This window comes from Camponotus vicinus, unplaced genomic scaffold (genome assembly GCF_025532165.1).
Source record: "Camponotus vicinus isolate PSW18456_S1 unplaced genomic scaffold, iyCamVici1.0 SCAF_9, whole genome shotgun sequence".
Classification (NCBI taxonomy): Eukaryota; Metazoa; Arthropoda; class Insecta; order Hymenoptera; family Formicidae; genus Camponotus; species Camponotus vicinus.
In genome coordinates this window covers 8458436-9611868 of record NW_028141981.1, presented here as the reverse complement: position 1 = coordinate 9611868, position 1153433 = coordinate 8458436, and the positions used below count along the sequence as shown (strand labels likewise).

At 36.5% G+C, this 1153433-nt stretch overlaps 41 protein-coding genes, 12 long non-coding RNA genes and 2 other non-coding genes across 146 annotated transcripts in view; 27 read left to right on the top strand and 28 right to left on the bottom strand.

Moving 5' to 3' along the window:
• Positions 1-2723: 2723 nt before the first annotated feature.
• On the top strand, positions 2724-4735 carry LOC145976934 (uncharacterized). Its single transcript, XR_014440348.1, has 3 exons — positions 2724-2829; positions 3892-3978; positions 4469-4735. It is a non-coding gene; the product is annotated as an uncharacterized LOC145976934 (long non-coding RNA).
• Positions 4736-7084: 2349 nt separating this feature from the next.
• Positions 7085-7781, bottom strand: LOC145977534 (uncharacterized). Its single transcript, XR_014440542.1, has 3 exons — positions 7726-7781; positions 7541-7612; positions 7085-7289 (listed from the first exon to the last, which is right to left on the bottom strand). It is a non-coding gene; the product is annotated as an uncharacterized LOC145977534 (long non-coding RNA).
• Positions 7782-18176: 10395 nt separating this feature from the next.
• Pop4 (ribonuclease P/MRP subunit POP4) lies at positions 18177-19424 on the top strand. The gene is made up of 4 exons (XM_083109529.1): positions 18177-18345; positions 18448-18584; positions 18654-19041; positions 19236-19424. The coding sequence occupies exons 1-4, from the start codon at positions 18330-18332 to the stop codon at positions 19373-19375; spliced, it is 681 nt and encodes a 226-aa protein (XP_082965655.1). The 5' UTR covers positions 18177-18329; the 3' UTR covers positions 19376-19424.
• A 184-nt stretch (positions 19425-19608) lies between these two features.
• Positions 19609-29233, bottom strand: Chc (clathrin heavy chain). Its single transcript, XM_083109526.1, has 9 exons — positions 28710-29233; positions 27427-27634; positions 24146-27197; positions 23764-24061; positions 23254-23694; positions 22594-23156; positions 22286-22508; positions 22123-22198; positions 19609-22011 (listed from the first exon to the last, which is right to left on the bottom strand). The coding sequence occupies exons 1-9, from the start codon at positions 28749-28751 to the stop codon at positions 21884-21886; spliced, it is 5031 nt and encodes a 1676-aa protein (XP_082965652.1). The 5' UTR covers positions 28752-29233; the 3' UTR covers positions 19609-21883.
• Positions 29234-29514: 281 nt separating this feature from the next.
• Positions 29515-30976, bottom strand: Rplp2 (ribosomal protein LP2). Its single transcript, XM_083109530.1, has 4 exons — positions 30824-30976; positions 30040-30212; positions 29858-29959; positions 29515-29734 (listed from the first exon to the last, which is right to left on the bottom strand). The coding sequence occupies exons 2-4, from the start codon at positions 30209-30211 to the stop codon at positions 29664-29666; spliced, it is 345 nt and encodes a 114-aa protein (XP_082965656.1). The 5' UTR covers position 30212; positions 30824-30976; the 3' UTR covers positions 29515-29663.
• LOC145977570 (small nucleolar RNA Me28S-Am982) lies at positions 30284-30362 on the bottom strand. The gene has a single exon (XR_014440566.1). It is a non-coding gene; the product is annotated as a small nucleolar RNA Me28S-Am982 (small nucleolar RNA).
• Positions 30977-31057: 81 nt separating the features above from the next.
• On the top strand, positions 31058-31977 carry LOC145977479 (uncharacterized). Its single transcript, XR_014440508.1, has 2 exons — positions 31058-31694; positions 31848-31977. It is a non-coding gene; the product is annotated as an uncharacterized LOC145977479 (long non-coding RNA).
• LOC145977476 (uncharacterized) lies at positions 31771-37582 on the bottom strand. Of its 2 annotated transcripts, XM_083109528.1 has the most exons (4): positions 37304-37582; positions 37142-37205; positions 35753-36896; positions 31771-35109 (listed from the first exon to the last, which is right to left on the bottom strand). In XM_083109528.1, exons 3-4 carry the CDS (start codon positions 36674-36676, stop codon positions 33172-33174), a joined length of 2862 nt encoding a protein of 953 aa, XP_082965654.1. In that variant the 5' UTR covers positions 36677-36896; positions 37142-37205; positions 37304-37582; the 3' UTR covers positions 31771-33171. The 2 variants fall into 2 exon arrangements, with proteins under 2 accessions (XP_082965654.1, XP_082965653.1); XM_083109527.1 differs by lacking the exon at positions 37142-37205.
• A 2325-nt stretch (positions 37583-39907) lies between these two features.
• LOC145977462 (uncharacterized) lies at positions 39908-48449 on the top strand. Of its 7 annotated transcripts, none has more exons than XM_083109483.1 (8): positions 39908-40246; positions 41066-41395; positions 41597-42737; positions 42963-43456; positions 43604-43860; positions 44004-44387; positions 45147-45518; positions 45744-48449. In XM_083109483.1, exons 3-8 carry the CDS (start codon positions 41618-41620, stop codon positions 46186-46188), a joined length of 3072 nt encoding a protein of 1023 aa, XP_082965609.1. In that variant the 5' UTR covers positions 39908-40246; positions 41066-41395; positions 41597-41617; the 3' UTR covers positions 46189-48449. The 7 variants fall into 7 exon arrangements, with proteins under 7 accessions (XP_082965609.1, XP_082965610.1, XP_082965614.1 ...); XM_083109484.1 differs by having other exon boundaries at positions 41036-41395; XM_083109488.1 differs by lacking the exon at positions 41066-41395 and having other exon boundaries at positions 45201-45518.
• On the bottom strand, positions 46366-50602 carry Fitm (acyl-coenzyme A diphosphatase Fitm). Its single transcript, XM_083109489.1, has 2 exons — positions 49806-50602; positions 46366-49695 (listed from the first exon to the last, which is right to left on the bottom strand). Exon 2 carries the CDS (start codon positions 49634-49636, stop codon positions 48455-48457), a length of 1182 nt encoding a protein of 393 aa, XP_082965615.1. The 5' UTR covers positions 49637-49695; positions 49806-50602; the 3' UTR covers positions 46366-48454.
• LOC145977465 (proteolipid protein 2) lies at positions 50138-59265 on the top strand. Of its 3 annotated transcripts, none has more exons than XM_083109492.1 (5): positions 50138-50610; positions 55186-55340; positions 56013-56186; positions 56981-57079; positions 57351-59265. In XM_083109492.1, exons 2-5 carry the CDS (start codon positions 55206-55208, stop codon positions 57483-57485), a joined length of 543 nt encoding a protein of 180 aa, XP_082965618.1. In that variant the 5' UTR covers positions 50138-50610; positions 55186-55205; the 3' UTR covers positions 57486-59265. The 3 variants fall into 3 exon arrangements, with proteins under 3 accessions (XP_082965618.1, XP_082965620.1, XP_082965619.1); XM_083109494.1 differs by lacking the exon at positions 50138-50610 and adding an exon at positions 50903-51042; XM_083109493.1 differs by lacking the exon at positions 50138-50610 and adding an exon at positions 53261-53490.
• On the bottom strand, positions 59100-65452 carry LOC145977464 (uncharacterized). Its single transcript, XM_083109490.1, is given in 5 exon segments — positions 59100-59809; positions 60263-60764; positions 61641-61813; positions 65259-65300; positions 65303-65452. Coding segments are annotated over 5 exon segments (1179 nt in total). The 5' UTR covers positions 65438-65452; the 3' UTR covers positions 59100-59482.
• Positions 65441-69878, top strand: LOC145977466 (uncharacterized). Its single transcript, XR_014440507.1, has 3 exons — positions 65441-66313; positions 66912-67078; positions 68296-69878. It is a non-coding gene; the product is annotated as an uncharacterized LOC145977466 (long non-coding RNA).
• Positions 69879-75048: 5170 nt separating this feature from the next.
• LOC145976590 (glycosylated lysosomal membrane protein) lies at positions 75049-83005 on the top strand. Its single transcript, XM_083107825.1, has 6 exons — positions 75049-75229; positions 77113-77370; positions 78617-78820; positions 79075-79305; positions 79420-79709; positions 79841-83005. The coding sequence occupies exons 1-6, from the start codon at positions 75119-75121 to the stop codon at positions 80010-80012; spliced, it is 1266 nt and encodes a 421-aa protein (XP_082963951.1). The 5' UTR covers positions 75049-75118; the 3' UTR covers positions 80013-83005.
• A 15185-nt stretch (positions 83006-98190) lies between these two features.
• On the top strand, positions 98191-145177 carry Para (sodium voltage-gated channel paralytic). 25 transcript variants are annotated; one of them, XM_083107799.1, is made up of 31 exons: positions 98191-98331; positions 98695-98875; positions 101932-101964; positions 106684-106839; positions 107417-107622; positions 109282-109410; positions 111283-111374; positions 112109-112321; positions 112692-112752; positions 112851-113160; positions 113354-113647; positions 115330-115386; positions 116249-116701; positions 117390-117483; positions 117580-117648; positions 119802-120052; positions 120490-120663; positions 120762-121112; positions 121308-121512; positions 123341-123472; positions 123833-123962; positions 124046-124173; positions 124341-124600; positions 124683-124856; positions 128219-128341; positions 131928-132050; positions 132248-132442; positions 132519-132764; positions 133035-133305; positions 134778-135082; positions 135281-145177. In XM_083107799.1, the coding sequence occupies exons 2-31, from the start codon at positions 98726-98728 to the stop codon at positions 136064-136066; spliced, it is 6171 nt and encodes a 2056-aa protein (XP_082963925.1). In that variant the 5' UTR covers positions 98191-98331; positions 98695-98725; the 3' UTR covers positions 136067-145177. The 25 variants fall into 25 exon arrangements, with proteins under 25 accessions (XP_082963925.1, XP_082963921.1, XP_082963922.1 ...); XM_083107795.1 differs by having other exon boundaries at positions 121308-121542; XM_083107796.1 differs by having other exon boundaries at positions 119778-120052.
• Positions 119504-122122, bottom strand: LOC145976592 (uncharacterized). The gene is made up of 2 exons (XR_014440282.1): positions 120479-122122; positions 119504-120062 (listed from the first exon to the last, which is right to left on the bottom strand). It is a non-coding gene; the product is annotated as an uncharacterized LOC145976592 (long non-coding RNA).
• On the bottom strand, positions 131659-152878 carry LOC145976591 (uncharacterized). The gene is made up of 3 exons (XR_014440281.1): positions 152462-152878; positions 131788-132033; positions 131659-131704 (listed from the first exon to the last, which is right to left on the bottom strand). It is a non-coding gene; the product is annotated as an uncharacterized LOC145976591 (long non-coding RNA).
• LOC145976588 (fatty acid CoA ligase Acsl3-like) lies at positions 145949-177121 on the top strand. 7 transcript variants are annotated; one of them, XM_083107818.1, is made up of 11 exons: positions 145949-146586; positions 147041-147209; positions 147289-150764; positions 167283-167403; positions 173017-173371; positions 173519-173887; positions 174390-174785; positions 174990-175302; positions 175385-175648; positions 175757-176032; positions 176124-177121. In XM_083107818.1, the coding sequence occupies exons 1-11, from the start codon at positions 146484-146486 to the stop codon at positions 176276-176278; spliced, it is 5997 nt and encodes a 1998-aa protein (XP_082963944.1). In that variant the 5' UTR covers positions 145949-146483; the 3' UTR covers positions 176279-177121. The 7 variants fall into 7 exon arrangements, with proteins under 7 accessions (XP_082963944.1, XP_082963949.1, XP_082963946.1 ...); XM_083107820.1 differs by lacking the exons at positions 145949-146586; positions 147041-147209; positions 147289-150764 and adding an exon at positions 152845-153049; XM_083107821.1 differs by lacking the exons at positions 145949-146586; positions 147041-147209; positions 147289-150764 and adding an exon at positions 155946-156300.
• A 1638-nt stretch (positions 177122-178759) lies between these two features.
• LOC145977566 (uncharacterized) lies at positions 178760-207981 on the bottom strand. Of its 5 annotated transcripts, none has more exons than XM_083109676.1 (4): positions 207794-207981; positions 186625-186720; positions 184946-185062; positions 178760-183009 (listed from the first exon to the last, which is right to left on the bottom strand). In XM_083109676.1, exons 3-4 carry the CDS (start codon positions 185031-185033, stop codon positions 182864-182866), a joined length of 234 nt encoding a protein of 77 aa, XP_082965802.1. In that variant the 5' UTR covers positions 185034-185062; positions 186625-186720; positions 207794-207981; the 3' UTR covers positions 178760-182863. The 5 variants fall into 5 exon arrangements, with proteins under 5 accessions (XP_082965802.1, XP_082965800.1, XP_082965805.1 ...); XM_083109674.1 differs by lacking the exon at positions 207794-207981 and adding an exon at positions 198127-198479; XM_083109679.1 differs by lacking the exon at positions 207794-207981 and adding an exon at positions 198127-198479 and having other exon boundaries at positions 184976-185062.
• A 5099-nt stretch (positions 207982-213080) lies between these two features.
• LOC145977565 (uncharacterized) lies at positions 213081-273044 on the top strand. 2 transcript variants are annotated; one of them, XM_083109672.1, is made up of 6 exons: positions 213081-214163; positions 214616-214757; positions 256176-256327; positions 257200-257241; positions 260710-261093; positions 263419-273044. In XM_083109672.1, exons 3-6 carry the CDS (start codon positions 256282-256284, stop codon positions 263547-263549), a joined length of 603 nt encoding a protein of 200 aa, XP_082965798.1. In that variant the 5' UTR covers positions 213081-214163; positions 214616-214757; positions 256176-256281; the 3' UTR covers positions 263550-273044. The 2 variants fall into 2 exon arrangements, with proteins under 2 accessions (XP_082965798.1, XP_082965799.1); XM_083109673.1 differs by lacking the exon at positions 257200-257241.
• On the bottom strand, positions 231529-252471 carry LOC145977563 (uncharacterized). 2 transcript variants are annotated; one of them, XR_014440562.1, is made up of 10 exons: positions 252219-252471; positions 251206-251420; positions 247700-250436; positions 246106-247255; positions 245308-245366; positions 244167-244800; positions 243775-243889; positions 243330-243515; positions 242885-242962; positions 231529-231654 (listed from the first exon to the last, which is right to left on the bottom strand). XR_014440562.1 is itself a non-coding variant. In XM_083109671.1 (9 exons), exons 1-8 carry the CDS (start codon positions 252302-252304, stop codon positions 243340-243342), a joined length of 5172 nt encoding a protein of 1723 aa, XP_082965797.1. In that variant the 5' UTR covers positions 252305-252471; the 3' UTR covers positions 242720-242962; positions 243330-243339. The 2 variants fall into 2 exon arrangements, 1 of the variants encoding a protein (XP_082965797.1); XM_083109671.1 differs by lacking the exon at positions 231529-231654 and having other exon boundaries at positions 242720-242962.
• A 5358-nt stretch (positions 273045-278402) lies between the features above and the next one.
• Positions 278403-302243, bottom strand: LOC145976988 (uncharacterized). Its single transcript, XM_083108597.1, has 5 exons — positions 301841-302243; positions 285379-285439; positions 285223-285296; positions 282261-284021; positions 278403-282027 (listed from the first exon to the last, which is right to left on the bottom strand). Exons 2-5 carry the CDS (start codon positions 285422-285424, stop codon positions 279733-279735), a joined length of 4176 nt encoding a protein of 1391 aa, XP_082964723.1. The 5' UTR covers positions 285425-285439; positions 301841-302243; the 3' UTR covers positions 278403-279732.
• A 5291-nt stretch (positions 302244-307534) lies between these two features.
• Positions 307535-401881, bottom strand: LOC145977313 (multiple PDZ domain protein). 4 transcript variants are annotated; one of them, XM_083109196.1, is made up of 39 exons: positions 401693-401880; positions 401327-401396; positions 400819-401195; positions 400608-400733; positions 400300-400415; positions 361915-362057; positions 360045-360388; positions 354557-354691; positions 353871-354029; positions 350794-350970; positions 350415-350640; positions 349913-350214; positions 349460-349684; positions 349191-349364; positions 348896-349057; positions 348186-348428; positions 347846-348076; positions 338528-338627; positions 336400-337706; positions 335713-336299; positions 325229-326363; positions 323533-323637; positions 323022-323147; positions 317807-317983; positions 316814-316911; positions 316348-316552; positions 316169-316259; positions 315656-315852; positions 314888-314982; positions 314714-314780; positions 313324-313377; positions 313141-313242; positions 313010-313081; positions 312749-312914; positions 312439-312605; positions 311974-312132; positions 311673-311807; positions 311406-311579; positions 307535-311299 (listed from the first exon to the last, which is right to left on the bottom strand). In XM_083109196.1, exons 2-38 carry the CDS (start codon positions 401340-401342, stop codon positions 311409-311411), a joined length of 8472 nt encoding a protein of 2823 aa, XP_082965322.1. In that variant the 5' UTR covers positions 401343-401396; positions 401693-401880; the 3' UTR covers positions 307535-311299; positions 311406-311408. The 4 variants fall into 4 exon arrangements, with proteins under 4 accessions (XP_082965322.1, XP_082965324.1, XP_082965323.1 ...); XM_083109198.1 differs by lacking the exon at positions 401693-401880 and adding an exon at positions 401492-401653; XM_083109197.1 differs by lacking the exon at positions 401693-401880 and adding an exon at positions 401473-401491.
• Positions 374900-378575, top strand: LOC145977315 (uncharacterized). 2 transcript variants are annotated; one of them, XR_014440472.1, is made up of 4 exons: positions 374900-375270; positions 375565-375730; positions 375844-376053; positions 376639-378575. It is a non-coding gene; the product is annotated as an uncharacterized LOC145977315 (long non-coding RNA). The 2 variants fall into 2 exon arrangements; XR_014440471.1 differs by having other exon boundaries at positions 374902-375270; positions 375839-376053; positions 376639-378574.
• Positions 401882-403706: 1825 nt separating the features above from the next.
• Positions 403707-419784, top strand: Nompa (no mechanoreceptor potential A). 5 transcript variants are annotated; one of them, XM_083108287.1, is made up of 20 exons: positions 403707-403920; positions 407577-407705; positions 408434-408531; positions 408840-409101; positions 409338-409467; positions 409529-409680; positions 409938-410213; positions 410757-411056; positions 411471-411566; positions 412142-412973; positions 413143-413538; positions 414173-414354; positions 415071-415249; positions 415624-415763; positions 416691-416837; positions 417083-417172; positions 417475-417853; positions 417939-418108; positions 418276-418419; positions 418609-419784. In XM_083108287.1, the coding sequence occupies exons 2-20, from the start codon at positions 407630-407632 to the stop codon at positions 418814-418816; spliced, it is 4257 nt and encodes a 1418-aa protein (XP_082964413.1). In that variant the 5' UTR covers positions 403707-403920; positions 407577-407629; the 3' UTR covers positions 418817-419784. The 5 variants fall into 5 exon arrangements, with proteins under 5 accessions (XP_082964413.1, XP_082964411.1, XP_082964410.1 ...); XM_083108285.1 differs by having other exon boundaries at positions 415624-415772; XM_083108284.1 differs by having other exon boundaries at positions 410745-411056.
• Positions 419631-421399, bottom strand: LOC145976848 (uncharacterized). The gene is made up of 3 exons (XM_083108289.1): positions 421078-421399; positions 420398-420645; positions 419631-420263 (listed from the first exon to the last, which is right to left on the bottom strand). Exons 1-3 carry the CDS (start codon positions 421344-421346, stop codon positions 419845-419847), a joined length of 936 nt encoding a protein of 311 aa, XP_082964415.1. The 5' UTR covers positions 421347-421399; the 3' UTR covers positions 419631-419844.
• A 22875-nt stretch (positions 421400-444274) lies between these two features.
• On the top strand, positions 444275-445619 carry Rpl24 (ribosomal protein L24). The gene is made up of 5 exons (XM_083107662.1): positions 444275-444409; positions 444540-444615; positions 444773-444858; positions 444931-445092; positions 445445-445619. Exons 1-5 carry the CDS (start codon positions 444405-444407, stop codon positions 445578-445580), a joined length of 465 nt encoding a protein of 154 aa, XP_082963788.1. The 5' UTR covers positions 444275-444404; the 3' UTR covers positions 445581-445619.
• LOC145977571 (small nucleolar RNA SNORA79) lies at positions 445257-445385 on the top strand. The gene has a single exon (XR_014440567.1). It is a non-coding gene; the product is annotated as a small nucleolar RNA SNORA79 (small nucleolar RNA).
• An 82-nt stretch (positions 445620-445701) lies between the features above and the next one.
• On the bottom strand, positions 445702-448863 carry Had1 (beta Hydroxy acid dehydrogenase 1). Its single transcript, XM_083107661.1, has 6 exons — positions 448709-448863; positions 447400-447587; positions 447025-447233; positions 446527-446684; positions 446294-446436; positions 445702-446114 (listed from the first exon to the last, which is right to left on the bottom strand). Exons 1-6 carry the CDS (start codon positions 448843-448845, stop codon positions 445894-445896), a joined length of 1056 nt encoding a protein of 351 aa, XP_082963787.1. The 5' UTR covers positions 448846-448863; the 3' UTR covers positions 445702-445893.
• Positions 448864-449979: 1116 nt separating this feature from the next.
• Rel (nuclear factor NF-kappa-B family member relish) lies at positions 449980-456935 on the top strand. 3 transcript variants are annotated; one of them, XR_014440264.1, is made up of 20 exons: positions 449980-450521; positions 451058-451198; positions 451282-451436; positions 451590-451750; positions 451839-451977; positions 452095-452236; positions 452374-452478; positions 452588-452699; positions 452791-452918; positions 453077-453286; positions 453385-453452; positions 453584-453826; positions 453917-454040; positions 454206-454450; positions 454533-454688; positions 454806-454916; positions 455003-455245; positions 455383-456350; positions 456478-456679; positions 456772-456933. XR_014440264.1 is itself a non-coding variant. In XM_083107656.1 (18 exons), the coding sequence occupies exons 1-18, from the start codon at positions 450419-450421 to the stop codon at positions 455485-455487; spliced, it is 2691 nt and encodes an 896-aa protein (XP_082963782.1). In that variant the 5' UTR covers positions 449980-450418; the 3' UTR covers positions 455488-456449. The 3 variants fall into 3 exon arrangements, 1 of the variants encoding a protein (XP_082963782.1); XR_014440263.1 differs by having other exon boundaries at positions 456478-456935; XM_083107656.1 differs by lacking the exons at positions 456478-456679; positions 456772-456933 and having other exon boundaries at positions 455383-456449.
• On the bottom strand, positions 455167-459257 carry LOC145976517 (FAD-dependent oxidoreductase domain-containing protein 1). Of its 3 annotated transcripts, XM_083107658.1 has the most exons (8): positions 459114-459257; positions 458818-458935; positions 458003-458308; positions 457371-457871; positions 456988-457133; positions 456814-456900; positions 456508-456661; positions 455167-456315 (listed from the first exon to the last, which is right to left on the bottom strand). In XM_083107658.1, the coding sequence occupies exons 2-8, from the start codon at positions 458905-458907 to the stop codon at positions 456061-456063; spliced, it is 1539 nt and encodes a 512-aa protein (XP_082963784.1). In that variant the 5' UTR covers positions 458908-458935; positions 459114-459257; the 3' UTR covers positions 455167-456060. The 3 variants fall into 3 exon arrangements, with proteins under 3 accessions (XP_082963784.1, XP_082963786.1, XP_082963785.1); XM_083107660.1 differs by lacking the exon at positions 459114-459257 and having other exon boundaries at positions 458813-458938; XM_083107659.1 differs by lacking the exons at positions 458818-458935; positions 459114-459257 and adding an exon at positions 458710-458786.
• A 679-nt stretch (positions 459258-459936) lies between these two features.
• Positions 459937-462121, bottom strand: LOC145977134 (uncharacterized). The gene is made up of 4 exons (XM_083108860.1): positions 461862-462121; positions 461374-461577; positions 461160-461295; positions 459937-461091 (listed from the first exon to the last, which is right to left on the bottom strand). The coding sequence occupies exons 2-4, from the start codon at positions 461540-461542 to the stop codon at positions 460296-460298; spliced, it is 1101 nt and encodes a 366-aa protein (XP_082964986.1). The 5' UTR covers positions 461543-461577; positions 461862-462121; the 3' UTR covers positions 459937-460295.
• A 274-nt stretch (positions 462122-462395) lies between these two features.
• Nd-b22 (NADH dehydrogenase (ubiquinone) B22 subunit) lies at positions 462396-463355 on the top strand. The gene is made up of 2 exons (XM_083108152.1): positions 462396-462603; positions 462946-463355. The coding sequence occupies exons 1-2, from the start codon at positions 462494-462496 to the stop codon at positions 463268-463270; spliced, it is 435 nt and encodes a 144-aa protein (XP_082964278.1). The 5' UTR covers positions 462396-462493; the 3' UTR covers positions 463271-463355.
• Positions 463356-464448: 1093 nt separating this feature from the next.
• Sf1 (splicing factor 1) lies at positions 464449-470928 on the bottom strand. Of its 3 annotated transcripts, none has more exons than XM_083108151.1 (10): positions 470774-470926; positions 470520-470679; positions 469816-469971; positions 469125-469200; positions 467259-467411; positions 467021-467127; positions 466737-466903; positions 466384-466542; positions 466031-466305; positions 464449-465928 (listed from the first exon to the last, which is right to left on the bottom strand). In XM_083108151.1, exons 2-10 carry the CDS (start codon positions 470566-470568, stop codon positions 465370-465372), a joined length of 1701 nt encoding a protein of 566 aa, XP_082964277.1. In that variant the 5' UTR covers positions 470569-470679; positions 470774-470926; the 3' UTR covers positions 464449-465369. The 3 variants fall into 3 exon arrangements, with proteins under 3 accessions (XP_082964277.1, XP_082964276.1, XP_082964275.1); XM_083108150.1 differs by having other exon boundaries at positions 470520-470689; positions 470774-470923; XM_083108149.1 differs by having other exon boundaries at positions 470520-470928.
• A 1318-nt stretch (positions 470929-472246) lies between these two features.
• LOC145976813 (superkiller complex protein 3) lies at positions 472247-477845 on the top strand. The gene is made up of 13 exons (XM_083108241.1): positions 472247-472387; positions 472613-472946; positions 473034-473407; positions 473492-473907; positions 474002-474469; positions 474584-474741; positions 474819-474954; positions 475028-475395; positions 475513-475832; positions 475949-476254; positions 476338-476979; positions 477045-477300; positions 477375-477845. The coding sequence occupies exons 2-13, from the start codon at positions 472621-472623 to the stop codon at positions 477502-477504; spliced, it is 3900 nt and encodes a 1299-aa protein (XP_082964367.1). The 5' UTR covers positions 472247-472387; positions 472613-472620; the 3' UTR covers positions 477505-477845.
• Positions 477688-482169, bottom strand: LOC145976814 (pentatricopeptide repeat-containing protein 2, mitochondrial). 2 transcript variants are annotated; one of them, XM_083108243.1, is made up of 5 exons: positions 481939-482166; positions 480849-481372; positions 480478-480777; positions 480303-480407; positions 477688-478042 (listed from the first exon to the last, which is right to left on the bottom strand). In XM_083108243.1, the coding sequence occupies exons 1-5, from the start codon at positions 482018-482020 to the stop codon at positions 477899-477901; spliced, it is 1155 nt and encodes a 384-aa protein (XP_082964369.1). In that variant the 5' UTR covers positions 482021-482166; the 3' UTR covers positions 477688-477898. The 2 variants fall into 2 exon arrangements, with proteins under 2 accessions (XP_082964369.1, XP_082964368.1); XM_083108242.1 differs by lacking the exon at positions 477688-478042 and adding an exon at positions 479583-479867 and having other exon boundaries at positions 481939-482169.
• A 575-nt stretch (positions 482170-482744) lies between these two features.
• On the top strand, positions 482745-521536 carry LOC145976520 (spondin-1). Of its 4 annotated transcripts, none has more exons than XM_083107664.1 (18): positions 482745-482927; positions 483008-483700; positions 483808-484044; positions 500520-500724; positions 510653-510896; positions 511457-511643; positions 511794-512112; positions 512269-512399; positions 513355-513565; positions 514202-514373; positions 514750-514981; positions 517177-517390; positions 517623-517793; positions 518398-518520; positions 518714-518859; positions 519094-519172; positions 519403-519468; positions 519767-521536. In XM_083107664.1, exons 1-18 carry the CDS (start codon positions 482904-482906, stop codon positions 519943-519945), a joined length of 3633 nt encoding a protein of 1210 aa, XP_082963790.1. In that variant the 5' UTR covers positions 482745-482903; the 3' UTR covers positions 519946-521536. The 4 variants fall into 4 exon arrangements, with proteins under 4 accessions (XP_082963790.1, XP_082963789.1, XP_082963791.1 ...); XM_083107663.1 differs by having other exon boundaries at positions 514750-515089; XM_083107665.1 differs by lacking the exon at positions 518398-518520 and having other exon boundaries at positions 514750-515089.
• LOC145976522 (uncharacterized) lies at positions 484202-490875 on the bottom strand. Its single transcript, XM_083107667.1, has 11 exons — positions 490663-490875; positions 489736-489854; positions 489264-489470; positions 488200-489080; positions 487652-487771; positions 487263-487378; positions 487005-487144; positions 486733-486848; positions 486181-486514; positions 485731-485936; positions 484202-484424 (listed from the first exon to the last, which is right to left on the bottom strand). Exons 1-11 carry the CDS (start codon positions 490694-490696, stop codon positions 484400-484402), a joined length of 2298 nt encoding a protein of 765 aa, XP_082963793.1. The 5' UTR covers positions 490697-490875; the 3' UTR covers positions 484202-484399.
• Positions 521156-522922, bottom strand: LOC145976524 (translation initiation factor IF-3). Of its 2 annotated transcripts, XM_083107671.1 has the most exons (3): positions 522802-522922; positions 522270-522712; positions 521156-521828 (listed from the first exon to the last, which is right to left on the bottom strand). In XM_083107671.1, the coding sequence occupies exons 1-3, from the start codon at positions 522836-522838 to the stop codon at positions 521646-521648; spliced, it is 663 nt and encodes a 220-aa protein (XP_082963797.1). In that variant the 5' UTR covers positions 522839-522922; the 3' UTR covers positions 521156-521645. The 2 variants fall into 2 exon arrangements, with proteins under 2 accessions (XP_082963797.1, XP_082963796.1); XM_083107670.1 differs by having other exon boundaries at positions 522270-522857.
• A 57-nt stretch (positions 522923-522979) lies between these two features.
• On the top strand, positions 522980-525893 carry Xit (ALG6/ALG8 family glucosyltransferase xit). Its single transcript, XM_083107668.1, has 7 exons — positions 522980-523365; positions 523492-523764; positions 524053-524221; positions 524282-524491; positions 524581-524820; positions 525063-525208; positions 525310-525893. The coding sequence occupies exons 1-7, from the start codon at positions 523184-523186 to the stop codon at positions 525743-525745; spliced, it is 1656 nt and encodes a 551-aa protein (XP_082963794.1). The 5' UTR covers positions 522980-523183; the 3' UTR covers positions 525746-525893.
• Positions 525894-527572: 1679 nt separating this feature from the next.
• On the top strand, positions 527573-529637 carry LOC145977079 (uncharacterized). The gene is made up of 3 exons (XR_014440407.1): positions 527573-527833; positions 528069-528409; positions 528525-529637. It is a non-coding gene; the product is annotated as an uncharacterized LOC145977079 (long non-coding RNA).
• Positions 529638-532950: 3313 nt separating this feature from the next.
• Positions 532951-538895, top strand: LOC145976748 (lysosomal aspartic protease-like). Of its 2 annotated transcripts, none has more exons than XM_083108100.1 (8): positions 532951-533131; positions 535515-535756; positions 536563-536681; positions 536817-537016; positions 537398-537523; positions 537588-537732; positions 537950-538042; positions 538146-538895. In XM_083108100.1, exons 1-8 carry the CDS (start codon positions 533127-533129, stop codon positions 538296-538298), a joined length of 1083 nt encoding a protein of 360 aa, XP_082964226.1. In that variant the 5' UTR covers positions 532951-533126; the 3' UTR covers positions 538299-538895. The 2 variants fall into 2 exon arrangements, with proteins under 2 accessions (XP_082964226.1, XP_082964225.1); XM_083108099.1 differs by lacking the exon at positions 532951-533131 and adding an exon at positions 534498-534672.
• Positions 538896-541330: 2435 nt separating this feature from the next.
• Positions 541331-557562, top strand: LOC145976747 (uncharacterized). 2 transcript variants are annotated; one of them, XM_083108097.1, is made up of 10 exons: positions 541331-541424; positions 541815-541909; positions 542111-542922; positions 542998-543083; positions 543161-543570; positions 543640-543806; positions 555375-555523; positions 555886-555937; positions 556038-556176; positions 556304-557562. In XM_083108097.1, the coding sequence occupies exons 1-10, from the start codon at positions 541360-541362 to the stop codon at positions 557176-557178; spliced, it is 2850 nt and encodes a 949-aa protein (XP_082964223.1). In that variant the 5' UTR covers positions 541331-541359; the 3' UTR covers positions 557179-557562. The 2 variants fall into 2 exon arrangements, with proteins under 2 accessions (XP_082964223.1, XP_082964224.1); XM_083108098.1 differs by having other exon boundaries at positions 541351-541556.
• LOC145976749 (uncharacterized) lies at positions 544046-554880 on the bottom strand. Of its 4 annotated transcripts, none has more exons than XM_083108103.1 (5): positions 553949-554880; positions 546671-546923; positions 546183-546413; positions 545751-545896; positions 544046-544764 (listed from the first exon to the last, which is right to left on the bottom strand). In XM_083108103.1, exons 2-5 carry the CDS (start codon positions 546921-546923, stop codon positions 544468-544470), a joined length of 927 nt encoding a protein of 308 aa, XP_082964229.1. In that variant the 5' UTR covers positions 553949-554880; the 3' UTR covers positions 544046-544467. The 4 variants fall into 4 exon arrangements, with proteins under 4 accessions (XP_082964229.1, XP_082964227.1, XP_082964228.1 ...); XM_083108101.1 differs by lacking the exon at positions 553949-554880 and adding an exon at positions 551910-552228; XM_083108102.1 differs by lacking the exon at positions 553949-554880 and adding an exon at positions 547234-548190.
• Positions 557563-579789: 22227 nt separating the features above from the next.
• LOC145977006 (cilia- and flagella-associated protein 43-like) lies at positions 579790-587944 on the top strand. 2 transcript variants are annotated; one of them, XM_083108621.1, is made up of 8 exons: positions 579790-579865; positions 580027-580591; positions 580696-581446; positions 581993-582656; positions 582790-583588; positions 583918-584204; positions 584659-585084; positions 585204-587944. In XM_083108621.1, the coding sequence occupies exons 2-8, from the start codon at positions 580027-580029 to the stop codon at positions 586605-586607; spliced, it is 4896 nt and encodes a 1631-aa protein (XP_082964747.1). In that variant the 5' UTR covers positions 579790-579865; the 3' UTR covers positions 586608-587944. The 2 variants fall into 2 exon arrangements, with proteins under 2 accessions (XP_082964747.1, XP_082964746.1); XM_083108620.1 differs by lacking the exon at positions 579790-579865 and having other exon boundaries at positions 579941-580591.
• A 412-nt stretch (positions 587945-588356) lies between these two features.
• Positions 588357-589783, bottom strand: LOC145977007 (uncharacterized). 4 transcript variants are annotated; one of them, XR_014440375.1, is made up of 4 exons: positions 589621-589783; positions 589443-589529; positions 589102-589188; positions 588357-588655 (listed from the first exon to the last, which is right to left on the bottom strand). It is a non-coding gene; the product is annotated as an uncharacterized LOC145977007 (long non-coding RNA). The 4 variants fall into 4 exon arrangements; XR_014440374.1 differs by lacking the exon at positions 588357-588655 and adding an exon at positions 588874-589029; XR_014440373.1 differs by lacking the exon at positions 588357-588655 and having other exon boundaries at positions 588874-589188; positions 589621-589781.
• On the top strand, positions 588608-589793 carry LOC145977008 (uncharacterized). The gene is made up of 3 exons (XR_014440377.1): positions 588608-588722; positions 589093-589344; positions 589630-589793. It is a non-coding gene; the product is annotated as an uncharacterized LOC145977008 (long non-coding RNA).
• Positions 589794-610211: 20418 nt separating this feature from the next.
• On the bottom strand, positions 610212-857383 carry LOC145976649 (uncharacterized). Of its 5 annotated transcripts, XM_083107882.1 has the most exons (7): positions 855370-857382; positions 830540-830728; positions 767464-767566; positions 656216-656320; positions 631972-632573; positions 614003-616742; positions 613577-613880 (listed from the first exon to the last, which is right to left on the bottom strand). In XM_083107882.1, the coding sequence occupies exons 1-7, from the start codon at positions 856114-856116 to the stop codon at positions 613705-613707; spliced, it is 4662 nt and encodes a 1553-aa protein (XP_082964008.1). In that variant the 5' UTR covers positions 856117-857382; the 3' UTR covers positions 613577-613704. The 5 variants fall into 5 exon arrangements, with proteins under 5 accessions (XP_082964005.1, XP_082964009.1, XP_082964007.1 ...); XM_083107879.1 differs by having other exon boundaries at positions 610212-616742; positions 855370-857383; XM_083107883.1 differs by lacking the exons at positions 767464-767566; positions 830540-830728; positions 855370-857382 and adding exons at positions 657138-657279; positions 691915-692016; positions 693711-693854 and having other exon boundaries at positions 610212-616742.
• On the top strand, positions 622463-902440 carry LOC145976650 (uncharacterized). Of its 5 annotated transcripts, XM_083107886.1 has the most exons (6): positions 856328-856500; positions 857563-857700; positions 862299-862669; positions 866755-866938; positions 872718-872846; positions 901749-902440. In XM_083107886.1, exons 4-6 carry the CDS (start codon positions 866859-866861, stop codon positions 901870-901872), a joined length of 333 nt encoding a protein of 110 aa, XP_082964012.1. In that variant the 5' UTR covers positions 856328-856500; positions 857563-857700; positions 862299-862669; positions 866755-866858; the 3' UTR covers positions 901873-902440. The 5 variants fall into 5 exon arrangements, with proteins under 5 accessions (XP_082964013.1, XP_082964015.1, XP_082964012.1 ...); XM_083107885.1 differs by lacking the exon at positions 862299-862669; XM_083107887.1 differs by lacking the exons at positions 856328-856500; positions 857563-857700; positions 862299-862669 and adding an exon at positions 622463-622577.
• LOC145976652 (uncharacterized) lies at positions 878553-1072174 on the bottom strand. 7 transcript variants are annotated; one of them, XM_083107891.1, is made up of 5 exons: positions 1071791-1072174; positions 1004797-1005082; positions 998862-999296; positions 951447-951640; positions 901598-902543 (listed from the first exon to the last, which is right to left on the bottom strand). In XM_083107891.1, exons 3-5 carry the CDS (start codon positions 998959-998961, stop codon positions 902517-902519), a joined length of 321 nt encoding a protein of 106 aa, XP_082964017.1. In that variant the 5' UTR covers positions 998962-999296; positions 1004797-1005082; positions 1071791-1072174; the 3' UTR covers positions 901598-902516. The 7 variants fall into 7 exon arrangements, 4 of the variants coding, with proteins under 4 accessions (XP_082964019.1, XP_082964017.1, XP_082964018.1 ...); XM_083107892.1 differs by lacking the exon at positions 1004797-1005082 and adding an exon at positions 1001994-1002429; XM_083107890.1 differs by lacking the exon at positions 1004797-1005082.
• Positions 911784-915736, top strand: LOC145976974 (uncharacterized). Of its 2 annotated transcripts, none has more exons than XM_083108563.1 (3): positions 911784-912045; positions 912182-912268; positions 912671-915736. In XM_083108563.1, the coding sequence occupies exons 1-3, from the start codon at positions 911940-911942 to the stop codon at positions 915367-915369; spliced, it is 2892 nt and encodes a 963-aa protein (XP_082964689.1). In that variant the 5' UTR covers positions 911784-911939; the 3' UTR covers positions 915370-915736. The 2 variants fall into 2 exon arrangements, with proteins under 2 accessions (XP_082964689.1, XP_082964688.1); XM_083108562.1 differs by having other exon boundaries at positions 912665-915736.
• Positions 989639-991282, top strand: LOC145977058 (uncharacterized). The gene is made up of 3 exons (XR_014440400.1): positions 989639-990685; positions 990816-990943; positions 991041-991282. It is a non-coding gene; the product is annotated as an uncharacterized LOC145977058 (long non-coding RNA).
• Positions 1020916-1023545, bottom strand: LOC145977480 (uncharacterized). Its single transcript, XR_014440509.1, has 4 exons — positions 1023523-1023545; positions 1023086-1023256; positions 1021706-1021866; positions 1020916-1021272 (listed from the first exon to the last, which is right to left on the bottom strand). It is a non-coding gene; the product is annotated as an uncharacterized LOC145977480 (long non-coding RNA).
• Positions 1072175-1121444: 49270 nt separating the features above from the next.
• Positions 1121445-1126550, bottom strand: LOC145976789 (uncharacterized). Its single transcript, XM_083108192.1, has 2 exons — positions 1126480-1126550; positions 1121445-1123696 (listed from the first exon to the last, which is right to left on the bottom strand). Exon 2 carries the CDS (start codon positions 1123691-1123693, stop codon positions 1122194-1122196), a length of 1500 nt encoding a protein of 499 aa, XP_082964318.1. The 5' UTR covers positions 1123694-1123696; positions 1126480-1126550; the 3' UTR covers positions 1121445-1122193.
• A 2261-nt stretch (positions 1126551-1128811) lies between these two features.
• LOC145977348 (uncharacterized) overlaps positions 1128812-1153433 on the bottom strand; it is a 169303-nt gene continuing 144681 nt past the window's right edge. For all 4 annotated transcript variants that reach the window (XM_083109258.1, XM_083109257.1, XM_083109259.1 and 1 more), the window contains 6 exons: positions 1151647-1151664; positions 1135829-1135986; positions 1135293-1135427; positions 1134252-1134442; positions 1131955-1132176; positions 1128812-1131100 (listed from right to left, as the gene is read on the bottom strand). In XM_083109258.1, the coding sequence (XP_082965384.1) occupies positions 1131005-1131100; positions 1131955-1132176; positions 1134252-1134442; positions 1135293-1135427; positions 1135829-1135986; positions 1151647-1151664 (820 nt within the window). In that variant the 3' untranslated portion in view covers positions 1128812-1131004. The remainder of the gene's footprint in view (positions 1131101-1131954; positions 1132177-1134251; positions 1134443-1135292; positions 1135428-1135828; positions 1135987-1151646; positions 1151665-1153433) is intronic.

Below are 1153433 nucleotides of genomic sequence, written 5' to 3'. Positions count from 1 at the left end.
TTCTCGAGCTCGAGTCTCGTTGCTCGTGCTATTTCTATCTCGTTCGCTCTTATTGTTATTTTACTTGTCCTTCTCGCTTCCTCACGTAACTTTCGCATTGCTTTTATACATACATACGTACATACATACGTATATACCACACACACACACACACGCGCGCGCGCGCGCGCGTGTATATATATACATATATATATATATATATATACATCTTTATTATTTAGAACTTTTATTCTTAAGAAATGTGTAGGATCTATATTGAAAATAATATCAAACTTTCTCTCTCTTTAAATATATAAATTATTTATTAATAGTCTGGTAAAAAATATCTTATTTTCAAGTATAGTCATATTATGAATAAATTTCTATATATTGTATATAGCTATTTTTAGTATAAATCTCGATATATATATATATATATATATATATATATATATATATATATATATATATATATGGAGAAAGAGAGACCACAAATCTTATTTACATTAAAGATGTATACATAACTTGTCTTGCATTCATATTTTTGCAGTCATATTGCCGGCACTTTGTGCATATAGCACGGAACAGAACCACAAATCGTGGACATAGCATGTTACCCTTTGAAAAGTTTCATGGACATGGCTATGTAGTTCAATGTCCACGTTTTATGGACATAGAGGCGCTTCAAATACGGGTTCCACCTAAATCAGGGGCATGGCCGCTCTCAGGCTTCTCTCTGGTCCTGACAGAGAGAAGACTGAGAGATGTCATGGCCTGTTTTTAGGTGATCCTGAAAGCGATACTCCCTCTATGGACATTGAAAACGTGGACATGAACTACAAAGCCAATGTCCATGAATGTTTTCAGAGGGTAATATATAATGTGCACAATTTCTGGTTTTGTTCCGTGCTATGTGCACGAAATGCCGGTAGCACCAGAGTATAACAATCATTATTTTGAAAATAATATATAAATATGATAAATAATAATTTTTATAAAAATAATTTTTGTAAATTACTAATTAAAAAATTAAATTACTAATTTTTATAAATTACTTACCTATATGTGTATGTATGTGCGCCCATACGTTGTCCAAATGATTTTAAATATAAGAATAGACTATATGAATATCGGCGTATGTTACCGCCGGCATAGTTCTCACGTTCATGAGAGTACTGAAACCTCCTCAGCTGGCAAATGCCTTCGTTAAGGTGGAGATACAGAGGAGGAAAAATTGAGGAGGAAATATTATTTATTTTTTTTTATTTTTTTAATAGGGTTTTTAAACAGAGAATATAATACATATAAAAAATATATATTACATAATTATAATATATACAACGTAAATTATAATTAATTTGCAATTACATAAAAAACACATTACAAAATATTAAATTATGTAATATAAAAATAATTACATTACAAATATATATATATTACAAAATTTAATGCAGAATATATAAAATACAATGCATTAGAAATATGTATTACAAAATATAATACAAATTTAATATAAACTATAATTTTAAACTTAATACAAAATAAAATTTATTACACGAAAGTGTCCAAAGTATACGTATAATATAAAATTTACTAAAAATTTTTACATAGACCAGACAAGACTGATTAGTGATGATTAATTACGCGATATTTATTATTAATAATCGACATAGAATAATAGAATTTAATTAGTTTTATATAAATAACGTATAAACGTAAATAATCAAGATCAAAAGAGTCATTAATAAAATTATTGATCATTTCTTCGATTGTAGAACAAAGTATTTGCATTATTGACGCATTTCGTGCAGACCATGAAAAGAAATATTTAAAACGTGTAAAGATAGAACAAGCTTTGATGTAAATCAAAGATTAAATTACAAAATAAATTGCGATTTAAAATTCGCGAGAAAACGCGACGAATAAATAAATCGACAATAATCGAATATTCAATTGCGAGATACGCATAATTTTTATAATATAATAATCGAATCAATAAACACGAGTGCGATATAATTATTATCACACAAATGTTGACAGACGAAGATATTTTAGCAAACATTTGTGGTCCGTATTGTTTATGAACATAAAATTCACTGTCCGATGTATTTGCGATTAATAGATACGCGACTTTATACGAATTTCACGATTGTGAATAAAATACATATCCTATTTCGCGCATGATTAGCTGAATAAGAAGAAATGAGCTCTATAAGCTTTAAAATATAATTAAAAATCGCGTTGTGGCCACGTTTAATAGAAAATAACGGAACGAATGATTTTCATTAATATAGTTATCGATCATCTTTTAAATTATAGAAGAAAATATTTGCACTACCAGCATTTTGCACGAACTATTAAAAACAATATTCAAAGATGTGGAAAGATAAACAAAGCTTCAATGTATAAGTCAACGATTAAATTAAAAGATAAACCGCGATTTAAAATTCACGAGAAAACGCGACGAATAAATAAACGATAATATGCGGAATATTTGATCGCGATACGTATAATTTTTATAATATAATAATCGAAGCTCTCAATAGACACGAACGCGATATAATTATTATCACGTAAGTATAAAAAATCAAAAATATTTCAACAATTATTTGAGGTCTGTAATGTTTGTGAATATACAATTCACCGACCGATTTACTTGCAAATTTTTATAAGATAAATCGCGATAAACCGCGACGAATAAATAAATCGATAATATTCAAAATATTCAATTGCAGATACGCGAGTGACATACTGGTAATATCCGATAAAAAGAGGAGCGATCTTAAAAATGGAGAACGATTAACATCTTGTTTCTACATCAGATTTCGCAAGATCAATCTGCGAAGAAAAGTTAAGTGATCCATTGAACGTCGGGAATTTCACTGTAGGAGGGAACGAATCCTGGATCTTCCGGACTATTCCCGATAGCAATGATGTCAGTATTAAATCAAAGACAATTATCCCTCGTCATTATTTTCAATTCGCGAAATTGATATTCACGTCAGAAAACATGTTCTTCCATTACTAAGAAATATATTTCTTTATTGAAAATTAAATGGATATAACCTTTGTTATTGAAATGTGATTACGAACAATTATATTTATAAATAATAAAATACATGCATTATTGGAGTTTATGTTAAATGTGCGAACACATAATTTGGGGTACCGTCGCGCGCGAGACGAATCGAACCCGATAACAGCAAGATTTAAAAAATTTCAATTCGAATAGTGTTCAAAATAAAATAAATGAAATAATTTTAAATATATAATTAATTCTAGATTAATTTTCTAGATTCTTATTCTTGTAACGTTTAAATTAATAATTTTTTTTCTTTTAATCAATATCTTACTGATATAGAGATACCCATTCGATTCGTCTCTAAATTTTTAAGTATTCGCACATTTTATGTAACATTCATGTATAATTTCGCGTATATATATATATATATATATATATAATATATTATATTAACAAAAATTATAAAAATATTTTGGATACGTTAATTTGTGCATGTATTTTAAATAATTTTTTCAAATTAATTAATAATTAATAAAATATATTCGTTCGTAATCATTTTTATCATAAAAATTAATAAAAATTAATTAAATTATGAAATTATTTAAAAAATTAAAATTTATACACAACGCTATATCCATATTTAATCTACTATTAAATCTTTCTGGCGTTATATAGACAATAATGATACCAATCCTAATAATGAAGAACATTTTTTAACGAAGAAAAGAAAAGATACATTTCTCTCATCCAAATATATATTATTTAAATTAATTCGACGTTAAAGAAGCGTATCGTCGTTGAATTACTACCGAAATCATTGCTTTCGGAAATTGCCAGGAAAACCTGGGATTAGTTCCAATCTTACAATAAAAATTCCCAATTTTTAACAGGCCACCGAACTAGACGTCGCGAATGGATCTCACAAGAACCGGTGAGAAATAATTCTCCATGATGAAAATCGTTTCGACTTTTCGGCGGTACGAGCCACGCAATTTTTATTAACGTTTATTTAACGGAAGAAACAACGATAACTCTTTTATTAAAACGAAAATCTCGTCTAAGAAAGCGAAAAGAACGCGGGAAAAACACGATGATTTCGCAACCGTAATTTATTAATTTATTTATGAATATTTTCCGATACGAAATTCGTAAGTATAAATATAACTGAAAAAACAAAATTATTAAATTCATAATAATTAACTCGCGATTCTATAATATCGAAAGTGATCGTTAAATTTTGTGAAGCTAATATTTAATCGTTGACTTATCACATCGAATCTTCACACTCTTATTCGATAATTCTTTATATTTAATTAGCAATATTTAGGAATATTAGGAATATATCTGACGAGACGGACAGCGATAAAAATCTTTTGTTAAAACGATAATTTTGTATAAGAACTTATATTAAAAATTTTATATTTGATCGCGCGATGTATATACTTCATATGTATACCTATACATTAGACGGCTCTCCCGGTTTCGGTACGAGCAAAAATCCCATTTCACTTATGAGAATCAACTTCGAGCCAACCGGTCGGGATTGCAACGATACAACGAGCAAGGACTAAGCCCAAACCGGAAAGAAGACGAAACGATTGACGGAAATAGAGGAAAATGAAGTTCACCAACTCTTTTTCGCGCATAATTATCCTATCTCGTATCGAACCTGGACCCGCTAAGCACGATTTCAGGTGCTCCGCCCGGACATATTATGCCTCCCGCGGTTGCTATATGCTACACCAGGTTAGTAGACGGCAAAAGAAGAGGATACCCACATTTTTTAAATGCTTACATTCAGCAATTTAGAAAATGGGGAGGCAACTCCTTTTACCGAGCGAAAATCGTGCCTAGGGGAATCCACTCGACTCCTCGACAGGGTTAACACACGCAGTGCGTGTGGCTGTAGACGAGCAAAGAGAAGGGACTCATTGACGACCATTCCGAGCAATCGATCGAGTTCTAACTAATTCGGTCCGAATCACTTGACGAAGCACGAAGCAAGAGTGTACGTTGCATAGCAACGTGTGCAAACTCGAAACATCCCAGTTAGTTGGCATCGGAAGTAGAGACTCGTGACAATATAAGGAAATTGGGATTTTTATACGAAAAGTCCAACGCGGAAGCGCGAAAACGCGACGACGCGAGAATACTACAACGGGGAAACGCGGTAATGCCGCCGTCCGCGACATGTCGACGGCACCGACGATGGAAAGTCGATAACGCAATGTAATTCTTTTATTAAAACGACAATCTCGTCTAAGAAGAACGCGAAAAAAGAACGTGGGAAAAACACGGTGTTTTTCGCAACCGTAATTTATTAATTTATTTATGAATATTTTCCGATACGAAATTCGTAAATACAAATATAACTGAAAAGCAAATTATTAAATTCATAATAATTAACTCGCGATCCTATAATAGCGAAGGTGATCGTTAAATTTTATGAAGCTAATATCTAATCATTGACTTATCACATCGAATCTTCACACTCTTATTCGATAATTCTTTATATTTAATTAGCAATATTTAGGAATATTATCTGACGAGAGGGACAGCGATAACATTCTTTGTTAAAACGGTAATCTTTTATAAGGCCGCGAAAAGAACGCGAAAAGAACCCAGAAAGAACGCGAAAAGAACCCGGAAAGAACGCGAAAAGAATGCGGAAAAAACGCGGAAAGAACACGGAAAGAACACGGTATTTTCGCAATCATAATTTAATAATTTATTTTAAGAATATTCAGCTCCGCGCGATATGGAATTCATAAATAGATAAATCTAACGGAAAGCATATCATTAAATTTATAATAATTGACTCGCGATTTTATAACAAAGGCGTCTGTCGAATTTTATAACGCTTATATTTAATCATTAATTTAGCATCGAATTTTTACATTTTATATGAAAATTTTCCGAATTTATTAATGACTCTGATATGAAAATATAAATTGTTACTCTTTTATAAATATTTAAAAAATATATACTATAGAAATAAATATGTTAATTTAATGAATTACTATTATATAATCATTATACGTATACTTTCGATAATTTTTCGTGTAATTTACATAAGAATGAATTTACGTAATTTACAATCTTCTTAAACATTTATAATTTTGCAATTTCTTGTAGTATTCCTGAAAATAATTTTAATAATTTAAATTAATAATATAAATATTTTCATTTTTAAAGCATTTTTAAAAATAAATTTAATTCAATTTTTTAAACTGAAATAAAGCCAAATTACAAATTTCTCTATATTATATTAGACTGCTAACACGGCCATATCTCATATGATAAAATGTAAAACAAAAGCAACCATTTATAACTGGACAGAATTTATACCGGGTATCACAAAATTTAACATAACATAACTATCGCTTTCGAAAGATGCAATTGTAATTTATATGAGTATCTCTTGTATATTTAATAATTGCTGGTTATTGCTTATATTTATTTAAATACTATATTTTAATATTTTGTAACTACTTATGTTCATTTTAATCACTATCTCATAGAAGTTTATATTTATTTTAATAAATGCCGGCAAAAATTGAAGTACGACATAATATGTATATTAATCTAATCTGTATATGTATGTCCTGCCCAAATGTAAATGGTTATCCTGGTTTCAGCTGTTAGCAGCCTGGTATAATATATGAAATTCTTATAATATAAAAGTCTCTGTGCAGATTACCAATAAAAATTGATTGATATTATGATAATATATATAATTAATAAATTTTTTATAGTAATGCATAATTTAAAATAAAATATAAAATTAATATGTGTATAACATTTATCATATTACATTTATCACATTACAAGTTATTTCATTAATTAATCATTTGGCTTTACATTAAGTTTAAAAACAATATCTACAACAAATGTTGTAATGGATGAGCTAATAAGAAATTAGAGTAAGATAAGTGAATAAGATAAATGCGCGTTATAAGCGAATAAATTAGCATTAGATGTAATTGATACAATTTTTAGTGTTCTTTATTTTTAATAAATTAGGTAAAATCTACAAAAATAATCTTTTCTCTATCTTTTTTCTTTATAATTGAAATACTGCAATATATTTTCGCAATGGATGCAATATATTTCGAACGAATTTATTAAAAGTTATTTAATTTAATCTATTCTAGCTCATCCATTTTAAGGCAACGGATTTATCTACAATCTGTATGAATCCGTTACTTTAAAATTAAATAAAAGTTTTTATCACTTACCGGAGCATTGATGTGCCACAGCGGAGTTGTCATTATCGAAGCTACGTTGTCTGTAACATACAAATATAAAATTCATTTATAACAAAGCTCAAAATACAATCAATATTTCAAAAAATTATTATTGTGCGGAATTTCATATCCGGTGTGTAAAATAATAAGCAGATATAAACACGTAAAAAGATTTTATAAATTTTAAAATTACTTTTTAAATAGAAATTTTTATATATGATTTTTATAAAAATCTTTCTCTCTAATTTTCTCTTTAATTCCTTTAAATTATAAGAACGAGAATTATATTCACCATCAGGTTGCTTCGCCGATGCAAGATGCCTCTCCCAGGCCTCCTCCTCCTCTCACAGTAGTTTTTGTTGGTCTGTAACATACAAAGAAGATTCAAATTGTAGTCACGGTCAAAAAATTATTATTATATGCATTTAATTTTGTGTACGATTTATAACAATTGATATACAAATAATAAATATTCACCATCAGGTTGCTTCGCCGATGCAAGATGCCTCTCCCAGGCCTCCTCCTCCTCTCACAATAGTTTTTGCTGGTCTGTAACATACAAAGAAGATTCAAATTGTAGTCACGGTCAAAAAATTATTATTATATGCATTTAATTTTATATCCGACGCACATAAATAATAAGCAGATAAACAATTTTATAAATTTTGAAAAAAATTCTACTAATAAGTAATAATTTAATAATTCTATCAAAAGCTATTCGAACGTAGAAACTTTTAAATTACAGTTTTTATGTAAAAATTTCTCTCTTTTTCTCTTGTTTAAGTCATATAAATAAAAAATCAAATTACGCAATTAATTACTTAATTTAAATCGCGCGTACGCAATTAATAAATAATTATATATAAGCGATAATTTATTTACCATAGAGTTGCTTCACAGGTGCCTCTCCCAGGCCTCCTTCTCCTCTCATGTTGTTGACGCGCGATACTTTCAACGGCACTCCCGCACTCACGAGCGATATTTTTATATCGCTATTTCCGCTATTTTACGCGCGATACTTAACGGTGTTCGCACTATTTCGGTACGATAAACAATTTTCTATTTGATCGCGCGATGTATATACTTAATATGTATACCTTGAACGGCACTCCCGGTTTCGGTACGAGCGAAAATCCCATTTCACTTATGAGAATCAACTTCGAGCCAACCGGTCGGGATTGCAACGATACAACGAGCAAGGACTAAACCCAAACCGGAAAGAAGACGAAACGATTGACGGAAATAGAGGAAAATGAAGTTCACCAACTCTTTTTCGCGCATAATTATCCTATCTCGTATCGAACCTGGACCCGCTAAGCACGATTTCAGGTGCTCCGCCCGGACATATTATGCCTCTCGCGGTTGCTATATGCTACACCAGGCTAGTAGACGGCAAAAGAAGAGGATACCCACATTTTTTAAATGCTAACATTTAACAATTTAGAAAATGGGGAGGCAACCCCTTTTACCGAGCGAAAATCGTGCCTAGGGGAATCCACTCGACTCCTCGACAGGGTTAACACACGCAGTGCGTGTGGCTGTAGACGAGCAAAGAAAAGGGACCCATTGACGACCATTCCGAGCAATCGATCGAGTTCTAACTAATTCGGGCCGAATCACGAAGCAAGAGTGTACGTTGCATAGCAACGTGTGCAAACTCGAAACATCCCAGTTAGTTGGCATCGGAAGTAGAGACTTGTGACAATAAATGAAATTGGGATTTTATATGAAAAGTCCAAAAGTTCCGCGAAAACGCGACGACGCGAGAATACTACAACGCGAAAACGCGGTAACGAAGCGCTTGCCGTCCGCGGCACGTTGACGGCACCGACGACGCGAAAGGGTACTTAGCTTCCCATTCAGGCACCTTAAGATTTATCATAAATAGAAAAATTTAGGATAAACTTCAAGGCACCATCCAAGTACTAAGCCCTCCCACCGCGACAAGGTGTACCCCATGGGAGGGTTATATTATATATAATTTTATATATAATATAATACATAATTTGAAATTTATTTTGTAATATAGTACATAAATTTAAATTTGCAAATATAAACGATAAATAAAAATATAAAGGATAAGAGAACATCTATTATACAAAGCAATGTTCAAAATAATTGATTTTAAACCTAATTATTGCGCGCAATTAATTTTTACATTTTTACTTTTAAATAGATATATTTTAATATTATAAACTGCGTAATTACAAAATAATTTATATTTCTTAGATATAAACTTTTAAAAATATGATAAATAAAAAAACTTCTATTTTTTTATATATGAAATATTTAAATAAATATATTAATTTGAAATGTTTTATAAAACATAAAAGTATCTGAAAATATTAATTAATAAAAAATTTTATAAATGTTTTAATTATTTTAAAATAAAATGGAATATTTTTTATAAGTATTGTATTATATATGTTACAATTTAAAATCACTATTAAATCACAATCAAAGAAATAAAACGAAACGAGAAATATGTATATTTTGAATATATATATTATTGATAAATAATTTATATATTGTTGTGTCCGCGGAACGCGGTATATATCGAACGCGATATATATCGAACGCGCGCGACACAATCGGCATACGCTGACGCTCGTGCACTCGTAAATAATAACGCGATTCGAGGTGCACAAGAATTTTAATAAATCGCGAGTAACATACAAGAAATCAGAATAATCGTAAAACGGATCACAAATAGACGCGCGTCCGCACAACTTGACAGCTGGGCTTAGACTCTCTGACAGTCGTTGTTTATAACAATATCTTGACAACGCGCGCGAAAACGATCTTCTTCGAAAGAATTCAACGGGTGACGAATACATTCAGCGGGACGGGACGCGGGGACGCAATAATATAATAAATAATGAATGTAATAAATAATTTATATTAATGACTTACATCATATCTTATTGATCCTTCCACTTCCAAAACCTCCTTCTTTCTTTTGCTTCCTTCTCTCTTTTCTCGTGGCACTTTAATCCTCGTTGCACTTACACTTATTCACGAAAAGTTCCTTGTTGCACTTGCAATTGTGTTTAGAGAAAGAATTTGGTAATATATGAAACGTCTCACATCACTACTTCACTGCTCAAGAGCCACTGAGCGAATGATTGTAAGTCAAGAACATTACCGCGGTACTGTTTATATCGCCAGGGTTGACCATGTAAAGAAAGAATTTGATAATATATGAAACGTCACTACTTTATTGCTCAAGGTTACTGTGCGAATGACCGTAAGTCAGAAACATTACCGCGGTACTGTTTATATCGCCAAGTTCAACTTATACTACGTTATTGTTATATATTCGTCGTTGAAATCTTCTATGAGTTATTGCCGATTAAGAAAATTTAAAGCATTGGTTGAAATTTATTTAATTCTAATAGATATCGTTAAGGAAATTATTATAATAAGCATTAATAATCGAAAGATCATAACAAAATTAATTCTTTTATCCCCTTTTATGTATCCCCTGTTTCAATTTTTATTCGCAGTAATTAATGATTGCGATGCGATAAAGATTTATCGTTGCGATACAGTTTCATGTCGTTTATTTGATAAGTTAATTAATTTTTAATTATTAATAATTATATCAAATCATGTTTCGATACTAATCGTAATCGTGTTTAGAAAAATATTCGACAATATGCGAAGCAAAATATGTAGTATAATTATAATATAATTTATAAATTGATGATGCTATCAACATCAAATAAATATATATTCGAATTTATTCAAATATTTTCAATAATACGGATAATTTGATGTTGCATGAGAGCATTATAACACACACGCTTGGACTTACAATAATATTATATATATGGAAAGAAAGAGAAAGAAAAGTTCGGAGAGTAAGATAATTTTTCGAAAAATGAAGATATTACAAGATATATTTTTCATTTTTCGAGACTTTTATTCAAGATTTATTCTCTATTGTGAGTGTTATAAATAACTTACACTTTTATAGTTTTGTTATAATTTTCATAATAACTTGATATACATAATAAATTGTTATATAGAATATATACATAGAATATTTTATTATATTACACGAAAATATCAGAAATGCGTACAATGTAAAATTTATTAGAAATTTTTAGATTGGCGTATATAGCTGATATAATCTATCGCAATCAAAAGAATCACTAGTAAATTTATCGATTATGTCTTTCAATTAAGAAAGAGTACCCGGAATTTTAATGTATTTTGTAAGGTTTTTTAAAAGAAATATTATCGCGAAAAGATAAACTAAGTTTCGATGTTACCCAATGATTAAATGAGAAAAAAAATCGCGATTTAAATTTCACGAATATACATGACAAATAAATAAATTGACAGTAATAGTAATATTTAATTACAATCCGTGTAATTTTTATAATAATCGCAACACAACGTGCGCACACGCAATATAATTATTATCGTTTTATATGATAATAAAAAAGTATCAAGTAATTAATTTTTCTGTTGCATTTAACAGTTAACACTTAGCAATAAAACGATAATTTATTTTATTGTGATTTTTATAAGAATAATTATTTCTTTAATGATACTTAAAGATTAATGTATTTTATTCGATGTTTCATCATTCAACTCTTTGACAATCTAAATACAATTCAAATTATTATTAATTTTAATTCTTGTCACACACTTCTATTTTTAAATCAATATGTCAAAAATTAAATTCAAATATAATCAATTAATATTCTTATAGATCTATTCTTTATAAAACTCAAAATAATTTATTTTGTAAAACTAATTATTACGCGCAATCAATTTTTTTATCTTTTAAGAGAGATTTATCTCTGATATTAATACTTTAAATGTAAAACTAGCAAAAAAATGTTTCTCTATTATAAATTTTTGAAAAATATAATTATATAAAGAAAGTATGTTAATTTTCATATATGAAATATTTAAATAATTATATTATTTTAAAAATATTTTATAAAATATTAAAATATTTATATATAAAAATATTAATTAATAACAAAAATATTATAAATGCTTTATTATAGATACTTTAAATGTGTTAAAATAAAACCTGGAATATTTTATACATGCATTATATTACGTGATTTTTAGAGCGAATTATATATACCATTGAGAAAATGAAAAAATAATAAGCAATATGTCTATTTTCAAATTAATATATATTGTTGCGTCCGCGGAACGATATGTATCGAACGCGCGCGACACAATTGATCGGCACACGCTCGCACTCGCGCACTCGAAAATAATAATACGGTTCTTTGATACACAAGAACCACGAAACATAGAACCACGAGAAACATACAAGAACTCAGATAATTCGTAAAACGAAACACAGATTTTAACGCGCGACCGCTCAGCTTGACAGCTGGGCTCAGACTCAGCTGACCGTCGTTGATGTTAAACAACCTCTTAACAACGCGCGCGGAGACGATCTTCTTCCATCGACGTACTTCCCGACAGAATAACGGATGGCGTATACATCCGCAGGAACGAGACGCGGGGACGCAACAATATAAATAATAAATAATTTTTATAAATTACTCACCGCATATCTCTCTGGCTGCTTCAGGCTCTCTCACTGTTCTCTGGCTGTCCGATACTTTTCCAGATATCCTTCTCCTTTCTTCATCCTTCGCTTGCACCTTCACAGCACTCATGTTCACTCGCGAACAAACAATTAATTATATTTAGTCATATGTAGAAACGAATGCGAGACACTTTGCACGGCACTCCCGATCACGGAATAATTACGACAGACGCACTTTAATATAGTGTATAAGGGATAGAGAAGTACGATTCGCTCGAAGTTTTTATGAAATCAAATTAAATACTAATTCATTACAAATGTTGTTTTCATTATTGATATATATATATATATATATATATATATATATATATATATATATATATATATATATGCAATACATGTTTATTAATACGAATTATAGGATCGAAAGTTTAATAAAATTGAAAGTCATGATACAATAATTGTTTAATTAATAATTAATTTAAGAATATACGACGTATTTCGCACTACGATCTTTACTGCTCGAGTGTTGCCGTGTGAATGATACCAAGACCGTATGACTAGCGCGCTATTGTTTACATCGTCAAGGCCGAACACCGTGTTATTGTCCGTTCGTCATATTAAAATATATTGTATTATATTATATTATATTTTATATTATAATATAATATAATATAAATATGTTAAAGTACGTAAAATATTTCGATGATGAACAGACAATAATACCGATCTTGGCGTAAACAATACATATTTATATTATATTATATTATATTATATTATATTATATTTTACGTATTTTGATACAGCAAATAATTTGTCGATATTGATCGCGATCGCGTCTAGAAAAGGATTTAACGGAGCGCCTTGTACTACTACTTTACTCTTTGAGTGTCGTCGCGCGAATAATAATAGAGCCGAGAAAATTAGTCCGAAAGACCGTGTTATTATTATTTTTTTATCGAAACATTTTTCAAGACTATGGCATATAAACATTAGCGCGCTATTGTTTACGCCGCCAAGATCGGTGTTATTGTCTTGTTCGTCATCGAAATATTTTACGTACTTTAACACACACACACACACGCACGCACACACACATGCACACACGCACACACACGCACACACACACGCACGCACACGCACGCACACGAACACGCACACACACACACACACACACACATGTATATATATATATACATATACATATGGAATATATTAAAGTATATAGAAGTACTTTAGATTATATAGATTTTTTAATTATATGATTATTTATTAAAAGATTATATGATGTATCATGGAGCCTTACATTATATTAATTGTTTAGATCCACGATTCAATTATTTTACGTCCTTATAATCCGAATTATATTTCAATGATTGAAAAATAAAACAATAAAACGTCGCAGACATATTATATTCGACTCTATAAATATCTATAAATATTAAAGAAATAATTTCTGCTCGTAAAAATCGATTTCATATCGAAATAATAATTTATTATTTTAGATTTCTGTTACTATATATATATATATATATATATATATATATATATATATATATATATATATATATGTATATATATATATATATATATATATGATTCTTATTATAATTAATTAAATGAATAAATTACGAAATATGCGATTCGAGAATTTTCGTCGCGGTATGTATTGCGACGTATTTTTCAATTTCAAAGAGTTTTCCTCGGATGGAAGAGAGAAATTTGGGGAACGGAAACGTCAAAAACGCGAGGCAGATAGAGAATACTCGCGCTCCGAGGAACAGGGATGGAGGGTGTTCTCGCGCGAGCCGCGGCGAAGCGGAGGCCGTTTCGATATCTCGAAGTGGGCGCCAGATACGGTCTTTTATGTATCAATTCGCGAGAGACGCGAAATTCGCGACAAACATGGGCCTTTTTCGCCACGGGCCGACTAGCTCGCCTAACGGTAGAGGGGTAGGGTTATGGGAAAGTTTGCTATAATCCTTGATTACGAGGATCCTCGAAAATGAAGAAATCAGGCAGGCGAGACAACAATTCAACAATCACAGCCGAAATTTAAAGAAATTACGCGAATTTATAATAATGGAAAATAACAGATTTATTAAATGAACATTAACAGAATTAATGAAAATTAAAGAAAAATTCCGTATTTAGAGAAAATCATAGAAAATTACAAACCGTAATAATAGGAATATCGAAAACGAAAAAAAAAGTAGTTAGACGGGAAACTTACATAAATTTACGAATGACGAAAATTAACCGGAGCGCGACAACGGTGATCAAAATACTCGACATTCGCAGAACCGTTTTTGCGGCTAGACTTCGCCGAACGGCGCCTCGCCGTAATATCGTATCTTCGCCTGGCCTTTTGCTAGCTGCGATAATTCCAATAATCAGCAATCGCGACCACGAGAATAATTTATTTGCAGGACTTACTTAGCAATCGGCGAAAACGAGAGAGCTCGTTTTCGGTGAGCACGGGCGTAGCGATCGATAATCGATCGCCGTCGGACGCTGATTCCGCCGCTCACAACTTAGAGATTCTTAAAGTTATCCCGACACGCTCGAATTTCTCGGATTTCAATGATCTCGCGATCTACCGCAATCTAATGCGCACCGCGACACACACATACACGACACACAAGCCAATGAGCGCGACAAAGACAACGATACGCTCGACCACATACACACGCACATAACACGATTCTCACTTGCACACGGAGTACTCACTCGATATTTGATTGCGGGGGTATTTTACGCGGTTTCCACGGTCTCGTTACGACTTTACGCATACCGTGAACGCCTATATTGCGCATCTACCGTGCACGCGGTCGATTGACGAGAACCGTTAACTTCGCGTGTTCCGACACCCCGAATCCCGGAGAAACGAACGGTCCCTTATTGTTTCCTGCCGCCGTTACGATCCTCGATATTCCGGATGTTTTGGCCGCCCGAACTTTACTAACACGAAATTTTAGGGCCGAGCCCTCACAAACGAGAACGCGAAAATGGCGACCACGGCAGAACCACTGGCTCGTGGACGATAACGCGTACGTGGCTTACAGACTTTAACAATGAATGGGCAACCTCACCGATACGTCCTGGTCCCCGGCCAAGGAGTAGTTCTCGGTGCCGTCGGCCCTGATAATTCGAAAATCAGAATTTCAGCGACCCTGCTGTCGGCGGTCTTCTTTTATGCCGATCGTTCGTCCTCCGTCCTCGGAGGGTAGCGCCGAGCGGGCCTTGCGATTCCGGTCCTTGACAGCCGTTTTGTTTTCCGCTGTTCCTCCTCTTTTCGCGGGGCGAATTCCACCCGCGACTCGGCTCTGTCCTGCTCCTCGGGCGCTATCTCCGCTCTCGAATCGGAGGTCGTAAATGTCGTACCGGTTGTCGCAAAAAGGATTCTTCTTCTGTCTCTTCCGGTTGTTTTCCGGCGGGTTGCCCGGCGTACAAAATAATACAAAAAAAAAAGAATTAGTAATGACGCAAAGTTATAACAATAGCTTGTCTCTCCGGAGATTTCGATACGGCTCTCGCAATCTTTTTCTGGCGCGGCCGCTCGGCTCGCGCCCCGTCAAGATTTCCGGGACGGATGGACGCGCGTTGGGACGTCAACGTCACACCATATAGATATTAATTATGTGTTATTTATAAAAGTTAATTAATTATATTGTTTTAATAAATAATTTTCCGATGTTAATCGCGATCGTATCTAGAAAAGAAATTTAACGGCGTATCACTATATTACTCGTTAGAAAATATTAGACAATAACATATGAAATTATATAAATCGTTTCACAATCGACATGCAGATATTACAATGCTATCTGTATCTCATTTATATAATTTCATATGTTATTGTCTAATATTTTCTCTAATGTGTTATATTAATTATTTTGTTTCAATTTTTGATCACGATAATGAATGATTGCGATTCGATAATGATTTATAGTTGCGATACAGTTTCATGTCGTGAATTAATTTTTAATTAATTAATTTATATTAATATTTAAAGTAAATTATGTTTTGATACTAATCGTAATCGTGTGCGTTTAGTAAAAAAATTACAATACAATACGAAACGTTTCTCACCACTACCTTATTACTCGAGAGTCACCGTGCGAATGATGACAAAGCCGAAACATAGCGCGCTACTGTTTATATTTTATATTGCCAAAGTCGAACACCGTGTTATCAATAATTCGTTGCCAAAATATTTTATATATTATAAAATGTACATCAACGCGGAATATTAAATTAATGAAGGATTTTAATTTATTGATTAAAATTGATTATTTATTAAACAATTTATCCTTTCATTATGCTAATTATTTGCATCTATAATTCGATTGATTTACTTCGTGTTCTCTCACAATCCAAATTACATTTAGATTGTCAAGTAGAACGATAAAGTAACACGGATGAAATATATTTGTGACTCTAAATGTTATAATAATAATTATTTTTTTTGTCCGTAAAAATCGCAACGATCGAAGTAATTATTTAATATTTTGGATTTCTATCATTTAATCGATTTTCGATTAAATTGTATATTGTTTAATAACAAGGATTGAGAAAATTAAAACATTGGTCGAAATATAGTTAATTCTAATATTAAAGCTTTAACATACCGCGCTACTGTTTATTTTTTGTATTGCCAAAGTCGAACACCGTGTATTTTCATTTCAGAAGTATTTTCATTAATTAATTAAAATTGATTATTTATTAAATAACTTGTCACGGAACCTTTCGTTATGCTAATTATTTAAATTTATTCGATTATTTTATTTTCAAAGTCAAATTCTATAATATTTAGTTTTGCATTTTAGAAGACTGACTTAGAGCGAGCTAAATAAATAAATAAATAAATGATGTTGAGAAGAAAAAGAACACACATAAATAAATAATAGCGTGGAAAGAGAGAACATACTAATATTTTTATAATATAATAAATAACATACTAATATTTTTATAATATAATAAATTATTATTAATTCAATTATTTATATTTTTATTTATATTATTTATATTATCAGAGAGACATATATGTTACCCTCTGAGAACATTCGTGGACATTGGCTTTGTAGTTCATGTTCACGTTTTTAATGTCCACAGAGGGAGTATCGCTTCCAGGGATCACCTAAAAGTGGGCCATGACATCTCTCAGTCTTCTCTCTGATCCTGATTGGTCAATCAAACGCTTCAAAGCATCCAGAGTGTCTTCCCGACCGCAGCCTTCATCTCCCAATGGCTGTGTTCCACTTAACGATCGCAACGCTCGCAGAATCATCTTATCCTTGTTGTTCGCTAAAAATTAAACAAAGACACATCATGTTTACGAGTGCCGCGATCATTAAGTGGAACGCAGCCAATACTGACTGCTACGTTGCACATGCGCAAAAAAATAAAGTGATCTGTAAACATCATGTCCGTCCGTCAGCTCACGATGAACTCGATGAAGCATGTTCGATACATTGCAGGGTTAATTTAAAGTTGAACGTGGTTGTTCCTTGCTAAAGAAGAAGAAAAAAGTTGAACGTATCATAAAATTATGTCGCAACAAACGAGTAAATATCGAAAATACAATATAATACATAATCTAAAATATAAAAAATAATATAAAATTCTTTTCTCTCATTCAAATATTATTAACTATTTATCATTTTTAGAATTGTGCACGCCACTTCCCAGGAATCTAACTAGTCGCATTAAAATCTGCGAAAACAGTGAGCAATATGTCATCAACTTCTTGCAAAATTTGCTGCCACCGTCTGATTGTAAATCTATTTCAGATGAAATGCGAAAGGTATGTTTGTAATAAGATAAGTGGAAGAGCAAATTGATTAACTAAAGTATTTTTCATGAAAATTTTCAGACTTTTATATTTAATAAGTTTAAAGTAAAACCCAAGCGAAAGAGAAATCGTGGTAAATTTTTATCAGCTAGGAAAAGATTACATATGGAATTGGGCAAAGTTGGTCACAAGAATCAAATAAAATATTCCAATCTTTTGCCTTTAAACCAATTGTGGTTGAGCTATATACAGAAAGTGCTCGGTGTTGAATCATTTACTAGCATACCTGAAAATTCCAATAATCCAAACTGGGAGAATGTAAATCAGCAATTGATAAAGGCCGATTTTCATGGTGCTAAAATTTCAATTGAAAAATCAAAATGCCCAACTTTAGTAGGACTTACAGGAATTGTTATACAAGACACAAAAAATACCTTTAGAATTTGCGGGCTGGACAATGTTATTCGAAGTAAGCAGCATGCCGAGTACACTTGCAGATATATGTGATTTTTCTATAGAAACATTCTATATATAATGCCTATTATAATATATAATCTCAGTTTCTTTTTTCTTTACTATTGCATACATATTAGTGCAACAAATTTATTTAAAAGTATAGTTTTTCTGTATTATCAATAATAATTTCTTAAATTTTATTTTCAGCAATACCAAAAGATGTAGTCAAAATTCATATTCATTTAGACAATGGTGTAATATTAAAAGCATTTGGACGACAACTCCGTATAAGACCTGTAGAACGAGCGGTTAAAAAGTTTAAAAATACAAGAATAGTTCAATTGTAATGTTGTAAATATTTATAATAACATATTAATAAATTCAATGTCCTCTATAGATATATAATTCGTAAATTAACAAGAACCTTCATAAAAAAACTATTTTGCAAAGTATTTAAAAGAGTATGACAAAAAATTGGCCTATAAATTATATATGTATAAAATTAACGACAATAATTCTTTTGCTCAAGATTGCTTAATTTCATGCAGATGTTTTAGAATTTATTATTTATTTCCACATATCTTTCATTATTCTTCTGCAGATTATTATTATAGAATATTACAATTACAGGATTGATATATTTACTACTTACATGTTACAGTTTTTATATAATATATCATTTTATATTTATGTTTAATGTCTGTATATGTGTATATCTTTGCATGTATCTATATGGAGAGATGTGCTAAACAATAATGTATTTATATTTTGGAAGTGTCTTTTTCGTTCACTCATATTTCATTAGAACCGCAGTAGCCAAACATGACATTCTGATACAGTGATAATTATTTTCAATTAGTACAACAATTATATTTGTTAATCAATCTACAATTCCATTGGCTAAATTTAGATCAGAGTGAAATAGTATCAGGTCATTTGACATAACATGATATATACGCAGTTGGATCACTGCAAGATCAACTGTGGTAAAATAAACGTTTTGAATAATAGAGATGAATAAAGTGAGATGAAGAAAAAACGTCATATATCTGCTCTTTTACTATTACATACAAATTTTTACTTGGACATAATAATCCGACTATTTCGTAGCGATATAATTAACTTTCGCTTCGTATTTTAATTAAAATAAAAAGATTATATATAAACCATTATATCTTAAAATGTAACATAAACGAGATATTACTAAATGATATAAATTTACGCATTAGGGCAACTTCAGGAATGTTAAAGGTAAGACGTATTATAAAATTAATATCTGTTTTTTTTTCTTCGTTTCCTGCCATGTCTCATGTATTGATCTTGATGCATCAATGTAGCATTAACTTTATACACGCAACATAAATATTTTAAAAAACATGAGTGTATAACAAAGATACAACATGGCTTTGTCATTTTCTAGAAGTATTTCAATCTAATTTATCTTAATACTTGCACAATTTAGGCATAGTTGTAACAAGCTATATAATGATTAACGATTAATAATTTCAAATAAGATACTATGCACACATACTACATGAAGTCGAAACGAGTAGAAAATATTACTAAAATGTATGTACGACATGATAGAGACGATCTCGTGAGTGTATTATACTTTGTTCCAATTCTTAAATATCTTTATATTTCCAACTCTAAATCATAACTGCCTTCACTTTCATAGTGAATAACAAAAGGTCGAAAGCATGATACATACGAAGATCGGACGAAAACTCAAACTACTTTATATATATATATTTCAATACATTAATAAGACAATAAGATCATGCCATCAATTTCAGTATCTATAATTATTTGTTTCTGTGTCATTTGTTTACGCAAATTAAACTAACTGCGAACATGTACTTCTGTTCAAGCAAATATACACACAAGTAGATCTAGAACGATGTTTATGTACTATAGACGCCAACATTCTGAGATGTCTACAGATTTTCTCCGTTTTTTGAAGGATCTCGTCTCGTTACAATATTGATATACATGATCTACCCAATCTAAAAGATATTCTTGTTACATTTCAATTTTGAAGACATTTTTTTTCATCATGATTTATCACACGCTACAACTTCTAAAACATATGTTTCTTACAATGAGTTGTTACAGATTTCTAAGATAAAAAAGAAAGAAGAGAGTAACTTTCAAAACTTCTCAACATAGATGAAAATATTTGAGATATATTGAAAAAAGATTTTACTTAATAAAAAGCATTGTGTAATTTATAGTTATAGAAATTGTGATTTAAAAACTACAGATCTACAGTTGATTTTGCTTCATCTAGAATTCGATATCAGCGAAAAAAGTTTGCTTCTCATTAATAGCCAAAAAAAGGCACATAGATGCACGTATATTTGTGCGAACAAAGAGAATGTAAAATTATATTCTGCTTATACATGCATATAATGTATCTTTTTATACTGACTGCAACAATAATTAAATTCAATAGAAAAATCTCATCATATTGAAAAAAATTATTTTCCCTCCTTTTATTTTTTTAAATAATACTTTTTTTTTAATCTCTGGTTTAAATAACAATTTGAATCATGAAATATGATAATTTTGCTTCCTTAACGTCTCTCTTACAAATAACAATAATTCACATTTAGATAGCGTGTGATAGCCTTCTCCTCTTCATTTCGTTATTACTTGTTACATTATTTGTAATCATGATTTCTAAACGTGGCAATTTCTTCATGTTTCTAATGATATTATAATTCGTATTCGCGCTTTATTGATACGATATATTAATAAGCTAACCAAACGATATATATATAGATATATATATCTCATTCTACCTAAACTTTATAGAAAAGTAGACTTTGTTGATCTGTCCTGTTAAATGTATTTCACATACCGTAACCTTGATAGGCTGCGGTGGACGCATACACTTGCGCGGGTGCACCGTATACGTTTTGAGGAGCATAACCGGGTGCCATCATTCCAGGCCCTGCAGTCAACATTAGTTGAGGTTCCGCTGTGGCCATGAATATCATATGCAATGGGAAAAAATCGAGAAAAATATATTAATGTGGGAAACAGTATATATTACACGCGATATTTATTAGATAATTGCGTGATTACTTACGCATAATCATAGGCTTATGTTCCTGATGATCAGTTTCTTCGATACGTCGGCTTTCAGCCTCTTCTAATTTATCGACCTATATGCAATATAGTGATTATTATATATCAATATATCAGTATGTTGCACGATATAAAGAGTTAATTGTATGAATATTTTTGTTTACCTTGGTGATATATTCCCGTGCAACTTGTATAAGATACGGCATCGCGAAATGTAAAATACGATGTCTCCATGCGAGTTCCAAGATGACATCCGGATGAAGTAGATCGTAGCAATGAAATAGGCATGCTGCAAAGCAATCCTTGGAACCTCTCTCCAAGAACCATTCAAGCAATTCCTCGGCGACTTCTGGATTTCGAGATTCCGCTGCGTATTCCATAGCATCCCTGTTAATTAAATTAGCGATTAAAAGAGATCTACATTTGTACATATCGTAAAAATATTCTCCAACGAATAATTGTGTAACGGTACCTGAAGAGGCGATCCTTCTTGCAAAGTTCGACAGACTGCTTCCATCTATTATTTCCCTTGTACAAATATGCAGCGATTCTCCTGAACTCGATCAATTCATGTTTTTCGAGCTGCTGTGCTAATGCAATATTATCAAAATTATCGAATGCGTCGATCGACGTTCGGAGACCCTGATAATCTTCTTCATCAATCAGCAAGCCATTTAACGCTTCGTTAATAGCTTTGTTGTTGAGAGCCTGAACTGATCTCAAGTATGGTTTTACTAGTTGCAAATGGCCGGTTCTCGTAAAGTACGCCACTGATCTAGTATGATCCATACGTGGAGCGAGTACAAGAAGAATATCGTTTAGAAGAAGGGGTTTATATTCCACGTAAAATTGTATAGCCTTATAGTAGAGTTCGACGTTTGCGACTTTAGTAATTACGTCTTTGAAATGACCTTCCCGCCAAGCTTCCGTAGGATGTTGCATCATCGCGAGAACCGCATTGTCGTATTCCTCATACTTGTCATACAAAAACACTAGCTCAGCCCACAGATGTGCTTGTTCTGCCGCACGTAGCACCTAAAATAAATAAATCGTTTTTTTTTATTTTAGGTTTTTTTTATTTAAGTTTTAAGTAATTAGCGAATCTCCTATTCGCAACCGATTTGAAACTTACCTTCGGTATATTGACGCGCGACCAGAAGAGTTCTAAGTGTTCTCTCATTCGTTGAGGTTTGTATTTACTATAGAGAATAGCCAGCTCAGTAAACATTCCCATATGAGCCCGTTCGAGTCCTAAAGCAGCCTCGAGAAGATTAATGAGTTCTTCAAAGTGTCCACGATCCTGATAGTAATTGATCAAATCTTCAAGCTCGTCCGCATGTACGACTATGTGCAGGCCGCACATTTGAGCTAAACGAAATTCACCGCTGTCCACGCAAGCGAAACAAACTTCCTTCCAAGTACGCGTCGAGTTGGCTTTACGCGCGCTATCGACAGCGCCTTGAAATTCCTTAAGATGAACGAGCGTTATTGCCAGTCGCGCAAAGTTCGATACATTGTTATAGAGGAGCTTCGCGGCATCATACATCTTATCATCGAAGCATCTATCGCCGATCTAAGAAAAGAAGAAAGAACAGATTTAATAAAAATCCTTCAAGTTACTTTCATGAATGATTCTTTTTACCTTCTGTATATCGGCATGATTCGGACCAGATATAAATTCTTCGAGATCCGCGAGTCTATTGGTTCGTGCGTACGCATATATCAGTTCGCTCTCGATGAAGGATTCGCGTGCCTTTTTACGAGCCATTTGGAGGTAGCGGACCAAGTCTTCCCAATGCGAAGTTCGATGCGCGGTTTCGACTACGTCTACATACGCTGACGGATCATCTGCTTTAATAAAACTGTCGATCGCTTCCTTGACCAAACCCTGCTGTAATTGAGCCCTGGCGAGTTGTGACCATACTGGCGACTCGTTGCATCTACAAAGCATAAAACAATTTGTTTATATGTATCGTGTAAATATTAAGAGGATATGTACACATGCATACACGCATATTGCATACCTTTCTGCAAATTCATAAGCTCTATCCAAGTTGCCGACCTGCTCAATTAGAACCTGGATAGCCGACGTGTTAACATCAAACTTTTTAAAGATGGCGAATGCTTCCTCGTAAAGCTCATTGTTAATAGCAATATTTGCAATATCTGGGGCATCGTAATTATCCAAACGATTAATATATTCCATAACACGTGTACGATCGGCTTTGATGGCTGTTAATATTAAAAGATTCTGCAAGTTACGATGATCGCTAAACACACTGCTGTCCAGCACTATCTTCTCAAGAAGTTCGATTAGCTCGTTAGGCAAATCAGCCGTCATAAAAGCTTTAACAGTAACCGATATATCTTCGGGATCTTGCGTCTCGGACAACGCCGTTTGAACAACTTGGTCGATTAACGGTCGCTTGTACGGGTTGCTCTCTAAAAGCACTTCCGCCCAGAGATCGGGATCTCTGCGTCTCACTAGGTATCTCGCCTCGCTCTTGAACAAACTATTCTCATTACACACGCTTATCAGCTCGCGATCACATTGACCGCGCTCATACGCGATGCAAGCCAAATGGGGGTCGCGTTTCTCGCAATACTTGCCAACGACTCTGCTGTCATAGAATTGATTCTCTTTGAGAAATCTTTCAGGATTATTGTTGCTGTCGATGTAAATCTTGGCCAATGCATTGTGCGTAGCAGGCTCTACGCAGCCCTCATGAACACGAGATTCCAACCACGGTAGCAAGAGCTTCAGCCGATTTCTTTTCTCGACTTCCTCGACCAATTCGTCAGTCGAAAATTGTCCGCGCACTACCAGTATCAAGTTCTTAATGATATCTTCCGAGCAGTCAACGTCCAACAAACCGCCCACGACTACAGGTAAACGCGACGGATTGACTTTCTGGACGTATATCTCGATATATTTTTGCAAATTATTGCGATAGAGATAGAGAACAAGGTCGTGAACAAAATCGAATCGGTCGCATACGATTATCAAAGGCAATTGATCGGATAGTTTCGCTTCCTTTAGGAAATTTTTGACGCGTTCTGGACCGTAACAATTGCTCTCCCGACATATACGCTCCACCTCTTTGATCTGACCAGTCTTGCATGCCGCCTGGATATACTTGAAATGCACTTCTTGATCTTGACTGAAGTTTACGATAGAGCCCAAAAAGTAAAACAGACCTTCATAAGACTTGAAACTCTCGAATAGATCTATCAGTGCCTTAGTCGTCAATTGCTCATGATACTTGGTCGCGATTTGTATGCAGATTTGCAAATTCTGTCTTATATTAGCCGTCATCATAGCTTTCAGGCATTCGAGGGAATCTTCTACGGACAAAGTTCCGAAGAAACCTACGAGCCAATCGGGAGAGAGCAAGTGCGTATGCACTACCGCTCTTTTAATATCGTATAAATCGGTATAGTGCTCGAGCGCACGTTGCAACAAGCCAGCTTTCTCGCACAATTGCGCGACATGAGCTCGGTCATAGTGGGTAAACATCTGATTGCCTAATATAGCATCAGCGACTTGCGGGGCGGACATTAAGTTCATTTCTAAGAGACGGGTCTGTAAAGCACCCTCGCTCGGCCGATTGTTCTTGAGCGCATCTAGCAGGAACGCCGTACACTGCTGCACCATATTTTGTTCCATAAATATATCGACGATTTGATTGATGTCGGCCAATGGTTCATCATCTTGGACCAACATCTGCGCGAATGCTACACCTTGATCGGGATTAATCCTCATGACATTTCGCAAGAGAAATATATAGTCGGGTGTATACGAGACTTTCTTGGCGTAGAGAACGATCTTTTGAAATTGACCGGTCTCCGCGAAGCATTGGATAACTTTGTTGGGAACGTTGGCTCTCAAGTAAACGCTAAGCGCTAATGTAGGATCCGCTTGTTTTACTAAATCTCCCAGTTCTTCGCTGCATTCTAGCTTATCTTCCTTCAACCACTTCTCCAGTAGTTGTTTACGGTTCTGAACTAGTACCGGACGACATAGTTCCAACGACTCGTACTTGTTCAGTTGTCCCTGATCTAAAAGAATGCCGAAATATTGTAAAAGAGGAGACGTTTGACCCTGAGTAGTGGGAACCTGTTGAAATCGTTGAATAGTCGCGGGTGTTCGAAGTATCCCTTTAGGAGCATTAGCTGCAACTTTCGCCGCCTCCGCGTACTGGCCATTTTGGAAAAGCATGTTGAATTTCCTCACAAACAAATCTTCGGCTCCCGATAAGTTGTTTCTCACGGCCATTCTTAATGCCAATTCCGAATTTTGCAACACTCCGTTGATATAAGGGATTATGTTTTCTTCGTCCACGGAAACGGATAGGACTTGACCTTTTCGATTTACTCCTATTATACCACCGGAGGCCTCGTGTGGGGCAGTGACGAAGATAGTCTCTCCCGAGATACGATTCATAAATATACAGGTCGCCGATTCGATATCGTACATATGTATATAACCATATTTTGTGATTAAATATATGACGTCATATTTAGAGCTAACTTGCATAGCAACGGGGAAATCATTTCCAGCCTCAGGAGGAAAAAATACATCTACCGCTTTCTTCGGAAATGGATGGTTACCAGCGGGCGGTTGACCTACTTCGATGATATGAAGTTTCGCTCCTTGGACTGTCCTAACGGCGAAACAAAACAGATTGCTGGGTTCTGCGTTTCCTTCCATCTTGAATTGAGCGAAGGAGGCAGCGTGCCCTTCGATTGGTTGCGAACATTTTCGTTCCACGGAATAAAGTTGCATAGCGCCGACTACTCTGTTATGCTGCGCCGAAATACCGATCAATAAAAGCCACGTTTGTTTTGGATCTGTTCTGTAATTGATAATCTGGCAACCGTTTAACGACGAATGACGCTCAAACATCTTATTCGGCGTCGAATCGCCTTCCATGGACCAATGATACACTGCAGTCTCCGTTACTAGTGCCAGTGTGTTTAACGATATCCATTTCCAGAACACCACATCCTCCGTCATTGTATGAGCTTTCATTTTTGACTTCATTTCAATGTTGAAAATCTGAAGCGTCTTCATAGCTAATCAAACAAAAACACATATTTTTATTTTGATAAGTTTTTTTTTACATATTTTCTGTCTTAATATTTTTATTGTTATAGAAAGAATTAAAATCCTATATCAAGAATTGTTTTCAGAGAAAATCATACAAACTGATACATTTTACTTTTCAGACTACTGAAACAAAATTAATCTCCATAAGTTTTCACACTGCTGAATGCTCTTTCTTAAATTATCAACCATTCCTACCTTTCAGAGCGATGACTTTACTAGCTGGATTCATAATTGCAGAGTCAGCAGATATTGGTCTTCTGATAGGATTGGCAGAATCGTTCATGTCGATAATGACTACCTGGGCAGTGTCACCAACCTTTTCTCTAACGCAAATGAATTTATCAGATTCCATAGTAAGTGTATTAAAGCTGACATTACTGGCATTAATTCCAACAGCTGTAAGCTATAAAAATAAAAAACACCAGATAAATAATACTTCTTTTTTCATATTCTATCAACTCCTACAATCATTTCTGTGCACAATCAAATATATGTATATATATCATAAATCAAACATAATTTTTATATTTTTTATTCTCTGGAAAAGAACTATTATCAAATTTTTTATTTTATTAATAATGTATTTTTTTACATGTAACTATCTAAAAACCATTAAGATACCTACAAGAAGTAGTATATAAACTTTTTTCTCTAATAGTAAATGAGTCATATTGTAATATCTTGATTACATAAATATGCTATTACTAATATAACTACAAAATTGCAATAAAATTACCTATAAAGCTAATTTTATGTCATATTGTTCCAACAATATTATAATATTATTATAATATTATTATAATAACTATATGTATAATTAAATACTTTTACAAAAAAATATTACATATATAATATTTATTAAAAGTAGAGTACAAGATTTATATTCTAAAAAATTCTATTTAAGAAAAATTTATCAAACGCACGAGTGCTCTTATCGAAAATCGTGGACGAGAAAGGGAGTATTTGATAAGAAAAGAATGTGAAGTTTCGGTAAAAGCGGAAGCAAGGGGCGTATGCGCCGATAGATCCATGATAATCTTGGACCCATCATTCGCTGATATAAAGACAAGTACGTAACTCGATTTGCTCGCTTTATCCGTGATGCACGTCAATTGAGCGTGTATCGGGGATGATTAACCTGTGCCACGAAATTCGCCGTGCGAGCGCAGCTGCGAACGCACGAGCCATTTAACGAGCCGAGTAATGTCATTGAATCATACGCGAGGTGCGCGAGGTCATCGGAACTGTCAAAGTAACGTCAATCGCGAGAGATTGCACTTCCGTTGGAAAAGGACACGCGAGCGAGCTCGCGTTCGAAACTTCGGAGAAGAGGAATCGGGACTCGCGAGATCGCTCGAGAAAATGTCCGAGAAGGGAAAAAAGAGGGACTAAAAGTGCAAGAGACTTAGAATCGTGACGAAGTTCTCGTTCCTCGTCCTTAGGAGAGAATGCTCAGGGAGGAAATACGGATGACGTACCTGAAGGTGTTCTTGGAACCTTATGGGTAGTAGCTGCGTCATTTTTGCCGAAATATATTCGAAAAAATCTCCAAGGGTGAGGGATCTCTCAGCCGTTGTCTTCCTCGACGGATCGATCTGCCGTACGGCCTCCGCGAACCTCCCGACTGCAATCTACTTGCGACCTATTCCCGCTTATCGTGCGCCTTTTATCCCCGAATGCTCGTCGGCATCAATCATTAAAAGCGCAAAACCAACTGACTGGAGAGCGAATGCTACTCGCCGCTGACACCCATCATGGCCGCCAACGCCGCCTCTCTATCTCGAAATAGTTCCCGCGTATGAGAATTTCTCGGCGATTCCTCGTGGCTCGACTGCCCCTCGCGTCACACAATTCGCGTTATAAATGTATATCGACGATTAATTATCAATCAATATCGGTATCCTTCCTCTCTTTTGGCCATTAGCGTGGGATAATTTCGATCGTGTCGACGCCGAACTCGACGAGAGCCTCGACACTAGCGGAAGAATACAGGCGCGATTTGACACGATTGGATTCAGTGGTAAATCTCGCGCATCACCTCCCCTCTTCCTCCTCCCTTCCCCTACTTTTCCTCTGCGCCGCTACGAATGAGTGCAACAGCGAACACGTTCCATATTACAAGAGATTAGAAAAATTCCTCTCTCTTTTTCTCCAATATTACATTTTTCTCTGTAGAATATCCTAGAGGTTATCGTCTTCCGTTAAATTTTTTGTAATTTAATTTGCTATTCACAATTAAAAAACGCGAAAGATAATCTTAAAAGAGGGCAGACATATGCAAAATTTTTAATTTAAAATATGCTTTATTCCCCAGCAGTAGTATTAATCTTATTTGTACATTTTATACAATAGTTTGTTGTTAACATTTATACCACTGCCACAGAATGTAGCATGTTTTCTTTTTGGTGACAATAATAAAAAAAAGAGGCATTTTAGTCGAACAGGCCAAAGCCCATGTCATCGTCTTCCGACTCAGATTCTTCTTTAGCAGGCTTCTTTTCTTCTGTTGAAATAAAAATTATTTATATTAGTGGCATTATAAAGTAAATATATTAGTACTATTGTTTACATTAATACAAATAGTAATATTAGAGTTTCTAAAATTAGAGCAGAAATAAATATGTACCTTTCTTTTCTTCAACTGGAGCTGCTGCACCACTGGCAGGAGCTGCAGCGGCACCCGCAGCAGCTGCTCCACCAACTGGCATGGACGATAATTTTTCCCTGCCTAAAATCACAGTTATATTTATTTTGTTTTAGAAGAATTACATGTTTTTTTAAATAGTATTGCAAAAAATGTCGATATACCTTTGGCGACCAGTTCATCGATACTCTTTCCATTCAATTCTGATATAACTTTTTTCAGTTTTTCAGCATCTGTTTCGATTCCGACCGACGATAAAATCTTTTCAATGTCATTTTGGCTTGGCGAGGCTTTGCCTCCCAAAACAGCCAACATATAAGCGGCCACGTAACGCATTCTGTAAAATATAAATATTTCTATTAAGATACTAAGAAAACTAACTTGTGTATCATAATTATTCTAAATGTTAATTAAGTTCAGTAGAAAGTATATCATCACAATCATTCAGTCGAAAGATGGTGAGATGTATAAAAAATCATCATAAAAAAATTCTAAGTGTGTATCTAATATTACCAAATGTTGCAATATACTTCTTTATATAAAGTAACATTCGCGCAAAGCGTGACAATTGATATATTTCGAATTTTATTTATAAAGACACATGTTTATATATCTACAATATATATTTTTATTCAACAGTATAACCTATTTGCATTCGGCATAAATGTGAAAGAGAAAAATCGAACTTTCTTCCATCAATATATATCATTTTTTTTTTTAAATATAAAGAAAGAAAAGTAGAAAACAACAAGATTAGGTGTTATTTAGCATATATTTATACGCGCTATTTTCGCACGAATGCGACTTTAATTGAAGGTATCCAACGATACGACAAATTATAAAATGCGATCAAACAAGTACGTCAATCATTTCCACTCATGAATGTTCGAATAATTCGGAACAGAAAATATTTTTTTATATAAACTTGTGAATTTGCCAAAGACATACCTTTAAGTCTTGCGACACGAAACGTGGACCTCACTGAGCAATATACAACGTGCGTGAGATAGCACCGGAAGAACAGCGCGAGAAAGTGCAAGGAATCGGGAAAAATTAGTATGAAGAAGCGTACACTTCACCTGATGTTACAAACTGGCTTCGAACAGCTTTTGATTGGACGAAAGGAACGAAAATTTCCTTGTTATTTTATCACTGCAGCGCATGCGCGAAGAATGGCATCCATCTAGTAACACTGCTGCGTCTATAAATTTTATACTTTATGACCGCTGATTTCTCTCGGGGATCTCGGGGTCTCGGGGTGTCTCGTGTCTCTTGTGTTGTTCTTTCGTTGCCAGCTTGTGCGCGTGGTCATCGATAAGCTCGGTGATCACGTGCATTTTTATACAATTCATACATATTGGAAAATATAGATATATTTTATTAAAAATATATTTTATTTATTAGGAAAACTTACATTTTATATTATAAGACGAATTGACTTATTAAAAATATGTATATAATCGAAAAGTTTTATATTTTAAAGAATATTTTTTTTAAATTTAAAGAATATTTTTTTGTTCTATTCAAATGAGAAAAATAATTAATGTATTCGTCCACACACATTTCTTTTTTTCTTCGGATTTTTATTTTTTTTCTTTTTATTTATCATTATTATTGATATATTTCATATTTTTTTACACTTTCAGGGAACCTCATCTTCACATATTATGTTTTCCTTTTTTTGCAGAATTGTTTCTAGGTCAAATTTGTAATGGTTATAGCATTGTACATAACATCTTGTATAAATAGTGTCATTTACTATAGGATATTATATTTTGTTTTAATTTTAACTACATATTCTGATTAGAATTATAATGTGGTAAGCATAAAGTTTATAATAATTATGTTTATGAAAAGCCATTACAGGCAATGTATTGAGAATTTTGTCGAAATTACATACAAAAAAAAACAATGTAAAAAAATAGTACTCTACATAAATAGAAAGATTTATCACAGTTTGTCTTTCTTTCAGATATTTTTCATATTATGTGGAATTGTAAGGCCCAGTTCCACAACTTACTTTAACCGAAGTTTAACTCGTTAAACAGAATAAACAGAATTAAACAGGCTTAATAGAATTTATAATAAAATCTTTCAAGATATGTATCTCAGCAGTGAATTTTTACACCATGTCTCTGTTTCTCCTACATACACACATACGCACACGTGTACGAAGAAAATAAAACTTGCATATATTTTTAATCAGGTAGAAAATTATGTGTATTTGTCTTAATATCTTATATACAATATTACAAAGATAGATTATTAATCAATACCCTAGCTATTTTAATCCTAAACAATGTTCACCTTTAATGCCATTATAATATTTTATTGATAATTTTTAATATTTAATGTGTAATTGTTTAAAAATATTTGTAACTATTAAATTAATATACTCTAAATTGGTATTAAACCAAATGTCAAATAAATGCACACAACATTCAAATATCATTGAAATAATTGCATTTTGTTTTAAGTATTTCTTTTTATAAATTATATACGAAAATGTAACAAAAGATGCAATATATAAATTTTACAGAAACTAATATTATTGAAATCAAATGTATGTTGTAACAGACTTAAAAATAAGTAAAAACAATACAGTCAGAAAGATATATTAAAATACAAGAGAATATTAAGTCTATACTATTCCATGTTGAATAGATAATGCTGAATGCAAAAATTAAATAGCATTATATGTATTTTGAACACTGTTAATGCATCAGTATGAAGAGAATACATACATATATAAAATATATATATAAGTCAATGAATTTGAAAGAGACTATCTTAAACAATTGCATTGTAATCATATCTGTAAATGTGATATCATAGTACAATTTAACTTGAAGTTTTCAAGACACAAATTCACTGCTCTTTTCAATATAATCATTTCAGTTATGTACATAAATGTATCATCTTTGTTCATTCATTATTTATTAGCTTATATGAACAAAAAATTTTGGATTAAGTAGCAAATAATTATACTTTTTAGTTTAATACTTTTTTAAATATGTATAAAGAGCACAACTATACAAAACATTACTTAAAGTATATATTAGTTTAATATTTTATCAATGAATATATCTATAAGTTTACTAGAACAAAAATTTTGACAAAATATCATCGAAATAGATAAACACACGTGCATTAACAATATTCAAAATAAATGTAATGTTCAATTCCCTTGAATAGTTTATCTCTTATTTGCGAAAATATAATCTACTAATTCTTATTCTAGTTTATATGTACATGTTTATTTTATTGTCATTATCTCTGTGTGTGTGTATAGATTTCTAGTCTTCTGTGAAATTTAATTTATCCTCTTCATCGAATATCGATCCATCATTAGACAATTCGTGTTCCTCGTTCATCAAAATATACTTGGCTTGTGCATTACAATCACGTTCTTTTTTATGCGACTTTTTAATGGAAATCGTATGCAACAGCTTGATGAAATTCGTCGCATTTAAATCATTTGGAGGTGTTGTATTCAGTTCTAATTTTTTCACGGTTTTTATATCAACATTGTCTCTTACTTGGCTCGTAGATGGTTGAGGATCGTCATAAATAATTTCTGCATAGCATTTGCTCTTTTCTTCTTCTTCATTACTGCACATTCCCGTTTTGGCACAATCATTGTCCATATGTTTTAAGGACATATTTTGTTTCAACTTATTCATACTTGTAATATTGACATTTCCATTTTCTTCAGTATGAGAGTTTTTCTTCCACAAAACTGGTCTCTTGCATACACTGCGACTATGCTTATCTTTCTTATGTGATTTTTTAATAGAATCTATATTACAAAGCAGTTCTGTCGTCGACATATTTATCGGAGTTGATCTACCATTTTCGTCTTTAGAATCTGCAACATCCACATCTGGTCCATCACTCGAAATAGATGCGTCAGTCTCAATTTTTTTAATACATGTAAGATCTTTGCTTTCTCTCGATTTTTTCAAACAACGTGCGACTGGCGTCATACATCTAGAACAATCAATTTCCTTTGATGTATTTTCTGCAGATTTATCTTGTTCCTGTAATATTTCATCTGCACAAACATGATGATTTATAATTGACCGGTTTGTCGACGTTATTTTTCTATGTGTGGTAGGAGTACAGATTTTAAATTCATCATTTGTATCGTTATGTCTTAAAGATTTAGAAGAACATAACAATTTGCGTGCACCGCTTTCAAAGGACACATTTATCGGTTTTTTCTTCTTTTTAGGTGACATGTCAAGAAATTCATTTAACTCAGGTGATTCATTTCTATGTGAAGTTTTGCTAGTATTTTTTTCTTCATATTTATTATCTAGTAATGAATTGTCATATTTTTTACGATATTCATGATGATATTTATGGCACTTAGCGAGACCGGAAATTCTTTTGCTGTATTTGTCTTTTTTGTGTGATTTTTTAACCGATTTAAATTCAGGTAATAAGAGTCTACTTGAATTTATGTTTTCAGGTGTGCTCGGTCGATCGGCATTCTGCGAACTTAAGGCACAAGTTTCAACAACTGCTTCAACATCTTCGCACTGAACATCATTAAAAGTATCTTGAACTGATACTTCAAGTTGTGCTGTTTCTATCTTTTGGTAAAGAGTCTTGGCTTTTAATGAAGTTTTTCTATTTTCATGTTTAATTTTCTTATGCGATTTTTTAATAGATTCTGTTAATAAATGTTCTATAATATTTATGTTATTTTCAGGTGTAGCTATTCCAGAATCTTGAGGAATAGTTGAATCAGGTTTTGGAGATACTGTTCTGTTCTCATCCATCATGTTGACATTATAAGTACTTGATTCTTTTTGCGAGGATGGTCGACATGTATTATTATCGCAGATGTTTTCCATGGAATGGTCTTTTTTATCGTCATAATTTGTAAGATGTGTATTGTCCCTATATTGTATGTCCTGTGTTTTATTATTTTTCACTTTATCCAATCGGTTTCCCAAAAGATTCTTTTTTCTCAATTTGGCTTTTCGCTGTGCACCGTACTTGAAAACTGATTCAGTCTCAGAAAGTTCATCGTCTGAATAATAAATAAGCGCTTTTTTCACACTTTTGTTTTTCTTCGGAGATTCTTTTATGGAAGCCCTACTACAACTAGCAATTGCAGATGTGTCCATTGCTATTGATTCCAAACTTGTATATGTATCTTCGTTGTGGGCAGAAATATTTTTCTGTTGTGTAAACAATCGTTCTTCATGACCATACAGCTTTTCCTGTAAGAATAAAAATGTTAATGTATCAGTTATAAATTTGCAATGCCTCAGAATTGATAGAAACATGGATTATTTATGAAAAAAATTTGGAATTAATTTTTCTCATAAATAATATATAAAATGATTTCAAAAAAAAAATTTATTTTTTTCCAAATATTTTCTAGTATTTTCTAAAGTGCAATATAACAATTCAAATAATTAAGATTATTGTTGATATTGAAATTTGGAAAATATTAGTAAGGAAAGCAATATATCTAAAAATATATCTAAAAATATTAATTCAAAAAGACCTTTCAAGTAGCTCAAATAAATAATAAATAATTATTTTATTTATTTTTGCTAATAATAAGAACAGGTCGTTATATTTCTATGAATTACAAAGTTACATATGCTGTTCATGATGTATAATTGAAGAATAATAATTGAAAAATATATACTATTATGTATATGTAATTATAAAAGTATACATCCTGAAATGTTGCCTAATATATTAATTTCTGAGGAAATTGTGAAATATTTACATTTATCTAATTTTATCATGGTGATAATTAAATGTATGAAGTTACATATATTCATACAAAATAGTTTAAAAACAAAGAAATGGAAGAGGAAAGAAAACTATATTGCATGAACCATATAATACCTTTTTGTGACTCTTCTTGATAGCACTCATACTCTCTGGAATTAAATGCATCATATTGTCAGGTGTATGTGATCTATTGTGTGCATCCTGATTCAATTCTCGAGACAAATTCCTGGGTGTACTTGCAACTATAATACAGCCAAGTGCTCTTGATTTATTCTTCTGATTGAAGGATTGTAAATCAGGTGTTTGTGATGAGCGTACAATGTTATCAATTTTTTCTCTGAGATTGCTTCGAAGCGATGATGTAGAGCAGGATGATCCTGACTCATCTGTTTCTCTTGTATTAATTCTACTATTGTTGGATATTTTGGCAATTTTTCGATTTTGCTGAGGCGTTTGATTTTGGTTTTCATCAATTGATTCCAAAGATGCAACCAACATGCTACTAGCAACAGAATCATTCGAACTTGAATCGAGCCTCAAGGATTTGTCTAATATGGGTGATGATGTGTCAGTCATTGAATCAACAGGAGAACTTGTATTAAAATTACTCTTCTGTGGACTTGGAGACGAGTCAAAATTCAATGATTTTTTTATATTCATGTTTCTGTGATAAAACGAATCACGACTGAAACTAAGTGCTCTCATTATTTTAGCCGATCTTGATAAGTCTCGCAATGATTTACTTGCATCGAAAGAATCACTGTCTAAAGGTGAATTTGAATTTTTTAATAAATTATCCTTCCTTGGGCTAATAATATCAAAGTTCAAGGATCTATTCATTCTGTGGTGAAATAAACTTGTACTTCTTAGTGGAACTGATTTATTCAGCACTCTGGATCTAAATCGTCGCTTCAGAAAGAATCTACTTTTATCCAATGAATTCACATTTATAAATAACTTATGTTCCGATTCTGGATTCAAATTGTTATCTTTGTTGTCGCTATTCATTGTTTTTGCTAATAACTGATTCTCTAACATGATTATTTATATCCTTCAGCATATATATAATGTATTTACGTATAATAGGCAAACACATATATATATTTCATATATATGTATATTCACACATGTATATTCATATAAATATAAATATATAATTATATAAATATATTATGATATATAATTATATCATGTGGACAATTATTGTGATAATCTCTTCATAAAGATTGTATATGCGGTCCTTTTTTCGTAAAGATTTCTGTAATGAAATAAGGTATTTATAAAAAGTGATGCATAAATTATATTTGCTGCCTGTTTATAATTATATGATCTAAACAACTTTAGATTAAAAATTTCAATATTTTTATATAATTAAAAAAATCTAAATTCCTGTATGTCATTACAATAGTACTATTATTATAACATGTATATGTTCATTATTTTGTAAAATTTTCAATAGATAGTGCTTGAAAAATTTTGATAGAATACAATTCACATATGTACCAAAAATTAGCATATATCGCGAGTATGTGCGCGTAGCATCAAATTGAAAGAGATGGATAAAAGGCTAAAAAAAAGAAAGAGAGAGATGTAAGTCGGAATAATACGCGAGTATAAATAGAATATTGTAAAAGGTACGTCATATATTCAAAAATATTTGCTTACGATTTTGATCGCATGTGTGAAATCGGCTCTTCATCATCAATGGCTGCAGGGAAGTAAACTCCAGTTAACGAATTACTCTCACATAAATTACACAAACGAGCGTCCTCGTCTTTCCACTCAACTGTTGCGTTTTATTTTGCGAAACTTGAATATCAAAGTATACAACGAAATCCTCTCGCAATTAATTACAAAAATACACAAGAAATTAATTAAAACTGATCACAAAATCATACGCAACGTAGGTCGGTTTTTTCCTGTACGATTTTATGTGATGTGAGCCTTGCATATATCCTGTAGAATAGAGTAGCGACTAGGACAGATCTTGCGCATGCGCAAGAGGAAGCGGTATATAAGAGCCAATCAAGAATTACAAATACTTGGGAAACTTCGATTGACCAATCAAAATAAAGAAACTGCACATTCTAATGATGGCCGTGTTCCGAATTTACTGCCAGTACTGAAAATCTATAGTATATGTGACGTAAACTATAGATTTTCAGTACTGACAGAAAAGCCCCTTGCACAATGCAAGGCAACAGGCAATGGTCCATATTCTGAATCCTCTTTTATCGATAAAAGTGCCTCTAAAAGTGGCTTATAAGCCTTCTGATTGGCTATAAGCCACTTTTAGGTCCATATTCTGAATCCTCTTTTATCGATAAAAGTGCCTCTAAAAGTGGCTTACAGCCAATGGCCCATATTCTGAATCCTCTTTTATCGATAAAAGTGCTCCTAAAAGCGGCCTGTAGCCAATCAGAAGGCTTATATGCCACTTTTAGAGGCACTTTTATCGATAAAAGAGGATTCAGAATATGGGCCAATCAGAAGGCTTATAAGCCACTTTTAAAGGCACTTTTATCAATAAAAGAGGATTCAGAATATGGACCTTAGAGGCACTTTTATCGATAAAAGAGGATTCAGAATATGGACCAATAAGAACAGAAATAGTATCTATTCTCTGCTCCTATTGGCGAATATTTTCTGTTCCGCATATTTATTGGTGAATAGTTTCTATTTCTTATTTCTATTGTCTGTTGCCTAGTATTGTGCAAGGGGGTTAAATTCGGAACACGCGTGATAAGTGAGGCCGTGTTCCGAAATTACTGCCAGTACTGCAAATTCTATAGTGCACGTTACGTATATTATATATTTTCAGTGCTGGCAGTAAACTGGCAGCAATTTCGATCGCATTTCGGCAGCAAACACGGCTGAGTCATATCTCGAGACAAATCTTCATAAGTCCCGATCTACAATAGACAATGTAACCATACATTCTTCAGAAGAATGGCTGTGATTGGTCAATGACATCTAGTAAACTACCCCGGCTCGGATCAAAGTAGAGACCTATAATCAGAGATGCGCCAATGACTCCCCACCACGATTTCTATCCGCCATCTTGTACCCTATGACGTCATTGGGCCTGTTCTTTTTAGCTGCACTACTGCACTAGCTGCTTTTTAGCTGCACTACTGCAATTAGTTAGAGTGAAAGAAAGTATGTTTGTCTCTTTCTAACTTATTGCACTAGTGCAGCAGTGCAGCTAAAAAGAACAGACCCAATGACATCACATGTGGGCTGCGTTCCAAAATTCACTGCCAGTACTGAAAATCTATAGTTTACGTGACGTACACTATAGATTTTCAGTACTGGCAGTGAATTTTGGAACACAGCCGTGCTTGTTCCTAGCAAAACAATGTTTCTCAATTTAAAAAAAATTTATGTAAGCTAATTGAGATTATTATGTTATGAACTTATAATATTACATAATACATGAAAAAACAAGATCTTACTCAGATTTAACACAAGCAACAATTAGCATGACGTCAATAAACATCATCAGTAATGGCCATCACACATGAAATTCCATAAGCACGTAAGACGTAAACGTAAGGAAATCGACCAATCACGGTCAAGTATTAGCCCCTCCAAGAGGTCAAAACTCGACCGCGATTGGTCGATTTCCTTACGCTTATGTCTTACGTGCTTATGGAATTTCATATGCGAAAGCCTTAAGGTGAAAGCACATAAAATTGCAGGAGCACATAACCATAAGCATAAGAAAATTGATTGGTTCATTTTCTTATGCGTATATTTGTGGACCAATCAATTTCTTTATGCTTATGGTTATGCGCCTATGGAATTTTATGTGCTTTCACCTTTAGGGCTCGTTCCCACTGAGCGCGTCACGCGTCGCGTCAACCAGCGTGAGCCAATCAAAACATCCCATTGTAATAACATGTTTTCCGTGTCATTAATGACGTCATGGGGTTACAAGATGGCGGAAAAACCACGTGATTTTACAGTGACCAATCAAAAACTGTTCGCCATTGGCGCATCTCTGATTATAGGTCTCTAGGATCAAAGGTCCATATTCTGAATCCTCTTTTAACGATAAAAGTGCCTCTAAAAGTGGCTTATAAGCCTTTTGATTGGCTATAAGCCACTTTTAGAAGCACTTTTATCGATAAAAGAGGATTCAGAATATGGACCAAAGAATCGAACCCGACCATTCGAAAACGCCATGAATTACACCATATTCCTACCGTCCTGCGCATGCGCGAGAAGAAGCATCTCTTCACAACACATGTATCCATCTAGCACCGGTTAGTTCCACGGCCGAGAAATTCGGACGTCCGAAGATCCCGCAACCTCCTCGGCGCTTCTTCGGCGTTTGTACTTTGTTCTCTTCGGTAATCTTCGGCGATCGACAACGACAGATCCTCCTGCGACAGGGAGAGGGATCGCGCACGACGGGTCTGATAATTGGACGGGTGTAGCCCGCCGTACGCCGCCCCCCAGGAAACGATTAAGCGCCCGGGGCCCGGACACGGGTCTCGCACTGCGGGTGCGAACGTTAGTTCTGCGGGTGACGCCGGCCGCCTTGGAGAGCCTCGGAGTCTCGAAATCTCCTAAGGCCCCCCAGGCATAGTACGCGCGACCAAGGTAAGAAGCCCACGATGACAATCTCAGCACGGACAGGATACCGAGATGCAATCTGTGTCGTAAAAAGAGGGGAAAAAAAACCGTCACTATTCCCATCTCGCAGTTTCGATCGCAGTATTAATGACGTCGTCGTCATCATCGTCGTTGCGTTGTCTGCTTAACCTCTCACGTACTCTCTGAAAATAATACCTATGTTGTGATTATCGTTTCAGTCACGAATAACGAGAAAGAGGAATTGTCTGGATACAAATGCGCCAGTTTTTCATATTTTATAGCTTTCCATAAACAAAAATAATTTACAGTAAATAATATCGAGTTTTAAATTGATGTAATGAATTTTTCTTTTTTGTTGATTATTAATTAAATATTATTACTGCAATCGTTACTGTTGAGATTCTATTGTCATTTTATAGCAATCATGTGCACAATGTTTTTTTATACTTTATCAGCAATTAATGTTCATGAAAATGTTATTGCACATGGCAAAGTTTAATTCTGATTAAAAGTATACAAAAAATATTAAAATATAATTATAAATATTATATATTAATTATGTATTATATATTAATATATATATATTTAATTATATATTAATATAAAGAGTTTATATTGTATTTTTTTTTAAAAAGCAACGAAATATTTACGATTTATAATCTACAATATTTATATGAATTATATTTTGCCAAAGACAAATACATAATTAGAATGACACTACTGGGACGTACTATCATTGCACTTAAAGCTTTCTTTATATATATATTCTCTCTTTGTTCTTCAAATTGTTCCTAGTCCTTTCCTATTCTTTTTCTTTCTCCATAGGCCCAAAAGACATTCTTTCAGGTTGAAAAAAAGTTCGTTCGCTATAGTTTCTAGTGCAGTACAAAAACGTGATTTATCGGTACTTTCTTAGTTTGTGTTGTGTTCAAGTTGAAAGTTTAAATCGACACTAAAAAGTTCCGCGCAAGAAAACCTGACAAAAAAACAGTATGTATCGTATATGTGACAAAGTTTATAAGTAATAAAGTAAAAAAGTTTTCGATAAAAGAAAAGTTGTCAAAAGTTGTGACATAAAAAGTATGTTCGACACGATATGGATCGCGCGCGTTGTGCCATCAAGAGCGAATACTTCACAGGCTCTGATCGACACAGGTAAGCCCTGCGATGCTATTGATGCAGATTTTTCAGTGCTACACATTCGGTCGGTGAAACGTCTAAAAAAAAAGACAATTAACTTACCAAGTAAGAGAGAATTTTGTGAATGGGTTACATTTAAAGATTTAATCAAGACATTCCTGTTCCCGTTTGTCTAAAGTTGTTTGCCGCCTTTTAATAAACTCCATTATTTTACAGGTTGAAATAGTTGCAACAACTATGTCCGACTCTGGCACAGAGAGCACTTCCTCGGAAGGATACGACGGAGGTAGGAATCGACTTACTATCACAGATGAGGTAACATCGTCGCGCTATTCGCATCATTCTTCGGGATCCGAGCGACGAAAGTCTGCGGCAAGTTCTATTACATCCGGGGGAAAGTCACCTCCTGGATCGCCTTTATCAGGCGCAGAATCTAAATCGCCGAGATCTACTCCGATGTCGCCGAAATCGCAGCGATCCGGGATAATGTCCCCTAGTGAAGATGATTCTCCAAGATTACGTAGTTTATCAAAATCTCCACCGCCAATGTCACCGTCACCCTTATCGCCAACATATCTCCATCCCGCATCGCCGACATATCGTCAATTCGAGTCGCCAAAGTCTCATCACTCGGGAAACAACTCTATCGAGTCACCTCGATCGGACCGTAGCTCATCCCGATCTCCCATACAGGACAACGGATCGTGTCTTTCTCCTCCGAACGATTCCAAATCTATGCGCTTCGAAGATGCCGAATCGAAAGCGTCTGATTTCGAAGTGGATACACAAAGGTCCGCTGATAATTCGTTAAAGTCATATTCATACAAAAATAGCGAATCCAGACAAAGTTCACCAAAATCGCCTAGATCAGGTGCCAGTTCTGTGAAATCCTTGATATCAGCGAGGAGTTCACCAAAGTCATTTAAATCCAGTCCAGCGTCTCCTATGGATGATCAAGAATCGGATAAACATTCGCTGGCACATTCAGGTCCTCGTTCTCCCGAAGAAGAAGATGAAGAGAAGAACGGTTCATTTAACGAATTAGACGGCGAGCAAATCTCGGATGGGGATATCGAGGATGAACCAGAGCCAATGTCTAAATCTAAATCTACACCTATTACTCATGGCGAAGATTTATCGGATGTGTCGGATCTCGAAAGCATGGATGGTCCTGAGGAATCTACTGAACAGAACATAGAAATAGATAAGCTTCAAGAACAGGATGTAAAAAAAGAAAATGTTAACAATGAAGAAAACATAGAAAAAGAAGATAAAACTGCTCCAGTTGGTTTGACAGAGGAAAGTGAACAACTAGATTTTGAAGCCGACGGTCAATGGAAAGACGAACGTGATGAAGGTAAATACATTATAAGAGTTTAAAGAGTTTATATCAAATTTATTGTTATTTTTCTTTTTAATTTCAAAATTACACACACTTGAACATTATATTAATTATTACAAACAATTATGTTAAGTATTATTATTATATTAATTATATTAATTTGCGAAATATTGTTATATTAAAGAAATATCACATTATGTATCATCAAAATTACAATCACTGAAATTGATAAAATTATAGGTGAAACTGAAACATCAGGTACAAAAGAAATTAAAGAGAATACGGAAAAAGATAGAGACAAAGATAAAGACAAGGACAAGGCAAAGCTAAAGGAATCCAATGAAATGAATGATAAGGAAGAAGGAGAGGAGGGAGAAAAAGAGGAATCTGAATTGGAGGAAGGAGAGCTTAGCGATGGAGATGATGCACGACCGGAAGAGACTGAACCGAGACCCGTGTGTCGTTTCTATAATCGGGGACAGTGCACGTGGGGTGTTAGTTGTAGATTTTTGCATCCAGGAGTGACGGATAAAGGTAACTACACTATGTTCGATATGGTGAGGCCTATGGCATATCCGCCGCACGCCGCCACGCCACACGAATATAGACCGCACATCGACAGACCGAATATTCGACCATTACCTGGTGGTTATGGTGCTCCTGCACATACACCTAAAGTGGAAGAAACTCCAACTGAATCTGCCTGGGAACGTGGTCTGCGTCATGCTAAGGAAGTAAGCTATTATTATTATAAAATAAAATTATTGTACAAAATATTGCACGTATTCTTTGTTGATAGAATTAGTAATTTTATAAACAATGACAGTAATGTCTTAAGAGCAAGTTTCTTAAAGAAAATTTTATTCTTTCCAATTAACTAGATGATGCGTAAAGCGAATAAACGCAAGGAATCGGACATGGATTTTGAAGAGAAGAAAATGAATTTGAGTTTAGGACAAGATGAGCTGGATAGAGAAGCAGGATATTACGTGAGAGCGGCTAGTCCCGAGCCGCCGGTTGAAAGGTGGCCACAACGCGAAGTACCACGGTCTAGAGTACCATCTAGACCTACGCCAGACAGATATGCCGACGAGCCTGAGGGATATTATCCTCCAACTGTATCATCCGATTATTATAGGTGAGACAAACAGAAATGATATTATTAATTGTATGACTACAAGTTCTAAGAGAAAAAAATTATTTTAAAATTTATTATATCATACAATAATTATTATTACTCTATCGGACTTGTCCATTTTCATCTTTATTTTTATTTATCAGGAGAGTGCATTATAAAGATTCTCGCGAATATCGAGAGCGTGTCGATTATCATGCGATTCCACGCGGCGCTACCTCAGTTTCTCCTCCACCGCACACTCGCGACCGAGAAAGGGAACGAGATCGTGAGCGCGACAGAGAGCGAGATTATTACGAGAAGTATGAGAAGAAACATAAACGGCCATCACGAGAGGTTATTGTAGAACGTATTCCGCCGACGAAACCTTGGCGGGAAGAGGAACCACCCCCTGTCGAAAGAGGCAGAGGCGACGAATGGGCGGATCCGTGGATGCGACGCAAGTCTCCGAGCGCTGTGCGTCGCAATACGTCATCGCGCCGATCTCGCCGGCAATCATACTCTTCGGGCTCTTCTTATTCTTCAACAAGGTATTATTCGTTGATTGCGATTGATTGTTCGTGCCTAATATTGAAGAAACAAGAAAGAGCACCTTAAAACTGTCAAAAAAAGTTATTTGTTAAAGAGAAAGATAACTTATTGAAAATAATATATTCCATAATAATATTCTTTTTATGAAGAAATTGTAGAAATGATAGAGAAAGGGAGAAGAAGATTGTAAATTATAAATATTACTCGATAATTGCATATACATATTTTTTGTTCAATTATTTATTATAAATGCACGTGTGTGCACGCGCGTATTATATTTTTCATACAGGGTATAACAAAAAAATGGTTTAAACATTTGCAAATTTATAATATTCATTAAACTGAAAAATACTGAATTAAAGATTACAGATAAAAATTCAAAAATCAATATTTTTCGAGTAAATTGGCATTTTCTAATTCGATAGTGTAAATTATTAATTATATCTATTCATGTCTATCTATCAGTTAAAGTATGAAAGAATTATCATATTTAAATTCAATATAATAAGAGATAAATTAAAATAATAATATGACAAAATAATTCCATATAATAATTTCTTATTAATTTAATAACTTTTTATTTTTGTATTGTAATAGATGCGAGGAAAATGATAATTTGCATAAAAATTTGCATAAAAATTTGCATGAAAATTGCAGTAGAAATATTGATTTACAGACTATAAGTTCAAAAGTCTTTGAATCGTTTTTTTGGAATATCCTGTGTATGAGAAAAATGTATAAGAATATAATCTTTTTAGTTCTAGCCGTAGCTCGAGTCGTTCTACCTACAGTTCTTACGACTCCTTATCCAGGTCCCGTTCACCATCAATTCCCGCTAGAACCCGTTCCGCTGGCAAAAGCAAAACTGTTATTACTTCACCACCTTCCAATCCTCCAGCTGCACCTCAACGAGGTGCCATGCTAATGAATCCCCCTGCTCCATCTCCTCGCCCACCCAAAGGGTCTATTTCTCCTACAACGGGTACTCTGCATCGACGGGCTGGATTGAATCCACCTGCTCCGAGTCCAGTCTCTTCTCATCAGCGTCATCATGATAAAGCTAGAGAGCAAAAAGCCGCTATAGCTGCGGCTGCTGTGGCCAAAATCATTAAAAGTCGCTCAAGATCTAGGTGAGCAAATTAATTTTTAATTTACAAATTTAGCATAATTGAATATTTTGAAATATCATTATAAAAAATCACTATGAAAAAATCATTATGAATTATCATTATGAAAAAATTTAATTTAATGACACGACTACAAATTAGCATTACGATTGGTTCGATTAATTAACTTATTTTTATAATGTGTGCCTTTTTTCTTAATTTCTATCGCAACTATTATGCATCGTGAAGACAAAGAAAAAGAAAGGAGAGAAAAGCACATTCTAAATCGTTTCGCAGTAGTTCTGGATCGGAGAGCAGCGGAAGCAGCAGCGATTCGAGCGAATCGAGTTACTCATCATCCTCCAGCGAGGCACGTAGAAGGAAAGGTTCGACACCACCGATAACACGTAAAGATTCCAAAGGCATCGATGCATTGAAGTTGAGCGGCACGAAGCAACAAATTAAACTTACATTGAAACCTGCGAGCAACACACCAGCAGCAAAAAAGATTGATCGCAGTGCGCTTATGGCAGGTAAAAAACGTGCTCTCGAATCGCCGCCAATCGACAGCAAGGCGCAAGTAGCCGCGGCAGCGGCCAAGGCCGCCAAGAAGGTGAGCTCGCGTCGCGAGGAGTTATTGAAGCAACTGAAAGCAGTAGAAGATGCGATCGCGCGTAAAAGATCAAAGGTTTAAAGATCGATCGATGAATCTTCAGACAAATACGTATGTACTACGTTTTCTAGACACATTGTGTAATTAGCATCACTGTCATCGTCATCGCAGAATAACGAGATATGCAAAGTGTGTTAGATTGTGATAATATATACAAGCAAAAGCATGTTCTCATTTTTACAAAATACAGAATCGAACTTCACTATATTCATATTTTATTTCTTCACTAGAATTCCTTTTTTGTTCTATTCTTTTCTTAAATAAACATATAAATAGCACTGTACAGTCTCGCCCCTACTTTTGTTTTAACAATGCTAAGCGATTATTTTTGTGTAAAATTTAAAACAAAAGATAAGAAATGCATACCATAAAATATTTTGATTTTTAATGCACATGTAATGCACACACATGCGCGCGCTCACGCACACACGCACACGCACATGCATAATTTATTATAAATTTATTAAATATATCAATTAATTTTAAATTACATTATATATATAGATTATATATATACATTTATATATATAGTCGTGAAGAGTTTGTACAATTATGACAAATCAGTTTTGAAAAGGCACATTGATAATATGAAGCGACTTTAAAGTTCTAAGAAATCGATTTTTGCCTCAATTATAAAAATCGATCAACTTTTTCTTTTTCTATTCCGTGAACGGATGAGCTTTGCATCTTATTTGATGCCAAAAGTCTACTTTATAAAATATCCACTACTCTCATTTCTGTTCTTATTCGCGGTCAATTCTTGTGAACAGTTTCTGTGCGTTGTGCGTAGCGATTATAAAGTTACACAGCCGAGCAACGATCTGATAATCGAGCGATGTATAAATTGTCATGTCTGTATAAATATTTATTCTACATTTCACCTTTTGTTCCAACTATAAAAATGTAATATTAAAACTGTCAAGTGGTTATCGAAAGTTTTCATGTTGCCAAATGTGAGAATTATTTTACAATTGTAAACTCATATGAAAGATCTGTAATGAATGTTACAAGAGGCTATCATATTGAATATAGAAAGTGCTAATAAATTAACTTTCTATGAAACAAACATTTATTAATAGAAACATATATTCGGAGAAACATAGTACTATAATTTTTCATTAATGAGCATAAGCTTTGAGTACAATGCAACAAAGAATAAATTTGGCGTAAAAAAATAGCATTTTTGTTTCATTATTACGAGAGATTTTTTTTGAGAAAAAAACTAACGAGATTATGTAGATATAATCCAGAATATGTAAAGATAATATAAATATATTTTCTTTTAATAAAATTAGAGAAACATCAATAAGAATTCGATGTGACTAATGACCTGCGATATTAACGGAAAAATACGAATCCAAAAATAACAGAGAATATACTGTCTGTGCTCTCTCTATCTCTCATTTATAAATACAACGATTGTGACTATGTGAAAAGAAGGAAGATTTCATAATGGAAGTCATATATTTTGTACTTTTCTTCCGTATATATATATATATATAGTATAACGTATAAACTATGCCGAGAAGCCTGTTAAATTAAGAAACAAACTGTGCTTTGTTAACAACAGACTTTATTAAATATAAGTTACAAAACAAAATCCCGAAGAGAATATTATCGAAAATACCGATTCTCTCTCTTTGATTCTAAACAAATTAATTCTAAATAAATTAACATGTCTTTTTCTTTAACAATCCGTATAAAGACGCCGATAAAATAGACGCATATTCCCCTATATTACTCTGTAATTATAAACACTGTATAACTTAAAAACACCTAATATAAATAAGTCTCGTTTAGATGAAGTTGATTGACTCACATTTCATCATTGAGAATTCTTAATATATGTGCAAGTTTTGTCTTATGAAATCTAAGATTTAATTAAATTATGTGCATTATATGCATAGAAAAACAAAGCAAGGTACATATGTATTTATCAAAATTTTTTAGATGAAATTTTACATCTGATCTTTGTATTTAAACTTTAAAAAGGTGTTCAAACATTCAGATACTTATTAAAGTACGTATACATCGTATTTGTATATTTGTATGTTTTTTTTATCAATGTAATTTCAATTGTTCAAGTAGGGACAAAATAGGAATTTTACGCGAATTATATAATATATAATTATTAACGCATTATAAATGTCAGAAATAAGTTAATATTATAAGTTAATAATATCCAAATTGTTTCAAATGTTTAATTCTTGCATAAAAGTTGCCCTGGAACACTGGATTGTCATTGAAGTAAAGAATTCCTCTAAACATAAGTGAAGAACATTTTCTTTTACACTCTCGGCGTAGACACATCGAGATCCGATTGTCTGTTTGTTAGATTCGACTCCACGGTTTCTTGCATCGTTCTGAGCGGTATTCCCATGAACTTTGGTTGATTGTTGTCGTTCAAAGTGCTACGTCTCACCCTGTTGCTGAGATCTGGATTCGTCTTTACCTCATTATACTTGAAGAGACCATCGCCGGGAGCTGGTAAGCCGATCTTTGGTAGCTTGTACCACCACTTATACGTGACGTACCACGTCATAATCGCGGCCACGCTGGCGAGGAATTTCTCGATCATGATGTGATAGTAGAGCGTCGTCGACACCAGCATAATGTCCCACAGTAGCTGTTGTAACGTCATCGCCACGAAGAGGCCGCGCAAATACGGCGTGAGCGCTTGATGCGCCTTCTTCAGGAATTCGAGATCGTTATCGGAGAGATTTCGCAGCGGACCGCGGCTCGTCTCGGTCGGCGTGGATCGTGTGTGTTCCTCGCGCATTACCAGGTCCTTGATGCCCTCCCATCCTACCAGGGAAGAGCCTTCCTCGGCGAGGATCAAACTAGAATAAACTAAGATGAACGCGTGGCCGGATATGTCGAGACCGCTCCAGAATTTACCCGCCTGCAGGCATCTTATCTTCGATTGCATCTGAATGTCGCGGGAATTCAGACATCTGCCGTAATTATTTTCGATGTAGTAGAACAGCCTCGTCCAGAAAAACCAGGCGAAGGTAGCGAAGGCGACACGGGCCAGATGTTTGAGCAGGATCGGTCTGCGACCGCAGCCCAGCGTGTGCGCCGTCAGGGCGACCCAGGGTATGATTACAGACAGCAACCAGCCCCAGCCCCATTTGACGAAGTACCGATTCAGAGCGTTGTCGGACCTAGAGAAGTAAGTACGTGGCATCGTGATGAAGTCTGCGATCAGCGAGATTGTGAATATCATGCCGCAGTAGATGGCCACCTTGAGCCGGGTGTCGAATAGCAGCGACTTCTTGCACACATGCAGCAGCATGGTGATGAGGATGAGGCCGATGGAGCTCGGCGCCGCAGTTGGCCGGGTGCCACCGCGATCTTCCTGCTGAGTGAAACTCGGCCGAAAGTTCATTCGGCTCGAACGTAGACCACTGCCAATGATCCCGGAGTTCCCGGACGACGTGTGGATGCTGCGTCGCTTGCCCGTTGCCATCTCGCTTTTTTTTGAATTCCAAATTCTAGGTTATCGACGCACAAGATCCCCGATGTTGCCTATGGACATCGCACTAGGTTAATCTTTTAGGTTAGGCGCATCACTTGTTCTAGGAGGAACAAGTGCTGGAAGATGGCCAATCTGGCGCTGCTTATTCCTCAAATCTCACTCGAGTCGCCTCAACTTGCCGGACTCGAGGTGAAGGTGAAATCTGCCTCGTCATCCACTATTTGACTTACGCCCCTCTTCTTTACTTCACATTACTATGCGTGCCATGGATGGCCTTTGCCCCCAAGTGCCTAGGTTCTCTTCATGTATAAGCTGTAAATGACTATGACCAGAATGACTATTTCATGTTGTCATACGCGATCGATCGAATCGATAAAGCTACCGACCGTTGAACTGTCAAACGTACCAACCGCGCGCGCGCGCGCGAGCTTCTAAAGCTCGCCGCCAGATGGCGCGCGAAGTCGCGCAACATGGCTACCGCGAGAGGCCGATTGATTAGTCCACGATGGTCGGCAGTTTCGAAAGGCGGCCAATGGGTTTCGGTCAGTTTCATCAGGCACGTTCGTAGTAAGACGTCGGGAGACGCGCGCAAACTTCACTCCGTTCAGCGAGTAACATCGACGCGGGCGCGATTCTCGTTTTCTCGCGCCTCAAGGACGAGAGCGAGGAGCTCGACTAGTGTGGGAGAGAGAGAGAGAAAGAGAGAGAGAGAGAGAGAGAGAGAGAAAAGGGAACGCGTGACACGCCGGGACGCGGAGTGAAGGCTCGAGAGCGATCGCGTGCATAGATCGGCCGAGTTTTACGACGCTTCGTTGGGTCAGCTCACTAGCCGAGCGTTGCTGGACGAGAGGACGCCGAAAAGAGAGAAAAAAGTGACAGCGGCGATTCCCGGAAGGAGGTGGAGCGATCGAGGACGAGGCGCGGAGCAAGAGTGCAGTAACAGGTGGAACGATAATAACAATACGGTAAGTTGATTCTCGCGGCCGCCTTCGCGTCGTCGAAGCGTGCCACCGAGCTACCTGGGGGATTATTCTTGTAGTGTGTGTGTCTGTGTGTGTATATGTGAGGACACACGCACACACATGCGAATTGTGCGTTTTTCAGCCTTGGCTCTCCCAGCTGACGTCCGTTCGCATGACTCGACTCTAAACGAGTTGACACGACCTCCTTGACGCGACGTGCACCTAGTCGATAACCGTGTTAATTCGACGTGTACGTCGCTCGTCCCGTCTTCCTCTCTCACCTTGTGCGTGAGAAACAACGCGGGGCGTAGCTTCGTGGACTTCGCGCGAGCTTGAATGAGCGGAACTCTTTCGCGATCTCTCTCGTGTGTTTCGACGTAGCTGTTTAAAAAAAAAGAAAACTCGGCCGGAGAACAATTCGATAAACATTCTTGCGTAAGTGTGTTTTGCGCGTATCGGTCTATTGTTGCATAGATGAGAATTGCGCTTAGGTTGCTTATATCGTAATTTTGTCATTAGGTTGATTAGAAGCAATTAAGCATAGTGACTAATACAACGTGAATATATTATTATAAAATTCTAGATTCATCCGGAAGATGACTATTATTATACTATTATTTTCTAAAATACTTTTTCATACGGCTTAACGCGGGATTGATCCATAAACCAGCTGTAATTATTAATAAGCGAACGCCGTGGAAACGACCAAATTCGTGCAAATCGATGACACTTTGCGCAACACACGATATGGCGTCTCGTTTATCAAGCGTCCTTCCTTTTCCACACAGCAAATCCCTGTTAAATTTGACATTTCCCGTATCTTCTTGGTGAGACAGCGATATGCGCGCGCGAATCTCGACGTTCCTCCACCCACGCGCGTTTAGCAAACGCATGCATTCCTCTTCCGCGATGTCCACTCGCATGCAATCGCCCATATTTTCCTTCAATCGGAATAAACGATGCGACTCTTCCGTTTAGCATCGCGAATATCGTTGCGCGGCTTTAATTTATACCTCGAATCGCGTGATCTAGAATCGCAAACTAGTATTTTCCATTAGGATTTAATTCATACGTATATATTTCACAGTAATTTCTAAAGTCGCAAACAAATATTTTTCATTAGAATTCAACTCGATACAGATATGTTTCATGGTAATTTTATATTATCTCGGAGATAACATTGTATATCCATGCGATATCCAGTATTGAAACATTCGCCAGTGAAAAGAATAATGGCTCGCATCAATGTATAAATATAATGAATCATAATGAGATATGATTCACATCAATAATACATTATAATTAGAAATGAATTTTCTAAGGAGATTAATGTATTTCATCATGCATCAAATATGGCGATATTATGATAAAGATTTAACTTTTCAGGATACTTATCGTATTTAACAAAAACTTTAAAAATTCGATTTACTAATTTTGAACTTGTCAAACTACTCAGGTGTACGAATTCTCTTTTTTTTACGCGTGAATTTTCGGTCAGAAAATTTATCATTACACAGAAAAAAAATAAGTGTCAAATCAAAACATATACTTAAACTAACGCGTTCATTGTTTCGTATATACGCAACAATTTATAATCTTCTTAGAAGAATTTAATAATTTTAAATTTCAACAATATTACAGTCTTATTTTAATATTGTAATTGTCACCTCAAGAATATATAATTATTTAATTCTACCTTAAGAAAATTATAATCTTTGATTTAAAAATGTTATTTTCTATCTAACATTGTTTCTTTTCCATTCAAGAAAATTAAATCTTAAATCATAAGAATTTTTCTTAAATCATAGATATTTTTCTTGATTGAACTATATAAAATGGCTTCATTCAAGTAAGTATTATTCAAGCAATTATATTTTTCTTTAATTAACGCAATATAATTTCACTTCAAGATTTCCATGTTAAAACTAAATATATTTTCAAAACAAGAATGTCCTTTTTTTCTGTGTAGTGTGAAAAGGAAAGATTTTAAATTATAAATAATAATAAGATAATGTATGTATTGGATGAGATGCTTATATATGTAATATGAGTAATAACACGCACACACATACACGACATGCAATCATTTAAACGACGCAATACTCACATTATACTAAGGTTACATTCCGAAACGTCATCTCTGAAGAAAATTTTCCTCGATGATCGTTTCGAAAATCCTTCGAGCATTCCCGACTGATTTCGAGTCGACCATTCGAGTAAAATTTTCCTCGAGGACGTTTTGATACGTAACCTAAATAAGAAGAATATTTTCACTCATCCCGTCGAGTAGGTGGATTTAATGACCACGTGTTACGGCCGCGCCTTGTGAACTGTCACTATCTATTTCCAGTCGGGATGATCTCACGCCATGAGATTAAGTAATTCTCTCCTGTAGCGTGCGCTTCGACTGACATAATACCGCGGTCTGTAACCCGAGCGTCTCTTCCGAGATCTCAACCGAGGTGCCTTGCGATCAAGGATAGTTTTGCTCCTGTCACTCGGTCCACGCGAGGACCTCCGCGTCCTCAAATCGCGGATTTCGAACGAAAAAAAAAATGAAGCGTAATATCGCCACGTTTTATATTCTCTCTTCGTCGCGACGATAATTTTCGGAAATAATTTCGATGGAATCTCGCAAACTGGGAGTTTCGGGGAACCAGACGCACGCGCATCGATCATCCGTCGTTATCGTCGACGCAACCGCGTTTACGCCTTTCATGCTTGCACGATAGCTCCCGTAATCGATAACTCTCATAATCCGCGCGGCGTTTTCATTTTCGCGTCCTTCGGTGTCAATCGCGGTGCATATCTCCGGCACGGTGTCCTCTCGCAGGACATTAATTGAACATTAATCGCGGCAATTGTGACAAATCACTTATTCAGGTATAGAGCATGCGTGCTGGTGTTCGTGTATGTATAGGTCAATCGATCACGGTTACAGAGTACATGCTGAGAAATTTGAACAGTGAGCAATTATAATGATGCAAATCATAATTTTATGAGAATTATACAAATTTTTAATGTCACATAATCTGGCATGAAAGGAAAATGTGAGGTTTAATGGAAAATGATCTCGGTGAATTATTACGTTAAAGAGATTGGGATGTGTCGTGCCATAGCACGTATAATACTCCGATCGATTTTTACTCCGGTTATAAAGATCACGAGTTATCTTCCTCATTTATCGAGTGAACGAGTTTCAAACTTCTTATCTGCGATAGCAAAAGTCAAAATAACTGATTTCATAAAATGTCATTCTATCTTGCTCGCTCTTATGTGTGCCTGTCTCACTTTTTTGTTCTCGGCGAGTTGTATTTTTGAAATAAGGTTAATGAATAAGATCATGGCTGCTTCTCCGAACAATGAAATCTTATAAGTTGAGAACGCTGTGCTTTGTCATCGATAAATATGTATAAGCAAGTGAGAAAGTATATAATAGTTGTGAATAAAATTGCTATCGATTAGATGGAAATATGTAAAGGCAGATATTACAACGATATTGTATTAAATCGTGCGTTTAATTCTAAATAAACTTGAGCATATATAATTAAAAGATAGTATAAATAATAATTCCTGAGCATGTCTTGAAAATACAGGAAATATCCTGGATCAGTTGTATCCCATTTCTTTGGTATTTTTTGACAGAAGGAATTTTACATTTTAAAAAGATATTTTAATCTAGGATTTATAACTTAATTGCGCGATTTATTTTTCGTAAATTTAAATTTTTAATTAAATATTTTTAAGTTATATCATTAAAGTACTCTCTAAAAATGAATCAGTGTATTATCACTGTAATCAGTGCTGTACTTATAACTGCTTGTAATCAGTGCATATTTACTGTTTTTCAATGATAGTTATCATTGAAAAACAGTAAATGCTCACTGATTACAAGCAGTTATAAGTACAGCACTGATTACAGTGATAATACACTGATTCACTTTTAGAGAAAATAATTTCAGATTAAAATCTCAAAATATCGTCAAAGTTTTAAAAATATTTAACATATTTAATTAATGATTATTCACAATTTTTGGCTTAAAAAAAAAAACCCTTTGTTTAGAGTCCCTAGCTTTTTCAGCCAAAGAGACTATATCTAAACCTTTATTTCTTTTTCCTATAATACATTTCATTCAATTTTTGGCTTATATTTAAATCTAACTTTAAATTCCACTATAATTTGTCAAATCCCGCGATATTTTTTGTAAATGAAAATAATAACACTCAAAAAACTGGAGTGTTTTTTTATGCAATCGAATATACATGCTTTAAGAAACAATGCTTCACATTCATACATGATGAATGCACGTGTTTATACATATATCTACAGTGTGACACCTTTCCTTCTACACATGTATGTGTACCACCATCGATAGGCCTTCGTATTATTTGTTTATATTAAGGTTCATTTCTCTTTCTAATCCTTCTTTCCTGGATCAATCAATGCTCAATGAGCTCTTAGACGTGTCCTTGCAAAGTAAACGCCAACGTCGTCTCGGATATCGAATCAGGTGGCGGTAACTTATAAAGTAGTGACGTAAACATGCGACGTTACTGCATACATTTGTTATGTTATAGTTTTAGAGTAACCGGAGACGATGGATCAAGGCTTCCCGGGGCAGCACACCACCACGACCACCGTGACGACTTCCACTACGACCACCCAGCCCAATATACGGTTTGATCCGTCATACGCGAGGACATTGCCTGGAATTTTAAAAATCGTGCAAGTGGTAAGTCCATGCATTTCTTTTTCTAGAGAAAGAAGTGTTTTTTTTTTATGTAATGGAACACGCAAACGTAACGTCAATATTTCATATTATTCTTGAAAGGGCACTGCTAGCAACCCTCAATATAAATAGTGTTTCAACACAATATTCTCTATAAATTGGTTGTTAAACTGAAAGTTTATATTGGTTAATTTGAAAAATTATGTGCGAGATAAATCTTTTTTTAATACCATAAATCTTAAATAATATAATTATATATATATATATATTTATGAATAATATACATATATATAAATATATATAATTATATATATAATTATATTATGTAATATAATTATATATTATATCTTTAATCACATGTATAATTTTTTTATGTGAAAACATTAACTAATAACTTGTTAATCGAGATTATATTAAAAATTACTAAAAGATTTAAAGAAAGATGTAAAAAAGTTTGCCCTATTAAATGTGCATACACAATACGTATAAACGTGCGTTCGTATCGTTAGTTAAGATTACAATGGTATAAACATCTCGTTGCGTCATAGACCACAATGGATTCTTAAATCTCATATCGGTTGCAAGAACCGTGAGGCTTTATACCTACATAGTATTTTGCATAGCTGGGTAACACAGAATTTCTTGAATGATAATCACGTTGGGCTTTTCTTTCAGGTGCTAAATCTCTTGGGCTTTATATGCATAACGGTGTCAAGTCACAGCAGCCATAGTCGGGGAGGATGGTTCAATACCGTATCTATGATTGGTTTCTGGTTTACTGGAATCCTGCTTGTCTTCTACTTGTTCCACATCATCGAGAAGTTTTCCAGAATCCCGTGGCTTAAGATTGTAAGTTTTCGGTAGTTAGTTGTCGCTAGCTGCTGACTCGTATCCTCTGGTCGCAAGATTTTCTATTTTATTCGCGCGAAGAGATATGCGCCTAAAATAAATGTAAATAGAAATAAGTAGGCGATTGGTGAATGGGTCGTACGTTCGATAAACATATGTATGAGACGTGTGGATACACGCATGTAATATTCGTGATACGCGGGAACCAGGGAGTGAAAGCTTGTTAGAAAGTTTGTACGCAGAAATCTAAAAATCGATCTGTGTCATTCCAACTTTTACACTCACGGGTGAACGATCGATCGTGAGCGACGTAACGAGGACAGCCGTCGTTTCTGTGCTGGATCCAATAATCACTCATAATCGGATTATCCTTTTTTAAAAGCGCACACATAGACGTAGTGTACGTAGCATTACGTGGCGCGTCTCGTAATATCGCGTAACATCTCCCAGAATCGGTAGATTGCGCATCCGTTGTATCGTTACGCGAATTCACTCCCTAAAAGTGAATCAGTGTATTATCACTGTAATCAGTGCTGTACTTATAACTGCTTGTAATCAGTGAGTATTTACTGTTTTTCAGTGATAATACACTGATTCACTCTAGTGAAAGTAGTATATTATCACTGAAAAACAATAAATACTCACTGATTACAAGCAGTTATAAGTACAGCACTGATTACAGTGATAATACACTGATTCACTTTTAGAGAGCAGCCACGCCCGAGTACAGTTTAACGATTTTTATCCTTATCGAGAATATTATCTATATCTAATTTATTATATAATATTTTTAGGAATTCGTATTCTGCACGATATGGACAGTTTTCTATTTATTGGCCGCTTCCCTCGCAGCTGATTACGCACGTCACACCGAGGCCTTTGGTGTTGCAGCGGTATATAAGAATTCTATATATATTATTATTATTATTTTCATTATTATTATGCCTTGCATAAATAACGCAAATGTCGAAAAGATGTCGATAACACCATTTAAATTATTTTTATCGAAACAAAAGGAAAAATATAAATCATTGTATAAAAAATAACGATATTAAGGACAAATATAAATCTAGTGGACATCTTTTCGAGTTTCGTACTCTTAGGATATTTCTTGAAAATAGTACATAAGCTTTCTTATACTGAGACGTATTATATTTCCCACAGTTTTTCGGTTTTTGCGCGATGGTGGCGTACGGTTACGACGCTTGGCTCAAGTTCCGCGCCGTAAAGAGCGGTGGGTTGGCGCAGGGTCAGCATACACCGAAACAAGTATCCACCGTCACCAGTCCAGCGTATTAAAATCCAAGGGAGGGTGGGGTCCCGAGGCAGATGGACCACCGGTCGACCGATTGGACTGATCGATCGATCGATACATATCGTTACCTTTGTGCGGGGCCAGCTCTTTTGTAACTCCAGACGTGTTTCTTTCTCGCGCCGAATCTCAACTCGCGACACGCACGGCGCGTGCTTCTCTCGGCTCAACGCTTTTTCCGTTCGCTCGCACGTGTGCGTCGCGTGTGTTTTTGTGCGTGCGTACATTCGTTTATTTACACCCACGCACGCGTACACTCGACTTTTCTTTCCTCTACTTTCTTCTCTTTTTGTACTTGTAACAAGGCAATAATCTACACTACGCTGTAGCGTATCGTTGACTTATATTCTAACACGAAGAAACGATGCGCTCATGTATGCATTATTCTCCATCGAACAACGATTGTTAATATTTTGTAATAATGTTTGCCGCATCTTTACTGTCTATCGATTCTATTCGATGTTATTTATACGACGATGTACATGTACATACATACACATACAGATCTATATGTATATACATACATATACGTTGTTGAAACTATATTTTAAATCATTGTTGAAATTGAAGCAACGTTTTCACGCATCATGGCACAGCGAGACTCGGACGCGATATCGAGTGCTGGTGCGACTGTTAGATCTATTTTAATCTTCTCGGTCCTTGTTTGCAATTGGTCCAGCTAATCTTGTCTTATATAAATACAAATGCATGAATGTAGAGAGATAATAGCGAAGCATTATCTCTATATAAAATATGAGTCTCAAGAGTATATTTGAATGCTTGCAAACAAGGACAGAGCATCCATAAATTGAAATACCGAAATACAGTATTCTCCTTCTTGTTGTATGTAGCCTTCTTAGACTGTCGTATAAATTTTCTAGATTGTGTTCGATATTACGCTTCGCGATTCCTTGGAGGGATAAAAAATATAGTTACATTTGTGCAAATTATACTAAGAAGAAAATTAATAGAATAATGTTATATGTGGTCACATATACACGAACACACACATACACTTATACAGATAGATTATTTAATTCTTGAGTCAGTCTATTGGTTCGCAATGAACATATTCACCGTATTAATCATCATATCAAATCATTGTATGGCGTTATTCGATATGCGTAATCTCGTATGATGACGTTCACGAGATTCTTTATATCAAGGACAGGACTAATTTGTTACGAAGAGTATCTAATACTTTCTATTGCGGCTCGCGCGTAAAACTATATTTACTATTTTTGTTAACTTTACTAAGATTTTGAATCTATACAAGTACACATTTCACGGTATACACCGATATCAATGTCTAGTTAAAGAGATCTGGCGAATATTACTATAGATATTACTATGTATTATGAGACGATCGATGAAATAACTTCAACATCGGTAAGTGTTCAATGAAATAAATTATTGTAGTTTCCCGAATGTGTAATTCGATTCGCTACCGATGGTTCTTTCGATATAGGAAGAAATGATTGTCGTGTGTGTAAAGTATTACAAATATATTAGAATAAGATTATATATATGTATACATATATATACGCACGAATTATCTTCGTAAATGTATTTTATTTAAGATAAAAATTTATCTTTATTTTCTTTCGGAAAACTTTGAAAAAAAAGCAATTTCTTCACTTAGTATTGTTATGCGACACGTAAAATTGTGAAGAATTGCATCAATCTCCATATATTTTCGCTCATTTTATGCTGATAATGTCATGTGTGGATATATATTATTAATATATCTTGATTTATATATATATACATTAACTTATTTATTAAACGTCATTTACACTAAATGCATAATCTTACATGTATTACAGTACGTATTACTGTTAAGTTCTAGATATCTTAACTTACTTATCAACTTTAATTAAATCATAAAAAAATACATGAATATGATTCTCTCGAGTTACAATACGCGTTAAGGGCGACGAGAACGATGGCGAGTGTGCATGGAAACGCGAGTTAATCTCGTCTCTTAATTTCTGTACTGAAATTGAGGCCGGCGCGCCTGCTTTTTGCCCATTGACGAGAGATCGATGGTCTTTCCGTCCGGAAGTACCAGCTTGTTCTCCTGGTAATCCACGAAGCCGTTCTCCTCCTCCTCCTCCCGTTGTTCCTCATCGCACTTGATCCCGGTCTCATACGTGTATTCGCGTCGGAGTCCGTCCGGATCGATGTATCCGTATTTGCCACTCGTTATGCAATCCACGCCGATCGTCTCCTCCTTGTACGACCCGTCGTCGTTTTCGAAGCCCCACGTGATGGAACCGTCCTCGTTGTCGTGTTGATATCTCCTGATAATCTGTAATACATTTTTATTTATGGAGCCTCGTAATCATAATATATTCGTTCGAATATTTTATCATGCTTTCCCAAAGAAAAAAAAGAGAATTCCAGGGTATCTTTCACGGTCCACAGCGCATTACGAAGTTGGTATGATCCAAGGCTCGTTTAAAGACAAACTGCCATACTGTCGTTCCGTAAATTCGACCAGCGTTGTGTAATACCTGAACAGATTTCTCTCTCGACCGCATTTTATGAATTATCGAGTATTGAAATAAGAACGAGCTGAACGCCGGATGATTCCGTCTTTCATCTGTCAACTTCAAATAATAATTCGCACGATCGATATTTTTATGAACGTTGAAAAATTTGACACAGAAATTTGTCTTAACATTCCATCCTGAGCTTGTTTTGATAAATCGGGAATTGATACGATTTCCGAGGACGACTTTCGGATCGACTTCAACCTTACCTGCGCTACCGGCTTCTTGCCGCGAATCTCGAAAGCCTGGGACGGTTTCACCGGCTTAGGCGGCGGCTTGATCGGTTGTCTGAACGCGACATCGTCGACGATCTGCTTCCTCGGGGCTTTCGTGGGTTTCTGCGTTGGACGATACTGAACGGGCTGTGGGGATGACGTCACGAGGGTTTGCCGGGCAACGCTCGTCGGTGTGACTGTCACCTGGGGTGGACGATACACTGGTGGTCCAGAAGCCGGCGGTGTCGGGGCGCCGAGCGGTCGCACCGGTGGTGGCACCACGCGTGGCACTTCCTCGCTCACCACTTCCTCGCTGTTCGGTTCCTGGCTTAGATCCTCGTCGTCGCGTTCGCGGATGGAATCGCGCGACACGTCCTCGTCCTCGGGCACCTCGTTCACCGGCTTCACATTATGCGAGAATAGCGGCGCAGTCGCCGGCAAATTCGGTCGAAGTGGACGGAATGTAGCGGGTGTGTCGTCCCCAGGTCCACGAGGTCTGTAATTTTAATCATTTTAATCATTTGACAGGTACATATATATTTTATATATATTTTACATAACACGTGTGTGCTATAGTTTTTAAAAGTACTTATAGTTATTTCTAAAATGTGTGCTGTTAAATTATATATTACATATTTTTTAAATATGTATATTATTAATATTTTATCCTTTTTGTAAATTCGCAAAAATGAGGATTGTAAACAAAATATACGTAGAACTATCAACTGTGAAGATTATTTTTTTTTTTTTATATTTCTCTCTTTTTCTATTTATATATTTACATATCTGTGACCACGCATATGGAACGGTATTTCTATTTTTTCTTGTTTCGTTTTGCAAGCCTACCCAGAAACGATAAATTTGTATTTGTTAGTAATTGCGTAATCAGACGATTTTCAAATTCTTGCCGATAATTTCGCATTTCCTGCTTCGCGCAAGAGTACGGACGTTGCATCAAACCTGAGTTGTCCGTTAGATTAATTAACAGCGGTATATTTTGCACCTTCCAGATAGATATGCGCACACCATGCAAACTGGTTTTCCAACCTTTCCTTTTCCTAGCTCGAATAACTTTATTCATACAGCTTGATTATGCGGATACTTTGAGTATGCGATTATTTATATTCGTCATGGCTAATTGTAAGTTTTCTCTAACAAGGTTATATTCTATTTTAATATATCATCGAGGCAAAAACGACGTAAATTTCAATTTTTCTGTATTAATATAATTGTCAAGAGTGGAAACAACAAAGAAATATATATATTATCAAAACAAATTTATTACGACAAATGTAAAAATAAATTTATCGCATACTCTATCGATTAACTATCTTACGAGCTAAATGAGATGATTAATTATCGAATGCATTACTTGAAGCCGATTGGTCGGCGAAGCCGCTGATTAGGGAAGGCAGGTGATGGACCAGCATTTGGCCGAAGAGATTGAGGTGGTAATTTTTGATAACGATTCGCTCGTACAGGGATCGGCGCCCCTTTTTGCCCTTCTTGAAACTGTGCCGAACATGCGGCGACGCACGCCAAAAACTGAAAATCAAAAATTGCGTTTTCATCCTTGCTGTTTAAAAAAAAGCTTAATCAGATACATTAATTATAGAGCACAATTATTGTGAACAATTGTAAAAAGTTTCCCATGAACGATTATGTCAGGTGTTTTTTATACACTTGTATGATTAATATATGTATATATGTGTGTTCTAGATATGGATACGATTTAATCGACTACTTTCTGCTGCGCTCTTTAAATTGTACGCTAATTATGTGAAATTTATAATTTACGATTTTTCCCAAGTTTTCACCGCGGTAATTCCGTCGAGGTTTTTTTTATTTTGCAATTCTACGCGCGACGTTAATAATGTATAACGCTAATGATAATGTGCAACAAGTATTATTTGCGCGTTACACGAATTTCTATCGCGATTCCCCGATCGATGAACGGCAACGAGCGCAGCGAAAAACTATTCGTCACGCCCGCGTGTAACGCGAAACTTGTTCCACGATATGTACACGATATTCCGGTTTGCGCTTTGCGTTACAAGTACGGCACCGGCTTGCATACATACGCAAAATCGTCTCGCCCAAGAGAAAAGAGAAAGTGATTCGGTTTGAGGGCTTTAAGTCGCGGCATTCTTTCGATCCTGCGTATAGATACACGCGTAATCGTTTAATTGACGTGACATTTAAACGACGACGAAATACGTAAAGGAGGGGGATGCGTTTTGTACGTTTGAATTGGAAAAATCGCGGTAGAATTAGAAATGCGGTAGAAATTAGAATAACCGTTTATAAGTTCTTTCACTTTCATCGATTCCTTCATATATTTCCAGCATACGATTGAGTTTAGTTGTTTATAGGCAGACATAAACCAGAAATGAAAAAGAAAAGCTATTAAATTATATTTCCACTTTCTTGAACTTTAATATAATGAGAGAAATTTATATTTTTATTAATATTTTTTATTCAGGAAATTTTTTCTTCTGTTCCTAATCTTTTTTATTCGAGAAAATCTTTTAATTTTTTTGTCACAAAAATTCCTTTTAAGTCTTATAGATACTTCCCTAATCTTATCGTATTAAAAATCCACTTTATAGAGTTCAATATATATTTTTAAATATGGTACACACAATAGAGGAAACATTTTAAAGAATCACAGCAGAAAAACATTTACATGCATGTAAAATACATTAAAATACGGACATGCAAGATATATAACACTTATAAAAATTACATAGAATGTCTTGAATTTTCTTGCGAATTAGACTTTAGTCTTGTCATAAATCGCGTTAAAAGTTATCATATTAATTAAATTTTTGGAATACAAATATACCTGTATCCAATACACTTTACGTTGACCAAATGTACTCAATATTAAGCGAATTCTAGCACGCGTTTGGTGCAACTTGGAGTAAAACCATCGGCGTGGAGCCGGCCAATTCTCTTTTCTTTTACGGTTCTCCAAGTCGAGGCACGCGCAAGATACGGCGAAAAATCTGCAACTTTCTTACACCGAACGCTTTCACTCGTTCGCCATGAATTATTAAGTCGATTTTCGGCGCTGCTCGGGGTGTGTATAAATCTCATCTCGACCTTCCGCTCGTGGAAACCAGAATCGTATATATGGGCAAAGACCTCCTTCTCCGCACGCACAAGACGTCGCGTTCGCTAATTTACCGGTTACATGGTGATTTCTGTAATGATGTACACGCACGCGAGCGATCTCTCGTACGATAAAAGCGGTAGCTTTTAATCGCTTAAGAATTCTTAATTATTTCTCAGACGAGGAAAATTTTAAGTTGCTAACAAATTAGTTTCCTTTTTTCTTAATAAATGAAAATGTCAAAAAATTTAAGCTTCAAGTTAAATGTATTCATAAATAGTAAATGAGTGTGAGACATAATTCAAGCTTATCATGATGTGCACCAGTGTGTAGATGCAATCGTGTTATTTTCGTGCAATTTATGTTACAACAGTTCCCCAACTCCATTAAACAAATTATCTCGCTTAAGAAATACGCGAGTCTGAGCACCGGACTGCGCGCGTTTAAGTACTTGACATGCTTTTGTACAGGTGCTCAAGTGTTTAAATTCGCCGCACGCAAGTCTAGTACCTACCACTTATTATACACGTCGCCGAAATTTCACTGTGTCGATCGAGGGTTAAAAATGAAAGTAATAAGTGGAATCGCGCTGTTACGCGCAAAAGAAAGTGAATGTAATTTCACGATGCGAGGGTATAAAAAGAATTGCCAGGAAAAGATAGTCATTGTAAAAAGACTTATGATTAGACTACGTTTATTTGTCTTAACGCACGCCATGTTTTAATTATTTTATACTATTTATATAGTTTATTTATTTATTTATATTTGTATTTATTGTATTTATTTATATTTATTTATTTATATTTATTATATTTATTTATTGTATGTTATTTTTATTTATTTATTTATTCATGTGTATATATGTATAATATAATATTTTAAAAATATTAATTAAATATACGATAAAATTATGCTCGAATGTTATATAATTTATTTCGTGTCACGGTTTAGTAAAAGTCAACCGATTTTATAAGCGACATATTTTATAATCAACATGTTATGTAATTAAAATATTCAATAGATGTATTATATAAGATTGAATTGGATATGTAATATTGGATAGTATCCATATATCAGCACTGTATTTTAAGAAACATGGTATTAAAAAAATATTTTTAAAGTCTTACTATCTAATATTACATCACGTTAAAGATATAGGGAAGAAATAAATCATGATATTAAAATGAGATATTTTTAAAGTTTTACTATCTAATATTACATCACGTTAAAGATATAGGAAAGAAATAAATCATAAGCACGAAAGATATGATATATTAGCTAGATATAATCGTCTATTGCTATAATAATCATAATTTATTTTTCTAATAAAGGATATAGGATCAAGTTTTGTACAATCAGATATATGTAAACTTTGAATACGACTATACTATTGATATATATAAAATATGAATGAATTAGAAAAGAGATTGTCAAAGGAATTTATACGTATCCTGCAAAACTATGAATTTTTAATGCTTGAAAAATTACTCGATTTATTCACAATTAAAATTGTCAAATAATTAATAAATAATTTAATTATTTTTTAACTCAATTAATTTTTGATCAAAATTTCAAATATGTTATAAAAAATCCTTCTATACATCAACTATTTGTAAACATTTCACAGAAAAAAAACGATTATTCGTATTTAATCTTTGAGAGAAATATAGATGTAGATTAAAAATAACCAGATGCGAAAAAATTCAGAGATTTGCAAAATTGCTTCTGATTGTAAAAATGTCAAAATTCAATTTAACCGGACAGTTCCTCCCATCCAAAGTTTACGTGTTTCGTAAATGCACATTTCGTAACTTACCACGGAACCGGAATAAGGGTGTTCGGAGGATACTCTCGTATTGTTTTAGGGGTACTCACGATCACTGCGACGCGCATGGCCGTGTTGTCCCTCGTCGCAATGTTGTGAGTGCACTAGGTGTGGTGGCCGTGGCGCGTTTGTGCCTCACACTACCGCGAACGACTCCCCGTCTCCGCGTTCTTATACTTATATCCCCGTTGAAATTCCTATGGCAGCAGCACGCAGGCCAACTTTCCATCGGCCAGGATTGTGTTCCGCGCTCGATGTGCTCCACGTAGAGGAGGAACGCTCCTCTCTTTTTACCCCATCGGCATCGAGATTGGCGTCATGCCAAGCTGATCGATCTCAGGGCTAATTTATTATACCGTCGATACGCTGCGAACTTGACCGTCGGATTTGTTTTAAAGCTTTCCTTGCGCTTTGATCGTTCGCGTGGATCTGATCGAAGAGGATCAACGCGAGATCCTCGATTGATTCGCGAGCAGATCGCTCCAATGATTGCCCATCTTGTTGTAAATATTGCTCTTTTTTTTCTCGTGTGATAAATTGAAAAGATTTATGAATTTGAGATATTTTTATCAAAATTTCACGATATCATCGGATTATTTTGACAGCAAGTAGCATCTGCTTAGAAGAAACAGTTTATTTCTAAATGACAAGAGTTTCGAGGATCACAAACGAATGTATAAAGATCGACAATGAGACTCGATCGAAATCTCACGATGACTCGTGCATATAATATCATCAATCTTGTCGCCGCTTATTGCTGTGTGTTTTAAGTTCGAATTATTGAGTTTTCTCTACCGTCAAAAGTCAAGATTGATGAGAGATCCTGCGACATGTTTAGAATCATGACGATCATTAATTGAGATGACGCGAGATTATTCGTCAAGAATAAGAATTCCTTGTCCATGTATGCGAAAGGTGATTTTATATTTTATTTATCTACGATTAATTATAATTTTTGTCTCGTTTGAAAATTGCATAGGATATTATATTGCATCGAGATCTTATACGCATTTTTAAACGATAACGGATCATGATGGAGTAAGCAATGGACCAATGGAGTAATAAAAGATGGTTGATTGGCTGTCTTGATGCTCATCACGTAAATGTCAGTTGGAACCTCTAATTATTGCATAATATTGTGTCCTGTCAATTTTACGTCACTCGCGAGAATCATTATTACAGTGTCGTTTTTGCAATAAACGGAGTTGGAGAGTTTCATTTGCATTAAATATTCATGACGCTTATAAAAAAGACTGAAAAGAGATTAAAACGATTAAATATTATAAATATTCTGTATTCTGTTTATATTTTAAGATTGTCATATTTTTCATATTTTCTCTTTTTATTTATAATTAAGTTTATGTAGAATCTTTGTATTAATTTATTTCTGATACTAATCTTTTGTATTATTATTATGGGATTAGAACAGAAATTATTGCTCACACAATAGAATTTATTCTCTCATTTAATGTCATATATAGCTTCATGTCATTATATATGAACAACGAGAAAGTTAAACGATGGAAAATTTTGAAAAAATGGATATAATAGGATTATATTGTAGGATTATATTATAAATTGTATGTATTATGATTATATTATAGATTTCAATTCGAGAAATTAGTGTTTTATACATGATTTATATAAATTAATAATTAGTTTTATATAAATAATTTCTTCATAAAGATTTATATTATCACTAGGGAAGCGGTTCGGCGAAAGAGAAGTAGGACTTGCGTAGGACTTTTTGTGACTTTGTATTCTCTTCGATGGAAGTTGCTGGAAACTCGTCCTGCACTTCTGCTTCGCAGGAGTGTAGTTGGATTAGGATGCACCTGATGCCAAGGCGACATTCCACTCTTACATTTAGGTATATTTCATATTTTTTTCCGCTATTCCCTGTTTTTAATTTTATGATATTTATAAGTTATTCTAAAGAGAATTAAACGCAGCATGATGTCTGATTCTGTATGATGCTTGTACATCAATTATGTATTATTTAATCGGATGGTTAACAGAATTTTTATTATTTTATTCCGATAAAAATTTTAACGATACTCTTTCATTTTAGATTGCAAGACAGAATCGTCGTCTCTACTTCATGCCCTCAAATAACCTTCATTTTATAAATCGTAAATAATAATTAATTAAATAATAATTAATTATTTAAATAATAATCACAGCTAATTCACAATTAATAATTCAGATTTAATTACAAATTTTAGAATTTGTAAACTTGTAATCATTAGATCTCGGAGAGTAATTTACTTAACGAGAAAAGCTACACACTTTCTTCATCAACGTGTTCTTCTCCTTCATCATTTTTACATTTTCTGGAGGAGTATTCCTTCGCAGGCGTAACAGGCCAACATATTTAGCTACCTAGGTGGTAGCTTTTTCGGGAATACACCCCTGCGCACTCCTCCGCCCGATGACGATGAAAGGAGTGCTGCTTTTAAAGGCAGCTCGCGTCGCGTCGCTTGGAAGGCTCACCCGTCCAAGGTCAGTGCCGTGGCCGACGAAGGAGCGGATCGGCTCCACATGTACCGATCCTCATCGACTGTGACGGTAATCCTGCCGGTGCAGGAATGCAATTCGACGACGATGGATGTGCGAGTTCGCGAGTGCTTCACGTATACGAGTGATAGTTATAGTACGCGTTCGATGAGAGCGGAGTTTTTATTAATTTTTTTTTTTGATGAAAAACACTCGTGCCTCTCGTTGATGATGATTTTTTTTCTTTAACTGACATTGTATACGCGCTCCAAGTTTTGTAGCTTATTAAAGTTTATTTGTGTCGTCGCGCGATCCACGAAAGTATGCGAGTCGAACCTTCATCAGGATTCTTCAAAATGTCAGGGCGGCGTACGTTGAAATTATACAGCTTGCAGACATTATCGAGGCTCAATGTAGATTAACATGAATGCTTCATGAATGTGTCATTTCTTTGTCTCATTGTCAGATCAATTTGTCTTTTTTTATTCAATCGAAAAATTCAAGACATCATACGTCTCTAATTTAGAAGATCTACATGAGAATGAAATAAGAATGTTATACGATTCTTGCTAATGTAAAACTAAATTTCAGACAGAAGCTAAAGCTGTGAGTCCAAAATCATCGGATCCGACTGCATCCTTGCATCCGAGAGCGAAAGCGTCGTCTCGTATCCCCTTCGAGAGGAGAAGCAGAGAGTCAAGAATTCCGCAGAGGGTCCCCTTCGCTCTACTGCAGGCAGGTTGGTGGACGGATACAGGCGCAAGCAGGTAGGTAGGTAGGTAGATAGGTAGGTAGGTAGGTGGTGCACCGGAGCAGGCATTCTCTCTTGGGAAGAGACGACGACGACGAGTGAGCGAGCTCAGACGAATCGTCGAGGCTCGAAACCCCCGCGGAACCGGTTCTCCGCGTTCTTCTTCTCCTCCTCCCCTTCCCTCCCACCCCGAGGTCTCTTTTTTTTCTCCACGCGTGTCGCGCGGTCGACGTCGCACAGGCGTCGACTGCTACCACGATAGGCTACCGCCCGCGGGAATCGCGTTTTAAAAACGCACTCTTTTGTGCGTACGCATGTGTATACCTTTTATGATTAATTGCCTGTGATTCCTGCCGGCGATGGGATGCAGAAGCGAATGGTAGAGAGGAGAGCTCTCGCGGCGCGCACTCTTTGCACCCGTGGATGGCGGCGAAGTGCCCTCCGCTCGCGGAGGGAATTCGCGGTCGCGGTCGAGGCCCCGCGAGTGCAGTAACGCGTCTCACCTGTTGCCGTCTCGTAACCGTTTTCTGTGCCGGTTCGGTTCTCTCCCGCCCTTGCCGCGATCTCGGAGTGACGTCGAATGCGAATAGCAACTTGTAGGCATCGCGACCTGGGAGAGATCGTAGAATTCGACGATGATTGAGTGAGATTTCTCGAGGATGTCGAGTGTTTCTCGATTCTTGATACTCTGAAAAATGAATAGGCAGAAGGGGATTTATGATAAAATGCTAAAATAAATTGGAGGGAATTTATGATAAAATGCTAAATTTTTGCGCTTATTTATAAAGAGCTAATTACGATGAAAGATTCTTATCTGGATAATTTAATGTCGGAAAGAAAGAAGCGTAAATCATCTCCTTTTATTGATTTTATTTACGAGCAATATCGATTTAAATCGAGTAATTTACATGTTTCCTTTCATCGACTCGCGATTTTGAATTATGATATTTTTAACGAGTCTATATGATTGCTTAATATTTTAAATACTGGTGCTACTGTTGCTCTTAGCGTTTACCTTACATTTTAACATTCAAGATTTGGCGAAATTTACATTTGCATCATGCTTCGCGTGCGCTTGATAATATGTTACATAAAAGAGTTAAAAAATTTAAATTAATAACAAGTACCGTATATCAATCGCATCAATCAATCCGTTCAGAGATGCACCTGTCGTCGGTACATCGTCGTTTCCTTTATCGTTGTGCACATCGTGCACGGTAGAAGGGAACGCAGTCGAGCGTGTCTTGCAATTTTGCAGGAATGGCATCGCGAGCCTCCGTCACTTTCGATAGCGCAATTCTGCGGTCCCTTCGCGCATTTTGTAATTTCGCATAAAAGTAAGTAACATGACATTTCTCTCCCTCTCTCTCTCTCTCTCTCTCTCTTCACTTGAGAATTTTCTGATATATTTGATATATTTCTATTATTTCTATTTTTTAAATCGAATGTAACATATAAGTAGTTATACAATATTTAATATAAAATTTTGTCATATAAAATATAATATAAAATTGTAATATAAATGTAATAGATATAAATACAAATAAAAATGTAATATAAAATTATAATATAATATAAACTAAAATATTTTTAAAATAACATAAAATAATAGTTTATATAAACATATACATTTTTACAAAACAATTATAATTTTCTCCATCGTTAATATAAATTGAAAACATGCTACTTAGAAAGACGATTAAATCCAATCAAAAGAATCATAAATAAAAAAAATAATATTATTAATAATTTTCCAGCATTTCTATCGTAAAAGATTTTCGCGTTACGCGAAATCTTTATCTTTTATAAAGTTTATAGGCTTCTATTTTTTGCAAAGGATCTGTATCTTATCCCGCCTTCCTTTTTCGCGCGAAAATTTCTCCGATGAAAAAGAAGATCGTTTCTCTCCGCCTCTTTTGCGCAAAGGATTCCACCGGCCTCCTCCTCCATTTTCCCGGAGGATTCGCGCATCCGGTCTCCTTTTCGCGAAGGATCGCGTGGCGCTTCGGCGGCCGGTCGAGCGTTTTAGCCGGCCGGCGATCGTACCGATTCCTCTCATTGGCCGAGAACCGGCGGTTCTACCGCTTGCTACAAGACTCTTTGTCCGTTTTTCGTTCGTCCCGACGAGCGACGCGACGAGACGAGCGGCGCGCCGCGAGTTAGTTATACGAGAGTGCAGTCGGGGATCTTTCGGTCGTCGCGCCGGGTGCGATTATCGCGGGCCTCGCCTTCGCGAATTCGATCGTCCCGATGTGCGTGCGTGCGTGCGTGCGTGCCTGCGTGCGTGCTCTCCTCGACATATTGCGTACATCGCGACAGAACCGCGCGAGTTCGCATTTAGCGCATTTAGCGCTCTCCCGCTTGTCTTGGCAATTATTAATCTGTAGCGTCAGATTTCGCGCATTCACGATCTTCTGGAGCGACGAGAATGTCGTCTTATATGTCCGAAGACGGAGAGGTATCTTTTTTTTCGTTTCCAATCTGCAAAATGAGATTTAGCTGTTGCACCTATGAGGTATAACGTTGATAAGAGCGAGCAGGTACGTTTAGTGAACAGATAGTTCTTGTTTCTTTCTCTTGGATCGGTTCAGATTAGGATGTGATCTTTTCCAAAGTATCGTAATAATTGTAAAATGTGAATAAATTCGGGCTCTTTAAGGTTGCTCCTAGTTTATGAAGACGTTACATTATAGAATTCCTTTTTATTTTTTTTTAATATAGATCTCTATTATATGTATCCTCTGTTTTTTGCAATAAATATCTTAAAATTATTAAGAAATCTTTTAATGGTAAATTTCTCATATAAAGTTTCTTTTTTCTTAACTTTTCTTTACGTTTGCAATATTTTATATGTGTATTTTAAACAATAGCGTATACGTTTTGAATTGTATTGTCAATATAAATTATTCAAAAGCACATATACACAATTTTTATATTTTAAATGTACTATTGTCGCGTGAAATTAATCGACGAATATATATTATGTATGCGAAAGTATCTGATGTTGCCCAAGGACGAGAGAAAAAATATAACGCTTGATACACAAGTTGGATAAAAGCGATCGAGTAAAGAAATTAGGTGAGCAATTTACTTTAGTTGCCAATAACAATTAACTCATTTAGGAGAAAGGTAATTAAATTGATTAAAAAATTATCTCAATAATATTTTACATAAAATTACATAAAATTATTTTATAATAATGTTCTCCACTTTTTTTTATACGTGTACATGTGTCATGTTTAATTATTTAAATACTCCATTTTGAAGATCGATTAAGCGAATAGAAATTTGATCGAGAAGATCGATTGCGTGGATCATAGAACGAAGTTTGTCGAAGTTCGCACATATCGATGATGCAATTTGTTTTCGATCGCGCCACCCGGTATATGCGAGACGGTTCTAGTCTCCCGAGGATCTCGACTTCTTGCGACGACCTTCAGCGCCGTATCACGAAGCCGCCGAAGAGCATTGTACCCGCGATCGGCGGGTACCGGCTTTTACTCCGCTCTTCGTTGCATTTCGGAAAAATCGAAACCCCGACTCGGTTCGAAAGGGGCGGTCGTTAAGCGACTCTCGAGAAAAAATAGACGCGAAAGGGAGTGCCCAGACTAACCTTGACCTTGAGTATACTTGCTATTCTGGCTCTTATGGCTCGTGATAGATTACGAATCTTTGCATTCGTCGTCTTCTCGTCTCTCTCGCGTTTCGTGCCTTTACTTTATAAAGGGAATTCCTCTCACAATTAGAGCGATAAGTCGTAATTACGAATAGTAATTAGTACGTCTTTCTCTCTATCTGAATTCTTTTATTCTCCAGATTCATCAGGTATGCATCGCTCTTCTACTCCTCAGTCAATTTATAATTATATCTTTCCTCGATATAATTACTTCCCGTAATTAAGCCTCCCCAAATAACGTACGCGCTTCACTATGCAACGTACAGGTGTTCACACATGCAGGATACACGCATCTCTCTCTTTCTCTCGTTTATAAAATTTCTCCCTAAACTTATCAAATTAGGCTAATTGTTCCTCGTAGAGGAACATGCGCGATACGATAAGTTACAAATTAATTTTCGTTTATTATGCGGTTAAAAAAAGTGATTAAATTATCCATACATTTCTCGAGCATTGTCTCGTCTCGATTCAATTCTTACGCGGAGCAAAAAAAAGTCGCGCCTCTCGCGTATGACTCGAACGATCATTAGCCTCGCTATGGTATAAATCGCGTTTTACGTTACACGATCGAAAAAGTCGTTCGTATCGAAAAGGAAATCGGCTCGAGACCGGCCGAGAGGGAATGGAACCCCTCTAGACGGACGCACGTATGTCCGCCTCGCCTCGCCTCGTCTCGCGCGCGGACACCGCTCCGGTCAAGGTCGCAGTCTGCGCGCTTAACGTTCTTTTTGCACGTTCCCTTTCCCGGCTTGTACCCGGTGTCCCGCACGAAACCGATCAGTCGGCGAATCAGCCGGTAAAAGGATGGGTTCAATGACGTATGTAATTCGGTTCTTGCGACGATCTTGGACAACGCTTTCCCTCGGACCTTCTTCACTTACGGTCTTTTCCCTCGCGGTGATTTTTTAAGGCAGTTTTCCTTGACAAAGAGAAATGTACGAATTTTGTCGTTTTTTTCTTAATTAATCCGCGAGAATGTTAGATTTTATGGTCATTTTATTTCTAAATTTATTATAATTTCTATCTTACTATCATTTTATTATATAATTTTATATTTTATATTTTATATTTATTATATAACTTTTATAATTATTATAATTTTTTTTATAATTATTATTATTATTTTTTTTATAATTATTATAATTTTTTTATCTTAATATATGTATCATATTTTTATTTTTAAATTTTAAAAATCCTCTTCTATGATACATTACTTGCTTAGATACATATCTGCTAAATTCACGTTTCTTTTGAATATTTGCTATCTCTTTCGTTTCTTTTTAAAAAAATCTTCCTACATAATTTCGCTAAAAAATTATGTATATGTATGTATGATTAAATTTTTATAATTGTAATTATTCAGCGGAATTATTTCATCACACAGCAATAGATTTGCAGATTAAACAGTACATAACAGACATAGATAAGATAGTAAGATTGAAAAAATATTCATCTAACGAAACTAGTACGTACCAAGTGTCATTGTAAAAAAAAATCTCTTGCGTACGAATATTCAGAGATATCCTATAATGTTTATATTCTATATTTTTTGAAATATTTTATATTGTTTTTAAATGTTTTATGATGTCTATAGGGCGAATTTTTGAGCGAATTTCGATATGCGACCTGCGATTTCCGATGCACCAAAGCGTAACATCTAAGACGTTTCGATTGTATTACGGCGGCGATATGAGAATTTTTTTTCATGAGTACAATGAATTTTAATACGCGTCTCAAGGCCTGTCGACGAAGGTACGTATGAAGCAGGATTATACGAGACTATATATATATATAGTATATATACGTATATATATATATATCTATATACATATACAGGATACTGTGTCGAGGCTTGGTAACTCCACCACCGTTGGCGGAATTCGACGGCCAATGGGGTACGAGTTTCCTTCTCTCGGCGCGAAAGGCACAGCTTATATTACATATTTACAAGCAACTAATTATGCAGCAACGTTTTAAAATCTTTCAAGAGCATATACATGTCGCTATCTCGCGATACCGAGAGTTTGTTTGCGCGAGTAAGTACTCATTAATAAGGACCAAGTATCGCTACCGCGCTTAAGTATGATGGCGGATCGATTATGGCGGATTTTTCACGTATTCAGGTGCAAGCTTGAAGAAAAATAGGTGGGGGTAAAAATATCCGACGCTAATGGACAAGAATATATTTATATTTGTAATGTCAGAAGAGAAGTGTGTGTGTGTGTGTGTATGTGTGTGTGTGTCTCGTAATTTAAATGATGAAAAAAATAAAATAATGGAGAGATACATACAAGTAATTATAGATTTATCTCTAGTACTCTATAAAGTTAGATAATATTTAATTTACAATTTTTAATATTTATTTTCTTTATCTTCTGTTCTTCTGTTCTTTTCGTTATTTTGTTTATTTTCTTATTATTTAGACTTATATAAAATACATATAAGCGCAGAGTTGTCAATCGATGGCCAATGATAGATCGCAATATTTGATTAAAAATATACGAATCTTGTCAGTTCTTCTATTAATCCGCGAGAATATTAAAACGATTATTATGGGGAGGGCCATCATATTTATTTCTACGTGCACTACTAATTATATTTAAAAATCTTTTTTGATTTATATATACTTTATTGTTTATTCAATTATTTTATTAGTAATTCATTTAGTACTTAATATTTTAATAGTAATTCATTTAGTATTTAATATTTTAATAGTAATTCACTTAATATTTTATTAATAGTAATTCACCAGTAATTCATTCAGTGAAAAAAACAATAATTAGTAAATTTCTGCAGTATCGACCGTTGACATATATCGACCGCGACGCTTATCATCTGACAGCTGGCGACGTGATTCCTCTCGCTTCCGCGAGGGCGCGCTGTTGCCGCGCCGAGGTCGGTTCCCACGCGATTGCGCGTCAGGCGTCAGTTCGCAGATGTTCACGAAGTAGCGTCGTTGACGCGTGCGAGAGGCGTAAGTGTTTTGGATGTCGTTGTCATACACGACGGCGGCAGGCATGTCCAGCGCCCAGCATGTCGCGGTTTCCCTGTTGCTCGTCGTCGCACTGGCAGACCCGGGTCATCCCACGCGACGCACGGTGAGTAGGAATTTATTCCACGAAAGGACGAGGCGTCCGCGACCACAACACAATAGAACGTGTCGCGAGGAGAGGACAATCGCGTGTGTGTGATTCATCGCGCGACTTTGGACTCTTTCAAAGCGCGGTTGAGACCTTGGGTAATTCTCTACTCTTTGTGTTTGACAGCGATTCGAGAAGCAGGTCCACCTTGTTTACCTTGGTTACCTTGTATATTAACCTCTTTCGCTTTCTTTCGATCAACGCTCCGAGATTTTGATCGTTCGGGAGAATGTGCGTATCGTCGCGCGTAGAAGCTTATTACGATTTCGTTCATTAATAAACAGGTGGATTCATTGATAAATTGGCTGCTCGCGCAGCGGCTGATCGGATAAGTGCCAACCGAGTGCGACCTAAATCGCTCGAGATCTAAGGGCACGGTCGATCGCGCGAGGATGTTAAATTATTAATGATAATGTGGATTAAAACGATATATTTTCTCGGTTATATTTTGAAATCTTTAAATTTTATATCGCATGTGATTTCTACGCATAATCTCGATATAAAGTATAACGTTACGCTTTGATACAGGAAACTCGGTTTGGAATTTCGGTAATCTTATCCAATGTTTTGTTTCCTGCGTTTATTGACATTGTTCCCCGCATAACTTTTGGAACAAATTACTTATATGACAATTACATTATCAATATTTTTTATAGATCATTAAATATTTATTATCAATATTTTTTATTGATCATTAAAAAAATCTATACCAAAATCTATACCAAAATAATATAAAATAGTTAAGAAAATTAATAATAATAAAATAATAATAAATAATAAATTAATAATATAAATTAATAAAATTAATAATGTCAAAATAATAATACTAAAAGATATATTATAAAAATGTAAAAGGATAAATTTCACATTAATTGCAAATAATCGATCTATAAATTGTTTTTAATTATAGCTATAAATTAAATAATAATCATTGATCTGTAAATTGTTTTTAATTATATCTATAAATTGTTAAAATATTCGTTGCATTTCAAGATAACGTGATTGCGTTACGATGCTATACCTTGCTTAACATCTTAAATTTATAATAAACCTCTGAGTATCGATCTCAGGAGTGGATAAATAAATAAATATAAACCAACCCGCAAAGTTGCACGTGCGATATAACTGTGTTAAGGTTCTTTTGAAAACGGAACAAGAAAATCTGTCGTGTGCGAAATATATTCATTATTTGATGTGCGATACATCAAGGAGGCATCATTTGTGAATTTTAAACCGGCAAGAAAAAAATTTATACATACATAGTAATAATCTGTAATTATTTTATATTATTAAATTATATTATAAGATTATTGATATATTACAGTAAAATATATAATTAAATTTCTCAAACGCTCCAGAAACTTTTCCAATTTTATAATAAATTCGAGTATCGATCTCAAAGAGTGAATAAATAAATAAATATAAACCGTGACATGCACGATATAATTATGTTGGGGCTCGAAAAAGAATTTATCGTGCGCGAAATATATTCATTATTTGTACAAAAATATTTTCAAATTTTTTATTTATAAAAATCGAACGATGACACCTTTAATGTGTTGATGTGTTAAGTATCATTCGATTTTTTTCTTGAAACGAAAAGATAAGATGCAATTCATTTCACACGAGCCCACGAAGCAATCATAGATTAACGTAACACATCGCGTAATAAACGACATTTGCGTCTATTGTGTAAGCTCCGCGGGGGCTCGTACGATGCAAGGCCGTCGACCACGCGATCCGGCACTGATCTAGGTCATCCATCCGTTAAACGTCGTCTATAATCGTCGTACATCTGCGATCTGCTATTATAAAACGCTCGATTTATTTATCCGTATCAGTTACGCTCGAGGCTGAATCCGGATTGCGACGAGACGTGCCGAGGGCGAAACGTGACGACGCTCCACTTGAGTGCCGATGGACCGAACGACACGTTGCATTACTTATGGGATTTCATCGGCAATCCGTCCGTCCTGCTGGCGCTTACACCTCCGTCCACCTCGCTCAACATCAGCTGGGAGGATTATCTCGCGAGGCGAGAGAACTCGGTCCATTTTTCAGAGAAACCCACCTACTCCTTCGGCATGATAATAAATAAGGTAATTTTCCCTCTTCCTGCTGTTTGTGACAGTTTGTTGCGCAGTCGATCATGACTTGATTTGTCGAGTGATTAAAAAAGATATTTATTCTGTCACGTTAGCGTGATAAATTATAAAATGAAGAAAGTAAAATTCATTTTTTATTTCGTTGATCGAAATAATTGATTTTGTCAAGACGTGTAAAATTAATTCTGGAAATTCTCCGAGAAACTGAATAAATGTAAAACGTTGATTCGATCCGATAAAATATAGATAAGCGACAAGATATGTACAAAACGAGTGGTCGATAAATTTTATTAATAGAATTTTTGACAGTTGTGATTGATAGAATTTGATGATGGAATGTATGAATTAAATATAGAAATGTGTTATATGACGTAAATACACGGAGATATATAAAAGAATATATAAAAATAGTACGTTAATGGTACTTGTTACTACGATTTTCCCTCAAACCAGAACATAAATCCATGTGAGTGACATAAATCCACTCATCGCATTCTCCTTCGCCGAGTGTGGAGGATATATCTGCGGTTTCTTAATTAAACCTTTGCACTTCAATGCCTCCACTTTGTAGAAACACCTCCTTTAGTCGAGTGTCTTCTCTCTCTATTTCTCTTTCTGAAAATATACGTACCTCTCTGTGCGACTTTATTACGTTGAAATATATGTTTTAATGTACCATATATTGAATCGCAGAATATGAAAGCTTTATTAAATTTAAATTAAATTAACTTGAATTTCTAATAAAATTTACAGTGTGTTATGATGTCATATCTTTATTTCTCGTTCAATAAATTAATTTTGCACTATTAGCATATGAAACAAATTTCGAGTGTGCGAGATTAATCCTTTGCACTGTAAAATACATAGTCGACTATTGAAAATTGCTTCGCGTTATTCGGTTGATGGGATTAATGGTCGCGCACAAAGCAGGATGTCCATAGCAATGAGCAAACAAGCTTTTGCACGATCGATCGAATGCATTTGTCGAAAATTTCGAGCGCGATATCGACAAGATTGTGGTTTAATTCAGTTAATTTTATCGGCTTTAATGTGCAGCCTCGCGCATGCGAGAAATTGCGATTATATTTATTTAGATTTAATTGCGCACCGTCGAATGATACGATATTTCTTCAAGTAATTATTACGAATTTTACATCAGTAATTAGATGGTATTTATTTATACGTAGCTTGGCAAACAGTTGGATGATGCTACAATAAATTGCATTACATTGTGTTGCAGATCATCGAATTCAACGATGTAAATGACACTGCATTAATCGACACTGCCGACGTCGCTAATATGAACGTTTTGCATCTCGAGTATTTCAACTGGCAACGCGTGTCCTTAACGCAAAACAACGATTTCGTCTACCTGAATATGGAGGGTAACTCTTATCACGATACAGCTAAGAATATCAGCAGATATGGGAGTATAAAGCTTTCGGTAAAGTATTTTGCAGCATTGAAGAGAAAATGTCGGTAGTACGTAGCGAAAAAGCATGCAAAAAATATCATCTATAGCTCAATTATAAGCTCTTGCGAGTGAAAAGAACGAATTTCATTTTAAATCTAAATTAATAAATATCTGGTTTCCTTCTCCTTGTAATGTAAAGCGCTTGTATCTTTGTCCTAAACGCTATATAAGTGTTTGTAAGTTTTTTTCAAAACGCTAATATCTTTCTCCTTTTTACTTTTCAGCTCCGGGGATTCTGCACTCTCGATCACGCGGATATAGTGCCTCATATGTTACACACGGAAAATTCTACGCAGATAGACATTATCCTGGATAATTTGCAGACCAACGAAAGCTTTTCCAACAGTAGATTCGCTATTGAATTACTCATGGTTGGTGGTGGTGATCCTGATATATTAATGTTCGTTGATCCGAAAAAGAGTCTCGATGACGAGCATACACCAGGTATATTCGAGGTAATTATAGGCGTTTATTATTTTAATCTCTTCTCTCTCATTGTTTTTTCATATCTTTTTTATAATTGATAAAGTTTTATTATAATGTGTATTTTTTATTGTGATTTTCTTCAGATTGTTGAAGTTAGAACGCCACCCTATAGAGAACTGAACGGTGCATTAAATGGCGGAGCGTATTTGCAATGGCGACCAGTGTCGTACAATAGCGCGTTACGCGACGTAACTAGTTCTACAGAGACAATGCAATACTCACCAAAGAGAATGTCCAATTATACCAACGCTGTTAAAAATTCGATGCTCTATTGTTATTATGGAAATACGACGAATCTTCTTTTACAAAAATTAACAATTTCTTTGGGTTCGAAAGGCGACGGTTTCTACAAGAAGACCAACTACTTGACATGGTGAGTTGTTGATTGCTTTTATCAATTCCCAAATTTTATTCTGAAAATTCTATAAAGAGTCCTAAAGAGATAAGAGAACTTGTATAATTTCTTTGAGAGATAAAATGTTACGTTCTAATCTTATATTGCAGGACTTTTATAATCGGTTATGGAACACCACCCGAGGAGAGATTCTCTTCTCTAGTCATTATGATTATCTCGATTGGCCTTGGCCTTCCTTTGCTCATCATGGTCATCACTGGCCTGTATCTTTGCATTCGTAGAATGCCGAAGCAACATGGCAATGTTTATTTAAGTCGATGAGTTCGACGCACGTGCCATGTAGTTTTTGCGTACGTTGCGCGTTTAGGTACATTGCTATATCATATGTACCACCACTGTTGTACACAAAGAGATATTCCTATATTTATATGCGACACAATATATATATTTTTACACGAACTGTTAGCTCGGATCTGACATCAGTGTGATAAGCACGAGTGATAATCTGTTCTCTCACAACTTATTTAACATTAAACGAAGCGTTTGTGTGGTTGTTCTTTTATCTTAAGATATATGTAGGATTAGGATATGTGAGAGAGATTAAAATCAACCACATTTGTTTTCCTGAATATGCTATGAGAGGACAGCGTGTTAATTTGTGCAACGAAACATTGAACTTTTCTAGATAATTTGTAATTGAATGCGTGTATGTGTGTGTGTGTGTGTGTGCGTACGCTTGTATGTGTGTGAGCGCGCGCGCGTGCGTGCATGACTTATGAAATACATATCTTGCAATAAGTACTACATTTTATATGGTCCCTTTATGACTTTCCTATCTTTATCATCATCAAAGTAAAACATGATAATATCTCTATATCTATATATATTTCATTTCATGCATCCGCAAACTTTTATATTCCCGTAATGCGTGAAACATTTGTGAAAACTAGTTACATTTCCTTCTTAATTTACATAGAAATTTACACGCTCCTTTATTCATATCTTTCATTCTTATATTTACATATGCAGATGTATGCTTTCTTATCATGTGTAAAGCGTGCATGACATCTTATTTATGAATCTTAGAGCGAAAACCTTAGGAATAGGACGCTTCAAGTATTTTCAATCGGCGAGGAAGGAAAGCTAATCGCACACGAAGGAGGATTCGAAAGCAACGGGCGGACAAAGACACGTGCGTGTCATGGACGTGGTGCGATCCTCGCGGACAAGCTTACTGGAGTCCTGGGTACGGTCGGAGAATATAGAGAAAGAGTGCGAGCGAATGTTTTCAGGCAGTGATAGTAAAAAGTGGCGCGGTATGGTACCGTGTTCCCTCTGCTATCGCGGGGGCGGCGCGGCGGCACGTCCACGACAGCACCGTGGTGGAGGGGTACGTTTTCATTGATCCACCCCGTGCTACGGAACCGCACCACGCAAGCACTTACAAGCCCTGAACGGAGCATTGATCTCGCCTCGTCTCGGTGATACTTGGCGTCGCTTCGCCATCAAGGCGAAGACTCGCGTTCGCCCTAGAGAGAGAGACGGATAGATAAAGAGAGAAAGAGAGAGAGAGAGAAATCGCGTTTCGCACCCCGCAGCGTACGAATCGTCTTCGGGTTGTGTCGCGCTGTCGACATAAACGACGACGGCTTTACAGGACGATCGACGGGGGTGCGGCGGGGATAGCTCACGTAGCGGATCGCGAATGGGGTATAGAGGGTGTAAAACGGGGCGCCCCGTGGCTAGTTGCCGCGGAGTCCGCTGCGCGAAAGACTGGCGCGTGGCGATGCAGTAAGGTTCGCGTCGGTTCGACTCGTCACCACGACAGTCGGTATCGAGGACAGAGTCGCCTCCGTGGTACCCCGAAGACGCATCGCCAAGGGAGAAGGAGCACCTCGAGGAAGAAAGTAAAAAGTACGCGAAAGTAAAAAAGGTGGAAAGCTCTTCGTCTAGAGCGTCGACGAGAGAAAGCCGCGCGTGAGCGAAGGCCTCGGCCTGGCGTTTACCAACGAGCGACCCTTTGTGCCGGCCGCGTTGCTTCGAGGGAGAGACGTCGGGACGCCGAGGAGGGAAAAGAGCGAAGGAGGGTTGAACGAGAAAGCGAGGGAGTGGTGGTAGGTGGGAGAGGAGAGGCAGCGAAGGAGGACACCGCGTTCGAGAGAGAGAGAGAGAGAGAGAGAGAGAGAGAGAGGGCGGCCTCTAAGGGAGGATCGGAGCAAGAGGGACGAGGAGAACGGATCGTTCGCGCGCGCGCGCGCGATTGGCCGCGTCCGAGCGTATGCGTGTGTATGCTCGCGCGCGCGCGCGTGTGTATGTGTGTGTGTGTGGTGTGCGTGTGTAGGAGCGTGCAGCGGTGAGAGTCGACGAAAGAACAAAGGGAGTGGAGAAGAAGGATCCGCCGGTCCCTCGCTGTAGGCAGCCCGAGGGTGCGAGAACGGCGACGAGCGGCAACGCGAAGCGGTATCCCCCGTAACCGGATCGCAAGTAGAGTAGCCCCGCGTCAACACGGGCGACGCGGCGGTCGGACACGAACGCGTCGACGGGCCTGTCCCCGAGGAAGGGACCGTCGCGCGCAACGCGATCAATTTTCGTTGCGGCGCGCGGGCGGCTAGTAGGACCGTAGGACGGACGCGAGACGAAATGACGAGACAACCGAGGTACCGATAACCGGCCGGATAATGTTGTCGCAGAGCAAGTTTTACGCTCTCTTTATCCACTACACTTTCGTGTAGCGCGACACGGGGCGGGTCCTTGCCGCTGCGGTGAAGAATAGCGAAGGAGGAGGCGTAGGAGGAGAAGAAGGAGGAAGAGGATAGCGAAGGAGACTAGAGAAAGAAGGAAGGAAGGAAGGGAAGAGACAGGAAAAGATCGCTCGAACACGAAGAGCGCCTCGTACAACCGCGTAGCTGCCATCGACGTTGCGAGCAGGCGGAAAAGAAGCGGGATTCCAAGTGGAAGAAACAGACACGGGGCCGGCACACCACGTTCGTACGTGCCGTGTACGCATGCAGGGGAAAAGACCATCGCGCGACGCGAATTCCGACTAGTATCGCTGCCACGTCGTCGGTCGTTCTTCTTCCGCATCGTCCATGTGAAAAAAGAGTGTATCCAAGTGTGTTGTCGCACGGTGCTCGGTTGTGCTACCCTTATCTCGACGCTGAACGAGCAAGGCCCGCGGAGGTACCCCAGAACCCGCCCCCCTTCTCCCCTCGACGTCGCAGTGCCTCTCTTCTCTCCATATCGCTACGTCACGCTTCTCGTTTACGTTCGCAGCGGTGACCATCTACGTTGGAGAGTGTTCGACCTCCTCAACCGTAAGTGTCACTCGTGTAACGTTTACGTGTGTCTTTATTCAGACGACGCAGGAGCAGCTGAAGAGGAACGTCGAAAATTCTTTCAACGATGTTTGCCGAAAGTGCTCGGGTTATTTAAACAGTTGCACAGTTCGCACGTTTCTACGTTTCACGGTTGGATCCTCTTCAGCTGTAGAAAATAAAATTTGTTACGAACGACGCGGGGAAAACCTGAGTCGTCTTTTCGCATGGAAATATCTCGCACACTTGGAAAGCTCGTCGTTTTCCTCAAATCGAATCGTACGAGTTGCTCGCCTCAAAGTGTCGTGCATGACGTCTGCTATTTCGATGCGCGATAGGATTATAGAGAGATGGCTCTCGATACAAGGATGCGAGGGAATTTGCGATGTAGAATTATGTTGAGATATCTGTGCAAATTTTTCGCAAACTGGGATTTCGGGCAGAGGTCAGTTATATACAATGCAATTTTTTTTATAAAAATTCCATGCATTTCCCCTTCGCTCGATTGTCCTAGCGATTGTTTTTTTGACGCTATTTATAGTAGGAATTTTTGTTTAATATATCTTTAAAAATTCTGAGATGCGTATGTCGCGGTTACAATGTGACATGATGGGCTGTTTGACATTCATGCTAGAACCAGGGGCGTAGCTACTTTAAATATAGCACAAGCAAGCAAGGTGCAGAGGCATGCGGCGCGAATACGAGGGCGTACATTATAATCATACATATTAATGAGATAATGATTGGCGTAACGTGGCTAATGATATATCCGTCGAGCATAACTGGCGCATGATAGCAATGATAGCAGAATCAGTTTGGCATCCAATATCAGAAAAATGAAATTAGATTCTTTTTCTTACTGAAAATGAAACTGATTGAAAAACCAATCATTTTTTGGTGCGAAGAAAAAGTTAAATATCTAGAGCAGCAATTTTCTTTTCCTAAGCCAGTTTTATTCACATCATTTGGAGTCTTGAAACGTCGCGAAAGCCTTTTATCCGAGTGAGACCTAATGACATCCTCGAAAAATATTGAACTGACTCATTATTCCTTTCTGGTTGAGAGGGTGCACTAGGTAATAACACGAGATATCAACGTTACATAATGTTGCAGTGTCGCAACATCAAAGGGTTTCCGATGGAGAGTAAAAGGGATGATTTATGACAATCGTCGCGATGATCCAAGTGAACCTACGTGTTGTCCCCCGATAATACATATACGTACCCATTGTATTATCGTGCACGTTACGTAGCGTGACGCGCGGCTCTGCCGCGGCGACTGCCATTCCCGATATATCGATCGACGCTACCGCGGTTCAGGGATCGGTCTCGCGTCCGCGACGATGGTGATCGGCGCGAGGACTGTCCTGACGCGTCCAGGATTTAGAGAGATGTGGCCTTTTCATGTTTAGCTCGCGAGTTGAACGATATCGATCGATAACGTATGTCTGAAACCTTTCCTTCTGGCATCTCTTCTTGGGCTAACAAACTATAATCCATATTCACAAGGTAGAATAAGTATGATATAAGAGGTCTGCGTTCTGTTTATAGGCGCGCTTTTTTATAGTTTCCAACTTGAGCAACCAATATATACAAGAGAGAGAGAGAGAAAGGGAATAGGATTAGACAGAGAGAAGTAATAATATCTATTCTCTTGTTGAACATACATGATGCGTTGTGTATACTTTTATAAGTAAGTGTACAAAGAATGTATTTCGGTTAAAAATATTTTCCGAGCGAGCAAGTCGTAGCTTAATATTACACTTGGAGAATTCAGAGCTTACGATATTCAGGGTGATGAATACCAAATTTGCATTGTGAACTTGGATGTTCCAAAGTTGGCGCGTGTCTAGTAGATCAGATACTGTGAATCTCTGATACTATTGTGATTCCGGTAAATAACTTTCACACTCTCTTGTATGATATTAATCCAAAACTCTTACATTTAGATGTATCGAACTCTAGATAGCTATTATAGGATTATCAAAAATAAAATGTATACATAATTTAAATAAATGTAAGAGAGAAAGCTAGAGACGAAGAAATTTTATAGATCGTAATCTGGATGGTATTAATGTTCGGAAAATTTATTAAAGCCTCGAGAATTTTAATTGGCGTGATAAGACCCCACTATTTGCGTAGGAACGACAAGAGTGATTAACGCCGATTCGACTCGGTTATATTAATCGATTACCTCGCGATTACGGCAATGATTGTGACATGTCTGGTAGCTCCGGTGACCTTCCTCCGTGCGAAAATTGTCGGTCAATACGAGCTGCACGATCCGCTTAAGAGCGGTGCGATGGTATCGATCACCGCGTCGTGCACGACGACGCCTCGGAGGACTTTCTCCCACGAGGAAGCGTGCGACTAGCGTCGTATGCTATAACGTGGGCCGTTTATTCTCTGGAGCAGCGCAACCACGAGTAGTTTGCCCATCACTTTCGCTACCACTTGTACCACTTGTACCACGCGTGAGTGCGCGACGCGAGTTTTATTATCTCGGTCGCTGCTATTCAGACATCGAAAAGAGCGTTACATTGGCACGCGTTAAACGACTTGCATATCGCTAAGTATGCATATGATTTTTTTTCAAGGACATCTCTATAATTATATATCGGCTGCTTAGAGCTCTATGCGCGGCAAAAAAAAGGATCTTTCATCAATAATGCATTAATTGCCAAGACAATTGATGTGTGATATATCGCGACAGATAACATTCTTCCATATAATTTTTTTTAAAGGAAGTATCTACATTTCGAATTGATTGAAAAATTCGAAATATCACACGAGATAATCTGCGCAACTTTTCGCCTCGAGGTCGATGAAAATTCGGAATGGAAATGATGAAAATCGGATTCAGGTCGCAAAGCATAATTACGGATCGCGATAATGACGGTTCTTCGTGTCTGGCAGCATACTTGAACTTCCAGCAGCTCGACTCGCTGCGTAATCGTGCGTGAGCAGACGTAACTTACGTCATCGTCCATTGAAGGCGACACAGGGCCGTAGGCGCGCGTCACCATCGGCTCTTCTTTGTGTAACGTATAACGGCACGGATATTCCTCTCTATTGACGTAACTCGCGCGCGCTCAGAGGGGCGAATTCCTCAGATAGGCGGATTCCTCGATTCCGCGCATACTCGCGCGCTCCGCCCGCGATTCCGCGAATACGGATGCGTCGCGAGAATAATTGATACTGTCGACCGCGTTTTCTTGAAATCTTGTAAAAGTTTGATAAATCATCCTTCGGCATAAATAAACGATCGATAGGGCGTAATGTCAAGGGTCGCGTCATATGCTTTCGCGCGATCGCCGATCCGTGCTAAAATAAGAAGTTAGTTCCGCGTTAAACGGCACGCTTCGAGAAAAGGGGAGTGACGAGGGTAAATACGATCCCTTGTTGCGAATATAGTCGGAGAGTTTTTGATAAGGAACCCAAGCTGCCCAAGTTTTGTACCATTGTGTAAAATTATTCACTGATATACAGGGTGTTTCTTAATGAGTGCGAAGAATTTTAGGAGATGATTCTTTGTCGAAAATTAAGGGAGGTTTGTCATATAACATATACTCCTACATCCCTCCCTGTGAAGTTACATTCCTCTAAAAATGGGGGTAAAAATTAGGTTTTTATTTTTTTCTCAAATTTGGAACAAGTTAAAGAAATGAAATTAGGTGGATATTTTCTACTAGTAAAATGGTTATTTATTAATATTTTTTTCAGCCTCCCGTATTGTTATAAGGGGATGAAACTAGCAACTCCTATTCAATTTTTTATTAGAACTTTTTAATGGGCCGGAATATGATTATCTAAAAATCTGTATTAAAAAGTTTGATTTATTTAGAAACTTTTTTATTTCTTTTATTTTTTTCATAAAATCAGTAGTTAAAAAAAAAATACAATACGTTATATCGTGCACAGCACGATGCTACATAGCGTAGGTTTCGAATTACGAGAAGTTAAATTTTAAAATAAAAATAAAATTAGAGTAAATGTTGGGAAAATTGAAACAAAAACAAAATTGTGATAGAAATCTAAAAACCTAAAAAATAAAAACCTAATTTTTGGAGGGGTGTAACTCCACATGGAAGGGATGTAGGAGTATATGTTTATATGAAAAACCCCCCTTAATTTTCGACAAAGAATCATCTCCTAAAATTGTTTCTTATTAAGAAACACTCTATATATATGTTATCACCTGATATCATTTTTATTTTTTATCGCTATTTAATTGAATAAGAAGAGAATAATTTTTTATATTTTCATATATTGTTATTTAAATTATATTTTCTCCTTATATTTAGCAATTGTTTAAATATAATATTCTCTTTTTTTAAATAAAATATTCTCTTTTTTTCTCTGTCTTTGTATGTGTCTATGTATATGTACTGTTAAAAATAACAAACAAATGCTTTGCGTGCAATTTATAACATTTAAATTATTTAGAAAATTAACTTCCTATTAAAACAAAGATGGGAAAGAGGAATTGACATGGAATTTACCCTTCCGTTCAGGATTAAAACATCCCTAATTTTTAATGGACGATGGTAAATAAGGCCTTTGAAAGTGCGCAGACGCAGAAAAAAGGGTGAAAAAGCGAGAAGGGAAGGGGTGGGTTTTGCGGGGCGAACGAACGCAACAGGTGCGCTACGCTTCCCTTCATCCGTGTCGCCCTCGAGTACAAGTGTACTCAGACTCGCGTACAAGTGCACCCGAGTAAAGTTTCTTCGAATTTCGTGGACATCAATAATCCTCTGTCCCTCAGGAACGTTTCATTTCTAACCGACGAACTTTATTGTATCTTCCTATCCCATTAGTAACTATTTATAGAGAATACAATGCGTGTCAAGATGTCAAAATATCTTCTCACCTCTGCTATTCTATGAATGTTGTAACTTGTTTTCGAAGAAGACAGCATGTTCCTGTTCGCTACGGGCATTATTATTATTATGATCTTGAGAATGATATAATGTTGTGGATCAAATTTATTATTAATATAAATAGAATATTTCTTTCTCTCTTCTCCTCCTTCAAGTATTCATAAAATATTATTACACATATATATATATATATATATATATATATATATGTGTGTGTGTGTGTGTGTGTGTGTGTGTGTGTGTGTGTGTAATAATATATATGTGTAATAATATTTTATATATATATATATATATATATATATATATATATAGAGAGAGAGAGAGAGAGAGAGAGAGAGAGAGAGAAAATTAAATTTAATAAAATTCTTTTCACTCATGAAAGAGGTGGCTTAAAAGAAATCTCTAATTTAAAAAAAAATCGAGCAATGACTTTTAAATAAAATCTCTACATTACAATATATTAATACCGTTTAATATACTTTATATACGAATAAAAAGATTTTAATTTCTTTTTATGTACACGAAAGTAATCGGCTTTAAAGGATCAGAGAGAAGAATATAAAGAAAAAAAGGAAAAGAAAACGAAGAGAGGAAAAATAGGTTACGAGTAAATTAAAGTATAGTACTAAAGTATATACAGGTTGCTTTTCGAGGAATCGTAAGATTGAATGAATCTTACGACTCCTCATTATCTGATAATTTAAAGTGTCATTATCAAGGTACTTCTTGCAATCGAGAATTAAACGAAATTATGAGCATTAATTAAATTGTTATTTATGGTAACAATTAATCTCTACAAGAAGGGCTCACATTTTTATTATAATTCTGCATCACAATATCATTCATAAGAAACTTAATCACTCTTTGTTTTTAATATTGTATGCAGAAAAATAGTAGATGAGAAATCTTGTGCGACTTAATCGAATCATTTACGTGCACATCAACGTTATATTGCGAAATTTTTAAACAATTTCTACGCAAGATCACTGTAGCAGTTTCTATGCAAACAAAAGATAGCTTCTTATTAAATTAAAATTCAAAGAGTTAATCATTTCACTCGCTTATTAATTAATCTCATCAGGTTAGTCTTTAAATCTACAACAACGGCATATTTTTCTCTTTAGGATTGTATTAGTTGAATAATTTTTTTATATATCTATGTATTCTTTGCACATTTCTCTCCTCGAGAGCATATATATATATATATACACAGGGTGTCAGGGCAATCTCTTCCCAAAAAAAGCTCTTGTAGATTACCTCGAAAGCTTTTCAAAACGCTATAATAAAGGATTTTTTCATCGAGCACTTTTCGAGTTATGAAGCTTGAAATAATTTCTTAATTTTTACATAAACCATAAAATATCTAGTAAAATATTCATTTTTCGATTATCTTACCTTAATACTTTTATGTACAAAATAATGAGAGAAATCAATTGGTGTAAAGAAAACACATAATTGTTTCGAAGAAAAAATATGTAATTTGCAATTAACAATTACATATTTTTTCTTCGAAACAATTATGTGTTTTCCTTACATCAATTAATTCCTCTCATTATTTTGTACATAAAAGTATTAAGGTAAGATAATCGATAAATGAATATTTTACTAAATATATTATGGTTTATGTAAAATTAAGAGATTATTTCAAGCCTCATAATTCGAAAAGCACTTGATGACAAAAATACTTTATTATAGTTTTATTTTAGTGTATTATTTATTATAGTGTTTTGAAAAGGTCTCGAGGTAAGCTACAAGAGCTTTTTTTTGGGAAGAGATTGCCCTGACACCCTATATATGTGTATATATATATATATAGGGTGTTTCTTCATAAATACGAAAAATTTTAGGAGATGATTCTTTGTCAAAAATTAAGGGGGGTTTTTCATATAAACATATACTCCTACATCCCTCCCTGTGGAGTTACACTTCCAAAAATGGGAGTAAAAATTAGGTTTCTAGTTTTCTCTTAAATTTGTTACAAGTTAAAGAAATGAAATTAGGTGGATAACTCTTCAACTTGTTCCAAATTTGAGAAAAAAAATAAAAATCTAATTTTGAATGTAGGAGTATATGTTTATATGAAAAACCCCCCTCAATTTTCGACAAAGAATCATCTTCTAAAATATTTCGCACTTATTAAGAAACACCTTGTATAATTACGATATATCTCGACGAATATGAATTCTGGGCGCGAGAGGGTTGAAACGCGCGGGAATCTTTCGCGATGGGGTAGGATTCTTGGAAGCGCAACGCTGGGCTGAAGCGTCAAGAAAGTCAAGCAGGCAGGCAAGCGGGCAATCGATCGATTGCCCTCGCACGAACGCATGGCCCTGTTCTGTTCCTCGCGCTATACTTTGCGTCGCGGTATACTTCGTCTTTTGTGGGTCGCGCCAGTGCAGAATGTCGCGCGAGCGCAACAATGTTATCCACAACGGATGATCGTTTTTATTGCTGGCACGTACGTACGAGTTTACTGCATTTCGTTTCCTGAGGTACATATCCCCGTTACGTGGATTATTACGCATTGCACGCATTTTTATGGCTCACCGCTCCACGCGATACATACAGCGGAAATATATACTTTTTCCCCTTACACGAAATTATCGTTTCCTCTCTGCGCTCGAATTTTTAGTTTACTTTTTTTACTAAATTTTTACAGTGTTTAAAAAAGATAAAATTTGATCAAATGTTGACGTAATTATACGAGTTATTTCGTATGATGAAAACTTGATACCGTGCGAGCTTTCGTCTGTTTGTCTGACCATAAATAGCTATGACTACTCGGTGACCGTAATTGCTTGACATATACAATGTTTGAATGTAAATATAAATGTTTGCCGCAAGATCGACATAAAATATACATTCCTAGAAAATATATGAGTATTCCCTCACCATTATTATATTCTGCAAATAATGCACGCAGTACATTTGAACTATATAAAAAATGCTAGAGATTTATCAACGATTTATTCATTCGATTTATTTATTCGATTAGAATTCTTTATGAAATTTATTTATGTATTTCCCGTTTAATATGAATTAAGTGTTTATTTGATTAATTGGTTTATATTTCTGATACTTGAAGAGTTATTACTATCCAAGAAGGATATTATAATTAAATCGATTTATTATTTATAAAATATTTGAGTTAGTTTGCGAGCATTATTCATCCAATGGACACATTTTTGGATTGGATTTATTTTGGTTTTTCCTACATATTGATTTTCCCCGCTTGTTGAGTCAAGCATTTCATCGAAATCGTATGAGTCAGACGAGTTTAGACAGTCCAAATAATGCCGGGCACACCCCAGTCATTATCACTGTCACCACATCAAGTAATTTTCCTTCATTCCCGATATTCTTTCACTCTGATCGGCCAGTTTTCTGAACAGTCTTGTCAATTACATATAAAATAATAAATAAAAATATTCAAATACCGCGTGAAATATTATTTTACGCAATTGAAATATTATTTTATGAAATAAATTCATATTTTTTCACGCAAAAATTTTAACAAAGACTATTGTTCCGCATATGGCGCATCGCGTAAATGATTTCCCCGCTAATACGTGGATGTCTTTCATTAAGGGAAAGTAAAAGTAGAACGATAACTCATTTCTCATTCAAGGCATTTTTCGCGCGATTACTTTCGCCGTACTTGAAGCTCCTGCGATAATGCAAGTCTTGAAAGTTTCATATTTACATAAGTGAATCACTGATTGTTTTAAGAGAACAATTCGTTTTCTTCGTATTGAATCTTCATTCTGACGGTAGCCGTGAACCATTTCTGCAGAATTACGTAAATGTGAAACCTTGAAAACTTGCGTCGTTATAAACAAAGACATTTGCATCATAAAAATCTATACATATATCTAGATTTACACGGAATATCATGTGTTTTGTCATGTATATATTATTGATATTTCAATTTGAATAATCTTAAAATGTAATAGACAATTGTATATGTATGGATAATGTATCGCTTGAACAATTTTGAAATAGAGAGCGGATATAAACTTGAAAAATTTATTCGTCTTCTCAGATCCGATTTACGTTGCCTATAAATTTCTTTTGGATACCTTTCTCATACATAGCTATGAAAATATTGACTTGTGAGGAGAACTGGGGGACATATAAACTGTTTGATTAGAAAATCTAATATAGACAGAATTTAAAACATTCTATAGATAAGAGACAACTTGATTAGCAAGTGTGTTAATCAAATAACATCTTAATTAGAATTATAACAGTAATTTTTATTGATATTCATACAATAAAATTTTGGATTATCTGCAAATTTAAATTAGATAATATTTAAACAATATTATTTCACGTATTAAAAATTGAAAGTGCTTATGTTCAATAGTTTCAATGGATTTCTAGCATAGCATAGCAACGAGACTGTTGCTGCTACGTAGATATCTCGTCAATTCAAGTGAGCAAGGACTTAGACTTGCCTAATTTATCATTTAACGAGCATCACTCATGTCCAATTATTTTTCTCTCTTTGTCTAGAGAATTGTAGGATATAAAATCCTATTATTTCGAGATCGCGAGGTTTTCGACGACGTATAATAATGACAAACGCACGATGTCCCGCGATGTGTTCTTTATATTTTTTCCGTTTCCGTTCGGTAATTTTTTTGCAATCGTCTCTCCCCCTGGCATTGGCGAAGCTTCGGCGACGGCGACGACGACGATAGCGTCAGCGGTCGTCGTCATGACAACGTTTTTCCGCAACGTACCCGGCCTGGTTTGTGACGTCACGCGACGTCGGCGTCGGCGTCGCCCCACCAGCCAGCCACCGTCGCCAGCAACTGGGTTTTCCTCCACGGGGGTAGTTTCCGGTGGCGCCACCGGGCAGGGTCCATGAACATGGCGATGCGATTATGCGTATGTATCAGGCTGACGATTAGCGTTCGTCCATCGCCGAACCTCTTGGCACCAAGAGAAAGGCTCCGATCGATCGTCAACGCGATAATTTTGCGGAATTTTTTAGCGTACAGCGATCCCCCAATCAAAATCCACCCTTCCTCCCTATGTCTCATATATATTCAAGAGCAAATCGCGATACTTTTCAGGAGGTACGAGCAACCAAGGGATCGTTAAAGGAAACGTGTCCACATCTGACATATAAAAAATTGATAAACATTTCTCAACGATATTATTTCGCACATGGAGCCTCGTGAAGTCCGAAAGTTTTAAGTTTCTTCGAATTACATACATATTGCGTGCCAAATGCAAACATTGCGATTCAAAGTTTAAAACTCGATGCAATAAATCAAGGAGGATTGTTCCGGTTTTCGATTCTTCTCAGGGAAAGGGGCTTGAAGCGTAATTGTATGCCAGGGTACAAACAACTTTTATGGAGAACTATTTATATTATTATATTCTTGGCGTAAGACGATGGCGTCTCGATATAGCTTGAGATCAGTTGAAAGAGTAACAATGTCGAAGATCGTCGTCTCAAGTATCGCGAATAATTTCAATTTATATTATATTATTTCGTTTGTACATATTACTGGTGAATTTGACGTATCCAGCTTCTATGCCGCAAAAATGCTGCATCGGAACGCGTATCGAAATGCATGGGAAGAAAAGATGTTGTAGGTCAAATATACCACGTCTCGTCTCCTTTCTCTTCTTCTCATCGTGTTCGAATTTAAGGTAAATGCTCGCAAAATGTTTGCCTCTTTACTGCAGAGGATTCTATAGTCAAGTGCATCAATCCGTTCGGTGCAGATGCACTCCGCTGCCGCGCTGCTTATTCGAGTCGCGTTCGTTCAGTGCATCCGCAGCGGGCAAGTTACTGCAATCGATACAAGAGCTCTCCGAATGAGGTCCACAGTCGCTGAAAAATATTGCATGTCAATAATTTGATTGGCTAATTTCAAATTTGATTAGATGTATGTTAGAGATAGTCAGATGTCTGACTTATGCAAACATTTTCTCCTTATGACAGTAGGATATACATTTTTTGTTTCGTATGATATTTTTGAAAATTCGTATTTAATTTAATATTTTAGGTGAAATAGCTTTAATACTTTTTTTTTTGCAATTTATATGTGTATATATAAATTGTTAAAAAAAATTACAAGAATATCAAAACTATTCCACTTGAAATATTTGATTAAATACGAATTTAAAAGAAAAATATGTATATATTTTCTTGGCGAGTCTATAAAATTGTTCAAACGATTTTTACTGTATTTTCTGCGGCTATTTATTCAACAATACTGATATTTATTAAACAATCGTCGAAAACCAAGATTGATATTACGCCAAAGTTGATTAAATTGCTGATAACTGATGCCTGACGAACCGTGTCTCATTTCCGCGCGCATCGGAATTGACATGGATCGCGTATCGTTTTATATGACCGACGTCGCGGATGTATGCACTGTGGCTATTTATTGATCCGCAATCCAAATGGGCGAACGATGCACGGAAAAGTGCTTCGGCATAGTGCTCTTGGCTTCCGTTCGGCATTAATTCATTTGCGATGGTTAATCGAATCCCATAAACCCTCAGTTGCCGAATCGCATCTTGATATTGCGATCGTATCGAATTTGCACGAGTTCTCAATTATTTTATATAATTTCGGATTTAAAAAATATTAATTAAAAATCGTCGTGCATATTTCTTTATAGCAAACACATTCTTAATTAGCGTTATAATACTTTTTTCTTTTAATCCTTTATCTATTACTAAAATTCCATTAAATATTCCCTCTGTTCCATATGTGATATTCTGTATTATATGCTTGACATTTATATTTTTTACATTATCTCTATCTTTCTCTTTTCTTTATGTCTATTATTTAAATTTTTTTCAAAAACTGATAATTTCAATTGTGTTTAACAGCTTCTCAATTCTCTCATTACATGATGAGCATTTTTTATTTTATTCGAATGAAAAATAAAAATGTAAAAGAAAGCGTTATTTCGAATAAAGCCAAAGATTTAAAAAAATAACAAATACAAAACGAAATGGAGAATGTGCATTTGCATTCCGGTTAGCAAATACAAAGGTTAGAGAGAAATGAAAGAGGGAGATAAAAACGAAAAAAGAGTAATTTCTTTCAGAAAAATTACTTGTTAAACCCGGTGTAGCCGGTCGTTTCCGTTACCGCGTATAATTTCTCGATGAAGGCCGATTTGTCGCAGATATAGTTGACCTCGTTTCTTCTTGCTTCGCACGCTGGCAGAGTGCCGCTTTTTATTGCAATTCTATATCAGTGAAACACAACCCACGATCAAGCACATATTCAATACGTAATAGGAGAAATCGGCTAATTATTTCGCAGCTTCTGTATAACTTCTCTTAATGATTAATTACAGAGCTTTTCTATGGTGTTATCTCATATTCCACGCATAAACTAAAGGCCATAAGTCAAGCTGGTTCGAAAAATATTATTTTAACGATTTTCTCTCGAGCAAGCGTACGCTTTCCGGTATAAAATTGCATACAACTTTTTAATATAAATGGAGATGTACAGTGTAATATCTTTTTTTATAAAAATATTTATTTGTAGACTTTAGGTACAAGAGAAAAGAATGAGAATAATTATCTTTGTAAAAAACAATTTGATATAAATCCAGTTATAATTTCAAAGCGTTCTTGTCTGTTGCTAAAATTTTTTCTCATTTTATATTTTGAAAAAACAAAAATGTCCTTGTGTGTGATAATGGAGCTGTTATTCTCATGTTCTCTTGAATAATTTTTAAAATTTTTGTTCTAAACAAAATCACATATATCTCGAATACGACTGCGCAAAATTTATATTATCTGCAATCTAAGGCCGCCATGTGGTGAAAAGAAATACGCATTAAATGATTCGAGACACGCGATTTGTGTCGACCGTCTCGTGACGTTGTCGTAATCCATCGATTTCCCTTGTATCTCTTGCCAGCTTGTCATCCCTGTAAACAAAAAAATAAAATCTATAGAACAATTCTGAATACTGCTGCGTATCAATATTGAAATGGAAAATTATTACCTTGCAAGAATATTGAAATAGAAGTCGTGTTGCTATCAGACTTTCTTATTTCATCCTTTTCTTTTTGTCTCAACTAGAAACAAGATGTAGGTTTGTTCCATTTTTGCGAGTAATTTACGCAGAGACACAAAACACGTTATCGTCAGCTGAGGATAGACGAATGTATGGTTAATGTAACGGGGCAAAAGAAAAAGTCTTTCTATCTTGCAATTAGTACAGGGACATAATTGGATTAGTAATCAAATTAAAAATACCGTCCGTTTCGCGAGTTGTAAAATTGTGACGTTAAATCTTCTCAATTAACTTTACGGAAATATAATTTCATAGAATACATGCTTTATTTTATGGGAGAAATGCATTAATAAAGTAATAGATTTAAATGTATTTAATTAATCTATGCACTTTCAATAATTAAGTTATGCTGTATATTTTTATGTTTCTGTTTATATCACTCATTTACAATGTAGGAAATATGATAAAAATATTCTATGTAATAAATGTAGGAAATAGGAATAGATACAAAGTATCGTAAAACTTATGAAAAACACAATCAAACTATTAACGATTTTATAAATAATTCCTTTCTTTTTCTTGATGAAAGACTCGTTGCTCAAATAATTGTTAAAAGGAATAAGAGAAGAGAAGTGTGATATATAAATACTATCTATATAATACGCTGTCAATTCTTTTAGAAATTCTTTTGAAATCTATAAAATCTCGATCTCTCTTGTGATTTATAAACATTACGTTTTCAATAAATACAAAAATTCAATATATTAAAAGGAAGAAAATAAAAATCGTATTTCAATTATTGTACGAGCTTTTAAGTAAACTTCCACAAATTCCGGAATGTGTCTATACAATTACATCGAACCAGTTTTTCGATCTTTTCGACAAACAGAAGTTCGATACGAAAGAATAACACTGTAAATGTCAGCGAGCGGGGAGAAAAGTTTCGTGTTGAGCACGGGAACGGCCGATTCAACACGCGGCTGTTTCACTGGCGGAGGAGCCCTTCATTCTTACTTTTCTCCCGTGTCGGGCCAGGCGCTCGGCGTCGCCGCCGTCGCCATCGCCGAGGCGCGTTTAACCGAGTTTCGGTGGGATGATGATCGACCGCGCGAAACTCGGTCAAAGACCACCGACACCTTTCCGCGGCTTCGCTTGTACAGATAACGGTACGCGATTCGCGCGAAAATTCCCGGCCAAAATCTCCACGCTTCGAGCAAATTCGTCTCTAATCGCGTCAAGTCGTCTCATCCGTCATGAAAAAATCAAGCTCCGAGTTTCGCCTCGTCATGAAGAATTAATTCCTCTCCGCTGAAATAGAGTTTTTTTCTCGAATGAGAGACCTTATCTCACAAACATGAATGTCAAATATTGATGTAGCACAAGCCACGCAGCATCCGTGATGTTGTGTATATTTTATAGCAGATCTTAATTCGTATATTAATGAGAGAAGCGATTTAGATTCATTTGGTTTCTCTGTTTTTGTTGCAGAAAATAAAAAAATCGACCGACTCGAAGACTAGACTATGTTATTTCGGATAACGGATTGATCGCACCCGTCGCTTCATTCACACGTGAGTATGCGTTAATACGTTCCGTTTCGTAGTCCATTTGCAGGAGTAGTTTGCGTTTCCCATTTATTTCGCCGATATTATCCAGCCTAATGACTGTCGGGAATTCCCACGATATTCTCAGAAATATACTTGGTTCGCGCTATTATAATTGAAAATTAGACAAATGATCTCGTGTACATTTGTATCTCTTTGGCTGAAGTAATTTTCTTAATTTATGCCCGTGGAAAATGTTGCAAAAATGAAAATTGATAACGCGACCCGATGTTTGCGCTCTTCTAACGCATACATCGGAATGACAGTATCTGCGATCTTATCGCAACGTGGCGCTTCTTGCTCGACTTGTCTCAGGTCGGACATGAAAAATCTTGGTTCGCGTTGGACGGTCCCCGACATAGCACGCACTGCCGCAGCGCGTTCGTCATTTCTCGTCGCCATTACGTTGGAACGAGATTCAGGTAGCAGCAGCAGCCTCAACAAGAGCAGCTTGAACCGCAACAGAAACAAAGCTAGAAGTAGCGATAGCATTGACAGTAACGGCAGCAACAGCAGCAGCAGCAGCAGTATTCGCTTGACGGCGATCGACCAGAAGAGGGAGAGCAAGAGCAACGGCGGATCGGCAATCGACGTGCTGCACGGAGCGCATTTATCCGTCCGAGCGTACGTAACGACGCCGTGTGACCGCATCATCGGCACGACGCGTTCCGAATCGACGACGCCCAGAAACCGGCCGCTGGTAGCCGGCAAGTCGAGCCACCCTCAGCACCGGACCCGTCGTCCCCGTCAGCCGCAGCAGCAACTCTACTACCCCCCCGCATCGTGGGACACGCGCACATCACACTTCAGGAACTGTTAGCACCGATCAAAAGTGAGTCTTTGCGAAACCCTCCCTCTTCGTCCTCTTGTCCATTCAGTTTTTTTCTCCCCTATTTTTCCCCACTTTATTTACAATATCACATCGTAAAAGAAAGTTGAGATATTACGATTTATTTAATTATCTTTTTGTACCTTCTTATTTTTATTTAACGCTATCGTAAAGCCGATTCAATTTATTTACTTTTGTGATATCGAGTTTGAATCAAAAGAATGTTAGAGTGTACTTTGACATGTATTAATGTATTGATATTATTGAGTCATTGGTCTTTTTTTCTATTCTTTGTGTATATTGTCAATTGTTGTTTATTACAATTTGATATTTATAATCGATCAGGGTTTATACGCTCCCTCGCAGGAAGGTGGCTCAGCTGTGCGCAGCCTAGACAATGTCCGAAGATTCTGACTTCTCTATATCAGAGGAAGAAAGAAGTTTGTTCCGTCCGTTCACGCGGGAGTCCCTGGCAGCGATCGAGGCTCGCATCGCCGAGGAAGAGGCCAGGCAGAAAGAGCTTCAGCAGAGAAGAGCCGAAGGCGAGGTATGAACGTGGCCGTGTGCGATACACGAACGCGTATCTTTCAACTTTTCTCGCGCGCGCATTAATTATATCGATGCATAATTGATCGCGCGTACTTGTTTAGGACATCTCTTGAGTAGCGCCCAATAAATTATGCTAAATGATTCGGTGACGGATCTGGCATTTTTGATCCTTTTCACCTCTTCGGTATCGATACATGTGTGTACAAATCAAATTTTAGTGTATGAAGTCCTTTCACGAATGATTAATCTTAACGCATAGTGGCCATATATGTGTACATTTTTTTTCAAAGATTTTAAAGATTTAATTTTTTTCTATTTTATTTAATAATTATAAATATATTTTGAATAAATATAATTGAATTTAATAATTAGTGATTTGGCTCAAATAAATATAATTATAATTAATATAAATATAATTGAAAAAAAGATAAAATAATTTGTTTCAACTCTGATAAATTCGCTTCGAGGAGGTTAAATATATCGCGAAAATTTCCAAGACGCTGTTTGAATTGTAAACACATGGATGACATTTCAGAGATACCTTTCACACAAAAATCGTATCACTTTCTTACAATTTGTATCATAGTTTGCTACACATTTATTATTATTGTACAATATTTTTTAGTTAGATTCGGATTAAACAAATATTTATTTGACGCTATTGATTTTCTTATCAAGTTGATGCGCGATCAATTAATCTTCTTGTGTAATCGTTTTTGCCCTTTTCGTACGTGTTTATGTAAATATGTAAAGCGAGCGATATGTAATAATAAAATTTTAGAAGTCTTGATGCGCGAAGAAAAAATAGCATTCGCTCAACATGAAAATTATGCAGGTTATTTTATAAACTTTTGAAGAATTTCTTTTTTGAGTCTTCATCTTTAGCCAATGGCTACTGCGCCTACAGGCGCTTGTATGATATATGCTAAAAGTTTTTCATTAATTGCCACTCATACTTAAGATCTTATCATACTTATCTTATAATACTTATTTTTATAAATTATAGTCGAGAGCAGCGAATAATTACAGGCAACAGTAATATAACAACTTTGCTTTTATTAAAGGACAAAACGTTAGATATTTTTTTGATAAAGTTAAATATTTTTTTGATAAATTCTTCCTAAAGATTTAATATTGTGAAAGAAATGATTTTAATGTATTAAATTTTAATATTAAAAAATATTTAATATTAAAAACTTGGCAAAAAGATTATCAAATAAAAGAAATCAAGAATAAAACGGATAAAATACAATTTTAAAAATACATCGAAACCAAGATATAAACGCAATAAAATAAAACAATAAAATACCACATTTATACATTTAATAAACACTTCAATCTGCTTGAACCAACAACATACAAAAATAATAAAAATTAGATACACATCGAATTTTATATTGCAGTTCAATTTAGACATTTTTGCTCGTCAAGAAACACGATTTGCTCAGATCTGATACGAATTGATTGATCTTAAGTATGAGCCGTCTTTTCCTGTGCCTAGCTGTAGCGCCGTTTGTGAGATCTGTTTTCTTCCCAAACATTCGTCCGACTGCAACAAACTCATCCATATATCCCTCTTACCCATCCGACTATCGCGTTGATTGCTCGCTTGATCTATCGCCAGTGTAGTGAGGATGTAACTATCTTTATCGAGACGACTATTTAAATTATTTGTTTATATATATATGTATATAAAGCATATATATTTATATATATATATATACATATTTGTCGTCGAGCAATGTATTGTATGTGTTATAAAAGATATGCCACGTACGCGCGAAGCTCGATATATGTCTGCAGTGTCACTTATCTGTGTCTGTTTATCATATATGTATAATACATATGTATATATGTATATATACACACACACACATATATATATATATACATGCATATATACGTTATTTATACGTGAATACCGCTCGTGTGTCGTGGCTCTCTCTCTCCATTCGTCTTTCTTCGCCGCGCTCGCGTTAATGAATAACCGCGCGAGTGCCACGCGATGAAAGACGGTACGATTATCGCCATAGGAGGATCAATGTATCAAGTCCAACGAGCCCTTTACATCCTTATAATTAGAGCTCCTAATTTGCCTCCGGCTGTAACAGTGACGCCGATAAAAGGAGCGGATTTATTTATTAGCCTTCCTCCTTCTCCTCCCTTCCCTCATCGGGTCCATCGTTCAACATTGATCGCGTTGTTTGAAAATTACTTTCGCAAAAGGAGCAAATCCTCTCCTTTTATTGCCTCCTTGTATTATACTCCAGCGATGAAAGGTCAAGGAGAGAACGAGGGAAAAGCGAGATCGAGACTGGATTATCATCGATCGTCCGAGCATTAAATGAGCCTTAAAAATCTGAGAATGTATCGTAATGCTTTTTCGATACGTTGGAAAGTTTATAAATTATTTGGTGCATTTTTGTACGGGCAGATTATTCTTATTATTTTTGGAAGATATGCCATATTAATAAAGTGTTCCAAACATGTACATATTTTTATAATTGACACGTTTGTTAATTTCGATTTTTCAAAAATACGTTTGCCTAAAATATTTAAGAACAATAAGAACAATTTAAATCGTTATTTTATATCTTTCAAAATTATTTATCGGAAATCATAGTTCTTTGTTACAAAAATCTTTTCTAATCGAGAGAGAGAGTCACGTTTTTCGACCAGTTTAATCCAATCTCGATCGAGCTCGATGTGCTTGAAGAACCCTCCCTCCGGCCTGATCCTATATATTCCTGTCGTGTGTTTATGTCGTGATGTAAACAGTGTGTGTTTTTTTTCCCCACCATCTCTCCTTTTGATATGTTTCTCTCTCGCTCTTTTTCTGTCTCTCTCTGTCTCTTTTCTACCATTCATTCATCCAATTCAGCTCGTGTTTCTCCTCATGAAAATTGCGAATCGAACCCATCTTGTCGCGTTGCGCGTCCCTTCTCTATGTTACCTGCATATTAGCATACTTTTTTCCCCTTCTTTATTCATCCCCCGTATTCTCTGTATCTCTGTGTGTATATAACGACTGTTTCTCCATTTCTCCAATTTCAGGGAGGTTATGGACGGAAGAAAAAGAAAAAAGAAGTAAGACGTTACGTCACGCTAAGTAATACGCTCTCTATCTCATCCGATTTCTACCTTACTAACACTTACACATGTACACGTGCACACACGTCACCTACGTTGACCACATACATCTGTATACATACATACATACACATGCACACTGTACGAGCACACTCGCAAACACGCACACGATCTCACGATTTCTCTTCGCTCGGTAGCACTTGGCCGATCGATTGACTAGACACGCGTCATTCACTGCCGGACGCCACATGTACACATATATGATACAATATATTGTTCACAGGGATTGAAAGCAAAAATAATGAACTTTCCAATTTCTCAAATGTCGAGGGAAGATCGGTATTTTCACTGATGGTCGCGAGCGATTTTATATTCTCGGAGCATAAGCCACGTTCCATTCATGCTGCAATTTATCGAAAAATGGGATAGAAGTTAGAGTAAAAATTGTATAATCCCCTTGCGCACTTTTATTGTTAATTCTCTTGAATTATTTTAATTTTATCAATCAATTGTTTTCTGTTTATATTATTTAAATATATTCGTTCAGAGAATTTTATGAAAAGTATCGATTATAATCTTTTTAAATTATATGATAGAACAAAATACACATTTGTAAAATGATAGTTTCACGAATTATTCCGTCAATAGCAATATTTTTATCGTTAAATTGTTCGTTCAATCTTTGTAGAGAAATTTTATCTTGCGATTTTTAAGTTTAATATTTTTTCGGACGTCGCTATCGATCCTGAGAGAGTTTGCATTCACCGGGTTTAAAGGGTCATGAAGGTTTTCAATCCCTAGTTCTCTGCCACGGTGTATATCGATTCCCGAGCGTCATCATCCCGAATCGATATATCGACGAGGTACCAAAGATGTGCAAGTTTAATCCGCGAAGCATTGAATTCGAAATGTTTTGATTAATTAATTCGGGCAACTATTCTTGGCGAGAGAGAGAGGACTCGCCCGCGCGATATCTCAATGTCGCGGACATTTCGGGTGTCTTTCTTATCGCGATCGCGAGTAATCCTTCTTCTGGATATTACATCGTGGACGAAAACATTATGTGGTGAGGTTCTACTGATAATATTGCACACAAACACACATACAGACACACACATACGTACACATACATACACACGATACAAAGCAAAGTGCTTCTATATTGCCCCTTGTTTGTTTGCAAATACACATTACACGTTCCTTGGCAAGTGTCTTGACGTCTTACAATCAGAAGCGAACTGTGCTTGCGCTTTAATGCGCGACTTCTTCTCGAAATATTTGTTGACTCCAACATCTCTGTGCTCCGAAAACGCTTTACACGTTAAATCTTTAGGATTATCTTTAGGATCTCATAACGAGTGACAACTGCAAGTTGTCGTAATATTTAGAATCGATATACTACATTAAATAGAAATATTGAGTAAATAAGTAATGCACCTCAAGTATATTTTTCTCTCAAATAAACACAAGTCTAGGTTTCTTGGTAAACAAAATGATATCTTTAAAATTATTAAATCCAAACGACTATAAAATCTGATAATGATCTGTTTTCAAAAGTATATAGAAACTATATAGAATGCACATAAATATGCGTATTCGAGGAAATGAACATAAATGTGTCTCACTTCTAACGAGAAATACGAGTACGAGCTTAAAAATTATGATCATCGAGAAATACCCACAGTGTAACGCACAGTCAAATGACGACATAAATATTTCGAGCGAAGGTCGCGGGATCGCCTGATAAATGCTTTTACATGATATACATGTATAATGCTTGCGCTGACTTTTATTCCTTTTCTTTTTCTTTTTTTTTCTTTCTGAATGAACCGATGCGCACTGGCGTTGCAGCTGCTTTCGAGCGAAAGCAAAGTACGCGAGTCGCGTACCGTGTAAATAGAACGTAACGCGATGACACGACGTCCTCTGAAATAGTTTTGATTTATAGTTGGTCGCACATTAGGAAGTTGTATGCGAAATGTTTTGCCGCGCTCCGTTCAGATACTTCGGAAACAATATTAATCTCCGAGGCGTCTCCTCGGCGACGCGTATCTTGGTCGACAACATCGTCTAACAAGACGTCAAGTTTGACGCGAGAGAAACGAGAGCTCGACGTCTCGCGCACTCTGCTTCTAACCGCATCCGTCTCGTAGTCGAATCCGAATCCACGCCCGGACATGGTCCTGGCAGCTTCCGAGCACATCGAATTTATCTTCGGAATTCGACGACGAGCGGAGATTTTTTCGCACGCACGAGCACGCTCCGCAAGAGAATTTTCCCGCGCTGAGAATCACCGACGTAACACTTGGCTTGTGCAAATTAGTCCTAGTCAACTAGATCGTACACATTTTAGCGTAGACACCTTTAATTAGGAGTGTAAGATACACTCGCCTCGAATTTTGACATGTAGTTCCGCAAGGAGCTCCAATTAAAAAGATATTTCATCGCAAAGTCGATTTAGCCGACTCTACCGTTTGCGAGATTTTATCGCATTTTGACGCTTTCGCTGAGAATATCTCGACGAGACCGTTTAATGGAGTTAAGAATCTTAAACTCATCGCGCATAAATTTACATAAGCGTATAAACGCAGATTATATAAGTCGTCCCGAGCGATGTAGGAGAGACATACTTGACTGGCTTCCGAATAATTGAAAATTATCGTGCTAGCGAATCGGATAGAAATTAGAATAGAGCTACCGTGTCTAGTGTTAGGCAATATTAGTCGAGTCTCGACATAGAACAATAGAAATAGTATTTTTATAATTACGACTCGGTCAGAGAAAGATTCGAGCCGTAAGCTAAACTCGAGCAGATCGCATGATCCTTCTTCAGGTTCGTATGTTCCCGGCTCGAATTTGCCACATATTTATGTTAATACGCGAATATATGAATTTTTTATTGTGTATAACGCATTTTTATTTTCCATATTTACTGCCGTGATTTATCGGTTAGATAATTTGACTACACAGAAAAAAAGGACATTCTTGTTTTGAAAATATATTTAGTTTCAACATGGAAATGAGATAATATTGCGTTAATTAAGGAAAAATATAATTGCTTGAATAATTGCTTACTCTTGAATGAAGCCATTTTATATAGTTCAATCAAGAAAAATATATTCTTATGATTTAAGATTTAATTTTCTTGAATGGAAAAGAAACAATGTTAGAAAATAATATTTTTAAATCAAAGGTTATAATTTTCTTAAAGTAGAATTAAATAATTATATATTCTTAAGGTGACAATTACAATATTAAAATAAGACTATAATATTGTTAAAATTTAAAATTATTAAATTCTTCTAAGAGGATTATAAATTGTTGCGTATATACAAAAAAATGAACGCGTTAGTTTAAGTACATAAGTTTTGATTTGATATTTATTTTTTTCTTCTGTGTAGAGAGTTAGCTACAATAATAATTTTTTGAGATGTCGATCACAGCGATTATAGAAAATTCAGTAAGCTTGATTGAGAAATCTAAGCGTAGGAGATTTTTTTCTTTAGCTCCAACGTGACAATTGCAAATATATAATCATGTTTATATCAATTTTATTATATTTCGAGATCCTGTTTCGTGATGTATAGGCGACGACGTAGTAGAGCGTATAAAGCTACTCAAAAGCGGTTTATGAATAACTGGTACGCTTAGTAAAGTATACGGATGAATATTTCCAAAGGAGCAATTTGTTCGAATATTCATACGATTGAATATTTCACGTTCGCCTTCCGTATCCGAGAAAGTCAAACATGATACGCGTCATATGGTTTTTGCCCTTCTATACGATCAAGTTAATATATTTTCGACCAACATACTTTCTTACAGCACATGTCCAGGACGCTTGTATAAATATATATAATATTTTTCAATGCTACATCTTTTCCTCTCTTTCGTTAATTCCGCGTAAAAAAAATATACCACGATAATAATAAAAAAATCACGAAATATTATAGTACTTTATAGGAAATTACGTGAGTTAGCAAACATGAGTTTTATACTTCCTCTTTGCCAAAAATATATATTCATGCAATACTAGAAGCTTTTTATACGATTATATTTCTAATAATTGTTTGTTTTATGCTTTCTTTGTTATAACTTTTTATACGAGAATAATAAAATATTATTGAAATGCACTCGAAATTGAATTTATGCACATTCTGTACAGTCATGCGGCACATTATTATCGTCGAATGCAAATGCAAATGCGTATATAGTCGAATCTATTGTTCGTTTAATTTACGGTCGAAGAAACGGATACTTTTTGGAAATATTTATATCATCTATTGTGCTCGATTATATATAATGTTGCTCTTCATACTCGAATATGAAATACGGTGTATATGATGGCTCAATTTCACCTCTCGTCGGAGACTTGCGCTCTCGCGTGTGAAAATAATGAACGCATTAAAAATTACCTTTACAAAATTTAAAGCGCGACACGGGAGGGCTAGGTCAATCTTTTTTCTTTCTACACGTCGTATCTTGACACGTTCGCTAAAAGGAATGTTACAGTTCTGCTCGAACAATTCTGTTCACGATAAAATTTGAATTTCAAATATATATCTCTTTCTATTGATATATTTTTAATTATTCACGATAGTAAATTCTTTGCGAGGATTCGAATGTTATTTTGCGCGGGCGAAAAATAGCCGCGATATAACGATATAACGAAACAATTCGCGTATCGAGATAATCTTACGAGCATCTCGTTCGCAGGTACGGTATGACGACGAGGACGAGGACGAAGGTCCTCAACCGGATCCGATGTTCGAGCAGGGAGGGCCGATCCCGGTTCGAATGCACAACGACTTTCCACCCGAGTTGGCCTCCACACCTCTCGAGGATATCGATTCCTTCTACCACAATCAAAGGGTACCCAGGCATTGACGCACTAATTAGTTTAACTCTCTTAGAGAAATTGAGTTTCCGCGAGATGCAGAATATTAGAGATAGCCGGCCGCTCCGCGTCGCGGCTGCATCTGGCGCAGCTATTTTCAAACTTTGGCTTTCAAGCACGTAATTGCTTTGTGTAACTCTTTTACACCTGTAATGGCATGCGATGAAAGCCATTATATATGCGTATGTATATAGATCTTTTGATAATTTAAGCCTGTGGGCACATATAGAACTCGGAAATTATTAATTCAAGAGGAAACCTATTTTTCGCGCCAAGTCCGCATCGATTTTTTTCACCTGCGATAAATTTTATATTTCATTACGTTCAGAAAAATATTGATCGTTAAATCAAGTCGAATTATATATATATTGATACGTCAGAAACATTAATATCTTTTAGAGAAAAGTTATATGTATTGAATTATTTTAATATTTATTTATATTTTTGCGACGTATAATTAAAAGTCTGTGAGCACAAAGCAATTAAGAAAAAGGTACACGTCCTTTCAATTGTTTTATTCGGATGATATTTAAAATACGCGTCTGTTTGCAGACCTTCGTCGTCATTAGCAAAGGAAAGGACATATTCAGGTTTTCAGCGTCGGACGCGATGTGGATGCTCGATCCGTTCAATCCAATACGACGTGTGGCCATTTACATATTGGTTCACCCGCTCTTTTCCCTCTTCATCATCACCACGATATTGGTTAACTGTATACTTATGATCATGCCCACTACGCCCACCATCGAGTCCACCGAGTGAGTATCTTTTGCTGTTCTCATCTGCGATCGATGACTCTATCGAGAATTGATGAGGAAAAGTTGTATAATTATAACGAGCGAAGTGTCAAGTTTTTTTTTTATAAAAAAATGTTATTCTCGAAAGAGGTAAAAAAATAATTTTAGATACTCAAATAAATCTACGAGATACATTTCAACGTACTTGACCCCATGGCATCATTGATGTTATTAAATACTTGATATAAAACGAAATACGTTACCAATTATGACGAAATTGTTTAAAGATATATTATTTAATATTGTTTATTCCAACTGTAATATATTAATATACCTAATTTCAGCTTATTTATCCTCTTCATTATTCTTCGACTGCAATTAAAGATATTTAAAAAGAAAGAAAGCGATTCAGAGAAAAAAATTCAGAGCAGATAAATTTTATTATCGTGTTTTGCGAAAGCAAGTGAAAATAAGAAGAAAATTTATAGATACAAATATTTTTTTTCTACAATATACAAGAACGATACGCACTTAAGCTTAGCCTTAAGTGACTATAAATCTGCGTAGTTTAGCGAGCCTAAGCTGGAGATGCGTTTATCGTCGTCATTTATTATGGTCATCAATTATTAGTCCTCTTTTAATTTTCATGATTTTAACTCTATCTATTAATATTTAGCTATATTCAGCTATTTCGGTATTATTTAACTTAAAATCTCATCGAAGGCTTATGGCGATTACATGTTTGTTAAAAAAATAGATATTTTAAGTATAATGTTCTACGGTGTTATAGCTCTAATATATGAGTAGAGAACTGTGATAAATTATATTCCGTTGGTAAGTTTTGTACTAGTTTCTCTAGAGGTAGCATTAGAAAGAAGTGATAAATAAATGACGCGAACGATTCAATCAATTGCAGCGTATTGCAAATTTTTAAACAATCACAAAAAAAGATTCAAGAGTGCATCAAGATAAATAATTTGTTTTTAATTCTAGTATATATTTTATACATTTATAATTGTTATATGTTAGCGTCGTTGCACTAAATGCGAAGAAAGAAAATTTAATTTTTATTACTTTTATCGTGTCGTGTTTTATTACATTTAAGCGATATTTTGACAGGCTTTATATTTGACGGCTCTATTCCTAACGTGACAAAATATGTTTTACCCACTTTACAAATTCGCTACGAATATTTCATTCGCGTATATCGTGCCTGATGATGCAAATATACGTGGTAATTATCGCCTATCAACTGTGTACACTGATAGGCGATAAAATAAAACTGGTAGAAGATTATCGCCGAATAGATACGATTAGTATCGTTGGCCAATATTATGCTATTTACTAAAAAATTTTTTTGCTCGCATGTATGTGTGCGTTTCTACATTAATTAAATAAATTTGTTATATCGTTATGAAATGTACACGTTATAGAGGTATAATAGCAGATGTGTCCACTAATGATACAACATAACTAACTTAATAATTATATATGCAAGATAATTGTAATAAGTTTGGCAGAAATATAGCGATAATTATATGATCACTCTCGTATTTTGCGAGAATACGCGCGTTTGCGCGTCTTTTTCAGCCGTAATTCTAAATACGCTGAGACAGAGTAGACAACAATCACAATGTAAGACGTACTTAAAAAGCTGAGTGGTGTGTTTGTTGTTTTCAGAGTGATATTTACGGGCATCTACACATTTGAGTCTGCCGTTAAGGTGATGGCGAGGGGTTTCATTCTGCAGCCTTTTACCTATCTTAGAGATGCATGGAATTGGCTCGACTTCGTAGTTATAGCTTTAGCGTGAGTAGTTAAAACTTATTTTTCTTAAAGAGAGGAAGGGAGGGAAAAAGATAGACTGAAAGAGCGAGAGAGATAGAGAAAAAAAAAAGAGAGAATAAAAATGAAATATAAAAAGGACGCGACACGATTTTTGCCCATTATGCTTGTTAGAAGATGTATGATGGGTAAAAAAGGGATAAAAGGATCGTCGCCATTTTGCCGAAGAAAAGTCGTGAAGGTCTGTGCCACTAATGAAGGTGTTCAAGGATATCACTCTTATTTTTGTATAAATTATAATATATCAGGCTAATTATTTCTCGTAGCAAGAAATATCGATGTCAGAATTTTTATCGTACTTTTGTCTTTTTCAGACTTCAGAAACTGGCTTTCCTAAAATTTACGATGATCTTTATACAAACTGTATCGTACTCGTAAATTATAGTAAACAGAGTGACAAATAAGAAAGAATTTATTGGCTATTAATGTAATAAAAAAAGGGATGGATTACTAAACATCTATTTTATATATATATATATCTCGCGATTGCGACGACAAGTATGGTAATCGAAATTATGCCAGTTTGTACATAACTTGTTTAAGATAGCGGCGCGATACATACGAAATGTACTAGCATCAAATTAGATCATTCCAGGTTACGACAGTAGACTACTCCGCTAGATCCGTTGAGTACGCTAACCGTAAGACTTCCATAGCATCTCGATTAATATTCGATCTTTGTTCACATCTCACGCCCCATCACAATACACATCTAAACATTTATGTACGCGCATACACGCATACACTCTGGGGAGTATTTATATATATATTCTATAGGTATTTAAATTAGTTCACACCTAGATAGGGATAGTATTATTTCTTATCTATTAGTGACTATTAAAGGAGAATTCTCTTATAATTGCCATCGTAATATGTTGATTAGACATTAGTATTTTTTACGTCGAGTCGATTTTAAGTCAGTTGACTATATAATTGTTGTAGTTTTTAGTACATATCTCTATACATACATTCTCTTACTTCAGTAATTGTTCATAGATGATTACGATTACGTGTATATTTTATTCGATACGCGGGTATTTTCGACTGCGCATCGTAATATCGCCAATCGCGTGCCACGGGATTCAACGGAATCTTCTGAACAAAATCACTGTATTTGCGAAATCGTTGATATTTTTTTTCTAGAATAACATTCTGTTTTCTGTTACTCTCGCGATCTAGCAACAATATCGGAAAACGATTACGGATTTCATGTTCTACTTCGAAGAGATTTAAGAAGTGCTTATATTAGAACTATAGCTCTTGAAATTTTAATATCACATTGCTTTTCCCAAATGGGAGAAATAATTGGAACTCGAGAAGCTGTTCGTTCTCTTTGAGATTGCGATATAATACTGTAAATCAAGGACTTAGATGAAGACGTCATTAAAAATTTATTTGTTGACAGAATAATTTTTCTAAATGAATAGAAATACAGAATTACAAAAATGTTGGATGTAGAAAAATATGTCAAAATCAATATGAAAAGAAAGAAAATAACGAAATAATATCGCATAATTAAGTTCGTTTATAAATTATAAATTTTTTCACTATCATGGCTTCGAAGGGAAAAGTTTTCTGTGAAAATAATGGGAATAATCTTGGAATCCGTGGCAAGCGGCGCACGGTTGTGTTACATTGAATCGTGCATGCAGTAATAGCTACCTTACGGTTTACATTGCAGTTCGTACAGACTTTTTGGTAGGCCATAGGAAATGTAGCGAGTATAAGCGTTTGCGTAACTACCACTCTCCCCCGCCCCAAGATCTCTTTTTCTTAACTCGTTTTGTCTTTTTGTTTGTATCACTGTAATGTGTGTGATGTTCGGGTGTATTGCAGTTATGTGACGATGGGCATAGATCTAGGCAACCTTGCCGCTCTCAGGACATTTCGAGTCCTCCGAGCCTTGAAGACTGTCGCTATTGTACCAGGTATGCTTAGAGTATAGAAGTGGTTGTAGACGCAAATATACACATACGTAGTGATCCTAGACGTGATACAAACTCCGTCGCGATCGCCGTACACGTTTTTCGTACCTCGTCACACGTCTACAACAATTTCATTTCACTGCAGCTTCTATCGCCCTTCGCATCGTTGCCACCCCTCCTTATCTCCGTTTGCTACCTGGTATTATTTTCATCGATTTAATTCTTCTTTTTGCTTTCATTATTTTCCCGTTTTCCTTGTGAAATAAATTATCGAATTCGATGCATTTGAATTTTTTTTGGACAGAAAATGGAAGTAGAAAAAAGAAAGTTGATTACATATCATATCTGACGATTTATCGAGAAAAAGATCTCTTGACAATTATTACATGTATTTATGATCTTGGTTGTAAATTGTAAGAGCATGTATATCGAGGTCTCTCGTCTCGATATGATATTAAATAAGCATCGTTGCTATTTATCTAAAAAAAGCACGTGGATCGTGATGCTCTTTCTTTAGTGTTTAAAATTAAATATTTTTTTTCCTCCCCTTTTTTTGCTTTTCTTTTTCACCTAGTTTTCCGACGTATACTCGTTTCACATTTCATCCACATGCCTGCCTCAATCGAATTGCCATCTCGTTCGCACGACAAGCCGATCGGTGTCTCTCCAAGCTGCCACCAAGAGACGTTGTTACAGGCCTCACTGAAATCCACTATCCTTCTATTCTCGTTGTCTAGGTCTGAAAACCATTGTCGGCGCTGTGATAGAATCCGTGAAGAACCTGCGCGATGTGATAATCCTGACGATGTTCTCCCTCTCCGTCTTTGCGCTCATGGGCCTTCAGATTTACATGGGGGTCCTCACGCAAAAGTGTATAAAAAACTTTCCTGAGGATGGCTCCTGGGGTAATTTCACCGCCGAAAATTGGGAGCGATTCGTTAGTAACGAAAGTAAGTAGCGTTGCGATTATTCGTGAAATTAATCCGAAAGCGTAAAAGTACAAGAGTAAAAAATCATCCTTTTGAGAATTTAAAAAAAGAAGATGTCTCTGAGACAGATTTAATGTTTCCGATTTTCGCACAAATGTCTCGTCTGCAAAAATTCATAAAATATGATCGATGACTTACTACAAGCCGTATGATATTTCAGTACTCCACCTTTAAGCGTAAATGTCACCGTTAACAAAGAGCTTTGTGCATGGTAAAACGAGGTGCAACTATTTGTGCGACCAATTGATTGTTTCGTGAAAATTATGAAATTTTTTTTGTTGCAAATTAATTCCCGAATCAATTATTAAATTGCGCTTTCTGTATTATGCAGCTAATTGGTACGTGGACGAGGCCAAAAATATGCCCTTGTGCGGAAATTCATCGGGGGCGGGGTAAGTCGATATATAACTCGTTCATTGATTTTGTCTACTTGTATAAATATCGATGTAAAGAACTTCGTGCGAGAAATAATATCTTCCGATGATTACAGGCAGTGCCTTCCCGGCTACACGTGTTTACAAGGATACGGCGATAATCCGAATTATGGTTACACGAGTTTCGACACTTTCGGCTGGGCACTGCTCTCCGCTTTCCGTCTCATGACTCAGGATTATTGGGAGAATCTGTATCAACTGGTATTAAGATCGGCCGGGCCGTGGCACATGCTCTTTTTCATCGTGATCATCTTCCTCGGTTCCTTCTATCTCGTTAATTTGATCCTCGCTATTGTCGCAATGTCGTACGATGAGTTGCAAAAGAAAGCTGAAGAGGAGGAGGCTGCTGAGGAAGAAGCTATGAGAGTAAGTATTACAAGTTTTGAGTTATTAAAATTAACTTTTGTGTATAATTTTTCGAAATTTAGCGCAAATTCAACCGCAACTTTTAAGCGATTGAGCTGAAAATGAGCTTATTGTTTCGCAAATTTAAGTTTTAAAAGTTCGTGAATTAATCATTAGAAGACACAGCATCCATATGTTCGATGAATGTCGACAGGAAGCCGAGGAAGCTGCACTGGCGAAGGAGAACAAGGCCGCGGCACGTGAGGCCGCAGCCGCAGCACGAGAGGCAGCTCGAGAGGCAGCTGCGGCTGCGGAGCAGATCGTCAAGTCTCCATCGGACTTTTCGTGTCACAGTTACGAGCTGTTCGTCGGCCAGGAGAAGGGCAACGACGACAACAACAAGGAGAAGATGAGCATACGTTCGATCGAGTCTGTGAGCGATCAGAGGCACCTCAAGCAGATCAACAACAACCACAGCGCTGCCAATAAAGTGCGAAAAGTCAGCGCCGTAAGTATCCGGCTGTTGGGCGATATATATGTATGATATACATATATCGACCTTCTTCCGCGTCGTTTGACGTAACGTATCGTGTTGGCCCCTGTTATCAACCTCATAATCTCCCGACCTCGCTCCTACGAGAGCAACTTATGCGAGGCTATTCGATCCGACTCGACTCGTCGGTAAGACTTTGCGATTGATCGTGAAATTTGAAATCCCGCTCGCTTCCAAGTCAGGCGAAAAGTTCACTTTTCGGATACATGTGTAGGGAGTTGAAAGCAATGTACATATTTATCAACTCTATCCGAGACGGAGACTTTTCAGATCATTAGAGCAAACTCTTGAAACGGCGAATGCAAATCTGATTGGGTGAACTTGGTAATAACTTGTATACTGCTGTTACGCAGGTATCGAACGGATGAAGCTAATGTATCCGACAGGATATATTCTTCCTAATCAATTTTATCAGGACTAGGAAAATATAATAGATGATGGTAGGCGCGATCAAATTAGATATTTTGATACCTCTCGCTATCTCTTAGTGTTTTGTCGTAATACATAGGAAAAGAAACAAGAAATAGCCGCGACGAGTCGAGCCTTCCCGTAATATCCGCTATGTAGCATGCTTAGGACGTCCCAAAAAATATTTATCTGTGTAGCAGGGTTGTAACTTTGAAAAGTTTGATATAGATTTTCGTAGCAGATATGTGTCTAAAAAGACTCGAATTTTTATGGTCGTGTAATTGACGTGGAAATTTCATTGATTAAATTTCTGGTACGTCGATCGTACTTTAACGAAGATATTGGCAATCAGCCTCTCTGAAAGCTCTGCTATTCTCGTACATCTTTTTTGGGATTCGCTCGTGTTGCTCGTATTATGTCATGAGATCCCTTTGGATATTTATACACATGTATAGGTGGCTTTATACGCATAGAACCTATCTCCCTTTCATTGATCGTTCGCTCTAGTTATAACGTAAATACATACATCTTCAACGTGTCGAGTATCACTGCTTCGATTTGCGATTGCGCGTAGTTGTAACGCGCGGAACAGTGAATTTCGGCCGTATCGACACAGCTGCATACCGGACATACATCCAATTCAGTCCTGTTTTATGGAGCCATGCATGCAGAGAAGTATATGCTGTGATTTAGTATCCGTAGCTGAGAGACGAAGTATCGGCTGTTGCTGCAATTGGTGCTTGCCCGAAAACGCTATTGGCCCGAGGAATTTCAATAAATGCGAATTTACTCTTCTACTTCTTCCTTTTTCTTTTTTTTTTTATTTAACATGTACGTATACAAAGAGTTAAAATAATTCGAAAGATTCAATAATAGGGCACCTCGTGTATGTACATTCGTTCTGATTGATTGACGTGATTCAATAAGCAAATGTAATCGCCGATATATATTCGTGTCTCTACAAATTTACGTTTACCCCTTCTTTTTTGATAGATTCAACTCGCGAATCCTTATCTCCCCTTCATAAGAATATTTTTCTTTGTGGTTCTTGTAATTTTCTTTCCCCTTCTCTTTTCTATCTCTCCGTAATCACATTCACGATTGTGTTATGTGTGCTTCTGCAAGTGTTATGTCATACTCTACCTATTTCGAGTGCCTCGTTGGTGTACACATTAGATCACGTTACGAGCCGTTTGGTAGGAGATATCTTTTCTTGTTTTTTTCTTAAGGTCCCTCGCGCCGCTAATGGCCAGTTTACTTATGCCTACCAGGAAAGTCTGCGGAAGGTACGTGTGTCACGACGTGTGTCTATCAGCACCGACCGTACGTACACTAAATAGCACCATAGGACCCGATCACAATCTCTCACGAATAATATCATCATCTCGAGACCGCCGCCATTCATCAATGCTCCGCGCGTTACGACTCGCGCTTGTCGAGGGACGATACGTCTTATAAATTGCTCGTTTCGCCGCCTCAACGAATTCCCGGCTCGTGACAAGCACGAATCATCACCGGTGATCGATCGTTTCTCGCGTCTCTCGCGGAATAGCTAATCAACCGTGAGATGCCTGACACATTTGGCCAATCATTCTTCTCTTTCTTCCTTTTCTTTCACGAGTCGCATGTATGATGAAATTAATTACCGCGGCACGATATTCACTTGGAAGGTGACCAAATAGGCAGCCTGATACCATCGCTTCGTTTCGTAACTGGATAATTAAAATAGGGAAACGGGATGGGATATATATCGTATGATTAGATTGAAGAGTTATTTGCTGTGTAATAATTTCGAAATCTCTAAAATTCCTAAAGATATCTTTTGTCATTTTCATGTTATTCGGGAAACGATACTATGATATCTATCCTTCAAACTAGACTAATGAAATAATCACGCATCACAGCTCGTGACTCTTCAAACTATCCATTAAGCGTATGTTAGGTTGCGATCGATTTCGCGAATGTACGAGCGGGAAATGTCACGATCGTCCCGAGGGAGAGTCACTGCGTCGTCCCTCCGAGAAAAAGAGATAGGAGGAGAAGGAAAGAGAGATAGACAGACGGTCTTTCCGGTTGGCCCTCGCCTTCCGGAAGAGAAGAACGGAGAGAGAGAGAGAAAAGCGGTGGACCGCCTTGTTGTAATTTCAGGCGAGCCTGAGCCTACCCGGCTCACCGTTCAATCTGCGCCGCAGCAGCCGTGGCAGCCACCAATTTACAATACGCAATGGCCGCGGTCGATGCTTCGTCCCACCGGGTGGCGACCGGAAGCCCCTCGTCCTATCAACGTACCTGGACGCCCAGGAGCATCTACCCTATGCCGACGACTCGAACGCGGTCACGCCTATGTCCGAGGAGAACGGCACGATCGTGGTGCCAGTGTACTACGCGAATCTCGGTTCGCGTCACTCGTCGTACACTTCCCACGCCTCGCGACTCTCCTACACGTCCCACGGCGACCTGGCGTTCCCCGGTATCCGCGGCATCGACAGCATCGGCAAGCAGCTCACCAAGCAGGAGCAGATCCTCAGGAATCGCACCAACAAACAGACGACACCTGCCAACGGCCATGTCACGGACACCAATCAAAAGTCCTATCACTTTGTAAGTGGTTCTTCAGTTACTAATGAAGACTGCGAAGGGTTTAGAGAGATAGATTTAGAGAGAGAGAGGGAGATCTCGATCGGACACATAAGAGAGTTTAATTGATAATAAAATGTATGAAAAAATTCATTGCATCGCGGAAAAAATGTAGCGTTGAGTTTCTCGCCTTGCAAAGAATGCAACGTCAATGTTGATGCATGATCGTGTGTGTATATGCATATTTGATAGTAAATATGGCACACACTGCGTTGTAAACAAATCTACGTAAAGTTCATGTCAATATATGAAGGCTCGATGTGCTTGAGTGCACGCGGAGAAAATATTTTACTGTGCAAATTACATGAAAAATACAATTCCCTTTTACAACATTTATTATAAAGCTGAAATATATAATTAAGGTATTTATTACTATAAAAATTATGCAAATTATTCTACTAACGGTTATGCATTTCTTTGTATGTTAAAATATTTGAATAATTACTCCTTTGTAAAATACGATACGTATATAATATTATTGAATAAAAATATCGTGATTTTTCTCTTATAAATGTTAGCATATTTTATGATTACAAAATTTATTATTGATATTCTTACTATAATATTTTTTCCATGTACAAGAACGATAACGATAGAAATAATTCCGCACGACGAACGACGATTTTTACAATCGTTCCGCGAATTTTTTTAGGAAACCGATCTAGAGGATCCCATGGGCAAGACCAAGCAGCAAGACAATCCATTTATCGAGCCGTCTCAGCAGCACACCGTGGTCGACATGAAGGGTGAGATTGGCGCGCCAATTATTAATTAATTAGCGAGTAGTCTCTCAAGCCATTCAAACCTACTTGTCGTATCTTGTTCTTTTTTCTTTTGCGCAGACGTGATGGTATTAAACGACATCATCGAGCAGGCCGCCGGTCGCCAGAGTCAGACGCCCGAACAAGGAGGTAATGTCCTCTCTACCCGCATCTCCCTTACCAAGAAAGTTTATCTGAAAGAAATTATTTTTTCTTTTTTTTCGTACAATTTTTTTTTCCATTTACTCCCGAATCGCAAATGTGTATATCCTGTTTATCGTGCGATAGGCATCCCCCGCCGCTCGATGTACGTTATATGGTTTAAAAATCCCCCGACACATATACTTTACTCCCTTGCGTCGGTATTTACTTTGCTGAACATACCCTGGATCTAAGCATTCCCCGCGCGCGCCTTGTACATAAAGTGACATAACAGACCGAACAACAAATTCCAGCTTCAATGTTTCAACTCAGCCGAAGCCGCAATAAGATCGCACGCGTGTTTCCCTCGATTTTCGTTTACGATTGAGCATGGTGTGTAATTTGACGCTGTACACATATATGTATATACGTACATATACATATATAAATATAAATATACACATACAACATATTACCAGAGAATTTAATATCGAGTATTTGAATGACGAATATAATGGTAAAACGCAGGATATATTGTGCCTCTTCTGAGCAGCGATGAGAGAAAGAGTCACGATTTGCGGCCTGTGGGCCTTCGAGGGCGGTTTGTGAGAGTAATTTTTTTTGGGGAAATAGAGTTTGTTCGTTTTCTGCGACATGACACAGATTACCACCTTCGCCGCAGCTGCACGATCCTGGTCGCTTCATGCTTCTTTTGGATTATCTCAATCGTCGATAGCCGTGATAATTCACGCGATAATTTTCGGAAAATATTTTATCTTCAAGATATATTTTTTTCGCTAACAGATTAAACACATGATATATTTATATATATGGGGTGTATAAGTTTTGACAAATATATTCATATTTATAAAAAAAAAAAAACATTGATACAAATATAATGTTGATTTTTCAATTTTGATTATAAAGTTCATTTTATAATTTGAAAAAGGAACAGAAAATTTACTTAAAATAATGTCCTCAATATTTTTTTCTTTTTTATTCTCCATCGATGATTGAGAGATCTTGTTTATCTTTTATTTCCGATACGAAACTGCAGCGATTTTGGTTAATCTTTCGATATTTTGCACATGCACCATCGCGTTGAAGGGCACTACCGCGTTTGTTTCTCGAGTGCACAATATGATGAAAAATCAGCGTAAAAACAGAGATATCCGGCAACGCGTTATCAGTCTTTGCGAGAGATATTCGGTCATTTACGATTCTCTCTCTCGAGTTTTTGCACGCAAAGCTGTAAATCGCACTTTCGCTTTATTGCGACTGCAAATTTTCGTCGACACAGCTATTCGCGAAGACAGTACTTTACTGAGAACTCTACGCCGACTTGCCGCTTAATTTGAGAGATATACAATGTGTGACATTGTTTGTTAATTGTATTTAATTGTAAAATGTTTGAGTTACAAAGGATTTCACATGGTTACGTTTACTCTTGGTTGTCATTAATCGCTTAATTGCAATGCATAAAATTTAATTCTTTCGCCACAGAAACATATCTCTTAAACATTAGATCATAAACACGATTTGTGTATGTTTTCTCTTATATTTTAAAATTGTATTATCGTAATAATTTTTGACTCGATTTAATTTTAAAAGAAAAGATAATGTGATATTTTATATTAATGGCGAAAGTGTTAAAATTATCTCATTTGTTTAAAACGTTGTCATAATTAACGTCAAGTTCTCGAATGCGCTATGATGTAATTATATTACTTGTTGCATTGCACATCATTCGCGCTATTAGTGCATGCAATGATGTTTTATTTAAAAAAAAATATTAAGGCAATATTAATATACAGCGGTGTATGAGCCTTTGTATAAAAAAGAGAATTAACATCTCTGAAAGATATATTTTATATATCTCAATATATTTTAAATATAGCGCATTTTACATATCCAGATTTATGTTACATACATGTTTTTTTTTTTCACATTGATTGAATGTGTGCGTATGTGTGTGTGTGTGTGTGTGTGTGTGCCTCTTTTAATTTTGCCACGCCTTTTGCTTGTTTGCCTGCCTGTAAATATAATCTGTGATCTCGAAGAATGAGAGCCTGACCAAAGAAAAAACCTCTTTCCCCAAAAAGAGTGGTGCCAGACAAAATTACTAACGCGCGTTACAGTTTCGACCTATTACTTTCCGACAGACGACGATGAAGAAGGGCCTACGTTGAAGGACAAGTTATTGGCCGGAATGTTCCGTTGTATCGACATCTTTTGCGTCTGGGACTGCTGCTGGCTCTGGCTCGAGTTTCAAAAGTACGTGTCCTTGATAGTCTTTGACCCGTTCGTAGAGCTCTTCATCACGCTCTGCATCGTCGTCAATACGCTCTTCATGGCATTGGATCACCACGATATGGACAAAGATATGGAGAGAATTCTCAAATCTGGCAATTACGTGAGTATTTCTACAAATGCAATATCGTTTTATTAGAAAGATAAGAATATGATTATATTGATAAAATTATTTAATAATGAATTATTTAATAATGAATTATTTAATAAAATCAAAGTATCGATAACATATGACGAGGATTGTTAATCATAAAATAGATTTTTTTATAACAATGTATGTTATTTTAATCCATCCTTTTTTATATACAAATATAGATTAATAATTTTTTTAAGAATCTCTTAAACGTTTTAGATATAAAAAAGGATATTGTATATAAAAAATCTCTCTCTGCAAGATTTATTTGAGGTTTTCAAAAATGTTAAATATTCAAAGCAATTTGAATATTTCTGCGTGATTGAATTATTTAAAGATTTTTAATCAAATTGAAAGGTTGGAATATGTCCATAGTTATCGATAATCTATTGTAACTGAAATTCTAGTTCTTCACTGCGACATTCGGTATCGAAGCGTCTATGAAGCTGATAGCGATGAGCCCGAAATATTATTTCCAAGAAGGCTGGAATATCTTTGACTTTATAATCGTCGCTCTTTCACTTCTGGAGTTGGGTTTGGAAGGTGTGCAAGGTCTGTCGGTATTACGATCATTCAGATTGGTGAGTGTTGCATATATATCTCTTTTTCTTTACAATTCCGTTAATCGATAATCATTTTACGAATAAAATGAACCATAAAAATAAATGATTCTTTTCAGCTAAGAGTGTTCAAGCTCGCTAAATCGTGGCCTACGCTGAATCTGCTGATCTCTATCATGGGCAGAACGGTGGGCGCGTTGGGTAATTTGACGTTCGTATTGTGCATCATTATCTTCATCTTCGCCGTGATGGGTATGCAGCTTTTCGGCAAGAATTACATCGATAACGTCCACCTCTTCCCGGACGAGGAATTGCCTAGATGGAACTTCACTGATTTCATGCACTCTTTTATGATCGTTTTCCGAGTGTTGTGCGGAGAATGGATAGAGTCTATGTGGGATTGCATGCTGGTCGGCGATGTCTCTTGCATTCCATTCTTCTTAGCCACCGTCGTCATCGGTAACTTGGTCGTAAGTATATAAATGCGAAATCTTTCTTCGATGATACATGTTTTAAAATCGACATAAAGAATACTCTTTGTTTGATATACATGAAAGAATTATAAAGATCTTACCAATTTTACGCTCGTTTCAAAAATATTGTCGATACAAAAATCAATATGATTTATAATCGAATTATTGATAAAGGAATGTTATTTTCCACAGGTCCTGAATCTCTTCTTAGCTCTGTTGCTCAGCAACTTTGGCTCGTCGAATCTGTCAGCCCCGACCGCGGACAACGACACGAACAAGATCGCGGAGGCGATCGATCGCATAGCGCGTTTCATTAACTGGGTCAAGCGAAATATTCTAAACATTGCTAAGTTGATGCGAGCCAAATTCACCAATCAGATATCCGATCAGGCGCCAGGTGAGGGACCGTCCAACAGTTGGAAAGAAGGTTTATATCCAATCAGATCGCTTGCTGTGTGCGCTGTGTAGTTTCGTGGCACTGTCTTTCAGTTTCCGCTTTACACTTCTTCTACACGTTTGACTGGTGCCAGTCGGCGATCAATTATAGTAAAATATGCGCGATGATAATTTATCTTATAATGTACACAAAGATTCGAGCAAGCGAGATTCAATAATTTTTTGCTGCTCTCAAGATTACAAATTGAATGTTATTTTACATCGCTCACTTTAAGCATTTGATGCATCTTTATTGACTTGTCAATTCGATTAACGATATTCTTTATGATCGTAAAATACATACGTCGGCTAGCACATTCGATTTATTACGCAGACTCTTTCAATTTTACTTGGTTTGCTATTCTGCTCCATTAAAAATTGACGTATTGCATTGTAATAAATCTAAATTTACGATCTGATACGTATAACAAAAGTTTCAACTGTTTCTTTCAACTTGGGAAAGAAGCCGAGTCCAGTCATCTTAGGTTCGATAGCTTTGGGAAACAAAGAGAGATGAAATAATTCGATGTTTAATGCACGATGGGATTAATTGCGAATTAAGTTTTGTTTCGCTGATTAGCTGCCTGGCAGTTATACGTTGCTATGCATTCTATTTTGGGAACGCATTTTACTACATAATTTCAGTGGATGAAGTTGTCAACGAGATCAAGTTGGTCGTCTCTTCAGCGGGACGCGGATTTATCATTAAGCAGAATTTAGACATATATATAAGAACTTGCGTGATGCGTGCTGCATTTCTGTCAATGGCTATAAATTTTTTCGATTAAAAGAGAATTTTAGACTTCATTTAGATCGCATAAAAACGAACATGTTGGCACAATAATGCGAGAATGTGAGTTTCTAAAGATGTGTATGCTCTTTGACTAAAGGTCAACAGATTGAATTATGAGTAGCTTTTTTAAATATCATGTATTTTTAAAATTATGTTGTGTCGAGGAAGATTTCTTTATTTCGATTAAATTTACTTAAGTCGTACATAACTACATCATTAGCAAAATCAGTATTGATTCTGCAATTCGTTTATTTATGAAAATGTTATAGACATTTTTCATAAATATTACACATGTATGCAGCAAGTATCACGCATAAAATAATCTACGATGTGAATCGAAATCATATAGTTTCTAAATCGGGTCACTCGATGTCATTGAATACAAATGACACTGTACACGAATTGCATGCGAACAATATCATCACATTACACTAATCTTAATTCTTCGATTCGACGGGGATCGCGACGGAAAACAATTCATATACATGTATGCAAAAAGAACATGTATATACATATATTCAGGGTGTTTCTTAATAAGTGCGAAAAATTTTAGGAGATGATTCTTTGTCGAAAATTAAGGGAGGTTTTTCATATAAACATATACTCATACTCATCCCTCCTCCAAAAATGGGGGTAAAAATTAGGTTTTTTCTCATATTTGGAACAAGTTAAAGAAATGAAATTAGATGGATATTTTCTACTAGTAAAAAGGTTATTTATTAATATTTTTCTCAGTCTCCGTATTGTTATAAGGGGATGAAACTAGCGAGCCCTATTCAATTTTTTACTAGAACTTTTTAATGTTTATATGAAAAACCCTCCTTAATTTTCGACAAAGAATCATCTTCTAAAATTTTTCGCACTTATTAAGAAACACCCTGTATACACATGTGGGAAAAGAATCTCTATCTGTAAAATTTTCAGCGCGTTCCGATTTGTTTTCCGATACGAATCTCCCGTTATAAGAGCAGGTTAGAGATTTTGCATAACTGTGCAGATGGGATTGATCGCGATGGGGACCTAGATCTTGCAGATGGCGAATTGGACGCATACAGAGACAAGAAGAGCGCCAAAGAACTTAACCAGCTTGAAGTTGCCATTGGCGAGGGGATGGAGTTCACCATTCACGGTAAGCGTATCGGGAATAATCAAAGATAATCTCTTTCTGATTATAATAATAATCTTCTTATCCTGTACGATCAACAGAAATATTGCCTGACGTGTTAAAGTGGATATAATTTATTATGAACTTTTTGCACTTCTTAGTGTTTTGCTAAGAATAATTGCAAAAATTGCTCTGTAATAATTTTATAAATTTCTCTCACGATATAAGAATTAAAAGAGTGTTATGCATATTTTTTCGCCTTAAAGACCAGGAGACATTCATATAGTGTCAATCACTATCAATCAATATTCAATTAATCAAATTTCCCCGCAAAAAAATATCATTGTAACGTAATTAATATCGGATCTGCTTTTCTTCCTAAAGGAGATTTGAAGAACAAGCTGAAGAACAAGCTGTGCATGAATAATACGAAGGTTATCGCGAATTCAATTAATCATCACGATTATAGGCTCGACAACGATTATATTAATCAGAATGAGGATGACACCATCAGGTCGGTTAATTTTTTTCTAAATTATTCATTCATTCCGGGCAATACTGTCAAGAGTAATCCTTATTCAAGTGTCTTTTCAACAGTAATAAATCATATGGCAGCCACAAAAACCGGGCATTTAAGGATGAAAGCCACAAAGGCAGTATGGACTCGTTAAATGGCGAGGAGAAGAAAGATGCGAGCAAAGAAGATCTGGAACAGGAGGGAGAAGGTAGATCTGATATAACTGAGATTTATAAAATTTATATAATTTTATGAAAATTCTTTGAAAATTTAGGAAAAAAAGATCAGCGAACAGCAATCGCGTAAATGTAAAGAAACTTTTATTATAGAACATTTTTCTCGAATTGATAAATAAAAAAAATCTGTAAAATTCAGATCTAGAAGACGAGGGCGAAGAAGGGGAAGAAGTCGACATTGACATTATACAAGCAGACGAAGATCCTATTCAGGATAATTATCCTTCCGATTGCTGCCCGGAAAATTGCTACAAGAAATTTCCATTCCTGGCCGGCGACGACGATGCTCCGTTTTGGCAAGGTTGGGCAAACCTGCGATTGAAGACCTTCCGGTTGATTGAAAACAAGTACTTTGAGACTGCCGTCATCACTATGATTCTTCTGAGTAGCTTGGCTTTGGTAAAATTGTTATCTTTTTTCTTTATCATTGGGAAACTTATTTAGAACGCGACAAATCAATCGATAACCGTATGATTTGCAGGCTTTGGAGGATGTTCATCTGCAACAACGACCTGTCCTACAGGATATATTGTATTACATGGATCGAATATTCACTGTGATCTTCTTCCTCGAGATGTTGATAAAGTGGCTGGCTCTAGGATTTAGCAAGTATTTCACAAACGCCTGGTGCTGGCTTGATTTCATCATCGTTATGGTAAGTTATTTTTTCTCTTCAATATCGTAATTCAATTACGAAAAATGTTTGATTTTGTAAAACGTGTGCAATTGATGCCGCTTCGAAAGCATTGATTCAATGTCTGCAAAAGATTTTTCAAATAAATATTTAGACGTATAAAATAAAAATCTCGACACGATAAAAGTTCAATTGCACACTTGAATAATTTACGAGAGAAATCTTGTCGTTCTCTTGAATGACTTCGTACACGTGCCAATCATTTGTCTTTACGTCATATATAAATTTACCTCACCTTTACGAGAATCGTAAAATACGTTATCGCAGCAATAAGTTAATAGCAATCAACAATCTCGGTCGCATGTTACATAATGGTAAAAATAAGTCGAAGTCATTCGCGAGATCATTCGCAGAAAAATGCGCTCGTCCGTGCTTCGATAAAGAGAATTTACCTGTATGTAAAGATTAAATAACACACATTTTGTGATAAATACAAATAATTGAGTATATTCTAGAGATACAAATCACAGAGCGTCGGCGCACGGATAATATAATATATTCCGTTTTTATTTTATCTCTCCCCATTTTTTCTTTCTCCCCCTTCTTTCACCCCTCGATCAACTAATGCCAATGTACGAAGCGGTGGGAGCCGAGCGTGGAAGCTTCCGAGGTGGATTTCTCTTAATCTCTCGATCGTCATTAAGTATTATTGTAAGAACTAACGCAATTTAGTTCCCGTCTGATGAATGTTTGATGAAACTAGCTATCACTGATCAACTTGGGCGCAGTCTGGGCCGGCGCAGCCGACATCCCGGCCTTCCGTTCCATGAGAACACTGAGGGCCTTGAGACCTTTACGAGCAGTCTCACGGTGGGAGGGCATGAGAGTAAGTCATCGGTCGACGAGGACTTGAAAGCGAAAGAAATAAAGCAAAAAAAGTTGAGCCTGTTATCGCAACGACGTTTGATGAATCGTACGGAGCTAACGGATCGATCGATATATCACGATAGCACGTTTAATTTGTTCGAGCCGAGCGGAGCTCCGATTGACGAGGGGCTGCCGGTTTTGCATGGATTGTTCCTTTTTTTCTAACTGTCTCTCTTTCTTTCTCTCTTTCTTCCTCTCAAAGTAGTCGTGACAATGTCGTGGCGATAGATCGATTACCAGCCGAGACTATTCAAAGTCGCTTTACAGGATCAAAGGTTTAAGCTTTGACTGATATCTCTCTCTCGATGGCAATATATAGAAAATTATTTATTTATTTTTGCAAGACGCTTCTCTATCCTCGTTATTTGACTCTCTAAAATTTTCATTTTATAAAAATTGATTAATTATACTTTTTAAATATATGTAAAATATATTCAAAGCTCTCTTCCCCATTTACCTTTCCTCTTTAGCTTTTTTTTTATTTTGCGAAAAGCGGTTGTCGAGAAAGAAACAATTATGTATATTAATATTCTGAATACGGTCAAGGCAGAGATCGTCGGATCCTTTAAAACGAGCTGTGGATTAATCTCGGCTTGATTCCGATCGATTGCGAATTCAATGATCTCGATGGAGCACGCTATCGATCCGTTGGACGCGGTACGAAGCTTCGGCTTTGGAATATTCGTTGTGATAAATGAGAACGAGATGTAAACGAGAATAAGTGGGAAAGGAACAGCTACGGCGGGTGTAGCTTGTGTATTACGGTGTACTATGGTGTGCTTACCGGATGTGCAGAGATACACTGGCGTCTCTACTTGGTGTCTGCACTAATTCTGGCGTCGTTGTCGTACTAGCTAAAGTCGCCTATGTACGCCTTTTTTAAGAGTCTCTTGGTACCAGTGATCGTTGTGCAAAATATACCAGTATATCTATATATAATATATACATATATGAATACGCATATACATATATTATATATATATGCTTTTTGTGTAGTGTAAAAACTTCCTTGTATGTATGTGTGTGCGCGCGCGCGTGTGTGTGCGTGCGTATGGACGCCACGTGCGTCAACGCGCGCGATATGTAATATGTTTATCTCAAGACATGTAATATTTTTCTTAGACCATATTACGACGCTCCAACGCGAGTGACATCTCTAAAAACCTCGCTCATGAGGTTTCCTTCTTTGATAAAATAATTAAAATATATATTAAATATATATTAAAATATATTTTTTATATTAAAATATATTTTTATGTATTTCTTGCTCGTAATTTTGCGTAATCGAACGCAATGACTTTTGTTGCAACATGTAAATTAAAATGAAATCACTCGCGTGTCGCGACGTGATCGCAAGTATGACAAACCTTTTCGTCTGTTTCAGGATGCAGCCGATAGTACTTGCTCGTAATGATAATCCCTACCGAGCTGTTTGTCGTTCTATCTCTATCTCTGTCTTTGAATGATTGTGTGTGTGTGTGTGTCTATATACACACACACATATATATATATATATATATATATATATATATGTGTGTGTATATAAATACACATGTATCTTCCCACATACAATATATATGCACACACACACACAGTCATGTATATCTCCTGATAATTGTTAAATGCTGTATGTGCCGTACCTGAAATCTCTTTATGCCTTTATATTTCCCTTCTTTATATATTTGTCGTACCATATTAAAGTAGTCTTATTCTGTAAGTACCGTTACACATCTCTTTCTCTTATAATTTTCAAAAATATACATAAGTTAATTTTTCGTACGTGATATGCATATGAAAATATCTTTACGCGAAACGTGATCTATTTTCTGAAAGCGTTTAAAATCCTTATGTATGTTTTAAAGTAATTTAAACGTTATTGTCAATAGCGAAATTTTTTTGTTATTGATAGTTTACATTATATTTAAATATTATATTAATATTATATTAAATATTAATATTATATTATATTAATTTTTACGTAAATTTCGCAAAATAATCATCCGAGATCATTTTGATAGAGTATAATGAAGAAAAAAAAAAGTATAAATACTTTCCATGACATTCTATTTTTTTAAAATGATACACACATTTCCAATTTTTGACATAAGTCCTCAAAAGTGGCGGTACTTACGGAAAAGTGATATACTAATGTACATATGAGTATATATACATCTCTATATAGATCTAGAAAATGTCGGCTCTCTACGAATCGACAGCCCCCCCGAATTTTCGTCTTTGTACAGATGTCCAAATGTCTCGATCCGTCGAGGAGTCGAAGGAACGCCAGTAACACGTCGATCTCGGCCGTCTGTCTCTGTTTGACTTTCTTCCCTCCTCTCTTCTATCCTCGCCCTATTGATTCCGTCCACCTGGAACATGATCAAGAATCTCCTAGCCCTCTTATCCACTCGTCTGTCTACCTCTCGCTGTGATTCGCTCTCGTTTCTCGCTCGCAGGTATCGCTCATTAACTTCGTAGCGTCGCTCGTTGGCGCTGGCGGGATTCAAGCCTTCAAAACAATGCGGACCCTAAGGGCCCTAAGGCCGCTCAGGGCGATGTCTAGAATGCAGGGGATGCGGGTATGTAACCCACCGTCTCAGCAGACCTTGTCACTCGCTATCTACGTCTGCCGCTGGTGACGGCAGAGTCGAATCTCCTCTCCCCCACCCACGACGGCACGGCATTCTACATATCCGTCCGTCTACGTTCAGTTCCGGTACCAGTTTTGGAGCAATGTACTCCATCGTTTGATTATGTTAACCCCGCGAATACGCCGGGAGAAACGGTATTTCTGGGTAATCGCATCGAAAGAATGTCCGTTGGGACAAGTATTCTTTGATACGAATATCTATTTTTTTGTGTGATCATTATAAATTGTAACATAAAATATTATTGCGAGGATTATAGATATGAGAGAGTAATTGCGCGATATTCTAAGACAGTTAACGTTTATTTATAATTTTTTTTGATGAATCATATTTAGAATTGTGATACGGAACATTTAAAATAGATATTTAAAATATTTAGTTTTTCCTGAATATTTTTATAAAATTTGTCGAGTATAAGGAAAGAAATTTACTGTAACTTTGTATTCCTCAAGATATATCGAAAAAAGTTCGCCGATTAAAGTAATGTGAAATTTCCTTCTCTACGTCATTAAATCTGTATTATTAATTTTTATTTATAGTCTTTTTTTTATTAATCGTTATTAAATTTGCCAATTTATTTCCAATTCTTTTACATTTATATCGCTAGCGCGATATCGTATACTTTATTTGATATACGTGTATTTTATTTTAATTTAAATTCTCGCAAGTGACTGGGAACAATGATTCTCAGATTATACGGATTCGAAAGTCATCATCGTTTCCCTTACACGAGAAATTCGATAGACAGACCGACCAACAACGTTCATCAAGAGCCTGCATTGTTGTCATTTTAATAAAATTATGATGTCTTTGTTATCTGCTTCGTATTTTTCTTAATTGTTTCTTAATGTTTAATCTGAAATACTTGGATTCTTTAAATAACCGTTATTATATTTAATTCTGATTCTATTTCTCAACATTTTTGAAGGTATAATCTTTATATTCTTTTTAGCGGAATCGATATTTCTTGAAATTGTTTGTACACATATTATTGCCAATAAATGCAAATCTGATTTATTAAGTAATCTTTATGGAATATTAACGTACATAAAAAATAGTTTCTACTTTAATGTACGACGCTGTCGACTCTTGACAAACTGCGATATCGTCGGCGCTGCAATATCGAAAACTCGATCTTACATTTTCCCTCCTGTTGCACGTGGATATGCTAAAATAGAAGCAATCGCGCGAATGCACAGCAGAGCTTAGAAATGCGAATGCGCGGAGCAGAACAGCGTGTAGATAATCGTCCATGAAATTGGCCGACACATTCATGACAACACGCACCATACATAAGGACACGCGCTTTGTTTCACATTGTCTTTGATATACGTGTTGCGTCTTCTTCATCTTCGCCAAGAAAAATAATTCATAAAGATACATTCAATCGCGAAGATCGAGATGAAAGCATCCCGTATACCTCGTTCCATGAACTCTATGAAAGCGCGTCCATTACATTCTAGAAATTCGACGCATACAAAGAAAAACGAACATCTCATATCGCATTTTAGGATTAAATATAACTGCCAAATTATGCAATTTATCTGATTATCGGATATGCGATATGGGTGCACAAACACACACAGGGTATACTTTAATCGTCTCTCACTACACACATGACGCGACGTAGTGATAGTTCGCCCTTTATGATCTCGCTATGATAATGATCACGAATATACGTACTTCCTCGCAAATACTTATACTTTCTCACATACTCGCAACACAAGGTCGCTGAGACACTGGGTGTAGTAATTACTGTCATGCCCACGCCCTGACACTTCTTCTATTTTACAGTAGCTCGCTGCAAGGTGCTCCTCGGGGCGCTCGACATTTTATTTCTTGCCTTTTGATTTTGCACGAGATCACACGAAGATTTTTGAATTTATAGGATTTATATTACTGGAATTTATATACATATGATTTATATATTCCCTAGGACTCTTCATTTGCGAAATTTGTTCGTGAATTTAATTAAGCAAATTCTTCAAGGAATAATTTGCACAATTTATGCAAGTAATTCTAGGGAACATATTAATCACGCGGAAAAATTATCTAGAATTCTCAGTTTGCTCTTCTTCTTTTTCAAACATTGCGTACTGAATATCCTAAGAGAGAAGAGAAAAAAGAAGCATTATATTTTTTGAAAAAACAGTTGAATTTCTAACTTCTTTCTGAAAGATTTTCATCCTATAATTATCAATTGTAAATATTTAATCTTTTGATATTAAATAACTTAATAATTGTTTCTCAAACAGAAAATTAAAAAGATGAGGTTTTATTTTAGCTAATAAGATATATAAGCTATATAAAATTTGACTTATTTTTTAAAAACATTTTTTACAATATTAAAAAATTGCTTAGTTCAATATTATTGAGTTTTTAAGAAATATGCAATAAAAATGTACAAATGAGAGAGCGTTGTACATATATTTTTTCTTGGGATATTCTGTATATGAATTGCTTTGCCGTAATATCTGTAATTGAATTGCTTGGTAGACGTGGAAACTGAATGCTTTGCTCGCTTGCTTTCGTCAGCTTTTTGTTTGTGCTGCAACTTGCATCCGCTTTACATGTTGAACTGCTTGTGGCTCCTTTTTTTAGTATATCCAAATTCTTGTAAATATAAATTACACGATGCGCATATCAGTCACTGATCCACGATCACTCAAAATCACGTTCACACTAATTTAATTAAAAAATAATTATATATTAGTTTTAATCATTTTGACTTAAATTGCATACACACACTATTAAGAAAGAAATAAAATAAAAATACGCGCAAATACTTGAGTCAATATTTATGATTCGTAATGATTCGTATATACATATAATTAAAATGAACAAATTATTTAACAATAAATTTTATTTTTATCAAAATAAGAAAGAATGATTTCTTGGTGTGTATGCAAATTGAAGAATATTTCAATCGCAAAGTATTTCAATTCTCTACATGACTTTTCACTTGGTTTACTCTGCTTATTCATATATTGTGTCATATATTTGAAAATCAATTAAGAAGATTTACTCAGAAATGTTTGCAAAGTCGAAATATCACGCACAAAAGTTACTGCACACAGAGAAATGCAATATATATAAATAAACATTAGATTAATTTTTTTATTATTATATTTATGTATTAATATTAAGTTATAGATATTTTTTATATGAAAGGTAATTTTCTCATAAATAAATTACGTTGTATATATTTTTTAATAGAAATTTTTATTATTTCTTATAATTTTTATATTTCCCACTTTTCTGTAAAAAAACTCCAGATTCATTCCAAAATAAAACCTGTATAAGAGAATTTTCTTTATTTAAAAATTATCTATTTTCTCTCTAAGAATTCTATTTCTTATAAAATAAATTTTGTATACTTTTAATCTCTTTTATTAAAATACGAGCACACTACGTGCATAGCGCGTATAACAGTCACATAGTCGAGCATAGATGCTGAAATGTTTAATTTAATCAACGTGTGATGTCGTTGAGTTTAATCAAACTTCGTCTCTCATAGGTAGTCGTTAATGCCTTGGTCCAAGCCATTCCATCTATCTTCAACGTGTTGCTGGTATGCCTTATTTTCTGGCTTATATTCGCAATCATGGGAGTGCAGCTGTTTGCTGGAAAATATTACAAGGTACATACATTTTATATTACACAGATATAAAAAATCAATCTTCAAGATTATCGATACTCGTTATAGTTTAAACGATTCGTGCAATTTATTTACGCGAGTACTTTCAGAATTTCCTTTCGAAAAATTGTGAAACTATCGGAAAAATGAGCGGAAAATATGGTACGTTATAAAATTGAATTTTGATTGTTATGTCGCAGTGTGTCGACGTGAACAAGACGACACTCAGCTACGAGATAATACCGGATCGGAACGCCTGCTTCGCTGAGAATTACACGTGGGAGAATTCGCCAATGAATTTCGATCACGTCGGGAAAGCATACCTGTGCCTATTCCAAGTGGCGACTTTTAAAGGGTGGATCCAAATCATGAATGACGCGATCGATTCTAGGGAGGCGAGTATAGTCTCGTAATAGCTTCTTTTTCCTTATCGTTGTTTATCACATGTTCTAATGCGCTCTTAATTTGCAGGTCGGCAAGCAGCCGATTCGTGAAACGAACATTTACATGTATCTCTACTTCGTGTTTTTCATTATATTTGGATCGTTTTTTACCCTCAATCTATTCATTGGTGTGATCATCGACAACTTTAACGAGCAAAAGAAGAAGGCTGGCGGCTCCCTCGAGATGTTCATGACGGAAGATCAGAAGAAATATTACAACGCCATGAAAAAAATGGGCAATAAGAAGCCTCTGAAAGCTATTCCTCGACCGAGGGTAAGTTATACAAATAATATACACATATATATGTTATATTATGCATACACATCACACAGGTCAATAAATTTGAACGCAAATTTCGCGTGATATTATTTGAAAACTTGAAAACATTGCGACTTTTTTGACATTTTTGTATTAAAAGATTTTCGACTTTAATTAATCTTCAGAATATGCTATTTAAAAAAAATATTTTTTTATTTATTTACAACGCTTATATTAACGTATTGAGTAATTATTAATATAAAATATTTCTTTCGGCTTTTACAGTGGCGACCGCAAGGGATAGTGTTTGAAATAGTGACGGACAAAAAGTTCGATATGATAATCATGCTGTTCATCGGGCTGAACATGCTCACGATGACGTTGGACCATTATCAACAAAGCGAAACGTTCAGCAATGTTTTGGACTATCTCAACATGATATTCATTGTGATATTCACCAGCGAGTGTCTCATGAAGATCTTCGCTCTGCGCTACCACTACTTCAAGGAGCCGTGGAACCTCTTTGATTTTGTTGTTGTTATATTGTCAATATTAGGTAATGTAACGTAATGGTTGCTTCAGTCGTATGACCCGAGCGAAACAAAAACGAAATATGCAAAAAGAAATGGCCTGTTAGCTTCCCTTCTTCTCGATTCACGAAGAAATCATAATCTAATTTATTTCTCTCTTCCGCCTTTTAGTATACATACTCGTAGTGTAGTATTCTATCTCACGTGCGAGAACAGATCTCGGCATGCCATGCTATTTCTTCTTTTTTTAAATGCACGCACAAGAATCTCTCTTCTCGATCAAGCTAACAGGCCCGACGTTTCGCTCGTGTCTCAACGACTGGTTGATATCATTACGTTACGTAGCCTTACATTGATGTTGAATTTACCTTACCCATCCCAAGTATCTTACTCCACGACCCTCGTATCCTACCAAGTGCCATGATTGATGTCCCGTTCGAATTGTTCGAAGCTCAGCGTTACTTCGTGTCGCGTCTCGAATGAATTTACGATAAAAATATGCGATTCTTTGAAATCGACGATTGTGTGCGTGGAATTAATCATTCCGTTATTGAATTGATTAAAGTTACGCAATCTACGATTCTGCGATTTCTATGAATTTTACAAAATATAATATCTCTTGAGAGTTATTAAAGAGTAAGAAAAAAATTTATTATCTGTAAATAAACGTTCTCTAAGAGAGCTGCCGCGATGTAACGCTTTGCACGAGCGATTCGGCGCGTTAATTGATATTGCAACAATGTCGTAAATCGAAGTATCGGGTAAGATCGGGTCTGTATAAAGTAGGTCCTAGAATCTAATTTATTGCTCTCACTTAGTTTTTGACTATAGATCGATTATGTCTCTATTTTCGAATGTGATATAGCATAGCGAAAATAATTTTTCATCTATTCAAAATTATCTTTTATAAGGCACTGCATAATTTCGAATTTAATCTACGATATAGTTTCCATATATTCAATTAGTTTTGATATGCGCTTTTTATGATTTCACTTTTATGGTGACACTACGAACGTGAATTTTAAAAGCATCCGAGTCCCCTTAGGACGCGCATGAAGTTTTGTGACGAAAACTTTTCGATTTTGTACACCTATAATGCACATATTTTCTTAGAGCGAGAAACGTAATGTCTAATATAAATGTTTATCTCGCGTTTATGCGTATTTTTTTATCGGAAAGAAACATACGATCTTAATTTCTTCGTTTTTACTCACGTATAGTTTGATTTTGTTGATTACAGTTTGAAAGAATAATTTTTATAGAAACATTTGACGTTTTAAAGCTTCTCTAAATCGCGCACCTTACTCTCCTAGTTACACGATAATTAGATACTCCCAACGCATGCAAACCCATTGAACCTATTGAACCTGTTGACGATGCACGAGAGTTTCATGAATCGTATGAATGAATTTTATGATTTATGCACCTATTTCCTTAATATTAATTCAAGTAGAACACAAGTCTGAGATTCGCTAAAGTGTGGATTCTTTTCTAACAGGTCTGGTGCTCAGCGACATTATTGAAAAATATTTCGTATCGCCGACTTTGCTTCGTGTAGTGAGAGTGGCGAAGGTCGGTCGTGTGCTTCGACTCGTGAAAGGTGCCAAGGGTATCCGAACTCTTCTCTTCGCCCTGGCGATGTCGTTGCCGGCCCTCTTTAATATTTGCCTACTGCTATTTTTGGTGATGTTTATCTTCGCGATATTCGGGATGTCTTTCTTCATGCACGTCAAAGACAAGAGCGGACTCGATGACGTGTATAATTTCAAGACGTTTGGACAGTCCATGATACTGCTATTTCAGGTGACTTTGCAACAGATATAAATTCATGTATATTTTTTAAATTTTATTAGCTATTATTTTAGCTAATATTATTTTACACACATGTGTGTAAATATATCTCTAAAAATGATATAAGAGAAGACTCTCATTTCTCTCAAGTGCTGTTGAAAAATTACATGTTGGACACATGGTAAGTTATACGATGTTTCGAATTGGCAGATGTCGACATCGGCCGGTTGGGACGGTGTTCTCGATGGTATAATAAACGAGGAGGACTGCCAGGAGCCAAACAACGAGATCGGCTATCCAGGCAACTGCGGCTCCTCGACGATCGGGATCGCTTATCTACTCTCGTATCTCGTCATCAGCTTCCTGATCGTTATCAACATGTACATCGCCGTGATTCTCGAGAATTACTCGCAGGCCACCGAAGACGTGCAGGAGGGCCTGACGGACGACGATTACGACATGTACTACGAGATTTGGCAACAGTTCGATCCGGACGGCACGCAGTACATCAGATACGACCAGCTGTCGGAATTTCTTGATGTATTGGAGCCCCCGTTGCAGATACATAAGCCCAATAAATACAAGATCGTGTCGATGGATATCCCCATATGTAAGGGTGACCTTATGTTTTGCGTGGATATCCTCGACGCCCTCACCAAGGACTTTTTCGCACGGAAGGGCAATCCAATCGAAGACACGGGCGATATAGGCGAAGTCCAGGCGCGGCCCGACGAGGTCGGCTACGAGCCGGTCTCGTCCACCCTGTGGCGGCAACGCGAGGAGTATTGCGCCCGCCTCATACAGAACGCCTGGCGGAAGCACAAGCAGCAGCGGCTTGGCGGGCCGAGCGAGGAGAGCGACGATCCGGACACGGATCTGTGCGCACGGCAGACCAAGGTGCTGGTCGAGAGCGACGGTTACGTCACGAAGAACGGCCATCGCGTTGTCATAGACAGCCGATCGCCGAGTGTCACTTCGAAAACCGCGGACGTCTGATCGCCATCGTCGTCGTCGCCGCCGTCGCAGCTGCCGCAGCAGCCACCGCCGCCGTCCGCGCGCCGAAAATCGCTCTACCGCAGCAGCCGCAGTCGCAGCAGCAGCAACAGCAGCAGCAGTTGCAGCAGCAGCAGCAGCAGCAGCAGCAACATCGTCGACGACGATGATCACGCATCATCAGCCGCTCGCACTGCTCGTGCGAAGTAGTGGCCGGGCGGGCACCTCGCGTGCGCTCTCCATCGACAGCCTTATAGTTGTATAAATAACAATTCCTCCAACGAGTTGCCTTTAATCGACTTTAAACGAGCCACGACCGTTGGGAGAGAGAGAGAGAGAGAGAGAGAGAGAAGGAAAGAGAAAGAGAAGAAAGACACGTCGCTGGTTAGACGAGCGTCCGTATGAAGTACACGAGGAGACTGCGACTGCGTCTAGATGACCGGTTTGAAAGTGCGCTGCTCTCGTCGATCGCCGATTTTGTTGCGTGTACACGCGACTAACCGAAGATCGGTTTTACTTGGCCATGGCGTCCGGATCGCGGAAGATGTCGCGAAAAACGCGACACGGCTTCAAGATGCACGAGGAGAAGCAAGAGGACAGACTACGAAGACGCGAGGAGAAATACGAGGAGGGAAGGCCGGAACGTCGCAACGTCCTCCCCGAGTCGACTTCCCCATATTGAGTCTCGTGGGACGTGACATCGCGACGCGGAGAGAAAAAGAGAGAGGCCATCTTGCTTTTTCTCGTAAGCCTCGCCTCTCTATTGCTCTCGTCGTTCGATTAAAGAGTATTCGCGCGGATCGCGTTAGCCGCGCGCGTCAGCGACGACGGCCGCGCATCGAGGCGACGCGCGACCTCTTGTCTACACCATCTTGTACACATTAGCTCAATCTCGCGAATCTCTATATCCGCCGTTTGGATTTTTTACACCGTTTTACAGCAGTAAACCCGCCTACTCGCCCCCGCGCGACGCCGCGACGCCTCAGGCGCCGCCGTCGAGCCCCGTTGCGGCGATATTCGCTTTAAAGAACGATATTGTATAAATCGCAGTTATGCTAGAGGAACGAAGGAAAAGAATGTTGATGATGATGATGATGATGACGATGACGATGATGACGACGACGACGATTATGATGATGATGATGATGATGATGATGTTAACGATGTCGTGATATCGATGATACCGACTCGTACGATCATCACTTTCGATTAACGACGATTAGAGGACGAGCGAAAGAAAATTTCGCAGGCGAAAGGGGACTCATTCGTGAAATGAAACGTGCGCGTAGTAGTGTTATACATTCGCTCGGCTTGCAATCTCTCGCGGAAAACGGTGCGCGAAAAACGCTTGATCGCGCCGCTTGGTTCCACAACCCCCCTCTCCCGCCCCTTTTTCTCACGGATTTCTCTCCGCGACCTCGTCCGTCGGTCCCGAAGGGGAGCCGCGCGTGTCACATCGAGGATACACATCGTTCCACCGCCACGCGAATCAATTAAATCGCGGATCGCGAATATAACACTCCCCCCCCCGCCCTCTTCCCCTCCTCCGACGCTCACATGTGGGTCTCGGAGATTGTCTCCCTCCCCCTTTCCTCTCCTCTCTCCGCAAAGCATCTCCGCGTTTCGGGGTCGATGTCGACGACGTGTCCGCGTCTCTTTTTGCCCGCGTTTTGGCGCTTTTTTCCGGTCTCGGGTCTATCTCGCGCGCGAAACCTTTTGCGTCCCTGACGGTGGGGATCCGCTTGAATCGACATTCCTTTTTTCTCTTTTCGGATTCCTCTCACGGACTTATACATACATATATATATATATATATAAATATATATACCTATTTCTCTCTACTCCCATTTGCCTGTCTGTGCCTCCGCTCTTTCGCCGCCCTTCCCTTTCGACACTTTCGCGTCGCGATCCTCAATCGCACGACGCTAAACGCGTCGAAGCAATCGCGTCGAGGAAAAGTGCATATTATTGGCTTTTTAAAAGAGAAAAAAAATAAAATAATAAATAGTAATAAGAAAGAGAGAGAGAGAGAGAGAGAAAGGCCGCCGCGCGAAAAGAGAGAGACGTATACCTTTAACGCATCCGATGATCGACAAACGGCCGAAGGGGTTGGAGAGAGGGGGGAGGGGGGGGGCGCGATTCCGCAGTCTCATCATCTCTCAGCTAGATATTTACACATTTGCAAAACTTACACGCAGTCTTACACGACGTAGTATAAACGCGCTTCGGAATAAATAAAATTAATTCTACATTCTAGTGTATCGTTATTCGAATAATCGCAATCGATCGCCGTGCGCGCGCGCGCGCGCGCGTAAACCCGTCTCGCGTCGCACAACCCGCAAACGCTGAAGAGATTTTACATAGGGTTGTTGTAATTATATTATTATTATTATTATTATTATTATTATTATTATTATTATTATTATTATTATTATTATTATAATTATAATTATTATTATTATTGTAATTATTATTGTATCGATGGTGCACACAACACGGAGCACACGCGAAATTTGTTCGTCCGATTCGAACTCTCTCTAGCGTGGTTAATGAAATAAGTAACAAGGAGATACTGCTGATGTAAAATATAGTTTTACCGCTCCGAAATATATATATTGTTCTTTCAGTAGCGAGAGTGTTTCACTTTGGGAGCTTTCGAGTCGCGTATCTTCAAAAGCCTGAGTGAGAATGCGCGGGGAAAATATCGAGGAAGGGGGAAAAAGAGAGAGGAAGAAGAGAAGCGGAAGACCTCCGTGTAGAAAGAGCCTTTTGTATACACGAAACGAATTGGATCGCACAAGTATTTCTCGCTATAATCGGATGATAATGAAAACCCTACGTTGTGCCTTTTGAATAACAGCAATCTTAAGCAAGCGAAAGAAAAGAGAGGAAAAAAAAGAAACAAACTTCGGTTTCCCGATAATTAAATAACGTTAATATCGTCGGAGGCGTCTCGCGCACACAACCAAAAGTTGAAGCTGCTGCTTTTGTGTTCCCTATAGTTGACGAAAGCGAAACCATGTATCCTCTTCGCTCTCTGTTTCTCAGCACCCGAGTTATCTTTGGTAACGCAGTCGGCGTCCCGGCCGGCCGATTAATCAATGCGGAATCTATAGACGGGTTTACGCACACACACACAGGGACTTCGCGCGGAATCGCGTCCGTCAAAGTTGCCAATCGACCTCGATCGATGTTGGATCACGATGGAAAGAGGCGCGTATATTTTACTCGGGGAGGTCCAGTTATTTCAATTAAATAGGGCAGCTCCCGTCGAACCACCTGTCCGGCCTCTCTGTCTCGGGCATTTCGGGATCGACTCTTAATTCGTGGCCATTCATGCGCACACCCAGACAGAAACACGCTTTGTACTCTTTCCATCGTGGTCGCGTTACTTGCAGTTATCGTCGCGATTCCGTCACGAAGTATAAGTACCAATCTCATTTCGCCTTCGCGCAACAACCTACACACAGATCACCAGAGCAACTTTGAACGTGTGTTTCAACAATTCACACACACAGAGAGTATCATGGTATAAAGCGTGACGACGATGACGACGACCGATGACTTTGCAACTGTCATAAGAATACATGTACGTCTGTATACATGTATAGACAGATGTTGCACGCGTGTGTGCAGGATGAGACAAACAGAGCGTCAGCGTGTGTTTCCTCTCCTCTGACATTTTATTAGTCGTTCGGATAAAAAACCCTGCCGTTCGAAAAATTTGTCTTGGCGAACGTTGCATTTTTGTTCGAACGCCTATTCTTTCCCCTAAAATGTCGATCGGAGGACAGCTCGAGGAGCGCGTCTCGCCTCGCACGCACACGAGCGCAACGACTCGTCGAGTTGACGAAGAGCGTTATCGCGGTCACGCGGCGTGTGAGCTTAAGTAGGCGGCGAGATATAAGAAAAACAAGGAGAGAAATAATAAATGCATGTGTGCGTGTGCGTGTGTGTTGATGCGGATTGTGCGATCGTTATTTTTCTACGTCTACATCCGCGTAGGGTCGGTAGGGCGGAGGAAAGGGACGTGCGGGGAGACAGACGCGGATCGCGAGGGACAACGACGTGGAAGCGGTGGGCCGTTGTTGTCAGCGCTCTAGACAGGAAGTCGACGGGTGCGGGTGGGGGCGACGGGGGTCGAAATTCGGGCAGAGAGGGAGAACGCGTTCTCGCTGGCCGAGAACGTGTGAGAGCGCCTCGTAAAGATCAAGGACCGCGACAGACGTAACAAAGGCCGTGTTTGGCGCATATGTTGCTTGTCCCGATGCAATTGAATATGATTGATGGATTTACGAGCACTCGGGGATAGATAAAGGATTTACGTATCAAGTGTCATCGTGACGCATAGGTCTAGATCTTTCACGCCACGTCTAATAATTGAGCTACGGTATGAGAGACTAGATGAGAAGAATATATATGATACGGAAGTATGTATTACACACGTGCATTTTTGATTTATCAAATTAGATATTTCATTTTTCCTAAATGGCACGCGCGTGATTGTATAAATTCTAGGCGCACATTCAAAACTTTTCACTTGTGCTGTTCTCTCTTGGTCGATCACATTCGATTGCCGTTCAATCGATTGTTTCAGTCAATGATGACAATGACGAGACTAATAATGACAATGATAACGTTCACAACTAGACATAAAAGAGCAGATGTCGTTGTAGATGAATAATGATATGAAACATTTCGAAAATAGCCTGGCAAATAAATAATTGTCACTTTACAAAAACACAAATCGTAAATAAATAATTGTCACTTTACAAAAACACAAAACGTAAATAAGATCTATCGATGGGAAATTATTGTACAAATAATTCATACTAACGGCGAATTATTGCCCTATGAACAAAGCTTTGTCCGATATTAATCGTGTGTTTTGATCGTAGCTTTTCTACATTTATTTGCAATGCACGAATTTCAAATCGCGGATTGTCCGACATTTTTACATTGGCCATTTAAAAATTCTAAATCTAAGCTCGCTTAAAATGTATACTGCTAAGATTAAAAGATAAATGTGTGAAAATTATATTCTAAAGGAAACATATAATATTCGAAGAAATTTATCTCTATACGAAAGTAAAACGTAACGTAAACGATAAGAAGAACGCATGTTCCTAATTTTGAAATATATTTAGCGCTTCAAAATTTCATGTCGCTTTTTTCAGACACACGAGGCTGAAAGTATTTTTTACAAGGCACAATAAAAATAATTCTTCGCGACGGCGATGTATATGATTCAGGAGCATTAATAATGCCGTCCGCACTCACGAGGAGAGACTATGTCTTTTTTTTTCTCGCGATTCAAGAGGGATTCTCGTCGTAACATGGGAACGTAGGTTGAACACTAGACTATTAATCGTGTAAACCGAATAGAAAAATGCGTTTCTGAAAAAATTCAGAGGAAAATCTAATCAGGATGGCACTAATCGCTTCCGAAAACGCAGCTGCGTCTCGTTCGCTCGAGAAGAGTCGTCGCTCTCTATGACATTTCGCGCATATATTATCGGTCTTCTCTCCCCCTCCCCCCCTTCGGCGTTTTTCCGAACCGATCGATCGCGTCTCGCGCCATCGACGTTGTCCCTCGGAATCGCGGCGTCTTGAAAGCTCGATGGACGACGACAACAATGACGACAATTATGACGACGACGATGACGATGACAAATCGAAGATTGAAACTTGCTCCAATAAATATCGAAGAGTACGTATCGAGAAATATATCCGAAAAGGTCCGTCCGGCTCACTCTGTCCCGTACCCCCGAGACTCCCTCCCCGCCCTGTCATCGGTTTGGCCTCCTCTCCCGTGTTGTAATACGTGCAAATAATTCGATATAATATAATCAAATCGCTCTTGTACTCTCTCACGATAATAAATATTTTCGACATTACATTCGCGAGTACATTCGGCTATGTAGACAACCGTGTATGTATATGTATAAGTCGATACGGAAACGATGAATGGGTGACGCGAAACTTTACGGCCTGTCGCGTACAAATATTTTTACATCGAACCGACAAACACTGGTTAACGTGAATCAACGTTGCGTAATAACGTAAATTCAATTCTCTTCTCGTAGAGACTATCTTCTCGGTAGAGACGTAAAGAGAACAGGAAAAGAGCAGATGATCTAAATGTCACTTAACTTTATCGTTTATAGGACATAAACGCATCCGCCGATGGGACGTTTAAGCTCCTGTCTCGCGAAGCTTATTCCGATTGTGAGCGCTTAATTGGCTAGAGCACTCGTGTCTAACGTGCTCGTGTTCCGATGTAGATTTGTATGCACAGGACAGGCTTAAATTTTATTGCGATGGACAGTCCAACGAATGCGGCCGCAATCTTCGGAAACGCCTCCTCGACGATTTGCATCGTTCTTCCCCGGTTGGAGGCGCGCGATGAAGAGACGAGCGGCTGAAGGCGAGCATGCATGGCTTGCATGGTTTTTCGCTTTTCACGATTTCGTCTCGAACGAGTCACGCAAAGTGAAAGAAAGAAGGCGATTCACGCGATGAAGAGAGTAGAGGCATTCTCTATTTCTGTACTTTGGATAGTCTGCGATAGGTCGACGTAAACGAGATGAATCAACGAAATGTCAAACAACTTGTCGGACAACATCCTGAATAGTTTTTAGAATGTGTCGGAAATGTTTTCGTTTTACGTGGAACACTCGAATTGGCATGATTATTGTGACTTGTAAATGGAGCTTGCGATAAAAAATAATTATAATTTTTAAATCAGAGAGATCTCATCGGAGCGTTCGTTGCTGACGATAGAATTATATAAAAAAAAATCGGTTACGCAACGTATTCACTTTGAGAGACTCGCCTTGAGATAATCTTGAAATGCGGACCATCCGCTTTAAAAGTAGGCTGAAGTAGTGTCTCGGCAAATGCGTCGATTCGTCGAAGGATGGAATGTTATAACGCGCGCCGCGCGTTTATTCGCGACTTCCCCAATAATTCGATCGCAACGTCTTCTCATCGACGTTGAGATTAACATTCCGTCCGTGACATCGAATCGAAGAGGACTGCGAGGGGACCATATATCTTAAGATGAGAAATTGTCCGTCGAAAAAGATTGCGAATGTCAATAAAATACGCGAATGCTGTGTCGAAAGGCGTGCAAATATTTTTCAGAATTTTTAAAAATGTCTCGCGCTTCAATAAATAATTAAATCAATAATTAAACAACTATATAATATACATTATATCACATATATCCACATTACTGGCGATTTAATAATCATCTTCTTCGTTTTATCGTCACTAAGAGAGCAAGAGGGATAGGGAATAAAAATAGTTTCTTGTTAATCTCCACTCTATCTTAATGAACTCATTTTTTTGGCTTAAAAAGGCAGTCCTTTCGCCGTCCTCCCGCATTTCTATCTCCGAAATGTATATTACACGAGAGTTGCTCGAGGAGCGAGGGAGAGGGTTGCATGAGAGCTGCTCGGTGATATCGCGGAAGGGAAGTTTCACGTGGGAAAAAAACGCTGTTTGATCGATACGTTGACGAGGGCGATAATGACAAGGACGACAAGGACGACGACGACAATGACGACAACAACGACTACGACGACGAGGAACAAGACAATGTCGCTAGGGGGAGGGGGGTGGAAGAGCGTGCGTGGTGTGCTTCGTTGAGTTTTGTTAATTTTTTTCAAAGTGTACATTAAAAAAATACCAGCTTTTACGCGACGACGGCTGTAAGATATAACAAAAAAAAAATAGGGCTTTCCTTCGTTAAGCGAGGTAAGACGAGGTTTAACGTACTTTCTCCGAGGACGATACTGCCGTTACGTATTGTATAAAAGAAAACTAAGTTAACTAATCGTAAATGCACGAAAAAATTTTCTTAAACGGATAGCAACAAACAAAAAGGGCTTTGTAGTGTCTCGATACTCTCGAATCATTAATCCTACGTCGTGAGATAATAAATAATGATATTAATGAAATAAAAAAAAAATAAATAAATAAATAAATAAATATGAAACAAAAATCCTAGAGCTGGGCTAAAGCATATTGTAAAGTGTCAAGCTACGGAGCCTGTCGGCCAGTATAAATGAACAAGCAACTGCCATGGGTCATCAAGCTATAGGTAGAAACGTGCTAAGAATCCAATTTTAACAAGCTAGCTGTCGAAACATTAAAAAAAAACGCGCGAAGGATCGTCCATTTAAAAAAAAAAGAGAAAAATCTGCGTACGTATGCATGTGTGTACGAGTGTGTGTGAGGGTGCGTGTGTGCATGTGTGCGTGCTCGCGCGTGTTGGTGCGGACACGCGGACCGGATGACGCGCGCGTGTCCATGCGTAACGCACACGTGGACAGGCGCGCGTGCGCGCGCGCGCAAGACGAGGCACGCGAGGAAAATGCGAGAACACAGAGAAGCTCCTCCGTTAAGAATATGACATTCATTACTACTTAACAGGATAAAAATAACAAGAGAAAAAAATATGGGTTATTTGCACAATATTATAAATAATTACTATATTTACTACGATTATTAAATTAAAGAGCAAATAATAAGAGGATAAAAAAAAAACTGTTGTTAAATAATTAATACACAAAAAGAGAGGGGGATGAGCGGAAATAAAGAGTAATAATTATAAAACGATTTAAGCTAACGATCGATATTGGGTCAAAATGGAAAGCGACAAAGATGATGGAGAGAGGATGCGATGAAGGGGGGGATAAGAAGAGAGAGAGGAGGAAGAAAAAGGAGGAGGATACGATTCGTTTGTTATCGATTAGTTAACGATCCTTACACATTATATTATTGTAATTATATAAAGTAAACGATTATTATCATAATAGTTACAATTAACAACAAGTTGTTACCGCTTTGTTATACATAATATAATTAATAATAAGATTAAAGAGAAAAAAAGTAAGAGCGAATGCATCGTTGATTCGTCCTTTACTTATGTAGATACTAAAAATACGATCGACTCTATTGTTTTCAATGTCTTCACCGTATCTCTTCGTTTGCTACCCGATTTCATTTCGTTGTCGAAGATTCGGTATTGTCGGCTTACCTCGCCCGGCCACAATATACACACGTTTTACAGAGATATTTTCAATAAACGAAAAAGCTTAACACTCACACAGCAGTTGTACTTTTTGTTCTCAATCTTGTTCACCGTCCCTGAGAGATTTCTCTCATTATCGGTTTTCAATGAACGTGATGATGACAATATTTGTGTCTGTGCTATAAATATATCTTATCATCTAAAGAACTTTAATTCATTGTTTTAGATAATTTTAATCTCCAAAGAAAAATAAGATAAAAAATAAGTTATTGAAAAATAAGATATTTGATTGATGATATGTATATAAGCTTGTGCAAACTAGCGTACGATATTGGAAACATAAAATCTTTTAAAATATACTCGATTTTACAGCAACAAGTTTTGCAGTTGGATAAAATGTTTAATTACAAATATAAAAGATATGCAAGTCGCGTTACTTTTAAAAATGAATTATTCATAAAATTATGAAAATTGAATTATACAATTAAAAAAAGTATACATTTTAAACTTAATTTTCTTAGATGCTTTACTTGCGATTGATTATTCCGTGTAACACTTAAATATCTCGTATAAAATTCTACTCGATCGGATAAAAATAATGACAGATCTCGAGCGCGAAGGTCGCGTTCGGAGGAACCACGTAAGAAGAGGAGAAGAGCTCCGGAATTTTCGCGTTCGAAAAAAAGCGAAAAAGAAAAAGAAAGAAAATTCCGCTCTTATTTCGTCCGCCTGTTTACCTGGACTTCACCTGGGGTACAATCTATTCTTGCTACGGTGTCTACGGTGGAGGGGATGGGCACACGTGACGCTACCGGATCAGATCAACGCAGTCCACGCAGTGCGTTAGTCACGTAAAGCGCGCGGCAGCGCGTGGGTGCTCGCGCGAGGGCTTGACGCATGGGATCGCGAGGAGAACAGAGCATGGGTGGGGTCCGGAGAACGAATCGCTGCCTCGCTACGTCTCGCGAGTCCACCAGCGACCGTCCGGAGCGTCGTGACTTTTACGCACGGTGGCGCGTACGCGACGTAGCAATGGCCGTCTTGTCGTCTCGCGCCCAGAGGATGGCTGTTTCGAGGTCACTCGGGCCTCCTTCCCGCCGCTTTCGGCGCTGAGAGAGCTGGCGAATCAGTGAAACTGGAGCAGCGAGAGACGTCGCGCGTAACCAGTGGACGAGCTATCGCGCGCGACAATCGAGCTGTCAAGACCGTCCGAGAGAGAGGGAGGGAGGGAGAGGGACGGAGAGAGAGAGGGACGAGAAGACGAGGAGCTAGGAGCTGCTGCGCGATTGCGTCGCTATCGTGTTTATCGGCAGGCTGGACGACGTATACTGACCTCACTTATTGTGCTGCGCTCGCAGCTGCAACGTCGCCGAGTCTCCGATGATTGTGTATCCGATATCTGCGCTGACTCATCATTCGCGACTTGGACCGGACGGAGGAGAGAAATCGCGGATTTCGACATCGGAGGTTAGCGCCCAGCAAGGTATGGCCGTGTATTTTTAATCGGGACTAACGTAGAGCGAACTTTATCGAGGGCCTCTGACGTTTTCTAAGAATGTCGTCGAGTGAGTATGTTTACGAACGGACGTTCAACTGGGAAAAGAATGTATGAGAAAACGGTAATATCGAGGGAAAGAAACCGTGGTTATTAATATTCAACGAATGTGCATGTACTTTGAATATATGAGAATATTTAATATATAATTTATCGCTCTTGAATTTTATGTATGTTTAATATATAAATTTTTGTACATTCTTTATTTCTATATCCTTTTTGCATAAATAATTTTGCGGTCTTTTTATGATTTATTTTTTAGTAAATATTACAAGTTGATTTTTGAAATCAATATACGTAGTATTTCTCTGTTTTGGAAATGATAGAATCATATTTTTTCTATTTCACTGTAACGCATTATTATATATTCTAATTCTTGCAGGTATTTTAAATTTAAAGAGCCTTGCTGGTATTCATAATGGAGAAAAAGAGGTTGCGCAAGAAAGATATATTGAGAATGGATGGTCTTCTGCCTCCAACAAGACGCTTGCCAGTTTGCGATGCAGTATCTGGTGCATCGGACAAAAAGAAGGAGAAGAAATGGTCGATAGGTGGTATCCTGCGTCGAATATCCTCAATAAGGGATTACGATAGTTCCTCTAATGATGAAGAAATTGTATATTGTAACAGAACACCGAAAAAGCTCACCAAGCTCAACAGACAACTTGATGGTGTTGTTCTTCATTCGATGGAGGATAATTTAAAACAGAAGATGACAGTTGAAAGTAACGTCCGTCCCTCAACAGATTCACATCGGGATTCGTTGCATTCCCGTAGTAGCGACGGTTCGTTGGACGGTTTAGGAAAAAAGACTCGAAAGAACAAACTGAAAGCTCGAGCGATAGCAAAAAGGGATTATCTGTGCGTCGAGAGCAGTTCCGACGAGGATTGTCGGAGATCCAACAATTCGTTGAACAGGATTCACGACGCAGACGGCGCGCAAAATGGCCAGAGAAGCAATATGTGCAATAGAAAGACGCGTGCTGCTCGAACGGAGCGTTATATCAAGCGCTTATCTCGGGACGAAGGTAACGGTACTTGTGATAGCTTAAGCGATTCATACAACAAGAAGTGTTCCTTGGAACGTACTGAAGATAAGCAGCGCGCTCTTTACGCAGACGTAAACGGATTGTGTCGCCCACCTGCACATCCGCGTCGATTCGGTGCGTTTCCAAATTCGAGTCGGGCGTTACCGGTCCAGAGATCCTCCGTGGAGACTTTTCGGGATCCGCAGCACGCAGGTTTGCCGAACCCGAATGAAGCTTTCAACGATTACAGAAGATATTCTACCGGACAATATGTCACAGACTTGAATCAGAATAACGCTTACGGAAAGATTTCGCGGCATATCAGCGGAGACGCGGACAATCGAGCTGGAAACTTCTTTACATATCCCACGAAGAACGCGTGCCATTATTCGGAATCGTTCGATTATGTTATCGACCATCGATCGATGGATCCGGACAGCCAACCGCCTGTGCCACCGCCAAGAGATCCCCGATACCGCGTATTCAATTATGGATACAGTTCCTATCCGATGAACAGACATCAGCATGTGCCAAATTCCTTTAAGCAAGAGGATCGCAAGACTAATATCGTGAGAGACATAGCGAGACCTAACTGGAGAAACTTGGGAAACTATGGATCAAACAACGAGCTCGCTTGGCGCGATAAAGTGGAGGTGGAAAACTCGCCAAATCCTAAAGCAGAGTTTCGAAATTCGCTGGAGTGCATAAATAATAAATATAACTGCAGTCGTCACCGCGCGAATGAGTCGACTTACGAGGAAAGCGAAGCGATAAGATGTCGACGCAGAAACACTCGCAATGATCAACTCAATTGCATCGACGCAAATTACGGCGCGTACAAGGCCAAGAATAAATCAGCGAACATCTGCGAATCGAATAAATACGAGACGATTTCATCGCACGCGTCTGTTGCATCGTCCGATTGGTCGTCTGGAAGATCTCCTTGTAACGTCGATAATCATGCTGAAAACAACCAAATAAAAGACAATATAAGAACGACACCGACCGAGGAAGACCTGGAGAATAGACGAAGAAGCTCGAGGAATCTCGAGGAAGCTCTATCCGAGCTGGAAGCGATATACAACAGCCTTCGTCTCGGCGACGAAGACCTGCTGGATCGCGCGGAACGTCGAAGTATGGAAGAGTTCAGTCTCAAGCAAGCTAAAAACGAGTTGGACGCGGGGATCGTGATTACTCCGGACTCGCCGGACAGAACGAAGGATGACATGGCCTATCGAAGGATGCATCCCAAGGAGAGGCCCACGTCACTGTCAGACATCGCGGGACAATCGACTTTGTCCAACATCAGCTACCTCATCGCCTCGCCCGTTCTTTCGCGACGAGATTCGGCGAACGATCTCGCGCGTCTACCGTCGACCTATCCGTCCCGTCGAGACGAACCGGATGTGATGCGTGACGACGTGGTCTTCCGCAGCATAAATCACGCCAACAACACTCTTAGAATAATCGATCCGCAACCGCCGTTCGGTATACCGCTCGGACCGGTTGCAACAGCGACCGAGAGCGATTACTTGCACACGACACCGACGAAACCGGAACAACCACGCTCGCCATACATACCGCAATGCGAGCCCGATGTGGTCACGGATGACTTGGCTTACAGAGCCCTCAGGAAAGACGCTGGCGCGACGCGGAACGTCGTTGGGGAGAACAGAATCGACGTCTCGAGGGAGCAGCCGCGAGCTGGCCTAAAGAAGAAACGCGCTGTCAGGTCCTTGTCGGCCAATCTCTACGGATTGATCAACCAGGATCGAATTCACTTGCGACGCGAACCCAGTCTCGACACCATCAAGGACGAAATACAGAATGTTGCAGCGAACAACTTGGCCTCGATGACCGAGCGACCGGAATATCTCAGACGCGTTGTAAGCGATGGCGAGCTATCCGATATCGACGCAGCGCATAGGCGAAGGGAACCAGCAGCGATTACAGGCGAGACCGACATTAACGGTAATCATCCGGCGGCGAATGCGTACCGGAAGAAGCTATGTATCTCACCGCAGCCAAGTCCCAAGAAGGAGAAGGAGCCAAATATCGCAAAGCTGTCAGATGCCATGCTGTCTTCGACGAGCGTCTTGGACGATAAATTTTGGCACGAGTACTTAGGCTCGGATTCTAACGTCTCGATGCCCGAGAGTAGTCGCAACACGGAAACGGTCTTCACCACATATAGCCGCCTCTGCCAAGATCTGGTCAACTTGATAAAAAGCGACGATGGCGACTCGACGCCACTGATCGAGTCGTCGAACGATTCTGCCGTCATGCCAACCGATAAGCCGAACGACTTTGACGTCAAACTCGGGGTCGACGAACCTTCAATGAGCGTTCCTATACGTTCTCTAAGTAGTCATTGCCCAGAACGCAATGCGCGTGCCAACGACGAGCAGAGCCCGACCGCATTCTCGGTTGCGAATTCCTCGAGGCCCGCGTCGGAAACTACGCCAGCAGCCAGCAACCTTGATTTCTATCTTTGCGCGGTGGACGAGAATGTTAGGCTAATTGCGGCGGAGGCTTTCGACAGTTCGACCGACCGCCTACGCGACAGTCGTCTGTCCGCTCGCAAGAATTCCTGGACGTCACGCAGCTCCGAGGTCGAGAACCAAAGCGCTAGCACGCGCAGCTCTACCCTATACAGCCAGGACGATCAAGGAAGCGACGATCGGATCGTCGGATCCTCGAGACTCGAGGATGCACCTACTCGGGTACCTTCGAAACGCAATTCATCGACCAGCAACGACGGGGACCAAGACGGTTCTAGCCACTTGGAGAGCGTTTCCACTGCCGACGCGGAGTTCTCCAAGGCCGTTCGCGACCTGGAACTAGCCGCGGCCAGTCTGTGCGAGCATGAACGGGAGATCGAGGATCTGGGGAGGACGGGACGCGGGAAGAAGACCGACGACGACGTCGCCGCGTCCATCACGGACGAGGACGCTCCGATGCGTAAGATTAATCTGATCGCCGATGCCCTGAGGCAGGAGCGGGAACGCGATCAGGAGGAGATCACCGTGGTACCGCCTAGCGGAATCGAGACGACGCGTAGCGATGCTCGAGACGAAGGTGAGCGCACATGGTGCGAGCTTGACGGCGCGTTTCCCGATGCCACGTGTGTTGTCTCCCGTGTCACTAACATCATAACCGTCACGGTAACGACGTGCTCCATGTTCCTGCTCGCTTGTCTCCTCGCATTGCTTTTAGCGATCGTAGCGGCACTGTCAAGGCGCAATCAGTCTCTGTGAGTCATGCGTGTGTGTGTGATCTGTGACGCGCTGGACATGGAGCGTCATCGACTGTAATGTATATCATAACGTGTACTATAATCCTGTGTTTATCTGCAAATGTCCTTACTAATGTCGCAGGTCTCCGGACGCCCGCAATGATCCTCGATCGCATTGAAACGTGCTCGCTCAAGCTGACGGTCGACGATGCTAGTGCGACACGAGACGGGGCAGATTGATATTTTTTTTTTTTTGTAATGAGAAAAGAGAAAGAAAAGAGAGAAAGAGCGAGAGATGCAGTTTGTCTCTGCGGGCTGTTTGAGGCACATCGACTTGTTGTTATTGCTCTTGTTATTGTTGTTGGTTTTAATAAAGTTTAAACGTTAATATCACGTGCCAGAGTAAACTTACTGTGCGCAAGTACAAACATCCCTGCTTTGCAAACATCGATGCATTCGTTTATTTTGAGTAAGTTTTTTTCTCGAGTGATAAAACTTGAGTGATAAGATAAAATTTTTTTTGTATACAATTGCTCTCGTTATTTGATGTAAGTAAATATATTTTCTGTATACATATAAAATGTATAAAAGTTACTAGTAAGATTGAATTATGAAATCGCGTCATTTTCTTTTTATTTTATAAATTATATCGTAGACCTCTCTCTCTTTCCTGATGCTATTACTAAGACACAATATTTATTGTACGATACTTATTAAACAATTAATATAAAAAAGAATTTTTTTTTCACAATCCGAATGCATTTTATCTTTTTATAATTATAGTACGCGAAAATATTTTTAATAATTTATAGAATTTTCATAAATATGTGGGCATCGAATTTTAATTCATTTTTAATTGACATTTAATCTCTCCTACAAGTATGTATAAATTATCTAAGAACTATAAATTATCTAAGACATACTCTCTCTCTTCGCTTCTTCGAATGCATTTTCTCTTTTTGTGATTATATAGTACGCGAAAGTATTTATAAAATTTTTATTTTAAATTTAATTTCAATTTAATTTATAAAATTGTCATAAATATGTGTGTATGCTGGATTTTAATTAATATTTAATTAACATTTAATTCCCTATAAATATCTATAAACAATTTAAAAAAAACACGAAAGTATTTTTAATTTATTAAATTTTCGTAAATGTGTGTGTTGAATTTTAATTAATATTTAATTAACATTTGATCGCTTACAGATATCTACAAACAATATCTAAAATCAAAATTCAATATTAATTGTCTAAAAAAAACATTTTTTCATTCGAATGCATTTTATCCTTTTACGATTGTATAGTACGCAAAAGTATTTTTAATTTACAAAATTTTCAAAGTATAATGTGTAAATATGTGTGTGCTAGATTTCAATTAATTTTCAATTAACATCTAATCCTATACAAGTACACAGCACGCAATATTTATATAATAATAATAATAATAATAATTAATAATGCAAATAATGAAAGACAGACGAGATCGATGCATGATAAATTATCGCCGTCGATAAATTTACTCCGTATCAAGGCTCACCTGATAACAGCCATTCAAACGCGAGAGCGCTGATCGTTATCGGGGCCAAGGTGAAATGTTTTGGTCCTCATCGATTTTTTCAATCATCCAATTCGCACGCATTCGCACCAATTTCCCGCTACTTAACATCGAGTCGACGAAGAGATCGCGAATTAAACCCCGACAAACAAAAAAAAATATACATATACATATTTATTACGACGCGTCGTCGGCGACGAGGTGCCGGATCGGCGTAAAGTTGGCCGCAACGCATTACATACGTCGACTTTCGAGTTATCGATCGCGCGGGTCGCCGCGTGACGTCACCGAGGATCACGCCACATCCCCGCCCGTCGCGACTCGCCGTCCGATTGGTCCACGCGCGGGCCGGCCGTCTATATTGGTCTACATCGAGATCCGCGCACCGGCTGCTCCGAGAGAGCCGAGAGAGAGCCCGTATATACGCTCGAGTGTACAACGCAACGTGACACAAGCGGGTTCTGGTCCGACGACGTACATACGTGGGCGCGCGATACGCTGCATGCACGACGCGGCCAGTCGAAAGCGAGACGGTTTTGCGGACGTAACGCCGTGCTTTAAACAAACAAGGTACGTAAGAAGATCAACTCCCCTTCCTCGCCCCCTCCTCGCCCCCGTTTCGAAAGTTGAACAACAATCGCGCGCGGACCGAGGCCCGAGATTTCGTCGATGTCGTCGTTTTCTCGACGTCGAATGAGCGGGCTCGTGCGTTTGACGTGACTCGATTTCACGTGTGCCCTTCGTGGGTTGTACACCGAGATATTATAAGGATCTCTGCGCTTTCCAAAGGTAAGAGCAGAGATTTCAGTGATAGAATTGTATTTATATCGATGCGCGTAAGAGATATCGCGTGTGGAATTTGCGTGAAAAAAAATGGTATATATCGCGTGTGTAAGAATACACAGATTATTGGGGGTAATGTATATAGTACTCTTTCTTGAAGCTCGTGATGGTTAGTGTGCGTATAAAAAGTGGATTATCGATAAGCGACGCGTAATCACGCATAAATATTCCCGCTTCTCTCGAGTATCGTTTTTTTTCTCCCGAAAGATTTTTCCGAATCGCCCGCGTATGTACAGTATTTTCGGAACATGCCTATGGGCGCCGCTTAACTAGCACGTGTGCAGCTTTCTAAGCGACCGTATGATCGTGCTTTGCGGCCCGCAAAGTGATCGAGCGATGCAACGAGAGGAGGAAAATTGCTATATTTGTCGCTGACTGATAATGCATTGATGCTGACGCAAGTAGAAATCTCAAAGTTATGCGATAGCGCGTTCATTGTTGATGTATATCTCGTTTCTTCCATAGAATCTCTAATTGCTCGTTATATCATATGTCACACCTGGACGAAGAGATTATTGCGAGGAATAAAAATCAATCGATTCGTTTTCTTCCACTCGATTCTTTGCAAGAGAATTATTTAATGGATAGGAATATGTATGCGAAGATAATGTTAATCTCTTATTTTGAATACACGCGATTTTTAAACGTCGCAATTTTTGCAGATTTGCTTGAAAAATATTGTGCGTATTGTTTTAAAAAAATTGCCTGTGATGCAATAAAGAAATATGTTTTTATTCCGCGATTTATACTGTATTTGCATTTGCGTTGTTCGGCGTTTTTCAAAATATCAGGCCAGTTCTTTGCAGGCGCGAGGCGCGTGATATCATTGTTGTGTTTCGCGTTGAGTGTGCTTTCAATGTTTACGTCCGTGTGTATTAACACCACAGACTTCTATATAATATACTAAACTGCGAGCTCCTTATATACTAAGGCTCATATTCTGAATCCTCTTTTATCGATAAAAGTGCCTCTAAAAGTGGCTTATAAGCCTTCTAATTGGCTATAAGTCACTTTTAGAGGCACTTTTATCGATAAAAGAGGATTCAGAATATGGACCTAAATGTACCCAATTTTTATGTACAAAACTAGCGCATGCGTCAAATAAGCTGACATGGAATGTGGTTTTCTGCTAGCATGACGTATTTTATGACGTTATAAGGTTTACTATAGCATCTCGTAGCGCTAAGTGAACCAACCGTAGTGCTGTTACAAATGCTCTGAAGTACTTGTAGCGCTTACTGAACCGCAGCCTGTATATAATATTCTTCATCAGCTTATTTGACGCATGCGCAGTACAGTACTTTTAGTACATACTTTTTCGGGACACGAATATAAGATTAGTATATAAGGAGCTCGCAGTCTAGTATATTATATAGAAGTCTGTAATTAACACCTAACTCGGAGAATATTAATATATCTAGAAATCCTTTTAAACGCTCTTTGTACCTGAAAAAATATTAAACAAAATTTTAAACAAAATTCACGCTTTGAAAATAAGATCCAGAAATCCTTTTAAACTCTTTGTATCTAAAAAAATATTAAACAAAATTTTAAACAAAATTCACGCTTTAAAAATAAGATCCAGAAATCCTTTTAAACTCTTTGTATCTGAAAAAATATTAAACAAAATTTTAAACAAAATTCACGCTTTGAAAATAAGATCCAGAAATCCTTTTAAACTCTTTGTATCTAAAAAAATATTAAACAAAATTTTAAACAAAATTCACGCTTTGAAAATAAGATCCAGAAATCCTTTTAAACTCTTTGTATCTGAAAAAATATTAAACAAAATTTTAAACAAAATTCACGCTTTGAAAATAAGATCCAGAAATCCTTTTAAACTCTTTGTATCTGAAAAAATATTAAACAAAATTTTAAACAAAATTCACGCTTTGAAAATAAGATCCAGAAATCCTTTTAAACTCTTTGTATCTGAAAAAATATTAAACAAAATTTTAAACAAAATTCACGCTTTAAAAATAAGATCCAGAAATCCTTTTAAACTCTTTGTATCTGAAAAAATATTAAACAAAATTTTAAACAAAATTCACGCTTTGAAAATAAGATCCAGAAATCCTTTTAAACTCTTTGTATCTGACAAAATATTAAACAAAATTTTAAACAAAATTCACGCTTTGAAAATAAGATCCAGAAATCCTTTTAAACTCTTTGTATCTGAAAAAATATTAAACAAAATTTTAAACAAAATTCACGCTTTGAAAATAAGATCCAGAAATCCTTTTAAACTCTTTGTATCTGAAAAAATATTAAACAAAATTTTAAACAAAATTCACGCTTTGAAAATAAGATCCAGAAATCCTTTTAAACTCTTTGTATCTGAAAAAATATTAAACAAAATTTTAAACAAAATTCACGCTTTGAAAATAAGATCGATGACGAAGACCAGAGGACGTTTTCGAGTCAACTGTCAAGTCCCGCGAGGACTGAATCGAGCTTCAACGTGAAACGTTACTCGCTCGAGAGGAGAAAACCGAGGGAGCGAAGCGCGAGGGGTGTTTTTCGCGAGAAGGGCGCCGCTGCGCCCAAAGTTTGGAAACTCGAGCGAGGATGCGGCGTATTTTCCGCGCCGACAGGGGCCGCTCACGGCGCCCCATCGATCCCCAGCTAGTTTCAGGCGGCAAGATGGCACCGGCGGCGGCGGCGTTGATCCCGGAGTCGGCCTGTCATCCGCGCTGGCCTTAGCGCGCGCGCGTATGTACGCTACGTACGTGCTCTTTATCCGGGACCCGCAGTCATACGGTGATTTCGCGCGTGACGCGACGCTTACCCGGACAGACGATCGGAGATCGCGATGCCGAGTGTCGAGACTGCGAACCAAGCAGGAATCTGACGGAGAAAAAGAGAAAGAGCTAGGAATTCTCTCCACCTGGACACGTGGCGTGGCGATCTCTTGCTCCACAAAAAGGCTCCTTTTCACGGCCGTGAAGGTTCATGCGCGACTGCCCCTCGGGAACGATGTAAGCAAGTTTCCCATCATGTGTCAATAGTAGATCTAGGAGGAGAGGAAATGCTTTGCCAGGAGATGGAGATTTTAATTTCAAGCAGAAAGTATATCAGATTTTTGATGATCGAGATATATAAGGTTTAAGGTTATACGTCCAAGAGATGCGCCGATTTCACACTTACCACTATCATTAAGCAAAAATTATATGAATTATATGTAACGGTACTCTTTCATGTTCCCTGATAGCTGTATAGGCATAATCGTTGGCAAATTGCTGGCATCGTTATCGTGGTTAGAAGCGTAACATTGAACTGAATATGTGTGTCGAAAGAGAGGAGATCGCACGTATATATCGCGATCTTTGCCAAGTAGTCAAACATATGGCAATGTAAATAAAGCTTGTCGTGCTTGGAGATGTTCATAAAACGTCTCGATGATTATCGAGACTCTTACGTAACGTTTACATAACGTGCGTAATTTTCAATTTAAATTAGCCGTCTCGCGAGGGCAAGGCATCTCTTCCTGTCTCACTCTCGTTATTACGAGTGTTGTTGCAACAGAAACGATGATGTTAAAGTACGAGCACTCAGTTTACTCCGGCTCTTTTAGCGGAGCGCGATATGATTGGCCCGACTGACAGATCAGCCACGTGTTACGCTTTTTTTTAGATGCATCGCGTTCGCAAGAGTGCAGAGCAAAGTCTTCAACAATCGCACTATCGTGAATAATAAACCGTTATCATCTTTGTTAGAGATAAACCTCATATATTTTCTAAGGATATAAAAGTCATATGAAATAAGTCGTTGCGTATCGAGAAGTTGACATCGCGATTAAAATAAAAGAATGGAGTAATTTAAGAGATCTTCGATCCTCTTCGAAGGATACGAAAGTAACAAAGCGTGCCTGAAGGAATTTTAACGACCGCTCGTGTCCTCGATAAAGTAAGACGTTGTCGAGATCGTGCTCAACGTCCCAATTCGCGCCAAACAGCTGTTCCGTGCCGGGTACCAATTCCATTCACCTTCGATCGCGTGGCGTCGTTTTATCGAATGATCCCAAATGAGGTCCACGCGCGCGGCGGGTTCGCGATCAAAGATCAAAGGTGGATCGTATATAGTCGGAGAGCCACGGCCGTGCTAGCGTGACAATCGTTCATTGACCGTCCCGAGACGCGTTGCTACTCTGCCCTCTCTCTCTCTCTCTCTTTCTTTCTCTTTTTATCTCTCTCGTTTCTCCCTTTTACCCTCCATCACCCGTCTACTCTTACGCGTCATGTTACGCACTCGCGCGGGCGAAAGGAACGCGTACGCACGCGCGTACGCACACCCACGCACCATTCTTGACCCTTGAATCGCGCGTAGTGATAATTTCCTCTCTCGCGATCGCGGTGGGAAAAGCGAGCGGCAGTCGGCTGGAAGCGACAGCGATCTCGCAAGCAGGAAGCCGCGAAAGGGGAACCAACCGTCGTGTCGCGACTCGCGAGGTAAGCGATGCTGCTGTTACCAGGTTTGGCGCTCGTCGCCACCTGTCACCGGGCCTTAGAATTCCGGGACTCGTCCCGCGGTCGTCCGCCTTCTCCTCATCCCGCAAAAGAAATATGTCACAAACATGTGATATAAAATATATAAAATTATATAAATATATATTTTATAAAATATATGTAAAATAATGATTATATAAAATAATGCAGACAATGTTAGACGAGAATATTTGGACTCCTCATTGCAACGATCTTATTGTAAAGTTGGGTAAATGAGGGTTGATATTTTCGTTTATTGATAAAGGCTAAATTTCATTGATACCATCTCGTTCGATGTCGATGAAAATTTTTACGAAAATTAATATCTTTATTTGTAGAGATTGATTGCAGATATCAAGCGGAAACACAACTATAACGTTTCCTTGAACGTTTCTTCCTGACGTCGATAACTTTCGCAACGATTCCAGTCATCCTTCAAAGCGCGGTTTCTTCCTCTTTGAATCATCCGTCAACGTTTTTTACGCGACAATTCTTGAAATCAATCTCCAATTTCCCGGAGGACGCGATTCATAGAGGAATTATACGACATTCGACATGTAATATAGTGCACGCTGAACCAACCGAAGTGAATCATGACCGGAAATGAATAATAATTCGCGTCTTTATCGAAATTATTAGTTTCGAGAATTTAACGGTTGATATCCAGCGAGATCGGCGATCGTATTGATCAATGGCTTTATTAATGAACAGGAAAATTACGGAAATGGCATCGTTTCACTCTACTTATTTACTCAACCTTTTATACGATTTGATCAAAATTATGAGATTATTAATTAGGATTTTATGTATTTTTATTCAACACTACTCTTTTTTTCTATTATTTAACACTATTACATATTTATAATATGTATCTTTTATAATCAAGACATTAGAGTAAAGTAATTGGAAATTAGATTTACATCGGATTTAGCAAATCATATTAGCACATAATAACCATGATAAGTAATTCTTTTAATATTTTATGCATAAACTTGACTATGATTGATTGTCGGAATAATGCATTTCAAGCTTGCTTTCAGCAAGCACGTGGCAAATCATATGTAGTTTTTTATTATTATAAATAAGCATAAAATATTTTTTTTTCTTTTTTGAAAAAAGAATTTTTATCGACACGATTATCTTTCTGTTTTTTTCAAGAAATTTATTGATAAATATTAAATTTATTAAATTTTAATAAATAAATATATTTTAATTTTATGTCAATATCATGTTTTATTGATAAATATATTTATTTACTTTTTTATTCTTGTTATATTTTTTATATAACAACAGAATAATTTTCATCTATGTGTATTACTTGTAAAATTAAATGAAGAAATATTTAGGCTTATAATCAATTACTAAGATATTATTGGTATTTTCCGGATATTCTCTTTATACTTAATAAATACTTTTTTTTTCAAAGAGCTACCAAACCACTACAAAACCAGTTTTGCCACGTTTAAACATACATGAAAATATATGACAGTAATATGTAGGAATGTGAAACGCATTGACCCCAATAAATACGCACGTGCTGCATTAATTAATTTTTTATTAATTATTTTCGATGAATTCTAAATAATTTACAATGATGATTCTCTTCACAATTCGATTTGTTGTACAATGTATCTGTAGAAAGCTAATTTTTTAAATATATTAAGAGGATACAGCCGCGATGAAGGAAGACTATTAATGAAGTCGTCAAGCATCTTGCTTGATTGGTCGCAGCTGCAATTCGCGAGCTCGAGAATGATGCATAGCATATTCGTGTCAGACGGGACGTGCACGATCGGCTAGACGGAAACAATCCGTAAAGTAGTACATGGTGGTTTCATCATTGACCGTGCACGAGGTTGTTAATAATGACGATATAGCGTGAAATCTTCCCCCTCGCGTGGACCCTCTTTCAGTTCTCTTCCGCTCTCGCGGCGATGTATTATTAACGTTTTTTTTTAAATCGATGCAAATGTATGGAATTGACTTACTCGTTTTCTTAACTCACTCTCTAAAGAACTCGGCAAACGTGTAATCTGCGAAATTGCGTTCAAATTTATACGATTAAAATTGATTGTAATTTTTCTTCGATTGGTACATTCTTGATAATTCTGTGATAATTTCTGCTTAATTCTCTATATTCTTTCCGACAGAGCGGTTTCCATATAAATCACGTACAATCTAATAAATTTAAATTTTATATTATTATATCTATTTTCAATTTATTTGTGGAAAGGATTAATATATGACTTGTTATTTATGCATGAATGCGTTTAATATTATACACATATTTTAAATGTAATTTATTTTGATAGAAAACTTGCGTTTGCTCAAGTTTAAATCAATGTTTAGTGTTACGTAATGAAGATGTGCAAAGAAAATGTATGAGTTTTTTCTGAAAGTGATGAATGATATTAACGATATACTAATGTGATGATTTAAATGAAGGAAGAGAGATTATCTCTTTCAGCAAAAGCATTTCAGAAATTATATAAGACCTATTTTGTGCTTATATGATTAGATATTGTACAATTTTTCTCGAGACGTTTTATCTGGAGTCTTATCACGTGGATTGTCTTGTTCAGCAACAACAATCGGATAATGGATAATTTCCAACAAATTCTGAACTGACAATGAGTTTCTAAACTCACGTGCATTCTTACAACTTCCTTGCAAATTTTGCTACGCATTCTTTGTAATAAAAGACTATTTTTCATTTCGTCTTCTTCATTTTTCTTCTGGCCGTCAAATTGTTTTTCTAGCGCTTATAAAAAGTCGTATCTGTGGGATTGGACGATCTTTGTCCGGCCTTGTGTGTGATTTGATCGATCAGCAAATTAAAACGTATGAAATCCGAGCGAGATATCTTTATTTTTGCTGAGCCTAACAATTCGAAATACACTACAGCAGTTGGGTTTGTAAACCGCGTTACGTGTCAAATTACATAAATGTTTACGCCGCAAAGAATATTCTCTCTCTCATAGTTTCATAATTAGTTCACTATCACGAACTAACGCGGATAATTTACATTAAATGATTTAATTCGTTGTGCTTTATGATATCGCCGGTTATGGTATCGTGACAATTGATACGCATTAATGCAATGAACTTACATAACACTTCGTGATTAGATAATTTAAAAGTGTACTTAATCATAATTTAAAAGTGTACCTAATCATAATTGAGGCAAATTATTTAAAAAAGGTGTAATCGTCAATTTATCTGGATCTTGAAACAATTGTTCGACTTAATGTTAGTATAATTTATAACTTTAGCATGTGTTTCCCTAATTAATTATTCATTTAATTTTGTGGTTGGACTGTTATAAAATCATTTATTCAACAACCAAAAAATTGACATTTAAAGTATTAACATATTTAAAGATATATTCCATTTCAAAACATCTCGTCACCCCATTTGTATTACTTCCGCATATACTATCCTCCTTTATCTGGAGTCTTATCACGTGGATTGTCTTGTTCAGCAACAACAATCGGATAATGGATAATTTCCAACAAATTCTAAACTGACAATGAGTTTCTAAACTCACGTGCATTCTTACAACTTCCTTGCAAATTTTGCTACGCATTCTTTGTAATAAAAGATTATTTTTCATTCACATTTAATTAAAACAATCTACAAAGTTGAAATTAAGATTCAAATATGCGAATATTTTCAAGAATGCATAATTTTGCTTTATTTGCTTACGTATTCATACGTTTTTTAAAGGTATGATTTCAACATTAAATTTATAATAAAGAAAATATGAGAATATTGGTAAATTTTTACAATGTTATATGTGCTAGTCAAATATACAATTTACTTTGTTAAATATTTTATTAATTTATTTATTGAGAGTTATGAATTATTGAGAGCTCTAGATGCGCTTTTATCAAATAACATAAATAGTCATCTTATATGCAGATATGCAGATCTGTCTGATAATTTATGTTTAAACAAATTATTTTATAATAAAATTATATTCGAAGCATTGTTTCAGAAGTTATATTCACCTTGTGCTACAAACGAATTAAAAAAAATATAATCTAACACGAAATCTTTACGAAAATTAGATATTGTCACGAATAAGTGAACATATAAATATCCATACGTCTTGAATAGCTGTATTTTTCTTACGGCTGTTTTGCTATGAAATGCGAGCGTTCACTATCGTGTTTGATTTGGGTTAAGCTAATCTTTAGAAGCTCGTGTGGTATCGAAGTGCCTTTCATATACAATTGTGTCACGTTCGTTAAATATGTATACGGAGGACGGGTTATTCTTCTATCGCATCGTGACTTACATATTTCTATGTATTTATGACGGATGTGCGTATTTATAAACGAGTTAATGATCGGACTCTCATTTTGTTAAAATTGACCAAGGTTGATGACATTTGTCAATACTTTAAGTAGGAATGTGCAAATTAACATCTGTTACTCGTAAACATGAAAACACGTTTGCAATTATGGATATAAAGGCAAATACGGAAAATTTCGATCGTTTACAGAAAAGTTCCTTAAAATAAAACAATTTAAATAAAATTCGTGTAGATAAGATAATTTTATAATTAAATTATAATTTTAAAATTCGTTGTAGATAAGATAATTTTATAATTAAAGAGACTTATATTTTAGAAAAAAGTTCATCGAAATAAAAAGAAAATTAAATAAAATCCGTGTAAATAAAGTAACTTGTTAAGTTAAAAAAGATAATTATATTTCAGTGATCGTAAATTTCACGTAATAATTCATAGGAATTAATGATTGACGCATTGAATTGTTGCAATATGTATTAAGCAAGTTATTTCTTTTCTAAATATCTTCAAATTTTAAACGCATAGATATTTGATGTTTCGATCTTTGGACGATTTGTTTAATTATTTTATAAAATTTTTATAAAAGCATATACCTATATAACTTTGTATTTTAGTATGTATCAATATTCTTATTTATACAGTTGTATAACAATACATTACAAACGAGTATACAAACATGCTCTCTAAAACATGCTAAAATTAAATAAAATTCGTGTTATAGATAAGATAATTTTATAATTAAAGAGAATTATATTTTAGAAAAAAGTTTATCATCGAAATAAAAAGAAAATTAAATAAAATTTGTAAATAAAGTAATTTGTTAAGTTAAAAAAAATAATTATATTTCAGAGATCGTAAATTTCACGTAATAATTCATAGGAATTAATGATTGACGATGAATTGTTGCAACACATATTAAGCAAGTTATTTCTTTTACGCATAGATATTTGATGTTTCGATCTCTGGACGATTTGTTTAATTATTTTATTTTACTTATTTTATAAAATTTTTATAAAAGCATATACCTATATAACTTTGTGTTTTATGTATCAATATTCTTATATATACAGTTGTATGATTACATTACAAACGAATATACAAACATGCTCCCTAAAATATGCTCGAGTAAAACATCAAAATATCTCGCCTTACACGTTAAGTACTTTGATCGAGACAGTAATACAATGATATTGCGACATGTATTGTACAAAGAATATCATGATAAAATAAACACTATTACTCACGCGCCAGCTTTAAATTATATCCGGTTGCTTATAAACGTTAAGTGTTGAAAGTATAATCAATCGCGAGCATTCGTCGTGGTTACACGTCACGTGGTGAACGAAGGTTGCTGCCACGAATACAAGTAGTGACGTAACGCATGGAATAGTGCCAGTGGATAGACATTTATCGGTATTACGACGTTTTTTTTTTCTGTACGCCTCTCTTCGTTAATATTCGCTCATGCGGAATTACACTTTGGACTCGTCGATAAGAACGACCGATAGAGCAAAGATTATAAGTAAAAAAAAATAAAATAAGATACAAGGTGCACGCAAGAATTTCACCTTCAAGATATCTTATTGCGCAAAAGGCTGGTCAAATCTCGCTCAATGTCTCGTAAATATAATTCCGCCCATTCCTTAACTCGTTAAAAGATATGACGCAAATTGATGATGACGTAATTAATTTGTGGAAAGCATATACTCGTATCCCTTGTATCTTGTATCAGCATACTGAAAAAAATTCTGGGTAAACCTGCATTTAGTAATGCATTTTGTGAAATATTTAGTTTTTATCATCAAGTATAATAATAATAACAAAATATTTAGTAATAGTTATAAATATTTTTTAAAAATATATTTTACGCGTTTAGTTGAGTCTATTAAATGTTAACATTAAGTAAATTATTTCGTCTTAATCACCTATACGTTTATTTTTAGTTAAAACTATTTCACCACTAATTGTGAGCTACGGTGAAATAGTTTCAACTAAACATTTAGTAGGCTCAATTAAACGTAAAATATTTTTTAAATATTTATAACTATTTTTTAAATATTTTTTTAAATATTTATAACTATTGCTAAATGTTTTATTATTATTATACTTGATGATAAAAATTAAATATTTCAAAAAAATGCATCTCACAGATTTATCCAGAATTTTCTTTTCAGTACAGCTTTTTCAAACGTTTTAAATACAGTCTTTCGATTGATATCTTTTTTTGTTTTTCAAGAGGGCAAACGGAGCACTTCTTCAATTTTTAAACATATGATACGTTCAAAGATGAGACATATTTCAGTTTTTTATTTGCATTTCTCTGTCAAGAAATATATTTAATGAGAGATATATTAAAATTAATTATGTATCTGAAAAAAATGTTTATTTCTAATATGATTATTTCTCTATTAAAACATTATGGAAAAAAATGGATATACTTCACGCTGTTTATATAACTTCGTAAAGTGGACACGCATGAGCGTCCTTTGTACCATCGATCAATATTTCCGGATAGTTATCTGCATCAAGGAATAGCTGTGAACTTTGAATCTTGAGATTTGTGCTCGGGCCAAGGTTCGTGTTTTTGTATTATTTATAAAATCTTTAATATAAAGACATTCGCGAGAGCAAAGTGTGACATATTTATTATAGCAAAAAAGATGTTTTACATTTCTTTATACATATATTATTTTTTTGTTACATCATTTCATCGTCGATATGACTCCATTTTATCAGCATTTGTCTTTAAATAAAAGGCACACAAGACAAAAAGATTATAATATGATTATAAATCATAATTATAAATCTATTTATTTATAAGGATAATTGAGGGAGATCGATTCTTCTCGTAGCAACGATTAAAATTTATGCATTAATTTAGATTGATCGATCGAACATTGATACGGTTAGCTCACAGGAAAAATGTCTTTATACACAGAAAAAAAATAAGTGTCAAATCAAAACTTATATACTTAAACTAACGCGTTCATTGTTTCGTATATACGCAACAATTTATAATCTTCTTAGAAGAATTTAATAATTTTAAATTTCAACAATTTTATAGTCCTATTTTAATATTGTAATTGTCACCTCAAGAATATATAATTATTTAATTCTACTTTAAGAAAATTATAATCTTTGATTTAAAAATGTTATTTTCTATCTAACGTTGTTTCTTTTCCATTCAAGAAAATGAAATCTTAAATCATAAGATATATTTTTCTTGATTGAACTATATAAAATGGCTTCATTCAAGTAAGCAATTATTCAAGCAATTATATTTTTCTTTAATTAACGCAATAAAATCTCATTTCAAGATTTCCATGTTAAAACTAAATATATTTCCAAAACAAGAATTTCCTTTTTTTCTGTGTATATAGACTCTTAATCTCCTAAATAAAATCGATAATAATAACGTCAGATTTAGATCGCGAAAACTCTCCATCACGAATAACTGGCTGCGCTCGCGCCTATTGCACGCAATGCGTGCGTTCCGTCGCGGATTGACGCGTATATCGGGGTCAAAGTGCACTTGACCGTGTCAGCTGCCGCGTGGTTAACGCGATCATAAGGACCGCGATGGACAAATTGCGGACAACGTTGGAGAATTCTTGCTTTCTCGAACAGATGATTTTGCAATGCTATGGAAGATCCATCCTCAGGATCGATCCCCGTTTTCTCTAGGACGCGGGAGGCCTCTATTTCGCTTTGCATAACTGTACATTAAAGCACTATACATATATACTTACGAGGCACACATGGTTCGAATAGTCGTTATATCTTTCCCATTTAGTTAGTCGCATACAATGGATAAATCTTGATCCGTTGTAGTTTGATTACTTTTTATAGCGCGAATATCAGCTACAACCTCTTAGGCTAACAATAAGTTTGTTGCATGTACATGCGAACTATAGTCGATCTCTCATTAACTTATGTCCAACTCCTCTGTTGGCATCAATCATGTTTCTTTTTTATAGTATATTTATATCAGGTATTACTTATGCGCGGTTAGTTTCCTTGATACATACACAGAAAAAAATAAGTGTCAAATCAAAACTTATATACTTAAACTAACGCGTTCATTATTTCGTATATACGCAACAATTTATAATAGATTAAAATAAGACTATAATAGATTAAAATAAGACTATAATATTGTTAAAATTTAAAATTATTAAATTCTTCTTTTTAGAAGAATTTAATAATTTTAAATTTTAACAATATTATAGTCTTATTTTAATACTGTAATTGTCACTTCAAGAATATATAATTATTTAATTCTACTTTAAGAAAATTATAATCTTTGATTTAAAAATGTTATTTTCTATCTAACATTGTTTCTTTTCCATTCAAGAAAATTAAATCTTAAATCATAAGAATATATCTTTCTTGATTGAACTATATAAAATGGCTTCATTTAAGTAAACAATTATTCAAGCAATTATATTTTTCTTTAATTAACACAATTAATCTCTTTTCAAGATTTCCATGTTAAAACTAAATATATTTTCAAAACAAGAATGTCCTTTTTTCTGTGTATACAGGATTTGACGCAATCAAACGTGAATTCGTCACGTCACATAAATACGCATATTATTCCATACTTGAGAGAAGATAAAGCACTTTTAAGCAGGCAAGATTTAAAAACGCACATTTTATTGCATGCTGCAACGCGAATATTTATATAAGCGATGATTTATATAAGTCATATAAGTCATTTATATAAGTCATATCTCATGACTGTAAAGAACGAAGTACATTTTTTAATAATCGTGTGAGATATGTAAATATGTAATATATCGATCGATGTATCATCGTACACACCAGAGATACGTCATGCATTATTAATATATGACACATTTAAAGGAACAATTAATATATTTTTCAAAACATTTGTGTACACGAGAGATCACCCGTCTCTTAACCGGAAACCAGAAGATCCTTAAGATCGACGAGTGCGTCGATAACGCTGCAATGAAAAGATCTGGCAGCGATTCCCGGCCCCTCGACATATCTGCGAGTGACGATCTCGAGGATCTTCACCGGCAGAATCGAGAGCCATTTCGACGACGACAAACATGACTTGAATGCACCCTTGCATGCTGCAACCCCGGAGTTGTTGACTAACTTGTGCCGACCTTGGGAATGGTTTTTCTTGCAGTGTGTCGATTAATCCGCATCGCAGAGAGAGGCACCCAGGCGATAAAGGGTGGCGATTTTGGAATTAAGGGTGATATGGAAGCCGGATATAACGCCGCCACCATGATCGTGGACGATAAACAGTGAGTCCGTAGCGTATGAACACGCACGGGAAATGCCGCTGCGTAGCTCGTAGATACATGAGCTTGCACCACTAAAACGTCACATCCTGCGGCCCCGCATGAGTTTTCTCTTCGCTGGATCCTTTCTCTATCGCTTTACGAAATACGATTCTTCGCCCTCGAACAGCGCGCGAAATGTCAAACTCGAGGTGTACTGACGTGTTAATGCTGCTCATCAGTATCAGAAGGGCAGCCGATATATATATCGAGCCTTTTAATTTATTTTACTCAATTGCTTATAGCATGATATTTGTAGCACATATTTCTTTATATAATCGTCTTCTACGTGTTGTAATTTTATTTATGATATATAAAATGCATTTATAGCGGAATATATTCACATTTTGATTTATTCTTCTCTTTATATATTTTATTTTTTTCTCAATTCTCTTTTACATCGTTGCAGCGATGTTTCGCAAGATAAATGACTATTATGTGTTGTGTATTTAGCTGTTTTTCTGCCGCTTTGATTTATACCTCTGTTTCTTATTTCTAGCACGATACTTTTATTTGTAATGTTATCGGGATGTGAATCACATGGTTAAAGATCGTATATTTTATTGAGCACTTCACTCAAATTGTGACGGAATAATTTAAATCTCTCGTACAAAAATTGAATATATTACAGAAATCAAGTTGAGAATCAACGTTGTTATATTTATTTGAACAGGAATTTTTTTGTAAATACATGCCGTTTTTTACTTCTTTTCTAAAGAAAATGCCAACAAGGACATAATTTCCCAATTATTTAAATCAAATTTAAACAATTTTTTAGATCTTTTTAGATTTTTTTGATTTAAACAATCATTAGAGTATCATTTGTAGTTTGTAGATTTTATTATATTATTTGTATGTCAAGATCTTGGATTTTGCATGATTGCGCGCGTGTTTGAATATTATGTAATATATCACCGGCGATATGTTAATCTTTAATATATACTAGAGAAAAATATGTTAAAGTATGTTGATCTATGTCAAGTTGATATAGATCAACATACTTTAACATATTCAACATATATTACAAGGTATAGATTTAATTCACATATTGATTTACATTCAAGGAAAGAGCTAAGGTACGATATTTATTTTTAGTAGCTTTTCTTGTACCACACACATTTTTCTTTTTCCTTCTCTCTCTCTTCTTTCTATATTTTGTAATAAACACACAATTTATAAGAAATCGCGCATTAGATCGGTATAAGAACTTCATCATCTCTTTTATCTTGAATGCTGTTACTATGTATGTAACTTTTTCATTCAAATATGAAAATAGATAATAGGATAGAATAGACGTAATGGTTTTTTAATTGCGCAGGTGAATCATAAATATTTTATAATATGCATATATTGATTCCTCACTATATCACTAATGTGTTTTTATTGCAGATTTTATAATTTTATTTTTATTTTTATTTTGTAATTCAGTTTTTCGTAAATAAATTTATCTTATCACATATAATATATTTATAATTATCACATGTAATATATTTATAATTATCACATATAATATATTTATTTATTCAGATAAAATTTATAGTTAATTTAATTAGTTTTCTTAATTAGTTTTTTTATCGTGAGAAAAAGTGAAAAATTACATGTCTGTGAAGCTGACACGATCTACGAATTTCAAGAAAATACTAAGAGTTCTGATTGCACTTTTCATAGTTCTACAGTTCTTGATAAAAATTAAAAACAGTTTCGCATTCCTTTATTGAAAAATCGACATTGAAAAAATGTGCTAACTTTGCGAATCTAGCACGATATCCTTCCTTCTAAAGAACCAAAACACGTTGAATATCATTATTTTTAGCAAGTTCCTGATGATTCTGTTCAAGTTCAGCCTATATACGCAATTTCAGATCGATATTCCAACAATTAATAATTTTCAATCAATTTTTAATATCCTCGATCCTTAAATTAATAATTTTTAAACAATTTTTGAAATATCGAAATATCTAAAATTGCATATATACGCTGAACTTGAACAAAACTATCGAGAACTGTTATAAAAAATAATATCTTTCAACGTATTTTAGTACTTTAGAAGGAGAGTGTCGTGTTGGGTAATTAAAATTGTTAAAATTGTTAAAAAATAGTAAACAATGGAAACTGCGTAAAAATGTATCTAAAGCACAGGAACTTTTATAGAACTGTCGAAAACTATTGTTAAAACTGCGTAAAATTATTCACACGACACATTTTCACTAAATATCGAGGACATTATTAATTTGTGGAATATCGATCTAAAATTGCATATGTAGGTTGAACTTGAATAGAACTATCGGGAACTCTTGTTAAAAATAATGATATTCAATGCGTTTTGGTACTTTAGAGGGAAAGGGTGTCGTGCTAGATTCGCGAATTTTTTTGATTTCGATTTTTTAATATAACAAATGCGGAAGTTTTTTTAATTTTTATCAGGAACTTATAGAACTGAAAAGTGCTATCAGATCGTTACCGCGATAATCCGAACCTGCGTCATCATTCCTATCCGTTTTATCGGATTGCAAAGTGGAAGAGGAAATTGTTTTTGGATCGCGAAAGAAAATTTTTATTCGGCGGGAATTTTTTTGCCGCACGGCAAATCATTGAAAAGACAACATATATACATATGCAGATAAAAAATACGGCATTTAATCATCCAGGCCTCTTATCGCACATTGCAGTTTCTCCTTTGGATGTTCGCTCTTACGCACGTGGAAGATTCTTTAGTAGGCACGCATGACGGCACAGATGAGAGTCGAAAGACTTCATTCGTTCGATTCGTGAACTCGCGACGTCCAAAGTCCGCGACGATATTGAAATCTCGATCGCGTGTTTCCTTCTCGGCGTCTTCCTTCTCAATACATACTTTGATCGTAATCATTATACGGGGTGTTCTAGAAATAAAATGTCTTTTTTTATTGATAAATCCTAATAAATTTATCACGTGGTATCGAAGTAAGAATTTATAAAAAAGTAAGATTTGATGCTTTTTTGATATCACGTTTAACCCTTATAATTTCAATCAAAAAACGCGGTAGTTATTCTATTTATCATGCAAAGTCGAGTCACAGAAAAACTCAACTGTATACAGGGTGACCCATTTTAACTTAGGCAGCCAAATAACTCGAAAAATAAGCAAGATAGAGAAAAATGTTTTAGACAAAAGTTGTATGGTTTCGAGGGGGCCATAAGATGGTATCATTGGTTTGACCTTGAAGAGTCATTTGAAGGTCACGTGAAGGTCACTTCAATTTTTTTAAATGGAATACCCTATATATTTTTGTACATTCTTGTAGCTTATTTCGAGAGCTTTCCAAAACACTATAATTAAGTACCTTTCCGTTAAGTACTTTTTGAGTTATGATGCTTGAAATAATTTCTTAATTTTACATAAACCGTAAAATATCTTGTAAAATATTCATTTTTCGATTATCTTACCTTAATACTTTTATGTACAAAATAATGAGAGGAATCAATTGGTGTAAAGAAAACACATAGTTGTTTTTAAGAAAAAATATGGAATTGTTAATTGCAAATTATATATTTTTTCTTCAAAACAACTATGTGTTTTCTTTACACCAGTTGATTCCTCTCATTATTTTGTACGTAAAAGTATTAAGGTAAGATAATCGAAAAATGAATATTTTACAAAATATTTTACGGTTTATGTAAAATTAAGAAATTATTTCAAGCCTCATAACTCAAAAAGTACTTAACGAAAATGTACTTAATTATAGTGTTTTGGAAAGCTCTCGAGATGAGCTACAAGAATGTACAAAAATATATAGGATGTTCCATTTAAAAAAATTGAAGTGACCTTCACGTGACCTTCAAATGACTCTTCAAGGTCAAACCAATGATACCATCTTATGGCCCCCTCGAAACCATACAACTTTTGTCTAAAACATTTTTCTCTATCTTGCTTATTTTTCGAGTTATTTGGCTGCCTAAGTTAAAATGGGTCACCCTGTATATGATATCAATTAGTGATATAACTTGTGTTTATTTGATTTGCATAATACTCATAACGAATGTGTGCGATCACAAATGACGCGATATTGTCTAGTTGACACATGTTTAATAGCAAACGGAATTGAAAGAAACTCGATTAATAATTGTAGCGTGCGATGTGACCACTGACGTAACTCCACTTCGCATAAGTGCGATGTAAAGTTCAGGGATGATTGAATACGAGGAATAACGCGATCGGAGTAATAGAATAAAAAAAAATCAACGAAATCTATATGCGAGTCCATTAATTTAAATTGACTTTAGTAAAATGATATTTTTATCACAATTGCGACTCGACATGATGAATTGTGATTCAAGCGGTCTTTAAATAATTCTTTGCTTTATCTTTTTTCTCATATGATATAAAAATAATTATAACTTAATATTTGTGTATTATAAGGCAATTGTTTACAATGTTAATATAATTATATAAATTATTTCATAAATTAAGAAAGATTAAGAGTTATATAAATTTTTGCATAATTTGTGTCCCACTAAAAAATTATTTCTTTTAGCGTACAATATTTTTTTAGTGTTTAATGAGTATATTAATGTTCAAATATCAGAAAATTTTAAAAGTCATTAAAAATACATCAATCTCGAAATGTATCTCAAAATATTTTCTTCGCTCACCAGAAAATCGATCGTCAATATATTTGCAATTGAACAAGATATACAGTTGAATGGTTTTTATTCGACGTTCGTCGATTAAATGGAAATATCGTTGTTTTATTAGCATCAAGAAGCAACAATAGTTTTTAGTATTTTGAAAAGAGATGTACTAGAGAAATCAGAATAATTGACTTAATCTTTCTAATTAAGTTCTTCCTATTAATTATAGAAGATAAATTTATAATTATAGAAGATTATTAATTATAGAAGATAAATTTATAATTATACACGTCTTTACACAATTATAGATACATGTCTCTATTACACTTATCTTATTGCTTCGATGATTTGTTATTTTTATTATTTTATCAATCTTAATGTTGTGTATCTACTTGCAAGAATTCATCTTTTTTCTTCTACGCATTTAGCATGATAAGTGTTGCAATTATATAGCTATTCTACATAAGATAGATAAAAGGCGCTTAATTGTTTGACAAATATTTCCAAGGAGATTATTTCCATTGATATTGACTGTCGCTTATCGATCTGACATATCATATTGCTTTATTATTGATATGATACGCATATATGTGCATGACTTCGACCGTCTTTATTCTTGTTTACGCAGATAAATAAAACTCCTGATATAAATAATCAAATGAGATATCAAAATGAGATAAGAGAATATAAATAACTAATGCTCGAACTCGCTCTTTTTGCAAGAATTATAGAATATTGTGATCGAATTATATACAATTACGTTAATGTTTTTCTTTTTTTTTAAAGAGATCTGAAAAGATCTGAGAAAATAAAGAGTTTATTTGTTAGTCTACTTATTAATTGCAAATTTTTGCACTTGTTATTATCTTCTTGCATCCAATTTTCACAGATACCAAATATTAATGTTTGAACATTAACATAAAACCGTCTAAGTGGAAATATTTAAATTATTTCTTTATTTATCAGGGAAATGGAAGGCTTCTGGATCAGCGGTGCGATCCACGCGATCAAGGCTCTATCGTATGTGTACGACTTGTTGACGTTCCCCGTATATCTCATACTTCAGCGACCCTGGGAGAAGCGTAAGGCCTCTAGGAGAATCAAGGCTCGTCCGATCTCTAAGGATGATTGTCAGGTCACTTACAGAAACGTCGATCCCCCGGGGTCGATGCACGTCATGCTTGAACGTGAAAAGGTCGATACTTTGGAAAAAGTACTTCTCTGGGTTGTTAAAATGCACGGTGACAAGAGGTGTCTTGGTACCAGGCAAATCTTAGCGGATGAGGATGAGCCTCAACCTAACGGTAGAATCTTCAAGAAGGTGAGACGCTGGGATGAATAACTTTAATTTTTTTATCTTCATCGACTATTATAAAAAGATATTAAAACTTTACTTAAGAAGAAATCAATCAACATTAGCATTGAACAGAGATTAACTTTATATCGTGAAATTTCATTTATTTTGTAGTATAAAATGGGAGAGTACAAATGGAAGTCTTTCAACGACGTCGACAGGTTGGCCACTTCCTTCGGCCGAGGTTTGGTGGAACTGGGTATGAAGCCACGCAAGAACGTCGTTATCTTTGCTGAGACAAGAGCAGAGTGGATGATTGCCATACACGCATGCTTCAAACAAAATTTCACGGTGGTAACCATTTACGCGACTTTGGGTGACGAAGCCATCGCTCATGGTATTAATGAAACTGAGGTGGATACTGTCATTACTAGCCATGATCTTTTGCCCAAGTTTAAGCGGCTGCTAGAGATGATGCCAGAAGTCAAGACGATTATTTACATGGAAGATCAACTCAAGTCGACTGATACCAAAGGCTACAAGGTAGTATTTTCAATATCATCCAATATAAAAATTAGCATTTAATTTATGAATTTGCGCGTTAAATTATGAATACAGAAAGTTTCAATTTATCATTTCCTTTCTAAACAGTGACATAATAGTATCGACGAAATAGCGCGACAAATATTATTAATTCAAATAATTGATTATTAAAGCGTTCGGAAATTAAATGTATCAGACGGTAATATTTCAAAAGTTTATTTTTGTCTAATGATTATGGCATTGACTATTATTATGCTATTTACGTAATCATCGATAATGTGCTGCTTATAATTAGTGTAATAGTAGTATAGTTCAGTATAGCTCAACTGGCTAGACTGGGCTGCACTTCAGAGGTAGATTATCTTTTTCCTGCCAATGTAGAGTAAAAAAAGATAACTTTTGAACTAGTGCAGTCCAATGCAGCTAGTTCAGCTATAAAGAAGACCTATTGTTTTTTCTCTCCTTTTTTAAATATTCTTCATCATTTGTTTTTGTATTTTAGGAAGGGGTGCGGCTGGTACCCTTCTCCGATGTTGTCAAAATGGGCAATGAATCAAAGGCGAACGGTACTTCGCCAAAAAGTAGTGACACGGCCATAATTATGTACACGTCGGGTTCGACCGGAGTACCGAAAGGCGTAATTCTCTCTCATAAAAATATCATAAGCACCCTGAAAGCGTTCTCCGACGCGGTACAGATCAGATCGGACGATGTTTTTCTCGGTTTCTTACCATTGGCTCACGTTTTTGAGCTTTTGGCCGAAAGCGTGTGTCTTTTGAACGGAGTACCCATTGGTTATAGCTCGCCGCTTACGCTGATCGACTCAAGTAGCAAAATTCAAAGAGGATCAAAGGGTGATGCCTCCGTCCTACATCCAACTTGCTTAACCGCGGTTCCGGTGAGTATTTTTACAGATTTTTAACTTTTTAAATAAAAAATATGATTCAAGTATATAAGGATAAAATAAATCGTTATATGACTTTATTTATCAGCAAGTTTTTATTTTATTTCAACATAAGTTTTACTGCAAGTGTTGACTAAACACAAACATAAAATATATGTATATTTTGATAAGTATTGAAAATTTGAAAAATTGTTTTAGCTTATTCTCGATCGTATCTCTAAAGGAATAAACGAAAATGTGAAGAAGTCTGGTCCGTTTAGGCAAGCCATCTTCAATTTTGCATACGAATATAAGCTGAAATGGACAAAGCGGGGCTATGAAACACCTCTCTTCGACAAGTATATTTTTGGAGCTGCGAAACAGGTGCTTGGTGGTTGCGTTAGGCTTGTTCTTAGCGGAGGCGCTCCTCTCAGTCCAGACACTCACAATCATGTGAAACTTTGTTTATGCGTTACCGTAACTCAAGGATACGGTCTCACGGAAACGACTTCTTGCGCAACTGTTATGGATAGTACGTATTCTCAGTCTTTCTAATGACAAGAAGCATTTTAAGAGTGTAGCCTTCATTTTTATTCTTTATCTTTCACTTTTAGTGCATGATAGAACTACCGGAAGAGTTGGAGCACCAACTACGATTTGTGACATCCGTTTAGAGAATTGGGAAGAAGCCGGTTATCGAGTCACAGATCAACCACATCCCAGAGGAGAAATTGTAATTGGTGGCGATATGGTTTCCGCGGGTTACTATAAACTGCCGGATAAAACGAAGGAAGATTTCTTTCAAGAAGACGGCAGACAATGGTTCCGAACGGGCGACATTGGCGAATTTAATCCGGATGGTTCTATTAAGATTATCGGTACGTCGTAAAAACTATGTTGTAGCATCATATTTTTTCATTTCTATATAGGGTAATTTTTATACTTATTATTAATTTCGACATCTCTCGATAATTGATATTTTACAGATCGGAAAAAGGATTTGGTTAAATTACAACTCGGTGAATACGTTTCCTTGGGTAAAGTAGAGTCCGAGTTGAAGACTTGTCCCGTCGTGGAAAACATTTGCGTCTACGGAGATGCGAATAAAGCGTATACTGTGGCGCTAGTCGTACCTAATCAACATTATTTAGAAGAAATTGCCACAAATCAAGGCATAACCGGAAAGAGTCTTGAGGAACTCTGTAACGATCCACAAATCGAGAAAGCGGTACTTCAAGAACTCGTTGAGCAAGCGAAGAAATGTAAGTTTCCATTTATTTATTATCATTATTCTCGCGCTCGCTATAGTGAGTAATTTATTATCATTGAATGACATGTTGCTATTGTTTGCAGGTAAGCTCCAGGGATTCGAAATACCTGGTGCAGTAAAATTATGCGCGGAGCAATGGTCCCCTGACATGGGTTTGGTAACCGCGGCATTTAAACTCAAGAGGAAAGCGGTTCAAGAACGTTATCAACACGAAATTAACAGAATGTACGCCTCGTGATGTTCCGCCATAGGGTGTACCAAGTGCTGCGTGTAATTATGGGGATCTAAATCTAAAAAAATCATCTTGTCCACAGTAGACGGTACCTCGATAATCCTCAAATATATATAAGGTATGTCATAAGCTCATGTCACACCGATTATGCCGTATGTGGCAGGCTTATGGTATTCGCATGTGCAATCGTAAAAACAGTTTCGATCCATCGACATTTGGCAGATTATTGTCGTCGATTCGGTACAATGGAGTTAAGAAAGTCGTTCGGAATGCGTCGAGATCTTTCGATCCAAAAATGAAAGTATCGCCTCTCGCATTTCTTCGTTGAGTCTTCCGAGCGTGACAAATTTTTCGTAATTTTTCATCGATATCAGTTGTCATTGTAAGTTGAATATTCGACTTTGAGTAGTGGAAATCAATCCAAAGATGGAATTATGCACCATCAGGTATCAATTTTACATGAGCATTTTATCGAGGACAGTCGAAGTAAAGATAAGTCATATTGTAGCGATGTTGATGAGAAACAAATAAACGCTGCAAGATGACTGTTCCGTTAAAAAGAAAAATTGTTGTCGTCTCCTACTCTCTCTGCCTTTATATTGATTATTTTTATTTTTAATTATCTCAATCGATTCGTCGTGCCTATGTGGAAGTAGTGCTAATTCTAATTGTTAGTATGGGCCAGTCATAATATTTTTGCGAGCGAGCTAATTTGTGTAAGTTCATAACTCGTACGGTGTACTTATTTTAAGTATTATTCAAAATCGTCGAGTTCAATCATGGAAATGGATGTATTGGAAGGGATTTTCTTCGAGTGCTTTGTTTTGCGAATAGTATGGCATATGTATATATAGAGGAAAAATAAAAAAATGAGGCTGTTTGTGTTTGACAAGTGTTGATATAAAATCAAGAGGTAATTTCAATAATATAATGTATTATATATAATTAAATTTCTTTCTATCTCATCGAATATTATCTTAATACATTATGCTACGTCTTATATCATCTGTGTATAGTACGTCGACGTATTCTGGCTACTTTTTGAAATATTAATTCAAACATTACAATATTTTTCTCAGCAACAGGATTGTATTTTTGTGTATGTATGTATGTACGAATATATGTAAGCGTGTGATTGTTTCATTACTGTATACTTGCATGCACATATATTTATAAGAAAAAGATTAGAAAGTACGTACGTGAGCTTATGAAAAAAAATCATGTTTAAAAATCTTTTCTTTTAATCTCCCTTGTGCATATCTCTGACGGTTCGAATCGTACATCTGTATATATGCTGTGTATATACGCATACTGTTTATATATAGTCTCAAGTATCTTAAAAAATACATCTATATAAATATTTTATTATCTAATTTATAAGAATGTGAAATACTTTTCTATCGCGTGACTAGATATCAATTCAAAATATACTACGGTATATTAGTTTATTTTTTAAATATTTGTGCAAGATTTATATATATATATATATATATATATATATATATATATATATGTTATCTTATATATATATATATATATATATATATATATGTTATCTTATATATATATATATATATATATATATATATATATATATATATATATATATATATATATGTTATCTTGATGTTAATTAAATTTAATATAATTTTTTAGTGTAGTTTATTCGCACGTTCTCGCATATTCTCTCAATGAATACGAACCGACAGAGAAATAAGTGCATCGTCCAAGAAACTTGATACCATATAAAGTCCAATCGCGTAATATACGTGTAACAATTAAGTTAATATATGCGTTCAACACACAGAAGCTTAATGTGTTTCTCGTATATTTTTCTGTTTTGTCTCATGACGGAAATTACAGTCAGTAGAATAATGGAATAAGGACACGAAACGATAGGAACTAATAAATGCCAATTATTAAAGGCAGCTTGCACACAACACACTTTTTTTCATTCGCCACGAGTTCCTGCGATAGTTAAGTGTATGAAAATTGGTACTAATCTCTTATTCGTTATTAAGCGTTGTACATTACTTAGATAGACATGGTCAATTGTCAGGTGTTATGGCATCACAAAATATATTATTATTAATATGATTGATAGCGTTATTATTATTATTATCATTTGGAAATAATTTACAAAATAAATGTACAAAGCTGTATATCATACTGATTTGAAAATGTTTCTGTTATCTCTCTCATTATCACTTATTCCATTTCCCAGATACATACAAAGTGTATTTATTTGATAAATTTTCTCATAAAAACCCCCTAACTGTTAATTAAACAATTTTCGAATAAAATTTTGTATTCTCGATTACGTCACAAAATATGTCTTTGCTAGTTTAAAGTTATTTCTTGATGATTACTGATGATATTGCTTTGATAATGATTTTTAAAAGACACTTTTACTATTTAATACTTAACTAATTTAATCAGTTTAATTAATTGTAAAGGATAAGAGAAATTATGATAGAAAAATTTGATACGATATAATAGTTTATTCATTACAAACGCACAAATGAAGAAATAGTACGTCATTAATACATATAGCGATCTAAGTTGGTCATTTGTAGATGTAGTATCGCTCGGCATCTCTTCTACTTTCGATAGAGATACAAACTATCAAGTGTATACAATCGTATATACGCACAAAGTGTGTCGCGCGTACGTTGAATACAATAATACTATATATTTAAAATCTATAAAATAAGCGCTATGCGCTTTGCAGATGTGCGTGGAGCTCTTTGTTCTTCTTCTCGATATTATAAAATACGTATAAATACGTATATATCTAAAGTCCACGATAGTGGATTTCACGCGCGAGGAATATTTATGTGCGAGGTCACCGGTCGTGTCAAGACTCTCCAACGCGAGAGCCACTCGAATTAATTAATAATTCCACCAGTAAAGATCGAGTCTTTTTCATTATCTCAATTGATTAAAATCGAATTATGGAATCTATTTGTTATTCACACAGTTACACGTGGATATTACAGCGACTATATAAATGCAAATTTTCAATTATTTCAATAGATGTATACAATAATGAAGAGTTAAAATATTTAGTCTCGAACAAGTTAACTCTTGATGTTAACATAAATTTTTCTTCCAGTCCATTTCGCGGATTAGAATATAATTATAATATAAATCTATAAGAATAATTTACCATTTAGATAAAAATTCACATTATACAATGATATTTATATAGACTGTAAATATTGAGAAAATGAGTCTACTTTTTTTATATTTAAAGAAATAAGCCGTGTATTAACTCGTGTATTTTTACAAATAAAGAATATAATACACGTTGAAAAGTTTATTCTTATTTTTATTGTTTCGTTGTTGATTGACAACCGGCCGCCGTTTCGCACTCATCAGATTCTTCTAACGCGTTATCCACAATATTTTTTTTTATTCACGTCAACAATATATATAACTCTCTAACACATAGAATTTCCCGAAGCTATATAACTCTTTTTCGAATTGTGATATATTTATATATTTCTTATACGAGAAACATTTTCGCAATTACATGATAAATTTAAAATTAATTTTTGTGTAAGGGATAGACAATTATCATTTGTTGTAAACTTTTAGCTTTCAACAAATATCTTTATATAATTGCGTAAAATCTCTCGATTCTTTGAAAAACAAGGCTTCAGGAAAATTCTCTGCTCTAACAACAAATATTCATTGCTCTATATATATTAGTTTTTCTAGAGGTTGATACCTTCAAATCAAGGCTCAAGTACAATCTCAGTTCGGAAGTACATTATAGAATTTGGTCAGAGAAAATTCTTACACATTATACTGAATGAATCGTAGTCTCGAGATTAGCTAAAGTACTCCATTAATTACGTAGATGTACCGATGAAGTCCAAATCTAATGAGAGTGTACATATATGCCATAGAGGAAATCGTTTGGACGTATCCGATGTTTGTGCAAAAATAAACGCGTACAAAGTAAATATTGCTTGCGCAAAGTTGCTCTCAATTCTCGACGCTTCATTTTAAGTGTAAAATTTTCCGCAAAACTTTAGTTTTCACTTAATTATTGCGTTAACAAGCTCAACTTTGAAAATTTGTTGTCGAAAATTATTGTCTTCTTTAATATTACTTTAAATATTTTATGAGGTTCTGTTGAACAAGAATCTTTATTTATGTACTCAAGTGTTATTTTATTTCGAGATCCATTTATAATTTAAAAAATAACATTTGTAGATCGTAATCTGTATGTGTATTAAATCATTAATTTTTTAAAATAATTTGATAAACCGTCATTTATACATTTCATTTTCTGACTTTAAAATTTTATTCTCTTTTTTTAAATATATTTTAAAAATTGAAAAAACTGTATGAAAGAACAGCGCGATTGAAAGTAATTTTCAGAGCTTTACTCGTAAATATACGCGCGTTTTTATAGAAAACGTATGTTCCACGGAAAGAAAGCGTTAGTTGCAAGAGACTTAATAATGCGAAGTGCTGTCGAAGTATTGATTGAAACGTATAACAGAATGATTTCTGAAGGGATGAAGCAATTTTCTATAGTCATCGGATAAAGAGCAACACAACACGAGATTGAAAATTTTATTATAATGTGATAATATTATATGATATAAATGGATCTCGAAGCGCGAAAAGCACAGATAACAAAGTTAATTATGATAAATGATTGATGCGATCAGGACTATCTAGCCTAATATAAAGTACAGATCTCTTGCGTTTTGAAAAGAACATAAAGCTCGTAATTAGAATATCTGTGGAAAAAAAGAAGACAAAGATTTTCGATTGTTATCAATTTCATTGTTATAAATCTATTCGAATGAGACTTTGTAATTTATGGCATGATAAAGGATCAAATTGCGCGATTCGTGAATGCTCGTGATACGTAATAGTCGTAAATCACTGCAATTTCATTGGAAGAGAGAATTTTCTGCTTGGGAGCTCTTTGATGAGACTCTTTTATTTGTCCCGAGCTGAAATACTGAATGAGTAACAAAAACGACATTCCGGGCGGTAGCATTCTCGTTCATAATCAGAACGCCTACATAATTCAATTGCTTAAAATAGGCATTAAATATATTGCATAAAATATGTATTAATTGTTAGTTTCATACTCAACGTGAAAAATATGATATTTAAATTGTTATATATTTTAATGTATATTGTAATAAATTTTTCGAAAAATATTAATAAATCACATGCTTGTTGTAAAAACTTGAATTTGAAAGGAATCAATAAAATCGTAAAGATTCAATATTATTGTAAAAATCGAAAGTGCATTTTTATAAAATTGCAATAATAATCAGCAATGCAGTGAAGCTCTATTTTTCCAAATTGAGGATTGTGTAATTCTAAAGTCACATTGAATTTTTTTCGATCTCATTCTGATTATTTTAATTCTCGCGAGTTTCAATCAAGAATTTGTAGTAAAAAATGAAAAATCTTTTCTTTTCTATTAAAGTCAATTTTTCTTTTTGTTCGACATTTAAATTTCCAAAATTACGTATTTAAAAATTACATATTTTCATCAATATCAATTGATTTTAGGGCGTCTTTTTTCTTGTTTGTTCTGTTGATTTGTTCTGTTGATTTGTTCTGTTAAGCAGTTAAACTGCCTAGCACATAATCGTCCTTCATCTGTACAGTGCGCTTAACTAGTTAGTAATCTGTTGTCGTCTTTTAGAAACATTGTTTTAATACTGTTAGATCTTTTCGAGGATACGTATAGACAACAATAGTCCATGGATTACACGCTTACACATACACCACGCCACTATATAGATACAAAGCTCGGATACGTTTAGAAGAAATCACAATTTATTGAACATCAGAGTACTACTACTTACGGTGCTGTTTTCAAACAGCCGCTATTACGTGTTGCAAATCCGTGTTGTCCTTTCTTTAGGTAGACACTTTCATCAAACTTTTAAGTCTTTAAGACAATTTCTTCCTTTCTTGAAAATCTCTTTATTTCTTGTCAATGTACGTAATGGTGCGAAAAGTATCCTCTCTTGCAGGAAAAGACCAGGCCGCAATTCCATAACGCGCGATATCAGCTGAGTACGCATTATGCGAACGAGATACCGAATGTATTTCACAAAGAGGATAGAAACAGAATGGTAAAACTTTACATTTAAAGGAGAATCGATATTCCTCTTTATAAATAAGTACCTCGTTCTCCCTAGTTTTATAATACACGCAATATATATTCTTCCTTCGATATATTTTACAATTTTGATTTCGATATTTTGAAAATATCAAAATATCAAAATCTTTATTTAAAAATTTTTATCTTTTTTCTTTCAACTGATTTTTTTTAGAGAGGAGATATAATTCAAGATTTTCAATTTTGATGTGTGTGTAAAGCTGCTTTCGTATTGTGTTTATGTTAATGTAGCATATACTTTGCATCTATGACTTTCGTATGACTTCCAGAGGCTTTTCCTCTGTAACAGAGTACGCAAGAATTCAGACGGTGATGTAGTAAGCCCGTGGCTTGCCTCTCGACGAGGTTGGACTGAATAGTATTCCCGGTGTCGTCGGGCTAAATGACCAGGATGCCCACGAAGGCGGCGGAAACATACGTCAGGAGGTGTAGTATCCCTCGTGTCGCTTGCGACACTTTTCACGGGCGATGTAGCACAGCGCTATGGTGATCAGGATCGCTATGGTGATCCCCATACCTACGCTGATCCAGATGATCTCCTCATTTATGCCACTGTAGCCTTTTCCTAAAACCATACACTGAATTTATCTCGCAATTGTATTATACTTTTTTTTACACGCTTTTGTTGATGTGATTCAAATGGTATGATTCTTTCTTGAATAGAAAACCTTTGAGTAAGTCTTTTTATCTGTTATAAATGTAAAATTTTGTGGCATGTAAAAAGGAGGAATTTTATCATTATGAGAAGAGAATATTACATTGGTTTCTTCATAAAATTAAAGCGATACATGTTTTTATAATAATATTTTACCACAATGTTTTTATAATAATATTTTACATGTTTTTATAATAATATTTTTACCATGATACAAAATTGTACACTTAAAAAAAAGCTTAGAAGCATGATTGACATGCAAGGAAACATGATTTGCGAAAACTTTATTTCACATATTGTTTCCATTTTCATAGTCATGTTGTATTTAAGTTTGTTGTAAGCTATCTTTATAACTTGTCGCTGTATGAGACCTGGTTTTCCGCCTGTCGTAACAAGTAAGCTTGTCTCGCTTTAAAATGAACTTGTAGAAGATTGATTGAGAAAGATATTTAAATATGAGATTGCGGTGGAAGCACGATTTAGGAAGATTTAGGAAGCATAACGTAAGCTTCTTCAATCTGAACTCAAGATCCTATATATAAGTTCATCTTAAAGCTACGAATATTGCTTTCATGAAATTGTTTCTCGATGAAATAATGTCGCGTTTTGCATCAAATTTTAATAAAACGAAAATGTCACACTTGCTTCAATTCAAATAATTTTATTTTGTCAAATGATTTAAATCTAATCGTCTGAAAGGAATTTGTGCGCTTTAATGTTTTAAATCTCCATAAAGATCGATGAATCATGTTGAAGTAAAATTTGAAGCAAATACTTGGAGAAAATCCAATCGTTAAGTAAATGCTGAAGATCAAGGTGAAATTTTATTTGTAAATTATGAATGAAAGAGAGAAAGAGAACCTGGCCCAGCTTCCTGCCAGCTGGCCCAGGATCAACATATTTGTAAATTATCCACTAAATCCAGTAAATCAGCGCAATTCCGGTCACATTATTGATTACACTGACAATTTTATCCGTTGCTGCCAAAAGTGAGCCTTGTAACTATCTACGTAGGGATTTGTGTCATGTGATAGAAGGTTGTTTTTACAATTGTCTGACGTTATAGTGGCGTAATAATTTAGTATTGTGTATATGCACAAGCTTTTATGAAATATGCTCAATTTTGTATGCCCCAATTCAGTTTATTCGAATCTTTCATATCTCTTGTATATTTTTGAAAGAAAGAATAAATGTAAAATATGAATTTGTCAAATATTGATATATATGACTTTATTTTATGTAATATATGAGATATATCTTGTGTAGAAAAATGTAGAAAAATTATATGTTATAGAAAAATATCTTGCGTAATCAAAGCACATTGAAAATTAACGCAGCCAAGCTTTGAAAGAAATAAGAAGACAACATTTCAAATAACAATTAACAATTTTGAAAATAAACTATGTATTATAATAAAATAATTGTAATATGTTATAGGAAGACATGAAAAATAACATTAATATATGCATCCTGATTTTTTCCTCGAAAGGACTTCAAATTTACGTTCAGAAAAAAATTTAGTACTAAAAAATAAATTTATTTTCAATATATATGTCGCGAGAATATAAAAGAAATTATACTGAAATAATATGAAAATTTTTTATATATTCATGCGCGATATATAGAAATTATAATAATACTATGGTTGAGAAAGAAAAGTCCTCTCAACAATTGAACAGAATTACGCCACCAACTGCCAACAGTTTGTTTCGCGCCATAATCATACCGAAGCAATTTCTGTTTACATTCATTTACATTGATAAATACACATGGCGAATTTACGTGCGCAGAATATCACCGTTAACATCAAAAATTGCTTTGGCGCCGATGTGGCCATCATATATACCTAATAGAACGATATCCACATCCACATTACCATTGTAGTGGGAGCTGTATATCCCGACTTTACCAGCGACTCGTCCACCGACCGGCATCTTTATATCTTTTCTTCTCGATTTGTCACCTGGAAAGGAAATCTCCCACTTTATTGCAGACGAGAATTTAAAAGATACGGAACTAGAACGCGTAGCAATGTTTCCCCTTCCTTCCTTCCTGCTTCCGTTTACTTTTATCTTTTTTTAATATTATATATTTCATTTAATTTCCTTTTTTACCTTTCGCTTTTTCCGAAAGCTTTTTCTATTGTATGTCTTATTATATTTCGCAAATATAATATAGGAGTCTTGTTTAAGCTTCATCTATTGTAGATCACAGTTATTAAAACATATTATATTTTGTGAAATTTCTATGTTATAATTAATCAATTTTTCTAAGAAATTAAATAATGGAATTTATTCTTTAAGTCTTTATAAATTATAGACTAATTTATAAATTTGTTTTTTACTTCTGATATTCCCATGTATAATATCGTGTAGAAAAAGTCACATTACACACATATAAAACTATATAATTATTTAGCCTCGTGTGCACAGAATACATGGAAATATATTTCTTTAAAGTTCACTGACAATGATATTCGTCAAATACTCGTTGCACATTGAACTCCATTTTGAAGAAACAAACGGAAGTCGCGGAATGACAAACAGAGGAAGCGATGGAATGCTCTTTACAAATCGACTTTTTTCTACTCTGTTTTTCACTGCTACATTATTTCAACGGAAACATAAGGATCTATTCTTAACGACGGTATAATGTGGAAAAGAAAATTTCGTTATTCCATATATACGAAGGCTATTGTTTCATTTTTAAGACCAATTTTGTGATTGCAAATAACTGCACATATTAAAAAAATAATTAAAATATAATAAAAAAAGAAATAATAAAAATAAAAGTATATTAATTTATGTGTTAGATGCTCGCAATGATGCTTTTTATATATATTATTGGATAAATATTGTAAATGTATGTCTTTTCAATATCTTCTTCATCTATTTTAGATGCAAAATTAAACATATTGTAAAATTTGCAATTTAGAAAAAGATATTTCACAACAACGAAGCAAATACAAATTTTATAAGTCTTTAAATATTTTATTTATGCTAGAACATATGCATCCATTCTATATATTGCTTTTATCGTCAATATGAAAATGAGGGTAATTCTCAGAAATGATAAATTTCCTTGAATTTCTTATCTTTTCTAATAGTCTTTCTGATTTATCATTCCTACACAATCTGACATTTATTTATTGCTCGGAATTATTTATTATTTATCTCCATCTGACAGCAAACGCATTTAAGAATACGCATAGATTATTTTTTGCCGTTTCCTCGGTATCTTCAAATGATTAATGCTATTACACACGAGGAGAAATATAAATCAAAGACTGATAAAAGCTTCCTGATTTCTTTGACTTCTCTCTCTGATTCCCAATTTCTTTAAAGCTTTTTTCGAGCAACGACGAAGTTTACGCCTCTGCGCAAACGTCAGCATCGATCAAAGGATTTGCTTGTTAGCGACACACCGATGAAAGTGAGTCTACCACCGTGTGGAAGAAGGTCGGAAGGAAGGAGTTGTCACATCACATTCTCTCATACGACCTAGAAGAGACATCGTTATGTGTACCTTGTAGAGCCAAAAGCAGGATGCTTTAGGTGCATTTCTCTTCAACCCCGTCTAACCGCCGAGCATTCTCCCCTTTGCGATATGCGCTCGACCAAGCTGGAAAGTAATTTTCAGCTGATTATAATGTGGCTTTATTGTAATTAACCTTTGCTCTGAATCAGTCTGCTCTGAATTGAGCGAACACAATAATAGTGGAAATTACAATGACGGTTATTCACGATAGACATATAAAATTACAATTGTTAATTATACAGTTATTGTATTTATTATGTAATGTCTATTATTGTCCAAAATTACTGTATTGTAACATTAATATGTGCATATATTAATATATATATGCGCGTATATATATAATTATATTGTACAGTATATTACATTGTATTGAATTTTAAATGATAAATTTAATTCAATTCAATTCTTTTTATCATATTTTTATCAAAAACATGATATAAGAATTCATTACATTCTTTTGCCTATAAAATGTAATGAAAGCAAGAAAGTAGTACTTTGCATACAAATGTTGCTACTTGCTGTTAAATAAAATTAGAATACCGCAAAATTTATTTCTCCGAGTTTTTCTCGCTAAAATTCACCTATATCTGATCTGAGCAAAGAATGAAGCGTAAGATGTAATCAAGCGTTCTAACACGATCTCGTGTTCTTTCAAGTCGAACGCTTCTTTAAACAGCACCGAAAGCGCTGCTTCTCTACGGTATAAAAAGATTATTGTAGGTGATTCCTCGATTTGTAATCTCCACGATCGAAGGTTTTGCGAGCACTTAATTGTGAAATCGGACTTCGACTTTAGTTGAAAAGCCAGCCAGAAACTAGGTTCTGAAAAAGAAAAACTTTGGTTTCTTTGCTCACCGTAATAAAAATAAAAGAAATTATAGAAGACATTTGTAATCATAATTAAAACTATGCGATTAAAAATACAGAATGTTTAAATTTACAAAATGCTGCAAAATAGTTTCTAAATATTTTTTTGAAATGATAAAAAAATTTTCTATGTGATCTTGTGTGTGAACTTTTTTATATTTCTGAAAATATATTTCAGTGGAGAAAAAACCGGCATATACTATATGCCATGCAATCGTTTATTTTAAAGAGAGATTGCGATTCTAGAGATATTGATATCTTGAAAATAACAAAAAAATTGTGCCCGATTTGTTTTGTTCTCTGTCCATACAGCTTTTTCACGAGTTTCTCGCGGATTAAATTCGACCTCGCTCGAAACTATCTCAGAAATTCGAACAGGAAAGCGTCTTTGGAATCTGGGTTCTAAATACTAGAATTCGAAATTCGCTCCGAATCGGTGGTTGCGTTGTTCCAAAATTCAAGTTTCGGCAAACATGCGCTTGAATTCGATCTCCTTTTGCATTAGTAACAACGCGAAGCCTTGAACGAGCTCGATTCTTGAAATAGGTGACACCGCGGCACGATTATTCCCTAGACGGCCTTCTTAATAAAGCTACCCGCTTAAGTGAGATCAACAAGTTAGCTTCGTTACCGCGTCACGTACACGCTCTTGTGTACGCGCTCAAGCGGTCCTTTGTTTTCCACAATTAAAACGCATTCTCATCAACAGAATGGACCGGTATTCATGGGCCGGGGATAGATGCTTTCCCGTTGTGTGAACCTTTTGCAACGATGGACGATTGTCACACAAATGCACCCAAATGCAGTTGGTGGTAGTAGCTATAGCGCTTCACCTGTCGTCGTCGCGCTTTGACGCGTCCGCAAATTGATCGCGATGAAATCCGCTCGCGGTTTATTAATTAACGACGGCGACATTGTTTCTGAAAAGCTTCGTGGTGTGCGAATTCAACGACGCGGTTGGCGAACTGCAAGTGTCGCGGTCTCTTCACCGTGGGAAATTGCATCGAGCGTAGATACCATTATCGCTTGATCGTACGTGAGGTACATTAAATTCGCGCGGTTATCTAATGAATATCATCCGACAGAATATCACGGAAACATTTACATAATTATTATGCGAGGAATCAAGTGTAATGTAAGAAAATTTCATAGTTTTTCATAGAAAAGAAAAGAATTTATATATACATGTCACATATATTCCTGTATCATTCCCATATCGCCAAGAAAAAATCTTTATACATAGAAATATTGCTGTATAAAAAGTGCGCTTTAAACGATCTATTTAATTTCAGATGTAATATTATTTATAATTTTATCTACCGCGCATTTATTATATATTTTAGAATATCTAAGAATATTATACAAAATTCTACTTTAAATTATAATTTATATATGCATGTCACATATATTCCTGTATTATTCCCATATCATCAGAAAAAGATATTTATAGAAATATTGCTGTATAAAAGATACGCTTTAAATAATCTATTTAATTTCAGATGTAATATTATTTATAATTTTACGTAGCGCGCATTTATTATATATTTTAGAATATCTAGGAATATTATACAACATTCTACCTTAAATTATAATTTATATATGCATGTCACATATATTCCTGTATTATTCCCATATCATCAGGAAAAGATCTTTATAGAAATATTGCTGTATAAAAGGTGCGCTTTAAACGATCTATTTAATTTCAGATGTAATATTATTTATAATTTTATCTACCGCGCATTTATTATATATTTTAGAATATCTAAAAATATTATACAAAATTCTACCTTAAATTATAATTTATATATGCATGTCACATATATTCCTGTATTATTCCCATATCATCAGGAAAAGATCTTTATAGAAATATTGCTGTATAAAAGGTGCGCTTTAAACGATCTGTTTAATTTCAGATGTAATATTAGTTATAATTTTACGTACCGCGCATTTATTATATATTTTAAAATATCTAAGAATATTATACAAAATTCTGCCTTAAATTATAAATAGAATTTTCTCTCGAATTTTATCACAAATTATAGATCATTAAAATTTAAGAAGGAATATGTATGTTGCATAATATTCTTCCGCTTTTATAATTCCAATTAGCATTTATCAGAGAAGCATCTCTTGCCTGGAGCAATTTCATCGTTATTTCATATTTAATAAAAAGTTAGTTATTGAAACAGTAACCGTTTCAATTAGCAAAATTAGTGAACTTTATTGCTCCGAGCTACGATGCTGTACGTTTGTGTCTGTGCAAGCATATCGATATTTAGCTTACAACTAACAAGAGACGGTAGGAAACTATTCCGGAAAATGGAAATGGAATATAGTTTATTTATAATATGCATGAGCTAACAGCTCTCAAAAGCAATTTTTTTTATTTATATTGTATCGTAGTATTTACATTCGTCAAAATATGCCAATAATTGGTATCAACGAAGGTCTTCTGTTTAAATCTCTACATGAATTGCATATTTGTTGAAGGAGAAAGAATATTATCCTCACATTTTTTCGTGTCTACTATTCGTTCGCGAATATCAAAATATTACTGCGAAGCTTGAATATCATTCCGATAACAGACATGTTAATTAACTAAACTTAAAGCGGGCTTATGTAATTCTAAACTTCAAACGGATTTAATTAGCTGGAACAACATTTCTCTTTATACATCAAAGCGCTTATTTCCAAGTTATTCCGGCTACTATTTCATCAAAAGCTTCGATAATTATCATTCTTATTGTTATTACTGATGAAGCTATGAAGTATACTCGCATTTAAACGTCATAACCTTTGCTTCGCCATGCAATTTGTGTACAAGGGGGGTTTAATAGCGAGTAACAACTTCGCCAGTTTCAAAATTAATTCGCATATGGTTCTATTCAGTTAAGATATTCATTTGAATATTCTGCGAGATTTCCACGTAGTTTTGATAATGTTACAATTCACACATACACACACAGCCAGCTGTGATTGCATGAATTCAATGGTGCTCGACATTCTTGGGAATCTTTCGAGCTACGAAAACGAAAGCTAATTTCGAAAAGCGACGACTACTTTTTTTGAATAGTTGTTCTCTTTATAATTATGTGACGGGTGTTTTAATGTATATTATTAGAAGATAGGGTGTAAAGAGGATGACGAAGGTCTTTGTTTCAAAGACGCGCATCGTTAATGAGTGAACAGTACACGGTGGTTGTCTCCGCGCGCGACAGGGAATGAGAGCTTTTGTCTACCGTTCCTTTGCGTGCCCTCGCGAATGCAATCGACAACGGCGTCTGGCGTTATTGTTCCACCCGTCAACGTCATTGTCAACGATGGACCGCGTGCGGCTATTCACAATTCCTATTAGCAACGTATCTGCTCTCCTACGTTTGCCGTGTTTGCGATTGATCGAGCGCACAACCTCTGTATTAATTTTACGCTAAATTCCTTGATAAAATTGGTAAATTGTCAAGAATTCTCCGTTTAACGCACTTGAAAACTTCATTCTTTGATAAAGAATGTCTTAATAAGTAATATTTAAAAAAATAGTGATATATAAAAAATAATAATAAATATTTAAATTTATAAATATCTAAATTTTAGAAGAAAAAAGTATTATAAGAGGATTTAAAACTTTATATTTTTTTATCGTGAAGAAGAGTGCATATATATGTTTAATATTTTATAAATTTAAATAAAAAAATTGAAATAAAAATTGTTTTGTGTTAATAATTTTATATTATAAGAGGATTTAAAACTTTATATTTTTTTATCGTGAAGAAGAGTGCATATATATGTTTAATATTTTATAAATTTAAATAAAAAAATTGAAATAAAAATTGTTTAGTGTTAATAATTTTATTTAAAAAAAATTGTTATATTAAAATAAAAGTGAAAAATATTCTTATATGCGCGCGATTTTCTCAAAATATCATCTTAAAAAGTTTTAAAAATGTGGTATAGATACATACACACACCACCACCACATATACTAATGCAAACACAAAAGAATATGATCTAAGAAAAAAGTTACTTTGAATATAGTACGACGATAAGTAGAATATGGAATTTTTAAGAAAGAGAAGAGAAAAAGAAGAATAAATAATTAAAAAAGAATAAATTTTAAAAGCTTTTCGCTCTTTTTTATATGTATCTTCCATTGTAAACTCAACAATGGATATTATGTCACAAGAGGGACATGGATACTAGAAACTTAATTGTACATTGAACTCCATTTTCCGTTCGTTCCATGTCTATTTCGCGTGAATAATAGATCCCCAGGATGTTGTTGCTAAAAAGAAAATGGCTTTAACCAATTGATTTAATGGTTTTGCATTTAATTGCAATTGCATCCATTGTCACGATAAATCACTCGATTTTGTAAATCATGTAAACGATTATTCAAAAAATTTGTACAGTTTGAGAAATGCTGTGCAATATTTCTAACTTTTTTGTTTATTGAGATTTATTCGCAGATAAATTTGAGAAAAATTCTTTCATCATACAAGCAATATAAATATAAATATATATTGTTTCTCTCAGCTTTCTTCTCCCTCATAATCATATTTTATTTATATATGTAAGGTATTTATTATGCATATATAAAAGGTATTTATTATGCATTCGCATGTAAATATTTTAATAACTTTATAATAATATAAGCTATAAATATGCAAACATATATAAGATAGAAATATATCTTTAAATGCAATTTGGTTAATAATGTTACGTTTAATCTTTTACTGGATGATACAGCAAACATCACAATGTGCTCTTGGACCATAGCGCAGCTTGCATAAACAAGACGTTATCTCCAGATATTCTCAAAGCACGTACTTAAACTTTTCTGTTTAACTACAAGCGGATAACTTCGCGTCTCGGCACTAGGAGAACTGCAGAGAATTATTGTTTACGATTAAACAAACTTTGCACGGAATTCTGATTTATATTTGAATAAAACGAGACTTTGCTATTATGAAATGTCATAATAATAGTAATATTGAAACGAATAAAAGTATAATATTGAACATGCAAAAAAGACTTTATACGAGAGTGAGAAAACTTGAGAAAAATTAGTATAAAACAGAGGTTCAATTTTTTATTATTCGAGAACGAATGAGATTTTCGAAATGTTTTTGTTCGATACACTTGAATAAGATCAAATCAAAACAATGGTCTTGTTATTCACGCAATGGCGTCATATTGGTGAGAGAAGGAGAAATAACAACATATACACACAATATACACACGTATTATACGAACACTAGAATCAGTCGAGAGTTAAGGAGCAAGTACTGGAATAACATGGAGCGGAAGTGAGTATACTGTATGAGTATAGTGAAGTATATGCTTCAAGGGAAAGTGTCAACAAGAAAGATAGAGGGAGAAAGAGAGAGAGAGGAAAATTATAAAAGCTAAAATGCATTTATGATATTAAAATTGTTAATATTTTACTGTTCACTGCCTATGTTTGCGGGCATCTCTCCATCAGGAGAGAGAGATACACCTCTTTCTGTATGACTCTGATGAGTTTGGAGATAATCTTGCTTTAGCGAATATTAAAACGCGAACTCAGAAGATATTAAATTATCAACGATATCAAGAGAGACCTGATCGTAATATCGCAGCGGTCGGAAAATTTCCGCTTACACTCTATGATGCAGTTAACTTTCATATTCTTATTGGTATGAATTAGCAGTAATTCTCTCAATACTATCATTTATGTCGAATCGTTAACGAGGCACATATATGCTCCCTCTCCTCTCAATTTCTCTCTCTTTTCCTTTTTCTTCCACATATATCGATGAAAACTTTTTCCAATACCGTGTTCATCGTATATAGGTACAGAAGCTTCAATAATTCGATTCATTTTTACATCGGACTATCCTGGAACTTTAGCGGTTCGGTTTCACGAATATATACGGTCCCAAAGTCTCAGCGGAATTCGCAACAAAAAATTCGACGAATTTTCGTAATTTCGCTTGATTGAAGAACATTTTTGCTGGCCAGAATTTATTTCATATTGCGCTAATATTTATTTCAATTTGCGACTTCTGCAGGTCGACGTTGATTTATTTTTCATTACACAATCGCGGAAAATGAATATATATGTAATTTATTAAATATTTTACTCAAATTAATTCAACCGTGCAAGCGAAATTGAAAGGTCGCATGTATTAAGCATTAAATATTATTTTTTGATAGATGAAAAAAGAAAGAAATATTAGATTAAAATTCGACAAAGTCAACATATAAATCTCTTGTAAATTTACACGGTGGAAAAGAGAAGCTAGTTTGTGATAACACCGCTATTCTGTGTGACATGACATAGTTTTTAATTTTAAATACGTCGTACCAAGGCGGATCTGTGAAATTGAATAATAATATCCAGCGGTTTCTCTCTGTTATGCAAATGTCGTACGCAGCATCGAACAAAGTATGCATCGTAAAGTTATTCACAAAGTAATACTTTAATAAACCGCTAATGTTAACGAAAGTTGATAAGTAAACTTCAAAATGTGTTTTGATCATCTACTGTGCGTGTGCGCGTACGGAAGTTAATTATCGAACTCGGAAATATCCAATACTCGCACTTGCGCGCAAAAGTCTCGTCTAGCGCGCATCAGTGATTCGCAATTGAAACGAGCAGCATCGTAAAAGACTTTCAACTAAGGGCATTCGAGGCTCCACTATTATTTCAGAAGTGCTAACATCAATTTAAGAACAATTACTCGAGATAATGGAAAACGCGTCTGCTTATCATTTCGCGTATTTCGAACCATTGTCTCCTCTATCACGCGATCATCATGCCCCGTTGATCTTTATCGATGACTCTTTTTGGGTGCTTATTTTGAACGGTGCACTCGGAGAGAGGCTTTATTCGGCCGGGCTAAAAATACAACGCGACGTCGCTGACGATGGCTAAGGTCGAGCCCGTGGATTTGGACAGATCGATGAAAATTCAGACACGAGGCGTTGTCCTCGGGCTCCAGACAGACCGACGACTGCTGCTCGCGTACGTACGTAAACGTGTTGTTACACGACTCAAAATTAGAGGCCGTATCGTTAACCGGCGCTGATGAGTCGATCAACCGAATCTCCGGAAATTTGCCGGAAATACGATTACCCTTCTATTCCTCTGTCGCGAATCACCCCGCCGCCCATTCTCGTTGAACGGCTCTATGGTCGCGATAATATTCACCGATGCACCTCGATATCCTTTTTGCACCTATGATAATATTATATATTCAAAATTAATTTCGTAAAAAAATGCGAAAGGAGCGAAAGTTTTTTCTTGGAAGCTCAACGTACTTCTTACGCCGGAAGATTACTGTGTTCGGATCTGTGTTCACCCATCGGATTATAAAATGGAGATCTTATAAAGCAAATCTCTCTTTAAAATGGAAAAAGTTTTTTTACCAGTTTATTATAAAAATTATATTTTGTCCATGTAACATTTATTAGATCGTATTTGTACCTTTTCTCATGTTGTCTTTGTAGTAATTTTGTAAAATAGAGTTTTTTAATAGAAAATTCCATTACGCGTGATTATGAAAGAATTATTATTGTTAATATTATAATAGTAAAATTACTTCTTCAACATGTCAGATTCTAGACGTAACAATCCTGCGAATGCTCGCTATAAATGTCGCTTTACCGTTACTAATATCATCTCTGGAGTGACATTGAAACCCTTATACGTCTCTCAGAGTTTCTTTTGCTAATATATTTTATCAAGAGCTTAACAGGATAAAAGATCGTATGCTTTAGAGATTCGAGAGATTAATGCGAGGGAAATTTAATCACAATTTAATACCGAAAATATTCCACCTCAATATTCTTATACTATAAATAAATATACATTTTTATCATTAATGAATAATTATAAACAATCCTTTTTCCGTATAATTAATGATTTAAACTTTACTCACCGTTAATAATTCATGTCAGACAAATCCTGTGTCTATCAACGTAACAATTTCGGTAGCGGAATAAATGATTAATTGTTTCGCTGTGAAACGAAAACATATGTGAAATATCTCGAAATAACAAAGAATTAACAATTTATTCGTGATTTTTTACTGGAGCTATAACGCAAGAAACAGAAGCCAAATCATGTTAAGTATGTATTTCTTAATCGAAGGCGGGCAGAGAGTCAAGATTGTGCCAGATAAATCGATCCATCTCGATCAGATGAGACTGCCATTCGCATCAAGTAGATGCCTTTTACTACTCGATAGGACAAGAAGCTGGCGATTGTATGCCAAGTGGATCGCGTCGCTTCACGAACAGACACCATCGCATATATTACCCAGTAGTAAGTATGCGCGCTTCAGTCAGACGTTCTTAGCAATGAAAAGCGGAAAGCGTCTTATCGCGCGCTTCAAAGTACGTGCTTTCGAATGGATGGAGATACAGAACGTATTTATGGATTACAGCTATTATAGAATATTTCGATGAATCATCTGACCATCACCACAATCGTGATCCGAACAGGTGTTCTCGAGCTTTAAACATAGATTTCATCACTGATCAATCGCTGGTTTACTTGTTGAATAACACGAACCAAAGATATTCCAGAATAATTGGAATTCCGAAATTTCAACATTTATGATAAAAATCAAGATAGAATTTTATGAAAATTTTTGTAAAACAATTTTTTTACTCCATTAGAAAATTCTTATAAAATTCTCTTATAATTTTATGTATCGCATATTCTAATACATATGTATGAGTATTCTGATATGTATTTTACATACATGTATGCATGTATTTTATTTTTTAAATGTTTCTATATATTATATAGTATAAAGTTATAGATGGGATTCTATTTTGAATTTTGCAACAACAAATTATAAAATGGATTTAACTTATTTTGTCAGTTTCGTAAGCTGCTTTAAAAGGCTTTTGTAATATGCTTTCATTATGTGCATATGACTGTAACTGAAAATTGAGATTTACTCGAAGTTGTAACGCAGCAAAATCAATATGTATGCTCGTTAAAATAAATTTTACGAATTTGATCGCTGCTTTCCACATGATCAAAGCTGAAACAATACAACACAAAGATAAAACAATACAATTGGTACACGGACGTATGGAACTATTGCAAATTTTAATTCGCTTTTCAATAATAAAACACATATATCTCGCATTGGATTTCGTTATGTATGGAATATATCGAGCCCTGTGACTTGAAGATAAAAATGCAAAAGCTCAATATATAATTTTACTTTGTAAAAAATAAAATTAAACTTTATAAAAGCTCAATATATAAATTTACTTTGTAACGATAAATTAAAGGATTTTTTTACTACTCGTTATAATTAAAACATTAATGACAAGTTTAAAAAAGAAATTCGCAATATATATAAATCTTTATAATATTGTACAACATGTGTGGCTAATTGTACATCTTTTTGTGGCTTTAATTTTATTTTTTTGGGGAACAAATGCATACAAATTAAGAAGTGCACATAGCTTCTCTCCCGATGAGAACAACGCGCGCGCACGCGCGCATATATCACTGGGCGAGATTCTCGAATATAAGCTCTGCTTATCAAATAGATACTTGGCGAGTCGAGTCACACAAGGCAATCATCCAATTTGTCAATGTGTTAAAGCACAGCAGACAAGTAATATGCATACATATATATATATGTCCAACTGAAATATCGTTACCATCTAACACTGTCATAGAAATGTATAGCGATATTTTATTGCTTATATATATATATATATATATATATATATATATATATATATATATGCTTGCAAAAGAGAAATGCATACAATATGAGAGAATTAAGAATCGTAAATTTTAGAATTAAGAATAGCAAATTTTATTTAATTAAACACCGAAAGATGCATTATAATGACTTTGTTCATATTATCGACAAATCTGAGTATATTCATAATTAAACTTTATTCATATTTTAAATGATAGTAGATATTATTAGACATATAATTATATATCATATTAAATTTCAGTATAATTGTTAATGCAAGTTATCTTTTAAAATAATCTCGAATTTTTCCCATAAGAGGGAAAAATTACTTAAAAATGCACTTTACTATTTAATCTGAAATTAAATATTTAATCTTCTTTATAAGTTATGTATTCACGACACGTTAAATTACCGTTCCGAGTTTTTATTGAAATTGCGTTTTAATTGAGATATTAAATAATAAATGAACAATAGAAGGAAAAAAATAGGAAAGTGACGTCAATTTTGCACGAAAATATAAATATTCAACATGACGAGCTGATAAGGTTAGCATCGACCAACCATGGAACCAACTTTTATAATATTAGATTGATTGCATTGCTACTGATCCAAGGTTTCTAAAATTCAGCGATTTTATCAGAAGAATTTCTATCAAGTTGATATTTTCCGATAATAGTATTGATAGCTACAATAATCTGGCATTAACCGACATGACCCGGGAATACCTGGGAATACGTGCGCGTAATACAAGCGAATAACTGAAGCTTACATCCTGACCCAGTTGCCAACAGTCAACAGATCTCGAGATCTAGGCGCCTAGGATCGCGGAGAATCGATTGCTCGGAGTATTCACCGTTCGCAGCGTTCGCTGTAACACCAAGCAAGTCAAAGGAAGGAAATAACGAACCATTTCAGGTTGATGTCCAAAGACGCGCGGATTGGCGGTTCGAGCTGACAGCTTTGAGATTAGGGAATGAGCAATGTTGTGTCCTCAGGCGATTTTCCAGGTGTCCAGGTGGTTGGTAACCACCTTGGTTAGCAAAACCACCGGGTGTATCTCGATGAATGTACCTAAGCGCGCCACGAGGTGTTGGCTCGCGATAGTGGTTTAACCGTATTAATGGCGCGACACGAGCCACAGACGTGGTGGACGCGGGTGGGTCGCGGTGCCGACTGAGTGACCCGGTGCCGCGCGAGACCGTTAACCGCTGGTCCAACAACGACGACGATGGCGCCCGAAGCGGGCGACGTGTAGGGAGGGCTTCCAAGCGACTACTATGGGGGTGTGATAGAGAAACCACGAGAGAGGGATGCTGCGAGGACTCTCCCGTGGAAGGGATGGTCGGTTGGGGAGAGAGAGAAAATTATTGGCTGGAAGAAGGAGCACCGAAGGAGAGAAATAGTCTAGGGAGAGGGATGACGACGTGGAGAAGGGTAGCGTACAGTGGGGAAAGTGCGTAAAGGGGCGGTAGGAGCGAGAATGTGCGAGTGGAAGTGGAAATATGCGTAAACGAGGGTGAACGTTGGCCAAAGGCGCAGGATAAATAATTATTGTTTGTAATGCTAATGATTTTGAGATGCGTTCTGAAGTACTTTTAATTAGTGTTTTGATGTTCTGACAACTTGTGTTGTTTGTATTTTTCTTTCTTAATTATTCTAAAAAGCTCTTTTACATATATATTTTTTTCTAGAATTTATTTGCTTCTAGGAATATCAAATTGTGTAATTTTTTTATGTTTAAGATTTAAAAAAGTATCGAAAAATATATTACATTATAGAGATAGAAATTTATTAAACTTTTAACGCACATGTCTTAATATCGACGCCTATGAAAAGCGAATAATGATTAAAAAAAAAGAAAGAGGGGAAGAGGAAATGCTACATGGAGGAAAAAGATAAGGGATAAAGCGTTACACGTATTGAAAAATGTGAGGGAACGAGATGGATGAAATATTCAACCAGAACGAGAGGGATACAGGCGAGATGAGAATATTGGAAATGAGATAGACAAGAAAGAAAGAGATGAAAGAGAGAAAGGATATAACACTATAAACTTGTATCCGATGGGAATTGTGATCGCGAGTGAGACGGAATCAGAAATGTACATGTGAACGATAAAGATATATAGGAAGAAAGAAAGAGGGAAAAAGGGACGAAAAATCTATGAAATAAGATCGAAACAAGAGAAGAATATTTTTATCGAGGAAATAATAGAAATGTCAGCATGCAGAACGAAATACAAAAGTTAGAAAAAGGTAAAGACATGTGTATTAATAGAAAGATACAATAAGACCTATACATTTTAGACGCTTATATTCTGTGACAAAATTCAAAATTAAAATCTATTTATAATTTTATGTGCCGTATATTCTATATATGTATATCCTGATATTTTGTATTTTGTATATATACATGGTGTGTTTCATTATTTCGAATATTTTCTATATATTTGTACATTTATATACATATTTCTCTTCGTATTTGTATTTATTATATTATACAGTGCATAAAATTATACATACAATTCTGTCTCGAATCTTATCGCAAATTACAGATAGTTTAAAGCGGGTTTCAAAGAGAAAAATGGGAGAGAGATAAAAGTAACAAAACAAATCGAAATAAAAGAATTGTTTGAAGGAAAAGGAACAAGCGAAATGCATAGAAATGCAACTAACAATAAGCCACAAGGAGACAAAAATACAAAGCAAGGGTGATCAACGTATAGAGCAGATCCTGTAGAATGAGAGGGCGGATGGGGAGAAGAGAAGGGATGAGAGAATCAAAGTGGGGGAAGACAAAGAGAGGAGCGAGATGGAAAACACATGAGAGAGAAAGACAGATTTGGAGGAAAGGAAAGCGAAAGAGCTCAATGTGAAGGCAGTTGTGGAAAGAGCAGGAGTTTCACGTACGATAGAAAGAGAATATGTGTAACCACCCCTAATGTAGATGTAAATAAAGTAAGAAAGAGAAAGATTCGGAAAGGAAACGAAAAAGGAAAAATGAACGTCGGGAGAAGAAAGACGACGAACAGAGAGAGCGAGCGAAGAGTGAAATTATTAGAGTTAGAGATAAAGCCAGAGAGAATGAAGCTAAAGGACAAGGAAGCAAGAGAGATAGCGCCCTATCGAGCGAGCATTTGCCGCAAGGGTAGGTGGATCCACGTACTAGGTGGAGAAGCGAAAGGTGGCCGATGGTTTTGTTTTTCCCGGCGACGCTCGTGAAGAGTGCCCGAGGGATCCACAAAGGGATATAAGTAAGTACGACCGAAGCGAAAAGTATCGGCAGCATAGATGTGGATTAATCGATAGAGCGTGAATGAGGGAGAATGTTTTTAGTCTGTTTCTGCGCTTTGAGATTGATGAAGATTACTTTTTTTCTTATTTCTTGCTATCCAAAAATGTCGTTTATTACATAAGTAATAAATAAAGGAATTTTAGGAACAATGACTTATTACAGCTGTGCCCTGTCACTTGGAAATATTTCAAAAGATTTAGGAAGAAGAAATATTTTGCTTTGCAAAATTAATATTCTTTTTGATAACGTGATAATTCTAATAATATAATAATTCTTATATTATTATGTTACAACTATATACTATTAGTAAATAATTGCAAGGCAGATATTTAATCATAATAAAATTTAATTCTATCTTTTTATAGAGTAGATAGAGGTTTCATAGAGATTTATCGGAATATAATATTTTTGTCAAGGTTCTTGTCGACAGTTATATGGTGTTTTGTCATTTCATGTCGACGGTTGTAAAACAGGATCTATCTGGTATAAATTTCGTTCCAATTTCGTATATGTATCCTAGCAAGGTTCTATCTGTTGTTGCTTTTTATTATGCGGGAGATACAAACGGCCTGTAAAAGTCGCAATTTGATTCCTAGATTTATAGCACGGCTATAGATTGGGATTGATGGCCAGAAAAATTTTATTAACCTTATTGAAAATAAAGTTAGACATAAGGATTTGCAATATTAGTGCATGTAAATATTTATTTTCATTTTGATATATCGATAATACCATCCACATTAATCGTATAATATATTTTATAAAACGTTTATATAAATATTATATATATATATATATATATATATATATATATATATATATATATATATATATTGAGAAAAAAAAGTTGTTAACTTGACTAAACCGTTTAACTAAATTATTATCTTTTTAATTAAAATATTAAAATATTTAAGTTAAATCGAATATAATGTCATGCTAGATTTAATATGTCGTATTTAATTTAAATGCTTAAATATTTCAATTAAAAAAATAATAATTTAGTTTAACGACTTAATCAAATTAACGACTTTTTTTTAGTGTACTATATTTATATCCTAATTTTTAAAAAATATTATATTATATATATTTTATTATAAATTATTAGAAATATAAATATATTATATATATATATAAGGATTATATATTCTCTTAATAATATGTTATTGCATTATTTTAGGAGCAATTTATAAATATCATAAATGTTTGTACTGTTAATAAGATAACATTCCATCAACAATTTTTTTCTTAGAGAAATAACAATATAAAATACTTCCCCCTTATTTATACATTTTTTAAATATATTTATAATTTATATTTTTTCTGCAGAAACTTTCTAATTAACGAAGAAAATTCCCCCGAAAAAAATTTTTATAATATTTCTGTGTTTCGGTTTATAATTTTTCTCAAGCATCTTATACTCGCAATTTTAATCCTGTTGGAAAGTAGAATGTCATGCATTTGAAGAATGAAATTTCTTTTCCAACGTTATATACAATTATGCACACGTCGCGTGGGTTTGCTACTTTTCTCGACCCGAAAAGATCTCCAGGTACCTCTAACGGTTAGATTGCCTGGCGCAAAATGAAATTACATCGAATATCAAGACAAACTTATAATGTAGAACTCCTCTTTTCCCTGGGGAATAGCGGATTACCGAGGAAGACGATACCGATATTCTTAGGAAGCCGCAGCCTCCCCTTAGGGGTTTCCTAACACTATACTTATCTCATATTCGTGAGATTCGTAAGGTAGTATGTGCATGAATAATACAATTATCTCACTAATTCTATTTTTTTATTTCTCCCTCTCGCTAATATAATCCCCATCCCTTATTAATAATTAGTGAACATTCGCTCAAAGATTGGAGAGAGCAGCATCCGTTGTAATTTACAAGTTAGTTGGACGCTAATATGGCTTACCTACTACGACAACAGAGTTCCGAAGGATTAATATAGATGGGGCTTACACCAGATATTAAGTGAAACCACCCTCTGGGAGTATGCATATAAATACTACGCAAGAAAGATAGATATAAGTTTAAATATTCTATTTCACATAAAATAATATAAGATTGATTTTCTATAAAAAAAACTAAATGAACTAAAAAAACTAAATAACTTTATTTTTAAATCGTTCTTTATGAGAATTTATTAAAAACTAACAGAATATATATAATTATGAAAGTATGAGGACATGCAAGACATAATTTAGAGAGTTTCCAAGAACAATTGCTAGTAATTGTAATAACAGTTTGAATCAACGAAATTGATTAATTACTGAAGAATAAACCGCGTTGTAATCAAATTAATCAAAACAGAAAACATAATTTACTAAATTAAGTTTCAAGTTTCACAAAAGTTTAATTACAGTATTTAAATAATTTATCCTTTAATCAAGCTTTAAGTCCATTTTTTATACTATTCTAAAAAAGTACCTATGTTTCTTCAGAAAAACAATTTCTCTTATTATTATATTTTTAGGATCCTTATAAATAATATATTAAGAACATCAATTATATATGCAAATGCTTCCATGAGCATAGCGATAGTTTAGATTTTAATGCAAAATAGTATTTAAATACAAAATAATGAATTCCGTAAAAAAACATTTCACGTCAGTGTCAATGATGCCAGTTTATACAGGTTTATGCAATCTCAAGATGGATAAACCATCTCTTTACAAGTTACTAAATTATTCAGCTAAGTAGAAGGAAATTAAAAGAGAAATTGTTGGAGAAGATAAACAGCAGAGGCGGAAATTTGATACTATCATTGTTGTTATAAAGCGAGAATATAGGTGTCGATTTTTTGAATTATTTCTCAAAATTCTTGTGCGACATTTTTTTCGTTATTCAATTTTCTAGTTGAAGATCAAACGCGTCCAGTTTCAGAGGAAAACATTCTATATCGGAAAAACCTGCGAACAGGCATTGATTTTATATGACCGAGATTCTCTTATGCTTGGCGAACTTTGCAACGAGACGAAGAATTCCCACTTATGAAAGATTTTCTTTCTGAAAAAAGTTTTATTGGTTTTATAAAGTCTCCTTTTCTTTTTGTAAAGAAAAATAACTTGGAATTAAGTACGGCTTTTTATAAATAAATCAGTTAGCTTAAAGATAATGGCATCTTAAAAAAGACAGCTTCTCTCTATAAATATATCGCTAAAAAGAATTGATTTTTTTTATACTGGATATAATAGACGCAATATTTATATAAGTAATTTATATAAATAATTGAAATATTTTAAACTGTTTGTATTTCAAATATGTTTTTGTGTATTTCAATGCGATAAGATAACAAAAAGAATAGCAAAAGAATTTTTATATATTTGTAAATTATTAAATTATTATTTTAAATATTTATAAATTATATTAAAATGTTCTGTAATATATTTAATATTTTTAATTTCTGTAATATTTAAAATTTATTTTCGAATTAAATGGATTTATTGTAAAGCTACCATTAAATCCTTTTCGGTTTAATTAATGGGAAAAAAACTCATCATTCTATATAAAATTTCATTTTATATAAATTATTCTTCTGTAATTCTATATCAAATTAATTCGTCTATGTCAAGGAAATATGTTGGATAAATTAAATGGTTTATCTTAAGCATAATAAAAGGCAGCAAATCGGGTATTGAAGTCAAGTAGTACCTAAAAAGTTGAGGTTCATTGTGTTCGTCCGTGTTTAACCACTATCGAGTATAAAGCGAAGCTTGAAAAGAGTTTCTCTATACCCGTGCAATTTAATTATGTCCGGACAATCGAACGATTATTGATATTAAGAGGCTTTCTTCTTTGTCATGCAGCTCGAATAAATATTAATTGAATATCTTATCTCTCCATCTTTTTACATCAATTACATCTTTTTTTATAAAGAGGGGAAATCTTCAAAAGACATCGAGGAGTAAATATGTTCTCTTTAGTAGTGTGGGAAAACCCTCCTCTTTACCTTCGTGTTGAGGAGGACTCCGAGAATCTCGCGAGAATTACTTCTAGAAGCATCAATTGCATGTAACGAGAATCGTATTGACCGTATATAATATTTTTGTCTCGAACGAGTGCAAAAATAGATTATTCGCTGCTGCGCTAAATTAATTGTTTCGTGGCAGAGAATTATAAATAAATTGAATATATAAATTGAAATGTAGAAATAATATATATGTATTTTTTATTTTTAGAGAAAATATACTTTAAAATATCGTATTTTTAGAGAAAATACACTTTAAAATATCGTATAATTTAAACAATATATTCATATACAAATATATTCACATTTATGCACATATTTATTTCTATAACAAGATATTATATTTCTTCGACAACATTTATTGTAAAAATATATTTTATTACGCGTTAGCGTAATAAATGATTTAAATAAAAATAAAATATTTTAGCTCGCGTAGGAAGTAAAAGTTATTGGTCCCTGGACTCTCTGTGCGTAATATTTTTACGACTATGGTGCGGACCATTTACGTGCCATGAAACTTATAAGTGCTTGGTTTTCCTAGGTAAAGTTTCTCGTTAAAGCTACTTCGCAATTCAATCTCGAATAAAGTTAATTATGAGATTATTCAAGAGGATGTAACATGTGCCACATCAAACGCACAATTTGATAAACTATTAATAAACACTAAAAATGTCATGTATTTTTACACACAAGACATATAGTTGATATAAATTATTTATATAAATTATTAAAAAATTTTATTCCGTTTTTTTACGTTATTATTTCTGATGTCAAACGAGCTTTAAAATCACACATGAATGCGGTGACATTACAAAGGTAGAAAAAAAAGTTGTCTCAAAGGGAAAGAGAGAGTAGGTCATTCGGAAAGGTTGGTTGATGGTTCGATGATGGTAGAAATGACGGATTTAAATCACTGCAAGCCTCTAAAAATTTGTAATTTCAACCGCGGCTGTTCGAGAATTGCTGAACCTGGTTTATTTCTAGCGACTTTAAAGTCACGCGGAGCGATGCGAATGCAATGGAAAAAAATTCTTTGACGAGACTTATCCACACACGATCTCGTGGTACGAAATAATGACCCACAAGTTTCGCGATGGCTTTCGCTCGCGTTCCCGCGAACACGATGGATTTTTAATACTCATTTTGCGTTGGTACGGGATTTACGATTCCGTAAAAATAGATTTGATGCAATACGCCGGATATAAAACTCCATTTTATTTCAAAGGGAACGGATATCGTGCGTGTACGTGACGGCAAGAGAATCGCGTAAAACGAACGCGTGTTTTACCTTCGAATTTAACTGCGCGATTTATCTCGATATACATGCATATCGTCATTAAAATTGTGGCGAACGGTTAAAGATTAATTACACCGAAGCCGGGAAAATTTCTCTCCCTCTCTCTTTTCTGATTAAGACCCATGAATATTCATTTTCCTTCCCATCGGACACATTTGCATGTGCTTACGGTAAAATGTTAATCAGCAAATGTTCTACAAGCTACACCCTATTCAATCTGCGTTGACATAAAGTCGATATTTATTGTTTATTGCATTTCACAGCTTATGTGGATCTTCCACGTTTGCAATTAAAAATAATTATGCACGTTATGTGCGACAATACGTATATATGTACGCGATCTGTCAAAAATGTTTTCTAGATATCATTTGTACGATCTTTTGTGTGTGTGATTTAATTATTTATCCATGTATATGTGTGTGTGCGTATAAAATCTAATGAAAAGATATCTTTTGGTAAAATATCATCAATCAGTCTTGCAACACACATGAAAGTACATTTATATATTGTATATTTTTTTAGAGATTATCCGAGTTGTGATAATGAGTCATTTCTCGATCGTGAAAAATTTTCTTCGCCATTTATCGAAAGTAATCCTATGATATACGCTCTGCTCGAATGTGTGCTTTATATTGTTCGCGATAATGTTTCTTTTCTATCTTTACAAATAGTTTGGAGACAAATGGCTTTCCGATAAAGTATCTACCATAAACAACACAACTACCGCTGCAATAATTAATATCTTCGATGCAGCGACCAAGAGGGTATAGTAATCGCTCCTATGTATGTATTATATAAAACGCGATGGATATACGCAAACCTTTTTGTTTCATCAATCGCTTTATTATTCAGTTTATTATAAATCATTTCCTTTTTATTTGGACACACACACACGCTTTATTATAAATTTCCTTTATTATAAATCATTTCCTTTTTATTTGAACACACACACACACACGCTTTATTATAAATAATTTCCTTTTTATTTGGACACACACACACACACATACTTTTTTAGCAATCAATCATATATTCTAATTAAAATGAAATCTAATATCTTCATTTGCAGGCGTCTATTATTTCGATATTTCGACGCACCTGTCGAGACAATTACAGATCTCGCTAATATGTGACCCGAATATGACCACTGTTGCCGCCGCCGGCTGTATTCCGGCTCTATATTGGTATTCTCCATTCGCGTACACACACTTGGGAAATGATATTCCGTTTCTGCATCGACGCCGTTGTCGAGACGCTATAAATTCGCATTCGATTGCGCACGAAAATGGATACGTTGGAGTCAGATACATGCGCGCATGGATACCTGCATGCATATGCCTTATTTGAACGAGGTTTCGAGTATCGTGTCCAGATGCAAGCAGAGATATTCTCCGATAGTTTCCCACTGACGCGCATCGAGAACACTCGCGTAACCCCGATATTGGGTTAAAGCGCGTCTAGTACGCATTAGTACTGTTTGCCGCAAGACCGCGTAACACACAGAGGTACATTGAAACGATATCGCTGTTAACTCGATTATTAACATATAATTCGATAAACTCTTCGCCTTGTAAAATTTCATTCGGGATTTCCATAATTAAAGCGAGAAATCTCGGAATCTGCGAGAGAAAGAAGTATTCACAAGACCGGAAAACATGATTATATTTTAATCTAAGAAGAAAACTTTACGAGCATTTTCATTTTCCCTCTAAATAAGATTCTGATAAACGATACGACGGATGATATTTGACGTATAAGAAGTTGTACGTTGGATTATACTTTTCGCTTTGTCACGATTTATTACTTAAAAGCATTCATTTTCATTACGTAATCTTTTTATTATTTAATTTTTAATTACCGACTTAAAACTGATGCGATACGAAGAGTATTATATATTAATATAGTTTTGCGATTAATTAATATTAATTTGCTGAGTCTGAAAGTATTATTTAAGACAGCATAATATATACGTATTGGAGGAGTTACAAAGGTGCGGTCTTATTATTTACCTGCAATTCCTCGACAAACTATCCAAGCCAAATCGGGGGCAGTATCAGGTGCTCCCGCTGCGTAATAATAGGAAGTCCACGGAAAGTACAACAGGAAGGCAGATGGTAGGCAGAACTACACGTAACTTCGTCCAAGTTGTCGATTGATTATCGATATACCAAGCAAGTTTCCACTTTATCCGCACGTGTGCCTACATGGCGTGTTATATTTAACAATTAAATCTACGTTCTCTTAACGATTCGCAACAAGTGTTCTCATATTTGAAGAAATAAAGTGTAAAGCAAAAAGAAATAATCATTTTCTTGAGATATAGTTTACGATAAAGAGGCTTTTTTTATACAAAATACCTTATCTTTTACAAATTTTAATTATTGTGATTTCTCTCTCTCTCTTTCTTTCTTTTTATGCAAATCTACGTGAAAAACAAAAAATATTTCTCAAAATAAAAAATGACATAAATGTGGATGTTTATCGTTTGCAATATTTTTTTCATAAAATATTTTTTCGATATACTTTACGTGTACATTGCAAAATTTGGCAGGGGAACAGAGGTTGCAACGCTCCCTCCTCTTTCGATGCTATTCGATATTTCGTAATTATAAAATTATGAGATCGTTCAACTCAAACGTTCCACACGGTACACATCCCAATATGTAATCAGCATCGCAAATCTCCGGTTACGCGTAATTATATTACATGCGGCTAATTAATTCAGCGAATATTAATTATGGCAAAACGCGATCACTCAGACGTGACAGCGTGACGTATATTCCTTCGAATTTGTTTTGTATTTTTCATTCGAGACATTTTTATATTTTAAATTTTTGGGTCTGTGGATTATGGTATTCTCTATGAAAGTTTTCCGAGGCATGATATGGTCCCTCTTCCTCTCAATATGCCAATCACGAAATTTGAATCAAAACGAATTTTACGCTCGATCGTTCTAGTAAATGTGAGACCGGTTATAAAGGATATAATATGATTTATCGTGAATTCATGACTAGTATATTTATTAGAGAATTTTGCGGTATATTTCATTGTAATTTCATTTTTACAGAAAGATTAGATTCAGAAAATTATTTTGTGATTTGATCCTTGAAATTAAAAATTTAATAACAGCACGTGTCCGAGAATATTTATAGAAACATCCGAATGCTTTTCAAAAAATTCCAATCTGAATGTATTAGATAAATTTGGTCAATCGATTCTATTATCTGAAGTATTTCCATGGGAAATGCAGAAAATTTTGAAAAATAACGAAACGAAAGGCGTCCAATTGAATTTATTTATAAAAGAAGCTTTTTGGGAGCTTTTTCGTAAAGAAATTCTATTTGTATTGTAATTCTTTTTCTCATTCGTAGGTACTCTCGCCAAAAGAGAATTTGCTTGCTTGGGATACATATTGATGAAGGTCGAGCACACGTAATCTTGTAAATGTTTAATAAGGATGCAGTACACTAACGCCGATATACAACATAGCAGTACTTTGGATGGCTTTTCCCAAACCACAATAGATTTTATATAGCCTTGCATAATAAAAGGCCGGTTCAATTAAGCGACGAGTGGGTTATGCACATGAATGTTTATGTGCATGAATGTTTATTTGATGAATTCTGTTTAGAAAGAAGAATTATACATATATATGCACGCATAAATCTCTTTTTTACAAGATTAACATAAAAGAGATTAGCTGGATATCATGCTAACAATATTGAAAAAAATTATAAAGAAAGAGGGAAGGAAATATATTTTCTGTATATCATATTTTCTCGAATTATGCAGTGCAATGTTAAAAGATTGAGTCTCGTCTATACAAAACGTAACATTAAAAAAACCCGTTTGATACGTGATATGTAAATCTACCGCATGAAACATTGTCTGAAATAATACGCATATTCTACTGTTGAACGTGCTCTTTCTCTTATTTTCGTGGCATTTATAATGGTGTAGGTCGATGCAGAATTTTAATTGCGCTTGGTACATATGCTAACATTGTTTTTAACCTTTCGTACCAAAGTATCGGTCGAGATATTTCAGTCCAACAATGTAACGATTATAGACGCCGCTTCGCGCATGGTTTTTTAATTCATGTCGACGAGAAAATCTATTATTATAGATGCGTGTCTTTGTAAATACTTATTTATAATCAAAATGATAAAAATGTCGGAAATATCCGTAACAAATATAATCTCGCCCGCGTAAAAAATATAAGAATATATATACTTTTTTTTTCACCATCCTCGATTATCAAAATTTTATCTTCGCACGGAAAAAAAACTTAACAAACTGAATCCGTCACTTGCGAAGTTATGTAACGGAAAATGCGGTTCCCTGTCCTGGTAATTTTCGCGGACGTGTCATTTCGCGCGAATGCAGTATGCATTCGCTATGGAATGTAACTTCTCTCGCGTGAAAGAGACGGACACGAGTATGATAGCTGGCGAGCTAATCCGCCTGTCTAATTGCACGGCCTGTTTACGCTCGCTCTGAACTTGGTATTACGGTTGCAGTTTCTGACATTTATTGCTCTCCGAAATGCGAAATATGAAAAGACGCAAGAGCACATTCTTAGCTATGCGCAACGTGGGCCGGTATTATGATCCTGACGTAAGATGTGACGTTTCATAGGTAAATCCAAGCATTATGCGCGCATACTAAAAAATGCATAAAATTTTGTATAATGTAAATGCGGAAGATCTATGCATATATATTGTACTCCACGCCTGTATACGCGGATAACGTTCCTCGATCGAATCGAATATTCTATCGAGTTATTTCTAAAACGTACAAAATAGATTTTTAGGAGATACGTACAGAAAATAAGATATGAAACTTCTTTTTTTCGTTTTCTTGAGAGAAAAAATATTAAAAAAGTATTCCTCTCATTGATCACTGAAGTCAATCGAGTGAAAAAGTTGTGTTTATTGTTGGAAAAAGCTAGACAGAATAAAAAAGTAAAATCCAGGAAAATATATACGCCAAGCTTCGTGCAATATCGTAGAAATATAATATGTTACGCATGATATAATGCACAAGAAAAAAATAGTATACTCAATTAAAAAATCAGTAATTAAACGATCAAACTACGATTAAGATAATAACAATATATTCGCAAGAGTGCGCGTTAATAAAATAATTTAATAAAAATAATTTAATAAAAATTTAATCTCAATGATAATAATTAATATAATAATAATAGAAATTATATATAATTAATTAACCATATATTGCTGTTTTTAATTCTAATAATACGTTCGGAAGTATGATATTCGATTATGTGCGACATTAAGAAATAACTAGAGCATAAACTAATTGGTCCATATTGACAGTCAAAAGGGCCCAGCTTCATTTACGGAGGATTAGTCACATTGAACGCAACATATAATTCCGTACGCAATCGAGTTGAAAGCAACAAGAACACCGATGCGTTTGCTCGGATGTTGCGAGGGGTATCACGACACAAAGGTCGTAAATGTCACGCAGCGACATAGAAAATGGCTACGTAACAATATATACGCCAGAGTGATCGCGATATACAGCGCGTAGGCGAACAAGCAACCGGTAAGTACCGTCAAGCTGCACTTTTCGAAGCTGTGAAAATATATTGCATTAATGTGTTTACAATGCACGCTTCAAAGACTGCAAACATTCAGGTACAAGGTTATATATACACTGATATATATTATATGGTCAGCTTCGATTATCTGTTCCTCCCTTTTGTTCATAAATTGTATTACTCGTCTTGTAACGTGCACTGAGTGCTGAGAAAAGTTTAATTTTAGAATTTATTAATCGATTATACATCTGTTTATATTATTGTCAATATTGTTTATCATTGACTTGTTTAAGTATGCATATTATTATTTATATTATTGATTTGATTAAAAGTATATTTTAATCTCGTATGTCTTTATTAGCGAAGTGAAAAAAATCATATTAATTCTGTACATCATTTAGTTAATGTAGTCGCCTTTTCTAATTTTCTAATAATTAATTTGTAAGTTATACTTAATATGGACAGCGTTTAGTGTGTATTTCGTTATAAACTGCCCCTTGAATATACACATTATCTCGGGATTTAACTAATTTACGTAGATTCCCGAGCGAACTATACACAATGCTCTTGCAATCCTAATAGTATGCATATGTAATCAACATGTGCTGAAAATTCGTTATTAGAATGCTATTGGTATAATTACCTGCGTCATTACCGTCTCGCACGTCATTATTATCACTGTGAAAATCTTGAAACATACCGAGAGATCGTATTTTTTCATGGAAGTTACATGAGGCTTCGTCAAATTAAAGCCGGGTTAAAATTTTTACAATACACGAATAAAAAGTTTCAAACTAACCCAGGCAGCCGGTGCACTGGAGTATAAATATCAATGTGTAGGTAGATAGCGCAGGCTCGTGGCAAAAATACACGAGGCACGTATGAACAAAAGACTAGACAAGTATAATGGCAAGACCACCCTTAATGGAGTTCACGTAATCGAGCAGGGGCAGAGATCACAGAAAGAAACTTGTATCCTGGCGGACGACAGCTAATGCATAATGAGATTTTTCATAAGATAGTATAATAATATGTCAAATGTCAGAGAGAAATATATTTGCTCGATCAGCAGCTTCAAGTTGACTACAATTAAATAAGTATTTGTATGATGATTCTCGTAAAAATATCAGTCCAGAGTTCCTTCTCAGGAAAGAAATGAGAGATTAAAATAACAGTAAATGTGAAATATTTAAACAATTATCGTTATTTGTATATTTTTGCTACATTCTCGCTTAGATCGCTTCAAGACTGATCGACGAGATTGACGCTATTGAGCCTAATGCATTTATTACGGACGCACCGCGTGGACGCATCTCAACGTCATTAAGCCTACGTCAGAAGGCAGGAGCGATTGCTCGCGTCGTCGAGACCACGTCATCGTGGTAATTATTTATAACACGCACGTCTTTTCTAAGACACACGGGACAGGCGGGGAAGAAAGGGCAGGGTCAGATACGGGGAAGGTAGGCAGGTAACCAGGCAGGCAGGGGTAGATACAGTCAGGGGTAGGTTACTCCGGTATCAGCCACCCGGCAAGTAAGCAGGAGCAGGCGAGCACCGGCAGGCGGCCGGTGAGTAAAAGGAGGACGGAGAGAAACGAGGCGAGTCGGCGCGTCAGGAAGAGAGAGACGGCGAGTCCGCGGCGCCTGCGTGCTTGATTCTTGAAAGCGAGCTCTCATCCGAAATCCAGGATCCCAGTCGCGAGTGCGCCGCCGATACAAGCCATTCGCCAGGACGCCGAGCACGACGGTCGCCGACCTGGCCACCCGGCGGCGAGGGGCGCACTCCACCCACACCGTGTATATCGCGCGCGACACGTTACTCCGCGACACGCCAACAAGTCAGCAGCACATCCACGAGGTTCCGCACCGGCCGGTGTTTCGCCTTCGATCCTTACCTTCCCGGATCGTCGCCTCGGCGTGTGTGCACATTACGCGTTGCGTATTCTCGATCACGCTGGATCCTGCGTGCGTGAGATAATCAACCCGTCGTAGATTGATCGGCGATGTTTGTTCATTTTACGGCAAGATCGATGAATTTGGTGACCGAATAAGGAAGATCGAAGAGATCGAGGAAGAGAGTTCGTTATCGGGAGATAATTTTGAGCGCGATAGTGGGATATCGCGATTATCGGAGATCGACCTGGTGATTTTAATTAACTTTAATTATACGCGATCGAGATGATGCAGATGGAACGCGGAGAATTTTTGAATCAAAATCGCGCAGCGAGGGGAAGGAAAGTTGGGTGATGGATCCTCCGCGGCTTTCGAATCCTGCGAAAGAAGAATCGAAAATTTAACAGTCAGAATTTGACGGATTGAAGAACAAGTGGATCCGAATTGGTGAAACGAAAAGCCGGGAAAGAAGACAATCGGGCAGTGGCCGGATGTCAATGAACTCGCGTACTCATGAAGGAAATACATTGAAGATCAAGTGTAATGTAAAGGTCGAAGGAACGAATGATGAGGAATTTCTTAGACTGTTTCTCAGAAGATCGAAATGACAAACAGGTTTTTATTGAATAGTAAGAGTTAGCTTCAATATGCAATCCTTGCAAATTTTTGCTATGAAGGAAAACGAATCGATAAGCAAGTCTTTATGCGATGTAAGGTATATTAGTCAAGATAAATAAGATCGAGAATATATATATTACGTGAGAGGTAATTACGCGATTTTTACGCCATGATGATAAATGAAATATAAAAGACCGATCGTCTTGCTGTCTGAAGGGGAATTATAATATTTACGCGATTGAAAAAGTTGAGAAGAATTTTAAACTTTACACACAACTTGGGAATTACACAAAATAGCAGGTGAGATTTTGACGTTTATATTAAAAAAAAATAATAATTTAATTAATTTATTAAATATTAAAAAAGTAAAAAATTGAAGATAGATTGAAATTAGAATTAAATTTTGGAAATGCAATTTAGCCTATTCGTGAATTATCAATATTTATAGAATATAATAATTATAATTATACGTGAGATTATAAATCTACTTTCTTAATTTTATATTATACAGTCAAGAGGGAAAATTTTATTAGGAAAATTTTAAAAAATATTTATTTTATTTATATTTTTTTGTCATATTATTTTATTTTTAAAAAAATTTATAAAATAATAAAATAAAAAATCGCGTCTTATTGAAACATAAACTATAAAATATCGTACATATTCTTTATTTCTTTTTTCGATTAATTCGTCCTGATAGAATATTTTATATTTTCACGTTTATTAATGCTAATATTTATTTCTGTTTAAAGTGGTTTGGATGCATCAGAGCAAAAGCATTTCGTTTCATTATTCGTCCCACTCATCACATCCACTCGGACGATAACTACGCTAATAAGGACATTACATTGGTCACCGCATCGTAAATTAATTTGCAGCAACGTACACATACTGGTGAGTTCATCGTTTCGCTTTTGTTCTATTAAAATTATTTAACTTTCGCTCGTACGACGGACTCTTTTTAATTTTATTAACGAATAGTTTCGTGGACTTATATTGCTTGCTACTTATACTCATTATCGCAATTTATTATTAAGTTTGAGACGTAATCCAGTTTTTTATTTAACGAAAGAAGGATAAAAAGAGATATGCTGAACGTGTATCGTGACAGATGATCAATAAATATACTTTTAGAGATGTACACACGTAAGAAAGGTACGAGATAATACGAGATTTCTCTTACACGCTTACGTCGCTTACGGTCAAAGGTTAACAGTTTCCGATACAAATATATAATCCGTTTTATTCTAGTCACACAGTGAGGCATGCACGTTTCGTTTACGTCCAATATCTTCGCTCTATTGGCACTTGCCACCTACTATCGTAAATAGATATCGCAAGCTCTTCTATAGAAGGGGATACCCTCAAGTATTGTTTCTGTGTTGTATAAATTGCGATAAAAAGTAACAGCCGCTAAAATTTTTTTAAGAAGTATTTAAAGACCAAAAGATTTTCTTTGTCTTTACGATTCTTTGTTTATACGATAAAGAATAATACATATACAAGGTGTCAGGGCAATCTATTTTCAAAAAAAAAGCTCTTGTAATTTACCTCGAGAGCTTTTCAAAACACTATAATAAAGTATTTTCTCATCGAGTACTTTTCGAGTTATGAGGCTTGAAATAATTTCTTAATTTTTACTTAAATCATAAAATATCTAGTAAAACATTCATTTTTCGATTATCTTACTTTAATACTTTTACGTACAAAATAATGAGAGGAATCAATTGGTGTAAAGAAAACACATAATTGTTTCGAAGAAAAAATCTGTAATTTGCAATTAACAGTTACATATTTTTTCTTCGAAACAATTATGTGTTTTCTTTACACCAATTGACTCCTCTCATTATTTTGTGCATAAAAGTATTAAGGTAAGATAATCGAAAAATGAATATTTTACTAGATATTTTATGGTTTATGTAAAATTAGGAGATTATTTCAAGCCTCATAATTCGAAAAGTACTCAATGAAAAAATACTTTATTATAGTGTTTTGAAAAGCTGTCGAGGTAAGCTGCAAGAGTTTTTTTGGGAGAATAGATTGCCCTGACACCCTGTATACATTACACGCGATATCAGTAGGTATCGATAAACTTTAGTATTTCTTATCTTCAGTTTCTATCTCGAAATCAATGCACAAATTGCACTTTAATGCAGAGAATTGGAGCGACGTGGGATTAACAAACGTGCGAACGTACAAACAAACATGTCCACGTATACGTCTTATGTTACGCGACACGTGTAGTTTGCGATTATGTGGGATTAAGTGCTCAAATTGCATGGTTATCGATCGTAAGCCAATTAGCAGCAACAAAGTAGTATTTGCGTACTGCGTACATGTATTAAGATGTAACAACAATGCGAAATAAAAGGGAGAGAAACATCCACGTGAGAACCGGAGTTCTTTTGTTTCTTTTCCGGTTCGACGATTATTTGCATCCCCTAATTGCCTTTCCCTTCCAGCGACGAATGTCGCTGCATAATATCGGTTTTATCGTTCCTTCCTTCGTCATCGCTTACGTGAAGCGAAGGGTAAGCGGATTTCTTGTCCGTCGTCGATTAGAATGCACCGGATAGGTTCGGTTTATTATTATTTTCCTATAATTTGCAAAGCAAGCGTGGAGGCTCCTAAAATAATTCATTAGTTGTTGTATATGCAAGTACTTTTTGTGATATTTTGGACAGCGACATGTCTTGAATGTATTAAGTATTTCATCAAAAATTCAAATAAGCGACAGAAAAAAGGAATATATTCATCGCGATGCAATCTGCAGTGATCTTATGATTTTAGTAGCTATTATCAAGTAGAAAAATGTTTGCTCTCTGTTATCGTATAGTAATGTAAATTACTATATGGAATTATTATGGAAGATTATGCTAGAAGATTAATGTCAGGTTGACAAGCTGAAGAAAAATCATCCTCAAAGTGCATTAATACGCGTTAGAGAGATATCTTTTTCATACAATTCAGCCACTCGTAAGTTGAAAGTTTTTATGAATATTTTATGCAATCAGTGTAATAATAGGCAATAGAAAGATTAATAATGCATTATAATGGATTTATTCAAATAGCATGAGAATAATATTATAAATAATATAATTTTTAAATTGTAGAGGCTTTCGTATCCATATATATAATTAAAATAGAGATTTAAAAGGATTATGATACGGTGAATTTTAACAAGATGTTGGTCATATTTCGAGAAAAATGAATACATTTATTTTTTCTTTCGATTCTTAAAATTGTTATATCCGGTATCTTCTAATATGTGCGAAGGAATCGTTGAAAAATGCGGAAGCAGGAATATCTCGTACTCTTTATCAAAATGAAAAATTGGCGCATTTCGGCATAACATGACAATAACAGCTTTTACATCACCTATACTTGAATATATTCTCTCGTATAATGGTCTACCGAGTTTATTGTGCTGGTTGGCTGAATGTTCTGAGAGAAAGTCGTAAAAGGATAGGAATTTGGTATGTGCAACCATCAATTTATTTCCAGCCCCATTTAACAAAAGGAAGATTAAGGATGAATGAATGTGGGTAATTCGGCACCTATACGGTAGCATATAGATAATTCATTGAATTAGAAGAAGGTCGGGTAATGAATTGTCTCTGAGAGATTTGCGGGCAAATTACGGGCGTATTATGATTTTGTCTTTCTATCGAATTAGAGTATGAATTCCATTTTCTTGGAATTGTGCATAGAAATCAAATAGATGAAAAATGTGCATGAATATCTCTAATTAGAGGGAAAAAAGATTGTTTCTTTTTTTACTTTTATGAATATAATTGCAGAAATGTTTAAATTTTTTGATAACTTTCTTGAAAAAATTTCAAAACTAAAAGAATATAAATTTCTTGAATCTAAGTCTCTTATCAAAATTTTCTTTCCTAAAAAATTAAATCTGTTCAACATTTTCCTGAATATGTTACATTATTATTATTCATTCTTCACACGTACGCGTGCTTAAACGCGCAGTGCTGAGTGTTCGAGTATGAAAAAGTTTTCGCGACGTATATACATGAATATTTTACTTCTAGAAAATAAATTTGAGAAGAGCAAGTTTAAAACTTTATATTGAACATCTCAGAGTGCGATGGATTCCATTTATGATAGTATACCTCTCATGAAAATAGAATCGAGTGCGAAATTTCGTATCCCTGCGAAAATGCCTTGCATCATGACGCATGATGGCACGCAGATAAAACGATATAATTTATTGAGATAAAAAATCGTTCGTTATCTTTCCTTATTTTAATAAAAATAAATCGCGTGTTTGAAAGAGATACGAATGTTACATCATTGTTTTGTTATCTCAAATAAAAGAAAAAAACAAAATTTTTTTAAGACATCGTTTGAAAGCTAAATATTTGATATTGCGTTGGTATGGAAACACGGTTACAAAAAGAAGAAACTCTTGTACTTTGGCAAACAATCGGGCTCAAAAGAGTATCGATAAAAGATTCAGTGATGCCAAATACGCCGATACAGCTTGATATCCGACCTAGCTCTCAATTTTGATCAAAGCTGTCACGTTCCTCTTTCGGTTTTGCATGCGCTGAATCCGGGTGCAAACTGGATAATACCGTAACGTAATCGATCGATACCGTAACCGATCTTATACTTTGTTTTAGTGGATTTATACAACGTTCCAAATTCGCCCATAAATAATTTGTAGATTTGTTTTTGCATCGTGATTCAGGATTACTGAAAAGCTCTCTTATACAGGGTGAGCCATTTTAATTAACGCACGCAATTATTTCGGAAACAAAGCATTTTAGAGAAAAATGTTTCAGACAAAAGTTTTATGGTTTCGAGGGGGCCATAAGATGGTATCATTGGTTTGACACTGAAGAGTCATTTGAAGGTCACGTGAAGGTCACTTCAATTTTTTTAAATGGAACACCCTATATATTTTTGCACACTCTTGTAGCTTATCTCGAGAGCTTTCCAAAACACTATAATTAAGTACCTTTTCGTTAAGTACTTTTTGAGTTATGAGGCTTGAAATAATTTCTTAATTTTACATAAACCGTAAAATATCTTGTAAAATATTCATTTCTCGATTATCTTACCTTCATACTTTTATGTACAAAATAATGAGAGAAATCAATTGGTGTAAAGAAAACATACAGTTGTTTTTGAAAAAAAAAATGGAATTGTTAATTGCAAATTATATATTTTTTCTTAAAAACAACTATGTGTTTTCTTTACACCAATTGATTCCTCTCATTATTTTGTACGTAAAAGTATTAAGGTAAGATAATCGAAAAATGAATATTTTACAAGATATTTTACGGTTTATGTAAAATTAAGAAATTATTTCAACCCTCATAACTCAAAAAGTACTTAACGAAAAGGTACTTAATGATAGTGTTTTGGAAAGCTCTCGAGATAAGCTACAAGAGTGTGCAAAAATATATAGGGTGTTCCATTTAAAAAAATTGAAGTGACCTTCACGTGACCTTCAAATGACTCTTCAGTGTCAAACCAATGATACCATCTTATGGCCCCCTCGAAACCATAAAACTTTTGTCTGAAACATTTTTCTCTAAAATGCTTTGTTTCCGAAATAATTGCGTGCATTAATTAAAATGGCTCACCCTGTATAATGATATAATGACGTAGTAACTCTAGCATAATGGAAATATGACGCTGATATATATTTTTCATAATTTTTAATCTGCATATTAATTATAATCTGCAATTACGATGAGATTTACACTTTGATTTATTATTGAAGTGACGCAAAATAATAGAAGCAAGTATTATACCCTACGTTTTCTCGTTTCAAAGCGTGTATGCATAAGTGTAATATGTAATAAATGTCTTAATGTGAGCTGAAAACAAGAGTGCACTTAGCATATAGCGTAGAGGAGAAACGAGACAAACGTAATCTTCTGACCCACTGTTTCCATTTCCATCGCCTTATTTCGCATCGGCGTTTCGCGGAAGCATCGGCGGGTTTCGTTAAGCTGTTAAAACGATGGACTTAACGGCTGGTCGCGGTAAGTTTCTTGGCTCCCGATAACCTCTCGCAGGATGACCTCCCGGCAGCGGGAGGCCTTTAATGCGCGTGAGAGTGGAACAGCTCGATGAATAGGCCGGCGCGCCGTCGAGGCGCTTCTCCTTACGAGTAGCTTTCTCGTTAACGACCGCGATACGCGCTTGATTCCGGCGAGAAATGAGAGATCGGAGGATCACCCTCCACATCTCTCCTTCCCTCTTCCAACATGCTTCGCATTGCGTCACGCCGTTTCTATCCCTTTTACTGCCTTTATCACCGAAATATTACGAAGATGCGATGCTTTAAGTGTATTGCGGTGGTGTAGAAGAATTTTTTGCGCAATACGTGTTTTCTTTTTTTTTATAAAATAATGAGACGATGAAGGAAATCGCGTTATATATAAATTTCAGGGAATATCACGACAATTGATTGATAGTCGATGCGTGATATGAATACAGTGAATTCATTCTGAGATAATCCCAAGAGTAAAGAGTTTTTTTATGCGAATTGCAGTTGCATGCTTTGCGTCACATATGCATCTCTTTAGTTTTATATTATGATATAATGATAACGAATGTGTTACGTAGGAGTATACTCTTAAATGCACTTACGATCTTAGTAAGATGCATATTTATTTGCCATGTTTACGACAAACTTAGTTATTGATAGCAGCCGTAGTAATCGTTCTTATTCCGAGGGTTAATTACACCCGTGAGGTTAATTTAGGGCATTCCGGAGCTTAACGAGTGCCTTCATCCGATAAAAATTGCCTTATTTTCCTGAAAATGATACAAAACTCGCACAAGACATCTAGCGTATCTCATTTGAAAAAGTTAAAAAAACAATATAAAAATCATATATATATCCACATAGTTTATTATACATTTATTTTATACTGGGTATTAAAAAAGTCTGGACATGGTCGAATATCTCGATAAGGAAGAGTTTTACTAGAAAGTGTTTCAGACAAAAGTTGTATGGCTTCGAGGGGGACATAAGATGGTGTCATTAGTTTGACCTTAAAGAGTCACCTGAAGGTTACGTGAAGATCACCTCCAACTTTTTAAACGGGACACCCTATATACTTTTGCATATTCTTGTAGCTCATCTCAAGAGCTTTCCAAAACATTATAATTAAGTTAGTTTTCGTTAAGTACTTTCCGAGTTATGAGGCTTGAAATCATTTCTTAATTTTACATAAACAATAAAATATCTAGTAAAATATTCATTTTTCGATTATCTTATCTTAATACTTTTATGTACAAAATAATGAGAGGAATCAATAAAGAAAAAGTAAAGAAAAAACATAGTTGTTTCGAAGAAAAAATATGTAATTTGCAATTAACAATTACATATTTTTTCTTAAAAATAACTATGTATTTTCTTTACACCAATTGATTCCTCTCATTATTTTGTACATAAAAGTATTAAGGTAAGATAATCGAAAAATGAATATTTTACAAAATATTTTACGGTTTATGTAAAATTAAGAAATGATTTCAAGCCTCATAACTCGGAAAGTACTTAACGAAAACTAACTTAATTATAGTGTTTTGGAAAGCTCTCGAGATGAGCTACAAGAATATGCAAAAGCATATAGGGTGTCCATTTAAAAAATTGAAGGTGACCTTCACATGACCTTCAAATAACTCTTCAAGGTCAAACCAATGATACCATGTTATGTCCCCCTCGAGAAGCCATACAACTTTTGTCTGGAACATTTTCTAGTAAAACTCTTCCTTATCGAGATATTCGACCGTGTCCAGACTTTTTTAACACCTAGTATATAACTGTAAATATTATATTTTTTAATAATAATATCCGTAAAATAAAAAGTCATTTTTAAAAATTTTTAAATTTAATAAAAAAAATATTTATACAAAAGTAATTATGTAATTAAAAATTGTTGCTCTTAATAACTTTTTTGATTATATTAAACTAATAGAATTATATTTAAAAGTTAAACATTGATATCCAAAGGATCCTATGTAATTATATATATTTATTATTTATGTAATGTTTCCGTTTATTTATTACTGTCCATGGTAGTTTGTTTTGGCTTTAATTTGCTACTCGAGAGGACTGTAATAATAGTACTGCATATCTCGGACTTCACGCGGAAGCTATTGCATTTCGGGTAATTATAATATTCTACAGAATATAATTACTGTCAGACGGACTGTAATAAAGTTTTCTATTACGTTCCCGAATACAATTCTACCGAAGAATTTGGTGATGAAGGTATTACCGACTGTCTCCCGGGTGCTCGTCTATCCAAATATGTCTGATGGTGAGTTAAAACCTGTCATTCTCTACCGTGCCGTTTTATGAGCACTTTGCGCTCAGGCATGAGAACTCGTGGATTCAACATTTCGGAATGACGTTTTAGGAGGAGCCGCGGAAACGCCATTATATACACAACTATGTAGAGAGATTCGTATATTTCCTATCTTTGTCTTGCAGTCAAGCTTTCCTAACTGCTCTTTTGTGTTACCGTCACTTTGACGAGTGAATATTCTCTCTCGCTCTCTCATTCCATCTGTTTATGCTTATGATCCATTTGTCGGCATATATTTGAATAAATTTAAATCCTAACTCAGTTAGGTTGCAGCTGTGCATGCAGTTCTTCTGCTTGTTAGACTCTTTTTCATTAAACACTATTCGTGCAGACGATCGCGTTTCGAAGTTGAAGAAATTAATGACGCGCGCACCTAACGATCGACCATAAGAACGATTGAGGAGTACGCGAGACGTTCTCCCGCTCACTCTGTTTCTTTAACATTTATTTGCACGAGTCGAAACTTTAGCGAAGATGGAAACTTTGACGTTACGGTATATGGCGTGTTCTAGAATACTTGTAGATTATTTTTTATGTATAAATCTCGTATAAAATCTTATTGTGTCAAAGTTTTAATAAATTTATTCGAGTAATATTTTATATATTTCTTTTCCTTATGTTTTACTATTTTTAAGAAATTAAATGTTTGATTTATTGTTTGTGTTATTATATAACTTACATGGATTAAATTTTAGTTTAATTTTACGTGTTTAATATAGTTTATATATATTCGGCGAAATTAAATGCTTCTAAATTAATTAAAACCGCTCGACTAAATGTAAAATATGATTCATATATAAGTGACTCAGATATCAAGTAGTACAAGTCCATCCAAACTTGATTTTGAGTTATTATTAGATCTGAAATACAGACAATGTGATGTATCATCAGATTACGCGGAATTCATTTGTTTTAAAGGTTAATCAACATTGCATAGTTAATTTATTTTATATATAATGGTAAAAGCAAACACAAAAGTTTTCATTCCAAACTTTTGTTTTTCGGACATGTATTTGGAGAATATATCTACATGTATCTTTTTGAGTCATTAATGAAATTTTTTTAATCGTAAATCATTATGTACGATTTAATACAAAATATTTGATGAATTTACAAATAATAGAAGTCGTACGCAAATATTAACGCGAATATATTGGAATAATGATAGCTTTATGTGAAAAATTCGAAAACAAACTTGCAATGTCTGTGGTTACATTTAAATCGACATCATATAAATTTAACGACGCTCTCTGTGAGAATTTAATTCATCCGCCACTTCGCGAATCATTAATCAAAGCCGTCCTGTCGCTACTATCCGTTTATACGTTAATGTACATCCATGTCAAAATTTACAGGACAAATAAAGTATCACAATATATATAAAAAAAATAACGTATATTGTGTACAAGAAATAAAAAAAAATGTTACATTATTTCTTCGTTCACGTTCCTCGACACGTGCGAAGGATAGCGACTTATTATCTTGTTATTTTCCGATATTTATCTCCGTTTTCTAGGGATGTAATGCTTAGCTTGTTTAACGGAACGAGAGAAATAAAGCAAAATAAGATATCGCGGTCGCGCTCGATTTACATAACATGTCCAGAGAAATGTCCGATTTACGTGCGATCGCTGAATCCACTTCCAGCGCAAATAAATTGCGTGAGAGATCGCAAAATCTCTCTCGAGATGTGACGTGCATAAACTGACGTCATCCACCATTGGTTGATGTGGTACCTGGATGTTATTAAAATTGCGCGTTTTATTTAAAAAAAAAATTGCATTGATCAATATAAATTTTGCAATGGCCGACGCTTTTTCCGCTTTATTGCGCGTGTTCGCAATAATTTGACTGATCAGATGAACGAAATAAAAATTTATTCTCGCTATATAGATATATATTGTACATGATATCCACCATTAACGCTCGCACCTCGGCGAAAGTTTTATAAATGATGCCGGCGGCGGGTCGTGCTATAATTAATGGCCGGCGACGAATTAAATCTTCGAAAACAGAGCACGGGGCGAGAAATCTTTTTCTTCTCGAGGCACACTCGGCTCAATTATTTCCAATTATCGCTGATTTCCCGAGAGGAAATTTCTCGTTACTCCCTATATACCCGATATGGTTTCACACACTTCTCATAAAAATTCTCGATGCGAAATGTCACGATTTGTAACAATTAACGGTTATATACTCGAATGATTGGACTGTATGGACTTAGTTCTGTTACATCGCATCGCGTTTGGTTACATGCGGAATATATGAGATGTAAAAAAAAATCGTATCTATATAAATTTCATCTCGTACGTATCTCGTATAAACGATGTGTACGTTCTTTATTGATCATCTATTTTCATTTTAAGTCAAAGATTATTTATAGAGAAGAGAAGATCAATTGTATCAATTGTTTCCGACTTATATTCGTCCGTTCGCTGTTGCCACATTCCTTCGCAATTTTTTCGACTAATAGTTATATCTCTGAGATTTATAAAAACATTAAATTCTTTAATCTGTCTTATCTGTCATTTGCCAATAAAAAATTATAGAAATTAGCGCGACGGATTTATTAAGAATATAATACACAGATTAACGTCTTTGTTATCAAGAATATAATACACAGATTATCGTCTTTGTTAAATTTTTTGCTAATTAAATTAGACCTTTTATATTAGATTAACAATGTGTGAAATGCGAAATTGCGTCCGTACTTTTAAAGCTTTTAAGTCTGAGAAACTTGTTCTCTCGTTCCGGAGATGTAATCCCATTCTATATACATACCTTAATACTTATAACAAGCTTATGTGCTTTCAAGGCAACATTCCGCAGTCAGTTAATAAGCACCAAATTTATTTCATAAGAAAGTGAACTAATTCATTACATGCAAGATATTTATAACTTTTTCTCGAGAAACCATTTCGAGATAAAATAATTCAACCTGGTTCACTCTCTCTCTTTTTATGCTAAAACAGACTTTTAAACATCGATTATCACATTACATGTATCATTTGTTCTTGCTGGTATCTTTTCGATCAAAAAAGAAAATATCCATCACAATTTATAGCTGACAAGCATGCCCAGGCAAGATGTTGTGATGCAAATACAAGAATGATTTAATGATCGTAAAAAAAAATTAAGATAAATGATAAGACGAATGACATGTCTTCGCTTGTGAAGATGAATTAAAGAGCATTAGGGAGGCTCGGTGCCTTCTACACTTTCTTTAATGATTTAACCTGCCTCGGGTCTTATAGTCCCTAATTACGCGTGCACCATTTAAGGGCGGCTTCGTCGCCTCGTTAACATTTATGAAATTACACGTAAAAAAAATCTCACGTTAAAGTCATATCTTCTAGAGTACGTTTTTTTATATTTTTAAAAATATTTTTTACTCTTTCTTTCTTAAGCACGAAACACACTTGAAATTTTAAAATTTGTAACTTTAGAAAAAAAAGAGGAGATATATAGAGAGATATTCTCTACAGACAAGAATCGAAAATTAAATGAAAATAATACGAAGAACTGAGCTCTTTTGCGGATATGCATGTTGTTTCGCTGAAAGCTGAATAATTAAACTGTGAAATATGGCATTGTATTCCACAGTGAATTTTTTCATCAAATCTTGCACGAGATTGTTTTACGTTTTGCAGACTATCGCTGATATATTTTCCAGGATATTGTGCGTGAGAGAAAGCATAGTTTCCTGCGAGGTAGCGTTCCGAAAAAAAAAGATCCGGTCTTTGCAGAAATAACGTAGCCAAATAGTAGTAAAAGTTTTCTGTTTGCCATGTGAATATCGACATGGTAGCTTCCTTGTCGCGAGTGAATCGTCGAGAGTGAATCTGTCGGCTCGTCTGCGATTCGAGAGGAAATCTCCGGTGGAAAATGACTTTTCACGAATAAAGACAGATCCTCAATGCGTGAATGAAAACAATAATTTCCCGTGCATCTCCCGGAAGCGTTACCGCACACCGCGTCATCTTCGAGAAATCGGCGGTAAATTTTTCTAAGGCAAAGAACGGGGAATGGGAAACCCGCCAAAAACGCCGTGAGGAGTTTTTCGCGTTCGACCGAGCGAGCGACTCATTTTTCTGCTTGAAGAGAAGCACGGCAAAGAGAATATCAGCTTTTCATGATTAATTCACTATTTCTTCAATATTTTTGATCCATCTACTTGCTATTAGAGAGAGAAAGAGAGACAAAAAATACCATATGCACCAAGTCTTAAGTTCGCTCGCTCTCTCTCTTTCTCTTTTTCTTTTTCTTTTCTCTAATTTATTTATAGTTTCGTTTCAATTCTGAAGATATATTTTGCACTATTTTATATCATTTTACAATATTTATCAATATTTTACATATTTATGTGAAACGTATAATAGACAGAGAAATATAGTTACAAATAGAAAAATATAAGTTTGTCTCGAGAATTATGTGATAGCAATAGCATTTAGATAAAGACCTTTTAAAATGTTTTGCATTTCTTGATATTTTCAAATATGCTTTAAAGATGTGTATAAGTTATATATCAAAAGCAAAATTTTAAAGCATATTTGAAAATATCATGAAATATTGCAAAGATATAAATATTGCTAATAAATATATCTTTTGATTCTCTCTATAAGTTTATTGCTCGTATATATCCATAGCAATTTTTCTTCTCTATAATAGCTTTTTTCTGCACATATTCCACGGAAGCTTGATATACTCCACTGACAATGTTAAAAGATTGAACGCTTCTTGCTATAATTATTTAGCAGCTACCGGTAACCATAATTCTCCCCTGACGCTCATGAAGGCAAAGCTTGATTATCAGCAAATGAAACGTAGCTTCGTAAAAGCACGGGTTTGTAAAATAAAATAATCGATATTTTAATCAGGGTCATTTACCGAACCTTTGATATTATCATGGTATTTAATAAAGTAATGAGAGTTTTAACGATATAAATGGTTTATTATGTAGCTTGTAAAAGCTTTGTGTTTATAAGTTAATTCTTTTAACTTTCACTAGTAATTCCATTTATAAAAGTTCGAAAAGCCATTCTTTCTAGTTTTTTCCAACTTGGAGAGATTATTTTTAACTTATGACGGGATATATATAAATAAAATCTAAACATAAAATAAAATAAAAGTGAAAATTTATGTATTTGTGTAAAAAATGTAAAAAGCACCTCTCGATTTCACGAAATGTACATCAAATGTCCTTTATGTAGTCTCGTGATTAAAAATTTGCGATTGCATTTTTCATTCAGATTTTCTTTCTTATCCTTTTAGTCATCCGCATGTTTGTTTATTCTCTAACAAGAACAAGAACACGGAACAATCCGTGCGCCGTGTGATTTACTGCGTTTTTGCCTAAGAAATAAAAACAGAAATCCGTAAAACGGGAACGAGGCGCTCGGGACCAAGCACCGTTCAAGCGACGCTCGCGTTTAATCATCGGAATTGAAACTTCTTGAGAAAGAAGGATAGAGACTTCCTCACTTACCTGTTCTGCCACACCTGGGAACATAGATTCTTAGATATAAATCTCGAAACTTGCGAAATTCAAACGAATAAAGCATATTGCAATTTAACGCCATAAACAATTATTGAAAAAAAATTATTGAAAAAAAATTATTGAAAAATTATTGAAAAAAAATTACAATCTAATATAAATAACTTGTAACATACATAGTTAAAAAATATTGCAGTTTTTATAATAATTTATGATTTTATGATAATGATTAAATTTTAAATATTTAAATATTTATATATCAGTTGATATCAATTCTGATAATTTATGCCAACTATAAATTAAATAATTTAGTATTTTGTTTTTCAGATTTATTTAATTAAAAATTCCGGAAATATTCGACTCTTTTTTATAATTAACTTTTAAACAATATTTATTATTGCAGAAAAAGAGATGCGATAATAATAAAAATCTTGACAAAAGATAAGCATGCTTAATTAAAAAGCTAGGTCAAATTTTTTTTTTCTGCCCACACAATATGATGAGTAGAGAAAAAATATATTTTTAGAGATATGTTTTCGTATTTTGCTCTGAATATTCTCATGTAAAAATATTTCTGCTGCGTTGGTTATTCTTTGCATTTTTCCATCAAAATGCAATATAAAATACATTTGATCCACCTTAACACAGATGATGATCTACATTTCAATACACAAAATATTATTATTATTATTTTTATTATTATTATTCAGATTGAAAAAGAGACTTGCATTTTGAATATCGCAATTTCATCATGAAATAATCACACGGCGGAGATTAAAGCGGACGAAACGTCGTAAAATTATATGAAACATCGTGGCAACGCTTGCGGAAAGCGGCAAGTTTATTAAGGGAGACCGGGAGAGAGTTGATTATCTTTCTGTATCATCCTAAACCTACCCCGCGGGGGTCCAGTCTAGATTAAAGATCGAATTTTGGCGCTCCCGGCCGCGCAATATTGCGACGAAGTTCGAGTCGATCAGCGAGTCGAGATATCGCAAACTTCCCCGACAAATCTCTCTTGCGATTCAAGCAGGAGATAGAATTTCAAGTTCGTCGAGCACATGATCGCACTGGAAGGGATAGGCCGATAACAGAAACGTACGACTGGCGATTAACCGCCTGCCATTCTCGCTCAATTTATTCATAGTCGCATAACTCACTTTTGTGAAACTAGACTTTGACGTGATATGCTTGCATAATTTTGGTTTTCGACAAGAAACTACGTTCACGAGCAGCAAAAGCGTTAAATAAAAGTTATTAAGCATAGCGTGTAAAAGCGACGAGAGAATATTTACGATAAGTGTTTTTTCTAATGTTCTAAGAATATTTATAAAGTCTCTCTCTTTCTTGCCTTTATGAAACTCATTTTCTTCCCACATGTCTAATTTAATTATTTAATATTCACTCGCAGTGTAAAATGCACTTGTTATTTTGTGCTTATACCTGTTACGGACAAATATAATATTTCTTAGATGAATAATGATTGTACTTATAATTGCCAGCTTTTAATTTTCTCCAACAAGCATTCCCTAAACTGCGCGCGATGAGAGATCCTCGGAAGCTCGCTTTAGTTAATTAAGAATTAAATGAGATTATGTCTTGAGAGAGGAAAATTTCATTTGCTAATAATATCGTCGCTGCTCATATTTAACTTTATTCGCGAAATAAATCTATAGTAAATTTACATGTCAGCGATACAATATTACCTTTGCATAAAATCACGACGATAGTACACAAGAACGAAAATTTTATTCCGATCTCTATTTTAGATTTCGAGATTTTCGCAAAAACCTATCGATGCAGTTTCCGATGCTTTGACATTCGTCTCATTTGAGTTGTCGCAAATATTTTTTTAGATTACACGAAAAATACTCCGAAGTAAAGAATTCTGTCTTGAAAACGAGACACGTAGCTAAGTGTTCATGAATTCGATACACGCAAAAGCTAAAGAACGCCGGCAAATTGAATCAGCAAAACTGAATTAAAGAGATTTCAAACCAGAAATTGTATCGTAGAAGCTTCCGAAAGATTTATGCCATGTTCGTAATGAATAGCACTACCAGACACTGCATTATAATGGATAAATTATTACAATATATAAAAGTTTTTCGTTATTATTACAAACTCTCTTTTCATCGTGTGTAGCGCTCGGTTTTCAAAACTTCCAAAGGCACGTAACTTTTCTCTCAACTCATTAATGTAAATATCTGACGATTTCTTTTTATGCCGAAAATATTACGGCCGTTATTCGGCAGAAAGAGGATAAAGTAAAGTAATAAAAACAATTCTGTCGAAAGAGGGAAAGTAAATTTATATTCAAAGCTCCAATATATCATATTAAAATAACGAAAAACTGTTTTACAAAGGAATACCAGAAAATAAGGATTTCTATTTATATATTTAAAGGATAGAATAAATGTTCTCTTTGGATTTATCAGATCTTCTTTTGACAGTTCGCTTCTCCTACAATGCTATGAATATTCAGCATATCGCAAATATTTGTACATGACGGAAAAATGCACGAGAAGACAAAACCGTGCATCGTGCAGAGCGTTATCTCCGTATTTATTCGGGGAAGTGTAAGTTGTGCATAGAAGCGAATAGCGTAAAGATTTGCTCGGAAATGCTAGTATATCAAAAACTTTCTTGATAAATCTCTAGCAGCAATATCGGGAATAGAAAATCTAGAATAGAATTTCATTCTCGTCGCGATTGTAAGCACATATGCGTGAAAATGTATGCGCATGTGTATCGTGTATGGTATAAAACAATTTTGGAACAAAAGACCGAATTAAATATTAAATGCGAATCACATATTGAATCAATAATATTTTGATCCGTGATAAGGATCTGTGCCTAAATTTTGAATTTCATACCCGAGCATGCATTATCTCGCAAATTGTTATTATATCAGCAAGATTGATATTAATCAATTCAATTTAATTAAGATGCAAAATCATTAGTACTCACAATTTTCTCTAAATTTTTGAACATACATACATAATTTGTTTCGTACAATTTAGTTCATTTTAAATTGCATTGATTAATTTATTTCTATCATATTTATTTACTGACCGAACTATTTTCCATTGTTTCCCATGTTGTTTTAAAATTTGGTTTTTGAAATGTTTAAGAAAAAAATAAATCATTATTTATAATTGTATTATTTATTCCTTAATAGAATCAATTTAACAGAATCAATATCAATATAGAAATATAATGCAGGCTTTTTCAACAAGCTATAATACTTCAGTCCCAATTGTCAATATCTCAATTTAAAAGTTCTGCTATGTTCCGAAACGCCAACAGCACGACATGTTGGCTTTTGAGCGATACGTGTGACATGTCATACATTTTTATGAAGTTCTCGCCACCGCGTTGTGCGCCAATATTGCAACAACGTGTCGAAGAACACCAAATACTTTCTTCAAATCTCGCCCTTAGGATTTGCTGAGGGCACTTGCGGTCTAACTTTTTGATATCCCAAGATTTCATCTATCGTATGTGCTATGTGTGTATGCCTCTCTCTCTCTCTCTCTCTCTCTCTTTCATAAAGTTAACTTAAAAAAAAATTTATTAGCGATGTACGTTGTATTAATACGAAAACGTGGCAAATTGACTCTAAAAAAAGATATGTATGTACATGTAGCATATATGTATATCTCGAAAGATATACATTTTGCTTAGCTGCGAATTATATATTCCTGCTTGTGAGAGTGTCGATAAATAATGCCGCAAAGGCAAGTCGCGAGAGCGCAGGTTGAGTAGCAAGTTATTGCTTTTACGCTTCTTATTACCTTCTATGTTGAATATGTATGTTGCATAAGCGAGTGACTGGTTATCTTAGCTCGTCTTCCTGCAGAATTTCCGTAATTAGGGTACGAGAAAAAATAGCGAACGAACTCGCGGGGATCCATTCCACTTTTTTTCACTTCGTTCTGGGATCCTGAAAAACAAAGACGGCGTCTTTTTCCACGTCAGTCAGTCAATCGATCTTTTCACGTCGTCGGAAACACGATGGAAACGACGACAGCAATCGAGGCTTTTCCGCAGAGTGTTTGGCTGACCGCGCGGATTTCGCTCGTAATGCGATTTCTTCGCCACGCAATCCCATCTAAATAACAGCTGAGATACAATGTTAATCCTCTTACGGTTGTTACTCTCGGAACGATCCGATTGTAATCGACGGGGGAATTAGACTCGTGAAAATCGTGGCGTCATAATCTTGTTCGATAACACGATTTTACAAGCTTCACGAAACGGAAAACTCACAAAACACATCTAGCGCAAAATGCGTAATGCATTTTAATAACGCGTTTTTGCGACGTCAGAATGCGTTATTGCGTGGATTTACGAAGTATTTAAATAGCAAAATGCTCCAATGTCATATGCATCTGCTAAAGTATTTTGACGAAAAAAAAAACAAATTATATATATATATATATATATATATATATATATATATATATACAGGATGTTTCATTTTAATCCGACCAGTCGAATATCTCGAAAACCAAGCCCGGGAGAGAAAAATATTTCAGACAAAAGTTGTTTGGTTTCGAGGGGGCCATAAGATGGTGACAATGATTTGACCTTGAACAGTCATTTGAAGGTCACATAAAGGTCACCTTAAATTTCTTAAATGGAATACCCTATATATTTTTGCACATTCTTGTAGCTGACATCGAGAGCTTTCCAAAACACTATAATTAAGTACCTTTTCGTTAAGTACTTTTTGAGTTATGAGGCTTGAAATAATTTCTTAATTCTACATAAACCGTAAAATATCTTGTAAAATATTCATTTTTCGATTATCTTACCTTAATACTTTTACGTACAAAATAATGAGAGGAATCAATTGGTGTAAAGAAAACACATAGTTGTTTTGAAGAAAAAATATGTAATTTGCAATTAACAATTCCATATTTTTTCTTAAAAACAACTATGTGTTTTTTTTACACCAATTGATTCCTCTCATTATTTTGTACATAAAAGTATTAAGGTAAGATAATCGAAAAGTGAATATTTTACAAGATATTTTACGGTTTATGTAAAATTAAGAAATTATTTCAACCCTCATAACTCAAAAAGTACTTAACGAAAAGGTACTTAATGATAGTGTTTTGGAAAGCTCTCGAGATAAGCTACAAGAGTGTGCAAAAATATATAGGGTGTTCCATTTAAAAAAATTGAAGTGACCTTCACGTGACCTTCAAATGACTCTTCAAGGTCAAACCAATGATACCATCTTATGGCCCCCTCGAAACCAAACAACTTTTGTCTGAAATATTTTTCTCTCCCGGGCTTGGTTTTCGAGATATTCGACTGGTCGGATTAAAATGAAACACCCTGTATATATATATATATATATATATATATATATATATATATATATATATATATATATATATATATAATATATATATTGGGTTGGCCAATAAGTCCGTGCGGTTTTTTCCGACACGTCTTTACAAACACGGCAAAAATTATTGGAGCTGGGCTGGGATATCCTACCGCATCCTCCATATTCTCCAGACCTTGCTCCTTCGGACTATCACATGTTTCGCTCCCTACAAAATTCCTTGAATGGACGGCGCTTTACTTTCGAAGAAGACATCAAACGGCACTTAAAACAGTTTTTCGACAAAAAAGACAAGAAGTTCTACGAGCGAGGAATTATGAAGATATGTGCGGTATATGGTAAGGATGCCGTAAAAGAACGTGTGTGCCAGAAATGGTTTGCAAAATTTCGTTCCGGAAATTTTTCTATCCAAGACGCACAACGCTCGGGCCGGCCAGTTGAGATTGATCAAGACAAAGTAAAGACGTTAATCGATACCAATAAACGCTATACGACGCGAAAGATTGCAGATGTTTTCCAAATATCATTCCAAATATCATATTCATCATTTACATGTAAAAAAATCGCATGGACTTATTGGCCAACCTAATAATTCTCAAAATGATTAGCAAAAATGGATGGCAATTTTGAAATATGCTGTTTTACATATTTTACGATATAAATACATCCATTATCTGATACTTCCGTCATGAAAAATTAAATTTGAATATATAATAGTTTCATATTTTTTAAATCCATGGCAGGTATCTTTGATTTCACAATTAAATAGCAATTAATTCTCGCATATTTTTTTATTCGCTAAAAGTTACTCAAAGAGTAACTTTTAGCGAATAAAAGAGTATTAATGCGTAATGTTAAGCCAGCACCCGCATTTTTAATATTAATTTCCTACTAATCAAAAGTAATAAATATGAGATTAGGACAGTAAATTAGCATTTAATTGTATCATTCAAATGTAATTTTTCGTGCCAGGTTAACGGAGAGAAAGGGAGCGTGTAAATTACATATTTCAATATATATCAATATACGAGTCAACTTTGTGCATGCATATCATCAGTATAATGAAGCGATATATTTCGTTATTTCCCCGTAACGAGCTCTTGAATCATTCTGAATTGAATTATTCGCGTACTTTATGCACGTGTCTCGCAAAATAATTCATATTCCTAATTCGGTAATGAGTTAATTATGCTCGCGGAAAACTCAATTGTCAGGAACTTTACAATTTTCAACGAACTTTAATTAACGTATCTTAATTATAAATCATCAGATTCGAGCGATATATAAACCGAAGACAACAAGTTTGTCTTGTTTAAAGCTCAAAGTTCGCGAAAAAGTAGGAAAGAGGGAGAAAGAGAAATTGCGCGCTGCTATTTAGGTCATACGAAGAGAGGGATTGCCGGTGACAATTCAAACGGCAATTTTACGCACGTCTCGCTGCGTAACTCTAACACGAAAATGAGAGATTTATCCAAAGCGATATGGGCGCCCGTTAGTTTGAGCTATGGGCGTGAACTTTCACCTCTGCCGTTGAAATGGCTGAATTTGTCAGCGGTTGCCCCCAATGCCGCAACTTTGCCGGTCGTCGTTTTTACTCGGTCTCGCCGCATATTTTCCCTTGTAAATACACCCCCTTGCGTGATTTTTCCTGCACGTTCCGCGCGCGTTCGTAAAGTTTTGACGAGTGGCATTACGTAAAACCAATTCCGGCTCCTTGAATAAATCGCTTAAATTGCGAGATCACCTTGGCCAGTTTTAATCAAACTCGGCGCAGATTTATAACAGAAGGCGAAAAATGAAATACAGGATCCCGGGGATATTTTGAACGATTTATACAATATTTATACAGTAATATTCATATTTTATTTGTGGCAGTATTGGAGGAATATTTTGGATATATGTTATGATACTTTGGACATATCATATTTTTTGTCGATTAACTAGCCATAAACAATGAACCATAATTTTGAGAACTTATATATTTCTCTCAATGCGCGTGTTATATAATAATTATTCAGTTTAAATTTTTATTAGCTTATTCCAGAAACTTTTTCTCTTGCGCAATTTTTCCTTAAACATTTGCATCTTAAAACAAAAATCTACTCTTCGAAGAACATTAATCTATTATTAGGCAAAGTTGTCTAAAGAAAAATAATAAACTTTTAATTGATTTTTATACAGCTATTTTTTAGCCTCTTAATTATATGAGATACTTTTGTTTTAATCCTCTCATTTTATTTGCTTGTTTATACATGTAAATACTTGAATTTACGCAGTGCTTGAACGATAAAAAAAAATCACTGATTATTTTTTTTCACGACTTGGCGCAGAAATAAAAAATGCAATATCAGTTAAGGCAGACAACTTTTGTGTAAAAGAAGGGCGAGAAAATATAATGTGAAAAATAGCTGAATAAAACTGCGATAAATACACGTACACGATATATATTGCCGCTCTTGCGCTTAATGCAAATCCGAAACAGTGTTTTGAAGAAGCGAATAAACAAGCTTTCAATACATGTTTTGAGTTACTCGAGAATCGAGACATGTCTGCTAGCGTATAAACTTACGCACACGTAAAGTTGTCAAATGGGAAACATATATTGTGCAGCGTACGAAGCGCGCTACAACTTCGCAATAAGTCATTTAATTCTCTGGAGAATCACTTTACAACAGTTGCGAATTAGAAGAGTGCTATATTGACTCATTCGAGATAAAGAATGCCGTGTAAACTTCAAACCTGAACAACTAGATAATTAAATTATATTTATAAGAAATTCTCATATAGGTAAAGATACATATATGCGTATGTATAAAAAATACAAATTCGAGTTTATTTTTCATAGACCAAGTCTACCGAAAATTACTTCTTTAAATTGTGTTGTTTTTAATCTTTCAACTACAAATAATATGTTATGAGCCATGTATAAAATTATGTTGTTTTTATTGCGATATTTTTCTTTATATGCTATTAGATTTATAACGTGGCGTTTTTTAAAATACATCGTGTATTTATTTATTTGTTTTTTTATCATTGGAAAATGCACTAATAAATCTCTGTCGCAAGTTGAAAGAAGTAGAGAAGCATGAATAAAATGGCTAAGGCTTCAACGTGGCAAACAAAGGCTTTAAATACAAGGCAGAAATAAAAAAGAGCAACATTGTTTTCTAAAAAATAAAAGTTCTGATTTTTCATAACTTGGCTTTCGCAGAAACATTTGTATAGAACGTTAAACCTTTGAAACGCACTGATGTTTCCGGAGAGCGATTTTACCGTACAATTATTTGTTATTCAAGTTTTACTGACGGCGCAAATTGATGCGCGGCGTAAAATACGTGGATACAATCATGATTCGAGAATTCTAGATGTCGGATGACAAATGTCCGACCGGAAGTGGAGGTGAAATTACACGCTCGTTGTTCAAAGCATCCCGTCGACGTGACTCCCAGCAGGAATAGCACAAGTTAGGGATATCGCGCACAATTCGTGTATGATCCGCATAATAATTTGCGAATCATATCCGTATACACCGTCCATCATTCGCACACTGCCGCATACTCCGTTGTCGTGTACCGATTCATTAATGCAATAATAACACCGGGTAGACACGCGAGATATTTGGGCGGATTTCAACTTTTGACTTTATTCCAGACTCGCCAATCGCGACTAATCTGCGGATTTCGCGGATGCACGCTATTAAAAATTGTAAAAGTTGCGAAATCGGTTCGGCTTGTGATTTTTTCCTCGCTTTTGATATCGAGAGTTTTGTTCGTGACAAGCGCGCGATATCGATTTCTAAAAAATATGAAAAAAAATAGAAGCATTTTTAGTGCTAGTCTGATTTGTATTACTTTCTTTTTTTTTATAGAAAAAAAAAAGAAATTGACAATATATTAATAAATGCGATATTCAGATCTGGCGAAATTATAAAAGTCATATCGTCGCTCATCGAAGCTCGATTGCGTGAATAATACAAGTTTCGTAGAACTATGAAAGTATGCAGATCCGTTCGTTGTGATGTGAATTTTTTGAAGCATGAAATCTTGAAGTTTCGCTTCTGGAATATGAATATTTGAATTTTGGCGGAGCGTTCCATAGCAGTCCGCGCAAGTTCATTCAATTTAAAATGGACAAGAGACATTGAATCATTTCCGGATTTCACTCACGTAAATTCTCAACCCCATATCTCGCAGCCTCGCCAGTCACGTTGCAACTTGACGCTTTAAGCGACGAACGTCGAATTTCCTCACCGAGCTTCAGCCGAGCTATTACGTATGTCGACAGGATGCTGGACAACTGACCGCAAGAGAATACCATGACTATTTAACTAAGGTCGATATCCAAATGTCCCAGTCCCTAGGATAATTTTCCCATTATCTAGTTACTTCATTAAATTAAAAAATTACATTAAATCATTGCTAAAATAATTTGAAAGAGAGAGAGAAAGAGAGAATCGCGAGTTGATGACATCGTCTTTAAGAGGTGAAGCTAAATTGTAATAAAATGATCAATAATAATAATCAAATAATGAATATTATTCGATACAGCATTTATAAATAATTAATCTAAATTAATTCCCCCTTTCAATCTAAATTATAAAATTTAGCGCTTTTTTTATTTTATTTACAATATGACAGATGAGTGTAATATACTACTGAAATAAGTCAGTTATTTTAAGTTTTCTTCAAAACCTGGTATTTTAAGTCGAATATAAGCGTGACGAATCAATCGTCCTGGATTTTCGTTCGGTTAAATTTTTCCCTTTCGCGTTTCTCGAATTAGTCGCGATTCTGCGAAATAGTCTCGTCCAGTTACGCGAACCAATTTACGAATACGTAGATATAACGAGAGTCATTTTCGCGGGCGTCGAGCAGCTTGTCGGAATGCCTTTGCGCGACTAAAAGCGCGCTGCAGTTAAATTCAGAGCAAATTTTAGTAGAGTGAAAAGGTCGTCTCTCTCAGCACTTGCCATTGTTAATTGGCAGCGAGGGGACAGGGGACAGGGGACAGGGGACAGGCGCGCTCCAATCTTTCCTCGTCTGGATGCAGCCGGAGTACATGCACGTAGATCCTGCCCTCGTTGTTTGCTGCCTCTTGCCGCCCTTTTGTGCCCGTCGAAGTGCGCGGCCTCGTTGGAAATCAAACCCGCTATTATCGTCGAAGCGACCTTATTTGAATTTAATTCGGACGTTCGCTTAATTGCGGATTCCTTGAGAGAGTCAATGAGTAATTTTATATTTCATACTTTCGCACCTCTTCGTGGATTCTCCTAGTTTTAAAGACAATAAAGATCTCGGAAATCATGTTATTTGAAAAAATATCCAATCGTTGTTTTAGATGGGAATTATTTCTCTCTCTCTCCTTTTAAAATTACCCGTCCATCGGTTCCAAGTGACGTTGTAGTATCTTCATTAATAATAATTAAAGAATCAATATTTATTCAACTGCAAAATTTCTCTTATAATCCTCAGAATAGATAAGAAATTACTTTATAATTTTAATCAGTATCAAAACATACGTATAGTTATTTAATTCATTTTCACAGCAAATTTTCTTATCTTATCATTCTTCGTGCATAATAAGGGTACTTTTTTAATCTTTATCCTTAAAACACATTCAATTTGAAAGATATGAATCTAAAAAGTAGCATTAATTTTGAAAAAAAGAGTTTTTATCTTGCTTAGTTTTAATCTCGCAGCGATTTAAGTGAATTGCTTTTTCCCAAATGAAACTGTGACTCTTCCAAATGATCCACGTTAAGATATTATTACTTATCACCGTTCTTCTCCTCGCGAGGCGGTAAGCGCTTACGGTAGACGCGCAATTTCCTGTCAGGATAGACGTTGGGGAGGATGACACATGACAAGAAGACTAAAACGAACAAATATATATGAATCTGCCTTTAAAAATGTTCGCTATCTCCTTCGGTATTTTTGAACTTATATTTTCGCCATCTTGTGTCGTGCTCGATTTTGTGTTTCCGTTATTGTCAATTAAAGAAAATGACGTGACGAAAGGAGAGCACAGGGATTATCGAACCATTCTTTCGAGCCTGTCAACTGCACACTGTTGGAAGATCAACCGGAGATAAAAAGCGGCAGTTTTCTTCGAAATTGCTCATAAAGGACAGACTCGGCTTGCACCGCACCCTATTCTCCTAGCGATCCGTTGTTGTCCGCAGGACATGCACAACGTTCCGTGAAATTGCTCGCGCGAGATGGTAGCCGAGATGGTGGATCCAACTATTCGTCATTTATCGTGTAGGCGGCCTTTTTTTTTTTTAATAGTTTATCGCGTCAATTGTAACGAAATGGAAAATAAAATAATGTATGAGGTAATAGAACACCGTAGTATTGAACGCGCGGATATGAACTTCTAGAAATTGGACCGAGTAGAAAGTTCATTAACCGATGTTATTACAACTTATGACGTAGTTTCAATATTATCGATCGCATGATACGAACAGCCATCTCGTTAAATTATTTACCATGCCGTTTATTGGATATTTTCCGATACAGAGATATCGATCTTAATTACTCGTTATTAAAACAAATTTATCCACATACATATAATATGCTCTTGATCTAAATTTGAAATCTGATGGAATGGAGTGTATCATCACTGATAAGCAGTGGATTTCGATTGTAATATTGCCAGGAAGTTTCACTGACAATGAGAAGAATTAATTAATTCAATTAATGATATTTAAAAATGCGTCTCATGAAATATCATATATAAGACATATATTTTTATAGCAATATATATTTTGTTAAAAGAAATATCTGGATTTGTAATCAAACATTTTCATTTTTCCTAGGTTTATTATATTTTAAGATCTTAAAAGAAATGTAATATGCATATAATTCTAAATTTGAATACTAATTATATGAAATCTCATTGCCATCCTTGCATAAGATGGAGGGATAAAATATGAATGTTTTCACTGATTCAATTTAAGAGAGTGGATAATGTTATATAAGAAAATATAGAAGGAAGAGAGTAATTTTATACTAATTCTTTAATATTTCATAAAGAAATCTAGTGTATCTAATGTATACTCGTAGAATTAAATTGAAATTTAACACGTTTGTGTTAAACAAAAATTTAATTAATAGCCGCATAAATTTAATTAATGTTATAAGAATTACTTTGAAATGTGCATAATTTCTCTCTGTTTTTAGGAGAAACAGGAAAATTGATAAAAGTATAAACAAATTTATAAAAATTTATAAAATAAATTTTACATCTTAAAGAAAAATTCTTTATAACTAAATTATTAGATATATGTGCAATACGTTTTCTTCGTTTTCATATCTGTAACATATTTCGCGGAATTAAAAAACAGCGCGATATACAAAAATTTTGAATTCCAATATCTCGAATTTAATCAACACCAGTTTATAAAATTGCAAAAAAATTTACAAACGTTCATTTAATTCAATCGAAACTCGATTTGAATAACATATTTTTTATATATACTATGAATGAATCATAGATAAAAATTCAAAATATCGATACAGTCGGCTCGCAGATGGAAAAAATTAAAGAGTCTAAACAACAATCTCGTTTCTATTTTCATTTTTATGATTCTATAACACATTGCTTTGTGAAATACGATTGCTGAATACTCCGTATATTTCGTTCTTCATTTATGTATTTCTTATTGCGAAATAAAAGAAACGAAGAACATCGGGCAAGAATAGAGGAGGACTTTCATTTTACGGTTGTAATCTCTTGACTGGAAAAGAGGAGCTGCTTCGGAAAATGGTGATCTGCACATCGTAATTCACTGAAGAAATGGGAAGTTATTGCCGTACTTTTCTTAAATTGTAATTTATACGGACAATTTGGCGAAAAGCGAATTAAAAAGCGAATGAGCTGTTGCTTCGAAACGCATACGACAGTATAGCATAGGTCAATGGAATGCTGATGGCTCGCTATTATTCATCGATATGGACGTGCATTAACTCGTTTTAATCATATTGCACTTAATCGCTTAGTTTACGATCGCCATTTCTCTCTTTCTCTCTGTTCTTTTTTTATATTATAATAAAATAAAAATTCTATTTTTATATTATAATAAAATAAAATAAATAACATATATATCCACGATTTTCCTTTTTTATACGACATAAAACTTTTATAAAATTTTTTGAAAAGTAAAAAAATTACGAAAATCTCTCCATAATATCAAATTTTTGGACGAGAGAGCTCCCTGCTATATTTGAGTGCCGTTCGGGAATGAATGTTATAAATGAATGGGCATAAAATTTTTATCAAATGTAGCTAGATGCTGACACAATTAACGTAGCACATCCATCAAACGGAATGTTTCAATAAATTGTGGAGATAACTTTGTTACGCTTTCCAAGTGATGAAGCGAGATTCATTGCCATACACTTGACATAATATGCCGCGTAATGAAATGCCGTGCGCGCACAAACATTACTATTATATGAGATACGTCATAACGAAGACCTAATGCGCGCGATGGAATGGGCATGTCTGATAAGTGTTATTATAGTCCACGAAGCCAGCCGTAATTATTGATGGCCCCGCTGTAATCAACACGTGTTTGATTACATCATCAGGTTCACATAGTATAAGTATAGATGAACGGATTAAATTATTCATTGTATATCGATACATAATAATTTGGTTTTCATTATAGAGGCGTGTTATATAATATTATGTCGTATAATTAATCAGCAAACCTGAAACCTTAGTAATGTAGTATAAAAAGTAATATTTTTTCATATTTTTCTCAAAAATCTAAACAGGTGATTAATATTATATTTTTCTTGTTAGTATGTCATTTTAATTTAACGAAGGAACCATTCGAAGATGACAATGGTAGGTACTGTCATTTTACCTCTCCTGTAGACACGACACAAATGGACGTAATACATAAGCGCACATAAGCAAGTATCGTCGTGTGAAAATACAATGGAGGACTCCTCCAATGCTGCGTGCTATTGAGAGTGATTCGTAAACACGGGTATAATGGACTGTGCACAATAGTGAACTTCAACAGTCTCGCCGAGTTACGCGGCCACAGGGAAGGGAAAAGGCATAATCGAATCTCTCTATATTGCACAAGGAGACAGCTAAATCCCGAATAACTTGCTTCAAAATATACCGCAGTTCATACAAAGCATTTCCTTGCAACGCACGCGAATGAATACTTGTAAAATGCATAAACTATCTCTTATTGAGATCCGATACAACATATTGAGTGAAAAATATTCTCGTCGATTGACAATTGACGATATGGAAAATGAAAGAAGAAATACAATTTACATTATATTTCGCAACGTGTTTGTGTTTTTAAAATCGCGAATAAATTTCGACTTTCATGTATCGCGATATTAATAATCGATGTCGGGAGGAGTATTGTACAGAATGTATAGCGTTTTTACATATGCAATTGGGCAGGATTCATAACCGCTGTGTAGTGCGCGAGTGGATGAGAATTGGCTACAGGTGGTCCCGGGCAAATCAATATGTGTACGTGTGTTAGGTGAATGTACGTGAGAATATTACTTATACTCTCGACGCGTTCCTTCCCCGAGACGAACGGGCTTTATGATCGACGATGACGACGAGCAACAATAGCGCGACATGACGAAAATATTTACGCTTCACGTCGTTTGTTGGAATGAATTTCATGTTTCCTTTTTATCGAGATGTGCGCAAAATATACATATATTTCGGAACGCATTTTGTAATATCGTTTACAGTAGCCTTGGGAAACTCTCGAGGATAAATTGGGAAACTATGTAAGATGGATTTCTAGATGGAGGAGAGTACTTACAGAAAAGCGGACAGCAAACTCGGGACGGGACAGCAAATAAGATAAAGGTGTGATTTCAAACGATGTGCGGGAATTGAACTGAAATAAAGAAAGGAACGAGTTTTAGTTAAAAGAAAAAAAGAAAAAGAACGAATACTTTCTCTTCACTAGAAAAACATAATTAAATTACAAAAAATTTTAATAACATCTGTGTATGCATACTATATAGGAAGATAATAATAATAATAATAGTATATAATCTGTATATAATATAAACTGATAATACTACACTGATAGATATTGAAGAGAACGAGAATTAAATTTACATATAATACATACAATTTTTAAACAACGAAACAAGTACAACGTTATTGTACTTGTTTCGTTGAAATAATAAGTAGTAGCAGATTAACAAATAATCGATCAAACGATCAATTATTTATTAATCATTAATCTGTGTGATTACCTATTTTGTATCATTCTTCATCGTCACTGTATTCTCCTACGAGTTCTTGTGAAAAGCCAATGGCGTACAAGTCTTGTAGTGATAGATGGACATAAGACGCAAGGTTGAACAATTTGTAGTTGCTGATACAATTCACTATCCAACTGTCGGAAATTGGTGCTGCTTTGGCAGTTCGATACCAATGTTCTGTCAAAATTAAAACGCGAATATACTTTATTTATTTATTTTTATATTATTATCAGAAGGAATATTATATATATATATATATATATATATATATATATATCGATATACAAGTATATTTGTATTTAACACAAATATACATATATTTTTTTGGAGGGCTTTTCAAATTATCTTCATTATTATATTCATCATTGTATATGTTGTTTACAACAATACTTATCTACAACAATACGTATCTACAACAATACTTATTATTACTTACCAATTTCTTTATCATCATGAACACCGTCTTGGATCACAATGCCTTTCATGCCTTCCTTTTTAGCCAAAGTTTCGAGAGAGTCTACCACTGTGGCTCCAGTGGCGAGTAACAAGCTCTGAAAACCAAAGGTACTTTTACACTATGAGTTTGGCCCAAATCCAACTTCAAATGACGCGGTAGCTGGACGCGGAAACCGTAAATAAAAATCTTTCCAGTTCAGTGACATGTACAATGAATTGGTTTTAATTATAGTCGAAGAAGTCTTATCGCAATTTTGGCAGAGATGAATAAGGTTCATGACGGGGAAAATAACTCTTCATGTCTAGCAAGAGATTAAAGATTCGCAATATTTCTTACGATCTTCATTACGGAAATTAAAGCTGAAGACTAACCTCATACTGATTTGGCGAAACATTCAAATATGGTCCGACGCACCAAAATGTAAAGCCTTCAAAGAGATCCTTTTTGCGTAGCCTCGACCTTTGAGGACCGTCATCAATAATCTCATCGCTGAGCGTCGTGGCCTCGTAAGGGGTTTCGTCCAGCAGTTTTCCCTGTTCGATACAATCTTCGATCCATTTGTAGCTGACTATCCATTTTCGATGAGCTATACCTTGGAGAAACTTCAATGTGCTTTTGGCTGCGTTCTTCTCGCCTATCGTGTTCACGATAACGTGCGTTATATCAGATTCAAACTGATTTACAAAATTTATATTGTATGTCGTCGCGAACTCTTTCACAATTGCCAATCGAGTCGCCGTCAAACCGCTACATATGAAACACAGTTTTTGTCTATTAGGTTGCTGGCAGACGTTCAATTTATTTGTCGTGGAATTTTGCGGTGTACTGTGATAAAGTGGATATAGCTTCACAGATGTGCTTGCATCGTTCTTCGAGACGCTCCTTATCTTAGATGTGCTCGGTGTCTGCTCGACGGATGATGGTGGTTCGAAGTGTGGTTTCGAAATCGGCGATAAATATGATAGATTTTTTCTCGACTCATGTAGTTTCATATTATTTCCATTGCTGCAAAATTATAATAATGAACTTTGCGTGTTGCAAAAGAATAAGTTAAAAATCAAACATTCAGAACTACCTTTTCTGATTTTCTAAAGATTTTTGTATATTTTATATATTGTATATATTTTTTTATATTTTAATATATTATCTATGAATCTTTTAATGAATATTAATTAATTATCATTTAAATCATATATATGTATGTACATATATATATTTAATACATTCTTTATATGTAATTAATAATTCTTTACTCTTCGTACATTAATATATATTTTATATCTTATCGTTATCTTATCGTTCTATCTTATTTTTAATTATATATGTATTTTTATTGATATTTTGTTGCAATGTTCGAAACTAGAAATAAAAGGGGAGCAATTCTGCCTATTTTAGTATGAATCATGCAATAGTATATGTATATTTATATACGAATATATAAGTAACTACCAAAAACATGTAGACATAAACGAGGGGCGTACGATAAGGGAAAGAAGGGCTTAAAATACTTACTTCTTCATCTTTCTCTCGGGAGTTTTCTCCACAACATCGTCTTCGTCGGCAGAGAGTACCTAAAAAGTTTAAAAATGCTATATGACTCTTACTATATTAATCGAATAGCTTTCATGCCGCAATCACAAATGTAATCCGTAAATCTTATTATAAATAAACAATGGAAACTAACTAAATATTTGAAAATAAAAAATAGTGTGCTATGTAGTGCAAGCTCATAAAAGGGGAGATATATGCATATAGATATTAATATTTCATATAATACATCCTCTCTACCATTTCTATATAATACATATATGCATTAACATTATATGACTGAAATATAAAAGATATATGTATAAATATACGTAAAATACTAAATCATAAAAAGAATTATAAAATCGTTATGATAGAAAAATTTGAAGAGAGAAATTAAAAGTGTTCATTAATATATTACTATTTAGTGCACTAATAATATTGCAGATAACTATTAATTTTACACAAATGAGTTATAATTATTTCGATAAAATAAAGTTTCCTGAAAATATAGAGATTTATTCGCGATATATCTTATCAAATTTGCAATAATTATTTGTGATATGAATTATGGTTTTGTGAAAGCTGAAGAAAGCTATTAAAATTGTATACTTGCAAATATGAATTCAATTCGTCATAATTATATATTTTATAATTATTTTCCTGTATAAAGAATTTTGATATCTAACAAAAATATATTTTAAAACATAAAAAAAGCATGCATTAATATGCTACTTAATTAAAAAACGGATGAATGAGATTGCATAAACAGGATGCACTGACCTCTATTGCAGCCTTCTCATCTTGAGTATCTTTCTTCCGCTTTTCTGGAGTGTGCTGCTTCTCTTGGATCGAATCTTCTTGCAAAGTAATCTTCGTCGTTCTTTGATTCTGATCCTTAACCGGGATATCGAATAATTCTTTTTCAAACTTTTGCAACTGAACTTGATGCTGCGTAACATCCATGAGAGAATCGAAGAAATCATCTGTTGTCTCGTTGCCAACTACTGGTTTTTGCATTGTACCATCATCGACGTGTGGTCGATCCATCGAAGCATTAATATGTTGCGCAAGAGAGGAAAATTCTTCAAAAAACTCTTCCCTTCCATGCGATAGATTATGTTTTGATATAATCCTTCCACAAGGATCTATGTCAATTGTATTGGCACTTGCCGTTACATTTTTTTTCTCTCTTCGATCAACTGTACAGTCGTGTCTCTTCTGGTTGGGGGATTTAACAATTTCTTTCTCCAAATTTTCTAAAGTAACGATCGTCCTGCGTTTCCGAAGGTTTTTGGGGGAATATTCGAAAATATCATGTGTTGACGACGCACTTAATATTGGAGTTTCCTGTGCGGTGCCACACGGTTCATCTGTCATCACGAGACAGTTCGGTGTCCTCTGTTCCGCCAACAAGCGAGATTTGAGATTCGATCTGATCGGCTGATTGGTACAAGGTATCATGTCTTGGTGGCTTTGTGGCAACTCGACGTTGGCGATAATCTCATCAAAATTATCCTGCAATAAACTCTTGCAACATTCTCCGCTGTTCTTTTCTCTCTGACTCGTTTCGATGTTCCATGGGGCAGAATCCAGCGATCGACACGCCTTGGAATTGTTCTGCGATCGATTGATCTGCAGTACTCTATTTATGATGTCGTCATTAGAAGCTTTTGCGATTTTTTCCGATTTTTTGCTTCCGTTGTGTTCCTTGTACGTAGATTGCTGTAGTATGTAGTCAAGATTTTCCGAATTAAATATACTATTGCTTTCAAACATATCCGATTCTCGCATCGTCAAGCCTTTCTGACGATTCACCGGTCGATGACTAGTCAATTTTTCCTCAGATGGATTTCTTATTGACAAACATTTTTTCTTAGGCACATCCATAATCGATGCGTTCCGTTGGTCAGATTGATCGTCAGCTCTGGGTCTTCAGAGAAAAAACCATGACGGTATAAATAAAAGAAATACATCTTGTCTCAATGATAAAAAACTTTTCCGAGATTAAATGTACAATGTACTATGCTTTGCTTTGTCGCATTACTTTGTCTACAGTAATGGTAGCGTGTAGTAGTAATCACTCAAAGTAGTTTAGTAAGCAAGAGAAAAAAATTAAAAAAAAAAAGAAAAGAAAACATTTAATTTCGGAAAAACAACATTAACTATATACACATAGATTGATGTAAAAATAAAAGCTAACACATAAGAAATATAATACGATTTATGATATAAAGATGACAAAATGCTGAAGAAGAAATAAAAATTAAAAAATAAAATCGTTAACAGCAGGAAAGATTAAAACGGAAAAGTGTTCGACGCGGCTCTTATATATATTGGCTTATATAAAATTATTATATAATATCATTTCTAGTACCTTTTGCAATTTCTCGCAATATGCTCCGTCGATTCCGATTCCGTGTCTGAGCTAGAAATTTGTAGTATCCTTCTGAATTTTCTCGTGCGTGTATCCTGTTCCTTAGAATCCAGAGAGATTATTTCGATTACGTCTTGATCGTCCGAGGAATTTGAACGGTGTTTTTTACTCGCATCTAAACTCGATCCTGCATTTTTGGATGATCTGTTGTATTTGTCACGTTTTATCCTACGTCGACCACTGTCACTGGCCGAATCGCTGGAATTGTCATTTTTATTATCGTCAAATAGCTCCTTGTCACTAATATATCTCGTTCTTTTCTTCCTATCGAAGTTTTCGATGAAAAGCTCTTGCGCTTTGCTTGTGGACGCTGCGAAGTGCGAATTTTTCGCCTTAGGAAAATTATTTTCTTCGGTATGAACGGGCTTCTCGAGTTCGGATTGCTGTCGCGTCGAATTCGCACGTCTAGACTCTCCGTGCTCGCTCATTGGAGAGTCTATCGCCAGAAACTTCAGCTGCGAATCTTTGTCTGGTGACAGCAGCTTAATAGAATTCGACGTTTCTGAATAAACATGCGAGATTTTCTTAATCGCCGAGTTGCTTGCATGAGGTGTCTTATGAGGAGACTGCGCACTTTTCTCCGTGATGTCCTCGATCATCATAGTTTTCTTTTGATGATCGATATCTTTCTTTGGCATCGAAGCTGCTGAAATTTCACGAGGATGTGGGGATGTTGCGGAAAGTTCGGCGTCTCTCGAAATAGTTTGAGTAACGGAACTAATATTCTCCATCACAGTAATATCCATTATGTCTTGTGAATCGTTTGATCGATTAGGGGATCTCGCTAAGTTGCACGACATATTCATAATATTATATTGCAGCATGTCGAATTTGCTGATTGATTGCTGCATATTATACACTGATGCCATATTACACACTTGTGCTGATTCGCGTTTAGTCGTGCCTAAGTAAAAATATTTGACGTTACGTCGCCTAATCATTGTGCCTTTTTGAAGAAATTTCACGGGACGTCTTTGATTTTTAATATTTTTAATATTTTTTGATGATTTTTTCGATGTCGTAGGATGATTGATGAGTTTTTGTTGACAAATAATTTTAGAAGCATTTTGGTCCGTTGTCTTTTTGAGAAGCGCACTGTCAAGTATCCTATTCCGATTGGTTTGTAATTGATCTTCATCGATTATCTCTAAATTCAAGTCGCGTTTTACACTTGATAATCTATCAAATAGTTTTCCGCCTTTCGATAATGGATACGAATAGATGTATTTGCGATCATTTATATCATCTTTTTCGCTAATCGATAGTTTACCAATCAATGGAACTTGATCTAATAGTGGCGAGTTAGTTTTCTTTTTATCTTCAATTCCCGACTTTCTTTTCAAGGATAATCTGGCTTTTGATATTGGGGATTGCAAGGATTGAGAAGAGACTTCTTCTAATGTTCTTTGAGTATTGTTATTCCTTTCAAGTTCGGAAGTTCGGTTTTCGGTTGGTGACGAGTTTCCAAAGTTGTCGACAGGAGGAGTTTGCGCAATGTCACGGATTATTTCGTGTTCGCGTACAGATTCGTTTAACTTTTGGGGCGTTAATATTGTTAATTTTTTCGGCGACGGCAGTAACGAGTCATAATGTTCTACAATAATCTCTGCACTTTCTTCACGACATCGATTTTGAGAAGCTTGAAAATTTTTATTGACGTTTTCGAAGCCTATAATTTCGTTCACCTGATTGCTACTCAAGTTCGTTATACGTATCCGTTCGTTTTCTTCCTCTTGCATTTTTATCGAGAGATGATTAGGTGATAATAATGTCGAACTATTGGCATTGTCCTTTGCAGATTCCTTTTGATTACGAGTATCTGTTTCACTTAATACTTTCGATGGCATCACTTTTGCATTCGATAAATCTAGATATTTATCGATCGCGTTTTCTTTCTGATTGTTCTTCTTTTTCTTATTGTTATTATTCGTTACAATTTTAGTCAGATTGTATTTCTTACTCGGCGATAACGTAACATTTTCAATTATTCGAGGTGTGTCCTTATTCTTCTCGGTACTCACATTCAGCTTCTTCATCTTTCTTTTTTTACCACGTTTCGTCTCTTTCCCGAATTCGATCATGCGAGTCCAGTCCGCGGAAGAAGATTGCACTGCAAATGCGCTCGATGTGCTCGAGATCGAGTTATTGATCGCCGAGATCTGACGCGTTTGATCGTTCACTGTTGTCAATGATGAATTGTTCTGATTATTCGTCTTCTCAACGTCCAATTTTGACGTATGAATTTTGTCGCGTATTGTAGCGTGAAACGCTTTATATTTCAATTCGATCGTTGTAGCGGAATCGGTCTTTATTTCTTCGTTTAATTTCCTCGCTTTCAAGCTCCCCTTTCTTATACAGGATGTATCCTCTGTATTTGTATCCTCCATATTATCTATACTCTGTTTATTTAAACTCTCTTTTCGACGATTTCTCCTGTTGCTTTTGTCGTTCTCATTTATATCGGTCGTGTTTAATTCACTATGATTATCGGATATTAGATTGTTGCTTTCTACACAGCTCGGTTCATCGGGCATATGATACAACCACGTGCGAACTTTAACATCAGACCTACTGAAAGTCGCGTTTTCATTCTCATCCGCAGGAATAGAATCATCACGTTGGACCATAATTGATACATAACTTTCTTTTGTATTACGCGGTTTCGAATGTGACAATACTGTAACATAGATATCATCGAAGTGCAGATCAGAAAAGCGTCCCATTTTGTTTGCTGGTCTTGCTAAATAAATATAATCTTACATGTAACATTATAAAAAAAGAATCAATTTAAGCGCGCAATTTTTTATTTATTTTCACACAATTATAGCTGGATTATATTACGATCGATAATTTCGGCGGTGATCTGTAAATTTCTTATTCTTTTTTTTTCTAGTAAAGATATTTTAAAAATATTCACTGCGAGGAGTTGGATGATGTCGGAAAGATACGTGATACTCAAACTCCACGGCCTTATAAAACATTGAACTTTATATACATGTCTAAATGTACAGTGTGTGAGTGAATCGAGGCACCCTAGAGTATCGAGAATTAAATTTTTCAAGCCTCCTCTGCGCACCATGAAGAACATAGTACTGACCTCGCTTAATGTACTTTTATGGCAGTGTATTCTCTGCTTTTTAACTTTCATTCATAACTAAATAAAATAATAGCAGATCTCTCACGCAAGTCAATAGCTGGTGCAAGAATTATGACTATTATTGAAAGCATGCAGCAATAATTCTCAATAATATTTTAATGAAAGAGCCATTTCCTGGCTGTACTTATTTCTTTACGTTCCTTTACACTTTTTAATGTTCTTATATTCTGAATACCAATAGTAATGGCAACCAATAATAACCCAGATAAGAATATTTATTTATTGATTTGGACATGAATTAAAAGTTGATCAAAAAAATTAAAATTGAAAATTTCTGCAATATACTCACTGTCTATGTTGCTGTCAAGTTGGATGGCAGTGACAAGATGTTTAAATTTTGTAATACAGGCTTTTAAGTGATCATCTTTTGAAACATTGCGTCTGTTAAGATTTTTTTTACATAGTGGACAAGTTGCATTTTTCTTCCGCAACACTTTCCCTATGCATGATTTACAGAATGAATGCCCGCATCGTGTCTTTGTAGGTTCTGTCATCAACTGCAAACTAAAATGAAATTGTAACATTATTTATAAATTTTAAAATTAATCTAAGTTCTCTTCATATACAAAATAATTATTTTAATTATATATATTTATATATACAGCGTATCAGGGCAATCTATTCCTAAAAAAAAGCTCTTGTAGCTTACCTCGAGAAATTTTCAAAACACTATAATAAAGTATTTTTTCATCGAGTACTTTTCGAGTTATGAGGCTTGAAATAATCTCTTAATTTTATATAAACTGTAAAATATCTAGTAATATATCTAGTAAAGTATTCATTTTTCGATCATCTTACCTTAATACTTTTATGTACAAAATAATGAGAGGAATCAATTGGTGTAAAGAAAACATAATTGTTTCGAAAAAAAGTACGTAATTGTTAATTGCAAATTACATATTTTTTCTTAATATCATAACTCGATGAAAAAATACTTTATTATAGTGTTTTGAAAAGCTCTCGAGTTAAGCTACAAGGACTTTTTTTTGGGAAGAGATTGTCCTGACACCCTATATATATACATTATTAATATATTATATATATATATATATATATATACATACGTGTTGTATATGATGTGCATATGTGTATGTGTATATATATATATATATATATATATATATATATATATATATATACATATACTATATATATTGGAATCCTAACCTATATCAATACTGCAATAGCGTAATCGCGCGCAAAAATAATCGATTAATCGGGATTATACATCATGCGAGCAAATTCGATCGTAGTTTAGTAGCGTTTTAATTGGAAGCGTGCGTATTCGCGACGTAAACTTACCAAATTGTACATTCCAAGGATTTTTGCAAACTGTTGACACTTTCGGAAAGTTTGTCCACGTCGGTCTTTTGAATTTGTTCTGCCATTACTTTGCTCGTAATTAACACGCGCACTCTTGTTACCACAATTTATGATTCTTTCCTCGCAAAAAATTTGTCGTCGAATGAATTAGAAAAGTTGTTGAGCATGAATCGACACCACACCTCTCATTCGAATTAATAAAACCGAACTTGACAATGCGCGGGAATTTACCGATTGCAACGCAGCTACGGATCACTGCATTAGGCTAATATTACATTTGTCGTACGACAAAATTTTTTAAGCACATTGATTGGCTGCGGGATAGAAAATTTCTAAAGATTCAAAAAATTATTATCCCGCAGCCAATCAATGTGCTTAAAAAATTTTGTCGTACGACAAATGTAATATCAGCCTTATTGATTATTTATTCGCGTTCGAACCGGGATATATAAAGATGGAGATCTATGCAAAAAAATTTTCGTAGACAATATATATCATCTAGTTTTAAATATATGTTTATATTTAAATAAATTAATGATACAAAGTATAATATTTATTACAAATAATATATGTATATATATACACAATAAGAAATTAATAATTTAAGTATAAATTATTTAATATAATACTTCAGTATTATAAATTAAATTTAAATTATATATGTTATTAACAAATCTGGGGTATTACAATATATATTAAATTAAATTTGAATTAATTATTATTTTATCAACAAAATACAATAAAAACAAAAAAAAGATTAAAAGGGATTACGAAAATTGAATTTATACACCAATTTCATGAATAAATCAATTAGATAAAACTTATATTTTCACCGAAAATGTAATCGATTTAATTTAGTATTAATGTTAATCGAAATAATTGAGCTGTTAAACCAAAACAATTTTAGCAAATTAGAGCAACAATTTCTTTAAATAAACAAAAGAGAGTTATCTTACCACGTATATTTCTTTGTATAAAAATATTGGAATAGACAGCATCGTTCTTGGTCACGATTGAAAAAATCATTTACTGATGGGAGTAACAGTTTGATTGATTAATCCGGAAACAAAGTAAAGATTTTTTCTTGATTGGTCAATTAAACGTCATATTAGTCGATTTTCAAGCGCAATCTGAGATTGCGATCGAGGAGACACTAGAGATTCTTCGAAGTATTTGTATGTGTTATTGACCAATCAGGATTAAAAGATTAAAGATTTCTTTATCCTGATTGGTTAATTGCATTGCCTCGAGACATCTCTAGCGTCTCCTCGATCGCGGTTCGATAAAGTGAGTGTGCAAGTCTTATATCGCGCTCGTTCATGCTTGAAATAAGTAGTTGGCGCGAAATCTATGTTGAATGATTATCACGATGTCGTGATGTGTTACAATCGTATCGATATGGTTTATTTCGTCGCGATGTGCGCGTTTACGAGTTATATTTCGTACATTATCGGAAGATATCGATATTAACGCTGTCTCAATTGCAAACTGTTGAAACATCCTTCAGGTAATTTTTTTTGACCGACTTTTTATGGTTAGAAATCTTTTCTTAACTCCGCGATAACGATCGACGCCTCGAACCGACAGCGATTTCTTGGAGAAAGAAATTGGAGCAGATTTGATATTAAAACACTTTTTGACATACATGAAATATTCTTTCCTTAAATAAACAAAAGTTTGGCATTTATTATTGTATATTTCTTGCATTGAAATACATATTAGAATAAGCGTTAAGAGCCTTAGAATGCATACCATTATCGCGTATATTTGTGGCTCAAGCGTTTGAAACAAGTAATTGACGCGAAATAATTATTGCGAATCTAATGTGACGACAGTTTCGTGTTATAATTGCATCGTTGTAATTCATTTCGATGCGACTAATATCTCGTAAAATATCGACAATAATGATGTCTCAATTGTATATGGATAAAACATTTTTCAGGTAATTTTTTGATTTTTTGGTTAAAATTTTTAATTTTGCGGTAATTGCCTCAGATCAAGAGCGATGTGAAAAAACTGGGTTGTTTTGATACCAAAAAATTAAAAAAAAAATATATATATATATATATATATATATATATATATATACATTTATAAATATAAAACACATCATATTGTATATTTGATGTAACATTTATGTATATACATATTTTAAAATGTATTTTTTAATATCAAAACAACTCAGTTTTTTCATATCGTGTTGTTGATTTAAAGCAGTTACCGCGAAATTAAAGAAATTTTAATAAAAAGAATCAATCCTAAAAAAATTATCTGAAGGATGTTTATTTGGCGTACAATTAAGACATTATTGTCGATATTTTATGAAATATTAGTCGCATCTCACATCGAAATAAATTTCATTGATGAACAAAACACGAAACTGTCGTAAAAAATGAATATTATATTAATTTTGTGTGAAAATATATTTATTTGAAATTAAATTTAAAAAATTTGATATTACTATTAATTTCTTGCTATTTCTTTTTAAATTCAGTTCTAAATATAAAATTTAATTTAAAATTTAATTTAAAATTTCAGTTTTAAATATAAAAATTTGTAAAAAGATTTATTTATTTGTGTTTGTGTGGTACAATTGACATTTTAAGCTTTTTTTCTGTACAAAATATTTAAATAATTCTTGTTATATATAATTTGTAAAATATAATATATTCATATATTACATAAGATCTCGAATGAGAGACACATGCGAACTTAACAGCGATTACTGATTGTTGAGCTTATAATTTATTATATTATTCAATTAATTCTCATACATTGTTTGTTAATTACTAATGATAATAGTTTGCTAAAATTGCATTCAGGAAATTAATATAACATAATGGTTGAAACGTCTACATAATATTATGCTTTATAGTATATTAATGAATTTATATATACATGAATTTTATACATAAATACAATGTATGTATATTCTGATTTTTATATTTATCCTTAATACAATTTATCGACAAATTAATTAAATGTGCAATTCTTTGAATTTCTTTAGTGGAACTGCATTGTTTTGCCTATTAAATTCTGTGAGGGCTCTATGATAAAATTTTCTGAATTAATATATCTTATAAAAACGCGGTCGATACGCGTGCTCGCACATGTTTAATGCATGTCATTTTTAACAACGTTGAATATACTTTATTTAAACATACATGGTAAATTGTTGCCAGTAGAAAAATGATTATAACTAGGTTTTGCTTTAATAAAAAATAGGGGAAAAATAAATTACATATGGCGATGCAACGCGCGCAAATTGGATGAATTCGATACATGTTTTGCCATTGTACAAAAATCTTGGGAAACGGTGCACAAAAGCGACGCCGCGAATATGAATATAATCCTTGTCTGCCAGCCAGCCAGGATTCATACTGACGCGCTCATGCATAAGCCATTTTACTGGTTTACGGAAACGTCGGGAGAGCACCGCGCGACTCGCTCGAAAGCAAATTTATACATTATTCGCCGGCGATTATATAGGATGGCGGAAGCCGCTCCCGGCGTAGGGAGTTTCAATTATTCGCATCCCTCTGCGATGCAATTCGCCGATACAGGAAATTTTCGATCTTCCGCGGTTAATCATGTAGGCGTCTGCAACCACCCCGCGAAAAAACTATCTTGGCACAATAAACAATTTGGCCTTAAAGTCATTTTGATGTATCAAGACAAACATTTAAGACAAAGGAATTAGCTAACTTCTGAATAAATTACAATTTTATCGGAATATGATGTATCTTGTGATAAATTTATATATAATTTTGAAACTGTAAATGTATATTTTAATTTTTCATTGCTTTAAATGTATGTATCAATATTAAACGCTTGGCGATCTGATATTCAATTCAATTCCTATTTTTAATTTAGTCAGTGAAAATATTTTTTCAATGATAAAATTTTAATTGAAACTGTATTTTTTTTTTCATATAGTACCTCAGTTCCGGATGCGCAGCACTAGCCGTTGACGATTTCTACACATATGGAATTATGAATGTCGTCACGTAGCATTCTTCGCGGAACGACCTGTTGATGAAATATGGGGTGGTTCTTCTTTGCCAGTATTTTACTGCTCTTCTTATGCGGTAAGTATTAAAAATATAATTTAAACTCTTACATATAGAAACATGTAATATTAGAGTATTACTTTGCGCTGTTTGTTTATGTAAACAAATCTGCGAACATCTCAATCAAATTTTAAATACATTATATTATAAAAAATAAATACACTGTACCTCTCATAATTTGTAAAAAATATTTTATTTGAAATTCTTTTTTAATATTTAAATTCCGACATTGTATAATTTATATTTATGTTCAGAATCAATTAAATAATATCGATTATTTAATTATTGATTATTTTTAGAAATAAACACAAGATCAAATAAAAAGCTACATCAAAAATTTGAATTGTTGAATATTAGAGAATATTATCTGTGCAAAAATACATGGAATATTATCTATGAATCATAAATTATTATATATTCTATAACGTAGATTTTCGTGCGATTAATATGAAATTTCGCGCTTAGTAAACAGTTCAATGAACCGTGATTTATAACGCGTGCTAATTTCTGGAATCGTAAAATATTAAAGTTTCAGTTTATTCGTTTTATGAAATTATGCAATCAAAAATTCAAGCGGCACCAAAGATAAAATAAAGGTGTTTCTATAAAAATAGCAATTCTTCTGTACAATTCGTTAAAACAAAATTGATCACTGCGCGGATTCAATAACTCATCCTACCTCGATACAGGCTGAAGCGGTTTGATTCTGAATTATACTTTATTTAAAATTATCGATTTTCTATTCATGGCTAAACTTGTGTCGTCGAGAATCTACATTTTAATCTGCATATGCAGATTACTCATTATTTTATCGGATAAAGAATAATAAAAAAAATTCATCATAAAAAATATTTACATTCTTCAAGTCGTTAATACAACTTTGCATTAAGGATGCTGCGAACCTGTCAATCACATATTTCGCAAACCTGATGGTAAAAATTGACTTTTTACCCCCATTACACATATATATATACGTTATAAAGGATTCATTCGGCACTCTTGACACAAGCAATGCATGGAACAAAAATAGCACTTGACAATCGTGTTGATTCACGTTTCAATAATTTGCATTGTGACAAATATTAAATCCAATTTAGAGAGGAAAGCGCTTAAAAAGGAATTGGACCGATCAGCGTCAAAAATTAATAAATCTAATACATTTCGAGATTCATGAATTTAATATTACGCACAACACTTTTAGCCTTTTAAAATATAAAATTATTAATTAACTTGTAAGTTAAAGTAAAGATTCGTTCTGTAGAATTAAAATTTTTATTTTCATGAATTTTTGTATAGTCGTAAAACTTTTATGATACAGTCGCTGTAAAAGAAAGTTCGATATAAGAAAATATATATTTACGATTTTGAAATTAAATTATATTCTACAGAACAAATCTTTACTTCAATTCACAAATTACTTCAATTTACAAATTAATTATTAATTTTAATTTAATTTTAAATTATTAATTTTATATTCTAACATGCTACGACGTAATGTTAAATTCATGAATCTCGAAATGTATTAGGTTTATTAACTTTTAATGTATATACGTAGCTGATCCGTCCAGTTTCTTCTTAAATTATTGAATTATTGAATGTATAAATATGCGTATAAGTATTAAATCTCTTGAAAAAAATAGGTCAAGTCAATTCTGAATAATGGTGAATACCTTTTAGTAACTGTCAAATGATAGTTACAAAAGTTATAATTGTCACCCATTCAACCAAGTTCGATTTAGTAACTGTTAGAAACAGAGAGAGTGCAAATTGAAAATTTTCCTTCTCTTCTCTTTATTACTTTCTCTTTACTGATGATGTCTAATATCAATTCATACCAAGTGAAGCGGAAAATATGATTATGAAGTAAATTTGATGATGTACATCTATTGTTCGCATTCAAATTTTCTGAAAAGTGAATCAAGCGAGTTTCGTGCGATTATACATACATAATGTTACATATATATATATATGCACAATACTTATATGTATTTATTATATTTGCACATTGTTTGACGGATTCCATGTTGAAAAGATGCGGTCTACTAAATTCGCTTTGCAACAGGTATTGAAACCGGCGGATCTTGAATTTTTATATTCAAGAGAATATAGGAATTGTGATGATGATAAAATTTGTGGTCACACTAGATTTTTATTCCAAAACCAATTTATTTCCGACTTTATCATGTTCTACTATTCTCAAAAATTTATATTAATGTAAAAAAAAAAGAAAAAAATATTTTTTGCCACAATTTTTTAGACACAATTTTAATATTTATTCATAAGTTAGTCCAGAGAAAGATAGGGATGTATGTGGGAGGAGGTCGGACGTGTCTTTACGCCCATTTGATCAACGAGTGACAGAATCCATCCGTGGCAACGGCATTGACGCATATCCTTGTGGAGAGAGCATTCACACATTTTTCAGCCTAACGAATAATTGCTAGAAAACAATATTCGCAGACTAGAAAAATATGTGAGGCGCAAGTGGCTGGATCGGGAATCGAATCCGAATCTTTCGCTTTCCGGGCAACTGCTCTAGACCACTGAGCTATCCAGACCTCACACCTAATGCTGCTTTTTAACACAGTGATATGCGACTCCAGAGCGATGTTGGTATCTCACTCGATGGATGCAATGCCGATTGCTACGGAGAATCCCTGAAAGGTCGCTCGCTGACCAAATAAGCAGCATTTTTTAGACACAATTTTAATATTTATTCATAAGTTTTTAATATTTATTCATAAGTTTAATAAATTAGATAACATACGCAAGCATAAAAAGAGCAAAGAAATTCTTATATTGCATTAAAATAGATTATTATGAAAAACATAATTTTGTTTTTTTTTCTTTATTGCAAACGTAATAGAAACATTTAAAAAATAAAAAGATGTAAAAGAAATAGAAAGACAAAAAACTAATATATAACGAACAAACAAATGATTACATTAACTTTTAATAAATTTATTCACATTACAAAATGCGTATAATATTATTTAAAGATAATTATTATAATTATCTGTGAATAATATTACACAATTATAATATATATGATATAAATATAATTATTATTCATTAAATAGATTATGCTAACCGCGCAATTAGAGCTGGATAATTAATTATAATAATTACGACATAAATAATTAAATTACGGCTTACAACCATAGAAAATTCTCATTTATATATATATATCTTTATTCTCCATTGTTATAATCGTCATCATTCATCTACACTGACATTGAGTGGATCCCTAAATTCATCATTCACTCCTGTAAATTGCCCATCAATGCATTTACATCAATGTCACCCCTTGACCCAATAACGGATTGAAATCCTATCAACTTCTAACAAAGCATATATACATTAGTTTTAAGAAATATATTGAATAGAAAAAAAATATGTATATATATATATATATATATATATATATATATATATATATATCACATTTTGATATTTTTATCTTTCTAATTTGTTATTGTCTCTTATTCCTTGTATGATTCTCGTGATTGCCAAAATTAAATGGAAACTAATCCAAAAAATTTATTTCTCTTGCAAGTTTATGAAACGCAATTTCTGTTGGCCTCATGTATTCTTTTATTTTAAAAATTCTTCGATATATATGTATTTCTTATGAACAAAGTTTTTTTATCTCTTGTGTTTTACTCAAAGTAAAACTTATATATAATATATGTATGTTATATATATAAGAGGTTTAAAGATATCAATAAATACAGAACGTAGGATATGAACAAAATACACAACTTAAATAATAAATTTAATTTATAATAAACCATTGATTTTTAATTTTCAATTCAATTTATTCATATTCAATTTACATATATATGTAATTGCAATTTTTTTGTAAAATTAATCCTTTTACAAGAAAGTTTAGCTTTTTCAAGAGGCACTAAATTCTTAAAGGCCGGCTTTATATATATTATGAGCTCTTTGCAAATTCAAAAAGATTTTTTACAAAAATTTGAAGCTTTATAAAAGGGCTGAAAATTGTACAAAAAAGATTACGATATAAGCATCTAAATTAAATAAATTAAAAATTAAATCAATAATTTATTATAATAAATTGTATTTTCTACTCACATTTCACGTGCTCCATTTTCGAATGTCTCAAGCAATTGAGAATGCAGTAAAATTCAAGCATAAGAATAACGCTGTATCGCAATCGTTCTCTTAAGATACCAAATATAACTAAACTTCAGCTTTTCGAAAATGTTAAACAAGCGAAGGTAAGCGAATCGCTAGAGAGAATAATGTGTATAATCCATAATCGTGAATTTTCTCCTTCTCCCTTGATCGATCGAATGCGAATTTATAGTTTAACGGCGTACGCTCTACCTGTATATTTCATGCTGCTTCTTGGGAATCGCCCTGACACGAAAAAGCGGCGGGAGCGCCAATGCCACAGGGTGGTACTGGAGGTACAGGGACCTACGGTCAACCGCAGGTCGGTTCGTCGCCGAGCACCCCGAGCCCCGGTGGTGCTTCTACCGGTGGTGCTACAGGAAGCGGCGGCGGCGGCGGGGGTGGTGGCGGCGCTACCGGCTTCTCTACCGGCGCTGCCGGGGCTGCTTCTTTCGGTCTCGGTGTCACCGGTGGGTCTCTTGGTGGAACCTCAACCGGAGGTGGGGCCGGCGGTGGTGCCGCCGCGTCCGGAACCGGCTGGGCGTCCAAGGGGCCCGCTCGTCGGGGTCGTGGATGGAGCGATTGGCGTCGCGGCGATCCTACTCTCATCAAGGGCCTGTGGAAAGGGTCGAAGGGTCCTCTAGGTAAATGGACTTACGCTAATCTCGCTCGATGAGGTTGCTTGTGATTTGTGTTGTTTTAAATATTTGGGAATGGCTGTTGTTGTGATTTGTGTTGTTTTAAATATTTGGGAATGGCTGTTGTTTGACTTCAAGTATTCTAATTAATATATATGATAAATGTTATGTAATTGATGAGTAGGTTACTCTTTTTTTTATTCATTTATCTTATTTTTTTTATATTATTGCTAATAAAGATTCCTCGACAAATATAGACTTTACATTTTAGAACTACAGAAAGTTATCAATTATTTTTTCAATATATCTACAATATATCTTTCAATATTTCCATGCATCTTGTATGAGTTTTATTTTATTGTTGCATAAAAACGTTTGTTTTAAAATCGTCCTATTTTTGCTTGCTGTAATTAAAATTTTGCATGAATGTATCTTAAATCTGATAATTTAGACGATTTTGTGCTTTTTTAACTTCATATGTTTATCATTATTCAAAATTAGGTATTATACTTACAATTAGAGTAAATATATTGTATTTATAGGGATATCTAAGAAAGATTGATTTCGAATAATTTATGCTTGTTTTACGTGTATATATAAATCTCTCACGAAAGCTTACATCGTTAAAAATTGTATTCGCGTAAATGATGATGACATGATACGGATATAATTTATATTACATACTCGTTTTACCTCCGGCTTCATCGATTCGATGTTCGTAGCGGAAAAGTAATTTGTAAAACTTTTTTAGTTTTACTTTGACGTAACAGCATCTGTCACGAAATCTCATATCACGATAGTCGAACCATAAAGCACGTCTTGCAATTTTATGAAAGTTAGTTTGCTCGTTCGCGATTATGCGCTCGCTTGAATGGCAAAAAAAAAATCGGCAAACTTTTCCAGAGAATTTCCAGTTATATCGGCACGCTCTCTATTTTTTTTAAATAAGAGTAGAAATGAAGTACAGCTTTTTAAATTTTAATGCAGGAATAACATTCTGCATATTATCGGATCGACGTTTAATCATTCATATAATCGCCACGATTTCAATTAAGTTATCTCAGAGAACGCTCACGTAGAGAAAAGGAAAATAATCGGATTAGAATCTAGTTAATTTCCGATATTTGAATTTTTCTGAAGAACGTTTTATACCGTTTTACGGGCAAAACTCACGACGATTTTACATTTTGTTTCTGTTGCAGCCAGTAACAGTCATTCACCGGTATTGATATTAAAGTATCAGAGTAGGGATATAATGTGGCGATGGTGAAAAATTCATGAAACGAACAAACAAAATGGCGTTTTTTTGCTCGCGTTCTCCGTCAGCTCGAGTCTCTGTTTTAACTTTCAAATACGGTTCTGGCCGTAAAGAGTCTCCTTCGTTTTGAAAATTTCGGATTATCATCACAGATTAGGGTTGTACTCAGCCATAAAGATTTAAAGTTGCCTGATTTTCGAAAAAAAGCAACATATAAAAACACAATATAATGCTAATTCTTCATCAAAATTAATTTTTATGTCAGATTTTAAAATTGCATGCATTTGTATCTATTTTTAATAGGAGTTTCAAGTTAATTTACTGTTATATGTAATGCTTGTCCAAAAAATCGTAATACATATATTATAAAATATCAATACTTTAAAAAATATGATGTTCTATTGAATATTTTCCTTTTCATATTATAAGATTATTGAAAATATTCAGTAACATTTTTTATATAAATTATATATACAAATTGAGATTTTACACTCCCATCGAGTAATCGAGTGAACTTGCAATCTACCAGTCAAACATTGATTAATCAAATTCTCGGTTAACTGAAACTGAAACTTCGAAATATTGCTGATCGATTTACTACTGTCACAGTTTGCTGAAATTACTAGCTATAAACTAACTTGCTGTTTATTATCTTTGGGGATGGAAAATATTTCAAAAATCGATTCGAGCTAAATCGATTCTATCTTTATGTTCACAATAATTTTTTTCTCCAAAATTACTCAGTTTAGATTACCGTACATTGCTTTCGTACATTTTAGCTTTGATTCGTCTTGCATTTCCCCAAGCGATGTACAGATCTGAGGCAATTAATTCAATTGTGTACCGTGCGCCTGCATCGGGATAACAAATTATACCTGAAGGGGTTGAAGCAACAAGCATGCATTAACACTTAAGCACTCTGCGCACATCGGTGATCTTCCCACGATGCATGTTACCCAACTGTTTACCTACTTATCCTGCAACTGTGCGAGGACATTAATTAGTTTCTTGACCACGTGTTTCACGTGACAAGCGCGTTACACGAGCACGTCGTGTGTCTTGTGTGTAAACAGATTCGCTAGGACAAGCGGAGATCTACATCGTCGTGGCTCTTCTGATCGGCTTTATCACCGTGGTGGTCGGATGCTGGCTGTCCGACAACTGCTGGTCGCCGGAACCGGAAGGGGTGGTAACCCTCGCATAGCCTAGTGCCGACTTCCGTTCCTCCAGGCGATAACAACCACCACGACGCCCCTCCTACAGGATTCTTCAGGACCTCGGCCGCTATCCGGATCATCAACGCGGTAACGCACCCGGCAATCATCGGCCGTTGCTCGACATCAATGACAATGACACGCTGTTGCGCGTATGAACGTCACGTACTAGGGAGAGCTTCCTTGACGAGGAAGCATCGATCGATGTTTCCTCGCAAATTTCTACTTGCGAAGGGCGGGCTTTCGAGCAGGGTTCTTGAATGCAAAGAAAAGAAAATTAAAGCGAAAACAAGATTAAAAGGAAGAGATTCTTTTTTGCTGTACAGTATAATTAATTTTTAAAATTCACATAAAACTCATGCTTGACACACGTCGTTTCTAAACGATAATCGAAAATTGGCGCATATTAAATTAATATGAAAAGTTATGCCGCAATATTTTATACATAACGAATACAATTTGTTATATCATAAAAATGATATCATCCCTAAAAAATTGACTCTCTGCAATTGTAAGTCAGCTCTCCTTTCGCGTCGTTATAGCCAAGGGAAGAGATTTTCTCAAACGTGATTAACATAATTAGATATATGCTCTGAAGCGTGTCTGGATTCGAACGCGGACGGTTCCATTAAGGATATTGAGTGTTCCATGTCATCCATTTAACCGTTAATTTAATTGATGCCTAATTATAAGCAGGCATTGATAGAGCGTCCAGCGTATTGTTACGCTGTACTTGTGCGAAGTACTTGTGATGGATATCAATATTATTATCCCACTTATTACGCAATTAAATGTCAGAATCTAAGACTTCGGGGATAATTGATCTTCCGTAAAGCGCAAATTACGATATGCAAAATTAAGACAGATCTATATCCAGATTGGAGTACGATAAACACCGAAGGAGAGATCTTAAAATAAAGTATCTTGAATATATATGCGTTATCAATATCACAAGTGTCATTTGATAATAATACGATCATCGATTAAAACCAACGCGCGCTCTCACACACACCGTCAATCAGTCTATATACTTTTTTACGATTAGATAATCTCAGATCGGCTACTTAAGCTTCCAAATGACTCCTGAAGACTTCGTCTTCAGTTTTTCCAAGTGCTCGTGACTTCCATCGTTCTCGGCAAAGTCGAATTGACTTTTTTTTATGACCGGGGCAGAGAATTGCGCTTTCCAATTTTAAAGTGAGTTTGAAGGATTCCCATCCACAAAAAGAGTTTGCGTCGACACTCGGACGTACGTCCGTCTGAACGTGAAATCCGATCGGATTTAACGGGTTTGTATGCGCGAACGGACGGATTACGGGTCCAGCGAAGTTCTTATATTGCGGTAATACTGTGCGAAGTTACTGCATCAGACCCGTCGGTGGTCGCAATGAAGTTGTAGCCGCTCGCAAAGCTCGAAATGGGTCAACAGCCGCGGTGGCTCTCTTCCTCGCTCGCCTCACTCGTGGATGGCTCGTAACGTCATTAAAGTGTATCGCATCGAGAGACGAGCGGAGAGGCATCATTCGCACCCGTCGATTCTCCACAAGCCGCGGTACAGATAATGACTTCTCCCACATGTCTTAATCATCGCATTCCGCATATACAAACTCGATTATGAACTACTATGTTGGCTATGAACCCTTCGGGACCGGCTCCAATCCGAGTTAATTCACGATGAACTCTCGTAGTATCCCCTCGAATTTCGTCACTCTGTGTTACTTCATTATCGATTTCTCATCAATGATTATTAATTTCCATTGGTTCACGGACTTTGTCACTTATTAACATACCGTTGCAAGATTGATTTTCTCCTCTTGTATTGTCATTAGTGAAATCCGATAAGTTCTTATACAATACACGTAGAGTTCTTTCGAGTTTTATTGCTCTTAATTGGATAGACGGCTGATATAATTGATCGCATCTCAAGAGTCATTGACACATTTTCTAGTGCTAATCTGATAACTTGAACGTTTCGATGTTAATCGTTAAAAATGTGACTTTTTCCAGATAAACGAATTATTTTTTAATTGCGTTGTTCGGCTCTTCTTCGTACAATATCAAGAATCGAGTCCAATTAATCCCTTTTACGTAATTATTTATATATTACGTGGAATTTTTTTTATATATCATGTATCAATTATTTTATTTAACAAGCGATTAACATATCTCAGGCATGTGTGTGTGGGGATACCTATCAAACTATAGAACAGTTAATTACTGCACAAGAGTCGCGTAGAATCGATGTATTGACTTAACGGCGTCGGAATGGCTCGATACGATTAACTGAGAATGTCGGGTCCGTATCGGCTTTACTTTTTAGAACGTTCCGTGGATGGCAAACACAGTAGAATCGTTTGCACGATCTATGCGGAATTAATGAAATTCAATAGACAAGATGTGATTGACATGCTGCTCGCGCACGTTTCTATTTAATCCATATAATATTAAGCACAATTTGCGTCTTGCGCGTTTTGCTTTGTGTTCTGAAACTCAATATATGTTTAATAATAAGTTCCATTGTCTGTTTATTTTACTCGACTTTCTAATTTAACTTTTAATGCAATTTTACCGTAAAACATTCCATTGCGCAGATTGATAATTTCTTTTATCCACATACATTTTAACTAGTTTTTAACAAGATTTTAATTTACTGAATAATTTTCTGAAATTTCATTATTATTACTGTTGAAGAAATTCGTTATAATAGCTTTAATAAAAAAATTAATAACGCATCTAATGAATATAGACAAGCTATATAATATTTTATTGGCTCTCTTACATGGAATTATTGCAACGATTGCACTGTAATGAATGAACGAATGTACAAAAAGAAGTTGCATTCGTACAAAAAAGCATGAATCTTGTTTGCAAGTTGAATCGTACGATCATAGTTTTGTACATGATTTTATTGTAGGTAAATATGTCGATGAGATCTGGTTAGAAAAAAAGGTTAAAACCCATGAGCATGTTTTTATAGATACGAGTCACTTAAATAAAGAATCCAAAGTCTTATGATATAAATGTCTAATTACTATAGGAAAGGACATACACGATTAGAACATTACATGTGTATAATTAAGGAAGAAAACACAATACGTAAGTTTCTTATTTTAAGATACGTTTCTAATCGCTGCAATATTTCTGCAATATAAAATAATTCCATCTTTTACATTAATTATATACGTAAATTAATTATATACGTAAATTTTTTATTCAATCCCTTTTTTATAAGTATTAAACTATTAAGAAGTAGTTATTAAAATCTTCTACAAATCTATTATATTTATAATAAACGTTACAAGTGTATTTGAGATGTCTTAAAACTTGTAGATTTTTTTAAACAAAGACAATAATATTCCAAATTGATAAAAATTTGTACGCGAATCTGTTAAATCATTGGGTCGAAAATGACGTGCTGAATTAACACGAGAACTTTGTATGCCTGGCACCAGTAAGTGATTAAATTCGCGAAGCCTAGGAAAGAAAAACCGAGGCAAATCGCAATATGCTAATATCGCGCTTTCGGTTCTAGCTGGAAAATTGAAAAATTCCATTGTGGGATGGTGCTTCGAATAGATTCGATGCCCTCGGGCACCCGCCAACTGCATGCTCGTGACGTATGCAAAAATAACAAACAAGACGCAGATTTTACATGTGCACGATGGTGGTAGCACGATATATCGTTGTCCAAAATGGGCGCGATTGCTGTCGAATCAACGGTCTTGCTTTTTTTGCTCGTTTTCCTCCCCCCTCCCCCCTCACTCTCTCTTTCTCTCTTCTTTTTCTCGCATTTTACACCCGCGTATGGAACGAGCGGACCGCATTGACAGACTAATTAACCCGGAAGCACTCCACAGGCTCTGGCGCATCGCGTTTATTTTATCTGTCGTGCGAAATCCCCGGACGCATATACATACCCGGTTGATCGATTAATTGAATTTTGATGAACTTTGACAGGCGCTTGATGATCAAAGGGCAAAAAATTACGAGCAGATATTTTATTATAATTTACGGCGACAGCTTTTTCAAGATAGATCTCTGAAATGAGATTTGCAAGATGTAGATTTTCTTGATATCAAGATAATGTTATAAGCAAATGTATCGTGAGAGAGAAAATGTAAAATAATAATTTTTAAATCTCTCTAATGTTTTTAGGGAAAAAATATCATTTACATATATTATTTGTTGACCTTCAGATTTCACCCAAAATTCTTCTCTGTGTCATTTAAGCATCAACGCAATAATTTCATATTCTTGCAATCGAATTTACAATCGCGAGTTAATAATTTACACTGTCCGAGTTGACCTCGAGCTTTTTACTCAAGAAACATTATTTTTATCCAAGAAATCTCTACTTCTTTTAAATCTCTATACACATTATATGGCATATATACTACGATCTTTTATTAAATCATACATATATGCCAAATATATTTTTTATTCGAATAACACTTTCTAGTCGCGTTCGGTAAATTTTCGAGCGTGTAACGTGAAATATCACCGAAAAGAGTTAACTGAAATCCGTCACTGCGACTACATATTTCGCTGATGAAGATTCTAACGGCCCTACCAGCAGACGATGTGAATTATAGCGGACGATGCGAACCGGACATCCTCGGGTGCGCGATCGTTGTATCCGCGCCGGGGGCGAGAACGTAACAGGGGCTGCTGGCGCAAGTTCGCGAGCTTCGTAAATCACGTCTGACAGTAGCGTCGGCGTCGCGTCCCCAGTGTACTCGCGTGTACGCTCCCTGAATACGCTCGGACAATTCGCACACATTCCGTACCGATCGCATGGTCTCCGATGTTCTTCGACCTCGAGAATCTTTCCCCAGAATCGAGCCGCGTCTACCCGAACGTGATGGGCGATCGCTCATTCCATCTGACATTCGTAACCGACCGTTTGAAAGGCAACCCATTAGTTCCCATTAGGGAATAAACACATTCCCCCGTACCTCTTGGAAAGCGCAGATTCTGAATAGCGACTTGCTGAGCATTTTTTGATACGTTAAAATCAAGTACAGCTTCGTAAAACGCGATATATTTGTATATATAAGTGAATTAGTGCGCCGCAATCGCAAGTGTAATTTACGAGTCAAAAATATTGAACGCAAATTTAGTTTTAAATTTATATTTTGAAGAAGAGAGAGAAAGAGATGTATTCAATATATTAAATTTTTTTAAATTCAAATGAAACAAAGCTTATTGGAAATAAATTAAATAAGAAATTTATTTGAGATAAAATTAAATAAGAAATATTCTCTGTGCACTTTTAAAGCTTAATTTATCGATAATGTTATATACATTAAAATCTGAAACAATCATAAATTTCACACTTGCGAATTTTAGCTTGCGCTATTTCAGTTATATATTACAAAGATGATTATGAAATAGAATGCGCTATTTGCTTACAAGATAGAAAACACTCTTTGAAATACATTTCTGAAATTAATATCGAAAATTGCTAGGGTCGGCACTTTGTATTATAGAAACTAAGGTGTTCAAGATACAATTTGAAAAAAAATAATGATAAATTAATGAAATAAAATTTTGGTAAAAAAATTTGCGATTTGAGTCGAGCAATCGAGCGATCTTAAAATGTACAATAGCAGGGTCTTGTATATAATATAAATGTATCAAATATGTTCATATCGGATATAGATATATCTTTGTTAAATCATCTCATGGCTCACGTTGTGAATTTCAAGCTTCAAAGGCTTTCGAGATGTGCGATGGAGTGTATAAGCACAAGATACGATGAATTGGGAATACAAATTGCTTAGCTCGATCTACATATCTTGGGTTGATTTATCGACAAGGAAGCAATATTCATGTTGATTTTAATTTGCAAGAAATTATTATATATCAGTTTATGTTAAATGCACAAATTCAAATATGGCGGACTAGTAAAAGTCAGACGCGGATGGTCATGCGTCAATTTTGCAGGATATTAATTTTACTATAAAACTGATTAGTGCACAGAGCGCGATTTTTTTTTATTTTATACTAAATAAATGTATAAATCTCAATCCTTTTAATTTTAATATCACTCTTATCTTCTTGAAGAAGCATAGGAAGAAAATATCGGGGCGATATCACTGAATCGAAAATCTTTAGCAAGGCATATTAAAATTAAAAATCTCGAATTGAGATTTATACATTTACTTGATACAAATTTTAAACAAAAGACTCGTACTTGTGCACACTAATCAGTTTCATAGTAATATTAATTTTTTGTGAAACTTACGTACAATCATCTGCGTCTGAGTCTCTTATTAATGATATTTGAATTTATATATTTCATATTAAGAATATTTTATTAATCTCTTCTTAATTTGTAAATTTTTGTTGCGTTTAGCTTGAATTTAGTTTTTCTTTTATTTCCCGTAAATATTTAACGCGGGAAGAGAAGCGAGAGAAACAAAATTTAATAAGTAAAATGAAATTGCTAGAGATACTGGTCGCTTCTCTCGGTTCGCGATTGAGATCTTTCGATTTGTCGAGCAATAGTAGCGAACGACTGTCTGCGACGCACGCTTGTACAGTTGCGATGCTTTCAAATCCCTCGCACAAAAGGAAATAAAAGCCATTCGAAGACTGACAACCGCAGAAATGCTGCGATTCGAATCGCAGTTTGATTAAATGAGCAATGTCGAGAGAAAACTTTGTAATATTATCAATTATAGCAAGATGCGATCAAATTTTGTGCAATCCGATTACACGCGCGTTTTTTGACATGTTCTTTACAAATGTGTAAGAAAATCTTTGCAATATCTTACAAATAAAAGAAATATAAATAAATTTTTTTATCTCAACATCCACACATCGGAAACTTATTGCTTATTGATCATTTCTTTAAACCATAGGAGCTTCAAATAGGAATTTGATGTAAAGTTATTCTTGTTACAAAAACGAATTGCCAGTAGTTAAATTGCGACGAGTTTTCATAAGACAAATACTACAAATACAGGGAGAAATGCACTTTTAAATTACGGCAATGACAAACAGAAACGATCTCCTTGGCGAAAATAAATACGAGTCGGATAAGAATAATGAAAGCAGAAGAGAATTCGAGATGTCGGCCGCGAATTTCCCGATTAAGTCGAGCAACGGCAAATAAACGAGCGATGAGCCATCGTTACGTTAGTAATTGCGACAAAAAACCTTGTCTCGAGAGAAATTGAACATGCTTGGTGGCGGGGTCCTTGAGAGGGATAGAAAGGAAATTCCTCGTCCGGAGGGGGCTTGTCGTTGTTAGCTACCTGGTCCGGAAGTTTTTCTCGCGTTCTCAATGAACGTATCTTTTTCGCAAGTCTCGCTCCTGATTTCGCGATCATCGGGTCGGAAACACCGACGGATTTCGTCGGCAAGTGGGTCAGCCAGCGGTTAAATCGCAGTGAGACTGATCCGCGAAGTGTGCTCGCGAAATCAACAATACACTTTTGAATCTTGTATCCGATCGGAGGATCGGAATAAATTCGCTCGCTGTCGGTTTCGCCGCGTGCGAAACACGCGCGTATTCGCGTAAATTTCGCAGATAAAACTCTGTTTGCACGGTTAAAGATTCTCTCCTGGCGAAGTACTAATATGAACATTATGTATAAGCCGCTTACATATCCGGAGAGCAGTCCACTTTTCAAACATTTCCATCGGGTGTCAAGCGAAAAGATTTTTCACTTAATTTTCGTTTTAAAAAATTGAATTCGTAAATTGCATCTCCGAATATAAACGTAAGTTAAATTCTTGTTGAACGAAAAGTACGAAAAAAATTCTAAAATATGTAAAATATGCGTAAAAAAAATTGGAAATGAAATGCAAAAAATGCAAATGATACAATCCACATTTAATATAACTTGCTTACAGTGAACACTTATATTATTATAGTGTTTCATGTAGACTAAAGCAGTTCATGTGCGCAGATTTGATTTATATCTGTTGGGATTTACATAACTGTTCTCGCACCAGAGCGTGCAGCCGTGCAAATTGAGATTTGTCTACGTGTTCTTTAACTGCTTTGCATAGGTTTATCTAAGAGAGGGCAGATTAAAAGAAAAAAAATAATAATTAATACTCCGCGACTTTTATAGAGCGGCACACGCTAGAATTTTTCACGTATAAAAGGTATCGCTCGAGAGAGAGAAGCAAATTTCCGCATATTTATAAATTTTACAATCAATTGCACGCAATTACTATGCGAACTTAACCCTTTACTGCTGCTATTTTATCGTATGAGGATTTTACATCTTATCTTATATGAATGCTTTTGTGACATACAGTATCGTAATAAACTTCGCAACGATTTACGATGTGTGGAAACAGATTAGATTAGAACGCAATATTTCTTGGATAGCCAGCTCAAATGGCTCCATAGATAGCTTACGATTCATATTGACTATGAGATACAACAGATTGGTGTAATAAATTCTGTATTTGTTATTTGCTCTTTAAAGAACGTTTTTAATCTCTCCAACAATCTTTGAAATATACGTTAAAATAATTTAAATAATAAACATAATTTTTCGTCGATTCATTACTTCGTTTTAAATAGAAAGAAATTAAATATATATAATATATATAATTATAATTTTCTTTAATTTTCCAAAAAGATACATTCGTGACTGCTCGAATTAATAATAAATTGATACTTGGAGGTGAGGCAGACCTTTTGCATCGAGATGAAAGAGGTACGCAGTAAAGGGTTAAATGCCACTACAGAGTGCAATCTAGACATGCGTGCACTGTTCATACATACATGCAGAGAGGCGGTTCTCGTACTTTGGACGAAGAATCAGTCTATGCTTTTGCTGTACAAGCCCACTCGTAGCAAGTTCAGTAAATACTGGACCACATTTAGAAACGTCAGACTATCGCGAGGGAAGGTAAATCCAGGTGAGAGGCTCTGGAATACCGAGCACGTCAGACAGTGAGGGATAGTAGCAAACTTCTCGCTCCTTTGGGAGTGCCAAAAGCTGCGTTCTCGATCGCATCTTATGATATCGCGCGGTAAGCCACGACCTCCCTCTTTCTCTCTCTCTCCCTTTATCTCCAAACAAAGTTAGATTTAAGAAGGTTGCGCATCCTCGAAGAAAATGGAAAGGGATAACATCTTGCTTTGCATGTATCGTACAACGTTAAGGCGACTATACGTTCTGCTTTTATTTTTATAAATATTATTATCGTTTCTTTCTTCTCTCTTTCGATATATTCAATTTCCTATGTGTATATTTAATTTTGCTATAAGCTTGACAATATTAAATATCATTGTGTATTTTGATAAATTTTATTGCCATTTTAATTATTTATACACAATCAGTGTTTATGCACATCAGTGTGTTTATTATCTCATCATTTTAATAAATGATATTGGGATTTTAATTTCCACAATTGCTGCTAATCAATCTCTCTGGCATGGATTTTAACAATAACACATAGCATGTGTAACTTTAATTTGTAGTGTATTTTTCATTTTGATAGAACAAGATTTTCTTTAGATTTAATATAAGATTTCTTATCATTCTTATAGTTCTGTTTAAGATTTCTTATTGAAATTTAGAATTTGACAAGGCAATTAAACTTTTTTAAAATGATATTAATGCAGAATAAGTCATTTTTAAATGCGTATGTAGCTTGCCTTTATAAAAATTAAAATTAAATTAAAAATTGTAATATCATCTTTCATAATTTATTTATCTTTTAGTTTCTGCGATGAAGATTTTATTGAATATTTTTGAATCTGCGTGAAATTATTGCGTAAAGATTGCGTTTTCATTTTTCACTTGCTAATCATGATTCGTTATATTCGTATGAGCGACAAATTGATGCAACGCACGCAAAACGGTAAAAAATCAATTAATATTTGCGACGTATTTGCACTTTGGCAACGAGATTCGCATTCGCGTGGCGCGGGTCACATTTGTGCTCGACGCCGCGTCATTATTTCTCGGAAAGTAATTGCTGTTCGTTAATGACGTCCTGTGCAACGTTCCGGCACAAAAGCGTCGCTTGGACGGCTAAGATCCGGCGACGTAAGAAGGATGATGTCGACCGGTTATATACCGTAGGATCTTCTCCTCGAGATCGGCGTAATTAACGAACTTCCGACATTTCTGGCATGAGTTAAGAAGCGATGAATTCATTTCAAGCGGGAACAATGAACGCTATCGACAGCGATACTCGCTGAGAAATACGACTCGCGTTACGGTATCATCCATCAATGGGAATCGAAAATCGGTGCCTCTCGGTCTGTGATTGATTAGCGATTTAAAAAATTTTATTTATCTATATTTAAATTAATTAACAATTAACAAAAGTTATTCGTATAAGTCGAGCATATGGGGAGGGGGTGTTTAATAAAATATGCTTTGTGATCTTGATTTATTTATTTTAATGTTAGGGTAACATGAATTGTACTCCAATGATTGTATCCATGATTTTTTCATTAATGATAAATCTTGTGCAATTCTCAAATAATTAAATATGTGTGTAATGTATCAAAATCAAATAAATAATTTCAAATATATACGCATGCACGCGGATGTTTGTGATCTATTAGCAACGAGAGTATATTCGTTATTAAACAATGCCCTCACTTGAATCGAGAAATATCTGCGCTTAATGCGATTAATATATCGGATTATTAATATCGTGTGTTTTATGCGGATTTTATGTGTTATTGATATGATTAAAAGTTTTACGATTCAGCTATGAAAGGATTATACACTGCCGTCTGGAATTAATTGATTTCCGATTCCCAGCTATCATCCCATTTTTGCGATCGCGGCGAGAGATCGATGTTACTCTAAACTTCAGTCCGCTCGTGTGCGTCCGCATCATAAATTAATAAAAAGTGATAATAAACGTACTAAACTAAGTGGACCAACGTCTCAAAGCCACATATGGAAATTCTAAAAAGGGGTCGTAGCATAGGGAAGACCCGCTTGAAAGTGTTACAAGTACATCGCGTTGACCAATCGGCCGACCGATCGTTTTCCTAGTTGTTCCCTTTCGCGTAAGGCCATTTCCACGATTGAAGCGTCGAACTTGTGGAAAAGTGGCAGTTATCGAAGTGAAAAATTCGCTTCGACGTGTACGTAGCGCTGGCCGACGTATTACATCGGGTACATTTGCGAAAATTGACGAGATATTCGAAAAATAAAATGGAAGTGTACATATACATATATGTGGCAAGAATACAATGTTCTAAATATATATATGATATCTAAGAAATGTTATTAAAATTTATCGAAATTAGTTAATTAGATATACATAAGAAAAAAATTAAGAGTTATTAATTATAAAAAATTTTAACGCTAATTTGAAAAATGTTATATCTTTAAGAGAATCCAAAATTTCGAATAATTTGGAGAAATTAGATATGAATCATATATTCTAAATTTGCAAAATAAAGATTATTACAAATAATCGTTAAAAATAAAAATTTTATAAAAATTGAATATTTCTTTTAAGTGAGATTATACATCCTGTTACTTTATTTTAATATTAATATAGAAATATAACTCAGCACTATATCATTTGAAATTTAATGTATTATATAGATTTGAATATATATTCTCTATATTATACTATGTTATTGTATATATAAAGTTCTATATACAACATATATTATCGATTAATATATATAAAAAAATATATATATATAATATATATATTATTCGATTATACTCGTTTAAGATGTGGCCGTCTTTCGCTTCAATCGGAGAAATGTATCGCTATTACTGCATGCAGGTTATAAGTGTCATGACTTGCAAATCTTCTTTGCGATAACAAAGATTAATGCATTCGTTTAAATGGGATATTTATTGCGGACAGGCCGATCGGTTAATCGCTAATAGGCAAATAGATAGGGAAATATTGATATCAGCTTGAACTATATATAACACGTACCACTGTCTAAAAAATTTATCGTACGAAATATTTCCATAAATCATATACATATACATATATATATATATATATACACATGTACATATATGCACATATATGCGTATTTATATATACACGAGGCACTGCAACTTCCTTTTCTAGTACATTTTAAACTAACATTTTTATTCTCTCTCACATACACACATACACACTCACACATAAGATGCTACCTTTTTTATATTTTTACTAAAGGACGAACGATGCGTGTGTATACACAGTGGCATAATCGCATCGCGTAGACATTTCGACTTACAATTAGACGAAATCCAGAATACTAGATAGACTAAGTGCGCTATTAAAAGATAGCTAGCTATATTCTGGTATTGAATTTTATTTTTTCGAATTTTTCCTCTAATGCCGAGATAGAAGATGCACATCGTGCGGTCATTTATACACTTGCTGCTCTTTACATAAATAGTAATCTGCTGGTTAAGTCATAATTATCTCTAAACCATATTCTTTAAAAATTTAGTTTTATGAAAATATGTAAAACAAAATATTATTATTGTTGATATATATACTATAATATGTAAATTAAGCAGTTTATAGTTTAAGGACAAAAATATATTTTCAATAATATAAAATTATTTTAAATAATATTTTCGATGTGAGAATGTAATAATTACATCAGAAATTGCATACGAGGCAATTCGAATAACGATATTCCGTAGACAACTGTGTATTCGCAGTGATCTATTGAAACAAAATATTGGAAAAAAATAAAATTTACATTCTCCAATCAACAATATTTATTTCATTTCATTTTTCTGCCGCGGGAACAAAGCGAGATATTAAAGTTTTTAGATCAACATTCAGCGACCAGTGTGATAAATGGTTTCCCGATGGAAAAAAAAAAGATAATTAAATGTAAGAATTGTATTTTCGTATCCTTTCGAAATGACTTATCCATCTCCATAAAAAATGTTCCATTAATCTGGTCGTAATAATTAATCTTTTGAGCGCATGAAGGTGCCTTTAAGTTCCGCGTTTTACATGTTGGCTTGGTTCACTTTTGTCTCCGCCACTTAGAATATTAATGGTTCTTTCCGGAGACTCACGATGGGACGCAGTAGGAAAACGATACGACGAACTTTTAAAGCGATTAATATTCTATAATTCTTAAATAAGTAATGTGTTCTTATGTACGTCTACATTCTTGCTCTTGATTATACATATATTTCTGTTAAAATTGTCACTGAATGCAAGTTAAAGATATATGACGTAGCGATTCGTACTCTGCATCTCCGAAAACTACGTGAAATAATTCGCAAACTACGTGAAATAATTATGACGAATAATTTTTTATAGCGCGTTATATTCGAAGCCAGAGAATAATTTCTCGAAAAATGTTAATATTATACTAATCATTAATTTCGTGTCATTGTATTGCGTCTAGAACAAGAATAACATTTCTCCCCACTTTTACTTCCTAACTCCAAGTCGAAATATTGTCATATTTGTGTAAGTCGTGATAGGCAAAATATCTACGTAAGAATTTTTCAAACGTAAATTATTTGAACGCGAGATACATATCCCTTGAATATATTAAATCTCATCATTTCATATTGGGCGATATCGTTTCCTTTTGTAAAATCGATTAATGCGAACGCTTAGCTTGGCACATGCGATATTGCCGATATGCGTGCGAAAATTAATCGCGACGTCCATATTTTTTGCTCACTCGGCGCAGCTGCTGCAGGTAGTGTACATATACATATGTATATATACATATATATTTTAGTGTGCGTGTGCCTGTACTTTGTCTTATAGTTTGATACTGTTGTATATACCGCGAACTGTACCTCGGAGTTTATTGTAAAACACTTTAACTGTCAATTATACATGGAGTTTTATGATATACACAAAACTTCAGCCAAGCGACGTAAAATATATATATATACATAGTAGATATACACATATATATATACATATATATATATATATATATATATATATATATATATATATATATACACGTGTAACGTAAGAGTACGCGTATAGTCAGTACATATAAATGTGAAATGTATGGCCTGTGCATAATTCTAAATTAGGTACGTTCGAAATAATATCCGTAGGTCTATACGTATGTAATCGGCTGTGGGAGAGACGTAAGAGTTAGAATATCAAGAGAATTACGTCTAATGTTAAGAATATTGGGACAGGTAAAATACTATCTCGTTCGTTGATTAATCATGAATTATACAAGATCGTACATCGATATAATGATAGAATCTATTCTAATTTGAATTTATTTCGTCTTTTTTATAAGTCATAAAAGATTATGCAAAACTATACATTTATTTTTTCTTAAATATCTTAATATCCGATTGCTTTCTTTAGAATAAAATTATTGGTTTTTAGATTAAATAAAAAAAGAATGTTTGTTACGAAAAATTTAAGAAATACTTACTATTATTCCTTGTAATTATGACACCTTGTCTCTTTAATATCTTTTTAAAGAGATCGCTGTATTTTGCGGGACTTTATTCTTACATCGTGAAAAAATATGCTCCGAAATAGTATTTTACTCATTCACAATTATACGTATATGTAACCATTTACCGTAACTCAAATATAGGGTTGAACGCTATTAAACGAATTATTAAATCAAATGATGATTACGATGTTTCAAATAACGTTTCTTTGCTTTATTAATGTGATCCTTCGCAATTTAAAACATCCCTTATCCAATTAGCAAGCCACGAAGTAAATATTTCAGGGTTTTTTACCATTTTTGTTTAACCTCAAATGCATTCTATTGAATCTGATGTATTTATTTACAGTATAAAATAATTATGTTAAATACATAATTATATTGAATACATAAATAATGCAAGAATATATCGATTGTATTAAATGCGCATTTTCTTCAAACGCATTATTATATAAAATATACAATTTCCAGTTATATTTTTATAAAAAAAGATTTATTTATATAAGCATTATATTTTTATAAACCGATTTTTACTAATTGGTTGATAACGTCGTATCATTCAAGTAGATACAACAATATATCAGGGATTTCTTAAATTCTAATTAAAATATTATGTATATAATAATATATAAAAATATTAAACAACCCGACGTACGATATTTATAAATATAGAATATACTGGGCAGTATCATTTTATTTAAAAAAATTTCACTTTTTACCTGTAATAGTCTAAAATGAAACTTTCTAAAAATTATTATTCTTAGCTTTAAAAAAATATATCTCTTGTACAAAATTTAAAATGCAGAATATATATTTGTTGCTATATTTTTAAATTCCCTGCAAATGATCTTGAAACATATTTTTCCTCTTTCATATAAGAGTTTGAAAAAACCTCCCACCCAGAAAATAGTACTGAAAATTTCTACGCTATTTATTCGTATTTACAATATCTCTTGATGTTTGTTAGTTTTCTCATCTCGGCGTCGCAGAACGAGAAATGATTTAGAGAATGATTCCGCATGCTTCAAATAAATATAATGAGATATGATTCACGATTATACACTAACATAAAATATCATAATTATTATATTGTTATATTGTATTCTAATTTAGTATTGCTTCCTTTACGAGTAACCTAGAATAAAAAGGTACAAAAAAGGATGTACATTATCGCAGGACATGAGCAGGTCGAATGTTTTGCCTCTTTACAGGTATTGCGCACGCAATGTCCTGTCGAGGGTACGAGAAAAAGCGCGACTGCTCTACCGGGAGTTTCATTGTACAGTTGCGCTTCTTCGCGGACTTAATATTTTTGGTTTAATCGTTAAGAAAGTCGTATCCACTGGGAAGTATACTCGAAATGTAACGATCGCGTGTAGAAATGCTCGATACGCCGCGAGCATTTTAATTTTTCACGAAATGACGATGCAATGACAATACTTTAGAAACGGAAATAAGTACACATAAGGCTACGGTGTATGTGTACGTAATATATATATGAGTTCTTCTTGTCTGAGCGAGTCTCTCGAAACGCCCTTTCGCGTCTCGAGACTTCACAAGTAACATAATACTTGGAGAAAAATTGTAGCCCTCCCTAACGTAACATTTTACATTCTCTTTTGAAATATAAATTTTCTCGCAGCGCCTATATTATTGAAAATATCGCATCTCTGACGTAATTCGCTTCCGAAAAATGCTCGCAAATTCTTTCGCAATTCTCCGCCCTCGAAACTGGAAATTATCGATCGTATGATTCGGCAACGGTCTGCCGCCGCGCGGACTATTTTCGTCAATCATTAATTCTTCTTCGAGAATTCCTGAAAGAAGGCCTCGATAGGTAACGTCGGCTCGTCTGTGGTTATCTTGAAGTGGGGCGAAACGAGCCTGCTCTCCGGCGAGACCGCCTTGAACAAGCCCGGCTTGTCGTAGAGAGCGGACGCGGAGCTCGTCAGATCTGCCACGCTCTGCGACGCCTTGGCAAATAGTTCCTCTTCATCGGAATGCACATCGAACTTGGTCGTGGTCTCTGCAGCCTCCGACTCTGCCTCTGGCGCGTCGACTTTGCTCTCGACGGATGGGGAGACTTCCGCCTTCTCAACTCGACTCTGATTGAACTGCCCGTCGCTGGAGACTCGTTGGCGATCGTCATCATTGATCGTCGTCGTGTCAATCAACGCTGCTTTTGCCTCCTCGTCCTGGGAGACGGTTTCGACCTGGTGATCCTCGTTTTTGTCCTCGTGCACGTCGAGTTTCACTGGATGGCTGTCGAGCGACGTGGTCTCCTCCTTCTCGCTGACAATCTCGTTGCCTACGAGGCGGGTGGTCGATGACGAGGCGGCGGTCGTCATAACCGAATAAAAACTAGTTTCCTCGGCGGCCATCTCCGTGGGTTCATCTTGTTGCTTGCTTTCCGGATACACCGTGGCCGCGGGATGTTCCTTATGCGAATGCAATCTACTCTTTATGACTGGCCGTTTGCGTATCGACGACGAGTATACGTTTTCGGGTCGTGTCGAACTCTGTCGGACGTTTGTCTCACCGTTAACTTGCGATCGAGTGGGATTGTTCGTGGTGGTTGCGATTCTGCTTCGATACACATTGCTGCTAATCGGCCGTCTTTTTGGCACAAACTTGTTGCTCTTCTCAGTCGTCGAGGACGCCGTTTCCTCCGAGAATCGTTCATACTCCCTCGCTACCGCCGGGCTTGGCGTAGTAGTAGTTCGATAGTTTACCCTAGAGACGTACTTGTATCTACCGGTGGTCTCTCTGGTAGTATCGCTCGGCTGTTGAAGCTGTTGATTTTTCGCACTCGACGTTCTCTGCTTGATATGAGACCCCCGTGTGAAAGTTTCGCTGGTAGACGTCGGCGCGGCCTCCGTCGTGGAGACTTGGGACAATCGGCTCTTGTAGTCCAAACGGCTCTTGTAATCCTTGATGCTGAAGCGTGGTCTTGTAGCATTGCCGTATCTCAAGGGGCGCATCTTGTGAGATCTCAGTGTGGAGGAGACAATCTGAGGAGCCTGTGTCGTCGGTTGCGGAGTGGTAGTCGTCGTCGTAGTCGTCGTCGTAGTCGTCGATGCAATCGTGGTCGCACGATCGTAGTAATTACCGTCGGTCTTCACGTAGAGATCCTCCAACGGTATATTAGTAACAACGTTCGCGTTTTTCTGACGCGTGTCGACATTGTAGTCCTCGACTTTTTCACGGCTGATCTCCGTGAAATATTGCGGCGGCACGGTGACGTCCTCGCGATAATTCTCGGGGTAATTCTCGCGATGATCCTCGCGATGATTCTCGCGATGATCCTCACGGTGCTCCTCGCGATGCTCCTCGCGTGGTCCAGTACTCTGCTGCGAGGAGTAATCATAATACTGATTAACCGGCTGACTCGTTACGTACGAGATGCTCGGTTGATTCGTCTGGAATTGGTTATTCTCGTTGTAACTTGGCGCAGGTTCCGTCGTTTGTCCGTAAGAATTCGGCGACAATTGCGCGCTTTCCGTGACAACCTGCGCATCGAAGGCGTCGTCGTGATTCACTCTGGGTCGGTAAGTAGGTCGTTTCCTGACGTTGCCCCTCTTCTCCGCGACTGTGTCCTCGTTGTAAGTCGCTTGGGTGGGTTTTATTCGTCTTCTTCGCGAGGGATCGTACTGATTGTATTGCACTTCCTCTCTGTTGTACTTGAGAAATTCCTCATCCGTGTAGGACGTCGTGACGGATTCCTCCGTGGTCGTCGAAGGTTTCCTTCGTCGAAGCGGGATATTCGGACGACGAGTTCTGGGCGGTTTCTGCGTCGTTATCGCCGGCAAAGTCTGCGCTTCCGGCGCCAGCGTTGTCTGAATGGGCACTTCGTCTACGTGATGGGTTAAGGAAACGGGAGTCTCCGGCGACTGGCTCGGTGGATCCGTCGGCGAAGATTCGGTGGTTGGTTTCTTGCGGCGCTGCGGATCGCGGAAGGGCTTCTGCAGACGGTACGGCCGCGTTTCGATTTGAGGCTCGCGATAATCAACCTGTTGCTCTTGATACTCGTTTTGCTTATGCTGCTGGTACTGATAATTCTGATTCACTTGGTTCTCCGGGACTTGCGGTATCTATAATATATATAAGTATTTTTAAAATTCTGTTTTTTTATGTTGAATTTATAATAATTTAAAAATAGAGGGCAATTCTTAATAAAATTATTTACTTATCTAATAAATAAAATTATATTAAAAGAGAATATTTTACAATTAATATTCATAATCCAACTATTCATCGTTAAAAATTTTTACTATAATACTTGAATATCTAACGTGAAACGTTAAATTAAGAAATGAAATCTTACCTGAGGCTGTAATTTTAATTGTTCGACATTGTAAATATCGGGCTCCGATACAAGGATATTGACATCCGTAGTGACCTGCGGTTCGAATTGTGCCAATTGAATCGTGTATGGCATCGTTTCGGGCGAGATCTTCACAATATCCTGCGACTGATTTTTCGCAGACTCCACGGCTAGTCTGGCTGCCTGTTCCTCCTCCTTCTCTTGTTGTAAAAGCTGATCCAGCTCTTCCTGCCGTTTCTTCAATTCCTCCTGCTGCTGCCGTTCGATCTCCAGTTTCTGCTGGTGCTCCTGTTCCACCAGTCTTTCCCGATCGCGCTGCAGCAACTGTTGTTGCAACAGATACTGTTGCTCGTTAAAGTGCTTTAGAGAGATACTCTCAGGTGTCTCGTAATCCGGTATCGGCGTCGGTGAGTAAACCTCAACAGGAGGGGAAGGATTGAAGGAGCTTTGCGGTCTATGATAGACGAGCTTTGGCACCTGCGTGATCTGATTCTGGTTCACGATCTCTTGGCTGAACTTGCTCGGCGGATTCTCCCTCGGAAGAACTTCATTTAAGTCAGACGTGTATTTGCTTTTCGCCCACGTAGGCGGTGTCAAATCCTGTTGCTCCGATACATAATAAGTGCTCGTCGTTCGAGAATTAGGTGATTCGGTCTGTCCATCGAGTTTCTCCGGCTTGATTCGCGTATTCTGATCCGGACGTTTGTAATCGTTTTCACGAACGACATCAAGGACTGTCTGGCTATACTTTGTAGGATTTCGCGTAACGGCAGTAGTGGACGGCGGCGTCGACGAAGACGTGTAAACAGCAGGAGGCAGTAAAGTCTCGTAAGGCAGCGAAGGTCGGAAGTTGTTGTATGCATTATATGTGCCGGGAGACGTCACATAGCTGACTTCGTGGCTCTCGTGCACCAGGAAAGCGGGATCTCTTTCATAGGAGGACTTGAAGTGACCATTCGGAGAGTGGTTCACTTGGCTGTAGAAGTTCCCGCTGCTCGCCGCGTTCAAGATCTGCGCGCTGTGCGATTGCGCCTGGTATCTGTCATAACTGTCACGTTCGTTGCCAATCTTTTGCTTGCCAAAGTCACCTGGAATTTCCGCGCCGGGCGGCTGGAAATACGGCTTCGCGTTATTGATCTTCAGAGACTCGAACGGTTTCACCTGATGACGGGAGGATTGTAACGCCTGAGGCATAGCGTAGGGCGGTACGTAAGGACGATTGCTCGGGTGATTCGCAGCGTGCGTCGATGGATGATCAGTAGACGCGTAACTCTTGATGAAATAGGTCGCGGCGCGCACGGGATCCGGTAGTTGCTGATGAGTATTCTGCGCCGTGATGTACTGCGGTTGTCGTATATAGTTGCCGGTGTCGCGTAAGATTGGCTTGCGGTGCTGGCTCACCTCGAAACGATACGCGTCCTTGGGCGGTGGTATCAGGAACGTGTATTCCCGGGTCTCCGAAGCCTTGGGCTTGCTCGGAATCTTGGTCTCACCGCGCGCCTTCGTCGCCGCATGTCCAAACACCGAGAAACTGCCGAGTATACTCGGTGGACTGTATTCATGAACCGGTGGCTTGTCCTTTCGCAGCGGCTTCAGTTTCTCCGAGGTCGCCATATGCTCTTGAAATTTACTCAGGACTGGATGCACCTGGACGTTCTTCTCCAAGTGGCTGGATGGCGACACATTGGTGCCGATTGTTTCCTCATAGGAATTGGTCAGTGGTCGCCATCCGTTTGCAATCATTGACGATCGTGTTGGTGGCTACGGATCAGAAACTCGAGCTTTATATTTCGACACGAAATTTATCAGGTGTATAAATTTCTTACTAAATTACGATCACGAAATTATAAATAATAAAAATAATTAAATTGATAAAATTCGTATACATCCTTGAAATTTTCCTGAGAACTTTAGAATAATATACAACAGCGAATCCTCTCAAAAATATTCTTTCCTATAATTAACTCTCTTTTACGCTTCTCCATTTACTTTATAACAAGCAGTGTTTTGAACTATAATTTATTAGAGAAGTACATTGAAGTCGAGAAACTTGTTGTATTTAGTTTTGCCATAAAGCTCTTATGTATCTTCCCTATACGGTGTATAAAACACAACTTTCGTTCGCGTTTAAAGCGAGGACAGCTACAGTAATGCGGTACTCGAACTTCTTGAAGGGGTTAATGGAATGGTTCCTGTTCCAGTTTCATCGCAATGCGCACGTTCGAGAAAATCGTAAGTGAGATCATTATTTCCCGCCATTGGCGAGCTGCGGTCGGTATAATCAGAAAATAAGTGTACGAGGCTTTGAGAGAACATGCTATTTCCAAATAACCTTCTTAAGCACGTTTATTCCGGATAACCACTTATTTTATTCGCGCACGTGTCTCTCGAGTATCCTAATGAAATCAAAATCTAAAGTGTCGGAATGTAATTTTTCGATGGCGAATGTGGAGACTTGCGCGTGAATATTGTGTTACACGTGAAATAAAATCAATAGCTTTTAGATGGCGAATTATCGTTCATCTAACTTTTCCAGTTATTTTGTTTCCGAGGCGGTAAAGGAATTGTCACACATTTCCGGCTGTCGAGTCGCGTAAAATGTCATTAAAATCAAAGGACTGAGAGATTTTACTAGCTCAGGATTACTTATACGATAATAAAAAGGTGTCAATAAAATATCAAATGCACGAGAAAAACTCTCTCTCGGAAAACTGTATGGAAAGTTATAATTTATATACGATCCGTTCTGTAAATCTAGAGAGATAGTTTTTTAATAAAAAGAATTTCTCAAAGAGAAGATTCACTATCACTCAACTTTCTGATATTTAATATTAACTACACCGATAATTGAATATAAAATTAAAAAAGAATACAAAGCATAAAAGTAATGTGATGCTAACAATTAACGATAATAATGTACAATAGAGATTAGGTGAAATTTTTTTATATCGATCATACTTACAGCTTTAATGTCAGCGCGATCTATTGATACGGTGATCGCTCCTATGTCGACGAACAGCCATGTCGTCAAAACACCTACATCATTCAGAGTAATATAAATTAAAATTTTTTAACACGACAGAAACTCTCGCGAATTTAACGCAAAAAATATACTTACAACTCAGTAATAGTGTCGACGACATCGTGGCGGACCATGAGATCATTTATACCTGAATTCTCTGTAACACAAAAAAGACACAATTGCTTATTATTAACAGTCTAATTTAAAATGTTATTAATGTGCATCGCATTTGTAAAAAAGCGACGTGATGGAATTTAAACAGATGATCGAAAGAATGATCTTAAATTTAAAGCGAAAAAAATTTCTATTTATATAAAATATATTACACTTTCTCTGCGGATTAAATGATGCGAAAAAATAGTACTTATCAATATCCCCGAGATATAAGTAGGACACCCGGCGTCCCATACTTCATCCCGCATCAAGGTGAATTAACTGTTAAAACATGAGCACGAGAAAAGTATAACGCATCACGTAGAGAAAGGAAGGATAGAAAGCGTCGTGCATCTATCATAATCTCCCGGATCGTTTCCGTGCTGTTTTCTCATTTTTAAATCGCGGTAATAACGAAATCCACGAAAGGGGAGAGAATTTCTCTTTTTATATGAGCATTTGCCATAATACACGAACATCTTTTGTACAATGTGCACTTTTGTGCAAAGTAACGTGAAATGCGAGTTAATAGGCCCGATATTGTAATTTCGAGTCACTTGGCTGAAGCTCTAGTTTTTCTAGAGTGTTATTTGCCGTAGTAACAGTTCGGGCTTATCACGCGGATATAAAAAAGAAGAAGAGCGGTATTCATGTATGTAAAATTTCGCTCGCCGAGATATCGAAGGATATTACAAAGTCGTTAGTAAATCTTAATATTCATGAGGGTAACACGGTGAATCGCTAACTATCCCATTATTGCCGCAAATGCTCGACGTAACGGCCGAAGCTACCGGATTATGAAATTGCAACATAAATTTAGATACAGTTACGACTACTACTTATGATGCATTTCGCAAGCGTCTACGTGTAACAAGGTAATAGACGAATGAGCAAAGTGAATGAACTAAAAATTGTATAATAATAGCATAATATTGCAATTCAATCAAACATTCTCGCAATTAATATTTAAAAGAAAGGAACATTATCGCATGCGTGCGTTATATAAAATAGTAAATCCTGAGCGTAAAGAATTTGTAATGTAAGAATGACGCACTTTCTCTTCACTCGGGGGGTGTACAAATTGTCGACTTTGCATAGGCACTTTTTTTCCTTACCGTCATATGTAGAAGAAAGTTTCAGGCGGGAAAAAGTAAAAGTATGCGTGATATTTAGTGAGGCATTTCGCGTAAACGCTCTCACTCTCCCAAACTGCACGATCGAAATTTCATTTAATCGATAGCTGCGCGTTAATAACATGAGACCCTAGAAATTGGTTCGCGCAGCATCGCCACGCCAATTCAATTGGCAAAATCCAATCGCCGCTCATCGATTCCGATGTAATTATAAACTCGTGTTGAGCGATACAAGCCATATGAAAATTGCGCGCGTATGATATTTCTTTTTCATCTCACGTAATCATTATGTATGTTCAATTTTGCGCGTATGTAGCTAATTATGCGTAGTTGTATCTTGTAATTGTGTACGCGTAACTGCAAATGTCTATTAAATATTCATGTATAAATAATATACTAAATATTGTTTTTCACAAATGTAATGTTTTTCTCAACATCGATAATTATCGTTTACGAACGATTTACGTTTACGAACGTTTACGATGAATGATTCGTGGATGTACATGTTTTGCTCTAAAAATTTTAAATTTACATTTAATTCCATTTTCGTAATGAATAATCCGTTCCAATCTTTTTCGACCTTTGGGGATAACATTTTTCAAATATCACTATTTCAGACTTTTCACAATCTGTATTTAAAAACGACCCAATTATGTTTTTCTATTTTTCCTTCCTGTTCGTCCGGAAGACGAATGTGCCACAGGTATGAAATAAAAACACTTCGATGCGCTTGCTGCACAAATAATATTGTTTGCTGCTGCCATCTTTGCGGTCAGAAATGGCTGCAGTACAAGAAATCGATAGAGCCCGGTTGCATTTAAATTTTAAGCCGGCTTTCAGATGAATTAATTATAAATGTCGTTGTTCAATATTCCCAAAGGAGTTGGTACATTCCCATGGTTAGGTATATGATGAATAGAATCCAATCCGTTATAAATCTGGCATGTCAGAGTTTGAATAGTCTCTCAATTTTCGTTTTGTCAATCGTTTTTTAAATTCAATTCATTATAACTGAATATGAAGAGCGCAAGGAAATATTCTGGATTAAATTGCATTATCAAGTAGAAAATCATGTTCTCGGAAAAGATTTTCCAATCTTAACGAAGCTAAGATTATTCGTTCAATCTAAATAAAATGTGATGGAACGTATAAAGGACAGCAATATGTTGTTATGATTCAATAACCGTGAAATAATACAGACATTAACGTAAAAAGCGATCGCAATTGCACGTTTTCCCTGTTAAATATTATTTATATAACAAAGAATTGCTCAAAAATTTCCATTATTCTGAATAATCCGATTAAGAGTTGATTGAAATACGAGCAAACTCGGCTATTGATTCTAATCTTTACGACCATATATATATTTGTCTCGATTACCGTGTAATATAATAATGATTTAATAAATTCAAATCAATCGGCAAGATTTAAACCATTTAGCTATCTATTTAAGTTGATGCTAATTGTGTGTGTATTTTCTAAAAATATATCTTTCTGGCTAATTAAAGTTCTTTTATTAAATATTTTAAAATCAATATAATTTAATCATCTTATTTAGGATGCACATTTTATAAATAAATAAAATTGAATTAAATAAAAAAAATCGATAACGAGACGATGATGATCTTTACATTTGTTTCCATTTCTTCACCTTCAAAGTAGACATTTGTATCTCAACAGTTAGTTTCTCATTTATATGGTAATTTTTCTTACCTAGATTCATCGACCTTGACGTAGCGTTAAAATCGATTTCCAAACGCCAGGAATGCACTTTCTATGATCTTTCGCAATTCAAAGCGCGTTTGAGTTACTGTTTCCGAAAGGACTCTTACAACTGTTGACGTCAATGCGAATGCGAATCTTCGGCGACTTCTATCGCCATCAATTTCTTCTCGCGATTTACTCACAATCTCGCATCTACAGCACATGTTACAATATAGACGCCTCGCCTCTCTATGCGTCAATGAATACTCTCAGAATGCACTAACTGGAAATGCCATACTGTAACTTAAACGGTGCAAGTGCATTATATCGATTGACAGACGCGTAAGAGCATCCTTTTAGCATTAATGAATTGAAATTTGCTTTATGCGCGTCGCTTTAACAAAAGGGAGAGACGCCTATGATATTTATTCGTCAATAGACTACCGTAGTATCGTTCCACAAAGTAAAGGTAAATCTCGTTTAATATTATCTTTCAGATAGAGAGACTTACAAAGTGTGCTAGCTTGAAACACACTCGTAGTTTGAAAGTACATTTAATGGCAGTAAGTCGTTGAAGAACGCTTAAGACACACATATTGTAAGACTTTGTATTTCATTTCTCTTCAAAATTACAGAAATACGAGGGAGAAAAATCTTAAAGAATTTCAACTTTACTTCTAATTCAACCATTTTCCACAAGCTATTAAATTACATGTATTCCATGGTATTTAATTTAGTTTTATGCGACGTAAACAATTGTGTATGATCTAAATTAAAAATTTCGATTTAAGTGTTTCGGGACGAAAATATTTCTCGCGTGTAAAAAAATGTTTGTACTCATCCGTTGACCAGAATCTTTTATGATTATTGTACTTTATAAAGAATTTTTTGCATCATCACGTAGATCTCGCAAATCTAATACCTTAAAAAATCTACATGAGATTTAAAAGATCCAACTCAAACAAGTTAGATAATGATAAAGGCCGGAATCTTGCGGGTTTTTTGCTGCAACAGGAGGAGGCAGATAAGCGGTCGGTCGGAAAAGGTTGTAGCATTTCAGAGACCGTTCTTTTCCGTGTTTTTTTAAACGAGTCCGATCTCACGAAGGGGTTACGCTCTAGTTCTCCTGGCCTTTCGCTTTCCACTTGGTGTGTAGAAGCGGAGAGCCACGCATTAATCGTCAATTATCTCGTCGTAAAATTGGGCGCGCGTTACTGTTTAACTCGTGCGGAGAGAATGGCCGGGGAATAAAACCCTCTTCTGGGAGAGCACGGATATGACGTCACGTGCAGTTAGTCGCACAATAAGAGTTACGTATATCGCGTAATCTGCACGATCCGATCGTATTGTTGCGATCGCTTCCCGCCCGTTATCCCAGTTTATCCTATTTCGAACAGTTACACGCCTGCAATTATCGATGATGACAATACGCTTTTTTTTACATTTTTGTTTCTCTCATAAAAAATATAAAGAAGTTCCCTCTGTGCTCCAATTTGGATTGTATTCAAAGGCGTAATGAAGATATTACGATCGTGAGACCGTAATGAGAACGGAAAACCAACGCGAGTTCTAATTGTAACAGACTTTGCAGTTGAGAAAATGAGTATGTTGTGTAACGGTAATCCGCGAGGGTCAAGTTAGTTATATACATTCTAATCTCCTTTTAATCCTGAGCATTTCTATTATGATGATTTATTTATAATACACGCATATTCTCCGTTATTTATGAAATAAACAGCTTGGATATGAGATTCTAAAAATTCAGTTATTTATGCTAATGTGAGATATTAATTATGTACGAGTATATTTTATTGTTTTCATCAATATTTATTTCCACGCTAATCTTTTAAAAAAAATATACGATCAATTATCATAAATTAAATGGCTTTCTAGTGTGCTGATGATTTTATCCCGTCTATAGAAGAGCTCGCGACGTTGGCAGAGATGAAGGCTCTTGCAAAATCCCTTCACGCTTCCGGACTTCTCGCCGGAAAAGATAAACCAGCCGGTGGTTAAGTATGATGACACGGGAGAAGATAAATTGGACGCGGGTAATGGCGTAGCGGCGCGTTTTAAGACGACGAAATCCGCCTAAAGCGATTGTGCGACCACCGGTCACTCTTCAAACAACCGTCACGTTTCTTCTCTTCTTCCTCTCGCACGACGTGCAAGCCTCGAGCGTAAGACTCGGCGACGACGCGGGTGTCGCAACGTCGTGCGTCTGAAAACAGCATTTCCCAAGACTTCTCGATGGCCTAATCACTACCGAGAGATCCCCATTATAACAATGACGAGCAGCGTTCGATGTCTTATTCGAGATAAGATTACGGTCTACTCGTCGCGCCTGGCGGAGTCCCAACATACGTATCCTGCGTACTCTTGGTGCAAATTAGAAGATTAACCAAGGTATAGTGTAATTAAAAGTAGGTCATAGGACGATCCTTGTTGTTAAAAGTTGCGATCGAAATTCAAGTCCAAAATTTCGAGAAGAGCATTGAAGTCTCCGAGAATTTTAATTGGGACCACTCTTTAGAATGTAATTTTAATCTGCTCGACCCGCCGACGTCTTCCAATTCTTGGCATACATATAAGGATTGCGCGATTCATTAACGATGACATAAGAACGCGTGAGGAGAGAAGGCATGGGAATCTCGAGGGAGATTGCCCGAGATGCGACTCGCAAGAACTCGGAGCACGCTCGCAATATCGAGTTATGAGTTAACGAGGGAATAACAGGCTACGACGAGGCCTCATGAATGACCGGAGCATCTCTCAGACGATTTGTACGACGAGCTCGCATTTCCCTCTCGAATGGGATACTTTCACTGTAATGAGACAGGTCTCGTTGCGGCGAAACGATATATAAACGAGTCTTAATGTTAACGTTACCGGGAAACTCGCTTGTTACAGAAAAGTGAAAGGGGAACTCATGCGTGCACATATATATGCACGTACGTCTGTATAATAAATAACGAAAATGTCAAGCACCGCGAGTAATTCAATAACCGCGACTCGCTCTGCGCACATTGACAGTTCACCTGTTAGGTAACTAGATGAGATATACTTCTATTGCACGCTCAAGGAGAGTCGTATCTCTGTCGGTTCTGTGGAATAAGATAAAACAGCTTTTACACACTTAACAGGGTCGATTTAACGTGAGATCTAATTTTATCTCTTACGATATACGTGTATAACATTTTTCTCAAGAAGATAATTTTGATAATTTGATTAATTCTCTAACGTACACGTTCGATTTCTGATTTAATTTGCTGTTTAAGTCGGAACATGCTTGTATCAGTTTACGACTGCTGTTTAACTTGTTAAAGCGATTGGAGAACATGTTGCAATTCAGAACTTCCTGATCAAACAGACTGGCTCTCTGCAATATATGCTAGATCGATAACGGCATTACGGTAATTTATGTAGATGAGATTATTATATACATCATACATCCCTTTCTACATGACATCGATTACCAAATATCTTAATTAGTCTAACTGTTACAGGATCATATCAATAGATATCGAGGAAGATCGTTAATTTTCATAATTAACTCGTATCCGATTGCATTTATTTCTACAAAGATAATAAATGAGGAATTGAAATTGTGTTGCATTAAATGCGAAAAAGATGGTTAATCTGTTAATTAAGAATGATTTGGGTTTATTAATGAAATTCGACGCTGCTGTTTATAATAGCAATAACAGGATGAAGAAAGATGAAGATGCGCGGCGGATGTCGCGCGAGAAATCTCGATCTTACGAAGTCAGATCTCGTGTCTTATTCGCGATCTGATAGTGAGTAACGAATACAGGATACCTGCAATTATTTGCATCGTGTTAATTAACTTTCAGACTCTCGCCCACTTCCTGAGTCTTGCCTGCTGTTATCGAGTATCATTCGACAAATGCAATGTATTTATGTTATTGCGAACTCCCAGGATTCAGCACTTTAGATTTTAGCATTATTTACTGTTTTTTGTACTGTGTTTTTTGTACAGTGCATCTCACTTAGTTTTTAAATAATACACGTCGAAAAATAGATGTGCAAAAAAATTCTAGGAAAATCGATCACCTAATACACTCCAGAATTAAAATTAAAACTCGATCAATATATCGTGACAAATAAAAATATAATCCTAATCTCTAATTTTTTAATTGAAATTTTAATCGGTCGATTATCATGTAAAGCGTTATGTAAACATTGTATTAAGAAATACAATAAAATTTATTGAATTTAATATGACGTCATGTGACGTCATCACATTTATGTATGAATTATTCAAAGTGCACAATACGAATGTACCAACTGGAAAGTCAAACAGTCGATGCAATTACATTTGGGCTAGTAATGAATTATTTTCATTATAAAAGCCGCATGTGTCTATTTGTGTTTTATTATTCAACAAACGTGGATATAATCACACTTGGAAATGCACGATAATATGGATTTATGACGTTTCAATATTTGTTCCAAATATTGAATTATTATTAAAAACCAATATTTTAAACCGTAAAGATATCCTTCCGGGGTAGAAATGTATAAACTGCTCTGCGAGTCACACAAATATTTGTAATATAGTTTTGACTAAAATCTCCAGCCGTTATAATCAATTGATAATTTGATCTCAATTAATTTTTAATCTCTCTTATTTATAAACAACAATTTATAATTTTAAATTATCTGTTACGAAAGAGAGAAAGCAACGAATATATTCTATTCTTTCATTTTAACATTCAGTATAACAAGTATAGCAAGTTTCTCGCTTGCTTTAAAAATATTCGAGAAAAAATTGATATTTTTATTATTAGCTTCTCGTTCGCGAAACGCATTCGTGGTCGAATAATTGACTCCGACATTAACGACATCGGCTTTAGCTGGTTCTCTGACGCTAATAGAGATATATAAAGTGTTACAACGAAGTCGATAAGTGTTGTATGACGCGAGTAAAAGTAATGACGAGATATGCCGGCGAAATACCTGAGGATACTTTCGATGTCATGACGCATCGAGAGTGGCCGTGTAATGACGAAATCGTCAAGAGCGAGGAGAGTCGACGAATAAAATGGGAGGAACGACGCCTGCCTTAGCTTTCTTGCGAAGCGAGTGAAAGATTTCGTTGGGTTGGAGAGAGACGTTCAGCTATCTTGGTAGAAATTTAATGATCGAATGCGATTAATTGCATCGAACGGGTTCTCATAGCGTGTCGCGGGACGAAGTGAAACGAAGCGAGATTCGTGCTCGGCAAAGGAAAAGGACAAATTAACCAACTTCTCTCTCGCTTGTTTGTACTTTCCTTAATTAACGCGAGAGATATCGCAAATCCCTCGTTTCCATAATCGATAACTGAACCGTTCGACACGTTTATCTATGTAGCGCCGTCTAGATTACGCGTATCTAATGATTCGAGTTGAACAGAATGAGGATTGAAATGAGAAACGTAAGTCTCGAGCTTTATAAAATCTATTTGGACATCAAAAAAACAGAAACGTTATAATAAAAAGTGTTGAGGCGAAATTTGAAAATATTTTTCAATCGTTCCACGTGATTGAAACTGTCACATGCACACACAATGTAACGATTAATCTCGAAATTAATCTGTTCGTACAGTTATAAATGAACAAGTTTTGCACAGTTTTTGCTTCTGTGTTAATTTTAATCCTTTGTTTCTCATAAAGAGCGGTAAATGTAATTTCATAAAATCTTATAGAGCAGACTGATACACCCTGGTATAATCTGCAATGTCGAGATATCTCAAGGCAGGAATTAACACGCGCTACAAAGTGATCTCGTTTGCGAGACCTCGCAAAGGGAGAGAATAAGTCTCGCTTCAACGCATGCATGGATAAAGCGAGTGGAAGTTCGCCGCGTTTCGGAAACTCCGACCGCAACAGTTTACGAATTACCCCGAGATCAAATATGCGTAAAAGTCGTTGAAATGATGGCGGATAATTGCACATTCGCGGTCTCCGTCTCTTCCTCTCGATAACCGGGCGACGGAACTCGAAAATTACAAGTCGGGAGAATTAGATCGTCCCCGACGACAGACGGATATGCGCGCTTTCCTGCCGAGGAGGTTCCGGATCTAGGTCGTCGCAATTCTTGACGCGCCTAGATACGCGGCTGCGATTTAATATGCATACCTGGACGCCGCCGATTCCTGGGTCACGTAGTCTCTAGAATGAAGAAAAGTGTCCCCCGGTGAAGGGAAAGTTATGACGATTTCGAGGGAGCCGCCTTGCCTGCCGGCAAGTGCGTTCTTCTCCTTCTTCCTCGGCATCGCGAGCGACCTCGATGCACGAGCAAGTGCAGCGCTCGCATGCATACAACAACGATCGTACGTACGACCGGTTCAACGCACACGGTCGATGAATAATGCACGAGAGGGTTAAGTAAGATCACGGCTCGTCACTCTCCGGGACTCTCGATAATTGCACGATGCGCGGGGTTAATTGAATCGATTATTCCGAAAGCGACACGCGAATGCCAAACTGGTTTTTCCGCCGCCGCAGACGACGAAATTGCACGTCATTGAACGTGACGGCGGGTCTCATATGAAGAAATCGTGAGATTGTTTACGTAAAATATATCGGGAGAAAAAAAAGGATATATATATCCGTGCAGCAAAATTATAATCGAGCGCGAAAGTGATCATTTGACGAAGGTGAGTGGAACCGGTCGAGATAGAAAGATCAAAAAATCGATCACAATTAAACAGTTTTACTAGATCCATTTTTTGCGCGTCACAATCTTATTACGCAATACATTCGCGTTAGAAGGGACCGAAATAATACGTAGCCTTTTGAAAAGTATAGGAAAGAGTTGTGTGCGTGATACTTTCTCATATTATAATACCTGTTAGAAAAAAGTGGGAACCACTGCCGTCTTCTCACGTCGCCAAACTCGGGAACAATAGAGATTGCGTTTCCTTCTCACCAAATTACACGTAACGCATTTACATTTATCGCGGGCGCGTTTTTTGTATAATTTTGCGAGAGCTCACGTAATACTTTATTACGTTGCTCCAAGTTTCCAAGGAATACAAATACACTCGCTCTAATTGATTAGTCGTTGAACTCGTTTATTTTCATAAACTTTATATTAATTTTAATATTTTATATACATATTTTTTTAATTGTATATATAATTAATTGCGAATAGTATATAATAATATATATATTTTTTGAATTATATTGACTAATGATTCTTTTAAAAAGAATAGATAGAAAATTTAAAAATTTCACATTCCATTGATTATTAATCGATGTCTTGCTTCGAGAAGCTAAGATAGATTTTTTCTCTTAAATGTACTTTTTTCTAATCATTGGAGGAAAATGACATTATATATTTAGAGTCTCGGAAGTATCGACTTTGCGGAAGTTTCCGAGGCACATTTGCCTGTCTTCACATCCCGTCGATTATATCGAAACGATATAAGTGCGCAAAAGAAAAAAGAAAACTTTCTCCGTTCTAAGAGTACCCGTTTCTCACAGGGAGACCCACCTGCGGTCTCGCTGTTGCACGAACCGAGTACGCCAAGACTTGCACGCAAAGGCGAATTTTCGCGAGAGACGGAGAAAAATCCACCGGGCACGAACGAAGCTTCTTTCACACGTGCTTGCGCGTACGTAAGATTGTTAACGAACACGTAGTAAATTTATTCCCACCACATGGGGGTCTTACATTGAAAACTTCGGAGGATCTTGCGCCCGTTCCGGAAGCTACGTTTCCACTTTATCCGTATTACAGTTAGATCGGCCAGCAAAATCAGCGTCATCTTGCTTTAACAGCTGTTGATGCAGCTTGTCATTAGGTGAAACTGTTAAGGGGATGGTTACGTAAAGAAAAAAACGAAATATAAAATACCCTAGTTGGTATCCTTTCCAGTACATCTTCTAAAATAAAAATAAAACTTGAAAGAGAAAGGTTGAAATGTATTATATATGTATCCAAGAGTTGGGAAATCAAAATAATTGTAATTCAAAATAATCGTTTCCTCGCGTATTAAAAATAATTCCGGAGAAATGTCAATGAGGAGGGATAACATTTCTACACTTGGCATTAATATGTATATCGCTTGCGTATGCTTAGAAAGTAATTCGGAGGGAATATTCTGAGATTTGACAAACTTATGGAAACTTCGATAACACCCGAGATAACGGCTTGATCTTTCGAAAGTTTGATTATGCAAATTATCCATGTCGCATTATTAATTCGAATAATAGCGTCCACCATGACACTGTTACGTGACTGTTTTGGCGACATAAGTATGATTAATATACAATGTGCGATCGGAATGATGGACGCATTCGGAAAGGATATTATATTTTCTATTTGCCTCGAAAAAAGAGAGAGAGAGAGAGTCGCGATAATGATTTCAAACGCGGCAGATTTGACTTATGAAAGCGACGATCGCGCGGCTGCCACGCGTCCTGAATACAAGAAATGAAATTGTTGCTTTTCACTCTCCTTCTCTTCTCTCTTTCTCTCTCTCTCTCTTTTTCTCCTCGAGTTTCTCTCTCTGTCATTCATTCGTCAAGATGGGATAATATTCTGCGGCCCCGCGTAATAGAAAGTAGTGCTCGCGGAAATCAATTCGCACACGCAGAAGCGATAAGCGGGTCAGTTAGCCAGCGATACCGATGCGGTGTTAAATTTGGTCGAGGTAAATCGGAGTCGCATGAATTTTGAATTCGATGGAGTAATATCGATCCCGGTGCGCTACTCGCGGCGATCGTTATTAGTGCTTCAACGGAGACAGCTCATTCGGAACGGCTGGTTCGAATGGAACGACCGCGGTGTCCCATTTCTTCATTCTCTCGCTTCTCGTTTGTTCAGCCGCCTGTGTATTGTGTGTTTGCGATACATCGCAACAATTAAATATTGCGCGAATGCTCGCAGCTACGCCGCAATCGAACGCTCAGTAACAAGACGATACCAGGCAACAAATATATTTCTTTCGTCTTTTTGCCGAGGTAGATTACACGTTGGTTCTTTTTAATGGAAAATAGGATTACAAAAAATCATGAGGATTCCATATTTTTCCTCTATAAAAAGTATTCTGTGCGAGATACTTTTTATTACTCGTGATATTCGCGTAATAAAATCGTAGAATGCAAGGAATTTCGCTCGTTCATTCTCTATCTCTTTTCAAGCTGACCGAGTTAATTGTCATTGAGATTTTCGCTCGTTAGCGGAAGTAGCAACGCATCGTGATAAATGACGGATACAATTTATCTTTAACTGTATGTGGTCGTTAGACTGGAAATCGGAAGATTTCGAGCAATATCATTATGTGCACCTCTCAAAATGTTCTACAAATCACTTGGACAAGCGCGTTCGATTTATTAACGATCCAAAATGCACTCTAATGACACCGTTTACCACGTCATCCACGTATAAAGTGGCACGATGAACATGTTCACGTTCGAGCACGAGGGATTAACGACCCCTTTTCGTCATTGAGCAAGAAAGTGACGGGAATAAAATGAACGAGGCATATTCCTAGTCTATCAGGAACTGATCGGCGCGATCGTATATACCGGTTTTTGTAATTACACAATTCCATTCACGCGGGAGTCCTAATACACTCCCATTATTACCGATATCGAAGTCGTAATAATCGTCTTTGTTCGCGTCTCGGAAATTTCTTCACGCGCAATCGGATCATTCCCGAATGGGAGAATAAAGCTCGCTGATGCGAAATTCCTACGGGCTAATCCGCGAATTATGCTACGATTAGAGCCATGAAATGGCTCATAATAGACCGATTTCCCTCGGGGCGAAAACAGATTTTAATTAAAAATTTTCTTGAATCGCACGTATAGCCCGGTATGATTAGCCGAAAGCGGATTATAAACTTGGGGAAGTCTCATTTAATTGATTATCAAAATAATTAGAGCTTTATTTAATTATTATATATTACATAAGACTATCTCTCTTATGTAAATAAATATTACTTTATACTTCCTTGCATTAATCTCTAAACAGATAACATGATAATAAAAAATTACACTTTTCGTGTAAAATGTTACCGACTTTTTAAAATAATTAAAATAAATTATTTGAAACAGTTATTAGAGTACGTGTTTTTTCTACCTAAAAGTAGAGGTAAAAAGTAATATATTTAAATTAATATTTAAATTAATATCTATAATAATTAATATATATCTCTCTCCAGATGCTTCCTGCATGCGCATATTATAATTAATATATATATGTTTACTCATTCTCAGTGGAAATTAATTAGGTTAAAGGCAAAATTTAACAAATGCTATGCGAAATTCAGAAATTTCACGTGTCATTTTATGCGAGAGAGGAACAACGATGTGCTGCGTTGGGCCGATCTGTTTTTCCCAACGCTTCGTGTTCAAACTGTTCCCTTTTTCTTTCTCCTCTCTTCCCTTCGGCATTTTTTACTCGGGTTGGCAGTTCATACGTTGGCTGTACGTGACGTCGCCGGGATATACGTTATCCGGCGTGGCGAGCGAATGTGATAGCGTAGTGAAAAGCTTGCATACCTTTTACCGGTCGGGGCGAGCGCAAAAAAAATTTATTATTCGTTAGCCAGTCCCCGATATCCCCCGGACGAATCCGAATGCGAATATGCGACGCGCTTACGCGTCGACGAAGAGCGAACGAAAATTCAAACGTGCATATGACCCACTTGTCGTGGTCGATCGATGAAATTCGATTCTACTATTGCGTATCGTGCTCTCGACATCGCACTTCGACAAAGTACGTACGATTGTGCAAGCCAACGCATAATGACACTAATGACAAAATATGTAGAATTGCAATCCTATACAAATCGATGGTTTGTAATTGCAGTCGGCTTGAAATCCTTTGCTCTTAAAACGCGTTTCATTTTTCGAACATAATTGGAAAAAGATTTTGCTAGGAGATTATACATATATATGTATAAGATAAAATACATATATATGTATTGCAGGCGGAATATATTCGCGAATTATGTTAAATCGGAGCAAAATCTGATCAAATATATTAGAATCTTATATCTTTGTGCATAAATGGCATGACCGCGTTACGCAGAGAGAAAGAAACAGAGAGAACACGCGATATTGTGCCCGTAATTCCAAATAAAATCATAAATGATGCAACGACATTCTCAATCTGTGAGGGATACAAGTTTAAATACATCTACGATTCTAGGATTATCGTGAGGAGGGCGTTCGGCTAATCTCATCAAATCGTCAAATATTTACAAGATGTGAACAGGTCCGTAGTAATGCCGTGCCACGTATGCCAGATGTAATACTTGGACGCGTAACCTAGATGACCATAGGAGGCGGAAAACGAACCTCCCGGCTTGTACTCGGACGTCGTCCATTATTTGCGATATAAAGTGCAACATTATCGAACGGCCGCTGGCGGGCCATGAATTCATTCGCTGAGCTTTTCTCATATATTTCAGTGTATTTTTCTTCCGGCGTTGCCGAGCCGCCTGTCCCCCTTCTTGCGCAATCCCCGAATAAATGGTCGCGATATACCGGCTTCTGTAAATAGCGCGCGATGCGGATGCGCCTATACATCCAGAATTATGATCGATACATCCTTGATACATAAATGCCCGACCATAAATGTTTCATGCTCGATCGTAAAAAAAAATGATAGGAAGAAAAAGACGTGACATGCATAGAAAGCGCGTTGATACGTCTGTATAAGTTATAAATGACGATGGGAAAAGAAAATAAAAAAATATTCTTGTGCGAAAGCGTCGGTCAACAATTCAAATTTCGACGTAATTTTAGAATTACATTTTCTCCGATTAGAACGCAAAATTTTATGATAATACCTAACGTTACGTTTTTATTAAGTTCTTTTGAGAATCCAGTTGAAATTTTCAAGAGGCAGTTCTCATTTTTTGAGTTCGAAGGTTTATATGCAGTATCTTTTATTCCAACTATAAATTTTTGAATAGAACTTTTGCGCATTCGCTCTCTCTTTTTCTCTTTCTTTCTCCTTCTCTTCCTGTCTTGGATCTGTATTCTGGTGTAATCCAACATGAATGACAACTTTGCACAAGGTAAAGAGAAATTTGCTCGCTTATTTGTTTTTATTAGATATGCCAAGTTTCTTTCTGGAGAACTAACGCACTCTGAAGATGAATAATATTATTATTGTGATATCAGCGTATATTATATATGAGAGAGAGCGTAGATATTAAATGCTAATTAGTATAAAATTATTACGTAATTATACAAAAAGACTTATTTAAATATCTCAGAATTTTCGAGCACATGAAATGTTGGCAAAATTATCGGTATATTAACACGAATATCTCGTTTTTCCCCATGAATATACATATGATATTAATACATGCAATGAAATATTTGGTTTATATTATTTAAATGAAATATTTTATTTATTTTATATATAAAATATATAAAATAATGTATACAATATTTTATGTATATTTTTTTGTATAAAATATTTGTGAAAAATATTTCACGTAGCATACATATAATCAATACTAAAATTTACCGATTCGTGATATTCTAATTCTGAGAGTAACGATTGATTTAAGGATGCACTCGTGGAATCGTCACGAATCAATAAACTGGGTTATGGTTACACACCTCTTGTTGCGGATATCGCATAGTGTAATTTGCATGCCGATACTCAAGAGATAATTTTCCAGATACGATAAATCGTGCGATTCACGAACCGAACAATCGGTACCTGACGAAATATTCACGATATCTATAATTTTCTGTGATATCTAAGATATATCGAGTATTACTTGCCTCAAACGTTCGCGTGATACAATATTAGAAATAAGAAGAAATATATGTATCAATGAGATAACATGTTATTTTATTCGCGGTTTTTAAAATATATTCTTTTTACATGCGTATTTTATTTATGTGTGTTGTGTATGTGTGAAAGAGAGAAAAAAGGGAGAAAGACAGGGAAAATTAGCCGGGGCTGTTAAATTTTCATATTAAATGCGATTTAAAATGGAAACATTACACAACTTGCGAAAGACATTATTTTGTTGTCCCGTTAAATGTAATTTAATATCTCGTACAATAGACAGATGAATTATTAAATTAAATTAAAGATACGTTAATTATAGATAACAGGCGTTGTCAAAATGTATATTACTCATCATGGTTTAACGTGAATATATTTCGAGTATATCCCAATAACCACATTACTCTAGACCAATATTTGCGTTATGATTATGTTAATGCACGAGTGCACAACCAATTCGAATCTCAATGAACTCTCGCGCGCCATTTATTCAGCACAGGTGTTAACACTCAATGATAATCAACAATGGATGCGTTGAAGGACGCTAATTCGAAATTATCAATCGACTGTCAGATAAAAATGTAGATCGGTTATTCCATCCGCGCGTCTCGACGAATAATTTATCCCGTCATTTACCTCTCATCCGTCACTTTGCGCGATTATGGGAATATAGGAAATTTCTCGCGCGAGAAATTACAGACTTCATTACATATTTCCCATATTTGTCCATTAATTTACAATTTAAACGCACCATGAGTTACTATCGGTATTCATGAACATTGCGTACTCACCTACGCGTGTCTCCAGCGGCTATGCTCCTGCGGCGAATATCCACGGGGATCACCACGATCAATGAATCGGTTCAGGTGAGTCCGCCAATCGATAAACCGCCTGCGGCTTGCTGCGCAAGCTGTGTTTCAAAGTGTTTTCGGATCGCGCGCGGATCTGAATCGATCGTGAGAGGATCGCAGAGCCCCGGCTACGTTTTACTGCCTCACATTTACTACACCGCGGGACTAGCACATACTGGCTGACCGTCGGTCTGCGAGGTAAGCCTTCTCTCTCTCAAGGTTTCCACCAAACTCGCGTTTCCCCCCACGAATGCGCGACAATTCAGAGGAAGAAAGTAGGCTTCGCCTGACCCTTCTTATTCCGTGAATCGACTTCGCTATTACTCGCAACACGAAAAAGTGCCGGACCGATCGCGACCGGTGCTTTCCACCTTGTGGAAAGTTATGAGCGATGTTAAACTCGCGCCGGGAAACGCGATCTCGCGCGATCCACGGACGCGGAACCACTTAAATTTTAATGCGCGACACGCGTCTCCTCTTCGTTCTGTGTCAGCTGTATCTATTTATGAATTTTTCCGATAACGAATCGTACGCCGAAAATTTCTCATTAGACAAAAAAATTCAGACTAACGTATTAAGGCTAATGAATCCTGTGGTATATTATTTTTTGCAACAGCCTGCGAAATACCGTACGTTGCGATCTCGATTTTTCACATTCAGTTTCCAGCGGCGAACTGTCAGTTTAATTGACTATTGAGAGAAAGCACATGAGATTTTCGAAAAGATTGCTGCATCACTGCTTCTTAATCGAGAATTTTTCAATCTCTCTTTCCTAGATTTAGCTATAATAGGGATGAAAGATTGCAACAACGTGCATTGAGAAAAATCGTTTGATTGATACCAACAAGACATATCTGATAGAAGGCATTTTGATTAAACCAAACAAAATTTCTAGTTATCGAGACTCGATTTTTTATAACTAGAACGTTTAATAGAATTTACTACAAGGATTTGGTTAGTATTTTCTAGTTGGATCTATAAAACTTCTTGTTATATTAACTAAACATGGATACAGTGATGCTATTTTTTTTCTAAATTTAGTATTATTACCCAGAAAATTTGATAAATTTAACAGGAAGAAATTAATCATACTCATCTATAATTCCTAAAGGAATTCTGATTCGTCCATTTTCTAACAAACACACTGGTTGAATATATCAGATTTCTAATTAATGCAACCAGATTTTTTTTCTCAGTGCGGGCATCCTTTTAAAAGGAAGAGGAAACGTTTTTCGAAGAGTCCCATTTCTTTCGAGAATGACGATTCTTCGAATGTCACTAGATAATTAATACATTGAAGCGCGAGATTCTGGTAGATGCAGATACCGCGAAGAGTCGTAGGAAAGACTGCTCCATCGTAAGCCGCTTAATTGCGAAGGCTGCGAAGATAATGATAAGAATGATAGCCGGTAGAAGAGGAGGGCGTAGACCGATACTCGAGAAACTAACCGTAGAACTACCATACCATTTCTGCCTTCCGGGATTTCGTATTGTTAGCTTTGTTATTGGCCTCAGCCACGACTTTTGGGCAACTGCGAATAATTAGCGCGGCCCTCGCGAAATTCGTATAATAAGTAGATTCATTGTTATTCGTGTGTGAAACTGTGAAGCAATAAGATGAATATATTATGAGCTAGTCTGGAACTCAGAGACACGTTAATATCCCGTGCTGTTGATGTATCCGCGATAAACGTCAAAATATACGCATCTAAAATAGGAATTCTAAAATAAGAATTAGGCAATATATATAAAATAAGACTTTTTAGAGAGAGTAGAATGTAAACAAGTATATGCCTTATGAAAGTCTTTCAAATTGACGATTTCTAAGATTTGCAACGTTTTATGCGCTTTCATGTCAGAAAAAACGGATCTGACAAATTATTAGTCCATCCTTGCTCCGGATGCTAATTTGCGCGCGTTTCATCTATGAAAGGGAGTAATAACGTAAAAGTAACAATGTAATCGTCGAGATGTAGCCACAAATGACGGCCACTTTATAATCATTAGCGAGAAAATTCGATTCTTGAATAATGACGTGATAGCTGGGGAGCATCTACGATCTCATCTTGCGGTCCAGAGGACGGATGCGGCAGGGATGGGAAAGACAGATTGCATGGCGCGAGCTGGAGATGCGAAAAGGGGGGCACGGCTGTGTGTTATGACATAATTGCTTAAGAAAGTTCGGAATGCGAATGTGTACGCACACATACACACATATTCACACATACTCGAGATGGAAGTAGTCCATGTACGTACGTTTCGTAAAACTTATCCCCCCTTACGTGTCCTGCTATAATCGCCATCTGCCTTTTCTTGCTCCCTTTTGCATGGAGCAGATATAATTGTATCGTGCCCCACGGACAGGAACGTTGGCATTTCGTCCTCTGCATTTTTGCGCTGCCAGTGACCTTCCCCTACTTCTCGGGCGCAGTCGAACGGTTCTTAACCTTTCCGCTACGCTTTTCAGAAGCGAAATTTTATTAATGAATCAAAGACTCGGCGTATAATGAGGAGCAAAAATCGCACGTATCGTTGAAGATATTTTTCTCTCGTAAAAAAAATTCTTTAATCATCAAGTTAATGATTTCGGTTTACGATAATCATCAACGACGAAGAATCAGAAATGTATAAAAAAGAAAAAAAATATATCTCTTTTATATATATTTTATGAATAAATATTATTTAGAAATTAGCTTTCTCCTCGAGGTTTTTTTTTAATTTCCGGTATTTGTGCAATAATTTTTACGTCAACTTTTCATTGGTCGCGTTACAACAACTGGAAGACTCTGCTCGATATCTTACAATTTTTGTACAACTTTCCTTTTTTTCTCCTCTTGGTTACTATTAGCATCGTTTAACACTTATACAGCTTTATGGAGATAGATATCGCAGAAGATATACGGATTATTTCTCTGCGAAGAAATCGTCCGCGTCAAACTGATACATAACGCGAGAACATTTTTATTTTGGCTCATGTTAATTGACAACAGAATTAATGGTATAGCAGCCTTTCTCACAACTTTCATCTAGTTTCATCCGGTATCTAATGTCTTTCATTGGGCAATACGGAATGAATACGCACGATTATCCGGTAAAACGCGTTCATTTTCGTTTCCGGTTTCGGAACGACCGGTTCAGCGACACGATCGTGGCCCGCGAAACGGGGTTTACTGGGAAAAAGGTAAACGGCCACGAGCTATATTCCACGGACCGTTGCTCCTCGTAAACGGGCTCCGCCGTTTCGTGCGGCAAATGCAAAAAATAATTAAACCTCGATTCGCAGAGTTGCGATGTGTCATCCTGTTTCGGTGCAAATTCGCGAGATCATCGCCTGTCATTATTTCTAAAAATGTTACAAATTTATCGATTATTCCGTTCGAACACGTCGCCTTTTTCAGTCAGCCTAGTCTAGTGGGCTCATTTGCGGATTACGATTGTTAATCGGCCGGAAAAAAATATATATATGCAATCGCGTCGCGGGATTTAAAAATAAATAATTTGATTCTGATAATTTCAACCGGCGTCGAAATAGTTTAGAATAAATATTTACGTTCATCTAACGGAACTGCTTCAATTATTCATTCTAGAAACCGTTTTATTTCACCGACATAAATTGACTAGTCGGTCGAGGAAAATAATAAATTCTTCATACAATTAAAAAGAATTTAAAGAAAAAAATTTTGAAAATTGTATTTATCCAATCAAATATTCTAATTAATCTGATATTCTAATTAGATGTGATTAAGAGAGAAACGTACTTGATGTTACAACAAAAATATGCAACGAAACATACAACACATGAGACAAAAAATAATTGCATTAATTCACTGGAGAAATAATTTAGAATAAATATTTACGTTCATCTAACGGAACTGCTTCAATTATTCATTCTAGAAGCCGTTTTATTTCACCGACATAAATTGACTAGTCGGTCGAGGAAAATAATAAATTCTTCATACAATTAAAAAGAATTTAAAGAAAAAAATTTTGAAAATTGTATTTACTCGATCAAATATTCTAATTAATCTGATATTCTAATTAGATGTGATTAAGAAAGAAATGTACTTGAATGTTACAACAAAAATATGCAATGAAACAACACATGAGATAAAAAATAATTGCATTAATTCACTGGAGAAAAAAAGAAAGAGAGAGAGAGAGACAGAGAGAAAAAGAGCCGACTATTATTTACATAAATTATTACAATTTAAAAAGACACATTTTCACTATAAATGGGACAACACAGTTGCAAGCAGTGAAAAGCAGAAATGCATATGTTACATGGAATAGATCAGATCTCGAGTTAACTTGCGAATATCCGAGAGAAGCGTGTCACTTTGAATGAGGTAAAAGCTAAACGTCCAGCGTCGATGGACAGACAAATCGACACCTACTCGCGCATTCAACATCCTCGCGCAGGTTTTCCGCCTTTCTCTCCCGATATCCGATTGTCAAAGCGATCGGTGAAACTCTCAGGGTCAAGTTCGATCGCGTTCTTCTTGCTCGCGCGTTCCTCTTCGTGAAAGAATCGTACGAGTCCGTGTCGCTCCATTTCGCTCGCGGGAAAGATGCGCGACCGCACGATTTTTCTTGTTCTTTCCATTCATCCTCCGTGCGTGAGATTACTATCTCTCGATTACTATCGCTCGATTAATTTCTCTCGCGATTTAAGCAAAAGTTACAAAACTTTCAGTCTCCCGGTTTTTATCGTGAAATTTTCAGACATACCATCAACACGCACACACAACTTTCGGATTAACTGATATACATATCCGCGAGAGGATGTAAAATCGTCGCTTATTTCACTGGCTTACTTTCGCGATCTATAAGTGAAATTGGTCTCGCGCGAAAACAACGAAGATATTTAACGAGCATGCGATTACTACACGCGTGTCTCGCGCGTGTAGTCGCTATGTTAATTAATTACGCACACGACGCATCTGAGCGAGACAACGTCATGCGTGCGGACGCAAAGTTTATTTCACCGTCGCTCTTCTTTTTTATTTCGCGAACGCCTTCTAAGTGGACCAAAGAAATCGCTTATCGGCGACGGAAGTGGGTTACGAGCGCACGGCTTAGCAAGATGCGCGATTAATTAACCGAAAAAAGCGCGTAATGGCACGCGCGAGATTTCGTATCGTTCACAAATCATTATTCAATATTCCATCCGTGTTGACAGGTTGGACTCCAAACGACGCAATGCACGTCGTGAATTTATTCCAAAACAATTCAAAGCGAATTCTTTCTCACCTCGATTGTTCTCTGTTGTGGCTCTGCGGAATAAAATTTTGGCGAATAAAATAAAAACGTCACGCAAAATTGTAAATCTGCTTTAAATTATGTTGAGTCTGGAAATTACATTCTCACGCATGTTTCTAATCGTTAATCATGGAATCTGAAAATTTAAACAATTAAAGATAATTTTTTGTTGTGGTAATAAATATATGTATGTTAAAAATGTATTTAAAAAAGATTTATAATAAAAGATTTATAAGTTATAAAAAAAATTTTGAATTACGACAAATATCTGTCTTATGGAAATTGTAATAGAGACATTACTTACCTTAATATCATTTGTACGCTAATGAGTAAAAGTGGTGCAAAGAGATTATATATGCAATAATAACAAACATATTTACTACAACGTTGCAATTAATGCTTTTAATAGATCTCGGTGACACTTTATTCTTGTTCTATAATTATCAGTTTCTTTCTTACTCTCAGTAGTGCCGCGCTACGATGATCATGACGTCGACTGCAATAATCATAATAACAGTAATCAGGATAATAATCATGAGCCGTTGGTTGTAAAGTGGCGTCGACTTGTTGAATTTTGTCTAGAAATCCACGGTAAAAGAGAGACAATAATGAGAATATCTTTTATGTATTCACTTTCTTATTGAAACGTATTTAGGTCCCATTTGATCACGATGGGCGATCTACGATTTGTTTCCTTCGCCAGCCATTTTACAATCGCACGCTCGTATATGTAACGTTATCAATAATCGTACAATTATATAATGTATATGTGAACAGAACTGTAACTATGTGAAGGACCGAGATTGTAGTCCGCGTTGAAGTCCGTCTTCGAGTTGGAAGTTGCGTCTCGACATGATACATGGATACATTGATCGCGATGTGTAGTTCGAGGCCAAATTAAATTACACGATCGCGAAAGAATACTTTGAACGTTTTCCCACGAAGAACTGTTAAAGTAGAATCGCGGCTGGAATTGTTCCAATTATTATTTTCCATTGACTGAAAACTCACACGCAACATCGTGTAATCGATGCTCTTTCTCAACAATCATGTACCCCACAAAGCTTCCCGTTAGTTTCCCTTGTAACGTAACCCATGAATCCCAGGGATAGATATTGGATTTCGCGTTGTCAGCAATATGATACTGAACGTTTTCGAAATAACGATCAACAGACGCAACTTTGAACTCAATGGCAGGAAATGTACGACCAAGGGGATTCTCTGCGATGGATAGGGCTTCATTCCCTCGCACATTTAACGCTAGACGCATTATCCCCTATTGCTCGCGTATGATCCTAATGCGTCGATAGAGGCACGAGCGACGATAATCCGAGCGATTCTCGGGTGCTAACATTTTTGTAGCATTAAATACAGAAACGCGATAATTACATTCTTGCAGGCTACGTTCTAGTGAATTTAATAAAATTTTAAAATAAGATAACTACGAATAAATTACAAACTTCAACGAATCCTTTCTATGTTACGAAAACTCTAAAATGCAATAAAAAGTAAAGATAATTCATATAATAAATGAAAGCGTAGATAAGCTTGTGATAACGAATATATGTAATAAATTAGAAAGCAGTGTAATTTGAAAAGAGTAAATTAATAATTTCTTTTATAAAAGAGAAGAAAATAAATATAAAAAGTATAAAGACAAAGAAGCAATTTTGCAACATTTGCGTAAATTAATGTAAAATAAATTTGAAGAGATAGGATAAAAGTCTGCTACGCGCATTTTTTCCTAATCTATCTTTTCCATAATGATCATTTTCAATAATGATCGCTCTTTTACATCAGTAAACACTGTTCGCTTTGATTTTCGAATGTTATACTAACATTAAGTTTGCTAACGTTTCTCTGCTGTCTGAAAATACAAATTTCAGCGTACAATAATACGTCTCATAATGTAGAATAATTAATATTCTTCTATATATAACTCATTACAATATACTATATAATATAATAATTATATAATAATAATAATAATAATAATAATAATTGTAGAGTAACAATTTTACTGATGATGATATTCATCTTCAGAGACATCGGCACGTCGCCCGAGACAGGATCGACGTCTTTTATTAACATCTCGCTACGATAAACTATGCGAAATTCAAATGCAAAACGTTCCACGAGAACGTGCAATCACTCATGCGATAAGAGATACGAACAATTCGGTAAATAAACACGTGTTCCGCGATTCCTATTATAGATTCTATATTATTTATATATTATATATATATATCTCTATGTGTTCGCGTATATTATTATTTATTCATTTATATAATTTATACATATAATTTCTCTTTTTTTCTCTCCGCATTTGTTCTTGCCTCTTGCACGCTCTGAAAATCTTCGTATTAATATATAATATTTGTAAGGACTAGTTAAATACGGTAGGTTTAATTTAACTATGTGTACTTCAACAAGCCAGTCTAGCTTTCCGACGCTTCGAGTCACCTCTCGTGACTTGACGAACGTCAGAGCATAAAGAAAAAACGCTTGAACACTCGGAATGATTCGCCATCCGTCGGTGTCGGCAAACGTCTCGCGATATATTACTATTATATTACTCTATAGCGAGATCGAGGAGCGATCGAGGATGATCTCGATGCGAGGATGATCTCGCACACGCCATCAAAACACTTACCGCTAAGTGATCTCGCTCGACGTTCGACGCGACCGCTCCCCGCATTTGTCAGAGGAAAGCTCTCTCGTTATTCTTTTTATTACCTCTATAAATGTTTTAGGCGGTATTCTATCTTATTGGCGATAAATATACACGATGTACGGGTCGTCAATGCGATATCTGCGCGCGAGTTACGTCAAAGTTACACGCGAACGTCCTATCGCGTGTTAAAACTCGAGAAAAATCGCGGATAGAGTTATCCTAGTATATTTTATATACTATCGTCGCTATGTATTGTATCCCATTCCGGCTCTATTAATCTATAAATTAAGCTACATGTTACAAAATCGTCATCTATCTACCGATTTTATTATAAACGGACGTGGCCGATCGGTGCATCTTATTCTACGCGAAATTCTTGGATAAATGGGAAAATATCTTTAACAAGGATATATTACTCGAAGTTTCCTTAGCACGCGCGTATATTTTTTGACGTAGCTCGTACATCGTTCTCTCTCTCTCTCTCTCTCTCTCTCTCTCTCTCTCTCGTGTTTGTCTTGTTATTGAAAAAAATATGGTATGCGACAATATGTAACGTTACGTCAGCCATGACATTAGGGGGAGCAGCCGTAACGCGAGCAAAAGCGATATAATTAAGGCGAGAAACGCCAATCTTCGCGGGCGAGACTAGAGTTCTTATCTTTAAAAAAAAACATTTCACGGATATATTCGATAAAACGCGCCCTATAAACGCATCTACTACTTGCTTGCCTTAAATATATAAGTTGTAGTACGAAACATACAAGCGAGTTCGGTTTTGTATCAAGATACAAGGGGAGCGGCGTCATATCTCTCCCAAGTGAAGAGAATAAATCTGAGCGATATTTTCCTTGATATACAGACTCGCCGAGATTATTATCGATTTACGCTTGTTCAACGCCATATTCTCCTCGTTATTATCGGTGATAACGTGTTTACTTCGCACTATATAATTATAACATATAATTATAGTGTGTGTGTGTATATGTATATAAGACGATAAGATGTTGTATTATCGGAGCTATACTTGCACGAGCACGAGCATCGGCAGACGGAATAGTTTACGCAAACTCGACCCATTCCCTTGACGAAATTTTAATCGGCTAGAATCTGACAATCTGACAATCGTGCGTGACAACGATTGATTCCTTCTGAGTTGGCTCCGTCGACTTTATCGAATCGATGCACACGCGTTATGAATTGCCGTGCTTCATCGTCGTGCTTTATCTCAGCTCTCGTTCTATTTTTCACTTCTCGTGTTGCACGCGAGTTCGAACGGCAAGATCGATTGGCGACGCTGGCGTGTAATTAATAGAGCGAGTCGCGCGATTTTGCACGCGGCTCTCGTAACAAAAGATACTTATTGTTATTAAGACATTTTTTACCTATATATCACACTAGAATCCACGGTGTCTGTAGGTGCTTCTTCGTACATCGGGACACGCGTTGAGAGTTCCGCCCGCAGAACCCTGAAAGATAATTTCACTCGACTTTATTAATGTAAATAGTCACATGTTTTTAGGTCAATTCTTCGAATCGGAGATTGCAAAAAATCAGGAATCACGTTAATCTTACCTGTCATTGTTTGGCGGATTTATATCTAGCTAGCTTCAGCTGCAGTGGATTGGATATTTTCAGGTGGAAAGCTATGTCGTCGAAGGAAACGTCGCGCACGTCCAACCCGCTGATCGTTATAAGGTGATCACCCTTGCAGATCTTGCCGGTTTCGATGGCTTGACCGCCTGGCATCTGACAAGTTGGGACACAAGTTGACGTTAAATTTTATCGCGTCGAATCGCGATAATGTCGCCTGTATAATGGTGAGAAAACGAGATCACTCACCAGCTCCGTCACATAAGCTCCCTTTCCGCTCCTGAAGGCGGCGAAACAAATACCCGCACCTCTACCGCTCTTCTTCTGTATCTCGACCTCGTATTCCTCGGTTGGCTTCTCGTGGCGCAACACCGTCATCGTGATCTGCAAACAAGCGAATCGAGCGTAAACGGCGAACGTGACGTTCGCTCGATCAATTCAACTCGCTGAGAAAATTAGAGCGCGAAATAGCTGATGCGCTAATTTTCTCTTTCACATTCTCCATTAAGAGAAGAGAAGGATTGATCTTAGGAATACAAATGTCACGTACAGTTCCGGAGGTAAGCTTCAACATCGCTTCGCGAGCTTTGTGGGACTCTATCTGCTTGAAGCTCTCGTTGCCTAAGCTGAGAATCTGATCGCCGCGTTGCAGTCGACCGTCCTTCCCGGCCGCGCCTTCGGGGAATACATCCAGAACAAACACTCCGTTCTAGAAAAAAGCATTATGCATACATTAACATCGATATCAAGTTATTACACTAATTAGTATCAATATTTATTCGTGTATAAAATCAATATATTGACATCTTCATAATGACATTTAAGATATTTACAAAATATTATTTTTCACGCACATCTATTTGCATGTGCCATCGATTTTTTCTGACATTGTACGTTCACGATGTATGTTTAAATGTTTCACAATTTAAAAAATTGTATATTAGATTAATTATAATGCAAAGTTATATATCATGTTGAAAGGCAAAAGATTTTAAAAATTATCAAGTATACTCACCCAGAGGGTATCGGAACCACCAGCGATGAAGACACCTACGACCTGGTCCTTTTCCTTTTGAAATTCTATCGTCACTTCTTGATCGACCGGTATTTGACAGGTTTTCGGATCCAGCTGGACTTTCTCAGATTCCGCCGGTTTCTCCGTTTCTTTGGCAGTTGCTGATACTATTAATAATAGCATGTAATAAGAATATAAAGACAGATCATAATTTTATAAACGAAATGTACAATATATATGTATGTGCGTAATTAGGAGAGTTTTCATAAATCAAATATAAAAATATAATATACCGCGTCATTAAACTCACCCGGTGCACCTTTTTGTGGCGTCTTCTGCACAATATCACTAGTTTCACCTCCAAGTTTAGTTTTATCCTTCTCTTTTTGTAGTTCCTTCTGTTCTACTTTATTCTCGTTAGGATTACATACCGTCAGCACAACGATGCCCTGTGCTTTCTTCAATAACTCTGTAGCCTAGGAACAAAAAGAAAATCGATGGAATAAGCATATAGCTTGTTCAACGGTTAAATCAAACAATTCTTTGCTTAAAGAAGAGAAAAAATATGAACCTCATCGTACGTGCGCCCTAATAAACTATCCAGATTAACGGCCAGGATCATATCGCCCATTTTCAATCCAGCCTGTAATATTATAAAAGGTTAAAATGGGACTCTCGAGACTCGTACGAGTGAGAAATTACCTGTTCTGCGGCACTGCCGTCTTGAATATCAGACACGAAGATACCCTGTCCCACGGCCAGATGTTTCCCTTCGATGATCATTATGCCTAGACCATGCGAACTCTACGAATGACATCGACGATTAAAAATTATTGATACATCGAGCGAAATATTGAATGCAATTTGCGTAATTAAAATACTCGCCTTCTTTATTTGTACTTCACGGACTCCCTTGTATTTACTGAAGCTTGTAAAGTTCTGAAATACAATACATCGTCACTTCATAGGAATATGATATGCACTTACGTTGCATGCATTATCGTAATGACATCGTTTGCGATATGTCCTGTATATATACAGGGTGTCAGGGCAATCTCTTCCCAAAAAAAAACTCTTGTAGCTTACCTCGAGACCTTTTTAAAACACTATAATAAAGTATTTTTTCATTGAGTACTTTTCGAATTATGAGGCTTGAAATATTTTCTTAATTTTTACATAAACTATCAAATATCTAGTAAAATATTCATTTTTCGATTATCTTACCTTAATACCTTTATGTACAAAATAATGAGAGGAATCAATTGGTGTAAAGAAAACACATAATTGTTTCGAAGGAAAAATATGTAATTTGCAATTAATAATTACATATTTTTTTCGAAACAATTATGTGTTTTCTTTACACCAATTGATTCCTCTCATTATTTTGTACATAAAAGTATGAAGGTAAGATAATTGAAAAATGAATATTTTACTAGATATTTTATGATTTATGTAAAAATTAAGAAATTATTTCAAGCCTCATAACTCGAAAAGTTCTCGATGAAAAAATATTTTATTATAGCGTTTTGAAAAGCTCTCGAGGTAAGCTACAAATACTTTTTTTGGAAAGAGATTGCTCTGACACCTTGTATATATAAAAATTATGCGAATCGAACAGTGTTGTTTGTGATAATTAACTGCATTAGAAGTGAAATTATGATCATGTTAGATCGAAGTAGTCGAGGCATATCGACATATTTTCACGATCTTGCTATTTCGAGAAATCGGTGAAAGCCAACAACGATGTTAGCATCCATCATAATAAGTATGTAGTGTCATATAAACATATCTCGACGCGAAAGTCAAATATCTCGATACAAGAATTTCGAAATTTTTAAAAAAGATTCCATGGTTTCTTCGACATCAATCAAAGTTTCTATAGGTTATAATCGTTTTTTACGCATAAAGAATAAATCATTATAGAAAAACTTTCAAGATCTGATTTTCTTGAGTTCTTGCAAGAAATCTACATCAATTAATTCGTGATTCACCTCGTGTTATATAAACATATATAAATAGATTGATATTAAGTTGATTTGAGTATTTATAATATCATCGTAATTTAAGATGTTATTGATAGATATCATGTCTGATAATTCACGTTTATTATGTAATATTCGTAAACAATGCTTAATTCCACGATAATAAACGTAGATTATATTACGCGACATTAATTGCTTCCCGATGATTCGTTATTCTACGAAAATTGCAATCGGTCTTGCATTATCTCGAGGAAGATGATAAGATAAAAGATAAACTACGTAAACTGACTTACGTCATCCAAGGTTGGTGGAAATTGAACTATCGGCTTTACGGCGATGTCATCGACAGCCTTCGATCTTCTGCAACCGGGACAGGCGAAATCCGTTTATAGTTTTAATGAATTTTGTTATACATGTCTTCTACGTCACGCGTTATACATCACAAAAAAAAAGCTCTTATGTCTCACCGATAAACGATGATCTTGAAGCGAGTGCTGGGTATGCCTTTGATGAGAGCGGACGCGTTCAAATGACACCGTCCTTGCAACACGCAACCGTTCACCTAAATGGAATGAAGAATGAAGCTTTTTTTTTGTTTCCGTCATTTGTATCGACACGCGAGGCCAGATGAAGCTTGTTGCAAAAATATGTCACTTGCGAAATTTGAGTTGACATGTAAAGTTTTTTTGATCATTTTGTATTTTATATTTGGTCAATAAAAAGATGAAAAAAGAAATCAATAAGATAGAAAATAAAATTACACGTTTTCGGTTCGTTGTTTTGTTTCTTCATATTTTTTTTAATTTATTAGATTCTTATTTGAAACAAATTTATTTAACGAAGATGTATAATAAAATGACGAAATGTCAATAATTTCTAACTAAATATATATTTAGAGGAAATTCTATAAATACATATTTCTATACATATTTTAATGAATTGTCAAAATATCTAGCACTAATTTTCCTTTATCTTAATTATTTTATTTAAAGTACAATATCTACATTATTTCAAGTTTATTTTACTCACTTATTTACTTTAAACTCAACATGAATGTCTCAAATACAAGCTTTAGTATCGTGGTTTCACACACGGTTACACAGACAAATTAAACAACTTGTGAAACGAAAGTTAAACAACTGGCGAAGTAACCGCCGGGAACTGTCATGTGGAGAACCGCAAGTAGTAAATGGCAAGTCGTAAAAATGGGAAGGAAAGAGGTAAGAGATACCTACCTCCAATATCTCGTCGCCGATGAGGAGCCCGCCGTTTTTATGAGCTACACCCTTCGGATTGAGGCCGCAGATAAACACCGCCATTCGATTTCTGTCCTTATGTCCAGCCAGAGATATACCCAATCCCCGCCTGTCCTTCTCGAGAATCACCATTAGCACTTTATGTCCGAGATTCTGATACTTCTTCTGTATCTTCTCTGCAAGATTCGAAAAAGCATTTTTATACGATGCACATCAATCGATCAATGTAAATCCATCTGATGTACGCTTGTCGAATTTCGTGTGCTTGCGATTAAATTTACTCTTCTGAAAATGTGTAGATGGATAATCGGAGATGCAGTGAACAATTAAATTTTGCTACCATTGTCAGCGACGCAACCAACAGTGCGATCGTATAGAATGAATATTGATTTCGTACGTGACGCAAATAGTATATAAATACCACGATTCTCTCAATTGTTTCCCCGATCGCGGTTTCCACGATCCTACATTTAGCACACAAATCGCACTCACTGATCGTATAACCATACTCGTCCTCTTCTTCAGGATCCGCCTCGATTTCCGCCTTCGTGCGCTTCACGTTTCCGGCGCTTTTTCTCGAGATCTAAGTCAAGCCATTTTTATATCGCGTTACATCATCGTCCTTGCGAATCGAGAGGCTATTGAGAGAGCCTATTGGTACGTTCGATTACCTCGATGCCGCTCTTCGTGTAGACGTTGCCCTCCAGCATGCGAGTATCCTCCTCGTCATCGTCCGAGCTTTCGTCCGAGGAATACTTGGGCTTCGCGACAGGTTCCGCGATATGGTCCTCTCGTTCCTCGCTGACTTCGGGAAGGATACCCGGATTCACCGGGGGCGAAGGGGCTATTTTTCGAATTGACTTCTTCATGGAGGATCTAGGACACGATAAAAGATACGCTTTTGCGATTCGGAAAAGTCGGGAGAAAAATTAAAATTGACTTTTAGTGATGCGAGAAATGGAAAAGACGATGACTCCATTCCTGCGACTTTTTCGAACAAACATCAAGATTGAGTAATTTTAAATTTCCAATTGAAAAAGTTTTTCTGTCACTCCGTAGATACGAGTATATATTTATAATGTTAGTCTTCTAAAGATCTCAGATAAAAACGAGAGAAAAGTCTTCCTACAATCGTACCTTCGTGAACTAGAAGCTGAGCCATCTGAACTTTTCGAACTTGGTTTTTGAGAATCTCCGTGCGAACTGCTTTGAGCGTCGCCGTCCTCAAGTCCTGGCTACGCAACAAATAGACATTTTAAAAAACGAAAGAAATTTCCTATATTATATATTATTAAAATATATAATTAAAATATATATATATATATATATATATATATATATATATATAAATATATTAAAATATATAATTAAAATATATAATTAAATAATTAAATATTATAATTAAATATTAAATATATAATTAAATATTATAATATTCATGCCAAAATGATATAAATAATGCAATCTTTTCAAGAAATTAAATGCGAATATCAAAGGACATAAATTATCTATATCTGAAATAAACATTGGTAAACTGCGTGGATAAATTATTGAGCTAAATATATTTATAAAGCTGACACAAGTGTAACAAGTATGCGATTATATGTCGTAATCGCGCAATCTACATTCATTAAATTATGATAAAAATATTTTGTTGTCGTGCGGAGAAAAAAACTGTAGTCCGCTGATTCAATTAAAAAAATTAATTAGCGCGGAACATTGCAAGTCTTCCGGCGCGTAAAACTCCCTTCTTCACCCCAGTCTTCCCATTTACCAATTAGTGTAACAATTGTATTTGTCTCTCATGCTTGACACATTCGCGGGAAAAGATTGAAGAAACAAATCGTGCGACGCATTCTTTTATTGATCGATATAGATATAAATTGTGATGGTCGATTCTTTAGCATTTATGCGAAATATAATAACAGAGGCAGTGATCTCATCTTTGAAAATTTTAATTATTTCTTAATGTAACAATATCTTATATAAATTAAATTAATTATTAAGTAATATCTCATTATATTGACGTATAATTTAATTGTAACGATGAATATCATTATTGATTACGCGAGTAAAGTCGAAGATAAAAAATTCGATTCCAAAAAAATATTATATAATGAGAAAACCGACCTGTATCACTTCTGGTGTGATGGATCTCGCTGGCGAAACCGGCGGTGGCTTACGGCGAAAGGAGGCCGTCGGCGTTCCAGGGCTGATGCCGGAAGACGGCGACGTATGACTCTTGACAGTCTGCCTCCGGGCTTTGGTATCTCCTTCCTCTTGGACGGCGCTGCCGTGCTCCGGGCTCTACAACAATTTCAAGATTCTCTCTTCCGCACGGAAATCCTTGAACGTATGTATGTACGCAAGCTTAAATTCGTTCCAATTTAACGTTACCTTCAGTAACGCTTAAACTCTATTACGTTCCACTTCCGATATTGATATTATATATAAAGTTATATTAATATAATATTACGTATATATAGAACAACACATACAAATTAAAACATATCTTTCGAATTGTTAAATGTTATTAATTTTACTCGTCGAACAAGTAAAATAATAAAATAATAATAAAACGCGAGGCAAACAAGATTTATATTTAAGTAATAAATATAGAACTAAAGCACAAATTAAAAACATGTCTTTTGAACTGTTAAATATTATTAATTTTACTCGAACAAATAAAATAATAATGAAATAATAATAAAATAATAATAAAACGCGAGACAAACAAAATTTATATTAAATTTATATATCATGCAAGGTTTTTGTGAAAAATTTCAATCGTAAAATAGGGCACATTCGTATGACGACAAAGGCTAGGCGACATTAAGCAGTTTACGAGCTATTATATATTCTAGGACCGACAGTTCAATGTGGAGGTATTTATACGACGACAATGAATCTTTTTAACGCAAAAAGAGAGAGGAAATTGAAGAAGTAGAGAGAAAACATATGATGCGGGTGGTATTCCACGCATAGAATTGTTTCGAAGATCTATACTTATTTTAGCAGCAACGTAAACTGCGCAGAGCGTCTGGATAAACCGGTCAGAATGAATTAGTACAACAGAAATATTTGCTGAATATCTTGAATTGTTGCCAAAGTAACTGCAATTGAACGAGTTTAATTCCGTAACGCGTAAAACGGACAGCGACGTGTATTTTAGATTCATTCTCTCGATTTCTTCTTTTATATTCTTCTCTCAATTTCTCTTTACAGTATATAATCGAGGTAGGAAATCGATCATTTTGAAAAGACTGAAGAAGAGATGATTTGAACAATATAAACAATGTAAAATAATATAACATGTTACGTTTTAAGCAATATAAATAAAATTATAGATAATACTGATAAAACACCGTATGACTATCGTTACAAGATGATTACAAGATGTAAACATCTGCGAGATATTGACTATAAAAATTATTTATATGTCTCTTATAAATAAATTTTTTTACACATATGTGCACCTTTCGAAATAATCGATTAAAATACGCGAACGAGGCTTGTCGCACATTCCACGGGACAGAGGGAAAAATTGCTTCTGTTTTCGATAAATTCTCGATGGAAATTAAATTAAATTAAACAATATTGCGAATTCTTGTCAGGTATGTAAAAATATGTGCATATCCAGCTGTTAAATGACGTGACACATATTCGTTTCTTCATAACGACGTAAATAATTCAGTCACAACTAATGTTTACTGATTAATTCCCTCCGTGTGTCGTTTGACATAAAACATGTGCTATCGAAGAAGGTTTTATACGATCATGTGGCGATAGTTGAAACTAAATTAAAACACAACAATGCGATGAATCACTAAATCAGCCTTAACTCTCGTCCGATGCGCACAACGCGAGAGAGAAATATTATTAATTTCGAAATTCTCCTGTTGTTCCTCGCAGTTTAATCAATCAAAGATAGCGTGCAAGATACATCTGTTCGCGTGGGTAACTTCGTAGTATTACTTAACATTTAATCCCAAGGATCTTCCAACAGCACGCCCGTATTTCTATATCGTAAACCAAAATAACTCCGGTTTACGATACGGTTTACAGTTCCGAGGAAGAGCACACGAATATACTCGCGCGAACGCACAAATGTCGATACGATGCAGTTGCGCGTCGCGCGATCCCACGCAAAGGTGCGCCGACGAGAGTTAAGTGATCGTAAAAAAAAAAAAAAATTAAAAAAATTAAAAAAGAAGAGGCGAGATCCCGGCACGCTTTTCCGCGTGATAAACGTACGACGAAGGTGACGCATTTGCGTCCGAAGAATCGGTGCATCGCGCCGCCTCGTGACAATCCGAGCCGAGTGACATCGGACGAACACCACCGTCGACCGGGCGATTTCGTGCACCAAACTGAAGTTTTTGCATGCGAGCGACGGGGACGGAGAATGGCGTTGTTCATACGGCGGTACGGGGGCGCATCGGTGTATCCGAGGGGGAGGGGGAGGACAGGGGGAAGGGGGAGGAGAGGAGCAAGGTGAGCACGTCGATGGTCCATGGTGTCGATGATGAGCGCGCTCGATCGCAACGAAACGTGAACCACGCTTTTCTGGCGAACCGCTTCAACCCCCTGTCTCTCTGACTCTGTCAGAGCGCGCCACCCTTCTCCCGCTTATATCCACCCTCCTATTCCAATAAAGGTGCGTTCAGTTGAGAAAAAGCGACAATTGAAAATAGTTTGTGTACACATTTTGATTAAATTAAATCTCCAAATACATCGACCAACACACGAGCGTGATGAAGTCGAACGGTTCGCGCGAATCATCCAATTGTCACCTCGATGTAGGATTAATTTGACAACAGCATTTTTTTGCAACGAAATTTTGTAGAGAAAAATTTCATATTAGAAAGAATGACGTAACAATTTTTTAAACGCCACAATTTGTCACCGTATATATATATATAAAATTACATCATCGCTCGATTATTCAAATTAATTGCTGACGTTACAAAGAGAACACTTGCGCCTTGTGATGTAATTGATGGTTCACCGACATTCTCTGAACGCGTCTTTACACTATCATCTTCCCACCTCTCATCTCTCCTAACTTTACATATCTCCATTGTCGCATCTCTCTCTCTCTCTCTCTTTCTTTCTTTCTCTCTCTCTCTCTCTCTCTCGTGACACTCTACCCCTCGCTATTCCTCATCATGGAGATTTATTGGAAAGTTCGACCCCGGTGCATCATACGCGTACAAGAGCTGTTACCGATAATGGCTCTTTCCATATTCTCTCTCTCTTCATTTGTCTCTCTCGCTCTTTCCTTTGTCCTCTCATTCCATCTCATTCTTTTGCACTTTCACCTTGCACTTCTTCTCTCTTTCTTTGTTCTCCAACTCTATCGTTCACGAGCGTGTATCTCGACACCGCCATTCTCTCTGTATCGACGGTTTTGAGAGAATGCGCTCGATTGAAATTGGAAGAAGTTGATGCCGCTTTCAGAGAACGGTCAACAATTGTAGCCAGGCCAACCACTGCGGTTACGACAAACAAGTGTCGTCACATTTGACACCCATGTCGAAGCATTTAATGGTATGAATCACGAAGAAATGTATTCGGTTTCGTTTCATTTCAAGCTAATTTTGAAGCATCAAAAAATAGGTCATGCTCTTCGGTAGAGCCAAAAATAGCGTGGCTGTTGATCGAGATTATCCACGAGCAGGAAATTATAAGACTCATCAGCTCGCTGTCATGTGTATCGAATTGTGGATTTTTCATTCCGGGAAACTCGATGCTAGATGCACAAAAATCGTTAAAAGTCAAGATAGATACAAGGTAAATAAATTTTACCATCGAGAGATTACGAGCTCGAGTCAAAGAGACTTTTCAAGTACGATACGAATTTATCGTTCGCCACGAGAGCAAAATCTACACGCGTCTCTGCGCTGCACGCAATGCAATCGGAAAACGATGCGGGTATTAAATTTTAATATCGATGCCACGTTACTTCGAGTTTAAGATTCGATATAACAGATATTGAGAACTTTGTTCTCGAAGCGTGCGTTACGAGTTCGACGTCGTAAAGATTCGCGATCCACTAGATAAAACTCGCGTAGAAGGATAAGAAAAGTCGTCGATCGGGAGATTTGTTTGCGTTATATTCCGCGTGCTCAAGTTTTCCGTGTCTCTACCGTATCGTTGCACACTTGCATCGCAAGTATATCGCCTGCATCCAGCAATTTCGTCTAATGCGTCCACCGGCGGCGCTTTGGAAGCGGAACAGCCGTCGCAATTTGATGACATTACGGAGTTCAATTTCGTCCTACACAGGACTACGACGAACGGTGATAACGTACCGGAATCGATCGTTTATACGAGGTTAATTGCGAAGGTAAAACTTTTGCACCTTGCGAATCGAGTTAACTCAACGGTACGCAGAGAGAGATTTCCAATGGTGACCTCATTAAAGTGTACAAATGGCTTTTCATTCGCGCATACATTGTCGTTAAATGTACGAGCAGAATGTTATATAATAACTAACATGTAGATTTAATGTGTGTGCATAAAGTAATAATCATAAATTGTTAAATTACAGAAGTTTGTTTAAATTTGCATATTCCAACTTTAGATACCTCAAACATTTGTTACAAGAACTTTAGAGAAAGATTTCACAATCGCGTCTAAGTTAATTCGCCAAGTTCATTATTTTTATTATTGATATTAAATCTTGACAAATTTTTTGATTGATTGAAAATATTAGTTTTACTTCTCCCAACGAAATACACACACACACATGATGACGACCGTATTTCAAATTACTCTTGCATATTACTAAACGTAAAAAAAAGGAAAAGATTAGATGAAAAGTTGCGAACTATAAAACGACGTGTAAATGTACAAGAGTTGCTGGAATAAAGCAATGTCATAAATTTCAGCGGTCGTAAAGAATTTACGTTGCACGTTGTGAATTTATTTCCCTCAGGAATGCGAATACTTTTTCACAAGTCAGGATAAAGCTCACAATTAGTTCTAATAGGTACATAACGCAAATCTTGCGGAATCGTGACAGGCAGAATTCTAAAAAAAGAAAATTTCCGTTAGTCGATTTTCTCCTAAGTATCATTGTCGTCACGCGAAGCGAACGATTTATGCCGCCTCCGACATCTTTATATAGATTATCAGATTTCTCATCGTTACGACGTTTAAATGGTCAAGTGCAACGGAAGATACGGATAGACATAAGACAATAGGAAATATTTGTATATGTAATGAGTGCGGTTAGAAGGAGCAATGTTTTCTCTTCGCGAGTTAGTTTTGGCTGATGGATTTTCGAGCACGAACGAGACGAAAACATATTTCATATTCCTGGTCGTGACCAAAATCTCACCAGATGCACCAAGGACTGGACGAGGAGGCAGACAGGATTTCCGGCGGCTTGTATAACTTCCACCGCACGCTCGTGCGTACTATGTCGTAGATCCACACCGTCCACCTCAATTATTCTATCTCCGATCTGAAAGCACGTATGTAAAAGAGTAAATTAAACCCGAGCATGACGATCATCATGGCACACAATCGTACGTTGTTGGATCTTAATATGTAATAGAAGGAACGCAATATATTTATTTATAACGTATATTATTAATAATTATGCAAAAAAGATTATTAATTAAAATATAAATCAAAGTTATAATCTCTTTTGGCTTTTGTTAATTAAGACGCGTATGTGCACAAGTATATATTGTCAACATGATAAAATCTCAACTGAAATGTCGCAATTTTCGCTTTCTTTCGCTTTATTGTATTTTTCCGGTAGCCCGGATGAGTCAGATAAAGGCTGGAGGAATACGATTTTCGTTATTGACGGCAAAGTGCGTTGCGAAGAAAAACCACGTTACCTTGAGACCGCCGGTTCTACCAGCCGGGCTGTTTGGCAGCACATTCTTTATGAATATCCCAGAGATATTCTGGGACTTGCTCGAGCTGCCGTTGTGCAAATCGACCTGAAACGAGAAATTGATCGTCGTTTAATGTTTCGTTAAACGAAGTGCAATCAACGGAGGCGTGATTGGTCGATTCACATAGATTAAGCGCAGTTAAATTTAATCAGAGCCTGCTCTGCCAGCGTCACGCTGGTCTCCGACTTCGTTAACTCCGAGAACTCGGCGAGCACCGGTATTCGAGACAGAACCCCCCGTGATTCCCGATCCGATATCCTTCCCGTTCCAATTTCCCCCGGTCATTTATTCTCATTAATCTCTCGCTGCTTTATCGCCGCATCGTCAACAAGCGTTAATCGAATTAAAGCAATTATTCGACACCACAATTCAGCGGGCACGTCGGATAATCGATTGCATTCGCCGAGTGGAGAAACAAACATATCGGTATTTAATTAGCAACGAGTTCTATCCTGCGATTGTTGCATTATCTATCGGCGAGTTATAATCGCGCGCGCGTGTACATAATATCAATTATCTGAGGTAGAAAATAATTACGCGATTTAATTGGATGCATTATCCAAGTAATGCGCGATATTCCGACGGCTTGTTTGAAATGTAATTCCGAAGAGCTTTCAAGGTAACGGGAGGGGAAGGGAGTCGCCAAAACCAAAGCCGATGATCCTATTATGTCGTCTTGTCGGCTTAATGTCGGGAAAGTGTACCTGGCGCGTTAGCGTTCTCCAACAAATGCGATGTCGCGCACACGATGTGCATCGCGGGGGCGACATTAGCGACTCGATGTATATCGTTAAAGAGTCTATTGATTAAATTTATTGACCAACACTCTCGATATTTCGATTAATAAAAGCTTTTAACCTCGCGTAGTAAATTTACTCGCATAAAATCGTATAAAATCTATAAAACCACCTGACATCCCGAATATGAATATATATCGGTTTTTTAATAAGACCTGACATTAATTATTAGACTGAGTTATTAGGTCACACAAGTCGCGAAATAGAGATCCATCAAGCCATCTATTTCACCTAACAGCCATCTACTAGATTCGACCTACTTCGCTAACTCTGTCTAAATGTCTCGATGGCCGTCGTAACATTCCCAATTTTAAAGGCGAGCTATAAAATACACGCGGTAATATTGGCCAACTCTTGTTCATATTCTCAGCTATATTCGTACATGCTAATAAAAGAGATATGAAAAATTGCGATTCGACACGACCACGCGTGAGAATTGGCTAATAATTCAGAATTAACGATATCGATTGAATCGCTGGAATTTGTAAAAATAAATTCCATAACTATATGTGTGTGTATGTGTGTGTGTGTAATATTCATTCATTGTAAGTCCGAGATCAACCTTGTTACTCAGAATAGCGCGAATATAATTCGAAACAATAAATTGATTTAGCTAGATCGAGCTAGAGATAAAAGTTTAAAAATAGTGAATTGTAATTAATATAGAAAATTAAAATATTATTATAGAAAATTAATAGTCTTGTTAAAATGTAATATATTCATTTTGTTAAATATTTTTCGTAAGAAAATGAATTTGTGTTTTTCCCTTTGCCAAATTTTTTACTGTAGAAAAAATGAAATAATCAGATTTTTCGCGCCATTATTAAATTACATCCTACCTTCCCGCCAACGATGCTGAGTCCTAAGCTGGTCTTCGGTTCTCTGTATATCTCCACCAGTCTTTCGGGACCCCAGTGTTTCGACCAGGTGACGTCGCCATCGTGCTCCCTGTGGGTGACGGTCATGTCCCCCTTGCCCTCCACGAAGACGACTGTCGGGAACTTGCGCGGCGAACTCGAACTCGACGAGGGCGAGCTCTCGGTCTTCCTGGACGTCGAGCTAGCCGGTCTGCTTTGATGCGGACGCTCTGGACGATCGGTGCTCGTCTGATCAGCCTCGAGCAGCTCGTCGTCGCTGCATTGGATCGCCTTCGACTCTTGATAGGTCTGTACCTCGACCTCGCGTCGCGGACTGCGCAAGACGTCCTCCCGAGAGGAGGATCTCGATCTGTCGGACGATCTCGCGGAGAGATCCTCCGGAATGCACTGGATGCTTTTTGACTCCTGTGTTTGTTCCGATCTGGTAGAGCTGCCCGCGATACTCTTCGCGAGATCACCCAAGTCGTCCAACGAGCACTGGACGCTTTTGTTCTCGCCCTGGGTCTGCGTTTGCACTTCCCGTCTCGGGCTTTGAAAGTATTTACGACTGACGTGGAATGGGCTGATGCTGGGCGGCTCCTCGTCGCAGGGACTCACGCTCTGCTCGGGGCTGCACTGCGTGCCCTTCGACTCCTGCACAGTCTGCGTCTGCACGTCACGCTTCTCCTTAGGCGAGTACTGTGTCTCCTTGAAACTATGCTCGACCTCGTCGAGGCTCTCCTCGTAAACCTCGCGCGTCCAACTCTCGGGAACTGTCTTCAATAGGTCCTCCAACGAGGAAGTGATCACTTCGTGGAACAGGTGATCCGATTGGCTCTCGAGCGTCTGGCTCTGATATTCCAAAGAATGTTCTTTGCAGATCAGCTTGTCCTCCTCGTGTCTACAGACTAGTTCCTCCAACAACGGCGATCGTTTCTGCAAAGGTGTTTGTCCATAATCGCGAGCCTCCTTCGTGTCCTCTTTGACCTCTTGCCGCGACGACGATTCCTCTTGTTCCTCTCCTCTTTGAGGATCCTGCGCTGGAGTCGCAACCTCGCTCGGGGGAATTGCGAGATCTTTCGGAACTGATCCCTTGGATTCACGTCGAACTTGGAGGCTTGAGAAACGAGGAAAACGAGATCAGAACGGAAGTATGCGGTTGCGATCAGCCGACGGCTTCGTGTCTAGCGTTCAACGACGCGGCAGAAACTGCTGACACGAAGCCGTCGCAGCAGTAAATGAATCTTTCGCACGTTGTTAGAATGGGGATCCGATCAGGTTCAATCGCGTGCAATTACTTACTTTCTTTAATTACAATTGATTCGCTGACTATGTGTTATTGGCTACTAGTATAAAAGAACTAGCACTACTGAGATTAGTCAGTATCGTCGAACACTTGCCACAATAGATAAAAATAGCAAGTATTTGATCTTATTATATTTTTTTCTAATATATAAATCAAATTAAGATAATTTAATTTGATTAAAATTAATGTAATATTATATAATTTAATAAATTTAATTTAATTTCGTTAAAATTCTTTCGATTAATTCACCGATAAAAATATATAATAATTGAATCGAAAATAAATATGTAAATTCCCGCTAAAATCAGGTAACGTAGAAAAGTAGGTAATTCCAAACACGAGTATCTTTAATCGACTTGAGTACATTTGCACAGACTTGCAGAATTAACATGATTGTTGTAATTAATGCAATGAATACAAATGATGAAACGCGAGGAATATTAAACAGAGGATTTAAAATCTTTCTGCGTTCAATTAATCTTTTTTCATCTCTGCAAGATAAATAATTTTATGTCACACGGCATTGTCTTTTTAATGCGATATCGCTCTCGTAGCATGCAATTGAAATGAGAATTAATATAACATGTAACGGAAACATGTAACGGAAGATAATATAGATGGTATAGGTTTATTGGTCGCATGTGTAGGACCGATATTCCTGATGCGGAACGTGTGCACATTTTCGATATGTATACGTGAACGATATGTATAAATCTTCGCGCGGAAACGTGACGAATCTACCACTGTGTTTGCTTTTAGCAGAAAATTCCTCTTCCTCGAACGGTTATAATATCTCCCGGCTAAAAAAAAATACTCCAATATTCTCTCCGGTCTCAAGAACCGTTTGGATTTTTTTATCATTTTGTATCTGTTATTGATATAAAATCGTACTCAATATCCGAGCTTCTCTTCCGCTGTAAACACATCTGGTCGCTACATATTTAAATATCGATGAGCAATTTTTAAAATCTGAAGCATTGCGTCGAATTGCCTCTGATATTTTTCTCGTCGTAAAAAATATCCGCCTTGAATTTAACGATTCTTCGCGTCAATCGCCTTTTTCCTGTAATCAGTTTTAATATCGCGCGTATCTGATTTATATTAGATTAAAGCGCGAATGTTTTTATTATACGTACACGCGAGTTTTCTATGGAATAAACAGAGAATTCCCACGCGCGCGCATAACTGACACAAGCATGTGTCAACATTCGCTCATTTAAATAAACTATGAAATAATTTCAGTTGCGAAACTCGTAGCGTTGAATACTCGAGAGGAAGTCTGCGCCTCGGGACGTGCACTTATCAATCTCGGTGGCTCTTGAAATCCGCCAAGGCCGATTATTTTCTTTTACGCATTTTCGTTTTACATCGGAAAGCCAACTCGTTAAATTCGCAAATTCAGCGGCGAATGAGGATCGATGCTTACGCGACGTACTCCGATTTCCGTTATCCAAGCGAGACGCTCACTTCCGGTCTGAACGTCTGGTCTCGCAGACAGACCGTTCGCTCGTTCGACGAGACATGGTTAAGACCTCCGCTCTGGAGGGTGAAAACGAAAAAGGGAAAGCACCCGAGCGAGAGAAACTACAGACGCTCGTCGAGAGAACCTCAGCGAAGGAAAGCCAAGATGTTCACTGCCGTGTCCCCGGCACTCCGTGTGCGTTACTGCAAACTGGCTTCCTCTGATCTAATAAACAAGACACACACACACACATCAACACACGCGTACTCGTGTGTACGTAAGAGCGCGCAAACGCAACCACGATAACGTACCGAGCGTGGACGCACGCAGACTGCCAGAGAGGCGCGGGTGACTCGCGAGAGTATTCTACGCGAGAGGACTGTTCTGTGCGTGCGCGCGCTCTCTGCGACGTGACTCTGTTTGTATGTGTGTGTGTGTGTGTGTATGTACGAAACATGTATGTACACGAAGTATGCGTGCTGGTCATTCATACGTGTAAGCTTGAGTCGCATGTATATTTTACATACAAGGTATCCTCTTTGAACAATTTATATAACGATATAGTAGAGGAATTTGCATTATCGAATTTGACTCTTATATGAGAGACGTCTCTTTATGGGAGAGATTTTGAATTTGTTCGTATATATTTAACGTTTAAAATTATACACAGAAATTAAATGTTTAAGAATATGTTGAGAAATGAATGTATAAGATAGCGAAGTCTATGCTCATGGAAAGAAACAAATCTTGAAAATCATGTAATTTGCGAAACGAAAGATCAGCGTAATTTTCAATCGCGTATTTATGTGTACTAAGAATTAAAGGAGAATATTTTCCTCAGATTTATAATTTCACTGAATACTTATTTAACATTGAAAATCAAACGGCAGAAATTAAATATTTAAGAATATATTGAAATATGAATGCATGTGTAAAGTGGCAAAGTTTATAGTACACATGGAAACAAAAGAAAAATCTCAAAATCCTGTAATTTGTGAAACGGAAGATTAGTATAATTTTAAATCGCGTATTTATGTATGCTAAGAATTAAAGGAGAATTTTTTCCTCAGATTTATAATTTCACTGAATACTTATTTAACATTGAAAATCAAACGGCAGAAATTAAATATTTAAGAATATATTGAAATATGAATGCATGTGTAAAGTGGCAAAGTTTATAGTACACATGGAAACAAAAAAAAAATCTCAAAATCCTGTAATTTGTGAAACGGAAGATTAGTATAATTTTAAATCGCGTATTTATGTATGCTAAGAATTAAAGGAGAATTTTTTCCTCAGATTTATAATTTCACTGAATACTTATTTAACATTGAAAATCATACGGCAGAAATTAAATATTTAAGAGTATATTGAAATATGAATGCATGTGTAAAGTGCCAAAGTTTATACGTGCACATGGAAAGAAAAGAAAAATCTCAAAATCGTGTAATTTGCGAAACAGAAGATTAGTATACTTTTAAATCGCGTATTTATGTATGCTAAGAATTAAAGGAGAATTTTTTCCTTAGATTTATAATTTCACTGAATACTTATTTAACATTGAAAATCATGCGGCAGAAATTAAATATTTAAGAATATATTGAAATATGAATGCACGTGTAAAGTGGCAAAGTTTATACATGCACATGGAAAGAAAAGAAAAATCTAAAAATCCTGTAATTTGCGAAACAAAAGATCAGTGTAATTTTAAATCGCGTATTTATGTGTGCTACGAATTAAAGGAGAATTTTTTTCCTCAGATTTATAATTTCACTGAATACTTATTTAACATTGAAAATCATACGGCAGAAATTAAATATTTAAGAGTATATTGAAATATGAATGCATGTGTAAAGTGCCAAAGTTTATACGTGCACATGGAAAGAAAAGAAAAATCTCAAAATCGTGTAATTTGCGAAACAGAAGATTAGTATACTTTTAAATCGCGTATTTATGTATGCTAAGAATTAAAGGAGAATTTTTTCTTTAGATTTATAATTTCACTGAATACTTATTTAACATTGAAAATCATACAGCAGAAATTAAATATTTAAGAATATATTGAAATATGAATGCACGTGTAAAGTGGCAAAGTTTATACATGCACATGGAAAGAAAAGAAAAATCTCAAAATCCTGTAATTTGCGAAACAAAAGATCAGTGTAATTTTCAATCGCGTATTTATGTGTGCTAAGAATTAAAGGAGAATTTTTTTCCTCAGATTTATAATTTCACTGAATACTTATTTAACATTGAAAATCAAACGGCTTAAATTAAATATTTAAGAATATATTGAAATATGAATGGATGTGTAAAGTGGCAAAGTTTATACGTGCACATGGAAAGAAAAGAAATCTCAAAATCGTGTAATTTGTGAAACGGAAAATTAGTATAATTTTAAATCGCGTATCTATGTGTTAAGAATTAAAGGAGATTTTTTCTTTCATACTTGTAATTTTACAGAATATTCCAAAGTCTTCAATTCACAAGACTCTGCCGGTATCTACTAACAATCTACTACAAAGAATCTGAAGAAAAGTTTCTACTTATTCGTTTGCAGTTTAGCTCGTTAAAGTTCTTTTTAATTTTCAACGTTAAATAACTCCGCGATTAAAGATTGAGTTCCGTCAAAGAAAAAAAAAATGTCTTCTTGACATTTCAATATATAACACCATCATTTTATTATTGTTACGAATCTTTTCGAGACACCGTATGCGTAGCTTATAAGTAGAGAAGTCATGTGTGCGGACAGTTTGTACTCAATTGTATGGAAGGAGTGGACGTGCACAGCGGACATAAAGGTGAGAATGTGTGCACATGTCTGAGTATATACCTAGCGTACATATAGGAAGCGAGAAATGCGAATGTACGTTGAATGTACACATGTACATGGTTGGCACGATTGAAGATTCGTACTGCGGAGAAGTTGGGCAAAATCGAAAGACGTGTGTGTGTATTTGTAGACACGTATACACTACATTTATCTATACAGAGTGTTCCGAATTTAAATGTCAAAATTTTAGGAGCGTGTAAGGAATCGATAAACTAAGAAAAAAAGTCCTTTAGAGATTTGCTTGTTCTTATATCTGTTTTGAAAAAAATTGTTAAAAACAAAAAAGTTTTTATTTTTTCACTTATTTATTTACTCATTTATTTCCTTACTCCTTATTTATTCCTGTTGTCATTTTCTTAATGAAGGTATTGTTCAAAATGTCGATCTTTGCAACAATGCAAGCATTGTATCTAGCTATTGACAGCTCGCAGACACTATTCTGATAATATCTGGTGCATTGCAGCTGCGATTCGGCCTCTCAACTTGACCTCTTGAGTCGATTAATAATAAATTTTCGATAAAGCTAATAATTTTGTTTTACATTTTTTGATAAAAACTTTTTTGTTTTTCTTACGATTTTCTCCAAAGCGAAGCAAAAACGGAGCAAATCTCTTTCTTTTCTTAGTTTATCGATTTCTTCTTAAGTTTCGACATTTAAATTCGGGACACACTATATATGTATGTGAACTCATATGCACAGATATGAACGTGTATCTTGATAATCACGCGTGTACTCCGAAACATACAATGTCGGTATATATAACATACGTGCTTGGGAATTCACGTGTAAGAGCGTGTGTATTACGTGCATATACGTGCGTGTGTATGTATGTGTGGGCGTACGTAGTTGGAGAAGTAATCTGAACAACTCGTATCGGTCGAGCCAATTTTCGATAAGTGACGGTACGGTTTTACAGTACAAATTTTCTCGAGATTGGTAACTAGACTCTTCTTAGACTTCTCGAGAATCGAAAATATTCTCAGCTAAATAAATCTAAAGTCTATAATCTAAAGTGTCTATAATCTAAATTATTACACAATAAAAAGAAATGATTTTTTTCTTACGTATTTATATAAAAATTATCTGACTTTTGAGTAAATCAACGCGAATGTGAACGAATGCAAGTGATGTAATATTCTTGTTAGTTTGAACAATATTTTTATCATAATTACATAAACGTAATTATTTTATCGCAAGCCTCTTGTTTGTACAATGGCTAATTATTCAGTGAAAAGTGATTACGTAACTATGTATAATATTCACAAACGGTAACGGTAATAATGTTACAAAGATTAAGATTGTCTCACCGCTTAATTAGAAGGGCAGTCTTTGTACAAGTTTCGCGCAGATGTTGCAATATATATATATATATACACGTGCATGCGGCTTCAACATAATAGATGCATTGTCCACGAAGAAACTTTTATATACAAGTGTATTGTCTTTGCACGTGATCTCATTTTGCGTATACATGTACGTACAAATTCTTTGTATATAAGCGCGATAAAAACCGTTGTTCTCTTTCCCCCTTTCTTCATAATTATATCTTCTCCGCATCGAATATTGCTGCTCTACAGGATCAGCTTTTGCGTCTGATATTTTCTTTAACGTCGAGAAAATATTTAATGGTAAAGGTTTAAACTAACGGATAATTGCCAAGAAACTTACTTGCGTAACAAATATCAGCGTCTTTATTACGTACGTAGGAAATGACATTGATTAACGTTAGAATCAAAATATTGGCACGGACGAGAGCTGGAGCAATTTCTATTGCCAGAAGTGTAATTAAAGTGTCTTACGATGGAGAGCTTAATTGACCAGCGAAAATGATGTCATGCAATTGGCACTAGTTGTTCGTCAACTGATGGAAAATAACACATGTTCGTGTATATATATATATTGTATAATCAAAAATATTTATATCGCATATACATTCATATATTCACGCTAATTTTACGCTAGGTCAATATTTGCGGTGTTTTCCATCGAAAATTGAATGATACTTTTATAGGTCAAAGTTCACCGCACATTTTTTCGCAGTAGAAACTTTTGCAATTTTAACTTTCACAAATCTTTAATATATAATTAATCTCGAAGTTAAAATTTTATAAAAGTTTACGTGGGAATTTAAAAAAGTACTTTTTACTAATTATTAAAAAAAAATTGAAAAATACTTTTCGAAAAACCGAAAAGTACTTTTCACTAATTATTAAAAAAAAAACAAAGTAATTTAATTTCCACTATTCTAAATACACGATTCTATTCGTACGCACGTTCTTACATACATTTTCGCTATTTTCCGCATATTTTACGAGCCTCGACTTAAGCTATCTGTCAATTTTTCTTATGCATCTATCTTTCCGTGTGCACAACCGGTCATTCTATCAGGACCCCCTCTTAATCGTCGAGATTTCCATCCTTCTTCTCTTCTTTCTCTTATTATACTTTGACTTCTTTACGTCTTTAATTTTATCTTTCCGTGGCCACTGGCAATTCCGCGCATTTTTATTTCACTCGCACGTTTTCGCACGTTCATTCGTTCCATAATTCTGCTTCTTTGTAACGAACACCTTTATCTCTTCCTATGTTTCTTACAATAGCACTAGTCCTGTGTGCTTTGGAGAGGCTATGTGCTATCTTTTTCTATTCTACAGCTTCATTATATCCGTCGCTTTCTATTCAAACGCGCTGCGTCTCTCCGTTTTTCTTCATCTCGCGTGCCGAGGTCGTTTCTTCTTCGTCTCGCGATGCAAACACACGTACACATATTCATTTTTTTTCACTACTCTCCGCTTGTTACGTCACAATCCTCGTCCGTTTTATAACTGCGTCAATCTCTGTGTCTACTGCGCTTCTGGCCTTCCTGCCGCGCGTTCTATCACTTCGTGCTTGACATTGGTTGACTCCGGCTGTCCGTTTTCACTTTGCTCTGCTATCGATCTTTTTATGTCCTTTTCTACTGTTTAAACTAATATTTCGCTTATTCTACTTTTCTCGCCGCCCACCAACATCGCTGTCAGTCTATATTAAGCTTTCCCTTCTTCTACTTGCCTGTCTACTTTTACGTCCCGAAATCAAGAGTTAACTTCGTCTGTCGCGAAGGGTTCTATTGATTTTTTCTCACTTGTTTTTGCTATTTCACAATCCATCATCAATTATTTAAAGCTATGTTTATTTCTCAAACAGAGGAGTGCAATAATAGACGTAGAAATCAATTAATTTTTTATGTGTTATGTCAATAAAATTGCATAATATTTATAGTATGTAATTTTCTTTTAATAACTCTAATTATATTTAATTATATTATTAATAGATATAATTATAATAATTATATTATCATATTAAAAATTGCAGCGTAGCTGTAAAATGTAAAAATCTGCTACGCGACAAAATGAATGAATTTATTTGATTAGCAAAAACCGTTGTACTATTTCAAGCATGCGAAAAAGAAAAATAAATATTGCAGTGTACTTTGGACTGTAACGTCGCCATGCGCTGCGTGAAATTCCAATGTGAATCCAAGCGTCCTATAAAAAAATACTTCGCAGTAAGTGCTTTTCTACGTGGGTGGACCTCCCACAATCTTGTAAGAAGCTTGTAGCACCGTTAATATAAATGGTGGCGAAAATGCTAGAGAAAGAACAATGTGGAGAGAAAGTAGAGACCCGAAGAATTAAAGGAAAACATTTTTGTCTTTCAGTTACATTTTATCTCTCGATTAATTAAACAAATGTTCAATTCCCTTGAAATAACGTAGAGAGAGTATATTATTAAGTTAATTGAAAAACAGTTTTTAAATAGATTAAAGTGCAAATTTATTTAATACATTCTTTAGTGAGGTTCGGTTATTAATATGAATGTGAGTTATCCTTATATAAATCTGAAATAACTAGGTTTTTTCAAGTTATACTTTGAATGATTTTATGGCAAATCTAAGATTTGTGTTCCAATATATAATCGAGAGATTCTGCTATTTCTGTTCGCGTTAATATATATCTTGTAGAGATTATAAATGAAAAATGGATAGCATAGTTTCTCATCATGAAACTTTAACACATGATTTTTCGGATATCCTTCTCTCGCGCTTCGGATATTCGCCGATATACATCTAAAATCATGTGCTGACATATTATGATAAATTTTTCAACGAGACTGAATTTTCGGTATGCCAAATATTCCCCGATGTATTTTCCGACGACCTAGATTTCCAGTAAATTGTACGAGCACATCGGGGTTTCTATGGCTATGCGTGTAATCCAACCCTAATTGAGAGCGACAAACTGCGGAGGTAAACAATATTGTTTGCAAATCGACGTTCGAAGCCCTCGGCGACGACTCGGGGTCGCTCAGACTTATAATTCGATCGACAGACTTGTGCACATTTGCGGTACTGCAAATAAAATTGTTTGTGCTTCTTTTTGTGCCTCATGGCAGCGTCGATCGATCATCATTCCGTACACGTAATTGTCAAAACTTTTGATATATAATGGAACATTTAATAAAATGAGATTTTTTTTCATTTTCGTATAATATGCAAGATATTCTTCTCTACGAAACTAAACAATTATACAGGCAGTAACGCGTGATGAGATCACAACAAATTTTCCACATCATCAGCCAGATTCTGTCCACAGTATCTCCACCAGCGTTTTTTTATCCATTTTTAATTTTTAATGTTATATCTATGATAATTCTTTTATGATCAATATTAAACAAATTCTATATTGAAAGAAAAATATCAGAGTTGACATATTTATATGTTAAAAAAATAAATATATAAAAAATTTAATTATTTATGGACGCATATAATATCAAATAAGTATGTCGATTCTGCGGAATTATTGTAAAGACCAGAAACTCTTACCTCGTAATACTGTCTTCTTTTTTCGCGTCTTCCTTTCCCGTAATATCTCCGATACTTGCCGTTCTATCTATCGGACCTTCGTGCAGTATCGTGAGTTCCGGTCTGTCCGGTTGCGCGAGGCTGCCAATTTTGAAAGGGAATTGTTCCTGCTTCTGGTTCTTGATCAATCTCTTGGAGCCTTCGCTTCTAGTTCTGCTGAGCCGCCTCTCCTTGATATCCTTATCGGCCTCGATCATCTCCTCCATCTCTTCGCCGGTATCGGAAACTTTAGATAAGTCCAAAAGAATCTCCGGCTTCAGGTTTCTGACGGAGACCTTGTGATCCTCGTCGGCGTCAGATTTGCTCTCCGTCAAAGTGCTCTCCGAAGTCGATTTCGCCAATGCGGGTAGCTGCAACGAAGACACGTCGACAATTTCCGGCGATGGCGCCCGCGCCAGTCTCGTTTTAACCGTTTCGGCAATGACAGCTACTTCCGGCGGCGAATGGATCTCGATTCTTGTAACTGCCTCTTCGAACCGAAGCGCGGATGCCTCTTCAGCAGTGATAATTCTGGCGGTCACCAGCTGGACTTCCGGCAGCAAATCGACCTGGCACATAAAACGAAATACGACGAAAATTATATGCTTGTCAAAATCACAATAGCTAAAATGAAATAAATTTTTTTTAGGAAGCATAAAATTCACTCACTTGCTCACTCGTGTCCTCGAAGAAGATTTCCTGAACGTCTTCTTGGATTCTAACACCCTTCTTCTCTTCCAACAACGATTCTCTCGAGGACTCTCTGGAAAAAGAGTCCCTCCTTTTTCTCAAGGAGCTAGGTCGTTTTGCAGGCAGTTGAACGATCGGATCGGGTTGCTGAGCGTCTAAAACGGCTGCCGAAGAACGTTCCAAGGTCGGTCGTTGCTTCTTGCTTTCCAAAGACCCCTCAATGTCCTTCATTCTTGAATCCTTCGGAAAATCTTTCGTTTCTTTCGTCATCTCAGATATACTCTTCAGGCTCCCTTTTCTTTTTGTAGATATGATGGACGGTTCGACTGTCGTTGAGGGGCTCGCAGTCTCCCCGTCTTTGCTAATAACTGATGGACGTTTGACTCGTTGCTCGTCTACGTTTTCCGGCACCAAGGGTTCTGTCGTTTCAAGACCAACGCTCATATTAGGATAAGTCGGTATACTGTGCCTTGTTAAGAATTCGGTCACTCTTTCAATACACTCTTGTTCCTTCAGGCTCTTTCTCTCTTCTCTCGATCGTCGATAAGTTTCCCCGTCCTTTCTTCTCAGCTCCTCGTTATCCAACGATTCCAATTTCCGTTCCGACGAATCTTCTTCCAATTTTCGTTCGAGTTTGGCGGACCTTCTTCCCGATTTCTTTGATCGTCTCCTACTTTCCTCTTTTTCTGTGAACACTTTCTTCCGAGCACCCTTTTCCGACGACGTGTCTGACTTCTCCAGCGTCTCCCTCGACGTGGACGTACGTTCCTCGGAATCTACGCTGCTATGATGCTTCAAGCTCTTCTTGCGTTCCTCTGCTTCTCGTTGAGATCTTGTAGTCGTGGTGATCCTGGATACTTCTTCTACGCTGGAGAGCGGTTCCTCTTGAACGGGAGGTATGCGGGACGATTCTAACTCCAGAGACGATTGCTTCTTTAACTTCACCTTCGGCGCTACCTTCTCTATCCTCGCTGCCACGTCCTTGGTATGCCTAGGTATCCTCGTCGTTTCCACGATTATCGTGCCGCCGTACGACACGATGCTCGTCTCCTCGTGCATCGTTTTCGAAGTGGTGGGATAGAACTCGTGAATGATTTCGACGTCGTTATCGATGTCGACGTATCTGGTCGGTGATTGTTTATCCCATTGACGAAGCTTTCCTAAGCTAGGAGGTCGTCGTGCTGGGCTACAGATCGGCGTCACCGGGGAAGCATCCTTCCAGTGGTCCTCCTCCTCTTCCTCGTCCTCGTCGATCTCCGGTTTGTTTGTTGACGTTTCGGTCAAGCCTATAAACAATGGATAATCTTCGTGAATTTTACATCGATATTTTTTAAGACACTTGATAGAATTATTGATACACTTGTATGATAATCTAAGTTACGCGAATCTTCCCATTAATCGTCTCTGAGCAATTTCTCGATCTCCATCGTCGACGAGGATAAGTCGGTTCGCATAAATTTACTTTACTGTTTAGATAGGGAGATAGTTTCCGCGCGAAAAGATATTGCGTGTTGCCGCGCGATGTATTAAAGCGCTTTTGTATGGGATCCATAAAGGAAGTCCATCTAATTGTAAGATCGAAATTAATGTGTTCGTATGTCAGACTTGAATGGTAATGGCAAATTGCCACGGTACGATGTATCTTCACGTGCAACGTGGAAGGATATCTCGTTACTGTCAGAGAAAGGAAGGATGATTCGTATAGAAATCACATCATAGTGTCTCGCGAAACAAGGCGCGACGTATCCTCGTTCCCAAACAATAGCAATATCCGAAACCATCCACGTACTCGGGAATGCATTCGTTATTGAATAAAGCATGATTTATATGATTCTTTCTTTCTTTCGAAACAATACCACATTGACGTGATCGATAATAAATGTACGAGTCCACTGTAGAATTATAAAATAGTGATTGATTGTCAGAATAACATAAATTAATAAAATTGCATTGCTCATTAAACAGATTACCTTTTATCGATTTCGCAAAAACTTGACACAAGAAAGTACTAATAATTACCAGTACAAATATCTTAAGTCTTTACGAGCTTTATTTAATTTAAATTTTCGCTTTGCACAAAGCATTTCAGTAAAATTCATTAAAATACCTGATCTCGAGGAAAGCAGGTCCTCAAGCTCGGTGACGCGATCGGTCGTTTCGCTCTCATTGGGAAAACTTTTGCTCCGCTTCATCTTCGGTGTCACTTTCTATAGAAATGAGCAGCGCAGAAAATGAGCAAAAGAGACAAGCATTAAACAATTGTTATAAATATCGACATCGATTCTATAATTTCGGATTATAAATAAATATTCTATTCTTTGATAGGAGAATTAGCTTACACAAATACTTAAAAAAGAATTTACTATTTTCTCAGGACGAACAAAATGCGATTATAATTGAAATAGCGAGAGTTGATACATTTTTTATTCATAGTTCGATAAAATTGCGTAACTTTAATATTTTTTTTTATGCAAATACATATATCTCTGATTAAAATTTATGTAAATATATATTTAGTTGTAATAATATGATATATGGAACCTTAATTGATATAACCATAATTGATATTGAAACAGTATAATTTTGTTTCTACGCATTCAAACTGCATTAATATGTTAATCAAATATCTCTCTCTCTCTCTTCCTCTCTTGTGTATATATGTGCATCTGCAAATTTTGATCTATATACAATTAATTTGGTAATAAGCATATCATGTGCGTGGATTTAAATGCGTTGCAAAATATCAAAGATGTATTATAGCAAATATAAATGCAAATAACACGACAAATCATCGCGAGAATCAATAATCGTGTGAATTTTGCTCATCGCGCTATCCGAACTCAATTGTTTGGGGAAAAAATAAGACAAGTCGTCGCGCATATATATCTATATAAGCGTTACTTTGTAATACGTTTGCTTCGTAATCCTTTCGTTACCGATAATCCAGTTAAGGAAATAGTTTCATACAAATAGGATTGTCTATCCGAAATCCGCGAATGTCGACGATGCAACCCTTCATCGTACAACCGACTGCTATTCTCGCTCTACAATATAATGAGAAGAAATAATTTATTAAATATGTATAGAAAGATGCTTCTTCATCAACGCATCCAGCTAATATCGAGGATAACATGGATATCAAAATAACTTGTTGCCAATCGGAAACGAAGTATCGATTATACAATTATAAACGACATTAGGGAAAGGACCGGAACTACAAGACGTGGTTTACTGAAGGTGTGCACTTCTATTGTGCTATTAACTAAATTAGATCGAAAATAAGCATCGTTAGGTGCAGTTAGATAATTCGATTGTATTCAGAGGAAGCTAATTCTACATGTTGCAAGATTGTTCGTTAATTACCTTTCTCCGGGTGCAAATGTGTGAAGCAAAAAGGTTTTTTAAAAAATAAACAAACGCTTGGTAATCAATGCAAATAATATATGTCACGACATCATATTTCATATAAAATCTATATAAATTGAAGAATCGAAAATTATGATAAGCTTTAAAATGCTAGTTTTATCTTTTTTTAAAATATATGTCTTGTCTCGATTCTTATTTATTGATCAAATATTAAATGAAAATTATTCATAAGAAAATACTGTTCTACAGTAGATGATTCTTACAGAACAAAAATTACATAATTAAACAAAATTATATAAAGCAAGATAAGAAACTGTGTGTCTTTAAATATGTGCTGACTTTTGTATGCTTGAAGACTTCCATATCGTTTGTAAAGAGAGCAAATTTCAATCTCTCAATAAATTTACTCGCTACGCAACATCTTTGCTGCCCGATTCGTTTCTATTCAAGGCAATCAAGTAATTCGATCAGCAAGTGACGATTAATTCGCTCGAGTGATGGAGGAATTATTATTCAATCGCGCGAATAAGGCTTTGAGATAAGAATCGTTTCGCACAAGCATTTATAAATCGAGAGGCAGAATTTGCCATACAATTTGTTACGTTCGCATAAGAGTCTTGTTGGAAAACGATCGATTTCTTCGACACGCATAACGATAAGAGTTTTTACTCTCCTGTCAATCATTAATTTATTAGATATAGTAAGTAATAATATTACGATAGAAATATTATGCGTTTTTATGCAAGCAACCTACTGGAGACAATTATTGCAGACTTACCTATGTCATACAGAACTTGATATATTCTATCTCGTGAGATTTTCATCCAACTCTCTCATGCAGTTTGCGATAGTGTTCGCTAACAATGACGGATTCGTGCTGAGTACCAGTTGCATTACGGAACATCCATATTATTCTAACACAAGCTTTATGATCCTTATGAAAATGATAAAGTGTTGCTAATGTGCAACAAAATAGTCCAACAAGTAAATGAACTGATTCTAACTATTGATTTCAAACAACGGAATTATTTATATCAAATATTTATACGTGTAGATTTATTCTGGATGTTATATATGTGTTGCGTAAAAATAAAATTAATTAAGCTTCTATAATAAATGACATTAATGACGTTATCATAAAATAATAATTTCATAAAACGATATCTTTTGAGGATGAGATATTATAAGATAAAATATTATAAAAATTATTTAAATAATTTGTGATGATTTCTTATTGACGTTTTGTGTATATATGTATATATCACGCTTTCTTTGGGTATACATTTCTATATTTCTGATAAAATGTAACAAAGTTAATGATACAATTTTTGATAATGATCGTGAATTTTAAGTACATCGAGAATGGCACACAAGGCCGCGAAAAAAATTACAAAATCGTCAAAATCGTTTAAAATCATGTGTTTGAGATTTAGTGAAATGTATATAAGAATTTCTTATCTAACAAGTGAATATTTCATCGACATAAAAATCAAAAAACATGTCGATTGAATGTCGATCATATTAATCGATATATTACTCATTAAGGAATGACAAAAAAGGGAGAAATCTCGAATAAAGGAACGAGAGGACGGGACAAATCGATTTCGTTTCTTTTTCCTTCAATCATCCGCGTGAAATTACATCGAGTGTCGCTCCTTATTCTCCCTGTCTTTTTGTTGAATATCAATATTATTATTAAATGGGCATAAACGAGGACATAGTGCTTCATCATGGTAGCTTTTATTTTCTATTTCTGTTTTGGTTTTTTGGTCGGTAACTGCGGTAAACGTATAACTCGCATCGGAAATGTGCATCCGCCTCGGCGCTTATGCCTCGCTCTGAAAAATAAAAACAGAAATATCGTGATTAGAGAGACGCGTGTGTATGTGTGGACATTGACATGTGACTTACGATACTTTCGACAATAAATTTTTATCACGCGGCATTCTTGCTAGATTCTACGAAGCGCGCTAACGTGTGACTACGATTCTGTTCTTTTCAGTCGCATCTTTTTCTTATGCATTCTATATAACATTCTATGTAAAACGAAAAGAATGCTCATATCTTTTGGAATGATTGTTGGATAAAGAATGCTGTCATGGAGAGAGCGTCTCTAAAAAGAACAGATTTAATTTTACGTGCGCCCTTAATGTGTCACACGAAACGCACGATGGGAATAGAGAGGACGAGTTTACATTTATGTAATACACGATGTAGAAGTGTTGAAATGCAAAGTTTATGCCATTGTGTATTTCTTGATATTTTACATAAAAAGAGTTACATAAAAATTACATAGAAATTACACGTGGAAAGAAAAATTAATTTCAATGCATTCAATTACTATGTCAAAAAATACAATAATTTTTTGTTTCACATATTTTTATATATCACATATATAAATATAAAATTAAAAATTATAAATGATGTCATATCTATTCGTCTCAATAATGTTACGCGATAAAAACTATCACATTTTTTTTTCAGAAAATATCATAAAACATCTATCACTAGCAGACTAATAGACCAATTTTTCTAACTTTTGTAAAAGTAACGTAAAGTTCACGTTTTGTGTGAGAAAGATACTCAATAATAAATCTTGAAGTTAAGCCGAACCTCGTTTTCCCAGCGAACGAGTCGAGTTCGTAAAATGTGTATCTATCATAGGCAACACAAGTCGGATGGTAGCACCGAATAATATATAGAGAGGCAAAACTTATATTTTGCAGTAATAAGAATGATAGCGCGAAAGAGAGATACGCGGGCAAAGAAGTTGCACGAGCGCAGTTATGACAGATACACCTGGCGCAGGTGCTTCGATAAGAATAAGCGTGACTTACGTAATAATCATCGTACTGCCATATGCTACGATAAACGTGTAGAGAATTGTATATTCATAAATTGTGAACTTTCGTCATCATCCGTGGCAGGAAGGCGTGTGAAAACTTACGCGAACTTTTCTCCTCTCAATTTTTCTTTAAGAATACACCAACGAACTTTGAAAAGGATTCACGTACGATCTCGGAAAACTTTGTTCGTTGTAACTTATATATATAAGTACATAAACGTTCTTTTGCTGTAATGCTATTAATATGAGTCAATAATAATTTTTTGTAATTTATACAATTCTACAAGCGTGCATTTCGTTTTTGTTTCGGATTAAATTTTTCACACTATTTTTAATTTATTTTTCATATTATTTTTCATATTCGTTCATATTTATTCTTTACTTTTTATGTCAAGGTATTGGGCGACAAAAAGTTTACAATGAAAAATTTTCACGCTCTTCACACTATATTTACAACAAGATTACGTTGTATTTTACGTCGCATGATGAAAAACGGGGATGTATAATCTCACTGTTCTCGAGAGACGTAATAGCCAATTTGACAGAAAGCTTCATAGAATATATTCTCAGTGAATGTCTCAAGTAATCAATTTTAAACTATAATCACTTAACATTTATTTCAACATATGGACTTGTGTGTATGTGTGAATTCATCAGAGAAAAATAAATAAATAAATAAATACATTTAATATTTAAATATTTAGCCTGCTGAAGCACAAGAAATTGCGAGCATGCTGTAACACATTAGGTAGCTCTAGAAAGTTATCTGTCTTATTTCGCAAGAGCAGCAGCTATCAAACTTGACTATCAAATCCAAACGAGAATGGACGGAAGGACCGGAGGAGAAATTTGAATCGTGCATCCCGAGAGATCTAAGATTGCATTTAGCATTCCCGCCAGCGAGACAACTTTTACGGATTATTGTTGTATTATGCGTATATGCGAACATCTCGCATTAACATTTTATGCAGCTGCGTAAATAAAGCTCGCAACAGACACTACGCACATAGTGAGGAAAGGAAGTAGAATAACAACAACGATAACAACAGCGGCACATCGAAACAATAATAATAATAATAATAATAATAATAGTAATAGTAATAATAATAATAAATGAAAATGATAAAGATAATAAAAAAAATGGTGAGATATAATCATATAAAAATAATAATAATGTAATAAGAATAATAATCGTGACTTTCGCGTGCCTTCGAGACGCGGTTTTTCAAAGATACAATAACAAGAGCTTCACGTTCTAAGCGGTGAAGAAAAAAGAAAGCCTGGAGGAGAATCGATTTATTACGTAACTTGCGGCTCGGATATCCCAGCGGCTACCACATCGAGGATTATGTACCATCCGTTCGCCCTGTTCGAGTATCGGGAAGGCGGTCGGAAGAGTTCAGGTATAAACAGGTTGCGAGTAAGTAGTAAACGTACGTATCGATCCCCACACGAGCCTCTTGATAATAGTGAAGAAAGGTGCCAGTGAGTAGACAGTAGTGGAATGGTAGTAGAGCTCTACAAAAAGGCGAAAAGTTTGACAATACGAGCTTGCTTGGAGAGTTCGATTAAAAATTGTTGTAAAGAGATTGCTTGTGAAGACACCAAAAGGAAAAGGCGACACAATCGGAAGAAGAAAGAATAAAAAAAAATAATAAGAGAGACTTATTCAACTTGATCTTTTTACTTGCCTCGTTATACGTTCTCTCGATTTCTTTTATCTTTTTTTCACTCTTTTTTTTCTTTTTTTTTTTATTATATTCTCTCACTTCTGGACTACTTTGCCGCCGGCTTGAGTCGTTCTCTCTCTCTCTCTCTCTCTCGCACGCTCTTTCTCTTTCACACTCGGATTCTTCTCATCTCAATTTCTCTCGTTCACTCTCTGCCACTCTTGTGTCTTTCTTTTTTTTTAATTTCAACACTCTTTTCTCACCCTTTCACACTCGCATTCACATTTCACGTTCGCATTTTCTATTTTTTTTTATCTCTGACATCATCTCCTTTCTTACCACATTTGTATATCTTATTTTCGAGAAAAAAGCTATTTTCTCTAATAAATATACGTGTATCACTCTCATTCTCTCATACTCGCCCGACTGCAAAGAGACAAATGGCAGATATAATATGCACGCAAAGAAACAGAATTCCTTCGAAAATGAATTTGCAGCTAAACAAAGATCACTAATACGATTGTGTGTGTTCGTGAGTTCGGAAGAACTTGAAAGTATGTGAGAGAAGTCAGTCGTATGCAATAAAGTTATTTTTGTTCAGCTACTCTCTACCAGGCAACTTTCATTCACTATTACAATCGTTTTGTTCTGTACTTACTTAGTTTGATGATCGGCAATATAAACCCATCCGCGGGGGTAAACACCGAGCGCTATTACCGAAAAATCTCTCTTTCGCACCGTTCCTCTCATCTCTTTCTCTCTCCCTGTTTCGTTCACCGTATCTTTATCGTTCTCCATTCCTTTTCTGACGCTGACGATGCAACACCGAACCGAAGATACATTCGTACACTTCTCACGTTTGCCAAATGTCTGATCTTTCTCTTTTTTCCCTGTTCTCTTTCCTCCCAAATCTTTCACCGCATAAAAATGCGATACCTATCGAAAACTCGTCGGCTATCATGAATGAATTACTTTGCACAAGAGCAGAGCATGGAATTATCAATTATACTGACAGAATCATTTATAACTGTCTACGTAGTTAAAGGAATATTAATGTCGTGCTTTTTAGATCTCTCAACTGGTTTCTTACATTGAGATTCTAGACAATTACGTTTCAAGATATACGTATATATAATTTAAATTCTAAAAACTATAAAGTTGATGCAAAATCTTACAAATGTGTGTAAAAATTACAAATCTCTAATAAAATGTATCTTTTTTTTTAAAGATTTTTATCAAACATCAACTGTTCTATCTCAAATGTATAAAATACGAAATGCGTATTGCGTTATCGCAACTGTTATCACTTCAACACACTTTAACACAATTCAAATGTCCTGCTCCGCAATTCGGAATGAACGAATCGCGCGCGAAGGGATTTCCAAAATTGGATCTCCCCTTCGACTTTATTTTTTCTCCGCACGAGAGACGGGCTTTCTCTCCCTGCTTAAACTGGAGCGCATCCCGAGGGAGATGCGCGTGATCCCCTACGCCAGGAGTCGAACGAAACCAAACGAGAAAAAGGTTTGCTCGTCAAAGATACGCCGTCAAAGTAACGCTGGTATATCTCATCCGAAGGTATCGCATAAATCATTCAAACGTTTGACCGTGCCTCGGAATATCGCCGAGGGCGGTCCGCTCGAACGCTCATAAAATATCAGGCTTCGCCGTTTTTATTCGGTCGTTTTATGGATGTTCCGCTTGCAACGGTAAACGCGGCATAAAAAAACTATACAGGTACTATTTAAGTATATACGTGTACGTAGATATATTAATGTTAAGGTATATACATTAAAAATGAAGTGTGTGCCACGCGTAAACGAGCTGAAATGAAAAGCAAACGATTAAATCAATGACGAAACAAGCATGGATGACGAATACAGGGAAATTGACGAATACATATAAAGGATTTGGAGTGAATGACGGACAAATGGATAATGACAAACGAAATAAAACAACATGTACGGTAATCTATTGATGTACATGCATCGTATCGTAAAATTTTATTCGACGTATAAATTGCATTTAGCTCATCCATCGATCACAAGAATCAATTTCTAGTCAATTTCTATTTCATCTATACCTCGCTTCTTTCGCAAATAGATACGTTATCCCTCACATTAATACATATGAACAAGATACTTGCGAAAGTGCTTAAAGCGAGATATTATCGCAGTTATCGCATAGTGATAAACAAATTGCAGTCTTACGATTGTCAAAACAATGTGCCTTTCGCGTGATTGCGAAATAAAAACTTAATGATAGTGACGGGAAACACAATAAAAGGTAATTAACTTAAAAACACACAGATTAACACAGTTTGGGATGCAAAGCACATTAAACGCGTCCTGGTGCACTGCGATAGGTGCATGAATATTGATGTACTCGTCGCTTTCAAAAATGCGGCGGGATAAAATTATCTCCATGAAAAATATTAGTAAAAATAAACTATAATATACATAATCCGTATTGAAATCCGCAGTTCGCGAGAAATTATAAAAAATAGTATGGACCTAATTTAAAAAAAACTCAGTCATTGCGTATATAAAAATACCATTTACAATAGTATCTAAAAAATTAACGCAAGAATAATTATTATAAAGTATAATTATACTATAAATATAGGACAATTGACTTAACTTAAACAAACTACATCATGCAGATTTATAAAATAAATTTTCTGCGATATTTATATATAAAATAAATTTTCTGCGAATCACGATAACGCTAAAAATTCCAATACAATCCAACATTTTATTATTCCATATAAGTGTGTAAATTTGTGCTTTGGTGTCTTATGAAGCAATCGCACAAAGATGGCGAATAATTAAAATATCTTTTAACGAATGCTAATGCCAATTATTTCCTCCGCAGTTTACTTTGCCGATTTTATCAAACGATTAACTTATATGTGTACGCGTAATAAAAAAAATGAAAATATGACATACTAGAAATGATGATTTTATAAATTTTGGTGATTTCCAACACATAAGACGGGACATAATGTTTCATGCTCATTACTCGACAATACTCAACATATGTAATATAACGTCATATTTAGTATATATGTATATATATGAAACGTAACAACGTATTATTTCACTTTTATGGACGGAATCTCGTTAGGAAATATGCATTCGCAGATTCGTGCGCACGTTTATTTGATCTATGAGAGAATGTTAAAAAATGGAAGCACATTGACTACGATTAACTAAACCGAAGGTAATTTGATTGCGTGCATGATTTTGATTGTGCGTATGTCGGCCGTCTCAAAGACACGCAAACCGCGGTGAAATTTAGCGGAGGCAAGAGCCTTGAGCCTACTATCCTGATTAAAACGACCTAATTAAAAACTCTCAGACTTGACGAGGTTGTGCTGGTGCTTTAAGCCCTCGATCAAATCCATGTGCGGCGGCTCGGTCACGTTAATCTTACGCTCGCGGAAATACTCTCGCCTCTGTTTGTGACTATCTACGATCGAGGAAACAGTCGCCACGGCGTCTTTATCTCTCGTAGCCTCGATTCGATCGTCCTGATCGCTCACCTGGACAATACTGTCTGGTATTGGCAGCGGCTTGGCCACGCCGATGCGAACGGTCCCCTTCGGGGCGCCTTTGAGGGCCTGCACGGCCTGGTCCAATGTTGCATTCTCTAATCCGATGTCGTTCACAAACAGAAGTCGATCGCCCGGTATTAACTGCCCATCGACCTGTGCCACGCCGCCGGGCACGAGCGATCGTATTACTATCACAGTTTCGTTGGGGTTCATTGGATCCTAGAACCGGGACGGAGCGGAAAAGGAAAACAAATTCGATGATTATTACAATTCGTCATTTCTTCTCTATCGAAATTGTGCGAAAAGTTCCGGAAAAAAAAATTCGCACCTGATAATCCAAAATGGAGAACCCAAGGCCCCTCTCTCCTTTAACCAATTCGATAATTTGTGGTTCGGAACTCCACATCGCCAGACCGGTCAGCGGTTCCAACGAGCGCGATTTCATTTTGTTTAGACTCGCGTCGGTCACTGTGGCTGTAGTCGTTGTCGAAGCTAAGGAACCGTCCGACTTCGCTTTCACAAGACGATCCATTGTAGGTAACAAGTTCTGCAGAGACCCGCCAAGGATGCTCTACGAGACAACACAAGTTTTCGCGGCGGTTCTTAAAGCGCGACTTAAGGCGACTGACAACTAGAGTTCTGCACGGGTATTCGAGAATATCACTGCTAAATCCGCCGACCCAGTCAGTGAATAATCAATAATAAAGTGCTTATAAAAACTTTTGGACAGCGAGCGGGATAACAAATAGCAAGCTCATCTTTTCAGATCGAAGAAGTGCAAAAAAAATTTAAATAAAATAAAGATAAAAAATAAAAATATATTGTTACAATTAGAATACGTCTATTACATGAAATCGGGAGGACTCAATTGTTGTTATAAACAATGTTGGATAACTTGATGAGATTTGAATGGGTAAGGTTTTGGACGATTCGGGTAATTGCCATACAAGTTAGGGCGCATACAAATTAGATAGTAAATTAAATTTGCAGAACTCTACTGACAACGCACGATGTCGTTATCTCTCTGTATATACTCACTCTAGTCTGAAAAGCAGCCTGGTGTTGAGCAGTATCGATGGGACAAAGCGGATCCTGCGAGGCGATGTTTCTTCCACAAATCATACGAACGTTTATAGGCAACTCTTTCAGCACGCTAACCACTTCCATGTGATTGATGCCCAATAAGCGGTAGCCGTTTACCTTCAAAAGAGCACGATATCGGTTTCAGATGTATAGCTCAAGAACAAGGAAGAGAGCGCTCTGTCAAGCGCTTTGAAAGGAAAACGCTCTATAGAGCTAGCATGGTTAAGAAAAGATATGAAAATTCGATAACCTCTAATAGCTCGTCGCCGGAGCGCAGTGTGCCGTTCTGCCCAACAGGGCCCTCCGGCAAAATCGAACGTATATAGTGATGAGGCCTTACTTCCTGGCCATTTTCCACATCGACCGTTCCCTCTAAACTGATCCCAAGACCGCTACCTTCGGCAAATTTCTTCAACTGGGCGACCTATTTGAATAAAAAAAAAGGAAAAAAGAAACGAAAAAGATATTTTCCCTTCATCCTCTTCGATTTCTCATGATAAAATTGCGTAGGATATTTACCACTATCTCGGTATCGGGTCCGACAATCTTCTGCCATTTCGCTTTGATAGCCGCACGAATTTGAGGTGTAAGTTCGCTCGATGGATCGCTCAACAAGGCTTCGACGTTGGTTGCCTCGTCCTGCTCGTCCGATATTCTTAAACGTTCTCCTTCTTGAAGAACCGCGCTGTCCACGGTGGTATGAGATTCGCCTTCGGGTTCTATTTCGGTAGTAGTCTCTCCATCCTGAGAAAAATACAAATATAAATTTGATAACTTTCACAATGCAAATGAATATGACGTATCATAAAATTCTAAATTACAAAATTTATTCGAAACAATAAAACACAGATAAAGTATAGAGCTTTTAATGAATGTATAGAATCGATCAAACATTTAATTAATATAAAGTTATTTTTAACTTTTTACTGAAATACATCAGAGACTACTGTTAGATAAAAAAAGAAAACATACCGCGCTCATGGGAAAACTGGGTAGGCTCGTAATCGACGGGGAACTCGGCTGAGGTAGTCTCAACTCGCTTGCGGCGATCGCTTGCTGAAGCTGTTCGAACTTTGGTCCACGTAGGTATCGCTCCAAGCAAAGGTTCACCGTTTGCCCTGTACGTCTTAACACTTCAACAGCTTCGTGATTAGTGTAACCCTGCAGGGAATGCCCGTCCACCTCTACTATACGATCGTTTATTTGGATCATTTTGCTCAAATCGGCCGCGCTACCCTCGCTAATGCTCTTAACGAAAATGCCAGAGAGCTCCTCTGCAAAAACGAAAAGCTTTCATTCAGAATCTCGGGAATCTGATCATTCGATCTAACTAATGTCATTATCTCTTTCGGATATTTCAAATGTATTCTATTTTTTCCTATGTTATTCGTATATTCTATATACTGTGGATTTTTCTTAAAATGCCGAAAACACTCAGGGTAAAAATATTCTCCGTGCGTCGGATGTTCATTACCTTTCTCGCAAACATATCCAGCGATAGTGATGCCAAGGCCGTAAATATCCTTCGTAAGATTGACCGTGAAGCGCTCCATTTCTGGCAGTGAATTAATATCGAGGGGCTCCATGGTGAGCACCGGTAAATCCTGGAGCTGCACCGGAAGTGGCACCGCCGGTATAACTGGCATCGCTCCAATTGGCATTGGGTTGCGTACCACGTCCATGATGAGACCGGGTCTTGCCTGAGGCAGAGAATTCTTCTATGTCTCGCGGTTCTTTTCCAATGACGAGGATACGATTTTTCGAGAAAGAAAGATATAAAAAGGGAGAGGAGAGGAAAGCGGAATCGTAACGCGAAATTACGATCACCGTTTCTCTGACGGCAACACACTCACGTGCATTTCAATGTCGGATTCCTGCGAGTACATGTAACCGTTGTCGTAGCTCGTGTCACCTCCCTGCACATGTCGCATATTGTAACTCTCCGGTACGCTGTGCACCAGATGTCTGTCCAGCTCGTCTGGGTCCCCCAGGATTTTCGTAGGGACGATTGGGGCGTGACTTCCGAGAGCCTGGAAAGATATCAGGAACGAGAAATTTTATGCGTCCCAATGCTGCCCTCAATTCTCTCTTTCTTTTTCTATTTTTCCCTTCGAACGGATTTATATAAAAATAAATGCAGCTTCTAAAATGCGATCCCTATATCGCGCGCGACAAGAGTATTTTCCAAGCTTTTGAATTCCCAACCGTGTGAAAATTTTCGATCCATTCCAATAAATAAAACATCAATCGTAGCCAGCTTTTCTGTAAATCTTGTTGAATTTCTTGCAGAGATTACAGCATCGAGTTTATGCGTCATGGAATAATAGTAACGTTATGAATTTTAAGTCTGTTTACAATTGCAAAGCTGTGCATTTTCACATTTATTATTATTTTCGTAGTTAAGATGAATCTCTCTCTTTCACTTGGAAAATAAATTAATTAATTAATATTTGTTATACATACAGGCAGAAAAATTTCTCTGGCTATTTGTATGATCCACTGAAGAAAAGAATCGCATTCAAAGCGCATCATAAGTATCTTATTTTCAATATTTGCTTTATTATTATTTTTACAGGCGTCGGGGATTATCTCGCGGATACGAATTTTATCGCACTACGTTTCGCACCAGCGTGACAGGCCACGAGGGAACTTTATCGGACCTCAACAAGTGATATTTACAAGTCGACAAGCATCAGGGGACGGTTTGTTACAACCCTTTAAAAAAATTCATCGGGAGAGCACTTGTGTATTCCGTAGCTGCAGACAGGTCGCTGGCTGTTTAATATTCGCGCGAAGAATGGCTGGCGGAATTATACGCGGAGCGGGATATAAATATCGATCAGAGGTGCGATAAAAATTGAAAGACCGTGGCAACTCTGGTCTATTTTTTTTTCATTTTTTGTTTAACTTTGGAAATGAGAGAAGTCGAGTACACTTCGACATTTTCCACTCTTATTTGCTTTCGTCGGAGGGATGAATAATGAAATATCTTGTTTCCACGAATATGCCCACGCATTTAATGCACACGATTCGATTATTGTAATTGGAAGTAAACAGTGTATAAGAGTTAATTTATTGGACCTTGCGTTTTAACATTCCCTCTAACGCACGTGTCGCTCTTATCTTTTGTTTGCTAAATGCGGTAAACAATTCATTTGTTATAAGAGAGATAAACTCAATTCTCTGCCCTAGTTAGATTTTCAATTTTAATACGCGGCGTAATTTCCATTTCCCGCGATTCTCCGCGGACATGATAAATTCCAAGAGTTTGTCCATCTCGGGATGGTCGTGGTTACGCTTTGGAATAATAGAACCATCACGATTCAAAGTACTTAGGTGTATTATTTATAATCCCTGAATTACAGCTCATTCTGTCTCTCCCAGTCGCCGTTGCTTAAATATGCAACCGCTCCGAGAATCCCGATACATTTTCCCTCGCGGCTTTTCCCGGATCGAAAAATTTTGCTCCTATTTTTAACTTTACAATTTTTCCATGTTTATGAATTCACAAGGAATTCGATAGATTACTTTATATAAGACTCGAGCTCTCCTACAGTTTGTATCTCAAGCAATCAGTAAGCAAACAGTTTCCCATATTAAAGGTTTGAAAAAGAAGCTTTCTAGAAAGCTGCAAGTTAAATAGTTTCCAAAGAGATCTGACTATTTAAAGTATCATAAAGTATCAAGGTAGATGTTAAGTTGAAAATTGAGATTGAAAAATTTCAACTTGCGACAACTTTTCCGCAAGATGCGCGAGATCCTGGGCACGAATCCCACGATATCGATCGCGTTCGGCCGCCGTCGAATCAGCAATATATCGTCGTGATGATTTGCAATTTAACACAATTTCGTGCGTGAACTCCGACCCCTAATTCGCGATAGTACGCATATAACGGAAATCTGACAATGACATACGCAAATTACTCCATACCATCAATCTCTGGACACGACGGACATCTTGAACACCCGTATCGGAATTTAATGGTTGCGTTGTGCACTTCTAACTCGACTACTTAAATACGTAGCGTTGCGAAAATGTTCTGTGTGCGAGCTGACTGAGTTTTAAATGCTCGTTTCTGCAGCGCGAGCAGGATTACACGATTTTCATGGAGAAAAAATGCAAGCTGTTAAGAGTGCATTGCAAATTATCGAATAAATAATAAATACATGGACTTAGTGGAACGCAAAAGTTATTAGTTAAATTTTAAATATTATAATTGCAAATAAATTATACAACTACACGTAGTAAAATTAAATATCCATTTGTATTATTTTGAATATTATATATTATATTGTATTATTTCTTATTCTTTCGAATCAAGTTAGAATGTGTAATTATTGAATATAAAATAAATATGATAGATACAAGATGCTTTATATAAAATGTTACAAAGTATTTTCTTCAAAATTTGATATTATACAAAAAATGTTTCAAATAAAATTGAGAAGATTTTGAGGAGGACAAAATTGATAATTTTAAATTTTAACTAAGATCATTTCTCAAGATAATGTGAATTTTAACTAAGATCAGTTCTCGAGATCAATCAATTTTACCTATCAATTTTGTCTGAAATATTTTTTATACAATGTCAAATTTTGAAAAAACCTTGTATATAAGCCACAAATTTATTTAAAACAATGTATTTATCATAATATAATAATTATAAATCATAATATTTAAACATAGTATCTCAGATTTTATATTTTATCCGATTATCCAAGCTTCTGAGTCGTACTTAATAAAAGCAAGCAAGAGAGTCTGTTGACGATAATGTAGTTGATTGATAATTGAAACTGCTTATAGTCTACGCTGTGGGCGTTTGAAGCAAATAAAATACCAGGAAATACGCCGTTTATTAGTCATAATTCCGAACACGGAAAAGAGAAAGAGAGAAAGAGAAAAAAAGAGAGATTGCGTAAGTAAAAATACCTGATAATCCGGAGAAGTGGGTTCCACAGGTCGCGCGACAACAAGGCGCACGTGGGTGCCCGATTGCCGTAAAACCGCGGCAACTTGTTCGCTTCCCATCCCGCGGAGATTGACATCGCCGATCTGCAATATGTGATCCCCGCTCTGGAGCCGATTATCCTGCGAACATACAATGCGAGAAGAAGCGATTTAATTTCCGCAACTGTTATCCGGAGGGCAAACACTGATGTCCCGGACATCAGTCCCTTATGCTCGCCCCGCGCTTCTCATTTCCTGGCCCGTTTCCGAGCGGTGTCGGGATATACGCGCGCGTCTAACACAAAAATTAAATTCACAGAGCCATATTCGCGTTGCGCATGCATCATGAATTTGAATAAATGTAGCGTGAGAAATCTAGAGAGAAAAAAGGCGTGGGAAGGATACAAGATGCACGCGACGCCACCGTATGATTAAGTGAGCAACTTATCAAAAGTTAAGCCCGTGATTAATGAGGAAATTTACTTATTAAGAGCTGAATCTATGATAAGAATTATATGCCATGACTATAATATATTCTAATTAATACTGGGGTTATCTTGGAGATGCGCAAAAAATTACTTTATCATACGTCATGAAAAAAAAGAGATTATTTAGAGATTTCGCGAGAATGCTGCGGGCAAAGAGATATTAATTTTTTATTTGCTTACGCGATCGGCAACACCTCCTGGAAGAATGGTTTTGACGACGACGCCGGTGCTACGTCCGCCGATGATGCCGAATCCAAGACCGCTGCCATCATTGATGAGATTTATCACTTCAACTTGAGCCCATTCCGTATTCAACTGCGAAAAAAAAGGTCGCAAAGACGTTTATAGACCCGTTAAACCCACTTAAAAAAATTTTAATAATATTCTTTAATAATATTTATATATTCTTTATTCTCGAATGATTGAACGATATGAAATGAAATCTAAACTGACAGCAAAAATCTCACATTTACATTGAATTTTTATTGCAATCAGCGAACATCCATTAATCCAAAAAAAAAAAAAAAACGAAAGAACAAAAGTAATTCTTTTCTCTCTCTTCCCTTTTAATTTCAATATATTTTAGATTAATTATCGGCAGTATAACTATTCCAAAAATGCGCTTATCTCTCACGAATATACATATAATGCGGACTTTTTAAGGTTTAAAATTTTATTATGGCAAGAGAGATTATTTTTTATAAAAGATTATTTTTGATAGCGAATGCGAAGCACAAATGTATTCCGTAATATCATTCATTTGCAAAAATTTCAGAGCAATCCCTCTGCGGATGTATTTTTCGCAAAAATTTCGCACTTCGTACGCATCCATAATTCTAATAACTGTAACTTATACCACAAAGAGAGAGAGAGAGAGAGAGAGAAGGAGAGAGAAAGAAGGATAATGAGGATATAGTAGATGGAAAATAAGAATAATGATGGCACACAGTATCTACCCTACCGTGACATATTTTAACGAACTTAACGAAACGAACAAGATTATTTGAGACTTTTCACTAACAATGAGAAATTTTGTTTGTCATGTCAACATATCTCGCATAAAAGCTTTAATTTAAAGGGGTTTTCCAAGGGGTTTTCCCTATTATTATTTCAAATATCCTATTAAAATATCCTGAAGCTTTTCTAGAGTATTTTTATTTATTTTCCATTATTTCTTATTGTAAAATTATTGATTACAAAGTTGTTAAATATAAGAGTATTTATAATTTAAATATAATACATATATAATGTATATTATATTTAAATTATAAATACTCTTATATTTAATCGCTTTAACTGTAATCAATAATTTTACAATACAGGTTTGTGCTTTTATATGGAAATTTTATTTTTATATGGGAATCTGTATGATGCTTCTTTAATTTTTATAATCAATAATATATAATTTCTGTTTAAAATCAATACAATAACAAGTAGAAGCGATGCAATAATCTCTGCTGGCAATATATATTAGGCCATTAAATTTGATTGGTTCTCCAGAGTTTGCTTCGTTATCGTCCACAACCACAATTAACGAGCTATTTAATATTGATGTTCCGATTTCCGATAGAGCTCTTACAGAGAGCACAATAGCTCATATCTTCCGGGGGATGAATCGTAGCCAAGATTTCCAATCAATTTTTCATCGTTCACCTCCCCGGTTATCTCGATATTGTGGTATTGTCGAAAAATTAATGAGATTTAATTATGCTAGGATTTCGGCTCCCGTCAATTTTAAGCGGCCATAGAAGAAAAAACGCGATATCATTTATTTCGCGGAATAATCCTTTCAATACCGAACGCTTGAAAAATATGCGAAGAAACGGGGAGAGTCGCAAGTGACAAGGGACTGTTCATCATCGAGGCGAAATTTCGTAAAGCTGGCGCGTTTCCCCGCGTTCCAATTTATTACGAGTGACACACCGGACAGTTGGTCGAATTTAATTAAAGCGTTTTTACCGGCGGCCGCATTTCTTCCGAGGATTAAAGGGACGCGGAGTTATTGGCTCGTTATAACGTCGATCCGATAAATTTTTTATGATCCGGTAATTGGTCCGTGCAAACAAGGATTATATATGTATATAGAACGGACCGGGTATACATACATCATTTTGAAAATCCATGTTTCCTTTCCTTCTCGCCTCTCTCCCTCACTCCCTCCCTCCCGCCCTCCCTCTCTCTCTCTCTCTCTCTCCTTCGCAGTTTGAAACCGGAAGCTGCACTGAGAAACGGAGAAATTGAGAGAGAGAGAGAGAGAGAGAGAGAGAGAGAGAGAGAGAGAGGGAGGGAGGGAGGGATGGATGGAGAGAAAGGGAGAGAGGGGCACGGCCGAGAGTAATTTACATTGCGGGTGTCGTACAAACGCGCGCGTGCGCCCGCGGCGTGTATATGCGTACTTTCACTAATGAAAGATTAAACACGCAGCCGTACAAGCGCTTAGCGAAGCAGGAAATTCGTTTGAAAGAGACACACGACACGGCGGACTCACGCTTCGGACTCCGGTCACGTTGACGTCATTAAAGATACAGAGTGTTCTTCGACCGAACTTGGTTTAATCCGATAATCGTTTCTCGCACAGCTCAAAATTAGTTTTGGAATAAGTAATAAAGCTCCGTCTCTGACGCGGCGCGCGACGACGTCGGGGCTACTTTTCCCCGTCACAAAAGCGGAAGAAGAAACCGATAATCAATCCGTTAAAGCCGAATATATATAATATATATATATATATATATATATATATATATATATATATATATATATATATATTACGGTGCTTTCTATTCTTATCTTCAAAAGCGAAAGGAATAATGTAAATCCCAGTGATATTTTATACTTCAATTAATTTTAATTATAATACTTTAACTCTCTTTTTATAGTCCACGTAACTTAAAAAAATTAATTATACTCTTAGATATATTTTTTACAGTAAAATGATAATATTTTTTAGCAAAAATATAGAATAAGTCAACTAACAGACTATTTTACAACTTAACTTAAATTATATATATATATATATATATATATATATATATATATATATATATTCATTATTTAATATAACTTAAATTATACATATTCATTATTCAATAGTTATTAGATTATATTCAGTGAATTTCGAAGAAACTTCATACAATAATATACGAGACAAGAGATATTTTATTGAAACGATAATGTTGAAATAATAAAGCGTGTTGAACGTACGTAAATCAAAATTATTGATTTAATATTTACTAGGAAAATACTGATTTAATATCTATTAAGTCAATAAATTTAAAAAAAAACTAAACAAATGTATTTTATTTAAATAATGCAGAGGTAATAATACGTATAATTGATAGAGCAAAGTCCCATCGATCGACTTTTATTGACAGCACAGGAAGTTCTCGTCTATAAACTTATTATTATCTCGGAGAAAGTCGCCGACCTTCGCCGATCAATCGAATACGTAGGCATGACATTTGCATAATGGCAATAGAAAAATAAACACACTGACAGATGTGTACGATCGAATATCTTGAGAATTCGCTAAAATTCTCTTTATACTCACGTATAATATAAATATTATACGATAAATAACGTATGAGATACATACAACACGATAGATATGAATTTATATAAATATCTCAATATATTTTTCATAAACGCAGATAAATATTAAAAATCGTAATATCGCGTAAACTTTATTTTCTATAATTATCGCGATTTTCTTTCACGAGGGAGGAAAATACAAGATAAAAAAGTCAATATTTTAAGTCACGTTTTCGATTTAAACGCCTGAAACTTTGCTTCGTAATCAATTCCGTTTCAATTCGCGTTATTTATGAGCGGTTCCACCGTTAACCGATATCGCCGATAATACAACAGACTTTTGTGCAAACTTTGAACAACAGCGGAAGTGTGTTAATCTGTACATCGTTCCATTTTCGTCGGATAAAATTAATTGCGACGGAATATCGAAAACCAGACACACAGACACAAACATACAGAAAGCCATAGATCTAATTCAGAGGAGGAAAGTGTCAATTTGTTACGATTAAATGTTCCATCGAAATGGCATCGCCACGAGGATAAACGATTCCACAGTTTCTCGCCGATAATGGACGATAAATTTTAAAGATCACGCAAACCTTGCCTGCAGAGAACCGGTATTGCCCAGAGAACGGCAGCGAAACTCTTTACCGATAATTCTATTTCCGTCGCAGCCACCCACCGCCGCTGCTGTTATCGCGCCCGAAGACAGGAGGAGAGGAAGAGGCGGACGAGGGGGGAAAAGCGAATGGGCGCCCAATTTATCTACGATTGAAAAAAACCACTCGATCTAGATATATCGAAGAATGTCGAGAAATTGGGAGGAATCGCTGCGTTTCGTTCGGCTGATCGAAAACTCTCCCGGTAATCGATAGTTTCGAATAAACTATTGCAATTAACTGTTTAGGATTGCTCTTCAAAATATTCGATATATAATTCGATATAATTCGATAAGCGCGCTCATGTAACATGTTAATATATTATTTTACGTTAATTTAATAATGTATCAATATAATGTGTCAAACATATCATTGAAATATGGTAATCATGAAAATATGGTTTACCTAGATGAGATGAGTAATAATAATGTTTTCGTATATATAAAATTATCACAGGATTAAAGAGAAAGAGATAATTAAAAGCATTATTTTACTTATTGCATATTCATTAACTTCTTGATTAAATTTTTAAAAGTAGATCGAACCGATGAGAAACTAAGAATAAAAAAGATCCTGAATATTTTCTTAAAAATTCAACTTGAAAGATGTAATAATATCTCATATAGATCAGAAAATTGTTATACTCTCAACGTATCCATACATGAAAGATGTCCAGTCGATATAAGATAACAATAGATATAAGATAAATATTATTAGCGAAAGAAATGTATCGCCTCGAGATGTCGGCAAAGCTGTACCAATAATTCTATTTCCGTCGTAGCCACTCCATTATTCCTATTATTGCGACAGAAGCTAGAAGGGGAATAAAAAAAGGAGGTGTGTCGCATGGAAAGGTCCCTAAATGAGGCCAATTATGCCAGGGCTATCGATCGGGATTTTATCGGCGTGTCATCACTCGAACGGCTCCAGTGTAAATATTTCTTTCGGCCCGTAGTACCCTCGAGTCTGAGGAAGACTTTGTAAAATTTGCTGTATAAGACGATCTTGTGAATACTCGACTATGAGTTACAGGATAAAATAAGAAGGCTATCGAGAGAGCAGCGTGCTTATTAAGAGGCAATGAAGAACATCCTTTTACATGGAAAAGTATTCAGCACAATGGTCTCTGTGAAGAGGAAAGATCCCGAGATCTTTCATTTCAGCGAAAGAGAAAAAACAAAAGAAAAAGCGAGAGAGGGAGAGACCTGAATTGTTAAATCGGAAGTAAAATGCTATGACCTCGTGAAAAGAAATCAGTATCTATAATCTAATCATCTCTATAGAACAATGTGTTGATTATAAATGAGAAAAAAAATTTTAAACAAAGAATTTTAATAAAATTTTAGAATACTTAATTTTAATTGTCTTCTATAATGCCCGAAAAATTCCCGACTTGATTTTTTTTTCAATCAAATTAAAAGGTCAGTCTAAAGAACGACGATGATGGTCTTGAATCAAGGAGGAAGAGGGAAAAAACTTACCACCATGTCAGAGCCACTCTTGGAGGCGTCGCTGACGGCGGAGGGACTCCTTTCGATAACGAGGCCTCCAGGTATCGGTGTCGAGGTCGGCGTGGGTGTTGGCGTATGTGTGGGCGTCGGGGTCGCCGCCGAAGTGGTGCTGGTCGGTTGGCTTGACTTCGGAGTCGGTCCCGGTGTAACGATGGTAGATGACACTGACACCGATTGATCCTTGTCGGAACTTGTCTGGTTGTTCCCAGCAGCGGCACCGCCGCCGCCGCCGACGATGGACGACGCTGCTCCTGCGGCCGCTGTCGAACTCGAACCACCGGACAATTCATCCGTTGGCAAAGAGCTCCCAACGTCTGTCAACAGCAAGTACACGGTTTCGCCAATTATTTAACTCCTTCGAGCATAATATGGTTGCCATCTCGGTATTATATATCATATAACTAATGAGAAGTATAACGCGATACTGCAATTTTTCAGAAAAATTACTTGTACTATAGAATTTTCTTTTGTGTATCACAATTTCTTGTGTATCATCAATTGTACACAATAAGGACAAAAGATATAAAATCCTATAGATTAAACTTGGTTCTTTTTTCGAGCGTACTATTCATAAGAGATAACATTGAAAAATAATTGCAAATGATTGGAAATATTAAGAAATGTATTTGCAATATTGTTTGTCAACATATGATTTCTATCAATGTTAAACTAGATCCCGGCATAATTTATTTGTTTACAAAGAACTCCCAATATCCATCAACAAATTCCGCCCATTATTTAATTCCTTCAAATATGACATATATCGTATAGCACTACGAAAAAGATTGTTGAAACGTTTAAAAAAAATTCTCATACGGTTATTTTTTTGTATCAATTTTATAATACAAATAAAAATGTAAAATTACATAAATTAGAGTTGCAATGTTTTTCTCCAATATACTATTCATAAGACAATATTGGAAAATGATAATAATTGCAATTATGATGTTTTATTAATGCCATCGATATATAATTTCTCTATCGATGCCAAACAATTTATTCATTTGCAAAGAGTTCTCAAACATCTATTGAGCAATCACAATCACTTCTTATTATGTAACCTTTCAATTATTATATAATCTTTCAATAATTATCTAATAAAATCTTATTTGTGACATGAAACAATTATTTTCGATAAATTCTCAAAAATAAATTAATACAGAAAGATATGCAAGGCTAACGCTTAAAAAAGGGCTCATAAAAGGGTTGAGTTGTTCGAATGTTGAATTAACTTTGCGAAATTGTTAACACATTTATGAAATTCCGTGGTATAAAATAATAAAAGTTAACATTGTGGTAAAGCGACATTCTCGCAAAGCGACTATTCGCATAGCGTTATTCGCATCGCGTACACGCATGGACAATCTAGCACGAGTTTGCTCTGTTCCATATGCAATGACCAAGCCAGAAAAAAAAAGTTAGCCAAACTAATTTAGCTCTCCACGACGTGGGAAATTCAACGAAAATCAAAATTTATACTGACACGGATACCGTTCATCGAGAAACTACCATATAATGATTTTTAACAATATCTTTTTTTCTTATTACATTGCACGACATTGTTTTTATAAAGATTACATAATTGCAAGGAGAAAATATATCTGGACGAAAAAAAATTAATTTGAAAAACTATACATAATGATATTAATCTATGAATAATTTGAATATCCTGCGATAAATATTGAACCATTGCACTCAAATTTGCGTGCAACAACCATTATGTTATTATTTGATACGAAATCATCTTCTTTGTAAATCGAACGTTTTTGCGAATCGTAAAAACCTACGAGGAAGATTTCAATTTCCAGCATAAACGAATTGGTAAGATTGTGGTAATTACCTTGGGTGCTTCTTGCTACGACTAGCTCAACCAGACCACGGGCCTTCTGAAGGATCGAGATCGCCTGCTCATGAGAGATGTTGGAGTCTAAAGGCTGTCCATCGATCGCCAATATTTGATCACCTTCTACCAATCGACCGTCGCTGAAAACAAAAATATCTTAACTCGATATATATCGTCTACAATGGAGCGAAAGAAAATGCGTGAACGTTTCGATCATCGTACGTGAAAATGATATAAATCTCAAGGTAAATAAAATAGATTGCGCTGATTGAGTGAATAGATTTTGTATTCGTGATAGACGCAAAATGGCATACGCGGCAATCAACTGTATTGTCTGCCATTGACATTTCCGGCCGTTGCGCGTGTTCGCTTTACACATTTCGAATTGGGTCGCTAAATAATCGAAAGGCGATCGATAATCAACTTATTATCTAATAATGCGATATGAATACTCTATGCAAATACACGTGGCGCTAACACGCGGAATGATTATAATTAAATTGGGGGGTCATCAACCGGCTCGTCAAATCGTTGCAATTTTTATCTGCGCCAGGAGAAAATCGTTACAGAACTTTGACACTCGTGATCCCTTCCCTTCCTCCTCCTCCTCTTCCTCCTCTGGTGCAACCGCGTGTAATTACTTGACGCGTTTTAAAATTCTTTAACGACGTCCATTTAAACTTCCAATCTCGTTTTATGTAACTATTAAAGAAAAAAGATGTTAAAGAAAAATCTACAACCGCGGGTGATGGGAAATTACGATCGATGAGAAATTACAACCGATACTTGAAATTTTATTCCATTATGTACCTTACATGTATTATGCATATATAACGCGCAGATTATCATACTTGTGTAATATCGCGGACACATTGTAATATCGCGCGAGATTTTGTTGTCACGTCCAAAATAAGACGTTGCGCATGATAAAATGTAACGTCACGCTAGTATGATATAATACCTATTATAAAACCCGCTTTACTTTTTCCAATTCCGGCGATTAAATTTTTAGTGAAATTGCCGGCGAAAAATTTTTGCGAACGAATAAATAAATATAATTGACGGCAACTCAAGCCACATCGTGCATTTTTTTGTTAGTTTCCCTTTCAAAAAAAAAATCGTCAAAATTATCAAAAGTAAACGTATGCATATCGTTTAAAGAGAGATGAAATTACAAATAATAGATGAAAACTCATAACAGATTCAGTCGAGTCATTCTCTATATCATAAAAAAAATTTATGTCACTCGAGAGACAAGAAAAAAGAAGATGAAGAACAGATGGGCGGTATACTTCAGATGAATGCAACATAGATTGCCATAATGCAAAATTCCCGCCGCGTCGTGTTCTTATTGTCAGATTCGGTCGTCAAAAGATAGCGGCATATCGATGCAGCTTGACTGAAGTGGAACAAGCGGAGCAATTGTACGAGCGTCCGCAATCTGTCGAGAAATCCGAACGACAATACGACGGGCGAAAGGCGGAATCACGGAGGCAAGTCCGATAAGGGAGTTTTGACAAGCGGCAAGTCGTCCGATATATCTGACTAATTAAATTTCTCCGCGAGGGTCTTGTGTACGACACGAGGAAACTGCAGTTCGCGCAGAGAGTGCACCGTCTTGTAAGTCTCGTAATTAAATCGGCTTGAGACACTCCTATTTAAAGCGCACCGGAACGCTTCCTCCTCCGGTAAGATACCGGAAGCCGAAATAAGAAGCGCTATAGCTGCTCGAATGGAAGGTAACGCTTCGGATATAGAAAATAACAGGATCTTGTTCAATTTAATTTTAGGAATGCAAGTGGAAATTCTATTCCTTGCCTTATAAAGTTGAAATTCACACATTCTCCGAACGAAATTCTATGTATCTTACACGAAAATAGCAAAGTGTTCTATTTTCCAGTCTCGCATTGCGATGTGATAAAAATAAGATTTCTCAAATATCTTAAAGGAACCGTATATCAGGTGACAAAACGATTTTTTAAATTTTTTAAGTTGTTTTCTTAATGTTTTTATCTCTGGCAAATATATGATATATTAGCAATAACAATATTATTATACAGGGTGTTTCTTAATAAGTTTTAGGAACGAAAAATTTTAGGAGATGATTCTTTGTCGAAAATTAAGGGGGGTTTTTCATATAAACATATACTCCTACATCCCTCCTGTGGAGTTACTCCTTCAAAAATTAGGGGGTAAAAATTAGGTTTTCATTTTTTTTTCTCAAATTTGGAACAAGTTAAAGAAATGAAATTAGGTGGATATTTTCTACTAGTAAAAAGGTTATTTATTAATATTTTTTTCAGCCTCCCGTATTGTTATAAGGGGATGAAATTAGCAACCCCTATTCAATTTTGTATTAGAACTTTTTTGTTTATATGAAAAACCTCCCTTAATTTTCGACAAAGAATCATCTAAAATTTTTCGTGCTTATTAAAAAACATCCTGTATATCATTGTTATTATTATTATTATTATTTGAAAAACAAATAAACTCTTAGCTTGTGTAATCATCTCGGTTGACATAACTGATACAAAAGATACCTGTGAAACAACAGGAAGAGATATGTTGTGTATACAACAGAGAAAGTTTCAAGGATCGATGAAACTGCAGAGTAAGAGTCTTTCATTGTGATTACGCTATCGCAGAGAAACATCATTATCTCCGTTATTGCTTCCACGTGCCATCGTTTATCGAGTAGTGTATTCTCCGTGACATTTGGCATGGCACGCAAAGCTACGCTATGGCATTTAATGGCACGATAGTGGTCGCGTTACCCAATTTCCGTCAAAGCGAATTTCGATGCCTGTGCTGTCGCTAATGATATACAGACTCGGTCGGTTCGGTCACGGTAATCTACGTCTCGATTTTCTGCGGTTCGGACAGGCGCTTGACGAGATCCGGTAGCGACAAAAACGTATCCGTAATTACATGATGTATCTGATGGAATTGTGTCATCATGAAACGCAACTAACAGAGCTACAGTTTCATGTGTTTAAAGAATAATCAAATTCTGAAGTAACTATTTCGAGTCGATGAATGCGAAGCATGTTACGTAAAAATAAATGCAAAATACATACTGATGAAAAAAATAAAAATTAGATTATTAAATTTATTGTGTCCATTTTTTATATATTCTTACATTACTATTAAATATTCGTCTCTCTTATAATTAATTTCGTATATTACACGTATACGTATTAATTTCGTATATTATATGGAATGTTCTTCCCAGGGATAGCATGCAAGAATGTTACTGGGTCATGCAAACATAAATCTAGAACTATATTAACATATTTCGCAGAAATTTACTTGCTGCTAAATTGTTGTTAATTCAAAATTAATTCAATTTCAAGGTGTAAATTAATTTAAAGCATTTTAAAAACAAGAAATAAAAAATCTACAACACGTGTCAAAAAGATTATTGTAAGAAAAAATAATATACTCTATAATAATAAATAATAATATAAATAATAATAAATAATAAATAATAATAAATAATAATAATAATAATAATAAACTCTATAATAATAGAATGAAGAGCGAATAAAATATAGACACCATTTGCAGTGTAATAAATATCTAAAGAGGGAATAATAATAATAATAACGAGAATAATAATAACAATAACGTATAATAAAGAGAAAAACAAAACTCGAAATTAAAAGTACAAATAAACATATAAACTCATTGTGGTATGAAGATATTAAAGAGATAGAAAAAAATTACGAGTTACTGATGAAAGAAAATAATTAGTATAAATAATAATACTTTGTATCGGGTTCCTCGAGACCCTCTCAGAATAAAAAATTCTCCGAAAGTATAATATAACGACACTAATAAAAATTTCCCCGTAGCACGCATAAAGCATAAGGAAATGCGAAATATAAGACGCAAGAGCGATTCAGTTAACGCAGGAGACAGCGCCAGGTACTCGACGAACAGAGTACATAGAAACGCGAGAATGGCGGTTCTCTCTCGCTAGTGTTCCAGTACCCTGTAAATTATGAATGAGACGGATCTAGAGAGTCTTGTGTACCGAGCTCTCAGATTACTTTCGTAGCGCACCCGCGCGCTTCAAAGTGTACGAGGGTAGTAAGGGTCGTGAGGGTGGACGGTGTTCGCCCTCGTAGGAAAACAACGGCTACATGGCTTTGCTACAAAGCGTGGAAAGTTTTAAAGCCGTCTTTTAACATATGCGAAGAGAGCACGTCTACACAGACCGTACGGTAAAATAAAAAGAACACTTATTTTTCTCTTCTATTTAAGATTACAATGTCGGACGCTTCGCCAAAGACTCGTAAAATAACGAAATAACGGAGTGAAGCATCGATGTTGAAACATAAGCACTATGTCTCTCGCGAATCATAACAACATAGATATTCGATAGAGATATTTTTCCGTGCATAAATAATTGGCGCGAATTCTATGCCGATTGATACAAAGGGAATTAAAGATCCAATGTTTGACACAATGAGGAGAACGTTTAACTATCCATTGTTCCACGCTGCAATGTATGTAGTTATACGATCCAGGTTGGCACAGTAAACTTTCGCCGAATTTCCAAACTGTTAGAGAACAGCTCGGGCTCATACTTTGTATAAAACGCGTCCATTATGCAAAATCACCTACGTAAATTCTGTGGAAACTGCAAGTACTACGAGATAATTACGTAACTAGCTCTTAGATGCAATTTATGTGTTTTATGTAAATAATACCGACAAATAGTAGCTACGTTGAAAAAGGCAGCTTTCTAATTTGCTAAAGTTTATCTCCATTCATCGAAGACGGAAGATATATAATAGAACTTGTGCATATGAGACTCCGAAATATATTTAATCAAGTGCACAGAATTAGATATGACACAATTTGAATTCTACGAGTCTTTCTCAGATTAATCTGATCGATTTTCGGAACCGGCTTCGATTAAACATCGTTTACAAACACTTCAAATCCGAGCGCGTTTTGATTTGAATCGAATCTTGCAAATGTTATTAGTCTGATGACCATCGCTAATTGCAGAACACGATCGGACTGTAAACATGAAAATAGAATGAGCTAGATTGTGCGCTTGAAGAGTAATTAAGCTCTACAATATTGTGAATGTAGTCGAGTCATTTGAAAGAAACACTGGCTGATCGTAACGGTCTCTATGCAATATCGAATAAAGATATTCTTAATTAAAATTTAAAATTAAAGTCTCTTAAGTTTAATAGGATTTATCCATTAAAATTTTGTAAAAAATTCCCTAAAAATTCTTTAATCTTTCAACTATTTTTATTCAAAATTTCGAGTAAAGAGAATATTTTAAAGCAATTTCTTTTTGATACAATTTTATAAAGTAAGTTTTTCATTACATGCATTTTCTAATGTTTTTTACTCATATGAAGGAAAAACAGTTTCAATAGTCTCTTAAGTTTTAAATGTTACATTTAAATGTACTGCAAAAAAATGAATAACTTTCGTAAGATAAACATTTTTCATTTCATGTAAATTTTCATTTTTTTACCATTAAAAATTACAATAAAAATATAACATATTCGATATTTTGTTAAGACATTAAATATATAATCAGAAATAGATGTATATTTATATTTTAAACGCATAATTCATTAACTCGCCGACGATATGAGAGCAAAATACCAAAGAAAGAATTTTATAAAAAAATTCCTTAAGTCCTAATAAAATTTTATGACAATTGATTTTTCCAGATACAAGACTTCCTAAGAATTCCAGTTTCTACGTTTCTCGAGGGAGTGGACATCCTGGATCGATATAACGTAATAAATAATATATTTTTACGTGATAAAAATTTAATGTTGTTTTAGTTAGTGTGTAAAAAGAAAGCCTATTATCGCATCTATTATAATATCACTAACGTTTTTAATACGACGTGTCCGATAGCGAAACGCAGCTGTCGCGCGAATATCGATCTGCACAGGAAATCGCGCGCTCTCAAGCGTACACGTACAAGTGAGTGTGAGCCGCGTGCAAAAGCAAACGCGATCCGACCTTTCGCTTTAGCTACGTACAACAGCCCCGTAGTAGAGTGACGATATAGGTACCGCAGCGCGCTCATATCGATTTGAGTATGTTGTCCTACCATATAGCGTCTCTCGTCACTTAAAAACACGGCGGAGGCAGAAAACTTCCGCCTCCGTTGTTTTTAATAGCGAGAGTCTCTTCCTCTCTTTCTCGTTCGTCGTCGTCGTCCGGATCCGGACGATCCTCTTGTCCCCTACCCATCTCCCGGATACCACTGAAACTTTTAGGACGTATCAAGATATAAACGTTCGTGTCCCGAGAACTTAAGGGGAAACCCGCCTGCAAGTCATGTACGTTTCAATTTCTTACCGCGCGAGAAAACGCATATATATCACGCGCACATTTTGTAACAATCTGCAGACGGTGCTTTACGAAAGGATGTGTTTTTGTTCTCGCGTATATATCTCATATAAAATCTATATCGCTCTCTCGCGTGTCAACGGATGCAGATGAAATACAATGAATTTTTTTGCCCCAGCTGAAATTCTATTCTATTACGTTTCTACTCTATCAGACGTTTTTCTACTGATATCCTTATTTCAAAATTGTCTCCTCGTTAATTGTGATTGGATCGATGCAATGGAGCGACGCGAGAAAAGATGGTGATTGTGACAATGTGTGACAAACAAAGTACATAACCCGGAGAAGATTGTGATTGATATAAAATTGATTTTTCCGAAAAGGAAAGTCACTCGCATTTCTCCATTTAACTACTCAAACTATGCGAATCGTTCCTTCGGAAAAAGCAATACGTTATGTGTATCTAGTTTACATGCAACATTTACGTTACTCGCGATACTTTGTTCTCGAACTGAAAGTGGATTTTGTACGCGACTGCCAATACTAAAACTCTTCTGATATATAATTGATAAACTTGAAATATCCGATAAACATTTTCGATACTTTGTAGAATTTTCTTTGCCCCGGATAAACATTTGATGAAACTCAGATACACGCGGAGTAGAAACCATCAAAGAATTCCCCTCTTTTATCTCACTGACGGGTTGTGTACTCTAAATTAGCGGATAAGCCAGGTCAGATAAGCCAGAGATTTTTGGTGGATTGACATATAGGGCTTACACAGTGTCGGTCCAGTCACTAGGTTAATCTTCCTTCCTTTTGTGTGACTCCGAAAAAGTTTCGTGCTGTTGGAAGCCGTCGCTGCAAGTGAAACGAACGCACGATAGCAAGTCAACGATTCGACAAAGTCGAATCCGAGAAAGTGTAACAAATTTTTGTTAGTCAGCATGCAAATCTCTGGTTTGCGATATTAGCGTAATTGTCGAACATCAAACAGCTGCAGTGCTCTTTGTATTTTCACATTAAAAAAATGTAATTGAATACAATGCCAAAAATTATTAGAAGCTTTCCCAAAAAAGATAGAAATTGCACAGTAAGCGTAAAATTATTTTATAAAAATCTAAGAAATCGTTCAATATGCAAGAGTGCTATTGCCAACTAAATTTGCAATAAATATCTCGCTTTGGCGATGAAAGATATATCTCTTTGTAAAAATCAATAAAAGAGAAAGTCACCTTTTAGAATCAAAAATTCAACCTAACATTCCACCTTACTTACCAGATGCAAAGGCACGTATTTAGAAATAACAATTAAAAATACAATCGACTCGCTTCGCCTACGTGGGCGCTTTGTTCAGATACGATCGAATAATTTCGCACTTACCGCAGCAAGGCCATCGATTAATCGGAAAGCCCATAATGGACGATCTCAGACGTTCCCTCATCTCGGTCGCGATCCAGTGAAGTTGTATTAACTCAAACTCACGCTACACGAGTAAGTAAATCCTAACTCGAGTAAGCGAGACGCTGAAATATCGATATGCTATCTACTATCTATTGCCAGATAGATTAACCCCTTGCCAAACCATTCATTGTTTCAGCGGGAGCTCTCTGGATTCAATCGGGAAATAATAGGAAATGCTAATTAAGATCAAAATTTGCTGTAACGTCAGAGAAACATCTTGATAAATACCGCTTGCGCTCGACGTGATTCTCATTATCACGTACTTAGCTATTCATAATGTTCATATATGCGTGAGACTATTACGCATATCAAAAGCATTAACTCATTATTGGTTTAGGTTACTTGGCCTCTAATGTGCATACATTGTCACGATATTACCATACATTATCAAAGCTTCTAGCAAGTCGCTTGACAAGGATACTTTCCCTAATCTCTATGATACACCTTAAGCCTTATGTAAGGGAGACGAGACTCATTTAAATATTAATCGATGATTAATTTAACAAGTCAAAGACACTTTCAATGACGAAGAATAAATGGTACATTATGATATTTAATCTATTATAACATTAGTATCTCTCATTTTCTTCCTTTTTATGCGATCGATCTATATTTTTAACGAGTACACAATGTACAATTAAAATAACTGTAATAGAGTTTCTAAAAACAAACGACGAAAAATCAGTATCCAATCGTGTATCGTACTAGAACGGAAAAAAACACTCGCGAATATAACTCACTATTTGCATGAGCAAGCACACGACACGCATATGACAGAATAAAAAAAAAAGCAATTATTCAAATCGCCGGCGGTATTTTATATCAAAAAAGACACGCGTGCATACACACTAAGAAAAAAACCAAATAACAGAAATGTTTGCAAAAGACAATGAGAAGTTTGATAAATGTGCACATATGCGAAACCAGGCGCGTAATTAATCTAATTAAAGGTTGCGCCGTGCGTCCAAAAACAAAATAAGCGAGACTAATTGAGAATAGTTCAAGCATCATGCTAGAAAACGGACGCGATGTATATTAGTTAAATCTCGTACGCTTTAAAGACGAAAAACGAAATACAGCCGTATAAATTATCGGTGTCACGGATGGAAGACACAGAGAAAGCGGTCACGAAACGACGGCAAAAGTAATGCGCTTTTCAAGCTCGTTTTCCAGCTTCACCAATATCTTAAACGAGCGATTCATCATTTATTGCGATTTAAAATGATGTCGTGTGACGTACGTCAACATTTATTCCGTTATTTCACTGCAAACTATTCTTAATCTACGAAAGTGTCCTCTCACTCATTTCAAGCAGACCCCGGATTATGTGACATGGCATTTAATCTTTGTCTCTTCGGTTTGAATTTGCAGTTAAAAAGTTCTTTTTTATAGAGTTCAATATTTATCTTCATATGTGATATTTCAGTTTTGCAGATCAATTTTAAATAATATGTTCTTTAATTAATTTCAGATAAATGTTTACGAAAAATATAATATAACAAAGTATGCAAGTATGTATTTTCTATATCATAAACGTTAAATAAATTAATAAAAAATTAAACTATTGTGTAAATTTTTAATTGTTTACGAGCAAAAAGGTAAACAATGATAAATACATATATTACATTTAAAAATATTTACTTATACAAAAAACAGTTGAAAATTTTTGGATCGCTATCAAGACTCGTCGAAAATAATATTCACATAAATGTAGTATTGGAAAGAAAAATGGATAGATATTACGGTTGATTGGTTTTGGATATTATCAATTGATCTTTTCAAATGAAAATAATGTTTGGCTTAAAGTATGATCGATATTCAACAATTTTAGATAATACAGTAGAAAATATCGGGACAAAAAGCTGACGTGTGACGAGATTAAAAAGTATTTCGCAGATAAAAAATACTGGTAGAGCAAGCCTATTGTCCATAAAATATTTCGTCAATATTTAGAACAGTTTATCGATAATCTCTTCTGACTGACAAGAGTTAAAAAAAAAATTCTCTATTTAATATCTTAGACAAATCCAAATATTTCAATAATTTTAATGTCTAGGTTTAAGCGAAATCAAGTGCAAAGTGAAGTCTTTATTTTGCAAGAGAGCTGAAGGAGAAAGAGGAATAAAGAAAGTTGAGAAAAAAATTATCACATTCTTATATCCCTATAATTATCTCTACCGAAAATACACACACATCATCATCGAGTAATAATCGGATGCTTCAGAAACATTCTTACTTAAAGTACTCAATCAATGCGCTCCAGTGTGTTTCAATAATGCATAGAGCCTAGTGCTAAAGTGTAATAAATATTAAGGGATAGTACCCGCGAAACGTTCTGTCCAGTTAGTAGTTCACCCCGGAATATGCAGCCAAGTTTTCGAGGAAATGTATACATCAAAACCCTTCCGACAGACGATTAAATACACAGGATTAACAGAGCACTGAAGATGAGAAAACTGCATGTACAACTACACGTATGTAGCACCCAAGCGAGTGAAATATCAACACTAAACAGTGAAATATCAACAATTAATGGTACTCTGATATCATAAATATATTCTTGCGTTTATTCTCTTTCTCTCTCTCTCTCTCTCTCTCAATGTTTTCCCTAGCGTATATTCATAGTCAGTTCCGCGATTCTGTTGTAACACTTCTTAGCAACTGCGAGTAATATTCATATAATATATGTATGTATCGTGCGTATTTATTATTTCTTTTTCAACATGAGATATCATGCGAGAATAATAAGGATAATATTCTATTGTATAATCTATATTGTATAATTTTTACTCAAGTATTAAAAAATAAAAAAATTAAACATTTCTGGAGCATTCTAAACAAGAAGAAAATTAACTAAAGAAAATTAATGTCTTTTTTTACAATTAATTTTTTAATCTTCTTTTATCTCAAATCTAAGACTCAAAATTATCATTTGCTTCAACAAAATTTGTGCATATAATCAAAAATATTGTATAATAAATTTGCAGATTACTATTCTCTCTTCTTTTACATACATAATTGCAATATCAATTTTGAAATATTGCAATATCAACTTTAAAATCGCTAAAATTTCTCAAAATTATTTTTCTGATAAATTTGTTAAAATGTCTGTTATAATTCCATATTATTTGTACATTGTATATTATTTTCAAAATTTTCGAAATTATGAAAAGAATGGAACTACATGTCGCTGATATTTGTGACCTGGAGCAGATTAACAAGCGAAGCGTATTAGATTTATCGCACTGATTAAAGCCGGGAAACGGAATCGAATCGCGCGACGGCGTTATGGTAATAACGCGTTTCCATATCAAAGCTGAATATTTTAACTTTGGGACGGTATGAGCGACTCACTGCGACCGCACCATATAATTTATGGAGGGTACAGATTTTCCGACGAATACAATTCAGCTGCTTATAGGAATATTCATGCGACAGTCGGTTCTACGAGTCGTTTTGTCAGAACAAACAGCGCGATCACCGCGGAATTACAACTCATTGTTATTAGAAAACTGGAATGTATTTGCAATTTTCATTTCGCAAATAAAACAATAATTAACTGCAAAGTAACGCATTCAGTTTACCTACATAGCAGATGGACATGTATATTCGCAATTTCCATCTCGGTGCGCGCAAAAATATCAAAGCCGCTATTTCACGCCATGATGTGTTTCATATATTTGATAACATCCCTACCCTTGAAAAAACTTTGAATGTATAATTTATAACAGCATTTTAGTGAGTAGAAAATTCAAAGATTCGCGTCTATTGTAGTTTATTTATACATAATGCGTGTGTTTATCAACGTTACGTTAAGTTTATAAAAAAAATAAACAAGAAATAACACATCTCTCCGATATCCACTTTAATAAAAACTTAATCTAGATTAATGTATGTACAGAAGTATCGTACATTAATGTCAAAGTACACAATACGTATCTTATTATGATATATATTTTTTCACTATTAATAATTTATATTACTCAGTTATATCGTTTAATGCACAAACGAAAAGATTGCTTTGAAGTTTATAAATGAGTATATGATTGAACACAAACAAATTTTACTGCCGTCCATCAATTCCGCTTCGAAATCCCTGACAAACTATCGCAGCTTTTATTACGGATAATTCGAGAGAAAAAATTAATCGATATAATATATTAATATATTAATATTATATTAATATATGAGAATAATTTATTTTTTTCATTAATCATCGCGATGAAATAGCTTCATGAGAATCACCGATGCATTAATCAAATGGAATCATCCCGGGTTCGCTTTAATGTTTTTTGCGCACTTGCGTGGAATAATTTCGTATCAGGTGCAATTTGGATCTCGCCGCAATTTCGAACGAATGTCAGCTCATTAATTAAAATCAAACAAATCACCATATTACCGCCATACCGTCTGCAACGTGTACCATTTTCATAAATATACGACGAGATATGAACTTCGGTATTCGGTACAAAGTTCCCTACACTCGCGATGAATAAGTGTGCAAATTCTCGCGCTAAAAAGCGAGCAAATGAACGTGCTATTTATCGGACGTGCAAATTTCGCTGAACGATCTTCCGGAAACGCGTGTGGTATCAGCATAATTTCAATAGTACAATCGTAATAATTTTCTCTCCTTCATGAGCGTGTGTAACGACCTGGTGCAAAGTTATAATGAAACTTGTACGTAATGTAATTATGATTGATTAAAAAAAAAGTCGTAATCTTTTAAAATGTTCCTTTGATCAAGATATGGAAGAAACTAACATTACATGGTGCGCATGTTAAAGTAATTCAAAGGGATTTTATCGATAGCTACAGTTATTTTTTCCCTGCGAGTATTAGTTCTATATTAGCCTACACACGAGAGAGAAAGACTACGCGGAAAAATTCATCGTCTAGTCTTAGCGCAGTATAATCCGGATAATTGCGTTGACCTCAAATTTCAATGGCGGCGTTACAAAATTTTCGCCGACAATTTCGGACACGCGTCGCGAAAAAAAGAAAATGCGAAAAATATGTAGCGCAATAAGAATCATATTTATCTCGCGTATTATAATTTATGCCGCCTGGCAAATGCGAGGCACCCACGATATTACTGCAAGTTGCTTTGTTACGAGAGAAAAAAATACGCTGGCGTTGCCACGAGTACGCGTGTAACGTTAAATGGGCTTCGAATGGGATATCGAATCTAACGTCGCTCTTTCCTGCCGGACCGATATCGATTGGGGCCACGTCATAATGACGCTTTATCGAGCGATTATTCGATATTCTGGACAGGCGATCCGTCATCTTTTAACACGCACGTTCAACGGCAAGCAAAACGCGTTGCGGAGAAGCGGAAACAACGTCGAGTGTCGTGAGCGTGATCGAGATGGAACACATTTGTTTTTAGCCAAAAAGGCAGAAGCGCGAGAGTAACGAGCCGTCTCCTGCACCTTCTGCTCTCCATATATTCCGCTTTTTATCGCTTTTCCCTTACTCCGAAACGCAGGGAATATTGCATACGCCTCGCTGACACATCGCCGCGGGGTTACAGATGAAGCATAGGTAACTTTTCACAGAAAAGTGAAAAGAGGATGGGGGGAGGAGAGCGACGCCGAGGATTCCCTTTCACGCAGATATCCGAGAGCGACGAGATTACTCGCTCCGGAAATATTGAGATAAACGAGATATATCGTCATTACGCACATTTCGTATTCCTGCTACGACCGCATTACTAACATTTCTCCTCCCCCTTCCCTCTCTCTTCAACTATCGTGCCTAACGTTCGAACGTTATCGCCATGCCATCAATTCCGTTGGAATTAATTGTCGACGTTGAGCGAATCGCTTTGCGCCGCAGGTTATTGTTGTTGCAGCAACCTGACGTCATTAACGAACCACAATGGAGTAATCAATGCAAAGACGAGAGGAAAGGGGGAAAGGCAAGGGGGTGGAGGGGTGCGCGAGAATCACGAGACGCTGTGCGTCGGTGGCACGTAAGTGCCGCACTGTCTCCAATGTTTCAGGTACGGTATCAGATGCTAGTCTCCTGTCCCGCAAAATCGTATTCCCCCATTACCGTATCTCATCTCATCACATCGCATTCGCATTTCCATATAAATACGAACGTAAAGTATAGAAGATTCTGCACTTGGAAGACGCAAGAATATCCCCACGACTCCATATTTCCTTTTGAGAGCGAATCGACACACTCCGATCTAAAACGAACGACTCGTATAAGGGAGAGTAGCGAAGTATATACTTTACGTCAATACTGAGAAATGGATTTTTAGCGTTCTCTTGAGACCGAATAAGCTGCAGTACTTTGAATCGTCAGAATAATCCTAAAGTAAATTTATAAGTTTATGTAAGTGATCTCTTTTGCCAATCCTATCAATTTAATATATTTTGAATGAAGCAATAATAATTTCCGAGAAAAAGAAAATTTTGAATGCGTCATTACGTCATTAGTCAATTGGCATATACTCAAAATATTTTGGGAATTGAGAAATTAAAGAGAAACGAACACACTGTTATGCGCTACAACATAGCAGATATTACTAGCTTAACACAGAATGCAACTCTAACAAATATATTTATATATTTATATATATATATACATAGATTACATTAGTGTAATTACGTTTGTATCGCGAACGATAATAAGATTAAAAATCAATGTTGAGTAGCTAAATAGCGATGTTGACGCGATTAATCAATCATAAATGAGCAATTATCGCGAGAATAGAGGTACACCGGTTGCATATAACCGAGATAAGTACCGCAACTGCATGGATAATAAATCATATTAAGTCAACGATATCAGGGAATTATTTTACCACAGCGCTACTACGCGGTTCGAATTAAATACACCTGCATCTGCATATATGTCGGGTATATGCATATCTTATTTTCGCATTATCTTAAATTTCAGATTTATCAGACTAAGAGCCGCAAACATCGACAATTGAAAAATTATAAGGATCCAGATACGAATGTCAGAGGGAGAAAAAGAGAGAGCAATCGCACAAGGACAAGCGTAATCTATCTCGTAAATTCCAGTCACGCCACGATAATCGAACAACAGAAGTTATTTTCATAGCGCGACCGATATATCCTCGAAGCGTGGAGGGCGATAAAAAAACTGCATAAGCATCATAGCTCGTTAAAAGCGGGTTTCCTCTCGGGTCATTTATCAAAATTAACGACCGATCGGTTCGTCATCCATCACTATTTAGTTTAATAAAACAAGCAAACTTTTTTCTTCCTTTGTTTTTTTTTTCGTGTCTCCCTTGGTTGATTATATAAGATTCAGAAGATTTTAACTCGGATACACATTTCCTTATCCCGAATGTAAGAATCTTTTGCGGCGTAGATCGATTTTCCAAGCTACAAATTACGACTGCACGATAATTCGTTGATTTATTCGTCGATGTCTATAATTCTTGCAAATTATTTTTTTTATCCGACATGATAGTTTAACATTTTATAGGAGAGAGATTGCAATGATTTAGAAGAGCTAATACACGCAAAGTTATATCGCCGTGAGAAAATAAATTTTTTCTTCTACAAAGAGAAAAAGAGAGAGGAAGAGAGAGTATCTGTTTCCTTTTTTTATAGATTTTCGAAAACAATGATACTATAAAATCGACATTTCTGCATCACTTTTACGCAATCTGCATCGATATCAGCTTTGAATAATTTTGAATCACACATTTTTCTTATTTTCGAGCCAAGGATTCTTTTCGAATAAAAGTTTTACTTAAATATGGCGATTTTTCATACTCATCTTTTATAAGTTTTGGTCAAAAATGTAACTTTTACCCTCCAAACTCATATCATTATGCAAAACTCTTTTGTGCTCAAAATTCTTTCCCACATCTAGGCTATAAAAAAAGATTAAGATGATCTTTGTAATCTTATAAAGCATGAAAATGACTAAAATTTTAACTCTCATCTCCAAGAAATATTTTTTGCGCATCAAGTGTCACTTTGCGATTGAACAATCGAACGAATATATTCAAGTAATTCCGTCCTGAGAGTATTAATTGCATCTATCTTGCAATCTCAACAATCATAACGAGGTGTACATGTCTCTCATAGTAGATGGGAGCTGCTCGCTTGCGTTTCTCGCGATTATCCATCGATAGTGTATCGGGGTCATTCCGCCTCCGTCATCGGTCGTCACGATCTAATCCGACAACCTAGCGCTTTTGCGTGCGCCTGTGCCTGCCAGCAACCTCTAGTAAGTACACGTTGACGACGATGACGACGATGGTCTGCTACGACTGTACCCAAGCTGTGTCGAGTTCGAATCAATAACGAATCTCTCTTTCTCTCTCACTCTCTCCCTCTCTTCCACTTTCATCCTTCGGTTCACATCTCCATTCTTGTTCTACCTCTCTTTCCACAATCCGTGTGAGGATGAAGAATGAGAAAAAAGGAACGTATTGTCGTATTGAATCAGCATAAAAATTGGATAGTAAATACCTGGCACAAGCTTGGTAAACATCTGAACGAAAACCTCGGTTCCCTCTGACAAGTTTGCTCATTTTTTGCCGGGCTAATACAACGTGGGACCGTATTGCTACATCGGAAATCAATCATTCTTTCGCCATGTTATGCCAACTCGATTTCCGATTTCGTAATAGTTTACTGTCGTTATACATCGACGTCCTTTCTCGCGACATATAGGCTGAAATACATGTATATTTAACATTCTCATTGCGTGATATTGTTGGTAACGAACTTCTTAATAATTCATGAATTCTAATATTATTAGTAAAAAGAAAAATTGTACTTTACTTATAATTATGTTAATCCTAACTCTCCTCGAAGAAATAAATTGATTAAGATCCCTCAACACTAATCTAATAAATGCGTTGTAGCGAAAGATTATCATGAAAATCTCTGTAATATTTTTCTCTTATTTTTTCATTCAGTATATCGACTTCTGAGACTCTTTTTACAACAAAAGATCCGCTAAAGAAAATTCTAAACAGCTCCAATATAACCGTAATTGTCCAATCCGCATGCCGCAATATACAGTTGGGCGCCGTAACAAGAATCCCCTGAGCTACGCACTAGCAAAAGGTCCGCTGTGCTCCAAAGGGATGCCATTCTCTTTTGCAAAACGGCAACATACAAAGCGAAGCTCCCTTCTGGAGCGGAACGACGGATGCGCTCATCCGCTCCAGAAGGGCAAGAAGCGAGAGCCTCTCTTATGGGTGCACGGCTCGTTGGAGAGCATTAAAGAGTTATACGACCTACGCGCGCGAAAGGATCCCCCACGATGGTTCCGTGGTGTGGTACTGATAAATTTACAACGCCACGAACCGCTGCTCGCAACAGCCAATTCCTCAACCAAGTAGCGAGAGACAAGATAGGTCAGCCAGTCGCGACATCGAAAATTGTACCAATGTACAATGCGGATGACGCAAACACATCGCGAATGACTCCTCGTGCAAAAATAAGCCAAAATTGTGGGAATAAATTTCTCCAAACGAGCTTTCCAAAGATTTATGTTAAAAATCGAGAATAAAATATTTTCTCCGTTTCCTTCGAGCTTGAATAGCCTTCAGTAATTGTACCTTTATAACGGCTAAGATAATAAATATTGTTAGAAATATATTAAGATTATATGATTATTTTTTTATTCTTTTCTTTTATGAAGCCTTGTATTTCTTATGGAAATGACTTTTTTCACTGGTAAAAATTTATTCGAAATTAATCAAACTGAAAGAAAACATCCATTTTCCAATTTTTAATATTAATGGTTTGGAAAATGGAGTACGTCGTACGAAAATATTTTGCTTCAACATTTCAGCTTATTTTTGCATGAGAAATCGTGTATTCAGATCATCGTTACCGCAGCACCCGCAGGTATATTCAACATTTGTCGCCAGCTTCTCACGTGAATTTTATATGATCCTATGTTTATTTATTATTTGCATCACTATCTTCGACACCTGCGACACTATCTACACGTATGTTGCAGGTCAAAGCATAATTTGATCCCTTCAACTGCCGGAAACCGGAGCAAGCAAGGGTGGATCCCTCATAACCTTTGAAGTACTTTCCTCCATAAACGCTCATCTTTAGGATCGAGAGTGTCATGCATTATCGGATTGTTTACGCGAAAATCATTGAAAAATGTACAAGGTATAAAGTATCCTATAATTTATACTCATTGTGTATATTTTTGTATATTACATAACAATATGTAACTGTACAAAAATTTTGCAAAATAAATTTATCTTTAAAGAAACTTCATTTTTTATTGTTATGTATACGTATAAATGTTATGTTATTATGTATACGTAAAAATGTTATAAAAATATGGATAGATAATAAACCTTTATGATAAAATTTCTCTTAAAATTATGATACGCGCACCGCGATATTCGAGATATTACCGTGCTGTAAAAAATAAATCACCTTTATCTCGGCCAGACACGTATTTTACATCATATTGTTGTAGCGCGCGCATTTCATATTCCTCAGATGTTCATCCCGAAATCGGAAATTTGAGAGCCCGTCCGGTTAATAAACAAAGTCACTTACTGAAGTAAGGGCAAACGATCTTTCGCTCGGCTGAAAAAGCTCGGGCAGCTCTTCCTTCGCGCCTCCTTGGCTCGGAAAATGAGTTTTCGAGTTCGCTGGCGGACCAGAAACGAGCGGAATAAAGTTCCCACGCGGATACGGCGAAGTTACACACAACGATTTTGTGCTTCTCTTCGCAAACTTACAAATTGAAATAATCCAAGAGATTTGATACCTTAGTAGCATGGATAGAACGAAGTATCCCAACTTTTTAACGTCTTCGCGGACATTTTTGCGGGTTATTTATAAGACTTTTAAAGCGATATAATATTACTACACGCGAGAACAGAAAGAAAGCCCCCTTACGAATCGATATGATAAATTATGCAAAATTCGTTCGAGAGACTTAATCACGCCAGATTAAGAGTGGATAAAAAAAACGCTCATTAACGATTTTTCGATTAACAAGTCTATCTCGAAGTACGATCTTATAATGCGAGTTCTCATTTTATTTATGTTGATTTATTAAATATTCAGATAAAGTGGATTTTTTACGACTTATTTAAAAAATTCAGAACATTTGTAAATTTTAAATTAATTTTTATATCCTGTGTATAAATATAAAAATCATACAATTCTTCTCTGACTCTTTACGTTAATCTTAGAAGTGTTGAAAACATCATCTACAATCCAGAGTAAACAAACATTACACGACTGCGTTTAATTATAACTTCCATGAGGCGTAAATTTCCGTAATTTTTGCAGCGAAATTTTACACTCGACATAAATTTTCTCTACAATCTTCACATTTCTTATCCGATGCTTGTGCGTCTCATCTTCTAGCAAGCGTATTTATGCATTTCTCACGAAAACTCGAGGCAACATTGTGTATGCTACAGTAGCATGTATAATCATGATCAAGATTGCGGTGAGCCAAAAGTAGTCGCGGTTGGCGCGAAGTGTTACTCGTGAAACTTCTCTAAATATTCTTCAAGAAAGTCGTGTCGAGAATTTCTCTATGTTTTAGCTTCTTTCCTTTCGTGCCACCAAGTTGGCTATTTTTTTTAGAGAAGAGAAACTAAAGAACTTGGCGCGGAAGTAGCTTTCTTACACTTCATCACGTTTTATGTTTTATGAAAAAAGCCCTTAATCATCTCATATAACAATCAGAATGTAAATGATTAAAAATCTCTTTTACGTCTACTCTTTATTTCCTTTTTATATCTCGCAGAAGCGCAAAACAATCTCGCCAATATCGATTAATAACATTCTTTGCTCCTCATTCTAAAGTTCCGAAGTTCTGGAAGCGAATCTTCGTGGAATGGAGTCGACAATCCGGAGATAAGATGCGGTTTAATAAGGAAATTCACTTTTCTCACCGAGCATGCTATTCGTCGAATGGCTCTCGCAATTTTTAAGCGCGAAATAAAAGTATACTTTCGAAAGAAAATCGTTGAATTCTAAAACAACCAGAGTACTTTCGGAATATACTCTATCCATTAAATACTATGTAAAATTTTCTCTCATCCAAAAATAAAATCGAGTATTTTTTTCTCTCGTTATCATTCTGTAATGCATTTTCATTACTTGCAAAAATTTCAGTTCTTATATATGAATATATAAAATATGTATGGAGTAATATATGTAATATTCCATAGTTATTTCGCGCAGCGAACCAGAATATTTCCATGTAATAAATATAACTTTAATCCCGACGCAGTAATAAACCGTAAATAAAACTTTGTGCTGATTCGCGCGATATGTGACAGAAACATCGAGGATAATATATCAAAGTTAAAAAAAGAATAATATATCAATTTCAAAAAAGCGTAAAACGTGACGCGATATCGAAAATATATGCGAATACGGATGCTTTGCAACTCGCATATGCAAATCTCTTTAATTCGCGCCGCTACGATAATGTTATCGTTGAGCATCGATAAATTAGTATATGTATGAGATCCGACGTCGTATCTGCCAGAGGCTTCATCCTTCGGTATCACCAGAAGCGATTAACGCGCTCGAGGGAATTCAGGACGTAATAAATTGGCATACGCCATATGGTCACCGGAAGTTGCGCGTATCCCGATATGGAAGCGTTCCACGTAATCTACATTTGGTCCTCGTGAAATGGCATATTGATAAGTCTTCTATATCGAAATGGCGTATTGATAAAAGTTCTTCATATCGATTTGAATATAAAAAAAAGTTCCAAAAAAATTAACTTTTTTTATAAGAAGAGAGATTTGTATAAGTCAAGAGATCTTTTAAAAATAAAATAATAAAATTACATTTCTATTACCTTCTTTCGAGGAAAGAAATGAAAAATGGATTTTGTATAATACAATCATTTCAATTGCCTTAAAAATCAAACATTTTCATTTTGATTACATTCTAAAAATATGGAATTTTTAGACTTATTTTGCACATGTGTCACGTTTATATATTATCCATACATATAAGTGATATCTTACATGAATAATTAATTAAATAATAATAATTTATTAAAATTATAATTTATTAAATTAGGAAATAACTAATTTTTCGATAAAGAGAGTAAACTTATAAAATGTTCGCATTTCTATAGAATTATATTTCTATGTATCATTTTAAAGATTAAATTTGACAGACGGATAACGAGCGTCCCGTGCGAATCATTTTCTCCATTCTCTCTATTGTTCGGCAAAGTAAACTCTTTGCAATTAAAAAGCCTGCAGCTACGATTATGACTTAATGTAATCCTTTGTTGCGCGACTGCGCGCCATCGTAAATTACATTTCCTCGGTAAATAAGATAGAACGCCTCGAATGCCCGTTAATCGGTCTGATTTCGAGGATAATGACGACGGATGGAGTGCGGTCGGATAGCTACGAATTTATCGATGTTCTAGGACAATGTCGGATCTAGTAGACGATTAAAAAGATTCGCGTGGCAAAAATATCTCTCGTGTGCATTGTCTACCGACATCTACTCTTTTTTTTGCATCATGAATCTTCTCTATCAACATTAGGCCACGAACATGTGTGATTTATCTCGCCGATCAATCTTCGTGAATCATCAGAAATGAATGATATGAAGATTAATCAAAGCAGAATAAATAGCCAAATTGTAGCTCTGCTTTTTCGAGACAAGACCTGATGAATTAGCGACTAATGGATATATTTTTGCTGTGGAAAAATTATACAAGAAAAATAGAACAGAAGTTAACAGAAAGTTATTATAATAAAAGAAAAAAATTTTCGAAAAATATTCGCTGCTTTCCTCTTTTCACACACATGTATCAAAGTTTAATAATAGAAAATTCTGCGAAAATAACAAATCATTTTGGAAAGAAAGCTTCGATTTACGAAATGCCATCGTTGAATTTCGCGTGCGATTTGACGCCAAATTTATCTTCTCGCGGACCCGCGGAAAGATTTACGATCGAACGACATAGCAACGTATAGTTATAGCCAACGTAAATCAAAATTATCGTTTTCTCGCGAAATTTTTTGACGCCAGGCGACGTTAATAGCGATCGCGCTTTCAGTTAACACATTTTTCTCAGCTTTCATCAAGCACATTTTCGCATTCCAATCTATTACGGTGTTATGCATGCTTCGTGTACCTAACAAACGTTTTATGAATAAAATATTCCTAACATAGAGCAGATAATTTCTCCTTGCCGACGTTTAATTTTACTCCGTATAAATTTTTCTGTACATTCTAAAGCCGCGAGCCTAGCGTGCGATAATATAATGCGAGAATACATTAAGATCTCTCTCGTAGCAAAAGAGATGCATGATATTGGAATCAGTTTCTTGAATTTTTCCGCCTTTTAAAGCATTGCGATAACGCCGATAATGTGGCAAAATGCTAGAAAAAGTCTTGCTTTAAGATTCTACGGTTATACGTGTTGCAGATTTTACATGAAAAAATCATGCCCGTTTGACAAAAGTTTCAAAGTAAAAGGTAGCTTACTTAGCACGTATTCCGACTCTCTATGTGAGATATATTTTTTTCTATTCGAGAGATTAATGTTTCCGTATATTTCCTCTCGGGTACCTCTCTTTTTCCTTCTCGTATCTAATTTTATCACATCACGCTGTTGGAAACGAAAAATCCATAAAATTCCCACAGGATACATTACTGTCAGGTAAGATTACGTTGCTTCTGCAAAAGAGAAACCTTGCAATGTGTTACAAATTATTTTAGAGTTATCTTTAGAGGTATCAATATAAATAAGTAATATTTCTCCGAGAAACAATTTAATTAATGTTTAAGAATTACTTTTTCTCGAAACCTGGGAGAAAAGTATATTTCGAATTACTGAAATTCACAGTTTACTGTTCGATTCTCGTAATGATCCCTCTTTCTCTATCCATATTATTTCTTTCGCGTACTTATCCAATTTATGTAGTTCTTTCTTTACTTCAATAACTCTGTAAGGTTATCTTCAACATTTCCGTTATTTTCCCAAGTATCGCCGCGCTTTTACCTAGAAAATAACGCAACATCCGCGCGTGTGCACATACGCGGAATATGAGACGATAAGAGGCGAGCATAAAAGAGTAAAAACCGGAGAATGAAAAAGTAAAACATACACGTACGTGAGAGTAGAGGAATTCTTAAAATACAAACACACCGGGTTACACATCGTCTCGTACGTTTTGCGAAAACGTTCGCGGCGCGATGTACGTCCATGAACGTGAAACATTAATTTCTGTTGATGGAGCCGCCTTTACTGCCGCTCGTTCGCTTTAGTTGAGAGGTGAGCACGCGTAACTTATGTACACGAATGGTTTCAAAATTTGAAACTTTGCGATAGGAAAGTTTGAAGAACGTATATGAGAGAAAAGGACAGAGAAAGAGGGAGAGAGAAAGACATTGGGGAGACGAGTAGAGGGAACTAAGGGTGAGAAAGGGCGACGGTGTAATCACGCCAAAGTACAAAGTTTTCAAAACAGCATCTCGATGCCGCGCCCCGCTATTTCATTCATACTGGATTGGAGGAACGCGCAATTGCATTGAATAATACACTTGTTCGCTCCGCTATCGATCCCGAGTTTCCTATATGCGCCGTGTGTGCTCCAAAAATTACTCTTGATTAATAATGAAACGTGACGCGCAATTCCCGGATAATCCGATAATTGTTTTTCCGTTTGCGCGGAAAATCGTGTTGTTAACGGTGCGCGTAAACACAACGCGGTTGCTCGTTTCTATTTCATTCACTTTGACAGTCGCATCTTCTTGGCGCTCTCCTGCTTAATAGCTTGTCATCGCTAATGTTTATTAATTCGTGCGTTATATAAATGATAACATGTACGTGAAAATACATTTTATTTTAAAATTCTATTCTCTCTTTTAGTAGTAAAATACTGAGATATATATTTTGTAAATATATTTTTCAACAACACATATCACGAGTTTTACGTTAAATTTGTTAAACAAATAAAAATTTATTTTGTTCCTTCATTCCTAACTGTAAAAAATTGTCACTGAAGGGATCAATGTGGTCGTTCTGTTTTGTAATTAATTGCGAATGATATTTTTTTCGCTTCCAATTTCATGATCTCCTCAGACTGTAATTACTTTACTTAACGGGTGATTTGAGATAATTAAATATTTGCTCCTAAGCAAACATATTTATAACTCAATATTTTGACTTGATTCGCAGTTACGTGTGTCGTAACGAAATTATTAATCGCTTGAAACTGTGGAGCGCGTGCGTGCGGGAAAACTGATGGGAGAAACACGACGTTAATTCATTTCCAATTGGCGTGATGCGAACACGCCATTATATTTTCACGATTTTCGATTACATTTTCAACTACGGTCGATTTCTCTACGCTCGGTAAAGGAAACCGGAGTAACTGGGGCGAAACAACTCTTTTATTCCACACTCGATCGGAAACGAGTTAATCACCGCACCAAAAGATTCGCGCGCACATCGATCTAGATAATCGAATTCGAGCGCGAGTGCGCTTTTATCCGAACAATCCGGCGCTCCTGCTTTTCTCAAGCCCCCTCCGGCTTGCACATGTCTCTCCTCTCCGTTCTCTCGCAAATATAATTTTCCTCGCTTTCCCGCGCGAGTCTGAGATCGATATACACCACGCCTCACCAAGGCAACCATACGAGCAACTTCACTTCACTCCAATGTTCCCAACCATCAACCTCCTCGTATTCTCCCCTACCACCCACCCACCCTCGGCGGCTGTCCATCGTCACCACCAATCCCTTTTGTATTTCACCCCGCTGTCTTTTTCGCGCGACCACAATTTTGGCGGATCCCGACGTTTCATCAGAGCAGCTGTTCCGACCGAAACAATACCCATTACAATGCATAAATAATACGTAAAATGCCCTCAAGAGCTAACGGGGATTATATCGAATAAGCTTTTGATCCGACATTATGTGAACAATTTTTAGATTACACTTTCGTTGAATAAGATCTCCTCAACCGAGGAAAAAAAGATTCTATTAAAATTGTGCAATGCGTCGAAACTATTATATGGTATAATATTATGCGAATAGCAGATGTGAATATCTCGAAAGATTCATAAATTTGACATTAAATAAAACTTAAACTATAAGTTAGTGGAAAATAATTACCAAAGTTATATATAAATACGAAAATTTATGCTTCTAAAATACCCCTTTTGTAGATAAGGATACTTAATAAAAAGAATGAAATTGTGATACTGGCTTTTTGCGAAGATAAATTTACATTACACGTTATACTAAAAATCATGCTTAATAAAGTTACTCTTTTATAATTATATGTATTTTTTTATTTTAAATATATTTATTTATGCATTTATGTATTTATTAAAACGTAAAATACGCGAATTTACTCATTTGCGTAGCATTATGATGATTGTACTCCGGAAACGAGAAGGAAAATTTGAAATTGAAAAAATTCTATTCCCTCTAACTTAATTTTTTCTCCGACTTGATAACGACGTACCGTTACTCGATTTTACGGCGGTCCAGCTCGTAAGATACCGTTTTTCTCAGCCTGGAAATTGTCACGTAGAATACAATGCCTCTCCACAGCTGCTGATAGATATGGCTATCAAATTGCACCATCTGAGCGAGAAGACGTAAGCTTTTTTTTTACGCAATCGTGGAGAGGACACTTTTCTTCGTTGCGGGAAAAATCCACGCTCTGTCGTCGCGTCGATAATTACGCAATAAAAGAGCGATATCACGCTCCGAGTTGTCCTAGTTCTGGCGCATGCATGTGGCGGAATATGTGCGTGTATATCCTGAGAAAGGCAGAGGCTATATCGGATTATCGATCGCATGCATTTTTTTTCCAACCGCATAAAAGATTGATCGATGCTGCTTAAGCGCCAAGGTGTAGAATGCCAACTTTCAGAATAAAAAGAAGACGTGACTCGCAGATTAAATAGACGTTTACGTAATATCTCATATTTGATACATTTCCGATATATGATATTTGATTCGGAAAAAGGTATCTGCATTTATAGTCGCAAATGTAACTGATGGATCCGTTGAATATATTAAATAAAAAAAGATTCCGATAAAACACATCCGTTTGTGTCTTCCAATGTTATCCAATGTCAATTACAGTTAAATTGAAATTCTAGAAATATACATATGTATATATACGTATGCACATACGTAATAAAAATTCATGATATAAATTCAATATTTTCCATTAAAAATTCCAATTTAATTTATTTTAAAACAATACCAGTGTTTTCAACAGTAATATTCATTTATCTTAAGAGATGTTAAATGTCATTGTCTTCTTACTTTATAAGTTCGCATCGTACTAAGTCGAGACAATATTATGGTGTCATAATGTTTAACTCATCATCCATGCATACCGTGTTCTCATATCATTCGCCCTCTAATATCATTCTCGTAAAATCACGGAGCACAAGTGAAAACAGAGACCATTTTAACCCCTTCTATCGATAATGCTTCCAAACGCTATACAAAGTGTTGCATAATTCATTACAGCATCCTAACAAGCTAGGGGATGATACAAAACATATACGGTATTCATTATCATTGTTGCAAAATCGTGTAAGGGATGATGCTCCGGATTAGAAAATTGTTAGTGTATTCTATACATAAGAAACTTGCTAATGCAAATTGCGATTATGATGATTAAAATCAAATAATATATAATAAAAAATATTCATGTGTGTGTATGTGTGTGTGTGTGTATAAAATAAAAGAGAAAGAAAGAACGAGGAAGCAACAATAGAAATTTTTGTCTAGGAAAGCAAGTTTTTATCTGCTTTATGAAGCAAAATGGAAACTGTGTAACGCGCATAAATGTATATACATTTACGTTATATATAAAGTTTCCATATTCTGCTTTTTATAAAATAGACAGAAACCTAATTTCCTAGAAAAAAATTTCTATTGTCATTCTAAGACATGAGATAGAGAGAATGACACGTAATATAAAATATTTGCCAACTGTAGGGCAAAATTATCTTGATCAAAAGCTGGCATAACACTCATTCATACAACGCTAATAATAATCTCGAGATGATCGAGATAGTTAAACGTCTAGTATGTTATCAAATTAAGAGAGAATGAAATATAAATCTATTCTAATCTCGTTCCCGAGCAATGCAATCTAGATTCCAACTCCGATAAGAATCTCAATCGCCATTGCAAATAAATATATTAAATCGCACAGCGATGAATTTATAGAGCAACGTAATCTGGATGAAAACGTTCGTGTACCCTCATCTTCTGATTCATCGAGGACCCTCGTAGCTCGACTGTAATTGTAGAAGCACAACCGTTGTGCAGATATTACCGTTCTTGAACGGTCCAACGATTTCGCGTGTGTGCGCGCCAAACAACAGTGACATATACGATCTTCCACGGTATGATCAATTGCGTTGACTTCTTTTTCAAATACGAGAGATTGATCGCCGGTCGAGCCACGGGGGTGGAAAAGGTCGATCGAGAAGGGAACGTAATGGAGCAAAAATGATCCGATTTTAAATTTCTCCCCATTACTCGAATTTTATGCAGTCCAACAAGTCGAACTTTGCGCTCTACAAACTTACCCCTCTTTTATCCGCTTTTCTGCGGTCTCATTGTCCTGTCCACCTATGATCGAGTTTTTAATCTCGATATTTCACGTATGTTAATTATTTAACCGTCAAATGCACACCTTAATGCACAAAGGATTGAATTTTCTCGCGCGTAAATTACAGCGATATTCTTTTGTTGAAAACTGGAGCAATTTTTCAGAGATAGGAATTTAGCCGCATATTCCTTGAGAATATTTTTGCACGTTCAACATTAAATGCTTTAGTAATTAAACTGCGAATTAAAATTCTTAATTAAGATAAAGATTCACTTCAAATGCAAAAATGTTCTGTCTTACATCCCTTTTTCCCTTTTCCTCTATATATATCGTAAAAGCAGATTTTACATGATATAATTTTAATTTATTTCAATTTCATTTGTTTGACTTAAACTATTAAATAGTGAAATTCCCTATAAAAGAGAGATTAAATACTGCGATCAAAAAGAAGAAAATACATATCACGCAATATCCGCTAAGTAATCACATCAACTCAAGCAAACACGCGTTTTCATGCCAACATCTCTTGAATTTGCCAGCTTCGTCTCTCTCCTGAGTGATGATATTTAAGACAAATTCAAACACACTCAGAGTGAAAATTTAAACCTTTTAAAGTGGAACTTGAGAAAGTTTGAATGACTTATATAATTAAAATCCTATTCCAGAAACTGATAAGCGTTCCAGGCATAAGGTGCCTCTAAAACACCGATTTCTTTGCCATCGAGAGAGAGATTGATCAATGAGAGAAGAGAGAAAAAGAGAGAGAGAGAAAGAAAGAGACAGAGAAATGGAGAAAACGCAGCAACGAATATCGATCCACAAGGGGTGAAGCGAAGTATAACGACTCGAACCATCAAGCATCGGAGAGTACGCGACGGGACCTGACCGACTTTACACCTCGTTAAAATTGCATTAGATAGACGCGGGGAAAAAGATGTCGCGCGCGCGCAACGTCCGTCGTCTGAGAATATGCACTGCGTTGAAAAATGTAAGCAACGTGCCGGATAATCGCGAAACCGCACGGATCACGTGAGGCCAAGTTTCAAAGGAACCTACCCTCGGACGGAAGCAAGACGAGGATATAGCCAATGGAAACGTTATTTGCGCGTTTAATTATGCAACGTTATAAATCGGGTCGCAGGTAGGAACTAAGTTAACGCAATTATTAAGAGTTAGCGTAATATATTGCGACGGAACTCAAACAAGTCTCACCGAAAGATACGCTTGGCGTACGTAAACGTTTGATATTTGCATAATATAATGGAACGTCCCTGAGACCAACACAGCGGATTCCTTTCAATCACATATTCATTTACGAAATCAATATAAGTCAACTTACATATAAGTATATATATATATATATATATATATATATATATATATACCGGCAAACTATAAATTTTTATAACGAGTTATGATTTTAGGTCGGAATCGCTGAGAGATCGTCAAGCGATAAGTTGGAAGTTTCGTGAGGCAGAAGGATTGCGTGAACACATTTCGTCGCGTGACTTTTTCGAATAAATTAATTAGTTGCGCCGGAGTCAACAATGCTAATGCAATATGGTAATATTAAATTTAGGCATTAAAATATCGAGTTTAAATACGATATATCACGAGCGTCCGGCTGAGCTTTATTATACGATACGTCTGGATAATTAAACCATTGTGTTCTGCACAACGGTATCAAGTCGTATTATAAATTGATTAACGATATTTAATAATTCTTCTTTCAAAGCGTATTATGTGCGTATGAAAATAAATAATGTCGAATCCGATGTATTTACATGCGCACAAAATTGTAATTTCGCTCGCGGTAAACCGACAAACTCAAACGTGCTGCACGTTGGTCAGTATTTTCGCGCATTCGTTAAATGTAACTATATCCGATTCTCGTCCCATATTTCTCTCGCGTTTCATTACGATCTTTAATGAGGAAATAAAATTTCGCATTTATAATTGAAAAAAAAATCATGACGCGAGATTCTCCATTTTCCAAACAAACGAGTAAAAATCTAGTAAAAAAGACATACCTGTGCTTTCACTCCTGTTAGGCCTGATCCTTCCTCTCGCGATTCGCAGACAGCATCCGTATCCGAGGAACACGTAGATCTCGTGTCAATCGAGCAATATGCATAATAAAGGGACGGCCGCTTTCTTCTCACGTAGCACATTTGATTATTTACGTAGAACGTATTTGTCGACGGGTACGCGGGAGAACGTGTTCAATCCTCGATTCACGCGTCCTGAATTTTTCTTCGAGAGAAAAGAAAATCTTGAGCAACTGCAGAGTCGCGATTATTCAGACCGCGAACCGCGAAATCGCGATGCGAACGTCGTCGATCCCGGCATAAATCAATTTGACTCGATAAAATTGTACTCCTCTTCAAAGTGCTTCTACACGACAGAAGAAATGTAAACATCGGAGAACGTAAACACACTGACGTAAATACGATGAAAATCACGTGGCGTAATAGACAGAGAGAGGATATAGAGTGCGCATCGTGAAAAATCGTGTCGGCGAACGTCCCAGTTGCCGCGAGACCGATAAATCAATTTCTAAAGCTTTAAGCGCATCCTGACTGGACACACAGTGTTATACGGTGATCCGGCGAAATAGTGTACCTCCGAAAAATATCGGGAGCGCCAACGACTCTCCGCGAGTTATCGCAAGAAACTTTGGTGTTAAGGACGTACAACGTTCGAAAATTCATTCCCTCCAAATTCTATACAGCAGAGAGTACATTTAGCAAACTTAATAACCGGTATATATACACGGAATGTAGCACAACCGGTGTGCGAGACAGTTGAGAAAGTACGAGTTGACTCTTCATGAAAACATAACATGAAATGGCAAAATAAATTTTTTTCTGAAGTACACAATTTTTAATTTTCCGAACACGAGCGCTTTTGCATAGAAGCGATAAATTCCGAAAAAAATATAACCGTGTTATATTAACGCGAGTGTGCGTCTCATATTTTTTAACGCGTCCAAAAATTCGGAGCGAAAAGAGGATAAATGAAGTCTTGCGAAAATGTGCGACAAGCGTAATTTCTACCGTCATCCCGTTTCCATTTGCATCAACCGGAAATAATTGATGACCCTAAGAGACATAATAGACCGTTTTGCGGGAGATATAAAGTGCCGCTGCCAAATCGAAAGCACATATTATATACGTGGGGAGGAAAATTTCCCGCACCATTACGTGAATAGTTAAGGCGCGCGGTCACGCAGCCATAAAACCCCGACTTGAGAGAATGTGATCGCCGTCTTTTGCGTTACGTAAGTGTAAGTACGTGTATACGTACGCTTGTCCAAGCAATGATAGTACACAAAGGATCGATCGAGCAACAAGTGAAGAACGCAGAAGAATTTGTACGATGTGTCCGCGTTAATGGCGTGCCTATTACTGTGTACGTTACTCTGTCTCTCTATAACGTGTTTATATCTCTAATGGGCCAGAGGACAAAGAGACATAACGAACACGGTCACGAAAATTTTATATATATCTTTTCTCCCTTCCTTTAATAATGCCTATTTCTTGAAATGTAAACAATAATACGAACTTAAGAAGTAATAGTATTTGTTTATTTTATTCATCTCGTCTCGAATATATTCAATGTCAAACGTAATATATTTAATAATAAAATTCCCCTCGGGAGAGAATTAATTAATCTCGAACAAAGTTTAGCGAATAATTAAATTTTTACTTTTCGCAAGTTACTCCCACTCGTGACTTTGAAGCGCATGGGCGTAATTACTATGGAAATTTCAATTTTTACACCATGAACCAAGACAGATGGGAAAGAGCAGCTGGTTGATACAATGGTTAATATATTTTCCGGCGAACAAGAAAGGCCGGGTCGGATTGAAAGGAAATTTTTTTTTCGTTTCACGAATATACGAAAGAGTAAAAGGGAGATTATATTGATCCAAGTTACGAGCTGCTTATCCCGACCCTGCCCCGGAATCATTCACGTAGAACTTTGTAATTTACGTTGGTGAACGTCATGTATATATGTACATGGATATTTTGTCGCCAGCTTTATTCTTGCGATCGATGTGTCAAAAATCAAAAGATTATTTAATATCTATTATTTTTTTAAATAACAATCATTTTTCCCTTTACATTTTTTGAACTGACGGAAAGAATCATATTTCGAGGCAGTAAACATGAAATGATATGCAAATACAATAGATTTGAGAGATTCATTACAATGGATTTGAACCGTTATTACACATCCTAATTAAGTTACGATTAGTTGAGATAATGCTAATAGCTATAATTAGTGTATATTTGAAATTTCTACTGTTTGAAATCAATTTTGATGATTATTAAATATTGCACAGAGTGTAACGCAATGTATCTTTATTTAATGACTTTCACAATTACGTGCCTTCCCAGTTATTGGTTTGTTAATTGAGAAAAATAGAATTAATGTCATTCGGTACAAGTTCGCGAAGGGGATAATTATCCCTTTTTAGAAAACTTAGCTTTGAGCAGTGACTCAAACGAAGCTAATAAATAGGAAAGAGTCTCGTCTACAATTTTGTTTAATTACTATATTTATTGTTTGCAGGGATAATATAGCTATCCGGCACAATGCCTGTAATCGCCGGATCATCGCGGTTTTGTAGGAGGGGGAAAAGAGGGGGAACGGTTAATCAATTTCTTGCCGCGGCCCCGTGTTGACCGTGTCGGAAGAAACATATTAACCGTCATCCCGCACGATTCTGCCGCGAATCCTCGAGCACGACCGTGCTAGATTTTCGACCAATGTACAGGAATAGAACGAGAACCAAATCGAGGAGCGAGAATAGAAACCGAGGCCGAAGCACTTTGCACGGTATTTCGCGGCATCCGCGATAAAACCGCGACCACACACATCGTCGTCGCCGTTGCCGTCATCGTCGCCGCGACGTGTAGGTATAGGTATATACCGTAACGTTATTGATCTTTGTTTACCGTGAAAGAGAGTGACGTGTAAAAAGCGTCGCGCCGCTTCAACGAGACGACCGGTCTTTCCACTTCGAGATTAACCGGCGAAAATACTGTCGAAGTTCGCAGTTAGAGAAGAGAATACACGTCAACTTTTCAAAAAAGAAAAAACTCTGTTGACTCGCTTCTCCCGGATAATATGTTGTTGTTTGGGACAAAATGAAAATGTATTCCAAATGTATTCCATTTGCATTTGCATGCACAACATTTGTATTGTACTCTGTAATTTGATAAAATTCCCCATATTAATTATATTTAATGTTAATATTCTTGGAATCCAGATCGCTGTCATATAATTTCCGTTCACTTATAATCTCAAGTTACTGATATGCTCCAATATTTACTTCGGACATGAATAAGAATTTTCATTTAGGTCATTTAATTATATTACAAATTATTGTTATATTCAAGAGAGGAGAGATGCAAATTTTAATGTTTAAAATATATAAGAATTTAATATAAATTTTAATTTTTTTAACAATATTTTTTTTCTCCAAATTTTCCGATAAAAATATTGATTATGTCCCTCTCTCTAATTATTAATTATTTTTTTTAATAAAGCCAACATGCCAGAAATGACCGACCGCGATGACAATTTGACACGAACGGGTGTGTCGTTTACCGGCGTTTTTAAATATCTCCAGTGAAGACGTTAAGCAATTGCGTCTTTTTTTTAATGCACGTAAAAGAACCGTTGAGTACGCCAAACATGCCATCAAGTAGTGCGGCTTTTAAATTGCTCCGCCCTTGACAGAAGTCGCATACTAGCGCGCCGCGCTCGCGAAAAGTACAACATGCTATAATGGTTGTTAAAAAATGAGCACGGCGAAAGGGTTAATTAGCAATCTCACTTGCAAAGTTACGTTCTCAAATCAACTTATAACTTGAGTTTGCCTGCAACTCTTTAACGGCAGCCATCGCGGTTTGCTAGAAAATGCAAACCTCGTCAAATTTCTTGCGAACGCGAGATTCTGTTGCTGTTTTTTTTTCTACCGTGGATAAAGAGCGAAAATTCAGAACTCTGTCCCGTGTAAAAAAAAAATATTCGAAATAATTTCATGCATTAAACATCTTCAATAGTTTAATAATTAAAATAATTACGTTGTAAGTGTATTACATCTTATAAAAAATTTTGATATCAATCTGAATATGCAATTTTATTCATAGCACTATCTTATTCGGCGATGAAATTTGTCTCGTCTTTATCGAACGAACAAAGCGCAAAACATGACGGCGACGGCGACAACCGGGTCGATTGCAAAGTACAAACTATCGGGGATACTAATCTCCATTGTTGTAACTATATAACGTACGGTCGCTTGGTTAACGATATTGACCCTCTTGCGAAACATTTGTTTTAGGATTAAACAATCGCATCGTAATAAAACAGCCGATCCAGCCAACGATCCAATTGTCTGGATTCGATAGCGCCGCGAGTTCTAGATACATTTTACGCGAACAATGGGAGCGCTAGAAAAACGTACGAAAGCTTTGAGCCTCTACAACTCCAGTCTGAAACAATTCTCACTTCGTCTTTTGAGATGCAAATCGGAGTCAAATCAAAAGCGAGAAGACACTTCAAAAGCGCAGTTACTCGTGATTTCATTTTGCCCACTCCAATTTTTTTTAATATGTTAATATATATTTTCCTAGGAATTTTTGTAAAACTCCATAAAGTGTCCCTCACAGAAACTATAGAAAGCAAAGAGAGACTACGCTCATTCAATAATCTATTTAGTTATAATAATTTTACAGCTTCTGTCTTAGGAAATGTATCCTATATTAATGTATGCTATTCATAATTTCACATACATCTCGTGCAATAAATAACGAAATTTATATTTTGCTTGCAGCAAAAATTCCCTTGTATAAATAGTAATATATATAATATATATGTAACACACGTGTGTTGTTACAAAGCGGAATTTTTACAGATAAACAAAATCTTTTTTATTACATGACGATATATGTTGACATTAATATCCGTCGCCCAAAGTTCCCTTTGTAAACAAATCTGACGCACGATAAAACCGCTGTTTAATATCGTTGCTTTTATGAAACTTCAGTGATTATACTTGAAATATTTATTGTTGTATTGAGAAAAACGAGCGGCTGTGTAACCCGCTAATAATTCACTCTCGACTTTCTCTCTCGCGCATAGTAAATTCGTTAACGTGTACATAACGCGGTGATGCATTAACCGCACCGAGCTTTTTCGGGAGATGTGAATGAAATAATATTGCACATTTCATCGAACGTGCGTCGATAATATAACTGACAAGTTTCGGATTTTAGCCGCGTGATCGTTGACCGCGTAAAAATTCTGCAGGATAAATTTCACATGTCTCGAAAAAAAAATTCGAAGTACTAAACATGTACCATAATTAATGAAATTTCATAATAATCTATTATGCGCACAAATTATGTCAATCAAAATCAAATTTGTTGTCATAAGATAAATTTAATGAAAGGAAAACAATAAGCTTCTAATGTGATTGTTCCTCGATTAATATTAATATATTGGCGAAATTTTTAATTATCTATATTATTTAATCGTTAAAATTGTTTATAAAAGTTCGCGGCACTCTTATCGATACTTAACATATTGTAATTGTATCATTTTATTTATACGGAAGAATTTTGATAGATGCCATACGAAAAAAAATTGATTTAATATTAATATTTATATATAAATTATATGAAAACAATGGTATTTTCCATCAATTGCGTTTGTAAATTTTTGTAAATTTTTTTCTATAATATTATTTAGCACGCTGTCAAAAGTGGTAAAACGCTTGCTTTATATAGGCCAACCATCGATTCGACAACAAATTACTCACGCCCTGTAATTCATACCCTCACAATCGCTATATCTGTTGCACACTTTAAAAAAAACATAATAACTAAAAAGATTTATTTAGATTCTAGAACAAAAATCTCTCATCACCAAATAATTAAAAAAATTCATTTAATTGAAAAAATAGGTAACTCACGTTGAAAGAAATAATCTCAATGAATAAATTAAGAGAATTAGAAATTTTAATAAAATATTTTATAATAAGAAGGCTATATCAATATAAATTTAATATTTTAATAAACATTTTAATAAACAAAATATTTTAATAAACAAATATTTATAGTAAAATCAATGCTAATTAATGTATTAACAGAAATAGCATAAATAACGCAATATATATTGTTGTTTTTTTCTTTATACTATTATTTAATAAATACTTGGAATCTCAGAACGTTAAAAGATATCAAAAACACCAGATTTTAATAATTAAGTTTGCCATCTCATCTCTTCATATTCATTATGATTTGTCATTATCTATGAATAACGCGAAAGTGTCATATCGCGAGATGAATTAATTTATGAACGATCACGTGTCTCCCCGGTGGCGTTGATGGCGATAAATTTCATCGCACGCGCGCGACAAATTTTCGAGGGGACGCGTTACCGAACCCGGATGAGAGGTCGAGCCGTCGATTAATTTTCGTGCGAACGTCGAACGTTATATTCGTCGTCCTTTCGGCGGAACACGATTCACCGCGACGTCACCGCGACTAAAGGTCCCAGGGCATGAATAATCCGCGCATCGGGGGCTAGAATAATTTCAACGTTGAATTCAAATCCGGGATCGATGTGAGGCCTACTCTCTCCTGCTGACGATCTAACCCAGTTTCGCCTACGAAGGCGTGTACAGGCCGCGAAACGCGGCTGTATAGTAGAATCGAGCGAGTCGATAAAAACGCAATTTTTCGCTAGCGTTTCGTTAGCGTTACGTATTATTCAATCAGGGAAGAGAGCATTTAATGACGTGGAAACGTGAAAGAAGCTGAATCGTTTCACGCATATCTCCTTTCTCTCCCTCTACCCCCTCGTCCCAGCGAACGTAAACACGATTCATCCGCGATCATTGAGCAAACCAATTTCGTCGATTGACCACACTTTCTTCCCTTGATTATCGAATAACATTACATAACTAGGAAATATATATATTATATTTTACATATATATATATATATATATATATATTTTATCCCGTGGTCTAGACGACGAGCACTTCGTCATTGCGGATCTACTGCGTCTTGCGACTTTTATCGTGGGATTAATTTGCATTTACCCTTCTTGTGTGCTTCGCACATTTATATCACGCGAGAAATCTGAAGCCAAGTGCCCCTCGTATACAATGAGTAGTTGCGAGCCGCAAAATGGACCGCGATGCGCTTCCCTAACGATGAGAAAACGAGCACGCACCACGTGAGCTTTCACAGGAACGACGTCGGCGTATAACTCTCCCTCTCTCCCTCTCTCTCTCTCTCATTATGTTCACTCACCTCCCGCGTAACAACCCGCTGCAAAATCGCCGTTTACGAGACCTCACGGGCGAGAACCACGCGCGAGAGAGAGATTAATGAGCGCATCGCGTGAAAGAGCGCCGCACGGTATACACGGTAGGGCTCGCATGCCGCCGTGGAAACGTGATCCCGACACGCGCGTACTTGGCCGCCCTCCCCGCGGAGATTAATCGGGGGTGGCACCACCCCCTCCCCCGTCAGCCTTTAATAGACGAGGCTGCCGGACGACGGCGGATGCGCATCGGAGTGCATCGGCGTAGCGAGGGGGGAAATGCACGCGGGGAACGCACTGCGAAAATCGAACGCGCGAAAAAAATTCGCGGTTGGCCGAAAGAAGGGTAGAGAACGCACACACACGCACACACACTCGCGCGGACTACTTCGGCGCGACGATGTACCAGTAGTACATACAGAGGATAGGCGGGCGGATTGCGTGCGTGCGTGCATGCATGCGTGGGTGCGTGCGTGCGTGCGTGCGTACGTACGTACGCGCGCGCGGGCGCGCAAAGTGCGTGTCCGCCGCGTGATAAGGGCGCGTAGAGATCCGTCCCACGACCTTCGGTCGACGAAGGTTCGTCGAAGACTGGTCGGTCGCGAGGGTGGGAGGCTCTTTTTCAAAGGCGGCGTTTTCTCGACGGTGACGGCGAAGCTTCCGGATAGGAAGGTAACGGGCATGCGTGCCATGACGATCGGCACGACCGCGCCGACGGGGTGCCACAGGGTGTGCCTGCGAGAGCGAGAAACGCGTGATCCGGAAACTGTAGCTCTCGCGGTCGCCTCGTTTTCAGCGTGAGGATCCCTGATGACGACGGTGCGCGCGCGCGCGAGAGCGTTTGCCCTCACTCGGTGTTTGCGGTTTGGTCGACGGTGATGTAGATGAGACTACCTGGGGAGCTTTCATTCTCTCTGTGCTCGCTCGGAGAACGTTAGAGATTCGTGTTTCGCCCTCGTCGAGTCGTAAAGGGGAGTCGTATTTCGCAGCGGATTCATGCGTCAATGAGAATTTCTCGCAGAGAAATTGTGGACTCGAAGATGTAATTTTTTATAGAAATAAAAATTTTTAATGCATATTAAAATTGATACTTTCGATCGATTTTTATGCTAGAAACGAGGTCACGTGAATGCAAAAGCCTCTTAAAATGTTTCTTTATGCAACAGTGGAAGATGCTCTTGAATTAAAGATATTGCGTTTAGTTCGGTTACAAAATGTCGATTCGACCGCACTGCGGTAAAAGCGAAGTTACTGGATCACCTGATAAATCGCACATTCACAGGTTCATCCATTATTTGCCGCCTCATCGGATATACGACCTTTTTTCTGACAGCTATCAAACGCTTTTCTACCTTTGGCGAAACTTATCTGATCGCGTTCAAACTTATTCAAGTACATATACTTTAAAACTTTTATACTCAAGACCCTAAAGCCACTAAAGAATAAAAATGCCTATAAATTTTAAAGTCCAATCTCTCTTGGCAAACGCAAAATAAATGTCACTGCTGTTGCCAAAATAATGGCGATATTTCGAAATTTTATTAATCGATGTGTTAAACAAAATTATCCAAATCAATGTACATCTCAAAAGCATGCAGCAACAATATTAATAAAAAGAGATATTTGACTCACCAACCCGCGATGCCATTTGGTTGTATCTCCTGTAGGAATATGCCAAGCTCGCCCTTATCCTTGCTGCGAAGTCCAACTACACTGAATCCCAAACTGGTTCCCTCTGGTTTATACAACTGAAAAAAAAACGAAATTGTTACATTAGTGGAAAGTATTTGAAATATAATTCTGTCATCATATTTTTCTTTATATATAAGAAGAAAACATGATAAAAAAAATTAACAAAGTTAGAGAAAAAAGATCCTATAAATATGTTTTACCAAAAAAGATATTTTATTAATCCATGAAAAATGTATATAGAAATTTACCTGCACTGTAAATATTTGCCGTCCCCTCGCAGCAGCCTCGATGACCTTTTTAAACTCTTTTGCATAAGTAGGAGTGGTTATAGGCGGCATTCCCATAACTTCTGAAGCAAGACTGGGACTAGTAACCTGTAACAAAGTAGCAGTCCCTCAATGTACAAGAAATATTACAATATTTGATCTTCAAATGATTATAATGATAATGTAAAATCACCTGTGCACTTGTATCTTCACTGCTGCTATGCAGTAATGGAGCAACGGGCACTCTTTGATCTTCCAACTCGCTGCTGTCCTGGTACAGATCTTGGTACATGTTTGGTCCGAGTGGCTGCACTGGAGTACTTGGAACAGAAAGCTCCAGCTGTCCACTAATGTTAATGTCAAAGTCGCCAGGCAAGATGGATGGATGATGCGTCAATTGAGTGTTCAATTCAATCAAAGAATCTTGAATTGTAACTATGCTGCGAAATACAGGATCCTCTAATAACGAAATCAAGGACTTCAAATCTTGCGATGTATGCATTTGAAGTTTAGGATCATCCTCCACACGTTCCTGTACTTGCTCCAGCAAGTGAAGCGCTGTGGATATATCTGCAATAAAAAAACAGAATATCAATTTTAAAAAAATTGATAAAAATGTATGAACATTTATTAAAATTTTTCATGCTTGATAAATAAAAGATAATAAAACAAATAGCGAGGTATTATGTTTATATACTTACCAGTGCTGAGCGGCATGGTGGTCTTCTTTGCTCTCTAGAGTATACTCAAGTGTATACAAATTTCTCCCAACTGAAACATGAAAAAATAATATATTTTACATGAATAAGCGCAAAAATATTCAATTTGTATGTCAAGCTCGTCCTACGTCAAACGTGTCACGCAACTGTCATATTCTGTTAACCTCAAAACGCTCGCGCTACAAGAGTAGAAAGTAATTAATTTTATGATATTTTTCCCAGTCGAAACATCATCTCGATGAACGAATGATTATCGTTAAGCATCAACATCGCCGTTAGTGTATCGCAAATCAATATGAGGTGTCGTGAGAGAAGAGCAGATTATCTTTAGCGTTTTTCAATTCTCACCTCGATTTGCGCCTCGCGAGGAAAACAAACACTTTTTCCGCAATATCACGCGACTGCGAGCGATCTCGTTACACTTCGCAGACGACGGGCAATTGCATCTTGCCTATCAGCTGACTATATCAAATTATCACGATATCGAGCACTTGACAGATTTCCCACGTACGCAGAGAATACGGAGCGGACACGCATTCGACGACCACGTGGTTAAGCGCGGCAATTTTCAAACGATCGCACGATCTGTCATCAATTTATCACGTCACACATGTGTAATACATGAACGACGGGAATTATGTTCTATAGAAAATAATTTTATCTTTATTGTACATTTGCATTCATTGATTGTATTCGTGAATTAAAGGCAAGATTAAGGGAAAAACATATACAATTGCAGTTAAATCGTTAAAGAACATTGTTTGGTTTGTTTGTTTGCATTTGTTTTACATTTATGAAACACTTTTATTTTGACAATTATTTGTATAATGATTATAAACATTCGTGAAATATAATGAGAACTAACTCTTTCTGTAATATACTCTTCCATATCGTAATTATTGATAAAATAATATTTATTCGAAGGAGAGAGAAAATATAATTTAATGTTTTGAAAAAGTAAATCTTGTTTTATCTTCCAACTTTTTAATGAAATAACTTTTTAAATGTATTTTTGAAATGTATTTTCTCTCTTACTTTTTATATGTCTTTCAATGTTTATTTGTTAACTATAAACTTCATATGTTTTCTAACAGAATTATATTTTATATCTTTTCTAAAGTATATTTCTAAAAATTTTTCTTTTTTTCTCTTTTATATTAATTAATGTTTAATGAGAGCAGAGATGTATATTTGAATATCCGAGAGTGAATTATAAATTATCATGTTTCGATTTAAAATGCAAAATAAATTTGTTGCTATTAATAAATAAAAAGATATCAAGAACATAGAAAAAACATTATCAAGTACTCTAAGATTTATTATGTCCCTTTATTTTCCAATTACTTTCTGCAATATTTCAGACTTTGCGTCATTATTTGGTGTCCCTAGAGAAAAAGATATTTCTTAAGTACAATGTGTTCCCTGGGGACACAAGAAAAGACGTTCCGTAAAATGAGGAAGAGAAAAGAGTTCAAGATCGTTGTTAACATCGCAATTTATGAAAAGTTAAACACCTAATGCTGTTATTATTGAAAAAAACTTTGCATTTTATATTTATTAACTTCATTTATATTTCCTTTATAATATATATCTTCATTTATTTAATCTTTAACTAAAATATTTCTCTCATACTTCGAATCAGATAAGAGAGATTTCTATTTATATAAAATTGTTCAAGAGTTGTGTGTGTTTGTTTCATATTGTGTAAGACAATTTTTACAAAAACTTGAAATTGTTAGATTTGACATGAAAAAATGTACATGATTCTTTCTCCGCAATAATTAAAAATCAATAACAAAATATATCTGAATAAATAAAAAAAATTACACATATAAAAAGAATAATTTCCAAGGTTCTCGATATATATTAAAATGTTTGGTTACCTTCCAGTCGATCGTTGAGCGATTCGCTACCTTCTGTCAACGATCATGGCGCGATCTCGTCCTGGTTGACCTCGACTGGGAATCTCTAATCCATGATTCCGCCACGAGTCAGCCTCGATAACGAGATAGAGAGAGAGCCATGTGTTGGCGCCGAGCCTGATCTGCAGCGTTCGTTGGGGCCCTTATACGACACACCATGCGTCGCCCGTTTTCCCGGATGGCCCCACGGAAACCGGACACACAATGGGTCCACTTCCGTTGCGCGCAAGGCCAGAAGTCGGACGTGGGGGCCCCTCCCGCGCACGTTATTCGCGTTCCCTATATGGGCCCCCTACGGTCTATACACGGAGGCCATTCATCGGGAATGCACGATTTGCTCTTTTGCTGTTCTCTCTCCGCTTCCCAGGTATGTGCACAGGTATCTGCCCATTATTTCCACGCTTCCCGCCGATTTTGACCGTCAGTTTGATTACGGGTGCCACTCGCACCGCACGCGTGATATCGGCGTACACCCGCACGCCTTTTCTTCGCGCGATCGGCGGACAGGACGAGGAACACATCGAAAACCCATCCGCGACGATTTCTTCTTCGCTGTCCCTTTTTTTTAGCAGAACCACAATCACACTAGGCAGAAAAAGGATTTGCAAGAAAAAAAACGAAGAACTCCCCAGGGGAGAGCTATCCATCATCGGGGTGAGATCTATTTTATTTTTTTGATTGATGAATTTTGTTTCTTTATATGATTGGCAATCTCTGTATATTCAAATATGAGATGAGATCAAATTAATATTACGCGAATATCAATTGTAATATTGTTTAATTTTAATTATAATTCTTTGCAGTTTTTCTTTTTAAGAAATTACTGTGCTAATTGAATCGCGCGCTTAAGAATTTATTTTTCTCATTCACAATTTTTACGTCATTATTTCTTCCTGGAAAAGAATGTGTGCGCAAAATTGATTAATTGTATAAAAAATTTATTTAAAACAATGTAAGACTTTTAAATATATTCTCATGATAAATTTTTAACAAACACACGGTGACCAATTCTCATTAGGACACGATAATAAAAAAATTAATATTTTTATAGAGCATTGTTTATACAATTGCGTAAGGAGAGGTACAATAATTGCTTGTACATGAGCGATTATAATGCACTTGAAATCTTAATCAATTATTCTAATGATGCATTGCGTGGCAATTAACGCAAAACACGTTGTACACGTTTGTTTCTATCGCTATAATTATAATAATTCTCAGAAGATTGTTACACAATCGTACGATGCAGGACGGATTTTCCGCGATCTTTTATACAGTCACGCAATCGCATTGCACTACGTTCTATAATAATTTTCTCAATGCCATTAGTAATTCTAGAAATACCCGCGTAGTCAAATCTTTGTACATTTTCACCTCACGTTTTCGCGTCGCGCTCAAATTAAATTCGACGGAATTAGCGTTAGCAGATAATAATTTGTCGTTGCGTGCGAACGTTCCATTAACATCAACGTCACACAACAATGACCGAATTCATTCCCGGTTCGACACGAGTACGCACGCAACAATGCCATCCGCGTACCGAGTTCAAAGTACCACGACAATAGTTCCTGTGGTGGAAGCTCACAATAAAGCTGTCACAGAAAGTAAGCTTTCAAAAAGGAGCAATTGCAAATTAAAACAATGCCCATTTTGAGACTCTGGTTCTTATTTATCTATAGAAAAAACATCTCTATTTGTCTAATTATCGAAAGATAAGTTTCTATGATTGATAAGTCAAATTTTTTGTCTAAAAATTTTCACTATTGTATTACACAGATGTGATTTATAATGATATTAAAAAAAATATTTACGTAAAATATTTACATTAAAAATATTTTACGCGGGACATTTTGTAATTCAACATTTATTTCATTTTTAATGTCTTCTTCTCCTAATGTCGAACACAGTTTTTATTAGCGAATAATTCATTCGTGTCTAATGACATATTTAATTATTCTTAATCCAAGTAATTTCCCGAAACGATTTGCATAGGATGAGCAGCGCGTAATAAATCCGGCGAGAGCAATTACAGAAATGTAATTTCGCACGGCGTGTAACATTCCGCGAATTATAACGAACGAACGCCATAATTTCCCCTCACGACCGATGATATTAACATGAGAATAAGCTTTTATATATGCGTTGTCGGTGACAGACGCAATTACCGGGGCGATAAACCGTAACGCGATTAATAAGCAGTTTCGCTGTATAGTGGACAACGATAGGACACAATCGGCGAACAAGCCACAGTCACACAGTAATTGGCATTCATCACGAACTGAAAATACAGCCGCACATCAGCGAGTAAACATAAATTAACCCCACAATAAAATCTTCTTTACGTTATCGATATCATAAACATCTCATTACCCAGGTAGAACATGAAACATCATTATGACGTCATCATGATTTTATTTATCACTTAAAAGTTACCTAAACAAAAATGATTAAAAAATGAGTTAAAGATGACAAAAAGAATCATAAATTTTTAAGTTCAATAATCGCATTATATAATTTTAAAAAGATTATGTTGCTTAAATATAATTAAAATATACATGAATAATTAAATAAACAAGTAATTGCGTAATATACTTATTTATATATATATATATATAAATAAGTCACCAAAACATTGCCAAAAGTATATCAAATGAGAGCATTATGATTTTTCTATGACCTAAAAATGACTTTTAGGTGACGTCATAATGATGTCATTATGAGTTTCACCTGTTCTACCTGGGTACATGGCATCGTCATAAACAGTCGCTGAATACGCGTGGCTTTTATAAGCGGAAATTATAAACCGATAAGATAATATACATAAATAAGATAATATACATAAATTAATATTAAAATGAATTAATGTTTATATATGGTTACATATAGTCTTATGAAAATTTATATATATATATATATATATATATATATATATATATATATATATTATCTTTTATATATAATATACATATATTATTTATATACATATTATATTTTCAAATTTAAATCTCAAAAATATTTAGATAATTAATTGTTATCTCATGGCTTAATTATTCATGTAGACGTCTCAATTTCTTTATATTAAATATTTCTTAGTCTGAAAGAGTCAATAAAATATAATAGAAAATGAAATATAAAATATGATATAGAAAATAAAATATTAAAATATAATAAAAAATACACTATTATAAAATATCGCGATTCTTTTACAACAATAATATAACAATAAACAATAAAAACTTCAAAAACGCAAAATTATATTTTGGAAGATATTGTACTGTATCTCGCCATTGATGGCGAAATCGAGAATCGCGTCGAGCGCGTAAAGATGACCCTCGTTCTTTCGTTTCCGATGATTGAACCTTTTTTTTACAACAATCACGATAACCGAATAGATAATGGAACCTGCTAATAATGTAATGTCTGAAAGTTGGAATCACGCTTCGTTGCCCTTACGGGCGTGTGCTGGTCCTTTGGCAGTCGCATATGTATACGGGCTCGCGAGGGTGCGAGTGTGTGTGAAATGTTCAGGGTGAGCGCTCATCAGGAATCTCGTAAACTCTAGTATATACTGTCCCCGCGTATCTCGAACACATGGAAACGTCTGTCCATCGGCCAGAACAAATGATCCTCGCGCGTAGCTTTATCTTTATTTCGATTTTTCATGTCGTGTCGTATTTTTTTCACACGAAGAATAAAAACTGAGTATTTATTGTACCTGTCCTGTCCTTCCCAGAACAAATATTCAAATGATTTCGAAACAGCTATCAAAAAAATTAATTATGTATGTATTAATATACATACTAAACATAAATATATATTTTTTTCGATTAAATATATGCAAAGGAACTTATATGTTGTATGTAATTTTTTTAAATTTTTATGTTTTTCCTTTGGCACGAAAAGTATCGATATTTTTTCTTTGACATGACATTTATCTGATAGGAAAAGAAAAATATAGATAGAAAGTAAGTATCTTTGCGATCTATCTTATAAATAATTCCAAGATCTCTTGCATTCTTAAATTTCAATGCAAAACTGTCCTTTAAAAGAACATTTCTCTCTCTTGACATAAATTAAATTTCTCCCCTATTTTCAAAGTGAGAGCACATTTCTCGTCTGTTTCACAATTTCTACTATTCGTGAAATTTCACTGAGAATACAAAATAATTCAATATCATATTTTAATAACTCGTATTCAACAATGTGTATAGTAAAAACGAAGTTAAAAATTTTAACAGTAATAACATTTTTCTAAAGCGAAGAAATTTTTGTTCTTTCTTTTATATCAAATATTTAATGACTTATTTCAGATTTAACGATTGACATGTATACGATATAATAATCGTTACATTTAAATATCGCAATGTGGAGAACTCATCGATCAATTTGCGTGCTGCCAATTATCTGGATATTCATTGTATTAAATTTGTTAATTAATGGTAAGTTCCCAACAATTTGAAAATTTTCCATAATTTCTCATTCAAATTGAAATCAGATATAGATTTTGTAAATATACATTACATGTACATTACAACATGTCGATTTCGATATATTTAGTTTTTCGAAAAAATTCAGAAAAACCAAAATTCTCTTTTAAATTTGATTAAGATTTTATTTGAAAAAAGATTTTAAATTTTATAAAAACACTTTTGATTGAAATACATTATTAAAATATATTAAATGTTTATTAAATTGATAACATTTATTGACGAAAATCGAAAATTTTATTTAAATTTCAATTTTCTAAATCTTTTTTATTTGCCTGAGAATCGAATTTTAAAAATGTTATTTGGAATTCATATGCAATTAAATACTTCAACAAACGAGCAAATCGCGGGATATAAGTGGAACGATGTACTTGCGAAATTGTTAGTTGGCATTGTGTCGCTATTCGTGTCACTTATGACATGAAAATATCGCATTGATAAAAATCGAAGCACGCGCATTTGCTCGACTAGAGGAAGTAGCTTGAATTTTATGTGAAAAGGAAATAATAATCCTTTTTTTTACGCGAGATAATATATAAATAATGAAATCATATGATATAATGAACATATATATATATATATATATATATATATATATATATATATATATATATATATATATATCTGAGATCTGTCATTCGGTGACCAACAAACGGGCGTTAACGAGAAAACTATTACAGTTTCAGCGCAAACAATCGTTGGTTGCAATGGTGGTTTAGGTAGAGTCGTTTACGAGAGACTTCCGGATCAACAACTTCAGGGTTTCGACGATGATGTGGTAAGATTGTGTTCTGGAAATACTTCATTTTCTTAACTATTGTTTGGAAGTAGCGTTTCAGCTTCTCAAATTTGCAATTTACTATAAAGAGAGTAAGAAATATTTTTAAATATTCATTATAAGCAGAGAATTACCTCCAATATTATAATATTATCTGTTTTATACTATAAGAGCAGTAATGAAATCATTTCTCACATATTTTAATTTCATCACTGCTCTTATAGTTGTCATAAAAAAATTCCTAAGTATAATCGTATCCGCGGTAAGAGACATATTATTTAATGTTAAAAAATTTTTGTTTTCGACAGGTACGAGACTCGGCGGCTCCATTTAGGGTTCTAGAAAAGTGTCAAGACCTATGTCTGCGCGATAGAACGGCGACGAATAACTTGGTTCGCGCGTGTACGAGCTTTGACTTTCAACCTGGCAATAGAATTGCGTCCTTCAGCGGCGCGGCCGAGTACGAGGAGAGTACTTGCTATTTAACGAGGGAACAGGCGCAGCCCGAGGGCATCGGAAATCTCATGCTCGTACCGAATAGCGTGCATTTTACCGAAGTGTGCCTGGCGTGTAAGTTTCTGGTTAAAAAAAAAATGTCATCGCGTCGCATTAATTAAAATTTGCTCGTATTGAAAAAAATTGAATGAATTGTCATTATTTTAGGATAGAATTTCCAAATGAATAATTTTTCACAAAAAGATCTAGAAATCATTCTTATTTGTGTGTTCAAAAATTTGAAATTTTTATAATTACGATTTACTTTTACTTATACGTTTTAGAAGTTAGATTTTGTTTTTGATTCTCAGCTGATAGAATAGAGAGAGAATGCCCAAAACGTCGTTACGTATTTGAGAGGCATCCGAGGAAGAAACTGAAGCTACCCCTAACGGATATTAAAGAAGTCAGTGCTGCGAACAGGACCGATTGTGAAGACAGGTATATACACGTGGAGTAGAAATTAGTGTAGAGTATCTACAAGAAATAATTTTCTGTTTAGGTGTCTTAATGAGTTCAGTTTCGTCTGCCGATCAGCGACATACGACACTGCCTTGAGAAGTTGTTCTCTCAGTCGTTTTACAAGAAGAACTCATCCCGAATTACTGGAGGATGACCCGAATTCTGATTATCTGGAAAATACTTGCCTCAATGGTAAATTTTATCAGCATTTTTAAATATATAATAAATATTTATATATATATTCTTTCAAAGCTGTATGTATGTTTGAGAAATTTTCTTGTAATAATTAAAAAGAAAAAGAGGAAACACATAATATATAATTAATATTATTAAAAAACATTAAACGCATTTTAATCAATATTAAACATATCAAGAAATATTATAAGTAATATTTTAATCATATATTTGTATATCCAAATAGAAATAAATATTTTTTAAATTTTGATTAGCCGAACGACGATGTGATGGCCTCGCTGTGTTTGTTAAAGAAGAAAATAAACGTTTACGCGGTCCCTTTGAGGTGGATATTTACACAAACCTCACTTTGGACGAGTGTCAGGCGCTATGTCTTAGAGCAGAGATATATTTCTGCCGAAGCGTCGAGTTCGACGAGCAAACTCGACAGTGTGTTATATCTGAGGAAGATTCGGTTTCGCAAAAGGACGATATTGGCATCAGTAGCAGTCCGAGCCATCACTTTTACGATCTCGTCTGTTTAGATAATCGTAAGTTTATGCAAAATTTTAATTTTATTATTTAATATTAGTTTGTTTCATCTGTTCCCGTTTTAGCATGTGAAAATTTATCATATCATATACATAATGTTCGATAGATGTTGTATAATAAATAGATAAAAATTAGACAATAATAGCAATAAAGTATTACTTATAATAAAATAAAGAAAAATTAAGTTTTATATTTCAGAAAATTAATCTTCTGTTAAATTCTCTATTTTCTTTTATTTTTATCTATTTTCTTTTAGTTTACTGTACCGAAATTTTAATTTACTAAATTTTACTAATCGCTAAATTTTATATAAATTTACTAATTTTACTAACTTGGTTCTGGCGAACAATAAAAATTTAATTAAATGCATAGTTCTAATAAAATTGTATAATACACGAATTAATCATGCAAAGTTAATGAATTAGAAAGACTTCTACACATGCTATTGTATGCAACAGGGTGTAAAATTAAATAATGATGGTCTATTGGTGATTCACAATTCGTTATCAATGCTCACTTACGAAACGTAGATCCGTCCGTAGCGCGCGGTTCGGAATACCCGGACAGCAGCTCGTCGTCCCACCTCTTCTCCGACGGTCGACGTCCAGACACGGCCTTCCAGCGTTACCGGAACTCGCGTCTGAGCGGTGAGTTTCATTCGGAGATTACTGGACGCAGCCTCAGCGAGTGCCTTGACGAGTGTCTCCGGCAAACGAGCTTCCAATGTCGCAGCGCCGTCTACTCCGAGCATTATCACACCTGTCGATTAAGCCGATTCAATCAGCGGGATGGTCACAGGATTATCTATGATGCTGATTACGATTATTACGAGAATCTCATGCGTAAGTATCGATTCTCATCAATCACGAAATGTCAAGCCATAGACAATTTCTGAGTACCTTATACTTCTCGTAATAATCCTTTCTGATGACACGCATCAGCTCAAAAAATGCTCAATTAATTTATTATTTTAATGTGTTAATTGCTTGCTTCGGCAAGCAATTAACACATTAAAATAATAAATTAATAAATAAAAATGATAATAATAAAAAATAAGTTTGTATATATTTGATTTTGCTCTTTGCTTTAAAATTTAACCATCATCTTTGATATACGATAATGTCAGTTGATAGATTGATCTATATCACTGCACAATCGCATTGTATCTTTCGCGACTTTTTTGGATTCCTTTGGATAGAGAATCATATCGTATATGTGTGTTTAATGTTTAATATAATAACACATTGTGTCGACAGATCAATATCTAGATGGCGATCGCGATGGTCCTGGATACAGACCGGATCCTCTGGGACAGGACACAAATTTTGGACGACCCTCTTTAGGAAGACCGGGTTAGAATCGTTTTATTAATTCAACATATTATGCGTCAACTCGTCGTATAAAGTTGCTCATTTATTAATAGAATTATTCAACACCACATAAATTGTTTTAATAAGATAAGAAATCTTGAATACACGTATGAATACACGTACGTGTTGGACGTGTAAACGCACATCGTATGTTGAAATAATCTCGTGAATTTAATATATTTGCTAGAATATTGAAGTTAATCACTAATTCAAATTGCATTCATATTATATTTAGCGCCAAGTGTAATTATCAAATTTCAAGTTTTATTTTGTCTATTATGATTGCATTCAATCTTAATATAAAATCAAGCAATCACATGTTTAACGCCAATGCTTATAATCTTTTTATTATTTATCTATTCATTATGAAAAGCTCCTATTATTTAAAAGTATAAAACATTATATATATATATATATATATATATATATATATAAAATCATAAAATATACAATAATATTTTGATAAAGAATTTTTTTCTCCATATCTCTCTTTCTCTCTCATTAATAAATATAAAAATTACTGAAAAATAGAACTATTAAATAAATGTTATCTTTAGGATATCCGGACGATTATGATAAAGGATACTCCAGCAGCGTCAAACCGGATCGTTATCCCGATCGTTATCCAGATCGTATCCCAGATCGTATTCCAGATCGTTATCCTGATCGTTATCCAGATCGTTATCCAGATCGTTATCCAGATCGCTATCCAGATCGTTACCCCGATCGATACCCCGACCGTTATCCCGATCGTCGCCCTTTAGACGATAAGTATCCTGGACAATATCCTTCGAGCGATTCGGACAATTATCCAGACCGATACCCTCTCGGCGATCGATATCCCGATAAATATCCTGCTGGAGATCGTTATCCCACAGGAGATCGTTATCCTACAGGAGATCGTTATCCCACAGGAGATCGTTATCCTACAGGAGATCGTTATCCCACAGGAGATCGTTATCCCACAGGAGATCGTTATCCCACAGGAGATCGTTATCCCACAGGAGATCGTTATCCTTCTTCTGATCGTTATCCAGTTGGAGACCGTTATCCCATTTCAGATCGGTATCCAATTTCCGATCGATATCCCATTAGAGGAGGAGATCGTCATCCTATTGGCAGCGATAGATATCCTACGCCCGATTCTGGAACACTAGACAAATATCCTGTGAATGGCCGATATCCTGTAATACACGGTGTTCGATATCCATCAACTCCGAGTCGGTATCCCGTCGACGTCAGCGATCGATACCCAAATATGATCGATCGTTATCCTCTCTCAGAAGATCCGCTGGATCGATATCCTACGGCATTAGGCGGCGATCGAATCCCAATCGATCGGTATCCAGCCACTGGCAGATATCCTGACAAGGATCCTTATGCCAATCGGTGAGTTGTGAAACTAAACACAATTATATGTATAATAATATGAAACATTAATATTTTTAATTTCATACATATTTTAATTCCTTGTAACTATTTTTTGCATTAAGATTTTTTATTTTAAAGACACAAATTTCACAATGTAAAACCATTGATAATTTGAATCAATAAATAGCAGGTATCCGCCGCCAGGACACGGAACGTATTCGCACGGATTCGATGACGGTCGCAGTCCTCAAAGCTATGGTCCCGAGCCGCGTCCTCAATATGGTGGCGGACCTTATGGTCCAGCTGTGCGACCCGCTGGAGGCTACGGCGGCGATGGCGGTGGTATCGTGGGTGGCGGATATATAGGCGAAGGTGGTGTGTATAACTCTCGTCCGTTTGGTACCGCCGGCGGACCCATCATAGGCAGACCTCCGTTAATATCCAGATGCGATGAGCAAGATAACTTTAGACAAGTTGGACCTCACACTAGAGTGCGAAAGCCATTTGTCAGACGATATACCACTGCATCATCGCTAGCTCAGTGCGAGAGAGAATGTGCCGATGCTAGAGACTTCGTTTGCAGGTAATGATAATGAACGAATTTATAGAAATAATGGATGGCTAAAATTGTGGAGGGTAATTTATATTAATATTTATGTACTGAAGGTTGTTGTCTCGAATACTTGATTTAAAATATTTCTTTGTTATAGAGATAAAATAAAAAGAGATAAAAATTTTCTTTATTATTTTTTATATAATTTAGAGGAAAAGAAAAAAATATATAATAAAAATATACAATATTAAATAAAATATATCTTGATATTTTTTTACATAAAATGAGTTATTTTTGAAATAGCAAAATAGATGATTCGAGTCAGTATACCTTGTAATAACGATATGGTGGTATAATTATGAGATATATAAATTTTTCTAAAAATTGTGCGGTAAACTAATTAAAGTAGATAGAAGATAGAAGAGTGATCTTTTTACATAAAATCGAATTCAACTATCGAACATATGAAACAGAAAAATAATCAATTTTATAAAAGAAAGGATTACAAGACTGATGTAATATACAACGATGAAATGTAAAATTCCCATAGTTAATTTACAAGATGTCTATCGAGGGAGCCTGAGATTGAATTACGAATAATCCGACAGCGTTTGTTTGCGCAATCGATTGGACGATGCTCGCAAATTCCCAATGTCATTTGCAGATCCTTCAATTACCGGCCCTACGCCGCACCTTACGGGGCCGAGAGGGACAATTGCGAGCTCAGCGACCGGGACTCCAGGGACATGGATATGGGCAACCCAGTTTATTATGACACAGGCTCCGACTACGACTTCTACGAGAGAAACAACGGTCGCCAAGGCGTAGATGGGGAATGTCTGGACGGTAAGCGCCCAGTCCGTCCATAAGGCGCTGATTACAAGAATTGGGAAATGCGCTCGTGCACGTTAGAAATCAAGATAACATTTTTTTGGAATGAAATTTGTGCTCGAGAGATATAGATAATATAATCTCCAAACTTACATTTAAATTTATGCTTTCGTAAAATTTTTATCGAGCTTATCATAAAGAATAATTTATTCTGATTTCGATAAGATTTCACCTATGAATTATTTTTCAATAATGAAGATGCACATTAATAATTAATGTATGTATATATAATATTGCACTATTGTATCGCACATTATTTCACTTTTATGAAATAAATCTAATGTTGTTTTTTTTATTTTAATACTTCTTTTCCTTCAAATATCTCGCACATTGCATGTGTGCAATCAATTATACTATCAATACCTACATATTAATCCAAATTCCAAAAATCGATATGACACACTTTTATGACTATCCTTAATTTTCCATTTCTTCCCAACAATTTAATAATTAACTGCGTTTTTAACACTGATTTTTAATATCATCAAATTTGTCTTTTCTGCATTTGCGAGCTCGCAGATTTTATCATATTTTCTTTTGCCTTCAGTATTTTTTCACTAACGCTAATTTCGGTTTAATTAACTTTGGTTTAATTAACATGATACTTCTCTTGGATCGATTTCCCGGAAACTACGCTCCTGCCAATGAATTGCACTTTGTTACGCTTCTAGTGAGTCAAGTCTGTAGCGAGGATGGGATGGAATTTACTCTGAGGACACCGGAGGGATTCATTGGACGAATTTACACATACGGATACTACGATCGGTGCTTCTTCCGTGGAAATGGCGGGACCGTGAATGTGCTTCGTATCAGCGGACCGCAGGGATACCCCGAATGCGGCACACAGAGAGTAAGAATAGCAATTTCCGGTTAACAACTTGGTCTACAAATAATCTCGAATTTAATTTGGGCTAAAAACTTTTGCCCCATACATATTCAATGTCATTCAAACAAACTTCGAACTTCTCATAAATTGCTCTATGTCTGAAATTACTTTATATAGTTTCAGTTTTCTACTTGATTCTTTTAATTAGATATTTGAATATGTACCAAAATAAAATTCTTGTAACAACAATTTTTTCTCCTAAATTTTAACTAATTTCTTCAAAATTTTAATTGATAAATTACTCATTTTTCTGTAGTTATTTATGAGAAAACGTTAATATTTAGTTGTAATTATAAACGCAATAAACACTTTGAAATGGGAGACACGAATGCTTGCAGTACGGCGATACGATGACAAACATCGTGGTGGTGCAATTTTCGGACTATGTGCAAACCGGACGAGATAAACGATTCAACCTGACGTGCCTGTTTCGAGGACCTGGCGAGGCTGTCGTCACATCCGGCTACATCGGTGCCGGGTATGCCAGGTCATATCGATCGAGAGGTCGTGTCTTGCACCGAGAGTACGATCTTTAACGAGTTAAAATGCCGTAGATGCGTACTTTCTGGTGATGTACATTCGATCAAGTCTCAATGAGATCATATCGAGAAATACATTTTTGAATTATTATACATTTTTAAATAATTAAATAATTTTTAACAATATTCTTCATTATCCGCGCACGTATATAATTTTGTTAAATTGTATTTTTTATTTACGAGACTATTCTGTGACACAATAACATTTGAAACCAAGAATTTCTTTGTTTTTATAACATTAAACAAATGTTACGATATTGTTGTAAAGTTATTTTCTTCTTGCTTGTTAATTTTTTTATATTAATATAAATCCATATGTAATACACATAAGTATTACACTTATTTGCGGATAAAACACTCTACCTTTCGTGGACAAGAATATCCGTATACAGGTGCAAGCACGTTCGTGTAATTTTCTTTATCACATGTATAATCCGAAATATCATTCGGAAATATCACGCCTGTTCTATTTTTTGTACATAATATTGCCCTCTCTCTTTTATATTATATTATACATAACAAATCCTACATTTATACTAACCATAATTTGTTGAACAAATAATTATAATTTATTAATTATTGATATTTTGCAAACTTTTTTAATATTATTAATTATAGCATACAATCTCAATTACTTTATTTGAAAGAAATATGAAAGTTTAACATTTGGTTGCACAAAATTAAAAAATAATTTATATTATATACACGTCAATTAGTAAAATTAAAATTTAAAAACGCAAACTAATTAAAGCACCGATTTATGACATCAGCTCCACTTTTAGCTCGGGCGTGTATCTCTTTTTTTACACATTATTTAATAACTTCCACTTCCAATTTTATTAATGGGATTCGTACATGCTGTGCAGATCAGGGTCTCCCATCCCCATTGAATACCTCCCAGCGGAAAACACCCTAAGTTCCAAAGTACGCTTGATGATTCTTTATCAAGGTAGACCTACGACCACTATCGCTGTTGGTGACCCTCTTACTTTCAGACTTGAAGCTCAGGACGGGTAATCTTTGTTCATTTCGTTACAATTATATACAAGAAAATCGATTAAATAAGTTATAATCAAAATTAAATTATTTAATTAAAAAAAAAATAAAATTACTAGAGAGAGATAAAAATCGCATGACATGTTTCATCACTTTTATATCATTGTTTGCTCGACTTTGAAATTAATTTTTATACATATAATTTGAAGTATTCGAAATATAATTATACGGTTCAGATTTTAATAATTATTATTTTTCATAGATACAATTACGTAACAGATATATTTGCTACCAATGTTATTGCAAGAGATCCCTACTCTGGTAGAAGCGTTCAACTGATAGACAGATACGGGTAAGAAAGACCAAATATCTTAAAATTCTCTAAATAAATATAATTTTTACACAAGGAACAAGAAATGCTAGTTGTGTATATAAAATTATAATATACAAAAAACGTTATTAATATTATATATTATCCAAATTGAAATCTAAAATATAATATCATATATCTTTATTGTTTTTTACACTTTGGCTGTTTTTCGAGATCACGGATATTCAAATATACATGTACAATAATTAAATAAATTACATTTAATAAATTAAATCACCCTCGAGGAAATTTCGCACGCGTAACTCCAACGGAAATTTCTGCAGCTGTCCAGTGGACAACTACGTGTTTCCGGGATTGGATCGCCTTCGTGACGGCGACAGCCTCGAGGCCCGCTTTAACGCCTTCAAAATACCCGAATCAAATTTCCTGGTGTTCGAGGCGAACGTACGAACGTGCCGTGACGGCTGCCAACCGGCGTATTGCTCCGGCGGTACCGGTAGAAGCGAACCGTCCTTCGGCAGACGGCGAAGGGACATAAGTAACGATACGGTAGCGGATGAGGACGAAATGTCACCGATAACCGTGACGGACGGTGGCACCGAGAATGCGTCGACGATTCTTAACGCGACCGGCACCGTGGGCGATGAACCCGAGAACGAAGAGGACGAGGAAGAGGAAGAGCATGTCAGAGAAATGATAGAGGTAGATAGTTTTCATTTCGTATTCAGAAGAAATAAGGAGAGATGCTTTCCTTCTACGATCAATAACGCTATCCGTATTTTGATAGGTTCTCGATTCGAGAATGGACATCGAAGATGAAACTGTCGTCGAAAGACAAACCAAGATCTCGGAAAATATTTGTATAACTCAAAATGAATATTACGGATTAGTTACAGCAGTGGGAATCCTCGTCGTTCTCTTGGCGTCCGTCGTTCTTTTGTCTATGCTCGTTTACAGGTAAAAATTACATGTCACCTCTAAAAATTCGGATTAACGTATCATTATTTTTAAAGATTTAAAATGTATCATTATTTTTAATGATTAAAAAAAATACAAAAATAAAATTTCTTGAGTATTTATCTTTTTTATCTATTAAGCAAATTTAAAGTGATTCATTATTTCAGAAAATACGTTTATTCTGTGATCATGAAAAATCGTAGACTCGACAAAACCTGCAACCGCAGCAATCATTCCGATGAGCCGTACAGCAGCCGAGTCAACAACTTTTCTTTCATGAGGACAGGTCTTCAGAAACCATTTCAGGCCTCGTAAGTGATTAAACTGTCAGCATTTTTAATAGCAAATTATCAAAAAATATTATAAATACATTTGCTAAATTTGTGAGCTATAATTAGCTAGCTTTATAATTATATATTTTTTATAGTTATAATTATACTATTTTCCAATTAAAAGTTTAATTTGTACTATAGAATTATATAATGATCGTGTTTAATTAGATCGATCTCGAGATCAATGAGCAACGCCATCAGCCAACGTTTTGCCTCGTCGTCTACAGCTCTGGAGGGTGCTGTGGGATTATCTACTGGACGACGTACCGGTTTTGATCCGAGCGAACCAATCTATACCGATCCGTCACTCTTCGAGGTCACCCGTTGCTCGAACACCGCGAAATCGACCCTCAACGACAACTTTCATCTTATGTAGAACAAATACTCAAGAAGATCGATCTTAAAATTGCATATATATGCTATCCTCGCTGTATTTATTTACTTTAGCAAACGTTTATGAAATCGACTAACGAATCCGCGATAATTCAGTATCTATTACTATTACGACCTATATATTCTGTCACTAGTCAATACTAACACTGCCAATTTCACTGCTGATGATCAAGCTATCAAGCACTTATCGATGAATGTTCAAATGAATTTCAAATATCTAGATCGATTTTCATTATCTCATACATCCAATGGATAATTTAATTTAGAATCTATATTTTTTTTTATATACGTAACACGAACACTGTAGCAGTTAAAGATATCGTTTTACAAAGATATTCCCTAAAATGCTTCAAAAATATCAATAATAATGTATTTTTTTAAATAACATTCCAAAATGACCGCAAAATAGCTTTCCATAATGTAGATGTTTAAGTTTGAAATAATCAAGAATATTTTAAGACACGCGCGCAAAGAAAACTCGTAGAAAACTAATACCTTTAATTCTGCGACAATATGATAGGACGATAAATTCATCGTACATGTGTTGTAGAATCAAATTTTTACAAACTCCTTTTCATATAAAGAAATAAGATTCTACCTGTTTTATCTAAAAATAACTAACTTAAACATATACTGAAAAAAACGTTAAAATTATCTTTTTTATATTTTTCAGATCTTTCTCAATTCCCCGCTTACAATTCACGCTTACATTCATAGAAAGTCGTGACTTTGCAACATTTACAAACCAAATAATATCTCATATTGCAATAGTTATTATTTACTTAGTGAGCAATATGATCAGAAAATTTGTATTTATTATATTCTATAAATGCATTTATAAGAACTAAATTCGTATTACACATAGAAACAACTGTGTTTATTTTTTGCATTACCGATCCTTCTTGCTTCTGAGCGCCAATCAAGATCGTCAACAACAAAAATAAAGAAAAATAGTAGACTTACGTGTTTCACGTTGCGTCCAACAAAAATGTCCGACTTTTCTTAATCTTTTTAATCCTCCTCTTTCCTGTCTAATTTGTGAGTAAACAACACCATTCTAAGTCTAGCCTCTTCTTTGCGATAATGAGCTTCCTCCAGTTTGATTTTCGCTTCTTCCTTTAACATAGCGGCAATATCGATCTTTATCTGCGCTTCTGAAAGCGCAAGCATGTGCAATTCTTCTTCTCGTTGCATTGACTTTCTTTTGCGATTCTGTTCCTGCATAACAGAGGGGGAGACAAAAGTTTGCGAAACAGTCGACCTTAAATTTTCTTGACTCTTCTTAACATCATCCCCTGCCGATTGATTGACTATAGGCGAATCGACATTTCTTTTCACAAACTTTTCATAAAAATCCATCGGATCGTGGAGTGGTGCAATGACGTCACATTTGTCCTCATTGGCAACAATTTGCTTGAATGCGTCACCAACTATGTAAAATCAAATTTAATAAACAATTATATAAACTATGTAAATTCACATTTAATAAATTTTCTCTTTAGTTTTAATTTTATAATTATATCGAATAAATATATATGCGAATAGATGTATATATATTTTCAACCTAAGTCTCCGCAATTATCCGCATCCTTTCGCGAGCAGTTCAGATTTTGAGGTCTGGCAGTGCAAACGCTTTGCAACGTAAATGGTTCCGAATCTTTCGGCTCGAATACCACGTTCGGTGGTAATCCGACAGTTCCGGTGGATGTTGGCACTTCCGACGTATTCTGGCCGCAAGTTACACTCTCCCAGCATTGATTCTTCGCCCGTCTCTCATCTTTCGTCGATTGGCAAACCGCTTTCGTATCATCACTAAAAGATCAAAGATTTAGCAATTAAATTTATCCTATACTTTTCTACTTTACAGCAATTTTTTATAAGATTACATTTATAAGTGTTTTGTCACGTTATAATCTATAGTAGAATAATATATAAAAATAAAATGTTAAATAATAATATAAAATATTCTATAGTATATATAGGCACTACTAATAATTATAAATCAGTAACACTGATATAAGTTCTTTGGCAAAAAATTGAAAGAGATTTCTCTCAAACAAGAATCTTATTCAGTACCATTTTTTCCGTTATATTCTCTAACTGTCGTACAATATTCGAAATAGCTCTATAAGCAAATCCTGAAGTACAAAATTGCATTAAATTCCATTCATATTTATTAACTAATTTTAGATTCGATTAATCCGATTTTATAAATATTTGTTTTGTTATTCAAAGTTAATTTACCGGGGTTTTTTCTTTTCGCGATTGCGCTTGCAAATCTTCATGTTCTCCCAGCAACGTCTGAGCTGTATCGCAGAACGCGCACCCTGCGGCCCGACTATCCAGTTATACTCCTCAGCAATTTGCGACCACGCAGACTTCCGTTTGCATATGGAGATTGGATCCGACTTCCTGTTCTCGATTATCTCGTGCTTATTTATTAGCGATATTAAAATTTTCCGCTCCTCGAAGCTGTACGTCTTGCGGGTGCCTTTGAAAGATGCGGATGCCATTTTATCATCGGACACGATGAAACACGAGCGTTCGATTGTTTCGCTCTTGAGAGCCTTATTAAACCTAATTCAGATTGACCTTCGTTAGTATTTCACAAGTTTCCTCGTTTCTTATTTTCTCGTTTTTTTTCGGGAAAAATTTTGAACTTTTATTTTTATATCAACGATATATATAAAATTATATATAAAATTATATGCAAATATAAAATAAACAATTAAATGGTTATCAAAGACTTAAATTCAAGACACTCGAGTGATAAAGAAAAGAAGCTTCTATGATTTAACTGCAAGCCAAAGTTTGAAAAGAAGCTTCAAAAAATGTTATATATTATGTATATTTTCTGCTTTTGTCTTCCTTATTAAAATTACAATAATATTAAAATCAATATAATAATTTAAACAAACGTATTATATATATGTATATACATTTTTTTAGTAAAATAAACTATAATATAATAATATAATAATTTAAACAAATGTATTATATATAAATATATATATATATATATATTTCTTTTTTTTAGTAAAATAAACTTTACTTGATTTTGCCATCTTTCAAATATTCATTTAAACTTACTACATCTTATCTTTAACGAGCCATTAAAACAGAAAGAGAGAAAGAAAAAGAGAGAGGGAGAAAGATATATATATATATATATATATATATATATATATATATATATATATATATCATCAGTTTCACAAGTAAATGTATATAGAAAGAAATACGAAATAAACTAACTAAGAAGAAAGATACGAAATATGCGAAACTCTTTTAGCAAAATGTATATATCGAAAAAATTTCAAACATAAGAATCATTAGACACTATAAATTTGTAAAATATAATTATATATATTATTCTCGCATTTTCTCGAACACGTCACATTTTCGAATTAAAATAATTGTTTATTTCTCACATCATTTCTATTCAATAATATATTATATGATTATCCTTACCAGAATATATTAAATGCGAGATCCAAAAATCTGATTAAAATTGAAGATGTGTCGATTATTAAAAGGGAAAAGAGAAAAGAGGAATTGATACCGCGAAATATCGCTCGCTTCGATAGCAGAGAGAAGACTGAGAGATATCATGGCCTGTTTTTAGGTGATCCCTGAAAGCGATACTCCCTCTATGGACATTGAAAACGTGGACATGAACTACAAAGCCAATGTCCATGAATGTTCTCAGAGGGTAATATATAATGTGCACAATTTCTGGTTTTGTTTCGTGCTATGTGCACGAAATGCCGGTAGCACCAGCGTATAACAATCATTATTTTGAAAATAATATATAAATATGATAAATAATAATTTTTATAAAAATAATTTTTATAAATTACTTACCTATATGTGTATGTATGTGTGCCCATACGTTGTCCAAATGATTTTAAATATAAGAATAGACTATATGAATATCGGCGTATGTTACCGCCGGCATAGCTCTCAGCTCTTCATGAGAGTACTGAAACCTCCTCACCTGGCAAATGCCTTCGTTAAGAAGGAGATACAGGGGAGGAAAAATTGAGGAAAAATTTTTTTATTTTTTTTTTATTTTTTTTAATAGAGTTTTTAAACAGAGAATATAATACATATAAAAAATATATATTACATAATTATAATATATACAACGTAAATTATAATTAATTTGCAATTACATAAAAAACATATTACAAAATATTAAATTATGTAATATAAAAATAATTATATTACAAATATATATACATATTACAAAATTTAATGCAGAATATATAAAATACAATGCATTAGAAATATGTATTACAAAATATAATACAAATTTAATATAAACTATAATTTTAAACTTAATACAAAATAAAATTTATTACACGAAAGTGTCCAAAGTATACATATAATATAAAATTTACTAAAAATTTTTACATAGACCAGACAAGACTGATTAGTGATGATTAATTACGCGATATTTATTATTAATAATCGACATAGAATAATAGAATTTAATTAGTTTTATATAAATAACGTATAAACGTAAATAATCATGATCAAAAGAGTCATTAAAATTATTGATCATTTCTTCGATTGTAGAACAAAGTATTTGCATTATTGACGCATTTCGTGCAGACCATGAAAAGAAATATTTAAAATGTGTAAAGATAGAACAAGCTTTGATGTAAATCAAAGATTAAATTACAAAATAAATTGCGATTTAAAATTCGCGAGAAAACGCGACGAACAAATAAACAATCGACAATAATCGAATATTCAATTGCAAGATACGCATAATTTTTATAATATAATAATCGAATCAATAGACACGCGTGCGATATAATTATTATCACACAAATGTTGACAGACGAAGATATTTTAGCAAACATTTGTGATCCGTATTGTTTATGAACATAAAATTCACTGTCCGATTTATTTGCGATTAATATATACGCGACTTTATACGAATTTCACGATTGAGAATCAAATACATATCCTATTTCGCGCATGATTAGCTGAATAAGAAGAAATGAGCTCTATAAGCTTTAAAATATAATTAAAAATTGCGTTGTGGCCACGTTTAATAGAAAATAACGGAACGAATGATTTTCATTAATATAGTTGTCGATCGTCTTTTAAATTATAGAAGAAAATATTTGCACTACCAGCATTTTGCACGAACTATTAAAAACAATATTCAAAGACGTGGAAAGATAAAAAAAGCTTCAATATATAAGTCAACGATTAAATTATAAGATAAATCGCGATTTAAAATTCACGAGAAAACGCGACGAATAAATAAGTCGATAATATGCGGAATATTTGATCGCGATACGTATAATTTTTATAATATAATAATCGAAGCTCTCAACAGACACGTGCGCGATATAATTATTATCACGTAAATATAGAAAACCGAAAATATTTCAACAATCATTTGAGGTCTGTAATGCTTGTGAATATGCAATTCAGCGACCGAATTACTGCAAATTTTTATAAGACTAGAACACTACAGGCGCGCGCTACGCGCGCGCCTTTTATTTCTTACATGATTAACATAATTTATTAATTTGATATTATATCTAAATAAAAAATGAGAATATTATAAATATAAATTTATAATAATCTATTATAATTATTTATATTATAAATATTATTAAATATATACATATGTATAATATAAATAATTATTTATTAATTTTAAATGTATAATGGGCACTATAAAAAATAATCGTATATTTAATCGTATATTTCTTTATATACATAATTTTTAACATCTCTATTTTTTCTTTGATTACCAAGGTAAACTTTTAATGCTTGCCAAGAACGAACTCGTGAAAAAGCAACATAAAGTTGTCCGTGATTAAAAACATCTTTGCGAAGATCTAATCCAATTCTATCAAACGTCTGCCCTTGTGATTTATTAATTGTCATAGCAAAAGCTAATTTTATTGGAAATTGTCTTCTAGAAAAAGTAAAAGGGTATAAATTTTCACAATATAATGTTATACGATTCAAAAATACAATATCTCCTGCTTTGTCACCTGTTAAAATTTTACACTTTAATAAATGATCTGCAAGTTCTATAATCATTAATCTAGTACCATTACAAAGACCTTCATTGATACTTAAATTTCTAATTAACATAATGATACAATGTGGTCTTAAACGCAATTCATGAGGAGGAAGAGATGATGAAGACAAACTATTTAAATATTCCGATAACAAAGCTTCACCTATATCACCATTATCATTATTTACAGCACTATCTACGCTTGTGTAAATTCGTTCATTAGCTATATCTAATAATTCTACAACTTGTGTATATAAATGTTTTACCTGATCCACCCGGGCCATCAATATAAAAACAATTATTATGATTGTTATTATTCTCTAATTTATTTAATAATATATCGATTATCTCTTTTTGCTTGTTATTTAATTGTTTGTATTGTTTATTACCTATTTCCATAGCTTCTTCAAGTGTCATATAATCTTCCTCTACAACATCTTCTATTAACTGTTGCATTTGAGGAAAATCAGCAAAACTTTTACCTTCACTATGAAGCATATTATTAATTTGTGCATATGCTTTATTTTGTCCTTGTAACATACCAAAATGTCGAACATAATCTTCAGACATTGCTACTTTAAAATTTTCCCACAACTCTTCAGGATGTAATGGCTAACAATGTAGTAATATACGTACAAATAATCTACGAAGTTGACGCGGCATCATCCATTCAACAGCTTCATTCATAGCTCGCTTCCATTCATCATCATCTTCAATCAAACCTAAAGCTAAACATGCTGCTGAAAATGATTGATAAAATTCACCATTTACAGTTCTTAAATCATTAAAACTTGTAGCTCCCCTTACTGTGAGTAGTAATAATCGTAAGTGAAATAATTCTGTTTGTGTTGGATTAACGGAATATATTCGTCCTATACAATTATAATGATTTTTACGTTCAATCCAACAAGATATATTTCTACCATTAATTTTTTCTTTTTTAAATGTATAATATTGTGGAATTTCTATATATAAATACTGTTTTGCTTCTTCATCACGTAAGTTTAATGCAAAATAATCTATTAACATAGTAACTTGGTTTAAAGCAGAAACCATTACTTCGTCAATGTTTTCATTTTCAATTATAATATTTTGTTCATTAGGGAGATGGACTGGCAATCGCATTATTGCATGACTTTTATCTTGTAATTTCTTACCAAGAATACGCCAACTGGCCTCTACAAGTCCAACATAACGAGCTTCAATATAATTGTGTATCTCATCATGATCAATAGTTACATTTTCTGTTATTGGTTCAATAGTTATAGCAGCAACATCATGTCCTTTATAAATATATTTGTACAGATATTTAACTGATTTTATACTTGAAACCACTTCAACATTTATATGACAATTAAATATAATTGATAAAATAGGACAATGTGGAACAACATGACGATTATCAACTATATATCCTCCAGGACGTTCAAAATTTTTATTATTATTTCGTCGACGATAAAGAGGATAAGCCTCTTTATCCATTTTATTTTGTTCTAAAAATGGTTTCGGATAATGTTTTGAACATCGTCCATCTATTAAACACCAATTACCACAAGGTCCATGAATCATATGTCTCATGACTATATCATGTAAAATACGATTCTCGCATGGATCCGGAATTTCAGCAGAAATATATTTATCAACAATTTGTGGAGTTGTTATTTTAAAATTATACTTTAAAGTAATCAACATATGAATATGTGGTAAACCACGTTTTTGAAATTCAATAACGTACACAAATGCTGCTACTTCACCAAAAAATTTTTGCTTAACGATTAAATCAATTAAATAATCTTTCTTAATATTAAAAACTCGAGCACAAATATCAGGTCTATCAGCAGCTTGTTGACCTGGCAAAAAATTTTCTTCGATTTCTCGCCAATTTGGATTACAAGTCATAGTAATAAAAAGATCTGGTTTACCAAATTTACTAACAATTGCCACTGCATCTTGATAATTTTGTAACATATTACGCGGTGATCCGATAAACGTGGAAGGAAGTATAACCATTTTTCCAATGCGTCCATTTAAATTATTTGCCGTAGTTTGTAAATAATCTCTTAAACCTTGATATGTTTCAGTACGTAATTCTTTTTGATGATTTTTGCAATAATCAATTCTATCTTTTTCCATTTTTACGTAACTGTCTACAAGCCATTGCTGAAATAGGCGACGACCTAATAAAAAAACATTAAATTCATCACGAATAGCCATACGATATTTAATATACTGTCCTCTAGTTATTTGTTTATCACTATTTAATTTTGTCAAATAACGGTGCCATCCTTGAGTGCCATATGGATAAAATAATGGATATATACATGGTTCAACATTTGGGTCCATAATACTAACTTTTTAAAGAATTTTAGTATTTCTATTACGTATTGTAACGTATGATTCTGGAATTTCTCCTTCAGCAGTTGTATAAAAAACTGCAGCAATTTCATTAGTTCTTTGAGCATTATATCGACGTCGATCCATACCTGGTTTTAAAGTAAATAATAATTGTAACTCCGGTAAAAATTTACCAGATTCTATTTCTAAACGCTTTTGATTTTCTAATTCTTCACCCATCATTTGATAAGATTGAGCAAATACATTAATTTCCCGCATTATACGTTCAAGGTTTTGTACAATTTCCAAATCTAAATGTGATTTTTGATTAAGTCGATGATTAATCGCCTCATTAAAATCTACAATAAAAAGTTGGCCATAAGTAGGACTTTCATTCTGTTCAGCATATAATGTTGTATTAATTTGATAATAAATTTGTCCTTGTACCTTGAAATAATATGGACCAGATCGTCTATCTTGAAAATTAATTAAATTAGCGTTAAATGATGTAAACGAAAATGAACTGTTATAACTACGAATATGTTGAAAAAAATTATTAGATTTTATATGAGTTCCATCGAATAAGGAATGAAGAAATTGAGGAAGTTTAGGCAATGATTGCAAATGTACAGCACCATGATTACAACAATCATGAAATGAATTTCCTTTATTAGATATTCTTTCAGATGCAAAATGTTTTGCATTGCAATGAACACATGACACATCCATAGATCCAATATAATATTCAACGACATTATTAATTGACATTATATTATCAATATTTAGGTAAGGTTGATTTTTCTGCCGTGATAACGAGATTGACGTTTTACAGAAGTATGACGTACTGATTTAATATTTTTAAAATTTTGTCCAATTATTTCTTTATCTAATTCTATTATTACATGATTGTTATGTGATGTACCAGCAACACAAATAGTGTGATTTTTGTAATCAACTGATTTTGATATTATAATTTATTTTCTTTCATAATTTGATTACGACGATATTGATTTTTTGCTTTCCTTTCGGAACATCGTTGTTGAAATTCCTCTTCTTCTTCTAAAGTGCGATGTATTTTACGTTTTGGCATTTTACAAAATGAAAATATATCAATAAATATATTAATTAATAAATATATATGCTAATACAAATATATATATATATATATATATATATATATATATATATATATATACACATACGCGCGTGCGTATAATTTTCGGAATGTATATATACTAATATTTAAAATATATACTATTAAAATAAACAAACAAAAAAATTATTACTTTCTAGATTGAGTATCAACTTATAAAATTTAATATTTTTATAATACTTTAACCCTTTCGCTCCTAACGCCGGCTATAGCCGGCATCCACGAAGTAGTTCGCGGAGACGAACGCCGGCTATAGCCGACATCCACGATGTGACCCGTAGAGACGAGCGCCGGCTATAGAGCCGGCTATAGAGCCGGCGGCATTCGCGAACTAGTTTGTGGATAGTAGCACCTTTTGTAATCGTCGCGCAAATTATTTGACGGAAAAAATAAATCATATGATTCGAATCAGTTTTCTCGAAAACTCACGAACCGGAGTTTTTCTCGAGAACCGGAGTTTTCTCGAAAACACACTGTATTTATTCGTCTTCCATTTTTTGAATCAGTTTTAAGTATCATACAGCAATAGTCAGTTAACGAGAATATTAGAAACTTTAAAATAAAAAAGTTCAAATACGTCAAATTATTGTTATATATATGTTAATTTATATTACATAATATATATTAATTATGTTTTACTTAAAACAATTATTGTTTATGTAGAAATTATTAATATCTTGTTTTAAAGAAAAGTCCCATTTCTTCCAAAAGCATGTTAAAGCGGCGTTGTTCAGGTAAGTCGTAAACCCGAACGCCAAAGACTGTCCACGCGCAATGTATACACTTTTGACGCGGGGACTCGTTTAATGGCGGCACTACGGCGGAGCGAACCGCCGTAGTGAAAGGGTTAAGAATAAAAACATATACCGAACACGCACAGATTAATATTTATGTGTTACTTAAAATATATATATATTTACCTAAATAAATATTAATAATTCAACAGATATTATATATAAATAAAATTTGTAAATTAAGTATTGAAATTTAATTTTCGAAATTTTAAATGCAAATATAAAAAAATTATATATATTATATAATAAAATTATGGGTTAGTTATTAAAATTATAATTTAAATAAACTATTAAAATTCAAACTTTTAAATTGTTAAATATCATCATCATCATCATCATCATCATCATCATCATCATCATCGATTTTTACTTTACTCATCATCGATTTTTATTTTATTTAACGATATTTAATTTAATCATCGATTTTAATATTACGCATCATCATTGAGTTTTATTTTAATGATCAATTTTTAATTTACTCATTGATTTTTATTGTACTCATCATCGATTTTTATTTTACTTATCGATATTTAATTTAATCATCGATTTTAATATTACGCATCATCATTGAGTTTTATTTTAATGATCAATTTTTAATTTACTCATCGATTTTTATTTTACTTATCGATATTTAATTTAATCATCGATTTTAATATTACACATCATCATTGAGTTTTATTTTAATGATCAATTTTTTATTTACTCATCGATTTTTATTTTACTCATCATCGATTTTTATTTTATTTAACGATATTTAATTTAATCTTCGATTTTTATATTACGCATCATAATTGAGATTTATTTTAATTATCAATTTTTATTTTACTCATCGATTTCTATCTTATCATCATCATCATCGATTTATATTTTACTCATCATCATCATCATCATCATCGATTTTTATTTTACTCATCATCATCAATTTTTATTTTACTTAACGATATTTAATTTAATCATCGATTTTTATATTACGCATCATCATTGAGTTTTATTTTGATTATCAATTTTTATTTTACTCATCGATTTTTATCTTATCATCATCATCATCATCATCGATTTATATTTTACTCATCATCATCATCGATTTATATTTTACTCATCATCATCATCATCATCATCATCATCATCATCATCGATTTCTATTTTACTCATCATCATCATCATCATCATCATCGATTTTTATATTACGCATCATCATTGAGTTTTATTTTGATTATCAATTTTTATTTTACTCATCGATTTTTATCTTATCATCATCATCATCATCGATTTATATTTTACTCATCATCATCATCGATTTATATTTTACTCATCATCATCATCATCATCATCATCATCATCATCATCATCATCATCATCATCATCATCATCATCATCATCATCATCGATTTATATTTTACTCATCATCATCATCATCGATTTATATTTTACTCATCATCATCATCATCATCATCATCATCATCATCATCATCATCATCATCATCGATTTTTATATTACGCATCATCATTGAGTTTTATTTTAATGATCAATTTTTAATTTACTCATCGATTTTAATTTTACTCATCATCGATTTCTATTTTATTTAACGATATTTAATTTAATCTTCGATTTTTATATTACGCTGACGCTCGTGCACTCGTAAATAATAACGCGATTTGAGGTGCACAAGAATTTTAATAAATCGCGAGTAACATACAAGAAATCAGAATAATCGTAAAACGGATCACAAATAGACGCGCGTCCGCACAACTTGACAGCTGGGCTTAGACTCTCCGACAGTCGTTGTTTATAACAATATCTTGACAACGCGCGCGAAAACGATCTTCTTCGAAAGAATTCAACGGGTGACGAATACATTCAGCGGGACGGGACGCGGGGACGCAACAATATAATAAATAATGAATGTGATAAATAATTTATATTAATGACTTACATCATATCTTATTGATCCATCCACTTCCAAGGCCTCCTTTTTTCTTTTGCTTCCTTCGCTCTTTTCTCGTGGCACTTTAATCCTCGTTGCACTTACACTTATTCACGAAAAGTTCCTCGTTGCACTTGCAATTGTGTTTAGAGAAAGAATTTGATAATATATGAAACGTCTCACATCACTACTTCACTGCTCAAGAGCCACTGAGCGAATGATCGTAAGTCAAGAACATTACCGCGGTACTGTTTATATCGCCAGGGTCGACTATGTAAAGAAAGAATTTGATAATATATGAAACGTCACTACTTTATTGCTCAAGGTTACTGTGCGAATGATAATAAAGCCATGTAACATATTAACAATAGCGCTATACTGTTTATCAAGATCGAACACGGTGTTATTGATAATTCTCTCGTTGCCGAAATATTTTCTGTAATATAAAATATTTGCGCGAGGAATATTAAATTATAGAATTTTAATTTATTGATTAAAATTAATTGATTATTTATTAAACTATTCATCATGAAGTCTTTTGTTATGCTAATTATTTGCATCTATAATTCGATTGTTTTATTTCGTGTTCTCTCACAATTCCCCCCCCCCCCAAATTATATTTAGATTGTTAAGTAGAATGATAAAGTAACACGGATGGAATATATTTGTGACTCTAAGTATTAAAATAATTATTATTATCCGTAAAGATTGCAAACATCGATGTAATTATTTAATATGTAGGATTCCTATCACATTAAATCGATTCTCGATTAAATTGTATATTAATTGTTTAATTAACAAGGATTGAGAATATTTAAAGCATTGGTCAAAATATATTTAATTCTAATATTGTTAAGGAAATATCATTATAATAAGCATCAATATGATTGAAAGATCATAATATAATTAATTCTCTTATGCCCTTTTATGTATCCCCTGTTTCAATTCTTATTCGCAGTAGTGAATGAATGCGATTCGATAAAGATTTATCGTTGCGATACAATTTCATGTCGTTAATTAATTTTTAATTAATTAATACTTATTAATATTTATAGCAAATTATGTTTCGATACTAATCGTAATCGTGTTTAGTACAAAAATTATAATATACGAAGCGTTTCTCATCACTATTTTATTACTCGAGAGTCACCGTGCGAATGATGACAAAGCCGTGACATGTATAACGCGCTTGTTATACGTCGCCAAGGCCAAACATGATATTATTGATAATTCTCTGCCGAAATATTTTACGTACTACATATACACGCGGAATTTTAAATTATAGAGGTATATTTTATTTTAAATTAATTATTAGATGAGATTGATGTATCACGGAACCTTTTGTTATGCTAATGATTTGAATTTATTCGATTGCTTTACCGCGCTTTTCCGAAGTCAAATTTTATAATATTTAGTTTTGCATTTTAAAAGACTGACTTAGAGTGAACTAAATAAATAAATAAATAAATAAATAAATGATGTTGAGAAAAAGAAAAAGAAGACACATAAATAAATAAATAAATAATAGCCTGAAAAGAGAGAACATACTAATATTTTTATATAATAAATTATTATTAATTAAATTATTTATATTTTTATTTATATTACTTATATTATCAGAGGGACATATATGTTATCCTCTGAGAACATTCGTGGACATTGGTTTTGTAGTTCATGTCCACGTTTTTAATGTCCATAGAGGGAGTATCGCTTCCAGGGATCACCTAAAAGCGGGCCATGACATCTCTCAGTCTTCTCTCTGTTTTGAACGTCAAGCAGAGAGAAGCCTGAGAGCGGCCATGCCCCTGATTTAGGTGGAACCCGTATTTGAAGCGCCTCTATGTCCATAAAACGTGGACATTGAACTACATAGCCATGTCCATGAAACTTTTCAAAGGGTAACATGCTATGTCCACGATTTGTGGTTCTGTTCCGTGCTATATGCACAAAGTGCCGGCAATATGACTGCAAAAATATGAATGCAAGACAAGTTATGTATACATCTTTAATGTAAATAAGATTTGTGGTCTCTCTTTCTCCATATATATATATATATATATATATATCGAGATTTATACTAAAAATAGCTATATACAATATATAGAAATTTATTCATAATATGACTATACTTGAAAATAAGATATTTTTTACCAGACTATTAATAAATAATTTATATATTTAAAGAGAGAGAAAGTTTGATATTATTTTCAATATAGATCCTACACATTTCTTAAGAATAAAAGTTCTAAATAATAAAGATGTATATATATATATATATATATATATATATATATATATATATATATATATATATGTATATATATACACACGCGCGCGCGCGCGCGCGTGTGTGTGTGTGTGTGTGGTATATACGTATGTATGTACGTATGTATGTATAAAAGCAATGCGAAAGTTACGTGAGGAAGCGAGAAGGACAAGTAAAATAACAATAAGAGCGAACGAGATAGAAATAGCACGAGCAACGAGACTCGAGCTCGAGAATCGGATTTTTCTTGCGCGCTATTATTTTCCTCTCGCTCGCACCTATTACTGTCTCGCTCGCTCCTATTACTGTCTCGCTCGCTCCTATTATTGTCTCGCTCGTTCTTGTTACTGTTTCGCTCGCTCTCGATTCTTGGGTCCGCTTATCTTTCCGAGCTATCTATCACGATTGTCAAGTGTGACAAAGAAAGTAAGACCATGAGTAGAGAGCGAGCGAGATGACCTATCATCAAAGAGTTCCGAAGTCTCCTATAATCGGTTTCTTCGCTTCCTCTATCCATTCGCAATTCACGAAAATGTAAACATCTTATAAAATAAAAATTGAAACTTTTATTTTTAATTTTATCGGTTTGAAAGTAATTTTAATGAATTAATGAGATTTTGGCGATTAAAATGATATCAAACATGACGTAAATCGGGTAATTTTTAATTAATCTGATAATAAATATTTCATTATAATTATATATTTAATTAAATTTATGCGATTTATATCGTGTTTGGTATTATTTTAATCGCAAAATTCTCATTATTCTATTAAAATTACTTTCAAATGAATAAAAAATGCATTTTATTTTTTGACATATATTCGTGAATATTATAAATGAAGTCTCGTGTAAGAAATTTCGGAATCTGCGGCATCGGGAATTTTTTCGTTATTTATAATAATATATGACTTTAAATTGCCATAAAATAAAAACTAAAGCTTTTATATTTTGTTTGATCTTTTTTGATTAAAAGGGATTAATGAAATTCTTGCGTTTAAAATGACATCGAACACAATATAATTCGGATAACTTTTACTTATTGTTATATAAGTAAAAGAATGTTTCTAATTGAAAATTATTTGAATAAAATGTTGGGTTTAATGTGATTTTACAATTAGTCGTAAAAATCATATTAATTCTAAAATTATGTTCAGTAAGATAAATTAAGTAATATAAAAATTTTAGTTTCTAATACATTTTCAATGTTATCAATTGTGGTGTTCACATGACGTCTCCTGGTCTAAATATGTTCAATATAATTAATATTAAATGGTCTATATATTGTGCAGTGAAACAATTTATTTTAATTTATTATATATATATATGTATATACAGGGTGTCGCAGGTCACCCGTTTCAGCCGAATATCTCAAAAACTGAGCGCGGCAGACAAAAATATTTCAAACAAAAGTTGTAAGGTTTCAAGTAACGCATTACATGGTGATATCAGTATGACCTTGAAGAGTGTTGTCAAGATCAGGGCAAAATCACTTTGGATTTTTTAAATGGAACTCGCTATTTTTATTACATATTCTTGTAGCTCATCTCAAGAGCTTTCCAAAATACTATAATTAAGTTAGTTTTAATTAAGTACTTTCCGAGTTATGAGGCTTGAAATCATTTCTTAATTTTACATAAACCGTAAAATATCTTGTAAAATATTCATTTTTCGATTATCTTACCTTAATACTTTTATGTACAAAATAATGAGAGGAATCAATTGGTGTAAAGAAAACATAGTTGTTTCGAAGAAAAAATATGTAATTGTTAATTGCAAATTAAAAGAACAGTTAGAAGGAGACAAAGAGTGAGTTAAGCTAAGATTAAAGTTAAACGACGTTGGTAGAAACAGGCATAAGTCAACGATTAAATTATAAGATAAATCGCGATTTAAAATTCCCGAGAAAATGCGACGAATAAATAAATCGATAATATTCGGAATATCCGATTGTGATATGTACCTTTTATAATATAATAATCGAAGCGTCTCAATAGACATTATAATCGCGCGCGATATAATTATCATATAAATGCGAAGATATTTGGACAGACAATTTGATGTCTGTAATATTTACGAATACAGTACTCATTGTCTGAGTCAATTGCGAATCTTTATAAGATAAATCGCGACTCGAATTCACGGGAAAACGCGACGAATAAATAAGTCCATAATATGCGGAATATTTGATCGCGATACGTAATTTTTATAATATAATAATCGAAGCTCTCAATAGACACGAGCGCGATATAATTGCTATCACGTAAGTATAGAAAATCAAAAATATTTCGACAATCATTTGAGGTCTGTAATGTTTGCGAATATACAATTCACCGACCGATTTACTTGCGAATTTTTATAAGATAAATCGCGATTTAAAATTCGCGATAAAACGCGACGAATAAATAAATCGATAATATTCAAAATATTCAATTGCAGATACGCGAATGATATATCAGTAATATCCGATAAAAAGAGGAGCGATCTTAAAAATGGAGAACGATTAACATCTTGTGTCTACATTAGATTTCGCAACATCAATCTGCGAAGAAAAGTTAAGTAATCCATTGAATGTCGGGAACTTCACTGTAGGAGGGAACGAATCCTGGATCTTCCGGACTATTCCCGATAGCAATGATTTCAGTAATAAATCAACCACAATTATCCCTCGTCATTATCTCCAATTCACGAAATTGATATGCACATTAGAAAACATGTTCTTCCATTATTAAGAAATATATTTCTTTATTGAAAATTAAATGGATATAACGACCTTTTTTATTGAAATGTGATTACGAACGATTATATTTATAAATAATAAAATACATGCATTATTGGAGTTTGTGTTAAATGTGCGAACACATAATTTGGGGTACGGTTCGCGCGCGCGAGACGAATCGAACCCGATATCAGCAAGATTTAAAAAATTTCAATTCGAACAGTGTGCAAAATAAAATAAATCAAATAATTTTAAACAATTAATTCTAGATTAATTCTCTAGATTCTTATTCTTATAACGTTTAAATTAATAATTTCTTTTCTTTTAATCAATATCTTACTGATATAGGTACCCATTCGATTTGTCTCGAAATTTTTAAGTATTCGCACATTTTATATAATATACATGTATAATTTCGCGTATATATAATATATAACATTATTAAAAATTATAAAAATATTTTGGATACGTAAATTTGTGCATGTATTTTATTATACATATATATAAAATGGTATATATCTAAAAACTAATATTTCAAAATGCCGATGGATGTCCAATACCTGCAAATAGTTTCTTAAAAGAAACTAAAAATTAATGTTAATATCCCCAGCACCTAAAAATAATTTTTCAAAAGAGACAAATTATATTAATTAAAAATATATTCGTTCGTAATTATTTTTATCAAAAAATTTATACAAATTAATTACAATATGAAATTACTTGAAAACCTAAAATTTATACACAACGCTATATCCATATTTAATCTACTATTAAATCTTTCTAGCATTATATATATAGACAATAATAATACCAATCCTAATAATGATAGAACATTTTTAACGAAGAAAAGAAAAGATACATTTCTCTCATCTAAATATATATTATTTAAATTAATTCGACGTTAAAGAAGCGTATCATCGTTGAATTACTACCGAAATCATTGCTTTCGGAAATTGCCAGGAAAACCTGAGATTAGTTCCTTCAATCTTACAATAAAAATTCCCAATTTTTAACAGGGCACCGAACTAGACGTCGCGAATGGATCTCACAAGAACCGATGAAAAATAATTCTCCATGATGAAAATCGTTTTGACTCCTTGGCGGTACGAGCCACGCAACTTTCATTAAAGTTTATTTAACGGAAGGAACAATGGTAACTCTTTTATTAAAACGACAATCTCGTCTAAGAACGCGAAAAAGAATGCGAAAAAGGACGCGAAAAGAACACGGTGTTTTCGCAACGGTAATTTATTAATTTATTTATGAATATTTTCCGATATGAAAAAAAAAATTCGTAAATACAAATATAACCAAAAAAAATAAATTATTAAATTCATAATAATTAACTCGCGATTCTATAATATCGAAGGTGATCGTTAAATTTTGTGAAGTTAATATTTAATCGTTGACTTATCACAAATCTTATCGAATCTTCACTCTCTTATTCGACATTTCTTTATATTTAATTAGCAATATTTAGGAATATTATCTGACGAGAGCGACAGCGATAAAATTCTTCTGTTAAAATGATAATCTTGTATAAGAACGCGAAGAGAACGCGGAAAGAACACGGTATTTTCGCAATCATAATTTAATAATTTATTTTAAGAATATTCAGTTCCTCTTTGACATGAAAATACAAACAGTTACTCTTTTATGAATATTCCAAAAATATATACTACAGAAACAAATACTTTAATTTAATGAATTACTATTATGTTAATTACTATTATGTAATCATTATACGTATACTTTCGATAATTTTTCGTGTAATTTACATAAGAATTTACAATCATAAATACAATTTCATATAATATAATTATAGTCATAATTGTATTGTATTTTACAATTAAAATATCAATGTTAGATATTATAATTAAAATACAATTATAACTATTTATAATTTACAATTTACAATTTACAAATTTATGATGCTATCAATATCAAATAATAATTCCATTTATTCAAATATTTAATAACATTGATATAATAATTTGATATTGATAGCATTAACATTTGGATTTAATATTATATTCGATTTAATACACATACATTTTTAAGTTTTAAAATAAAATATAACATGTTAAGATTTCTTAAACGTTAATAATTATGCAATTTCTTTAATATTTCTGAAGATAATTTTGATAATTTAAATTTCCCTTTTAAAACATTTTTATTTTTAAAACATGTTATATTCATTTTTACGTTTTTAAAAATAAATTCAACTTAATTAAAATATATTTAATTTACCCCTAGGATTATTGGAATATTAAAAGAAAGAATGAATCTTACTTAATAGCCCTAACAACCCTACTATTAAAGGATTCTAATAATTTTAATAGCTCCAACAATCCTACTATAACAGAATTCTAATGATCTTAAGAGCCCTAACAACCCTAATATTAATAGAAGAATTCTAATGATTTTACTTAATAGCCTTAACAACCCTACTTCCTGATTAACTAAAATTATTCGAGATTTGAGGAACCTATCTCTAATCATCACCTCACCTAATCATGTATATATTTTAGTCACGTGCCCTAACCGCGTACCCTAACCGTACTCTTCAGGCCAGTTGAACCTACCTTTCGTTGATCCTGGCCACTTTCTTTCTCGATCTCTAATCAGAGATCGAAGAAGGAGATAATTACTCCTTCTTTTGCCGGATAATTACCGGCAAAAGAGCGTGAAATATTTACGCTCATTTAGTAACGATCGTTCGATTTCACGATCGTTCGTTAAATATTGAATATAACTTTATTTTAACTGAAATAAAGCCAAATTACTACAAATTTCTATAAATTATATTTTATAGTAAAATATAAAATTAATATGTGTATTTATCATATTACAAATTATTTAATTAATTAATCATTTGGCTTTATATTAAGTTAAAGTAAAGTTTAAAAACAATATCTACAAACAAATTCTACGATGGATGAGCTATGAGCAATTAGAAGATAAGTGCGTATTATAAGAATAAATTAGCATCAAAAATTGATAAAATTGGTAATTGTTAATGCGTGTCCTTTATTTAATAAATTAGACAAAATCTTTACAAAAAAATCTTTTCTTAATCTCTTCTTTTTTTAATTAATATTTCAATATATTTTCGCAATAGATGCAAAGCATAAGTTCGAAAGAACTTATTAAAATTATTTAATTTAATTGAATTAATTTAATTTAATTATTTAATTTAATTTATTTAATTTAATCCATCCTAGCTCATCCATTTTAAGGCAACGGATTTATCTACAATCTACAATCTACATCTACATCTACATCTACATCTACATCTGCAATCTCTACGAATCTGTTACCTTAAAGTTAAATAAAAGTTTTTTTCACTCACCGGCACTGATGCGCAACAGCGGAGTTGTTGTTATCGAAGCTAGTTGTCTGTAACATACAAATATAAAATTCATTTATAATAATGCTCACAAAATGCAATTAATATTTAAAAAAATTTTTATCGCGCGGAATTTTATATCCCATGTGTAAAATAATAAGCAGATAAACACGTATGGAAAAATTTTATAAATTTTTGAAACCGTTTTTTAAATAGAAAATTTTATATGACTTTTATAAAAATCTTTCTCTTTAATTCATTTAAATAATAAGATCGAATTATTGTTCGTTTATAACAAGTTAACGATTTATAACAATTAACATATAAATAATAGATATTCACCATCAGGTTGCTCCGCCGATGTAAGATGCCTCTCCCAGGCCTCCTCCTCCTCTCATGTTGTTGGCGCGCGATAACGACACTCCCGCACTCGCGAGCGATATTTTTATATCGCTATTTCCGCTATTTTACGCGCGATACTTAACGGTGTCCGCACTATTTCGGTACAATAAAAAATTTTCTATTTGATCGCGCGATGTATATACTTAATATGTATATACTTTGAACGGCACTCCCGGTTTCGGTACGAGCGAAAATCCCATTTCACTTACGAGAATCAGCTTCGAGTCAACAGGTCGGGAATGCAACGATACAACGAGCAAGGACTAAGCCCAAACCGGAAAGAAGACGAAGCGATTAACGGAAATAGAGGAAAATGAAGTTCACCAACTCTTTTTCGCGCATAATTATCCTATCTCGTATCGAACCTGGACCCGCTAAGCACGATTTCAGGTGCTCCGCCCGGACATATTATGCCTCCCGCGGTTGCTATATGCTACACCAGGCTAGTAGACGGCAAAAGAAGAGGATACCCACATTTTTTAAATGCTAACATTCAGCAATTTAGAAAATGGGGAGGCAACCCCTTTTACCGAGCGAAAATCGTGCCTAGGGGAATCCACTCGACTCCTCGACAGGGTTAACACACGCAGTGCGTATGGCTGTAGACGAGCAAAGAGAAGGGACCCATTGACGACCATTCCGAGCAATCGATCAAGTTCTAACTAATTCGGGCCGAATCACTTGACGAAGCACGAAGCACGAAGCGCGAGTGTACGTTGTATAGTAACGTGTGCAAACTCGAAACATCCCAGTTAGTTGGCATCGGAAGTAGAGACTCGTGACAATAAATGAAATTGGGATTTTATATGAAAAAGTCCAAAAGTTCCGCGAAAACGCGACAACGCGAGAATACTGCAACGCGAAAACGCGGTAACGAAGCGCTTGCCGTCCGCGGCACGTTGACGGCACCGACGACGCGAAAGGGTACTTAGCTTCCCATTCAGGCACCTTAAAATTTATCATAAATAGAAAAATTTAAGATAAACCTCAAGGCACCATCCAAGTACTAAGCCCTCCCACCGCGACAAGGTGTACCCCATGGGAGGGTTATATTATATATAATTTTATATATAATATAATACATAATTTGAAATTTATTTTGTAATATAGTACATAAATTTAAATTCGCAAATATAAATAATAAATAAAAATATAAAAGATAAAAGAAAATCTATTATATAAAGCAATGTTCAAAATAATTGATTTTAAAACTAATTATTTTTAAAACTAATTATTATATTTTAATATTATAAATTTCGTAATTACAAAATAATTTATATTTCTTAGATATAAACTTTTAGAAATATGATAAATAAAAAAATTTCTATTTTTTTTATACATGAAATATTTAAATAAATATATTAATATGAAATGTTTTATAAAATATAAGAAGTAACTGAAAATATTAATTAATAAAAAATTTTATAAATGTTTTATAAATATTTTAAAATAAAATGGAATATTTTTTTCGGCATACGCTGACGTTCGTGCACTCGTAAATAATAACGCGATTTAAGGTGCACAAGAATTTTAATAAACCGCGAGTAACATACAAGAATTCAGAATAATCGTAAAATGGATCACAAATAGACGCGCGTCCGCACAGCTTGACAGCTGGGCTCAGATTCTTTGACAGTCGTTGTTTATAACAATATCTTGACATCGCGCGCGGAAACGACCTTCTTCGAAAGAATTCAACGGGTGACGAATACAGCGGGACGGGACGCGGGGACGCAACAATATAACAAATAATGAATGTGATAAATAATTTATATTAATGACTTACATCATATTTCATTGGTCCATCCATTTCCAAAATCTCCTTTTTTTTTTGCTTTCTTCGCTTTTTCCTCGTGGCACTTCAATCCTCGTTGCACTCATTTGAATTCCTCGTTGCACTTACATTCATTCACGAAAAGTTCCTCGTTGCACTTGCAATTGTGTTCAGAGAAAGAATTTGATAATATATGATACGTCTCACATCACTACTCAAGATATTCACTGCTCAAGAGCCACTGAGCGAATGATCGTAAGTCAGAAACATTACCGCGGTACTGTTTATATCGCCAAGGTTGACTATGTAAAGAAAGAATTTGATAATATGTGAAACGTCTCTCACGTCACTACTCAAGATCACTGTGCGAATGATAATAAAGCCGTGTAACATATTAACAATAGCGCGATACTGTTTATCAAGGTCGAACACGGTGTTATTGATAATTCTCTCGTTGCCGAAATATTTTCTGTAATATAAAATATTCGTGCGCGGAATATTAAATTATAGAAGCATTTTAATTTATTGATTAAGATTAATTGATTATTTATTAAACTATTCATCATGAAGTCTTTCGTTATACTAATTATTTGCATCTATAATTCGATTGTTTTACTTCGTGTTCTTTCACAATCCCCCCCCAAATTATATTTAGATTGTCAAGTAAAATGATAAAGTAACACGGATGGAATATATTTGTGACTCTAAGTATTAAAATAATAATTATTGTCCGTAAAGATTGCAAACATCGATGTGATTATTTAATATGTTGGATTCCTATCACATTAAATCGATTCTCGATTAAATTGTATATTAATATACAATTTAATCGAGAATCGATAAAATGATAGGAATACAAAATATTAAATAATCACTTCGATCATTGTGATCTTTACGGACAATAATTATTATTTTAATACTTAGAGTCACAAATATATTCCATCCGTGTTACTTTATCACTCTACTTGACAATCTAAATATAATTTGGGGGGGGGAGGGATTCTGAGAAAACACGAAGTAAAACAATTGAATTACAGATGCAAATAATTAACGTAACGAAATGCTCCGTGATAAATTGTTTAATTAATAATCAATAAATTAAAGTATTTCTGTTATTTAATATATTTCGCGTTAGTGTATATTTTATAATATATAAAATATTTCAACGAATTGTCGATAACGGTGTTCGACTTTGGCAATATAAAATATAAACAGTAGCACACTATACGTTACGGCTTTGTCATCATTCGCGCGGTGACTCTCGAGTAGTAAGGTAGTGGTGAGAAACGCTTCGTATATTGTAATTTTTCTACTAAATACGATTACGATTAGTATCGAAACATAATTTGCTATAAATATTAATAATTAAAAATTAATTAACTTTTGATAAACGACATGAAACTGTATCGCAACGATAAATATTTATCGAATCGTAATCAATCATTACTGCGAATAAAAATTGAAATAGGGGATACATGAAAGATGACAAGAGAATTAAATATATTATGATCTTTTGATCATCGATGCTTATTATAATATTTCTTTAACAATATTAGAATTAAATATATTTCTTGTTTAATTAACCAGGATTGAGAAAATTTAAAGCATTGGTCGAAATATATTTAATTCTAATATTGTTAAAGAAATATTATAATAAGCATTGATGATCAAAAGATCATAATATATTTAATTCTCTTGTCCCCTTTCATGTATTCCCTGTTTCAATTTTTATTCGCAGTAATGAATGATTACGATTCGATAAATATTTATCGTTGCGATACAGTTTCATGTTTATCAAAAGTTAATTAATTTTTAATTATTAATATTTATAGCAAATTATGTTTCGATACTAATCATAATCGTGTTTAGTACAAAAATTACAATATACGAAGCGTTTCTCATCACTACTTTATTACTCGAGAGTCACCGTGCGAATGATGACAAAGCCGTGATATGTATAGCGCGCTTGCTATACGTCGCCAAGGCCAAACATGATATTATTGATAATTCTCTGCCGAAATATTTTACGTACTACATAAACACGCGGAATTTTAAATTATAGAGGTATTTTATTTTAAATTAATTATTAAACGATTGATATATCACGGAACCTTTTGTTATGCTAATGATTTGAATTTATTCGATTGTTTTACCGCGTTTTTCCGAAGTCAAATTTTATAATATTTAGTTTTGCATTTTAAAAGACTGACTTAGAGCGAACTAAATAAATAAATAAATGATGTTGAGAAAAAGAAAAAGAAGACACATAAATAAATAAATAAATAATAGCGTGAAAAGAGAGAACATACTAATATTGTTATATAATAAATTATTATTAATTAAATTATTTATATTTTTATTTATATTATTTATATTATCAGAGGGACATATGTGTTACCCTCTGAGAACATTCGTGGACATTGGTTTTGTAGTTCATGTCCACGTTTTTAGTGTCCACAGAGGGAGTATCGCTTCCAGGGATCATCTAAAAACGGGTCATGACATCTCTCAGTCTTCTCTCTGCGTCAAGCCAGTAAAAGAACCATAGTATGTTTTATACATAGAGTGGAATCGCCACTTGACGTTACAGGTCCCTCCAATCGTTCGATTGACCAATCAGAGGCAATGATTCTTTGTTCTGATTGGTCAAACGCTTCTCAACAAGTGGTATACGCTCTGTATTTATGATTTCATGAAAATTCAATTGACGAAAGCGCACTCTACCATGCGTTCTTGCAATGTTCACGAAACAGGGAACCTTCGGCCATTTTTACCGAGACATTTCTTTCGCGTCTAATCACGATGAAGTAAGTCAGAATTATTCGTGCGAAGTATATATCCAAGCATTTCCGATGCAATCTCGTTGTATTTACAACGAAAATATGACGCATCGCGTGAACGCAATGTCTGTGATTAACGTATCTTCAATATTTACAGGATCGGTCTTTGCGCGTACAGTGGATATAAAATATATCCGGGCCATGGCAAAACCATGGTTAAGGTTGACGGAAAGGTGAGTATCGCGAGTATGGAGCAATAATAAGATAATTATTAATTACAACTTCATAGCTTAATCATTGAAACAAATTTTTGGAAAGAAAAAAGTACAATTTATCTCGCTTGTCAACTGCACATGTCAAGCATAACCTTCGTTTCCTTCGCTTTTTCAGACCTTCACTTTCCTCAACTCGAAATGCGAGTCTGCACACTTGATGAGGCGTAATCCTAGGAAAGTGACATGGACCGTCTTATACAGGTATAAATATTTCTTACTTTGTAGCAAGCATATAATTTTTCATGCTTTTGTTAAATTTAATATATTTCTCAGACGTAAACACAAGAAGGGACAAGAGGAAGAACAAACCAAGAAAAGGACAAGGCGGGCCCAAAAGTTCCAGCGTGCTATTGTAGGTGCCTCTCTCACAGATATCTTGGCCAAACGTAACATGAAACCAGAAATTCGTAAGGCTCAGAGAGAACAAGCAATCAAGTATATATCTTTTTATTATAATTATTTATTCAATTGTTAGTAAAATATCAATTTTAGAAGATCAATTTTTGAAGAATTATTAAAAAATGACAAATGCTATTAAATATATTTTATTTAAAGATATAAATATTAACTTAATATTTACTTAAAGATAAATTTGCAATAGACGTCTGTTCCTCTGATAGTTTTTTATACTACTTCAGATTTCAGATCGTCTTAGAATAAAAGTGGACTGCTTCACCCAGAACTGTATTTTTTATTACATTGTCTGGTTTTTGCGGGTTCATACAATCAATAAAACAATATTATGTAATATTTTGTAACAATAATATTGATTATTACTTATTTTCAGGGCGGCAAAAGAGCAGAAGAGAGCAGCAAAAGCGACAAAGAAAGCTGTTGCTCCTCCAAAAGCAAAACAAATAGCTAAACAGAAAGTAGCTAAGGTGTCACAAAAATCTGCACCTCGCGTCGGAGGAAAGCGTTAAAAAGCTGTAACTATATATAAATAAAATAAAATAATCCTATTTTTTATCTGATTTTCTTATATAATATAGACAAAATTAATTTTAAAAAAATTAAAATTCAGGGCATGGAAATTGGCAAATGTCGAGTAACGAGTATATGATTTATTGTAACAACATATGTTATCGAGTAACAAAATTTCATTTAATTTTTATAGTCAGAATAATATTTTTCTTTTAGACAAAAATTATTTTGTTATATATAAAACTGTTTTAAAATGTTTTAACAAAACAAGTTTTAACAGTAGCACATTAATTGCATAAAATAAGTATCTTTTTACTGTTTGATCTTATTTAATTCTTTCTTGAGTATAGATAATTTTGTCAAAGCGGTGTCGCGCCATGCTCGTCTTTCCTTTAATTTATCAAGTGGACACATCTCGTTCAATTCGTTGCTGATTTTCTCCGCCATCTCGCCCACAAATTTTGGTACTGGTCCGAAAGTCATACTGACATCATAGATTGATTTGTTATACGTTTCGCAATATTTCTTCATTCCTATAAAACAATATATATTTTATATATTTTATATATTTTATATATTAACAACATAAATTGAATGTCTATGAGAAAAGCCATTTTGTTCGTTTCTTTTTATAGTGTAGAAGCTTAATAATAGCTTAATAATAGCTAATGTAGAAGCTTAATAATAGCTCTCTTTGTATTTGAATATTTACCTTCGGCATTTAAATGCGCAGCCTCAAAAGCACCAAGAAAAGCATAACGCATTCCGAGACCTTCACTCATTACCGCATCAATATCCTTTGCACTTAACACTCCATCAGCCACCAATCTCCAGGCTTCGTTTAATATCGCATATCTGTTAATATGATCTTTTTAGATATCAAGTATTGAATGATAACAATTGTTCAAAAATATTTTGTATGGACAACAATATCTGATTACATACTGTATTCTGTTAAGTGCGAAACCATCAATCTCCCTACTAAAGACAACAGGTTTTTGACCAATTTCGGTCATGATGGCTTTTGTTTTCTCGGGAATATCGGAACGCGTCCATGGTGCTGGTACTACCTCTACCAATGGCACATAGTAAGGGGGATTCACCTGCGTATTGTTGCATAATAATAATAATTTAAATATAATTTCTGATACAAATAATCTACATAAATATTATTTATGACATTTTTAATGATTATCTAATCTTATTAATAGTTAATATCTCTCCTAATTTATTTAGAGTCAATAAAATTAAATTAATTTGTTTAGCAAAAATAAATATTTGTTATGTGTTGAGGTTTATGAGTTAATATAATTTTTTTATATAAATTTTATATTTTATAACTAAATATGTAAATTTTTAGACATAAACGTACCATATTATTATATAAAGATTTACCAAAAGAAATTTTAATATTATATTTGCTAAGAGTCTGGAAATACGTACAGGATGAGAGACTATGATTTGCTCACGATGTTTCAGCTTCTCGCTAAAAAGAGACGGACGAAACGTAGACGTCGAAGAGGACAAGATTACTTTGTCGTCAACGACTTTGTCGAGATCGCTATAGAGTTTCAGTTTTAACGAAAGATTTTCTGGCACACATTCTTGAATCAATTTTGCACCTTTTACAACTTCCGCCAGATCAGAAGATCCTATAAAGGAATGTTCGAATAAAATTCTTTGAACGCTATCCTACCATATCAAAAATATAAAGTCTACTGTTATTGTTTTAAATCTCTCGATATGAAATCAATGTAATTTAATTGTCCGCAGCGATAGTAATTATTGCGATAGGAAATCACAAGACAAAAAATAGACCTTTTATCAGTTGAAATTGCTGGTTCGCAGTTAGTGTACCCCGGAGAAGACCGCCAGCTTCAAGGCGTTTCAACTGTTGATGAATATCTTCCAACGCATTTTTAATTTGATCTTGAACGATATCGTAAATGGTTACTTGATATCCTACACTGGCGAAAAGCATAGCCCAACTACGTCCAATTAAGCCGCTGAAATAAATATTAATATAAAGGTAATCGATTAATTTCACGAAAAAAAATATTTTAATACAATCAATTTCAAATAATCTCTGTATTTTATATATTTGTCAATATTAGTTTTATTGTGTTATGCAAAATGAGTGTATTATATAAAAATCATTATAATAATCGCGAAAAGATTAGGTCATTCTGTATCAGATATAACTATAAAAAATATTGTTTTCGCGCGTTATTATCTTATCTTGAGTATAACTTACTACAAAACAGTACAGATATTTGTAAATTATATCATTCTTCTCGCAAAAGATAGTAATTTAACATAATTAACTTGAAATAAACCGATGGCATAATGTAATCAATAAAATTATAATAATTTTGTATATTGATGTTGGATAATTAATACTGTGATATAAAAATTTATTATTTTTATAGAGAATGCTCTTTAAAAATATTTATACATGCATGAAGGAATACTTATACTCTTTAAGAATACTTATACATACATAAAAAAAATACTTATATATACTAAAATTGAAAGAAAAAATAGATTATAAAGTATAATTCATTCTTTTGCATCTCTTTTTTAACTTATTATCATTCTATGTATCAGATAGAACTATCATTTTTATCTATCAGTTTATCTCATTTATTCGCTATCTCGTGACTTACGTTAATGCAAAAGAAAAAGAAATTACAATTTTTTTTCTAAGCTAATGGTTATCGTGAAGGCTGAATGGAAATGTTAAAATCTACATTTTGTATCTTCAATATCTCATAAATGTTATTTTTATACTAATCTTTATATTGCCAACTATTTTGATTATTGCTGAAATAGTAATTTAAAAATAGACTGAATATATGAAAATGATAATTTTGTTAAATAGTTTGAAAAAAGAATTGGAAATCAAGGAAAATTATGAGAGAAAAAGTCAATTTTTCATGCTAAAAATAATTTTTCAATGACCTTGAATGATTACTTTATGACACTATATAAGCTTATCAGCAATACAACGCATGTTGAAAAGTTAGAAAATAATAATAATTCGATCATGCCACAATTGAAAGCAGAAACGAACGTTATTCGCTTAATTATAATTTGCAGTTATGTTAATTACAATCGATTATTTTACCTGCCAATTATCCCGATCTTTTCATTTTTAGTCGACATTGCTACTGGACTGTTGTTGATTGAATGTCTGCGAAGAAAATGTTTCTGCGAACTGTGTCTTGGTCTCCGCGGCAAAGGTGTTGATATATATATTCGCATTATCAGTTCCCCTCCCACATAGTATTTTAATGGAGCTTTGCAAGAGTGTAGTGGATTATTCTGAATAGGCTGTCATAGGCATTTGCTAACGACATCTTAAAACATCGTTATCTTGCTAGAATACGCATGAACAAGCCATAAGCAAGCGCCTGAAAACAAAATAGTAAGTTGATAATCGCATCTATTTTATGAATTAATTCTGGATTATCTTCCTCTGGGATAAAGACAAGCATATCTTCAAGTCCAAAATTAGCATACAATTATTTCTGATCTATATATTTTACAATTATAATGTAAATTATAATTTGTGTGTGCAAAAAATATTGAAAAAAATTATATTTTATAAAAATTAATATTTTAATATGGTTTAATTTTAACAAGGATCGAAGATATTATAATGGCATATGTAAGTGGAAATTTGGAAAATTATCAATAATTAAAAATATTTACGATATCTATCTCATAATTATGCACAATATAATCAATATTTTACTTTTTTAGTCATTTTTAAAAAATTTTTGTCTCTTCTTTTAATTTTATTATATTAGTCCTCTGCTTTTTAACAAAATCTTTATACGGTCATTTTTGCAATAATTAAGAGCATCATATAATAAAGTTAAGTGTGACTTTTCACTTGCATAATCTGATCAATTGTACTAATTTTGACTTTATTAATCAGAATTCAAAATATCTTTACTTTGTATTTTATAGCTTAAATCAAGAACTCGCAGAATCAGGGCCGTCAATACAAATGGATTTACCTGGTCTATCCGAATTCGTCTTCGCTTTAATTAACTGGCTTCATTGTCTAATGAAAAATTCCGATAGATATTGGATTTATAATATAAAATATCACCTGGAATTTTCACTAAATTAGAATATTAGAAAAAAAAGGATAAAAAACAAAAAATGTGATGACCACTTTACATCTTAAAGAGAAGAGAAAGATATCCATAAAAGAAGAAGAAGAAGAAAATTAAAATATTACAATAGGAGCCTTACATTAATATCATCTAAATAATATTCAATAAGCACTTTGGAATTCATTAGTAGTTATGATTCTTTTACAAGATTTCAAAATATGGAAAATATATATAAAGACTATGATAGTCTATAAATGATAGATTATGATAATTTCGCAAGAGATTAGTAAAAATAATATTAAATCGAAATATCATAGATAATCCGAAAAAAGAGGATTATGGAAAATTCTTAAATGCGTTTTGCCAGGGCATCGTGCAACGTGAGCACGTGCCTACTCGTCAGGGAAACCCATGATATATGCTGATTGGTCGTTGCGTCATATTCCCGGGGAAGAACCCACGATCCTAGTCATTAAATTGTACTTTGATTAACGCATTATTCCGATATTGAAAGCAGTTGATTACGTGCGTTTGGTGAGTAACGAGTGTCGCGCATCCCAACATTATCGGAGACGAGACTCAAATTTTATCTGTCCTGCTCATGACATTTGATCGTACTCGCGGTAACAGCTGAGCGAATTAATTTCTTAATTTGATGCATCTGCCGATCGCACGCTCTTTCAATATTCGTGAGGAAAGTAATCACCAATATGCCCGATGCGTACGAGAATTTTAACATGGCGATGCGGAGTATGTTGACATCCAGTGGTATTGTGGACAATGAGGCAGATCCGTCGTACTTTCCGTTCAACGGTAATACGAGCGCGAATGTTTCATTCACGTGTTACAGAAAAATTATTAATTAAAAATTATTATTGTACATGTATAATTGTGTCATTATCAATCGCTTATTTGACACATAGTGACACGTGATTACATGATGTCTCTGCTTGCTCTGTCGATATAGAAATTGATTTAAAAATATGAATATTATTTTCGTGTCACGAGCGGTCATAATAAATATCAAAGTATAAAAAATTATCATGTCATATTTTGTGCAACAGTCATATTAGAAATAATATTATTATAAGTCTGCTGTGTTTTTGAACATTTTCGAATATCCTTTATTCGTTGCCTTTTCATGTGTGATATTTTAATATTGAAAATTTAGTTTAAGGAAATATTTATATACTATTATTTTTGTACATTATTATAATTATTAAAACAAGTTTCATATATATATATATATATAGAAAGTTAACATATTTAATAATATATCGTATGTATATATAAAGAATTAATTATCGATCTAATAGAATATTGAAATTTCATATATTTTCTCCTTTCAGATTTAACATTGATGGGCAGTACAGATGGTCTAAGCCCATATAGTGGATCTCAGGGAAATATGAGTATTACATCACCCATGTCAACATCTTCGTCGCCTATGCATGTCACAGATAATTATATCAATTTAACTAATGCTTCAGGTATATATTTTAAATCAGCTTGTCTAAGATATCTGATAATTCTTACTTAAAGAGAATATATCAAATTTTTTTTATCTTATTAGTACAAGTACTTGGTGAACCATACATTAGTATCTTGGTGCAACCAATGGATAAATTTAGATTCAGATACAAATCTGAAATGGTAGGGACACATGGGAGTTTGTTGGGTGCATCAAATGGACGTAGACGGAATAAAAATAATGTACCAACAGTCCAAGTAAGTATAAATTAAATTCTCTGCAAATAAAATTACCAATATATATATATATATATATATATATATATATATATATATATATATATATATATATATATACATGATTTTCTTTATGCAGTGTTGTTATTTATTTGCTATTTTTTGTACTTTTAGTTACATAATTTTTTGGATAAAGCAATAATACGATGCACATTGGTTACAACGGACGACGAACATACACCACATGCTCATAGATTAGTGAAACGTATGGGTACCACAGATATAGATGACCCGCATGATATAGAAGTTTCATCTACAAACGATTTTACTGCTGAGTATGTTTGTATTTTCTGTCTAACATTGCAAACACAATTGATCTATGTATTTATTAATGCACTATATGGATGCATGTTTCTACTTCAGATTCCATAGTATGGGAATAATACATACTGCAAGAAAAAATATTAAAGACGAAATAGTACGAAAATTACGTGCAGAAGTTTTAGAGGAACGTAAACGTTCAAATTTTAATGCTACTCTTAGTCTTCGTGACGATGCACAGGTAGATTTTAATACCTTTTGTTCCTCTGAGATTGTTATATAATTAGACTTATATTTTTATTCTTTTCCAAAGAAAAATGGCAATTAAATTTTTTGAAAAATTTTGCATCAATTACAGATTAAAGCTGATGCAGAACGTTATCAGAAGACTATAAATTTAAATACTGTTACCCTTTGTTTTCAAGCATTTATCAAAGATCAACATAATGTCATGAGATCAATTACAACACCAGTTTATAGCAATCCCATCAATAATTTGAGTAAGTTTAAATAATTTATCAAAATAAAATTTCTTTCTTTTTAGAAAAATTTTTTTATTAAAATTTTCAAATTTATTGTTTTCATTATTCAAACGATGAAAAAGTTTAATAAGTTGTAATGCTTATGTTTTTAATAGAAAGCGCGTTAACTGGGGAGCTTAAAATATGTAGAATTGACAAGTATACCAGTAGTTGTGAAGGTGGAGAAGAAGTGTTCATACTTGTAGAGAAAGTTTCAAAAAGTAAGTTTGTAATTAATAATTTGATATTTCTGCACTACGATATACTACATTATCGCGGTAACATGTACATATAAAAATATGTAAAAAACATATGTATTTCATATTATAGAAAATATAAAAATAAAATTTTTCGAACTAAATGACGATGACATTGAGGTCTGGACTGATTATGGTCGTTTCTCGGAACTAGACGTTCATCATCAATATGCCATGGTATTTCGGTATGTATATTGTGCTTGAAATTACTTATTTTCTTTCATGATTAACCATATTAATTATACTTTCATAATTAATTATACTGTGTATTTCTAGAACTCCACCATACAAGGATCTATATATTACTTCACCGAGAGAAGTCTTTATACAGTTGGAACGTCCTTCAGATTCAGATTGTTCAGAAGCAATCAAGTTTACATATAAACCTAGCGATCGCATGATAGGTAAATTAATCACATAATTAATAAATTAATTATTTTATTATTATTTATTTAATTAATCACATTTATTTATCACATCCCATTTTCTATTTTGTTTTATTTTTTTTCGATTGTTTTTCTTTTCTCGATGTAATACTTATTATGATTTTACAATTTTTCAGGTAGGAAAAGAACGCGAGTCTCTCATTCGAATAGCGAAGAATTGGCACAAATGGCGTTTAATCTAGATATGCCGTTAATGAATACACCATTAATGAATGTACCTTCAAACAATGAAAGTACCGAAATTTCTAAAGAAATAAAAAAGATGTTAGAGGATAAATGCTCTTCGAGTGAGTTCAAGGAGTTTGTTGATCACATAAATTTAGATTGTAAGTGTCAAACTTATACATAGAGAAAGATTTACTAATCTCAAGTACATCTTAAAAAAATATATCACATGTTATTCAATGTAACTTAAATTTTACAGTATATGAGAGTTTATTAGCCCCGAGTGAAGAAAATAAATTAACTTATGATGGAGCACCGAGTAAAAAGGTAAACTTTTAATTCCAATATATAGTTTATAAAACTATAATTGTTATATTATAATTAATTATAATTTATAAATTCATAATTGCTATCTTATTGTTGCATCAATGTTATTATTTTGAATTTTGTTTTTACAGGATAATGAAATGTTTGCCAAAAATGTTATTATCGATACAATAAAGAGAATTAAAGCAAATCCAGATAAATCTAAGGATATTATAGTAAATATGTTAAAAGACAGGACAACTTATGGTGATTCGCCGCTACATTATGCACTCCGATATGGACAAAAAGATGTTATAAAACGTATCTTAATGCTTATAAGTTTTGTAAAAACAAATGCTGAAGAGTTAGTGAACATTCAAAATAGTTCTGGCAAGGTTAGCTTTTTTGATGCTTTGTCTATAATATATATCTCGTTTTAATAATTACAAGAATTATTTTTTAATATATTGCATTATATGCCATAGACACCATTGCATTATGCTGTTTCACAAGAACATGCGGAAATTACAAAAGCATTACTTATGCTTGGTGCAGATCCAAATATATCAGATCATTATGGACAAATGCCATTGCACAGAGCTGTTAAATGTACGTATTAATTTAAAAATATTTCATTTTATTTTTAAATCAATTGTTCTTTAAGAAAAATCTGACAATAGAAATGAGAATAGAAATTTAACGAAATATTTAAGATTTATGATAGTAAAAAATAACAGATAATATATACCTATAATAAGAAATACATTTTTTTAGTTCCAGAAGCAAAAGCAAGTATTGATGTTTTATTGGCTGAAGAAAAAATCAACATTGAAGCAAATACAGATTTAGGGTGGACACCTTTGCAATTAGCTGCTGAAGCAGGTTCATACTATGCAGTATGTTCTCTGATTAAAGCTGGTGCAAATGTAAATAATACCGATATGTCTTATGGAAGAACTGCTTTGCATATAGCAGTCGAAGGAGGTCACAAAGATATAGTGGAATTGCTGTTAAAAAATGTAAAATTTAATATTTATCAGAAACATGTCTTCTCTTTTCTATATCAAAAATGATATTATAGTATACTGTTGATTCTTACAGACCAAAATAGACGTTAACAAAAGAAACTTCAGTGGAAATACAGCATTGCATACTGCGGTAGTTACGCCTGGGATGAAAGCGAAAGAAATATGTGCCCTTCTATTGAAATATGGCGCTGATCCATACATAAGGAATTTTAATCGTGAGCCAAGCAACGTATGTCTATAATGATTATTTGAAATAAACCATATTTTATATATATATATATATATATATATATATATATATATATATAAAAGTAGTTCATTATATGTAATTGTATTTTCATGATAGATTGAAGGGGACCAAGTACAAAATATAAAAACTGAAATACACTCGGATGATGAAAACATGAAAGAATCCATCGGACAATCATCTTTCGACTTGGCTTCAAACAAACCAGATGTATGCAAAGAGAGATATATTCCACATCTTATCGTTATTATAAAGTTATATAGGAAAAATTATGAGGAAAATTTATTTTATTGCAGATTTTACAACTTGTTTCCAATCAAAATGATACATCATTAGGAGCAATTAAGTGTAAAGAGGAAAATATTGATGATACGCAAAAAGTTTGGATGGATGCAGTCCAAGAAAAACAATTAGCAGATATCCTAGATGAGACAAAAGGATGGAAAAAATTAGCCCGTCATTTAAATTTTGAAAATTTATTTAATAACTTTGAAGAAAGTTCATCCAGTTCAACATTACTCCTTTTGAATTATATTGCTGTAAGATTTTTTATTTTCTTTGTCGAGCGTTTCATGTGTATTATTCTGTTTTTTGTTATGAATGCATGCATTCTTACTGAAATAAATATCATTAAACTATGTATATATAATTTACTATATAATTTACTTTTTTGTAGATACAAACCAATATATCTCTCAGTGAACTGCAAAATATATTACAAAGCATAGGCGAAGAAAGTGCCGCTGTATATATGGGACAAGTTTTATCTATATTATCATGAAACTACGAGTGACACGATTTTAAAATGAACATTATTGGATCATTGCATACGTATATCATATATTATCATATATTTTATAACAACATTATTATTACGTTTGTAAATTAATCTTTTGCACTCCATAGGCGCCGCTATGGCGATATACATTTTATAATGAAATTATTTATGATACTGAGAACAGTAGTGACAATAAAAATCTGGAATTTTTTATTTGATATAATAATTTTTTAATATTCACCAGGTTTTACAAAAATGCCTTGCTGGTAGGCCATATGACAAAATTGGCTGGAGTGCAAAGGGTTAAAAATTTTATCATTTGAACAGATTAATCGTCTCTTCATTTATAGAATATAGATCTATTATTATTATTATAGATCTAGATTATTAGGTTTTATATTGTCATTGTATATTCATATGTATATAAATATATATATATATATATATATATATATATATATATATATATATATATATATATATATATACATACATATACACACAAATATATATGATACACGTATAATACACATTCGAGTAAAAAAAAAAGACATTATTTTTCTATTTCCAGAAACTTTAAAACACATTAGCTTCTCTCATAGGTTCTGATCTTAAAAATCTGTCGAAACTCAATTTCGACAAATCTATATTTATAAAACGATCATGAAAGATTAGCTCTGACATTGCGCGTCCTACTGCGGGTGCCTTCTGAATACCATGTCCACTGAAACCAGTCGCTATGTATAAATTATTATGATGAGGATGCTGACCAATAATGCCGTTTTCGTCAAATGTATTATACTCGTAATATCCAGCCCACGAAGATTTCACCTGTTAAAAATATAAATATATATTTAAAAAAAGAAGTATATACTTTTGATGTATTAATAATTTAATTTTTATATTTATATATACATTGTCCATATTTGTGTAAGAATGAAAATATATATAATTTATTAACTTTAGCAGCGTGTTTTTACGTTTCCTTTACAGGTATGTTTATTTTGTTATAATGAGAAATACCTTTAAATTCTCAAATGATGGTACTCTGTGAGCGAGTATAGGCCATATTTTATTGTCAAAGAAATCATGATCGACATCTAAGTTATCTATTGATGGCTCTTCGTCCAATTCTGGGGATTTTCCGCTAATATAATTGCCTCCGAGACCATCTCTCCTACAAATCATTTAAAATGTATTTATAAAATGTTACTCTTTTCATAAATTTATCCTTTAATAAATTTTATTTATTTATTAAGAATTTTTGTTTTGCTTCTGATGCAAAAGTACATATTACAACTCAAGAGTATACAGTATATAGATTCATACCTGAAATATGCACCACTAGGATCAATTGTTAGAGGTGTGTTTAAACCAGGTCCATCTGGGCAATGAAAACAATATACATATCTTTTTCTGTAAAAAAAATTATATCTTTAATTATAATAGATAATATCAAAAAATAAAAAATTTGAGTTACTTGTATATCATTAATAAAATTACCTAGGTACCACTGGTAAAGGTACAGATAATAATTCTTCACCTATTCCAATATCAGCCATTTCAGCTACATCGCCACTAAATGCGCCTGCAGCTATTATAGCCTTACAAAATTGTATTTGTCTAATATCACCATCATTCGTTTTTACCTAATACAAAAAAACGTATTATCTATTTAAAAAATTATGTTAGATTCACAATTGATAAGTTATATAAGAATTTATAGACAGACATGCACGAAATTGAGTGCTCTATTTGAATTCAATTATAAAGTATATAAAATTATATATTATAAACATATATCAAATTATATATTATAAAATATATAAACATATATTTTATTAATATTTATAAGGATTATTATAAATATATAAACATGGACTTACAACTACAGTATTTAATTGTTGGACAGGATCCATATTTATATCAAAAGTTGCTGGAACCGTATTATATTGAAAAGCCTTAACTTCGGCATTGATATATCGAGTACCTAAATGTTTAGCCTTCTTTTTCAAAGCACATAAGAGGGACCATGGATCGAACCATCCTTCTTTTTCCAGTCCAAGACAACCCGCCGCAATCCCGTCAGTATTTAACCAAGGAAACATGCGCTGCAACTTTTCTGCAGTAAGAACTGTATTTTTTGCTCCTAAAGAATTCTGCAGTTTAGAGTTTTGTGTTAAAGTTTCGCCACCCGCTTCGGTGGCCAAAACTAAGTAACCATAGGGGTGAAAATTCAAGTCAATAGGTGGCTCTCCAGGAATACCCAAATGTTCATTAATATTTCGCAGGAATTCTGCACCATACAGAGACATTTGAATATTTTCTTCAAGAGAAAATTGTTGACGCAAGCCACCAACTGAAAGAGTTGTAGAAGCTTTGGCATACTGAAAAATATAAAAAAAAAATATAATTACAATACATTAGATGTAAACTCTCAATTATTATTGATCAAAAAAGAAATAAAGAAATATATCTTAAGACTAAAAAATTCATATGAATTAATATTTATAATTACTGTGGGATCTTTTTCAACCACAACAACATGAAATTCTTCTTTATGCATTGTCTGTTTTAACCAATATGCTATCGCACTGCCTATTGCACCGCCACCAATAATGAGTACATCGCAATGTTCAGGAATTACTTCAGCTCTCTCGAAAAGGGCTTCAAAATCTGAAGATTTTCCATCAAATGACAAACATTTTTTTAAGTTGTTCCAATCTCGTTGCATCTTCTTCCATGCTCTTTCTCCTTTAGTGGTAGTATCCACAAATTCTCTATATTTTTTCCTATCTTGATCATCATCTTTGATCTTCGAACTCTATAAATTTTATGCAACAAATATTAATTATGCACAATAAACTATATAGCAAAAGATAAGAGTCTCTATTATATTTTATACTGTATATTTTAGATTAGTGTTCTTCATTTTTATCTCAAAGAATTCTCTTTTTCTAAAAGCTACACATGCTTATTCCATTTTATATATAAATACAAAAAGCAAATATAACACAGAGAAATATATGAATAATAAAGAAAATTATGTGAAATATTTAAAATTATGAAAATAAAATTATGTAAATGTAATGGTAACAATAAAAGAGATTCATGAAGTATTATAGAATTACAATTATTATTACAGTGACAATTATTATATTCATACACATTCGTTTAAAAAAAAAAAATAATTTCAATAGAGAACTGTTAGAAATTAATTAATACATTCAATTCAATGGATTTTATCATATATAAATTCAATATCATCTTAGTTAGCCAGTCTTAGTTAGCTAACCTTTAACTAATATATATATATATATATACATACCGCACCTTATTTCTGGAAGAATTTATGAATTGAATTGCCGAGTATTGCTTCGAAATATCGATGTGCCTTTTTCCGCATGTCAAATGTCGCAACATTTTGTTGATAACTCTACAACACTTAACTCTGTCACCAGAGAATAAACAAACGTTTCTTAGCCTTTTCTTATTTCAGAAAACATGTTTATCAGTGATACCGAAAGATAATAACAGTAAAAAACAAAAGAAAAAAACATTTATCTATTACCGTTTATCAGTAATCTGTATTTATGAAATCAAATTAATATATCTGTCAAGATAATTACCGTGCTATAAAAATCAACTCTGCATCTATCAATACATCGATACATATAGAAATAATGAGACACAGCTGATTTACTAACAAGTTCTTTTTTTTCTTTTGTTAGAAAAATAAAAAGTAACATTCATAAAAAATAATATAAATCGAAAATATAAAAGTCGCATAAAAGAGACGAGATAGAACGATCAATTTTGATAATAATTTTTTTTACTTCTTCACTTATTATTAACTTGCTCCATTTGTAATTTTTGAAGTCCAAAACATGTATAAAATCTTTTATAAAAGTTTTCTTCATCATTATCTAATATAGTTTCTTAATCTGTAAAACAGATATATTATCAATAAAAATATATTGATAATCTTTAATGATACATATATCTTTTATAAAAGTTTTCTTTATCATTAACATAGTTTCTTAATCTGTAAAACAGAATATAAAGATATAGGCCCATATTCTGAATCCTCTTTTATCGATAAAAGTGCTCCTAAAAGCGGCCTGTAGCCAATCAGAAGGCTTATATGCCACTTTTAGAGGCACTTTTATCGATAAAAGAGGATTCAGAATATGGGCCATAGTGATAATCTTGGCTATTAATGATACATATATATATATATTACAATCACAATTGCAATTATTATCTTTCCAGATAGCAATATTTACAACGAGATTTCATCGCAAATTTTATCTGATAAATTCCTCTCTACAGTAAAAAATAAAAGAAATATATATGTATAATCTTTTTAGTAAATAAAATAAAATAATATATGTATTTTTCTCTACAAGATACAATAACAAATTTCTTTATAAAAATAACACACATCTATAATTGATGTAAAATATAAATATTTTATTATAAATATATCTCTTACATGTAAGAAAAACCATTTTCTTTAATATAAATTAAATTTTTAGAGAATAACATATTGTTTGCTTTTTCATATAACAATTCTTAAACTTTACACGAAGAAATTTTCGTTGAAATAATCAATTTGAATAATTATTAATATTATATTGAGTATATTTGTTAATGATATATGTTTAAATTTATTTATATGGATACAAAAGTAGAGAATAATCTTTGTTATTATAATAAAGTTAAAATAATTTCTAATTAAATAATCTTAAAACAGTCATTATTTCATCAAATCTATTAACATTACTTATATTGCAATTGACAAAAATGAATTACTCTTTAACATTTTGATTATCTATCATGTTACAAGGTATCAACACCAACTTAGGTATCATACCAGGTGGTGCTACAAATTGTTGTGTACTTTGTGGCTTGCTCTGGCCAGAATATTGTATTTCTGTTTCTGTGACAATCTTACATATGTTCATCTTGATATCTGCCTGTGCCTTTGGTGGCAACTTTTTTACTGTCTGCGCCATGCTATCGAAAAATAGTTCTATACTACTCTTACTCTCGGGGGCCAAGTAAACTTGTTCGAAATTGGGATCATTATCCTTTGCACTGCTCGATTTTTTTGTAGGCGAGGTAAGTGTACTTTGTGTTAATGGAGTGGTTATGAAAAGAGGGCTAAATACTCTACCAGTATCAACTGTACTTCCATTATTAGTTTTAAAGGAAGAGGTCTTTATTACATTATAAGAGTTAGATGCTTCTGAAGTTGATGGAGGATAATCGACCTTCATTCGTTTTGGACGTATCTTTCGATACTTTGACTGTATCTGTTGGACACAATTATCAATGTCTTGCTGTGTCATGTCTTGTTCGACTTCTATATTCTGTGTATCCAATTGCACATCATTGTTGTCCAATGTTTCAATTGTTTCAGGTTCTACCACAACTGGGTCAGCTGCTGTATCGTCTATAACCTCCAAGTATTCGCTATAGTCTTCATCATTTCGATCTTCCAATTGCTCCAGCAAACCTTCAGAACTAATTTCACCTGAGTTTATGTCTTGTATATATTCCTTAGTCAGTTCTACACATTGCGGTTGATAATCTGCTTCGTATCTATTAAAATATCCTCGATTAAGGAAATGTAGCTTAATTATATTTTGCTTCTATAAAAAAAAACTTACGGGAATTTTAAAAAGCTCAAATGATCTTCAAAAATCCATTTTTTCCTTCTGACACCCTCTTCCGTTTTATTCTTGTATTTCAAGATACGGCAATAGGTGTCTCTAAGATTTTTCCATTTCAATCTCACCCACATTGCTGTAATAAACGAATAACGTTAATAATCTAAAAGCAATAACATAAAAGCAATGTGCAATTCATGAAAGGAAATCGTACGATCAAGTCCGAGCTCGTCCGAGATGCGCTTCCAAACTTTCTGCTTAAACTCTTGTAATTTAATCGACAAGCCCTTCACTTCTGTACAATACAGCACCGGATGCTGCTTGATGGCTTCTATGATCTTTAGCGAAATTTGATGGGAGTCGGGCGGCATCGTCGGCGGCATCTCTTCGCGCGAATCCTGAGCTTGGCCGGGTCAATCTGCGAAAGAAAAAAAATAATTCAGTTTCACTACATAATTCGCGCGACGTATCAGTCGCGTATCGTTCAATTTCATTTTCATATTCCCGCCCCGGCGCGACTAAAGCCCGACACAGCGGAGCGATATAATCCGCCGACGAAGATTTGTCGGCTTTATCGCGTTGCGTACGATTGTGCGTGCGTCATTATGGCATGTAACGCGCACATTGGACGTAACGTCGCTCGATATGGATCAGATGTGAAATTCGTCGGCCGGAGTGGTCGCGAGTAGCATGTGTACATACCTCGCAAATCAGCGAAAATCGCTCGGTGATAAAAAGGTCCTCCTGTCAATATTCGTTGACGAACGTCGTCGTCCAATGTCGCCGGGGCGACGCGAGTTCGCTCGTTTCCGTCGCACTTCCGTCCATTTCCGTCGCCCTTCCCGCGCCGGAAGTCTCTAGTTCTACTCGCGAAAAACGCGCGTTCGTCCGCAACTTGTTGTTTTTTCTCTTCTCTCTCTTCCTCTGCTGTATAAAAGTAAACGCGAATACCTTTACTATTACTTAAATAAATATTTGATTTATTATAGCTATTTTGCGTATAATATAACGCAATGCCATGCTAAAAAATAATGCGTGATATTATGACCAATCAAAATCGCTAAATTATTAGATTGGTTGTCAGAATATTCAGTAGCAAAATTCCCTAGAGAAATTTAGCATATTACGGACAAACGATACGGTAAATCGATTGGTTATCATGTTAATTCTATTGATTTTCACAAGATGTCAGTTGCTTCGGTTGTCTGCTAATAAATATTAGATGGGTCTACTTGTTTCGTACTTGTTTATGCTTTGTTCACGTAATCTCATATATATATATTTCAAGAAAGTGTTTTAAAAGAGAGAATTGTGCGATATCTTTAAATAAAAATATGGCACATCTTCCCTCGGAGCTCGTGTCACATTCGCAAAAAGTATGTAGCTTGTACAAACGTGCGCTTCGTTGCATAAGAGATTGGAATCATAAAATATCCGATTACAGGTATGTATACATCAGCTGACAGTTACACATGTCGTATGTGTATACATATATTTATATGTATAATTCTATACTTTATTGTATGCACAAAATAACAAATTCAGATTCTCAAGGAAGAAACAGTAATGACATAACGCAAACGAAATGTAATTAAAACAATTTATCTGTGAATAATTATAATTTATAAACTATTCAATAAAAAAATAAAACATTAATATAATTTTATTCAGCTATTACTATTATATTACTATTTTAATTTGAATTGCTTTATAATAATCAATAATATAGTTATTTTGCAATTATATTCTCTATACATGGAATTATATTTTATTCTTTTACTTTTAGGATCCAGGCTATATTAATGAGAGAACGTTTTGATAAAAACAAAGATATAAAAGATATGCGTTATGCAACATATCTGTTAGAAGAAGGAGAAAAAGAACTCTTCTCTCATCAACATTTCCAACCAATGACGTATCCCAATTCAGCCACAGGAGGAGCGTATGGCCGAGAAGGCGAAACTCCAGACTGCGTGTTGGATTATTGGCATCCTCTAGAGAAAGCTAGATATCCAAAATATTTTGCACGTCGTGAACAGATGAAAAACGAATACGAGAAATGGTATTTTGAAACATATCCAAAAGAGGAGAAGATGATCAAAGATCACTAGACATCTGTAAAATATATATTTATGCTGTATCAATACAATATAACTTGTAGATATAATAATGTAATATAATGTCTAATATTATGAATATTCTCGTTGAATGGAATAGCATCCCTATTACAGAGAAATATCTGAAATTTTCAAAAACAAAAAATTAAGAGATTACAGTCATCTGACAATAGCATTCTCTCTTGTAAATTTTTTATAAAAATTAAAACTTGATATAATGTGGACATAATTGCAAAAATATAAGAAACGAAAGATAATTTCCCACACAATATATATATATATATAAATACATTATATACATATATATATATATATATATATATATATATATATATATATATATATATTTATATATATTTATTTCATGTTTCATACATATTTATTAGATAATAAGAATACATACCAAGTAACCTAGCTATTTTTCTGTAATTGAATTAATTATATATTTAACATAATATTTAATACTAATCTTAGCACATATATAATGCAATTTGAAACTTATAGTAAATCTGATTGAATACATTAGTGTGCACTGGTACACTTAAGGGCTGAGGCTGTATAAAAAATTTACAATAATAAGTAATTAAAATAATAAGATAATTAATACTAAGAATTATTATATTGTTTAATACAAATAAGAATATAATAATAATTAAGTATAAATTGTTTTAATAAAATTAATTATAACTATTAAATAGAAATTATATAATAACTAAGAATTAATTATCTTATTGTTTTAATTATTTATGCTATTGTAAATTTGTATACGACGGTTTTATCGTTTTAATATGCACCAGTGCACACTATTAGTGATTTTATTTGATGTTTTTGTTTTAAAGCGCGAACATATAAGAAGTTACGCTTGGAATGGCGTTTTGATGCCATCTGTCATAATAATGGGAAAAATTTCTTTGTCTATTTATCTATAAAAAATTACCGCGGAAAACTACAAATTGATGCAATAATTTTCGTTTCAATTGAAATAATTATCTTTAGCAGTGAGGAAAAAATTCCTTCGTTTCTTGATAATATAACAATCTGTGACTGGTTTAATAGATATATATATAATTCGAATGACATTTACGATCAAAGATTACGCTATACATTGCTACGGAAGCAATAATTTGGATGGTGATACACGAGTGGACTAAAAATCTAAAGTCGCCAGTGTCTCAACTTTGTCCTATACCGCCCATTTATTTAGCATGTCTGATTTATTTTTCGTATGAATTATTATAAATCGATTAAAGTAATCAAAATAAAAATTGTTATACACAAAGGTTCAAAAAATCAGAAATTTTTATGTCCATTTGCAAATAAATTGCCACATTTTGAAATATGAAAATGTTAACAGACATAAGCTTGTTTCTACAATATTATCATTATTATTGAAAAAAAATATCATCAAATATCCATTCACGCTAAGAATTATGAATTTCATATATATAATTTCATATATATAATTTTTACGCGCGTGCTATGTATTTATATATGTTACTTATATATAAATAAAATATATGAACAAATTTTTTTAAAATTATGTTACAATTCTTCAACATTGATAGATTCGATTTCGGAAGCGATATTCAGAAATGGAATAAAGTAAAAAAAATGTAGAATCGGCTACACTTGTGCTCGTATGAGAAAATTCGCGTGCGTTATTTCATAATGAACAGAGTTCCTTACATGCAGCAAGTTAAAATTGGTACCTAGTTAAAACTAAGTGTTTCATTGGCGCATATGATTTGCATCTTCGATTTTCTCTGATATATCTGTCCACTTTTTCCGAAGTACATAATTCACAGAACTCTCTCTTTCTTTCTTAATGATTATACGTCAGGAGTTTGATATCCTCGTATCAAAACATTTGAAAGAAAAATTTCAAAACTAATAATTCAAATCAAAGTTGCAGTGTTTCCGTTGTTTATTTCTAGAGTTTCTTGCTTTATCCTTATCGTCTTTTACGATACTGTATTTGGACACAATATCTTTTTCAGACTCCTTTTCTTGAACTTTTATCCATCAATCGCGATTTAGATATTACTTCTCTAATGTACAGAATCGGAAGTCATTCACTCATTATGTGATTAGGACTAACTAGTGGGCGGAGGTGGCGGTGGCGGCTGTGCCAGCAATGTCGGCAACGTGTTCAAGTCAATTCCAGGTGGTGCCGGTGTCTGTTGTTGAGGCGGAGGTGGAACTGGAGCGGCTGGCGGCCAGCCTCCCATCTGTTGCGGCTGCCAACCGCCAGGAAATCCCGGAGGAGGGGCCGTGCCTGGCGGTGGCGGTCGCATCGGTCCCTGTTGACCCTGTTGCCACGGTGGTATACCCATACCAGGTGGCGGAATCTGTGTAGGTGGCATCTGACCTGGCGGCGGTGGCTGATTGTTGCCAGCCATCCACGGCATTAACGGCGGAATGTTGGGCTGTGTGGTAGAGCCAGGAGGCGGTGGTGGTGGTTGCATCACACCCGGTGGCGGTGGCATGCTTACTGGTGGCTGCCACTGCATGTTCATATTATTCATTCCTTCGCCACCTTGACTCCATGGTGGCGGTGGCGCCATGCCTGGTGGCGGCATCATCGGACCGCCCTGCATCATCTGCGGCGGTGGATGTGCCGGAGCAGCCATTAGTGCACGAGGTGGTTGTTGTCTGGAAAGAAAATGTATGATTATTATATTCGATCTTTTTATATTGTCTATTGTTAGTTTAAAAAAAAATTAAGAAAAAAAGGGAAAGAAGAAATGGTCATACCTGTCAAAAAGTCCGGGATAATTGGGATTAGGATTCTGTCTGGCTTGACCTGTCTTTGATCTGTCCGGTGGTGGGCCTTCTCCCAATTCTGCCATTAGCGACATGTACTCCTCATCTATTTTGGCTTTATCACCAGCCTGGGTCATTCCTCCCATTCCGGCAGCAGCTGGACCTCCTTGACCAGGTCTCTTCGATCTACAATCTCGAGCAATATGTCCCGCACCACCGCAACTCGAGCATACTATATTGTTCGTTACATTTGGCTTGTCTGGGCACTAAAAATTTTCATCAAAAATTATATATTAATTCCAAAATATATGAAAACTTTTCAACATATATAAAATATTACAAACCAGCCAAGATTTATGATCCGAAGCTCCACAATTGGTACAACGCGGTCCATCATTTTCTCGTAAAGTTCCGTTCAGTAAAGCTAATTCGCGTAATTGATTACGTCTTAAGTCATTTTGACCTTCTGGTACTTCGACACCTTGTCGAATAATTTCATGTATCTGACAACATAAATCTATTTAATGTATATACTTAACTCTCAATGCATTATATATTTCAATTACTATTTCAATATTTAACAATATAAATAAAGACTATATTCAATATTTGATGCCCTAATTTTCTTTTATATTTATACAGTTTTCAAATACGATAGAAAAAAACAATGTTATAAGTAAATGAGGAAAAAACATACTCTTTCCACAGCCTTTTTCACAGCATCTAAATTATTTGCAGTAATATATGCATGCAAAGGTTCATCCTCGCCTGGTAAAGGTTGCCCATCCTTCCTGCCAACCTTTCCTTCCTTCACAGATCCTTTCCCACGAATTATGATTTTTGCACCTGTTTCTTTTTCCATAGCTAGAAAATTTTTATAAAAATGAAGATTAAAACTTATAATTGTATGTTACATAAATCAGTATAATTGTATATGTTACATACATCAATATAATTTTTTATAAAATATAATTTATTTACATTTTAGCGTATTTCCGCGTGGTCCAATAAGTAAGCCAACAAAATTTATATCAGGATGCTCTTCCTGAGGAATCATTACTTTATCATGAACTCGTATTATTGGTGGCCTGGGAAAGAAAAATAGATATAAATATTGAGAAGTATATAGATAAATAACTTAATATAAATAAATATAATGATCTTATATAAAATATAAATGTATATTAAGTATATAATATAAAATCTATGAGAGACTCACTTATAATCTGGTGGTGGTTTAAATTCTGGATTGATTTTGAGGATCTTCTGAATCAAGTTATGACGTTCTTCTTCCAATTTACGTCTTGTACGATATTCTCTCGTGTTTAACCGTTTACCATCACTACTGTAAATAGGCTCTGGAGATGGAGATCTGAAAAATAAAAAGAATAATACCATATCAAGATATAAATTTTTATCAAGAAGATACTAGCATACAAGCAACCTGAGCCTACTATGACCGTATGAATATAAGTGGGGAAAAAACCGCTGATTTTTTTTAGAACAGAAAATTATGCAAATAGAACAGTAAAACTTTGATGAATAAGTAACTGTTATGTAATCTTTTTATTTTGGTAGTCTAATTTATTTTCTCTATAAATATGTCATAAAGAACTTATCTCAATAAATTATAAAATTTATTCTGTTTATCTATTGAAAAGAATATTGACAGCTTTGTTTAATATTAAGAATTATAAATGAGTTTATCAAGAGTAAGGTTCAACAATTTTATATCAATAATAATATAGTATATAATCAAAAGACCCTAATATCAAAATATAATTAGATATGTCCTATTGGATATGTCCTATAATTCATTGCATGATTGTATCAGTTTGCTTATGTAATCATATTATGTATGAATTTAGAATTAAATTAGAATTTCCCAACAGTGCCAAGATAAATAAAAAATAGAAAAAATTATTATTGTCAAATATAGCATAGCTATATATATTTAATATTCTATAGTAGATAACCACACTGGAAGACTGCGCGTTTGTGCACGGCAGATATTGGTATGATGTCAGCTGCTAAGACAGATCCTGCTGATTGTTAAGAAATAATCTTTTAGATTAGTTATAATGTGATTGATATATCTTATTACGTATTATTAAAAAACACAATGTGACATAAAAATAATGGTTCCAGCTAAAATTGGTAAAGTTAAACCTATTGGAATAAATTAATTTATTAGAAAAAGAGTATATGCATTTATTATTTAAGAGCTGTACCTGAAAGTAACGTTAAATTCTTTGTTACAGCATTAAGGTACAAATGAGAATTTCAATAAACCGATATTTTCCTGAAATCTGTGCTCATTAAGATTAGCAACAATAATTGATATTTATTGATTAATAATCTTCCTATTGGCACTAAGATTATTGTAATAATGTTTCAGAAATATGCGCCGTGCAAATCACGGCAGCCTGAATGGAGGAACAGAATTTTACTCAAAGGGGACCTATGTATGAGATTATAAATTTATAATGAAACATTGAGTGATAAAATATTGAAGCGCTGAAGATGCAGAATTTTTGCTAATAAGTAAATAGAAATAGAGTGCAATAGGTCACCTGAGAGTTATTCCTCTATATATGTGTGCAAAAATGTATCTATTTAAGAAATATATGAACTAGAATACTCACTGTTCTTTTTAAACACTGCTACAGATCCATATTGATTTCCTAACTAATTTATTATACATATTATACATATTGATAGCCAATTATCTTTTATATATATTACATCTGATCCCGAAGTCTAATAAACTAACTTAAGAATATAAATAACTTAAGAATATAAAACTTAATTTTACATTGTTGTAGCAGTGTTTAATAAAAAAATGAGTTATTAAAAAAGATTGATTAGGGCAAACCAATACGATCAAAATTTATCTTCTATGTTGCGTGGGGGCTCTAATCAAGCCCAATGTTTTCAGATATGACATCGGTATTCCCACACTAATTGAACCTGAGCCATAGAGATATCTTTAAGGCTCCTGTATTACTGAACTGCTGTATGGTCAGTAGATAGGTATTGTAGATATGTAACGTTCATTTTTGGTATGTAAGAGTTTCTTTCAAACCTTTCCTCGGGATTAAGTGGAATTCCAAGATCTCCGGTGCGTAATTTCCTGCTGATTTCCTCAATCTGCAGCTGAACTGTAAACCAACGGGTTAGAGGGGGCGGAAACCCCAACAGTTAGATATTGCCAATTTGCTATAACCATATACATTCTATAAAATAAGCATGTTTCAGAAAAGTAATAATATTGCATATAAATTTAAATTGCATCCTAATCACTTTTTTCAAAGTTAAAAGCTTGTAATATTTTATGACTCATTAATTACAAAATTTGTAAATTGAAAAAAGGAAATATTCTATAAGATATACAACTTCAAGTATTTGTTATATTATTATATATATTTCAATAATATAAATAATGCTTAAATATATATAGTTTCATAGAATTTTATGGCACTAGAAGTATAAATTTAGCAATTGGATAATAATTATTCAGCAAAATTGGCAATCCCTCTTGCCAAATTTGATTCAAGATGGTTCTAAAGTTCCTGATGCTTACCTCTGAGAATTTTGAATTTTTATCAATATATATACATCATACTTACACATCATTCATAGCCATCTATACTCTATAAATTAGGCTTCAAAAACTTATGTACAGAAGCAAAATATTTGAAATGATTCCCTAGCTATATATACTAGTGTACTAAAGGAAATAAGTCATGAATAACAATTGAGAGATAGAAACTTACAGAGATAAGCTTTCTCCTGTTCAGGAGTCAGATTTGTCGGTAGTACTGTAGGCATCCCTGGTATAAATGTTTTGTCATGTTCGCTACCACTCCATCTAGTCTTTTTCCTCTTCTTACGTTCTCCCTCTTTTGTTTCTTTTTCCTGTTTACTATCTCCTAAAAAAATTTTATTGTTAGATTATATAAATATTCTCATATATTATATATATATATATATATATATATATATATATATATATATTACAGTATTTTTTAGATATGTTATATATACACATGCATATATATATATAATATACATATATGTATATATGTATTTAGAAAAATATATAAGAAATAAAAATTATACCAGGAATATAGAAAGATTACACAAGATTAAAAAACAGGAATATTTTTTGCGAAAGAACTTAAATAACATTAATATCTTTCTATCAGAATATTTTGCTGGCATTAATAAAAAAATAACAAAGTAACATATAAAATAGTATCAAATATGTACAATAATATTAATGTGATAGATATATTCAAATAGTCTTAGAATTGAGATCGCTTACACAACAGACGACGAAATGTTACTTGTGAAAGACAGCGGAAAAAGCGAGAGAGAGAGAGAGAGAGAGAGAGAGAGAGAGAGAGAGAGAGAGAGAGAGAGAGAGAGAGAGAGAGAGAGAGAGAGAGAGAGAGAGAGAAAAGAGCGAAGGACTCACCTTCTGCCTCTCGCTTGCGGCTCGTAATGCTGGGCGAATTGGCGTTCATTTGCGTGCCGTTCGCTATCGCGGCGGAAACGGCGGCGGCAGCCGCCGCGGCCGCGGCCGCGACCGCCGCCGGATTCGTACTCGCGGGGCTTTGCTGTTGCTGCTGGGCGTTCTGCAGATAACTAGGATTCAGCAGCGACGTAAAATTCCGCGGTTGATTCATACTGCTGGCGACGACGCCGTGCCGGCGGTATTACTCGCGTTACCTCGTATGCGTTCTCGTCGATGCGGGTGGCAATTTGCGGTCGACGCCCAACAATCGGCGACGAGCGAGCGACGTGCAAGTTTACACAACTAGGAAAATGGCGAGATCGACTCAAGGAAGGCGCCGTTAGCACATTTCCATTCAGGCGCACCGTGACCGGATATCAGTTGCGTATCTCTCAAAGCCCGTTTACATATGACGCGAGTCTTTCTGATTGGCGCGTTTTACAAGTCTCTAATAAGATTGGCCGCATTCAGCGGACTCAATTGCTAAGTAGCAATCGAACATGATTGGTTTCTACTGTCAGATCCGACCAATCAGCGTCGAATTACATCGGAAAATCTAGTAATATTACTCAACTGTTGAATCCGCTGAATGCGGCCATTAAGGTCCATATTCTGAATCCTCTTTTATTGATAAAAGTGCCTTTAAAAGTGGCTTATAAGCCTTCTGATTGGCTGTAAGCCACTTTTAAGCCTACGGCACACGGTACAATTTTTCGTACTGGATTTGATAAGATTTAGTAAAATATTAGAAATGCTGCATTCTGATTGGTGCATTTTTAGTATTTTACTAAATCTTATCAAATCCAGTACGAAAAATCGTACCGTGTGCCGTCGGCTTTAGAGGCACTTTTATCGATAAAAGAGGATTCAGAATATGGACCTAAGAATCGACACTCGAACGAAAATGGCGGAATTAGCTATTATTATTTTCCAAATAAAATAAAATTTGTATTTGCTATATAAATTTATTTGTTAATTTATATAAACTCTCGGGATTTGCATATAAAAATATTTTCTCGATTTTACGATTTTCTCATCAAATTTATGTAATCGTAAAATTATTTTTATTTATAATTAATAAAAATCTTTTGAAATTTTATTAATGTTTATTTCTTAAACATTTTGGGAGTTTATTTAATGAAAAAAGAAAGCGTATTTAGCTTTATCAAAAAATTTTAAATTTCAATATTTCGGAATATCATATATTTTTCTTTTGTTCGGCTTTTTCTTTCTGTTAATACTTTTATTATAAGAAAAAATTTAAATATTTACTATTTATTAATGTCATTATTAGATATTTTAAATAAGATTTCATTTTCATTCTAGAAACCTTTTGACCAATCAACAAAAAGTCACTAGTATCCAGATCTAGTGAAAAGTAACTAGAATCATATATATAATGGCCGCATTCAGCGGACGCAACTGCTAAGTAGCAATTGAACATGATTGGTTTCTACTTTCAGATCCGACCAATCAGCATCGAATTACATCGGAAAATCTAGTAATGTTGCTCAACTGTTGAGGCTGCTGAATGCGGCCAATGGGTGTTTTTCATTTAGCGACACTAGAAACCGAGATCTTGGGTCTGTTCTTTTTAGCTGCACTGCTGCACTAGTGCAATAAGTTGGAAAGAGACAAACATACTTTCTTTCACTCTAACTAATTGCACTAGTGCAGCAGTGCAGCTAAAAAGAACAGGCCCCTTGATCCGATTTCGAGCATTCACATAAGGCTTTAAACTTGACTTAGCTTGTGATTATTTTGTTTACATTATAGTGTTTATGATTATTTGTGTAAAATCTTACACAATTTAATTTTAAAAAAATAGGGTACTGTATCATTACAATTTTCTAAAACATTTTTCATATTTCTTCTCGTATAAATAAAATTTTCACTATTGTAACCAATCCTTATGTATACTATTGATATATTTATTTCTAATACAATATAAATTGCAAGATATGAAAAATAAGAGATTGTTAAATTTGCTTAACATGTTTAAATTTGCATTTGTATTATGCAAATTTATATATCTCTATTTTGCGTTTCTTCAGGGAAAATAATGTCAGACGATATAAAGGTTTTGCTGAAGGAAGCCCGTGAGTCTTTTAAACAGAATGAATATCTGGAGACTATGAAGAAATGCAAAAAGATTTTGAAGAAAGATAAAAACAATTATATGGCATTAATTTTGTTAGCTCGTGCTATGCAGGAAATAGAAGAATTCAAATTGCAGGTAGTCTTAGTTCTTCAAAAAGCTGTGGAGGTACAACCAAATAATCCATTAGCTTGGCAAGGTCTAGTAGCATATTATGAAAAAGTGCCTCAAGATAATGACAACTGGAGAAAGCTGGCTTCAGCTTATTGCAAACTTTTACAATTGGATAGGTACGAAATATTTTGCTACAATTTTCAAAAGACTAAATTATATAGAAAGCAATAAAAAAAAATACAAGTTTTTATATTTCTGTTTAGTGACTCTTCTAAATTCACATATTTTATCAATAAAGTGTCAGAAATTGTCCTGAGAGTCAAAGATGATGATATACTATTCGAAGTATTAGATACATTGAGTGTGTTACGAAAAATTTCTAACAAAGAGAAGACAAGTCTGATTGATAAGACTCTAGCATGGGTTTTAACAGAATATCCTAATAGTAGTATAACCAAGTATCAGGAATTTTATGAAGATATATTAGCATCTGTAATAAAAGATACAGATCTATTGAATAGACAAGAATATTATAGAAAGTATTTGAAGATGTTATATGATTCCAATAAATTTGCTATCTTATTAACGGCAGCTCAGGATATGCATGCTCAGTTCCCACAAGATACTTGTCCTCTAGGTAAATCAATTTCAATCAATTCTTATCGATATTTTTAAAGTGTTTATTATTTTTTTTAATAATTAGTATACTTTTGTTTAATAGAATGGATTTGTTGTATCTATTATCAAGAGGCTATATTAAATGAAAAAGATCTTGACATTAATATAACTCAGATTTATGAGTCTCTTTTAAAATTGAATGCAAATTCTGAGGCTGCATTAATTGCAAAGGCAATATATTTGAAGAGCACGGATAAGCTAATCAATTCTCGCGAGTGTTTGAATCAAATAATTTCATTAAATTCACAATTATTCTATGCATGGTTAGTATTAAGTCAAGTATATTATAAACTTTATTGCTGGGAACAAACTGAGAATGCTTCCAAACAAGCATTACAATTAATGAAACCTCACTTGAAAGACAAATTGTACGATAAAGTTAAATTGAGATTACTTGAAGCAATGAGTAGAAGTAACAACAAACAAAAGTTGATACAAACACAACAGATGTGCGAAGAGGTATTTTTTTATACATGTTATACTGACATATATGAAAAATATTATGTAAAGTTTATGCAAATCTTTCTTAATATTTCTATAAATATGTTTTTAGCTATTAAAAACCGAATCTTCTGTACAATTGCAATTGATATATGCACGGACAAATGCTTCACTGGATAAACCTGATGCTATTGCTGTATTAAGCAACTTAGAGTCTCAAGATGAAGTTAAAATCCAAGTTCTTATACTAAAAGCACTATACCTAAAGAAACACAAGCAATATGAAGAAGCTATTAATATCCTTGAGCTAGCTTTAAATAATTCTGAAGCTTGGTTGACATTTGGTAAAATATACTGGGATATGGGAGATTATAATCATAGCCTGATGGCTTTCTTAAATGGAGTCCAAGCAGATCGCAATAATTGGGAATGCATGGTTTATTTGGGACATTATTATCACGAACATGGCAATGATGTCGAACGTTCGAGAAGATGTTATCACACTGCATTACAAATCAATCCGAATTCTGAGGAAGCTGGCATTGGGCTGAGTACAGCTTATCGACTTCTGAAAAACACTGTAATAAGCATTATGTAAAAATTCTTTCAAGTACAAATTTATATATTGTAACAATCATATAATCTCCTGAAAGTTTTGATCATTTTAACTGGTAGTCTCATGTATGATACTTAGGATGCCAATATACATCTATTGCAAAGAGTAACTATGCAACAAGGTATAGGAGCGAAATGGGCCTGGCTCCAATTGGGTCTACAGCATTTAGATCAAGGCGATGCGACTGAAGCTATCAAGGCATTACAGCATGTAATCAGAGCTGATCCTAACGACAAGTATAACAATCATACCTTGTCATTTCATCCTATTACAGAGTGCTCTGATATTTTTATCACAAATTTACACTTTATAGTCATAGCTGGGAATCTCTGGCGGATGCTTATTTAGTGCGCGGTGCTCACACATCGGCATTGAAATCGTACCAACGTGCGTTACAGCTGAGTCCAGGAGCCTTGTATCCTATGATACAACTCGCTAACATCAAACTGGTATAAAATCTATGAGGATTACACATATATATGCACACACATATATATATTAATACAACACTTATTTTTGCAGCTCATTGGTCAGCATAAAGAAGCTAAAGAGGATTTTGAGAATATATTAGAAAACGATAAAAAATATATTCTTGCTTTAAAAGGTTTAGCTCAAGCATGTTTAGGTCTAGCAAAAGAAAATATCGCAAAACATTTTCTATGTCGTGCAAGAGAAAATCTACAACAAGCAGTAGATAATTTGACAGAAGCTATTATGATACGTAGTGATCTGTCCTGCAATTGGAAATTGCTTGGCGATGTCTGTTTTAGAACAGCCGGTTTGCCAGAAAAGTATTGCTATTTAAGAGTCAAATCTATTTTAATGAAATGCGATAGTGCCGAGGAGTATATGAAAATTAGAGGAAATGAAATACTCACGTTATCAATAAGGTGAGAAAAAGAAATTATTGATATTTTTTAAAAATATTTTTCATATATTTCATTTTTAAAACGATACTACTCTAGCTTCAAAAATTAATTCGTTTTATCGATATGCTATTTTATCAGATGCTTTTGTCGAGCGTTGTCGACCGCGGAAAATTCTGCATTGTTATGGCACGATTTAGCATGCTGTTACTTGATGCAATTGGACCGCGATTATACAGTCGATAAAGACGACACAGCAGCCAAATGTCTTGCTGCTGCAAAACATGCCATCAGACTCTGTCCACAGTCGTGGCTACATTGGAACATTTTGGGTGTTATTTGCATGTCACCATATATAAAGAATTATGCTCTGGCCCAGCATTGCTTCGTTATGGCGATCGATCAAGAATCAAACAATGCGATAGCTTGGAGCAATCTGGCCACATTGTACCTGCATCTAGGTACGCTTAAAAACATAATTGTCACTTTCTCATTTTATTCTATCAATTATCATTTTATTCTGTTATTAATATGCATTTTATATCAATTACTTAATATATCATTTGTTGATATAAAGGAGAGACTCGTAGAGCGAATAAAGCATACTCTCGAGCGCAACGTGCGGATCCCGGTTATATGAATAGTTGGATAGGCCAAGGAATAATCGCGGAAAACTCGGAGAAAGTCGATCCGCAGGAAACGATGGATCTGTTCCGACATTCGACACAATTGGGTTATCACAACGAAGCGGCTTTAGGCTATGCTCACTGGGTACTCACCACTCTTTTAGATCCTATAATGAAGAGAGATCCATTATTTGTTTACGTTATCGAAAACATGCACGCGATACCTGCAGCAGCCGATGTTCTCACTTGGTATACAGGTGGGCGTTAAAGATAACTAAATCAGCGCGACGTGATATTCTTTTTTTATATTTCGGGGCGAGATAAATTTCATCATTTTCAGAATATGTACCGAACGACGTTTATGCTCTAAATACTCACGGTCTGTTGTTGGAACGACTGAGATTGTATAATACAGCGGTTAAGCAATTTGTCAAAGCTTTAAAACTGAGTCAGGATGAAGAAAAAGACATGATATCCATAAATTTGGCACGTGTTTTGATTCAAATCGGAAAACATGAGGAAGCGATCGAGTTATGTAGACAAGTGAAACGTGGAAGTTTCAATTCTCAATGCCATCTGGCATTATCGTTATTCAAAGCCAAGCAGTATGAAGAATCGTACAATACGTATGAAGCAGCTCTACATTGGCTAGCAGACACCGAAACGCACAAAGCGAATATTTTATGCGCGATGGCCGCGATTGCTTATATTTTTCAAGGAGCGGACGCTGTCAAGACTCTGCTGTTCCAATGCATACATATAAAACCGCCCACCATAGCTGGTTTCTTAGCAATCGTTGCTTTAGGAATTTTACATGATGACTCCAATATGACCTCTTTAGTATTAGAGGAATTGAAACCATACACAGATGACCACGAGTATGGTCATCATGTTGTCACATTGTTCGCATATTATCAAATTATTCAAGGAAATCTCACGGAAGCTATCCGAATTTTCTCCAAAGCTATCTTCAGACATCCTAGTAAGTATGTGATATTATTTATCAAATATTCAAGCTTATCTTTTAAAACAAATTTCTATTTATAGATGACATTAGGTATTGGGTTCGTCTTGTTAGAGTCTCATTGTTGAATACAGATTTGGACATCTTTCGTAAATGTGCTCAGACAGCATTGGTTTTAAGCAGAAATACATCCATGACTGATATTGTATATGTTGCTTGCGCCTCCGCATATAGTCATTTCGGTACGACAAAGGGTCTTAGACAGGCTCAGAAAAATATATTTACATATCCGGCCAATGTTGAGAGCTGGGCTAATTTTATTGCTACTCTTCTACCTAGGTCAGTGTTATGAAAACTGATGTTTTGTTTGTCTTACTAGACTATATTCATATGAATTATTTTTCTGTTTATAGATGTACAGACAAGGATTCCAAGAATAATAATCAATGGATATCGTCATTAATATCTGTGATAAAATCACAATTCCAAACTTCTGACTATATGTCACAATGGCTTCATAATATACAAAAACTTAGTTCTTAAGCTAAAACTTAAAAGTGTGCTCTTTTTTTATGATTTATTGTAAAAATATATTTTGTAAGCATTATTGTGTATAATAAATCTAAGTTATGTAATGAATTGTTTGTATACATAACTTAGTCTTATGAATATTGTTAAAAATTTATCAAATCTTATATAGATGAAGGAGGTATATCAATGATTAAGTTTGATTTCTATTTTAATCTATATATGATCGATGATTGTATGTGTGATCAAATTGCAATTGTTTTTATTAAGTAAATTGTATTTATTAAGAACAATTGCGATTTAGATCATCAATCGATATAGATCATTTATTTATTCATCATTGTTATAATCTTAAATTTACCCAAACTAATAATTATTGGGTTATGAAATACATTCTACAACTTTGGATTTACAAAAGATCTCGCATTATTGGTCTATTATATGAAAATGATCGCGGAGGATTAGATTGAAATTGATTTTTGTTGAACCGTCGTTGAGTACGCTTCACTGGATCGACAGTTATTTCAGAAACGATATGCTCTTCCAAGATCGACTGTAAAAAGAAAATATAGTTACATTTAACCCCTTTCACTACAAAACAAGTTATTATTAAGTAAAAGACAAAGTTAAGGCAATTAATATACTTAAATTCTTAACCAGAATATCTTAGAAGTAAATATGGCAATTATGATCTATAAAAGTTTTATCAAATCCAAAATAGATTATAGTTTGTTTGTATTCTTTCCGAGAATTCTTAGAGAAAGAGATAAAATCGAAAGATTGCAGCATAAGGGAGTACAAATTGCATTAGGATATAGAAATAGCACTCCGACAAATGTGACGATTGCAGAATCTAAGCTAATGAGATTAGAGGATAGGGCAGGATTCTTGGCTATGAATTATTGGCTAAAAATATTTTACATATACTAAGGACATGATAGGAATGATGAATAGATTAGAGATTATGGAAAGTATAGACAGACTGAATAATCCCGGAGGTGAATTAAGTATTCTCATGAAAACTTGGAGAGATTTTAAAAAATTCAAAAATGAAGTAAAATGGATTGGAAAACCAGAGGTTTATGAGGACAATTATTGGCCAACAGAAAAAAATAGAGACTTAGATATAGCAAAGAGAAGAAAACTTGACTCCTACGGCGATTACGAGCTACTTCTAAATTATAAAAATAAATGTAATCTTAGAGGAGATTACAAAGTTATTTATACAGATGGATTAAAACAGAATGACAAGAGAAGCGTAAACATAGGAATAGCAATAGAAGATAGTGATGTAGCGTATAAGTTAAGTATAAATAATAAATGTTCCATATTTAGTGCAGAGATAATCGCTATTGAAAAGGGTCTAGGATTTATTTAGAATAATAACTTAAGCCTAATGTTGTAATGCTTACAAATTCATTAAGTTCTTGTAAAGTGCTAATGAATAATTCCAATGAATAATGTATATCAATGTAAATATACTACTAGAATAAGAGAGAGTTTTTAATTTATAAAAAGGAAAAAATGAGACTAATAGTTTGAAAATAAGATTATTATAGGGTGGATACCAAGTCACTCAGGAATTCAAGGAAATGAACTTGTAGATATGCTAGCTAAAGAAGCGACAGATGAAGACACTGGCGATAGAATTAAGATTCCGATGAACGACTGGAAAGTTATTTTTAAGAAGGAAATGTATAATAAAACTAGAAAGAGACTAGAAAGGGAAGGTACTTACAAGAGCTTAAAATATTTTAACACATTTACAATAAGGACAGTTGTAAAGCCTGGTTCAACAATTTCAATGAATCAAGAAGATTGATCACAATGATTAATAGACTAAGAACTAATCACTATCATTTAAATGAGTCATTGGCAAAGAAAGAATATATAGATAGTCCAACATGCGATTGTGGAGCAGAGATATTCATCATATTGCTTTTATTTGCATTAAGTATGATGAATTTAGAAATAAGTTTTATTAGGAGTTAGAAAAAAAACAGTAGTTCCATTATAATATAGATAAATGACTTAAGGAAATTTGAAACCCTTAAGAGCTATGTGGACCTTTCTCAAAGAAATAGGTAAAATTATTTAAAAGAAAAGGTTTAGATGACAAAAATGATTGAAGGAATACTGGTTTTATGAACAGAAAATGTCAAAAACCCGTTGAAGACTAGATCGGTTGACGGCACGTTAAATACCACAATAAAAAAAAAAAAAAAAAAACATTTCACTACATTCAGTAATGAACAATATTTAATATCTATCAGCTTGATTAAACATGTATGTGACAAATCCTTTATAATATGTAAAAAAATCCACTTTATAAAATATCGATCAGTTATTTCAGAAATGATATGCTCTTCCAAGATCGACTGTAAAAAAAAATATAGAATCTAATATATAATCTTTCTTCAAAAGAAATGTTACATAAAATATTGATACAAAACACACAAAAATCATAATTAATGAATGTGAAAACAAATTAAAAGAAATTTTAAAAATTTGTTCATTTCGTTTTAAATTTTGTTTCAATATATAATACATTTCAATATCTTCTATGAAGCATGCATTTAAAATAGAAATATCTATAAAATCATATAGTTACATTTACCCCCTTACATTTTTAATCCCTTTCATCACAATCTCACAATATTGAACTATGTTTAATTCTACCAGGTTTAAACATGTATATGTAACAAATCCTTTATAATATATAAAAAAATTCACTTTATAAAATTATATAGAATTACATGCAATAGATTAAGAATAATTATCCATCAATAAGTTATTATCTTAGTAAAACTTACATCAAGCAAGATATGATTGTTGCTCTTCAACAGGCCAATCAACTTATAAAGCTCAAAGTCTTCAGGAATATTCTCCTTTGCCATAGTCTCCTCCAATTTTTCGATCTGAAAATATACATAAGAATAGTACACATTTGTTATTGCTTAAATAAATTATATTTAGGTAGATACATACCACATCTTTGAAGTAACTTTCTTTCTGAATATTTGGCCTATCAGCTTCTAGCGATTTTCTAAAGAGAGGCACTATTTCAGTGAATTTCTTCAAGTCTGCATATGCCAAAACTTTCAAGCATCTTACATCAATATATCGAGATTCTTTTATCGTAGTTAAAATTTCTACAGCTATGTGCGATGAATTTTGGTTAATGGCTAAAGCTGTTAAAAATGTGCTGGCTCTACGCATAAATACATATCCTTTATCATTTATTTCTCTCCAGACATTTAGAGCATATTCCAATGTTTCTGGTGTATTCTGAAAGTATTAAATATGATCATGTAAAATAGGCTTTGATGAAATATAATTTCTTTTACAAGAAATGTTACCTCTTTATAACAAGCAGCCATAACTAATATCAAAGAATTCCTTGGATATCCACCAGAATCTAGGTTTTTAGTTTTAATTATATCATACACATGTCTCATTTCTGAGTACCTCTCATGCTTATATAGCAGAGATAAGAGAATCTGGTAGCTAATCAGTTGATCAAAGAAATTCTGAAACTTAGGATCTTTGAAAGCAGTAAGTGCAAGGTCTGGTTCGTCAAGATAATATAAGGTACGCATTACTACAGGACCAAAGATGAAAGTACCAAATCTCAGTTCTTTATTTTGACTGTTAAACTTTGTTATCATCTTGACAAGCAATTCAATATCTTCAGGTGTTTTCTGTACTAAATGCAACATAGACTTTAGGTCTTCTGTGAAAATCTGACCATCTGTGTTGCAGATCTCCTGTATTTTAGTACGGAATGCATTCTCGACATTTAAAAACTGATTGTGAAAGTTTAATCGCGCATTTTCATAGCCATGTAGACCTAAACTTTTTTCAGAATATATGAATCTACAAGCTGTAAAATAAAAAAGATATAAGTAGATATAAGATAAAGTATATAATCTTTCTTCAAAAGAAATGTTACATAAAATATTGATACAAAACATACAAAAATCATAATTAATAAATATGAAAACGAATTAAAAGAAATTTTTAAAATTTGTTCATTTTGTTCTAAACTTTGTTCACTTTGTAAACTTTGTCCAATATACATTTCAATATCTTGTATGAAGCATGCATTTAAAATAGAAACACCTATTAAAAAATATTAAAAATTTTTTTTTAATTTTCTTTTCATATATATATCACATTAAATATAATAATAATAATACATTTTTCAAATATGTATAATTTATTTTATCTCCTCAATTATTGTTAGCAAGTATAATATGATGTAATACAAATAATGGAGTATTAATTAAAAGTTATTATTGGAGATATATTGACGTATGTTTTCTAAAGTATAATATAAATAATATTCAAATATTAATGTCGCATAGAATGCTTTATAAATCGACGATAAAAATAATTCAAAAAGATCGAAAAGGTAATGCGACGCGAGGTTAAGCTAAAGTTACGTACAGTTTAGGAAGCCATGTCTCAGAACGATATTGCTGGCAACCTTTGCGTTGATTCTCGTAAGACTCCTTATTGTCCCGGCCATTATTTCTGTATATAAATGCTATAAATCTTTTACCGTGTATCAATACACCAAGTCCGTATCAGCTAACGCGAATCGGTCGAGCGAAACGTGCGACGTAAGGTGAGAAGAACGTATACGAACCGGAAACTTAGCGGCTCGACATTATACACATGATTTCCGGTTTCGCCAGAAATTTTTTTTAAATTGAGGCATAAACCAAACGCAGATCTAAAAGAGCAACATCAACAGCAAATTATAGAGTATTTTTGAGGAAGGATAGAAAATGTATGTGATTCTTTTTTTTATATTTCTTTTAATATTTAGACTATCAAGGTTACGTTCCAAAACGGAAGTAACCGAGGAAATTTTACTCGAATGGCCGTTCTGAAACTCTTTTAAGCCTTTCTGATTGGTTCAAATCGGCCATCGAGTAAAATTTCCTTCGGTTACTTACGTTTTGGAACGTTAACCCAAGAAAGACCTAACAATACTTGTCTTAAAAATTAAATTTTCTCTTATGAATTTGGTATTTCAAGATTACATTCAATGCGCGTGCGCGAGAAAAAAGCCGTTTCGAAATTAGCCAATCAGAGTAGCCGGCCGGCAAATTGCTTTATTCTGATTGGTCAATTTCAATCGCAACCGAGGCCAATCACAACAAAGAAATTTTTGCTCCCAGTCGGTCCATTAAACGCTATTAAAATAGCGTTTAATGGACCGACTGGGAGCAAAAATTTCTAGCCTTAATTCATCGGTGGGACTTTCGAATGAACTCATAACCTTAACGGCGCTAATATAACCTAAGTTTTCGAATTTGTGACTTTCGTTGTACAAATTAATTTAAGGGACTGTATAGGTTTAAAGCTTAATCGTGTATATATAATTTACGAATTAAAGCCGCAAAATGTCGGAGCGCAAAGTTTTAAATGTAAGTACGAAATTTAAAACGAATAATTATTGTGTCTGTGTTTCAGTCAACTTATCTTTTCATATTTTTTATATTTTTAGAAATATTACCCACCAGATTTTGATCCGTCGAAGATTCCGCGCATGAAATTGGCGAGAAATCGTCAATACACTGTGCGTTTAATGGCTCCGTTTAATATGCGATGCAAAACATGCGGCGAATATATCTATAAGGGCAAGAAATTTAATGCGCGTAAAGAGGACGTCGAAGGGGACGATTATCTGGGCATACGCATCTACAGGTTCTATATTAAGTGTACTCGCTGTCTGCAAGAGATATCTTTCAAAACAGATCCTAAGAACACAGATTACGAGATCGAGGCAGGTGCCACGAGAAATTTCATGGCACTGAAACTGGCTGAGGAGCAAGCACAAAGAGAGGAGGATGAGGAGAAAGAGGAGGAGGCAACTAATCCAATGAAGCTTTTGGAGAAAAGAACGCTCCAGTCTAAACAGGAATTAGAACTGTTAGAATCTTTGGAAGAGTTGAAAGATTTAAATCGTAGACAACAGACTATAGATTATGATCAAATGTTGCAACAATACGATACAGATACTGCTAGACAAAGAACAGAAAAAGAACAAGAAGAATTAGACGAGCAATATATTAAATCTGTATTTGGTAAAAGACAATTAACTGTTGTGGAAGAGAAAGTTGAAGAAGTAAAGGAAAAAGAAGAAGATGAACCTGTTAGAAAAATGTTTAAAATAGAAGAAACAAATGACAAAGAAAAAGTGAGTTAATCTTACATCTAATAAATCTTTTTTTTTTTATTTCCAGAAAGAACTGATGAATAAAATGTATATTAAAATTGATGATTATAATTATTTGTTATTTGCAGGAAGATTCTGAACATTTCTCGAAATCAACAAAAGTATCATTGTGGTCAGAAAATACAGGATTATCATCTAACAAGAAGAATTTAATCAAGAAAAATATTAATATAAAGATAAATGCAAAGGCAACACACAATAAAAAAGCATCTGAAAACGTTGTTCTTGCTGATTCACAATTGGATGAAACCCCTAACATGATGAATACCTCAGATACAACAGATATAGCCTCTAAATCAACTAATGTAAGTAATAGTTTATCATTATTAGGTGCATATTCGAATAGTAGCGATAGTGACTAAAAGAATATAGAGCAATATATATAATATATATTTTTCTCATGTATATATTTTTATTCAACAAAATAAATATTATTATATAAAATAAACGAAATTTACAAACAGCATATTTATAAATACGTTCAAAAATATAATAATTACAACAAAATGTAAGTAATTATATAAAATTTTAAATTTATATATAATTTTAAGTACCTCATTGTATGTCCATTAGACATGTAAGCATATGTAAATAATTTGTTAAATCTAATATGACTTGCAGATTGATACTTATAGAATTTGTCGACGATTACAAAGTTTCTTATAGAATGCCAAAGGTTTTAGTCCTAAAACATAAAAGATTAGATTATCAGAAATATATGAAAGAATTGACAGTTTTGGTCTATTTACAAGGCTAGGCACTCTATAAGAAACTCTGTTATCAAGTTATATAAACAACGTAAAGAGTACCTAGCCTACTAAAACAGACCATATTAACACACTCAAGATGAGAAAAAATTCCAAGAATTTTACAAATTTTATTATAATGAATAAAGTCTTTGTGTGCGTGCGTATGTACCTGTATGTGCATGTGTATGTGTATGATATATGTAATAAATTCACATAAAAAAGATCTATCTTGAATGCATTAATGTGTCTAAAAGTTAAGATGTTTAAAATTTATTTTTCTTCTATAATAACGATTAATTTATTAAAAATGGCAATTTGCAAGTTTGATATAGTATAATTTATTAGATTAATAAATCTAAGAATTAATTGTTAAAATGCAAACAATAATAAAATTTTCAAGATTCCAAAAGTAAAAGTTATTAATACATATCATTATCATTTCAATCATTATTATTATATTTCAGAAACATTCAATTCAAATCACACACATACAATGCAACTGTTGCAGACATAGACTGTTTAAATAATTATTTGATCAATATAGGTATCCATAAAAAATTTATATTGCAAGACGAGTTATATGATAAATTATAACACTATGTCATGCGAATAATTCGATTACAGTCTTGACAAGATGTGTTATGAAGAAATCGTTTTGAGAAACGACTATATCGACGACAATATTGTTCGCGACGATGACGTGACCTTCTGCTACGACTCTCCTCACTATTGCGATTTATAAGAGGATCAATAATCCTGAAAAGGCAATTTGTGTCTTTTTCGAATGAGCTACGCCTATTATGAAACCTATTTAAGCCAATCATAGGTTCGCCAAAGGCTTCTAGAGCCGAGGAATCCATCAGCCAACCATAGAGGGATTTCTGAATGGGAACTTGATGATCTTTGACAGGATGGATTATAACATCACGTTTATAATTCTCATTAATTTCATTGCGTTGACATTGCTCGCAAACGAAAGCCTTTTCCTTATCGGAAGAAATATGGCACCAATCATCAAGAGAAAATTTTTCCGGCGAAGGAAACGGATTTTTTATAGATGAAGTGTGATATCGATAATACGGTGATTTTGATCTTTCGCATGAACATGAATCGATAAGATGAAACATTGGTAGAGATGCTTTCAGTAACGTTCGCTTCGACTCGCAAGAAAAAGTGCGTGGCAGTTTATTGTCGATGAAGTTTGGCCGAGATTTAGCATCCGAATATTTTCTCATGACATACCGATTGTTATTATTCTTCTCTCGTAAGCTCACTTCTAGTTGAGCGATGCGATGCTCCAACCGCGTGCGTTGTGCCTGCGCTCGATCCTGCTGATCCTCCAATAGCTTGACCAACTTCTCCAGTCGCATCACTTGCATCTGCTTACTTTCCAACGTGGTATACAGTTCTTGAATTGCTTCAGTCTTCGCAGCAATCTGTTTATTGATCTAGAAAAAAAGTTATCAATGTAATTAAGTTCTGAAAAATATGATCAATGCGCCAAATCAGAAAACATGATCAGAAAGACCCATAAAATATAAATTAAGAAATATTAATATTAATATATTAAGAAATATTAATACATATATGTAAAACTTTTATGATCTCTAAATATGGCTTAAAAGAATTTTTCTGAAAGTATTTGAAAAAAAAATGATAGAATTATAGATATGCCCATGTGATTGATATTACTTCATCGATATCTTCATAATTTTCGTTGGCAAGATTATTCGCGTTCGTTTGTTTTCCCTTAAGAAGGCTCAACAACTCATCCCTGGCTTTGAGGAATTTGCTTTGCTCCCGCATCACCCGATCGCGTTGTTCCAGCTCCAGCTGTTTCTGAGTCAGAGTGGTTTCCAGTTCTTGATTCTGTTGCATAGCCTCGGCTAAACTATTTCGCAAATCGCTGATCTGCTGCTGAAGCTCAATCGTGTCGAATCCTGTTTTGCCACCCTCCTTCGACTTTGCGTAAAGATGACGCTGAATTTCGGCTAATTGGTTCTCTAGCATTTCGTTTCTTTCTTGCCTGCACATTCATAACCGAGATTGAGAATCTGACCTGACAAACTCAACAGACATTGAGTTATAAGTAAATAAAATCTACAAATGTAAAAGATTGTCACATATCATAAGAACAGGCTAATTTCTGTATCATATAAAACGAAAAAAATTAGTTTAATTACTTCGCAGTTATATATATTTGTTATAAATTAACGGAATAATGTTTTAATAGCTAAAGCTTACGTGAATCTGGCGATATTTTGCAGCTGAACATGCTCTAACATCAGATTCCGGAGATCATTGGTCTTGGCTATGAGTTCAGCGGCTAGTTTATCTTTCGTCTCGTCTTCGTTATCACTCTGTGGACGAATAAAACGAACGAATAATTGAAATTAATTTCGAGGATTGGGATTTAGCAGAGATGAAAATAAAGACAGTCTAACGAGCAATCAAAAGCAATCGAACGGTTTTTAGCTCTTATATGAGTAGAGGTCCCGAAAGTAGTGCAAACTAACGGCCGCCTGATGCATCACGGTGACAATCTCTTGCTTCTCCCTCTCTAGTTGCTCGATCTTTTCCTTTTGCTGTTTCAACTCAGATCGGGCAGCTGTCAAATCGTTATACAGACAAATTTCGTTCTCCGTGTGATTGTTATCTAAAATATAATCATGATTGAGGACAAATAAATATTACATCCACATTTATATCATTTGAATTGGTAAATATAAAACTCGCAAAGACCGCGATATTGAGGTAAATCTAAACTTATTTACCTGTCACAGCTAAATTATTGCTTTTTTCACTCGCGAGATCGCAGAGCAACTGACTCTTCTCTTCGAGATGTTTGCAACGTTCTTCGATTTCTGTTAAAGCGTTCTCAGCTTGCTGTCTATAATGAATTTGATTGAAATTTTAGTAATTTCTTCCTTTTAATAATTTTCTTTTATAAAATAATTATAAATAAAAAAGTTTATTCAAGAGAAAAAGAGAGAAAAAAAAAGAAAATTTTATATATAAAATCATATATATGTGATTTGTAAATTATATATAATTATTTTATTCTATTAAAGTAATATTAATTATATAATTATTATATTTCTTTAATAATATTCACATAAAAAAATTAATAACTAATGTTAAAGGCGGAACTTTAATTATTCACCTCTTTTCTCTTTCTTCGTTGATTTCTTCATTGATCGCTTCGAACTTTTCTGATAATTCCTTAATAGTAGCATTTGCTTCAGCTTCCTTGCGAACCATCCTTTGTTTGAGCTCTAGCATTCTAAAGTAGGTAAAAATATAGATCAGAAAGAATTCCCCCTTAGTGCTCTTATTACATATAAAGTAATTTTATATTACAAATAAAGAGTAATTTTATATTATCTCTCTATATAAATATAAATGATGATAAAGATATATATATATACATATATATATATATATATATATATATATATATATATATCTTTATCATAATTTATATTTATATTTATATAGAGATTTATATTTGTATGAAATTATAAATTTTTATTAAAAATAGCTTTTATATATATATATAAGCTATTTTTAATAAAAATTTATAATTTCATTAAAATTTTCTCCTTACATATATAACTATTTATTTATTTAAATGCGTCGACTTTTAGATTTCTTAAAAATAAAGAGAATTAAGAAGAATTGCAATATTTGAGCAACGATTAAGATGACAACCGTGACTCGAAATTGTCGCGTTGCTTCTCCATCTTCGCTATAAGATCCTCGCTACTTTTCATTGCCTTGTTCATATCCTTCATCCTTAATTCCATTGACTGATCCTTCTGCTTTAATTGAGCCTCCAAGGTCTTCATGCCGTTCTGCAATTGCTGCGACTTTAGCTCCTCGTTAGTCACATGTACCTCTAGGTCACGAATCCTCGTTTTTGCTTTTTGCATCTGCAAGTCTATCATTCGCATCCTTTCTTTGCCTTGACTCGCCTTATCGCGTTCCGCCTTGAGCTCCTGCAAAGCGATGTTCAGTTGCTCCTGCAAATCCTTGCGCTCGACATTTGGTTGCTCCTTCTTCATGCGACCGAGATAATTGTCATATTCAATGCGCAAGCTCGAAGATCTCGTTGCAAATTCAGCGATAAAGTCCTTCTGGGCCGCTTTCAGTTCGTCCAGTTGCGTCTTTAGCTCTTCGTTGCTCTGTATGAGGTTCGCCTGCTGCATCTCTGCTTCCGAATAATCCACTAAAATCGACACTTTACCCATCTCGTCCTGCTGACGTGATTCTGTTAGCCAAGACTTAACGAGGGAGGTAAACGACGAGCTTCTGTCCAGGGCACGTTGACAAAGCTCTTGAGAGCGGTCGCAGAGATCCTCCAGCTGATTTTGCAGCAACGACACTCCCATCACCATCGACTCATCCATACAGATCTGCTCCCATTGTCCGTAATCATGCAAGTTTGTCTCGATTGGCATCGACGGACTTTGCTTAAGACATTCCACTTGAAATGACTTTGGCTCTTCGACCTTGCCAGGATCCTTGCCGCCGGCCGTGATTATCTTCTCCCGTAGATTCGATATCTCATCGTACAAATCCTGCGTGATTTTCTGGAAATGGAATAAGAAAAAATTTAATTTTGTTCTTCTTTATTACAATAATGATTTTGATCAAAGATTAAAATCTGATATATTAAAAAAAATTATCCAAGAATTCATAATAATTGAAGAATCTAGAATAATATAAAGTGGACGAAAAGATTTTCTCGCTCAATATATAAAAATTTGTTTTACCTGCTTTTCGGCGAGCGTTTTTTTTAAATTCGTGTATCGCATCTTTTTCGCGCTATATTGGATCTCCAAGTGTCGTTTTTCCGCGGAAATTGCAGTCGTTGGTTTCCTATTAGACGACAACATATTCAAAGTCATGCTTGGTCGACGAGCGGAGTTATTATTGGAGCTAATACCGCTAGAAGACTCTTCACACATTGGCGAATCGCCCTGCAAAAGAGATTAATTAGTTTGATGGTAATGTAAAATAAAGAAAAATAAAATATTTAAAAACATTATTATGAATAATTAATAAATATTAAATTATTGTGACTAAATAATATAAATTAATTTGTTATTATTGAATATTAATAATGAATTAATATTAATGACTACAATATGTTTCCATCAAATGGAGTGCTGAAAGTATACAGTCTTCCTTTATTAAGTACAAAACTATTTAGCAACTATTTGGTAAGGTATTGTAATAACGTACTTGCATAGCATTTCGCCCAACCTGGGTTGTTGGAATTCTACTCTTGTGGGTTTTATTTCCAGTATTAAATGCTGCAGATTTTCTTGAACTATTAGATGATGGGCGATCTTCCACTTTTTCTATAAAATAATAATATGAATATATAAATAAATATACTTTTCTTTTCTAAAAGTATATATTATATAATTACATAATATATTACATAATTACTAATTACTATTAAGATGTAAGATTTGCTTTTCTTAGCATTCTATTTTTGCTCTTTTTTTCCTTTTTATCAAATTGTGAAAATGTTATATCTTTCTTTTAAACATAAACAATAAAATAAATAAATAAATATATATATATATATATATATATATATATATATATATAATGAATTATTTAAAAAGAGAATATATCTGCAATATAAGTGCAATATGAAGAATGCACTCTGAATGATTCTATGACAGCATTATTTCTATAATCTAACCTTCATATACAATAATCTAATTATTTATAAACTTTAGAACATTATAAAATGATATTATTTTCACCTTATAATAGTATTTATTTTTTGTAGATTGCTCAAAATAATTTTCCAGAAAATAATAAGAATAAAAATGTAAAAGTAACATAACATCAATTATATTCAAATTTTTTTTAAACTTTCTTTATAATAGTTATAAAAAGCACGTTGAAGATGAATGTTGAAGAAAGACAGAAGTGAGATTTATCTGAGTTTTGATGTAAATGGAAAGCACCTAATATATATACAAACAAAAAAATAAATTTAAATTTGCACCAGCATTTCTTCTTATGGCCTAGAGTTGAATAATAATGTGACGTTTCCATCTTATATCGTTATTGGAAATATGCAATAGTAAAAATATAAAAAAATTACAATTTTCGAATTTCTATATTATTAGTCTAGATGCAATATATAACCTAAAGGATTTATCGTGACCGCTTCGTTCAGCATTTTCCGACTCTTTTTCACGATAATGGTACGATCGCTGACAGCTGGATTTACGAATAGATCTACGAGATTTTCGAGAGGTCAAGGAGAGTTTCAATTTCGTAGTTTTGTTGATTAGAAAGGGCGAGATGAACGAGCGCTGGCGTTGATTCGAGACAGTCGACGATTTTAAGCTGTTTTGAAATTGAGATCAATTTTATGTTGAATGTTTGTACAATGAAATTTTCAAAATTAAAATACATCGCTGTGCAATAAGATTGGTTGAAAATTCTTTAATACACGTGCATCAATTCCAAGAATAACGTTTGCAAAAACTTGTAATATTTTAGGATTAATCCTTAAATTATTACAGAATTTGATTCAAAGCGTAGAATATTATACTCGATTGTGTCCCAAAAGGTGTCAAAAGAATTTTTTCATAGAAAAGTAATTGTCAATAAATAATTTTTAATCTAGGAAAATAAATTTACATGAATTTTTTTTACACGAAATATAGAATTATAAAAAAACGTTCCGATAAAACAAACATTCATGGAAGGAAGCTTACTTCTTTCCATGAAGCAATTTAAAATCTCAGCAAGTGGAAAAGCAGCATTTTTTTTCTGTCTTTGTTTGGGGCAAACATCATATAATCTTTTGCAGAAAGATAAGTTAATATTTTCAACGCTGCAAAAAAATACAATCATATAAAGAACGCTTCCGACGAAGGAAACGTGCTTTTTCATGACGCACGTGCGCTTTCATTAAGCATTCGTTAGAACTTCCTGGAAAACGCATACTCGTAAAACTGGTTGAATTATGATGGACAAGCGTCGCGCACTAATTGCCAAAAACCGCGCGAAGAGTTTCGTCGTGTTCGAACAAATAAAGCAATTCAAGAGTAAACAAGGTCAACAAATTAATTAGTCAGTTTAATTCGCTTTTTTATGGATCGCAGTAATACGGACCAGCTGTTGATGTATTTTCTAGAAATATCATGAGTTTACGATTCGTTTCGTAATGTGATGCAATCAGCAATTTTATATATTCTAAGCATAGTAGTGACATTCTGCTATTAAATATATTGAAAAGAAATCGAGTCCCTCTAGATAAAGATTCTAAAAAGTAATTTTTATACTCGAAATAAGTTATAGCTTTCTGCTTTAACTTCTTAGGTATGTCAAAGTATTCAAATGAAAAGTGATTGTAAATAGCGGTTATCAGAGACCGCGAATTGCGAATAAATCTATATTGCGAGGTATTTTATCTATTGAATATTGTACAATTTTATTTCTATAAATAATGCTGTATGTTATAAATGAAACCGCGTGACAGATATTTTTCTTTTTTATGTATTATAAAATTTACCTATGCTCCACATTTGCGGTTTTAAATTTTTATAAATTGTTATCAGAGAAAGGGAGAGAGAACTATAAAAATATAACTTTCCAAAATATATCTTTCTAATAGTTTTAAATAATTTTACACAATTTTCCAAAAACTTGTACTCGAAAAAAGATTTGTCACTGTAGTAATATTTTCTAGATGGGAAAAATTAACGCAATTGATAAATGATTAGCAAATACTATGATACCGCGTGAGTTTGTATTTTTTTTTTAATCAATTTAAATGACAGAGATAGAATTTATATTTGAAGTGTTAATTAGTGAAATTTAGAAAGAAAATCTTTTTGTGACATCTATCCAAAAAAAAGCTAATCATACTTATTATAAAGTTTGATTGTTATACACAGAAAAATCATTTCTCACAAAGATCGCTCTAGCTGTAGTATCGAAACTTATATTTATTCAAATATCGCAATGATTAATATTTGGATAGAATCTAAAAATTTGCCCTATTATTATAGCTTTTATATGTTACAAACAATATTCTAACAGGCACAAAAAATAGCGCGATAAATTTTTTGAGAGTTACACCTGGAAACCTACATCAACAAAATATTTTTGGTAATTATGCATAAAAAGGGCCCACCTTCGCACAAATGTGTTATTGACGTATGTTGTGAAGCTGTTATCCCTGATTAACATTCTGAAGGTTTTAGCCGGCGGTCGTTCTTTATTCAAAAGTTATTAACAAATAAATGTGAGAAATATTGACATAAAAATTCTACTTTATTTGTTCACCGATTTGCTTTATTTTTAAATATGTTATAGGGAAGATTTTCCCGAGTAATTTCGTATATATATATAAGGGTCGGACTCACATAGTTTTGGAGATATAGGCTGAAAAAGGATAAAAATAATAAATACAAAAATAAGGTAAACCTTCGGAAAACCTACTTATATGAAATAATGGGTAAGAATACCCAATTTCTACGTATTTTTACCTCCTGAACACAAATATGAAACTTAAAAATAGCGGTCGAACTCGCAAATCGAAGAAAAAACACAAAAAAAAGTAAATTGAGGGTAAATAAAGAAAAGGTAAACAATTTAAATTTATATAGAATTTAATACAATTTAATACAATTAAAAAAATATCACAAATGTATGTATACACACACACACACACACAAACACGCACGGGGGGTGCAAGGGGGGCCTTCGGCCCCCCTCCCGCAACCACCCCGCCGGTAGGGGACGCATTGCGAAGAGTTCAATCACAATGGATATATGCTGTAAGTTGTAAAGCGAGGTCCACCTAGCCTACCGGCGGGGTGGTTGTGGGAGGGGGGGCCGAAGGCCCCCCTTGTACCCCCCCCGCGCGCGCGCGCGCGTGTGTGTGTGTGTATACATACATTTGTGATATTTTTTAATTGTATTAAATTGTATTAAATTCTATATAAATTTAAATTATATTAAATGTATTTAAAATTATTATTTTTTCATATAACAGCTAAAATAGTAGGTTTATGAAAAAAATGCATATAACCTTTTTTGTACAGTTTTTCAGCGGCTTTACTTTTTGCTTAAAATTTTTTTTCTCAAATCAATATTTTCGGAGATAAAAAGCATTAAAATTGTGAAATTCTTTTGTTAATAACTTTTTAATAAACAACAACCGCCGGCTAAAACCTTCAGAATATTAATTAGAGATATGACCTCGACAACATATGTCAATGACGCATTTGTGCGAAGGTGGGCCCCTTTTAATTACCATATTTTTTTTTAATGTGAATCTCATTTGAGTAAATTGCATAAATTGGTCAAACTTTAACATTTGAATATTCTTGAAATATTCGCAATCGCGTCTCATGCGCACAATTATCGCGGGAGAAACTTCTTTGGAGTACGCGCATGCCTAGTGGCGAACAGCGTTGATATTAACTCCAGTTGCGAGAGTCAGAGTTGTCAGTTGGCCGAAGGTCGGCAGTGGTGACGGATGTTTTTTATATGTACGAGTGTGTGTTTTTTCTCTGTCACGTCGTAGAACGCACGTGACTCATAGAGATCAGAAAAAAAAGTGGCGCACATGCCGAATGGTGTGAACAATATTGCGGTGAGTAGATTTATTTATATTTTCAATTTTGTAATATATATTCTTGGTATATGATTGTATATATAAAGTTGACAGCCGCTAGTGATCATGTACCGTGTGTATGATATTTATTTTACATTTAAAATAAATATGTTTAGCTATCGAATAACCGCTATTTGCTATAAAAATTAGTATAGTGCAAGATTAGGCTAATACAATACTTTTGTTTAAAAAAAATTTATATTGTATTTCCCAAAATGTTATTTTTGTAAGAAAAGATACACGGATTTTCTCGTCTCTTAATGAATAACAGATTTTGATGCTAAATGAATCTTGAAACTATTCTTTGTATATTTTCTAAAGTTATTGCTTGTATCCTTTGTGCGAGAAGAACCTTTTATCCTTTGACGATGACGATATATGTAAGCACTGATACAGTTATATTACAGTTATATTAATTTATATCGGTTTTGAATGAATTTTAAAAATAATAGTTTATAACAAAAATAGGGGTAAAAAATAAAAAATGCGAAGAAATAATGATACACATATGATATCTACAGATACAGATGATATTTAAATAGGGATGAAATCAATATTAGGATATAAAATAAATGTTTTAAAAAATAAAAATAATAAATAAAAGAAATTAAAAAAAACAGTCTCAGTGAATGATAAAATACACATTATGCGTAACGTATCGTGTGCGCAAATATATTATTTTTATTGAAATTATTTTGACAGTTTAATTTAATAAAGGATGATAGTAAAAAATATAATTGCGCGATCCTGATTGAAATATTTGTTGGCGCTTCTGCTCGATCGGCTTATCGACTAGTCGAGCGTGCTGAATGCTTCTCTCATGCACGACTAGGCACCTTATTCGAACGTATTGTCAAATCGTTCGTACGGGCAGATAAGGATAGCAGAAAGCAAAGAAAGACGGCAGTCCGCAATGCAACATGGATAGGTTGGATGAAAAACGATCGAACAGCGGTGATTCTGTGCCAGCAAGCGGCTGCAGAAGTGCATTTTCACTTCTTATGTGAGTGCTGCCGAGAATACGTGTCGCGTCGGATCTTTTTTGTGAATCGGCGAGCCGAAAATCTGCTATTCTAGCAAATTGCGGAATTAACGTTCATGTTTTGGTCGTTTTTAACGATGGCTTTTAACATAAAATTATTATTATAAAATTTAGGATAGAGCGTTGATCGCAAAAGCTTAATTCGAAATTATGCTGAAAAGAGATCAAAGTGCATAAAAATAATTCTTATAAATATTTTATAATATTTTTTATAAATGTTAATGACAGGCATTACATATGTACATACACACACACACATTATATATATATATATAAACATTTTTCTAATTTTAATTTAAAGATATAATTAATCAAAATGCTTGAAATAATCATATATATATATATACATTTTTCTAATTTTAATTTAAAGATATAATTAATCAAAATGCTTGAAATAATCATAATATAATCATGAAATAATCAATTATTTTAATGTCCAAAGATAATGTAATTATTTAATGAGTATTAATGGACTACACAACATGGATTAACAATTTGATTCGATACGACCATGATTTAATTATTCAACCATTTAACTCTGATAACTATTCACAATAATTATTCATAATTATTCATAATTACAACAAGGAGATCGCGATATATATGCGTTCTCTATATACTTTTGAATTATATTTGCTTAGCGAAAAACTTCGTGTGTTGAATTGGTGAGTCATTGATGCATCGACGAACATTTTGATGCGCCGAAATAATGCCAATGACGGCATTTATTCGGCGTGATTACTATTTCAAGTGAAACATATCAATGCTTCCACCGGATAGCTAGATATTTTAAATTTTTTATAGAATACTTATACACGACAATACCAGTGTGATGTAGATTGACAAAAAAAGTCAGCTTTTATATCTATATCGCCGGAGAGAGTAGCTTTTATACTTTTTTGCATGAAAAAATACGAACAAAAAATTCATTAACCTGAGTATTAATAAAAGAGTTTGATATATATGTATATTTGTATTATATTAACTCTCTGAAACATATCATTTTGTTAAGTTAGACGTTGCTTGATTATTTGCTTTTAATTATATATTATAAGACTAAGTTACATATATTTTATATGAAAAATGAAACAATCGATAAGGAATTTAAAAATATCTCTATATTGCAATTTTATACAATTCCAAACACATGTTGCGACTTTCACATTTCCATAAAAAATATTTATGTAATTAGTTACAAATAATTTATATAATTATTTATTAATTTTTTGAAAAGAACTGAGAAAAGACTTGCGCTTCAGAAAAAATTAATTCGCGTTCAGTTTACCGTGACGTTTAACAGACACATATTGTAAAAAAGAGTATTTTGTTAACTCGTAACATGATCGGAACGCAATTTCTTTCGGAAAGCATTCTATAGAATAGAATGTGTTCCAGAACAATATCAAATTTCTTGATCGCGATTATTCATGAAAAGATACATTTATAAAAATAAGAAAAAAAGAAAAAAGAAGAAAAACTATTTTAAGAAATTTAGAGAGGGAGGTGTAATATAAAGATATATCTTTCGCGTAAATTACTAAGGATTACAGTATCTATGCCCCGTTAAAGATTAAATCGTCTATTTGACGAGAAAGCATGAATACGTCTCTTCCTTTCGTAAGCGCTCCATCTCGCGATGTCGATCCTCGTAATATCGCCAAGACGGTCTTTGCCATTCATTGGGTTCGTCGTTTTTCTTCCAAAGTTCCAAACCGACATATTGACGTCGCTCCCTGGCAATCCGTCGTTCGAGTTGCGCTTTCCTCGATGTAAATCCCACCCTTACTTCCATCACTCTTCGTTCCGTCATCCCTCTTACGATCCGCCGTTTATTCATCCGGCAACCTCATTTAACTCGATAACGATCAGCTTTGATCCCGATAGGAAGCCTAATACAAGTGTACTATGTAAAATTTGAATGGTCTCTCTCTCTCTCTCTCTCTCTCTCGCTCTTTCTGTTCGTGCACACATTAATTTAAATAAAAAGCAAATATCCGAAAAATATAAAAAATAGATTTGTAAAATCAAACATTATTTTTTAATTACAGTATAAACATTCATTGAAAAACAAATTAAACATACTTTCGGTCGAAAAACAAGTTAAAAATGCACTGTATATTTATATTATATAATTACACTGCCTAAACTGATTCTTGATTTCTATAAATCGGAATATCGAAAATATCGTATATAAATCTGTATAAAATAATAACATAGATAGATTAATAAATATTAAATTATCTATGATAAATATTATTTTAATATGTATTTAAAATATTTTGCTTTTGCTGCAAAGTTTTAATGAACATATATACACATTACCTATAAAAAAATAAAGAACTTAATAATGTATTTTTGCGAGATTAATGTAAACGAAATGATTATAATCGGCGTTAAGTAAACGGTAGAATATGATGATTTTTTAATTATAAATAATAAATTTTGTTGCTGAATTGCACAGTCCGAATTTTGTAAGAATCCAATTAATGATCGTCCATATTAATATGGTGAATAAATACAAATTTAATAAATAGATTTATTATTCCATTTGATTACTTTTCAATGATTGACATAAATTCCTCGATGCATAAACAGAGAATAGGCATTTTATATATATAAATTAAACTTACAAGTGTTAGTGTTTATATACACTGTGTATGTTAATAAATTTATAAAGTTATATAAACGTAATAAATTCATCTATTTAATACCATCAACGCATTATTAAAATACAAATAAATATTATTAATTGAACTATTTATTATTACCTCATTTATTTATGTTTTTATTACTTTACATAAATTTATGCTTTTAAAACGTTTAAGAGGGAGAGAAAGAAATAGATAATATAACACACAATAACATGATAATTAGATAAAATTAAGATATAAAAAGATTATTTTATATTTTCAATAATTCTGTTTTATCTTTGTGTGTGTGATACAATTTCTTGCGAATAAATCGGAAACATAAATATAATATAATTTCAATAATATAAACGTCATTCTCAAGAAATCCGTAATCGCAGAGAAAGTCAATTCTCTTTTGATAGATATTGTTTGAGTTCTTGTTGGTGCACAGTAAGCGAAGATACAACGAACAGGGCAGAACGCCAAGCAGAGTGAAATGCCATGTCCTATATACACCGGCTTGGTGCAATATATTTAGGCACTTGGGATTTATGGTTAACCAGCTTATTAGAGGCCAGTAATGCTCACGGATCGATGTGTCACATGGTATACAAGCATCGTGTTTCTCGTCTCGCGCATCGTTACGATCGTAATTCTATATCGATTATCTATTGCATAAAATATGTGCAAAAAGATGTGAAATAAAAATTTAGCAAGAATAAATAATTTTTTTTATTAAATCAAATGCAAGACTTTATGGAATTTGAATCATCATTTTCGTTCAAGTTATTCTGGATGTAATGCAATGCCTAATTAGCTATTTCATTGATTCTTATCTTCGTCAATTTCGAACAAAATATATTTATTAGTATTTTTACCATTAATAAGTATACATGCGTATTTATTTGACAATAGTTTTGATGAGGGATACAAATATTTCTAATATTTTATGGTATTTATTTTATGATATTAGAAAAAAGACTAAATATTTTTAGTATTCTATGTTTTTATATTAATTATGATTTTCTAATAGTATTAGTAAATTCTGATTTTTAAAACAATTTTATAACATCATATAACATTATTAAGATTTGATCCAATTATTATTTTGTTTAATGTAATATATAATTTTTTTAATATAATATTGCTCGATTTTTCAATTTTTTGATATCATAAATATTTTATTTTAATTAAAGATGATGTTGATTTTAAATTATTATAAAAATCGACATTAAATTATTAAAAAATATAGTTTTTTAAATTACAATTTACTTTAGAGGCATTCCTTGTTTTATCTCTACCATCATGTCGAATACTTCGGATGCTCAGTCGTTCAATGAACCGAGAAAAGCGTAAATAATTTTACGTATTCGTTTTGGCACGAACCTATTTTACGATCGGTGAATGACTCGATGCATTTTCAGCGATGCTTTGTTGTATCAAGCACGTGATTACCAGGGCGATAATTGTTTCACATGTTGACATTATTCCATAGTACTTTGATGTGACATTTTCATGCGCATTCTTATGGTCGCGATCTCGCTGTTGTATCAAAACTAATGAAACGATATTTCGATATAAGATTCAGAATTGGAATAATTATTTTTCTTCAAGAATACTTTTCGTCAAGATTTCTCAATTTATCAATCTTTTTTAACAATGTCTTTTTAGAAATAAAATGTAAAAAATTAAAGAATTTTTTGTTTTATCAATTGCAAAATGGAAAAATTGTTTTTTATATATTAATTTAAAGATTAAATCACTTTGGGCAAAACGGAGCGACAATTCGCAGGATCAGATCGAATCGAGAATTGGGACGATCAGTTTTCGATTCCATGCTTCTTCGTTCTTCATCGCGATGTATATGACTTCGGCGAATTTCTAATTAACTCCTTTCGAATGACTTCCTTTTGAGATAAATTGTTAAATTAAAAAAATTTATTTTTGTCAGATATAAAATAAAAAATCGATATATTTTTGCATGCATCATCTCTTGCCTCTATTTCGATATTTTAGAGATTATCGGATTTTTCATATAATCATATAATTATACAACGATTCTTCAAATAATTATCCGTCGCACGTTCTCAATCATTTTGAAAAATAAGAGAAATGGTTAAATTCGTTGACATTGTGCGTCGAGACGATAGGATATTTTTCCCTTTGCTTAAATTTTAATTAAAATGCATAATAGGGAAATAAACGAAGAACGTGAGGATGTGCAATAGACTTTCAAACGTGAGGGAGGTCAGGAATTGTCGGTTGTTCTACCCGAAATTAATTTGCATTTTAATTTTTAATATTCTTAATCATTTTACGTTTTTTCAAATTTTGATATAAACTGTAATTTAATATTATTTGCACGTTTAATGCTCTATAATAATTATTCAGCCGATAATCAAAATGGACATAAAAGGAGAAACGATAACAATTCATCAATTCTCGTTCGTCTATTTGGTAGTAATGAACGAAAATGCGAAACAATATTTCGAAAGCTACAACAAATTACATAAAATAAAAAAAACTCAAAATAAAGTAAAAATCCTCCAATTATATTTATTGGTTCGCAAGCATTGACGTGATTTAAAATAGAAATGATGTTTGATTTTATGGCTTACATTGTTGTTATACTGTCTACATTATTAAAAACTGTTGATTTGTTATAATTACATATTGCTATTTTCCTCGTTTACAGAAGATGCATAATATTGGGATCGCGTACTACGCCGCTTTGTTGCTGCTCGTCGCAGTAACAAGCACGAATTCGACAAAATGCTCTCGAATTATAGAGAGTACCACTATGTCGCGCTCCAACGCCGAAGGCAAATATCACTTTTTCATGACGCTCTTCAATAGGACCGAGATTGTATACGCCTATATGCCAAATACGCGGTATAGTGGTAAGTATCGTCGTACAATCGTGAATAGTTATGAATAGCATCGCGAAATATTGAAATCTCGATATAATTTGTTTTTATTTAAAAAATAAATTTTATATGATGTCAATCGCAATTTTATTATCGTACGTTGAGAGAAAATTGCATTTGGCGTAAATTATATATTTACATATTATATTGTACCCATTTGGATACATGAATTGAGGAAATATTGAGAAGGTCCGTGTCAAAATCAAACAACACTTTAATCATATTTAATTCTGCAAATGTCTTTCGCTATCTACATGATATTTGAATGTTACTGAACTTTAAATAGGATCTGCAATATGAGAAAACTGATGAAATACGGATCATTTACTGGTTGACACATATATATTTATATATATATATTTTTTTTTAAATTATGTTTATGCATATTCTGTATTATGTTTCATACACAATTATAAATATATTTAGAGATAATAACTATATATAATTGTATCTACTAAATTTTTTTATTTAAAACAAGATTGTTCGAGAGAGACGTATAAATAATTAATAATTATATTTAGAATAATTAATATAAAATTATTTATATTTTAAATAATTATTTATATTTTAAATATGATAATTCTAAGATTTCTAGTATATAATATTTTTCATTTTAAACGCATAAAACGTTCGAATTCCCAAATATTCAACAACTTATCTCGGAGGAAATATTCTGTCACACATAAAAACCATGGTAGAGAATAGTGTCCGCGGAATTTGTATATTCCATAAGTCATATATATATGGATACATAAACATTTGCTGACACGGAATTTTAAAACTCTTAAAAATGTCAGATATTACATGAATTGCCCACATGCTTTAAAAAAGATTTTATGATATTAATGAAATAATAGAATATTACAGATAAATATAGATAAACATATCAGGTGAAAGTGATAAATTAAGAATCAGAAATTTTATATATATATATAATCCAAGAGTAATCAATAGAGCTATTTATATATTACGATATTTATGTATGTAATTATGTAAATAATGTCTTTGTCTGTTCAAATAACTCAGATAATAAAATAAAAAAGAGTATGTGATTTTACCAATCATATATATTCTTTAAAAGATAAATAATCAATATAAAATAATTTTATTACAGTGTGATAATACAGAATAATTTTATTATGTGTGATAATCAATATAATATATCAATATAAATGTAGAATAATTTTAATATGGTGTACGTTCCACATTTACTTAAATCAATATTAAATATACTTATGATGAACAGATTTTATTGATAATTGAAATTTATATAAAGATTTATTCATATTATACTAATTAATAATTGCATTTTGCAATTTTTGATTAAATGTTCTAATTATGAGATTAATTTTTTGAAAATATTAAAAATATTGTTTTTTCCCGGATTTCGTCAAAAAAATGCCTCAGACTAACTATAATCAAACTAACTATAATCAAAAATAATTTTTAGCAACAAATTTTATAATTTTTTTTCCTAAAAATTATTGAGATTTCATATTTTCCTTTATAAAATATAAAATCGCATTCAGAGGAGTTGCGATTTCCAGTTGATTGTGTACTGCCATTTATCAACTTCCGTTTCAATAACATTTATTATTAGTCTGTCAAAAAAGAACATGACCAGCATAATTTTAAAAATGAAAACACATATATTTTAATAGATTAGAACTATGTCACTTTCATAAAAATACATTCTAGTCACCTCCAATAATTACCTGACATTTTCGAGATATACTTTTCACTCGACAGCGTATTCTTGAGGTAAAGATCTCCACATCAAATGAATATATCTAATTAATTCCTTCGCGCTTTTGCCACGAAGTTCGTGTTTCATAAATGTTCAATCATCAATTCATATCATCAATTGGATTGACATCGGGCGACATCAATCCAATGATAACAATCAATCCAATTAAAAATGTTTAAACTCAAGAAAATCTTTTTTCACGTGTTTTTCAAATAATAAAAGTTTCACTTTGCTCCGCCATTTCCAATTATGAGCACAGTTCGAATGATTTCATACAAAATAAACTAAACTAATCTAAACTTTTCTTTTAAATTTCGCTTGTTCTTAACGCTATGTTAGTCGAAAATTGTTTGAAAATATTTCCACAATCTGTTAATCATAAGTTTCTCTTTGTTACTCTTCGGGCCGCGCCATGTTCCGATAAATCATCAACCATTTTTGTCTTTTCATACCACCCACTTATTTATTACTTTGCACTCACATTTACGAATGCTTTCGACTTTTTTATATAGCAATAGATATTTGTGATATTTTTGGTCCTTTCGGATGTATATAAAGAAATACTTCGAAACATTTTGCGCACTCATGATAAAATATGTCGCGTTTCTCTCTAAAGATATAGTAATAATTGACACTTTCTCTTCCTACAGTCATAGAAAGAATTCCCTATCGTCTTCTTCTAGATTTTTCAATCTACTTGTTTATGTAACCATCATGCCAATCATATTGTTGAGACGCTATATATCTGAACAATGAATGGAATATTTCTCCTACATATTTTATCGTTTTATTCTAGATGAAAGATTTTAATATAAAAGATTTATTCAAAATTCGGAAAGTGTTGTTACAGTTCTAACTCTCTCTAGAAGGAAAATTAATATTATTTATTATTATTTATTATCCACTAATCCTTGCCTTTCGGCTTAGGATAGACTTCCTGTTCAATACATTGATCTTTACGATATTTATACTTATATTTATACTCATTTTATTTTATTTTATTTTATCATGCGATTAAACTATAAACTCTAAACTCAGTCTTTATTCCTTTGGATCTTTAAATCTTTAAATTAGAAGGAAAATTAATATAAAAAATTTAAAGATTCTTTTAATACTTAAATTCTCTCCAAGTTGAAGGACATAAAATGGACGTCGCGATCAGACATTCACATTGACACCAAGGAATTGAAACGAAGAGGTCATCAGCGTATCAATTACCAGCATTTTGATGATCGCGCAGTTCTGAAATTCGATGCACGAGCACGCTGATTTCCTCGCGCGGCTCTACGCCTTTAACGGTAATTACGGCAATTACCAAAGAAGATCGTAGATCCTTAAACGTTGTAGACAGACGTATTAGGGTTTCTGCGCGTCGCAACGACGTGCCAGCAAAAGCCGCGTTACGGATTGAAAGACCGGGCGGAGATTCGGGAAACGACGCTGGAAGATCGAAAAGGCCATTTTCGCTTCGAAAATCGAGATAAATGTCACGTGCACGACCCGGCCAAGCAGCGGTGAACTTTGACCGATTAGCTTTGTGACAGTTTTACGTGGCTGCGGCTTGATAATTGTCCTTCGTTGCCTTCAGAAGTTGCGCAGGTTACACAAGCCGATCTGTCACCATGGAATTCTAGTGATAAATTTCTTTTTCCTGTACTGAAAATATTAGATTAATATTTTAGGAAATTAAATGTCATAGCAAATAAATCTTGTAGTAAATTTCTATGATTTCTTTATAATCGATGATTTTTTCACATTCCATTTTATCACATTTTATTAAATCACATATTCTACATGAATTAAATTTACTTCAATCTTTCAGGTTTGTTAAACTTTAATGTTAAACTAAATGTTTCATTATAATTGCATTGACTATTCATATATTAACATTACAATCGCTATCAATTATGATAGTATTCACTACATATATGTGCCTAAAAGCAAATACAGATATATAAACGGAGAACATTCTATATATCATCACTTAAAGTATAAATTTATCTTCACATAAAACTATCGTTTTATTTAGTTACGTTGCTCCGAGGTACCGACATTTTTCAAGCTCGACTGCAAAGCTATCCTTACAGCTTTTTCGTGTCTTTTATATCGAGTATCATTAACTCGTGCGACATGATATCGTTAGCTGGATCGATGACCGTAGTTCCAGGTTTCTCCTGTCTTGATAGGTCGAAATAGATACCCTTGATATGATCCTCTCGTACTTTAACGAGAAATTTTTCCGAATAAAACCGTCTAATCAGAAGTTTACGATAGAGTATATCAATGTATAAAGACTGATTTAATTACTTGATTTTCTCGTTTTCTCTCTGTTTTTATTATTTACACAGATATTATTCTAATATAAACCTCTTTCATTAATTAGTAGTTTATGAAATTTATTAAACATTATTTTATTTATATTAATTCCTCTCGCTTTTTCTCCTTTTCTTATATATTTACAAAATAATATTTACTAAAATAAGACTATCTTCATTTTTCACAATTATTTTTTTTTATTAAGATTTTCTTATTGTAAGAATACTTTTGTTTGTCACGAAATATATATTAGAATTAAAACAACCTTATGCGTCGATATAAATTCCAGTATCTCCTGCGAAAACGTCTCTATTTATCTGGTCGACGACCCGAGCACAGTGAAGCTTCTCACTTCCTCTCTCCTTTTCTCTCTCTTTTTCGATCTTTTCGCGAAACTTAACTCCTCGCGCGGCTCCACTAACGCATGCAAATCTCGTGGGCCCGGTGAATTAATGCGTTACGTAACGCTGGCAAGATGCCAGGTGTGAGACGCATCGTGCTGCAGATTTAACGCGGACTCAATGGCCGGTCCGATAAAATTCTATTAAATCGCCTCGGAGGAGACGCCGGTCGACCGCGCTTGCCCCAGGGGTTAAATCCCGAAGAAGAGGCCGGCTGGGAAAATTATTGCGTCATTACCGTAACGGAGGATGTCGCGAAACAATGTGGTGAGAGATAGTAAAGGCCGGTATAATCAACATATACATTAACTTTAATTATAAGTCTCTTCCTTCTTTGGCTATATTAACTAGAAACTAGATGTCCTTTCGCATTATATTATAGATCATATTATTCAGTTTTAAATTTTTCCTCAACGAAGATACTGAGACACACTTGATTGTTGAGTAATTGTCTTTTGACGACGGAGGATTCTTATGACTTTGTAATGAAAAATTGTTGCCGTTGCAATATCAATTAACGCTCTCTAATTGTAATTTTCGTAATATATTTTTCCATGGTCTATATTTTACGTAGTAGATTGTAATTTAGGAAAGGTCAATGAATCACTAAGCGCAAGAGTAAATGGAAGCTGTCGGTGCAACTGACGCTGAAAATTGCCTGCAGCATTAATTAAATTTAAACAGCTAAATTTTCATTTTTTTTTTACATTAAACCCGAAACAGCACCATTTAGGAAAATAACAATGACTAGTCAATTAAGAGTGTTCAATTATACGATCGATAATAATATGACTGATAATAATCTCTACTGCTTTCACCTATCAAATCCATTTTATCTTATTCTATTATGTATCTATTTACTTGATATGTGAAACTAAATCTTAAGTTACATTTATTATTATCCATAACAATGCATATAACAAGGCCTCATTATCCATAAAACGCTTGAGAATTTTTCTTCCTGAAGGAAACCGACGATCCATAAAGTACATAAGTAGATAACGCAGTGTGTGGTCAGACACATTTCCGCGTACGAGCGACCGCACTCCACTGGGCTCTTTTTACTACTTTACCTGAATGAATGAGCCCAAAAATGAATGTAGCGAATCCACGAATTATGCAACTTTAAATTCGATCATAACGCGATCATTTTTACACTGTTATCTCACGGCATCTCGCGATCCCTCAGCTATTCGTCCTGTCAAACAGCTAAATTTTTCTTTTCTTTTATATTAAACCCGAAACGGCGCCATTTAGGAAAATAACAACGACTAATCAATTAAGAGTGTTTAATTATACGATCGATAATAATATGACTGATAATATTTCTGCTGCTTTCACCTATCAAATCCATTTTATCTTATTTTATTATGTATCTATTTACTTTATATTCATCGTCGCCGGAAGCTAACGCCGAAAATTGGTCATCGTCTCGCTTAGCGATTATCCGAGGAATTTCAATCACGCAGCCGGATAGATGGCGACGGTTTTACGCGTGTGATAATTGTAAAGCGCTCGTTCATTATATTCGAGATTGATTAATAATTCACCCCGTTGTGTTATCGTAAGATAGCGTTACGCGCGCATCGACAAACCCTATTGTCCGACTTTACATGCAATCCGCTTTGCTGCAAATGAAAAGTTGAGCTTTTAGTGAACGAATTTTTAGTGAACGAAAACACAAACCTCGCGATGAATCGAATCATGTATTGTTACGAATGCGCAAATACAAAACGCAAATCGAGTCTGATTTTGTCGATTTCAAATCGAAAGAAAAGAAGAGAGAATTTGATCACATATCCGATAAAATCGAGTAATTGTAAAACTGGCGAATTGATATTGATAATTTTAGTTTCGAAGAGAGCAGATGTGAAAAAAAGTCTCGAATATCAGATTAGATTTAAATGATTTAATCATCGTTGTAATATATAAAAAATGTCAGTTTATGTTTTACAAAAGAGTAAGTTTAACCAGAATTCTTTTTAGATATAATTAGTTAAAAAATAGATAATAGAAAAAATTGCTGTAACTCTTCGAAAAACTTTGATTTATATTTCCGATGCGAAATATCGAAAATACTTCTCGGACACTCTCGAACGTCGACAGTCTCGTTATGTTAGAAACACGATACTCCGACGAAGGTCTCAGTTAACTGCGTTTTTGCCATTAATTCTTCTAATTCAAGGTTATGGGAATAATTATGCGGGAGGTAAACATAAGCGTCATGACTCATCATCGTCGCTGATGTAATAAATTTAAGCTTCGATAAATATCAGGAAATACGGGATATTTGATTTGGTTTTTAATTCAATTAATCACTTTAATTCAATTAACATAATACATGATATTGACTATAAATAATATGTTAAATCGCTCGTTTGTTAACAAAATCGCATATCGTAAATATTCATGTAAAATATGTATAATAGTGAACATATTATATTAAAATATGTAATATAGCTGTGTGCAAATCATATCTTTTATTTTTAAAAGTTTTTATGTGCTTGAGAATATGTATCTGTTAAAATAAAATCAGCTCTTTCTTTACAGATTGGTTAAAGAAATTATGCAAATAATGCTATAATTTTATTCCACATAGCACGCTGGAATTATTAATAATTATTATTTTTTCAATTTTATTACAGATATCGTGACTATAATTAACTTTCATAAATATATTTGAAAATTAATTGCATATGATATCTTAATTTATTCACTCAAATATCTGAAAATTTGTAAGTTTTAGATGGAAACTTTTTAAACAAAAGTTATTTAGTTGGAGAAAAAAATAGGAATATTGGTTTGGCCTTGGGTGTAAATTATAGAGTGAAAATATGTATAATGTAAATTATAAGGTTATCATGTGAAAGTCTACCTAGTTTTTTTTTCAATGGAACCAAACTTAATTTTTTTTATACAAATCAACTCCTTGTAATATTTAATATAATAAGTTACGCGGATAGAATAGCCAAAAATTGAATATATGGTTTAGGAGATATTTTAATTTGATAAAATTTTATATAAACTATGAGAGAGAGAGAGAGAGAGAAGAAGAGAAAAAAATATCTTATAAACTATACATTCAATTTTTGGCCTTCCTATTCTCATAACTTTTTACACCGCAGGGAGTCGATTATAAAAAATTATAATGAATCGATATATAAAAAAAAGTAGCTCTTCCATTTTAAAAACTGGGCAAATCTTCATATTTTAGCATTTATACCAAACTCAAACTAATATTCTGTCTTTTTTCCCCTTTCAAGTCAAAGTTCAGAGTTTTTATTTTATAATTTTCATCTTAGCCAGAGAGAGAGAGAGAGAGATTGCGTTTTTCTTAATGATACGAGTTTTCCCGTTTTGATTGGACGAATTATTTAATCTTCTTGGATCTGTTTTATTATGTTCTTCTTGATTTTATCATGATTAATAAAAAGTTATATGTGCGTGTATAATTTATTATTAATCTTTCTATTATTAATCTTTAAATTGTCTTAAAAAGTTTTTTAAAATTTACACAACATGTAAGTCTCTATATGTAAAGATAGTTCAAGAAGACTTGTAACACCAGAAGCCATATGGCTTCAAATAGCTGAGTATTACATATTATAACATAGAGAATGACCGCAAATACACAATCTTGCGATTAGATTATTTCGCAATTTTTCCAAATGTTTTATTTAATTATTTATATAATACTCGTGGAATTTTTTACCATTCAATATCTCTTTATTTAAAAAAATAATGTAATTAGATTTTTATAAATTATTTTTTATTTAAAGAAATAATTTAATCCAATTTTTATATTCCAGATATTGACTATAATCAACAATCATGTAATTGTAATCACTGTTATATTAGATCATGATTATATTAGATACATATCTAATATGTCAAGATAATTTAATATTAAATAATATATACTAAAATAATAATTCAATAATATAAAACTAATTTTTTATAACATAAATGATATATACATATATTTACTGAAAACTGAAATAAACCTATTGATACGATAATTTGGTAAAATCTAAATTATATATATCGTTTAAACCGGGTCGCGTGAAATGTAGCACACTTACATATGTTGAAGAAAATTTCGTAATAGAGAAAGAAATATATGAATTCCCTTGAACGCAGCAGCGAATTCACAATGTATCGTGTTTAATCCATGCTATAAATAGCAAGTCGGTAGCCGAGTTGATATATATTTCTATTGCGAGCACACGAATATTTCTGCGATACATAGAAAATCTATAAGTCGATATTCATGCATGTACATCTTTGGTATTCACAGTAAGAAGTATTATTGATTATCTTATTGTTAATAAATTTTGTCTTTTTCTCTGCTGTTGATTTTTGATAAGAAAAAGAAAATTCCGAAGAAAGAATTCATAAATACCACGCGATAATTTTGGAAGGAAGCGAATATAGTACTGATTTTTCTCGCAAAGTGCATTATTCTATTTTCGAAAATTAAATCAATATTCTAATGCATCGAGGAAAAGTATGGCGCTTCCTCCATCGAATTTGTTTTGTGCCTCCTACAAAAGTTTTACCTCGATCGTTTAAATTTTCCTAGAGGTAAAAATATTGAGTTTCTCACCCGCAATCAATTATAAACTCTGCGTGAACAAAACGAAAGTTTCTCATCTTTTTAGTTGAACTATACGTTATGAACATTTTGATAGGTGCACTTGATTGCGTAAAAATTATGATGAAAATAATTCACAGCAGTAGTTCGCTTAATTATGACCATCTAATCATAACAAACATAGACTTATAGACTTAACAATCAAAAGATATCGATGAAATTTCTTCGATATCTCTATATTATATATATACATAAATTACATATTAATCTTCAAAATAATATAATAGTAATATATATTTCAATAAATAAAGAATATATATAATTAAATAATATATATTGAGTAATATTAATAAATAAATATTTCTTAAAATCAAAATTACTTTCGGATTGTAATTAATTACAAATAAAAAATTTTAAAAACTGAAAAGTATTACTAATTTTTTTATCAAAGAGCAACTTGCGAAATTTTTAAAATATATTTTAGTTGCATATATTAAAACATATTTTATCAATACAAATTAATATCGAGCTGCGTAGCGATAGAAAACATGTGTGGTGTTACATATCTCGAGGTTTTATTAAATTATTATTTTATCGAATTTCATGCAAAAGCATTACATATAAAAACATTTTATTAAATTCCATTATGTCCAAATTTTATTTTTTCCTATATATCATATAATTATTACGGAATATAAATCTACAAATATTTATTATTTATAAACAACATTGTTAAAAATTATAAACAATATTGATAAATTACCATTGACTAAAGACATGACGATTTTATAAAACGAGATATGCAATATGAGCATATTAAAGAGAGATCATCGGTTATTTCAGTGGTCCTACAGACCGACAGTTCCGATCAGATTCACCGGAAGTTTACGAGATTTCTCATATCCGCCGAGACCGAAAATGCAAATGAGACGGCCGATGTCGGTTTATTCGATCTCCAGGATGATGTAATGACCAAATTTGCTGATAATTGCGCGAACGCCATCATGGAAACATCAAAGGTTCAAAAAGAAGAAATATCTGTCGTTTGGACCAGTCCTACTGAAGGTAGCGGTTGCATACTTATCAGGTGAAGCAATACTTTTATTAACACAATGTGCAAAATAAATAAATACTATCTATTTTGCGACATTAACATTAATTAAGGTAGATAATATTAAGACTTGTTATAAATACATAAATTTAAACTTAAATATATACATATATAATGTTATTAAATTAATATTTATTAAAATCACAATATATATGCTTTTATTAACATAAATTGAATACGAATTTGCAGAAAAAGAATAAAAAGGCGTTTATTTTATAATACTCGTAAAAAGAGAATTTTTCTTATTAAAAATACGCTAATACATCTGTAAATGCATGCATATTATGAAATATGTATTGTGCAACATCGAACTATTAATATATTTATATGTGTTATATTTATTATATAACAGTGATTTTTCGCCTAATTTTAATGGTTTAATAGCTCTCTCTAAAGGATTATTTGTATGTTTTCTCTTGTTTTATATTTTATTTATTATTTAACAATTTAATTTTTCGTAAATTATACATTCAACGATAATGTGCGTGCAGATTATTTTTATTCTCCGTTTTATTTTCTTTTTTTCTTTATTGCAGAGCGACGGTGCTGGAAACGCCAGATACATGGTACATGGATGATTCAAATTTAGTCCTCAACATGTGTCAAGACTCAAAAGCGGAAGCTGACGATCAGGGTCCGGTTTTAGCGGAATGTTGCGCCTGCGACGAGGCAAAATATGAAGTCACATTTGAAGGATTATGGTCGCGTAACACGCATCCAAAAGTAATTAAAACTGAAAGTAATTAAGAACGAATGGATAATTATAGATTGGATAATTACATACATATATCGTTTGTGATTGAAGATCTTTCCAGCAATTGACGCATTCTTGGGATTTATGACGTTCATCCATCGTTATTTTTTTCTTTTTAGGATTTTCCAAGTAAAGGCTGGCTAATTCGTTTCTCGGACGTTATCGGTGCGTCTCATACTGGTGATTACAGGTTTTGGCGATATAGTAATGGTATATCAAACGGGCATGCACACGCATACATGGCTAGTATCGGGCTACAGCAAGTGGCAGAAGCTGGTACGACACGAAAATTAGAATCAGAATTAAAAGATCGAAGTGAACACATTAGAACGATAATAAAAGCAAGAGGCATCGCTTTTCCAAACGTGACGGGTCGAACTTTCGCTGTTTTTCGTGTGGATCGAAAACATCACCTAATGTCTTTGGTTTCAAAGATCGGTAATAAGATTTTTTTATTATTTAAAGAATTATTAATCATAGATTTATTAAATCTTGAGATAAAATGTTGTTTTATTGTTCTTTTTTGTAGTAGTTAAGACTTAAATTAGAAAATAATTCCTTATTTTTTATCGATAAATGATTTTTTTGTCGTAGATCCTTCGCCAGATTGGATCGTCGGCGTTTCTGGTCTTGAACTATGTCTATCTAATTGTTCTTGGATAATCCATAAAGAATTAAATTTGTACCCTTACGATGCAGGTACCGATGATGGTATCACATACATGGTAAGCAAATATATATATTTTATTTTTAATCGTTTATAATATAAGATTAATATTTTTATTTTGTTATTCTTATAAAGAAAAACTCGACTCAAAAATCAATTCAAACAATTGGCAAATCAGAGAAAATGGTTGATCCGAGAACTATCCTCCTATACTCTATTTATCACGATTTAATTAATTATAACATTACGATTGTTTTTTTCTAGGTCGTTTTCTGTCTTGAAATATTTGCTTATGTATAATATAAAAAATTTGCGTATCAGATTTTAATTTATTTTGTTTTTCACTGCAACATTTTTCGTGTTACGTAAATTTCGCATGGGTGATTCGACGAGATGACCGATAAAAATTTCATGTCCACTTACGCTCGCGCGATTTTCCGCGTTTCGCTGCACAAAATGTAATAAATTTTCGATTCTATCTCTGCATCACAATGTTCGTATAATGAAATATCACCAAACGAGTGCAGATTGCACATATTTAAAATAAGAAAGAATCTTGTCACCCGTCAACAATGAAGAATCATATAATAATCTCATAATCTTTGGACATGCGGGAGAGTATCTGATTCCATCAGTTCACAATAGCTATCTCGATCGCAGACTGGAATTGCTGACGCCGTTGAATTTTATGCTTTCTCCGCACTCTTTCAACGAGCGAGAATTTACTTCCGTTTTATGTAAACTTTTCTATTACCTCTTCTATTTGCTCTTTTGAAAAATTGTGTCTTATTTGTGAGAAATTTTTTATAACGATATATTTAATCGTTATTACCGCATTTCATTTGTAATGTCTTGCAAAATATAAATAGATACGAGGAATAATAATAGTGAATTCGATTAGAAATGGAAAATGTATTTATAAAATATTGTACCTTCACTTTACGATAAATAATTATAATTATTTTGTTAGACACACACTTATCCGTTTTTTATTATTTTCTATCAATTATTAGTCACCGGATTCGCCTACGGAGCCACAGGAACTAATTCGACGTATCACGTCGACGTATCCAAATGATTCGAGATCACCTTTTTACGACTCGTCTGGTCTAGATATGAAACCCCTTGCGAAGCTCTACTTGAACAGACAGAGATTGTACGAGAAGACCTGCGACGCCGGTGTTATATTGACTGACGCAGGTGGAGATTTAAATAAAAAGGATAGTAAGTATCGTTTTCTTTAACAAAAGCCATTTTTATTTCTCAAACATGCTCAAACGTTGGAGAATTTATGACAAAGATTAATTATACCGAAAATTTTATAAAGCATTAACGCCTATAATTTTTTCAGCTATATAAAAATTTTTAAAGATATAAAATTTTAAACATACTTTTAAAATGTCGTGCTAAAACTCATGAATGAGATTCCGCACAATTGAACAATAAAAGCATAAAAGTAAAGCTTATCATAACTCTCCACGTTAAGTGAAATTTATTTGCTTATTTCCTAGATTATTTGCAAAAGCTCTTAAACAGAATAATAATTTTTATAAATAATTGTGCGTGCAAGAAATGTTTCTACAGAATTTATTTACATTTTCGTCTATTTATATTTTCGTTTATCTACATTTTCATTTATGTATATTTTTTGATTTTATAATATGTTATTTGGCAGTAAATTATATTATAAATTTACTTTATATATAAGATATTTATATTATGTGAATTTTTATTTATTTGTAAAATATGTTATTAATTAGCAATGACATAATTCTTGTTTCAAGTGTTCTGCTATGACATTTAAATGTACGCGATTTATACAAAACTTCTGAAAAAATTATTTAATCATTTCATGTGTAGAGGGTTGTAAAGTGACACTCTGGGGTGAATGGAGCGCGTGCTCAGTCAGTTGCGGCAGAGGCACTCAACTGAGACAACGTCGCTTTCGCGATGAAGCTGCTGCACACGCGAATAAATGTATCACACCTATAACGGATCGAAGACCCTGTTATAACGCACAAAGCCCGTACTGGTAATGAGCGCGATAGTGTAATCTTTACATCGCAATTAAGAATTCTATCAATTTTCTGAATCTTCTTTTTTATGATATAATATAATATTTTTTATAATATGGATTGCACAAATTTTATTTTTTTCATATTCAAAAAGATCTTAACAGAAATAACCTTTCTGTGTTATATTCTCGTATAATAAGAGAAATTTTATATTTTCCCATCTATTAAAATGTTTATTATATGTCTGCACTTTTACTTATTTGTCTCGTATTGCTGACAGAAAAAATTTTAAACTATCTCTAAGAATATAATAAAGAGAATCTGTTTACACTGCGTGGTTGATAATGACTTGTATTTTATATTGTCGCAAAATGATGAATTTTAATTCGCCAGCACCAGTAATGGTCGTCACGACGGTCTATTGGACAGCGAAAAGTGTGAATTAACGCCTTGGAGTTCTTGGAGTTCGTGCTCGTCTACCTGCGGCGAGGGCAGCAAAACACGATCCAGGAACTTCCGGCAGAAGAAGTATCGAAAACAATGCAAGGCTGTGCCGAACGGACCGGAATTACAGCAGTCATTCGATTGCGAGAACGAGCCTTGCGAAGGCGAAGACATGGAGGAGGTAAGGCAACGATCGTATCAGTTGAACGTCGATGATGAGGATGAAAACTATGCCGGTGAGAGAGCAGATACGAACGGAGAGATAATCGAGGAATGGCTGCTGGAGGAGGTATGAAAAGATTCAGGGATATCAGGGCTGATAGGAATGGATTTCATTGACGAAACTGATTGAAATATTGATTTCGCAACTCTCGAATATGCGAATTAAATCGCATTTATTTATTTAATAGCAAATTAATTCGCTATTATGACAATTGCTAAATAAAAATAAAATATGATATGTGATTCTAGAACATTAAAGTATGCATATACTATATCAAAACCAGAAATTTTTATCATTCTATGATATTAATTTTTATTTAACAAGAACTTTATATCGTTTATGGAAAATTTTTTTAATCTTAATATATTAAACTTAATAATAACGCTTATTATTAATGCTTATTTCAAAGTATTAAAATTATTTATTAAGATTTAACCTAAAATTATATATATTTATTATTTTAAGAAAAAAATATTTATTAATTTGCGAAAAAAATATAATTGAAAAAAATTTTTTTTCTCGGATTGAAAATTTATTTACACATCTTCGAGAATTTATACATTAAAATTTTTCAATTCTTAAATAATTTCAAATAATAACAGATTTTTATCATTTTATAATAAAAATTTCTGTATTTAATATTAATTTTTTTTAGTAAGGATTTTACATCGCTCATGGAAATTTCTTTTAATATTAATCTTAATATATTAAGCATAATAATATAAAGCTTATTATTCCAAAACATTAAATCGTTATATTAAGATTTAATTTTATATTTGTTAATTAAAGAAAAAAGTAATTGAAGATTTTCCTTCTCTAATTGAGACAATTTACTTACATCGAGAGGATTAATACGCGAAAATTCTTTAATTGTCAAATAATTTCATACTCTATCGACTCATTAGAATAATCACCATTGAGTTTATATGTAAATTCCCAGGTTTATTCCGTTGATAAAGTTGAATTTCCAAATTGCATTTAATTGATATTCATTTCCTGTTTCATTCGAATGTAAAATACGTTCCGCCAATTTGAATCAGGTTCGTCGAAAAGTTTGCTCGTATTACGACTAACTACATTCACGTATTCTATCTAATAGATATCGAGCGAACATCGTTTCTCTACGACTCTACGAAATACAGAAGAGATAAACGATTCGCTCGATATGTATTAAAACGAATCAGCTTTGCTAAATATTAAATCATCAGAAACACAGCCAGCAACGATAGCACTTCTCACGAGTAATCGATACCTGCACCATTTCTCGTAGATCCACCCACGGCATTGGCATCCTCATGTAAGTCACACGATATCGTAAAGAAAGAAACTTGCATTTCAGTGTACGAAAAATTTAATCATATTTTTCATAGAACACCATTAAACTATGCAAGTAATAATAACATAGCATGCATAAAGCGCTTTGAACATTGCATTGAAAAAAACAAAAATATTATGCGCATGACAAATTATATATATAAACTTTAAATTTAATGTCAAAGATTCGATTTGCTTTTCATATAACATGACAGTTTTGCAACCATTCGTCCTCTTTTCAAATAGTTCATTTGTGCTGTTAAAATTGAAGATATAAGTGCTATATAAAAAATGTTTATCAATCATCTTTATTTATTTTCTCATGAAATATATGCTGATATTCTAACGAATCAATATAATACATTTAATAGCAATCGTTAACTATCAGTTGCACATTTATGCTACATCATATATGTATTATCATGAAAATCAATCTTACATTCACGTGCTAAAAATTTATAGAATTGCGAATATAACACACATCGCTGATAAATAAATAAATAAATTTCAACAATCGATGTGAAGACTGAAGATACGCAAGGATGAAAAAGCAAAATTCATATCCGCAAATTTTTTTTAAGACTACAATCTCATTATACTCTCTTAATGTACATCATACTTTTAAATAACAACTAAGTAATTTTTGAAATAAAATTGGATTCTACAATTCACATGAAAATCTGCGCGTGTGACAGATTTTTCAACCTCATACACAAAATTCTCTTGACAAAAAAGAAAACTAATGAGAGAGAAAGAAAGAATTTCGCTTCTACAATTCTTTTGATTAACAGCTGTTTTTTCATGTTGATTGATTAAATTTTAATTTATATTAATCGCAGAGATGTCCTGAGAACCATTATACAAACTGGTCGATATGGTCGCCGTGCAGTTCCAGCTGCGGACCCGGTGTCAAATTGCGATCTAGGCTGCACAAAGGCATGTACAGTGACTCTAATAAGGATGATAGTGACAGCCACGAGGAATGCAAAGTGCAACAGGCATCATGCGTAGCCGAAATTCCGAGCTGCGATTTGTCGAGAGAAGAAAGAATACGTAAAAAACATTTATTCTCCTAACTTTTTTAGGAAATTATTTAATAATATAGTAAAAAATTACATAATAACCCAAAAAGTTAAAATGGATCTTTTCAATTTAATTGAGAAATTTTATGACATTTAATATTAAATGTTAATTAAAATATTTCAAAAAAATATGGCTCCGCCTATATGGAAATATATCTTTCGATGAAATTTTTACAACGAAAAAAATCATCATTGGTTTACAGAGATCTGCAGCGAACCCATGGAGAAGGGACGTTGTAATTCGAACATATTAAGAGCTTATTTTGACAAACAAAGCGGCCGTTGTCATTTATTTAGTTATTCTGGCTGCGACGGTAATCGAAATAATTTCCCAACCGAGCAAGATTGCAATAATGTTTGCGGCAATTTCCAAAGTAAGTTAACTCGATTATTCGATACCGTGCATGCCGTGAATTCATCACATTAATAGCGCATCCATGATAATATTATTAATTGTGGAACTCTGCACATATCCACTGTTTCTATTAAATTCCTATCTGCGAAAGCAATTTTCATAATCAAATTTCTAAGTGTATATTACAAACTATACATGACTTTTATATTATGTAATCTTAATATCAATTATGATAGAACATAATTTTTTCTGCGCGAGATACCAAGATAAGTTTTTGATTTTGTTAGACTAATTAAGAGTCGTGTCTTGATCTAATCTCGAATTTTGATAATTTTTTTTATTTTAAATTATATTATAAAAATTATGTTAAATATATATTATTTTAAATCACCGTTCAGTATTAGATATAAATTATTAATAAAATCAAGACAAGGCAATACAAAACGAGATTCTTACTACAAAGATTTATTCAGGACTAAGATAAAATTTAAGTTTTCGCAAATTTTCAATACCGATACAATATTTTTAACAATATAATTATCTCGTCTTGAATTTTATGCAATCCTAATTTCCTCACAAATAATCATTTGTCATGCTCTGCACACGCTTACTAACCAATTCAGGAGAATTGAAGGCGAATCTATCAGCAATCATGAAAAATCTTAAGGTGTCCCTTAGCAGCGTCCTCAGCTATCATATTCCTGTGCAGGAGCAACGTAGCGCAAAGGCGAAGAGAGCGCAACATGGTGATAATTTGTTTTATGCAAAAGTTACTCGAGATTCCGCTGAAAATCGAACATTTACAAAGTGAACTCTATTATATAGTTTCATATTATAAGCTCTTACGGAAAATGGTTTTAAGAGAATTTAAAAATAAATGTAATGCACGAATATTTCTGCCTCGTTAAAGGTCATTTTGCATTGTCCTTTTTTTCGCAGGTAAGGAGGATTTTAAAGGCATTCAAGCGGGTAGTCAGATAATGGAATCGAGTGAGAATAGTAAAGTGGATTGCCAGGTATCTGAATGGAGTAAATGGTCGCGCTGTGAAAACTGTCGTGGATATACCATCAGCACTAGGGGGACGGTATTGTTATAAATTTTTATTCACATACATATTTATCGCATTTATAGATACTTATCGATATAAAGTAAAAATAACGATGTTTCAACGAATAATAAATATTAACAATTATTTAATTAATATATTAACAATTAATAACAATTAATTTTCTCGATTTATTTTAAATAATATGTATAAAGCAAAAGGATATAATATATCTCATGCATCTTATCATGTAAAAATGTGGTCATTTTACAGATTCCACCCAAAGGTGGGGGTAAGAACTGTCCAAAAAAACTTGTTCGAAAAAAGAAATGCCATAAAATTCCGCCATGCTGTGAGTATTGGTATACTTTTATAAATTCTCCTTTACTATGATGTAATTTATCATTAAAATACACATAATAAATTATTCACGAAATTATTTTTTGAAAATTACGTATTTTAAAGCATGCAAACAGATCTTTTAGATCTATATTTTCAGCTCTTTTCTTAGTCAATATAATTATTAAATATAGAGATAAATTTTATTAACTTAATTTATAAATAAATTTTATTATTTTTTAGCTCTACAAGGTGATGGAACAGGTCGCCGATTTCATCGAGACAAAAATACTGGAATAGAGCATGAGAGTAAGTTTTGTATCACTTTAAAGTAAAATATCATTTCAAACCTTAGAATTTATGAATTCGTAATTTGCCTTACATTAAAGTTTCATAGCTTTGATACAAAAGAATAAATTATTTGCTACATTTATTTGCTACATATTCAGTATCAGAGTATACAGAGTAGAATCGACATCAAACGAATCAACTGATCAAGTAATTAAGGCACTATTGGCGATTTGATTTGATAAGATAATAAACTAAGAAGATAATTGTGTCAATTTTGTTTATTCATAATATTCAATATCGCTCACTCTGTATACAGTTACAGTGAATTGCGAAGTGACATCGTGGTCAACGTGGTCGGAATGCAGTGCGACCTGTGGCGAATCGTTGCGAACCAGGGTCAGAAGTGTGACGGTGAAACCACGTGGATCCTGGGCTAGACTCTGTCCAGTTTTGGCGGAATTCAAAAAGTGCCGCAGGGTAGATTGTCCGCAGTAACGAGAGTGTTTGCATTCTATCTTACTATTCTATCGATAGGCATATTACGATTTGCACGGTGCGTCTGTGTCGAATGTTGAAATTTATGTGACTTTGTTAGACTGATTACTCGTGTGACACTCCTTCTTAAATATTATAATGTAATTGAAATCTCCAAGGTATGCAGGAGGGATAGAAGCATGTATCTGTAGAAAATATTATCGGGGTATAGGGCTAACACTGGACGACAGCAATATTTTATCCTATAAAAATTCGTATATTTTTGTCGTTTTAAAAACGAACAAATAATAGCATTAATAATAAAATCAAAGAAACGATAGATAAAAAAACGACAAGATCGTATTTGATATTAAAATTATGGATATTTTAGATTTTGAAAGAATATTTTATCTCAAAATCTATAATTCTCAGTTTTACAGTTATGATTTATGTATTATGTATCATTCCGCGCATGACAAATTAATGACAGAAAATTTGAATTTTTTTTTATTTCGAAAGAAAAACAAACTAAATGTTTATTATACGCAAAACAAAAAATGAAAAATAATTTCAATGTAATTGCGTAAAACAAAATTAATTATATTACGAAATATATTTGACTTAAGTGTGTATAGTTGATATATACATAATTTGAATACTTAATTATAGTACTTGAGAAAAGCATTGATTATTTTATATAGAAAATAGAAATTTATCTATAATGCTTTTGTAAGAAAACGGGTTCATAGATTTTGCTTCTACGCATAATTATATCCGTTCTCTGTCCTCCAGTGTAATTTACTACGCACAGAAAAATCGTGCCATTTGCGTATCATTTTGCGATCCATCGTGTCGATGCTGAATTATTCGATTATTATATTTAATATGACTTTATTTAACAGGTGACATTATTTTCCGATGGTATTAAGTTAAGACAAAATGGATTTGCATTCCAGTTGTGTCAATTGTGCTTAGAAAAGAGAAAATATTAGAATTTTTGCAATTATTATATTCTCGTAAAGTAATAAAAGTAATACTCATGTCGAATACTCATATAGCTTTACATGACAGATGAAAAAATCATTATATATGTCATTTGCTATCTACTTAACTGCAGCAAAAAAATCAAAGCTGTAATATAATATACAGTGCAGTAACATTACATCAAGTAAGAAGAATTATCCCTTATTAGCGCGGATAGTAAAATATGTTAGCACATGAAAAAGACCAATTGTAACAATAATATTTATTTGTACGTACGTATATCATATTCGTGGCATTTATCATGCATTGCAGATCTCAATATAAGACCAAAGTTTGTAATAGTTTCAGTTAAAATAATCGAGAAGCCCCCCATATCCTAAAATATAATATAAAACAAAATGCGCCGTAGACATATCAATAGATAGTAAGCCGTTTGTTTAGTGTATATATAATGGAAAGTTTTCTTAACATAAAATTCTCTTCATTGACAATAATCGTAAATATGATATAGGGGAAAAACCTATAGGTATAGAAAAAAACCTATTTAAATGTTATTCCTTTTGTAAAGCTATTATAATATATTCAATAATAAAGTTAATAGCTCTATACAATATATTTAATACAAGTATATACTGTATAAAGTACTGTATAATTATCTTAGTCTTTATATATACATAGAATTTATTCTTTTCTCGCTCATAATTATGATAAATTATTATCTAGCTTACCAAACAATTTCACACATTATTACTTAAGTTAATTGTATCAGTTCTTTCTTTATTAACTACAGAATTGTCTTTGTTTTTATTTAATATTGGATTTATTAAAAGTACGACAACATTTTTCTTTGATGGCATTTGTTGAATGCTGCCATAATTCTTCAGGGCATCTTCTATAACACTTTGTGTTTGTATGTTATTCTACACATAAAATAATTTTTTTAAGTTTATTTTGGGCGATATATAATTCATGACAGAAATTTATTTTATTTACAATTTTATTTGAGGAAATAATATATACACATATATGTATATATTTAGCACATCAAATAGATAGAATTCTGTCTTGAATTTTATGATGAATCATAGAAAAGTAAAAAGTCTAAAATAGATATTATTTTCAGTTCTCTCTTGAAGATAAACAATCATCTTTTATCATCTTCTTATGTTTTATTGTACATGTGTAATTAAGAATTTATAACGAAATAGAATCAGAAAAAAAGAATATTCTGGTTTAAGTATCTTAGTGTGACTTTTACCAATTTATTTAAGTTATGTATATCAATTATGTATATCAATTCCTCTATCACAAAGAAAAGTGAATAACCAAATAGGAAACGACAGAAAAACCAAAGAACTCACCTCACTACTACTGTCCAGGGTGATGACAATCTTAACCTTGTGCCCTTTATTTAATAATTTCACCACATTTTTGGTCTTTGTCAACAGATCATGCTCAGCAATCTTCGCAGATATGTAGTGCAGTTTAGCACCCTTGGATTTCTGTTTGTCTCTGTCATCTTCCTCGACTTTCTCCCCGATTTCCTCGATGAAGACGGAGCTGCTCATCAGCTTGTAGACCGGTCGCTGCGTCTTGCTATCGAAGTCGCTGACCTTGACGAGGTTGAGCTTACGGCGTTTCGCCAGACGTTGAGCATCCTCTAGCACGGTCACGGTCATCGAGTTGTCCGGTGACACCAGCGTGATCTTCGGCACCGGCACCGTTTTCGGCCTTTGCTGCTTGGCAGACGCGACATCGTCGTTCTCCTCGAGGATGGATTTCTTGCTAAATACCCGTACGTCACCTATCAGACAACATTTATTATTGAAATCTTGAACGCGATATATAGCTCTTCGTAGAGCCGTCAACAACCTTGGAGCAGCCATATCTAACCTAACTTCGGGTTAGGTTCCGTCCAGCTGGTGAACATAACCCACGACTGTTCTGGCCATCACACATCAAATTCCATAAGCACGTAAGACATAAGCGTAAGAAAATCGACCAATCACGGTATCATGGCCCCCTCCAAGGAGCCAATACTCGACCGTGATTGGTCGATTTTCTTACGCTTACGTCTTACGTGCTTATGGAATTTTATGTGCGATGGCTATTTGTCATCTGACTAACCTCACTTATGCGTATTTATATGTATTTATGCAAGCCTTTATATTTATCGTTTTGAAAATAATTTTGTCGTCGAATGTTTATTTATGAAAGTATTATCTGACGGGAATATTATACTGCCGCGAAATATATCGAGATTTGTAATGAGTTGATGTTGACAAGCAATAAATTGCAAGTTTGCTTGAACAATATGTTTACCGGGAGCAAAAAAACTTTGAAGGAAACGCAGATAAGCCGGGATGAAGAAATTTCTTCCGTTGCTTCGAGGGATGGTGTGATTTTGAAAATCTTTCTACTAGTTACTTGCGTCAAGATCCTCTTGATTCCTACTTAGTGAGTAATCTTTTAGTTTCACATTACTCTTTTTTCCAATTCATTCATGCTGTTTTATACTATTGAAATCACTTATTCTTATATTAATGTAAAATTGCTGTTTACAATTCTTTTCTAAACTTGCAGTCATTCCACTGATTTTGAAGTACATCGCAACTGGCTAGCCATCACATACAGTTTACCTGTTAAAGAATGGTACATAAATACACAATCTCCGTGGACTCTTGATTATCCACCCTTGTTTGCATGGTTTGAGTATTGCCTTAGCCAAATAGCTGTATTTTTCGATCCAGAGATGGTCAAGGTGGAGAATTTAAATTATGCATCACCAGCTACTGTGTATTTCCAAAGAGCGACTGTTATATTTGCTGATCTGATATTTGCATATGGAGTGAGAGAGTAAGTACATTTGTCAATAAAAATTCGTAATAAATTAGATAAAAGAACATTTTCTAAAAGCGAACATATTTCCATGACACAAAAAATAATTTATCTAAAGATAGCTTTTTAAAATAAAAATTGGAAAAAATAAATATATGTTTTTAGCAAAGCTAAAAATGTTTTTATTCGCACAAAAGTATGTTTTCTGAAAAACTGATAGAGATATTGCATTTTTGAAAATCCAATTTTAAAAAATTTTGTACAATATCAAATTTATTTAATCTAAATTTAAACATTTTCTTGTAGAATGAGTAGGACATTTTGTAAGTCTTCGAATGGCCATACAGTTTTCGTACTTCTATCATTGTGTAACATGGGATTACTGGTAGTCGACCATATACATTTTCAATACAATGGTTTTTTACTTGGAATTTTGTTGATATCAATATCAAAAGTTTCACAGATTGGAAAAGAGGTAATTCTGTAATATATATACTTTGGAATTTACTTATGGTAAAAAGCAGTTTGTTTTTAGATGTCAGTGTTGCAAGGTGCCATATGGTTTGCCATTTTACTCAATTTAAAACATTTATATGTGTTCATAGCGCCAGCATACATTGTTTGGCTATTAAAATCTTATTGTCTGAATAGTGGCAAATTTTTTAAACGATTATTTACACTTGGGTTTATTGTTCTGGCTGTTTTAACAGCATCTTTTGGTCCATTTATAACTCAATTACCACAGGTAACATTTAATTATTCTATAGTCTATCTCTCTTTGTGTTTTCTTTTATTTAATTTCTTTAGAATTTAATGCATTTTTCATTTTTTTAGGTAATTTCCCGTTTATTTCCATTTAAAAGGGGTTTGGTACATTCATATTGGGCCGCAAATTGTTGGGCTTTATATATTGGTGCAGAAAAAATACTGTCTGTGATATGGAAACATTTGGGATGGTTAAAAGATGTTAAATCTGCAGTAATGACAGGTGGTCTAGTGCAAGAGCAGAATTTCTTTATATTACCTACTCCAACCCCTATTGTTACATTTCTTTTGACTTTTTTAGCAATACTTGTAAGTTTTCACACACATACACACATACACACGTACACATATATATATTTAAATATAAATACAATTATATATGTATATTAATATATATATAATTTCTGTTTTTGATAATAAATATTTTATAGAGAACTTAAATTCTGCACAATTTCTATTCTAATATATATATATATTAAACATTTTTTATTCTTCATATATGCTACTCTAAAAATATAAAACATTAAATAATTGATATCATATTATTGCAGCCTGCATTATGGTGTTTGCTTTCTAAAGAATCCTACATGAATTCAAAATATTTTGTTAGATGTATTGTATTATGTGCTTTAAGCTCATTCATGTTTGGTTGGCATGTGCACGAAAAAGCCATATTAACCGCAATTATACCTTTGTGGTAAGTACTGAGTCCATAATATAAAATACTTCATTATTTTAGAAGATACTTTTTGTTTATATTAAAGCTTACATTAATGCAATTTAATAATGCATTTTTAGTGTTCTCGCAGCAACAAACAAAGAAGATGCACGGATATTCATAATTCTAAACAGTACTGGACATACTGCTCTTTTGCCATTACTATATCCTGATAACTTATTTTCATTAAAATTACTACTATTATTAACATATATGCTTTCATCGATTTTAGTTTTAACTAATCAACATGTTAGATCTCTATTACAATTATATGAATGGTTATACATAATATCACTGCCATTAATTACATTTTATGAAGTGATATTGCATAAATTATTATTAGGTGACAGATTACCATTCTTACCATTAGCATTTACTTCCATATATTGTACAATTGGCATAACTTATTGCTGGATATTGTATTATTATATATATTTGCAGAATAATGCTTGTATTAATAATGAAATAACAGAAAGCAAATTAAGATGTCAAAGATTAAAGAATAAACAATCTTAAGAAAAATAATCGCTAAGAATTTGTACACGTACGAATCGAATTGAAAATATTTTATCTTATCAATTGCATCCGTCAATTTACTATAAATTGAAAGCATAGTTTGTTATTGTTTGATACATTTAATATTCTTGCAACAATAGTAATAAAAAAAGGAAAATAATTACAGATCTCTTTTTATTGTAGCGAATTAACAATCACATTAAAAAAATTTATTTTATTGCACACCTGAGCGTGCACACACACATGTATATAAAAATATTTCAATAATTACATCACTATCTATAGAGGCCGTGTTCCGAAATTACTGCCAGTACTGCAAATTCTATAGTGCACATTACGTATATTATATATTTTCAGTGCTGGCAGTAAACTGGCAGCAATTTCGGAACGGCCGATAGTATATATTAAAATAAAGAAACATCACTCACGAACAATTAATAAAACATTTAAAAAATATTATAAATATTATAAATATAAATATATATATATGTATATATATATATATATTTATATTTATATGTATAAATGTATATACATATACATATACACAGGGTGCCCCATTTTATTATTTGTTCCAATTGATTATTTTCTAAATTTTTTTTGTTTTTGATTTAAAAAAAATATATCGGAAAAAAGTTGCAGTAATTTCAAGGAGAACATAAATTGATTAAATAATATTTTCATAATTAACATATTTCGCATATTTGGAAAATAACTTAGTTTCTTTAAATGTAACTATTCTAATTATTTTATGTAAATAGATTCATAATAGATTCATGTAATAGATTCATAATAGATTTCTACATAAAAAGTTATAAGCGTAAGATAACTAGAAGTTGGACAGTTTACAAGATAATAAATTTTAATTTGATATATTTTGAGACAAAAAAAAAAAATATCTCGTAAAATATTTAATTTTCGATAATCTTATCGTAATACTTTTATGCATAGAAAAATGAGATAAATCAATTGGTGCAAAAAAAACAAATTATTGTTTTTAAGAAAAAGTATACAGTTACATGTTGCAAATGTGAATTAATATTAAAGGAAAATAACAATATGATAATAAGTTCAAATCTAAAAATATAGTTATTATATTTAAAAGACATAAGTACATTTTGAAGTTAAATTTTCAACTTTTGGTGTGAGGGAAGTTATATAATAGGGGCTTAGTTTACACTAATCTTTTGATACGCGAATCAAATAGTACATTACATCACATTAGTGCACCACACTAGCCGTTGTACAGAACTTATAAGTAGCTATTTTCAATTATAGCTTAAAATTAAGCTTCGAACAAAATTTTATAAAAGGAAAAACCGTCTTAGAATTCATTCAAGAATATGATATTTAAAAAATATCAGCTTATTTTGAATCACTTTATATAATATTTAATTAAAAAGAGAGAGGAATGTGATGACTCTGATCGAAGCTCGTATCCCCTCCGCTCTTTTAATTTTTCTTTTTTGCTTACTCAACTTGTTTCACTGTTATATCTTTCTTTTTTGTAATGCAATTAATATAAGACTTTTTTATTTAAATTTTAATATTTCTTAACATATCCTCTTATTCCTGTTTTAATAATTCATGATTTTCGTAATCTTTTTTGATATATTTTTTCATTCGATTATTATTTTCATTGCGCATTTATTTCTTTTGAAAAAATATTTAAATTCCATGTCGTAATCCGCACGATTAATTTTTTAATATTTAACTTTAAAAATATATCAGAAAAGATTACGAAAATTATGAGATATTAAAACAAGGATAACAGGATATAAGAATTTAAAATATTAAAATTTAAATAAATATTTTATTAATTGTATTATAAAAAAAGAAAGATATAACAGTGACGCAAGATTGGACCAAACAACAAGATCAAGTTGTCGAGAGCTGATGAGTAAGCAGCCAAAAAAGGAGCGAAAAAAGGGGATACGTGTTTCGGTCAGTCCTACATTCCTCTTTTCTTTAAGTATATATAAGTTGAGCGCTTCTGAATGTCGAGGAGTATCGCGGGTCACATTCAACTTCGTGACTCGTGACAACTCAAGATAAAATAACGGCAAATATCTATTCCACTATGATAAGGTATGTAATATCTCTATTCAGCTGTAAGTTCTAATATATGCATATATTTATTTTATGAATATAGTAGAAATCTTGAAAGTTCCTAAAATTAGAAAAAATAACAATTCGAGAAGTTTTTAATAAAAAAAATAATTAAAATTCGAATTTTTAAACGTTTCAATCCTCAACTGGATCCTCTTCAGTAAAAAATAATTATCAATGTTAGATTATCAAAAGTATAAAATTATAATTTCAGATTATAATGTATTGTTATCATACTAGTCCATATCTTAAACGAAATATTATGCGAGGTTGAAAATTATCACCCATCACAAAGTTTTCTTAAAAAACACAAGGAAAATTAAATATATTCAAGAGAATATAAAATTAGATTGTGAATGGATGATAAAAAAAAATAAGTAAAAAGTGATATCAAGGAAGAACCATTGCAAGTGCAAAAAGAAATCACTGAAAGTGATCGCAGAAGAATATCATATCCCATCTTAAAATGTCAATAATATAGTGAAATAAAAAATGCATAACATAAAGTAATGTGATTTCAAGCTAAACTAAATATGACATACCTGATCAGATATTGTAAGTAAAAATCTACTTCTTCGTTTATTTCATAATAAACCTTGTTTATAAAATAAATTGCAACATGCTTTATATGTGGATCAATCCAAGAAATTGTTTAAGATTCGTATTTCAGAATATCGCAATCATATTAGAAGATTATACATATATCCAGAATTCATTAATTACTGATCATAGACCATAGATTTTGACTGGAAGCATATACGGATTCTCGATGAGGAGTTCTGCTATGCAAGAAGATTGAGCTCTGAAATACTTTTCATTAAAAGACAATCTCAAAATCTTTCATTAAAAGTCTTAGATAGATTTTCATTAAAAGTCTTAAATAGTTCTTGATAATTCACTTTTTAGATGTAGTTCTTGGTAGAACACTTCTTGATATTCTAATAGAAGTATCTTTATAAGATACTTCTATTAGACTGTCAAGAAGTGTTCTATCAAGAACTATCAATTCTCAATTTAAAACTTATATTAAAATTTGTTAGCATCGCAAAAATCGCAAGATCTATCGTAATAACGGTTATGTCAGAGCCTTAATAGATAAAAATTTCATTTGTTGATTAATAAAAATAAATAAGTAAAAACAAAAAAACTAATATTGAACATTTCGTATCATTCTGATGTCAATGTAAGTTAGTTCTAAATTATATCGAGCGAATTATTATTTGTGTAAAGAATATTAAGAAAAAATTTTCTTGATTATTATTCAAGAAATATTTTTTATATTCATCATAGAATATCATTTATGTTTCGTTTATTATGAATAAATTTAATAAGTACTTATATTTGTATATCTGGAAAATTTGCTAGCATAAAAGTCATAAAATCTATTGTAATGGCCGTTGTATTTGACCCCTAACAGATACAAATTTCATTTATTGATTAATATAAACAAGTAAAAAACAAAAAAGATTCATTCAATCAACAAACATATATTAAATAGTATTTCGTATTATTCTGATGTCGAAATGTTATTCTCCTAATTGGGTAATGCCTAACAAAGGATGTAAAAATGTGAGTTCGTTTTTAAATATAATTATTTTATTTTACAATAATGTATGTTATTATAATATGCATAATGATTATTATATGAGTGACTCAGATGCCTAGTGATATAAGTTCGGAAAACAAAAGTTTGAGAAAAAAAGATTTTCGTCTTTACTTTTACATATAAGTACTTAGTACATATAAAAATGATTTAATTATGTAATCTGATTGATTTTGCAAATAAACGAATTCGGTATAGTTATACTGATTAATGATAGATATCATTATTTATATGTCAAATCTGCTAATAACTTGAAATCAAGTTTTGATAAATTTGTATCATTTGGCATTTAACAATAAGTTATTCATACATAGTTATTCATACAACTTTTAAAAACTATAAGTTTTTAAAAAAATAACTGCAAACATATTTTATTATTTAAGAATTATATGCTTATATACAAATAAAAGTAAACATTAAAATACTATCTAATAATAATAGTATCTAATAATAGATATATTCTGTAAGATGCAAATTTTCCTCTTTCTATAATTATTTTTAGAATTTATTCTGATTATGAGTGAAGTAAGATAAAATGAAAAACTTAAAATCCAGAGACAAAAAATAAAATTCCAGATTTTTTTATTCAATTTGAGATAAATTTTATTTTAAAAGAATATTGTTATATATTAAAAAATTTCATCTTTTAGAAAATTAAAAATTAAATCTGTTAAAAAAGCATGAAAATTAAAATTAAAATTGATTAAGAAAAAACTTGACAAAATTATTTTAATTTATAATAAGATATATCATTCAATAGCAATTCATTCAATAGCAATTTTGTATATCAAATATATAAAATAAGACATAAGACGATTTAAACAATGTTCCTATTGTCTTATTTATAAGTTACTTACTTGTATCTTTAGTATGATAACATTTAAATATAAAGATACATGTTTTAGAAGAGCCAAAAGGCGCTGAAATTATTTTGAGAACATTGCCTACACACTGAAGTGAAAAGTATTGGTCTAATGGTCTAATCCGTTATTATTTACAGTTATTTACCGTTATTATATTTATTTATTACACAAATTCTTTCTTAAGAAAGAAGAACATTTTAAAGCATTATAATATAAGAATATCCATTTGATTATGGGTCCAGAAATTGGTAAGTATAAAATGAATAAATCACAAAACATATATCACAATAAAAAAAAAGTTTATTTGTATTTAATTATCAAGTTTTTGGTGGTATAAGAAAAATGATCGATGATTTCGATAATTATTTTAATGTGAATTTTGTGTTTCAATTTTAATTTTTATAGGTTCAAAAGTGAAAGTGCTATATCTATATTTAATTTGTTTTTATCTATTTGAATTTTTTTTATTCACTTTGAATATAAAAGTTCATATCAGAGTTGCTAAAATAATTTTTATGTTATTTTAATATGGACTTTATTTTCTAATTTTACTTCTTAGATTATAGTCTTACATATGTAATAAAGGTTTTATCCTTTGTTCTCTTATTCCGATTCTCTCTCTCACTCATTCGCACCGCACGCACTCACACACTCTCATTCGATCCGAAGCACGAATAAGCGTACTTATTCAACAAATTCATATCACAGTTGCTAAAATAATTTTTATATTATTTTAATATCGTCTTCGTTTTTCATTTTTATTCTTAGAGTTTAATAGTGGAAAGTGCTACATCCATGTTTAATTTTATTTCATTTATTTTGTTGTGCTCTTCAGAGTACAACTAGATTTGCGGAATATCTCGTTAGGTTCGATCTATCTTAGGAGGGACTCCGAAATGCCAAAAGAACGAGAGACAAAATTCCGTATGATAAATATTTTATTTTAATCTTGTTTTATAATGGAGAGATGTAGTGCGGAGCCTATGCAAGTATCTTACTGATCTTATTTGTTTCTAGAATACCGTTGTTTGATATTTTTAAGTCATAATACTTTTCGAATACGAGTCATAATACTTACGATAACTTGAATTCTTTTATCCACTTTGAATATAAAAGTTCATATCACTGTCAAACACTGTTTGTCAGCAAGGGTCAGTGTTTGACCCTTGCGGTTCGTTGTCTGTGAATTTTCGAAGATACAGCCTTTGAAGGATGGTATTAGCTGTGGATTGCTTTATTCCTGGCTTTTTTGGATGGCTGTGATAACAGGTGAACGGCTCTTTCATGGAATGCCCCGGAGGCGGACAAATAATAATATATTTTCAAATAATTCGCGGATTTGCGTTGCATTTGCCGAATGTTTGTAATTAGTCGATCATGATTTGCGATTTCATATGTATTGGCGATCTTCGAGCGATTTATCATGCGTTTTTCCATATTTCCGTGCGCTTATATTTACCAATCTTCATGCGTTACGGTTTTATATTCACAGAGTCTATTCTCCAACGGTTTTAATTTATATTTAATTTTGACATTGAAAAGGACTCGAATTGAGTCGAAACGCGAGCGTTTGTCATGTTCGTTTTAATGTATTTTGTATCTTTCTGATATTTTATTATATAATTTATTATGTTTTTGTAATATTTTCACGCATTAATAACTGGCGTAGGTCTTAAGTCTTTTAAACGTATTTAAATTTGTGATTTGATCATCAGGACCTTTTTTGTAGATTGTTTTCATAGAGATAATCAATCATCATCGCGGAAAAAAGAGGCAACAACAGTATAGTAAATACACTTTAAGACTTTCGAATATCGACATAATATTTTTAAGAGTCGATAGTTCATTTATAACTTAAAATATTTTTATTATAATTTAATATTCTATGTATATGTACGTTATAGTACGTAAAATATTTAAGCAAATAATTTTTAATAACATAGCATTAACAGTATGAACAAGTGCTAGAGCTCTTAAAAAAAGAATCAGTATATATTGAAACAATTTTAGATTTTCTTAAGGGAAGAAAGCGTTGTTGTTTATGTAGGGCAACCTTGTTATCATTTGCACGGCAACACTCGAGCAATGAAATAATGCCAAACATTTCATACAATTGTTAGATTCCTTTACTAAACGCGATCGCAACTAATATCTAAGCATGATTAGCTATGATTATTAATTATTAAATAATTAATTTTTGATAAATGATATGAAATTGTATCGCAACGGTAAATCTTTATGAAAGAGCATTTATTATTGCAAGTAAAAATTGAAACAAAAGGAATAGAAACAACTTTTATTATGCTTCTTCGATTATCGATTTTTTGAATAATCATTATATTATCACTTTATTTAACAATACTTACAGTCAAACATACAATATTTTAAGTTTTTCTAAAATGTAAACATAAATTAATTATTAATTAAACGATTGCTATATCATAAATTCATTCATTACTTTAATCTTTTGATCTTATTCGAATTTTATATAGCGTATATTATATATACGTATATCAGTAATAATAATACGCATTGTTGTAACAAGTAGCGAATGATTTTAATCTCGTGTAAAGTCATGTTGCTCTCTTATGATATAACAAAGTGTGTATTTTGTATGAATACTTCGATCGAGAGTCTCGTGCAAAGTGTCCCACGTATTCGATTAATCATAATTAAATCGTGTTTCCGTGAGTGAGTAAGCGCCACGAGAGGAAGCAACGACCATGAGCAAACTACGAAAGATATACAAGAGAAAAAAAGGAAGTCCCAAAAAGTATTAGGCAACGTATAGAATACATACACACATATGCAGTAAGTAATATATACAAATTATTTGTCATATTTATATTAATTTCAAAATGGATATATCATTTGCTTTTTTTTTCATTTCGTCTGTAATGATTCACATTCTAAATTATCGTATAATATAACGTATGTATAAAACATTCCAGATTTTAATTTTAAATATTTAAAATTATATAATAACATAAAATAAAATAAATATTTTTATACGCGAGATACATGAATACCTTATAGATATATTAACATTTAATAGATATATTAATATTAATATGTTATAAAATATTTTTCATAATACATTTAATTAGACAATTTAATACTCAAAATGCATATTTCGCGATGTATACAATTTAATCAAGAATTAAAGTGATAAGAATCTAAAATAATAAATAATCGTTTCGTTGCGAGCTTTATACAATAATTATTAATTTAACGATATTTAGAATTAAATATATTTCATCCGTGTTACTTTATTATTCCACTTGACAATGAAATATAATTTGGATTATGATAAAATGCGCAATAAAACAATTGAATTATAGACGTAAATAATTAGCATAATGAAAGGCTTCGATGAATTGTTTAACAAATAATTAACAAAATTAACAAAAATATTGAGTTTTCGTTTGCACATAAATAGAAATAAAGATATAAAGAAAAAAAACTTAAGGAGCTTGCTTCATACACAACAAATTTGAGATTTTACAAAATTCTTTTCGTAAAATTCTTTCGTAGGCTTAATCTATAGATTTTCGTTTGCACATTTACAGACAAAATTTCGTGTTATTGAATTTTCTTCAAATTTACATATTATATGATGAAAGAAATCTATATATAGTATAGATTTGTAAGTTTTGTAGATTACCTTGAGCTAAAATATCCATATTAATATTATCTTTAAACTAACCAGTTGTTCATAGCAAATGTTATGAAATTAATGGATATTCAAATATATATTTCAAGATTATGTATATTTCCTTCTCTTCTTAAAAACCTCAAGATTTTATCAAATAAAGTAATTTCTAATTATATGATTTATCCGCATAGAATTGGATCAAAAAAGTGTTGATTAATTAAATACTACTTTTTACAAATTATCTATTGTAAAGTTAATGATGCATGATTATCTATCTAATCAATATAAACAATATATTCTTTCGAAAAAATTGCTTTTTATTATTAATCATGAATGTAAATATTTAAATTAAATTTATCGATGGAAATCTTTATCAGAGTTTTTCGAATGTTTCGCGCGTTCTCTGCCCGTTCAAGCATTCAACATAGGGGCACGAGCGATCATATATATATATATATATATATATATATATATATATATATATATATAACGCTATCGAATATCGACAGTGTAAGAGGAATATTAGTAAGGGACAACACTTTATTTTTCTGTGTACCCGGTCATAAAGTGTCGAAAGAAACTCGTCGTTCAAATTTTCACGAATCGAGACTTCGGTAGTAAATAAAATCCGAAATATGTTTCGCTTTTTTATGATAGTGATGGTGCTCTTTATGACGACCGACGGGCAATTACACAGGTATATATTTTATTGTATTATATATTGGCATGATAAATATCGAGATTATAGAAATCGATTTTTTTTCTCGTGTTAGCATCCGATTTCTTAGATTAAGCGCCGCGTGACTTGTGCAAATGCAATTAATGCTTCCATATAAAATCAATTTTGGTCAAAATGTATATTTTTATTTATTAGTCAAAGAGTAGATAAAAAAAGAATATTTTTGAAAAAGTGACTCTTTGTTCTTTCTTTCACTTTTGTCCATCTTGTTTTTATCTACATTTAAATGACGACCGTTAACATAAATATCGCGATTGGAGTCATCAAAACGTTTAATTGTAAACTATTTTTTCACGCGTTAGTAAATCAACTATAGGTATAATGAGTTGCTTTATATTTTTCTGTATCCCATTTTTAATAATTGATACAGTTACTTGTTTTTATATTATTTCTTTGTGAAAAATTATATGCAAAATTTTCGTTAACTAAAAATCAATGTCCGTTAAGTTATAATGATTAATTAAAAGATTATTTATATTCAAAAGACAAGTTAAGTAATACTTTAGAGATATATACATATGCAATATGAAAAGCGTATATAATTTAGAAAACTCATCGAGTTAATAAACGTTTCTGATATATTTATATTTAAATGCGTAACGTATACTTATATTGTAAATATGTAAGTCATATATAGTTAATTTCTGAGATATTCAAATTTGTGTAGTCTTGCGTAGTTTATGTTTATTCTGGAAATATCTGCCAGTCATATCAAATATTCGTTTTATACATATATGTTTGCAATTTTAAATATATACACATATACATATATTACAGAATATTTTTTATGTTATTTCAAGGATTTTATTACACAACAAGAGGAATTCCATTCTACAATCTTTGAAAAAAGTTGGTACTAACTTGCGAGAAGTTCGTTCGTTAAATGATCATCTTCCTTCAGTACATTTGTACAATTTTTTAAGCACATATTACAGTGGCATTATTACTATTGGAACTCCGCCGCAAAAATTTACAGTAATATTTGATATTCGGACCCCATATTTTTGGATCCCGTCTGAAAAGTGCAACTTCGCTGCTTGTTGTAAGTAATTTGTTTGTATACGCAATATAAAGATATACGCAACAATATATATATATATATATATATATATATATATATATATATATATACATATTTTAATTGTCAATTAAATAAATTTCATCTAATCAGTATCATTCTTTAGACAAACAAATCCGAATCGCGCGCCGGCTATTATGTAACCATGCATAAGTTGGGCGATTCACTTTATTTAATATTTATTATTATAAATATCTCTCTCTGTGCGCGCGCGCGTGTATGTGTGTGTGTGCGTGCGTGAGTGCACACACACACACACACACACAGATTGCTTATTAAGGAAAAATCTTATTTGTTTAAAATGATTAGTATTAATGGTTAATATTAATGGTTAATAAAAAAAGTTAACGTTAAGTAAAACACAATATATATATATATATATATATATATATATATATATATATATATATTTTTTTTTTTTTCTATCTACAATCATATTTTGCAAATATAATCTTCAAATATTTAGAAAATTGAAAACAAATATAAATTTAATACTTAATGTTATAGTGTAAATATTACAAAAGCAAACTGGAATTTTCATGCATAAATTAATTTAAACAATTTATCACGTTCATTCTCTGAAGATACAAACAAGTTTTGACAAACAAAAATGAAAGAATTAACTCAACAAACACATTTACATATACATACGTATATAATAATTTTAAAAAAATATTGTATATTTATTATAGATTAATAAGACAATATTTTTATATTTTAAAATCTTTCTAATATTACTAATTTATGATATTACCGAATATGCTTTACAGTAAAACATAATCGATATAATAGTGCCGAATCCAGCACATATATAGCAAATGGTACTTCGATGCATATAAAAAACTTTAATGCTGGTATGGAAGGATTTCTATCTGCTGACATAGTGAATGTAAGTCATCATTAAACAAACAATCCAATTCAGTTACAACTATATATAATCGTAATTTAAACATTTCTTAAGCAATCATATTGTTTTTTCGTGTAGCGATAACAATATATTATTTCATGATCAATTTTATTATAGATTGCCAACCTTAATGTTCAGAATCAAATGTTTGCAGAAGCGACTAACATTTCAGTGTACCCAATTGATCTTTACATATATGATGGTGTTTTGGGCATGGGTTATTCCAACACATCTGTCAATGGAGGAATGTCCGTCTTCAACAACATGATTGAACAAGGTTTAGTGTCATCACCTGTTTTCAGTTTTTATCTAAATAGGTATATATCTTCTCTACTTATGAAGAACGCATATCTCTAAGCAAGAATTTTTAATAAATGTAAATATTACATATAAATTTATATATAAATATACATATAAATATATACTGTATATATATATATATATATATATATATATATATATATATATATATAATATTTGTATGTATATTTATATTTATTTTAATATTAATATTAATATAAATTAAATTTATTAATATTAATATAAATTAAATTTATTATTTATTTATTTTTTATTATTATAACTTTTTAAATTAAAGTAATATTTATATTTCTATATCAAATATAATTAATCTTAATTATCACACACGCATACGCACACATACATATTATGATATAAAAAATATGCAATTTATGCAGAGATCCTTTAGACGCGTTAAATGGTGGTGAATTAATATTGGGTGGTTCCGATCCTACTCATTATGAGGGCGATTTCACATATATTCCTGTTAGTCGCAAAGGATACTGGCAATTTATATTGGATAAGTATGTTATTTCTTAAACTACGTTAATCATGTTTCAACAAATTATTAATGTTATCGCTTTGTAGGGTCATAGCAAGTTATATCAATCTGTGCGATGAAAACTGTCAAGCTGTCGCTGATGTAAGTGCTGATGCAATAGTTGGACCAAAACAATACATCATATTTATTAATGACCTTATTGGAACTGTTAATATTAATGGAGAGGAAAGAGTAAGTAAACGAACATATCTTTCACAAAGCACGTAGGCTTTGATAAACAAATTATAAAAGTTGATAATTGTGATAAAAATAAATATTAGGTGCGTTCAAATACATACTCTTCTATGGAACAACGACATTAATCCACGTTCCGATTGAACATACTTAATATGTTTACAAATAGTTATTAACAATTAGTTACTAACTTGATATTTTCTTTTATTTAAAGGTGAACTGCCATCGAATTAGTCTATTGCCTACAATTAGTTTTATTTTGGGTGGTAAGGCATTCAATCTTACCGGTGAAGATTACATCATTCAGGTGAGTACTATATGTAAATTATTTAAATTAAGTATATATAAGAGAAGAAGAATATATAAGTATATATAAGAGAAGTTTACATTGTATATTTAATTCTGTACAGTTGCCAGATAATGATAATACTATATGTATAAGCCGCTTTGTGGGATTGGACTCGCATGAAATCGAGTGGATTTTAGGCGTTCCATTTATTGGCCGTTACTACACCGAGTTTGATATGGAGAATGACCGAATAGGATTTGCTTTGGCGAAATAAGTATTAGTTACTTTCTTTAGCATTTTTTTAAAATATACATCTTACATAATAAAAATGTACATAATGTGCAATTATGTACATTTGGTGACATATTTTGTGGGTTTTATACAGTCCTGGATTAAACATTGATATCAAATATTATTCTTATATAACTGACATAACTTTCATAATAATTGTTCGTAACAAACTTAACGAGATACTTAAACGTATTCGAAGAATGTGCAAATCTTTAATTTCTTTTTTAAAAAGTCTACAAAAACATTCATCAAACAAAGAATGATGTATAACATATACCTTTCACTAGTAATTATAGTTTTAATGATTCGATATGGTTTTATAACATCTTTAAATTTTAAAACAATCAAGTTTATATCAAATATAGTATCATCCTTCTAGAATACAATTGTAATATCATTAAGCTCAATAACCTTTTTTACTATCATATCATTCATGTTAAAAATGAATTATAATTAAAAATTATACTAGGACGAAATAATTTTTATTGCGTTAACGTAAGCTGACATACTTTTACAAACTGTACACTTTGACGAATTTCTTCATTATTACACGATAAAACAAGATAATAATATTTATTAATAGTACTATTACTATATAATATAATTAAGTATTATTATATAGTATAAATAATTATTATTGTATAGTATAATATTGTATGTATGTATAAGTATAAATATATATATATATATATATATATATATATATATTTATACTTATACATACATACAATATTATACTATACAATAATAATTAATATATATATATATATATATATATATAAGTATATTTCATATTTCATATAATGTAAGAAACAATACATATATGTAAAAGTGATTAAAATGGAACGCGAGTGTACAATTTTTACTTGAGTAAATAAAAAAAGGAAACGAAGTATAGTTATTAAAATTTTAATTTTTCAAAGAGATGATGCTCAATTATGTCCCAAGTCGAAACAAAAATTTATCCAAATGCGTAGAAAATCTTTCATTGTTACATTTTATTGTATACTTTATCATCAATTTTTTTAATTATTTGTTTAGTTTTTGATAAGAGAAAAATTCAATCTTTTCTAATCGCGAACCGACAAAGTTCGTATATCATCAAAATGAATTTTTGCATAATTTGTACATAATTGTGCCTTAATTTTCAAGCGCAATACTTTATTGTGAAAACAACTGATATGAGCTTATTGTTAATTGGAATGCTAATTTTTGCGAACAAAGTATCATTTGCAAAGTTCATTGTTGCATGGCTGTCTAGTCAATATAATCAATCTATTCTTTCGAAACGCTGATTGCTTCCTCACTAATCATGCACACATTTAATAATTTATTTAGATACAATTTGTGATAATTAAAAAAAAATGTTAAATAAAATATTTTAAAATTTAATTGATCGATAAGAACGCGGAGTGTATTTTTAATACGTGCAAAGATCGATCTACTTCGTGGTGACCGCATTCGACTTTTTAAAATCCAAAATCTATGTAAATATGCGTTTTAAAATGTCGAGACTATAATACTTTTTAAATGGGAAACACTTACAATAGGCATAACCTAAAGTTCACGATCATTTTGGACCGGTACATTGCATAAAAACGTGCTTGTCGACCCCTTTAGTAAATCTATTAACAATTTTATTTCTATTATGATATTATATTTTACTATACATATTACTATATATGTATATAACAACATTTATTTTAAATTTACTACGACATATGTTCAAAATGTGTTCCGACTAATTCTACACAAAGACGCGTCGAATTAAATTGATTTTGGCATTTTATATCATTTGGTAATGGATATAATGTTATAATATTATAATGAAACTGTTAATAGATTTACTAAAGGGATCGACAAGAGCGCCGTCACTGTGCAATATACCGTCCCTGAGAGTGTAAATTTTAAATTATCTGGTTCGCCTAATGTAAGTGCCTCCCATTTGTAAAGTATTATAGTCTCGACATTTTCGTATTAGAATTTTCACCTCAATTTTTGCTCTGGAATATGTCATTAAAATTTCGCTGGCGAGTCGTGGGACACTTTGTATATAGAAATAATTTAAACATACATACACGATATACACGGTATGATTTGGATATCTATACCCAAGAACAAATGTTCATAGAAACTATTCCGATGGACTCCATAGAAAGGAATAAGCATGACAAATGATGATAATCCTTATGGTGTTAACACAAAAGAATACAATAAACCATAATAATCCAAGAGCTCGAAGAAGAGAATATAGTGATTGGAAATTATTAAAAACTAAAAGACAGTGTGCATACAATCTATTTATTAATAAAAATACTATTTTGTAATTATATTAAATTTTATAATTTAGTACATTGTATATAAAGTATTAAGCATAAAAATATTAGGCTGGTATGAAAATTATAATAAAAATATATAAATAATTAGCTATATTAGAATGGAACATGAATTCTTTATATTTTATATAAAGAAAGAGACATTTAAAATATTTTGCAACATCTATATTTTTCGAATCTTAATTATAAAAACTTCAGAAGAATCAGTGATTAATTTGACAAATTCTATACATGTATTAATAATTAAATTTTTAAATAATTATAAAAATGATTGATAAATATCAAAGATCAGTTTACTGCTAATTAAGAAGATTTATAGAAATACGGTTAAAAATGTTTTTATCCCACAGCAGGCATTTTGTGTTTTGTAAATAAAAAGATATAAATATGACAATGAATATAGAAAAATATTTATTTCATCTTTGAATATTACAGTATCTTTCGCGATTGAATAATTTATTTACTATCAATTTACATACATAGGTATCTTGTTATACAGCACTGGTGCTACCGGCATTTCGTGCACATAGCACGGAACAAAACCAGAAATTGTGCACATTATATATTACTCTCTGAGAACATTCATGGACATTGGCTTTGTAGTTCATGTCCACGTTTTCAATGTCCATAGAGGGAGTATCGCTTTCAGCGATCACCTAAAAGTAGGCCATGACATCTCTCAGTCTTCTCTCTGATTCTGGCTGGATCATGGTGTTGGACCCTTCGTCACGCGTTTTCCCGCGGATTTCATTACGATTGTGTGATGCTGCTAAGTGTAGTCGAAGTTAATTTCTATCGTATAAATTGATTATTTTTTTATCAATGTTCCTTCGAAATATATTTATTTCGTTTGTATAACAACATATTGTCCATACAACCGACTAAGTTATTCGTGTTTATTCTATGTACGTAAATAATACAGTTTATTCCGGTTTTTGTTTAGGTTATGATAAAGAGACTGACAGATCTACATCTTTGTCTATAATAACTTTTTAAGAATATTCTAAGTGTAAATATATCGTGGTGTTTTAATACTAACGAGATAAATTCACAACTTAATTGCCATTTTGCGAGAATGTGTGTTGTGATCATTTCCATATTTCAACATTTCTATTGAACAAGAATTTAGAAGAGATTATATATGTATATATTTTTTATCTCAGATTTAAAGAAATAAAAGATATGGATATTTCATTGGAGGATGATGATTGTGCAGTAGAAGCAGTTATGCCTGCAAAGAAGAAGAAAATGAAACAAGGTTTCTTATATTATATTATAAATTGCAAAGTTTACATGATATGAAAAAATAGAAACTATAAAATATAAAATTTTATTATATATATAAATTTTAGTTTCTGTTTCTTTGTAATGTAATATGTATGCATAGAAAGTTACATATATTATTATATATATAATGGTAATATTTAGTAAATGTTTAACTAATTATTTATTCTTTCAGCACAACTGCCATTTCAAGTATCAAGTTCCTCTAAATCACCAGATAGTACAAACAATATGTCTAACAAGAAGAAGAGGAAAGTAATATCGCCAATGGGATCTAAAAATTCTAAAATAATAAAACTTACAATAAAAGAAAATTCTGTCCCAAATGTCTTTGAAGATGAAAGAGAAAACATAGAAGAGAAAAAACTAAATAGTAGTGACGAGATTGAAATAATAATACCAGATGAAGAGAAGAAAAACTTGGAACAGAGTGATCAAAATGAAAAAAAAATAGAAAGTGACACCACACCTAAAAAGAATTTAGGAACGAATAAGAAATTGAATAGATCCCAACAAAAACCTGGTGCCTTAACCAAGTTTCTTAAAAAGTTAGACAAAGAAACAGAAAATAGGGTATATGAATTGAAAGATAAACAAAATTGCCAAAATATCTTTGTACATAAAGATGGAAATGAAATCTGTTTGAATGAAAGTTCAATCACACAAACAAACGTTTCACAATTGCAAAATTCACCTCAAGAAAACGAACAATTAAAGGATGTCAAGATTGTTAGTAAAAGCACAGATTCTCTCTGTCAGAAAGCAGACTGTGATGTTACTATTTTATCTTCGGATGAAGATCTAAGCGAATTAGACAAATCAACATTAAGTGAAAATGAAGAAATAATAACTAGCAATCCAGTAACTCCTGTCACTCCAAAAACCAACAAAGTTGCAAACAAGAAAATTATAAAGCTAACACCAAAACAACTAGAAAAAAGAGAAGAAATTGCTAGAAGAAAAGAAGAAAAATTAAGATTAAAGAAGGTATATATGTACGATATATGATATATGATAAATTAATATAGGAATATATGATATATTCTATTCTCTATTTTTTAGGAAAAAGATAAGAAGCGGGAGGAAGAGAAAGAACAGAAGAAAAAAGAAAAAGAATTGAAGGAGCTTAAGAAACAAATGGAAATTGAGTACGCATATTTAATTGTATCTTAAAATTTTATTATATTTTAATTAAAATTTTATTAAAAATATCAATTATTTCTAGACAAAAACAAAAAGAAAAGGAAGCAAAAGAAGAAGAACGGAGAAAACGAGAAGAAGAGAAAAGAAAGAAAGAAGAAGAAAAGTTGGAAGCTGAACGCAAAAAGCAAAAGGCAGCTTCAAATTTTGCCAGCTTTTTTGTTTCTAAGAAACAAGAAGTTAAATTGGAGGAAGAGGGTGTTATTGAAGTGAAAAATTTTATGCCTTTCGAAATAAAGGCTGATATGAGAATTGCACCAGTCTGTCGAAGAATACTGACTGAAGAAGAAAAATCGTTATTAGATAGAAAGTGCAACTTAGACGTACAAAAGTCTGAACTATATCTCGAAGATATTAAAAAAGGAAGGATTATACCTCGTACTTCCTCTAAAACGTGGCCACTCGAAGCGAAGGATGAAGATATCATTATATTAGGTAAAAATTATATTTGTACATAAGTTTTTTATATGCTAATGTTTTAAATGTAATTGATTATTTATGCAGACGAAGACAACGATGGCAACTCCAACATAATAAACAACACGCATAAATTAGAAAAGCATCGAGCGAAATTGTTGCAGTTTAGCGAAAATCGCCGTCCTCCATATTGGGGTACATGGCGAAAACGAAGTAGCGTTCTAAATTCTCGGCGACCGTTTGCAAAAGAGAAGGTAAGAATTAATTAGTACAGGGTCGTTCCCTTATAAATGAATTAGTTAAGTATTCATGGGCTGACTTATATTTTAAAACAATTATTGAATGATTTACTTAGTAAAGCAACTAATACAAATAGCTGATTTTAATAATCACAATTGCATAGATTTGTGCTGCTTTTAACAAATGGTATTTTGGAGAATATAGGATTTATATCAAAAATAAGGCACACAAATGTATTTTCATAGAATTTATTATTACTTTATATATCGTCGATAAAAGCTTTCGCAATAACTTTAACTGCCGTTAATAGGACTGATTGGATTAATATTAAGTTGAACTGATCTCTCTTTGAATTTAATAATCTTTTTAGTTTATCTCTTGTTTTCGTCAAAATGATTTTAAACAGACTATATATAAATATCTTTTATTTTTTTGAAATTGTAAAAAATATATCGAAAATCCAAGCAATATTAGCCATCGAAAATGTCAAGAATTATTAGTTTACATTATTTATTTGGCAAATTATTTCTACATTAGCTATTTTTATAGAAACATTTTAAGTACTTGTCAATTTATATAGAAGCTATAGCGTAGAACTTTACTTCGTCGATGACGATAAGCTTTGGCTGACTTTCTCAATTAGGAAAAAATCTAGGAAACGCAAACAATTTTAGATTAATCTGTCGGTAAAACGTTCGTCTTGCCGCCGCGTAATCCTCTAGCACCATGGAACAAGGGATAGGCGTTTTTCCGATGCACTTTACGATGTTTGGCTAGATGATCACTGCGCGCGAATCTCTTCGAGCACATTTCGCAAGGATACGGTTTTACGCCCGAGTGCGATCGTCGATGCCTCGCTAGCTCGTCCGATCGACTGAAACGCCATCCGCAACCAGTCCAGGTGCATGCAAACGGTTTTTCGCCGGTATGTCGTCGTAAATGAGCTTTCAAGTGAGAAGCTTTGGCATAGACCTGAAAAAATGTGTTAAAATGTTACAAATGTATTATAAATTATTATTATAAATTATTATATGAATAGGATACTCGCGCTCAAAATACTCGAGGTAATAGGAATGCATTTTTTCATTGGGAATTAATCCTTTCTTAAGTAAAAATCGTAAAAAAATTTAACTAAACCATAACTGTTTTTAACTAAATCCATTTTCTAAAAAAATACATATTTTGGGAGTTAATATCTTTTTAGACAAAAACTAATTATAAATCATAAAAAATTTCAATTAAATCATACAATTGAACTCTTTTTCTAAAAAAAATACATTTTGATTACAATATATGTTAAATATTATTATATCTAAAAAAATATCTGATTATTAGGATATAATTAATTATAATTAATACTCGCGTCTAAAATACTCGAAGTAATAAAAATGCATTTCTCAATTGAAAGCTAGTCTTTTCTTAAATAACAATTATAATTGTGAACTATAAGGAGTTTTAATTAAGCCATAATTGCTTTTAACTAAATTATAATTTTTTTTTTAAATACGAGAGTGTCACACGAGAGTTAATCTTTTATAGATAAAATCATAATTATGAAAAAAATTTTAATTAAACCAATTGAGCTCTTTCTAAAAAATATTTCGACTAGTATTTTAAATGTTATTATATAAGATATTCGCGCTCAAAATACTCGAGATAGTAAGGATGCATTTTTAAATTAAGAGTTACTCTTTTCTTAAAATAAAAACCATAATTGTGGACTATAAAGAGTTTTAATTAAATTGCACAATTGCTTTTAACTAAATCATAATTTTCTAAAAAAATACTAATATTTTAAGAATTAATCTCTTCTTAGATAAAAAGTATTATGAATCATAAAAAATTTTAATTGAACTTGAATTAATAATCTTTTTCTTAAAAATATCCCGACTATCATGTTGGAATTGATTTGGTGCGAGAGTCAATAAAAAATCAGTGTCATATCAAAAAAGACTTACCTTTACACAGCCTTGATAAGTACATGGAAAGCATCGATCTTCGGCTGCATTTGCTAAGCTACGATTGGTATAATCGTGCGTTGCTAATGCGGCAGTAGCTGCTGATGCAATTAAAGGATCATCGTCTAACTGATTATTATTATAATCTGCAATTGCAGGATATATATTAATCGATCTTTACAAACGATTATTGAAACAATGATATATTTTAAATATATGTAATATTGATTGTTAATACTCTACTTTTATAGTAATTGATTATTTTTAAGAAACATGCACGCGATATTATTCAAAAATATAATGTGAATTGCTTTCTTTTATACATTAGACAATAATGTTAAAAAATTTTCCCATATTTTCAGTGACATCAATATTTTAGAATCTTTCGAAATAATTGCAATGAGGGGTAATATTGTTCTAGTAATAGCGTACCTATTGTATTTGTTCCAAATTCGTTCTCTAATGCTCGTAAATCGATTCCGAGCACTAGCAACGGTTCTTCGTATTGTGGTATCTGTTGCGAATTTGGTAAAGGCGGTAAATGCAGAAATCCTTCGCACCCTGCAGTACACAATGGTGTTCTTTCTGGGAGGCCAAAATCCCAGCTCTTCTCTAGACACCAATCTAATTCTGAGTCCAATTCGCTCAATTCGTTTAAACAACCTACAATTATTTGGTATGTATATTTTAAGAAAAATTCTATAATTTATAATTATAAAATGCAACACTTTCTCTCTCTTTTTCTATTGCTATTTAAAATTTAAAATGTTCTTTAAAAGATATATGGAAATCTAAATATATCCTTTCATGAAATAATATATTGCCTATCATTATTATTATTATATTTATTATTATTAATTTATACATATATATATGCTGTTATATATTTATATATAAATGAAAGAGGAGAAAATGCATACCTGATGATGTAGGTGTATTGGTAGTCGACCAGTCATTCCAAGATGATTGCAAAGAGCAAGTTAAGTCAGTATAACAATCTACTGGATTTGTTGTGTTCAACTGATCACTGTTGTGTATCTCAAAATCGTTGTCAAATGGAGTACACGATATTTCGTAATCGCTAGGTAGATTTATCTTCACCGGTGAGAATAGCTGTTTTTCGACGGTATTCATCGTCAATCCCAGAGAGGAGAATAGTAGTTCATCCGTCATCTGAAACAAATATCAACAGATGTTTTTTTTTTCCTTTTCTCTTAATGTGCACTTTAAGACTCTGCGTTTGCATCTTCACATTTTCGTTAATGAGATAATTTCGTAGGTAATGTTTTAAACTCTATTATTTTGCGTATAATTTTTCATTCTTAAACGTGCAAGAATTACGTAAGCTTCAATTTTTGTGTGATGCGATATAATGCAAAAATAGATACATGTGATGAAGTATTATGATATATTATCGAATACATATTGCACATATAGATATTAAATATTGCATTGCAATATGTATTATGTTTAATATGCTCACATCGAACGTCGTAGCTTCCTCAATCATATTAAAAAATTTATCGAATATAAAATTCAAAATCGATTTATGTGCTTCTTAATTGGCGACTACGTGCGACAATAAATTTTCGAAATAAGAGTTTCTCATCCGAAGTTTACATGATTGCTCTGAAGATCGGACTCGGACGTATTTTCCGATCATGATACGATTATCTATATTAATCACTACATGACGATTCGTATAAAACTAAGCAAACTTCAGTTATTCTTTGCGTTATATTTGAACGTCAAGCTAAAATTCGCTCGTATTAGTTAATCACAATGTTATGTGATTTTTAGTTCTCTCGATGGAAGAAAAAAAGAAGTGTTCATATTAATGTCCTGAGTGTTGCATCAAAATTTGATAACATATTTCTCATTCATATTTCTCTTTTTATTATAGATGCGATTGAGAGAGAAAGAGAGAGAGGTTTCGCGATCTAAAAATTTAAACTAATGATAATAATCCGATTTTGTTATGACGAAACACTCTCGAACCTCGCGTAACGACGCGGAAAGGAAAACGCACGATAGGAAACGTCGATCTGCGCGTCACGATCAGTCGGGGGTCGTACCGAGACTGCAACTGGTGGTCGAACCCTCGAAATGAGAAGACGTCGACAAGAGCGTGTGACGAGAGAGAGAGAAAGATTGCGATTCCCTCGAGATAAGGATAGCCGGTGCCACCCGGTGCCGTCACCATGTCGATCCCCAGGGAATCGCGATCGCACGCGTGCGATCCAGAACACCGAGAGAGGAGCGCCGTCACTGCCATCCTCAACGGCGACTCGTCGTCGGTTTATCTTTCCCCGGTTCGCATAATCGGTAGAGATGGGATTAAGTATTTCGCGATGATCGCGAAATTCCCAAATAATTGTCACTGCCAAAGTTTCGCCCAGACTTGACGATACGAAATACCATCCATCATTTTTGAAGATTTTCTGTCGAAACTGAAATAGAATAAGGTCGAAGGATAAAAATAACAAAGTTTCAAACAGGACAAATTTACCCAGAGACCAAAAAGTTTTCTAAAAGAGGCCGCTCAGAAGGTTTTATCTCATAATCTGAGTAGAAATTCGAGTAGTTTTGAAAACTCTTTATAAACCTACTAGACATAGTGGGTGTAATCACTGCTGTTGTCATTTTACCAAAATCATAATACTTCTCTCATTTGAACATTATTTCGGTTTGATTTCTTCTATTGATTTCTTGATATTGAAATATACTATAACTTCAAACTCTTCATCTACTCATTCCAAAAATATTGCTTTTTATAAAGTAACTTTTAATAAAGTAGCTTTTTGCGTGCGAATGATATGAAACGAAATAAAATAGTACCGAAACTGATTCGGATTCGTGATCGACACATATTGAACTTGATCCCATCCCTACTGATAGAGCAATTAGCCCGCTTATTTACGGTCTCCCGGGATGCGAATTAATCGCGACGCCAGTTATCGCCGATTTTGTCGGACGAATCGTCGCACGAGTTGTCGAAAGAAAGAGAGAGACCATCCTCTCTTCGTCTTCGGGGATGTCTCGAGGATGTCGTCGCGCTGTCGTGCATGTGGCCCGTTCGCCAGATATATTGTCAATTTCGATTCGTGATGTAATCCGAGAAGCGGCCTGCTAGATCCACTTTGGTCAATTGTATATCTCGGAAGGATATCTCGAAATATTGTCATTCTAGGTACGTTGAGGAAACTTTTAATTTTAGATGATAAGTAATTATCATAAAAATTCGCATAAGTTTTAGAAATACATATTCTATGTGCATTTTTAAGTATACATTTTTACACTTTCCCGGAAACTTCTGAAGATTTGAATACCACAAACATTTCAAAGAGATCTCTACTTGCCAGTGTTTATTATTACAACGTTACAGAAAATATAATTTTAAAAGTTTTAGAATTTTTCAGATCTCTCTCTAATAGCATAAAAATCCGATAGAACATTTTTCTTATAAATTGGGACAAATCTTTTACTGTCCTATCCTATTGTTTTTTTTTATGTGAAAATTTCATTGGATTCAAGAATCATTGAGGACTTTATAATGTAATGACGATGAAAATCTGAATTTACGTCGTTTTTACGGTTGTTTTCCGATTGCAAAATATCGGTCCGCGAGCCACTGACCCGAAGCAGATTGGAATTTTTTTTCGTTACATTAGTGTCGAGAAGAAGAAAAAGCGCATAACGCATTTCGGGCGATTAATGTGTCGACGATTTTGTATGCAATGTGTTGTTTTGATGACTTTGACCTAGAGTACGACCCGATAAAGGTGTCTCATCCGAGCCATTAGGAGTTCGATTGCTCTTTTATCGGTGTGAAGTTGACCTTAGATACAACGTAGCATACATGTATATACATACATATATTGTCATTCATTTAAAGATTCAAGTTTTATTCATGATTGATCAAAAAATAAATAGGTGAGATTAAAATAATATCGAGGATATAAAATTCTTCGAAAAATTCATTAGGTTAGGTTAGTTTTCATTTATTTCCTCGATTTATTCTTTGATTCGATCCAAGACATGACTTCATCGAGGTCGTTGATCATTCGATGAGAAACGCTGAAAAATATACAGAGTGTCCTATTTTAATTGGACAAATATTCCAAACAAATATCTTATAAGTGATATATTATCGTGGAAAATGTTTCAACAAAATTTATTTAGCTCAAAGAGGGAAAAAGATAAAAATATTAGTTTAATCTTGGATATAAGTTCTAAGATTATGTAAAAATCAATCTAGTTTTTAAATAGAGTTCTAATTTTTATTCATATAAATCGATTCCTTGAAATATTCGGTATAAATATTATAAGAATAGGACTAGGAATGAAATAATTCACGAGATATTTCATACTTTAATTAACATAATTTTACATAGACTATTTTACATAAAATATCTCACAAAATATTCATTTTTTAATTATCTTACGTCAATACTTTTGTACAAAATAATAAGAGAAAATCAGTTAGTGTAAAGGAAATACACAATTGTTTTTAAGAAAATATATGAATTTGCAATGAGTAGTTGCATATTTTTTCTTTACACTAACTAATTTCTCTCATTATTATTGTATAAAAGTTTATTTAGAGATTTGTTATAGTTTATGTCAAATTAAAAAATAAAAAATATTTCGTAAACTATTCAATTTTTGGTCAGCCTATAAATCTTATGACTTTTTACTGAATAATCGATTTATATGAACAAAGTAGATTGGTTCAATTTAAAAAACTAGATTGATTATATCTTAAAAAACTAAAACATGACTTTAGCATCTGCACTCAAAGTTAAATTCTAATCTCTTTTTTCTCTTTTCGAGTTAAACAAATTTTATCTAAAACATTTTCCACAATAATGTGTTATTTACAAGATATTTGCGTGAGCTAATTAAAGTGGGACACTCTGTATATAGGATGGATCTTTACGCAGATAATTTGAAAAGCTAATATTTCAAATTTTAGTGGAAAATCTGACAAATAGGAATTTAAGAGAGATGGTGGAAAATAATCCAATTTACATCCATTATTACAAATTGCTATGGTGGGGTTACAATCATTTATGCTCCTTTTTCGAGGATATAAAGTTGATGAGAGTAGATGGAGCATACTTGAAATATTAAATAGTGCGAACATCTTAGGAATTAAACATCCTCGCATCGATGTATCTTTTATGTCAATTTCAAGATTATATCGAATAATGTCAATGATATTTTTTTACGAAATTTGACATTGGATTTATATATAATTATTTTATAATTAAACTATGTGGAAAGAAGTAGAAAAATATTTACCGTTGTACGGATGATAAAAATATTAAATATTACGTGAGAGAAAGAGAGAGAAAAAGTGTGTGTTTGTATATATATAGAGAACATCTCAAAAATTATAAATTACAACCAAAAAATGAAGACGTCAACATTTTATACAAACTTGATAGTTAAATGATAGGCTTTGTCGCTTTTATTTTCATGAGAATCCGGAGCCTATTCGGCTTTAGATTGGGAGAAGCGGCGCTAAAAGGTATAGTTATCGTGGTGTACGATGTGTAATGAAAAACAGACCACGGCTTAGCGGTGACATCGTGATCAATCGGTGGCTCGTTTATCTGGCGGATTTATTTTATTATCTGGCGGATGCGCGAACGATCCGATATATCATCGCGAGTGCTCTGATGCGTTGCACTTGCGTGTTTTGAGAAAAAAAGGAGCAAAAAAAAATTATTCTATTTTCTGGAAAGAAATTTTTATACATATCTATTTTAAAGTAACGTTATTATATGTTACGTGTAATTTTAAAATAGTTTTGTAACAATAAAAGCGGATCAAATTATACGTAAGCCAAAGAAATGTCTACAGAATTTTCTTAAAAATTTCTTAATCATTTTGATTGATTATTAAAAACAGATATAATGAAAAATATGTAATATAATAATAATTAAATAATATAATTTTTTTATACATATAATATCGAGTGTGTAAAGTATATTATATAAGTATATCTAATAAATATTTATAACAGTATAATATACATTGGAATAGATAAAAAAAAATACTTCCTAAAAATATTATAATACTTAATAAAAATATTTATAACAATATAATATACATTGAAATAGATAAAAAAAATATTTAACTAAAAGTATTAACCAAAAGTGAAGGAAGAGATATTTTGGAGAGATGGAGATATCCGCAGTTATACATATTGACATCTAATCCGCTGGCACGCGCGACTATCGAATTGATTTCGGATTTTATTGTGTCGAAGGAGCGATATCTCTCATTGACGTTTCCTCTCTCACTGACGTATATACTACGTAATATTTCGCGAATACCGCGCTTTCGTAACTCATATGCGTAGCTTTAACCCTTTCAATATGCGCTATATATCGGATATCAATTTTCATCGATTGCTGGCTATATCGCGTTTACAAATTCTTGTCAGGCAGTTCTATTTATGATTCTCGCTAAAGGTTGGATGAAACTCGAAATAGCTATACTCTTTTGAATCTCTATATTTACTTTGTTTAATATAATTTTTTTTTTATTTTTCAAATTTAATTATAAATTTGTTTTTAAGATCTTTTATTATTTTAGATATATATACACATACATGTAGAGAGAGAGACAGAGAGAGATTTTATTTTTACGTATAAACATTATACATGATCTCTCTGAAAGGATTATATATTTATATTAAAAGAATAAATCCAAAAGAATAAATGCATACATTTTAAAATGACACAGTATTCTAATGTATATTTTAATTAAAGCATCAGTCGTAAATGACGATAGTCCGTTTCGTGTGAAATTTATGTGTTCGGAGATAACACACGTGTTTTATCTCATGCGAGAAACACATTTTAAATTCTACGTCACTACGTAAAACACTGTTACGCGCGAATCATATCATGTGAAAAATTAAAAATTTAATTTATTCTTATTAAGGTAGCGGATTCTCATTTTTAATAAAAAGATCCATTATTGTCCAGCAGTTGAAGCTGAGATACTTTCCAACGATTGACTAAAATAGTTTCAAAAATAAATTTATGATATTCTCATATTTTTAAAGGATAAATATATGTGAATAAATATATTGATTAATTCTCAAATAATCAATACTATCTCTCTTTACATTTTTTTTTATCGTGCTTACATCGAGCCGCAATTTTACAAGTGTTTATTTTTGAATGCATATTTGAATATCGCAGCGGAATTGTGGGAGTTAATTACGTTTTACAGTGATGACAGTTCACGAGAAGCAGCGGTCTCTGATGAGAGCGGGCTAACTCGGTAACGAAGCGCAGATCTAGCCGAATATCCGAGAAATAAATCAGTTCGATTGCCGGGCCTCCTAATCTACGGTGTACACCGGATGAGGAGCACCGGTCGTAATCTTAATGGGGCATAAAACAGCCATTACAGATGGCCCGCCGGGTGACAACACGCTGTAAATAATGTACGACGCTTCGCGGCAACGCATCGACGCAACGTTAAACGCATTCATCGCGCCCCCAGGCTGATAACTGCGCTTTTCTTCTTGAGCGTGTTGCATCCCTTCGATTTTATGTGTGCGTGCGTGCGTGCGGAGGATGCCTTGGTGATGCAAGAGATCTGTGTTTCGGCTTTTTCACTTTTAGGTTTCTACTTCTAATCAGGGTAGTTGCTAAATTAATGGCACTAAATTAATTCCAATAATAAAAATAGTGCTAGTTGTAAAATTATCTTGAAATGACAATTTATTTTCTTCATAAAACTAGAAAATAACGATTATAAATTTAAAAACCTTTGCAAAATAATAACATCTATTCTCACACAATTATTCTGATTATCTCTATTAAAAATTCTTCACATACTTTATAATTTGTTTGCCTAACTTTGCTGAAAGCAGATCTTTACATAGAATTAAAATTAAAGATTAAAATTTAATGTGATGTCATTCTTTTCACAATTTTTAATTTTTAACGTTAGATATTTCCCAATAATTTCCTTGAATTTAAAATTTTCCTAAATTGGAATCTATCTTTTTTTCAGTTACTTGTAATTTGAAAAATTATTGATACCTTGATATACTTTTACATAAAAAAAATAACTCAACAATTCGTAGTTGAAAGAAAGTACGGTTGAGATTTGGGACGTCTTGTATTCTTTGATAATAAATTACATGTTTCACGAGACGTCATACGTACCTTCGTATTGCTGCCAAAAGCTGCTTGAACGCACACTCTTCCTCCTTCTTTTTTTCTTTATTAGCGAAGAGCCGGCGATTGTTTTTGTGTTATTCGTGTTAGCGACGAGTGTATCAATCGCCCGCGAGATCACGTTTCTCCCCGATAATAAATTAATGTCTCAAGAAGAATCTTGTAATTGATCCTCGCGTAGGGATGAAATCGACGTTGATTTATCGAACAAAGAATATCTCGCGCCGCGGCGCAAAGAGAAAAGGGGGAAAGAGAATTTATCGACTTTTCGGCGAAGAGGGAGAGGGCACACTTCCGCGATGCGTTTTATTAGTGTTGTCGAATTAATTGATTTCAATTATATGCCAAGGATTTATCGCGCTTCGTTGAAGCGTGGGCCACGACTACTGTCATACGAAAATAGTAATGCATGCGCGATAAGTATAAGTCGATACGTTCGATTCATCCCGTTTCAACTCCAAATGTCAAATCGCAAATATATAAAAATAAAAAAATATCGCAAAAATAGCTACTCGATACAATGATAAGCTACTTGAGAATGTCGTCATGAATACAAAGAATAATAGCTACTTGGAACAAGCTACGCAATGAAGTTACGCATGAATAATAAAACACGCCGAATATATGATACTTTTGTTTAGAGAGTGAAGATATACATATCTTGAAGTTATGTTTATCTTTTTGTCACATGACACTTTACACTTTTTGACAATTCTTCTTTTGAGAAAAAGATCTTTATCCTTATCAGAATTTGTATAAATCTTTATCTTTATCCGATTCTTTGTATCCGATCGGTAGCTGCTGCTAAAAATAATTGAACGCGTTTATTGACACTTCACCAGTAGCATCACAGAAAGGAAAGAAGATTCGGGAGGCTTGAATCTACATTTTGATAGTTACCTACTACAGTTACTCCGTGACTAATTGTAAGAGAATCAAGAATGCGCAGTCCGGTATGTTAGAGATGCTTGAAAAGCCGAGATATCGCTTGTCAAGGAAGTTGATATTGACGTCCTGCTTATTCGAGATACGCGCTTGAAACTAAAATAAATCAGAACGACAATATGTAAAAAAACTACGATAGAAATGAAATCACGATTGACTGTCTGAATTAAAGCAAAAAAAAAAACGAAAACTCCTCCAAAATTATTTTCGAAAAGCGTTCATTTTAAAACATCTGATTTATAAATCTTTCGATTACTATTTGGTATATATTATTATGTGGTATATATAAAATGGAAATGATTCTATATGAAAAAATAAATCGAAAATGTAGAGTAGAATATTTTTTATATGAAGTTTTATACTTGCAAGAATTAAAGATAATTTAAAACACATTTGTCTAAATATTTGAACAATAAATGGAAAAGAGAATTCGTATATTTTATTAATGTGTATACATTTTATATTTTAGAATCTGTTTGATTATGAAATTGATTCCGACGATGAATGGGAAGAAGAAGAGCCTGGCGAGTCTCTGAAAGGATCTGACGATGAAAAGGATGAAGAAAATCCGGAAGAAAACGAATACGATGTCGACAATGAGTTTATGGTGCCTCACGGGTAAGCCATGTAAAATGATTTAAGTACAGATTATTAATTAAGCATTAAATAAGATAGATTTTTAAAATGTTACTAATATTTCTTTTTTCTATGTCATAAATAATTTTTAAATATATATAATTGAAATAATTTAAAAATAAAACAACAATCCTCAAATGTTTGTTTATTGTCATCTATAAAGAAATTATCTTACAAAAATGGATGTTGTAATTTTATAAAAAGCGTTTTTAAGAAATTAATCTATTAGAAAATTTGAATCACAGAAAGGATAATTTCATTATTTTTGAAAGTTTGCATTATTTTTACGAATATATCTTTGCACATATTTATAAAAATTAAAAATAAATTGTTTTGTAATTTAGATACTTGTCCGATGGTGAAGCTCAGGCTGACGAGGAAGAAATGGAAGATATGGTAAATATATTATAATGAGATAAAACGCTATTTTTTTCATATATAAAAATTTTACTTTAAGATTCATATTACAGCGTAAAATGTTCGCTTTTGTTTGCAGTCGCCACAAACACAGAAGATGAAATTAAAGATATTAGGGGAACAATTCGAAGCCGAAAGGAATACAAAGACGCACAAACTTAAACCAAAAATAATCGGATGTATCTGGCAAGGATCCGACAATTCTTTTCCGGAATTTGGTAAGAATATATATATATATATATTTTTTTTTTTATATTTTTTTTTTATTTTATTTATTTAAATATATCATTTATAATCTTTATATATTTATTATCATAATTATTTTAAAATTAAAATTTGTTTTAGTCTCCGCGAAAGTAAAAGAGTTTTTATTGGCACGACAAGCTTGGGTCAACAATATACCGATAGTATTTTCATCATCGACATCTGAGGAGGACATCTCGGCTGGAACGGAATGCAGAACACCGACTCAACAATCAGTGAGAGGTCCAAAGAAAACCAAGTTTCCCGATGAAGCTTTGCCCGATTTAATCCGATTGTTGCACGGAAATACATACGGCAGACGTTTTCTCATGAAAGAATTTATGACATTCTGGAGCAAAAATGGCGGAAGTCAGCTTTCGAAAGTTAGCGTGTTATCAAAGATCAATGAAATTGCTAATAGGATGGCGTGTCCTGAAGAAGGACCGATGCATCTTAAATCTTGTTGGTATGTTTCCGAAGACATCCGGAAGCAGTATCTTCCTGATGACAAGCTATCATTGCCGAATAATTGGACATATATCTTAATGCCGAATCGAAAAGGCGATACGCAAGACGTTACAATCGACAAGACTGAAAAAGAGGAGAAAGAAAAGAAACATATACCACTCATTACTCAATTTACTAAGAAAATCACGCAGGAGGAAATGAAAAAACAATTGACAAAACCTGAACAGGAAGAAATGAAAAAACAATTGATAGCGAAACCCGACCAGATTCCAGTCTTGACAAAATTACCTCCACTACAAAGACCACCTAAACGAGCGACTCTACTCTCTGTCGGTAGAGGAGAACAATTTCCGGAAAAATCTCGGGAGAATATGTTAGCTAAATTTATCGGTCTCAATAAAAGAAAAGAGGAGGAAGCATCGAGCAGCAAAAAGATGATTATCGACTCAGATGATGTCTTATTCGCGAAAAATATTGATACGCGCGAACAAGATGAATCGAAAGAGTGATAAAAGCGGATCTAAAAGATTTGAAGCGCATTGATGATTATTATCGATTATTGCGTAGAAAACAGACAATCGATTTGGAAAATAAAATGTAAATAACAAGGATGACAAATAATTATATAATTAGTCACAAACACAAAAAATTTCGCTAATGTGAGTGAGATAACTTTCTCAGTTAAAAGTAATGTGAAAAAATAAAAAAGAGAACGCATCTATAGACATCTAGGCTTCTACAAACATATTTCATTTATTATTCTATTTGAAAAAAAAAACATTTATTTACTCGATCATCAATATATTAATAATATACTTTTATGAATTAATACTTCTTTACATGTACAAAGCTTTAATGAATTATTTTTTAACAATATATGTCTTATGACTGGAGCATCACATGATTATTATGGAAAACAGTGTATGTTTTCGATATAAAAACTTACATATTACTTTAGAATAATTATGATATTTTAGATATGATGTTTTACAGATATATAAAGTTTTACAGATATATAAAGTTTTATTCATCTGACTATCTAGTTACTTAAATATTTTTTGACAAAATTTAGTTTTTTTTCAAAAACAGTCATCGATTATGGAAAAAATCGTTCGTAAAAAGTTGTCATATTATATTTATAAGCTTTAACTGATGTTAAGAGAGTAAGATTCAATTTTACTACTTGTTTCTATTTAAGTTTCATGTGGTATAGCTCGTCTCATTCTTAGAAATAATAGATTATATTAATTCCCGCGATAAAACTGCCAGATAATCATATGGGTTTAACAATTTGCCCATATAAAACTTCCGTGCCTTCATCCTATGTGATATAAGATTTTTTATAATTAGATCTATTATGTTACAAAAAAAGATTGTAGTAGGAAAATACAAAAAATAGTTTTAAAAAATGAACTTATATCATTTTCTTTCTAATTTGAAATGCAATTGATAATATATGATCTATTCTAAAGCGAATCCTGTTTGTTTAAGACTTAATAATCTTTACATTCTTCTAAAATAATGCGACTGGAATTGAAGCGTGTACTTTAATTATCTAATTAAGATTAGTATTGTATACTATGCAAATATTTACTGTGTACAACATATATCTATCACTATCATACTTCTAAAGTTTATCGCATTTGTTTGTGGCACCACACATTAACATCATTTGAATACATAAAACTATAAATCTTGCCGCATAAATATTGAAATATGCAAAATTTCATCTAAGAGATAAATCGATTAGAATTATCGCAGAAATATAGATGCGCATAATAATATTCGATATTTATTATCTCTATTTTCATACTTTATACTTTATATGTGCAATATAAAAAAAAGAAATAGATCTATATGTTGAATTTATCACAGTCGAGAAAATCTTTCTCTTAATAAATTTTTCACATTATCAATCAAATTCAGTTTAAGCATGAGCAGTCACAAACGAATATCAGCGAACGAGCTTAAAAAGATATTATTATTAATTAAAAATATTTGTTATAAAGTTATTAAATAACGCTTTCTCTTACTGATATTTATCCTAAAATCGTAGAACTATAAATAATAATTGATAACTGAATTGAATTACTGAATAATTGATAAACCTCGCTTGATTGTACCTTACTAAAAGTTTATTAAGTTATTAGTTTATTATTGAATTTTTTATCCAATTTTATTCAGTTAAAAATTATAATGCAATCAATGATACGTGACCATAAAAATTTTCTGATTAATAATAGGATAAGATTCACTTTAACATTCTCGATCTATAACAAGATGATATTAGAATTATATCCTTGTAAATTGGAAATGTAGAAGTGATACATGAGCATTTATTCTTTGAGGCATATCATACACAATTCTATTTTTTATAAAATCTTTATTGCGCGCGTGAATTATATTCGCTATAAATAAAATATATTTTATATCTCAAAGGAAAGATTGTTTCCTTTTTTCAGCGTCGCAAAACTGAGGTTCGTCCGGTAAACTAGCGAAATTTCCGCGATCCAAGAGAGTTCGTTTTGCAAAAGAAGAAAAAGATTATTGTCGTAAATACCGATCAGATTCGAAGAAAAATCTGTGATCGTGTTTAATGCTTTATTGGAGTATCTTTTTTTTTTCTCGCGAGATGAACTTCCATCGCGGAATCGGACAGGCACCTCTCGATCGCGGACAGATTCGTTTCGGAAGCATCTCGAGGGCAGGTTTGCGATTTCGCTCGCGGCAAGAACTCCGAGAAGAAGAAAAAGTAATTTCGCCGTTCGGGAAAGCAAGTTTTACAGTCGGTAGTTCGGATCCTCGTACCTCCCGGGTGTACCGGTCCGCGGCATATGGCCGGAATAACGAAAGGGCGCTTCGCCGAGATTGCGGCAATTATCGAGTCACGTTACGAGATTCGTGCCGTTAAGACCCGCAGAAAATCTCCGAGGGAGCCCGCGAGGACCAGAGACCGAGGACTGCGTATAACGCTCGAGAAAGAGACCGAGTTTTATATGCGAATTACGCTAATTTGCCTGATTGCTTTGCGACAGGTGACTGCTTGGGCTGCTTGCGATACAGGTATTGTGATTTGCCTAAAAAATGCGTCATCATCAAAGAGACGATCGTATACATATTAAGACTGTCAAGATAATTAAGACCCGATTAGAGACATATAAACGTGATCCAATAAGAACACCAATCTAATATGTATATAAAAGAAAATATAAAAGATGAATATAAGAGAAAAAGTGCAAAAATGTGAGCGGTGGGATGGTAGGCAACAAATTCCTACAGGAAAAAAAACAATAGTCTTGTCTCTTGAAATTGAAATGTGACATATATTAATGATATTATTCAAGGAGAGACTATTGCAAAAGCGTTTGATATGTATATGATAGTGTATATTTATTTATTGTATATGTATATGGCAAATTACCGTTCACTATACGCAAGTCCCGACGTATGAGAGTGCATGGTATAATCTCATCAGGTTAATTAAAATTACAACTACTTCCATTCTCCGCGATGTATAGGGTGAATCTGATAAAAAGTTCATCATATTTTTCTCAAAAATAGAGGTAGGGAAGTACACTCATTATCAAAATTTATTATTATTGGACAAATAAGGAAACATACTATGGTGATTTTGAATAACTTTGAGAAACTTTTAATATGTTAATGATTTGTAATGAATATTTATTGTAATAAAAAAGTTTGTTTCAAATTTTCATTTTAACTTCTAACTATGTAAATATCACGACAATTTTCATTGAATACTATCGATGAAATGGCTCCTTTCTATTTAAAAGAAAAAGAAATTTTTTAATTGATAATGTGAAAATCAAGGACACCCAAGAATGTTTCCCCTATTTGTCCTACAACTTATAATGGATATCTTCCTCTATCTTTAATTATTTTTGAGAAAAATGTGAACTTTTTAGACTCACCCTGTATATACGGAACTGCAACGTTGCCTCGCAAAAGTGCAATGCGTGCATTGTTCTCTCGCACGTGAGTAACGTCTGTTAATTATTTGACAAAGTGGAAAAAATATCCATCAGTCGCGAAAAGAGAGAGAGAGAGAGAAAGCGCACTTTACGGTGGAATCACCGAATATTTCTACATTTTTCTTCTCTCTTTATGAATATTTGTCTGCTTAATAACGCGCTTTTCCTTCTTCGTCTTTTTTTCTAACATTTTATTTTATTTTTTATGGAAAATCTTGAAAATTGCTGATCATATTTCGTATCGTTAAGTCTCTCTGAATGTACTTTGTCTTCGCCCTGGAAAGGGAGAGTGAAATAGAACAAAATAATATTTTATCCAAAATAATATAAAAATGTATAACAATGACAGGAATAGAGGAGATGGAAAAATGTTAGAAAGTATTTAAATGTCAAGGTATGAAAATTAGAATGAGGATTAGAGAGAGAAAGAGAATATTTTTTGAAAATTTGTCTTGTTCGAAATCTCATTAAGATAATCTCATAATGACAAATACAGCGATAATAAAACATATGAAAATTATGGAGTAAAAATAAATATATTTACATATTGTTACGTGTATATTAAGAATTTAATCTCCTCAGCGAAGCTTTAATTGTAGGTGATCTCGGAATAGCATTCGCATTATATCGAGATTTGAATATCTTAATTATAATTATAAACAAGTGTAAATACAACATATAATAAATAAATAATATTAAATATAAATAATATAATATATCTAACAATAAATAAAAGCGCAAAAAATTAGAAGAATGATGGTCATAGTATAATCATCCGAATCTGGCAAGATTAGCTATACTGAGCCTAAACAAAATGAGCAAAAAGATAATTCATTAAATTCACGATTTCTTGTGTACTCGATTATTCACGGTTTATAGTGCGAAAATTGATAAGAACAGAATATACAGCAAACACAGAATACACATGCAAATTTTTTAATCCGTTTGATTCGAATTATCTCACAGATAATACATCCCGTTATGCTAGTAGAGAAAAAAAAACGCATTCTGGTCCACCTTGGACCCTCGCGATTTTGGTGCAAAAAACTTTTTCTGTTGCTCATGTTTTTCCGCTCCTGGTATGCGATCTCGCGGATGGCGCGAGAGCAGCGAGAAGGGGGAAGAGATGAGAAGCACAGAAGCAGAGAGCATGGAAGCGGGAATAAAGTGGAGTAGACCGGAATAGAGTACAAGGTGTATGCCTAGAAGGTATAGAGAGAAAATGGTAGCCAATGGCGCTGCCTCGGCGCGTCGTTGCTACAGTATTGAACGTCTCTTACGTGGGTCCAGATCTCGTCTTCTCTCTCTTCCTCTCTCTCTCTCTTTCTGTGTCCCTCCGTCCCTTTCTTCATCTCTCTCTCTCTTTTCTTCTCTCTCGCTCGTTTCTTGTTCGTCTCCTCTCTCTTTCTCTTTCTCTTTCTCTCTCTCTCTTTTCGAGTCCCGTCCTTCGTTTTCTCTTGGTCCTCGTCCTCTACTTCCTCCTCCCCCGTCTCTCTGCTATCTCTCTTTCCTAGCTCTCTCCTCTCTTTACCTTCCCTCTGTCTCTCATTCCGCGTCTCCTGCTGCTCCCTCTGTCCTTCTCTCGTCTTCCCTGCCTTTTACCTCCCTCGCTTATCCCTCTTTCTCTTTCTCTCTCTTTCATCCATCTTTCTCTCGTCTTCTCGTAACCCGACGATGTCCTCCCTCCACGATCTCGTTGTAGGGTGGAGACCCTCCCTGGTCCTCCCTACCTCTACCTCCTCTTCCTTCTCTGTACCAGTGCTTCTCTTCGGCCCTCATCTCACGAGGTGGCGGTGGGAGGAAGGGGTGGAGGAGGAGACCTCTCTCGGTAACCTCTCTCCATCAGAGCCGATCCGTGAGTCTGCTGCCGAGATCCGGAGTGGTGTGAGGTGGCCGCTTCTATATCCTCTCATTAATATCCGACCTTAGGAGGTCCAAGGTGGCCTGTATGGCCGTGGCGGCCCTCTCTGTCAGTTCAGATCTTCAGCGACAGTCGTGCGCGATTGCTGCCGTCACGAGAAATAACGTACCCGTTAGCACACGGAAACAATAATCGAAGCTTTCTTTCAAAGAACGTTCTATATTACTTTTGATGGTTCTCCGGAAGAGAAAGTCTTTTCCGTCATCTCTTACTACTTACTACTTACTACTTATAAAGTAAAATAAAATTACATGAATAAATTTAGAGATTACACATTTATAATAAAATAAAATATCCTCCCCTAATATAAACATGTATAGTAATGATAAACTTCTATAATAATCACACACACACAATTATAATTTTAATAATATGTAGAGACTACGAGACTACCTACATCTATTGATCATACACATTTCCTTTGCTTTTCATATTAAATAACGAAGACGATAATTTATTCCACAGCTGTCACTTGATAATACAAGTTTTACGAATTTTCGCGAAATAACTTTGATCATTTCTGCGGCGGAATATCGATCAAATAGCGAATCGCGCCGCAATCGATATGATCGAGGCGCAAATCAATGCGAGTCGGAGAATGATTGCGGAAGAAACGGAGGGGGAGGCACGCAAGCAATCGAGACAGGGGAAGAGAAAAATGAAGAGAGACAGAGAGGTCAGAGGGGCAAGGTGGGATACTTAATTGAATATTCAGGGATACGCGCGATTGATGCGCGATGTCAGTAGCCATGGCGTAGAGTCATAGCATGCGGCGGTATAATCGACGTATTACGCTGAACCTTTACTGGCAATTATGTTAAGGTCGAAACGCGTATTCGAGATGTACCTATCCGCGCCCTTTCGACCGACACATACATTTAAATATCTATCTATCGCCGTTCATATTGCATAAGTTGCAACCGCCCCAGTAAACATTGTTATATATCAATATTAATTATTGTTGTATATCAATATTATAGAAACGATAAAACGAAATGTTACAAGTAATATACATAAGTATCGGTGATTCGTTAATTGTAATTTCCCATTCATAAATGTAATATGTAATATAGCATATGTTATAATGTTACATTATAGTCATACCCCATATGGAATTAATTTATATAGAATATATTGATTATATACAGTTAAATAAGTAAAATAAATTATATTATTTAATCTATAAAATTTAGGATTTTTATATAGAAACTTCGACTTTTTGCTTCAAATAGGTGGTAAATTAAAATAGGCGAACTACTTTCCCACTTCCCCGCTTAATTTTATATAATTTATTTAATATTCTGAATCTCTTATTAAAAGTGTATTAGATATTAAACTAACAAAAAAGAGATATTTAGATCTTATGTTTAATATCTTTGTAAATTTTTTGTAGTGAAAAATTGAATATAAATTAGTTAAGACTGAGCAATGTAGCGACAAGCGAAGGAACACGCTATAAGGGACAATAATATATTATATTGCAATAATATTCTGTTACATTGCTATTAAAATGCAAAATAACATGTAAATTACGTATAATATATTATGATTTTATATATATAGGTAACTTGCGTTTTATTATTTATTACTTTCATGTTATATTTATTGTAGCAAACAATGTTTGCTGGGTGGTAACTGCTTGTCAATGATAGAGAAACAGAGGAATTATTGTTATCTACAACATTTTACTATGATTAAGTCTTGGAGGATTATCTCCTGCTCTCTCCCTCCCTTCGAATAAGAGACAGGGGGCTCTAACGCTGAGTGTCTTAATATATGTGTGCCCGATTTGATAAAATGATTACGATACATCTCACGAGAAGAACGTCCTTCCAAATCGGAAGCAACGACGGCGGTTGTGAAAGTATGTGCGATGAGTCTTTCTTTTTTCGCGGAATAAAACTCTCGGGGGAGGAAGGGAGGGGGAGATAGAGAGCAACCCGTAGAAGCGGACGGGTCCTCGCGCGCGCGGTCTGCAGCTGCTGGATCTTATGCTAATCCCACCCCCGGAGGCTAACCCCGGCGTGCGCATCCCATGAAAAAGTTGCTCGTTACACGTTCGCCCATAAATCTCCCTCCTAAGCTTAATCTGTCCGCCGCCGCCGCCGCCGCCGCCAACCCCGCCAACCCGCGTCGCGGAAAACTCCTGCGAACCCGGGCGGCAGGTGTATACGTCTCGGCGCGCCCGCGGATTTTCATAATTTTTTATCCTTCGGCGAGAGAATTTAAATCCCCGCCGGCCTTCCCCCCGCCACTCCCGCCCAATGGAATGCAGCTTCTCGGACAGGAAATGATTTTGGCTGCGTAAAAATCGCAACGAAAGAAATTCCTTTCAAGGATAACGAGTGGCGATTGTTCCAAATCAAATTGTATCTCGATACTTCCTCTAAAGGGATATCGATTTTAAAGGATTTGAAGGATGGTGAAGAGGACAAAGATTATGGAGCTTCTGTTTATTATTATTCAATGTGGTACACATTAGTGGTAAAGACATTTGATGTACATGCCAGTTTTACACTCTAATCCTCTAATGTTCTTTAATATCAGTTTTTAAAAAAAATATTTACTAAGTACATGTGTAAAGTGTACAAGTTTCGGGAAGGTACATCAGATCCTTCGCTCAGGAATTTGCGTACGTACATATCGGCGCACACTAGGATCTCCGCTAAGGGAGGGAATACGCTCGCGATCTCCAAAGCCTTCGTGCCGTTCGCGAGTATGGAGTGGATTGGACACGCATAATGAGAGCTTCGCCCCCGAAAGGTTCGTGACGCTGTCGAGCGAGTATACCGAGATACGAGTAGGAGGGCAAAGAAAGAATTATAAGAGGTGGGCAGAATGCAACGTATAGCGTGAGAACTCCCGGTGAGCCGGCTCTCTCCTTCTCTCTTTCTCTCTCTGTCTCTTTCTCTCTCTCTCTCTCTCTCTCTCTCTCTCTCTCTCTCTCTCTCTCTCTCTCTCTCTCTCTCTCTCTCTCTCTCTCTATCTGCTCCCGGGTTTCCGAGATGCTCGCGTGAAATCCCAAATGTAGATATCTACTCCGTGAGAGGCGTTCGGGAAAAGGGCTCATCCGCTTCTCTCTAGGAAGGATATGTCGAACGGAGAGCGAGGAGGCAATTCTTCCAACTACCCTCTCGCTTCCCTTGCCTCACCAATCTCTTGTCAATCCCCGATTTTGCACGCCACCAAGGGATACACGTCATCGGCCCTGAAGTCGAGCATATCTTTCGAGCAATGCATCAAAAAATCCTGATCGGTTCCTTCGAGACATCTCCGTCGCGCGTATACGGATTGGATACATAGACTCTTTCATGGGAAGTGCTTCGTATTAAATTAATTTGATGTTGAAAATTCTAGATAAATTAAATTTCATTAACGCGAAGAGAAATAAAGACGCTTTGTTTTCTGATAGACTATACTTAACGAATATTAATCAATGAAGTATGCGCATTAATATCAAAACAGTCATAAAAAAGTGTCAAAATACAATATTATAATATTAGAAATTAAATTGCATGTATATAACAAATTAAATCCATATGAAAGGTATCGCATTATTCATTAAAGACTGAATTATTTTCTCTCAAATAATATCATCAATTTTCTTATCCACCATAATAAAGATTATAATGTGAAAATATATACGTATATTATACATAGATAAAAAGAGAGCAAGCAAGAATCTTTAGCTTGTATATTAACGTGTAAATAATTAATTCACACACGGAAATATATAGATCAATGATCAATAATCAAAATCGTTCTATTCGCATAATTATTATTATTTAAATTAAATAACTCACGTGGAGTTATTGATCAATAATCAACAATCATAGTCATTCTCAGTTCTCATAGTTCAATAAAAGATCGTTGTTTCGAGAGATTTATTATAATCTACTGACTCGTCTCACGATATATCGATGGCATCCCAAATTTTCTGATCTATCTAATCTAAATAACTTGCGCGAAGTCATCGAGAAATGGATAATAATTATAGTCATTCGATTTTCAATCCACTAAAAAGCTTGGATTTCGAGTTGAGTCGATGGTTCGCGAACCATCTCGCGTCTTGCTTCACTTTTTCGTCATTTCACTTTGTAATTTTATTCAAACATCATAATTTATTTAAAATGTAATATATACATATTATATAAAATACATACACGTGTGCATGGTCGGTCATGTGAACGAGTTCGTGAATTTCCAGAACGGCATATATACAATGCGGATAGAACGTGTGAGAAGTCTATGGGCGTGGGGGCCATTATGGAGATGGATCTTCCTTCGAATAAAGCTCGCAGGATGGGCACGGGGATAAGGGAGGAGAGACAGCAGGGGAGAAGGGGAGAGAGGGTAGTTTGAAGAGCCGCCACCGTGCTCGGAAGGAAAAGGGGCGGTGGGTGGTAGGAAAGAAGACGAGAGAGGAGCGCGACAGAGAGAAAGGAGAGAGGAGAAACGCGGGTAGGAAGGTGGTAGTAGTGCTAGTGGTGGCAGTCCCAGTGGGTAGTTCGTGGTAATATATCACCCTCTTGTCGTCCGTGAGACGCGAGTAAGCCTGTCGGCCAGTATCCACCCACCCCTTCCGCCCCCGGCGATGAGGCTCCTAAGGTGCGAGAGGGAATCGATATCCTAGATACGACGGACATTGCGCCGAGTGTATTCGAATGATTCTCTTGGTTTTCATCCCGTGAAAAGAAATCGGGATCGATATTCTCGAGGGTCTTGATTTTGATCCGCGGTATCGCCGGTCTTTTTACCTCCTTTAAAAATTAAGTTAGTATATTTAAAAACTCTCATATAATTCTGATCTTTTCAATTGTAAAGTCCCAACTATTTGTTTCTTCTTAGGTTAGTATTAAAAATATGGATTTAATATTTGGAAGATTAAAGATATTTTAAAACGAAATATTTTTTCGATATGCAATTGCGAGTTGAACTCAGTTTTGACTAAGTTTTACATTCCTTTGTGAAATAATTGACAAGAAAAAAAAGGTTTCAAATTCAAATATTACATCAAAATTAGGAATTGCAGCTTTTTAAATTCCTAGCTTGTCATTGCTACCCTTCTTTAATTGATAGAGTTTTATAAATGTTATCAATTCTTTATAAAAAGTTGTCATATGATAATTTGCACGTGCAATAGTTAATAATCATCGGTCAAATCTTTCAATAATTATTTTGCTGCTCATTGATAAGTTGTTAAAAAAATCTCGAAAAACCACGTATCAACCCTTAGCTCTGCATCAAGCAGTGCAACCTCCGTACCCTCTTTTATCCTCCGGAACGTAACCGGAAATCCCTCGCGCCACCCGAGCGGCCTGATACTTTCACGAGCAACAACGCGGAGGCGGAGGCGGCGGCAGCGAACGCGGTTTAATCAAGGAAAGGAGACTGAGGTAGATGTAGGGGTGAGTGGATGGAGACGACGGCGGATGGAGGGACAAAGCACGAGGGGTTCCCGAAGGAGGAGCATAAGGAGAGGATGAGGAGGGCGGTCGAGAGGTAAAGGAGGAGAAGGGAGCGAGGGAAGAGGAGGGTAGTGGCAGCAGGACCTGGGAGGGTGGCAGGATGCGGGTGGAAGGTAGAGGTTGTGGAACCGTGGATCGATGTGTCGCCCGTGTGTCCAGCGGGTCGCGAGCGCTTGCGCTTTGACGTCTTCTCTTTCTCCCTCTCTTTATCTTTCTCTCTCTCTCTATCTGTATATCTTTCTGCTCTATCCTCTCTCTTTCCTCCGTTTAGTGTCTGTTCGTGCCCCTGATTCGTCGAGAGCGCGGTGACAACTCCTCTCCGAGTTTGTCACTCGACGACCCTCGACTCCCCCGCACGTCTCTCCTATCCAAAGCCCCCATTCTTGTACCCTTCTCCGAACGCGGCCGCGCTATTGTTCCTTTCCCTCCGGCGCTGTGTCGCCAACGGGACCAAACGTTGGTCGTCGACTACGGGGACTCGCCGACGCTTCCCTCCGTAGCTTGCGACAGATTCCTCGAGCCGTTACCGCCCTTCGTGGGTGGGGCTCTCGCTGAAAGCCTGTTTTCCTCTCATTTCGTTAAGTTTTTTTCAAGTTGGGTTTGAGAGTAGGAGAATAAAATAAAATAAAATAAAATGATAATATGAACATAGATCAAGCATAAATCGAGTGAGATTAAATGTCAATGAGAGATTCGTTTTATTGATACATTAAGGTATTTTATGTACAATATGATACATATTTAAAATGATGAAAATATACGGTTGCTTTATGCGAAAAAATTTGATTTTGATTTAATTTTGATATTTACAATATATTCAACGTAAAATAAAAATACTCAATAAGTGTATTAAAACTTATCATTTATAATATTTCATCATAATACAATCTCTTACATTTGATTAATTAATTTTCTTTGTTAAAAAAATTTACATTATATATATCAAAATAATATTCTATATATGTAATAAGAAAGAAAAAAAGAGAAAGAAAGAGAAAATATATGTATATATGTATAATTCAGTATATATTTTTCTCAACTAAATCTCTCTCTCTCTCTCTTTCCTCTGTCTCTCTCAAATGTATGAAATAAAGAGATAGAAACAAAACGAGAATAATTTATTTATATTAATTTTTTAGTCAAATATATCGTGGCTTCTAACCGCTTTAATAATGTAATAAAAAAAACATTCCATTTAATTTTTTTAATTAAAGAATTATCAAGTCCAAATCATGAAATATTTATTTATACTAAGTATGATACATACTGTGATTATAATTGTAATAAAATAAATATTATTTCTCTGCGTTGCAATCATCCGATGACAGTCGCGCAAATGTCACCTGAGTTTTTAGCGAATCAGCTGACGTTCCACGTTAAGCATTTCCCCCGAATTAAAAGCGGAGACACGTGTATTGGATTTCCTCGCCATGCTGTACTTCCGTCCTTCTCGACTCGGAATGTCGTTGTCCTATGTCCCCACTACAAAGCAACACCGGCGACAGCCGGGATTGGCCGACAAGAGCGAGATTGGGGACAAGGGCGTGGTTGCTCTCCATTGCGTCTTTCGATAATTATACGCTCTAACTATTCACACATGTTTGTCCCAAAAATGTCAAATTAAGATTTTTTTGCATTTAACATGTCATTAATTTTTAAGAGATTTATTTTCATAATCATAATTATTTTAACCAAGAATCTCATCTCTTATTTTACGTTTCTCGTCATTATCTAAATATATCGATATTAATATCCGATGTACCTTACAATAACTGTAGTGCGAGCGTACTTGTTTAAATTTTAGAAAAAAAAACTTAATGTCGCTGACATTTGCTCCAGTACTTAAAAGTTAAATTCTTTCCATGTCGCTGTCACGATCGAGAACGTGAAATTCTTTCGATACCAATGTTCTATTTGGAGCTGTTCCACCGTAATATAGGATAACCATTTTTCAAGAGTAAAGTAGTCGGCTTCTAACACGCCATTATGCATGCACATAAAGGAAATCGAGTTTACGACAGGATGAAACTTGAATTAGGTCGAACACGAGTACCGCCGCACGTCCTGGAGTTTACGTTATGTGAATTTAGAGATTGAAACGTTCAGAGTACGCAACATTTTTTCTTTTTTAAGCAGAAACGAATTAACTGATGGGTCGAATTTTTTAACTTCAATGTAAAACACACGCGTGAGGCAATTTACGCTCTAAATGTAAGATCGAGGTCGGATTGAAATTTTACGTCCTACATTTTTCGTGTTGCACGAAATTAAAGATCCTGCTTTCAATAGACCCAACTTGCAGTCGTCTTGTTGTTTCAGATTTCGAAAGGGACGAGCATATTGCTCCAGACTTGCGTGCGTTAAATTGGCCATCCGTTGCTAATAGGCGTTGTTCGCCACAAACGCCTGCGTTTGCTTCTTTATTTATCATTCTACCCTTATTTAAGAGGATACTTTATTTATGTTGCAGAACTATATTAACGTGCCATCAATTTAATATACCATCTTACCTCGCAGCGAAAAGCAATATCGAATTTTCATTATTTGTTTTTACGAAATAAACATAAAAATGATATCGCATAAAATGATGATCGCATTATAACAGTTTGAAAATTTATTCGTCAAAATTTTGTTTTATATTACTTCTTTTAAATTTTATACAAATTACTGAAGACTTATCTTTTGATACAGAAAATACTTAAAGATAATAATTCGTTTAACGAACACAGATGAATAATAAAAAATATAAAGAAGCATATAATTACTTTTTAAATTTTAGGAAAATTATTAAAAACTGTTTAGCTCTTGATATAGAAGATACTTAAAGATAGTAATCCGTTTAACGAGCACACAGATAAATAAATAATGAAAATTAAAGAAGCAAACGGTTCTCACAAGCTGCTGGAATTCTCGTCGATGAGAAGCTGGATCGGAATTTCGCGATTTACAGCGTGGAACCGAGAGACGTACTCGTCGTTCGTGGTCGCCTACAAGGGTCCGACTGGTACGCAAGATGAGAAGGGGGAACGAGACAGGGGGGCAGCAACGGGGGCGTGTTGAAAATGCTCTCACGGCAAGCGGGCGAGAGAACGAGCCAACGTGGGCCTTGCCGTGTCGCGGGATAATTGGGACACCGTGTATTATCGCTTGCGTGCCATATACGCGGTGCGCGGTGTGTGATTGGATAGGCGGAGATGGGTCGCGCGAGATAGCTGACCCTAACCAAGGTGGAAGACCGACTGCGGGGGTATATCTCGGAGGACCATCTTCTCCATCTGCAGCGGCGTTACCTATCTACGTCACGGTTGATGCATGGCGTAGGCGTTCCTGCGTTCGTACTCAGGGGTTCTCATTTAATTATCGACTAACCCCGTCGGCCTTTCCTCCCCCAGACTCGCACAGTGTGAAATTTGCCTCCGATCTAGGAGGACGAAAATATTCTCCATCTCGGGATCGCTATAAATATCTCGCATTTTTTCTATATTTTAAGATCATTCGGCTCAAATGTGTGAAATTTGCGTTAGGATTCAGAAGGAGAAAAGTTTTAATTATTTTACGATTCTATTCTATTAATGTCACGATTATACGCCGCGATTATTCGTCGATAAAAATCTCGTATTTCCGGCGCCATTTCTGTCGGCACGGGTCTCTGGGAGGTGTTAAATTGAATTTCTCGTCCGACGTTCTCTCCCTCTTCGAGCGAGATTAGACTGATCGAGTCTCTGCCGCGATATGTTAGAGATATATGTCAAGTGAATTGCAATTGGAACTCGCTTGTTCTGCTTATCTATCCAGTTGCTTTGTCCAATCGATGACCAATATTGATCCAGAATAGTCAATGTCGTTGACTCGAATATCTAAAGCGAGAATATTATTTACGTATGAAACTCAGCTTTTCATTGCCAAGCCATAGAATATTATTATAATTGTTCTATCTTTAGTATAATTTTAATTTTGTATAGATTATTTTATTTTTGGTCTCATTAATTATAATTTGTTAATCAACCACAAAGGTGGAGATACTGCGTCGATAATAGTAATATTGATTCAATAACTGTATCGAATCCGGAAAGGTATAGGATTAAAGAAAAAGAGAAGAATTGGCCCTTGTAAAAATGTTTAGCGATTCATTTTCACAATTATTTTAATTCGCAGTTCTATTAAAAAGTATATTTTATTTACGATTGTATTAGCAATTTTTATTAAAATATTATTGGAGTTATTTTGTTTATGTACACAATGTATAACTTATAATAGGACTATCCTGATCCAGCAGCTATTAAAGAATAATTATTATTCCTACGGTTTATCTGGCCATACTTTCCTCGAGACAAGAGTTTTTATTTTGGTTCGAATCCCCCTCCCGATCCTATTCATCCGCCGCTGTTGCACGCGGCCGATTATAAATCATGACGTTTGGCGGGGCCCTTTGACGACCGCGGCCGCGAGTACAATGTGGCGGTTCGTGGGCGCGTGTGAACACGCGCGTATGTGTGCGATCATCCCCCTCTGTGTCCGCAATGGTGGGTACGACGAGTCAGTCGTATACGCACGCATATACGACAGGCGGGGGTGGGCAGGGAGCGGGTGGCGAGATGAGAGTCCTCATTAACTGGTTATTAATAGCTCGGCCTGCTCATATTAATGACAGACGCATCTGCTTCTTATATATCTACCTGGCGTGTATATATACCGAGCCTCCCTTCTCTCGACTCTCTGTTCCTCGCCTCTTCGTCAAACGGTCGACATTTTTAGCGTACTCCCTCTCTCCCTTTCTTTCTCTCTCTTTCGCGCGCGCGAGTTTTGATCGTCTATCTTGTTAAGTTGTAAGTTACAAACCGCCGGCGTGGATAATAATTATAAAGATACACCGTGGATAGTCTTCTCGGACCGATGTTCCTCGAACAAAGAAGACACAATGGCGACTTTGAAATTAAGGTGTTTTTCTGCAGGATGTAGACTGTAAATGCAGGTCAGCCTCCTCTTCCAATTCATCCTCCCATATGTAGTTCATCGCTATCGAGCGATTTAACGGTGCTAAATCACCCGTATATAACGGAATAGCAATTGCATAAGGATCCGAGATGTAGAAATATAATTAACGCAGCGAATGACGTTTATCGAGCGCTTCTCATCAGCATCGGATCGGCGCAAAATACGAATGACCCAATCTACTTTGCTCACTGATTCGAGCCTCCCAGGTCGATGTTATCAACTAGTCGTTATGTTCCTCGTTCTTCGGCAATCATCGGCCGATTAACGTCGCCGATGGGAAGATCGCAAGTGTACCTCCGTGGACCAATTTTAGTTTAATCATAATCGTTCTTTTATTTACTAAAGTTTTATTTTCTCATCTTTCTCCCTTTCTTTCTCTATCCATCTCTTTCGCCGAATCTGATTAGCTTCAGGCATTGACGAGTCACCGTCCGCTTCTGGTGGTGAACATGATAAATCGTGGTGTTCGCCAACGGGGCGACCCGGAGGCCAGTAGCCTCTCGATGTAGCTCGCGTTCCCCAATTTAAACGGTATTCAAGGCGACACAAAGAGCCTCGGTAGCTCATATGTCATCGCGCGAGAGCTCGCGACAGCTTGGCTTCGCCGCGTCTTTTGTCGGGACTTTATACAGCCACGGTCCACGGCGGATAGATCCGTGAACACCGTGGACATTTAATCGCGCTGTGCTCGCCGTCAGACGAGGCGCAAAGGAGGCGCGAGCAAACGCTAATTGACGTTACTGACCCATCGCGTCGTGTGTGGTCGAGCTTTTATCTAAGCGTGTATTGTTAACGAACGCGCGTACCAAGGAAAATTTGTCGCAAGGCGATAGAAAATTCAAATTTTTATCGAGAATGCATTTTTTGAAGTGGGCTTTGATAATGAGAATCTAAAATCAAGATTATATGAATTAGTGGCGGACTTTGTTCCAACTAGCAATGTTGAAAAGCCTGCCAAATGCTAGAGATTAATGACAGAAAACACACATGTATAAGAGGACTATCTGTCTCTCTTGATGTAATAAATTGTTATATCCATTTCCAGGCCCAAGCGCGGATGGGGCTTTTAGATGACCGGTCATTTTGGCGCGACGTAACGCAACTCGGCGATATAACACTCGCTCCGGATGAGCACGATGGACGATCGCAGCTGCTGGCGAGGACGATATACAAAAGTCGGCAGCTAGTCGAATCTATGCAAGGGTTGTTATTATTTCGTACGGCCACGCGAGTGAGGGAGGAGCGGGCCGAGGGAGCCAGAGGGAGCCAGAGGGATGCGCCACGTGTAATTTGACGTTTAGCGATTTAAACGTTTGTCTGTGATTACCGCGACACATCTATAATCTACACGCCCGCGGTCGGTCCCTGTCTTTGGGGGTACCCTATGCGTGTGCAACGCATGGCCAAAAGACGCAGCAGCTGCCTCATCGACCGGAGGTGAATCTCCCGGCGTGGCGGGCGGACTTTCTCTCTTTCTCCTCTCTCTCTCCATCTCTTTCTCTTCCATCCATTTTGTCGATCGCATCTTTTTTTCATCGGCAAGGCGCTCTCTACGCCTGGCAGTGTGCCGGAGCTATCGCCGATGCGAATCAGAAGTCTATTCGTAATGGGAGTAGCGTTTTGGTCGTGTTCGAGTGGTCCGCCAGACTCTCCTTCGGATAAAAATGGAAATCAAATTACTGGGCTAGATGCACAACCAAGTGAACGACCGGTTTCTCCAAGCGAATGACCACTGAATCTAAACTTATCTATCTGCGATCACACACATGTAACACAAATCCGAATACTTGAACAATAAAGGTGATATTTTCCAAGGATTGTTCGCTTTTTTATGATTGCATAATGTTTAATACAATAATATGCGATATTATGATAAATAGATATTGCAGATAGTCTGTAACACTTTGATGTTATGCTTTATGCTATGAAAATTTATTAGAAAAATTCTTTTTCAGACGCGTATTAGTTATCACTTAATTAGTCTATCTAAGATTGATTTTTAAAAAAAGTATTTATATAAATATGGAATTTAGATTTTCTTATAATCACTGGCATTCGGTTTATTTTACAGAATCATCTCTGAAAGAATATGCGTCTAAACGTTTTCCAGCGCATTTTGTTGAAATCTCGCAAAGCTTCAAATTCCACGAACAAGTATTAATCTTTATATTCATATCATGTCATGTCAGTAATTTTTTCCCATTCGTCGAAAAAATTAACGGGGCGTCTACAAATTTACTGCAAACCTTTCCTCGTTTTACGGAAATTTTCTGGAGACGTTGTTCGCATCTTCGAGGTATCAGCGACAAAAACACTCGGGCCCATGAGAGACCTCGGCCGCTGTTGGTCCCGACAGCGTCATTCCGTGCACTATGGTGCCGGATACTTGAAAGGGGAAGGAGGATGGGGGAGGGGGAGGAGGGCAGGAGACCCGGCTTTCTCGCGACCGTTGGCGTGATACCCTTTTTCGACAACGACCATTCTCGACCAGCCTCGGCTCGGTATCACACGCTTCCCTCTCCCCCTCAATACTTCTTACCTACCCACCTACCCCCCCAATCGCGCTACGCAGACCTGAGTTCGGCGTAAGTGCGAATTCTTTCTTTTTCTCTCGTTTCCTTTCGTTGGGCGGACGTGATTACTGGGAGAGGCCGAGGAGTTCTAAGCTGCTGCTCGTTTCTCCGGAGCACGGACATCTCTGCGGAGGAGGTGAAGGAAGAGAAGAAGAAGAAGAAGAAGACGAAGAAGGAGAAGAAGAGGAGGAGGAGCAGGAGAAAGAAGGAAGAAATGGTTGCTGCGATGCTACAGGGAAAAGAGCGAGAAAGATGCGATCCCGAGTATGATGGAGGGATGGGGAACGGGAGAGAAGCGGCAGCGATCGGCGGAGGGTCGGGGGTGTACAAGAGCAGAGGTTACTTTTAATGTCTCGCGTCACGCAGCCCAAGGCACCGTGGAGCCTCGCCTCGCCTCGTCCTCCTTACTAATTTGGCGCCAATTTCCAGGCAACCTCCCGAGCAAAAACTAACCGAACCATATACCGCTCTCCGCTCCCTTCCTCCTCCCTCCCTCCCTCCCCTCTTCCCTCCTCTCGCGGTATACACGGTATACACGTGTACCGTGCACTTCGACGCGGGGCTCTGATTAAATGCTACTTCGCCGCGTTTCGAGTCGTTCCCTCTTCCTCTTTCCCTCTTTTCGAGCACAGCCTCCCTCTCGTTCTCCCCTATCTCTCGGATGCGGCGCGGTTTCCCACACTGCACGGACGATGTGATACGAGACGGACGGCGGTCGCTCGTCGCGCAGCACGTGTGCGTGCCGGTTGAGGAACGACCGACGCGTATACGCGCGCGGATGATGCTCCTTTGCCTCCGTGCCGCTCTTTCCGTCTCGGATCGCTATTTTTTTCCGCCGTCCTCGCGGGACGCGCGCGCCTTGCCTTTCCCGGGAGTCAATGCACGAGATCGCAAGATTAAACGCGAATACACCAGCGTTAAGCGATCACGCATAGCCTACGTGTAGAAATATCTCAACTATCGGGATGTGTATCTGTCTTCCGCGTAAAAGTAAAGAAAGCTGTAATATCGCATAAAATTGCACCAATGGATGATAATTACTCTTTCAAAACTCTATGTTCTTTGTATAATTTCTTTACCTCGTGTATTCATATAAATATTCCTATTTGCTTAAAAATCTGATTTTTTTATAGAGTAAAACGATAATACGCTCCGGCAGGGAAAATATCCCTTATTACTTAGACATAATGAGCTTAGTAATATGGTATCGAAACGGAAATAGATAATCATTAACAGGAAAACTACACACAGAACTACTCTAAATGCGATTTTAGATTTAAAAGAATCAATAATTTTTGAAAAAATTGTAAAATTTATTGATAAGTATTTTTAGTCATGTTTCATTCCATAAAATTGAGTGTCATGTTTGTTCTCACTATATTTCTAAAGTTGTAATTTATAAAATATAACCGGTGACAAAACAGTGTACAAATATTTTTTCTATTCCACATATATAAGAAAATACTTTTAAAATGCAGAAATGCTCCATATAAGAGTAATATGAGTTCTAGTTTCCTAGTTCTATTTTTTTATTATTTATTTTGACTAAATTATGGGCAAAACATATAAGAGAAAAACTACAAGGGTACAATTGAACAAAGAGGCTTTGCTAGAAGCAATGACGGAAGGCAAATCTAAGTATCTATTTTTTTGAAAAAAATAGAAAAAGATGCAATAAAGAAAGATGCAATCCTTATAAATATTTAATATTTTTATTGAGATTTACTTATTTAAAATATGAACTTTATATATTTCATCGAATTTTATAATTTAAAGGGAACATTATTTTTGTTAATTACAGTTATCTAAGATGAAGTCCGAGGGAAAATGCCTTTTTCAGTATTAAAAAAAATTGATTTCATAATTAGAATACTTCTATTAATCAAAAAATCGTGCAATTATTAATTGTAATATTAATAGATCTTTGTATTTCAACTACCAATAAAATATATTCATCATAAATGTATTTTATATTGACTTAAATATAAGACATATTATACCGTTTTATGCTATACAAAATTGGAGAAGTGTTATTTAAAATATTCTTCAAAGTGCGCTTGAATGAAAAGTTACAGCTGATCAAAGTATCGTGCGTAAAAATGATCAGAGGAATCGAGTGCATTCCTCTCCGTGCAAGGTGCATGATGTATCGTCACCGCTTTTCAGATTCCCACGCGAGTCGGTCTAAGCATCGGAAAGACGACGCCGCTCGTTGTTCACCGGCATTCGTCGATAACGCCGATCGTACGCGGTCGTTGGGTTATGCAAATACAAATCTCAGCGGGCGTCACTTTAATGACGAAACGATGGCGTACGGCCAGCGCGAATGAAGCGAGTGGTCTCTTCGGTCGCGGATACGCGAGGATACGAGATCGGACAGTCTCAAGGTAGGCAGTCAGTCAGTCAGTCAGATTGCCGGTCAGAGAGGGCAGCCAGGACCAGGTCGAAGGGGAGGGAAAGAGAGAGAGCAGGGAAGGACGAAACGTTGAGGGAAAGAGAGGGAACCGAGAATGAGCGAAGGGAGAACGCTTGGCAGGCATTCACGGGCAGTATATCACGTGGCAAGGATAAGTTTTTGATCGGGCCTCGCTATACGGGGATGACTCCCTGCTGGTTGACCTCATCACGCTACGCTATGGGGGTCTTTATAAACCACCATCGACTGCGCGTATCCTAATCACCTTTTGTCTTAAGCCTGCCAAACTCTTTCTTCGAGAGAGGGAGATCGGCTGACTCTTCTGTTAAAGGAACCAAATATCTGTCGTCGTCACCGATGTACACTCGAAGAAAATACCCTTCTTGGAGCACAAAAATGCGAAATTATTCGTAAACAATAATTATAGGAACAAATATATAGCGACTTTTTATTTTTATATTAAATGAAAAAATAGAATGATGTTTATAAGCTCAAAATTATTGGTTATATAACAAATTTAAAAAAAATATACATACATAAAAATCTTGTCAAACATACGTATAAAAAAATCTTTCAATCATACGATTATTGAAAAATATTATGCAATAACAAATTTCGTTAATTGTTCCCAAGAGAGAAAAATGATTCTTTCATTTTTTTTTATTAACAAGTTATATTTCTAAAAAAAATTTTTTTAAATAAATATATCGACAATTTTTTCAAGTAAATTTATCTACGCTTAATTTATTCTAAAAGTGCGTATTCCCGATTTCGGATCTCCGGTTTCTTCAGTAAAAAATTTTTAGTTATTTATTTCGTTTTGTTTCTCAAGCGCAGCTTTATTGAGCTGAATCGATAAAGCGATGAATACCTCGTTTCAATGGGAATAAATCCATCTTCCGTCAGAATCTTTTAAAACACAGTTAGATAATAAATATGAAGGATGTTGTCGGAGAATAGTTGTCACTAGTTGAATTGAACAAAGACAACAGAGGCGCAACAGTTAAACAGGTAATTCTCCAAGTTGAATGCCTTCCACTTCATCGTTAGTAATATGTTGGACGAATGAATGAACGTTATGTCTTCTATCGTTTTCAAAAGATATTACTTGCCACCAACATGTTGTATTATGGAACCATGGAAAGCACATCTTTAATTAATTTTATGAAATTTTTTTAACATATTATAATACATATATACATGATATTATAGAAATTATCATTGATTTTCAATACACATTAAATAAATTACGTATTTTAATTTAATAAGATTGTTTTTAATGACACAAAATTATTGTAAAATGCAATATTCAGTAATTAAATTTCATATCTAATACTAAAAAAATATATTTATCTGATTCGATCTTCTTTTTTATCATAAAAAAGAAAACGTTTATATAATGTAATGTTGAGTAACTGAATGTGTTGAGGTTTCGGGTTTTTATGTTGTTGCCTTCACAATAGAGAACAATGGAAACTTTTAACCCCATAGGAAATTAGTCTCGAATATTGCCGAGGGCAATAAGAAGTTTGTCGGTCGTTCAATCGGGGCAGCAGCGTTGAATAATATGCTTTAAAAAATCCGAAAATATTTGTTGAGGAATTTAAAAAGTCAACACAAATTAACAACATGATTATAAGCAAGAAGTCGCATTATTTAAATTCATTAAATATCGAATATGTGTGCGATTTTGTTTTTATGAGAAAGATGTAAAGGAACAATAGTAATACCGTAATTTCGACAATATAATACATCCACCGAAATTACTTTATTATTTATGAACACATAGTGATAATTTTTTTATTTCGCTCTACAACATTACAATTATCGAGTTAGTCGACAATCATCATTACTGAATACTTTAATTTGTTTGCGATATGTTTCTTTTTCAACTGTTGTCAACGCGATCATAAGTCCTTCTTGGTTATAATCAATTAATAATTTTTAATTATCATTTTTAATTATCATAATCGTCGCGAAAATTTCGCGCAGATGAATCAAGTTGTTGGTTATTCACCCTGCTGGATACACGGCAGTAGAATCGAGGAAATAATTTGGATCGGCAAGGACGTGCTTGCCTGGTGCACCGGTTTGTACATCGTATTTTTTCACGTCGTCGAGAAGCAGCAGACATTGCGTTGGTGCTGGAACAATGCGACCGGCGACGGTGTTCGTTGCATATCCAGTCATGTGTCCTCGCCAATCTTCGCCTTCTCTGAGAGATCGCTGAATCCGCGAATCTTTGTCCTCGCTTATCCCTCGATGACGAAGATCTGCGAGTGCATTCAAGGATGCGAAAGCGGTTACTTGGCAATTGCGTTCACGTCTCGCGATCACCTCGTGTCGTTGGGCTCTTACCCGAACTTCCCTATGATCGTATGGTGCTGGAGAACAGGCGAGAAAATCGCGATTGTGGACACGCCTATACGTGACGAAGTCGGTCAAATACTCAGGATAACTCCGGTAGGACGCACTATCATTGGTCAGATGGGAAAGACTTGCGGGAGATTGCTCACCTGGGAACTCGATGTTATCGGCAAGATTGCCATCCCGAAAGGCATGTGATTTTATTTCCAGAACAATTTTAATCCTTTCAAGTATAATGGCATGACATATCTCGGTTGAAGATCTTAAAATATGTATATATTTCTTTGTGCAAAGATTACGAAGTCAAATTACCGGAGGAAGCTATGATCTTCGGCATCAGCTGGTGCCCCACGTCGAGTCATCCTTTACTGGCCATCACCGATGGAAATGGTCACATATATTTGAGCGGCTACGATGGTACTGATGTTCGCCGCATCGTTGTTTCGCAACGCTGCGGAATTTGCATGGATATCGAGATGCCGGCCGTGTGCTGGTTTCGCGAAGGGATTATCCTCAGGACGACTTTCTGTCAAATCCGCTACTTTAAGGAGGATCCGAAGACCAACGCTTGGCGCAAGCAGTGGTACGTCAAGTCGATTTACAAGCCGCATATATTGGTCGCGCATCCCTTCAGAAACGACTGGCTCTTCTATTATACTCTCGAGGGATACCTGATGCAGATAGTCCTCCCCGAGGACGAAGGCACCACGCCAACAATCTACAGATACTTACACCATGGCAGTAAATATCAATTTGTCGATTTCCTGTACCCTTGGTGCCATCATCTCGCGGTGACGGATGAACTCAAGGAGTTGACCATCCTCGAATGCTATAGCGGCAGTGAAGTCGCGAAAGTAGAGCTCGACATGGAAGGAGTTATATCTGCTCAAACGTCACATCCGAATGATCCAATGATCGCCGTTATCAGCGATCAAGGTGAGATGACGATCCTAGGTGTCACTAATCCGGAACAACCAACGATACTGACATATTTTCGTCTTCAGAGAAAATCCTTGGATCTCATAAAATTCTCTCTCTCTGGCAAGTAAGCTTAAAATATTATTAAATTAATTATTAAATTCAATTTTATAAAATTTGTAATATAAATTGTTAATATATCCTATTGTTAATAATATCAATAGATTTTAATCAAGAATTTTGTTCATTTTTATTTTATATCTTTACAAAATCTACAAGATGTATTAAATATACAATTTTAAACAAAAAGCGAAATTTTAGACAAGAGCGCAATAATATTTTACAAATCAAATTAAAAAATTAAAACTTTTACCTATCTAATTTCTAATAAAAGTATGTAGATAAAAGATAAATAAAATTGCAACACGTGAGAATGTTCTTTGTGTATCAGTATCGTTCATTATATTTCACAACATGATTTTCTATTACGTAACTGTTAATTTTCCATGTTTCGTTCCCATAGGCAAAAGGGCACATATACACATACATACACAGCCGATAGACTCTCTTTTAAATATACCTCCGCCAAACGTATTTAGTTTCGAGCGTCGATAAACGCTCGTTATTTCAACGGATTATACACCTCTCACTGGTCGATTTATGTTGCCGGCAGATTCCTGATCGCCGCGCAAAAGGATACGGGCAATTGCTATTGCATAGACCTGCGGCGCGACAAGCCGTGGAGCGTGATCGCCCAGCTCCGGACGAGGAGGCGCCTCGTCGACCTGGTGCTGTACGACGACGAAGCACGTAGGAGCCTGAAAGTGTTCGCGCTCTACGTCAGGCATCAGCTGTGCTCCGCGGCGGGTCATCAATTTCTCGTGTACGATGTGTCGTACGACGACGTGTCGCAGGATCGCTTGATCGACGAAATTAGCGACATAGTAACACTACCAGCGCTCTTCTGCGAGTTGTCTCAAGCGCCCGGCAGTGGCCTATTGCTGATAGGCTCACCTTATCTAGAACGGCAATTATGCGCGTTCAGGTTGCAGCGCGACTTCACGATCGCGACCTTGACAGATGCGGCATTCACGGGCCATCACGTGCGTCTCGCTCGCGTGTTTGCCGATCGACGTTGGATCGTCACGTGCGCCTACGACGGATTGGTCGTCGTCCGCGACAGAACGATACGTCAGATTGTCGCCACGGTGTCGGCGCATCACAGACTCGATTCAGGTAGCCGCAGAGCGATCATCGATCACGACGGTGGCATGGTGATCGCTATTGGTCAGGATGGTTCTCTGATCGCAGTGCGCATTCATCGTAAAAATAAAAAGGTATGTGTTAATGCAACTGGCAATGTATGATTTTTTGTTCTCTTTTAATTAATATTGCATTTAATTTAATTTCTCTCTCATCGTGCTACTCTTATTTATGAAATGATGTTGACAATTTTTGTTTGTAGTATAGGAGAGCGAAGAGTTAGCTATGATTGAGACAAAAAGTACTTATCCAATGAATCATGGATGGTACGAGGAGCAGAAGGAGAAGATACTATCCGATTACGCTTCTCTGGATCCGGCGATTCGTGCCTCGTTGACTCGTATCAGACAGGATTTCCCAGCAGCCGACGAGAGGAAGTACGGATCTTGGGAGGAATGGCGAGAGGACGTGCAACTGGAGAAAGAGGCAAGATTCTACGCCGCGGAGAAGGCTGCCATTATGAGGGATCTGGCAGCCTTGAAAGCCACCGTAAAACAACTTCTCGACGCCAACGAGACTTGTCCGGAGATGGAGAGGCTGCCAGTGTCCGCGTTCGATCTGAACAAGACGGATCGCGATCAGAAATTGAAGGCGGCTAAGGACGAGCGTGAGGACGTTCGCATGGAGCTCGAACATCTCTGCGCTTCTACGAATCGTGTGGCCAATTGGATCAAGACGATCTTCTGGGATCCGCAAATCGTGCTCGGTCGCTCGATATTTTCCTTCCGCGGTGACACGGAAGTGACGAACTATCCGCTCGTCGAGGAAGATCCGTATTTCAAGGATCATCTACAATGGGCGCAGTTTGCCAGGGATTCGGTGCGTAGCATCGTGGACGATACTTTTCAGCCATGGCGCAATTACACGGACCATCAACTTCGCGCAGAATTGAGTAAACCCGTCAGAGTGTATCACGAAGACAAGAAACGCAGGATGGATGTGCTTCTTGAAGACGAGGAGCGCGAGACCGATCCTGAGGAGCTGGCAGAATTGCGGGCGGTCGAAGGTGAGATGATAATTTTCTTTGATGGATCTTGCAACATTAAATCGATTACATTCTCGCCATTTATTAAAACCAATACTTTGTACGCCTAAACATTTTTATTAAATAATAACATTTTAATACTTTAATGCTTCTCTATAATATATTTCTTTGCTTTACATCCTCACTTTTTTAGAGGTAATAAAAAAATGTGACTTGCAAGGGGATGAAAGTAAAAAAAATTTAAATTGAACGCAAAAGGTTAAGGATTTTGTTTTGCATGAAACTGCGAGACTTGTAATTTTCCATTTTATTCGATTAAGTCTCGTTAATCGCCTGGAACTCGTTCGCAGGCATGACGACGCATCGGTTCGTCGAGCAATCGCCTTACTATTACTCGCAGATGGAGTCTTACGGGTTCGCGCACGTGACGTTAGACGATCGTTATCTGATGCACGATTATAGCAAGCTCCGTGCCTACTTCAACGAGCTCTTCGACGACATGTACGCGGCGAAGGAGCGGGAAATGAGCGCAATACGGGAGAGGAACGAGAGGATACGTCATATAGACGCCGAGCTGAGGATAATGTTCGGTCAGAGCATGCTGCAGGTTCCTGTTGATCCGCAGTGGCATCCCAAGGTAAACACGAGATACGAACATTGCTTCTATCGGGTGTCCCAAAAGCCGCGATCTTAATTCCTAGAAGAATATAAGAGTCAATTTTCTTTAAAAGTTAGAGAAATTAAAGTGAATTCTCTCATAGGAAATTTATGCCTCTCCTCTCTCCTACAATTTGGAAAATAATGACTAAAAATAGCAGAAGCATACTGCAATGTATATAATTCTGTGAATAATTTCTGTGAATAGTTAAGAAATATTTCCTCGCAAAATTACTAGTTTGAATAAATTTTTTGCAATTACATATACATCATAATGTGTTGAAAATTATATAAAAATAAAAATATAAATTTATATTAAGTACATAAAGATTAAAATTAATCTACCTTCTGTTATAATACAATAAAAATAATTGCTCGACTATGATTTTAAGTAACACTAATCATTTATAATATGCAAATACGATATCTATTAGGAGAAAGTAGAGAGCATCATTCAAGTGCTTCCTGAAGAAGTCGAAGCAAAGCCGTACGTGTCACCATCGCAGCAGGAAATTCTAGACAGACAAGCATTGGAAGTCGAACGAATCAGACAATTGTTCTTGGCCGATGATTTTCGCGAACGGGCTCTGATGAAGATGATGGACGGCGTGCTGGAAATTCGTTGGGAGGAGATCATCAAAATAGATGTGCGTAAGCCCGCGTGCATGATGGAAAAACAGCCGGAGCAATATACGCCTGACGATATTAAGGCCGTAAAGAAGTACGAAGCGGATGTAGAAGTTCTCCGACAAGAGCGCGAACGTTACAAGAGGATGCTCGAGGCCGATTATGCTAAAATCAGTGGACTTCTGCAAGAAGGCATCGACAAGTTTGATGTTAAATTGAAAGATTTCTTTCAGGTCTCTCTTTCTCTCTCTCACTGATTCTGACTTTTCATTGTCAATTCATCGATGACTGAATTAATTTTTTCTTTTACAATACATACTTTTATATTTATTGAATATTATTTACTTTATAGTTGAAGTTAACAATCGAAGCGGCGATAAATCAATTGAAGCTACGACACATTCGCGGTCGTATGCGAAGTCTGGCGCGGGTCGAGGCTGTGCGAGGGGATGACAAGGTGAAACGAGAGATATCCGAGAAACGTCAATACGAGGTCAAGCTGAAGGAACACGTGTGGAAGTTGCATGACATTTACCAAGACTTGCTCACGCAACACGACGCACTCTGCGTTCGCGAGAAGGCGATGGCGAAGAAGTTACAATATGAATTCGCTGCGCTGTCAAAAGTCAACATCGAGCTTCTTGAACGACAGTACAAGCGAAGGCCGAAGGTGTCCTTGAAGAACGTTGCTGCTCCTGATCTGCTCATCCTCGCGCAGCATCTTATAGATCATACCAAGCCCGCTTATTTACCGATAGATTGCATAGATTATTTAAAGATCCTCGACAATCTCGACATGAGACCTGATGGATTACCACAATCAATCGACGCGAATCACTGGAACCACTTCACCAAATCGCGTCGCCAGAAAATTAACATAGAACTGAAGATCAGAGCTCAGCAGCTGGAGATAGCCATGGTCGAGCAGACGATCGTGATATTCGAGCATAAGATCGATGCTTGCAAATCGAGCGTGGACCTCCTCAGGACTCAATTGAAGAAGGCGAGGGACGAGCGGGTGTTGCGCGAGCAAGATGCCGAGATACAACTGGTACTCAAGAGGGGTCAGGTGGAGCTGGAGCTGCAAGGTGAACGACGCGACACTGCGGATGCCATTTTAGTGCCGCGTAACGAGATCGAGCAAGTTAACGAGCACATTATCGCCGCGGGAGCACGCAAACTGGACGCTCTGAAGCGCACGATCGACTTTCGCCATGGGATATTGTCGGCCGAATGGGAACATCGTTGCCTGAGGATGCATTTCAAGGAATTAGAGGAAGATCTGCACTTCCTGAGGGATCTCACGGTCACTCGGGACATGCGAATGTACCTGAAGAGGAAGGCGAAGGGACTGCGCGAGGATAAAACTGCGGTGCGTCTCGAGAAGGAAGTCGAGCTCGCGAAGAAATCTCTGGATAAAGCCTTGTCCAAAGAGATGGACAAGCTGGAAAATCTCCGACGGAAGATCGCTTGCGTGAAGAAAAGAAACGCCGAGCTCGACCGGACAATCGCGGAAATGAACGTGGCGAGATGGGAATTGGAATATCAACGTGATGTCGCTGGAGAGATAAGACAATGCCAGCATATGGATCGGAAGATGCGCCTGTTTAAACAGCGATCCAATCTAATTAGGAAGCTTCAGGATAATTACGCCGAGCTGTTGGTGTTACAGATCGAGCGCGAATTATTGCAACTACGAACGTATCCAACATTGGAATGCTTCAAATCATTAGGTGATGAGGATAAAATATATTAATAATCTTTTGAGAAGACACGCTTCGAAAAAATGAAGAATTTAATTATCTAGGGTTTGCAGGCAAGAAAATAGAACTGCTTTCAAGATTCGTTTCTTTTAATATAACATATTACATATATCATTTTTCTGTTTCATTATCAAGATAATTATGGAAGAAGATATAAAAGACGCCTGAAACAATTTTTTCCATGATATTCGCGGCCGTTCCTTAGGTATACATCGCATTATCTTAATCTTCGAGTAATTTAATTAAGTTTATAAATAATTGCGATGTGTGTCTGTGTGCGTACGCATCTCACACTCCCAGAAACTACGAAGGAGCTGACGCCACAGCCACGCCTGCATTTTTCGCGCGCATAAACTTAGCGTAATCTCGCGATCGCTAATTTCGCCATCACGAGGCGGCGGTGCCCGGGCCCTCCTAAACTTCGCTAAATCACGATCAACGTGGCCGATTTAATCGGCGACGTTTCACTTCGCCCGTCTCACAAAGGACAAGCGGCAATTTGCACCGCCGGCATAAATCACCCGGCGACCCGATCTCGATACATAATGGGTGCCGCTCTCGCGGTCTACGCTTTTTTTCATCATAAATAACAGTACTAATAGTACACCGGCGAGATGAATGATGCGATGATCATGGCGATGGCGACGGCGGCGGCGGAGGATCATCGGGTCGCCGCAAAGCGCGCGTACGAATCAATTTAATCTGGGAAATTCCCAGGTGGTCCCTTCGAGAGGAAAGGAAAGCTGGAAAGGAGGAAAGGAGGAAAAAGTGGAGACTCATTCCGCGACGATTAGATTCCGTCGTCGCCGCGGCTTTAGATCCGTCTCCTCAGGATCAGAGTCGCCGCGATGTTAAAAGAGAGGGAACAGTCCACCGCGCGACAGTGTAAATATTTTCGACTTAATAGCGATATGATTTTTATTAATGGCGACAGTTTACACGTCCCGCGTGGTATTACGCGCCTTATTCTTCGGCGTCGTTTCCAACGCGCGCGAGAAGAGAGAACGATATCCGTGACAACTCGATCGATTAATCATCGAGTTCTACCGGTGACGCCAACACAATACCGCCGTTGTCGTGCACGGTGCTGGAGCGCGACGCCTGTTGTAAGGCGTCCGACGAGGAATACATTGCCAGCTGATTTTGTATTCACGATAAAAATGGGAGAGTCTCGCGTTATTATATCCTAACAATTTTGCACACATTGTATTACAATATTCATATTCAATCACGTTGTTGCTGGCAGCAATATTGCTTTGCTCCGATATATGTTTTACTATTTTTGTGTGTGTATGTATAATAATATTTTAAGTAATATGTAAAACATTCACAATAAAAAACATTATGATTCCATGGATAATAAAATTTGAGAGAAAAATATATCTCACATTCGGATAATATATCGCATTGCAATATTTATATAACCGTTTATAACTTACATTTCAATATTATAGATTTCCAATATCTTATTCTATATAAAATTTAATTAATATTTTTAATTTATTCATAATATATATGTGGTCATAAAATATTATAGGATTCTCCCTTTAAATTAAATTTCTAGCAATGGATTTAGAACGTAAATAAGTTGATCTTATTGGACAAACTATTTTGAACAATTAATATTTATGAATAGATCTCTTTGCAGGATTAATATGAAATTGTTTGCTCGTCTAAGATTTGCAGTGAAATTCTTTTAAAATAAATGGTAAAAACGCGCTCGCACGCGTGTTTACGCAACATCGCGCTACGAGTTACAGAACGAGTTACAGGATCCGGAATCCGCAACACCGCGGAAGAAAAACGGTCGTTATCGGGAGAGCCGGCCACTTCAATCAATGCAAATCAAATCGAGAGCCGCGCATTCGAAGCGCGTAGTCAAATCAACCGAATAAAAGCTTCATGAATGTAAAGGACCCTCTGAATGCGTACGCGGGCCAATCTGGTAATGCGTCTTTGCCTCCTCGCTCCTGTGTATCTCGTTCGGCGAATAAAAAAAAAAGAAAGAATATATCGACGTATCACGAAATGTCAGGTAGTCCTGTATAATAGACATCGTATTGAATATTACTATACCAGGGAACACGAATGTGATAACGGATTGTACAGTAAGTCATCTATCTTGAATATTTCTATTGCCAATTCGAGCGCAAAATTTTATTTTGTTGATTAATTTCGAAATAGAGGGATATCTCTCTCTTTCTCTTCGAAAAACGATCCATTTAATTATATTAAACAATGATTTTAATCTGTTGTATATTTCGATATTTATTTTTATTTTTCTTATTTTCATTTATCGATTTGTTCATTTTTTATCTTGCTTTTATTTTTTTCTTATTATTTAAGTACGTATTTTTAAATACGTATAATTAAATACGTATGATTAAATATTTTTCGCAAGTAAATGGCGCTTATCTAAAGAAATTATTATTAAAAATAACAAATTTTACGGGTCTTCTGTTTTCTGTTCCGAGCCAGGAACTTTACCTTTTTCCGGAGTTATGCCATGCAGCTCCGAGGCGTCGCGGGCAGATTTCCCGCAGGAATTCCTGGACTCAACCAGCTCGTAATAACCTTTTCGACACAGAGGTGCAATCAATTGTGTCGCAGAATGGATGGATGAATTTTCGGGTGCAATAAACGCATACGTATAAGAAAAAAGTTGACTTTATCAAGGAAAAAAAGAAATGCATTGGATAGGAACTTTGAATCACCTATTTTGTTTGTAAAGTAATTCACTGAGATAAACATAATATGTGCTGTTACATTTCACATACAATATTTGTGTTGTTGAATTTTTTTACGATATATCTATAAAGAATTAATACCTTTCTCTTCTCGATACCGCAACTTTTCCCTTTTAAAAATGCTAGCTCCATCGCTGCTATAATTTCGTAAATTGTTTCGAACTCCTACTGAATAATAGTTTATCAAACAGTAAATGTGTGAATCTGAATATTTAAATTTATAGGTTTCTCAACATTTTTGATAATAATTAAGTCTTACCATTGACAGATTTATGAAGGCTACAGCGCAACATAAAACACATCATATTTACTGGATAAAAAAGGGAATTATATCGAATATCTCTTCTTTACCTAAAATTTAAGAGTTTTCACATCAGTTAATTTAATTAAGGTTAAAAAAATGGCAGAATGCGAACTAGTTCAGAGTATTATATCGATATATTTACTTGATGTGCAATTATCATATTGAAAAAATTTTTCCAAATAGAGAAAACTATTATAAAATTATCAAATATATTATATCAATAATGTTACTTCGAATTTTAATATATTATTGTTTTGTAATTTTGTTATTGTTTAATTTATTATTAATCAGGTTATATCTTATCTTTTATAAAAAGATTCTCATTCGATTTATCAGAAAATCTAAATAACTTGTTCCTGACTTTTTGTTCATATACTTTTATTATATTTTATCGGATTTGTTATCACATATATACAATTATCATCATTATCCTTTGCAATCTGTCGATGTCCACGGGGGATGCAACGTCGATGCAATCACGAAGCATGAAGTAAACTCCCTCTCTTTCTCTCCCTTTTTCTCTTTCCTCATCGTTTCAATGCCGTATATGGCGAGGCGAACGCGAGACAGGCTCGTTGGCGCAATAAAAATTTGACACAATCGTCCACATCGCCGTGGAAGAAAAACGGTCGAACGGGCGGGCGCGGTGGTTGACGGAACGGGAGGGTTAACATCGGCTGACTTTACGACTCGCGCAGGGCGAAAGGGACGACAACGAAACTCGTTATTATCCCACCGTACTTCTTCGTGGCGTCCAAGAAGAAGACGGCCGCGGCTACGAGACGATGCCGTCTTGGGTCTCTCGGGCCCAACCGCGGCCGTTCCATGGGCCACTTTCCGATCATAAAAAGAGACAAAGATGCGTTCTTCTCTCTTACCCCGCGCGCGAGAGGCAGTAAACTCTCATATTCGCAAAATAAAAAAGGCGCTTGGGAGCACGCGCGCCGAGGAAATTCTCTCGCTCGCTTCGGAAACCCATACTCGATATATTACGAATGCGGATCGATTCTTCAAACGCTTCAGTTCTACTCTAATATCCGATCGTATATCATATAATTGATGCTTATTATTTTTAATGTTTGTTTGCTCGAATCTTGAACGATGAACGAAAACTAATCATGCGATATGAATAACACACATCTATTTTTATAACATTAATTAACATGTAAAATCTTCAAATTTATTTAATGTATTGATGTTTAACACAAATCTTAATGCAAAATATTAATCTTTAATGTAGAGTAAAATGATGTAATATACTTATAATGAAGATAAATATATTTCATTGGTAATTGAAATTTACACAGTTACTAATATTACAATTAATAATTTTTAATTAATTGAAGCATTTTAATTATGAGAACAACTTTTTGAAAATATTGAAAAAGACGTTTTTCCCCGAAAAACTTTGGTGAAAAACGCTTGAGTAATAAACAAAAAATAATTTTTTCTAATTATAAAATTCGACGAAATATAAAAATTTAATAAAATAGAATTAAATTTTAACTCAATAAAAATATCGTTCTCTATTTTTTCTTAGGAAAGCATGAACTCCCATTTATAGTACCTTGACCTTCATCATTGCTTTTAGCAATATCTTTTTGCTCTCTTTCCGCTCTTGTAATTCTTCTTTTATATATTTTGTCCCTAGTCTGTTGGTTAAAAAAAATATTATAATAGGATGTACCTTTATGTAAGGCATTCTTGCATTTTTAAAGAAAAATATTTGACATATCAAATAGAAAAAACATATATATAGCTGTCACCAGTTATATTTTACAAGTTATATCGTCATAAATACAATGAGGAAACATATGTAAACATAATGATAATTACTTTTATAAAATTGTTAAATGATTAAAAATACTTATCAATAAGTTTTATAATTTTTTTCCTACAAAATTATTAATTTTGTAATTTTTTAAAGTATGAAATCGCATTTAGAGCAGTTCTATGCGATTTCTTGTTGATTCTGTACTGTCATCTATTGACTCCTGTTGCCGGACGTTTTACATCGATTTATCCTATATTAATAAAATAAATGTCAAAAGAAAGTTTCATCCGCTTTATTCCAGGATTTCGAAAAAAAAACACGATATTCTAATGTCAAACGCACAAAATGCGGAAAGTTTTTATCGTATCGCACATTTTCTCCTAGCTTACTCTGAGGAAGCAGACGCATACTTGAGACCGAGCGAGTACTTTTGTTCCCGTTGGTCCCACGGGTGGACTCTGCCAAGACGTGACATTAATCCTCCGTAAGCTGGACGTTTCTACCGCGGCAGGATATTTGCGTATGCACCGAGTCGACGTGTGCGAAGTGGCGGCGAATCGGTTGGGACGCGTTAACATCACCCTTCGTCCGTTTTCGGCGGATTGGACTGAATGCAGGTGACGTTCCATCCCGTCATGGTACCAATAGTTAACCAACAGAATTTGCGAGGCACGACCGATTTTCGCCGACATACATTATCATTTTTAGAAACTTCGTTGTCGAATCAAACGAAAGATTGTCAATTTTATAAACGCAAATCCAAAAGGAATTTAATTGTCACTTATATGAAAATAAAAAAAAGTAATATTAAAGCAATTAAAGTAATTTAAAATAATAAATTAAAATATAATTCTCTATAAATCTTTTAATTTTAATAATTTTAATAACTTTTTTATAATGTCGTATAAATAGATTGATTGAAATCAATGAATAATGAGTTATATATTCGTTTTCCTGGACAAGCAAAATGATTTCTCGAGCGTTTCTAGAAAAGTTGACTTTTTTGTTTCTTTAGTTACAATCTTTAAAACTTTTAAAAATCCTTCCTGGACAAGTTTTCTGACATAACTTTCTGGAGGATCCGTTCGTGGGCGAGCTTTCGGCTCTTTCGGCGCCGGCCGCGGTGGAGACTTGAAATACGACCGGTGCTTATTATCATCTTTATTCTACTTTGTAGCTTGGGCGCGCGAGCGAACGAAGTAGTAGAAGGAGGCCTTGTCGGTCGGACTTTACGATTACGAGACTAATCTCGTTTTAATGACAGGGTCCCACGTGGCCGGCGAATAATGAAGTGTCAAATCGGCTGGGCGCGGTGGGCGTTGTTTTCCACTTTGGGTCCCCGGCTACATATATGCGGCGGTGGGGCCCCGGTAATGTATTCCGCGGGCAGATTTTAATTAGCAGCGGGAGGATCTCGCCCTTTACCACCAGCCCCACTATATCATTATGTTCTGAGACTCTCCCCGTATTACCTGTTTCGGAAAACGTCCCGCCAGATGTTTCGCGGCCGTCACGCTCATCACGCCGAATTTTACGCCGGCTTTTTGGCTTTTGGAAACTCGGGAGGCGCCTTGTCTCCTTATGGCTTTCTGTGATATATATTGTTTTCGAGGTGGAAATGTTGAAGAAGCACATTATCTAGTGTCAGGAAAATTTTAGCGTATCTAATTCTAGCGATTCTAAGAATAATTCGATTTTTATACGCGGCATTGTGTTTCCAATGACGGTTCTTGAAAATTTATTATATTGAAGATTTTTTAATTACTTAATACTTTAACAATTAATACAATGTAATAGCTAACTAATATAACTACTTGTCTAAATTATAAACGAGAGAGTGAAGAAAAATAAAAATAAATAAAAAATATACAAATTAAATATATCTTTATTTTGTGTATATTCGTAAATAAAACCGTGTAATTATCAAAATCATTTTCCTGAGTGATCTTCAAAATGTTTTAGCTGTCGTTTGCTGCTCGTTGTTTATTAAAAAATTATTAACACTTAAATTATATGATAAAAACAAATATTAAATACAATAGTTTTTTAACTTCTTCCAGCACGAGTTATATTAGTTGTACATATAAATATTTAACTAAATACTTATAAACGAGAGAATTTCGTTCCTTCCCCTGCATCAACACTTGAAGAAATCCTAACTTAATCCAAACTTAATTTTTATTAAAAAACAGATAGATTTGAATTAAATTAAGATTTTAGCCGTAAAAACTCAAAAATATAAAATTGTTGTATACATTTTTCTTTTTATTTTGGGCGAAAGTAAATCCGTCGTGGAGCGATAGAAAACCGCTGATTACTAGTGTAGTGTAACGAAAACTTTTTTCCCACAGCGATTGATACGAAGTGGACAAACAACGAGTCCTTGCACGCCGTCCGTGTGCGATATTTACGATCGAGGGAGCGTATCCTCGAGCGTAGTGCGCAGAACAATGCGTCACGTGTAACATGCGATTGGTTGCACGCGACGAGCGCGGCGCAATTCTCCTTACTCGCTCGCGAAAATCACATGTGCACTGTCCGCCGATGCATAATGAGTTTGCATGCCGATACCGCAAGAAGCGATCCTTGTCGATGTTGCGGCAACGCATACTCGGTCGCACGCCCGACGGATGATTCGCATGGAAATGTTCCTCTGCGCAAGGAGCCTGATTCTCTCACCCTCGCCCTCCCTTCCCCCCTCTTCCTCTCTCTGTTTCTCTCAGACCTGTCTTTTTCTCTTTCCCTGATTGGATACTAATGACCATTGCCACGTATCAGTAATTTCGTTTTTTCGCCGACGGTGATTCCGGGTCCAAATGATCCTGTTTTTGACTAATGCACGCTATTATGATGAACGAGGACGTCCACGGTGAAGGGACTCGGAATGAGTGGAAAATGATGCGTTACGATCAAATGCATGTTGCACTCAAAAAAAATGATCCTGCAATTACAGTAACAATTTTCTAGATACGAAAAATTAATTGATAAATGATTAGCAAGTACTGTGATATCGCACATGTTTTGCACTTAATCAATCTAAATGACAAGAACAAAATTCATATCCGAACTGTTAATAAAATTTAGAAAAAAAAAAACTTTCTGTGTCGCTTATCCATGTTAAGCCTAATCAATATTTGTTGTAAAATTGGATTGTGGTATATACATAAATAGTTTCTCTTATAAACATCGCTAATTGTCATATCAAACTTTTTTATTTATCCAATGCAGCCATTGATATTTGGCAATGGGACCTAAATTTGCCAAAAGGTATTACTAGAATTTGCTGCTAGAAATATGTTATAAACATTATTCTATTACAAAAAAGATTGCAATAAATTTTTGTTGTAATAACTACAAATCCATTAGCAAAACATTTTTTTTTAATTTTGAAATAATTAGCATAATAATTGCGAATAGCCTCGTAATAATCGCATCGAATGTAATCGTGAAAACTAATTTAATAATCAACGATTTATTCTCGACGTGCATAGTTGTTATTTGAAAATCAATTCCGCCGACTTATCAACTTGTATATGTGTATAAAATTTTAAAAATCCGCATCTAAAGGTTTCGCTCGCGATAGATCCGGGCGGATACATATAGTTTGCATAATTAAATCAAAGTCTCGTTACAAAAACGCATGAGAGTGATATGAAAAATAGGTGTGCCTAATAAAGCAGCCAATTACGCTCGCGTCTATCGTTTTACCGTCGAAATTTCCATTCTCGGAGTACAGTCGCACGGATGGGGCACATTTTTTTCAGGCAATTAGGAGCGCATCAAGCGACCGCCATAAATGCGCCAGGGACGGTCGAAACGAACACGCTCCGCGGTTTGCCCCGAACGACTTCCCATTCAATTAGCGCGAGCTTTCCAGCCACAGCTATGCTAGTGCACGCACTCGTGATGACCCTTTCTGAGAGGAGACGAGTGCGTATCATTGTACATTCACCTTTTAAATCGACACACAACGAGATTATTATAACCATTTCGAATAACGATATTACGATTACAATTTAACGACCAGTTAAATTGCCAGTATATTTAGCTATTGGAAATAATATTATTAATAATAATAATAGTGATAATCTTTATTATGCAAGCAACAATGATAATTGTGAGCGATTTAAAAAGAATGATTATTGCTCTAAAAGGTAACAGCTGTCAGCTGATATAATGCCTCTAATGTATACTCTTTGAAACAGAGTATAAACATAATTATGTGAAAATGCATGTGCATGTATGAAAAGAGAGAGTGAACTGAGAGTAAATATAAATATATTTATGTATGTATATAAGCATGTAAGAGAATGATCAACGCGAAATAACCAAAAAAACGCGAAATACCCGATACATGAAATTAATATTGAGACCGACACAATGGATAATCGAAAAATAATAAATAGGAAAGACAGATAGTAATACGTATTCGTCATGTGAATTAAAATAATTCAAAGCAACCAATACTGACGATAAAAATTTTTCAACATTAAAGAAAAAACCGTTGTAAAATTTCATAAAAAATACGGACAAATGTCTACAGTTTTGTTGCCTAAAATTTTCCCAACTCGGATGTTACATTTTTGGCTTAAAATAGAGTTTATGATGCGTAGATTGCGAATATGCAAATTTCCAATGAACTGAGTTACCGTTTAATTTTTATCCTTAAAAGAATTTTTAATTTTTACTCTTGAAAAATATTTATTTCCCCAGCCATTTTCTCTGGAACAGTAACTTGGTCCATCTGGAAATTTCGCAATCTATGCATTATAAAGTTTACTTTAAGCCAAAAATGAAGTTCATCTCGAGTTAAAAAAATTTGAGTTGTCCTCATTCCTTTTGTACTTTAATTACAACATTTTTAAATAAAACATACACATTGCGACTTCTTGAGTGAAAGAACATATCCCTGCCTCGTCTAATCTTTCATTAATATAAGAATATCCGTTAATAGAAAAACTCATTCCACGTTAGATGGAAATTCGATTACGCGAGCCGGACTCGTTCACCCGATATACGGTAAGGGTCGGCGAGTATACTCGTGCGTCACGATTCAAGACTGCCGATTGCCTTGAGAAAGAGAGCCAGGGAGATCGACGATCTTCCACTCCGTAGGCCCCTTTTTCCTATGTGGCCGCTTTTACCACTCTCTCTTTCTCTCTCTCTTTCACACATACACACACACTTTTCCTCTCTCTCTTTCGATCATCCCTCCTCCCTTATTCCTTAGCGCATTCGTACCGATCGTCTCGTTTCCACGCGAAATCTCGGCCGCCATTAATTCAGCGCCGGCCGACAGGTCACTCGAGTAGAACAGCCCATTACAGATATTACAAACTTGGCATAAGCTCTTTCCCTCCCTCCTCCCCATTTTCTTTCTCTCTCTTCCGTCGACTCGTATCAAATAATTATTATTGTTGTTTGCTTTGCGGCTCGTCCGCTGCCCTATTCCCCCGGCAATGCTTCAATCCCTTCCTCGCCGGATCCATCGCGCCTTTTCGCGATGGGTCGTCGAGGTGACCGGCAATTTGTTTCTAAATTTATTACCGATGACTGATATATAGGCGGGTAGCGTGCAGTGCGCGAATGCCTCCTCCTCCTCCTCCTCCTCTCCCTTCTTTTCTTCCGTGCTGCGTCGGTGTGATATCGAATTGGAATCGGCTCTCGGGACCATTGGTCCCGGCCGCTCGCGGCTCTCGACTCTTGACGCGCGCGTTACGGAGGGCCGGCGAGAGCTCGATAAGGGTGCGAATGGACTTCGGTACAGTCGTAATAAATATCGAAAGGGAGAAGAGAAAAGGTTTCGCGGCTGTAAGAGTCGCGGCGGATGAATCTTGTCGAGGAACAGGTCGACTCGACAAGATCCTCATCGTTGCGTTCGCAGCCGGATCTAGAAGCGTTCTTGAGCTAACCATCTTTTTTACTTTCTTAAAAATTTAAAATTCATCATAAAAATGAGATTGCAAATTGTGATATTTTCATTTGAAATGTTATAAATCCATTGAATAAAAAATATTTTATAATTATATATAATAATTAAGGGAGACAACTTTAGTTTCTTTAGAAGAGAGGAAGATAAAAAAGAAAGATTGATAAAAAATATGCAGAAACAAGTTTTTATCTTTCAATCTTCGCATGATGACGTTTCCCTGAATAACGGTTCTCTGAAATTCTTCATATTAAAATTACCTAAATCGACGAGAAGAAAATAAGAGAGGAGAAAATAAGAGAAGACATCGTCGCGACAGCGAAGTAATAAAAAAATGCGCGAAGAGAACTAGAACGGACGAGACCGGAAATCGCCATTTTACAGTATAATCAACTAGCTGCTCGACTAGATCGAATTAGAGCGGTCTGCTACACGCATTTCACACGTGCTTCGACGAAAGCGAGGACCCACGGTTCTCACGTTTGCGTGCACCACGGAGAGGGGACGGTTTGCAAATAAGAATCGTACGAGGAGGGCCTGGGTCTCTCGAAACCACCTTAAATACAGGTCACGCGTGCTTCTCACCCGCTTTCTTTTTGCACCGCCGTCGTACTTACCTGCTGTCCGCATGTAAAAGTTAAAGATTCCGTGGACCGGCATTCAACCGCATGATTTGTTTCGTGTACAATAGAAATGACGTCAGTCGATCGGCGATATAGATAGGAATTCCTACATTGATCAAAATTGGAGAACAAAATACATTAGAGTTGCACGAGCTAATAATTTGTCTTGTTTTGTCGAAATTCCAGACAAGATCAAAACAAGAATTTTATTCATAGTTATCAAGATAATATCAAGACTAGAATAGTCAAGATTATTGTGATTTTATCAAAATCATTGGTATTTAAAAAAAATATTATTTATAAATTATTTATAAATTATTTATAAATATATTATTTATAAATTAAAATATGTATATTTATAAAAAAGATGAGAAAAAAAATCACTATATTGTACGAACTTAAAAAATTTTATTTAATAAATAAAAATTTTTGTATTAGCAAATTTAGAAACAATTGATACAATAAACAAAATAAATAATATAAATAATATAATTCTCTGATTGTATGTATGAGTAAGCTACGCCTGCATTTTGGCATTACTATATCCAACTACTATTATAAAAATAATGAATATGTAGTATCTTGGGAAGTAAACGGATGGCAAAAATATTAATAATTATCTTAAATTATTACATTATAAAAATTATATGTTAGTTATATTAAACAGTTGTTCAGTATTAAATAAAAATTGTTAATAAAATCGAGACAAGACAATATATGTAAGACGAGATTTTTGCTATAAAAATTCATTCAAGATCAAGATAAAATTTAAATTTTTACAAATTTTCAATATTAATACAATATTTTGTTAAACCTTGTGCAACCCTAAAATTTGATAAGTTTCTGCCATTTAGAAAAAAAAATTCCGAAAATTCTTTCATTTTAAATTACAAAAATTCCTTTGATTCTATCGAGTCTAAATTAACGAAAGAAATCCGTAAATGAAGGATGATACGGCAGATGGTATTTTTTTTAGTAGCCTTTCGGAATGACTGTGTCATTCTCAGAATGCTTAAATTATTAAATGATACGTCTCATGAAGATCATCGGAAATAGTGCCTTGGTTTCGGTAGCTGTGTGTGGCAAGATGTTTGCATATACTGTATCCGTGTAACCCATCTCTTCGCTTTTTTTTTTCGGAAAATTATGCTCGAGCTCCATGCAAATCCCGACGGCCGATGGGAATGACGGGCACGACGATGCAAATTCCTAATCACTATTTTCGCATGTTCGCCACGGTGTAGCTGAAAAATAAGAGCGCGATCGCCGGTTTCGGGCCAAGAAATGCGTGGTACCCGCCCTGAACCCGGCCAAATCACTCACGCGACCCTCGATCAACAGCAGCGTTAACGCTTCGTGCGTTTTGAGCGCACTCGCTTTTTTCCACCGTTCATTCGACGTCCATCGATCACAGCTAATTTCGGGTACACGGCGGCGCCCGTGCATGATGATGAGCCATACCTTCTGTGCTTTCACGATATACGTGCGAGGAGCCTCTATCTCTTTCCTTCTCTCTCCCTTGCGTTTTGTATTTTTGACCGCAATTAGTGTCCCGTTGCAAAGAGAAGGTATATGTGATCTATCGTTCTCTTTTTTTTCGTATCCCGATCCTTATAAAGTAGCTTGAACGCTCAACGTCGAGAAGCGAAGTCTTCGTGATAGTCTTCGTTCCGAAGACTGATAATTCAATGAATAAGAGACAAGAACAGATTTAAGAATAAGAAGCGTCACGAAAAATTGCAAAGGATTCAAATATAATAATCAGGAATGTTATAATCTTTATTTATTTCTAATCTCTGATCTGACTTGTTAATTTTGTTAAGAGCTTTCACAATATTCAACGCTATAAAGTGGATTAAATCCATAATTTATTAAGTTTCCTTACTTTAGAAACACATGGTTTCGTATCTCTAAAGTGAATTACAAATTGCGGACTTTCTGCTTCGCATTTCTCGTAAGCTTGATCGATCGATATCGATGTCGCATCGTCCCTTCTGATCATTGAGGTCAGTTCCCGATCACGTCAGGATTCTAATTCGTCGATACCACGAAGCCAATAAATCAGATCCATTTCTATGAATTTAATGATCTCGAAATGAAGCTTTCCTTTCAAGAAAAATACACATATTATATCACAAACATACTATCTCGAGAGGCTTCCTAATTTTTGGTTTTAACATTGATCAGTTTCCATAATGTTGTTGCATTCAACATATCATATCTCTGTCGCAGACGTAATTACGTTAATTTTCACTGAATTAGGAAGCTGCTCAGATGTTGAAACATCGATTCCTCCGAGCGTTTGTATCTCACCTGTCCTTCGAAAGCGAGGTATGAGTCCCTTGGCATCTCGTCGAGGACGCGCTGGTCTTTAAACTTCGCCGTTTGTGCTCTCGCTCGCTCGTCACTCAACCAGCGGTAAGTTTCTTCGTCAGCAGGGGCAGCAATTATATAGCAGTAAATATCGTAACAACTTTTCTCTCCGTACGTTCTGGCGCGAGAGCGGCCCAGGGTACGTTTAACGCGCAAAGACTACCACGAGACTAATTATATAATTGCCGAAGAATTACTTACAGAAGAGTCGCCTCGCGGACCATCATTCAGTGACATTCCCGTCGTTTTTACGAGGGCCTGAGTAGCAACTCGTCTCCAAGAACCGGGTTGTCTTTCTCAATCTTCTTCCCCATCGTTCATTCTCTCCGTCTTCTGCCTTGAGTCTCTCTCTTGCGTGATATCTCAACGTTAGTTCCCTTTTACACTGGCACTTTTCTAATTTCGGAAATGGCGACGATGGCAAAGCAACAAAGCGCGAGAGCGTGAGAATATCCGAGAAGACTCATTTTCACCATCGAACGAAAGCGAAACGGATAAGCCACGATTCCACGATGCAGTCCGTCGCATGAAATCTCCTCGGATGAGATTCTATTTTCCTTTTCCGTACAAAGTTGTTCATTCGGCCGCGCAATTGCGGTCAGAAGCTGCGTGAAAACTACACCACGCACGATGCATTCTTCGAGCTCCCCGTCAAGTTTCTTTTCGCGTTTTTGCGCGCCTTCCTTTGATCCAATCCAAGTATATACGTCAAGTGCGAACCGCTGTCTCGCAGTCTATCTTCCTGGATCTCTTCCGAGGCGATTGATTACGTTGTTACGCTTGGCTTGTTTATTGGTAGATGTAAGAGAAGAAAAAAGAGAATATAAGGAATATCGGCAGAAACATTATTACATCAAGTTTAGTTATGTTTCTTGTATTGTAAAAATCTCTTGTATATAAAAATTACAAACATCTCGTACTTATAAAATACAAAATAAACTTGATAGAATGAAATGGTGTAATACACATTTGCTTAAATCAGAACAAAATATATTTGTAGTGAACAAATTGGTAGGAAAGTTTACAAGAATTTATTAATATTACCATTAATAATCATCAATTATATTTTATAAGCTGCAGCCTCAAAAATACAGTGAGAACATATATGAACATAATGATAGTTATTTTTATGAAATGAACAATATGATTAAAAATATTTATCAACAAATTTTACAGCTTTTTTCCTTAAGAATTATTATTAATTTTGTAATTATTTATATAATTTTTGTAATTTTAAATATAAAATTGCATTCAAAGCAATTCTGTTGCGGTTTCTCGGTCGATTGTGTTGTACTGTCATCTATCAACTCCGCTTCAATTACACATATTTTTCTTGCTTATTACAGGCTATAATAATCCAAGCATATTTCTATCCACAAATTTTTTCTTATATTTTTTTCGATAGTGTTATTAAATTTACCATGATTTCACATCAGCCGATTATAATTATTCTCTCTTCACTATAGCTCCTTCATTTTATACGACATCAGTGTCTGATCCGGTTTATCGCGCAAATTGAAAAAGAAGAAGAGGAAATGCGATGTTCGATTTGCACGTAAACGGATTTAATCGTTTCTTCTATACACGCGTTTAAGATTCACCAAGACTCGCTGTCCCAAGCAAAGTCGCCACTTCTCGAAGTATCGCGTTAATCTCCATATCGCGTGCCGGAGTGTGCTTCCTTCTTGTACGCAAGAATACTATCATCTTGCGAAGGTGCGCACGAGACATCGATTTGATACGCGGAAGTACGGCGTGCCGTCACGATCGTGCCTCGAAGTACTTCGTCCTCTTCTGAAAAGAATCAGATTTCGACAAATGGATGAAGCAGAGCATTATCGGTCGCAATTTTTATCCCTTTACGCAGTGAACAACTCTGTCATATTTTAATGGAAATACCATTCTTCAGTAGAAAGCCTTTATAAATATGGGAAAAATAATAAATTTTTTTCGATTAAAGACAAATCACATTTATTTGAAAATTGTAGAATTTTTCAGATTATTAAATCGATAATTATAATTTATATTATTATTTATCATCATATATATAAATTTATATTATTATTTAGTATTTATTACTTTTTATTTCTTAACAATTGATTTATGGAACTCAAAGAAATTATTCATATTACATTTCCTTTTTACGAGAGTAAATAGAACTTACAGTTTCTTTTTTTAAAGGGAATACTTTGCATATTTAGATAAGATCGAGTTTCTCTTTAAAGGACGCGCCGCAATTTTACCGTCACACCCGTTGCAGCGCGGCTGATGCATTAGCACGATTATGGAACTCCAATTTGTTGCCGTTGCCGGATAGCGGCGTGTTATCGATACCGACGATCGTGGTTTTGCCCGCTTTGCACGAAACTAAGATGCGGTTACGCCATTGAGATTATGATTATTGTCGTACACGATTTGTCATTCTGTCGCGATTGTCGTGATTTCTTCTTCTCGAAAGTCGCCACCATCAGATATTGCGATAAACTCACCACCTATTTTAGATATATGAGAGGGAATGGAAATACATACACACACAGTTAAAAAATAATTTCAGGTAATAAAAGTTTAAATTTTTCGAACGCAAATGGTTTTCAATCGCAAAATACATATTATTTAACTTTCAAACTATTCGTCTAATTAAAAAACTTTTTCAACATAAACACGTTTTTAATATCGCAATTTTCAAAATATTATTACAATTAAGTTCTTACATTATTATTTCATATTATTCTTTAATACTACACACTTGTAAATGTCAATAATTTTAATTATTGTACGCGCAAAATATATTTTACTCTCAACTCAATTATATTAAATAATAAAAACTCTCAATTTTATGTGCGCGTTTAATTATTAAATAAATCGATTCGAATTTTTCTTTTTCTTTTTTTGAAAAATTATTCTCGAATAAATAAATGCGCAAACGTTCACTTTTTCTTATGTGCAATCGCTGAATATTTTATCAAAATTATTTCGTCAAAACTCGATGGAATCATCAACAGCATCGTAAAGTCGATTACGCTAATGCACTTATTGTTAACATTAGTCGCGCTACTATAAATACTAGTCCAACATTTTCATCATGCCTAAGATGTAGGCATCACGGTAAAGCCGTTCTCGAGGTAGAACTTTTTAATAACAACATTGTGTCAGAGAGAACGATGACGCAACTTGTTTCTTGCTCTTGCTCGCTGCGCGAGAAGCCTAACGACTACATATTAATCGTAACAGTAATCTTTATCGTTATTACGGGATCGTTAACGCGCTTGCGGCCACATATACGCACGCACGCACACACCATGTATGCGTCATTACGCGGCCATCCGACCCGTTAACGCGCGAATGATGTAATTAATGCTAGTCAGCGGGGTTGTAACCGCGCGCGCAAGGCGCGTCTTCCGCTTTTTACGCAACTCGCGACTCGTCACGGACATGCGGCTTTTTATCATCGAAGTCTCCTGTGCGTGCATACACGTGTGTGCGTGTAAAACCGACTGGGTAATCGTGACTGCGCGACATGATGGACGCTGCGAGAGAAGTGCACATCTTCCGGGAGGAGACCGTAGAAAAAAAAGTTGCTTTGAATTTTTACATCCGTATAACGTTCTTTCGTGCTCGATTTATATTTGATTGAAAATTATACATGGCATGTCATTTATACTTTATCATAATTAAAAAAAAATGTTAAATAGTTCAAAACTACGTGGATTATATAATCGCGAAATCGATATTATGGAAAAATAGCATTGGAAAATAATTGCAATGATGAATGTTTGATGTAATACAGTTGCAGGGATATTTTTATCCAGCTTGCAGTATTCGTTCCCATTCTCAGAATCAGGTGATCGATTCGATATTCCCACATGTGCCAATGAATAGCGCTTCGTGACCAGCCTGTCCCCTTCACGAGGCGCGAATCTTTGTCGCAGAGACAGACACGAGAGAAGTGTTCCCTTCCTCCTCGACGTTCCCTCGGAGCAACAAAGGATCCTCTAGAAAGGAGTCGGAGCTCGCGGCATCGCGTGTCACCGCGCAACGATACCGCAAAGAAACTCCTCTCTTCTCCCGGGAATCTCTTGCGTCGCGAGACGATCAGAGGACGCGGGGAGAACTTGTCGCGCTTGGCGACAAACAAAAATCCGATACCCAGATGGTGGCCCAGTGGTTGCATCGCGTGCAGTGTCACTCCAACTGACGCATCAGGAGGAAGGTCGCACCAAGGGAAAAGTGGTTGCGGTCATCGTGTCTGGGAATCGATCCCCTCGAGATTTCGTTAAATCTCGCACAATCTTGAAGTCGGAGTCTATACTGTCGATTCGAAAAGATCTAATAAACGTGGATCTAGCGAACACAATTAAAGCACAATGTGGAGATAAAAAAATGCGGTTAATAAAATTTCTGCTTAAAAAGAAAAGGACTACAAATTGCTCAATTAATACGTCGGCAAGTTTTGACTCATTAATTCAGTTGCACCCTATATTCGATCGCATCGAAGATGGCATTTACGAAGGAATCTTAGTAATCTTGCGGAATGGCATTTGCATTCTGGTCAATGTTACTTTATCTAGATTGCAGGTACTCTCGAGATGATTATCTTGTTCACGAAGGTGTAAGTGGCATCAGACACACGAGTGCACGTCATTGTGATAAGATCATCGCTCGTGGTGTGACGCATGATTGGCTATTAAGATCGGCGACATAAGATTTCGATATCATCAACCGAGGTGCAAACATGTGACCGATGGTGCGCGATAAAGACTAACAATTTCGTTAACCAATTTTGAGATCGATTCTTTCTCTGTAAATACATGGTTTCACAAGAAGATAACTCGAAAATTAAGTTACAAAAATTTAAAACACATTGTAAAAAGAGAACACACTTTACATGTATTAAACATGGTATTTTTTACTCCTTTGAAAGATTAACGTATTCGCTTGGCTCTCATTTGTGTATTGCGATTTACATCGTCTCCGCCTGATTAAATCAATAAGAAGTAACACTTTACGATCGATCTCGCGACGAGATAATTTCCCCTCTCCGTTCCAGTTGGTTGCACGAGATACCAAAATTAGTCTTGATATTGTCTTGTCTCGAAATTCGAGACAAGATCAAGACCAAATTTTTAATTATTAGTTACCAAGACTAAGATTATTGATTTTTACAAAAAAATTATATGTATATTTGTAAATTAGATGTAAATCGCATTTGTATCCTGTATGTAATTGCCTTTCAAAAACGAATAAACTCACAAACACACATATGTTTTATCTTAAATTATATTATAAAGATTATGTTAAAATTATTTTAAACAATATTCAATTTTAAAAAAAAGTAGATTTATATTTTGGATAAAAATAGCATCGAGATAAGACAATACAAGACAAAGTTTTTGCTACAAAAATTCACACAAGATCACAAGATTTAAATTTCGAAAATTATTCAATACCAATATACAATATATTTGTACGATTACGTCTTGTCTCGAGTCTTGTGCGATCCTAGTTCGTGGATTCGCTCGTTCAGCGCCGTAATTCCTGCTGGCCGGATCGGACTAGGACACGACATGTGCGGGACGCCGAAATTACCGTGGCGCGATCTTTATCGGCGGGACGGCCGAGAGCGAGAGATACGACGGACCGATATTCACGGTTCGGCATGGAAGCTCGCCCGTGGCGTCTGATTAAACGGCCGAGTGGCCGCGGCTCTAACGTGTGTTTAGAGCGCGCCGCGCCGCCCGGTATATACGGTATATACGGCGGTCGGAGCCGCGGTACCTGTTCGTACCATGGCGATTAGCTCGTATCGCTCTTCGATTAAGGAACGAGCGGCATCCGATATACCCCTATGCGCGTTCGATCGAACGTCGCGCCCCTCGTGCACGCGTGCCGGATGTTCGGTGTGCGATTGCCGGATTGGATGCTAGACGCACGAAATTCGCGATTCGCGCAGGTGTCCAGGATTCGGCGGAAAAAGTGCCTGAAAGTACCCTAGCCACTTCGCCCTGGCTAAGACTATACGAGCGTTGATGATACATTGGATGACTAAGAGGACTAATTTCCATGCGATGGGCAATCGTTGCGTATATTTCCAGTGATTATAGGGAATATTGGCGTGACAATAATTGAGGCGTACACGACCGAATAACGATCTATGTTGCATCAGGCAGGTTTTTAGAAAAAAAGAGGAGCTTGGAGAACTACAGACAGCTTTCCAAACTCCTCTGTTCTGTAGCAAGTGTGAAAAGAGGAAGTTATACAAAAAAATTTTATTTATTAAAGTATATTTATTCCTTCACAAAATAATAAAATAAAAATACATATTTTTGATTATTAAAATGAGAAAATTATCGTTAAGCTAAAGAAAACTCTGTACAAAGTATCTATTACGCAATAATTTGTTTCTGCTTGTAGATTGAATGAAGATATGGAAAACATGATTTATATTAAATATTTAATTAAAATAGTAAGATTGTATAAGAAAGAAAACTTATAAGTATAGGGGAAGAGAAATAATCACAAGTATACAAATTGCATTGAGTGTAATTATTTTTCGGTTAATACGTTTCTCACGCGATCAAGTAAAAGTTTAATGGCTGACTAATACAGGAAAGTAGCTGGGTTTTATATACATATACATATATACTCAGCCTAAATAAATAAGCAAGTAAATTGAAATCTAACAAGAATAAAATACTTTGCTAGAGCTCTTACTTAATCAGCTGTATTAAAATTTATTATGCCGCGTTGCCCATCTGATTTCCATATTTTCATCCCTATTACAAATTTAACATAGAAAGTAAATTTAGAATTGTTTCCTTTTTTTAATGAAAAATTTGTAGAAATCGAAGCAGAAAAGAAATCTTGTAATGTTTTACTGATTAATGTTTTTTTTTTCGTGCAAGTTATAAAATAGACAAGTCTTAAAATCATCTGAGATGATTAAGATCTTGTTTTATTAGACGTTTATCCGATCTGTGACAGTTTTGATATATTATAAGCGACGTAATTTATTTTATTGGGTTATCAATTTATTTTTGTTACTTTTTAATATATTTAGAAAAAATAATTTAGTTTAATTATATCATTGAGATATTAAAATTTTCAAAATTAAATTTTGATGTAAAATAAATTAATATTAAGAAGAAAAACAGATATTTCTTTACATGATTGTCAAGTATAGAGTCTGACTGAAGACGTAATTATTAAATAATTATTATTCAATTCCAATAAATTTATATCTTGAAAATAAAAATTAAAGTAATGATGAAAATATACATATAATTAGATCTTTATTCTATCCGTGTTTCGCAGAGATTCGCTGTCAAGAGCGCGATCAGCTGGCCCAAACGACCACGCGAGAGCAATGGTGAGGCCCCCGCAGTAGACGCAATGGACCGGGGATATACGATATGGACGGTAATGGACGGGGATACGCGGGGGAATCGATGGGCGAGTCGACGTTAACCGAGAAGAGACCCGCCTTCTCTCTCTACTGTTTTGTCCTTTTTGCCTTCCTTCTCCCTGTCTCCTCTGGCTTCCCTTCCCCCCCTCGTGACGAGCTCCCTGCGAGAGAGCGTGCACTTACCTCCACCTTCCCACCCTCGTTCTCCCACGCTGCACCTGTCGTGCGCACGAGAGCGTCCGGAGAGGTGGTAGAATAAAGCTCTAGCCGGGCGAGCGCACGTACTCGGTAAGGTCGAAGCTAAATCCATTTATCTCGCGTACATCGGTGTTACGTACACGTTTGCGAATAGGAAAAAAAATAGAGAAGGAGAAATATATAGTGCCAAACTCGCAGAGACACAGAAGAATTTTCTCTTGATGCTTTAAATTGTGCTTAAAAAAAAAGCTTTCCGAGAGATGAGACTTTTTTCAGACGTACAATGTTTCGTGAAATTGAATTAAAGCGCAAAGTGAATTAAACTTTACGTTACGTAAAGTAAAGGAGAATATCAAGGACCTGTGAATTGTCTCGAATGGTTGCTGCAATAATCTGTAATGCTAATTTTATCATTCTCATTACTCGCCAGCTTTACGAATAATTTTATCGTAATACGCTATTACATAATCGAAACTACTACACATTTTAAATATGCAACACTTTCGTAAATAAATAATTTAAAAGTGTAGATTTTTTACATTTTTTTATTTTTGCATCGTGCATTATAAAAAATATTACAGAATTATGTGAACAATAATAAAGTTACACATTAAATAATGGAAATGTTATACATTTATCTATTATTCATCGCGTAATTTTACACTTATTGTTCGTGTAATTTTAAATACTTTTTTCTACAATGTGATTCATGGAGATGCCGAACACCATTTGGAGTTTAGCCGGGATTCGATTTCGCGTGCATCCGTTATTAATTCCCAGTCGGGGGATAGCGTAACTAGCGCGAGAATCGAAGGATCCCTAATCTAATCTGCCTGGCCGATTAAAGGCCAGAGTCCAAACGGGACGGCGATTCGAGCCCCCTTTTGCTCCGGAGGACGACAGGCCCGCTCGCTTACGTGTAATTAAGCGTTTCGTTCGGGTGGACCCGACTACGAGACACTTCTAATTACTGTGCTCTGCATTGTGTTGGTCCTGCGTTGTTTTGTTCGTTGTTCGCGATGGTGGACTTACCGATGAGCAGTCTAAGCGGTCGCGGAAGATCCTTCAAGTCGATCCATAAACACATGTAACTATCTATTTGTCAAAACTTTGCGACGCGAGTCACAACTAGCTATTTTCGTACGTGATAATTGCATGTTCGACGATATAATTTGATAATAATTATTTTGGAGAAAGTTTTACTCTTTATAATTTGTAACATAACATTTTCTTTTCCTCCGAAGATGTAATCATTCAAAGTTGGAATAATGTCATTTTATGTTCTAAAAAAATGCAAATTTTACTAGCAATAAGTACACAAAAAAGTAAATTGGAGTAAATGTCACGATATATATTTTTTAATTTTAAGTTAAAATTAAAATATTTCCGAATATTATTCTTTATATAGTATATGCATAATTATTTCTCTATAATTATTTATAAATACATAATATAATATATTAATTATATATATATATATATATATATATATATGTAATTAATATATGTGTACATATAATTAGCATCTGTATCATATATTCATAAATAAATAATCATAGAGAACCTATATTCACTTAGATCTCGAGTTCCATTACTATAACGCGAGTGTAATTCTGCAGAGTCCAGGGTGAAAACGGGCCTTTTGTCAGAGAGATTCTCTTTTTCGTGATGCCCGCGAATTATATAGTAGGCGTGCACGTGCACGCCCGCGAGATCCTCTGATAAACGATCCGACATCGTTGGCAAAAGAAGGATCTTCTTTCCGCGAAAACGAGGTCGCCCCGCATTAGAGCGTAGACAGGGGGTGAGGTCTTTCTTTATATTTCATTTTTCCGCACGCGGATCTATCTGTCTATATCGAAAGCTCGATGAAACGCTACCCAATCTTCCATCAAGACGAAAAGAGATACGTGTATCAATCTTGACCTCACTCGACACATTCTTTTGTCAAACATCCTCTTTTCATAAATGTTATATGCGTTTTAATCGAAGAGAAATATGTTAAATTTATACTTTTTTATAAATAAATAAAATGATTTATCAATTAATAAATTTATAAATAAATAAAAATATTTATAAATAAATATAAAAATGTATGAAATTATCAATAATATTTTAGTAATGATAATACAATTGCAGTTGAATTATAAAATTGATAAGGGAAATTTTAAGATAGATCTGTGGCTAACCAGTGCAATATAAAGAGGAAAGGAAAAAACACATTCAATAAATTAGTTTTGATAGGTATTTATTTTCATAATGATGAGTGTGTGTGTTCTTTATAATCGATCTATAATATACATCGTAGCATTCGGTTTATACATAATTACAATTGTAAATCTCGCTCGTCCTCTTAATGCGTAGTAGTAGTGGATTCGTCGTGTGTCGCGGGAGAAAGGGAAACTTCGCTCGCTCTCTCGCGAAAATGTAAAATGAAGGTTCATATAGAAAAACGCGCACCACATACATACGCACGTTCCCGAAGAATAATCTCGCGCGCACCGGCACAAATTATACATTTATATCCGTAGATACGAAAATAATGAGTATATATGTACAACCAAAAAATTATATTAGGAGGAGTTCGCAAACTCCCGGTTCTTGACCGAATGACTCCGAGTGAGTTTTTTTTTCCTCGACAACAGGAGCGAATCCTCGGGATTCGTCGATTGATTTTCCATGTGAAAACGACAAGGCGACTTTGCAAGTCTAGAGGAGGAAGTTTTACTCGCGGCAGTGCCCGCTACTGGCCGCTCTAGTGTGAATCAATGATTGTGTGTCTGTATGTGTGTGTGTGCTGTGTATGTTTATGTATGTGTCGTGTGAAGTTCCTAGGAAACAATAAATAAAATCTATCTATTCTCATTTATCTAGCGCGAAACGCCGTTGCTTTGATTTGCTGGTCGATCCACTGTACGTCCATCTATATCGAACGTCCCCTACCCTTCAGCCTTGGAGCTCTATGGAAGGTATGCTCCCTCTCCTTAAAGTAAGATTGCATTTCTTTCTAGCTGCCGTCGTCGCGACATGATACACATCGCTTCTCTCTCTTTCTCTCTTTTTTTCTCCTCTTTATCCGATACACGCGTCCGGCTTCCTCTTTACATTTACAAAATTAATCGTTAACCATATCGCGTCGGATGCGTTGGTAGAGCTTAGTCGATATAATTACGCGTTTACATCGAAAGGTACTATGTTTTATATTTTATATACAGTGGTAGTAACTGATTACTGGTTAAATAGTGGCATTATTCGCTAAATGTATGTTATCACAACGATGATGAAATTAGCCCTTTGGAACCGCGCCTCCGAGTCCGCTTTACATTCTTCCCTTATTCCTTTTGTGTCGGTTAATTTTTTTTTCTTATTTCCGATTAAATAATCTCGATAACGAGACTCGATTAAGTGACACTGCCGTTGATCTCGATGAATAAGGGAAATTTAGCGGACGAGACGAAACACTTTGGCCGAACCGTTCGCCATGTTCGGTATCGCGCTCGTGAAAAAAATGACCGCCACGCACGAATATGAATATTTTCAAGATCAGGCAGTTTAATCGACCATTGAATTTTGAATTTATATGTCAGCCAGTCCCATTCTTATGATTCTTCACAATGATACGAAGGAGGTGCATGGTACGAATATATTCGCGTGCTGTTTCATTGCTCGCTTTAGATTATATCAAAAAAATCAGAAAACCCACAAAATTCTCATCCTTTTTTCTCAAAAGTTTCTAAATTTTATATTTTAATTAAATTAAAATACTTTTCTTGTAAATAGAAATATCAATTAATACTGCACAATACGATATTTGTTTTCTTAATAAAAATGAATGATTTTATATCTTTGTGTGGCATTTTCAAATTTGTCATTAGTTTTCTTCAAAAGACCAATTTTTTCTAAAAATTATCATGTATAAATTATCATTATTACGCATATTATTCGGCTATGATTAAAGGAATTAAGATCCTCAAAAAAAATGTCAATCAATGTAAAATTGTAAAATATAAAAAATTTATATATATAATTATATATTTATATAATTTTTATGTACATTGAACAAATAAATTTTGTGCAATATATAATTTTGCATATTTATATTTTTTGTACAAATTTTCTATATATAGAGTATATATATAATATAAATAAAAATTTCATTCTATAAATAAATATCAAACTCTCTTTCTCCCTTCATAATAAACAGTAGAATATTTATACAGCTTGTATAAAAAAAATCTGTGCCCTTTCAGATTAAAATCATTCAATTTTATTCAAAATGTAAGAGGAAATTTAAATATAATTAAGTATTATGCAATATAATCTGCATGCTAACACATTCCAGTTTAAATAAAATCTTACACAATTTAACGTTCTTCCTGAAAAATTTATGATTTACTGGACGTGTGAGTTTTCCAAGATTTTCTTGATGCATCATTATTATTGTTGAATGTAGAATTTAAGATTGTCAAAGTATTAAAGTATTTTGTTAAGTATCAAAATATTTTGCGCAATGATGTTGATTGATCAAGCGAGATTGATCGGCAGCGATTCAGCGCGCGATTTTTACCCTATCATTTCTGATAACGCGTGAAATAAAATTTCCAGTTTGACTAGATCAGGTCAATAATTATCCTGACGAATGAATCTGAGAAATTGAAAGAACTGGCAGGCAAATATTACCACGTTGGAACTGGCTCCATGGGCAGATCTTCGACCTTGATTAAAGGACTATCGTATCAATCACGTGATGGTCGATCATCCCGTATGCACTCCGCTCGATATTGCACGTTATTATGCATGTCCGTGAACGTTTTGAATAACGTTCGTGAGGACCGCATCGTCTGCCGACCCTACGTAGAAACGAGATCATCGGTGATCGATCGATCGGATCGAATCGCCGTTAAGATTTTGGCATCACAGTAGGGGATAATAATCGTGTCCGCGACCGCAGAACGAGATCGGTCACGAGCCACTGCTGGTGGATAGGATCGGCAAATCGCGGTGGGCCTGGGGATCCCTGGAATGCGCGTCCCGCACGGCCCTGGAGCCAAAGACGCGCTCGCAGCCGGGTATAGTACATCTAGCCTCCTCTTTACGATCGTCCAAACCTGGCGAGGACATGGGCGAGGCAGACACATGCCTGTTGCCCTGTTCCTGGGTCAGTCTCGTTAGGTGGTTCAAGTGCTGATGAGTGAGGCCGTTCAGGCCGGCCAGGTGAGATGCGAAGGAGGAAAGACCCGGGAAGGTAGCGCCGAGATGCGGTGGCAGCAACAGCGGGTGCGGCGGTGGTATTCTAGCCGCCAAATCGATCGCGGACGGCAAACTAGGTGCTAAAGGGTATGCACCCAAGGCGCCTATGCCGGCGTCGGCATAGAGTCTCGCCAGGAATTCGTTATGCAGCAACGGGTTCATCTGCGAGTCGTCGACGCGCGGTGATAGACTCGGCGGCAGACTGGACGAGAGCGGTGGACTCGACGAGGTCGACAGCAGTTTCCGGTGCAGGTTGAGATTCGCCGAATGGCGATCGCGAGATCGTTTCGAGGGGAAGGCTGCGTTACAACCGTCTACGCTGCAGCGATGCATCAGTTTGAGATGAACGTTTTGATAGTGGGTCTTGACCCCAAAGTGATTCTGAAAGACTTTGCCGCAAGCCGTACAACGGCGCGGATTCTCACGGTCGAGCGGCACCTCCTGGGTGCTGACGAAGCCGCCGTTCTCGTAGCGCGCGTACGTGATCAGGCTATTGTCCGTATCCATGGCCGCTGTGGAGGGTGAGGCGCTGGATGAACGAGAGCCATGTGAGGAGTTGTCCATGGTGGTCTCCTGGTGGATCGTGAGGCTGATAGGGCTGGTAGAGCCGCGGCCAGACCTCGAAGCCACCCGCTGCGTCTCGGCGTACGGCATCGCGCATCGACCCTGCGACAAGGACTCGAGTTGACGCAAAGTGTTGATCGAGGAGTCGTGGGAGAGGTCGTCGGCTGTCGTCGGACGGCTGTCGACCGAGCTCGGGGCACGGGGGGGATCATCGGGACGCTCACCTTCTTGATTGCGCAGCGCGTCGTCCGCATCCTCCTCCTCTTCCTCCTCATCTTCCTCGACCTCCTCCATGGGCTCATCATCGTCGTCCTCCTCGTCCTCCTGGTGCTCCACCTCGTTCACTGCTTTCTTCTCTTCCTGCGCAGACGTCTCGGCAGGTTCTTTCTTCGCGATTGACTCCTCTTTTGCCTTCGTTTCGTCGTTCTCTGCGCTCTGTTGCCGATCTTTCTGCTCGGACGATGTGACGTCAGAATTCTTTACCGCAACTGCCGAAATTGTCGTTGACATCGCTCCACTTGGCGTGTTCAACGAAGGTGCATTATCGTTCTTTGGTTCCGGAGTGATTTGTCGTTTCGGCGATTTGATGCTACTCGCTCTCGAGCTCAAGTCTCGTGGCTCGTCCTGAAGTGGATCCTCCGCGTTGTCCTGGGAAGAGATAGTGTCGCGTCGATTATTAACGGACGCTGTCGTCTCGCGCTCTCTATTAGCGGCATCCGGCGAGCGCGAGTCCGATTCATGAAAACCGCCTCTGAGATTTCTCGGTGAGCCAGGAAGTATCTTTCGTTCTTCCGCTTCGAGCCTGGACATTGACATGTCTTCTGGTTGATTTTGAAACTCTGTCATCGGCGCCGGCGCAACGACGCTGTCCGACAGGCAACGCCGTTGAATCCGCTGCTCCTCGTCGTTGGAAGAATCACCGTCCGTGGACGAGGAATGCACTTCTACCGGCACGGCACATCTCGTAGGATGCTGGGACTTTCTCTTGCGCACACCTCGGTTATGGAAGGAACTCGAGTTAAGTGAGTGTTGGTTCACGGAGAAGGACTGCTGATCGACCGTGCCCATCGAGTCGTTGTCCTCATTGCTATCCGGATTGCTAGCGAGATCCTCATCGGCAGTGTCGCCAAAGTAGAGTTTCGGTCGCTTCGCTAGACTGAAGTCGGCCGGCTGTTCATCATCGTCAACGCGAAGCGGCAATCTAGATGGCAGATTGCTAGTTTCATCCTCCGCGACCACAACGATACCGCCGTCGTCGTCGTCTTCATCTTCCTCGCCTTCCGGTATCATGGACGATGCCTGAGTGGACGGCGAGACTGTGCCGCCACTAGGATATGAACTTCGTGCCGGTGTCGTGGTCGTGGTGATCGCTGCGCTCGTAGACATCGCCACCGGCATGGTCGTCGAGGCCGTAGTGGTAGTCGATAGACTCGCGTTCACCGACATTCTCTGCTGCAGCGCCTCGTCATACGGTCTGCCCTGGCCCTGCGTAGACGACAGGTCTAGATGCTTGAAGTCCAACGCGCATAACGAGGCTGGCGAGCGAAGATCCGGCGGCGGCGTGAGCAACGGAAACGTGCCAAACGGCAAATGATTCAGTCCGGTGGCCGGTACGGGGAGTCCGACCTGCGGCGGCAACACCAGGGCGTGCGCCATGGAAGAGCGGCCGTCGTGCGGCGAGATCTTGCGACGTAGATGCGGCGAGTGCAGCTTCGGATTCGGATTGGCGCTGTGTCGGTTGCGCGATCTGCGCGAGCTGAACATCATGCTGCAACCCTTGACGGTGCACTGATGCATCTCTCGCAGATGCACCGCGCTGAAGTGGATCTTCAGTGCGCCCTTGTCGCAGAAGGTCTTGAGGCAGACGTTGCACTGCACGCGTTTCTTGCCAGTCGTGGGATTGATGAAGGGCGTACCGAGGTTCGGCGGTAAGTTCGCGGCGGCGCTCCACTGACTGCCTGGTCGTTTGCCTGGTGAGTGCGGCTTCCTGCCAGGTATACCGGATGGCCTGCCTAATGCGCCCTGGAGGGACAACGGCGGGTGCCGTTGATCAGAAGAAATTATGTGCTTCGACAAGGCGGAGTCTCGTCTACTCAGATTTAGTGCGCTGTCCGAATTCTCCTCGTCGTCGTCGTCCTCTTCCGAACCGAACTCACTGCTCTTCTCACCACCGCTGTGCACGTCCGTGGGTACAGTTAACCCGGCACCGATCCCTCCAGGCGATTTCCCCATCGGTGGTGGCGGGAAGTGCGTCGGAAAGCTCGGTGGTAGAGCGCCGGAAGAGACGGCGACCGAGAGCGGATGGCCGAAGGTCAACGCCGACGAGGAGACAGGCGCGACCGGCATGTGCGGCCTCTGCAGCTGCGACGCCGCGGACGAATGATGGGGCGGACTGTGAGGACTCTGCTGATTCCTCATGGACTTCCGATTTTGCAGAAGCTGCTCCGCGGACGGCGGTGGCGGCGGCAACGGCGGAAACGCCGGCAATCCGAGAGTGCCCAGTTTCCGGAAGTCGAACGGTTGCATGCTCTGCAGTCGATTCAGCGGCGATACCGTTAGATGCGAGTCCAGGGAACGCGGTGGTGAATTCGCTCTGCTGACACCGCCGATTGGATTCGCCGTCGAGTAGTGCTTCTGCGCCGTCGGCGACATCGAGGAGTGCGAGATCGACGACGGCGGCGGGGGCGGGGGCGGTGGTAGCGGGGGCGGCAGCCGGGAACCCGGCGGCGGTAGCCCGCAATGTAGCATATGCAACGGGGGTGGCAAGTGTGCTAGTGGCATCGTCGGCGGCGAAGGTCGTCTGCTCGGTGACATAGCATCCGTACCCGGCGTTCCGGCGGCCAGCAGCAGCTGCTGCACAAACGGACGCGTCTCGGCGAACCTGAGGAACTGCTGTAGAACCAGCGGCTCCTCCTCAGCCGAGCAGATACTCCATCGGTCCAGCACCGGGCCGTTCTGCGAGTCCTGCGAACAGAGGACGAAATGAATTAATGTCTCTTCGAACTTGAAGAACCTTTCCGTCGACAGATTGAGGAAATAAGTTAAGATAAAATAATCAAATAAAAAAGTTATTTATTTTCGAGGGAGGCATTACACGATTACGTTTGTGTAATGTCGGGTATGTTTGTCAAAGTCATGTCAAGGTTTCTTTCAAGATCTTTTTTCAAATAGGAACTCTAAATTTTTATCATATATTCTTGTGTAGCTGATGTCGACACGTTTTCAAAATGGTATGAATAAATTCTTTTTCCTAAAAAATTCCTGAATCATGCGAGTCTTCAAATTTACATTAGCGTTGACATTTATTCGCTAGTGAAGATTGCACGATCAGATTCATATGTCTCCATGTGTTTTTGCGTGTACCGTGTACCATAGATAGATACGTCTATAGACACTTCTATAGCGTGTACCTTTCTCTGTGTTGTATATCTTTCTAGCACCTGCTCAAACGGGATTTGCCTCGTATCGCTTTATCGTTACTTGAATTTATTTCAAGAAAACGAGCGGAGAAAGAGAGAGAAAATAACTATACCATATTATATAAAATATTATATCAAAATTTAGAAAATCAAAGCTTGTAAAAAATATAAAAATTCCATTAAAAATCACTTTTGTTCTTGAAATACTTGCATATTTATTTTCTTGTTAATGATGAACGTTGTTGAAAAATTATAATTATTATACATTATTTTCCTTTTAAGGAGAAAATTATGAATATATTGTAATAACTCTTTATATATGTAAGATTTTCTAAGAAGATTCGCAACAATGTATTCTGATAATATTGTCTTTTTCATGATGAAACAAAGGACAAGGGACTTTTTCGAAGCGGTTTCCTACAACGTTCATTACCTATGTTGGTAAATTGCCGGTGTTGACGATTACACTGTTTAACCTATGCGGGAAATTGCGTAAATGCGCAAATCAACACGCGGCAAAGAACGCGCGATATCGTCGATCGATTCACATAATCGCCGGCGGTGGACAATGATTTATTCTTATTCGGCTGTAATTATATCATCACGAGAAAAATGCTTTTCGTATTGTCAACCGCAGAAGGTCAGGCGTCCCGTTCGCGGTCCGTTACTTTTGTGAAATGGAATGCGCAAAAACCGGCTGATAAATAAAAAGGATTGATTGATGATGCTTAATGTAGCGGGTAATTAGTTCTGCTTTGCCTGTTAGCAGCGAGATTGCATTTAAACGCGTTAAGGATTTAACCTTGCATCTCAACGGATGTATTGTATGTACATACTCGATCTGTCTTCCTCTCGTACCTGCTATTAACGATCCCCCTTTTTGCGATCGAATTTTAGCGATTTGTCATCGCGCTCTATTAAAAGACCCCGTGTATTTAACAGTACGAGAATAATTTGATCCCTCGACAAATTCCAATCAATCTCTGGATTCGTTTCTCCTTCGCTGGAAATTAAGTTAACGGAGTAGTAGTCGCAAAAAAAGTAATGTATAATTATATATTAAAAACACGCGTTGCACTATAATTTTCGATATTTTAAGAAATATTTTCAAGACTTAAGAGTCGTTTCCTTCTTGTTTAATTCTCTCTATTTCCTCCGGATGTTTCTTTGTCGTGATTTCGCTCTGCGATCATGTTACTTGACAAAAGTTAAACTTTTCGTCTTGGCCCCTCTCGGTGAGATACGTATCCTGCCGAGAGGAACGTAAATCTGGCGATACGCTTTCGACGTTTCACACGATTCCGCGTCACGTATATCGCGCTCGTGTGGAGTCACGGCTTCTTATAAATTCGGGGTGGCCGCGTATATGGAGCGTGAGTCTCTCTCTCTCTCTCTCTCTCTTGCGCTCTCTTTTTGTGATTTGTATATTTATGCATTCCGACGAGCCTCGCGGACGTAACGCAGGACGCCCAGCGCCGCGACGCTTTTCGCGTCCCGTGTATATTTCTTCAAGCACGCGCACGCGCCACCGCGTATGCGTACACGTCGTACATACGCACACGGCCGGAAATGTGTGCGCGAAACACACTCGCCGTGACGGCGGACACTCGTGACCGCCGCCACTCTGGATTCGATCGCGGGAACGACGTCGTTATTTCTCGCCCCGGGCTAACCGCAAAAATAAAGAATGTCAGACGAATGCTGGCGATCACGCCGCCAGATATAATAGGCGCTGCCACAAAGTTTTTGTTCTCTTTGATAGAATCGATTTCGGCGACGTCATGGTATATTCGGCAGTTCTCGATCAGACGGAGCTATTTCTGCGCCTTCTTTTTTATAAGATAAACAGTATACATATATGTAAAATAAGAAGAGAATGCGCCACTTGTATATAAAATATTCTATAATTTAGTTCCATAGAAAGAAGATATGTAGTCCAAATTGATCGAAAAATCTTAAAAAGAGAAAGAGTAATTGTGATCACTGAGAAAGAAGATCAACTATAATTGCATAGTAAAAAAATTATAGTCCAGATTCCTATTTTTTTTATATAGTTGTTACTATTATAATGTCGATAATAATAACTTTGCATAATATAATAATAATTTTTAATATAATTGCCAAAAATAATTATAATTTATCATAATTACAGCTATATTTCTTTCTTCAACGAGTATATATGTATATAACATTTATTATAGAATAGACATTTATTAAATATAAATTAATAACGCATGGGCTAAAAAATTTATTCTTTCTATTTAATTATTATACATGCATATTAACGAGATAATATATATTTTATGAAAATTAATTCAGTTTATCAAGACATATACGCATATGTGTGTAAGATGAGTAAAAATCCAATTTTCGCAAAGATGCTAAACGATGTGGAGAAAATGGACGACACAGTATCCAAACACGAAGTTAATTGAAACCATATGGATAGAAAGACAATGAATAACGAATAACGACGTACCGTTACGTTGCGAAGTATAATTTTCCGATTTTTACTCCCGTCCGACGATAATCAAACGTCAACGCGACAGCGACAGCTGTGACGTCCCCGTATATTATTTCTCTTTTAGATCGCGCAGAGATTATCGTTTGATGATGCACGAGTAATGTCACACCGTTTCTTATGTGTCCACAAGTGCACGACGTCCTCTCTCCGGTTGCTTCCCGCGATAATGGGCTTGTCTCCGCGTACGATGCGTGCAATTTAAGGATTTTTACGCGCGTCGTGACACCAGGCACGCGGGAATTTATCATGCCTTTCTTTGCGCGCATTCATTTTCCTCCATCGATCATCGCGCGGCCAACCCGTTGTACAAGTGCGTCGAAATCGGTATTATGTTTTATTGAAAGTTATGTAAATTACCCTCGAATAACTTCACATATAATATCAATTAAATATATATACAAGAATCGGCAAATAAATTCCAAATAATCATTTTTTTAGTTGGCGAGAGCTTCTAGTCATCCATCGAATTAAAAAAAGATACATCTTTTTGTTTCGTGAGGAGTCTGACGTTTTTCTGTAATTTCTTTTGCATACCAATCGCAATAAAAATGTATACTTATCGAAATTATGCTAGGTATGATTCTTATATACCGGCAATCTTCTGTCGTGTTCTCTGTCGAGATACGATCTAAGAATTCGAAAAAAAATAAAAAAAATGTGTGCTATATTCCCGAGACTTTACACCGCGAGACGTCTATCATTTTCTACAGTAGCTGTCGATTCTCGAGAGGCAATCTCGAAGGCCATGCGGATGCTTTTCCCATAGATACTTGACGAGAGATTCGACGGTGTGCGCGTCATCATTCACCCGCGGCCGTATTATACACACATGCGTGACGTTCAAGGGGGAGGGACGAAAAAAGGGTTCCGCGAAGCGCTTAAACGCGCTTCCCTCTCGTCCTTACGTGAAAGGATCCACAGTCGTGTCTGAGAACGCAAGACTACCGTGTACCGTGGGACTCGAATTTTAATCCCGCACGCGAATGAGGCTCGTTCCGACAACGCTCGACCTCCCTCCCTCCCTCTCTCTCCTTCTCTAAATTCCGCAACGTGGAATTTCACCGTTTTGTGTGCTCCCGAGTGTCCGATGGGACGCGAGACGTGTGGGCGTTGTAAATTACGAAAAGAAGCTTTGACGCGCGCAAGGAACACTAAAGAAGATGAGAAAGATTCTTATTACAGTGTACATACATCTGAAATATACATATGTGTAAATCTGACAGAGTTATCATAATATAATAATATATTAAAAAATTAAGAGGATGTCTTCTCATATGTGCTATTTAACACTGAAATTAAAAATTAACTTGTTTTATAGGTTTTTATTATAACAGTTATCCAGTCTACAACGATATTTCAAAAATTCTGTATAAAAATTACTTACATTTGTTCATTTCAATTTTGAATGTTGCTTTATCGAGTAATCGCAATTGCAGAAGTATGTTGCTTATTAATGAATAACAATAAATATTTAAAACTTACTTTTAACATTTAACAGTTTTAATATTTTATAGATTTTTTTATTCTAAAAATTATTTAATCTACAAGAAAGAATTTAAAAAATCCTGTTTTAAAATTTATATTTTTTCATTTTAATCTGGATGGTGCTTACCGAGTTATTCCAATTACAAAAGTACGTTGTATTATTATTAATAATAAAAATTTAAAATTTATTTCTAATATTTAATTAATTAAAAAATTCTCATATCTCTTAACACACAATTTTTTTTAATCTTACTTTATAAAGTGACAGTAACACCGTGAGCGAATAGAATAGAATGCGTAACATACACGCATAGTCAAAGTTCACTTTGTCGTTCGGCGATGCCTTTAATTAAATTTCGGATAGATGTAATTAATTTAAATAATAGCATGTGTACACGTCTTTCAACGTTTCACATATACGAAACGCGACGCAGGACCCTGGGAACTTTAGTGGCTGGTATCCAAGAATAAAGGAGGCGTCAAGAACAAGAAGCGTAGCATTACTGCGTTATTGCATAATGGATAATTACGAGAGCCGAAGACGTAAGATAAACCTCGTTTTACTCGCTCGCTCATTACGTTTCTCTTAATCCTCTATGTCTCGCGTATGTTTCGCATAATTCTTGCTTCGTTCACGCAATTCCCTGTATACTTTGTTTATTTTGTATTATTACTCATTAATTGATAATGGGAATCTCACTCATTCGGCTAATAATTTAAAAAGTTTGACAAAATTTTCAGACTAATTTATGTACATGTATGGATCGATTTCAAAAATATATTTTTTCATTTTAATTTTGAATGCTGTTTATCGAATCACCGCAATTGCAGAGAAGAGAGTTACATGGTTTATTAATAATAAATATTTAAAATTTATTTTCAATATTTAATTAATTTGAAAAAATTCGCAAATCTCTTAATATGTAATTATATATATTATATTTTTTAAAATTTGAATCGAACTTCACATGCGATTATAACACTGAGCGAGTATAAAATGCATAACATTCCCCTCCTAATTATTTCTATTCAAAAAATAATGACTGAAAAATAAATTATATATATTACTTTACTTTCGGATAAAAAATAATCAATTTACGATTATGTTAATTTATCAAATATTAAACAAGAGGCATACGTAGGGAAATACGTGGCACGGCGCGCGTGTGACAGACCGTTCCAGTCCGTGGCGCCATCTGGCGGTGCGTGCGATTGCGGCGCGAAGTACGACGCAATTCAGTTTTCACCGCGAAAGAAGCGGCGATCGACGCGACGGAGTAAGCGGAGGTAAAGGAAGAGGAGGAGGATCAATGGCGGCGGCGGTGACGGCGGCAATGGCATCCGTGACTGGACACTGCATATGATTTCACGGTAAGTGGGCCCCTGTCTTATTCGTGGGTAGAAATCGTAAAGATCTCGCGTGGATATCCGCCGCTAAATTGGATTGCAGCTACCTGCGTCTATCCTCTGTCCTCCCGCTCTCTCACTCGCGCTCTTTCTCTCTCTCTCTCTTTGAGTATTCTTCTCGCTCGCTTCTCCTCGCTCTTTGTCGCGGCCACCGCAACTGCGTCGTTTTATTTCGACTTTACTCACGCGCTCTCGTTAGCGTTGCGACGATCGTGCGGACGAGGAGAAACTGTCGGCGAAGTCGCGACGAGCTCGGCCGCCGGCACGTCGTAAAATGTAATCTCGATGCAACATGAGTTTCACCGAGGTGACCGGGAAAATGGCGTCTTAAACCCGCTACCTTGTACCCGCGCACGTCCTGGAGATTTTACTTTTGCTAGGTTTTTAGGGAAGAAAAACAGGCCTCTTTAAATGCCGTCAGATTTTAAAGGTTCTACTCGAATATACAAACATCATCAATTTATATTTATATATTTATATATTTTGTCTAAAAATAAAATAGTTTAATCTAAGCTAGGCGATATAAATTTCTCTTTTAATATTTTCAATATTTATCCCTGTAAATTCAATTTTCATTCTTTTTTTATTTTACGGGGTACGTCATCTTTTTGTACTAGACAGATAAAGCTTGGAAGCATTTAAAATTCAGTTAAATATGTACAATGAGACTAACATATTCTTATATTTCATCTTCGTCTTTTATGTATATGTACATGTGTGCGTAAACTAAAGTTAAAAAGAATTTCAAAAATACCGAGGTTACGTCATATCCTGCCAAGATGATGATTTACAAGTATGATCTCGAAACTGTGCGATACGCAATACGTTGATCTATTTTCTACTTACGTCACTTTTGTTCGGAACCTCTCTCGTATATCATACACCGCATACACAAGATTCGCGGACATACGTGATATTCCGTTAAACAGCTGCGGGAAATAAATATTTTCGCGTAGATATTAATCGTAACGCGTATATCTCTCGTATTGACAAAACTCCGCGCGAGGGATCGATCGCTAAATGTGCGTCGAAAATGAATGCGTGACAAACCGAGAGACAGGGAGCTTCGAGAGAGAGAAAGAGGACACGAATTCATGTCGTAAGTTATTCCGGCCGCGAGCGATGCGATGGCCGGCCGCAAACATCGAAGAATGAACTATGTGACTCTGATCGCTCGATCTTGTACATTTAACGCTGACATTATCGTCGGATAATTCGCACCGAGGCTCGCCTCCGGGCGATCGAGACGTCCCGAAACGCATTCCGACGCGCGTGTGTGTGCGTATACCCGGGTCTGAGGGACCCCGGACTCGGAGCGCCATGTGAGATTTACATTCGGAACACGTTTCCCGTCGTCACATCCCGTGGTCCATGAGAACACCTTGCTCGTTCCACTCTTATCGAGGCCCGAGACGTCGCGGCTAATCGTTGGCGATTAGCAAGGGAGTAACGGTGCGCCGTTAATGTAATATTAACGCGATTGGAATTTTGATACTTTGCACACGCCTCGTTAATGTTACGTTTTAAGATTCATGCCGGCATCAGTGTCAGTTGGCTTCGGTAGGCGAGAAAGATACACGCCTATTAGGAGATGCGCGTTTTAGAACTCGTTTTTAAAACTCATCATTTTTAAAGCGCCCGAGTCGAAATTTTGATTCTATGTTAAACCTTAAATTCTGCTATATAATAGAAGCTAAGATAATAAAAGAGGTCTAATCCAAACATAAAATTTATTTCTATGTTAAACATAAAAGTGTCTGAAATTTCTATTTCCAATTTAGCATTAAAACAGGTTCTTTTTAAGTACTAACTTAGGAAACATGGTAGATTCAAATCAAACTTCTATTGAAGCTTTATCGTCTATGCATATGTTTCATATATATAAAATTATTAATAAAATAATAATAAACAAAATAATAAATAAAAAGAAATACGTAAGGTGCAAATTATCCTTAAAAATAGCATCAAAATAGCATCAAAATTTTGAGTCGGGTAAACTAATTATAAAACATTAAAAAAGAAACTTCTTTCTTTAAATTATAGCCAGAGATATATTGCATATGTGTGATAAGAGATGTGGATATATAAATTTTGATTTATCGTGATTTTTCCTTCTTGCACGATGTTTCACACGATATTTATAATGACTGATCAACCTTTCATGCATTGCGTTCAATAATTCCATCATCTTACTGTCAGAAATCAAAGTCTGCTTTTCGGTTTCGCACTCTGTAATTTTTTCTCGTATTGGCTTCTTTCTTTTCCTCTTTTCCTTCTCCCTTCCCCCTTTCCCCTTGACTCTTCCTGTTTGCCTTCCTCCCGGTCGTCATCATCGTCATTCCACCTCGATCGTTTCGGTAGCCATGTAAATGGCATGTCGAAGTTTTAATTCGCCGATTGCGCGCGCCCGATTTTGCGTTTCCGCTCGAGTGATCGATCCGCGACGGTCCCAAGCTGATCCCTCCTGCCCCTTCCCGATTCGCCTCTCTTTCTCTCTCTCTCTTTCTCAAATACTCCGGGATCGGTATCCTCGAATCGTCTCTGCTCGAGATGTTCTGTAATTTACGGTTTTGGCTCCCATCGAGGTGGAGTAATGACAGATCGATCGGCTCCGGGCTACCATCTTTACCGATTTCCGCTGCCCGGCCCTTGTCTGCTTTACGTCGCTACTTTCGATATTACGATTCCCCGCGAATGCCTCGCGCGACGACGATCGATCCTGGGTCAGGCGATCTTGACGGGTTTCGAATTCTGGGAGACCATCCGGTGAAGGACTTGTTGCCGTCGTCCTTGACGCTTCTGCCTGAATCCAATCGACAGTCGGAGATACTTTGAGACTGATTGTGAGATGTATTGCCCGGAAATATTTCCAAGCATCTTCGTTTGTAGCAAGAATATCTAAGTTTCTAATATGCAGGTGTGATATTTAGCAACTAATTAATTTCAATCGTCGACAATTTGAAACTATCATCAATTCTTGCGTAAAAAGTTGCCAACGAGTTTTTGCTCCTTCAATAATATCGTTATCGTTATCATGTTAATTGTAAAATGCAACAGTAATTTCTCGTGTATACATTTCGAAGAGATGTCTCTAATAAATTCATGCGAAATATTCGATTTCCAAGAGAATTTTAACACATTTACGTTTCAACTTTAATTTTTACTAATCATAAAGTGTATCAGTTTTTACGACCCGTCGTGAAAAACTTTCATTTTCTCTCGGATAATAACGCGATTTTCAATCGTTGAATTTTCCTCGTGAAAGGACTCCGCGGAATCCTTATGGAAAATGGCTTTCGGTTAAATGTTTCGAAACTTTGCAAAAAGATAGTTCTCAACATGTAGATTAAAAGTGTCCATGGGCATGAAGCTCTAAAAATTCGAGATTTTCAGCTACAGCCATCCAAAGTGATAGATTTTTGAAGGAGTTTGAACCAATAAGGTTGATTTTTGGGCCAGAGCTTCGTACTTTTTTGACTGCATATTTGTATAGTTGCGGTCGAGAGCTTTCCAAAACATCCTATGAAAAGCTTTTTACGTTGGGGAAAGTGAAAGTTATAAGTCCTCAAAGTTTAAGAAATATAGGCATGTAGAAAGCATGAGAATTATCAAGATTATCTGATTTATGATTTTTTGTGCTAAGTAGACTGCCTTAATTGTGTGTGTGTGTGTGTGTGAGTGACAGATTGAAAATATATACATGGTATTTGTTATTTTATCCTCCTCTTTTTAAATACAGGCTTGGAACTGTCAATGGCAGAGTTACTTTTTTTGTTTTTTTTATATGCTGCAGAAATTCAAAAATCTACCACTTTGGATGGCTATAGCTGAAAATCTCGAATTTTTAGAGCTTCATGCCCATGGACACTTTTAATCTACATGTTGAGAACTATCTTTTTGCAAAGTTTCGAAACATTTGACCGAAAGCCATTTTCCATAAGGATTCCGCGGGGTCCTTTCTATTAGAAATTCCATTTTCGAGAAAAAGTATAGCTCTTGTCGTTGTTACTCTTCATCGAAAAAATTGTACATTTCGGGAAGATCAAAGCCTGCAGTATAAAAAAATGACACATATATTTAACATAATCATCGGAGAATTATGAATAATTGACAAATCGTTACATTTGTCATCGCGTCCATCAAAAATCCCGTCCGAAGAATTATCGACTTCGCATCGGCGATTCTCTCCCCGATACCGGAGGATTTCCCGGCCACCGGATCGGAGATCGTCAAAATCCTTTCGAGTCGCTCGCCGACGCGCAACTCGGTCGTAAATCTTGCGCTGCCACGACGAGGCGAGGAGGCGCGGTCTCGCGTTCCTAAGTTGCCTCTTCCTCCATCGCGGTATCCGTCGTAAAACGGCAGAGAATCGTCGGTAGTTAGTCCCTGTAAAATCCTTGTTGATTCCGCCGGGTCGCTGCAACTGCTTCCGTTGCGTACACGACGCGCAAAATTGGCCTCCGCCGCGCGAAACGCGCTCTCGTCGTTCGCCAACATTGTTCTCCCTCGCCGACGAGCTCTCTGATTTACCGTTTCCACATCCATGAAGACGATGTTCTCGATCGCGCTCCCTCGTGTAAGGTATTCCGAGTCATAAAGCGAAAATTTTACTGGCAAACAGGAGATGCAAATTCGGAGCACGACTCGAGAGTTCCTGGTTGCTCGTAGAAACGACACTTTTTGTCATCGATCAGGAAGTCTCATTATTCCAAGCGTACATTTCCTAGTGTCTTTTTTTTTTGAGTGATGTATTTTAACGCTATTGTATTATGTATCGCGCGAATAGTTTACATGCCACGAGACAAATCTCGTGTGCTATGTACATCATGATTCAGAAATCGTACGATTCCGTGACGAGAGATATCCCGATAGTGAGCCCGCTGCCAGGAGACACTATTGCAATATAAATCATGATTCTGAAAGTCTTGCGACTCGAGTCATAAAGCAACGCTCGATCGCGAATAGCTGACATACCAAGATGCAAATCCGGAGCAGAGCCGAGGTCTCGATTTCTCATAGATCGCTCTCCCAACGTGACACTTGTGCGCTATAGATCATGATTCAGGAAGTCTCGCGACTCGGGGAAGATATTCTGGTAACGAGCCGTAAAGTAGCGCTCGACCGCAACAAGTTCGCCAGATGTGAAAGAGAATGCAAATCCGAAGCGAGGCACAAAAATCTCGTTAATTTCCGGTGGATCATTTCATCGGCGCGATCCACTTTCGAGCGTCGTAGACGGGTGATTAGGAATCATCGGCTCGGTGAAAATGCTTCCATAATGAATCATAAAGCAACGTTTGACGGCGAGAATGCTGTCAATAGCTCGAGGAAATGCAAATTCTAAACGGATGCTCGTACTTTTCGACTTTCCTACCGCCTACTGCCATCATAGATGATCGGAATTTAGCTACTCGAGAATCGTGACGTCTCTAATAAGCGGCCGACAGAGTTTGCAGTTGATTCATATCTTGAGGGCGCTTGATATATAAACGTTCAGTAAATATTGTCTATAGCTATTATGAAATTCCATAGAAAAATTCGCCTTTATTTTCCTCCTACGTGAGAAATATTAAAAGTCGAAGCACACGTTTATTGCACAATGTTTTAATTCTTTTTATGAATAAAATATACTCTATCAATTATAATTACCTATTATGAGACTGGACATTGAAATTATTTAAAGCGAATGATACACGTACGTAAACAAATATACACTTAATTTTTCGAGGAGAGTAAAATTTTGTTCACATGTCAAGCGATGCTATATTAGTTTGATAATAATTAGGAAAGTAGCCAGAAAATACTCTGTGTTAGAGCCATGGCGTTAATCTAATCCCGAGTCAACTCTCATTCCTAAGAGTTAGAATTGTGTCATTCACGGCGCTTCAACTCGTTAAAGACGTAACGGATTACTATCGAAGCGTGTATTTCGACGTCCGTTCCGGATAATCGCGTGTCTTCGTCCGACTTGCTTATGGCGACGAAATACCTAAACGGCGGTACACAAACGGCCTCTCTGCGCGAGTAACGCGGGAGAAGTACGCAGCTAATAGAGTTTCTCGAAGTGTATCGTCACGCGAGCTCTAACAAGCTTGAATTTCGGTTTAAATTTGTTCGTCGAAACGCGAAAGTAAACAAAACGATAGCACAACACGCGTACATGGCCCGCACGTGTCACCGGCGGCGCTTCCCCTCAATGACAATCCTCGTGTACGCTTCGAGAGGAATCTCCAAGGCTTTTTTTTCGCGCATCGCGTGCACGAACAGGACCGACAGGGATACGATAGTACGAGATGTCGCGCGCGTTTTTCTCTCACACCTCGCTGAAATTTATTCCGATTATAAATTCCGGCGCACGCGCTCTTCGTATTCCACGCCTTTGCGAAGCCGCTGCAACGGATAAGTGCATCGCGGTGCGTACGTACGTATATCTCTACGTATATCCGTCTCGTCCGAGAAACCGGTTTCCCGTACGTTTTAATTTCACGCCGACATCGGCGCAATTCAGTTTACACGGATACTCCCAGTTTCCTAACGCGTGCGTCTCTCTCTCTTGCGAGATTAACGCACGACCGCGCGCGTTTTCGTATCCTCGCAGCGGACAAAGTATACTGCCATACGTGTCGCATGAAATCCGTAAGATCGCTACAAGATCGGGGGCTTTTACTACGGCAATCTTTTTTATACTCGACTGTCTCGACGCATCATCGATTCGCAATTATCTCCAAACTAAGATCGAAATGTAAATAATTATCAGGTGATGTACAAATCGTGATTCCTGCCCGTTATTTCGAAATATATCGTCTTCATTTCGATGATTCACATATACTACGCGACCTGTCACGTTAATAAGGGCAAAATGAATTTTTAAATAAAATATAAATAATATATTTAATTATTTTTTCCACTTATCGAGATTAGAATAATCGCGAAAGGAACCAAATGCAACAAGTTATTTGTTTTAAAGTATTGCCTTTACTTCGATCGCGATGTAAGGAGACTATACGTGTATAAGTCTATACGTCTATACGTCTATACGTGTATAAGTACATACGTGTATAATATTGTAGATCTTTTGTAAATTTAGTCTTTTTTCAAAGAGATTAGGCTTTTTATAAAAATCCGGCCAGATTCAATGCTTCGCGTGTGAATTGACTCTTTATAAAAAAGCTGATTTTATAATGAACCTCTGCGACATATACATGAGGATTATTTATTTTGATAGAATGTCAAGGTCGGTCGTTTACTATCTCGATAGAGTATATACGAGGAATTATGGCTTCGTTATTCGAAGTGTTATTCCTGTCTCTATGTTCATTCATAGATTGCGTTGCGCGAAATCGTTTATTTTATAAACAATTAAAATACCGGCAATTGTCAAGTACCGTCAGATCAGACGCGGTAATGATCGTGACAGAGTATGATACGAGAAACTATTGACTTTGTCCAAGAATGTCATTTCTATTTTAATCACTCACAGATTGCGCGTTTGGAGTTACATGTCGTGATATACGAGAAAAATAAGCTTTTTATGGCATAAAAATTATTGATAATTATACATTTTCACGTATATCTCATCCCAGTGATCGATCACGATCATTATCGCGATACATCATGTTTTCATTGATAATTTTATTCAAACTGTTCGTTTTTCTATCCATTTTCACAAATTGCATTTTAAACGTTTTTATAACTACAACTGCACACGCGTGAGTTATCATTAACGTTACTATAATTATTAAGAATAATTATTTAGCGTGATTTCTCAATTTGCTTAAGAATATTTTCAAACAATCGATTTTTTTCGATTTTACGAAATTTTTTATGAATTTTCGTTTACAGTGACAAGTGCCCGAATCATTTAAACGAACAATAGCATTTTTAATAATGATAAGCCTCATCTTGATCGATTAATGACGTTATAATTTCACTACTTTTTTCACTCATCGACACACACTATTAAAGAAGAACAGTCCATCGATATATTCTGGTTCACTACCGGTTGATCCAAGGAAGCACGATGAGATCCACGGTGAAATCGGCAGCAAAAGTAGATCGTATATTCGATTGCGATCAAGACACGTTATCGATGAAAAAATTGTCGATTAAGAGATTGTCACTCGATCTGTCAAAAATGTCCAAATCTGATGTGACATTTGCGGAGATGCGCTACTAATCTCAACACAGTCACATATATTATAATTAACACAATTTTTTAACGTTTATATCAGAATGTCACATTAAAATATGTGTTGCCTTCAAATCATGACAATGTTTTTCCATCCCAGAGCATCACTTTCGAGACACTTTGATATATTCGATTGTATGGATTTCTTTTTTCGATAAAGTCTTCAATATTGAGAAACTATCGCTTTGTTGACGAAGTGACGGGATCCAAATCTAAATCATCTCTTTGATCCTCCTCGCGAGAGCAGGATCTTTTCTTTCTTCTCGACGACCTCCTTCATGCTTTCCGTCCTTTTCGATGTAGCGAATGTGTCCGACGGAGGATTATCATTGAGATTTACATGTTACTACGCAGGTACCTCACTTGACGCCGATATCTCGATCTTCCGACCTTTGACGTCGTTTGCACCACTTGCACTATCGTACGATACACTTTCGATGCACTGTTCGTCGTTTCTGCTCTCATGTTTTCGTCCTTGATGGTTTTTTGATGTCACAATATATCACGCAATTGTATATTTTATAATCGTAAGATTATTTTAAAGCATTTTAGACAGCCTTTTATTTTATTAAATTGAGATTAATATCCAATTGACACTCGTATTTTATTTTATCAAGGTTTATCACCGCGTTCGCATATATAGAGGATTTTTCATATTTAGATATAATTGAAAATATAATCATTATATAATATATTTATAGCAGCGATAATTTAAAAGATCCTGATTCGCGTTAGCTTTTGAGAAGATATTTTTCGGACTTGGTCAGATTGCCGCGAACTTGTCGGATGCCAAAGCATTCGGAGCATCTATTCACAGAGGATGTCATGAAAATAATGATCGTCTCTAGCAGTCGCTGTCACATCTGGAGTTAATCCAAGTGTCAAAATCGCGTTTTCGTCACGGCTGTTCGTCTCGTTACGGAGCGCAGCTGATCGTCGCGCGCGTAACATCAACCGCGTGTCTCTCAGGTGAGCGTCCAAAGTACGATACGTCAAGTCCCAGTATCGTCGTCACGTGGTGCGCGATCGCGACGTATCGTAGATTCGCGGTGATCCGACGTCTCCCCTCGACGAAGGGGTGTTTCACGCGGCTCGCGCACGCACAAACGTATGTCGATGTGTATATGCGTGTGTCTGTGTGCGTCGAATAAATTCGACGTGTCGACTCACCTGCAGTATGTATCCTCGCGTATAATCCTCGTGGGTCCAACCGAAGGCAGCTAGGATACGTGTCACTTGCGCGGGGGGCAACTGGTTGAACAACTGATCGAGCAAGATCTTAAGGCGTATCGGCAGTGCGCGCGAGCCGTAGAGTACGAGGGATGCGACGTCAAACGCGGCCGTCGGCTCGACAGTCTCTGAAGCCGGTGGCCTCTCCTCCTTCTCCGCGACTTCGCCACCACCACCGGCACAACCACCTCCACTACCACCGCCGCCGTTACGGTCCCCACCAGGAGCACCGCTGCCACCACTACCACTGTCACTGCCTATCCCTCCTCCTGTGCTACCATCCGCGAGTATCGTCGACGTCGTCGTCGTCGGCGGCGTCGCCGTCGTCTCCGTCGTCGTCGTTGTCGTCGTCGTCGCCGTCGCCGATGCCGGGTGCTTTACCCTCCCTACGACGCTTTTATCCTCCCTACCAGCGGAACGAGGGCCGGAGACGACATCCCCACTACCAGTACCGCCACCGCCGAGCCGCTGTTGTTGCTGTTGAGCCTGCTGCTGCTGCTGCTGCTGCTGTTGGTGGTGGATGCTTGACAGTCGCGCCAGCGCTGAAATACAGGTAAGTGGAAAAGAGAGAGGTCAGAAAGGATTCTCTTTGCTGATAGCGTGCACACGCGCGTGCGAGCGCGTGTGTCGGTGGTGAACGTGGACAAACGTCCTCTGTCCCCACTCTACCTTGTTCCCCCTCGCGCGCCCCACCAGTGTCCTAAGCTCCGGGTACTCCCACCCCCGCACACGCACAAACACACGTACACACAAACACATCTTTCTCCGTCGCGTCTCTCCCTTTCCGGTCGACTATATCGTTCGATTTCTCTCTTTCTCTGTCGCCCGGTCGTCCCCTCGAGCGGACTCGCATGTCCCTCTTCCCCCGCTACTCTGTCCTTTTCTCTCTCTCTCTCTCTCTCTCTCTGATTCTGTCTCCGGCATCGTCGAGGCAACCTAGGGTCGCCGTGGCACCGAAGGTACTTACTTACCCCTACCCGTCCTCGCGACCGGACCTATCGTCCCCACTCTCGATCGACCCTACTACTAGCACTCTGCCGGCGTCATTCCTACTACTACTACTACTACTATCATCGTAATACTACTACCATTGCCGGCGCCGTCGCCGTCAGTCCGATACCACCACTAGAGCTGTGCCACCACTATGTATGCCGAGTATGTGAGGACGACTACGACGAGAGTCGCGCGGCTTATCCCCTCCATCCGGATTTTCTCATGAGACTCCGGCATCCATCAACCTGCTGCTGCCGCCGCCGTCGTAACGTCTCGACTCGTACGAGGACCATCCGCACGCTACCGTCGCAGAACGGCAAGGAGAGAACAATATTATTCGAAGGTACCCTTCTCTCGCACCACGCAATTTTAATCGCTTAATTTCGCTACGATCCTAGTGCGTTTCAGGATATATATAATGTTTTCCTCCGAATTTGATAAAAAAGTAAAGATCAGCTGCATCAGCTAAATCAGCTGATATTTTTTTTCTTTGTTATCAGAGCAAAATAATGAAGACAGAGGAAAGAATTTTTGCAGTTTTAAATTCATATAGATGATTTATATTTCACGACAGAATTCCAAGTCTTATAATATATACGAAAAATATCTAATTACATGTAAAAAATATTAAATGGAAGCTTGAATTTTTTCGCAAATTATTGAGTAAAATTTAGTTTCTGATACGAATATCATTGAAAGTAATACGATTTACGAGATAATAGGATTTCATATAATGTTTACGATGTATATCTTCGCACAGAATTCAATTTTGATTTAATGTTTGACTTGTACGACAGTGAGACCAAAGCAAGGCACAACACACTTCTGAATATTATAGTATATATACACATGTATATGTATGAGAATATTATCTGTTCAAAATTTAATATTAGATTACCTTGTACAATATACAGATCATTCGATCCGAAAAAAAAAAATTAATATTACGAAGGAATTAGACAATCATAAATGATCTTAATCTTTAATGAATTTAGCTCGACTTATAAACTAATGTAATGTAATACAATTTTATATTATTATTACTTATATCGAATAACACAATACACGTATTAAATGCACAAATAAAAAAATATGCATATATTAAATTCAGTTATACTATAGAGAGTTTGAGGGTTTCTTTTTTTCAAAACAATATAATATATTATCAATTCCATTAATTTCAACAAAATCATTATAACGCGATTATTTATCGGTGATCCGATTCTATTGGATCACGATTCCTTGCTGCGGCATCATTATCGAAAGAACGCGCGCGTGAGAGCAATCGTGATGTATATAGGATGCATTTTATATTAACTCTTTCTATCCCCCTTCACCCCCATCCTCTTGCCTTTAAATTAATAATCGTAGGCCACGTTACGAACGTGGCGCGAGATCGGGCGTGCGATAAATCGCGTATAATAAGTCTCGGATAAACGTATGACAAATCGACGTCGTATCGTATCGTCATGAAATCGATAAGGTCGGAGATTTATTGTTACCTTGAGTGCGCAACGTTCCCTAATGAAGCAAAAGCGGATCATCGCCTCCGCGTGCCCCGGTATCGCGCGTTATTATAATAATCACGGTCGGGAATCGCGTTTAAAGAAAAAAAGAAAAAAAAAGAAAATCATCGATGCTTTCTTGGACGTAGACGAAGTTGTGTGCGCATCGCACGCTCCGTTGTGTGGATGGAAACACCCATCCACCAGAGACCGCGCGGACGCTTTCCCTCTAGACCACGTCACGCTTTTCGCACCTGACGATTACTATCTCGGGACACGAAAGTTTATGGACCTCCTTACAGTCCCGCGGACTTAGCGCAGATCGTATCGCGAATCGCGTACAACGCGGTGTTTCGCACACGACGAAAATGTTAATCGTGTGTTAATACACCTTTCTTATCTATCTCCCTCCGTCGACCTGAGTCCGGCACTTGCCAATCGAAAGTGACGGTCAAGGAACTCGTCGCGAAATAAACGAACGATCAGAGATGACGCAATTATTTTTTTCAAAGAGGATATTGCGATTGTTTGTTCTCTCTGAAGTCGGAATCGTAATGTTAACAAGTTGTGTATATAATGTAGTAAAATCTACTTATTTTTAAGTTTGTGATTTAATTTGATCGATTAAAAAATCGATCTTTCGTAATAAAAATTTAATAACCAATTCTTTTCACGACCTATTAATTTTTAACCTTATACTAATAATAACTTTAAATTAAAATTCTAGAAATAAAAAGATTGTCTTAAAATAAATAGAAGCTATATATACTATATTAATTTGTCTTATTACAAGTTTTATTACGACTCGGAAATATTCTTGTTCTTTTAGAGACGAAGAAGGATTTGACAACCGACAGATATTATATATAATTTCGCATTGTCGTGTTAATTGGAAAATCGGCTGGATCCATTACGTCATTTCTTTTTGTGCAATCGATAAGATTAAGGGAGCGTCGATCGGCCTTTACTCGCGTGAATGTCGTTATAGATGTCATATCGGGGGGAGACTCCCGACCGTCCCCGCGAGCGGTTTCAGCCCTCGCGACAGGACTCAGCGTGGGATCAATAAAAATCACGGAGTCATCGCGATTGGGCGCCACTTGTCATTAATGACTATCCGATTTTTCGATTTAATTAAATGGCAATGACGATCTTGCCACCTAAATGTCGACCCCGCCTCGCGATTCAGGCACGCCATGACACATTTTGAATTAAAAATTGTGACATTACATAACGATAAAAAGACTACAAAAACAATCTTCTCACCGCTCCAAATATACATTGAAAATCGCTCACGTTCCGCTTTAAATAAAATCATTAATTAAAAACAAATCCGCGGTATAATCGATAATCCCTATTTTGCGCGCACAAGATACCGCAGGAACACACCGCTGCTGATTATAAACATACATAACCGCGCGGAGAAAATACGCGGCCGAGAATGTTGAATATAAAAACAAATCGCGTCAGTCGGTGGCGTACGAAATCGCATTTCCCGCGGCAGTGATAAACAAAATAGAATTATCTACGGACCGTCGCTATTTACCCGATCCTTGTTTTATTTCCCCTGACAGGCGCGCGTTGTTTTTTTGCGTAATACCCCGCGTACGCGGTCGAAGCCAGAGAGAATCACAGGTACATGTGTGTCTGCGTGTTTATGTGGATGCGCGGGTGTGTCAACGAATTTTTCCGCGAGCATGTCCACGTATCGAGGGGACGGTAATCCGATATCCCAAACGACATCCCCGCGTGCGCTTGATTTGCGCGATATAAATGAAAATTAAACGAATCACCCCGCGTTCGCTTTTGTTCGCGCTTAAATTAACGAGCCCGAAATATTTGCATCTTCACGATCATCGTATATCATGTCGAACCTGCGTTTTATTTCGTTAAAGATATGAAAAAATATTTTTTTGAAAGCGATTTTTTTCTTTAAAAAACTAAAATAATTAAAAAGAAGTTATATATTGTATACAACAGATATTGTTACAATAATATATTATACAATAGATATTTTAATTATACATATAAATAAAATATTATATATATAAATAATATATTACGTAATTTTATAACTGATGTATTTGATTATTATACATATTATAATTAATTATATTATTATATATATTATAATTATATATTGTATATATAATACATATTGCTATTATATATATATATATATAATATTATACATAATTAGAAAACTATTAATTTTTCAATTTTTTTCTGGTTCCATTAAAGTTTTGAGATATGAGAAAGAGATTTGTGTGTATTTTCTATAAATTCTTGTGACTCGAATGAGAATGCGTCCTTCCGATTCTGATTCAAATAATAGAGCGGAAAAATGTGCGAATCAAGAAAAATGGCTCTCGCAGGGTGCTTTAATCCTATCTCCGGAAGCGGTGCGAAGTCGAGGAATTATCCGTCGTTATTTACGTTTTCCGTCTCTTTTCTCCGCGCGTTATATTTTCATTTTTTCGTGGCATTCTCAGAAAATTTCAAACATTATCGATTGTAACAATTTATCAGACACTAGTTCGGTTAAGAAGACGAATAACGCAATCAAATCAATTACGCTTAACGACAGGATTGTTCTTTCCGCACGATGGATACCAATATCGTGATCGTTGAGATACGCTCGCTCTTGAGTAAAATCTCTTCTCAGACAAACACGATTACACCGTCGATATGAATACCTGCCGTATTTTCACTGGCTACTCGATGCTCCCGGCAGATACCCTTCGACATTTTCGCGAGCGGAAAGCCCACATTGCCGCAAGTCTATCGACAGTTTTTTGTTTTCGTTTTTTTTTAACGAATGTACATCCGCGGTGTTTGCGGGGGCGGCTTTCGACCCTTTTCGAAAACTCGAAAGCCTGACGGCCCGGTCGATCCCGAGTGCGCTCGGCCACGGAATGGAGATTCGAGAGTTTGTACGTGTATGTATGTGTATATATATATATGTATATGTATATATATATGTATACATATGTATATAACTGCACGAGAGGACGCCCATCGTGGGATGTAATATCAATACGCCGCGGAAGCTGGATAGTCGCGTCTGATTTTCCGAGCGCATCGGCACGTGGATAATGTTTTAATGGAGTTTGCGGAGTGCGAGGAGAGCGGGAGAGACAGAGAGAGAGAGAGAGAGAGAGAGAGGGAGGGAGAGAAAGAGAGGGATACTTGCCCAGGGTTGAGGCCAAGGGTGAAGTCGGCACACGGTTTACATACCATTTACTCGCGCCCTGTAACCTCGCCGAACGCTTGTTTACAGTGCTATACAAACGGCATTGCCAGATTGCGATGCCGATCCCATCACGAACTCCTATCGTCGCGAGTATTAAATAATTTTCGAGGCCATTCCTAAAAATTCAATTATTCGAAAGAATAATTCTTCCATTTATCAAAATTAAAAATAATAACAATTATGAAATGATAACATTGGCGAGTAAGAGCTAATTGTGGTAGATGCGGCACAGGAAAGAAGAGAAAACACCTTTTTTCTTTTATTAATTGATGTTTTTTAAAATTCTTTAATTTTTCTTCCATTTATGTTATCACTTTTTTCATCTATTTTAAATAATTTTAATTAAATAATTTTAAATAATTCTAACTTGAACCATTCGTGGGACACTTTTAAATAAAAATCAATTATCAATATTTTGCTTAAAGATAATGAGAGATAATCTTATTTTGATTAATTATTGAAAATGACAAATTTGATTATAACTGCATTAACATTTGTTACACACCAAAACTAATATCACTTTTCTGACAAATATTTTTGCAGAGAAAATTATTTCGTCAGATATCTACGTACATAAAAGTATTTACCGCTCAATGACATATGGTAAACAAATGTTTTATCGCAAAATGTAATTGTAATTTTTAATTACGGTCGTTTTTCCTATGAAGATTAATTAGAAGCGGTTTCGTATGGTTCTCATTAATTAGTTGAACACAAAGTTATACGCGAAATTCACACCAATGATGATAAGATAATAAAACGGTACATTTTTATATACGCACTTTTAAATAAACAATTGTAATCACGCTAATGCATAATTATTTGAATATTTTTCGGAAGCCTAGAATTGACGAGATACAACAAGTGATTCGCGACTAGAAATTGCATTCAATTTAGAGACCGGCGTTCAAGCCTGCGCCAACGCTATTGTGATTTATGTGTGTGTGGCCGCGTTTATAATGACACTTTCAATCCGACGCCGGTCGTCCATTGGCGGCGGGCGGTTGCGATTATACCGTCCGCGCAAAGTAAGCAAGAAGTCACTTATTACGTTGTTAGACAAATTACACGGATGGAGTTTGCGTAATCCCCGCACCGCGGACTTCCTTCGGCGACTCGAAACCTCTCCTTTGTCTTATCTACCTTCTCTCTATCCTTGCCTATACCTTTCCGAGTATCAGCAAATTCTGGGCACGCAAAGGAGAAGAATAAAAAGTAGATGCAATGTTTCGAGCAATCTGATTGAAACCCTGTCTCGGTTTTTTTAACCATAAGAGAGGACCTGGCGGATTATCTGTGTCAAAAATTAATAATAAATCTAATACATTTCGAGATTCATGAATTTGACATCGCACAATACACTTTTAGCCTTCAAATCTAAAATTAATTTGTGAATTAAAATAAAAACTTGCTCTGTAGAATTAAAATTTTTACGTTTATGAATTTTATCGTGTAATTAAAATTGTGATCATTATACAAAAGTTATTTCATTACAGTCATTATAAAAAAGTTAGTTCGATATAAGATAATATTTACACACATTTTGAAATTAAATTATATATTCTACAGGGCAAAGTTTTACTTTAACTCACACAAATTATTAATTTTATATGTTAAAAGGTTAAAAGTTGCACAATGTCAAATTCATGAATCACGAAATGTATTAGATTTATTAATATATTGATGTATTAGATTTATTTATTTATTTATTTTTAACGTAACAGATACGTCCAGTTAGAAAGATCTTGTGTACTTATTTATTAAAGAAAATATTAACGCCCCAAGTCTTTTTTGACGATCTGTTTGTGAAGTCTAGAATTCGAAGTCTAGATTCAACTGACCTACCTATTGAAGACGAATAATCGAATATCGAGTCTCGAATCTCGCTTACGCATCGATGGTCTCAAATTGCCTTTTCGTCCTCGCGTGAGACTTTATGTCTTCTGCCATGGCATTTCGCAATGCCACGCTGGAACAAGACGGTTATTACGTAAAAGTTGGCTCATAGTCAGCCCTGACACGATCCTCGCGCGGAGGAGATCGATCGTGCTACCCGATCGCTTTACGGAAAGTTAACCAATACCAGCATGCCGGAGGAACCCCCACGAAGGACGAATAGGCGGTCACCGTGTCCTGCGCAATCGCTCGCACGAACGTGTGTAAAAGACACCGGTGCACGACAAGAGTTGAGTGACCATTAGCCTGAGACAGATAAAATCTACCAGGTGTCCGGTAAAAAGGACGTTATCTTCTGCGATGTGTTTCGATCGTGATGTGATGGTATAAATCGATGTTGCGTGATTCCAGCCAATGTAATTGCTCTTATATCTCCTTAATTTACTTTATTCAGATTATACAAAACAAAATGCATACACACACATTCTGTTATGCAAATATATTGCCTGTGTTAAATACCGAGTGTGCGACTCATAAGTGACGTGATGAAAGTAAATTAAATGGTGAATAAAACATTGATAATTATATTACGATTCTGATGCGACATGTCTTGAAAGAATTAACACTTCAGTATTATCACGTGTTTTTAAATACTCTACACGCACCTGCTATTTCTTAACATTGTTCGAGGTATGTTGCGACAAGGCAGTCGTTGGGAAACGAAGAAAAGAAGCCGCTAATTATCAAAACTATCATTTGTTACCGAACGTAAGGCGGTCGCATTCTCGGCATGGGGTATTTGATGGGTTTTTTGACGGTCCCGATCGCGTTGTTAACTTCCTTTTTCGCGCATCTTCCTAATTGCCTTTTTACAAACTCTATTTTTCAACGTGCACGAGTGGGGATTGTATCAATAATAGATGCATATTATTAGATGCAGTTAAAAAATTATATTTGTTTCTTTAGGCTCCTAAAATTAATCTGTTAATGTTAACTCTATAAAGTCATTTTTTAACAACTGGAAAAATTTTCTCGCTCTAAAGTGTCATTGATTGACACCTCTGATGCGCAAGTGTCAGTCTCGGACTTTCACTTGTGAAATATTTGCTCAACAATTCCGGGAAGTTAGTGTCTTTTGCAGGACAATGCCACGAAAATCGCAGACGCCAAAGACCCATGATTTGCATGGTTCACTCGGTTTCGTCCCTCTTTTCACCACAGATGAGTCTGCGACAGGTTTTCATTTCTTCAGTTATACCAGCGATACTTCACGCAATCTTTCCTTCGTGTTTCCATGGTATTCTCTTCCGCGGGGTATATTTCTCCTCGAGCGTTGAATAGCGCGGACAATGCGGTCTCGACTCTTGCTGAAAACGCGTCACGCCCTGCGAATGAAAGCCGTACGAGCGTTTCACGGACCTGATTGTCCGATCCTGAGAGATCGCCTATCGACTTGTCTGATCGCGATGCCAGTTTGATATATAGAGTATGGGCAACAATTTAGAGGAAAGGATTTGATTGTTATATTCGAAAGCAAAATTATATTCTTAAAACAAAACGAAATATATGTTAATAACACATGATTTTATTCATTTTCTTAATAAATAATTACGTCATACAAAGAAATGAAAAATATCAATTTGCGACAACAAATAAGATTCCATGTGAATTCCCGGTAAAAAAAGATTAAAAGAAAAGTGAAAGATTTTACGACTGAAGAATTATACAAAATACTGTATAATTTAACTTAATGGATTCATTTATCTTCTTTTTCTTTTTAAACATCGATAATTCGATCAAATATTCCTATGCCCATAGGATTTTCACGCCGCTGTTTTTTTTCCAAACGCATATTGTTGATGCAATGAATCCGCGAGGTCCCTGTAGACCCAGCGCGATTACAATCGGTTTTTCGCACCTCGTATTTTCGCACAACGTTCGACGGATAACAGGGCGATTTCCGGCTACTCCCGAGGACGATCGTTCTGCTAGTTCGCGGAAAATTCGCCGAAAAAAAGCGATAGGAAAAGCCGCCACTGCCGGCTTTCGTTTCGAAGAGGGGAGAGTAAGGGATGGCTATTCGCGAAATCCGGAATTATTTTTGCGCGTCGACACGCGCTGCGCTACGAAGGGGTTAATTTTTTAATGGACGCGTGAGCGTGCGTAAAAAATAATTTTCGATTTTTTGAAAAATATGGAGTTATAACCGTTGCGTCTTGCTCTTAAAATAATGCATTTTTAGTTAGCTATCTCAACAAAAGATATTTTCTTTTTATGTCTTATTTACAATATAATGTAATATTTATTATTATTCGTAATATCCTGTCCGTACATGTATACAATTATAACAATTAGGATTCCACATTTTTATAGTTAAAGCGGAGAAGTTTACGGGTTTGCCGGGCTCGGTTCGATTCGACGTCAGGTGTAGGATCATCTCTTCGCAGATCACGCCTGGTTCGTTGCGCAAGGCGGTCGCAACTTGGACACGAGCTGATCATTAATTTTATAGCCGGATTGAACACGGAACATCGTCGGGATAGAGAAATAAATCGGCGATACTTTGTCCGAGCGTTCTATTGTTCTCGCCGTCCTCTCATAAACTACAAATCGGAGAAAACGATCAATTAAAGACATTAATATTACATCGACGCGGTAATATTAATGGCGATATAAATAAATAAAAGGAAAAAAATGCTGATTTGTTTTCTTACGCTCATCGCCCCATCGCAATTTCATCGGTATGCAATGATGCAGCTTTAACAGTAGCGCAATATTTTCTCTCCCTATCTACTTATCCATCTATCGTAAAGAAGCGGCGCTAATTTACGAATGAAGAAAAATCTACGCTCGAAAATCTCTCTGCGATTTGGAAAGCGTGCCGACGATGAATCTTTAAAATGAGAGGACGTTGCGGCGGCAGACGCGCGGGAAAGACAATGTATCGCGCCACATCTCGCCTGCCGATGCAGGTATATGGCCCCGCGGCTTTATATATCGGGCCCCTCTTTCTCATCGCCGGAAAGCCGACGATTAGGCCAGTTTTGAAACGTAATGTAGCCGCCGTCACGAGGCCATTTGTCTTGCCGCGCGTTGGTGGACGTCGCGCTGCGGGATATATATTCTGTCTCGAACTGGAGGAGCGAATAAGAGCGAGGAAGAGAGAGGGAGAGCGAGAGGGACCCGCAAAATAATTGTTCGCTCGATGAGATGAGGGGCCTTACACACGGGTCCTTACGAACGACCCAGAGCGACCCAATTCGACGTACTTTTGTGATCCAAATGGGATGAGTCAACGATTGATGCTTGTGCCGGCCATTGGCTCCTATCGATTTTGCCGCCTGTCGATGGCTTTTTCGTTCTTTGGCCTCCGTCCGCCTCGTCGAAATCGTCTTCCCTTGGAAGGAGTCGTCTTGGCTTTTTTATCGCGTCGGATCGTGTTCTTTCAGTGAGTCTGCAAATGGCATCTTTTTGTGGTCGCGAGCGAGGACTTGCGTTTCATGCGTCGTAGATATGTCTTTTGAAACTGTAGCGAATAAATTGGAAACCGAATGTATCTTGTAAGGCATCTTTATCGAAATGGCATCCAAAACTTGAATCTTTTATAGATAGATTAAAGAGTAATAATTAATAGTTTTCATAATTTCCCCAATATTTAATTAATTTTTCTAATAAAAATCAATTATCTAGCACGAGCTGAAACATTCTCCTCTAAATGTTGTCGCGATTATCACTAATAATTTACGGATTTCGGCGAGCGCGGTTCAACAAGTGCCGTTCGTACGTGAATGCGAATGGAATTCATCGATTCATCACATATATCGACGGTTTTTGCTCCTCCGAGCTTCCGTTTTCATTTCATTCCTCCCTTCTTTCGTTTTGCTCGTTGCTCTCGCGATCGGACGATCGGTTTTTTTACTTCGCGGCTTCGCCGTCCACTTCTTCTTCCTGCCCCTCATCCTCGGGAGAATCCCGTGAGATACGAAGGATTAAAAACCACAAATGTACATATCACGGACTGGTTTCCCGAAAAGCGAGCCAATCACTGGCGCGGACGATTTGACTCGGTTCGAGATCCATTTAAACAACGTACAGATCAAACGACACCACACACGAACGACGAGACCGGAGATATACGATGAGATAAAAAAAAAAGGAAAAAGAGAAATATAGAGACAAGACACAGGGTTGTCGGTCAAACGTAAGACGGACGTGTCCTGTCGTGCGAGTCCTGCGTCGCGAGAAGGATCCCTCAGCTTTGATGTGACCGCCATCGGGCTTCTCTTGCCTCCCCCGACCGATGACGAGGACTCAACCATGCGAGATGGCCGTTTGACATTTTCACTACGGGGGACGAAGTATGATAATAATAGGTTTAACTCCGTCCCGGTCAGAGCCCCGCGTGAAATTGTCTGGAAACCGGCCCCGGTATATGTCTCTGTCGTCGATTTTTCCGGATCCACGATCTCGACGTAGATGTGGACCGATCGCGGGATTAGCCAGGCGAATGTTAAACGGATTCTTCCGCCGGTGTTTCGGTGCAATCTAGCAAAAACAGAAGCCAATCTCTTGTAAGAAGACAAATCGAGTTGACTTGGCAGGTAAAGCTTTGCTGGTATGATATTCGCTGGTATTTATTGGTTCTTATTGATGCAGAAGATTTCACTTTCTGATGCACAGCATCTTTCCGAACATATTAAAAATCCCTAAACAACCCCTAAAAATTAGAGAGATAAAGCGTAAATTTGAAATCATTTTCTTTTCATAGACTCTCTTCTCTTCACTCCGAATTTTCCGAAGCTACGATAATTTGAAAGAATATTATGCTGTTGATTGATGTGAAATGATCTGTGGATTAAAGTACAATTTTAAGCCGATGCTCAAACGTTGAGAAGAATAAATGCAATTTTACAGTTGTCTTTGAGAAATTTTCGACGGCAAAACATATCAAATGCTGCCTGAGATTAATCGTAACAAGACTCACGTTCTCCTGTCAATCGTCGGACCACGTGGCATAAAAACGATAAGTGCCGCGTTCTATCGATCGAAGCGGCTCGTGCGGCAATTAATATCTATTATAGCGGCGGAAGTGAGAGGAGCGGCGTGTGATCGCGCCGGGGAAGGACGAGAGCGCGGATGACGTGCCAATGACGTCACTGCCGGTCAACTACAAGTATTTCGCATTAGCCCTCCCCGCTCGCCGGTCGCCGGCTAATTAATTGGGTTAAAAAGACGTTAGGCGAATTGATCGGTCCATTCAAAGGCGGACGCGGCAGCATCGACGTGTGCGCGCCGAGATAAAGTTATTATTCGCTCGTATCAATTTGATACGCCTGCGCGATCGCGTGCCGACGCGCTATATCCGCCTTATCGTTTCAATTTGCTCTCTCGCGTAGATCGGGACCGTTCATGGGAAAAACAGTCGTTCGAGCCGCGGCTCTTTCCCGCAATAACTTTCGTCCCCGTCCCGCGATGTGCGTCTCGATTTTTTTATTAGACCTCTACTCGAAAAGATGGGAAAAAATACGCAGATCGTTCCCTAGTGTGTGAAACCAAACAGAGGCCACGAACTTCTCGAAAGATTTACGGGGGGTTTAATTGATGAACCGTTTAATTTTCGCCCCTCGATTAAGAGTGTCGATAGTTGATTATATTTTATAAGAGTGACGATTGTAAAAATAGATTAGATAAGGTTTAATAAGATTAATGAGATATTAATTTAGGATTAATGAGAAATTTATTTTACGGATTATTTCTCTCGTATTATAATATAGCTACATATATTTCTATGATCATACATTTATTTTTTTATTCTGGTCAATCAGTTTCTGAAACCGGGCAGCGAAAAGAATTATGTAAAATATGTTTAAAATCCGGAAATAATATCTTTGGAGATAAACTTTGGGATTACAGCGCTTTTTGTAGTGTCTCCTTTGAGATTCTCTCGCGCGAGTAACGAGCTGGCGAAATGGACAAAAGAATTAGCGAAATATTGCATCCTTGCGGAAAATCGTTTATGTGCGAGGAAAAACGGCGTAGCGCAATCACGAGTTTACGTGAAAGGCCCCCCACATACTCCGGACAATCGGGGCCTGTTATGAATTTTAGAAAACACTGTATCGCCCGCAAAAGGCCCCCGACAATCTTTTGTTTGCCTGTCACCGAATACTCTGGAGATCCCTAGGGAGTCCCAGAGAAGATCGAATCTTCTTCACTTCGCGTAGCACCATCTTCGTTCTCTATCATCTTTTTGTCTCCATGTCATCGTCGTATATTTCTGATTCGAAACCAGGAAGAATGCTCGCAATGACTCTTCTTCATCATCAGTAGATGTTTTCGAAACGATAAGAACAAAATTTCTCGGTTTATGTTTCATTTTAGATGCCGATTGTCTTATATATGTACATTTGCTTTTGTATATAGTATTTTTTAAATCATTCATATTAGATTATACGAAATATCAAAATTAGTCATGATATTGAGACAAGATTAAGACAAGATTTTTAATTAATTATCAAGACAATATCAAGATTGAAATTATTTAGATTATGGTTTTGTCAAGATTATTGACTGTTGAAAAAAAAAAAACTAAAATATGTACATTCGTAAATTAGATGAAAAAAAATTATTATATTATATACGAATTTAGAAAGTTGTGTTTAATAAATAAAAATATTTATGTCAAGAAATTTAAGAACATTTAATACACAATAAACAATATAAAATTTTACACAATTATTTAGCTATACAAAACTTTGAATACAACACATGGTTTCTTTGATTGTATGGATGTGAGCTATATTTACATTCTGGAATCCTTGTATGTGTAACTGCCTTCGTATATAAAGGTAACGAGAATTCGTATACAAAGATAACGAATACACATATATAATATTTTGGGGAGTAAATAAATAACACATAAATAGTTATCCTAAATTATAAGGATTATGTTAAATATTACTTTACACAATTATTCAATATCCGACTAAAATTAATAATAAAATCGAGACAAGATAAAGATAAATCTTGCTATGATTCATTCAAGATCAAGACAATATTTAAATTTTTGAAAATTTTCACTCAATACCAATATATTATTACGAAAAATGTTTTGAATCTTATGCAGTCTCGTTCGCTATAAAAGATTGACGGCGAATAATTAATCGATCGCTAGCCGGAAGAGAGTTTATTCGATGGCACCTCCGACCTCTGATTCTCACCGCCCGAGAAGGAAGAAGATTCGCAGGATGACGCGCCTCGCTCGCTCGCGAGTTCTCGAGGGACAGGAGGGACGTGGATATAGAGACCTTAAGGCACAATGCGACGCCTGTGGGTTAGCATTGACAGGAAAGGGCCGTGTCATCCCAGCCATGATACACCCCATTGTGCGCCCAAAGGACTTTCTGGAGACTGCATTATCGTTCCTACATCTTTTTATTAGACCGCTGGTCCTGATTTCTCTTCTCTCCACCCTGCCCCTGTTTCTCGCTGTACCAAGAGAGTATATGCAAGAGACGATGCTGCTGGGTACACACCATACACATACGCGCGCCGCGATGCGTCAGCAAGAAATGGGAGCTGCATCTCCTCTCTCGCTCGAGACTTCCTTTCGAAACTCGGCGCAGAGCTCACCGCGTGAGCGTAATTAATTTCGTCGGCTTTGATGGCGAGAATAGGAGCCGATATCGGAGATCATCGGGAAACGACGCGATTTCAAGTTGAATACAATCGATCTTCTTTTCAACGGAATAGGATACGTGATGCTGATACATTAGAAATCGAATGAATTGATGAGAGTCACGAGGCAATATTCACTTTACACTTTACTCGCATCGCTTTGCATTTTCCTTAACAACGATTTAATTAGAAACCTAGTGCTTTATATTCTTAGAATTCCGCAAAGTGTGGAAACTTTGATCTAGTATCTCTGATATATTAGAAGTCGAATGAATTAATGAGAGTCAACGGTGATATTTTACGTCTTCCTTAACAACAGTTTAATTAGAAACCATCTATATTCTCTTAGAACATTGAAATATGGAAACTTTGATCTACTAACTACTTTGTTAGGACGTGTAAATGAAACTCGTAGACCCGGCTATCAATTTCGAATTTATTTTTCGAATATGAAATTTCATTTGCGAGCGGACGCGGTGAAAGCCGGATCGATATTCAATTTTCGCTGCAGCCGCAACAAACTTCCTTCGTGCCAATCGATCAATAATCATAATCAATATGAGGAATACCATCGACCCCATTACCGCGCAGCCGCGTGAGAATTATACGCCGTTGCAGACGAGAAATTCGCGCGCTGATATTATTCGCACCGACAGTAACGTCGACGGGACGGCGAGGACGATCGATCGCCGAGCGACTTTTAGCCGGAGATTAGGCGCCCATCGCGAAGTTGACGATGCGGCGCGCGATCCGCAAATTACAGCGAGGAGAATCCGGCAATTACTCGGCCGGAGTCGCGCCGGAGTCGAGTGCAAAGGTGACACGCTAACGTGCGGAGTGATTGATTTTGAGCGAAAACGCGAATCAGGGGGCAATTTGTCAAGCCGTCGACGTTCCATCTCTCGCAACACGGCAACGCGCAGCGTGAAGATACCGATCTCCCTACTCCTTTCCGTACGAGAGCGCGTTCGGCTTCCTTCACCATCCGATAGCCGACGTCGATACCGCACCGGCCCCGCCGGCGATGTGTGCATATCGCGCGATTTTCGAGCGAGCGCGAATGGACAATGCATTTACAAGCACGGGACGTGGCCGTCGCTCGCTCCTCGGCCGCGATTTCGCACGTGGGAACGCGCGGGAAAAGGTCGACCGGATCTCGAAGACAGAACACGGGGGTCTCTCCCTATCCGCGGATCGACAATGCGCGCGAGAGGCGAATAAAAGAAAAGAGAGATTGCGCGCCCCCGTATCGAGGCGAAGCGCGTTTTCCATAACCATCGACAGCCGCGCGTTCCTTCGACCATTATCGAGCCGTCGCTGCGAGATAGAAAGGCTGATTTAGAAACGCGAAATCGTACCTATTGGCGTATCACTTTGCACGAGCAAGGGCAACACCCTGCTTATAAACGCCGCGCGGCGAGGGGGTGTTCCTTCGAGAAAAAGAGGATCGTTCCTTTTTCCAGCGTGGGATGAGAAAGCGCGACTTGCATCGGTACGGTCCGATTGAAAGGTCGATTTGCCTACGTAAAAACATTTTCGCATAAAATAGAAAAAGATTAAAACGAGATTTTTTTTTATATTTCGCAGCAAATAAGGTCAGACGCGAATGGTAGCGCGTCAGTTTCAACGAAAATTAATTTTCCGATAAAATTGATTAATATGCATGAGATACAAATTTTCTTATATGTCTATATATGAAGTGTGATTAAAAATCCCCATTCGAGATTTTTAATAAATCTCTCTTTACCTCCCTGAAAAATCGTAGGCGAGAAAAATATCAAAGTCATTGATGTGAGAAACGATTCTCGCCTACGCTTCTTCGAAGAAGGATAAACAAAATTTATGAAAAATCTCGAATTTTTTTAGATTTAATCACACGCTTGATATATGGACTAAAAAAATTTGTGCCTCGTGCACATTAATTAGAAAAGTTAATTTTCGAAATAAAAATTTGTATTTTTACATATAATTAATCTCTCTCTTGTTTAAAATTTTTTTTATATTTCATTTTAAATTCTACGAAAAAAAAATTATTTTCAATGTTAAATTCAAGAAGAAAAATACGAGGACAGTTTAATAGAAAAATATTTTGTACAAATATAAAAATTCGAAATTATCTCTCATTTCAAGTTCGCGTGAGGAGAGTCCTCCTTTCCTCTGTTTACTTCGAGCGTTCACGACGACGCTGCGCGTTATTCGAAGATTGTAAATCGCTTTAATGGAATCTACGAGACTGCCGACGTATAATGAAAGCTCGCACCGTTAATCGCGCCGTGTAACAAACGCTCACGGGGCACGCATACGTCAGTCCGGGATCGTTATCTGGTCTCGTCGCCCCGGTGTCAAGAAGTTAGCCCTCTCGATGGGGGTTGCCGAAAGAGAAAGAAGCAGAGATAGGGGCGGTTAACTCTCGGCCAGTGTTTTCACTCCCTCCTATTCCGCGCAGGAACACCCCCCGTTGTCTCAACCGGCGTCCGTGATCCCGCTATCTTGTGTTCCGGACTTTATTAAAAGACACACTCCGAAAGAGAGACCGATCGCTCGCCTGCGTGGGACTCTTGATTGGATTTTACGATCCCAGCAGCTGCTCCACCGGTGGTTTTCCTTCGCGGCGAGTCCTTCGCGCGACAGGAGCGAGATCGATCGTAAACGAAGCGCTTCTTCGTTTCTCCTCGGCCGGTTTTATGAGCTCGTTGCTTCATATATCGACCCGATCGACGCGGACATAGCGAGGATTAAGATGCGCGAGAAATACTTAATTCGATGCACGATAATAAATCGCGAGCATTTTTGCGCACTCGCTTAAGTGTTACATAGAAAAAGCTCGAATTAAATTATTCATACAAATATTATACTATTTTATTATAAATTACATTATTATAATTTTAAATAGTTTAAAAAGTTCGTGGCAATTAGCATTACATCCATCGAGCGAGATACCAACATCGCTCAGAGGGTCTATTACGGTCCTTCAAACGAGATAAAAATTATAAAAATGAGCAGATTTACTAGATTTCGACAAATGAAATTGTAGATATTCTAGTGAATTTCCTCACTTTTGTAATTTTCACCTCGTATCAAGAATCGTAATAGGCCCTTTGGAGTCGCATATCACTGAATAGTTCAGTGGTCTAGAACAGTTGCCTGGAAAGCAAAAGATTTGGGTTCGATTCCCGATCCAGCCAGATGTAATTCAACATTAGTTTCTCCTGTTATCTCCCGTATCAATGGGGACATGATACTAAAAAGTATCGCATGTAAATATTCTGTAGGAATTTTAATTACTATACCAGCAATAAGTTTAAACACTGCCTTTCTTACTGATGTTGATTTAGGAGCTTATATTATTTCTACATTAATTATATAAATTATATAAAAATTACATTACTATAATTTTAAATAGTTCAAAGGTTATATTACATGGATACATGTATTCAATTCCTCTATCTTTAAAGAGTTTGGTTTTAGATCTAATAGATCAACTTTATCCAAATATAATATTTGAACCATTAGCGAATCAAGTTGTGAAAAGTCTAATTATCATTGCAAAAATATTTACGTCGATTAAAACATCTGATGTGCAAGACAAGGGTTTATCTCTATCTTGGCTCAGAAATTTGAGAAAAGCTTAATAGCTTAATAAACTTTTCACAATTTGATCCGCTAATGGTTCAAATGTTTGGATGAAATTGATCTATTAGATCTAAAACTAAACTCTTTTAAAATAGAGAAATTGAATATATGTATCCATGAAATATAAGCTTTAAACTATTTAAAATTATAGTAATGTAATTTTTATATAATTTATATAATTTGTATGCAGTAAAAAAATTTTAATAGTAAGAAATTCTACGTTTGACTTTTTTAAAAATATAGTTTAGAAAAATGTCATGTTGCCAAATGAATAAACGTGTCACGACGAAGACGACAATGCATTGTGTCCTCTTGTTCAATAAGAAATATTGTCCGGATACGAGACAATCTGAAACACACGACAAGAGGACGAGGGGAATAATCGGATGATGGAGAGGTTGATTTTTAACATGTAACACATAGTCGCGTGTGGCCCGTTAGGGGCGATAATTAATGGCATACATCGTCGCGGGCATAAATATCGCTTATTATTATAGGCTGAGATATGCGGTCCGAACCGGGCCAAAGTGGCGGTGTCACATTTGAATAACACGCCCGCGAACTAGTGCATAAATTTCTAATTACAAGAAGGAGAATACTCGTCCCCATTCACGTCGGCTTGCGACAATAGCGGACTAAGCCCTTACGATCGTATAAAACGTCACCTTGAGAATATATAGCGCTGCTGAAAAACTGATTTTCGCCAACGAGTTTGTTCGTAGCAAAATTATGTCTCTCAAAAGAAGCTTTTTAAATCAAAGAGATATTACTATTGATGTTAATGTGACTAGAATTGCAGGAGATATCAACAATATAAGCATCTTGATATTATTTTCTCTTGTCTCGAAATTCAAGACAAGATTTTTAATTAGTATCAAGATTATGTGGTCCTTTCAAAATTATTGATTTAAAAGAAAAGTTAGAATATATGTAAATTGAATGAAAAAAAAATTACTTATTATACGAAACAACTACTTAACAAATTAAATAAGTAAAAACATTTATATTAGCAAATTTAGAAACAATTAATACAATAAATAAAATAAACAATATAAAATTTTATACAATTATTTAATTAGACACGTCTGCATTCTGATATCATTATATGCAACTGTTTTTTCGAAAATATATATAAATATATACATAAAAAATATGTAAAATATTATTTTAAGCATTATTCATATTAGATAAAAAAATCGAGACAAGACAATATTTTTGTTATAAAGATTCACTCAAGACAAGATTTAAATTTTTGAAAATTTTTGATACAATATTTTTTTACTAATATTTTCTTATCTCGGATCTTGTGCAATCTTATTTCTGAAAGGAAATTGTATAACAATGTATTTATAAATAATGTAAAATTGAGTATTCGTCCTCTTTCTTGTAAGGTCTAATAATAGAACAATTGTACTTAACATAAAGAATGTTTATTATCAAGAGCATAAGCATATTATTGAAATAACGGTGTCACATTGTAAAGAATACGCGCATCATAAGATTGGTGCTGATAGATGCGGCAGCGATAAGAATTTTCATCAAGATTAATTAAGATCGGGGCGCAGTTATTGTAATTACTTGCGATCCGATCTCTCGAGTGTATCTAATTATCGGGCTTAATCTCGGCTGATCACACACTCCGCGCAACAATACGAAGTTGAATGATGTAAACGATCTTATTAGTATTCTCGATGCTTGTCGACGAATGACGGCACACGATGCGATATAAAAACGAAGTAACGGGTATATCAATAATAATAGCGCCGGTGCATTGATAATTATATTATCTAATGATACGTCTCCCCATAGAGTTCATGTTCTCAAGAACGCAGGAAGTTGTGCCCGAATGAATATTCGTCATTTAGATTTAATACTAAAAAATGTGCGCCCGATTTTATAATAAATTACTTGGCGAAAATTGAATTATTTTAAATAAAAAATGTTTAACAAACTTAGCTATATAATAGATTTTAATATGTAAATATTTAATAATTTTTCATACTAATTGATATTTCGCTTAAGATATATTTTTAGCCCGATGTACATAAATTAATATAAAGTAAGTCTTAATATTTTTGCAGAATTAATATTTACTGTTACCTGAATAAGAAAACGTTTCCGCAACCGGCACTTAATTTGTTAATTGATCAACATAAATGTCTATATAACTCGATGGCAACGCAAGTATCAATTCCTGCGAGGTATATCATAAATAACATTGCGCGTTTTCGCTTTATTATCGCATAGTGACGGTCGTATCGAGTGGCACAGAAGGAAAAACGCGAAATTGATTTTGCAAAGTGGACAGGTAGCGTTGATCGCGGAACGCGTAATCGCTTTATTTATTAATGCACGCCTTTACTTTACGAGGGCGGGTTACACAACCCCATAAATAGCGTATCTTATGGAACCTAAAAAACTCTCGGTGACACTAAAATCCGTAGTTTACACCCGTAACCAACATTTACGGTCTCTTTGATCGTGGCCGCCATTGACGTCTCTGTCATCCCAATTAGGACGTAGTAAAGTCTCCCCTTTTTTTGGGACGCCGTTTTAGGGTTGAATGTGACGGAGGTTTTCGTCGGTAATATCTTCCGCAAAGGGACATGGCACGAATCCGCCGTGGAAAAAAAGAGAAAAGAGAAACCGGTTGTTTCTTCGAGAAGGACAATATGGGTATAATCAAACGAACCACACCGACGTAATCGTGTCTCCAGTCTCCACCGAGAGATATCGATTATACGATGTCTCTTAAGAGCATTCTTGAAAAGCGTTTCCTGAGGGTAGTTATTTATATACTGAGTTTCTCTTAATAAAAAAAATCGTAAAGACACGAAAATCTTAATTGAACTATTTAAAATGAATGAGATTCGAAATGTATAATTTGTTTTCGATCATACGCAAATCTTAAATTCATTTCCGCATCTGAAAGGGTATAAAAGAGCGTTTTTACCGATGCGCTCAAACCCAAGAAACGAGAAACGCGCTTCTCACGCGAAGGAAATCGTTGCGCGGCAAGCAAAAATCGAGCAACAATCGCTTGAATCGTTTCAAAACATGAGAATTTAATTGCGCACGTGCGTTGCGCGTTAGATTCAGAGATCGAATCTCGCTTCAATTCTTCGACAATTTAAGGTAGACACGCGATGGGGACTTTCACTTTCAAACGGTATGGCCTGGCGATCGTGGCACGCTGCTGTGCTAATTGTATTATTAATTACGGTAAGAGAGCCGCGAGCGTAAGGCGTAAGCGACCGATGCGCGCATAATTAAAGCTGCATTTTCGCTCGCTCGCTCTCTGTCTCTCTGTCTCTCTCTCTCTCTCTCTCTCTCTCTCTCTCTCTCTCTCTCTCTCTCTCTCTCTCTCTCTCTCTCTCTCTCTCTCTCTCTCTCTCTTTTTTTCGCCACATCGTTGTTGATCGCGTTCGCATGCGCTGCGATCGTTTCCTGTCTCTTCGTCGTTGCTGTACGTGTTGTACGTCGGCATAGTGCTATACGCAGTCATCGGTGATTTTCCGGAGATGGAACGGGAACGCGCAACACGGAGAACGAATCGCGTCTCACCGCGGGGGATCCCACAGAAAACAAGATCTCATCAAGATAGCTAGATGCTCGCACTCTGTTGCACCGACCTGACGTACTGGCCCCTGCAACTGCCATGCACCATTAACCGAGATCCAGCTAGAGACACCTCGTGTATATGAAGAAGAGAGAAGGAAAGACGACGAGATATAAGAAGGGACGGAGGGAGAAGATATGCGGCTAGTCACGTCGAGCGATCTTCCCTTTTTCATTTTCTCTCTCTTTCTGTTTCACGTATCATTTTCATGGCTGATTTCTATTTCTCTCTGTCTCTGGAAAAGACCGACGATCGTTGAAATAGGAAATCGTTTAGGTCTTCGAGAGAAACCGAGTTGAGTGAAATGCGCGAACTCATTACGAACACTTAATGTTTGTATGCGCTTCCCCTAAAATCTCTGACGTTTATAAGCACGCTACGTATGCGTGAAATGCTGATATTTTGATTTGAAAATTGTTATATATTTTAAAGGACATAAAACTTCCTCACATGAGCAGTTGCCGGATCAAAACTGCGATTTTTCAAGTGAAAAAAATAATTTAAACACAATTATAGTTAATTATTTGCACTTTTATATCTTAACAATAAAGAGGTAATTCGATTTGACAAATAACTTAAGTTGCGTTCTCTCTGTCCTCAAAATAAACACCACGCAACAATTGTCAAATCATAGCGTGCGATATCAATAATGCTCCTCCATCGTTTTTTATCGAGAAATATTTCCGCGTTTCCTCGGGACTTCTCCCTTCTCGCCAGAATCCAACCTCGCGATACATAATAAATACCCTGTTCCCTCCTTTCCTTCCTCCTCACCTCCGAATCTAAGAGCTCGCGAGCATCGTTTCCTCATAATCGCGAATGACGGATCGCGATGTAACGAGGGTCAGTCGTATAAATTACAGTCCGACGAGATCTCGCGTGTGTTACGTAGTACGGCGGTCACACAGGTGAGAACGGACCCCCCGTCTCTCCCCCCTCGTGCGCATACTTCTGGCGAGAGAAGAAAGAGCGCGAGGGAGCGAAGGAAAGACAGTATTTGTATATACGCCTTGGTATATCACACAGGCTGGATACATCCGCGTGCTGATTGGCTTTAATTTGAAACGGGCGTCAAAAACCGAGCCGATGATAGTACCGCGGACTCGAAATGGATGGTTTTCACGGGGCCCGGCGATCGGTACCATCCAGAAGAGAACGGGCCCCCGGCCGGCCGAGAGCGGACGGCGATGTTATCTGGTCCGGTGGGAGGCATCTGCCGATATGTATACAATGCCATAGGTCCGCTGGGATTATTACAGCCTTGACAAATTGCCGCGGTGAAGGCCGACCCTGGTAATTACGGGGCGCAGAGAGACGCAGATATAAGGACCGAGTGCGCGCGCGTACATATACATATATATATATACACACACATACACATAATACATACGTGCATCGCGCTATACATTCGTATGCGCTGCTCGTTTTTCTGTTCGCGATCGGTGCTCTGATTGGCAGATCCGTGATGCCATTATTGGGAAAGATTTTTCGCCTTTCACGACGCATCACGGCGCTCGTTCGGTCTCTCGCCGACGGCGGCCTCCGTATTTATTTTACGAGGAACATTACACCGAAGCAAGAGCGTTAATTAATTTTGCTTTCACTCACGGATGTCATTTTTTTCATACGGAAGAAGCGCGGGAGCCGTGACAATTCGTCGCTGCGAGAAACGGTCTCCATCAGTAAAATATAGATGATCCCGAACATGTGTTACTAAAAAAGAAATCGAAGAGAAAAATTAATACAATAGAACTAATGATAATAATACTGCAATTAAATCAGGATATTATATTTGGCAGATATTATTATTTGCAGATATTTTTTTTTGAAATGACAGTTGGTACGATATGACATAATATTATATATCTAATTATATTATGCAGGGTGAGTCGTAAGTATGTTTTAAAACTTTGTTCCTGAATAAAAAATAAGAACCATTGTCCATACGAAAAATATTTCGTTTTTGAAATAATGGCAAAAAATTAGTTTCAAATATTGGCTTTATTTTAAAATTGTAAGATGTGCAGCAAGTGTATTGCATTTTATCATATATTAGATGAAGATCACTCAATTCTTCAAAAGAAAAAAATATGAACAATTGTTCTTACTTTTTATCCATGAATACACTTATAAAATTTTAAAACATACTTACTACTCTGTATAATACATATATAATTGTGCGTATGACATTATTATAGAAGAACCCAGTTTATGTTTGACATTAATATGCCATTGCTCGCCGAGTTAATCACCATTGAATTACTATCTTATCAGTCCGATAAATCAGACGTAACCTTGACATTGAGCGATTTAATATTTGCTCGGCACCGATTGACACATGACTGGTATTCGCTCATAAATCGCTATAAAAGAATGAAGAATAGCACCATGAGTGATCGACAAAGCGCTTCCAGGCGGCTAAGGCGGGGGTGTTGTTTGGCAGATCAACTCTTGGTACACACGAGGGGGTCCGGGGGTGGAGCGGACGGGGAAGCGATACAGAATTATTGCTCACAGTGCCTTCGCAAACCTTTCTTGGCGCTCATCTCGTACTCGAGCGTGTACGTGATCTCGTAGGACGATGGCTACCAGACTTGAATCCCGGTATGGTCGTGATTACGCTGGATATATCACCGCCGGTCGCTGCGGGGTTCGCGTTCGATGTTTTATTTCTATCGGACGATGTAAATATGGACGTAAAATATGTGCAAGCATGAAAGAGTCCTGGAAAAAGATTGAAATTAATGCATCGGGGTTAATGAAGGGTCAGGAAAATCATCAGTTATTAATGGAAACGGAACTGTTACGTAGACAAGGAAGCAATGTCCGGAATCTTTAGATCGAATCTCATTTTGGCAGTATAATTGGATATGATATTTGTCAATTTTATATATGATAGAGAATATATATGTGATAGAGAAAATAAAAATTATATCTAAAATTAATGACTCGTAGATAAGATTGAAATTAATATATTTTATAAATTAATTCCTATTTTATATCGTATTCAGGTGAATTTAAATTAAAAATTTCTAGCATAGAAAATTACGGGGAGAAAAGCTACAAATGCAGAAAAATTGAAAATTTTAAATCTAATGCACAAATAAAAAAAATATCAATTTAGCAATATTTTGTTGTACCATTTATATAGAAAATGTGAACTATCCTTATATATTTTTTTCTATCTTAGCCCTTTTCACGAAAAGTTTTAAAAATTCCGCGATTCGCCGAAGAAAAAGCTACGGATTACGAGTTTTCCAAAGAGGTTATTGCCGCAAGTCCGTGAGTCTCTCGACGACGATTCAGTTGATGGCAGTGGCTGATTGTGAAAAAGAGAGCACGAAGGAGAGTAATTACGAGTATCCGCCCCGAAAATGCGCGGACGTCCGTAGACCAGCCAGCCAACCAGCCAGTCAGAGCCCGGGGCATTAATATTTTCCCCGGTCTTTTCTCAGACGGTATCTCTAGTGACGACCTCGGCCCATTAGCCCACCTAATTTATGCATCATCAGCGCAACCCTTTCCCCTTCCTGCATCCATCTTTTCGACTGAAAAGTTTCTAAAGATTTTGCTTCTCTCTGCCCGTCTTCTGCTTCTTTTTCTCTCTCTTTCTTGCACTCTCTTTCTTCCTATCCCCCTTCTTGTTCCTCGGCGATGCGGCTCGCGTCTTAATTGCAAGGAAAAAGGGGTTCCGTGCCTTTTCAACGCGGAAAACTCCCCTTTACGCCCCCGCCGCCTCTCTTTACAGAATTATAACAAAGAGCCCAATAAACGGTAGATACCTGTCCGTTGGATTACCAGACCACAGGCACAAAGGTCGCTATAAATTCATAAACATATCGTGAAACTCTTACGGATTTTACTTCGAAGATTTCGCGAATTATGATAATAACACAATAAAACGGCTGATGTACTGATTTAATTGATTCCGAGCTCTCTTATGTCATGCCTCTTATAAAACAACATGTTTCAATTTCGAAATTTATTTTTACGCTAGGCTTATTTAATATATTCTTCTCGACTAATGAAAGTAGTATCCAAGTTATCTATAAAAATTTCTAAAAAGCATAAATCTCTAAAAATTTTGAATTATTAATAATTTATTCCTTCTAGATTCACGGATAATCTGACCTTTTCTTTAATAATTTTAAATTAAAAAAAAATATTCTTTTAATATTATTTTAATATATATATATGAATAACCTATCAAATTCTCTCTGTTTGATATTCATACTAGACATCCTATTAATTTCCTTCTGTAGGAATTACTTAAAATCAGTAACGAGTGGGCGTCACAATCCTGTTTTCCAGGAATAGCGCATAATGGTTTATCTATTCACTCGGATGGCGCATGGAGGTTAAAGGACGTCGCAGATTGGTGGATCCTGGACAGTAGCCAGGTGCGTTCCTTGTTGTCCGTGACGTCATTAATCCACCCATCGTTTTTCAAGGGAGCGCGAGGGCATTGTGTAACGGGCGGGGGATGCTACGCAGCTGCTAACAAGGACGGGTTTGCCAACCTCCGTGCCCCGATACGTACACAGATATGCACATGCACGTATACACGCACACGTATGTATATACAAACATTCTACGAAGGATTCCATGCCCGGTAGAGAAAAATGGCGGATCCGGATTCTTGATATTAAAGATTCTGCCTCCGACCATGATTCGTTCTCTTCCAACGAAAGCGCTCCGTGATTGTTTCCTTTGGCCGTGTCTGAGTGTTGGTCGTGTACGTGAAAAATGGTCGACATATGTCTCTTTCCGTTCCGAAGACTTCGCCTACGATTCGAAAATGAGATCGTACGATCGTACGGTTGGATAATAACAGGACAGATGCCATGTTCCAAATTAATCAGATTTTAAGGGCGTTTATATACCTGACCCTTTTATTTACAATTATTTACATAATATCGTAAAATATATATAATTGGAGACATATGCCTTGAAAATTATGAGAACAGAGTTAAAACATTTTTTATTTCTTTTTTATTTTCTCTATATTACTTGCATCAAAGAAAAATAAATAAAATTTTTAAAGTTAATTATAAATTATTCTATAATGTTAAATGTTTATATTTAGAAATCATAGAAAATTCTGGAAAAAACATCAGTATTTCTTGCACGTATATAATTTCATTACATAAATTATTATGTAATGCAATTATTATGTAATGCAATTACATAATAATTATATGTACAAGAAATATTAATGTTTTTTTTTTCAAAATTCTTAAATTTCTTATAATTTATAAATGTAACATTTAACGTTATAAGATAATTTATAATATAATTAGCTGGTTTTTATGCATTAATTATAATTTTATGTAATATTATATAAATCAGGAAACATCTAATATAACTTATACGCAGTGGAATCGCATCATCCTTTACAAAGCACCCTGCGATAGCTTTCGATCGGGTATACCTGCTATTCGAAAGAAATAACTGGCGTTCATTAGAGTGTTCATTAAAGCTCCAATTAACTGCGAGTAACAGATCGGGGACGTCGCACTGCTTCAATAAACGTCGTGGAAACAATGATGGCCGTAAACGTCGAGCTGATTTATAATCGATAAATCTGCATCGATTCCTTGCCGTTCTCTCAATGAAACCTGTCCATTTTGGAATCGGGAGCCAGAGGATATTGGATGTAACGCCATCGTGACAGCATCGAGGGACGTTGCGAGAGCAATGACAGGAGGAGGAGGAGGTGAGGAAGGGGGAAAGTAGGGTAAATGAGAGAGGAGGGAACGTTGTGGACGGGGGGGTGATTTGGACGGGGTTTAGAGACGGGGCTTGCCCTAATGAAAGAGAGCTGAGCTCCCACTCAACTAGTTCTCTCATCTGTCTGGTTTCCCATGCGAAATAAAATATCGCTAATCACTCGTGCGCGGGGCGGTAAGTACCTTCCGTAGGACGTGCACGCGTGCATCTGTGTACTTAGTGCCCTTCCCAAACTTCCCCCTCCTCCCCCTCTTCTCTATCCCCCGAGTCATCTCCCTCCCTCTGTGGTTGTGCGTTCGTCCCACGATGATGGCGATTTTGGCCATTCTTCTGGCTCAACGATGACTAAAAACGAAGCACTCCTTTGTTTGGTACCGATGAATCCCGCGCGTTATGAGCAAGATATTAAAACATGCCACAGATTCACGACTGTCCTATCAATGCAGGGATTAGGGAAAGTATTACGTTACCATTGTTTTCCTTTTTTTCCTATCAATATGTCGCTTCCTCTTATTATTTCATCATTTTTATCAGTTCATATAGTTTTAAAAAATAACAAAAGTCTAATGTAAAATTTATATTAAAGATTATATAAGAAAGAAATATGTTCAATGTCGAGAAATAAATTCTTCTATACGTTTATTGACATGGCGAGGGGAACATGCGCGTTCCAGAAGGAAAAGAATGCGGCTGTACACGCATTGCGTTTGCAGAAAAAGAGCGAAGGACAGGGAATGTGGCAGCACGTATGATGGCCGCTTTCCTGTCGGTTGAATAAAAAATTCAGTTTTAAAGCGACCACGCGGCCGGGACAACCCTTTGTCAAGGGGGACAGAAGGGCGCCCCTTCAGACGAGAGGGCACGCACAATGCGTGGGGCGTGTGTCTCTTGGTGTGCCCTATTTACACAGCGACAGCCTCGGAGAGAACTGATGTGTCGCGCTCTCTCTGCCCTTTTTATCCTCACCCTCCGATATTCTCCCTCTCGCTCGCGCATTCCTTGCCTCTTTTTCGCCTTCGTGCGCACCTCGCCCCACGAATATTGGCGTGGACAAGCCCCCGATGTATTGTGAGACCCTTCGAGTGATCCCAGCCAATCGGGGCACCGCATGACGATTTTATTATGAAAAAGCGAAACGTTAGGGTGGATCGAACCCCTTTGCAATCCGCGAGGGGTGAGGCGAAGGCGACGGGACAGGTCGGGCGTTCGCTTGCGTGTCCCGAATGTTTACCATCTTGCTGACGAAAAAAATGGAAAGGAAAGAACAAAGATGTGGAGGAAAGAGCGAAAGAGCGAAAGGGTGATCCTGCCGCCAACGTCGACGTCGTGTCGACCGTAGAACGAAACTTGAGGGATTCGCTTTAGTCGAGAGATCATTCCTCGTACTCGCGAAACGAGGGTTGGACAGTCGCCCTTGTCGAGTGAGGATGAACTTCTCGTTTTTCCCGACGTGACGGTCTCGAGAGCCCTTAATTTCCCTGTTTTCGCGTGCGACACGAGCGTTAAGCCGACTGGAAATGAAAAGCGCGACGCGGCTCGAGACGGATCTGTGCTACGGCAACGTGACAGACAGCTAGTCTCGGCAATGCTTTCGTGAATTATTCAAGGATTCGTCAGCGGGAAACATTGTACGAGATGTCGTGTCACGAGTAAAAATTGCACCGAAACTTTACCGATGTATTAAATAAAATAATCGAAATTGGGTATCGTGGAACTCGCGTGATTTTTAAAATGACTCTTGTCATAAAGATTCGTAAAACTTCAGTAGAAAGATAATTTCGAAAATCGTTGAAATCTAAATACTATTCTAAATACCATACTCGGTATTTAAATATTTAAAATTCAAAGGAAAAATAAAATTTAATTTTAAAAATATAAAATATACACATAAAAACATATAAATCTTTGATTTTTCGATTTAATTACAGTTTTAGCGAAATAATTCAAATTTAACATGTACCATACTCGTATTTTTTCCACATTTTTTTTTTTAACAAACTTCATACAATATTTTCTATTAAACAAATATTTTCTATTAAACAATAGTAACGCAAGTGAGACACATAACTGTGTGCATTGCATAATCAATCCTTAAACGGAAGCTATCGCAGAAGCAATTATTTCCTCGTCTCGGTGTAAAAGAAGAGTTTGAAAAGCTAATAGTAGTGTTATGGAATTGCCGTCGCGACGAAGAACAAGATCTTGAGGCTTCTATCTACGAGCACCTGCCAGATAGACCTGTCCGATGATAGATAACGCTTCTTACTCTCGCTCGCCGCGCTTCCGTGCCAGTCTGTCCCCGGGACCGGAAGCAATACATAGTAATAAAAGTAACGACCGAGTCGTGGCCACGTGTCATCTTTCCGGGGACGAGCAGTTTGGAAACCATTGCGCGCCGACGCGATGCGACGCAAGCCGGCTTGCACTTATAACCGGGGCCGGAAGCTAGCCCACGGGCTCCACGGGTGTATTAATAGGGTGGCGCGTACACCAGGAAGAACCGAATGATTATCGGTAAATGACAGAAACCGCAGATCGCCTGTCGTCGACTGCGTAACGTCAGTCGTGCGCAGGCCACAGCGCGTCCAAGAGCCGCCATATGTCGGCTTCGTCCGAATTAAAGTTGGCGACCCGGATGAGCCATCGCTCGGGGTTCCGGCTCTTTCGACAACTTTAAACTTCATTTCACCGATTGTCACCGTCACGTCACCCGCTTTTCCTTCGATCGAGAGTCAGAGGGGAGGAAAACAAGGCTTTATCATTTTGAGGTACTTGAGATTATCTTCATTTCGAAAAATTGAAGATGATCTGAAAAACTTTGAAAAATTACTATTGATGGAGATGTACTATATGTATGACTATTTACATATGAATATCATGAAAATATTACACGTTATATTTTTTCGTTTTAACGCACGATTAATAGAAACAGTAATGGATCCTGATTGAAATAAATGTAACAGTTACAGCGAGGCTGATTGGACAAATTTTTATCAAACGCATGATTTAATTTTCGTGTTCGATGTGCGAAGGGTAAAATAATCAGTCACTTTTTTTCATTCATTTAATACAACATCCTCTTGTTTGTTCCGATCAAACATTGAACGTTGCAGCGAATCGCAATCAGCTGCGGAGAAGGACGGGGAAAGGGGCAGGGAGAATATTACGGTTATCGTCAATATTAGTAGCTGCTAAAATGCTAAAATTCGAGTAAAGTGATTTTAAACGGGATAATGAGATTTACATACCCCGTAAAGCGCATACTGCAGATACACCGAATTATGTTAATGTAGTGCGCCTCTAGAGTGAGAGTCACTATAATTTTTTTCTTCTTTTTTAATTATGCCATTATCTTTAGAGACGCGAGCGTGTATGTAAAATATAGACATTTATGGGTCGCGCGACATCTGCCTGGCTTCCGACTGGCGCGAGATCGAGAACTTCGTAGCAACCTGTCCGCTTTTTATGGAGCAAGTGGGAAAAGGACAGAGGAGAGAGAGGCAGATAATTAGGTTTGTCCGAATAATTGGTCTTAGGAGAGCCACCGGACCTATAACCCGGGTGCTCTTTCTCTTTCTCTCTCTTCGCTGCGCCAACCGTTCGCCGGTAATTTGTCCGAAATGCCTTCCTCGCCTTCCTGGATCTTCCTCCTTTTTTCTGACCTCCGTCACGATACCATAATGAAAACGGCGAAGTGTGGAATTGGCGGGCAATTTTCTGGAGTGTTCCGTCTGATCTATAATTTTCGAAAACTGTCCACCTGTTCCGTGACGTTACGAAACACGGGGACACGCTTCGCGGAATAGCACACGCCTGGCCGCGTAGATCATCCATAATTTGTTAAAACATCCGATTTATACTAATTCCGGGTCGTTGCGAGCCGAGCGGCGTCGTTTCCGCGAAAATGGAATTTTTACAAGAATGTCGAAAAAATATCAACATATTTTCGTAATAGACAGGTATCAATATCGTAAAATTATAGATTATAAAACATTCCATCATATTTCTATGACAGCTCATATTCCTTGAAAATATCTTTAATAAATGACTTCTCTTACGAAATCTTCAGTTGTATAAACGCAATGCAACTACTCGCTACATGACACAATTTTTCTATTTTCCATTGTCGATCTTAAACAACGTTAATTGATATATTTTACTAAAAAAAAAATTCCCATAAATTCTCTCCGAAAAGGTCCGGAATAAAATGAGACTATTTACAATAACATCACCTGTTCACTACGCGTAACTATCGCCACGATGCATCTTTGACGCATAATACGAGCGAATTGGGAGGGAGGGGAGCAATTTCAGCAAACATCGTTAATCGACATTAGACCATCGGTGACTGTCGGTAATAGCCGGTTAGGCCGATATCAATTTACGACGCGCATACAGACCGCATCGTGCCGCGGGTTTAACGACCGTGGCCCGATCCAAAGACGGTTTCCGCCCACGGCGCGACGGCATAAACCGATCGCCGGGGAACCTGTCGCTTCCTAGGCGGTTAATTGTACGCGGAATTGCATTCCGCCAGCCAGGGGGACGATGCACCGATGCCATCGCGATGCGCGCGAGCTAGGGCCACGACACATCGTTAATTCGTTTACAACTTCCACCGCATACGTGCGAGCCTCGCCAACATATATCGGAACAAACGGACAGACGCTTAATGAGTTTTGTTGCGCGGGGAAGGAGGGACGCGCGTTATAAGGGGTGAGAGGGGGGAGGAGAGAGGTGGAATAGGGCCCCGGATACGCGTACGTACATATATACGTGCATAGCCAGGTTATATTCGTGATCGCTAATAGGAAACGTATCGCGGGTGAACGGAATTAACGGAAGTCTCCGCGCGCGTCGCCTCCCGGAAGACGCCGTCGACGCCGGTCACGATACAATTCGCCTGCCTCCCCCTGCCCCTCTTCGATCGATCGATTCCCGTCTCGTTTATTCTCGCGGATAAAGACGCGTACCAACGAGCGCGGTCCGAGCCATGGTTGGCACATATCACGCGTCAACTTGTCACCCGTTATATTCGTCGACTTTCGCGCTGAGAACGATCAACGATACGTTCGTTATCTCGATTCGGGCGTTGAATCCAAGCAACTCTGACTGGCACGCAAATTGCCATTTTTAGATTTACGTGCACGCGCCCTCTTTTTAAATCTAAGCCTGTACTGATGGTCGGGGAAAGGATCGGGGGTGAACTTTGAAAAATTTCGTTATACCCTGGTTTCATTTAAACGAACTTTTTCATGTTGAAATCTCCATTAATTCGGCAGGCGTTGCTAAATTTATCCACGAATGATTGTACTTGTTAAATTTTTACATTTCCAGACACGTGGCTGCTCTACAAGTTTCTATAGCTTTGCGATCTCCTATACATATAACTTTCAGAGAGATATACATGCAATTAATTTTATAATACTCTATAAAGAATTCAAGTTCAATTTAATTATTTCCCTTTCTCTTTCTCTTTTAATCTCCGTTATTCAAAAAAATGCTGAAATAGAGGGACAAGACTATATAGGATTATATATAGCACAATCCACTATCCCGATCGTTTGTACGAAGGGTTCCTCGGCTTTCCTGAAAGCCGCGATGAAATGCGAGCGGGCAGACAGAAACGGGACCGAGACGAGATAATAAAATTCGCCGTGCATCGTTCGCGATCATGGTGGTCGGCTATTCGACGTGTCACCTGCCGCTCGTGAGAGAGAAGCAACTTGGTCCTCCTCTGGATAAAATACCGGGAAGCAAGAGTGCGTCTTGTTCTCGCGAGGACGCCGCCCATGCGCTCCCTCAGGTGTGCCATCTCCTTCTCTTTGAACTTTCCTCTCTCTTTCTCTCTCTCTTTATACCTGAATGAAAGAAAGTCACAACTCTAACCAGATTTTGGATTTAAGAGTTAGACGCGACCTTTGAAGTCGAATCCTATCGTGGCACAAAGGGTCATAATGATCTACCCGTGAGTCGAGTTGCGATTCTAAATTTTGGATATAGAGTAATCTCTGTATTATATACAATAGATTTGAGTGTATATATAATCTGATATGTAATCTTAAAATCGACATTTAAATGTCTTCTCCTTGAAAAATTTGTAACAATTCTATTATACATATATCGTTAAAAAAGACGGAGGAAAAATCGTAATTTTAATATATATATAAAATTAATTAAATATAAAATCAATTAATTAAATATAAAATTAATTAAATATATATAAAATTTATATATATAAATATACTTATAATATATAATTATAAATATATTTTATATATACATATATATTTTATAATAATTTCATATATATTCATGAATTAAATTTCTATCCTTTTTAATTGGGCGAATTTCGCACCGTATGCTCGCATTCCGCCAGGTACGACGTTCCGAAGACGCACATACGCGCTTGACTAACCGCGGAGTACGTAATGTTAAACAGATGCCGAGGAATGCCTGCGGGACGGATAATAATGGTGAGAAGGAATTTAATATGCGCGCGGACGCGCGGAGTCGAGCATCAATCAGGAGATGCCACGAGGTCGTACGACGACGTGCGCGCATATCATTGTCATCGCCGGCGTTTCCCGTGGAATAAATCTACGGTAAGACGCCCATTGTCAACTCTCGCGTGCACGGATGCTGCACGGACGTCTGTCGTTGCCAGTCTCCTCGATACCTAACATAAATCTTGCGCGCGTTCCACGTTTGTTGCGCATCTCGCTACCGTGTCTCTCTGACTCGGTTCGAATATCGGCTCGAATTGAAGGGAGGTGTTACTGTTTTAATTCCCAGGTGATACGAGTTTATAAAATGATCGAGGTAAATGAAATAGAGAGATTATCGCGCGGTAACTTTAATTACGGATTCCACATGTATTTATATGTCGTAACGCACAGAAATGATCGATACCGATGTTAGAAGAGATTAAACGTAACATGCGTGAATAGCGAACATTTAATAGATCGGAATTAATGAGAAGCGCGCGCAAAAACAAAGTCCCCGCCGAGAAAGGTAACGCGTGCAGCGCGGATCGATGCTCCGCGGTTTCTCGTTCACCGCGACGCACGCAAGTACGCAGGACGCATGCACGCACGTATGTACGCACGCACGCATGTATGCACGCACGCACGCCCGCACGCACGTAGCTTCGCGATATTGCGAAAAACCGAGCGTGGCGCGTGTGAAACCACGAGCGCGACTCGACGCGCGTATGGAAATGGCGCGCAGTTGCTATTGTATGGAAATGGATACGAGTCCGCTCATCGCGGCAGAAGCAACCACTGTGACCAGCTGGCTCTCCTCCTGCCTACCTACCGACTCGGTAATGTCGCTGTCAGGAAAGCGGCAAGCCTCGTTCCGTACATTGCAAAAGCGAACATACAAGACGCGCTCGTTCTTCAAGAGACATCTAACAAATATTAATTTTAATTATTGATCACTAAATTATAAATGATTGGCATTATTTAAAAATTAGATAATTATGTTATTTGTTATTATTAATAGAATTATGTATTAATCATCGTTAAAAATAGATATATAAATGCACCTCCTTAATTATTAATTTTTAGTAATTTTTTTATATTTTTTTTAAATTTTAATATTTTTTATTATTATTAAATATATATATATATATATATATATATATATATATATATATATATATTTAATAATCACTGAATAAATAATTTTTTAACATAAATATTAAAATTCATTGATATTTTATTTATATTATACTTATATTAATACTTATTAAATGTAATTTTATGCAAAAAATTTAAAAATTGCTATATTTTTTAAAATTTAAATTTATTATTTATAAAACTTAATTCTCTTTTTTAAATTTTTAATAGCCATAATCTATTCTTAATAAATATAAAAATAATATATTTTTTATACATTTTTTTAAACACATTCATTTTAAAACAATCTTATAGTGAAACGCGGGTTGTAGTCCAAATTAGGACGATGTGTGCCGATTGAGAATGTATTTCCTTTCTTAAGATATGACTTATGACAAAAGCATGCGAAAACCCCAAACTTAGACATGCGTGAGAATGCGTATCGCGCGCGCTTATGATTGCACGATCTTCGGTCGCGGCGTTTATACTTGATTTTTTCGCAGGAAGGTATACGCTTGTATTGTTCACGGAGCTTAACGAGCAATTAGCCCTGCGTTCTTCCGAAGTGCGCGGTAAACCGAATTTCGCGATACCGCGCGTGGTACATCGACAGATTATCGCGGAGATTAATTGCTTTGGCCGTGTGTTTTAGACACGCGCAGCGAGGCGTGTCGGCGTCAAATCCCGGTAGGGATTTATCAAAGTTAAGCCTCACAGACCACAGATAATGTCCTTGTCAAGGAAACGGCGAGCCTTGAAACAAAAATGCGCTCGAGGACGATATTTAATGCTCACGGATATTTAATGCAAATATGTAAATAACGTATTGATTCTCACTAACGTTATGTGAACCGTCATTTTTATGGAATAACACGTCACAATATGTTAGTTTTATTATATTATATCAGCAAGAGTGCCTACTCAAATTTAGTAAAAAAATTCTCTGATCTTCCCGATATCATTGTTCAAAATTTCAATTTTTTCATTAAAGAAAATAAAGATTTTTTGTTGAAACTCTCTCAAAATAAATTTTTTTATTGTATGCATTTTTTAACGTTTCTCACTCATAGGAAAAATAAAGTCACACAAATTTCAAATGCATGTGTAAAATGCAAATGTAAAAATTTTTATAGCTTTCATAAGATAAACACTTGCATAACGTTTTCATTGTTTATTACTAAAACAATAAAGAATATACATATTACTGCATAACATTTTGTTAAAATATTGAATGTATAAATAGAAAAAAGCATAGATGTATATTTATAATATATTTTAAACATACAGAATTCATTTGAATTATCGAGTATTTACATTATAAGAGGAAAATTATCAAAGAAAATATTTCTTACGGCAACGTCATCAAAATTACTGTATTTTAAGTATAAATATATAAAGCGGAAACAGCAGGTTTAAGTTAGAGAATCAGAACTATATGAGACAAAAAATTAAAGCAAATTTGACAGAACAAATTTAATAGAATAAAATATACGAATCTTTTACATTCGCACATTATTAAATGTGTAATTCCCTATTTTCTAATACATATCTCAAATTTCTATAAAATAGAGAGCATAACACATCTTTAAAAAATCGCTTCGTCCGTATGTAAACAAAAGAGTTTACAGAAGATGTAAATTCTGCCAGGGTCTTCAACCGACAAATTATAATCAGTCGGACAACACTATGTTACACCGGAATAGTCTGACGCTATATCTCGCCTTCATTCCGCATAATAACTTGTGCGCGCCTTTCTTTCTCTCTCTCTCTTTCTTAGCGCAATCTTCCAGTGCGTCGCGCGAGATCATTTCCTCCTCGTCCGCGATTAACTGCATACGCAGTCGTCGTCGTCGTCATCGTCAAGAAAGACGTATCAGCAGCAACCGCGGCAGTATCGCGCCTCGAACATCTGTCTTCGCTCGTCACCGCGCGAATGCTAATCTGCACCCGCTCATTATATCTAGCTAGACGCTCGGCCATTTTCACGGCGGCGACACTTCTCCCGTAATTTATAATCCCGAGATGCCGCGTGAAAGAGAGAAAGAGAGGGAGGGGGAGGGAGAAACACGAGAGCACATCGAATAAAATTTACATTCCGAGCTGGTGCGGACCGGTGTCAGGCGAAATCGAACGAGACACCTCGTTGCGCCGAGAGGTCGGCTCTTCTCGCAGGACCTCCTGCGGACACCGGGTCCAGGATAAGCGCTCGTCGTAAAAGTCACTTTACAGGCTCGCGCGAGGGACAGGTGACCCGCGTCGTGTACCCGATGCCAGTCGGCCGCGTCGAGAGACAGAGAAAGAGGGAGACGAAAATAAAAGGTCGTGCGCGCGTATATAACACGGGGTCCCGGGGGCGAGACGCGCCGATGTCGTCGAGGCGAACGGACGTCGACGCGGCCTCGACAGGCCTCGGCAGAGCCCGGGCCCTTTCCCTTTTCTCTCGCGGCGGCTGGCCTCTCAGATTCTCCCAGCGATTCTCGTCGGTAAATATACCATGGCGACACCGAGGCCTAAAACCGAAGCTCGCTAGCGTATACGATACTTTATGGCACCTACGTTTCCGATCACAGGCTTTATATCCCGTATAAAATACATGAATGGTGATCTCTCTTTCTCTCTTTTTTTCTTTCTTTTCAAGCATGGCTATAATCTTCACGGCAAAGTACATAAATAAAAAGAATATATACGGAAGTGTTAAAGAGGACCTATAATAGTAATATATAACTTTAAAAATTTAGAAAATTATCGAGCGCTATCAGTACTTCATTAAAAGGATCATAATCGTTATTTTGAAAACAGCACCTTATCTCGTCTAGAATCTTTCTATCTTGAAATATTATCTATTCGGACTTATTAAAATTATAATTAGCGATAGTTGACTGAATAATAATTTGAAATTATATTGTTCCTTGATACATATCAGGACGGCACGAGTTTTCTTTACTTATCATTAGCTCTTGAATGAAAAGCCTGAGGCAAAATTTAAAGACGAAGCACGGCCAGGAATATGGTAGCGCCATTCATCGACATTCGGCGAACGCATTGTTTTTAAACCCTCAATTTCGCCTCATTTGCCATTTTTCTTTTTCCGTCGCGGAAACGATCACGGCACCGAAGCAGGTGCATGACTAGTCTAGACCCTGTTGCGGCCTTTCAGGGACAACTCCGGCGCGGAACTTCCCGCTTAGCCCTCTGGCCATCCCTTAAATGTCTCGCTCTCCATCTCCGTTCCCTCAAGCTGGCCACGGGACAGTTCCTTCAAATCTGGAATATCATAGAAGAAGAATCTGCTATATAACATCATTTCCTAAGCCGTCAGTAGAGGCCAGCGGGAGGACGGGGGAGGGGGATGAAGGGGGAGAAAGGCAGAACGAGCCACGGGCAATAATCTCGATGGCTCGCCAATTACGTTCGTCTCGTGGCCATCTGCTCCTCCGGGCCAGGAGACCCGATGACCGCTCATCCTTCAACAATCTTCCTCCTGTTCCGTCCCACCGGGCCACCTTCTCCCTCCCTCACACTCCGACTCCGATCTCTCCTCCGCCTCCGCGTCTCGCTTGGGCCTCGACCGAGAGTTTCGGGGCTCAAAGGCAGCGATGTAAATTGCGAAATCGATAATGCGGAACCGCGGTTTGTCGCGCGATAATCATACGACGTGCGCCCAAACTCCACGGACTGCGCGAGCGGATCCCAAATGTATGTATCTGTGTGTATGTGTGTGATTGGGAAGGCCCGGGATATACTGTGACCGCGTCCCGAGATGCCGCCGCTCGGACAGAGAGCGTATATAATTACGCCGAAATCGTAGTTAGGCGCGCACCTATAGCACACCGCGCCGGGGCTCCGAAAATTGATCACGTACCGCGTCGGGGTTCTGGTTCTCCATCCCTTGCTCTCCGCCCCTCTCCCCCTTTCTCTCTCTCTTTTTCTTCGCTACTGCCCGTTCTTCTCTGTCATTATCGGGAATAAAAGTCACCGCTACTCCATCGGCGCGCTGGAGGAATTCACTGCGGGGACAATCTCGTGTTGAAAAATTATGGCGGTTGTGTAGGTCCTCCAATACACGGGTTCGCGTTTATTGAGGCCCGAGAATGATGAAAGATCATCCTTTGGGAATCTTGAAGCGGCAGAATTGCCGATCGAATTGCAATTGACATTATATTTTGTCGCAATCGAGGGAAGAAGACCCGTCACGTGTTTCCGCAGAACACGAGTCGGGTCGATTCTCACGTCTTGGAGGTGCTTCTACAGACCACAACGGTACCTTCCATGGGACACATCTTCCACGTTTAAATCAAGACTAAAAAAAAATTACGAGCTGGAATTAATAACGGTAGATGAGAAGGATATGATCCGGCGCCCGGACTCATTTAAGAAATGGGAAACCTATTAGCATAGAAGGACGACGTCGAAAGAGGCGGAGGGAGACAGCGGGAGACCGTGGCGTCCATTGTGTGCCGGCGGGACGAGGGGACCCCCCTCGCTTTCGGCCGGCCGTGTCCGCTGGAATTCGTCGAGCGTATCCGTGCGATGCGGTGTGTCTCAACGAGAGAGTCGGACGCGCGCCGTGAAAGCGAGTAGAGAGGTCCCGCGCCCGTCCGATTCCTCGGCGCGGGCACGTCGTCATCCTCACCTCACCTCACCTTACCTCGCCGGCGCGGCGTCATTTTCACACGCCGCCGCGCCAGGATCGGCGCCGCTCCACTGCGACTCGCTTGCGCAACGCTTGCCGAGCGTACGCGGTCACCCGCGAAGCGACCGACTCTTTCCCCGTGTTATTACGAGTATTATCGCTATCCCTATTGGACGAAATTATTCTTCGAGAATAGGGTTGCACGAAGTGTAATCTACGGTTGCTCCGATACCTAGATGATACTCATTGCAAAGATATCGATATCGAAAATTTTCGAAACTCGAGTCTTTTCTTGATCTTGAATAAAAATTTTGTCGAAGATCTTATCTTGTATCTTTAAATATAATTTTAGATAATTGTTACTATTTTTTATAATTTTTATTTGAATTATATTTAATTAAATTGATATTTAAATAAAATTTCGTAAGTTTATATATAATATAGTGCGTGTGATTTACTCATTTGATTTACAAATACTGTATGTACATATTTTAGTTTTTTTTAAATAAAAAATCTTGACAATCTTAGTCTTGATATACCTTGACAATCTTAGTCTTGATATACCTTATTATTATGATATATCTTGATATATCTTGATAATTGATAAAAAATCTTGTCTTGGTCTTCCCTCGAATTTTCAATTAGTCTTGGTATTTTGTGCAGTCCTATTCGAAAACGAGCGAAAAAAAGAATGATATGATGACCCCTTGTCAAAATTAAATTGAAAGATTTGCCGCAACAAACTGGATTCTACATTAAAAAAATCGAAAAAATTAAATTTTCTTCGTTCGATTTTGTAAAATTAATTTTCTCGAGTTTTTATAGTTATTAATATATTTATAATTACTATTGTGATACTATCACAAATATCTATATCTTAACTCTATATTTTTTGAATATGATCTTTTGTAAACGAAATTATTCTTTGAAGAAAAAGAAAAGAATCTCTGCAAATATCAGAATTGATTCAACTTGGATGTTATACAGAAATATTCTAAAAGGAGAGATGCATCTCAAAGAGTTTTTTAGTAAAAACAAATAAATAATTCTTACTTATAAATTTATAAACATAAATAATAATTCCTACTTATATATGTACACATTTAATTAGTATATTATTTACGTATGTATTTATCATATTATTATAAGTAATTATAATTATAATAAATTATATATAACATAATTAGTTATAAATATTTATATCCATGTCGGATAAAATTTTAAATTTTACTATTAATAATGATTGTGAATTGCATTTTTATTTTATTTTCCGATGCTTACTCGAAAAATGGATACAATATCACGAAAAATTTACATAACGCAATAATTCCCAAAATAAATCATTTACTATCCGCAAGCTTTCCATTCTGCGAATGCTTGGCGCGATCAATTTACACTTCCACGTTCGCAAAGGTTATCTTCTTCCGTTCTCTTCTCCACATCAACATATTCGCATTATCATTCCCGTTACACTCTTCCGCGATCAGACCCGGGAAAGTCCGTTCCGTCGCGCGTCCTTTACGCGCGAGCGTCACATCCGGACGTAGACGCGCGCGAATCACCTCACGCACGTGCGATACTCACGCAATCGCGTCGTACCGCGACCGATTCGCATCATAGTAGAACGCGCATAACACACTTGTTAACATTTATATGATTACTACCCCAACTCCCATTATTAGATTATACTTTTATAGACTTAATATTGTCTATAATTGATATAAACTTAATATAAAACCACTAAAGATTGGAGAAACATTTTGTTTTTTTTTTAAATGCGAATTAGTTGCGATTTAATGTGTTTTCTTTATCATTTTTCTTTTTAAATTCAAATTTAATTTAATTTAATACATTTTAACAATCAATGAATTTATTTTGAAGTGTCAACAATTTTTTTTCAATTTTTATATAACCAACATTAAGAAATATATCTAAATAAGTTTCTAAAGATTTTGATAACTAATTAAATAAAAGAGAAGGACAGAGAGATCATTTTCAACAATTTCTTAAATTACTATCGGGTTTCTCTCTTTCACAGGCATTCCATTGGAAAATATTACGGTCATATTTATATTCGCATTCATCCTAATCGACCCTAGAGAATGGGTGTGTCAGACGCGCGGTAGGTCCGGGATAGAGAGTATCCCGTACATCTTTGCAGCCGCGGCAGTCCACGTCGTTCCACGTGCGCGGAGCCAGGTCACCCGTCGACTCCACGCTCGGGTAAAGAAGCAGTCCAAATGGAAAGAATAATTAGGCGGATCTCTCGGGCGGACGAGAAGGTCCTCCTTTCCTTTTTCGTTGCATCGCGTGCTCGTGCATACGCTCGCTCGCTCGCCGATTCGTTATCTCGCGGCTCCGTGCGACGCGTGCTCGTACATGCGTGACTGCTGACTACGGGGTCCCGTCATCTTCGCCAACGGCGTAGCCGGGCACGCTGTAATTATTTAATGACGCGTTAATCTCACGACGACTTCGTCTTATTGGTATCTCCGAGTATGCGGAGAGAGATGCGGCCGAGTGGAACGGGGGGAGCGCAGAACGAGGGGGAGGCATGGATGGACCCCGCGCGACTTATCGATGCATCGCGCCACGTGTATTAGTTTAGCTTTCATTAATCGTGCCGTTTTATTTGACTGTAACCCGCGCGATCGCCGGCCCGATACCCTCGTAATTGAGGCGTAAGTTAATAACAACTTCTATATTTCTCGGGGGAATCGATTCGTGTCGCTCGATCGAGCCGTTCGGTGCTTGATGAGCGAACGCGTCCGAGAAAATACGAATGTATTTCAAAAATCTGGACATAGTTTCTATCAATACGCACGGTTATACGCATGATGGATTAATCTGCCAATTTGCGACTAAAAAAGGATCTTGCAGTCCGAGCACTTTTTCCGTACAACAATCTTAAGGGTCAATTTCCAAGCGTCTTCTCTAACAAAAAATTCAGCGTGCAATGGTTGATCTTGTTATCAAGCTCGAGAGGAATCTTAAATGCAACGCAATCTATCTGCAACTTTTAACTCGACCCTCTAGCACACGGCTGTGCTTCCAACTCATCAATGTTGCATATGTTGCCGGCTAGAGGCGTAAGCAAATCAAAGTTACATCGCATCGCTCGTGCTCGTACGTGCGATACGAGCGAGGTCGCGGAGACTAATCGAGATTCGAATCGCGAAATTAGTTCGTCGATCCCTGAAGAGCAGGGGAAGGAGAAGCGAGAGGAGGAGATGGTGGTGGTGGTGGTTTCATCCCCGCGTTCGCGTGTGGTCACCCGACTTATTAAGCAGGCCCATTCCTTATTGCGCCGGTAGAGCCGGCCCTCTCGCGATATTGCCGTTCTCTCGCGAGCTTAACATTATAAATTTATCAGTGAGAACGCGGGGCGACCAAAAGAAACGCGTTGATCGAAAGATGGAGGTACGAGCTCACCTCTGACCCGCCGAAGTATTTCGATATACGCTCTCGTGCCGCGGAGATATTTATTGGAGATAATTATAAGAGCGGTCGTAAAGTCTCGGACGGGCCCGTTTCTTAGCTGATATCTTACACTGCCCGTGGAGCGGGGGGCCCTACACGTATCCTTATACAAGGTGTCCCTCCCGAGCGCTCGTCCTTACCCCTCGGGTACGCAAAGCGCTCGCATGAGCGAGAATAATCTTCTTGTGGGATTTTAGGTTTTTATTTAATAACTTTATTCAAGTCAATCTCATTGCAAAGTGCATTTGTATAAATAAAACGACAATAATGGAACAATTTAAGTCATAGGAAATTGATTTGTTTGAAGCCAATATTTACACATCATCTGCATGATATTATGTTTCCCCTCAGAAATCTTAAAATTAGCGACAGTAGAGCTCGTTTATTTTCGTTCGCGTGAATATTCTACATTTTCTGCCCCGTCGTTTGAATGCATCGACATTTAGAAATTTTCAAATTGGCCACGTTAAACTCCTTTATTTAATTAACATTTCGAAACGATGTGTCAAACTAAATTCAGCATAAATTGAGTTTGATATAATATCATTGGCTGTTATATTCACCTTCGATCGTGTCTTACCAATCGTGTTAATAATTCTATAAACAGAATTTCGCCGAGTCCTTCGTCCCGCGGCTACTTCTCGGGCACCCCGTAGATGCCCGAGTCGACGAAGGCGAGGTGGTTGAAGATAGCACCCGGATAGCGAGCCGCCATGCAACCCGCGGAATGAAAATCGATCAGAGAACCCGGTGCGAGGATCGAGATGATGCATCGATATCAAAAGTTGTAGAGTGGTTTCGCGCGCTCGCGCTTCTTCTCCCTTTCTTCCTCTCTCTCTCTTTCGTGCACCCTCTCTATCCATCTCTCCTCCTCTTATCGCCGTGCCCTCCCTCTCGCGATCGAATCGCTGTTTGTCGGGGAATATGTCCGTGGCAATTTGGATTTGAATTATTCGCAATTTTCTTTATCTCATTTCCAGTTATATCTCGCGCGTCCGGGTCTCGTCGAATCGCGGGCCGATGATGTGTCGGATCGAGTTTCCATCTCGGGACTTTTGAGAAATCGCGGATATCTGCCGCTTTTAAATAGACCGCACGGCGCTTGAGCAGAGAGCTTTGGGCGCGACTCGTAGATTTGATGGATTGATATCTCGATTCTCGCTCGGTCGTCGTTACATCCGGAATTCGCGCCGTGTCGAGGAATCAGTTTTTTACCCTCATACTTGGCGCAAACAAGGGGAAAATATTTTTTACGATATTACAAATATATAAAAAATACATATTTTTTATTAAAAATTTATAAAAATAATTAGAATACGCTCGCTTTCTATATCGTTATGTTATAGAAATTAATTATGACAACAAATATCAATAAATAATAATAAATAGCCGGAATAAGTAGCCAGATATGTAAATGCAATTAATATCAGACTTAAGAATCTTTAGTCAATAAAATTGTCTTGTAACTAGTAACAATTTTCTAGGGGCGATAAATTAATTGAGATAAATGATTAACAAATATTGTGCTATCGAATATGTTTTGCGATTAATTTATCAATCTAAATGACAGAGACAGAATTTATGTCCGAATTGTTAGTGAAATTTAAAAAGAAAATCTTTCTATAATATTTATCCATATTAAAGCTAATCATACTTGTTACAAAGTTTGATTCTGATATACAAGAAAATTGTTTTTCGTAAACATTGTTCTATAAATTTTTATAGTGACACTACTAGAAATCTACATCAGCAAAACATTTTTTGAGTGTGCCAGTACGTTTATGAGCAAAGAATTACCGATGAAAAACGGAAGTTTGTTTTATAGGATCATGCCAAGAGCTTAGGGTTAAGAAACGAGTTCGAGGAAAATGCATCGGGAAAATCATAAGCTCCGAGGCTGTTAATTAAACTCGAAAGCGCATCGTTCTCTTTCGGTTCGCTTACTCGTCGTGCGTCGTTCGCTGCTTCGTGCTCGAAGAAGATGCTCCAAAGCGTACACTAATTTCAGGGATTGTAACGGAACTGCCACATATTAAGAGAGACCGGTTTCACATTGTTGCCGTTCCAGAAAATCAATGTGCAGGAGAGGTTGGAGAAATCGTTAGCAATTTTTCCGCGATCACGCTACGCAGTGATCTCTGATGTACATCAACGACACGGCGGGAAATAATTTTACGGTTCTGCGTTTTACACGCCGATGTGGAATAAGGATTATAACTTTTTAGCACGATAATTGAATTCTTCAGACTCAAAAAGGCTACTCTTGTTAATGTGTCCGCAAAAGTGGAAACTATAGATGATGTGTTATATTAAAAATGTTTAAATAATGTTCAATCTTTTCCTGCACGTTATCATTATTTTTCTTGTCGTCTTAATGATGCATGGCAAGATCTGACTCTGCCATTTTTCTAATTATTTCCTAACGATTTTCTAAATATAAATCATATTATGATAAAATGTAACGTGATAATGTACTTTGATAAAGACGTGAGAGTTTTGTCGTTTATCGATTACAATTATAATTAATCCAGACTTTCTTTTCATACATCTCACACGGCGATTATTAACTTTCACCGATACTGACCAGCTGTACTAAGCAATTAATTCATTTTTCCTTCTTCGCTCATATTACCAGGTAGCATTATAAGCTAGAAAAAGATAGAAATACGTAAAAGATCAGTTAACATACAAATTGGCCCCGGTATTTGAAGGCTCGACAGCGCGTACTAGGTTCCTCGCGGCGAAAGGAAAGATTAAAAGCATTCGACCGGTAAGAAAACATCTCGAAACGAGATAAAGGTCCGCGGATTCCGCGATGCATACCGAGGACGATGCGACGACGCGCCAGACAGTTAATTACCGTGTCCGGTAACGTTGATGCGGAGAAACGCGTGGAGAGAGATTTTACAGTCGCACCGAACGCATATACACACGCTCAAAAAATTGTCTTGCAATTACCGTAACACAATTTTCTAGGTGCGAAAAATTAATCGAAATAGATTAAATGATTATCAAATATCGCAGTGATATCGCATATCAATCTAAAACTTAATTAATCTAAATGACAGAATTTATATCTGAATTATTGAAATTTAAAAAAAAAGTTTTTCTGCAACGCCTATATTAAGGCTAATCATACTTTGTTCTCAAATTTGACGATGATATAAAGAAAAATTATTTTTCATAAAAATTGCTGTAGTATCGATATTTATATTTACCCAATGCAGAGATATTAATATTTGATAATGGTCTAAATTTGCCAGAAGATATTATTAGAATTTGCTGCTATAAATTCTACGTTATACAGCATGTTCTAACAGATACAAAAAATAGCGATAAATTGTGATACCTAAGAATCTACCTACATCTATAAAACGTTTTTTGAATGTATGTTTACGTGTGTAATGTATGTATCATGGATGTTATGATACACATGAAGCGAATTTTATTTTATTTTATTCATGAAGGGGGAAAATCGTCACGATACATTTGATGGCACATGATGGAACTCGAGTAGATGTATGCATTACCGTAACGGAAACCGTGCGATAGAAAAGATATGCCAATGCGTCGTCCGAATAATAAACGCCTAATGAGAAACGTCACAATCGGCCGACAAATTGAAAAGAATCTCCCCTTAAAGATTACAAAAGATTCGTCGTCTTCATCAAGATTGGCTAACGTATCCTGTGAGAAAGCGACTCCGATTACGGATTCTTCCGTTGCCGTTAATCGTCAGGGGATCTCTATCATAATGGACGAGAAAATAATGAACTACATTTACGTAGGAATACGGGATCGTGCATGGAATTAAACGCATTTACGTACGTTGCATCATAGAAACCTCTAGCAAAGAAAAAAACTGCCAATACTCAAGGAACATATATTGTAATGTATTATTAATGTATTATTAATGTATTATTTATTATATATATAAACATGTTTAGACGAACAAAAAATATAATCTCGTGACAGAATTTTGTCTAGTTATGAAAATAGATAGCATCTCTTCTTCTGCTTAGAAGCTACAACTATTCTGAACTTTATTAATTAATATATCTGTATGAGAAAGTGACAATCAGAGATCCTTCCGATCTTGATTATCTGAGATTCCCGACATAACGAGAGAAATAATGAGCTGAAAAATTCACACCTCCCGACAAAAGTGAGATTAGCAATGTAAAGGAACTCGAGAGATCGCTGACGGAAAGAGACGATAATATCGACAGGATACACAGTCCTTATAATCGTGTCTGGTGCGAGTGACAAAAATCATTTCTGGCCAGGCCCAGAACGATACCTGGAAAGATAATTTCGGGAGGGATATTACGCCCTGGCGGCAATTAAATCGCGAGACTCACGCAGCGCGTCGCCAATTACGCTCGTGGACTGATGAATCAGCCGGATGGTCCTCCGGGAGACACGCGAGGGGCCCGACCCTGTGTTTGTGTCCCCAATCCCCTCTTAACAAGTCGGATTCGTCGTCGTCGTGGAATCCGCTCGCGGTCGCGCGCGGTTCACCGGCACGAAATATGCAACACGTATTAATTAGGGGAAAAGAGATTGCCGCTGTGTCGACTACCGTCACGGCAATTAATCGGGAGAAAGGTATCCTGGACGCTTGCGCGTGCAAATGTTGCGCCAGAGTCTAGGCGATATTTCGGCAAGCTCCGTATCGCAACGAACCGCGACTGACTGGCTTATCGCGCGACGCAATGTCTTATCGAGGAGCGAAGAAGGGAAAAGATTTGTCGAATTCTCTAGTACAATGCAAAAAATATAATTACGACGAATGGTAATAGCATAGATAAGAGTAATAAATGTCACAATTTATGATATTGATATCTTGTAAAATAATACAAAAATATAATTATGAGTGGTAGTAGCATAGATAAGAGTAATATATGTGTTATAATTTATGATATTGATATCTTGTACAGAAGCATATATTTTTACAAGTTATTCTTGAATTATTACTATCTCGTGCATATATTATATCTTTGAGAAAATCTCTTGCAAGATTCTCCTTTTATTAATTTATTTAATGAATTATTCCTGTTAGATCACTCACGACACTCAAAAAAATGGTCAACAACAATTTTCTAGAGGCGATAAATTAATTGAGATAAATGATTAGCAAATATTGCGATATCGCATATGTTTTGCATTTAATCTATCAATCCAAGTGACAGAATTCATATCTGAACTGTTAGTGAAATTTAGAAGGAAAGTCCTGTGGTGCCTATCCATATTAAGGCTAATCATACTTGTTACAAAGTTTGACTCTGATATACAAGAAAATCATTTTTCACAAAGATCGATCTAACTGTACTACGGAAACTCATATTCATCCAATGCAATGATTAATATTCGGCAATGGAACCTAAATTTGCCGAAAGATATTATTAGAATTTGTGTTATAAAGTAGATGCAAAATAATAGCGGATAATTTTAACTATGACTTCTAGAAATTAATAAAATATTTTTTTTAAATAGAATATAATTATTTATATTGATAAATAAACAATTTAAAAAAAGGAGGCTTGGAGAAAAAGCAAATACATGATATTTACACAAGAATATTGCTGGTTTCTTACACATTGATCGAGACGAACGGAAGTTGCCGGAAAGTAGAATATCGAGGAGACGTACAGGCTTCAATATGACTATTTTGACGTGTCGACTGACTTGTTACGATTCACGGGTACACGTGTAGGTGCAGGTATTACACGCGAACGGCCATATCCGCCAAGGATTCGTGATGCGCGACCAACGTTATGAAGTGACCGCTATATTAATTCGCACATTAGCACTTTACCACGTTAACTGCCGTGTAAAATCACTTCCTCCTCGCCATGGGAACACCTGTCGAACGTTTTGCGGATATCGGTGTGCGGCGTTCGGTCTCACGTACGCGGGCGAAACGCGATCGCGATCGCGCATCGTGAATCAATTACAACCTCCGCCTTGCACGCGCGCACGCGTTTCTCAATTTACATTTTAATTTCGCGCTTCGGGAGGATCGATGGGACGAGTTATTATCTCTGTTGATTTTCGGGGTACGCACGGAGCTCCCATTAATTTGAACGAACGCGCGAACCTGACGTCAATTAAGCGAGAACGTGGTTATTAATTTATTTTCGACGACGTAAGATTGAGTTCACTTAGCAAGATCATCCTTAAGGATGGTCACTGATGTCCTCGCCATGGAATTTTTAATTGCTTGTATATATATATATATATATAAGAAATGACAGCACTAGAATTAAATAAGTAATTTCTTTAAGAAGAATTGTTAATATTTATTGTTAGCTTATATGGATGGACGGATTTATAATAATTTGCCCGATTTTATTTCTTGCGTTATTTTTAATTTACTTTGCTTTTAAAATTAAAACCAAATGATTAAAATCAGCACTTATATTCTTTTGAAAAATTACAATCAGTACAATGATTTTACTTCTATATCTTATCAATATTTTATATCTTTCACAATTGTAATCCTTTTGAAAGGACTACAGAAACTTAACCAAAAGCATCACTTTTTTATTCACCGACTAAAGAGAAAATGCCATAAGATTAAAAACACGTTATCCATTTATCTCTTTGCTCGCAATCTTATAAAAATTCGCTTGCTGGGAGAGAAATTTCTGCGCTCGAGCGAGTAATAAAAATTCTATTCTCTTCTTCCGTTCCTCGTTTCACGCGTCCAATTCACGGATACAAAGTAACGAGTAAATTAACACGATATTGTACAAAACGGCGCGTTAAGCGGCGTAATAACCGGTCGCTACGAAGAAGAGGGAACGACGAGTGCGCAGGACACGCGAGGCTATGACTGAGGGCGAGTCTCATAATTCCTGGAGAGCGATCTCTCTTCGTACGACGTGCTGAGGATCGATAACGGTTTTCCCGAACGCGTATTCGCGTGATCGCCGTGTCGTCGTAATATAAAAGGGGTAGGTAGGTAGGTAGGTAAATCGCGTACACGCCCCCTTTGGGCCGCACCCCTCAATCACCCTTTGGATTAACGCGACAACACCGTGGTGAGGTAGTGCGTCTATCACAAGGAGGGCTGTACGAACCATAGCGCTATTGTATGTGCGCGTTTTCCCCTTCCCTGGGGGAATATATAGGGGTCGTCGGAGGGGAAAGTGGGGTGAAAGCCCCGATTTCACCGTGGACGGCATAATTCGCCGCGGAACGACATATATTACACTTTCACTCATGTGTAATATTGTTATAATGATGACACTGACTCGTCACACTGTTTATATAGCTCGTTTCGTAACCACGAAATATCCTCCGATAGAATTATAATTCGAGAGTAACTGTTATTTTAGTGATATCGAGAGCTACTAGTTAGGATATTTCAAGACTTAATAATTTAAGGAATAAGTAGTATTTTTAACTTTTATCCTATCTAAAATGTAACTTACGATTTATAATTATATAATTATATAATTATATAATATCTTGATTATCCTAAAAAATAAAATTTCTATTTTTATTTAGCATTAATTTATTATTTATGAAAAAAAAAAATAATAAATTAATGATGTTCGAAGAAAATAAGTATGGCTCTTTTATTATCAAAAATGTGAATTATATTATGCAGATTTTTCATCGCGGTAATAAATCTCTCATATTAATTGATTTACCATGTTAACTTCTAGAAATAATTTTTTTCAAGACTTAATAATTTAAAGAATAAATAGTATTTTTAACTTTTATCCTATCTAAAATGCAACTTACGATTTATAATTATATAATTATATAATTATATAATATCTTGATTATCCTAAAAAATAAAATTTCTATTTTTATTTAGCATTAATTTATTATTTATGAAAAAAAAAATAATAAATTAATGATGTTCGAAGAAAATAAGTATGGCTCTTTTATTATCAAAAATGTGAATTATATTATGCAGATATTTTTTTCATCGCGGTAATAAATCTCTCATATTAATTGATTTACCATGTTAACTTCTAGAAATAATTTTTTTCCTATTTAGAAATTATTTAAGCAAAAAAATTGAAATATCTACACGCTAGATTACTGGTGCATATGATCGCGACAGGAATACCAGTGATATATCATATGTGACTGCGCGTTTCCTCATCGCCAATAATTGCATACTGCTTTATGTAAGCTGGTCAGAGGAATATGACAGGTATTATACGATCGGATCGCAGGATTGTCGAATACGTACTTCGGTTTGGGAGCAAGTGCGAAAGAGCAAAGCTAGCTTAGACTCGAAGATAAACTGTCATGCAGGAATATTGTTACGCGATTTATATGCGACGGATAGAGAAAATGTGAATATTGAAGCAAAAGGCTCGAGAGGAATGCATTTAACATTAAGCACACGATTAGAGATAGCAAAACTTATAGAGGCAATTGTGTGTGTATATATATTTTGATTTTATCTTTTGCGGCTTTTTTTCTCGATTTATCATAAGACTTCAATCTTAAAAATATTGTCTTCGCCTTTCACCGTTCTCGAAGCAAGAGCAAGCTGAATCCACAATCCAATTCATTTCGAATGCGACTTTATACATCTAAAGTAAAACGGGAATGTATACACGCGTATGTGTTATCTCAATATTTGCTTAGCTGTCAATAATCCCGCGATGTAGAAAGCAAATATTCTTAAAGTAGCCACTAATTGTGCGGTTCACTCTACGACCCTTACAACGTCGACCTCGCTATTATTACTCCATTTTTACTCCTAGATAGCTTTAATTTTTAAACACGGATTTTATCGTCTCTCTTGCGGTAGCCGCCCACGATAGCTGTCATTGTCTCCCAATGGTAGAAATGGTCGACACGCGATGCGCGCCGGAACAAGATATTTCGGGCTCGCACGATGGACCGAAAGCGGATAGACGGGTGACTCATTATTTCGTGGCCCTTCGTTCTCATGCTCGTCTCCGCTTCCTGGGTGATACCGCGCTGTTGGCCTCCGAGAGAAAGAGTGAGAGAGAGAGGCAGAGGACCAGAGCTTGTGTACGCACGCAAACACGCACGCCGATGAACACAAAACGGGAGCGTCGAGACTGGCGCTGGAATCTCGAAATGTACAGGCCCTCCGATTTCGGGGTTCGCTGCCGTATAATAATTTCAATAATCCCGGACCCCAACTACGGCGGGATTAATAGCCGGCCAGAAAGCGAGAGTACTAGAAAAGAGGAGGGAGCTTTTGGACGGAAGAGAAAAGAGGACGACCGAGAGGAAGAGTGGGATGGAGAAGCAAGCGCGGTCCATGAAAGAAGAACACAAACGAAGAAGGGCGCCGATTAATTTCAGCTCGTTGGCGATCTATGCTATCAAAATACGTGCTCGTATATCCGACCGATTATTTTTGTACGAATAGGAAGTTATGATTTTCTGGGCGAAACTGGGAACAGTAAATATACACATACGGATCTATATGTCTTATTTTAAATATTAATTTAATTTTGTTAGAATTACTCTGGACGTAGCTTCACCAAATCATTGAAGAAGAAGCGTCAATTGGAAGCGCATCAGATCGGATCGCGACGCGCGCGTTTCCGCAATTTTATGACCTGTGAGCACAGCAGGAAGGTAGTAGAAAGGTGGAGTAGGCGCGTAGGACGAAGAAAAGGACGAGTGATGGGAGGAAGGAAGAAGAAAGGGATCGCTAAGCAGATGAGCGGTGCTCTCTGCCGCGGGGGTCTCGAACAGGTTCAGGACGAGCGAAAGAGCACTCTGTTGCAATTGCTTCGCTGTCGGTGCGTGCATAGAAAGATTTCATGGAGGTGGATGAAAGCGGGAGAACGAATGCGGCAATGGCCGAGTAGTATTGCGACGACGAGGAAAAAAAGAGGACAAGACGAAAGGAAAGAAAAGGAAAAAAGAGAGAAAAGAAAAGAGCGGAAAAAGGAAGACCAATTCCGAGCGCGAGAACGAGCAGGATGGGCGAGGGAGCCTTTAGTGATGAGATTCGATCCCGTGGAAGGAGCGAATTTGGCTACCTAATTCGCGAAAGAGGGGTAAAGGAGAGGGGCAACAGCGGGAACAAGGATGCGCGGGGATGCGCGGGCGCCTGTCTCGATCCTCGTCTCTTTTTCGCCCGCAGCTTCGCTGCCTGCAAAATGGGATTACGCAGGATCCCGCACTTCAAACGGCGCTTTATTCCACCCCCCCCTGTCCCCTCCGACCCCCCTACCTTTCTCCTCCCTACGTCGTGCTGGGACGAATTGACAATTGACAGAATTGATACAGTAGCGGCGGGAGAGCCACGTGTGTGCCGGTTGGGAACGCGTGTTTCGCCCGCGGCCGTCGCCTCTATCTTCCTCGCGAAATTGCATCCGTCCCCTCTGCCCCCTCGCTCCGACTCCCCCTCGTCGGCACCGCGCGCGAACGCTTACGTTGTTAAGCCTTTTTTCCATTACGAGATTGTTACGGCGTGAAGGAGGAAGAGGATAATGTGGCGCGACCGGGGCAATCGTCGTGTTTTTTTACGCGACCTTAAAATACCCTCCTCTCTTGTTCGATTCATGAAGATTCTTTGAATTAGAAGACGTACGCGCGTGCATTCCCAGGCGCTGCTTCTTGCCATCGATAAGATTACATCTCGTGATATTGCTCGATTCTCGCTCTTCAATCGACGTGAGTGCCGCGAGAAAAAAAAAGGCACCGCTGCTACTATCGAAACTAAGACGCCGACAGCAGATCTTATCTTATTAGAGAAAAGCGACTCTAACAATGAGATACTCATAAATGCATATACGTACTCTTTAGGAGTGTCTTGGAAATAAAAAAAATACTAGGGGGGAAGGAAGAAGAGATCGTACCTGTTTCACTATTACATTCATATATACAAATACTAATATGATAACACACTTCAATAAAAAAATAACGAGGCAAAAAAGAAAGAGAATAATAATTTCCCGCAAATTTTTAACATTGAAATATACGCTAATATACGTGATAATTATAGCCACACACATATGATAATTATATGATAACATAATAAAATATTTGTAAAATAGGTTTTTTTTTGCAATTCTGATGAATTTTGAAAATCAAAATTGTGATGCGATTTGAAGCCAGAATTGTATTTAGCATAAGAGAGATTGTAAGAGATGATTATTCTCTTTCTTGTGTTCATAAAAATTTATTTTTTGTTGAACTGTATAATTACTTGTTATCTCGAATTTATGACCTAATTACTGTCACAAGTTATAAAAATAAGGCGTAACACATATGTATAACAGTACAAGGATTTTTGTAGATTCTCAATTTTTACTTGACGTCTATGTTCCGCATACTTTACCGCATTTCGTCCTCTCGTTATCCGACCTGCGTAATCGCGTGCCAATTATCAAGGAGCGTCATGCGTGTCGGTTTGCTTTATTTTTGGCAAATGCGTACGCAGAATTGGATCTCGTTAAACCGACGGACGATAAAATCACTGGATCGCGACACCGTAAAGGTCTCCGCGTAATTACACGACATCCGGCGGAGATTCGGGGTTTGTGCTGCAATTATTGTGGCTTAATCGTTGCCGATTTTTACTGGGACAAATTATCGCCGATCATTTATTAACCGCTTTCGCTTAACGATATGGATAATCCATATGGATATATCCATACTTTTCCGATCTCTTTTTGATCAAAGAGACATGAAACTTTACTCATCTCCAAAAGATAAACAAATATTCGTGCGCTTATATATTATACATACGTTATGTGCCATAAAAAAATTATAAATATGTATGATCTATAATATTTCATTCCTTATCTTACAATTTATACGATAATCAATGAAACACGAATTTAAATTAATACGTCGGCTAAGGCAGGTCGACGAATCGCTGTTAAAAACAAGCGAATCAACAGCTCCTGAGTGATTAATTAAAAAAAAATCCAAAAACAAAAACAGGTATTGCACACAACTCGCGAGACGGTGCAAATAAAAGACGCGGAAAGATGAATGCCGATACTTGTTGCACGTCGTTCTTAAATAGGACGTTCGCGGACAATAGCGATGGCTGAGGTCGGTATCGCAAGCGTAGCGAAGCTCGAAAGCTTTTCATTCGCCGCAGGCAAAGGGGGACCGGCGATTTTTCTTTTTCTTTCATTTTTTTTACGAGCTGCCTCTTTCGCCGGATAAGGGAGACGCCACTTAATTAAAGCGCCGAGCATCATCTCTCGAGATAGCCGGCGAGTGCCACTCGGTGGTCGTCCGTTCTTCCGTGGAGTCTCCATTCAGCCGCGAAGAAAGATCGTCTTCTCTCCCGCGTATCTTGATTCTCATTCATTTTTTAAATAAGCCACATTACAACGATATACGAATGTTATTACTCTGCATGTCGCGTACATATTCGGATCAGCTTGTCCGCGATTTATTAATTATACATGTGAAAATAATCAGGAATCTTGCTCGTTTTATATGTTTAAGAGAATCAATTAAACATTGTGTTATTTAAAATCATTATCGTTAAAAATATCACTTTTATACAAGCTCGCTTAAAGATAAATCGATGGATAAAGCGATCAATTTTGGATGGAAAATATTCAAATCATTTTGGACAGTCCGTCGATTGGATTCTCGCGAATCGTGTTTCGTATAGGACGAAACAAAAGGAAAAAATGGATGGAAAAAAGAAGGCACGAAATGTCGAGCTTTGATCGCCGGTGACTCGTCGCGATGGTGAAAATCCGATTTGTCAGGCAATTTGTCTCGTGACAAAATTTAAATCGCAAAGCACATTGCGGACAGAGGGTGGACGCCACCGGGGTGCAAAGAGAGGAGAGGGAAGGAGGGAAATCGAATGTCCTTGCCGGGGGAGGATACAAAGTGGATTCGGATAATACGTGGTAAAACGCGTTCGAGGGTGAATCCTAAATTTTCAGCGTAATCTCATTTTTCCGCCAGACGCTTCTAGTGTGGCAAGAGGTATATTTACCGTCACGCATAGTAACTTATCTTGATGGATGAAACAATGAAGTGTATTTCCAAAAAAATTTGAAAATTTATATATTTATATTTATATATTTATATATTTATATTTTAATTTGTATATAATTCCTCCTCATTTATGTATATAATTACCAATTTTTTATACATTATGCAAGTAGATGTATCATTTAGACTAGGGATTATAGGATTTGCCTTGAAACACACTGATAAACTAACTATTATTATACAATTTTAAATGTATGTTATTTTTGTTTTGTTCAAGTTAAACATCTACATTATTTTACAACACCAATATATCTTTTATGCAAAATACGTTTTGTATAATAATACTTGCAGGCAAGATTTACAGATTTTCGTCAATTTTATTAATGCGAGTCATCTTCCGGATGAGTTCGCAGCAGTTCTAATTATCATCTCTGCATTCGAGAGGTTATTTCATTTTTTCGTGATCGTTATCGTCGTTTCGCTCGTTCTATCTCTTCACAACAGTGCTTTAATAAAGCACCATCGAAGGAATTGTCAGATATTTTAAATTATAGTCGGGAGATGCGTCCTTTCCAGCCAAGGATCTGCCTCTATTGTACGTCGCTGGCTATAATATTGGCCCATTCGTCATGACACTTGTCACCTGATTTTGTCACATCGTTAAATATCTCCAATATAAATACGCTCGCATCGACATCAACGACGCTTAATTATGTATTTATTGCCGACGATAGAATCTCATCGTTTATATCGCGCGCGTCCCCTACTTTTACGGCAATCGAATACCGATCGTGCACTTGACTCTCTTAACACTTATTTTTCGAGACACGTGGAAGCGAGGATCGCACATAAGTGGAAAACGCTAATAAATGTTATGTCTAAATATTCCTGATAACAAGCGTTCTTTGATTGTAAATATTCCACAGTTAGAGTTAAGAGACTTGTATTTACAGAGATGGGATGTATAATAATGACTAATGACAAGTAAAAACTTGCTGAGACGCAAAGCTTTTCACTATGCGAATAAAATGTTTCCGATATTGAATATGTAAATTTCAGATTATGATTTCTCGAGATGTCTCCCGCTTGTGCTTTTATCTATTAATTATCAAAGTTGTGAATAATGTGAATATGTGAACGATGTAAATAATGACGCGTGCATTAAAATCCTCGAGACATTCTCGACAGGAGGGGGAAAAGCGAGAAAGAAACCAGTAAAAATTAAATGATGATAGATTCACTACTCGAGATTTTATTGGCATCGTTAAAGAGAAGGGAGTTGGATATTCCCCTTTTAAAAATCGTTATAATTGTAATAGACGTTAACTCGAGGAGCTAGAAAATGATCTTTCAATGATTCATCGCGACCTTCTCGATTTTCGGCTGCGATCTTTGGCGCAAATTACAACGCCACTCGTAGAGGAAGACGAAACTTAAAGATGTAAATGTAGTGGAAAATCACCGAGCTGGATCGATAGATGAATATCATGAGGCCTTTAATAGTCGCACCGCGCTTCTTGACGTAGTTCGACGAATGAATTTATGTACAAGTGAATTCGGATTCCTCGAGCGACAATAATTCTAAAAAACAGGAAAGATCGTAAAGCGAATCGTATAAATTATGATCCTTTCATGAGATATCGCAATTCTATACAAGTATCCGACAATGTGTCAAATGCGGATAGATAACACGATAAATTATGAAACTCTATTTTTTTTTAGAATTTAGATGCAAGACATTACCGCATATTTCCTGTAAGTTTACGATCTTCTCTGCGAATGAATTAATGAAAAATAAGTCATATGAGTTATTTTAGTGACACATTCGAATCCTCATTCATGTTGAGATGTGCTGCAGATAAAATTAAAAGTAAAAAAAAATAACAATAAGAATACTAAAAACATCATATATAATCATTAAATAATCATGGATTAATTTTCAATAATTTGTACAAATTTTTCAACTTCACTGGGCATAGAAATGAAAATTATATCCTTCCTTTTCACACTGATGTTCTACTTGCACTTCTTTAATTTACTCTATAATCCTATTTATTTTGCAATCATGTATATTATTGGAGTCTTTTCATCTTTCCTTGAAATTTTTCGATTTATTTCAAGTACCTTAATTTAATAGAAGAAATTGCAAATGGTAGCGCAAAAATTCGAGAGAGCAACAATCTTTATAAAATATATCCATTAAATGGGTCTATTACACACACTTCACTTTTGAAGATTTCTACTCGATCTTAAACTTCACTTCCTCGACTGTAAAGTTTCGAAGGCAAGCGGAGCTGTAGCACCGTTACAATAACGTCTTCAATTAACAAGTTTAAAAGCAACGAAGAGAACGTCCTCTGACGAGTCTGACGTTTCTCATTTTGCATAGCCGCGGCCTCACGACTAAAGGAGGTCGAAGTCGAAGTGCTTCGGAAGTTCGTCAGGTTCTGTAACGAAGGCGAGTCGTGACGGCGCTTCGTTCTTCGCGAAACGGAAGAGGAGAGAGCCTTTCGATTTTCACTTCGCTTCCTTCCGCTAATCGTTCTTGATGAGGAAAAGGAGAGTCGTAAAAAATAAGGTCGCTTTATCGAGTACCGAGGAGATGGACACCTTCGCAAAAGGGCTGCGAAACTCTCGTGCCCAACACGGAAGGTGGTCGACTTCATAAAAAATATGCATCACGCGAGCATGTTATTGCAAACAGATGCATGCATTTTGGATGTACGTATATATATACGTTCGTGTTAACAACTCTCAATCGCGTAAAACGAATAGCCCGAAACTGTCAGCTGTTTATCTCGCGAGATAAGGTCGAACTGTTTTGCGTAGATCGTAACGCCTCAACATGTGTCCATATCGTCGCGTATATCTGATCAGTGTAATTTTCATGATAAAATTGATACCTTGTAAGCACCATGTGACACTACAATCATGTGTCGATCTACACCTTCGGACGCCTTCTTCGTCTGTGTTGGTCTTATTCGAGTTGTGGAACTATAGATGAGCTGTTGAGAATAATAGCAAATCAGTTTGAACACTTTGGACTGAGAAATTATCGCGATTTCCTTTTTGTAATCTATGAATTTATGAATTTTTTATATTAATCTATAGGTAAGATAAAACAAATTAAGATGAAATAATAATTAAGTAAAATAACAACATAAATAAAAACAAATTCAATGAGAAATGTCAGCGAGAGATTTCAATTTAGATAATGATTTTCGATCAATTTTCATTAGCGTTCAAATGTCACAAAAAGATAGGTATATTATATTAAGTATAATATTTAAGTGAATTTTATCTACAATACTTTATCATTTAATTCTCGGTTCTCTCTCATCTGTTAAATGACAAGTTGCTCGCCTGGTGACATGTTTACAGATTCTAACGCGATACGTTTTTGCGAGCTGGAAGCGCATGTATCGTAACTCGTGTTAAATATGCGGCACGTGTTGTCGTCCGACATTATTGCCGATAGATTTATGCGTTAGGATAATGATATACATTGCGTATAATAATATAACTCGTCGATTATTCGCGTCGTCGGGCTGTAAACCGGCCTGCAATTTAATATGCTAAGCGCGCGCGCGCGCGCTGTCCAGGCACCTTCCCAGCCATGCGTGCGTATATGTACATATTTATGTAAGTATGTACGCGTGGAATAAGCCAGGTGAGAAAAAGCAAAGGTTACGGGTGGGGACAGAGAGTCGTTCTTAAGCGGTGGCACCGAGCGAGAGAGAAAATTCTCTCCTGAATGTTGCTGCCAGGGACGATCCGTGAGTCACGACCGACGATCGACGATGACCTATGAATACACGTACGATAGATCGTAGCCGAAGGTCTTTCCGACACGTTCGGAGCTCATTCACACGCAGATGCGCGCAGACTCGATACTCGGATATTCGATAAGCAATAATCTAACGTGTTTATCGATGCGCGCTGTGTCAAATACCACGCGATCCGACATATGCTCTTTTCCAAACATAGAGAAGAAAAGCCTATCGAGAAATACAATGTAATCTCAAAAGATATTCAGTGTTAATTTTTAAGATAAACTTGTGTTGTTTTTAATTTAAAATTTTAATATAATAAATTTAATTTGACATACATTTTTTCAATGTTAATTTTAGAAATAAATGTTTTAATTTAAATAATTTTTAATATATATAAAATATATATAATTTATTAAAATGTAATAAATTACATTTTAATAAATTTTAATTTGAAATAAATTTTTTTAAAGCATATAAATTATCATCTCTTGATGTTATTGTATAAAAAAGAGATCGAATATCAAGATCGTAAATACTTTTAATGTACTTTAGAATGTGTTTTCCTAAAACAAATTTTTTGCAAAATTAAATCCTTGGCTCTCTTGTCAAATTTAATTGTATTTCAATGTAAAACAAGCTAGCTCTATTCCAACTGCACAAAGAGATGAATAATTAGCGACTATGCGCGGGATTGAATAAATGCTGTCGAAGAACTTCAAGAGCGGCTTCTCTCGGACACATCGCTCGAAGGTACAATTTGGCTCTAATTAGATTATCGCCACGACAGTGGTGGGTCCCCAAGCTCGCTTTCCGTTTTATTGTTGCCTCAAAGAGGACTACTAACTCGTATATTCTCGAGAAAGAACGCATTTCGAAGGGTGGTGTAAGGTAGACGGAGAAATAAATTCGTCCGGAATTGTGCGTACCTGTTGGTGCATCGGAAAAGGGGTCGGTCGCATCTTCGGTTCTCGCCATCATAAACTCGTTCCTATTCTTCGCCAGATGGTGGCGTAAATCCCGATGCGTGTCGTGCTTTGTGGTTTTACGGCTTTTCCAGAATTTTAAGGACCGCACTCTAAATGTCCAAGAAAATATTCGCTGATGGACGTTCAAGCTCACGCTTCCTATTCGTTTTTCGACCTCGACCTTCTAAACAATAAATAGGTTCTCTCGGAAGAAAATGATGCGGCAATAAATAAAAAGCGACAAAATGATTGTTCAACCATCTTGCGCAAAGTAAAGAGAGATAAAGAGAAGTAAAGAGAAGTAAAAAGAGAAATACGTTGTAGTCGAAATGATCAATTGTAAGGCAACAAAAGCATCAGCAAAAAGAGATCGATATAATCAAATTTCGATAATATTTTTCTAAATATTGTGCTTTAATACATGGATGAAATTGTTGCAATTTAAAAATTAATATATTGGAAAATTAAAAAATAATAAAAATTAGTGTTGTAAACTACTACTTAATGAAATTCATCAGCAACTATCGATTATGATTTTATATAAAATTATTTAAAAAAAATAACCTTGTATTTTATATATTTATTTGTTCATTACTCGATCTTTTTCAAACTATGGCACTTCTCTCTTGCACGCGATATGTCTGTGAAAGAGGATCTGAATACATTCCCGTCTGAATATCATCGCTACTCTGTTCTGGAATATCCGTCGTTCATAATGGTCGAGCGATCTCCGGTTCACGCTCCGTTTCTGATAGCGAGTCTCGCGACGGCGTCCCGGCCCGTCCTCCGTTCTGAGGTTCCCTCGGTCTGTCGCCTCGCGGAACGACCGGTTGACAGTTGACACCAGTTTGACAATGCGCCGCGCTCTTGCCATTGTTGAGAACCGCGTGAGCGTGCCGGCTTGCCATTGTTGGGACGTCGCGACGCCTTCGTTCTCTCTCTCTCTCTCTCTCGATCTCTCCCTTTCTCTTTTTCTCTCATTCCTATATTTGCTTTCCTGTCCGTTGCTCTCTTCGTTATGAGCATGCATTTTCATTGTCATTTATATGTTGCAAAATTTTGCTTCTCTGTTTTGTTATAATTTAAATGTACGCTCATTTATAGTTTTCACTTTTATTTATATGATAATTAAAGATAATTTTTGTATTTATCTGTTATAGATATTTTTTCTTAATATTTCTATTTTTTATTATTTTCTTAAATATAATTTATAATTTTGTAATTATAACGACACTATGAAAACTAATTGGCTTTGGCCCAATCGATTCTACTCTTTCGAGTTACGCGGTTTTTAATTCCGCTTCTCGTTAATTTCTGCTCTCGTTGCTTCTCTCCATTTGCAGTCGTTATTTTCGCGCGTACTCTCTTCTCTTTCTCTTTTTCCGTCCCCCGCGGTACACGTGTAAGTGAATAATTCAGTGACAGAGATATAGCCGTCCGGAATTCGCGTCGCACACGGACCCGCAGCGACAAGTTACACAATACTGACGTGACGCGCCCCTCGATTTTTCGCCTTTTATGCGAAACGGCGACGCGGGGGTGGCGCCGGGCTCCATTGTGGTCGAAGGGACTCCGCTCGTGGCCAGAGAGTCGCGCGTACGCAGGGGAGCGTCGCGACGCCGGTTATGCGTTCGACGCACCGTAAAAATTGAAATAGGGCTCGCGTGGAAGCGTCATGTCGGGAGAACGAATGACAGGATATCCTTTTCGCGTGCAGTAATTTATGTTACAAAAAATCCTCTACATCTGGCATCTGCGATGCCACGATCTCTTGGTGGATCTCTGATGCAAAAATTTCAATGAGAAAACGCGATGAAATCCACTTCGGGGTTCAAGTAAATATGCACTCGACATTAATTGAAAGCCTGCCTAGTAGATTTGTACATGCGTACTGCAATTTTTTACAATTAAAAGTGACCGGAGATTTTTTTAAAAACGATAAAAGTATGAATACTTTTTTTTTATATAACATGACATAAATATTACATAAATAAATATAATAAGTGTTACGTAAATAAATATAAATATAAATATAATAAGTGTGTATGAAATAAATAAATGTCAGTTTGTCAAAAATGTGATGCCTTAATTAGAGACACAATTGCGAATAATTTCGGGAAGAGGCAGATGTCAACGAGTTACAACAATCTTCGACTATCCCAATAGGCCCTCGCATTAATTAGCTAAGACTATAGAGGTTGCCCTGTAATTTCCTTTGAGTCATTCAGATTAAGTCATTTGGTCTTGATCAATCTGCAAGAAATTAACGGACTAGGATTTTTATTTTTCAGGTAATGTCAGGAAGTTTAGAATCCCAGAATCTCTTTCACAATGCAATCGGCTAAACGAGATTTGTTCCGTGACTTCCGGCATAATTATAAAATCGACTACTATATGTAAATGTTTAGAAAGGATTTCATCGGCAAAAAATCTAAAAAAAAACTCATTGCGAATCAATCCTTCGGATCTCAAATAATTTCCCCAACTAAATCTGCATATTTATTTTTACCAAAGCAAAAATTTAACACACGAAGAATCGAATGCAATGTGTCTTTTTTTCTTTCCGTGATCGTAATTGACCGTTCTTTGATGATCGATAACATTTTATAAATTCATCGACATCGAACTTGAAAACGTTAAAAGCCAACTCGATTAATGTAAAGTTTTTTTTGTTGTTTTGTCGCGTATGTTTGTAACATTTGTCGATTATCGATCGATTCTATATAAGTTTACGAATAAATAAACTATTCGTGAATTAAAAGTCAAAAGTCAACGAATGATTTCGGGAACGACAGATATCAACGAATTAGTTACTGCGCCCCCGAATTGAAATAATAATGTTATACATGACATTTAAACTCTAATGGAATAACATTCTGTGAGCGCGTTTTGAAAAAAAAAAAACATCTCTCAAAACGTCAAGGAATACGTCTGCAGATACTATCTAAAATATTTCGTCATCTCGAGCCAGGTTTTTTCTCGTCAAATAAAATTGCAACGTTAAAAGCCTCGATGTTTCCGAGCCAAGCGAGAAGCGTGCAATAAAATCGAGCTCGAGACGTTGCCCTCTCTACAGAGAAATCAATTAACGCTGTCTGAGTGCTCCAATAACATTAATCGATTCGTGTCGGGGAAGAGCAACGTTCCCGCCGATGAAACCTTCCCGAGGCTGGACCCGCGTTCGAGAAAACTGGCGGAAAGGCGGTAACTGAGACGTCAACCTCGTGCGATCGCGATGTGGATGACATCCATGTGCACGTCCACACGCGCACGTGTACGACACGTTGACGGATCGTCCGCGACTAGATGCGCTCAACCAGCCAGCCAGCTAGGACGCGGATGCACCTCGCCGCGTTTGATAATGCATTAACGCCGGTGGATCAGAATATTAGCATAGCATACGCCCATCGCATTTGAATTGAGAGGCAGCGGCCCCACAGTGTATAAGCAGAAGCGAGGAGAAGGCGTCCCAGCGTCTCTTTGTCATGCTAATATTACGGCATCCATCCCGACCAGGCGGCGGCTTCGGGCGCAGAGAGAGAGAAAGAGAGAGAGAGAGAAGGACGATGACTCTGCATCGTTTACGCTCCTGTTGCGGCTTCAAATGCGCGTTGCTTCCAGAAACAGGGTCGTGCTCTCTCTCTCTTTCTTTCTTTCTCCGTGAATCTCTCCTACGACGATTACATTCGGAGAGTTGCGCCGCGCCTCTATCTTGAACGGGCAAATGCACCTCGTGTGCTAGATATGCGCGAAACGAAGTGAGATACATGACTGGGGATGATATGCAGAGTGATTCGAGAGGAAACCGCGAAACTTGAGGAATGCGTTCAGGAGGTCGAAATAAATAAGAAGTCCCGGTAAACAAGCTAATAATTTTCACACATTCTCGAAATCGGTTAAATTGATCATATGTTTCTCTCATAAGCGCAATCATGGATATAACCATCGACTTTATTTCTTTTGAATTTAGTCTACTTGAACAAAGTGCGATTACGCACTTTAATAAAACGAGTCTCTTAATTCGTAAAGAAACGTATATACTTATTAATGCTAATTATCAACATTTGATCAAGCATGTATTAATTAAGTACGATTGCAAATGTTTAAGAGCGCAAATTCATGCAACAACTTGTAACAGTATTTCAAATCGTAGATGATGCAGCCTGAGCGACTTTTTATTCCTTCTCTGACATCCATCGTTATTTCAGAAGCAGAGCAATAACCTTGTGATCTGCATGAATTTCCTATAATCATTTGAAGCCTGAAGACCGTAGCCGCGTGCGCGTTCCTCGTGATCGCTGATGCCTGTTACATAGTGAAATAGATAAAGAAAATAAGCAATAGAGGCAATTCGATTTATCATGAATTACAATGTAATAAATCGTTCGTTTTTCTGATAAATTATTTCTCTCTTGTGAAATATGTATTATATTTCGTTTGCATAGATTTTCGACGAAAATCTTTTATTACGAGCAATACTAAACGCAAACGAATACACTTTTTAAAAAAACCTGCATTAATTAAGCATTAGCAAGAAAATACTATCGATTGTCAAGCCTTGATCTTTCTAAGCATGAATTAATTCTCTTCAATTTTTTTCAATAACTTTAAATTGTATAAAACTTAAAAAATTGTAATTTTCTCATCTATTCGTTATCGTGCAATATTTACACTTGTTTTCAGCTTTTCGTTATTTTTCAAGGCATTTTTATCATTAACAGATTGAGAGAATTAATCATATGTTATTACGTCGTTAGAATCTTTTCACGATACAGAATCAGCATGTGCTAATTTAAAACTAATAATTCTATAGAAGAGATCGTGATTTCCATCGAACAGTCGCCGTATAAAGTGACGCATGGTGGTGAGAGGCGAGGACAAATCGATATATCGGCGATAGAATGTCGTATCGCCTGGCATCTTGATCAGAATGATAGTACATCTATCGTCGCGATCGCGATTAATGGCATGCCGGTATCGTGGGATAAATGTCTCTTCTACGTGTCGCCGATTGCATACCTAAGAACGGACTGCTGCGGGCTAAAATGGAATGCTTCGTGGATGCTGACGCTGCGAAACGAGATGTGGTCGTTCGAGAAAACACTTTCATTACATCGATCACTATGTATCGTTAAAGAATGCAATCCATCATACGATTAATTCTACTCGCTGATGAAAGGGTTGGACGAGATATCAAGACTAATCTTGATGTTATTTTGTCTCCTTTCGAAATTAAAACGAGACGAAAATTTTTAATTAGTTATTAAAACAAAAGAAAAAATTAAAATTGTCAAATTTATTGATCTTAAAATTATTGATTTTTAAAAAACTAAAGTGTGTATATTTGTAAATTAGATGAAAAAACATAACTATATTTTACGAACTTAAAAAATTTTATTTAATAAATAACAATATTTATATTAACAAGAATTTAAAAACAATTAATACAATAATTATCTGAAATTATTATATATTATAAAGATTATATTATATATTATTTTAAACTTGTTCGGTATTAAATTAAAATTGTTAAAAAGTCGAGAGATAAAACAATATAAGACAGAGATTTTTGCGATAAAGATTTAAATTCTCGAAAATACAATACAATATTTTCACGAATATTATCTTGTTTTGGGTCTTGTGTAATCCCAGTTAATGGATCACTAATGGATTAAATATCCATTCGAGAAAAATATTAGATAGTAGTAATAACATATCAGATAGTAGTAAATATTAGACAGTAAAGAAGTATGCGAGCGCTATATAATGATGACTATACACAGTACAGAGAGATGGAAGAGAAGCTTTAATAAACTATATTACATAAGCAAATATTGCGTTTTGCTGCACATCGATCCATTTGGAGCACATGGCATAGATAAACTTTTTCGAAATATATCATCTACCAGTTGTCAGTGTCCGAATACGCGATTCGATTAGAAATACTTGTCTCGCGCGAACAGGCGTCCATTTAAAAGCGCGGCGCTTTTCCCTCCATTTACACGAGTTCGCTTCTCGCGGTATATTAATTCCATCGCGCGGGATTAATTCTTCGGGATTAGTCACGGCGATAGTCGATTGATGCGATCAGATAAAACCGCCGATAAATAGCTAGGCTATTTTGCACACAAACGAATGGCGAACGAGCGTCGATCTGATGCAGTGCCGCTTTCGCCGTTCTTGTCGGTCGCGTAAACGCGGATAATAATTGCTCCATGTTAATGATAGGTCAATGTGATGTATGACGCATTAAATTCCGCGCAGCCTTCGATCTATCGAGGATCTCATCGATTCTTAGGAGTGATTGTCGCGGTATAAATCACGGAAAGGAGAACGCTCGTCGAGAAAAGTAATTGATTCTTTATCGAACGAGACAGTCATGAGGGGTCGTTCGTGCAAATGACACAGATTGAGAGATAACGCTGGATATTTCGCGATTTCACACTTGCCATTCATTTCAGATTGATAATCTGCGCGACGAGATAGATAGCGATAATTAATATCTGCATTCGCGAGCCTGCAATCTTTTGCGATCGATTCCGCGAACGTAAACTATGTATTATCGAGTCGAGTTCTTTGACGTTTATAATTATTATAATTTAAGACATGTGGAAATATGCGTGTTAACTTGTACTTTTTTTAAATACAAGGACATTCGTGTCTATGTCGATTGTTGCTTCGCTTCAACATACATCAATAGTGTCGCAAATTTGTACAAGACAATAGATCGAATCGCTCGAAGCAATGTGCGCAGCGCTAAAAATATGCGTCCGATCGAACTTGGATGGAACGAATAAAGTTTCCGACAGTGAAATCATTGATTTCGATCGAGGAAAATGATTGGCTTCTAAATACTCGGAGCAATCCCAGATTAAATCGCTGACCTGCTTGAGGCGCGCGCTTTCGTTCCGCCCCCGAATCTAAGGAAGAAACGTGCACATCCCGTGCAAGAATACCGTTCGATTGTGAGCCAGTGCAGCGATACGTACGCAGTGAGCATGTGAAGTCATAAATAAACCGGAGGTACTGTTGCGTGGGTGTGGTCACTCCGACGAGCTCGGAGAACGACCTTATGCTTTGGTGATTGGTAAACAGGAAAGAAGACACAAGTTGAACTGAACGTTTTATCGAATCAAACAAGCATTTGCAGACTAAACACGAGAATCGCCAATTTATAATTAATATTTCCTCTATTTCGGAGGATAATAAAGGCATAAATCAACGCATCGAATTATTTCGCAAACGCGTTCGCTCACTTGATATTCATCTTCAAGAATGAATGATCGTCTATTCCGGAAGGCAAACGCAATCTCTTTAACGAAGTTTATTTTCTATCAATTTTAAGTTTGAATCTATTTAAAATTTCCTATTTTTTTGCAGAAGGATTAATATATTTAATTCGATCTTTACATTTTCGATTTTCTATCGTTTAACCATAACCCTTTTCTCACCCTCTCTCTCACTCTTTTTCTCTCTCTTCTCTCCGAGTTACGCCACGACAGAAGTCTTTCTCTCGAGAGGCTTTTCCACTGCGTGGACATATCAGTCGTTCTTATCTCACCGAAGTGAGCCAGCCAGCGAGCTGTACAAGGGCTACCGGCTGGAATCAGATAACACGCCGAGCGGAGACAAAAGGATGCATTAGCCAACACAATCCGGTGGCTAATTATCCCGCTCTTTCATTTTCGAGGATAGGCGTGACGAGTCCCGCCGCCGTGACGCGGATGCGGGTGAAAGAGCCGTAAGAAAAAGAGAGAGAGAGAGATTCGGCGGGCGATCGAGCATCGACTCGATCTCGGGTCTCCGATCTTGCCGACCCGCAATGACAAATCCCGCATAAATTACGAGTGCCAAGGCCGGCCGTGATCGGTTACGCCTCCTCGCATCGGCATCGACTCGACGAATCGACTTTTGCGTTACGTAACTCTTCGACTGTGAGTAGCAGATTTACACATCGTTCGCATCTTTTTTTTTATTTGCCAGAGTTCCTCTTTTTTTCCCCTCGCACCCCTGACAGATGACAAACGAGCTTCGGATTCCGTTACTTTTTTAAAACCCGAATATTTAGAAACTCGAAGTTGATTTTACTAATTTCTGACATTAAAAATAGTGCAATGGAGAGAGTACTTGTTTTTAAGCTATGTAGCATCTTGAAAAGATTTACTAGGTTAGTTGATCCCCTATTTACCAAATATAAGTCTATTAAATCTATTTTTGTTTCCGCTTGGAGACAAAAAATATATATTTATACTATCACTAAATAATAAATAAAAATGCTCTTCTAATTTTATAATATTTTAAAAGATTCTTTAAATCAAATCAATAGTCTTTAAAATTTGATTGCCGAGTAAAAATCTATCTTTCGCGTATTTGTTTTACACTGACCTTATATAGTAATTGTAAATTAACGCTATTTGTGGCTCCACTTACCTGAAACAAAAATAAAAGCGTGCACATTAGTACGATAAATATGTACATACATATGTGTGGAATGAAAGAGAATATAATTAAACATTATCTAAGCTAATTAAATTAGTATATACAGTAAAGGTATAATTTAAATTAATTTTTTAATTTCTAAAAAAGTCTTTAATTTCTAAAAGCTTGTTTTAGCACGACAAAGCTCGGCTAAACTTTGGCAGAGAATTTTAAGTTGAAAGAATATTTGCGCAGTGTGATTTCTCGAGACTTTTCATACAATGCTAATTACGTGTAAATTGTCGTAAAATCCGGCGGAGTATGATCGCTTCGACAGATACGGGCATTAAACTGTGTGACACAACGTGGGCGTGGGAGGCTCTCGGCCACGCGCCGACACGTTAATCGCGTTAACGCGACTCACGCGCGTTTGATGAAATCCATGATCGTTTTCGCGAGAGCTCGACATGAACGACCTACGCGCGCGGTGACGAACGACTCTCGCACTTTTGCGGTCCCTTTTGTTCCCGCAGAGGACACAATGGCAGTTGTCCCCGCGCAGAAAGGCGGAGGTAGATGGGTCGTAGGTGTCTCTCTCTCTCTCTCTTTTTCTCTCTCCCCGAGATACCTGTCCGTCCGGTGACGATCGCGTGTCCGCACGCGGAAGACCCGGGGAAAGAAATCTCCGTTCTATGTCAGATGCTCCCGCGGAAATTGGCACTTGTCGCAGAGTATCACCGATCGTTTGCGGTCGACGGTCGACGACACGCAGCAAGACACGCGCCCACTATTGTCCGGGATCGGATCCGATCCCGGATCTGTCCCCAGCATTGTTCGGGCCTCGATCGAACACGTAAGTCGACTGAAATACACAACCGAGTCGGGCGACACTCCAATGACAGTTTCCAGACCGTTGACCAAGAGATCCCATTGTCGTCGATTTTAGCATTGTTCGGGGTATCCGGCAATACCGAGCCGGTGACATCGTCAACGATCCGTAAAAGCGTAACAGGATTATGCCGGGTCGATGGAACCCTTCGCGGGGTGAAGGACGGGGGACGAAAAGTCGTGCTCTTTGTCGAGGCGCATTGTGCGAGACCTGTCGACCTCGAGAGGACACCGTTTCTTTTTTCCGAGCAGATCGCGAAGATTAGTACAAGTGTCAAGTCACTTTGTGACATTTTTGCTCGCTCGTGCGCGAGCACAGGTAGATATTAAAATCGCGATTGTGGAGATAAAGAAGCTTTTACGAAATTCGACGGATCTAACGAAGCGGATGGTAATTATTTTAGGTACGCGAGTTCTGATTTAAGCGCATTACGAGCCCCAGGATTGAATCTCGGCAATTTTATTGGTTGGTACTTCATGAAAGGATCAGAGATGAAGGGATATAAACAAAAATTTTTAAGTAAACCGAGATAAATTCTAGGTACTTTTACGATGTCCGATTATTATAATAAATATATAAGATTATTATAAAATGTGTTATACATCTGTCAAAAATCTTCTGATGCACTAAAGATCATTTGTTGCATCTATTAAAAAAATTTGAGCTATTGTTAATATTTTCTTTAAAGATTGTCGCAGCATTTTAATAAAGAGGATTGCACATCTATTGTCTTCATAATAAAGGTGTTCGCTATATATCATTACATTTTCTTCATACTGTACACATATAATACACATTTATGATTCGCGTTTATTGAACTTTCGCATTTCGAAGAAAATGCGGTCGATGAGAACACGAGTCCTTTCGATCGAAAGGGGAGGGGGATCTGATCAACGTCACTTCTTTTTCTGTCACTTCCCACGAGCTATTCCCATGCGATGCAAAACTTGAGCGGGACGAGTCAAGGCTGAAAGATACCAGGTGCATCGGTGTCGTTCCGCTTGCAACGCGGATGAGTCTCATTCCAGGAGAGATGACGAAGCCAGTATAGAGTCAGCAAGAAGGAGTAAGCAAGAGCGCGGTGCGAGAGACGATGAGGAGGATGGAGGAGGACGAGAAGAAACGGGCCGAAAGACGGAGCGCGATGAAATCGGCGATGACGGGATACGACGAGGTGGAAGCGAGAGAAGCCCTGGCAATTAGTTCAAACGAACCAGGAGTGGCGTGACACGTACTTTGTCGCGCACGTCTTCTGACATCAGCCACCGTGGGAGACGTCTGTGGGCTCCTTCGTCGTCTCGTCATCGTCACGATTGTCGTCGTCGTCGTCGTCGTCGTCGTCTGACAGCGCGGCCCCCGACAAAACCGACGGCTAGTGATAATTGTTTACTGGTGCGAGGATCCGCACGAAGACTAAATCTGTGACCTAGTCGAGACGCAACGCGAAGAGTGATTTCGACCCGAAAAAAATCGATTGGATCCGCGAACCTCTTTCTACTTCGTTCTCTGCAGCAAAGACTAGTTGCTTCGATATCGATATATGTGATGTATGCACCACTATGTATGAATATATGAATGACATCAATTTATGCCGACAATAGACGTTATTTGATATTTGAAACGTTGTTGATATTAGATACTTCAGTATCGTTAGATGTTTTTCTGTATTTTTCCCTGATTATATGGAATTAATTCGTGCGTTCTAAATAATGGAAGAGAATAAACGATACACCTATAACAATTATAAATTATTATCATAACTAAATTTGTTAAATAATTGCTCATTAACTCACACACACCGCCGAGTTATTATTTCTCATTATCGTACATCATTATCTCATTAATTACCAAAATTATATTGTTCCATGACTCTTTACGCGGGCTTTTCGCTTTCTGCCTTCCTGATTGTAGTGCGTGTTTTCGAGCGAGCGGAGTGGCGAGAAGAGAGAGACGGAGAAAGAGGGAAAGGGGGAGAGGGAGAGGGAGAAGGCGGTTGATAACTATCGAAATCAATGTACGGGCCGCAGCCTCCGTCGGCAGATCACGGCGGTCAGATAATATAGACGCGGCGGAGATTTTAGCGGAGGTCACGAGAAAGAAAGATGCGATCTATAAACCGTAGAAAATCCTCCACGGCTTTTCGTCGTCGAGCATCGAAGGGTTCCCTCGCCAGACAGCCCGAGATTCGATCGCGACCGTGGAGAAGGCGTCGCTCGTTCCTTCTTCTCTCGTGAGGACGCGATAATCAGATAATGCCGGGATTAAAAGTGTTGCCGCGGCGGCATTAAATATAGATTTCGGTAATGACAGGTCCTGCTCCAGGAGCTCCTTGCCGCCAGGAGGCCTCTCCTGGCCATGGCCTACGATCCGGCATAATGTTCGACATAACGTTGCTCGTCTTGCGTCGCTCCTCTCCTCTGTTATCGTCGATAAATTTATTTTGCGTCAGAAATCATAATAATAAAAATTTAATTTCTGGAAACAAATATCCAACGTTTTATAATTTCTTAATAAATTTTCTTAATATTGAATTAATGCCTGAGATTTCTGCCTTTAAGTTTAATTAAATTAAAATTTAATCATATTAAAATTCTTATTTAATTGTAAAAAAAGAAAGATAATTCACCTATGCTTATCAAGCTCGTTTTAAAACGATCGGAATCAATTGGGATCGAATTAAGTATACTATTGTTAATCACGCATAGATATTTAGGAATCAACCGAACGGAACACCGATAGAGCGGAGATTACTTTTCCACTACTAGTCTTCGATCGTTCTATCCGTGACACGTTTCGCCGAGTTCCGAGTTTTTGCTCTTCGCGAGAGTATTTTCTACGGAGCGAGATTGACGAAGACAAGGACGAGGACGAAGGCGAAGACGAAGACAACGACGATGGGAGAAACGCGCGGAATGCTGCCGCGGGGCGTCTTAATGCGTTCTAAATTGCGGCGAATGCGCTTTAATTGATTGACAAAAAGCGCCAGGCGGAAAAAGGCCGGCCGGTTTGCCTGATGGAATAACGCGCCGTGGTAGCGCAGGTAGGCCGCCGTGTCATTCGTTCGTTTCTCCGCGTGCGCGCGCTTTACGTCCCGCAACACCTCGAGGAGAGACCGGCCGATCGTTTCCCTGACAAATTGACTTTTAATGCGTCTCCTTCTCTCTTCCGCGGCCCGGCCGCGACGAGTTTATGCGCGCATTATGTCCCGCGTGTTATGTGCCAGTTTCAGAATTCGAGACGCGAGACGAGGACTTTTTCGAAGATGCCACCTTCGTGCCGTGACAACTCGCGAGTGTGTTTTCGTGTCGACGTGTTTTGCGCTAAACGCGACGACCCCGTGCGAATTTATCCGACATGTAATTGTAATATAAGAGACGCATGCGTGCGCGAATTAATATATTTCAATTGTAAAGTCAATATTTTTATCGTAATATTAAATATAATTATCATATCTGAATTTATTTGATATGTAATATAAGTAAGAAAAACGCATATACATACATGAATTAAATATACATATTTATAAATTTTGAAGTTGATATTTTTATAGCTTTAAACGTCATTATCTTCTGGTGAGAGTTCCGTTTCTTTAATAAAAAAAAATAATTTTGATAAAAATTAGACGAATATCTTTAGTGTTAAAAATGTGTTTCGAAAATATCTAACATTATTTATATCATGTTACAACGTACTATATTATTAAAATTAGAGAAGTATTATATGTGACCTACATAAAAAAAATATGTATATCTCTAGTATTTAATAATTTCATAAAAATTTGAATAAAAATTTGAATAAGAAAGAAGATAAAAATAATTATGTGTTGTGTATCTTTATTTTATATTATCTTTTTATAATGTGTCAATGCAACTGTTTATAAAAACGCAAAAATTGGTTGAAATATATCCGAAAACAAAAAAAGAAATTTGATCAAAATTTTTCTGTTCTAGCTTTTTTTATGCGACATGTTTGGAAGGTGATTTCTTCGGGATATGTTGTCGTTAATCGTTTAACGAAATTGAAATAAGCACCGTTGCGTCCAACGGTAATCGATTATTTCGGGACGAGATTCCAAATCGAATTTCCATCCTTAATTGGCCACGGGAGATGAGAGTCGCGCAGGTAACGATTTGTAAAAAGCACACTATGTCACAGTCCCACAGTAATTTAAATCTCATTATATTGGCCCGTGGTTTGCGGTTTTGATACAGCGGCTCTCATTTCGTTCGGGCATCCACGTGTATGTCAATGCATTTTTTTGTAGAGAAAAATTATTAATCAAGTTATAATTTAATTAACAAATACTAATTATAAAATATTTGATTATCAAGCTCTAGTTATTCAATATGTCAAGTAAATAATTTATAACGCAATATCAAAACAAATCTGTTGCAATTTTTGAACAATTAATAAAGGAATTCTATTACATTATGATGTAATAAACCATAACATTTATGCCGCAATAAAGCATATTGCGCTATGTATAATGTATAATGCAATGTATAATAATTATATTTAATTATATATTTATAAGCTTCTGATAATACGCGATTTCTCACGCAATTTATATTTTTAATCATTAATATTCTTCGAATAAAATTTAATCGGATGGGATAAGAAACAATTTTACCGATAGATTCTTTGCTTCTGAGAGGCCCTGGTTATAATGTTCTCCAGTCCAGTAATATTACCACTCTCAAGACGGGGATTCAGCATGCACGAAACGACAATATGAATCACGGTCCTTCCCGCGGTGCGCGGATCATACCGAAAATAATGCCCCCTCTGACGTGCCGAAAAAGAAATTATAAGTCGTAATCAAGCGCAAATTTCGCGCTAGCGCGGCGGATAATGTATCTCCCGAAATATCGCGCGCGCATCATTGGCTGGGGTGGGCGCGAATTTTATAAACTCGCAAAACGCGAGGGTGGTTATGTGAACGCAAAACATTCCGCGCATTGTTCGTGTCCGATAATGATATTAAAAACGTGAAATGCAACCAGCGAGCGGAATTAAAAACGCTACACCATCCTCAAAAAAATTTCGCAAGCGAAGGGACGAAACAATTTTCCCGTTATGTATTTTATATTATGATTTCCGATACGTGTTATTAAGCGCGGTCCCTTCCACGACTTTTTCGCGCGTAATATTAATATAACATCACGCGCGATATGTATATTATGTATTATTTATACAGATATTTATATATCTTTTGTTATATATTCGAAAAAATTTAATTAAAATTATTTAATACTTATAAAAAAAATATTTTTTAAATATACAGCAAGATATATATGTATACATATTTTGTGTACTCAAAAAATATTTTTTCGTATTATCGAATTTTGCTAGACTAATCCGGGTACAATGAAATATTCCTCCAAGCCGTGCTAATATTTATGGGATTTCGGGATTTTTCCGAGTTTAGCCGAAGAGGTTACAACGCGACGTCGCCGATGGGGGATGACAAAAGAAGACTGAAACGAGAGAGGGTGGCTGGTGTCACGGCAAGAAGCGGCGGGTCGCGCGAGCAACAAGTGGTAGATGCGAAAGAGAGATCGACGGATGTCAAGTCGTGGGGAAATAAAAAAGTCGCCCTTATCCTCGCGGGGCGGGCTAATAAAGGTCCGTGACAACAAGCGACAAGAGGGTTCGTCGGGAACTCGGGAGAGAGGGAAGAACGGCAGGAAGCAGAACGAGAGGCTTAAAACGCCGCCGAGCAGGTACAATGGAATTTTATCGAGGCACCTCCGGCCTTTTTTTCTCTCTCTTCCTCTCTTCTCTCGTTTCGCGGTAATTCGACCTATCGCGCGTAAGCAGATAAGGCTTCAAGCGGAAGATATAAATTTTACGGCTTTTTCGCCGAATTATCCGTGAAAATACGACAGCGAGCAAGTTTTATACGCTTTAGTCTCTTCTCACGCAACATTATTAATTCAACGGAATTACGGTCTGATATAATAAAAATTTGTTATCGATTATTATTTGAAATATATATTCAATTAGATTTTTCTTTCTTACGTTCAAAAAGACATTATAATTCTTAATTTATATATTTCGTATTGATAATTAAGAATTAAAATTTAGTTTCTTAATATAAAGTCTATAATACATATGAATAATTAATTATTACTAAAAACGATATATATTCTCAATCTTTGTCCTTCGACGGGCAAGATAAAAATATCGACTTTTCTCGCAAAGACTTTATCTCGCTGTGAAATCGAGAACACGTCTGACGAAGGGTGAGGGTGGAAAAATGCAGGGGCGCAATTCCTCGATGCATCCTCAAACGATTTTCGACGCATCCGGGCGCACGTAAAACTTCTAGTTGCCAATGCGATCGGATCTATCTCTCTCTCTCGATGGCGGATACCGATGCGTACGCTCGAAAAAAGCAAGAAAGTTCTCGTAGGAGGATCCTCTGTTTAATTAATTCCGCCGATCCGGAGGCTTTGATCCTGCCACCGGCGGCCGAATATCGCGAGTTCATCTCGACGGAAAACAAATATACGGAGTCCGGCGCGGCGCAACTCTCGGGCTGCTTAACATTACGTAAAAACCAATTACGTGGGAATGCCTCTGTTGATTGGTATCAGAGATGACCCTCGGGGGTGGCGCGGGAACGTAAGCGCGGAATCGAAAATGCCCGCCGGTCGAAATGGAGAGAGGGGGAGAAGGGGGTGAGAGGGAGAAGGGGGTGCGCCGGTACCATCGAAATGTATCCGATGTCAAGAGCGTGCGGTGTAGCAACCGATCGGCTAAAGAGACGCAACGAGTCAAGGGAAGACGAGGGGGAAGAGGGGTATAAACGGGCGGAGGACGTTGTGTGGCACGTGTCACTTTGAAGCGCGTCCGTGGGGAGAGGAGTCGCGTATCACCGGGCAGAAATTTTTCAGCAAACCTCGTTAAGTTTTCATTTGCCAAATGCAGACGGCGCGGCACGACTCGCCTGGCCAGGACTGTAACGCCGCCGGCAATTACCGCGCCCTTTTTTTCCACCCCTTTCCCCCTCGTGCCACCCCCTTTCTCGTCCTTCCCACGATATCGACCGCGCTCTCTCGAGCGATATACGCGAACGCGAACGCTGCGCTTGACCCAGAGAGCCGGTGACTTTTAGCGATTTCGAACGACGGGAGGTGCGTAGGTGACGCCTTTAATAAAGTCGGAGCTTGCTGGCGAGAGATTAATGGAATGAAGAAATGACGTTAAAATTCTTGAATGTAAAATTTGCAGGACTTGAAATGACAGAGGGATAATTTCGAAATTTAACAAATTAATGGTATATAAGATTAGAATATCAGAATTGTAGTAAACCAGGCAAAGTTCAATAAAGACAGTTATACAGTTAAGCTATGCTTCACTTGTGGAGTGAACTGTTAGATTTTCCTCCGGACTCCAAGTATACCTCCGCTTAAGTAAACAGGAAAGTGAAGTACTAAAACTAGCCGCGAAGTACAGCCGGATCCGGATATTAAATCAATTCGAGTATGTAAATACATCGTCGCGTACACACGTATACGCGATACATCTCGCGATCGAAGGAGCGACGGAGATGCATAAAGGAAGGGCGTCTGGAAGAGAGGAGACGGACAGGGCCATTACTGTCCACAGATACAGAGAGTATGTACCCTAAACCGTAAACGGAGTTCGGACAAACCCCCGGATAACCGCCGGGAGGCGCGCCCGACGACTTCCCTGTGATCGGCGTACCGTGTAATCGCCAAGTATGCAGATGATTAAATTTGCAACATCATCGCGGCAACCCTAAAGGCCCGGCAAAGGGCTGCTAACAGCTAGGCTTGATTCGCGGGCGCAAGGAGTTTGACTTCGTCTAAGACCGAGTGAAAGACGGCGTCTTCCAGCATTTCAAGTCCAAGATTTCGGGTACTTGGCCGGGAAGAAGCTAAATCACAAAGATTTTAAAATGCTCAAGAATCGCGATAATGTCGCTTTTGACAGTAAGTTTGATCGTAATATGTGTATACACACACATATACATACATTACAGTAAAAAAAAAGAGAATTAAAAATTAGACGTACACATGAGAAATTTGAAAAATTGCATATATGTATATATAATTTTTTGAATCTCTGTTTTTCTCAAACTTTACCAAATTAAAAGTATAAAATAAAAAAGTATACATTGACAATATAATACACTAATAGTAAGCAACGTACCAAAAAATCAGCGGTTAAGAAAGCCATCTGCCCATTTTCAATTGGCTCACTGCCAGAAAGAAACCATCGAAACTCGACATTACAGATAACAAATGTAATCTTCAGAGAAAACAGAAGCAAACGAGTATTGTACGCCGGCATATTCCCTCCTCTCTTGCTGTTCCGCACGTCCAACTTCATCATCGTCAAAAACGTTTTGCCGAGCATCTCGAACAAGCGCGGCCATTGTGCGCGAGAACCGTATGAAATTCCAGAGACACGTCGCACATCGAGTAGAGAAAATATCATATTTTTGACTTCCCCCTCCATTTCTCGTCTCTCTCTCTCTCTTGCTCCGTAAAAAGAGAGAGATTCACGATTCGCCTGGTTTAACAAACGAGCGTCGCTTCCTAGACTCCATTGTCGTCACCGAGGACCCCGAGAATCGGGCCAGGTAACGTCATATTCAATGGTCGACCAATCACAATATTTTTGACGAGTTATGTCAGGGCCATAATGGGACCGACGAAAGGGAGAGGAGATTTTTCCATCGTAAACTTCGCGTCCGCCAGCAGCGAACACATGCGTCTTCCATGGCCCGATCCATGGACCAAGGATGCCACAATGGACCGCACCGAAAGCGGTCCTTGAGCCTCTAAAAGTACAAAGACACACACTCCCAGCTTGCGACCTCTTTTCTCTCCCCCTCATTCCCCCTTGTCTCTCCTTTCTCTCGCTTCCTCCCCGGCGATATCCTACTCATCCTAGGACGCCGCGGTCCCTTGGGATATAGACGCCGTCGAGCGTGCGTAACGCGCTCAGCGACCCGTGAGTTATGAGGGAAACGCGCGCAATATTAATATTTTGTATCATCCTTGCGTGCCCCTACTCGCGCGCTCCCTGCCCCTTCTTCCTGCGGGATCCTAAGGATCAGGAGCGACGACCCCTCTCCCGTCTTTTGTCGTTTGAAGTTGTCTTTCGCCGCCGCCGCCAGAAAGGAAGCGGAATTGCGAGGGCGGAAAAACGCAGGCCGCCTTTTGTAATATGATTTTGAGACAAACGCGACTGCTTTTTTGGAATACGAAATGAGTGATGCTGGCGCGTTAAGATGTTTCAAATTTTTTACATTTGTTATATTAATTTATTGCACTCTCTTGTTCTATTTTTATCGCTTTCACAGTAAACTCGATGCGTCTTTCTCGTTGCTTTGCATCGAACACCTGAAATCCTTCGGTGTGAGTCTTGCGCAAGAAGACGGAGATCGTTATTGGCTCTGCGGCCGCGTCATATTCCACCGAATACCGAAAATAAACTGCGGGCCTCAGGTGGCATTGTCCGGCGGGATGTTGAAGCATCATCTAAACTAATTGTTGACAGCCGGACAATGGTGAGCCAGTAATAATAACTTACAGCTTGCTGGGAAGCGTATTGTATTCGAAAGATCGGCATCTTTACCTGGATCCTTCGAAAGACCAAGGTGGGCAAGGGACCTACCTCTTCATCGTCTCTTCCATCATTCGGCGAGAAAAGCGCCAAGTCGTAATTTCGCGTAACGATATGTTTCCTTGCATTTAAAAACTTTGAAATGATAGAATTAATAGCATAAAAGTGAACCAAGTCAAAATTATTTCTCTTTGACATATCTCCAGAAGCAGATTAATCTGTAATTTTCTTTGCAAATCGACGTTTATATTCTATATAACTATTAAGTATATTTTGATTTAAAAAAATAATATATATGATTAAATAATATATGATTAAAAAAATTACAACTCTTTAATAATCCTAAAATATTTTGTTCATCATATATATGAGATCATATATACATGTACTTTTTTCTTCTTAAGTAAAATAACTTCCAAAGAATGAGTCTCTTCAATATTCATTACAATCGCGTTTTCTTACAAGTTATACACGCAGACACATGATTGACGGCGATATTTGGTCAAAGACGTTTCTGCCAGTGTAATGGACGAGTTTAGATTGCTCTCTTTCTGCGGACGGCTCGAATTTCCTGCGAGAGATCCCGGAGTCACGCCGGGCTCCTTTCTTCCTTCTGGAGTCCGGCGACGATGACAGGAGGGTTTCCTTATAAAAACAATGTGCGAGGATGACTTTCAGTATGTTGGATCAGTGCGGTAGGAAATCGCGCCTGTCTGTTGAAAAATGAGATCGAGGATGGCAGCCCCTGGAGAGGGTAGGCGCGAGGCGAGAAGGTGAAGAGAGAACACGAGCTGGAAGGTGTGACTGCGCTCCGCCTTCCGATGTGGTCGCGCTGCGAAGGGAAATTACGGACTAAACAATACTTTCACCGGTCTCGGTTATTTGTAGTATTTCTGACATCCCGGGTGCCATTGTTTCCGTTTCGGGATCCTTAATAATAAAGGCCACGCGGGCAAATTGGTAAAACGAGCCGATAATTGGGATCGTTGTTATTTTTCCGACGCTCCGACGATGATCCTCGTCCGCGAAAACGCGCCGCGTCATTGCATTCCCAATTTGTATCGATTTTTACCGTCCTTTTTTTTCTCACCGCGCGTTTCGAGCTTCTCCGAGAGGCTATGCCAATATCGAAGATCGTCCAAGGTGTGCTTCCTTAAAATTGAAATTCAGCCGATGATCAGATAGCCGGCAATCTCTCTTTCTGCTCTCTGATCAGTAAACTTTGTGACTGTTCTCGACGACAGCAGGTTCGAGTCGATCACTTTAAAAAGCTGGGGGAAGTTCCCAGAGAATTGTTATATTTTCGTACGATCAGGAACACGCCGAATCCTAAATTCAATTTCTGCGAGTAGTATTAGAGAGTCCCTAGTACGCGTGCACATGGCCCTTTTCTTCCAATTGCATCCACGTAAACGACGTCGTGTTCCAGCACTTTCGTCAACACCTTCTATCTCTGTCTTTCTCGCTCTTCGCCATCCGCGGTGATCGTCGAGTGCCGTGAAAGAGAGGATGAGCGGCGGAAAGGGAGAAGAGAGACGATCCTTTATGTTCGCCAAGACACTGTGCAGATCCCGCGTGCGTGTATTTTTACAATTATTAAGTGCGCCCGGGACCCAAGGATACGCGGCCGCGCGATATCCTGTTTGCTCACGCACAACCGCGGAACGCGTCCTGCGGCTATTACGCGGCTGTAAGTTGGTAAGAAGCGAGGGACGCGTCCCCGGATGGAGAGGTGACCGCAAGGCGAGAAACGGTCTCCATTGTGACGATTGGGGCGCGACACGATACATCTATCGATAGCGATTCCGAAACGGGGTTGCCGCCCGCTGCGGCAACGGATGTTAAGTGGTCGTTTAAGGACGATGCTGCGCCGGATGTTTAATTTTCGGAGGCGGCTTCCGCCTGTAGAGACGGACACCTGCGAGCCTCAGGGTGCGTATTCTCTCCGTCATTGCCTAAGGTAAAGAAAAATTAACGAAATCCTCTCCTCTACCCATCGCGACCTCGCATTTTTACCGCAAAATCGACCAGCTGCTGGCAGAGAAAGATTAACCGCATCTGTCAATACCGCATTCGCTGAAATCGTGGGCAATTAACTTGTACGATGTAAAAAAATTTAGATTTCCTCTCTTTACAGAGTTGTAGATATGAAGTATCCAAGAAAAATCATGTAAGATCTTTATCGAATTATTTAATATATCTTTTTGATAATCTCTGTGTATGTGTAAATTGCTCCTATTTTTTAATTTCCGATTCATATATTTTAATTCGCGATTATTATTTCAAGTATCTTTTAATCTACTTAAATATATAATATAATATAAAAAAATATAATATAAATATAATATAAAATATAAAAATATATAACTCATTAAAATATATAATATCTCTCTATAATCTAATCTAATCTAATATAAAATTTATATATTAGAATATATAATATATGATATTGCAGTGATATATTAACCGAAATTTATAACTATATAGTGCTTTCGGATTGAAATTATCGTGCAACTATTTTCTCCGTAATTTTTTTTATTGTCAAAAGAATAAATCGCTCGACTGACGCGTTCCGAAAGCACGGCATATTGCTGTCGAAAACACTTTGTAGTCCGTGCGTATGGATTGCGCTCGATTATACATCGGTCTATGTCGAAATAATCTTGCGGCGAGGACGTGATCGAACGACGTAAGCGAAAAGAGGAGAGACCGCAGGTATGACGGCGGGGCGTGATCGTCGAATAGCAAGAATGCGGCTCTCTTCTCGCTCCTCGTCACCGGCCTCGGCGCGTAGTGGACTTTCCAGACGAAATTACCCTCCTCCGGGTGACACCGCGTCGCAGTAATGGCCGGTTCACATTGCATTCCTGCACGCAAGCCCGCCAGGCGACACTTTGGGTAACGATCGGTTTTGCCGAGCGATTCTCTCTCGCCGCGGAGGATGACGATGACGACGAGGACGACAAATTCGCTCTCGGACGCACGCGAGGAAGAAACGCGTTCAGGGTCGCGGCGCGGATGCGATCTTTTAATAAATCGCGAACGCTTACCCGGGGTCACGTTCGATTCCCCGGCACTCGAAAAATATTATGGTCTCGCGCCAGCTGCGCGACAGAGCGTCGTTTGGAGTCACGACGCGGCTTCTGGTTCGATTTCCTCTCCTTTTCTCTCTCTTCCTTCGTCGACTCCGAATGTCGCTGCCCACGAGGGTGCTTTCTCGCTAGCAACGCATTCTCGATTTATCCCAGCCACAACGACGTCATTGTCCGCTTCACTTAGCGTCTTTCGAAACGCATTGTGTCAGTGTAACGCATCGGCGTCATTGATTCGTCTGTGCGAACTTTGATTCCGCAACGTCGCCAACGGCTCTTCTTTGATTGCTTGATGTTAAGAATTAATTTATACTTACAGATGATCGTTTTATATTAAATATAATTTAGATATAATATGCGTGAAAAAGAGAGAAATTACCCCTTTGGCCTCTCATTTTATTTTTAAAAAAATGACAGATATGTATCTTCTAAGATTTTTAAACTCTTTTAAAATGTCAGGACAATAGATGTCAAAAAAGACATAATGCACGTGATTAAATGTATCTTTTTCTCATTTAAAACATACATATTTTTGTTCGAAACACGTGTGGATTATCTTACTTGTTTGCTTATCTGTCTGAATGTTGCCAAAGCGATATTGTGAGCTATCCTACATCGACCGCGTTTAAAAATGTTCTCCAGTTGACTTCCACTAATGTGTTACCAAAGTAAAAAATCAAGGAAAGGAGGGGACAGTGAACTGTATTTCTAGGGCATCAGTTCACTCGGAATACTTTGCGAACGGGAAAAATGACGAATTTGCATGACGGGAGAGCAGTTGTCACTAACTGTCAGTTCGTCGATCGCAGAGTACGCGAAAATAGTTTAGATGGAATACGACGACGCGAGCGAGACGACGTCGACAGGTCCAACGCGACAGATGTTTCGCGTCTCAGCGACACTCTTGTATTTCTGTCCCACTCAGTATAAACAAGCGAGAGTGACGATCGCGAGTCCGAGAATAGACTTCTTCCTGGCGGCTCTAGGGTTCGTCGATCGCGGATCGATGTTACATTTTGAGAATTCGCTGTAATAAGTTTCCACGATTTTACTTTGTCAAAAATTGGGAGAAAAGAAGTTTTGCAAAAAAATATCGAAGAAAGTTTTCGAGTGCGTTTGCCCAAAAATGTCATCTTTTTAACTGGATAAAAACTTTTTTTGCAAGGTAGTCGAAATTCGCGAAATATTTAGCACATCAAAATCTCCGACTATGACCGAACAAGCATCCAGCCAGCGCGTGTCGCGAGAAGAACAAAGAGAACATTCTTCATTGCGGTCCAGCGGAGGCGACCTCGCGTCGCAGCGAAAGACGATCGCGATGACCATTTGATGACCCGCGACGTCGCGGTTTTTTTCTGCTCCCCGAGATTCGGGAAGCTCGGCATCGGCCCGGATGGGGCCGGTCACGCCGATTGTAATTAACAAGGCGGGCTTTGTGGGTGTTTTGTCGCCGGCCGCGACACGCCGTGACGAGGGAGGAATTCTCTCCGCGTTCATCGCGCGTCCGGGGGACGCCAGACTATAAAACGCTCTTTGTGCGAAGCGCGTCCGAAGCGAGGCTCCGCCGGAGGAGACAAATGTAAACATTCTCGCCGGTCGCGGAGAAGAGTCCTCTCCAGAGAGAAAGAAAGAGACACAGAGGGAAAAGATCTCGCGGGGAGGATTACGTGTCGTGTATTATACCCCCGGTTATACACATATGCACGACGCGGGTCGTGTGTGCGATACGTGTGGCATCCGAGACGACGGACGGAGGGAGATACATCTTTTGAGATATCGTATGTCGTAAGGGTTATAAGGCAAGAAAAGTAGATGACGCTGGACCACTCGGAGATGTCTACTTCCGAGCCGCTCCTCTCGCCTCGAGGGTCATCGTGGCTTGGTTTTTCGAGACGGCGCTGCCGGACTCCCTCCCCTCTTCGTCTACCCCCACAATGGCCGTCGGTCATTTCAATATCAATGAAGCGGAAACGAGCGTCCGCTATCTCTCGACGCAAAGAGCGTGCACTCGCGTCTATGCGAACGATAAGGAGCCCGAGGGTGGAGATGGTGCTCGAGGAGAGAATCTCAGACGTCAACCGAGACGCGACTCTTTCATTATCTTTTTATTACTGATTATCGATATCCTAATCTTGCATTAATGACCGACTTTTTAATCATAAAAACTGTGAAAAAAATCCGCCAATATAAGTTCAAAAAAAATCAGGAACATCTTTCGATCTGATTACCGCTCTATTTTTTTTTCTCTTTCAAACCACCAACCAAAATCGATGATCGGCCTCGCACGAGCCTTCCGAAACACGTGCCGATTTTGACGTTTGCCGCTATTATTCAACTACGTTCGAAACGTGATCGTTTTAGACGCGTTTTTGCTCGTATTGAGGTAGCGCGATCAAGATGCCAACGAGCACTGTTCGCACTTGCAGACTTCTAATTAGCTCGCAAGCCGATAGTATTTTGAACGATGCTCTTGCGGTAACTTAATGGTCGAATATAGACGCGCATTCGCGCCGTTTACGAGAAATTATCGCAGAACAGCTGAAATCTAGACGCGATGAACGGCGATGGTGCGCGCGATCTGCCCCGCGCCGGCTGCTTCGGAAATTTGGCTGCGGTCGCGCGCGGCTCGAAGATCATTACATTGATTCCTTCGCGCCTCGTTTCCTTCTTTGGCGGCGAGGCGTTTAGTATTTGTATCGTCAGCGAAGCGGAAACGGACACACCTCGAGGTGGCTATGTCGAGATTCAGCGAACGCATGCACTCGTACTGCATCATGTTGGGTCGCTCGTTTCAAGAGTCCATGTGCCACTCGGAAATATCCACTTACAAGAATGACCCGTGTAGGATTCTTCATTCCACGTTGCATTGTAGGGGAAAGTGAGGCACCTTCATCGTCATGGTCGTTTGTTTCTTTGTTTACATGATAAGAATAGGATATAAAAGGAAGGAACTAACGGAAGGACCTATGATAATGAGATAAATACTATTGTAAAAGGATAGAGATAAAACTATGATAATAGGGATAGAGATAAAACTATGATAATGAGATATATAAGATTGACATTATCATGAAACAATTAAAAGATAAGCGAATGAAAATATGATTAAGTTATGATAATTTAATATAAACGATACTAACAGATAACGCGACAATATCGATCTGAAATCCTATAAATCCACGATACTCTCGCGTGAAACCCTTCGGCGTTGCACTTCGATCGAACTCGATCTCGTGATCTTCGCCAGAAAAAAAGGAGGAGGAGACGCGCCGAAAGGAGTCCGGCGGATTCTCCGCAGTCGAGGGATACGAAAAAGAACGCTGTCCCACGATAAAGACCTCGTTCCTCGTGTGGTAATTATTATAGGGCCGCGGAGCCGATGGCGCCCACCCGCGGTGTCCGACACGAATCCCTGAAAAGCCGATCCGCGTCTCTTGAAAACGAGAGGTATACGAGTTTTTGGAGGAAGGGGGATGAGATCCACCGCAGGGAAGAATCACCGGCCGATCGCCGACAAGGTCGGCTTCGCTCCGACAGAGAGCAGAGACAATACGCCACCCGCGGCGACGCGGTATATAAATTGTCTTCGAGGGCGGGAGTTTTATGCGACCGCACGTGACAACGATCGACTTGCGGTACCGCTCGCGCGATTAATCACGGAAGCACGCGTCGCGATTCAGAAAGCGCTCGATGATTGAGAAAGTGTCCGACAATATTTATTATTTATTCACACATACGTGTAATCACCGATGATTAAAAGTATTAACATTGCAATCAATAATTTAAATGATTTGTGCGAGGATCGAGAGATTTTTACGATCAACGAATGGTATTCGAAAGTTGAAATGGAAGGTACGTCTGTCTCCATTTCGACCCCGATCGTTAATAAAAGATGTCACCTGGAATACAGGCGAGTTCCGTCAATACGTACGATGAAAACGAGCGAATTGAAACTCCGCGGTCGGAACAACCCCCGTGTTTCCTCGAAGCCAGCCAGCCATTTGCCGGGCGAAGCGCGACCCTTCGCGAAGCGTATCCGCCCGGGGTTTCCCCCTCGGCACCGACGGCGCGACGATTAAAAGACAAAAGGTACTCGCCGTCGCTCTTTTCGCCCACCTCCGCTTTCGTCCACCTTGTTGCAGCGGCAACGCGCGTTCCATTGAGTCGCAGAAAAGGTCCAGCGCGCGCGCCGGCTTCGCCGGTTTTGTGCCGCGCGAACAATAGCGAACGCTGCTCAGCTGCGGCCCGATGTTTTAACAGTGTTTCCAAACACACTCCTACGCTTTTATGCAGGGGAGGGACGGCGCGAGGGGCCTCGCGGTCGTTTCTGTCTCTCTCGGATACGATTAACATGCGGTATTTGCTCAGCCAGCGAGACGTCGCGCCGAGAGACTGCGCTTTTCTGCTGCAGACTCTCGCCGCCGAGTAGAAGACATTGGCCCGTATTCTCGAGATACACTTAACGCCCGATGCTTTTGTCCGAGTTCTATTTCACTGTTGTTGCTTAATGCAATTTCGCGATAGATAAGCATGAAATCGAACTCGGGCAATCAAGTTAAACATCATGCTAAATGTTACCGTCTGACATTTTCTCTTTTTTTTCTGGGTATTAATTTAATATCGCGGACGATGAATTTTGTTTTAAAAATGTGGCACGATTTTCGGAGAGAGATGCAGCATTTATAAAATTTCTCCACGTAACAATATTTATAATAATGCAAGAAAAATTATTTCCCCCTTTTATAAATGTCACTTAATTAAAATTATAATTAACATCATTCAAATAAGACGTGTCAACATTAATATAATTTGATGTGAACTTTTTCTCAGTAATTCGGTCTATTATCATTTCTAACATAAATATACTGAAGTCGTGTTATTCGTTGATAAACGCGTGCGAATTATGCTTTCACGAGGCGGGCACACAACGAAGTTGCGCTTCAGAGTCCGAAGGCTCGCGGGCGAGCTATGGTAATGTGCGAGGGACACAGGCTTACACATGAGGAGGAGACTTGCACGGATACCTGGGATAAGCGTTCCAGGAGATGGTGCCTCCGGCCGCAGATCCGTGTGAGTACGGTCCGCATCAAAAGAAACCCACCGCCCATGAAAGGAAAATGGCTATGCGGTCCAGTCGCCTTTGGAATTCTCGAGGATTCTGCGTGTAATTTTTAAAACAAACTTCACGCATGCGGTTCTTAATAAGCGTTTTTGATGGCATTTTAATCTCATGCGTTTGCCAAGCAAAAGCATCATTGCTGACGATATAAGTTCATCGTATTGTTATGTAAAAATAAAATGTTAGAATAAACATGAGTTTTAGAGCTTTATAGAAAATATGATTCTATTATTTTACATATCATATATAATTATTTATATTTTATAGATTATTTTTTATATTTTATTTAAAAGCGACTTTCTCAAAATTATTTAATAAAACGTAAGAGTGATATCGATCTAAAGTAATACAGATTGTATCTTTTAATCTGCAGGATGTTAATATGCATCATCGATGAAGCCTCAGGCGCACGTCTTTTTTTCGCACGTCGGAGCGAACGTCGAAGTGTCGAGTTGCCTTCGACGAAGGCGCATCTTCACCCCCATTAGCAACGATCAAAGTATGACATGCTCGATCTTCGCAATCTTTCCGGGTACTTTCGGAAAGCAATTAATAACGATAATCACATCTCAAGCGTGCGCGTTTCTCCCATCAAGAGAGTACAGTCGCGTATCTCGTCGATGATGAGCGATAAGTGCCTGAACGAGGACCTCGTCGACTTTGATCGTCGCCCGAAGTTCCAGAAGAGCTTACTTTCATTCGATATTGCATTCGTCCTCTCGGAGAACCTGCCAACATTGAGAACTTCTCGTGGTATGCACGGCACATCGGATAGACAGACGGATAGAATCAGGACAGCAACCAAGAGCACTCTTGCGAGTGGCTGTACGTCGAGAAGAAGGTGGACAAGTTGAGTCCTGGGTCTCTGAAAGCGTGGGCGGAGCGGAGCACGCATAGCTCCCGGCCTCTTCTCTTCTTTCTTCCTTCCTCCTCGCCCCCTGTCCCTCCGCATCTCTTCCACCTTCTTTACTGACACACCACTACATCCTCCTTTTGCTCCTTCTTCGCGAGCTCAATGTTATATGTGCTCTCTCCGCTGTCCTGTCTCTCATTCCCCGCGTACCCTCTTTATTTCTCTTACGCTCGTTTTACTTCCACCTTGTATCCAGCGTTCTACTCCCGTTTTGCTCTCTTTGTTGTCCGCTAGGATCCGAGGATGACGTCGAGACTTTAATGCTTCTAGGGCATACATGGCCGCGTGTGCGTGCGCCTAGATACGTACACATGGCTCTTATATAAGGCATGTAGATTAGATTCAGCGGATAACAGAGTCGGAAGATTTTTCTTATGCGATTCAAAAATGAGCTTCGAGCATGATAAAAAAATATATCTTACAATTTCTTACGCATCAGTTAGTTTTTATTCAAAGCTCTGTTGTCCAGATATTTAACAATGCGTATTGAAATGTTGCATCAAGCAATAGTGTAAAAAGGCTGAAAATTTCTTCCAAGGCTTGGTATTCGCACTATGGTTCGCTGAAGTATCTGGTTCTTATAACATCTTGTCATCAAACGCGTTGATAGCGTCGTATTAAGGAAACAAAACTCAAAATTAGCTGACCATGTATGGCGCCAAGATAAATGCCCATTTCACGGTGCTACAATCTTGCGCCGAGACACTTGCTTGTATATTTAAATATATATGTGATAGTGCTGGATGAAGCAGATTACATGTTGGAGCCCACCCGTCATCTAGTCTTCTCTTTCTCTTTCTTTCTCTCTCTCTCTCTCTCTTTCCCCCATTTCTCTGTATCTGCAAGACGATCGGCCCAAACGTCGAGGAAGCTCCGAGATACGAGAGGCGTCCGGGCCCCTTCTTCTCGAGCAGCGGTCCGCGTTACCCTGGGCGATCATGCCGTCGAAGTACATCGCGCACCGCAGGCTAAGGTCGGCAATTAACTGTTACGCGCGGAGGAAGAGAGACAGAGACAGAAGGCGGAGGACGGCGGCGATCTTGAACGCCTCCCTTCTCGGTCATCTAATAAGATTCGCTTCGAGATACAATGTGTTACATGCGCGATACACGGGCGGTTGCGTCGATCAGCCGTAACACAGTCGGAGCTCGTCGCTTCGTGTAAAATGCAGTTAAGGAGTAGATGGTGGTTTCTCGGAAAGTATATCGAGGCCCCTCTCACTCATCTCTCTCTCTCTCTCTCTCTCTCTCTCTCTCTCTCTCTCTCTCTCTCTCTTTCTCCCTCTGTACGAAACGTATTATCGCGTGCACGCGGAAACGGCAGGCGTGGCAAGCGAAAAGCCTGTCGGTGTTACTTGGACGATTTATGTCCTTATGCAGATGCACATTCGAATTTTCGAATCGGAAGTGTGCTACGCGAGTTCTACTTGCGAGTTATATTACATTACGAATAGCATCATTATACGATACAAAATGTCCTGGCATTGCTTTTCTCACAACGTGCCAAGAAGTACTCGATAATCTTCCTACAAGCAATTAATTTTGAATAATTTATATACTTGCACCTTCAATGATTTTTAATAAAATACGAAATTTTCGAAAAAATTGACGGAAAAAACGAGCGAAGGAATTATCGGGCACCACGTTACACTTACCAGGTGTTTGCCAGGTCGAGCAAGGAGCGCTTACATTTCCACGGGCGCGTCTCGGCCGCAACGGGAACGGATAACATCGCGAAGACAAGAAAGGAATGCGCGCGGTTAGAAAACAGCTGATCGCTCGATCGCGGCCGCCTCGCGTGCCGAGCACGGAGCCGCGGCACGGCGCGATTACGCAATTAACATTCGGTTTAATTGCCAGTGCCCGGAGCTTAACGGCTGGGCAACGAGACCGCCTTGCCCCGGTCAGCGAGCGCCACGGCGGCTCCTTGCGGCGGGAGCTTATATTCTCGTGTTGCACCTCGTTAGCCGGGCAACACCTGGCCCCCTTCGTAGAACTTGGTAGTCTATTTATACCCGCACAATTGTGCATGCTACGGATAACAGTGAGCGTGACGCGCGCTGACTTTCCGCGTCGCGGAACCCGCTCGCGTTTTGTTCCGCGTTCGTCTTCGATGCTGCGTGCAAGCTCTTATCTGGAAAATTCATTTTTTTTCTTTTACATTAAATGCGGAAGCTGTTTTTCTTGTATATAAACGGACGATGAACGAATTTAACCTTGTATTTATCTTCTAAGCTAACCGTGTAAACGCGATGTAGAATAAAAGTTTCAATAAAAACTTGCTGCGGGAAATCTTTTCATATTATACAGAATATCTATATTCAAATATAGATAGAGAATTGTAAACAAATTTCTTGATGTTCCAGATAAAACAATTTTTTTATATAAATAAATTTTTTTAGTGCATGCATTTCTTGTTTTTCATCCATATAAAGAACAAACTCGGTCTCTTAATTTTCAAACTAGATTTGTAAATATACTGAAGAAAATTGAATATTTAATACTTTCATAAGATAAGCATTCTTGATTTGCATGAAATGTTCTTTATCACTAAAAATAAAAAATATATACTGAATATTCAATATTTTGTTAAGACGTTAAATATATAAACAAAGATAGATATATATTTACGATATATTTTAAACGCATAATTCACTTGGCTTGCTCTCTTTCCCGACTGTTTACAATATAAGAGTAAAATAATTATATTATTAATAATATTTATTAATATAATTTTTATATTAATATAATAATTATTAATATAATAATTATTAAAGAGAAAATTAAAAAAAAAATTCCTCGAGTTCCAATAAAATTCCATTTTAGAAATTTATAAGTCAGGTAAAGAAATTCCTGAGAGATCCAGGTCTTCCATATTTTTTCCAGGGAGTAGACATTATCATTTCGCACTTGAATATTCGAAAGTTACGTAACTTGTAATAACGCAAGCTCCCAAAAGTTGGGCATCGAGATAAATGGACCGCGTCCATTCTCGCGAAGGGAAACGATAATAACGTCGCTGCTTAGAACCTTCGTAATATCGCGTTAATATCGCGCAAAAGAGAAGAGACGGGGTCACAGCTGCAGTCTCCCGAATCGCGGTGGATCGAAACGGTTTTGCGGTATCCCAGCCGCATGCGCGGCCAAATAAAAATCTCAAACTACTTTCGCACCATATCTCTCTCGCCGGCTGCATTAGGGGCAATAGATACGCCGGGATAAGATGTAACCTTTAGAGCGTCGAGAGATCAACTTAATAAAGCGAGTTAGTGCGGCACGTAGCTCCAACTTGGGTAATCCGCGTGCTGCGCCGACAGAAGTTGCGCCAGTTCGGTTCGATGTTGCGGCGGGTCTCGGTCGACCTTACCTTACCGGTTGTGCTCCAATACGCCACGCCGCGGGCGCGATGGTTTCGGTAATAATTGTGAAAATCACGAGCTCACGATCTTAATTGGCGACGATGGACGGCGAGCGATCGAGGAGGCAACAAAGATTCGCGAAACGTTGGTCCTATAATTTATCTCTCGGAGCCTTCCACGTAAAAGAAAATGAAAAATGCTTTATTCGCGCAATCTTTTCGATGATTTTTAAGGACTAACTTAAGTTAAGAATATACTGTTATAATAATTTGAAACTTGTATGATTATATATGAATAAAAATTTTTCATTAAAATGTTACAAGGAAATGAAAAACGTTTTATTCGCGCAATCTTTTCGATGATTTTTAAGAGGACTAACTTGAGTTAAGACTAACACACCGTTATAATAATGTGAGACTTGTATGATTAAAATAAAAATTTTCGAATAAAATGTTATAAGTCTCTTTCATTAAATGTTGTTATAGTTTTCACAAAAATTAATTATGATGAAAAGGTAATTATGATGAGAAGACTACGGATGTCAATATTTTATTTCAAAATGATTTTCTGCAGGATGTTTACTAAAATGTTGTAAAAAAATTCTCTGATAATTTCCTGATCCTTTTTTCAAAATTCTAGATAAAGAACATATTTTAAAGATTTCTTTAATGCAATATTAAATAAATTTTTTTATATGCTTACTCATACGAAGAAAAAACGCAAAGCTTCTTAAGTTTCAAGTGCTAGATTTATAAATATAAATTGCTGAAAAAACTGAATAACTTTTATAACATGAACATTTTTCATTTACATAAACATTTTTCATTCTTTATCACTAAAAATTAATAAAGAATACATACTGCATATTCAATATTTTGTAAATATTGACTATGCATAAACAAAGATAGATATATATATTTATAATAAATTTTAAACACACACACACACACACATATAATTCTTTCGGCTTGCCCACTATTTACAATATATGAATAAAATTATTAAAGAGAGAATTTTTTTTTAAAATTCTTTGAATTCAAATAAAATTCCATGAGAATTCCCTGATTTTTCTAGATATAAAAGAAATCCCTGAGAATTCCAAATTTTCCATGTTTTTCCAGGAAATAGACTTTTTTACACTCATTATGTATCCCGTAATATCTTACCTCTTGAAAACGGTATTAGTCGGTAAACTCATCCACATATCGTTCTCGCTGACGTTTTAATTCCCCTCGTCAGGCTTTCGCAATGCGAGATAATCGGGTCGCGGCCGTAACGAATCGCTCGTAAAACTAGAGACCACTGTCCTCGTGGCCGGTAATTTTCTCCTCTCTCTCCGAGGAGAATCAGCCTCGCCTCGGATGACGGAATCGCGCGCGGAGGACAAAGATCTTTTAATTGTTTACGTTAATCGAGAAGCCGCGAGAGACTCTCTCGAAAGATAGAGCTCCTCTCCCCCTGCCCTTCCTTCCCACCGTACATTTTCGCGATCTCCCCCCTTCGTCCCGTCGCGACCGAGCTCCTCTGACGTAATCGAAGAACCCCGGGTAGCCAGATCACAGATTAAACAACACTCGAGTCCTTCTCCTCGATAATTACCCAGGCCAGGGTAATTGCTGCAATCCGGGAACGGCACGCAGTTACCCGCGATAATTCACCCAACGGTGATTTCGAGTCAGATTGCCCGGGCAGAAGTTACGTTATACGCGCTCGGCCATGCTCGCGCGCACCTCCACCGAAGTTGGAATTGGTTGAGGCAGAAATTGAGAGAAAGACAGAGAGAGAGAGAGAGAGGGATCCCTTGTGCCATTCTCACAGCCGCCCCCTGCCTCCCCGTCTTCGTACGCCTTTGCCGCCGTGCAGCGCGACCAGCGAATGCAATCGTCGAAATCGGCGTGGATTACGCGTTCGCACCTGCTGCGTACGCGCGCGATGTCGATCCATCACGAACCTACTTACGGTGTATACATGTATGTACAGTGTATATACATTTACATACGTGTATACATGCGATCTCTACGACGCGCGAGGGATGATACTCGCGTGATGACGCCTGCCTAACGACTCCACATTCGAAGATACTCGTCGGGGTTTATTGCTGCGAGCGTGGAGCGATGTGCACCCTCGAGAAATCGAGTCTTGCACGAATTAAGACCGGGAAAGAAAGAATTACTGTTATATAATCCAGTTATACATCGTATTTTATAAAAAGACGCTTCTTATAAAATTAATCTCCGAGTATCGCGAGTTTTCGATTATAAAAATAATATTAATAATAGTAATTATAAAAATAATAATTTATATTAATATGATGGAATTTTAACATTAATGATGGAGAAAAAAATTGAGTCTTTCACCGACTGAAATTAAATTTTTCTCTTCGTGTAAAAATACTAGTACTTTTAAATAATCACCCGAGAGACTTTCGGTCGCTTTAGCGCTAAGCGTAACGAGTGGAATAAATGACGGGAGCGGTTATTGAGGATAATGAAGAGATGAGTCACGCTGAGTCCAGCCCATAACGGAATCGGCACAATTTTCGTCGGCTCGTCGCAGAAATTGCAGACGCGCTCGCGTGAATTTCTAGCAATTTTCTCCGGCGAGAAAGAGTCGACGTCGACGGGATAAAATGTAAAGTAGGCGTGGAAAAAAAGGTGAAAGCGGATAAGCAGCGACGTGGATGGGACTAGAATGGCTCGGACGAGTCGGGGGAGGGGGGAGAAGGATATGACAGATATGTTGTTCGGCTTTAATTATAGGGACCCACGTGAGTGATGTATCTCACGCGAGACGCCGCTCTGTTCGCCTGCATCTACATCGTGGCACATTTTGAAAAAGAAAAAAAATCGGTAGTGCCGAGGCACCGGTAAGGCACCGATCGATCCTTGCGCTAATATATTCCGGTCCCCGAAGGACACCCCACACTCCTCAAGGAAGACAATATTTTCGGGTTTGGCTTGGTCATCAGTTTGTAATTAAAAGCTCTCCCCCCACCGTTGCCATCTCCCCGATGGGACCGGGCCCCGTGTCATTATTTTGAACCGCGCGGCGCCAGGACCTAGTATCTCATCCTTTCTTCGAGGTATACGGTGCGAGGATCTCCAATGTACCGGGTGTCGAGGAAGGTACCGATGGTCGGGCCAGCTGCGACGAGTTTGGTATGCGATCCGGTGTCTTCAAAAATTAACAGCGCGATTAATTGGCGCCGATATTCCACGAGTAATTGCCGCCATTACGTTACGCGATTGCGTAATGATTACTAATTAACGCGCTGTTATACTCTTGATTAACCGGTCGCTCGATTACGTCGATGATCGTCAATCGGGCTCGTGCGAGCAAGCATTTCATCACTGGCCAAACGAGTGTCGGTTACACGATATATTTCAATCACGAGGGCACTTACGATCATTATTTTAAAGAGCTATTTTTCATTTCTAATGCTAATTTCATCAACACTAATACGTTCAGTTACGCGACATATTTTAAATCTATTATACTTAGAGAATTTAGTTAACATTAATTATTATTTTGGCATGTGTACCTTGAGATTAAAAATTAGGGTTGTATTAAATTATTTAAAATAAATTTCGTCGATCTCTTTATGTTTCTCTCTCTTTCTCTCACTTTCTCTTTTTTTTTTTTCAGTGTTCGGAATGAACTCAATATCAAATGTTTTGCTTCTCTGTCTGCATTATAACAAAAGTCGCACAATTTAGAATTAAAAATTATTAATCGATGCAATCTCGGAACAATACTTGTTCACTCTTGCACGCTCACGTCGCGGCACCCGGTATAGAAAATCACGTAGGTGCGTGTCTAGAGGCCTTTTTTAAGGCGTATATAGAGATGGGCGGAATGCCGGCCGCGTTTTATTTACGGCCACTGGGACAGTTTTTAATTTGTTCTCCCTCGGGGGAAGTGGACCAGCTAGAGAGAGGAAGCGGGAGGGGGAGAGAGACGCGGGAGAACTCTGCTGTCCGGTCTTTAAAGAGTTTTCGACCTGTTAGTCGTTAGAACCCGAGGAGGCGTTTCTACAGTCTTCTGGCATGGGGGACACGGATAGCGAGGCGAGGGGGGGCCCGGTTCCGAAGAGGTGGCAGCGGTCGATGCTAATAAATCCTTAATTATAATTGCGCGGGCGCGTGACGAGAATAACTCTCTGATTTAATTATCGGATCGACGGCTGTTATTGGCCGGTCACAGGCACGATTAGTCCTCGAGTTTACAGATCGGGGTCAAAGGTCACCTTGTCGCAACGCGCTCGCGTTATTATCATATCTTTATGTTTGTTAAATTTGTCGTAAATGATATACTTGTGAAAGCAATGCTGTTTGGGAAAAAAAAACTGGAATCTCGTTCTTGTTTATTTTATTTATGTAAGCACATATCGTCTGTTTCGTAAAATGTTAACAAATTTATGCTTCTTCGAAGATAAAAGCACGGTTTTCTTAATTTCGAAAGAAAATCTATATATCTTACATTCTATGCTAAAAATTAGATTCTTGTGTCCTTCATTTTCTTTCAAATAATTTTCCAAAACTCTTTTGTAGCGAAAAGTATAGATTTCAAAAAGGTTCTTTTCTTTCCCTTCGTTATTAAACGACACCCCTTTGCCAGACAATCAGCGATGACAACAACAGTAATTGGTTTAATTGCCCCGAGAGCGAAGAGCGCGTTTCACCGAGATTATCCTCGTCAAAGTTGAAGAGATTATATAGCTAGACGCTAGACGAATTGTCCTTCTCGTCGATTTCGGGTCTTGTCGTCGCTCATTGTGGATAATTTAGAATATATTCAGTCGGGTCTCTTTCCTCTCCGGCTGCACGGCATTTTTTTATCATTACCGAGAATTCGGGATCTGTCAAAATGTCCCGGCCGTGGTTGCGTTAATTACGGTCCTCGGAGGCCTCACCGGAGTTCGAAATAATTATAATAATCAGAGGGACACGCCCCTACACCGCGTTTCTCTCGTTCCTGCCGTCTCTCAGTCTCTCGGTTCAAAGACACGATGTCTGGACAGATTTTTCGGTATCACACACGGTTCTCGTACAACCGAGGGCAGACACGAGTGACAGGAGACAGACGGAGGGAGGAGGAGGACAAGGGGCATACGAGAATGCGTTATTATTCCGCCTCGACCGTCGTTTCCTTCGCCACCTCGGGGGCACGTCGACGGGGGCCCGCCACTCGTGTCAAGCAACGCCGATCGCGCAAGAAAAAACTCTAATGCGCTTAATTGCGATTTATTCTCGTTCCGGCGAAATCGTGCTTGTTGTCTCTGTCGTTATCGTCGCCTTCATTGTTGATTCGCGCCCCACGGCCACGACGACGCGATAGATCGATGATCTATCCCGGAGCGATCTATCTCGTAGACGGGGAGGGAAGGAGAGAAGGGAAAAGGAAAAGAGATCTCCGGCGGGATGGACCGGGGCCTGACCTTTTCTGTCTCCGCTGATTTACGAGCGCCGGCAACGAGCAGAAATCGAACTGGAGCGACCGCGACGACGGGGCACCTTTAATTACGGACACCAGCTGGCTGAGCGTCCGAGATCGGTGAATTGTCAGAATCGCTCATCGGCCGATTTCTCGGTGCACACCGAGTGATAGCCGATCGTTACAACGCTTTTGGAAACTTTAACAAATGTAGTTTACCGCGCTTTTTTTTAATACTTAATGTTAGAGCTATTTATATGATTGATTCTGCGTTTATGAGATATTAATACTGCTGTAAAGTAGCACAAATATTAATAATTATTTTTTAATATAATATATATTAATAATTTATAGAGAAAATCCACAAGATTATTTAAAGCATATATTTTAATATACAAATTGTGAAATTGCGAATTAATATTTAAAAATAAATAAAAAATTTTAATTAATTATTTAATTAATTAAAAAAAATTAATTATTTTTTATGATGAAAAAAAGTAATTTTTGTCACATTGTCACTATTCTATGCACACTCTATATGTGAGACCTGCATTCCTATAAAATTGTCTCAGTAGTATCTAATCACCTGATCGCCTGTTCAACGTACATAAAAAAGTTTCGCGTAATTCGCATTCTATCCACGGACGACGACCTTAATGAAAACCACTGCGCCTCTGTCATTAAGGACCTCGTCTCACCTCAACCTGCCCCCTGCGTCCCTTGCTCTTTGTTTCATTGGCCGGTGTTGCACGAAACCCGGGTCCCTCGGGTGGAGAGGGGGAGGAAGGACCTGCGGGGGTCCGAAACCGTCTGTCATCTCCGAACGACTAATGGTCGCTTCACGCTGCTTCATTATATTTTCTAAATGTAAATTCGTACACACGGTCCCAGGCTCTCTCCCTCTCTCGTATAACGCCCGGAGGCCGGGGGGGTCCTTATAAAACTTGGAACTCTTCTTCGCATTACGACAGACGAGGTCGACGGGGCGGGATACAGGGGGTCGGGGGAGGGTTCGAGAGTGAATCCAGCCGCGGGCTAAGTCGCGCATCGTTGATTGCAGGCGACAGTTTATGGTTCTGTCTCGTCCTGCGGACCAATTAGCCCCCTAGCTTCCAAGAAGACCCACTCCCTCTCTTTCTCTTTCTCTCTTTCTCTCTATCGCTACTCTCCTTTTATCATTTTACGACCGGCGTTAGCGTGCGACGTCTCGTCATTCGCGCGGGACGCCCGGTAGACAACGGTAACTTTCACGCATGCTTTATAGTCTGAAATTGTATTGTGTCTTGGAGCCAAAGGGCCCGAGATGATCAGACTCGCTTCTCCTGCGCCAATATAATACGAAACGAAGACTTCTTCTTGGTGCCACGCGCGTCACAAAGCTGAAGATGATATTGTGCGATAAAAACATATATATCTTGTGTTTTAAATTATTGAATTTTTACAAACTTTTATGATTTCATCAATTGCGAAATGATTTTTCGAATCTTCGGTTGATCCATCTTCGTTGATTCTCTTTCGTCTCGTGTTTCTTACGTAATACAATCAAATCTTGCAAAGCATATTAGCAAAAAAATCCATCAGAATCAACCAGGCATGATAAAAATATTATTTTTACATTAGGCTCATTATTTAGGATAATATTCCGTAACTTAATTTCTTCGCTTCTTTCCCGAGGCTCTCGAATATCTCTCTTTAGTTGCGATACTTTTTTGCTCGGGTCGATGATGAAGTATGTTTTGTGCGAGTCGAAGGAAGATGTATGATTTAAAACCATTCGCAAGGCAGAATTAATGCCGTGATAGTGGCAGTTACAATTACAAAGACGAATCGTGATGTACATATAATCGGCAGTCTACAAAGAACGCATTTTGTTTTCGAATCTTCCGTCCATCACTGACGACCTTCTAAAAGTCGCCACAAGTTAATTAACGGGATGTATTATGCAATTGATTTTATCATTATGCATTATCGCGCGAAAAAAGAATATCGCTGAAGGCAATAGAAATTGCATTGCGTAGCAATAAATTTTTAATATTGCGTTGATCCTTCGAATATTCGTCAAATTACTTCAACATCTTCTCTCATAATATTGTCAATTAAGATTTAATATTTTTTCCATAACAAATTTAAAATTCTATATAAAGAATTTTAAATTAGTAAGAGAGTATACAACTTTCATTAAATTAAATTAAATATATATATAATTCTTATTTTGTTTAAATAAAATTATTTTTCTTTAAATGTGTCAAATCATATCAGGCATTTTTTAAATTCTCTTTATTTAAAAATTTTTGTATTAATTCTTTAATTCTTTAATTATTTTAATTTTTTATATTTTCTTTGAAGAAGAGATCAAGCATCGATCTCAATAATTTATAAAATAAAATCAGCAATGTGCGTGTGTGTTTTTGTGAGTGAGAGAAAGAGAGAGAAATATAATATAGCATGTTCATGTACATGTGCAATGTAAGTAAAATGTAATTTTTTTTTATTTCCGTAAATTCGTGTAAGAGTTGCTCGACACGATTCGTGTCGTGGAATGTTTGATACACGCATTCCTCCGGAATAACCTGTTTCAGTCGTCTGCGTTTCCCCGCGCGAGACACGTCGAGTAATCGACGTCGCGGGTCCCGTCGCGGTAGGAAGGAATTCGTCCGTGGGGGGAAAAAAGCAAACGAGAAGGCGCAAGGGCCCCACGATTGCCCGGAGCGTCGTGGACGATGCGTCGCGGCTATTATGGGGCCCGGGCCTTTTTGCGAGGCGGACCGATCGGTGAGCCATTGTCTCGAGATGATTGCAACACGTTCGGGGCTGCTTATAATATAGGGACTCGGGGGGCCCCCTATCTCTGTCTCCTTCTCCGCCGACTCCGTCCCTCCGCGCGGGTCTTGTTGCGCGGTCCCCGGACCCACTCTGGAAGCTGTAGAGCAGAAGCGATCCGACCGTAGCACAGAGACACACACGGAAGGGCGGATACCCGACTGTTCCCTTACCCCCTGCCCCTCTCTGCGCTTCTCCGGTGGAGAATATGGATCCTGGTTAATGGGATCGCCACGGATCTTCGTCCGGAACCCTTTGGTCTCCCTCTCATCTCATTCTTTTTTCCTATTCTTAAATGTAAGCAGAGAGGAGAGATATACATTACTGCATCGGGATTTTTTTTTAAATCATCACCATAATTACTGCATATCAAATGAATCATTTCAATATTTCAAAAGTTCTATCCATATATATCTAGTTTTTAAAAAAATTAGATTGCAGAATAAGTGTGTTTATTTATTTTGATACATCTATTTATATACTTATCTTAGTAGAATTCGTAATATATTTTAAAAATGTATTTAGATTATTTCAAAAATTTTCGAAATAGTATAAAAAAATTATGCGTTCTATGCTATTGTTTTTTAATAAGCATTATCTTGCGGTTATGATTTATGGATCACGTTTAATCGCGGGAAATCTTTTGGATATTGATGGAGAGAAGTTGATATCGCACGAGAAGACACGCGGGAAGAACCCTCGCGTTCCGTGGGAAGAAAAAAAAACCGGGGGAGAGGAGGAGTTCGGTTAATGGGATCGTCTTGGATCGTCGTACCTTTTTTCTTCGTCCCGGTCCCGGCTCGTTCCCTCGCTCCCTTCCTCGGTTCCGCTCGCCGCGACGTCCTGGGAGAGAACTCTCGGGGACTACCTCGACGACAACACCCAATGAACGACCGCAGAAAAACTCAAGCAATTTGAGTCTCCCCGTTGCTTATTACCAATCGCCTCGTCAGTCACAAATTGGCTCGGTGGGACCGGTGCGCGCCGCGGACCCCGTCCTCCTCCGCTTCCACATTTCGGAACCGTTCAGCCGCACACAAATACGAGACACGCGGGCAACTCGTATTTGCAAGTGAGATTGAGTACGGCCAGGTTGACGAGAGACGTTCGCACGTTCCCCTACGTCGCGGAGGGAACCGCCGGAAGAAAGTATCCCTTTACGATGTGGATTTTTGCTCCCCCGGTGCGTCGACTCGTTACTCGAAAATTCCTGCCGAAGGATGGATTGCGGATTCCAAGGGTTACGTTTCCCCTCGAGCGAGTCAAGCGCGGACCGATCGTAAAAATTCATTACGGAGCGCGCGAGTACATCAGCCGGGCTTTCATTTAACGCTTCTCCTCTTCTTCGTTTTTTCTAAGGCAACATTAACGCACCGGCAATTAGTCTTCTCGACGTGAGTCTAATCTGTCGACGAAAAAAATGACGATCGCGCGTGATAGGAGAAGTATTTGCGTACACAGCTGTTTCGCCTACTGACCCAGATACGCCGCGGGGATTTGCCGTCATTCAAGTGTGGGTGTCAAGTTCGCGAGCTCGTCGGCAGCGAGAGAGCGCGGTTGTGTATCGCGGCGGCAGTTTATCACACCGGGATCGGGATTGCCGGGGACGACAAACCAACGATTGCCCAACTTATTATTGGTTATTGATCGGTTATTTATTCAAATGAATGCAGATTATCGTGGCGGGTTTTCAATGCTCCGCCAGTTAGCGGGCGCAATGAATAAATTGCTACCGGGCGCGCGCGCGCCGGTACTTAGCGTCGTGCTCCTTCAAGGTCCGCTTTCTCAATGATACCGAGAGGCCTGCACCGAGCCCGAATCGTTCAATTCGCTGCCGCGCTTCAATCGGATCCGTGAATTATTTCGGTTTTTTTTTCTTCATCGGAGATGCGTCCTCCGCGATTAGCGCGATTGTAATCGTATATCTTGTAATTATGTACCTGCGTGATTTCAGAAAAGCGCGCGTATAATTTCTTTGATGTACTTGTGGAAACATGCGATTATAGAAATGATTAAAGACCGATACGGACGCAATATGCTACGGAAAAGCTCATTACCAGAGCAGAGGCATATTGATACTTGTAAATTACAGGGGATCCGCGTCAGCAGATGACGCGCTTAGATAAAAACTGATCTTTAGAACCACATAACACATGTTCGTTGATTTTAGTCAAAAATGCGTATCCTAAATTTGTTTTCAAATTGCGGGTCATTCCTCATTGTCATTCATCGCCTGATTTACATTAAAAGAAGGCATTTTCCAGCCATTTAACCGGATGAAAGAAACAAACGCGGAACGCATCGATTATCTCGTAGGGCGACTACAATCCTGAAAGATCCGGACTCGTGGATTTCGTAAATCTCCCAACGATCTCGCCTAGCTTTCGTTCCCGTGACAGGCGCGTCCCCGCGCAAACTTCACGTTCGCATAAACATTCGTGAAACGAGTCGTCGTCCCACACAGTTAGGCCGTGGCATCGGATGCCACGAGAGGTGCGAATCTTCGTGCCCTCAAAAGGCTCATTCCTCATCCACCGCCATCTCGGATCGGCGTCCCCGGCGTTTCCCCCTTCACGGACGCCGTCTCTCCTCCACCGCGGAGGCCACAACGAAGGTATCGTCCCGAAGAGCGCCGCCGCCGATGCGCATCCCACGCGTATGAATTAAAGGCCGCGCTCTCGGCTGGTTAGTCTTGATTTATCCCCGAGCATCGGTCTTCCCTCTTCTTTTGTTTCGTCGCTTCTCTCGAGCCCCCGACCATCCCTGTCCCTCCCGGACCTCCTCTCTACGCTCGTCGCGCGGGGCATCTATGATGAGAAAGAGAGAGAAATGCCTTCTTCAATCCGCCACCCTTCCTCCCCCTCTCCCCGTTCCTCTCTCCTCGCGCCCCGCCGTTGCCCTTTCGTAATAATCCCGCGAGAACTCGGAGCCCCGTCCTCCTAACAAATGCGCTGTTTTCAGTGTGCCGTGAGCGCGCAGTCATCCCGCAGGACCTCACGACGTGGCGGCCATTAGTTTAACCGGGAAACGTGATGGAAAGGTTGCCTGCGTGCCGGCATAACGCCGGCTAACAAACATTGTTGTGACTTCCACGGGGTGAAACCGGGTATCCGTCATCTCGCTGATCTCGCTCGGCTGCTTCTTCTTCGTCTCTTCTTCGTCCCGTGCACCATCTCCGTTCCATCTCCTCGCGCTCCGCCGGTCTCCCCGTCTCTGCTCCTCCCTCGACTTCCACAATCACCGACGCATTGTCGAGCTAAGAGATTGCCCTCTACGCCCGAGAGTTATGCGCTTGGGATGACTACGCCTCCTTGAATTCCCTCCGCAGGTCGCTTCTGGTGCCGGTAACAACGGTAACCCGTTGTTCCGAGATAATTCAAAGCGTAGCTGGCCCCGAAGACGCGTTAAAGGACTGTTTAATATGCAGGATTCATTATTTGACAAATGAAACCCTCGCTCTTCTGCTCTTGCCTTAAACAATGCATTAATCTCGTATTTCTATTGTATCTTGTCCTTTCTTTTTAATGCAATCTAAAGAGCTTCATAAGCGATCATCATTAATCCTTTTTAATATGATATATGTTTGTTACAACTATGGATATAAAAAAGATACATCAGCGCACAATTTCATACAAAAAGTAAGCCTCATGCGAACGTGTATATCTAAGATAACTTTTGTCATTCGATTGTTATGCAATCCCTTTTTACGAGGAAACACGGTGATAAGATGTGATGTGTAATTGATTGTATGGTTAAATCATATTTTTAAATATGAGATATACTCCTGTTTACAATGTTGTCACTCTTCTTTGCCGATTACGTTTATCTCTATCGATAAATTTCGGCAAAACGCAATATATGATCGAGAATCGAAAAAGTAGAAGAAATATCATACTCTGTGTCCATTATTAATATTATTAAATTATCTAATAGTAATTAATGTCGTATCGATCATATAAAACAATATTAATTTTACTTCTTCTTAAAGTTAATAAAAATTTGAAATAAAAATAAAATTTGCATGCCCCAATTATTAAGTCTTTATATAATTTTCATTATTTAATAAACGTTTCTAAAATTACGTGATTATAAATTGTGAATTAGAAAATTAGACGTTGTTGAAAAATTTTAGATTCTTCAACTGAAGACAATTCTGTATTATGATAAAATTGTCATCAGATGTTTACATGCATCCGTTGTCATATCTTACAAATATGCAGACGCATTGGGATTTGCGCGCAAAAATCAGCACGCGCGAGATTTGATTGCTCAATAAAAGTAATCGCGCAATTATCTCGATTGTTACCATCTTTCGGAATGGACATATTCGCTAAGATATTCTCCAAAATGCGAAACTAACATCGATATCGAAAGAACGTGTGTTTCTATAATAATAGAAAATTAATAATAAAGTATTCATGAATATTATATAATTATTGTTTTGATATCTCGGATTTTATTACGTTATTCTTTCTCTATAAGTAAGAGAACAATTTCGTTTAAGGGGCATTTCAATGATTACTGAGAGTATATCCTAAACGAGAGTCCGCAAATGTAAATTCGCAGTCTTCGGATGGAGCATCATCACGACAAGTTTTCTTCTTTTCTTCGAGGGACTCATCAAAGCAGTCTTTAATTCCGCTACGAAGAAAAAGAGAAGAAAAAAGAAATGGAGACTAAAGAAAGAAATGGAAAATAAAGTGCGTTCGCGGATAATGGTGAGCGGCAGTTAATAAAATGAGGGAACGCTAATTAGACGACCATTAAAACGATAAACGGTTGACACACGATTGTCGCTCGTACACATATGACATGCAGTTTTAGTTTTGTCTTCTCGGGATAACCTCCGCGCGATAAACTCTGAGTCGATATTTTTGTCGCGATGTCACTCACGCTCCGCTTTCGCGAACAACGACGGTAGTGTCATGCGACCTATCTGGTTCACTGTACATAGGGTGTCTTGAAAATTTTTTTAATTTTTACGTATAGTTTTTTAATATCTTTTTTTTATTTAATTTTAAGCAGTTATTTTCGAAAAAATAAAACTCTGCCAAGATAATAATCATCTAAAATTGATTAAGGAATTATGACATTTTTATTTTATACTCAAAGTTCTATTTAATGTAAAACTCTAATTTTTAATCGGTTGGAATACAAATTCTCTCCAGTCACGCTTTGACATTAAAACTATAAATTTTTGTACGTGATTTAAGATAATTTCTGAGAGCATCTGTAAGAGACATGTGCAGTGCTAACGCGACCCTGTGAGCTTCGACCTTGACAGCGCTCGACAGATAGTACGTTGTTGATAATTTCTTTATTGGAAATAATGCGGGTTTTGTCATGTTTCATGTGATCAAAATGTTTGTTCCCTCAGTCGTGATGATATCACTAATATAACTAATATAAAAAGTACATGCGTTATAAATCAATCGACAAACAGTAATGTCCATGTTAATATTAAGATGATAATATTTTTGCAGCACAATTGATTTTACTTTCTTGCTTGAAAATCTCTCTTTGTCATAATATGTGTTTGTATAATTTTTTAATAATAAATTTTTAATAATTACTTAAAATAAGAATCGTAATAGATTTATCCTATAATTTAAAGTTAGAAAATAATTTTATTAAATCTGTATTATACATATTGATTGTATTGATTTATTTTCACATCTCTCTTATAGATCTTTTAAAAATACACCGCGCGTTTCCCAGTTATATGTTCATTCTATTTAAGTAAAGGAAAAAGATCCTCATATCTAAATAACAGGCTGCCAAATTGCCTAAAGTCGATCGCTTTCTATCTTTCGCGGTTCCATTCCGATAGAACCGAAGGGAAGCAGTGGAAGACATCGGGAATGACTGGCTCGATTATTGAAATCTTACCGAGATCATCTGTATGCATCTCGATTCGGCACCGAAGGCGCCGCAATTGTTTCGAACCGAAAGAGACCGGTCGGTCACTCATCAATATGGAGTAGTTCGATGCCCAATCCGATGTCAGCCCTCGGGCAGCCCTTTTGAAGGTTACGAGGCGGGCAGCGGACTGTCATTCCTTTGATTGGCTTTTAGAGAGGGCCACTTCCCCTCTCGACTCTTTGTTTCTTCTCTCATCTCCATCTTTCGCTCTTTCTTCTTCTTATTATCTTTTTCTCCCTCTTCTTCCTCTCCCTTCTTAGCTTCGGTTTCCATCCCGCGGTTCTTTCTTTTCTTTCGCTTTTAATCTATCAGTCAGACGAAGGACAATGCTTTTTTGCTCTTCATCGTCGCGCGTCTCTTCGTTTGCCGAAAGCTTCAAGCGTCATCTCGATCAACAGCACGCTACTGAAAAGTCGTCACTTGGGAAGCAAGTTAATAATATCCGATAAAGTAAAGTAGATTACTTGTGTAAAAATTAGATTTTAATTAATATGAATGCGATTTGTAATTACAGATTAAAATCCGTGAAAAATATCAAATGAACAGAGATCTCTATCTTTATATTTAGCGAAATCTCGATTTACAGTTTCGTTCCCTCTTTTATTCCCTATTTCCGATAGATCATATGAATTGTTTAAAAACAGGAAGTTAATCGATTACGAAGGAACTAAAGGTGAGCCGAATGGAAAGTAGAAAGCGAATAGTTTGCCGAGGAAAAAAGAGAGAGACAGAACGGACACGCCCGCAAAAAGTTCATTAATACTTGGCCTCGCTCGATTAATTATCGATCGCGGGAAGTTTCCTCCGTGGAAAACGAGGATGCGGCCGTGCAGGAGATTGTCGACGGTTATTTCGGGCGCGGAAAAAGTTGTTCTCGGCCGCGCTCACCGCGTGCGAGAGATATTCCGGGGGTGTATAAATAATTCTAAAATCACCGCCACCACCTGGCCGGCGCTTCATTGTGTGTTCGATCGGCGCCATTATAGAAACTACACACACGTTTCTTTTCTTCGACTGCGCCCCGAGATTCCCCTGTGTAATCGCTGTAGCGGGGGCGCGTGCTAACGGAAACGATAGGGATCTCCGCGACCATCTCGTTCTCTGGCACGGGCCACCTTCCCACACCCGGGGGCCCCGCCAATCTACCTGACCTATCTACCTGGTAACTATGGTAACCTTGATAACCCTTGCGAGCCCAATATTGGAGCACGGAGGAACGCCCCGCGTTCGAACACGTTTAGTCGCCCTGAATTGTAATTTCTTATCGGACACAGTAATGTACGATCGACCTTGTAACAATTTGAGATTCGATAAAATCGATGAAAGGCGATGAGTTCAATATAACGTATCTTTACTGCAGGGAATAATAAAAGAGCAGATGAAGAGAGTGATATAAATAGATACAAATCGTTAAGTTTTTGCGTATCAGTATAATTTTATTACGCATTTACGATCATTTAATCGAGCGAAATCATGAATAATATATAATTCGATATACTCTTGGATGTCCTCTAACCGAGCAGTGCGATCGAGAGCTGCATCGGGACCCGAATTTTTCTCACGCAATGTTTATATCACATTTTATATAAATTTCGCAATTATTTTTTGTTACTGGAGGTGGCGAAAATTTAAAAGTGCAAATATCCCGCATTGCGGGTAACACACAGGTGCACGAGCGTATAATTACGTCGTTCCGTGTTTCTCACGTTGACTTTCACGAAGGCGCTTGATGCCGCGGTTAAACAAGCTCAATTAGCCAATAACATCGTAAATGTATATTAAATGACGTTCGTCCTTTTTTGCGCGATAATTAGCCGCAGCGAAGAAATCGCGAGATAAAAGTACGAGTAGCAAGCGCACTCTGGTACGTTTGTGTATCTTTTTTATGCGTGCGCATCTCGTCCACCGCGCGATCGAGCTTTCGGGTAATTAACGGATAATTAATGCGACGTACCGATCCGACCTCATTACATATAAACTGATACGTCTATAATCATTACATATGTGTGAGCGCCTCTCGATTGCCAGATGACATCTCGATTTTTTTTACGTGATCATCGCCTACGAAAAACTTAAAAGAAGTGTTGTGCGAATGAAAGAGAAACGCTTTCCCGGAACATCACATATCTTTTTGTCGTAGTACAACGTAAAACTAATGACGGAAGAAGACGGAGAGGCCATACGACCCAGACCTCATATTTATGATTTATGATCCGTTATCATAAAACTCATACCACGCAATATTTAGATATTCAAATATGTGTTATCTTCAAATGAAATATCGGTAGAATTTAACGAACGTTTTATCTATTGATTGTAACTTTCTATATTTTCAAAAAATATCTCTTTTTATTAGAGACTTCATATTCAGGTGATTATGATTCAGACTTCACACTCATGATAAGCGTAACACATTTAAGGATCATTTTAGCATTATCTTCAAATAGAATTTTAATGAGAAATTTTAGTTGCTAAAATACTATAGCTATGTATACGAATTTTTAATCTCAAGAATTTTTGCGTGGCATGATGGAATTTGGAACTATAATGATTTCTCCTTAATACAGGTCTTTCCAGCTACCTTTCCATGACATAATGAACCCCTGTCCATGATAAATTATCCCTCGAACACTTTTCCAAGGTGGGAAATTCTTTTTCCCTTGACGAGAGAATGCCTGTCGCTTTTCCACTGGTGGAAGCGTTTTCCGCTGGTGTAACTCTTTTTTTTTCCCCACCGAGACATTTTTTTCGGTGATGTAATTTTGTTTCGCGGCGAAACGTCTCTCCGCGGTAAAACGTTTCTATTCGTTTGAAGTACGGGTTCACGTCGACAAGGAGGACTAATGACGCCGCGAGAACGATCCTGCCCCATGTGGGCCCACGGACTCATGCGCCGTCGTCGGCCCGAACAAAAAAGGCTCGCGGGTTGACTCCCCAGACCCGGCGAAGGTCCGCGCGCTCGTCGCCCCCTGGTGACATTTCCCATTCTTCTCGGCACGCTATTACCAGGTCAAAGCTGCCGCCCCCGCGGGACGCCGTGCGCTGACGATGTGGTGCTCAAAGAACCACTTTTCAGACCGCTTTTCTGAGGGGGTATCATACGTCTCGGCATCAGTTTATCGACACTCGTCGATATTTCGTGGTCGACCGATGGTCCGCCGGCTGACAGCCGGAAATTACGCGAAAACATATTAGTGTAATCGTAGCGGTCTGTACAAAAGAATCGTGCAGACTGAGCATCATGAGCAATGGGCTTTTAATACTTTCGTTCTTTAGAGATTCAGTTTCATATTAATTAAAAAAACATTGATTTAAAAACTCTTTGAAATTAATTATTTCTTTTATTCTAAATATTGTGCCTTATTTATTTGATCACGTTTTGTATTTATTCTTCATGATTGTAAAGAAAGATTAAAATATATAAGTACTATTTTAATTCAATCTATGCATTAATGTAATTCTTAATTAATGAATCGTAATTATATACGACATAAAAGGATATATTTTTGACTTACACAACACACATCTATTATATAAAAGACATTAGTCCAAACGTAAATATACAGTCGACATTAAAACGCATCGAGATGCTCATGTGATTGGAAACTTGCCAGTCTATGAACAAGACTTTGGCACTATATCCGTTCAAATCGAACAAAGATCGCATACAAATAGAGGTCGTTCTGCAATTCGAGAATTTATTTCTCGCTTTCATGATTTCATCCGTGCTACAATTATATAATGTCAATTATATAATGTCAATTATATAATATCAATTATTAATCTCTTAAATAATATACGTAACATAACCAAAAGTCTAGAAAATTAATAAATTTAAATTAATATAAATCAAAATTTTTTAAATAAATTATTTAAAATTATTAGTGCGCGAATTATATAGAATAGAGAAAAAAAATTAAGCATTATTTCGACATATCTAAATTAAAATGCTACTTTATATGAGCGACTTTTCCTTCTTCAAGATATGCGTTAATAGGTATCATTGAAGAATCTACGAGATTCCAAGTGCATGCGATTAACCGTAAAACAAAGCAGTCGTTTTGCATCGCAAACGATGTGGCAACGAGAATAATACAATTGTACGCTTTCAGTTGTTCAATTTCAAGTGACCACCTGTCGCGCCAAATTCTTTTTTCTTCTCGACTGATATTTACTGATACGATATCACGGTGCGCGCATCGGTGGAGTCGATCCGCGCGAATTGTTTATGCAGGCAGCGATAATCGTCACCGTCGAAAGTGCATTCTCGGAGGGTGAAAGGGGTGGTTCCTCGCTCGCCGGCGTAATGGTACACACGGCACATAGCCGCCGGCTCGAAAAGCGAAAACCGCGAGCGAAACGCCAGCGAGAGAGGAGAGCAGTAATGCATGCGATTATGCGGATCAATGAGCTATGGCGCTATTTATGGCTCTATCAGGCTCGCTCTACCGCGCCGCTTCCGACTTCACCCGTGCCCGACTCGATTTTTTTATTCCAGTTTTCTTTACACGACCAAATTCACCTGCGTTAAGTCGCGTTAAATCCAACTAATCGCGATCAAATAATGGAAACGTAGAGATAAATTTAAACAAGCAAGAATTATAAATATCTACGATTTAAGCTAATTAATTAAATGTGTTTCAATCAAGATATCCTCTAGATTTTTTTAGGATTACACTTTTTGTATTCATGATATAAAATTTTAATTTTTAGTTATTCTTTATAAACATGTATTTGAGAATATTTCTTCTAGAATAATCATCTTTTTAAATCATTTTTTAATTATACAGCTTTATTTTGTTGAGATATTAATTAAAAGCAATGAATATTCTCGGAAACTATATAAATTTTGTAAGTAAATAAAATATTGCAATAGTTTTATGAATTTACACTAGAATCTTTAAACTCAATTATCCAAACAGAAAAGTTTCATGAACGTTTTAGAAACAACAGTTACATTTCCATCAAAAATCGGCTTTGGCACTTTTTTCCACAGCGGTCACATAGTCGACGATAAACGCTTGAATTCCTATATTATGCGCAAACGAGCCTAATATCTTAATATTCAAGAGCGCGAGGGCACTGCGCCAGGAGGGTCTAATGGTCGACTCAATTAAGACACCATTAAACCGGCAACATTTACAAGCTAACGATAATAGCGGTCATGATACATTCCCGCGGAATAATGCCGGTCGTATGTTGGCAACGCTTACGATCCGGAAGCGCAGGCGCCCGCTAGGACTATATTAATTTCTTTCGATGGTGTCGTGACCTTTTCGAACGGTAATGCCTACCATTATTCAAGGAGAGATTGTCTATAACGTTAAGTGAATCTCCAATGTTGGCTCAATAATGATTGTAATTAAAATTGATAAAGAGCGCGGACAAGTGCCCACAGGCCTGTTATCCAGAACTTTTTCGAGATTCGACTTGATTTTCGTCTTAAAATATAGTCATTTAATAAAAGAAGCAATAAATAAATAAATAAATATACATATATGTGTGTATCGATGCATAAAACTGCAAGAGCGATATTCCATTATCAATAACGAGTCGGTGTTGGTTGGTTTTGTTGATGCTGTCGATCGGTGTCTGCGGATCGTCATGTCAGAATGATCGTCGCGATTAAAGCTGCGCAGGACCACCCATGTCGAACAGAGACGACCTAAATCCGAAGATACTTGAAAACGACGTCTTTCGAAATCGTTTCGAAATCCTCCAGTGCAACAAAGAGAACGCCCTTTTCTCCAACTGCGGGAGACGTTTCGATTATGCAACTCGAGAATATAAGAATGAACGAGTGTCGTGCTGAGGACTTTGCTCGTTATCATTTTCAGATCAAAGTATAGTATCGTAGATCAACATGTATCACATGATATAATGTGTTAACTTAAATAGAATATAGAATTTATTAACTTTAATTAAATGATTGTGAAATTCTTTAACTTTAAAAGACTCTCCTTCGAGTTAAGATCTTAATAATTCATCTATGTTATTCTCAACTTTTGCTTGCTTTATTTGATAAATAATATGACACCTCCAAGTGTTAGGCTCCGAGAATGAAACAACAGGCGCGGGCACGTTAACTGCAACACGAGCTGCACGATGCCTCACGAGTAGGACGCAAACGGCTTTATTAACACGTGCACGGCCAACGCAAACACGGGGAAATTACTGGCGGTTACCAACAATGCCCGTCGGCCGGGAGACGTTGTCTCCTGCTAATAAAGCAACGCTGCGCTAATTATGCCGTGCTAACCGAACCACGGTGGCATGTATACGTGCGTAATGTGCACCGTAATCGCGCATCGAAAAGCCGATGTTCGAGGACAGGCACGACGAACGAACAAAGAATGTGAATTTTCCCTATTAAAATTAATAAGATGTGCGGCGAAGTGTTATAATAACGTTTGATTGATCGCTCATGAAACGATAAATCGAAGAAAGAAATACAATTTTTCCCTTCTACTTTTAAGATCGTCAATTCCTGTCAATTCAGTCGATTTTGAAAAAGGCTGTTAATTTTGACAGCTTTAAAGTTTCGAAAAAATTCGGAGCTTCCAAGCTTAAAATATCTTCGAAGCTAAATTCTTCCTTTCTTCGAAGTCGTCGAAAGTAGCAATCCTAATTTTAAAGAAATCGGATACATCTCGACATCAATATCATGCCACCAAGGTTAATGTACGGACGAAGGAGGCGCCACGCCGCATTAGGAAAAACCTCAGAAAAAAAAGAAAAAAAAGATCGAGCCCGGGAGCAATTATAACGCTTTTGCCTCGATGGTTATCGATGAATACAAATCGAGAATCGCCTATATCCGCGCGCGCGGTTTTCCTCGTCAGCGCTTATGCAAAGCCGGTCTCGCGCGATGGTTGCAGCCAGTCTCCGGCTCTCTGAATAATGCATGCGATATTCGCGCGGGGCAAACGAAATGTACGCTCGCGCGTACTCGCGTATATGTATTATATATATATGTATATGCATATATGTGTGTATAATACGTATATGCGTTTTAGCGAGTCCGCAGGTGGAACCGCACGGTTATTAGGATGATTTATACGAGGTGGACTGTCGGCTTTGAAACGCCAAGCGGTTGTCCGCTCGAGTCCTACTTCGAGAGACCGACCGTGTCTGACTCGTCCACCTCGTGGCGATCCAGCCTCGTCGTCGTCTATCTCGGGATACGAAAAAGAAATCCCCGGTGTGAAAGCCGCGTTAACTGCAGTATTAATGCCTTATGCCGCTCAACGGCGCGATTTTCTCCTCGTGCTGCATCTTCGGCAATGAGTTCAGTAAGGTAATATCGTGAAGTTACTCGTTCTGCGTAACGTTTGCTACTTATCATTGTTTTTTACAGATAATTGTATAAAAAAGTTTTATGGAAATACAATACAGTTATTTTTTTGCGTACTTTCGGGTTCGAAATTTTTCTTTGTCCAAAATTGACAATCTAGATTAATTGGAATAATTTAATAAATTTAATAAATTTAAAAAAGTAAGTTATAGCAAACTAGATTTCATTGCAATAAATATTAAAGTTGTTTTCCGCTTAATCTCAGGATTTTCGATAAAATAAATTTTAATGCAAGGCTCTCTCTTTTATTAAAAGTTCTCAAAATCGAAGATTAAAAGTTGTAGAGATAAATGCATTTGCAAAATGTCGGCGAAAGAAAAAAAATTACTACTAAAACCAATCTTATAATTATATAATAGATTAAAACACACCGACAGATTAGATACACGTTTACTGCGTGGTCGTTGCCGAAGGAGGCCGGGTTACCTTCCGCCAGATTGATGGTCGTTGGCGAAGGACTCCGCTGGAGAAGGGTCGAGGGAAGATATAACGCCACTGTCATTAGAGGCGACTGTAAAAGCGGATTCGAAATAACAGTATATGGTAATTCCAATGACGGCCACGCACGCTTACCGCGGTAATACACCTATAATAATTGCCAGTTCTGTCGCCATACATCAGACCGGCGTACAGACCACCACGAACATCGAGACGCAACGTGAGCACACCGATACACCGCACTGTTTACGTCGACGTGAAAAGTATGCGAGTGAAAATTCGCCCGAATAGGAAGATGGTGATGTAAGATCGTTAACCCCTTCACCGCGAGGTTAAGCAGTTCGAAAGTTTCTGCGGATACGACGTTAAATTTCAGACGTTCGTTATTATTAATGCGTGCGGTCGCGTATATACTGCCTCCTAAAATGTAGATTTGACATAGGTAAACCATAAGTACTTGAAAAGTAAAAAGTCAAGTCCGACCAAGCAATTGTCAATGAGTAACGTTATTTTATTTATTTAAAAAAAGAGATATAAAAAAATCAACCAAAAAATTGAGTAAAGGCAAAATTCTCTTCCTGTGAGGAATAGGACGCGAGGCTGGAAGAAATTTTAAATTAAAAAGTTGTTGAAAGCAGAGTTTCCCCTCCAAGTCCAATTATTATATTTCCTCTTCTAACTTTATATATTTTGATTGCGAACGAAATAATACATCGCAATGATTCTTCTCTAAAAATATTGCAAATTTTCAGCGTTAAGTGGCACAGAAGGTAACGTGCGATAAAGAAACATAGCAACCGATGAATCCAACCATCAACATCTCTCACATACAGTTTCGCTCGTGGGTTTAATTATTATTATCCGTCTTCGCTCGAGTGTCGTTCTCATCGTGGCAATTTCCACCCCCTACAACGCAAACTCAGACCGGAAGTGCGAGCGACGCGAACAAGGGCGGTCGGAGTCTTTAGTCTGCCCCCTCCCCGGTTCCTGCCCGTTAGAGTTTCTCTCTTCTCTTCCTCCTTAGCCCCCCCCTCCCCCTCCTGGCCCTCTTAGTTCTCCCATTGTCGGGTGAGAGCTAGAAGTTCGCGGACGGTCGGCCGATCGGGAATTTCCGCGAGGGATCGTTACAAAACTTTTAACGGCTTCGAGACCCACTCGAGCACGGCGGCGGCAGCGCCGAGGCTTTTCGCAAGTTTCGCGTTACTGCCGCCGCGGCCCCCGACATGCGTTGTCGGGGGCCGCGCATGCCAACTTCCGAAGAACAAAATCAATTATGGAACGCCCGTTTTTATGCCTCGCGAAGAAGGTACAACGAGTTGTGTGTGTGTGTGTGTGTGAGAGAGAGAGAAGAACGAGAGGAAAAGGGGGTTGGTTAGGACGGGTGGGTGGGCCACCGCCGTGATTATCGGACGAAGTTGCGAACTAAAGTAATTCGCCCTTGGCGCCCCGAACGTATTCGGGATTACCGAAGGATTATGTGCGGCTGGTTTTATTTTTCTTCGCCGCGAAATAATGGACTGGGACCGGGCAGTCTTATCCTCCCTGTCTCTCCTCTTCGGTTCTATCGTCACTCTTTCTCTCTCTCTTCATACACGAATTATCTCATGTCTTGCCCTCGCATTCTCATTCAGACACATCGCTCCAAATATTTTTCTTTCAATTATATTTCCAAATCTCGACAGTCGAAAGAGGAAGAAATTTAAATCTAAAAAATTGGAAATATAGTATCCCTCTCTTGTAGTAAAATTAAAAAAAAATTCAGCGACTACCTCTTTTATTGAATTTCATGTGGTATCGAAAAAAAATCTCTCGTTTTCCAAAATTTAAGAAGAATAACGCCCGAGCTCTGCTAACAAAATGAAGAAGAATTCAGAGAGACTTCCTCTGATGAACTTCGTATCACCAGCGAGGCACGCTGGTGATTCTCGTTAGCGCGCCTCGTCGCGCCGCAAAAAGCAAGCGAAGTAGTGAAATCACTCATGTAGTCCCGCGACGCGTTTCATTCACCGCCGGGCAGAAATGGCCGCGCGAGGCCGGGCTCATTAATAATAACTTATCCACGCGCGCGCGTTCGTGTGCGCCACGGCCCTCCTGCGTTTCATTAATTTCGCGCGGGAGACCTCGTTAGAGCGAGAGACGCGGGCGAGATAATGGATCCCGCCGACCCGGGTCACCCCGTCGTTGTCGTTCCCCGAGTCGGCGCGATCGCGGATGCTTTTTTCTCGATTCGGCCGGAGATTCGTCCGGCCGGCAAAAACCTAACTGCAGCCGCTTATAGAGGAGAGTCTGCCCTCCCGATGCAGGACGAAAGAGGGAGACGAGTCGTGCCGACAGCGGACACGCTGGCGTGTTTTTAACGATAATTTCTCTTATCTCCCGCCAGCACATGCTGTCCGCCGTTCGCAACGGATCGCATGTATCCGGCGGTAAATTGAGCGAATCAAAGACAGTCGCACAGATTGCGGACGCGTATTAAGGCTTTCATCTCGCGCGCGATGATATTGATACACGGCGTATCGCTGAATTAGCATGACACGTTACAAATGCAACCCGATGAACGATTTCGAATCGATTTCTCCTTGGCGAAATTGTCGGGACATTGATACTCTGTCAGTTATGAAAAGTACGAAAAAGTGCGACATTTTTTATTATTACTAATAAAGTAATATTTTTCTGTCACAATATATGAAGAGTAAGTCTGATAAAAAGTTCATTATACTTCTCGGAAATAGTTAGAGATAAGGGAAGACACTTATCAAAATTGTAGATAGTATGAAAATCAAGAGTTATCTCACTCAAAGTTATTTAAAATCATAGTATGTCTCCATAATCGTCTTACAATTTTGATAATAGAAATATCTTTCCCTATCTCTAACTGTTAAAAAAAATATAAACTTTTTATCAAACTCACCCTCACTGACATTATTTTTTCGAAAGTAAAGTAATAGCCTTACAAATGTAAGAGTACTTGTTTTATATAAAAGGCTATCATACTTGCTAATTTGCACTGAAATCATTTGACATTTATACTTATGGTATGATAGATTCGACCGGAGAACTATTATCGACCTACAAAAGCGGCCGCAATGTGTCATAAGACGGATTGCCTAAGTACGCGATATTATTGTAACGCGGTGGTAATTATTACTGACATATGCAAGACTCGGGCACACTCCGAAAGAAGCGTGGCCACTGTGTTACTAGACAGTTATTAACTACGTTCGACAATGTATGTACACCACTCAACGTTCCCCTTATGGCTGCGTTTCCTCTGAAATTATGCGCCGACATTGGTGTAGCCTCGACTTCGGCGAATGCGTGATTTATCAGGAGAATCGAGTTACATTCAAGAATATTATTGCAGAATGATTCTTGGCTAATTAATCTTCTCAAAAATTTCTAAGCTGCGAAATATAAGCTTTTTTATAAAAAGAGGTCAAAAATTTAAAAAAAAATTCAAATTTTGTCGACAATAAAACGTCACTCTTTTGTCATTTATAATAATTAATATAAATATATAATTATATAAATATATAATTATTTTATTTTAACAACTAGAGTGGCTCGCGCTTTAAAAACCGGCCACAATTATTAATCGTAAGTGTATCATTCATCATTCATATTGTTTATGATGTAGCTAATCTGGAACAAAAAAGTTAAAAAATTCAAGTTAAATTGAGAAAAAATAATTGACATTATTAATTGACATTTCCTACGTCACACCCAATTGCCACGTCCAACAACTTTGTCAAACAGCGAAAGCATAAAGACATTTAACAGATGTTTGAAATATTAGACAGAGCCTTTCAGACGTCTCTTTGCCACATCCTTTGGACGTGTATATCTGAGTTGTCGGACGACAAATATGATAGCACCCTTCCTTGTCCGATATCTCGACGGACGTACGCCACTGCACGACGATAGCGCGAACACAAACGGATCTCTGTCCGTGCCTATCCATAATACATGGTTCGAGCTACACGATCTCTTGTTTTTGTCACTGCCGACTCGGTGTGGTGCGTAAAAAAGAGCAAGAAGATCCTTCAGTAGCGTCATCCCTTAATCCTTCAGATACGCCCTCCTTCTCCTCTTTCTCGTCTCACGTCCGTGAAAAAGCGAATTCTTTCACGGTATCCTTGTAATAGCGCAGATGTCGACGTGTATATATTCCGTTACAAAAGTGGCTTTCCCATCCCTGTCTCGTTCCGCGCGACTTCGATCACTGGTCGGTAACGGGAGAACCATGTTGTGATAGCACCCCCGCAGCACCGTTCGCTCCGCTGTAAGTTACTCGGGAGTGAACACCCCTGGGGTCGGCAAACGATGCGTAACTAACCTCACGCACGCTTAACGCATTGACGTGACCGCACACTGCCTCCATTCATAACCCGTGCACATACTATCCTCGTCGTCGTCGTCATCGTCGTCGTCCATGGCTCTTTACTCGGCATCTCGCGCGATGATGTATATCGGAATGGATAGAAATAGATAAATGCGCACACTTTCTCTATTTTAAATAGAAATTTCAGTACATGTGTGTGTGTGTGTGTGTGTGTGTGTGTGTGTGTGTGTGTGTTATAAAAAAATGTGATGATTTATTCGATAGACCAATCAAGCTTCGCTCTGATAATCGTAAAGAGAGATTTATATAATCCGCAAATTTTATAAATTAAATAGTAATTTAAATAATTTATTAATTCTTAATAAAATAAAAAATTTATTATGTAAATAATTTTATAAATTAAATAAAAATTATAAATTTATCGCGATACGCACGATCCCATAATTACCCCTTTTATTAAAATTTGCTGTATATATTTAAATAAAACAATGCCAATCAAGATGAGAAACAATGCCAAGATTGTGACAGTTGTTGTCCATAGAGCTAGTCATGGAAAAGATCACATAGTCCTAGGAAAATTGATCCTCCACTTTTTTTCCTCGCTTGCCTTCGTGGAAAGGGATTTACGTCGGCGAGAGTTGCGGGATTTTCGTGGTCGAGTATTTCCTGGGGGACCTGCATTCTGTCAAGGCGAGTTTATCCGCGGAGTGACGGGCCTCGCCAACGGTCTGTTTACACCGTAAAACCGGAGGCATACGATCGAATAGCGGGTTATATTAGGTGCTACGAAGTGGGTCGGTCTCGTGCTACTCGCGGACGTCGGGACGCGAATATATACATCGCCGGGTCGAAAAGTGCTGTCTTCTTTTCGCGGTACGTTAAAATATTTGGGGGAAAACAAATAGAACTGCGAATCAACATCTCGCGGAAAGGTGCGTTCTTTCGAAACTTTCTCGACGTTGAAAATAATAATCGTTAACATGGATGAAACGTAGACTTCAAGTATGCATATGTTTAACGATAATATTATCATCATGTCTTAATCTTTGATATTTTCTTCATGGCCTCAGATATAGTGAACAATTGTCAAGTGCAATATGAAAAAAACATTGTATTTTTCACGTAACCAGATTTGAATTGATTCTTTTAAAATTCTAACATTAGCCACTAATACTTGAAGTTATGCTGCTCTTGGAGAGAGAAAAAGTTTCATATCAATCGTTACATGCGTCGCAAGATGACAGATATCGTTATCTGTCACGAAAGAAGCGTACCGAACATTGATTTCTTTCAGTTTTCGTAACACGAGAGACGACAGCCGGCAACCGAGATGAACGTGACGGGATTATCGTGGTTATCGCGACAAACACGGACATAATGTTTTCTTCGCGGACTTTGAGAAGTGTCGAAGAGGCAATAATAATTAATGTTAAAGCGATATGAGGTTTACATCGAGTGACACAGACCGATCGATGTCATAGGCCGTTGTCTTTGCTCGATAACCCCTTCTCGTGACATCGGACCGCGTTATCATTTCCACGAATGCCCGTTGCATGTACCGAATTCTTTTCCCCGGATCGGGATGGACTTTCTACGAGCGAGAAGATACGCGTCCGATTCTCTTTATCCCTCACGTGTGCGTCACACAAATTCCGCCGACGTTCATTATCGATTTCTTTAACGATCAAGCTCACTCGCGACTTATATTTTATGCGCACATCTGTTCTTCGTAAGATGTCAGCGTCAACTCTTCCTCGAAAGCGTTTTCGCTTCGTTAGAAATATCGATATCTGCGGGAAATTAGAATAGCATAAGAGACAATGACGACATAAATTGATAACAATTATATCTTTTGCAATAAAAATACTTGTATTTGGGGTGATACAAATATGACTAGCTTTCTTCATTTTTACATAGTTTACTTTTTTTTTTCATAAATATTACTACATATCGTATTCTTTAGATAACTTTCTATTAATCGAATAATTTATGCTATTCTGGTTTTCGGCTTAAATGAATTAGCTATATATGTTACAGTGGAATGTGTTTATGTTCCGCGACCGTTGGTATCTTATTATTTGGCATCATTCTTCGAAGCGAGGGGAGAGACGCGTCTGGATCTTAATTCACTGCGGTACATATTCCGCGGTCCTCGTTATTGGATTCCTCCTGATAATTCTGCCCTAAATCATCTCGGCGCTGGAGGACGCCGGATTGGAAAGGGGCCTCTAATTTCGCGCTGGGTCTCTACGGGGTCGTGGATTATGCAGGGACCGGCAAAGGGTTGATCCTCGAGGGACGCGTGCGTCGACGTGACACTACTTGGCCTCTCTGCTAATAGAATACCGCCTTTAGGTAAACGGCTGTTTGAAACATTCCAGAATAACCGGCCAACCAATTATCAGTTCCCGATCGCGTATTTTGGATGCATAGATTATTCCTACATAAAAATATCTTATTTTCTTATGATATACATTTAAATATATACCTCAAAATTTTATTTCTACATATTTCTCATTTTCTATATAATTTTATTTATTTTTATTTGCTTTTAACCGCATATATTTCAAATTTTATTTATATACTTATTTATTTCTATATATATTTATTTATTTACTTGTTATTTTCTATATAATTTTATTTACTTTTAGCTTTTGATCGTATATATTTCAAAATTTTATTTATTTATTTATATTTCCTATATAAGATAAATTATAAATGAAATATAATACACATATATATACACATATATACATATTTTATTGTTCATAATTTGCCATATTCCATCAAATCGTAAAGTAAGCTCGACAGTTAAAAGCAAATCCAAGTCGGAATAAGATTCGAACACGCTGTGGCAAGATCGAGAGTTAATAATCCCGAGGTTTCTCCGATCATCGGAGAGTTCCCCGGTGCGCCTTGATACGAAGAGGCAGTCACTTTTATCCACGGACCTTTCCATCTTCCAACGTGGACATCTCGCGAGTAGTACCAACGCCGAAGTTGTTATGACAGTCAGCAGCGGGCCATCCATCACCGAGATTCGGTCTCGGCGGGCCGACCGCGGACCAACTTATCCAATATTTAACGTTTTGTCCCTCGCGGGGCCAGCTGATATATCACTCGCATTAATATATATTTGCGGGGGAGATAACTCCGGTTAGAGAGCTCGTCGTGGCCGAGCGAAACGAAGGAGAGGGCGGTGGTCGGGAGGAATAAGACATATAAATGTCGGCGGAGATTCTCGCAGTCACCTCCAGTGGAATAGATACGACTATTTATCGCGAAATATTGTCAGAGCGAAAGACACCCCATATGGCGAGAGAGAGAAAGAGAGAGAGAGAAAAAAAATGGGAAGGAGCGAACGCTTCGTCTTCGTTCGAGGCGATCGATATCGCGCTCCTCGCGCTCGGGAATTAGGAGAGTTCGAGAGTCCTCGCGGAAAATGTCAGATCCGAGCGCGATAAAAGCCGCAATAGCTTTTTCAGTGCTTAAGGAGTCGTTGCTGATAACGCGGCTGTTTCGCAGAATTACGCTCGGCCCGCTAATACAAAGTTTCTTATGCACGGTACGCTCGCGGGGGCCGCGGCCCGAAAAGCTTGATGTCAATCTGCAAGAGCCGCGTACTTCCAAACGTGTAATTACGGCGTCCCGCTTTATTTCTCGCAGCACTTCGTTTCGCGCTTATCTGCTGCGCGAAATCTCCTCGCTAGAGTTACGGATGGATACGACTGCGACCTGCGCTGATCGATTGCACGGTCGACTTGCACGATTTTGCCTAAAAATCGCACAAGATAAATCCGCCCGCGATTCAAAGTAAGCGCGTGTAAATTTGTACTTGTTTAATCACCCCAGTAGCACCTTCTTTCGGTCTCTTATCTCAGAAGCGCATGCGATATCTCTTTTCATCTTTAATATATTCAGTTATATTACAAAGTGACATGAAAGTATTTTGTACAGTTTACTATTTTATTTTATTATGACATTATCAATGTGTCTTATTTATCTCACTTATTATTTATTATTTTATTTGATTAATCCCTTATTTATATATCTAATGATTTATTATTGAGACATTTTCTTTATTGCTAAAAATTTATCTCCTACAACACGCGTTTTTTGAGGGATTCAATTAATCTCCCTATGCCTTTCTGAAATAATACCTCGAAATGTCCCGGGAGAAATATGCGCTTCGCAATCCATCGCGACTGGTGAAATGATACAATGATGATAAATAATTCTGCTCGAAATAAGAGTGTCGAAATACAATAAACGTGAACTTGATCGAAGGAACTTTGAACGAACTCGGGGGCCACTCCAAGTTCTTACTAATTACAACCACGTTACCGAGTGCGGCACAAGCCGACACGACGTCCTCATCCATCTTAGTAAATTCCTAGCTGCGACCGTCGTGGACTCCAATCTGGCGTCAAGGATACCGTCTGTGTGTGATTTTCGCGAGACTTAATATAATTATGAATGCCACAATATCGGGTTGTTTTAACGTGAAATTCTAAGCAACGAAGAAAATCCAACCACGGCTTTTAGTAAATTCCAAAATTCTTATCTTTAAAAAAAAAGTATCAATTAATCATTATTATTATTAAAAAAATTATCAATTAATTATTATGTTAAGTACATAAATCATAAAAATATGTAAATAAAATATGCATCATTGAATTGTTATTTTGATAAATAAAGTGATAAATTAATATTTTACGGAAATTATTATATACAAATTAATATTCCATTTTTTAAATATGTATATATAGTGAATTTTTTTCTGAAAGTTTACAGATTTTTAGATTTTTTATTTTTGATTAATCGGAAATTATAAAAAAATATGTTATCTTAAACATTCCAAGATTTGAATCGACGTTTTAAACCATTTCAACAATATATTGTCCTATTTGATCTTAAATCATTACGGGAATAATGCCTGCTACAGTTAACTGGATAAACAAATTAAGAATATAACTATCCTCTGTCCAATTACGTTGTTCATGAAACGTTAAAACGCTCGTGGCTCGTGACACGGCATTTCCGTGTGTAGGCCCTTCCGTCCTTTCCTACGCTTCTCTGCGCAGTCGAGAAGTGCAATCTCATCAGAAACAGGAAGGACCGAAGCGGGTAGATTCGCGATTCGTTGTAGGAACATCTCGAAACCCTCGGAGAGATCAAAATGTCACTTTTGCATCGCTCGATCGATCGCCGACATTCTGAAGTCGATTTCCCGCAGATGCTCCGGGATTGTCGACGTATCCTCGTTAAAGTCGAGGTCGAAAATAGCGCTCCGGACGCTAACGCTAACGCGGCGCATACAAACGGGCGCTAATGACGCGGATAGCTTTTGTTGTTTTTAATTAACCCTTTCTTTTAAGACGGCCAGGGGGAACGGTAAAACCGCTCGAAAGGGGAACCGCCTCGTCGCCTTCTCTCGTCCCTAACGCTACCGCTCCCGGGCTCTTTTCTCCTGCCTTATATCCCTTTCGCGTCCCGCGGGGGATGTAAATATGCGGGGAATTGCACCTCGGAGACAGGCGAGCTTTTCTCGTTTACGAGCTACGACGAGGCAGTGCCTGCAATTAAACCTTCATCTAATTACCCCCGCGACCGCCCGGCTAATTGCCGACAGACCCGCGGGATCGAATGGAAAGCGATGCTACCTGTTTGCAAAACTTTTCTTCCGTTGATGAGAAGATCCTTGGATACGGCTTTAATCGCGATGGCTTTGTATTTTTCCGGCGTAATTTAAATACAGCGTCGGAGTCGAGAAATATGCACGCATTTATCTTACTCTACGTATTAAAAGAGCGCAGCAAAAATATAATTTTATGTATTTATGATTATGTACCTATTTAGATCTTTTTAGGAAAAAAGTCCATTCGCGAAATATAATGAAGCGCAGACATAATCATCGTAAAGATAATATATATGAAAGCTGTTATAAAACGAGCGAAGTAAACTTTCAATAAGGCACGACCGAGTTGCGGCCGAGTAATCTTGCACCTCTGCGACGCGACGTTCATCGAGGAAGTCGCCGTGTTGCAAACTGAGGGGACAAAGTGGCGCGACGGCAAGGGTTAAGAGGGGAGGCTGAGGGAGGGTCGGCGCTTTGTCGCGGTCACGGCGCTGTCAATCATCGGTGATAGGAGGCGACACATTAATCTCACGGGGACCCCGTTGACCGCACATCCTCTTCTCCTCCCTTGCGGTCAAATAGTCGCCACAATCCTGTCTGCCGCTTAGCAGCCGCACAATCGGTCTTTTTCGTTCTCTCCTACGCCTCCACTAACAACACACTTTGTCATTTAAAAAAATATGAAGCTACTAAAAATTACGCCGATGACGAGCTTGAAGCGGTTGGAATGAAGAAGCGTTTACGATAGTTTCAGCCTCCAATAGAATATCTCCTAAGTAAATCAAGTATTTCTAAGTATTTCGATTTTAAAATTTTTGAGATTTGAGAATTTTTTAATCAAACTCGATACATTTTTAACTAGATGTCGTCATCCTTTATACAAGGTTTTAGATTTCCGTGAAATTATCACAAACATTTTTATCGGAAAAAAATGAACACCCACACAAAATTTATTAAAAAAGAAGATTATACTTTGTAAAATTTTCATGTAAAATGATTTCTAATTTTCTCTGTTTCTCTAAATAATTATAGCTCAACTTTTTCGTATAAAAGAGTACTTTCTTGACTTCTCTTCGAAAAGGAAATTTGCTCGACAGGCTGATCACGAACAGCGACGCTTGCGAAAACTGACCGCGGCTGACAAATGCGTAAGAAGGAGCAGTCGGACGGTCTTTACGGATGAAAAACGGAGGTCGGGGTTATCCGCGTTATTAAGTGGAACGTTTCTCGGAAGAATGACGCCATTTGTTTGCTCCGATATCACGGAGACTAATCCGTGTTTCGCTAGGCTGAGTCAGATGCGAGAAAGGTGTTGTGTCTATCCATTTTCCAAACTTGTGATAACAAATATATGTGCAATTCATACAATTTAATATACGATATTACATACTATTAACAAATACATTTCTTATTCAAACGAATTGAAAAAAACATGACATAAATATTTTATAAATCAAGACTGTTTTTTAACATTTCTTTGCATACTTTTTGAGTTATATAATATTACTGATACGATGAATTGTGAAAATCATAAATCTCACGATTTCATCAACGCTTAATTTAGTTTCAGTTCACTTGCTCCCTTGTCGCTTGCCGATTTTAATTGCAGAGAAAGAGTTAATCGATTTAAGCTAAGGATAAAGTTAACTGACAACGGATAAAGTTGGCGAAACCGGTGATTAGGCAAATGGGATTCCAAGTCACATTTGGCATCAAACGTGACGTCTAGGTAAGAATAAGGGCCTGCCCGAGTACTCGCGACAAGGAGACGGAAACCACTCTTCGATGCTCGTCTTCGTTCAACGGCGTATTATCTCGCGCACTCGAATTTCAGGGCAGGCCGCCAGCCAAGGCGGGAGTAAACCCGAAGAGAGAGATTTATCGGTCTCGCGTCGGAGACGCGTCGTCCTCCGTGAGTCGATATTTCGGGGCCACCCAGCCGATCCATCGCGATAAACGCGATTATTTAATTACCGTGAGTAATTACCGATTATTACACGGCGCGGGCTGTCCCGGCGCCATTAATTACAATGAACGATCAGGGTCAAAATATTCGTTACGCAGCACTCTTTAATCGGCCCGGCTCTTTTTTTCGTCGCGGCGCTTCCTCTCTCTTATTTGTTGATCGATCACGACCGTTTATGCGCGAACAGTATTATCGAGATATCATTATGTTTGAAAAAAAGGAGATTTACGTAGATTAGCAGATTTTTCTGAGATCCACCTGAGTATTATTAAATATGCTTTACGTTCGTTCCAACCCATCAAAATTTTATAATTTTATTATGAGAAGAAATGTAAAAAAATGTGATGATTATATAAAATAAATCTAATATCGTAAGAATTATTTTATCTCTTATACTATGTGTCTTTGGTTTTTTCGTCATGACGAATCTTCCATCTCGAGGAACATCCGGGAAGCATCTTCGAACACGTTTTGCTCTTCGAGATAATTCGACGTTATCGCGAGAGTAAATAAGCTCGCATCTATCCGAGCCACGCTAATAGATTCCCCCAGGACGTTGTATCTCGGGATAAATGCCTCCCCCAGCGACACCGTTCATCATAACCGAAGTAGGATAGGCTGAGAGGACGGTTAGGGGGACGAGGTAAGAACGGGAGCTTGGCACGATAAAGAGAGAAACGGAGCAGATAAGAGGACTCGACAATCCGTGCCGCGTCCGAGGTGGTAATCAGAGATCCCTCTTCGTCCTTCGTCATGGAAGCTGCCGGGGCTAGAATCGACCGGGGTGTAAGAGGGAGTTCGCGTTTCTCCTGACGGAGAACCAGAGACAAATAACGCTCGCTTGGTTAGATCGAGGAGATCGAGATGCCCGGTGAATGTACATTAATCTGTATCAGCCGGCGCCATCAATATTTAATCCTAATCCCGAGAATTGCCGCGCGCACAGATCTACGGTACATTGATGGGACACGGTGCCCTTCCACATCGCGTCGCACACAAGGTACATGACTGTCCCTTCGAATTTGACCCTGGTTTAGCGCGCCGAGAGTCCGAACTTCTTCGTCTCGTCAATCGAAATCACTGAACCATAATATTAAGATAAATGCATGTTTTATAAATATATTTTATGTGTCTCTGTTGATATTATCTGAGAAATTAAATATAGAAGATTACAAATAATCGATATATGTTACATAAATTTTATCATTATCTATCAAGTGTATAAATAAGTTTGTCACTATTTTTTATGAAATTTAATGTTTGTTAATATGTTATATATATGTACAATTTAATGAAAATAATCATTCTCAGCACTTTTCTCAACCTTTCAAGCAAGTTATAGATTGTAGATCGATAGAAAGTCTGATTTTTGCTTGGGATAAATTCGTCAAGCCATTTTCTCATTTTTTCAACATTTTTAAATTTTTTGTTAAATAAGGTGTATTATATCAATGGGAACAAATAATAATCTAAAGACGTTACATCCGATGGATAGGTCGAGTAGAGCAAAACAACCTAGCCAAGTTTCTTAATTAATTTCACATAAAGCTGACCAAGATTGTCAGGTATGATTTACTATGAACTACTCGAACTCGATGAAATAACAATTGCAGATCGATATCATCAATTTCACTTGAGGAGTTGGAAAAAACGACCTTTTACAGGAAAGGTCGTCGTCCAATTAAATTTTTGCATGACAAAGCTTGGCCTCATGTAGCGAAATTGACTAAAGGCATATTATTGGAACATGATTGGGTTGTTTTGCCTCACCTAACATATTCACCGGACATAGTGTCTTATACTATTTATTCCCATCGATGCAGCAAGCTTTGTCTGACAGAAAATTTAGAAATGTTAAAGAGAGAAATAAGAAAATGACTCGACGAATTTATCGCAAGACTGGACCTTCTCTTTTCAGAATCTACAACTTATTTAAAAGATGGAAGGAAGGGCTCTTCCTCCAAAAATGCCGAGGATCATGCTGGAACAGTATATAATTTCTTAATAAACATTGAACTTCATAAAAAATAATAATAAATATGTCTCCTTATATAGAAAATATTTGTTCTAAACCAAGATTCGAAACGCGAGATTTTCGTCTCGCGTTCGCAAACGTGTTTGCAATTTCCAACGACGTTCCGTCGGCCTGACGTCGCGCGTGTCGTCGTTACGCGGCCGGCGGTGTGAAAATGGCCTGCGTGCCAGAAAGTCGCGGCTGTAAGTTAAACAGCGGCCGAGGTAGCGAGGCGTCGTAAAGCGTCGCGGCGCCTCCGTGTTTACGCGGCGACGTCGAGGCCCACCAACCGCGTCCGGTCCCCGCGTCTCCCTTCATCCCCCTCGCGCCCTGGCGTCGCGGTTCATCGGTGCCTCGCGCCCCCGCGCCCACCCCCACCCCTTCCTGCCCTTCGACACCCGCGGTCCGCGAGCTCTCTCGCTCGTTCCGCGTCTATTTTCGCGCGCGTGACAAATCTGTACGCCCGCCAGATTTATCGAGCGACATTCTGGCCCGCGCGCCCATCGCGCCCATATGGCAGAGCCCGGCGGCTATTTCCGTCGTCCGTTGCACTTTGCGCTCGCCTTCGACAAGTGTTCCCACCTATCGAGATAATCGACGGACGAGAATCTGGATTAACCGCTAAACTATTAACGCGCAACTTATAAATAGCGCTCATGCGTGGAGAAACTCACTTGTATCGTTAGAGTTATTTCCTTTCAAGTTGTCATTTTAATATATCAGTGGAATTTTATAAAATCTAAGAAAACAGAAAAACTTGATAGAATTCGATACTCGTACTCGTTCAGATATTGATCCATCAAAAAAATTACTATAAAAAAGATTTATAAAAATCAATCTTCTTGCTAAATATAGTAATTTTCTTTAATAAAAAAATATTATATAAAAAATCAATCTTGCTAAATATCTGTAATTTTCTTTAATAAAAAAAATATTTTATCTCATATTTATTTAATACTTACAATATAACAAAATTTTTAATATACTTAGAATGCAGGAAATTATCTAATATATACAAAAATTCGCTGTTTAACAAAAAAAATGAATATTTATTAACATAAAATATATAAATTCTAAGAAAACACTTTCAAAGGATGATATTTCGTCTGTTTCTCAAGTGCAAAATATATCGGCGAATCTTCCACGTACAAAATAGCAAGCTATCTCCGGCACTCGGAGCGTTAATGGATCTGCGTAGCGATTCCTTAGGTGGAGGAGCGAGTTTTCGCGCGCGTAGAACACGGCGATGATGAGACAATGATGCGGCGCAGCAGGACCGACGCGTCACCCCCGAAAGGAATTTTAAAGAGTTCCAGGAGGACGATCTCGTCATCCTTCTTTCGGCCGCCAAAACCGGACCATGATTTACGAGCGTGTATTCCGTCGCGGGAATTTGTCAGTCCGTATCTCGGCGCTGCTTATACGTGTTCTCTCGCCCGTTCGATATCGATCTTCTTTTTACAGACATATATGTGTGTGTGCGATTGTATACACATCGATAAATTGAAGCCCCGGCGAGAGACGAGCGAGAGTTAGCGTGAACGGCCGCGATCTTTCGTTCCCTTCGCGCTGAGAAAAAGTAAGTCTTAATAAAGTCGGGACGAGATAAATTGGTACATTAGCATCTCGTGATTCATGGTGACGTTTTCTAGGTGGCAGAGAAGGAAGGGTGGATGGGGAATGGCTATGATATATCGCCATTAGCATCGGTTTCATATTAGAACAAATAGGCCCGTGTTTTAAGCTCCAAAGGGCGCGACGCGTCTCGACGTTCTTAATGGGACGTAATGCACCCCCACGACAAAATATTCCAGACTTTATCCCCGCTTAAAGTACGCGACGGAATCATATAACCATTAGTGAAATGTATCCGCATTATGTTTAAGACAATGGTAATATAAATCTGACTTGTTAATTAAGGTATATTAAAAAAAAATTCTTTTACTTAAAAGAGTTAGAGACAAAGACTAGAATCCCGTAAATATGGAATATTAATTTTGCGTTCAAAGTTACAGACAGAATATTAATAATTATTTTCGTTTTAAAATGATAATATTATATTAATATTATATTATTAAATAATAATTAAAATTTAAAATTATAATTGCGATATAGAACATATTATACAGAAAAAAAATTTTGTAACAAAATTTATTAATTATATATTAAATATAAAATATATAAAAATCGCTATTTTCAATTAACATTTTAAAATCAAACTGTCTTTTTACTCGGGGAACACAACTTTTAAAATCTATATCTACTTTTCGTGATAGATAAAGATACACATCATTAAAAGATTCATTCAGTCTTGTTACACGTTATAAACAGAATCTGAATCATTATAATAAGCATTCGGATAAATAATTGCAAGTGCGTGTTTCACGGAACGGGGAGTAAATCATCCCCCGTCGCCCGAGTACAGAGCTCGGTCGCAGGCTGATGCGAAACAAAGACTGCGACGGGGGGCGAGTATAACCCCCGCTCGTTCATGGTCGCCGTAATTCACAGATAGGGAGAGAAAGAGAGAGAGAGAGAAAGAAAGAGAGTGTTTGGTGGCGCGTTTATTAACGGCGGCGCGCGTCACTCCGGGCTACGCCTTTTTAATGATTTATCGTGCACGCGCCGAGACGCGCGTATATCCCTTTTGCGGGCCAAAGTTCGACGTCTTCCTCTGAGGGCCCTACGGGGCCCTTTCCTTCACCTTCCGCCAGCTGCCGATCGTGAGAGGTGCAGATGGAGGCGCAGATGTTGCGTTTCAACCCTGTCACCGTTCTTAACTGCATAGTTCCTCCTCTCGTTGTTGAGAGACCTTGCCGATCTTCTCGAGGACTTCCTCCTTTCGGCAGTCATGAAATTTTGTATAGCGATAATTTTATCCATCAGCTTTCGGCTGGACCCATAAAATTCTCCTACGATATAAGACGCGAACAAATCTTGCAGGAACACAAGACAAGCAAGATTAAATAAATCGCGAGCAATTAATAATCATACATACGATCGAGTTTAATTTTCCAACGATTATTCTTATAAATATTTTATAATTTAAAACAAAACAAATTATTTTTGTTGATTATAGTTATCGAAGACGTTTTTCACCAAAGATCGAGGGCAAACCCCTTTTTCAATATTTTCAAAAAGTTTATCTTATCTTAGAATACTTCAATTAAATAAAAAATATTAATATTAGTAAACTTTTCAATTACCAGTAAAATCTGTTTATAAGTGTATTTTATATTAATTTAAACAAATATGTGGCGTATTACACCTCGTTTAACCCTATAATAATATATTACAACTTATTATTATAACCATCGATTGCAATCGATGGCTTTATGATTCCGATTTCGCCACGATAGATATCCGCTACGCGCAAACTAAAAAGACATACGATGAAGTGCAGTGAAATATGTCTAATTGGGCTAAATTGTGGATGATCGGAATGGCGAGCGTAGATGATCGGTTCGCGCAGGCACGTAAAGTATTAGAGGCGGACTTCAAAAAATTCTGCCTCACCGAGACGCTATAAATTGCTCTCCCGTATATTATCAGGAAGGGCGCGTATGGGATTTAGAGTACGCGCGTATCCTCTTATCGTCGAGGTTACGCCGCAGCGGAAAGGAGGTCCCTATATACGTATTCAACATCGATGCTTTAATCGCGTAACTGTACCTCGCCCGTTTTAACCCTTCATTATCCACGCATCTACTTTCCGCAATTTTTATTAAGAAACCAGCCATCCGTTCTCGCATCGTCGTGGATGTAAAACGCGCGGCTTAGATTAATCCGCGTGTAATGGTCTCGCAAGGTTACTCTTCGATCGTTTCCGATGGTTTCATCGCAGTTAAGTTAAAAAAAAAATAGATTTTTCACGATAAAAATAATTTGAGTGCCAAATAATCTTTTTAGATGTTAAATAATATATTTCTCTTACTAATAAAGAGAGACGCAATTATTCAAATTTATTAAGTGTATATTTTAAATGAAGATTTATAGCACTTTATATATATATAAATATTTCATTTGAATGGTCCTTACATCTCTTGAGCGTGACGAACTTTGATTCCAAGAGGTTTACGTATATATGATACATATCTGGCGAATACTGGAGGCCCAGGAAGCTATCTTGTCGAACTCCGGGGATTTCGGGCAAGGACGAAAGGATCATTAGCGTCGGGCTCGGGTTCATCGCTCATACGCGAGTTTCTGATGAAAACTGCATGGAGAGATGTGCGCGAGCGCACGGCCCTCAAAAAGACAGACACGTCCTGTCGATATAAATAAAGTATCGAAGGGATAGACACACTTCGGTTCCATCCGACACAACGACGAGCCAAATGAAAAATGCCGAGACGGCCGATCAATGTAAATATATTCATGACATGGGGTGGCCGAGAGCGGCCACAGGGATGCCGGGATATGTACGCGTGTATGGCGGGGTTTTATAGGATGGGGTTCGCCGAGGACTCGATGGCACTTGGACGGCACATAATTCACTCTTTGGCAGCTCATTACAATTTAAAAAGGCCTTTGTCAGCGCACTACTCGTGATTTCGTTTCACGGCGCGCGTTGAACGATGCCTCGTACAAAGCATCTACGGTGGCATTACCAACAATGCTCTACCTAGTTTGACATGTGTTAGGTACTTAAGCGAAATCAAATACGTAAGTTAAATCCGGTCACGTAAATAAAAAGGACGTGTACTGCTAAGATAAGTGTAATTAAGTTGAATGAAATGCCCTAAAATAAATAATGTAAAATATTTATAAGCACTCCATTTTTTAAATTGAAAATTTTGAATAACTGTATTAAAAAAAAATTATACAGGCTTATATTAGTTTCTGCGAGGATTATTTAAAATGTAATGTTCATTGATTTCAACAATAATTCTGTTATTGCACGTGATTAATTTTTTACCGCTTATAATGCATAAATATAAGTTATTATCCTAATTACTGACGGATCGATAATGACAAATCTTTTTTGTACCGTTTTCTCTCCGCGAAACCGGTTCGAAATAAAGAGTAACGAGGACTGTGTTTTAATTGTTTATTTTTAATTTAAGTCGCTCATATTATATCGAAAGAAAAACAATTATATTCATGTTTCCAAAAGTGTTTTACAATTAATACGATAATCATCTTTGTATCTTATTATTAGTCTTTTGTAATTTTAACATATAAGAATGTATATTGATTCATGATACAAGAAGATAAAATATAAGATATTGATAAATTAATCAGCTGATTTTTCTTAATGATGGAGTGTTATGCATGCATTATACGTATTAATAATTATTTTCAATTGTGTTCGACATTCGTTAAAAGATACTGCAATAAGTTTACAAAAATTTCTATGAGTACTTCAAAATATCAATAGTTTTCTCAATATGTTCGAAACAAATATAAATAGCAATAGAAACATAATCTTTATGTTTCTTCGATACTTTTATTTCTGAGACAGAAATAATAGAGCTTTTAACAATATGTTGATTAAGAATTGCGCATTTAATTCGTAAAAATATATTCCAAACATAAACTCCATTTTCCAAACAACCGATGAGTGCTCAAATATCTCCATAATTATGCACTTTGCTTCTAGTCTAGTACACTAATAGTATTATGTTAATTCTAATTCAATCCCTTCGACAAGCCCTTCGACATTCCCCTGCGAGAATAATTGTCATTGTCATGCGACTTTTTAGCAACGATATACGGAAGATCGCGACACGTCTCGCTCCAGCGTAATACAGAGGGTGCGAGAGAAGGGAGGAGAGAGAAAAAGAGAGAGAATGCAACCGCGTTCCCGCGGGACCGGGCGGAAGGAAGCCCGAAATTGATATGTATTCCATGCCGCGCCGCGTCCAATCTATCGCGGGTCAAGCAGGCGGAATTTTAAGCGCGGTTTGACGTATGCGCGTGTATGTATGTGCGCGTATACGTACGGGAATGTGTATTTGCCGGGTGTCGTGATGGAACTTTGCGAGAAACAGAGATCGGTCCTCCCCCTTCTTCTTCTCTCGATTCTCCTCTGTACATTCGGAAACTTACGAGGGCATAAAGTATTTCGGCGTCTTATATTGTCGTATTCGATAACCCGCGCGCGCGCTACGGTCTTCTACAAAGGGGTGGCGCGCGATGCCCAACGAGGGATGGGCGGTGGTCATCGTTGGAAAATTGAATTTCGTCCCTGAGGGCCCGTCGGATGAAGTATGCTGACAGTTGGAAAATTTGCGTTTAACCGCGCGCGCACGCGACACCAAGCGTCGGAATATCCCCGGGAAAATCTTTTCTCGTTTTTTTTGTCTTTCCTTTTTTTATCGGAAATACTGGTTACCAATAACGCGATACGCGCCATGATTAATTTCGTTCGAATGAGAGGCGATTGGACTTACCGTGAGGCACCCAGCCGTGATGACAGTTCTCGCAGTAACGCAGGTGACGTTTACCGGGTGTGAAGGACTCGCAGGAGCAGCCGTTCACCGTGCAACGGATGGACTGTAAAGCAAAGACAGTGCGTTAATAAAAGATGAATGAAACTATCGAGTGACAGGGAAAGTATTGTATGATATTTAGGTGGAATCATTGCACCTCCTATTTAGCAAGAGGAACTTTTGTCTATTTTTCGTATCTCACTAAACTATTCCCATGTAATCCTGGAATAGTTTAGCGCGGATTAAGAAACGATCGCCACAGGCGAGCGGAAAATGGACGGCACGAGGGGCCTGGTATTTTGAGTGACCGTTTGGCGTAACGCCACCCCAGAGGAAGGTCGTAAGAGACAGGCTCGTCGGATTTTAAAGAACCGTGAATATTTTCCACCCTTCGGCACGAAATTAACCCCCTGGGAGCCGCCATCCAATACCGCCTCCGGGACGAGAGAAACCGACCTCACGTATCGGTATTACTTTATATATATACGAGCATGCGGCAGAAAACTTTATTTTCCGCGTTGCTCCGAGTTACCTGTAGATAATACGTACACCTAGGTCGAGATATCGACGTATCTCCTCGAGAAGAGAAGAAGCCGGTGTTCCACCTCTCTTGTGTCTATTACGGATTTGAAAGTTTGCCCGCGAGCAACACGAATTTTCACTAGGAAACTTTTCGCCACAATTATCGCGCTAATATGCGTTAGGGGGACCATTCGAGATTTTATTCTATTCTTCCAAGTCGCTCTTATCATTATCATATTTTACGATTTTATTTATTCTTTCAATATTATATTGATAATTAAGTTTACTTTATTTTTATGATTCTCAGGATTTGTTAAATAACATTTCACTATTATTGCTACTTTCAAGAATGACATGAAGATTAACAGTCATTATTTTCCTAGTCTTTAAATTTTACCAATGCATTTTCGATCAAGAATTCTTGAATGGTTAATTTTAGATAACCACTTCTCTTAATATAAATAAATATACATTTCTTCTAAATTTCTTTTTTCTTAACAATCATCGCGCACCTTTCATACCGATCATAACGAAAACGTAATTTGCCGAAAAACGCCATCTCCGTAGACGTTGCGAGTAATAATTTGGAATCAGAGGCAGTTCCGGCTGCCAGAGAGTCCCTCGTAAAACGACGGTGCGTTTATAAGGAGGCGAGAAAAAGGGCCGATGCGGGGAAATACAGGGGGTGAAAAAGTTGTTCCGCGGCGATGTAGGCACACTGTTGTGTGTCGTCATAACGCTGTTACGGCGTTACACAGCGACGTTAATATAAAGACAAATGAAGCGACGCGGTGCACGCTGTGCCGCCTTCTGCCCTACTCGGGCTATGTGTCTTTATATAGACAGTATCCCGTGCCATCGTGAGAGAAACGCATCCGCCGGGAATCTTCTGTCGCGCAAGAGGGCGACGCGCGAGGGCGATGCGACCGACAAAATTTCGCAGGCGTCGAATTTTATTAGCCGCCCCGCGGGTTATTTATTCCGAAACGGCGACAGATTATACGGCAATATTAGCGACGTAAAAAAAGAGGGAGCGTTATTATATCGGAATAAGAAACGCGCTGTCTTCTTGCAGGCGACTTTTAATTCTTTCGAGATAATAACGTAGATTCGCTAACATATTTAAATCCTTCATTTCGAATTCTCATCATTTAATCTCTCCAATTTTCTTTTATTAGCACACGCGATGCCTTTTAATTTTAATTAGACCGTACATATATCTCTTGCCATCTTTGATCTATTCATAAATCGCGCTGAAAGCTTTATCGTAAATATTAATTTAATTATTCCTTATGTTTAGATCAATTATTCCTGTATTAGAATCAATTATTTAGAAATAAAAATTTAACTGAGAATGAATATCGCGGTCTATATAGCGCCCTAACGTTATAATATCACGCGTAACACTTCCTGGATCTTTCACTTCCGTCTGGCATTGTCATTCTATCTGTCTTGCAAGCGTGATAATAGACCGGTCTCGCAATGACGAATGCTATTTCTCGAGTTACATGCAAAGGAGGTGTGTCGTTCGTTCGTTTCACCTCTTTCCCCCATGATATTCCATGCCGACTTCTTTAACGCAAGCCCGAGTCATAGTATAACTTATCTACCGCCAAGTCGGATCAACGCGTTGCATTGTATGCATTACAGTTTTATACGGAATCAGGATAACGCAATCGAAAGACGGGCGATTCCTAGACACAAAATAAACCCATTTACACACAAGTTCTATTTTCCATTTATTCAGAGTACACCGTTGTTGTGTGTGTGCATATAATAAATGTAAATATAATCTCAGGTGTGACTTTCTCAGCATGCATATTTTAATTAAAAGCTAAAGAGCCAACCGAATAAAAAGTATATATTCGAAAGCTACGACATAGATTACTCAAGCTTCAATATAAGTAATTTAAGAATATGATGAGTTAAAAAGAGCATGGAATTTTAAATTTTGCATGTTAAAATAACCGTATGTAAAACTGACGTAAAGAATTGTTTCTATTCTTGATAACGACTTGTTACATCACCATTTCACGGCTTGTACACAGTCTGTCGATACTTGACTGTATACAGCGAATTGGCCAGGCTCTGACTCGAGTGTCTCTATCACCTCAACGTCCTCCTTTGCTTTCGCGCGCCGTCTTCTGGTATCGCGCCGCACAGAAGGCAATAACATTTTTACGAGCTACGAAACATTTATTGCCGGCTGTAGGCCGCCACGGGGTTTTATCATCTCGCTCCTCCTTTAATACTCGCTGCTTAAGGATGCATGGGCGCCTCGCGCGTATGTACATACGCATATTTCTTCGCGGTTGTATGTTCCTCGATTAGGGCGATAACGGCTGTGGCAACGTCTTTTTAAAGACATCTTCCATTTCTCGTGATTAATATCCGGAAGAGAATCTCTCCAACAACGACTTTGTCTCGTCGTTTATGTTTGTTGTTACAATTTTTATCGAAACGCTTCGCTGCAGCTACAAGTAGATAATATGCTGCTCCTCGAAGCTTTTAATATCATTGTATCATTCTTTTGAATTAAATTTAGAATTATTTGTAAATATATAGATCACACATAGAATGTGCTAGTCATGAATAAGTATTTAAATAATGAATTCTGCAAATTAAAAATCAAATCGAAAAATCTTTTGCATTTTTTTATTCAAATTATCGCGATATGACAAGTTAAAAATACGAAGAAGCTATATTGCATTTGTGATCCTGGAATCTGTGGTTAAATTTTCATCAGAATATAAATTTGAAGTCATATGTGAAATGTCGTAATTTCTTTATAATGATTTCCACATAATTTTATATATATTGTACACTATACGTCTTACGTATGTGAAAATGTTGAAGCAGTGTGAAAAAAATTATTTCACACATGATTTCAAAACTTGTATTTCTGGTGAAAATTCAATCACTGATTTCAGAATCACAAGTACATATTTCTTCTCTTTAACATTTTTAATTCGTCAATAGCTGTAGCTCGAATAAAAAAATAATAAAGGACTTTTCGATTCAGTTTGATCTGCAGAATTCACTGTTTAAATATTTTCCCATGTGACTATTATACCCTATATACATATACATATATAAAATTACATATTTGAAAAGTGAATAAAAAGAAATCGTAATATTACGTAATAATTCAAAAACTGTATAAAAAATTGAAAAAATAAAGCGAGAAATATTACACTATTATTACTACAATAATTTTCGCGTAAAATTCCCCGCAAACTATTTCTGTTTCCTTCCAAAATGTCGGATATTGATGTCCGATATCCAAGAATACTCGCTGCGTGGATCCGTGTGTACGAGAGATCCGCGTTATACAATTCTCCTGTGCACGTCGAAAGTTGCATTACGCGCTCGCGCTCGCGCAAAAAGCGATTACGCTGCCAACGCGTAATTAACGGGCCGACGCAAGGTGCGCGGTATTCAGGACGCGCGCTGCAGCTCTCGGACGTGCGCGTGGCGTTGCGCTGCGCTGCGCTGCGTTGCGCTTTCCGTTGTATCACGGCGCCTAAAAAGCCTCGCGGCGCGCGTGCCGAAATTAGCGTTCGCGGCAGCTGGCCTTTTTGTCGAGTGAGGTGAGGGTGAGGAGAGGAAGAGAAAGGGAGAAAGGGAGAAAGAAAGAGAGAGAGAGAGAGAGAGAGAGAGAGAGAGAGAGAGAGAGAGAGAGAGAGAGAGAGAGAGAGAGAGAGAGAGAGAGAGAGAGAGAGAGAGAGAGAGAGAGAGAGAGAGAGAGAGAGAGAGAGAGAGAGAGAGAGAGAGAGAGAGAGAGAGAGAGAGAGAGAGAGAGAGAGAGAGCGTGCCCACAGTCGCTGTATCCGCTCACCTCCGAGAGGCGCCTACCGAACAATCGATCGACCTGTCGTACAGATCGTGATCGATCGCACCCTCGCGGCCAAATTTTCGTTCGGTCAAGGTTTTTGAAACGCCGATATTCCGCAAAAGAATAATTTTGTCGATGGTGCGTGAATGTGAAATTTTAATCGTAGATTTATTAATCAATTATTGACAAGAGATAGTTGACAACGTATATCTGACGTATCTGATGTACTGTAATTAAATTTATTTAGCCAGTTTATAATAATAATAATAATAATAATAATTATTATTATTATTATTATTATTATTATTATTATTATTATAATATTATTATTATTATTATTACTGTTGTTGTTGTTGTTATGGCTTTTCTGACACTTTTTATTACGGTAATGTCCATTCATAACTTGAAAAAGGAAATTCATTACGGTAATATTCATTCTTAATTAAAAAAAAATCATTACATATTTTTAATTACAGCAATTTCGAAAAATGATACAGAGAGATTTTCGTTGATGTCATTATCTTATCACAAAATTGTCATTATGATGATACAATCATGCGGAATGTGCATTAAACGATTGAGGAAATATGCCGAAATCAGTTGGGAGTGCGCGTACGCGCAACGCGATGATGCGTGTATAATATATGACGTGACGTTAACGCGCGTACACACATACACACGCGCAATCAGCCCAACCGCGCGTGTATGCTCAAGGGACGGACGGAATAATATCGCGACTTATCGCGGTACGATAATTAATTGCGCGCGGATACGGATTACACGAGTTACGCAAAATTTCCATTCAATAACGCCCGCTATCGTGCTAATAATTATTATCAACGTCGTACAGTTATTAACAGTTTCACAGTGCGCCATTGTATTCGCGCGCGTCTCCTCCGAGAAGCCAATATCGTCCAACAACAAATCAGATCTCTTGACATTACGCTAATTATCATTACTTGGAAACACTGTACAGACGTTCGTCTTGCGTCATTTGTGGGCGATAATGATTATTATTCGACTTTTTGCGAGAGAGAAAATGATGACCGATCGATGTTGTCGAGCATCTTTTTATTTAATTGACACTCTCTCATAGAGTTTCTTAATTATGCCTATTAAATAAATGTTTAAAATTCAATTCAATTTTAAATTCGCAAATTCAATTTTAAATAATAGATTTCTTTTAGCGTACAATATTTCTCGTGGCAATTAAGATCGATAGTGCGTTTTTGTAACTCCGATGCAAATTGAGGTTTCATTACGAGTTTATTAACGTTCCTGGATGCACTCCTGAGATTAACGCGAATAGCATCCTGAGATTAACACGGATAACATTGTTCGATGCCGACCGCAAATTTTGATCGATACAGTAGTTCGATTACAGGAAACGTAGAGGCGTAACGCGAAAGTGCCGAAAACTCGACGGCTCTCGGCGACGATGATGACGATGATGTCGATGATGTCGATGATGTCGGTTTGAGGTCGTTGCGCCGCGCAAATTCGAGCCGGCCGTCGAATTCGCGCACGCCCACGCGTGTTTAATGAACGGAGCTAATCTGGACAGATTCGAAACGCAGCGCGAACAGCATACGCACCCACCGACTCGTTTATCGCAAATTAATTTGGCCGGCACGAATTAAACCTCAAGTATAAAGCTTGGCGTATACACGCGCGCGTCGCCCGTGGACTGCGCGAGCTCATTAATGAGTTCGAGGATTTAGGCTCTCTCCTGTGCGTTGCGCTGATCGGATCTCCCACCCTCTCGCGAATAATGAATGCGTGGAGGGGCATGATCCTATGGGGAAACTTCGTACGATCTTGCGTGCCGCATTAACGAAAAATCGGAGAATGCTCGGCTAAATCGAATCTCTTAATAAGAGGTCGTAGAAATTCAATTGGAATCTCGCGATCCGCAAAAGCGGAGAATTTTAATGTATCGGTAACGTTCATCGCTTTTACTTAAAGATTGCGAATTAAAATAGAAAATACAAAGTAATACATCAACCATCGTGTCGCATGAAATAGTTTCTGATTTTGAAAGGATGATTAGTATGTAGATGAAACAGCTGAAAATGATTCAATTTAGTCACCCTGACGCAAGCAGGAATACGCGTTAGAAAGATGTTCTCGCCCAATATAAAGAGAAAAAAGAATTGCCGCAGCGAGGCAATTTTTTGTCTGCCCATGAACACGCATATATCCCTCATCCTAAATAGCGTGCGCCGGAATAACGAAATGCTAACGGCCATCTATAACGTGCCGCGCGTTTAGCATATTGTCGCGACCACAATGGCAATTTGTATGATATATTTGCCCGTTTCGCTGAGACGCGTTCAAATGTAGCGGAATTAACTGGTTGGGTACTCGAGCGCCAACAAAAGCGAGGAGAGATGCGCGTGTCATCGCGTTTGTACGAATACGAAACTTGGCGCACGCATTGTCCTTTTATTATATGGCTAAAATTTACGAGAGAAAATATCACATTATATAATATTTATATAATATACATGTGTAATATTTTTTAAATTATTGATAATGACAACGTGATTAATGCGATTAATCAATCTTCCAATTAATATATAATTTTTTATAAATATTGAGAAAATATGTTTGCAATTATATGTGCTACACTCTTCTTTGAAATTATAAACAATATATTTAGACAAAATATGAGGCTTGTGACGTCACCGGTCAGTCCTGCGTGGACGATAAATATCGCTCCGGCGACAAAATATCGTGGAATAAGAAAGGTCCTTTACGAGGGCTGACGGACGGCACCCCTAGGACCACTAAGTCACGAGCTATGCTAACTTTGGTCCCGACCGCCTCCTTGGAAGACCACCCTCCGCTATTTCCGACCGATGAAATAATACCACCCCGATTGCCGGTCCTGATACATGTAGCGTGAAAAACGCGACAACGATACATGGAATATATAGTAATATGCGGAAGATTTCTCTTCTCTCCCTCTCGCCTAATATATGTATTACATATTTTCCGTTTTCAAATTTATACAAAGAAGTCGAGTATTATTGATTATGTTAATTTGATATTGCAATCATTAATATTTAATGAATACATTTTAAATTAAATACTAAATATTAAAAATATACACAATTATGTGAATTAAATGACTGACTACTTTAATGACAGTCGTTTAAGTTAATTTTAATTGTTCACAACTCTGAAAAAGATCGTTGAGTTCCCGTAATTTAAAACATTGGTAGAATTATAGTTACGACTAATTTACCTATTACACTAACGAATACCTAAGTCCAAAGTTATTTGACATAAAGGGACGTCTCAATCCTCCACATGACAGGTAGAAGGAAACTTCAGTCAGAGGTTAAATCTCAATTATTTAGAGAAATTACTGTGGAAAAAACCACAAAGCCCGGCTCTTCCGCACCTGCGGGAAATGACCCGGGTCCTTTCCACCACTGAGTAGAAAATTGCTTGTCTCCTTTTTTCCATGCCTTTTCCGTTTGCCGCGCACGTGGACAGGTAGGCGAACGTTGGACGGGCAAGTGTGTGTGCGTTTTCTAAATCTCGTTATTACAGCTCGCGGGCAAATGCGAAAAATAACCGAGGGCTTGTACCTTGTATACCGAGCCACGTAGCTATCCCGGCGAAAGAGGTGGTAGGAGAACGTAATCCTCCGTCGGTTTAACCGTAAAACGGTGATCGCTGTGCGGATATACGCGCGCACGCATCCGCATATGTGTGTGTGCGTACTCGGAGAGATTTGTTGCGAATTGGTTGCGAATAAATGTCGAGGAAAATGTTTCATTCAACTCTCCTAGAGACCCGAATCTTTATCTATTAATTTCTTGAGAGGCTGCTACAGTTCTCGAGAAAAATTATCCATTAGCATCAGCAGCGATTCGATCGTCACAAGAGAATTACAAGTCGAAGCACGAGTCGCGCCTAAAAATGACTAGACATTTTAATAGAGCGGCGTTTCTTCTATCGTCCCGATCCATCGGCAATTTCCGATTGAGTCGCCTTTTCGTCGAAAAAGGGGGAGAAGGGTGTATCATCGGTCACCATTGTCTAGCAACTACGTTTCGCTGCACCTTGACTTTTCATCGTGACGGCCACACCTTTCGCCATCGTCGACCGTTAAACGAAAATGAACCGTAATAGCATAATAGACGATGCATCGCCATTGCAGTTTTCATCGACGGTCGAGAGGCAACGCGAGATTCGGCTTCAAAGCGATGAGATATCAGAAGTGAGCTCTGTCTGACCGCGAAGAGATTTGCTCAAATTGAAAAAAAAAAATGAAATAACAGCGATCGTACATGATTTGTTGCAGTAAGATAGTTTTGCACACGCAGCAGCTATCTTCCCTATAATTCTGCTGACGTGATTTGCAACGATACAAATGATAATGTCAATTTTACAAAGATTCTCTCTCACCCTCCTTGCGAATAGATTTATAACTATGCAATGAACTCTAGATAATATTTTTCGATATTCCTTATGTATTGGAAAAGAACTACAACAAAATCAAATGATATCTATGTGAAACGATATATGATCATACAGAATGTTTCAAATTTTGTAAAAAAAATTCTTTAAGGATTCCCTAATCTTTAGATTTTTTGTTCCAGGAAAAAGAGATTTTTTTTAGAGATTTTTTGGAGATGTAATTTCATAAATTAAGTTTTTTTATTGTCTGTGTTTGCTGTTTTTCACTTATGCAAAGAAAAAATAAAGAGCCACTTAGGTTTTTAGTGTTAAATTTGAAAATACATATATTGAAAAAAGAACTAAATAAGCTTTATATAAATAAACATTTTTCATTTATATAATATTTCTAATTTTGTATCACTAAAAATCACTCTAAAAATATAAATTGTATACTATGTATATTCTGTTAAGATATTAAATACATTATATATAAACAGAGATGCATATATATTTATAATATTTTATAAACACATAATTTAGTTAGCTTGCCGCGTGATATTGGTTATGATAAAAATAAAATTTCTTAAAGAGAAGAGAGAAGTGTTTCAAATTTCCAAATTTTTGAGTCCCAAAAAAATTCCATGAAAATTTCTTAATTTTTCTAAATATAAAAAAATACCTAAAAATTCTAAGAATTAATAAATCTGCACAGAGTCCTTTTCCAGGGAGTAGACACTCTGTAATAGATAAATCAATACGATGCAATTAATAATACATAACGATATATTTTATATAACGTTATTATTATAAAATTCCGTTAAATATTTCCGCATCACAAGGGATAACAAGACATTTATCGATTTTCCGTAAACGTCAGCACCGTTTAAAATGTCTTGGAACGTCCTTGCTCATCCCTTTACATCGCGATCCCTTCCAAGACACTAAAATCGCATGTTGGGCTATCATTACAGAAATGACGTTCGTCAATAACGCTTAAACTTCGGTGGCAGGGGGTGTACGTACGAGCGATCCAGACACGTAATCGCGTAATGGCCGCTCGTGGACCGGGAGGGGCACCCTATTGTCTCACCGCGTTGGTTGACTACTCGTAACGACCTGAAACTTTCGATGCCGTGACACACTCCGCGGCCACACTTCTGCAAATGAAATGACACACGCGATTTCAACGGGGCTCACGTACACGGGGACCGGCGATTTACATTTCGTCGAGTTTGGCTAGTCGGCCGGTCGGCTGGCTGATGGCCTTCTGGCACGGGATTTTGTTTCCAGGCAAATGTCTGTTTCGCGAAAACGCGTCGTATACTTTAACGTAATATTCTTACTCATAGAATAGAAATCGCGAGACTTTATATCATTCAGACATGCGTAACTATGTTAAATACATTATAAGCACGAATTAAGTATTTTATTAAGAGCATTGAAAAAAAAATTCTCTTGGATATCTCGTGTTTTTATACAAATTAAAAAATTAAACCAGCAAACATTGAAGCAAAATAAATGACTTCAAAATAAACATTATTTGTTAATAATATTTTTCTCTACGGTTTTGTTTTATTGCTGCATAGTATAAAATAGAAATTTCATGGCTTCAATAATAAACAAACGTATGAAAAAATCAAATTATATTTTAAGCTTGAACAAAAAAATAGCAAAAGTGATTCACTCTTTTTACACAAAATAAATGCTCAGAAATTTCTACATTAATTCAATATGAAGATGACATCATCGAAATATTGATTGCCTCTGTATTGTTCGTCCATAACAATTAAATATTTCATAAATAAGATGCATGTCAGTCAATTCTATTCAAGTATATCCATAATGATAAATGAATCACATACAACTTATCAAGATACACTGAAGACCTCTACTCTTAATTAAAAGTTTGAATATGACAGAAGATTAAAATGAAATATCATAGAGAAAAATATCATTAACATAAATAATGTTTAAAATCCTTTATTTCCCTTCACACTTTGTTAGTATTTTCTTCAAGTGTGCAATATATAAAACTCGCGAATTTTTATTATTCTTACATCAAAGCAATCTGCAATTCATTCTTTTGATATTATCTAACATTGGATACATGTATATATTATATCTATGTATATATTAACATCTAATGTTGTTAAAAAAGTTCGTAAGAGAAATCGCCCTAAAAATAAAATTGCATTGTGTTTTAGCAAGTCGAAAAATTTCGTACAATTTTATACCATCCTGCGTGCTGCAGAATTCTCGCAGATGAGGCCCGAATGAAACGAAAGGTCGGCCACGGCGACTCGATACATTATATACAGTGATGGCCATTTCTCGTGCCTTAAGGTCATGAGCTCAAGAAGGCGTGTTTCGAGAGGAAGAACGTGGTGTGCAGTTCGCAGGAAATCGATAATCGGACCGTTTGACCGAGCAACGTCGTTCCCAAAGATGATATTAAGCAATCCCATCACGCACGTCGCGGGCCATTATTCCACGAGATGAGTGATTACAGTCTAGTCGGCCGCTCTTCCCGGAATACGACAAGCTCATAGACACGCTCACTCTTCCAAAACGGGATTGTGTAGCGATACGCCGAGGCATTTCTCTCCGGATTCACACGTTTGCTTCAAGTTTGATTCTTGACATATAACAAATCACTGTTTCTAGCGGGATATATAATATGCATAAAATCTCAAGTTGAGTCCTCTATTCACTCTTTCTCTTAGCAATCATTTTTTTTCTTGACTTTAGAATGGATGTTTAATTTCTTTCCTTCTTTCGGTCCCTTTGTAAATGTAATAGATTTCTCTAAGCACTTTTCTAAATATTCTATCAAATATATTGATTTGATCTCTTCCCAAATAAAGATAGTCTTCTCAGCTTTAAAAAATAATATATATAAAACCACGTTAGTTATTTCATTTAAAAGCAATCGTGATCAAATTTGATAAAATTATATAGAAGCAAATTTTTTCTTTTATCGAACAAGCATAGAAAATTATTCATAATGATAGAAAATTATCCCTAATGATACACATATATTTGCGATATGAAATTAAGTCTCGCGTCCTTAAAAATGCGAATTCAACATGCTCAGAGGTAACTTGCACAACGTGCATATCTGCGATGAAAGAGACGGGGCCCGGCCCTTTTCGGTCCGGACTCCGAATATAACGCCAACCCCGCCGGGGCCCAGTCGATGTGTGATATATCGGCTCGTAAAAATCCGCGGGAATAAAATATCTCCGGAGGATCTCAGAGGTCGAAAGGTCATCGTCGCCGAAAGGGGGCCCCTTGCCGGGGTACAACGCATTTATGGGTGACCAGGTACACGTACGCGATGGTCCAGAACGCACGCGCGTGTAGGTGCGAACATTGTTAACAAGTCTCGTATTTTATACACTGCTTCAGAAACAACGAAACGGAGATAGCGGGAAGAGAGACAGAGGGGGCTTCGGAATCCTGAAAGGGGAGGGAGAAAGGGGTCGGAGGCCAGAGGTGCTCCGCTTTGGTATTTGGCCATCTTCCGGAAGACACGCGGAGAGGAGACGTGCAATTAAGTTATCGTAAAAAGCGTATAATCGAGGCGTATTTGATGCCGCGAGTCTGCGCTGCGTGTTCGCGAAAAAATATAAAGACGTTATGAGCGCAACGTGTAATTAAAGTAGTTCGGCGACCTCCCCGAGATCTGGGCGTTGCTTGACATTTTAAAAAGCGTCCGCGCAACAACGTGGAAATAATAATTTGAAGGGTCGTAAATAAGGGTTGCCGTGCTGTCGAGTCGCTTGATCGAACCGAGCGAGCTTTCGCGGAAATTTGGACGGTTATGTGGCGTGAAATGATGTAAAACGAAATTGTTACGAGATGTGCTGTACAAAATGTTATTATATTCAATATAAAAATGTAGCATGTGCTTTTAAATATTTTAAAGAATGAAAGCGATCGTTTTTATAGATTATTATAAATTGATTGGATCTTAAAATCGTACTTCGCAGACGATATTTTGTCGTGATTGTGATGAATGCGACCGCAATATTGGAAATCGACGTCGTATCGATCGACGATCTCTTCAGCTTTGTATGTCAAGACATTGTACAGCTTACGTAATTCTTGATCGATTGAATATCAATTCGAACTATTAGAGGATGATACGAACATTTGCATATAGATGGACCTGTCAATGTAAATAATTGCGGCAATAATGTCCGCGCGCGCGTATCAATCCACACTGCTGCCGATATTTTTAAGAGTGGCGCCGATCGTAAACGATCGGCCGATCGTGCTGCATCCGCAATTGAGAGGATTGAGAACCCTCTTCGGCGGCGATATTTCCAAAGGCTGTTACCCGAGCGGCCATAATTTTAAGCATAAACACTGATTTGGCACGAGCACCGTGTCCGACGCGCCGCGGCTCTCCTGCTCTTTTTTAACTGCCGCGTTATGGAACAATGAAGTCTGTTTACCTTGATTAACTCTTGCGCGAACGAGAGCGAAAAGGGAAGACGGGAGAATCGATTTGCACTTCGAAGAGTGGCAAGATTAAAAAAGAAGCTGCGACGGAATAAATCAAACAAATGAAGCATCGTGCGAAAACCGCCAATGTATATCAAAAAGGCGTGATTGTCGAAAAAAAATACTTCGTAAGTTTATTCCGCGAGATACGTATAATATACTTCAGAAACATATGATTGTGGACAAATTGAAAATTGTCTTCAAGAAAACCGCTCATAAAAACTATCAAACTCTTAGTTACGATAATTATTTAGCATTGAAAATTAAAGATAAATTAAAATTAAAATTAAATTAAATTAAAATTAAATTTTGTAAGATATATTTAACCCTGAAAAATCTTACAACGGAGACAACGACAATCAAACTTTAATATTCACAGACTTGTATCATTGTTTCATATTATAGCTAGCATTTTGAAAGTGCAGACCGTATATTCGCAGACACGCTCGTCTTTTCCTGATAATTCATCGGAAACTCGTGAGGTCTCAAATGACCATTATATCGAGCGGGCGTATAATTGCGTATCGGGCGTCACTCCGAAATATCGACAGAGTACGGAACTCCTTTACTTTCGCCTCTCTATCCTGGAAAACCGATCCGGGAAGAGGGAGAAGAGAGGACGAGACAACCGACGATCTTGCCCGATTCGCCAAACTTCTGACCGCGAAAGGAGGAAAGGATCCGCGGCACTTACCCGGTCGGTTCTCTTTATTTTGCCCAAGTGCTTCCGGATATTCCCCGCACGTGGGGAGCTCGGTCAGGAGGTTAGATTAAGGAGCGGCAGAAACCTCTCTCGCGCGCGCAACCCTCTCCCCGTCTCCTTCCCACCCTTCCTAACCATCCGCTTCTATTTCGTTCCACCCTTCGATGGTGGGTGGAGAGCAAAAGGGTTTCGCCCGGCAGACGAAGCAAACGAGTTCGGTTCTGCCCGGTGTACTCTGGTTCGGAGCAAAGGGGTCGGTAGGTGGAAAGTAGGAGGAGGTGGAGGAAGAGACGCGCGGAAGGGGGGAGGGGAGGAGGCAGGGGGTCGAAAGGGGATCGCTGCCTCCTGCACACTGCCCCCGGGGGCGGCGTATTGATCCGGAGGCGGCGGCGGTCATCCGGCCGCTAATTAAATGCCAATCGCCAACCCATCCCCTACCCCTCTCGCCACCCTTCGTGCTCACGTTTCACTGCCCCTCCCTCCCACCCCTTTCCGTCCACCGTCTCTCGTCCTCCACCGCCTCCTGCCGCCGCCGACGTCCCTTCTACGCTCAATTCGCCCTCTACTTGCTGGTGCGCACCCGGGTCTCCGGCGAACCGCCCCCTTTGAATCACCACGCTCGCGACCGCCATACACACCGTGATATCGTCATATCCTGTGTGAACTACCGCTCTCCCCCTTTCTCCCGCTTCCGTCTCCCCGTCCCCTTCTCGCTGATCCCCCCGCGGCCACCACGCGCGCGTTGTTTCATCGCTGGTGATCGTGGTATGCGACGCGGGTAACCTTTATTATGCCGCGCCGTCAGTGCGCATCGCTTTACACGCGCGAGTCGATTCCACGCGATTACACGCGGGGGAAAATGCACGAGAAAGAGAGAACGGTCTTTCCTGTTTATAAAATATTTCACGAGGTTCCTATCAAAATTCTTCGAGTCTATCGTGCAATCTTCCAGTTTTCGTTGCAACAAATTTTTCATCTGACTTTTATTCGGGAAAATTTTAAACTTATTCTATTTTATATCGAATAAAGTAAGATTATGGGTATAAGCTTTTTTTTTTAAATATGTTGCTACAAGTTCTTATGATTTATAAGTTTACCTAATGACATATAAGGCAACATACTTGATTATAAATCAATCTTTTTATAATTAATCTATAATCTCATCGCCATAATTCCTGAAATTACTTTCTAAAAGACAGTTTAAGGATGAGAGAATTGACATTTATAAATGACTATTTTTGTGTGTAAGATCTTATAGATTCAATATATCTCTCGAACAAAAGAATATCGATTGTGTCTATAAAGTGTGTTTCAGCATCGGGTCTAGAAGAAGTCACCCCCTTCACGACAGGCGAAGAAAGGTCGGTTGATTGACTTCCCACGAGACTCCACTTTTGGAAGACTACAGCTGATCCCTCTCGGCTATCTCGACTTACTCACTCATCTGCCATTTTTTTTTCTTTCTTTCTGTCTCGAGCTTTCCCTTATCCTATGGAATCCACCGAACTATTCCCGCACGTGACCAGCTTACTTTGTTACCAACTTCTCAAAGCGTTCGGTTAAGCACAAGCGGAATCTTGACTCAAGTATGCCCGATATCGTGATTACGCCATCTTAACTACGTACACGTATACGAGATTCTAAGTGTGTATATATGTATATTTCTAATCAATTATCATTTTTACAGATCTTGAGAGTTATATATTGTGTGCGTATGTATTTATATATATATATATATATATATCATGTACACATGTAAAATAATATTTCGTATATCTTATCCTATTATTTTCTACACTAAACGTCATATGTATTCTATACATATATAATAATATAAGTAAACGATATAAATCGCGAATAAAATCTTATTGTTATTGCATATTTATGCGCAATTAATTTCTAAATCATATATAAATAAAAGTTATTATACCTAATAATTGCTGAATTAATGTTTGATTCAAAAATAAAAACGATTATAGCGAACAAAACGAAATCGAATCAACGCGAACGAGAGGTTCAAACTCCGGAAATGTGTGTCGATTTCGCAAAAATGGCATAGGGTACTCGTGCACTTTACATTAAATCGCCAGCAACCGACTTTTTCAGAACCACGCTCCCATTGGTGGTGGAGTAGCCGTTCTTTATTCGAAGCGGTGTTAATTGGCGCGGAAGTAATTAAGAGATGGCCACCCTTCTCCCCTCCTCCCTTTCGCTCTGTCCCGCTTCTTCTCCTTCTTCTCCTTTTCCTCGCCCCTCATCGCGAACCGCGCCGTCCCACCTCCATTCTGGCTAACGAGCGAACGTTGCTCTGGGAGATGGCAGCGTCGTGATTAATAACAAGGTCCTCTCCAAACCTTGGCGTGCAGCCTCGACGTCGAAAGGTTGTAGGTGAAATTCCTGTCGGCGCAAGCGAGCGAGAAAGCGACCGATGGCGCGTATATCGGCGAGTACGAGAAAGGCCGCGATTTTTTTTCTCTCTCCCTCTAGCTCGTGCTCTTTCCCTCTCACTCGTTCTTGCTGGCGCGCGAAACGCGCTTGTTCCCAACATCCGTTGCCGTATGGACCGCCAAGTAATCTGCTCATCGATCACCCTCCAGTTAACGTGTCCGCACATAACCCCGGGACGCGCGTGTTGTTCATGCGAGACCAAACGATCGCGCCGCTTTGTTTCTACCGTTCTCATTGCGATTTTAACTGTCGCGTGTAAAAAAAGCAGCTTCGGAGATATTAAGGCTATATAATAGTAGCGATTTTCTTATTTTTTAACACTTGCGCTCTAATGTAAGATAATTCGAACATATGTTGTTGATGAGTCAGTTTCTCTATTCTTCATATATATTTTTAAATCTATTTAATTTAGCTTAAAAGAGAGAATTAGAAGCTGAGAAAAAGATTCGCTCAAAGTCGAGAAATGTTTCGAATGTCTTTACCATCGGTTTAACTATCGTCGAGTATACATGTACATTCATACCTCATCGATCATCTTCAAATTAGCATGGTTAGGCGAGTCATGATGAAGAAACAAAAATGTCGACGTGTGTCGCGCTTACAAATACCACTTCTGCAATCGTGAACTTGCTAGTAATCCATAGCGAGTGATGATTTATCAGCAAGCAGAACACATTTCTCATGTGAGAGCGATTGGAAAACGACTTCCGTAGGAATATATGGAAACAATTAGTGCGACATATATAAATAAGAAATATTAAAAATCGAGTAAAAATCAATTCTCGACCGTAGTTATTTTCCAAAAATTTGATAAACTATTAATTTTTTCGAAATGTACAAGTAATAAATTAATAAAAACGTATTCGATTATAAATCCAAATGACGTAAAAAATATAATAAAAAAGATAATAACATTTGATGTTGTAAAAAATCAAATTAATTCGGAGATTTACTGGCATATATTAATCAAAATTTCATTTTGATACTAAGAGAAACTATTTTCATAAGGTACCTCAATAGCTAACCAAATTATCTGGTAAGACCAGGTTCGTGTTAATCACGTTACGGTTTCGAAATCCCGAAAAAAACCGGTGCGTTTATACGAAAGAGATGAAGAGAAGAGAAGAGAAGAAGAAGGGAAGGACGATAGCTTTCCAGACTATCAGTCTGTTCTTCAACAAGGCATATCAATCTCCGCGACGATATATCCGAGTCGGCATCGTCCGTAAGGATTATCGTGGCTCGTCATTAGAGATCCGTGGAGGTCACACCTGGCGCCCCCAGCTACGACCCTGACGTAGATAAGGTGGAGGTAAGGCTAATGGCCCGGCAGATGCGAATCATCGTCCATTCTTCCCGAATCTTCATAAATATCCGATCGATATACGATATTTGTAACTGTGTGTATGTGTGTGCACGAACGTATCGGGATTTGTGTATGTGCGTGCCCACGCCCTAAACGTTCGCGATGCAGACCCGTCCAGACAAAGTTAACCCGTCCTGAGATCTTATTCTCGATGTTGATACTCAAACCGGCCCGCAGGAATTCCCCGTTTACATCGAATAGAGCAGACCCGCTTTTCGGAGATATCATAGACCGCGTAAATCGCGCTCGCGCAAATCCTTGTGTAGCGAAGTCGTTATTCCCTCGGGTCAGTGTTCAGAACGATGCGCAAAGATTGGAGTTTAATGCTAATTTTTGAAATTATCAATCCAAATCGTCAATGAAAAATTTAAAAAAATAAAACATGAATAAATTTATTACATGTCATCATTGAAATTATTATGCAGTATAAGTTGAAGAAGAATTCTGACTAATTTTTGGAGAAATTTCTTATTTAAAAAAAAATTTTAAACTATAAAACAACTTTTATGAAAAGAAATAAAAATAAAAAAAATATATGAGTATTAATCAAGGGAAATTTTTATGTTTATTCCCATTTTATAAAAGAACTGTATGATTAGGCAATCAGCGAGCAGCGACGTTAAAATCGGGACCGCATGCTCTTTCGCGAATCACATGCTTTTTCAATTTTTCGCATTGCTCGGTTAACCAGGTCAGGTGGCAACGGATTACGGCGAAAATATGGCGGAACTTGGGAAACGAGACGATTAGCCCCGGCGCAGTAAAAAGACTTGTTGAGGTAACGGCGTAATTCGGTGCGGCTTATCGACGCGGGGCTTACAAAATGGCTCTGTGTTGTGTTGTAGAGGCAAGTAGGTAGGTAGGTAGGTAGGTGGATAGACGTAAGACGTTTCTCCCTGAGGCGATTCTCCACGATCGAAGTCACTTGCACGCAACAGGCGAGAAAGGAAGCGGCTAGTCCAAGAGGAAGTAGCTCGCCTGGCTCGCTGGCGTGGCGTTGCCGAGTGAAAACAAGAAGCGGAGAGAAAAGTTCGGGTCCGGATAGAATGTGCCATTATCAGCCGCTGCTGATCGTGCATTATCATCGGTTAACCGTAATTGATCATTTAGCTGTCGGCTTAATTGACGCCGCCACGTATACAGGGATCCAAGCCCATGGAGGCGCGCGCTCGTGTTCCTCTTCTTTCGGCCCCCGACTCTTCCTGATTAATAAAGCGACGTCAAAGTACGTAAATCGATTTATGGACGCGGCGAAACAAAACGAGCGCGATAAACGCATCTATCGATTATCGCGAATTTGCTTCGAGGGCGAGCGAGCGATGTGTACATTACGAATAATTATCGTGTTAAATGCCGCATTAAAGCCCGCACACGCGTCCCACGAGAACTATAAAGCGCTACACGAGGTCTATTAAAGCGAGATATTGCCGCGATGATTTAAGTTCGCGGCGGTGATGATCAGGATTCTTCGGAAAGTCGCGTATCGAGCGCGATTTTCTCGCGTGTGTTTTATTTCCGATCATCTCCAGCTACGAGGGGGAATTAATAACTCTCTACAAAGCATATATTAAGCAAAAGTAGAGACTTTTTAACGTTTACTTTACTTCACGAAGGCATTTTCCAACTAGTTGTATTGCGTACAAGGTATTAATAATACAAGCTTCTCGATACCATTTACGTTGCTCAAACCGTTGTTCACAGAAACGTCGCCGATCGATCGAAAAGATCTCTTTCGCGCAATTACCCGTCTCTTCGTCCTCAACGGCGCGTCATTGAATATGTATATCGGGAAGTGCATTGGCCTTGGAGCGCCGCCAATAGATTAATAGCCGCGGAATGATGCTCGAGATTTCGCCGGTATATATCGCATTACGGGAAATGACGCGACGAAAATCGTCGAATGACTTCGCGAACGGTAGAACGCATTCGAAGGGACGAACGAACCGGAGGAAGGGTCGGGGAGGAAGGCAGGAACGAAGGGGGCTACAAGGAGGATTCGAACGGTATCGTATAATCACCCTTGCCTTCTTTCTTTTTCGTCCATCCTCTTCTTTCTCTCTCTCTCTCTCTCTCTCTCTCTTTTTCTCTCTCCGATTCTCGATATCTCTCTGGACCTCACGTGTTTCTTTATCTAACGATTGTGGGACAACAATCAACATCTTCAGGGAGGAATGACTGACGTAATTGTGATTGAACATAAGATGAGTACGTATATTGCCTTTAGTTTCTTCAATTATTCTGTTTTATTTGAATTTTGTGTTGTCTTCATATCATTAGATTTCATTGTTCATTCTTATTTCAATTTTAATGCAAATAATTTGTTAATATTTATAGTACAATAATATTGGCTTTACGTGTATTAGCTCGTCAAAGCAATGGATATTCTTCGAGTCAATTCATGAAATTGACGTTGATCTCTCGTTTCTATTTTTTCCTCCATTCCTTTCCCCTTGCGTGACCACTTCTTCTCACATACTACGCTTTTTCGTGGCAATGACGAACAAAGCGGTTCCTTATTGAACAGATTGTATTTCACACAAACGAAGTAACTACACTCCTATTTTTTCCATCGAATAATCGTAACAAATCTCATAATCGCGCCGCTTCACGGTGACATCATCGCTAGTACAAGCATACTAAAAATATGTACGTCTTTCGTTAATGATGATCTTGTCCATGATGACTAGTCATTATTCGTATACGTCAAAAACCTGTCACACAATCGTTTACTAGATCCGAACGTTATACCTGCGATATAAAGGCTATATTATGGGTGATATCAGCGAATGGACAAAGCCTGAGATCGACTCTCATCGTACAAGCGCGAGAAAGAGAGAGAGAATACAGAGGGAAGAGGGGAGACAGGACAGGCGAATCCTCTTCTTCCTTCCTTCCTTCCTTTCTTCCTTCCGCTCTTGATCGTCGCCGATTCACCCTTACAGCGGATGCTTACGAAGCAGACGTCAAAACATTCGTGAAATATGAGGGTACAGCACGCGGAAGATCGATTCGTCGGCACCCTCGTGGATGAAGAGACGAGCGCTCGCCGCGCCGCGGTGAGGCTCGCATTGTTAAAAGCCCGTAATAGATTATGCATTAAACGCGGCGTAGAATAGGAGAGATAGCGTAACAATGAATCAGCCACTTCTCGTTCCCTCGGGGACGCCGCCACCGCCGCACGTCATCCTTCGATCCCGTGAAATCATTATTATCCGGGGAGAGCGCGACGCGCAACTTCGCGATCGGAGGACGAGCGTCACGCTCGACGTCTAAAGCCCAGTACATACCCACGTACAACGTCGAAAGACAACAAAGGGTCGGATTGTGCGCGGATAATGTTATTCGTTCACACTTATACTTGTGTATATTCAATATTAAGACGTTGGATTCGAAGACAACACTCTTTCCACAAATAAAGTGAGTGGTTTTATAAAAAAGCTCTGTGCGAGACTCGTTACATTTTGACTCTTGTAGAATATGTTTTGATCTAGAGACTTTTGTTTGGTATTCTACATTTTAAGCGAAAGCAGATAGACATTGTCCGGATAGAATATTTATTCGTTAAAGTACACAACTTCAAATATATCGACCGCATATGGGAAATATAGGTGTGTACTAAGCTTAAAAGGTCGATTATAATACCAAAGGAGGGCATCCTTAGTTGATTTGCAACGCGAACCACCGCCCTCGTAATTCTGGCGATATATATTTTGACGTTTAAGATATTCATTCATGTAAATTCAGTTTCGCAAGGTAAATTGTCGCTTGGAAAGGTATATCATGCATTACACCGAATGTGATGATTATATGTAACATATTACATGACGTATATTATGTACATCCTATATATTACGTATATAAAAATATTACATAATATTATAAAAGATTTTACTTTACAACTCAATAAAAGAATACGAGGTTGAAATGCAAGTATATTGTATCAAAATCGATAAGAATATCTGAAAATAATTTGTCATAATAAAATTGAAATAATAAAATATTTGAAATAATAAAATAAAGAAATATTTATAAATATCTAGTTTAAAAGTTATATGTTTCGAAAATTTAAAAAAAAGGCTTGTCAGAGAATTGATATATTACATAAATAAATATCTAGTTTAAAAGTTATATGTTTCGAAAATTTAAAAATAAGGCTTGTCAGAGAATTGATATATTACATAAAAAATATATAATTTTATAACAGAACTTTTTATTCCACTCTTTTAATTTTTTCGTTCAATATTTTCAAATTATCGCTTCGTTCTTCTATAAAGCCCACATCATTACTGTTTCTCTCTCTCTCTCTTTCTCTCTTTCCAAGCAACAATCAAGACATTCCTGCATGCAAAATATTTCGCGAGGTTACGCTTCCAGAGTCTCCATCCCGCGAGCGATCATTCCGCTAGTAAGTGCGATGCAAAAACTTTATTGCCGCGAAACAAGAAAAGCCACGGCGGTCAATGACCGATCTTGTAACAGCGGTCGACGCGTCCATCGTCCAGGCGTTTACGGAAACGATGTGCGTACTACAGTAGCTTCTCTATATAATTTGGCTGCGCAATCTTATGAGATCCAAAATAGAACCAAAATTTTTATATATCGCACATTACATAAAAAAAAAGACACAACTCAAAATTTAGCTATTTCGAATTAATATCATGGAAGTGCATAAGGTTCAATTCAATTAAATGGAAAAAATGACATATTCATAATTCAAATTTTTATCACTTGAAAAAATATTTTGTATCGGCTTGGTAACAAAAATGTAAAACTCTTTTGATATGAAATTTCTATGGAATAATATACATATAACTACCTTCAAAGTGTTAAAATTATTTTTTTAACCAATAATCTTTGCATTTTGTTAGAATTATAAGTATGCAATTTTTTTTGTATTTCTACTTTTCTGGAAAATTGTTCAAAATTTGTTTTTTATATGATGTACAATATATTTTACAGTAAAAAAAGAAAAATAAAATAAAGAAATCAAATTAAAAAGCTATAATTTTCAAAAATTAAAAATTTTTCTGAAATTCTTGTTTCTCTTCTAAAAAGCAATAAATTTCACAATAATCAGAGATGGTAACTTTTCAAAGATTCTCAATGTAATATTAGGGACCAGTGATGCAGAGAGCGTTCGTCCATGAATTTCTCTACCAAACCTCGATGCGAGAAATCTCATTTCTCCGGTCCAGACACGGCCAGAGTCAAATGTCGGATGAATTACCGGCCATTTCGTCGTCGAGCGGATCGCGCGCAAAAATAATGCATGTAATCTGCTCCATAAACCCGTTTGACCTCTCGTCCCCGGGTATAATGTCTAACCCTAGCATTACCAAAATCTTCTCGGCGGAAACCGTAGGTAGGCGCGGAGGATAGGGGACGAGATACGGTGATACGCAGACGAAGAAAACAAGAGAAAGAGAGAGAAAGAGCAAGCTAAAGCAAGACGGGAAGAATAAAGATGGATTAGGGGCAGGAGGGAGAGGAAGGGAAGAAGAGAGGAAGGCCGGAGACGAACTGCCGCGCGATTACGAGGATTACGGCAAGGCGACGTGACTCCATATGTGAGACATTACGCGAACGTGTAATTTCACTATTACGGCTAATCTGTTGACATTAGAGAACAGTCCGCCAAATTGTTGGGTCCCCGAATCGGGGCGCTCGCTCGCGCGCGCAGATTCGCCGCTCATCTCTCGCCAGGCATTATGTTAAACAGTTTAAACTATTCTAAACGTGGCTGGGAAACGACCACCGACGTTAGTCGCGACGACGATTATTCTAATCGTGTCTCTCTCGCGAGCCGCTTCTAATAATCTGGTGTCTTTAAGGGGCGGCGATTCGCCGCAATTCGAGAGACTCCTAATCGCTTCGGGCGTTTTTCGTCGCGACGATCGATTCGCGAGTGAAACCGATCTTTAAGATTCACACTCGTTCGCAAAATTCATCGAAACGATATTAATATCGCTTAAAAATTGGTAGAAAAAATCGGAGAAATTAAAAATATATATTTATTCGACTCTCGTTCTTCAATTAATTTTATTCACAATGACTGCCTTTCTATGAAGCATAATGCGAACCATATTTCCACGTCGTTAAGAAACACTTGATTAATCGCCGCTTATTGCAATTGCAAAAAGCAATTAATCGATTTCTTTTCGCAAAATATGTGCGCGATTCGCGATCGATAACAGCTCGGATACGTCCACGATAAGTGTTTCTCTTCTCCTGAGAGCGGAGAAAGCCGCTTTCCCCAGGCGAGAAAAACATCTAGTCCTTGGCATTTTCGCGGGCTTGCGCGGTCATCAATCAACGACGAGTCGACGCGATTTTTGACAATCTCCGGCGCGTCAACGGCTCGTTTTGTTCCCCCGCTTCCACGCACATAATCGCATGTATACACGCACGATGGATTAACTCAGGTGCGGCTCTCGTCTACGGGGAAGCCAGTTACATTAAGAGCGTATTCATCGCAGATCCGGGAATATATAGGGTGTCTCCGATTAATCAGACCTCTCAATATCAGTTGGCTAAATAAATGAAATAATTTGCAGTTATTTATTTTGGCACTCTGTAAAAAATTACATAGCAATTATTTAAAATACTAATTAACTTTTTTACGCGGTGATCAATAATTATTAAAGTGAAACGTTCCATACGAAATGTTGCAATGTTTTTTATGAATATATTTATACTATTTTATTATTCGCAAAATACTATCTTCTTAATTCCTAAATATATGAAATCTGATCAAATTGCACTCCAAGTTGTAATATTCTTGTTTATGCATCATTTCGCCTGTAAAAAAAATATAATTTAACATATGATTCAGAGTCAAGAGCACGTTTGTATGAAAATATATCGCGACTGCTAAAGTATTCAATGTCGAAAATTGAAAACTGATGGCTTTGTGTCAGATCTTCGACAAGGAATAATCGTTCAACACACGTTCAAGGATCTATGCGCCTCGAGGGGAACGCGATTGGTCAGGGACACCCTGTATTGTCAACCGGGCGACCGTTTTCATCCAGTCCCGTTGAAACTTTTCAAGGGGTTTTAATTGCGCGAAGGTCGTGCTCTTCAATCGTATCCGATGACTGTCGACAATCGGCGCGACAGCTCGAGCGTCGATAGCGATGGCGGAACGACAAGGATGACGTAATGAGTCGACAACGGATCCACGAGGACGTGATCGTCAGCTTGAGTATTGTCCGATTCGTCGATGATCCACGACATGGTCGTTTCGAAATGTCAAACCGCTGATGGCCCCTTTGCCTTAAGATCTGTTTACACGACGCGATTTTTAGACATTCTATAAGTCCGCATCGTAATCTACGTACGGATTATTGATTCAAGAGAAGAAGATAATTGTGAACGAATAAACAAATACGAAAAAAGAAATAAAATTACCTTCGAAACAATCTTTCATCGCTTTTTAAACTAATTGCGATATATTCCTTTAGATAGAAATTAATACATTTTTAATCTAGTGCTATAGCGTAAAAGATAAATTTGTTAAATAAATTATTCAATAAATTTACCCAATAAGTTATAATTATTTATAAATTTGTTCAATAAATTACGGTAGTAATTAACTTTTTGCATTGTTCCTGCTTCCATAATTGCTCGCGCTTTCAATCTAAATCATTTTTCTCCGGCTCGATTTTACGTTACATTCACGTAACGCTTATCGCGTTTACTTCATCCTGTTACAAGCAACCTTCGATTTGCGCACCCCTCATGTGGCGAAGTATAAAAAATTCTGTTAACTTCCTGGCAATTTGCAACCGATGATTAAAAATGAGTAACGGCCGTCGCGCGCTGCAATTTTTACGCACCTTCCACGAGCGCAGGCCATAATTCCTCGCGATTACGCGCGCATTCGGAAACACGACTGGCGGTGAAACGCGCCGCGATCGGCCGATCATCGATTAGTAGATGCGCGCGACAAACGCGCGCTACTCTCACGCATAATGAAGCGTAGTTCCGTCTTTCTCCCGCCTGAAAACTCCAAATTACCACGTTTTACCTGCTTGACACCACCACCTCGTAAATTATACCCGATTATACGCGAGCGACCATGATTATCGATGGCCGGGACTCGTGTGCCCTCTCTTAACTTTATACGACGTACGTTTTCCACTCTTGCACGCATACGCAATACGATCGGTGTTCCGCCTCACCGCGCCGGTAGCGAGACGTGTCATTAGCGGATGAGCCGCATCGCGCAACTGCTATGATGATCGATGATCGCACGGATAAAGGGACACCAGCGACACCGGGGAGAACCCGCGGCGATTTTCCGCTCGCGGAAGCTCGCGGCGGAAAGCAACTCCGTCGCTCGTTTACGCCGCCGCCGCCACCGGCGATCTCTCTCTCGTTCGGGTTATCGGTTATCAATTATCCGATCGTTAAGCTAAGTGCTCGCCGTTACCGGCAACACGGTGTGTCCTCGATGATTCTGTCGTTAAGTCGAGTGACTCGGGCGAGTGTATAACGGTGATATCTCGGCATCTCGTAACCATCGGTCTCGCGAACGCGCGCTAAAGGGAACAGGTTTGCGCGTCATTAATCCGACGATCGATGAGACGTATCCTTTGCAAATGCGCTCTCGCGAGTCGAGTGCCTCGGAGAAGAGGTGCCGCGCGCGCGAGTAACGTCTTCTCGAGAGAAGACGTTACTCGCGCACTCGGCATTACGATTGATTGCTATCGCGATTGAGAATCCTTCGGTTAAGTGGACGCGACGGCTACTTCTCGATCTCTCGCGCGTTTAATCGGTTGTCGATGAAGAGATGTCACGCGACTGTTTGCCTATGATGTTGCGTTTGACGAGACGAAAACGGAGAGTAACATTCCTGATTAATTAATTTTAAGTCGGTCGATACATACGCGTGTAAGATTACACGTACGTGCGATTCAAGAGAACGAGATGAAGTAGCAAGACCGTCAATGTCGACGGATACACAAATTACAGGCGATTTCTGCTACGCCATCTCACGAAATCGTCGTCCTCGAAGGTGACAAGCCGACCCCCGATCGTTTCCTCTCTTTTTTATTCCTCCAGTAGATACGACAACCAATGGCGTCCATTGGCATATACTTTGGACTGACCCACCCAAAATATTTCAAATTTTCGTTATTATTCACATATACATCAGCTGATAAAATACACACCCAGCAATTTCAATTTTGATTACTCAATTCCCTCTCGCAACGGGATTATTTAAATACATTTTATATTTCATACATTTTTTTGCACATGAGCAATTTTGGAAATTTTATTTTCCGCGATAACGCAATCGCGAATCGGATCATTTCTATCTCGTTCAGATTCGACGCTGCGGAAGTTAATTGCGGCCGTCGCCTCTGTGTGGTCAACGTTTTACATCGGCGATGGAGCGGTAGCTTTTTATTCTGGTTAGTTTCGCGACGATCGCAAAACAAGGTTCTCGCCAGCCAAAAATAACCCCCCCACGTTCTACGCCGTTGCGAGCAAGGTGCGGAGAATAGACAGTGCGAGGAGAGTGTGAAGTGTGAAGACGGTTAGGGACTCGTTAGCTCGAATGATAAGTCGGAGCAATTTCACAGCTTGAAGCGCCGACAAAGCGAGGACGAACAGATGCCACAGGAGAGCTTCAAAGAGAGAAAGAGAGAGAGAGGGGGGGGGGGAAGGTTTCTCTCCGGAACCTTATTCTGCGTCATCGTTCGAATGAAAACACTATCAAACCACGATTATGTGCGAGGAAGTTATCGCCAACTCATAATCGTAATTTCTTATTAGCTCTTAAGTCTAATTGCATCACACTTGTGTCGCTTGATAATGTAACTTCCGTGATATTTCCCTTTTTCATCTGATTGTAAGATGGAAGATGTTGTATGGGGGATTCATGTAATGATACATAGATATAATGATACATGGTAGTAAATAGTCCCGATGCCAAATTTCGATCACAAAGTTAATGATGCAATAATAAATGTATTAAATCAAGCTCTTTAATTAAAACTTAATTTTCATACAAACTATAATCAGGACATATGTAATTAAATCGTATGTATAAAATTATTTAATCCGAGCTGATAACTCAATTCGCAACTCGATGCACGCATTAATATAGCTTGTGATAAGAAAGATAAATAAAACAATTTCGCGATATTTATTGCATTAAAAATATTATAATATTTGTTCAGCTACGAAAGAGTATTGCAACTAAAATCTCTCATAGATTAAATGAGGAGGAATTACAATGTTTCTCTTGCGCTTCTTGTAATAAAAAAAAAACCGGAAATGGATATTTGTGCAGCTATTTCCATCGCAAAGCTCGTTGATGTGGACTGGACTAAAATCAGTCGAAAAAATATGCATTTAATATCCGTATAATTTAAATATTGGATATCTCGCGCACGATTCATATTTCATGCGGAAACATTGAGGCATAAATTTTATATTTCGCCGCGAACATTGGAAACATTTTTGCGATTATTGGACGCAAGAAAAATGAAGTATGTAACCCGTCCGGGAAAACTCACAATTTTTAATTATAAGGTAAAAATATATAGTTACTCGAAAAAAATTATTAATTATAAGTAAATATTAGTAAAACGATGTATAATCCGTACAATAAAGTATGCTAGGTCGCACAATGGTCATTGAGATTATTGATTTAAATTATCAAATAAATTACGCGTACAATATAAATTGCGAAATGCAAATGTTGACACATTTCTCGATTGACTAAAATTTAGCTCAATTTTCATTGCTAAAACTATACCATTAATATAATTCTGCGAAGCAGAAATATGTCACGAATGACTCGTTACCATGTGCAAAACGGATTAAAAGTTGTAATACGAACGGGGCGTCGCGAACGAGAGAGATGGCCGATTAAATTCCGATCTACCAAGGGATTTAATCTCATACGCGGGAATACATGAGAACGCCTTCTAACGTCCCGAGGCATGAAGACCCGTTAAAATGATCCTAGAAAAACTGGAAGTGACTCCGAGACCTCCTCGTAATTTCAATGGACGCGTCTTCCGGGAGTTAAAGAGAGATAAAGCTGGCGTGAGAGATGGAGAAAGCTACGTGATACGACGATGCAATGAAAAGAGAAAGAGAAAATCAGGAAAGAGAGAAAGAGAGCGACAGAGAAAGAGATCGAGAGAGGACGGAGTAAAGTGCAGATCGTACTCAGCCTCCGGTTGCCAAGCAACGCGCTAATTAGCCCACCCAGCTCTTTGGAGTGGATACTCGACAGTACTCGGTAACCTCTCTGTCTCCCTCTCTCTCCCTCCCACTCATTCTCCGATTGTCCTTGTCCCTGCAACCGTGTCTCGTCTCGGTCTTTGTCACTCTGCTCTCTCGACAATAGTGACATCGTATCGGTACGATCATTAATATCGCGATGATCAAGTGTCCTGAAATTGATATCGGAAACAAGCGAAATTTACTTCGTTAGCCTTCAGATAAAAGTTCATTGCTCCTTCTCGTTTTGTACATTCCTGAAAAAAACTAATCAAAGTTAGACTAATAAAATTATTTACTTCGCGAAATCGAATTTTCGAAATCGTTGAGCAAAAACGTTGGGTAACAATTTTCCAGTGATAAAAGATAAACAATTTTTAACATCATTAAAATAATGAGACTATGATATTATGATACTCTTAATTAATAATAATATTTTGCAAATATTACGAGATAAAAAATACAAATTTACGAGTATTTTAAACCACACAATTTTCCGTTAAATTAAACCAGCTTTAAAAAAAGATCTGCATAAGATATATATCGAGATACGTTATTCATATAATTATTTTTTTCACAGTTTTTCAAACTTTCTCGACGACATCCGCATAAAAGTCTTGACAAGCTCTCATTGCATAATATGCGTCCGTGAGTGCATGCGTGTCACGGTTCTTTCCGTAATTTCACACATCGCATTTCATCACGCATCACGATTGACAGGATGAATATAGCGTAAGCGTATTTTCACATGGCAATTATGCCACCAAATGGAGACAACTACGCCTTGTAGCGAAAAAAATATTGCGCAAAGAAAACTGTGTGCAAAACATTTTTTATAATAAGAATTTTTTCGCAAATTGCACAAGTTTTTTTTCATATCTCGATTGAAGTTAATGTTTCTCCGAACAAAGACAGAATCAAGCATTGTGCTTTAATGCAAAAGATTCTGCAAGAAAATATCCGATGAAAACTCTTTCTAAAAATACATTCTTGGCAAATGAAACTATCTTCACGTAATGCATATTAATGCGTTCCCTTATGAATATTTTATAACGATTAATTGAAAAAACTAGTGTAATTTATTACAAAAATTATAACGTGCAAATCTTATCCTTGCAATTATATAAATGATATCATGCTATTTAATATTAAAAATTTGTTTGTTAATTTCGATAATGATGAGACTCTGAGGATACTGAAATTTCAAAGATAATCGTAAGATTATTTCTGTAACAGCACCGTAATCACCATTCCCGAAATACATAATTATAAAACAAATAGATTATTAACAATGGAAATCAATGTAAAGATTGTTCTCAAATAATTGATGCCATGACTGGCGGCAAGAAGGGGATGAGAGGAGAATTTGAGTCGTGGCAATAAAGGACGCTGCAGAAACGAAGACGCGAGGAGAGGAGCGTCGGCTAAACCAGGTTAAAGCATCGCCCGAAGACGTACGCGCCCGTCCCGCACCCTCCGTCTTCAGGTACAGGTGCGCCCGCGAGAAGTTAGCTCGTAAAGATGCAAATACTCTCAGGATGGACTCGTCAGCGACTGTCAAAATGCGATTGCGAAAGGGAGCGGCGGCCCTTCGGTCGTGGCGGCCCCCTCGCAGCCTTTCGCGAAAGAATATTGTGTTGCGGTCGGAAGATAAACAATGGACGCGCAGAGCCCTTCGTCGAGCAGGATGGGAAGCGTCGCTCGTCCTTTTCCTCCCTCTTCTCGCCCCCTCCCTGCTGCTGCTGTTGCTGCTGCTGACTTTCCTCGCTCCGCCGACGCCTCGCTCGCATTTTCTGTTTGCTCGACAAATAAACCCTCCTCCTCGAAGAAACCCGCCATCCCTCACCGGAACGTCGCGGTGTGCTCGCGCGTTCCTTTTCCTTCTCCTCTTTTCTTCTCGCCTGATCTCTGCACTCTCTCTCTCTCTCTCGTATTCTGATTGTCGATAGAGGCACCCTTTGACCGGTTTCTCGAGACGAAAACGTCCATCAAGATCTCGAAGGAGGTGTCTTTCACTGTTGTCACGGCGCTCGTTGATACTGCTTCCATAGTCTTAATATGCTGTTTCCAGAGTCGACCGTCTTGGGTGAGCTTTATTTAGGGTTTGCAGGATAAATATAACACCTCCGTAGGACCCTGTGTGGCTTCTTCTACATCATGGATAAATAAATAAATCGACGATTTCTCGAGTTAGGCCGCGCTCTGTCCCGGTCATACTTGAAAAAATGACGACGGGGGACGATCCAAGGACCGAGCTTCTCTCCTTCGCTACCTCGCTCGGTAATCTGCCGGGTCAACGACGATTGTTGTTCTAAGGGCGTAAAACATGACAGGTGCACAATGAACCGTGGTGATGCTGCAGGTGACGGCGGAGGGGCTAACGATGGCATCGTGAAAGTCAGGAATCCTCGTCGACGTCGCAGCCCGCCGCCTCTCGACGATGGCCCCACGATGCGTGAAACGCGAGACAATTTGTGGATCGTCGCGGGAACAAAGATTTTGGAGAACCGCCGATTCATCGCCCGCGCATTGTTATTCTCCAGCATCACGTCGCTGATTCCGACGTGATTGTGATATAATGTGATTCTGATGCGTGTCTCGTCATTCCTACAGGAAGCCTTTCTCACGTGGTCCACTCGTAAGTTTATTCTTCCCTTTGTGTCACTTTACGTGCAACAGCGAGACGATTTTGCATCTTTTGAACTTTCCAAGTCATCCTTCTCTTCTACATGATTTTATTTTATTCGTCAGAAACTTTTGCAATAATCGTTTGAGATTTTTCATAACAATCAATCAATCTTATATTTGCATCTGTTTTGCAAATAATTGCATAGTATTATATTTAAATTCTCTTTTATCGAGCAGAAAATTCCACAATATTACGATCGCGACTTCAAACTCGACTCTCCACGAGACGGAAGGTGGGTGACGTTGTAAAAGCGGCGCGAACCGCCGATGTACGAATGGCTCGCGAACTCCAGGACGCCTTATACGGTACAATGTCGGGCACACGTACGCGACGTATCGCGAATGGCAATGAACGAATGGCAATGATAATTAATCAACTTCAACGCCGCTGTTGTGGCGCCCTTAGCGCGCAGCCGGCGAGCGTAATAACTGCGCGCGGGCTGTGTGTGGTCCATGCTCGTTCCTTTCGTCCTCTCGTGTCCCGACTGCGATACGAATCCTTTGAACACGAGCATTGCACGCTGTCGCGCACGGTCGTTGCCGTTCGTGACGCACACACCTGGTTACGCCAACAATATCGCACGTGGTTTTCGTGAGAAAGTGTTGGGCATCAGGGATCATTTGTTGCACCGCAGACCATATCTTTCACTCATTTATTTTCCTGGCTTGAAAAGATACGACCGTGCAGGTGTTTCATTACTGCGACATCACGACAACGAAACCTTAAAGAGCGTTCTTACATTTGCCGTTACGTAAGAGATTCTTTCTCGAGACAGCGTACAGCTTTAATCTTAACCATTAACTATCCTTCAGAATGTATAAAGACTTCCGTTTTCGTGTTAATGTTTCTCTCATCCGTTGCATAATTTACATTGTGGTCACCGGTAATAAAGTATTTCTCACAAAATTGGATTTTATCCTCCTTTTTTCTATCCTTTCATAACAAATTCAAGTTACATCGCTCCTTGCGGAAGTCTTCAGAAAAATTGCGCCGACGGTTAATCCGTTAATTACGCATCGCTTGGTCGTTCAACCTGAAAACGGCCACTCGGTGGCCTGCTCGTAAATGAGATACTCCGCGCTTTTACGACCGCGTCGATCGCGGGAGAAAAAAGCGAAGGGGAAAAAAAATTCGCCGCGGCAAGAATATTGCCTCTCGCGCGAGTCGCGCAAGCCTAATTTTCAACGCTACCGTCATGCTAATGCGCGCCCGATCGCTCGGGAAGCGAAGTATCGTCGACCCGACGACCTCGGCCGGTTTATTACGTTAAAAATGATACCGCGTCCAGCCGGCATTTACGGCTTTTATCGAACTTTAATCCAGGATAATCGCATAATTGCCCTCGGTCATACACCGAATCCGGAAGCAGCTTCTGTCGAATGCCGAGCCATAATCGCGGCGGGTAATGGGGCAAGTTTTTGTCACCGTCGTTCGTCCCGATGGTGTGTATCATAAGTCTATTTTAAGCTGCAAAGAGAATCTCCAACATATTCGACGCTCTCGCGGCAAAAAGGATGAGTGATATGGCCTGTCAGGACGAAGGCGGGTCGTCACTCGACGACGTTCGACCGAGATGAGCAAGTGAGCTATCTGGACACAAAAGCGTAAATGCACTTGCGTCGCATTAAACGTAAAATATTGAAATAAAAACTGAGGAAGGAGCGAATTTGTTATCCACAAAAGTAAAGATGTATTACTTGAATCGCTGGATTTATAAAGAGCAACATTGTTCAGATTAAAATTGAAATAAAAGAAAAAACACGATTTAAAAGTAGAAGCGATAATTCAGAGTTATACGCTTTAAAGAGGAAAAATTATAAAGCAACTGTCACTAAAAAGCTATAGGCTATTTTTAATAAAATATTAGACAAGAATAAAAATTGAAGAAATTATTGACATAATAGGATATTCTCAACTAAAAAAGATATTAGTTCTTATCATCGTAAAATTGTATATGTATTTTATGATTGAACGAAGAAAATTCTTGTACAAGTCACAAAAATATCGTCGAGTAATTGCAATCGAGCTATATCACCTATCGTTGAAGCGCCTGCAATCTGTATTAATCCCCATACTTGGAACATAACGACGACGATACTAAGGATAATAAATACCATGACGTTATTTCCGCGGCATCGTAATTGGCGCCACCCCATAAAATATGTAATTACAAACGATATATGTAGGACCATCAAGAGCAAAACGGCTCGGTTCCTCATCGACAATATCAGATCGAGAAGAGTAGATGCACTGTCCGAGCGTATAATTGGGTCAACGATGTCCGCGGACGCGCATCTTCGATCGCCGCGTCGCATTAATTCTCCATAAAAAGAAAGAAAATTGAAATAAAAGGCAGATATATGAAACGTGGGATGAGAACGGTCCACGGTAATTCCTACCTGTCCTTTAAGTCCCGTGACTTTGACAGAGAAAGAACCTGATATTACTATAAACATTGTCAACAAAAAAGCAATCTCCGTTCCGTGTCTTTTCTCATATAAAACGCATTTCCCTCTGCCAGATGAGAAAAAGGAACACACCGGATCGTCGAACGTGATTTCGCAACTTATCATCCGCGATCTCCCCATTATTTGTCATTCTACAATTTCATCGTAAGGAGAAATGCCTTAGGTTGATATAAAAATTGCGACAGAAAGAAAACATGCGTGTCGCGCTTGTAAACTCCGCCTCCTCAGCTTCTTCTCGTAAAACGCGTTCTCTCACGTGCGGTGGAAATAAGAAGCACGGCAAATCTTCGTGCTCTCTGGAGGAGGAAAGGGAAAGGGAGAAGAAAGTAATTGCTATTAAACGATCGACGAGTAATCGAGCCGCCGCGCCGACCGATAAACAGGCCGTCTTTACGACAGGAACAATGACGCTGCACCAGCAGCAATCGCGGTGACGCCATCGAAGACACAAGATTCCGAAGTGGTCGGCGAATTCAATTTACGGCGAGGCACGCGGAATGAAAGGTAGAGTACCGTTTCCAAGATGGGCGTCACCACAGACAAGAAATAAGTAAAAGGTGAAGATGACAAGGGGGAAAGAAGGGGGAAAAGGACGTAAATAGACAGTTTTTTTAGCTCAAGAATGAACAGTCGCGATCATTTCGCGCGACTAATAACTGGCATATCACGTGAAACGTGAAACGAAATTGTCGGCGGAATAAACGATTGTCGCTAATTGCACGCGTCTCGGTAAGCTTTAATGAAGCGCGAAGAGATTCGCCTAGTCGGATTCCCTTCTCGTCCTCGTCCTCGTCCTTTCCGTGAGTGCTGACGACCGACGAAGCTTGTTCGAAGTTATTGACACGTAAAGAAGCGCTCGTCTAAGACTCGGGACATGTGCCAATCGATTAACGCAAAACTCAATGCACAATCATCAGCGATGAATAATCGTCGAGCATTGTGTCGTTATTTGCGAATACAACGGCATGAACACTGGACATACAATTGCGACTACAATTCTCATCGATGATTGAATTTAAAGTAAACGCTATCAATCGATTATAACGTCTACGTATTGCATAAGAAAATAAAAAAGCGATATATAAAAGTAACGGAGACACGGGATAAAAAATACACAAGAGAGAAAGAAGACGCAAAAGAAAGACAAGAGATCCGAGAATCACGAGGCATACGTCGCGTCATTTTTAAGAAGCGCCTTCGCATAACGAAGATTCAAAAGCGTAGAACAGATCAAAGGACGAAATAGTGGTAATAAAGAGCGGCACGGTCGACGAATGGGATGCCATTAATAAAGAAGAAGACCGGTGGTCACCCTCGATGGACGGATAACATTCCGCTCCGCGGCCAATCACCGTCCGCACAATACGGTCTTGATTTTTCAATAGGTCTAGCGTACACACGCATACGTGCATCCATCCTTCCGCAGGGTCCTCGCGATACGCGAACACCCGCGTCGCGCGATACCATTTTCAAAGGCGGCGGACCCGCCGCGAGAGAGTCCGCGTCAACGGGCCCTGACGTCGCCCCTAACGTCGGGCCCAATGGTGGAATTTACATGGGTGCAAACGCTTCTCCTTTCACGCCTCGTACGCCGGAATGACAGGCTCGCAATCTGCGCGTCCTCCCACACTACCGCAGGCCTACTCCGACAATCCTTCCACCCTTTCTCCCCCTTCCTGCCCCACCCCTCTCTCATCCGAGACCCTTTTCGCTCGCATCTTCCTTCCTCCTGTCATTTATCCCGGTATGCATCATCGTACGCCGTTTTGCCCGACGGCCACGAGACGCGCCGAAGTAGACAACGATTCTGAAACAATGCACATCTAACGTATAATTTGGTATCTGAATCCTTAAATTTGTGCCTCGCATTCAGCATCGCCGACGTCAAAGGATGACAGCAAAGAGGATGAAGTATTTTCTAATCGGCATGTTTTAAATTTTTCATTCGCGTATACAAGACTCGGAAATATTTGTACAAACTTTGGGAGCTCAAGAAAAGAATGTCATTTACAAAATGTAATTTTTCCTAGAGCCATAGTAATAGGATAATTAATTAAATCAACAAGTTGTTGGATTATACCTCCAAACTCAAGGATTAAATGTAGTCTTTCAATTATAATTTATAAACCAGGCATTTCCAGACATATGTATACATTTTTTTCTTGTTTAGATGTGGAGAACACCCCCAAAAATTCAGGTATTTTAGTCTGCATATTTTATTCGCACAACCTCTCTACAATAGATCATGCCTGCGATCCCCGCGGATTCGTACGTATTCGGGTGACGGGCCCGAAGGAAAATCTTTCAGGGAGAGACGTCGTCGTGTATACCCCCAAATAGCAACCACACTCGTCCTTATCGGTAACGTGACCGGGCGTAATGCACACATCGCGAGTGCAGGTGGTGTGTACGCGGGATCGTATTATCTGAAATGCACAGCTGCCGCTCTCCCACACGGGTCCTCCCGGCGGGCAAAAACAAAACTCCAAAGCGCGATACTACTCGTTCGCTCGCTCGCTCGCTCGCTCGTCGCGTGAGCACACGTGTGGCATGTTAATACACAATAAGAAATTAAGAACGGTCCGCGCGCGTTTAATGCAGCCCGAAAACGCAGGCCGCTGCTGACGCCCGGCCACCATTGCCACCGGATGCAATCGCGCGCGCGGCGAGGGAGGGTTGCCGCGAAACTGTTAAAACTTGCCTGAGAATGGCGCGCCGTTGTTTGCTCGATAAAAAATTGACGCGAAATAATAACGCCCGCAATTTAGATCATTCGCCCGATCCGCGCAACTCGCGCGGTGAATTATTGGTTCTCGACATTTTGCCCTCCGTTAAGGATTCGGTTCATCAGAGATCCTTCCTTCGGTTACGAGCTACCTCTCTCTATCATTTCGCAAAGAAGATATGCCACAAAGATTGGATACTATAAAATTTTGGAGCGTACGTTTTTCGTTTACCTAGAAATCTTCGGCCTCAAACGAGAAAAGGTCTTTCCTTGTACATCGAATGGTCGATTGCTTCCGCAAACATCGCGGAATGGTTAACTACGGACGTCTAGTATGGTAATGGATTAGAGAATGACACCGAAAGATGCCGAGATGTAAAACGACGGCGATGCCGTCAAGGAAATTGTCTCTCTTGAAAGGAGAAAGAAACGGGCGTAGCGAAGGAAAAATCGACGTCGACTCGATAAACAGAAGTTCGTTTAGTGGGTCGAGAGCTACCGATCTGGTCAAACAACCGAGCGGTCGCAACAATAAAGGGGTCCATGGTCGTTTCCGCGGTGCCGGTTTTGGGCAGGAATTTCCGAACGAAAAGCAAAAAAGTGAAAGACGAGAGAGAAAAGAAGAGACGGTGAAAAGGCAAAGCCCGGGAGCCCGAGACACGTTAACGATCGGCCAGGTGTTAATTGGGATGGCGGCCTCGTCGTTTCTGGAGACGACTCTGGACACAAGTATGTTAAAGACTTTCGCAAACACTCGCGTTGGTACCGACGAAAGGAAAAGGTAATACTTTCGATGCGAACATCGATTGAAGATTCGATGATGAAAAAAATCGAATTTTAATTAATAGCGTAATTAATTTTTCAATTTCCACGATTTGATTAAAACTATAAAGTATAAGTTGCTTAGGATAGAAAAAAAATAACAGATGTTTGATAAGCGCAAAAGATTTTTTCAGCAAGGATTTGTTGAGAAAGGTTGTCAAAATTTGAAATTGTTAATTTAATAAGCGTTTCCTCGAATCTAAAAGAATCGTCAAGAATGTTCCTACAATTTTGTTCGCTACATTTTTGTAAAGTCCACTTTGGACTTTTCGCTCTTTCAAAAGAATGTTTTTACGAGCAACGGTACATTTTCCTTAATTTGGCTCTCGTTTTCTAAGTGCAAAGAAGAGGAAGAAGCGAGCGAAGTTGCAACGACAAAAGGAATCATTCGCCACCGACATGAATATTCAAGACGAGTTTTGCATTTATTAAAACAACACGAGGAGACCCTTTATTCCTTGCGTTCGCATAATTACAACGTCTATCCGTATCTCTGTTTTTACGGGCAAATGCATTCTCGTGTTTTCGGACTAAGTAATTTCCCCAAACTTTTTTAACATACTAAGAACATGATAAATTCCGCGTTGACAGTTCCTTACAAAAAAATAATTCATCAAAAAAAAAATATATACACACACACACACACACACACACACACACACACACACACACATATATATATATATATATATATATATATGCATATACATTATTGATAAATTTATCTAAATATAAATTAGAAAGATCAAAGAGAAAATGTTTCGCGAAGTTGTTAACCGTCAAAGTTAAAGCGGATATAATGTAATAGTCCAATAAATAAACGAAACGACTGTTGAATAAAATAAGAGCGTAGACGTAGATTTTCGCGAGAGGAGAATTACCCTTTGCCGTTTTACGACGAAGCAACAGCGGGACTTGGGAAATAATCGCGTTATGGCTCTCTTGCGCTGCCGCGGTTTTAATCTCCGGCAGGACACACCTACATGCAATCGGGCACGAATGCTCGTTCGCTTATGGCACTATGACTCAGAGATCATCGATGCGATTCTAATCTCGATGTTTGTTTTGCCTCTCCGCGCAGCAGGTTTATAGAAATAAATGTTGCACATATACACGCGCGCGCGCTACGCAATATCCACGAAGTTACATGGAAACATAAAAATTCGTACCACAACTTCGTTCCGTTCGTCACACTTGCGCAAAACTTGCAAACATCGCGCACTGCAATGTCTGTTATGCCTGAGAAACCGCAGCCGCTATTAATCTATAGCGTTGCAATATTTATTAATTCGCAAAATATCAAAACTCGAAGGAAAAAATCCTGCGAATAAATTACGCCGAGATTATGATTGAGAATTGTATCCCAGGAGTCGCGATTCTTTGACGAATAGATATTCGTGCGATTCATAATAATGAATAAAAAAAAGTCAGCTGTCAAAATCAGCTGATAATTGAAGAAGACTAAAAAATAAAAGATTAAATGTTTTTTTAACGAACTGACATCAATCTCGCGGAATCTGACTCATCCGATTAATCTATAGTGCAATATTTATTAATTTGAAAAATGTCAAAAAAATACTGAGAATAAATTACATCAGAATTGTGATTGAGAGTTGTATCTCAGAAATCATTGCGGTTCCTCGACCTAAATATTTGTTTCCTGCGAATAATAATGAATAAAAAAATCAGCTGATAATTAAAGAAGACTTTAAAAAATAGAAGATTAATTTCTTTTTACGAAGTTAACGTCTCACACAATCTCGCGGAACTTAATACACCCAATTAATCTATACTATTGCAATATTTATTAATTTGTAAAATGTCAAAAGAATCCTGGGAATAAGTTACGTCGGGATTGATTAAGAAATATCTCAGAATTCATTTCGATTCATAATAATGCATAAAAAATAAGCTTATCATTTGTGATAATTAAAGGAGACTACAAAATAAAAGATGAAATACTTATTTTTGCTTTTACGAAGCTGACGCCAATCTCGCGGAACCGGGCACACCCATCGTGCGCTCGTGCAACGATCCAGGTACATCGCATCCAAGGATTAATAAAGTACGCTTGGGTTTATTGCGCGATTCACTTCGATTCCGCGGTCGTGTTGACGGCTGCGTGTTCCGTGAGAACATCCGCGTCGATCGGGCCGCGGGGACGACGATATCACCGGAGGCTCCCGCGAAACGCCCATAGAACGCGCAACACGCACACGAACGTGACGCGCAAAGGTGCGCGTTGCAGGTAGCCGTGCCGGAGGATCGGTTCTGGTAAGGAACGTATATGACGGCCGATGCCGATGCGGTAATTATCCTCCGTAGGAGTCGTGCGAGCCTGGCCTGACTCGGTTCGAAAGCCGGCCTGCCCAGGTGCGCGAGTGCACCTAATTACGAGCAAGAACACTAAACTGCAATTAACAAGCCTGCCTGGCCGCGCCATTTTGTCTTATTGCCGAGCAACGGCGGGGCTATGATTTTTTATTATTTTCTTTCTTTTTTTTTTTAGTAGTAGGTCCCACGCGGACGTGCCTGCAGCAGCCTCCGTCTCTCGTGGCGCGTATCGACTGACCCCTGTCCCCCGCCTCCTGGATCGGTGGCGCAAGGATGGATCGGCAGGAAATCAAGTGGCCGTCGATGCGTAGGAAACTTCACGGCCGGATCCGTACGTGACGAGAATTTATGGCCGCGAGTTACTTTGTACATACTCGGGCGACTCGTTCCCGGATTATCTCGACGAGAGGGAGGGAGGAGGGGAACGAAATAAGCGCTCGTTAATTCGTAATCGCCGAGGTTTACGTTATTGCCGCGCTAGCTTTTTTTTCCCTGGATCTCTGATTACAGATAACGTTAATTCGCGATCTCGATGGAGGAGATAATTACGCATTATATCGATTCGGTCGATCAAACGAGTTCGACGGGATAAAATGATTTAAAGGACAGATAATAAGGCGATCCGGCTTTTTCAAATGTTGCGCAGAATGCCTGACGCGAAGGCGTATCTAACAATAAGATGTATATATTAATGTTTTATACGCGTTAAATATTTTACTTCATTTCAATTTAGTTTGTGTGCATGAAATCATATCTCACGATTTGCTGGAGCCGAAGATCTGATTTCTCACGAATGTGTATACATATTCGCGCCCATTTCTACGGTAAAAGGCAAATCATGATTACGGCTATTGTTCGGGCGTAAATTTAAAAACGCGAATACGAGATACAGAGCTCTCGTCGTGCCTGTGATGCAGGTGCGAAACACCTAAACATCTTACTCTATCGTAGCAATCGAATAGCATGAGGCCACATCAATTTCCACCCACGAAACTAAAAGGTGATTCGAGATCGCGCGAATAAAGTGCTCATTAAAATCGTTTCTGCGCTTATTATTCGACAATCGCATTGTATTCTCGATGCATTCGCCCTTTTTTCCTTCTACCGTGCTCAAGTCATGATTCGATTAGCCAATAAAAGCCTTTTCCGCAGATGCAAAATGCTGTCTTTTCTTCAATATCATTTCTTTACATAAGTTAAGAGAGATTAAATTAGTAATTTCAAGGGAAAAAATATTTTTATTTTAAATGTGTGTTTTTCTTAAATTTTATTTGCCTCTTAAATACAATGAACACTATTTTTCTTTTCCGATAAATATACTTATTATGTGTTGATAGATTTCGATGGTGAAAACAAAACGAGAGAATCATTGATCTTTTTATTTTTTCCTTTTCTACGACACGACATACGTTTCCAGATGGAGACTCGGAGACGTAATAAGGAAAAGAGATATACATTCCACGATGAAGCATCAGCCATACTAATTACCGGACGTTGTGCCACTTATATCAAGGCTCAAAATCGTAATAATCTCTCTCTTTCTCTATGATGGCACACTCTCGTGTGGCCGAGGTCGTTAAACGATAATCGCGGTAGCCAGATACCTACGCGTGTCTTCGAATAGCTGCCGTCGCCGCGGCTCACCTGAATGAACCGTGAAACGATTATGGGAGACTCGCGACAATACAACGAATGACCAACCGGCATAATCTACTGTCTCAGAAACGGGAGTCGGAAGTCTCAACTCTCAAAGCGCTGGCTGATGTCGAGGCTTTATGATGAAATCACTTATGACTAGTCGGACGAGGTAAGTTGTTAAACCAAATAGATGGACTCTACAGGCTCGGAACGCGCTTTGTTTCTTGACAAAGGAGTAACATTTGATCTTTCTTTTTTTATGAAAAAAAGACAGACTTATATTATATACATTAGATACAATGTAACACTTTTTTGAATCTCAAAATCTCGGAAGAATATTTCATTTAAAGTGAAAGGAGTTCTAAATACATATATATTTAGTCCTAAATATTTGTTGATTTTCAATTTTATCAAATTTAATAAACTCGAGCTGTCAAAAGTAAATTTTCATTAGACGTTAAATTGAATTTCGCTTGATCCATCTATTCGATACTCGTTGTGGAAACGAAACTGTCGTTGGTACGAGATGTTCGTCGCATTTAGTATGCTTGCATTCGACGTCGACCGGCATGGACGATCGACTGCGGTCCACGATCGGCAATTTAGCTCGCCGTCATTATTCTTCGCGCGTCCCTTCGGCAAACGGGACAGAGTCTAATTGCGTCGAGCTGTAGAAAAAAATTTGACGTCGCTCGTTAAGCGTCTCCGGGGCCCGAGGCCCCTCGGATCTCTCATCCCGTCAGGTCGAGCTTGATCGCTCGTAGTACATCTTCGACAGGGTTGAAAATACGCGTTTCCCACGTGTCTCGATAAATCGTTCCTACAATTATCCCTTTTTTTCGTCCCCTAACATTCACATATAGAAAGGTGTCGGCGAATAAAATTGTTTCGACTTGTGACTCGACATAGGTAGAAATTTACGCTAAGAATTACGGATTGATTCAGCTCTATCTGCTCGATAGGAAATGAATTTCGTACTCGAATAAAAAGAGCTAACTACATAGCTGCCGGTATCTTACACGGATTTAACATGATATAGTATGTCTGTTGCTTTCAAACAATTGCCGCAGGAATATTTGTTGAACAGTAGCTAATTACGGCCTGTAACGCGTATGTTCTCTATTAGCATATACGCCCATTCACGCACACGCGTATACGCGCCACGTACCCGTCTCTTTCTCTTTGCAAATCCACTAAACCGTACATGCATATGGTTGCTAGCAATTTATTCTAATATGCGAACTGTCTCGCAAGAATGTCTACACGTTGATTAACTCGTTGAGATGATTGATAAGGTCTCTCGTTAATAATCAAAAAATTCCATTACAAGAAACAGAAAATGTCAACAGCATATGCAATAACGACACGCAAGGACGATTAACAGTGTACATTGTTTTAAACGGCAACGTGGAAACTAGAAATTCGCGATATATTCTGTTCGCGTATTGACCCCATCAGAATCTCATGACCACGAAGCCTCATGGCCGCGTACATTGTACATAATACATAGCGAAAGGTCGCATGTTGTGCGTGCTTTGTCCGATGAATCTGTCCGCGCTAACGAATAGAAGAGCCACGCCCTATGGTGATCGGAAAGATACACCCGCACCGCCGCGTTAAAGACAAACTGCTAAACTGATCCCGCGAGATCTACCGTGAGCAGCCGCAATGGATGTATTAGATCCGTTTGAGACGCGCGAAATGCATCTCGCTCGATTTCGTTCGAACACGCCGAATATTTATTAAATATTGCGATTTTTATGTCATCGTATGTTATTTGCTAATGTTACGCACCTATTAAATCGAAATTAAAAAGTGATACACAATGTTAAGTCAAAGTTTAAAGCCTTCGTAAAATAAGAATTAAAAATTCGTTAAAATCTGATTATATATGTGTAAAATATATATGTACAATAAAATAATCAAAATACAAATAGAGAGACAACAAAAAACTAAGAAATCTTAAGATCTCGCAATTTCTATGAAAGATAGTATATGTAAAAATTATTATTATAGCGTATGTCTATAATAAAAAGCCATTATTATATTTCACAGAATATATTGCGATAAGAAAAATATTTATTAACAGTCAGAAAACCTTCAATCAATCCGATATTCTTTTCCTTACATATATATATATATATATATATATATATATATATATATATATATATATATATATATATATCACATCACAACACCTTGTATGACACTCGCGATTAGACACGAAATGCGTACTTTATTATAATATATTAAAGATTTGTTGACACTCGAAAATTGCACAGCAGAATTTACTCGTCACTCAATGCTATCTCTGTTATTAATAAAGTATATATCCAAATATATAATATAAGTGAATAAATATAGAAAAACTAAAATTAAGAAAACTCATTAAAAAATATTCATAAAATTAAACATCGAAAAATATATCGTTTTTTTTGTCGACTATTTATATAATAAATTTCGGAAATAAATCCTGTAAAAGAATTTTACACGCACAAACGCTAAATTTTTAGTGAGCAACTAATAAATATCAAAATATGTTAAAATATTTACAATATTGTATTTAGCATTTACCAATTAAATGCGTAGCAATATTCCTCGATTCGCAATCAATCGATTCTGCAGATTTGCGACATTTTGCTAAGCGAAATGACAACTTTAGCTTGATACTACGTAGCGAATTGATAAGAAATGAAATATATTTTGAACATATTTTTAATAACAACGACAGCATATATTATACAAGCAGATATAATTGTTGTTTTTATCGCTTCTTTCGATTCTGATTTTAAATGTATATATCATACGAATCACATATTTTGGTCAATATTATCGCAGTGATATTTTCATGTGTCATTTATCACGGAACTCAATCAATCGCACGAGTTGATAATCGCTAATCGTAATAATTATAGCGAATGATCTCTCGGTACCTCTCACGATCGCGTTTCGATAGATACTACGACACACAGTTCGTATTTATGCCTACACAATTAAGCCACGTCGCACGAATGATACCAAGGTGACCCCGTGTGAGCAACAGCATTATACGCCGCGGAACCTCAGCGCCGAATGATGACAATTATTTCGTTGTTGTTCTCTCTCTTTCTCTCTCTATGAAATATATTATAAAGTAATCTAATATATAATATGTATAATATGATGCTTAATCTAATATAATATACTCACGATAGCTATTGATCATATAAGTTTCAAATAATCATCGGAAAGAGCGACAGAGACAATTATTACGTCTTTGTTATTAAAAATATGTTACATAATCGATTGACTGCGAACAGAGCAGTATTGCTACGCATTTGATTAGAAAATACATATCTAGAAACATATATTGATAGTTTTGTTAACTGTACAAAAGACGATATATTTTCCGATATTTAATTTTTAACAAATATTTATCTTTATTTCTTCTATATTTATTTATTTATGTTATAACGCAAACGTATACTTCGTTAATAATAGAGAGAGTAGCCGAATAGTAAGTGAATTCTGCCACGCAATTTCGCATGTCGAACAAATCGTAATTTTGTGCAAACATAGAGTCTCTTTTTATTATATCTTTTATATTGTAATATAATGAAGTGTTTATCGTGTCGGATCTTGGGAGTGTCGTACAAAGTATCGTGCGATTCTCGTATTTTAATAATTAATAAGCGCACAATCGCAATTGACATATTTTCGCAAGTGTCTAGTGAATGCAATAAAGAATTGAAAAAAGGAATAGAAGACAGAATAACTAAGTAAACTATATCTAATATTTGATTTATTTGTTATTTGTAAAAGTGATTGTATTTACATGTATATTATATACACACACACACAGATCAACGTTTTGTACTACACTCCGCAATGTGCACCGTCGTGTGTATCGGTTTAAATTAATTTTTATTGTAATTGCTAGGTAATAGATTTATATGAATGTTATATCAAGAGAATATTATAATGAAATGAAAGAATTAAAGTCTTTTTCTAACGTTTATTAATATGTAAAGATTTCAATGTACAAATTAGTACTTTTTATTATAATTTATAATTGTTTTATATACATTTATATATGTCATATGCATATTAATGAATTTTACTATTTTTAATTTTTAATATTTTAATATTTTTAATTAGTTTTAATATTTAATATTTAATGTATTTGATATATTTTATTATATACATTTATATGTCATAATCATATGCATATTAATGAATTTTAAATTCTGATTTCATAAATACTTAAAACTTCAACAAGATTTAATAAGATCATGTTTTAAGTTCGAGTTATATTGTATCTATATTTTGTGTGTGAAAATTATTATTTTACAATATTCATATAATATTTGAATTTATCAATATTACGATGATAAAAATAAAAAATTCTATTATCGATAAAGCTTTATTAATAACTGGAATTATTAAGTTCAACGATATATCTAGCAGATCTATTGCGGTAGAAAGTATTCCTAGATAGATATTGGAAAGATATTTCGAATTATCGGACAGAAGTTATATTTTGCTTCTAAGCGTCTGTCTACTTTTTATCCGGATGGTGATATATTACAAGTGTTCTCCACGTAGAATGATAATGGGCGTTGAACTTGCATAGGGGTACGATAACGCACTATTATTATTATTATATTTATTATTATTGTTCTTTGTACAGGTACACGCGGCCAAAATTACAGATGTAATCTTCGTTCGCAAATAAAAATGATACAACTATTCCATCATTTTCAAGGACCGAATTGTCAGCAGATTTGCCCTGGAGAGAGGCTGGACGGTATCTCCCGTTAGAATCACTGCAAATCGAAGCTCGCTTATCGATATACCGGTATATCGGCGGTGGATTAAGAAATTAATGCTGGTAAGAGAAGTCGCTAAGTCCATAAGGAAAACTAAGTCATTAGCCGGCTCTATCGTCGACCCCGTTAGAACTCGAATACGCCCAGATCTTTCCTAGCGGCCGCCAGTGCTTTATTACGCTAAATACCATCGATTCGAGAAATGCGAGAGGCAGACGCACTTGATTAAACTCTCGATATAATTCTCAGGTATTGAATCGGTAACGATACGCGCTGACGCGAAGTAGGTTATCATCCACCTATATTTATCCTACGAATGTATATTTATTTTTCCACAGATCAGCAACGGCGATCGTTCGCTCGCTCCGCGGATTAAATTGTCCATAATTTTTCAAGCGAACGCACGACGGCGGAAATATCGAGCAGAAATCCCATCGCTAATTAGCGTTGCTCGTACGGTGTTACCGGGCTTCGCAGAAAGTATCGGTAATCCATGCGACTACGTCAAGCGGCGACCGCTTCTTATCTGATAATTGATATTTAGGCCATTACTCTCGAAAGAGTAACAGGGAGCGGTAGATACGTAATGAGCTTAACTGTACTTAGCAATGAGCGTAACTTTGAAATTATATGACAGATAGTAGTAAAAGCCTAGACGGCTGCTAGTAACTTCCATATGTCCGTAAGAAAATCATTCGTCGTGATTTCGAAGCCGAATACGTGGAGCACAACGGAAGATTATGACAAATTTAATTTTGCACCGAAATGACAAGGATGAATTATTATTTGATATTTAAGGAAATCAGTGTGTACGATTCTGTTGAACGTAGGAATCGCAAGCATGTTGACATTAAAAATTTATAAGCAGCCCGATAAGCAGTGCCTTCCTTCGAGGAAATCTCACGAAGCGGTGGGAAGCAGGAGGAACCGGTCCCTCGTCTGTTTTTTAAGTCGTTGCCGCCCTCTTTCTTATGACAGGCGGCGTCAAGTGGTGGTGTCCCGAAAGCGCAAACGTTTCGATAGCCCAATAAAAGTTTACAAACTCCCGTCCGTGCTCTCCTCGAGCACCATCGATATTCGATGGAATCGACTCGAGGGAAGGAGCTCTCCTCCGAAGAGAAGAGTGCCGGGCATATAAAGAAGCGATAGAGACTTAGAGACCCTCGTTCGCAAAGAAGAGCATACGTGGGACAAATATAAATCGAGACTCAATCTAGAAATCGTGAATCGACGGTCGCGGTTTCGTTCGCGCAATTGCCAATTATGTTAATGCGCGGCAGCAGCGCGTGTCCTGTCGCTATGAACAAGGCTGTAATTTACGTTACCAAGTTTTTCCTCTTTCCAGCAACTATAGGGTGTCGCAAGTTCACAGTGCAACTTTTTGGGTAGAAACTCATTGACCAGTTTGAACTCGTATTTCAAATTTTTTTGTCGCCATTTAATATCATTTAATTTATTGTTTATATAATTTATTTGGCGTTCAATAATCAGCTCTAGATATTTCTACAATGATTAAATTAAAATTTTATTAAAGTAAAGCTCACGTGAAAATTAGCAGAACAGAATGTTATTTTCATTGAATTTATTGGTGACTTTATCTTCTTTAAAAGAAAAAAAATCTACTTCAAATTTGTCAAAGGAATCTGCGACACTTTGTACATGTAATATTTAAAGAAGAAGAGTGAAGCGAATATCATGTGATCTTCCCGCCTCGCGAACACTTTCCTGCTGGCGCGTAATTATTATCATCTGACGAAACGAGTAGATCGAAGGACTTTGTTCGAATAGACGTAATGACATCTCGACTTCGCGGCCTTCATCGTTTTTTTTTCTGCCAATTACGTGCATACAATTATATTGAAGACTCTTGGCTTGATTTAATCGCGCTTACGAGAAAAACCGTGATACCAGGTGATTTGCGACTTCCGTGAGTCTCCGTAAACTACCTTTTTTCATCCAATTAAAATATCATTCTCTCAGATTGCATAATTTTTATTCTTTAGATAATGTTGATAGATTATTTTGAAACTATGCGCAATGTTTTTTAATAAATTCTTATTATATTTTCTTCGATCTTTTGTCTCTTTCCTTGCTCTAATTTTCAGTATTGTTGTATTAACACATTTGTATATATGCGTAATATTTTCTCGTGTATAAAACATCTCTGTACGCAACAATAAATGAAATCAGTCTCAGTGCATCTCTTGTTTTCTCTCCCGAGTTCCTTCCCACCGTCGACGCGATATAAACGTCGGGACGTCAATACCGGCATTACCGTATCCGCCGATTTGTGCACGCAGTTTCTCCCGTAAAAGGACCAAAAGGGATGAAACGGGGGAAGCATAAAACGAGCCGTCCTCCGCCGGACCGTAGGGCCGACGCGAAACAATGAACTCTGTAATTTTCTCGAGCGACGACGTTCCAAGCGAGACCCTTTTCACGCGCCACCATAGCCCTGGGCTTCCAGTTTTCTGCCCAGATGAGGGCTTCCACGTCGATCACGACGGGAATTGAGCGATCAAATCGCGATCCTGTGCAACGATCGATTAGACGAAACGTATCCGAGGGATCATGAGCGGAGAGAGATATTCCAGAGATTATTCTTTCGTTGACTATGCTTTGTGCTATTTTATTTATTCAAAAATACGTTTATTAAATAATAATGAGAATAATAACGATTAAATATTATGTTCTTATAATGATAAAAAATTAAGTTTTTGTGTTTTTTCCAAGAATGACTAAAATATGATACACTATTCATTGCTATGAAAATATGTAGCATAATATGTACATTCTCAATATACTGACCAAAGTTGCCTTTCCAAAAAAAGAAAAAAAAAATTTTTTATTTCCTACAGACTAGAGTATATTTCAAATATTATCCTTTCGCTAATCGATATGTCGATCGGCGAACGAACACCTCTATAGAACGTCCTATAAAAGCTCCGGGCGTCGTATAATGAATTGCATTCGTCCGCGATGTGTGCCGTTGCTATTACGTCAATAAATCTATTCGAAAAATCCACCTCTTTTTTATTCGTTAAAATCGTTTACGAATCGCGTTCGCGTCGATCGTTCGCCCGTTATCGAATCCTCCCTTTCGTCGACCTTTGTATAATTGATTCTTTTCAGAGCCGCGTTCGAGAATGCGTGAATGAATCTAGCTGATTATGCACAAATAATCATATACTCAAATTGCACAAGACAGACGTTTTATTACGTAATATCAGAGAATTTTATCTCGACATCTCTCTCTTTTTTTCTAAAATTTCTCCGATAATGAAAGCTAACAAAAAAAGCTTCTAAATGCAAAACATCTACGATAAATAGAAAAAGACTAATGCATCATATTAATTCATATTAATTCGATTGATACCGAATTCTGACAGTGATTCTTGCTATTAATCCGCTAGAACTCTAAGCAACACGCTCTTATTATTTAATGTACGCTTCTGTTAAATTAATTTCACGGGACCGTCGTCACTAAATCGCGCTTGCCCCAATTACTTAATAAATTTATGAAGATGCGCGTCCCCGAAAGATGAGCCCCCTTTCACCGATGCCGATTCCGATGAGAACCGCGCTTCCTCTGCTCGCGCGTGAGTCGAGTTTCCGCAAATTCATGTCGCGCGCTCTGCAATTACAGTTTATATCATAAACATGAATATTTACCAGCATGCATATTGTGCGCAGCAAATTAATTGCATCCGCCCGCTGCGTTAGCGCGTTATCTCGTCGGCGGATCGATCCTAATTTATAAAAACTGTTTCCTGCGACGACCCGTGTTTCCCGTTGACGCTCCTTGTTCTTCTTCGCCTCGTCCTTCCTCTCCCATCGTCGGATATTTCCGCGAATCGATCCGCACGGCCTCGGAGCGATTCCGGTCGCGGCGACGATCAATCGCGCGTTGGTTAATCAGCGGTTAACGACGTCGCGTTATCGCTTTTAAGTACACGTTTGTCGCGGCGGCGCGGTGTTTTATGTAAATGCCGTGTAATCGGGGACACGAACCGGCAATAACTTCATTATCCTGTGGACTAATTATGGGAAGTTAGCGCGAGCCTAATTGCGCCCCGACTCCCGATCAAGATTTAATCGACTTGAGGCGTATCGAAATGCCGCTTGCGTGGCGAAGATAAAAGAAATTAAGAGCGGAACATTTCGAAAGGGAAGGAAAGGAAAGGGTCCGGCATTCTCGACATGACATTATTACGAAGTCTGTGAGCGGCGATTGAAGGTTTAGTTTCGAGGGATTTAAAGGGTGTTCGGTAAAATTAGCAGGCACCTTGCACCTTTTCTCGTGAAACACCGTAGATCGTCCCGATAACGTTGAGTATTCATCAACGTTGAAGATTCACGATGGATGTATCGGGATTAATTTTTCGCCCCTCGTCGATCGCGAATTAAAACACCAGCTGACAGCGCATCGTGCAGTCATTCGAATTAATTTGGTTGCATGTCAGGGGTACACATTTCTCTTACGACAAACCATCACACCCTAAAGATACATCTTAATATTAAACTGTTGCATGCGTCACAAGAGCTTTTTGCTCCGCTCCGAAAACAGATTTTATCACGATATCGAACATGCTACAAATGATTACATGAAAGTACATGGTTTCGTAAATACATTATAAATAATATTGCAAAAATTAAATTAAAAAGGGAAATTATCTCTCTCCTTCGTGAAAACTTATTTAGATATTACTATTAAAAAGATATAATAGCTTATAAAATTAATCTAAGGAATATCTAGAAGAATAAATTCAATTAAACAGATTGAAAAATAGCTCATAAATCGATCGAGAGATGACATTTTCAAATTTATGATAAAGCATAAAAGGCTACTTCTGATCCATACAATGTTCTTTATTCTCGAAAGTATCGATACATTGCGTCCCGACATAGTAATGAAACAACCTGAGGAAGGGAAAAGTGCATAGCGGTATATGCACGGCTGTGCGCATCTCGGATACACGAACGCGAGTCGTGTTGCACCAACGCGAAGTCACGACCTACTAATGAATGATTATGCTACAATTTGCCCCGGGACGGCAGCTATCGCAATTTATTAAATTACAGTGATCCGTGCACCGGCCGGGATCCGGTAGTCGCGCGCGCGCGTCGCGTTTCGCGAGGATCATTTCCACCCGTCGATTTTCGATTTCGATTACACGAGACCGCGAGATCGTGCGCAGCCCGGCGGGATGCGTGGCGCGAGCGGTATAATAATGGCATTTGCGACGAATACCAACCGAGACTCTTTGCAATTTGCGATTATCCCGCCCGTTCGAGATAACAAATCCACTCGTTCGTTTATCGAGAGATCCGCAGGAATTTTCTTTGTCCCATCTTCACGAGAACGATTATAACAATATTTTATTATTCAATTTTTATTATTAAATAATTAATCCTTTTCACATCATTATTGCACTGTCTTAATGCGATATTAATTTTTTTCCTCCGATGATGAACCTTCATTAGAATGTCATTTTGAGCTACAAGTATCTTTTGAAATATCCTCGATGATGTTGAGAGAGTTATCGTAATTTTTCAATAATGATATGCTTGAGAGTTATTGAATTAACACGAATTCAATAAGAGTCCAGTAACCACTCATTTTGTGCACAAATGTTAAGTATAATGAAGAACCTATAAAGATTAATATTGAGAGAAGACAGATATTAATAGAAGTCTCCAGCGTCATTAGTAAAACCGATTCTTCGCGAGCGACTAATTATATCATGAACTGCTAAGTGCTCAACATCTGGATAATAATATACATTTATTTTATTTGATCTCGAACGCGAGATTACCTAGCTCAAATAGTACCGAGCAAATGTAAGTTAAAACCCAGAATCCTTATTTACATAATTTATCGCTCCTTGAACATTTGAAATTCCATTATTTTTCTCGCAAAAAATTCTTTGCCTCATTATATGTTACTGTATAATATGAAAAAATGTAAATTCTGCAATTTTGCAAAATCTACTTGAAGAAATCATAAATATTTTTAAAAAATTGTTTTACATATCGATAGTCTATAGGAACATTTACGTGTGCTTGCAACTCCTTTCTTTAGGATCAATCGATCCTAAAGAAAATACAAGTACAAAGTACAAAGAAATATGTTTTTACATATAATGTTAAAATGCAATTTAACATATCTGTCAATAATCGTTCAAGAGTTTGCACGGATTATTATTAATTCAGAGAAATCGATATTATTAATATAATAGTCGATCAAAAAGACGGAGTAACTGCCAAAGAGCAAACGAGGAGAGGGAAAAAAGAACAGAATCGTCGTCTGACGAGTTTTCTGGCAAGAAAGGAAGACAGAGAGTGAGAGAAGGAAGAGGACGGAACAGGATAATGAGACGGGAGAGGAGAAAGAATAGATGAGAGGCAGCGCGGGCGAATCGCATTATCGGGGGGTATTTACGGGAATTCGCGACGGAATCGTTGCGTGTCCGGTGCCGACGCAGTCATAAACAACGGAGCCATTAATTTAGCCGCGAAGGATGCCCAATATCCTTCGGGAAGCCTCGGCGGCGATGCACCGATAGGCAGCTAACGCGCGGATAAAATAAGCTTAGAGGCGTGAAATTGGCAGTAATTTTACAAGCCATAACGATCTACTAAATCTGTAAAATAATTAAGGGCGCAGATGTTTCTCCAGGACTACCATCGCATCCCTCCCGCTCTCCCTAAACTCATCGACCTCTTCTAACCCGCTGCTACCACTACAGATCTCCTCTCTTGTTAGGATTCTTTCAGAAACTCCGTTTATCGCATTTCGTTTCGCAAAGATGTAAATAATGAAATGACAGTTCTATAAAAATAGCGAGCAATGAATATCTTTTCATTGCCAAAAAAAAGCAAAAAATAAAAGATAAACCGTAATCAGTAAAAAATGCGTATTTTTTCGCGTAAAACCCGTGCGAATTCAGTGGAATGAAAATTGCAAGCGCGGAATTAAACCTCCGATAAAATATAACCACATTTACGTAACGCGCGACCTATTTAATTCGATAAAAATTTCTTACGCTTACCGTGGCAATTTATGCGTATTACATTTTAAACGGTGCGCGCGCACTCGCGTTTTAAATTTCGAGGCGAAAGCGCGGGATGTAAGTATAAGGAGCGCCGTGCTCTCAGCTGAAACGAGCAACCATACATTAATTCCGGCTTTATTAAATTTATTGCGACGTCGTAATTCGAGGGGGCCCCGACGCCCCTGTCCCCGAGAGGCGGCCCGCCCGTCTCTTATCAGCGCACGAGGAACGCTCCCCTTTTTGCGAAATCTTTACATCAGGCCTTGGGTTACTGTCCATGATGAGACGGTATGTACACTGTTCGGCATACGTGACACCATTAATGATACGGCCGAAAGCGCGAAGTTACGCTCGATCGGCGTGAGCTGGAAGCCGCCAGAGAGACCACCTCGAGTGCCGGAAAGATCGGTGTTCCCAATATATTACCATACGTTCCCATTATCTCGCGTACGTTCCGTTTGAGACATAAAATTTATGTGCAATTAAATTTTTATCAGAAATAAAGTATTTTTATAAACAATAATTGAAAAGTTAATTATTTCGAAATAAATTAGAAAAGAAAAATACCGGACAAAAATAAAATAAAAATGTATTTATTTTCACAGAAGACATAAGAGAGATTTAAACCGCGCAAAAAAATAAAATAATTCAATGACAGTCTTCCAGGCGTTGACACGAAGGAGGAGAATGAATGCAGAAGAAGGATAAATACAGACAGTCGCTAACGATCACCGAACGATTCTACGTTCGCGTGCGTAAAAACGCAAAAAGCCGTTCCACTTCGCGATTAAACTCGGTCTCTCCCGCTCACGCAGGTGAGAGCCTCTTGGCTCGATGTATCTAGCTTGGACTGACGTATACACGCGCGGTATACAAGTGTGATCCGTTTATTACCTTCCCGGCATCGGTTCCATTTCGCCGAGACTTCGACATCGTTAAACCCGTCCACTCGGGAAATAAAGATCTTTTATGCACGGAAATGCTGCGCGCGCATTCTCCGCAGATTAATTTTGCCATTTCGAGCTGAAACGTCGCTCGTAAAGAAATAGCGCGCGCTCTTTCGAGGATTTAAAAGCATTATATGTCAAGTGCGATGTGGCTGATGATAACGAAAATAATACTCTCGCGTATTATTTGCCTAATAATAACGTAATAATCTAGTTTAAAACCTATAATAATATACAGTAGTTATATATTGTCGTAATATTTTGACAAGAAAAAAATTCCAAAAGGAGAAAAATAGCGTAGCACATGGAGGGAAAGAAGGAGCGAGATATAGAAAATCCGGAGCGCCGCGGCGCCGTGCAACGCATCGCGTATCGCTTCTCGGAAATAATTAACCGTCCGCGATAAAATGTCTTAGGTTAATGAAACATCCTTTTGTGCACGCTATGAAGGGACGCCTTCATAAGCGGGCGGCGACATCCAACGCAGCACGGCAAATGACTTATTAGCAAAGTGACTTCGGAGCAGAGCCGAGCCGCAACGCTCTCCGGCCGCGAAAGAGGACGAACAAAAATCGGCCGGTTATTAACCGCCGGGTTGTCCGTCTGCGAACGACGACGCGATGACGACTACCGACGCGTCCGTTCTCTTACCGATTCGTGCCTGGCATCTGGTAGCTTGTATACACGAGGAGAACATACACTGTATGTCCAGGGACGGCGAGCCGCTCGTGCACGCTCGATTAGAAATGAAGTCGAAAGCGCGAGTACTTATTAATAGGATTTAAATATTAGCGGAAAATGTGACAAAGGATTCCTGATCCTGACCGCTTCGAGATACTTGATTTGGAAAAAATGGAAAATATCTGAATATGTTTTAAAAATATTTCAATACGACAAATTAACGTAACTGTGTTTCGATGGGAAGATTTCTCTCTTCGCATGTATCTTTAATTTTTTCATAATATATTTTAAATTATGCCTCGAAAATTTATAGTGGAGAAACACGCGAGAAAAATTTGCAATTCTCGTTTTGATCTATAATTAATAAATATTTAAAAAAATATTCTTTGAAGTCTTTTATGATATTAAACTTATCCTGTCTCGAATCAACGTTATTTTTTAAAATAAAAAATCATAATCGAAAACTCGCGGCGAACTTGTCGAAGAAAGGAGAACCGGCCCTGTGATCGAAGCCGGTCAGTACCGGTCCGGAACCTATTCAGGTCGTGGATGGCGGTTTACGGTAAGGTCCACGGGAAGATTGCTTATTAGGGAAGGCGCGGAGAGCTACGGAATAGAAAGGCCAGTGACAATTTGATAGATTGAGCTTTTTGTCGTCACGGCTCCGTCGTCGTTAGGGCCGGCACCGATGAAATTATTGCGTTTTTTGTCCGTCACTGGTCGAATGCCTAATAATGAGACGCATGCCATCTTATTTTGCGACCGATGGAACGCGCTGCGTTGTGTTCTCATTCGTCTCTCGAAGGTTCAATATAAAAATGTTCTTAAGTATGTCCCTCTCTCTCTCTCTTGTAATTTCTAAAAAATATTTTCTTATTAGAAAAAGAAATTCTACGTAATTAAATCAAAAGCATTTTTTATAAAAATACTTGTGGTATCAAACAAATGAATTATTTTTCCAAAAAGATGAAATATATTAAAAAGTGTATTTAATTTTTATGACTTTTAAAATCTTTCATATGTCCAATTCGTACTCTTGCACAATTTATAAAACAAATGATTTTTTTTATTCGTAAAATGTACAAAAAATAAAATGGGAAAAAGAAAGAAAAAAATACCGGAAGAAAATCGATTTATTGCTTTGCGCAGAATAATCGAAAGAAGATGCGGATGTTTTCTCGTTTAACGATAGGTACTGTACGACATTCAATAAGCATCTCGTAAAACGCGCTCAACAAATCTTACGGGCATTTTATTGCCGCGTAAATTAAGGCATACTGGAAAGAAGCTTCATAACATGCGGGAGCTCTGAACATCGAATCTGCATGTCTCTGAATTCCAATATACAATTTGAAACATACGTACATAATGAATTCGTAGGGTGCCATTATGCAAATGTGTTAATGCGGATAAAAATGCACAGATTAAATGCATACTATAATGCCTTCTTTTAATGGCATCCTTATTAACAAACAATTCATCAGTAGTATTATCACTTTTTTTGATTATGAATTAAATATTTATAAAGTAAAGTACTATATCGATAGAAATTATTGTTTTTATCAAATATTCGTGATATCGATAGTCATAGCAGCAATATCTTGGTTTTGGACTTTAATAATATTCAGTTTCACCATTCATGTATAATAGAAAATGGAAGTTTTAATTCCTCGTTTTAAAGCCGAAATACAAATGTAAAAACGAGCATCGATTTTCCACATAAAAAATATGTGCAATCCTTAATTTCCTCACATATAACATGCCTATTGTAGCTATCTGTAGCTATTTCCTGAAAAAAAAAAAAAAACATGAAAAATCTGGAATTGCCAGAGATTTCTTTTATACTTAAAAAAATCAGAAAATTTTTATGGAATTTTATTGAGATTCAGAAGATTTTTTAAAAAACTCCTCTTTAGTTTTGCTCTTATACTGTAAACACAGTTGGCAAATCAAATTATGTGTTTAAAATATGTTATGAATATATATCTATATTTTTCTTTATTTTTATATTAAATATTTTAACAAAATATTGAATATGAAGAATATGAACACATTCTTTATTGTAGTTTTTCGTGAGGAAAAATAAAAGTTTTACGCAAGTAAAAAATGCTTATGAAAATTATTCAGTCTTTTTAATACATTTACAAGTCTAACACTTGAAATTTAAGGACTCTATGTTTTTCTTTTTTACACCAAAAAATGTTTAATATATTTTCTTTATCTTAAAATAAAAAAAGAAAAAACTGGAAGATCAGGGAATTTCGAGGGAATCTTTTTTACAATATTTGAATATGCAAACATCTTCAAAAGAGTCTCTAATTTCGAGTACACTCATCGCATTCAAGTGGCGAAACGTTTACGAGAACAGAATCAAAGACACCTAGCGATATAATGAAATCCATCCTAGATCGGTCCGAAGCGGATCCAAGCGGATCCAAGGCACTAGTTTACGTCGCACGAAAGAGGAAAAAAAACCGTATGAGGTAATCGATGCGTGCTATGTATACCGACACGTGCGTGTGCAGCCACCGCGCTCAATTGACGCTCGCGCTAATTTTAGAGCGCACCGCGGCGCCGCGCGCGAGCGAGATTAATCCCGTAGACGCGGTGAATTAAGGCCGATCCGTATCTTAAGGGCAGACACCGAGTTCGGTATGAAGGGCACGACGAGACTGCGCGCGCGCGCGAGAGCCAACGATCTAATTAAGCGGCTGTGCAATTAGATTTTGCCCCGCGGATGTCCCAGTTTAACACATCGCTATCGTACGTACTATGCGATACGACGAGCAGCGAGGAAGAAGTTGCGAAACCTACATTGTACTTCGTACTTTGAAATTTTCCCATCAATCGTGACTGGGTATCGTTAATTGCTAATTTCGAACAGGTTCTTCTGTTATCAATCAACCGTCGTCCGATTTGACATTCTCATTATTTAGTACCGACTATGTTATTTAGTTTTGATTAAATTTTCATTTGCCGAATAACTGATGTTTGAAGAAGAGAATGAAATATACCAAGTTGATCCCAGCTTTGATTCGGAAATTTTATTTTTCTATTTTATTTAACATCGTATCTTTGTGTTTCTTTATTTTTATCCATTATTAAACTATTAAGAAAATGTTCGTATTAATCGCGGAAACATCAATCGCGAACCGGTTTCGTACGATCGGTATTTAATTAGCACATTCTCGTTATTTATTTACTAGCTAACCGGTTGTCTCCAATCAGGTCGTAACCAATCATCGGGAAGGAATCTATGTATGATAATTCCGGATTTAACTTTAAGAGTTTCGTTTATCTCGACTAATTACTCAATTAAATAAAATGCATTAATGGTAATTAGAAGTATCGAACTGGTTTCTCAACACATGGTGAATAATTAAATCGACATCCTCGTTAATTTCCATTTATCAGTTACAGTTTTTGGTTTTGCATATTTTATGTAATTATTTCCAATAAAATAATTTGCACGATATATGTTTTTACACTCAACTATCTTTAAAATTTTTTATTGGCCAATTAAACAATTAAAAATATTTCAATATGAAATCCACCCAGACCTATAAAAATTATAGCATATTCAGACATATGTTAACTACGAAAATCCTGAAATATATGAAAGAAGTAGTGAGTGGTAGCTCTATTCTTGCGATTTAACTGCATCGATATCTCCCTAAAAGTATCGTGGTCGGAACTGAGCTCGTAACCAGGCCGCGCAATAAAAATTCGTTAGATCTCTCATATAAGATACATTTTTATGCCACTTTCGGGCGTGCGTGCGTAGATATAAAATGTTCCCGCGGAGCGCGTAATATCTTATATCGGTTGCACTTAGATGCTCGATTTAACTGAAGTGCAAGCACGCATAATAAAGAGTAATTCGCTCTCTCTTTCCGCATCCAAGCGAATATTATATAAATCACGCTGATAAAGGCGGGAAAAGTACACGCTCTCGTAATAACGCGATAATTAGATTTATTTGGAGGAGTCGAGACGTCCTTGCATAAAGTGGAATAATGGAAAATAGAAAATAGAGTTGGGGCAACAACAGAGAATCGCGATACCACGTGAAATATTGCGCCGTTTCTATCGAGATCGGAACTGATTCTTCCTCTACCGTGGATAGTTATGTTACCCAAATCGAACGCGGGGTGGTCGAGGGTTAAGGTTCGCCGCGTGCCTCGAATTTCAACGAGCAACCCCCGCGAGTATCTCTCTCTCTCTTGATCCTCCGAAATAAAATCACTGCGTGTTATCGCCGTTAACGATCCGGATAGAATATCGAGGATCGCGTAACCACGCGCCGGTTATGTACCTCGGCACGGTCGCAATTTGTAGTAACTGTTTCTCTCGGAGCGGAATAATTTTTTTTCCTTTCGCAGATGCACATTTATTAGCGCGACCGTGCGCGTCGATGTGGACGCGCGGAAAATATATAGCAACGTCCGCAAATAATACCATATGCCGCGTCTTATAATTCTGCGCGGACGAACGATTACAATGAGAATGAACGGGACGGATAATTCATGAGAGAAATAAAAATAGACGATCCTAGAGATCATATATACAGTTTCCGCGCGTTGCTCGTAAAGCTACGAACCAAGAGAAATAAACTTTCAAATGACATCGTTCATCCTTCTTGGTGCGCATTTGGAGCAAGTATCCACGTGTCAGTTTCATAATCTATGAATTTTACAAAAATTTTTGAAAATATAAACGCCAATAAAAATTTATTAAAAATATTAAGATAGTACCAAGATATATTATTGATTTTTATATAGGTTAAAGTTTAAGCTTCATTATATAATATAGATGCTTTTATTTATTAAATAAAAATAAATTATTAAATATGTTATTAAATAAAATTGTTTAAGTCGGGATATATAATATAGTGTTTTAATATAGGTTGTCTTATCATCTAATTTATAAATATACATATTTTAGCATATTTTTTAAAATTAATAATCTTGACAAGACCAAATAATTTTGACAATCTTACTATTTCGATAACTAATTAAAGACTAGTTTGACACCTCGTGCAATCCTCTAAGGCAGCTGCATTTCTAAATAGTTATCTCGCTTTCGATCGCACGTTCGAATGAGAGCTAAATAATCCCGGACGAAATTACTTCTGATATGTACGTCCGAAGCCATCGGTCGCTTATACACGCCGTGGGCCGATACAAATTGCCTCCTCCGCCCACTCGGGTACCGTCCTTAATCGCGGCAACCAGATCAATCATTCGGCGCGATCTCGCGCGATAATTAATATCCAGGCGTCGCGATTTACGCGACGTAACAATCGCGGCTGCGACGGAGGGGGAGGCCGAAGACGGACCCCCTGGCGCAGCGAAGGCATCACATCCGCGAGATCCGGTCGCGTGGCTCTATTAAAAGCATCGCGTTTAAGTGACGCCGGTAACGGAGAGCGAGGCGGCGAGTATCGTCGGCGCTAACGAGCGCGCTCTAACAAGGCACTCGCCGCCCACGCGGTTTTCAGGCTTTCAGGCCTCGTCGCCCGACGACTCCCACGGTGCAGCATCGACGTGGCGCCACGCCACGCTCTTTTCTACGAAGCACGATTGTTGTGACAAAATTGTAAATTGAATATCGATCGCGTGTGCCCGTAACTTACACGTTCGGTACGTTTCTGTGCCATGTCACCGGTCGTTAAGCCTGCGCGTCTAGAAAATGAGTTCCCGTGACTGGGTAATGCGGAGGCGGGACGACTTGGTGTCAATCGTGCAAGATAGTGATACGAGACAATAAAGGGGAAGTTTGACATAAAGAAACGCATTTTGGGGAAATCGAAAATTTGTGCTGCTGCATCTCTCTCTCTCTCTCTCTCACACATATATCTTACCTTAATTAATTAATTTTTTTTTCAAAGATCACCTGCATATAATCACTAAACTGTTCTCACACATTCACATAAAAAAAAAGAAAACGAAAAATAGCGTGTATACTAGTCTTCCTATGATTTCGGCAATTTTTTACGACACCAAGACTCACTTGACTACGCGGCAAAAAACGGATCTGAAAAATGACACGCCAGAAGATACGAGGAGAATTATTATTCGCTTGGAGCTGGTAGGGTGGGCATCGACGATAAAGGAGACAAAATCACGGCGTATAAGTAGAGAAGCTGATTGTTTTCGTGCTAGGCGCGTATTTCAGGCCGCTGTCACCTGCAGACACGCTATCGCGACGAAATACTAGGTTCGCGGCGCAAATTACGCTCCGCACTGGCGACGGAACAGGATAGGATCGATATACGAATGACGATTGACCTCGATCGAAGGCTATAAAACTCACCGCCACCGTTCGCGCGCGTGATACAAACATACCCATAATTTTAAACGAAATTGCTGCTCATTACGCGTTATTACCAGTCCCGGCGAACAGTCATACTTTTCAATTAACCGACGTTTTTGTCGCGCGGCAAAACTTCGACCCACATAACTGTTCGTCATCCCGCGTTCGCGAGATGCGCAAAACATCGAATTGATCGCTCATTTTTAATAACGCGACACTGACGATGAGCGCGCAAAAGTATCGTTACACGCGCGTCAGATGATTTTACGTACAGCTCGCGGTTTGTAACAGCATAAAGTTGCGGTCAAATAAGTTAATAACAATCATAGTCGAGAATAATCGACGCCATTAACGATATTATGCATTAATTAAAATCGCCAACGAGCAAATGAGTATCATTTACCATGCATATTATCAGCATTTAATTATTATTAAATGATTTAATAATCGATTGTATTTGAAATAACTGTTAATAATTTGCAGCGAAATCAGTCTATCGAAATGTTATAATATATATTCGCTTTCTTGTAATGAATGTAGAGGAAATCAGCATTGGAAGAAAGAAGAAGATAAGATTTGCAGAATATGCGAGAGAGAGATAGAGAGTTTGGAACATATGATATGGTCTTGTAAAGCAACAAGGAGTAATATACAGATCGGAGAATTGCTTAACGGGGACGGAAGAGGATTAGAGGAGATGAGAAGAATGGAAGGAGAGAGAGTAAAAAGAGAGGAGAAAGACGAAGGAGAGTAAAACATAAGATGAGGTGAATAGGAACGTTGGCGGATTCAGAAGAGAGAATAGACTGTATTGTATAGTATATAGTATATAGTATATAGTATATAGATAATATTAGTTTATATGGTATTGTATTAAATTAAATTATTTAGTTAGTTGGTTAGTTATTCAGTTATCTAGTTTTGGAGTTAGTTGGAATGCAAATGTGAAATTGAATATTGAATTTGAATTGGAAAATTGGAAATTTGAAATGTGAAATTGATTAATTGATTAATTTAAGTAATTGGTTGATTTAGCGGGGAGATGTTTTGTGTAAAAACTATTATGAATGTACAGACTGGAAGCCATCCTAAGCCGAAAGGCGAGAATTATGTGCAATAAATAAATAAATATATTCGCTTTCTTACACATACAATTAAAAAAAAATTTTCGTCCATTCTTTCTTCTACATAATATATTATACGTATGTATCTCTTCTATCGAAATATCTTTTTTTACGATCGCTATTATGTCGTTTCATTATTAATTCTTAATATCTATTCGTCATTACTAATATTTTTTTATTTTTGAGATTGATTCAATTCTACACTTTTTTTTAAATTTTTTTCTATAAATACGCAGCAATATTTTTGATTCAGTAAAAATATCAATGTATATATAGTTTTGACTTGGTCACTTGTAAGATCTATATATTAGCAAGACCACGACCACACAATTATTACGGTCTAGTTGGCAGGATCAAATCACAAATGATCAAACGTGTCACTCACTGTGCATATCGTTGGCGTCTGTCCATGGACTTTGTTGCTATTGGAAGGAGGCTCCGGCCCTTTCGGAACGTCCAGATGTGTCCGAGATAGTAGAGACGACGAAGTAGAAACGTTACTCGAATTTGGAACGTGACTCGTCGGTAGTGGCGTGCCAAGCGGAAGATCCGGGCGGAAAAACCACGTAGGCCACTGTAACAAAAGAGTAAGCCATTTTTATATTTAAACTATTTGGTTTTCTTGCATATTTATTATTTATTTGTGATAAAATAAATACGCAAGTTTTCTATAAACGTCTTTATTTTGTGATTACAAATATTTTTCTTCTCTTTTTTTCTATAAATTTAAAATGTATTTTCTATTAACAAGAAATCTGTATAAGACATTAATTTTTATAAATCTCAATTTTATGACAAAATATTTTTATTACTTAAGAGAATTAATAATAATCATTAATAATTAATTTATTAATTAATTTAATTATATATATGTATTTTTATCGCGTCAAAGTAAAGCTTTTCTAACAGATTACAATATAAATTTCTTTCCGCATAATATATTTAAGAATTGATTTATGGCAATTTTCTTTGTTGATATGCAATTAAATATGAGTCTAGTTAAATATATAATCTGATGGACTATACCAAGGCATTAAATTTTATTTGCCTGATGACGATCTATAATTAGATAATAAACTAAATTATACGTTAGATGTAGACAAAGAAATTTATTTGCGAAGAATGAGAAAGATATTTTTAACGATATACGACTCGGAAACAGTTATTGCAAAGAAATGAAATTATAAAAAAGATTTCTTTATATTCAAATTATCTAAAAAAAGAGAATTCGAGTAACTCCTTCTTAAAAATTTAATTCTATGACACAGGAATAATATTATCCTATTCTGCTTGTGAATAACCGCTCGTTATAAATATCTAAACCGAGATTCTCGAGCACAATAGAGAGGTTAATAAGCGAGCTCATCCGTTTCATCGTTTATTACTTCGCGATGCAACCTAAGGGCCCTACCGTCCTTTCGGCGGATAAACGTCCCGCTCTAAGCGGAGCATTTGAGTGTCGCCGCGACTGAATATGAGCAGCTTCCTAAGATAGATGACATAAGCCTCTGACCCTGTAAGAAGCGCACTCGCCGAGCGCGAGGTCGTCGCGCGTGTGGTCCATTGAAAGTGTTCTTCTTGCGGAGGAGCCGGCCCCGCTGAGAAAGAGAGAAAAGGAGGCTCTCTCGCGCCGCTACTCGCGGCGCGTCCCGTTCACCGCGATACATAAGGACTTTTTGATCGCCCTCGTCGGGGCCGCGACACGAATTCCACGCGATTAATCGCGGCCGCGTGCGCGATTCGATCCGCCTGTGTACGTCCTGTAAAAACAGCCTCGCTACCAGACTTATCACTCGTCGTAACGCCGTTCTGTCGCCAATTTTTGCGAACGTTCTTTTCTCTCATCTTCACCTTGCCGCGTTGCACCTCGAAGATAAACGAGTAATCTTCGTAAAACATAAAGGATATCAATCTTGCGGTATGTCAAAATTCAATTGTTCGCCAATCGTGATTATGTATGTAACGTATTCCTCGTTGAGTCTCTGTGTATACCGTAGAAAATCTTACATCACGCCGTTGCCGTAACACACCGTGTGTTTTAGTTATTTTCGTGCCAGAAGGTTTGGCATCAGCACCATCAGCCGCTATTGGTCACGACGCAGTGTGGAAAGTTAGTAACCGGCGGGGCGGGACACGGGAGGTAGAAGGAAATGATTTCAGGGTGGTCTGGCGAATGTCTCTTGTCGTTGGCTCGCGGGAGTTAACGCCAAAACCGAAATAACAAACTCCTAAAGTCCGTGAGTTAACGCGCTACTTCGCGCCCAAGTTTTGACGCACGTGATATTTTCTGTTTATCGTAACGGTAGCCCGCAACCATGGAAATAATTCGACATCGATCAACTCGATATCAGCGTGGATTTTATCTTAAATTCTCTCAAATCCAAGTATCGATCTTCAAATTTCTAAAATAACTTATGACGTGTTTGGCAAAACACTAAATTACGGCCTGTCTTCTTCTCCATGTCTTTCCGCCATTATTGTTAACACATATTTTTCAAAAAATTAAAATATTAATTTAATTTAAAATATATTAAAATAAAAATAATAATTAAAATATTAATTTTAAAAAATATTTCGATTAAAATTAAGCGAAACAAACTTTTTTAAGATTCAATTGTCAAAATATCTAATATGCACAATTATTATAACAACTATGAAAAGTAATTACACATTCTTTGTTTATTTATCGAGAATTTTTCCTGAAAAGAAAAAATCAACTGTAAATATATCGTAAAAGCTGTGGTTAAAAGTATTCAATGACTCTGGAAACATAAGCATTAGAGAGTCGAGATGTATTTTATCTCGCCGGCGTATACGATGCGAAGTATTATCACCATTTTTTTCGCGCTAGCATGAGAGTAGCAATGGTATTCACGCGAGCAAGCCGCGTGTAATATCGGGCAGACTATTTTTATACGAGGCATGGGGATGTGCTCTCGAAAAACGCGGCGCGGTATTCTCCAAATTCCACGCTGGCGAATCATCGTTCTGACTGGCCATGCGCTATAATATCCGCTCGAATATTCCATTTTTAGACGAGAATATCAGATAAAAAAATTTCGTCATCACGGAAGAAGCTATTCTACATTAATGCGATTAAATTAGATATTTTCGAGAGAAAATATAGCGCGTCCAATTTTCTGTGGATCATTCTATAAATTTATAAATTTTATATAATTTTTAAATAGAGAGAGCTGTAGAAGATCCTACAGAAATGAATATTTTTATTTGAAAATATCACGTAAGTTTATGTTTCCCATATAGAATACTTATGACTACAAGTATTACGACATTATTTTATGTGTGAAAAGTTGAAGCTATCTACGAGACATATGATAAGTGCAATTGATCATCCTGCTTAATCGCGCGAGACTAAAGACGGTGTGTACTTTTTATACGGTGAACGAAAAAGTTCCCACAGTCACGAAATGTCACACGTTCGATCCGTGACATGGAACGTGACTCTTTCTCTCTCTCTCTCTCTAATCATCAGAAATTCCTTGCAACTGGAAGAAGCAAGAAGCGAGAAACCGGGACTCCTTGAGCGGATTTTATCAGCGAACAATCGGCTATTGAAAAAAATGTCTTGTTACACCGCACAAAAAATTACATCAATTTGAGCTTACGTCATAGTTTCACTATACACGCGTTTTGAAAAAAAGATGCCAAAGCAGATTGAGTAACTATTGTAATAGTTACGACTGACAATCACGTGTAATATGATGCAATGTTTGCGGATAAATTTGTGACTCGAAACGCCGCAAACTTGTTTCTAATTTCTAATTCAACTCATTCCGCAATATAATAAACGGCAGTGACGCGAAACTTTTTGCGGTCGTCGCGCGAAATGATTTCCGAATGTCTTTGTCGTGTATCTCGCGCTCAAATGAAATAAACATCGTACACCTGTGCGTTTTCTCTCGCAGTCTAGATCACGAAATACCACGAATAGTAAACTCCACGACAAAAAATACATCAACTAGATATAATGTATTTTTCGAGAGTATTTCGGTTATGTTGTCACGCAAAGATTAATATTCATTTAATCTTAATATCTGAATTTCCTCTATAAAAAGAAATACTTCCACTAGAGATATGTAGATTAATCATTTGTTAAGAAAATGAAATATCTATTAAAAATTAATTAATCATTAAATTAGAATATTTATTTAATGATATAAAAATTCACGAAATAATAAATTTTACGACAAAAATATATTAATCATCATAATAATTTTTCGAGAATGTCTCGGTTACATTGTTACGTAAAGTTAATATTCAATTTTATCTTTAACATTTGAATCTTTCTTACAAAAAGAAATGCTTCCACCGAAGACAAATCAATTAATTGTTGAAAAAATGGATCTATATCTATCAAAAATAAATGAATCATTATAGAGAATGTTTATTAACGATAAAAATTCGCGAATGTAGCTTTAAGCGTATCGAGAGGCCTTGCGCGGCAATTTATCAGAATTTCACGCGAGCCGCGCGCCGCGAGAGGATCGCTTTGCGATTTTCCACGGTTACTCGGGAAGTGACATTATTCGCGCTGTGCGTCGAGCGGCCGGGGCCGCGAAGATGAACGGCTCGAAATTTCCAGACCCCGAAGGCCGCTACTCGCGTAATGACGAAGTGAGGTCGGCCCAGCGAGGTAAACACGAGTCGAACCGCTTCATTAACGAGCGGCCCGGAAGAAAGCTCGTCGACCGACTGCGTGTATTTATACGTTTAACGCGCGCGTGTAATATATACAAGCATATTGCGCATATATTACGTTACGAGTGGCGTAATATACGAACGCAATCTCTCCGCGGACAATGACGACGACGATGGTCGTGCGGATAATGACCGCCATCGTTAAAACGTCGTACCGCAAAAATGACGAATTTATACCTTCCTGAAATTCTCGTACCCGCCGAAATTGGCCTCTCGAGGACATGACGCTGATGAAGCATTCGTGTCTAAATTATAGAGAATTAACGATCCCCGAAGTAGCGGAGCTTATTTAAAGTGTTTATTTTAATAGAATTTCGATGTAAGATTTCTCGGAAATATGCTCCACAGAGGCGATTTAAAGATAGATATCTCAAGTATTTCAAGTATTTTATAGAAAATTTCAAAGAAAATCAGCAACTCCTCCTGCACAAAGTGCACATATCCTCCTTTCTTTTACCTCACGGAGTATAGTCAATCTCGTGTTTTCCGGATGCGCAACGTGACATATCGTGCGATTCGGAGGAAATCTCAACGTCATACTCGATACTTTGAAGTAGAGTTGCACAAGACTCAAGACAAGACAATATTCGTAAAAATATTGTGTTGGTATTGAAAATTTTTGAAAACTTATAAATTTTGAAAACTTATAAATTTTTGAAAACTTATAAATTTTTGAAAACTTATAAATTTTGAAAACTTATAAATTTTGAAAACTTATAAATTTTTGAAAACTTATAAATTTTGTTTTGGACTTGAGTGAATCTTTGTAAAATTTTATCTTGAGTTTATTAACAATTTTTATTTAATATTGATCAATTATTTAAAATAATATTTAACATAATCTTTATAATTTAAGATAATAATTATTATTTTTTATGTTATTCATTTACTTCCTAAACACGATATATATGGTATGTATGCGCAGTTTTATATAGCTAAATAATTGAGTAAAATTTTATTGTTTATTATAATAATTGCTTTTAAATTTAATATACATCTCTAATAGCTTCTAAATTTAATATAAATATTTTTATTTATTAAATAAAAAAATATATCATTAATTATGTTATTAAATAAAATTTTTAAATTCGTATATAATATAGTGTATGATTTTTTTCTCAACTAATTAATAAATAAATATATTTTAGCTTTTTTAAAATCAGTAATCTTGATAAGCCAAATAATTTTGATACTCTTAAACTAATTAAAAAGCTTATCTTGCTTTTATTTTAAATTTTCGGGACAAGACAAGACAATATCAAGACTGATATCTCGTGCAACTTTGAAGCGATTCATGCCGGGGATAAGTGAAAATTATGGTAGTTCTCCCCTCGAGGGGGTGTTATCCGGCCGTATACGACTTAGTAGACGAACGGCATGCCGTTATGACAATGTCGGCTATTTCGGAGGCACCGCGGCGTGGCCTAATCACGCGTTTCGCCGAACATTACACTTACGTCAGCGCGATATCTCGCGACGAGTATCAATTTCGTGGGCGACACGCTACCGCGCGCGAGCGCGCCGCGGGATAACCCGTGCCGTAAAAGCGCCGAGGAGTTCAGGCTCGTGTTCGACCTATGCAAATCCGATGGCCGTATGTATTTATGCGCGCTCATCCTCAACCTCCGGCGCGCGCGAGACGAGCCTCCGAAAGCGACCGATCGATCCTTCCGGGCGTTGATAACGCGGTCGGCAGTAAAAGGAACGTCATTATCTTTAATTTACAACAGAATTATACGACAAACTTGAGACAACTACCCAATAAAATAAACTAATAATAATAAATCAATTTAATTTTTTAACTTGAAAACATCATAATCTGTTCTTACAAAAACAATAACACATTTCAATTCCCTATATATTTGTAATTATTACTCACGTTATTATCTTTAATTTATAATAGAATTTATTACATATTTATTATATATAATTTATTATATATTTATTATATATAATTTATTATATATTTATTATTATCTTTAATTTATAATAAAATTATATGACAAACTTGAGGTAAGTGCGAGAATATAAAATAATATTAAATAAATAAAATCTATGCACGAGTGATTCAGTTTCTATACATCTCGATCCGTTTTAATCACGTTCTTGCAAACTGTAACACCATTCGCGCTGCCCATATGTTCGCGAAAAGACCCGCGACGAGCGTTTTCCAAAAAGTCCAGAGAGTCTATAATTAGAGCGCGCGTGCCGCAACGCAACGCAACGCAACGCAACGCAACGCTCGCTCGCGCGTTTAACGAGCTCAAGTTTAACTCTACATTCCGCGCCGACGAACGCTCATTAAATCAAGGGGCAGCGCCTTATTGTCGCTTAATCGCGCCGGTTTCCGCGGCGCGGGAAGAAGCGAGCGTCGCTAAACGGCCGGCTAACCGCGCTCTAATCTGATGGGGGCCCCGACGACGGTGCTCAGACGGTGTGACATCGGCGTGTCATGTCACAGTCTCGTGACTTCGCTCGGGCGACATCCGCCCGAGGGGGGGACGGGGGATCGCGCGCAATCCGCGCATCAAAGCCACGGCGCGTGCGACACGCTATGTGCCGCCCACTTCGTGTCCCGTAATTGCCAGCGACAAAACGATCGGCGCAGCGCGCGCCATAACGTGACGACAAAACGCGTTCCGTCATGCCACCGGCAAAGATAAATAGAGAGGGTACGAGAGGGGGAGGCGGGGGGGACGGGGGCGCGTCACGCCGACGAATTAAACCGCGGAGCCTCGGTCGCGGAATTCCGCGCGTCATGTCTCATTACGCTCTCTCGCCAAGTCTGGGGACAATTTACGCCCGGCAAAAAAAACCGCGCGCTTCTCTCGCCTCTCTCTCGCGTCCGCTCCTGTCCGTCAGAGATGCATCGCGGAGATGTCTGCTGCTTATTGCACTTTGCGCACCCCCGTTATCATCTCTCGCCACATGTTCCCGGATCGCGTTTCTCAAAGATTCGATTTCATTCACGTCGCGTCGTGTAAGTCGCAGGTAGATGATAATGTGAACGGAAAGAGGAAACACATACACGCACGCAATATATGTACAGGCTAATGAGAGGCGAAAGCGTAGATATTAGGACGCAATTAACATCTTCATACTTTATTTCCTTAATTAATCATTAAGTTTCTCTTCTTTTGTTTGAATCATCTTCAGTAATACTGAAAAAAAGATACATTATATAAACTGACAAAACGAGAGATATGAATAAATATTAAAAATTTACACGAATTATAAAATTCAAATATGCATTTATATATTTTTTTTGTCACCAGTACTAATGAAGATTCTTCAGTAAAAGAACCGAAACGTTTGGTTAATTAAGGAAATAAAATTATGAAACTGTTAATTGCATCTTAATATCCACGCTTTCATCAACTCTAATTATCCTATTTCCCTTCTTGCTCTATTATATTTCATATTATTATATATGAGGGCTTTTTCAATTTTACTATTTGTACATGTAATATGATTCTTATGAAAACAAATTTATTTCGTGTGGTTTTATTATTATCTTTTAATATCTTTCCTATCTTTAGAAAATCGAGCTTCAATCTTATAATAGCTATGTAGATTAATAATTTAATTTCAATGCAAAAGCCAATTAATATATTGAAAATGTAGAGATTGCGTTTTCTTTTTAGAGATCTGTCTAAAAGATGCACATATGTTGAAAATTATATACCGGGCGAATACAATTTCTGACAAATATACTCATTATCGCGTTTAATTGACTCTTTACTCTGATCATATATGTAATTAAATATAGTTGGTTTACATTTTATACGTATGTGGATGGAACGGGTCATTCATTCCGGTTATATCGTACCGGTCGTGACATTCAGGGTGTTAAGACACCGATTAATGTGCTGTTACTCGACGATGAATTCCGCTCGATAAATGCCGCGACATACACCGTTGCTGCATAGACACGTATCCTTTCTCATACACCCAAGTCGGATCAACGCGCAAAGGGAGAAAAAAAAAGTTGCGCCAACGTCACACCGCGGATACGCGTTTAGATACGCAATCGCTCGCGGGAAAAACGCTGGAAAATAGACAGGTTGACGCGTCTCGCCGCGGAACATTGTAATTACTTTCAGTGATTTGCAGGCGTATGAGAAAATTCTTAGCGCCAACGCCGACGAGTCCGAGCTTCGCCTCGTCATCTGCGCGAACGCAATCTCGAGGGGAGGTACTCGCATACGTCTACGCGCAATGAATCACGCTTCGTGCACTGCGTAGAAAAATTCTCGCTTCGTCAAAAGGTACCGATTTCGCGATATACACGAGTAGCGGGAATTAGACTTCGCGTTGAAATGTTATTAACGGGACTTCTGCAACGCTGATTAGTACACCTATACAACTCTCTTATGCTGGTTATTAATTGTCATCAACGCGTAGAGTTTCTACGTTTCTTCTCCTCCAGCCATATATATTTACGATTTATCATTATTTTATACATATATTATATATATATATATATATATATATATATATATATATATATATTAGAGATGTATATTATATATTATTTATTATATATTATTTATATATATATGTTAGGTATTATTTATATTATAAATATAAATACATGTATAATATAAATAATACCAAACATATGTAACTGACTCACGATGTTCTTCCTTGAATATAATTCCCTTAATTTTATGTCTATTTCCCTTTTTTTATATCTTCTTAGAAAATTCTCTTTTACTCTAGAATACAACTGACTATTGTCTATACTTATTTCTTTTTTTTTATTAATTTCCTTTCTCTGTATTTCATGGAATCTTAAATTTACCACACGACTGATAAATTTTTCTCGACGATTGATTATACCTATTCGGTATCAAACCGAGAAAATGCGTCGTGTTCCGGAGCGACCGCCTCGCACGCGTAATTGCAGCTCGCCATTTTTCCGAGGAAAGGAGGGACCGCGAGGACTGACTTCTGTCGACGACCTATCGACTACAGGTGCGTTATACCGTATCGTCCCCTCGGTCGTCGCGTAGCGCGATGTCTTAAATAAAAAATACGTTAATGTCGTGGTAAGCAAGGAAGCGCTGATGGCAACGACGATTCGCCGTGATGGGGGAAAGCCGTTGGCATTTCTCCCTCGCGTATACGCATCTTTATATATTTGCTTTTTCATAAATAGTACATTCTGCATGCATGTGCTGTATTACGCATGTCGCTCAGGCAGTTCTTTAAAATCGTTTGAAGGAAATTGCGAACGTCTATTTATGTTGCAGAAAATGGCGCCGAAGAAACTATCAGTTCTGTTTGAAATTAAATTTAATTAAAAAAAATAATGAATGATTTTAAAAATAATGAGTAATTTAGAAAAAAGATAATTTAAAAAAGATGATTTTAAAAGAAAATAATGAATAATTTAAAGCAAAGAATGTGAATAATAAATCCAAAGAAACCCTCAAGGGCGCCAGAAATACGAGTTTAAAAGGCATTTCATTCTTCTTCAAACGTATACTTGGTAACTAATTGCAAGTGCATATCCGGATGGGCGTGTACGTATATCCGGGATGCGCATGCATCTCGTGTAACGAATACCGAGGACGATCCTTCGCGACGTCGCTCCCGCCGTTTTTAAAGATGTCAGCCGCCGGTTCTTCGGTCTCAATTAATTGCGCACACGAATTATGCGCGCGGACAATGCTATCGGGAATCTCGCGAAACCCCTGTGGGGCACGACGCGACCACACGCAGCACGCATTAATTCCTCTATTACGGGCATTGTAGGCCTGCGTATCTACCCGACGTACGCGCCGTTGTTGCGTATACACCGTGTATACGCCCACATACGTGGCGCATTGGATATCCGAATTCGCGATCATCGTTGTAATTTTGTTGTTAACGAATTATCTCCTCGTCATTATTACTACAATGTAAACAATGTGATAAGGAAAAAAAAATTGAAGTTAAAAAAAATAACATTTATCTATTTGTCAAAAATTTTAAAAAATTATTATTTTGTTTTTTTATGTAGATACACGTTCCTATCGTGTCTTTGTAAAGGAAACAAATAACGATGCGGCTAAAATGTCGGAGCATGTTATCGGGCTGCAGTGACCGATGCGTTGCAATTCGGCTGTGTTGTGAGAGTCATTTTACGACACAATGGTGGAAAATCCGCCCGCAACTCATGCTAATGGCGATATTACGAGCGCCATGGTCCATCATGAATAACACCGCGCAACGATGTTGTCGAGTATCGAACCGATGCGACGTCATTGTAACCCCGCCGCTAATGAGCCGGCCTCATTGTTATCTCATCGAGTTTTCCGATAACCACGTGATCTCAATAGGCGCGCACTACCCTCAAAACTCCGTTTCGTTGATACCACAGCTGATCACGCTATCGATATGTATTAATGAACGGGATTCCCAGCACGAAATGTGTGTGTATCGAGAACAAAATATATTTTTATTCGTGCGAATATCGATAATATAATATACGTCATTCGACGTATTTTATTATTAATATTCACATGCCAAATATTTATATATTTGATATGTGAAAATCCTTTAAGATAGGTCTTTCCATTAACGCACACATATTCATTCTGTTTAAATATAATAAAATTTTTCATTTCAACTCTTGCACACGCTTTAATAATTTCCAACTTTCAATGCAGTAACTCGGTCAAGCGCTGCAAGTTACTCCTCGCGAGATCGGTCTTCGCGAGATGTAAACGATGCAAATGCTGACTACCTGTTGAGAGACGACCGCGAGCGGGAAGAATCGCGAATGCGGAGGGAACGGGAGAAGAGAACCCAATTAAAGCGCCGAACGCGTCCTAATTAACTCCTCAATTACACGGTTCCCCTCTGATTTCGGGCAAACAAAGAAGGTAAGCCCGGGTCACCCGCCGAAGAGTGTATTCCCCGTTTCTCTCCTCCGCCACCCACTCGACAAACCTCTCCCCCCCCCCTCCCTCCTCTCCCGGCTTGAATCTCCTGGCTTGTGCCGTGTTCTACCCTACACTGGTACCTTTCCGTACATCGCTCCCCTCAACCTCTTTCCCTGAGGGTTCTAGGTACACATTATAATTGCGCATATTAAAATGGCGTCACGACTGCGCCAGCCATCCATCTAGCCAGCCAGCCGGCAAGCCAGCCATCTTTAATCAATAATGGAGCATCAGGGACCATGACAACAGATACCCTTTCCCGGGGTTTCCGTCTCGTGGACTCTCTCTCCCCCCCTTCCTCCCCCTTCTACCCCTAGGCAAGGGTTGGCAATCTTCCTCCTCGAGCTCGGGATACATTCGCGTCGTGTTACGTCCCTCGACCATCCTTGCCCCTTTCCGTCTATCGACCCTAAAAGTCCGTGTAACTTGACGAAATGATCTCGTCTTGAATGTCCTCGCGGGGAGAGCCTCGCGATTCGACACGCTACTAAAATTCGCAGAGCTTGTTTCGAAATTGATTTCCAAATGTACGAGAACGCGATTCGTTTTCTTTTTTTTTTTTTCTTGTTTTCTATGAAAACATGGATGCAACCTTGTCTCACACTCCTCGATTCTCCTATGGAAAAGCGAAACAATGACTTATCCGCCTACTTTTCTAAGCTCCCCTACAGACTTTCCCATATGAAGAGCGCGTTGGATTATTTACTAGCCGATAGGGCAACGGGCAAGTTAACTTTGCGGAAAATCATCGCAAAAAAGGAGAAAGGAAAAACTCGTCGTGTCTCGCGTGCGCGAAACAAACGCCAAACAACACTTTCGCGTATGAAATATTGAGCCGGTAACAGTTGATTCTGCCGCATTACCGTAATAGAGCAATGTAAATACATGAGGAGGGACACGGATATGTGCGGGCCGAGAGGCGAAGAACCCTGGACGGTGGAGAAGAGAAGCTCTCCAAGCGGAACGATACACGGTGAGCACGTGCGAAACATACACGCGTTTCCTCGCACGCATCGTCGTATCGCCGAGCTCTATATACATATGTATGTAGCTGCGTGTGTGTGTATATACACACACATACACGCGTGTCGCGTGCTATGGCTATGCTCTTGCGTGTACGTTCACGGCCATCGATCGGCCGTCAAGCCGTACGCACCTGTCAACGTGTCATTATACGTCCGGTACTTCTGTTTTGTGCACCGTGACACTCCGTGAAAATGACGGTCTCGGCTGACGCACAAGGATATATTACACGGCCTATTCACGCGATGCTAATAATGACCGAGATTATAATAGAGAGCCATGCATTTCGTCGGATTCAATCTGTTGTTGCATCATTTAAGGCCCGCTATTGTATTTGTGACGTTCGCTCCCGTGACAGCTAATCTCGTGACTAAGAAAAAGACTCAAAATGTACGCGATGTGTTATCGATCATGATCCCATTTTAGGCTCGAGCATTGGGGGATCTTTTATATCATGCATAAACGACAATATATTTCGCTTCTTTATTTCTATTATTTTACTTTCTCCCTTGATAAATAATATACTTAATTTTTTTATTAAAAATATATATAGTATATGTATATATTTACCACTATATTATTTTATTATTATTAATTTCTATTTTTAAATGATTTTTTTATTTATATAATTAGTTATATAAACAGACTTTTAAACACACAAATATAAATTAGCAGATCTATATATCGAATAATAAAATAATCATCATGTTACAAAAAACGTTGCAATTAATACTTTCAACAATCAATATCTTAGAAGAAAACAAAACGTCTGACTTTCGTACGTACGTTTCCCGTTACCTTAAATCGCAGATCGATCGACGACGCGTCGATTCCGTTCTCGTAGCGAATTATCGAAAATAATACGCTCGGTATCCAGCGGCGATGCGGTCGAACGAGTCAATCGGATGAATCCAGGCGGCGAGGCTCGCGCGCCAAGCGGGGGATACGAAATTAATAGTGTCTATACGCGGGAACAAGACGAGAGCGAGGGCATTATCGTCCCTCGTTTGGGCATTGGGAGCGTGTAAAGGCATGATGCAGAGCCGAAGCGGCCGCGGTCCGGCTCAAAGCGACGATCCACCATTGCCGGACACGCCAGGGGCGCAACAGCTTGATACATCGTTACACGCTGTTCCTTCCATATGCCCTTCTGCAACGTTCTCCCTGTTCCCCTTTCTCTCCCTACTGTCTCTGTGTACGCTCACACCACCGTGTTGCCTCCAACATCCCATTGCCTCGTATTCCCGCTGTATCAGTGCGCACTCTTGTTCCCCTCGACATCCCCTGCTCCAGCTAAATCCAAAGCCGAACGCCGACGCGGCGCTCTAATACGATCTCACGATCGATGGCACCGTGCGAGCCGTAAAGCTCGGCTCGCAACGAGAGAAGAGGCAGCCGCCTACGCGACCGGGCCGGTCTTTAAATCGCGCCGCGCCGGTGTAAAAGCGCGCTCGTGTTTTGCATTTTGCGTCGAGCTCGAGATGAGGGAACCAGAAGATTCATATTAATTCCTTCCGCACAATTTTTCATTTCTCAATAATTACCTTTCTATCTAAACGAAAAAATGTATACAAAACAGAAAAGAAAAAATAAATTATTTTATATTACTATAAAATAAAATATTATGCGTAAGATGTTGCAGAATTTTTATCTCTCAATCGAGTAAGAATGAAGTAGAATTCTCGTAACACCGAAATGATGTGCGACCATACATAGAGGAATCTTTTCGTATAGCGAAGAATGCCGTGCACGTAGAACCGGTTGCCGAAGAACGCGAATCCCCATCGGACGGTAGTCGCGAGACGCGAGAAATTACGAGAGAAAAGAGAAAAGGAGAGAGGAAACATGCGAGCGAAACGGTGACACGGGCACGTATCCAGGAAATATACGAGACAGGGAACGACTGCTGTGAAGTTAAAGGCGATCACACACGGAATCGTCCGCGAGTTTCTATCGCGTCTGTTCTTATGCGGATCGAAGCTCCCAGTGAGGACTGAGAAAATCAGGAAGCTACATATGGGCAAAATGAATTTTTTTTCATCCTTTATAGTATTAAATTGTGCATCTTAGATACAGGCACAACCCAAGTCTCTTTCTCTTGTCAATTTTAATTTGAGTGTGTATAGATAAATTTTATTTACATGTATATACACACACATGTATACATATATGTGTAAAATAATTTTTCTAGGTGACTGAATAAATTAAAATTGTCCAAGAGAAAAAAATTTTAAATCTATATCGTATATAATTTTATATTGATTATTAATCTTGGTGATTTAAAAAACGCGGACTGGAGACAAGAGATTACGAATCCACTATGGAACAACAGAGATGTAGCCGATAGGATACATTGGCAAGCTCGGGGTCAAGATGGAGCACACGCGCGGAGTTATGTGAACACGACTTAAAGCATCCAGAGTCTACGCAAGGACATCGAAGACGTGCCGCTGTTCGCTGCTTTATGGAGGCATCAATTACTTTAATATTCGCGGCTGTAACATCCCAGTGCAAACGCGCACACGTGCCGCATAAGCGCGTCATTGCGGGTCGCGGTAGGTGTCAGCGATCGTAAAGTCAGCGCGCGGCCAAATGACGCTTTCGAGCATCTTTGGTGTCCTCGTAACATGATCGGCGCGATCGTGAAACACCGATCAAATTATGATGACGTTTGCCATGAAAGAGAGAGCAAGTACAGGCGTTTAATGGCGCCGTAAAGAATCACACGCTCGTATGGAGCAGTATTTGATCTCTGTAGAATTATCAGAATATCGATATAATTGATATATAGAGTTGTAGTTCTTCCCTCGGAAAAGAGCTGTAAAGTTCTTGACATATTTAAAAAAATAATTGAATTAGGTCGACTGATGATTAAGTGCAAGAAAATAGGAATCTTGACTTTACGGTATCATTGGATATAACTCGTTATTTTAGATTGGAGCTCTGATATATTTTTATATACAATTCTTAAGGCGTGGTCCAAATCACGAAAAAATTATTGAGGGAAAATTTTATATTTCAAAATTTAAAAAATTTCCATATAAGAATCGAAACATCGTAACAGAAAAGATCCGTATCTTGCTCTCGCGGGATAAACACGTGTTTCGGTGTCGACACGAAACCGATCATAGTCGGGTGAACCGATTATCGATTCACGGCGATCATCCACGTAATTGCAACGTTCGATTTCGACTAAAGCGAAACGATGATGAATGGGTGGTGTCGTTGAATGGCGGAAGAGAAAAGAGATCGCGCTCTTGGAATTACGAAAGGCGGGGAATGGCGCTCTAATGCAAATTGCGACTCGCAGAGGCGGAGGCGGCGGCGGCATTTAATCGATCGCTCGAGCGTGTACGATGCTGAGGTCGAGACTGGACGCTCGTTGAAGCGACGTCGAGTGGTGTCGCCGAGGTCGGTCAATAAGAAGCGTATCTATCTTCTGCGAGCGGCGTCAATTACTTTAATGGCAGCGATCATAATGCCAACGATAGCTGAGCGCTCGTGAGCCAATGTCAGCGCACGTAAAGCGTAGTGGCGGCCAATAAACGAACGTTCCTGTGTTTCTTTGTAACGTAATCACGAGGTCGGATAACGTGTCGTCGCGATTACATTAAAACTGGTCGCGTTTAAACTCGTACGTGTATCCGTTCAAATAAACTCGTAAAAACACGAGGAACAGCGCCTCGGTGTAATAATTTTATTTATTTGCAATCACACAGATACATGCACACACATAATTTATGCTTGCAATCATATATAATTTTTTTATGGATATATACTTATCATAATTTTGCATTTTTATGATATTGATCTCTCTATAATATTTATCAATTAAAATCTCTATTCTTCTTGAATTATACCTCGTAATGTGTACGGCGATTTCACTGTAAATACGTATCCATGTTTACGTTACTAAAAGTAATTATTAATGATAAGTGATGCTAATCAAACAAATCAAAACGTCGAGCACATCACTGAGATGCACGAGTAGAAGATAAGCGCACGATAGTAAATGTCAAAGAAATTTCACAACAGACACATATTCACGCATACAAATCGCTGTTTATTTTATAACATTGCTTTACTTTTGTCGAGATTCTGATTATTTTATTATTTGATATTTTTGATAGTGACTACAAAATCTGTATCTCATGATCCTTACATTCTACTAACTGATGATAGAAAAAATAACACGTATATCCTTATTTCGCGTCTACGCAACTTGATCGAGAATGTAAGTCAAAATTTCAAGATAAGAATAGTTAGATAATTAGATCATAGATTATTATAGACGATAGTGATTATAAATTGTACAAATTTTACTGCAAAACAGCGACAATTTATAGATATATTTAAAGGTCAAAACACACATACGCAAAAGTTAAAATTTAATTAAATTGTAAAAAAATATTCTCTCAGCTATCACATTTTATTACATATCGGCCATTAAATTAGGAGACATTTTGCGATTGTCAACGCGATGGAGGACAATTCAAAGCGAGTCACAAGAGAGGCTCTTTCCAACCCTCTATTATCGGTATCGACGAATGCAACGTCGCTAGAGTGCCCCTTATGATATAGTCATATGGTTTGCATTTTAAATATTCACAACATAATATGCGTGTATACGCGCGTGCGTTCCCACGAATCTTCTATGCAGATCTCCGCTTGGAAACGCGCAAACGCACTCGATATCAATATCTTATTAATCGCAGAGGAAAAAAATTGCGCGATGCATTCCCCGCCCGATTCTCCTCGGTGCTTATGACATTTACGGCATCTCACCATGATCGACGGTATATTGCGGCTCAAGAGAATAACGATATTATATAACCGGGAAAAGATTTCTGTGTGTGTATGTGTGTGTGCCGCCGCTATACATATACACAATAAAGAATTCAGCGTATCGTTCTCTGTTAGTTTATGTCGACAGTTGAAAATACGCGGTTCTCTCTCTCAGTCGGTCGCGGCACGCGAACAGAACTTAATTAAGCCGCGCGGCTTTTAGGTCGCGCGCGAGAGCGAGAGATTATAGGAGCGCGATTACGAAGAAACGCGATATCGCGTTACGGTCGACCGGTTAAAAATTATTGGCCTTTTTCTATGTGAGTATTTTATGCGAAAAAAAAAATCTCGAAGAAGTAATCTCGTCGACACGATTGCGCGTTCAATTCAAACTAATGCGCAATGATATGTAGGAAAAAGTGGATCATCGTGCGACTACGTATAAAAGTTACCATATCGAGAGAAAATTATTTATATCAATATCAAAAAATGTCGATGTTTTATCTCATATCAGATAAACATATCGGGCAGAGTGTACAAATATTAAAAAATAATTAAAATAATATAAAAATTATATTTTTTATATCCAGGCACACGCAAGGGTTGCTTTATTTCGAGGTAATAAAAACGCAATTAATTATTCAATCATTTTTATGGTTAATTAGAAAAGTTGCAAATTTCTCAGCGATTAATTAATTTCTCGTCATATTTGATAAGAACATTAATAATTAAAATTGAAATAATAGGTGGGGGATATTAGAACTTTCTTTCGACGTATTGTTGGCTGTGTCGTTCCCGTATATTTGCTAAAAGACGAAACGTTAGCCGTCGACAGTCGCATGATAGGGCGCGTGCGCGCCGAAACCGCAGGCCTGCAGCCGCTCGCTAATTATTTATTCTTCGTTATGCCCTGCTTCCAACATGGGGTGACGATACCCTCCTTTTAGTCATGGTATGCGACTCGTCTAATCCCCACAATAGTTTAGGAACGTCGTTATACCTTTCCACAAGCGTGGCTGAGATTGATTACATTTCTCTTCACTTTCGTCTGCCTCGTCAACATGATATTAATATTGCTCGATACTTTACCAGGCAATATTATTGGCTTCCAATCTAATCCTCTTCCAAGGAGAAGTGTGGAAATGCAATAAACAGTTTATACATATGCGTACATATATCGGAGTTCCGTAATAGGAATTATATTTTACGTTGAAATTAATTAATTTCGCGTATTCAATTAACATTACAAGCTCGGAGAAAAATGAAAAGAAACACGATGAGAAACATCGCTAAAGATGAAACGGGACGCGCCCGTTAAGCGTCGAAGGGGGAACATGAGGAGTTAAATGCTCGCCATTAATTATTCATGCGTTGCAAAGTGACATGCACCAACACATGCGCGATCAGTCGCACGTGAAGTGATCGGCGACGTACAGACTGGTCCAAAGTAACGAGTGTGTCGTATCCCGTGTCATTGAGATGCCGCGTGTTTTGCGGCGGTAACTAGAATCGCACCTTTTATTGCGCGTCAACCATCGTTAAATAAGCACGTGTACGCAGACACAGAGAAATACACATTCGCACGCATACGTATATATACCAGTGATTCCCAAAGTAATTTTCTAATCTCTTTTAGAGCAAATATTTCATCAGCTCCATAAAGATAATCGGAAATGAGACAATAAACTATTAATGAAGCAGTTATTTTCTTAAAAATAATATAAAAATATAATTGCATAAAAGTATCAAGTAAGTATGTAAGTATTAATTAATTAATTAAGGGGTTACAATACATACAAATATATTTTCCCCTCACGAATCAGAGCAGATATCTGATTTTTTCCTTGTTTTAAAAGTAAATCTTTGATACATGTTTGGAATATGCAAAACATGTTTTGTGGAAATTGAAATTTTTTATAAATTAAAATTCCAATTAGTCGATTTTTTAAAATAAACAAAAAATGTAAATTTTTACAAAAATTATTTTTTCACATTCCACATATGTATCAAAAATAAATTTTTAAAATAAAAAAATAAGTGTCCTATCTGATTCCTGACAAGAAGGTCAAAACGAATGTCACAAAATTCATGATTTTTAGACAATAGATTTTTGCGTTTAAAATATTCAAATTTTAAATAGTTCTATTATAAATACAGCTATCGCTTCCTTACCGCTTCATTGTCGTTCATCTCCTTCATTGAGTCTTCTAGCGCCTACTTTGGGAGAATCACTGGTATACATATACATATCGAAGTCGCGCCGCGACTTTACATAGGCACTACTTAAACGGCTTTATGATCCGGAAAACTCGAGCAAGGCTCAAGGGCAACATTCCGAGGAGATTCCCCGCGGGTCGCCGTTATAAAACGCGAAGGCCCGTGACGCGTTGCGATATGGGAGGGAGGAGGGAAGGGGCCGATGATGAACAACAAACGCCGTTGTCTAGCGTGTTTGCCGACGATGAAAAGCGTGGCGATCAAACGGCCGACGACAGCTCGTTTCCTCGACGACACGAGACGAATCGCGGGTACCCGGACCCGGGCCCGGGCGTCGCCGCCGCCGCAGCCGCAGCGCCATGTGTTGCGCTCAATTGGACGCCCTTCAGGTAGAAAAATGCATCGGCGTGTCCGGCTCGCGCACGCATCTGGCGAGCGGAACCGCTTCGGGGCATCGCGGGCCCCTCCGACATTGGAGGCGTGCAAACGTATTCCTTTCTTTACCTCGTGGTCCCGCTGGATCAGCTCTCTCGCTGGCCCTCCTCTATCACCCTTTTTATTTCCATTTACGTCCGTCCGCAACGTGGTCGCGCGACGACGTTATTCGCAAATTGACGCGGTTTCGCGTTTAAACTGATGTATAGACGTGTCGGCAGGATTATATACCAAGTGATCGATGAACGACAAAACGCAAAAACGTCGTCGCTTAAACTGCGCACGATCTGCATTCGTGCCACGCGACGGAATAAATTTGCTTGCGAGAAAATAGATGCAGCTTCACGAGCGAGTTTTTGTATCCATTCTCAAGATACTTTTTTGTTTTTGTGTAACAAACGTCTTTCCAAGTACATTTGTGGAGAGAATATATATAATATGCATAAATTTTCATATTATTCACGTATAGTTATATTAAGAAATTATTATACGAATACTTGTTATTAAAAAAAAAATACTTTCGCCATAAAATAATTTATGGCAAATTTACGATGAAAAATTATCGTATAATTTTCTATTCTCACAATAGTTTAAGCTTTTCTATAATGTTCAAATAATATCACGATTATATTATTTTCCAATAATTTTAATATAAACAAGAAAAATTATAATATTATTAATAAAAGATGTGATCTAAAATTTGTGAACAATATTATTTAATCTTCTCTCTGTATTTTTTGTATATTTTTACATTATCTATAAATAAATATTACGTGATCATAGATTACGCATATGTTTGCCGTTGACAATGTCATCATATGTAGTGGCAGATAGAATAAGTGTAGTTTTTTATTGATAATATAATGGGAAATAACTCGAATAAAAATTACTCGATGATACATTATCGAGGCTAGTTATTAAACTATTTTTTCTAAACTAGTTTTTCTTTGTGCGACTACGAATGCGAAATGATCTACGATTATATTCCAATATAATCGAGGAAGTACTTATCTTTAAAACGATCGAGAAATAATTGTCGCGATTAGCATTAATGACTATTTTTATATACAATGTTGCTGATATATGGCTAATATATCAAGAGAGACAGAGAGAGAGAGAGAGAGAAGCAATAAAATATAACTTAATGTTAAATTGGAAAAATTAATATCGCAATTCTTTTACATTATATATGCATACGCACGTGTTTCGAGAGCGGTAATTTTCTTCGAAAAATTTCAAAAGAAATACCGCGGAACTAAATCCCACTCTCAGAAACGAATCGGCGTCGCAACCGCGACAAACAGCAAGGAAAATAAGGAATGTCCCACGCTATCGCGACACCGATCACTTCGCCTGGTTGCTACGTAGTGCGCAGGTGCGCGACCAAGTTCCCGGTCGCGAAATTTATAGACTGATTCGCGCCTTCGGGTTTGCGAGCCGACGCGACTCCGGGAGTAAGATCGGGAGAGAAACGGAGCCGAAGGGATCGGCGTCGATTCAATGCCCTTATTCGTTGCGATCGTACGTTACTAAGCGTTATCTCGATACAGGTGCGTACCCGCGGAAGATGAACGCGGTCGTTAAGCTCGGAACGAAACGGTATGCTGATGAGGGAGCGAGTTGCAGCGGTGGACTTATTGCGAAGCACTTTCCTGGGCCCGGATAATCGGCTTTAAATGCGACGATAGGTCTCGCGCCTAGTTCGATCGCCCCGTTTTGGAGCGATATCGCAAGCGTCTGAACATGCATTTCTGGAACATCGTCTTGTTACAGCGAATCTCGTTTACATTCGAGTATAGAATAGACTGAAGAGCTCTATATAGGTACTAATATAATAACAATAATAACTCTCCGTCCGCGAGATTATTTTTACTGGCGATTAACAATCTATTTTTCAGCAAAAAAAGAATATTAAAAATATATTATTAATTAATCTATCAAACATATGTATTTTACTCATATTGTAAATATGTAACATATATATATTCTATTTATCAAATGTATGTAAAATGTAGAAACTGCTTTCTAATTATTTAAATTTCCGTTAAACTCAATTATAATTAAAGATATATAATTTAGTCAATCTTATATATATATATATATATATATATATATATATATATATATATATATATATAATTTATGAATATATATCACAATCTCTCTCACGATGAAAAAAGTAAATAATAACGATAAATGCGTACTAAACTTGAAAATAAACGCAATCGCGATATCGATGCAAATTAAGATCGTCAAACAGGTATTTCTCGTGGAACGTTTCACCGCATGATACCCAAAGCTAATGCATTTCTCATACTTTCCGCGAGCGAGCAAGCGATAGATCTCCCGTGAAGAGTGAGTCACGCCTAGCCGATCGACACCGATCCTTACGATCAGCTGATAAGGCCGTTCGTGCGAAACTTTATAAGCGTTAAATTCCTCTACAAATACATCGATTCGCGCAACAAACACAACTGAAAACGGCTCGAATCGGTTGTTACCGGCCCGAAATCTATCGTTTCACGAAAAGCCACCAGTTGAATCCGTTCTCGCGTCATAAATTTGGAAACGCGACGAAAGTGCCATAAAGCGAAAGAAGCGGATCGGGACGGCGTGCGCCCGCTAATCCGACCCTCGTCGAAAACTGCGAGGCTAAATCGGCAAGTTCGCCGAGCTAATCGTCGCCTCGTAAATTAATGCGGCCGCTTAACTGAAATTTCGAACGATATTTATCGCTACCGCTTTTACTCGCTCGCTCGCTCACTCGCTCTCCCGGTCGGTGATAAATTATAAGAAACGGCGGATTACGTCATAATGGACGCCGAGCACGCGCATCTGTTTTACGAGCGCGGTGTTACGCTAATCGTCGAGCGAGCCGACCTATCCCCGGCCGCGTTTTCCGCTTACAAATTGGTCGAACTCTCAATGAGTCCTGTATCACTCCACGAGTCGGGAAAAAGGAAGAGAAGGTAGATGGAAAGGCAGGAGGGGGAGAAGGAGAGAGGGGTTTCATTTCGAGGGACGGCGAAAGGGTGCGCGCAGAGTCCTTCCCCGAGGGGCAGAACCACAGCCGCGATGCGTGTAATCACTGTAATTTCGGCCAGAGCGCAATTTTTGGCCGGCGATCGCGACGTCTCGTCCGATTTCATTAAACCTTCATTCCGGCCCGGCAATTTCAATTGCAGTCCCGTACACAATGTCTTACGGAAGCAAAAAATCGTGGGAAGCGAGAGAGAGAGAGAGAGAGAGAGAGAGGGGGGAGGGAGAGAGAGAGAGAGAGAGAGAGAGAGAGAGAGAGAGAGAGAGAGAGAGAGAGAGAGAGAGAGAGAGAGAGAGAGAGCTATGGTATATAAGATATCACCTTTAATTTTTCTTTAAGTCTCCCGTTTTATTGGGATAATAAAATTATGTCGAAGCACAGGATAAATAAGTTTACTGACGTTCCGTTATTACTCTTACATATACATATATATTATTTTACGACTAATATAAAAGTAAAATTACTTATTTGATATTAAAATACGATTGGAAGCCTACTTTAATGTTATTCTTCTTAATGTTAAGAAATCAGCGATTTCGTTAACACGCGAATAAAATTATTTTCATTTATACTTAATTTATACTTGTAAAAAAAATGTATCGATTTAAATATATTTTAACGACTAGTAATGAGAGGATTAACATTAGTACGATAAATTTTTACTGTGTAACGATAACACGGTGTAATAATTTAATTGTAGCAGATTCCATAGAATTTTTTTATTTTCTACATGTATTTTTTGCTCCTAGCCCTTTTTTCATGTATTATATGTCATGATCTATTTTAGCAACTCAATTTTTAATCGAGAAAAATATCGCTATTCGAAAAACTAGATTTTCAAACTTAAAAAATAAACGAGAAAGATATCTAATTATTTTCTCGACTGTGTAGAAGCTAGTTGTATAAGTCGATTACTTGAGTCACGAAGAGAAAGTAAAATACAATAATATATAGTTTATGATTTTAACATATATGTATACAGATTCTAGCGATATGTTAATCATTTTTCATCATTTGTATATTTTAGATTCTGCCGAAATCAACGAAGAAAAATCGCGCAACGTTTCGGAAAACCCGGATTATTAATTTTTATCTGTTCCATCCATATGGGATGCATTTGTGCAACGTTGTACACGCTTCGACGTGTTGCACGGAAGATTAAGAAATTTCGACGATTTACGATCGCGCGGATCCAAGTAATGCGTCGCTCGCACGAAACAGAGGATGCAACAGAGGTGCCGGTTGCGTGCTCGGAAATCTCACCCTTCTCTCTCGGCGATGATTCGTACGCGCCGGAGGGCGAAAAATGAAATTTCTGCCGCCGCCTACGTCGTCATCGTCATCGTCGTCGATACTATCTCCATTCTCCGATTACCGATCTTATCGAATCGCGATAAGATCGCGCGATCACGGCGATCGAACGCCGATATTCTCGCTTTCGTCACAGGGCTATTGTTCCCTTAATAAGTGCCACACCGTTCCGAATAACCGCATAATCCAATACGAGGTAACATAACTAATGCATCGCGCGATCGAGGCAATTTCTCTCTTTTCGCAATCTCGAAAAAAATGCGCGACGCAATTTCAATGATTCATTATATCCAGTTTCTGCCAAACCTGAAAAAGCCTTGGAACGATGAAAGGCTGCGAATTATCAGATGTGGGAACAGCTCCAACAATCTCTTTAACATTCATGACTTTAAGACACAAGAATAGACAACCTCCTTTACGACTGCTGTTGATTACCATAGAGATTAAATTGTGGATTCCAAAGTACTATCATTATATGATAGAAGATAATAAGAGAGAATGCACGCACAAGTTGTATTATTTAGGTAATACATCTCTCCCCCTCCCCCCCTTCTCTCTCACGCCATGTGATTTCTATTTTTAAATATTTATAGCTTAACAATTAGCATCAATTTTCGTCCAGAAAGAATAATAATTAAAAGTATTCGACTCGCCTTCGCAAAAATTGCGGCGAATTTTCTGTCAAATATTTAAGAATGAGATAAATCACGAATGACACTTACAATGACATATGAAACGAGAGGAAAAACTTACGGGCATCGGCGGGTGTAGGCCGCGGAACGCAGCGCTGCTCCACTTGCGCTGCCTGGCCGGATGATAGTGGCCTCTGTTGTAGGCGCTGTTGTTCTGATGATGCGGAGGATGCTGGTGGTGATGATGATGATGATGATGATTGCCGTACGACGTGCGCAGGGTGGGCCGGAAGCCCGGGTACGGCACTCCGGCGTTGACGTGTTGAAAGTCGCCGGGGTCGAAGCGCTGATGGTGCTCCTGCAGGAAGCCGTCGTTGGGGATCGGCGGCATCCTGCCGTAGGCGGCGTGCCGATCGACGTGCGACACGCTCTGCTCGTGTCCGTCGGCGATCTTACCGATCGGCCCATCCGGGGAGGGACGTCCGGCCGAGAAGGACGACGACGACGTCGCCGGCATCATGGGCGCCGGATGGTGCTGCCCGTAGAAGGGAGGGAAGCCGAAAGAGTTGGGCAATCCCACGGGACGGTATCCCGGCGGTTGACACTGGCCGAGAATGTCCGGGACGTATCCCGGTTTCTTGTCGTTGTAGCGATAACTATCGTTGCTCGGCTGCCGCTGATAATCCTCTCGGGGCTCGCCTTTAACCTCGACGCCGGCCTCCGTGGGCTCGGGCATCTCGATCTTGATCCTCACGTCGTTCCTGTCGGCGACGGGCTCGCTCTTGATCGCGAAGCCGGCCGGCGATCTCGCCGGAGGACTCGTCGCGCCGGAGCCCTCGTCGCAGCCACCCACGCTGGCTTGCTGCATCCTCGGGGGATTCACGCGTCGATGCCACGGTGGCGTTCCTCGGCCAGCCACGACGGCGTCATCGTCTTGCGAGTTGATGGGACGGTCGTCGATTACGGGTATTGTCGTCGATAATTGTCGTCGATCGATCGCGGCGAGTCGATCGTCGCCGGATATCGATTAGTTACGGAATTGCGGCAGAAAGACACTATCGTGCGCGAATGACAGTGAAATCGCATTAGTCGGACGCGAGAGTCGCGTGGATCCTGGAGGCCCGGCTCCAGTCTTGAATTTTTGCGATTCGGAGGAGAATCGAGGCACTCGAAGTCTGCTGCGAGAATCGCGTGACGTAACCTCGCGTAGGCGCGAGAGTTCTGTCAACGTCGAGTGCATCCGAAGCGCGCTGTAAGAACATAGCTGACGTAGGCATTCGTCTTATTCCCTTATATCGCGGGAGTACGATCCTCCTGGAAAAATGTCCGCGTGGAAGCGTCACGCACGACGCGCACGCACACGCGTGCGAGTCGTCTCCCGGGACGGGGCGTCGTCCGTGGACGCGTGGATTTCGGCCGCGTGGAGGGGAGGGCAAGGGCGGCGTGACAAGTTTCCGTGTCACGTGTCCAGCGACCTTAAGCCCCGCCTACGACTCCGATTTCCTCTCGGCTCTCGGATCGTTACCTGGTCACCGCCGCTGGCGACGATCTTCCGTTGTTGTTTCGGGAAACGAGAGTCTTCGATCCCCCTTTCGACGAGAGGAGCGAAAAAAGAGGACGCGCGACAGTCCTCCTCTCCCTCTCGGCGCTCTCTCACCCTCGCTTGTCCACCACCACCTTCTTCTCCTCCTCTCCGCTTCCCCCTCGTCCTCTCCGCCTCCCTCTCCTCTTCTGCGACAAACCGCCGAGCGTGAAGCACCACGCGAACACCGGACGCGCGATTGGCGCGTTTTCTCGCCGCTACCGCCGGCACGAGAACTCTTTACGGTACACTGCCTCGGAAACGCATCGCGAATCTCCCGCGCGGAACCGCGTTAAGTACCGGACTGAGACGGTTTCGCGCCCTTGCGCCTGTATCAGTGCGCGCTGTCCGCCGACTCGCACGAGGACACCGTGTATAAACGCGGCACTACCGCTCGTCTTGGTCGTCTTCGCCGTCGTCGTCGTCCGCGAACAACCGCGCGCTGCCGTTATCGCGAGGCGAGGAGAAACAACAGCGTCGTCCGCGGCGCGAAACACGCAACGGGGCCCGATACGCAAAGGAAGGCCGGCGGCCTCGGTCGAGCTGATCGCGTACGTACGAGTTTCGTTTCACGCAGCGTGGAACTCTCGGCGGAGGTGCGCGGCGCGCGGCGCGCGGCGGCCACCACCAGTCGGCGGAAACGCGCGAAGTCGCCCGAGGTCGGCCGAGCGTCGACGCGTCTCTCTCTCTCCCTCCCACTCCCGCTCTCTCTCTCTGCCTATCTATCCGCAGACTACTTCAGCCGCCTCCCGCCTTTCGCGAGCGACTACATCGATGCCGCCTCCGCCACCGCCGACCGACAGCTCCACGAAGTAGAGTTCATCTTTTGTGAGATCGTCGGCTCTCTGCCGAGAACGTCGTCTCGTTATGGTAAAGAATCATATTTTCGTACTTTATCGAGCTTCAAGTATGTGTGCGTACATAACGAGCTTTTCCGGACGAAAGGACAATCGAGATATCTTGGAAGGTTATTAGAAAAGATGAAAATAGGTCTCGTACAAGATCGTGTGGCTTTTAAGATCGCACGTAATAATACATTTTTTGAATCATTTAGGGTCAAAATTTTTTATGTTATGTACACACATAAATGTATGTACATGATGTTTATATTTGTCACTGTTGATGCGCGTTGTTCAAGTATCAAATCGATCGCCATTATTATATAGAAATATGAAAATTGAATATACATATATTTTGACGTCATGTTACGATATATAATATTAATAATATTTCATAAAGAATGGAAAATAGATTAAAAACCAGGAGTCATCGATCTTGAAAATATATTTTATTCAATTTTAAATACAGGACTAAACCTCCCCCGAAATTGCATTAATTTAGGTTAGGTTAGGTATAGGATTCACCATCGAGTTCGAAACGAATCAATGCAAAATTGCACTGCAAGTTCGGTAATCTATGAATCTCATGTTTCGATGCGTACGTTCATTATAACGATAAAAGCGTTGCTCGCGATATAATTCGCGTTAATGCGTTCGTTCTAATTTATCGATGGTTCTACTGTCGTCGAATTTAAATTCCACGTTTTTTCTGCGAGCGCGTGTGTGCGTATGTCATGTCAATCCTTTTTTTCCGTCGCTACTTTACGTCGCTTGCACCGGTAGTTTCAATGAGAACCGCCGGGCGCGGGTCTGCCTGTATCGCCGCCACACGATATATCAGGTTACATATCCGTTGCGTCATGTAAATTGATACCTGTACACGCTCGTACACCGATCGGGCATTTATTTAAGCCATAAATTATCGTAACGTCGATTGGACATGCACCTAGGTACGATTTTACTAACCAGACCGACGACGTTGTACATACACGAAACCGTAATATACAGGGAGAGACAATAAAACACGTCGGCGCAGCCTCAAAGATTGTCGTCGCTAAATAATTCGCACGGATTTCTAAGCTAAACGGATAATCCACGCGGATTCGATAAGCAAATAATCGTAATATTTTTGTCGATCAAAAATTCCAATTTCCTCGACTGGCGATTCATATCATATTGTTTCGGTCCTTCTTTATGCATTATCTTTATCGCAGTTCCTCTTTCTCGCGTTGTCTTATTTTTAATCCACCCCATAAAAAGGTATATTCGAGCGAACATCGTTCGACTTCCTCGAACCCGGTGCGCACATAAAAAACTAAAACAAAATATACCGATACTTTTTTCACACTTTCAGCCGTTTAGGTGTTGCTCGTCATGCCGAAAGTGTGAAATAACATGTTTATTTACATATCCACCTGTCATTGACTTTCTTATGGCGCACAAGTGTGATTCATGTCTCAATTTACTTCCTACGTAAATTTTACTTCATACATTTTACACATACACACGCAATTATAATGCGGTATAATGTTTTTCTTGGAAATAAATTTATTGAAAGCGCGCTTAATATATTATTGATATTGCGGTTAAAGTAATCAATGACATTTGCATAAAAAATAAATTTGTGAACATTATTTGTAGTCTTTTAATTCTTAGCTATAAAATATAATATTATAACTAATATATTGTATATTAATATTAATCCATTGAAAAATATGATTTTTATTCATTTAAAATATATTTAAAACATCTTCTAACCAGACTTTCAAAAAAAAAATATTAAAGATTTTAAAGATATATTCATATCTGTATAAATAAATCGCAAATAATGTTATAACATTTTTGAGATACAATTTTAAATATGTGTTTTTATAAACACGTCTTAATATTAAAACCATAATGAGGATATTAATTTGTGATATATTGTAAAAATAAATGTACGCATTAGTACGCATTTTTTTATTATATATAAAATTACGATTCATTAACATCCTTAATTATTATCACACACATTGTTATGTTTACGACTTGAATGATTTTATATTATCATGTTTAAAAATTGAAAAATTGTGTCTACAAAATTTCACACGTATAATATGCTCAGCTAAAAGTAAAATACATAAATCGTTATGTTTGCAATCACTTTATTGTTTAATATTATTCAATAATATTATCATTTATTGAAAATTTAATACATATATATCCGAGAATTTTATAATTCGAGTTTTCAGTATCCATCTCTCCTTATATATTTGTCATGCAACAGATGTAAAAAGCGAATTAAAAATTAATTGTCAAATTATTCTCGCGAATCATCGCGAGGCAAATTCTCCATCGTAGGACACATTACAGGTCGAATATTAAGATATTAACTATCGCAAATTCCGCGAGATTATCCTAATCTGTTTTTATCAATATACCTGTGCGTATTTCCTATCGTCGATGTATTTCTTGGCTCATAACTGAATAGAATTTTTTCGGAACGGAGGCTTTGTAGGCTCTCTCCTTGTTTTATTTCGCGTGGCAGGTAAAACGACGACGTCGTCGATGCCGCAGGTACGTAGAGCGGCCGTTGCGAGAGCTTCGCCCTTTCGAAGTAGCCTATACGTGCACCCAACCGTATTGCGTTGCCGAGACAAAAGGAGCAGGAAGGACGGAATCGTGGGCTCTCTCTCTCTCTCCCCCTTTCTCTCTCTTTCCCTCGACAAGCAGCCCGTCGATACTCGGCTTATACGACTCGCGGGGCGAATCGATGCGTGTGTGCATGCACTCTCTTCGCAGCGGGATGACTGGTGAGAGAATTCAATTTCCGTCGTCGTTATCGTGCCTCCATCTTCAGCTCGGGCCGCGTTCAGATCATCCTCGCTGACTCCTCGTTCTCCTCTCTCGCTGCCGACGTAACGAGACAAAGCCGTCGTTGCCTTCGCTTCGCCTGCGCGCTCGTCTCGCGACCTTTCTGCCGGATGAACTGTCAAGAGCGCGCGTGTTATCGAGGCAACGCTCGATAAGAATCGGCTTCAACGACTACTCCGAGAGCGCGTGTTTAATTATACCGAGTGAATCGGACTAGATTTCGTGTCCTGGCGCTCGCTATCATATCAAGGATCGATTCTGAATTTATAATATAAAAAAATAATCATAAAGATTCCTCGATTCTTTTATCGAAACATGACAGTTAAATAACAATAGTATTTGTAGATTTCAAAATATGTTTCATAAAAGTTATTAAAAAGAAATAAAGTAACAGTAAAGTAAAATAGTGCCGATAGAAAAGCAAAATATCTACCTAAATAAATTTTTTTTTTTTTAATTGAGAAAACCAACAGTTAATATCCCGAGGAGCAAACAATAATGATACATATGTACGATAGATCAAATTGATAAATTCGATAAATCGATTCTATATATAAGAATGTAGAAACGGGGACTTGTTTTGACGTTTCTAACGCAAGAAATGGCTGTTATGCTCGGATGCTAGACACGCCATGCTGTATCATCGTTCACAGAGTTCACGGTTTAGCGATCTCAATGGACATATCGGGATCTAAAAATCACTCACGACATCCGCGACTTGTGAGTTATCAATTTCTAAGATAATGCGCGCCTTCTCTGTACAGTCATGTTCGGAGCATAGCGATTACGTTTTACGACCAAGCGAATATAGTCCCCGGTTACGCAATCGGGCCGCTTCCCAGCTGTCTGATCAGCAGTTTAGGCAGAGGCAGCCTGTTCTGGACAGTATAGTACAAAGAAAAACAAGCGCATAGGTCGATTGTGTATTTATATCGATCGTAACGATCGTTATTTTTCTCAAACGATCGTTATTGTTCTTGTTTTCATCATTTTGATCGTAATTATATTCTGAGTTAGGTGAAAAATATTGGATTTTCTCATCCAATATTTTTATGACAAGCAGAATCAATTAATCGAAAAGCTCTAATTTAATTAGAAAATCTTCCATTCTTAATGCTCGATTAATTATATTAGGACGAACAAATACCCGTACATCTAGGTAACATGTTTCATAATTTGTGTCCACTAACTGCAAAACGCTGAATCAAAAGTATATAATAATATATTGTACGTACATGTATTACTCGCAATTCGATATCAGAATATTCGGGTATTATTTGCAATCTTTAATATCCGAATACTTGGGTAAAATATCCAACTCTAACAACACACATGTCCAAAAGACAACCAGAGTGTCCACAAGTCATCCAGAGGATATTTTATGTCCTCTGGATGTTCTCTGGATAACCTTTGGACATGTGTGCTGTTAGAGAAGATAGTTTGGGTACTCTCTAAAAGTGAATCAGTGTATTATCACTGTAATCAGTGCTGTACTTATAACTGCTTGTAATCAGTGAGTATTTACTGTTTTTCAGTGATAATACACTGAAAAACAGTAAATACTCACTGATTACAAGCAGTTATAAGTACAGCACTGATTACAATGATAATACACTGATTCACCTTTAGAGAGTACTTGAATAATACTCGCGGGTTTGGATAGATTGGTAACCAAGTATTCTGGATATAAAAATAATTCGATTTATATCGATAGCAGTAGTGCAAACGATGACTACAAATCTCGTACGAGGGGTGCTGGTCATTGATTTTTCCCAGGTTCAAAGATGTAACATTCCGGTGTGCGCTGAACAAAATTGCGCGGATGTGTAGAATCGAGATGTATTCTCACCAGGGCACGGATCTATATTTCCGTCGCATCAGCGATAGAACGCGTACACGCCCAGCCCCGTGGCAGCTGATCAATCCTCGAACGGACGCACCTAAGGACATCCTCGTGCGACCGCTCTCTGCTGTTCCTCATAGCAGGAGAACCAGCGGCGATCTCCTGCACCGCAGCTGATTCCTGGAGAACGACGGGGAGAGGCGTGTGTCACCAGAACTCTGGGGACAGATCGAGCCAATGGGAGGAAATGGAAGGCGTGGATCACGGCAACCCAGAGGACAGCGTGCGCGGACGACACGGCAAAGTAGGGGACTCTCGAAGCGACACGAGAACGGTTCCACCGTCCGTTTTCCCTTCTCTTGTCCCACCGTCGCCGCATCCGTTCGTGTGGGATCTCACGGTCGCGGAGTCGCCCCTGGTCCACCTGGTGGGAAAAGCGACGGAGGGGTCGTAGGAGAAGAGACTCGGCTGGTGGGGACGCCAATACACGCCCATTCTGTCGTGGAGGGGTGAGAAAGAGAGAGAGACGGTATCGCAACCCCCCTCGTCCTGCTTCACGACCCTGCCGGCGGCGCATGTGGCATCTGGTGAAACAGATACGACATCGCACGGCTGACGCGGAGATTGCCGCCACACACATACAAACACGCCGCGCGCGCGCGCGCACACATACGCATGTGCACACTAGAGCGCGAACGACTCACGGGGAAACTGCTCTCACCGATTTCGACGAACGCGTGTTGTATACTCGTGGAATTTAAAGTAAGAGACAAAGGAAGAGTGTATTCTGTTGTACATCTTTTCGAATTATTATTTCAGAATTGAACATTTTCCTGATAAAGACTTGGGGATATTTTGTTTGTATGCATATGTGTATACAAGGAAAACTTTTTTCAATGGATACATAATTAAATTTCATGTATCAGTTTTTACTAGACAAATATTTCTTTAAATTATGATAGAATTAGGATGGAATTTATCAGTTTATTGACAACTGACACAGTTGAAATGGAATATATTTTTTTTATATATTTATTATCAATGATTGATTACACTCGGTAAGAATTTGAATGCACTTGAATTTTGAAATAATTACCAGTTTTAATCTAATCTCTGATATTTATCAGTATCTGATACTAGAAGTACTAGTATCTAAAAAATTCCGGACCAGTTTGAGATGTGTAACAAAGATAGAAAAGCGGCGGAGCATGTGTCACGAGCGATTGACGCCTCTTAATTGTGGATTTTTTCTCTTATCTACTGTCACCCTTCTTTTCCTGGGAAACACTAAGCCAACGGATTAGTCTCTCTATCACCATGGATCCACGTCGAGCGGCTATCTTTCCCTCTTCGATAACCACTCATTCTGAGAGCTTATTGCTTCTATCGGTAGCTTGGTACATTCCAGCAGAGGAATTCTCGACGTGGTCGACAAATATCGCTATCAATAACTCCGCAATCCGATAGTCGAAATATCTGTCATTCTACAGGTATAATTCCTTTCCCTAAAATATTTTGTTGATTATGCGATAATTCAATGTTTCAATTAACAATGTTTCTTACCTCTACTTGCATATATCGGTAATACGTTATTGCGAAATATTCGAAAGTTTGATTTTAACGGGTCATAAAGCGGTAACAATGTAACGTGTAATGAAAAAACTTATGTGAATCGATATACACTGATCCGATATAACGTATATTAGAATGCTCGTTGTGGAAAAGTGCTGACATATAAAACAAATTTATTGTTAAACAAAAAAAGGAATATTATTATTAATTTTTTTATATTCTTGAAATACATACACACATTGTATGCTGAATATTGTGCATGAATATTGCATGTCCCATAATAACTATTAGTCCTGTAAAATTTAAAGTAGCCTTACATTGCAAATATTAATTTTAATTTTAATGAAGATAATCTAAATAATAAACACAAGCCGAATGAACATGCGTTAATAATCGTTACTGGCTAATCAACTACTCATTCGATTCATCATGCTAAAGAGCCGCGCACTCACGGACGCGACGTCCGTGCGTGCTGCCACTGTCAAGAACATTCACGAGATTGCGATTAATCTAACGAGAAGCGCATATCCGCTTCCGATGTAGACGCGAATAGAGGCGAGGGCAATTGGATCGAGCCCGCGAGTCTCTCGTGTCGCGGCGTCGACGGTGCTCGACTTGAACGGAAATCCACTTGAGCGAACAAGAGCGACGTATATATCCGTCCGTCTCGCGGTCCAGCCTTATATAGGCCTCGCGAGAGACGCCGATATAGCCGGCGTTTTCTTTCGACACACTTGACATTAAAAGTCACGGTATTCCGTGCAGCCACGTCCCCGTCACGTCAGGTTGACGGATCGGCGCGCGCACTCAGGAAATTAGGCAATTTCCGGGCCGCGCTCGCGCGCTCGTGTCTGCATTTAATAGCACTACCAGTTATTTACCAGTTCGGCGGAGACGGGACACGACGAGCGGTATCGTTGTACGAGCGGGGGCCCTCGTGTATAACGTACTTACTCTTCTTCCGCGCCAGACGGACGTCCCCATGTCGGATCGATCGCGGACTCTCTTCCTACGAGCTCGTTTATGAGACGCGCCGCAAGCTCTCCTCGCCTCGCAATTCGCGGCGTGTCGAGCTGCGCTTTTTGCAAGTCACCGACGACCAGATGGAAATATGCACCGACTTTTTCTTGTTCCCGCAAAAAAAAATCGATCGTAACACGATGGTGTCTTCATTTTCGCGGCATCGATCGGCTTCACTCATTCTCTCTCGTGTCCACTTTTATTTATAGTCACTGATGTTGTCAATTTTAGGTATAACGCGTGTTGTTTTGATCTTATTGAGAATTCTTATTGTCATTTTGCATATTATCTTTATCTCCAATTTATTGTTTTTGTTTATTATTAATAATAATATATATATTATACAATTAATTATTACACACACAATGACTTTGATTTTTTATCTATTTTTAGGTAAAAATAGGTTAAAAATAAATAAATTTGTCTTATGTAATACAAGAAATTGAATCATTTTTAAATGATATCAAAGTTTATTTATTTTTAAATGATTAATTTAAAATATGTAAACAATTATAATTATATATGTTGAATTATGCATAACGTAAAAAATTGCGTACTCACTTTTGTGATTAAATTATTCAGAAAATCATCGATTGTAATTAAACGAAAAATACTCTCGTCAATTTACACGAATAAAAAAATGATCGAAAACGAATAATCAAAATCATTCGTTGATTTGAAGAAAGGCTCGATTTCACGGAATGCAATTTACGTCGACGAGGCAGAAGCGCATCGAATCAACGCAATACATACCTCGCAAAGTGAGCAACGACGCGGCGGCTCGCGACAATGTTTCGCGCATGGGGCGAGTATCGTTAGGAGCGCATAATGGAGCTCCTCTCTGTCGGTGGTGCACGGTGGTCGGTGTTGATAGCCCGGTATGGTGAGAGCGAATCCCGGGGTCACCCCCGGGGTCACTAATGACATACGCAGGCTCTCTCGTGTACGTGCGCGCGCGTACGCACACACAGATGCGGCGGCGATCGCCATCCTGGCGGACGATCCAACGCACGAGCTATGCGAATTGCACGCGTGTACGTGTGCATTCGCTCACGCGCGCGCGCGCGCACGCATCTCCCACATGAAACGCAAAAGCGAGACGCGAATTGGCCTCATCAAAGCGAGCAAACAATGCCGGATGCCGCCGATGGCTCAACAAACGTGTGGTTAGCCAAATCACCGTACGGCACGTAGCGCGCATCGACGCGATGCCACATGGAGAGAAATGCCGAACAATGCAACGCGCATCGGTCGAGCGCGCGGCCCTGAAATGCGCAACAACCATCGTATATCGGCGTTGCGTTGCAACGATACTTACCGGCTTGGCTCGCCCGGATGATGCGCCCTACGTGCGGCACGATAGCCCTTGTTTGTTTTGTTGCGCGAGACGCGCTCATGTCGGAAAATAACACGGTTGCTCTCGCTCTAGGTGCGAAGACGATGTTTAAGGAGTAATATCGCGGTGGGGGCGAGATCGCGCAGCGCGAGAACGATTATTTCTTCGACGGAATTTCCTGCGAGAAGATCGAACGCGAGTAACGCACGATTCGACCAATGTTCCGCCATTAATACCCCCTTTTTCATCCTTGAAAAGAAATAAAAGTGTCTATGTAATATATTAGAGTTCCGGCGAGGGAGGAAATTATTTGTATTTACGAATTTTCGCGGACAAAAAAGGCCGATTAAATAAATGGAAGATTAAAAATATGCAAATGAGACTCATCTTTTCTCTCTTTCTTTTCTCTTTCCCTCTATTTTCATACAGATGTTATAGCAAACTCAAAATTCATTTTGCAGATGGCAGAAGGCTGTTCCGCATTGCCGAGAGGTATCGATGAGGTTCTGGCAGGTACACATGTGGAGCAGAGCAGAGGATCGGCTTGAAGAACCGTCTAATAAAAATGTTAATTGCACGGCTCGTTAGAAGACCCCCCGCAACGTCTGCTAGAAGTTCAGCTCGGGGTCACCTCGCGGGGAGTCTGTGAGTATTTGCCTTTAAACTTTCGTTCTTTTTCTCGCTTTTCTCCCCCTTTCTTTTTTTTCCACCATTTCGTTCGATTATTTATCGCCCGATGGCTCGTATACGCGCCAGCACGGAATCTGGATTATACTCTCTCGCGCGCTTCCTAGATCGAAGAGAGCTAACCACGTCGTAATGAGACCGGTTTGATAGCGTAATCTAGTTATACTCTCGCGCGAAATCTCCTTCGATCTTAGATCGGCAAATCTATAAAAGGCCAAGCCGAGAGAGAACGAATCTCGAGGCGAAATTGATCTTGCTCCGGAATTTATATTTCTGCCTTCGTGACGATACGTATTCACGATAGAACGATTTCGCTAGGAATCGCATTTTTAGCGAGAAAGTTTGCGAAATAACCACAAGGTAATCTTATTAGGTGTTCAACTATAAAGAACACGTACATTTAATTCGAATATCAGAGATTATCGGCAGTCTGTCTGAGATTATTCAACTTGTTATTTTTAAAGTAGGAGAAGTGAATCTTTACATCTTTGAACATAGAAAATTTTTTTATTGCAAAAATAATTTGACTATATTTTGTAATCTAAATTGCATTATTTTTTAACAAATTATATATTTTGCAGAAAAAACAATGTATTTTTTTTGCTGACTGCACAATTATATAATTTACATAGGTAAAATTAAATTAAAATTATTTGCTGTATAAAGTCGAGTAAATTTAATTACATAATTAGTAAAAAGAAATATAATGATCCTTGTCCCTGTTATTTCAAAGCATAAAACTATCATATTTGCCGTTGGTTGTGCAATAATAAAAAAATTAAAAAAAAAACAAATACCAACCACGCTTGGCATTTTTCGTAAACGAATTGTTCTTTCGACTCCGCGATCAATTCGCGCCAGGCAATTAAATGCAAAACACATATTTGATATATAAATATCGCGGCGTGTACATTTCTCGCGCTACAGTTTTCGCTGCGCCATATTAAAAACGAATATTTTTGTAATAAATTGCGCATTCCCCGGCCGGGTGTATCTCAATTTCATTCAGCTTGATCTCCATTTCATCAATTTACATAACCCTCCCCGCTGTAATACAATGAAATCAGTTTGAGAGGTAAATTCGATAGCTGCGGCAACTTTGCCTACGCTTCTACGCTCCGAAAGAATTTTGTTTGGTAATTCAATCGTGTAACCAATGAGCTCTCGCCGCGTATTAACCGACAATTTGGTTTATTGCCTAACATGGAATTATCGATTTTCCTTCATTTAACGATTGTGCGGGTGCAGTCACTTTTTTATCTCAATCTGTACTTTATAATTTTTTAATTACGAAACTATAACAGCACCATGAGAGATTATAACATGTAATTATTTTTGGTAAAATCGCTATCATAAACGTATATACGTGCATATACAGGGTGAGCCATTTTAAGTTAACCACCCCAATAACCACCCTTTTTTATTTTTGAATGTACAATAAAATGTTTCAAATAAAAGTTGCTTGACTTCGAGGGGGACAGAAGATGGTGACAAAAATTTGACCTTGGATAGTCATTTGAAGGTCACATAAAGGTCACCTTTTCTCAATTGAAAACACATAATTGTTTTGAAAAAAAAATGTAATTGTTAATTGCAAATTATATTTTTTCTTTCGAAACAATTATGTGTTTTCTTTACACCAATTGATTCCTCTCATTATTTTGTACATAAAAGTATTAAGATAAGATAATCGAAAAATGAATATTTTACAAGATATTTTACGGTTTATGTAAAATTAAGAAATTATTTCAAGCCTCATAACTCAAAAAGTACTTAACGAAAAGGTACTTAATTATAGTGTTTTGGAAAGTTCTCGAGATAAGCTACAAGAATATGCAATGAAAAATAGTAGGTTCCATTTAAGAAATTGAAGGTGACCTTTATGTGACCTTCAAATGACTATCCAACGTCAAATTTTTGCCACCATCTTCTGTCCCCCTCGAAGTCAAGCAACTTTTATTTGAAACATTTTGTTGTACATTCAAAAATAAAAAAGTTATTGGGGTGGGTAACTTAAAATGGCTCACCCTGTATATGTATATCTATATCCTTTTTTTTATTATTAATTTTTTAGAAACCACACCTTTCACACCAGATATATTGTATCGTATACTTTCAACCATAATGTTGTTTCATTTACCGTGATCAATTTTTTGTTTATTTTTTGTAAAAGTTTATTCCAATCTCCACCATCACCCACATTTCGCTCTTTCGCGAAAACGCTTCTTTTGCCTTTCCAAAGAGACTTGTACACATGTTTTGTGCAAAAAGCGAGATTCCTCCCGGTGGTTATTTTGATGCTGGGAAAACGAGACTTAGTCCTTTTTTTCCAACGGCAAAGAGTCAACGGTAGTTGGCAAAAGCGATCGTCGCTTCGGGGAGCGGCCGCTCGGCTGATCTTTCACGTGAATTAACGCGCGGGTGGAGACCACTCTCTGTTCTTTGCCGATGCAGTGGCGCATTTTGTGTTTTTGGGCATTCAGACGTACACACGGTGTAAGAGTAGTTTAACGCGTTTGTCTGACTTAGACACCCGTACACACATAGGTCGAGTTGCGTTCGCGAATACAAGGCTGGACGTAGGATAAGAGCAGAGGGAAAAAGAGAGAGAGAGAGAGAGAGAAAGAGGAAGGGTCTATTCAGACATTGAGGCAGTTGAACCCTCCGGCAGACACGGCGTGCTCGAGCAAGCCCTTCCTTCCTTTTATATACATGCTCCCAGGGTTTTAGTCACAGAAAACTAAAAAGCTAATTTACTTTAAAAGTATCCGAGCGAGAGAGACAGAGAAGGAGGATGGTCCATCAAACGTGGACTTTTGAAAAGCCAATCCCCCGGGCTAATGCAACCAGCGACAGATTGGCGGTGGCCAATTCTCTATGTTCTTTTCGCTCTTTCTCTCTTTCTCTCTTCATCTTTCTTCTCTCTTCATCTCTCTTTCTTTCCCCTTCTCTTTTCGCGTATAGCGAATGCGTTTGTTTATTCGCTTTGACGATATCGTGGCGAATGGTCATTTCGTTGATAGCTCAAACGGATTGCGAAAATGTCCAAATGTGCCCTCATAAAGACGCGCGCTGTGACGATTCAGGAGAGAGAAAGAGAAGAGAAAGCTTTGGGAATGGGAGATTACTCCCGACTAATTTCAGATTTTAAATCAAAGTCCCAGTCGAAAGATCAGTGCACTTTGGTAATTTGGATCTGTAGAGTCCGCGCCAGGCAGAATTCAAAGCATCGTTTACGCGCATTATCGTTATTATATAAAACGCTGAGAACGAATGTGAGCCACTAGTCACAGAGAGGAAGCTTTACAAGAGTGATGAGAAGAAATCTGAAGAAAAAATACAATGGCTGGAATAAATATTATTCGAGGAAGAACCGGCCAATTCGAAAGTATAATTACTTTTATCGTTGTTGAAACTGTTGCAATAATTCTGAATTACTTCAAAGGAGATAATAAATGGTTTTTTTCCTCGATATAACACTCGTGCATAATTTTATTTCCGATGCGCTTCTGACACACCACTACGGTCGAGACAATTCATTCTCGCATAATTATACTGCTTTGCAATTCTAAGGTCAGTTGCGCTCATCCGACAATCGTTTCGTCACAGTTCCGTGGAGGAAACTCAAAGACGCGGCGTCGCCTCGCATACGACGAGGAGAAGGGGATTATTTTTTTCGCTCGCACACACAAGTCGTGCACAAGTTGTGTCTGCAGGACGACACAGTCGGTCTCAGGGCCGTCACGTAAGTCGCCGCATTAAACGTGCCATTATACTTGTAAATCTCGAACAATTAGCCGTAATCAAGTACAGGAAACCACCAGGTGAGCGCGCGGGTACGCAATTATTTTTAAATAGGATTCCGCGCCGGACCGCGCGTCTCTCGTAGGACTACGACGGAGCCATGATTATTAATCCGAGCTCGCGGGGAAGAGAGATCGTTAGGTAGATTGTGCAACAAGTGCATAAAGAGCGCAGTGCCGCGCGGTGCGAGCGCGCACCGGAAGTCGTGCGCGTCGCACCGTCGGCACCTGCCTCGACTTTGACATCGTGATTGTCGATGGTCTTCGTTCCGTTTCGCGAGTTAACGAGCCTCGAGCTTATACGCCGAATAATTCATGCGCTCGCTACTAAGAGAGGCGTCGAATAATTGCATCCTACGGAAACGTGCGCTCGCGCGCGCACCGTGGCTCGTAGCATCCGCCGATCGGGAATATTAACGCTAATTATGTAATATCGCGTGGCCGATCAAATATCGATACGGCCACTTTCGGCAGTTACGGCGCGTCTTATTGGCCGATCGAACCGTCGTTTCGGAAATTTCATGAAAGCGTAATTTGTACTTTGCTCCCTTTGACCATGCATCTTAATACGGCTGTTACCTCTGCCAAATCAAGAGAGCCAGGAAGGCTAATTAATATTTATTATCCTTAAACGATTTTATATAATGAATAGGTTTTTATTATCTGCACACGCTTCATCTGATCTCTGCTTCACTGTCCAGACATCTCTTTTTCCTTTTCTCGAAAACTCAATTTACAATATACTTTCTCGTGCATTATACATTGTATTAATATTACATTGTTCAAGATCTTTGAAGGTGGAAAAAAACGAGGGGTAATAAATTTATATTTTAAAAGACAATCCTCTCTTTTTCCACCTCCTGAGAGAGAAGGAGAGATATCAAACATCGATCATTATCATTAAGTCGACAAGTATCGAAATATATTTTCTCAGCGTCAATTTTGCGTGTCTGATAAACGGCTTGGTCGATGTATCTCGATTGATCTCGCAAAAGTTCACGTCGGAGGAAAGAGTGATCGAAGGGCGGGAAGAGAGGGAGAAGAAGGGTAAGCTGCTTTGGCGGTCAATTCCACTAACAGCTTAGCACCGAGTCGCGAGAAAAAGCGAGTCGGGGCAAAAAGCCGCCAGCGGAACTCTGTCACTCTTGTTTGCCGAGGCGGCCAATGATCCGTCCAAGGCGGCTTACAAAAGTTTTAATCGACGTTCGTCGCGTCCCTTCACCGCCGGTCTTTATTCCGGATGGCCGAGCACGCGCTCGGCTGCTCGCTTTTTTCTCCCCGACGATCAATCTTGGTTCGCGTCGGAGAGAGAGATTCGTTACTTGGTAATAGAATTAGGCGGAGAATGCTTTTCGCGCGGCGAACTCTCCGAATGCGTCCAGTTGTACGCTGATATCGCGAGATGCTGACATGCTTGCAATGTATAAGTCTCGCAACGGAGGCGTCTTCTCCTCTTTAATGCCGACGAGCCCCATGGACCAAAATATCGATCCCGTGCAGAGCGTACCCTACCGTTCGGAATTACCCCTATGTAGGAAAACCGACTGACGTCATAGCATATAGCCCCTTTAGTAGGTCAGTATGTCAATTTTCGAAACATAGTTGAAACAGCAGGTCCTTATCGATCGATTATTCTCGCGAGAGATGAGAAATGATAAAAGTATTGCTGATAATATTAAGTATGTATCGAAGGATTTAAAAAAGTGAAGCTTTTATGTTTTGCGCCGCGCTTGATTTAAATTTTTTATTGAGACAGTATATGATCGGAATATTTAAATAGAAAATAATAATAAAAAAGAATAATAATATAAAAGAATTTATAATTATACTGAGAGAGAGAGAGAGAGAATAGTCAAAAATGTGATCATTAAAGATAGAAATAAGAATTCGACCTTTGAATGTGTCCTTCATAAGTACACACTTTCTTGTTCAAGGAGACTCACAGCAGTCGATGTCGAATTATCGCAGAAGACACGATATCCGTCAGTTGCCAAAGCACGTTCGCACACTCCATTGAAACTTTCCTCGATTCTTCAGCACCTTCATACAACTTCTATCCAAAGGTAAGCATATTCGATTTGCAATCTAATCGACGTGCCTCTACTAGAGTCGACCTTGAACTCTCTGTACGATATATCGAGCGGTATGTTAGGCTTTTGAAATCACCGAGGATTGCAATAAGATTCTCTTTACCGTTGCTTCGATGAAGATGATTTCTTATGATTGAGCATAATTTTCTCCTTATTTTCGCAGTTTAAGAGATTCTCGATATCTTCAAACATAGTTTTTCAAATATAGGTAACTATTTTTAGTTGACTACTTTTCACGATTCATCTTGCGATTAATTTGAGAAATAATGCGCCTCTAATATTTTATAATAAAAAAGTTATATTTACCTCAAGAAATTTTAAATACATATATATACACTTTTATATTTTTTCAAGAACTTTATACACAAATTTAAAAAATGCGTAAAAAGTGCATAAAGAATGGAAATTATTTCAAACATTATCTTTAGAAAATTTACATTAATACTTTACAAATTAATGAGATTTCGATTCAACGCGATGGAACGATTTATCGATCTTCCAGCTAAGTCATTCAAACAAGAGATTCGATTACACAGGTTGTATGATTAAGTCTATCAAAAAGCCGCCTGAGGCAGTCAATTGACGCGAGAGCCGACAAAAAGAAGGCGAAATCTGGTCGGATTACGCGCGACACATCGAATAGGTAAATAGCGGCTAAAGCTAAAAGCAATGAAAAAAAATCTCGCGTGCGTCTACGTAAATTAGATCGGTCGATTTCACGGAATCGATTCCCTACGACGATGGACACATCGCCGCGTGTCCTTGTAGCGTGTGCCCGAGTTATTCGTGGGACTAAAGTTTCTAGAGCTTCTCGGAACGTCAAACCACACGTCTCTTGAACGGTCGAGGCATCTTGATTGGAGTCGATGACTTGTCGGGTAAGATCTGAAAAACCGCCAAAGTCCTCTGCGATTAAATCAACTCTCTAATACAATGCAAACGGTTTAAAGTATTCATATAAATAATCACAATTATATGATGTTAACAAATTGTATATCACATCAACTTACATTATAATATTGAAACAAAGTAAACAAAAAATTAATTTAGTAATTGTGTAAAAATTAAAATTAGTTATTGTGTCATAAAATATTTCTGTCACACACACAAAAGATTAAATGCACTTTTCTTGCGTGAAGAAATATAAACGATTGGTGGAATCTAAATAAATGTATATTAAAATAAATAAAACGTATAATTGTCAATATATAAATATAATTGTCAATGTATAAATCGATTTAGTTTATCGGTTTATACATTGATAATTATAATTTTTTGTTCTAAAGATGATCCGAAAAGGACTGAAATGTATACTGCAATAAATAATTTGAATTTTCACTCAAAGATATTGATTACTTGCGCTTTTATTTGCTCATTTTATTTATTTTAATTTATGCATTTATTTAGATTCAATCAATTTTTTATTTTCTTTCACGCAAGATAATTTGTTTTTACATTAAATAGTGTTTTACCTTAATAGTTGTTGAATGCATATATATGTTATGCTTTCCTACGAAAATATTAAACAATTTTTCCAATCTATGCTCGCGAAATAAAAAGAATTGTTTTCTTAGAAGTTTATTTCTCTCAATTTAAGGAAGTACAAATATTCTGTGTAACATCTCTAATATCTTTAGCGGGTTAAAAAAGATACAATTTTAACAATTCGAATCAACCGCGATACGTCACCTTTGTTACGACGTATCGGAAAATAATTGCGATCGATAGTGGTGTGAGACTTCCTAGTGCGAGCGGGCATTTCTTATCCCGGATATCGATTGCCCGCTTCCCGGCGGGAACCCTCCGGCGACGGTACTAAGAACGGCTCCGGCCGAAGGGCGAGAAGAAGGGTGTTCTTAGCAAGGGCGGTGTGTATCGCCGGGCATTACTTTTATTCCGTGTCATTTGAGCCCACACTCGCCCTCTCGACGCGCGGCTGCCTCGACCCACGGATGCAATAGATTTCCCTCAAAGTGGTTTCGTGGTCTCTCTCCGAAACCACGCGCACGACGACGACGACGACATAGTAAGTCTTTTGTCTCCCCGTCTCTCACGATTGTTCCGCCTTTCCTCCTTTCCTCCTCTCACCGATACCGTAAATTCGAGACGGCTTGTCGAATAAGATGTGTCGAGATCGCAAACTTCTATGTGTTATATGTAGACTGTTAACAGCGATCTTACAGGTGAAGGGCAGACATTTATAATTGGACGGAATATAATTACCGTATTAATGAACAGAATATCAATCAATACTTGTCTACATGAAAAGTAGTTTATATTTTAATAGTGCCGGCAAATATTGAAATGCAACACAGAATATGTAATAACTCGACTTATATATTCTGTCCAATTATAAATGGTTGGCCTTTGATGTTAACACTCTAGATATAATATATGCAACTTTGTGACCGATGCGTGATAATCTACGCCCAACAAGAAATTACAATTATGGCGTGAAACATTTTGATGCAAGACAATCTTGCATTCGTTTTGGTTTTTAAAATCTGGAAGGGAAAGCATCTCGATTGAGAGTAAATTTCCAAACTCGCGCGGAGAAACTACGATTTGTTCGACCGTCCTGCATCTTCGCGTGGGCGTCGTAAACGCGAGAAGCGGCAGATAATCGGTAGATTCGCGAATGATTTAGCGAGAGTCAGGGCCTCGCATCAGACGTCGCTCGTAAAAATGCATCGTGAATACGCAAGGAACCCGACGAGGAGCGTCCGGGGTAACAGCAGCAACAGCGGCAGATAGTGGATGCAGGGGGAGAGAAGAGGCAGCCGCGAATCGGCGGTCCCACCGGTGGCAAATCTCGTAACGAGGGCTCGTATCTCGGCGGATCTTTATCGCCGGCAATTACGCCCGGTTCCGGCGCGGCCCGGAAAAGGTGGGTGGATGGGTAGTGGCACGGCCGTGTGGTACATACCCTACCTATCTACCTACTTGCCATGGCTCGACTCGGCGCGGCATGACCGTGGAATTATATAAAGATGAAAAGTTAATGCCGCCGCCGCGCGCGCGAGGAACCGCCGGCATATCGGCTTCTGCCCTAACCCTCAATCACTGGGAGCTCTTATGACCGCCCGCCACGATCCACCGGGGAAAATTCTGGGCGATCATGGAGCGGGCGACATCAAATATGCAGCGCGGGTCGAATCTACGGTTATGTCGCGAAAGGGGGATCGCCGCTCCGGAGAACGCGCCTGTTTATGGCGCACGGTTTGTCAAGTGGATCTCTCTCTCTTTCGCTGCTTCTCTCTCCGCGTACTGAATATATATCGCCATCCTGGCGATAAGAAACTTGTATATAATTCTCGAGATTGCCGAATATAATCTTCTCGATGTTATTGGAAATTGCGCGGTAATTCATTTCGTGACCATTGTACATTACGAGGACAAACGATAGGGTGTTTTTGCAAAGAAATTATTTATTTAAGTCTATCAAGTAAAGTCATAGTATAAGTCGACTTGTCATTTAATTAGCGTTCATATAATTTATTACATGTTGATTTTTATTTTTATTTTTTTACTTCTTAACTGTTGCACACTTTTATACTGACAATAAGCGAATTTTTACATCATCTGATGCGACTGGGAAATTCGAGTACGTACGATTTGAAATTAAATTACATCCATCTGATTTATTCCTCTGCAGTCAATTAATCTTGAAAGACGTGTCCGATAGAAGACCAGCAATGATGTAAATAGTTGGATTTTGATTCTTCAGATGCGTTTTTTTATTTGACAGCTTAGAATTTTATTTAGAATTTTGCATACTGATTTCAATTTTTTATTAAATAATTTGATTTAGAATAATAGCTCCACTAAAATTTTATATTTATTGTTATTTATTATTATTAATGCGAAGGTAGTCCAAAGAAAGAGTTCGCAGTTGTACTTTGATAAATTTCACATTGCTTTTATTTTTTTATTTTAATTCAGAGACTTTCTAAATTATTTCTATTAAGTAAAATTTAAATAATATATTTGATACGTGAAAAAAATTTGATACGTCATTTCCTGGAAATGTAATTTTAAATTATAACTTGAGATATAGCAAGATTAATCTTCACTTCTCGAGAGTCTGTACAAGGAAAGTTGAAAACCATAATTTCGCGTGTCGTCGAACATTTTTCTTTTCATTTTTTTTTATCGATCGCATTCACATCGAGTCGCCATTCTCTTCCTCGCGGCGATATCGTCTTCAAAAGCTGCCGACGTGGGTACTCGCGCCTACAATGTCTGCCTCATCATCTTCGGAACTTGATTTCCGCGCCGACGAAGATGCATCGCGTGCCGCGATACGGTCGATAGATCAATCGACGGTGCAAATGAGCGTTTAACGACGATAAAATTCGTGTCGCGAGCGACGCGTTAATCCTCGCCCGAGGCCGCTGGACGTTTTCTCGGCAAGTGGAACGGGTCGCGCGCGCGACGTCAATTTGCACGGAGCGTTTTAATGCGACGCGTGATACGTCCGGCCCGAACGCGATTTCCAAGTACCACGACGTATAACCTATCGGGGTCTTGAATAATAAATGCGCGGGACACAGGCCGGTCACGCTACCTAGGAACACCGGCTTGTCACTCGAAATGTCAGACGAGAGACGTCCATGGCTGTGCAGACTACGGAGGCTATTAATTAATGAAACGCCCGCGCCATTATTGCCGGTAGTAAACATCTGGTCCGGTATACACGGCCGATGGGTCGTCCTTTCCGGCGACGTGCCACCTCGAACCGACTGTTCCGCCATCGGACAGACATTGTGAAATTGCAATTCTTGAGGAAATGTTAATTTTATGTGTTTTATTTTCAACGAGATTTTATTATGTGTTCCATCGTTATTTTCTCTTGAAACGTTTTCACGTTTCTTTCTCTCTCTAAGAATAATTTTTAAAAATAGAACAATTTATATAAATTTATTTTCGTCAAAATATTTATTATTTTATATACATTTTAAAGAAATCTCCAAGTTGTATAAATTTGTTTTAAAAAAGAATTATTTTTTAGAAATCATTGGTTGCACGTATATTTCGAGAATCTTCCCATCGTTTGAATTATTGCGACCGTTTTACACTTAAAATTTCCAACATCACACAATACAAAAAATACACCTATTTTAAGTAACCGCATCGCCATCGTTCTCATGTTTGGGGACACACTCGGATTTAATGCAAAGTTTTTCCGAAGGAAACGCAACGTTTCTCTCCATCGTAGGCAAGCGACACCGGAAACCGGATGGCTCCGAGCAATTCCGGCGACGGCCGCGCGGATAAACGCGCGGAGTCGATTCTCGAGGCGGCGGCGTGTATTCAATGAGACCTTGGGACCGTCATGCGTCCCGAGTCAGCTTCCGTGAGAAACGCCGTGAGGACAAAGTATAATCCTGTGTACGCCGACACCACCGGGTGCGAGGAGGAAAGAGAGATCGCGGGTGAGAAGAAGGCATAGCGGGAGAAAGCGTGAGAGAGAAAGAGAGAAGCAAGCCCCTCGCGGGTGAGGCGAAGGGGAGAAGAGGCGCGCGAGCGCGTATAATGTATGCAGATTGCAATAGTGCCATTATGTCTCTTTCGCGCGTGTACGTTCATCCACAACACCGTCGTTCTCACTCCGTCTCCACGGTCGATCTTCGTCCTTTCCCGCTCCTCTTCCTCCTCGTCCTGCCTCGCTCTTCCTCCGCCGCGAGAAGCCTAGTGGAAGACCTAGTGTACACAACGCGGCGTATGCGATTCATTCCTGCGGAAAGCGTACCGCGATGGTACGATAATTAGCGTTGATTACGCAATAATCACCCGACCCGGTGGCGGCCATCTTATGCATCTCGCACGTTCGCGACGGGGACTCCCCGTGCTGACCCCGAAGGGTTATTTCTTCCACCGAGAACACTTAGGATCGCATGGATCACACATCTGACCGCGCGTTTTCCCATCCGCGTTAGCCATAGACGTAACGTTCCTCCACATTTCCGCCCCGACTCCAGACACGGAAGACACTAGGCGTCCATCCTCGAAGGATTCCTCGAAGGGAGTTTCTTCGCCATTCGCGATGACCTCACGGTAGTCTGCAAATATTACATGTAATCCGTACGTGAGTACTTTGATCTTTCTTAAGTAACGTTAATATTTCTCTATTCTAAGTTTATATATCGCAATATGCAATAGTGGACTGTGAGAACAAGTATCTACTGTGATAAAAATAAAAGTAAATTAAATTTTTTGGCATACTGTTATATGAACAAAGAGCAAAAGACGTCGAGAGGCGATCGGTCTTTCTCGCGCTCCTTTTGCCAAGTTTGAAAAATATGAAATTACCGTTAACGCGATGCCAGCTTGCTTGATTCGTCATATTTACGTCGGGTTTAATAGAGACCCGTTCGACTGCGAAAGCCTCGAAAAGGCCACGATCCTCCAAACCTTCGCACGAACAGTTGTGCACATTTGTTGGAAAAAAAAGGAGTTACCAGCGGGACTGAGATTCGAAGCAAAGTAACCTCCGCGTGCCGAGGTACCAATTAAGTAGAATTACGCTGTTCGGTGTGTATCCGCGTTTCTGCTACAGGAGGAGAAGGAGGAAATGTATCTTTCCGACTCGTCTCGGATTTATGCTTTCGTGTCTGTCGGGCACTTATCGTAATGGAGCTCATTCGGGTTCTCTGCGGACTTTCGTAGTCACTTTTCTACATTCTACGGAGAAAGGGAGAGAGAGAGAGAGAGACCCACGATTCGCGAGGTGGATTCTGCGAATGCGAAATTTGCGACGACCCGCGGCGACCTCGCGATCGCCTAGCCTCGGCCACAGGAGAAGAATCGTCGCTTCATGGTGAATAATTTCCGCTGAAGAGATGTAACTGGACGCGGAGAAAATTAATTTCTAGATCGACTAACCGACACGGCTATGGGTTCCTTATAAGTATCATCTTTCGCTGCGTGAAACTACAGCTCGTATAATAAGGTCGGCGTTATTACTTTTAATTTTTTAATCAACTATTAATAGAATGTTTTTGCATTTAAGATTGATCCTTCATGTTGTTTATAACATCGAAAAAGTTTTTCGAATTTTTAAGCGAGCGCTCCATCATTGTTGCAAATTTCGTGACCAATTTCAACAGCGTCTAAACACAATATTTGCGAAGTACATATTAATAATCTCGTCGCTTAAAAATGAGCTAAAATAAAGAAAAACGTCGTTTCCAAGAAAATTATAATAATCTAAAAAAATCATAATTAAACTGCGATTTCGGTTCTACATCCCAGAAACTAGGTCTGATATCTATGGCACCGCGGGCAAATAATTACTTGTCGTCCTCAAGATCCAAGAGCGAGTGTAGTGTTTCGCGTTTGTCAGAGGAGGCCTCGGCTATCTCGCCGTAGGCTAGCCCCAGAAGTCGCAGACCGCAGGAGAAGAGTCACGGGGCGCGGGCGAGTCGTGAGGACAGAGACGGGAGTCTGGTCCCGCCGCAGATTACTTAGGTAATTGGTAAATACGAGGGTTACCATCCCAGTTTTCACCGAGGGTTGAGTCGGCTGGCTGCCGGCGGATACCTCGCGGCATTTCGTCTCTCGTTTCCTCTCCCTCGTCATCTCCTCCTCTTCCTCGGCTCTTTCCCGCTTCCGTTTTTCCCTCTCGCTCCGATCTCATCCGGCGGAGGATATTCGCTTTAAGGGGGGAAATGAGCCTTAAAATTGTTTAAAGCGGTCGGAAGAAGGGTCGTCGGATCCCCTCAGCCTTACGCAGGATGTAACCCAAAGCCTTAGGGAAACCACGACACTTTGCACGACAAGAAGCTTCCCGATCGCCGATAAGGAAGCCAATCTTTCCGATTGATTATCCTCGCAAGGGAAACGCGAATATATATCGGACACGTATTAAAATTTTAATTGCACTCGACTTTAGGATGCTAATGTCCTTGGGCAAGTTTATATAATGTCAATGTGATTATCCGATAGTTTGAAATCGAGATTATTTTTCCTTCGCGTTCCGCATTCATATTCTTCGTGTGACTGTGATCTTTTCCACGATGTTGAACGATAACGCAGCGATTTCGATTATGGTAATTGTTTCTCCTCGCGATGTACACTGCGGCGATTACCGGCGGCGACGTCACGACCCCATCATCTTCCTGGAACGGGAAAAGATTCACGAGGAAGACACGCGGCGAGTAATTTCGTTTTCCCCGTCGGTGCTTCCGGCTCGCCTTTCTAATGAATAGTGATTAATTGCCGGTGCTCTGAGACCGACTCGCAGCCATTAAGCCCGTCAGAGCCGATTCCGTCGAAATAATTACTCGGCACTCGGCGCACGCACGCACGCACTATTCTCTCCTGCTCGCGAGTGCGTGGTTGATTTTTTAATTGCAACGCCTGTGTGAACGAGCCGATGAGAGACCACCCATTTGATCGCACCTATGTATGCTAATCACTGTATCAGAACAGTTCGCACTTGTTGAGCGTATCTTTTATTAGATTTTTTTTATTCGATCAATTAACAAAAATTTATTTCCCTCTTATTAGAAAATAGGGACTGACATAAACATATGTCTAGTGGGGATTCGCAAATTTACCGATTGATCTGATGACAGAAAATAATTGTCTCACTCCGGAATTAAGCATTTTAATTTGCGAATGCAATCTATGATTCGAATCGGACCATATGCGAAGCGCGCTTATTATGAAATCCGAGTGAAACAGAAGCGTAACCCATAGGATCAAGCTGGAAAAGACTTCCGCGTGCTTTGGTCCGCGTGCTACGTAAATCATGGACGAGATGCAACGGCGTTGCGGCGCGGTCCGGCGCATTTAAAGCGCACGCATTACGATAATTACGGTACTTTCTCCGCGGTGCGCGCCGATTTGCCCGAGCGCGACGTGACGTTTGATTATTTAACTGGTTCTCATCAGGCGCGCGGTGCAGGGAGGTAACGACAGCCATTAAATACGGATGTTAATGCGCGGCGATTAATGGGAACCCGCGCAGGATAATAGACGAATAGCGGGAAACTAGAAGGGCTGGTATGTTTGAAAGAAAAGTTCGACATTTGGTAGGGATAACAATCGAGTGCGCTAACGGTATTTGTCGGAACAGGCTCGCTTGTGTTTCTGCTTGAATGAGAGCGACACTTTCCGACGCGAAAGCATCGTGTGATTTGAATAATAAGAATAATCCGAGCAATTATCATAATAAGATACACGAGGTAATTACAGTTACTGGAATATTAGAGATGAGTCCAAGAATTACTCGAGAATTAATAATATAATTAATTTTTAATTACATGCGAAATTTTATTAAAAAATTGTTCATTCCAGAACTACGAGACAAGAAAACGTAACAATCTTTATAGATTATCATAAACTTTAATAACTAAAGTAGGATAATTACATATGTGAATATTATATAATTCTTGACATATATACTAGCGAGATGTGTATTCTCGGCTACTAATTGCTATCACGATGCCACTCGAGTCGGACCCTCTTAGAGCGACCCAGATTGATTCACCGACAATCCGAAAGCGTGCGGATATCTCGAGAGGGTGAAACCGGAAGTGAGACCGGGAGCGTATTTTCGTCCGCGTGGCACATGGCGTGTGTCCACGCATACAGAAGTACAGAAAAAGCAAATATAACGAGTTCTCAGTCGAGCTATAAGACGACTTTACGAGATACGTCCAATCCTCGTCAGTTGCAACATTTGCGATAATGGCAGTTTCGCAGGCAAGCGAGTATTCGCTAATTGCACGGTGGCAGAGGCGATAGCAACGAACGAGATCCATCCCGCGTCTCATTCTCGCCTACTTTCCCACCGTCCAGGAGTACCGACGATCATCGACACGCCCCGTAATCTGCATCCAGAGCACGTATCGCATCTACGCTCTGGTTCGATTCTCGATAACGAGATTCTAGAGTTCCGAGCGGCTTGAATACTCGGAAAGAAAAAGAGAAAGAGTCCATAGCCTTTTTTCTATTATGTACTACTGGCTAGTAGCAAAGTAGAAGCTGCCATCGTCCAACGTCGTCATCTCGAAACGACTCGTTCATCGATCGATACATTCCGCATTCCGTCGACATTACGCGTGTACCTCTCTTTCGCTTATATAACGGTACCTAAACCGATCTTTTCAGAATTCTAACAGAGTGACAAGATCTCTGTTCTGTTTCGCGTACATTCATATAACGTGTTTCAGAATTTCTTTTTTATTTTTAGAAAAAACTTAGAGGAAAGACACATATATCAATTATTTTTTTAAGTATTGTTTAAAATTTTTAATATTACAAATTATAATAAGCTTGAAATTAAAATTAAATTGCAAACAATTTTTTAAAAATTCAAACTTTATATATAATATTTAATCTACTTTTTATTCGCGAAATTACTCTCGTACAAAAAGAAATTAATTAAATAAAAATAATAATAAATTAATTAAAAATTTACGAAGATATTGGACTTTGGCTTTGAAAATTACCTGACAAGAAGAAGAAAACTTTCGAATTGAATGTATCACTCTTTCTGAATGAGGGCAGTAACTTTGCAATTCAATACACGAGGTTTTCATTTGACGGAATTTCCAAAAGCCGCTAGCATCCGGGGCAGTAAAAAAAATACGTGTGTCGTTAGGATGGACTTCTAGCCGGGTCGCTCGTAGCCGTAAATCGTCGATAGCGACGGCAGGGACGGGCGCACGATCGAATGCTACTTTATTTACGAGATGCATCGCGCCGAGCGATGATGCACCGCTCGCGTACGGGTCGATTTCCACTCGGGCAATCGCTCGTACTCGCGCGCACTCCTAAGGATCGCGTCTCTAAATAACGCGCGCGAGCACGGTAATAAAAGGATAATGACCAAAGCAAAAGAAAGGAAGAAAAAGAAAGAGGGAGGGAGGGAGAAAGAGAGAGAACGAGCGCGGGATAGGCTGAAACTCGCGAGCACGATCGTGCGCGGCGAGATCGCGGCCGCGCGTTCCGATCGCAGCACGCCCGACAAATTTATATTGCCACGACGGGGCTCTCCGTGGCTTTCGGTAAAACTGCGCGATATTTTATGGCCCGATCCGCGGGACTCGTTACTTTCGTAGACGTGGAATTATCCCTGACATCGTCACGAATCGTTCGCAACGAAAGATGCCCGAGTCTTCTCGATGATCGGTTGAAAGCCGCGTGTCCATAAAACAAGGAAAATTTTTAATGTAATTTACTGGAAATTCGCACATAAACCACGTAAATCAATTTTAATCAATTCGCTTAATTAAAGTTGATACAAAACAAGATTTATTTATTTTTTTTTTTTCGTATTATGAAAGCAGAATTTACAATAATGAGAATCAGGAGAGAATATCGTGAAATTATGTATTGCAATTTTTTTTTGCAAAATATTATTATTGAATTGTGTTTATAACAAATTGCAAAAGAATAAAAATACACAATAATAGTGATTAATAATTTATATATATATAATAGAGAAAGAGAGCAATTTTTATTTTGTTCTTAAAAAGGGAATTTTATTTTCTTATACTACTTTACAGTATATTTTGAAGATAAAATTCTCTTTATAAAAAACAAAAGTGACTATACGAAGAGAATACGAAAAAAATAAAAACTAAAGAATAAAAAATTAAAATAAAATAAAACATTATAAATTCGTATAGCAAAAAAGAAGAGAGAGAAAAATAATAATATATTTCAGTGTTAATTAGTACATTACATGATTTCGATAAATCAATACTTGCGCGAACGAATATAATGAAAAGATTTGCATTAACGTGTCACGTTGTATCGCGCCATTAATACCTAGCCTATGGCCTCCAACCGAATTTTTTTCGGCTGTACGTTATTGCTTCCGAAGCAATTACAAGTACGGTAGCTCCGGACAGAATTGCACACCTCGTCCCGCCTGGCTCTATAATTGTTTCGACGATTCCTCCACCTCGCGAACGGCAATTGCACCTGCTTCGATTTTGCTCGCTTTTTGTGGGAGGGGCAAATCGCCTTATTCCCATCCATCTCCGTGACCTCAAGCACGCAACCTCGAGATCCGATTGATACACGACCCCACCACCATCGAATCGTTTCATCATCGACCCTGAATCTTCCACGTCAGTTTTTTCCACGCTTCGACATTCTCGTAGATGTCAATGGCAAGTGTAGTCATCGAGCTACTCGACCGTCAATGTAATTATATTTCCAATCTCTCTCTTTCTCTCTCTCTCTCTCGTTAAAAGTATAGAAAAACATATTTACGTACCAAGATGTCTTTAATGTACATGATCGCTACATAGACTTTATATTTGCGTATCGATTTAAAAAGAAGATTTAAAGCCGGCAGCATTAGCACCTCCGGCATCTAAGTTCATTAATTATTCATGTACGCCCACAAAAATATTTTTCATGCGTGCGAGACGAGAATCTTCTTTGCCATACTTTTCCTAATATCATCTGCCAATATTCGCACGATTATGTGTCCGGTTTGACCGGGCGCTCGCGGGTGCATATTTATCCGTTCGAGGGTCCTCTCGGAAACTACGCAGTAATATCCACGAATAGGGAGGAGGAGAGGAGGGACAAGGGGCAGAGGACACGACGGGCAAAGCGGACGTCGTGACGACGTTAGGGACGCTTCTCCGAAACCCGTGTCCCGGGAGCAGCAACGGCGTGCGGCCGGATCGTGTGTGACGTGCGAAAAAATCGCCGTCCGGTCGGTCGGCCGCGCTACCGATCTGAAAATCGCTCGGTAATCGCAGGTTACGGAGAGAACGAACATACACCGGCGGCGGCCCGGAGAGTGCGTGCTCCTCGAAGCACAAGCGACAATCGCCGGTTCCCAGCGGCTCCGCGGACGACCTCTCGGCCTCTCGAGCGAGAGCGGCCGCGCCCACAGCGCGAAGGAAACGCACCGCTTCGTCGTACATGTGTACGCGTGTCCATGTGTGAACACGTGTATATATACCTACATACGTGTGTGCTGGACGTGGCAGCACCGAAGACACGAAGAGACTTCGAGACCCGGTCGTCGACGCGCTCACACATTCGCGCTGGCATCCACGCTCACGTTCATCGCGCTTACACCGGGTAGCCGCGGGTGTATCGGCTCGAGGCATACCGGGCGATCGCGCGCGAGCGCAACGGCACGAGGACAACGAACGACTTCGTGCCGCCTCTTCGTGCTGCAATTTTCAGCGTCCTCGGCGAACTACCTCTCCCTCTCCCTCTTTCTCATCCACAGCGAGAAATGCCTACCGTGCGCTATCGACGCTCATCGTCCTCTATCGCTTCGTCCTTGTCGGCTTACGTGTGTATGCCGGCTTGGAAATTATCCCTCTCGTGCCGCCGGCCTTCGGAGCAATTGCGGCCGTTAAGGGCTGGAGTTTCCCTTTAAATTCCGCGAGGGGAGAGAGCTTCTCTATACGCGATGTAGAATCGCGCGGCTAAGAACGGGTGGCTGATTGATCCGTTTAAATTCTCTCTTTCTCTCTCGCCCGATGATTGTATCCTTTCGTATGCATTTTTTTCACACCGCTTCCGAAAGTAGAATTGCACGGGCGAAAGTACAGGTTTCGAGTACTCTTTTTCCCGTTGAGTTATGTAACGACTGTAGCGTAGGTGGCAATTGGGGCGTCATTTATTTCGCTCATCGCCTAGTGTTAATTTTAACATCCTTCATGTAACGTCATCGGGTGTCATTGACGGATGATTGGCACACCACGTCCGGGACTCGTAACAATGGATTCCTAGACGGCAATACGCAATAATAAATAATCATCGGCGACTTGCGCCTCCCACGTTATCTTCGAAAACTCGAAGATCACGAAGTCACGATTATAATTTAACAGAACTGTCAGAATTAAGATGTCAGAGATCAAGAGTTTCTCAGTTACACAATTGAAAGATGTATCTTTGTAAATTCACATTCTACTTGACGAAGTTATAGGATTATTATATTCACGCTAATGATTTGCGCGGTATGTTTACATGACTTTCAGCAAAAAATATTTCAAATAAATATTCAGGTAATAGCTAGAACCTGCGCGTCATGGATTTTTTGATAGCTTCGTTATTCTGTGTATTTAATGCCGTAGAATGAATCTGCAAAATCGATCCTCATCCGCTCAAATTGATCGATATGCAATCCTGGATTTATACGGTACCTTTTTTACCGCGTAATTTTATTTCCATGGTTAAAAAACAAATCTCTCGGATAGATGCTAGACTGAATTGAAAGATCGCTCCTCATAAATTTTTTTTTGAAACTTGGCCATTCTGTGGCCAGTGCAATTTGTAGCTTGCGAAGAGATCTTCGACGTTGGAGTGCGCTGTTCGAAGGCACCCAAAGGAGTATATTCCGAAGCAGATCGCAAGATCGCGCGGACGAGACAATCGTGATAGTTCGCGATAAGTTTCGCAGCTCTGACGTTGCACGTTCACGAGATCTTTCCCGCCGCGCCAGAATCGCGTCGGGATATCCGAGAATTACGCGCTACCTGGTAAGCGAGGCCGCGCAAATGGCCACGATTCGTTTGAGAAATTGATATCGTGCGGAAACCCGCGGAATTCGCACGTAATAAACCCGTGGCACGGACTCTTTTCCTCGGCGAGGTGGGAGAGCGGATGGAAGCGACGAGCTCGATGCAGGGACCGAGGTGAAAGCACATATGCAATATGGGCGCAAATTGGCACGTTCCGTGAAGCCAAGTGTGGCTATTTGACAGGATTTCTCTCGGCCGCTGAAGAAGCGATCGATTTTTATGTGCGCCTTGCCATAGAAATTTTCGCACAGGCTCTCGGTTGATCCGCAAAGAGATATATTAATTGGTCATTTGTGAATAATTTGATTTATCGCGGATTATTAAGAGCAAGACGCGGGATGATAGTGAACGTTAGAGAAAAATTTATCTTTTGTGATTCTTAATAGCCAGCGAAAATTCAAATTTATGTTTTCACATATAGAGCCTTATTAAAAATATCTCCTGATTGAATTTATTTACATTTTTGCTCGAATATATATATTATACGAGTTAAACATATGTTTTTATATATTATATGAGATCAACATATTTTTTTTCTGATTTAAAAAACATATTCGTATAATTAATTATTCGACTAGAAAATCTCTGCTGTTGTAACGTTATTATTTCTTCGCTAAGTTTTAATTTATATAAATACTATTTTATATATACATGTCATATGCACATAACATTTTTTATAAATAACATTTTAATACAAATAATTAAAAAATTATTTTATAATTTTAATGTAAAATAGCTTTTTTCCTTTGATTTTATTTTTAAAACTACACTATTTCATCAAAATATCTACAAGATAAGAAAAATCTTTTACTGTATTTCCGATTACGAATTATGCACTACTTTTTAGGGTGAAGAAGCTTTACTTAAAGCGATCTCGTAAAATTTAATTAAATAATAATAAAAAAAAAATAAAATCAGATGACGGCTCCGAAGAATACCGATCTTTTCTTATAGTTACAAGATTCGTTGCGGTTAATAATGGACGATTGATCATTTCGAGTTTATTGCAAGGGCGTTCTTAGGGATAGAGACGGCGGTACTAATGCATCGTCAAGTGCTAATTACAAGCTACGTTGTGCCTTTTCTCCGGTAATAGCGGGAAATTTTATGGAGTTCGCGGTGCGTATCGCTTCGACATCCTAGAACCCGACGTTTCCCCCAAGCATCGATCTTCGACACGTTCGGGTTACTGCGGCCCATCAACCACTCGGCGATTACACACACGAGGACATTTATTCCTTGGCGGGAACAAATAATTCACCATGTACAAAGAATCGCGCTTCCTCGCCATAGGATCGATCATGGCAAGTTACAATTACAGAAGCGTTGTAATTATAGTTATAGAGAAAAAAATACACTATAGTTCTAAAGAACAGACTGTGTGCATATATAATAAAATAATAAGTCGAGCGACGATTAAAATTACAAGCAAAATTTAAATTGAAATTAAAATTTATTGCAATAAATAGCGAAATGATGGCGCATCGATTTCAATGATATTATGACTGTTTTATCTCTATTTTATCGCACAAAAAGTAATGTGAATATGGATAGTCCTGCGAATTAATCGGACGATTTTTGCAAAATAAATTTCACAACGACTTATTCAATAAGACCGCGTTGTAAAATTTAATCGCCATTTACTCGCAATTATGCTCATCGTCTAATTGCGTCTTCGTTACGCCGCCTGTTATGGCTGCCACTGTCGGAAGGTCGCACGATTCGACACGTGCATCACGCTCGCTCAGGATGGGAACGCATCGCTCGACATCACGATCATAAATCACTTGGTCATAAACGCGCGCGAAATCTTTTGATCAAAAGACCAGAGGGTTTGGAAATATCGCGAGCCGAGAAGTAAGATCGTATCGGTAACTTCATAGCCGCGTATGAAAGACGATTGAAAAAAATTTCGTTTCGTAAACGGCGCAAATCTATTTCTGAAAAATCGTATTAGCGTCGATTAATATCAAGTCGGAAGGACGAGCGAGAAGGATGCTTTTTCATATATCACTTTCGAATCGCGCGTCAAAGATATCTCTCTTATTTCTCGCTCCAGAGTATCGAAACCTAATCGTAAAACCCTTTTCTTCAGCGTGGAGCAAAATTACCGATGTGTGAGTCTCGCCTCGTCTACCGGCGGCCGTAGTGACGTGCGCGAGAGGCGCGACGTAAATCCGAGTCGACATCGTCCGGAGGGGAATGAGCTCTAGGAGATGCCCCGGCATTCGGCAGAGGGGCCGAACCGTACTGACCGTACTTCATTACCCGGGAGTTCCCCCGGCCCCTCACGGGTCATCCGTTATCATTTTTACAACTGCCGCCATTCAACAATGTCGAATAAACTCCGTTAGGTATTGCGGCCCGGTCCGCACGGGGATCCTTCGGCGAAGGCGTGCGCTTTTAAAGGTATCGATCCGCGCGTCCCGCGCGCGCGAATCCTCTCCTTCTACGTCGGCCTTAATAATTTATCGCCTCTCGCATGCACGCCGCGCGCCTTCACGACGACGACCAAGTCCGCTGTCCTTCGAACCCGGACGCGGAGTGCATCGCGCCGATGAAACTAGCAATTTTGTGTAACGACTCGATTTATACAAGACCGTCGCGCTGATGCGACCTGGCAAAAAGTTCTTGGATACGACCCAACGATCGGTATAATTGTGTGTATGATATATGTATATGTAGATAATTTTTCCTAAAAAGTTTCTAGGTATTGAAGAATGTGTAGCTTTATGCTGATGAAAATTAATACTTGTTTATAGAATAGGATTAGGGTTGCATAAGACTCAAGAAAATACAATTGTTTTTTGGAGGAAATAAAAGTAAATATTATTTTAAACAATTAATATCATGAAATTTTTGCTAGAAAAATTTACTCAAGATCAAAACAAGAGATTTAAATTTTCAATATCAATACAATATTTGTTTTTTAATTTTTTTTTATTTTATATATATAAGTTAAAGAATTTTACTTAATAAATAAAATCATTTGTAATCATTTGTATATAATTATGTAAAATTTTATTATGTTCATTTTGTTTATTGCATTAATTATTTTTGAATTTATTAATACAAATGATTTTATTTTTTAAGTTCGTATGATATATTGTATGTGATTTTTTTCTCATTTAATTTACAAATATATGTAATTTTTTTAAATCAATGATTTTACAAAATCAATATTATTGACAACTTAATCTTAATATTGTTTTGATCTTGTTTCGAAATTCAAGACAAGGAATACAATATCAAGTATAGGTATCTCTTGGTATTTCAACCCTAAATGTGACTAAGTTTTTAATAGATTTCAAAACATTTGAAAAATTGATATGTTTCAAAGTATATTAAATCGCAATTTAAAATATTGATTGTTTCTTTGGGAAATTTAAATGAAACAGTTATCGATTACATTTATATTCGTCATAATTTATTATTCATATTTATTAGAGCTTTCTTTGAAGAAATCGAAATTTCTTTTTCAAAACTCGAATATCTCGTTCTATCAGAAATACAAGCAAAGGATTAATCCTAGCAGAGACAAGATGTAACAAATGCCTGAGCTCTGTCTGCGGAGTGCTTCGTATTTCCACAGAGTCATTTCATGATATCGAGGGCTTGCACCGCATTCCTTTAATTCCGGCATCGACAATGAATCGTCCTTACGCTTCCATTTCACACCGTCGCCGCACAGGTGCACACGCTAGGCGGATATCGAGGTTTAATTCCCGCAGAAACGATCCTGGAAGAGAGGAGAAGCGAAAGGGTGACGGAGGATGGGCGAAAAGGGGAAGGCGGAGGGGAAGGGGGAAACCGTAGTCGCTTAACAAGGTGAACTCATTACCATTCGTCAATTTGAGGTACGTTCAGTCGGAGTGACCAATGGCTCTCTATCCCGTGTAATGGGATACGGTCCGACATCCGTCACCGCGGCACCCGTGCCAGGGCCGTTATAACTGGAGCACTACCTTCTCCCCCTGGTTCCCGCTCTCTGTACTGCAATGCCGGCAACGTTTCTCGAACGACACAGGGAAGCGTGTTTGCTCGAAGAGGATCGTACCCAACAACGTGGAAGGACCACGCTGTTATCGACGCGGGGGAGCAAAGGAGAAAGATAGATGCGGAAAGGCGATGGGAGGGAGGGGGAGAGAATGGAAAAGGGGGACAAGGGAGAGAGAGAAAGAGATATAGAGAGGCGGTCAGCGCTCGTGGTACGGAACGTGGCCCCGGGGTTAAACGAGTTCCACTAACGAGTTGACAAATCGAGTCTCGGGGGGGTCGTGCCGAAGTAGACCTATAAAGCGAAGGTCGTGGGCCCCGCGTCGTACGTATCACCCGTTACTGCACTCCGACACGTTTATTGCTCTTGTTCGCGGCCTCGTAACGAATGACTCCACGGCAGTCTCTCAGAGCGATGGGGGTGCGCGGGAGCGGGGGTGGTGGACCACGGGAGGGAAGCTGTACTCTGCTCCGGCGAGACGGATGGGAGAGGAGAGAGAGAGAGAAAGTTCGTTGTTCCCGTTAGTGGCGTGCACGCATATAGGGAAGAACCCATCTATGTTTCTCGCAAAATTCTTCTGTCAGACGAAGAACACTGTCGCAAATTGCGAAAGGCTAATGATCACGAAGAGCATAGCGTCACTTATCGCGCGAGACGATGATTGATGCCGTCATCCTTCTTCTTTCATCGGAACATCCACCTTTGAATGTTATCGACAGAATGACAAGCTTGATGATTTCATTCGTCGATAGCTGACTGTTATTATCTAGTAGGCGTGAGAGAATGATTAATAAGGAAGGAGGTTGTTGCTTGGAAGCTGAAATAATGAAGAAGTAGCTAGATATGACGAATCTGAATTATATAGAATATTATACATATGTACAATATATGTATATGGAGGAAAGGTAGAGGTGTGTAGACAAAGCAAGCGTGCACAGCAAGCGTGCACAGCAAGCGTTACGTATATTCAAATAAGTTGGCTGGTTTTGTTGGCGTTAACAAAAGAATCAGCTCCGTCAGAGTCCGTCGTAGGACTCATCGCCGTCATCGACCGGCGACTTTTGATCGCCAGATGCTCCGACAGGATCGCCCGCTGCACGACAATTAGTGACGATGACAAGGATCGCGAGTCGCGCTTCTATCCTCACCGGAATAATACTAATGGACGTCGATCATCGTACGACCACGTTAATCTACGATTGCTTTTTGTTCCTCTGTAAAGTGCTGTTCGCGCGTCGCCTAAATTAGCACAGTCAGAAAACGAAGCACACACGTGCGCGGAATCGCGGAAAGAGCTACGAGTAAAACGACGAAAAATTGTTGAAAAATCAGTCTCATCGCGGATGCTTTTTCAACGGCCGAAGACGTTAGACAAAATTGACATCTGCCAATCAGGCGGCGCGCCATCAGTGACGATGACACAGGGATACTCGTTGATAACTGATGACTACCTGTCAATTGTTAACCACGGGTGTCTTCGTTCCCGGTAGCTTCAACCATTTTTCCCGCGCTCTAATCTCGCGTGACATCTGCCTCGCGTAATCACCCTCTCGACTATAGAATCAGAAATCAAAAAATTCTTTGTTGCTGCCTCACAATGTAACAAAGAGCCGTGCCGCCGTCATTATTAGTAATCCGAAAGTCCCCTACTTGCCTCTGCTCGTGTGACCTTCCACATCCCCGACTTCTCTCAACACATAAAGAAACAACTCTACCTCTTCTTCGGCATCATCGCTACGCACGAGCGTGCTGTTTTCGACGGTCAACCGAAAGAGAGCGTATTCTAACTCGACTAGGAATCAAGAACGATTGGCACGCATCTTGGATCAGCGCTGTTCTTCGAAGTTGTCGACACCATATATAGAATGGACTCGGGTCCGCTCTTTTACCGATCTCCATCGCTCTCTCTCGCTCTAAGCCAACGTTCTGCCTCCTCCGTCTCTTTCTTCCTATGGGCATATAAGAGTACATACCTGCCTACGTACGAAGACCGGTACGGTGCGCCGGGATCGACGGTGCACGTCGTTCCAATCGGCGTCTCTACGCCACCCTGTTATTTTCTGAAGGGTAAATTATCTCTCCCGGAGCCGCGGCGGCGGCGGCGGTGGCGGCAGCGGCGGCGATGTGCTCTCGATGCACACTCACCGTGTGCAGTGGCCGAGCATTACCTCTCGGCTCGGCCGGATACTTACACGGAAGAAGTAGCATCTTCGCGCACGTATCTCGAGCCACCACGGCGCATCAAAGCACGTCCTACTGGATTGCGGCTCCAACGATCTTTGCTGTTGCTGCTACCTGCTCTACGTGGACGCCGCTCTGCGCTGCGCTCTCCTCCTTCACGAGGACCGGGAGCTATCGCCCCCTCGCTCTTCTCCGCGATAGATGCTCCCGGCATTCGTATCTCCTTCTCGCTTTCTGGGTCCTGGGTATGTAGGTAAATAGAGGCTGCTGGCACGCCCGACTCCGTGCTACGCCTATTCGAGATGAATCTGCTGTCGTCGATTGAAGGGCAGCATACAAGGTAGGTGATCGATAATCAACGTGCTTCCTTCTCGCGGTTTCGATATCACCTTCATCAAAGTTCGTGTCGCGTATGATCCCATCGTTGATGGTTATAGAATCACGAAGAGCAATTTCCATACTGTTATTATTTTTGGCGTGGATTGATGTCACTTTGAATTAAATATTACATATTTAAACCCGCTCAATCTCAAGAATACTTTGATATCAAGAAAATGATTGCGAACTGAAAAAATATTAATCGTGATTATCCATCTTTATTTATTGCATTTGATTTCCTTCGTTTTTTCCAATATAATATTTAGATTGTTTTTTGATTAAAAAATAGATAAATATATATGATGCTCTCAAACTTACAATAAATCGTAAAATAAGCGAATATTAAATCTAAATCTATCTGATCGTTCAATTATTTTATTTCGTGAATTTTATTGTCTTACTCGAGCGCGAACAATATTTGTATCCATCATCGACAAGAGATTCCCCTGAAGGGTTACGATTACGATCGGAATTGTACCTCGTACAGAATCATCGATTTGTTGCTACTAATTTCGCGAATGCCGCATCACGCTACGCTTGCCTCTTCTTGCGTCCGCCTCGCGAATGCGCCGATTCGAAAGTACGTAAATATGGACCGCGATCTTAGCTTATGCTTGTTCGCGATAGATCGTTCTATGTTTATCAGAAATAAACTAACATCGCGAAATATTGCTAGAAGGGCATAATTGCCGGATTGCTTTATTCGACGAATTCCTGAACGAGATGCAATTTACCATACTGATTGAGGAGCTTGCAGGCATACATGAGAATGAACATTTCCGCCTGGACTTTCTCTAAATTCGCATCAACGCGTTAATACAGCTGCGTCTTCATTATACAAAACAATAATATTATACTGAACTATTAATAAATATATTACATAAAACAATGCAATAAAACACGTTAGAAAATCATTGATTGCCTCTCGAGTAATTTTATTCGATGATGTATCAATGCAAAAAGCGAGGTGGATGTCGCACTATTAAAAATCAGCAGTTGTAATTCATTAAGACTTAGTAATTTCTTGCCGCGATTTTTTACATATTGTAGAATTAATTATAATGTTATAAATATAGAGAAAGGAAGCTAACTACGAGTGTATAATCGATGTTAATAAACCCGCTTGGAGCAACATGCTTGCGATGGATACGAATGGGTTGGACATTTTCGCAAATTGGGTTCCCGTTTCCGCGCGCGAAACCCGCGCGTAATAATATCCTTGCCGTGAAAGCCGGCTGATCAGCAGACTTTGTGAAGGTATCCGCTTCTCGTCTTCGTCGGCGCGAGAAGTGGCCGATAATTTCGCGAGACCAGCGGTCGAGTCGCAACCTAACCGTCTATCTATGGTCGTAGGATATTTCTGGTCGGCCTACGAGGAGGGAAAGAGAGGGAAGACGAGAGGAGAACCACGACGGATACGCGTTATCGCCAACATACGGTCGCAAGCCCGACGCGTGTCTGCAACTTCTTACTCAGGGCCGTGTGCGCTAATTTTTCAGTCTTCCTCTCTTTCTCTTTGTTTTATCTTTTTTTTCGCGCGTGGAATCTTGCAATAAACAAATCGTAAAGCGACTCTCGACGGTTGGGATAGACCACATCGCTCCCTGCGTCTTTTAAATTAAAGGCACTCTTGGTAACTGCGCAACGCAATCCAATAAATAAACCAGAACGACTGTTGCTCGTGTCAGAGCATTTACTCGTGATGCGCGAGCAACGTTTGGCGTATAACATGTTGCGTAGCTGACGGTCGATTTAAAGACCGAAGCTGCTCGACAGGCAAATAATTTGTGTGTGTGTGTGTAATTACATTTATTCTAGCATAATTCATACGTCTAAATTCTCGATGTGGTATAGCAGACCGTATCCGATCTTATGAAACTGTAAAAAATCACGTCCGATGTTATCACCTCATCGAGAAATCATATCTCCTCCGTTATCGCGCTACGATACAAACAATTTGAAATGCCACAGCCGACACGCTCTTTTCTCGTCAGAGAAGGGTCAGCTCGCGACGACCTCGGCACGCGAATAAAATTCCTCGTATAATCACGCGAACGAGACGCCCTCGAACGCGGATCGCACGCTCCTGCACGGCACGGCTCTCGTTGACGTCAAGAGACGTCCAGCAGTCGTTTCGAGAGAGAAGCGACGTTCCATTTAATCCCCCGCTCGACCGGCGCTTCTCGTACCGTCACTCGAGATTGACGGCTCTCGAGAAGACACCGCTCGCATGGATCGAACGAGAACGACGGAGAGACACGTTACTAAGGAGGAAGGGGATGGGAGGAAGAACGGAGAACGGACACGCGAGGAGGTCAGATAGCGGGGTATTAGGGTGGCTTAAGTCCCGCGCCACAAGAGCCGCCGTTTCTGATAGTAGCCAGAAGCCGGGTGCACTCGCGCTCGGAAGCGCTTTATCATCTCGTCTTAATTCGGGACTTTAAAATATTTATACCGTCGCCGCGCGGAATGACGGTCCCTCTCTCGAGTCCCGCGAACCTATTTTTTCTACCGACGCCTCCTCCATCGCGCGTCCGCTCGAGTGATTTATGCCGCGCCGCTTTTTAAAAACGTTCCGAGACGCCGTTGAGATGTCTAAACGGCAATGTGCTTGCTCGACTTTTTTCTCAGTTATCGAGACGTACTGTATAGTTTCTCATTTTCAAGCAATCGATAATAAACAAGTTGTTGAAGTGGAATTAAATAACAAATTTTTATTATTCGTTTAAAATTTATTAATTTGTTATTTATTTGCCAAAGAATTTATTTAAAATATGATTTTTAATTTAACAAAGCTTAAAACATAATAATTTAATAAGATTTAATTGCTAAAGACAAATTTTAAGATTACTAATGTGTTGAATATTATTACAAAATAGTACAAAAACATTGATTTTTAAAAATTCAAAAATATATCTTTGTTATATCGATTATATCGTTCGTAAAAATGTTACATTACAATAGCTTGTTTATTCAAGACTAAAATAGCAACTTGCAGGAAACAGGCGAAGAAAGGCGAGGAATCGACGTGCGAGTCGCGTTTTTCTGTTTGCAATGGGGTTCGTGAACGAGCCAAGATCACCCTCGGAATCCTGTGGAGTCCGTAGGCTTCTCAGAAATAATAGCCGCGTCCGTGGTCGCCCCTTAAATCCTTATGTCGCTCAAACCCCTTCTCGATTCCCGGAGGGTCGTGAACGTGCGATGAAATCAACAAGAACAACAACTGCCATTGTATGGCAGCGAAGGCACTTGCTGCCCCGAATGACATTCGTGAAAGGGTTGCTAGGCTTTTCTCCGCATCCGCTCTCTCTTTCTCTTCCCTGTCGATCGACTTTTTCGGATCTTTTTCCAGCCCGACACATGCCGAGAGGGCTCCTAACTACCCTGGACGAACGTCGTCTGATTGCCCGGCTGTTATTGCCTGTCAATTGTTCGCGTTCGACGTTATTAAATTAATATTAGGAGCAAACTTAGGTCCACGTCAACGGTCCAAGGGTCAGTTGTTGTCCGGTTTTCCTTTATTTGCCAAGAATTTCCCATAGGGATTTGTGCACTATGAAAACCCTTCCGAATCAAATACCATTCGTGATACTCTGTCATGAATCGTCTTACGGAAAACACGATGACTGACAGCAAACAGCCATTTACAATTTATATTATATGTGTTCTTCAAATATTATGTATATCAACCAGTCAATATACACACTAGTCAAGATAGCGAATAAGAAGATTTAATCTATGCTGTACTATTTTATCATAATTTTATTCAAAAAATGTTATCTAATTTAATATAATAATTATACATTTTTTTACATTATTGTATAACCTCATAAATTATTGTATAACACATACATTTTTACAAATTTCTAATATCTCTTTTAAATTAATAATAATTTAATAATTTCAATTTAATAATTTAATAACTTTAATAATAATAATACATAAATAATATATCAACGAGCATTATGTGAATATTGAAAATATCTTGCAATTAGAATATTGATAATAAAATTAAAGCGGATTTCCTTGTGCAAACGTTGTCACGATTATCTTGTCGCGTTGGTCTTAGAATGTATGCCTCAAGGCTGAAACAAGCGACAAGGGGAGACACGAGCTTCCGTTGTCAAACGCATTTAGCTGCTACAAACGCGAACTTGAGAACTTCCCCTCCGGCTGTGTCGTCGAATCTTGTAGAGTTTAATTACCGAGATAATAACGAAACATAATCAGCCGCCGATTGAACGAGTCTTAAATTACATCGAGTGTGATTTTTTTATCTTAATTATCAGGTGTTCGATAATTTATATCACAAATCATAGTATTTTTATTTAATTTGTTGTACATAATTATAAAATTATAAAATTTATATTATATATATAATTAATTAATATATTGTGTCTTTTTCGATAATTAATGTGCAATAAAATGTTTTAAATTGATTACAAATACACAATATATATATTTAAATTTATATCAATTTATGTAAATATCTAAAGCAAAATTCTTTTACCGACTCTGGTTCATACGAAAATCATAGAGCTATCAAGTTAACCTCGAGTTTCGTGTTTTCTGCTGGCGTGGTCCTTAATTAAAGATGCGTGCGGCTTTAGAAATATTTACCGGCGGGTTAACTACCTATTCGTGGCCGGCATAATTGGCGGCAGTTCAAATCTCCTTGGTGATACGTAATTGGATCTAATTGCGAAGAAAATTTTCCCCGGGGTGGCGTTCCTTACTGATTTCCGTGGGACCCAACACGAAAACAATCCTCAACGTTTCGTTGGAGGCATTTGGCAAGGCCGATCGTTATGACGATCGTACAAAGGTAGAAGAAAAGTGGCGTTGTGGTATCTCGAAAAAAGAGTTACTAATGTCGGTCACGAACGCGGCACGAAATCTCCTCCAGCTGCTGTCTGTCTTTTAGGGACGTATCCACTCGTCCGTGAAATCTTCGGTCTTGAAATTAATAGCGGCCACATTTCTCGGGTAAAAGCAGGAGAATCGTCATATCTAAATCCGACATTTGGAACGATACCTGGAACTTTAGCCTAATACTCTATTTATCTTAACATTCTGTTTTGGGGGCACAAAAGAATTATCTAGATAACGATTTTAATACAATAAATGCAATTATATATCTTACTGAATATAAATAATAAGAATAGTTTAAAGATTAATAGTTATATTATAAAAGTGGACATCGAAATAAAAACAAATTAGAAAATAAAAATGGTTCGCATCATAATTCACTTAGGAAACTGAACAGAACAGAAGGAGAAAGAGAGGAAGATATTAGGACAATATTCTTCTCAGTATTCTCATCGTTATTTCTAGTTTTGGCAGTTGAAAGCCAACACGCTTAATTAGAAACGAAGCGAAATGAGCGAGGGAGCGATGGTGGGGGAATTTGTCGAAAGTTAGAGTGCAGAGACATCCGACAGAAGGAATTTACGGGAATTGCGCCCACGCAATTCTAATAAAATATATCGGCAATTAGCTCCCTAAATATTCTCACACCGAACGTCGTGATCTATGGACTTGTGCACGATTCTACCTAAAATTACTTTAAATCGCCCTTTTTCAAGAGGGTTGCTGCTGTGGTTACAAATTATCAAAGGATCAGTCACTATTCATTGAAATATATTTTCTTCGCATCAAGAATATATTAAATATCCAAATCGTTTCCTATTTTCAAACAATTAAAGAACTCGACATTTGGAAACATTTATTTCTGTTATAATGTTCTACAAATACAGTTACTTTTATATATATTATATTATCTTGATGAATATTTATTTATATTACGTTTTTATATACATTGTATAAAATATATTACAATAATTTAATTACGATTAACATATTACAACATTTTAACAATGACTAACATCGCTTGTAATTAAAATTTCAGTCGAATATCACGAGATATCAACCTCTCGAGATATCTCGGGACGAGCTTCGAGAGTTGTGCGGAGGCACAACTTTCCGCACAACTCTGCTTGCGAGTTCAGCTGGATTTCTGTCTACGCTACGTAGTCGAGCTTCGTTAACTAACGCGTTTCGAGCGCTAACTCATTTTTCTAATTAGGCGACCGCTACTGTCGCGGAGCTACAGAGAGGAAAGAAACTTTCTCTGATAAACTTAGACGCCGGACCGAGCGAACTTGGACTGGGGATGTGGAGCGCTCGTGTGCGTGTCGTAGATGGAGGGAATGAAGGATAGATCGGGGGTGGGTACGGGTAGTCGAGGGATAGACCCTTTGGTAGATCAAAGCGCCCCCAAAGATCAATACGCTCCTGAGATGCAGGGGCTGCCGTTGCGAACAAGAAGAGAAGATAGATAGGAAGAGAGAGATAGAGAGAGAAGAAGGGAGAGATAGAGGAACGATACGCGTGAGAGAGACGAGAAAGAGTACGGGAGAGTGCGATAGGTTGATTGAGGGCACAGGGCATTAGTGGTGCCCCGATCTCCTTGTCCCGCTTCGTCGCGTGTTCTCCTCCCGTTCTATCTCTTTATAAACATGTCACGTACTTCTTTTCGACCGAACGGAAGCAAAGGGGCATAAATAGGCGCAATTAAGGGAGCCGGCTAAGAGCTGTGACTTTCCACGGAATTCCATAGTCCGGACAGAGCGAAGAGGGACGCGCGAGTGTCGACTGCCAAGAGATTCTCTCGACGATCAAACTTGTCTGCTGCGGAGAATCCCAGAAATCTCCCACAGAAATTCTCCGGCCGATTGTGATACGCGAAAGTGTACCTCTTTGCTGCGCTATACTTATGCGGATGTGTACTTTTCACGACACGCAGGTCATTACGTAATTCAGAACATGAAACGTTTTAAATCCCGGAGGCCCCTTATATGCGGCTAATGGCTAAATTATAGCGGGTCACTCGAAGGTACGCGAACGGGACACGATCGCGATCTACATAATTCGTTGATGAAATGGAAATCATAATTTCAGGTAAAGTCCGCTTGTACAAATTAAGTAAATCGCATAGCGGCGCTATAACAGCCCCACCGTCTTCGTGACCGCACTGCCGTGGGTCATGCAAGATAGCGGCCAGATATTTGGTTAAATATTAATGACGTCGTTAAAACAACGCATTTGCGGTTCGTTAAACCGGAGGGACGCGTATAACGGCCGCCCGTTAAGGGCCCCGTAATACGAGCTATTTGGTTAAAGCACCTACACGATATTAAGGGGGGCCGAATGGCTATTGGGATCCACCGTTTCTTGTACAGGACACATCGCGCACATGCAACGATGTAATAGAAAAAGTTCTAATTAATTAAATGTGCGAAACCTAATCCACGCCGCCTATCTCTTGCATTAATTTAAATTTGTACGCGGATTAATTAATCTCTCACTATTAGAAATTTCAATCTTTAATATTCGCTTTTTTTCTGAATAAAAGAAGCAATATAGAATTTTAATGAAAAATACATGAACTTTAAAAAAGTATTATTAAAAGTAATCGTACATACGAGTTTCCTACATTTAGCATATAAATGTATAATAAAAAATATTTAATAAAACTTTATTTTATGTCAAAGGGATTTGTGGGACATGGAATAATACAATTCATTATATTTATGCATTTCTAATATATTTCTAGTTATTAAATATATTTTTTATATAAATACATTTTAGTATTACATGAATTAATTTCACAACTATCAGCTATCATTTTTTACTTTTTATTATTTGTTTTATTATTAATTTTACTTTTTTTTTATATAATTTCTTTATGACTTGTAAATATACTAATATCTGCCATCTAAAAAACTTTTATCTCTGTTCTAGAAATTCTTCGGTAAAGTTATTCGCTCGTCGATCCGGGATTATCGATTTCACGATGGTGATTCGAGGGACGCACGGCACTGTCGACGATGTCTTCCGATTTGCATTTCCTCCTGCCCCTGGATGATCATAAATCCATCGGAAACCCCGCTTCCTAAGCTACTGTTTGCACGTGCATATCGTCTAAAAGCTAATCTTAAAGCAGGAATCGCTAACAGAGTTCGGACGGTTTGAGAATAACCTCTAGATTAGTTTCATATTGGAAATACATAAAAAAAACATTGATAGCTAGATCACGAATTGATCGTAAAATATATGCTTTTACGATATTTTTTTGTATATTTATCAAAATTAGTTATTGAGATTTAATAAGTTAGGTAAGTATTCAAAATATATTAAAAAATTTTAATTACTATTTTTAATTTTAATTAGATTTTTTTAATTTTATATCGATTTTCTTTATTGTGTGCTCACCAAAGCGATTAGCCTGAAATGTCATATCAAAAAGGAAAAAAAGGTGAAGTTATAATAAAATAAAATATTAAATTACAATATTTAACATAATAATATTATATAAGTTATAGTATTGTTATAATATTTAGAATATTTTATAAGAAAATTATAATAGTAATTTTTCATTGTCCAAATCAATAACAGCAATTGATAATTATTAAATAAACGCCCATTACTTTTGTCCTGGCTCTTCCGCATATTTCGATATCTCACCTATCACGACTAAAACTCGCTAGATATGGATATGCAAATCTTCTTTTACGTGCCGATTGCAAACCGCCCGATCTGAAACAAGAGAAGAAAAAAAAACATGAGAATGGCAAGTCGCAAACACGATAAAAGCGGATACGAAGTGGATAGGTGATATTTTACGGGTGGCTCGGCCCCAGTCTGACCCTGCCGCAAGTTCCTTAGGTCTGTAGGTAAGTAAGTGGGTGGACTAGTTAGAACGGCAGCAGGGGGACGACGAATATAAATTCTCCAAGCGCGAGACGAGGGATGACCGCGATACACGCGAGGTCCCACGATCCTCTCGTCGCTCCCTTGTACGAGCTATCTATCGTTTTTCATCGGCTCTTATCCCCTTTCGGCGCTCTTGACGCACGTGGATCAAGATCAAGCGAAGAAGCGGTGACCGCGAATTTTATGTCTCGCTGAGAGAGTGTCTATCTTTACGCGATCAGCGAGATTGATCGCTAAGTCTCGTATAAATAACGCGCGCTCGCCCATAATTTTCATGCTAAACGAGAGCCGACACGGCAATGTTTATTGCATTGATTTATTAGCGCGCTCGTCAATTAGAATTGATATATTCCGCGAGTTATTGTCTGTTACAGCGGATGTGAAAGGTCTCACGCGCGCGATAAGAGGACGCGAAAGCGGCCGCGTGATTGTATTTGTTTGTCTGAGCAGCGCGTATTGTTTCCGTTCGCACAATTCAGTCGTTCAAGATGGAGATCGATAAGAACGATCCTGTATTTCACTCATTCTTCATTTACCATTTTTCGTTTTTGTAAATGTGTAAACACGCGAGACGTTTAGCACGAACGAAAAAGCAGTCTATGACATGTGTATTGCGCGTAACAAGTTTACCAACCGAAAGTTGAGCGGCTGAATTCGGCTGAGCGGGATGCAATCCCTGCTTCAGTCGAGCGAGCTATGATCGGGCATCCGTCCTCCGAATCTTCGGCTCGGGAAACTCTCGCGGACGGTGGAATGTCCCGAAGGGATACTTCGGCACGCGGGGCCCGACGGAGTGACAGGGCGTTAAAACGTCACCCGGTGGACATTCTCGACACATACCAATCGAGTCGGAGATGCCGAGCGAGGGAGTTTGCCCGTTCTTGATGCGTGTTTCCGTCAGACATATTCCGGATTCCAAGACATCCTCACGTCCCCTTCGGCTCTCTCGTCACGGATTTTTCTCAGCCGCATCTCACGAACGATGGTCACGCGAGAACGTTTATTATCTATTTAATAATTATTAGTTATATATAATTGCGCATATTTGGAATTGATTTTTACTTCTTTCGATTAGAGGAAATATACATATAATAAATATTAAATCTCTTAATGTAACGCACCTCTTGAAGATTATTGAATTTATGTTTCTTATAAATATTAAAAAATAATTATAATTGTTTTTTAATATCTATACGAGACATAAATTTAATAATCTTTAATATTTATAAGTTTTTATGTTATATTTTTTTAGAATGCATACTTGGAAAATTAAGTTTTAATCTGAAATCAATAATTTCTATCTTGATGTAATTTATTACGAGTTCTTTTTGAAAACATTTTATTTTCTGCTTTATCATATGCTTTTTAATTCCAGCATCTTTTATACTTATCTCTTCTGACAAATTTGTACTTTAATATTTTAGTTTCTTCCGTGCGCAGTCGTCTAATGAAAAATTAATCCATAACTCTCGCAGAAGAGGAAGAAAAACAAGAAAATGACAAGAAGAAGTATAGTTCACAATTTGCTGACATTTAATAACTCGTGCTCGTTTTCGGCGAAATTATGTACTTCCCTCTGCGAGAAGACAGGCTGATTGTTTGACGGAAGAATCGCGGAACGCTGCGAAACGACGCCGTAAACGCGAAGGCGGCGGTGTTGATCGATGGGCATACCCGTCAGTTGGCACCACTTTTAATTAAACCGCCCTCAAGATTAGCTCCCCTCTTCTTCTTGCCGCGGCTTCTTGTAATTGTTTTAAATCTCACCCCACGCCGGGACGGACGACGCTCCCTCGGCAGTTTAGCCCGGGAAAAAAAACCGCAAGCCGTCAGGGTGACAGATTCGGCGGCTCCACTGACATTTATAAGATCGTACGAAAGGGTTGTGTTGCAAGGATTTCTTTGTTTATCTTTTTAATGACGGACTCACTTAAGCATTTGCCGGAAACACCTTCATTATTGTCATCTTGCAACAAAGATTCCAACATTTTCTCTTTTATATTCATCGAAAGTTATGTTTCTGCATATTTGAGGAACAGAAAGAGCGCTGAAAATTTTTCATTACAAAGCAGGATATTTAAATATGCCGTTTTCTATCCTACAGTAAATTTTCTTTCAAAGTGAAAAGATGTAAAATTTATGAAAATTTTCACAATGACTTGAAAAGATAGAAAGAAAATTCACTGATAGTTACGTGACTGAGTATCTAAATCCAGGTCAGATAGTAAGCCTGATAGATAATGTTCTACTGGTGGCAAAAGACTTAAACGTCAGACCGACGATTATCGATCGTAGGAAGCAAATACGATCACGACTGTTTCCAGCGCGATTAGAATCACCAGTTCCAACAGTCATGATTCATCGAGCAAACATGCAATTAAATCAGTCAAAAATCTGGCATTTTTTTACAGGACATTTGGTATTTATGAGGAATCACCTTACAACTTGGCAACTTTTTATCTAAATAACAATCTACCTTTTCTTCTTTCAATTATTTTTCAAAATAATAAATATTAAAGGTTCCTTGGCCAAAATGCTATAAAGATAACATTTAAAAAATGATATTTCATATACAATAGTAGCGTACAATATAAAAAATATATAAAATTATCTAAGCATCAAATAAGAAATTTATGAGATGAGATTCAAGACAATCTAGATAAATCTATTACGCGATTAATATGACTTTAGGAAGAAATTTTCCAGTAAGTTGCATCGTCGAATTCGACAGTTTCGTTTCCGGTTTTGTTGGATACTTGGCCGCGTATTCCGACAATATTCACCGTGCCCGTTCGCCTCGTTCAGTTTCAATTTGACCGTACAGATGTTTCCCGAGACGCCGCTCGGTCTCGCAAGTTGGGATATCCATCCATAGCTCTCGTCCGGGCGCTGTAACGGCGTCGGGAGTTACGGCCGCGGAGATGTATGGTAATTGTACGCGGCTAACTTACAGACTCCGAGTGGCCCGGGGGCTCTCCAAGTGCCTTCTAGTAGTATCACTGGCTCAACATCCACCTGCAGATACCAGAAGGGAACTCGCAAGAAAACCCACTGAGTTAACAGCATCCCTTCCTCTTCGCCGATCCCTTGGATGGATGCAGCCGACATCGAGAGACGTCGAGGAAAGTTCGATCGTCTGCCTTCGAGACATTTTGGCATTACCGTATACGTGTATTCCTCGAAAGAGGTAGTTCTTCCAATAATACATTATGTTAGTGTAATATTGGAAAATTTTAGGATACAATTCCTGATAAAATGTATATGTGTATTTTGAAATATTGTTATAGTAGCACTACTTGAAATGTTAAATTCGTATACGGGTTAAATATAAATAATTCATCGCTTTGCGGAAAACACGATTACGACACTATTGATATCTCTGGCGAACGCAGAAATAGACGTTGATTAAGACTTAGAAGAATTTATCTGAAGGATAACGCGACCACCTTTGATCGAGACAGAGCAAAAGAGCGACGGCAAGAGAGATCTCGGGGTCGACAGAGAGATCAAAGAAGTGGCAGATAACGAGGTTTTTCGGACCGAGGGTTGAGTACTGTTTATCGATACGGGAACCGCGATGTTGCCCACATGGCTAGCCGTCTATTTTCGGTGGCGTGTAATACTCGCGCGTCTCGAGGCGTCTACCTGTGTGTCCCGGTTTCTTCCGCCACAGTGCGCGCCACAGGTCGGTGAACGTACAGAGTTCGTCCAGGATTCGAGGAGAGAACTCGTCCTCCCCGCAGCAATTCGGCTGATTCGTCTCGCGGGATCGCGCGGCTGCATGTGCAATGACTGCGCGAGACTCCCAAGACAGCACTTGTAAGACTCCGTTCGGTGCCTTCGTACTACGCTACGAATTGCTCGTGGTTTATGCACGTCAAACTGAAACCTTCGATACAACTGCGGAGACTAGGTAACTTTACCTTACAACATATTAATCGAATAGTTGATGTGAAATAACGAAGAGAAATGTGCAAAAAAGTGCATATATTTAAGAATTGATTTAATTAATCTAATTCTAAATTTTGGATTTTGCGTAGTTTGATTAGTAGATTGAAATTTGCATTCTCAAATATAGAGCGCAATTATTTACGCACTTGATCTAACAGTCAAATATAATTATACACTTATTTTATATTAGCTTATTTTATATTAGCTTATATTTGTATATAATTTGCAAATATTATTCAAATTATTTCAACATCCTTTCATCTTTTCTAAATAATATTATTTTCGTTATGCAATTGTTAACAAACTGTCGGTAAATGAGCTTGGTTTTTGGAATGTGCGGTGTAACTTTGGCAGTGCCGCGTTCATCGAACTCACGAAATTATACGTGCATAATCAAGCATACTTTATTGCGATGAAAATTATTACTATCATCGTAAATGCATGCGATTATTTCTTCATAAATTCGCCTTGAGGACGGCAATTTGATTCGATCCCGTGTCCGATATAAATTACGGTCGCGAAAAAAATGCGTAACGCAGGGAAACGAGTCGCCGACGACGAGAGATGCGATCGCGCTGGTGATAAGAAATAATTCCGCGGGCTCGGTAAGATCGGTCCGAGGACCGAGATTATACCAGGGCCGACGTCGCGATGTTATCGGGGCTTTATGCAAAAATTGCTAATTACTGAATCCCGCGATGAAAGCGTGCGACAACGCGTCACGCTCGGGCGGGGCCGCTCGCAGTCATCTCTCATAGCTTTGTACGGGGAACGCGGCTAATTGCTGATCTTACGATCGGTCTGCGAACGTGCGGGGTGGATGGGGGAGGGAGGGGGTCGAGAACGCTGTTATATTTCGCGATCGTACGCGGCAGATAGCATTATGTATCGAAACAATTTCGCTCGTCTCTTTATCTCGAGCTTCTATCCGGATTCGACTATCGTCATTATTGTAATCGTTGTCATCGTCGTCGCGAGGTATATAATTCGTGGCGCACGCGCCCGGAAATATTAACTCGGGCCATTTTACTTTGTCATCTCCGGTTCATCCCGACTGTCAACGAGACTGTATTATGAATGCGGGCCAATTTAAAATTCATTACAAGGTGCAGGGGATGACTCCTCCCGTTACAGGCACCCCCTTGCCTGTCACTTGTACATGGCTTTCGCGCCGCGTCTTCTCGTGGGAGGGATAATTGTTCGTCACTGTAACGTTTCGAGAACGCGCTCGAACGTGCAAGAACGACGAGGGGAGAGAGGATGGATTCCGGTGAGAGAGAAAACGAGAGAAAGTAGAGGGGGAGAAACTGAGAGGAGCGCATTTATTATGGAGAAAGAAAGAGAAGACGGGATAGACGGTTGTACAAGAGCGGCAGCCAATCTCCCCCGCCGCTTCTCTTGTTTATTTAAATAATGCACGGGAGGGGAGAGACAGGGTTCTCAAGCCTGGAAATGGATGAACTACAAAGCCTCCGAAATCCGCCACGAGAAAAGTGGCACGCTCGCACGAGCCGTTCTTGTGACAACAGAGGGAATCCACCTGCCACGTGCCACGGAACACCGACTGCCGCTTTTCAGGAATATCCTCTCTCTGTTTTCGCTTTCTCGGAGCTCAGGAAAAGGGTGAAGCATTGTCCCTACATACCCATGTTTACCGGGAAGTTTAACTTTAGGCTTGTCCTTCTTAGCCGCTTATCTCCCGCTTTCTGTTTCTAAAATAAGACAAGCGCATATTTGGTTTTCTACATCATCATAGAGACTTTTCACTAATCGTCTATAATTATATATAGCTTTTTATTTTATTTTATTTAAAATATCATGTGTCTTTATTTTATTTAAAGTTACATCGATTGAAGGTTTACAATATTCTACTTCAGTATTTTAACATCCGAGTCAATAACGCAGACTTTTCGGTGTCGAAATAAAAACAATGCAGGGATCGTGGTGAGAAAATTCGTGGCTGGAGTGGGAAATAAATCAATCGGGCCTCCTGTCTCGAGGTAGCCTCTTCTTTATAAATGAGCGGGGAAAAGGGGCGAGTTCGGAGGCTGCAGTTCAGATATTCACCGGTTGATTACCGTCCCGACGGGGCCGGAATACGCCTCCGGTAGGGAAATCCCCTAGGGAGGACGCTAACTCGACAACTGACAAATTAGCCCGGCGCACCGACGACACTTGCAAAATAGGTCGACAAGAAGATGCCTGTTTCGGTTTGAATTCGAACGCCCGCCAGATGAGATTCGCAGCCAGTCGTCGAACTCAATTTTACTCGTCGACAGAGTGAACAATGCGCCAGCGGACACCGGTTATCGGTCACACAAGATTAACTCCAAAGCCCAAACGCAATAATTAATCGGCGAATTATTTCGGCGAAAAACCAGGGTCGGTTGAATAACAATCGGGATTTTTTTTCACAGATGTTATTTTCTTTCATTATTATATTATACGCGTATCCAAATATATAACACACATATAATGCAATCTCTTAAAAGTTTTTTTCTTACTGCGAAGAGAGCACTTATTTAAAATATTCAAACCCAACCGTCCTACTAGAAAATCGACGGAAATCAAAATTGACGTTTCTCCAGGGGCGGGGACACGTTTGCGATTCCGCTCCTGCGACGTGCGGACCCGAGGTTTTTCAAGTCCAGGAAATTCCTCGTTGGAGGCTAAGTGAATTGGAAATAAAAAAAATAAGTGCCGGGCCGGATAAATAATGTCCGACGGCGACGTTTGCGTGGGATGACGTCGCGCCGGCAATACTTTTCACATCGCTCGGCAAGAAAGGTAGGGGGATTGTTATTCGTGCGGCGTAGTGCCTCGGTGTCGCTTTCACTAGAGTCGGTTACTGATAAACGAGCGGTTTCAACCCCATGCGTCGCCCCCTGAATGTAAACTCACCCTGCCTGCCCGACGCGCTTTAAGCTCTTAGCGCGGGTAAACGTTCGGTGTAAATCGTTTCTGAACGTAAACGATTGTCGACGACAGACCCAAAATTAATCGTCCTGATTCTGGTCGCCGAACGAGATGATTCTGCGAACGCGCTTGGGACAGAAATAAATCCGCAGGTGTTATGATGTAATCGAACAGAGGGCGTAAAAAAATAGAATAAATTATTTATCTAATCATTATTCTTTAAAATAAATTTTCTAGATATTTATTAATTCGCTAATGACTAACAAATTGAGTTAAAACTTGGATATATAATTGTACAATTATAATTTTACATCGTCAATATAAGATATTTCTGCAGGATTAAATTTTACTGAAAAATTTAATTAATATTAATTTCTTTAAATATTACATGGGATATTAAATTAATGTTATCTTCTGACGCAGAGAGACGCAAAACTTCTACGAGGATATATAAAAGATGTGTATCATCCTATCTCATTGTCCGGGCCATTCTCCGGCAATCGGCAACAACATTCATCTCCGGTAGAGTCGGGATTTACGAGCGACGTTGTGTACGCGACGAATCGCACGACAAAACCCGACGGCGTGCCCCGTGTACGTGAGTGGCCGAAGGTGGAACGTCACGTTCGCGCGCGAATCCTCCGGGGAACGATGTCTCAAACGATCACGCGGGACCCGAAACACACCTGCAGCAAAATTCCTACGCCGGGAAAAGTGCTGTCCCGTCGCCGATACCTTCGCCCGAATGAAATCTTGCCGTTCGCGCACGTATATATACAACACGCGTACCGGCAAGGAAAAGCGTAAGTTTGTCATAGGCAATTTATACAATTGGGATGGCGGTGCGACACTCGCTATTTGACACTGGGGACCCACGAATTTATGGCTAATGTACCGCTATGCTTCAGTCACGTTCCCTTTTCCGCTTTAATTTCGTTTTTTTACCCTTAAAGAAAAATAGATATTAATTCGCGATATGACAACTCGTGTATTTGCAACGATAAGTTCAGAATTTATTAAGATTATTTCAATTAATAAATTAATTTAATAAGTCAATTGCTCTTTCATAAGTCAATTGATCGAAATCACGTCAAAATCGGAATGTATTTGTTGCGTGCAAAAACAATACATCAAGCGTTCAGACTTTATTTCTATAGTTTACTGCCCTTACTTTGCTTATATTGTGACAGACGATTGGTATTCAACCCTATGGATCCCTTGGATTCATGTAACAGCATCGGGGACATGTGTCAGCCAGGACGATTGGTAGTAAGGGTCGGAAATGGCTGTTTAAAATTGCATCGAGGGCCTACCGTTAAGGGCACGTGCGCTTTTTAATGTCCCGACGAATGCTTACGATAATGTCCTTTAAGCTTTTATTAACGGTTATCAAAGTACGTGGCCCGAATAGCCATGGCTATTCTCACGCGACAACGCGAACCAAGCCTCGATCCCTTACCTACAGTAACTGTCCGTAAGAGAAAGAATCCTTATCTCATTCTTCTCGATAAAAATTTTTCGCACGCGAAATGCTTAGAAAGAAGTATAGATATTTTTATATTTTTCTCTTTTATCGATTGGAATTATAATGAAATGCATTGTGTGTTTAATATAAAATTAATCGATAAAAATAGACTTTTTCTTCATTTCATGCGACACCAAAATGTACAACGCGTGCAATCTTCCTGCTGATCTCTGGTCCATTATAACATTAGTGGTGCTGGAGGGTCTCGAATCTCATGGGGAGAAAAGTTTTGCCAATGATTAACCGAAGTCTAGTTCGTGACTTTGATGAGTCGACTCGCTGCCATAGATTTGTTAGAAATAATTAGGATTCATCGTCAAACATTACAAGTTTGTTCTTTTTATTACAAGTTATATAATTCATCATGAATCATGCAAATAAATTTCAACCAGAAACGATATTAAAAATAAAAATATTACAAAAGAGAAAAAATGTTTTGTTTAGAAATTTATTAGTTGTAGAATTCTTGTAATTTATTACATGTGTTAGTTTAATTTATACACAATCGAATATTAATTTTATAATTTAAATTATATATATGACAACTGCTTTTATTTATATCAGTAGCAGATAATAATAATAATTGATTAGTTGTCTTCTTTACTAGCTTTATGTAAACTCGACATCAGCGATCAAGGCAAATCATATCCACTCGCTTTTCATTTATAACAAACGAAGTCGTATGCGACAAATCAGACGAGGTGACAGACAAATAGTCTCGGTAAAAGACAGTCTGACGAGTTGGTCGATAAGATCCTGCAGCAATCAAAGATCAGGCAATCCACAAAAATCTATCGTCAAAATTTTGCCAGTATAATCTACGAAATATGTGCGCGTTTTCTTCGAATTCGAGGGGTGCGATGCGACAATGCGATCCAGCCAATGTTGTACGGGGGTTGTTTGGCCCCAAGTCCCGGAGGAATTTATCTGCCGGTCAGTTGCCCTAAATATCAGACACGACCGTGCAATCTCGCGTTCATCGTTATAAATATACAGCGCGTCATAAGATATCACGCACTCGACGATTTTGAGAATGACATTTCTTAAAGCGACATTTGTGTTTACGCAGCATCCGTTTTGCATATCGATGAGAAGACCGTGGGCGGGCGAGAGAAGTTCCTCACTTGGCTGAAGGACATATTTAATAAACCCACAGGTGAGCCGCATATCAATGTTGTATTTGGGATAAAGGTTATTTTTTGCCATGGATCGTTACGTAATCTATCTTATATAATGTACAAAAATTAAATTCTATTTGCTTTTTTACTAGCAGATTAAGATGAAAATTGCATCATTTATAATAGATGATATGCATGATGAGGTTTTACGATGATATTATTATTAAATACCGCGTTTTATTTACATTATAATATATTTAATAAACACGGATATTTTATATTTTTAATTAAAAAGTAATGACATGTATTCGCAATTAAAATTATAATTCTCAAGTAGAATATTAGAAAAGAAGATGCACATTTAATAAGAAACTACAAATATCTTAACTTTCTGATTGCCACGCTATATTACATGACGTAAGTCATCGAATAAGTTACAGAAGATAGAAGCCACGAAGCTGACACATCGATCGTGACCATCGATCGCGCAGCAACAACGCTCGATCATCCAGAAATAACGGTTTCGAAGCCGCCAGCGGACTCTTCGGGCAAGGTCGGCGTCATTAATCAAAAACTGGCCAATTTCAACACGATGCAATCGATGACGAAGTTCGTGGATGGGAATTTCCGCACCGAGAAATATAACGCGGGAAACGGCAAAAAACGCGCGAACGCGATTCAACAGTCGACGACTTACATCTCGTCGCAGTCGAGTGAACTTGGAAAAATTTTACAACGCGAAACGGACTCTAACTTTGCGTGGTTCGATCCCGGCGAGGTACATCGATCGGAGAGAATCATGATGAAATTTGCGGCAAGAGACGATTCCGATGTGGCCGCGCATTATCGTCGTTACACGAGTCCGAGACACTGTTATCGCCTGCCACCGCGAACGAAACAACCGTTTCTAGAATCGTGCGCTCTAAATAGAAATATCGGCGTGTCGACGCGCGCGATCGCGGATTTCGCTCCTAGGAACTCGAAGCCGCCCGTCAGGGAGCCAAACATGCCCGAAAAACGCGAGAAGGACGAGAAGGACGAGAAGAAGGACAAGAAGGAGAAGAAGAAGCCGGTAATACGTACGGACGGCGAATCCGCCGATAGTAGCGAGAACCGAGCGGAGATGATAGCGAACGATAACCCGAAGAGCGACCCCGACACGGGGTTTCGTTACGAATGGGGCGTGAAACTCGCCGAGGAGCCGGCCGCCGAGGCGAGCGATAACGATAACTTGGCCGAAAAGAGCCGGCGATACGTCACGAAACAGTTTTTGGGAGTGAACCTAAAACAGTCGAAGCCGGATGTCGAGGATGCTCCTTCGCCTGCGTCCGAGGGTCCCAGGAGAGCCGCGGAAGAGCATCGAAACACCTCTCCGATCTCTGAGAGTAGCGATATTATCGCCGATGAGACAAGGAGCAACGCTTCCTCGTCGCTAAACGCTTCAACGAAAGTGCCGGACGCGTCGAACTTGAAAGGGACGACCGCGGAATATCTGTCGACTCCGTCGTATCAGGCAAACCTAATTTCGCCGAGTAGTGATTCAATTACGTCGCAGCAAGGAAAGACTGACGCGGACTCGTCTCTGAATTCTGAATCCTTTCAAAGAATCATGAAGGCATCGCCAGACGTGTTAAAGGAGCCAATAACGATTGACGAAGAATATAATGTTCCGGAAGGAGCGACCTTGAATACCGAGATCACCGCCTGGAAGATTCTTGCGATGAGATCGAATACAGTAGCTCAGGAAGACCATATGTTGCCTGATAACGTGGAAAATATGGAAATGGTATCGATTCGTCCTGAAGCGCCGCAGCCAAAGTTAGACGTGCGAGTTGTCAAGTCTACCGAAGACGCCTTGGAAGACCAAGAGATCGACCAGTCCAGTTCCGGATATAAAGCTGTAAAACCTACGGAGATCAAGCATTTTGGATTGCCGCAGAAACCAGACGGTTACGTGTCCAGCAAGAGATTGCATACTGCAAGCATGCAGATTCGTTATACACATCGATATATAAGTAATATCGCGACACTTTCAATTAACTCTGTTCTCATCGATAAAACCACGCGGATGAAATGTTCAAGATTTACGTCAGCCTTCTCTACAAATCCAGAGAATTCTAAAGAGATTATTAAGACATTAAATCAGCAGGGTAAAGAAAAGCTAGATTCAAAGAGCTGGAAGAAGGAAGAAAGATCTAACAATTCTAATAATTCATTAAGCATTAAACGGTCTCATTTGCCCTCTTTAGAATCTCGAACGTTTTCAAGCAGTAAGAAGGATCCTGACGGATCATCGGATACCGACAATCTTGCCGAGACATTGAATGTTATCGCGAACAAAGAGATGGAGATTTCTTTAAAGGAGTCGCAAACAACCGATCATCGCAAGAAAATTGCACGTCTATCTTCTGAATCTACACAAAAGGATGAATCTCGCTTTAAAGACGAGGACGTTCAGGACGAAATAGAACGCTACGAGAATTCCACCGCCAGTTACATAGACTCACGTAAAGACGCTACGTACATCGATTTCGAAACTCCATCAGCTGATCCAAGCGATCCAATCAAATCGCCGAACGCAAAATTAAGTGAAGAGGACTCGAAGTCTAACATAGAAAGCGACAAGAATGCAACTTTGAACCCGAACGTGGAAGACGTAAAAGACGAGTACATCGTCGACGGCGATTATGTGCGATTTCCGGGCGATCCTTATCCCTACAATAAAGAGAACCTGGATAAATGGCGCGCGTCGCGCTTTATCCACAGGCCAATGAAGCCGGTCAAGCCGGAGACCAAATTCGACTCTATCTCTGTCACACAACCGAGGAACACTAATGACAACGCATATGCAAACGTCTCGCGTGATTCTCACGCCGATGCGGCAATGAAGACTTCAGGAAGCGGCGACGGCGCGGGAGCAAAAAACGCGGGACACTCGGGGAGCGGATTCCACCGAGTGTCTCCTCGGAGTCAGCGGGCGGTATCTGATTGCCTGCGCGACGATGCCGCGGATGCGCTGGGATTGCGAGGATGGACGCAGGCCTTCTCGCGGCTCGACGTCGGCGGCGAGATGGACGAGGCGGCGGTGCGAGGAGGCGGCGGCGGCGACGACGCGTCTTCTCGCGTCTATCATCAGTAGACTCGCCGCGAGAATTTGCGCCGTAACTTCCGGTGAGCGTGCACCCCGCAGCACCTTTGCATAATTCAGCTCTCTCGGTTAATTAGAACGGGCTCGTTGCCCGCGACGTAACGAGCGAGGGTTCCGCGAACTTTAATCCTAGATTGCGTTTACCGTTTCCGTCCGCTCGCTGACGCTTAAGTGCACCCAGTATGAACGCAATAAATATAACACGGATACGCGCGAATATAATAGTTTGTACCGTAGTCTTTCGTCGGCTTTCATCAGTTTTTGATACAAATTTTTGAAGAATATGATATATATGTATACAGATTTTATATTCTGTTTCTTGTATAATATATGAATAAAAAATAATGTGCAAGCACAACTTCATCATACGTGAGAGTTATTAATTTTCTCAAGTTTAAAAATAAGGAATTTGAAAAGATGCATATCTTTAATAGATATATATATCTTCAATAATTACATAAAACCAATTTAAGAATGATTTCAAATTGCTAAATATTATAACGTAATAATAAAAATGCAATGTCTTTTTTATAGAAATCATATTGGCAATAAAAAATATAAACAGCTATGGAAATTTATATGTCAACAATATATTTAATTTTTTTTAAATTGCAGAATTTATTAAAAAATTCAACTTGAAATGAATTTAGCTTCTGCTGTGAAAATTCAGGATAAACTAAGCGATTATGTTCTTGCAATACATTCACTATACAATTATTAATGCAATATAAACGTTTAGTATTGTTGAGATTCTGATTTATTCAAACCCGGTTCAGCTTCTGTTAGTTCATCCGGTTCGGTTTCCTCGGACGGACGCGTCCTCCGCCTCCTGAAATTATTCTCCATTCCCATAAACACGTTCTCCTCCTCGCACTTACGATTAAAAGCGGATAGGAAATCAAGATGCGCGGGACTCATATCCACGAAATTACCGTATACGGGCGCGCAGTTAGCTCGCCTTAAGAGCATTTTTGATCCACGGGACGATCGAGGCATTAATCGCCGGCCGACGCACCTGTCGAGAAGCAGCGGCAAGAGGAAGGAAGAGATGGCGCGGGATGAGGAGGAAAAGGAGGATGAGGTTGGAGAACGACCGGCTAGGTCGTTCAATCAGACACGTGTACTTACGAATACACCGGCATCTCCCGCATGGGCTCTGGGCTCTTCTTCTTGGGCCGAACGAGCGAACTATCGACCCGCCGCGCCGGGATATGCGTGCCTACCGGTCACGAACGCGGTCGCTCTTCTGCCCGGAGGCTGTTATTTGCGCCACCAGCGAGATCTCCGAATCGTCGACCCCCTATCTAATCATTCAAATCGCAGGCGTCCTGCCGGTCTAATCGGTAGTGTGTACGTACGCAGTGTCCGCCGCCGCATCGCGTTTAATATTCCTCCGTCGAGGGTGCCGGACTCACCTCTGCGAATCGCAAGAGAGAAGGAGAGAGAAAGAGAAGACTCGAGTCCCCGGCTATCATCATACCGCGATAGCGAAGCTGCACAGCTACCATACTGCGCTACTATCGCCGATAATGCCCACCGGTAATTGCAGACCTCGTAGCCCTGATTACCTTCGCGTTGGCAGAAGACACGCGGATTTAGTTCCAGCCTCGATTACGGCAGCTGGTCGTGCCGTGCCACTTTCCCGGCCGATCGATCGCTCACCCGACCGATCCCGCTGTCATTTGCTCACGCGGACATTCCGCATGCTCCGCTGCTGTTCACGTCTAACGGAATACGAATAATGAGCGTTCGATGATGCTGCTCGAGTTTGAATCCAGCGCGTGTCCGGCCTCCTCGTCGAGTATATGTGTGCGACCGGAGACTTGTCGGAAGTCTATGGTAGTCGGTAGTCTTGTAGACGAACATCTCGAATACAATCGACTGCATTTTAAATTTTATTCTTAATTCTGGACATGCAAGGACACATTTTTTAGGGCGCGAATGATGAATTTGGCTTAGACTCTTGTTCTTTCTTTTCATTTAGAAAGAAGGAGAAGAACGATCGACAAACAACGACGTTCGCAACTTATTTCCAACTGATCGGCGGATTTTTCCCTATCAGTTCACTTCGAGAACTTCCGTTTGGAAGATGCAACAGCGCAGCACGACGACAAGGCAAACAGGATTGGTAGCAGACATGCTTTTATTTACGACTAGAATCTGCTGACTGCTCCGAGTTCGCTCCTCCTTGACCCTCTCTTCTCGTTCTTGCCGAGGTTAGAACGATCCTATCTCCGCAAGACGTAGTCGCGGATCATTCCCTTCGGGGTCTTCCGCACTATAAAAGATCGCCCTATCCTTGTATATTACTCACGCCACCGTGTTTTCACTTGGCGCGGCGATCGGCGCCGATATCATAACTCCTTGTCGTACCGCCGTTCAACCAGCAAATCTGCCCGGCGACGAGGCCTCCTCCTGGTAGCGATAGCAATTCCGATATAACCGGCAGCCGTTGTAAGACGAGGACGAATATCACTGGCAGATAAAACAAAACTTTCGTCGACCTTATCGCATCTAAATGCGACGAATTTTCTGCGTTGCATAGGACTAGCTCGATGAATCTCAACCTTTTGATTGTTAATATTACATTATTAATTAATTAAAACATATTTTATACTTCCATGATAATTTATTAGTTTTACTATTTTTCTAATATTACAATTTTGGAGAGGAAAAATGAATAATATTAGCAACGTAAAAAATATACGTGTATGTATGATATAAAACCGGATTAAATTGTATCGATTCCATTTTCATAAATGCACTTCTCGCGCAACCACTCCGATCGCTTGAAAGATTTGTACTTGGCATTCCAGTAATGAAACACGTCGTAAATGTGTCGCGATGTTTCCGGCAACGAAAGGTCATCGAGGAAGTGACTGAAAATTCCACAATGTTAGCGCCGCGTCACGCATGGAGCCATAATCCGGGACGTTGCGACCATCCGCGGCACCCGAGACACCGAAATAGATGGTTTACAGCCTCCCTTAAATACGTCAACGTTTATGTGTGGATTCCCGAAAGTAAATCGACGAGGAATGTTTTCGTACGACGGCGGCCCCGTCACGAACCGAAGCCAACTTAAACGCCGAGAAACCGGGGAGCTTTCCTCCCCTGTCTCCCCCGCCGAAGCGAGATCACCGGTTATTATTAATAATGCGAAGAGCGTCTTTGTTTACGATGTCACGGACTTTAACACGTGCGCGATTTTATGACACACCCTGATGCAGGATAATCTTGTTCATTTTGGCTAGCAATATCGCTTTGCTAACAGAATGTATCATTAAAACAATTATTACTCCGACATGAAAAATATTAAAATAACACATATAAATCATTTTAGAAACTTTATTTAAAAATGTCAGTTAAAAATGTAATGGATATTTAACTGTTTTTTTAATTAATAGTATAATAATAACAAAATATTTTAATATCAAAAAGAAAATCTTATAATGTTAAATTATTGATCACGAAGAAAAAAATGAACAAGAAATGATCGTAGCGAATTTTCTAAATAAACTTTATTCGACCATTTCGATTTGCATGGTGGCAATTTTATTTAGCGAATAAATTATAGATGCATAAATAATTCGATCACAGACGTGACATGACAGTTATAGTATCTCGTAAGCTTGTCAAACATATATTCGTAATTTTTCAGCAATGTAAATGCGTCAGACAATTGTTTCCAAATTTTGATCCTAGCAGAAACTGCTTTTAGGCAGGTAAGTCGAGGACTATATATAACGAGCGTCTCCTGCATGTACAGTGCACACTCAGTATCCCACAGTGAGATGACGTGATTCCGCTCGAGTGGTCGCGCCTCGGGCGCAAGTCACCCCGCGATCGTTGGCCGCAGATCGCGGGCCCCGTAGTGACATCACAAAAAATCACGGCGCCGCTTTCCGGCCGGATATCTTTCAATTACCCGTTAATATGATAGGCGGCGGCGGGCGTAGTTGCAAGTCACCGCCGCGTCGTTGCCGGCAACGTGCGGACACATACACAATCGCACACATCGAACGAGTGCACACGATCAAATACACGCCCGATAGTCTGCGTGTGTGTATGTGTGTGTGTGTGTTACATGTGTACGTATGTGATTAATCGACGTCAACCGCAGACCACGGCGCGAACCTTGTCGAGGGAATCGCCGGCGATTCGTTGACACGTCGATTCGCGGTTTACGCGCGCCGAAATACCCGCTGCGAAACGAAATTTATGCCTCGCACGCACGCGAAGATCGCCGGCGTTGGCGGATGTTGGCGGACGTGTTTGCGTTAAACGTGGTTACAATATTACTGGAGCACGTTGTAGCCTAATCGCGCGGCCTGGTAGACGGCCAAGTCGGAGTGTTTTCCGATCGTGATATCATAGGGTTGCGCACAAAGTGAGATCTAAGCGCGTGATCTTGGCAGTCGTGAGTGTCGACTTAATTTTATGGCGACCGCGTAAGACCGGCCAAGAAAACTAACAACTTTCGGGAGGAGAGAGAAACTGGTTTCGTATCCTCATTGTACCGCGAACGGTTAGAAATAGAAGATGAAAAGAAGAGGGAAAACAAGGAGAGATTAACGACATGTTACAATTTCACATTTCAAATAAGTGCGTAATTATTTTGCGATATTACACAAGGATATTGCGAACAGTAATTTGCAGAAAAACGCACGCGGCGAAAAGTATTATGGGATTCTCGTGGATAAGTTCACCGACTGTCCTTTCCCATGGAAAATGGAAAATGTCTCTCGCGAATGAGAGAGTCGTCGCACCACCGACGAACATCTGTCGCTCGTTATTCTCATTCGGAAGTTAGTAATTAAGCGGCGCGGGATTCCAGGCATCGCGGAAAATAAATTGCCCATTGTCAAGTTTTACTTCTTAACTCGGCTCGGCATAAATTTTCCGCAACTTGCTTTCCGGTTGAGTTGATAAATTTTTATGAAACGGAAACGTAAAACATTTGCTTCTTCTGATGAATCAAATGATAGATGCGTTCTTAATCTTGACAATTCGAAACATTTTCAAGAGAGCAAAAATGCTAAGGTTGAATATAATTGAAATTCTTGGTTCTTTAGTCGAGTCACAAGTGGAAGAGATACATATTACTTTTGCGTCTCAATAGTTACATTTAGTTAATTAATCAAGGTAATTAATTAGCGTGCATTGAATTTGTCGGATTTAATTAATTGAGCTCTATTTAATTATCTTCAACCATTTCCCCATCTGTCAATGATTTTTCCCAATATGGCTATGTGAACTGTGACTCATTTTTCGAGGCGTAGCGATCGATAAAACGGTCTCGCACCACGACAAACGTCATCATCGTAGTTCGACGCCGATATCGTTTCCTCGTTAACGGAAAAGGAAATGCAATAAGCCCTCGAGAATCCCGACGCCTGTGGTACCCTACAGATATTAATTGCCGCTCGTGACGAACGTTTGATTGTCCACGAATCGAATCCCCGATGATGAACGTTTCAGCGATCACCACTACTTTCATTAAACGAGCAACGGTGAATTTATCTGCGTGATACAACGCTGACAATTTCCCAAGATACGAAGCGGCAAATATCGATTTTTCTCCCAACGGTATCGTTTCCGTTGCACCGCGGACTGTCATTTCTTCTAATTGCTGCATCTACCTCCGCTGATCATTAGGTCGATCGCTGCCGATTACTGACCGTAAATCGGTCGGTTCATTCGCTCTTTCTCTCTCTCTCTCTCTCTCTCCTATTATTATCCCCGCGAAAAAATAACGCGATGAAAATGTTAATAAACATGTACGTAAAATGCGCGCGTAACGATAGAATATTGAAGATATTAACACCGAGAGGCTGTCAACATTAATATCCCGCGGCAATGATGATTAACCCGACTGGAATTTAATATAGATGAGTATCTGTCATATCCTGTTATCTATTTATCGCCATCTATATCTTGTTTCGCGTTAGAGATTCGAGAAGAGTAAATATCGGCCAAAGCTCGCTCGTCAATCTTATTAAACCTGTTATCGTCGCGTCGTTAAATCTCACAACGGCGGCCATTAAAATTAGATCACCTGTGCGCGCACGCTGTTGTCTGATTTACAGGTAAACGTTGGACAATCGTTATAAAAGCGCGTGTATTCACGCTAAATGCGCGACAGTCGCTGAATGTTCAATTTGTTATGCGTGACTTGCTTGACATTAAGCACACGAACGGAAGCGCAGTGCCAAGAGGCAGAAGCAAACAGACATGTAGCTAATGTGTAATGGCGTAATTTGCCAAGGGGCTTAATCGCATCATTGTTACTTGGCCGTTCATCGGAGTGGAATAAGCTGATCGCGTCTCAAACATCCTGAGCGCAACGACTCAGCTCCCCGGCGCTCGGCCGCGCGGAGAACCAAATTGCATTATGTCGTAAAATTATTAGCAGCTGGCGATAATTATTAGAAGGTAATAATTATTTCTCTAACAATTACTCGGAGTCAAGTATATTTCATTCGATGCTTTATCGTTCGATTTTCTGATGATCTAAATGTAATTTGTCATTCGGATTGAGATCGCGTAATAAAACACAAATGCAAAATCGATTAAAATAAAATTAGTCGTATTAAGGTAATTAAAAGTAATAATATATATAAATCATTTAATGAAAAATTGATTCGAAATTCAAGAAACAGAATATTCCGCAAGAATTTATTCAGTATTGCGTTATAATAATGTATCAATTTACTTACTTTTAATGTGTTATTGTTCATCAGATTTATTTTTGATCGAAATCTACCGTATACACAATCGAAAAACCTTTAATTATATTCTTATATAAATATTGTAATACGCGAAAATTTTTTTATCTTTAATTTTAATTTATATAAAATCATTTAATTAAAATTCTGCCAAAATAAGATATAGGTGTATAATTTCTCATTTATAAAATAAATTACAAATTATATTACATTACACACAAAATTATATAATATATCCTTCTAAGGAACATATTTTTACGTTAGTGGAAGAGCTCAGTACCTGGAAGGTTTATCCTGAAAGGAGAGCTAAATACTTAAATAACTTATGACAGTGTTTTTACAGCATTGTCACAAATCGCAAATGGCTTATACATGACAAGCACATTGGATATATTAGAGCACATTAACGCGTCGATTTTTAATATGTTGCGGATAATTCGTTACATTTTTGAAAGTATTCGTTCTTTAAACGAGATATTGCTTGGCAATCGCAAAATTCCGGAGTGCCGTACAAAATGTAGCGCATTTAAAAATTATAGATTCTTTATATAACATACATTATTATACTAAATATATTTTTGTTTTTTACATAAATATAAAGATATAAAATTTGATACTTATATAATAATAATAATTTTTTTAAATATTAATGATTTTAGAATATATTACAATTTAGATTTTCTACTTATCTGTATCAATATTACTTTGATATCATCAACTCCATTATTGCTCATTGGTCGATGAGTGACAAATTTTTATTTCATGATAAAAAATACTAACAAGTCTAATATATACATTATAATGTTTTTTAAATTTGTTTAAATTTCTAACTTGTTTAAACTTTTATTTATTGCATACAAGTTTGTGTAGCTTTTCAAATTAATATTAATATTATTACATTCGCTCATATTTGCACGAACAAGAAAATTAAAGCAAATGCACTTTATACCTAATTTAGTATCACTAGAGAAAGATGTATATGTATATCTTAAACCAAAGTATCTTCAGTAAATTGTAATAAATTAAACGTTAAATTTACTTTAAATTTGAAACGCATCAAGGATTTGAAAACTATTTGTGGAGAAGAGCTAATATTCTACGATTATACATCGAAATTACGTGAAAGAAGATACTAACTTCACATATGTAACTTTCGGACATACGCGTTTGGTGGTAAGGAAGTGTCAAACACAAACGGAAAATTCGGTCATTTAAATTTAGTCGCGTCGCATAAACATTTCGCTTCGGCGCGTTCGCCAAACGCGATCCATTCAACGACAACGGCTCTGGACCTTTCGTTTATTCCGCTTGATGCATCCCCGTAAACAAATTGTTCTACAAAGTCTCGCGCAAAGGCGCCTTCCCCGAAGAGCCGTTTGCGCAGCGACCAAGATTCGGAGAGCGGCGAACGGTGGTGGTGTCGTCACCCATAAACAAGTCGCCGTTAATTTCGAAATAACTTGGCAGCCTGGGCCAGCTGTTGGCAACGAGCCCCTGTTGATATAACTTTGACAAAGTCGTTGACAAAGTCTCGGCTACAGCTTTTTACGAGCGCCGGGCCATTAAAAGCTGATAAATCTCTCCGCTCGCTCCTTCTCTCGAAGCTCGCGATCTCCCGCACTATTTCTATCCGATGTGACGCGACGCGACGCGTCGCGTCGCGATGCCTGTCTGGCAGCTTGTGAAAATATCAAATGTCCCCTGGTTAAGCTTCTCCCCTTCGTTATCCGTCAGATATATTCTCCTCGTTGCACGGCCGTGTTTGTCAAACCGGTGGCCACCGCGGCCAAACAAACATTTCGTGCCACCCGTTAGTGACATACGACTGTCGCAGTAGCACGCGCCATTCGGGATTATTAATAGCAGCGAACTCTTTTCCTCCGGTTCCGGAATGGAACTTGCGCTTTGAAGCTGAAATGTCAATATACAGCATAAAATGTCATTAATTTGTAAAGACTTGGTTGGAAAAAATTTGATAAAAAATACGTAATAATAATTTAAAATAAATTTCTTTATACATCTATCAAATTATTACTGTTTTGTATCGTTTAGATATAAATTTAATATGAAAACTATATAAAATAGGTACAGGCTTTAAAGAGAGAATTAAATAATGAAATTTATATTTTTAATTCTCTTGTATTTATAAAAATTTCTTTGTTTTTTCTTATTCGCGCATCTTTTTGCTGCATTTTGATGATCGCATTATATATTAAATATATATATATATAATTTGCAATATTAAAAATAATATAATTTTGTTATGTAACTGTTTTTTTTTTCGTATAAATTTCAACCCCCAATACGATCGATATAATTATGAATCTTCACGGATGTTAGGTAGCATATGTTTCGTCCATCCGAAAATTTATTCCATCCACGAGCGATACCCTAGGAGAACATAAAAAAATGAAACGTCATTGGTTTCGCGAGCCCGTAACCGAGACTCCATATGTCTGGCGCCTGTGGCATAAGTATATTACTACTAAAAACGAAGTTTGATCGTACATTACGCGAAAGCGAATGACGAGCGCAGTTTCGTTGAAAAAAATCTTAGAATAAACGCCCAAGATTTTATTCTAATTAGTCAGATTCTAACTAACTAGATAATAGATTTAGTAAAACATATATATCGCGACAAAATATATATAGACATGAAACGCTGTATTATTTTTAAAGCATTGGAAATAGATACAAGATAATCTTCAAACGGTTCAAATAGTTTGAAAACCTTGCTCGCAACCATCAAAACCCCGATTGAACGATCGGGCGCTAGGTAAAAGGGTCAAAAGCTCGAGAAACGTTGACCATTCTCACAGCCTGAGGGCATTCGTTGATTACCGGACGAGGAGGGCCGAGAGATTTTAATTAGCGGCGTTTGCGCTTCGCAAACACTGGCCGATATGTCCCGGTCGTACCGAGCCTGGGTTTCGGGTCGGACTTGGATGTAAAAATCTTCACCGTAATCGCGAAATCAATATTTCTGCGCGTGATTGAAGAGAGATTTGGACCCAGCCGTAGACTCGTCTAATTTAATTTAATATTCTAATATGGGACAGTATCGTCGATGCCACTATTTCATCGATATTTGAATAATTACACTAATAATAAGGCATACTTTTTTTAAGCAAGAAATTTGCGAAATTTTAAATTGTTCGAAACGAAGAGCTGCCCTAATTTCCGCGCCACCCCCTTTAAGTCCGGGGCCACCGATCGCGTTTCTATCCTTCCGGCACGAAAATAAGAATCATTTGACACGTAGCTCTCATTACGACCGGATTCCGTCCAGATGCGTCGGCGACGGGCGACAAAAAAAGTGTGTCCATCGCCGGTATTTCTGGCGCGTAGACACACGGCACACCGTGTCGCTCGTACCTCGCGCGTCACTCGCGTGACAAATGAGACGTTGTCGTACGTTTGTTCAAATTACTCCCAGCACATTCCGCGCGCTCGCTCGCCTGCCGCTCTCAACGCGCTTTGAAATATTAGAGATCCTCTTCGCTTCCTACCGTCCTCACGCACGACAGACGCCCGTTAGTGTCGAAAATTTTGGAAAATGCTGGAGGAGAGACCTTCGCGTTGCTTCTCGAGATGGGCGAGAAAATCGCGAACAATAATTTCAAGTTAGATCACCATACGACCTGTTTTTCTCTATAAAAAATCCGTAAAAAATCGACAGAACTCTATCACGATATTATTTATTATTATCAATAAACTAAGATTGATCCGAAAGATGAGCTGAATAATATTCGACGACAAACATTCTGTCACGCGGAGAGTGTATATTACGCCGTGATGTCAAGAGTCATCTCGTGACGGTTGTTTCGCTCCTTGTCTGCGACAAGTAATCCGGAATCAATTACGGGCGTGCGGCCCCAAGGAACTCACCGATGCGCGCATCGAGCGAAAAAGAGATAGAGAGCGGGGAGCTTTTTAGACAGCGACGACCATTAATCACCCGCTTTTTAGCCGAAAATTCCCTCGCGCCTAGTTTACAAAACGAGGGTCGTCGAAATCGCCCCGTCACCCGAGACAAGGGTGCTGCTTTTTGTACTTTCGACGTCGATCTGCCTAACTCGCCGACTCGATTTCTCGTTTCCGTACAAAATAGATCGGTTCCATCTTTGTCCTATCGCATCTTTCAGGTGACTCGAGGATCGTCGCGAATCGCTCATCGAATCGACGCGCGATGTGATTGGTATTCACTATAAAATTCTATCTTCATATGGATTTAAAATGGTTCTATCAATTTGGACAAGAAATTTATGTATTTTTTTCTTATGATACATGTCTTATACATTATTTTTTCGCAAATGCATTTACAATGCGTTGTATTTATTTTAAATAGATTTTTTTCGTACATAAATCACAATAAATTATTTTTATCATTCTGAACATTAAGATAGAATTATAAAAAAATTAATAAAATTTAATATAATATATTTTATAATTTATTTTCACATGTAATGTAAAATACTTATATGTAATATATATATATATATATATATATATATATATATATATATATATATATATATCATAAATTATAATATTAAATCATAGAAAGTATATACTTGTTTGTATATTCACATATATTAATCGAACAAATAAAAATTAAATTCCATGTATTATAAAATACTTCTAATTCGTAAACTACTAATATTTTTGTCAGCACAATCCGAGATTTTATTAATCATTTTATAGCTGTCATCCTTGATCTAACACTCTGCTTGACATAGCTAATCTAATTAACACCTCTCTCCCTCGTGCTAAAAGTTTGTATCATTAAAACTTGCCCATTAAGATTCAATCGCCTCTTTTGTCACATTATTTTCTCAAAATTCTCAGTATTGATCCTGATCGCGGTCGATGAAACGACCTCGGTCGACGAGCGAGTCGTCGAGATGGATCGGTTTCGTGGCATGTCGCTGCAAAAGGGGCTATCCCGGGATCGGTTTACACGAATCGAAAAGTCGCCTCCGCGACTGTCGGTGGTCTAGCTGTCACGGATAAGGACTGAAATAACAGAGACGCATTAGCGACGCGAGGATCAAAGTGCGTGCGCTTGCGAGTTGCGAGGAGAGACGAGAAAATAATAAAAGGAGAGTGGCGCGGGGAAGCCACCCAGGCTGTCGCGCCGTGAGTTTAACGCGTACGTTAATGCCTGTCGACCAGCCTGGACCTCGTCCTCTATAATTAGCCTGTATTGTGTTACTCACGAGCGGATTATTGCGCCCATAAACCGTTCATAAAGTTTTTCGCTGCGCGTTACCGCGGCCCAACGGTCTCCGACGTTGCTGTTTAACTGCCATGGCGACGGTCTAGTTTGACATCCGGGATTACGACGTCAATCTTTAAACACCGTATATTCGAAAAAATCGGAGTCGAGAGAAAAATATGTCAGAATTAAGTTGGCAGGTTTTTGATATTTAAATTGAGAGAATTTTTGAATTTATTATTCATAAAAGTAATTTATTAAGAAATAATTTATTATTTAAGTTTCCTCTCTTTGTATTTTTTAATTAAATTTATTCTATTGTTTTAAAATGTGAATATTTAAATCAAAGCAATCTTAACATGAACAATTTTATCTTTCTCTTTCACTTGATACTTTGACATAAATAAAGTTTGCTTAGGTGCTACATAAGCATAAGTTGTTTCAATCATTCGTACAGCTTAATCTAATGATCAACATTTCTATTCATCAGATGTTTAAATAAAAAAATAGGCATTTTACGGCTACACTATTGAAGCAAGGATCATGCATTATATTTTGATTCCGAACACTTATCAAAAACATTTTTTTTTCAAAATCATCAACTCTTAGAAATATCTCGTTTTTTTGCGTGGCACGCGAATCAGAGTCAGTCACTCTCGCATTTAACGTTATTTCATGCATTTTTATACCGCCGGATAATTATGATGATAAGTCCTATTTAATCTCTCGTAGGTTGAATTCGTGCTTTACGGTCGCGCGCGCTTTCCGCTTGCACGCTCCGGGCGTTTCGAAAGGGGTTAACCGTTATGTCATCGTGCTACGTCGAGGAAAAGAGCCTTGAGAAGTATCGCGATCGGCATGAATGCTTCATTACTGAGGAGACGCTACGACGCGCTGGGCCAGACGCCACAGGCGAAAGACGCACATAAATGTATGCATGTCTTGCATGCGGCTAACGATGCACCGATGAGTCAAGCCCGACGACGATAAGGACGACAAGGACATCGAGGATGTCGCGGCTTTCCCGCGCGTTTATGTCGCACGTCCAATTCCGATCGCACTCGTATATCAAGCGGACACGTGAGTTTTATGCGTATAAATTATATATCGCGGCGAGCGAAGGTTGTAAAGTGTCTGTGACAATGATACCTTTTAAAATTCATTTGATTGTAAAAATTGATAATAATGGTAAAATTTTCTGAATGTGAAAAGAGTTCTCTCGAAAAAAAAAAATTCCAAATTAAGTATTTAATTAAATATCCAAATTATTTAATTAAACATCCAATTATATTATATATATGTACAATGTATTATTAATTGGGAAAAAAATTGCATTACGTTTAACTGTAACGTCACATATGTTATTTTGAGCGCTGAATTTCTAAGATAAAGTATAATATATATATATATATATATATATATATATATATATATATATATATATATATATAAGAGCAACGCGCGCGCGTATCTTCTCCTCAAGATTTATAAGCCATTATATGCACGATAAGATAAAACTACTATTAAGATAAAGTAAAGCGGAAAAAGAAGAGAATTGAATGCCCCGTACATATAGTCAACTAATAAAGTCCTATCTTCCCAATTAAAAATCATCATGAGATAGAGCATAATCGCCATTCCGCCAATTAACGGCCTTCTGTTTCCGCTTATATCGTTTACGCCCGTATTTCGAAATCCAAGCAACAACGGTGTTCTGCGTCCATCGCGTTCCCGTGATGCTGCGGTAGCAGTTAAGCCATCGCGCGCAGTAAAAGGCTCGCTAGCCGCTAAGCTCGTTAAGGTCCTGGCGTCGTACACGAACGAGTCCCACACTTGGGACTTCAGGAAGCGTGTGTGTTCGCGGGGTAATAAAGTCGCTCGGGGTACGTCCGTCGGCGCGAAAGTGGGTTTTGTCCTGTACCGATAATGGCGGGCACTTCATCAAGGATCCTCGCTCTTGAGAGATCCCGTCCCCTGTTTCCTGCGGGACGTTCGTGTCTCTCCTTCGGCTCCTTCCGGCAGCATCCTTACGTTTGGGACGACGAAGAGGCAGAGGAGGCCATCTGTTTCGTCATTACCGGCGAGCAGTAAACCACCTCTGACCGTTCACCCCCGTCCGCCCATCCACCCGGCTCGCCCCCTTGTCGTCGTCCCACGGGTGATACATCGTGTTTCCTTATTTGTCGGACGTGCTGCGGGAAAATCGTCCGAGAAAATCGAGTGATTTGTCCAGGAGGTGTTAATGGTGCTGCCGCTCGTACACCCACGGACGACGTATTCTCTTCTTTTTCCCTTTTTTTTCCCGGCGTCCCTAAGCCCGGTGGACAAAGTTATATCGTGAGACGTTGAGTATCGCGAAGGGGACGTAAGATTCTTGGGAGATTTTTGTAGAATAAATTATCTTCTCCAACGCAGATCGAGATTTATGCGAGCTAAAATTTCGGAGCGGTTGTTTCGACTAATCGTTAACGCGTATCCTAAACTACATACGCGAGAGCGTAATATTTTTATTCTTAGGAAGCACTTTTTCACACGATATCGTCGCTTTAATCGCGTGTAACGTTCGAGCTAGATGGTTTAAGCGACTCGTGCTGTTAGTCGATCTATTTCAGGCACCGACGACAAGTTAACTTCGGAGCAAACCGGCCTCCGGGAGGGCCAGCGTGCGAAGAGAGGGCCATGCGAGAGAAGACGTGGCACGGATAATGCGGCGAGGGAATATCTTCGGGAGCCGTGAACCTGTCAATAAAGTGGATTCCTACGGCGGCTTCTTCACGAGGAGAGCGAGGGCGGCGTGAAAGAGATGCCGCTTACACAACGACGAGGAGAAAGAAAACGTGAAACACGCTTCCACGAAGAGGAGAGAATCCCCGCGGGGAAGAAAAGGGGGGAGAAGAGGTTCGGATGAGGAACGTACGTTAGTGTGAGTATATATACGGTTTGTGCATCCGCGCCGCGAGATGCTCGGAAGCTCGTCTCGCCCTGGCTCGTCGTGACTTGCAGCTCGATTTCTGGTTCAGCCGAACCGGCCGGGATGCAGGCAGAGTCGCGACGTTGCTTTTCTTCGAATGCCGTATCGGACCGCGGGATGAGAGAAAGAAGGAGAGAAAGAGAGAGAGGAAAAGAGACGCTCCGGATGCCAGTCATTAGGCCGTATCGTGTGAGAGATCGTTAAAGGGGAAGCGCTCTCTCGAAAAGGAGCGCATCGATATCGCGCGCGAGCGCGCTCCGTCACGTCCGAACTTCGCTTAGTTTCTACGCCACGACGGCGTTATGTAATTATTGCGCGCGGCAGAGTTTTTGCGCTCGTCGTCTCGATGATACACCGCTCTCTCAGTCGTGTCTCGCTTTCCGATCTCGGGGAAAGCGCACCGCATCGGATGTTCGGCTGGATAAGGCGACTGTTGGCTGGCTATAATGAATTGTTCAAAGTGGCATGTCGAACAATATAGCTGTACAATTAGATAGTAGACATTTCAAGATACAGCAAACGTGACCAATAAACATTGGAGAAAAAGTTTTTCCTCGTAAATAAAATTTTTTGTTTAAATTGTATACTTTAATTAAGCTCTTCTTGCTTGATTGTTTCGATAATTTGTAATTTATCATATTTGATGATCATCGTTTTGCTATTATAGGATATTTATTATGAAAGATGAGAAATTTGGAATTCTCGGGGATTTTTTTGGAAAAGGCAGAGAATTTTTATGGAATTTTATTAAAATTCGGGGAATTTTTTTAAAATTCTTTCATTGATATTTTTGCTCTCATATTATAATTAATCAACAAGCCAAGTGAATATTATGCGTGTTTAAAATATATTATAAATACATATCTGATTTTATGTTTATATATTCAATATCTCTTAACAAAATATTGAATATACAGTAATATTCTTTATGGCAATTTTTAATGATAGACAAATAAAAATGTTACATTAGTGAAAAATATTTATTTTATAAAAGCTACATTCAATTTTATTCAATACATTTGTGAAAATATATATATTTGAAACTTAAATGGCTCTGTGTTTTTCCATCATATAAGTGAGAAACATTAGAAAACACAGTAAAAAAACTTGTAGAAAATTGCATTAAAAGATCTTTAAAATATTTTTTCTTTATCTGAAATGTTGAAAATGCTTGTAAAATCAAGGAAATTTCAGGGAAGTTTTTTACAAAATTTGAATATATTATATATAGACATATATTATTAATGAACGATATGCAGAAAAGATATGCAAGGTACAAATAAGTATAGATATAAATGACATTTTTCTATTTGCAATAAAAAATTGGATATTTATCGGATGCACCGAAAAAAGAGTTTTTAAAAATCACATTTCTTTGTTTGTCGGACACGGCGACTGCCATCGAATATACAATATTTCTACAGACGTTAGCGTATCATCATCGGGTTGTGAGACCGTAAATCAGTGGTCGCCGTGAATCGACTAATCTCCCGATTCACACGACGCAAGGACGTGGAACGGCCTCTTGAAAGGTGCGACGGCTACTTCACGAGAGAGAGAAAGGAAGAGAGAGAGAACCCCGCGTCTTTTCTCGTCGTCCACCGCATTTACAATCGTTAGCCATACCACGTTGCCCTCCTCGGAAATCGTTTAGCGTAATTACAGCTCTTGTCACTAGCATCTCCCTCGTACCCTTCAACAAATGTAGTTTGTGCATTTTATTTATTTTTTTTTTGGCGCGCGGGCCAAAGAGAAAAAGAACTCAACACCCGGTATCAAGCTGACGAATACGCTCGATGGACGAACCCTAGGCATTCCATTCGACGACATTAAGCTCGCCGGCGGGATGTATCGTGACGACACGATGAATTCTATCGTTCCGTCTCTCGTCTCGAGGCATCTTGCACTCTCATCCGGATAGAATGTGGATCGTGTAACTCGACGCATTAACTCTCTCGCCCGCGCGCGACGTCGCATCGGATAGCTTCGTGACTGTTATAAATGACAGGTGTAAATGCGCGCGGAAAAGAGGGATGAATAAGAGAAAACACGAGTTTCATACTGCGTCGTAATAGGAAGGTATAAATCTCCACTAGATGCGTTTATTCTTTTAGAATAAAATTTCTTTCAACAATCGAAAAAAAACGAAGACCTGAAATTGCAAAGGAAATTACTATTCATGTAATATAATATGTAATTAATCGAGAATCAGAGGGATAGAAGAATATCGGCCTCGATTCGAAAAATGACATCGGCCGCGCCATTTTCTTGCGGTTGCGAACGAATCTCGCTGTGATTGCAACGGATAACAGAAATGTAATTTAAACTCGCTGGATCACTTTGTATCGAACTCCCCGCAATAAGTATAGTTGCGATTTGCGGGTTCCAACCACGGGTCTTTTCTCTCGACCACATGTCCGAGCATAAGCGCGAGTATTGATCGCGAACAGATCTCGTGTCCGCAACGATCCTATTTAAGTGAGCAATCGGAAAGTGCGCGCGCGCGCGTTTCGATTGAATTTCGATTGAATCCTTGCGCGAATCAGGCTCGCGTTTCGCGAGACTCATGTCAGCGCGACGTCAAACACTTACGCGCGGCATAATTAATATCGAAAGAGACAGGACGAAGGATCGAATCGATCTACAAACTTATTAATATGCGACCAGGAAGAGGTAGGAGGAGGGAGGATTTCTTTCGATTTAAGATACGGGACTTTCGCGCGACTACTGGCACATCCTCTTAGAAACTTCATTAGCCAGTTTTAATTACACCAACGACTGAGATCGTTGTCGCGAAACGCCAGATAGCGACGATGATGGCGTGAATGGACTTTGCTCTAAAGTGATCGTCGCCCTGATCGCGCGGACAGTCATTTATCAACCCGATAGCAATTATCGTAATTAATATCTTCGCCAACATGGTGTTCGTATCAACGAATGTCGCGGCGTCAATCTCAGGGTTCATTCCTGGTGACGTTAATCGTCGGATCTAGCGTATTACAAGGATTAATGATGGTGACAAGAAAAAAACGCATAACAATGAAAACTTACGTAAGATCTGATTCTTTCTAAAAGATTTTCGAAAACGTTCATATATATTACTCGATTTGAAGGATATTATAAATGTTTATGATATGAAGGCGTATAATACTTCAATTCGGATGGTAGATTTTTTAATTAGCGCGACATTTGCTTAAGTAAAATTTTAATAAATCCATATGTAACGTAATCTTTCTCTCTCAATCTTCAGGATTAAGCGCGATAAATCGTCCGCTTCGTTGACAAAAGGTGGACACGAAGGTGGTTCGAGGAGACTAGGCAAAGCAATAACATTAATCCAGAACAGAATGGCGTGGCGAGAGAGCTCGTCTGCTCGCGGTCGCCACGAGTCCGTGCAAACCTCGAAGAGTAATCCCTAGCGGTCGAGTCTCCGGATGCTCGCATAAAGCAGCCTCGTGGAATAGACTCGTGGAGAACTTATTCCTCTCTCTCTACCATCCCTCCGTCCGTTTTGGTCACGAGCTGTCTCGGCTCTGTCGCGGTCTGTCCCTCGACGAGATGCGGTCTGGACCCGGGCCATTCCACCAGGGTCGTTTGTAATTTTAATAAGCCGTATTACGAGGTCGTATACTTATGGAGACTACATTCACGCTTGGATAAATCAGCTGCACAAAGAGTTAATCCGTTTCTGCGTGAGCCTTTGAATACAAAGAAGATGATAAATAATAAATTAATTTAAATATTCTCATCTATGTTAACAAATATTTGATCGTAGCTTTAGCAAGGATGCACTTTAACAAACGAAACTTATATGAAGCGTTAATGTTTATCGATTTAATAACGATTGGATGACAACCAAGTACTCGCTTTGGAGATATAAGAAATAATTTGGCGAGGCTGCGATGCAATTTAATTAGTGGATTTGTTATATCGCATCATTACGATGTAAGGGGGTGCGCCGGGAAGAAACGCGATATCGCTTTAATGAATTTCCAGCGGGACGTCAGGAGGTGCCATCCCCACCGCAGAAGGCGGTTATCCGGGGATTAAGTGGGGCAATCTGTGGCATTTTTTTTCTTTTAAACGACCAAGATTTTTATGCCTAATTAATCGCCATAAATCCGGGGGAACGACGAAGGATTACGGCGAAATTTGCGCGAAAGCGTCTTTCAACCGGGGTGATTAAATGATTTGTGGATACAGGCGGAAGATGCTTCACGCCTCGTAATTGCGTTTAAGCGCGCGTCGCCGTATATCATTGACTTTTCAGGCACGAGGGGCTCCTCCAGATAAGTACAACTTTGGCAAATCAGACGAGTTATAAATTACCTATAATGTTTCACCGTCTCTGTAATTTTACTCAAATATTAGAAGTTGCGAGCCTACATTATTATTATTTCGATCGCTTTCAAAGTCGAAAAGTAAAAAAGACACACGCAACGGTAGAAACAAAATTACGATCTTAATAAAAGCTATCATAAATGCGTTTAGTTCGTGGTTTAAAATTCGATTCCAGCGCGAAAAATACAAGGATACAAGACGGCAAGAAAATACTTCTTACGAGTCCCTTGTATATCGCTCCTTGCGTTGGCTTTCGTCCGCATTTATCAATTAGACGAGCCTGAGAGCGCGAGATACGCTCCCGGAAAGTCCTGGCAAGAAACTGCAGGAGCCCAAAGTTATCCGCGAAGTTTCGAGTGCAGAGCCAGTTGATTTATCGGGCTCATTACTGCCAGGAAAGAGGGAGGGCTACAGCAACAGCCACCCCCCAACGGCGTGTTTTACAAGACGGCATTAATTGCTCGAATTAAATATGCACCTCTCTCCGCGCCGTAATTTATTTCGGTTTCCTGAAGCGCCTTAAGTCGCCGGGGAAGCCGGCGCTCCACGGCATCGCCGTCGCTTTCCACGGACGTTAATAATGGGCCCGCGAGATATTAATTGACGTGGCTGCCGTGGAAGGTCCTCTCGATGTTTTAATCTCGGCGGCTATTTCTTTTTTTTTTCGTTTACACGCGTCGGCCCGGCTGCGCAGCGTGTCGTCCTCTTGTAAATCGACGATCCGCTGTTATCCTTTTAAACGTTTATTACGGTAATATTGTCTCGTTTAATTGACGTATCACATATTTCAATACTAATATTTCCAATCTGAATTTTATTTTAATTTATGTACGCTTTAAATTAATTATAAACTAATTATATAGAAAATATTTTGCTTGTTTTCTCAAATTATTTCAAGCAATTATAACACTCGCCGTCGATAGTCTTAAAGAATTTCACAAGTTTACAAGGAATTTCGGAGAAGAGCGTTGAGACAATCGAACAAGAGATGAATCTCTTTGGATAACTAACGTGAATAAAAGGCGCGAAACCCGGGTCGGCGAGAAGATGTTGATCAAACCGCCTGATGGAGCTTACGTTACTGAAGAATCGAGTAATCCGATTGGGACGAACGATAAGAAATAAGGAAGTTTATAAGACGAAGATGCGCACAACGGATGAATCGAGCGATCCAATCAGAAATAAGAGGAATGGAGCACATGTAATCCGCTGCGCTAATCAGTGAAAATGTACTTTTCAGGTGAGATCTCACAGCCTTGCATAGGTAAAAAAAAAGTAACTGCATTGCGCGAAAAGAAGAAGTTTCATAAGTCGCAGACGAAGATAAGACGCGAATAGATTACGAAAGAAATAATAATATTATATAAATTAATGTATGTGTTTGCGTTATGTGCATATCCTATTTATTAAAAGAGCATCAATTTTCTAAACCTCAGATATAAGTCTCTATAAGATTTTAAGTCAAATAAATCTGTAGAAAGTAAAATGATGCGTATTGTTTTAATAAAATATTCGGAAACTGATTTACGCCAATGTACGATTTTCAAGCTATAAAACGACGGTGGAAAAACGTGGGAAACAGCACAGGGGAAGCAAGACATGGAGACGAAAATCACGCGGAATTCGTTCCTGTCAATTGATCAAATCTCCGCGGCAATGGGCGATTCCCTTTCTTAACTCCACGATGTAACTCGACTGCAACAATCTTTGCGCGCGACCGCATGTAATCGCTTTTTACATTTACGCGGTGGTTATGTCGGGTCCATTATCCGGCGATACCGCATCCTAGGTAGAATCACTCACTTATCCGACACGTTACCAACGTTAACCGAGGATAATCGGCCCCCGTACGAGGGTACGGACCTTCCGGTAGAGTTTCTCGCCGAGTCCCGTCGGTGGGGGGTTCATCGTCCTCGATCGTCCCGACGCGATCGCTTATCCCGGTAAGGTACCTCGGCTAAGGGCCCCGGAGATCGAGACCGTAGGCACGTAGCGGCCGATTTTTCCGTCGCGCACGGCCGATCCGTGAACACGCACGGTCCACGGACATGAAAATGCATGTAATTAGCTGAAATTGATGTTGAACGCGAGCGCGGCCGCGTTCAATTTTAATCGGCTGTCGTATGATAATTACGCGTGGCCGGGCGCCCCCCGACCCGCGCCGGATAAATCATCTCTCGGCCGCTCGCGCAACGATATTCCCAGGTATTCATTTACTTCGTATTAATCAATGCGCGAAATTGATTACGGCTAGTCGCTCTCGCCGGTAACGAGGGACGCGGGGGCCCGAGGATGAAGACCGAAGGGAGGAGGAGAAGAGGGAGGGTGGCAGAAGGGAGCATCGAGACGCGGGGGGTTGTTGCGCGGCAGCCGGAACGATCGTCACGCAGTCCTCTCTCGCTTTCGCTCGGTCAACCGTGTAATTTTCGACCTTTGCTCTCTTCCTCTCTGCCAGAGGCCACCTTCCGATGCTTACCGAGAGCCTCCGCTCTTTGTCCTTTGCGTACGAGGATATTTATCGATCTCTGTGCGTGTATAAATATCTTTGGATATCTTTTTCTGCACCTCTATATGTATCTTTATTTAGTTTCCGACTCTTGCGAGTTTCTTTACATCTCTCTCTTGAATATGTTCGTCTTTATTTTCTCTCTTTATTTTCCTCGCATGTTGAAGCTCAATTTGCGAAACTCGGTTACGTACATTTACGGAATATTCCGTATATCTGTATCAATTGCACACAGAGCAATTTTGCGTAATAATATTCGTTGCGGATCGATTGGCGAAAACGAAGGTGAAATAAAGGATCGTGAGATGATGGTTGGACTGTTAAATGACGATCGGTGTTGCACAAGAGCGCGACGCGAAATATCTGCGAGACATTAATTTTTTTACTTCAGTTTCGATCCATACACACAGGTATACAGTCTCGCGTAGTGTCGCAAGAACGAATCGAAGAGCTAAATCCGAGATCCGAGACTCGTCACGACTCAGCAGAAACGAAACACAGAGAGAAAAAGAAAGATCCGCGTCGGACGCGCGCTGATTTGCGAAATTGTTCAGCGAGGGATGACGAAATCGTGCCGGCCCGGACACGTCGTGACAGCCGACAGGCAGTAACAGCGATGACCTATGACCTTGAGTATCTTATATTGTAGACGAATACTGACGACTCCATCTTTCCAAGGAGGATATACAATCGATGCTCGGAATTCGATGAAATGAAGACGATGACGATATGAAAATCGACAGGGTTGGGCACTTACTTGTAAACTATAATAGTCTATATCTATGCGTAAATAATGCAAATTATGTAACATGTCTTCAAACTATATAATATATCTTTTGTGTCAATAATTAATTCATAGAATATAATTTGCTGAAAATTTCTTTTATTTTTTATGTTGCATGCTCTCTTTTTAAACATGACTACATAATTTTATTTTTCCATGAAAAATCAATAAAAGGTTTAATAAACTAGATCTTACTTAATATCTCAATTTTTAACATTATAAATATTTTTTTAATCAATACTAAAATCATACATATGTATAGATACATTAATTATTTTATGATATAATCATTCTTTTTTGCATTTTGACATCTAATAAGATTTACATAATTTACATTGAAATATGAAAAAATCCATGTAAATATATAAATTATATAAACAATTTATATAGAATTTTGAAATCTATGACACAACCATGAGAATTAGGCGCGATGCATCGCGCGACATATGTGATATATAAAAACTGCGAATGTCGATGATCCTTATTTCACGAGAGTTATCGTTTTCTTTTTCCTCAGCTCGTCATTGTATATTTTTGAAGTTTTCAAATTTTCGCCCAAATTAAATTATGTATTTCGATAATGTATTTTCCGATAAAATTTATTATCTATATCAAACACAACACGGGCCATTACTCGCAGACAGTAACATGTCCAGCGATCCGACAAGTCCCCGATGATAGACCGTAACAGGAAGTCGACCTCTGACCTCTTCTCTTACGGAGAACTCGATTCGATCGATCCCAGAATAAATTCCTCGGCGGACAAATCGCCGGCCGGCGTAGTCGATGCATTTGGTGCGCGTTCGGAGAACGGCGGGGAAATACCGGTGTATTACAGGTCCCGGACGGCCTTGGCTAGAAAATCGACGCTAATGGAATCAATTAGGCGTGAATTAATATTGACAGATTTATTGACTCGCCTTTTGTAAGCGTCGCGGCCCGTTACGCGCTCGCCGATTTATAATTGAAAGGCAACGTTCCACCTCTCTCTCTCTCTCTCTCTCTCTCTTTCTCTCTTCCTCTCTCTTTCTCGTAACGCGTGCGTTAACGTGTAAATGCTATCACGTGCGTGACAAGTGCGTCCGCCGCGAATTTCTATGCGATTATTAATTACGACTGTGCATTAAAGTCGCCTACATTCGAATTCAAATCCATTTTCGCTCCTATTTCTGCAAGAAGAAATTGAGCAATAAATAATTATTGTTCGTGTAAAACGATCCGCGCGACGGGGCGTGCTCGACCGACAGAAACTTTTACAAGTGGCTGTAAATTCTCTCTCCTCCTTTTTACCTTTCTCTCTCCCTCGTTCGACTCTGATGCATTTAAAGGCGAGACGCGATTATCCTGATGTCGGATATCATTTAAGTAGATGCCATCCCGCGCGTCCTCGATATTAAGCACGACGAAAGTGCCCGGGGACACATCGGCGGCACCGATCCCCGTATACAGGTCAATCGACGTCATTTATGGTCGATTATGCGTGAGGTCTTCGCGACGCGTTAATCGAACGGTAAAAATTTTAATGCAAATGCACGACAATCACGTTTACATATCGTTACTTGCATACGCTTCACCTTTCCTTCGCTGAAAGAGAGACGAGCAAGATGTTTCGAGCACCGCAATAGCCGCGCAAGTGTGACGGCGCCTTTACCTTAGTCGCGGCAATTTCACGCATTAATTCGATAGCGCGTCGTTAAAGCGTGCCTTAAATATGGCTCATCGCGAAATTTTGATGGGCGTCCCGCTCGAGTTTCGTTCGTCGTTACTTATAATTCTCCCCCCTCGTCGGCAACGCATTATGAAAATGTATACGTCGAGGCCCCGACCGTTACACGCCGAGACGCAACCGTTTGCGTAATTTGTAATTGCGTACGCGAGCTACATACGGGATTAACAAGCGGGCCCATTAAATTTAACGACCGTTGACTTGGCGTCCGCGAAGACTGCGGAAGACGGCAGCTTTCGATCCTGTTAGCCGCGAAAAGAGAGGAAGCTCCTCCGCTTCTCGAGCTCAACGTCGTATTTACGCGGTTCACTACGCCCGATGATTACGCTCGGCTGAATCATCCGAGGAAAGAAAAAGAAAGTGAATCCTGTAAACAATGTTCCCAGGGAAATAATCGTTAAGCTTCGAAAAAAGCAAAACTACTTCCCACCTTCCCATGTTCGCTTAAGTATGTTCGCTAATTCATCAAAATAAATTCAAGCTATCACTTAAGTAAGAGCTTCGTTTAAAACAAAAGAACCCGTTAATTAGAAATAAATAATAAGTATGCAATAGCCATACAAAAAATTATTTGCGTGCAAGGATTATAATAGGAATTATTATACATTTATTTATTTATTAAAAACAAGAGAAAAATCTCTTTAATGCAATAAATGGATAATTATATGATTAGTGCTTTAACAAGAATAATTATAAAGAAAAAAGTACAAAGAAGAAAAGTAGAAAGTTATTACAAAAAAGATATATTATAATAATAAAAAAGAAAAAAAGTGAAATGTATATAGCAAAAATAGGTTTAATTTAATCAAGATAGTAAAGCACAGAGCTATATTATTATGATATACAGACATATATATTTAAATCAGTTAAATGATGTATCGACTATCATTGACCAATTGCATCCATTTATCGAATCTATCGCACTGAAAGAATTTATGCTGATCTTCCCGCAGGCAACCCTTCTTTTTTATGCGGTGAATTCATCACGTCCAATTAGCTGGGTCTCGGTGACACCCGAGGCAGGCAAAGACATGAGAGATACAGTGTCGAGTGACAAACCTAATGGAGCAGCCGTATCGTATACGAGACACGAACGAGTAACGATGCACCTTAAATCGCAAAAACTACTGATCTACCAATTAAAATTCCAAATGCTAATTGAATCGCATTGAATCACTTTTCGATATCATTAAAGGGATTTAATTCGTGTTCGATTATATACATTTGAGGCCAGAATTTTCTTTAAATAAACAGTATATTTAAATAAAAATCATAACAAGACATGCATATTTTAAATCTGATTTCTTTTTAATTTATATTTTCTGCAGTTTCTATTCTTGTTATCACTTTTTCGCATTTTGACGTAACAAGGATCAAGAGATTCATTCTTCTGTCTTGTAAGTTTAATTGTACAATTCTAGAGATGCAATAACCGTGGAAGCAACACATCTAGATACGCACGCGTGACATTTTAATTGCGCGTGGGAAGTATTTAAGTCTGAAATGAAACGAAGTTGACATTTATGCTTCGAAGTTATGTGAAAGTTTACTTAAGATGCTGAAGATTGCAATTTGCCTGATCTAAACAGAGTTTATGGCGAGTTTAGTATAAGTTTCCTATCTTTGAATATTGCAAATTACTATAAAATGCATAATTCATATATAATGTTATTAAATAATATTTATTTTGAAAAACATTTTGAGAATAATACCGTTAAAGATCTTTTTCATGTTTTTCACATCAAAGTCATCAATTATCGGGTTCATGTATTTTGTATAAAGATGCCTTAGCTTCAACTTGATCCATTTTCATACCGCGTTATCGTCATCATATCATGACATTACGGCCAACCATGAGGAGTTAATAACATTCCGGTTTCTGCCTAACGAGCGTTAAATGGCCACCGGTGAAGCCGATATGCGAAAGAGAAGACAGTTACTTGGATCGCGCAGATTAGCGATCTTTCGGACATTCGACAAAGGAAATGACCGAGGACCGGTAGTTTTTATCACATTGACGCATGAGCGCCGGCAGAATTTTTTTAGAAAGAAAATACTGATAAGAAATTTCATATAATCCTATTAATTGTGAGTTTTTAGAGTTATATTATAGAATTAGCATTATTTATTATTTTTTTAAATAAACATCTATATTTTACGCATACACATAATTTTTCATACGTATATGCACCGGCCGCATAAATTCTATTTATATTAATAGTCATCTCGTTGTAAAGACACACACGTTTCTTTTAAAAAATTATTTTAATAATTTATACAAATAATTATTATAATTATTTGTAAAATAATCTTGAATGTAAGACGTAAAATCTGTTAAATGTGAAGGCAAATTTCCTCGCCAATGCGAATTGGTATTCATGCAAGGGATTCGTCCGACATCGGTGCGAGCGATTTGCATAGCTACCCCGTCGAAGATGTTGCCGAAACGCGCGTCTTGCGTTCTCGGCATGTGCAGCAGCCTCGCATCCTGAATTCGCATCATTCATCGATCGAACGTGGCCGTCGAAGCACTTGGCGCGGCGTTCCTCGCGTCTTCTTCTTTCTCCCCTTAATCCCCGATCGGCCAGTTAACGAGATCGACGCCGCCGGCGCTGGACAAGTAAATTACGCCGAGCTTCTCCCCCCAGGATCTCCTCAAGGTCCGCTAACGGTCGACCGTTAGCAATGGGAATCGGGCGACGCGAACGAAGGACGAGAGACCTCGAAGGACACGCCGTCTCTTTAGCCTCTATCGATCAGATATGTCAACAATCGCGCGACAAATGCAAATAACGCATTATATGTGTAGTTTGCATACGCAAGATATTAAAGGGATAGATTCTTGATTTAATGAGATATTTTGTTTCTTTGTACAGGTATCTTCTACATCTCTCTCTGCTCGGCTTAATTTATAATATTTATGGCGCAAAGAAATTACTACATACTTCTCTGAATCTGTATTGCGCTGTTGATCATATCCTTACGACGATATCCTTAGATAGGGTTAAATGCCAACGTCGACCTTCTATGGTGTTCTTATTCGTGCGCTCGAGGCAGCGGCGTCTCCTTGCGTTTTAAATTACTGCGATCCAGGAAGAGAAGGTGCGCTGTCACCCGAGGTACCCTGGGTTCTCTCGAGGAAGATTCGCGCGGTAGCAGCCAGCAACTCGGGGGAACGCGGGTGGAAATCGACGGTAGGGAAGCGTAGCGGTAACCCAAGACCTAACACAAGACGAAGACGTCCCGCAGAGACGACAACTAGCCGGAGAACTAATCACGGTAGTGCCTGACGTCCTTAGTTCATCACGAGGCCCGGGAGTAATATATACCGGGCCGGCCACGATCTCGAACTAATCTAATATACCGAGACCTCTCCGGACAACAAGGACTTGCTCTCTTCACCCCAGAGTGTACCTCGCGCACGATAGCACCACTTTCTCGTATGTACAGTCGACGAAATCAGTCTATTTGCGCCGGTATTATAGTCAAGATGCCAATTTCATATCGAGTCACCCCATCGCTGATGAAAAAATTCCTATTTCTTGATAATTTCTTGTGAATATTTCCAATGTTAATTATTTCATATCATCCATTTATTTATTTATATACATGATAGAATCTGTAAAAATAGAGAATTTTAATTTGATAAATTTAAATTTAAATTTTATGAAGAAATTATTTATATTAATTACATATATGTTATTATCAAGATATTCAAGTTGAGAAAAGAGCGATTCTCTAATATTGATTTGCCAAATTCGGAAAGTATTGATGGGCCTGGCGATTCTCTCTCATGTGTGTTTCACGCAAAGAGTAAGAGTTAATTAAGATCGACGCGTTCGCGTCAGATAGAGGCCGGAAGAGCCGTGCTCTAACAGGGAAAACGTATTATGATGGTTAACCGAGAGGCGATCCGTCCGAGGAGACCGACGAACTAGTTCTATCGACTGTACGCGGCGGAGCCAGGGATATCAACTTAAACGCCCAAGGACAATGGCCGAGCTACCTTCGCAGTGAAACGCTATACACGATCATTTCGAGCGATATATCGCCCCCGTGAGCCTGGCTGCTGGCAAGACGGTAAGAGGACCTTTCGTAAGATCGAGATAGAGCTTTATTGTCCCGGAACGATAGCCGGCAGGTGTGTACGCTTAACAAATCGACCGACGAAGATGGAGGGGACATTGCCCTACTCCAGCTGCCTCCATTCTTTTTCTCACTTGCGATACTTACGTTGTACGTCGCACATTGCACGACGCTCGTTAATTATTCCCAGTTAGAGGCGTGTACCTAATTTACTTCAAGTAAATGAAGTATAAGCCCTCGATAAAATCTAAATAAATTTAATTATATATAAATTAAACTTTTTAAATTATGATTCACTGAATTGAGTAATTTTGCGAATATATCTGAATTTGAACTTTTTATCTTCTCAATCTGATTTTAATCTCCCAAATATGTTTTAAGATGACAAGAATTAATAATGCATTGACGATGATATTACTGGCAAAATTTTGACACATTTATTATAAGTTTCGTGAAGTTCATTATTTATCGATTTCAAACATTGTCCATGTGTATGGATGTTATGATTATCAGCGAGTCGTTTCTCGATCGATCGTATAAATCAGGATCGTGTTATGACAGCGAAAAATGGCTCGGTCGGATATGCCAAACGTGTCAACGGCAACGAGTGATCCATATTGCGATCGATCCCAAACGACTCCTCTGCTTTCACGATAACGAGCCACCGTCTATAAATCATGCTTCTACGAGCATCGTTTCCGCATAGAAGCCGGCAGCACGTTTCGAAATTATCTCTCATATCCTAATGGCTCGTCGGTTTCTTCGTCAGTTGGTCAGTCGCAATGAATGAAGGGTTGACTAAGAAAGAGATGACTAGAAAGGATTGATCATTAGATTTCAAATATTCCGATCAAATCTCGGTAGCAACGACAGATAAATATTGAAAAAGGTGCTCAAAAATGATCTTGCAACTATTTTCTAGGTGCGAAATATTACCTGAGGTAGATAAATGATTAGCAAATACTGTGATATCATATATATTTTGCATTTAATCGATCTAAATGACAGAGACAGGATTTATATCTAAACTGTCAGTTAAATTAAAAAAAAAAATCTTTCTGTGGTGCCTATCTGAAACTAATCATACTTGTCATAATATTTCACTGTGGTACACAAAAAAATGTTATTTTTCATAAAGATCGTTCTAACTGTAGTATCAAAGCTCATATTTATCCGATGCAGTAATTAATATTCGCAATGAAATTAAATTTGCCAGAAAGTGCTGCTAGAATTCGCTGCTATAAATTCTACATATTACAAGGAACACTGTAGCAGATGCAAAAACTGACGATAAATTATTGTTGCGACACCTAGAGATCTACTTACTCAAGAAAATATTTTTCCAAGTGATGGATATTTTGGTGAGAAATTAAAAAAATTTAATTAAGATCTTTAAATGAAATTTTGTTCAAATTTAAAAAATTTCAAAAATTGAAAAAGACCAATTTTTATTTACATCAGTCTCGACGCCAGGGGACCCATCAGGTGAGAAACATCCGACTCGTCTAGCGAGAAACGCGCGTGAAAGGCGATCGTCCAGCTGCGCTCGCGCAACTCCTTCGGATAACGCGCGCGCGAGAAAGTTACAGTTCACCGTCGTGGCAATTTGCGAACGACCACAAACGGCGCGTTTCGCCACAACGCGCGCGTATGTACAACCATCCTGTGTCACGCCACCGCCTCTCTCGCGAGAAAGAAAACGCGAGCGGAGGAGACTCGCGCCTTGCGCCTCGCCGGAGAAATCGTGGAAAAGCATAAACGCCTTTCTGTACGGATAGAACGTACTCCCGTTGCCGCTAATGACTCGAATCGGCTTCGACTAACGTAACAAATTAAAATCCGGAAAAATATAACTCCCTTCGTTTTTTTTTTTTTTATTAATAAAGTATGTGAAAAGTTTATTTATTTTAATATATATTTTTATTTGAATATATTTTTATTTGAATATATTATTTTTATTTATTTATTTATTTTATTATATTATTTCAAAATTTATTTTTCGAGACGTCACCGATTTTTATAAATATTGGAACAATGGAGAAAACTCTTTCTACATATATTAGACAAGAAGTATTAAGTAAAGCAATTAATGAATGAATTCTTTAGAATCGCGAAAGAGACAGGAAAAGTGACGAATCGATAATACTTGTGAAATCTGTTAGAAATTGTGTCTATATGTTAAAGTCGATTTATCGAAGGATATTGACATTTGATTCACATGGTGAAATAAATCACACAATTACGCAGGTGCGTATATCTTATGCAGACGCGTGCACAGCTAATAAATATTTATGGTACAGAACTCGAAACTGACGGAAAATGATTAGATAGGACGGTGTGAAATATTAAGCAAGGTGTCGGCGAAGCGACCATTAATATTACAAGTTTGCAATCATTTGGCCATTCAATTCGGAACAATAAAAACATTCGCTAGATTAGAAATCTAAGGATAAGCGTGTCTCTCCGTTATATATGTGTGGATAACACGAATTACAGTGTATAAAAAGCTCGTTTAGAGAAGGTAGGAAGTCTGCCCAAACTCGTACGTACGATCAAATATCAGGGACGCGACCATCGGTTTCTCGGATATGCATCCGACGAGATGCATAATCGCGATGATTCGAGCGGACAGGTCCGGACCGATTCGTTCCTTTTGCGGAAGCATATTGTGAGAGCACATGCAGGCTGAGCGACTTATCATGCGGCCAGTGAACCAGCGAGGAACGAGGGATGACTTGTGCATAGTGCTCGCACTAGAAACAAATCGATGCCGTTGACGAAGGCAGCAGTGAAAACTTATCGGCCGCTCGCGACGCGACTCCAATCGCCATCGATAAAACCAGGACAAGTTGGCGTGCTTATTCAAAAACGCTAGAAGAAACGCAACGAAATTTAAAAAAAAATATTAAGTTGATTTATTCTCGGACAGCAATCGTATAATATTGCAAGAAGTATAGAGAATTATTTTATTGTATCGCGAGTTTCTAAGATTATTTTGTAGTTTCTTACTTATTAAAGTGTCTTCCTCAGGACTCTTTTTATCGCATACTGATTAATCTCACCACTAGAGTCCGAGTTTTTAGATTTGCCGACTGCAATTGCGAGATTGTAACACGCGTGCGAGACATCGTTCTTAATAATGAGCCTTAATCTTTCAATGAGGCAACCCCGTTGAGCCTTTATGACCGTAAAGGAGATGGCCTTCGTCACGTAGAAGTAGATCGGCGTCGCGTTTGAGTAGATTTAATTTGCGATTTGCCCGTTAATGATGCGCGCGGCAGATGAGAGAACAAAATGAAGCACGGCAAATATGACTCGACAATTTTCTCGTCCCGATTTTATTGTCAATGTTTCCGGGAAACCTGAATCGAGGCACATATGCAGGATAATTTTATTCCGTCTGTATTAATCCTTCCCGTATATAGTAAAGTAGCTTGTGTACATGATCAATTTGTGCAGTTATGTCGACAATGTACGGATTAGATTGAGGTTGTTGTAGTTGCAGAATCCAACGTGTTAGATAAATTTTATGTAACAGCAGAATTTACATGAATAGCTCGTGTATATGAGCCACTTGGGGTTCCATAAAGCCTTCCTTGTCACATTGTGTATTCATATCATCAACGAGCGTTTATTGTCGACAATCGTGTACCGTTACGAGCCAGTACTGGCGTAGCCAGTTTCGATTACGTTATAAAGCGAACGGTAAAATATATTATTTCACAAACGAGGCTGGCAACATCGATACTCGAATGGCACATACACCTAACGAGCCGATTATTCACGCGCGCGGAGATCGCATAGATCGGCGTACGGTGATGTAGCTGGCGCATAGATCAGCGTACAATATATGACACGGATTCGAGTTCGAATGTCAAAGGACGCGAGGTTGTGAAAAAATCTATCGAGAGCGAGATTATGACGCCTATTAATAAAAATCCACATTCGTACATCGGCTTTCGAAAGCATAAAATATGTAGAGATAAATCAAGAATATGAGAATCGACGAAGCAGTTAATAAATATCGCCAGATATCTCTTTAACAAAAAGATAATTATTCACTACATTGTTTGAAAATATTGCAACATTACATATGTGTATGTTCGAAAAAGTTGTTCAATTAATTGCGCAATCAGAGTTTTGAAATTAAATTTAAGCCTCTCTAGGCTCTGGTGTGCTGTATTAAAATCCGACATTAAAACAACTGACACTTCTCGCCTTCGGGTAATATCTTGAAACATCCGGTGGTTTTGCAGCCTGGTGATGTTTAAGGCGCTGAACAAGCGAGCGTTTCTCTCTCGCGGCAAAAGGAGAACTCCGTAATTAGATTCATGCAAATCGGTAAAACGCGACACCACCGGACCCCCCGACGGGGAGAATTCGTCCTGGCGCGGATACGTCGCGTCGCGGCCACTCTCGTCGTCCTTAAAAGGCGTGTCGCTCCTTGACCCGCGTTGGCGCTCATCCGTCACGGCTGTCAGCCTTCGAGATACGCGCGTCCCGTGTCGCCCCGATGCCGACGATGTACGATAAACTTCCTCGCCGAGAGAGTGCACGCCTCGGATATATTTATGAATCCGCGAATGAAAGTCTACGAACGCGCGCGGCGATACATAAATAAGAGCTCTGGCGAGAAGGCACAGTTACTTAACCCACACATGCTCACGACTGGTAACTATACTTGGAAACTATAAGCAAATTTGATGAAAGCAATAGTGTGTCTCTGCGTCTCGAGACTGTGGAAAGTATATTTCTTAAATCTCTTCTAGAGGAAAAGAATTACGTATTAATATTTGTATTAAAAAGGATGTAAGAGTTGAATAAATTTTTATTTATTTATCATTACATAGAATAATCGTTGAATCTAGACAGTAGTTTATTACATACTCGTCAATTTGATGGATATTTAAAAAAATACTTTATTTGTTATTATTTTTAATAGCTTTTAATTACAAGATTTTTAATATATTTTACATACTTATTTTATTTTAAAATAAAACACTATTCTGGATATTTATATAATAGAATATATTATTTTTAATTTAGCGTTCTCGGAATCTTTATCTAAATATTTTAACAATATTTTTAATTACCGTTATATTCTAGAAGTTATTTTATCCACTCCAATTGTTTTAAAATAAAATTCAAATTAGATATTAAATCAATAAAATTATATTTCGCGTTAAAGAATATACGAATATAAGAATCAATATACCTTTCACACTAATACAATAGCTCATCACATGAATTTTAGCGAACTGACTGAAAATACAATTTGTTAAATTATCGAAGCAACTCCAATCGATGCCGCAAGCGAGAAGCATGACATGATATCAATTTAATTTATTTATAAAAATATATATATAATATATCAACCAAATATATATATATTTGGTTGAAAAATTCTGCTCTGTATTTTACAAAAAATAATTTTTGTCTTGTCATATTTCGTTTTATTCATACTAACGATCGGATGCTATCACGTTTCCAAATAAATTGTAATGAAATTGAATGAATTTTGACGAATTTTGGTATATTTAGGTATGTACTGAACTTCGAAATTAAAGTGATTGATAAAAAATAAATTGACGTACATAATCATTTTGTCATCTCGACACAAAAGCATTTTAATTATTCCATTTAACTGTTTAAAATAAAAAATCCATCATTTGGCAGGTTTGATTTAATGTTAATAAACCAATTATAAGATTTTTATCAATTTGCAAATATCCGTCACAATGATAAGTATAAGCAACAATAATGCATATGAACAAATATTCGAGATCTTCCCCAACTCTTGGAAAGCCGTAAGAGGAGCGTTTCGATTAAAGTTTCCGTTTGAATGTTGGCACAGCGTTAACAGTACATCAATTAAGGCTCTTCTTTTTTCTCATCCTGACAATATAATTTATTCGCCGCGCTGAAAAGCACCGATGCGACTTGGTGTCGTGCCGCGAGCGGTCGTAAGCAACATTATTACTATCGCCTTTACGGAGTAAGTAAATTGCGTCTCTCTGCATCGTATCTTCCTGGCAGACGCGCCAGGCGTGTAACGGGAAGAGAGAGAGAGAGGTACGTGCAACGCGCCACCCGTCTCGGATAATTCCCCGCGCGTTTGCAAACGCAGATGCCCGTTATGGTGACAGGTACGCAATGTTTCATTACGCGCCATCACGGTCGATTATGAGGCCGGGCCGAGTAATTGATTCGGCGCGTTTAATTTAACGAGAATTGCGCCGGGGATGGACACTTCGGCGGTGATCGCGCCCCGCGAAGGCAAGTGCCCGTAATGGTTGTAATTTACTAAAACCGGACCGGCGAACCGACCGAATAAAGCACCTGAGAACACGCTTCATTAGTCACCGATCCCTTAGCGTACCCGTTCCATTCGAGTCTTCCTTCGTGCGTCTCGTCTTGGCGTGCCGTATCATCCTTGGCCGCGACTCTCTCGGTACTTTCCCCTCGGGAGACGTCGGGAGAATAACGCGAGAGTCACGTAAACGTACGTTAACTCATTAATATCCGCGATTAGTTCCGAGCATCAAGTATCTCTCGCTGTGACTGTCGAGGAAATTAACAGCGTTTCCAAGTCACCTGCTGTAGTCATCTGCTTATCCCCCTTTTTCCCTCGAAACTCTGCTCTTTCCGTATAAATTGTTGAGCAAGTATACACGCGAAATCTATTATAGTTGCGAGCACACAACGTTGTAGTTAACCGCATACGTTCCCTTTATCTCGCGGCCATATCCAAGTTTGCAAACGTAATAATCTTGTTGCAGCACGCCTCTATGCACTGATAGAAGAGATGTTCGACGCATGCCGAGAAGATTACGCCACTGTCTTCGAGCGAGTCGATGACCGATCGCCGATCGCTTGTACTTCGTGATTGAACCAGCTTTATAGGTACACGCTCGCGCGTCCACCCTCTGTCACGATACATACGTGTATATACATATATATGTGTGTATGTGTGTGTATACCAAGAGTCCGTGGCTCGTCGCGATCGTTTTGTATCTGTCGGTGTCAAGCGGTTATCTTGATTCAATAACTGTTAATGTCATCCGGCGATTGTCCGCCTCGGCACTTGTTCGTCGATGGAAAACCGTGCCTCTCGTTCAAGGCGCCGTACACATCTAATTATAATAAGAATAACAGCAACATTGTCTCGCCGCGTATGACGAGGTACGTTCGAGCGATCTCTGTGTCGATAATTCTCAAATGTACGTATACTTGCGAATGTATGATTCTCGAAACTCTTCGTACAATGATTTCTTGTACGTAAAAACTAATGGATTCTTTTTTATTTGCAGATAACAGATAATTATCGAGACAACTAAAATTAAAAATTAGGAAAATGATGAAATCACTAAAATTAAAAATTGACTCTTTAAATTTAATAGCTTTATACTAGATATATTGAGCATCTGAAATTTAATTATCCATTTTATATTAATCATGACGAGTCCTTAAATTTGAGTTAAAAAATTATTTAATGATTTATTTGTTTTATATCGGAAACTAAACGTACAAGATGATCGGAAAAAATAAAATTATAAATGAAATTCTCTAAATTTTCTAACGAGATATTGATAAAATCGAGTGTTATGTCGTGTGAAAGGCTACAATTTTGCTTGCGACGGTCGAATGCTTCCCGAATGTTTCGGCCGCCAGCCAAGTTTGTAGGAAATCATGCGAAAGATCCTCCTACCGTCGCCGAAACTTCTTCTTTTCTCCTTTCTTGTCCCATGTCACCGGACGTACGGACATCGAGCGGACTTAGCGCGATTTGGCGTTTACCGAAGAGCAACGCGAAATCGGCCAACCGTGATCGGAACCACACAAGTCGAACTGACTCCCTTTTTTCGTCCCTCCTCTCTACTAAAGTCGGGTCCGATAATCGTACTGAAAATATATTTCATCCATCTGTAGAATATATTTTAGGAATATTCAAATACGAGATTCGCAATTTTTTATATAAAAAATGAAGCTCAATAAAATAAAAAATTATAAAATTACCATATATTTAGTCTCTTTAAATTATTTTAATATATGTGAATTTTTTATGTAAATTCTCTATATAATTATTTCACGCAAGTAAAGAATAATAAATTAAAATTGTAAATTGTCCCATTCACCCTCGCACCAACTGCGTGTATCACTGTTGGTGCTGTCCGATGTCTGGAAATTCTGTAGCAAAATTGATACCGTCGCTTACTCAATGACGCGACACCAGCAAATTCTCCGTCGAGAAAGCTTCTGCTAAAAATCCGATGTAACATCGAGAAAGGCCAGGGACACGCCACACCGGTTCGCGCGCAAAACACACTCCGTGTCTCGCTCTCCGCGTGCACAACTCGCGTTATCGACGCGAGGCGTTATCGCCGCGCGTATCTTCCGCGGAGAGCGTCGCTCGTTCGGGTGGTACCAATTTGTCGTACCTTTATCGGGCGTAATCTGATGGCGACCCGACACTCCGCGTCGCTCCGGCTGAATGGCGAACCTGGCTACCTCGAAGTGACACCCGGCTACAATGGGAACAAAGCGGCGTTCGCGTCCTCGGTCGGGGTTTTGTTTCATTCCGCCGGTGGACAAGCCGCGTTATTTGTCATGCATTTTGACCCTCGCCGATTTCATCTCGGACATTTTTCTCTGCCTCGCGTCGCATCGCGCGACAGTCGCGTATTATAAAGAAAAGGGGAAAGGGGAAGAATTCGGAAGGCGACGGTTTTCGCGTCGAAGGACAAAAAGCTGTGCATGCGCCGACAATGTTCACCTGAAACGAACACCGTACCTTGTCTCGCAAACAAATTTGAATCCATTATATTTTGGAACGAGATTTTATTATATATATAGGGTAATTTAGGGTAATTCGAGAGGTGAGGAGGAGAGTGCCAAGATTCGTAATTTTTAAGTCCTTCGATAAAGAGTATCTATTTCATTAATCTACTTAGCTGATCGTATTTAATAGATAATGAAACGACAGTGCGCAGTCGTTTCTTTAATATAGTTTTGTTTTAATCAAAATAAGTTAAAAAATATGGATTAAATCTTATTTTATAGTACTCTAAAATGTAAAATATTGTTATTGGGGCAAGATGACAGTTCTAACATCTTATCCCAGCATTCAAATATCAATATTAAATTACTTTTTATGAAATCTAATCGTAAAAAGTATAAAAAGTTAGTATTATTACACAACTTTTAATATGGATAAATTATATTAATTATTACATAAGGCTATTAGAGTATTTTATTCCAGATCTTATAACAGAAAATGAAACAAATCAAAAGTATCGTCATTATATTTATATCTAATTAATTAAAAATCTTATCCTACAACTAAGATGTCATTTTTATAAAATGTCACTTTTCTTTTTGTTGTTGCAATTAAAATAAAAAAGAATTAGACTTTTTTAATTATAATCAGATATAAATAACTTTTAATTTATTTTATTTTCTTTTGCTCATAATTAATAATTAACAAAAATATTGCCTTTCAAAGTTAGATATGGTATCTTTCCCCAAGTTATCCTATATATATATAATCATATTCACAACAGAAATGAGAGAGACAACAATCTAGCGATCTTGTAATCATTGCATTTAGTTTTAGATGGTAATCTATAAATACATATATTAGTAAAACAATTTTTTAACGTTGCTTATTCAAAATTTTAAAAATTCTATCAGCTTCTTTATTATTCCAACAATGCAAGCTTGTGGTCTTTTTAACTTTTTGCGCCGAAATACTGGAAATAAATTCCAAGATATCCAATTAAAATAGTTCAATCTGTCGTTCGGTTCCCTCGAAGTAAGAGGCGTTTCGATGAAGTGTGTCGAAGGATCTTGGGAGGGAATGTTATACCAACGATTCGAAATCAGTAGGTAGCCGTCGGTCGTTTCCAGCGTGGGCAATACAAGGATTAACATTCCGGGAGCGAAGGCGCGCGGCGTTCTTGCATTCTCGGCCCCGAGATGCTGCTTAATTGGCATATCAATCCCGGACGAACCGGGAGATAAGTGCGCGAACGTTAGACGAGGAGAAACGCGGCCGTACAAGGTCTCGCGGGTTAATAAAGTTGCATCCACGCAAGTTGCGATCAAGCGTCCCGCTTCATATCAAGCGTCGCTTCCGGTCGAAGATGAAGAATCGAGAGATAGTACCGTACGAATATAGATTTTTTCACGCTTGAAAGGACACGGGAATAGAGTTTGAAAAGTCGCACGAATGTATGAAAAATCGCTAACTTTAGTTCGAGTGACAAGACAGATTTTTACCGATTTCTAGAGTAAATATTTTATTTCTAAGAATTTATATAACATTTTATATATCATTTTAATCAATTAGAATTTACATAATATTTTGTCGTTTTACGACTTTTACGTGCCACGTTTTAACTTTCGAAAAAAAATCGTAATCAAAAGAGACAAGGCTATTACGATGATCACAATTCTGTAGCAGTAGATAATGGCATCGAAGGATTTATGCAACACTGGAGATTTTCCAGTATGTTTTGCGGCGCACGATCGTCTTGTCGGCAATCACATCGGGCAAGATAGACCCCATTAGGTGGGATAATAACGAAACGATTAATTTGCATCGTTCAGCGGCGCAGTCGGAATCGCGATTACACGCGATTCGAGTCATAAACGTTCTCCATGGTAGATCTCACTACTCGCGTATTATCTGCTCGGCAGATCGATATCTCGGGGAAGCGGTTACCGGTGTCCATAACATCGATATCGCCCGCGCGTATCGTGTCGTAACGACTTTATAATGGATACCACGGTATCGGAATCGCATGAAACTCGTCGCGCCACTCTGTAATTTTTATCGTTTTTTTTATGTACATGTCATGATGCGATTAAGCGTCGGCGACAAATACAAATCGTCGAGAGTTTTTCGCACGACGATTATTTACGATCGGCGCGTGTGATCCTATCTCTCGTTTCTTTTTCATTTTCTCCCTCGATTTATCGCGACAAGGTGACGTTAAATTTAACTGGCCGCGAAAACGACTTGGAAGATATATTTTTCTCTCTCGAAAAATGATAAAAGAAATTATGATTTATCAAAGTATCTACAAAAATCTTATAAAAAAATTTTCTGATTTTCTCCGAGCATTTTTGTGCCAAAATTTCAGGTAAGAAGCATATTTTAGAGGATTCCTTAATGCAACTTTCTAAGATAAGTTTTTTTATTGTTTCTTAATGCTGTCTCATATATGCAAAAACATACATATAAAGCAAAATTATCAAGAGAGAGTTAACAAAAAAATTCTGACTCAATAAAATTACATGAAAATTCCTTAATTTTTCTAGAGAGAATAGACCTGTTTATATAAATAGTTTGTGTTCTCAATTTCTCTTTTTCTATTATACCGCAGCGCGTCACATATTGGGCAATCGTCGTGTCATTCGGGGGATGGTTATTACAGAAATAACTAGAAACTAATTCCCCGGCAGAGAATTTCCCCGTTGCGTTGCACGGACTCAATTTCGTTGTATACGCCGCTCAGGTCTATATCATTGTCGGTGCTTCGTATATATCTCACTCGCGAGAGGATAATTGACCTTCGCCCCCTCCTTCGCCGCGTAATGAACCTCCGCGAGCGATTATACTTGGCCGGGACATGCCGCGCGTCGAAAAGTCCCGACACCTCTAAGCCGGGGCTGTTTAGCGTGGCAAGTGGGTGAAACCGAGGGACGTTTACGCGCACGATAGGCACGTAATGACCGATCGGCGAGGCGTTTTGTTGGTCGAGCTAAAGCGAGAACACCAGGCCGGGCGTGTATTTTTGAGTAATTACCGCTATCACGCGACGCCAAAGGTGTTACTCGGTTGCAAAGCTACGATCAAAGCCTATGATCCTGCTCCCCTCTCGCCGCGCCACTCACGGAATCAGCGGAACCGGCTGGTTCCTTTCCTCTCTTCGAGGTCTATCGCTACCATACCTTCCCCGCATCCCCAATTTCCTTACTACTACCCTCCCTCCGTCCGGGCGATCTCTCACCCTTGCCGTGCCTTGTTGCTGTACAGGCGGCAGTTAGGCGAAACTTGGAAACTGGTAGTTCGACGGTCGCATGACTCCGATAAGCGATTACGCCTTAACCGACTACCACCGGAGAGGCTCTAACGACCGGTTGCTTCATTGGTTTCTCACGACATTGGCCGTTTTTCACCAACGAGACCGTGGACTTGGGACACGAAGAGCCCAGCGACGATCGAAAAAAAGTGATTACGAGCGATTAAAAGTATCGCGGATCAAGCTCTACTCCTTTTCATTAGATTGTCGCGATAAGATCTGCTATTGTAATAATTTTGATTAAGGAATATTGCTATGAGAGTTTAGTCTCTGTTACTTTTAAATTATCGTTACGTCTAATCCTGCGCTTGATTCTATCGAGATACCCAGATGAGAGAAAGATTGCGGCTCGTGTAGCAACGAAAGAATCCCTTCAGGAATCTACCGATCGCGCTCTACCTCTATATCGATGATTTAGGATGATAAAAACGCGTAATGAAGTCGGGATTCAATTCTCGGTGCAAATCGAAAGAAGGCGATCGTAACGGAGCCCGGGGCGGCCCGTCTCTGCGGTCTTCCTCGGTGCGTCACGCACCGTCAGCCACGCCGCAAATCCAACCGCGCCGCGATATCGGCGTATCAGCATATTTGCGTAAATTGATTGCACCGGCATCGGAGACAACAGCTCCTCTCGCGTTTAAGGATGAGCGTACAGTCGTTCGAATCTTGGCGTGATTCACAATGATTGCAACACTATGATTTACGATCAGATGATATCCGAAGATTAGACATTTTGCTCGAAATTATTTGAAATACACCAAAATTATATATTTAAATTTAGTCAAAAATAATACATACTTATGTATTATATACATTTTTTATAATTTTTTATAATTTTATAATTTCTATGATTATTATCATCTATTTTTATTTATTTATTTATTTATTAAACGAGGGAAACCCTTTATATAATATAAGAATTTATGATTACAAATTATTTATATCAAAGAAGGCTCAGAAAAATTATTATAATTATAATATTATTATAATTGAAATGATAATAATAATAATAGAAATTATAAAATGTACATAATAATAATACTATTGTAATAAAAAAAATATAATTATTAAATATATAATATTATTATGTACTATTTTAAATATAATTTTTAATAGTTTCTATAGAAATTAAATATCGAAATGTGTACTTCGAAAAAAATTTTATTCTACATTCACTATGCTTTTGAGGAATGTGTCGACGCGCCGTTATTATCTCATCGACATCTGGCAAGCAGCGTGGTAATAATTGGCTAGAATTTTGGATGAGAGACTTTGGTCTCTACGATATACGCGTGTACGGATCCAAGCACGTGCGCCTGCTTAGCGTTCCCCATCGCTTTCATCGATCCTGGCCGCAGGACGATCTTGGCGCGGTCGAGCGGACACGCACGATCGCTTCTGGAGAAGCGGCTGGGAACGATCCGTCGTCGTCTAAGTGTGCCTTCCGCGCATTAATTTGGCGAGAGACCCAAAACGAACGAGGAGAAGTGTCGTCGAATGACTCGATCCTCGAATATCGATGAGAAGTCCTGATTCGAATCTGGATTTTTTCGCCCCTACCTATCCTACTCTCGAGGACTCCGATCCTTCGCAAGCTTGCTGCCTCCTTTCTTCTTCCTCGTCTCTTATCCGATTCTTTCGATACCTGTTCGTCGGCGGACGTTACGCTCGGTTGCTTCGACGACGGCACCTTTTATGCCGTCGTGCGTCATAATGACACTGAACAAAAACTGTCAATGCCGCGTACGCGTATCGGCTTCCACGCATACATTAGGCGTGTCCGAAGTTTATAACGCGCTATTAAATACTTTCCTGTACGCACCTTGGCACTTGAATCCGATTATGGTAATATTACGCCACGCGATTAGACAATCTTCGCGTATTTAATAGAGAAAAAATAAGAAAAATCGCGCCATGTTTGCGCACTTGTTTAAAAAATTGTTGTACAAAAAATGTTACTTTAATGTATATTTTATTGGTTGAATCTGGTTTTTTTTTACAAAAGTCATGATATCAATTAATTGCGTCAAGTAATGAAAATAAATATTTTATGCATATAAAATTTTATTCATTAAATTAACTTAATTCTTTCATTATCTCTTATTTTAATATTAAAATTGTTATGTTTATAAAACACAATGTATGAATATTTATGTATATGTATGTGTATTTGATCGTAATTTGCGGAGAAAAAAATCTATATATTTTTCGATAAAAAGACATGACATGTCTCAATAAAAGTGAGGTAAAGTAAATTAAAAGTAAAAAAATTAGTCCAAAAGACAACACAGATTTATACTAAATTTGCAATCAATTTTCCCTTTGCAAGTGAAAGAGAGAGATGAGTATATTGCGTTCGCAGAATAGAATTAATTGCATTTTCACTTATAATTAGATTTGTAAATAGAAGAAAAATCAATATACAATTTATAAAAATTTTTATAAATTGTAAAATAATAAGATTCTATTAACATTTTTTTTAAGTGTACCTTTTTCTTGTTGCACTGTCACCTGAATGGTGAAATTTTTTAAACAATAATCACGTAGTACTTTATCCCGGCATGGTATTCGTTGCGTGACCGCATCGATTAGATAGGCACTTTTACTATAATTCAGACGACACGTTCTAAGTCGATTTAATAGAAAGCAATAGTGATTTCCAGCGTGCCTAGTGGTTGGCGAAGCGAGGCTTCTCAAGACCGGTCCTCGTACAAAGAGGATAGCGGTGCACTGCCGTTGCCTTCAATAATCAGAGGCGATTACTGTCGCCCTTCCTATGTTTTTCAGTATCCCCTTTCATCCGTTCGCTTGTCGCCGTGCGTCATCCGATTCTCTCCGCCGCGTGATGAGAAAGTGAGCACGAGGGGAAATGAGGGTCTATCGTAAAAAGAGGATAAATCCAAGACGCCGAGTCTCGGTGAGTTGCGTGCTAAATTATTATGTCGAGGGAGATTAAGTTGTTTTTACCTTGTAATTATGATTAAAAGATTAGTGAAATTTGTTATAAATGAGTAATTACAAATGATCATCAATGCTTGTCTCGCACATCATTTCAAGTACGTAACGTTGTTCTCCTTCTTTTTATTATTGTATATAACCTGAGAGAACAATTTTATCCACAATTCCAACTATCGAAACATTTTTTACTGTATAAAATAATATACAATAATAAATAAAACATTCTAATATTTAACATTTAATACTTAATAATGCAAGAAGTTCAATTTTAATTTTAATTTTAATTTTTTTTAGGTACATGTGATGTGTGCATGTGATACTTTTTTATTTTTATTTATTTAGTTATTCATCTAAACTTTTAGTATGCTGTGATTTATATTTATTGTAATTTTAGAAATTTTAAATAAGTTTAAATTCAATATTACTGTGATTCTATTCTTTATTTTATCATGAGCTCTATTTTTATTTTAAGTACTCTTGGATACTGTAATCTTCACTTTATACATATAGATGTTTAAGAAATATATTTACATGACATTACATACATGCAAAAATTACAAAATAACCAATGTAAAACAGGAAGTCATCCAAAGCCGAGAGGCACGGATTAATAAGTAATAATAAAAAAAATAAAACATTCTAATAATAGAATAATAACAAAAATAAATAATGTAGATATTTAAGAAAACTTTTGAGGCAAAGGTGATAATAAAATTTGAAATAAATGCTAATTTCCCTCATGCCACTCTTGGCTACTGCCGAGAATGAAATCATTCATCGTGAGACTTTTAGTTTCGAAATTTATGACGTGGAATATTACGGAACTGCTCGATTCAAGACGTGACGGCTTCGAGACGCGCGCGGGCAATCAAGACCCCCTCGAATTGCACGTTCGGAAGCGCCATATTGTTAGTCGGAGGACATTTACGAGTGGTTTCGTCAACGCGGCGAACGAGCCACGAGGTCCACGATAACGATAGCACTCGGCACGCAGTCGGAGAAACCATTTATTTATCAAACTGAATTATGAGAAGCGTGACGTGTGTCGGAGGGAAGAGGGGGAGAAACACGATTCTCCATAAATTATTCCGTGTCTTCGCCTGCTTTCGGTCAAATACGTGATACGCTCTCAGAATCGTTAACCGTTGCGAAATAACTTACAATTAAATATCAACGATTCACGCACCGAACGCAATGCATTTGCTTTCATCTATTTCATCTTACGCAGGATATATTAGAAATCATAGTACGATAAAAATAAAGATGCAAAAATATAAAATAAATTTATATTATATTATACGTATGTGTATAAACAGGAAAATATAATTAATATAATATGTATATAATTTATTAATATATTTTATATTAATAAATTTTTTTTATTTCAATATTATTCTGGTTTTAATATATTTATTAATATATTAAAATGAGATAATATATTTCTCATTTTAATATTATTTTTTTATATTAATAAATTTTCTTTATTTGAAGCTTCCTTTTTCGAAAAGATTAATTTTGAAAATTAGAAAATTAATAACTTATTTTTTTGGCTTTTTAAGCTTGAACCTTACATGTATCATTATAATTGAAAATAGATTAAATATAAATAATTGAATATATCTTTAAAAAAAAAATTATATACCATGTTTATTCCGAATTTTACACATTTGATTGAAATTTCTCTAACATTCCTCGAGTCAAATTCTGTGTTCTCGTTGCATTCTGTACTCGACAATGATTCCTTTATCTGTTTCGTCGAGCAGCGCATCGGCATGACACCGAGTCACCTAGTAATAGAATGTCAGAGATTTTGACAATCAGACGCTGGTCTCGTGATGAATGAAGGTCTCGCGAGGTAATCGACGTTATCCTAAATCTTTTGGGCTCATTGTGAACGACTCGCTTGTCGTCCATATATACTACGTAGTCAGCGAGTAGTTGCTAACTTGTGAGCTCGGGTCTCTATTGCTATCGAAATCGAGTCTTATTCTCGAAACTTTCGTGTAATTTGAGAAATTTCATCAAAACAATTGAAATGTCATTATATGATTCTTGTCAGTTTCGAATCGATTAATCGTATTCACCGCATTTGATTAATTCGCACACTTAATACACGCAGAATCGATAGTATCTGTTAGTAGTATCGCCATTAGATGACGTGTTTGATGATATTAAGAATCGATATCGATCTGGAAATTTTAATTTGAGGAGCTTCACCGAAATGTTAAAATGTTATTATATGATTCTTTGATTGTCAGTTTCGAATCGAAAAGCTTCTAATCGTATTCTCTTCCCCCCACCGTATTTAATTAATTCGTGCACTTAATACACGGAGTATCGATAGTATCTGCTAGATTCTGTACGGATTTATCGCCATTAGATGACGTGTTTGATGAGATTAAGAACCGATACCGATCTCGAAAACGGTAGAGAGTTTCCTCGATATCGGATCAGGTTCTATATGATTCCTGCCCGAGGCTTTCCATACTTCAGATTATTACTTCTATTTCCGGAACGCGAATGTTAGATGGTTATCGTCGACAAGGAACGAGCAGACACCAAGGTTAGGCGCGATCGAGCTTAGCTCTCTCTCTCTCTCTCTCTCCCCCTTCTTCCTTCTCTCTCTCTCTCTCCTCTCGCCCCGTCTGCATATCGATTTAAAACACCCGCAGAGCACCTTACCGTAATTCATGGCAAAATCGCGTTACAGCGTCCGTTCCTCGCAGATCATCTCTCGCCCGTCCACCCGCCCGCCGCTCGTTCCGGGACGCTGATATTAACGACACCCGGTAGATCGTAACTTTGTCACCCAACCAGAGGGAACGGGGTAGCGCTCGCCCGCCCGAGTAAGAAGAAGCGGCTTTAAAGGGCGCTTTAGTCAGCGCGCCGCCAGCTAATTGCATGCATTTTTAACGCCGAGACGTCTTAATCGGCGAGTTGTATGATGGAAACGCGTGCATAAAGCTTTATGCTCCGGGCACCCTGGGGGAAAACGATATGGAAGGGTCGGGCGTATAACGGCGAACCGAGTGTCGTCTAAGGGGTGAAACGTTGCGGCGATAACGTTTTAGTATCGTCGTTATGCAATGTAAGGTATGTGCAATACTTTTAAACGTGCACATTTTTTTTAAGATTCTAGAATATTTCATGAATAATTCAAACATATTTTTCTGTTATTTAATATTCTTCCAAATTCGATTAATAAATATCTTTTTAATAAATATTCATATTTATATTTATACCTTTTTATTAAATATCCATATTTTCTTTGATACAGAGACCTATGTTAATTATCATGTGTTCGATATATTTAATAAAAGTAGGAATTATTCATGTCTGGAGAAGAAGAGGCAAATCTGAAAAGCGTTAAAAATATTAATCTACATCAAATGCGAGTGCAAACTCTTCTCGCAACGTCCGAACCGACCGGTTTGCGCGCAAAAGAGTTTGGCGACCTATATAAATCGTATTTTCCTCGCGCAAACGTCCGAGGAGGATTTAACGGACGTTGATGTATCGACGAGTTTTGCGCCTCCATTGCTACTCGACGACGATCCGCGTGACATGATTAACGCCGTCTCGATTGTGCGAGAGCGAGAGAAGGAGAGAGATAAACAGGCTAAGGATATAAGTTTAGCAATGACAATCTCACGGCTCTCCGATGTCGCCGTGTGTAAACGTGAACGCGATAGTCGCACATCGTTTCTGGAGACGTCACGTCGAGACCCTTTTACCTTCGACCACTCGTGTCCGTCGTCACCGTTTTATCGACCTTATTACGTCTCAGCTTGACGCGGGTTACATGGCTGATCGTCGCGTTAAGGCCCTTGAAACCTAAGGTCTGTTTTCTGTACCTCGATCTTTAATCGTGAATAGGACGCAATGAAAATGATTGAAATCAAAATTATTATAATGAAATAAAGGTCCGTTAGATAAAATCAATAAAAATTAGTTAAAAGGCTACAAGGACCAACGCAATGGTGGAAATATGCAAAAAATAATAAAACGGTTATTACAATAAAATAACCATATGAAAATGTTTATTTAATTTGAACATGACAAACGCCGCGTTTCAATCCAATTCGGATCCTTTTCAATGTCGACTAACAAAGTGAATAATAAACATTAAGATAAAATTAAAATTAACGGTCATAGGAGAAATGTAAATAAGTTTCGGAACAACGCAAAGTCAAAAAATCGGAAGCAAATATATGTACAATAACGGAAAATTTAAACCGTCAATCACAAAAAAGGGAAGAACGCATCGCATTAACGTATCGCCACAGAAAACCCGAAAGCTCGTACCGCATACCACCAGTATACCGTTAAAAACGAGATGATCCTCTCCAAAAAAACCGGAAGGAAAACCCACATACAGGTCCATGACCATTTCCAAAAGAAAAAACAGTCAAAGATGCATAAATCGATGACCAGTTGGAAACTTGATGGTCCAAATATGTGCGAGTAAAAGCTTAAAAATCTGACACTCTAAAAAAGAAAAACAAGACAGAGCAATAATTTAACAAACAATCCGGAAACTACTTAAGAGAATCCTTCATATAAAGCAAGAGTAAAGTTTAAATTTTCCGTTATTGTACATATATTTGCTTCCGATTTTTTGACTTTGCGTTGTTCCGAAACTTATTTACATTTCTCCTATGACCGTTAATTTTAATTTTATCTTAATGTTTATTATTCACTTTGTTAGTCGACATTGAAAAGGATCCGAATTGGATTGAAACGCGGCGTTTGTCATGTTCAAATTAAATAAACATTTTCATATGGTTATTTTATTGTAATAACCGTTTTATTATTTTTTGCATATTTCCACCATTGCGTTGGTCCTTGTAGCCTTTTAACTAATTTTTATTGATTGAAATCATATTATTTTTTTCATCTATATAAATAGGAAATTTTATTATTTTTTAATACACTAATTATGAATGATTTAATTCATAGCGATATATATATATATATATATGATATTTACCGATTGCTGAAGGCGCAAATATGTTAATACTTATCACGCTTAATCCTTTGTAACGTTGATGAAGCATCTGCATGCTTGCATAAATCGAGAAGTTATTAATCTTACTACAGAGTCTACGATTACAGCTTTTATCCTGGACACCCGATAGCGACGAAATTCGGGGACATCTCCTTCGCGAGGAGACGAAGCTGCGTGCATCGCGAAAAACAACGGGCATCACGCACAAAACGCCTGACGAGGCACGCTCGCCGGCAGCCTCGTTGGCGCTCATTACTCTTTGGCGGCCGCGTCATTTGTCTCCCGAGAATAATCGACGAGTCGGGGCGGAACGCACGTCCGAAGGAAAGAGGAGAGAGGAAACGCGAGAAGAAGCGAGACAGGACGACGGACGCGGATGTGGCTCGTAATGGGGCCCGGGCGCTCGAGAGCGAACGAGAGCGGACAGCCCGAGGAGAGCCCCGCAATTATGTAATCGCTGTGTCATTGCGTTAAAGTAATTCCATTAGCTGACGAAGGACCGGCCGACGACGACGTGCCGCGCATCGACCTGGGTACTGTCGCGGCTCTGCGTACGTCCGTCATGAACGCGAGGTCACATTCTCACCTTCTCCTCCCGATCCATCGTAGCCTCTCTCACGTCGCTGGAGTAAATTGTATCGGTGATTTTAATGCGCCGCAATCGTCGAGTCACCACGCGAACTGGATTCGCGCGACCGATCGCGCCTATCATGTGCATCAATCGTCGAAAATAATTTATATCATGCATATTATTTTGTATTACAACAATTATGTATCGGAATATATATTGTTGCAATATAATATTATTATATATGTATTCCTTTGCTTGCCGTTATACGATGAAACCAGACTTAATTCATATTCAATTTTTTACTATAAAGTGAATATAAAGCCTACAAAGAACGAGTATTAATATAAAATCCAAAGTATAGCCTTTTTTTGTTAATTTAATTACTAATATAATTCCAAAAAGATTCAGAACGTTAAACAGATTATTTGAAATTGGTCGTAAATAGAAAATAGTCCATTTATAATATTAGAAATCTTTGAAGCAAAAACTCGACATCTGTATATAAATTAAGTTTTAAATTTTATAAATTATATGTATGTAATTTTTTTATTTAATTTATTAATTATCATTTCTATCTATGACTAATTTTGTATGAATTAATTCTATGTATGAAGTATAACAAATGATGAAATACTCCGATGTAATAACGATATAACTTATGTAATGTGACATGTACATTTACGAATGGAAAATTACAATTGATCAATCATTTGCCGATATTTTTGTAAATTAATATAACATTCTGTTTTATTGCTTTTATAATATTAATAACAGTGTTTACTGGGTATGATTGAAAGCACTATGAATTCATGTTAAAATAAATAAGTCAATTTAAATAAAAAGCAATCTCAATATATCTCTTAAAATAAAGAGAGACTGTTTGAACAAATATTAAGGAATTTTTAAAGAATTATTATTTTATATATAAGTCTCAATTAAATTATTTTGTTTAAATACATTTCAATCTATTTTTATACAGCGGAATATACTATGAATTAATAGATCGATCGAATGTATACCGACGAAATATTTTTTTATGTACATCACGTCACGATTTTTAAAGAGCGCATGCACTCGGCGCGTCTTTTTTTTACCTTGAATTGTAATATACAAGGTCGATCGGTTTCTTTATACCATCTCAGCATGACCTCACTTGGCAAGCCACCAGTGATAGGATTAAACTTACATGCGAGAGGTATACGTAGCGATCGGCGAACGCGCAATCGTCGCAGAATCAGCTTCGAAAATCGGTCGTCTCGGGCCCCAGGCCTTTCGCGCACCATGGCGTCCCCGCGATTAAATCTCGCCGTCCAGCGAGTGTCACCTCCGCTTGCGCGCGATATGCGACGAAGGAATCCTTGACAGGAGGTCGCCGGATCCTCGTGCCCCCCCGGTGGCGCATGAATCACCGGCGAAGTCGACGCGTCTTGTCGGGGCCGCGTGGAAGGTGACAGCTGTCAAGTGGCACAGCTATACGGCGTGTGTAGGTGGTACGTACGTAGGGGTCCCCACGTATGGAATCTCGTACGCGTCGTACACGTCCGCCTGTCGCGACACGGACACGACACGAACGTGCCGCTCGCAATGGCGCGCACGTTAACGTTATCGCTCGATAGGATTGGAAAGATCGAACGAAGGACCGATGAAAGCCCAGTCGAATGTCTACCGTGCCGGATGGTACAGATAAAAAGACCTGATTGTCTACGGTCAATTATGTCATCCTTCAGGGGCTCCGAAGAATGCGGGTAGCTTGCTTGACGTAACTGTCGATAGGTAATTAAGAAAGATACGATGAATTTCTTATATATGTACAGGGGTCTCAAAATCATTAGATTAAATCCCTGAAGATTTCCTCGTTTTTTTTCTTTTGATCGATGGAACTCGAAATTCTTTTCTTTTATTTCAATAAAATAATTACATATTTTTCTCAGTGTCAAAATTATTTTTAGTAAAAAATTTATGATGCACTTAATGTATAGCATAATGATGTATATTATATATTATAAACATTCTCGCGTTTATATTAATTTATATTCTTTTGGATAAGTGTAACAGTAACAGTAACAGTGTATCAATAATTGGCAAGTCTTACAAGCTAATGTATTATTTCTGTTCATATATATGTTCAAATTGTTTTTCTAGTAATTAGTAGCGTATAATAACAAAGCATTTTTAATATATTACGATACAATAGCTTTAAAAAAATTCTATAACATACTTGATATAACATTTCAAATAGATAAATTGTCAACTTAATACATTTTTAAAGGATTTACTATTTCAAGAATCGAACTTATAATAGATTTATCAATTTTATTTTTTGTTGCTTGACATATAATTTTTAAATATTCGACTCGAGAATTTTATACTTTCTCTTACACAGGTAAGTTCCTTTTAATATATATTGTACAATATCCCCCTCCCCTATAAAACGTTACCCATTTTATCAGGTAAAAATTCACCACATACAGATATTTTTATATATTTTTATATATATAATATTCCCCGTAGTTTGAAAGACGGTGGCGAGGAAATTCGAGGATCATTATCCTGTCCACCTGTTCTGGCGCCATTGCACGCACATGCACGCATCCACGCACGCCCGGCTTGCCTTGACCCGCGGGGCGTGCGAGGTGCCTCGGGGGGATGCTCGTCGATCGCGATGTTGTAGCTGGGAATTAAGGTACCGGGTGACCGCGGCGAGCATTCGCCGCTTAATAATACGGCTTCGTATGCCGGCATGTCACGCTTATTTTTAAATCGTCGGCAATCGGCCGCGGGCCTCGTTAGCATAAGTTGGGCCCCATAGACGACGCGACGCCGACGGGGAACGCGATCCGACTGTGACGTAACGCGAGCCCGGCTCGCGATTGTGCCCTACGGCTATAACACGGCGCGGATTATGCACTTACGAGCCGATTCGATGTACCGGTCTGCGGAGACCATTATTGGCCGCTCAAGGAGTATCCGCCGTTTGTCGCCGAATGATTGATAGGCGGTTCATTCGAAAGGAATACACACGAGTGCATCGCTTAATCCTTTTGTCCCTGGCCTCGCGTGATGCAAACGTGGAGTTTGTAAATGAGATTGGACTTAACGTTGAAATCAAAACAAGTAATTATTGATTATTTAAAAAACATTATCAGATGGAAAGCTCTCTTTAAAAGCTAATTTAGATCAGCTGTAAATCGCAACAAAATTCAAAACAGATATCTATTTATAATTTTATGCGCCGCATATCCTGATTTGTATCCTGATATGCATTTTATATTCATATAGAAATTTTTTCATATTCTTTTTGCCGCGGAAAATTAACTTCGCAGTGAGATTTCGTGCTGTAATAAATTCTTTCTCCGGCTTACTTTTTTCTGCGATGTATCTTTATGTTCTTAATTAAGAGTGTCATTTATAACACTAATCATCGTCTAAAAGCGCCATTATATCCACCGTTACATCCTATTTTTGAAAGTTGACGCCTCCAGGCGATGTTTCCAAAGCGCACGACATCGAATGACTGTAATAATTTTCGACATGAAAGCAGGAAACACGCTATTTTTCCAATCTTCTCGTTGTTCAACGAATTCTTCATTATGTATATGAGTATGTATGAATGTTAAAATCGTCATTGGAAAGAAAATAAAAATGACAAGGAGCGGCAAAGCTATTTAGCATATATATTAACGTGTAATAATTAATCCGCGCGAACATAAATCATGACCAATAATCATGGTCGTTTTATTTGCATAATCCAATAAACAATCGGAATATGAGAGACTTGATGATCTGTGTCATCTCGCGATTTATTGTGATAGCGTCTCGTATTATTTGAATTAAATCACGTGGAATCATCGATAGTCAATAATCATAATCGTTCGATTCTTATTTCGTTTAAAAAGACCATCATTAGAGGAACTTTAATTTTGCGACAGGTATATGATAGTTATTTTCTTCAATTAAAGGGAAATTGAATTCTAATTCACAGAAATGTTATGATAATAAATAGTAAAGAAAGATGCCTATAACATAGCAAATTTATTACATAAGATGATTAACAGAAAAAAATAACTTTTGATAATAGAAATAATATTTAATGAATTTAGAACTTCCCTTTCAATTTTCCTTTAATTGAAGAAAATAACCATCGTAACCTGTTGCAAAATTAAAGCTCCTCTAATGACGATTTTTTAAATAAAAGTAGTCAAAAAGAGTTAAAGAAGCACAAACTATGACACAAGTCATCGTGCAATTTATTTATTATTGTTAAATTAATCTCATCATTCATAATCTCGCTCATCGCACATCCTTTGAATTCAGCCATAGTAGACGAGGATAAAATCTCTCCATTTTCGATAAAAATTTCGAGGGCAACGTGGACATTAGCGTATCGCCTGCATAGGCGTAAATTATACTTATCTCGGAGCAAGTAACGCGAGCCCCGCTCAAAGTGGAAAGCCAATTGCTAGATTAGGAGAACGCGCGAGAGACGAAGAACGCGCGATAAGCGTGTACGAGATCTGGAAGCGTTCGCCGGCCAGGGATCTCGATGCACGATCCCTAACGCGCGCGATGCACGGTACTCGATCTCGCGAAATCGTTGCGATCCGAGGCAAACTTGCTGCACTTTGCGGCCACGCTGGATAACGCGTCACAATAGCGTGGCCCCGGCATGACTGGCGTTTAGGTGTTGGCGCGTCTATCACGGTCGCGTACACGGTGCCACCCGGTAATTTAGTGCCGAGTCCGCAGTCGATTTCTCGAGGCGATAAAACCACACGAGAGACAGCGGGACGGAGAGAGAGAGAGAGAGAAAGAGAGAGTATTTGCGGCGAATAATTCCGGACTGAATCTATTTCGCATGATGGAGAGAGAAAGAGAGAGAGCGAGAGAGAAAGGGAGAAAGAGACGAACGAACGGGTAGGATGAGGCAGAAGAGAGGAGAGAGAAGCAGGCAGAAGGAGGTGAAGCAAGACGGATGGCGGATGGCTCTTGTATCTCGACGTTTGAATCGAACGACGCAAGACGGACATGTCGGGCGCCATCGTTTCATTTGCCGCGATTCAACAATAATGATAGAACCGTAACTAGGGAGGCGTCTCTCTTGGTCGTGTCCTCTTTCCGTTATTTCCACGCGTGTTCCATCGCGCCAATCTATCGGGAGATGCGGTGAGATAATTGATCCATTAAGGTGCACTGATGTAAGATCATCATGTGATAAAATAATTTTTTCCCGACATAATTCGACAATTTCGAAATTTGAAGATATATACATATATTACAAATGTGTCAAGTTTTTATGCTATAAAATTTAAAGTTAATGACATCAGAAAAGTTTCACATAAAAAGAAAAGTAAATCTTAGTGCTGTTATAATATGTTACAATATCTTATAATATTATATCTATTGTATTTTCAGTCATTATTTTTTCATTAAATTATATTAAACTTTTTGTACACTCTTTCAATTATCTGTTGATTTTCACTCGACAAGTCAGAATATAGTTTAAAAAAAAAAACAGAATTTAATTAAAATTTATAAAGCATTAGATGCGGTTACTGTATTGACTGTTCAATCCTCATAAACATATCGAAAACCATTTAAATCGATTTAAGACATCGTATTAAATCATTCTGACTCGGTCCAGAGCATTTAAAAAATTTAACGTGTCGTGTAGATAAAAGTCGTGTAATTGACATCGACTAATCACGGATAATTATGCGCAGTTTCACGATTTACGAAGAATATGACAACTATGAAGTTTAATATTGATGATTAATTGAACGATGATTAGCGCCGACGATTAATTTACAAGTGAAACTTCTATATTTTTCCTGTAATCGATAAAAGATTTATCTATTAGATTTTTAAAATATAAAATTTCTCCCCTCACGCGGAAACAACATTTACAATAAACGCAATTAAATAGCATTTTTATTTTCATTACTATTTTTATATATTTTACATTTATTTGAAAACATTACAAAGCATATTTGAAATCGAGATATTGTTATATTTACCATTTATTATCGAATTATTAAAATATTAAAATTATTTAATTCCTATAAAATTAGCTTTTTATTTAAAATATATGTTATAAAAATTTTATTTCAAATATATGTTATAGAAATTAGGCGACACGTTGTTTTCTTTTATTACTCCAATACTACTTTCCTTTCTTGGGAGCATACCGGAAAAGACGTTCGTATTACTGTACGCGACTGTGTCCGTGTATCCATTTTTCACTGTCAATCAGCATCTCCGCCGAACATGGCGAAACAATGGGAGTTCGTGCGACGATCGTTAACGTTTCGCGACTACCGTGTACCTGCTCCGAGATGATACTCCGCGCTATACCTTGTAGAAAGTGTCTGTGACACCGAATCACGAAAGCCCCTGCCATTTCTACCTATTTCATGCGACCGTCGTAAGAACTCCGTCTTTCGTTCACGTAATTTCGTGACGTTCTCCCGATCTCTCCATTGTCAAATGCCGATGAGGTGTAACGACATTATACACGAATGACATAGATCGGTGAACCGATCCAAACTATTTTTGCGTCTATCTTATTATACTTTTATAATCGGTTTGAATGAAAGGAATGTATTTTTTTTTTATATAAAAGATTGAATTTCTTTTTTAGTAACAAACTTAATGATTTCTAAATTCGACAATCTCGAATATATATTGTATTGTATATATTATATTTAATTTTTATATAATATTTAAAAGCTATTTTAAATATTTAAAAATAATTTTTAAATATTTAAAAAATATTTTAATATTACAAAATAATTTTTAAATATTTAAAAATTATTTTTTAATATTTAAAAGATACGAAAAGTTTAATCGGAGACGGAGATCTTGCTGTGCGGAAGGCGCGACAATCGCCAATCGCGACTGGAATCCATCGCGCATAGCGTTCGCCGAAGAGGAGCGGAGAAAGTATCCTTTCAGCGAGTGGAAGTCGTGCGACTCCTTTTTTTCTCTCTCTCTCGTATCCACGGTACATGCAGAACCCAATAGTCCAGAACGCGAGCGCGGTCTTTACGACGCGCGGTCGCGTTTACGGTTGTTTCTTTTTCACGGACGTCGTAAACGCGGCCGGCGATCCGCGGACCGAATGTAAAACGCGGGATCGACGATCGTGTCCGGTGACACGATCTCTCCCTCGGATTCAGCGAGCGAACGAGTCCGTGAGAACGCGACGCACTCCAGCAGGATTCACTCGACGATCTTACGCGAGATCTCGGGACCTCCCGCGAGAAATCATATGACATATCGGATGATTCAACACTAGAATAATAAAACCCATTAAAACGATCGATTTTAGATTTTTTTATTTTTAGTTCTAGAAATTATTGAGCTGCTTTTGTCGACTTTTGTCGAGATAACAAATGATAATATATGCCAATTTATTTTGCGCGATTCGATTGCGGTAAACATTAATTGGCGTGATATTTCGATAATTTAGGAAATTGCATTTTCGTTGTCAACCCATTAAAACTCATGCGCCTATTGTGAAATATATTTATTCTTAGGTATATTTTTTAGTGCAAAAATTTTGTTGATTTAATATTTAATTTGAATTTTATTTCGAAACGAAACAGAGAACAGAGATTTATATATTCCTTGACATTTTTGTAGAAAATAATAAAAGTTAGAAAATGAATTTTAATTATAAATATTCTTTTATTTACTAAAACCTTCGCGCGCGGGATATTCTATTATTAAAATATTAATAGAGTCAAAATGATTCATATGTGACCTTTAAGATCTCGTGTAAAACATATATAATTACGGTACATCTCAGATATCTATAAAACATCGTTAGTCATCACAAACGCGAGTACTTTTATAAAAAGAAGAATCGATATGAAATCAAGTAAAACATCACGTTGCAGGGACGAATTTAGTTTATACTTTATATTCTTTGCGCGCGATACTCCCTATGTACATATAATCTGCTGTCTATCATTAGTGATACTTCAGATGGCTATTGAGATTACATCTGATTATACTTGCTCAAGAATAAGCGCTGAAGTCATAGCGGTTTCCTATTGACGGTACAGCGATACCGATATTCATAAGTAAAGAGATCAGCGTTCGTGGCCCTGTACCTATTGGCTGCGCCCTCGGCGACCGTGACCATCAGCGCGACATTCACTATGCACGTTTTCCAAGCTGCCTTTTCGATCGCCGCTCTCGCCTATGCGGCGGCTCCCGCTTCATCAGTTTATCCGCGAATCTGTATAATACGGAAACTATTATGGAGCCTCGACCGTGGAATATCTCGATCGCACGACGGCCGATCACGTGGAGTGATTCGCTCGTCCGAGTCGATGTTAAACGGTGGGAAAGAGAGTGAAAACGTTGCGCCGAGAGATTTGACGGAACGTCGATACGCTCGCATGGATCGTCGAATCTGAAAACGATGACGGCAACGGTATCCTAATATTAGCGATTCGAGCTACACCAAGCAAATCGAATTATGATAAATAACGAGATGAAGAAACAAGATAATTATGTATGGACAACATAAGGGGAAACTGGAATGATAATTAAAAAAATCCATAATTACAATATTTATAAAATTAGATACGTAAAAAATGAGATGTTGAAAATATTTAAATGAAGACTTTAAATTGGCGAAGAAACGTATACAAATGTAAGTGAATTATTTGAACAATAATTGATGGCTGTAATCAATGATTAGATTTGTAAATTTGTTACGTGGTTTTTTATCGAACGACAATGAGATGCAGTGAGCTTTGGATTTGGTTTGCTTAATAAAACTATACGGTTTTTTTAGCGATATCTCTATGCGAGTGAAAGATCAATTTCGATGGACCATGTCGTCTTGAGCCGGTCGATATGCGGACGCCGATCGTCACTTAGCGGTGCATCAGAAGCAGCTAATCTTAATTCGTTTATCGGATTACTCAGCCGCTGGAGATGTTCACGTCCAGAAGATAATCCTCCCGGTATGATAATTACCGAAACGATAAGTCGTTTCGTCAACGTTTCGTCGCGTCAGCGTCCTTAGATCAATGTGAGAACTTTACGTATAAATATTCATAATCTCGATATCTTTTCAGTGCGTACTAATGAGATCTTATAAAAAAAAAGACTTACTAATTGCACAATGAATTATATTGTTAAATAATAATATGCATCGAACAAAATTTATTTAAAATATTTATTATTTAATTTATTATTTAATTTATATTATTTAATTTATTATTTAATGTATAATTCTGACATAGGTTTTGAAATTATACATTTTTTATTTTTAATATTAAGGATATAACTTTGAAAATTATGCATCAATTTCGCAAAAATTTCTTTAATTTATATCTTAATTTTTTCGCAAATATTTACCCAGAAATCCCGAAAAAAGAGAGGGCTCGTTTTTAATGCCAAACGCATCTTGAATATTGACATTAGGGGGACATCGTGAGAAAGGATATTAAATAAGCTGTCGATCGTCCTCGTCATCGTCGTCGCACGCACGACTGTTTTCTTAGAGTGAGGTACCGTTCGTGTCGAATCTCGCGTTGTTCGAGAAGAAATCGTCTATGGTCTCCATTGTCGTTAGGAGTCGGCGACACTTCGCTATCCCCCTGTTATGCTGTTCGAAGTCGAACGGTACCGTCCCGGCTGCATTATTATAAAGCGGGATAAAGACCGAAGCCGAGGTAAGGAGGTTGTTGACCATAGCGGAAGACGCGCGTTTGATAGCGCGTATAACTCGAGGAGCGATCTCTCCTCTCTCTTTCTCTCGCGCGTCTTTACGGAATCTGCCTTCACCTTCTCTCCCTCGTCAGTTTACCAGTACATGTAACTCTCGTCGTAACGTCTCGCGAGGTCACCGGAATTTGATACCAAAGAGATTAGCACAGGTAGTTTGTTACCTCATTAATATAATTCTTCATTTAATATTTTTTCGTTAAATATTGTTCTTTCTTTAATTTTAACTGAACGAGCTCAATGAACTAGCTGAAAAGCTGGAAGCACTGATTTAATTTTAATATCCCCATCTAATTTTTATGTAAAATTACGTAATTTCTCTTAATGAGACTCGCGGTGAGACTGAGAGACCGGGTCGAAAAACGATTCTAGCCAACAATTTTGAAGAGACTTTAAGAGCCGACCAGAGAAGTGGCGTCCACGACCTAGGATAATCCCGGCTCACACGGCAGCATCGCGATCCGGACAATTACGTTGCCCGGAGGCAGCTTCCACGCGCGATGATCGCGGCCTGAGTCATCGGCAGATTTTCCCAGGTCGCGGCTTTAACGGCCGATATTAATTCCACCGTGGGGGCAGGAGGGAGCTAACGAGACAAGAGAATTCCTTGGCGCCTCCCCCCGTTCATTTGCCGGGCTTAATTGACCGCGGATAATTGGACCGGTGGCCGCAGCGACGATTGAAGAAGAGTCAGAGCAACCCGATGTCGCTTAACGGATCTCGGAGCGCTGCGCTCGGGAATGAATGCGCTCGCTTCCGAGTCGGTGCGCATCGTCCGCTGATTGTATCGCATTTTCCGACACGAGTCGCCGAGCACCGAGGGAATCTGGTCCGATTCCGCGGCGACCTTTCCCCTCTCCGTTAAACGGATGAAATATTCTCCTCGTGGAAAAATAGATTATACCTGATTATACATTTATCGCACGTATTGTTTATTTATATTCGCGTGCGCGGCCAGTTATATGTAACTAAATTCCACCGCTTCTCTCTGAAGCGATAGACTCTCTTTCTCTGTCTATCTCGGCTTTCGCGATCCTCTTCTCACGCTCCGCTCGCTCGCCGGTGACACACACCTGGCCGGCATAACCGTATCCTGCCCTCGAAGAGACTTACGCATGCATGAGCACGCAAAATGCCGATCGATCGTCGCCTGCAATCGCGGCGGATCGTTAGCGACGCGGAGATTGGCCGTGTGCGCTCGTCGAGTCGATAAACATATTGTGCATACTCGAAGCTGCGCTCTTATCTGACGCGATTTAAATCATTCGCCGCCTAGGTGATCGTTTCTCGATGATATTTTGCCGCCGAGACCGAGATATTCGATATATGATGACGTATATAAATATAAAAAAACGTAGCAATTCCACAAAGCAATCAGAAGCAATAATAATGTTGTCTCGTTTCCCACCGAGAAAGAGATTCCATTTGTTGGTACGATCAGTGTAATTTTATAGCGCTGAATTTCTCTCTGAGCAACTAGAAATTTAACACACACGTACATGTGCATCGCGCTTATACGAGATATACAATCGAAAGAATAGAGCGGAACCGTCTAATCCTTCCACCACGCCTACGTCAAGACATTCGCGTATCTCACCGTGATAAGCCCTTGGGCGTAAAGAGAAATGATACGGCGAGAAACAAGGCATAACCCATTGATTCGTAGTAACGATTCCGTTTCCGTGAATAATTTCTTTGTACTACTCAGATAACAGTGTATAACAGTACAATAATTTATACAGAATGTCTCACAATCTCGGTACTATATTTAAATAATTTATATATTTTCGAAGTAAAATAAAGTGTCAGAAATCCTAATACAAATTTTGAGACTGCAATAGTTTTTCAGTTATAAAGCGATCAAAATTTGCTAATGATTGAGATGATATCTATCATCCGTTATTGATTTTTATTGCACAGCTGATTTTATCGTTTCTTATATCTGTGAATATTATGGCGATCAGCTGATATTAAATTACAAATATTATAAAATATTTAATTCCTTCTTAAATAACAATTTAAATAATTAATTAATTATTACAATTAAATAAAATATAAACCAAATATTTTCAATCTAATATTTTCACTTATAAGAGATGGAGTTTATTTTTAATCGGAGAAGTATTTATGGAAATCAATTGATTTATTACCTGTTTTGTAGAAATCAATAACAGATTAGTACATGTGTAAGTATAATTACGAACTTGAGCGAGCGAATTTTGTGCAATATCATTAGCAAACTTTGATCACTCGAGAACTTTTGCAGCTTTGATATTTTCGTATTAAAATTATTTTACTCTATTTTACTTTCCTGCGCTATTAATATATTGTACAAAGACATCTTGTACATCACAACACTGTTACGTTATTATACATATATTAAAATTATAAATATAATTATAAGTATAAATGATTCATGTGTCATATTTATAGTTAACTCTTGCTAAGCAATTAAAATATTTCCAATTCGCATTACTAATTCGTAATTAAAATATTTACTCGAGCGTTCGCGCGTTATGCATCGCGCGAATAATCTCCCGTGTATTTCTTAAGATAATAATAAGGATTAGCCGTGATTATTACAACGGGACGACAGCGTCTCGAGCTAATTGTGCTCGCGAAAGAGTACACGTAATGGGAGGTCTCCCGCATGTGTCGTATAATAAATCCTGCTATGCGGAGTCTTAACGCGACTCGGCCCCGACGATGATGACGACGGCGAGGACGACGAGGACGCTCGCGGCGGCCGCGTCTCGGAGCTCTCGAAATGCGTTACGCAATCTTACGCGACTGTCCGACCAAGGCAAACGCACGCTAGCCCCTTGAGCGAGCCGCGATAAATTTTCATACCACGTTGACCACTCCTTCCACGCGGAAACTCAGTCGAGTATTAATTTTCTAATACAGTTCCACGGCGTTTCACGTATACAGGGTGTTGCTAAGATGCTTGGACAAACCTCAGCAGCGATTTCTTCTCCTCTGAACAAAGAGAAGAACCCGGATCAACGCATATTCGATAATGAGCGATTTTGCAATTACAATAGCGCTGTTATATTCAACGATAAAAACAATATGCATGTGCAAAATATACATGTGTCATAGTTATTTTTTTAAAACTGATGTAATAAATTTACGAAAGGCTCTCGCAATGTAACGGCTACTGACGGATATCGGATTGCAATTCGATAAAAGCTGAAAATTTAATTCGATATATAAATGAATGTGTTTAAAAAATGACGTATCATTTTATAGATTCTAGGATGGCATACAATTTCACAAGAAAAACTAATTATCAACCGATATGCATCGGGAACCTCTTGTTAAATAGTGCAGTAATATAAGTTATTGTGATTATCTATATAAATTTCATTATACATTAATTTAATTTTATGCAAAGGAAAATACACGTGGCCTATTCACGGACAATTAAGCGCTTACGGGCAACTATTAGTGTAAACATTCCTCGTCGCTCGGCAAATTTACTTCTGAAATTTGCTCGATCGTTTCAGTAACGTCCTGTATCGCGTATCAACGCGGAAACGAGCGGCTGGGCGAGCGGCGTTACGTTAATTGCGCTGAGATCATACTCTCAGGAAGGTTAGATCCTGGTCCGGACTGTCGTCATTACTACTTTGTGTCATACTGTGTCGGTGCTGTTGCGCGCCGTCGTGTCGTTAAGTTAATCGCTAATAAATACGAGGCGAAACTCGTTAGGGAACACGTCACACCTGCACCATTACACCTGTGCGAGGCGCATATCGCTTTTAATGCCGCCCATACCGCGCGCGGATAATTTTCTTTTAATGGATATATCGCTTAGGCGATCAAGCCGCGAATCGAGGGAAAGGAGAAGCGGGTCTTACCAACATCCGTAAAACAATTCGGCGATTTATTAAACGCCCACTCGCTCATCCCTCTCGTACATATGTGTGTATGAAAGAAATTGCGAAGAAAATGGCTTAATTTCGCGCGATCCTTACAAAACAATCGCGGGGCGATTTTCGCGTATCGCATGCAAGGCTTCACATTCCGCGCGTTGGAATTTTGCGGAGGTCACAATCGAACGAGGCGCGGAATAGTAATCTTGAATCATCTCCCCGTAAAAGATGCTCAAATCGCTTCGTGAAGTCTGTCTTTCTTGTATGTCTCTCTCCTTCTCTCTTCATTTCGCTGTCATTCTTCCTTTCTCTCTCGCGCGAAATCCCTTTGTAGCCTTTCTTCCACGGGAGCAGCCACGTAACAAATGAGCTTGAGCGCTTTCGAGCGCGCATCATTACGTATTGGTCACGGTGAATTACGTACGGAAATACCGAGTTACGGTGTCACCGATCGTGAATGGTCGCGCATAACCCGGGGGCGAGTTTCTTCTTGGGAGGCGAGGAAGCTGTAGCGTGATAAAACTGCCTGTTCTTATCGGGGTCCCGCCGCTCGCGTCGCTGATAGTCGAGAACCGGGGCCTATCTGCTTTTACCTGGATCGTTCTTAACGCTTACTTAAGTGCGGCCCTACCGCGCGATGCTCGAGAAGACGCGAGTAATAGACGATGAATTAATTCATTGAATATCTCCAAGTGCGACGAGTTATTTATATTCGAATCTAATTTATTTTTCATACAATAAATATTCCTAGAATTATTAAATATAGTATATTTATATTTTTTAAATTTAATGTATTAATGTATAAAATTCTTAATTTATGAAATAAAATATAATATTATGTAGATATCAATTTTTACTTTTGACATTTATAATTGCTTAATTCTTCACACTTTCCTAAAAATAAATTTAATTGTATTAAGTTTTATTTCATTTCTAGTTTTTCTAGCAATGTCAGACGATGCATTATCCTATCGAAAAATATGATCGTAGATTATCATAAGCGAAAGAAGATAATGATATGTTTAAAAAACCATTTAGGTAGCTTAGCTTGCTCTTCAGGATAATTTCACTAAACTCTCCCACCAACGTCAAGAGTTTCGATGGCAAAAAGTTGACGCAACATATGTATGCTGCAAAACATTAAATATGCATAGTATTATACGAGCTCGGAAGCTGGATGCTCTTGCAAAGGATATGCCAGAAAAGCTTCCCGGTAAGAGCTCGCAATTAATCAGCCGCCAAACGTATCTTTATTGCTCGTGAGCGAACGATATATCATACGCCGCGTCGCGAGTCGTATTGTTCGGAGAGATAAGACGCGGATTTACCGCGATTGCGACAACATTGGGTGCAAAGCACCCGAGGAGAAAAGGTTACGATCGAAAGTAAGTGACAAGCCAAGTGGATCGAGTTAACAATAATGTGAACGGCCGCCAGACCTTTCTTTCTCCTTTTCGCGTTCCACACCTTCCCCTATTCGCGTCTATCTCTCGGTTTCTTTCTCTCTCTCTCTTTCTTGCTCCTTCTCATTCCCTCTCTTCCTTCAGCTGCTTGATGTCGCAGCACCGGCGGGCAAAGCGTGAAAACGCCGGATTAACCTTTGTAATTGTAGAATTATGTGGCGATTAATAACTCGACAAGGCGTGCGTGGGACTGCCGTGCTTTGTGGCTCAAACCGAGCGTGGAGATAATCATCGGTCGTGCCTGGAGCACGGATGATACGTTAATACGTGGTGTCTCGAACTCATACGTTAAAAGTCAAACTGAGAAGTCTGACAGTATCTCCGTCTAATGCTGATATTCGCAATTTTCTAATTTGAAAAATATTTTGTCTAGAAATGAAAAATAATTCGGTAAAATAATTAAAGCTTGCAAGTAAATAAAAGAAGTAAATCTTTCGCTGTTAACTAAACTCCACTGAGCATATTTAATTGACAGAAGATTAAAGTAGAGTGTGATAAATAAAAAATTTATAATAATAGTTCTTTTCAAAATAAATTGATTCTCAGTTTATAAAAGAATTTACACAATCCAGGAAACAATCAGGTAGAGCCGAGACACCGTATATGTGGCCACGAACTGTACGTACACCTGACATGAGCACACGTGTACGCGTTCGCTCTTGCCGAGGACATGGAAGACTAGGATGAATCAATGTCTCTCGACATCGAGGCGAGCGTGTTCCAGCTCGGAAACAAGACCATTACGGTACAAAGGAACGACGATTCGTAGTCAGGTAGCGACAGCATCGATATTCTCGCACGAGAATATCGAATATTCGATGTCGCATCCATCCTTCGCAGATATCTATCATGTAATAACTAGCGGTGATCAAGATAATTGTAACGATTCTTGATTAAGAAATTCTTACGATTCGAAAAGATCTGAGCTGGATGTGTTTCAAGTGACTGTTCGATTTGTTTGAATATTAAACGAGCGTTGGTTCGCGGGTTGACATCGCTACAAGAAGCGAGGAAAGACGCGAGAGGAAGAGCTGGTGATACCCGGTCGCGACACGATGGTGACGACGTTGCGCTTCCGGGTAGACATCCCGGCTTCTGCCACCGTGACACGGGCACCACGTGCATGCGACTTCCGCCACAAGAGTTAGACGATCTCGAGTTAATCTCGCGTAGAATCCCGGACGACAACGTGACGACGCTCAGGTATGCCCTTAGGTATCTAACGTCAGCGATAACTTCTGGAAACTTACACACTGAAAGTTACACATACAAGTCCTGAATATAAATAAGACGTTGTACAGAATCGGGAGCATTAACGCCGATACTCAATAATCAAATTTCTCTATAATATTTAAGAGACAATATGTCTCTTTTTTCGCTTCGAGGTATAACTTAATTTTAATTTGTATAAGAAACAATACATAATGCCATAAAATTTCTTTATAAATGCGAACGCACCGGATGACATTAATATTTCTAATTGCATATAAAAACGATCTAGATGCAAAGATTGTCTTGGAGCTGTGTCGTAGACGCGAAAGCTACGAGCTGTACGCCAGCAATCTACTTTTCCGAGAATCGTCCGCAGCGCGAGGGACTCGTTAATTTCGCACGCGTTAATTAATCGCCGTGGCTTCAGAAATTAATTGGCCCGGCCGCTCGCGATTTACGGGGAGGGTCCGCAGTCGACGAGAGATTTCGCCGGCTTTTCCAAGTCGCGGCTGGGTCCTTCGGTCATAAGACCCAGCTCGGACAGAGGGGGGCCTCTTGGCTGAAACATCGACGACATCGGCCGAGGATTCGATCGATATCGAGGCTCTTTTACTCCCGCGGCGCGTTTCGTCGCTCCGGTTTCTCTACATCGTCCCCCGGTGCGCTATCAATCGTCGGGATTCCGCGGACGTTCACCCACGCCGAGGGCCTCATTAGAGGTGGTTCGACACGGATAAACGCGCGCGGAAGCAAAGGACGGAATCCTCGCGTCTTTCCTGCGGGAGTAAGTTCCGCAATCCCGAAGAAGCCGCCGCGAATCCGCGGGGCCTGAGAGCACCTCTCTCTCCTCCGGTCTCTCGAGGCATATTGAGTTACCCGTGGCGGTGATCTCAAACGAACGGGCAAATTTACGTTCGCAGGAGGTATTCTTTATTTTCTCCCTCCCAGGATTCTTCGTGTAGCGAACGCTGCCGCTGTTTACCCCGCTCTCGGTAATCGAAATCGGTTTACAGGACGCGGGTGACAGAACAGTGGGTGGAAAGTGGTGCGACCACTCGCTGCGAGAACAAGCCCCGAGATCAGATTCCGAGTTTGCGATAAACGGCGAAGAAGTTTTAAGGGATGCAATGCTGGGGTTAATGAACCTCGCAAGAAATGCACATCTCATTTCGATCGTTATCTCATCTAAGGAAGCAAAATGCTTGCTGGCGGTTTGTTTATAAGATGTTTCAGGTGCTCCGAATTTTACTTTAATTAGACATTTCTTGATAATGTCTCGAAATAATTTCTTCTTTTTACCTAAAGTATAAATCGTTCGATAATTCTCGAAGAATAAGCTTCATCCTTTTAGCGATGAATATTTGTGGAAACACATTATGTAATATTCGTGTTTGTTCTTCAAGTTTTACTTGGTAGCGATTAAGAGTGTCACGCAGTGCGCAAGAGAATGATACGAAGCGACATGATTATAATTTTCGCGATACAGTAGATGCAGACAGTCGGTGCACAGCCCTGTATGTGAAAATCAGTATTAACAGAGTGCATCCGAGCGGATCGTTCTCTGCCTCTCTTTCTCGAGAGATGCTTTCTCACAGCGGATACATATTGAAATAAGTGCTCGTCGAACCACGGAAAATGTTTGGTCAAGATAGAAAATAGCGCTCATTCCTATGTATCATTCCCAAGCGAAGTTGGAGCGAAAATAGTCTTCCACGAATAGTTATATAAGTATAATAATCATACGTCTAATATATAAAATTAAAACGGGATACGATAAGCAATTGTAGTAACAAGTAAGTTTGACAAGTTATATTTATTATTATTATCAGAACGATGTTTGCACCGTGAATATTCTTATCCTATCCGTTTTCTACCGATGTATATTAAGCTTCGTTTTTATAGATTACTATATTTCATCATCGTAATTATTATATTATAAAATCTGTGTTTATTTTATTTTACAATATTCGAAAATATTCGAATTTAATGTCTCAGTAATAAATAAATATTATTTTCGTTATTATCAGTACGATGTTACGTACCATAAATATTCTTATCCTATCTGTTTTCTAATGATCTATGTTGGTCCTCACTTTTATAGCTTATTATCTTTCATCATTACAATTATTATCATATTTTTTATTTTATTTTATAATACTCGAAACTATTTGGGATCAATGCCTCGGTAATAATAATAATAAATAAATTTTACAAATTATATTTGTCATTATTCAATACGATGTTTACACGGTATTTGTACGTGAATATATTTCTATCCGTTTTCACCAATTTATTAATTTTCATTTTTATCTTCAGATTATATTTCACCGTTGCAATTATTATTATATTGCAATCTGTGTATGTTATTCTACAATTTTTAATTTTATTTTACAATCCTCGAAAGTATTCGCATCTAATGCCTCGGCGTATGCTAATGATCTCGTTAAACGCCATCCGCGTCGTATTGCGACGCCGAGGAGGCGGATTGCGTAAAAGGCGCAATGTGTCGTGCGAGAAAATCCATGGAATTGCGCGCGGATGCATAAATTCAATCGGTTGACAAAAATCGCGTGACATCTCCGCAAATATCAATGGTCATGTCGGCTCTCCCACGGTCGGCGGAGTAACGTTGTTGCGTGTGTATAAAGGCAGCGCGAGCAACAACGTGAGCAAAGCGAGAGAGTTTCTATGCCGCGATTTCTTGCGCGCGCGCCACAGACACATCATTTACATCCTGTGTGTCACGTTATCTTTTCCTATCCCACTTCGTCTCGTGTAAAAGCTGAAGTTTGCAAAGTGCACGCGGTCAGACACATCCCCGGCGCTGGAAGTTCCCCCATTGGAAATGTCATGACAGACTCCGCGAAGAGGTTGGCGCGAATCAAGAAAGAAGGAACGACGGCGTCTCGTCCTCTCGTCTCGGGATAAAAAGACGGAAGTTTACGTTATGTATTTTCGGCGCACGTGCGAATATTTCACGTCTCCTTTTCGCGAGAGAGAGAGAGAGCGATAGGCACGCGTTTCAATATTAAAATCATTTCCTGAAAGATTTCTCGCTCTCTTCCCTTCTCTCTCTTTCTTCTTTCGTCTCACTATCGCTCTATTGCACAGAACTGACTCATACGCGCGAGAACGTTACACAATATATCGATCCTCGCGCGATGCAATTAAATACTCGTAATATGCAACAATTTATATTAACCTACCGTTGCACAGCCGATCGCAACAAATCGAACGGAATTTCACGGTTCCGTGGAGTCGCGGCGCGATATTGCCAGACAAGTAGAAATACTTTCACGAGATCTCGCACGCGCGCATAAGGGATTTTTTTCTCTTTCTCTTGCGTTTTATTAATTAGACCCGATCGGCTAATTTTTCGCCGTCTTTTGCGCAACTTGCCCGGACGTGAATTTCATCGTTTCGCCTCGCCCAAAGTCCCGTTAATCGCCGAGGAATTGTCGCGATCCTTCCCGTCCATTAAATACGATCGAGCAAACATGCACGTGTTTGCGAAATAGAGCCTGTTTAACGAAGCGTTTTATCAAGTGAGCAGAGTAAAGTATTTAATTTGAACTTATCAATGCATCGCATAAATAATGGAATCACTAAATCAAGATTTCTCTTCCCGTGATTTAAAAAAAATTCATTAGCAATTAGGATATTTGTGTAGAAAGAAAGCGAGGGAGGGAACTCGATTTCTCGTTACTCTGAAAAAAATCTCGTGAGATTATAAAGAGAAGTACAAATAGCTATCATAAAGACCATAAGAGGATAAGACAAGAGTACATTAATAAGCAAAAAGTTCTAAGAGAGTAGAAAAAGTCAGAAGTAATTCGACTTAAATAAGCCATTAAGTATCTCATTGAATTAAAAAATTCAACAAAGTTCAGCTTTGAACTATAATGAATGAAAAAGATCTTAAAATTTCGCAGTATATCCAACGAAATATTCATTTAAATGTTTAATTTTACAAGTTATTTTTAATTTTTTACAATATCCATTAAAATCAAAATCACATAGATCTACTCTAAATTATAATTTGACGTTTGACGTTTCCTTTCATAATGACAAGGTGTTCGCGCTGGAAATGATACGTGAAGCAAACTCGATCAGTTTTTTCGAGCGAAAGTGCTCCAAGATTCGTTGCACTTTCTCGAAGCTAGAAGACGCGGAAAATCGTCGATAAAATGCGTGTCGCATTATGCGTACCCGACTCGAGCAAGTTGTACTCGCCGGAGAGACGTCTTCATCTCGCGTGTCACGTGTGCGTAGAGAGCCGCGATGTAGGAATTAGAGAAGCCTCCATCTTCCTCTCTCTTTCTCCCTTTTCGTTTCATTTTACGCATGTCCACCTCGTGGCTCTTGTTAACATATTTTTGCTCCTCGCGAGGAGGAACGTTTCGCTCTATACCCGGTGCATTGCATGCGAACGAGCACGCACGGTCACGTACGGTCACGCACGGTCTCTCACGCACTCACGCGGGCCGATACACATGCCATACATCAAGGAGTGCATCCCGCGCTCTGGAGAACATGGAGATGAGAAAGGAAGAGGGGAGGAGGGCTCTTCTCTTCCCTCGAGAGACTAATTTCGTTTCGCCGAGACGAAAGTTTGCACGCGCGACGACGCCTACGGCGCTGACGGTTCGATGACAAATCGCGCAATTTAGTGACACTAACGCGTGGCGAGTAATTCGAACGAAGAGATGCGACCAGGAGACACTGGGCTGAGAAGGAGAGAGAGACGGAGGAACAGAGACACCGCGCGCTTTCGAGAAATATTGCATCGGCCGGCCCGCGGCGATATATCACGCGCTCTCGAGATTAAAGTTTGCATGGTATTGCTTTTAACGTTATGTTCATAAATTGCTTCGATTTTTAACGAGCCCCCGTGGCCGGGGCCGAGCGGGGCTATCGGTGCGCGCGTAGCGAGATTCTTTACGGGGAATTAAAAAACGCGCCGGTAATTTAATTGCGCGAATATGCGAGGCTCGTTTTCTCCTTCTCTCTCGTATCGCGGGTGAATTTTTCATGTCGCATATTTTCGGCGAAAAATTTCGACGCTTTCTTCCCAGTCAGCTGTTCGGTCGCGCGTTCATTCCGCACCGGTTCATGTGAGATCGGTAAAAAACAAGTCGGGTAATAAATTACCTTCTTCAATGAAAGATAACGGAAATGATAAGTAGGAAAGACAACTTATCGCTTCACTTGTCCTACTTTCATCATGTGCATCTGCAGCATCATAAAGACTGTTGTTTTATGTGCTATAATAGTTAGAGTGAATTTCAAATAAACAATTAAATTGAGTAGAAAGAAAATTGAATGTACCAATATCTACTCGTCCATTAGTTACTCAACTCAGCTCTATTAATCCTGTGTATCAACCGGGAAATTAAAAAAAGCTATCTTTAGTCATTAACGCTTTCGATCAATTTGTAAGAAAATTTCATCGATCGATTATATATCGCTTGGCAACGCGGAGAATAACAATTACAATTTTTTCAGTATTATACTTTCTCGAGCGGTAGGAAAGGTCGTGATTTAGACTAGAAAAGAAGAGCAAATAATACTAAATGTAATACAAAGAGAGAGAAAATTTCCTTAATTACAGTTTAGTTATAATTGCAGTTAATTACAGTGTCAACAACGTCAAATACATCGGTGAAACCGGCCATTAAGGCACTCGGAGATTCTTTCTTCTCCTGCCGTCGACGGTGCGGGTTCGCCGAGGTCACCGGACCGACTTTCTCCATGGCGTCTGACCATCGATAGAGCGGCCACGAGATCGATAATAATCAGGCCGATGCTTAATTGTCCGCCGAACGCTCGTAACCGGGGCACTTAAGTGTTTGGCGATGCACGGCTGTTAAAAGCGCCGCGTGAACTTTGAGGAAGAATGAGAGACGAATAAAGCGTCGATGTAAGAGCAGTCTTTTTTCGGTTGCGAAAGCCGTTCGCGCTTCATTAGCGATAACAATGGACGAGAGGTCTCGTCGAGCGATTAAGTGACGCAACGCGTGTCGGGGAGTAATGGCTAATTGACGCCGCGCGTATCGACGGCGTCGTTAATCCGACGAAAATCCATTGTCGACTTTTAATTGCGAAGCGTGTGACGTAACCGGAGACGTGGAAAAATTCAATCTGCATAGACCGGTTCTCGTTTCCTCGCCTGGCGCGAAACTACCACGCGCGTAATCTTAACGCGATGATTGCGGGGCGATTCCAATTTTATTTATACGCGCGCGATCGAAATCAGAATCCGCTGCGGATTCTGATAAATACCGTTGTCCGAGATATCGGCGCTTTATTTTCCACGACGGAGGCGAGAAGGGATTGTTCTCGCTTCCCGCGACTTCAGGCCGGCTCGCTTTGTGATTCATGGCGACCGATTAAAAGTCGGTAGCGGTTAATTAATTCGTAAATCAATGGCTATCGAAGCCAGGTAAAATTCCAGCGAGCTCTCGGTTAACGCCTCGACCGGGCCACACCTGCGCAGGAGAAACGAGAAGCGTTTCCTCGTTCGGACACACGTGCCTACTTTATTCAAGTGTGTGCGGGCGACGTCGTCCCGGAGTATCCTTTATCTCGCGCGAACTCTACGTGGCACTATCCTTTTACGGAGTCGGCGGATATCGCGGGGAATAGCGCATGGTAGGCGTGTGTAGGAACGACGTCTTACGACCACCGCGAATGCATCTTTACGAGCAATATACGATCGGGTGACTCTCTTAGGTAATTTATGTAACGTAACGCAATATAACGCGCGCAAAAGCGGCGTGCATTCCTTTCTGCGGTATAATCGCTCCGATAGAAAAAGCCGACGTTGTGTTCCCCGCGAATGTCATACTCGACAACCAATCATTTACTTCTAATTAGAAACACGGACACATATCAGATTAAATCGCGTTTCTTACATTTTGTTTTTTAATTGAACCAATAACTTGAAAAAGGAGGAAATTTTCTGCCAAGTGGATAACTGCTACGCTCTACATGCATGTGCTACTTAAACGCACAATTTTTTTTTTTTTTAGTATCAGATATATTCGACAAGATTTAATGTTTTAAAACTAACATATTTCTTATACCATTGCACTTATAAAAGTGTTGTGTAAATAATTTAATACGTCGGATTGCGAACGTTTCTAGATTTACGTAATAAAAATGGAACGTACATGACTCACTTCTCAATTTCTATTCAACTATAATTCGATAGACACCTATCGCTTTCTTCTTTCAAGGTGAAAATCTCAATCGGACGACGAGCTGTCTAACAGATACATGCGGCAAAATTCCGTTAGAGACAGAGGGTATCTCACGAGCTCTATTAATATGTATGATTGGCCGGCCACAATCATGTAGGACGATAGATTTCCGCGGGGCATTTGCGAAATATGTTGCAGAGCAGGGGCAGATGTTGCCCGGTCCGTGTCACCGCATAAATCGCAAAACGCCGCCAATTAGTCGAGCCCACCAATTACACGACGTGAAATTAGAAACCGCCAATGCCAATGTCGATGCTTGTACTGCCGTTGATCTATCGTGAATCCTATTATGCTCCCGTCAAACGTACGCCGCGGTGTCGGTGAATGATATATTTTTTTCAAGCAGCATGTGGGACCCAACGAACGGGAAACCATTGTGAGAAACGCGCATTGAAAACTCGTATATATGTAATAATGATAACGTGAATATAACGTGTAATTCTCTTTTATCTTCCATTTGCACCAGGTATTGTTTTTGAGATAAAAGGTATCAACAATGCAGATGAAATATCTGGCAAAGAATATCGACATAAATCAGTTTCTACTTTATTCCTTTTAATTTAATTGCAATTTAAACAAAATACATCATATGTGTGTTATAATGATCCATAATAATATCGTTCTCGTATCATTGATATAAAAAGCGAGAGAGGGTTCCTAAGAAAAAAATATAAAAAAGGCGAATAATATAGATATAAAATAATATGTAAAATAATATCATTCTCATATCATTGATAAAAAGCGAGAGGGAAGATTTCTAAAAAAAAAAATACAAAAAAATAAATAATACAGATATAAAATAATATGTTTACGTGAAAAGCTCTTCCTTTGTCTTTTAGAGAAGACTAGGCGTTTAAAAAAGATTTTCTGACATAATTCCATGTTGGAAAAAGTTTCTGAAATATTTTGGATCCAAGCATATTATTATTTCCGGATAATAATAAGATTGTTGAGATTTATTCTGTTATTATTATCCTTACGACTTATGCTTTACGGGATGTGACGCGCGACTGTTACTTCCCTTCTTAATACGATAACCGTCTCCGCGAAATTCCATCGTCCTATAGCGCCCACCCAGCTTGCGGTACCGACATTCCCCGGCGCCCATTGATGCGACGTCGAATAGAGTGACGCTATCACGCCGCGAGGTAAACCGTACGTTGCACGCGGAAGAACGGGTGACGTGTCAGTCGATATGATCGCGAATGGCAAGGATTGTAAGAGGAAATGGAGAAAGAGGAGTAGAACAAGAAAGAACGAAGACGTGCCAGGAAAAGCGAGAATTGGACAAAGCTGAAATGAAAGGAGAGGAAATAAAGGAGGAGAAAGGAGAGCGCGAAAGAGCAAGAAAGAGGGAGATAGACAGAGAAAGCGTGGAACCTTCGCGAGATGTGGTGGCAGGCAGGTGAGCGGGCGTGCGCGTTTCACGTTGGCATACGCTAATGGCGATATCTTACAGAGAAAGGGGGAGGAGAGAGAAAGAGAGCGATTCCTTGGAGCTGAGCGAAGGAGAGAAAGGACGAGACAAGACGAGGAAGGACTCGCCCCGAAGAAAAGAGTCACCGGGTACGTTATACCGGCAACAGCCCTCTTATTCTTAGCGCCAGAGGCTCGGGCGAGATACCCGGGCCGAGACGAGAGAGGATATACGGAGGAGCGCAGGACGAGCACACCCACCTACGATGGGCCGAGCAACGATATATTACTCGCGCGCCTCGTGACACCTCACCTGCCGGCTCTCTGCCTCTCTCTTCCGTTTCTCCTTCTGCCGGCTTGTCGACCTCCCCGTTTCTCCTTCTCTCTCTTACCGCGTTGTCTCGGTTCGCGTTTCCTCGTGGGTGGATCGCAGCCCGCGGCTACGTCCGCAACCGCGGAACAAAGTGCGTCCGCGGAGCTAACAGTTCACCACTGTAGCGATCATAAAACGCCGCTTATTCCGATCGACTTTGGTTCCCGGAAATCGGCGACGTGTGTATAATTGGATTATATGACCCGTACGTCCTCTGTTGCCGGAAGTCTGTCAATTTATAGAAATCAAAATTATATGTATATGTGTACGTATGAATGACAATCGAGTCTAATCGTAAGATAAATGTTAATTTGGAAAATTTAAAAGAATCTTTGGAGTCAGTCCCCGATTCATCTTATGTATCTTGGCATAAAGATCTACGTACGATGATCCACGTAATGATTGATGACGAATGGTTGATATTTTATCAACTGGGGAAAAATAAAATGAAAGCGTACAATGTTCGCAACGAGCTCGCAAACAGATTCAATCACTCCTCAGCATATATATCCTGTAATATATACTATAATATAATATATACTATATGCCATATATATTATATATATAATACTCTTATGCACGCGCCGCGATGTTCTTGAGGCCGCAGTTTTATTTACAGATGACCAAATGCAGATGAAGAAAATAGAAACGGAATTCCATAACTCTTGCTATTAATAATTTCCGCAAAATTTTGGACGACGTGAATTGAAAGATACTCGCCTCGCGAATTGGGTCGACGCTTTTAGTTCTGTTGGAATATCGGAGAGAAACCTGACGCACTGCGAATGGATACTCTTTACCTTCCACAGTCACTAATATCCTTACAGTATTGCAGTCTCATCGAGGAGGCTAACGTTGCGCAATGTTTTCCGCCGAACACCTACTTTCTCGGAGTGATAAAACGGATGAATTATTAATGACGTTAATGACCGCGCGCGACGTCTGTCACCATTTGATAAGGCAAGCACGAGTCTCGGTGAGAGTCCCTTCGTTTCTCTCCACCGATTCATAGTGAAGTATTTTCACGAGGATATGAAAGAGGGAAATTGAATATACATACTAATAAAATCTTCGTATAATAGCTTCTTAACAATAATATCTTACAGAAACTCCTGCCAGTTCCAAAAACTGTTCTAACAGAAATCAGCGACTAAAAAATATTAGATATATAAAAATTTTGCCATGAAAGACAATCTGAAAGAAATACTGATAATTGCATACTATTAAAGTTGTGGTAAGTATACATTCTTATATAACTTTATATAACTATTATAACTCGGGGCTCTCAAGCGCAATGTTTATAACGCGGTTTCCTCTTTCTTCTCCCACAGCCGCAATTTTATCGTCCACGACGTAATGTCACCTTCGCCGCATTCCGTCGCGCAAAGTCGAAATTCCGCGGCTGCGAAGGAAGAGGCGGGGTATGAGAAGCCGGCGACATTTAACTCGGCAATCGGTAGGACACCTGTGACATTTCATTGAGTGCCGCTCGACCGCGCTCGGCAAGGGAGAAAGCAACGCGAATACGACGGGAATAAATAAAAAGGAGAAGGATGTCGCCAGAGAGAGCAAAGCGCCCAGCGAGAGAAGCTGATGGAAGCGGAAGAAAAAAATCCCAGGTCTTGAGAGAGGCAGGAAGAGAGAGAGAGAGGAGGAGAGAGAGAGGAGAGGAGAGAGAGAGAGAGAGAGAGAGAGAGAGAGAGAGAGGGAGAGAGAGAGAGAGGAGAGAGGAGGTGAGAGAGAGAGAGAGAGAGAGAGAGAGAGAGAGAGAGAGAGAGAGAGAGAGAGAGAGAGAGAGAGAGAGAGAGAGAAGAGAGGAGAGAGAGAGAGAGAGAGAGAGAGAGAGAGAGAGAGAGAGAGAGAGAGAGAGAGAGAGAGAGAGAGAGAGAGAGAGAGAGAGAGAGAGAGAGAGAGAGAGAGAGAGAGAGAGAGAGAGAGAGAGAGAGAGAGAGAGAGAGAGAGAGAGAGAGAGAGAGAGAGAGAGAGAGAGAGAGAGAGAAGCACGCCGGCGCTCACACGGCGCAAAGTGGATTCATTATGCGGTGGTCCGCGGAATCCCGCATTTGCATTGCGGTAGCAGTCGCGGCTGTATACAAGGAGGACGTGGACATTAGTCCGCGTCCTCGGATGCCGCGGCGCGCATTTAACATCGGTAACGGTCCGCGAATCGCCACGTTCGCCGCGTTTGCCGCTGACTGCGAGAACGCTCGACCCAAGTTTCCGGATGACGCGAATACGAACGATCAATGCTCAGTTTGTAATCCGATGAGCAATTGTTGACAATTAAAATAATTAACTTTTTTTTACTCCGTACATCATCTTTGACCAATGTTTTCATCAAGCGATATACTTTGAGCTTAATATATTTGTAATAAAAATTTTACAGCAAATTATTTCGCAAATTTATTATTCTAGCATTTATTTAGAAGGATCAAAGAGGCGTATGAATTTTTTCAGATTTTTTCAACATTTTTATCCTTTGAAAAATACAAAAATGACTCTTATACACTTTGAAGGTACCAAAAATAACAATACAATGTAAGGACTGTTACAAGAAAAATAGTTTAAATAAATAAAAATTAATTTTTAAACATTTAAATAGCGACGTTTCACTCTTATTGAATCATCTGTAGCAAAATCCAACTTTATCGGATGTGATCGAAAATTGCATGATTGAAAATATCCTCTATGTAAATAATAAATAAATGAGATCGCTGAAGCGCGATTCACGTTTCCAAAATGTTAATTAAATTTGTGGGCAAATTTGATCCAGTTTAACGCAATTAAAATTTTTCAAGCGCATTACGTTACGTATTAAATGTAATATATTTGTATTCAATTTTGTGCGGGCCGCGGGTGTGTTTAATACATCGCTTCGTGAATTTTAAATCGCGTCGCTGCATATTTTAAGTCAGATTTGGTTAACCGTAATTGACTTTCTGCGCGGTATTAGTTTCAGCAATAATTTCGTGCTATTAATTTAATGGCATGTTCAACAATGGCCGATTTCACACGGCTCGAGCGTAAACACCCACCTTCGTCCGGCCGTGCATAACGAGTATGTATGCATACTTCCGACACGCACACGTGAATCGCATAAAAGTATCGGATCTCCGCGGATTACGCGTTAATTTAATCGATCCCCCATAAACTCGTATTAATACTTAAATATCGCGATCTCAATCAATCACCGCTCTATTATCAATTACGCTAACTATGCCGTAACACGTTAATGATGCAAGAAATCGATACCGCGTGTAAAACGATATCGTATTATTTCCAAAAACGTTTACATATACTTAAATTCCTGTTTGTACGTTTAACATTTAAAGCTCGACGATAACAAGCACGGCTGACTCATCGTGCGATGACTTAACATCGCGCGCGATTTAATATGTAAAATATACACTTATTGTACCTAATTCGCGAATTCTTATAGTCACAGGAATAGAAAGCGAAGTAAAGAAAATACTGTAAAGAAAAAAAAAAAATATATATATATATATAAAGCAAATAAATAGAAAGATATATACGTTAATAATTAACTGCACGATAAGTTTAATTGTAGCGCAACGTATTGTTAGATGCGGACACTAGATTCTCCACATATGCAGCATAATTCTTAATTGCTTACAATAGAACATGATATTTCATATTTCGAAAAAGAAAATGTAAATATATGCATTTAATAAAGGGAGACTAACTTTTTACGTTTCTTTTATCATTAATAAATTTATAATCATAAAGCGTAATTTTGCGTGGCTCCCATAATATTGAGACATTGAATGAATATTATTGCAATCAATATTTAATTTATATAATAATTTTTAATTAATTTAATTATACATATTTAAATTATTAATAATATTAAATCAAATAATGGTCAAATAATTATTTACTTCATGTATCCATTGTAGTAGAAATTTTTCATACTCCTCCCCGCTTGTATGCCCTGACCGTTTACAATTTTATCTCTTTTGACTTTCCTCCGCTTTTTTTTTTAAAGTTTCCCAGACTTGTGCGGCAAAACTCTGCTGTTGCACGCAATTAAGAATCAGCCTGTGTAAAGCGGTGAACTCGAATGGCCGAATTGTAATTGCCATTATTAAGTTTCCGGGAAGCTCGCGGTGCAGCTTTATCGAGGGGCAACTTAGCGCAGACTGCACGGCTTGCACGCTGTCATTGGCCGAGACGTTGGCCGGGCCCCTCCTCGGCGCGAGGTGCCGGTAATTAAAGATATTATCAACGGTGCGTGTCGCCCCGATGCACGTGAGAGACGACTCATACACACGTGTGCGCCACGTACCATGCCACGTACGTGGTACGTGCCGAACGACGACGACGAAGACGACGATGACGGTAGAAACCCATAACGAGTGCATCGTCAGTTTGGCCTTATTGCAAAATCCGCGAACGGTCGCGAGTCAACAATTTTCTTTAATTCTATTCTTGAAATGAATTGCCAAGAATCTTTCGTAATCGTTAAATTATTTTAGAATAAAATAATTTATATATCAATTAATTATATATGAATTTAATCATATTAAATATAATTCATATATTCGTATTAAATAATAATTCATATATTCATATATTATCAAATAATTAATACATTTTTTACTTAACCTTAACTGCATTTAACGTGCGCGTACGCAAATACAGATTAAGAATTTATAATATGGATGTAACAAAGTTCAGAAACAAATAACGTTGGTTCAATTTTTAAAAATATCCGGAATTCTGATGCTGTACGGGAAATGTATCATGTGCTGAATTTTTCGCGAAAAATACACTTTGACGTAAAAGTCAAAGATGTTGAAAAGTTAATGAGTGAAATATTTAATGAAGAAATTATTAGATTGAAATGAAAAAGCACTAGGCTACAAGAATGACAGATGAAAATAAGTGGAGTGCCCAGGTCGAAAGTAGAAGAAGACGTTTCGTTGCAGACAATCTCGCGTATGCGTGCAACCTGCCGCACAGTCGCGCTCGAATACAATGCACGAATGTAATAGATTATTTGACATGCACATCTATACGGGGATTGCACATACGCTGGCACCGCGCAAAGCACCGGTAGGATATTGAGCCATCATTGCAGATCCGGGAATTGTGCGGGGCGGTCCATAAAACGCGGCTCTGCGTTAGGCTTCCACCGGGGTAATTTACAACGCTGGACATCGCTGCCGGTTTATTACCAGGTTGTTTATTTTACTGTTGCACGCTTATGTGTGTATGTGTGTGTCCCGCGCGCGCGATCTCTCTTTCTCTTTCGTCTGTGTCTCCCTTCGACGTCTCTGGCACGATCTCCGATGCACGTCTTCTTCATCTTTCTCCCTCTTTGTCCTTTTCTCCTTCCTGCTATGCACCTACCGGAACATACCGGACGACGTTCCTTTTGCCGTGCTCTCAATGACCCGCAACAGCTACTCTTCTTCCCCTCGTGTTCCCCTCCATCCCGCACCCCTCTCGCTCTAATCGAATATTGGATGCTTTCTCATCTTTGCTTCGTGCGGCTCTACTTGTACCTACGTGACTACGCGGAACGTACTATGCATATAGTTGCAAATTGCGTTCTAGCGACCGCCGGGAATACGGTGAGACGACCGGGGGGATTATCTCCGAACATTGTTTAGGTGAGCATCCAGCTGTCCACGCCTGAATTGCCTGAGAAGAAAATAAAGCATGCTGAGTTTCTGCGAGCGGAAATCGATAAAAGTGCGGAAAAGCTATAACCGTCGAACGTAATAATCGGATTTGATGAAACTCATCATTTTGCATGATTGTCGAATCATCGTCAGATCTGTCATCACGATTATCGAGTCTCGGATCGCAATGAGGCTTGGATCAAAGGTAATTCTCCAAAGCGTACTTGCACCTGTCATTTCATGAGGTTCATTTATGAAAGAACTACTTACATCTATCTAGATGTAGTCTCAGATATTTAAGAAACAGTTTTTTTTCTCGAACGTTAATTCCCTTGAAATTACTTCCGAACATCATTTATGGGCTTAGGAAGGGTAGAAAGGACGGCTTATTATTACGCGGTGGAAATTTGTAAAACTGAACGGTCGAATAAAATCTTGTAACACTGTCAGGGAAGTCGTCTTACATAACACATAAAAAGATGTTACGCGAGGAAACTACTTGTCTCTATGACCGCTGCAGTCACGAGTTCAGAAACGGCGGGAACGAAAAGATTAAATTATCTCCGGGCATCAATCTCCCTAAGATTATCTCCACGTATTGTTACCGCGATGAAACTCTTCGAAACGAGGATAAAACATTTTATCCTAGAAAGAGAAAGTCGATGAAATGTATAAAAATAAAAAGAAATAATCTGATAAAATTATTATATCAAAATTAAACGATAGGCAATAAAATTGAATGAAAAGTCTATCTCATTCAAAAAATAAGTCTATCTTCAAAAGTAAAATCTAACGTCGCTTCGCAGAATCCGTAGAATGATTTTCGCGCATGCTGATGCCTGCGGATCGAGCTCCCGAAGGGCGGACGTGCACTTGCTAGTCGCGTTGCGCGAGGTCATCCGGAGGATAGAGAGGGAGAACTACCTGCCGGTGCAGTCACGAGTCTCCAGGAGCGGTCCAGGAAAGGGGGAAAACGAGGCAGAGATCGACCGACCGTTCCTGTCTCCGGCTGAGAGAGCCGCGAGAGTGCAACCGCGGTGGAGAGCGACTTACTATCACTGCTTAGGCGCGGTGGGTGTCGGTGCCGGGGCGTGTGAACGCTGTGACATATGCGGCGTGTCGCTTTCTTTAATTGCCTCTGGCCGCGAGCTCCTACACGTACATACTTGCATATATATCCAGTTGTCTCGGCTTACCTCGTTCCTCCGTACTTTACAGCGAGCGTGTCCACCTCAAGATGCTTTTGTCTGATGGATGTAGGCTTCCCCACTGACGTAAAAGGAAATAACTGCTTCCATATCGCAGAAGAGAGAGAAAAGAGAGAGAGAGAAAATTAATATATACAATTAGAAAAAGAGGGAGAGAATTCTCTCTGAAGATTTGTATAAAGAGAGCAGTCAATGAATATTATAAATGCCTGATATTATATTATCTTTAATTTTTAATAGTCTATTTGAGGAAGAAAAATGTGAGTTTAGCAAGTGCAACTTGATTATTTGTTGATTAATATTTACAAAAAATAAAGTACATTATTAATGTATTAATAATATGTGTAAACAATTATTTATATATATATATATATATATATATATATATATATATATATTTAAATATAAATTATTGATGAATATTTATCAATATTTAATTGAATTGCTAAACATTCAAAAAGTCGCAATGACATTCTGCTGAATACATATCTCGGATAGTCTTACCATCACAAGATAGTCCTATTAATTCGATTAACTATCACGTTGACATTAACTTTTCCGATGTCTCGTGAGGAGATTGAAGAATGACAATTCTTATATAATGCAAAATTCTCTCATAGCGTAACTTCGTCGTCCATCTCGAAAGAAATTCGCCCTCTACCTCTTTTTCTTTCTCTTTCAATATCCAGTCACGGATTATTAACACAATAAATTCAATGCTTAGCTAGATGGGCGTGTAAAACGCGCCAAAGGAAATAGAAGAAAACGAGTCGAGAGTAAGAGAAAGAGAAAGACGATCGTGATTATACGCGTCAGCAGCGTTGAAATTTCTTATTTCCACGATTGTCAGTTTTCCTAATTAATTAACATACGTGCGATTGGCAGTTGATATATTTGATTTATCTATCAAATTCTATAAGTATCTATTACCCAAGATTGAGCAATTATTGATAGATTATACAAGAATCTTTCTTTTTTTTATCTCTTCAAAATATTTTATTTTATAATTATTTTACTAGTTATTTCTAAATAATCCAGATATCCTCTTTATCTCCGAGTCCCTTGCTAGCATAGTGTTATACTTAATAAATTTGAGAAAGAGCTTGGCATTATTTCTCTAGTGTTCATCATAATTATTTTTTTCCTCGCATATCTCTATTCTATGTTCTAGTTTTTGTCAAATTTTCTCGTTTTTCTGCGCCTTTAGGGACAACATTGTTGTCTTTTAACGACATTTTTTTACAAAAATATAAAATCCGAAATAGTAAATATTTAATTTTCAGAGATTCATTTCCCTCCCTTTGATTTTTATAATAGTATCATTAATATATGTACATAAAAAGGATGTATAAAACCAGCAGAATTTAGCAAAAATATACATGAATGATCACTTTGCGTCAAAATCATTATAGATATTTTCAATAAAGAATTACTTAACAATCAATAAATAGAAGTGTAAATTAAATAAATTAATTAAAAATATAGATGCAGAAATACATTAAAATATTTCTGCGAGATAAGTAAAGCAATCATATCATGTAGATTATCTGTTTGTCACCTGCTCTATCCCTCAAAGCCTGTTTCCGCTAAGCCGGAAGAAGAATCTCGCACTTCCGACTTGAGCGAGCCGAGTGGCAGCGGGTACGAGTCGTGGCCGGCGCGAGGCGACCGTAAATAGCGGTCCGGCGCGAATTTACGGCCGGTCGGAGTACATTTTTCTCTCCGGAGTGTATCGGCCGCGTCAGCGAAAATAATCAAGGAGTTCGTTAAACGTATGGGAAGCGGCACGGCGTGGCGGTGAGTGAATTACACCTCCACCCGAGGCCCGAAACACACACACACACACACCCAAAAAGCGAGATATCGACACGCCGAAAGCTGAGGGCTCACAAGGGGAGACGGGAGGCAGGGGGGAGGCAGGGAGTTACCATACATACGCGGGTGCAGGATGCCACCCCGCTCGCGCACACTTGTCAAGCGAGAAGGCTCAATTTCCCCGGGCCGGTAATAGCCGGCGCATATTATGTCAACCGTCGCCCGGACAACCGTTTATTACGGGGTTGCGCATGCGATAAAAAACGCATTTTGCATAATGCAAGATAATCAAGCGGGACAGGTTTGGGACAGGTGTGGTGCCGGCGCACGGTGCCCCATCTCGTCCCGTCGCGAGAGTAGGCAGCTCTCTACCATCATCTTTCCACGCGAGAGTCGACGTGTAAATTAATAATCTATTAGGGCAGTTCGTCTCTCCTCCCTTCTACCCTCTCCCTCTTCTCACTTCGCTTCTTTTACTCACCTTTCTCTCTCTTTTTCTTCGCGTCCTCCTTCCTGATGGCTCGTTCCATCCTTCGTATCCATCGCCTGTTCTTCTCAATCTCCTTCCTTATCTCGCCCATCCCATGTTTTTCTTCCTGTCTCTCTCTCTCTCTCTTTTTCTCTCTATCTCTGATTCCTTTTCTCTATTGCTCCAACGAACCGCTCTTCATGGTGCTTCCGCACATGGCGAACGATGCCTCTGGCGACGTATTAACCGGCACGAACTCGACAGGTTATCGTACGCGCATACCTCTGCGGTCCCTCGTATGTAGTATTACATCAAGGTTGAACAATGAAAAAGTTTGCTGCGCGAAAAGCCGAGCTTCCTTCCGCGATCGCGATGGATTGTGTCGTTCAGCTCTGCTGAGAGTGTGGGCGTCATTAATTTCGATGTCTCCAAACTGACTTAGGTCCTCTGGAAAACATAAAAGTACGAATATATACGATGATGATTATGACTAATCAAGGAATGTAATCAGCCATATATTAGTCACATTGCATTACGCAAGTGTATCTACTTATGTGCGACATTATCCATGGCAACACTCGCGATTAACGAGAATGTAACCAACCGGTATTAAAGTCAGTACTATGCTGAAGTACAACTTATTGCGTCAAATATCCCTACTTTAATTTACGACTTATAAGTAGTAATATTTCACATAAGTTTTATTTCAATTAATGTCAATTGTAAATGAAATGCCAAGCTGTGCAGAATAAAAATGGCAAGAGAAGTATAATTATCTTCTCTTATATTTTCACATTTCTTACTTGTAAACTTTTGTTACAATGATTACTAGAAATAACGAAGTTGAAAAATTAAAAAATATGAAAAAATAAATATATTAATATTATATATTTGAAATATATATTTTATATATCTATATACTTTTGTCACTTGTGGAGATAAATTAAAGCAACGTTATAATAGCGTGGGAGGGTGAATATCGATAACGTTAAATCTCTTCGAAACGGATTGCCGCGGAGACTCGTAGCGCTTTGTTACGAAGGGAGTACGTGCCTTCTAAATCCTTCATTCGCTTCGGTTAAGCATCATGACTCGCTCGCTGAAAAAGTACAATATGACGCGGGCGGCACGCGAGAGAAATCGTGTAGGATCGTTTCACGGTGCCCTTGAATACGACGCCGCGAGGTTATTCGATTTAACCCCCGACGATTGAATGCAGATCCTTGCGAGTGGCACACCGGACATTGGCCGACAATATCACTTACATGACGCTTTGCGATCGCGATTTCGAGAGATGCGGCGATATGCTCGCGCATAATCATCTTCATGCGAATTCTAATCGAACTATCTATTCTACATTTATCAGAAGATAAATTGTTTATTTGTATCAAGTTTTGCTGAGAATTTTATACATGTATAGATAATTTAGACTCTAATACTTCGTACGTATTATTTTCTATAAAAATAAGAATTACCATTACAATAGCGAAATTTATTAAATTAAAATTTTTTGTATTTTATATTAATTTTCATTTTTTAATTTTTGGATAAATTTTTAATTTTTAGTATTATTTTATAGGAAATTAAAACAACTGTTTTGCATAACATTTTTTTTTAAATATATGCAACAGTTGTTTTAAAACTAAAATAATACTGTTTTGTACAAATTAAACTAATACTATTTGATAAAACAATTTTTTATAATAATACATATAGTTTTTCACAACTGACATCTTTTTTATCTTCTTTTAATTCATTTTTCACTTCTTATTTATTAATATTATTTATTTATATCAAGTTTTGCTAAGAAATAGATAAAAGAAATAGAATTTTTTAACCTCGTATATATTATGTACATATTTTCCAATATAAAATATATTTCTTTCAGAATCTATGTAATTTTAATTTTAATATTATACGAATTGCAATATCCTGCTTGAATTTTCATTTCTTCAATTAAAGATCTGTTTAAGAAGTATGAGGATATACCAATGCCCATATCGTCATAAAACATAAAAATCCTTGAGGGCAGACGATTAAAATGCATACTTCGTGCTCCGCATCGTATCGCGATCTACATCATTACACAGCGCTTATCATGCGTCATCGCCGTAAACACGATTATTCAAAAAAGCTTAAGTGAATACGCGGACGCGTATAATTATCGACTGTTAGCGATCGGACTTTCGGAATTTATTGCGGGTACGAGATCGTATCACGGAGTCTACATATCTCGCGTGCTTGAAACGATTCGCTCGGACACGGAACGAGCGATTCGATCTATCAGAGCCGGGCTTTAATCGACGAGCGACGTTCGGCTCTTAATGAACGTCCAATGAAATGTCACCAATGCCGGTGAAAGCGTGTCGATCTCGAACTGTCATTGCGATATTTCGTTTATGTGTCATCGATCAAGGCACACTACACGTTCCGCGATGTTAAAAGCATATTTTAATTATCATATTTTATTTATATTTATCTAAATGCCTGACCTCAAACAGTTTATTTTACAAGTACATAAATTTGTTTACTTGTAAAATATAACTTATAATATAAGAAAAGAATAAAAATAATAAATCAAGATTATAATCGAGTATAATTACACATGTCGAAGAGGATAATATTTTTAAACAATAGATTTGATGTTTTTAAGGTAATATTGTTCACGGACATGATATTCTTACATAATTTGCGCAATTTAATTAGATATACAATAGTATATTTTCTGTTTATCAAAAATATATGCTTAACTTGTGCAAATGATTCAGACATGTTTAAATTTATAGGCTGTCAAATAGGCTGTCTCGCATGAATCTATAATTTCTTATGAATTTTCAATTGCGATAATAATACCGGAAAATTCAATTAATAAAGAGTGAGAAATATCTCGGCGATGATAAGTGCGTATCAGCGATTGGCAAATTATTCAATAGGAGAAGATATATCGAAATCTTCTTATGGATTTATCAAATGAATCTGTTTCTTTTTTTAATTATCATGAACAATATCGATATTGACGACTTGATGTCAACATAAAGAATGATTTTTATTTCATATACAATGCTCGTATACGTTATCGAGCGACAGAGGATACTGACAATCGAATTTAAGCATCATCTCGCATCTCAGAGTCAGAGTACCTACGTGGTTTTACGACTTTGCGCCAGGAAGATCGATGCCGCGGCGGCAATTAGCCGATAGGCCGCAGAACGTCCGACGGAAAGGCGGCGGATGATCAATGATAATGATCGCGCCGAACGTGATCGACATGCGGGATGTATGAGCCACGTGTGCGCCGCGCGAACGTTCCGCGTGGAACACTCGAGGTCCTGGACCCTTCGTCTTTACTCGGTCTGTTTCTTGCCTGTCCATCTGGCCACGGTTTAACTTTCGTGCTTGATAATACGAATTCCGGCGTCCACAGATGATTTGCATAGCGATTAAACGTCAAACTTTAGACATCGTTGAAGATGACTATGGAACACGTATGAATTTTCTTTCCTTTTTCTTCTTGTCGTTTCTTTTTCTCAAATTGGGAGCATTATGAATTTTCCTGATTACCTTTCTGCTGCCTCTCTGGCTGCTCTTTATATTATAAATTTTTTAGATTTGTTTCTCGTATTTATCTTAAAGAAATTAATTTAGTTTATCTTTTCATCTTCTTATGATGTATTAAAAATTAGAAAAATTAATGTGAACTTTTTTTAATAAATAATGCGCATGCTATTTAGTTTAATTAATTTTATTTTATTTAAATAAATAAATAGATAAATAAAATAATAAAAATAATACTATATAATTCTCATATTTCACTTTGTGTTTCTCGATTAGAATTTTCAGAGTCAAATTCTTATGGGCGAGAGTCGATAAAGTATACAAGTCTATTGTCGCACGATGATCGGAGCAACTTTCACGTGGCGAGGAAATTTCATATATTCCCAACGGCGGGCAGGTAAATCGCAAGTAAATAATCGAGTAATCGAAAGTTTACTGTTTCAATGCACTATTGTGTTGCGGAGTTAATGATACGCTTAAAAATGCGGACACCGTGCCGTTACATAGAATCATGGCTATTAACTAGCCGACGAAATTGAACGAGATTCGATCTCGAGTTAACTCCCACGCGGGATATGCTCACAGAAGACCGACGCACGAGAGTATTGTCTTTAACGAGCCGTTACGTTGCGATGAAATCCGCGGTCAAGCCGTGAGTTCTCACGCCAGATCGTTGCGCGCTTTATCGCGCTTACGTCACTTTATCGAAAGTCACAATCGATATGTATAAACGGTCCGACATCGTGTTCCTCGGTCACAAAAATGAAATGTACATGTAATAGATGTACGCCTGAAATGTGGGATCCAGAACGAAGCTGATCGCACATTAAACGCGCATAAAAATCTTACGGAGAACAATGCTCGATACAATGAGATTTCTAACTGAAATAAAATAGTATCATGTACGAAGAAAAACACAAAATTTCAACAAAAATACAAGAAATTATGAATATTTTTTGAAAACGGATGTTCGAAAGACATCCTGCACAAGCGATAAAATTTTCAATTAATTGCAAACGGGAAATGTTTCGGGCAGAGATTAAGATTCAAGTTTGTGAGATTAGGTGATTTCGCGCAAACTACTTGCGCGTTGCGCACTCGATGCATGTCGCACCGAACCGGTATTCCGATCGCGTGCATACACTTGCACGTAAAAGCACCTTGCGCAAGCATCGTTCGGACGTTCAACGCGCCCGACAACCTTTTCTAACCGAGAGCGGTCGCGGAAACCCGCGACAAGTGTTGCTTGCCGCGAGTGAGTCACCTCTCGCTATATGTATAGTTGTAGATAAACGCGAATGAACCGTATATCAAAGAACTAATAAGATTAAAATAATCGAATGGTACATTTATGCAAGATGAAAGTAACGAGAGAGAAAGAACGAGAGAGAGAGATTAAAAATAAACTATGCTATTCGAAACAATAGAATCGAAGAACTCAATTATATCTCATTTCTTTTTTTGCAGATTTGAATTATGCATTATATTTCTCATATTGAGAAACAATTTATAATTATTCTTGAAAATTAGGATCTTGCATTCAGATGCAATTCTTTAAACGGAGATATTCACCAGGATTGCACGAGATACCAAGATTAGTCTTAATATTATTTTGTCTTGTTTCGAAATTTGAGACAAGACAAAATTTTTAATTAATTATCAAGGCAATACTAAAACTAAAATTGTTAAGATTATTGATTTAAAAAAAGCTTAAATGTGCATATTTGTAAATTAAGTAAAAAAAATCACACACTATATTGATGTTGAATTGAATGACATGAATATTAATAATTATATTTCTTAAATTATCTTACAAAGATTATGTTAAACATATTATTTTAAACAATTATCCAGTATTAGATAAAAATTGTTAATAAACTCGAAACAGAATAACACAAGACGAGATTTTTGCTACAAAGATTCACTTAGGATATTGAATCTTCAAAATTTTCAATATTAGTACAATATATTTACGAATATTGTCTTGTCTAGAATCTTGTGCAACTCTGGAAATATTCATGAAAGACAGGAACTCGCTACTAAGCAAAGTAACAAGGAGGATCGCGGAGGGAGTCGGAAACCCGCTGCGTAAGCGGTCGCAGGTAGATAGGTGATACATTGACAGGGGCGACAGTGCAATGCGATGCAGCAGCGTGAGTGCTCTACACAGATAGGCCTACAGAGAGTATATCCGATGCAGAATCGGATGCGCCAGCGAGCGAGCAGTCAGACAGTTAGCCAGCCATCCAGCCATCCAGCCATCCAGCCAGCCAGCCAGCCAGCTAGCCAGCTAGTCAGGCAAGCAGGCAGGCAGGCAGGCGTGCCCGATGGTTACGGCAATCACCGCACATGCTTCCAGGCTCCCGAGACCACGAAGAGAGCACAAACAAACCTCGCGTTAGACCACCGTCCATTTATTGTATTCGCCGAGGAAGCCTCCCACGGATCCGCTCTCGACTCGGCTGCTGATATCGCGGGATGAGCAATCGTTAATTGTCTCGGCGCCGAGAGATGCCCGCCTTCCGCTCGTTCCTCCGTCTTTTGTACTTCCGATGGCCAGCGTTATATCGAGAAGCAGACGCGAGCTAACTGGATCGCGTTTGCATTGTACTTGATTTCGTTGCCTACAGGCTGTTTGTGAGATGTTGCGCCATTAATCTGTCGTAGGATCTTCTTGCCTGATTACACGAATAGATACACATGTAGTTAGAAAGTAGTTTGTTCGAGTTAACAAAAAAACGTTCAAAGAGCCTCTTATCGAAAAAAAATAAACAATAAAATCGATATTAGTCTGTTTCCAATAACAATCTTATATCGCAAGAGATACAAAGTATTAGATACAATTGACAGGATAATTGACTCAATTGTTCTGCCTTGTCCATATTACAGATAAAAATAATAACGAGGCTCACGAAAGCGCGAAAAATGAAATTGATCCTATGTGGAGGATTTGTTAGTCGATGGATAAATTTTCGACATCAATTTTCCTGTGTCCGGTTCTCTCATGCCAAGTATTGTACGTCAAGCATCGAGTCGCCGCGAGGTCTGTCCGAAGAGATTCGATTTACGAGAAGAACAATAGCGCGATGTCGTTGCTTTCATCGATGATACGAAGGAAACAACGTGTCTTTAGTAAAACGCTAGTTTCCTAAATCTTATCGCTTTACACTAGCGAATGAAAGCTCGCACGAGGTAGAAATGACCAGTCGCGTTTCGTGACTCGACATTTCAAAATACTTATAAATCAGACTTACTGATTCGAAATTCTCGAGTTGAATTAATGCGAACGTTGAATCATATTTTTTTATATATTGTCATAGATAAAATACAATAATATATCAGAACTGTAAGATTTTTAAAAGTAGCTTTGAGATAGAGATAAAGCGGACAAACTATTGCTTCTTGTCAAACATTATTTTACCTAGAAATAGGTAAGATCAAGCAAAGCGTTAACATGCATATTAAATTAGAAACACCTCCACATGTCAAAATAATCGTGGCATTATCAAAATTAAATGAAACGTTTCGTTTGAACGAAGAGCCATTTAAACGCAGCGCGTGCTCGTCGAAAGTTTTAAAGCGTCGTCAGTATTAACATTCGGGAAGCTCACGCGGCATATCCTATACCGGGAGCGTTAATCATTCGCAGACCTCATAATACAAAATCAAAACATCTCGCGTTCGCGTGTAACGAGAACGACGGAAAAGCGGATCATTACAATGATGCGGCCGGCGAGCAGCACTCGCGCGCAAATGTAACGCACTCTACGCGAGTGTGTGAGTGCGTGCGTGCGTGAGTGCGTGCAATCGCGGTGTTATCGCCGCGGGGTAACCATCCACCTGCCCGAGCGAAAGCCGCGCGCGCCCACGCAGCCCACTCTCGACACACGGCGTGGCCGCCGCACTACCTGCGCGCACGGAGAAGGGGCGGGGGGAGGGGAGAAAGAGGGGGAGACACGGAAAACGCGAGTGCAACGGCGCGCATTCTGACGAGAGTGGCCCGCGGGCCTAACTCCGTTACAATGAGAGCTGCTCGTGGCATTCCGCGAAACACACTGAACACGTCATCATCACAGAAGACCAACGATACGACGAGACCTACCCGAGCCCTACCGTACGCCCACACACAACCGTATACGCGTGTAATACATACACATACATTAACTCTATCTCTCTCTCTCTTCTCTCTCGACTCCCTAATACTCTAGTCTCAATCCCAGCCTTCCTCTCTCTCTCTCTCTCCCTCTTTCTCTCGCCGCCCTCGTCAAAGTGCATAAAGCGCGGCCGTGAAAGCGAGATGGAATCGTGGCATTCGATTTGGCGGCTCGGTGGAAACGTCCCGGATGAATCGAACGGCGAATGCAACAACGAGGCGCATCCGATGCGCGAATCTCGACGATGCCGGCAATCCGTAATATCGGCGGCTCTCTTGTATTTACACAGAGCGCAAAGCGGGTTACAACGGCGGTCGATATGCAAAGGACGTGGAGCAAGAGAGATAGAGAGAGGAAGAGAGGGAGGGAGGGAACGTGCGGCGCGAATCGCGCTGGAATTCACGCGATCGCAGAAGCTGATGCTCCCTCGAGCTTCCCAAAGATATGCCAAATTGCGAGCGGGGGTATCCTTTCTCTTAAGATTCCGTCTTCCTTCCGTTGAATATCCTGTCCGAGTCTCTTGATCGTCGGATTTGCCGTCTCTCTGTTCGATTTCATGGATTTTGCAAATTACAGCTGATCTGTCGTTTTTATTTCATATGAACCGCGTTCATATATCGGTATTATATAATATAATCGCGGAAATTAGGATTCGGCCACACACATATAATACTTTAAAAAGAGATCAGAGCCGCATTGTTTTAATACCGTGTTTGTCTTTCCATTAATTCCCGATGCGAGCTGTACGCACGATACTTTGAGAAATTAACGTTTCGCGAACAACTGTGTTTCTCGTAATACATCGGCGTGCAATGTTATCGCGATTTCGATATCACCCCAAGGGACAGACAGTTTCTATGCGCTCCCGGCAATTCGACGAATGCGCGCGGCCGCGCACGGATCATCTGCAGAAGTAGCCCCGATATGACGTCGTCTGATCTCCGTGTCAGGACTAATTGCGTTTATACCACGGTTCAATGCACGCGTAACAGAGGCTCGGTTGCCATGTTCTGCGCGGTTTGCTACTCCGAAAGCAATTGCTTCTCCGTAATTTCGGAACAAAAAAAAAGTGGAAATTAGGACTTCATTCTTTCTTTATTTTTCTCTCTTTCTTTTCCTCCCTGTCTCTCTTTCTCTCCGTTTTAAACTGCAAAACGAAAAAACTGAATTTAAAAAAAGCAGATTTTTTTTAAGCATCTTTTTGTTTTATTTATAGAATAAAAGTGATTACACTAATAATCGAGAGACGCACTTGTCAATCTTGTGAATTATTTTTCACTGGATACTTTAAATTTGTCACAACTTATAGTCATTCAAAAAAATTCAACCTCTCACGAACACTTGATTTTATTCATTCACGATATAATTTTGTCATAAAATAAAACTACAATAAAATAAAATATAATTAATAAAATAAGAAAATATTTTATTTTATTAATTAAAATAAAATTTCTCTCTTTATAACACATCCTGTAAGCTATTCTTAAGAGAATAAACATCTCAATCCTTGATCAATTAATTATACAGAGCATCTTTTTATATCACTTTTCTTCCCTTTATGCTTACAATATAAATTAATATAAATTTTGATAATTAATATAAATCATATTGATATAAATCAATTTTTCGAGGCTGCTTCGAGGGATTTCACCAAACAGTATTAAAGTATTAACACACAGTTATCTGTCCGAAGTATGGCGATTCGTTGCCCCGGGGTCGCGTAGTTCGCGTGCGGAAATCTCGAGGGTGGTCGCTCGGGCACCGGCAGATATTCCGTGATTACAAACTCGAGAGGGCCGGCGAAATCCACCGTTTATTCCCTATTAATCTCGCGTACGGGCGATACAGCGTGGCGATACGAGCCGATTGGCGGATACGTAGCTTACGTTTCGTTCGGGTCATCGCGGATTCGCGCCCGTCGTTATCGTTTCCAGCGAGTCTTATTACTGTTCATGACCCTCCACGGTCGGGGATACTTACGATGCCTCTACTTACGATAGCGTTCAAGTGTCGATATTGCGCTTCCGATACTGAATGCTCATAGCGTATATAATGGAAGATAAGGAGTAGAAAAGACGGTATAAATTAAAATATTGACCGATAGTTCTCATAATAAATCGAATAAATAATTTTATTTAACAGCATCAAGTATCCGTAAGTAAAATTGCTCGAGAAAGCTTGACGCGAGCGACGCATTTTTCCGGAAAGCATCTCGAGCGAGACAACGGTAAACGCGAGATTCTCGAGATATAAACCCGGTTCAGCCGCTTCGGGACCGCCATCGTAATCGCGACGATTACGAAATATCGCGAAACGATGGGACCGAGACTCCCGATGCACGAATACCCGATACACGCCATGTCGACGTTATATGACAGGCGGCAATTATACCTCGGCTCGCGAAAGCTACTGTATTTATAGTCGACTGCCGCTACACATTTTCGCCCGCTAATTGACGCGCGGCAACAATATCGTCCTTATTATGACAATTACGAACTGCCATTGATTTCGAAATCGCGCCGCCGTATAATTGGTCGGCCGTGTAACGTCGCGATGCGTGATCGAAGGATCAGGAGTTCGAACCAGTCGCGTCCTTTTAAGCCGCGTCATCGATCGTGCGAAAGGACTCTAAAATTATAGACCGATCTTTCGCAGCGTTGTATTCTGCGCGATTTCTCTTGAGGTTTCACGTTACTCTAGCAGGACTTTGTGTAATACCATCTTTTCTCCCTTATTATGACACATATAATATTATATAAGGATAAAGATTATACCAACGCTGAGCGAGTAAAGCGCAATAAAATGGACAGAAAAATCTTCTACCATTTTGCAATTTTTGCTCCTAACTTTTTCATTCGCTAATAAAACCTTTATGAGACACCTTATATATTCAGATAATATTTTATACACGTTCTATTATAATATATATTTACATTTTATATTTATATCATATCATATATATCATAAATTTATAATTATATAATCATTTATATTAATTTATTATTTATTATTAAATTATAATAATTAATATAATATATTATAAATTAATATATTTTTTATTGATTATATTGTAGGGAGAATGCTGAATGAAAGAATGACGGATGAGTAGATGCCTATAATAATGTCAACGAAGATGTTTTCTAGCCTAAGTAGGCACAACAGCAGTCATCGAAATAAAAAGAGTCACCATCTACGAAATTGTTCTCGCTTGCATCGCGAACGAGGCAATTTCAACGTTCCGCCATGCGCTCGTCGATGGATAAATATGGCCCTCATGGGGCACCATTCATCGTGGTGGGCCCTGAAGTCGTTAGGTTGTTTCACGGCGCGTATTCTGTGCGGTGATTTTTAAGCTATCTCCTGCGCGCTTCGACCTCGTCGATTATTCTTATAAAGTTATTACACGTCCGATAGACACACGGTGCATTACCTGTATTTTTATGCAATTCCTAGCATCTCGGCACATCTTTAGCGTATCATTTTGATCATAGAATGTTAAGAAGTATGCTTCTACTTGCAGTGTTAATGCTTCAATATTCAAGCGCAGAATTTTCAAATATTTTAATATTATAAGGTTGATAAAATTTATATTATAAGAAACACACATAGTAGGGGAGCTATAGCGTTCTAGCTTTCTTCTTTTCCGCGTTGCATGTTTAAAGATTTAATCATTTTCGCGATAAAAATTAATGCTGGTATCTCCAGCATTGCTTCTTTTATCGAGCCGAATCACATCTGATAATTACACGAGATAATTTCGCGTGTTCGATTAACCAGATGGGCGATATCAATTTTGAGGTAATTTCATATATCCGTGAATTATTATGTATATCACAATTTTATACAAACCTAATTTTTTTACATTTATTTTCTTCTAGAATTCTTTAGGTAAGCATAAAATGCAATCGCCAATTCAACTTCACTATGATCATAAATCGAAAAACACAATAAAAACCTGATAGAGGAACGTGCTGGTTTTCCAAATCGAATCTTGCGGGCTGAAAGCTGAGTTTATTCGAGACACCTGCATTAGAAATACAGTTATGATCTCGGAGACACGCATATCGTGTAATTTATAACTTCGCAGATCGCCGCGGAGTTCCGGCAATAACGTGGCATCATCGTGACTCGATTTATCCTACCTTCGCGAAACCCGTCCCGGATGATCGCGACGATGAAATCGCGAGAAGTCGCGACGTGACGTCCTCATAGATTTAGGATCATCGTCATCGAGATCCTGATGATTCGCGGAAGCGGCGAGTCGTTCTCTTTAATCGTAAACATCAGAGATCAAGCGAGCCGACGTTGGTGCCGATGAAAAAGAGCGACTCGAGGGTGACACGTTCGGAAAAAGAAGAAGAAAAAATAAAGATGCGCGCTAAGAGAAAATTAATTATACACCGCGCAAATTATTTCCGCTCCTCTCTCGCCGAGATCCGGCTGATGAGTCTCCTCTCTCCCTGTCGATCGCGCAACACATCTCGGTTGCGCTTTTATCGGGTGAATAACCGTTCACGTTCGTGAGCAAAAGTGCTAATGGCATCGCGCGTCGCCGGCGACGGTATCTCCCTCGCGCCCACGGCTAATCGTTCCCTCCTCTTTCCCCCCGAGTCATCGTCATCGGCCGCCGTTTGATGTCGTGGAAGCGGTTTCCGGGTCGCCGATCGACGTTAATCAACACGGTACCGTAAGGCCGGGTTACTTTATCCAGGTGCCGAGATCGAAAGATGAAATTCTGAAAGAATTGCGATTTAGATCCTGACATGAAGAAAGAGTCTTTATGAAATTAAAGACGTGATGATATGCAAAAGATGCATTTTTTTCGTATCTACAATTTGTATCGGATTAATCGAGATTTATTCACTTTCAATCTCTATTCTGAACTATAGTCTATTATTTAATATAAAGCGTAAATGGCATCTCTCTCTTCAAAATGATTGATAAATCTTTATTTTGAACAATTGAGAGAGAGAAAGAAAAAATCATACGTATTTGTTTTTGTTAGAAAAAAATTGTTTATTTAATATAATTTAATGTAAAGCATAAATGGCATTTTTCTCTTCAAAGTTGATAAGTCTTTATTTTGTACACAATAGAAAAAGAGAAAATTGCACATATTCGCTTTTATTAAAAAAAAAATTATTTAACATATTAATAAATTTAATGTAAAGTGAAATGGCATCTCTCTTCAAGTTGATAAATTTTTATTTTGAACAATGGAAGAATGACAAAAAATTGTATGTATTTGTCTTTGTTAGAAAGAAGAAACAATTAATTTATACGGAAATTATATACATAAAAGCGCAAATTACAACGTATGAGCGTATCGATTGTTATTTCGGTTTCGTCGCATCGTTTAATTCATAACGTTTTCTCTTTCCTTTTTATTTCTTTCTTCGGCGACGTCGTCGAAGCAACAGTTAACTCGTAAATGCACCGTCCTAACGAGTGCGCGTGTTCTTAATGGCACGTTGCGAAATGACGATTCGCGAAAGATGGACGTTTCGGAATACATATAAATATCCGGTGAGAGAGAGAAAGAGAGCACGCTTGATCGATGCGTCACATGATCGTTGTATCTCACGCACGTGTGTGTACGCGCGTGCACGCTTTGCTTACCCGAAGCGAGAACCCGCTATTAATAAGCTACTTATGGTATCCCGACTTACGTGGGCGAACCAATGAATTACAAGAGACAGCTTGCTTTAACACACGCTTTAACGATAATTAACGCGAAAGAAAAGGGGTCAAAATTTAATATTCCCCAGAAATTTGCTTTCATAGTCGGAATAATTTATATGTGAAAATCTCTCGCGCAAGATAATCTTAGTTCTCTATCAATCTCTAGTTAATGAAAAAATAAAATTGCGATTTATTTTTGATCTGTCATCAATATATATTTATCTCAAGAATCCAATCGAGCAATAGTTATACGTTGCATAAAATTGATAGTAGTTGAGGGTTAAATATAAGATAGTATGAATCATATTCTCGCATGCAATATATAGTTGAAATTTGAGTCGGTTCGCGACTCAAATTAACGATAATAATAAAACGATAATGCAGCGTTGTAATTCGCTTTGATATTTGACGTGAGCGATAAAGCGGCGTGATAAGGTAGACATTACGCGAGACGTTGCAATAATAATCGAGCGTGTGCTTAATGTCATTAATTATACGACTTTTCTCAAAGGTAGCAAAACGAATTATAACGTGATCGAGAAGCGGTTAGCGCAGTTTACGTAGGTCGCCGCACGAAGGAATCCGTGGGAACCTATCATTTCGCAGCAATTTTGCACCAGGTCGTTGGCGACTTGCGTGAACGGCCGGATAAATAAAATGTCTACCTTACATGCACCAGATTAGATGGACTAATTAATCGCAAATGCTCTGTCGGAATCAACGCGTTAGCAAGTGCGCGAAAAATAACGTCTGTTTTTTTGTAAATTGCACATTTCTCTTATTTAAATCTATATTAAATCTTTTTTAAATCTATATTATATATTTTTCTTTAAATTTATATCATTATATATATCCTTATGTACTTCTATTTTATATATCCTTATGTACTTCTATTTTATATAATTTATTTTTTTTAATATAATATTATACATAATTTACGAATATGTATAAACTGTGTATATTTTTGTTATTTTTAATTAATTTCTTTTTAACTATACAGAATACTTTTTTAATATTAATAATGATGTGTATAACTTAGAAAAAAATATTAATATGTAAAAATAGAATTTATAAAATAATTTTTAATAAATAAGAATTTATAAAAATAAAAAAATATTCATTATCTCTTTTTTATTCCAGACATTTTATAAACATTTCTTCTGTGTTTTTTTAAATAGATCTTTCATAGACGTCTTGTATCGTTGCGAAAATTGAGAGTCATCCATGTGACTTTCCTAATCGCGGATGTCTGGATACGGTGAACGCGACGCACAACGCGCTCCGCGAACTAGGTCGGCGGGTGTCCTCAGGATCAGACGAGAGAGAAAGTGCCGTGCTTCTGAAACGCGTCTCGGCGAAGTGCACCGGCTTCTCTCACATCGCCTCTCGTTCGCCTCTCGTTGGAACGTTTGCCGTACAGCTGATGCAGAGCAGCCGTGTAAAATGACGCCCACTCACGCCGCGGGTGGTCAGATTTTCCAGTGCTAACTTTTCCGCGTACTCGCGTGACTCGATCATCGGCGCGGAGGGCTTTAATATCTCCCCTCCTGTGTCGCGTTTGCGAAATCGCGGTGAGATGCGATCGTTGCGAAAGGCCGACGAGCGATCGCGAGGTGCACGAATCCGCGTAGCATTGAATTCGCTCCGATCTCCGGAACAGAATTGGCTTAATTTTTTATTTAACTCTTCGAGTGCACACTTTCCTAGAGTTCATCAAAGATTAAAATAATCTTAAGTAATTTTTGGACGGATAGATAATTTTTTCATCGATATACGAACTTAAAGAAGACGGTTTAAATTTTACAACTAAATACTTGCAGATAAAAAAAGAATTTAAAAATATATCTAAAAAAATTCGTAAAGTCGAAGCACAAAAAAGTGCATTACCTTTTAAAAAAATTTAGTTTTTAATTTTCAATATTAGACCGTAAATATTTAGATTTTTATGATGAATGACGTATAATTTAAGAAAAAAATAAGGAAATGGGAAAACAAATAAATTAAATAAAAAAGAAATAATTTAAATTGAGCCTAATTTTTATTCAAACGATTGCCTGGCGAGAGATTAAAAATAGAGGCTAAACGTTTAGAGGAAAGATCAATCTACAGAATCATACAGCCTGAACGAAACTTCTGCTTTTAAAATATTATCAATAGAAAATAATGGATCACACAATGACCCTCTGTTAAAGAATTAAACTTGTTGATTTATTTTCTGATATTTTCTCGGTCGTTCTCTAACGAAGAAGATTACGAGCTACTACTCTCCTGGAAGCTCGCGCATCCAACTCGCCATCTCTGTCGTCTTAATGTCTATGACGCGGCAGGATCCGGATGACGCAGGATCGAGCCGAAGGATCGGCATGACTCGCCCGATACGCGGAGGAACGCGCGACGGAGCCGCGTTCGTTACAGGTGTTCGATCGCGTTCCGCGGCTAATCGGCATCCGCGATCTTATCGGGGAAAGATTCACCATCGCTGCTGGCGAGAGACTTAACGAGAGTCACTTCTCGTGACATCACCGGGCGTTCTCGCATACCGCGAACGCAACCAACCGCGAGATAGGCAAGGGGGAGGACATCGGGTTACGCGTTAATATCAAGCGGCGCATCTCGCAGCGCGCTTCTGTTTAATAATTGAATGATGCGATTGATAACCGCGATTAAACGCCATTTTTTTCCTGATAAGAAGCATTGCCGCGACTGCCGCGCGGCTTCGAAGCCGATAGCGAGGGAGAAGAAAATAGAGAGAAGAAGCCTGGAACGCGGATTCCTCTCCAGGGGCATTCGGATGACTTATAATTTTCTACTTTGTAAGAGATACCACTGCGTCGCGTAGAAGTTTCGCCTTGACGTCGATTTATCGTAGCGGTCGCAGTCGCGCTAACTTATCAGTGGATGCAAGATGTTACGCGAGTTTTCTTCTCTGCGCACGTTCTGATATAAAAATCCAGGTACATTCGCTCGCATACCGGAATCTGTGCGCTCGAGAGAGCAACGATAATCCTGGGACATCTCGTTATTTCTATATGCCGCACATAGCTTTAAAGATCACTAACGCTGATAACCTCAGAGAGTTAACGATTCGCCATTTTTCTCTCTCGTCAGAGTCTAATTATATGAATAAAGGAAACATATTTATACGCGTAATAATTTTATAAAGGAATATAAGGAAAAAAGATTAAACATGGAGACTAGCACATCTCAATCTCTGTAGAATGTATTATTTTAAGTGTATAACTAAATCCTTTATATCATAAATTTATTTATTGATTACGAATTTATTGATTACGAATCAGAAGTAATATTAATTTATTTAGGAAAAAAATTGATTGTTCCAAGATTATTAATTTTTATAATAAAAAAACAGCCAAATTTGACAAAATTCTGGAAAATATTTTTATTTATATTTTAAATTAGTATCTAAATTGCCGTTTTGATATTGATAAATAGTTTAATAGAAAATGATTTTTTTTTAATAAAAGGAACAAATTTTGACTATTTATTTATAATGATTATGCAAATAAAAATTTATGACTGTCTAATTTTTTTCTATACTTGTTCATGTACTGAGGACTTTAGGAAAACAGAAAGATCGATACTTAACGTCAAGAAATTTGTTAAAATAATTAAAAACTGAGCAGAAAAAGAATCATTGAGTAATCCATCAAAGTATTTCTCATAAAAAGGAAATTTTATTTTCAAAGACTAATTATATGATCGCATTAATTTTCTTTCTTAATCTCTAAAAGCGCATCTCACTACGATATTTTCCTTTGCAAACATCATGTGAAATCGCCCGTGTAATTATTACTATATCCACGTTACACCGCGATATATCAATTGTACAGGTATAGCGATAACGCGGTGCGTGAAAAACACGTTGATAAATCGTGCGTGTTAGAAGTCTCGATTATTTGGACAGCGCGCGACACGCTGTTTTCGCGCTAATGTTTTACGCGAAGAAGAATGACCGCGTTCGCGATAGAGGCGAATTTACGCGGAAGAGAGACGTCGGAAATAATAGGTCGGTTCGTCGCATACATCGGGGTGATTTGCAGTGAAGTCACCGCGTCACACCCAACCGGCCGTGCAATTTCCATTCGATCGGGAGAGGAAAAAAATGGAAGGAGAGAGGAAAAGAAAGGGGGCGGTTGTACCGCGAGAGGTATGCGCGAAATGCCGTGCGTGGCTGCACGCATGCGAGACCGGAATGTCAGTGGACGGGATTCCTGTAGCCGACGATTTTCCCTGGCGGGAAATGAGGATGCTCGCCAAGATCAGACGTCCCGCGCGAAGACGTATGCGTGCGAACGCACGGCAATTTCTCAGCCGAACGAAACACTAAGGGGCAGATGCATTAAGCATTCATAGCTGTAAACTATTTTAAAATGCAATAATAATATGATTTATAAATAATAGAATTTATGAGAAAAATAATATATGATCTTTAAAAAATAATAATAATAATATGATGTATAAATAATAGGATTTATAAAAAAAATTTATTGAAAAGAAGAATATAAAGTCATCAGTCAAGCTTATATTTGAGAAAAATATACTCGATTTCTTGCTTGGATTTATACTTTGTGCGTGGGATTTGACAGCGCGACATGTCATTAATTAATTAAAAGTTGCGCTTCTACTACTTACTACCGGATGCTCGAAATACGAAATGCGCGATGAAAAAGAAGGACGTTGACCGGATTAGTTGCGGTCAATTCGACATCGCGCGGTGTCGTCATCAGCGTAACCGGTAATGACTGACATCGCGCTCGATGCCGGACGATCGGATCGCGCGATTGATAGTTTGCGGCTGGAAACGGTCGTGTTCTTCTGCTCCCGGTCGTCACGGGGTACGGGATAGCCGCGAAGCATCACTCTCTCACGGCCCCGAGACCAGCGCGACACTTCAGCGTGTGTATCGTGTAATAGACCGAGCGAATGCTCGGTAATTTTCTGTTAATAACTCGCTAGCCTTTGGCCTCGCGCATGGACCACCGGGTATAAAATTGTCGATGAGCCCGTCGTATATGCGTCTGCTTTTACTCCGACTCCATCCAGTCGCGGAAATTGTATCCGAGCAGCGCAAATTCCACGTGTTTCGTACATAAGGATTAATTAATTCGCTCTTCTCTTTTCATGTTAGAGAAGAGATCGGCAAAACTTTTCTTAGCTAAGTTCGAGAAGTTTTTTTATCAGGTATAAAAAATCTGCGTAATGTTAGAATGATTTTGCATTTTTTGTTCTTGATCTTTACTTTGCAAAAACAAATTGTGTGAAAAATACCGATGTGAGTCAATTTCAGATAGGATTGTCAGATATTAGATTAGTCATGATATTATCTTGTTTCATCTTGAAATTCAAGACAAGCTTAAGAGACAAGATTTTTAATTTTTAATTTTAGTTATTAGCACTATACCGAGACTAAGATTGTCAAGATTATTAGTTTTTGAAAAAAGTTAAAATATGTATATATATGAATTAGATGAAAAAAATACTACTATATTATACGAGTTTGAAAAATTTTATTTAATAAATAAAAATATTTATATTAACATTTATATTAACAAATTTAGAAGCAACTAATGCAATAAACAATAAAAAATTTTACACAATTATTTAGCTACACAAAACTTTGCGTACAACACATGTACGGTGTTCTAATTATGTTCTAATTATGCACGTAAACCGTATTTGCATCCTGGCATCACTGTATGCAACAGTTTTTAAAGTTAACAAACATATATTGCATTTTGAAAAATAAATGAACGATAAATAATAATTATCTTAAATTATATTATAAAGATTAATGTTAAATTAATTAATGTTAAATATATTATTTTAAATAGTCGTTCAATATTAGATAAAAATTGTTAATAAACGAGATAATACAATCAAGATAATACAAGTTGAGATTTTTACTACAAAGATTCATTCAAAACAAGATGAGATTCAAGAGAAGATTTATAAATTTTCAATAATATTAATACAATATTTTCATAAATTTATCGTCTTGTTCTGAATCTTATGCTATCCTACTTGTTGAGAGTGGAAGAAGCAATGAAAACCATAACCACGATGTTGTGTGATCAACGACATTGCTTATCGAGATTGAATAACGAACATAAAAAAAGGCTTGTATGGGAAATGATCCGATCGTTAAATGTGTGACGAACGAGAAAAATGGGAGAACACGTAAGCATTCCGTTTCTAAGGCGAGACCACAAAAGTATCTAATCAGCAGGTTCGACGCTTAAATCGTCGTCTTGCTCCATTAGCTCGCACAATATCCGATCTTACATTCTCTGGAATCGGTCGAAGCGCATCGGGACGCGATACACCTCGAGTTGAATCCGAGGATTCGCCCAGGATCCCTTGGTTGCACTACAACAAGATATCGCGCGCTTCTTTGTGTTATCGCGGATCGATATTTACCGTTGTCGAAGCTGATCGCGCGCACAAACCGATCGCGGTCGCGAAGCGGTTTTACTGGCTATCAGTGCCGTTTCCGAGATAATCTCCTTGCCCGGTGGTCCAGAATATGCAAACGGCTCGCCGTAAAGGTTCCTGCGAATCATTGATGAAAGAGAGAGAGAGAGAGAGAGAGAGAGAGAGAGAGAGAGAGAGAGAAAGAGAGAGAGAGAGCCAATCGTAATAAAGAATAATAAAATTAAGGATCGGAGACAACTCGTTAGCCTTGTCGTATAGATAACATCGCAACTTATAAAGGAATTGTATATGTTGCAGGAAGATCGAAAACATGCATAATTAGAGGAGAAATTTATTCCTTTGTTATACAAATATGTAATGAAAATATGTATAAAAGATTAGATCAGGAAAATTTAGAAAAGAAAATAATTATGAAAAGTTTGTCTAAAAAATTTAATAACATATCATTTTTAATACAATCAGAGGGAGATATTTAAGATGTAACTTATTACAAATAAAACTTTAATTATAATAAAAATGTAAGTCACACACGCAGAATCTGTCGATTAAGTAGAAATTTAAAATCTGAAATTTATTCACTTATACGTAATAAAAGCAACAACTTTTGATCAAATAAAAAGTAAACTAAAAATTACAAGTTGTTAAGATTGTAATTTAAAATTGTTTACTTATTATCTTATTAGCTAAATAGATGTTTCAATATTAAATTTTAAATATATATGTATATGTGTATATATATGTATATATATTATTTATACATATATCTAATTATAAACGAGAATTTATATAGATTACGTATTCAAATGAATTATATTACCGTATAAGATATTCCAATAAATTGTATTTCAAACTATTCCAATAGTTCGAAACACAAAATTCAAACTTTAAATTTAAACTTTTAATCGAATGGTTATGAATCTATTTTCAACAAAAGACTCTTCGAGTGAATCTATAGTATCAATTGCAGAAAATAAACAATTTTTATTTATTGCCTACTCATAATACACCGTCTATCTTCATATTATTTAAAACTAGTCAATTTTAAATTAGCTTTTTCCCTAAAAATATTATATATAATTTTAATTCCTACTAATTTATTATCTATTACAATTATAAAATACTCTATTTTATAAACAAATTGAAAAATAAAAAGTGTATTATTCAAATGATATAAAATTTTCTTCTAGTTCACATCTATATCATTCTATAGCAATTTTAATATCGCAGATTAAAAATATATTAAAAATTATTTGCATGATTTGCAACAGTAATGTTATTCACAAATTGTAGGTTCAATACGATTATGTCCGCTGAAAAAAATAGATTATTAATAGTTTATATATCTCTAATTAATTGTTTAATTAAAATATTTAAATTCATAATTAATATCGATTTTGATCAGGTATACCCTCTTTAAATCAAAATTTTTTTTCTTATTGCATATTTTACTTACTTGAAACAATTCATGTCTTGCGAGGTTACGGTAGAGCCGATCTTGCCTACAAATTGATATCTAATAAGTATTTGATATAATTTATTTCATTATCAGGTCTATACCAGTATAGTTAAGTATAACTTAAGCATAATTAAGTTTGTATCGATTTTTTTTGTTCAAACAGAAATTTCATATTTTAAGTCATTACCGAAATCTAATCAAATTAAATTTTTACAATTAGTTTCTTAAATCATTTTAATCGAATCAGATTTTCTATTTAATTTCTTATACTATTACATCTAGTTATTTGATTTTTCATGAAAGTCAATTATTTATGTTTAAAATTATTTTATGAAAACAAAATTTTTTAAAATCATTTTATTCTACATTTTATTCTACGTTTTTTATTTATTTTTGCACAAAATCATATTTATTACACGAAATCATACTTATTTGATTGTGTTATAATTTATTTATAAAATTTACATTTACATATATATAAATACTTATATTTATCATATATATTAAGAGCAATTTTATCTAAATATAATTAATAATGATAAATTTTTTATTATTTGTTTTCTACTTTAGTTATTAAAATTTTTACAATTATTATTAACTTTTTATAGTAAACTAAATATTTGATAAATTTTTTTCGTAAAATAATTATGCAATAAATATTCAATTATTTTACTTCTGACAGTTCTTTTCACTTCTAGCATATAATTCAATTGAACAAATTGGTTTTAATTCCATGTTACAAGCTTGTAATATTATATATGTTAAGAAATTTTAACTTACGTCAAAACATAATGTTCGATAAGTATCTTGATAAAGTAGCATCCGTGGCAAAATAATGCAAACATGTAAATAAAAGAAATTAAGCGATTTGTTGTATTGTCATTGGTGTTTTGCTCAGAGAATTTTATGTCAAGATTTTCAGAAATATTCTCGAATTTCCAAATTTCCGAATTTTTAGTAATATTTTCCGAAGTGCTATTCTCATGTTCCGAAATGTTCTTATGTTCTATTGTATACATATATATGTTGTTTATATATATATTCGGTTGTTTATATATATATGTTGCATTAAAATCTTTGTCATAACTTGTTGATAATGATGTCACATTTTCTGTTATAGTTCCTAGAAGTACAGATATTATTAATAATTAAATATATTAAATTAATTTTATTAATTAGTTTTCTCTTTATAACATTCTATTATAAGAAATATTTAAATAGATATATAATTATTTATTAATTTTTACTTTTATTTTATTTACTTTTTTATTTTTATTACTTTTTAATAATTTTATAATTATTTACATATAAATAAATTTTTTTAGTCATAAATTAAGTTAAATTTAAATCGATTTTTATAGCAAATAAGTTTTGTTAATTAATAAATTAGTGCATTTTATATATTTATTCACTATTTAACAAAGATTTGTATCTCGAATATATTTTAGTAAATATTTTAGTAAATATTATTTTTTATATTTCAAGTATATGATTAAGAAAATAAACAATAGATTGAACATATAAAACTCATCGAAGCAATAAATGATTAATCTTACCAAAAATCACAATGAAAAGGATAGGCCATAGCGATTGCATCTTAATGTGTGCGATATTGCTTACTTTTTTCTTTTAATAACTTTATCTAAATAAGATTGTAATTTTCTTAATTTTTTTCAATGCGTTATTGTGTATCAATATCGTAATATTATTTCAAGCCCTGAAATTAGCGACATGTTCATTTTAAAAGTGACATATTAAGTATATTGACAGCTTTAGTTTTATACGAAATAAAGAAATAGAACATAAGAAACATAGAATAAGAATCAAATTTAGAAAAATTTACTACAGGATGAAAAATCATAATAAAATACAATAAAATATATTTAAAAAAATAACGCTAGAATTAAAATTTTATAGTTTGGTTTAGATGAAGTGCTAATGAATTGGCTTTCATCACGTATTCATACAGCAACTTTTCATTCAAAGCCTGGAAACGTTTGTCACAATTAAGAGAATAATGTAAATTTAATTTAAAAATGTAGAATTATTAATAATACGATTGTAATACAAAACGGAATAACAATACTGATGTATTTTGTTTTATACGTTCTTATAATATACTTTCTAACAGAACATAAAAATAAATAAATCTAATTTCAAAGATAAAATTTTTTTAGAAAATTCGATATTCTTTTATGATATATATATTTATAACATATATAAATTTGAATATAACAGTTAAACATTTTCATTAGTTATCGACTCTTGTCAATATTGCTGTAGTGCCCACACAAATATGAAAACAAAAGATGAAATAAGCTGAGTAATAAGAAATAATGAAATTTTGTTTATAAGAGAAAATTCGAATCCGAAATATATATCTGTTATTTCTGATAGGTCATAAAAACTAAAAGAATTTTAAACCTTGCACAACGTATTTAATCTTTTGTACGTGTCTTATTGCGATTTTTTCATAAGTAAATTATAATTAATATTAATGTGAGAGAAATTAGATCTTATATAAGCTACTACTAAGTAATTTTTTACTATATTACATTATATATTGTGAAATGAGAATCATATTAAAATAATCGTTTGTATTCCTTATCATTTTTCTCAGATATGATAGAACAAAATTAAACGAGAAATAAGATATCGCGAAATTAAAAAAAATATATTATAGTTAATACACAAATAATGATTATCAATGTGCTTTGAAAAATATATACTCTATGATATTTTGGGAACAATATCTATGTGTATTAGCAGTTTTGTTACAAATTATAATTATAAATACTGTCCAAGACTCAAAAAGACAAGACAAGTTAAAGAAAAATTAGGCATGATAATTGTTATATTGAAAAGCTATTTATACACATATCTAACAGATTGTGAATATAAAAATTTTTCACACACACAATAACGTTTCTCAATACCTCTATCCTACAAAATTGGGATCCAGCAATTTTTGTATGTCTTCTGTTCACGCACGACAACAGACTAATGTCGGGTGTTCGACAGGATGTACAAATGTAGTTCTTAGCGTTGATCCACTCGCAAACATTTTCGGTCGTCAATAACGTTCGGTATTGTTTATCTTCTGAATTCTAATAACGAACTTTCTTGTAAAAAAATAACCAACAGTGAAAAGAATAAGAGAAAAGAAACCATATCGAAGATTTCTGTTCTGTAAATACGTTTCGTACAATATTGCTAGAAATTTTGTTCATTATAATTAAGCATATTCTTTCTTTGTTTTCATAAAATATAAAAAACTTTTTCAATGAATAGCTTGTATGAATTTGAAAAATATTTATATATAAAGATCGGCATGCATCTCTCATGGCATGCATCGAATACACTCATAACCAACCACAATAATCCTCTGTCTTGAGATGCGACCGAGACATTTATATTCCATTACATTTCTCGCTCGCATCGGCAAAGCTCGGTATCGCGATGCGCGAATCGCTTCGAAGACTTTATTTATCTCGTCTTGTTATAATCCCGTAGTCGTAACCGCAGTCCTACCTCATTACCGATTAATTAACGGAGTAGAGTCTCCCCTCGTTCGCTGTCGACTCGGACAGCGCGACGAATATAACAGTATCGAGATTGTAACTACGTGACGTCGTCGATTCCGTTCGAACTAGACTCTCAGCTATCCTTGGTGCAAAAAGAAGGAAAAACGATGATCGCGAACATGTTCGTTCGCCGCTATCATTTATCCAAGATGCACCAGCGAAGACATTCTTCGAAGAAACACCGAGTGAGCATAACTATAGTTCGAAGAAATATAGTGTATATATTATACTCACAAAATACTCGTAAAATTGCAGGAGTTGTAATATTGAATTATAATCAATATCTGAATTTAATTAGAAATTTTTCTTTTATATATGTACATATATAAATTTATTAAAAATTATTAGAAATTTAAATTTGTTTTAAATTAAGCTTATTAGAAATTTAATTAGAAGTTTCTCTTCTATATATAATATTTATATATAATATTGCATTTATTAAAAATAAGTTATTTATATATATGTATAAGACGAATTTGAAAAATTAAGAAACTTAATAAAAATTAAGTTATATATATATTAAATTTCAAAAATTAATAAAATTACATATATGTACATATACATATAACAGATTATGTATGTAATATAATTCCGTTCTGTGTCTTTATCATCGAAATTACTGCGAAATATGATGTCCGGTGCATCGAGGCGCGCTTTTATATATCGGCATTACGATATTATATCTCGAAGGGAAATTGGTTACGCGCTCTTCTGTTAATTTTACGACCCGATCAACGTCGATAGCGCGTTACTGCGAACAACGGGTGGAAAGTACAAGCTATTATTCGCGCGGCAACCGGTGTGGGAGGTATCGTTACACGCAGATGTCGTACTTTAAATTGGTACCATTACATAGACACGATATTACGTTGATAAGCCTGTCGGATCGCGCCATGGCAAATCGATAGTTCGTCAGTTAAGAAAAGCTTATGGTGAAAAAGTTTATCGATGCTCCGCGCGTGGTCGTCATATTTATGATTCCTGTCCGCGACACGGGTCATAATTGTCAGTTTGTTTGTTAAAACAAGCGGTTGGCTTTCGCACATTGTGTGTCGCGATTCGTGTTATTAATACATAATGAAACATTATTATATTCTGTACTGAGAGAGAGAATCAGTGACTTATAAATATATTATTTTTTATAGAATAGATTTATATTTATTTTTTGGTCATTTTATGGGCGATAATTCTGTAATAATTCAAAATGTTTCAGTCAACTTAGAAACTTACATCGGATATCAAATATATCAATCAAAAACAGTACAACTACCTATCATACCAGTTTTTTCTTACGAAGGGCTAAGGATTTTTTGATGCACCTACGAACATAATGCGGTAGATACCGCAGTTCTATTTTCTTATCTATTTCATCACATAAACATAGATTTTTATATATTTAAATTTAATATTAAAATATTTTTAAATTCATAATTATTTTTGTCAAGAATTATCAAGAAAGCTCGTCATTGATATCAACTTTTTATTAAATGTTTAATCCTCTCGCACGATATCAGATAATTTAATAATCAGATTTGTCTACCGTGTGTTAAAAATTCCACTCAAAATTAAATAAAAAAATATAGAATTTATTTACACTCCTATAATTTATAACCTGTGAGATGCTTCTTATTCAGCTTTGCTTTATGAATCTGAGCCCGGTGTTTGTCGTTCGAACTGCAGCTTTATTACGCTCGTTAATTATGCAGTTACGCATTTATGCGCAATGCACGCGATCCGGTGAAGCGACGAAGATGACTCGTAAACGAAGAGAGAGCGAGAGAGCGTGGGTGAAGCAAAGTATCATCGCCGTTATGTTTCCACGTGGACTTATCGCGGCCGCGGGAATCATAAACTCGCGGATATTCGCGCTCGTGTGGCACGTCGCATTCTTTTAATTACACGCGCGCCGATAGGGCATTTTGCGCGCGCGACACACGAGCGCTTAGGAACGGCCGACCTTTGTAAACGCGACGTGGTCATAAAGGAAAAGGCGACCGAGCGAGGGAAGGCGCAGTTAAGGAGATAAAGGATCCCCGATTCGTCGTCGCGATCTTCCTCCTCGTTGTCGCCCGAGAAAACCTCAATCGTTCCTCACCGCGACCGGATGTTGTAAATGCATTCATTGGCTTCCCCACCTGCAATCTCGGATGTTCATCTGGCAACATGCAGTTACCGTGTTACAGTTAGTGCTATCGTAAGGAATAATGCGCTGCCTTCGATTGCGCCGAGTCTTTCAGACCCCAAACTTCAGTTTGCATAAAAATTATTTTTTACTCTTTATAGAATGGGTTTATTTTTAAACTTCCTTCTTAAGTAAAATAAAAAATTATTTATGTGCTAAAATCAATTGTAAATGTTTTTTTTGGATCATTCAAATATAATTCAGAACTTTCATATATCATATATTGATATCAGAATTTTGATTTGATGATTGACAGCTGTTAATGTTACTGTCAACTCCTATAAATTAGAATACATAGTTTTGAGATTCTAAATGTACAAATCTGTGATATCAGTATTCAAATTTGACAGCTGTCAAAAAGTCCTCATGAATTTGTTTGCATTTTTTACCTCTGAATCTTAAAATCTATTTTTATAGCGAGATTTTGCAAGCGTTTTCATTTTTCTCATTCGAAATTAAATATAAATAATAATTTTTTTAAACTTATAATTATATGAATGTTTTATGCATTTTTTTCCGTTTTTGTTATTATATCGGACAGGAAATTTATTTTTAAGCTCCATGGGAGTTGCTTATTTTTCGTAATATAACACTAATACATATATACAAATTATAAATACAAATCAAAATAAAATCATGAAAGAAATCCGTTTAAATGTCAAAGAAAAACTGTTTTAAACATGGAAAGAGAGATGTACTTGAAGGAATATCGAAAAGATTAGAACAATATGTTCTAAAAAAGAAGATAAAGAGAAAAAATTTTCTATTTATTTACTTTAGAATAAACAATTATTTTATTATCAGAATATTTTAATATATAGACAATATTTCATTTTTTATCTTACTTAAGAAGGAAGAATTATTTCAGAATATAATATTGATAATTGCTTGAGTCACAAAACAATCTCTATTCTGTATCTCTAACATCTTCATTAGAAAATGTAAACAGCGATGCTTGATACGAGATATTGTTGATAGATACATAAACTGTTAGAATTAATTAGAAAAGTGGAAAGAGGCGCAATAAAGATATCGATCAATGTTCGCGGTTCTTTTGATCAGAATCAAATCGTGGTTAATGGATTGATTAATTAAAGCTTTGATCGTGAGGCTATGCTGCTCGTAAAAATGCGGCACGCTCGCGATCTGGGTCACACAATACGCCATAAATTTACAGGTGCATTCATCACTCGCGATCCGTGCGATTCCAAAAAAAAAGCATGAAAATTTCATGCCGAAAGTTGTCTTGAAAAGCGCAGGTGTGATGTCTGTCAAAAACCGAACGCATTCGTTTTCATTTTAATTTGACGAAAAAAAATTACAAACGAATTCATATTTCACTTCCTGCATGTGCACATATTTATATCAATGCATAACATTTGTTTATCTTCAATTTTTTTAACGTTTGTCGAGAAATCACGAGCGACTTTCCGATCTCTCTTTCTCGAATAAATCGCGACGAGACGAATATTTATAACTATTAATATTCGCTCAAGGAATTTCCGATTTTATCGTTGAGAAAATCGGGGATATTCTGTCTCTCGATGATTAACGATGAAAAAGACCACAGGAATCGGGTTCCTCGATGTTATGTTGCGCGTTTCCCCCGTTGTGTTCACGCCACGTGTGAACGGGGACTTATAGCGGCGAGAGAGAGAAGAAGAGCGACGGTCCCACCGAGACGGTCGTTTCATGAATATGCATGGCTTTTCCGTGCGTTGCTCCCAATTTGTCACACACCGTGGCATTATCCCATTTCGTTAATAAAGTAATGTTGCGCGCGCGCATACACTGGATTCTTTTGATTTTTCTCTCTCTCTCTCTCTCCTTCTTTTTTCTTTCTCTTTGCTACCGCACATTGCAATTATGTAATTCCGTAATTGCACGGCGCCTTGCACTCCCACTTCCCTGCGGCTCTTCTCCATCGTCATCTAACAAGACGCGACTTTATTGCCGAGTTTCTTACGCCCGTTGAATATAACAGATGCATGAAGAAAAAAGGCTTGCTTGTAAAGAGAGAAGAGGAGAAAGAAAGGAAACAGTCAATTTTGATTAATTAATTTGATTTAATAGAAACTTGTAGTTGTGAAGAAACGTATTGCACGTTTCGCTTTATTCTAGGATCACTCACGGATCGATTCACGGATCATGAGAAACGTGGGAATATACTTAACGAGACGCGAGGAAAAATTTCCAATGGCTGCAATGCCGCGTATAATTAAACGTCGATTGAAAATCCCATGCGAAGCGAGAAAGAAGCAATTTCGTCTTCGTAGAAATCTTATTAACTTTTTGTTTTAATATTAGTAATTCAAAAAAAGAGTGTATCTTTTTTCTAATAATACATATTAATGCTTTATAAATATTATAGCCTCCTCTAATTAATTATAATTTTTTCTAATTAATTTTCTTGTTAATACAACAATTAATGTTACAATTACAAAATAGAGATATTGGATATTTGCTGAGTTTCTAAAATATTTCAAAGGTATTTTAGCTATGTAAAAATATATTTTTATCATTTAATTCTTAATAAAATAAATCAAGAGATTTTTTATTTTTCTCATAATAATCTGTTTTGCTTCTCTCAACGCGAGAGCCTTCAAGCCTTCACCTGCAATGCTGTTATCACTGTACAATAATGCCGAAACAACTGGCGAGCTGTCATTGCAGTTGCCTTACTAACTAGTCTCGGACGTGACGTATGATAATAGAAATTCGCAATTCGTGTATATATAATAATATCACCGAAAAAGAGAAGCGTGACGTTTGATAGTCATACATACATACTTGATCGCAGCAAAATAAACGAGCACCGTCCGTAAATTAACGATCGCTCGTCTACAATGTCTGCTAAAACTCTAACGGAGATTATCGATTCTACCGGTCGGGGAAATTATCGAAAGTCGCGCACAGACGTGGTGAAGTTTCTCGAGTAACGCGGATGCAATTAAACTTTTTCTCGGCTTGATCACGTCAAAGACGGTCGGCGATCGTCCGATCGTTCGCAGAGACGCGTCTTCGAACCGGTACGCCGGTGGAATCTCGAAGGAGAGAAGACAGAGAAAGAGAGAGAGAGAAAAAAAAACGGCCGCGACAGCGTCGAGAGTGCGTGTCGCGTGATTCCGAGGACACCGATTTCACGAGAGATACATTAATGCCGTGAGCAAGCGAGTCGTGTACGTTCTATAAGTAGGCGAATAAATTTTCCATCGCTTGCTGCTTCCCTCTCACCCTTTCCTGGCTTCTTCGCTACGATAATTTAACGAACTTTCCTAGAATTACAAGAGCGCGGTTTGGTTTTATTCGCGACGACTGTTACAAGAACAAGGATTTCTCGTAGATTGTAACAAAATTAGCATGCATATATATATATATATATATATATATATATATATATATATATATATATATATAGTACATGTATTTTTTTAACGCTTCGTTCTGAGAATTTTAAGCACTTTATGGAGGTATAAATTGAATGACAGGATGTGAATAATCTTTTCTTATCCTCTTGCTTACATATGATTTATGTATTAAAATTATTGTTCAGTAATAAATTTATAAAAATAAAATACAGCAATTTTTTCGATTTTTTACAAAATTTTTCTTTAAAACAATTTTATAAAAAATCAAAAAATCAATAATTACATGCATAATTCACATTCAAAAGAATCGTTCTTTGAATAAAAACCACTTATATAATCTAAACTAGTTACATATGAAGTTACAGAAGTTGCATAAATTGTCGCGATTGTTCGGATCTACGCAAACGACACACGGTGATGAATCGCGAGAGAAGTCGAAGTGGAAATAAAAGACTCTCGGCCGTATTTTAATCTTATCGTGCCCGCTTTCGTCGGTCTCCTAATACTTTTGTGAAGTTCTTCTTATCGGGTGGTCGTAAGAGACTCTCGCCCCTCACTCTTTTTCCTTTTCGCTCGTATCGCCCTATCGACTCGTTTCCACTTTTGTCGTGCCAGTGGAGAGAGCGTGCACCCTTGTATGTAAGGCGCAGATACGTTATTCGGAACAATATGACCATTCGAACTTCCTGTCTCCGCCTTTTCCCAATAAGATCTCCTCGGAGAAAAAATGATAGAAATAAATCTTCCTTTTAACAATCAATAGAACTTTTTTCCCATATAAAATAATTAATTCCTTCCGAAGCATCTTTATTATTTATCACTGTATTAATCATATTCTCTCTCTTCTCTCTCTCTTATCACTTTTAATTAATATTATAAATTTATTATTATAATATATATCGTATATTATAAATTTCTATATCGATATCTCATAATTATTATTGATTATATGTTTTATTGATATCAGTGATAACGGGAGGAGACTAAGGACAATTTTTTCAAATCAAAATTTTTCCACGCTACAATTTTTTTTCCTCCTCTACCTTTTTATGTGAGTCTATGTATGATGCGATTGCATCAATCAAGGTGATATCGTCATCGAGCACCGGCGTGAACACGACTTTAGCCTTTTCGCGTCGGGGGACACGAGAACCCGAGAGATGCGTGTCCCGACACGGCTTGCCCATTAAATGGATCCGCAGTAATGCGCCATCAGATTAGATGCCCTTTCGTCCCGTCCTGTTCGCTGGAACAATGCACGAACATCGGCGATGCATCGTCTGCGACGCGCTTCCTGAATCTGCGGAAGAATCAAGTATCGAAGATATTTCCAGCACGAGAGAGAAAAAGAACGCGGATGGAAAAATATTAGCTAAAGCATCGAGTGACATTAACATGCGTTAAATTGTTAAATTTCTTCAAATTATAGAGGAACATAATAGACTGACATTATAGAGGAACATAATGCACTGTAATTAAGATACGCTGATATCTATCGAACATCTGATAAGAGTAATAATAAATAATTTACATGAAAATTAAAGTTTCACGATATATAAAATAATGATAATTCATTTAAGATTCCTAAGATTAATTATTCTCGTTAACAGAAAGATTCTTGCGTATCATATTAAGCACACGTGTGTGCGTAGTTTTCTCAATAAATCTAATCAGGTCTACGTGTCATACTTGATCGAAGCGAATTTATGAAAGTTAAAATTTAGAGGCTGAATCTATTGCGCTCCTTTGTTTCAAACACAACGTGATCTCGCAGAGAAGCCGAGTAAGGGAGGGTATGGCCGTATCTTCCGTCTTATTTATTAGCGACCGCATGTGAGGACAGACTTTATCCCTCACGCCGCTGGCCTTTCGCGCTCGCATTAACCTTTTGCAGCGGCATCTGCGAGTCGGATCAGCGCCAAATTAGTGACGCGATCGAGGACACCGAGTGCCGGGATGGTGTGAATCTCATATACGACGGTGGTCTTCGGGGAGAAGTTGCTGTGCGGTTTAGATGCGCGCTTGTTAGAGCACGCAATGATTCTCCCGTTGTGGAGCCGCACGTCAGCGTTATCTCTTCTCCACTTTCTCCTCATCTTTGCATGTTTGCGAATTGCCTTGTGTGCAGCATCGGGGGAGTCTCTCGATCCGCGTCTTTCGGGTGTGTATCGACACGTGCGACAATCTCTGTCACGTCAGCCAATTACAAGGCTACGGACAACGAACGGCGTATAGCGAGATTCGCGATTTGGATTATCCTTCTCGTATCCTTCTCTTATCCTTCTCTTCTCCTTTAATGCATGAGTAAGAATGCGATGCAGCTTCCTAAGTCTAAAAAATTTACTTCGTGCAAGCTTGTACTTCATTTTTATCTCAGTTTTCATCATATAACGAAATTTTATTTCAGTATAAACATATTATGATATATAAAGCAACACAAAACGGTTGAGAAAAATAAGATTGAGATGCTGAAATAATTTTTCTTCTAATATATTTATTATTATTTTTATGAATAATTATATTAATTAATCTATAGGTCTATACAGGATGTTACGAATTTAAATGTCAAAAATTTGGGAGCGTATGTGGGATAAGATCGATAAATTAGGAAGAAACATCCTTTAGAGATTTACTTGTTTTTACTTTGTTTACTTCGAGAAAATGTTCGCAAAAATATGTTTTTTTCACTTACTTATTCATATTGTTATTTCCTTAATAAAGGTATTGTTCAAAATGTTGGCCTTTTGCAACAATGCAAGCATTGCATCTAGCACTGACTCGTATTATTATATATTTAGACACTATTGTGCACTGATAAAAAAATCGATGATAAAATTGACTATAATTGCATGGTAAAAAAATTATAGTTAGGATACTCATTTTTATAGTAAATTTTACTATAATACTGGTAATATAAACTATATATGCATGGTACCGAGAAACAATGAAACTTTTTACTATAATTTATAATAATTTCAAATATCATATAAGTAAAAAATGAAAGAAAGGAATGATACATATAATTTTACTATTCATATAGTCATTGTAACATTAATAATGGTAAATATTACTATATTATTATCTGTTGTTTAGATATTAATATAGTAGTAATAAATGAAAAAAATTATAATAACAGCTATATCTAAATAGTACGTGGAACCTGATGAATAGCACATTTAAAAACATAAAACTTATTATTTGGAATGATTGTATGTGGCACATGTTTCTTCGCTTGCCCTTACGCGGCGCACTACTCTTAACTTTTCTCGTATTCAATATTTAGCATAAAATGTATATAAAGGACTAGTATTAAACACGTAAGATCTAAAGTATATTTTTTTCCTCTTAGCAGTAGTGCGAGAAAGAGGATGCTACTCACACGCAGGTTCTCGGATTGTATGCATGTGAGCATCCTCTTTCTGACATATCACTGTTTATCAGTTTAATTTCAGACAAACTGAATTTAAAATAATTTATTTAATAATCTGGATTCCTTGTTAAGATTCAGAATATTAAACAGATTATTTGAAATTATAGACGGAAAAAAACTTTTAAACAACTTGTTGCTGTGTATATTAAAAATCTGTAATATACGTAACATGTATTACAGATTTTCAGTACTAATAGTGAATTTCGGAACACTACGTATACCATAACCACATATGGTTACATGAAATGGGTATTATGATTTTACGAACTATATTTTCATGTTATATTAACTATATTTTTTATAGTAAAATGCACTATTATATATGCTTGGCGCCTTAAGATACTATAAATTATAGTGAAATTATGATAATTTCAACTATAATTTTTTATCAGTGTGGTGATATAATATTTGATGCACTACAGCCGCGATTCAATCTCTCAGCTGCTAATTAGCAATAAATTTTCGATAAGTTTAATAATTTTGGTGTTTTCCGTTTTTCGAAAACTTTTTTGTTTGTTTTCTGCATTTTTCTCCAAAACAAATAAAAAACTAGCCAACTTTTAAAGAATTATATTTTCATATTGTTAGTTTATCGATTACACGCTCTCGAAATTTTGACATTTAAATTCGGAACACTCTCTTTGTATATATCCGTATATTGATAATATAGAATTTTTCATATACTGTGTACGAAAGCAAAGTAAACATGGATTTGTTCCACGTCACTAATTATATTCGCGCGTTAAATACCTGCCGCAAAATTGCCTGACCGGATAAAAAAAGATCCTTATTATAAATGCAATAAACGAAAGCTTTACCTAATTATAATCGCTAGAAATCCGTGGCAGCGCACAGAGTCGCTGGAATAACCATAATCGCAGAGTGCTAACGATGCGTTCGGGCCAATAATCCGTGCGCGCGCGCGCGGTGGTCCCGCGAATTAATGCGTTTCGCAACGTGATTTTCCTTTTACGCGGTGCCGCACTCTCTCGCGCGGTAATTGATTACATTAAGATCGCAACAAAGTCGCGGCTTAATCGTAATTACCGCCTGCACTGTGTGGCATCCTAACGGCTAATTGTCAAAGTAATGTGCGTACACTACATAAGCGCGCGCGTTACCCGGCAGCGATACATCCGAGAGCGGCGTTTTCCCGGCTGACTCGCGAAATCACGAGCCGCTAACGAAATACGCTCCGAGCCGCTAACGAACCACGGTCTAATTAGGAAAAAAATACGAAGGAAGCGCGTGCATTTCTGTAGCTCGCCGCGGCAAGGAAAACGCTGTCTGCAACGTATGCACATGCAACGAAACCGCTCAACTGTTCTCTGTCGGAATCGTTGACCGAACAAAAGTCTTAACGATTCTTATCTCATTTGGCACGATTCGTCAATTTCGAATGTTGAATATCGGCAATTAACATTTGAATGAAATTTCGCGATACAATTAAATCCATTTTCTTAGGTGAATTAATCGAAATTCGATAGCATTAATAACATTACATCTTTCTGACGCATACATTATTGAAGATGCATTTTTCCATCATACTGCCTGAGGTCACGCGAAAAATGAAGCTATAAAAATAGATAAAGAAACAAAGGAAAGCAAATTCGAGCATAAATATGTATATCATCGAGCATTACATAAGAAACAAATGCGGAATCAGGATTCAGCAAGGCTCATCGTATTGAAGTGATAAGCAAATATTTAATTGTACGTAAAAATTAAATGCGATCTTGAGGAATGATTAATGAACAATCACCCAAGAATCATACGCTCGAGGAAGAAGATAAGTGTTATCGGACGAGATCGAGTTTCTAAATGGGAAAGAATTAAAATTAACACGAATCATTCTCCCGTTATTCTCTATGGTGTCGGCTTCTCTCTCTTTGCCTCTCTCTTTTCTGAAATCAAGAAGAAAAAAGAAAGAAAGTTCCATCGGATCTCACGTGCATTCGGACGCGTCGAGAGGCGGGAATCATGTTCCGCGGCCGTAACCATTATCACGTTGCCCCTCTTCGATAGGGTCGGTACGAGGTCGCTGAAATAGCGACACGAAAGGGTCCCCGGCCCCCGATTTATGTGTGTGTATGTGCGCGCCACGGCAGAGAGAAAGGATCTCTACTCTTTCCAGGACTTCTGGCAGAAGCGTCGGGTTTACGTACGTGCGGAAACTCGTAATACGTGCGGCGAAGAGTGCGCGAATGTGGGTGGACAAGCGGAGCAAACGAGAGGGTAGAAACCGACAGAGGGAAAACATGACTAAGAAAGAGAGAGGCGATACAGGATGTTGCAGGCCTACTTTTTTCATTACAAATTTTCTAATCAATTTAAAAGTAAAGGACTCTAGTGTCTTACTGTAGATAAATATAGAAAATAATATTTTTGGTTAATTTTGGATATACTTTAATAAATTTGTAATTTGAAGATTTAAAAGAAAATTAATCCTTTTGTATCTTTTTTGCAAACTGTAACATATTTTCAGTTATTGCCAATTTATTTTGCGTTCTTAAATGACAGTAAGATATATAATATACATAACAATATACTCTTGTACATAAATAATATTTATAGCGTCGAATATTAAAATGTTATACTCTTGTACGTAAATAATATTTATAACGTCGAATATTAAAATATTATAATGTCGAATATTAAAATTTAATTCGATGCAAACAAATTTAAAGAGAATGTTAGATGGTAATACAAAAAAAAAATAGACATCCTTACATTTTAAGATAATAGAAAGGAATAGAAGAAAGGAGATTCTATTCTTTACTCTAGAACACCCTGTATATCCAGGGTGAGAGAGACAGAAGTCAGCCAGAGTCGGCAGATCCACGTAGTTAGATCCTATCAGAGGGTTGTCTCTGCTGCTATCGCCTGTGCTCGATGTGCTTACCGCTCTCGCACAGCCACTCCGTCTAGCTCGGAGGTATTTGATATTGACTTCCCGAGGCTCGACTTTGAACTCCTGAAGCGGAGAGAGAGAAAGAGAGAGACAGAGGCGCAAGCTGCATCACCCCCTCACGTTACGTTTAATTAAAAAGCTTCGTGTACGCGCGCGCGCACGCCCTTATACATATATATACGCACACCGCGATATGTGTCGATAGTCGACGATACACGGTAAACTCGCCGTGCAACTCCAAAGAGCATTTGCGAGCTTTACGATCAGGGTGCGTTAGAGAGAAAATAAAATCACTTACTCGTCGCGGAAGTTGTCGGCTCAAAGTGACGAATCTGTGTTTGCCGTTGAGCTTTTGCCCCTCGTCCGTGTACGTGTAGCCACGAATAATGCTCGACATTATTCGAGATATTTATAATCAAATAATAATTGACGGGAAATTTTCGTTTAATCAAACTACCTACAACGAACTGACAGAGAACCCTGAAGTAAGAAAGTTACTAAAGTTCGTTCACACGAAACTGTCGAGTAACAACAAGGAAGGAGCACATTTTGGTGCATTCTGTAACGTGATAGCGCGGTGCATGTATGTGTGCACTGTAATACGATATTAATTTTTCTTTTCTTCAGGCCGCGCGCAAAATTCCGGAAGAGCGAAAGGAGAGAGAGAGAGAGAGAGAGAGAGACGGAGAGGAGAGGAAGCGTTGTGCCGCTTTATTTTCCCGGCATCGCGCTTCGTCGTGGAAAACGCGAGGCTGGCAACAACATTTTCCAACGATAACAATTATCCACGAGAGACTTCATTACCCATTCGCCGCGAGCGGCTTCTATTCTTTATTTATGGACAAGCTCATTATTTCTGTGCAAGTAAGCATATGAAAAATTCTCCCCTCGCGCGTTCCAGTCCTCTCTTTCCCTCCCCTTGTCTCCTCTCCTCTCTCCCCCGCCATTTGCTCGCTGCGGCTACCGACCCGTGCAACGACCGAGAGTCACGGTTTTATTAAATTAGTTGCCACGATGCGAGGACTCGTCTCTCTCTCTCTCTTTCTTTCTCTTTCCTTTTCTTCTTTTTCCTCTTTTACCGCGTAATTTTGCTTCTCGCCCGAACCATTCGCATGCCATTCGTCGATCCGTCGTAGCGCCATCGGGATTATTGCCGGGCGACTCGACACGACAATCCTGCATCGATCATTCGTCGGCGATACATATCGGTCCGTAGCGTGGGAACATGCGAGCATGTATATATACATATAACATATGCATCTTGAATATAATAAATCAACGGCGGATCAACAATAATTTAATTGCAAATTTTCTTATTTTTAAATATAATAATATATATTTATATAATAATATATATTTACTATATATTTTTTTTCTTTGTACAACGCGAAAATATATCTTTATAAGTGCATTCTTGAAGAGAAGCGATCACGTATGTGTTAAACGTTTATACGACTTGCATTTCTTAAATATAACATATGAAGATGATGCACGCATATTTTGTTCGTTAAGCGCATTATTGATTCAGCGACTAAACAACGCGATTGCAGCGAATGATTCAGATTGTATAAACGACCGGTAAATATTCATGTCTGCGTCTGTCGGTATTATGCAGATGAGTGCCGACACAGACATGTGTTATGCTCGTCGGTGCAGGGCATCTTTTCACGGAGAAGGCGCAGTGTCATCTTTCTATCTACCATCAAATCGTCGCGACACGCGCAAATGTCCTTGCCCCGAAGAAATACGCGAGGATTCGTAATCTCTTGAGCTTTAGAGACCGTGAAAATGCGAAACCGCCTATAGTAGATAAATAAATAAATACTACGATGGTGATAAGATGCGTACTCAGCATAATTTTGCCACTCGTATTTTTGTAACGCTCGACATTTGACCTACATTTCCTGGAAGAAAATGAATAGGCTATCCTTTCTTTAGTAAGTGATGCTAGATGCAACGTTATATGAAATAGAAGGATGCGATGAATATAAATATTTAATAATCAAGTTGTCATATTTAATAATCAAGGAACGGACGACATAAAAATCGGGGCAAGGATAGCAAGACACAGAAAAAGAGAAAGATCGAAAAAAGTGAAAAGATTAGAAAGGTAATGAGTACAAGGAATCTAAGTGAACATGATTGGAAGAGATGAAAGACAGGCATCGAACAACGAAAGATGCTATTGATACGATTATATTAATGTAAAATTAATCTTAACGATACAAGGGTAAAAATTAAATTGCGACTTTAATTAACTAATTTTGATCGGTGCGATTAATATTTTCAAATAATAGCATTGATATCCTTGCATCCGGTGGTTTCGCTTTGCCCTACTTTGGCCCTCGCAAATCATACTTCAGATTTCGTCGACGACGATGGCGTAGGTGTTCGCCCAGATAAAGTTACGTCGGTGCAGGTGCGCGCGAAGGTATCCGACGAGATCTTTGGGTGTGGTGATGGGGGGAGGGGGAGCGGATCGCTAGGGAAAGGATCGCTTAATTTTGCAGGAGCTGGAATCTGGTTGATGCTCGCGAGAGAGAGACAGAGACCTTTTCGCCTCTCTCCGCCCGGCTCTCATTCCGCGCTCTGGTCTCACCGCCTTTCTCGAGACTGTTCATAATCCGTGCAAACAAAGTGAGCCAACAGGCCGGAGGGCTGGAACGTAAAGGGATGGTAGCTTAGAAGAGAGGGAGAGTGCGCGAGCGGGGCGACAGGTTTAAACAAGATTATCAAACGATTAAAAGAATTTCCACATTCCCCGACGTGCTTGGGATATCCTTTCCCCTCACTCTTTGTGCCGAGTATCCTCACGGCAATTTCTGGTGAGAAAGAGAAAGAGCGAGAGAGAGAGAGAGAGAGAAAGAGAAAGAGAGAGGGACTGGGATGAGGAGGATTTTGCGCGAGTGAGGAAGGGAGGGTGCAGAGAGTCCCGCGCGTGCGGGTGGAAGGCAGAGAGATGGAGATTAGCCCCGGGAGGCTCCTTTGTGCGGCAATGAAAACAGCTTGTCTCAAAGAACCGCGACGGATACATTTTTAATTACCTCAAATATCATTCGCCGCGCAGGGCTCGCCTAAGTTTCTTAATTAAATGTCATATTACGCCTCGAGGGTGCCTGCAAAGACTATCCGTCAGCCTTTAACATCTCCTCTATCCGATACGATGCTCTTATTACATACCATCCCCGAATATATGCTTTTTTAAGGACGATAACAATATTTACTTACAACAAATTCATCAAATATGCAGATAATACTTGGATGATATTGAAATAATTTAATATATTTTTAATTTTTAAAAAAGTCATATTTATAAATCATGTATGTATAATTTTTATTAAATAATCAAAGAGAGAAAATTAAGATAATTATCGGTTCTACTAAATTATTACTTTATAATCAATATATGAATGCAGATATTTCATACCAATATTAGTGATCCTTTAAAACGAATTTTAAGAAGTGTATTGTCTTAAATCTGAATCATTTATTATGTGAAATTCTTCTTAATTTAATTTAACCAAATTATATTTTTATTTTTGTCAAATCATCAGATTCCGATAATACATCTTTTTTTCTCATGTTTTATGCGCATCTCTATCTACTGCATTATTCAATAACTGGAATGCATTTCATATAATATTCGCATTCAAGTACATCTCTTTGGTTGTAAAATCATAGAAATGGGACTATTCAAGCAATTTTTCTTGCGCTATCGCGATGGAACAGGTGCGCGTTGCTGAGAATTCTCGGGAATAGTGCGTATTGGCGACCGTGGGATTGTACGGTAATAGAATCGCAAAATATACAGAATAGTTCACAGCGACTGTCCATTTTGATTATTTAAAAAATGGTTGACAAAGAAGAAAAGAGTAGAAAAAAAGTTTAATGGCGTGACAATGATTATCTTACTGTAAACTTTTATTTTTTCTCGAGTGCAATTTTCTTCTTCGACTATATAAATATTATTTGTGGATAACGATTAAAGAAAAAAGAAAAATATTTGTAAAATAAAAATAATATTTATTCTAAAATCTTATATAACGCATATGTAAAATGTAGTCATCGCATAAATTTTATAGATCATTTTTTAAAAATATAGTCATAAGTGATCCAACGTTCGCCGGTGAAGGGTTAAAATAGATGGGTTAGAATATTATAGCCTATGCATATATGATCGTTTTTCATTCACGACCTGAATGACGTGCGCATCTAACAAACGATCGTAAAATCTGCACGCTTATCTGCCGGCGATGATAATCAGTTGGCAATAGATGGAGTTTCTCTCCTTTCTTGATCTCTGGTTAGAAATCGAATGAATCAGAATGAATAAGGCCACGAAAGGCAGGTCCATACTAGTCAGAATGCGTAAAAGATAGCGCAAGATCAAGTTTATATTCTTGCATATTTATGTGCGATAGTATATAAGCATATAAGTATAATGAATGCATATCTACGTCGAGATGTTCATATGTTTGCGATTGTATAAAATGCGTCGAGAAAACTTCGATATTCTAAAATCTCGAATGACTTCTAGTTCTAGAACTGGAACGAACAATATTGAAGAAATAAATAACGGTCACAATGAAATGATCGAACAATAAGAATCAATTTTTTTCTATAGTTACATAAAGTATTTATAAATTAGAGAGAATTGTTGATATACTGGATTATACTGAGTTCTCTTTGTATCTCGGTAACTTTACATCACGGAGAGAGAGAGAGAGAGAGAGAGAGAGAGAGAGAGAGAGAGAGAGAGAGAGAGAGAGAGATGCTATGATTCAGCAGAGCACATCTTGGCATGTAAGAACAAACACGCATATTATTTTCTATATGATATTCTATATGATACAAGAAAAATTCTTTTTCATCTAATCAAAGCAAAAAGAATAATTTTAAAATACTATGTAAGGACCTTTTATTTTTTATATTTTAGGTCACATAAGTGTTTTGAAATACGACAAATAAAAATACATGAGTTTTAAGTATAAATATAATTTCTAATACAAATAATTGGGACGGCTTTACAGAATGACAAAGCTCTGCGTTTACGTTTTCATGCCTTGTCTTTTACACAGGAGATCGCGCTCGCATTCAAAGATTCAGATGTGGCAAGTCGACGTCGAACATCCCGTCTCTTTCCGTGCAAATCCGAGAATAACGCCACGGCAAATCCCGTCTTCAAACAAGAGGCCGTTGTTTGCAACTGGCCACATACCTGGTCGAGTCCGCGCTACTTTGAAATGCTAGAAACGATCCATGTGTGTAAACCAGCGCAAACTAGCTGCAGCTAATTCGCTGCAACATCAAATATGAAAGCCCGCAATTATATAAAGCTAAGAGAAGACCGACAGAAAGAGAGAGAGAGAGGAGGGAGGGACGAGGCAGGAGGACTTCTCGTTTGTTGGAGAGAGAAATGCAATGCAAAATGCAAATAATGTATGCAAATTCCATGTTTTCCGCAGCTAAGCAGCTTCGAAAGTTTATCGATTTCTAAATACACGCCTAATATGACTCTAAACGGAGAGACTAACTGCCGAGCTTATTGAACTAGAGTGATAAATTAATCCTTTTCCCGATATCTGTGCGCGAATATATATTATTCCGCAGAATATTCCATTATTCTTGAAGATACCACGTGCTTGAAATAAACGAAATAAAAAATTACCCATTTCTTGATTAATTTCCTAAAATTTAAGATACATAATGAAAGTGTCGTAACGTAGGAAATATATAACGAAAAATTTTTGTTAAGATTACAAATATAAAAATAAGTTTCTTTATATCTATATATTTGCAATTTATCTGTTATACAGATAAATATGATAAAGATACATACATCTCTGAGCTTTTATTTATTTACGTCATACATAAAATTTATTTTATTTTATTATTATTATTTCTATTTTATTATTATTATTATTACTATTATATTTCATTATTATATTTTTTATTTATAACTGATTTATAAATGAAAGTGTTTGCATATATGTTTCAAAAAAATCGCCGTATCTTGACTCAATCTCTACAACATTTGAGGATTGCGAAAGAAGAGAGCGCGAATGCTCTTGTATGAAGTATAGGACAAGGTATATAAATCGCGCGAGCACCATCGTTATGCCGTAATAATCAATACAGTCTCGCGATTGACGACCATGCAGCACGCACGTTTTACATGCGGGACGCATTCGAGAACGTGGCGTAACGCACTTCGTCACAAATATATTATCCGTGGACATCAAGATTAACGGTCCAATATCTCTCTTTAAGGAACGACACAATCTGGCAGGGAAAGTCTTGAGAACCAGGCAATCGCGCAATCGTACTAACACGTGGGCCTCTCCGAGATGAAACGCGATCATTCTTTGTCAGTACGACGTGTCGCAGTCACACTGTGAACTACGTTTGATCGATGCGATTCCGCCTTTGGGCGAGAGGGCCACGAGTGGGGAGATAATGAAAACGATCCGTTATATCGTGTACATCGTGCGCATATCCGGGGCGCGACGGTGCTTCCTGTTGATTTTAATAACTGCAAATCTGAGTGATTCCGGTTTTCTACGGAAGCAAATGTCAATCGAAACACGAATACTTTTTCAAACACGCATGTTTAATATTTGAAAATTATAATATGTTCAATTTGTTTCGTTTTTCTCTACATAATAGATTCAAAAATAATCTTTATTTAAATTGCCACTTTTTTCATCGATCTTCCTTCTAACACAGAACAAAAATTGATTAAGTATAAATAGAAACAATTATTTCACATTTTTTAAATTTTATATATTGCATCGTCGAAAGGTTTCGAGTGCAATAACGAGTGGATTAAAAACACACGACAGAGAGGTAGAAGAGAATATAAAGCGAATTGCATAAACGTAACACGCAAGAAATCGTAATTCGCACGCGCGACAAAAGTCTTTCCATAAAAAGAAAAGTTGAAATGTAATATAATAACAGTTTCCACATATTTTCGCGCGTGCGATGCGTGCGTTTCGCGAAACCTCTTCATGGTGAAATTCTTTTGTGCAATTCTTTGTTGGTGACGACACAATGTTGCGGTGCAACTGCAACAACAACGATTGCATGCTCTCTATGCGATGCATATTACGTGTGACAGATCTATCGTAATCGGGGCGATAAATAATGCGAATCTGCGTGTGCAGCTTTTATGAGGGACATGAGGACTTGCTCCAACTAATTTTTATGTAACATAGAAATTACGTGCGTTCGATCTAGTTTTGCGCCGAAAATAAATCACACTTATCGGCATCGTTACGTTGCGATATAAACTCGCGTTCGTGCTCGCTATAAGGCTTTCGCTATACAGTAATTAGTTAAATTTCACCTCATTTCTTTAGAGGAAATTGCGTTGAATATACGAGAAAATAACTTGTATATATTTTTATATTATATGTATATTATATTATATATATTTTTTATTGAGATCAATAACTGTAATTTTTTTATTAGTTGCTTATACGTCAATATAACAAAATCTCTCTCTCTTTCTTTGTCTATTTTATAGAGATGTTGCATTCTTTTTTATTTTATTTTCGTGTAAAATAAAATATCGTTATAATAGCGGTAAATAATTTCGAAATAAATTTTCACTTGACCCCTTTTATCACCGTGTCATTTAAGGAATGATGAACGAAAACATTCGCACAACGCGGCGGCCGTTCTATCCAACGAGCATTGTCAAAATGGTCGAAATTACAATACATTAAATGGAATTCCATGCGCATCGAAACGCGGAAGGACAGACGGAAATACGGTAGTTCAAAGCGACCGCGAACGCCCGAGTATTTGAAAGGCACACATTCTTAGCTGCCGCAATTCAAATATGTCAAATATCTCGTGGCAATGTACGCGAAAGTAAAAATTAAGGGGGAAAAAGTCATCGAGTGTTTCTCCGAGAAGGGACGACGCGAACTCTGGGGAAGTTTGATTAAAATATGTCGTGCGGTTTCTCATTTCGCGTTACATCGCGTTTGTTGTTGCGTAATGCGATATCTTTTCTTATGATAGCATAAAATTATATGGATATTTAATCGGAAAGATTTTCGCAATAATATATTATAAATATGAACACACACAGAAATGTCATTTTCGGTAAAACCTATTTTAGATGAGCTATAATTTGCAATAAAATTTGAAATAGAATTCTATTTATAATTTTATGTATCATATAATATAAAGAAAATACATATATTTTTTTGAAGAAAATAATAAAATGCATACATATATTCAACATGTCAGAATACATATATATATATATATATATATATATATATATATATATATATATATATATATATATATATATATATATATATATATATATATTAGAGTGTATGATACATAAAATTATAGATTTTGAATTTGTGAAATTAATAAATTGTCTATAAAACTTGATAAAATACATATTAAAAAGAAATTATTCTCTTATTTTGATAAAATCTTCGATGATATACATAAAATATATTTAATGGATAAATAAGTATTCACGAATAGGAAATTTAAAATATACGTACAACTAGTTTCATCGTTCTAATTCATATACCACCGATCGAAAATACACCGCGAATTGTTATTAGGTCTCGATCTATGCCGCAACATGCAGCCGGTGTTGCGCTGGACCGATGCGATGTTACAAGCAATCACGCGTATAATTACAGATCGCGGTGAACTAAATTAATCGCAACGCAAACAATGCCGTAGCGCTGTTATCCCCCGCCTGTCAGGGTGAACGGCAGCGCGGGATGATGATCGGCGAGAGAAAGAGGGAGACGGATAAAGAGAGGGAGGAAGGGAGAGAGCGCACGATCGTTAATTTTCACAATAATATTTGGTGAATCGCGGAATTGTCGACGCTGCGCCGCGGCCGATCAATCCTCCGATTACCGGCGCGGCAAGATGTAATTAGTCCTACGCGAGCCTCAGAATTAGGGCCGTGCAACGTACATAACGTGTATGAATTTCGGTGGCTGTTAATTTGACCTCCAGGAGAGACAGATCGAACCGATCCCCTCCTGACCCCGGAATGACACTCCGCGCCGGATTATAAATTATTTAATCAAATCGGGGGCGCGGGGCGGTAAGCGGAAAGAAAATATTTGCTCCATTACGCCGACGGAGGAAGCGGGGAAAAAGCAGTAGTAAGAACGACGGGACGGCTAAGGGGACGGCTAGGTCAGGGCGAGGCGAGGCGAGGTTTTGGCTCGAGGCGGTAATAAGAACGACGGCATAGTTTTAACTTCTCTTTTATGAGCGAGCTTTGTGCGAATGAAGGTACAAATTGCGGAGGCGCGCCTTCGGGGAGACATTGAGACACGCGGCTCTTCCTTCCGCCGGGTGTATCTCCGCCAGGCCACCCTTCCCATCCCCGACGCGTACAACCGTTCCTCGCGCGAGCAACTGCTTTGACGCTCTGTGTCTTGAATTTTCTTAGGAGTCGTTTCCCCCCTCGAGTGAGTCGTGTTCCCGAAATTCTACCGGTTGCAACAACACTTCCGTCTCGCAATGTAATAATTATTCTCCTAACGCGCCTTGTTCGCCCGTAAAAATGCAAAGCTCGCAATGCGATATTACACGCTCGCTCTTCCCTCGCTGTAAGTCTGTCTACATCAGCGTCTTGCCTCGTTAAGTCGTTCCTTGATTCTCGAATGTGAATTTATTATTTAAATAAAGATATGCAAATTCGTTAACAAAATCTCTAAAAATACTGACATTTTTTAAATTATTCTTTTCTTGAAACTCGACACATTTATTAGCTTGCAAAAGTAACACACAAATAGAATCATAAAGACGGCATATACAGTGGTTTATTCGTGCTGTCACGTTTTCTCACATGCTGATCGTATTCGGGACGAGACCTTGTTGCGACAGGGAGAAAAAGAGACAGCGCGACAAAAAGAGACACGGCGAGAAAAAAGGAAGGAGCAAGAGCAGAATGTCACGAGAGGATGGAAAAGGGCCAAGAGTCACAGCGCGAGCTGGATTCTTGAAGTGATACGTATGTTATACGTATGTATATACGTCTGTATGTGTATGGTACGGTTCCGAGATGCGTTATCGAATGTTTTATTCATAAGCGTAGAACAAAGCCTGCCTGTTTATCCTGAGGACATCTCGCTGGTCGCGCTGTGTACGCAACGCTACAGCGCTTCCCAGAGCTGCACTTAAAGCTAAGTCGGCTAAGTCGCAGAACACGCCGACTGTTGCACGCATAAGTATGCACTTATCATCGACTTTCCGCATTTTTTTACATGAAGCACGCTAACGTGACTAGAACGACGTTCGCGAGGGAAACATGACGTTTATAAATATAATTATCTGTGTAATTATACAAAACTACAGTTAATAAATTCTATAAAACTACAGTTAATGAGAGACTCAATTATGCCACCGATAAAACGAAGAATCAACCATTTTTTAAACAGATATATAAAAGATATATCTAATAAAAGTTATCTTTTCAACGGCAGAATCCCTTCAAGGACTATTTAAGAGTTTTGAATGACAAAAATCGGCGAGATTCGTTGACTCGCTAGCAAAAAAAATAAGACGCGAACGAGGGAGATCGACCTACTGTGGCGACCACTTGTGGGTTACCGTGAATTGCCCTAATAAAAACGTTACGCCGCCTCCGCTTTTTTTCGCGTGGGAGTCCCAGAATTGGAGTCGGAATCGCTTCCCTTCCGAAAAGAGACGCCTGCCATATCCGCCGTCCTATCCGCCGACGATCGCACTCGTAGATAAGCGCGGGGACCCGGTAGCCCGGGATATCATCGTCATTTGTATCTTCACGAGTGCACCTCGAGTGCACCGGACGACAATGAATGAAACGGACGACGTCACTTCGATGCCGAAAGAAGGGACCACAGATCTATTCGCGAAAGAAGATAAGACAAGTCCTGGTCCTTCCTGGAAAATTGTGAAACACCAGATTCAAGATCCAGATCGGAATAAGAAATTTTTTGAAAAGACGTTTTATCGATTATCTTTGAAAAATATAAAGAAATTTTATCGAGAGCAAATTTATATAATTATATTTATTACTGTAATATTAACGGAATAATCATTTGATTTGATGTTATTAACAATCGTATATTTCTAAGAGTGCGAATTACTATAACAATGAAAATATCAATTGGAGATCTGTTCGTATCACTTTAAAATACTTGAATCTATATCAGTTTGGAAAAATGTTTTAAATGTTAAAGTTAAAGATCTCGAAAGGAAAGAAGATTGCGTGATGAGTATTCTGTTTTCTTGAAGGAACCTCGGTCCTCTCGGTCGCGGGCGCGCAGCAGTTCCGTAGGCAAACGTTCCGTTCCCCCTTTGACCTCGTTAATTGTCATATCGCATCTCTCCGAGTCGGAGCTTGGGAGCGGGCAGAGCACGGTACGGGCGTGGGTGGATCGCGATGATTTACGAGGACCGAGGTTCCGGGGCTCAAGCCGGACTCTAGAGACGCCTCGCTGATAGCGTCAGAGCCACATAAGTCATCGAGACTATACCTAGGGCTCTCCTCCTCCCTCCGCCGATTCCCCCGCCGTCTCCCTTCGTTCTTTTCTTCATTCTTTTTCCCGTTCCGGCGAACCCCGCCCGTCTCCCATCCGCGTCCTTGCTCCTCTCTCCTTCGCCTCGTCCTCCCACACCCCATTCAACTCCCGGCGTTCTATTCTTAATCTTCTTTGGACCTCCATTATCGGGACCCGCGCTCCAATTATAACGCCGACGATACAGAGGGAATTATAATTGCTTTTCCCCTCTCGCCGTGTGTCGCCGCACGAAAACGCCTTGCCCTGTCTATGTCGTCGACAACTCGCCACCGATAGTTGCTCTTTTGTACGGGGTGATTCGTTCTTAATTACTCGTTAATTGATAGAATCTCTAACACAGATTTGGAGCAAAATTTTTCTCAGTCAAAGCCTATAAGACGTTTGTCATTATTAATCTCAATTTTTCTATTGTTTATTTATTCCCAAATACACTTAATTATTAACGTTAAGTCTAAAACGTAGAAATGGTACACCGTGTATACCGATCTTCTATGCTAGTAATTGACAAACACTAATGTCCCGTCTAGGATGATTCCGTGAGAAATTGTGAGATGCGCTGGAGCGCATGGGATGAACGTCGGCCGACGTTAACGCCGTTCTTAACATAAACGATGAGCGGCGTTCACGAAATTATGTAATACCGTAGATGTTACTTATCGCAAAATAACCCAAAAGAGGAATTAAATGTGTAAAATATATACTAAGAAAGTTATTGTGTTAATTCTAATTTGTATCATACTTTTTTAATTAATATCCTCTCTTTTCCTTTCTCTTTTTTCCTTTTCTTTCTAAATAAAATAAAATTAAAAAATATATAAAATTAAATTTAAAATTAAATTTAAAAATATACACATATTTATCTGTTTTATATATGTGCACTTATAATATATCATATATTCGTTTAATATCTTACGATCATTATGTCTATTATTCTTGAGTTATTAACGGTCGTTTTCTCAAGAAAAGTCCAGTCTAGCGAATAAGTCAAGTGCACGTATCCTCGCATGGCTTGAATTAAGCGTCGTCATTTCCAGTATGTCCCAATTAAGACTGATTTTCTCCGTTTCCTTTCCGGTATTAGTGTCACGGTGAGCGCGCAATCTCGGAATCTACGGTATTGTGCGCCGGTCGTTCGTCCACTTACGATCCACGGCATGAATATTACATGGCTTCTTACCCACCGGAAAGATAATTGTCAAGAGCTCTAAATACGGCTCATGAAACGGCGAGTGGACAGAAAATGCATAATACATAATGCGACCAAGAAGGCGAAAATTTACGATGCGCACAGCCAGGAACGCGCTAATCTCTCTACCACGTTTCCGGATATACAAGCGAATTAATTCGTCGTGACAACCCGATATAGCAATCCGATCTCACCTTACTTTCCCAACGAAGTTAGACGGCGAGTTGACGTTTGTCAACCGAAGAGGGTCGGTCCGATATGACGTCTTTGCGATATTCTTGCCTCATTTCCTTCGTAACTTCAAGTTCGCTGCTTTAATTTCCAAGTTTAGGAATAAGGGCGCATTAAAGTCAGCCCGAGTCCGCGGAAACGATACGATCTCGACGGCGCGTCGCGCCAGATACGGCTATCCGGCTTTTATGGGGTTTTACACATCCTACCGTGTATACGCACGTATATGTTAAACCCTATGACGGGGTATACGCCACGGTGATTTATAAACAGTTTAGGGACGCCTGTCCATCCCCCTCTGCCTGTTTGCCAGCCACAACGACGGGCCGCGCGTATCCTCTTTCCGCTGCCACTGTCCTTAATACAGGCGTGCGGGTCCGTTTTCTGCAGAAACCGAAATGGGTCTAGCCTCGGAGGCACGACTTATTTCCCGGACATAAATCACGAACGGACGTCTTGGCCCGTGCGTTGTTACGGCTCTGCTGAAGATGGGCATTATCGACGAGACACGTAATTAAGCCCGGATACCACGGATGGATCGCCCGGTGATTCTTGATGAGAATCCGAAATTTAGTTCGATTCGTGAACATTCGCACGCAGCTGAAATTTTCGTTAAACGTTCACCATGTGTGTCCCGAAAAATAATCGAAACGGCTCCTATTATTCCACTTTAGATAACGAAGATAATTAAATGCTTAAATCTTTCGGTTAAATTAAATAAGATAACTTTATGAGTCATTTTTATTTTTTAATTTTGATACGTTTATAATTTTCAAATTTCTGAAATAATTTAAACAATATTAAAATTTAAGAAACGTTGTTTCAGATATTCTTCAGATGGATTTTAGACAGACTAAAAGATTAAGATGGATATACTCGAAGAAGATGATTCATTATACGTACGAGCAGGTGCAAGTAGAATGCAAGCGGATTTATTCTATTCATCGGCACTAACGAGATTTCTAAACAAACACATTCGAAGTCAAATATATTTATTTCTCGTCGATTATTTCTTGCTACCGGATATATTTATTATCCTTTATTGCTATCTTCTCTTTTATAGTCTCCGTCTTCTCTCATTGTTATCATACGCAGCAAATAATATAAAGTGACAAACTTGAGTTTTATATTTAATTAAAAATCACGTTTTGTGCGTTATTGTTTGCAATCTGACCATGATGTTGCGTGAATTGTTTTTTTCTTACTATCATTTTTCTCTGCTGCAATTCAATATCTCGGGGAACCTTTGTGGAACATCAATAAACTGCGTTTCTCTCTCTTCCCTTTATTTATGTCACTCGCGACAAGGTCTTTGCGTGGGAAGAGGAAGAAGAAAAAAAAGACGAAGTGTACATCGCAAAGCGCCGCATGTAAATTCCCCGAACCGGAGGAGATTTTTCAATCCGACGAGAGCCCTCGTCGACTGACGAATTGCGAACGCCCTCGCTGTGACAGATGGATCTCAGGGTTACCTGGCCGTCCGCCCCGTCCATCGCGAACTCTCGCCCAACCGCCAATTTTCTCGGACAGCCGCAAAACCGCAGAAATAATAACCACCCCGTTCAACTGGCGCATTAAAATGCGCCAATAACAATCCTTAACGGCCGACCCTGTGATTACCACGCGGATAAATCTCGCCGCGGTAGCCGGGACGATCTAAGCCTATCTCTAGGACCAATTAAGCACAACGGTCATCATCATCGCATTCTCGTCATACATTTTTAATGAATCGATGTTGGTAACGCGAGTGTTGTTAACAGCTTTCTGTCAGATCTTCCGCCGCTTCTTGTTCCGGAATCGTCTCTCTGATAGATATATAATAAATTTCTGTAAACCTTTAATTTCACTTTAATTTTCATGTCGGAGGCTATACAGATTTAGAAGCTAATTCTATTCTAATGACATTCCACAAAGAATGCTACGGAGACGATTAATTAATAGAAATAAATATCGTGACAATATCGTTTAACAATTTCGATGGAAAAGAAATTTCAAGGTGAATTTATTAATATTATCGCGCATGATACGCAGATATATGTCAAATGTATATGAATTTAATAATTCTTCGCTATTGTACTATCGCGCTATCGGTCCGGAAAAATCGAGTATTAATGATCGCGCGAAGTAAGCAACATTTTTCGCCTGCCCAGCCCCACTTTTCGAACATTACGTATCAATTTTGGACAGGCGCTTTTAGACGATGACCGCGTATGTTACGTATAGCTTCGTCTGGAAAATCGCCGCGTCAGAACGATGGTGGAAAATCGATATTTCGTAATATTAAAACTTGACGGCCCTAAGGAAAGTGGGTTATGCTCTTTTGGCGCCCCTCGACGCTATCGGCCGTCCCTGCTTTATGTCCCAGTGAGGCGTAAGACAAGCGAGTTATGAGGGTCGGCGGACATTAAATGCTTTTAAAATTTAACTTTCGCGTGGGGTTATTGGCGCACCGTGGAGCGAGAGATCCGTGGAAATCTACTTTTTCGTTCGCGGAACAGATACGGATTCTCCCCGGGAGAAATTTACCCTCGTCAAGGATCACCCACACTTCCTCTCGCTCCCGAAATCCTTCGTAAACTCTCCTTGCTTTAAATTATCGCTTTTTTACGCGAGTATATTTGTAGCGCGAGATTACAAACTGCTTTAGATTTGCGGTCACCTAATTTACGATAATAAAATTAAACAATTTGCATATACGTATAAAATATAAAATAAGAATTACGATACTCTTTATAGAATTGTTATCTCATATTTATATTTTATATATTGTATATTTGCGTGTATATATGTGTACATAATATTATAAATTATTAATTTTTTATAATTAATTTGTAATTAATTTATTATAAATTATTAAGATATTTTATAAAATGAGCTAACAATATTTTAAAATCAATTGAGAAATTCCTTGTAATTTACAATGATTTTATATCGTACATATATATATTTCTTTTATTTTATCTTCAACTCCAGATAAAAAAACGTGAATTAAGAATTTTTTTATCTGCCTTTTATCGTTTCTTTCAGCACGTATTAAATTTCTTTTCGATCTTTTAATACATTTAAATATATATCGCTAAAAAATATTGACAGAGAAAAATAAGAACGTCATAAGTTCAAAAAATAGCCCAGCGCTGCATTGATAAAACTACAATCATTTCTAGAATCGTTTCTAGCGTGAAATTAAAGTGGTGGAGATTCTGAATGCATCGCAGCGATGCCGATGCTGCGATCTAATAAAATGCATCAGGCTCCTTTTTGAGGCAACGTTAAATTATAGCTCGGTCGCGCGAACGCTGGCGCGTTGTTATTCTTTCACGCGAGCACAGCTGGACGTCTGTATATCTCTCGCGTTTCAATATATCTCAATTATATCGTAAATAAAATATGACTGCCTAGTTGTGCGTGCGCTTGGTAAATTGGCAGCTGAGGTGTCCGTTAGCGCGAACCTGTTCTTCCTTCCCCCTCTTCCTCCTTCCTCTTTTTCGCTTCCCATCATGTCCCTTTTTCTCGTACGTATATTTTAGGTACCGAGAGTTTGTTTAAGCATCAGAATAGCGTGTTTCAGTGAGAAGCGATATTTATTTTTTTGCAAATTCTAGAGATGGTATTCTATTTAACTATTTAATTTAAATTCAAATAATGTAATTTAATTAGGAGAAAAAATATATTTTTGACGATGAGAATGAATCTGATTTCAAACCTCAATATGTGTCAGCTTGTCATTCTTTTTATTTATTTACTAACACTAATTTTCCTATACTACAAAACAAAATTGTTAATATTTGTCTATTTTTTATTTTGCATTCAGAATAACGTGTAATAAAAAGATTCAACGGCAACACATGTAATTCGTTTTGTACAAATCTCCCAATCTTACAAACGTTATGGTGTTACGGAACACAGTTGCGATCCGATGAACATCCGATAAAAATCAGGGGAGAACGACGTGAGGGTCAGGCGAGTCCACGGACACCTGGCGCGTAATAGCTGCATAAATTTCGCGTAATAGACGACGACGCCGAGAGCGCTCGTTGCTTATGCAATCCTCCGAAAAAGAATCGCCGGCTAATCGCCACCGCAGCGAGTCAGTTCGTCACGTAGGTCTCGTGGGGGCTTTCTACAATTTCCCATTGCATCCTGACGCTTTTATCCCAGTAATTGGATCTGAACTGCGGTCCTCATTGCGATGCAATACGTAGTAGCCGTGAGAAGTGCAATTTTAGCGAAGGAAAAAGATTGACGTCCAACTGATTAGATATTGTAAAGGACCCGGCTTTATACTATCTGTCTACAAAAATTAAAGTGAAAATGAAAATGCCACCGATTAAAAGTAGTGATACAGGATTTCGTCGAGCAAAAATGATTTTCGCTTATATTTTGCTCTTCTGTTTTACACTTCATTGATTGTAATGGCAGGAAAATTTTATTGGAAATAGTAATAATCGTACATAATTACAAATGTAGCTTTTAAAGCTTTTTTAAATTGGGTAATTATTTATATTAACGAACACCTCGTCTAAAATGAGTAAAACTCTTTATAAAATAAAAGAATATTGTTCATACTGTAGGAAAACTGTAATGTAATAGATCTCGATGAAAATTCTCGAAGCGCATATTTCGCGTAATTTATTTATTTAATCAAGTAAGAATCGTAGAAACAGAAATCTAAAATAATAAATTATAGTTTCGATGTAATCGATTTTTACAAGCAGAAATTATTACTTTAATGATATTTATAGAATCAAATATAATTCGACGTGACGCTTTATCTCGTTCTATTTTTCAATTATTTAAATATAATTTAGATTCAAACGCACAGCAAAACAATCGAATCATAAATCAAAGTAATTAACATAATGAAGAGTTTTGTTATACATCAATCCTTTAATAAATATTATTTAATTAATCTATATAATCTAAAACACTCTTATACACTTTAATATTCCGTGTATATGTTAAAGTACGTAAAATATTTCAGCAATGAATGGACAATAACACGTTGGGCCTTAGCGGCGTATGACGCGCTGTGTTTACATATCACGGTCTTGATATCATTCACACAACATTTGAGGAATAAGGTGCGAAATATTTCGTATATTGTCAAATTTTCTCTCTAACAATAAAACGCAATCGCAACTAGTATTGAATCATAATTCGCTATGATAATTATAATTAATACTTGCTAAACTTTTAATTGTAATTATTACGCGATCGGGAGTGCCATGCAAAGTGTCTCACGATCGTTGCGTATATAACCAATCTTAATTAATCTTGTTTTCGGGAGTGAATGTGAGTGTAACGAAGAAATAGCAAAGGAGAGAAAAAGCAAGTCTGAAAAAGCATTGGGCAACGTACGGAGCAACAATAAATAGCGGTAAATAATTTATAAATTATTTATCATTTATATTTATCATTTATATTCAGATCATATTATATATTGCTTGTCCTTTTTTCATTTTCTCGATAACGATTCTTTCGCTCTCTCTCATTCTAAATTATCTAAATTATTTAAATTTTTAAATTATATTAAATTATATTATATATCACATATATAACATTATAATATATATAAGATACATTATAAAATATTGAATGAAACAATCACTACAATTGATTGATTCCTTCAACAAGATTTTACTGATACACAGTGTTATAATTGAGATCATCAGCGATTATTCCCTTTTCAACGATAATCCCGTTTAAGAGAATAAAATTTTCGCTCGCGTATTGTGCCGGTGCACTGCAGAATGCAGTCGACGCTCGTGAAACGATTAATTTACGAGTAATACACCTCTCCCTTATACGTATATCCCCGCCCGGGCATACTTTCACGGGATATCGCGAGGCGCATTATGTAGTCTCGGCGTTTCAATATAAGGGCGCAGCCCATTCGCCGGAGTAAGACGAAAGTTCCGCTTCATTTTGTCCTAAAGCGACAAGCTTTAATATTCTCGGCTCGTCGTCGGTTTCGGTCGTCGACGGTGTTGCTTCCATCCCCGGTGCGCCCCCGGAGCTCAACTTTTCCTCCTCCCCTCTCCCTCTCTCCTTCCCCTTGTCCGCATTTTGCTCTTTCTTCTTGCCTCTTCTCATCTCGCTCCCGCGAGGTGAAACTTTAATACAATTTCATTTGCCTCTCGCTGACAAACTCTCCCACCCCTGTCGTAACTTCCCTCTCCGTCGTTTTCTTTACTGCCTCCCGAAGGCGGACTATTTATAACCGTAACCCTCCATCGCGTCCCCCTCCCATTCCCCTCGTCCATGCGCGAAACGTTTTGTTCTCTCGCCCGGCGAGAAGAGCGAGGCGCGAGAAGAAACCCGTATCGTCTTTAGCACATTAATAACTTGGCGCGTCGGCTAAAATATGTGAGACTTCCTAAACACGATCGAATCTGCTCTCGTGAAATATTAACGAGCGAGCGTCTGCAGTACGCTACGCGATATCACACCCGAAAATCGTGTTAGCATTTGCAAAAAAATCATATTTTACCCGTTAGATTCTTTATATATCCATTGTACTGATTTTATGTAGATTAAAGAGCGAGACTTTTTTTTACAAATTCTCCGAATAATTATAAAAGAAAAGAGAGCCGATAATTTAATTAAATTTAGACGGCATGAAGAACGAAGAGACAATTCGTCGGTCGTGTGAATAATGCAAACGCGTAGGCGGACAGGGAGAGGAGAGGAGAGGAGAGGAGAGGAGAGTAGTTGCAGCGGCGAGAGCGACATTACTCGCGCTGTTTCCCGAAGGAAATTAGGAAACGCGAAGTAAACACAGGAGCCGCGCGTGTATCCCCCTATCTCCTACCTGCCGGTGCTACACCCGCGCCAAGTCACAAATGTAATATTCACGGAATAATATGGCCGACGCCGACGCTTTAACGCTTCATTTTTCCGCGCACCCCTCCGCCCTTCACTTCCTACCCACCCCGTCCTCTCGACGCGCTAAATAAAATCCGCGGGTCTGAGATAGCGCGACTCGGAATTGGAGTCCGTGGATGGAAATCCGGGTTGCGTGCGCGAACGCGACCCTCGTCTCGGATTCTCCACTCCCCTTTCCCTCCTCCATCTTTTTCTCATGCAAATCGCGCCGTCCCGTGTCCTCAAAACAATGGCCTTGGGGAAGATGCGCGTCGCGCCGACCGATTTGTCGCTCCTCGCGCGATGCATATCTGCGTATCTGCTCACGCACCCACATACTCGGGCATAACGCGGGGGTCGTTAATGTGGATATGCGGGGGTCTGATTACGCATAAACCCGCTTGGGTCCTATCTCCCCGCATCGCGCAGTATAAAACCTGATACGACCGCGCGGCAGTTATGTATATCCGTCAAGAAGTTCACAAAGACGCGAACCGACGTCTCGATTCTTTTTAACGGTAGATAAGATTGTCCCGGGACGACCCGCGACCACCTTCCTCCTCCTGGAACCGCTTCTGGAAGTCGATCCACTTGAAAAAAAAAGAAGAAAAAGAAACGCTATACACACGCGAATACGTGAGAACGTTCGCAAATGTATGCACGACGTGCGTTACGCGAGTAATATGTTCTAGCTTATGTAAATTTTTACGTCAGAGCGCGATGCTATCTCATTTCCTAAAATTTATCCATGCGATTTCTGAAAGTAGCACGTATATGTAACAACATGTTTATATATATCTGTTTTTAAAATACATAGAGCGGCGCATCTCTAGCAAAAATATTGCAATCTAATAGATTTATTCTTGATAGAATATCTATATTTTTTTCCCAACTTTGAGTTGCCTTCTTAATATTAGATATAAAGAGAGAGTACTGATCCGTGTCCGCTCAGTTTATATAATAATAGTGTAGTAATTCCATTTCTAGATCTCTATTTTTTTTTTTCAAATATATAGTGTCACTTTTGATAATTCGAAACGCGGACATCACGGCTGGATTCTAATAGGAAGCACAAAAAGATGGGCTGGCGTTGCGCGAATACAATATACAATATACAGAGTTCCGTCATCGGGGGATTCTTCGGCAATTTATTTTTTGCTCGCAAATCATTTTGCCCATTAGCCCGCGTAGGACGATATATCGGGCGCGACCGGTGGGAGGAGATCGTGGTAGGGCAAAACGAGCGAAAAAGAGACAAGGAGAAAGAAATAAAGGGGAAGATAGAGAGAGAGAGAGAGAAAGAGGGACGAGATGGCGGGAGGAGGTGATGGTAGGAGGAAGGGTAATCCTTTTGCTGATGTGTGTTACGAGGTCCACCCGCCCGCGCACTCATCATCACCGAGATAATGGAGTGGGCGGTTCGCGGAGGAGAGATGCTGGATGGTTCGGGGTCCAGTCCACCGAGGCTCGCAACAAAAACCGCCACTCAACGACCCTGCCCGGAGTTGCACGACCATAAAATCATCCTAGTTCTCTCTGCCACCCCGCCTGGCCCTTCCTCACCCCCGCGCCACCACTCTCTCTTTCTCTCTTTCTCTCTCTCTCTCTCTCGTGGCTGCTCCACCCGCGAGCTCGTAACGAACGACGCGAACGAGCGCGACGTAACAACGATTACCAACCTGCCGTGCGTTCCGAAAGCAAAGCTCGCAAATCTACCACGACGTCCTACAAACGACTCCGGCAAATGATGGTCGGCGTAATCGACCGGCCGGACTCTGCGACTGCCTCTCTAATGCTCTTCTTGCGCGTTGCTGAGAAATAATGCGCACGATCGAGTAATGCTCTCGGAGAATTGACGATACAATCAGAATACGGAGAATCCGAGTTCCTGATAATTCATCCATCGATATTTTGCCGATATTCTCTTTCAAATTCTCTTTTACAAGAACGTGAGAATCAATCCATCCTCAATAAATGGATAAGAGTACGAATTTTTGAATAATTTTTTTACAGAATTCTGGAATTTATGATCTGGAATTTTTTAATCATTTTAATATGATATAAAAAGGAAATATACTTTATAAATCCTATAATAATATAGGATCCTATATTAATAATAGCAGAAATTACACATATTAGGAGATCTTATTATAACTTAGAAAATAGCTGAAAAATTATAGAAACTGTCATAAGCGGGATTATTTAAGGCATTACTATATGAGCTTAGTTTGTGCACCAAGATCGCAATGTTGAAAATGTGATATGAAAAGCTAAAATGCACACCAGTGACAAAATTGAATTAATGCAATATAGATCTATCAACACGATGTGAAACTCCTTATCATTTTTCTTTTTACATCAATCTCAAAGTGTGGACAAAGTTCCACGTTCACGGAGGTAAAGCCGTCTATATTTATCGGCGACAAGCGACTCCTGGCACATCCCCATCTCGCCAATCGGGGATGTTCATTGGCTCGAAAATTTTAATAACCCGAGCGACGATAGGCCAGAGGAGTACGCATGTCCAGGCGTGTGTCACCCTCGCGACACGCACTCGTGGTGACACATTCGCCCTCCCGCTGACGCCCTCTCTCCCTCAGCCCGATATTCGTGTCTCTTGATAGGGAGGACCCGACTCAACCCTGTCGCGCGTGCGCCAGCTGCTTCAAGAAGGTCAAAGGTAGCGAGGGTGCATTCTGGAGAACGTCCAAGATGATTGAATTAACTTTCGTCAACGATTTCTGCTAATGTTGGAAGCGATGATTCGCGTTAGGCACACGGTTGAAACACCGTAGTTGGTCATATGACGATGACACAAAAGCATTATAAGTCTTGTATATAATGATTAAAAATTAAAAATTGTTAGTATCTTGTACATGAAATGATAATTTAAAATATTAATTCTCTTATGCAATCTATATTTCACAAAACAGTTAAAATTATTATTATCTATACATATAAATAATATGCAATATTATAGTAAGCATGAGAGAGCTAATCAAACTAAAATATGTAGGCACATCTCTTATCTCTTGTATTTTTTAGATCTTCGGCAATCAACCTACTATATATTTAATATCCTTATCATTATATACTAAATTAAATATATAAGAGAGACAAATAAGTCACATTCAAGACGCAAAGAGACGATGGAGGAAAGGCGGAAAGAAACGGGAGGAGGAGAGGCCGGGCGATAAATCGCACGGACAAAAGGAAAATACGGCGCGGCCCGGCGGTCCGAGTCTGAAAAACGAGGAAGACGAAGGATCCTCGCCGAGGACGGATGAGGTGACCCGGGCGAAGAGAGAGGCACTCCACAGGAGAGAGTCCAACGTGGTAGTCTCTCTTGGATCGATACGAACGGCGCGCGGCTGTGTCCCCGTCTGCCATTGGTCATAGCAAAACCTAGACGTGCCCGGTTTTCTCCTATCCTCCCGCCCGCCACCCCCTCGCCACTCTCCTCGTTCCACCCTCGTCTCACCCGCCGTCCTCCGTCCGCCTTGTCCTCTCTTCGCTCTCTTCCGTCCGTCCACCCCCTCTGGATTCCTCTCTGTCTGTATCCACCCGGCCGGCTAGCTCTGGCTTGGCTCCCCGAGACTCTCTCACCCTGCCTCTTTTAACTGCCGCCTCGCATCCCCCGCTTCCTCCCCCTCACCCCCCCCCCTCTGCTCTCCTCCTCCGCCGTTACTTCCTTTTTCCTCGCTTTTTGCGCAACACGTCTCCACGCCGCCACCGCTGCGCGCTATCACTATCGCGAGTATCGACTGCCCGCTCCTTCAATTTTAGACACCGCTAGACGCTAGAGCCTCGCGTCCGCACGAATCCGATCGCCATCGCCGAGCATCGGCCTGAGCTGAATTTTGATCCGCCGTAAGGCTCCCTGTCCGCATTTCCCGCTTGATATTTTAAACGCTTCTCGCGCAAGTTTGAATTTTTCAGGTGTTTTTTACCTTTATCACAAACATTGGACTCGCGTTGTAAATTATTTCGCATAATTTACAAACATTCGCGAAATTATAGTTTTACCTAAACGTACCGTTTTTTTGTAACATATTATATAATCTTTCATTTATCGAAATATATATACTTTTTAATGTTCATATATCTAAAGAGTGTTATTCATTTCGAAGGATAAAAGTGACGAGGGACTAAATCTATCGTGACTCAGGCGTTATTCATATACTTCATCGTCTACTCGACTACTAACAGAGTACCCGCTAGTCCACCGCGCGATGATCCTCATTACGATCTCATTATTATCACCGCGATAATTATACGGAATAGCAAAGACTTCCTACGCGGCGGCTCGGCTCCTCGATGCAAATTCTAATGATGCTTCGTAGGCGAATACATACGAGGATGTGGAGGAAAAGAGAAAGGGATAAAAAGAGGGAGAGAGAGAGACGAAGAAAAGTAGAATACACGTGGAGAGACCGTGGAGAACGCGAATTACGTTATTGCGTCCTCGATATCTCTCTCGTGACGATGGTGAACGGAATAATCCCACGGTGACTGTCAACATGCGACACTGAAGGCAGCGAACAACACGTCGTAGTATATGTATGTGGCCGTGCGTCTCTAGTCTCTCATATATAACCCCGGTCGGAAATGGTTGCTGAATATGGATGAGTCGAGCGGAGAGCGGACACACTCTCATGCTCACGACTCGGGGACATAATTGCCTTAATTAACGCTAATATGTTAAATCGCGACGGTTTCCTCTGTCCATCGCCGCGCTAAGCACGCAGACTCGCGCCTCGATTAATCGCGAAAGAGCGCTGCGCTTTCGTATATGTACGAGTACAATGTCACTATACCGGGTAAACAAGCGCGTATCCGACACGAAGGTTGCTTTTCATTTTAATTTATGTCTAACTGCATGTTAGACAATCACGGATGCCGCGCGATGCACGGCAGCGTGTGTTCCGTGATCGTATAATTAATTCTCCTCAATTATGGACTTGATTTTCTTATTGTTAGAGGGCTCGTCTTATAACGCGTACGAAGCTAAGCGTTCTAATATAAAATGACTCTCCTAAACATTATGTAATGCAGAAACAAAGTAATTAAATTATCTTTGTTAGCCGGCAAGGGATCTTATGAGAAACCATGCAATCTTACCAGATGCATTCTTAATTGAGAAATGTCTTTTTTGAGTGATAAAATTAAATGATACAAGCTACAATATAATAAAACAAATGCAATGTTTTTACTTTAATATTACTTTTTATCAGAGTATCAAATTACTCTAATTTATAATATTATAATATATATTATTATATTATACAGAAAGCGAAAGGAAGAGAGAGATTATTATTATATATATAAATTATGCATCTTATATATCAAATTCCTGAAATATTAAATAAATTTGATTTCTCATAATTAAATGTATATTAATAATTGCGTGATTAGAAAATCTCGCAATTTTATGTAAAATTGCAACAAGTTCTTTCACGTTCATGTGCAAGCGGCAGGAATTGATGAATACGAAATAAACAGGCGGATGGGAGCGGAGAGTTGATCATGAACTTTTTTTGTCGCGGATGCATCGACCTTAGATGCGCTATTCTTTTACGAGGCATTATACAAATTTCGCATTACACGCAATTTCAATGTATCGCGCAAATGATGGAAGACGACGGATAACGACACGATTCAGATAGGAGACTATTCGCGAAACGAAGAGCTTCGTTTCGCGAAGAGACTTAGTTTCTCAGATCTGCGGATAAAGATCGCTCCTATCTCGCCGCGCCGTTGTAATTCTACGTCCCGGTGTTAACGCACGCGGTAACTCACGGACTTAATTTCCGTTTTGCGAGTAAAAATAACAGGAAACGAGGCACAGCCGTATACATCGAGCGAACATTGTAACCGTAACGCCGCGCTCCTTTTTTTCCACGTGCGATCTTTAATGAAAGCGCGACGTAAAGTCATAGTCAGAAGTACCGCAAGCAATCTGTGTTTTTTAACGAGAAAGGATAACTAGTACATGTCATGAAACTCGCTTGAAGTGAATGTGATCTTCTTAAATCATTAATAATACAATAGTAAATAATACAATAGATTGAAATAATTTTTCAAGTGTATATTATTTTATATTATCGGCAAAAATTATATTGTTCGCTCAAATATTACAAAAATTTGATATTTTTTCCATTAAAGAAATTTTATTTTCGAATACAACAAAGAAACTTCATGTGAAATTTTTTTCGACAATAAATGATATCAAAAATTTTAGTAACAATGATTATATAATATATAGATATGTGTATATTCTTCTGCATCTGCTTGTAAATAATACAACAGACTAATAATCTTTCAGTAGTATATTATTATTCTCAAAAATTACTATTCTCGAATATTACGAAATTGATAAAATTTTGTCTATCAAAGAGATTTTATCTTCGGACTTAGATAAACTTCATGTTTTTTTTTTCGCAATGACTGATACTGTCAAAAATGTTAATAATATTAATTATATATTCTCCTGAATCTGCTTATGCTCAGCGGACGACCAGGTCGTGCCGGTCAGCTGAATCGAACGGCCGCGACGCGACATCCTTCGGGGTAGCGAGGCGTGTGAGGCCACGAAGGGTAAGGAACGCGCGCCGACAGAAGACGACGACTCTTCTCCAGGGTGCCCCGAGCCGAGCAGCGTCGGAGAATGCAGATACATAAATTCATGAGCGGTAGTAACAGCCAACACAGTGACGCCACGCTAGCTTCCGTGCGGTGTGGCGGCAATCGTATTCATGAACCCGACACGGTAATTAGGGACACTAGCTCGCCTCGCAAGCGGAAGTCGCCGCGGAGAATCCTCCCTCCGCCTCCTCCCTGGAATATCGCCGGAAATACTTATGCATTCCGTTCGTTTCGTAAGGAAACGCGGGGATTCCGAATCGACGGTGGCGGCGGGGATTCCGTCTCGGCAGTGCAGGTTCGATAAACCCTTGCCGGCACGACAGGCTCGAGAGCAAAAAGTGTAACGTGCAACGAGCACGAAGCTCACAAAGGGGCAGAAAACGGCAAAATTTCATCTCGAGTAAACATTTTATTAAATAATACATCTGCCAGTTCTCTTTCTCTTCATTTTTTCTATATATAAATATTTCATAAATCATTGTTATATATTTGTCATATATAATAATTTATCGTAATTGACGTGAAGCGCAAAAATCGCGACACGATTTACTCGCATCCCTCTTGTTTTGTGTTAAAGAAAGTACGTCTTTTATTATTTTCGCGATCGAACACACACAAAATCTCTCTCTCTCTCTCGCGGTGAGAGCGCAACGATGAGATGTATAGAGTGTATTATATGGGTAGAAGCCAATTATTCGTGCGTCCAACCCTGAAGGCAGTGATAACTCCGGGCGGCGCATAATTTTGAGCACCACGAGCCGCGGCAGTACGTAACTCTGCCAGACTTATAATGAAGATATAACCGAGCCGACCGAGTCGAGACATCTTTACGTCCGGGAAGAGCGCCTTGGCTTGTTACTCGCTTATGGTACGCGGGACTATGATATGCTGTCTTTTCTTCTCTCTTTCTTTCTTTTTCTCTCTGCTATGCTTTCCAGTCTGTCTCTCTCCCGCGAGTCATCGCGTCGGATTATTAATCAAAGACCACGAGCAATAACGACCATCGCGAGACCATTTAAATGCTTGTCCACGACAATCCACCAGTCGGAGATTATGCTCATCGATACTTGTCGTCGCGCTATCCGCGCTTGTTAAGGCTGTACCCGACGCAGGTGATTAGAATCGCTAATAGAATATTAATTATTATTTATTTTGTTAAATATTTTGTTTAAGTAAAATGAAATAAAAAATTTAATATAAATTTATAAATAAAAATATATAGAATTAATAAAAAAATAAGTCGTAGTGCTTTCAAAGATAAAAATTCTATTAATAAAATTTAGAATGATAATTATTATATCTAAAACTATGTGATCTAAATAGCATAAGTTTGATGAATATAGATTTTAATCAATGCCTCAATGACATGTCTAAAGTAAAAAATGACAGATCGCGAACCGCATTAACGTATTAGGATGTAAAGTTTTCTTCTTCAACGGAAAATTATATTGAAACCAAATGGATTTAATCGATGAAAATTCGCGTTACGTTATTTGATATTACACATGTATACAAAGTATTTAGGAAAAAAAATATCGCGGCCTCCCTTTATCCACGTCCCTGCGGCGAGCAAATGTTACGCGATACCCCGCGTAACCATTTCAGGGCGCCGTCGACAGATTTTCATTTACGGATTGCAGCGTTATATGGGGATTTAAAACCGATGCGGTATCAGTTTGGCGCGCACGCATCACGGGCTTGAATCATTCGCGGTGTTCATTTCGATTCGCCTCTAATTGAATGTTGTTGAATATTGGCAAGTTAAATAATTGTCTTTGGAAAACTGAACCAGCACGCCTGTTAATCAGCTTCGCTTGGTATGATTGAACGCTTCCCGTTCACGAAATGAAACCATTTTGTACTTTGTGCGCTCCGCGAATAAACTATATATCGGACATAATAGAGATTCTCAAAATTAGAGATAGGCGGACGTGATCTAACAGATTTTTGTCAATTCCAGAGCAGTAGAAAAAAATTGTGGAAAAAGATATATAGATATTTTATTTCAAATTCTTCATTAAATGAAATATATAGAAATAAAAAATTATACAATCATGTGTTAAAGTGGGAAATAACTTCCCTAAGTGTCATGATGCGATATCTCGATTGTTCATGTACAGATGGACAATTTCCTGCTTTTTTATTTCTCACAGCTCGATCGTGCGATGTGAGCCGTTGTTACACGAACCGATAAAGCTCGAAAATTGACCGGTCTAAATAGGCCGTAATATCATTAAAGCGAACGAAGACCGCGCGAGAAAGTATGAGAACGCTTCGGCGATGTAATACGCGCCGGCTCCACGCGACCTGGGCTTAATCGAACCACTCGAAAGGCCCCAGTCCGTAAGTGCTCCGAGACGAGGAAGTCCAACAAGCGCCACGCCCGCATTCAGGCCGGACAAGGGAGATGAGGGAGAGAGAGAGGAAAAAAAGAAGAGAAAGAGAGAGATCCGCATTATAATCCTATTACAGATTTACTTCTTTTGTAGCGCATTTAAATCCACCATCCGTATCCATCGCCAATTCCTGCCATCGTCACCACTCGTGTGTGTGTGTGTGTGTGTGTATGTGTGTGCGCGCGCCTTTCACGCGGTTGCAGAAGGCTTCTTCTTGCCTCTTCGTCGGCTTCTTCTTCCGCTCGTCTCCCTCTCCCTTCTTCCTGTCTCTCTTCCTCTCTCCTTCCTTATCCCGCTAACCCCCTGCCCCTCACCCTTTTCCCCGTCGTCCTCTTTCGTTTCGCTCTTCCTCCTCCTTCTCTCTAGACCGGCACTACGGCCAGCAGCCTGCCCTGACGGCTGCGCGTAAAATTGGCCGGAACGCATTTTTCCATTAGGCCGGTACCCGAGCCACGTTACAAATTATAGGTGTACTCTTATTGGAGAGCCCGATGAAACGAGGGAACCGATGCGCACTCGGCGTTTTCCTCCCTCCGAGTCGATGAGTCGGGCGACTCTCCGAATGAACGGGCGACGAACGGATGGACGGACGGACGGACGGACGGTGGTCGATGGTTGATGGTCGGTGGTCGGCGGTATAAGCCGCAAATAACGCGGCTCACGCGGGGTGATTTTATAAACGTTTAACTGTTATTGCGCCAGAGATTGAAACCGATCTGATTTACTAATTGTGAGTTCAAATTTCGACATACCTATGTAAAAAACAAAGAGGATTTAATAAACAAAGTCCGAGATTTTTTAATATCTTTTTTTTAAAATAAATTGGCGTTTCTCAATCGATGAAACAGAAATTATTTACACATCGCGAGCAACATTAGTTGCATATAATATCCCTCTCGCTTCTTTTCAATTGAAGTTTAATGCGATCAATTTAAAATCGATTAATTTTAAGCAGGAAAATTCAACCGTGTCTTTCTCTCCGCAACTATTTGACGTTAAATATTAAACATCCTTGCTCGCCCGGGGTCGAACGAATACCGTTTAAATAAATGCAGCGAGAACATGGAAAAGCGGCAAATGCGATTTTAATGTCTAGTCACAAGGCCCACCCGTGTTTTCCGCGGGTGTGTCCTTAACGATCTCGTCGAATGCCTCGCGGGTAATTTCGTCATTTCGCGTCGCATTAACCCTAGAGTACCTGGCTGAAATGCTCACTAAAGCGCGATTGAACTTAGGTGCGCGTATATTTTCCAAGCGGTATAAATTTTTTGAACGTGTGACAGTCGGAGAATTCGACTTTTAGTAGACAGTATACGATACGCAAGATATATATTCGAAATTTAATTATTTAAAAACCTCTTATATAATTAAATATGAAGTGCGGGAAATTGTATGTAGATTTAAAAAAAAAGTAAGGAAGTCTGATACGATCTTAAAATGATTATGAGACGAAGCGGCGCCGTTTCCAAATGAACCAAAATGTGGCTTGCGTCGTTCGCATTAACGACGGACTTTTCTCCCCGGCTTTCTCTTTAATGTCGAACGACCAGCTTCTTCCGCGCTCTTTCTTTTCGCGGCGAAGAGGGAGACACGGAGTTATCCGCCACCCCATTCGAGGCTAAAAGGATTCGGCAATAAACAACGGTGAGTCTCAAAATTAGGCGTGGGTCGCAATCTATATCAAAACCCCCGCGGTGGTAAACTCATCGACCTCACCCTCGTCGAAAGTCGGGTACACGGGGTGAGTAGCCAATGGATTAGCGATGTTAAGGCGGGAGAAAAAGGCGAGAGCGTAGGATTTTTCTCCGTGCTGCTCTCTTCCGATTATCGCAGTGTTCTTTTAATTTTGATAACCACCGATCGTAAATATCATCACTGTGACATTTACTGCGTTTCTCGAAGAAACCAAGAACTCAAGCTATTCTTTAGACAATAATAAAAGTTGCTTTATTGAAAAATTGTCCTAAAGATGCCGAATATTTTAAAGTTATGTGTAGAAATAATTTATAAAAGATTTATACCTTTCTCTCTCTCGATAAGCATATCTTAAAATACAAAAGAATCAATTGTCCTCATCTTTGTCGCGAAAGAAGAGCTCAATAATCGGATCGAGGATGTATGTCGAGACGTGACTGTGGATGCGCAAGAAGCGCAGGTTATCGTGGGCAAGTATATCTAATTACCCGTGACGTTTACGTCAACGTTTATCGTGATTTACGGCAAAATTGTAACGACGACCTTCGACTGAGGTGAACGGGTTCAGAGAGATAGAGAAAGAGCGAAGAAACCTTTAAGCGAGCGGTTCGCGGCTAAAAACTCCAAAGGATTCGGTCATTTATCACGGCGCTGCCTGCGGGAATGAGTAGGGGAGGGATACAATTCGCCGGACAGACTAATCGCGGACTAACTATCCACATATTATCCACAATAATTCCACGTTACCGGGAGGAAGAAGTGGCCTGACGACCCCCAGCCGTTCTTGCGTATCAAGACCGACCGACAACGAAACGCTTCTTCACGTTTCGCTTCTTGACTTTTGACAATCCTTGTCACGCCCGAAAATACGCCTCGGTCTCACCGTGTAAAAGTTGACAGTACACCAGAATAATTTAAGTTACACTGTGTATGTGTGTTTGATGTCAGAGATAATCAACACGTTTTCTCAATTATTTCAGATATTTTTAAAGAACCCCGCTAAATTCGCGTTGCGTAAATTTTAGATATAAAACTCACGCAAAACAAATACAAATAATTAAATTCGCCAGAAAAAATATATAATAGGAATAGTTTAGGAGTAAAATTTGAAAACATATTTTTCTATATATATATATTAAAAGATATAATATGTTAAGTTTCATCCTTGAGCATTAAATATCATAAACATGACATGACGCATATATATGTGTGTGTGTACTAGATACTACTTAAGAACATTACTAATTAAGTTGTAGTTATAATTAAGTCATAATTAAGTTATATTCTTTTTATCAACCTTAGAAATCATTTTTTACTCATTAAGAGTTAAATTTTCATGTTCTTCGCAAATTAAAGCGACAATATTGCCGCAATTTTTGTCGCTCGAAAGAGTTTGAAGAACAATTGTGTCGACGTGGACTATAACTCGCGCGAAAAGTATTTTTATGTCGGTCGCGCCAGGCGGTTCGCGGTCTGTGTAAATATATCGAACGGTCGGCTACAATTTTGAGGTTTGTCGCGCGTAAATAAAGTGAGCTCGACCGTGGAAATTAATTAGTGTACCAAAGGGCAAAATATAGGGAAAATTGGGAACGCTCACTTTGCAATTTAATTGGATATTCATTTAACCATGCCTATGCCGCGTATAAGATTTGCATAATAGCGCCCGGTACTAATTAGCGCGCTAGCGAGCACATGTAAAGCAATTTATTAAATAACTATGTAATTCGCGGCGCGAATTGCGGAATTATAAGTTTTTGTTTTCTCACCGCGTAATTTATTCATGCAAGTACGAACATTTAACGATTATCTGATTTTTGCCTGTAAATTCGCGGAAATTAGCGAGGGTATGAGGGAAAAACAAACATTTTCTCAAATTTTAGAATAATATAAAAGACCATAATAAATGTGACGGCATTAAAAAAATATGTCACATTATTTTCCGCACAGATGTTTATTTTTGAAAAGAGAAATTACAATATTCGTCTCATTTTTTGAAGCGTTTCATAATGGTGCAAATAACAGATGTGAGTTATGATAAAATCCTATAATATTATGATAAAATTCTGAAAATAATAATTTAATATCATTAAAGCTTATTTCATGCCAATAAATTTGCGAATATCGAAAGCGCGATAAAAGACCGTCACAAGCATGTACGAAGCCGTGATTACGTCGGACGACAATTGGGACATATGGAGGATCATTGAGGGAGTACGTGTTAGGGCACACATAAAACGCCTTCAAATTATAGTGTGGGCCAAGGCCCATCCATCACAAGTGGGTCCATGGGACTTACGGTCCCAGTGCGCCGCCCCAACGTTTAGGTCGTTAGCAATTTCCTGCACAGGACTATTTTCAAACCCAAATTCCATATGGCCCGATAATACCCGATAATGCCGCTGGTCTCGAGAAGGCCGATGCGACGATTTTTTCCTTAACAATGCGACGACGAAGAAACCTTGATAGTGATGTCAAGTTTTCAGCGAATTGAAATCTAATATATTTCTCCTGATCGCGCGATTAACAATTTAAAAATTGACATCACTAGAAAATAAATTTTTCTTCAAAAATATTAGTAAAATTTAAATATATTTTAATAAAGTCGGGTATACACAGTTTTAAATATATTTCATTGTAATTAAATAATTTATTAAATAAACTCTCTATAATTATCATAGACAATAAAAGATTCACTCTGAAAAATTTAATTTTATTTATCAAGAATATTTCATGAATTTATCAAGCAAAATGCTAAGACACAAGTGCAGTCTCAATTTTATTAATTTATTTATCAATAAATATTCGTGCTTTATCAACGCTTTACAGATGGCAATAGCGTACAGACCATATTCTAAAGCTTTTAGCTCTCGCGGTAACAAGCAAATCTGTTCTGTAAAAGGCATGCAACTGTAGATAAGTCACCATGTTCAACAGGTAAATCTGATGAGAATCAAAGGATGAAAATTTGTTTGGTATCTTTCACACTATACCGTCGCGCGTAACATTTATATTCGCTGAGAAAATGATGTAACAAAAATAATAATTTACGAAGGAGCATAAAAATAGAGAATACAACAAGTTTTAAATCGTCAATGGAATACGTTTAATTATTGTATGCTGACGATATGTGTCGCGAAAGTGCTAACAAACTGTAACTGTACAAAAATATTCAGCAGTATTGCCACAAGTTTCATTAACAATAAATTATTGTTTGTCCAAATGTACTGTCGATCAATCATGAATAACTTAATGTCCCCCTTTAAGTTAAGTCTATAGAAAAAGGTGAAATATGAAGACAAATTACTTAACATTAAAATGTTAGTTTTTCTTTATTATGCACATCCGTTTTTCATGTTAAATATTATCAAGAAGTTCGTTGAGTATAAGGCTGATCCTCTCAGTAGAACAGTTTATTAGAGAATATAAAAAATTGCAAAAAATTAATTGTACAAGTCGTGAGCGATTCTAGTAAATCTGCCATTTTTCCGGCCTTTTCATACTTAAGCGGTAAAAAATGTAAGGAACAATGAAGTAACGCGGTTTTATCAGTAACTGAGGTATCAGAATCATGCATACGCAAATAATATAATTGATCTGTGTAAGGAATCTGAAGTAATTGGTATTTCACGATATGGCGAATAGGCTCGCGTAGTAAACCAGTATCAATAAATATTTGAATATCGCGTATCGGCCTATGAATCGATTCCACACATAGAATAAGTAATGCCGATCATCGGTCAAAACATATGGGTGAACGAGGGTTTAAAACGAATCACCGCGATTATTAATACAATGACGCAACTGGCGAAAATCCAATATCGGCGAAGAAAATGCAAACATGTTCGCCAATGAGGCATCACGTACGGTTACGAGAATAGAGAGACGAAGAATAGAAAAATAGAATATCTGACAAACGTGAATCGTTGCGACGTGAGCGGACAATCGCCGATTATTATGCCTTTATTCCATACGACGAAGACGACAAACATCAAGCACACCATTATATAAAGAAATAGACTATAACATTCTCCTATAATAAACTTGATAAAGGATAACGGGCTCTTGCGTAACTCGTGCATTATCTGCTTCCATAATAACTAAAAGTGATTTAGAAAGAAGTTTGCGAGATTAATTCTTCCAATACTTATGATATGCGCATTAAAACTTTTCGATTTTACTTACACGAAAGTGTAATGGAGTATCGAGCACTCACAGTGAGATTGGCTGTTCCGTCCTATTATCAAATATATCTAACGCATGTTTTACAGTAAGGAAGCCAAGCCAAATAATGTTTGTTTGACGAACAAGTACAGCTATTAAACCTGTATAATATTACTTTAATTCGTTTCAACTTTAATTTTATTTTCTCTTTCTTATGATTTACATAAATATAATGTAATTACCTGCAAATACTGTTGGTGTAGAAACAACATTACGAGTACTATATTTACAGATATAACATCTGTATAATAAAAAAAGCATCAAAACTACAATGCTGGAAAAAAGCTAATATTGTAGGCCAGCATAAGTATCAACCAATTATTCCACTGCTCTGTTTCATTAGATTTGCAATTTTCTTTTATAGTATTATAAATAAGATAAAGATTTAGGCACGTTCCAAATAAATTTATACATCTTATGTATGTAATATTGCACGTATTAAAAAGTGATAATATCACAGTTGTAATAAGATACATCCTGGCAATGTAGTGATTTTTGGATCCCACTGAAAATAATTTAATTTGATTTATTTTTGAGAATTGCGTGCAATACTTAGGAGCAAATTATTTTTGTGCCATGTATTACCTGCGTAAAATTCCACGCACAGTATTGTATTGTCTGTGGTACATGAAAAGCTTCATCGATGAAATAATATGGTTGAATATGATTGAGAAAGTAATATAGTACTTGTAATGAATAACGTTAATACATAATACATGAAATACATAAATATTTTGTATTTTAGTTTCATATAATTGAGATGAGATATGACACTCATGATTACTTTAAAAATGTATCCACAAATATCATTTAACTTCAATAGCTGCACATTCGTCAAATTAATACTGTTACATTAAATGCATCATCACAGCTTGTTTTAAATAATCTAACCTAACTAATTATATTATATGCTCTTCATTAAAATGTATAAAACTGTACCACTGTCACGTCGTACATTTAATACAATTAATATACTATGTAATAAAATGTATTACACAATGATTAAATATTATTTTTAAAAACATGGTAAAATTCAGCATATGCTCATGTTTACATTCGACATCTACAGACATTGAGAGGTTAGGTTAGGTTAGATCCCACAAATTATCGTTTGACAGTTGGCATCCCTACAAGATAGGCTGCGCAAGCCCTGCGCGCGCGTATACAAAGTAAACTTCAAATCGCTTCTAGCCTAACCATCTTCACGCGATTGACTTTACTCGAATAGCATCGCGTCGCATCGAATTATGATGCGGCGCCAATTTGCCCGGACGTAATTCGGGACGTCTCGATGCTGTATAAAAGTCGAATGACCACGAATTGTCACGCAAATATGATAAATCAAATCGACTCACCGTTCACCGGCTGTTCCACAGGCCGCTCCAGTCACTCGCCTCGGGACGTCCCATTCCGATCTTGATACACGCAAACTCACACAATATCATCAACGCGAACGCGCGACACTTTATTCGGCACTCCCGATACTCGCTCGCATCCAATAATCATCATCGAGGGCGCGAATAACGCGACGCGACTTCGCTCTACCTTCGCGATGACGCCATCACTGAGTACCTCTGAATATCGCTGTCGCGCGCTTCCATCGACACACTATGAAAGTCGCGCGATTATCCTTGGACACTCTCAACGCTCGTTCACTCGCGATATTCGTTTATTTTAAGGTTATTTTAGGTTAAAAGACGCGAAAAATGCGGATGTACAACGACTGCGTATGGCTCCGACTCACGTATAAGAGAGAAGACTGAGAGGTGTCATGGCCTGTTTTTAGGTGATCCCTGAAAGCGATACTCCCTCTATGGACATTGAAAACGTGGACATGAACTACAAAGCCAATGTCCATGAATGTTCTCAGAGGGTAATACATAATGTGCACAATTTCTGGTTTTGTTCCGTGCTATGTGCACGAAATGCCGGGAGCACCAGAGTATAACAATCATTATTTTGAAAATAATATATAAATATGATAAATAATAATTTTGATAAAAATAATTTTTATAAATTACTAATTAAAAAATTAAATTACTAATTTTTAAAAATTACTTACCTATATGTGTATGTATGTGTGCCCATACGTTGTCCAAATGATTTTAAATATAAGAATAGACTATATGAATATCGGCGTATGTTACCGCCGGCATAGCTCTCAGGTTCATGAGAGTACTGAAACCTCCTCACCTGGCAAATGCCTTCGAGGCAATTGAGGAGGAAAAATTTTTTTATTTTTTTTTATTTTTTTTAATAGAGTTTTTAAACAGAGAATATATAATACATATAAAAAATATATATTACATAATTATAATATATACAACGTAAATTATAATTAATTTGCAATTACATAAAAAACACATTACAAATTATTAAATTATGTAATATAGAAATAATTACATTACAAATATATGTATTACAAAATTTAATGCAGAATATATAAAATACAATGCATTAGAAATATGTATTACAAAATATAATACAAATTTAATATAAACTATAATTTTAAACTTAATACAAAATAAAATTTATTACACGAAAGTGTCCAAAGTATACTTATAATATAAAATTTACTAAAAATTTTTACATAGACCAGACAAGACTGATTAGTGATGATTAATTACGCGATATTTATTATTAATAATCAACATAGAATAATAGAATTTAATTAGTTTTATATAAATAACGTATAAACGTAAATAATCATGATCAAAAGAGTCATTAATAAAATTGTTGATCATTTCTTCGATTGTAGAACAAAGTATTTGCATTATTGACGCATTTCGTGCAGACCATGAAAAGAAATATTTAAAACGTGTAAAGATAGAACAAGCTTTGATGTAAATCAAAGATTAAATTACAAAATAAATTCCGATTTAAAATTCGCGAGAAAACGCGACGAATAAATAAATCGACAATAATCGAATATTTAATTGCGAGATACGCATAATTTTTATAATATAATAATCGAATCAATAAACACGCGTGCGATATAATTATTATTATCACACAAATGTTGACAGACGAAGATATTTTAGCAAACATTTGTGATCCGTATTGTTTATGAACATAAAATTCACTGTCCGATTTATTTGCGATTAATATATACGCGACTTTATACGAATTTCACGATTGAGAATAAAATACATATCCTATTTCGCGCATGATTAGCTGAATAAGAAGAAATTAGCTCTATAAGCTTTAATATATAATTAAAAATCGCGTTGTGGCCACGTTTAATAGAAAATAACGGAACGAATGATTTTCATTAATATAGTTATCGATCGTCTTTTAAATTATAGAAGAAAATATTTGCACTACCAGCATTTTGCACGAACTATTAAAACAATATTCAAAGACGTGGAAAGATAAACAAAGCTTCAATGTATAAGTCAACGATTAAATTATAGATAAATCGCGATTTAAAATTTACGAGAAAACGCGACGAATAAATAAGTCGATAATATGCCGAATATTTGATCGCGATACGTATAATTTTTATAATATAATAATCGAAGCTCTCAATAGACACGTGCGCGATATAATTATTATCACGTAAATATAGAAAAGCGAAAATAGTTCAACAATCGTTTGAGGTCTGTAATGTTTGTGAATATACAATTCACCGACCGATTTACTTGCGAATTTTTATAAGATAAATCGCGATTTAAAATTCGCGATAAACCGCGACGAATAAATAAATCGATAATATTTAAAATATTCAATTGCAGATACGCGAGTGACATACCGGTAATATCCGATAAAAAGAGGAGTGACCTTAAAAATGGAGAACGATTAACATCTTGTTTCTACATCAGATTTCGCAAGATCAATCTGCGAAGAAAAATTAAGTGATCCATTGAACGTCGGGAATTCCACTGTAGGAGGGAACGAATCCTGGATCTTCCGGACTATTCCCGATAGCAATGATTTCAGTATTAAATCAAAGACAATTATCCCTCGTCATTATTTTCAATTCGCGAAATTGATATTCACGTCAGAAAGCATGTTCTTCCATTACTAAGAAATATATTTCTTTATTGAAAATTAAATGGATATAACCTTTGTTATTGAAATGTGATTAAAAACGATTATATTTATAAATAATAAAATACATGCATTATTGGAGTTTGTGTTAAATGTGCGAACACATATAATTTGGGGTACTGTTCGCGCGCGCGAGACGAATCGAACCCGATAACAGCAAGATTTAAAAAATTTCAATTCGAGTAGTGTTCAAAATAAAATTAATGAAATAATTTTAAATATATAATTAATTCTAGATTAATTCTCTAGATTCTTATTCTTGTAACGTTTAAATTAATAATTTCTTTTTCTTTTAATCAATATCTTACTGATATAGGGATACCCATTCGATTCGTCTCGAAATTTTTAAGTATTCGCACATTTTATGTAACATTCATGTATAATTTCGCGTATATATAATATATCATATTAACAAAAATTATAAAAATATTTTGGATATGTTAATTTGTGCATGTATTTTATTATACATATGTATAAAATGGTATATATCTAAAAACTAATATTCTAAAATGGCGATGGATGTCCAATACCTGCAAATAGTTTCTTAAAAGAAACTAAAAATTAATATCCCCAGTACCTAGAAATAATTTTTCAAATGAGATAATTAATTAATAATTAATAAAATATATTCGTTCGTAATCATTTTTATCAAAAAATTAAAAAAATTAATTACAATATAAAATTTCTTGAAAAATTAAAATTTATACACAACGCTATCCATATTTAATCTACTATATCCATATTTAATCTACTATTAAATCTTTCTGGCATTATATATATAGACAATAATAATACCTATCCTAATAATGATAGAACATTTTTAATGAAGAAAAAAAAATATACATTTCTCTTATCTAAATATATATTATTAAAAAATTAATTTGACGTTAAAGAAGCGTATCGTCGTTGAATTACTACCGAAATCATTGCTTTCGGAAATTGCCAGGAAAACCTGGGATTAGTTCCAATCTTACAATAAAAATTCCCAATTTTCAACAGGACACCAAACTAGACGTCACAAATGGATCTCCCAAGAACCGGTGAGAAATAATTTTGCATGATCAAAATCGTTTCGACTCCTCGGCGGTACGAGCCACGCAATTTTCATTAACGTTTATTTAACCGAAGGAACAACGATAACTCTTTCATTAAAACGACAATCTCGTCTAAGAACGCGAAAAGAACGCGGGAAAAACGGTGATTTCGCAACCGTAATTTATAAATTTATTTAGTATTTTCCGATACGAAATTCGTAAATACAAATATAACAGAAAAAACAAATTATTAAATTCATAATAATTAACTCGCGATTCTATATAATATCGAAGGTGATCGTCAAATTTTTTGAAGCTAATATTTAATAGTTGACTTATCACATCGAATCTTCACTCTTATTCGATATTTCTTTATATTTAATTAACAATATTTAGCAATATTATCTGATGAGAGGGACAGCGATAAAATTCTTTTGTTAAAATGACAACCTTGTATAAGAACGCGAAAAGAACGAGCACAATATTTTTGCAATCATAATTTATTAATTTATTTTACGAATATTGAGTTTCGCGCGATATAGAATTCATAAATATAATAGATAAGTTTAACGGAAAGCATATCATTAAATTTATAATAGACTCGCGATTATGTAACGAAGGCGTTCGTCAAATTTTGTAAAGCTTATATTTAATCATTAATTTAGCATCGAATTTTTATATTTTATATAAAAATTTTCCGATTTTATTAATGACTCTTTGATATGAAAATACGAACAATTACTCTTTTATGAATATTTCAAAAATATATACTATAGAAACAAATACTTCAATTTAATGAATTACTATTATGTTAATTACTACTATTATGTAATCATTATACGTATACTTTCGATAATTTTTCGTGTAATTTACATAAGAATTTACAATCGTAAATACAATTTCATATAATATAATTATAGTCATAATTGTATTATATTTTACAATTAAAATATCAATATTAGATTATTATTAAAATACAATTATAACTATTTACAATTTACAAATTTATGATGCTATCAATGTCAAATAATAATATTCAATTTATTCAAATATTTAATAACATCAATAATTTGATATTGATAGCATTAAGATTTGAATTTAATATTTAACTTGATACACATATATTTTTAAGTTTTAAAATAAAATATAACATGTTAAGATATTTCTTAAACGTTAATAATAATGCAATTTCTTTAATATTCCTGAAGATAATTTTGATAATTTAAATTTCATTTTTAAAACATTTTTACTTTAAAACATGTTATATTTATTTTTACAATATTTTTAAAAATAAATTCAATTTAATTAAAATAAATTTAATTTACCCCTAAGATTATTGGAATATTAAAAGAAAGAATGAATCTTACCTAATAGCGCTAACAACCCTAGTATTATAGAAGTCTAATGATCTTAATAGCCCTAACAACCCTAATATTAAAAGAAGAATTCTAATGATCTTACTTAATATAGCCCTAACAACCCTACTTCCTGATTAACTAAAATTATTCGAGATTTGTGGAACCTATTTCTAATCATCACCTAATCTAATCATGTATATATTTTAATCACGTGCCCTAATTACATGCCCTAATCGCGTGCCCTAACCGCGTGTCCTAACCGCGTACCCTAACCGCGTACCCTAACTGCGTCCTCTTCAGGCCAGTTGAACCTACCTTTCGTTGATCCTGGCCATTTTCTTTCTCGATCTCTAATCAAAGATAGAAAAAGGAGATAAACACTCCTTCTTTTGCCGGATAATTACCAGCAAATGAGCGTGAAATATTTACGCTCATTTAGTAACGATCGTTCCATTTTACGATCGTTCGTTAAATATTTGAATATAACTTTATTTTAACTGAAATAAAGCCAAATTACTACAAATTTCTATATATTTTATATTTTGTAATAAAATATAAAATTAATTCTGTGTATAATTTTTATTATATTACAAATTATTTAATTAATTAATCATTTGACTTTATATTAAGTTAAAGTAAAGTTTAAAAACAATATCTTCAAACAAATTCTACGATGGATGAGCTATAAGGAATTAGAAGATAAGTGCGCGTTATAAGAATAAATTAGCATGAGAAATTGATAAAATTGATAAAATTGTTAATGCATGTTCTTTATTTAATAAATTAGACAAAATCTTTACAAAAAAAATATTTTCTTGATTTCTTCTTTTTTTAATTAATATTTCAATATATTTTCGTAATAGATGCAAAGCATTTCGAAAGAACTTATTAAAATTTATTTAATTTAATCCATCCTAGCTCATTCATTTTAAGACAACGGATTTATTTACAATCTACAATCTACAATCTACATCTACATCTACATCTGCAATCTCTACGAATCCGTTACCTTAAAGTTAAATACAAGTTTTTCTCACTCACCGACACTGATGCGCAACAGCGGAGTTGTTGTTATCGAAGCTAGTTGTCTGCAACGTACAAATATAAAATTCATTTATAATAATGCTCACAAAATGCAATCAATATTTAAAAAAATTTTTATCGCGCGGAATTTTATATCCGATGTGTAAAATAATAAGCAGATAAACACGTATAGAAAAATTTTATAAATTTTTAAAACTGTTTTTTAAATAGAAAATTTTATATGACTTTTATATAGATCTTTCTCTTTAATTCATTTAAATAATAAGATCAAATTATTGTTCGTTTATAACAAGTTAACGATTTATAACAATTAATATATAAATAATAATATTCACCATCAGGTTGTTCCGCCGGTGCAGGATGCCTCTTCTAGGCCTGCTCCTCCTCTCAGATCATCAGGGTTGTTACATCGATCTATAACATACAAAAGAAGATTCCAATGTAGCAGCGTTCAAAATAATTAATATTTCAAAAATTATTGTATACATTGAATTTTATATTCGATGCATATAATAATAGCAGATTAATAAAATAATTCTATAAATTTTAAAAACATTACTAATAATTCTCTTATAACTTTATAAAAGCTTACACCTTTACAAGATTATAGCTTTAATTTAAAAATCTTTTTCTTTAATTCTCTCTTATTTAAATATAAATAAAAAAATATAAATAAAAACATCAAATTAATTGTTGCGATTAATTGTTTAATTTAAATTATAATAAATATATTTAATATTTAATATATAATTACAAATAAATAAATTGCTTACCAGAAGGTTGCCCTGCCGGAGCCCGATGCCTCTCCTAGGCCTCCTCCTCCTCTCAGTCTTAGACGCGCGATATTTAACGGCACTCCCGCACTCACGAGCGATATTTTTATATCGCTATTTTCGTTACTTTACGCGCGATACTGAACGGCACTCCCGCACTATTTCGTTACAATTAAAAATTTGGTCGCGCGATGTATATATTTAATATATGTATACTTTCAACGACACTCCCGATTTCGGTACGAGCGAAAATCCCATTTCATTTACGAGAATCAACTTCGAGCCAATAGGTCGGGAATGCAACGATACAACGAGCAAAGATTAGGCCCGAACCGGAAAGAAGACGAAACGATTGACGGAATAGAGGAAAATAAAGTTCACCAGCTCTTTTTCGCGCATAATTATCCTATCTCGTATCGAACCTGGACCCGCTAAGCACGATTTCAGGTGCTTCGCCCGGAACACGAAGTTTCCCGCGATTGCAGGACATGGCTACACCAGGCTGGTAGACGGCAAAAGAAGAGGATACCCACATTTTTTAAATGCTTACATTCAGCAATTTAGAAAATGGGGAGGCAACCCCTTTTACCGAGCGAAAATCGTGCCTAGGGGAATCCACTCGACTCCTCGACAGGGTTAACACACGCAGTGCGTGTGGCTGTAGACGAGCAAAGAGAAGGGATCCATTGACGACCATTCCGAGCAATCGATCGAGTTCTAACTAATTCGGGCCGAATCACTTGACGAAGCACGAAGCACGAAGCAAGAAGCGCGAGTGTACGTTGCATAGCAACGTGTGCAAACTCGAAACATCCCAGTTAGTTGGCATCGGAAGTAAAGACTCGTGACAATAAATGAAATTGGGATTTTATATGAAAAAGTCCAAAAGTTTCGCGAAAACGCGACGACGCGAGAATACTACAACGCGAAAACGCGGTAACGAAGCGCTTGCCGTCCGCGGCACGTTGACGGCACCGACGACGCGAAAGGGTACTTAGCTTCCCATTCAGGCACCTTAAGATTTATCATAAATAGAAAAATTTAAGATAAACCTCAAGGCACCATCCAAGTACTAAGCCCTCCCACCGCGACAAGGTGTACCCCATGGGAGGGTTATATTATATATAATTTTATATATAATATAATACATAATTTGAAATTTATTTTGTAATATAGTACATAAATTTAAATTCGCAAATATAAACAATAAATATAAAGGGTAAGAGAACATCTATTATATAAAGCAATGTTCAAAATAATTGATTTTAAATCTAATTATTGCGCGCAATTAATTTTTACACTTTTACTTTTAAATAGATATATTTTAATATTATAAATCGCGTAATTACAAAATAATTTATATTTCTTAGATATAAACTTTTCAAAAAATTTCTATTTTTTTATACATGAAATATTTAAATTAATATATTAATGTGAAATGTTTTGTAGAATATAAGAAGTATCTGAAAATATTAATTAATAAAAAATTTTATAAATGTTTTAATTATTTTAAAATAAAAAGTGGAATAAAATAAAAAGTGGAATATTTTTTATAAGTATATGTATTATATATGTTACAATTTAAAATCACTACTAAATCACAATGAAAGAAATAAAACGAAATGAGAAATATGTATATTTTGAATATATATACTATTGATAAATAATTTATATATTGTTGTAATATATTGTTGCGTCCGTGGAACGATATATATCGAATGCGCGCGACACAACCGATCGGCACACGCTCGCGCGTAAATAATAACGCGGTTTAAGGTACACAAGAATTTTAATAAATCACGAGTAACATACAAGAATTCAGAATAAATGTAAAACGAATCACAGGTAGACGCGCGTCCGCACAGCTTGACAGCTGGGCTCAGAATCTCTGACAGTCGTTGTTAACATCTTGACAACGCGCGCGGAAACGATCTTTTTTCGTCGACGTACTTCCTGCCAAAAGAATTCAACGGGTGGCGAATACATCCAGGAGGACGGGACGCGGGAACGCGGGAACGCAACAATATAATAAATAATGAATGTGATAAATAATTTAAATTAATGACTTACATCTTATTGATCCATCCATTTCCAAAACCTCCTTTTTTCTTTTGCTTTCTTCGATTTTTCCTCGTGGCACTTCAATCCTCGTTGCACTCATTTGAATTCCTCGTTGCACTTGCACTCATTCACGAAAAGTTCCTCGTTACACTTGCAATTGTGTTTAGAGAAAGAATTTGGTAATATATGAAACGTCTCACATCACTACTTCACTGCTCAAGAGCCACTGAGCGAATGATCGTAAGTCAGAAACATTACCGCGATACTGTTTATATCGCCAAAGTTGACTATGAAAGGAAAGAATTTGATAATATATGAAACGTCTCACATCCCTACTTTAGTGCTCAAGCTCACTGTGCGAATGATCGTAAGTCAGAAACATTAACGCGGTACTGTTTATATCGCCAAGGTTGACTATGAAAGGAAAGAATTTGATAATATATGAAACGTCTCACATCCCTACTTTAGTGCTCAAGCTCACTGTGCGAATGATCGTAAGTCAAAAACATTACATATCGCCAAGGTCGCCTTATATTATGTTATTGTTAAAATTTACTGTTGAAATATTTTATGAGTGATAATTATATATAATTCTCATTTATAAAATATCTGAACAATTATATTATTATGAAATATTTTAACGTATTAATATATTAATATATCTCATATATTTAACACATTAATGTATCGTAAGATTAAAAGATTAAAGTAATGATATGTCGTAATATATAACTATTGTTTAATTAACAAGGATTGCCGATTAAGAAAATTTAAAGCATTGGTCGAAATTTATTTAATTCCAATAAGTATCGTTAGGGAAATTATTATAATAAGCATCAATAATCGAAAGATCATAACAAAATTAATTCTCTTATCTCCTTTTATGTATCTCCTGTTACAATTTTTAATCGCGGTAATAAAGCATTACGATTCGATAAAGATTTATCGTTTCGATACAGTTTCATGCCGTTAATTAATTTTTAATTAATTGATTTTTATTAATATTTAAAGCAAATTATGTTTCGATATTAATCGTAGTTGTGTTTAGTAAAACAATTACAATATACGAAGCGTTTCTCATCACTACTTTATTATTCGAGAGTCACCGTACGAATGATGACAAAGCGGTAACGTATAGCGCGCTACTGTTTATATTTTATATTGCCAAAGTCGAACACCGTGTTATTGATAATTTGTTGCCGAAATATCTTATATATTATAAAATATACACTATCGCGTAATATTAAATTATAGAAGTATTTTAATTTATTAATTAAAATTGATTATTTCTTAAATAATTTGCCCGATCTCACCACTCCTTCCCCACTCTCCGCCGCGCGCCTAGTATAAGGTTACAATCGGACGACTCTCGTTGCCTCACCCAAATTGGCCGATTTTCTTTAATTAATTTTTCGTTAATTATTGCTAATATTGCAAAACAGAGCACCTTCCTTCTTAATTTGAGCCAATCTACCTTCACACTTCGGGACTACAAAAAGTTATCAGACATCCTGTATACATATCTTATAGTACGTAAAATACATATTTCGGCAATGAATTTTCAACATATAGATAGTGATACGAATAAAATTACTACATGTTCTATACGAATAAAATTACTTCTTTAATAATACATATAGTCAAATATATTTCGTGATAAAGTATAATTTATTATTTTAGATTCGTTGAAACCGTTCAAAACGTAACGATATATCCATCAGGTAATCATAATTTTACTAATCAGGTAATAATATTTTTAATAATATTTTACGACAGTATATATAAAAAATTTATAAATCACTTACCACGCAATTTCATTACTCCGTATGTTGCCTGTCCTATATGCCTTTCCTAATATCCTTTTCCTCCCTTGTTCGTCCTTTGTTATTTTTTCGTGGCACTCACTCTCGAAAATACGATTAATTATATTTATGGAACGATTGTGAGATACCATGCCTCATCGCGGAATAATTATACAAGAAATGCACTTTATTATATTGTAAGAGATAGAGAACACACGAGGGACGTATTCGCTCGACATTTATATCGGGCCAAATTCAATACTACTTGTTAAATGCTATTTTCATTGTTGATATGTATAATATATGTATATTAACACGAATTATAAGATCAAAAGATTAATGTAATTGAAGTCATGATATGTAATAATCATTTAATTATTAATTTTCGATAATATACAAAGTATTTTGTATCACTATCTTTGCTCGAGAGTCACTGTGCGAATAATACTAAAGTCGTGGCATGTAAATATTAGCGCGCTGTTGTTTACGCCACCAAGGCCAAGATGTTATTGTCCGTTCATCATCGAAATATTTTACATTCTTTAACAAATATATGCGCAAAATATTAAAGTATAGAGAAATATTTTAGATTATATAGATTAATTACATAATTATTTACTAAAAGATTAATGTATCTTTTATGGAGCTTTTCGTTATATGTTAATTATTTAGACGATTCTACCATTCGACGTTTTAAAGTGCGTGTTTTTAATCCGAATTATATTTAAATGATTGAAAAATAGATGAAACGTCGGAAACGAATTATATTTGACTCTATATAAATATCAATAAAAAATAATTTAAAAAAATAATTTTCGCTCGTAAAAATTGATTTCATATTAATTAAATCAAAATTGCACATAAATGCCACAGCGCGGTAGTTGGAGCGCAGGAAAAAACAATACTTCCTTCTTATTAATTGTTGTTTATTTCGAATTAAAAAATTACAAAAATAACGAATATTTCGGATCGTCTTTGATCCTTTCTCAACACGATTAACAATATAAAATATTATATATATAATATTATAATATTGTAACATAACATTTTATTATAATCTTCATTGCTGCAATATTTTTTATATTTAAAATGCTCTATATTATATAATACAATGTACTTAATAATAAAGTATAACATAATTACAAAATATATTATTATTATATTATTAGTAAATTTTATAACTCTTTGCAAGCTGTCTTTTTATATGTCTAATCATTATGCGTCTCTGTCCAATGCATCTTTTTCTTAGAGTCTTCGGATTGTTATGAACTGTCGCACTGCCTCGTCCTAAAAACTATAGAAACGCTTCTTCTTCTTGTGATGTCCATCGGAATACTTTCTGTGGCCATTTGTTGTCTTCAGGCATTTTTAACAAATATTCAAATTGCTGAAGTCTATTTTTCTTTATTTTTTCGATTATTGTCTCTTTTGCTTCATTTTACTCAAAAATATTAATAATTCAATTTATTCAAAAATATTAATATAATAATATAATAAATATTATTATATATTAATTAATAAGTATTAATTAATATATTAATATAATAAATAATATAATAATTTTGGTATCTCTCTTATTGTTAGTCTGACTCTTCCCCTTCGACTTGTCCGGCATGGGTGTTCCTGCCGGTAACGATGGCCAGTATTCATAATTCACTCTTATATTTAAGATCGTCTTAAGTAAATTGGAAAATATTATATAATTATTTATTATATAACTTATTATATAACTTATTTTACTAACTAAACGGAATTTTAAGAAGCAATCTAAGACTTAAGATTATTTTACTTAAGATTATTTTAAATATAAGAATAGTCTATATGAATATTGGCGTGTGTTACCGCCGGCATAGCTCTTAGGTTCATTAGAGTACTCAAATCTCCTCACCAGGCAAATGCTTTCGTTAAGGTAGAGATGTATCGAGGAAAAATTTTTTTTATTTTTTATTTTTTTTCAATACAGGGTTAGGTTTAATAAAAAAGTTAATGTAAAATATAATTTGAAATTTAATACAAAATAATTTATTACATGGAATAATTTATTACACGAAATAAAATTTAATACAAAATAATTTATTACATGGAATAATTTATTACACGAAAATGTCCAAAATGTACGTATAATATAAAATTTACTAAAAGTTTTTACATAGTCCAGACGAGAATGATTAGCGACAATTAATTACGCGACATTTATTATTAATAATAGATATGCAATAATAGAATTTAATGTAACGTAATTATATGTAACGTAAATAACCGTGATCAAAAGAGTCATTAATAAAATTATTGATCATTTCTACGATTGTAGAAGAAAATATTTGCATTACTGGCGCATTTTGCACGGACTTATTAAAGACAATATTCAAAGACATGGAAAGAGAGACAAAGCTTCGATGTATAAGTCAACGATTAAATTATAAGATAACGTTAAATTATAAGATCGCGAATTAAAATTCCCGAGAAAACGCGACGATTAAATAAATCGATAATATTCGGAATATCTGATTGCGATATGTATAATTTTTATAATATAATAATCGAAGCTTCAATAGACATTATAATCGCGCGCGATATAATTATTATCACAATTTGATGTCTGTAATATTTACGAATATAGTACTCACTGTCATTTACGAATCTTTACAAGATAAATCGCGATTCGAATTCACGAGAAAACGCGACGAATAAATAAATCGATAATATGCGGAATATTTGATCGCGATACGTATACATTTTATGATATAATAATCGAAGCTCTCAATATACACGAGCGTGATATAATTATTGTCACGTAAATATAGAAAATCGAAGATATTTCGACAAACATTTGAGGTCTGTAATGTTTGTGAATATACAATTCACCGACCGATATATTTGCGAATTTTTATAAAATAAATCGCGATTTAAAATTTGCGATAAAACACGACAAATAAATAAATCGATAATATTCAAAATATTCAAATGCAGATACGCGAGTGACATACCGGTAATATCCGATAAAAAGATGAGCGACCTTAAAAATGGAGAACGATTAACATCTTGTTTCTACATCAGATTTCGCAAGATTAATTTGCGAAGAAAAGTTAAGTGATCCATTGAACGTCGGGAACTTCACTGTAGGAGGGAACGAATCCCGGATCTTCCGGACTATTCCCAATAGCAATGATTTCAGTAATAAATCAACGACAATTATCCCTCGTCATTATTTTCAATTCACGAAATTGATATTCACGTCAGAAAACATGTTCTTCCATTACTAAGAAATATATTTCTTCATTGAAAATTAAATGGATATAGCAATTTTTTTATAGAAATGTGATTACGAACGATTATATTTATAAATAATAAAATCCATGCATCATTGAAGTTTGTAGTGAATGTGCGAATACAAATAGTTTTGGGGTACCGTTTGCGCGCGCGAGACGAATCGAACCCGATAACAGCAAGATTTAAAAAATTTCAATTCAAATAGTTTGTAAAATAAAATAAATCAAATAATTTTAAATATATAATTAATTCTAGATTAATTCTCTAGATTCTTATTCTTATAATGTTTAAATTAATAATATTTTTTCTTTTAATCAATATCTTGCTGATATAGGGGTACCCATTCGATTCGTCTCAAAATTTTTAAGTATTCGCACATTTTATGTAACATTCATGTATAATTTCGCGTATATATGATATATAATATTAATAAAAATTATAAAAATATTTTGGATACGTTAATTTGTGCATGTATTTTATTATACATATATATAAAATGGTATATATCTAAAAACTAATATCCTAAAATAGCGATGGATGTCCAATACCTGCAAATAGTTTCTTAAAAGAAACTATAAACTAATATTATTATCCCCAGTATCTAGAAATAATTAATTAATATTTAATAAAATATATTCGTTCGTAATCATTTTTTTCAAACAGTTAATGAAAACTATTTCAATATGAAATTACTTGAAAAATAGATATTTAGACACAACGCTATATCCATATTTAATCTACTATTAAATCTTTCTGGCATTAGACAATAATAATACCAATCCTAATAATGACAGAACATTTTTAACGAGAAGAAAAAAATAGATGCATTTCTCTCACATCTAAATATATATTATTTAAATTAATTCGACTTTAAAGAAGCGTATGGCGTTCGTCGTTGAATGACTACCGAAATCATTGCTGTCGGAAATTGCCAGGAAAATCTGGGATTAGTTCCATTCTTACAATAAAAATTCCCAATTTTTAACGGGGCACCGAACTAGACGTCGCGAATGGATCTTAAAAAAACCGATAAGAAATAATTCTCCATGATGAAAATCGTTTCGACTCCTCGGCGGTACGAGCCACGCAACTTTCATTAACGTTTACCTAACGAAAAAAACAACGATAATACTCTTTTATTACAACGACTATCTCGTCTAAGAGCGCGAAGAGAACGAGGGAAAAACACGATATTTTCGCAGTTTATTAATTTATTTATAAATATTTTCCGATACGAAATTCGTAAATACAAATATAACCGAAGAAACAAATTATTAAATTGATAATAATTAACTCGCGATTTTATAATATCGAAGGTGATCGTTAAATTCTGTGAAGCTAATATTTAATCGTTGACTTATAACATCGAATCTTCACTTATTCGATATTTCTTTATATTTAATTAGCAATATTTAGGAATATTATCTAACGAGAGGGATGAAATTCTTTTGTTAAAACAATAATTTTGTATAAGAACGTGAAAACAACGCGAAAAGAACGCGGAAAAAGCACGGTATTTTCGTAATCATAATTTATTCATTTATTTTACGAATACGAGTATTCAGTTCCGCACGATATGGAATTCATAAATAGATAAATCTAACGAAAAGTATATCATTAAATTTATAATAATTGACTCGCGATTCTATAACGAAGACGTTCGTCATATTTTATAAAGCTTATATTTAATCATTAATTTAGCATCGAATTTTTACATTTCATATAAAAATTTTCCGAATTTATTAATGATTCTTTGATATGAATATATAAATAGTTACTCTTTTATGAATATTTCAAAAATATGTACTATAGAAACAAATATGTTAATTTAACAAATTACTATTATATAATCATTATACGTATACTTTCGACCATTTTTCCTGTAATTTACATAAGAATGCATTGATATAATTGACAATCCTAAATACAATTTCATATAATATAATTATAGTTATAATTGTATTTTATACACAATTATATCAGTAATTAAAAATATCAATATTAAATTATAATTAATATACAATTATAACTATTTACAATTTACAAAACACAATTTACTACTTACAAATTACAATTTACAAAATAGAAGTTATGATGTTATCAATATCAAATAAATGGATTCGTTTTATTCAAATGTTTAATAACATAAATAATTTGATATTGATAGCATTAACATTTGGACTTAATATTATATATCACATATATGTGTAAATTATATATTTAATTTTTAATTTTTAAAATAAAATATAACATGTTCTTGAACATTTACAATTATGCAATTTGTTTAATCTTCTTGAAAAAGACTTTGATAATTTAAATTTCATTTTTAAAATATTTTTAAAAATAAATTCAATTAATTTTTTAAAAACAATTTTAATTTATTACAAAGAATTACACGAAAGTATTTAAAATATACGTATACTATAAAATTTATTAAAAAGTTCTACAAACAAGACTGATTAGCGATGATGAATTACGCGATATTTATTATTATTAATCGACATAATAGAATTTTATTCAAAACGCGAAAAGATAGATCAAGCTTCGATGTAAGTCAAAATACATTAAAATACAAGATCAATAACGATTTAAAATTCTCAAGAAAACGGATAAATACGATAACGAATAAATAAATCGATAATATTAGGAATATTCGATTACAATATGCATAATTTTTGTAATATGATAATCGAAACCGTCAACAGACAGCGCGCGACATAATTATTATCAAACAAATGCGAAGATATTTCGAGACATTTGAGATCTATAATATTTGCGGATATAGAATTTATTGTCTGATATATTTGCGAATTTTTAGAAGATATATCGCGATTTACAATTTCCGAGAAGACGCGACAAATAAATAAATCGACAATATTCGGAATATTTGATTGCGGTATGTATAATTTTTATAACATAATCGGAGCCCTAATAGACACGCGCGATATAATTACTATCACACACAAGTGCGAAGACATTTCAACAGACATTTAAGGTCTGTAATATTTGCGAATTTATTTGCGATTAATATAAATGTCTATTTTATATAAATGTCGCGATTGAAAAAATACATGTTGAAAATAAATATTGCATTTCGTGCATGATTAGTTAAATAAAATAAAATGAATCTTAAGACTTTACAATTTTAAATGTAATTAACATATAATTAAAAAATCGTGTTGTTCGCCACGTTTAATACAGAATAATAGAACGAATGATATTATCAAAGTCCCTTTCTAATAATTTAACTATCTAACTATATCTCTAACTGTCGATGTATTAGTAGAGTTTAATAAGATTTAAATAATGATTTAAACAATCGCGATTAATCATTAATAAAATTATCGTCTTTTTAAATAGTAGAAAAAATATTTGCACTATTAGCGCAGACTATAAAAGACAATACTCAAACACGTGGAAAGATAGACAAAGCTTCGACGTACAAGTCAACGATTAAATTAAGATAATATTAAGTTATAAGATAAATCGCGATTTAAAATTCCAGAGAAAATGCGACGAATAAATAAATCGATAATATTCGGAATATCCGATTGTGATATGTATACCTTTTATAATATAATAATCGAAGCTCTCAATAGATACGTGCGCGATATAATTATTATCACGTAAATATAGAAAATCGGAAATATTTCGACAAACATTTGATGTCTGTAATGTTTACAAATATACAATTCACCGACCGATTTACTTGCGAATTTTTATAAGATAAATCGCGATTTAAAATTCGCGATAAAACACGACAAATAAATAAATCGATAATATTCAATTGCAGATACGCGAGTGACATACCGGTAATATCCGATAAAAAGTGGAGTGATCTTAAAAATGGAGAACGACATCTTGTTAACATCTTGTTAACATCTTGTTTCTACATCAGATTTCGCAAGATCAATCTGCAAAGAAAAGTTAAGTGATCCATTGAACGCCGGGAATTTCACTGTAGGAGGGAACGAATCCTGGATCTTCCAGACTATTCCCGATAGCAATGATTTCAGTAATAAATCAACGACAATTATCCTTCGTCATTATCTTCAATTTACGAAATTGATATTCACGTCAGAAAACATGTTCTTTCATTACTAAGAAATATATTTCTTTATTAAAAATTAAATGGATATAACGACCTTTTTTATTGAAATGTGATTACGAACGAATTATATTTATAAATAATAAAATACATGCATTATTGGAGTTTGTGTTAAATGTGCGAACACATATAATTTGGAGTACTGTTCGCGCGCGCGAGACGAATCGAACCCGATAACAGCAAGATTTAAAAAATTTCAATTCGAGTAGTGTTCAAAATAAAATTAATGAAATAATTTTAAATATATAATTAATTCTAGATTAATTCTCTAGATTCTTATTCTTGTAACGTTTAAATTAATAATTTTTTTTTCTTTTAATCAATATCTTACTGACATAGGGGTACCCATTCGATTCGTCTCGAAATTTTTAAGTATTCGCACATTTTATGTAACATTCATGTATAATTTCGCGTATATATAATATATCATATTAACAAAAATTATAAAAATATTTTGGATATGTTAATTTGTGCATGTATTTTATTATACATATGTATAAAATGGTATATATCTAAAAACTAATATTCTAAAATGGCGATGGATGTCCAATACCTGCAAATAGTTTCTTAAAAGAAACTAAAAATTAATATCCCCAGTACCTAGAAATAATTTTTCAAATGAGATAATTAATTAATAATTAATAAAATATATTCGTTCGTAATCATTTTTATCAAAAAATTAATAAAAATTAATTACAATATAAAATTTCTTGAAAAATTAAAATTTATACACAACGCTATATCCATATTTAATCTACTATTAAATCTTTCTGGCATTATATATATAGACAATAATAATACCTATCCTAATAATGATAGAACATTTTTAATGAAGAAAAAAAAATATACATTTCTCTTATCTAAATATATATTATTAAAAAATTAATTTGACGTTAAAGAAGCGTATCGTCGTTGAATTACTACCGAAATCATTGCTTCCGGAAATTGCCAGGAAAACCTGGGATTAGTTCCAATCTTACAATAAAAATTCCCAATTTTCAACAGGGCACCAAACTAGACGTCACAAATGGATCTCCCAAGAACCGGTGAGAAATAATTTTGCATGATCAAAATCGTTTCGACTCCTCGGCGGTACGAGCCACGCAATTTTCATTAACGTTTATTTAACCGAAGGAACAACGATAACTCTTTCATTAAAACGACAATTTCGTCTAAGAATGCGAAAAGAACGCGGGAAAAACGGTGATTTCGAAACCGTAATTTATAAATTTATTTAGTATGTTCCGATACGAAATTCGTAAATACAAATATAACAGAAAAAACAAATTATTAAATTCATAATAATTAACTCGCGATTCTATATAATATCGAAGGTGATCGTTAAATTTTTTGAAGCTAATATTTAATCGTTGACTTATCACATCGAATCTTCACTCTTATTCGATATTTCTTTATATTTAATTAACAATATTTAGCAATATTATCTGATGAGAGGGACAGCGATAAAATTCTTTTGTTAAAATGACAACCTTGTATAAGAACGCAAAAAGAACGAGCACGATATTTTTGCAATCATAATTTATTAATTTATTTTACGAATATTGAGTTTCGCGCGATATAGAATTCATAAATATAATAGATAAGTTTAACGGAAGGCATATCATTAAATTTATAATAGACTCGCGATTATGTAACGAAGGCGTTCGTCAAATTTTGTAAAGCTTATATTTAATAATTAATTTAGCATCGAATTTTTATATTTTATATAAAAATTTTCCGATTTTATTAATGACTCTTTGATATGAAAATACGAACAATTACTCTTTTATGAATATTTCAAAAATATATACTATAGAAACAAATACTTCAATTTAATGAATTACTATTATGTTAATTACTATTATGTAATCATTATACGTATACTTTCGATAATTTTTCGTGTAATTTACATAAGAATTTACAATCGTAAATACAATTTCATATAATATAATTATAGTCATAATTGTATTATATTTTACAATTAAAATATCATTATTAGATTATTATTAAAATACAATTATAACTATTTACAATTTACAAATTTATGATGCTATCAATGTCAAATAATAATATTCAAATATTTAATAACATCAATAATTTGATATTGATACCATTAACATTTGAATTTAATATTTAACTTGATACACATATATTTTTAAGTTTTAAAATAAAATATAACATGTTAAGATATTTCTTAAACGTTAATAATAATGCAATTTCTTTAATATTCCTGAAGATAATTTTGATAATTTAAATTTCATTTTTAAAACATTTTTACTTTAAAACATGTTATATTTATATTTACAATATTTTTAAAAATAAATTCAATTTAATTAAAATAAATTTAATTTACCCCTAAGATTATTGGAATATTAAAAGAAAGAATGAATCTTACCTAATAGCGCTAACAACCCTAGTATTATAGAAGTCTAATGATCTTAATAGCCCTAACAACCCTAATATTAAAAGAAGAATTCTAATGATCTTACTTAATATAGCCCTAACAACCCTACTTCCTGATTAACTAAAATTATTCGAGATTTGTGGAACCTATTTCTAATCATCACCTAATCTAATCATGTATATATTTTAATCACGTGCCCTAATTACATGCCCTAATCGCGTGCCCTAACCGCGTGCCCTAACCGCGTACCCTAACCGCGTACCCTAACTGCGTCCTCTTCAGGCCAGTTGAACCTACCTTTCGTTGATCCTGGCCATTTTCTTTCTCGATCTCTAATCAAAGATAGAAAAAGGAGATAAACACTCCTTCTTTTGCCGGATAATTACCAGCAAATGAGCGTGAAATATTTACGCTCATTTAGTAACGATCGTTCCATTTTACGATCGTTCGTTAAATATTTGAATATAACTTTATTTTAACTGAAATAAAGCCAAATTACTACAAATTTCTATATATTTTATATTTTGTAATAAAATATAAAATTAATTTGTGTATAATTTTTATTATATTACAAATTATTTAATTAATTAATCATTTGACTTTATATTAAGTTAAAGTAAAGTTTAAAAACAATATCTACAAACAAATTCTACGATGGATGAGCTATAAGGAATTAGAAGATAAGTGCGCGTTATAAGAATAAATTAGCATGAGAAATTGATAAAATTGATAAAATTGTTAATGCATGTTCTTTATTTAATAAATTAGACAAAATCTTTACAAAAAAAATATTTTCTTGATTTCTTCTTTTTTTAATTAATATTTCAATATATTTTCGTAATAGATGCAAAGCATTTCGAAAGAACTTATTAAAATTTATTTAATTTAATCCATCCTAGCTCATTCATTTTAAGACAACGGATTTATTTACAATCTACAATCTACAATCTACATCTACATCTACATCTGCAATCTCTACGAATCCGTTACCTTAAAGTTAAATAAAAGTTTTTCTCACTCACCGACACTGATGCGCAACAGCGGAGTTGTTGTTATCGAAGCTAGTTGTCTGCAACGTACAAATATAAAATTCATTTATAATAATGCTCACAAAATGCAATCAATATTTAAAAAAATTTTTATCGCGCGGAATTTTATATCCGATGTGTAAAATAATAAGCAGATAAACACGTATAGAAAAATTTTATAAATTTTTAAAACTGTCTTTTAAATAGAAAATTTTATATGACTTTTATATAGATCTTTCTCTTTAATTCATTTAAATAATAAGATCAAATTATTGTTCGTTTATAACAAGTTAACGATTTATAACAATTAATATATAAATAATAATATTCACCATCAGGTTGTTCCGCCGGTGCAGGATGCCTCTTCTAGGCCTGCTCCTCCTCTCAGATCATCAGGGTTGTTACATCGATCTATAACATACAAAAGAAGATTCCAATGTAGCAGCGTTCAAAATAATTAATATTTCAAAAATTATTGTATACATTGAATTTTATATTCGATGCATATAATAATAGCAGATTAATAAAATAATTCTATAAATTTTAAAAACATTACTAATAATTCTCTTATAACTTTATAAAAGCTTACACCTTTACAAGATTATAGCTTTAATTTAAAAATCTTTTTCTTTAATTCTCTCTTATTTAAATATAAATAAAAAAATATAAATAAAAACATCAAATTAATTGTTGCGATTAATTGTTTAATTTAAATTATAATAAATATATTTAATATTTAATATATAATTACAAATAAATAAATTGCTTACCAGAAGGTTGCCCTGCCGGAGCCCGATGCCTCTCCTAGGCCTCCTCCTCCTCTCAGTCTTAGACGCGCGATATTTAACGGCACTTCCGCACTCACGAGCGATATTTTTATATCGCTATTTTCGTTACTTTACGCGCGATACTGAACGGCACTCCCGCACTATTTCGGTACAATTAAAAATTTGGTCGCGCGATGTATATATTTAATATATGTATACTTTCAACGACACTCCCGATTTCGGTACGAGCGAAAATCCCATTTCATTTACGAGAATCAACTTCGAGCCAACAGGTCGGGAATGCAACGATACAACGAGCAAAGATTAGGCCCGAACCGGAAAGAAGACGAAACGATTGACGGAATAGAGGAAAATAAAGTTCACCAGCTCTTTTTCGCGCATAATTATCCTATCTCGTATCGAACCTGGACCCGCTAAGCACGATTTCAGGTGCTTCGCCCGGAACACGAAGTTTCCCGCGATTGCAGGACATGGCTACACCAGGCTGGTAGACGGCAAAAGAAGAGGATACCCACATTTTTTAAATGCTTACATTCAGCAATTTAGAAAATGGGGAGGCAACCCCTTTTACCGAGCGAAAATCGTGCCTAGGGGAATCCACTCGACTCCTCGACAGGGTTAACACACGCAGTGCGTGTGGCTGTAGACGAGCAAAGAGAAGGGACCCATTGACGACCATTCCGAGCAATCGATCGAGTTCTAACTAATTCGGGCCGAATCACTTGACGAAGCACGAAGCAAGAAGCGCGAGTGTACGTTGCATAGCAACGTGTGCAAACTCGAAACATCCCAGTTAGTTGGCATCGGAAGTAGAGACTCGTGACAATAAATGAAATTGGGATTTTATATGAAAAAGTCCAAAAGTTCCGCGAAAACGCGACGACGCGAGAATACTACAACGCGAAAACGCGGTAACGAAGCGCTTGCCGTCCGCGGCACGTTGACGGCACCGACGACGCGAAAGGGTACTTAGCTTCCCATTCAGGCACCTTAAGATTTATCATAAATAGAAAAATTTAAGATAAACCTCAAGGCACCATCCAAGTACTAAGCCCTCCCACCGCGACAAGGTGTACCCCATGGGAGGGTTATATTATATATAATTTTATATATAATATAATACATAATTTGAAATTTATTTTGTAATATAGTACATAAATTTAAATTCGCAAATATAAACGATAAATATAAAGGATAAGAGAACATCTATTATATAAAGCAATGTTCAAAATAATTGATTTTAAATCTAATTATTGCTCGCAATTAATTTTTACATTTTTACTTTTAAATAGATATATTTTAATATTATAAATCGCGTAATTACAAAATAATTTATATTTCTTAGATATAAACTTTTAAAAAAATTTCTATTTTTTTATATATAAAATATTTAAATAAATATATTAATTTGAAATGTTTTATAAAATATAAGAAGTATCTGAAAATATTAATTAATAAAAAATTTTATAAATGTTTTAATTATTTTAAAATAAAATGTAATATTTTTTATAAGTATATGTTTTTATAAGTATATATATGTTACAATTTAAAATCACTACTAAATCACAATGAAAGAAATAAAACGAAATGAGAAATATGTATATTTTGAATATATATACTATTGATAAATAATTTATATATTGTTGCGTCCGTGGAACGATATATATCGAATGCGCGCGACACAACCGATCGGCACACGCTCGCGCGTAAATAATAACGCGGTTTAAGGTACACAAGAATTTTAATAAATCACGAGTAACATACAAGAATTCAGAATAAATGTAAAACGGATCACAGGTAGACGCGCGTCCGCACAGCTTGACAGCTGGGATCAGAATCTCTGACAGTCGTTGTTAACATCTTGACAACGCGCGCGGAAACGATCTTTTTTCGTCGACGTACTTCCTGCCAAAAGAATTCAACGGGTGGCGAATACATCCAGGAGGACGGGACGCGGGAACGCGGGAACGCAACAATATAATAAATAATGAATGTGATAAATAATTTAAATTAATGACTTACATCTTATTGATCCATCCATTTCCAAAACCTCCTTTTTTCTTTTGCTTTCTTCGATTTTTCCTCATGGCACTTCAATCCTCGTTGCACTCATTTGAATTCCTCGTTGCACTTGCACTCATTCACGAAAAGTTCCTCGTTACACTTGCAATTGTGTTTAGAGAAAGAATTTGGTAATATATGAAACGTCTCACATCACTACTTCACTGCTCAAGAGCCACTGAGCGAATGATCGTAAGTCAGAAACATTACCGCGATACTGTTTATATCGCCAAAGTTGACTATGAAAGGAAAGAATTTGATAATATATGAAACGTCTCACATCCCTACTTTAGTGCTCAAGCTCACTGTGCGAATGATCGTAAGTCAGAAACATTAACGCGGTACTGTTTATATCGCCAAGGTTGACTATGAAAGGAAAGAATTTGATAATATATGAAACGTCTCACATCCCTACTTTAGTGCTCAAGCTCACTGTGCGAATGATCGTAAGTCAAAAACATTACATATCGCCAAGGTCGCCTTATATTATGTTATTGTTAAAATTTACTGTTGAAATATTTTATGAGTGATAATTATATATAATTCTCATTTATAAAATATCTGAACAATTATATTATTATGAAATATTTTAACGTATTAATATATTAATATATCTCATATATTTAACACATTAATGTATCGTAAGATTAAAAGATTAAAGTAATGATATGTCGTAATATATAACTATTGTTTAATTAACAAGGATTGCCGATTAAGAAAATTTAAAGCATTGGTCGAAATTTATTTAATTCCAATAAGTATCGTTAGGGAAATTATTATAATAAGCATCAATAATCGAAAGATCATAACAAAATTAATTCTCTTATCTCCTTTTATGTATCCCCTGTTACAATTTTTAATCGCGGTAATAAAGCATTACGATTCGATAAAGATTTATCGTTTCGATACAGTTTCATGTCGTTAATTAATTTTTAATTAATTGATTTTTATTAATATTTAAAGCAAATTATGTTTCGATATTAATCGTAGTTGTGTTTAATAAAACAATTACAATATACGAAGCGTTTCTCATCACTACTTTATTATTCGAGAGTCACCGTGCGAATGATGACAAAGCGGTAACGTATAGCGCGCTACTGTTTATATTTTATATTGCCAAAGTCGAACACCGTGTTATTGATTTGTTGCTGAAATATCTTATATATTATAAAATATACACTATCGCGTAATATTAAATTATAGAAGTATTTTAATTTATTAATTAAAATTGATTATTTATTAAACAATTTGCCCGAACTCACCACTCCTTCCCCACTCTCCGCCGCGCGCCTAGTATAAGGTTACAATCGGACGACTCTCGTTGCCTCACCCAAATTGGCCGATTTTCATTAATTAATTTTTCGTTAATTATTGCTAATTTTGCAAAACAGAGCACCTTCCTTCTTAATTTGGGCCAATCTACCTTCACACTTCGGGACTACAAAAGTTATCAGACATCCTGTATACATATCTTATAGTACGTAAAATACATATTTCGGCAATGAATTTTCAACATATAGATAGTGATACGAATAAAATTATTACATGTTCTATACGAATAAAATTACTACATGTTCTATACGAATAAAATTACTTCTTTAATAATACATATAGTCAAATATATTTCGTGATAAAGTATAATTTATTATTTTAGATTCGTTGAAACCGTTCAAAACGTAACGATATATCCATCAGGTAATCATAATTTTACTAATCAGGTAATAATATTTTTAATAATATTTTACGACAGTATATATAAAAAATTTATAAATCACTTACCACGCAATTTCATTACTCCGTATGTTGCCTGTCCTATATGCCTTTCCTAATATCCTTTTCCTCCCTTGTTCGTCCTTTGTTATTTTTTCGTGGCACTCACTCTCGAAAATACGATTAATTATATTTATGGAACGATTGTGAGATACCATGCCTCATCGCGGAATAATTATACAAGAAATGCACTTTATTATATTGTAAGAGATAGAGAACACACGAGGGACGTATTCGCTCGACATTTATATCGGGCCAAATTCAATACTACTTGTTAAATGCTATTTTCATTGTTGATATGTATAATATATGTATATTAACACGAATTATAAGATCAAAAGATTAATGTAATTGAAGTCATGATATGTAATAATCATTTAATTATTAATTTTCGATAATATACAAAGTATTTTGTATCACTATCTTTGCTCGAGAGTCACTGTGCGAATAATACTAAAGTCGTGGCATGTAAATATTAGCGCGCTGTTGTTTACGCCACCAAGGCCAAGATGTTATTGTCCGTTCATCATCGAAATATTTTACATTCTTTAACAAATATATGCGCAAAATATTAAAGTATAGAGAAATATTTTAGATTATATAGATTAATTACATAATTATTTACTAAAAGATTAATGTATCTTTTATGGAGCTTTTCGTTATATGTTAATTATTTAGACGATTCTACCATTCGACGTTTTAAAGTGCGTGTTTTTAATCCGAATTATATTTAAATGATTGAAAAATAGATGAAACGTCGGAAACGAATTATATTTGACTCTATATAAATATCAATAAAAAATAATTTAAAAAAATAATTTTCGCTCGTAAAAATTGATTTCATATTAATTAAATCAAAATTGCACATAAATGCCACAGCGCGGTAGTTGGAGCGCAGGAAAAAACAATACTTCCTTCTTATTAATTGTTGTTTATTTCGAATTAAAAAATTACAAAAATAACGAATATTTCGGATCGTCTTTGATCCTTTCTCAACACGATTAACAATATAAAATATTATATATATAATATTATAATATTGTAACATAACATTTTATTATAATCTTCATTGCTGCAATATTTTTTATATTTAAAATGCTCTATATTATATAATACAATGTACTTAATAATAAAGTATAACATAATTACAAAATATATTATTATTATATTATTAGTAAATTTTATAACTCTTTGCAAGCTGTCTTTTTATATGTCTAATCATTATGCGTCTCTGTCCAATGCATCTTTTTCTTAGAGTCTTCGGATTGTTATGAACTGTCGCACTGCCTCGTCCTAAAAACTATAGAAACGCTTCTTCTTCTTGTGATGTCCATCGGAATACTTTCTGTGGCCATTTGTTGTCTTCAGGCATTTTTAACAAATATTCAAATTGCTGAAGTCTATTTTTCTTTATTTTTTCGATTATTGTCTCTTTTGCTTCATTTTACTCAAAAATATTAATAATTCAATTTATTCAAAAATATTAATATAATAATATAATAAATATTATTATATATTAATTAATAAGTATTAATTAATATATTAATATAATAAATAATATAATAATTTTGGTATCTCTCTTATTGTTAGTCTGACTCTTCCCCTTCGACTTGTCCGGCATGGGTGTTCCTGCCGGTAACGATGGCCAGTATTCATAATTCACTCTTATATTTAAGATCGTCTTAAGTAAATTGTAAAATATTATATAACTATTTATTATATAATTTATTATATAACTTATTTTACTAACTAAACGGAATCTTAAGAAGCAATCTAAGACTTAAGATTATTTTACTTAAGATTATTTTAAATATAAGAATAGTCTATAGGAATATCGGCGTGTGTTACCGCCGGCATAGCTCTTAGGTTCATTGGAGTACTCAAATCTCCTCACCAGGCAAATGCTTTCGTTAAGGTAGAGATGTATCGAGGAAAAATTTTTTTTATTTTTTATTTTTTTTTCAATACAGGGTTAGGTTTAATAAAAAAGTTAATGTAAAATATAATTTGAAATTTAATACAAAATAATTTATTACATGGAATAATTTATTACACGAAATAAAATTTAATACAAAATAATTTATTACATGGAATAATTTATTACACGAAAATGTCCAAAATATACGTATAATATAAAATTTACTAAAAGTTTTTACATAGTCCAGACGAGAATGATTAGCGATGATTAATTACGCGACATTTATTATTAATAATAGATATGCAATAATAGAATTTAATGTAACGTAATTATATGTAACGTAAATAACCGTGATCAAAAGAGTCATTAATAAAATTATTGATCATTTCTACGATTGTAGAAGAAAATATTTGCATTACTGGCGCATTTTGCGCGGACTTATTAAAGACAATATTCAAAGACATGGAAAGAGAGACAAAGCTTCGATGTATAAGTCAACGATTAAATTATAAGATAACGTTAAATTATAAGATCGCGAATTAAAATTCCCGAGAAAACGCGACGATTAAATAAATCGATAATGTTCGGAATATCCGATTGCGATATGTATAATTTTTATAATATAATAATCGAAGCTTCAATAGACATTATAATCGCGCGCGATATAATTATTATCACAATTTGATGTCTGTAATATTTACGAATATAGTACTCACTGTCATTTACGAATCTTCACAAGATAAATCGCGATTCGAATTCACGAGAAAACGCGACGAATAAATAAATCGATAATATGCGGAATATTTGATCGCGATACGTATAAATTTTATGATATAATAATCGAAGCTCTCAATATACACGAGCGTGATATAATTATTGTCACGTAAATATAGAAAATCGAAGATATTTCGACAAACATTTGAGGTCTGTAATGTTTGTGAATATACAATTCACCGACCGATATATTTGCGAATTTTTATAAAATAAATCGCGATTTAAAATTCGCGATAAAACACGACAAATAAATAAATCGATAATATTCAAAATATTCAAATGCAGATACGCGAGTGACATACCGGTAATATCCGATAAAAAGAGGAGCGACCTTAAAAATGGAGAACGATTAACATCTTGTTTCTACATCAGATTTCGCAAGATTAATTTGCGAAGAAAAGTTAAGTGATCCATTGAACGTCGGGAACTTCACTGTAGGAGGGAACGAATCCCGGATCTTCCGGACTATTCCCAATAGCAATGATTTCAGTAATAAATCAACGACAATTATTCCTCGTCATTATTTTCAATTCACGAAATTGATATTCACGTCAGAAAACATGTTCTTCCATTACTAAGAAATATATTTCTTCATTGAAAATTAAATGGATATAGCAATTTTTTTATAGAAATGTGATTACGAACGATTATATTTATAAATAATAAAATCCATGCATCATTGAAGTTTGTAGTGAATGTGCGAATACAAATAGTTTTGGGGTACCGTTTGCGCGCGCGAGACGATTCGAACCCGATAACAGCAAGATTTATAAAATTTCAATTCGTATAGTTTGTAAAATAAAATAAATCAAATAATTTTAAATATATAATTAATTCTAGATTAATTCTCTAGATTCTTATTCTTATAATGTTTAAATTAATAATGTTTTTTCTTTTAATCAATATCTTGCTGATATAGGGGTACCCATTCGATTCGTCTCAAAATTTTTAAGTATTCGCACATTTTATGTAACATTCATGTATAATTTCGCGTATATATGATATATAATATTAATAAAAATTATAAAAATATTTTGGATACGTTAATTTGTGCATGTATTTTATTATACATATATATAAAATGGTATATATCTGAAAACTAATATCCTAAAATGGCGATGGATGTCCAATACCTGCAAATAGTTTCTTAAAAGAAACTAAAAACTAATATTAATATCCCCAGTACCTAGAAATAATTTATTAATATTTAATAAAATATATTCGTTCGTAATCATTTTTTTCAAACAGTTAATGAAAACTATTACAATATGAAATTACTTGAAAAATAGATATTTATACACAACGCTATATCCATATTTAATCTACTATTAAATCTCTCTGGCATTAGACAATAATAATACCAATCCTAATAATGACAGAACATTTTTAACGAGAAGAAAAAAATAGATGCATTTCTCTCACATCTAAATATATATTATTTAAATTAATTCGACTTTAAAGAAGCGTATGGCGTTCGTCGTTGAATGACTACCGAAATCATTGCTGTCGGAAATTGCCAGGAAAACCTGGGATTAGTTCCATTCTTATAATAAAAATTCCCAATTTTTAACGGGGCACCGAACTAGACGTCGCGAATGGATCTTAAAAAAACCGATAAGAAATAATTCTCCATGATGAAAATCGTTTCGACTCCTCGGCGGTACGAGCCACGCAACTTTCATTATCGTTTACCTAACGAAAAAAACAACGATAATACTCTTTTATTACAACGACAATCTCGTCTAAGAGCGCGAAGAGAACGAGGGAAAAACACGGTATTTTCGCAACCGTAATTTATTAATTTATTTATAAATATTTTCCGATACGAAATTCGTAAATACAAATATAACCGAAGAAACGAATTATTAAATTGATAATAATTAACTCGCGATTTTATAATATCGAAGGTGATCGTTAAATTCTGCGAAGCTAATATTTAATCGTTGACTTATAACATCGAATCTTCACTAATTCGATATTTCTTTATATTTAATTAGTAATATTTAGGAATATTATCTAACGAGAGGGATAAAATACTTTTGTTAAAACAATAATTTTGTATAAGAACGTGAAAACAACGCGAAAAGAACGCGGAAAAAGCACGGTATTTTCGTAATCATAATTTATTCATTTATTTTACGAATACGAGTATTCAGTTCCGCACGATATGGAATTCATAAATAGATCAATCTAACGAAAAATATATCATTAAATTTATAATAATTGACTCGCGATTCTATAACGAATGACGTTCGTCATATTTTATAAAGCTTATATTTAATCATTAATTTAGCATCGAATTTTTACATTTCATATAAGAATTTTCCGAATTTATTAATGATTCTTTGATATGAATATATAAATAGTTACTCTTTTATGAAAATTTCAAAAATATGTACTATAGAAACAAATATGTTAATTTAACAAATTACTATTATATAATCATTATACGTATACTTTCGACCATTTTTCCTGTAATTTACATAAGAATGCATTGATATAATTGACAATCCTAAATACAATTTCATATAATATAATTATAGTTATAATTGTATTTTATACACAATTATATCAATAATTAAAAATATCAATATTAAATTAATTAATATACAATTATAACTATTTACAATTTACAAAACACAATTTACTACTTACAAATTACAATTTACAAAATAGAATTTATGATATTATCAATATCAAATAAATGGATTCGTTTTATTCAAATGTTTAATAACATAAATAATTTGATATTGATAGCATTAACATTTGGACTTAATATTATATATCACATATATGTGTAAATTATATATTTAATTTTTAATTTTTAAAATAAAATATAACATGTTCTTGAACATTTACAATTATGCAATTTGTTTAATCTTCTTGAAAATGACTTTGATAATTTAAATTTCATTTTTAAAATATTTTTAAAAATAAATTCAATTAATTTTTTAAAAACAATTTTAATTTATTACAAAGAATTACACGAAAGTATTTAAAATATACGTATACTATAAAATTTATTAAAAAGTTCTACAAACAAGACTGATTAGCGATGATGAATTACGCGATATTTATTATTATTAATCGACATAATAGAATTTTATTCAAAACGCGAAAAGATAGATCAAGCTTCGATGTAAGTCAAAATACATTAAAATACAAGATCAATAACGATTTAAAATTCTCAAGAAAACGGATAAATACGATAACGAATAAATAAATCGATAATATTAGGAATATTCGATTACGATATGCATAATTTTTGTAATATGATAATCGAAACCGTCAACAGACAGCGCGCGGCATAATTATTATCAAACAAATGCGAAGATATTTCGAGACATTTGAGATCTATAATATTTGCGGATATAGAATTTATTGTCTGATATATTTGCGAATTTTTAGAAGATATATCGCGATTTACAATTTCCGAGAAGACGCGACAAATAAATAAATCGACAATATTCGGAATATTTGATTGCGGTATGTATAATTTTTATAACATAATCGGAGCCCTAATAGACACGCGCGATATAATTACTATCACACACAAGTGCGAAGACATTTTAACAGACATTTAAGGTCTGTAATATTTGCGAATTTATTTGTGATTAATATAAATGTCTATTTTATATAAATGTCGCGATTGAAAAAATACATGTTGAAAATAAATATTGCATTTCGCGCATGATTAGTTAAATAAAATAAAATGAATCTTAAGACTTTACAATTTTAAATGTAATTAACATATAATTAAAAAATCGCGTTGTTCGCCACGTTTAATACAGAATAATGGAACGAATGATTTTATCAAAGTCCCTTTCTAATAATTTAACTATCTAACTATATCTCTAACTGTCGATGTATTAGTAGAGTTTAATAAGATTTAAATAATGATTTAAACAATCGCGATTAATCATTAATAAAATTATCGTCTTTTTAAATAGTAGAAAAAAATATTTGCACTATTAGCGCAGACTATAAAAGACAATACTCAAACACGTGGAAAGATAGACAAAGCTTCGACGTGCAAGTCAACGATTAAATTAAGATAATATTAAGTTATAAGATAAATCGCGATTTAAAATTCCCGAGAAAACGCAACGACTAAATAAATCGATAATATTCGGAATATCCGATTGCGATATGTATATCTTTTATAATATAATAATCAAAGCGCCCTCAATAGACATTATTATCGCGCGCGATATAATTATCACATAAATGCGAAGATATTTCGACAGACAATTTAATGTCTGTAATGTTTACGAATATAGTACTCACTGTCCGAGTCATTTGCGAATCTTAAAAAGATAAATCACGATTTGAATTCACGAGAAAACACGACGAATAAATAAGTCGATAATATGCGGAATATTTGATCATGATACATATAATTTTTATATTTGATCGCGCGATGTATATACTTAATATGTATGTACTTTGGACAGCACTCCCGGTTTCGGTACGAGCGAAAATCCTATTTCTCTTAAGAGAATCAGCTTCGAGCCAACCGGTCGGAAATGCAACGATACAATGAGCAAGGATTAGGCCCGAACCGAAAAGAAGACGAAACGATTGACGGAAATAGAGGAAAATGAAGTTCACCAACTCTTTTTCGCGCATAATTATCCTATCTCGTATCGAACCTGGACCCGCTAAGCACGATTTCAGGTGCTCCGCCCGGACATATTATGCCTCCCGCGGTTGCTATATGCTACACCAGGCTAGTAGACGGCAAAAGAAGAGGATACCCACATTTTTTAAATGCTAACATTCAGCAATTTAGAAAATGGGGAGGCAACCCCTTTTACCGAGCGAAAATCGTGCCTAGGGGAATCCACTCGACTCCTCGACAGGGTTAACACACGCAGTGCGTGTGGCTGTAGACGAGCAAAGAGAAGGGACCCATTGACGACCATTCCGAGCAATCGATCGAGTTCTAATCTATTCGGACCGAATCACTTGACGAAGCACGAAGCGCGAGTACGTTGCATAACAACGTGTGCAAACTCGAACATCCCAGTTAGTTGGCATCGGAAGTAGAGACTCGTAACAATAATGAGATTGGGATTTTTATACGAAAAGTAAACGCGGATGCACGAAAACGCGACGACGCGAGAATACTACAACGCAAAAACGCGGTAACAAAACGCCACCGTCCGCGACACGTTGATGGCACCGACGATGGAAAGTCGACGACGCAATGTGCGTTAACGCGCGTGTCACATTATGGGATCTTACGATAAAAATTCCCAATTTTCAACAGAGCACCGAACTAGACGTCACGGATGGACGAATGGATCTCACAAGAACCCATGAGAAATAATTCTCTATGATGAAAATCATTTCGACTCCTCGGTGGTATGAGCCACGCAACTTTCATTAACGTTTATTTAACGAAAGGAACAACGACAATCTCGTCTAAGAATGCGAAAAGAACGCGGGGTAAAACACCGTATTTTCGCAACCGTAATTTATTAATTTATTTATGAATATTTTATGATACGAAATTCGTAAATACAAATATAACTGAAGAAACAAATGATTAAATTCATAATAATTAACTCGCGATTCTTTAATAGCGAAGGTGATCGCGATAAATTTTGTAAAGCTAATATTTAATCGTTGACTTATCACATCGAATCTTCACACTCTTATTCGATATTTTTTTATATTTAATTAGCAATATTTATGAATATTATCTAACGAGAGGGATAGCGATAAAATTCTTTTGTTAAAACAATAATTTTGTATAAGAACGCGAAAACAACGTGAAAAGAACACGGAAAAAGCACGGCATTTTCGCAATCATAATTTGTTCATTTATTTTATGAATACGAGTATTCAGTTCCGCGCGATATGAAATTTATAAATAAATAAATCTAACGGAAAGCATATCATTAAATTTATAATAATTGACTCGCGATTCTATAACGAAAGCGTTCGTCAAATTTTGTAAAGTTTATATTCGATCATTAATTTAGCATCGAATTTTTACATTAATATTATATAATCGTTATACGTATACTTTCGGTAAATTTTCGTGTAATTTACATAAGAATGTATTCACGTAATTTACAATCGTAAATACAATTTCATGTAATATAATTATAGTTATAATTGTATTTTTTCAAAACTATGTCAATAATTAAAAATATCATTATTAAATTATAATTAATATACAATTATAACTATTTACAATTTACAAAATACAATTTATGATGTTATCAATATCAAATATATTAACTCGATTTATTCAAATGTTTAATAACATAAATAATTTGATATTAATAGCATTAATATTTGGACTTAATATTATAGCTATATATTAATTTACACATATATATGATATATTTTTAATTTTTAAAATATATCTTAAACATTTATAATTATACAATTTGCTTAATCTTCTTGAAAATAATTTTGATAATTTAAATTTCATTTTAAAACTTTTTTAAAACTAAATTCAATTTAATTTTTTAAAAATAATTTTAATTTATTACAAAGAATTACACGAAAGTATCCAAAATATATAAATAATATAAAATTTATTAAAAATTTCTACAAACGAGACTGATTAGCGATGATGAATTACGCGATATTTATTATTAATAATTGACATACAATAATAGAATTTAAGAATAGAAATTAGTTTTATATAAATAACGTTTAAACGTAAATAATCGTGATCAAAAGAGTCATTAATAAAATTATTGATCGTTTCTTTCGATTGTAGAGAAAAGTATTTGCATTACTGGCGCATTTTATGTAGGTTATCAATATTCAAAACGCGAAAAGATAGAGCAAGATTCGATTGTAAATCAATGATTTAAATACAAGATAAATGACGACTTAAAATTCGCGAGAAAAAATAATGAATAAATAAATCGATAATAGTAGTAATATTCGATTACGATATGCATAATTTTTGTAATACGATAATCGAAACCGCCAATAGAGCGCGACATAATTATTATCAAACAAATACGAAGATATTTCGATAGACATTTGAGATTTATAATATTTGCGAATTTTTAGAAGATAAATCACGATTTACAATTCGCGAGAAGACGCGACAAATAAATGAATCGACAATATTCGAAATATTTGATTGCGATATGTATAATTTTTATAATATAATCGGAGCCCCTAATAGACAGGCGCGATATAATTACTATCACACACAAGTGCGAAGATATTTCGATAGACATTTAAGATCTGTAATATTTGCGAATTTATTTGCGATTTATTTGCGATTAATACGCTATTTTATATAAATGTCGCGATTGAAGAAACGCATATTGAAAATACATATTACATCTTGCGCATGATTAATTCAATGAAATAAAATAAATCTTAAAACTTTACAATTTTAATATATAATTATTATATAATTAAAAAATCGTGTTATCACCACGTTTAATAGAGAATAACGGAACGAATGATTTTATCAACGTCCCTCTAATACTCTAACTACATATTTAATTCTAATTACTTTAATTACTCTAACTACTATATCTGTAACTATCAATGTAACAGTAGTTTAATAAGATTTAAATAATGTAAACAATCGCGATTAAAACAGTCATTAATAAAATTATCAATCGTCTTTTAAATAGTAGAAAAAAATATTTGCTCTACTCGCGCAGACTATTAACGACAACATTCAAAGACGGGGAAAGATAAACAAAGCTTCGATATAAGTCAGCGATTAAGTTAGGTAAATCGCGATTTAAAATTCGCGGGAAAACGCGACGAATAAATAAATTGATAATACACGGAATATTCGATATGTATAATTTTTATAATATAATAATCGCGAAGTTCTCAATAGATACGCGCGCAATGTAATTATGCTGTCACATATAAATGCGAAGATATATTTCGACAGACATTCGAGATCCGTAATATTTGCGAATATAAAATTCACTGTCCGATTTATTTGCGATTAATATGCAATTTTATATGAACGCCGCGATTGAAAATAACATACATATCTCGCGCATGACTAACTAAATAAGATAAAATGGAAAATTTTTATAATATGATAATCGAAATCATCAATAGACGCGCGCGCGACATAATTATTATCACTCAAATTATCACACAATTTGTAAATAATCGCGATTAAAACAGTCATTAAAAAAATTATCGATTGTTTTTTAAATAGTTGAAAAATATATTTGCACTATTATTAACGCATTTTGCGCGGACTATTAGAAACAATATTCAAAGACGTGAAAAGATAGACAAAGCTTCGATGTATAAGTCAACGATTAAATTATAAGATAATATTAAAATATAAGACACATCGCGATTTAAAATTCCCGAGAAAACGCGACAAATAAACAAATTGATAATATTCGGAATAACCGATTCCGCAATATTTATAATTTTTATAATATAATAATTGAAGCGCCCTCAATAGACACGCGCGCGATATAATTATTATCACACAAAGGCGAAGATATTTCGATAGACAATTTGAGGTCTGTAATGTCTGCGAATATATAATTCATCGACAGATTTACGTGCGAATTTTTATAAGATAAATCGCGATTTAAAATTTGCGATGAAACGCAACGAATAAATAAATCTATAATATTCAAAATAATCGATTGCGTATGAATTTTATAATATAATTCAACGCTATTTGATATGCGGATGACATACCGGTAATATTCGATAAAAAGAGGAGCAACCTTAAAAATGGAGAACGATTAACATCTTGTTTCTACATCAGATTTCGCAAGATCAATTTGCGAAGAAAAGTTAAGTATTCCATTGAACGTCGGGAACTTCACTGTAGGAGGGAACGAATCCCGGATCTTCCGGACTATTCCCAATAGCAATGATTTCAGTAATAAATCAACGACAATTATCCCTCGTCATTATTTTCAATTCACGAAATTGATATTCACGTCAGAAAACATGTTCTTCCATTACTAAGAAATATATTTCTTCATTGAAAATTAAATGGATATAGCAATTTTTTTATAGAAATGTGATTACGAACGATTATATTTATAAATAATAAAATCCATGCATCATTGAAGTTTGTAGTGAATGTGCGAATACAAATAGTTTTGGGGTACCGTTTGCGCGCGCGAGACGAATCGAACCCGATAACAGCAAGATTTAAAAAATTTCAATTCGAATAGTTTGCAAAATAAAATAAATCAAATAATTTTAAACAATTAATTCTAGATTAATTCTCTAGATTCTTATTCCTATAACGTTTAAATTAATAATTTTTTTTCTTTTAATCACCATCTTACTGATATAGGGGTACCCATTCGATTCGTCTCAAAATTTTTAAGTATTCGCACATTTTATGTAACATTCATGTATAATTTCGCGTATATATGATATATAATATTAATAAAAATTATAAAAATATTTTGGATACGTTAATTTGTGCATGTATTTTATTATACATATATATATAAAATGGTATATATCTAAAAACTAATATCCTAAAATGGCGATGGATGTCCAGTACCTGCAAATAGTTTCTTAAAAGAAACTAAAAACTAATATTAATATCCCCAGTACCTAGAAATAATTAATTAATAATTAATAAAATATATTCGTTCGTAATCATTTTTATCAAACAGTTAACAAAAACTATTACAATATGAAATTACTTGAAAAATAGATATTTATACACAACGCTATATCCATATTTAATCTACTATTAAATCTTTCTGGCATTAGACAATAATAATACCAATCCTAATAATGACAGAACATTTTTAACGAAGAAAAGAATAGATGCATTTCTCTCACATCTAAATATATATTATTTAAATTAATTCGACTTTAAAGAAGCGTATGGCGTTCGTCGTTGAATGACTACCGAAATCATTGCTGTCGGAAATTGCCAGGAAAACCTGGGATTAGTTCCATTCCTACAATAAAAATTTCCAATTTTTAACAGAGCACCGAACTAGACGTCGCGAATGGATCTTACAAGAACCGATGAGAAATAATTCTCCATAATGAAAATCGTTTCGACTCCTCGGCGGTACGAGTCACGCAACTTTCATTAAACGTTTATCTAACGAAAGGAACAACGATAACTCTTTTATTAATCTCGTATAAGAACACGAAAAGAACGCGGAAAAAACACGGTGTTTTCGCAACCGTAATTTATTAATTTATTTATGAATATTTTCCGATACGAAATTCGTAAATACACAAATATAACCGAAGAAACAAATTATTAAATTGATAATATTTAACTCGCGATTCTATAATATTGAAGGTGATCGTTTAATTTTATAAAGCTAATATTTAATCGTTGACTTAACACATCGAATCTTCACACTCTTATTCCATATTTCTTTATATTTAATTAGCGCAATATTCAGGAATATTATTTCACGAGAGGGACAGCGGTTAGATCTTTTATTAAAATGGCAATTTCGTCTAAGAATAGGGAAAGAATGCGGAAATAAATATGATATGTTTCCGTAATTTATTAATTTTACGAATATTTATTTCGGATACGAAATTCGTAAATACATAAATCGAATTGAAAGTAAATCGTTAAATCCGTATAATAATTGACTCGCAACTTCATAACATCGAAGACGATCGTTAAATTTTGTGAAGCTAAATACTTAATCGCTAACTTAACATCGACTCTTTATACTCTTATTCGATATTTTTTTACTTTTAATTAGCAATATTTGAGAATATTATTTGAGAGGGACGGCAATAAGATCCTTTATTAAAATGGCAATCTCGTCTAAAAACGCGAAAAGAACGCGGAAAAAGCACGGTATTTTCATAATCATAATTTATTTCATGAACATTCAGTTCCGCGCGATATGGAATTTATAAATAGATTTCGAATTTGTTAATGACTCTTTGATATGAAAATACAAACAGTTATTCTTTTATGAATATTTCAAAAATATATACTATAGAATCAAATATGTTAATTTAATGAATTACTATTATATAATCATTACATATACTTTGGATAATTTTTCGTGTAATTTGCATAAGAATGTATCCATGATATTTCTTAAACATTAATAATTATATGTACAGTTTTCTTAATATTCCTGAAAAAAATAATTTTAATAATTTAGATTTTATTTTTAAAGCATTTTTAAAAATAAATTCAATTTCATTTTTTAAACTGAAATAAAGCCAAATTACAAATTTCTATATATTGTATTAGAGTGCTAACACAGCCATATTTCATATGGTAAAATATAAAACAAGAGCAACCGTTTATAATTGGGTAGAATTTATGCCGGGTATCACAGAATTTAACATAACACTGTCACTCTCGAAAGATGCAATTGTAATTTATATAATTATTGCTTGTATATTTATTTTAATACTATATTTTAATATTTTATAACTGCTTATATTTATTTTTATCTCGTTGCAGTTTATATTTATTTTAATAAATGCCGGCAAAATGAAATGACACAATATGTATATATTAATCTAATCTGTATATGTATCCTGCCCAATTGTAAATGGTTATCCTGACTTTAGTTGTTAGCAGACTAGTATAATATATAAAATTTTTATAATATAAAAATTTTCTGTGCAGATTATCAATAAAAATTGATTGATATTATAATAATATATATAATTAATAAATTTTTATAGTAATGCATAATTTATAATAAAATATAAAATTAATATGTGTATAACACTTATCATATTACAAGTTATTTTATTAATTAATCATTTGGCTTTACATTAAGTTTAAAAACAATATCTACAACAAATTCTATAATGAATGAGCTATAAGAAATTAGAATAAGATAAGTGAATAAGATATATACGCGTTATAAGAATAAATTAGCATCAGATGTAATTGATAAAATTTTTAATGTTCTTTTAATAAATTAGATAAAATTTATACAAAAATGATCTTTTCTCGATCTTCTTTCTTTATAATTAAAATACTGCAATATATTTTCGCGATGGATGCAATACATTTCGAACGAATTTATTAAAAGTTATTTAATCTATCCTAGCTCATCCATTTTAAGGCAACGGATTTATCTACAATCTCTACCGTTACCTTAAAATTAAATAAAAGTTTTTGTCACTCACCGTGGCATTGATGTGCAGCAGCGGAGTTGTCGTTATCGAAACTACGTTGTCGTTAAAACTACGTCTGTAACATACAAATATAAAATTCATTTATAACAAAGCTCAAAATACAATCAATATTTAAAAAAATTATTATTGTGCGGAATTTTATATCCGATGTGTAAAATAATAAGCAGATATAAACACGTATGGGAAGAATTTATAAATTTTGAAATTATTTTTTAAATAGAAATTTTTATATTTATAAAAATCTTTCTCTCTAATTTTCTCTTTAATTCCTTTAAATTATAAGAACGAATTATTACGATTTATAATAATTGATATACAAATAATAAATATTCACCATCAGGTTGCTTCGCCGATGCAAGATGCCTCTCTCAGGCCTCCTCCTCCTCTCACAATAGTTTGTTGGTCTGTAACATACAAAGAAGATTCAAATTTTAGTCACGGTCAAAAAATTATTATTATATGCATTTAATTTTATATCCGACGCACATAAATAATAAGCAGATAAACAATTTTATAAATTTTGAAAAAAATTCTAATAATAAGTAATAATTTAATAATTCTATTAAAAGCTATTCGAACGTAGAAACTTTTAAATTATAGTTTTTATGTAAAAATTTCTCTCTTTTTCTCTTGTTTAAGTCAGGTACATAAAAAATCAAATTACGCGATTAATTACTTAATTTAAATCGCGCGTACGCAATTAATAAATAATTATATATAAGCGATAATTTATTTACCATAGAGTTGCTTCACAGGTGCCTGATGCCTCTCCCAGGCCTCCTTCTTCTCTCATGTTGTTGACGCGCGATACTTTCAACGGCACTCCCACACTCACGAGCGATATTTTTATATCGCTATTTTATGCGCGATACTTAACGATTTCCGCACTATTTCGATGCGATTAAAAATTTTATATTTGATCGCGCGATGTATATACTTAATATGTCTATACTTTGAACGGCACTCCCGGTTTCGGTACGAGCGAAAATCCCATTTCACTTACGAGAATCAACTTCAAGCCAACCGGTCGGGATTGCAACGATACAACGAGCAAGGACTAAGCCCAAACCGGAAAGAAGACGAAACGATTGACGGAAATAGAGGAAAATGAAGTTCACCAGCTCTTTTTCGCGCATAATTATCCTATCTCATATCGAACCTGGACCCGCTAAGCACGATTTCAGGTGCTCCGCCCGGACATATTATGCCTCTCGCGGTTGCTATATGCTACACCAGGCTAGTAGACGGCAAAAGAAGAGGATACCCACATTTTTTAAATGCTAACATTCAGCAATTTAGAAAATGGGGAGGCAACCCCTTTTACCGAGCGAAAATCGTGCCTAGAGGAATCCACTCGACTCCTCGACAGGGTTAACACACGCAGTGCGTGTGGCTGTAGACGAGCAAAGAGAAGGGACCCATTGACGACCATTCCGAGCAATCGATCGAGTTCTAACTAATTCGGGCCGAATCACTTGACAAAGCACGAAGCAAGAGTGTACGTTGCATAGCAACGTGTGCAAACTCGAAACATCCCAGTTAGTTGGCATCAGAAGTAGAGACTCGTGACAATAAATGAAATTGGGATTTTATATGAAAAGTCCAAAAGTTCCGCAAAAACGCGACGACGCGAGAATACTACAACGCGAAAATGCGGTAACGAAGCGCTTGCCGTCCGCGGCACGTTGACGGCACCGACGACGCGAAAGGGTACTTAGCTTCCCATTCAGGCACCTTAAGATTTATCATAAATAGAAAAATTTAAGATAAACCTCAAGGCACCATCCAAGTACTAAGCCCTCCCACCGCGACAAGGTGTACCCCATGGGAGGGTTATATTATATATAATTTTATATATAATATAATATATAATTTGAAATTTATTTTGTAATATAGTACATAAATTTAAATTTGTAAATATAAACGATAAATAAAAATATAAAGGATAAGAGAACATCTATTATACAAAGCAATGTTCAAAATAATTGATTTTAAACCTAATTATTGCGCGCAATTAATTTTTACATTTTTACTTTTAAATAGATATATTTTAATATTATAAACTGCGTAATTACAAAATAATTTATATTTCTTAGATATAAACTTTTAAAAATATGATAAATAAAAAAATTTCTATTTTTTTATATATGAAATATTTAAATAAATATATTAATTTGAAATGTTTTATAAAACATAAAAGTATCTGAAAATATTAATTCATAAAAAATTTTATAAATGTTTTAATTATTTTAAAATAAAATGGAATATTTTTTATAAGTTTATGTATTATATGTTATACAATTTTATAAGTTTATGTAGTATATGTTATACAATTTAAAATCACTATTAAATCACAATCAAAGAAATAAAACGAAACGAGAAATATGTATATTTTGAATATATATATTATTGATAAATAATTTATATATTGTTGCGTCCGCGGAACGCGGTATATATCGAACGCGATATATATCGAACGCGCGCGACACAATCGGCATACGCTGACGCTCGTGCACTCGTAAATAATAACGCGATTTAAGGTACACAAGAATTTTAATAAATTGCGAGTAACATACAAGAATTCAGAATAATCGTAAAACGGAAAGAATTTGATAATATATGAAACGTCTCACATCACTACTTCACTGCTCAAGAGCCACTGAGCGAATGATCGTAAGTCAAGAACATTACCGCGGTACTGTTTATATCGCCGGGGTCGACTATGTAAAGAAAGAATTTGATAATATATGAAACGTCACTACTTTATTGCTCAAGGTACTGTGCGAATGATAATAAAGCTGTGTAACGTATTAACAATAGCGCGATACTGTTTATCACAAATAGATGCGCGTCCGCACAACTTGACAGCTGGACTCTCTGACAGTCGTTGTTTATAACAATATCTTGACAACGCGCGCGAAAACGATCTTCTTCGAAAGAATTCAACCGGTGACGAATACATTCAGCGGGACGGGACGCGGGGACGCAACAATATAATAAATAATGAATGTGATAAATAATTTATATTAATGACTTACATCATATCTTATTGATCCATCCACTTCCAAAACCTCCTTTTTTCTTTTGCTTCCTTCGCTCTTTTCTCGTGGCACTTTAATCCTCGTTGCACTTACACTTATTCACGAAAAGTTCCTCGTTGCACTTGCAATTGTGTTTAGAGAAAGAATTTGATAATATATGAAACGTCTCACATCACTACTTCACTGCTCAAGAGCCACTGAGCGAATGATCGTAAGTCAAGAACATTACCGCGGTACTGTTTATATCGCCAGGGTCGACTATGTAAAGAAAGAATTTGATAATATATGAAACGTCACTACTTTATTGCTCAAGGTACTGTGCGAATGATAATAAAGCTGTGTAACGTATTAACAATAGCGCGATACTGTTTATCAAAGTCGAACACGGTGTTATTGATAATTCTCTCGTGCCGAAATATTCTCTGTAATATAAAATATTCGCGCGCGGAATATTAAATTATAGAAGTATTTTAATTTATTGATTTAAATTGATTATTTTTTAACAATTTATCATGGAGCCTTTCGTTATGCTATTTATTTGCATCTATAATTCGATTGTTTTACTTTGTATTCTCTCATAATCCAAATTATTTTTAGATTTTCAAGTAGAACGATAAAGTAACACGGAAATATATTTGTGACTCTAGGTATTGAAATAATAATTATTGTCCGTAAAGATCGCAACGATCGAAGCAATTATTTAACATTTTGGATTCCTATTATTTAATCGATTCTCGATTAAATTGTACATTGTTTAATTAACAAGGATTGTTAAAATTTAAGGTCGAAATATAATTAATTCTAATATTGTTAATGAAATATAATAAGCATCAATGATCGAAAGTTCATAACATAATTAAGTCTCTTATCCCCTTTTATGCATATTTTGTTTCAATTTTTAATCACGGTAATGAATGATTGCAATTCGATAAAGATTTATAATTGCGATACAGTTTCATGTCGTGAATTAATTTTTAATTAATTAATTTATATTAATATTTAAAGCAAATTATGTTTCGATACTAATCGTAATCGTGTTTAGTAAAAAAATTACAATACAATACGAAACGTTTCGCACCACTATCTTATTACTCGAGAGTCACCGTGCGAATGATGACAAAGCCGAAACATAGCGCGCTAGTGTTTATATTTTATATTGCCAAAGTCGAACACCGTGTTATCAATAATTCGTTGCCAAAATATTTTATATATTATAAAATGTACATTAACGCGGAATATTAAATTAATGAAGTATTTTAATTTATTGATTAAAATTGATTATTTATTAAACAATTTATCCTTTCATTATGCTAATTATTTGCATCTATAATTCGATTGATTTACTTCGTGTTCTCTCACAATCCAAATTACATTTAGATTATCAAGTAGAACGATAAAGTAACACGGATGAAATATATTTGTGACTCTAAATGTTATAATAATAATTATTTTTTTTGTCCGTAAAAATCGCAACGATCGAAGTAATTATTTAATATTTTGGATTTCTATCATTTAATCGATTTTCGATTAAATTGTATATTGTTTAATAACAAGGATTGAGAAAATTAAAACATTGGTCGAAATATAGTTAATTCTAATATTAAAGCTTTAACATAGCGCGCTACTGTTTATTTTTTGTATTGCCAAAGTCGAACACCGTGTATTTTCATTTCAGAAGTATTTTCATTAATTAATTAAAATTGATTACTTATTAAATAACTTATCACGGAACCTTTCGTTATGCTAATTATTTAAATTTATTCGATTATTTTAATTTCAAAGTCAAATTCTATAATATTTAGTTTTGCATTTTAGAAGACTGACTTAGAACGAGCTAAATAAATAAATAAATAAATAAATAAAAAATAAATAAATGATGTTGAGAAGAAAAAGAACACACATAAATAAATAATAGCGTGGAAAGAGAGAACATACTAATATTTTTATAATATAATAAATAACATACTAATATTTTGATAATATAATAAATTATTATTAATTCAATTATTTATATTTATTTTTATTTATATTATTTATATTATCAGAGAGACATATATGTTACCCTCTGAGAACATTCGTGGACATTGACTTTGTAGTTCATGTTCACGTTTTTAATGTCCACAGAGAGAGTATCGCTTCCAGGGATCACCTAAAAGCGGGCCATGACATCTCTCAGTCTTCTCTCTGCACGTATGACATGTACAATGGCGCGAGACTAACATGGCTGCCAAACCGGTGCGCATTCGTTTCTGCGCATGGCCATTACCGCGCTCGACGTTCGCGCGACTTTGATTTTTGAATATTGTCTACGGCTTTGATTAATAGTACATAATAATAAATATATAAAGATAGAATCAATTAATCATATTGGTCATGTAGATTTATTAGGTATATGTAGATTTGCCCGAAGAAAAAATTGAGAGATATTTTTGGTTTTCTTTAGTAAAGGATGCAAATATCTATTCATAGTCCTGTTTTTCTTTTTCTCTTTCGTGCGATTTCGATTCAATATATAATGTAGAAAATGCACAGTATATTGGATTTATTTTTATATATTCACAACTATAATATTAATTTTTGACACTTACAATACTCGTGTACTACATACATTAGCGGGCCATGACACCTCTCTCAGTTTTCTCTCTCTGATAATATAAATAATATAAATAGGTTATAGTACGTAAAATATTGCAACAACGAATTTTTAATAACATAGAATTGGCGAAACTCTTTCAATATACTGATTATTTTTCTTAAAGGATGTATAGCCTTGACAGTGTAACAAGCGCTAGAAAAGAGCGCGCTATTGTTTATGTAGTACAACCTTGTTATCATTCGCATGGTAACACTCGAACAATGAAATAGTAGTGCGAAACATTTCGTATAATTATTAGATTCTTTTTCTAAACGCGATCGCAACTAATATCTAAACATAATTAACTATGATTATTAATTAATAAGTAATTAATTTTTGATAAACGACATGAAATTGTATCGCGATAAATCTTTATAGAAGAGCAATCATTCATTATTACAAGTAAAAATTGAAACAAAAAGAACAATAGAAACAACTTTCATTATGGTTCTTCGATTATTGATTCTTATGAATAATAATTATTTATTTAACACTCCTCGATGTATCTCCACCTTAACGAAGGCATTTGCCGGGTGAGGAGGTTTGCGTACTCTCATGAACCTAAGAGCTATGCCGGCGGTAACATACACCGATATTCATATAGACTATTCTTATATTTAAGATAATCTTAAGTATGATCTTAGATTGCGTCGTAAGATTCCGTTCAGTTAGTAAAATAGTTGTATAACATTTTCCAACTTACTTAAGACGATCTTAAATATAAGAGTGAATTATGAATACCGGCCGTAGTTACTGGTAGGGTTATCCATGCCGGACAGATCGAAGGGGAAGAGTCAGACTAAGAGAGATACCAAAATTATATATATACTATTATATATATATATGGACATTTGTTCGACATTTGGTATAGATATTCAAATCTGTAGTTGCCTTTTTTCTATTTTCTCGATTACTGTCTCTTTTTCTATCATTTTATTCAAAAATATTAATATAATTAATGTAACATATATATATATATATATATATATATATATGTTACATTAATTATATTAATATTTTTGAATAAAATGATAGAAAAAGAGACAGTAATCGAGAAAATAGAAAAAAGGCAACTACAGATTTGAATATCTATACCCGAGAACAAATGTCCATAGAAAGTATTCCGATGGACTCCATAGGAAGGAATAAGCATGACAAATGATGGTAATTCTCATGATGTTAACACAAAGGAATACAATAAATCATAATAATCCAAAAACTCGAGGAAGAGAATATGTTGGATAGAAATACATAAGGATTGGAAATGATTAGAAACTAAAAGACAGTGTGCATACAACCTATTTATTTATAATTAATATTATTTTGTAATTATATTAAATTGTATAATTTAATACATTGTTACCCGAATATTAATATCACATATTTAATACATTGTATTATACAAAATAAAGTATCAAGCATAAAAATATTATGCTGGTATGAAAATTATAATAAAAATATATAAATAATTTTGATTATGTTACAATGGAACATATGAATTCTTTATATTTTATATAAAGGAAGAGACATTTAAAACATTTTGCAACATCTATATTTTTCGAATCTTAATTATAAAAACTTCAGAAGAATCAGTGATTAATTTAACAAATTCTATACATGTATTAATAATTGAATTTTTAAATAATTAAAAAAATGATTGATAAATATCAAAGATCAGTTTACTGCTAATTAAGAAGATTTATAGAAATACGGTTAAAAATGTCTTTATCCTATAACAGGCATTTTGTGTTTTGTAAATAAAAATATATAAATATGACAATGAATATATAGAAAAATATTTATTTCATCTTTGAACATTACATTGGAAGATTACAATATCTTTCGCGATTGAATAATTTATTTACTACTAATTTATATACATAAACGTCTTGCTATACAGCACTAGTGCTACCGGCATTTCATGCACATAGCACGGAACAAAACCGGAAATTGTGCACATTATATGTTACCTTCTGAGAACATTCGTGGACATTGGCTTTGTAGTTTATGTCAACGTTTTTAATGTCCACAGAGGGAATATCCGCTTTCAGGGATCACTAAAAGCGAGCCATGACCTCTCAGTCTTCCCTCTGAATAAACATAACCGATAGATGATTAACAAAATACTCAAAACTAATTTTTGAGTTTTCAAGTATATTAAAAAAATTTAAAAAACGCCTCTCTTTTTACATGTACCTGTTTTGAATTTTAAAGAGCGTGACTCAACCTTTCAAATATGCGAATTTTCGGACAAAATTGTCTTAAAAATAACGAGTATTTCATTAATTAATTACTTTACATGTACATATGAAATATTATTATATGAAATATATATAAGATTTAAGTATATTATTTAAAATTTATTACTTTTATTATTATTACACATTTTAATGGATATTGTATAAATAAGCGTGTAAAATAAGCTGAGTTTGTCTAAAGGAATATGAAAAATCAAAATGTGATAATAGCTGTTTTATATAATTAAAATATTTGCGCTACATTCAACTCACTTGCTAACACTAGAATTTATATTATATTATAATATATGAAAATACCAGCAAAACATATCAGTTATTCTTTCTTTTATAAATTTCTGATTTAGGAGAATGGATGGTTTCGAAGCAGAAATTTGTAATAATCAATGAAATACTTAATATAAAAAACTAAGAATTATTTAATATAAAAAAGAATCATGTGCTTCAGTGAGGATTGAAACTTTATTTCTAAAAGTATAAGATAAATGCTTTTTTTAGTCTTAGCCTAGTTATACAAATAGTTCTTCAATTTAATTATCGCAGGTATGTAATTATTAAATAAGTATGAAACTTATTTATTAATAGGTATATATATTGTAAATGATATATACTTATAACTAATATTCGCTTTTCCAGGATTTGCAAAAATTTTGATTAAAAATATAGAGATGTTTTTTTACGAAGATATAAAAACTGTATACTAATTATTACATGTACATAATTTGAAACAATTAAGTATATTATACAAGTATGCAACTAATAAATCAATTATACACCCAAGCTCTTTTTATTATTATTAATTAAATAGAATATTTTAAGTATGTTTAATTATCTCAAATTGTTTTGTTGTTAATAATCTTAGACACTCAATATACAGAAAATATTAAAATTAATTAATTATGTAGTCAATTATCTGATTTTGCATACTTTATTTTTTGATAATAATCAATAGTCGAATTTTAGTGATTTCTTATCTTACACTGTTCCAAATAATGCTGTATAATCTGTATATATGTAATCGAACAATGATACAATGATAATTTATCCCACAATATTCTATAATAATGCCGGCCAATCAATATCAAATATTGAAATTGATTACCTATCTGTAAGTAAATCATGTATTTCGCGAACATTCAAATTACATAATCTTTGTTTTTTTTTTGAAAGACTGCTTTTTAAATATTTAACGTTGTTGAGTGCCTCGATAAAATTAAGTAATTATTGTAATATCTTATTAAATCTTTTAAATTTTTCAAACGCAATAATTATTATCTCTTTTCTTGTAATTATTATATATCTCAATATTTACTATGTGTATTTAATATCATTCTAATATTATATACTTTAGGATTGTTCTTTTATTTATCATGATTATTTGATAATGTTGGAAAAACCATCGGCAATCACGTGATTTCTTGATAAAGTTAGAATTAACTTCTCCATTTTATATAAACAAAATATCATGTATTCAGCGTATCAATTGTCGCTTTGGAGTTCGCTGGATCCTGTTGCATCTGGGGCTTTCTGTAACTGCGCGCTCTGAAATCTGTCGTAGCCGCCGTTCGATTCGCCAAAGATCTTCCGACCAGGAATCCTCTCGTCATCCTTAATACTGACTTCTGTGCCGATCTGCACGGGCCAAGGTAGCTTGCCATCGTTGTCCCTGATAGCGATGAGATTGCTCACCTTATGCTCGCTGCTCAAATTCTCCTTGGTCGGCACCCTGACCCGCCGCGAATCGCTATCGGGATATTCGTAGGGACGATCGTAATAGCTCGATCTCTTTGCATAAGGATCATAGCCACCATATGACTGTCTGTATCGATATCTGCCGGGATCGACATTACCGGGTACGCGTTTAGAGACGCTGTCACGCGTGACCGGTGCCTTGTCGTATCGTGGGTAATTCCTCAAATCTACCGGCTTCCTCACGACCTCCGGCAGGGTGGCATAGTAGATGATCCGTCTGGGCTTGGGCGTGGGTCGATTTCTGCCGTAGAGATCTAAATCGTCGTCTCTGTAACGATCGTAGTAATACTGATCGTTCGGCAGACGCGCGTAATAATCTCTCTCCATTCGGTAGCGATCAGGATAGTGATAGCTGTATCCTCGACGATATGACGGATATTCATAATCCCTCTCGCGTATTGCGTTCCTATACCAGGACATCTGATCGTAATCGTCGTAGCTCTTAGTGAACGGCATATCCCTGGATTCGCGATATTCCGGGTAGCTTCGTCGATGGTACTGACCCGTCACAAAGTCCGCACGGGGTGGTTGATGCCGGCGGTAGCTGTTGGACAGAGCTGCGGCCTCTTCCTCCTCCTGTTGTTGCCGGATCACCTGGTCCAACGGGATACGATGACGAAATTCAACCGAGATCGGTTGCACCGAAGTCGACCATGCTTCGGGTGAGTTCAGGCGAGTCTCGCGCACGCTCTTCGTTGTCGAGATCTTTTCCATGCTCGTCTCGTTCTCCGCTTGTCTACGAACACGTAGGATTCCTTTTGTCTCGTTCATAGATGATTCATCGTCATCGTCATCGTCTTCTTCGTCCGCGTGTAAAATTCTCGTCATAAGTCTTTTCCGGATGGTTATGGCATCTTCAGCATCTTCTTCAGCTTCGTCATCGTTATAAGATGAATCCTCTAAAAGTTTCCGGAAACGCTCGAGGTTTTTGTTCTCAACATGAGAGACTTTCTCAACATCCGGAAGATCATTCTGTTGTACGGAACTCGGTGTAGTCAATTCTGAATGTTTTCGAGCGTCTCGTGATTCATCGAACGAAGCCAGACGACCTACTCCGCTCACGCTGCGGACTTCGAATGCTGAAGAGTCCAATCGTGGCCAAAACGGATGATCCGGATAAACGGATCTCAAGTACGGTGTAATCTGCCAAGCTTCACCGATGCCGGCCGCGTTGACTCCAACCAGCAGAAAGATTAATGGGCACATGGCTGACAAGCACATCATCATAATCTGAAAATTCAAAAATTATTAATACGTATGTACATTTATATTTTGTTTATTACTAAATATTACTAAATATTGTCTGAAAAATTTAACTGTATATACTTTAATTTTTAATGAACATTTGTAATTAGAAGAAAAAGAGTATATTTAATTTACAATTAATTTATATTATTTTAATTTATTTCGAAATACTATATCACACACAGATAAAACTATCGTGTATTCACTTATCTAGTAAAAAATGCTAAAAATATATAAATTACAAGTAAAATAAAAAATTAATAATACTGATTAACATTAATTAAGAAAGAATTCAATAGATAGGTACATCAAAGCGATCAAATTAAACTTTCCCGCATTTCTTTTCTACGTGCGAAGCCAGCATCGGTCTGATTGCTCGCTCCCACTTTGAACGTAACCGTGAATATCACCGGCACTTTCCATCGAAACGCGTGGCTTTAAAAAAAACCGGCGATACACATTCAATGACCGTTCCGTCCGGTCGCTGCGTGGTCAGAGATCGCATCGAATCGTCCTCCAATGTAGACACGGCCGATTCTCCATGACAAATATAATTTCCCGGGCCGTTTCCGCGGTATTATGTCCGAGTTCCGGTCGACTCGCACCGAGATCCATCCGGATGATTGTTCGCCCGAGCATGTTTACCATAGCCCGAAATCACGTCTGATTCCCGTCGACAAAAGTTCAATGCTTCACGCGAATTTGAAATTATAAAAATGTTCACATATGAAGAATTAGATATAATCATCCTTTTAAAATATTTCACATTTATATCATATTTTGCTTGACAACTTTTGCTTTCTTTTTAAGGAATTTTTATTTGTTTTTTCCTTTCTTTGTGAATTCTTCGTATTTACAATATTAAAGGAGAAATTCTACTTCTTCCCAATAAATAATCTTAAAGACATTTATGCAAAGATAGGAAAAAATAACATGCTTCGTTATCAATGCAAGATTGTTGTGAATAAAGAATACTGTTTTGCAGGAACAGGATCTTATTAGCGAACGTTGGGAGCTTCCGGTTACGCGTTGAGTCATTCTATCACAGTTATAAGTACGTTCTCGGTTATTGTGAGCATCGCTAACAAACGACCGTCGAGCAAAAGGTCGGTATCTCTGGCGATGTAGCGGAACAAATCTGCAGCAGGACGACGATCTTACGCTCCGTTATCAAGGCGTCGCACAGTTATCCGCGCTTTACAGTTAGACGCCAACGAGACCGTTTCGCTCTTAATTAAGAATCTTTTTAATTAGCCACGCGACCGAACTTCGTCGCGACGAAACTGGAAGTGCCGGTAATGTTTAGGTACCGCGTCGAAAATTGGAACATGGAGACGAGTAGCGGCAACATCACTGTTTTTTTAAAAATACGAAACAATTAATGTATTCGAGATAGAAAAGACGAAGGGGAGATTTTAAATATCCTAGCAAAAAATAAATTTGGAATTCTCTATATTTTGATACACATAACGCACACATCAACGCATACATATATTATATGCATGTATATTTTAGTTTCAAAATTTAATTATGTATATTATAGTATTTTTTAAAATTTAATACAATTTTAAAAAGCTATGCAAATAAAAAATTATATATTAAGATATTAATAATTTAAATTTAAACGTTTATATCATAAAAATTATACAATTAATGGCTCCGAAATTGTAAATTTATCTATGATTTAAATTCACTTTACAGTCTGTAATTTCGATAATTAAATGTTCATTACTACATTATTGCATTACTGATAAATATCAAAAGAAAAGTAGACACTAGCAATTAGTTACTAAATTATGAAAATATTTGAATAAAGAAACGTGGTATTATTCAATTTAAATGTATTATAAAAAAATTTACTTCTATTAACAATTCTGTATAATTATATATTTTCTTATAAATCTATTTATATAAATTGGTTAATTAATGGTTTGGTTAATTAATCTCAATTTGTATAGTTAAATTAAAGCAACGATAATTTGACTAAATTATGAGCCATCGAATTGTACCCATATCCATTCATACGCGAGAAGAGTGTGTGTAAAATGTGGTTTAATATAATTATAAATTCCTGTTAAAATTCAAAACCTATATTTGCTCACATTAAATGCAAATTTTATCTTTTGTAATTATTTTACTAACGTAAATATAATAGTTATTTTATCTACATCAGTACGTGATTAAATATTTCGTCGTTCTTTAATATATCATTTTCAATATATTGATTTAATTAGCTTAATTGTTTTCAATTATTTTAATTGTTTCTTTGTCTCTTTCTTATTCAATATATTATTCGATAGAAATCTTAAAATATGTGTTTATAAATTCATTATATTAAAATTATATCGTAATACTAATACGATATTTGCAAAAATAGTACTTGGAAAGTTTATAAATTTATATTATAGATGTGCATAATATATGTGTGTAGATAGAAGGTATACAATTTTTTTAAAATTTTCAAAACTTGTAAGAACTTACTACTTAAGAAGGAGATTGCATTTAAAAAAAAAAATGCAATCTCCTTCTTAATAAACAATAATGCGTTTTTTAAAGAATGCAATCTCCTTCTTAATAAATAATAATGCATATTAATAAACAATATGATATCATTCTTTGAAATAAATTGAAACAGATAAAAAAAATTATATATTAACAAAAAATTGGAACAAAATATCGATGCTACGTTTTTTTATGTCTTGCAAGAAAAGAAAATGCATTAAAATTATCGAAAGGAAATTAATATAAAGTACTTCGATAAGAGTTACCTGTTGTCTGACGAATGTCGTTCACTGTTCGGAGTGACTCTGATTACTACCGCACAGTAGTCCAAGAGTTGCCGGTTTACCCCGGCTTCATATCTGCATACCGTTTGATTGTCGCAGGAAACACACGCTTACCCCTCTACCAGAGAGTTAACTACCGTTCACAATTGCTCATCAGTTTTAACTGTAAGGCTTGTACCGAATGATAGTTAAACAGTCACGTCAGCCAACAAAGACAATAACTGTGAGTAAAATAAAGGCAGTACGTTACTAAATTTTTATTGCTAATTTGCAGAAAAATGCAGATATCTAGACATCCAGAATGATAATAAATTAAATTCCATCATGTAAGATTAATCAGTTTTGCAAATTTTGTTAAGAATCGCTCTCTCTTTCTCTTTGATAAAGTATCCACGCATTAATTTCTATAAATCGTTAGTAATCAAAATAATTCTCGCAAATTAAGCCTTAGAGACTAAAGTATATAAGTAACTTTTTTTCTTTATTTATCTTTTCGTATTGTTTTCTTCAACATTTTAACTTATAACTTATTGTTAATTAACTATGTAGATTAATTTAAGTTCCTTTATATGAGTACTAAAATTTTGTAAAATTCATTCGCAGTAAAGCAAATCTTTATAAATTTAAGTTGGCCATAAACTGTAAAATAGTTTCTCTTTCTCTTGTTTTGTCTCTTTCTCTCCTTTACTATTGCATATATTTTATATATTCAAAAAATGTCATCTTCTCTGTACATATTGTCATCTAATGGAAAGCAGAAAAGAAAAATCAATAAGAAAGAAGGGCGAAAAGAGGCCGATAAGAAAAAAAACAGAACATTTCCATCGACATAATAGATTTCTGACAAAGCTATGTCCATGCATATACATCGGACATTGAATGCAGTGTGAATTCTACGTTATCCACTAGATGCACATCTGCAAAAGATGACTCTGCTAGTTCGATAGATGTAAAAGTTCGCTAATTCACAAGAAAAGATATAAGAACGATATATATTCAATCATATAGAAAATGATTTTTATGAATTATTTTCTTAACAAAGTCTTTTTTTATTTAATTATAAAAAGAATTCTAATTTTCTTTTTTCAAAACAATATTGATCCGTGTACATGTAAAATATAAAATATTAAATAGAAAAAGCTTGGTCACGTACAGAGCAGAATCGCATTCGAAATTCAAGATTTTAGTGTTTTAAACATTTGTCAGGAAATTTCTCTGTCGCATGTACAGCAACGGTTTCGCTTCAATGTAGTCACGTAAAATGTAGCATTAGATATTCTTGGACACAAAGAAAACATAATATGGATTATACAGTGACACGGATATTATTTCTTAATTCAAAATAATTATAATACACGATATCGATTACATATTTCTTTTAAATAACATTTACGCGTTATTAGCATGATCTTTTTGATAAAAAACATACCGATATGAAAGCTTAACACAATGGTATCACATTTTAGAGAAAAAGAAATATGTTTCTTCTTTATTTTACAAAATATTACAAGTCAATCGAATTTTTTTAGATAACGCATCATAATTTTCTATTCTATTTATAAAATGATAATTCGAGTAATAATAGAATTTGATGAACGAAAGACTGTAAAAAAATTTTTACAGAATAAACGCATTAAATAATCGTGAATTGATTAAATATATAATCGCTAATTCTCTAGCAATATAACAACAAGCATCTTGTGGCATAAATATATGAATACGAAAGAGTATCCCTGGGAAACATCATTTTACTCGTATACAGCTGATTCACAAAACAAATAAGATCACAATACGGGGGGGCACATCATTATACGGCTACTAGACTGTAACTTTTAATTGGAGGAACAAACGGACTTATTAAACGTAACGTTGAGGGGTTAACAGGGTGGTGAAATCTTTGTGTAACGAGCCTCTTGTTGAAGACGAATAACCGCGGAAAGCGTCGTAATGTCTCGCGATATCTCGCAGTAATTAGGTGCCGCATGAAGGGATGAACGTGCTCGCGAAGAAGCGAACGTGCCGAGAACTATGAAATTCCTTTCCCTTTGGCATGTCGTTAAAAACTAGTTTTAATTAGAAATTGTACGCGTGTTTATTAGTTATATTAAAAATTAAACAGTATTATTTTTCATTTCTATCTTCATTAATAAAATGTTATAATACTGGAACGCTGAAATAAAAAAGACACATTTGTGTATTTCAAATTCCTTAAAGATTACGTAACTTTGGGAAATATTATCATGGATAAGATTGTGGAGTGCCAAGTTGTTACATTATGTAAAATGGATAGAAGAAGAAAGAGATTCTTAGACGCTTTAAAAGACGTAATATATTTTATTTAGACATTAATGATCCATAAAACATTGCTTATATATGGGGCTATAAACAAATAACTCTCGCCGCTACAATCTAGTCGTGATATAATAAATATTATCTTGTTCGTTTGCACAGAGAAAAAAACGCAGAAAGAGAAGCGTGTCAGGCTTCGAAAAAGCTCGACCAATTTTTTCCGGCTGTCGATAATGTCCGTTTTTTCGCAATCGCATTTACATTTATGTGAATTGTACAGGATGTTAAAAAAATGAGATGACTAGATCTCTGATATGCATAAACTACAGGGGTTGTCGATGGCAAGTCACTAATAAAGGAAGAGAATAAATTAATTAATAGTAAAATTATTCTTCTAAATACTATTATTTTATTATTCCTCTAAAACAACATAACAATTTCTACTCGTATGTATATAACTATTTTGATTTTCATAGTCGTTTTTTAACTAAGAATTAAATAAGAACTATAAATAAAATCCGGATTAAAAGTAATATATGATGAAAATTTTTTAATTCTCTCTCTCTCTCTACTAAAGGTTCAAAAATATAGATTCATAAAAATATATAGTTACATTTATAAATTAATACATGTTTATAGAACTCATTTTATAGAACATCAGAAATTAAATCTATTAAAATTTAGATTCGGAATTGATAGATTCGAAATTGATAAAGTAAATTTAAAAGAAAAGAAAAATGAATTGCTTGAGTTTCAAATATAAATTTATACTATATGTTTTCTAAATATTTTTAATAATATAATAAAAATATATAATAATAATAAAAAGTTGTGAAATTAATATAACAACCGCTAAAATAAGATCTCCTTTCGTTTTCTGTGTACTATATTTCCTTTTTAAAATAAGCAAATGTTTAAATTACGTACATAATTGGTAGAAAAAATTTTAAAATAAAATTTTAAAACAAATAATAGCGAAGAAGTGGAATTATTCCTTTAATAATAATTTTAATTTAAATTTATATTACGTAATTTTTTTCAGTTATTAGTTCGCCATCGACACCATTGTTTTCGAAAGATATGTCCTTTCAGGAATAATTAAAGTGATAATCTATTTAATCTACATACACATGTATGTGCGACTGTGCTACGAAAGGAAGTAATGAAACGTTCTTCGTTCTCTTAAGAAACAAATTTGCCAGTAATAAATTATTTATTTACTAGTTATTAATAATGTGATAATTATATCAAAGACATTTATTAGTCTTCATTAAGATCAAGATAATTACTAGTAAATAAATAAATGTATGTTTGCGTGACTAAGATTTATGGCAAGTTAAACCCATTGATTCTGTTTAGCTAATATTTTGTCCACAAATATCTTTATCTTCAACATTTTTGCCATCAAAATGACAAAAAGCACTCGATTTCATATTATTGAGAATAATAATAAACTTATATATTATATATAGAGAATTTTTAAAATATATAAAAAATTATTTCATACACAAGAAAACATTTTTGTAATTTACAATTCCGTTAGATTTAAGATCTTACTTGTTAATAAATTCCAAATGTTAAAAGCTAGACAAATAGAATTAAAAATTCATAAATCTCAAAATTGAAAATTTAAATAATTTAATTTTAAAATGAACAAATGCACTTATAAAGTTTTAGGGGATTTTAAATCATATAAGTCTCAAAATTTAATGAGATTTAAAATTTTAAGAGATTTAAATATATAAAATATTTGAAAAATTTCATATTCTTAAAAAAGTTAATATAATTTTAATCAGTACAACAGTTTAAAAAATTATATTGATTCATTAAATGATGTAAAAAATTTATCTATACAAACCAATTAAATTTTATACTAATCAACATTGTTATATAAATAATCTTGAAGTAATTTAAGCCAATCTGAACTTATATTTTGCTTTTTAATCTATCCTTAGTGAAATTTTGAAACAAAATTACAAATAATGCGAAAAAAGTCCAGAATAAAACTGATATTTTTTTTCTTGAGAAAATGATCGATATTCGATCAGCCGGCATAGACCACGGGATCTAGCGATCCTGAATAATTTATTAGGCAATTAAGCTATATACAAACAGGTGCGTAATCCTTAAAGGAGATCGATATGTCTCGTTGGTTGGCCGGGGAAGACCGTTCCGAATATTCTTTGAATCTTCTCTTTTAATTATTGTTATTTCTCGTTTATTCTTTTGCCGATAATGAACCATTGGTCAAGGCCATTACCGTTCCAGAAGTTGTTCTCGAGCTCGTATCAGAATTCAGTTCCAAAGAAGAGTCCTGTAACAACAGGGAAAATAATTTTAATAATTATCATTATCATGAGAATTATAAGAAAGAGATTAGTAAAAGTCCTAGTATTTCTGAATTAGAGGATTTTATCAAAACCGATATTCTTCTATTATCTAAACTTCAAAAATGTGTTAAAGTTTACATATTGAAAAATTCAAAACTGACAGTCACTATTCATCAGCGATCCTTAGTAAAAATTGACGGTATGATTCATCGCGCGGAAAAAGAAAGTATCGCAACGACATTTCTGTCACCGTCGTTGTCCTGGTTGTCGTTGGCGCCAACAATTTACGACTTGTTAATATGCACCCGAGAAGAACGATTTTCTATTGTGGATGACTGCTTTTAACTGCTGTATGACGAAAACGACGTCTGTCATTAGAGCTGTCATACTGAATCCATTACGATCTTTATGCTCTTTACGATTCTCATGGCAAGACACATGCTCTCAGAGACCATGTAACATCATGTTATTTCCGATTGTGCATCATGCTGAGAGTGTTTCCCCCAATAGGAAAAAAATTGTGTCTGTTTCTCATATATATTTCTCATTGTTTTAATTATAAATATTTCACTCCTTACTTTTATTGTAATACAATAAAATATTTTAAGACAATAAAATAAACAAGTGTTATTTAGAAATAATAGCACGAAATTTTTAAAGCTCATAGTTATAGTTTATAGTTTAATCAAGTTTTAAGTAATTTCCGCGAAAAAAGACAATCATCCTTTTTATTTAATTTTTAGTGCTTATACTTGAAGATATGTCTGCTGATTCTCGTGAAATTGTTACATATAAAATATTATAAATGTCGAATAAAAAAATAAAATTAATAACTTACAATGCTTAAAGTATGCATGATGCATGCCTGCGTGGTATTCTCGACCTGGATCAATTCGTCGCAGTCCTCATGATCCAACCCGTTTACGTCAGATCGAATCTTGATTGGCGACAGAGCCGCTTCGTTGTCCGTTGACTTGCCACTGTCTGGGGACGGTATTAACTCGTGTCCATCAAGTTCCTCCTCCTCCGCGCGTTCTTCGCAATCCGTAGTCTTGATTTCCTGTTATAGATTCCGTAGATCAATACCGTTACACGAGATTATCATAGACGAGAGACGAACTGATGATTAACGAACGTATCTTTGTCTTTCGATCATTCATCCTTGTGAAAGAATGTGTGTGGTCATGACAAAAAATTATAATGTGTGCTGCTAAGGAGTTGTTAATTAATACGTGCCATACTATATAATACTAGGAATTTTATCCTTCAAAAGTTTCCCATGTTTCATTCAAAATTAGTTTGATTAAATTTACTATCTTATTATGTATATTTTAAATAATGATGTTTGTTTGAGAGACATGACTAGCAACAAATATATTTAAATTAGAGATGTCAATTAATGAGATCATTCTGTTATAATTTTTCTTTCTATTTTTTTTCTACATAATGCACATTTTTTATTTTAATATAGCACATTTTTTGATAACATAATATTAATATTGTTGTATATATAAGAAAAATTGCTAGATAAAGTCTTTTGTTCCATTGTTTTATGTATATAAGAATACAATAAATCGTAGAAACGAATAATTTCTGCGATACTTAACATGAAAAGTACAATTTCAGATTTTGTTGTCTGTCGATGGGAAAAACTGTTAAGGGGCGATGGTGACGAGTGGCGGGAAAATGCCATCACCCGAGGGGGCGCGGAAAAATATTACTTCGTCATATGTTTCTCTGTCGATACGTCAACCCCAGAGTTAGCCTCGATGGAATCGACGTGTTTCGCGTCGGTCACTGGGGTTGCTTTTGCCGAGTGCAAGCGCACCTCCCTTACTTCGCTTCTGTACAACTTCGTGGAAATCGTGCACGTCACGCGTTGTCGGGAAGATTGTCTGCGCCGTCGTCCATGGATATATCTCGTGTCTCAGCCGTCGCGAAGCATCGCGATGCCTCTTTGTTGCCTCCTCGGATCTTGTCGTGATGACACACCGATAAATGTGAACGGAAGACTACGTGTCGTTTTGCAGAAAGAAGAGGAAACGAGACAGAGGATGAGGAAGAGAAAGATGATATTGATGTGAAAAATAAGTCAGATGGTAAAATCGTTGTTTCTGTAGCTGAGCTTTAACTCGCATTTGTATTCGTTATTCGTTATGTACGTGCAGACTCGCATTAGTCCAGATAAATTAAATTATGATTAAGAAAATAGCAGGAATAATATCGAGATATTATAAAATTTAAACATTCTCTCTCTCTCTCTCTCTCTCTCTCTCTCGCGAATGTAAATGAAGCATATATACTGAAAGTCTTGAAGTACTATCGGTGTAAACTCTATCGATTATAGTTGAGAGAGATACATAATTCACAAAATATATGCGTTGCATCTCTTTCTTAAGATATATAAGAATGCAAACATTTCGTACATAAAAAAAAAATAAATTTTGGAACATGATTCACTCGCGAAAGTTACATAATCGATAACAATAGCAGTCATCGATATCAATACTAAATCGTAAATAATGTACTCATTAGTTGATAATGAAACACATATTATAATTAATGAAAGTGAGAGAATGTTACTTATTTAAACAAATCGCGTCGAGCTGAATAATGTATCCACGAGAATGCAAATATTTCCGTTAATTCCACGTTTTAATTACTCGAAAAATGCGCGCGCAGCAGTAAAACAATTTCAAATATTCGTTAATTAGTTACTAACCAATAGATTAAATATAATCTGCGGACAAGAAACCTTTTGAGAGTTGATATATTGTAATATATAATCCCGTTGATGTTGTGTATATATATTGCAATATTGCATTAAATCAATACAATTATATTGTCGAAGTTGTCATTAAAATTATCAAATACAATAGTCTATATAATCACGCATAAACAATAGAAATAAAATAAACATACATTTTTAGTCGTATACAAAATTTCTTTTGTTACGGACATCGTTTTAAGGGTGAACTCTCCTACTTGTTCGTTCCACCCTTCGCAATGCCCGAGAGACGGAAACTATTAATTCTTCAGTTCAGGTTGCGCGATTTTGTAAAATATTGCTGCATGACGTCGGCGTAAATAATAAATCATAGATAGGGAGTATAAGAGAGAGATAAGAGAACTAACCTGGAAATCCTGGGGGGAAGGCGACGACTCCTTCGGTTGGTCAAGACTAGGACTCCGCGACGGGCTCGGTGCTCTTGTGCCCAGCTCGTAAATGTTGATCATGTGGGCTGCCTGGGCATGAACCATCAATTCCCAAGCACTTGGAAAAGATAACTTGCAGAGGACGCAGAGCAACGCCGTTGTTGAATCTCCTGTTTGTGTGTAAGTGAAACGTTAATAAATAAGTTAGAAAAATACGGTTGATATTTCTCGCACAGTGAACTAGAACGAGATCAAAATGAGACAAAATTCAAAAAGTGAGTTCCATGTCATGCACAACGAATAAATTTTAAATTACTTGGTAGATTTTTAGACAGATTCTGGAATGAGTTATATAAAATTAGTATCCCTGCGTCAATTTAAGCTATTGTTGTTTGAAAGATTGCGGCAAATTTCTCGAAATTCACTTTCGAGAATCACATTCATGATTCATTTTTAACTAAATTTGTCCCATTTTTAGTCCATTTTTAGTTCTTTATGCAATAACGTGATTCGAGCCGCCATAAGGAAAGGTAAGTTTGCACAATGTAACACAATTACTTTAATATAATTTAATATAATTAAAGTATTTGAAATTGTTTGCAATAATGATAATAATATAAATAAAACATAACATTTAAGTCACGTATTGAACATCACGTATGATGAATACACTAAACAATACGCGATATAAAAGATTATAAGGTAAATTTAATTGAATATGAAAAAAGAAATTTAATTGATTACATCGGTTAAATCGAGATTTAATAGATAAATAATCTATATGATCTACTTCTATCTTGATTCAAATGAAATATGAGTTTTCAATCGTACTAGTTCAGCAATCTTTCACAAAAATCTTTATAAAAAAGTTGCCGAATTGTTAATTATGATAGACGAAAATATAAGTGGCCGATTAAAATCGACGATAGATAATTATACTAATTCTGGATCTTCCGGTGGGATTCGGAGCGCGTTTACGTACCGGAAGGAGGCGCCTCGAAGTTTATTTCGAGTACATACTTGGGGCGGCTCCGTTGAAGGTGTGACATTTACATGTGAACCGCAGCTTGCAGTAGTTCCGCTTGTGCTCCAACAGCTCCCCGAGTTCCGTGAACATCTCCCTGCAGTTGCCGCAGATCAGTATATCTGGATTGCCTACGACATACCTTCAATTAAACTCAACCTTCATTGCTCGACGAGGCTTTGGGATTCCGCGTTACGAGAAGATAAATTATAAACTACTCAAACAATCGTTATTATATCTCCTTTAATTACATACATTAATTGCATTCACCAACAAAGCAAGAAACAAATAAAAAAATTGCATTATATTGTTAATTTTATATTTAATCTTTTATCAGATCAAAGAAAGCTATTAAATTGTTCCGTGAGAAAATTACAGATTCTTCTCATTGTCAAAACTAATAATCATAATGCGCGATTATTTAAACACGATACGTTCGACTTTAAAACACTTAATACGGAAGTGAAAAACTTTATTGGCACTGTACGTCGTAGACAATAAAGCCGCTTATTGCTTTGAATGCTGCACTTACTATACACTTTCAATTGATTCAAGTCGGGTATTGTGCCAGTGTTTGCCGTCAATTGTTGTTTCTGTAGCTTCGGATGCTGTGCTCGTGTCGGTGGCATCAAACGTGGCCGTTTCAACGGTGGTGCCAAACGCGGCGGAAACGCGGTAGACGCATAATAACTGCAAATAGAAGAATGTTTTGAAAAGTATACTATTATATATATACTATTATATATAATATATATAATCAGATTAGTATGTACACAAAATACACACCCACATACATATATATACACATTCATTGTGTAGTATCAGGATTTTATAATTTTTTGTTGCTATTCAAGGAGTTTAATATTTTTCTATTATGAAATGTGTATGCTTTAAATATTAAATTTATTTATTTATTTCTTTTTATTCTTTTATTTAACATTTTACACTTAAATAAATATCTGTAATTCTATATCAATAACTTAAGAAAATATATAACTATAAAATATTAAATTATTTTATAAATGAAAGCGTTTCTTGAATATATTTGAAATAAATGTATATTAAACAAGCGTTTTACAAATCACAAAATTTTGTGACAAGAATTTTTTTCAAAGACTTTTCTTTCACAGTATAAAACACACCGCAATAGTATTGTATGCAATTTTATTATTTTAATTTAAAAAAACATTTTTTGTAACATGTTTGTTCGTGTTTCATTTAATAAAAAAAGATATTTTTCAATATAATACTTAATAAGTAAAATATATTTTTTTGAAGATTTATATAATTTAATTTTGTCAAAAAATTTGTATTAATAAAATTTCAATTTATCAGTATCATTATTCATACTTTATATTATTAAAATTGCGATAAAGGAAAAACGTGAAAATAAAAATTTGATGATATTTTATTGATTGTTGTGTATATTATACAGTGTTGCGCTTAGATAATTTAAAATAATCTAGATACAGATTAGATAAATCATATACTCATGTATCTCAGATAAAATAAAGATAATTCGGTTTGAGTGTATCTAGATAAAAGATGTATTAGTTAAATATTTTATCTAGATACTTTTAAGATAATATTTAAGACAATTTAGGATATATAAAAATAATACACTTGAGACAAAAAATTACAGAAAATAAGCATGTATTCATTTGACAATAATAACGAGTATAGGCCGTGTCCACAATGTCAATGTCAATCGACCAATGTGATTATGACTACGTTCCACTTAACAATCGCAACGCTCACAAAATCATCTTATCCTTGTTGTTCGCTAAAAGTTAAACAAAGACACATTATGTTTACGAGTGCCGCTCATTAAGTGGAACGCTTTTAAATCCGTATTACACTATAGGTCGCGGGCTCGATTATGATTGAAATGTTGAAATTGACCGATTAGAGTAGCCGGCCGGTAAATTGCTATGGTTTGTAAAAATTGTACTCAGTGCACACTGATTACATTATCTTATGTGTTTTAATAAAAGATATCACTTTTCTTATATCTGAGATACAGATAAAGATACCACAAACTTGAATTATATAGATAAAAGATAAAATAAACAATAATTGCATCTAGATGAAAATCTAGATAATTTTATCCAGATAACGGAAAACACTGATATTATAATATTAATTCTTTCAAATAATGAAAGTTAAGGATAAACCATAACTATAGATAGAAATATAAAAATATTAGAGTATAATCAAAAGTATAATATTTAAATATTATCTTAATAACAAATTATACAATCATTTGTTTGTCATCTGTTATTTTCAATATTTCAATTAGCACCATTTATCATTGTCGTTGTCAAGTTTTGCAAGAAAATCGTCAGAATCGAAAATGTTGGCTTTAAGAAAGCCAAAGCGATTGTTCCTTTAAAACTTCGAAAGTGAAGGCGTACGGTAAAATAAATTAGGTTTGAATAATTCAAGATGTATCTAGAGAAAGAGAGAAAGAGTAATGCGGTTCAAACAAATTAAAATCAAATTAGCTCTTAAGATTTCTCGTTTGAAGGTATCACTTTGTCAAGCTAATAAATGTCTATTGTATATTTGGATAAAAATATCGAGAAAAATTAATATCTTATCATAATCAAAATGTATTATATTATTTAATATCCATTGAAAATTGTTTATAGAAAATTTTGATAAGGACCGATTTTTTTTCGAAGAATAAGATAATAATTATTTCATTATTACAATATTAATTCATAATCCATTATTATTAATTACTGAACATATTAACGAATGCATATTATACATCTAACATCTAAAATATGAATACGATGGATCATAATACGCAATTAAATTTTGCTCGAGCGGATTTCATTTTATGACCTCACAACGTGAAACGCACGCGTGTGATTTTACGCGATGTCAGAACTGCCGCTTGCCATAAATACCGGCAATTTGCAAGCTTGCAAATTGCCTCTGCTCCTTTTTATTACGAAGCGAACGGCATTTCTGCGCAATTTTGATTGGATTCACAACGCTCGGAATATTTTGCGTTTTGAAATTTCAAAAACCCGCTATGCTGTAAAGTTCCTTTTTGGTGAGCAAATTATATTTGTATAAAACAGGAACTTTTTAGGGCAGTTTAAATTCTTTATAGCTGCGAATTAAAAAAAACTCATCATATCTTTTTGTTTTTAGATTATATATTCTTTTTTTATTTGTCTATATATCCATCGCGTTTACTTTCTTCGTTTAGTTTACTTTCTCTTCGTTCTTTTTAGATCGATCATTTCTTTGCTGTATATATTTAATCTTTAAATATTAAATATATGTTGTGTCAATATAAAATACATCGCTCACTCAATCTGACATATACAATTCATACAATACTTGCCAGATATATCTTATACTTTCAAAAATATATAATACTTATATTAAGAAATGATCCATATATAAAGATGATTTAATTTTAATATTAAAATATTGAGACCGTTTGATATATATGAGTAAAAAATTTACAAACTTTGAAGACCATAAATAAATATAAATATAAATATAAATATAAATACAAATATAAATAAAATATATATTTTAAATTTTAATTTTGTTCATTTATAATGCATTTGTTATGCAAGAGATGCAATAGCGTTTCAGTATTAAATACGCAATACAAGTACGAATAAAAGTTGAAAGTTGTCTATGTGTTTACACGGTTTATTCACTAAAATCAAATTTATACCATATATGCATAGCAATTCAGTCATGTCGCAACAATGCGCAGAAAAGTAATCAATATCTAGTCCTCCATTATTGTATCGGCTACGCAGCATCACAACGCCTCGCACACAAACAACAGTAAAGTCTGAATCCTGACAATAAAAGTATCATGTTACTGACACATGCCAATGTTCATGTCGTTGTTGTCGAATACTGCCGATTTGTATTTACTGGAAAATTTTAACATTTGATTTTCTGGTGGAAATATTGAAAAATTACAAAAATGATATCTTACAAATTAAATCCTAAAAGTAAAAATCTTTACGATACACTAATCTGATACACTGTTAGTAATGTCAATAATTTATATTATTTCGAGATATATTTTTCTATGCATATATATTGTTATATGTTATATTATGCATTTTTTATTCTAAATTTTACGTTTCTATATCAGATTCATATATCTTTTAGATTTTAATGGGTACTTTGTTGGATTATACTTTGTTATTTATATTTTATAAAATTTATTCGCTTTTTTTTTAAGAAAAATAAATAATTGACAAATATTATAGTTTGTTTTTACTTGTATCAGAAAAAAACGAGAGTGTTACTTAAGGATTAGACTGACGAATGTGCGTGAATTCGTGCTTCTTTGGCGTTGTTAAAAGTTATTTTAAGACGAGTTTCGTTCTATTTCACTTTCGAAGTCGCGAATAGCCGACGGTCGCGACAAACGAAAAGGGATGATCGGAAAGAAGCAGAAAAAGACCGAAAGAGCATCATCTTCGACGTTGTTCGATCCAACGTTCTTCGCTAGTGTTTCAACAGTTCTAACTCTCCTCCTGAAGTACCATCCAATTATCAACCAAGTCGGCTTTTTCACTCGATTCTTATAATTTTTTTTTTGATCTTCTTTAAATTATATTTTCAAATATTAATAACAATATTTGTGAACATATTTTTTCAGAAAAAGAGCGAAGGAGAGAGAGAGAGAGAGAGAGAGAGAGAGAGAGAGAGAGGGGGGGGGGGGGAGAGAGAGAATCAATTATTACATACAACAAATATAATTTGCACGAAATTAATGAATTTATAATAAGAAAAGTGACTTTTTTTGCTCACACACACACACACACACACACACACACACACACACACAAGAATCTCTTTTAGAATCGCTTACATATAAATAAATTGAATATTTAATTTCACTTTTTTTATAGTTTGAGAATAGATTTTAAAGTCTTGAATAATTTTCTTGCAACCTTTAAATCAGATAAATATCTAATGAATAATATTATTGACAAGCGAATCTGGGTCATTCGCGTATTAAAGTCTAGTTGCATTAATATTACAGTCGGATATCTGTCCGTTTTCTATAAATAGGGCTTCTAATTGTCATAATAGACGTGAATAGGTTAAATACGTTATAGATCTAACTTATATAATTTCTGTTATATATCTTTTAATAAAATGAAAAAATTTAATTTTATCTAACTGAATTATAATATCTCATGAATTTAAATATACAAAAATTTCTAAAAAAGAGATATCCAAAAAAGGTACATATATACACAAACGTTCAATCTCTTTATACAGGGTAGCTCGAGTTTAAACTTCAGGAGTGTGTGAAGAATCAATAAACTAAGAAAAAAGTCTTTTAGAAGTTTGCTCGTTTTTATTTTCTTTTGAAAAAATTGAAAAAAAAGTTTTTATTTTTTCCAGTTATTTATTACTCTATTTTTTACTTATTTATATTTATTTATTCATGTTGTCATTTCCTTGAGATCGTTCAAAATATATAAATGTATAAAAATAAATAAATAAATAAAAAAATAAATAAATATTAAAAATAAATTAATTAAATAAACAGAATGCAATAATCTCGTGTTGTTGCATATTTATTTACAAATCTCTAATTTTACTTAAAAAATATTTTAACTCACTTTCTTTTCTTAATCTTATGCTCTACTATTTTTATCTCATGGTATTTTTCGATAAATCTAATTTTAGTGTTTTAGTTTTACATTTTGGTAAAAACTTCTTTATTTTTTGGGGAGGATTTTCTCCAAAACAAAATAAATTTCTAAAGGGTTTTTTTTTAGTTTATCGATATCCCACATGCTCGCAAAGCTTCGACATTTAAATTCGGGACACCCTATATAACATTTTATATTTTAGATTCTTCGCACTGTTTAATCGAGCGCGCTCAATCTCGAGCGGGACGATGTGGCCGTCGAAAAACGCCGATGCCAGTCGTCCACGTCGTCGCGTCTCTACTTTATACGCGGCTCTCGGATATGCATGTATTCAGATTAGACAACGCGGAGGGAGAATTTGTCGGATAAATTCAGCCGGGGGTAGCGGCCGGGAGCTGGCTCGCTCCCTCTAACACACTGGATTTCATTAAAATTCATTCGGCGCGGCAAGCTGTCACACGCGCCACGCGGATGTACAGACGAACGAGTAAGCTAATAGGCTTACCGTGTTACTACAAAAGGCTCCGACTCCCTTCTCTCGTACGAGCGGATTGTACTGTGACCATACAAATTAAATATAAATAATGTATATGCGATGTGTGTAAAATGAATTAGATGACGCATGTCTGTTTGTTTGTCATAAACACTTACATATGCATTACGTATAGTGAAAATGCAAACGTGATCGTTAAAATGAATATACTACTATTAAAATCTGATAAATTACAGGTGGAAAACAACAATGATAAGAGAATCGTCCCACTGACCCAACTGACAAATCTGATAACTCGACATCCTAAAAATCGATAATGATAACGATTCGCAATACATGTGTTCCGTGACATATGAAATTCCGATCATGTCGCGAGAAGTATTATTATCAAGTCGCTTTTCACTTCTTATTTTGAATCGTTTTAAAGTCAATAAATGCATTTTTCATCAGAAAGCAACAAAATATCATCACAATGTATACTCAGCGAGCAAAACCAGTCGGCTATATTTTACTATCGCAAGTATCACGATTTGCGCTCATCCCCCCGAAGCCATAAATAATATTTCTGTCGGTGGCCAGGTCGGCGTTTTCCCGCAATTATTACGTCTCTCATAACCGACGTCATAATTCTATACCGTAACGAGCCCATTCGTAACCCTCCAATCTCTTTTCCCCGCCATCCACTTTTCCACTTCATTCTGACATTTTTTTACGCGCGTGTGACCTTTTAGGAGTGACAGCAACTAATGGCAGTGTTGCAACAAATGCGTAGCAAAGCAATAAATAAATATAACAGCGAAATGATAAGAGCGCGTTGACAGACATGTTGCGTATTTTTTTATTCTTGTTTATGTGATTATATTACACAAATATGTTATACTTTTAAATATAATATTCTGGCTAAATTGCCGATAGGTATCGAGATAAGTGTATTCAACGATAAGTGATTTTATGAAATAAAATAATTGAAATAGCGTTTCATAGCAATCTATTTTAATGTGCGTTTGTCGCTAAATTTCATTTAAAAGAATGAAGGTTCCAATCTAAATTTAAACTCAGTTGGGAATCCAAAAAACATACGAGGAATTCCAGAATTGTGGAACATGGTGACGTTCGAAGGCGAGCCTAAGGACGAAGGTTGGCCAATAAATCGGTGGATTTTCATCAAGAACTAACCCTCGGACGGACGTCGGCCAACGAGCGCTGTGATTGGCAGCTCTGACAATTATTTGTTTTCCACAAATCACACAGTGGCGGCGACGTCGTTCTTCTACCTTTTCTTCTTCGCCCTCGTCTTTGCTTTTTACTTCAAATTTTCTCGTGATTTTCATCTTATAGATTCTCAATTTGTCATTCTGCTTTGTTTTTCCTTTTATAAACAATTTCTTTTTTCATTAAAAATACACAAAGTTTATATTGGTAATTATAATGTAATTATTTCAATTCAATTTAATTAATTAGCATATTTACACATTTCACTTTAATTAAATTATATTCTAAACGTTATCGTAATATTTGAGCAATCTTGCTTGTCTCCATTTCGAGATGGAATATTTTAAGTTTGAATAGGGAATACGCGCTATTTATATACACTTAACATCCACACACAAATGTAGAGAACAAATCAAATATTAAATGTGTTCTTAAAAATAAATGTATCAATAAATTAACTATTTAATTTAAAAATTTCTTTTTCTCCATGATTTAAAAATTTTATACTTTGAAAATTGAAGTTATATAGTTACTAAAATAACGACTTTACTTTTTAATATAATTGAACGACATAATAATTTCAATTTTTTTTAATTTTCATTTCTTGTTTTCTCTTCTTTTCTTCTTGGTCTAAATAATATGTATGTATCTACAATTCATTTTGTACAGTAATGGAAAAAAACTGATATGTTACAAAAATAGTGAAAAAATTCATTCATAGTGTTTGTTTAGATTATTTCGTCGACGATATTATAGACAAACATAGATAAACGCAAAATATCATTTCTATGTATATATGTGTGAATTATAAATAAAACATTTTTATAAAATTTTATAAAACTATTTTTTAAACAAAATTAGAAAGATATCTATTTGTTACTTATTCCATTTTTCGAAACAAAATTTATAAAATCCAAAAAAGTCACCACATATATATATATATATATTCACGTGAAAAATAAAAAAATATTAATATAAATTAGAATTAATACAGATAATTTAAGAAAAATGTATGTAATTTCGATACGTTTCTGCACGCACAGAAATCGTGTTATTATAATCGATTTTGCATTACATTCTCCTCTTTCACCGCCCACCACATTTCGTCGTGCGAATATTAATGCCGCAATTAATTTCGCTTAAATCGCGATGGAATATTTCGGATTTTTCATGAAAGCCAAATTATGCGTACTGACCAACAATAGCGTACTGGTATTGAATCCCCTTTCTCCTCTTTTTGGGTAGACGCCATTAATTCAGCACGATGTTTCGATTAAATTGCAGTCTAAGCGCGAAGATGTGAAAAGCATTTTGTGCGTTTGACGCGCCGCCAATTACGCGAGACGTCAAAATAATGAAGGCGGATCGCGTTTTCCACGATTGCCAGCTGCCAATTATAGCTTTTCGCGGTCGTGTTTGTCACCCTTTTCCGCGGTGATATTAATAAATCATTATTGCTGAAATTGTTGTTACATTATCGCACGATAAGCGAGGCCAACGCGGATTTTGACGTTGAAATTTTCACTAAATTACCAATTGTACGCGTGATGCGTACGATTCAATTACATAATAGAATTATCGAATGTCAAATTTACAAGAATATTTATTAAATTAATTAAATTAATGTATTTGTAAGAAAAATATTAATATATTTACGATATAAGTTTCTTTTTGTTTTATATCAAAGATAAGTTAATATATCCCTGTAGAATAAAATTTATCATCACATTAATATTAATATTAAACGCATACGATTACACTAATACACATTTATATTTAGTATTTGTATGAAAGATATATAAAATGTTTAATTGTGTGGGTGCTTTATTTAATGAATAGAAATTGAAACTAAAAAATATTGAATATTTATATAACACAGTGGTTTTCTAAACTTTTATCGCCTATGGGATGTTTCCAAACATAACGAACGGTGTATTTGTGCGATTGATCGTCTGGGCGAACAAAGGGATGAGAGAAAAGTTCAGGAAGCGTGATGCAGCCATTTCCTTTCACGAGGGAAAACTTTCAGCGTTTAAATTCAGCTGTTTCTAAAGAAACGATTAAAGACATTGATCGTAAATTATCTTGGAGATCATTAACACTCGAAGATATTTCGTATAGATTGTAAAATTTAGAATAATTAAAAATTAATAACGATAAAATTATTGCAAATTATACAAGAATATTACAAAATATTTATAGAAAGTGAAATTTCTTAAGGGATTTGAGTTATAACATTTTACCAAAATATGTAGCAAATGAAAAACATTATTATATGACTGTATTAATTTAAAAATCATTTCTTTTTGAATATTAATTATTCTTGTTATCAACGGATGTAACATATACGTTATCAAAGATACATTTGTAAACATGTATCTCTAATAATATTTGCACGGTAAAGCTATTTTAAAAAATACGATACTAATTGCAAAACTTCATTTTTATGATTAGTTTAATAATATATCGGAAATTACGCTGTACGGCGCAGATAAAGATCAAAGTGCATTGCCTATGACTTTTATTGCACATATAGCTGTAGATACATATTTGCATAAATCGGCACAGCTTGGAAAAACAAATTAAATATAGCAGCGCATCGCCGGTTTTTAGCTTTCGCAGAATCGAATATCGGATGCGTTTTGCATTTTTCAAAGAGATGATGCCATGTAACATCACTGGTGTAACCTGATTGGTCGCAGCGTCGATTTCAAAGTTTTGATAATTGACTCGCTCGCAAAAGCTCAACTGACCAACCCGGTATTTAGTCGGATTCGATGTTTTTTTAAAAATATTTTTCGATATCGACGGCACCGAATGTAATAACATTAAACAAATGTAAAATATTAAGAAAAATAATACAATTCAACAATATAGTAAAAAAAGATAATGCAAAAATAAAATGAGTTATTCATTTCTCTTATATCTCTATCAGAATCATTTTATTTTTTCGAAAAATAATTATTTATACTATTTTTAATTCTTGACGTGACGTCTAGTGAAGTTTATCTTTAATTTTCGTATATATTCATTCGCGCATGCTTAGTCCTATTCATTGTAAAACCTTATAAAAGCCATTACATAATAAGCGAATCTCTGATTGTTTTGTGATAATTCATTTTCGAATTGCATATGATGAAATTTATGTGGCAATAACGCTTAATTTGACGCAGATAGGACGTTCGAATTAAGGGGTGCACGATCCATGCACTTAATGTAGGTATATCAATGGGGATCAAGCGTTTAGGCCGACGCCACGGTCCCGACATCGTGGGTCAAGGGACGTATCGATGGCGTGCGATTAAGCCCTCCAAGTCGCGACGGTGTCTTGAGAGACATTCGTCCTTAATTAATGTCCCTCATCCGATGTACAGCATCAAGCGTTCTGATCAAATGCCTAATTAGATATGACGTGACATGGTTTGTTGAGATAAATAATAACTGGGACAAATAAACACTGAAAAAATGAGGATGGTGAAGTATTGAATTACATTACAAGAAAAATAAAATGGCTATTATTTTTTACGAAACATTAAAATATAATATTTGATAATAGCATCAAGTTTACTATGGCTTCGTTTATGCATTGTGCATTATTGTTCATCATTTATATTCATATAACAATAATACGCGCATACGCCATACATTATCAAATTATAAATGAGCTCGATGTCTGGAACTATTACGTATTTAAAGGTATTTTGATTAAATTTATAATCTCTCGAAAAACTATACATTTTTTATTCATGAGAGTTGAATGCATACAGCTTTCCACTTATTTCAGAGAAGGAAAAATAATATTTAATTAACAACAAATTTTACAGAAATAGCACACTAATCATTTTGCGATATACAATATAGAGGAATTCCCTTTCCTAAAAAAAAACTTTAAAAACTAAATTCCCAATATTTTAAGGGTTTGAAATTTTTTAATTAAATTTTTTATAATTTTCATTGCAATTGAAAACTGTTTAATATTTATAATGCATGACATAAATGTGAATTGTTAGACGTAAGCATACTTTGTGAGAGCATACAATAACCATTTGGTAATTTTCATTTGAGTTATAAAAGTTTTTACAACGTAAAATTAAATAACTCATATAATAACATTGTATATACACACACACATATCTGTACAATATAAAAGAATATTATCATATAAGAAATTTTATGTACACTTTTTACACATAACATGATAACAATCAAAAAAAAGATTATCGAAAATCCAGCAATAAAGGAATTGTGTGCATTTGTCACTTATAATCCCCTCAATAAGACTGTTGTTAAACACAAATAATTGCGTCTGCATCTTACCACCGAAATCTATCACGGGATGCATTTGTACGTGCAATTATTGTTCAGTGCAAAACCGCGTATAACGGCTTTCTTGTACAGCTCGCGCAGTCGCGCATCTACCGGGTGACAACTAATTCCCCGCGAACCCGGTTAAGCCTTTCTCGCTAGTTCCTCCGCGTAATTAGAAGGGACAAACTCTGAGGTACGCTAGTCTTCCGCTAATTTGCATTGGTTTAACAGCCAGTTTCAGACTGCTTGGCATCGCGTTACGTGGCCATCCTCTAATTTGGGAGGGCGACAAGGAAGGGAGCCGGAACACATTAACACATCTCTTTTTTTTACATGGATATTTCACGAAAGTTATTTTTTTACTTCTCACTATCCATTATATTTTTCACACTTGTATCATTTTTATACATGTATAATATATATATATAATTTTATTATACAAAAAGAATTATAAAAAATTATAAAAAAAATAATTATATAAAACATAATAAAGTATCTACTAATAAAGTAAGTTATCACATTTTTTTATCCAAATAAAATAATTGTAAAATATAATCCGCTTAAGATTTAAATATTTTTATATTCATTGAAGATAACAGTATATTTTATTAATACGATATAATCAAGAAACAATTTCAAAATATAAAACATAAATTTTAATGAACTTAGAAGGATAATTGTAAAGGCCATAGAGATAGATTTTCCAAAATGTTCATTTCAGTCATATTGAATATATTGTGTGTATGTGAATATCATTGTATATGTGATTAACGTATGTGCACTAATATTATAACGGCGTACCGTCTATTGTTGTTTGTTAATAAAGCCAATTACATAGCTCCTATTATGATTACATACGATTAATAATGTCAGCTAGTACTTGCTAATAGTGCCAATATCTCGATTCAAACTACTTTATTCAATGATTGTTATCATGACGCTGCTTGATATATTTCATATTATATGATTCAGATATTGTCATTTGAGAAATATCAAGTGGATTAAAAATTACTGAAAAATATATTATTATTCGTATGAGTATATATATTATTATTGGAAACGCGATTATTCTATATCTCCTAATTTCTACATTAACAGATCGGAATAAGAAATGTTTATTGTATAAATTAGACAAAATTTCCGTCATTATGCGATGATAAAGATAATTAAAAAGCCAATTAAAATTGTACACATGTATATACTGTTAATAGTGTCAATAATTAAAAAGATTTAATTTTAGAACTTCACCATCTCCGGCTTTAGAATTGATTTCCTCTTCTTGCTAATTGAATGTTCTCTCTACCACATAAACTTCATATTCCGCTTTTGCAAATTTTATGTAATAACGAACTGTTATTGATAAAATTAAAAATAAAATTATTAATTAACGGGAATTATACGATAAAACGAATATGCCTACATTCTCTCTCAAAATAGTTATATTTCTTAAAAATCGTCTCAATTTAAAAAAAAAAAGTATATTTGGATAACATCTCGCCCTAAGATAAGAAATGTAAAATGATCAAAATATTATTTAGATTAGAATTAAAATAAGTTGAAGATAAGATAATTAACACATGCAATCTTAAATAAAGATAAAGTGAATAAAATTTTAATTACATTTGACAATACGTAAAATGCGATTTTAATGCAAATATAAAAAGAGAATTACGTACAGTATGGTATAATCGAAATAATTATTTAATTCAATCATGTAATTTAATTTTTGATGTTGATGAAGAGAAAATATAATTTAAGGATCTAATCAGTAAAATAGCTTATTTAGAAAAGCAGCAGTTCGCCCATGAATGTTACGTGGTTGCTCGGTGATTTCAATTTAGATCTTCAGTCTAATTTATTCTATGCCATACACTTAAGAAGTTTCTTATACATCATACATTTCATTTCATTTTCCACAAAATATCAGGGCTTATCTTTGTATGCGTGATGTTTGATATTTGATATTTTATATTGATGAAACCAACAAGATTTTATGTAAAATATTTTTATCTACATATATAATAGCCACTTTGTGCTTGACACGATCTTATCCTCTTATCAATATATTATATCTTTTTAAAATATTAATAAAATTTTCTTATATTACTCGTTGTTATTTGTTTTAATCGAAGTTTTACATTTATTAGTATCCTATTAATATATCTGCACCTCTGTTACTTTTTACTAGCCTTTTTCTTCCTCTTAGGCATTTTCCGATCTAAATAAATGATTTTATCTAAAACCAATCTAAATGATTATATTTATTATTGAGTAAATATTATAATTATATTTAATTAATTAAATTAAATTATTAAATTATATTAAATTATATTGATTAAATTATATTATATTAAATAAATTATATTATGTATAAATATATCTGTCTAAAATAATTTCTCTGCTGTTAACTGATATTAATAGTATATCCTCATCTAAAATAAAAGTAATACCATTTCACTGTCGTATAAGGTTAATGTAATCATATTCTTACTTTCTGCAAAGATGTAGAAGTATAAATAAATGTTAATATATTCCACCGCAATGAAATTAACTTCATTTGTGTGCAATGAGTCGCAAATTATTATTCTCACTCGATAATCTATAATTATTCATTACGCTCATGCAACTGTAAATAGTAATTATTAATTTAGCCCAGCGGCAGCTTTTTGTGCACATTCGACCGAATGACACTTTGCATTTGTTGAAATTATTGGCCAATCCAGGGAGCAGAGCATGCTTTCAACAATAATAATTATTCGCAACAAACGAAATATTTATGTTATATGAAATCAGCAAAAGCTAAGATTTTATAATTATTTTCTGTTTATTTAATTTATTGCGAATATTTTCATAAAAATTAATAATTTTTTAATTAGTAATTAACAATATAATGACGTATAAATATTAATGATAATATAAAATAAAAGAAGAGCTTTGATAAGCAAAATCAATTTGATATAAATGTAATAATATATAGATACGTGGGTTATAATGAACGCTATGAGAAGCGTATTTAATTGCGCGTACTAAATTGCATACAATTAAAAATATCCGAGTGAATTTATAAAGGACGATAGCGTTTCTAGCTAATATATTATTTGTTATAAAAGAATTGTATAGAATATATATATGTATATGTATATATAAAGTATTAGAAATTGAAAAATCTTACGTAAGATTTTCATAAAAAATTTAAATAAAACACGCGGTGCATTTATATAAAGATATTTGATAGCTGTAATAATTTTGACATAGATAGTACGAGGTTTACAATTTCTGCAGGATTAAAAAAAATCGGTAGTAAATTATTCATGAAAAGAATTTATGATTGGGATGAGAGTAAAGCGCGTGGATCTTGATTCTATTAGTTCATTGCATATGACATCGCCTGACGATGGATCACGAGGGACAGGCGTCTCTAATTAACCCAGCATCCACTACAGGTACAGGTATTATAGCTGCGCCTGTATCCACGTGTTAATCGGATTGTCCCATGCGTGCGGTGCGTTACTCGCGAGTCTCGTGATAGATTTCGAGATTTCGAGTTATGAATTCTCTTCTCATCCGCGCGTCAATCCTCCCCTATTATCGCAACCCTGCGCTTTACGTTTCAAATTTCTCTTAGAAATTAATACGTCGACTGTGTTCGTTAACGGCATACTGAAACAAGCAATGTATAGTAAAAGCACGATCGATGTCCGCGCGTTCCAAAGAGGTGTCATAGCGAATCTGACACGATCTGTCTGGCAATTCATGCTATCGGAAAAAAAAAGAAAAAAACGTGTCTCTTGATACAAAACGACGCGTGTATGAAAAACTGTTGCATCCGTTTCAATGTGGTCTCCGTTCAGGATTAAAAATGATGAACAATTAAATATGAAAAGGGCTTCGGGAGCGTCAACGCGCGACGCGTCGCATCGCGTCGCATCGTGTCGCAGCGCCTTCGTTTTCGTTTTAATTATGACTATTCAGAGGCGCTCTGTGACCGGCATGGAAAACGTGCGTCACGCCGAGCGGAGCGCATTGCGTGAGGGGACACTACAATAAAAGTCCGCGCCGTTCCGCGTCTGAAGCGCACGCTCACGATTAAAAAGTGCAAAAATATGAATGCGCCATGGCGCATTCCGCCGACGACTCTTTTTCTTTTTTTATTTTTTCACGCAACCAACGGCCGCCCGGTCTCCGAGGTAGCGTAGCATCGCGTCGTCGCGTTGTTTCTCTCCCCTTATTTTGTTCGCATGCGGTTTACATTCGTGCGACGCTCAACGGCCGGCTTTAAATATGCAACTCGCGCGGCGGAAGCGTCGCGCGAAACGCGCCCGCACGTCTGGCGGATGCTGCTGTTGTTGATTCGCGAATTAGGCGGGCACGTATTGAAACTGAAGAGATCAGAGACGAACAGATATAAATACGATTTGCCGACGAGAGAAAGCGCAGCTTTCTTGTAATGCAGAATCTCGTTTAACGAAAACTCAAGCGACAGCTGGAAAAAAAGGTCGAGCAGAAAAAATACACAAGTTTCAGTATAAGCTAAAAAGCAAACATAATTTGTGTGTTAACTGTCAAGTATTACTTCAAATCATTTTCAACCCCAATACTTGATACATTGAATTAACATAAATTAATATTATGATACAAATTGTACCTGTATATTGTAAAGTTCGAGATATTCACCTGTCATAGTAGTAGTCCCTGAAACATATAATAAAAGCAATTTGTATTAGATAAATAATCAACAATAAACACATTATTATAATTATTGTCAACGCAGTATATAAATTTTTCTTTAATCAGAGTTCACTAAAAATGCAGCAATTATTTAACGAAATAATCAACGCTATATATAGAATGTGAAGCATTTCACTCTACGTTCCAGGTTTTGTATTATTTTGAGCGCACATGACAATTAAATTGATATAATATTGTTTAACAACAATCACGCAATAAACGACGAAATATAGGCGTGAAAAACATTCACAAATTCATATTGGTCAAAATATTCGAATGTTATTCCACAGCTATATCGCGGCTTGAATGGCGAATCGATTGATGATTACCAGAGCGTGTAATTTGAACTACAGGATTCTCTAAAAGAGAAATAATATTTAATATTAGTTAATATGAGTATTAGTTAATATGAGGTATGCATTTCTCTTTCTCTTTCTCTCTCTGTTTTATGATTTAACTTATTATCTCTATTAAATCATATTGAAAAATAAAGAAGCAGTGCTTCGGAATTCCACAATTTATAAAAGTAAGAATATTTTATTAAAGTACAAATAAAAGATAAATTTGTTTAATGTAATAATCGTTTTTCTGTATTTGGTCTTTTATATGTATACACACACACACACACACACACACACACACACACACACACACACACACACACACACACACACACACACACACACACACACACACACACACACACGCACACGCACGCACGCACACGCACACGCACACGCACGCACGCACACACACACACACACACACACACACATTTATATATAGATATATATAGATATATATATATATATATATATATATGTCGCAGATTTTTATATATACATGTCACAGGTCTTTTGTAAAAACTCAACTCTTTTATAAACAACCTGACTCTTTTTATGAAATGTTACCTTTTGTAAAAAAATTGAAATCCAAATAAAAAAGAATAGAAAATATTAGCCATTTTGTACATCTCTGTCACTCTCTTTAGTTTTGTTGTAGAAAATTTTATTGTTTTACAAGTAGAACTGGAACAATCTTCGTTTTTGTAATAATCGATTTTACATACGCCACAGGCGTCATAAATTAAATTTCTACGATCACATGAATATATATCCGCTTGACTTTGCGAGATTTTCCGACAGACGTTTCAAAGATTTTCAGACATAGTGCCCGCGGAGAGCCGACAAAACGAATCTCCTGGTAATCGAATCGCGTCGAACTTTAATCGAATTCGTCCTACGAGGAGCGTTTCGGTCAATAAATGCTCCATTAGCTGCAGTTTAAACGTGCGATTTCTCGTGGCAAAAAGGATGAAGCGGCGAACTTTCCACTGCGAAACACTGATAAAATGGATGCGTTTTAACGGGAAATTGCCAATTACTTCGATCGCAATGTCAATATGGCGATACGCAGATTTGCTATTTCTCCTAAAACAGAAATCTTTCAATTCTAATAATTCCAATATTAATTAATTTAAGAAAACAATTATAATAATTTCTCCTTTTAATTTGATTAAAATATTTAAACGTTAATTGATAATTTTAAATGATGAAAGAAAAGATGTAAAAATAAAATAAAATTTCATAAAATTTCAAGTTCCATTCTGTATTTTTAGTGATCTTATTTGCTGCATTTTATTATGGTTTTTCATTCCATCCACGGTATTTTGCCGATTTACCTGTATCTTCCTTTAACTGCTCAAATATATTACAAGGTAATCCTTCCGCCTG

Bases quoted from the DNA above. Each gene is read 5' to 3' on its own strand.
- Pop4 (XM_083109529.1), top strand. The intron at 18,585-18,653 runs GTATGTTTGTAA...GAAAATTTTCAG, and splicing joins TTTCAGATGAAATGCGAAAG to ACTTTTATATTTAATAAGTT. The intron at 19,042-19,235 runs GTAAGCAGCATG...TTTTATTTTCAG, and splicing joins GCTGGACAATGTTATTCGAA to CAATACCAAAAGATGTAGTC.
- Chc (XM_083109526.1), bottom strand. From the start codon at position 28,751: ATGACGCAGCTACTACCCATAAGGTTCCAAGAACACCTTCAG. The intron at 27,635-28,709 runs GTACGTCATCCG...TTATTTTTATAG, and splicing joins GGTTCCAAGAACACCTTCAG to CTTACAGCTGTTGGAATTAA. The intron at 23,695-23,763 runs GTAAAAAGAATC...TTCTTTTCTTAG, and splicing joins ATCATGCCGATATACAGAAG to ATCGGCGATAGATGCTTCGA.
- Rplp2 (XM_083109530.1), bottom strand. From the start codon at position 30,211: ATGCGTTACGTGGCCGCTTATATGTTGGCTGTTTTGGGAGGCAAAGCC. The intron at 29,960-30,039 runs GTATATCGACAT...CTGTGATTTTAG, and splicing joins CGATGAACTGGTCGCCAAAG to GCAGGGAAAAATTATCGTCC. The intron at 29,735-29,857 runs GTACATATTTAT...TTATTTCAACAG, and splicing joins TCCAGTTGAAGAAAAGAAAG to AAGAAAAGAAGCCTGCTAAA.
- LOC145977476 (XM_083109528.1), bottom strand. From the start codon at position 36,676: ATGTTAGAGAATCAGTTATTAGCAAAAACAATGAATAGCGACAACAAA. The intron at 35,110-35,752 runs GTATTATATGGT...TTATTCTTACAG, and splicing joins TCAAGAAGAGTCACAAAAAG to GAAAAGCTGTATGGTCATGA.
- LOC145977462 (XM_083109480.1), top strand. From the start codon at position 41,618: ATGTCCGACTCTGGCACAGAGAGCACTTCCTCGGAAGGATACGACGGA. The intron at 43,861-44,003 runs GTGAGACAAACA...TTTATTTATCAG, and splicing joins GTATCATCCGATTATTATAG to GAGAGTGCATTATAAAGATT. The intron at 45,519-45,743 runs GTGAGCAAATTA...TGCATCGTGAAG, and splicing joins AAAAGTCGCTCAAGATCTAG to ACAAAGAAAAAGAAAGGAGA.
- Fitm (XM_083109489.1), bottom strand. From the start codon at position 49,636: ATGGCAACGGGCAAGCGACGCAGCATCCACACGTCGTCCGGGAACTCC.
- LOC145977465 (XM_083109492.1), top strand. From the start codon at position 55,206: ATGGATCAAGGCTTCCCGGGGCAGCACACCACCACGACCACCGTGACG. The intron at 55,341-56,012 runs GTAAGTCCATGC...CTTTTCTTTCAG, and splicing joins TTTTAAAAATCGTGCAAGTG to GTGCTAAATCTCTTGGGCTT. The intron at 57,080-57,350 runs GTATATAAGAAT...TATTTCCCACAG, and splicing joins AGGCCTTTGGTGTTGCAGCG to TTTTTCGGTTTTTGCGCGAT.
- LOC145976590 (XM_083107825.1), top strand. From the start codon at position 75,119: ATGTCGTTGTCATACACGACGGCGGCAGGCATGTCCAGCGCCCAGCAT. The intron at 75,230-77,112 runs GTGAGTAGGAAT...TATCCGTATCAG, and splicing joins GTCATCCCACGCGACGCACG to TTACGCTCGAGGCTGAATCC. The intron at 79,306-79,419 runs GTAATTATAGGC...GATTTTCTTCAG, and splicing joins ATACACCAGGTATATTCGAG to ATTGTTGAAGTTAGAACGCC.
- Para (XM_083107792.1), top strand. From the start codon at position 98,726: ATGTCCGAAGATTCTGACTTCTCTATATCAGAGGAAGAAAGAAGTTTG. The intron at 101,965-106,683 runs GTAAGACGTTAC...TCTCGTTCGCAG, and splicing joins GGAAGAAAAAGAAAAAAGAA to GTACGGTATGACGACGAGGA. The intron at 113,648-115,329 runs GTAAGTATCCGG...TTTTTTCTTAAG, and splicing joins AAGTGCGAAAAGTCAGCGCC to GTCCCTCGCGCCGCTAATGG.
- LOC145976588 (XM_083107818.1), top strand. From the start codon at position 146,484: ATGATTGTGTATCCGATATCTGCGCTGACTCATCATTCGCGACTTGGA. The intron at 175,303-175,384 runs GTACGTATTCTC...TTTCACTTTTAG, and splicing joins TTGCGCAACTGTTATGGATA to TGCATGATAGAACTACCGGA. The intron at 175,649-175,756 runs GTACGTCGTAAA...GATATTTTACAG, and splicing joins TGGTTCTATTAAGATTATCG to ATCGGAAAAAGGATTTGGTT.
- LOC145977566 (XM_083109676.1), bottom strand. From the start codon at position 185,033: ATGCCGGTCGGTGGACGAGTCGCTGGTAAAGTCGGGATATACAGCTCC. The intron at 183,010-184,945 runs GTATATATGATG...GTATGGTTTTAG, and splicing joins TGTGGATATCGTTCTATTAG to GAAAAGGCTACAGTGGCATA.
- LOC145977563 (XM_083109671.1), bottom strand. From the start codon at position 252,304: ATGGCAGAACAAATTCAAAAGACCGACGTGGACAAACTTTCCGAAAGT. The intron at 245,367-246,105 runs GTCAGTGCATCC...TAAACTTTTTAG, and splicing joins ATGAGAAGGCTGCAATAGAG to GTACTCTCTGCCGACGAAGA. The intron at 244,801-245,307 runs GTAAGTATTTTA...ATAATTTTGCAG, and splicing joins CCCGAGAGAAAGATGAAGAA to CAATGGAAATAATATGAAAC.
- LOC145977565 (XM_083109672.1), top strand. From the start codon at position 256,282: ATGGGGTGGTTCTTCTTTGCCAGTATTTTACTGCTCTTCTTATGCG. The intron at 256,328-257,199 runs GTAAGTATTAAA...CTTTGCATTAAG, and splicing joins TTTACTGCTCTTCTTATGCG to GATGCTGCGAACCTGTCAAT. The intron at 257,242-260,709 runs GTAAAAATTGAC...GACACGAAAAAG, and splicing joins CATATTTCGCAAACCTGATG to CGGCGGGAGCGCCAATGCCA.
- LOC145976988 (XM_083108597.1), bottom strand. From the start codon at position 285,424: ATGATCTCATGGTCCGCCACGATGTCGTCGACACTATTACTGAGTT. The intron at 284,022-285,222 runs GTAAGTATGATC...TCTGATCCGTAG, and splicing joins ATCGCGCTGACATTAAAGCT to CCACCAACACGATCGTCAAT. The intron at 282,028-282,260 runs GTAAGATTTCAT...TATATATTATAG, and splicing joins AATTAAAATTACAGCCTCAG to ATACCGCAAGTCCCGGAGAA.
- LOC145977313 (XM_083109196.1), bottom strand. The intron at 350,215-350,414 runs GTAATGAACATC...TCGTTTTTGCAG, and splicing joins TGGATATGTTTGCGAGAAAG to AGGAGCTCTCTGGCATTTTC. The intron at 316,260-316,347 runs GTAATCGAACGT...GGCTTGACTTAG, and splicing joins ACACGAAGAGCGGCATCGAG to ATCTCGAGAAAAAGCGCCGG.
- Nompa (XM_083108283.1), top strand. From the start codon at position 407,630: ATGTGGAGAACTCATCGATCAATTTGCGTGCTGCCAATTATCTGGATA. The intron at 417,173-417,474 runs GTAAGAAAGACC...AAATTTCTGCAG, and splicing joins CAACTGATAGACAGATACGG to CTGTCCAGTGGACAACTACG. The intron at 417,854-417,938 runs GTAGATAGTTTT...GTATTTTGATAG, and splicing joins ATGTCAGAGAAATGATAGAG to GTTCTCGATTCGAGAATGGA.
- LOC145976848 (XM_083108289.1), bottom strand. From the start codon at position 421,346: ATGGCATCCGCATCTTTCAAAGGCACCCGCAAGACGTACAGCTTCGAG. The intron at 420,646-421,077 runs GTAAATTAACTT...TTGATCTTTTAG, and splicing joins CGCGAAAAGAAAAAACCCCG to TGATGATACGAAAGCGGTTT. The intron at 420,264-420,397 runs GTTGAAAATATA...GATTTTACATAG, and splicing joins GGATAATTGCGGAGACTTAG to TTGGTGACGCATTCAAGCAA.
- Rpl24 (XM_083107662.1), top strand. The intron at 444,616-444,772 runs GTGAGTATCGCG...TCGCTTTTTCAG, and splicing joins TGGTTAAGGTTGACGGAAAG to ACCTTCACTTTCCTCAACTC. The intron at 445,093-445,444 runs GTATATATCTTT...ACTTATTTTCAG, and splicing joins CAGAGAGAACAAGCAATCAA to GGCGGCAAAAGAGCAGAAGA.
- Had1 (XM_083107661.1), bottom strand. From the start codon at position 448,845: ATGCGAATATATATATCAACACCTTTGCCGCGGAGACCAAGACACAGT. The intron at 446,685-447,024 runs GTACGTATTTCC...AACAATACGCAG, and splicing joins AAATCATAGTCTCTCATCCT to GTGAATCCCCCTTACTATGT. The intron at 446,115-446,293 runs GTAAATATTCAA...ATTGTTTTATAG, and splicing joins TGCGCATTTAAATGCCGAAG to GAATGAAGAAATATTGCGAA.
- Rel (XM_083107656.1), top strand. From the start codon at position 450,419: ATGCCCGATGCGTACGAGAATTTTAACATGGCGATGCGGAGTATGTTG. The intron at 451,437-451,589 runs GTAAGTATAAAT...TTGTACTTTTAG, and splicing joins ATAATGTACCAACAGTCCAA to TTACATAATTTTTTGGATAA. The intron at 451,751-451,838 runs GTATGTTTGTAT...TTTCTACTTCAG, and splicing joins ACAAACGATTTTACTGCTGA to ATTCCATAGTATGGGAATAA.
- LOC145976517 (XM_083107658.1), bottom strand. From the start codon at position 458,907: ATGTTGCGACATTTGACATGCGGAAAAAGGCACATCGATATTTCGAAG. The intron at 458,309-458,817 runs GTGCGGTATGTA...TAAAATTTATAG, and splicing joins TAAATTCTTCCAGAAATAAG to AGTTCGAAGATCAAAGATGA. The intron at 456,901-456,987 runs GTAATTTTATTA...TTTTTTTTACAG, and splicing joins CCTTTACCAGTGGTACCTAG to AAAAAGATATGTATATTGTT.
- LOC145977134 (XM_083108860.1), bottom strand. From the start codon at position 461,542: ATGCCGCCGACGATGCCGCCCGACTCCCATCAAATTTCGCTAAAGATC. The intron at 461,296-461,373 runs GTACGATTTCCT...CGTTTATTACAG, and splicing joins GGACGAGCTCGGACTTGATC to CAATGTGGGTGAGATTGAAA. The intron at 461,092-461,159 runs GTAAGTTTTTTT...ATATTTTAATAG, and splicing joins TTGAGCTTTTTAAAATTCCC to ATACGAAGCAGATTATCAAC.
- Nd-b22 (XM_083108152.1), top strand. From the start codon at position 462,494: ATGGCACATCTTCCCTCGGAGCTCGTGTCACATTCGCAAAAAGTATGT. The intron at 462,604-462,945 runs GTATGTATACAT...TTTTACTTTTAG, and splicing joins CATAAAATATCCGATTACAG to GATCCAGGCTATATTAATGA.
- Sf1 (XM_083108149.1), bottom strand. From the start codon at position 470,730: ATGAATCAACCGCGGAATTTTACGTCGCTGCTGAATCCTAGTTATCTG. The intron at 469,972-470,519 runs GTGAGTCCTTCG...AAATTTTTTTAG, and splicing joins CCGCAAGCGAGAGGCAGAAG to GAGATAGTAAACAGGAAAAA. The intron at 466,306-466,383 runs GTTTGTAATATT...GAAAATTTTTAG, and splicing joins CGGATCATAAATCTTGGCTG to TGCCCAGACAAGCCAAATGT.
- LOC145976813 (XM_083108241.1), top strand. From the start codon at position 472,621: ATGTCAGACGATATAAAGGTTTTGCTGAAGGAAGCCCGTGAGTCTTTT. The intron at 474,470-474,583 runs GTAATAAGCATT...TATGATACTTAG, and splicing joins ATCGACTTCTGAAAAACACT to GATGCCAATATACATCTATT. The intron at 475,833-475,948 runs GTACGCTTAAAA...GTTGATATAAAG, and splicing joins CACATTGTACCTGCATCTAG to GAGAGACTCGTAGAGCGAAT.
- LOC145976814 (XM_083108242.1), bottom strand. From the start codon at position 482,020: ATGGCCGGGACAATAAGGAGTCTTACGAGAATCAACGCAAAGGTTGCC. The intron at 481,373-481,938 runs GTACGTAACTTT...TTTATTTTACAG, and splicing joins GAGACATGGCTTCCTAAACT to CTTGTAGATTCATATATTCT. The intron at 479,868-480,302 runs GTAAGTTTTACT...TTTTTTTTACAG, and splicing joins ACAATCATATCTTGCTTGAT to TCGATCTTGGAAGAGCATAT.
- LOC145976520 (XM_083107663.1), top strand. From the start codon at position 482,904: ATGTCGGAGCGCAAAGTTTTAAAT. The intron at 518,521-518,713 runs GTGATAATTTGT...TTTTTTTCGCAG, and splicing joins GGCGAAGAGAGCGCAACATG to GTAAGGAGGATTTTAAAGGC. The intron at 519,469-519,766 runs GTAAGTTTTGTA...CTCTGTATACAG, and splicing joins TACTGGAATAGAGCATGAGA to TTACAGTGAATTGCGAAGTG.
- LOC145976522 (XM_083107667.1), bottom strand. From the start codon at position 490,696: ATGCTGAACGAAGCGGTCACGATAAATCCTTTAG. The intron at 486,849-487,004 runs GTTAGTTTGCAC...ATTCGTCCACAG, and splicing joins CCGTGATGCATCAGGCGGCC to AGTGATAACGAAGACGAGAC. The intron at 484,425-485,730 runs GTATGTCATGAG...TTTATGTTTTAG, and splicing joins GAGAAGAATAATAACAATCG to GACTAAAACCTTTGGCATTC.
- LOC145976524 (XM_083107670.1), bottom strand. From the start codon at position 522,794: ATGGCTGCTCCAAGGTTGTTGACGGCTCTACGAAGAGCTATATATCGC. The intron at 521,829-522,269 runs GTGAGTTCTTTG...TTTTATGTGTAG, and splicing joins CCCTGGACAGTAGTAGTGAG to AATAACATACAAACACAAAG.
- Xit (XM_083107668.1), top strand. From the start codon at position 523,184: ATGTTGACAAGCAATAAATTGCAAGTTTGCTTGAACAATATGTTTACC. The intron at 523,765-524,052 runs GTAAGTACATTT...ATTTTCTTGTAG, and splicing joins TTTGCATATGGAGTGAGAGA to AATGAGTAGGACATTTTGTA. The intron at 524,821-525,062 runs GTAAGTTTTCAC...ATATTATTGCAG, and splicing joins TGACTTTTTTAGCAATACTT to CCTGCATTATGGTGTTTGCT.
- LOC145976748 (XM_083108099.1), top strand. From the start codon at position 534,611: ATGTTTCGCTTTTTTATGATAGTGATGGTGCTCTTTATGACGACCGAC. The intron at 534,673-535,514 runs GTATATATTTTA...TGTTATTTCAAG, and splicing joins ACCGACGGGCAATTACACAG to GATTTTATTACACAACAAGA. The intron at 537,524-537,587 runs GTATGTTATTTC...ATCGCTTTGTAG, and splicing joins TGGCAATTTATATTGGATAA to GGTCATAGCAAGTTATATCA.
- LOC145976747 (XM_083108097.1), top strand. From the start codon at position 541,360: ATGGTGTTGGACCCTTCGTCACGCGTTTTCCCGCGGATTTCATTACGA. The intron at 541,425-541,814 runs GTGTAGTCGAAG...TTTTTATCTCAG, and splicing joins CGATTGTGTGATGCTGCTAA to ATTTAAAGAAATAAAAGATA. The intron at 543,084-543,160 runs GTACGCATATTT...AATTATTTCTAG, and splicing joins AAGAAACAAATGGAAATTGA to ACAAAAACAAAAAGAAAAGG.
- LOC145976749 (XM_083108101.1), bottom strand. From the start codon at position 551,963: ATGTATAACTGCGGATATCTCCATCTCTCCAAAATATCTCTTCCTTCA. The intron at 546,924-551,909 runs GTTAATACTTTT...TATTTGTTTCAG, and splicing joins TATCTCTTCCTTCACTTTTG to ATGACGGATGAACTACTATT. The intron at 546,414-546,670 runs GTATGCATTTTC...AAATAATTGTAG, and splicing joins CAATACACCTACATCATCAG to GTTGTTTAAACGAATTGAGC.
- LOC145977006 (XM_083108621.1), top strand. From the start codon at position 580,027: ATGAATCAAGTTGTTGGTTATTCACCCTGCTGGATACACGGCAGTAGA. The intron at 580,592-580,695 runs GCATGTGATTTT...CTTTGTGCAAAG, and splicing joins CAAGATTGCCATCCCGAAAG to ATTACGAAGTCAAATTACCG. The intron at 581,447-581,992 runs GTAAGCTTAAAA...TGTTGCCGGCAG, and splicing joins AAATTCTCTCTCTCTGGCAA to ATTCCTGATCGCCGCGCAAA.
- LOC145976649 (XM_083107879.1), bottom strand. From the start codon at position 856,116: ATGCAGCAAGCCAGCGTGGGTGGCTGCGACGAGGGCTCCGGCGCGACG. The intron at 767,567-830,539 runs GTGAGTGACACG...TTTGCTTTACAG, and splicing joins AGACGCCAACGATATGCACA to TCCATCCGTTGCACGGTGAA. The intron at 656,321-767,463 runs GTAAGTCCAATC...TTTCTTTTTTAG, and splicing joins TCACGGCTGGGTGCCTCACG to TAACACATGTTCGGGATCAT.
- LOC145976650 (XM_083107887.1), top strand. From the start codon at position 866,859: ATGTTAATTGCACGGCTCGTTAGAAGACCCCCCGCAACGTCTGCTAGA. The intron at 866,939-872,717 runs GTGAGTATTTGC...TTCTTGTTCAAG, and splicing joins GGTCACCTCGCGGGGAGTCT to GAGACTCACAGCAGTCGATG. The intron at 872,847-901,748 runs GTAAGCATATTC...TCTCTGTTCTAG, and splicing joins CATACAACTTCTATCCAAAG to AAATTCTTCGGTAAAGTTAT.
- LOC145976974 (XM_083108562.1), top strand. From the start codon at position 911,940: ATGTGCGCGTTTTCTTCGAATTCGAGGGGTGCGATGCGACAATGCGAT. The intron at 912,046-912,181 runs GTCAGTTGCCCT...GTGTTTACGCAG, and splicing joins CCGGAGGAATTTATCTGCCG to CATCCGTTTTGCATATCGAT. The intron at 912,269-912,664 runs GTGAGCCGCATA...TCATCGAATAAG, and splicing joins CATATTTAATAAACCCACAG to TTACAGAAGATAGAAGCCAC.
- LOC145976652 (XM_083107891.1), bottom strand. From the start codon at position 998,961: ATGGGCGAGATAAGGAAGGAGATTGAGAAGAACAGGCGATGGATACGA. The intron at 951,641-998,861 runs GTGAGTAAAAGA...ATATATTTTCAG, and splicing joins GAAGAAAAAGAGAGAGAAAG to TACGATTATCGGACCCGACT. The intron at 902,544-951,446 runs GTAGGAGGATCT...CTCTTGTTTCAG, and splicing joins AAGAAGAAGTTTCGGCGACG to ATCGGGCGGTTTGCAATCGG.
- LOC145976789 (XM_083108192.1), bottom strand. From the start codon at position 1,123,693: ATGATGATGTGCTTGTCAGCCATGTGCCCATTAATCTTTCTGCTGGTT.